General features: G+C 42.9%; 24 protein-coding genes, 7 long non-coding RNA genes and 2 pseudogenes across 121 annotated transcripts; 14 read left to right on the top strand and 19 right to left on the bottom strand.

The window, feature by feature from the left end:
- Window positions 1–38,867: 38,867 nt before the first annotated feature.
- Window positions 38,868–65,335, bottom strand: LOC147362924 (uncharacterized). 2 transcript variants are annotated; one of them, XR_015136608.1, is made up of 4 exons: window positions 64,746–65,335; window positions 64,452–64,602; window positions 48,488–63,435; window positions 38,868–46,356 (listed from the first exon to the last, which is right to left on the bottom strand). It is a non-coding gene; the product is annotated as an uncharacterized LOC147362924 (long non-coding RNA). The 2 variants fall into 2 exon arrangements; XR_015136607.1 differs by having other exon boundaries at window positions 64,452–65,335.
- A 178-nt stretch (window positions 65,336–65,513) lies between these two features.
- FOSL2 (FOS like 2, AP-1 transcription factor subunit) lies at window positions 65,514–89,110 on the bottom strand. 3 transcript variants are annotated; one of them, XM_086326121.1, is made up of 4 exons: window positions 88,163–89,110; window positions 78,165–78,416; window positions 73,198–73,305; window positions 65,514–70,841 (listed from the first exon to the last, which is right to left on the bottom strand). In XM_086326121.1, the coding sequence occupies exons 1-4, from the start codon at window positions 88,262–88,264 to the stop codon at window positions 70,320–70,322; spliced, it is 984 nt and encodes a 327-aa protein (XP_086182247.1). In that variant the 5' UTR covers window positions 88,265–89,110; the 3' UTR covers window positions 65,514–70,319. The 3 variants fall into 3 exon arrangements, with proteins under 3 accessions (XP_086182247.1, XP_086182248.1, XP_086182249.1); XM_086326122.1 differs by lacking the exon at window positions 88,163–89,110 and adding an exon at window positions 86,182–87,119; XM_086326123.1 differs by lacking the exon at window positions 88,163–89,110 and adding an exon at window positions 86,177–87,112.
- Window positions 89,111–101,688: 12,578 nt separating this feature from the next.
- Window positions 101,689–106,529, bottom strand: LOC147362922 (uncharacterized). Of its 4 annotated transcripts, XR_015136604.1 has the most exons (4): window positions 105,965–106,529; window positions 105,294–105,508; window positions 103,331–103,551; window positions 101,689–102,074 (listed from the first exon to the last, which is right to left on the bottom strand). It is a non-coding gene; the product is annotated as an uncharacterized LOC147362922 (long non-coding RNA). The 4 variants fall into 4 exon arrangements; XR_015136603.1 differs by lacking the exon at window positions 105,294–105,508 and having other exon boundaries at window positions 105,965–106,456; XR_015136606.1 differs by lacking the exon at window positions 105,965–106,529 and having other exon boundaries at window positions 105,158–105,298.
- A 30,167-nt stretch (window positions 106,530–136,696) lies between these two features.
- Window positions 136,697–141,733, bottom strand: LOC147362921 (uncharacterized). Its single transcript, XR_015136602.1, has 4 exons — window positions 141,635–141,733; window positions 140,926–141,024; window positions 137,191–137,295; window positions 136,697–136,833 (listed from the first exon to the last, which is right to left on the bottom strand). It is a non-coding gene; the product is annotated as an uncharacterized LOC147362921 (long non-coding RNA).
- Window positions 140,775–142,432, top strand: LOC147362920 (uncharacterized). The gene is made up of 2 exons (XR_015136600.1): window positions 140,775–140,912; window positions 142,145–142,432. It is a non-coding gene; the product is annotated as an uncharacterized LOC147362920 (long non-coding RNA).
- BABAM2 (BRISC and BRCA1 A complex member 2) lies at window positions 141,984–620,087 on the bottom strand. Of its 19 annotated transcripts, none has more exons than XM_086326104.1 (12): window positions 620,017–620,087; window positions 582,865–582,981; window positions 523,305–523,381; window positions 477,571–477,665; window positions 442,780–442,974; window positions 424,581–424,655; window positions 345,918–346,027; window positions 240,816–240,915; window positions 235,972–236,042; window positions 232,900–232,982; window positions 180,992–181,145; window positions 141,984–142,432 (listed from the first exon to the last, which is right to left on the bottom strand). In XM_086326104.1, exons 5-12 carry the CDS (start codon window positions 442,858–442,860, stop codon window positions 142,369–142,371), a joined length of 738 nt encoding a protein of 245 aa, XP_086182230.1. In that variant the 5' UTR covers window positions 442,861–442,974; window positions 477,571–477,665; window positions 523,305–523,381; window positions 582,865–582,981; window positions 620,017–620,087; the 3' UTR covers window positions 141,984–142,368. The 19 variants fall into 19 exon arrangements, with proteins under 19 accessions (XP_086182230.1, XP_086182223.1, XP_086182222.1 ...); XM_086326097.1 differs by lacking the exon at window positions 620,017–620,087 and adding an exon at window positions 566,217–566,368 and having other exon boundaries at window positions 582,865–582,986; XM_086326096.1 differs by lacking the exons at window positions 582,865–582,981; window positions 620,017–620,087 and adding exons at window positions 566,217–566,368; window positions 569,907–570,256.
- Window positions 366,455–367,331, bottom strand: LOC147362919 (BCL2/adenovirus E1B 19 kDa protein-interacting protein 3-like pseudogene; annotated as a pseudogene).
- On the top strand, window positions 426,060–447,819 carry LOC147362918 (uncharacterized). The gene is made up of 4 exons (XR_015136601.1): window positions 426,060–426,198; window positions 426,481–426,652; window positions 439,425–439,521; window positions 447,515–447,819. It is a non-coding gene; the product is annotated as an uncharacterized LOC147362918 (long non-coding RNA).
- On the bottom strand, window positions 555,230–555,652 carry LOC147362917 (mitochondrial import receptor subunit TOM6 homolog pseudogene; annotated as a pseudogene).
- Window positions 570,114–671,308, top strand: RBKS (ribokinase). 2 transcript variants are annotated; one of them, XM_086326116.1, is made up of 8 exons: window positions 570,114–570,258; window positions 600,091–600,223; window positions 612,731–612,794; window positions 613,735–613,797; window positions 617,142–617,306; window positions 624,506–624,597; window positions 629,732–629,920; window positions 671,081–671,308. In XM_086326116.1, the coding sequence occupies exons 1-8, from the start codon at window positions 570,161–570,163 to the stop codon at window positions 671,252–671,254; spliced, it is 978 nt and encodes a 325-aa protein (XP_086182242.1). In that variant the 5' UTR covers window positions 570,114–570,160; the 3' UTR covers window positions 671,255–671,308. The 2 variants fall into 2 exon arrangements, with proteins under 2 accessions (XP_086182242.1, XP_086182243.1); XM_086326117.1 differs by lacking the exons at window positions 600,091–600,223; window positions 612,731–612,794.
- On the bottom strand, window positions 620,095–681,328 carry MRPL33 (mitochondrial ribosomal protein L33). Of its 2 annotated transcripts, none has more exons than XM_086326118.1 (4): window positions 681,278–681,328; window positions 680,385–680,403; window positions 678,645–678,751; window positions 620,095–620,239 (listed from the first exon to the last, which is right to left on the bottom strand). In XM_086326118.1, the coding sequence occupies exons 1-4, from the start codon at window positions 681,297–681,299 to the stop codon at window positions 620,142–620,144; spliced, it is 246 nt and encodes an 81-aa protein (XP_086182244.1). In that variant the 5' UTR covers window positions 681,300–681,328; the 3' UTR covers window positions 620,095–620,141. The 2 variants fall into 2 exon arrangements, with proteins under 2 accessions (XP_086182244.1, XP_086182245.1); XM_086326119.1 differs by lacking the exon at window positions 620,095–620,239 and adding an exon at window positions 672,910–673,209.
- A 2,516-nt stretch (window positions 681,329–683,844) lies between these two features.
- LOC147362913 (uncharacterized) lies at window positions 683,845–688,440 on the bottom strand. The gene is made up of 3 exons (XR_015136597.1): window positions 688,308–688,440; window positions 687,816–687,862; window positions 683,845–683,928 (listed from the first exon to the last, which is right to left on the bottom strand). It is a non-coding gene; the product is annotated as an uncharacterized LOC147362913 (long non-coding RNA).
- Window positions 688,441–695,440: 7,000 nt separating this feature from the next.
- On the bottom strand, window positions 695,441–771,082 carry SLC4A1AP (solute carrier family 4 member 1 adaptor protein). Of its 5 annotated transcripts, none has more exons than XM_086326085.1 (14): window positions 770,403–771,082; window positions 770,006–770,201; window positions 768,767–768,889; window positions 767,860–767,920; window positions 767,380–767,519; window positions 759,036–759,196; window positions 757,510–757,579; window positions 756,947–757,133; window positions 753,493–753,607; window positions 752,578–752,815; window positions 750,721–750,807; window positions 749,990–750,057; window positions 748,135–748,204; window positions 695,441–696,875 (listed from the first exon to the last, which is right to left on the bottom strand). In XM_086326085.1, exons 1-14 carry the CDS (start codon window positions 771,060–771,062, stop codon window positions 696,865–696,867), a joined length of 2,187 nt encoding a protein of 728 aa, XP_086182211.1. In that variant the 5' UTR covers window positions 771,063–771,082; the 3' UTR covers window positions 695,441–696,864. The 5 variants fall into 5 exon arrangements, with proteins under 5 accessions (XP_086182211.1, XP_086182213.1, XP_086182210.1 ...); XM_086326084.1 differs by lacking the exon at window positions 695,441–696,875 and adding an exon at window positions 720,537–721,428; XM_086326082.1 differs by lacking the exon at window positions 695,441–696,875 and adding an exon at window positions 746,226–746,563.
- On the top strand, window positions 714,805–721,920 carry LOC147362912 (uncharacterized). 2 transcript variants are annotated; one of them, XR_015136598.1, is made up of 3 exons: window positions 714,805–715,124; window positions 715,452–715,876; window positions 718,349–721,920. It is a non-coding gene; the product is annotated as an uncharacterized LOC147362912 (long non-coding RNA). The 2 variants fall into 2 exon arrangements; XR_015136599.1 differs by having other exon boundaries at window positions 714,833–715,124; window positions 715,705–715,876.
- A 267-nt stretch (window positions 771,083–771,349) lies between the features above and the next one.
- SUPT7L (SPT7 like, STAGA complex subunit gamma) lies at window positions 771,350–784,044 on the top strand. 2 transcript variants are annotated; one of them, XM_086326093.1, is made up of 6 exons: window positions 771,350–771,583; window positions 772,392–772,492; window positions 773,748–774,366; window positions 778,264–778,588; window positions 779,466–779,703; window positions 782,446–784,044. In XM_086326093.1, exons 3-6 carry the CDS (start codon window positions 773,954–773,956, stop codon window positions 782,706–782,708), a joined length of 1,239 nt encoding a protein of 412 aa, XP_086182219.1. In that variant the 5' UTR covers window positions 771,350–771,583; window positions 772,392–772,492; window positions 773,748–773,953; the 3' UTR covers window positions 782,709–784,044. The 2 variants fall into 2 exon arrangements, with proteins under 2 accessions (XP_086182219.1, XP_086182220.1); XM_086326094.1 differs by lacking the exon at window positions 772,392–772,492.
- Window positions 784,045–784,600: 556 nt separating this feature from the next.
- On the bottom strand, window positions 784,601–808,299 carry GPN1 (GPN-loop GTPase 1). Of its 2 annotated transcripts, none has more exons than XM_086326115.1 (14): window positions 808,180–808,299; window positions 807,408–807,501; window positions 802,081–802,161; window positions 801,262–801,878; window positions 800,362–800,399; window positions 796,953–797,031; window positions 796,648–796,742; window positions 795,660–795,705; window positions 794,656–794,802; window positions 793,801–793,883; window positions 792,415–792,454; window positions 791,439–791,529; window positions 788,076–788,183; window positions 784,601–786,212 (listed from the first exon to the last, which is right to left on the bottom strand). In XM_086326115.1, the coding sequence occupies exons 4-14, from the start codon at window positions 801,334–801,336 to the stop codon at window positions 786,130–786,132; spliced, it is 885 nt and encodes a 294-aa protein (XP_086182241.1). In that variant the 5' UTR covers window positions 801,337–801,878; window positions 802,081–802,161; window positions 807,408–807,501; window positions 808,180–808,299; the 3' UTR covers window positions 784,601–786,129. The 2 variants fall into 2 exon arrangements, with proteins under 2 accessions (XP_086182241.1, XP_086182240.1); XM_086326114.1 differs by having other exon boundaries at window positions 801,262–801,328; window positions 802,122–802,161.
- Window positions 808,300–808,322: 23 nt separating this feature from the next.
- On the top strand, window positions 808,323–812,436 carry CCDC121 (coiled-coil domain containing 121). Its single transcript, XM_086326092.1, has 2 exons — window positions 808,323–809,009; window positions 809,804–812,436. Exons 1-2 carry the CDS (start codon window positions 808,471–808,473, stop codon window positions 810,768–810,770), a joined length of 1,506 nt encoding a protein of 501 aa, XP_086182218.1. The 5' UTR covers window positions 808,323–808,470; the 3' UTR covers window positions 810,771–812,436.
- Window positions 812,437–816,313: 3,877 nt separating this feature from the next.
- ZNF512 (zinc finger protein 512) lies at window positions 816,314–847,307 on the bottom strand. Of its 4 annotated transcripts, none has more exons than XM_086326088.1 (14): window positions 847,193–847,307; window positions 846,620–846,678; window positions 837,643–837,830; window positions 836,606–836,701; window positions 836,234–836,317; window positions 835,456–835,580; window positions 834,863–834,949; window positions 834,358–834,456; window positions 833,603–833,770; window positions 830,609–830,803; window positions 825,410–825,511; window positions 824,479–824,541; window positions 822,904–823,002; window positions 816,314–818,276 (listed from the first exon to the last, which is right to left on the bottom strand). In XM_086326088.1, exons 1-14 carry the CDS (start codon window positions 847,220–847,222, stop codon window positions 817,968–817,970), a joined length of 1,704 nt encoding a protein of 567 aa, XP_086182214.1. In that variant the 5' UTR covers window positions 847,223–847,307; the 3' UTR covers window positions 816,314–817,967. The 4 variants fall into 4 exon arrangements, with proteins under 4 accessions (XP_086182214.1, XP_086182216.1, XP_086182215.1 ...); XM_086326090.1 differs by having other exon boundaries at window positions 837,643–837,729; XM_086326089.1 differs by lacking the exon at window positions 824,479–824,541.
- Window positions 847,308–847,589: 282 nt separating this feature from the next.
- SPATA31H1 (SPATA31 subfamily H member 1) lies at window positions 847,590–890,160 on the bottom strand. The gene is made up of 5 exons (XM_086326120.1): window positions 890,017–890,160; window positions 870,961–871,003; window positions 869,970–870,024; window positions 865,878–865,973; window positions 847,590–865,493 (listed from the first exon to the last, which is right to left on the bottom strand). The coding sequence occupies exons 1-5, from the start codon at window positions 890,158–890,160 to the stop codon at window positions 847,799–847,801; spliced, it is 18,033 nt and encodes a 6,010-aa protein (XP_086182246.1). The 3' UTR covers window positions 847,590–847,798.
- A 9,748-nt stretch (window positions 890,161–899,908) lies between these two features.
- On the bottom strand, window positions 899,909–926,558 carry GCKR (glucokinase regulator). Its single transcript, XM_086328376.1, is given in 28 exon segments — window positions 899,909–900,170; window positions 900,172–900,221; window positions 900,224–900,278; window positions 900,281–900,313; window positions 900,906–900,992; window positions 905,000–905,149; window positions 915,870–915,953; window positions 916,048–916,098; window positions 916,100–916,152; window positions 916,346–916,442; window positions 916,833–916,911; window positions 917,238–917,332; window positions 917,572–917,674; window positions 918,314–918,491; window positions 919,737–919,740; window positions 919,782–919,887; window positions 922,137–922,184; window positions 922,186–922,229; window positions 923,220–923,221; window positions 923,709–923,760; window positions 923,948–924,014; window positions 924,323–924,353; window positions 924,356–924,386; window positions 924,758–924,844; window positions 925,667–925,735; window positions 925,912–926,006; window positions 926,009–926,049; window positions 926,365–926,558. Coding segments are annotated over 28 exon segments (1,887 nt in total). The 5' UTR covers window positions 926,427–926,558; the 3' UTR covers window positions 899,909–900,137.
- Window positions 926,559–930,748: 4,190 nt separating this feature from the next.
- FNDC4 (fibronectin type III domain containing 4) lies at window positions 930,749–933,894 on the top strand. The gene is made up of 7 exons (XM_086326066.1): window positions 930,749–931,119; window positions 931,309–931,453; window positions 931,540–931,655; window positions 931,903–932,107; window positions 932,586–932,675; window positions 932,986–933,110; window positions 933,281–933,894. The coding sequence occupies exons 2-7, from the start codon at window positions 931,333–931,335 to the stop codon at window positions 933,314–933,316; spliced, it is 693 nt and encodes a 230-aa protein (XP_086182192.1). The 5' UTR covers window positions 930,749–931,119; window positions 931,309–931,332; the 3' UTR covers window positions 933,317–933,894.
- Window positions 933,895–935,886: 1,992 nt separating this feature from the next.
- Window positions 935,887–973,545, top strand: IFT172 (intraflagellar transport 172). Of its 3 annotated transcripts, none has more exons than XR_015136572.1 (48): window positions 935,887–936,176; window positions 938,757–938,900; window positions 939,143–939,255; window positions 939,691–939,730; window positions 940,036–940,101; window positions 940,314–940,393; window positions 940,606–940,693; window positions 941,696–941,910; window positions 942,811–942,934; window positions 943,350–943,445; window positions 944,346–944,507; window positions 944,863–944,916; window positions 945,139–945,242; window positions 945,418–945,503; window positions 951,672–951,784; window positions 952,629–952,796; window positions 955,754–955,890; window positions 956,125–956,232; window positions 958,027–958,111; window positions 958,407–958,499; window positions 958,991–959,068; window positions 959,308–959,556; window positions 959,736–959,814; window positions 959,978–960,098; window positions 960,288–960,432; window positions 961,618–961,707; window positions 962,302–962,399; window positions 962,564–962,699; window positions 962,789–962,905; window positions 963,243–963,385; window positions 965,239–965,332; window positions 965,494–965,558; window positions 965,751–965,931; window positions 966,163–966,272; window positions 966,427–966,556; window positions 969,256–969,354; window positions 969,467–969,642; window positions 969,769–969,832; window positions 969,929–970,015; window positions 970,294–970,410; window positions 970,966–971,076; window positions 971,267–971,386; window positions 971,881–971,976; window positions 972,195–972,254; window positions 972,340–972,438; window positions 972,742–972,895; window positions 973,098–973,189; window positions 973,409–973,545. XR_015136572.1 is itself a non-coding variant. In XM_086326022.1 (48 exons), exons 1-48 carry the CDS (start codon window positions 936,138–936,140, stop codon window positions 973,496–973,498), a joined length of 5,250 nt encoding a protein of 1,749 aa, XP_086182148.1. In that variant the 5' UTR covers window positions 935,887–936,137; the 3' UTR covers window positions 973,499–973,545. The 3 variants fall into 3 exon arrangements, 2 of the variants coding, with proteins under 2 accessions (XP_086182148.1, XP_086182150.1); XM_086326022.1 differs by having other exon boundaries at window positions 969,533–969,642; XM_086326024.1 differs by having other exon boundaries at window positions 935,981–936,176; window positions 955,767–955,890; window positions 969,533–969,642.
- Window positions 973,546–973,626: 81 nt separating this feature from the next.
- KRTCAP3 (keratinocyte associated protein 3) lies at window positions 973,627–975,369 on the bottom strand. 5 transcript variants are annotated; one of them, XM_086326063.1, is made up of 7 exons: window positions 975,210–975,369; window positions 974,893–975,077; window positions 974,743–974,802; window positions 974,322–974,528; window positions 974,060–974,194; window positions 973,842–973,955; window positions 973,627–973,723 (listed from the first exon to the last, which is right to left on the bottom strand). In XM_086326063.1, exons 1-6 carry the CDS (start codon window positions 975,235–975,237, stop codon window positions 973,848–973,850), a joined length of 723 nt encoding a protein of 240 aa, XP_086182189.1. In that variant the 5' UTR covers window positions 975,238–975,369; the 3' UTR covers window positions 973,627–973,723; window positions 973,842–973,847. The 5 variants fall into 5 exon arrangements, with proteins under 5 accessions (XP_086182189.1, XP_086182188.1, XP_086182190.1 ...); XM_086326062.1 differs by having other exon boundaries at window positions 973,627–973,720; XM_086326064.1 differs by lacking the exon at window positions 974,743–974,802 and having other exon boundaries at window positions 973,627–973,720.
- A 24-nt stretch (window positions 975,370–975,393) lies between these two features.
- On the bottom strand, window positions 975,394–988,083 carry NRBP1 (nuclear receptor binding protein 1). Of its 4 annotated transcripts, none has more exons than XM_086326028.1 (18): window positions 987,983–988,083; window positions 984,933–985,167; window positions 984,273–984,395; window positions 983,982–984,083; window positions 983,095–983,184; window positions 982,911–982,951; window positions 982,439–982,533; window positions 980,852–980,935; window positions 980,497–980,555; window positions 980,237–980,335; window positions 977,445–977,577; window positions 977,152–977,257; window positions 976,963–977,013; window positions 976,731–976,866; window positions 976,500–976,553; window positions 976,348–976,411; window positions 976,032–976,087; window positions 975,394–975,940 (listed from the first exon to the last, which is right to left on the bottom strand). In XM_086326028.1, the coding sequence occupies exons 2-18, from the start codon at window positions 985,140–985,142 to the stop codon at window positions 975,836–975,838; spliced, it is 1,608 nt and encodes a 535-aa protein (XP_086182154.1). In that variant the 5' UTR covers window positions 985,143–985,167; window positions 987,983–988,083; the 3' UTR covers window positions 975,394–975,835. The 4 variants fall into 4 exon arrangements, with proteins under 4 accessions (XP_086182154.1, XP_086182156.1, XP_086182155.1 ...); XM_086326030.1 differs by having other exon boundaries at window positions 984,933–985,162; XM_086326029.1 differs by lacking the exon at window positions 976,348–976,411.
- Window positions 988,084–1,003,206: 15,123 nt separating this feature from the next.
- PPM1G (protein phosphatase, Mg2+/Mn2+ dependent 1G) lies at window positions 1,003,207–1,023,775 on the top strand. The gene is made up of 10 exons (XM_086326043.1): window positions 1,003,207–1,003,600; window positions 1,018,249–1,018,318; window positions 1,018,785–1,018,870; window positions 1,019,242–1,019,374; window positions 1,020,067–1,020,482; window positions 1,021,065–1,021,199; window positions 1,021,531–1,021,765; window positions 1,022,120–1,022,249; window positions 1,022,760–1,022,862; window positions 1,023,174–1,023,775. The coding sequence occupies exons 1-10, from the start codon at window positions 1,003,481–1,003,483 to the stop codon at window positions 1,023,375–1,023,377; spliced, it is 1,632 nt and encodes a 543-aa protein (XP_086182169.1). The 5' UTR covers window positions 1,003,207–1,003,480; the 3' UTR covers window positions 1,023,378–1,023,775.
- A 117-nt stretch (window positions 1,023,776–1,023,892) lies between these two features.
- On the top strand, window positions 1,023,893–1,027,774 carry ZNF513 (zinc finger protein 513). 6 transcript variants are annotated; one of them, XM_086326050.1, is made up of 5 exons: window positions 1,024,228–1,024,262; window positions 1,024,789–1,024,950; window positions 1,025,928–1,026,098; window positions 1,026,202–1,026,512; window positions 1,026,603–1,027,774. In XM_086326050.1, the coding sequence occupies exons 4-5, from the start codon at window positions 1,026,218–1,026,220 to the stop codon at window positions 1,027,427–1,027,429; spliced, it is 1,122 nt and encodes a 373-aa protein (XP_086182176.1). In that variant the 5' UTR covers window positions 1,024,228–1,024,262; window positions 1,024,789–1,024,950; window positions 1,025,928–1,026,098; window positions 1,026,202–1,026,217; the 3' UTR covers window positions 1,027,430–1,027,774. The 6 variants fall into 6 exon arrangements, with proteins under 6 accessions (XP_086182172.1, XP_086182171.1, XP_086182176.1 ...); XM_086326048.1 differs by lacking the exon at window positions 1,024,228–1,024,262 and adding an exon at window positions 1,024,299–1,024,546; XM_086326049.1 differs by lacking the exon at window positions 1,024,228–1,024,262 and adding an exon at window positions 1,024,569–1,024,673.
- Window positions 1,027,775–1,027,880: 106 nt separating this feature from the next.
- On the bottom strand, window positions 1,027,881–1,033,675 carry SNX17 (sorting nexin 17). Of its 2 annotated transcripts, XM_086326051.1 has the most exons (15): window positions 1,033,499–1,033,675; window positions 1,032,962–1,033,036; window positions 1,031,842–1,031,959; window positions 1,031,153–1,031,217; window positions 1,030,758–1,030,868; window positions 1,030,550–1,030,640; window positions 1,030,319–1,030,406; window positions 1,030,006–1,030,075; window positions 1,029,629–1,029,721; window positions 1,029,330–1,029,533; window positions 1,029,062–1,029,187; window positions 1,028,820–1,028,897; window positions 1,028,621–1,028,695; window positions 1,028,488–1,028,529; window positions 1,027,881–1,028,394 (listed from the first exon to the last, which is right to left on the bottom strand). In XM_086326051.1, exons 1-15 carry the CDS (start codon window positions 1,033,559–1,033,561, stop codon window positions 1,028,281–1,028,283), a joined length of 1,413 nt encoding a protein of 470 aa, XP_086182177.1. In that variant the 5' UTR covers window positions 1,033,562–1,033,675; the 3' UTR covers window positions 1,027,881–1,028,280. The 2 variants fall into 2 exon arrangements, with proteins under 2 accessions (XP_086182177.1, XP_086182178.1); XM_086326052.1 differs by lacking the exon at window positions 1,032,962–1,033,036.
- A 248-nt stretch (window positions 1,033,676–1,033,923) lies between these two features.
- On the top strand, window positions 1,033,924–1,038,452 carry EIF2B4 (eukaryotic translation initiation factor 2B subunit delta). 19 transcript variants are annotated; one of them, XR_015136580.1, is made up of 13 exons: window positions 1,033,924–1,033,967; window positions 1,034,350–1,034,393; window positions 1,034,722–1,034,857; window positions 1,035,036–1,035,242; window positions 1,035,510–1,035,592; window positions 1,035,791–1,035,882; window positions 1,036,118–1,036,232; window positions 1,036,427–1,036,503; window positions 1,036,710–1,036,812; window positions 1,037,033–1,037,176; window positions 1,037,315–1,037,492; window positions 1,037,900–1,038,080; window positions 1,038,205–1,038,452. XR_015136580.1 is itself a non-coding variant. In XM_086326035.1 (13 exons), the coding sequence occupies exons 1-13, from the start codon at window positions 1,033,937–1,033,939 to the stop codon at window positions 1,038,402–1,038,404; spliced, it is 1,572 nt and encodes a 523-aa protein (XP_086182161.1). In that variant the 5' UTR covers window positions 1,033,924–1,033,936; the 3' UTR covers window positions 1,038,405–1,038,452. The 19 variants fall into 19 exon arrangements, 10 of the variants coding, with proteins under 10 accessions (XP_086182161.1, XP_086182166.1, XP_086182160.1 ...); XR_015136581.1 differs by having other exon boundaries at window positions 1,033,924–1,034,142; XM_086326035.1 differs by having other exon boundaries at window positions 1,035,039–1,035,242; window positions 1,037,049–1,037,176.
- A 3,828-nt stretch (window positions 1,038,453–1,042,280) lies between these two features.
- Window positions 1,042,281–1,062,678, top strand: GTF3C2 (general transcription factor IIIC subunit 2). 3 transcript variants are annotated; one of them, XM_086326027.1, is made up of 20 exons: window positions 1,043,007–1,043,032; window positions 1,047,273–1,047,402; window positions 1,050,003–1,050,273; window positions 1,050,436–1,050,757; window positions 1,051,334–1,051,613; window positions 1,053,361–1,053,455; window positions 1,053,876–1,053,953; window positions 1,054,104–1,054,202; window positions 1,055,328–1,055,555; window positions 1,055,728–1,055,839; window positions 1,056,054–1,056,162; window positions 1,057,407–1,057,432; window positions 1,057,618–1,057,747; window positions 1,059,565–1,059,709; window positions 1,059,804–1,059,965; window positions 1,060,169–1,060,256; window positions 1,060,515–1,060,643; window positions 1,060,929–1,061,081; window positions 1,061,232–1,061,339; window positions 1,061,637–1,062,678. In XM_086326027.1, the coding sequence occupies exons 3-20, from the start codon at window positions 1,050,027–1,050,029 to the stop codon at window positions 1,061,853–1,061,855; spliced, it is 2,730 nt and encodes a 909-aa protein (XP_086182153.1). In that variant the 5' UTR covers window positions 1,043,007–1,043,032; window positions 1,047,273–1,047,402; window positions 1,050,003–1,050,026; the 3' UTR covers window positions 1,061,856–1,062,678. The 3 variants fall into 3 exon arrangements, with proteins under 3 accessions (XP_086182152.1, XP_086182153.1, XP_086182151.1); XM_086326026.1 differs by lacking the exons at window positions 1,043,007–1,043,032; window positions 1,047,273–1,047,402 and adding an exon at window positions 1,042,281–1,042,554; XM_086326025.1 differs by lacking the exon at window positions 1,047,273–1,047,402.
- A 3,322-nt stretch (window positions 1,062,679–1,066,000) lies between these two features.
- On the top strand, window positions 1,066,001–1,075,313 carry MPV17 (mitochondrial inner membrane protein MPV17). Of its 18 annotated transcripts, none has more exons than XM_086326070.1 (8): window positions 1,066,001–1,066,033; window positions 1,066,518–1,066,590; window positions 1,072,801–1,072,916; window positions 1,073,135–1,073,227; window positions 1,073,322–1,073,417; window positions 1,073,668–1,073,700; window positions 1,073,955–1,074,007; window positions 1,075,013–1,075,313. In XM_086326070.1, the coding sequence occupies exons 2-8, from the start codon at window positions 1,066,521–1,066,523 to the stop codon at window positions 1,075,080–1,075,082; spliced, it is 531 nt and encodes a 176-aa protein (XP_086182196.1). In that variant the 5' UTR covers window positions 1,066,001–1,066,033; window positions 1,066,518–1,066,520; the 3' UTR covers window positions 1,075,083–1,075,313. The 18 variants fall into 18 exon arrangements, 11 of the variants coding, with proteins under 11 accessions (XP_086182196.1, XP_086182202.1, XP_086182195.1 ...); XM_086326076.1 differs by having other exon boundaries at window positions 1,073,125–1,073,227; XM_086326069.1 differs by having other exon boundaries at window positions 1,066,001–1,066,093.
- Window positions 1,075,314–1,076,764: 1,451 nt separating this feature from the next.
- UCN (urocortin) lies at window positions 1,076,765–1,077,716 on the top strand. The gene is made up of 2 exons (XM_086326079.1): window positions 1,076,765–1,076,887; window positions 1,077,153–1,077,716. The coding sequence occupies exon 2, from the start codon at window positions 1,077,166–1,077,168 to the stop codon at window positions 1,077,553–1,077,555; it is 390 nt and encodes a 129-aa protein (XP_086182205.1). The 5' UTR covers window positions 1,076,765–1,076,887; window positions 1,077,153–1,077,165; the 3' UTR covers window positions 1,077,556–1,077,716.
- Window positions 1,077,717–1,078,113: 397 nt separating this feature from the next.
- On the bottom strand, window positions 1,078,114–1,099,323 carry TRIM54 (tripartite motif containing 54). Of its 2 annotated transcripts, none has more exons than XM_086326059.1 (9): window positions 1,098,802–1,099,323; window positions 1,083,115–1,083,287; window positions 1,082,435–1,082,606; window positions 1,080,554–1,080,649; window positions 1,079,623–1,079,856; window positions 1,079,038–1,079,060; window positions 1,078,797–1,078,921; window positions 1,078,570–1,078,662; window positions 1,078,114–1,078,266 (listed from the first exon to the last, which is right to left on the bottom strand). In XM_086326059.1, the coding sequence occupies exons 1-9, from the start codon at window positions 1,098,967–1,098,969 to the stop codon at window positions 1,078,250–1,078,252; spliced, it is 1,101 nt and encodes a 366-aa protein (XP_086182185.1). In that variant the 5' UTR covers window positions 1,098,970–1,099,323; the 3' UTR covers window positions 1,078,114–1,078,249. The 2 variants fall into 2 exon arrangements, with proteins under 2 accessions (XP_086182185.1, XP_086182186.1); XM_086326060.1 differs by having other exon boundaries at window positions 1,079,038–1,079,057.
- A 927-nt stretch (window positions 1,099,324–1,100,250) lies between these two features.
- Window positions 1,100,251–1,103,612, bottom strand: DNAJC5G (DnaJ heat shock protein family (Hsp40) member C5 gamma). 2 transcript variants are annotated; one of them, XM_086326080.1, is made up of 4 exons: window positions 1,103,263–1,103,378; window positions 1,102,555–1,102,768; window positions 1,102,214–1,102,358; window positions 1,100,251–1,101,520 (listed from the first exon to the last, which is right to left on the bottom strand). In XM_086326080.1, the coding sequence occupies exons 1-4, from the start codon at window positions 1,103,373–1,103,375 to the stop codon at window positions 1,101,468–1,101,470; spliced, it is 525 nt and encodes a 174-aa protein (XP_086182206.1). In that variant the 5' UTR covers window positions 1,103,376–1,103,378; the 3' UTR covers window positions 1,100,251–1,101,467. The 2 variants fall into 2 exon arrangements, with proteins under 2 accessions (XP_086182206.1, XP_086182207.1); XM_086326081.1 differs by having other exon boundaries at window positions 1,101,011–1,101,248; window positions 1,103,263–1,103,612.
- Between the last annotated feature and the right edge of the window lie 221 nt (window positions 1,103,613–1,103,833).

Genomic DNA, 1,103,833 nt, shown 5'->3' with positions numbered 1-1,103,833 from the left:
CAGATTTTGGTTTAACTAATATTGTCCGAGGAGGGAAGGGGCTGTCCCTGGCAGTACTGAGCTTGCTGTCCTTAGAGGAATGCAATCAGAGACCGGAGACTACCAAGACGCATCAAAGAGGTGGTTGTATTACATGATTCTTAAGGTCTCTTTCATCCTTGACATTCTGTGACTCAAATATTTTACCTTCCGGGACCTCCCATGGGGATTGAGTGGAAAAGGTGGAGTGCTGGGTTCAAAGGACAGAAGCAAGGAATAAAGAGGTGAACTCAGCACTGTGGCTCCACTGTCAGGAGAGTGAGGCTATTTGAGGTTAGGTCAAGGAGAACAAAGTGTGCATTTACATAAGTGCACTCTGAAGTTTGTATATGCAAATAGTGGGGGATGGATAGATATACTGAGATAATATGTTGTGTAAGAGACTCTTGGGATCTTGTGTGGCTCCCCACCCTTGAGAACAGAGAGACCCAGAACTGATTAGCTTATGTGGTTAGGGTGGTATTTTCCAAACTACTGGTTGGAACCCATTGGTGGGTTATGAAATCAATTTGATTGGTTGTGACCAGCATTAAAAAAAAAAAACAAAGAGTGCATCGCAACTTACTACAAACTATTTCTTTAAAGTTTAGTTTCAATAATGGGTAAGTCCACATATAATATGTGTGCATGTGCTGATTTATGATGTGAAATTGGTGAATAAAAGCCAACCTCCTGGACCAAACTTTGATGGGCTCTGTTCCCAGTTGTTGGAGGACAGAGAGAACAAAAGTGCCCACCAAACTGATACAGCATCTGGAGACTGAAAATTGAGGTGGGCTGCCATCTATGGGGTCGCACAGAGTCGGACATGGCTGAAGTAACTTAGCAGCAGCAGCAGCAGCAGCTCCATATAATCCATGGATCAGTTTGTTGCAGGGTAACCTACTCACAGGGTGGGATCTGATCAGGCAGGCAATGATCTAGAATCACTTGCAGCTACACTCTGTGCTGCCAAAGCACCACTGGGACAACTTTATAGTTGACCTGGGGTGTAGGGGTTCAGTTCAGTTCAGTTGCTCAGTTGTGTCTGACTTTTTGCGACCCCATGGACTGCAGCACACCAGGCTTCCCTGTCTATCACCAACTCCCAGAGCCTACTCAAACTCATGTCCATCACGTCAGTGACACCATCCAACTATCTTATCCCCTGTTACCACCTTCTCCTCTCATCCTCAATCTTTCCCAGCATCAGGGTCTTTTCCAATGAGTCAGTTCTTCACATCAGGTGGCCAAAGTATTGGAGCTTCAGCTTCAGCATCAGCCTTCCAATAAATATACAGACTGATTTCCTTTAGGATGGACTGGTTGGATCCCCTTGCAGTCCAATGGAGATGCAAGGACTGCAAAAAGACTGAAAGGTGTTGGGGTAGGAGCTTGGAAATCGGACACACATTCCTATGATGGGTAACAAGTCACATGAGCTCCAGGAATATGTCACCAAAGGTCTTTATCATTGTTTGGGGACTAACAGAGCACAGTGGCTACTCAGTCCTAATCATTATTAAGCAATATCTATTAACTACAAAGCCCTTGATGACAGAAGAGTGATTCATGCACAGCACAGTCCTGGGTAGGGTCAGCCAAAGGACAGGAGAAACTGTAAGGGTCAAAGATGGCGTCAGTTATGCTAGCAGCTGTACACAAATCAAGGAGGCAGTGGCAGAATGCACTGGCAGATCCCAGACTTTCGTCAGGAAGATGGTGTCTGTCTTCTCAGATGAAATTGTTTCCTTGAGTATCCTGCCACTTGGAGAAATACCTCTCCATGATGACAGCTACTGTCTTGGTAATTTCATTGATCACAGGCCTTAATTCACCCTGGGATTAAGCCAGAAACTTCTTTCTACAGCCACTGAGCCTCTGGAGTCTGCCCCATGACCAGGTCTGTTCCTTTGACCCTTCCACCTCAGCTCCTTGATACCTTTCACCCAAGATTACCTAAGTGCCCGAGTTATGGCAAGGAACTAGCTGCATAATCCGTATCCCTTCCCCATTTCCTGAATTATGTAATCTGTTAAATATGTTCCTTTACTATTATCTGCAGACTGAAGAAACTGACCAAAGAGGGGGGAAAAAAACAGAAGCACAATGGTGTGGTTTATGCTGAGCTATTCTCCTTGCAGGAGCTGCCTACTAGAAGCAGCTAGTCCTCAGTGACCTGCTGGAAGGTATCTGGCCATCGAATTGGAGAACACAAGTACCCTTTCGGGCTTACCTAAGGGCTGGAGCAGATTGTTTAGACACTGTTTCACAAGAACTGGAGTTGGTGCACTGGGACGACCCAGAGGGATGGTACAGGGAGGGAGGAGGGAGGAGGGTGCAGGATGGGAAACACGTGTATACCTGTGGCGGATTCATGTTGATATATGGCAAAACCAATACAATATTGTAAAGTTAAAAAATAAAATAAAAAAATATAAACTTGAAATTAAAAAAAAAAAGAAATGGCTAGAATTTAGTTTATATACCATCTTAATAGGGGAAGAGGAGGGGGGAAAGGATACTTAACAGTCATACAAATGACTTTTAGGGAAGACAAAATGGACCTTTAGGAAAATAGATGGGAGTTATGATAATCTTGTGACAATGCCTGTTTAATGCAATTTCTCATCTGAAAATCTTCCTTAAAAAGGATTTGAGGCATTTGAATTCTTTTTGAAGTGTCTGCTTTTAGGCAGAGAGTGGGGATGGGAGGCGGTTCAGATGAAGTTTTTTTTTTTAACCTCTGTTGTTTCTTAGACATCTTCAGCTCAAAATAATCTTTATGCCACAGTGGTATATTCTAGATGCCTTCATAGATTCAGAAAAAGATGATCAAGAGAGAATAAATATGATGTCAATAAAAATACACTGGCAAGAGCATGAGTAGTCCTGGTAAATTCTAAAGGCATGAAAATTCTAAAGGATGTCATTTTACATTGATAAATTTTCACTATCTTTATCCATAATAAGACTATCCTTAAATGTATTAGAAGTTAAAACCTCTGGAAAATAAGAGCGTTTATTGGAAGTAAAATGGGTTTTTTATAAATCATAAAAAAAAGAACTGGAGTTGGGGCAGAATTATACACTGCTTTTTGCCTTTCACACTGGAACTTCTGTAAATAATCCATTTCTACCCACCCTGATTTTTGATGAGTGCATGTGTTAGTCTCTTAGTTGTGCCCAACTCTTTGTGATCCCATGGACTGTAGCCTAGCTGTCCATGGAATTCTCCAGGCAAGAACACTGGAGTGGGTTGCCTTTTCCTTCTCCAGGGGATCTTCCATACCCATGGATTGAACCCTGGTCTCCTGTACTGCAGGCAGCTGATTTGTGATGAGTGCCCTAAATGGGCATTAAAAACCAGGATGCTATGACTCAAGTAGCTTGATCCTAGGATGGCTTTGTTCTGAAGTGGAATGCCAATAATAAATCAGAAAATGCTTCAAAGATTTACCTTTTCTATAATTTTTGAAATAGGTAATATATAAACATATCACAAAATTCAAAGGAACCAGACAATGTCAACTCTTCTCACTGAAAGTGAAATGCAAATCTCCCCCTTCTTTTCCCCACGCAACCAGTCCCCACCCCCAGCTCTGCATACACCATTGAAACTACTGTCATAGTTTCTTAAGTATCTCTCCAAAGATATTGAGAACATTTTACATTCTACACACATTATCTCAAATCATTCAGTAGTTTTCTCAAAGAAGGGCAGCAACGGTCCACAGTAGACACCAGTGTCTAAAGCCTGAATAATATTGATTGAAATAGGGAAACTCAGACCTTCAGTTTGCTGTGGGAAAACCTGGGTCCATAATACATGGAAGTAGAGGGTTGCTCTTTGTGTAGACAGAGTAGATTATATTCTGATCTATTACAAATGAATAAAGAAATATATTTCAAGCATTATCTGTGTGCTGAAAGTAACCGTGGCTAGTGTTTACTGAACCCTTACCAAACCCTCATACACATCATTTCACTTCATCCTCATGGGAACTCGGGAGGTATGTGTGCATTGACTTCCTCAGCCCCCACAGCATCCTCCTTCTGTGTCCTTCCTACTACAGAGGCTGGAAAGGAGCTTGCAGCTGAGGCTCTGGATATGAAATAGGTTCCACCAATTAGAAGGAATTTTGGAATACAGAAGGAAGGCAGAAACTGTTTCTCTGCTGTTTTCTGCACTAAACTCTGATTGATATAAAATCTATGAGGTGGGTATTATTATTATGTCTGTTTACCCAGAAATTGAGGCGGAGTAGCTAAGTAACTTGCCTGAAGTCACATAGCTAGTACAATAGAGCCAGGATCTGAACTTGAGCAAGATGACTCCTTTATTGCATGTTGCTAGGTGCTTTCATAAACCCTTCCTCTTTTAACCTTCTTGGGTTGAATATGAATCACTGCTATTTACAGATGGAGAAATTGGGGCCCCCGTGAGTTTATTATCCAAGGTTGCAGGGGCTAATAAATGCAAGAGCCAAAACTGAGCCAGTAGCTTCTGACCCCTATTCTAGTTTGTATTCCACACTTCCTGAGTAGTTTCCTTTGTGTGTGCTTAGTCGCTCAGTCGTGTCTGACTCTTTGCGACCCTATGGACTGCAGCCCACCAGGTTCCTCTGTCCATGGGATTTCCAAGGCAATAATATTAGAATGAGTTGCCATTTCCTCCTCCGGGGATCTTCCTGACCCAGGGATCAAACCTGGGTCTCCGGTATGGCAGGTGAATTCTTTACTGTCTGAGCTACCAGGGAAGACCAATGAGTAGTTTTCATTGGGGAATTCAAAGTTTTCGAGAAAATTAACAGTCCAAATGCCTGCTGGCGACTTTGTTTTAGCTAAAGATGCAGATTTGGGTTTATGGTTAAGACTGCAGAATAGGAAGACCCTGAGCTCCTCCTCTGACTGGTACACCAGAATTACAACTGTTTACAGGGTGATGAGGATGACCGAGACTAGCAGGAAGGATTTTTCACAACTAAAGGTGTAAAGAAGAAACTACAAAAGACAGGTATGAAGGGAGAGATATAGTGTAGTCAAGACGCTTACTCCTGTGTAGGTGACCCACAAATGAGAGATAATCATGGTTGCAGAGATTACTCCCAAAGAATGAGGGGCCTGAGCCATACATGGGGCTCCTCGACCCTAGGGGTCCTGCAATGGGAAGATGTATCCACAGAACACCTGGTGTTGAAGGTCAGGGCGTCTTGCACACAGGAGAGTCAGAGGACTGTAAGAAACAGACTCTACTCTTAAAGGATGCACAAAATCTCAGCTGCTCTGAGATCAAGCACAGAGGCAGTAATTTGAAAGGAGCTTGGGGTTAAATCCACTTGCTGATTTTAGAGGGCCTCCCCAGAGAGGCAGGAGGCAAATGGGACTCCTGCTGAAGACAAAGATGCTGGTGGCAGCATTTTGGGGAGCTCATTCTATCCCAAATACACTGGTGCTGGCACGTGCCATTTTGGAATCCACTCTCTAGCCTATTAGCATCAGGGTCTTACCACTCACCAGTCATTTGGCACCAGTCCTGAGGCTACCCTCCAGGTAGCAGCCAGTAGCCTCTATACAAAGTAGGGCCTGACAGCCAACAGGGATGGTGGCTAGCCCCAGCTACCAGTGTGCCATGGTAGTCAACATGCTACAACAGGAGGATCCATGCAGCTCATAGGCACCCCTAGAGCATGTAACTCTGGTGACCAAAAGGAAGTATGCTGCTGGATCCCAGAGGATGTTTCCTACATAAGGCCACTTATTCAAGATTGTGAAATGCAACCAACTTATCTAATACATACAAATAAAAACAGAAAATCAACATGAGGTAACAGGGATATGTTCCCAATGAAGGAACAAGATAAAATCCCAGAAGAAGAACTAAGCAAAGTGGAGATAAGTAATCTATCTGATAAAGAGTTCAAGTTAATGATCATAAAGATGCTCCATGAATTCAGGAGAATGGATGAACATAGTGTGAAGTTTAACAAAGAATTAGAAAATATAAAGAAGAATCAATCAGAACTGAAGAATATAAACTGAAATACCATTGGCAAATGTAAATACATAGTAAAAGTAGCAGATCAACCACTTATAAAGCTAGTAGGAATGTTAGAAGACAGAGGTAGTAAAAATCATGTGTATCCACAATAAGTAGTTAAGGGATACACAAAACAGAAATATGTAAAATATGATTTCAGAAACATTAAATGTGACAAGGAGAATAAAAATGCAGGTTTATTAGAATGTGTACAAATTTAAGAGATCAACTTAAAATAATCATGTATATATGTTATATGGCTTTTATACACAGTTAGAGCTATTATAAATCTCATGGCAACCACAAACCAAAAATCTATAATATGTACATGCAAAAAAGAGAAGGAAATTAAAAATAACACTAAAGATAGTCATCAAATCTCAAGAGAAGAGAGCAAAAGAAGAAAAGAACAACAAAGAACTATAAAAACAACAGAAAGCAATTAACAAAATGGTAATAAGGACCTAACTATCAATAATTACTTTAAATGTAAATAAACTAAATGTTTCAATCAAAACACATAGAGTGGCTGATGGAATTAAAAAAGAAAAAAAGACATATATACGCTGCCTATAAGAGACTCACTTCAGATCTAAAGGTACACACAAGCTGAAAGTAAGAGGATGAAAAAAGATATTCCATGCAAATGGAAGCAAAAAGAAAGCTGCACTATCAATACGATCATACAAGATGGAACTTAAGACAAAGACTAATAAGACAAAGAAGAATATTACATAATGATCGAGTGATCAATCCAACAAAAAAACATAGCAGTTATAAATATATACACACCCAACCCTGGAGTATCTAAACACATAAAACAAATATCAATAAACATAAAGGAAGTAACTAACAGTAAGACAGTAACACTAGGGGACTTTAACATCCCACTGACATCAACAGACAAATCATTCAGACAGATAATCAAAGAAAACTCTGATCTTAAATGACACAGATCAGACAGATTAAATACATACAGGACTTTTGACATAAAATATTCATTCAAAAGCAGCAGAATACATATTGTTTTCAAGTGCACATTGAATGTTCTCCAGGAAAGATCACCTATTAGGCCACAAAACAAGTCTCAATAAATTTAAGAAGACTGAAATCAATCAAGCATCTTTTCTGACCACAATGAAGTGAGATTAGAAATCAACTATAAGAAAGAAACTACAAAAAAAAAAAAAACACAAACATGTGGAGGTTAAACAACATGCTACTAAACAACCAATGGATCACTGAAAATATAAAAAAGAAAATTTTTAAAAATCTGGAGACAAGAGGAAATGGAAGCACAATGATCCAAAATCTATGATAAGTAGGAAAAGCAATTCTAAGAGAGATGCTTATAGTGATTCAGACCTACAACAGCAAATAATATCTCAAATAAACCATCTCACCTTACACATAAAGGAATTAGAAAAACAAAGAATCCACCTGCTAATGAAGGAGACACAAGAGATGCGGGTTTGATCCCTGGGTTGGGAAGATCTCTTGGAGTAGGATCAGGTAACTTTTGCCTGGAAAATTTCACAGACAGAGAAGCCTGGTGGACTACAGTACATGGGGTCATGAAGAGTCAGATATGACTGAGCACAGCACAGCATAAGAACCCCACCACTAACATCATACTCAGTAGTGAAGAGCTGAAAGCATATCCTCTAAGATCAAGAACAAAACAAGGATGTCCACTCTCACTACTTTTATTCAACATAGTATTAGAAGTCCTAGCCACAGTAATCAAACAGAAAAAGATATAAAATAATCAAAATTGAAAAAGAGGAAATAAAACTGTCACTGTTTGCAAATGACATGATATCCTAAGTTCAGTTCAGTCACTCAGTCATGTCCAACTCTTTGCGACCCCATGAATCGCAGCACTCCAGGCCTCCCTGTCCACCACCAACTCCCAGAGTTTACTCAAACTCATACCTATTGAGTCGGTGATGCCATCCAACCATCTCATCCTCTGTTGTCCCCTTCTCCTCCCGCCTTCAGTCTTTCCCAGCATCAGGGTCTTTTCCAATGAGTGAGTTCTTTGCACCAGGTGACCAAAGTATTGGAGTTTCAGCTTCAGCATCAGTCCTTCCAATGAATATTCAGGATATCCTAAAGACACCACCAAAAATTATTAGCTTAAATAAATTCAGTAAAGTTGCAGGATACAAAATTAATATACATAAATGTGTTGTATTTCTATACTCTAAAAATGAGGTATCAAAAGAGAAATTAAGAAAGCAATCACATTTTAAAATTCCATCAAAGAGAATAAAACACCTAGGAATAAATCTAACCAAGGAGGTAAAAGAGTTGTATTCAAAAAAATTCTAAGACATTGATGAAAGAAATTGAAGATGACACAAATAAAAAGACATACTGTGCTCACAGATTGGAAGAATTAATATTGGGAAAATGACCATACCATCCAAGGTAATATATAGATTCAATGGAATCCTTATCAAAGTCTAATGGCATTTTTTACAAAATTAGAACAAATAATTCTAAAATCTGTATGGAAACACAAAAGACCTCAAATAGCCATAACAGTCTTGAGAAAGAAGAAAAAGCTGGAGGTATCATTCTCCCTGATTTCAAAGTATACTATGAAGTTATAGTAATCAGAACAGTATAGTACTGGTACAAAAACAGACACATAGATCTATGGAACAAAACAGAGAGCCCAGAAATAAACCCACCCTTACATGATCAGTTAATCTAAGACAAAGGATGCAAGAATATATGATGGAGAAAAGATAAGACTCTTCAATAAATGATGTTGGGAAAACTAGACAGCTACATGCAGAAGAATCCTACTGGACTACTTTCTCACACCATATATAAAAATAAACTCAAAATGGATTAAAAATGTAAATGTAAGACCTCAGACTATGAAACTCCTGGGAAAAAACATATGAAGTACATCCTTTGACATCAGTCACAGCAGGCAAGGGAAACAAAAGCAAAAATAAACAAATAGGACCGTATCAAACTAAAAGCTTTTGCACAGCAAAGGAAATCACTAACAAAACAAAAAGGCAGTCTATCGAGTGAGAGAAAATATTTGCAAATTATATATCTGATAAGGGGTTAATATCCAAAATATACAAAAACTCATACAACTCAAAAAACAAAACAGATTAAAAGATGGGCGGAGGATCTGAATATGTAGATATTTCTTCAAAGAAGACATACAGATGACCAACAGATACATGCAAAGATGCTCACTAGGCAAATGCAAATCAAAACCACGAGATATCATCTCACATCTGTTAGAACGGTTATTATCAAAAACAAACAAACAAACAAAAATAACAAGTATTGGCAAAGATGCAGAGAAAAGGGAATCCTTGTGCACTGCTGGTAGGAATGTAAATTGGTACAGCCACTATGGAAAACTGTATGGAGGTTCCTCAAAAAATTAAAAATAGAACTACCATGCTATGCTATGCTATGCTAAGTCACTTCAGTCGTGTCCGACTCTGTGCGACCCCAGAGATGACAGCCCACCAGGCTCCCCCATCCCTGAGATTCTCCAGGCAAGAACACTGGAGTGGGTTGCCATTTCCTTCTCCAATGCATGCAAGTGAAAAGTGAAAGTGAAGTCGCTCAGTCGTGTCCGACTCTTAGCGACCCCATGGACTGCAGCCTACCAGGCTCCTCCATCCATGGGATTTTCCAGGCAAGAGTACTGGAGTGGGGTGCCATTGCCATAAGATCCAGCAATTCCACTTGTGGGTATTTTTCCAAAGAAAATAAAGACCCTAGTTTGAAAAGTTATGTGTACGCAATGTTCATACTAGTATTATTTACAATAACCAAGATATGAAAGCAACCTAAGGGTCAGTTGATAGATGAGTGGATAATGAAGATGTGGTGTATATATACAATGGGATACTATTCAGCCACAAAAAATAAAATTTTGTCATTTGCAACAACGTGGATGGACCTGGACGGTATTATGTTAAGTCAAATAAATCAGACATAGAAAGATATACACTGTATGAGTTCACTTGTACGTAGAATCTAAAAACCAAACAAATGAATAGACAAAACAATTTCATAGATACAGAAAACAAACAGATGGTTGCTAAAGCAGAGAGGAATAGGTGGGAATGGGTGAAACAGGTGAGGTGATTAGAAGGTACAAACTTCCAGTTATAAAATAAATGAGTCATAGAGATGAAATGAACAACTCAGGGAATATAGTCAATAATATTGTATCTTTGTATGCTGACATATGGTAACTGGACCTACTGTGGTGATAATTAATATCAACCACAACGTTGTGCGCCTGGAACTTATATTGCTATACGTCAATTACAGTTCCATAACAAAGGGGAGGAGGGGCATGAGAACGAGAAAGGGGGTGAGGAAGAGAGAGAGGAAGCGAAGTAAGAAAGGCGCAGACTCCCTGTGAAAGATAAATGGGAAGAGGAGATCCTTCTTTGGCTCTCTTGCCTCACACACATCTGAGGATAATCCTGTCTCAAAGCAGAAAATTTAACTTTCTGCACATCAGAAATGAAGTCCACATTGGCTGTTTTCCTTGCCATCAGCAGTATGATGCCTGCAGAAAATAATCCACAGGGTTGAATGGTCAGGCTAACTAAGAAGGATTTGAGATGACTTTTTTACTCCAAAAGGACAAGCTCTGGATAGTGACTTTTCTTTCCCATACTCAGGCTCCAGGTTGCACTGGACTTCCCATGGAACAAGTTTTGATCTAAAAAGATATTTGCCAGGAACTTCTCTGGAGGTCCAGTGGTTAAGACTCTGTGCTTCCAATGCAGAGTTAAGTGTGTGTGTGCTAAGTCACTTCAGTCGTGTCTAACTCTTTTCAACCCTATGGACTGTGGTCCACCAGGCTCCTCTGTCCATGGCAATTCTCCAGGCAAGAATACTGGAGTGGGTTGTCATGCCCTCCTCCAGAGGATCTTCCCGGGATCAAACCCACATCTGTTATGTCTCCTTCATCAGCAGGCAGGTTTGTTGTTGTTGGTTTTTTTTTTTTTTTTTTACCACTAGTGCCACCTGGGAAGGTCTCCAGTACAGAGTGTGCAGATTCAACCCCTGGTCAGGGGACTAAGATCCTACATGCTGTGCAGCATGGCCAAAATTTTTTAAAAACCTTAAAAATAAAAAGGTTTTTGCCAGACTCAACCCCAAATAGCTTATGTATATTTCCAACACCAAATCTACCAACAAAAGACCAAATCTGTCATCTTTGAGAGTACTCAAAATGTGTAACAGATTTTTAAAGGAATTCAAAATAGAATAGAGTCCAAAGATATTTTGAGGTGTGACATTCTTTGGAATTGGTTCCCAGAAGTAAATGAAAGCATAGTAAATACCCATTTGGACTCAGAACTTCTGACCTGTCCATTAATAAGAAAGTTTATTACTTTATAGCCATTTCTTTATAGATATATAGATATTTATTTGACTGTACCAGGTCTTAGTTATAGCATGCAGGATCTTCAGTTGCAGCATGTGAATTCTTAGTTGCAGCACGTGGGATCCAGTTTACTGACCAGAAATCAAACTCAGGCCCCCTGCAGTGGCAGTGCGGATTCTCAGCCACTAGACCAGCAGTGAAGTCCCTTGTGGTCATTTCTTATAAACGGTAATGCTCTGGTCTATGAAAATTCATTTTTGAAAGATTCATAAGAACTATATTTATCATTTAGGATAATTTTGACCCTAAGCAACACAAAATCTGATACAAACTGGTTTAAGAAGTGAAGGGGATTTCTTTTTGGTGTGCTGCCTCTTTCTACTTGTCCCTCTTCTGGGTCCTCTCATAATAGACCTTCCCACCCCCATCACATCCGACATCTAACAGCTTCCTTTCTTGCCTCCAGCTGCTCTGAAAGAGCTGCTCATGATTTTATCTAAGACCAACTCCCCACATGTGCACAGAAGCCTGTCCTCTCTCTCTCAACACACCAGTTATTTCCTCTCAATTACTTTCTACTTTAGCAAACTAACATGGTCTAATTTTTCCTTATGTCAAAAAGCAAAGCAAAATTTCTTGATGTCACACAACCCCTTCCAGTTTCAATCACATCTTTCTTTCTTCTTTGATGGTAAAATTCCCTGATAGATTTCTCCATTCTCCTGGACTTCAATTCCTCACTTTATTTCAGTGAGTTCTGACTCCACTTTCAGTGAATTCTGACTCCACAGTTTTTGAACTGTGGTGTTGGAAAAAGACCCTTGAGAGTCCCTTGGACTGCAAGGAGATCCATCCAGTCCATCCTAAAGGAAATCATGTGGAAGCTGAAACTTCAATATTTTGGCCACCTGATGCGAAGAGCTGACTCATTTGAAAAGACCCTGATGCTGGGAAAATTTGAAGGTGGGAGAAGGGGAAGACAGAGGATGAGATGGTTGGGTGGCATCTTCGACTCAACAGGCATGAGTCTGAGTAAACTCTGGGAGTTGATGATGGACAGGGAGGCTTGGCGTGCTGCAGTCCATGGGGTAGCAAAGAGTCAGACAAGACTGAGTGACTGAACTGAACTGAACTGACCCCACTTGAACAACACAATTATTTTAGGTTTACCAATGACCTTCCTGTTGCTAAATCCAGAAGTCAGTTTTTATTTATTTGTTTGGCCATACCATGCAGCATGCGAGATCTTAGTTCCCCGACCAGGGATCCAACCCATGTCCCTTGCATTGGGAATGTGGAGTCTTAACCACTGGACCGCCAGGGAAGTCCCCCAGAAGTCAGTGTTTACTATTCATTTTAATCTATCGGTGGTATTGGATACAGGTGACTGCCTTGCCTTTTTTTTCCAGAAATTTTTCCTTCACTTGGACTTCATGATAACACTCTCTTGGTTTTTCTCTTCCTTTGTTGTCCACTCTTTCTTGACTTTCTTTGCTAATTCTTCCTCATTATACTGATCATTAAGCCCTGGAATACAACTGTGCCACGGGTGGAGCTCCCCCTTCAAATTCCCTGGATCCACCGGGGCTGGATCCCAGCACAACTGGGTTTGGTTCCCTCTTCTATAGGTATATTCACATCTTGGTTGATTTTCCTACACCCATAACTTTATACACCATCCATTCAAATGTTGAATAATTTCTCTCCAGAAGCTCCAGGTGCATTTCTGACTGGATAGTGAATGGATGTCTAATGGACTTCTGCAACGTAATGTGTCCAAACCAAAAATGTTAACAGTTCTGTTTCCAGGATAGTTCAGTTAAGCTCATAGGAGACAGACTCCTGCAGAGAGCAACTATGAACTCTTAGACACTACCAATTACCCTGGAGAGTGAACAAAAGCAAGCAGTTTCTGGAGAGGAATCAACATTTGGAAAAAGAGAATGCATAGGGCATGTTTCCTTTTTTTTTTTTTTAAATGGCTTTTAGCCTGAAGCAGGCCACAGTAGAGTCACACAGGGCAGCTAAAATAATAGAAAACCTGTGGTCCTTCTCGCCTGACGATTCGAAGGAGTGAATTCAATGCAGCCACAGCCTGTAGAAAATGATGGGAGGAATTCAAGAAAAGAGACCCAGAGATGAAAAGCCATACATTTTTATGTATAAGCTCTGTCCAGATGTCTGGACAGTTCCTGAAATGTAATACATGAGGCAGGCTTAAGAGGCCCAGATAAGAATAAAAGGACTGAGATTTGAACTGTGGCCTAAAAGACAGTTTATAGTCTGATAATACAATCAAGTTGATTGCCTGCTAAAGCAAACAAACAGTCCAGCGTTTTGGGGGGAGTTGTACAACAGAAACCAGAGTCGTATGACTTAATCACAAGTCCAGAATATCCCCAAAGTACTCAATGCATGAGGAATGTGGAAAATGTGACCTATACTCAAAAGACAATCAATGAAAACTGAGATGACCCACACATTAGAATCAGTAGATTATAATTTTAAAATAAGCTGTTATAACTATACTTCATGAGGTAAGTGGTTGTGTGTTTGTAACAAATGAAGAGATAGAAAACCTTGGGGGAAAATAAACTCTATTTTTAAAAAGCTATGGGAACTCTAGAACTGAGAAAGGTAATGTTTGAGATAAAAGCTTCACTGGCTAGGCTTAACAACAGAATGGAGAAAACAGAGGAAAGAGTCAATGACCTTGATGTTAGATCAGTATAAAGCATCCAATCTGAAGACAAGGAAGGAAAAAAAGTTGAAAAAAAATGAGCAGCACCTCAGAGCGTAAGAAACACTATCAAAATGTTTAACATATGTAACCAGAATCACAGGAAAAAAGGGGAGAGACTGCTGGACAGAAAAAAAAGAATTAAGAAATAGCCAAAATTCCCTCAAAGTGAAAGATATACAATTACAAATTCAAGAAGCCCAGTATACCCCAAGCAAGACAAATACAAAGAAAATTTCCCCAAGGCACACTGTAATTAAATTGCCAAAAATCAAAGATAAAGAGAAAAATTTGAAAGTAACCAGAGGAAAAAGATGTTTTACATATAGAGGGAAAAGTGAAAGTCGTGTCTCACTCTGTGAGACCTCATGGACTACACAGTCCATGGAATTCTCCAGGCCAGAATACTGGAGTGGATAGCCATTCCCTTCTCCAGGGGATCTTCCCAACTCAGGGACTGAACCCAGGTCTCCCACATTGCAGGCGGATTCTTTACCAGCTGAGCCACAAGGGAACCCCGTATAGAGGGAAAAACAACTCAAATGACCCTGACTTCTCACCAGAAATAATGGACACCAATATTCAAAAAGGGGTTAATATCCAAAACATACAAAAAAATTTGTACAACTCAATAGAAAAAGACCATGTAACCCAATTTTAAAATGAACAAATAACATGAATAGACATTTTTCCAAAGAAGATAGGCAGATTGTCAACAGGTACATGCAAAGGTGCTCAGCATCACTAATCATCAGAGAAATTATGAGAAAAAAAAAAGAGAGAGAGAGAGAGAAGAATGTGGTAAGGATGTGAAGAAAAGGGAACCCTTGTACAATGTTGGTGGGAATGTATACTGGTACAGTCACTGTAGTATGGAGGCTACTCAAGAAAATAAAAATAGAACTACCATATGATCCAGCAATCCCACATCTTGATATATATCCAAAGGAAGTAAAACCATTATCTCAAAGAGATATCTGTACCCACATGTTCATTGCAGCATTATTTACAATAGCCAAGGTATGGAAACAATTGAAGTGCCTTTCAAAATATGAATTGATAAAGAAAATGTGGTATATATGTACAACAGTATACTGTTAAGCCTTAAAAAAGAAGGAAATCCTGTCATATGCACCAGTATGGATGAACCTGGAGGGCAATGTGCTAAGTGAAATAAGTCAGACAAAGACAAACACTTCATGGTATCACTTACACTTATATGTGGAATCTTAAATAAAGAGGGCAGGGGTCAAACCCATAGAAACAGATCAGAAGAGTGGTTGCCAGGGGCTATATGTCAGAGAAACAGGCAGAAGTTGGTAAAAGTATACAAACTTTCAGGTATAAAATAAATAAGCCCTGATGCTCTACAGTATAACATGATGACTAAAGGTTACAACATTATATTGTATAATTGAAATTTTCTAAGAGAGGAAAATTTAAATGTTCTCACCCAGCCCCAAAAAAGATAAATATATCAGGTGATGGATGTTCTAATCAACCTAGATGGGGGCAACCTTTCACCATGGGTCGTATATCAAATCACTGTTATGTACTTTAGATATCCTATCATTTTATCAGTTATACCTTAACAAATATCATATCAAATCACTGTGTTATGTACTTTAGATATCTTATAATTTTATCAGCTCTACCTTAATGCCAAAGAATGTTCAAACTATCGCACAATTGCACTCATCTCACACGCTAGCAAAGCAATGCTCAAAATTCTCTAAGCCAGGCTTCAACAGTATGTGAACCGTGAACTTCCAGATATTCAAGCTGGATTTAGAAAAGGCAGAGGAAATAGAGATCAAATTGCCAATATCCATTGGATCATCAAAAAAGCAAGGGAGCTCCAGAAAAACAACTACTTTTGCTTTATTGACTATGCCAAAGCCTTTGACTGTGTGGATCACAACAAACTATGGAAAATTCTTTAAGAGATGGGAATACCAGACTACCTGTCCTGCCTCCTGAGAAATCTGTATGCACGTCAGGAAGCAACAGTTAGAACTGGAAATGGAACAACACACTGGTTCCAAATTGAGAAAGGAGCACGTCAAGGCTGTATATTATCACCCTGCTTATTTAACTTATATGCCTGGAAAATCCCATGGATGGAGGAGCCTGGTGGGCTGCAGTCCATGGGGTCATGAAGAGTCGGACACAACTGAGCAACTTCACTTTCACTTTTCACTTTTCACTTTCATGCATTGGAGAAGGAAATGGTAACCCACTCCAGTGTTCTTGCCTGGAGAATCCCAGGCATGCGGGAGCCTGGTAGGCTGCCATCTATGGAGTTGCACAGAGTTGGACATGACTGAAGTGACTTAGCAGCAGCAGCAGCAGCAGCAGCAGCAGCAGCAGCAGCAGAGTACATCATGAGGAATGCTGGGCTGGATGAAGCACAAGCTGGAATCAAGATTCCTGGGAGAAATATCAATAACCTCAGACACGCAGATGATACCACTCTTATGGCAGAAAGTGAAGAAGAACTAAAGAGCTTCATGATGAAAGTGAAAGAGGAGAGTGAAAAAGTTGGCTTAAAACTCAACATTCAGAAAACTAAGATCATGGCATCTGGTCCCATCACTTCATAGTAAATAGATGGGGAAACAGTGGAAACAGTGGCAGACTTTATTTTGGGGGGCTCCAAAATCACTGCAGATGGTGACTGCAGCCATGAGATAAAAAGATTCTTGTTTCTTGGAAGAAAAGCTATGACCAACCTAGATAGCATACTAAAAAGCAGAGACATTACTTTGCCAACAAATGCCCATCTAGTCAAGGCTATGGTTTTTCCAGGAGTCATGTATGGATGTGAAAGTTGGACTCTGAAGACAGCTGAGCACCAAAGAATTGATGCTTTTGAAGTGTGGTTTTGGAGAAGACTCTTGAGAGTCCCTTGGACTGCAAGGAGATCCAACCAGTCCATCCTAAAGGAGATCAGTCCTGAGTGTTCATTGGAAGGACTGATATTGAAGCTGAAACTCCAATACTTTGGCCACCTGATGCAAAGAGCTGACTCATTTGAAAAGACCCTGATACTGGGAAAGATTGAGGGCAGGAGGAGAAGGGGATGACAGAGGATGAGATGGTTGGATGGCATCATCGACTCAATGGACATGAGTTTGGGTAAACTCCGGGAGTTGGTGATGCACAGGGAGGCCTGGCGTGCTGTAGTCCATGGGGTCATAAAGAGTCGGACATGACTGAGTGACTGAACTTAATTGAACTGACCTTAATAAAACTTAAAATGGTGATGGGAAGTGGAAACAATGGAGAAACATCTCTAAAGTGCTGAAAGTAAAAATTTTTGGCCCAGAATTCTACCCCAGCAAAAATATTCTTTAAAACTGAAGTTAAAATAGATATCTCTAGTTAAAGATGGGAGAAGGCAATGGCACCCCACTCCAGTACTCTTGCCAGGAAAATCCCATGGACGGAGGAGCCTGGCAGGCTGCAGTCCATGGGATCTCGAGGAGTCAGACACGACTGAGCGACTTCACTTTCACTTTTCACTTTCATGCATTGGAGAAGGAAATGGCAACCCACTCCAGTGTTCTTACCTGGAGAATCCCAGGGACGGGGGAGCCTGGTGGGCTGCCATCTATGGGGTCGCACAGAGTTGGACACGACTGAAGTGACCTAGCAGTAGCAGTTAAAGATAAACTAAAATATCACCATTGGCAGATCTTCACTACAGAAAATGCTAAGTGAAGTTCTCAGGCTGAAGGAAAGTAATATAAGGAAATGTGGATTATTAGAAACAAATTAAGACCATGGCAAATAGTAATAACTGGATGAATACAAAATCAAATTTGTAATTTCCACTTTGCCCCACCCAAATCCACTTTTCCCTGTAGGTTCCTTATTTTGATGATGAAAACTCCATCTTCACAGTTCCTCGGCCAAAAATACTAGTGTGAAGCCTTTCTCTTACTCCCCAGAAAGTAGTCTTGGCTCTCCTTTCAAATCACTATATATTCAGAATTTGACCATTCTTTCTACCCCCATTTGCCTTTCTGGTCCAAGCCACTAGCATATCTTGTCTGGGTTACTGCACTAACCTGCTAATCAATCTCCCTATTTCTACCCTTGCTACCATGCAGTCAATGGCACAGGACATAGCAGTCAAAGAATTTTTTAAGATTTTTTTTATGTGGGCCATTTTCAAAGTCTTGATTGAACTTGTTACAGTATTGTTTTATGTTTTGGTTTTTGGCCATGAAGCACGTGCAACCTTAGCTCCCCGACCAGGGATTGAATCTGTACCCCCTGCACTGGAAGGAGAAGTCTCAACCATTGGAATAACAGGGAAGTTCCCCCAAAGTGATCCTTTTAAAGCCTATGTCAGTTCTTTCACTCTCTGCTCATCACTGTCTGCCGACTTCTCATCTCACCAGTAAACAAAAAGAGTCTTTGCCACCGTCTACAAAAACCTCACGTGATGTGGTCCCTGCTCCTTCTCTGCTCCTCCTCCCTCTGTCTCTTGCTCACTCTGATCTGGCCACCTTGGCTTCCTTCAGTTCAGTTGCTCAGTCATGTCCGACTCTTTGTGAGCCCATGGACTGCAGCACACCAGGCCTCCCTGTCCATCACCAACTCCAGGAGCTTACTCAAACTCATGTCCATCGAGTAGGTGATACCATCCAACCGTCTCATCCTCTGTCATCCCCTTCTCTTCCTGCCTTCAGTCTTCAAACACACCAGCATGTTGCTGTCTCAGGGACTTTGCTCTTGCCCCAACCTCCTTCTCTGGTATTTTCAGGATCCACTCCCTCTATTTTCTGCCTAAATGATGCTTTATCAGTAAAGTCTTTCCTAAACAGCCTCTTTTGTTTTTACTTTTCTTCATAACACGTTTTGGCTTCATAATTATTTAAACATTTTTTGAATGAATGAATGATGCAAATACCTACAACACAAGACTGAAAGCTCAGATAACGAGTTAGAGAGTTTAAAGGAAGGAAACTATTATTAACTGAGCATTCTTCATATTCTATCCCTATTGGTTATATCATTTAATCTTCATTACTAGCCTGTTAAATCATGTATTGTCACTAACTTACAGAGAGATGTTGAGGCTCAGAAAGGTAGTTTGCCAAGGTCACATGTATAGTAAGTGAAGGCGGCAATTCATTCAACAATGAAATTATTAATTTCACTGATACCTTCATTGCCTCACACAGCTCCCCAACCCCTATCTGACTCAGATGAGGGAGAGACCAGAAGTATCTGGAGAGACTTTCTGGAGGAGGTGGTATTCTGAATCCTGTGAGGTAAGAGAAAAAGTATTTATGTGTTTCCCAGTTCCTGGCACAGAGTCTTAAAACCCTTATAATTCCCCGCATGATAAGAGCACTAGGACCATCTTTTGTTCCAATATTTGGTCTTTGACCCCGGTTTCTGACACAGAATGCCTAAATCCTTTGGAATTTCCTGGGTGGATAGCAATGCTTTTGCTGTAATAAGGTGGCTCCTGGTAGGTTCTTGGGTGGGGGCTGGTCTCTGGAAAGACCAAGCCATGATTAGAAACTTGGCATTTTCAGCCCCACCTCACATTCTCCAGAGAGAGAAGAGGGGAAATGGAGTTGATGATCACCCAGCTGTGCTAGTGGTAAAGAATCCACCTGCCAACCCAGGAGACACCAGAGACTCAGGTTTGATCCCTGGGTCAGGAAGATCCCTTGGAGAAGGAAATGGCAACCCACTCCAGTATTCTTGCCTGGAGAATTCCATGGACAGAGGAGCCTGGCAGGTACGGTCTATGGGGTCACAAAGAGTCAGACATGACTGAGCACACATGCATAATAAACCAGTAAATAGTAAAGAAACTGTTCCTGAGGTCTGTGAGCCACTGCAGCAGATTAGTTGAACCTCCTCCGATTTATAGTCAATCAGTCAGCAGCATAGGTGGCAACCAGGATTTGCAAATTGGCATCTAAAGTGAAGTGGGAGAGACTTCCCTGGTGGCTCAGTGCTAAAGAACCCACTTTCCAATGCAGGGGATGGTAAATGCAGGGGACACAGGTTTGATCCTTGGTCCGGGAGGATCCCACATGCCGTAAGGCAACTAAGCCCATGAGCCGCAATTCCTGAGCCTACGCACTAGAGCCCCAGAGCTGCAACTACTGAAGCCTGAGCGCCCTAGAGCCTGTGCCCACAACAAAAGAAACCACTGCAATGAGAAGCCCCCGTTTGCCTCAACTAGAGAAAGCCCGCGTGCAGCAGTGAAGACCCAGCACAGTCATAAGTGTATCTTTTTTAAGTCTAAAAAACTTAAAAATTTAAAAAATGTATAGTGGGGTAGAAGGAACTTCCCTGGAGGTCCAGTGGGTAAGACTCCATGCTCCCATAGCAGAGGGCATGGGTTTGAACCCTGGTTGGAGAACTAGATCCTGCATGCCACATGGTGAGAGACAGAGAGAGAGAGAGAGAAAGGAAGAAAGAAAGAGAGAAGGGGGAGGGAGGGAGGAAGGATAAAAGAAAGTGAGGTAGAAGGGGGCAGCCTTGTGGGACTAAGCCCTAACCTGTGGCATCCGACGTTATCTCCAGGTAGACGGTGTCAGAACTGGATGAAATTCCATGTAGGACAACCAGCTGGTGTCACAAATTTACTTGATGTCGGGGGGTGGGGCCAAGCCCCACACATCTGGTGTCAGGAGCGCTGTGAGTGTGACAGAAGTGTGAGAGCAAAGGAAACACACCAGAGAAGTGGGTTTTCCTTGCACAGTTCCCAAGAGACAAGATACAGGCAGGAGGTTAGCATCGCTCACAGTATCAAGAGGTCGGGAGGGAAGATGAAGTTGCTAAACGGAGAGGGACATCCTAAGAAATATGTAAGAGGAGGGGACAGCAAGAGCAACCTTTGCTACTTCTCAATTCTGCCTGACCTTTCCGACAGTCAGAGATGTCCCCAGATGGAGCCAACGACCTAGGCAAGCAATAAGGACGATACTGCTAATGATTCCTTATCTGTTCAGAGGACTTCAGGGTTTACAATGCTTTCACATACGTAACCTCACTGATTCTGTGACAGTTCTGTAATGTAGGAAAGGGCAAGTATTCTTTTCCTATTTTACACCTGAGGCAGCAGGGACTCAACCATTAGGTTCAACTCGAGTCCATTCAGTTGAAGTTCAGAGTTCATCTGAGGCTCTCATAGCTCCATTCCTGAAGTGCTGGCTGAGAGCAGCAGTAGGGCTGCATGTTGGATTGTCATGGGGGGGCGGTGGCAGGGGGAGGGAATGTGAACCAGGGTAGAACATGATGGAATCTGTGCACTTTATGATCTCATGATCTTGGTTCAATCTTTTTTTACAAAGCTTTTTTATGGTAGTAGAATATATCTGACATAAAATGCACCACTTTAATAATTTTTAAGTGTACAGTTAAAAATGTACATTTTAAGTGTACTCTTGTGAGTGGCAATAAGTCCACTCACAAGATAGTGCAGCCATCACCACCATCCACTTCCAGAACTTTTCATCATCCCAGACTGAAGCTCTGTCCCCATCCCCAGCCCGTGGTAATTATCATCCTACTTTTCGTCTCTATGGATTTAACTATTCCAGGTATGCCATATAAGTGGTTCTGTTCAGTTCAGTCACTCAGTCCTGTCCAATTCTTTCCAACCCCATGGACTGCAGCCTGCCAGGCCTCCCTGTCCATCACCAACTCCCAGAGTTTACCCAAACTCATGTCCATTGAGTCGATGATGCCATCCAACCACCTCATCCTCTGTCATCCCCTTCTCCTCCTGCCCTCAATCTTTCCCAGCATCAGGGTCTTTTCAAATGAGTCAGCTCTTTGCATCAGGTGGCCAAAGTATTGGAGTTTCAGCTTCAATATCAGTCCTTCCAATGAACACTCAGGACTGATCTCCTTTAGGATGGACTGGTTGGATCTCTGTAGTCCAAGGGACTCTCAAGGATCTTCTCCAACACCACACTTCAAAAGCATCAATTCTTTGGCACTCAGCTGTCTTCAGAGTCCAACTTTCACATCCATACATGACTACTGGAAAAACCATAGCCTTGATTAGATGGACATTTGTTGGCAAAGTAATGTCTTTGCTTTTTAATATGCTGTCTACGTTGATCACAACTTTCTTTCCAAGGAGTAAGCATCTTATAATTTCATGGCTGCAGTTACCATCTGCAGTGATTTTGAAGTCCCCAAAAATAAAGTCTGCCACTGTTTCCCCATCTATTTGCCATGAAGTGATGGAACTGGATGCCATAATCTTAGTTTTCTGAATGTTGAGTTTTAAGCCAACTTTTTCACTCTCCTCTTTCACTTTCATCATGAGGCTCTTTAGTTCTTTTTCACTTTCTGCCATAAGAGTGGTGTCATCTGCATATCTGAGGTTATTGATATTTCTCCCGGCAATCTTGATTCCAGCTTGTGCTTCATCCAGCCCAGTGTTTCTCATGATGTACTCTGCATAGAAGTTAAGTAAGCAGGGTGACAATATACAGCCTTGACGTACTCTTTTTCCTATTTGGAATGAAACAATATTTGTCCTTTGGTGTCTGGCTTATTCCACTTTGCAAAATGTTTTTAAGTTTCATTTGTATCATAACATTTATCAGAATTTCCTTCTTTTAAAAGCCTGAATAATATTTCACTGATGTATTGTGACTGTGGCTCAGAGCATGAACTCCTTATTGCAAAATTCAGACTTAAATTGAAGAAAGTGGGGAAAACCACTAGACCATACAGGTATGACCTAAATCAAATCCCTTATGATTATACAGTGGAAGTGACAAGTAGATTTAAGGGACTAGGTCTTATAGACAGAGTGTCTGATGAACTATGGACGGAGGTTCGTGACATTGTACAGGAGACAGGGATCAAGACCATCCCCAAGAAAGAAATGAAAAAGAGCAAAATGGCTGTCTGAGGAGCCTTACAAATAGCTGTGAAAAGAAGAGAAACAAAGAGCAAAGGAGAGAAGGAAAGATATAAGCATCTGAATGCAGAGTTCCAAAGAATAGCAAGGAGAGATAAGAGAGCCTTCCTCAGTGATCAATGCAAAGAAATAGAGGAAAATAATAGGATGGGAAAGACTTAGAGATTTCTTCAAGATGATTAGAGACACCAAGGGAACATTTCATGCAAAGATGGGCACAATAAAGGACAGAAATGGTCCTAACAGAAGTAGAAGATATTAAGAAGAGGTGGCAAGAATACACAGAAGAACTGTACAAAAAAGATCTTTGTGACCCAGATAATCACGATGGTGTGATCACTCACCTAGAGCCAGATGTCCTGGAATGTGAAGTCAAGTGGGCCTTAGGAAGCATCACTATGAACAAAGCTAGTGGAGGTGATGGAATTCCAGTTGAGCTGTTTCAAATCCTAAAAGATGATGCTGTGAAAGTGCTGCACTCAATATGCCAGCAAATTTGGAAAACTCAGCAGTGGCCACAGGACTGGAAAAGGTCAGTTTTATTCCAATCCCAAAGAAAGGCAATGCCAAAGAATGCTCAAACTACCGCACAATTGCACTCATCTCACACGCTAGTAAAGTAATGCTCAAAATTCTGCAAGCTAGGCTTCAGCAATACGTGGACCATGAACTTCCAGATGTTCAAGCCGGTTTTAGAAAAGGCAGGGGAACTAGAGATCCAATTGCCAAATCCAATTTTCTGGATCATTGAAAAAGCAAGAGACTTCCAGAAAAACATCTATTTCTGCTTTATTGACTATGCCAAATCCTTTGACTGTGTGGATCACAATAAACTGTGGAAAATTCTGAAAGCGATGGGAATACCAGACCACCTGACCTGCCTCTTGAGAAACCTGTATGCGGGTCAGGAAGCAACAGTTAAAACTGGAAACGGAACAACAGACTGGTTCCAAATAGGAAAAGGAGTATGTCAAGGCTGTATGTTCTTACCCTGCTTATTTAACATCTATGCAGAGTACATCATGAGAAACGCTGGACTGGAAGAAGCACAAGCTGGAACCAAGATTGCCGGGAGAAATATCAATAACCTCAGATATGCAGATGACACCACTCTTATGGCAGAAAGTGAAAAAGAACTAAAGAGCCTCATGATGAAAGTGAAAGAGGAGAGTGAAAAAGTTGGCTTAAAACTCAATATTCAGAAAACTAAGATTACAGCATCTGGTTCCATCACTTCATAGCAAATAAATGAAGAAACAGTGGAAACAGTGGCAGACTTTATTTTTGGGGGCTTCAAAATTACTGCAGATGGTAACTGCAGCCATGAAATTAAAAGACGCATACTCCATGGAAGGAAAGTCATAATCAACCTAGACAGCATACTAAAAAACAGAGACATTACTTTGCCAACAAATGTCCATCTAGTCAAGGCTATGGTTTTTCCAGTAGTCATGTATGGATGTGAGAGTTGGACTCCAAAGAAAGCTGAGTGCAAAGAATTGATGCTTTTGAAGTATGGTGTTGGAGAAGACTCTTGAGAGTCCTTTGGACTGCAAGGAGATCCAACCAGTCCATCCTAAAGGAGATCAGTCCTGAGTGTTCATTGAAAGGATTGATGTTGAAGCTGAAACTCCAGTACTTTGGCCACCTAATGCAAAGAGCTGACTCATTTGAAAAGACCCTGATGCTGGGAAAGATTGAGGGCAGGAGGAGAAGGGGATGATAGAGGATGAGATGGTTGGATGGCATCACCGACTCAATGGACATGAGTTTGGGTAAACTCTGGGAGTTGGTGATGGACAGGGAGGCCTGGCGTGCTGTGGTCCATTGGGTCGCAAAGAGTCGGACACAACAGAGCGACTGAACTGAACTGTATGTATTAAATACCACATTGTCTGTGTTCATTCCCAGTTGTTGTGGTTCAGTCTTGCTGACAAAAGGAGTAGCCTGTTTCTCCTGAAATATTTCCCCCTTTAGACTGTCAGCTCCAAGAGCAGACTGTGCCAGCATCCTTGTTCTTTACCCCAGGGATGCTCTCCCCATGCAATGGGGTTATTTGCACAGGGAATTACCACCTTTGAATCAGATCCCATTATGAGAACAGTGGTAGTTTCCAGTCTTCTAGAAGACAGTATTGTGTCTTTTGTTGAAGAACAGGGATGGCAAAATGCTCCAGGTCCTTCTGCTGCCCCAAACCAAGAAATGTAGCTTGGCCACCTGAGTTGCCTGGGGAGGGGGGGAGAGAGGTGGCCGATGGGGACATGCACCACTTCTACTTTGTTCCCTCACCCAGTCTCCCACGATGCCCTTGTCCCTCTCAGTCATTGCCAACTAGAAGCTGGCCAGAGCAGGGTGGTGTGGCCACCTGTTGGGAACCAGGGGTGGTGCAGCCTTGGGGCCCAGAGAGAGACCCCATCCTTTCCAGCTGGACCTGCCACAAGCACCAGGCAGCAACATGCCTGCTGCAACCCCACCACCAGGGAAGGAAAGGTCTGCAAGCTGAAACCACTGTAGGAAAAGCTAGATAAAAACCAGAACCCGAAGAAAGGCAGCCCCTATATCCACACGGAACTTTAGTCGGCATTAAGAAGAAATGAGGACTTCCCTGATGGGCCAGTGGTTAAGAATCTGCCTGCCAATGCCAGGGATCGATCCCTGGTCTGGGAAGATTCCACCTGCCACAGAGCAACTAAACCCACGTACCACAACTACTGAGACCGCGCTCTGCAACAAGAGGAGCCACCACAGTGAGAAGTCTGGGTACCGCAACTAGAGAAAGCCCGCACAGCAACAGAGACCCAGTACAACCGAAAATCAAGATAAATTTCTAAAAAAAGAAGAAGAAATGAGCCATCAAGTCAGGAAAAGACACAGAGGAATTTAAATACAGATGACTAAAGAAGCCAAGCTTGAAAGGCTACATACAGTACAATTCCAACCCTATGACTTTCTGGATAAAGCAAAACGACAGAGATAGTAAACAGCTCAGTGGTTGCCAGGGGTTAGGAAGGAGGGCAGGACGAATCGGTAGAGCCCAAGGTATTTTTAGGACAGTGCAGCTACTCTGCATGCTGCTATTATGATGGTTACAAGTGTCAAAACCCGTTGAGTGTACAACATCCAGAGTGAACCCTAAAAGGGAAACCGTGGACTCTGGGTGATCATGACATGTCAGGGCAGGTTCATGGATTGTGACAGACGGGCCACACTGGTGGGGGATATGGATGGCGGGAAGGCTGTGCGCGTGCGGGGTGGGGACCATGGGCGTATGGGAATTCTCTGTACTTTCTGCTCCATTTTGCTGTGAACCTCAAACTCTAAAAAAATATAAAGTCTATTAAAAAAAAAACAAAACAGCAGCTCCAGACACCCTGAGATCTGGGTACCAGAGAGGGCTACCACCTCGCTCCTCACACACAGTGACTCAGCTGTAGGCTCAGAGACACGTGTTCACCAGCAGGAGGGCTCACAACCCCATCTTCTTTTCCTATGCCATTTCTTTTTCCCAGGGGCAGGGATGGAGAGGTGCTCCTTTGCCTTGGAAGTGTGGAGAGGGGATTCCTTCAAGCCCTCTACTTGATTCCTCAGCTTAAATGTCACCCCTCACAAGGCCTCCCCTGACCTCCCCAACCCCTAGTCACCCCACCTCCCTATCTGGAGGCCTGGTTTTCTGCCCAGCCCTCCTTACCACCTGAAATTAGCTTATTTGCTTACACAGGCCAAAACTAAGGCAGAGCCTTGTCCCTGGTGCCTGGTGGGTGGTACAGAGTAGGAGCTCAAAAAATGTTTGTTGACTGAATGAGTAATCGGGTATCCAGCTGCATAACCCAGGGCAAGGCAGTTAAACTTTTCTGGACTCCGATTTCCTCATCTGTAAAATGGGTGATTAGACTTAATGATTGTGCACTCTTCTTGCTACAATGCTCTGAATGTTCCAGCAAGTATCAGAATGACCTTGTTTTTCCACTCAAGGGCTTATGCCAGGCCACTGGGTGACTGCGAGGTCTTTAGGAAGGGAGTTCCTAGAAGCCCGATCGATGTTTCCTGACTTCTCAGGCTAGGTCTGCAGATGCAGGAGATGGGTCAGAGTGTGAGCCGAGTAGAGGGGCGTGTGGGGGAGCTCCTCCTTCACAATGTGAGCTCTAGGATGGTGAGCGCTCACGTCTGTTTGTGCAGCCCATGTGCCTAGAACAGGGCCTGGCACACCGTAAGCTCACTAGACAGTGAGGAATGAGTCAAGGCACAGCTCTCAGCACGCGTTTCCAGTCTTGGATGAGTGTTCTGTTTGGGTCTCCCGAATGGTATGAAAACAGTAATAATAATCCCTCCCATGGGCGGAGCCCTTTGCACAGTGTTCATGCATCATGCATTTGAGCCTCATGACAGCCCCATGAGATAAGGACCATCAAGTGCTATTATCCCCCGTTTACAGATGAGATGACTGAGGTTCAAAGAGTTTGTCTTGCCCCAGGCCACATAGCTGGTAAATGGCAGAGTCCAATCTCACACCCTGGGTTTTTGTTCCAGCCCCAGTGTCTGTGTGTTGCTGGTCGTGCAGAGCCCTGCATGTGGCGGGAGAAGGAAGCCTTATGTTAGAGCCAGCACCCCAGGAGAGAAAAGGCGGCACAGAGAGCAGAGCCCACTGGCTGGGGGATGGGGTGCGGGGAGGAGGGAGTGAGGAGCAGGAGGGGCACAGGCAGAGCCCGACGCTCCCTCCACTCCAGCAGTGGCCGCGACCCCTGGGGGAGAGGCTGGAGAGACCGCAGGCCTCACGTAGGCACTCTGCCCCTCAGGCCCAGACATGCAGGGCTGCGAACAGATCCTTCCTGGGGCACAGATGCCAAGGATGTGGGCAGACTGGTTTGAGGAACAAAAAAACCCAACTGAAAGCTTTATTCCCTTTCCCACACAAGGCACCAGACCTGCCCTGTCATCCCTATGCCAAAGAATTCTCCAGAACGACACCTGTCCTGCCTCCAAAGCTGCCTGACTTCGCCAACGCCACTCATGAGTCTCTTCAAATCGTACACACACAGAGTGCCACCCCAGGGCCCTCCCCCGGGGGTCCCCAAGCTGAGCCCAAGTCAGCATTGCGCCGCCCCCCGCCCTGCCCCAGATCCACCTGTGGAAACCCTTTGCTCCCATCCCACCTCCCCAGACTTGAGGCACCTCCTCTCCTCTGCTCTCCCAAGCCTGTTTTGGTCCTTCTGCCCAGGCTCTGGCCCCTGGGCTTCTCGGCTGGCTCCCCAGGGTAGGATGCAGCCCTGATGCCAGGCCCCACTGGGTGCAGGGGTCACGGATGCCAGCCACCTCACATCAGCCCACATCAGGGAGCCCCAGGGAGTCAGCAGTTATCATATCACCCCGAAGCCTTGTTCCAGAGGCCACGAGGCAGTGACGAGAAAATGGAGGGGGACGACAGGGGTGGGGACAGGTGGCGGCCCACGCACTAGCCTGTGTTCGTCACTGAGGGCATGAAGCCTGCCCTGCAGAGATGTGGTCATGGTGAACGCCACCCCAAAACGGGTGGGCGGGGAGACGGAGGACCCACCTGAAAACTAGCCAGAAGAGATGCCATGTCAAAATGTCCTTCTCTTGGTAGAGGGGCAGTTTTCTCTCCAGATGCCCCAGCAACACCCAAAATGACAGGAGCAGGGATGTCTCAGTTACTCATAGGCCGATGTTTCGGTCAGTCTACCGGCTCCATGACCTGCCACCCTCCTGCTGTGCACTGGACTCCAGAATCAGATCCTCCTTCCCTCTTCACAGGAGCTTCAGATGCAGCTTCCCTTGCTGCCGCCCAGCTGGAACTGGGCAAGCTAGACCAATAGGTGATGACCACCACCCATGCAGCTACTACTTGTGTATTGACCGCACGGTCCTTGATCACCTGCTCTCCCAGGCCTCGTGCTGATGAGATTCTCATTTCCTTGATGGGATGCCTCCCAGAGATGGTTCTGGCAGCCACAATGGTTGTGGGGCGGGGCGGGGGGGGGGGGGTTGTTTCTGACCTGGGTTGGGGGGATCAAATGCCCTGTCTTAGGGACAGTCCCATTTTACGTCTGTCGTCCCAGCCTCGTTATCCTCAGAGCCCCCCTCTCACTCTTAGAGGTGTCTTGGTTTGGAAGACACATGATAGGTTTGGGGGGATTGTTGAGGGACAGGCTCAGGGGAGCTGTGTGTGATGTGTGGTTTTCCAAGAGGGGGCAACTGGGCCCAGAGAGGTGGACACTAGAGGGCGCCAGTTAGCTGTACTGGGCCGGCAAAGTCTCCAGGATGGGCCGGACTGGCAGCCGGGGCCAAGACCTGTCTGAAGAGAATCTCAGGCAGAGATGTGCAGGTGGGGGCGAGTGCCCAGCAGAGCCCTAGTCGCACCCTTTCCTGGCTTGCACCCAGCCTGACCCTCCCCCCTCACTGCCCCCATCCACCCAGCAGAATGCTGAGCCCTACCCACTCTGCCTCCCCTCCTCCACTTCAGCCTGGCCAAGTCCCTGCTAGCCTCTCTCCCCAGGGTGTGGCATGGTCCACCCCAGCTGGAGGCCTCAGACCACTGGGCCTCTCCCAGTGGGCTGGGGCTGGCTTCAGATGGCCATTCTGGAAAAATGGCCCGGCCAGGTCAAAGGAAACCCCACAACCCTGCAGGGGTGAAGGTGGGGAGGAGGCTGGCAGGAGGTAGGAGGGGCCTGCTTTCTCTTCCTTAACCCACCCTCCCCATCATACAGACTCAGACACAACACTTGGGTCTGGGCATCCTCTCCCGTGGAGAGCCTGGAAGGCATATAACCTGCCAAGAGCCTGCTGCTCACCATCCTGACCTGGCCACTGCCCCATCCAACCCACAACTGGACACAGGATCGGCCACCTGGGAGGCAAACTCTCTGTTCCTGTTCTTCTCCCCAGCCCCCAACCCCCATGACCCCTCTCCTTGATGAACCCGATATTACTGGGGCCCCAAGCGGTAGAGAGAAGGCCACACAAAAGCAAGGTTGGGGACTGTTAAAACCACATGCTTTGACTTCCAACAGACTTGGGCCTGGGTTATAGCTCTGATATTGGTTGATGTGTGACATTGGGCGCATTAATTAACTTTTCTAAGCCTCAGTTGACTCACCTCCCAAAGGTTATAAGAGCAGCTATTTCGCAAAGGTGGTGGGAGGATTAAATGCAGTAAGAACACAGAGCACCTAGTTCAGTGCCTGGCACCTGAGGACACAGTGCTCTCGGTGGAGGAGACCCTGGGAAGCACCAGCAGGGCCCCTCAGTCCCAGCCCAGCTTCTCTCTCTGCAGCCGGAGTCCTTGTCTGCAAAAGAAGAACAAAGATGGACCATAAAACATGTGATGGTACCTATGGTACATGCGGATGAATTTTCTATTTGACAGTGACATCAGGGGATGTAGGAAGCCATGGCTGCCTCAGTGCCAACAGCCTCAACCTTTTAAAGCATCATTTGTTCATTCATTCATTTGTTCATTCATGCATTAGTCCCAGATTACAACTGTTGTCCTGACATGATGATTAGTGGCCTCCTTTCACTCTTGAGGTGTCCTGCTTTGGGTGATAGACTACATGATCACCCTACTTAGTGTGCTGGAACCTGTGCTAGGCCCTAAGGATTGACAGAGAGGGATGCTATATAAAGCCACTGGGCTTATAAAGCCTTATATAGGGCTCACCAGCTAGTGAGGAAACAGATGAGATGATTGGAGAAGCGTGGCCAGCTGGTGCCCCTCTGCCCATTAAGACCCTACCGAGAAGCCTCCTTTGATTTCTCTCTCCTTGGGTTAATTTACTTTTACTTATTTACAAACCAACTTTCACGCCATACATTTTCAACCAGAGACATGAAGTAGCATTCCTTTTATTCATTACAATATTTTTCACCAGCCTCAGGAGCTGCCTTCCATTCAGATGGTGGGGCATTCTTTTTTAAGAATCGCAGATAGCCTGTCTGCTCCTATGTGATCCTGTAAACATCAATGTTTCAGAAGCAGGGTGCTAATTTATTTTTTCATTCTCATGACAAAGTAGACAACTGGAAAATGGCAGTGACCTAGAGGTACCCCCTGCAAGGCCAACCCTCATAACATGCCTGAAACACCTCCATGAAATTTAATGAAGTTGGGGGAAGCCCTGGGGAAATGAGAGGAAAGGGGCAGGGTGCCCCTGGGTTTGGCTGGGGCTTATGTCAGGGGCAAGAACCTCTGGGCTCGTGCCTGATCATCTGAGTTGGGTCAGGGGAGGACGACTGCCTCCAGAAGGAATTGGAGGCAGCCACACATGAGAGTATGGGTAAGAGTGGTCCCCCTCCAGCCACACAAATCAGAACCAGGAATTTCTTGGGAAATGGAGGCTTTAAGGGGCCCAAACCTGCCAGATTCCCTCACCCCGTGCCCACTGTTCTTGGTTCAGGTCTCATCAGACACTCTTCCTTTCCCCACCCACGTCCTCCCAGATTCCTACTCAGTTAACTTGATCACCAGGCCCCACATTTGCTGCAGGGTTTCTGTGTCGTCTGTCCCACCTTCTCACCCAGGGATCGAACTCATGACTATCTCACAGTTATCCCAGAGGATAACTGGGTGCAAATCGTAATTGTACACGGCCGGCCCCAGGAACAGCATCGCCTTATTTAGATGTGCTGCTCCCAGAGGAGGAAGGAAGAGGAGGGGGATGACAGGACCAAAAGGAGAAGAAAGAAGGCATGGGTGATTCTGAGAATTAAGGGTAACTAGTGATGTTATCATGGGGAGTGTTAAACCCAGGTCAGTGGGTGGGAGCAAAGCCCGGTGACTCATTCATGAGTCTGGTCCCCATACCCAGGAGAAGTCATTCATTTAGTAAGTCATTAAGTCTTTCAATACACATCGATGGAGCTGTTATCCTGTTTTAGACACTGGACTAGGCAGCGGGGAGGGAGCAAGAACTAAGACACTGGGAGCTGGCAGCCTCGAAGTAAAGACAGTTCCTGCAGAGCGTAGGTGTGCAGGGGGCAGAGGGAGATGGGGCCAGAGGGCAGGGGTGGCACTGAGGGAGTGGCAGGAAAGACTGCCCCCCAGAAGGGAAGGGGAGAGTGGGGAGGAGACGTGGTGTGGGAGGAGTAGTGTCTGTCGCCAGACAGAGGGAGGGGGAAGGGAGTTACAGGCAGAGGAAGGAACACCGTGCTGGCAGGCACGGAGGTTGCAGGGTAGGGGAGGTTTGGGGAGCTGTAGGTAGTTCCTGAGAAGGGTGCAGAGGATGGTGGTGAGAAATGAGCTTGAAGACCTAAGCACAGCTGATCCTGAAGGAGCTGAGATGCTCTTTCCAGGCATCAAGGTCCTTGGAAGGTGTAAACCCAGGAGAGCATGGATCAGGCCCCGTCTTGGGAGAGGAGACCCCATGTCTAATGTGGGCAAGTGACTCTGATAGATGGGTGACCGGCTTGCTCAGAAGAGACTGGCCTCAGTACGGTGCTCTCACGGGGTCAGGCCTGTGTTGGAGGTTTCATCACACATCCCCCGCTGCCACCCTCCACTGGCCCTTGGAGGTAGATCCGATTTCCCCTGTGGATGAATGTAAGGTCTGGGGTGCCTCAGGCATTGAAGCTTGCCCACATCCCACAGCCAATAAGTGGCAGAGCCAAAATCAGAAGCCAGGCCTTCTGAGCTCTTGCGTGCTAAGTCAGTTTAAGTCATGTCCGACTCTTTGCAACTCTATGGACTGCAGCCCACTAGGCTTCTCTGCCCATGGGATTTTCTAGGCAAGAATACCAGAGTGGGTTGCCATTTCCCTCTCCAGGGGATCTTCCCAACCCAGGGATAGAACCCACGTCTCTTATGTCTCCTGCATTGGCAGGCAGGTTCTTTACCACTAGCTCCTCCTGGGAAGCCTGCCACTAGTCCCCAGGACACTTAGAATTACAAGGACCACTGCTTTGAGAAACCAGAAGCTTTCACACGAGCCCCACTCCAAACCCGACTACCACGAGGCCTTCCTAGGACCTCTGCTTGAACTCACTTTCCATGATTTTTCACAGCTCCTCCCCAGGTACAGAAGCTTCACAGGCTGCTCTTAACAACAGCCAGGCTTCACCATGATGTGTGGCCTTCCCCACCTCAACCTTCTCACCCATGCCCCTTCTGATCCCATCACAGGACCCAGAGCCCTGGCTCCCCAAGTCAGGGTCTGGGGGGCTCCTAGCTGTGAGGACCCCATACTGCCACCCTGTCCCAAACCTCTACACCTCCAGGGAAGTTACCAGGACTCTCTCCTGGGGGAACTGAAGCCAGGTTATCCTCTGGTCAGGGGTCCCCAACCTCCAGAATCTAATGTCTGTTGATCTGAGGTGGAGCCAATGTAACAATAATAGAAATAAGTAGGTGGTGATTTAGTTGCTCAGTCGAGTCGAACCCTTGCGGCCCCATGGACCATAGCCCACCAGGTTCCTCTGTCCATGGGATTCCCCAGACAAGAACACCGGAGTGGCTAGCCATTTCTTTCTCCAGGGGATCTTCCTGACCCAGGGGATTGAACCATCATCTCCTGTGTCATAGGCGGTCTCCTACCCTGCAGGCAGATTCTTTACCAACTGAGCCACCAGGGAAGCCCGTAATCAAGTGCACAATAAATGCAACGGGCTTGAATCATCCCAAGACCATCCCTACTTCCCAGTCCATGGAAAAATTGTCTTTCACGAAATTGGTCCCTCGTGCCAAAAAGGTTGGGGACCACTGCTCTAGGCCACGGCCTAATAAGATGACGGGGCTTGCAGGAGGGACTCTTAACCCGGAAATTCCTTTTTCAAAAAGGAGACCTGTGTGAGAACCACCAGGACAGGCCCTGGCATGAGCAATGACATCAGCGTCAGGCTCGCCCAGGCCCATGGTGGCTTCTGTTCTGCACAGAAGGAAGGAAAGACCTTTTCCACCTGGCCTAGGGTGCCGACACTGACCATATTTCCTGGCTGGCAACAAATTCCCAAACATATTTTTGTTTCTCCCTCTAACATTTAACCTTGAGTGTATTTCAAGGGAAACACTTCTCTGTCTGCTTCTGATTCATACCCACTGAGCTCATCAAAACCAGAATTATTTGGTAATCACTGCTGGGTTTACTGGATGCCCTCTGGGATCTGTAAAAATCTCTGTTCTTCAGAAACAGGAAGTTTCAACAGAAGGATAAAGGCTGGTTGCAAAAGTCAAAATTTGAATTCTCTCTGCCTATTGGAGCTGCATTTCCTTCTTCCTGCCCGTCAGCCTGGAAAAGGCAATGGTAACCCACTCCAGTACTCTTGCCTGGCAAATCCCATGGACAGAGGAGCCTGGTGGACTGCAGTCCATGGAGTCGCTAGGAGTCGGACACAACTGAGCGACTTCACTTTCACTTTTCACTTTTATGCATTGGAGAAGGAAATGGCAACCCACTCCAGTGTTCTTGCCTGGAGAATCCCAGGGATGGGGGAGCCTGGTGGGCTGCCGTCTCTGGGGTCGCACAGAGTCGGACACGACTGAAGCGACTTAGCAGCAGCAGCAGCCCATCAGCCAACGTGGATGCTGTGCCTACCATGTGCAGAGAACACAGAGGTGAATTTTAAAGGAGGTTCTGAATTAATTTACTGGGGCTGCCATAACCAAGTGTCGTAGATGGAGCAGCTTAAACAGAAATTTATTTTCCCATGATTCTCGAGGCAGGAAGTCTAAGACCAATGAGTCTGCAGGCTGGTTTCTTTTGAAGCCTCTTTCCTTGGCTTGCAGATAGCTGCCTTCTCCCTATGACTTCACATGGTTTTCCCTCTGTGTGTGTCTGTGCCCCGACCTCCTCTTTTTATAGGGACACCGGTCACATTGATGAAAGCCACCCTAACCCACCCATATGACCTCATTTTAACTTAATTACCTATTTAAAGATCCTGTCTCCAAATTCAATCATATTAGGAGTTCAATATTTATGAATCTTGTTGTTGTTCAGTTGCTAAGTCGTGTCTGACTCTTTGTGACACCATGGACTGCAGCACGCCAGGCTTCTTTGTCCTTCACTATCTCCTGGAGTTATGAATTAAAGGGGAACGCAATTCAGCTGATAAGAGGCTCTGGTCTCAACGAGGCGTTCTCCTGTGACAACAGCTTTCTCTTTGATTGCCATCTGAGGTTAGCCCCTGAGACGAGGTGGTTTAGGATGTATTTCCTGTGCTGTTGTAGACTTTCTAAGGCAGGATGACTCTATGGAATAGGCACTGAACTGTCAGATCGGAATTCAAATTTTGCCTCCCTCACTTACTAGTTGGCTGATGTAGCTCAAGTTACATAGGCTCTGATGCCTCTGCTTCTTCACAGTATAATGAGAATCATACAGCCTGTCTCACAGGGAGTTTTTGTGAAGATCCAAAAAGATAATACATGTGAAACATAACACAGTGTCTGGGAACACGGTAAGTACTCACCAAGTACATGTGTGCTGAGTCGCTTCAGTCATGCCTGACTCTTTGTAACCCCATGGACTGTAGCTTGCCAGGCTCCTCTGTCCATGGGATTCTCTAGGCAAGAATACTGGAGTGGGTTTCCATGCCCTCCTCTAGGGATTGAACCCTGGTTCCTTACGTCTCCTACATTTGCACGCAGGTTCTTTACCACTAGTCCACTTGGGAAGCCCGCTTACCTAGTGGGAGTTCCTTTTCCAGGTGTATCTCCTGCAGGATTTCCTCTTCCAGAGTATTAAAGATGTATTCTATGTATCCCATCCATTCTCGCTCCCTGGAGAGGAGTGTGCCAGGAAACGTAAGAAACTCAGATACAGGGTTAAGACGTCAGTTTCCTCAGCTGATCAATAGCCCAAATGCCTGACTGCTGTACTTGACTCCTCAGGTTTGGGCCAGAAGGACCCTTCCTTGGGCACCTCTTACAGTCCAGGCTGACCAGCTCACCAGCTCTCCACCCCACAGGTGGTCTCCCGACTTTTCCACCTGTTACTGGCTTAGGAGAGATTCCACCCTCTTCTGGGGCAGCCAGGCCCCAAAGCAGGAAGAGGGGAAAACAATCTGGACTTGAACTTCATCAGCAGTACCCACTGCCAGGACCTCTGTGAGAATGTGATGTAGGAAAGGGTGAGGACAACCATCGGGTCCAGGCTGACCCAGCTATGGAAGCTGGTCAGGCAGAGAAAACAAGTCCAGGGGCTTGCATAGACCAGATCTCACAGTCCAGAGAGGTGGGTACTGGACTAGTGTGGGGACCCAGGTTCTATTCCCAGCTCTGATAGTCTCCAATGGTGGGCAATTCACGAGACTTCTCTGAGCTTACGTTCCCCTCAGAGAGACACATGGGATAATGTGTTAGAACAATGTGAGTTCATATTTTATCAATAAGTCCCAGAGGTATCCTACTGGCAACCCTTCTCTGGGCTACCACACTTTCTCAGCTGCCTTGGAATGAAGGGAGAAGTCCTTATTGCTTTGGGTTCCAATTTCCTTAAACTGTCAGCATTACACACACACGCACACACACACGCCACACTTTGCAGCAGATTAAGGATGCATTACTTCTCAAAACAAGTAACATTTCCAGCTTTGGAATAAGAGGGATGAGGGCTCATTTGGGGCCACGTTGCCTCTTCAACATCATCCCACCCCCACAATCGCCAGTCCTCTCCCCCTCCCCCTCCCTCCCTGAATTACTCATACTCCTGGAAACATGACTGATGACTTCGGGATGAGTAAGAGGCCCATGCGCGTCATGGCCCAACTGCTGGGAGGGTGAATGAGTTCAATGCTCCCTCAAGCTGGGCCACTTAAACATGTGCCAGGAGTCCTGCTGGCAGAAGGGGCCACAAGACCCTAGATGGGAGCTAGGAAAAGCCAGTCAGGACAAGCTAGAAGTCCTTTCCCCCTTCCCCCAGGCTTTCTGCCAACCTTTGGGTGACAGTAGCCTTCTCAACATGGGTTGACAGCCCCCACCCCTTTCTGGGCAGCGGGTGCAGCGGCTCTCACTGGGTTCCAAGACACTGTGTTTCTTTGACCCAAGCACCCCAGCCTCACCCCAGCACAGCCAGGCCCCAGGCAACCCTGAACTTGGCAGCCTAGCCTTGGCTGCTTTGAAAGGACCTTAATCCAGGGCTCAATCTGCAGGGTGCGTACGTGGAGTGGGTGTGTGTGTTTACACTCTCCTGTACGCCCTAATCCATGGTGCCAGTCAAGCAAATATTTTGGGTCTGTTTTCCATTATCCACATGTCCCATTTCTGGACATTTGGTGGAAATGGGATCTCAGCAAAGGGGAGGTATTAATTCAACATGTTCTGAAATGTTTGCTTTACATTCTTGGAGTTAAAGTACAAGCAGAACATACTACTATAAGCAAAACAACATGCAAACTAGATTTCCTGCACTTAATAAATAATGCTGAAGCATCAGTTTCCCCATTCCTAGCATGGGCGCGGTCAGGACATGGACGGCATGGATGGCATGGACGACAACGCAGGGCTGTGAAGCGGAGGCAGACCCACGTGGGTGTTCTCTGCAACCAGGGTAAGACGGTGTCCTCACTCTGAGCCTCGGCTCCCCAGATGGTCCTTCCGTATAGGAAATGGGACTCACCTTCAAGCGTTGCCCCATGAGGATCTTGAGGTGTCACATGGGACCCACTCTGATGTCTTTTGAATTGCTCAAGACAAGATTGATGCATCAAGGGGAGGGATTTTAATAAGGCATTTCAGAACAGAGGAGGCACTAGATCTCAGAAGAATACAGGATGAGTTGTTTCACAGCATCTTGAGATCCTAGATGCAGGAGCTAAAACATTGGTGAGGCAGGCGAATGGACTGGCCATTGCACCCCTCTGATTCCTCTTCGCCAGTCCCTCTCCCAGCAGAAAGGAGGGCTCCTCTCCTCCACCTTCACTCTTTATTATCATTAGCCTCAGTTATTTAAATATGGATTGTTAGAAGTTCCATTTAAAGCAGGATAAACTTTAAATAATAAACTCATGTGCTTCAGGATATTACTTGCTTTCCTTCCCTATGACTCAGCTCAGACCCCTTGCTACTAGAGTGGCAGGACATTAATTACAGTCAATTCATGATTCCTTCTCCCCTTTCTTAGCGTCAGGACAGACAGGAAACCACACGCACTAGGGTAACTTTTCATCCCCCTTCTGGGATGGCCATTGTTCTGATACATAGGCTGTTCAGGGCACAGCTCTTCCCCAGGGCCACAGTGAGGGTCCAGGATTCATTCTGCTTCCCTGGGCCATCAGAGACAGGAGGTGTTCTGCAAGGGTTCCCCTGCCTCCCTGAGATTCTAACCCCAAGGTAGGGATGCATGGTTGTTCTGGTTCCTTCCACCAAGCCTAGGGTGGGTTCTCTCATCTTAGAAGAATTGTTAACTAGAAGTGGATGGATGAGCCACTTTTTATCACCCTTTGTTCCCCAAATGTTTTGTCTCTAGTCCTTGGAGGACTTGGGCTTTCAAAACCAAAGCCAGGAAGTCTCCCTTTTTTGACTGCTCTTGAGATTGTGCTTATTTCCCTTTGGCAATCAGCACAGAATTGTGGTGAAAAGGGCAGAGGATACATACTTGAGGAAATGGGTTCATATTTCAAAACTGTGCTGCCCCATGGAGGATTCTTGCTACCTGCTTTAGGACTTGATTTCTAGAGCTGGTTTAAAGCTCTAGTAATCAAATGGTGGGTCTTGGCATAAGAATAGACAATGGGATCAAAGGAACAGAATCCAGAACTACATCCACACACATACAGTCAACTGATTATCAGCAAATCAAGGTAATTCAATGGGGAAGAAAAGTCTTTAATTTCACATGGCGGTAGAATAACTGGATATTCACATATTTAACAATGAATATTGACTGTTACATCATACTCCAAAACTATGCTAAGATGGATTATAGACCTAAACAGGCAACCTAAAACTATAAAACTTCCAAAAGAAAACAGAGCAGAAAATGTTCGTGACCTTGCAGAAGACAGTTTTATTAAACAGATCATGAAAAGCACAAACCATTTTTTTAATGGAAGATTTATATATTAGACCTCATCAAAATTTTCTTTAAAAATCAAAAGACATTGTCACAAAAATCGGCAGGCCAGTCTAACAAAGAAATATTCACCAAACATATATCTGACAAAGTTTTGGTGTCCAGAATATATACAGAATACCAACAGATCAATATCGTTTCAGTCGTGTCCCACTCTGTGATCCCATGGACCGTAGCCAGCCAGAGTCCTCTCTCCAGGCAAGAATATTGGAGTGGGTTGCCATGTCCTTCTCCAGGGCATCTTCCCAGTCTGGGGGTTGAACCCACATCTCCTACATCTTCTGTGTTGGCAGGCAGGTTCTTTACCAATAGTGCTACCTGGGAAGCCCCAATAAAAAGGAACTTCCCCCCAAATAAAGAAATATTAGATAAAAGAGAGCAGAAAACTTGACCAGACATGTCACAAAAGAAGATTGGCCAATAAACAATTAAAGATTGCTCAACATCATTGAGTTAATCAGGAGACGCAAATTAAACCACCATACAATCACATTTTACACCTACTGAACAGCTACACCTAAAAAGACCAACAATACTAAATGTTGGCAAGGACATGGAGCAACTGGGACTCAGACATTGTTAGTGGGGCTGTAAAAGGGTCTATTTTGGAAAACTGTTTGACAGTTTCCTATAAAGTTAAATATACATCTGCCCTGTAATTCACCAATTCCATTCCCAAGCATATGCCCAAGAGAAATAAAAACATATAGTCACCAAACACTTGTCCAAAAGTGTTCACAGCAGTTTTACTCACAACCACAAGAACTGGAAATAGCCCAAACGTCCATCCATATGTGGGTCAATAAGCTAGCTGTGGTATCTCTGTGCACTGAAATACTACTCAGCAATAGACATGAGCAAGCTATAGCCATGTGTGGTTTTGCTGCACTTCACTTTACTGTGCCTTACTTTACTGAGCTTTGAAGATACTGTCTTTTTTTTTTTTTTTTAACAAACTGAAGGTTTGTGGCAACCTTGTATTGTCAGATGATGGGTAGCATTTTTTAGCAATGAAGTATTCTGCAATTAAGATATGTACATTGTTTTTTAAGACATAATGCTATTGCACACCTAATAGACTACAATATAGCATAAATGTAACTTTTATAAACACCGAGAAACCAAAAATTGTTTGTGACTTGCTTTATTACAATATTTGCTTTAGCACCTGGGGCTGTTACAACACTGTTAATTGGCTATATCCAATATAAAATTAAAAGTTTTTAAAAAGTCATCAAATTAACAAGACAAAGGAGTCTAAAAGGTCAGATCAGACAAAGAATTAAGTACAAAAATATTTGATTTATTGCAGTGGAATGGAACCTACAGTGTCTCTGGGGTGTGCCTATACTGATAGATGCTACATAGATGAATCTCAACAATATGATGCTGAAAGAAATGTCAGCACAAGAAAATACATACAGTATAATGTCATTTACATGAAGTTCTAGAACAAGGGAAAACTGATCTATGATGATAGTTATCAAATGGGGACTGACAGAAACATGCTGGAGACCTAATGTACAACATGGTGATATGATTATAGTTAATAAAACTGTTTCTTAAAAGAAGGATTATATGAAGACTCTAAAAAAAATTTTTTTTTTAATTTAAAAACCATGCCAACAGATAAAGAGAACCAATTGGTGGTTGCCAGACAGGAAAGTGGGACAGCGGGGAGAAATAGATGAACTGGCTTTTTTGTTAGCTTTAGCTTTAATAAACTAAATTTTTTAAAAAAAGAAAAAGGAAAGGAAAATAACTCCAGTTTGTGAGGTGATAGAAAGATGCTACATCTTGTTTGGAGACATGTTTACACGTACATACATATGTCAAAATTTATGGGTTTTACACTAAGATCTATTTATCTCACCATATGTAGTATATTTCAGTGAAAGAACAAGACAATTGTCAGAGGCTTGAGAGAGGAGAAATGGGGGAAATGGGTTTAATCATTTCAGTCGCTCAGTCACATCCGACTCTTTGTGACCTCATGGACTGCTATGCACCAGGCTTCCCTGTCTATCACCAACTCCCGGAGCTTACTCAAACTCATGTCCATCGCGTCGGTGATACTATCCAACCATCTCATTCTCTGTTGTCCCCTTCTCCTCCCACCTTCAATGTTTCCCAGCATCAGGGTCTTTTCCAATGAGTCAGTTCTTCACGTCAGGTGGCCAAAATATTGGAGTTTCAGCTTCAGCATCAGTCCTTCCAATGAATATTCAGGACTGATTTCCTTTAGGATGGATTGGTTGGATCTACTTGCAGTCCAAGGGACTCTCAAGAGTCTTCTCCAACACCACAGTTCAAAAGCATCAGTTCTTCGGCACTCAGCTTTCTTCAGAGTCCAACTCTCACATCCATACATGACTACTGGAAAAACCATAGCCTTGACTAGACGGACCTTTGTTGGCAAAGTAATGTCTCTGCTTTTTAATATGCTGTCTAGGTTGGTCATAACTTGTCTTCCAAAGAACAAGTGGCTTTTAATTTCATGGCTGTAGTCACCACCTGCAGTGATTTTGGAGCTCCAAAAATAAAGTGAGTTATTTCCATAGTTTCCCCATCTATTTGCCATGAAGTGATGGGACCAGATGTCATGATTTCGGTTTTCTGAATGTTGAGTTTTAAGCCAACTTTTTCACTCTCCTCTTTCACTTTCATTAAGAGGCTCTTTAGTTCTTCTTTGCTTTCTGCCATAAGGGTGGTGTCATCTGTATACCTGAGGTTATTGATATTTCTCCCGGCAATCTTGATTCCAGCTTGTGCTTCATCCAGCCTGCATTTCTCATGATGTACTCTGCATATCAGTTAAATAAGCAGGGTAACAATATGCAGCCTTGACATACTCCTTTCGTAATTTGGAGCCAGTCTGTTGTTCTATGTCCAATTCTAACTGTTGCTTCCTGACCTGCATACAGATTTCTCAGGAGGCAGGTCAGGTGGTCTGGTATTCTCATCTCTTTCAGAATTTTCCACTGTTTATTGTGATCCACACAGTCAAAGGCTTTGCTGTAGTCAACAAAGCAGAAGTAGTTGTTTTTCTGGAACTCTTGCTTTTTCTGTGATCCAACGGATGTTGGCAATTTAATCTCTGGTTCCTCTGACTTTTCTAAATCCAGCTTGAACATCTGAAAGTTCACGGTTCATGTACTGTTGAAGCCTGGCTTAGAGAATTTTGAGCATTACTTTACTAGCGTGTGAGATGAGTGCAATTGTGCGGTAGTTTGAGTATTCTTTGGCATTGCCTTTCTTTGGGATTGGAATGAAAACTGAACTTTTCCAGTCCTGTGGACTGCTGCGTTTTACAAATTTGCTGGCATATTGAGTGCTGCACTTTCACAGCATCATCTTTTAGGATTTGAAATAGCCCAGCTGGAATTCCATCACCTCCGCTAGCTTTGTTCATAGTAATACTTCCTAAGGCCCACTTGATTTCGCGTTCCAGGATGTCTGGCTCTAGGTGAGTGATCACACCATCGTGGTTATCTGGGTCATGAAGATCTTTTCTGTACAGTACATGTGTGTATTCTTGCCACCTCTTCTTAATATCTTCTGCTTCTGTTAGGTCCATACCGTTTCTGTCCTTTATTGTTCCCATTTTGCATGAAATGTTCCACTAGTATCTCTAATTTTCTTGAAGAGATCTCTAGTCTTTCCCATTCTATTGTTTTCCTCTATTTCTTTGCATTGATCACCGAGGAGGGCTTTCTTATCTCTCCTTGCTATTCTTTGGATCTCTGCATTCAAATGGGTATATCTTTCCTTTTCTCCTTTGCCTTTTGCATCTTTTCTTTTCTTAGCTATTTGTAAGGTCTCCTCAGACAACCATTTTGCCTTTTTGCATTTCTTTTTCTTGGGGATGGTCTTGTCCACTGCCTCCTATACAATGTCATGAACCTCCATCCATAGTTCTTCAGGCACTCTGTCAGATCTAATCCCTTGAATCTATTTCTCACTTCCACTGTATAATCATAAGGGATTTGATTCAGGTCATACCTGAAGAGTCTAGTGGTTTTCCCTACTTTCTTCAATTTAATAGGTCTAGAGTTTTAGTTTTGCAAAAACAAAACAAAACAGAAAACCTCTGGAGATTGGTTGCAAACAATGTGAAAATACTTATCATTACTGAAATGTACACCAAGAAATTGTTACAATGGTATATTTGATATAATATGTATTGCACCACAATTTAGGGCTTCCCTGGTAGATCAGTGGTAAAGAAACTGTCTTCAGTGCAGGAGACACAGGAGACTTGGGTTCAATCCCTGGGTCAGGAAGATCCCTGGAGGAGAGCATAGCAACCCACTCCACTACTCTTGCCTGGAAAACTCCCTGGACAGAGGAGTTTTGTGGGCTATGGTCCATGGGGTCACAAAGAGTCGGACACGACTGAAGCAACTCACCACAGCACAGCACGATACCACATTTTAAAAAACAAAATATTCTACCACATATAGCCTAAAAAATATTACTCAGTTCAGTTCAGTTCATTCGCTCAGTCGTGTCCGACTCTTTGTGACCCCATGAATCGCAGCACGCCAGGCTTCCCTGTCCATCACCAGCTCCCAGAGTTCACTCAAACTCACATCCATTGAGTCAGTGATGCCATCCAGCCATCTCATCCTCTGTCGTCCCCTTTTCCTCTTGCCCCCAATCCCTCCCAGCATCAGAGTCTTTTCCAATGAGTCAACTCTTCGCATGAGGTGGCCAAAGTACTGGAGTTTCAGCTTTAGCATCATTCCTTCCAAAGAACACCCAGGGCTGATCTCCTTTAGAATGGACTGGTTGGATCTCCTTGCAGTCCAAGGGACTCTCAGGAGTCTTCTCCAACACCACAGTTCAAAAGCATCAATTCTTCAGCACTCAGCTTATCACAGTCCAACTCTCATGAAGAGTCAAACATAAGCAAGTTAATTTCATAATATTTATGTAGTCCTTGAAATAGAAGGCAAGGTAACTCAGGGGCACGGAAGGTGCTGCAGATGGCCATGGACAAGTGAGTGGGCACCGAGAAGGATGTGAGTCCTCTCTGTCTTAGAGCAGGCTGCCCTGCTCTAAGCTGAGCAACATGGCAGACTCTTTAAAGTTCCCAGGTCTCAGCCCATCTCGGCTCCCCAGAGGACAGAGACAGATGGAGCTGGAAAGTGCAGGAGACCTCTCTCATGAACGCATTTTCTGAGAACTGGACACTGCCAGTCCCCTAGAGGTCTGCATGTACAAGAAGGGCAAGGCCCTGCCTCAGTTGTGCATGCGGGGCTGAAGGAAGGAAGTAGGTGGAGGAGAAGGAGTTGAGTCCCTGCACCAGGAGGCCTCAGTCCGCTAGCCTGAACTCCACCCATAACACCCTGTATGGCTTCTGCCAAGTCTGTCATCTGTCACCTGTGTTGAAGGGACTAGCTCAAGGCCTCCTACACAAAGTTCCTCAGCACTGGCTGGGACTCCCCTCTGGCTCAGCCAGTCCAAGAACCAGACAGGGGCAGAGCCGGAGGCGCAGGGGACCAAGGAGAACAGACCCCACCTCCCTGACATGGCTGACGGGTGATGTAGACGGCGGAACTGGGGTGGCAATAGCTGTTGGGCCCAGGTGGGAGGAAGGCAAACAGAAAGGGCATCCTTGAGAAGTAGCAAATCATGAATCATGCTGTTCATTAACCCAGGCTAATTAAGAGACCAGCATGACAGCCATGGTACTGGCAATGTCTTGATTCCCATTTTTCAGAGTCCCTGTCATCCCTGCTGGTTGGTCCCTTGGCCTCCTCAATCTCCCAAGAGTGCCCTGGGGGATGTCAATGCTCTGGGGGCACTTTCCAGACTCCCCTGGCCTTTGAAGCAGACTGGTGCCTTGTGAAAGGGGGAAGGAGAGCTGGCATTTAGCAAGCATCTCCTGTTGGTCAGGTCTGTGTTAAAAACTCATAAGGGGTATATCATATACCCTGAGAGATGGAACTCATCATTCCCATTTTGTCAATGGGGAAATGAAAGCTCAGAATGGGGAGTGGATTTGTTTAAGGTCTCCTACTAAATTAGTCATCACCCCTGCACCCCCTTACCTCAATCCCTTCATCACAACATAGAACCATCTTATTTGTAAGACTGAAGATACTTCTAGATGCTCTACTCTGACCTCCTTGCACCCCAGTGGCTATCATCTGCTTTAACAACTTCCAGTTCTTTCCAGTGACCCTCTTCCCTTGCTGGTGGTGGAAACTCCCTCTACTGAGATAGAGTTTAAAGGTTTGGCTGAAGAATGCTCCTCAGAAGAGGGGAGGTGGAATTTAAATTTTTCTGAAATCAATTGGAAAAAATGGAGGGAAGGATACAAGTTATAGTGTGTTGCAGAGGTGAATGGAAGAATGAGTTTAGCTCATCCCACAAGGCTGAAGGAGCCACTGTTTGGAACACAGGGACATGGGGGGTGGGGAGGTGGGAAGAGATGAGGTTTGCATTTTTTAATCCCCTGGGTATTCCTAGCAGAGACCGTGGTGTTCTCACGGCAGCCCTGTGAAGACTGGATGAGTAGTGTCGGGTGGGTGGTCCACAGGGTCTGGGGCTCAGCAGAGAGATCCAGGCTAGAGTGAGACCAGAAGCTGGGCTGACTGGAGATCACCCCAGGCTCGTTCATCTCGTGGTCTTCTCAGAGTCTGCCGCGGTGAATGACTAAGCTGCTTGAGAACAGAAGTGGCCGACTGGTGGATTGTAGCAGATGTCCTCACTGGGGCCCTAGTGCTTATGATCCTAGAAAGAGATTCTAGAGGAACGGCCTCTATTTTGAGCCCCACTCCACAGAAATTCTGGTGTCTCCAAGGTCTGCCCTGTTGCTAGACCCAGCAGCAGCCGCGGAAAGCTTCCAAAACACATTGCTACCACCACAGTGTTCTCAGGCCCGCCTGCTCTCGTCTTCCCCACAGCATTTCCCACTGAGCCCTTGGATTCCACAGTCCCATTTCTAAGCTAGAAGCCTCCCAGCCGACAGCAGGACCTGGGATGCAAGACTCCACTCCACACACACACACATACTTCAGCACTGTCTCAACAGGCCCTCTCCCACGTATGCAACAGACAGACTAACCTTTGCTGCCGGGCAGGAGACCTGCTTTGGAAAACAGAGAAACAGTCCCCCGAAGACACACAAACACTCAGCATTTTGAGTCCACTTCCACTTGGTTATTACTTGGAGGACTGATTTCATTCCAGACTCCATGAGCTGCTGGAGATCTAGGTGACAATTCTACCATGAAAACCAGGAAGGCCAGGAAGCCACCCTCCTACCAGCGATTTTCACCCCAGGAAACGACAGCAGGCTGTATGCCTGCAGAGGACTGAGACCAGGAGACCCATCCTGACGCAGGTGTGGAGGATGGCCATGGGGTGAGGCCACCTGCCCACAATTGCCTAGTGATTGCAGAAACCCTTTCCTTTTAAAACTGGTGGGGAAGGGGTAAGCTGAGGGAGATAAGAACCCAGATATAGGTCTGGTGTTCTACTCATTTTGTTGTTGTTTAGTCACTAAGTCGTGTCTGACACTTTGTGACCCCATGGACTGCAGCACACCAGGCTTCTCTGTCCTTCAGTATCTCCTGGAGTTTGTAGTTGGGAACAATTTTATAAACTCGCATCAGCTTTCCTAATACAATAGATTTGGGGGTTTAAAAAGTGTTGGCAAGATGTCCTTTAAATATTTAGAAACGTTCTCTGCCCCACCACCAAAGCTGAGTATTTGTTTTTTAAAAATAAATACTTGGCCAGGATGCCGTGCGGTACCCCCAGCCCAGGTGACTATTGTGCAAGCCGGCCCGCCCACAAGCCGAGGGCGGGGACCTGCCCACAGCTGTCACCCTATTCCTAACAACTCCTCGGGGCACACCCTGCTCATTAGGCCCCGGCCACGCCTGTCCGCCCAGACTCCTGGTGGAACCAGAATGCCAGGAGCGGGCGGCTCCTTGAACCCTGAACAATGGCCTGTGAGGAGTTAATCCAGCCCCAGGGCCAGGGGGCCCAGAAAGCTAGGGGCTGGGTGCTTGCTTGGAGCTGCCTCTGCCACTACCATGCCTAGGACAGGCCTGAAGGGCCTACACACAGGCCCAGCTCCCGTGTCTGTCTCCAGGAGGCCAGGCAGCAGCAGAGGCCCCCAGAAGGAGTCAGGCAGAGCTCTAGGCAGTAAAAATAGATTCGTGTTTAGAGGCTGCCTTCCTTGGTGGAGGGCTGAGCTGTGCAGACATTATCTCACTCCGGCTCAATGTCCCCCCAGGCAGGTAAGGGATGGGACTTGTTCCTGCTTTATAGCATGGGAGCCCAAGCTGAGTGGATGAGCAGGCAGAGAGGGGAGGCCACGGGCACAGCCCAGCATCTACCCTGTATCTGGGACCAGCCAGGGGACTGGCCCTGCCCATGCTGCCCTCAGCCTCCTGGATGGCCACTGCCATTGTGGGGCAGGGGTGTGCCCCACTGAGACAAGTTGCCTGCCCCCACCCACCAGACCCACATCATCTCACAGCCCCGAGATGATCCAGACCTAGCTCCCCCACCCCCACGTTTGTGGCATGTGACATGAGGAAGGCTGGAGCCGCCCAGCCGGCTCCACCTGGGGAGTCCATCCCACAGGTGCCTCTGCTAACTCAGGATAAACCGGATTGGGGTTAGGCGGGTGGTGACATGCTGCTATTTGTGAAGGATCCTGGCCTCCTGCTCCTGTGACATCAGCAGGGTGAGGGCAACTGCCATCTCTGCCCCGTCACGGGGCTCAGGGCTGGCAGAAGCCAGCCTGGAGGCTCAGAGTCTGCAGAAAGCCAAGGAAGCTGCCAGGAAAGAACCCAGGCTTGGGACGCACGAGTCCCCAGCACAGCAAACTAGCCCCCTCGTACTGGGCTGGAGCAGCCCTCCTCTCCCAGGGCCCCATCTGTCCAATGAGGAGTGGGATTAGATGAGATCCCCTCACTTCATGCTCTTCAACTATTGTCAGGCTGGGCCTCACACCCACTCCTCAATTGCTTCCCTCAGTAAACCCTTCTATTGGGGAATGAGAATAAACCTGTGTCTATATTAAAGACTGAGAAGGGAGTGGCAATCCATTCCAACATTCTTGCCTGGAGAATCCTATGGACAGAGGAGCCTGGCAGGGTACAGTCCATTCAGTTGGACACAACTGAAGAGACTGAGCATATTAAAGGCTGGGCAGGGAGGGATGACAGGCCATGATGGGCAGAGGCCATGCATGTGTGGCTCTGGGCAGGCAGCCCTGGGGTCTCCTGAGAGGAGAGGAGAATCACCTGAAAGCTGGGGGTGAGGGGGCCCTGCCTCATACCTCCCACCTCGCCCCCACTCCATACCCTGACTTCGTGAGGCTTACCTGCTTTCTCCAGGTCTCTAAAGCAGGGCTGAGGCACTTGGGCCAGAGTCTGCTCCTGAAGACACAGGCATGGAGCTCCGTCATCATGCCTTGCCAGAGGGAGGCCATGAGGGTGCCAAAGGACCAGCCACAGGGCTTGAGGAGGAGTTTGAAGTCCTGTCTAAACCAATTCTGCTTCAGACATTCACCCTCCCAGGAAGGCCCAGACCAGAGAAATCTCCAAGCCCCACAAGCCCCTTTGCTAATGGCTAGAACTGGTTACTCATTGGCAGAGCCTGTTTTGGTTGATAAACCTTTTTCTCACATGTGATGTCACTTGATCTTCATAACAAAACAATATTTCCTCATTTTACAGAGGAGGAAACTAAAGCTCAGAGTTTAAGCAACGAGCTTAAAGGATACCAACTAGGAAGCAGTAAATCTAGGACAGGGACCCAGATGGTCAAATTCCAAGGTCATCGTTGTCTCTGGGATGTCGTGTCCCTCCCTCCAGGCCCTAGGGACCCAGAAAAGCCCCACCAGGACTCAGACAGTGGGCTGAGGCCTTCCCAGCCAGCACGGCTGTGTATCTGTGGCCCAAAGGGCCCAGAGGCCCACCACGCTTCTGCCCTTCACAGCAGCGCCGGTTCATCGAGAAGGTCAGAAAAGTGAAGTCATTCTCTAGTGTGCCTGAGATCTCAGGGCAGACCTTGCCTGAGGCTAGACAAGGCTGAATCTCTTTCCTCCTGCTCAACCCCATGATGTTCTTTGAAGAGCTGTGAGGAACAGGGAATGGCTATCTTTGGTGGGGACAATGGGTGGAAGCAGCAGCACGCAGATGGGACACAATGTAGAGAAGGATCAGTATGATGATGAACTCTCCAGCCTGGTCAGGGGTTGTGATCGGCTGCTTTACAAAAAGGTAAGCTCCCCATCGCTGAAGGAGTTCAAGTAAAGGCTGGGTAATCATTCTACCCTGGGAATGTTATACAGGAAATTCAACTCTTGTCATGGTGAGTGGGAAGAATAAGGCTACACAATATTTACATTTTTCCCACACCAGGAGCCTAGGATGAAATAGGAGCCATATTAGCTTCTATTTGACCCTTTGGGCCTCAATTTCCCCTCTATGGGGCTTCCATGGTGGCTCAGACAGTAAAGAATCTGCCTACAATGAGGGAAACCTGGGTTCAATCCCTGGGTTGGGAAGATCCCCTGGAGAAAGAAATGGCTACCCACTCCAGCATTCTGGCCTAGAGAATTTCATGGACAGAGAAGCCTGGCAGGCCACAGTCTGTGGGGTCACAAAGAGTCAAACATGACTGAGTGACCCTCTATGAGTGCCATATTGGATCATGATAAAGTTGTTGCAGAGTGTCTCTACCTTATGCTGTTACAGACTAGGATAGAATGGAGAGAAGATGCCAAGAGCAGGGGTGGTGGGCTGCATGGCAGGCTCTGGACCACAGCAAGCTGAGAGTCTGACTAGGGAAGGGTCTGCTGGAGCTCCATGCTCTGAGAGCTGAGTACTCCAAGGCCACTGTTCTCTGCAGTCCCAAGAGGTAACTGGGCCATTCCCATTGATTTGGGCGACCAGCCAAAGACCTGCCTGGCCCTCATGGGCAGCTGTCTCCTTTGCCACAGTGACCAAAATGAGCTGTCAGGCCAGGTCAAGGCAAGGCCAGCCTCAGCCTTGGGTGTTGGCCAGCCACCTGTGTCCAAGGGACAGCTGGCCATGTCACTGTCCATCCCTCCTTTGCAGCTGGCCACGATTGTCCATATTGAAGAGGAGCTCTCTTGGGACATCTGAATACCTGAAATCTGGAGTTAGAGGTAGAGGGACTTGACACTAGCATCCCAGCGCTGCCCATGGGATACCTCAAGCTACAAAACTGCCACAGTTCTTTGAGGGTTAAGAGAAACCAGACCACCCCCTCACCCAGAAAACCTCTGAGGAGTGTGCTCATCGGGGAATAGCAGATAGCACCTTCCGCCCCTCATCACCCCTCCTGGCTACCCACCTCCTGCTTGGTTTTTGGTTTTCCCCTGGAAGCACTCCCTGCCAACCTGGGGAACTGGGGCACAAGCTGCGTTCAGGCTCAGCCCAGCCTGGCCAGGGTTCTTCTAGGAGTCGTGGGAGCGACTCCCACTCATTCCTTCATCAATCAATGTTTCCTCAGCCCCCGTGCACCTGCAAACCCCAAACGGCAGACATTTCTCTCATAGAAACAAAGAGCAAAGGATATGAACTGATTATTCTCAGACCTGGCCTTGCTATTTACTTGCTATGTAAATTTGGAGAAGCAACTTAACCACTCTGAGCCTGTTTCCTTATCTGTAAAATTATGACAATAAGGGTTCTAACGCATGGGTTACTTGGCAATTGAATGAGATAATCCACATATTATGAGTAGAATTGTGTCCCCCACCAAATTCACACATTGAAGCCCTAACTCCCCAGTACCTCAGAATTTATTTGGAGACAGGCCCTATAAGGGGTGATGACATTAGGATGAGGCCATTAGGGTGGGGCCCTAATGCAATGTGACTGGTGTCCTTGTGGGAAGAAGAAAAGACAAAGAAATGGGCACACAGAGAAAAGACCACGTGAAGAGAGAGCAAAAGGGTGGCCAAGGAAAGAGGCCGCAGGAGAAATAAACCCTGTGGGCACACTGATCTTGGACATCTATCCTCCAGAACCCTAGGAAAACAAATGTCTGTGACATTTTGTTATGGCAGCCCTAGCCCACTAATACACGATCCAAAGCAGAAGAATAACATCTGGCATATTATATACACTCAATAAACACTAATTATTGCCATGAGTATTGTTGCTTATCTCAGCTGTACACCCACCATGTTAGTTTCCTACTGCTGCTGTAACTGGGCTTCCCTGGTGGCTCAGACAGTAAAGTGTCTGCCTGCAGTGCGGGAGACCTGGGTCCAATCCCTGGGTCAGGAAGATCCCCTGGAGAAGGAAAAAGTACTCCAGTACTCTTGCCTGGAAAATGCCATGGATGGATGAGCCTGGTAGGCTACAATCCATGGGATCGAAACGAGTCGGACATGACTGAGCAACTTCACTGGTTCACTGGCTGCTGTAACAAATAATCTCAAACATTCTGACTTAACACATTATCGACTGGGGTATTTTTGCAGAAAGAAATGCCTGTGGCCAACAAATTGTTATGTAGTGAGTGTTGAAACACTCCGGTCAATAACGTTCAGGTAACAAAATACATAAGAGGTGGCAAAAATACACAGAAAAACTGTACAAAAAAGATCTTCACGACCCAGATAATCACGATGGTGTGATCACTCACCTAGAGCCAGACATCCTGGAATGTGAAGTCAAGTGTGCCTTAGGAAAAGTGAAAGTGAAGTCACTCAGTCATGTCCAACTCTTTGCCACCCCATGGACTGTAGCCTACCACGCTCCTCTGACCATGGGATTTTCCAGGCAAGAGTACTGGAATGGGTTGCCATTTCCTTCTCCAGGGGATCTTCCCAACCCAGGGATTGAACCTGGGTGTCCCACATTGTAGGTAGACGCTTTACCATCCGGGCCACCAGGGAAGTCTTGGGCCTTAGGAAGCATCACTACGAACAAAGCTAGGGGAGGTGATGGAATTCCAGTTGAGCTATTTCAAATCCTAAAAGATGATGCTGTGAAAGTGCTGCACTCGATATGCCAGCAAATTTGGAAAACTCAGCAGTGGCCACAGGACTGGAAAAGGTCAGTTTTCATTCCCAAAGAAAGTCTTCAATCCCAAAGAAAAGCAATGCCAAAGAATACTCAAACTACCGCACAATTGCACTCATCTCACACACTAGTAAAGGAATGTTCAAAATTCTCCAAGCCAGGCTTCAACAATATGTGAACCGTGAAATTCCAGATGTTCAAGCTGGTTTTAGAAAAGGCAGAGGAACCAGAGATCAAATTGCCAACATTTGGTGGATCATCGAAAAAGTGAGAGAGTTCCAGAAAAACATCTATTTCTGCTTTATTGACTGTGCCAAATCCTTTGACTGTGTGGATCACAATAAACTGTGGAAAATTCTGAAAGAGATGGGAATACCAGACCACCTGATCTGCCTCATAAGAAACCTGTATGCAGGTCAAGAAGCAACAGTTAGAACTGGACATGGAACAACAGACTGGTTCCAAATAGGAAAAGGAGTATGTCAAGGCTGTATATTGTTACCCTGCTTATTTAACTTCTATGCAGAGTACATCATGAGAAACGCTGGACTGGAGGAAGCACAAGCTGGAATCAAGATTGCTGGGAGAAATATCAATAACCTCAGATATGCAGATGACACCACCCTTATGGCAGAAAATGAAGAAGAACTAAAAAGCCTCTTGATGAAAGTGAAAGAGGAGAGTGAAAAAGTTGGCTTAAAACTCAACATTCAGAAAACTAAGATTATGGCATCTGGTCCCATCACTTCATGGGAAATAGATGGGGAAACAGTGGAAACAGTGTCAGACTTTATTTTTGGGGGCTCCAAAATCACTGCAGATGGTAACTGCAGCCATGAAATTAAAAGATACTTGTTCCTTGGAAGAAAAGCTATGACCAACTTAGACAACATATTAAAAAGCAGAGACATTACTTTGCCAACAAGGGTCCATCTAGTCAAGGCTATACTTTTTCCAGTAGTCATGTATGGAAATGAGAGTTGGACTGTAAAGAAAGCTGAGTGCCAAAGAATTGATGCTTTTGAACTGTGGTGTTGAAGAAGACTCTTGAGAGTTCCTTGGACTGCAAGGAGATCCAACCAGTCCATCCTATAGGAGATCAGTCCTGAGTGTTCATTGGAAGGACTGATGTTGAAGCTGAAACCCCAATACTTTGGCCACCTGATGCGAAGAGCTGACTCATTTGAAAAGACCCTGATGCTGGGAAAGATTGAGGGCAGGAGGAGAAGGGGACGACAGAAGATGAGATGGTTAGATGGCATCACCAACTCAATGGACATGAGTTTGGGTAAACTCTGGGAGTTGATGATGGACAGGGAGGCCTGATGTGCTGTGGTTGATGGGGTCGCAGAGTCAGACATGACTGAGTGACTGAACTGAACTGCACAAAAGACATATTAATACATCTCTGGCCAATAACATGTTATAATATGTTATAACACATATTTATTATCTTACTCTGTAGATCAGATATCCCACTGGATGAAAATCAAGGTTTCTACAAGCCTGTATTCCTTCTGGAGGCTCCAGAAAAGAATCCATCTCCTTGTCTTTTCCAGCTGCTAAAGGCCACCTGCATTTCTTGGCCATGGCCCTAACCTGCTCACACCTGCTCTTCCAGCCCTTGGGGTGGTGTGGGCAGCAAGGTCTGCAGCACAGAGAAGGGGAAGGAGTGATGGCTTCTGAGACAGAAGTTATGGGGGCAGGAGCTCCGACATGGTGGGAGGAGGGGATGGGAGGGGTCCAAAGTAGCAGAGATTTCAAAGGGGAGATGTGCCCAGGGCAGACACTGCCGGTCACCAAATGCCTGGCTTTGGGGTGTCAGAGACAGCTTTACGGAGCTGGAACTCCTGGTTCTATTTCACAATACCGACATGTCTTTCATTATGTCCAGGGCTGTTGTGAAATGTTCCAAAGAGAATAACGTACTTTCGATTCATTTTAATTGTACAAAAGATCTGTATGTCAGGCAGCACTTTTGAGGAGAGGATAAGGTGTCACAAAGTCAGGGAAATGCTGATGAGTCTGGGTCCACTCAGGAGAGGTAGGGGTGGGGTGTCTGGCACCGGGTCTGGCTGCAGGATGAGCAGGCCAGGGGCTCTGGAATGCTAACATAGCTCTTGCAGAGGGAGAGGTGTGTGATCCTTGGAGCCCTGCTGTCTCCCACAGGGAGGCCAACTCCGTGAAGTGGGTGGAACTCAGCACAGAGGAGCTCAAACAAACCATCCCAGTTTGCAAACTAGTGGCAGAGCTGGAAAAAAGTAGCAGCCTATAGTTTTGTAATTTCATTATGATGTGAAATGCAGGCTATCAATTCATCCTATCTGTTAGGGATTCTCAGAATAGGCCCGACCAAGGCAGCCAGGGAAATGATTTCAGAGGAAGCCCCAGACAGCCATGAGCCAGCTGTATAGCCTTGAACCAGCTGCTTCCACTCTCTGGGTTCACCTCCATTGTGTTGTAAGAAGGAAGGAGGGCTGTATAACAATGGTGTAAATCATTATGCAGGGCTTACTGTGTTTGAGTCACCTTAAGTATGTTATCTCACATAATCCTTCCAATAATCCTCTGGAGGGTTAGCCTCATCTTGCAAATAAGAAAATGGAAGTTCAGGAAGGTTAAGTAACTCATCCAAGTTCACACAGCTAATGAGCCACCCAATAGGACTTTAAAGACTTGAATGCCTGCTAACCCCAATGCTAGATCCCTCAGGGTCAGCTCTTGGCTCTATCCTGAGTGTGAAAAATCCAGAAGGGCCACCACGGTTCCTTTATGCTCCATCTCACTGCTGTTTGAGGGCTGGACCCTGGGCTTGGTATGCAGAGTGTGGGTGGGGATGACCCAAGTCACCACCAGGACTCCTGAGAACATAGAGGAAGTGAGAGCTCTGGCACCTCCACAACACACACACCTGTTCCTGTTCCCACAGGTCTGAGAAAGGCCGCTGCCCTTGGTTTAAAGTAACTCTTCTTTCCAAGAGCTTATTACACATACCCTTTACATAGCAAGTTCATCGAATAAAAGCACACCTTCTATGTCCACACAATACCCTGCACATGTCTTTTTGTGGCTTAATCACTCATTTATTTCTATCACTGAATAATATTCCATTTTCTGGATGGAAACCAGCGTTTCTGTCTTCATCCACCTCCTGAAGGGCATCTTGGTTGCTTCCAAGTTTTGCCAATTATGAATAAAGCTGCTGTAAACATCCATGCGCAGGTTTTTGCATGGACAGAACTTTTCAACTCACTTGGGAAAATACCTAGAAGCACCACTGCGGGTTCATAAAGAGTATGTTTAATGTAGGCCCTTGTTTTTTATCCAACCTGCCATTCTGTCTTTTAATTGGAGTATTTAGTTCATTGACACTTAAGGTAACTGTTGATAGATATGTATGTGTTGGAAACAACCAAAATGTCCATTGACATATGAATGGATAAAGAAGATGTGGGGTGTGTGTGTGTGTAATGGATTCCTACTCAGCCGTAAAGGGAATGAAGTGAAGCTGTTTGCAGCAGCACGTATGGATCTGGAGATCATCATACCAAGTGAAGTCAGAAAGACAAACGCCACGTGCTATCACTTATACGTGGAATCCAAAATATGACAGAAATGAACTGATCTATGAAACAGAAACAGACTCACAGACACAGAGGACAGACTGTGGTTGCCAAAGGGGCTGGAGGAAGGGGGACGGATGGAGTGCGGGTTTGGGATTAGCAAATGCAAACCATTATGTATACATACAAAACTGAGGCACTTTGCTGTACACCAGAAACTAACACAACCTTGTAAATCAACTATATTTCAATAAAGTAAGAAAAAACTTTAAGAGTGTGCCTAGTTTTATAAGAAACTGCCAAACTGTCTTCCAAAGTGACCGTACCATTTTTCATTCTTAATGGCACTCACTCCAGTACTCTTGCCTGGAAAATCCCATGGACGGAGGAGCCTGGTGGGCTGCAGTCCACTGGGTTGCGAAGAGTTGGACACGACTGAGCGACTTCACTTTCACTTTCATGCGTTGGAGAAAGAAGTGGCAACCCACTCCAGTGTTCTTGCCTGGAGAATCCCAGGGATGGGGGAGCCTGGTGGGCTGCCGTTTACGGGGTCACACAGAGTCGGACATGACTGAAGCGACTTAGCAGCAGCAGCAGCAATGGCTGTGGCTTTTATTTTTATTCAGAAATGAAAAGTGACTTGCTTACGATCACATAGCCATTTGTTGAAAGAGGAAGGACTCGAAGGCAGTGCCCCTTTGGGTGGTTGCCCTTTGACCACACTGCCCCTCAGCTGGACACGCTGAGCACGCACCCTCACAAACACTTATTCACCATTGGCTTTCGAGACCTAGTTCTTGGTGCATACATGTGCCGAGCATTTTCTTCTGCATCGAGGAAAGCCTGTTGTTCTAGTTCCTGCATCTGAGAAGACTGTGGTACTCTTGCCAATGCCTGGGTGCATAGGGGCCAGTGTCCTGGTGTTCCAGGCTTACCTGTACCTAGAGAAGAACCAGACGCCCTGGGAGACTCTTTCTCCTGTCAAAGCCGACCAAGCCCCAGAGTCCCAGCAGTCTCTGTGACTTCATCAGGGACTGGCAGGGGAAAGAAATGCTCTCTCCTTTCCTCCAGCTTCCAAGTCCTTCCTTCCTTCCTCCCTTCTTTGGGTGAAATTCATGTAATAAAATCAACCATTTTTAAAGCGTACAGTTCAGCGGCATTTATCACATTTCACAGTGTCATGCGACCACCGCCTCTCCCTGGTTCTAAAACGTTTTCCTGCCCCCAGAAGAAAACCCTGCACCCATCATCCCCATCCTCTCTCTCCCCAGCCCCTGGCCGCCACCAGCCCACGTTCAGCCTCTGTGGGTGTACCTATTCCAGTAACGGAAGAAACACAATCATACGGTATGTGACCTTTTGTGTCTGGCTCCAAACACCTTTCTGGGGCCCCGCTTTCTGTAACTCCCTAAGAAAGGAGGAACAGCAAGGGCCGTTTCTGCTTCCTTTGTGTCTATCCTTGCCCCCGGCCCATGTTGCCCTGCACCCCCTGCCCACAGAGTCTGTGGCCCAGCTCATCTGTTCTATGCCATTTCCTATTTCTTGTAACTACCCACACGAGAGGACTTTGATGCTTCCTAGAGTCTGGAAAATCCCATGGGCGGAGGAGCCTGGTAGGCTGCAGTCCAGGGGGTCGCTGAGAGTTGGACATGACCAAGTCCGACTCTTCATGCATTGGAGAAGGAAATGGCAACCCACTCCAGTGTTCTTGCCTGGAGAATCCCGGGGACGGGGGAGCCTGGTGGGCTGCCACCTATGGGGTCACACAGAGTCGGACACGACTGAAGTGACTTAGCAGCAGCAGTAGCAGCAGCAGAGTCATTCAACAAACAGCTTCAGGGCTGGCAGGGGAGACAGGTAGCAATCATTGCAGCAGTGTGATGAGGCACTGCTAGAGGTTTTTCAGAGAGCCAGAGGAGCCCAGAGGAAAGACAGGTAACTCAGCCTCAGTGTGAGGCTACCCAGGGCAGATAGACTGAGGATGCTGTCTGCCTTGTTCATTCTGTTTCCTTTGCACTTAGCACCATTTCTGGCACCTAGAACAGGATGAATGGCACGTCCATCCATCCATCAATACAGCTCTCTCAGCTAGGAGCCAAAGGATGAGAGTCATTTATACCAGGAGTTTGGCATAACTTACCTGAAGACTTGCAGGCAAAGGTTCAGCCCCTACAATACCCTAAACAATGTTTCAATCTAGATGAACACAGAAGGGGAGAGGGAGACAAGTGAGAAAAGATAGGGCCACATCACACTTTGCCTTGGAAGCTGCATAAAGGAGACTGATTTTAACCTGAGTGAAAAGAGAAGGAATACAAGCAGCTTTGCATTTTAGAAACTCATTGTTCTAATGTAGATTAGAGATTATAATGACCTAAGGATGTGCCAGGCCGACAGAAGAGAGGTCATTCTTGCCCCCCTCTACAGCTGATTTCCAATGGGAAGCAGAGATACATCATATGTTATTTAAAATAATTAAATAGTCTGAAATGTGCAAGGTACTCTAAGGGATGCCATGGCAGTTCCTTTAAATTGAAACCTGAGGAATGAATGAACAGGAGATGGTCAGTGAGAGAGGCAAAGAGCTTTCCAGACAACACTAAAGCTATTATGAAGGTCCTCAGCAAAACATGCTGAAGGAACTGAGAAAAGTCCAGTGTGGTTCTTGTGAAAATGTGAGGCTGGAAGTTTGACCAGATGAAGCTGGGGAGGTAGCAGGAATCAAACCACAGAACACTCTTACACATTTTGGACTTACCCTCAGCAAAACAGGAAGTCTTGAATGATGTAAGCAGGATCCTATTTTGAAAAATAGGATCACTTGCATTTCTCTTTTGCATTTCTGTGTATGTGACCTTCCTGGTCAGTGCATTGGTCTGCTTGCCTTGAAAGTGGTGTTAGAGTGACCAAAGAAAAAAATATTCAGAGAAGGGGATAAGGAGTATTGAGCTGCAGACATTCAAAATCAGATTCTTCAGCCAGACAATGGTCTTGAAAGACAGTCTTTATTAAGAAAAAGGATATTCTGGATGTCTTTAACTTTCTCTGTAATATATCAAGAAGCCAGCCTGACAGAACTGACCTTAGAGCTTTATCTAAAGAGGAGAACAGACAGGAGAGCCCTGATCTCAGGTCTGGAGGATGGCGGGGAGGAGGTGAGAAAGAACGCAAGTGTGGGAGCAAGTCAGGTGTGTATCTTCATTGTCTATCTTCCAGTTGAAGTCCCAGACTGCAAAGGGAGAGGGGCGCTCTGGGAGGAGATGCCCTTACATATCACTCTAAAGGTCTTCACTTCACTTCACAAAGTAAACTGCAGTGTGGTTAGGCACAGGGCAAGTTTGAATTTAACTTTCTCAAGTCCCCCCTGGTTCCCCTGCAGTGTTAGAATGATGGCTGCAGGTCTGTAGTTGTGGATTTTATATAAGAAACTGATCAGAAGCAGATAGATTGAAAGCCTGCTAAGTTTTTTTTTTTTTTTTGAAAGCACTGAACAAACAATTAAAAGTATTGACTATGACCATTACTTCCTAATACAATCGCTGGGATCTACAATCTGCAGCAGCAGGAAGTAGAGGTGAACACTCTGAAGCTCCCAGGGGCCCCTCTCACCAATGCCTGTTTCAGGGGTAGCCATGGGGGATAAGAGCCTCCCAGAAGGAAAAGCCCAGAGACATGGACGATGGACAAAGCTCCACTGCCGGGGTAGGGGGGCTCCTTCCTCCAGCCCATCAGCATCTGATTGTTGTCATGAACCAGTGCCGGATGTGTTCCCATGCTTCTTTTCTCTGAATGGGAGTCCTCATTGCAGTTATCCTGCTCCTATTCCACCTGCCATAGTCAGCATAGGGTGGAGGGTTTTCATGTCTATGTGCTCAGACCATGTGGAGCCCATGAAGAGGGTTGCACATAGCCTGATGATCCTTGATTTGCATGAGGTTTTAGGGTCATCTCCCCTGGGGAGGAAAGGAAAGAATTTGATGTACAAGAAGGGGGCATGTGAATTTTAGGGTGACTATGGTAGAAACTGCTCTTTGGTTATTCCAGTGCCCATTCTTCCCTTTTTGCCTCAATAACACAACCCTCAATTTTATGCCTTAAGGTTGTATATCACTAAGGCTGTATTTAAGATTACATTTCTCAGACTCCCTTGCAGCTAGCTCTGACCATGTGTATACATTCTAGCTAACAAAATATAAGCAGAAATGTCTAAAGGACTTTCAGGAAAGTCTGTGTAAAATGGGAGTTGAAATAAAAGATGGAAGGGGAAGCTCCCTTCCCTTTCTGCCATATTGTTTCTTGGAAAACAAATATGATGGCTAGAGTTTGCTAGAATGTAGATCATGGAAATTAGGGCCATACCTTGGGAACAGACAGGAAAGAGGATCCTGGCCCCTGACAACTTCCTGAAACCACCAGACCAGCCCTCAAGCTTCTGGCTCCAGACTTTTAAGGGAGAGAAAGAAGCTCTGTGTGTTCACAGTTCTGCTTATTTGGGTTTTCTGTCACTGGCAGCTGAATGTAATCCTAATTGATATACCTCTAAGACAGGGGTCGGGTGGGAGACTTACATCATCAGTTTAGTGGTTGGGACCCAAAACCTACAGACACAATGCTGATGTTCTGACTGCAGGAGGCAATTGGAGGTGACCGGAGTTGTCTGGGTGAGGGATGACAGAGGCTTGTACAAGGATGGTAACAGTAGAGCTGGATAGAACACTCAGATCTGAAACACACTTAGGAGGTAAGACAGGAGTTGGTGGTGGTGAGGAAGAGACGAGGACAGGAAGAAGGAAGTCAAAGAAAATGGCCCTGCAAGGAAGGAGCAGTGAGCAGAGCCGTCAGTGGTGCTACAGCCTAGGAAGATGCAGGCTGAGACAAGTCTGCAGGATTTGGTCACAAGGAAGTAGCCTCAGGACAGTGGAGGTGGAAGCAGACTTGAGTGGGTTGAAGGAAGAGTGGGAGGTGAGGAAGTGGGCCCAGCACGGAGAGATAACTCCTCTGAAGCTGACCTAGGGGTGGAGTCATGGAGGGTTCTTATTCTTTAAATGGGCAAAACTTGACCTCATTTAAAGTAAAGGACCCTTAGAGAGGTAGAGGTCAATGATGGAATAAGAAGAGGAAGAAGCTACTTGAAGAGGATCCCTGAGAAGAAGTTGGGAGGAATGAGTTTTAGGGAGCAGGAGAACCCCTTCTCTGTTAAAGCAGATGAAGGAGGGCAGATGGGAGACAGGCTGGCTCTCTCCTGGGCTGTGGGCAGAGCCTTCTCAAGGGCTCCCAGCCCCTGGCCTCCTTCTGCCCCACCCCCATCTATCCTGCACATCTACCTTAATCTTCCTAGAGTGACTGTAGCCGCATCCACTGGCCCTTCATTTACAGCTCCCAATACCTCAAAACAAAGGTCTCATTTCTGCTGACTTTTGGGATCTCACCTTAAGTGGGGCTAGTTCTGGAAAAGCCCCCCTGATTAGGGAAAGTCCCGGTGATAATCCACAGCCACAACAGCTTATATGTCTTTGAGGTGCTCACTGACCTTGTAATTATGTGATCAGACCGCCCCATTAGACAATGGCTGGTGTGTGCGTGTGGGTGTGTGTGCATGTGAGTACTGATCACCTCTGTGTGCGTGTATGTATGCATGTGAGTGCTTATCACCTCTATCTCCAAAGCACAGGGGACAGCCTGGCACAAAGAGGCACTACGTTGGGCTGAGTGACCAACTGACAGCAAGACTCAAGACTGTCACTGAGGCTCTTAAGATCTCAGGTTAAATTTCCAGCATCCCCTAAACCTGCCCACGCTCCAGATGCTGGGTACTCCTTCCTGGTTCCCAAGGCTGCCCCATGCTTTCCTTCCGCACAGGTCTTTGCTCAGACTATTCCCTGCCCAGCGTGCCCACCCTCCACTCTGTTCTGTACAGACTCCATTCCCCTCCCAGCCCAGGGACCCTTCCACTACAGAATCTTCTCTGAAACCCCCACCAGCCACAAGCTGAGCCACTTACCATATTCTACTGTGAATATCTCTTTCCTGTCCCTTTCCTCCCATCACATTGCAACCACCTTGAGGGAAACCTCTAGGTAGTAATTGTTATTTCAAATGAAAACACGACTGTGAGGCAAAGAAACACCTTATATAACTTCTGTATAAACAGTCTTTTACAACTTTATCCCCAGTGGTGTCTGCATGGTGTCATGGACTTGTTAGGGACACAAAAATAATTTTGAATGAATATTTTCTCCATCATACCTGTAAGAATATGATGGTGACAGTCTCCATCTACATTAATTTTTTAAGTTAATTTAAATGTGGTTTTCCTATGCTTACAACACAAAAAGAGTGCCTGTTTTTATCCATGAACAAAATCTGTCTTTTCAGATTTTTTCCATCTTTCCTTGAGAAACAAATGCATGCCTCATGCAGCAGATCAAGGTGGTGACTGTATTTGCCAGCGTACCAGACACACCACTGCGTAAGGGAAAAGGAATTTCTCCTGGAGCTGATAATTTCCAACATGTTCAGCAACATTTGTCTCTTGGGCTTCTGAATAAGACCAGGTAAGTGAAAGCATATAAAATCTACAAAGCGCTAAAATAAGAAGGAAACTACATCACTATTCATAGCTATTATTTTCCATGCTAAGGTCTCACGATTGTTTTTTAGTTCAGAAAATAGAGTCATTGGGATTCTCAAAAGTTCTACCTCAATATAAATCCATAGAGACAGTAGGCAGATGGGTGGTTGCCAGGGACTGGAGGCAGGGGGAAGGGAGCAACTGTGTAATGGGTCGGGGCTTCCTCTCACAGTGATGAAAATGTTTTAGACCTAGACAGAAATGGTCGTTGCGCAACATTGTGAAGGTACTAAATGCCACTGAATTGTTCACTTTTAAATGGTTACTTTTTAAAAGATTTCTTGATGTGGACCAGTATTTCTTAAGCCTTTACTGAATTTTTTAAAAATACTGCTTCTGTTTTATGTTTTGTTTTTTTTGGCCAGGAGGCATATGGGATCTTAGCACGCTGACCAGGGATCCAAACTGCACTGGAAGTTTCAACCACTGGACTGCCAGAGAAGTTCATAAAATGGTTGCTTTTATAGTTTTGTGAATTTTACCTCAATTTAAAAAAAAATTGCATAAACACTGAATCATTTCTAAATGTCCCGAAGGGCACGGCAGTGCTATATTCCAGGGCAGCCCCAGAGTCAAGGTCCCATAGCACCTTGTACTGCACCTTTGGATCAAGACTGGAGTCCCCCCATGTGTAAGCATGACCTCCAAGTGTCCTCAGAGACACTCAGCTGAGCACTATTACCAACCAGCTGAGTGTGTGTATTTTGGTTTGTTACTTCACTGGCTGAGTCCTTAACAAGGACTTCTGAAGGTGCTTAGTTTGATTAAGGATTTGATAGTTCCAGAGGTGGAGCCTGGAGCAGGCTTTATTTTTTCCTTTAAACCAGGGGGAACTTCGCAGAGACAACAGCTCACAGCCTGCGGATGGCGCCCCAGATGCTCTCCTGGGCCATCTGACTGTCCACTGGGACCCGTGGGGAGGAAGGAGGATGATCCCATCCCAGAGGGCAGAATCGGGGGTCAGTTTCTCTCCACTCCAGGCAGGTCCAGAAAAGGAGAAGACCAGTTGTGAAGAAGGGCGGGTGGACTTGTCCTAACAGCTCACAGTGTCTCAGGAAACAGTCCTTTTGTTCTGTCAGGGGAGGAACAGACTCGTGAACAAGGGCAGGTGCGAGGCTGGTGGGGAGGGAAGGCCATCAGCACTCCTTCTCGACTTTCAGGCCCGGTGGGCCCTGGGCCAGCGGGGTTGGGCTGCCCACGAACAAGTACCCATCCATCCTTTAAACACACAGGACCCAAGGGGAAATCACACCTTTTCATTTCAAACACAGCTCGGAGCTCAAAACCCAGGGGCTATGCTATAATCAAGTTGCATCAGTCAAGTTTATAACCAAGTCTCCTCCTTTTTTTTTTTCCTTTTTTAGCACTTGATACCTTTCCTTGTGCCTTCACATATACCGTTTCATTCACTAGCCTAAGAAACAAACATAGCTACCACCTTGGAAAATGGCAACTCCGGGGGAAATTCCTGTTCCCTTAGCCAGCAGTGGTCCAGTGAGCAAAGAAAGCCCAGTGACAAGCATCCACTTGGGAAACTCTAGGTCCTGGGAGTTCCTCACCAAGATGCCTTTCCTGGGAGAGAACCCCATTCAGTCCAAAGAACTCCAACTCTGTTAGAAATGTAATCGACAGCATTTACCATCAAGCCAGATCACTGAACCAGTTTGGACCAAGACAGCCTAGACTCAGCCGGAATTGTAGAATTCCCCAACAGACCCTGTTAGAACCCAGTGAAGTGGCCCCTTATTGTTTTTCTCAATTAAAAAAAAAAAAAAACAAAACAAAACTAAGAAGCTTTCTGCATGCTTTTAAGGCATTTACAGCTGCCCAGAGAAGCAGGACTACTTATGACTCCACTTAATAAGCACCTGGCAATCACCAACCTCTCTAATTGCCATGTGGGTGAAGAGGTGGGAATTCAAACAAATGAAGGAGATTTCGAAGTGTTACTGGAAGATGAAAAATGTGACGGAAGCGCCTAGGCATGAGAGGCAAGCAGAGACACATGCTTCTCTCAGGGCAGCATAACCCAGAAAGCCGACTGAAGCTGATGTGAACATTCCCAGCATCTGCCTCCTGGACACTTACACCGAAAAGAGCCGCATCAACTGCTCAGAAAAATGCAGGTACCACTGAGACACCCCAGGTACCATGGCCTGTGTTGTTTCCTCAGGCAGAAGTTGTTGCTGGGAGACCCAGTGCCAAGAGTTTTGAATGTCCGGTTCCTCACACCCCAGGCCTTCTCAAAAGGGAAAGGAGATAAAACATGGGGGTTCCCACAGCACTATCAATACCCTCCCCCTTTACAGAGAGGAAACTCTGGTTCAGAGAGATTACAAGTAGAGAGGCAGGGCTAGGATTCGGAGTGCCCGTAACTCTCACAGTCCAGAGCTCTTGGGTCCTCCAAGGAACGAGGCCTTCACTCTGGGCTCCTCTTCCGCAGGTTAGGAGTGGTAACTCAGTGCCTAACATTCAGCTGCTGCCGACCATCCTGACTGCTAACTACTCACATGTGTGTCTCCCTAGAGCACCCAGGACAGACACTCTCATTTACCCCCGGCTTCCTGGGCAGGGTCCAGCTGACACTTCTCAGTGTTCCACACCCACCAACCTGTGTCTATTCAAAAAGGACGTCGGGATGTGATTGTCCCACTTATGTACATGCCTTGGTTGTTTCCAGAGGCCTGCGTATGACCTCATGCAACCACCTGGACCCTCTGAGCAATACCTTAAATTGGCTTTTTGAAGATTCTCAAGTCCCCAGAGTCAATTTTATTGAAACAAAATCCAAAGTGCCCCCAGGAAGGGACAGCCCTGTGAACTGTTAGTGGCTAGCATTTGGCAGTACGTGGCAGCTAGCTGAGAATCAGGCCCTAAGAAGTGGGAAATGGGACTGGGAGGGGTTGGAGAGGGTAAAGAGAAAGAAGCATGAGAAAGGAGGTGGGGAAGGTCTAGGCAGCCCACCCCCAGCAGCTCACCTTCTAATTTTGCTGAAAGAGATTCCCAGGGAGCTGTTCCCTGCTTCCCCATTCCCAACAGAAAGACCAACTCTGCCCACGGAGCCAAAGGTAGAAAAGCCTAGAAGGAAAAAAAGAGAAGCGACAGAAAAGATAGGAAGAAAAGACAGAATAAACCAACCATCAGAGGCTCTTCAATCTTAATTCATTTTATTCTACAAAAAGCTACTCAATTGAAAGTGAAAAAGCTAACAAAAAAAAAAAAAAAGGAAAAAAAGTTGTAATATGTTCTTTCTTCCATAGCAGCAAGCTTTTTCTAACAAGCTTTCTTTAGTGCAAATACTGTAGGCTTGTATTACAGTAAAATAACAAAACAACAACAAAACACCACCAGAGATGCTTCAGAGCTGAGCTACTCCTCAAATTTCAAAACTATACAAAGATTTTTGAGCTCATAGTCCTGCCTGGAGAGGCCTATTTAGAAGCCTTCCCAATGGGACCATTTCACCAATATTTAAAAAAAAAAAAAAAAAGACAAGGTGCTCAGAAAGATAATTAAATTCCCCCATCAAGCTGTAGGAATCTTGTACAATGTTTTTTTTTTTTACCTCCAGGATCTTAGAGCAGTCTTTATTCCACATCATCAACATACCTCAAATACAGATGCACGAAGCTTTTGATTTGCCACGATATACCAAAATACTATATATACATCTGTCACTTCAGAAAAGACACCCTGATACCTATTCTTTATACAAACGTGAACATTTTTCTTCCTCGACATCAAGTAACCACAAACTAAAATAAATGGAATAAACTTTTAATCATACACAGAAAATAATTTTTGATGAACAGAGCAGGATCTTTCCTTGTGTTCTAACGTAGAGTTCTTGGTGACCACTGTCCCCAGGGGAATGACACACCATCTTTAAAAACAGAACCTTTTTTTATACAGTTTATACAGCACAAGTCACAAATCATTTTAGAAACAAAGCATCATTAGCCTAAATTAAAAAAAAAAATTATAAAGAAGAAAGAGAGGGAGAGAGGAACTGAGCATTTTAATGCTATCTGTTTCTATTCAGGCTTGGTACAACACAAAGATGTAAACATTTAAAATAAATAATAAAATAAATGTCAATTACTTCTCCCCCTTCCCTTCCCATGCCCTGCTCAAAATTTGACCCAGCTCCTCCTGAACATGTCAGCCTTAGAAAATTAAAACCCTTTGTTGATATATGACCAATATACTAGAAGCATGAGAAGATGTCACATAGGTAGTGGGGTGACTGGGTTTCCTTTTTAAAAGGTGCAGGAGGACATGGGCACACCTAGAAATGTACACACGCACGCACGCACGCACGCACACATACACACGACCCGTCAATAAATAGTGAGATGCTGGCTTTTAAGACTGAATGCCAAGAAGACTCAACAAGCAGAAAGTAGCAAGACCACTTTACTTAAGGTTTTAAAAGAAAGTTACACACGCCACATATCCTATTGGTCCACAAATTCTATAAGGACTCAGGTTAACCATCTGAAGAGTGCAAAGGAGCACATCACAGGGGAAACACATTTAGAGGTGGAGGATATTGTAGGGGGTGGGTCTTTGAGAACAAACCTCAGACTGAAGGCAATCTTGCCTTGGATCTTTGGAGAAAGACCTTCTCACCTCCAAGTGTTTTTGTGGTGGGCTTTTAATAAGGGAAGTCCTCATCACTTAGTCTCACCCTAGAGAGAGTATATATATATAAAAGTGCCTAACACAGTGCCTGGCACATAGTAGGTGCTATTCTTTTCCTTCTTAAAGAGGCCACATGGATGTCTGATCAAGGGAGGAAATCAACCTAAAAGTTACAAGGTGAGATTGCAAGAAGCACTGTTGGTCCATCAAGGAAAAGGGAGAAAAGTCCCAACGCCTGTAAGTTGAGCTCAATCTTAAGATGGAGCCTAGTGGGAACAGAGAGGAGACTCCCTTCCCCAAAGCCTGAGAAAGGGAACCAGTAGCCTCTGATGGTTCCTGGCTTTGAGTTGCCTGTGGGATGGGCCACAGTGAAGACACCTGGCCAGTCTCACAGGCAGAAAAATGATTTCTTTCTGAAAACTTCCCCAGTGAATTCTCCGCTTTGAGTTGGCTCTGGTAATTGCCTAAGCTTCACCTGGGATCTTCTCTCTGTCCTGTGTCAGCAGCTGTCCCCACCCACTCGACAGGAAGAGGGCTGTTCCCAAGAGGCTAGCCAGGTGGCCAAGGGGACTGTGTGTTTCACACCAGCCTGTCAAGGAGTGCCTGCCCTATGTGGTCCCAGAGCTGCCTGCAGCCCAACTGGAGTCCACACCAGCTGCCTCACGGCTGGGGACACAGGGGGGCATGGGGTTCCCTGCCCAAGTCCAAAGGCTCCCCCTGCCGCTGCTCCCAAGGAGGAGGAGAAAGGAAGGAGGAGGAAGCAGCAGGCCTGGTGTCTGGCAGCAACTTTAGAGAACCAGCCAGAAGGCAGTGACTGAGGATATGCCTGTGAGTCAAGAGTGAATTCTCCAAATAACCTCTGGCTTTGAGGAAGCCAAACTACCTCCAAGAACAAAGTTAGAGGGTCCTGAATAGAAACACAGCTCAGAGGCCTCGAAGTCCTGCAAGGCGGCTGGGTTCTTGCTTTCTGCTGGTCCCAAAGCCAATGCAGTTTGAAATCTGAACTAAAGCCAGACTCCATTTCAGGAATGTCCAGCTTGGCCCCATGTCACATGCCAGGGCCTGCCTTGGGATCAGAGCTGTGCAAAGTGGGGCACAAAGGGACTTTAGAAACAAAACACCAGAGAGCAGCTTCATTTAAGAAATATATAATACATATATTCAAAAAGAAATAGCTCCCAGTTGGCCACAAATACCACTTGAGATGATTAAGTCTTTCAGAGCTGAGTTCACCCCAGTTCTTTTTGCTTGTCTCCTGCTACTCCTAGCTGACCTCTGTGTCCTTGATTAATCTGAAGCCAGAAACCCAAAGGCCCCATCTTATTAGAAGCGCCCCTCCCAGAACTTCTGGGGAACTGGGGGGCAGCGTCACAGCCAAGGAATGTGGGAAATAACATATTTAAAGCATCTGGGGGGAAAATCCTGTTTCTTTTAGTCTCCTCTCTTTGCAAGTCCTACCCCTCCACACATCACTCCCGGTCATAGTGGGCTGCGTATTTTAGGCATTGGGTTGTTCCATTCAGTGTGTCTAGGGCATGGCAAGTGAGTAATGAACATTAAATACCAGCCGGCGTGCCAGGCCTGGGTCTGTGAAGGGAACAGGTGAGCAATCATGTCATCACTTTTTCTCCCTCTCCCAAGTCCAACTTTGAGATTTAACCCCCACTGGGTTGATTTAAATAATATCTATATAGTTTTAAATTATCATACAATGATCTCTAGAGCTGAATCACAATAGCGGGGCCTCCCTCAGAGTACTAGGCCAGCAGAGGCCAATGCTGGAAGGCCAGCCTTGGGGAGAAAAAAAGTCTCCGAGGGGTGGCAGGCGGGGACTCCGCTGAGCTCTGCGGAGCTGTGCTCCCGGGAGGAGGTGGGGGGGCGGCTGGAGGACCCCCTTTCCCCATCCTCCACCCCACAGGAAAGGGCAGCTCTCTTGCAGTGGGATTCATCTCTGATTTCAGCAGCCCCTGGGGAATGGCACATAAGCTGCAAGCCACAACAACAGGTCTGGGCCAGCTGTTCACAGCTGGCTGGTGGACCTGGGAAGCACACTGGGGTGAGGGGGCAGGGGAGTGTAAGAGAACAAGCGCGAGATCCATCAGGTAGCAGATGACCACAGAGGGTAGCATGGCCCAGCACCTTGGTGAGAGGTGAGAAGCAGGCGCTGGGGCTGCTGCGAGGCAAACCCCACTCTGACTGCCTCCCTCCTTCCTCCCCCTTCCTTTCCATCCACAGCAGAGGCGATTTTGAGGCTTGGGGAGGGGCCAGGCCCACGCTCATTAAACCTCCACGGGCGGCGTCACCCTGAGAGGCAGGGTGGGGGAGGGTGGAGCGGGCAGGGACTCGGAGTGACGTGTGGCTCCGAGGAAGGAAGGAGAGAAGGGTCCAGGGCTGAACGACGAGGCGGTAATTACAAGAGACGTCCTATTCAAGACACGGGGTGAAGAGAGGCTGGCTGGGACACCCGTGTGGCCCGCTGGCACTATTCCTGGCCATTCCTGGCCTGGTAATTAGGCATTTGGCAAACCCAATCCGTGCCCCCGCTGTCTCACTCACACCCTGTCTTCTGGCCAAGCTGCTCCTCCAAAAGCCGTCTCCGAGGATGGGGAGGAAGGGTCCTCCAAACCTCCTGGCGATGGTGGCCTCTCCTGGAGAGTTCAAGGAGCCCTGCTGGCGGTTCCGGAGATGGTGGTGGACCAGAAGTGTCAGAGGAGGGAAGGTTCTGTATTGCACATGGACTGTCCCCTTCTGGACAAGTCAGCCCCAGCCAAAGAGTCACCCTGCTGCCCCCTCTTCAGAAATGAAGAGCTTTACTATTCAGACCACCCAGATGAAATGTCATGGCAAATTCGATAAAAAACTAAGAGGAAGTGAAATTGACACTGGGGGAAGGAAGGGGCAAATAGAGGGAAGGTGAAAACAAAAAGGCATTGAGCATGCTTGGTGGGGCGGGAAGGACACCATCACTCCAGAGACACATCGGAACTGAGGGACAAGAATGGCCCAAACCAGCTTCAGGCTCTTCAGAAGCCAGGGAGATGCCCGAGTCCACCAAACCAAGTTCTCCAATGTTTTTCAAGAAACGGATTTGCTTCGCGAGATGGACGAGGGAGGAGGAGGTCCTGTGCCTTCCAAGAGCTCATCCAAGTCCTCCGGCGACTCACCACCAAATCCCACCTGGGTCTCCCCAGAGCCAGGAAGCTCTCTGGCAGGGTCCCCCTCTTTTCCTCACGGCCCCGGAGCGCTGGAAGGTGCTGGTCCCTGGGCAGGAGGCAGTGACGAGGACCCCCACCCCTGCCCCTGGGAGCTGGGTTACAGAGCCAGCAGAGTAGGGGAGTTCAAGGAGTCTGATGACTGGTCCCCACTGCTACTGCTTCTGCGGTGAGCCTTGGAGCAGGACTCAGAAGGCGATGCCGGCGACTCCTGCTCCAGCACACTGGGGTAGGTGAAGACGAGGTTCGAGGTGCCCGGAGTGATGGCAGGAGTGGAGGTCACCACGATGGGGGTGTGCAGGGGCTCCTCGCCATAGAAGCCCCCAGCAATGCTGATGGGCTTGATCACGGAGCGCTGGGCCTTGTCCAGCCCCGCCGATGAGGACGAGGGGCTGTCCTCTTCCAGGGGCTCCTGTTTCACCACCACGGCACCGACCCCTCCACTGGCCCCGCCGCGCAGGGCCTGCAGCCCAGAGGCCGGCGGGGACCGGCGTTCCTCGGGGCTGATCTTGCACACGGGCCCATGGGCCACCAGCATGAACTCCAGCTTCTCTTTCTCTTTCTGCAGTTCGGCGATCTCCTTCTGCAGGCCCGACTTCTCCTCCTCCAGCTCCTCAGTCTCCTGCAGGGGAAGAGGGGAAGGATGTGAAGGATGGTAGGAGATGGGCCAGGGGGTGTCAGATCTGGGTGAGAGAGGGAAAACCAAACACAGTCCTCAGAGGGCTGACCATGAAGCTAGTGAGCTCACACCCGACTGCTTCTGGGCCACCTGCATGTTCAGGATTCCTTGTTTCCAGAACTCCAGGTTGAGAGTAGAGGTGAGTCAGCTTGGAGGAAGGGTGAATTAACCCTTGTAGTGGCCATGACTGAGCACTAATAATAAAACTGAGTTTCCAAGAGGTTTAACCATTTGCCCGATGCCAGAGTAAGCAGATAGGGTAGCCTGGATCTGACTCCAATATATCTGATTGCAGAGTCCACGTGCTACTACGCTTTTCTGTCAGGACTGCCCCTGGTACTCCGAGGGGGTGAGTAATAGTGAGACCTGGCGGGGGAAGGGAGCAGAACAGGCAGCTGCATCCCTCCCCCCACCCCCCATGCCTCTTCAAGCCCCTCCAGCTCGCCAGGGACATATTGACACTGAACTCTGAGCTTCGTGACTGGATATTTGTCTGCACACACAAGCCTAGGAGTAGCTGGCTTGTAGGAAGCACTCAATCCATCCCACTGGATCTTCACTGCCCCTCTTCTCTTTTTTTGCTCTTCAGGACTCACAGAACCCCGAGAGAACATTCAGTTCAGCCCCCATGCTTCAACAGATGAGACCCCTGCCAGCCTGAGTGGGCAAATGAGGCCGGCAGGGACCCTCTGCAAGGACCTCAGCCCCTCCTTTCACACAAAGCTAGAGAAGCAACAGATGCACGTGGTGGCGGGAGGTGGGGGGGTCGTCATGGAATTTACGGAGAGGTATGTGTCACCAGCCTCCTCCCCACTTTTCCCGAACACAGATTCCTGTTTGAGAACGAGATGACATGGGCCAGAGCTTTGCTAAGCAGAGTACAGCATATTCCGGAGTGAAAAAAACTTTCCATCTGTCTCAAGGGTCTGATGAACGTCATGAGCTTCTGAGAGGCTTCCTGTGCAGGATGTGGCTCAGAGGCTGGGTGGCTAGGTCGTGGGGAGGCGGGGGTGTAGGGTGTGAGGCTTCAAGGGGAGAGAGGGGAGGAAAACCGACGGGCCTTGGGGCACAGGCTATTCTGGGGCTGGTGGCAGAAGCACCTGGGGGTAGACCCAGGGGGATATGGCTCCCTGAAAGGTTAGTGGTGGGGAGGGCTCTCCGGGGTGTCTCCCGGGGAGTGCTGATCACTAATGGATCTGCCCCACCTGGCATCGGAGAGCTCCCACTCCTCCTCCTGCCTCTAACACCTCCACAGGCCACTACCAAGGGCATCATAGAATTCACCCGGTGCACATTTAAGGCCCATGAACAAGGGCTCTGGGATGGACAAAGAGAAGTGGAAGCAGGGGAATGGTAGCTGGGAGGATTAAATAAAGTAATAGGATTTGCAAGTCCATTTCGATTTCCAGAGCTCCAACCTGGCTGCTCAGTGCAATGACCACTGACACAGTTCACCTCATCTCCTCACTTGGAAAACATTCCACCCAGGAAGAGTCAGTCCTGGCTCTGGGTTTCCTCCACACGGCACACGGCCCCTCCTGGAGGGCTGGGCTCTGGAGGGAGTTACGTGATGTCGGTCAGGTCAAGGTTTGGGGAGGGAAGGGCGGGGCTGAGGGCCCCCAGGTGGGGGCAATTAGCTAGCAGGGGAGAATGACTCACAGGGCAGAATGAGGTACCAATGAGGTGACAGCTTCAGGATCAGAGCAGAGGCGGGGAACCCTCCCGCCCACAGAGGATATGAGAAAACCCCAAGATAGTACAACTCAGCTGCCTATGATCCATACCCATGAGACCCAGGGAGCGCCAAGACCCTGCAGAGGTGGAGAAGCCCAGAGAACCAGATGGCTGAAGCCAGGCTGGGCCCACTCCTGCCTGCGGCAGGCAGGCAGGCATGGGGGCGGCTGGAACCTGGGAAGAGGAACCCTGGAGGGGGCAGGCTTGGGCCTGCCTGGCTGCTGGCCGGCAACGGCGACACCCTCTGCCATCCCTCGCCCAGGAGCCCCAGCAGATCTCAGCACAGAATCCTTCAGATGCTGAGGTGAACAGGATGCCAGGCCCAAGAAGCTTATCCAGTTCTTTCTGGGTCCATGCTGGGTGATAAAGGCCAGCTCCCTTCTCCCCACCCACCTCCTTCAAATCAGGGCAGGGCTGACCCATGTGCTCAGAAGAAGGAATGCTTCTGCCCATACTAACTCTGTCAGTTACTAGGGGTGAGGGAGGGAGGGGAGAGGGCCGGGAGCCCTGGGGTCCCAGCTTCAGCCCACCCAGGAGTGCGCCCACCCCACGCAGGGCTCCTCACCGCCTGCAGCTTCTCCGTCAGCTCCCGGCGGCGGTTCCGGCACTTGGCCGCAGCCAGCTTGTTCCTCTCCCTCCGAATTCGACGCTTCTCCTCCTCTTCAGGGGACAGCTAGAGGCCAGGGCCAAGGATCACGGTTAGGCTCGGGTGCGTGGCTCACAAAGCTTTTCCGCTTTTAACCGCATTGTAAGTAGGGGAAGACCCCTTCTGGGACCGGGCAGGGAAGGAGGAAGGCAAGAGGAACGTGGCTCAGGGGCCCCAGAACATGTACCTCACCCCAGTTTGGGTGCCTGGGGGTAGGGGGAGCACTCAGAACTAAACCCCAGCCCCCAGAAGGTGATGTCACGTGTTTGAAGGGAGAGCAGGGTAGCCATGGGTCAGAGACTCACCAGCCCAGGCATGATGGCAGCATGTGACATGTCAGCCCTGATTCAGTGCCAAGACCCGAGAGAATGAGCTGGGACCGTTCCCCAGAGAGTCCCCTTGTGCCAGGCCTGGCCCCACCCACTTAAGCAGCTTCCTCCCAACTCGGCCTAATTACTCCTCCCCAACACTCTGCCTGCTCTGCAAGCCTTATTATCCCCACTTGATTATGTAGCTGGGCCCAGAGTAAGAACCACCCGGAGGGGGGGGTGCATGTTCTCTTGCCAGATGGCGGGAGGGAGGACCACCCCACTCCCAAGTCCCTCTGCCAGCCCTCGAGTGCTGGCTGCTCGCAGTTCAACCCAGAGGACTCACCAGTGTGCCTGGCACAGTGCTGGATTGGGCAGAACGAGCAAAGAGGAGGAGGAGCCCTGGAGCAGATTAAAACTCTGCTGCCCACCACATCTACTCATGCAACCAACCAGCCCTTCAACATGCCAGGCATGGTTTGAGGGGTTAGAGATTTGTCAGCGAACCGAATGAACAAAAATCCGCCTGTAGAGCTTATGACCTAGCTCCTCACCAGGAAGCTGGTTAGGGGCCTGCAGCTCAGGCCAGAGGGCAAGAACTCTGCTCCACCACCAGGGCTGATACTCTGTTTACATAGAGCCATTCCAGAGTTGATGTGAGTAGATGGCTGTGGGCCAAGGCAGGAAGGAATTCAAAAGGAAAGACCCCCTCCTTCAGTGATCAGACCCTGACAGCACACCATCTAAGTGCCAAGTGATGTACTGGGGGCTTAGAAGATTCTGGGGGCAGTAAGGCCCAAGTCCTCCCCTCAAGGGACATGTGGGGAAAAGGCCAAAGCCATTTTTGGAGGGCTGAGAGAGAAGCTGCCCCCCTGAGGGATGCTGCCTGGACCTCCAGCCAGCCTGCAAGTAAGGGAGCCACTCCCCGGGCTGGGCCCAGGCCAGAGTCCCCAGGACGCTGCCTGCAAAGCAGGGCATAGCATCACTGTGTCCCTCCCTAGCACCATCTGTCCTTGCAGCGGCCTCCACGTGGGGCACACTGACCTGAGCCCATCCAGCTGGTAACATTACATTCCTGTTAGTCTTCAACCCTCTTACAAAGGCCTGGTCTTTGAGCCCACACTGGATCCTGGCTCCACTTCCCTCCTCAAGCCCCTGCCCCACCTCCCCGGGAAAGCTGATGGCTCCATGGTCTCTCTCCTGAGAGGTGTCGGGTGGCTCAGAGCCAAACGCAGATGTGGCACTTCTGGATGGACCCAGACAGATTACTGACCCTCCGAGCCTCAGATCCTCATTTGGAAAGTGGGGTTAATAGGACCTGCCCCGCCTCCCACAAAGCTTCTGCAGGGATCAGATGAGACGCAGTGTGAGTCTTCTCTAAACCAGAAAGTGCTGGAAAGAAGACAACGCAGTCCAGAGGTCTCCTCTCTGATACCCTTGCTGCACTCACTGAGCAGCAAATCAACCAGACACCCAGAGAACACAGACGGGGGCACCCTATTCTCTGTGGGATCACAGAGGATCACAGGCTGAGGTCACAAAAGGACACTTGGCCAAGGCCCTGAATACCTGCCGCTCCAAAATCCATCTCAGCCTGAGCCCGAGAGGGACCGAGAGAGCCTGATGGCCCTGTTGCAGCCCCAGGTTCAGGGCTCAGCATCAAAAGGCTACCAGGGCTCCCCTTGAGGCCCAGCTAGCACCCCGCTCCCTCACTGATGAGGGGCAGACAAGACAGAGAGCTGGTCCTGATCCACTTCTGCCTCCATTCCCCCTGGACAGATTCTGTTCTCCCCAGTGCCTTAGAAGTTTCTCTCTTCTAAGAAGTGTCTGGTGAGGTACAGGGCAACTTGTGGGAGCTCTTGGCATAGGAAATGTTCAGGGGCGGTGACAATATGGTTACAGCATGAGTGTGTCACACCACCACGTACCCACCCACAAGCCACACACACCCTCCCTTCCCCGCCACTGGTGGCCTCAGAGGGAGCCTCCGGGGCAGGCCCCAGAGGAGGGCAATGAGACACCAGGCCAGCGCCATAACAGCCTCTGCCCCCTGGGGGAGGCTGGGAAGGCAGAAGTGAGCCTCAGAGAAAAGACCCTAGAGCTAGCAACCTGAGGAGCCAAGTTCTAGGATGCTGCTGCCTAGGCTTCCTCTAAGCTGTTGCATGATGGTCTGAACTCCTAATTGACATGGGATAAAATGTTCCTGGCTCTCTCCTTCTATCTCAAAAACAGAAGGAAACTCTCCAAGGGCACGCCTGGGTGGTGTGATGGGAAAAATCACAGGGTTGAAGGTCAAAGGGGATGGATTCCAATCCTGGTTCTGCTGCCACTCACTGCATGAGCCTAGGCAAGGCCCTTCTTTCTAGGCATCAGTTTCCTCATCTGTAAAATGGGTGCAGAGGGAGATTTAGAAAAGCCAGTCTCCAAAGTCTCTTCCTCTCTAATCTTGCAAATTTGGTGTGACCTGGGTCCAGAAAAAGGACTTCCCTGGTAGCTCAGATGGTAAAGAATCTACCTGCAAAGGAGACCCTGGCTGGATCCCTGGGTCAGGAAGATCCCTTGAAGAATGGAATGGCTTACCCACCCCAGTGTTCTTGCCTAGAGAATTCCATGGACACAGGAGCCTGGCAGGCTACAGTCCGTGGGGTCACAAAGAGTTGGACAAAAGAATGAAGAGTATTTAGCACATCTTGCTTGGCTGTCCTGCTAACCTGGGAGTCCCTCACAAGCCTAGCTTGTAAAGGATAAGGGGTCCTTTACATACCAGGAGATAAAGCTTGGTACCCTGAGTTCCCTGAAGGAAGCACAGTTATAGAAGACACTGGGATCACTGCTACTGCATATTTATAACTACAAGCATGGAAGCAGCAGGGAGGAGGAGGGTATTGGCCACTTGCCCCAGGAGCAGAAGCCCAACAGGACCTGGGAACCGTTAGTGTCTATTACACACATCTCCCCATGCTGCCCCTGCACAAGGTCCGGCCATTAAGAGAACAAGCCAACAAGTAGCGGATACAAGGCCCAGCTTTGTCCTCAGAGGAACGGGACTCGTGTAAAAGCTTCTGGTTCCTCAAAGCAGTGATCCTTGTAATTCTAAGTATCCTGGGAACTCGTGGCAGGCTTCCCAGGTGGCACTAGCAGAAAAGAACCCACCTGCCAATTCAGGAAACATAAGAGACACGGGTTCAATCACTGGGTGGGAAAGATCTGGAGGAGTGCATGGCAACCCACTCCAGTATTCTTGCCTAGAGAATTCCACGGGCAGAGGAGCCTAGCGGGCTACAGTCCATAGGGTCACAAAGAATCAGACACAACTGAAGTGACTTGGCACACACAAAGGGACTAGTGGCACTGGACCCACAGTTAGCCACTGGCACCACGTTTGGAAGGTCCTTGTATTGGAACACTGTGGGCCTGGGGATCCCAGAGTGCAGGTGGACAGTGACTGAAATGGGAAGGGGTTCCAAAGCTGTAATCGAAGTAATTCTCCAGGCTAATATTTCAGTTGAAAAAGGGATTCTGCTACTAAAGTATTTCCCTTCCTTGGACTCACGGTGGCATGGCATTGTAGAAAGAGCACTGCAGAGGGGTGGAATCCCAGAGGCCTGGTTCTAGACCACACTTCCCCACTCACTGGCCAAGTAGCCCCAGGTAGCTGTTTGGCTGTGTCATCTGTGAAGGGGGACAGGTGGGGCTCTTACAAGGCTCATTCCCTCCTTCCTAGAATTATGCATGATTTCTCTTTTGGGAAGCGGGGGGCCATCACTGCCCCACTCTCTGCTAATACAGACGATAGACCTTTGGAGGCTCGGGTAGATTCTATCTAGAGAGCAGAGGCCCCGCCCCTTTCTGGCATCCCTTCCAGCCAGGTTGGCTCCTGCTCAAAGCTAAGCCCCTTGAGGGGAAAAAAGGCTGCTGTTGTCTGACCCCCGCTCCCCAATGTGTCCCTAGAGCTTAAGGAGCTGAGCAGATTCCAAAGACCCCAGAGTCCCAGATGTGTTTCCGGAATGTGCATCCCAGGCACTTGAAATGGGCTCCAGCCTCGAGTTGGAGGCCTGGGACATGGAGGGGTGATGGACACACCGGTAGGCAGTACTGGCCTGGAAGTGGGCCCCTTTAGGACAGCTGGGTTCTTGCCCATACTAGATACTAGGAGACACTTAAGGGATAAGCCCACAAAGGGCTCCCAGCCAGGGTTCATCGGCTGCTTGTCCCATGGTCCCTCTGCCAAGGATCAGAGGATACTGCTGTAGGCAGGTCCCAACAGTCCTGCCCGTGTGCTGACGCCTCATCATTCACCATGTGCTTTCCCACCATGATCTCATTCCAGTGGCAGCAAGTCCTGGCTAGCAAGACACCATCCCCATTTTGCAGCTGAGGAAACTGAGACTCAGAGATTCTAAGGGACATGGGCAAGATACCTGACTCTCAGGTCACATGCTCTGCCTCCAAGGAGGAGGGTCCTGAGTTCCTTCATCTCCCCAGTGCTCCCAGAACACACACCCTGCTCCTCGCCAGTCTGCAGGAAAACACTCTGCACTATAAAGCCACTAATGTGGCTCCCGAACAGAACTGTACCTGCTCATCTCTCCTCCTGCGGCCCACCGTGGTGCCAATGGTCTTGATCACACCGGGTCTCGGGAGGGCCATGTGCCCGGGGACAGAGGCCAGGCCTGGCAGGGGGCTGTAGGGGTGCGAGCGGGGGTATGGGCTGGACATGGAAGTGATCACCGTGGGCTGCACCATCCACTGCAGATCCTGGCTGGTCGTGATGGCGTTGATGGTAGGGATGAAGGCGCTGCCTGAGCCAGGCATATCTACCCGGAATTTCTGAAATGAAGAGGAAGATAGGACTGAGCCAACAAATACTGCAAAACAGGCCAAGCCGAGATAGAAGGCCAAAACCAGCAGAAAGTAGGGTCAGTGCCTGGAGTGCCGAGGTCAGGATAACTGGGCGGGCTTCCTGCACATCCAAGAATCAAGGGGATCTTAACTCTTCCCCGTCAGATCTGTTCCCTGACTGAGGTCCTGGAAACTCCATCCCCCACCGGCTCAGGAAAGATGTGGTCATATCCCCAATGGCTGCCAGGACAGATGTGGTCCTCAGCAGCTCACATCCCAGCAGGCCCTCTCTGAAACCCTCCAGGCCAGCTATGCCCCTATCTGCAGGAGAGCAGGCCTCCCATCTGGGCCACCTAAGCCTCTGGGTCACTTGCTCTTATTCCCCAGGTACCAGCTTAGTATCCTTTGAGGAGATTTGCAGACCAACTGCTCTACAGCAACAAAGATCACCAGGAAGTTTATCGTGTCTGCTTCTGTTACTTTCCAAAAAGTTTCATCATGGGGCTGTGATCCCATCAGGGTGAGACCACGAAAAGATGTCCTCTGACCCACGAGACTGAAAGCGGTAGCCTTTGCTGCCAGACTTCCCCTTGCTGTCCTTGCCCTCCTTGACCTTCACCCCCATCTTGAGAGACCCTGCATCTCTCTCTACCCATTCATGTATCTATCTATCCGAGCTCACAGGCCTGTCTGTGGGAAACTTTAGCGCTGCTAGCTCTGGGTTTTCTCCCTGTCACTTAATTTATGCCCAGACCACGTTGCAGAGCCCTGTGGAACATGCTGCAGGAAGCAGTCTATTTAAAATATAACATGATGACAGAGTACCAAAGCTAAACTGGGCCATGCTCCTCAGCAGCTGGGCCTGACCTTCCTTCAGAGCAGCTACTAGAAAGTGAGAAGGAGGGAGAAGGGGAAGACCCCCCAACTTCCAGATTTTCAGGGGAGAGCCCCCCTTCTGGAACCCTCAGCCTCAGATGATTCCTGTTCCCACAAAAGGTTCTACACATCCTTTCTTCCCTAACTTGGGGGATGCAAAGATGACAACAATAATAACTAACACTTACTGAGCACTTACTAAATGACAGGCACCACAGTAGTGTTTAACCTAGATTATCCCATTAATTCTCCCTCTGAGGTAAGAACTACCATTATCTCCATTTTAGAGGCAGAAATTTAGGCTTAGAGAGATTAAGTAACTTATCCAAAGCCACGTTCTAATAAGCAGTGGGGTCAGGATTCAAACCCAGTTCGGTCTGACAGAGAGGCCAGGTCTCTCCCACACAATGCAACACTTTGCAGAATTGTTTTTCCTATCTTGAAGTCCAGCCCCAAGTGCTGATATCCACCCCCAATGCACCTGGACAGAGCATCAGGGTCATTCCCACCCAGGATCCCTACAGACAGTCCCTTACCCAGGAGGCCGCACAGGTCTGTTTGACCCCAGATGAAAGCCCATTGACATTAGCATGGATGCTATAGCATCCCTGCTCTTGCGGCCCAACCAAGATTAGAAGTATCAGCAGCAATGGCAGCTGCCTCTACCATGGTCTTTGCCCCTGGTGATGACATCTGTGTTCCTCTGTGTAAATAAAAGTGAAGCTTAAGAGTCCTTCATTGCAGCTCAGGGAGCTGGGGACCCTTCCTTGCTCACTCCCCTGCCTGACCCCAATCTAGGAGGTGGGATGGGGCTGCCTCACCTCCCAGACTAACCTGGATAAAATGGCTTCTGGGATTCTGTGAAGTTGCCAGTGCAATGGATTCTGGGAGGCAATGAGGAGAGCTGCCCAGTGCAAGAATGGATTCTGAGTCATCTCGCAGGGCAAAGACAACTGGGCTTTTTATCAGGAGCTGAATGAAAAGTACCAGATGTACCTAAGTATGTGTGGTGTGTGTGAAGGAGGGCTGGGTGCAGTGAACATGGAAGGATACAAGTGGGAAATGATCTTCAAGGAGGAAAAACAGACAATCAGAGCTGGCCTTAAGGAAGAGGGCATTGGGAACACATGAGCAGCTGAGTGGGTGCAGAAGCACCAAAGCCCAGGCAGCTATGTCTCTCTTAGGATGCTGCGTTGGGAGGGAGGCTGGGAGGTCATCTGAGTCAGGAGGCCTGGATGTGAGGCCTTGGTGAATCACTGGGGACTCAGTTTCCCTGTCTGGAGAGAAGAGCAGTAACACCAAACTCTTTGCACTATCACAAGGATTAAATAAGGAGCTACTTGTAATCACAGGCTATGAAAGCACATCAGTGGTGCTCAACCCTGGCTGCAACATTAGAATATTCTGAGGAGCTTTTCAAAAACACCAATGCAGGAGCCAACCTTACCATTAGAGTTCTAAAATCACTGCTTTCGGGTGGTGTTCTGATAAGCTGTTTAAAAAAAAAAAAAAACTAAGGAGGTTCTAATGTGCAGTCAGGGTTGAGAAATGATGCTCCAAATAAATGGAAGGTGCTATCATCATCATCATCACAACAATGACAACCATCACGGCCACCATCACCATCACCACACGCATTGTCATTGGAAGTGTCTGGGGGAAGGGGTGGCTCCTGGGAGAACTGCCAGCTTCTCATTCCTGGGAAGCACCCAACATTTTTCTTGTTTCTCTCCCCGAGTCAGGTTCTGGGTTTGAAAGACACCCACGGCATCTAGTAGGACAGTTTAACGTCCTTCCTTCGAGGGGCAGGGGGCTGTCAGCTTTCCTCTCAGGAGAGCACCCAAGAAGTTGACTTCTCATTCCAACAAAAAAAGAGCTCCCATTTCAGGCTAAGGGAGGGGAGCCAAAAGCCTGAAGCAAAGCTGGAAAGACTAATTCTGCTTAGGACTAAGTGGCAGACTCTCAGCCCCTCTCAGGAGGCCCTCCGGTCCACTCTGTCTGTGATGGCAGGTCTACAGAAGGCCATACCCGGCCATCAGCCAGATTCCTTGCAGCAGTAGCTTGGTCTAGACAAAACAAGACGCAATAAAAACAAGGCAGTAGGTAATGACTGCCTCTAAATGCATGCACAACTCGTTTCAGAGGGAGGTAAAGCCATCTGGGTAACACACTGCTTCTGAGCTGCAAGGAAAACAATGTCCCAGCCCCAGAGGGGACTGCTAAAGGAGGCTTTTGTCTCCAGCAGGAGCCTCTCTGAGACACACACAAAAGTTTAAGTGAGATCTGGCAGATTTGTGTTTTGTGTCAACTCTGAAGGTATTTTTCAGAAAGTGACACTGGAGTTGGAGAGAAGAGGTGAGCCTCAGAGTTTGTGGTCCCAGAAGTTAGCCTGGCGTTTTTCTCTCCCAAGAGGACCCAAGAACCAGTCACATGTCATGTTGGGGAGAAATCACAGTTCTCTACCAATGGGTTAACACCGAACAGAAACCAAGATGGGGCTTCTCAGCTGCAGGTACACGGTGGTTTGATCCCTGTTGCAGCACCAACAGGGATGTTGGTGTGCTGGGGGTGGGGGGCTAGAGGAGGTAACCCAGGACCCTCACTTGACCCCCCTGGAGCTCTCCACTCCCTTGAAAACTCCTCCTCTAAGGACAGCATGGAAGGTGCTGGATGGCTATGTGGTATTCCAGTCTGGCAGAGCCTCCAAATGCTTTATTTAACTGTGTCATCCTGTTGACTTCTGGGTGGGCAAGAATGCCTATAAAAGGACAAATTGCCCCCCTCCCCCCAACCTCCTTTGGCAGTTTGGCAAACTTTTGCTGTAAAAGGCCAGATAGTAAATATTTTAGACTCTTCAGGCCATAAGGTCTCTGTGGCAACTACTCAACTCAGGCACTGTAGCGTGAGTACAGCCACAGACGAGATGTAAACAAACAGGCGTGCCTGGACTCTCTTAAGCCCTATTTACAAAAAGACTTGGGCCATAGTTTGGCGACCTCTGTCCTAGAGGATTATTCTCATCTCAGTAAGCTCAGGTTGAGGGGAAAAGAATAAAGAGAGGAAATGAGAAAGCAAAAAAGCAGAACCATTCTTCTAACGCAGGGAATCAAGCAATGGACTCTCACTAGCCAGCGTGAATCTCCAGAACCTGAAGCCGAATGTTGAGGTTGCAAGCCTTGATGGGGGTCTTCGGGCAGCAGAACCTCCTTATCCTGAATTTAAGGGAGCCTTGGGGCCACTCAGTATGTATGTGTGTCCTGCTGCCTATGAGAAAGCTCGGAACAAGGGGCCTTTAGTGCTACCCAGCTTCATCAGATCAGAGAGGTCCCTTCAGTCCAGAAATTGCTAACTTGAGGAAATGACTTTTCTGAACTCTGTAGGGCCTCAGGTTCAGAAAGGTCTAGGAAGCAGGGTTTGCTTTCCTGCAGACATGGATGTGGCAGGGCCTATCCCAGAAACTCCTGGCGTGAGGGGCCCAGAAGTGGCATTTAAGATGGAATCAGAGTTGGTGTTCAGGGTCCATCCCCTCAGCCAGGCATTTCTCCACGAGGTTGACTCTTGACTGGGCCACCAAGCACTCAAGCCATCAAAACCCTGAATACCTGGGACCTGCCTCGACAGGTAGAAATGATTATGCATGTCTGAGAAGAGACTGGGTTCTCTCTCTTAAGAACCCCCTTTTTTTAGTTTCCCAGCACAGGAAAAGGAAAATTCCAACATCCCAGGAGACTCGCTTGGGGGAAGAGGAGAGGGCAGGGCGAATGCTGCCTCAAATGCCCCAGAATAAACCTGCTGAGGTCCAGTTTGACTCAAATGCTCTGTACTTTTACTAAACGTGGGGTGTTCTCCAAAGCCTTCTCTGTGGAATTCAACCAATTTTCACAGATTCTATATGGGACATCACCTTGGCCTTTGACCTTTCATTCCTGAGGCTCAGCACTAATGTCATCATGGAAATAGTCATCAATAACTCATAATCCCGCGCCACCCCCCCCCCCTTTTCCAAGTGATTCCTGTCAGGTTCACTTGAACAAATCACATTATCCTCCTTCACCTAACTGCTAGGGTAAAGAACAGCAAAGAAAAGACAAAAGCAAGGAAAAGAAGGTGACCAATACTGAGTTGTCCACCAGGTTCCCTGATGTCTTGCCTTCCAGGGCCCTTTTGGACAGAAATTCCACTCCAAAGCAAGAGGGAATTCCCTCTACCCTTCTGTAGACCCCACTCTGTACCCCCACCAAGCTAAGACAGCTCTGCACTCCACGGGAATGGCATGCCATCTCATCCTCTCTACAACCACAGCAGGTGAGCATGGCCAAGTCATTGTCCCGTGATGGGGCATTGGGTAAGATGACTCTTACACCTTCCCTCTCTGGCCCAGCGAGTCCAAGAGGGACAGAGTTACCAGCTGGGGTTGGAAACAGATTTATTTGCCTCCACCAGGGCAGCTGCCGTCATTTGGAAATGCCGTGGCCACAAAAGATGCCACACACAGCATGGAAGAGACGGAGTCACAAAACACTAATTCTTTTTCTTTCTTTCAATGGATAGACGAGAAACCTAGCCTCCTGAATTCTCAAAATCAGTGCATTTATTCCTCTGTAACGGGATGGGGGTTGGGGCGAATCGAAAGGTCTAGGTGGCAGAGGTGCCTGCTTCGGTGTGCCTTGTCTTGGTGACTGCTCTCCCAGGAAGACTCTTGAGATGGAGACCAGCAGGATTTGGGGTCACATCTTGCTTCGGACCCTGCCAGATCACCCAGACCTCACACATCACCCTTGGTTCCTTCTATGCCAGATCTTTTGATAACTTCCAAATATTAAATTCACCCTCAAAAGACAAAAATATGTTAGGAGGGAGGGTTTTCAAAAGAATTTGCTGAAGCCAATTCCAAAGAGGGGTGTTGTAAAATCTTTCTGAGTCTGACTAATAGCCACAGCATCCAAATAAGAATTTAGTCTCCTCAAGGAACGGTTATGAAGGGGACAACAGCTGATTTGGATGCAAAAGTTCTGGTGTGTTTGTATTAAGACAGGAAAGAAAAAAAACAGAGGCTCCTAACTCTACACTCACCTCGAATAATGAGCCAGGTAGAAATAAAGCAATGGAAGTGCACTCAGGGGTTTGAATAGGAAAATTCAACTGCCACTCAGACAATACGTGACTGCTGCTTCACCCCATTCACTTTGATGAACCAGTGACACTGACTTCCACCAGCAAGAATCAGCGGAACAGACAAATTCCTGGGATAACATTTTGTTTGATCCTAATCTACAACATCTGTGAGATCAAGGCAAAAACAAAAAAAAAGGGTACCAGACCCTTAATATACACCTCCCACCTTCCCACCAATTCTGAAGACCGTCTCCTCGAACAATTTCCAGTGTCCTGCTACAAACAATATCAAGAAAACAAGCCTTCGGAATTTGAAGACATTGTGCTGCCAATGAACAGATATAAAAATAGAGAAAGAAAAAAGCACTCCTTTTTCAACCATGCTTTATTTAGAACAAAATAAAATTAGAAAAGAAACTGCATTTCGAGGTCAAGCAACTCCTAGTTAACCACTGTTAAATATGTGGCATTTATTTGTCCTGAATTAAAAAGAAAAAAAAAAAGTCCTAAGAATTTCGAAAACTCACCAAGTTAACACTCTCTGGGGCTGGAAAAATACATTCCCCAGATAGTTCTTCTAAGAATGTCCCGTAGGGGGCACTAAAGAGGCACGATTGGGGCTGACTTGGGAATCACAGTCATTTCTGGTAAAAGTTCTTTGATGTGAGGAATGTCCCAGCCTGGTACAGTTGGCAAAAGTTCACTCTGGGGAATTTTGTGTGTGTGTGTGTGTGTGTGTGTGTGTGTGTGCGCGCGTGCGTGCGTGTATGTGTGTCTGTCTGTCTCTTGGAAAAGAATGGTTGCCAAAGAGAGTTATTCTGTTATTCCTTGGTTCCAAAAAGGAACTGTCCCCTTTGATTTATTTTCACAAGTTATCTGAGAAACAGACAAATGGCAGCCTTGGAAAAGTTCTGGGTCTTGTTTTTGTTTTGTTTTTTTCATTAAAAGGGGGCCAAGCTGATGAAAACAAGTTATGAAATGACCTATGTTTGTGTAACTGGCTAGATTGCGTAATGCTCAGGGCCTGAAACCGTGAGTCGAGCAGTCAGCCAGGGCATATATCTGGGAGGTGTTTTCCTAGGAAAGTTAGGAAAGAGAGAAAACAACAATAAAAAGAAAAAGCCAGGGGTGGGGGTGTGTGTGCAACTATTAGGGGCAAATCAAATCACCAATGACCAACGTCTGAGATTAAAACTATAACTGGAACAGGAAATATTTTTCATACTTCAAGTTCCTGCCACATACAAGAACAGAGGTTTTAACAAAGAGTTATCTGCCGCCCCCCCTCAAGTCACTGAAACTCACAGCCATGTGTTAAGACCAAGCTTCATGAAGTGAGAAGAAAGTCCTAGGCTGAGTAAACAGCAACAAATTTCTAAGGAATATTAGACCCCACAAACAAAGAGAGGAGAAAAAAATAATATTCACTTGCCCAAGGTAAAACCAGAGCTCTTACACTGAGCTGCCACAAAAGGAGGAAGGCCCATCACCAACTGCCAGGAAAGTCTCTCCATAAAGGAAGCTAAGAGAAATAAAGTGATTACAGGTTTTATCTGGTATGCAATAAAGTTACCTTGAGCCCGGGTGGGGTCACAGACATGTGAAATAACAAAAGCTTCTCACGTCAGCTCTTAGGACCACAGAACAGCTCTGCTCCCAGTCACAGGGATGATGGAAAAACCCTCTCCCGTCCTCCCGCTACCCCCTCCCCTCCTCAGGAGTGGACAGGCTGAGAAACTTGCCCAAAGCGGCATTACCTTACCAATCCCTCTGGTTTGAAAGGCTCCTTGCTTGAGCTGCTGGGCCGAATGGACAGGCACATACGCAAGAACCCCGTGCACCAGTTATTACTAATTGCAAAATCCTCATGTGTTACAGCACGCTAGGAATTAGCCAACAGCTGCTTTTTGCTTCGGTAATGAGGCCCCATTACACTCTGCTGGACTGAGTTCTCTTCCTTCTTCCTAGCTCTGGTTTCCTGTCTGATTTTCTTCCAAAACAGGGAATTGCCTCCACTCACATCCTGGGCTCAAAGCCCTAGTGACACAGATTATTCAATCGGGGCACTGATGTCCGGTCTGATTTTCCATCTAGGCCCCAGAGTCTGAGTAAAGCCCGGCTGCAAGGTTGTAACATTTCAGTGATGACTGCCGCAGAAACAGCAGCCAAAGGAGCAAATGAGAAATCAAAAGATTCCTTCCTGATTTGGAGAGGCAGAGAGGGACAAAAACAGAGGGGCTGTTGAACTGGAGAATGAGGGAATAGATGTCAAATGACTCCAACCCATTGCCTAATGATGGTTGGATTCAATAGAAACCACCAATGGGGCTGGAAAGCAAACAAAATCACTTTGGGACAAGATTTGAAACTCATCACCTTAGTGTTCATTATTAAGGGTGCATGTACTGACTGTGCCCTCAATGCACTGACAAGGCTCTCTACAGTGGGTGCTTATGGGGATACCAGGGCAGGTAGAGGCGAGGCACAGAAAAGCGTTTTGAGGATCCACCAGGTATGGGGAACCACTTTGGAATAAGATATCCTCAGTTACTAAGAGAGCCACGTTTCCATTTTGTTCTCCATCAGGGTCCCTCCGCCCTGGAATAGCCCACCGCAGCCCCTCCTGGTTGGCTGGCTTATAGAGGCCAAGGCCACCGCCTAACCAGAGCAACTCTTGCTGCAGCCAACTGGGCTAGAAACTCGGCAGATCCTGACCAAGACGGGCTTCAGGGTCTAGCAGCCTTGTTTAAGTCAGCTCCCTCACAAGCCTCTGGGTGGGTGGGTGGGTTGGGGGGGGGGGGTGGGAGGTGGCTGTTGCAGAGGGTAGGCACCCCATCAGCACCACCAACCTAGCAACAACTTTCTGGTATTTATAGACAGAGATGGCAGGCACAACCTCTCCAGTGCAAACCAGTCCGCCTGCTTTAGAAACAAGTTATTTCTCGGCTTCCAGAACCATTCAGGAGCCTAGAAGAGGTCTCTCCAGCTTCCCGTCTCTGTGCAGCCGTCCTGGCCCCAGATACTCCCCAGGCCCCAAGGCGCCCCTTTGGGTGGCAGTTCAGGCTCCTAGACTGACCCTAACAGGAGGTGGATGGGCGCAGGGTACATAGACGCACGCAGCCGGAGCCAATCAAGGCTGACCTCCTTCTTCCTGACCTTCGCACCTGACTCCCTGAGTGACAATTCTCGCCCTCACTCTGGATCACTTGAAGGAGCCCAACCAGTTTCCGAGTTCCCAACCTCTTTCCGAAATTAACTAAGACCAACGGCGGGAGAAGGTGCGGGGTCGGGGTGGGGAAAGAAGGAGAGGGCTTTTTCTCAGGAATAAGTTCTCTAGATATCGGAAGGGGCCCGTGCGTGAAAAATTTGGGAAGGGGGGGGGGTCCACCACGGAGATAGAGGGGAATGGAGATGAATTCCTGTGAGAGGAGGGAGGCACAGGCTTCTGGGAACGGGACCTGCAATTCCAGGAGCTTGTCTGGATACGATGTAGTGTGAAGGACAGGGTTTGTAGGTTCTTTCAGCCCACTCGCCGCTCCAGTTAAAAAAAAAAAGTGTTGGCGAGGGTAGAGGGGGTGAAAGGAGGTGTGGGCAGGAGATGAGAATTCAGAACTTACAATGGTGGCCCGTAGGTATTTTCTCACCAAACCGAGAAAGGGCAAAGAAAGCAAAAGAGGCAGTGGCGGCGAGAGGAAGGCGGGGGTCCACCCGCGCCGCCAGGTGCACCCGGGGCCCGCACCTACCTGCTGGCCGCCGCCGCCGCTGGAGTAGGACTCGGCGTGCGCAGGAGAGCCGCTGCTGCCCCGGGACGAGGTGTCAAAGTTCCCGGGATAATCCTGGTACATGATCCGCGGTGGGGGCCCGAGAGAAAACAGGGTGTTTTTCTTCCCCCGCCCTCGCCGCGGCCGCGCACCGGCTGCTGTGCGCTGGCTCTCTGCTGGCCGCGCCTCGGGCTTGTCCCCCTCGGCGGAGGCACCCCGGGAACAGGGCCCCCTGAGCGCCGAGCGCTACACCACTTCTTTCCTGCTCTGCGAGCGCCGCGGGACCAGTTGTCCACCCAGTCCCTCCCTCTAAAAAGTCCGCGCGTCCCTCGGTCCCTCCCCTGCGCGCGCCCTCCCGCCCCCGCGCGCAATCGGAGCCCAGCTGAGACCGCCGGCTCAATCAAAAATCGGTAATCAAAAAAGAATGGGAGTCAACCCGGCGGGTCAAGCCTGCCAGGCCTGGGGACCCCCGATGTCAGGGCAGAAAAGAAAGAGGGGGAAAAAAAGGCAGAAAGAAAGGCTGCCCGCTTGGAGAAACTTCTATTTCCTCCTTTTAGAAAAGGAGCTGAGAATAAACTTCCTGTGGCCGACTCGCCGCCGGAGTTTGGAGCGGCTCGGACACTTGACTAGGAGAAGAAGGCAGCCTGCGCCCGGCCCACGGCCCGGGAGGATCCAGCTGAGCCGGCGTGGAGAGGGACGCGGTGCCGCGGCTTCGGCGCCCGGACCTGCACCCCTTTCCCGGCGCCCGCTCCCGGACGGGCCCGCCTCGCCCGTCCGCGCCTCTCTCTCTCCCTCTCTCGGTCCCCGCCGAGCGCCGCTCGCTTGCTCGCTGGTTTGCTCGGAGCCCCAGCGCTCTGCCCGAGATGAGTCACTACAATGGCACGATTTCAACTCCACACTCTTTATTCTCCAGCCCCTGTACCTCACGTCAACCCGACTCCACCTTGCAGGGAGGAGCGCGCGGGGAGGAGGGGGGAGAAGGCCGAGGAGGAGGGGGAGGAGGAGGAAGACGCGCGGGAGGAGGCGGGCGCAGCGCTCCCCTATCTGCCCCGGCTCCTGGCCGCGCTGACGCCAGCCACACACCCCGCGCGAGGAAGGAAGGCGGTGGCGGGGGTGGGAGCGGACCGCTGGCGCGGTTTGGGGGAGCCGAGGCAGCCTGGCCCATCCCCACCCCCCCCCCCCGGGCCACGCGCCCTTGGTCTGTTCCACTGGCGCACGTTGCCAAAGATGGTCATTTGCGTTAGAGGACGCGAGTGCGGGTTCCCTAGCTTTCGGGTGACGTGGAGGGAGAGGGATTCCCTCGCCGGCTCCCGAGCGCGCCACGGCCTCCCCACCTTCTCCACCGCCCGGGGAAGGGGCGCGGGGCGGGGCCCCTGAGAGCCGCCGCGGGGGCCTCGGCGCCGTGTTTCAGAAAATAATCACAGTCCTGAAGAGCGAGACGGGCGGTTCAGTGCGGCGCCACCGCGAGGCCGAGAGCCGGGCGCGCAGAGCCGCTCGCAGGGAGGGCGCGGCCGCGCACGGTCGTCGGCGCCCTTCGCGGCGCCACCCGGAGCAGCGGGCGCCCTGGGCGCCCTGGGCATCCGCGCCTCCCTGCGGCCGGAGCTTGGCGGGGCGCAGCGCAGCCGGGCGGGGCCGGCCTGCCTATTTTCCCTTCCGCGGCTGGCTCCCCACTGCTTCCCGCCCCCCTCCCCTTTCTTTTCGGCCCTGCAATTAATTTGTTAGGAGTAGCCTTGAAGACGAAATTAACCAGTCAAGACATTCCGGCCGCCCTCTATGCTGGGCAATTAGGACGCATCTAATAGGAGTAATCGGGCATTATAAGCAACCTCGACTGTTAGGAATTTGAAAGAAAAAAAAAAAAAAAAACAAACAGGGAAGAGGCAGGCCCGAGAGAGGGCGTGCCCCAACGTTGTCTTCAGCTGTTTTGGAGCGAAGTTCAGGCAGTAGGCAGTCCGGATTCCTAGCTTCTCCTGCCTCGCGGGGCGGGGCGGGGCGAGGTGCGGGGTAAAGAGCACAGGCCCTGGAGTGTGAACGCCAGGCTGTGCTGCTTACGAGCTGTGAGACTTTGGGCGAGTCCCTTAACCTCTCTGGGCTTCAATTTCTGTCTGTAAAACGAAGGGATTGAGACATGACCTTCTAAGGCCCTTGTCAGTTCTGGAACTTCAGTCCTTCTGCAGAGATGATGATCCGGAAGAGCACTGTACTAGGAGTCAAGGAAATCGAATTCTGCTCCAGGCTTTGCCTTAGTCTCATACCCAGCTCTTAATGTACCAGCAGGAAGATGCGTGAAGGCTGTGAAGCGTTGTGCACTGTAACACACCACAGTTTCGGCCCTCAGTCTCCTTATCTGTAAAGTGGGGGTGTTGCTAGGAAAGAAAAATAGAACCCAGCCGGGAACTCAAAGCTTTCCCGGGGCTCTATATAAAGCGCTGGCGTTTCCGGGACGGCTGGCGGCATCTGGCCGCCCCAATGGCCCCAAGATACGGTAATCCTAAACAATACTCGGGGTCATTGTTTACAACTATAAAACACATTCTGTCCTCGGCTCCATCCCCAAGGACGCGCGTGGAGAGGCGAGGCTGGCTGGGCTCCTCGCACCTCCCTCGCCGCCTGCCGCGCAGCGTCCGCAACTCCACGGGTCGGGGCGAGAAGTGCGAGGCAGATGGATGCGCGCACCCAGCGCGGGTCTTGCCGTTTTTGCCATCTCTCGCTCTCTCTTTTTTTTTTTAATCCTGCGTCCTGCCTGCCTGGGTGTGTTTACGCTCCTCTCCCAGCAGGACTGAGTAAATGCAGTCCTTTGACGCAAAACCGTTCAGCCCTTTCCCCAGCGGCAGCGGCAAAACCCAGAAAACTGGGGGTGGGGACGGTGTGGGGAGAGCGCAGGAGAAGAAATCGTGACACTTTCTGACTCGCCCCGCCATCGCCTCCCGCACCGTACGGTCCTCGGCCGGCCTGGCGAACTCCTAGGTGGGGCTACAAAGTTAGGCGCGGTCCGGGCGTCCAGCTCCCTCCTGGGAGCAGCCGCGTGTCCAAGCGGCGCGAACAGGCGCACTTTTCTTTTTTCTTTGAGCTGCAGCGGCTACCCGGCCCTCCCCCACCCAGCGCTTGAAAATCCAGTGCTTCTGGGTCTCTCCCACACAGTCCTTCCAGTAATTCAGGGGGAAAGAAGGAGGGGGAAAGGGAGCCTATGCTTCCTCCGTGGCCTCCGCCGTCCCAGGCGCGTCCAGGCCCGGGCAGGCGCCGCCGGGAGCGCGCAGGCGGGCGAGCGCACCCTCGCGCCTTCGCCCGCCCCCGCCCTGCCTGCTCCCCAGCCCTTTCCTTTCTTGTGGGTTCCCGTAAAGCCCAGCAGCCCCGAGACGTCTGCAGAGCATCACGGAATCTGTGCTGATGCAAGTCGCTAGCCTTCCTTTGGTGCGCCCCGGCCTGCCTCGAAGGGCTTTGATCCCGGCCTTCCCGGCTCCAGAACTTGTGCTGGCTCCCTCTGTCCGCGGGGAGGCCCGCGATCTGCAGCCGGCCTTCACCTCTCAGTCCCTGAACGCCAGGCACAGAGAAGCGCCCTGATGCTGCGGGACCGACCGACTGGTGCAACTGGTGCCTCGGACTAACTGAATGCCAAGCCGAGAATTTAGCCTCCAAGCCCAGTTCATGGCCCCCTCTGTGGGGAATCATTCCAGGATCACCCAGTAACAAAGGATTCTCTGACTCCCTGGAATAAGATACTAAGAAGAATAGGGGCCAATCTTTATTGAACACTTACCAGGCGGAATACTTTAAGGGATTGTCTTATGCAATCCTCCCAACAAAAGTTTGAGGTGGGTATTATTCCCTGGTTGCAGATCAAGAAAATGAGATGAAGTAACTTGCCCAGGAGAATTAGTTAGAGGGTTAGTGACCTAGCTGGAAGTGCAGCTGATCCTCTATGACACCAGACTCCTCCTCTTACCCAGGACATGCATGACCTGCCTCCTACGGGTCAGGTTTCTCTCTTACTGGTCCCCAGAAAGCATGGAATTCATCTTGTGCTTGACTCTGTCCAACACTTAGAGGTGCTCCTTAATTCAGCGCCCACCACTATCACTCAGGTTAAGGAAAGGTCATGTCAAGTGCCAGAAGACGAGATCATAAAATGAGATGGGGAGAAAAAGGTACTTGGGCTGCCTTCTCATTGCCTCTCTGGGTCTTGGGACCTCCCTGCACTAAAGTTAGGTGTTTCCTCCTCTGTCCCTCCCCTTCTGATGTTTGACTCCTGACCAAAATGACTGCCTGGCTGGACTGCATTGGCCCTCCTGTCTCAGTGCTGGACAGTTCATGAAGCCCTTTCACATACATGGTCTCGTTTCTCATACAACATCCCTGCCAGGGATGTGACAACAATCAGGGTGACTCTGGATTGGCAAAGAGGAGGCTGAGGAACAGAGTGGCAAGGCATCCTGCTCAAGATTTCCCAACCAGAGTCTGAACACAAACCCTTCTCACCCAGCTTTACATTCATTACAGCCTGTTCCCTGTGCTCCCAGCCTTGCCAGGTCAGACGCAAAGTCCATGGCTTAATGATAAACGGTCCTCTATCCACCAAGCCTGAGTGAATCTGCCATCATTTCTCTACTGTAAACAATACATTTTGAACATTTCTGAAAGTCAGGTGCAAGTTATAATCAGTGACTAACCTGGAAGCATTTCTGTTTGTCCCAAGATCTCTGGATCAGTCAGGAGTCCATCAGGAAACAGACTTCAGCCCAGATGGTTCAAAGGAAGAGGCTTTAATAGAATGTTTCCATAAAGAGGTGTGAGCAGGGCGAAGAGAGTGACAAGGGACCTTGTTGCACCCCAGGCCTAGTAACAGGTGGTGGAAACTGCTGACCACCCCCAGGGTTGAAAAGGGAAGAAAATAGAGTTATTAAGAGCCTTGTGCACCCTTGGACCGTGGAAGAAGGCCATCCGGCAGGATAAAGAGAAGCAGCCCCTGCCAGAGAGAGCCCTGAAGAGGATGGCGACAAGATCCCAAGCCCATCTCTCCCACCCCTGTCAGCCTCCCAGGGTACAGAGAGGGCAAGGAAGGGTGATGGTGGATCTGGTGGGGTGGGGAAGACACATTCAGCGAATGAGGAAGAACCGGCACAGATGCTGTTAAACCCAGATGTATCTTCTTACGGGTGGCATTTCAGGATGGGGGAAATACGGTCCATCAGTGACTCTCACATCTCACCCCAAGTCAGGGTAAACATCAGAATAACCCACACAGCTTTTCAAGCTGCACCTCCCCTCCCTTTAAACCTCAGGGATACACTCAGCCACTAATCCCAAGGGAATGTGTTGTATCCCTCAGGTGTGGGGGCAGAAAGAAAGGCTGGGAACCATGGATCAAAAGAGATCAGCATCTGGAAGAAAGAGCTGGGTGAATAAGCAATGTTTGACTCCTCCCTGTGGCCTTACACAACCTCCTTTACATTCCAAGAGGGGCCCACCCAGCTGAAGTATTCTGAGACGTGACCCGTGCCCTTACCCACAATGAGTTCCATTTCATGTATGGGATGCACACCAAGGAGGAGATGTGAAAGCAAGGGAGTCCAAAAACTATTGCTCTAGAGGCCATCCTAATATTAATATTAAAACAGAATATTCTGCATCTGGGTGGTGGTTATATCTGCATGCATGTGACAAACTCATCAAGCTCTGCCCTCAGCTTAGGGCCCTCTACTGTATGTTACCTCCAATTTAAAGAACACAAACAAACAATAGCAAATCCTTTTGATTGATTTAGACCACATTTAGTATTATACTGAAGTTTGTGCAAGAAACTTCTCAGAAAGCATATGCAAATGAGGCCTTTCTGGTCCCAGCTCTGCTCGTGGCCTCTGAGAGACTCTGAGTAGTGACTGCCTTAGAAGACTCAGGCAGGAAGAAGGTACTTCCCCAGTTGTGTGTGTGTGTGTGTGTGTGTGTGTGTGTGTAAGCAGGATACATTCCAGAGATAAGGTGACCAGTGCTATTATTCAGAAATATCTTTATGAGTCAGAACAGAAGTGACCCCTGGTAGGAATGTTTGTTGGGTCTGGAGAGGAAGAACAGGACAGTTTCCTTCGCTTCCTCTTCTGGATCCAAGATCTGCACAAGGAGAGGAGCTCAGATTGGGCTTTGAGTTGAGAAACAGAGGTCCAAGGCTGGCCCTGCTGTGGCTGGCTGTGTGACCTGGACCGAGTCCCTTGACATCTCCAGGCCTCTGCTTCCTCATCTGCCACCAAGAGGCTAGACTGAACGCAAGCCCTGTCATAGGGCAAGGGATACAGAGAAGCCCTAAAGAGGGAGACACTTTCCCCACCCCTCCTCCATCCAGGACGAGTCTCCTGCCAGGCATCTTCAAGTCTCACACAGAAACATCTATCCTGTCTCTCCTGAGGACTACAGAAACTCAGGGGCTCTTCAGACTCCAGCATGAGCTTTCCCCTTCCTGTTCCACCCCAGGCCAGAGGCTCCAGGCAGGCTCCCTCCACTTCTAATGTGGTCAGAGTCCAAGACCTGCCCGGCTCTTGCAGCTGTCCATCAGCCTGACCCCAGGATTTGCTGAGCACTTCCTGAGGAAGGGGGAGTAGAAGTCTGGAGCCTGGATGGACCCTACCCCCAGGCAGCTCACAATCTAGCTGAGAAAAATAGTAACATGCACAACAGTTTGGGCAGGAAGCAACAAGAATAGTGACACCTATACAAACCTTTTATAGGGCTTCCCCATACCAGACAGTGTTTTAATTGTCATATATATTAACTGAGTTAATATTCGTAACAACTCTATGAGTTAGTTACAATTATCCCCATTCAACAGATGAGGAAAACTGAAGTCAAGAGAGGTAAACTCTCTCAAGATTCAAGAGCAAAAGAGAAACAGAGCTGGGATTTGAACACGAGTATTCAGGCCCGTCTAGTCATAGCTATGGTTTTTCCAATAGACATGTATGGATGTGAGAGTTGGACTATAAAGAAAGCTGAGTGCCACAGAATTGATGCTTTTGAACTGTGGTGTTGGAGAGACTCTTGAGAGTCCCTTGGACTGCAAGGAGATCCAACCAGTGCATCCATTCTAAAGGAGATCAGTCCTGGGTGTTCATTGGAAGGAATGATGCTGAAGCTGAAACTCCAATACTTTGGCCACCTCATGCGAAGAGTTGACTCATTGGAAAAGACCCTGATGCTGGGAGGGATTGAAGGCAGGAGGAGAAGGGAACGATAGAGGATGAGATGGTTGGATGGATTACCCACTCTACAGACATGAGTTTGAGTAAGCTCCGAGAGTTGGTGATGGACAGGGAGGCCTGGTGTGCTGCAGTCCATGGGGTTGCAAAGAGTTGGACATGACTGAGTGAACTGAACTGATTTAGGCCCCAGACTCTTGGTATGGGGGGGGTTAATGAATCTCCCCCTAGCTTGGCATGGAATCATGACAAACCATCTCTGCATACTTGGGTATGCAGTAGCTACGACCTGTGTTATTGGCCTATTTTCCAAACAGAGAAACTGAGGTTCAGGAAAGGTGAGCCATGGGCTCAGGGTCATACCTACCTTGCAGGCAGAGCACAGTGTACCCAGGTCTTCAGACTCCCATGTGCCTGGCCTTTGCTTTCCTTCTCCACACACGGGGCCCACAGGGGATGCAAAAGGAGCTCATAGAACAACCAAGAGCAGGAGACCTCATTGCTTGTCACAGGTCTCCTTCCAGTGCTGATGAGTCTCTGTCGGGTGGCAGCCTAGCGCCCACTTCCCTTTCCGGTAGGAGCACCCTGATTTTCCTCTGGGAGAGCCTGCACTTTCCCACTGATCCTGACCCTTGGGCCCCAGGGATGGACACAAGGACACATGATGCAGTCCTAACCAATCAGAACGCCCGTTTCCCTGGCCACAGGCACCGACAGTTGAGGGCTGTGTTCATGACACAAAACTGGCTTCTAAGAGGCAGACCTGAGGCTTTGGCTGAAACCTTTGGGAAAGATGTCCTCTCTTTTCAACAGAGAACAGGCTTCTGATGACTTTGTTGCACCTTCTCAACACTGGCAAGGCTAGAATGGTTGCTCCTAGACTTTCCATTTTTAAAAGAGATTCCCTTTTCCATTGGAGCCAATTTGAGTTGAGTATCTGTCAGTTTCTGTGCTTCTGGAAAAGACTTTTGAGAGTCCCTTACCGCACAATTGTACTCACCTCACAGTAAAGTAATGCTCAAAATTCTCCAAGCCAAGCTTTAGCAATATGTGAACTGTGAAATTCCAGATGTTCAAGCTGGTTTTAGAAAAGGCAGAGGAACCAGAGATCAAATTGCCAACATCCGCTGGATCATGGAAAAAGCAAGAGAGTTCCAGAAAAAACATCTATTTCTGTTTTACTGACCATGCCAAATCCTTTGACTGTGTGGATCACAATAAACTGTGGAAAATTCTGAAAGAGATGGGAATACCAGACCACCTAACCTGCCTCTTGAGAAATCTGTATGCGGGTCAGGAAGCAACAGTTAGAACTGGACATGGAACAACAGACTGGTTCCAAATAGGAAAAGGAGTACATCAAGGCTGTATATTGTCACCCTGCTTATTTAACTTCTATGCAGAGTACATCATGAGAAACGCTGGACTGGAAGAAACACAAGCTGGAATCAAGATTGGCGGGAGAAATATCAATAACCTCAGATATGCAGATAATACCACTTTTATGGCAGAAAGTGAAGAGGAACTAAAAAGCCTCTTGATGAAAGTGAAAGAGTTGAGTGAAAAAGTTGGCTTAAAGCTCAACATTCAGAAAACGAAGATCATGGCATATGGTCTCATCACTTCATGGGAAATAGATGAAGAAACAGTGGAAACAGTGTCAGACTTTATTTTTGGGGGCTCCAAAATCACTGCAGATGGTGACTGCAGCCATGAAATTAAAAGACACTTACTCCTTGGAAGGAAAGTTATGACCAACCTAGATAGCATATTCAAAAGCAGAGACATTACTTTGCCAACAAAGTTTCGTCTAGTCAAGGCTATGGTTTTCCCATGGTCATGTATGGTTGTGAAAGTTGGACTGTGAAGAAAGCTGAGCATCAAAGAATTGATGCTTTTAAACTGTGGTGTTGGAGAAGACTCTTGAGAGTCCCTTCGACTGCAAGGAGATCCAACCAGTCCATTCTAAAGGAGATCAGTCCTGGGTGTTCATTGGAAGGAATGATGCTAAAGCTGAAACTCCAATACTTTGGCCACCTCATGCAAAAAATTGACTCATTGGAAAAGACTCTGATGCTGGGAGGAATTGGGGGCAGGAGGAGAAGGGGACAACAGAGGATGGGATGGCTGGATGGCATCACTGAGTCGATGGACATGAGTTTGAGTAAACTCCGGGAGTTGGTAATGGACATGGAGGCCTGGTGTGCTGTGATTCATGGGATCGCAAAGAGTCGGACACGACTGAGTGACTGAACTGACTGACTAGACAGTTAGGAGATCATACCAGTCAATCATAAAGGAAATCAGTCCTGAATATTCATTGGAAGGACTGATGCTGAAGCTGAAGCTCCAATACTTTGGCTACCTGATGTGAAGAACTGACTCATGAGAAAAGACCCTGATGCTGGGAAAGACTGAAGACAGGAGGAGAAGGGGATGACAGGATGAAATGGTTAAATGGCATCACCAACCCAATGAACATGAGTTTGAGATAGTGAAGGACAGGGAATCCTGGGGTGCTGCAGTCCACAGGGTCGCAAAGAGTCGGATATGACTTAGCAACTGAACAACAGCAAATCTGTCAGTTTCAAGTGAAAGAGTCCACCAGGGAGCACCTAAAGAGCATCGACTATTAGCACTTACTGTTTTCTAGACATTTCAGAAATAAGCAATGTCAGGTAAGGAAGTGGCTGTCTTCAAAGTATCTGGAATCTGGTGAGGCATGAGAAAGATTCTCAAACAATTTTAAAACAAGTTAGAGCGCAGTAAACACCACAAGGCAGCCACCAGGATTCTCTGGCTGATGCAGAGGGTGAGAACATATCAGGTGGAACACCTGAGAAGAGGCTTTGTGAAGGCAGTGGCACTGACACTGGCCTCAGGAGTCAGATGAGATGCTTACACGTGAAGGTGGGGGAGGCTGCAGAGTGGACAGCTTTAGGAAGAGCCCAGGTTCAGGGAAGTATGCATATGCAGGGGCAAGAATCAAGTGATGGGGTTGACTGAGACCAGGGGAATGTTCTAAAATTTATAGTATTGGGGGGTGGTGAGGACAGAATGGTTTTGAGCTATTTCCAAATATATGAAGGCAGTCCCTGTGGGGGGAAAAAAAAAAAACTAGGTCTATTTGGTATGGCTCTAAAGGATGAGGCTAGGGTGAAGGGTAGATGCTGGTATTGGGAGAGGCAGAGTTAACCTTAGCCTAAGGAAGGCAGCCCTGCCAGTCAATATCATGGGAAGTTTGGGGAAGATGTTCAAAAAGAGGCCAGACTCTGGTGCGTGTTATAAGGGGATTCAGAAAGCAGAAGGGAGTCTGAATTGGCTGACCCTCACCATTCTGTGAATACTGAGCCAGACTTGGAAATCTGGCTGATACTGGAGGGATTTGGATTTCATTTCAAAGGCAGTGCTAATATTTTGCAACTTGAAGAGGGAGGAAAGGAAGCAGGCACAGTGATGGGGTCAGAGATATATCTGTATCTGTGACTTTCTTTTGTAAACACACAGTTTGGGAAATTTTAGTATGAATGGGATCAGAGGTGATCCCCAGAAACTTTTCGTTGTTGTTAGATGGGATAATGGTATTCATTCATATAAGATAGTAGCCATATTTTCTAGATGCATGCTGAAGAACACAGGTATTAAAGGACATAATGTTTGCATCTTGATTTAGAATATTTAAGCAAGAAAAGAGGCAGAAAAGATGTATTTTTTCCCATACACATACATGTGTATGTGTGGATAAACACAAGTGTATGTATATGTGTGTATATGTATACTAGACACATACACAAAATTAGCAAATATAATGTTGAACAAAAGATACCAGATAGAAAGTGATACTGATTGTGTTGTTCTAGTATATAATTTTTAAAGACAAAACAAATCTAGAAGTCATTGCAGGTCAGGCAAACTGTAGGGGTGTGAGGGCTGAGTCCTGTTTCTTGGCTAGGTTAGGCTTACATGTGTGTTGTGTGTTTACTTTGTAAAAACTTAGTGAATTGCACACAATTTGTGTACTTGACTGGATGTTTTTGTTTTCTGAGTATCATTCTATTCAGTTCAGTCGCTCCCTGTCCATCACCAACTCCCGGAGTTCACTCAGACTCACGTTCACCGCATTGGTGATGCCATCATTCTATTAGTGATGACAATTGAACAATACTCATAAAACATAACTTTGAGTAACTAATAATTATCAAAGATTATAATTGTACAATATGGAGCAGTATAGAACAAAATACAATTATTGGAGGACAATTGCTCTACAATATTGTGTTGTCCTCTGTTACACATGAACACGGATCAGCCACAGTATACATATGTCCCCTCCTCTGGATGTATGTTTCATACATCAGTGAATTTACCCCAAAATGCCACCCCTACATACATGTGTGCACACACATGTGCATATACGTGGGACAGAGACCAGAACTGTGATATACACGTGAGAGGGAGAGCGGCCTGAAGCACACACCACTCCTCCACTGATAATTTCTTAGAAGACACTACGTGAGCTGTGGCCTTAAGCCTGAGTTTTCCAAACAAGTTTGAATGCTCCCCTCAGGGAGAAGTGTTCTGTTTGTGTTTGCATTACTCAGAGACACACATCATGGGCTGCAGCCGGAAGACAAAAATCTAGCATTAAGCAAGTCACCACGGTAGAGGGTGGGGGGGAGTGAGAAGAGCCCGGAGTGGAGACCGAGAGGAGAGAGGTGGGGGGACCACAGAGGGCAAGGGCCTGGGAGAGCAGCGTCCGTGCCCAGTGCTCTTCGCCCACCCCCCACAGTCCCCAGCACTCCAGCCGTCCAGCGTATGCTCACCTGGGGAGGGCAGCCATGCACAGTTTCACGGGCACCCCAAGAATGACACATAGAGAGGGTGCAGGCGCTACCCCTATTGAGAGCCCCCGGGTGTCAGCACACCCCACCCGGCACCCCTGTGGATCAGCTGATGTGGGCCACGGAGCACATGGGCTGCCATGGGGACCCACACCCCTGAAGACACACGGAGCCCAGGGGGTGGTGGCCCTGTTATCTGCACAGTGAGCACATCACGTGATTCCCTGCCTCGGACAAGGAAGCACTTGAGAGATAAGAGATGTTCCCGGAAGGAAGGGAGGCAGAAAGGGAGGGAGGAAGGGACACCACTGGTTTTTCTTTGGAGGCAACTGAGATGTTTCCAGAAACAGCCCTAGGTTTGTAGGCAAAAGACAAGGCATGCATCCTGGTTCTGCTACTCAGAGCTGCAAACCCTTGACAAAGTCACATCATCTCTAGACACCAAATACACTCATTTGCAAAGTGAGGTGGAAAAGGCTAATTTGTGCACAGGTAGGTGCTCAGAAAGGGCTGTGGGCTTAGATCAGAGAGGTCTGGCTTCCAATCCTCGCTCTACTGCCTGAGAGCCAAGGGACCCAGGGCAGTTACTGAATCCCTCCAAGCCTCACTTTCCTCCCTTGTAATGTGGATGACCATCATAACACCAAGACCTCAGGGTGTGGTGAGGATCACGCACATATGCATTCATCTAATTATCCACCCACCGTTTATTTACTTATATTCTGCTTATTCCCAAAAGGATTTCTGTAGCTATGGGGAAGATTCCTTGCAGCATCAAGGAAGAGGCCTGACACCTGGTTGTGCTGAAAGCCCCGCATCCCTTTCTCTGCCTAACTCACGAGGTTGGGGTGAAGCTCAAATGGGATAATTTTTCAGAAAAATGCCTTGCAAACTGGGGAGTTCCAGACCCATGACAGCTAGATAAAATGGGAAAGAAAAGGATTGAGGGAAGCTGAGGCAGGAATGGACGTCTGGCCTCCTAACAGAAGAGTTTGGGTTCTTGGAGCCCCAAAGGGCACCAGCTAGGGGCCTATATACTTAATTCATAAAGCAGCTCTGGGAGAAGCCATGGCTACAGGGTCCTGTAACGTCAGAGCTGGAAGGAACATGAGATATCATGTATTACTACTCTACCCCTACCCCATTTGACAGATGAGGAAACTGAGGCTCAGAGAAGGAACTAGGCTGGTCTCAGGTCACCCAGGGCAGCAGAGGCAGAGCTGGGGCCAGACTCATTTCCTGATGAAAAGGGTAGGGCTCTGTTTTCTCTGTGAACCTGGCCCGTTTCCCCTCACTCTGGCCTGGGGTGCCTGGAAGCAGGTCTGTAGGAACCTCACATTGTGGGATGAATTCTGGTAGCTGAAGGCAGGAAGGTTTTCTCCCTCCCCTGTGGACCCACCCAGGATGATGTGCCCAGGGGCTCCTGAGCAGTGACTGTGGCCAATGAACATAACCCACAGCTGAGAGCAAACACAGAGCCTCATTGTTAGGGACATCGATTGCTGCACTGGGTTGGGCATTTATTTATTATCACATCTATTTCTTTTCATTAACAGAAGGCAAACATTCCCCACCCCAGTAACTGGAAGGCTACCACCTGTACCAAGGGATAGGTGATGTCTCTTGAGGCTGGGTTGGGAGCAGAACCGACCTACTGACATGGTCCTTCCATCTGATCCAATTCAGACGAGAGTAGGAGAGACTCGGGCCAGACGTGTGGGAGAACTGCCCACACCATCGGGGTCCAAGGGTGTACCACTGAGTACCATCGAAAGCTGTGGGGTGGATCGGGAGCCAGAGCTGGTCTTATTCCTAGCTTCTCCTCTCAACTTTCGGCAAGATACTGAACCTCTGTCTTGGTGTACTCATCTGTAAAATATTAGGGGTTGCAAGGATGAAATAGTATACACGTAAAAGCAGCTAGCATAGTCCCTGATATATTGGTGCTCAGTAAGTAACCCGGAGAAGGCAATGGCACCCCACTCTAGTACTCTTGCCTAGCAAATCCCATGGATGGAGAAGCCTGGTAGGCTGCAGTCCATGGGGTTGCTAAGGACTGAGTGACTTCACTTTCACTTTTTACTTTGATGCATTGGAGAAGGAAATGGCAACCCACTCCAGTATTCTTGCCTGGAGAATCCCAGGGACGGCGGAGCCTGGTGGGCTACCGTCTATGGGGTCCCACAGAGTCGGACACGACTGAAGTGACTTAGCAGCAAGTAACCCGGAGCTGTGTCTGAGAGCATGGTGAACCTGTATCTGCAGATGAAACTGTCAGGCCACAGGGACTCCCTACAATACAAGGTGGATCTGAGCTGGGTTGCCCCTGCTTGGGGAAGATAATAGCCTGGAAGTAATCTCACCTGGGGCCAGAGAAATAACCCTGGTAGCCTTCTTAGTCGATCATCATCTTCAGTTTAGCTGTCATTTCGATGTTTCCATCCTTCTCTTGCTCCCAGGGTAGGAGCCCCACACCCCCTCCATCCCACCCTCAGCTCCCCTTTCTCCTTGGGACACACCTGCAGGCCCTTCTCTTCTGCCACCAGCCCTGCCTTTCCCTTGGGAGGTCTAGGTTTCTTCTTGCTCTCATTTCAGAAGATCCAACTTCTCTGGGGTATCCCTGCCCACCCCCTTCCCCCCAGCGAATGTAAGAGGGATTTCACTGGCACCCTCAGCAGAAAGCTTGGGAAGAGCCAGGTTCAGAGGTGCGTGCTAAGTCGCTTCAGTTGTGTCCGACTCGGCAACATTGTGGACCGTAGCCTGCCATATTCCTCGTTCATGGGATTCTCCAGGCAAGAATACTGGAGTGGGTTGCCATGCCCTCCTCCAGGGGATCTTTCTGACCCAGAGATTGAACCCACATCTCTTAGGTCTCCTGCATTGGCAGGCAAGTTTTTTACCACTAGCACCACCTGGAAAGCCCCCAGGCTCTGAGGTAGCTCTATCTAATGAAGGAGGATTGAGTAGGTGGAGTCTGAGGCAGAAAAGTCTGGCCCCGGGGATGTGAAGAGGAGGTCCTCTGGGGGCAGAACAGCAGAAATGCTCGTCCCTTCCTAGCTTCCTCCCACAGGGCACCCCCCGCAGGCCCAGGGCCCCTGGGAGGAGACCCCCACCCACAGCCTCACCCAGGCTGTCTGTGGCTTAGGGGAGGGGCTTCTCATTTTCCAGATCCTTGACTCTCAGCTTGTAATGGATGGTGTGTCACCTCTAGCAAAATGCCTGTCAACAACTCTAGGGATGGGAACTTGAACTCAACTCTTTGGTTTGACCTTAACAGACTGTGAAAGCTGAAAGGATGCCCAGGCATCACAGAGACCGGTTCTTCTTCCAAAGCAACACAGAAGTTCTGCAGGGTGATAAAAAAAAGATGGTAGTCAATAAAATGCCTCCATTTTCAAATAAATTTGGAAATGACTGAATTCAGTGGGCTTCTCTAGTCAGGGCTTCTCAGAGGCTTTTGTAGGCCAGTACAAATTATGAATATCCAGGATGCATTTTCCAAAAGCATCCCTTGGGAAGAGTGATTCCACCAGCCCTTTGGCATTAGGTGAGGAAACTGAGGCACAAGATTCTAGGGAGAGAACCTTCAGTGAGTCAAGGTCTCTTGACCCCAGGGTCTGTGTACTGTCTCTGATTCCAGGATTAAGCTAGGTCATTTTTTTTGAGTTTTGTTTTTGCATTGTAATCAAGGGCATGGGGCAGTGGGAATAGAGTTTATTTATTTAGGCACATTATATATGCTCTGAAGGACAGAACCAGGGCCAGGTAGAGGTTCTTGTTGAGTGGAATTTCAGCTCCACCCAAGGAAGAACTTTAAAATAATTAGACCTGTCTAGACATGAACTGGGAGAAGGAAATGGCAACCCACTCCAGTACTCTTGCCTGGAAAATCCCGTGGACGGTGGAGTCTGGTAGGCTGCAGTCCATGGGGTCGCTAAGAGTCGGACACAACTGAGCAAATTCCCTTTCACTTTTCACTTTCATGCATTGGAGAAGGAAATGGCAACCCACTTCAGTACTTTTGCCTGGAGAATCCCAGGGACAGGGGAGCCTGGTGGGCTTCCATCTATGGGGTCGCACAAAGTCAGACACGACTGAAGCAACTTAGCAGCAGCAGACATGAACTGAGCCAACCCATGAGGTAGCAAGCTTCCCATCATTGGAGGGGTCCAACTCATGCTAACTGACCACCGGGTGGGGTAACAGATGGCTCCCAGAAGATAAGTCCATGTTCCAATCCCCATAACCTAGGAATGTGTTATTTGGAAAAAAGGGTTTATGCAAGTGTCATGAAATTAAGGATTTCAACAGAGGAGCTCATCCTAGATTATCTGGATGAACCCTAAATCCAGTGACAAATGTCTGGATAAGAATGAAGCCAAAGGAGATGGCACACCTAGTGGAGGTGCCCATGTGAAGACCATGGAGACAGATGCTCTAAGGCTACAAAACTCCGCAGCCACCAGGGGCTGAAAGAGGCCCTGTCCACACCCAGAGTTTAGACGTCAGGCGTCCAGAACTGTGGGAGAGTACATTTCTGTCATTTTAGGCCAGCTTGTCTGTGGTAATTTGTCACAGCAGCCACAGGATAAGGATAAGCCACAGGATAAAGAGATGCTGTCAAGGGGAGATAAGCACAGATGGGTGGAGGGAGGCTTCCTTGAATGAACCTTGGGGCCTCTTCTGACCCTCTGCCCAGCGGTCATCATACCTCCAGGACACCTGTGATTCAGTGACAGAAAGCCTGTGCCAGGATTTCCCCATCTGCCCTGGGACGGGGAAGCCAACAGGGCATAAGGCCCGAGTTAGGAAAAGCCAATGGGGGCCGCTTAGTGGCTGCACCCTGGCTGGTGCTCCCTACGGCCCCGGCAAAGACCCCCACTTTGGTGTCTTCAGCAGAGAGTCCCTTAAATCAAAGAACCTACAGCATCTCCACTAACTGATTAGATGACCTGTCCAGTGGGGTGGGGGGTTGGCTTCTGTGAGAGCAGCTTCTGTGTCCATCAAGTGGGGTCTGCCCTTGGGTTCCCTGCCACACACACAGGGAAGGGGGACAGGGCGCCCCCCGAGGACAGCCTGTTCCCTCACTGCTCCACGCAGGCACGTCCACACGCACGCAGGGGCTCTGTTGCAACCGCCTCTCTGCCCCAGAGACAAGCGATAACACGCCCGGCAGCCCGTCTCTTCTTGCTTCAGTCCCTGGCAGAGTAAGACCCAACCCAGGTTGCAGGGCACAGCAGGATTAATTGCCAGGTAGAGGAGGAGGCTGTGGTTTGACTGTCTGAGCAACAACCTGGGGAGAGCTGGGGACAGGAGAGAGAGGAGGGTGAAGCCTCTGCCCCCTTCAAAGCTCCTGACTGCCCCCAAGGCCTGCAGCCATGGCAAAGCCAGTGTCAGTGACTTTGTCCTCCAGCTGGGAGCCCAGCCGATCAGGCACCTGGCTGGCTGCTGCCTGCCTTCTTAGGGAGCAGAATGAGCTTTGCACACCTGGGTGAGCCAAGCGGGGTGCTGGGCAGGAGCCCCAGCCCCGGCACACCTGCGCGTGCGGTTGGCTGGGCTCACCCAGAGCCCAGCTGGCCTTGGGCGTGGGGAGGGTTCCCACTGGCCCAGCTGCAGTCTCACAGGACCCCCCAGCGTCCCCCCACCCCTGCCCCTGGCACCCTCGTGTGTCCCTAGAGCCTCAGAATCTGCTCTCAGAGGTTGGCCTCGCTTCACTTCCCTGCTCCTTCTCCCACTTTCCAAGTCCTCCACAGACTTACCCCAAACAGGACAGGAAACGTGGCATTCTCCCCTCTCCAGGTCAGAGAGGCTTTGTAGCCACGCCCACAGGCTCTGTAAATGTTTGCTTGTAGGCTTGTTTGGCTCAGCTGGGCCAGAAGTGCGTTGAAGCCCACCCCGCTACCCACCGTCCTCGATTGCCTTCTCCCCCTCCCATCACCACCCTAATTTCAGGCTCAACTGTGTGCGTTTAGGGCTTAATTAAACTCTTGTCTTGCTTTCAGAAGAGACATTTTCTGCCCCAGGGAGTTGCTACCGAGCTTTGTGAGGAAGGCAGGTCTGAGCAGGCTCCCGGGGGAGAGCCTGCTGGTGGGAGAGACGGCACCATCTCCTAGAAGCGGCCAAGCTGTGGCTGAGGGGGACAAGCAAGGTGGGAGGCACGGAGGCCCCAGCCTTGATGGCGAGGCCACCCTCAAGCACAGGGGGGCCTCCCTGCCTCCATTGCAGCCACTGCGTGCAGCTCTCAATTATCACAGGTCACACCGTCCAGGTCACACTGTTCCCGTGCCCGCCCTGCCCCACCCGGCCCAGCTAGCAGCAGCCTCCAGTGCCTCCCGCCCACTGCTGGCCGCACCCTGGACTCACCATCTGAGATTCCTCCCTCAGGGCCAGCCCCCACCACCCACCCAACCGCCACCCCCAAGGAGCCTTGGGAGGAGGAAAAGGGCCCCATGAGGGGACTCTGCCGTCAAGGTCCTCAACCCAGGTCAAGGCTGCCTTGCACTGGTTCCAGAAGGGACCCTGTGGTATGGAACTTGCTAGAGAAGCATGTCTCGGGGACAGACCTGGGCAAGAAGCCTGGGTCTGCTCCTTACTACCTAGGTATCCTTGAGATGACTTCATCTTTCTGAGCCTCAGTTTCCTCATCTGTAGGTTGGGAGTGCTCATAGACCTCTCCCACAGATGGGGAGGGCAGTTGAAAGAGACAACCGGGGAGAAAGCATTCTATTAAGTCGGATGAAAGGCTGCATAAATAAATATTAGGTAGAATTTCTATCGAGATTAAGCAGGCAGTGGGCAACAGCACTGCTGGAGCTTCATTCCACCCCCTTCCAGCTGCCAAATATCACTCCACGGTCCTCCCACCCCTCCCCCGCCTCCAACGCATTTTACTCAGTGAGCACTGTGTCCCCTGCGTGCCCCGCCCCCCACTCCCCACCCCAGACAGAGACTCATCTCTCTTTCTTTCCTCCAGTTTCAAAGGCCACTCAGGCATCCCCCACTGCTGTTTTTACCAACAGGGAAGCTGAGGCAAGGATCAGGAAAACCCTTGTCCAGACCACACAGCTTGTCTGTGGGGGTCAGAGCCAGGTCTCTAGACACCCTCAGTTCAGTCGCTCAGTCCTGTTCGACTATTTGTGACCCCATGGACTGTAGCATGCCAGGCTTCCCTGTCCATCACCAACCGCCGAAGCTTGCTCAAACTCATGTCCATCGAGTTGGTGATGCCATCCAACCATCTCATCCTCTGTCGTCCCCTTCTCCTCCTGCCTTCAATCTTTCCCCAGACACCCTGCTCAGACCTAAAGCTCCCATCACTGTCACGTCGGAGGAATCTGCTCTCTAACGAATTCTCTGGGTTCCTGTGGGGCAATCATTAACAAACAGGATTCTGGGGAGCATGGATCCAAGTTAGGGTGTCAGGTATCATCAGAGCCAGAAGGGACTTCAGACCAGGGCCCCAAAGAGGGGCAGGAGCTGTCCGGTCACATGCCCTGGCCTCAGACTCTCCCTAGCCTGTTCTGGAGTGGGGAGACACCCTCAGCCCTCTGTCCCAGGAAGCCTGGTCCTCCCCAGAGGATCCCCCAGGCAGGACATGGGGGTGCACTCTAGAAGTCTGGCGGGAAGCCCATGGGCACTGTCCCCAGGTGATCCCTGGTCAGCCCAGTGACTGTGCCATTTCCATCTTCTGAGAGCTTTCCTGTGGGATGACAAAGAACCCAGGGGAGGAGGCTTTTCATCTGCCCCTGGGAGGACCTAGGTGCTGCCTCAGAGCACTTCAAAGCCTTTCCTGCCATGATCTCACATAGCCTTGCCGGCCAGCTGGGATTGGGAGGGAGTCAGGGCTGGGGAACTCTGAGGACTTGGTGGGTAGGGAGAGGTTGTGGAAGAACAGGACTTGTCCAAGGTCACACCTTTGAACAAGTCACTTTTCTTCTGGGTACCTCAGTTTCCCCATCTCTAAAATGATGCCTACTTATGCTTCCTGCTACCCGGATGACTTGTGGCCCGTATGAGTGACGATGAAGGCACAAGCACGTCGTTCGGTCCAACATAGCTGAGCATAACTGGTGGATTCTTCAACAAGCCAGTTTTCTCACCTGTGATACGGGAACGATATGGGAACACTATGCCTATCACAGGTGGGATGTAATCGAATGACACAAGTGCCTTAAATGGGGGCTTGGCACACATGGGGCACCCTATCAGTGCTACTTCTCTCGCCAGATCTCTAGACCAGCTAGTAAAACCCATGCCTAAGGGCCTCCTCCTATTGCCCGCGTCCTCTGAGAGTTCAGTGGCCCAGACTCCCCTTGGCAGCCACTCCAGGGCTCTGGCAGGTAGGAGGCTCTGTTGCTGCTCCCTCAGCCTTACTGCAGGTTGGGCTGGAGCCTACATCATGCGATCCTCTCCCAGGGGCCAGGGGCTGTGAGTTCTAGCCCTCACAGGGCTGCAGACTTATTGTGTGGCCTCAAGCCAACCTCCTGGCTTCTCTCAGTTTCCCCACCAGTAAAAATCGGGCTAATGACCATCAGCCTCCTGCACTGGGATGTAGGGAGAATTAATTAAGGTTTGTAAAAGGCTTTGAGACCCATGGATGAAAGGCCCCAGAGAAGAGCAGAGTATTATTATCCATTATTAGTACTGTTATAGTCCATCCAAAGATCTCAAAGTCTCTTACAAATGGTAATTAGTACCTTGCAGGGATATTTTGAGGGTGATTAGTCCCATTTCACATTTGGGAAAACCAAGGCACAGAGCGAAGTGAAGTCAGAGCAGGGTAGAAAAGGGAAGAGCTGGCCCAGGGTTCCTAGAATCTGTTGCCACCCTGGCTCATATCCTCAGCCCCCAGGGTCCACTTGAGCATCTTCCTTTGGACCAGCCAGCCAGGGCCCACGAGGGGCGGGTGAGGTACTCCCTCACCTGTTCCTCTAAGCCTTCCCTCAGGGCAGCCCATCTCCAGTCTGGCTGGGTGGCAGAAGCTGGCACTGAGGGGACTGGAAGGAGGACCATGAAAGCAGAGGGCACAGTGGGACCGGGGGAGTGGAGACGAGACGCAGGGCAGCTCACTGCTTTGGATGCTGGGTTCAGAAGCTCCCCAAATTCCTCTTGTCACCTGGAGAGTGGGATCACATCAAGTTCCAGTGAACCAACGTGAGTCCAGTCTTCCAAGCTATCTCTCCAAGGGCATTCAACAAGGGGAAGAAGCATGAGGCTCTATGACTGACGAAGTGGGTGGTTCTGGGCTGTCAGTCTATCGAGGACTCACTGGACTAGAGAGCCCCACCCCCATCTGCCTTTTCTGAGGGAAGTCCATTTGCTTCCTGGAGACAATCAGGAGCCCCTGGTGCTTTTGACTGGCTCCCTGGTGCCCTGCTATATGGATATGGTAATTTTTTTTTTTTTTAAGTATCCCAAAGCTGGTAGTTTGAAGACAGGTTGCACTAGTTTGCAGAACAAGCCATGATTCCAAGTACATGGAGTAAAATCAGTGCTTTAAGGTGGCATGCTAAAGAGGTATTCTACAGCAAATCCAGCCTCAGAGCATGAAGCCCCATTGGGGCTGCACAACTCCTAGTCCTTGTCTTGCTCCTCAGCTCCATTCCCTAGGAACCAGAGCACTGAGTGAGCAATACTGATATTCAGAGATGTGTTCTAAATGTTTAATAACAACCTTTCAAAAAGCAAAGCCAAAAAAAAAAAAGGCAAAAAAGATTGACATGTAGCGTTTGCCAATTTCAGTGGTGTAAATACCATCGCTGACTTCAAGCTAGTGCTATAACATCAATCAGCTCACTCATCTCTCAAAACCCTAACAGCTGGTTCTCTTAAGCTGGTTCAAGCCAGTTCCTTCACACTACCATCCCCTGAGACCATTTCCCCAAGGAGAGAGAGGGAGCTTACTGGTACCATAGGGAGGGAACCGGGAGGTCCTTCTCACTCAAAGTGGTTTCTTCATTGATTCTTCTGTCACCAGAAATTCCAATGAAACCTTCAATTCCAGTAGAGCTCTGACATAGATGGAGAGAAGGAGGGCTGAGGCACGTACCTACTCCCAGGGTTGTAAGACTCTTTCCCTGGGTGTCTTCTTGAGATGTGGCAGAAGGCTGCTAAAGCCTAAGGAAATGGGCATAAGATGGGTGGGTTTTGTGAAGGCAAGGAATTAGAAGGGGTCCAGGTGACTGTCAAAGTGAGAGGCCTCAGGGCAGAGGCTCTGGCTGGGAGCCTCAAGCACAGCATTCCGAGCCTCCTCTGCCTCCAACCAACTAGTCAGGGAGCAGAAGAAGCCTCTTTAAAATAACCTATAGTATTCAAAGAAATGGGAGAAGCATCCATGAAATAAGAGCAAGGTGACAGTTTAAAAGGTGACACTGGAAAATTAATGAAGAGCTTGGAAATTAATGTGATAAAAAACCTTTTTAAAAAATCTAATGGAAAAAGTCAGAAGATAAAGTCAAGAAACTTTCCCAGAAAATTGAGTAAAAAGGCAAAATATTAGAAAAGGGGAAAAGTACAAGATGGAGAATTAGAGAATGGATCCAAGAGTTCCAACATCTGCTTGTAAATAATCTCAGAAAAAGAAAATGGAGAAATTTGAGGGGAGATAATCAAAGAAATGAAATAGGTGACCAATATGAAAGGACCTACCAAACACCTAACACGATAGCTGAGAAAAGACCCTCGCCAAGGACCATCACTGTCAAGTTTCAGAATGGAGAGAAATAAAAGAATCTAAAAACTTCCAGGATGGGAAGAAAGCAGGTCACATGAAGAGGATTAGGAATCAGAATGAAATCAGACTTCTTAAGAGCAATTTTGAAAGCAAAAAAGACAAAGAAGCTGTATTTTAAAAATTGTGAAGAAAAACAGTCTTTAATGAATACTTGGTTAAACTGTGAGGGTAGAAAAATATATACAAAAACTAGCTATGCACAATCTTCAGACATGGAAAATCTCAAAAAAGGTTACCTCTTGTGAATTCTTTCACTGGAAGCTGTTATTTGAGTTGCTTCCCTAACAAAGTGAAAAGGGGAAGAGCTATGAGCCCAGGAATGGAATGAGTGGTGAAGAGACATCTCAGGTGACAGCTGTGTTGCAGGCATGGAGGGCGACCCATCCAGATCAGAGCCTGAGGGTGGAGGCCTCTGGGAGGGGTTTCCATGTGGTTGATGAATCACAGATCTGAGGGGGCTTTTACACTCTGTCTCAAGGTTATAATAAAATAAAATTAAAAAGTCGCTCAGTCATGTTCAACTCTTTGTGACCCCATGGACTGTAGTCCATGGAATTCTCCAGGCCAGAATACTGGGGTGGCCAGCCATTCCCTTCTCCAGGGGGATCTTCCCAACCCAGGGATCGAACCCAGGTATCCCACCTTGCAGGCAGATTCTTTACCAGCTGAGCCACAAAGGAAGCCCAAGAACACTGGAGTGGCCAGCCTATCCCTTCTCCGCGGATCTTCCCCACCCAGGAATCAAACCAGGATCTTTTGCATTGCAGGCAGATTCTTTACCAACTGAGCTATCAGGGAAGCCCATCTCAAGGTTAGATGAACCATGTTGCAGTGTGTTGAGAATAAATGGGAAGGATAGATACCGAGATAAGTTTAGGGGAATTAATAGACACCCTTCATGACGTCCTATAGTTTCTCTGAAAAATAAGTCATCTGACAAAATGGGAGGGAGAAAGAGACAGATATGGGCTTGAGTCACTGGCAAAAGTTTGGAGATTCTGTGTCAGGAATGAAAGGGGCAGTTAAATGGACACAAAAGTGCCTGAGTATCAGGTACCACACGCTTGCGGCAGCACCTGTCAGCAGAGCCATGTGAGAGCTGTCTGCCCCATGACCGGTGTGAGGTTTATTCACTGATCATTTATTACTACTTTGAAATCATTTCAAACCTATAGAAACTTAATCAAGAACAATGCAAAGAACTTCTATATCCCCTTCCCCCAGATTCTCTGATAAAGGGTGACCACAATTGTGCAATCTCTATTTGTTTCTTTCTCTCTTTTCTGACGTACATATAGATCTGCCTTTTTTCCCCTGAACCATTTGATAAAAACTCGTAGACAGGATGTCCCATGAGCCCCAAATACTCCAGTTTGTACTTCCCCCAAACACCCTCTGCTTGTGTGTGCTCAGTTTCTCAGTCGTGTCTGACTCTTTGCGACCCCATGAACTGTAGCCTGCCAGGCTCCTCTGTCCATGGAATTTTCCAGGCAAGAATACTGGAGTGGGTTGTCATTTCCTACTCCTTGTTACCATCATTCACCCCTCCAAATTAGGAAATCAAAATTAGTTTAATGCCACCCCTTAATCCATGGACTTGGATGGATTTCTCCAACTGATCCAGCAATGCCTCATTTGCCTTTCTGGCCCAGGGTCCACGTCCGACTGGCATTTAGTTACCATGCCTCATTAATTTCCTTCAATCTGGAGTAAGCTGATCTTTCTGTCTATGATGACCTTGATAGTCTTAAAGAGTACTGGTCATTCAGTCTATAGTATGTCCCCCAGGGTGGGTCTGTCCTGGTTTCCTCATGTCCACTCTCAGGACATGCATTCTTGGTAAGAATCCCACGGAAATGATAATGTGCTCATCTCAGGGCTCCACATCTGGGCATACGTCACTGACCTGACCCACCAACAGTGATGCTAATCTTGATCACAGGTCAGGCTGGTGCCTGCTGGGTTTCTCCACCGTAAACTCATCATCTTGGTCTTTGACACCTATGTGGTGGGGAGGTACTCCAAGACTACCCTAATATCCCGTTTCTCTTCAAATCTCCACCCACCTCTGATGATGACGACTCCACAAGGCTGTTGGTTGCCAAATGGAGAAGATCTATTTCCATCACTCATTCTACACATATTAGTTGGCATTCTACTGTAAGGAAGTTTTTTTTCTCCACCATTTATTCATTTATATCATTAGAGACTCACAGATTCTTATTTTAATCCAAAGGTTGTAATCTGTTACCATCACTGTTTATTTTGATGCTCAGATTGTTTAAAATTAAGCCTTCAAGGAGATTCCAATGTCATTTTGACATGTCCCCATTATTTTTGGACTGTTTCTTTAGTTTCTGGCACAAAAAGGTATTTTAAACTCATCTTGTATTTTTCCTGTTCTAGCCCTGGGATTGGCTATTAGCTCTGATTCCTTCGAGTGGAGAATGATATTTTAAAACCAAGAAGTGGGTTCTTGATGGCTTCTTGCTACCAGGGTATCACTGCCTCTAGGCAATTGCCTCTAACCAATAGCATTGATTGTCTATTCCAGAATAATGTCAAAGAACAGGGGCACATCCTGGCACCCTCTCCTTATGCCTGATTTAATAAGCAATATCCCTGATGCTTTAGCATCACGCGTGACTGTCTATTGGTTTGACATAGATATTTTAAAACTACATTAAAGAAGTATCCTTCTATTTGAATTTTATTAGGATTTTTTTTAAGGAGGTATGGGTATTGAATTTTATTAAGTAGATTTTTTGGCATTCATCTAAATGGCCAAGTTGTTTTTCCTCTTTTGATATATTAATATGAGTTATAGTATCAAATTTAGCAGTATTAAAACCACATCTCTTTCTCTGTGGTTAGAATAAAGTCTATATGGTCAGGATGTGCTTTTTAGAATATAATACTTGATTCAGTGTGTTAATATTTAGGACTTATGAATCCAATATTCATAAGTGAGAAGAGCTTGGTATTCCCTTTCTTTCTTGTCTTGGTTAGATGTCCTGGTGGGGTGGAACCAGGATGCAGGTAGGGAGGAAAGGACAGAGGGCAAGTGAGAGAAAAGCGGGGTGGCAGGGGTTGGGGAATGTCCCTGGAAGGCACAGGAGAGACAGATGCACAGCAAGCTGCAGAGAGTTCTAAAGTGGAATTTAAAGAATGGAACCCTTTCCGGTGGGGTCAAGTCCCGCATTTTGGCCACGGGGTGACTTGCTGAAGAAAAGCTGTAAGTCATGGGGTTTGGAAAGGTCAAGAAACTGTGAGGCAAGGATCTGGATAGCCTGCCCACTTGGCTGTCGAAATCTCCCCAAGTGGAGGCCAAGTAACTGGCAGAGTCAGTGCCCAGGCCAGTGGGGTCATGACCTGGAAGCTGGTGAGATTGCAACAGCACGGAGGGGCTGGTGGCCTGGTTTGCTGAGAAGACCCCCAAGGGGAAGGTGACTTCTTTTTCTTTCTAAAAAGGGTGAAATGGCTCAACACACACCATGGTGGCTGAGTACTGTCCTGCTCTCTCCTGGGCTCAAGTGCAGAGGTGAGAGAGGGAAGCTTATGGCCTGCTCTGTGAGGCCAGGCATCAGAGCAGGCAGAGGTCAGAACTGTTGCCAAGGGAGGGGTGACTTTCCTAATCTCAATGTGAAGATCGATTCAGTTCAATGAGTTAATAGACTTGCCTAGCACAAAGAAAGCCCAACAGAACCACTGTTCTTATTATTGTTTGCACTAAGTAATTAAACATCTTCAAGTAGATGCTAAATGGCTTTTGCAGATAGTGCCCACAAAATGTGATTGATATGTTCTACTTACAGGCAGAACTGGGTATCATTCCCCACCCCTACTCCATCCTCCATTTCCCTTTCTCATTTCCAGATCCTCCCAGCAGCTGTCAGCATCAGCCAGTCCCTAGACTCAAATCCCAGCAGCTCGATGGCAAGTTCCGTGGACCTGGGCAATCTTGGGTCTCATCTGGAAAATGGGTAATGATGCCTCCTGAAGTTGGAACAGGGCACCAGTGCTATGACCACAGGCCACTGAATCTTGCCCTGCTCTGAGCCCAGGACCACCTAGCACTGCACGTTTGATGGCTGCTCAGAAGCTGAGCAGATCCCCGGGCAGAAAGGGGAAGAGAGAGGGCCTGGATTCCTGCGGTGGAGTTAGAGGTGGGGGGTATCGAGAGCAGGTTTTCCAGTCCAGACAGGTGCTAATTTGTCAGGCCTAGGATCTAGGAACGGAATTCAGACACAGGGGACTCCGTGGCAGGGGAGCACGGAGAGGCAGGGAAGGTACAGGCCCTTGGCTTGTGGTTCAGTGGGTGGTCTCTGCAGTTCTCCATTTAAGCTGGGAACCAAGAGAACGGCCGCCACCACATGCCTCCACCCCACCCATTTCCAACCACGCTCCTCGTCCCAAAGGCCCCTCCTGGACTCTGTGTGGTCACAGGCCCTTCCCAGGGTCATGGCTAGGGACACCTCTCCCCTGGGTAGGACCCTCACTCCTCAAGGGACAGGACATGCCAGAAATGCCAGGATGAACTTGGAGGCTTGTCCTACTTGCAGAGCGGGGATGGAGAAGAAAGGAGGCAGGGAGGATGGGACCCCCTCAGCAGGATGAGCTTCTCCCCAGGGGAGGGCTTCCATCCCGGGCTCTGGCTGCTGAGTAATAGTGATGGTGATGTTAATACTCATTCAGCATCTGCCGCGTGCCTGAATCAGAGCCACACTTGACAGATGAGGAAACCGAAACTCAGAGAGTCTGATTTACCTACAGCACCAAAGCTGGTCAGGTCAGAGCAGGATTTGGATGCCATCTATGGAGCCCGGGGCCTGAGCTTCAGTCCCCTCCATGTGCAGAGGATGAGTGTTTGGAGAGGTGGGGTGAGCTCAGCCATTGACCAGGAGTGTGGTCAGGTGGGGGCTACTGAACCTTTCTGGGCCCCAGGTGTCTCTGCTGGAAAATGGGTAGAACGTTACCACCCACAGAGAGGGGTGAAGAAGAACAAATCAGAAAATGCAGTTGTAACAGTCAGCTGGGGTCTCCTCAGCCCCAGAGGTCTCCAAGAATCAGCGAGAGACCCCACACCAGGCTCTAAGGAGTCCAGGGCCCTCCTCAAGATGTCTGCAGATCACCCAGTGGGGTGAGATTGGGGGCACCTAGGTTCAGGACCCCTCAGCCTCTGAGTTTCTCTGTGTGTGGCACCCTGTGACAGCCCAGGCAATCTGTCCCTTCCTCTCTGTCAAAAGCCAGCTCTCCCACACCCAGAGCCAGAGGTCTTCACTGCACAGTGGCCTGGGAGGACAGAGAAGCAAAGAACTCCTAAATGCACACTGCACCCTCCAGCTCTTCAAATGCTCTTCAGGCACAAGACTTCCCATCTGCCTCTCCCTGCAGGGCCCCAGAGTCCCAGAGTCAGCTTCTCCCGGGCTCTGCTCCCCGTTCCCTCCCCCCACCTTCCCCTCCTGATGTGCCCTCTCAGGTTTTCTTCCTCTGTCGGGCAGCCCAACGTCCCCATCCCCTCCTGCCTGACTCCTTCTAGACCATTCTTTGCACATCCAAGTCAGCCAGGTGCTCACAGAGCAAAATGCCCTTTATCTAGTGTAGCTACCTTTCTTAGACAGCAGCCTAGGTCACCTAAGCCAAGGAGGGCCCACAGGTGAAGGGGTTTGCCCTTCCCATCAGCAACATACTTCCCTGCTGGTGACCCACCCTTCAGGGGTGTTTGTTCTAGTTGGCGTATTATTGCATTGTTCTCTGTTAAGACCACTTGGAAATAAGATGAGCTGGCGCTAGTGGTAAAGAACTTGCCTGCCAATGCTGTAGACAGAAGAGACATGGGTTCAGTCCCTGGGTCGGGAAGATTGCCTGGAGGAGGGCATGGCAACCCACTCCAGTATTCCTGCCTGGAGAATCCCATGGACAGAGGAACATGGAGGGCTACAGTCCATAAAGTCACAAAGAGTCGGACACAACTGAAGCGACTTGGCCCACAGCACAGAGTTAAGGGCTCTATGTAAACTTGGGGAGGTGAGTAACTATCGAGAAAACAGGACGACCACTGAGCTCAACCCCTTACTGTGTGGCCTCAGGAAGATCATTTACCTCAAGACTTTCCATTCACTTGTGATAGGAGAAGCGGGCAGGGCAGGACAAGGTGGCCTCGGAGGGCCTTTTGGTTGCTCCCTGCTTCCTGGAGAAGTCCTGGGAGGCCTGACACCCTCTTGATCCTCAGCCCAGGCCCCGGGCTAACCCCCGTGGCACGTGCAGCTGGCAGCCCCTGCCCCCCATCGCCAGGCCAAGGAGGCAGCCCTCTGCAAGGAGGAGCTGCAGGCAGAGGGGCCGGACGCTCCTTAGATGGAGGGCTGTGGCTAGAGCTGCGGTTTGCGCTGTGCACGGGGAAGGCTGAGCAGGGAGAAGTGGGTCCTGCTTCCTGACTCAACCACGGACTGTTACTTTGAACAACAAGCTTCCTCTCTCTGACTCTTGGTTTCTCATCTGATAAGGAGCACCTGGCTTCTCAGGAGGGCCCGACCCCACCAGCATGGATCCCAAGGCCCTGGGCCCGTGGAGCCCATGCAAGAGGCCACCCTTGGGGGCTGAGATTGGGGAATACCCAGCTATAAGAAGAGCTGCCTGTGGAGGCAGGAGAGACACAAGAAAGAAAACTCTGAAGACTTAGCTGGCCTAGACTCCACCCTAACATACAGAAATCAACATAGAAAAGGAAGCAGCAAGTTACAGCCCCAGGAGCCTAAAGCTCTAAGCACGGGAAACGTTGCCTCAGCACCCTGATCCCTCAGTACTCACTTGACCTACTTTGTGCCAGGCAAGGTCCTACCACCAGTCATGGTCACATCACCCTGACCACATTCTCGCCAGCTTCCTCATGGGGCTTCCATCAGACCCAACCGCCACCAGGACCCCTCTGCCAAGGACTCTGTGTCAGACCACCAGGACACCTGATTCTGCCCTGTCAACCTTGGGTTTGAGTGAATGAAGGAATGTTTTCAACAACGATTAGTTATTGGGTGCCAGGCTCTGAGTTATACCCCAAGTGTGGCGGGCATCATGATGGCCCAGCTGGGTCCCCTAAGGTGAGGACTTGTTGCCCAGGTTCCCAAGGGGGCTGGCCAGCCATCTGGCCCTTTAGGCATGGCCTCAGCTCCAGGGATCCACCTCTCCCAAGATCTGATGTTTCCTAGGGCTGCACAGATTCATGCCGATGCATTCTAGAGTATAAAGGACCCCTTCGGAATGACTCTGGAGAGCAGCTCTGGTTCCACGACTCCCACAGGGTTGGCTGAGGCTGGCACTGGGCAGCCCTGCTCGGCTTCCCTCTGCCAAGTCCTGCTTGCTTGCCCCCTTGCCCCCTTGGGGTTTATGCTGACTGTGTCAGAGCCTGCTTCCGGGGAACCCGGCCAGTGACGCCAAGGAGAGATATGACCCTTGCTCTAAAGAGTGTTCCACCTAGTTGGGAATAGAAACAACAGCAGCAGTAACAGTAACCACAGAGCTTCCTATGGGCCAGGATGGTGGATGAAAAATGTACTGCTGCATTTTACATCCACCATCGCTGTATTAGCTAGGCCTCTCTCGTTGAAAGACACACAAACTCAGCTGAAGCAGCTTTACGTAAAACAGGGAATGTATTGGCTCACACGACTGAAAAGTCCGGTAAACGTCTTGCTTCAGCCCCCGTTGGATGCGAGTGTGGTGCTGGCGCCAAGAGTGCGGTTCGTGGCCCTGTTTCCAGTGTTGGCTTCAGCTCAGGCTCAGTCTCTCCTCTGGGCCTGTATTAGTTTCCTATGGCTGCTGTAACAAATCACCACAAACTTGGGTGGCTTAACACACACAAGTACATTCTCCCACAGTTGTGGAGGCCAGAAGTCTGAAGCCAGATTGTTGGCAAGGCCTGTCCGCACTGGAGGTGCTGAGAGGAAAACCAGCCCCAGGCCTCTCTTCCAGCCGCGGGTGGCTACTGGCACCGCTTGGTGCTCCTTGGCTTGTAGCTGCATCACTCACATGGCTGTCTCTTGTCATGGGGTCTTCTCCTTGTGTGTCTCCACTCCTAAATTTCCCCGCTTCTTATAAAGATACTGGGTTCCCTGGGAGCTCAGTGGTAAAGAATCCACTTGCCAATGCAGGAGACAGGTTAGATCCCGGGGTTGGGAAGATCCCCTGGAGAAAGAAATGGTAACCCACTCCAGTATTCTTGCCTGGAGAATCCCATGGACAGAGGAACCTGCCAGGCTACAGTCTATGGGGTTGCAAAAGAGTCGGACACGACTTAGCAACTAAATAACAACAATAATTAAGATACCAGTCGTTGGATTAAGGTCTAACCTCATCCAGTATGGCTTTATCTTAACTTTACATCTGCAAAGAACCTCTGTCCAAACAGGATCACCTTTAGAGGTGGCTAGGACTTGAGCATATATTTTTGAGGGACTCACTTCAACCCATAACAATGGCTAAAGGCTCCAGTTTTCCTTCTGTAAGCCTAGAACTTTGATGGAAATGAAGTCTCAGTAACTCCAGTAAATTTTCAAGTAGGATTCCCACGGGCCTGGTGTGAGTCGCATGTCCATCCCTGGGAACCTATCTCTGTGGCCAGGGCAATGGACTATCCTGATTCCCATGTGTTCACATGGGAACCAGGAAGTAAGGTCAGCCCTACCTGGACCACACATCCAAGTGCAAGTCCATGATATCACCAAAAGAAAAAGGAATGGACCCTGGGAAGGCCAGAATAACAGATGCTTCTCGGCCTCTGGACTCCCAGGGTGGGCTTGTTCCCGCTTACTGAGTGGGAGATGGAAACTTGGAATCAGTGAATGAGAAGGGAGCTGAGACGCTAACCCAGACCTTTCTGACTCCAAAACTGGGCTGTTTCCCAACAGGTGAATGCCAAGATTTCATAGGGTGTTTTCATCAGACAAAGCCTCCTGGAGGAGGTGGGGCTTGGGCTGCGCCTTGAGGGGAGGGAGCGGAGGCCCAGCCAGGAGAAGGAGAGGCCTAGAGCCGGAAGAGAGCCGAGGCCTTTGGTTGGGTCCTTCTAGGGAAGTGGGTGGGGGATGGTGGCTGCCATTCCCTTCTCCAGGGGATCTTCCCAACCCAGGGATTGAACCCAGCCAGGTCTCAGCATTGTAGGTGGATTCTTTACCGACTGAGCCACCAGGGAAGCTCTTGAGCTCTGCCTCTTGATACCAGCTATAAACTATAGGAGGGGACCAAGGACCAGATGGGATTTCCCTCACACTCATGTCTAGTGTTGGCCTTCAAAAACCCCTCTGGACAAACTGTTCTTGTGACCGATGCATGGACAGACCTTGATGTGGGGAAATCATTACATCCTGATGGTTACATCCTGGTACCAAAGGCATTTCCCCAACCACCTCAGGAGGGAGAGCTGCCAGGCCAGCTGCTGGGCTGGCTTCCCCGCTCCCTCCAGCTGGCTCAGGGGAACTGGGATGGGGGTCGGCTGCACTTGGGCCCCCAGGAGCTGGTACATTTTGTGCTGGGCTTCAGCGGGCTCTCTGGGAAGACAGCAAGCAGGGGGATTCCTCCCACTGCAGAGAGGCTCACAGCTTAGGATGGAAGCCCATGAGACACTGGAGAAACACCCCTGGGGCTGGCTTAGGAAGAGGGTACTCCTCCAGCCAACGGGTGGGTGACAGCTGGGGGCCCCACAAGTCTTTTGCAAAGGACTTTTGCACAGGACTGGAGGGCAGTTCCCATTGTCCCCATAACATGTGTGTGTACATGTGGAGGCAGGGGAGAGGGGGGTTCCATCCCCTGGTGCTACCTAGCTCTGTGCAGGTGGTTTTGGGCCACACCCAGGACTGCACTCCCCGTCAGGGGTCCTGGAGGAGATGCCTTGAGACCCTTGCCCACTGGGTCCCCCAGTCTTTCCAGTGACTCAGTATGGAGTGCCCCGCTCACCTTCCCCTTGCCTCCTGGCATTTGAGAGAAGGGGAAGTGTGTGGGCAGCTCCGGGATTTCTCGGTGACCGTTCCCAGGCCCCCTTCCCTGGGGCACTGGCTGCTCCGGCTGCTGGGAAAGCAGCCTGTAGGAGGGGCCGCTCTGCCTCAGAGGGAAGGCCCTTCACGTCTCACTGACTTGGCTTCTCTCAGAGCTGCTAGCTCTGCTCCTGAGACGGCCAATGGCTTCACTTTAGGGCAGTGGTCCTGGGCCCCCAGTTCCCCAGCTTCCAAAGGTGGGGAGTGGAATGGCATGAGGAGGAGCCCCGAGTTTCTCAGGGGTAGATTCAAAAAGTGGAACGGGAAGGCCGGGGAGAATCTCTGCCCAAGACATTGCCATTTAAAATGCTGAACCAGAAAAATCTCCTGAAAAGCTTGTGCGCTTCCTTTTATCAGGAAAAGAGAGCATGGCACCAACAGCATCACCTTTAGGACAAGCCAGCCTGGAAGCTGTGTTCTGAGGCCAAAGCCACTCAGCCCGCGGTTCTGGGAGAACTCTCTCCTCTTCTACCTCAGCCTTGTATTCCTTGAAATCAGACTTTAAAGGCCTCTTATGCCTGTATTTTCCATTGTGAGTCATCTCTAACCTATTTGGAAACAGTCAGGACAGACTGAGTGAATGAATGAATGGATGGTAGCAGTCCCTACGTACATGCCAGGCCCTGTTCTAAGCACCTTATGGTATCAACTTCTGTAAGCTTCCCAACAACCCTCTGAGAAGACATTTCTAGCATTCCCATTTCACAGTCAAGGGACTAAAGCACAGTGAGAACGAAAGCTGACCCCAGTTCAAGGTTGCCTGGATCTGCATCTTCCTTCCTACAGGCACTATCCTGCCTCTGAGAATGAGTGAGAAGAGCCACAAACACAGAGGTGGAGGAAGGGGAGCGGAATGGGGGCGGGGGTGATGGTGCTGGAGGGTCAGAGCCCATGCTGGCAAAGCTGGTGGAGGCGGTGCTGCAGGGAGCACTGCTGAGGAATCTGGCTGCTTCCAGCTCTCCCATGAGAGGGTTCCTTCAGGTGCAAACACAAGGCGGCTAGTGCTATGGGAAGCTGGTTCCTGGCTCACTGGTGACCTTGGATAAGCTCCTTACCCTCTCTTGGCCTCACTCTGCCCATCTAGGAAACAGTGGGATTCAGGACTCTGGGAGGCCTTTCAGCTGAGACACACCGAGGCTCTCCCCACAGAGGAGCCAGCGCAGGGGTGAGCTCCGAGCGTCGGCGGCCTGGCCCCAGTAGAACCCGGATGGCATGGGAGCAGGGCGCGAGGACGCCAAGCTCTGATAGCCTCGGGGCCCAGGCATCAAGACCAAACTACTCTCTCCTCCTGGAGAACTGCTGGGTTCTCAGAGCTGGGAAGAAACCCAGAGACCATCTAATCCGCCCTCTCATTGCACAGACAAGCAGACTGATCCTGGGGAAGGGAAGAGAACTCCACAGGCCCACCCCTAAGCCCTGGCAGATGGAGGGCTGGACCCCAGTTGCCTGTCTCTTCTTCCACTTCCACTTCTGCCCACCTTCCGCTGCCGGTGGTTCTTTTTCCTTAAAGCCCCAGCTGCCAAGCGAGATGGCTGCGGGCAGGAGAGACCCCAGAGCATCTGGCTGGGCCAGTGGGATCTCTGCCCGTCCCTCTGGCCCTCGTGTCACCTTGGGCCGTGAGTCACAGAAGCATCACTGTGACAACAACCCGGTGAACAATGACTTTTGAGGTCAAGCAGTTGCTTATGACTAATCCTCACACTTAAGGTGCTGAGTTGGCCCTGGGAAAAGGGCAAGGGAGGCTAAATCTGTTTCTGGCAGCCTCCCCTGGGCCCTGGGCCCCCAGGACCCTCCCCCAGTCCCACATCTGCATGCCAGGGCTCCTCAATCCCAAGCTTGTTCTCTGCGCAAAGCTGGGGGTGCCTTGGAAAGAATCTGATGGGTATTTTATACGGGGTGGTAACATCTGTGCCAGGGAGGGAAAGTCCCTTAGCGAGTAGGGGCAGGGGGTGGGACTGTGTTCTGGCTCCCGGGCTCTTGATAGCTAAGCATGTGCTTGTGGAGAAATCCTGTCCCCTCTCTGCTCTCAGTGTCCTCCTCTATAAAAAGCGAGCTTCTGTCGGATGTCGCCACATCGTTACTCAGTCTGACCTTCGAGGCTGATGGAGTGCTCTCTCTCTCATTGTGTATTTACATTATAAGAAAGAGATCTGAAAAGGGTGGGCCTCAACCCAAACAGCTGTGAGTCCAGTGAAGACACCTTGGCTAACTGTCTGCACAGAGCCCTCCCATCTCCCGCCCCACACAGCGGCCCCTGCAGCTCTCAGAGTGGGTCAAAGCTGGAGCAATGGCCCCTCCCCGAGGTAGAGCGACTGGACCTGGGGCAGGTCAGTGCACACCATAGGATCAAGGATCTCACCTACCCCTGAGGGCATCACACTTACCCCTACACTAGCACCCAGACCCACCCAGACCCCACACATTCCCTTTAGGCACTGGCTCCCCAACTCATGCAGCCCTGGAGAGGGGTGTGGAAGCCCCTTCTGGCCTCCCCAGACAGCTTTCTATCCTCATACAAGTTGTCCATGTTTTCTCATACACAGAGGGTACCCCCCTCCATCCCTGCTCACCAGCCCATCAGGACAGTGCCCAGGCCTACCCTTCAGAGCCAATTTCTCCAGAGAAAGCTGCTCAAAGGATAGAGAAAGGAATGGAATGAGGCTGAAGAGTGGGGTTCATGTGAGGAAACCTCTTAGCTTATGAGCAGGACACGGAACAAATGAAGAAGCTGAGCCTCCGAGGGTAACCTAGTAACTAGGAGGGGGTTGGGGCTTGGACCTGGGAGCCTCCACCCCGGCCTTGGAAGGGAAACAGGCTTGTTTTAAGGTTGGAGGCACACAGCAGAGGCCCACCAGCCGCTCTCCCTCATCTCTGCGTGGGAATCACGCCGACCTCACGGGGTAGTCAGGGGGTGCTGTTGAGGAGGTAACAGGGTCAGGGACCCACACAAATGGGCCTTACTGTCAATATTATTATCATTATTACTCTTTATACCCACCACAGTAAACATGATCCTTGGTGCCTCAGGTGCCAAGGAGATGCCCCGCCCCACGGCCCCTGCCCGCAGCACCCCAGGAAGCCACGCTGCCTGGCCTCTGACGTTCGTCCTGTCTGGGAGCCCTCTCCTTTCTTGTGGTTCCATGTTTGGAAATCTCCCTCTGTTTTCCCGGCTCTCCTCTGACCAGAATGGCCCGAGCTCTGTCCCTCTGTGCACATGAGTAACTTTTGCTAAAAAGCAAACATCACTGGGGCACCCAGCCTCGTGGTTTGAGACTGTGCGGTTTACCTCATGACGTCATCTTCCTTCCTCCAGATAAACCAGAAGAGACTTTACCGCTCAAAATCTCGCTGGTCCTGGGAAATGGGGCCTGCACGGTCCTTTGAAGGTTCAGAGAGGGCAGCTGAAGGCATCCCCAGGCCATGTGTCCCCAGGCTGACCTGGGATGGCCAAAGCGGGTTTTCTAGCACCGAGAACCTGGGCTGGTACAGGCTTGGACAGAGCTCTCTACACGTGGGAATCAGGCTCAGGGCAGGGGCTGGGGACCCTGAGGCTGGTCAGGATGGGCTGGGACCTCCAGGGTCCCAGGTGACAGAACCAGGCCCCCCCGCCACGACCCACAGAGGACCCTTCCCCTTCCTCATACCAGGCCACAAACCCCTCCCTGCCCTCTGCCAGCCCCACAAAGTCTGGAGGATGCCAGGGCTGGGGGACAGGGAAGGGGCGGCTTATGTCTGCTGAACATCCCCCTTCTCCCAGGCTCTGTGCTCTATTATCTCAAGTGATGTTCTAACCACCCTTTGAAGTAGGTAGTTTATAGAGCGCTCAGTGACAGATGACAGACCTAAAGCTCAGAGAGGTTTGAGGCTTGCCCAAGGCCCCAGTGAGCCATGGGCACACAGTCAGTGTTCAAGAATGTCTGCTGCATAGAAATGAGCCCCGATGGTACCTTCCAGAGAAGCAGAGGTCTCCAGGACTCCCAGGACGAGACCAGTTCCTTTCCAGGGGCACCTGTACCCACGGTGGGAGGGGTCCTGGCTAAGTAGGGCCTCCTCAGAAAGAGCTTGGACGGGGCCAGGGATGGCTAGAGTGACCCAGAGTCAGCTCAGTTCAGGCCTGTCCACTGCTGGGGAGCATGATGGCCCTTCTGCCTTCCCAGGGGGCCATTTCCTTCTACTTGACCCAAATCCTTACTGGGCCTCCACCCTGTGCCTGTCCTGCTCACTCCATAGGGTGCTGCAGGGAACGAAGGGAAGGGAGAGGACACAGAGACCTGGTTCCCGTCCTCAGGGAACCTGCACTCTTTGCAGACATGATGACAGGGTGTGGGCCAGCACCGCCACAGCGTGATGACACTGTGTGACTGGGGCCTAGCCCCGCACTCGGCATGTCACACACTTCTCTTGTTGAACCCGTTTAAAAACAACCTGCAGGGGCTTCCCTGGTAGCTCAGTGGTCAAGAATCCGCCTGCCAACACAGGAGACACAGGTTCGATCCCTGATCCAGGAAGATCCCACATGCCGCGGGAATAACTAAGCCTGTGAGCCACCAATTCCTGAGCCTGTGCTCCAGGAACTGCAACTACTGAACTCTTGTGCTACAACTACTGAAGCCCACTCACCTTAGAGCCTGGGCTCCGCAACAAGAGAAGCCACCACAATAAGAAGCCCACGCCTTGCAGCTAGAGAGTAGCCCCAGCTCCGTGCAACTGCAGAAAAGGCCACATAGCAATGAAGACCGGTATAGCCAAAAATAAATAAGTACATCAGCATTTTTTAAAAAACTGCAAAGTGGCTACTGTTTCCATTTTGTAGATGAGGAAAATGAGCTTCAGTCTCTTGCTCCAGGTCACCCAGCTAGGAAATGGCAGAGCTGAGATTCAAATCTGGGACAGTCAAGACTAAAGGACTGTGGTCCTGACCACAAAGCTCCAATAACTTTGCCCTGAAGCAGAAACCCCATTCCAGAAAGCTGGACTGAGTGTGCCGAGGGAGGGATGAAAGGGAGCCAGGGGCCTGAGAAGGGAACAGAGGAGGCAAAGGGCACTCTCAAGAGGGGTGCAGCCTGAGTCAAGGTTCATGGTACAAATCGTCCCCTTAAGACAGAACCTGGGCGTGGGAAGGGGGTGACTTTGGGGAGAGAGATGAAGGACTGAGCCGGCAAAGTAGATGCTAGGGGACAGACCCCACCCTGGTGCAGCCTAAGCCCTTTGCAGAAGCTTGTGTCCTCGGGGTCAATGGCCAGTCCAGGCAGGAGCTTCTCCAGGGGTGGGCCACCCTCCTCAGCTGTGTCAACCTCCCGCCTTACTCCCTGTGGCCCAGATGCCTTCCTGGGTCAGCTGTTGGGACTAAGCTGTCCCCGAGCAAGCGGAAAGCCTGAGCCACTCAGAGACTGCTGGGTCTGTGGGCTGAGCTGGAGATCTGGACAATGATGGGAGCAGATAGCGCCCACGTGGGTGGTCTCTGGGAGAGCCTGGGAGGAAACCAGGCGGGGCGCCTCTGTCCTTGGCCTGGGCTCCCAGAGCTCAGCTGGAGCAGGCGCGTCCACACTGCAGGCTGGGTTGGCTGCAGGGCCTCCAGGCCCCTTGGAGTCTGTCCCCCAGATCATTGCTGGTCATTACGAATCACTCTTAGGCAGCCATAACTGCCTGCCTGCCCACCCTGCCGGCAGCTCCTGGTTGGGGTGGGGAGGTCTCTTCTGCACCCGAGGGTGGGAGGGGGTGGTAATTCCACAGCCACAGTCCTGGGCAGCTCCTCTCCACTCTGCCCTCGGACACCCACTCCTCTCGTCAGTCTGTTCCTCCATCGACAGGAGCTGTTCTCTGAGGCCCCAGAGCAGGCAGGACCTTGGGCTGGTCTGCCAGGCCCAAGGGTGACTGGGAGGTAGGGATGGGGCAGGGCCAAGGGCAGCAAGCCCTGAACGAAGGCACTGGGCCGGTGTCTGAGCCCAGCTCCCCCTGGCTCACACTCCTGGCAGGAGGCCCAGGCTCAGAGCTGGCCTCACAGGCTGCTTCGTGACTGAGAAGCTGCCTCCTGGGCCCTGCTCTGGGTGGGAGGGGCCTGGGAAAGTCAAGTTGTGGGGCCTGCATGGCCTTGTGGGGCCCGCCCAGGCTGTGTGTGGGGGCCCGAGAAGCACGGAAAAGCCGTTTTCTTCATTAGGCATCTGGGTAAAGATTGACGGACTCAGCAGGAAGGCTTTTCCAATTATCCAGACTTGGCCTGGCAGCCAGGCCCCCAGGGGAAGCAGGTTTGCCTCCTTCAGTCCTTAGAAGGCTCCTCGCTCTCCTTGCTGCCATGGTAATTAATGAGAGCCTCTCTGAGGGGTGGGCAGCATTCTTCCATACCAACCTGCCATTCAGCTGCCCTGCTGCAGCCCTGGCTCTGGAACCCGGGAGGAGCAAGGTCCCCAGATCATGGTAGCCGTCCCCAGAGTGAGCCAGTGAGGCCCACTTAAAGGCCAAGCTTGGGTGACACAGGGACAGAGATGTGGCCACCACAGGCTCTCAGGCCACCTTGTGTGTAGTGGCTGCAGTGGCCACAATGACCTCTGCAGGTGGCCAGGATGGTGAGGGTCTGACACCAATGACCAGCCCCTCGATTTCTCTGGAAGCTATCGGCTAGACCTCTGCTCTCAAAGAGCACGATGCTCAGGGGAACCTCATTCCTAGGCACTGCTCTCTGCTTCAGTTTTGAAAGTAGAGTAAGAAGGACTTCCCTGGTGGCTCAGATGGTAAAGAGTCTGCCTGCAATGCAGGAGACCTGGGTTCAATCCCTGGGCCAGAAAGATACCCTGGAGAAGAAAATAGCAACTCACTCCAGTATTCTTGCCTGGAGAATTCCATGGACAGAGGGGCCCGGAGGGCTATAGTCCATAGGTTTGCAAAAGAGTTGGACACGACTGAGCGGTGACACTTTTTCACTTTCAAGAAGGGCCAGTGCCTGGTTGGATGAGGGATTAGAGAGAGTAGAGGTGATGTCTCTTGGCAACTTGGGGTGCCATCATCTGAGCCTGAAGCCCCTCTGGGCCTATGTAGTCACCCTCTAACTCCAGAGGCTCCCCCATCCCATCTGCTTCCAAGGTGGGATGACTGAGGTCTTGTCTGCCTGGCTTCAGTTGCTCTATGGGGTCAGTGCTCTAAAAACTCACAAACTTTCTCTCTACTTGTAACTAAAATCATGAAAAAGTCCAAACACACTCAAAAGAAGGGAAAAGTATTGTGACTCACACCCCTACTCCCACCATCAGCCCACCATTCAGCTTCAATACCCATCAACATTTTCTAATCTCTACTTCCCAGCCCAATTTTTAAAAATATTTGGAAATAATCCTAGACATCATGTTATTACCCATAAGTACGTCTTGTCTCCTGGCAGGGGCCACGTGGAAGTGACCTGAGCAGTTTCCACATCAGTCTCCTTTGGGTCAGGGCCTGCCCTTGTCACCTCTGTAGTCTAGCTCCTAGCTCTGTTCTTCAGGGAGAGATCACTGAGCTGAGGTGACCCGTGATATGATCTGTGTGCTGAATGACAATCTCCAGCTCGAATTTCTATGTCCGAGAAATCAGTCTGCTGCTCCTAGAAGGAGTATGACCTAGAGACTGTTGTGGAAACTGCTCAGGCTGCTTTCATGTGGCCACTGCCAGGAGACGAGTCTTCCTAGAACAGCCTGGCTCCGGGAAGACGTGACTTCTCCCTGCCTCAGGGCTCCTGTTCATCACCTGCTCTGAGAAGCCCTCCCTGAGCAGCCTGGCGTTGCTCCTGTGCCCGCAGCCTCAAGCCCCCAGCCCTGTTAAGATGACTATTTGGTGTGTCTGGGGCTTTCTAAAGGGCAGCACTGTGCTCTGCTTCACATGCAGCCATCACACCAGGGAAGTCCCGTATGTTTGCGGCATGACTGAGGGCATGCAAATAAAGGATTGAATTTGCAGGAGAACAAGTTGGTGGAGTAAAGAAATGACTGGAAGCATGTGGCAATGGGGAAATGAGCTTTGTTAGAGTCTCTGTCCATCTTCAGAAACTGGAAAACAGATGGAGCAGGTGAAGTGTTGGGGGCACTTCTCTGCTGGCAAGAGGGTCTCCTGCCCCTGCCCATCAGCCAGAGCTCGTCCTGTCCAATGTCCTGTGTTGTTGACCTCTCTGAAGCCCCAGGGCAGTTTCTCTCCCTGCCCTGGGCTGGGAATAGGCATGGGGCTCAGCGCAGGCCCAGACTCTGCGCCTGCTGATGGGGTCTGTTTGCACAGCATCATCTGGTTTCAATCCAGTGGAATCTTCCAACTTTCCACGGGAACGTCTTCTATTTTAAACTCTCCCGGATGGGCTGGGCAAACCCAGCCTGAGCTGGGTTTGTGAGCCCCTGAGCAACTGCTGGGGGACTCACCTCCCCCAACCAGCCAGCCCCCCATCAGGAGGAGCAGGCACAGCTGGTGGTGGGGGTGGGGGTCGGTGGCTCCAGCTCCACCCAGGACTCCCTGGATGACCTCAAGCCCATCCCTCTTCCTTCTGGACCACAATCTCCTCATCTTTACGGTGGAGGGTTAATAGCAGGATTCAAATCCTGGCACCACCCTCAGTTAACTATATGAATGTTACAGAGCTCCTCAGGCTTCAATTTATTCATCTGTAAAATGGAAATAAGTTGAGTTGTTAGGATTATATGAGTGAAGTTCTCTGCACAATGTCTGGGCAATGGCAAGGCCTACCCTTTGTTGTTCAGTCGCTCAGTCGTGTTCGACTCTTTGCCACCCCATGGACTGCAACACGCCAGGCTTCCCTGCCTTCACCACCCTCTGGAGCTTATTCAAAGGCCCACACCAAGTGCTGGTTATTATGGATCTGGAATTTCTTACCTAGAACCTTTGGTCACTTGTGTTTCAGAGTTTATACATTATTGCATTTTTAGGAAGGTAATATAAATAACCTCATCTGATGCAGTGAGGTCTGGGCAGCACCCCATGATGAAACACATTGCTATTTCTTCATCAACGCCCATGACTATTTACCCTAAGTGGGAAAAATTATAGGTAGTCTCATGTTTGATCAGGCCAGATTTTTATGCCAACTAAGTTATAAAAAAAAAAAAAACAACCTTGGGTTTTCAGTGCTTTGGGGAGTTTGGAATGGCAGATGAAGGACTGGGGGAAGTGTATTGTTATTATGCTGGTCGATTCAGGAGGAAATGCTGGAATGCTTTCCACTGCTCTGTGGTGGCTCCCCGGTGGCTCTGGGCCATGGACAGGGCGGGCAACGCGTGGAGCCACACATGAAGGGTGGCAGGGCACTTCCTTCTGCCCCACTGGACCACCCACCATGGCCTGCCCTGGAGAGTGCCCAGTCAGGCAGGGCCTCCACCAGGCACTGGGCACCTTTGTGTGAATGTGAGTAAAGCATCCCTCCGTGCAGGGCTTCCCAGGTGGCTCGGTGGTAAAGAATCCGCCTGCTGATACAAGAGACACGGGTTGGATCCCTGGCTTGGGAAGATCCCCTGGAGGACATGGCAACCCACTCCAGTATTCTTGCTTGGGAAATCCCATGGACAGGGGAGCATGGCAGGTTACAGTTTCAGGGGTTCACAAAGAGTCGGACATGACTTAGCGACTAAACAACAGCAATCCCCCTGTGCCGGCTCAGCACCCATGGGAGTGAGACATGGCCAACAGACAGCGGACTGTGAGCCTGGAAAGCATCTTTTCCTCTGGGCAGGCCAGCACCACACCAGCAAACCACACAGCCCAACAGAGTGGCCCTGCCCCGGCAGACACTGACAGATACCCTCATGCCATGGGCTCACCTATGTCTAAGAGCTGTGAGTGACAGAAGCTGCCTGTGGCGCAGAGCAGTGGAAGGAGCCCCCTCAGGTCAGGCCATCTATCTGGGGGCATCTGAGGCTGATTTCTGACACATCTCCCTCCCTCTCCTCACTGCTCTCTGCTCTGGTCACTTGGGCCCCGGGACACAGGCTCAGGGTGGTGTGGGGAGAAGGGTAAAAGCTCCTTTCATCTTAGAATCCAAGTGGGATCTGGACTGACATCCCCACGGGATCATCTCAACAAACACCTGTCCTGAAGAAGGGGTGCCCTGCCCTGGACGTTCGCCCAGAGCTGTAGCATTTACAGATCACTGTTACGGACTCCAACTCAATACTCACAGAGTCTCATTACCCCTGCTGTATATCTCAAAAAACCAGGTTCAGCAGTGAAGTGACTGGCCCAAGGTCACACAGCAGCAAGCGCCTGGTGGAGCCTAGGCTTCCTCCCCTCCCCTTCCAGCGCTCTCTTTCCCACACGTCTTGGCCACTGGGATCCCCACCTTACAGCTCGTCCAGCAGTGGCCTCACAGGGACACCTTCCCCACTGCCCAGACAGATCCTGAAGGCAGACACCCAGCCAAAGGCAGGTATGGCAGAAGGCGTTGCCCAGCAGCCGGGGTGGGACCTGGCCCCAGGGTCCCCGCCGTGCTGGCCAGGAGGCGTCCTGTGCTTGCACCACCTTGGGCTTGGGGAATTCCCTCTCGCTGGCTGCCCAAGGTTTAAACACGTCAGCTAACAATAAAACACAAAGAGCAAACAAGACAACAGCCAGTGTGGATAAAGGAGATTAATGCTTATAAAAATGCTTTGAGCCCCTGGAAGAAAGGAGACGCCAAACACGAAGCTTCCTTCCCCAGACTTGGGTCACCGTCGGACGGCTCTGAACCTCTTAATGGAGACGGGGGCGGGGGTGGGAAGGGGGTTGGGGGGGTGGGGGGGGACAAGCTCCACCGCTCAGGGCATCCTGTGAGGAAGGGGGTGGACACCAGCACCCGGACTCAAGGGGACGGTCTTGCTGACATCATGCAGACCACAAGGCAGAGGGAGGTCAGCTCCGGCCCTGTGTGTGCGGCCCTGTCAGCCTCTGGGCTCCGGTCGGCATGGGTGGTCCCTAGGGGATCAGAGTCAGGCCAGGGACCCTGAGGACCGGGCCCTGGCCCACCACAGTGGACAGGTGTGGCAGCCCCGCCTGTGGGGTAAGGGTGGCTCTGGTGGGGCTCTGGGTGGGCCAGGGGCTGACACAAGAAGAGACAGGAGCCCAAAGCAGATACGTCCAGCCTGGACGGGAATGGACACCATGTGAGAAAACAGTACCCCAAACAGACGCAGCGCCGTGGCTCCCAGGCGGGACAGGAGGAAAGAGGCGACCAGCCCAGGGCCGGGCCAGCATTCCAGCTACCACTGTCCCCTCCGGCCCCCCCAGGCCCACGGGCTCTCCAATAGCAAGCTGTAGCTACAGCCCAGGCTGGCCAGGGAGCCTTTCCAAAATAGGCCAGGTGACCTGCATCAGGGCTGTGGGGGCTCTCTGCAGGGCCTGAGGGAAAATTGAAAAAAGGTGCTCCTCCCGGGCCACTGCCCCCGGGGTCTGCCCCCGGGTTTGCAGAGTAGCTGGAGGTGGCGGGGGCGGGGGTGGGAGGTTCAGGGGGTTGTGCTGCACTTTCACCTCCCCAGCCTTCCCGTTCAAGGTGGCCCTGACAGGGGAAGGCCCCCTGCAGATCACGACCCTCCTGCCTTCCTTCAGGGCATCTTCCTTCCCTCCTCATCACCATGGCCCCATGATACTGGGGAAGAGCCTGCTTGGCCTCTGCCTCAGCTGAGCTTCCCTGGTGGCTCAGATGGTAAAGCATCTGCCCACATCGCGGGAGACCCGGGTTCGATCCCTTGGTCGGGAAGATCTCCTGGAGAAGGAAATGTAGGCTACAGTCCATGGGGTCACAAAGAGTCAGACACAACTGAGCCACTGCACTTCAGCTGAGTTCAAGAGGAAGGTGAAAAATTGCTGGAGTCAGATTGGGCTTTAGCCTCATGCTGGGTCCCTGCTCCTCTCTGGGCCTCGGGTTGCCCACCTGAGTTAGCATTAGCCCCGATGATCTTGATGGCCCTCAGAAGCCTAGACATTGGTGACCCACTGACAAGAGCCACAGTAAAAGCTGCCCATTGCCTGCTAGGGCCCCCAGCCACCTGCCTTTCCCACCAAGTGGCAGGAGTAGAGGCAGAGAGAGGGGCTGAGGGCGTGGGAAACAGGGGAAGGGCTAGGCTCCGGGTCTCTCCTCACTGCCCAGACCTCCTGTGTCCCAGGGAGATTTCAGGGCTTCACTGCTCTTTGCCTGCCACCCCTGGATGTTCTGGGTTCCTGAATTTCTGGGTAGGTTCCCAGGGGACCCGAGGCAAGTCCACACCAGGCCCTGGGGATGGGGCAGGTTCTGGGAAGGGAAGGTGGAGGACCATGCCCTGCCCCTTTCGCTTTCCTCCTTTAGGTCTTGGCTCAAATGTCACCTCCTCAGTGAGGCCTTCCCTGACCACCCTGGTGAAAAGCACACTCCTCCCCATCCTTGCTTGATTTTCCTCCTCTCTTATCGTCTACCATGTGGGCCACTTCCTCCGTATCCTGTTCGTGCTCTCCCCGCAGTGGAACCTCCACGAGAGCAGGGACTGTTATGCTCTATGCCCTGCTGTTCTGGAACAGTGCCTGAGCAACAAGTACATGTTCAAGCAATAACTGAATATGCATCCAAACTAGGCATCATGTGCTCCTCAGCCCCGTAGCAGAGCCTGCCAGGAAGCTGGAACATCACGGGGAGGTAAAGGGATAAAGTATTAGTGGGGCCAAGAGGCTGAATGTGTGCATAGCTGGCCCCTCTTCCAGGAAGCCCTCCCTGATGTGCATGGCCTGGACCTAAGCAGTGTGAATCTGCTTTCACCACACAGCTCATCACTGTCTTCCCTGTCAGCAGTGGGGGGTGAGGGGAGTTGTTGCTGTTCAGTCGCTCAGTCATATCCAACTCTTTGTGACCCCATGGACTGCAGCATGTCAGGCTCACCTGTCCTTCACCATCTCCCAGAGTTTGCTCAAACTCATGTCCATCAAGTCGGTGATGCCATCCAATCATCTCGTCCTCTGTCATCCCCTTCTCCTCTTGCCTTCAGTCTTCCCCAGCATCAAGGTCTTTTCCAATGAATCAGCTCCTCGCATCAGGTGGCCAAAGTTTTGGAGCTTCAGCTTCAGCATCAGTCCTTCCAATGTATATTCAGGATCGATTTCCTTTAGGATTGACTGGTTTGAACTCTTTGCAGTCCAAGGGACTCTCAAGAGTCTTCTCCAAAACCAGTTCAAAAGCATCAGTTCTTCGGTGCTCAGCCTTCTTTATGGTCCAGCTCTCACATCCACACATGACTACCGGAAGAACCATAGCCTTGACTAGACGGACCTTTGGTACCTGCCTTATCCTCCTGGCTCTTCTGGGGCAGGGCTGGTTTTATCATTAGTACAGCCTCAGTGCCAGGATCAGGGGTGGGGTGCTGACAGACGGAATTCAATTCCTACTTTCTGGGGAAGCAACTCCCACATCTGGGCCCACAGAAAGTACTCAATAAACAAGTGTGGAAGGGATGGAGGGCTACCTGGCTGGGCACTGATTTCTGTTCTACTTCACATCTGTTTATCCTAAACTGACAGCCTGGGATCACCTGTGTCCTCCTTGAACTCAGTCCATCTTTCAGTTCCAGGATGGCCCTGGCATCTCTTCCTACAGCCTCGGTAGGGCTGGCCACCCTTCCATGGGTGTGTGACTCTCCTCAAGGTTTCTGGATGACGTTACCGTCTCCGGCCCTGGAAACCTGCTTTTCACTCTCTGGGCAGCCTGTCAAGAGCCGGGTGGCTCACATGTGAGAGAGAGGAGGAGGGGGTACTAGAGAGGGAGCTGTGATGGTTACACTAGGAGTTCCTTCTGTTTCTCCATTTAACCCCTGGGCTTGGCCCAGGCAGACCAGGCTTTTCAACCGGGGGTCCGAAAGGCAGGAAAGAGGTCCACCATCAACAGTCAAGATTTTAAGGAAGGCTAATACCTACTGCCTGTTTACCAGCAAGCAGGAATCCCAGCTAGTAAAGTGTTCTAGTTTTGACTGGAAACGTGCCCATTCAGTGAGGTAACTTCCAGTCTCTGGTGCTCACTGGAATGTAAGCAAGTATCTAAGTCATTGGTTTCAAATGATTCCTTAAGAAATGCAGTGGAATAAGCAAAACTTTCTGAAAAAAGGAGGTCTTAGGAGCTTGACAGAAGTGACAAGTTGAGGAGCCCAGGTTCATTCAGCACAGGCTTGCTGGGGACCCCGGGAGGGAAGGAGGTGGCTGTGGGCCAGTGGGACTGCAGGAGGCTGGTAGCAAGGGCTCCCAGATGTTCTAGGAGGGAGCCGCATCTATGAGACTGGATGGCAGGAGCAGAAAAGGATTTTTTTTTTTTTTGGTCAGGTGATGCTCAAGGGCAGGGATGTTAAAGGAAAGGAAGCAGTTAAGAAGAAGGCGAGGAACAGCCTGCGTCAGACCGAAAAACGCGCTAACACCAGACAGCCTTGTCTGGGCATTGACTCTGCCAACGCTGGCCCTCATGGCTGGATTCACCGAGTCCGCTGCCAGGCCCAGGACACAGGCAGTTGCCCCATTTCGCAGGGTAGGAAACTGAGGTCAAGCAGCTTACTCAAGTCCACGCCTCCAGAAAGTGGTGGAGAAGGCATTTGACTCAGGCCAGCTGGCTCCAGAGCCCACGGCCTCAACTCCAACAACAAGCCAATTAGCCCAGGGCTTGGCTTCACCCACACGAGGCTCCAGCCTGGGGAGAGTTCTGGAAGGGGTCACTGCCCGGTGGCTGCCGGCTGCTGACCGGCCAGCAGCTGGAGTGGGCGAGGTGGGGGAGGCGCCACCAGCTCCGGAGGCTAGGGTGACAGCAGGTGAGGCAACGGGGTGGCCCGGGGGCAGCCTGGGCTGTTGGCGCAGGTGGCAAGTGGGGAGATGGCTGGGTTGCACAACCCACTGGCCAGCACAGGCCGAGCACCACGGCATGGAGTTGGGGTGAGGCGTCTACCCCGGCCCGGGCCTGTGCTGAGTCCTGGGAGTGACCGCTGGGACAGGATAAGCAGGGTCAGGTCAGCTAAGTCACCGGCTGTGTGCATGTGGGGGTGTGCACACACTTCCAGGTGAACTGCGTCTCCCCTCAGGGCGGTCTGGCCTGTCAGTGACCCCTGCCCCAGTCCTCGTGTTCCCAGGCATGGCATGACACCAGGCTCCAGCTGGGATATAAAATAACTCCAAGGGAAAACCCCTCCAAGAACCTACTTGAACTCATGCACCCGCATGAACCATGTCATTCAAAATTTCCCCTGGGGAGGTGGGGGACGCTGCCTTCCTCAAATGATCTTTGACCTTCTCAGGAATTGCCAGCAGAGCCCTGACCCCTCCCTTTGACTCCCTCTCTGCAGCAGTGGCCTCTCCTAATGCTTTGAAGGGTCAGAGGACAAAGAAGGCAATGGATGCGAAGGACCCGGAACAAGGGCCTGGAATACCACTCACAGTGTCACTATTGAGAGCCATCCACCACCTTATTTCTAGAGGTACCTGGTACCCTCCTAGCTTCTACTCTATTGGTACCTACTCAAACAGCCACAGGTCTCCGGGAGCTGGGGAGTTCCATTTTGTGGCAGAAATGTGGTCATGGAATCGAGAGGAATGAATTTTCTTGAGTGGCTTCTAAACCGGCTCCAAGGGTATATTCCAAGAGACCCTGGAATGAGGAGACCTCTGTAGATGGACTCTGCCCCCTGGGGGCTTTAAAGAAGGGGGTGGTGGGCTCTGCTTTGGAGGAACAAGTGTGTCCCACACCATCTGGCTCATCCCAAGATAGTACCAAGGCAGCTGACCCAGGGCAGGGAAGGCCATCTGGTCACTCCTGGGGCCTGTGGGGCTACTTTTATTGCCACCATTAGTCATAATTCATCGTGACCCCAACCATGACCTTGCAGGCTTGTAAAGTGTGGTTCTTCTCAGGGAATCAGAGAAGAATGAAGGAGTCAATGTAGGAACCCTGAAGAAAAAAACATGAGTTATGTTAGGAAATAACCCTTGGAGTTATTTCATATTTAACCTGGAGTCAGTCATGGATTCTGCTGTCTTTGGTAATACCTTGGTAATTTTCCTTAATGATTACAACAACTATTTTCATCTTGTTTTTCCCAGATATTAGGCCATTATTTCAACCAAGCGTGTGTTGGACTTTAACCTGAGAATGTGGCACAAGCTTTGAAGTTGGACTTTTTTTTTTTAAACTGTAGGCTGACCCTGGTTCAACCATCTGAAAATCAACTGGAATTTATATATATATTTAGGTAGCCACATAGATAGACCTATCCATGTTTACAAAGACTGCTGCAGAGCATCTTACCTGGGGGACAGACACACAGAACCAGTGTGTGAAGCCTGGCCTTGGAACCAGCAGCCTTGGGCATCTGACCCTGACCAGTCCCATCCATCCAAGTCCCTCTTCCTCCTTGGGAAAATAGCGAAAACAGGTATATGAATGTCTTATATAGAGCCATGCACACAATAGATGCTCAATAAATCTCTCATTTGGGGAAGCTGGAAAAAGGAAGTAGAAACAGAGATCTGAGTTCACTTCCTTTGTGAAATCAGGAAGGGGATGGAAAGGGAGAGAATGAGGGTCAGGGAGGGAAAGTTAGAAACGATGGATGAATAAGGAAATGTACCGGTTTCCTGTCTGTAGGTAAGTTATTTAACTTCTTTGAGGCTTAGTTTCTCTATAAGATGGGGATCGTGACACCTACCTCGCTTAGCTGTTGCGAGGATTAGCAAAGCAGCTAGTGGGACCTCCCTGGTGGTCCAGTGGCTGACTCTGGGCTCCCAGTACAAGCAGCCTGGGTTCCACCCCTGACTAGGGAACTAGATCCCACATGCCGCAACTAAAGATCCTGGATGCTGGAACTAAGATTGAGTATCCCATGTGTCACAACTTAAGACCCAGAGCAGCCAAGTAAATAAATATTTGTAAAAAAGAAGGGAAAGCAGCTAGTATGGAATTATCATTCATAGCTCCCTAAGTGATCAGTGATCACTGATCAGTGATCAGTGTGACCTCCACTCAGTACACTGTGACTGTTACATAGCTGGTCTACTCTCTTGGCTTTTATTCTCCTGCCACTGCACATAAACACCAAAGATACATAAAGGGGATGTTTCTTCTCTTGTTTTCATTTTTAAAAGCACCAGTGAATTAAGAAGATGCCATTGAGAGAATTCGATGTCACCTTACCATTAGATGCTGTTTTAACATTCACGTTAAGAACTGTGGGACAGGCCAGTCCCCATGAACTGGGGCAGATTCTGGGCTCTTTCTATTTATAGGCCCAAGGAAGAGGCCAACTGAGTGTGGTCGTTTCTCTGGCTAGGCTGTGACTCCAAAACAAGGACCTGTAGCTGTCAGGAACCGAAACTGAGTCAGAAGCAAGAGTGGCTTGTGCTGTTCTGATTCTCCTGCCCACAGGAGGTGGGGGCAAAAAAGCAGGTCACTTCGAGTGCCTGGGGACCTGCTGAGAGTTAAACCAAGACTGGTGTGGGGGGAGGGGAGGAGGGAACATTCATGGATACATCTAATCCCTCATGTATTAAAATCAGGATGACATCATCTTCTCTTCCTAGTTATAAAGACAGGGTCACTCTTCCCAAGGCCACATTCATTGGCAAAACTCTTTTTTGGGTCTCCACACTGTACAGCATTCAGGATCTTAGTTCCCCGACCAGGGATCAACCCCATGCCTCCTGCAGTGGAAACATGGAGTCTTAACCACTGGACTGCCAGGGAAGTCCAAGCAGGGACATTCTGACTTATTAGGAAAAGGCCAAAGTCAACATCAAAAAATCCTTTTTCTGCTCTGTAATAGCCATGGTTTAGCAAACGTTTCTGTGTGCCAAGCTCCTTACTTGGTGCTTCATGTACTTTTCTTATTTAATTCTCACCACTCCGGGAGGCAGATGGTATTTATTCCCATTTTACAGATGAGGATAACAAAACTCAGCAAGATTTAAGATCCACACCAGAGTCTGCTCACTCCAAGAGGCTTCCACCATGCGGCTCTCCGTGCTCTCCCCAAGGCTGCGTCTAGGGACCTCATGCTGGGAGCTTGGAATCGGTCATGGTGGGAGCGTTCACATCATGAAAAGCAGCAAATGATAAAAAGGAGGCTCCTCCTCCCCCCAACCCTCATCTACCCTCGTCTTCTTTTTTAAACTGCTGAAGAACAGCTTGTTATATATTTGCTAGTGACTCAGTGGGCAGAGCCAGGATTCAAATATAAGTCTCTCTCCTCCTCAAGCTCACCCACTTCCCAGTTCATCCTGAGGAGTACATGGGCCCATCTCTCTCTAACGAAGCACCATCTCTCTGTTGGTGGTGGGTCCTCAGGAAGCCAAATGGCTGGGAGAAGGATGAACACTTGCTTCTCCAGTCTCTTCTGCCTCCTCCTTGGCACCCGAGGAGATGCCCTGATCCAGCTATTAGCAGCAAACACTCATAACACCTTTTCCTTGTCTGTGCTGAGCTTAAAGATGCAACTGAAATTACAAGGGCTGAGTAAGCTGGAGACAGGATTTATGAGGTAATAATAATGTGCTCTCATATATGGTACTTTTCATCTTCAAAGGATTTTATAGCCATTTACTAATTAGTCCTGGGCTGCACTCTGTGTGCAGATACAATGCAGCGATGGGCCGAACTAGCAAGAAGTGTTTAAAAAACACACAGGCGACTGTCGCCCATTTACAAGTGCCACTTGCTTCCGTTGCTGTTGGGGGTGGAGATAAAAATCTCACAAATACTGGTTCTGAGTCCCTGGCATTTGAAGTGGCTACTGTCACCTTCTGTTGTTTGCTTGCCCCTAAGAAAAGCAGCCCAAACCTTCCCTCTGTGCTACTGGGGCTGAAAGTCTTCTAAAAAATCCTATCATCTCCGTGCTCACAAAGCTACACATAGCTCATCACCCTTCACTGGGGAAAAAACCTGTTTGTTTACTCGTGTGCATGTGTGTTTAGTTGCACAGTCGTGTCTGACTCTTGGTGACCCCATGGACTGTGGCCCACCAAGTTCCTCTGTCCATGGGATTCTCCAGGCAAGAATGCTGGAATGGGTTGCCATTTCCTACTCCAGGGGATCTTCCCAACCCAGGGATTGAACCTGAGTCTCTTGCATCTCTTGCACTGCAGGCAGATCCTTTACCGCTGAGCCACCAGGGAAGCCCTTATTTCCTAGAGTTACGGACAAAAGTGAGAAGTGGCGCTGGATCTGGAGCATGGGCTGAGTCCCGACTGGCACCGACTAGCTGGTGATCATGGGTAACTCAATTAACCTCTCTGATCTTGTTTCCTCCTCACTTGCTTATTTCACAGGTCTGCTGTAGAGAGATGTGCTGAGATAAAGCACAGATAGCACTTCTGATTGGTCGGGCGTGCTTCACAGATGTGTGGGCTACCATGGACGATCTGGCCAGCCTGAGCCGTCTGGACCCCTAGATGTTGGCAAGAGCAGGAAGGCCACTCCTGGGCTGCACTGCCCAGTACTGGCTGCTGCCACTACTATTTGAAATGCCAAGGGTCCAGGCCATGTGATCGCACCCATCTCATACCTGCCAACCAGCCCCTGCTAGAACTGGAGCTGGAAGCCCCTACTGGTTCTGAAACAAAGTCTGACTCAGTCTACTCTTGGTTCCGTGTGCAGCGAGCCCAATCCATGCCCTCCGTCCTAAGTGACCGTGTCAGGAGTAGGAGAGTGGAGCTTGGCCCACAGCTGGCCTGACGTAGAGGAGGCAGGCAGCTGGCCACAATCAGGAGACTCCAGTGTGGTCATGACCACCTGCTCAACAGCATCACCTGGGAGTTTTATCAAAATCCAGACACCCAAGCCTCAGCTAACAAGATGTGATTCAGCAGGCTGGCAGTGGGGCCCTGCGCAGTGGTTCTTTAAAAAGCTCCCGGGGTGGTTCTGACTACACAGGGAAGGGACTTACTCAGGGTCACACAGCTGGCTGACAGCAGAGCTGGGGTGCAGACATGGGACACCGGACTGTTCTCTGTCACAGGAATTCCCAAGGCTTCAAGGTGAAGTACTCACGTGGTGAAAGATCCCAGAGGAGGGCAGCCCTTCAGCTAGAAGCCAAGCTGAGAGGTCTCTTCTAGTGGTTCCCCTGCCTCCTGAGAACATTCTCGAGTGCTAGAGAACACAGGAAGGAGGGGTGTCTCTCACCAGCCCCCACAGTGGCCCTGAGCTGGCTCCCTTTCAGGTTTACGTGGGCTCCAGGAGCCACAAGAGGAGCTGAGGGAACAGTGAGGGGTCGGGTTCCACCTGTGCAGGCCCTACAGAGGGTGGGAGGCAGGTGAGTTGAAGAAAGGAGCCCAGGCCACGCAGGTCAGCTTGTTTCTCTCGCCTCCATGCCAGGGTCCCACTTCCGGGGCTGAAAGCCCTCAGGGTGGAACCCCACTAAACTAAACTAGACCTTGTCGAGTGGACAAGCTGGCCGTGGCCAGCCTGGGTGTAAGCTCAGGGAAGTCATGTGATGGCTCTCAGCTCCCAGGTTTGCCCTAATTTACTGGCAGTATTTCTTTAGCTTGTGGGCCTTGGTTTTCACTTCTGACCTTAAAGGGAGTAGCAGGGGAGAGGGATTCGGGGGGTGGAAACAGATGACTTCTGAAACCCCACCCGGCTCTGATAATCCACAAATTTAGGTAAGATGGAGCTTGCTCAGGGTGCCTTGCCCAGTCTTGTTCCTGGGTGGCAGCAGAGCTGGCAGGCCTGAGCCCAGGGTTCGCCCACGGGACCCTACCTGTGTCTTCCAGGTATAATTCACAGAGTGCTTCATAAGCCCAAACAACTCTCCCAATGGCATCGGGAGGAGGGACAGGAGAAGAGAGATAAATTTCTTGAGGCATTCAACAAGCTTTAATGACTTTAATAACCGCCTCCTGGGTCAGGACGGGCTTCGTACCTGGAGCACGCACAGGGGCCTGGAGGCGAGGCTGGTGCTAGAACCTGGTTGTTCCTGAGCGCCAGTCCTGGGCCCGGCTGGGAAGTGGCTGAAACCTTGCCAGCTGGTCAGGCTCATTCAGGCAGCAGCGCTTTTGGAGGACTGTCCAAAATGGGACACATGGGGGTGTGAAACACACAGGCACTCATTTCGGGAGAAAGAGAAAAGCAAAGGTGTGTTTAATCTGAAAACTTAAAAAGAGGTCTCAGAGACAAAGGCTTTGGAATCAGGGTGTGTGCATTCAGGATGTCTTACTTTCCCTGGAAAAATACGGCATCATGATTTGTGACTTTATTTCTTTCAACTAAGAAATATACTGCAGGAAACAAAGAGGGAGCCACCAGAGGCGGGGGCTCTGGGACCCAGGTTCCCGCCAGCCAGCTCAAGTCTGGGTTCCAGTCGTGGAGCAAAGCTGCTGTGTGAGCGAAACGCTGCCATGAAGACATTCCAATGGCTTCCAGGAAGCAGCCCTATGTGCTGACACGCATGTGGACAGAGTAGTCTGGCTGGCCACCTCTCAAGACTGGTGTTTCCTAGAGCTTTCCATTGGCAAACGCTGCCTCCTGGAACTGAGGGACAAAGGTTTTGAAATAAGCCCTGGTGGGAAAAGGGGAGAAAAAAAAATTGTGGTTAGCACAAACAACTTGAAAAAAAAAAAAAGTGCAACTCAGAGCTTTCAACCTAACTCAGAACAGTTGTTATTTATTGTTCATGCATCTTGGGTTGGATTTTCCTTCTCTGCTGATGCAAAGCCTTCTGGATTTTTCCAAGAGAGGTCCATGCAGTTCACTGCCGTGCTCTCTCTCCTGGATGCTTAAAAGGCTTGTATTCAGAACTTCCTGGCTGCCAATTCCCATTAGACATCAGTACTCAGGTTCTGTCTGCCCTTTCCCAGGTTGGGTCCAAGCTACAAGCCAGAGAGTGACCAAGCCAAGCAACCAGTCATTTTCGTGATCTGAAATATCAACAGGGTTGTACTTTTCACTCAGTTGGATCAACTTCATACAGACAAAGAAAAGAAAAGAGTGCTGGTCACTCAGTTGTGTCTGACTCTTTGTGACCCTGTGGATTGTATCTCACCAGGCTCCTCTATCCATGGGATTTACCAGGCAAGAATACCAGAGTGGGTTGCCATTTCCTTCTCCAGGGGATCTTCCCGACCCAGGGATCAAACCCAGGTCTCCTGCGTATAGATAAGCAAGGCCTAATACGAGGAATTTCTAAGTGAACCATGGTCTCCATTTATTTGCAAACATGCTTGTGGTTTGATCTGTTGAAAAGAAAATCAGGCTGGGTGTCAGGAGAGCCTTCTCAGACTAGTGACAGGATCTGGGGCGGACCATTTGGTCCTTCTGGCACCCAGATTCGAACCTGTAGAAGCAGACTTTCCATTCAACAGCAGGAGGCTGTGCCTGGCACTGTCTGAAGTGCCAGGGGTTGGGAGATGCTCCAGACATGGCACCCCATGCAGGTGAGCTCAGTTTTGAGGAGCAGCAGACACAGAAGAAATACCGACTCCTGTGGTGAGGGCGCTTACGGAGGTGCCATGAGGCACCAGCCTGGGGCAATCAATGGAGGAGGAGGTGAAGCAGGCATGTTACACGTGTTCCAGGAAAAGATACAGCAGGGCAGAGGCCTGGGAGCACGGGACTGCTGCACGTGAGCTGGGAACTCAACACTGTTCCAGAGGAGAAAGGGCACGGTGGGAGGCGGAGGGCAACAAGACGGGGAGGTTGGGGTGGGCACTCTGTGTGCTCCCGGTCCCCCCTCTCTTGCCCCTGATGCCGGTGAGATCAGAACAGCTGACTTATCCAGCAGTGGCTCCCCCAGACCTGGGACACGAGCTAGATGACCTGTCACCATCGGTACCATAAAGGCCTCAGGTACCTCACCCAAGTCTATGTTATTAATATTTAGGATACAGTCCTAGGAAACTTGGTGCTCCAGGCTCCCAGGAGATCAGAAGCACATTAGGAGTCAGGGCGCTCACTTAAAGGCAGAAGGCAGACATGCTGAAGCTGTGAGAGGCGACGAGGTGATGGCCACCCGTGAGAAAAGAGCAGAGAACCGCTCAGGAGTCAAGAAGCTCAAACAGGTGGTTCGATGTTGGGCGAGGAGCCCCACAAACCCAGCAGCCCCAGGGTTGCCACGAGGTAGCCACACAGAGCATCAATGATGACACCTGCCTGATCCCCGCCCCGCAACGCCAGGTCACGGGAAGCCCTCTTTCACATTTCAGGGATTTGCTTAGACTTTTCAGTCCTAGCCTCTGCAGCCTCTCTGCAGCGGCTCCTGCGTCTGGAAGCTACTGCCTGGACTAAACATCCAGACCTGCTCCCTCCCTCCTCTCCCTGCTCCTCCTCACCTCCAGGTGACATGTCTCCTTGACCTCTTCCAGTCCTGCTCTCTACTCCCCTCGCTTCCTCTCAGGCTTGAAACACCCTCAGCAGAGAACACCTCTCCCCGCCCCTGGGACCTGGGTCTCCAGTCTTTCTCTCCCAAACTGCCAGTCTCACATTTCCAACCAGGACATCATTTCCTGAACGTCTATCATTCATCCAAGCCAGTGCGTGCCACATGGATGTGTTCATCGCTATTACGCATTTGAAAGTGCGTCGGGCCCTGGTACTTCTGTAACAGAACCCTCACTTTCCACTTCTCCCTAAACCTCTGCAGCGAATTCATCCTGCAGCTTCTTCCTCTTCTTCCCTGGTGTCCCCACACCCTGGGCTCCCTGCCTTGTTACCTTTTACAACACTGCTATTTCTTCCTGGGATGCAAGGCTTCACCTTCCTGTTGCAGGTAAATGAATTCTCTTTGAGCGTGGGTCTGTGTCCCTATCCCAACCAAGACCCTTCATCTGCCCAAACCCGCAGCCTGGAGTGCCGTGATTGTCATCTGCACTTTTCCTCAGTCACATTTTGGGATCATGCCCTGCCCTCACCACTGAGAAGCTAAGAAAGCTGAAGATCCTCTTCCAGAAAACCTACAGATGAGTCATTGTGATGTCACAGGAGATCAGAAGCACATTAAGGAGTCAGGGTGTTCACTTAAAGGCAGATGGCAGACGTGCTGAAGCTGTGAGAGGCGACGAGGGAATGTCCACCCGTGAGAAGAGAGCAATCGGGGGTGTCATAAGCCCCCTGAGGCCCACGCACGGTCCAGACGCCAACCTCCACTCCCACTTCCTCCCGTCTGGCCACCTGCTCTTCCTCACACATGCCATTACCACCCCAGGCCTTTAGTCATGCTCAGGCCAAATGCCCTTGCCTCCATCAAGCCTTCCCTGGTCACCAGAAGGTTCTCTCCCTGAGTGCAGACATTCTCTGTGCTTCTTCTGGGCATGTCTCATGTGTGCACACGGATTGTGGACTAGGTGGCACTGCCGGCTCCGGAAAGGAGGGAGCAAGTCTCCTTCTCGGTGACCCCACAGGCCTGGCCTGTACGGAGCGCCGGGTGAGGACTTCATGGCTGTAATTAAGGTAACTACTGATGACCACCGGTTTGTGAGAGCAGTTAAAGCAGGTCCCTTGCAGGCTTTTCGGGGTGAAACAGAGCAAGCCCAGAAAGCAGGCAGATGAGACATTTAGATTCTGAGGAAGAAAACTGCAAAAGTGTTGTCCATTCTCAAACTTCAGCCTACGCCGACTGTTGGTGAGAAGGATCAACACCCTCCACCATCCTGGTTCCAGCCAATCCGCCACCTTTTCTGAGCCGCAGAACCTTGGAACCCTTGCCCACAATCATCCTTATGGGGAGGAGGACTGCAATGAGGCAGGAGCTGCCCCAGACCTAGAGCCAGGTGGACCAGGCAAGAGACGCCCCAAGTTCTGTTTCCCCAGGGTGAGAAGGGGAGACAAACCCACCCTGATGTGATGCTCTCACAGGACCACGTGTGGGAAGGAAGCTTGTTGACTGGCTGCCGCCACTAGTCGTGAGGGCTGTTCATTCCTTCCCTGTGTTTCACATGCTGCTATCTCCCCAGCAGAATTTGTGTTTGCTTCAGGGGGTCCGGCACCAATGGGCTGCTGCCAACCTCCACTGCATTTGCCTTCCTGCCCAAAGGACACCTGGAGTTAGAGCACTGGGTGGGGTGGAGCCCCTGTTTTAGGTCACAGGTGAGGACACTATAGAGAGAGGCCGTCGGCCCCACAATAGGTGCCCGATGAGGGAGTGGGACTGACTGCTGCTGAAATGGGGCCCTGGGCTCCAGGATGGGCACCTCTCTCCCGTGCTCTCTCCTCATGCCTGGTGTCACATGGGGCAAATCTGATGAAGCGAATCTCCTCAGCTCAGTTTTTCCTTGGAAAGCTCTGGGAGAAGGGGCCACACCAGTGCAAGCTCCTTCGATAGAAAGGTCTTGGCAAGAGGGAGAAAGCTTTACAGCAAGCTCTTTCCTCCTTCAGAAAATTCTGAATTTTCCTGTTCTGTCCTGGGCTTTCCCTGCCAGGGCAAACTGTGTGACGCCAAGGGGAAGCAGTACGGAGCAGGGCTATTTAAAGGCATGATGCTACCCGCTGTTGTCAGTGAGCGCCTCTCAACACGGAGCCGCACGAAGTCAGCTCGGGGAAAGGGGGAGGAAGGGGAAAATGACAACTGGCTCCCAGCCATTTATATATATATTTTTGAAGCATTGTTTTCATTTATTTCAGTTTTTTTTTATCAGAGAAAGTGGAGAGCTGCTCAGAATGTATCACTTGCCAATGGCACTAGTCTGTCACCTTTAAAAAAACTCTTTGACCCAAAGACAAAGTGTGTGGTAAGCTTCAAAAGTGTAAGTGTGTTACAGGGGTGGTGAAGGGAAGGTCTTCTCACATCCCCCTTCACTGGTCAAAAGGACCTGCAGGATAGAGGCCTTGAGTCAGTCAAGCTCCCATTCTACTCACACTGGAAGGGAAATTATTTTTAGACCAGATTAGAGCTAAATATGCCTGAGGATGACATCAGGTTCTGACCCTTTCCACTGACCTCAGTTCCTTCACTCTGGGTTTATAAAATCACAACTTAGTCCATCACAGAGTCTCAGGTCAACAGAATAAAACTTAAAGAACTGACTCCAGGCCGAGGTCTGGTAGGTTTTCCATGAATTGGAAGCAGGATTGGCTCCTGGCCTCAGCTCACAGGCACTGCCAGGAGGGAATTCCCTGAGGTCAGGAATCAGGGTGCTGGGGAGCTCAGTGGGTCTGCTTTTCTGGGTCTGGGGTCCACGAGTAAGTTTCTTCCCTTCTGGGTACCAGATCCCTCATCTTCAAGGCAGGGAGCTGTGCTCGATGATCTCCAAGGCCTCACAGGCTGGAGGCTGTGCAAGACAGGCACTGTGTGTTCTGGAGCCAGCCACACCTGGGCTCAAGGCTTGGCCCTGCTCCTTACTGGCTGTCCCACCTGTGCAAGTGACTCACCTCTTCAGCTTTAATTTCTTCGACTATAAAAGGGGAGCCATAATGCCTACCTTAAAGAGTAATCCTCATGGGGATTAAATGAGATGCTCCAAGTAAGCACTTGGCCTGATGCCTGGCATACTACTTGATCAATAGATGTCAACTATTACCATGGGGACCCAGTTGGGTTTGAGGGGGAAAGACTGAGTCCCTGGGAACAGCTAGGGCATGTGTGGCTGCAAAAGAGAAAAACCCTGTGTGGATGGAAAAGTCCCAGATCATCCTTTCCTCTGCGCCTTCTTGGATCACTTTTCACTTATCATATGCGCTCGCAGTTGGAGGCACAGAGATAGTCGGTCTCAGGACTTGACACCAGCCAAAGTTGTCAGGACACTGTGAACCTCTTGAAATGCAGCCCAGAGAGGCTGGAGGTGGATTCATGGTATCTAAGGATGGGCTCTGCAACAGGAGGCACCTGCACCCCTGGCTGGCTTTTGCCTGAGTTCTGGGTGTGCTCTTGTGCACAGTTCTGGTCAAGAGTGTGGTTGGGGGAAGGTGGGCTGTGGGCCTGACAGATGTTTAAGATAATCACGTGGCTCTGGCTACCAGAAGTGGGGGTATCACAGTTGGCCCAGTCCTCGAACAGACCTTTCTCTGTCCAGGACAAGTACTGAAAAGGAGAGGCAGCGGGGTGAACAGAAAGATCCCTGAGCCACGAGGCAGAAGTCATGGGCTCTAGTCCAGGCCTGGCTCCTCACCTCCAAAAGGCAGATGGATACTTGGTCATCTCTAGGTGCCACCCAGTGATGGTTCTGAGAAATCCACGTGACTTTGAGCAAGCCACTTAACCTCTTTGTGTCTTGACCTTCACTGGTTAAATCAAGGCACCAGCCAAGCCCAAGCCTCAAGGCATTGTAAGGACTTGTGGTGCAGGGAGGCAGAGCTCATCATTATCTGGGATGCTTTTTTGCGAACATGGCAGAGCTCCGAACACATGTTCTGGGAACCACAGGCAGTGGTGAGAAGGAGGGACGCTCGTTTCTCTCGGCCATGTCTGCCCTCCCACTGAGCAGAGCTCCAGAGTCAGGGAGCTCAAGCTAAGTCATCAGGGGGTAACAATGCCTGGAAAACCCATCATCTAGGTGCTCCTGGGCAGGGGCTCTGGGGACACTAAGAGTGGGGACAGAGAGCTGTGAGAGGAATCCTCAGAGACCTTGAGATGAAGGCAATTAGGAGCCTTTCTCACCAAAAGGGGTTTTCCCTGCTGGAATTATAAGCCTCAATTTATTCAATGGACCTTTTCAAAAGGACAAAAATCTGTGAAATTAACATCTAAACATTTGAATCAGTACCACTTTAAGAAAATGAAAACAAAAAACAGAGAATAAAAAGTCCCAAGAGGTTGGAGACTCCGGGGAAAGAGGAAGGAAACCCACAAAGCAGATTGAACATTGCTCACAGTACTGCCGCGTGCGGCAGGAGTCATGGTCCCATTTTGCAGGTGAGAAAACAGACGCTGAGCGAGTTCAGTCAAGAGAGCCTCTGATACCAGTCCCACCAGAGCTCGTCTTCCCACGGGAGCACGACCTGACGGAGTAGCCCCTGGGATCTTGCTGCCTTTAGCCTCATTTACTTGGGACCTTTATTTCTGCAGAAGCCTAAACAGCTGCTCTCTTCCGAAATAGGACTCTGAGGTCTCTTTCTGGAATTCCCAAATGCTTTTCTTTGGGCAATCATAAGATGAGCCTTACAATGTTTGCTCAAGTCAGGCCAGTGTGGGGGTGGGTGGGGCAGGGTGGGAGAAGTGGTTCGGGGACACGAACCTCACTGTCAGGAAATCAAAGACACACAAATCAAGTCAGAATTCATTTTTGCAAATAGAGGCGAGTTCCTAAACATCTAAGGCTCCTTTCTTTTTTCGAGTTTTCTTCTGCAGCTGTGACTTCAACTGGCACATGTTTTTAATCAGTCATATGCAAGCTGACTGTGGTCTGAAAATCAAAGCGGTCCTGTAAATAGTGTAAGACAAGTCCCGCTAATCATCCTTGTGGTCTCGCCTTGTCCTCATGGTCCTGAACGGCCGTGGTAAAGACTGACTCATCGGGGGTTACTCTCCGGTGACAAAGGGTCATCCTCATAATAGGATCTCTACAAAGAGACCTGGTTCTGCCTCGATGCCCATCACCCCAAGCCCTCCAAAAGCCCCTGTAAAGATGGCCCACCGACTCTGGGCGCCTTGGTGAGCAAATGCCTGGCATGATGGGAGCTTAATCTGTAGCTGTGCCCTGCCAGGCCAGCCTGGATTGCTGGTATGGGCTTTAGGAACAAACAAGTGGTTATAACTGGTTCATGTACACAGTCTCCTTAGAGGTGCCAATCCTCAAGCAGGCCTGGTTTGTTTTTAAGGAATCTAAGCTCACAAAGCAAGGAAACTAACCCAAGAGCTGCAAAAAGCTTGATATCACACTGAGAACACGCTCACAGCTTCAGGCAGAGGCCCTCGCTCTCAGCTGGAATCAATCTCCCCTCTGCCGGGTTCCATGGCACACTGGCCTCTAACCTCAGGCCCAGCCATGGTCTGCCTTGAGTTTGAGATGTTTAGATTGGTGTCTAGACTCTGTCTTATACAGCTCGGGCTCCTCGCCCATGAGAAAGCTGGCTGTAGTCTCAGTATGTGTTGAATTAAATAAAATGCTGTTTTAAGAGGACAAACAACCAACTGGAATCCATTTCTAGACATCAAAGTATTGGGATGAAATCTGCCTCCTTCTAAATCATAGGGTATTTGTCAATGGGTACTGAAATGATCAAAATTACCTAGTGGTTCTCCCTCCTTCTGAGACTCTCTGAGGAGGCCTTCTGGAGCCTGGCCAGTTCCTCTGGGGCTAAAGCAGCATGCAGCCAGCTTCTGCAACTGCAGGGCCAGTCCTTGCCCAGGAGTGGGGGTGGGGTGGGGGGGAGCTGTAGGTGCCTCTGCCCCCTCAGCATCCCCTGGTGCAGGGTCTGAGGAGGAGGCCATGAGATGGCCAGCTGGCAGGATGGGGGTGGGGGGAGCAGGGTAGTCCTCATGGGCTCCCCCAGCCCCAGGGCTGCCTTCCTCCCCGGGGCTCTAGCTCTGCCTGCATCTGTCTATTCACCCCGCCACGTCCGACCAGAAGCTCCTTAACTGCAAGCCCTCTTGCACATATTCATCCCTCTCTGCAGCCCAGCTTCAAGTCTAGTGCCGACACACTGCAGCTCAACAAACATTTCGCAAACGATGTAATAAACACGTGGTGTATTTAAAGATGTACTTTAGAACAATACAATTTTATAACAGAAACCTCAGTGGCTGTATACTCCAATCATTATGGGGAAGGGAAAACTAAGGGCTGGAGAAGTTAATGGTCCCCTCTCACAAGGCCTAGCTCTTCTCTGGAAGCCCCTTGAGGGCAGAATTTGGTGATGGTTCATCCCTAGTGCCCCATGGTGCTCACCGTCCATAGGCCTCACAGGCAGGAATGAACGAATGAATGGCTGTCCCCAGGGGCTGTCCTGAAGCTCCAGAGCTGGTAGGTAGAATCTGAGCCCATCCTCCCTATCTCCTTACTCTCCGGCTGATGCTCTTTCCACTGTGAACCTGATGAGACACTGGGAAGAGGAGCCGACAGCGTGGCCACAGAGAAAGGCTGGCCCCCGTCTACCCGGGAGGCGGGGGCGGGCAAGCTGTGATGACCTAGTGCACCTGGCTGTGCTAAGCTTAGGCCAGATAGTGGGTGGAGGGGGCTAAGGACTGTGGTGCTCCCTGAGGCCTGGGACCCCAGAGCAGAGCTACTCTCTGTGTCCACTTTGTTGCCCTATTTGCGCCTACATCTGACGTATCTCAAGTGGTAGGTGCCATGGCAACGGGCGTCTCAAGTTGTCTGCTCACTCTGCCTGGGGCTGTATGGGCAGGAGCCCAGCACTGGCTCTGCCGATGGCCAGGCAGATGCCTGTGCAGAGTGCTGGGATCGTCCGCAGGCCCTGTCGGGAGGAGGGCTACTCATGCAGCTCACCTGTGCTGGACCGCTGAGGGGAAGCCAGCTGCCTGTCTGATGGTAGTGAGTCACCGTCAAGATCACAGACAACCCTCTCCCCCTTAGTCAGCAAGAGGGGAAAAACCAAAGAACTGCCCACAGAGAGGAAGTGCCCAGGGTCCTGGTGGAGCTGACCATGGCAGCGTGCGGGGGACGGTGTTTTCAGGCTTCCACTCAGCATCACCAGGCATCAGCTGGCACAGGGGAGAACTGGACCCCAAAGGAACACTTAGGATATCAACTCCTTGGAGCATGAACGATTCTCTTCCTTTCCAGAGAGTCTCTCTGGGGCTTTTAAGTGTTGTTTGCCTGGTTGTAAATTTGGTTTCTCCCACTAGACTCGCAGCATTTAGAGGACGAAGCTCTGTCTTCCATAGCTGCCTGGGCCCCTGTCTACTGGCTTTTGAAGGCACCTCCTGGTCACGCCAATACTCTGGGTGTTTGCCCTCCTAGTTGGGTGCTCACAGATACCCCTTGAAGATCTGAGGGAGGGACAGCAAGGAGGGCTATGGTCCCTCTTCTTTTCAGGCTAATCCCCTGGTCCAGCAGCTAAAATGATATTTCCAGACACCTGGGCTCACAGATAGAAACGCAGCAATTCCAGAAAGTGAGCTATGGTGGCTTGATGCTGAGATGTGAGCGTGGTTCCTGGGGAACGAGGTTGGCGGTACCACTCCGGCTGCTAGGGGTGTATGCTGCCTCTACAAGGGCTTGCCACAAAACAAACAATGAAAGCTATTTTTGTTTTTTGCTTTAAAAAAAAATAAAAGTGAAAATCCTCTTTGGATGTCTTTGGGTCACTGAAAACAGGCACTAATGTAGGCCTTTTGTAAAAGCGAAGTGGCATAAAGTGAACTTTCCAGAAGAGGGGGATGCCTGTATCTCCATTTCTGCCCATGAGAAACCTATGACTTAGAGAAGCCAAGTAGTTTTCTAAGATCACACTGCTAACAGGTGGCAATGCTGCTCGACTCCAGAGTGCACATACTTTGCACACCGCCAGGATTTCCAGTGGAAAGAGTGCTGGTGGCTAAGCACAGAGCTGAGGCCTCCACGCCCGCGTCTGCTGTGTGACGCTGACTCACGCCTCTGTTTCCTCATCCACACAATGAAGGCGTGGAAGAGACGATTTCTAAATTTCTTTGATTTGGTGATCCTCCCCTCCCAAACATCATTTTAGGATCTTTTATTCTCCTTCATTAAAAGTCCATAATACTGGAATTGCCAATGGCCCAGTAATGACTGCCGAGGGCTGCTTACTGCTAACTCCCATTACACCTGCGTCTGTTTCCTCCATCCTGTAAGTCTGTGTGTCCGGAGGTGCTGACTGGTATCCTTAGCTCTCATCTAGTAACCTGCGTTGGGTGACTTTTCAGTAGAATTATGACCGTGATAACAAGGGATGGAAGGGAGGAACTAGACCTCCCGCTCCCTTGCCCATCTTGTTCCTGGAAGTATCAACACATCCTATGGAAGAACGAGGCCTAGTCCGAGTGTCCGGAGAAGAAAAGGCACCTGCAATCCCCATAAGGGCACAGGAGGCACCAGAAATGTTCTCCAAATTATGAGCCCCAGAAGAGCAAAGGTACCAGAAGGTTCCTTTAACAGTAACGTCTGTGGGCTTCTGAAAACTCTCCAGAGCTGTTCAGAAGTGATGTGACTGTAAAATGCTATAGAGTGCGAGGGATTACTACCCTGACATAATTAAGTATGAGTTGTGATCCTGGCTCTTGCTATGTGACCGAGGATGAGCCACTTCACTTCTCTGGGTCCCAGATGCCTCATCTGGAAAGTGAGGGGATAGCCTCTGCGTTTACTTCCAGGTCTAATATACAGTTATCCCGTGGAACCTGCCACAGGAGGCTGGTTGCAGGACCCTCTTGGATACTAAAATCCAAGGATGCTCGAGTCCCTTATAGAAAGTGGTGCACTAGTTGGCCCTCCATATCTTTGGATTCCGCAGCCTTGGATTCAACCAACTCTGGTTTCTTATCCTCCACTGGTTGAATCTGTGGGTATGGAATGTACAAATGTGGAAATCTGACTGAATTTGCTTATAATTTATGGACATATTCCCATATACTTTAAATCACCTGTAGGTTACTTATATACCTAATACAATGTAAATACTAATATAAATGCTATGTACATAGTTGCTGGTGGTTGGCAAATCCAAACTTTGCTTTTTGAAGTTTTTGGAGTTTTTTCCTCCAAATATTTTTAAATATTTTCTGGATGTGGAACCCACAGATATGAAGGGCCGACTGTACTATTATCCATTATTATTATTATTGCTTTGGTATCAATCCAAGCACTTTAGCCAGAGACAGTTTCTTTAGTGGAAGCAGTAATTTAATAAATGACCTCTCCCTGGGCTTTGCTAAAGGGGTTCCCTCAAGAGCCTTAATAAGCACCATCAAAGGCATGACAAGAGGTTTCTTTCTATCTCTCTTTTGTCTCCAGATCTGACTTAGGACTCCAAGAATGGAGGCCAGCATTCATCTGTCAGACTAGCAGACAACCAGACATTCACTCACTCATGGCGAGCTCTTGTACTCCACAAGGGCTGTTTCCTGCAGGGGCAAGGGACCCTCAGGAGACACACGGGCCCTGAACTCCCAGACAGACTGCTGCCTGCTCAGCCTGGGTGGGAGTTGGGTGGTTTCACTTCACAGTCAGGGGCTAAGCCCTCCTCCGCCCACTGTTTCTTCCTGCTATTCCTCTGGAGCAACTAGAGCAAACTTGCTGCCTGGAACTGACTTTCTTTGCTGCTCAGAGCTATGCCAGTGTATTATCCAGCAGGCCAGACGTCTGTCTAGCACTTTTAATGACAATAATAATAATTTGCATTTATATAAGGTCTTTCATCGGAGAATCTTAAAGTGTTTCACAAACAATAATTAATTCCCCTTGGCAATTCTGGGAGCCAGCTAAGTAGGAGTCCCTTTGCTTTGCAGGCGAAGGGTACTTTCCTGAACCACGCAACACTTTTTGAGGGCCTCCATATCTACTGAAAACTTAACCACCCTCAAGGCCTGGCATAAGCATCAGGCCCTCTGCAGAGCCTGCAGCACTGAACAGTTATGATGGTCTTCCTTCTCCTGAACTGGAATTTGTCCCCTGGGAACCCCCACCCACAGAGTCTACTTTTGCCTTCTGGAACAAAACAATTCCAACTAAACTGTCTGGGGTTGCTGGCTGCTGTCCCTTGTACACATGTTGTCTACTTCTATAGTCACCCTTGGGTGGAGCTTGGTGGCTCAGTGTTACCAAGGTTCAGGGAGGCCTTGTGAACTCAGTGGTGGAGCTCAGTCAAGGCCTCCCCCATGTGCTCTGAGTTCCAGGGCCAGGCTGACTTCCTGGGCAGGAATTCCCTGGATGTTGCTGGCTCTGGAGTTGTGTGTGCTAAGTTGCTAAGTCGTGTCCGACTCTGTGCGACGCTATGAACTGTAGCCTGCCAGGTTCCTCTGTCCTTGGGATTCTCCAGGCAGGAATACTGGAGCGGGTTGTCATGCCCTCCTCCAGCTGGAGCCCTGGGTCTGTCCATCTTTAAACACAGTTCCTTAGTTGTTTCCCGCTGTGGTGTAAACACGGGAGGCTTCCTGTGTTCATTTCTGGGGGCTGCACCTCACTGACCCAGAAATACCCTAAACTTCTGTTGAATGACTGAATGACAATGAATGAATAGTCTTTTCTAAATCGATCATCTTAAATCTAGACAATACCTGGATTGGTTTTTGGAGACCAAGCCAGACAATGATCTCTTTAGTTCTTTTTTCTTTAAAATCCTTTTTCAGAATAAATACTCGGTGTTACATTTGAGAAAAGGAATCATTGACTGCTCAACTGAAAACCCACATGAAGACAACGAGCTCCATGACCCTCCTGCTCTCCCAGGACTTAAGAGGCAAGGGAGGCCTCAGCACTGGGAGGCTGGGCAGAGGGGTAAATGGAATCCTTTGCTAAGTTGATTTCAAACAGCTAGATCTTCTGGGGAAACCAACAGCTCCCTGGGGTGACTTCTGGGTCCTTACTGGTAGCTTTAAGCCTGAAAAGACAGCCACCCTCCCTTGGCGGCCAAGAGTGCATTGTTTGGGTGAGATTTTTCTCACAGTGGCTTGCCATGGAAGGAATTCCGAGCATGCATCGAAGGCTGTTGTTTTCCTAAAACCTGCACCCTTGTGAACAGAGATTTGGCTTGTGGTGATAGAGCCTCATTTTGCCCTGATTTCACATGGTCCCCACTTATACTGGCCTAGAATGGGGTGGGGGTGGTCGGTTTTGGCTTGGATTTGGCCTAGCTCATTGATCTGAGGGAAGCTTGGGAGGAGAAAAGTGGGCTAGAGAGGGGATCTGCTCGTGTCATTCTGTGGCAAGGGAACATCTGGGATCACTGGGAACTGAATTGTAACGTGGGTCAGTCACTCGGTGGCTGTGTGTCTCGGGGAAGTCATACTTAACCTCTCTGAGTCTCTGCGTGTTTCTCTCTGATGAAGCCAGAGAGAAACTGTTAAGCAACAGTGTCAGGTACACAGTCAGAATTCACACCCGAGTAGTTTCCTTTCCTCCCACTCTCCCCTCCCATCACCTAGCTGAGGAACTCCCATTTCACTCGATTTTAACACACATGTGTTGAATAGCTCCTATTTACGGGAGGGCCTGGAATACCTGGGGCACTGCCTGAAAATGCCTGCTCCTAGTAGGCATTTCGAAGGCAATGGCACCCCACTCCAGTATTCTTGCCTGGAAAATCCCATGGACGGAGGAGCCTGGTAGGCTGCAGTCTATGGGGTCGCTAGGAGTCGGACACAACTGAGGGACTTCACTTTCACTTTTCCTTTTCATGCATTGGAGAAGGAAATGGCAACCCACTCCACTGTTCTTGCCTGGAGAATCCCAGGGACAGGGGAGCCTGGTGGGCTGCTGTCTGTGGGGTCGCACAGAGTCAGACACGACTGAAGCAACTTAGCAGCAGCAGTAGGCATTTAATAGTTACTGGATAAGTAAATGAACTAACTCGATCCTTAGTATTTTACAGTTTATATTGTGTTTTTAAAAATAACCCCATTTTAATCCAAGAAACAGTCCTGTGTATGAAATAGATAGTTTTGCTCTGCTCCTACTGTACACATGAAGAGGCAGGCTAGGAGAGAGCAGATAACCTACCCAGGGTCAGGTGCGTGGCAAAGGCAGAGTGAGGTTCAGACATGAGCCAGGGCCCTGCGGCAGCACACTGTCAGCTCCAAGGGCCCTCTGTGGTCACAGGCTTGGAGTGGGATGAGCATGGCTCTAGGGCACCCATGTTCCACTAGAAGGGCCCTGCTGAGTGCTGCTCCCCACCCCATATCTGGTCATAACATCTGCAGCTAAAAGTGCTGGGGATCATCACATATCTGATGACTTGGAAAAGTAAAAATTTTAAATTGGGAACATTTCCTAACTGGGAGACTTCTTTCTTTTCAGCCCTGAGGCTCTGGTCCGCAACTAGGGTACAGGGCTATTCTCTTGGGTCAACTTCATGGGCTCCCACCGTCTCCCCACGGGGTGCAGCAGCACTGATGCCCACACTCCACCCGTTCTCCCCTCCACTGCATCTTTCCTGTACAGAGAGAAGCGCTCTGGTCCACAGGACTCTGTTCCTTAGCACAGCATTCCACACTGGCAAGGGGCTCAGAACAGCGACAAACTACATTCCTTCTTATTCCCAGGAGCCTTTTAAGAACCAAGAAAGGGGACCAGAAGTAGATATTGGGTCTTTGGCTACTCTGGGCTCCCAGGCTTTCTTCCCAATCCTCTAGCCTTGAACTATCTGCTGGGAACTGCTGATAGACGCAAAATGAAAAGGGTAGGTTAGGGATCTTTCAAAATTTGCCCACATGGCCGGCTCAATACAATTTTCAACGTGAGCTGAGAGGTGGAAACCAGATCTGACCGCAAAGTTGTCTCACCCACAGGGAGTGCATAACAGCCTTCTCAAACCACGCCAACAACACACCCTGCAGAGGAGGGTGGCCTGGCACAATGTCGTCACTGTGCACCCTGGGCTACATGTAACCCAGAGCCCAGGGGGTGAGGTCAGTTCTTACTGCTGTGAGCTCGTCTGTTCTGGCCCTCTTAGCACATTTCTTTGTGCTGCCAGCGTATTACCTCTGAGATGTAACTCTGGAAAATTGTGTGCATTCCTTGAGCTGAGCCAGTTTTAGGTCAGAAGTTGGCAAAGAAGAGCCAGGCCGTGGCTCTCCAAAGTACCAGATCAGGGCCCCTGGTGCAGCTGTGGGGGGACCACATCTCTGTGCTCCCTGTCCCGATGCTTTCGGCCACCCTGCTCCATAGCACTGCTGAGCGAGTGGGTATTAATGGACATGCAGAGGTCCAGCCCAGGCTGCTGTGGTCTCAAAAACCAAAGTCAAGCAGAGTTGACCTGTTTTTGGCCAGCAAGCCCCCGTGAGAGGAACCCCTGCCCCACCCCGCCTAGACGTCAGAGACGCCAGGTAGCAGGAGTGGCTGCTACATTAGGCGGTGCAGTGTCTGTCCTGCAAAAGAAGTCTGGCCAAGGGACCAAGTGGAGGCTGAAATTCAGCCCCTGCCCACTTGCTAGTTTACCCAGGGCTAGATGCCAAGAGAAAGGGGCAAGGTTTTCTTACTCAAAGCTGTTAGCCAAGCCTGCACCAACCCAAAGGGGCATTTTTTTCTAGTTCGTACAAAAGTTCTTTCTAGGCTAGGGTGGCCTGATAGGAGGACCATGCAGCTCTGTGCCTGGGATCCCCTATTATGCACTGGCAATGTGGGTATGGAATGCATGTCACTGGGATGCAAATTTTGTGTTGGCCTCTTGTTTGGACTGGCACCGAGGGAAGAAGATTAAAAAGATTAGTTCTTCCCTAGTCTCTGCATTTTTCAAGGCTTCTTCCTGTTTTTCTAGCCACGGCCACCAACCTACCTCACCACTTTGAGCTATTCCTGCCCCCATCTCACGGCTCAGACTCAGACAGGCAAACACAAACAGCGGGTGGGGTGGGTCTGGGCAGCCACACAGGTTCTCAAGGCAGCACTGGCTCCCTTTCCTGCCATAGTTATCAAGCAAACAAATCTTCATTTTCTTCCATGTGGGTACAAACGGGTGTCCTACCTTGAACCACGCCACTGAATGCAATCAGATCTACCCCAGCTTTGGTGTCTTTTTACCAAAATTGATGGACATCAAAGATGCCAGACCAATAAACAAATACAGACATACAGCAAAATAAACTAAAAACAAAGCAAAATAAGTCCCAACCTTTTGCATTGTAACTACTGCAGGGAAGAGAGAAGTCCCTTCTAGTTAGCCCCTTATTAGTTACTTCAGGAGTTCTTGTTATAAAAGAAAAAAAAAAACTGCTATGAGTTCAAAAGTCATAAAAAGTTGGATTAGAAAACCCTAAAGGTCAACTAATCCAGGGATCAGCAAGTTTTTCTGTAAAGGGCCAGATAGCAAGTATTTTCAGCTTTGCTGACCATATACCCTGTCTACAATTCAACTCTGCCCTTGGAGTGATAGCTGCCATGAGCAAAATGAAGATAAATGGGTGGGGCTATGTTCCAATAAAACTTTATTTATGAAAACAAGCAGTTGGCAAAATTCACCCTCTGGCTATTGTTTGTCAAGGGCTTCCTAGGTGGCTCAGTGGTAAAGAATCCGCCTGTCAATACAGGAGACTCGGGTTCGATCCCTGGGTTGAGAAGATCCCATGGACAAGGAAATGGCAATCCAGTCCAGTATTTTTGCCTGGGAAATCCCATTGACAGAGGAGTCTGGTGGGCTATAGTTCATGGGGTCGCAAAAGAAGACGGATATGACTTGGTGACTAGACAACAACAAACTGTTTGCCAGTACTTTATCCAGTCCAATCCCTCTATTTGCAGAATAGAAGTGAAGTGGTTCCTTCCCACTCACAGGACCCACCTGAGACCATCTAAAACCAAGACCCCCCGGGAGAAGAGATGCTGCTGTCTCACTGCCATCGGTGTGGAAGCCCAAAGTTGCCACCGGGATAACTGGAGATTCTGACTCACACGCTCAACTTCAGGAAAGAGGACCAAAACACAAGTGGAAAATCACAGGCTGAAATCTAATGGGACTGGGAAAGACAACCCACATTTCAAGCTCTGCTTGCAGAGATGTAACCATCGGTTAAATCCTCATAAGTTTATGTTGCTAATGTTCATTCATCACTTAAACTCAGGCACCGTCTTAAATCTCTCTGGTGAAGGGCTGGGGAAAAAAACGGGAAACAAGGACCTGGCAAGCTACCGGCCCTAGTCTGTGAACAATATGAGAAGAAAACAGCAACTTCATTTTTTCCAGTCAGCAGCCAGTCAAACATCGAACAGTACAGAAATGGTCAGAGAGGACAAACCCTCTCGTCCAGGGCCGAGAACAGGTTGTTTTGGCTGTCAAGCATTTTCAAAACAAGTTTTCTTGGTCTCATGACAGGCTGTGGCAAGAACAAGAAAATGAAAAGAGTGGAAGATCCCATGATCACCGCTCCGGGCTTCCACGTGGGCTGGCTCTGCCTGCACCGTCAGGTCCGCTTTCAGAGTGTGCAGATAAAGCTGGTCTTAGGGCTAATACCACCTCGCCAGTGACACCACTGAACAGAGGGCGTCCTCTAAGAACTCTCTGGCAGCCAGATCATCATTCCAGTCTCGGGGGGACAGGTCAAAGGCACTCTTAAGCTCAGGAGTGCTGTACTGCTCCAACCTACGCCCTGCTTTATTTTAATTTTCACCTCCTGTTATGTGGACAAATTACTCCTCTGAAACTGAGGTTAAAAGCTCTCTGCTTTGAGGTGGATTTTTCCATCTCAACCACAGAACTACTTGATCAGGGTGGGGCAAAGGGATCAGCAAGGAGGCACTGTTGGGGCGGGCCAAGATCAAGCTGGTCTAGAAAGTGCCATGAGCTCTCTACCATCTTGCTCTTAAGGGTGGCAAGCATGAAGCTGAGCATGGCAGTGCTGAAGGACACACGACTGAGTTGACATCTGGAGATGAGAGTTATCAAGTCATCCAGAGAAAACATTGCCAAGTCCGCCAAACAAGTGTGTGGGGAGTTCTCAGACCCCCTGAATTATTACAGAAGAATGCAAGGCAGCAGACCCAGACTGAAGTTCAGACTCCAATTCTGGATAGCTGTGTGACCCTGAGCAAAGCACTTCCCTTCACTGGGTCTTCTTTACTTCACCTGCTGTAAGGCAGCTGGATCATCCTCCAAGCTCCAGTTCTGCAGTCCCTAGACTTCCCAGAGTAAGGAGCATCCAGTCGGTTACCATCACGCCTGCTCTGGCTGTTTCAAGTTAGTCACATCACAGGAGCAGCTACAGTCCCCACTTTTAGCAATGTTCCTAGAAGAACCTCTGTGAAGAGGGCTTGCCCTTATTTCACGAGACAAGTTACTAGACCACAAAGGCTGTCTTTATTCTGCCAACTGTCTCTGAGAATGTTCAGAAGAAAGAGGGCTGAGGAGATGTGAAGGCTGGTATAAGACATCCTACACCCCGCCCCCCACCTCTGCTCCCACCCCAAAGACACACAGCAGGACCTGTCAGCATTTACTGTCTCTACCCAGGAAATGATTTGAAGGCACAGCCAAAGTCTTGCTGAGCCTTTATTACCAGAGGGAGAGGACTAGAAAATGGGTGAGTCCTCCTCCCCAAGTCAGTGGACAGACTGTTCAATTGATTCTTGAGCTGTCCCTTCACATAGGATGCCCACATCAATTTAAATTTCAACTAAACTTCAAATAACATTTTAATATAAGTATATCCTAAATATTGCAAGGGATATACTTATACTAAGGTATTTGTTGTTTCTATAGAATTCAAATTTACCTGGGCAACTTGTATTTTCAATTGCTGTAACTGGAGCCCCTAACTTGGAGAGTAGGACTGGGTCTTTGGGCATTGAGGTGGCAAAGGAAAGGCAAAAGGGCCCAGGACAAGGATTCCTTTATAGGAATGGACATGTGTGACCACAGATCTCCGTTTTCACTGCTTTCCTTATTATTTCCAAGGCAAGGAGGATCTATTGTGATCCTATGCCAAGGTAGGTCACCATATCAGTATGTAATTTGCTGATTTAAGGAAAATCTTATTGCCTACAGAAAAGAGAATCAAGTGTCTTAGCACAGCAGTTAATAACAAGTTACCATTAATTGCACACAACAATAACCCAGACATTTTACAATCATTTTCCCATTTTACATCCACAGCGACTTCCCTGGTGGTCCAGTGATTGAGAATCCACATGCCAGTGCAGGGGACACAGATTTAATCCCTGCTCTGGCAAGAGTCCACATGCCACAGAGCAACTAAGCCCGCGTGCTGCAAGTCCTGAAGCCTACGTGCCTAGCGCCTGTGCTCTGCAACAAGAGATGCCACTGCAATCAGAAGCCCATGCGCCACAATGAAGAGTAGCCCCCGTTCACCACAACTAGAGAAAGCCCACACAGCAATGAAGACCCGAAACAAACACCAAAAAACATCCACGGCCCCCTGTGAGAGAGGACTGTCACCCTCCTGCACAGATGAGAAAACCAACATCCACAGAGGTGACAAAATGCCGCAGAAAGTGGCAGAACCAGGATGTGAATCCTGGTTGGGTGAGCCCAGAGCACACATTCTCTCCACCTTGCAGAACTCTGCTATCTGCCTCTTTTCTTTCTTTTTCTCCTGCCTCAGCTACTGCAGCCCTCCTCAAAGCAGACTGGCCTACCTGGAACCCCTGTACTTCCCGGCCTCTGAGCATCATCTGGCAGGAGCGTCCTCTCTCCATCTCTGCACATCAGCTCCTGTCCAACCTCTGACCTCCAGTGCCAGCCACTTCAATCTCAGGAGACAGACACCATCTCCTTCCTCTGGACTCCCAACTGTGCCGACGGTGTTTCGCCTGCACATTGCACAGGCTGCTGCCTGATAAGTCATTTATGAAGAAACTTCATCTCAGAAAGCTGGTCCAGTGAAGGCAGACTGCATCCCATGCATCACTTAACATGGTGCCTGACACCTACTTTGAATTCAATAAAACATCTGCTCAATGAATAAACAAATGGGAAGAGTGCTGGTGATCTGGACAGAACCTAACCTAAACGTCTGCCACTACAGATCCATGCTATGGCTCACCAAACCTGAGCGAGCACCCGGAAGCTCTGCAGTTCCAAACAGACAGCTGAGCTCAGCTGTCTGGCAATTTGGGGATACCTCAGGCAATCAGTTTGTGGAAGAGTGGCCGGGCGTTATAAGAGCAGAATATCAGTCTAAAAGTTGGGAAACCCAAACTATATCCTCAGATCCTACACTATGTCACACTATGACCTAGTGGACAAGCCATTTCACTTTGCGGGGCGTCAGCTTTACCATATGTAAAATGGGTATAACGGCAGTACCTGTCTCACAGGGTTGTTATGAGAGCCACAGTGTTAAAATATCAATACATAAGCTGTTAACAGCTGTGCCGCTGTACTTGATGTATATTTGTTATAATCATCATCTATAAGATGATCAGGACCGACTGAATGATCAATCCATTATCACCTATTCTGACAAAGACACAATATAATCTTGCCTTTACATACATGTTCCCATTAATTTCACTTTTTTGGCAACTCAAATAATGACAATTTAAGGGTTATCTCATCCCCAAAATGATCAATAACAGAAAATTTTGGTTTTCTAAATTTGAGTTTTAGAGGAGCTACAGAGCTTCCTGCTTTGCATTCTGACTTGTACTCAATATACTGAGGAATTAATGCCATGGATGCCCCATCTCTGGAATGGAATCTCACCCCGTGATAGACCATTCCAAAAATCAATCAGCAAGCTTTGTAGTTGGGATTCTACACGACAGGTAGATGAGTTTCAGCACCTGGAGGGCAGTGACGTGTGTGTGTGTGTGTGTGTGTGTGTGCTGTCCCCAAGGCCTTGCACTCTGTATATCCAGTTGACCCTTGAAGTATACAGGTTAAACTGTGAGGGTTCACTTAACCATGGATATTTTTCAACTGTAAATTCCACAGTCTGTGGTTGGTTGAATCCGTGGATGCAGAGAAACTCTGGATACAGAGAGTCGACTGTAAGTTGACCTTGCATTGTTTGAGGGTCAACTGTAGTGTATATAGCTCTTAACTGTTTGCTGAATGACTTACTAGCAATACTAGCAATAACTTCACTGCAGAAGCCATTGCTGCATTTGATTCTTACAATCACAGTTGCCCTAAAGCCCGTTTTCTCCACGCCATGGCATCTCTACCTGGCAACTCAGCCCTGATCATCCAGGGCACAAAAGGAAGCAAACCATTTTTTTTCCTCAGAACTGACTCTGGATTAAGGACTACCTGAGATCACTCCAGGCTCACTTCTGCTTTCTCGGCTTCCATTTTCCATTAGGCATGACTAAGTGCCAGAGGTTCTGTCTGTCTGGGAAGATAGGAGTCACTGGAATTTTTCGTCCTTTTCTCGATGTGCAGCCTTCCTGCTGGTTTGCAGGCAGCTGTGAAGCAGTGTCCTTCCTTTGGCCTGCTCTGCTGTGACACCCCTTTTCTTCGTTGGCCCATTGATTATAGTAATAAGTCAAGCCACAGGAATGTTTACCCTCCCTTAAAGGTGCTCAGTGCCAGGTCTCCACACTCTCAGAAGAGCTATTTCTGCTCAAGAATATCTTGGGCTGCCTCCACGGCCACAGACGCCCTCAGCCTCCAAGGTGAGCCGCTAGGAAGAAGGTTTCCGTGCCAGGTCACCCCATGGGAAGGTGATGGGCACGTGAATGCAGGCATGCTACCCTTCAGCCCTGGACTCGACTGTGCTGCTCCTGTGAGCAAGGGAGCAAGAAACAGGCACAGAAAAGGGGGGAGGTCAGAGATGGCTTGGGCTGGCCCTGGACCAGCGATCAGGGACACAGGGTTCTAATCTCTGTACTGTATGGCTCTGAACAAATTCTTCCAGGAAATGAAAATGAAGTGTCAAGTCTATGCCAATCACTGTGCTGAGGGTTTTAAATACACCAATCACTCCATTTAATCTGCGCCACAATGGCAAATGCTGACCACACTCAACCTTGCTGTACTGGATGATCCCTGAGGGCCTTCCTTGTTTCCCAGCCTGAGACTGGCCACTGCTGGCAAACTTACCTTCCTAGATGCAGTCCTGCTTGGCCACCTAACCCAGCTCTGTTCCTGGCTGTGGATTTGGAAGGTCACTGACACAGTGGTAAGCACCCCAGTATCTGTGCCCCGTTTTTGCTCACGTCTATAAAGCTGTGATTTTAACAAGTCATGAATCTAGTTCATCTTCACAGGTGGCCCCTGTGCTGAGGAAACTGACAAAACACAAGACAGAGTCTCATTTCTGCAGAAACAAGGCCTCTGCTTGTCACTAATGATGTGCACAGACTGGATGGCTGTTCTTTGATGCTTCCCCCCTTTTCTAAAATTCATGCCTTAATGAGAAGCGATAGAACCGTGAGGCTTGGCCCTCTCGCCTTGGCTGGACTCCACATCACACGTGACAGCCCTGAGCAGCCCCAACAGCACCTGTCAGAAACCAACACGCACATCTGAACAGTCAAGCCTAATTCCCAAGAAGCTGTTTTAACTTGACATCTGAAAAAGTATTACATCGAGAATTATTTTACTGGGTGTGTGTGTTCAGGGCATCTGTGTGCACGTTCCACAGCTGAAGTGTTCTATAAATATTAGATACGGGTTGTACAAAAAAGCATCACGTACGTAGTGTACTTAATTCCATTTAGCAGTGTTTTCAATTTGTGCCTGACCTCTGGCAACAGAGATGGAATTTTCTCAACAAGAATAAAAAAATATGTAAAATTACCTTAAACATAATTTTCATTTACAATTCCAGAAATAAGTTAGAGCTTGGTGATCATCAGCTACTTGCCCAATACTTTCAGATGAGGGTCCTGAGGCCCAGAAATGTGAAGTGTCCTTTCCAAGTTCACACAGGAAATTAATAATGGTGTCCAGATGCGACCCAGGTCTCCTAACTCCCAGGCCACTATTCTTTGCATTTTCATTACTTACGGTTTTCCTTCCATCCATTCAAAGGCAACTTTAATTCCATAAGTATTACGGAAGTATTTAATTCCAAAGTTTCTACTTTGGTACACTATAAAAATCCCAAACCAACTCCCCCGACTCTTTCCTTTCTGACTCTGTAAGACATCTGTCTATTTTTCCAAGAAAATGTAGGAGTGTAACTCACAAACAAGGAAGTAGCTGTACTTGGTTATCATGAACATTTTCCCATCTGGGAGGGATAATCAGAATCCAAGCCTGAGCTGATCAGTAGCTTTCACAGCAGGACAACTAGGTGAATTCCTCCAATTAGACCTGCTGATCACTCCGTTACCCTTCCACCTGCAGCTTCTGGTGTGACTCAGGCTTGCATGACTGAGACCAGAGGGTAAAGCCTCACCCTGTTTTCCAATGAGAAAGCAGCCTGGACAGGGGGTTCAGTCCGCAAAACAGTGGCCAAAGAGTGGAATCAAAGGAAGCCAGGAACACAGATGGAGGACCTGGAAGAGATGGCCTGTGGGGTCATATGGAAGGAGTGGGGAGGCTGCTCGGGGCTGCGAACGCTCCGTGCCTGGTACAGCCTGGTCTGTGCAGGCTGGAAGAATGGTGAGCAGCCTACTCCAGGATGAGGGCTGTATTAGCAGTAATTGATGGCCAGGCTTTTTAATGGAGCTTATCATTTCACAGCAACAGATGTCAGGTTCTAATAAATAACATGTTCTCTCTGACCTACGCAATTTGGAGAGGAGGCCTGGATGCCAGGCACATTTGGATTCCTCCCATCTCTGTTGCTCTCTCTTCTCAGAGGAAAACCAAACTGAATCCCTTGAAGATACTTTTCAAAATGAATCTCTGTGCAAGTTCAAGGATGCAATAATTTCACACAGCTTCTGCAGGAGACCCAGGTTCGATTCCTGGGTCGGGAAGATCCCCTGGAGGAAGAAATGGCAATCCACTCCAGTATTCTTCCCTGGGAAATCCCATGAACAGAGGAGTCTGATGGGCTATAGTCCATGGGGTTGCAAAGATTTGGACATGACTGAGCACGCATGCATATGCTCTCTATCTCTAAACCTGGGGGATGGTAAGCATGTGCATGCAGGAACCCAGGGCACGTTGGAGGAGAGGAAGGTTTGGGGTCCTCGACCAGTTCCTCTGCAGGCACCATCACTGGTTCTTCGCTTGTCCTCAATGGGTGCTCTCATCCCCCAAGCTAGGCTAGCCTGGGCTTGAAAAATTCCCCCTTCTCTCTGGGGGAGTTCAGCTGAGATGAAGTTGGGAGTTTTTAAAGGGAACTATTCCTAGGAAACTCAAAGGAAAAAAAAAAAGAAAACAAAAAACACATGAATCATAGCAGCAGTTGGGCTTGCAGGCTCTGCCACTGAGGTCTGAGCCCTGATGGGCCCCTGAAGCTAAGCTTCCTGGGAGCCTAAGCTTGGTTGCTTTTGCTCAGCTCAGGGTTCTCCCTTCTGCCCAGGGAGCTTTGTGCCCAGAGTGGGTCAGTTCTGCAGTTACACCCCCACCTCCCCCCCGCTCCCAAAAGGGCTGTGGGGGTAAGAAATCATAGTGGCCGCAATTCTTACCTTCCTGGTCAACCCCTACCCTTGGATGCCAGATGGGAGTTCCAAAAATATAACCATAAAGGGGAGAGGGGAGGGGCAGTGGTCCCAGAAGAGTGCTGTGAAGTCCCCATCAGGGTTTTCCCTAACACTGAGCGATGACTACCTGGGCCCCAAAGCTGGTTCAGCCAGGACTCCCTGTGGTCAGCTGGCCAAGCACAGGGACTGAGAGAGAGGCCTGATGCCACAATTAAACCTTACCAGAAGACGCGAGTGAGTAATTTCTGGAGAAACAAACACATAAATAGGCTCACATTATAACCACTTATACTTCATGATCATCCCCTCCCCGTCACCAGCCCTACCCTGGTCTCCAAGGAATTCTCAGGCCTCAGGGGTCCTGAAAGCATACTGTGAAGTACCCTCTTAGGATTGGGACTTCCACGCTGTGCTCCATGGCATCCCAGAGGGGCCCAGAGGCCACAGTAAGGGATGGGATGGGGGATGTATCAGGTGACGGGACATCTAACACCTTTCTCTTGAGGACAGGAGATCTGTTTTTATCTGTTTGACTTAGAAGACTAATGTGTAAGATTGGATTGAAGCATTTGGCCACTAATGAGAAGTCTGAAGAAAACAGTGTCTTTGGGAATACTAAGGAATTAATGATGAAAAATAACTGTAGTAGTCCAGAATGTAAAATTTAAAAAATTCTTGAAAGAGAAAGTTATTCTGCAAGGACAACGGAATGACAAATAATAGAGTATGCATGGTGAAAAGCCATATATGGCGAAATATAGACAGCTTTGGATAAGTTTCTAAATAAGAAACTAACATCTCTTTCTGACCTGGAGGCAAGGGGGAAACAAGACGTTTTAGATGGCTCACAATGAATTACTCCCATGTGTTGACTGAGAAGCTATTTTTCAAAATATTCCATTTATATAATGGATTTAATGTGTGACAAGCCATTGCAGTAGGTGGTTTGGGGGTTAAATTCTATTCTAAGAACCTACTCAGATCTCTAGAATCAACTTAAGGCTTTATACAATGAAACTCAGGGAAAACTCATGCCATCTATTCATAGATTTATCAAGCTAGGAAGGATTATAAAAGTTACCTAGTTCATTCCTCTAGATAGAGCTAAAGCTATGTAAAAGATACAAAGGTAGGTAACTAATGGGTTCAACTTTTTTTCAGTGATTGTTGGTTTTGTGTAGATTAAACAATTGAAGGCTGGAGTTTTTCCACTTTTCAAACCAGCTATACTGGCAGAATACACAGAAGAACTGTACAAAAAAGATCTTCACGACCAAGACAATCACGATGGTATGATCAATCATCTAGCCAGACATCCTGGAATGTGAAGTCAAGTGGGCCTTAGAAAGCATCACTATGAACAAAGCTAGTGGAGGTGACAGAATTCCAGTTGAGCTATTTCAAATCCTGAAAGATGATGCTGTGAAAGTGCTGCACTCAATATGCCAGCAAATTTGGACAACTCAGCAGTGGCCACAGGACTGGAAAAGGTCAGTTTTCATTCCAGTCCCAAAGAAAGGCAATGCCAAAGAATGCTCAAACTACCACACAAATGCACTCATCTCACACGCTAGTAAAGTAATGCTCAAAATTCTCCAAGCCAGGCTTCAGCAATATGTGAACCGTGAACTTCCTGATGTTCAAGCTGGTTTTAGAAAAGGCAGAGGAACCAGAGATCAAATTGCCAACATCTGCTGGATCATGGAAAAAGCAAGAGAGTTCCAGAAAAACATCTGCTTTATTGACTATGCCAAAACCTTTGACTGTGTGGATCACAATAAACTGTGGAAAATTCTGAAAGAGATGGGAATACCAGACCACCTGACCTGCCTCTTGAGAAACCTGTATGCAGGTCAGGAAGCAACAGTTAGAACTGGACATGGAACAACAGACTGGTTCCAAATAGGAAAAGGAGTATGTCAAGGCTGTATATTATCACCTTGCTTATTTAACTTATATGCAGAGTACATCATGAGAAACACTGGGCTGGAAGAAACACAAGCTGGAATCAAGATTGCTGGGAGAAATATCAATAACCTCAGATATGCAGATGACACCACCCTTATGGCAGAAAGTGAAGAGGAACTAAAAAGCCTCTTGATGAAAGTGAAAGTGGAGAGTGAAAAAGTTGGCTTAAAGCTCAACATTCAGAAAACGATGATCATGGCATCCGGTCCTGTCACTTCATGGGAAATAGATGGGGAAACAGTGGAAAGTGTCAGACTTTATTTTTTGGGGTTCCAAAATCACTGCAGATGGTGACTGCAGCCATGAAATTAAAAGACACTTACTCCTTGGAAGGAAAGTTATGACCATCCTAGATAGCATTTTCAAAAGCAGAGACATCACTTTGCCAACAAAGGTCCATCTAGTCAAGGCTATGGTTTTTCCAGTGGTCATGTATGGATGTGAGAGTTGGACTGTGAAGAAGGCTGAGTGCCAAAGAATTGATGCTTTTGAACTGTGGTGTTGGAGAAGACTCTTGAGAGTCCCTTGGACTGCAAAGAGATCCAACCAGTCCATTCTGAAGGAGATCAGCCCTGGGATTTCTTTGGAGGGAATGATGCTGAAGCTGAAGCTCCAGTACTTTGGCCAGCTCATGCGAAGAGTTGACTCACTGGAAAAGACTCTGATGCTGGGAGGGATTGGGGGCAGGAGGAGAAGGGGATGACAGAGGATGAGATGGCTGGATGGCATCACTGACTCGATGGACCTGAGTCTGAGTGAACTCCGGGAGCTGGTGATGGACAGGGAGGCCTGGCGTGCTGCAATTCATGGGGTCGCAAAGAGTCGGACACAACTGAGCGACTGAACTGAACTGATACTGACACCAAGAAGACACAATCACAGAGGGTAGCAACCATGAATGGGGCAGCTTAGAACTGAAGAATCTCTGGTGAAGTCACTGAGGTGAGGGACTGTTTTACAGGGTCACATGTGTAGATAGCAATGCTGACTCTGCTACCTTCTAATGAAAAATCTGTTTTTCCTTCAGGGATGATGACTTTGATAGCTAACATCTACTGAATGGTCGCAACGTGCCATATCCTTTGCTAGACAATTCACCTGTATGTATTACCTGTGTAGTGGCAGAATTCTAAGATAGCTCCTATGTCCTCACTCCCTGGTGTATACTCCCTGTATAAGCCTCAGGACTGTGAAAATGATGTATTTCATTCCTGTCAGTGGATTACTAATGCAGGAGATGCAAGAGATGTGGGTTTGATCCCAGGAAGATCCCCTGGAACAGGAAAGTGGCAACCTGCTCCAGTATTCTTGCCTAGAAAATTTCATGGACAGAGGAGTCTGGCTGGCAACAGTCCATGGGGTTGCAAAGAGTCAGACATGACTGAGCAACAGAGCAAACACACACACAAGTGGTTTATGTTACATGGAATGGATTGATGACTTGAAGGAAGAAGTATTAATTGGTAAACCTGGACTAATCAAATAAGCCCTTTAAATCTGAGTCTAGATGTCAGTGACACAGTCAGAAATTGGAAATATGAGGATTTCATGTACCACTAAAAGCTTGACAATGGAGGGGCCCACACGACAGGGAAAAGCCTCTAGCTGACAGTCAGCAAGAAAACAGGGACCTCAGTCCTACAACCACAAGGATATGAATTCTGCCAACAATCTGAATGAGTTTGGAAGAGGCCCTGAGCCTCAGATACGGTAACAGCCTGAGCCAACAGCTTGACTTTAATCTTTTGGGACCCTGAACAGAGAAATGAGGAAGGCTGTGCTGGACTCCTGATCTACAGAAAGTATGAGATAACAATTTGTGCTGTTATAAGATGTTAAATTTCTGTTGTTCATCAACAATAGAAAATCACATATCCTACTTGAAATATCAATAACCCCAGATATGCAGATGACACCACACTTATGGCAGAAAGTGAAGAAGAACTAAAGAGCCTCTAGATGAAAGTGAAAGGGGAGAGTGAAAAAGTTGGCTTTAAACTCAACATTCAGAAAACTAAGATCATGGCATCTGGTCTCATCACTTCATGGCAAATAGATGGGGAAACTATAGAAACAGTGACAGATTTTTTGGGGGCTCCAAAATCACTGCAGATGGTAACTGCAGCCATGAAATTAAAAGACGCTTGCTCCTTGGAAGAAAAGTTATGACCAACCTAGACAGCATATTAAAAAGCAGAGACATTACTTTGCCAACAAGGTCCATCTAGTCAAAGCTATGGTTTTCCCAGTAGTCATGTATGGATGTGAGAGTTGGACTCTAAAGAAAGCTGAATGCTGAAGAATTGATGCTTTTGAACTGTGGTGTTGGAGAACTGTGGTTCTTGAGAGTTCCTTGGACTGCAAGGAGATCCAACCAGTCCACCCTAAAGGAAATCAGTCCTGAATATTCATCGGAAGGACTGATGCTGAAACTGAGGCTCCAATACTTTGGGCACCTGATGCAAAGAACTGACTCATTAGAAAAGACCCTGATGCTGGGAAAGATTGAAGGCAGGAGGAGAAGGGGACAACAGAGGATGAGATGGTTGGATCGCATGACCGACTCAATGGACATGAGTTTGAGTAAACTCTGGGAGTTGGTGATGGACAGGGAAGCCTGGCGTGCTGCAGTCCATGGGGTCGCAAATAGTCAGACACGACTTAGCAACTGAACTGAACTGACTTGATATTCTAAACTAGCTTCCCTATTTTATTGATAAGGAGACAGACTCAGATTATGAATCTGCCTAAAGTCACACAGCTAGTAAGCAGCAGAGACAGGTTTAAATCCAACTCTCTCTTGACTTTAGGGTCAGTGCTCTTAAAGGCCACATGTATTTCTTCTCTATATTTATGTTACTCAAATACCAGGCTTCTGAGAAAGGAGGCTCAGAAGTGGTAAAGAGAATGGAAAACTTAATCCATCTGCCTAGGTGTGGATGTACAGAAAGTCAGAGGCCCTATGTTGAGTCCTGACTCCACTATAAGTTACCTTTGTGCCCTTAAGAAAGTCCCTGAGTCTCTCTGAGCCTCAGGATTTTTCATATGTATGAAGGGTGGTGAGAATTTCTTTACTAATCTTCTCATAGGACTACAGTGATGATTTCAAGAAAGTATGTGAGGGTGCATGATAAATGGCAAAGTCCACAGGAAAGGCAGAGGTGTCTGGATGTCATGCAGGTGTATCTTTTCTTGGTGACTGAGAGTCTCAATGTCTTCTGCATATAGGCTGGACATGGCTCTCTGATGGCTTGTTCCAAAGAAGACATTTAAAAATAAGTGTTTTTTTTTTTTTCTTTTTTGGAGGGGAAATATATTTTCCATTACCTTTATTTGGAAATCACCAAATAAAGTGGAGCATAACCTTTCTTTCTTTTCTAAAATTCTTTAAAAGTCAACTGACTATTTAAAGCCAAAGTAATAACAATATATTGTGGGATTCATGATATATGAAGATATATCAGAGGATAGCAGAAAGTATAAAGAGAATTATACTGTTTTAGGTTTCTACATTATACTTGAAATGTTATAGTATTAATTCATCATAGACTGAGACGAATTAAGAATGTGTTTTAGTGTGTTGAAAACTAAAATATGATAACTTAAAGACCAAGAGAAGAGAGAATGGTATACTAAAAAATACTCAAATAAATCAAGTGAAAGATTTAGAAGGGAACAACAAAGGAACAAAGAACAGGGGAAATTAAACAACAAATAGTAAGAAGGCAGACATATGCAACCAGCTCATTAATAATATGAAATGTAAATGAATGAAATACTCCAATTAAAAGGCAGAGATTATCAAACTAGATTTAAAAAAACAACCTATAAAAGGTTTTCTTGACATATAAAGGCACACACAGGATGAAAGAACAAGGATGAAAAAAGATATACCACGCAAAAAATAAGTACAAGAATGCTGGTGAAACTAGATTCATGTTAGACCTAGCAGAATTCAAGTGAAGGAGTATTATCAGAAATAGCATGAGTCAAAGGGTCAATTTATCAAGAAGATGTAACAATTCCAAATATGTATGTACGTAAATAACAAACCTTCAAAATCCAAAAAGCAAAAAAATGACAGAACTAAAAGGAGAAATAAACGTATCCAAAATCATAGGTGGAATTTTAACACCTCCTTTCAGGACTGATATAATAATAAACACACAAAAAATAGGATATAGAAGACTGAATACTACTAACAAGTAACTAATATGTATCCAAAACACTATTCTCAAAATTGCAGGACAAACATTTTTTTCAAGTTCACATGGACTATTTATCAAGATAGACTACATGTTGAGTCATAAAACAAATCTCAACAGATTTCAAAGGATTAAAGCCATACAGATTATAATTGACCAAAATAGAAATTAGATATCAGTAACAATAAAACAACTAGAAAAGTCCCCAAACACTTGAAATTCAAGCAGCACAATTATAAATAACTCATGGTTCAAAAAGAAATCACAAAAGAAATTTAAAAAATTTTCTAACAAAATGATAAAGAAAAACAATGTATCAAAATTTGAGAGAGACAGCTAAAACAAACCTTATTTATAGCTTTAAAGGCTTCTATTAAAAAAGCAGAAAGGATTAAAATCAATGATCTAAACTTCCATTTTGAGAAATGAAAACTGAAAAAGAAGAAATTAAACTGAAAATAAGTCAAAGGAAATAATAAAAATAAAAGCATAAATGAACAAAATGGAAAACAAACCACGTGAAACAAATCAACAAAGTAAAAGGCTGCTTCTTTGAAAAGATTAGAAAAACTGATAAACCCCTAACTAGATTTTTTTTTTTAAAGAAAAGGGGATAAGAGGATAAAGATACAAATTTTCACTATAAGGAATAAAAGAAGTTATACCACTATATCCTACAGATATTAAAAGGAAAGTAAGACAATACCATAAACAATTTAATGCCAATCAATTCAACAACTTAAATATGATGGATAAATTTCTTTAAAAAATAACCCACAACTTGCTAAAACTAATGGAAGGAGAAATTGTAAAAATCTGAATATCTCTGTGTGTAGTACAGATGTTTAATTTTTTTCCACAAATAAGACTCTACCAAACATTGAGGAAAAAAAATAATGCAAAACCTACACAAACTCTTTCAGAAAACAGAGGAGGAAGGAAAACTTGTCAATTCATTTTATGAAGCCAGTTTAGTGCTACTATAAAAGTCTAATAAGGACAATACAAGAAAAGTAACTTCTGACCACTATGACTCATGAACATAGATATAAAATTCTCAATACAATTTTAGCAAATAGAATCAAATAATACAAAAAAGGATAAAATATCATGACTCAGAAGGGTTTATTTATTGCTGGAATGCAAGGTTGGTCTAACAGTCAAAAACTAATGAATGTAATTCTCCATTTTAACAGAAAAAAGAAAAAACACAGAATCATGTCAATAGATACAAAAGCATTCTACAGAATTTAATACTCAGCCATGATAAAAATCTCTTAGCAAAGCAGGAATATAGGGGAATTTCTTTAATCTGCTAAAGACATCTAAGTAAAACCTAATGCTAACATTAACCTTAAGGGGATATATAAAGCCAAATGTCTGCTCATAGTGCTTGTGTACAACAATGAACTGGAAGTCCCAGTCAGTACAGGTTAAAAAAAAAAAAAAAAAAAGAAACAAAAAAAAACATAAAGATTATAAACACTGGAAAGAAAGAAGTAAAGCTGTTAACAGATGATATGACTGTTTATGTAAAAAATCCTAAGAAATCTACAAAAAAGCTACTAGAACTTGGTAGGATTATAAATTTAGCAGTCAATCTAGAAAAGTCATTTGTATTCCTATATACTTGCAACAACTGGAAAATGAAATCTGAAAAACTATCATTCACAATAAAAGCAAAACACTAGAGTTCTACATGAAATCTTAAGACATATCTGAGATAAAATATAGAAAATCTAAACAAAAATCATGTTGTTGATTGGAAAACTCAGTATTGTTAAAATGTCCGTCAGTTCTTCATTGAGCTACAGACTCAATGCCATCTCAATCAAAAATCTCAGCAGGTCTTTTTTGAAGGTTGGGGTTGGAATTGGCAAACTGATTCTAAAATTTATACAGGAATACAAAGGACTTAAAACAGACAAAACAATATTTAAAAAGAATAAAGTTGGAGAATTTATATTTCCTGACTTTAAGAACTATTGGTATATAAACAGAAAACTAGATAGAACAGAATATCCAGAAACAGACCCACTCATATATGGTCTATTTATTTTGATAAAGGCATGAAGGTAATTCCATGGGGAAAATAAGAAGTTTTTTCAACAAATGTTGCTTAAATACCTGGAGATATATAAACAAAAAAATTAACTTCAGCTTCTACCTCATACCATACCCCAAAATGAATTTGAGATGGATTATAGACCTAAATGTCAAATCAAAACCAAAGCTTTAGAGAAAGAGGAGAATCTCTTCAGGCATTTGTGGAAGGCAAATAATTATGAGGATATAAAAATATTAACATAAAAATAAAACACTGATAAAACAGATTTCATTAAAAATTTTCTGCTCATCAAAAGACACTGTTAAGAAATGAAAAAGCAAGCCACAGATTGGGAGAAAATATTTCTAATACATATTTCTGACAAAGAACATATAAAGAACTCTTAAAACTTAATAATAAACAGACCAACAACCTGATTAAAAATACACAAAATTTGAACAAACACTTATAACAATAAGCACATGAAAATATGCTTATCAGTAATAATTAGAATATCAAAATTAAAAGCTCAATGTGATATCCCTTCACTCCCTCTAGAATAGCTAAAATTAAAAAGACTGACAATACCAAGTGTTGGAGAGGATATGCAACAATTGGGACCTGACATATTAATAATGGGAGTACAAACTGGCACGATTATGAAAAAGGTGGTCAGTTTCTTATAAAGTTCATTATACACATATTCCCACTCCCAATCATCTACCCACAGAATTGAAAGCATGTCTATTAAAAACTTATGTAAGAAAGTTCATAGCAGCTGTATTCATAAAAATCCCCAAACTGGAAACAACCTAAACACACATATGCAGATGAATGGATTAGTACATTATAGTATATTCAGATAATAAAATATTACTCAGCAGTGAAAAGAAGCAATGCCGTAACAGATAAGTCTAAAATTAATTATGTTGAACACAAAAGATGTGAAAGAGTATAATCTGTATTATTCCATTTAAAAGAAGCTTCTAGAAAAGGAAAAACTAAGACATGGTGATAGAAAAAAGCATTGTTTTGGGAGTGAGGAGACTAACTGGAAAGGGGTAGAAGGTACTGTCAAAACTCCATCAAAAGTTACACTTGAATCTGTCTACTTCACTGTATGTAAACTATCAGATCAGATCAGATCAGTCGCTCAGTCGTGTCCGACTCTTTGCGACCCCATGAATCACAGCACGCCAGGCCTCCCTGTCCATCACCAACTCCCGGAGTTCACTCAGACTCACGTCCATCGAGTCAGTGATGCCATCCAACCATCTCATCCTCTGTCGTCCCCTTCTCCTCCTGTCCCCAATCCCTCCCAGCATCAGAGTCTTTTCCAATGAGTCAACACTTCGCATGAGGTGGCCAAAGTACTGGAGTTTCAGCTTTAGCATCATTCCTTCCAAAGAAATCCCAGGGCTGATCTCCTTCAGAAAGGACTGGCTGGATCTCCTTGTAGTCCAAGGGACTCTCAAGAGTCTTCTCCAACACCACAGTTCAAAAGCATCAATTCTTTGGCACTCAGCCTTCTTCACAGTCCAACTCTCACATCCATACATGACGACGGGAAAAACCATAGCCTTAACTAGATGGACCTTTATTGGCAAAGTAATGTCTCTGCTTTTGAATATGCTATCTAGGTTGGTCATAACTTTCCTTCCAAGGAGTAAGCGTCTTTTAATTTCATGGCTGCAGTCACCATCTGCAGTGATTTTGCAGCCCAGAAAAATAAAGTCTGACACTGTTTCCACTGTTTCCCCATCTATTTGCCATGAAGTGATGGGACCAGATGTCCTGATCTTCGTTTTCTGAATGTTGAGCTTTAAGCCAACTTTTTCACTCTCCACTTTCACTTTCATCAAGAGGCTTTTTAGTTCCTCTTCACTTTCTGCCATAAGGGTGGTGTCATCTGCATATCTGAGGTTATTGATATTTCTCCCAGCAATCTTGATTCCAGCTTGTGTTTCTTCCAGCCCAGCATTTCTCATGATGTACTCTGCATAGAAGTTAAATAAGCAGGGTGACAATATACAGCCTTGATGTACTCCTTTTCCTATTTGGAACCAGTCTGTTGTTCCATGTCCAGTTCAAACTGTTGCTTCCTGACCTGCATACAGATTACTCAAGAGGCAGATCAGGTGGTCTGGTATTCCCATCTCTTTCAGAATTTTCCACAGTTTATTGTGATCCACACAGTCAAAGGCTTTGGCATAGTCAATAAAGCAGAAGTAGATGTTTTTCTGGAACTCTCTTGCTTTTTCCATGATCCAGTGGATGTTGGCAATTTGATCTCTGGTTCCTCTGCCTCTTCTAAAACCAGTTTGAACATCAGGAAGTTCACGGTTCACATATTGCTGAAGCCTGGCTTGGAGAATTTTGAGCATTCCTTTACTAGTGTGTGAGATGAGTGCAATTGTGCGGTAGTTTGAGTACTCTTTGGCATTGCCTTTCTTTGGGACTGGAATGAAAACTGACCTTTCCCAGTCCTGTGGCCACTGCTAAACTATAAGTGTACCTAAATTATGCTACAATAAATACGTTTAAATGATAAAGATATCTTTAAAAGAAATATGCAAAACCCTTGCCTTCAAAGGAGTCACAGGTAGATGAAGGAAATGAGATGTATACAAAGATGTGAAAAAGCAAAGAACAATACATAAGGGATTTCAAAGCAGTCTATGACCAATAGTCAACCCAAACTGGAGAGAGGTGAAAGAACTGCCTGTAATTTAACGTGGATGGAAAACCATAAGGAAGAGTGTGGAAGGAAGGGGAGATTTGCAGGAGCAGAAAGAGAGCAGGATGAAAGCAGCAGGCAAAGGCACTGTAAGTCAAAGCAGACGCTAAATCCAACCAAGGGTCTTTCCCATGTCCAACCCCTGACTGACCCTTCACCTCAAGCCTATCATAGGGAGGAGTATAGTCTTGTTTTACAGGAGGAAGTTTGGGAAGATTAATAGCCCTGCCCACGGTGACAGAGCTTACAGATTAGAATCTGTGATGGGAACTGGGGTGCACATGACCCCAGGGCCTGTGCTCACCCAGCAGAGGGGATTCACTTGTGAGGACAGAATTTGCTGGACAGCCATGAGCAAGAAGTACAAGTCACAGGAGAAGCCCTGGTCAGTGCCAGAAAGTGGCCTTTCTGAGTTCACGTGTTTAGAATTTTGCTCTATGGGAGGGAATAAACAGCTGACTCCACTCCAAGGGCTGTAGTGCTGTTCATAAACCATGAGAGTGTTTATGTCCTGGGCAGAGCTCTCCTAGTGAATTACAGCCTGTGCGCACTGTGTACAGACAGTATCTTCACAGGACAAAGCAGCAGGGAGTGTAAGGAAGGCTGCAGTTGGCTTCTGTCTCTTTCTGTCCTGTCTCTTCACCTTCTCCCCCAGTCTCTAGTCTGTACTGCAGGACAGTTCTCTGGTTGTGCTTATCCACTACCTGGACTTCTGACACAGCTCAGGGAAGTTACTCGGGTCAGTTTAAGAAGGGAGTTTTTAAACTACTTCTTTCTAGCATGAGCTGCTGGCTTTCTCTTTTATTACACTTAAAATGGATCCATCTTCACTACAGTAGAAGGCAGATTTTTTTTAAACACTACCTCAGATGTTTTCTTTAGGCTGGTGGTAACGTAAAGCAAAGGTCTCTTGCAATTCTGAACCAATCTATTAAGATAAACAGGCTTCACTTACGATATGCCTACACTGAAATCATAGGCTTTGGTCTGCAAGTCCTTAAAGACTAAATTCATACATGCTAAAATGTTTACTGAAAAAGCATGTGTGTCTATGGGCATACACACGCACATGTGCATACACACACACATACGGAGATAACTTTGCCATGGAAACCACAAAAACACGTCTAGTTTAGACTCCACAGCACATACCACAAATAACAGCCCATCTTTTAAGGACAGATCCTATGTAGACCCAGGGAAAGCCCAGAAAATTAAACTGCAATTCATCAAACATAAAACTTATTTCATAATCCCCCTTTCAAGTTTATTTCAAGATAAGTAAGTCTTACTCATTGTCATTAGTTACCTTTGCATGTGTTTGTTTTTTTTCTTAAATAGAATTTCACACTTGGGCATCGTGGACAAAAAGGAAAAACACAGGGAGGGAGGGCACACTGAAGGTTCAGACAACAGCAGCTCTGGATTCCACATATGAATCTGAGGCAATCTGGGTTTCTAGAGAAAATTGTCCTGTCATTATTTAAAACAGTCCCACTTCTGCTGTGAGTGAAAGCCTTGTACTACAGAAAGTATAGGAGATGCCAGGGGGCACCTGCGGACCGAAAGAGAACCCACAGTGGGGAAGAAAAGAGCAAGAAGCCTTACCAATCAAGAGCATTCTAGGTCTGGAAGGCCACGTTTTACTAGTATACACTTTAAAAAACCATCACAAGTTGGTTTGATATCATAAAGGCTTTGATCTCTCCTGCTGGGCTATAAATTCCATGGTGACATGGAAAATTTCTGATTTGTTTATCACCGTACCCCAGCCTTGGGCACACTGCCTGGAACATGGGAGATGCTCAGTGAATACTGGATGAGCAATGAAGAGGACGCTGCATCGATATTCTTCATCTCTGTAATTCTTTGGATTTGAACATCCTTTAGCTGGAATCACAGGTGTGAGCATACAGCTGTATGATAAAGTAATAATCACCTGCCACATTGTAATTTATTTTTGGAAACTATGACACTGACCCACTCACTGTTGCTTCAGTCTAGGAAGGCCATGGTTCATGAAGACTGGTGCTCCAGATACTAAAGTCTTACCTATAAAAAACATTCTGCATTTATATTTACCTATTCCATATGACTGGGGAACACTTTCTATAGAGAGGTTCAAGTGCAATAGTTATATCTCTAAATTCCAAACTCCAGCTAAACTTCAACCTCAAATTCCCAACTTATTTCCCTAAGGATATCAATAGTTCTAAGTTATCTGTATAGCCATTTATTCAAAGATGATGCAGGCCCTACTCTGGGCAATGGCTGCAGAGATGCAATGAGGAATATAACTCATTCTGTTCCTTCAAAGGCATTACAGTTCCATATGAAGAACTAGGTACTGGATCCACATGTTGACTAACAAGACCAAAATTCTATTTGTTTACTGTCTGCTGAAATTTCCCATTTTAAAAAATGTGAAAGCAGCTGTCAATATTTTCATCATAGACACCGTTTATCCATAACTCCAATTCCCATCTAGTACATAGAATCTAATCTAAATAGAAAGGTAGATTTCAGAGATATCCTGTAACCCATTTTTTTTTTTAAAGGCAATCTACCTGATGAGGCTAGATGAGGAGTTGGCTAACTTTTTCTATAAAGGGCCAGAAAGCAATTACTTTTGGCTTTCCAGGCCATATGTGGTCTGTTCCAACTGTTCATCCTGCCGTTGTTGCATGAAAGCAGCCACAGAAGATAAGTTTAAAAATGGGTATGGCTATGTTTCAATAAAACTTAATTCATAAAAACAGGCACAGGGCAGTAGCTTGCCAACCCCTGGACTAGATAAACAATATGTTACCTATTTGCAAGAAACAACAATTGATTCAGGGGACTTCCCTGGTGGCCCAGGGGTTAAGAATCCACATTGCAATGCAGGGGAAGAAGGTTCAATCCCTGGTTGGGGAACTAAGATCCCACATGCTGTGGAGCAACTAAGTCCAAGCATCTTTATAACTACCGAGCCTGCGTGCCACAACTAGAGAGTCCATACACTGCAAGGGAAGATCCTGCAAGATGCAATGAAGATCCCTCGTACGCAACTAAGACCTAACACAGCCAAGTAAAACAACAACAAAAACAATGATTCACTTACTTTGCTCTTTTGGCCATTTCATTTCCATCCCATCGGGGGCTGTATGGGTAGTTCTTCTGGGCCTGGGAATAAAGCTGTCCACTGTTGGTAAAGTGATAGACAGATTGGAATGTGAGAGTTGGCTGATCTCGAGGAAAAAACAGGGGCAGGTCAACTGTAAAGACAGAAGAAAGGAAAAGGAAGTTAGGGCTTAAATGCATCTTAATACACATTTTTGGCTAAATATGAATGGTGGGTACAAGACTCTCCTTAAACCATGAACACTGGCTGACGCTTAGGTAACAGGTGTGGAGAGAGAGCCCAGGAAACAATGGGTTGGCCAAAAAGTTCATTTGGGTTTTCCAAACTTTTTGGCCAATCTAAGACAAGGTGTCTTCCCTGCCTTTAAGGAGTTTATGATCTAGGTAGAGAGGCAGTTCAGTTCAGTTCACTTGCTCAGTCTTGTCCGACTCTTTGCGACCCCATGAACTGCAGCACGCCTGGCCTCCCTGTCCATCACCAACTCCCGGAGTTCACTCAGACTCATGTCCACAGAGTCAGTGATGCCATCCAGCCATCTCACCCTCTGTTGTCCCCTTCTCCTCCTGTCCCCAATCCCTCCCAGCATCAGAGTCTTTTCCAATGAGTCAGCTCTTCGCATGAGGTGGCCAAAGTACTGGAGTTTCAGCTTTAGCACCATTCCCTCCAAAGAAATCCCAGGGCTGATCTCCTTCAGAATGGACTGGTTGGATCTCCTTGTAGTCCAAGGGACTCTCAAGAGTCTTCTCCAACACCACAGTTCAAAAGCATCAATTCTTCGGCGCTCAGCCTTCTTCACAGTCCAACTCTCACATCCATACATGACCACAGGAAAAACCATAGCCTTGACTAGATGGACCTTTGTTGGCAAAGTAATGTCTCTGCTTTTGAAAATGCTATCTAGGATGGTCATAGCTTTCCTTCCAAGGAGTGAGCATCTTTTAATTTCATGGCTGCAGTCACCATCTGCAGTGATTTTGGAGCCCAGAAAAATAAAGTCTGACACTGCTTCCACTGTTTCCCCATCTATTTCCCATGAAGTGATGGGACCAGATGCCATGATCTTGGTTTTCTGAGTGTTGAGCTTTAAGCCAACTTTTTCACTCAACTCTTTCACTTTCATCAAGAGGCTTTTTAGTTCCTCTTCACTTTCTACCATAAGGGTGGTGTCATCTGCATATCTGAGGTTATTGATATTTCTCCCAGCAATCTTGATTCCAGCTTGTGTTTCTTCCAGCTCAGCATTTCTCATGATGTACTCTGCATAGAAGTTAAATAAGCAGGGTGACAATATACAGCCTTGACGTACTCCTTTTCCTATTTGGAACCAGTCTGTTGTTCCATGTCCAGTTCTAACTGTTGCTTCCTGACCTGCATACAGATTTCTCAAGAGGCAGGTCAGGTGGTCTGGTATTCCCATCTCTTTCAGAATTTTCCACAGTTTATTGTGATCCACACAGTCAAAGGCTTTGGCATAGTCAATAAAGCAGAAGTAGATGTTTTTCTGGAACTCTCTTGCTTTTTCCATGATCCAGCGGATATTGGCAATTTGATCTCTGGTTCCTCTGCCTTTTCTAAAACCAGCTTGAACATTAGGAAGTTCACAGTTCACGTATTGCTGAAACCTGGCTTGGAAAATTTTGAGCATTACTTTACTAACGTGTGAGATGAGTGCAATTGTGTGGTAGTTTGAGCATTCTTTGGCATTGCCTTTCTTTGGGACTGGAATGAAAACTGACCTTTTCCAGTCCTGTGGCCACTGCTGAGTTTCCCAAATTTGCTGGCATATTGAGTGCAGCACTTTCACAGCATCATCTTTCAGGATTTGAAATAGCTCCACTGGAATTCCATCACCTCCACTAGCTTTGTTTGTAGTGACGCTTTCTAAGGCCCACTTGATTTCACATTCTAGGATGTCTGGCTCTAGGTCAGTGATCACACCATCGTGATTATCTGGGTTGTGAAGATATTTTTTGTACAGTTCTTCTGTAGAGAGGTAAATCACCCATAAATAAAAATTAAACCAATATGAGGCATGATGTGTAGACAGGTGCGAAAGAGTACTAGGAAATGGTCACAGAGACTGGGCAACCCCAGGCCCCTGAACTGCTGTGGCACTAATTACCTGTCCAGTATTCACAGAGAAGTTAATTGTGTATCTCTTTTAAGTACCTATTATATCATAAGCTCATCAAAGGCTGGGCAGTGTCTTTCTCATCCAGAATCTGAAGAAGACTGTTCTTAAAGATTGGATTTGGAAAGGGGATCAAGAGGGCAAGTGAACTGGGCCACGGGAAAGAAGAAAGTATATCACTTTATTTTCAATCTAGCGGTGAACTTTGATACTGAGCAGTTTTACGTTTTTCCGTATATGTTACCATATATATCTCCTCAATCAGTACGAGCTGCTTAATGGAATGCCACAGGGACTACATATGTCTACTGTTACAGTATATACTGATTTTAATATTTGCTATTTACAAATATTATGTGCTTTATGTTCATTTGGGGATCCTTTAACTCCATTTTTAAAAATAAAATGACTTCCTATTTTCAGTTCAGGCAAACTATCACTAAAAACACAGACTGTTTTGATGTCAAATTCCTCAAGGCATATAACATGTATTTCTGTAAATGTTACTCACTCTGAGGACACAGAATAGGCACATCCGTTTAAAAAAATAATAAGAAAAATGTGTATAGACTTTTCTAGCTTTACAGAGTACTTTTATATACTTTATCTAATTTGATACCTATAATTCCTTGAGGCAGACATTATTTTCACCAGCTGCATTTAATAAATGACATACTTGAGTTTCCAAAAGGTTTATTAACTTGTTCATACCGTAGCTATACAGAGGCAGGACTCAAATCTAGTTCTGTAATTTAAATCCTAAGCTCCTTCCACTGGCTCACATTGCCTTTTGCTCTTGGGTTTACTGCTCACTATGTTAAAATTACAACTTAGTAAGCTAAAGTCTCTGCTGTGAAGGATGTACAGGGTTCATCCTTTTGGCTCCATGAGGCAAATATAGGAAAGAAAAAGACATACTAGATAGCTATACATGTATCACCAAGTCAGTTAGGGTGACCTTTGACTTGGAATAGGCCTACCAAGTACCCAAAATGATTTTTTTGAAGGAAGTTAGGCTTGCAGCAAACTTAAAAAACAAAAAACTGTCCAGTTGGTAAGGCCTCTTAGACCTCTGAGCATATCTGACTCTGACTCAGTGCTGTAGGGGGTTTCTACAGATGAATCACCCCCCAACCAAAGAAAAGTGGCAAGATTTTGAATGTCCATCCTTTAGTCACATTTTCCAAGTGCCTCAATGCAGTTTCAATACATGTCTGTTTGTGCCAAAGCAAAAATTTGGTAACATATAGGAATAATACAAAACACGAAAAACAGACTAATTCACATGACAAGTACTTGGATTCAGAAAACCCTTTTGAATCCCTTCATCTTACAGAGTTTGATATAAAATATCTTCAGTCATTTGGAATAACTATCATTTTCCAAAACTGTTTATCTCTCTTCTGATTACTCATTTCATTTCCTCTGATTAATTTTAGAAAAAAATGCCTATTCACATGTACTTTAATTTTACTTCAACCATGTTTATATTTTATATGTTTCATACATAAAATGAGATTCAGATTAATCTCCAAAGCAACAGCTATAGCATTGGTGCGAAGTATTTAACATGCAAGGTTCCCTTTAAAACAGCAGTAATTTTCAATAATAAAATTCAATGGCAATAATTTACCAATTCAAAGTAAGTACAGTCATCATTTAGTATCCAAGCAATATACATAATATCAGAAGCTTCATGACTCTTAAGCTACCAGATTTCTGGGGCTTTGAAATGCATTCTATTTTTTGTTCCTGTTATTTTGTTTTGTAGAAAATTAGATGCTGGTATTTTGATAGGCTAAAACATGATCTTCCCACCTAGTCCTGAAACATCCACTCTGACCCCCTTAATGCCCAATTAAGACCAGGAACAATTCAAAATATAAACAAAATTTTATTTACCTAAATGAGTGAGTTATTCTGATTTTAAAAAACCTGTTAGCTGATATGTACCAAGATTTCCCCAAAAGTATTTGATTACATAATTATTTTGCCATGGAGATTTTTCTTAAAAAGTGTAGCTGGAGTCAATACTAAAATTTGAACACAGTAGCTACATCATTAGAAGGGGTAGGACTGGTCAGAGTCCTTCAAAGATAAAACTTGGTAATCCACATATTAATTCACACATGAGAAAATAAAATTTAAAAAATATAAATATCTTGCTCAGTTTAACGAGGGCATATCCTGCCTGGATCAGTCAGCAGTCAGTAGAAGGATGACTTCTTTAAAAATGTTCTAAGAAGGAGTTAATAACTAAAATACCTATGAGAAATACTTTGCATTTTTCTTATAAGAATGATTTGAATGGTACAAATTAGTTAGAATTAAAAAAAAATTTTTTTGTTTTCCTTATCCCCAAATGCTTCTGACACTACATTTTGCCTTCAGGCTACGTCATGATTTTTCTGAACATTAAAATAATGACTGCTGAGCCTTCAAACAGCTAACTCGCTTTAAGAAACTCCTAAGCTTCTAGGCAGTTTGGGCTCGTTGTCTCAGCCATGTTAAATCTGAGCATCTGAACATCTGCTTCCTTAGAATCCAACTCCTCTACTAGCTCAGGTTTGATTCCCAGAGTAGAATCATTTCATTGGATTCAGTTACTCATTGTCAGCGTTGTTTTCACAAGTGCTTCCTATTTCCTTCTCTCTGGATTCAGAGACTGAATTTTGCCCAGCTCTTGAGCCACAGAAGAAATGGTCCCCTCCTTGTTCAGTATAATTTTCAATAGCCATTTCCTAAGCATTATTTTCTTCAAGAACTTGTTGAAACGAGTCACACTCAAACACTGCTAATTCTGCTCAACCTAGGCACTTCACAGGAGTTGCTCACAGGGCTCTGACGCCCTGGCAGAAGGCAGGAATAATTAAGTTCTGCACCAGCTTGCCTTACGCTGGACAGTCACAGCAGTGACAGGTTCTACTGGTCACAGTCCCAGAGAACTGCCCGCCGTGCAGCTTTGAGAGGCGCCGGATGCACTGAGAAACTTTTGCCGCCTCTCTCCAAACCATGCTGAAGTTCTGATGGTTTTATCTTCTCTAGTAAATATGCTTAACTGCTCCTATGTGCTCATCCTTGCACCAGAAGACTTCATTAGTTTTATCTAAGTTCACAAGACTCTCGAGAAACTTCACTTCCCAGCCTCAGACCTCAACAATGGAAAAAAGACACTGGACAGCCAAAAGAAAAATGCCACATTGTGTATCGGATCCACAGGACAGCTGCCAGATACTCAACATTTCAGGCTTTGTTCTAACAAGTTTGATCATATGGTTTTTCCAGGAAAAAGGAAAAAAATCTAATTATGGCAAGATTAGAACAAGGGACATTAACAGCAAATAGTGATAACTAGCAGTCTGGCACAAAGCACTGAGAGAGAATAATAAATAAAAGCAGACTTAGGAAATCACAAAGCATCCCAGTTGGGGGGTGGGGGCGCGATTCAGTGCAGGAACAAAGAGCTTGATCGTTCCCTCAAGCTATTACCATACATAGTGATGTTCACTCCCAATCTTGGTAACGGGGCCAACACTCTTGGTTGCCTAACCAACAGCCATTCTCCATCTTCTTTTATATGTTCAGACACCTCCTCCCATAGTCGGAGAGCATTTACTTCCTCAACCTTCTATAAAACCAAGGCAAAGAAATGTGATTCAGTTCTGCCAATGGGACCTGAGTGGAAGTCGGCCAGGGGTCTCTGAGAAATCTTTTCCTAATTTAAGACACATATGGAGAAGCCCCCATTTCATTTTTGCCTAGATCTTATCATGTGAGATCTTGAGGCTTGGAGCTGGCACTCATCTCGTGACCATGAGCGGAAAGTCAGCCTGACGTCACTGAGCTGTCGAATTCATCTCTCTCTGGTACTGCCCAGCTCTGGATTCCTTGTTATGTCAGACATTACAAGACCTAACTATTTCAACTTTTGAAATCAGGTCTTCTTGGACCTGCAATGCAAGGAAACTAAAGGAAATGTTATTCCTTGCAGCTTCTGTTCAAGAAGGCAGGATAATCGTATAATCTATTTCAGAAATATTTCCATCAAGCATGGTTAAAAACATTCAAGGCGCATAAATAGGAAAGTTTTAGCTGTCTGGAAAATTCAGTTATGTGGGACAGTTCAATCCTTGAAAATGCCAGACAAATGAGGGGTTAACCATAATTGCTTCCCTGGGAGTCGCATCATCAAATATTTTCATCATTATTCACAAGTGAGCCATTATTTCATTCCTCCAAACCTTCCCAACTCTGTATTCTTGTGTGCTTGGGCTAGTAGGGAAGATGCTTCATGGATTCACTTTGTGGTGGCAATGGTTACGTTCCGATTTCCAGTCCTCTCAGGCCCCTCCAGTTCCTCGAAGCCTCAATAGGAGCTAGTTTTAACCCCATGTTGACTGGCTGTAAACTCCCCTTCCGACAATGATTCCATCTGAGGTCCATTCTTCTTAAGAGCAGTTTGTACACGTCTCATTCCCAGGCTTGTGGGCACACAACCAATTAGGGAAGTTGCCACTTATTGACTGACCACCCCTGATCGTACCTCTGAGACACATGGATCCCAACCACTAGAAAGTTAACTACCACATATCCAAAATACTCACCTATAAGAAACAGAAAAGACAAGTTTTCTAATTCAGAAGTGTCCCTACTCAAGGCATTAAAAATCAAATGGAGTCTCTTTTTATCATCACTGCCTTACATTTAAGTGACTAAGGAGACCAAATATTAACCACATTTTAATACACTGGTTTCAATTTTTCACTTTTTTGTGTGATTTGATCATGTAAACAGATGACCTTTGGGGGTGTAGTAATATTAACAAACTAAAAGCTGAAGTTTCCCGGATTTTGCTGTAAATGCTAAAAATCCTAGTATGGGAGGTGACAGCACGATATGATGGAAAAAGTATACACAGCCTTTGGAGTCTGATAAAAATGGGTTTCAATTCTGAGCTCTATTCATTTATTAGTGGTGAGACCATAGGCAAAATATTTCATCTCTTTGAATCTTGATTTTTCTCACCTGAAAAATGAGGGTAATAATTCTTATAGCATTGTTGAAAGAACTGAACAAAAACAGAACAGGTAGTAAATAAACATTCATTCTTTCCTCCGACTCGTCCTTTTTCCTTACTTTGTATTTTTCTTTCAGTCTAGTTTTATACACTTCTATATATGTGAAATTTCTACCTATAGCATAAATTTTCACAGTGTTTAACTATTTTGATGGATCTCTTTCTAAACTTTGTACAGACCTTTACATCTCAGTAAAAATAACATACTGAAAAGAATTTAGCCTTTTCTTGATGACAAACAACACATGAAAAGATCATATACACGAGAGTCTCAAGTGTTAATAAGACTTCACCTTCTAAAAAGAAATGATACAAATGAATTTATTTACAAAACAGAAACAGATTCACAAACTTAGAAAATGAATTTATGATTACAAGGTGGGGGGGAAGGGATAGTTAGGGAATTGGAGATTGACCTGTATACACTGGTATATTTAAAATGGATAACCAACAAAAACCTACTGTATAGACAGGGACTCTGCTGAATATTATGTAACAACCAACACAGGAAAAGAACTTGAGAAAGAACAGATGTATGTATATGTACTGATATAACTGAATTACTTTGCTGTCCACCTGAGACTAACACAACATTGTTGATCAACTATACTCCCATACAAAATAAAAAGTTTAAAAAGAGAGAAGACTTCACTTGCTCTTTCACAAATGCCTCCTACCACGAGCCAGACCCCCAGAACTGTTCAGTTAAGGAGCTGACATGCCTTTGAGGTGGTGCTGAGGTCCCCAGTGCAACTGGCATGTGTGTGCCGTTCGCCCCCTGATCACAAACTTTATTTATTTCTGTCCCTTTATTTATTTCTGCTCCTTTTCCTTGGCCACTTCTCACCATGGCCAGCCCGGCCTCAGTATGGTCTCTCTCTCTTGCCTCTTCTCTTTGCCTTTGGTCTGCTTTATCCAGCCTGCATCTCAGCTCCTGAAGAGTCAGTGTGGTTGATTCTCTATCCGTAGGCCAGCACCTGGTGTGGAGCAGGGGCCGTATGATGTGAAGTGATGCCGTGTGAGCTCTGGTTCGGGCACTGTTTGGAGTTCAGATACTATCTCCTCCTCCTCTTCCGCCTGCTGTTGTTCGTTTCCTTCCAGGTTTACAGCTAACTTCCCAGGTAGGTGAAGTTATAGGAAATCTGGTTCCTGCTTACATTTTGTTTAGCATTTGCTTTTGAGGTACTTTCTAGAGACAAATTAATATTTCTGACCCCCAATGAGCCATTCACACAAAACTCCAGGAAGAATCTCACTGTGAAAGGGATGCCATAGTGTGGGCCCAGGAAGAGCCAGGTTCTCCCACCTGGCCACATAAATGAACCCAGGCTGAACCATATCAGCTAAGCTTCTTCTGCCATGAGCTCAGAGGGTCTCAACTAAAAGTCAGCATCTGCATCACCAAGGAATTAACCTTTGGGCCCCATCTCAGACCTCTGGTTCCTGAAAGTGCACCTGAAGTGTCTCTGATATGCCTCCCCAGCTGGGAATTACTACAAAAGTTGAGTGCTCCTAGGGGTAGGGGTCATGAATTAGTTATTTTATATTCTTAGCACTTGGCACAGGGCATGACATAACACAGGAGAGATACTCAATAGATGCTTGTTGAACTAAAGGAGTATTTAAGGGAAATGCAAAATTATAAACCTCAAGGAGATTCCATTTCATACGTATTAGACTGGCAAAAATTAAAAGCACCAGCAATCCCCAAGTATTGTCAAAGATGTGGAACACTGTAATTTCTCATCATTGACAATGAGAATATAAATTTCTATAACCTCCTGTACAGTAAAAGTGAAGATGTATAGACTTCATAACTTGGCATTCCCACTCCTAAAACACTGCCACAAGTGCATAAGAAGGTAGGAGAAGGTTTGCTGTAGCACTGTTTGTGATAACAAAAACTGGAAACATCTTAAAGTGTCCATCAACAGGAGACTGTGGTACATTCCTCAATGGAATACCTTACAGCAGTTCAAATGAATGAGCTAGGGCTACATGTACCAACACAGAAAAACCTCAAGAACATAATGTTCAGTGGAAAAAGCAAGTTATAGATGAACAGTGTTCAGTATAAACTTACAAAGTCCAAAAACATGCATACAGTATTACACACTGCTTATGAATGCCTATGTAGTAGAAGTATAAAAACGTGCACGGGAATGATAAACACCAGATTAAGGAAAGAAGTTCCCTCTGGGGGTAATGGGAAAGGAGAGAGGGATAGGAATGCATTATGGAGGGGTTCTCAGGGGGACGTAACCAAATTAGTAATGTGCTCTTTCTTTAAAAACAAAGTGAAAACAAAAGCAGAAGCAATTACCAGCAAAACATTAAGATTTGGCTAAGGTGGGTACATGGTGTTTGTTTTGGTACTTTTTATATACTCAAGTCGAAGAAGGCAATGGCACCCCACTCCAGTACTCCTGCCTGGAAAATCCCATGGATGGAGGAGCCTGGCAGGCTGCAGTCCATGGGGTCGCTGAGGGTCAGACACGACTGAGCGACTTCACTTTCACTTTTCACTTTCATGCATTGGAGAAGGAAATGGCAACCCACTCCAGTGTTCTTGCCTGGAGAATCCTAGGGACAGGGGAGCCTGGTGGGCTGCCGTCTATGGGGTCGTAGAGTTGGACACGACTGAAGCAACTTAGCAGCAGCAGCATATACTCAAGCAAAGCAGACAGACATTGATATTCAGAGCATCACAAAACAATCAATATGATTCCATTTGTATAAATTTCAAAAACAGGAAAAAATAATGATATGTTGTTCATGGGTATATGTTACGTGACAGAAGTATCATGTAAACATAAAATTCAGGGGAGTGGTTACTCCTGAGGGGGACACGCTTAGGGCTTCTAAGATACTGGCGCTGTGTTCCATTTCTGCAGTCGGTGGTGTTTTATTAGTCTTTAAAGTACATGGGTATGTTTTCTATGATCCTTGTACATATATTCAAAGAAATATTTTTTTAAATGGGAGCATTTATAAAACTGAGAGAGTTTAGAAAATTGAATGGTCTTCAGGGAAAAATAAGACACCAAAGTTGTAAAGAAAAATAAAATAACATAGAAGAAAATGGTGCAGAAAACCTGGAATACAGCTTACAGAGGCACTGCAGAAGAGGCACATTCTCTCATGAGAACACTGTCAGGCTGGCACAGTCAGCTGGTCCACTGAGTTGCTCCTTTGCTCCCAGATTTGCTGAGTGGAAGGCGGAGTCCTGGGAAGAATGAAGGTATCTGGGCCCTGAGCACCGGCAGGCACAGGGGAAGGGGAGAAGTTCCCACAGCTCACGTGGGGTGACAGCAGAAGTGCAGAGGGACGGGACACTGCTTGAGGTGGACGCTTTGCAGAAGAGATGGATTTTGAGTTGGATCCAGAAGGTTAAGGGCTGAATCAGAACCAGAGTCTGGGGGATACTCCGTAAACAGGGAAGAAGTCAATAAAGCTTTGATGTTGTGCAGATGTAAACATTTTCTTTTAAAAAAAAAAAATTATTTATTTCGTTGTGCCAGGTCTTAGTTGCAGCATGTGAACTCTTAGTTGGGGCATGCGGGATCTAGTTCCCTGCCCAGGGATCAAACTGGGTACCCCTGCAATGGCAGCACGGAGTCTTAACCTCTGGATCACCAGGGAAGTCATCAGTTTCCATTTTTATTTGACTCTTTTCGTATTGTATACATTCAATTCAGAGAAGCTATAACCTGTCCTATTTCACTGATCCCACTTTCTTTCTCACCACTGCCCTCACCTTTGCACATGTGGAGAGGAACAGGGGACACAAAGACGAAGGAAGCCAAGGCTGCCCTTGGAAGCTCACGGCCAAGCTGCTCTCCCTTCCTGGAGGAACCTCCTTCCTTCCCTAGGTTTATCTGGGTTTCGTCTCATCATGACTCAGTTTGTTGGAAATGCCTCTGTCCTAGAACTCTGCATGCTTTCAACTTGTACTCCAAACAAGGCCTCATCAGGGCTGTCCTCCCCAGGAGAAAAGCAGCCAATGGCCGAGGCCAGGACTGAGGGGTCCTCCGCATGGGAAATCTTCCTTAGCCTGGTGTTTCTCTGCCTGCTTTTCCAGGTTTGTCTATTCCCTCATCTAACACACACTGAGTGAGCACATCCCATGTTGCAGGTCCCAGGCTACACATGAGGACCCACGCTTCCTGGAAATGAATGGTAGGTGCGACACTGTGCACTTCCTGTGATGTCCTCTGGTTTCTGTGTCCCCTGAGGATGTGTTCCATTTGGATCCTGGCATTTCCCCAGGCCTGGCTTCTGGTTCAGTCCCTACAAGCTGCTCTTGCTTCTGCGGCCTTCTTCCAGGAAGCATCTCTTGCCCACTCTGTCACTAAGTGACACGTGCCCATGATATAGTCTTGGCTGAATTGCTAACAATTCAGTGTTCCTGTCGTAATTCTATATTCTCCACATGTGAACACTGGGCTAGACACAAGGCAGGTAGTTGATGTATGTCTAGGAACTCTGCCTGGCAGAGACCATAAAAGTGAGGAGAGGTCAACGACAAGAGACATAAAGAAGGAAGCATGTTTTTAAGAGATGCAGAGAAAAATCATAAATAGCATTTCAGTTCAGTTCGGTTCAGTCGCTCAGTCATGTCCAACTCTTTGTGACTTCATGAGCTGCAGCATGCCAGGCCTCCCTGTCCAACACCAACTCCCAGAGCCTACCCAAACTCATGTCCACTGAGTCAGTGATGCCATCCAACCATCTCATCCTCTGTCGTCCCCTTCTCCTCCTGCCCTCAATCTTTCCCAGCATCAGGGTCTTTTCCAATGAGTCAGCTTTTCACATCATGTGGCCAAAGTATTGGAGTTCCAGCTTCAACATCAGTCCTTCCAATGAATACCCAGGATTGATCTCCTTTAGGATGGACTGGTTGGATCTCCTTGCAGTCCAAGGGACTCTCAAGAATCTTCTCCAACTCCACAGTTCAAAAGCATCAATTCTTCGGCGCTCAGCTTCCTTTATAGTCCAACATAATTTAATACCATTTAAACTTCTATCTTTAAAAGAATGTAGTCACAATAAATAAACTCCTGGCCTGGGAGGATTAAAACAGAAATCTGGCTAAATTAAGGAAGAATTTGATTAGAATAATCCTTAAATAAGTTAAAATATATTCAAATGCAAAATCCTTGGCATTTAAAAGCTGGGCAAAGTCTTTAAAGAGTCATAAGCTTCTAATTTCAAAATATCATGGATGATTTACCAAAGGCAGATGATTAGAAGGAATAGGACAAATTCTGAAAAGGAGGAGGACTGACAATGGTCAGTTTAAATTCCAGTCTTAAAAAATTAGAACATCCTGCCAGGCACAAATTTGCAAATAACGCAACTACTCCAAAGTGAAGGATGACTAACTAGGCTTTAAGAAGAAAAAGAATTCTGAAACTAGTTATTTTTATTTTTGAAAGGGTCTGGTTATGAGCTTTATACGCTAGAGAAAATAGCAACAAGTATCCAATTTGAGAAGCATTCCTGGAGAATCTACTATGAGCTAGCTCTAGGGGGCCAAGTTGAGTAAAGCCTGGTCCTTCCTGCTGACCATCACTGTTCTCAGGCAGGAAAATGACGGTGGGTTATAATAGAGGTAGTAACTGCCTGGGTGGGGGTGGAAAGATAATCCAAGGGCTTCTAGAAGGTTTGCTGGATAACCAGGACCTTGAAAGACCACTAGGATTTGGACAGGCAGTTGCAGTGAGAGGCTTATGACAGGGAAGGGACAGAGAAAGGTGAGGGGATTCCAGGCAGAGGGAACAGCATCGAGCAGTCAGAGGAGAGGAGGGTGAGGGGATGAGGGTGATCAGGGCAGAGGGAGCACTGACCAGAGGATACAATGCTGGTGCGGGGGTGCTTTGGATAAATACTCCAAACTGTGGAGAGTCATGAGCACAAAGCAAAGCGGTGTGGACTTTCTTCCATGAGCAGCGAGATCCTTGAACATTTCACCCACTCTGGTCAGAAATTTTCCTGTAATTTAAATACCCTCAAATGGTAGAAGTCTTCTAGAAAGGAGAATGTTTTAGAAGGTACACATGCACAAATCACAAATAATTTATTATTTATTATTAGAGGAGTGCAGTCACTCACTTCTAAGTTTGTGAACCGATTCCACTTTACAAAACATCTCTTAAGACTTACTAGTGTGTCCCTTATGGTCAGAGGGAGGCTATGAGGGGTTAGCTTGGTGATGGGCTTCATCAGCTTATAGGAGTCTTCCGTTTTCTCTCAAACAGCTCTAACTTTCTATGAGGACAATTCTACAGCAGAGCCTGAGATTTGGGACTGGGTTTAAGACTGGGATGGGAAATAGTTTAGGTCAAATATGTGGCAGTGCTTGGAAACCAGAACCCTCAAGAGTGACTGTATGTTTCCTTACAAGACAGCGTTAGAACCCTGGCCACCCTGTCACTCTCCTATGCAGAAAGCTGCATGAACTTATTTTTTGTGTATTACACTTCCCAAGCATTCTCCACTCCAGATTTATACTGTGCTGGGGTATCAAAATTACAGGAAAATGTCTGACCCACTAGATTAGATGGTTGTGGAAATGTTCAGAGATAAGTCACTCCATTCTTCGGTTGCTTAAGGTTCAGTTTCCTCTGGTGAGATGAACAGGAAAAGAGCTTATCTCATTGAGGCTGAAGGGTCACGTGAAAAACACGTGCCCTGGAGGTGGCGACCTAGGTTCCACCTAGTGATCATATCGCACTGGTAGATTCACTGACCTCTCCGAGCTTCTTCCTCATTGTAAAACTGGAAAGACTCTAACCTCCAGGTTGAAAATAGCGCATGTGGTACAGCATCTGGCACGTAGAAAGTGCTCGATACATAAAGGGTGGAGCCTAAGGGAATGTAAGAACGGGCAGGTATAGTGGAGAGAATATGATCTTAGGAATTTGACAGATCCAGGCTTGATTCCTACTCAACCGGTTATGACCTGGGTGACCTTGCGCAATTTGCTAAACTCTCTGAGTCTAGGTTTTCTCATCTTTAAAATGGGATAGTACCTACCATGCAAGGCTGTTGGGTGGTTTATAAGACATAATGAGTACATGTAGAATACTTGGCACCTAGCAGATATTTATAATGATACCTATTATTATCACTTTTTTCTTAGAAGCAATTAAAACAAACCTGAGTCTACCTAATTTCTTTCTCCAACCTGACTTCCAGCTGAGAAAATACAACCCATAGATTAAGGTAGCCAGGTTCTTTCAATTAAGCTTCCAACTTAGTTCTGCCCATCATTTTATGTGGGGCAAATTCAGAGTCCTTGGGAACTCCCCATTTTTAATTCTATATTCGTCTTCCTTCAAATTAAAAAAAAACACAGCTCTGGAGAGTGTAAGGTCAAATGGGGTTTTGCAGCAAGAGCTGACCAAAGACCATAAAACATTTAAACAGAGAGGAAGTCTGCTGAAAACTCAGTCAGACAGTTTTCCATTGTGCTTAGATAAAAAAAAGATCAGAAACATAATGAATCTTTGTATATTTAAAGATTGCTACGTGGTCCCTGAACTATCCTAGTTTTTGTTTAGTTGTTTCTTTGGCCATCTCCTTAGTTATTATTTCTTCTGTGAGAATGGGAGGGGGATACAGTGGGAAAAGAGAAACTAATTCATGTTCTTCCTTAATAGCAACTCCATTTAGAAATTTCACTTCAGATGAAAGTATGACAGCTGTCTAAAATGATGTTTTTAAACTATCATATTCTCCTAACTTGAATTATAGAGAACACACGTATAAATACAAGGTGAGCATGTTGAGGCAAGCCTTTGACTTAAATTAGCTGCTTGACTTGTACATCCAAACGTAAAGGAATAAAATCTTTTTCAAGCAAAGGTTCTCCTAAGAGAAGCAGACTTTCGCCCAGTAACTGAGAGCTCTTCCTTGCGAGCTCCAAAACTTTTTTCCCCTATTGCTTTTGATTGAAATCTTTCCAAAGTAGCCTTCACATTTACTCTTCCATATCCCCCTTTAAATGACTTAAATCACAATTATGAATATTAGCTCTCAGAGTGGGCCATACAGTCATGACAACCCAGGCCAAATGAGGCGTGTGTGTCTAAGTGTCTAGCATTCTGCTGTCTATAGTTTCTTAGTTCCCTCCACCCCCACCGCCCAGCTCAGGCTATAGGTTAGGCTGTCTAGAGACCACAGACCTTCTCTGAGCAGTTAGGCTGCTAGGAATCAGGGAACTAATGCACCAAGCTTAACAGCAGGTGTAGGAGTCAGGCCTGAGGTCCCTGTGAGTGAAATACATAAACGCTGCAATACCTCTCTAGTCTATTCCCTTTCTTTCAGCTGTGTTTTTGACAGATGTGCTTTCAGGGAAGAGCTGAGGTGCTTAAAGATTGCCATGTCTTGTCACGACAGAGGACAAACTCATTAAACCACAGTTCACAAAGAGGGCTTGGAAGTCATCTATCCATTTAACTGAAAAGCCTGTGGTGTAGAGTGGTGAGCTGCCTGGGCAGCTGACAGAGAACCCCAGGGTCCGGACCCCCCATCCTGTAAGCCTCTTGTGGCTCAGCAAATCTCCCTACAGGAGCAAAGTAAACCACAGCTACCAAAGCTGCTTTTACAGTATGACTTTGTTGTTGCTGTTGTTTAGTCACTAAGTCCTGTCTGACTCTTTTGCGACCCCATGGACTGTAGTCCGCCAGGCTCCTCTGTCCATGGGATGTCCCAGGCAAGAATACTAGAGTGGGTTGCCATTTCCTTCTCCAGGGGATCTTCCCTATCCAGGGACTGAACCCATGTCTCCTGCATTGGCAGGTGGATTCTTCACCACTGAGCCACCAAGGAAGTCCACAGTATGACTCTGGGTTCTCCCTTAACCCAAGTCTGAAAAATCTCTCACTACACAAAAGTTAGGCATGGTGGGTTTTATTTTTGTGTTCCATTCTAATAAGTACTTTTTTTTAATGCTAAGAAAAGGGAAGGAAACAAACATTTGCTGAATACCTACAATGTGCTGGGTGCTTCCTGCCACATGGTTCTCTTGTCCCTTTTCACTATGGAGGAAGCCTATGCCTTGTGGCAAGCCCAAGAACCTTTTTGCAGCCAGGAAGAAGAGACGGTGCCAGGGTGAGCCCTGGCCAGTCTGGGTCTGGAGTCCGTGTTCTTTCTATCACAAGTGCTGCAAATTAGATTTACTGCTTGTTTCTGACATTCTGGAAGGAGTTCCTGCTCAGGGACACTTTGGCTTGTCTGCCATCTCAGTCAGGGGTTGCTATGGGCAAGCACGTTCTCTGGCCGTGAATCAGAAAGTGCGACTGACTCTCACGGTCCTCACAGACCAGGAGGAAGAACAGAATGTGCCTGCCTTCCAGACCTCATGAGTTATTCCTCTGGGTTCAATGAGCTCAGGCTTTTAAGGATTTTTATTTTTGATGTTTCAATTTCCTTGTTTTCTTTCTTTTGGATTGGGAAGATATTTTACGGTCATATCTATGGGATTTTAATGGCCTTAGACCCTGGTGCTCACGTCTGTTCTTCTCCCATAGTTTCCATGACACCACATCGACCTGTACTTCCTTTCCTTTTAAAACATTTACTGTTTCCTTTCTCCATCCGTGTAACAACTCCCCACAAAGCCGAGGTAAGGGATAGTTAACCCTGAAGGGCTGGCCCTGAGCTTTCCTCCTTTAGAAAGTCCCAGAAAGCTCCATCTCAGTACACTCTGATGTCTTCAAAATCTACGTATCCTTCTGACTGCTCACCTGTGCAATCTGATAATTCCAGACCAGAGGCCTGGTGAATGTCATAATATATGTTTTTTGGCTTTAAAGTTTTCATATCTCATCTGTGATGTTCAAGGTGGCATATTATCCCATTTACAGGTAAGAACACTGAAACTCAGGAACAGAAAGAAGCTCATTTAAAATTACAGTTATGTGACAGAGCTGGACCTTGGATTCAGGTCTTCAATTTTAAACCCATGGTTCTGACATCATCAGGATGTCCTACTATCGACAGGGGAAGAATCATACCACACGTCTGAAATAAAAGCCATAAGCTTGCTCACCCACAAAGGCTGGGTCTAATATTCAGCCAAGCTCAGGACCTTTGAGTCACCGTTGACTCTTCATCCTGCCGTTTGCATCTCTGAAAGGCTCACTGTTGGCAGCACACCCTGGAGAGGACTGTCCACAAGGCACTGTCCTACTCGATGGGGTGGGAGGCCCATCTACTTCCATCATGATAAACAGAAGTGGGAATGGGTATTTTTAAAAATAGCAGCCCACTTTATGCAACTGAATATACTTTCGTTTAAACCTAAGAACAACCACGTTAGGCCTCCTATGCCAATCGTTTTAGGTCAGCTCCAAGTACTAATCAATTCACACCTGAAGTAATTCAATAAGCTTTCTCTGCCTCCAGGAATTGCTTCTCTGTCTGTCCTACACACTGGTGCCAGCTTGATTACCTTAATTCTCCCCCCTTGTTTCAGCTGATAGGGACTAACCACGGTCTCCTGGATAAAAACATAACTCTTAAATGTTGGTGGAGCAGGTCAGGAAAGGCCTACACAGCCTGCCCTTCTTAAGAGGGTGTGTGTGGTACAGTCCATCAGGCTTCAGTTAAGACTAAGGTTTGAATATAGAAGTTGAAGTTCATATACACAAGAGTATTGAAGGACAGATGTAAAGAATCAGATTAAGAATAAAAAAGAGAGGGAAGATCCAAAGGGCTTTAAAATAAAGTACTTTAAACCAGGGTACACCTTAACAGAACCTGATCTGGGCTCAACAGCTAACCCCTTCTGTTCAGCCTGCCTGCTGCTCTCACAATAGCTATTCTATCCTGCCCCACCCTTTCTCTTACCCCTTATCAATGCTCTTGGTGATGGAATTCTCTTTGTTTCCATAAGCCAAAAGGTTAATATTATTTAGGTGTATTATTAATTGGCTGCATGGAAAAACAGGTTTGATTCTTTCAATGTGCAACTTGCTAAGTCATCACTTACCCTTAGATTAAACTAGAGTCTGCAAAGGGGTGCCCTGAGTAGGCCCCAATATGGATCTATAGGAGAGGTGTGGGAATCCCAGGTCCAGAGGAATTCTTTACCAAGAGATGTCATCTTTTATGTGTGTATACACACACATATGGGTTTCCCTGGTGGCTCAGTGGCAAAGAATCCACCTGTAATGTAGGAGATCCCTGGGTCAGGAAGATCCCCTGGAGAAGGAAATGGCAACCCACTCTAGTATTCTTGCTTGGGAAATCCCAGGAATTGAGGAACCTGGTGGGCTTCAGTCCACGGGGTTGCAAAGAGTCGGGCATGACTGAGTAACTAAAACAACAACAACACACACATGCATATCTAAATACATGCAGGTATATACGTGCATGTATTTGGTTTAAAGAACTCGAAAGTTTTAAGACTTGTACAAATGAGAAGACAGTTGCTTGTCTGAAACTCAAAGATAGTGGTCATGAGCATTCCCAACCATGGGATTCTTGACTGGTGAGAGTTGGGGCACCTTCTAGCACAGCATAGAAAGACCTATAGGATTTTAAGTATTTAAGAATCAGTTATGATTTGGTATAACAGATGGACCGTGTGCATAATGGCCTGCATTGGCAGGTGGATTCCCAGCCATTGGACCACCAGGGACATCCTACTGTGTTTCGTTTTAAATTCCAACCTGTCATAGATTGATAAAATAAAACTGAACAACTAGAAAAAGAATCATGCCCAGATGCCGTAGCAATTTCAAACAGCTATAAAAGTTTCTGTTTACTCGCAATGTCTCCATGCATCTTCATGGTCAGGTAATCAGCTGCAGACCGTACTTTGAGCCTCGGGTCAGAGAGGCCATGAGATATGCCTGAGGCGTTTTTGGAGCGGGGACAGTCCAGGCCTCCAGAGGAGCTCTCCTGGAACACGTGGGCTCATGGAGGTGGCATCCTGGACCATCCAACCACCAACTAACTGTGGCCCTCTGAGGGTCTGCAGACTTTCAGACAGTGTCAAGTTCTCCACCACAACATTCCCAGCTGCTGGGACTGCCTTGCAACCCACTGCCCGTGTAGAGGCCCCTGCATACAGTCTTTCTCAGCTTCTGCCTCCCTAGCTAATTCGTCTCTCACAGTGACGCTCATCTTTTGTTGGGGAAAAAAAAAAATCCATCCTCCCAACTCTTCCTGATGTCCTGTCACTCTGGATCCTCACAGGACAAATACCCACTGTATCAGACCGTTACCTCTGCTCTGACTCTAAGATAAGCCTTCTCACTTTCTTCCCAGAATGTTCCTGCCACCTTTTTGTCCCAAGCGAAACCTAGCTTTCCCCCTTGGCCACTCCCTTGAGTAGAAGCCACTTGTTTTCCCAGACTTGCCTACACAATCAACCTTGACCCTAAGAAAAGCAACCCTATTTGAAGCTTCTATCATTTGGCTAGATCATTTCTGTTGATTCTCACTGTGTGTTATCTACTCAGTCTCCTGGTTACACACTAACTTCTTGAGAAACGTCTACAATGGCCTCAAGTTCTCCTCTCCACTTGGGTTTCTGTAACCATCCAGTGTAACATCAGCATCTAACAAGGGCAACCCATTTCCCTGTGGCCACACCCCCAACTTTCTCATCATCTGTTCATGCTGAGCCACAAAATAATAACTTCTAAAATACTATGACTTAAAAATTCATTGATTCAGAGACATTTCTGAGTGATGACTATACTCCAGGACTGCTGGGTGGTGGTGATAGAGGGATGAATTAACTCCAATATCTGTATCCTTTCCTATTGCCTCAGGGGTGGTGCAGTTCCTTCTTGTCCAGATCTCCTTCCTTGACCCATGTTCCAGGTTCCATACTCTTAAACCACCTCTAGGATTTTGCTCTTTCAAAGATCTCTCTCTCTCTTTTCCCTCTAAATTACAATCTCTTCTCCACTGGTTCCTTCTCATCATGCTGAAGAACCTCCTCTTCGCATACGGACCCCTCGTGACCACCACCCCTACTAGCTACTTCCCACCTGCTCTTCTTTTCATTCTCTAAACCCCCATAAAGAAGACTGGTCCACCTTCTTCATTATCAATTAATTTTGTAACCCATTCACACCTGGCTTCTGCCAACTCTAACACATGGACGTTTCTTTCAACTGCTTTTCAGCTGGGACACTGTCCATGTTAATTACCAAAGCGAATGTTTTTCACTCCCACCTCATCTGCACCTCCTGCTTTCCTAGGGCCGCTCTCTCCTGGTTCTCATTTTACCTCGCCACTGCTTCTCTGTCTCCACCTGAGTCTTCTGACTGCCACCAGCTGCTGCCTTCCCCACAGCTGTTTTCAGTCCTCTCCTGTTACAGGCTCGTCCTTTGGCCATTCCCCCGTCCCATGCTACGTGGATCACAGGTCTGTATCAACTAGGAGGGCTCTTCCCAAACTTCAGCCTTACATTGCTGATTACTTATTGACTTCACCTGCTTACCACCTAAACACCTCAAACTCAACAAGTTCAAGCTCAGTCTTTCCCCTCAATTCTGGGACCCTTCGCTCTCTACTCAGCTTTCCCCCCAGGCATCACACAGCCATCTGCCACTCCCCCTCGTTTCCAAAATCTGAGTGTTCACGAAGGCCTGCTGGAGCAGCAGTTCCTACCCCAGGCTTCTTCCCACTAGAACTCATACTCCACCCTGCCATCAGACCTGTGGCATAAGTGAGATCACAGCACCGCTCTGTTTAAAATCCTTCCTAGACTCTCCATCAGGAACAGGACATTCTTTGAATTCCTCAAGTGGAAGGCTCTTCCTCATCAGGCACATTTCTTTCCTGCCTCATCTCCCAACACTCCCTTAACTCATACACTCTAAACACTCAAGTTTATGAATTATTCCCAGTCTTTTGAATGTTCCACATCAGTCCACGAGTACGCTACTCTCCCTGGGCATCCTCGCCTGGTTCTCTCCACAGGATGTTTCTATTAAGCACTTAAAGACCCAGCTCTTGGATCCTTCTGTAAAATCCCACAGAAGGGGTTTTATACACCTGTATTTTACATCTGTTTTATAGCATTTTTGTACAGTGGTTGTATTCATGTATTTGCACATCTGTAAACTCTTACCCATTTCTGTGACCACCCCTCCTGATGGAGGGCTCAGTCCATAGGAGATCCCCAAATGTCCGCTGAGTTGACTTGAATGGACACAAGGCTTTTCTCTCTGACAACAGGGCCCACTTCATAGCCGCTGCATGGCCTGACGCTCTTAGTAATAGTGCTACAGGCATAGCAGCTGAGGAATACAATGGTTTCAGAAGTAACTGCCAGGTGACAGAAGTGGTTAACAGTGACTGTCCATGAGTGGTGTGAGGCAGAGTACTTTCACTTTTCACTGCATTTCTTTCTGGAGTATGTGCTTTTGTAACCATGTTCGTGTTTCTTTTATAAAAGTAATAAGCATAATAAGAGTCGGACACGACTGAGTGTCTTCACGTTCACTCTTCACTTTCATGCATTGGAGAAGGAAATGGCAACCCACTCCAGTGTTCTTGCCTGGAGAATCCCAGGGACGGGGGAGCCTGATGGGCTGCCGTCTCTGGAGTCGCACAGAGTTGGACACGACTGAAGAGACTTAGCAGCAGCAAGCATAATATTCTTTGTTGGTTTGAATAGTCTATTGATATGTCTACAAGCTGCAAAGGACCATTTTCTGTGTGTTTGAACGGAGGGGTCAAGTTCTGAGGGCTTAACAGCCCAAAGGGGCTGCATAAGGCACGTGTGCTGATGACCAGGGGGCAATCCTAGTGTGCGGCTGCACCTTGGGGCCAGCAGAGCCCTGTGCCTGAGAACAAAGCAGCAGCCCTGAAGAGAGAATAACGCATTCACTTCAAAAAGTCTGCTTACGTACACAGATGGTTCTTATTGATCTGTGACCACACACGTGGATATGTAGGTTTGTGTATATGGCTTTTTAAAAAACATAAAAAAATACCCTAAGAAAATACCATTTATTTCTTCTACTCCCTGACCTGGGCACAGTGTGGGGGAAGCAAGTCTTTGAAAGGTATTTCTCCCAGTTTAAGAAAACTAGAATTTCCATGTTAGGCTGAAGATCTTTCATACACACACACACACACACACACACACACACACAGGAAGTGGGCTTGAATGCTGGACAGCTCAGTGCAGAAAGGGTGAGGATAGTGGTGCCCTAGGGTCAGGTGGCACTGCTATGGAGAGCAGCAGATAGAACAGGCAGATCACCCAACACAAACCAGAGAGTCTTTCAAAGGCCAGAGCTGAAGATAAATCAATCCTTGCTAAAAACATCTGATGGCTGCGTGCTAGAAAGGCATATTTTGCTTTGCTATGTAATTTCCTCAGTCCTTAACTACCAAAGTGTATCAGAATTGAATTCAAGTGCTCGTCCTAATGGGAGCTGAGTCACAGGTACCTCGGTGCTGTGTCTGCAATCTCCAGTGGGTGACTCATGCCTGTAAAATTCTGAGAGAAAGTACCAACCGACCCGTTGCTTAGTCATCTTTCGCATGGATGCTGGGTTCATGAGCTCTGTAAACTATAATGAGTGATCTAGCCTTTTACCATCTCTTTATTCTTTTCTAAACAGTACAAATTACATCTCTAAAAATAACTTCATCTATGCAAGTGAGTCACTGTGACCTGACAAGCTTCCACAAGCTACCCAGCCAAACTGTAATATTTACTTGTGAAGGTATAAATCTTACTGTCACATTAGCCCCATTTGTTTTTGTTTTTTTTTAAAGATCAAAATTTGGTAGACTTGGGGAAGGGAGGAGAATTTCATCAGATGGTTTACAGAAAATATGGTTTACTCCTAACCTTTGACGTGGGCAGGTCTTTGGGGTGCAGGATTGGGGAAGGACTCCTTTGAAAAATATTTCTAATAGCTTATGAAAACTAGATTTTTAATATTTTAAGTTGAAGATTAATCAAAGACTCTGAACTTTTAGTAAGGAGTGCTTATCAGCTTTTGAAAGAAATATCAGTAATCTTGTTTATTCTAAAATCCTAAACTGTGAATGTATGACATATTTGACAAAAGACCCAGCCATGCTAATAAATGCATGGGTATTAAGCATTCATCTTTACTGTTCCATAGTCGATTTCTTTGCCACGCCCTGGGTTCTTCAGCCACACAACTAAGCTTCAGTACTCCACCCACTTGCTGGATAGCTGTCCAGCCCTCAGGCCTGCCTGCTGGCCTCTCGGTTGCTTGCCTGCATTTGTGGCCTGGCATTGCCAGCTCTCAGCTGCCCCACCTGGGCCTGTCCCACTTAAGCAATAAGTGCAAGGAATTCAACCTGGGGCGGGAACATGTTACCTGCAAGGAGCTTATACCTTCATAAGTCAGGGAGCAATCTGGAAATATCAAAGCACTGTTAAGTTACACTCTGGCTGAAGCCAGAGAAGACTGGAAGGGTTTTTCTTTCTCATCAGTGTTTACTCAGGAATGGAATTACTGATGCCTCGAAACCTAGGAAGTTTCCACTGCTGTTTTAGCTTCTCCTTTAAGATATCAGACCACTTGGCCACAACTGGATAATCACACAGGGTACCGGGGTGCTTTAGAACAGGAAGATGAAACCACTGGTCCATCTGAAAATTCCCCAGGAAGTGGCCTACAAAGTCCACTGCCTGGCTCCTACCCGGGTAGAGGCCGAGTTACATTAAACCCTTCCCATCTCCCGATCACCTGACCTGTCCCCAGGAGGCCAGCTGGGGTCACCCTGGCCTGACCTTCACCCCAGGGGTGCAGCTGCTCCCTACAGGGGCACCTACTGCAGCCTGTCAGGTCTGGTCCCTTCTGCGAGGTCTCTGCACTAATTCAGTCTCAGCCCTGGGCACCTGCTGTGGCCTGAGCACTACCTGCAGGAGCCGTCGCTCACATCTGCACCCTACCGTGGGCTCCAGCCGCTCTGGTTCTCCTCAGGACACAGAGTCCCCTCGCCTCCCTGTTTTTCCTGCAATTTTGATGTTACTTAGCCTTCCCAAGCCTCTCTTTCCTCACTTGTAAAATGGGGAGCATAACTATTTACCTCTCAGGGTGGTGAGATGAAAAGAGACCTATAAAGGAAAGGGCTTTACAGACCGGTCAGCGTGCTCTGACCACTGCACTTCCCAGCTCGGCCCGGGGCCTATCACCGTGGGGGGCACTGCACATAATAATAACATCATTTAAAAGATCAATCAGCCCTAGTAGTCTGGGACCTTGGCAAGCAAACCAACCAGAATAATGAAGCAAATACACATAACAATAAAGGAACCGTTCAATATAATATATGTTAAAGTCTCATAATTATGTTATTCAAATTGAGATGGAGGTGATCAGATTAGAAAAACTGGGGACAGGTTTTCAGAAACGAAACTATGCAAGAAATATATGGAGGTCAAGGACTGACAGCAGAGGCTAAAGGTGGGAAAGAGAGAGAAAGCACAGTGGGCATGGGGAGCCTGTGTCCTGAGAGAGGCGACGCTGAGCAGAAGAGAAACACAACAGAAGTGGTGTTTCAAGAGGATTAACTCGGAGGCAGGGCGCAGGCACTACAAACCAACCAGCTAGCCCAGAAACAATCCAGGGGTGAGGTGACTGGCTGTAAACTGGGGTGGAGGCAGGGGTGGGGCAAACAGGGCCAAGGCGCACCTGCATTTCTAGAGCAGAGGAGGGCTTCCAGTTGGCTATCATGTGATTTAATCCACACAAAACCCCTGTGAAGTAGGCAGGATAAGCAACAATACCATTTTATAGATGAGGAAACAGTCTCAGGGCCAGTGTATAGGTGAGGCTGGAAACTCAACCCAGGTTTCCTGACTGTGAGGTGAGGGTTCCTTCTACGATGTGTGTGGTTCTCAAGACCAGCTATGCCTCAGGCTTACCCATGAAGTTTTTAAAAAAATATGTAAGTTCAGCATCTCCCCCTCACCAATTCTGGATTCTGATTCAGTAATAAGGGGTGGGAGGTGGGTTGAGGAGAGGACAGAGGCAGGGAGGTAGGTGTTCAAGTGTCAGACTTTTTCAAGACTTTGAGGGGTCCTGACGTAGGGTTGGGTCTGGAACCCTGTGCAGCCCAAGTGGATAAAGTGGGTAAGAAAAGAGGAGAAATGACCCTCCATTCCAAGGTCTGGAGCCTCAGTTCATGGGAGTCTGGTCCTGCCATTAAATGCTGGGTGGGGCAGAAGCTGTTTAATCCAGGGAATCTGGTAAAAACTGTCTCCTAGCCTGGGATGCCGTCTATCAGCTCCATGTGTCTGTCTTAGCTCCTATCTTGTGCCTTCACCAGTCAGAGTAAAGGGTCCTGTGGATTCCAGAAGACTGGCTGACAGCAGTGGCTGTGAAGACCACCTTGTGTGTCGGGGGCTTGCACTCTCCCGGCTCTGAGTGAGCACGGTGCCGCTGGGCCCCAGCCTCCCCATCTCCTATCGCTCACGCCTCCCTCTGCTACGTCAGCCCTGTCAGTTCCTAGTCCACACGGGGTCTTTGTGAAGCCTTCCCCAGCTTCCTCAGAACTTTCTCCAGTTCCACAGAACTCTGGAAATTCCTACCCTGCTGTGGGCCTTCTTGGTTTCACAGAGTCCCCTGTTAGACATGGAACCACTTGCTGGCAGGCACAGTTGGGCACCATCTTGTTTCCTGACACAGGAGAGGCCTGGGGACTATTGGTTTACTTTGTGCGTGTGTATGTGTGTGCACGTGCATGTGCTAAGTCACTTCAGTGGTTTCTGACTCTTTGCGACCCTATGGGACGTAGCCCGCCAGGCTCCTTTATCCATGGGATTCTCCAGGCAGGACTAGTGGAGTGGGTTGCTATGCCCTCCTCCAGGGGATCTCCCCAACCCACGTCTCTTGCATTGGCAGGCATGTTCTTTACCACTAGCGCCATCTGGGAAGCTCTTACTTTGTGTGACTACTGAATCTAAACCAAACTGAATAAAATTTTGTCCAATTCTCAGCTTCCTGCTTCACCCTACCCCCCCACCCCAACCCCATCCTCTGGAGCAAATACAAACTGGTATCAAACCATGTCTTCACTGGACTGTTCTGCCTTTGTCCAAGGAACTGGTTGCCCCTTTTACTATATGGGGTTCATCCTACACTCTGTTTCCTTCCCTGAAGCTATAGGTTTTAAGAGATTTTGCCTTAACAATGATTTTCCCATGAAACTGCCACATTTACTAGGCCAAACTGACAGAATTCCAAACCAAAGCAAAAAATTTAATGTTTCATTTATCCATATGAAACATATCCATATGATACAGCTTTACCACGAGTTTTGATTTCTATTAGGCTTTCTGAATTACACCTCTGAACACAGTTGGGTCATAGACCTCCACTGATGCTTTTGTGAATAGTTAAACTGGTCTAAACACTAGAAAGAATCTCTTATCTTCTATTTACCATACCCTAACTTCATAGGAGAAACTTAAGACCTCTTGGATGCTTTCCCAAAAGAATTCTCCCAATTCTCTACTAGCTAACATAATTCTCCCTTCTCCTTTCTGCTTAAAGGGTAATTGTACCCACTGTATCTATACTTTCTACAAACATGCCAACCAAAAGTTAATACCACTGAGAGTAGAAACCATCTCTAAAATCTACCATGTGCTTAGAATATAATTACATGAATAATTTGAAATTAATAAATGTTACTAATTAGCATAAATTTCATAAGCTGAGGGCAATTACCAAGCTTAAGCACATATCTATGAAACTAGAAAATCCATTATAAATACCAATTTCAAATGGATAGGCAGAGTCTTCTAACATTACACTGTACAGTTAACCTCCTTGGTTGGCCTTTTCCCTTTTAGCTAATGACTCAATAAAGGATGAATATGGAGGTGATACATGCTTCTGTATGTATCTAAAATCTTACCCCATATTATGAGATTCCTTCACTCTCTCTTTGTTAATGGAATACTTACTGTAAAATACATGGATATTTACCATACTCCCAAAGCAATCTACAGATTCAATGCAATTTCTATTGAAATCCCAATGGTAATTTTTACCATTTTAAAAATCCTAAAATTCATATGAAACCACAAAAGACCCCAAATAGCCAAAGCAATCTTGAGCCAGAAGAACAGACCTGGAGGCATCATACTTCTTGATTACAAAATATATCACACAACTACACTAATCAAAATAGTATGGTACTGGCATTAAAAAGACATATGGACCAAAGAAGCAGAATAGAGAGCCCAGAAATAAATCTATTCAATTACAGTCAAGTGATCTTTGACAAGGTTACTAAGAACACACAATGGAGAAAGAATAGTCTCTTCAATGAATGGTGCTCAGAAAACTGGGCAGCCACTGCAGAGGAACGAAACTGGACACTTAGGTCACACCATATAAAAACCCACTCAAAACGGATTCAATACTTGAATGTAAGATCCAAAGCTATAAAACCACTAGAAGAAAACATAGAGGAAAAAGCTTCTTGACATTTGTCTGGGTAAAAATTTTTTGGATATAATACCAAAAGCACAGGTAACAAAAGGGATTGTATCAAACTAAAATGTTACTGCACAGCAAAGGAAACAATCAACAGAGTGAAATGGCACCTATGGAATGGAAGAAAGTATTTGTATACCATTTATCTGATAAGTGGTTAATATCCAAAATATTTACAAAACTCATACTCAATAGCAAAAAAGCAAATAACCCAATAAAAATCGGGCAAAGGACCTGAAATGACATTTCTCAAGAGTAGACATACAAGTGGCCAACTGGTGCTCAAGATTATAATCATCAGAACCACAATGAGCTATCACCTCACAGAAAGAAATGGCTCTTAGCAAAAAGACAAAAGATAACAAATGTTAGCAAGGATGTGGAGAAAAGGGAACTACTGATGGGAATGTAAACTGATTCCAAAATTATGAAAAATAATATAGAGATTCCTCAAAAAATAAAAAATAGAACTACCATATAATCCAGTGATCTCGCTTCCAAGGTATATATCCAAGGAAATGAAACCAGTATCTTGAAGAGACATCTGTATTCCTACAGTCATAGTAGTCACAACAGCCAAAATATGGAAACAACCTACATGCCCATCGGCAGACAAAAGGACCAACGAAACCTGGTTTACATGAAAATCTAATGGATAGCATAGTGACTATAGTTAACAATGCTGTATTGTACACCTGAAATCTGCTAAAAGAGTAGATCTTAAATGTTATCACCACACACAAAAATAAGAAAAGGAAAAAAAAAAAGGTGACTATCTGAGGTTCTAGATATGTGAATTAACTTGAAGGTGACAATCATTTCACGGTATATACATATATCAGAACATCTAGTTGTGTACCTTAAATATATACAATTTTCACTTGTCGAATATACCTCAATTTTCACTTGTCAAATATACCTCAATAAAGGGTGGGGGAAGGGTGGCATGGAACTTGAAGAGCCTTGCTTCCTTCACAATATGTTGACAGGTCACTCTTAATTTCTTTCTTTGAACGAGAACACCAGCAACTATTTGAAGACTGAAGCTGAGTCACATCACTGCAGCTGGAGGCACAGTCGTGCCCATGAGGGCCCAAGTGGTGAGGAGGGGAGGTTATGTTGGTTCACTCCCCAGGTGGGTGAGACCTTGAAGGAACAACGTCCCTGGTGCAGCAGGAAGTGGCCCTGGTGGCTCTGGTCCAGCTTGAGGCCCAACCAAATCAAACACAGCCAACCACCATGGCATTTACAAAAACCTCTTCTGTTTGGATGAGAAGTGAAAACTTGAACACTGGGTCTGTATTCTCCTGAAGAATTGCATACATGTGACACAGCTGCCTCCTTTTATCTTCAACACTGTTAGATGAGTAAAGCATTCCATTGAGCTTTAGCTGTATGTCTGTGGATGGCTATCTTCTACATCGGGAGACCCAAATAAGACGCTCTGCATCATTTTTTGTCTTCAAGGCTCTGGCACATACTCTGTATATGTCAACTTGGTGTTCATGTACCCACTGCATACCTGATGCCTGCATCCCATGGAAACAGGGCAAGAGCATATTGCAATAATCAAGAAATAATAGCATTACATCACTGAGTGAGTAAGATAAGGCAAGGCAGAGCTGAAAGGGCTCAGAGTTTGAGTTTAAACATCTGGAACCTGATCTAATCATCCTGCATTTACCACCCATGGGATCTTAGGTACATTAGTAAACCTCTCTGCTTTCTACCTTTCCATTCGGGGAATGGCAATCATGAGTTTCATCTGGCAGGACTGCTGTAAGGATTAGGACACAATGCACGTAAACTACCTTGCACAGTGGCTGTCTCCTAACGAGTGGTCCATGGCAACTATCCGGCCCAGATACTTTCTCTTCCATAGGAACAGCAGGGTAGCTATCAGGAGACTGGAGAAAGAACTCCATCCGGGAGAACAGGATTCGTGGTTCAGGAATGCGAAGATGAAGGTGGTTTCCAGTGTAGGTTCAATCAAATCCATGACCAACAGCAGCAGTGGCTGAAATGCTCTTGAAAGCATAAAGTCCGCAAATGGGTAACACAGGTGTCAGACATTAGCACTAAAAGGGCTTGTTCCTAGATCTGGTCCTTTCTTAAGAGACAATTTTAACATCATTTTCTGTAACAGTAGGATATGTTGGTGAATTTTTAATTCTAAGTTCCTTTGAGGGAAGGATCATATCTTATTTGTGTACCTGATACACTGCATGGTCCAAGATGAAGTTTTGAGTAGTGGGCTTAACCCCATTTTCCAGGGCAGAGTAGAGGAAAATAGCACATGTGCTATAAACAGTGCCAAGGCAGTACTCCTTCCGGCACTTTCATAATATGTATATTAGTCAAGTGCTGCTAAGTACTATTAGTCAAGTACTGTTAGAGCCTCTGATGTGATCTTCAGTGGGAAAAAAAGAAGAAAATCCAAAATATCTCAAGATTATTTTTATCGAATAGCCTAGGTTTGTTTTTAATCTTTCTACAGCCCACGGTCATATCTGTGGCCTCCCTTTTATGGGGTCTGAAGCTATAAATCTTAAAGAAGACAGATAAGGTAGGCACCTTGTTAAACAAAATCCCCACCAACAGGACAAACATTCAAACAGGAGTGGCCTGCCTTTATCTCATCGCCACCCAGTTTTGACGGAGTCTGTTTCCCTTTTACAAAGGGCTTGCTGTCTGACAAGTGAACATTTTACCCAGGAGACCAAAAGTCACTCCCCAGGGAGGTATTTCCCAAAGGAGATGTACTGTCCGTTCCAGTGTGCGGGCGGCTGCTGGACTCACTCTCCAGGCTGCTGTAAATGCCTTGATTTTTATCTATGGTTAGAGGGATTGCATTTTTTGATAACCTCAGTCCATTTTCCTGAAAACGTGGGTATGTATCCATATGCTGACTCATTCTGGGTGCAGAGAGCAGAGTCCTCTACAGAGGGTGGAGCCTACAGAGGGTGGAGACAGCAGAGGGTGAAACTTGGAAGGAGGAGAAGGGGGAAGGGAGAGGGGTGGAGAAAACAGGAACCCAGAGAGCTGGATTGATTATTTACAAGACAGTTTGCCAGCAGCTCGATAAGGGATGGATCCTGGCTGGCGACTGTTACCATGCTGCTTCTTTGGGTCTTTCACTTAACGATAAAGGAGATTTGATGTGTTTATTAAGTCATTTGGTTGCCCTGGAAGTTGGGCCTTTACCTGTGGTGGTAACTTTCTAGTGATGACTCCTGCTTGTTACAAGCCTCAGCTTTTGTTTGCTGAGATGCAGGATTCAGTTGCATCTTTGTAGGCAGGAGATACTTTTAAAGGGACAGTTTTTAGGAAATTTAGATACACAGAGCTTGCGTTTCATGGCAAGGAATAATTGCCACAGTACACATCAAGTGACGTGACACGCTGAGAGTGTGATGACGACTGATCCACACAGGAGAACCAGAAAGGAGAACCAGGGCACGGGAGCTGACCTCTGACCCCAACCACAGGGCCAGCAACGTCTGTGATCTCAAGTGGACCCAGCCCCCAAGTGGGTCGCTTTCATTGCATGAGGAACACCAATTACTATGTCACCTTTTCAAGTGATGCGTCTGTTCCTTGTCACATTCTTATAACTAATAAAGCTTTATTTGTATTGCTACTAATGATAGTGTTTCAGTTCATTTTTAAACTTACTATGTAATATCTGATACATATCAAAGAATACTTGTAATACACATACAACATGTTGAAAAAACAGAACGTGCATGAATCCACATTCCCTTTCCGAACAAAGACATTACCTACAGCTGGAAGCCCTTTGTGTGCTCCCTCTCCACTCACCCCCTGCCTCTCTGCCCAGAGATAGCCACTGTCCGCTGTCATTCCTTTCTAAGAAATATTTTCTTTCTTATTTGACTGTGCCAGGTCTTAGCTGTGGCATGGCATGTGGGATCTGGTCCTTGATCGGGGACTGAACCTGGGACCCCTGCACTGGAAGCACAGAATCTTAGCCTCTGGACCTCTAGGGAGGTCCCTTCTTGGTTTTTTAAAACATGATTTTACTGCCTATATCCCTATCCCTAAATAATATAGTGTCTGGTTCTGCTTACTTTTGAGCTTTTTATATATAAATTGTATCACCTAGGGTGTCTCCTATAACTGGCTTCTTTGAGTCAACATTGAGTTTCTAAGATTTCATCTTCATCATGTACAGATACGGTTTTGTCATTTCCACAACTGCGTAATATTCTGTGGGATGAGTTTAACATTATTTATCCATTCCCCTATGAGTGAACACTCACTCTCTCATTAGCTGATACCACAGCTAACAATGCCACCGTGACTACTCTTGTACACGTGTGCCTCAAACACTTCCTCCTGGGCAAAGCCAAACAAAATTTCTCGGCGTTTCTGCAATGAGGTGAAGCTACATGACTTAATTCTGACCTATGGACTGTGGACGGGAGGGATAAATGCCCCTTCTAGACCTGGCCCTACAACCCTGGACACGCTGGCCTGAGGCAGAAGATGCAGTGGAGAATGCTGAGGCCACAAGGGATGGTGGAGCTACTGAACAGAAACACCCAGGTCCTGGGATGCCTGCAAGAAGTAGGGCCCTTCCCAAACTGCCCAATGACCATCAGTGAAGTGATATCACAAAAAATAAACCTTTACTGTTAGCCACAGAGATGGGGGCTGGTTGCTTGTTATATCTGTAAGGCTTTCCTGACTAATACAACCTCCATTAAAATAGATTAGAGTGTGTGTATATGTGTCAGAAGGGGTCAGGTCAGGGCTAGGGTTGAGGAGGGAATAAGGGAGGTATGCCTATAAAATGGCACCAGGGAATCCATGGGGTGATGGAGACTTTCTGCGTCTTGGTTGTGTCAATGTCAATATCCTGGTTGCTGATAACGCACCACACGTGTTCAAGGAGGAGACTGGATGAAGGGAACCCAGCATCCCTCTGTGTTACGTGCTACCCTCACAGGTATTACAGAATTATCTGAAAAGAAAAAGGTTTACAAAACTGTGAAAGACAGTATCGTAAATATGGAGAAGTATTAAACAAAAGACGGAAGGCAGTTTCTCCCTTTTTTTCAGAAAACAGCAAAATAAAGTGGTGTCAGGTACAGAGGATGGCCCTTAGACCCAGGGGTGTGCCCCAGGGAACACCCTATGCCCTTGGTTTCTTCACCTTAAAAACAAGGATACCTGCCCTAAAACTTCATAGGGTTTTGGCAGATTCAAATTACACAAGATGATAAATAGGAAAGTACTTTGAAACACTGAAAAGTTTTACACAGGATATTGAAGACTCATTTCTAGTAACAACTTTGCAATGACAAAGCATTGTACAAATCCCACCTACATTTATAAGCGCTGGAAAGCGGTGGGCGCTGAGCCTTTGTGTGAACTCAGTGACCAAGACTGAGGGGCTGTTAGGGACTACGCCTTTGTGGTAACAAGATAAAGGTCCTCCTTGTTCCAGGTGCAGACCGAGTGTGAAATACACTGCTTCTCATGTAATAAAGAAAAAAAAATCAACAGTATATACTCATTTTTACTTTATTCGCATAAAGAAACTATGTAAGCCTGAATCTAAAAACTAATAAAAGCGACAAGATGACGAACAGGGTGGATTGAGGGGGGTGAGATTTTTCATAGTGTGCCTTTTTTTAAAACTAGGTGAATATATATTGCCTATTCAAACAATAAAATACAACATTTAAGGGACATTCTTAGGGAGGATTCCTATTTTGTGTGTGTGGGTGTGACAGTTACTTTTGTTTTTCTCAAAGCCTTAGTTCCAGAAGGATGAAGTCTGCTGAGTGTTATCACTGGGGTGTGTATTTGTGTATACCAGTGTGTGTGTCTTAGTATAAGTCTGCACATGCCAGAGAATTCTGGACGAGGTCTTACCTCCTTCCTGTCTCTCCAAATTGGAAATACCCAGGAATCATGGAGCAGGGGACCACTGGAACTGCTACTCTTGCTTTTCAATTTTCTGCTCCTTAGCTTATTACAATGTTTCAGAACACCAATTAATTAAATGATCACTTTATATGGGGAAACTGAGGCTGACCTAACTCAGTCAACCAGACAAAAGGAGATTAGAAATAGCAGCTGAGCTCTTTCCTCCCATATCTGCTCTATAACCACCAGTCAGGACTTCCTCTGGGTTTTAAGCAGTTTAAAACACAAATGCTCTCAGGGTACCAAAGTAAAACCTGGGTTGTCTCAAAGGACTTTCTAGTTGTTACAAGAATTAAATTTGAAAAGCTGAAATCAAGAAGCAGTTCTTTCTGACTGTGTTGGTTTTCTGCAGCTTTCACCATCTCGGCAATAATGGAAACAGTCAATGATGTGGAGTGAACCGTCTTTGAACCTTAGAGTGTATAGTCTCTTTCTGTTTACTCTCTGTGGAGTCCACTAAGCCTGCAATCTTGGGCTGTTCACCTTCCAGAAGAATGGGCCTTTTGAAGTATTCTGTCCTCTTGGTTGAAGGCCAAGTGCGCATGTTTTCATTTTCTTGTAAATACAGTGTTCCAGCACTGTCCCAATCGAAATGGCTTCTACCTTCTCATTGACTGACTGTGGTGGAACAGTTTGAACAGAAGGTTTGGCCCTCTCCATTCTTTCAACATAAAACAGAGGCTATGCCATTGGGAGATGCTTTGCTGAGACCACAGTTCATTTCTGAAGTCTCAACCAAACATGAACCGAAGCATAAACTTTGCAAATTCTTTTAATTTGTCTGACATAGGAGACAGTTTACAAAACATATGAGGTTTCCATGCTACAGCCAAATGGAAAAATAAGAAATATTAGCATAGCAGAAGAGATTTTAAAAAAAGAAGAGTGTTTATTAGGAAAAGCCTCAGGGAATTTGAGTATAGCAGACTGCGAGTTCCTTTGGAAAATGAACATGTCCCCTTCAGCCCTCTATCTTTAGCATTCAGTATGGTGCCTGTCACGAAGAATATGCTTAAATGTTCATGGAGTTACACGCAGCTGCCACCTGGGAGGACATAAAAAGGCGAACTCCATTTCCACAAATGTTAGGGTCTATAAAGCGAAGTAAGACCCAGCCTAACAGACGAACTAGAAACATGCACAGAACTAAACTTGTATCTTTATTGGGAAACAAACTGAGTTCAGACACGGGTTTAGGTCAGCGATTGCTGGGTGCGTGGCATTTTAAATGTGAATGTAGTTGCTAATTCCATGGCCGCATGGAGAGATTCATTTTTGTAATTATCTTCACTAAGCTCCCCTGTATGCAAAGTGCTGATCACTGGTGGGTACTATGGTCTCCCTAGAGACAGGGAACTCTTAATCCACCTTTTCAACACTTGGGAGAGTTCAAAAGACTCACAGTACAAAGAGACAGATTCATAGTTGGGAGCATCAGAAGTAACGCAGGGATAAATAACTCATTTACACAAAAGAACTAAGACTCAGAATTCAAACCCTCATGTACACTAGGGTAGGCACTCTCTTGATCACACACACAGAGTCTTTTGATTGTTATAGAAGAGGCAGTATAGTATTATGTTGCATACATACTGTTATATAATTTATATACTGTGCTCCCCAACCGCTTTCAAATGATAGCATGTACTCAGAAAGTTTGAATTTGGCAATAAGGAGTTCATGATCTGAGCCAGTCAGCTCCTGGTCTTATTTTTGCTGACTGTATAGAGCTTCTCCATATTTGGCTGCAAAGAATACAATCAATCTGATTTCGGTGTTGGCCATCTGGTGATGCCCATGTGTAAAGTCTTCTCTTGTGTTGTTGGAAGAGGGTGTTTTCTATGACCAGTGCATTCTCTTGGCAAAACTCTATTAGCCTTTGCCCTGCTTCATTCTGTACTCCAAGGCCAAATTTGCCTGTTACTCCAGGTGTTTCTTGACTTCCTACTTTTGCATTCCAGTCCCCTATAATGAAAAGAACATCTTTCTTGGGTGTTAGTTCTAAAAGGTCTTGTAGGTCTTCATAGAACCATTCAACTTCAGCTTCTTCAGTGTTACTGGTCACGGCATAGACTTGGATTACTGTGATATTGAATGGTTTGCCTTGGAAACAAACAGAGATCATTCTGTTGTTTTTGAGATTGCATCCAAGTACTGCATTTTGGACTCTTTTGTTGACTATGATGGTTACTCCATTTCTTTTAAGGGATTCTTGCCCACAGTAGTAGATACAATGGTCATCTGAGTTAAATTCACCCGTTGTAGTCCATTTCAGTTTGCTGATTCCTAGAATGTCAACGTTCACTCTTGCCATCTTCTGTTTGACCACTTCCAATTTGCCTTGATTCATGGACCTCACATTCCAGCTTCCTATGCGATATTGCTCTTTACGGCATTGGACCTTGCTTCTTCTATCACCAGTCACATCCACAACTGGGTGCTATTTTTGCTTTGGCTCCAATCCCTTCATTCTTTCTGGAGTTATTTCTTCACTGATCTCCAGTAGCATATTGGGCAACTACCGACCTGGGGAGTTAATCTTTCAGTGTCCTATCTTTTTGCCTTTTCATACTGTTCATGGGGTTCTCAAGGCAGGAGTACTGAAGTGGTTTGCCATTCCCTTCTCCAGTGGACCACATTCTCACAGAATGTGAACTTTCAAATGTTCAAGTTGGTTTTAGAAAAGGCAGAGGAACCAGAAATCAAGTTGCCAAATCAAATTTGATGATCCGCTGGATCATCAAAAAAGCTAGAGGGCTCCAGAAAAACATCTATTTCTCCTTTATTAACTATGCCAAAGCCTTTGATTGTGTGGATCACAATAAACTGTGGAAAATTCTGAAAGAGATGGGAATACCAGACCACCTGACCTGCCTCTTGAGAAACCTGTATGCAGGTCAGGAAGCAACAGTTAGAACTGGAAATGGAACAACAAACTGGTTCCAAATAGGAAACGGAGTACGTCAAGGCTGTATATTGTCACCCTGCTTATTTAACTTCTATGCAGAGTACATCATGAGAAACTGCTGGGCTGGACAAAGCACAAGCTGGAATCAAGATTGCCAGGAGAAATATCAATAACCTCAGATATGCAGATGACACCACCCTTATGCCAGAAAGTGAAGAGGAACTAAAGAGCCTCTTGATGAAGGTGAAAGAGGAGAGTGAAAAAGTTGGCTTAAAACTCAACATTCAGAAAACTAAGATCATGGCATCAGGTGCCATTACTTCATGGCAAATAGATGGGGAAACAGTGGAAACAGTGGCTGACTTGATTTTTTGGGGGCTCCAAAATTGCTGCAGATGGTGATTGCAGCCATGAAATTAAAAGACACTTACTCCTTGGAAGGAAAGTTATGACCAACCTAGAGAGCATATTAAAAAGCAGAGACATTACTTTGTCAACAAAGGTCCATCTAGTCAAGGCAATGGTTTTTCCTGTAGTCATGTATGGATATGAGAGTTGGACTATAAACAAAGCTGAGCACCGAAGAATTGATGCTTCTAAACTGTGGTGTTGGAGAAGACCCTTCAGAGTCCCTTGGACTGCAAGGAGATCCAACCAGTCCATCCTAAAGGAGATCAGTCTTGGGCATTCATTGGAAGGACTGATGTTGAAGCTGAAAACTCCAATACTTTGGCCACCTGATGTGAAGCGCTGACTCATTTGAAAAGACCCTGATGTTGGGAAAGATTGAGGGCAGGAGTAGAAGGGGACAAGACAGGATGAGATGGTTGGATGGCATCACCGACTCAATGGACATGAGTTTGGGTAGGCTCCAGGAGTTGGTGTTGGACAGGGAGGCCTGTTGTGCTGCAGCTCATGGGGTCACAAAGAATCAGACATGACTGAGTGACTGAACTGAACTCGGAAAGTGCTATGATTTTATGGCAGAACAGGAAAAATATGTAAAGCTATTTTATGGCACAACAGGAAAATTATGTAAGGCAGACAGAGATCACTAACTATAGGAGCCAGTCCTGAGCCCAGTCCTTATTTCCAAGGACTGAAATGATCAGCAGGCTACCTGGAGCTTGTCCCCACCCCATGAGTGTGTCCCAGGACATGGGCTGGGAAGCTTTAGTGAATGTGGAGAACAAGAGTTCTGGAAAGGTCTTAGTTCAAATGCTGTTCCCTCAACTACTAGCTAGGTGACCCCGGCAAGTTACTTTATTTCTAGGTGCTTCAGTTTTCTCTACTGTAGAATGGGGATAAGTAGCCATCTTATAAGGCTGTTGAGAGAAGTACATGGAATTAGGAACGTTAAGTACTACTTAGCACAGCACTTTGCACATAATGAGCATTCAATAAGTGATTTTATTTATGTATTAATAAGACAATGGCATCATCATGATCACTATCATCATCACCTATCACCAGAAGGCACTTCTTATAATCTCAGTATCCTCTGAGAATGAATTGAAGAGAAAAAAATACCAGGTTAACTAAGACTGAAGAAATGTGGTCAATAAGATGCCTGCCTACTAATGAATTGGTTTTTTTATTTCTTCATTTTTCAAATTGTGGTAGAACATAAAACTTACCATTTCAGCCATTTTTGAATGTACGGTTCTGTGGCTTTAAGTACACTGACAGTGCTGGGCAAACAGCACCACCATCCATCTCCAGGACTTTTCCCAAACTGAACCTCTCCCTGTTAAACAACAACGCCCCACTCCCCGTCTGCCTCTTCCCTGGTAACCTCTATTCCGCTTTCGGTCTGTGACACTGACTACTGTAGGTACCTCATACAAGTAGAATCACACGGTATTTGTCGTTTCAATTGTGTCTTGACATTCACTTCACCTATCTGAACACAAGGGTTTAAATTTACCCAAAGGTCATTCTCAGTTCAGAAATCACTCCCTAAAGCCTCTTACAGTACATTCCACACCAGACCATGTTAAGAATCTGGACCACCTCTATAGGAGGAAAAGTTACCAACAAGGTTTCAAGTTTCAAACCAAAACTCTGTCAGTGTGACGTATGACTGAATCCTTTTGTTAAGGGTTCAGTCAGGCCAAATAGTTCTGAATCGTCCAGACTGGGGATGACCAGAGGTTTCTAGCTTGGGATGGACTCCAGGTGAAGCCCGTGAGAATCTCCACCACACGTTCATTTTATGTAAATGTTCATTCATTGATTCTTCACCTGGATATCCAGTGGCTCATAAAACTCAACATATCCCAAACTGGGCTCAGCATTTTCAAATCTGCTCCTCCTCACATAACCCCTGCTCCAAGTGGTTGGCATCATCGGCTAACAGATGCTTATGGAAGAAAGCTGGGAATCATCCTACTTTTCATTCCTTCACTGGGAGCAATTACTCAGTTTTGCCAGTTTTACTTCCAAAATATTTCTGGAAATATCTTCTTTCCCTTCATCTCTATTATGACCGCTCTAGTTCTGGTCTAATCATCTTTTGCCTAATCTATCTTTCCGATTTCCTGGTTCACATTTCAAATCATCTATATATGAGAATAATCTGTTTTTATGAAAAGCAAATATTTGTCCCTTCTCTATTAGGCATTCTTCAGTGACTTTTTTTTTTTTTTTAAGGCTACATGACTTTAAAAAATATATTTATTTATTTATTTTTGGTTTGGGGTCTTAGTCATGTCACACAGGATCTTTTGTTGCGGTGCTCAGATTCTCTCCAGTTCTGGCACACAGGCTCAGTTGGGACATGGCCTGTGGGGTCTTAACTCCCCAACCAGGGGTCAAATGCACTGGAAGGCAGATTGGACCACCAGGGAAGTCCCTTCAGTAACTTCTTGCTATCCTCATGGTAAAATCTGCCTCACTGACTTATGAAAGTTGCACTTGTACAGTTAGGAAGTATACAATATGTAAATGAAAAAGCCATTAAACCTCAAATCTGAGCATTATTTTCTGGCATTTTCCTTATGCTGAACATTATTTAGTTCTTCAGGCTAGTGTTAAGATATCAGCAGTACAATACTGAACACATACTGTTATAAAAGTGCTCACCTATCTTAGTATCTTGGAACTGAGCCATTCAAACACAGGAAAAACAATTGGATTTAGGAAACCTGGTTTCTAGTCCTATTCTTCCCCTAACATCATGCATGGCCCCAGGTCAGCCACTGAGCCACATCCTACTCCTGTAACACAGGTTTTCAGAGATTCTTAATCTGAGGTCCATGCAACCCCCTTCTCTTCCTTGCCTTCCACAAAGGTCCTTGGATAAAATTCAGGGCATCTTGGAACTTTCATGGGAAAAATGTATATCTTTATATTCACTACTTTTAACTGAAATTTAGCATTTCTTCTAATTATGAATGCAGGCAACCATCTGTAGCACTGTTAGCAGTACCCTGACTTTGGTATCAAGAAAGATCACAGGTATTTTTATATCACATTGTGGTTGTTGCTCATATTTTCAAAATAGTCTATGTTCGTCACTACTTCAAAATTGCAGTGATTATTAGATTTGCCGTGGATATGGTTATTTAAGGTATTTAAAAAGAATTATATCTCTGTTATTATTTTTTAAAGATGTAGTAACAGCACTTTAATTGGTTTCCTTGTAGTATACTATACACTTAATGCATTTTAAAACACTGAAGGATGAATCTATAGGGTTCACCAAAGGAGTCTTTGGCATAAAAAAAATTAAAAATCCCTAGGCAAGATGGCCTCTGACCATTCATTCAAGTGCTAGGAATTCTATCCAAAACTGGCATAGAGATAGATAGCTCATATTGTAAACAAGATGATAAAAAGCACTTTTGAAACTGGAAGGTAGTACACTAATGTGAGAAGCTGTCTTCTATGGGCCCATGGGTGAAGTGATGTCTTCAACGATTTCACTCCTTAGCTTTTTAAACTAAATTTAGGGCAAGGAAAATGGGTAGTGATACCCATTACTTGGGCCCACATTTCTAAAGAAAGATTTTTCAAGATTTATGGGTCTTGACTTATTTGGATCCTGCTTTGAACAAAACGAACTGTAAAAAAAGAACAAAAAACAAAAAAGAAACATGTCTGAGACAAATAGGAAAATTTGAACATAGACTGGCTATTAGATAATGTTAAATAATTTTAGATGTAATGTTATTTTGGTTACATCTTCTTTGAAAATTTTCTTATCTGCTAGAGATACACGCTGAATTATAGGTGAGATCATATTTCACATATGCTGCAAAATATTTCAGAAAATTAAAAAAAAAGAAATAAGGTAGACAAAATTGCAATATGGATGATGGGTACATGGGGGTTCATTATATTTTTCTTTTTTGTGTTTTGTTTGAAATTTTTTATAATAAAAAGTGTTAAAAAATATTTTTTTAAAAAAGTTTCATAGACTTTCAGGATAGATCAAGCCCACAGAAATGCTTGCATTGTACTCTATATATTAAAAGTTTTTTAAATCATGTAAAGGAGTCTGCAGCTTGCCACAGTTCCTACCACACCCTCTTGTCTTAGAACCTGGGCTACTCCATCTATGTTGCCTATTTGGCTCACATAACATTTGACTTTGTAGGTTTGCAAAGTCTTTATATAATGAACCATTCTAACTGACCACGTTCACTATGTCTCAACAGCTTAAATCTAGTTTTTAATAATTAGGAACTGGTAATTCTTTTTTGTTCATTTTGGTTTGTTTTTTTCCAAATCTTCATTATTAAAAAATTAAACTATAGTTGATTTACAATATTGTATTAGTTTCAGGTATATAGCAAAATGATTCAGATACACACATACACACTCACACACACACACACACACACACACACATTCTTTTGACACTCTTCTCCATTATAAGTTATTACAAGCTTTTGAATTCCCTATGCTATACAGTAAAAACCCTTATCTATTTTATATATAATAGTGTGTCTCTGTTAATCCCATACTCTTAATTTATCTCCTTCCCCCTTTCTGCTTTGATAACCCTAAGTTTGATTTCTATGTATGAGTTTCTGTTTCTAAATATGTTCATTTGTATTATTTTTTTAGATTTCACAAATAAGTGATATCATATAATATCTGTCTTTGTCTGACTTACTTCACTTAGTTTGATCATCTCTATGTCTATCCATGTTGCTGCAAATGACAATATTTCATTCTCTTCTATGGCTGAGTAATACTCTATTTTGTATGTATACCGTATCTTCTTTATCTACTCATCTGCTGATGGACACCTAGGTTGCTTCCATATCTTGGTTACTGTAAATAGTACTGTTATGAACATTGGGATGCATGTATTATATCTTTTGGAATTAAGAGTTTTTATCTTTTCTGGCTATATGCCCTGTAGGGGGATTACTGGATCATATGGTAATTTTATTTTTAGTTTTTTAAGGAACTTCCATACTGTTTTTCATAGTGGCTGCAGGAGCTGGTAATTCCTTAATTAAACCACTTATTTTTGTCTTCCTATGGCCACAGAGTGAAACCCTTCTTGAGCCAATATACCTGTGCCACTGGACAGGGGATCACAGCTGGACAAACTGTTACCACCATTGAGGAGCAACACCAGTTTTATACCCCACTGCTTTCAAATCAGTAACATCATTGGTGAGATGTTCACCCATGTTCCTGGCAGATGAGACACTACATGCCTATCTCCCACTGCATGGATGGACACTGACCCTTTACTTTAGTTCCTGGGACTCACAGTTCTCTGTAAAACTCCAAAGGCTTGCAACATTCATCACATTTGTGGGGACACTGCCAACCAATGACATGAAGCCATTGTAGAAATGCAGTTCATTTTCATATGAGCTCTGGAATCGGTTCGTGGATTTAAATCCCAACTCTGTCACAGTGAATATATTTATTCTTTCTGTGCCACAGATTTGTCATTTGTAAAATGGGGAACTACTAGTAATTATCCTCAGAAGGATGAAGAGGAAGAATAACTACATATATTTTTATATATATGTATATATACACGCACACACACACACACATACACACACATATATATATGCACAAATATTGAGAACAGTGTCTGGAGCATGGTATACAGTTAATATCTGCTACCTACTGTTACCATAACTATTATCTTCAACAACACCAAAAGTTTTACACCAAAATAATGCCCATGTTTCAATAATATCTCAAAATTAATTCTAAGGACAGGTTAGACTAAATGAGATTGATACTATAAAAGTTACTCTCTGTAAAATGAGTCCTTTCTTTCATTGAGTTAGGTGCCTTGTTGTGTTATAATTTGTTAATTCAAAAGCAGTTACAAACATTTTTAAGTTAAAAACACTGAGTTTTCATGACCTTTCTTAAATCAGATAAATTCACTTTAGCAATTGCACTAATCCAATAATTACAGTTGAAAAGAATACTATAACATATATAAGAAGGTATTTGGAATCGTGTGGAATTAAAAGACACTTGTTCCTTGAAAGAAAAGCTATGACCAACCTAGACACCAGATTAAAAAGCAGAGACACTACTTTGTCAATAAAGGTCTGTCAGTCAAAGCTATGATTTTTCCAGGAGTCATGTATGGATGTGAGAGTTGGACTATAAAGAAAGCTGAGCGCTGAAGAATTAATGCTTCTGAACTGTGGTGTTGGAGAAGACTCTTGAGAGCTCCTTGGACAGCAAGGAGATCCAACCAGTCAATCCTAAAGGAAATCAGTCCTGAATATTCATTGGAAGGACTGATGTTGAAGCTGAAACTCCAATACTTTGGCCACCTGATGCGAAGAGCTGATTCATTTGAACAGACCCTGATGCTGGGGAAGATTGAAGGTGGGAGGAGAAGGGGACAACAGAGGATGAGATGGTTGGATGGCATCACTGACTCAGTGGACATGAGTCTGAGTAAACTCCAGGAGCTAGTGATGGACAGGGAAGCCTTGCGTGCTGCAGTCCATAGGTCGCAAAGAGTTGGACACGACTGAGTGACTGAGCTGAACTGACCTGATATTCACAACCTCTTTCCTTACAAGTCCTTTAAAGTCACTGAAAAGGTCTCACAAGGTAATCTAATGAAGAGAATATTCCCGATGAAAATTAATGAAACAATTCTCAGATCATTGTCAGAAATTACAAAAAAAAGACTTTCTGGAAGTAAACTCTCAACATGAAACAGAAGTTTCAATCTGAATCAAAATAGTGATAGTGGTTTCTAAAGGATTGGAGTTATTTGAGCTGTAAACCTTGAATAGGGTGTGTTTGTGTGTGTAATCAAAAGACAAAAACCACTTTGCCCAGCAGAGCTAACCACTTTCAAGGAAGTCCAGGATAAAAATTAACCCAAATGTTTAAAGTATCTAAAAGACCCATAGTTCTCTTAATCAAAGCAAAAAGGCATTTTGCATTAGATAGCAGATTTTATCTTTTTCTGTATTTTTAAATCATTTTGAACAGTACAGAGAATTGATTGGTTTCGCCTTTTGTTCATAATCAATTTTAGTTCTTGTTGCTTTGATAGTTATTATTTCTACCAAAATGATAAAATTAAATCATGAAGTTTGATATATGCCTGATCTAAGTATACTAATTCTAAAATTATATTACACTTTTCATAAATCTGGTTTGAAATGAATTCTCATGCATATCCTAGTTTTAATCACTTTGTTGACTGATTTACTCTTCAAATCTGCTTATTTATATAAAAATGTGATCTGTATTCAAAAAGTAAGTAGGTTTGGGAAACCGCACAGTTGGGGTTTTACTAAATTATCTAGTAGCTATCTTGTTTGCTGCTGCTAAATATTCTACAAGACTTTGTTTCTGTGACAAAGAGATGAGTTCACACCACTTTGCTCAGGAGATGAGTAGCTGTCACTTTAATAGCTCTGCCTTGAGTGGTGAAAAGACAGTGATACATCAATGTAAATAATTTCCTTGGTTAGACCAGCAATCACACAGCCTAACACAATCAGAGCTTGGAAGGGGCATTTGCAACAATAAACAGAAGCCTCTGATTTTTACTTAAAATTTCAAAAGCTGTCCTGATTTCTAGCTTATTGGCCTTGATTACAGGCCTATGAGGAAAGAATTATTTAAATGACTAGCAAAATTAGTCTGCAGATGTCAATCTCCTCTAGCTTAAAAAAAAAAAAAAAAAACTTACCAGAAACTGAGCTCTTTATAAAGTAAAATAACTGTTTTCTGAACAGTTTAAAAGTAAGCTTAAAAGTAATGAATGAATGGAAAGAGACAGATAAAAACAAATACGAAAAGTATATTAAGAACATATATAATGACAACCCAGAGGGATGGTATGGGGAGGGAGGAGGATTCAGGATGGGGAACACATGTATACCTGTGGCAGATTCATTTTGATATATGGCAAAACCAATACAATATTGTAAAGTTAAAAAAAAAAAAAAAAAAAGAAAACTGTGTTAACTTTTAATTATTTAAAATAAAGGAAAAAAATCAGAGTAAAAACTCATCATCTGCTAGAAAAAATAAACCCTGCCACTTCCCTCTGCCTCTACTACAACTATGAAATGGAGTAACAAGGTCCTACTAAGATGTACCTTAAATAATGGACCGAGCAAAATACAAAGAAAATTATTACCTTCTTTTAACTTTTTTTGAAAAATATAAGATTATTTATAACAATAATACAAAAAGCTGTACTGTTGTATTTACATAGTGACACATATCACTATAACATATATGACAATAAGAGCACAATAAAGGGAGAGGCAGAGGGGCAAAATTGTTATATTTTACCAGAATCAAGTCATCATTAATCTCGAAGTAGACTGGGTCAGCTAAAGATGCATACTGAGATATCTAGAAAAGACTGCTACGAAAATAATAACCAAATGGTAGCTGAAATATCAACAATCAAAACAGTACACTAAAAAATTCTGCTTGACACAAATGAGGCAGTAAAAGAGGAACAAAAAAAGAATGAGACAAAGAGAAAACATATCAAAATGGCAGCCCCCAATCCAACCATACCAACAATTACATACAATGTCAATGGAGTAAACTATCTTAATAAAACAGCAGAGTTTCTTTAAATGCATACGAAAGCAAAACCCAAACATATGCTATCTATGAGACACACTTAGATTTAAAGGCATTTAGGGAAAAAAAAAAAAAGTTTGAAAGCAGTGAGCTGGATAAGGTATACCAAGCAAACAATAAACAAAATAGAGCTAGAGCAGGTTATTAATATCAGATGAAATAGACTTTAAGTTCAGACATATCACTAGAGACAAAGAGGAATATTTCATAATGATAAAAAGGTCAAAACGTTGGAGGATGAAACAATTATGAATGGACATGTACCTAAGAACAAAACAGACAGAACTGAAAGTAGAAATAATCCTTCCTGCATCTGTTAGTAGTATCCACACTCCTCAATGAAAGGCCGTCCCCAGTTCCTGCCAGAAAACCCCTTCCTACAGCAACAACTATAGTTCTTTCCAGCTTCTGGTACCCACACTCTCCTCTCACCCCAGGGGTCCTAGGGAAGGTCATGACTCCCTATTGCTGTGGCTAATCAGCCCTTTTGGTTCCACTGAATTCTCCCTAGGTACCCCTGAGATGTAATGGGGCTTCTCTCATAGCTCCATCAGTAAAGAATCTGCCTGCAATGCAGGAGACCTGGGTTCGATTCCTGGGTTGGGAAGATCCCCTGGAGAAGGAAATGGCAACCCACTCCAGTATTCTTGCCTGGAGAATCCCCATGGACAGAGGAGCCTGGCGGGATACAGTCCATGGGGTCTCAAGAGTCGAACACGACTTAGCAACTAAACCACCACCACCTGTGTGATGTGCCATCCATTTTCTGACAGAAATCTGACCTATATCTAAATTCCTCTCCTTGGATTGAAAGAGACTAGAAGTCGCTTACTCAATAGCCATTCTCTCTTTCTCACTCAAGTTAAAAGAACTCTGATTTTTAGCTGGGCATTTGTTGCCCCAGAAAAAGAACTACATTTCCCAGTCTGCCTGAGCACACATGCTGAGGCCATATGAACTAAGTCTCAGTAAACGAGAAGGTCTGCACCCTCTTTCCATCATTTATCTATTCTGTTACTTGGATAATGGATGTGACGGTTAGAGTTCCAACAGCTTTTTTGGACTTTAAGCAAGAAAACCACACCAAAGGATGATAGAGGATAAAGCCTGAAGGAATTTTGGTCCCACGTGTCCTTTGGATTTGTCATTCCTGCCCTGGACTGCTTGTTTATACACAAGAAAGAAATAAACTTCTATTTTGGTTAAACCATTGTTTTTCAAGCACCTGCTACTCCATCCTGATACATACAGCCTGTGAGGCACTCGTACCCGGCCCTGACTCTCTTTCTAACCTCTCTTGTATGACTCTCTCCTTGCTCACTGAGCTCCAGCCACTCGGGCGCATGCAGAATTCTTTACTGCCTTTTGTAGCTCTTTGCGGAAGCTGACATTTCCCCACCTGAAATCTCCCTGAATCTGAATAACTGCTCATCAAGGTCTCAGTTGAATTGTCACCTCCTATGAGAAGGCTTCCCTGACCATCCTAACAACAGCTCCCCTTTTAAGCTCTTTCAAAGCCCTCTGTTTTGCTCCATTATGGTATTTATGACCATTTGTAACATATATTTGTTAGTTTACTTCTTTATTGTCTCTTTCTCTTATTAGACTCCATTAGGGAGGGTGTCTTTCTAATTCTCTCATATATAAAATACATGAAGTTTTCTCTGGGCTATATATCACTTTGTGCCTTGTATACAGTAAGCAAGCTCACAAAATATTTGCTTTTAAAAAATGCATATCAGTATACTTCACCTTTATCTGATCTCTTGTCTCATTAACTAGGTCAGGGGTTGGCAAACTTTGTAAAGAGTCAAAGGGTAAATATTTGAGACTTTATCATTTTTGTTGCATATTCTTCTCATCCCTCCTCAACAACCCTTTAAAAACATAAAAACCATTCTCAGCTCGAGGGCCATATAAAAATAGACTGAGGGTGGAGTTTGGCCCATAGGCTGTAGGCAGTCAACCCTTGTGTAGACTCCAACTGTCTTAAGGTCAAGCCTGAGTTATTTACTTATATCCTCTGGGACGTAGCACAATACTGAGCACACAGCAGGTTCTCCATAAACTCAGAACTCAGTTGCATTGGGCTAAATTGATTGGGTTAGGCATAGAGATGAAATGAAATGGAACACCTAAAACAGTCAGATTTCGTCTAATAGGTGTTTTGCAGGGAGAGAAGGCCTATGGTCCAGGCTGAATGACTCAAAGGGTCATTTACAGGGATTGCAGGTAATGGGAAAAGACAGCTTCTCATTCTGTCACAATCCTAATACCCTCTGCTTCCAAGCAGCAACCCTGTGAAGTTAGGCAGCTGCCCTCCATCCAGTGTGGCTGACAGGGGCCCAAGAGTCAATTTTCCCCAGTGGTTACTTTTGTTCTGCATTACTATGCCTTGCTCTCTGGTTCCCTTGTCGCCCAGCATTCTGAAAAGCTGCTGGTTTAAAGACCGCATCTACCTCCAGAGGTAAAAACAGCTTGACAAATACAGAATTACATATTTAACCACTACAGATAATTCTTAGATGGTGACCAGGAAACCTTTCTGAAAACAGTTTCTGAATGAGAGCAAGTACTTGCTCTTGCTGTGGTTCCAAATCTTGTGATATACTGATCTAGATGAAGGAAGGAAAGAAGGAATAAATGGATAAAAATACTCCCTGGCCATAATCATGGCCACAGCTCCCACTCCTGGAACCACCAGAATGCCAGGAAGTTGCAGTGTCTCCTGAGAGATCCAAGAATGTGTACAATGTTTTCCCCTAGGGCATTTTTGCTTCCGCGCTCTGGCAAAGGCTGAGGTCAGAGCCACTGGCCTCAAGAGAACAGTGCCTCTTTCCTATAGCATCCAAAAGGCTCAGAATTCCTGCCAGCACCTATCCTCTCAAAAGTCTTCTTCCCAGGCCTGGGCAGAACAGAGGGTGGGGGAGATCAGAGACATTATTTCGTGTCCTGCCAGCTCTTCAATCTCCATGAATTAGTGAGCCAGCCACAGAAAACTGGCTCCATCTCTAGGCACTTCTTTCTTTTTCATGTTCTTGGGGTCTCAGAATAATTCACTGCAATGTTCTATCATTAAGTCTCTGCCACTTCATATTCAACTCCCATCTTCATGGCAAGAACAAAAGCAACAAGTAGTCCCTTGGGGGTTAAAACCTAGCAAGCAGCTATTTCCCAAAGAAGGTAAGTTTCAGATGCTTAACAGTATGACTGAATAAAATGCATTACCTAATCAAGCTTGGTGTGCTGCAGTCCATAGGGTCACAAAGAGCAGGACAGGACTTAGTGACTGAACAACAACAACCAAGTTTCACTCTGATAAGGTAGCAAGTCCTACATTTTAGATATAAGAAGCAAAGGGTGGAAATAACTTATTTAAGTAGTAAATAGCATCAAAGTCCCTTGATTCTGTCCCTTGTCTGTATAAGATCTTACCTGCCAAAGAGCCAAGAATGTGGCCATGATGCTAAGAGCAGGGAGCAAATGGGCTGGGGAAGAAAGGAGTAAGAGCCTGAGGAAACACTTTGGAAAGAGTTAATTATACAAACCTCAAGGTCCCTGTACCTGTTCTAATGAGTGTCTGGGGGTTCTATGTTTCTGAAGAAGTAATCAAAACTAAATGAAACTGTAACTTTGAAAATATGACTCTGGGACTTAATTCTGCATGTCCGACAAAGGAAGATAGAGAAGGAGCTTTAAGAAATACTGGACACTGTACTATGGAGAAAATATTCTTTGGGGAGTAGAGCTTCCTAAGGAACAGGAATTGCTGTAACACTGAGCACACTGAGAAGAGAGCTAACAGGAACTGAGAGGCGGGCGCTCTTTTGTCTCTGAACACCTCTCCGGCCAGCACCACCAGAGCAGCCATTCTTGAGTCCCATGTGGAAAACACAGCGAGAAAGATCAGTGCCAAGGATTTCTTTTTTCCATATATCTGGTATGACCTGACATCATCTTTTTTGATGATGCTCCTTGGAAGAAAAGCTATGACAAACCTAGATAGCATATTAAAAAGCAGAGATATCACTTTGTTGACAAAAGTCCGTATAGTTAAAGCTATGATTTTTCCAGTAGTCATGTACAGATGTGAGAGTTGGACCATAAAGAAGGCTGAGTGCCAAAGAATTTTTACTTTTGAACTTTGGTGCTGGGGAAGACTCTTTAGAGTCCTTTGGACTGCAAGGAGATCAAATCAGTCAATCCTAAAGGAAATCAACCCTAAATATTCATTGAAAGGACTGATGCTGAAGCTGAATCTCCAATACTTTGGTCACCTAGAAGAGCTGACTCACTGGAAAAGACTCTGATGTTAGGAAAGAATGAGGGCAGGCGGAGAAGGAGGCAACAGAGGATGAGATGGTTGGATGGCATCAAAGACTCAGTGAACATGAATCTGAGCAAACTCTGGGAGATGGTGAAGGACAGGGAAGCCTGGCTTGCAAAGAGTTGGATACATACAACTTAGTGACTGAACAACATCTTTTTTGAAAGTGGAATCATGGCCAGGAGACCAAAGTAAGTTTTCAGGAAGACTGTTGAGATTTCATGCCACTTTGGTAATTTACTGTTTCTAACTGTCTCTCCATGTGTCCCTCCTTCTGAATCCTTCTCTCACAGCTCCTCTGGGAGGCCTCTGCCCACAGCCACCACCATTTGTGGCAGGTTACAGACCCCTCTTGCTGAGCCGGCCTAGAGGAAACACACCAGACTAATCTCCCAGGCAGCTGTCCAGGGTCATGAAAGACAAACCAAGCATATACTCAGGATCTAGGGTCAGATTACCAAGCTAGAAACAGAATCACAGAATCACAGGATCAAGATGGTGGGGCAAAGCAGACATGGCAAATAGGAAGTGAAATCTCAGAAAGGAATTAACACTCAGAACAGAAAACCAAAGCTGTGATACAAAAGGTCAGAATCAAAAGTAAGAGCTGGAAGCACTAGTATACAGCTCAGCTGGGTAGGGCCACAGAAGATGGTGAGCAAAGAGGAGAGTGCCAGGAGGCCTTGACTGGGACTCTGTCTTCCACCTGGTCCTATATTGCAGGATAAGCTCCATCTGCTGATGTCTCTATAGACTTAACAACCCGATCCCCAGTGACATAAGAGGAGACTAAAGCAGGGGGAGGCTTGTCCCAGCAATTTGAACAAGGTCATATAATTAGTTAGAGGCACACCCAAGATGAAAATTGTCACCTCTCCAACTCTGCTTTTCTGTGCATATAATTAATGTAGACAATATGCTTGCACTTTTCAGACGCATTTGAAATGATGGTCCCATGTAAGACTAGTTATACAGAGTAGGAGCTCCATATGAAGCACTGCCCGACAAGGCAGTTATTATTGGGAAATACCTTAAGCCAGTGGTCCCCAACCTTTTTGGCACCAGGGACCAGTTTCGTGGAAGGCGATTTTTCCATAGACTGGGGGCAGGGAGGAGATGGTTCGGGGAGATTCAAGTGCATTACATTTATTATGTGCTGTATTTCTAATCTAATGCCATCACTGATCTAACAGGAGGGATTGGTCCATGGATTAGAGGTTGGGAACCCCTGCCTTAAAAAGTAAGAATGATAACCAAATGATCAAGGCACTACACTTTGACTAATCTTGAAGATTTTGAGGCCTGAATGTGGAAAGATACTTAGAAAATAGAAATCTCTCTAGGATGCATGCATGCTAAGTTGCTTCAGGGGTATCCGATTCTTTGCAACCCTATGGACTGTAGCCCACCAGGTTACTCTGTTCATGGGATTCTCCAGGCAAGAATACTGGAGTGGGTGGCCATGCCCTCCTCCAGGGGATCCTCCTGACCCAGAGATGGAACCTGCGTCTCCTACGTCTCCTGCATTAGCAGGTGGGTTCTTTACTCCTAGCACCACTGGGGAAGACTCCTCTCTAGGACAGGGTTTCTTAAATTCAGCACTACCGACACTGTGGACTCAATAACTTTTTGCTTTAGGGGCCTATCCCGTGCACTGGAGGGTGTTTAACAGCATCTCTGACCTCTGCCCACTGATGCAGGAACAACAAAGCCAGCCCTGGTCCCCTAACCATCATGACAAACAAAAACGTTTCCAGACACTACCATACATCCCCCAAGTAGCAAATTATACCTGGTTGAGATCATGCAGTAAATGCACTTATGCTAAAGTAAAAGGAACTAAGTCAGGACACTAAAGGCTGTTATATTCATTATTACATGTGGTTTAGTGCATTCAGAAATGTTTGTTGACATGCTAATAGCAAAAGTATACTCACTGTGTACAAGGAAACAAAAATCTTTCCACATCAGCAACAGAGTGAGTTTTGTAAAGCCTTCTGCATCATATTCCACGACACCCCTAAGTAATAAAAACACACACAGACAAAAAACCTTCATAAAAACAAGGTATCAAAGAGATGGAACCAAGTAAAGAATATATTCATAAAGCAAGGTTATTGAATCCAAGATACATTTAAGACAAGTGAGTGCTATCATAGGAAGGATGTGGGATTTGGAATGAAAGCATCTAGGTTTGAATTACAGCTTTACTATTATGACCTCTGGCAAATCACTTAGCCTTTGGAGCCTCAGTTTCCTTATCTGTAAAACAAATATAATCATATGCGCAAACTTCATCATGGAGTTGTGAAAAACAAGTAAGGCCACCCATAAAATGGTTAGACGGTATCGCTGACTCAGTAGACATGAGTTTGAGCAAACTCCAGGAGATGGTGAAGGACAGGGAAGCCTGGCATGCTACAGATCATGGGGTTGCAAAGAGTTGGACATGACTTAGTGAGAGAACAACAATAACAATCCACAAAATACTATGCAAATGTGAGTCACTGCTGCTGCTAAGTCACTTCAGTCGTGTCCGACTCTGTGAGACCCCACAGACGGCAGCCCATCAGGCTCCCCCGTCCCTGGGATTCTCCAGGCAAGAATACTGGAGTGGGTTGCCATTTCCTTCTCCAATGCATGAAAGTGAAAAGTGAAAGTGAAGTCGCTCAGTCGTGTCTGACTCTTAGCAACCTCATGGACTGCAGCCTACCAGGCTCCTCTGTCCATGGGATTTTCCAGGCAAGAGTACTGGAGTGGCGTGCCATTGCCTTCTCCGAATGTTAGTCACTAGTGATGAGCAAAAGGACAAATGAAGAAGTCAGGGCAGCAAAGACCCAAGGTCTATACAGTGACTGTCCAGTCTCACTTTCATTCAGGTACTGAACAGTCACAAGCAATGACAATATTACTAAGTTCAGGATTATAGATGACTATCTTCCAAAGTACTTGGCATCCTTCCTCTTGTGTCCCCCGATCTTCCCCACTGGGCTCAAGACAAAGTAGCAACATTAGCAGGGTGGATGTGGGGTTCAGATGGGAGATGCATACCTCCTGTGTCAAAGGAGAACAGTGTCCGAACACAGAAGGGCCTAGACTGAATTCTGATGGGCTCCTCTCCCCCATTTCCCTCTGGAGCTGAGTGTACAGCAGGTGACACGGCCACAATGTGCCAATACTAACCACACAGAGAGGACAAGGATAACTTTCTCTCTCATCCATACAAGGAGACCTTTGCTGCCCTTAGAAATGCCTTCTCCCTGGCTGAGTCAGACTAAACAGACCATTAATACTGATGGCCTCCAGGTTTAAGTAGGAAGGAACAGTTGACCCCACTGTGAAGGTAAAGGAACTGAGACACTGAAGGTTGAGTGATTTGCTCAAAGACTGTTGACACATCATTAAAGTCTGCTGACTTCAGTCAACAACTTTATTCATCAGTTTGTATTTCTTTTCTGGATATGTAATTTACTCAATATTACAACATTGATATCTGAACTTTTTAGATACTGCACCCCATAAGCAAAAACAAGCACTGACAGAATCCTTCTCATCATGCATATAGTACAGTATATGGTAGTATTTGTATATGATTTTGCAGTTGTAGACAAGTACTACTATATTATATGTGTAATAAAACACAAAAATGTGCATACATAGAATGAGATTTAAAAAGAATTGTTAACAAGTGTAAACGCAATTGTTCACCCTTTTCTTGAATACCACTGGAGTGAGGGGAGGCACATGCCCCTGAGGTTCACACACCCGGCTTTGCTGGTCACTGTGCTAATATCTTCATTTTCAGTAACATACACAAAAAATAATCTTACTCAAAAATGAGAAGACTAACAGAGTTATTTATTAAGCACTGTTCATATCATAAACACTTTCTCAAAATGTGCATAAAGAAAGCTGAAAAATACCTTAAGTGTTAAGAGACTCATTAACAGTTATGCTGTTTAGATATCGTTACTCTATTTTGGCAATATGAGAAATTCCACGATGGATAACAAGAAAATTTCTTGAAATTGTCTTGAGGAGTCAGAAATTTTCTTTTAATTATGCCACATTTGTAAAAATTATATCCTAACCTTATTCTTGATTTCATCTTCTCATTCCTTTTATCTTAATTTCTTCAGTTACTGATTTAAAATTTTAATATACACATCTTCTCTGGAATGAGGTGGGAGGTAATGAGAGCACTAAAATGCTTAGTGCTTAGGCAGAGTGTGCTCCACCTTTTAAAGAGACTGTGAGGAAAAGGTAACCACCCACCACCCCCCAAGCTAAGCCCTAAGTGGGAGGTTGATAAGGGCTCTGCCACCATTAAGGAAACAGCTGCAGAGCAGCCAGCACGGGCCGCATGACGGAAAGGGCCAGAGCACAGGGTGGGTGGCCAGAGGAGACGCCCACCCTGGGACTGCAGCTACACACTGCCCTCCTCCCTCGCAGGGCCTTCTTCCAACACACTAATCCCAAGTGTGAGTCATGGCACTGGTGTCTAAGTCAGATTTCCTTCCTGAATCTCTGTGGCCCTGTGGGGAGTGGGAGTCTTATCAGGAGACCTGAGTTCTGAGGAACAGGGTTCCTGCCCCAGCTATCTCTGAGACTTCCACAGGTGACTGAACTGGTCAAGTTTTATAGGCTTTTCTTTGTAGGATGTGCCAGGAATGCCCACCTGGCTCACCTCATGACCACTGTGTGATGACGGAGGTGAAAGTACTGTGTAGACTGTAAAGAGTGCACGAAGAAGCAGGTATGGCAACCACTTTGACTGTGGTGTTCCGGGCTAGTTATGTGGCTGCTCCAGGGAAGATATTTGACTCTATTTGCCAAACAAAGCTGAAAAAAATGTCTTTCTGGGAGCGTTAGTGTGAGCAACACACCAGGAAGAACCAAAATAGCACTGAAAGGTATCATATGGAAGAACTAAGTGCTATTTTCTTCATTGAGCCCTCCCCTCAGGATGTGAGGGCATCACTGATTTATGGTCTTAATGAAGAACTTACGTGCCAAAGTGGCTGAGGAAGGCAGCAATATACTCTCTTCTTTTGTGATAGCCTTGAATCACATACTGCACCTGGAACACGAACCCACAGCTGAGTACAGTAGGGAATTATTAAATGCTTTATCATGTAAAATTTCCAAGATTCACAGAAGTAGAAAGAATAGTAAAATGAACACCCATATTCCCACATCTATCTTCAATAACTGTGAATATTTTGTCTAGTTGCTTTATCTAGCCATCTACCTATCTATCAACCTGTCAATCAATCTTGCTGAAATGTTTCAGAAGAAATTAGAGACATCATTACAGTGTGCCCCTGAACACTTCAGCATGCATCTCTGAAAAACAAGACAGTTTCCTACACAATCACAATACTGCTATCACACTCAACAAAATTTAGTAATTCATTCTCTGAATTTATTTAGTACCCTGACAATTTTCCAAACTTCCCAACTGTCCCCAAAATATGTTTGAAAAAAAAGCAAGGATATAAACAGGGATCAGGCATTTAATCTAGAAAGTCTTTTACTATAGAATAATAGTACCTCCTGGGATGTGAGTGTGTGTGCCTAATACTGACTTTTTAGAGATTGGGCTGTCTTATCCTGCATTCTAGACTCTCTGATTGTCTCCTTCCTTTTTTCTCTACCTTCTGTATTTCCTATGAATTGGAAGTTAGAGCTAAAGGTGTGATTAGATCCAGGTTAAACATTTTTGGCAAGAAAACTTCCTAGGTGATACTGAGTTTGATCACTGGTTAAGCTGACGTCAGCCAGACCACGGTACTGTAAGGGAATGGTTCCCTTTTGCCAAAATGAGTAATCCAGGGGTACACTCCTCGAAGCATGTGAAGATCAAGTTCCTTAATGGTTTTAGTATTTGTTGGAGATCCTTGTCTGAATCAATTACTTCAACTGAGGCCTGAAAAATGGTATGTTTGTATTTTCTCATTCTATCTCATTTAACAGCTGGCATTCTCCATAAAGAAGAGTTTCCTCTCATCAAATGGGCCTAATTGATTATCTTGAACTACAACTCCTATTGAAAAGGACAGTAATGCTCAATTATTTCTTTTTAGGTTTGTAACATTCAGAATAAGGAGTGTTACAACAGGCGATTTTGCCTTTTTATATTTCCTTCTTAACACCAAGTGACAGTTTCTATAAAAAAAATTGTGAACTCATTAAGCTAGGCATCTGAAAGTTAGTCATTTACCCATCAGTTTCTAACGCAAAAATACATTCCTCATAAAACGTCTTTATAATGGCTGAAAGAAACAGTGGGAGAAAAAGACCCCCCAAATAGTTTATATTGGCTGTAGCCACACTGAGTCTCCATGGATAACAAAAGCTCAAAATAAAGTGCTTGAAATAACCTTGACACAATTGGTACTGATAGCCATTTGTACCCTTTAAAAGTAAAACAATTCTATTTATATAATAGGGGTTTTATGTCAATTTATAAAAACAGTGCTTGCTTTGCAGGCTCAACGTAGGATCAGAAATGTTATTTTGGGGAAAGAAAAACAGATGATAAGTTTGCTTAAGTGGCTTTGTTTAAAAAGGGGATGAAAACAGTTCTGTATACTTGATTTTAAAAACAGAAAACCATTTTAACAGAAACCCACAACAAAACTGGCTATAAAGATAGATTCCAATGCAATTATGGAAATTCATTTGAAGAGATTGTTTCTAAAAGCAGCCCATACTGTCCTCGTTTGTAGCAAGCAGAAGAACATCAATTTTGAAAGACAAGTGAAATTAATGAAAGGGAACCAGATAAGAAAAACTGACTGATTCTTGTATTTCTGGGAAAATGGTATTATAATTTTTTTTGAGGAGAATGTATGACTAGAAATTAATCTCAATTGGAGAGCTTTAAAAAGGCTTTTCTTCTCAGTTCTGGAAGACCAAATTTGCATTTTTCTCTATAATACTGGGACACAGATTTGAAGGCAGTGTAAAACCTACACTGTAAGTAAGAATGCTGTCCTCTGATCAGTTTTGTGGGAGGGCAGGGGCTGGGGGAATCTGGTCCAATGAACAGCAACCACTCCGTGAGAGTTAAACGCCCTAGAATCTGTGCCAAGCCCACAGACTGCAGAGTTGCCAGATTTTAGTTCCTTTGACATTTAAAAAATAATACTGAAGACTTTGAAATATTATATTTCTAAAGCATTTTCTATATAGAGATGAGCTATCTTTTGAATGAAAGAGACAAACAAAAGATTTATTTTCCAAGCCATTGTGAACAAGTCAACAGAAGCAAAGAAAATAGGATTTGGCGAATTAAGCAAACTAAGTCCATGTGGGAGAAGAAAGAAAGTATTGTCTGTGGACTAATAGCTCCAGTTTTTAGCTAAATAAGTTGGCTGGACATTAACAAGTATATTCTATACTTGCAGAAATACCTGATAAGAACCAATAGTGTAAGCTCAGTTACTTGCCAGTGTAAAGGCTCATTAACGCAGCTAAGGGAAAGCTTTAGATAATCTGGCTATAATCTGGATGCTGCTGCTGCTGCTAAGTCGCTTCAGTCATGTCCGACTCTGTGCGACCCCATAGATGGCAGCCCACCAGGCTCCTCTGTCCATGGGATTTTCCAGGGAAGAGTACTGGAGTGGGTTGCCATTGCCTTCTCCGTATAATCCGTCCCAGGCTCCAGAATCCCTGGGATTCTCCAGGCAAGACCACTGGAGTGGGTTGCCATTTCCTTCTCCAATGCATGAAAGTGAAAAGTCAAAGTGAAGTCGCTCAGTAAGTGTCCGACTCTTTGTGACCCCATGGACTGCAGCCCACCAGGCTCCTCTGTCCATGGGATTTTCCAGGGAAGAGTACTGGAGTGGGTTGCCATTGCCTTCTCCATATAATCCGTCCCAGGCTCCAGAATCCCTGGGATTCTCCAGGCAAGACCACTGGAGTGGGTTGCCATTTCCTTCTCCAATGCATGAAAGTGAAAAGTCAAAGTGAAGTCACTCAGTAAGTGTCCGACTCTTTGTGACCCCATGGACTGCAGCCCACCAGGCTCCCCTATCCATGGGATTTTCCAGGGAAGAGTACTGGAGTGGGTTGCCATTGCCTTCTCCGTATAATCTGGCTATAAGCCAATCTGACCTGGAAACCCTGTCCCAACAAGCAGGACTCTGGCAAACTGTTCCTGGGCATGACAGGAAGAATCAGGAACCAACTATTAAAATGTGCTGTACAGAAAAGCAGAAAGAGATGAGAGCCGCTTGACAGGATCACTGTGATATTAACTACTGGCACACACACACACGAACATAATAATTGGGAAATGAAAGAGTTGAAATTTTTTTAAACCATAAGAAGAAGAAAAAACTTACGGCATAATAGAAATTCAAGAATAAGAAGATATATATTTAAAAGATGAAGAACCTAAGAAGACAGTTCTCCAGAGAAGACATACAGATGGCCAATGAACACATTAAAAAATGCTCAGCATCACTCATTGTTGCTGCTGCTGCTGCTGCTAAGTCGCCTCAGTCGTGTCTGACTCTGTGCAACCCCATAGAGGGTAGCCCACTAGGCTCCTCTGTCCCTGGGATTCTCCAGGCAAGAACACTGGAGTGGGTTGCCATTTCCTTCTCCAATGCATGAAAATGAAAAGTGAAAGTGAAGTCGCTCAGTCATGCCCGACTCTTAGCGACCCCATGGACTGGAGCCTACCAGGCTCCTCCATCCATGGGATTTTCCAGGCAAGAGTACTGGAGTGGGATGCCATTGCCTTCTCCCACTCATTGTTGGAGAAATGTAAATCAAAACTACAATAAGGTATCACCTCACACCAGTTAGAATGGCCAACATCAAAAAAATCCACAAATAAGAAATGCTGGAGAGGGTGTGGAGAAAAGAGAACCCTTTTTGCACTGTTGGTGGGAATGTAAATTGACACTGACACCACAGAGAACAATATGGAGATTCCTTTAAAAACTAGGAATAAAATTACCATATGATCCAGCATTCCCACTAACGGGCAGATACCCTGAGAAAACCATAATTGAAAAAGACACATGTACCCCAATGTTCACTGCAGCACTATTTACAATAGCCAAGATATGGAAGCAACCTAGATGTCCATCAACAGGTGAATGGATAAAGAAGTTGTGGTACATATACAATGGAATATTACTCAGCCATAAAAAGGAACCAATTTGAGTCAGTTCTAGTAAAGTAGAAGAACCTAGAGCCTGTTTGTAAACTTACAGTACAGTAAGTCAGAAAAACAAGTATCGCATATTAATGCATATATATGAAATCAAGAAAAATGGTACTGATGCACCTTTTTGCAGGGCAGGAATAGAGACACAGACATAGAAAACAGACTTGTGGAGACAGTGAGAGGAGAAGGGGGACAAATTGAGAGAGCAGCATTGAAAGATATGCATTACTACATGTAAAACAGATAGCTAGTGGGAAAGTGCTGTATAACACAGGTAGCTTAACCCAGTGCCTATGACAACCCAGAGGAGTGAGTGAGTGGGGGAGGTGGGAGGGAGGCTCTTGAGGGAGGGCGCATACATATACTTATGGCTGATTCAAGTTTTTGTATGGTAGAAAACAACACATTGCAAAGCAATTGTCCTCCAATTTTAAAGAAGATGAAGGTAAGACTGGAACAGGGAGGTCAGAATCCTTAGAAAAGGAAGGAGGGCAAACAAAGTGGGAGAGAAACTGATGAAATCTATTCAGAGCAGGAAAGGCCATGTTAGATGGAGGCTGAAACTAAGACCGGGTGGAGAGGATGGCGTCTGCACCACGATGCTGGGGAAATGACATTGGAGGAAGGAGCCTTACAAGGCTGGGGAGGCAGGGGACTTGCTTTTACCTTGTTGGTGAGCAGGTGGCACACTTGGGGAACATAATCAATGAGACAGCCTCCTCCTGGAAAAGCTGGGATGTGAAGAGCCGAGGAGCCGCCAAGTGCACTGAAAGGACAAGAGTACAGTGGATACTTCTCTTAGGGCTCAAGCAACTTACGTGACATTCCCAACACACTTGGTTTCTCTTGTCCAAGTCTGCCCACCAACTGCCTGAATCAATGAGGGTGAAATTAGGTGCTTCACTTTATGATTCCATTTCTATATTTTAATCCATTTTGTTACAGCAGCATGTTCACGTTTCACATAACAAACAACTAACAATTAATGACAACTCATGATCCTATCACAAAAGTACAGATAAGCATATTTTGATTTGCATAGGTAAATGTCTTACCAACACGAATGGGTTGTACCTGTTACTGAAACACAGACTTTTATACTCTTAATTATGCCCAATTCATAATTGAGCCAAGCAAAGATACGTCATTCATTAAATGTTGAACTGATGTGCCGGTGTTATAGAGAACCAAAGGGACTAGTTGTGAAGCTCACGGCTTGGCAGCCTTGAGCAGCCTCTTTGGACTTTAGTTTTCTTATTCTTGTGAGTGAAGTGAGTGAAAGTTGCTCAGTCGTGTCCGACTCTTTTGCAACCCCAGGGACCATAGCCTGCCAGGCTCCTCTGTCCATGGGGTTTTCCAGGCAAGAATACTGGAGTGGGTTGCCATTTCCTTCTCCAGAGGATCTTCCCAACCAAGGGATCGAACTCACGTCTCCTGCATTACAGGTGGATTCTTTACCACTGAGCCATGTGAAGTAGGTGGTTGAGAGAAGGGGATGCAGTCACCCCGGTGGTTAGGCAACCCAGGCAGGTTTTGTAAATGAGTGCAGAGAACCAGGTAGGGTCTGGGGATTTTGCACACAGTGGGAAGGGCTCCCATTGCTCAGCCTCGGCTGGTTTCTAATATGTAAGGAACACACGCCTGGTCTCATCAGATCCTAATTTTTCAACTGAAGCCAGAAATCCAGATGATTTAAGCTCTCAATTTTTAAATGGTGTTAAGCAGTTAAGCATTTTCTGAAATACCGGTCTGGAGTCTGTGGGCCAATATGGGTAGCAAGTGAGCAACTAATCACAGTCAACGCTGACATTCGATTCATCTAAACAAGAAGGGACAGTAAAAAATCATCAATCCAAGCACTGAGACACACTGCTGATCTAGAAACAGTTTCCAGAACTTTCCTGGAGATTCTCTTTTCAGTTTAAATTAACTGGCATAGAATTATTAAGAAAATTGTTCAGAACCTTATAGCATGCATTTTGTATATCATTCTTAATCTTGATTTCATCTTTTGTCCTACTCTTCTTTGGTCCTAATTTGTTTTTCTTACTTGAATTTTATTTTAATGTGTATATTTCTATGACCCCGTAAACCATTTCTTTAAGACAAACAGGATATAAAAAGACTCCTCAATCCCTTAATGCTGTGATTATTCATTATCCAAGTCCCCACAGTAATGAGATTGTAAATGGAAACAAAATATTTGACAGTAACAGTCTGGAAAATCATTCTCAAATAGTTTAGAGCAGAGAGACTCAGTCTAGAGTTTGTGGTCTTCCCTGGTGGCTCAGTGGCAAAGAATTTGTCTGCAGTGCAGGAGATGCGCGTTCGATACCTGGGTCAGGAAGAACCCTGGAGGAGGAAATGGCAACCCACTCCAGCATTCTTGCCTGGAAAATTCCAAGGATAGAGGAGTCTGGTGGGCTAACATCCATGGGGTCACTGAAGTGACTGAGCGCACACACACTCACAGAGTTTGTGGAATAATATCTGTAACTAGCTAAAGGACTCCAGGACCAGCCTGTCACTCTGTTGACTACAGATTTCTGAAATTAATTTTTTTAGGTAAAAATGAATATTATGTTTATTTATGGGAATGAAAAATCCCAAGAAACAAAATTTCAGGTGATGCAAGTAACTCAACACAGAGTGGAAACATTCACTGTTGACTTAGCCTCCTCAGAAGATAAGTAAAACGCACTACTCTGACAACTGAGAAGATTCTGAGACAGCGTTTGACTAAGTATGACATTCATGAATCACATACACCCTGTAACTGCACAGAATTAGCAAGAACGTCATTTCCATTTGCTACTCTCTGAAGAGACACTAGACGAGATTTAGCCTCAACTCTGAAGAAAGCTAGGAAAATTCCTGTGACTTTCTGTGAACTAGAGGAAGGCTTTCTGTTTCCTCTTACGTACGCAGAAGTACACAGAGGGTGCGCATCTCACTCCAAGGGTCTAATGGTTCCATTAGGATGGAAAACTGATTAAGAAGAAAATTTTAAATTACAAGAACAATAAATCCAGTATCTATAGCCTGTGGTTTTTGGTGAAATATCTGCATAACAGAATACTAAGATTCAGGCTTCTCATAGGTTACTTAGAGAAACAATCTTTAGCATAATAAACCGACACCCCCTCCCTCCAACCAAATGATTTGGATAGTTCCCTGGAATTGACAGCACTGGACTTTGATCTGTATAAAATACTACAGAGTAAGTTTTAAATCATTCACTACATTGAATACAATGAGTAAAAACAGTATGTGAAAAATCAACTTGAATCTCTCTCTCTGCTTCTGAGATACAGCCATTTAACAAAATTACCTATAACAATAGAAAGAAGCAGAGGTTTGGAGAAACCCAAAGGCCGGCTGCTCAACTGCCAGGGCCATCTCTCTGCACCCTGCTTCTGTGATTATCAAGAACTAACTCTGGTCACTAGGTGCTTTCCCATTATCTAATTGAACCCTCTCTACAACTCAATGAGGTGGAAATCATCACTGTGATATTACAAGTGAAGAAATTGAGGCTCAGAGAGCAGAAGAAACTTCCCTGCAGTCACACAACAGGGAAATAGTACAGCTGGGATCTGAATTCAGGGAAGCCTGTTGCTAGTGTCCAGGCTGCTGTGACTGCTGAATTATGCACCTCCCTGGGGAGGGGGTGTGTGCTAGGTCATTTCAGTTGTGTCTGACTCTTTGCCACCCCATGAACTGCAGCCTGCCAGGCTACTCTGTCTATGGGATTTCCTAGGCAAGAATACTGGAGTGGGTTGCCATGCCCTCCTCCAGTGGATCCTTCCGACCTAAGGATCAAACCCATGTCTCTTACATCTTCTGCATTGGCAGGTGGGTTCTTTACCACTATGCCACCCAAGTGGGGGTGGAGTATAATCTTGAAAGGGCTGCAAGGATGGAAAGACACACTGGGGGTGACTACCAGTGAGCGGGGTCAGGATTTCAATGAGGTTAAAGGGCTTCTAGAAGCACTCAGCGGAGAAGGCGATGGCACCTCACTCCAGTACTCTTGCCTGGAAAATCCCATGGATGGAGGAGCCTGGTGGGCTGCAGTCCATGGGGTCGAAAAGAGTCGGACACAACTGAGAGACTTCACTTTCACTTTTCACTTTCATGCATTGGAGAAGGAAATGGCAACCCACTCCAGTGTTCTTGCCTGGAGAATTCCAGGGACGGGGGAGCCTGGTGGGCTGCCGTCTATGGGGTCGCACAGAGTCGGACACAACTGAAGCAACTTAGCAGTAGCAGCAGCAGAAGCACTCAGACCACCACAGAAGCACAGTGCTGCACAGCTCATCTCCCTTTGCAACTTTCCACATGGCAGCAGGGCAAGCATTCCTCCTGATTTTGTTCACACCCAGATGGTCAAACAACCAGATTCACTGCATCTCGGATGTGATGGACCAACCACTCTGTCATGTTCAATTGTGAACGACTTAGCTGTGCAGGGGAAGGAAGCCTCAATGTGTGAAGCACTTCAGATACTACAAAGGATAGTTTTAAATCAGAGTTGATTTCTTAAAGGAAACTCGCTGCACTCTTTATTTAACTCAGTAGTTTTTCAGCCCATGAGAGTTCTGAACCTGACTTCCAGCATTGCATGCTGATAAGTGCTGCTGATTCATGTATAAATATCCGCCTCATGGGTAAATATTTAACAGGCTTGCTATAGCCTGAATGCTGCCCTGATCGTGCTGAATAAACAAAGTCAAGTGCCATGAAATAAAAGAGCTATTATGTTTTCAAAGGGTGCAAGATAGAGGAGGTAAGGCCTTGTGATCTCAAATCCTTTAATATTCATGAATCAAAAAATACTATGCTGAGCATGTACAAGAGAAAACTCCCTCTCTGCAGGCATGCCCAGCTTCACTCAGCTCTTCTCAGGAATGCAGGGCTGGCTGGAGAGAAGCCGGGCCTCGCTAACCCACTCTGTGGCTGAGTAGGGGCTAGGGACAGGGTGATGGGGAGATCAAAGGGACCACTGGGGCTGTTGACTCTTCTGATCTCTGGAGCAGTTCAGGGAGAAAGGTGGGTTAAAAGATGGAAAAACTAAATTGGTGTGCCAGGGTCTCAGGCTGAACTTGAGAGGAGAGGGTGAAAAGGGCTGCTTTGATGAGAAAGTACCTTCTATCTCCTTATGGGATGCAATGAAACATGAAACTAGCTGATAATTCATAGAACTGAAACTGAGTCCATGGACAGAAATGACAAGGACAAGGCCAGAGCTGGAGAAACCTTTCCACCTTTTGTGGAGGTAAACAGACCCAAAGGTAGCCAGAAAAACAATTCCAAGTCTGTCCTCCTTGGGTTCTAAAAGTCAAATATAAGAACTGTCTATGTACTAATATTATTGTTTCCATGCAAATACAGCTAACTGAGCCTCTGTGGACCTTGCTCGGTCTGCAAATATTCAAAGCGTCTCTAATATTGCAGACTTGACTTGGTTACAATCAATAGCATAAGGAAATATTTTGGGGCATTCTGGCATGGAAAAAGGCAGGCAATCAACCTGTCTGCAAGCTTGACTTGGGACAATGGGTTTTTAACCTATTATGAAACAGGAACTCCCCTCTGTTCCTGTGGGGCCTTACCTATAGGCCAAATAAAAATGAAGAAAACGTTGACTTAGCACCAGAGAAAACCAGAAGGGTCACTGATTTTCAACTGCAGTTCTTGCTTCTACCAAGTCTGCTCTCTTTGGTCCTTCTCCACTTTCCCCTGAGTACAGTGGGGATACTACTACTCCAAAAAGACCCACCTCTCTCAAGGGTTAAAGTAACAATTAGAGTTACACTAATATGAAAATGAAATGTTCCCTTGGGATCTCTAATTTTCTTGAAGAGACCTCTAGTCTTTCCCATTCTGTTGTTTTCCTCTATTTCTCTGCATTGATAGCTGAGGAAGGCTTTCTTATCTCTCCTTGCTATTCTTTGGAACACTGCATTCAGATGCTTATATCTTTCCTTTTCTCTTTTGCTTTTCACTTCTCTTCTTTTCACAGCTATGAAGAGGTGACAAGAATACACAGAAGAACTGTACAAAAAAGATCTTCACGACCAAGATAATCACGACGGTGTGATCACTCACCTAGAGCCAGACATCCTGGAATATGAAGTCAAGTGGGCCTTAGAAAGCATCACTATGAACAAAGCTAGTAGAGGTGATGGAATTCCAGTTGAGCTATTTCAGATCCTGAAAGATGATGCTGTGAAAGTGCTGCACTCAATATGCCAGCAAATTTGAAAAACTCAGCAGTGGCCAGAGGACTGGAAAAGGTCAGTTTTCATTCCAATCCGAAAGAAAGGCAATGATAAAGAATGCTCAAACTACTGCACAATCACACTCACCTCACACACTAGTAAAGTAATGCTCAAAATTCTCCAAGCCAGGCTTCAGCAATACGTGAACTGTGAACTTACAGATGCTCAAGCTGGTTTTAGAAAAGGCAGAGGAACCAGAGATCAAATTGCCAACATCTGCTGGATCATCAAAAAAGCAAGAGAGTTCCAGAAAAACATCTATTTCTGCTTTACTGACTATGCCAAAGCCTTTGACTGTGTGGATCACAATAAACTGTGGAAAATTCTGAAAGATGGGAATACCAGACCACCTGATCTGCCTCTTGAGAAACCTGTATGCAGGTCAGGAAGCAACAGTTAGAACTGGATATGGAACAATAGAGTGGTTCCAAATAGGAAAAGGAGTACGTCAAGGCTGTATATTGTCACCCTGCTTATGTAACTTATATGCAGAGTACATCATGAGAAATGCTGGGCTGGAGGAAGCATAAGCTGGAATCAAGATTGGCTGGGAGAATATCAATAACCTCAGATATGCAGATGACACCACCCTTATGGCATGAACTTCCTGATGTTCAAGCTGGTTTTAGAAAAGGCAGAGGAACCAGAGATCAAATTGCCAACATCCGCTGGATCATCAAAAAAGCAAGAGAGTTCCAGAAAAGCATCTATTTCTGCTTTATTGACTATGCCAAAGCCTTTGACTGTGTGGATCACAATAAACTGTGGAAAATTCTGAAAGATGGGAATACCAGACCACCTGATCTGCCTCTTGAGAAACCTGTATGCAGGTCAGGAAGCAACAGTTAGAACTGGACATGGAACAACAGACTGGTTCCAAATAGGAAAAGGGGTATATCAAGGCTGTATATTGTCACCTTGCTTATGTAACTTATATGCAGAGTACATTATGAGAAACGCTGGGCTGGAAGAAGCACAAGCTGGAATCAAGATTGCCGGGAGAAATATCAATAACCTCAGATATGCAGATGACACCACCCTTATGGCAGAAAGTGAAGAGGAACTAAAAAGCCTCTTGATGAAAGTGAAAGTGGAGAGTGAAAAAGTTGGCTTAAAGCTCTACATTCAGAAAACTAAGATCATGGCATCCAGTCCCATCACTTCATGGGAAATAGATGGGGAAACAGTGGAAACAATGTCAGACTTTATTTTTCTGGGCTCCAAAATCACTACAGATGGTGACTGCAGCCATGAAATTAAAAGACGCTTACTCCTTGGAAGGAAAGTTATGACCAACCTAGATAGCATATTCAAAAGCAGAGACATACTTTGCCAACGTAAACGTTCATCTAGTCAAGGCTATGGTTTTTCCTGTGCTCATGTATGGATGTGAGAGTTGGACTCTGAAGAAGGCTGAGTGCCGAAGAATTGATGCTTTTGAAGTGTGGTGTTGGAGAAGACTCTTGAGAGTCCCTTGGACTGCAAGGAGATCCAACCAGTCCATTCTGAAGGAGATCAGCCCTGGGATTTCTTTGGAAGGAATGATGCTAAAGCTGAAACTCCAGTACTTTCGGCACCTCATGAGAAGAGTTGACTCATTGGAAAAGACTCTGATGCTGGGAGGGATTAGGGGCAAGAGGAGAAGGATGAGATGGCTGGATGGCATCACTGACTCGATGGACGTCGGTCTCAGTGAACTCCGGGAGTTGGTGATGGACAGGGAGGCCTGGCGTGCTGTGATTCGTGGGGTCGCAAAGAGTCGGACATGACTGAGCGACTGATCTGATCTGATCTGATGGCAGAAAGTGAAAAGGAACTAAAAAGCCTCTTGATGAAAGTGAAAGAGGAGAGTGAAAAAGTTGGTTTAAAGCTCAACATTCAGAAAACTAAGATCATTGCATCTGGTCCCATCACTTCATGGGAAATAGATGGGGAAACAGTGGAAACAGTGTCAGACTTTATTTTGGGGGGCTCCAAAATCACTGCAGATGGTGATTGCAGCCATGAAATTAAAAGATGCTTACTCCTTGGAAGGAAAGTTATGACCAACCTGCTGCTGCTGCTAAGTCACTTCAGTCGTGTCCAACTCTGTGCGACCCTATAGACAGCAGCCCACCAGGCTCCCCTGTCCCTGGGATTCTCCAGGCAAGAACACTAGAGTGGGTTGCCATTTCCTTCTCCAATGCATGAAAGTGAAAAAGTGAAAGTGAAGTTGCTCAGTCGTGTCTGACTCTCAGCAACCCCATGGACTGCAGCCCACCAGGCTCCTCCATCCATGGGATTTTCCAGGCAAGAGTACTGGAGTGGGGTGCCACTGCCTTCTCCAATGACCAACCTAGATAGCATATTAAAAAGCAGAGACATTACTTTGCCAACAAAGGTCCGTCTAGTCAAGGCTATGGTTTTTCCAGTAGTCATGTATGGATGTGACAGTTGGACTGTGAAGAAAGCTGAGCTCCGAAGAATTGATGCTTTTGAACTGTGGTGTTGGAGAAGACTCTTGAGAGTCCCTTGGACTGCAAGGAGATCCAACCAGTCCATTCTAAAGGAGATCAGTCCTGGGTGTTCTTTGGAAGGAATGATGCTAAAGCTGAAACTCCAGTACTTTGGCCACCTCATGAGAAGAGTTGACTCATTGGAAAAGACTCTGATGCTGGGAGGGATTGGGGGCAGGAGGAGAAGGGGACGACAGAGGATGAGATGGCTGGATGGCATCACCGACTCAATGGACATGCAAACGTTTGGGTGAACTCCGGGAGTTGGTGATGGATAGGGAGGCCTGGCGTGCTGCAATTCATGGGGTTGCAAGGAGTCGGACATGACTGAGCAACTGAAGTGAACTGAACTGAATATGAAAATAGCACCACACACTCCAAGAGAGATGTTATTCTAGAATGCCTCTTGTGCGAGTGTTTCATGTCCAGGGTTACATCAAGTCATGGTCAGAGATGTGTGAAGTGGTCTTGATGTTTCGTTTTTGCCTTTGAACCGGGTTCCGAGGGACAGGAAGTTGACCTGGTTGCCTCCTCCACAGCAGGGTTCAGGGGAGTGTGAGGGTGAAGCCTGAAAATGGAGAACTTCAAGGATGATAGGACACCATCCGCCACTGGCCCCAAAGTTAGGAGAAATCCTAGAGAAAGGTGAGCCTTCAATTCAATCCAATAAACATGAACTATATGCCTGAATCTGTTTCTGGACTTGAGTTTTCCATTCTGAATATAAGACTCGGGCACCACTTTTAACTCCTTTCAAGGTAGAGAAATGCCAGGGACCTCAAGAATCTAGGGCACTCTATAATGAGACAGTATGTTTCCTGGTAGCATGCCAGGAAAGCCATTACAATAAAACAAAAGTCACTGTTATTTACTGAGTATCCACTTTTGCCAGGCATTCTACTAAATGTTTCATTAGCTTGAAACCGCCCAAGAATTCTGCCAGGCAGATCTAATTAGCCCAACTTACAGATCAGGAAACTGAGATTCTAAGAGTCTAAGTATCTTGTCCGAGATTATGGAGCAAGTAAGTTGCAGGGTTTGAATCCGAGTCTCTCTGGTTCCAAAGCCTGTGCCCTTCTTTAGAAATTTTTTCATAAGAAGGATGGTGTGGAATTTCTAAAGCTCTAATCTCTACTAATCCCTACCTATATACTGAAACAGTAGTAGAAGTGGCTGAAATTATCCTCAGAAAACCTTCATCCATGAAATTCATCACTTTGTTATCCCACTTTTTCTTAAGATATCATGTCACAAGCTATTACCTGGGTAGGATAAAGAAAAATCATATGTAGTTTCCAAAAGTACAACCACACTAAGCGAAGAGTCTGGGTTTTGTTGTTGTTGTTTTCCTAACTGGATTTTCTTTTTCTTAGAAAAGCATTTTCTACCGCTGTTGTTAGCCACTGTCTCATTTTATAGATTCAGCTTTGAGCCCTTACTTAAGAGCCTCTCCACCCCTCAGCTAAACAAAATCAGAGTGTAATTCAAAATACTGAAAATCTCAATGACTATAACAGGAGAATAAAATAGTATAACAGGAAAATAAAATAAAAGATCGGAATGACAAGCTACAAGTAGGGGAAAATCCGGGAGTCACGCTGGATGAGACGTCACTGAACATGGATGTGGCCTAGCTGTATTCCATTTGTGCGCCTGATCACAAAGTCCCACTAAGCGCACCTCAAGGCATAAAATCAGATCTTATTATTCCATTTGTTGTTTCCCATTTTTAGAGGAACATATAAAAATGGAAATGTTCTGAGATGGGGTGAGTAGGATTAAACACTCAGAAAATGTTCCTATTTGGAGCAAAGTCTAAAGAAGTTGAAATGCTGAGTTAAATTACCTAGAAGGTTATGGAGTTATTAAATAGAGTAATTTTAAAAGGTGTAGGCATACTATAATGATCAAATTTGAATCAGGTAGTCTTTGCTAGATGTGGGTTCGATCCCTGGGTTGGGAGGATCCCCTGGAGGAGGGAATGGCAACCCACTCCAGTATTCTTGCCTGGAGAATCCCCATTTACAGAGAAGCCTGACAGGCTACAGTCCATGAGGTCACAAAGAGTCAGACAGGACTGAGCGAAAAAGCACATACACATTCTTTGCTGACTCGCAGTATAAAAGAAGAGAATTTAAAAGGTAATATAGAGGATTTAGTTGGTAAAATGAATTCTCCACAGAATTGTGTGGTGAATAACTGTTCCATTTATGAAGTTTTATGTGTAATATTAGGCACTAATACTGAGTGCTTTACATGAATGATATCATTTCTTCTTCACATCAATCTACAAGAAAGGTGTTGTCCCATTTTACAGATAAGAAGGCTAAAGCTTAGAGAAGCCACATAACCCTCCTTGAAGTCACACAGGTGGTAGGCAGTGTGTGCGTGCTAAGTTGCTTCAGTTTTGTCTGACTCCTTGGGACCCCATGGACTGTAGCCCGCCAGGCTCCTCTCCTCTGTCTATGGAATTTTCTAGGCAAGAATACTGGAGAGGTGGCCATTTTGGCATCTAGGTCTCTCTGCCCTCAGTCTACCACTCTTGGGTCTTCACTGATCACTTCTGTGACTACTGAATCCTGATCTGTAGGCCTGACATCCGGTTCCCTGTGTGCCAGGCCCATCAGGCTCCTTCCGGCCTGGGTGTCTTCAGGCAGATGCCTGGGCTGACTGAGCCCTGAGGCAGTGCCAGGAACACTCATTAAACTTATGTAGGTACCTGAAGTTGAAGCGGTTAGGGACGTTTTCATCCTAGGCAAATGAACCGTTAGAAACTCTGAGGGCCAGAGGACTTGATGGGCACTTTCCAGGAGAAAGGAAGGGAAATACAAGCAAGGAAACTTTATACTTCAAGAAATACAAAAGATGAGAATATTTTAATTGCAAACAGAGTCTGTCTAATGACATGAACACTAACCAAGTTTTTGTTCAGAAATGTGTTTAAGTTTGTTAACATCTCAGAAAAGCCTTTAAGGGACAATCTTAACAGATGTCCACCATCAGGATTTTGTTAGCATGTGGAAAAGCATTTAAAGTAAGCCCTGGAAAACAACAATGAACTTAGCAGATGTTCTATTAAGATCTGGTATGAACTACTTATAATGATGCCTGGCCACGCAAGACATGAACAGGCGAAGGGAAGGAAAAGCTTTTCCCCCTCTTATTGTATGTTGATCCCTGGCCTGTTACCTGCAGTATGATTCCATCACAATTTCTCAAACACCAGTCATTAGGAATGAGTGAATTTGTTATTTACAACTTTGAGACTCCAATGAATGACTTTACGGCTCTGCTACTACACAGGTAGAGGTTGTTGTTCCTATGAATTACTTTTGAAACATACTTACTGAGAAAAATCAATACATATCAAGTATATCAAATCATTACATTGTACACTGTAAATATCTTACATTTTAATTTGTCAATTATACTTCAATAAAGCTGGGAAAAAAATCAATGCATGTAATAGTTACCCTAGACTAAACCCAGAAGCATTTTTATAACTCCCTCCTCCTCATTGTACACAGGTTTTAATCATGGACAAAAGAGAAAAAAACACCATCTGTCTGACCAGGGTAGAGAAATGTATCCACTTGATTCCTGTTTGTTGGTATTCACTGAAGGTTCAGGCCTATGAATGGGCCTCCCTGGTCGTTCAGATGGTAAAGAATCCACCTGCAATGCAGGAGACCCAGGTTGGATCCCTGGGTTGGGAAGATCCCCTGGAGGAGGAAATGGCAACCCACTCCAGTATTCTTGCCTGGAGAGTCCCAGGGTCGGAGGAGCCTGGTGGGCTACAGCCCGAAGGGGTGCAAAGAGTTAGACATGACTGAGCGACTAAGCACACATGCTATAGGCCTATAAACAGCATAAATGACTTCCTACATATAGCACTGGTCTCTGCACTCCAAGAGCTAAGCTGTAGGGAGCTGGAGCCTGGCTTTCACACACCAAGATTGAAAGGATACCAGGAGATGCAGTTAGCCAGGGTACTAGTACACAGCACTTTATAATTTGTTTCCAAAGTGCTCCTCATTTGGGTTTTTACAACAGGCTTACATAACAGGTGGGGCTTCCCAGGTGGCGTTAGTGGTAAAGAACCCACCTGCCAATGTAGGAGACATAAGAGATGCAGATTCAATCCCTGGGTCAGGAAGATCCCCTGGACTACGCAAATGGCAACCTGCTCCAGTATTCATGCCTGGAAAATTCCATGAAGAGAGGAGCTTGGTGGGCTACAGTTCATGGGATTGCGAAAGAGTCGGACTCAACTGATTGAGCACTACAGGGTAGGTTCAGTTCAGTTCAGTTGCTCAGTCGTGTCCGACTCTTTGTAACCCCGTGAATTGCAGCACGCCAGGTCTCCCTATCCATCACCAACTCCCAGAGTTTACCCAAACTCATGTCCATCAAGTTGGTGATGCCATCCAGCCATCTCATCCTCTGTCGTCCCCTTCTCCTCCTGCCCCCAATCCCTCTCAGCATCAGAGTCTTTTAAAGTGAGTCAATTCTTTGCATCAGGTGGCCAAAGTATTGGAGTTTCAGCTTTAGCATCATTCCTTCCAAAGAACAACCAGGACTGATCTCCTTTAGGATGGACTGGCTGGATCTCCTTGCAGTCCAAGGGACTCTCAAGAGTCTTCTCCAACACCACAGTTCAAAAGCATCAATTCTTCAGAGCTCAGCTTTCTTCACAGTCCAACTCTCACATCCATACATGACCACTGGAAAAACCACAGCCTTGACTAGATGGACCTTTGTTGGCAAAGTAATGTCTCTGCTTTTTAATATGCTATCTCAGTTCAGTTCAGTCGCTCAGTCGTGTCCAACACTTTGGGACCCCATGAATCGCAGCACGCCAGGCCTCCCTGTTCATCACCAACTCCCGGAGTTCACTCAAACTCACGTCCATCAAGTCAGTGATGCCATCCAGCCATCTCATCTTCTGTCGTTCCCTTCTCCTCCTGCCCCCAACCCCTCCCAGCATCAGAGTCTTTTCCAATGAGTCAACTCTTCACATTAGGTGGCCAAAGTACTGGAGTTTCAGTTTTAGCATCATTCCTTCCAAAGAACACCCAGGACTGATCTCCTTTAGAATGGACTGGTTGGATCTCCTTGCAGTCCAAGGGACTCTCAAGAGTCTTCTCCAACACCACAATTCAAAAGCATCAATTCTTCGGCTATCTAGGTTGGTCATAATTTTCCTTCCAAGGAGTAAGCGTCTTTTAATTTCATGGCTGCAATCACCATCTGCAGTGATTTTAGAGCCCCAAAAACAAAGTCTGACACTGTTTCCACTGTTTCCCCATCTATTTCCCATAAAGTGATGGGACCAGATGCCATGATTTTCGTTTTCTGAATGTTGAGCTTTAAGCCAACTTTTTCACTCTCCTCTTTCACTTTCATCAAGAGGCTCTTTAGTTCCTCTTCACTTTCTGGCATAAGGGCGGTGTCATCTGCACATCTGAGGTTATTGATATTTCTCCCGGCAATCTTGATTCCAGCTTGTGCTTCTTCCAGCCCAGCGTTTCTCATGATGTACTCTGCATATAAGTTAAATAAGCAGGGTGACAATATATAGCCTTGATGTACTCCTTTTCCTATTTGGAACTAGTCTGTTGTTCCATGTCCAGTTCTAGCTGTTGCTTCCTGACCTGCATACAGGTTTCTCAAGAGGCAGGTCAGGTGGTCTGGTATTCCCATCTCTTTCAGAATTTCCCACACTTTACTGTGATCCAGTCAAAGGCTTTGGCATAGTCAATAAAGCAGAAATAGATGTTTTTCTGGAACTCTCTTACTTTTTCCATGATCCAGCGGATGTTGGCAATTTGATCTCTGGTTCCTCTGCCTTTTCTAAAACCAGCTTGAACATCTGGGAGTTCATAGTTCATGTACTGCTGAAGCCTGGCTTGGAGAATTTTGAGCATTACTTTACTAGCGTGTGAGATGAGTGCGATTGTGTGGTAGTTTGAGCATTCTTTGGCATTGCCTTTCTTTGGGATTGGAATGAAAACTGACCTTTTCCAGTCCTCTGGCCACTGCTGAGTTTTCCAAATTTGCTGGCATATTGAGTGCAGCACTTTCACAGCATCATCTTTCAGGATCTGAAATAGCTCCACTGGAATTCCATCACCTCCACTAGCTTTGTTCATAGTGATGCTTTCTAAGGCCCACTTGACTTCACATTCCAGGATGTCTGGCTCTAGGTGAGTGATCACACCATCGTGACTATCTTGGTCGTGAAGATCTTTTTTGTACAGTTCTTCTGTGTATTCTTGCCACCTCTTCTTAATATCTTCTGCTTCTGTTAGGTCCATACCATTTCTGTCCTTTATTGAGACCATGTTTGCGTGAAATGTTCCCTTGGTATCTCTGATTTTCTTGAAGAGATTGCTAGTTTTTCCCATTTTGTTGTTTTCCTCTATTTCTTTGCATTGATCACGGAGGAAGGCTTTCTTATCTCTCCTTGCTATTCTTTGGAACTCTGCATTCAGATGCTTATATCTTTCCCTTTCTCCTTTGCTTTGTAACAAGTGTTAACTCACTGTAGAGATGGTAAGACAGAGGCTTTAGATGCATAATTTGTCCAGGGTTTAAGGCTGGCAATAGTCAAAGTGGGTTTGGAATCTTTCCTCTGCACTCTTTTCATGATTGCATAAGAGTGATCTAAGGAGCCTATTAATAACTCAGACACCCAAGGCCCATCCACAGAGAAGGTGACTGATTAGGCTGACCTGGTTCCCAGTGGATCAGGTGCAGGTGGTCCTCACACCCTGCCCTGTACCTCCTGAGGATGCACAACAGGGATGAGGACGGGAAGGTGTGTGGCAAAAGCAAATTTGCCTTCCATCCCCAAGGCATGCGGTCACTGACTATTTGAAAGGCAGTATGGACAAGAGGAAAAGAACAACACACAGATGTGCTCTTAAGGACTCAAAGTCTAGAATGGGAGAGCAGGCATTTATGGAAACAACTAGAAAAAGGTGATTACAGCTAAGTGTGTACATGGGCAAAATGAAGTCCAGTCACATGCAGGTAACCAAAAGGCAAAGCAAAGAGTTGTCAAATCAAGACTGCAGCTGGAAGGAAGCAGGAAACAGATTCTATGCAACAAGGTAAGGCACGTGATCAAAGGCTAGGAACTCTACGGACAGCAAGCTGTGGGGCCTGGACCACGCTAGGCAGTTTTTTGCCCCAATGAGAAAAGCCTGTTTCATTCTTCAGGCTGTCTGGGATATCTACTGATCAAAGGGCATCTACCCAGAGAGGGGGAAAAAAGCTCTGATGTCCATCCTGAGGCATGCCAATGGTGAACTGGATGGGAAAGAAAATTCAAGGTTAAAAAAGAAGTTCTGTGTAGTTTTATAGTGAGAGATGTCCTGAAGAGAAGGAAGGGTCTGGGGTTTGAGCCTGAATTTCAGCCAGCTTCACTGCTTAACATAGCTCTTTTATACCCACAAGTTCTAAATTTATACCCTTGCTAGACCTTCACTGAACTCAGGACTCATAGAGCCAACTGCCTACTCATCACCTCTACTTGGGTGTATAAAATGTACCTCAAACTTAACCTGCTCATCAGCAAACTCTGCCTGCAAAACCTACTGCTCCTGCTCTCCCATTTCAGCCCAAGCCAGCTCTAACTGATCGGCTCCTTAGACTCAGTCCAAGCTAGAATAGCTTCTTGTCTGGAGTCTTGCCTCCAAGGATATGCAAGGGTTATGCCACCTCAGTGCACTTGGCTCAGTTCCTCCACTGTCCCCTCTGCCTTGCAGTTCTCTTCCCAGCTGTGTGTGGGGCTTCCTCACCTGTTTCAGGTCTTACTCAAACACCGCCTTCTCAGTAAAGCTTCCTCAACAACCTATTTAAAACAATCCACCTCCTCTTCCAGTAACCGCTCTTCTTTGTTTTACTTTGTTTACAGCACAGAGCTCCATAAAACACTTTTCCATATTGTATTTGTTTACCATTTTCTCCCATTACCCTCCACTAGAATGTAAACTTCTCCATAATGGGAATTATTTGTTTTGTTTACTGCTAAGACACCAGAAATAAGAATAAGGCCACATCCATTGTATGCACTCAATAAATATTTGTGGCATTAAGGTTGAAAGAATAAAGAAAGATGAGAGTTTAATTTCTAAAATGGACATGAGAAGTCTATAAATGTATCTGTCTTTTCTGAAACAGTCAGTGTGAAAAAGGTTTTAAGGGTCGAGGACAGGGATTGGCAAACTTTCTCAGCAATGGGACAGGTAGTAAATATCACTGGCCTTGCAGCCCTAAGATTTCTGTCGGAACTACTCAAGTCTGATGCTGTAGCAGGAAGAGAGTCAGACGAAATATGTAAATAAGTGTGCGTGGCGGCATTTCCATAAAATTTTATTTATGGATGCTGAAATGTGAATTTCACATAATTTTTACAAGTTACAAAATACTATTCTTTACATGTTTTTCTAATCATTTAAAAAATGTACAAATCATTTGGAGCTCCCAGGCCATACAAAACAGGCTGCAGGCCAGATACGGCCAGGGCCGCTGTAGTTTTTGCTGACTCTTGAACTAGGATTAAAGGATCACTTGACAGTTCTACAGATGCTGAAGCTGAGGAAAATATCCAGGGAGAAATACAGGCCAAAAGACCTAGATTAGATCAGCCAAAATGAAAAGCAGATCCTTTGGTCAAACCTCTCAGAAACTATATTCGATCAGCAGGTAAACCACAAGCATTTTCAGAAACTATATTCAATCAGCAGGTAAACCACAAGCATTAGCCTTTTTCAGGCAAGGGTGAGGTGAACATTAGGCAACTCGTGGACTGTGGGAGTTCTCATAATGATATTGGATTAGAACTGCAAGAGAGAACTATTTATATGATCTCAAATGACGCTTGAGGCATATTCTGGTGCTTTTACTTCTATGCTAGGTGAAAAAGCTGCCTACAAAAGCCTTCCTCCCACCCGAAATACTAGCTGTTCGTTGGTGACTGATCCTCAGAAATATTAAGATGAATCATAGATGCTCTTTTCACAGTGCAAAGAGAGATAATTTTAAAACTCAGAAAATGTCACTTTGGGAAGTCACAAACCACACAACAGAAAGGCTGCCCAGCCTGAAAATTGTAAATAAATAAAATTCTGATTCTGCATGGAAGCTTTTTCCTCATCTAGATTCCAATACTGTCCAAGGATTGGCCTCTGAGGGTGGCTGGTGTTAAAACGTGTTGATTCCCATAATCTGCTGATGGGAGGCAACCTCTGGTCCCCACCCCTCTTCCCCGGGGCCCTCCCAGGTTAACCCCGCAGTTCTTGGTAACGCAGGCACAGCATGCTCAGCCTTGACTTTCTCAAGCTGATTCTTCTCACCTGCAGGCAGCTCCTGGCCACCCCGTCTACTGTGCCCGCCTGGGTTGGCCTGAAAGGCGCCAGCTGACAGCGTCTCAGCCTTTCCCTGAGCACAGGGAAAAGACTCCTGTGTTTCTTTCTGCTTCCTGCTTGGAGAGACAGGTATTTCTGTCTTTGATCCCTAAGCTCTGTTTTCTTTCTCCTGTTACTAAACGGTTCACTCCCTATCTCCCCTGCCCCCTGCCATCCCACCCTTTTTGCAACTTCATCATTTTTCCCATATTGCACCGTTTGGCACAGGAGAAGAAGGGAACCACATCAAATAAAGGAATGCAACCACAAAAGCTGCCTTGAGAAGCAAGGCCCCAGAGTCTTTTTTTCTTTTTCTCTCTCTCTTTTTTTTTTTTTGCCAGTTTACCGTTTTTGGACTTGATCTCCCATAATCAAATCCTCCCTGTCGTGTTAACAATGTGGTGGTGTGTCAATACATTGGAATTCTGCTTCAATCAGCGATCTGGAGCTTAATAGGAAAATGAAGCAACAAAATGTTGGTCTTACTGTTAACCTTAGGCTAGGCCTGTACTTAGGATTGGGATGTTGGCTTCTTGATGGTATGTGGGCCAAACCTTCAAAGTTTTGTGAGAGCTCAGGGTTGTCAGCAGAGGCCTCAAGCATTATTCAGGCATCCTTCTGCCATTGCAAGGGGGGCAGCCACTCCAAGTACCACTGGCTGGAGCACGAAGCACCCCAAATTTTAGCAAGCTGAGTAAAGTTTGGGTTGAATTTGCATGCAGACATTGAAAATCTACATTCAGCTTACAGGCAACAGCAATTCTCAGGTCTGGCTCTCATGATACCTGTACTTATCACAAAAGGGCTTGTGTAAAGTTAAAGTGTTTTTTTTTAAAAAAATTAAAAACATATGCCCAACATCCAAGCCATTTAGAGACAACAGTAAGGTGCCACAATCTCCAAACATTGGGAAGTCACTATTCCCTGTCCTCAAGATATACAGGTCATCACTGATGTTTAACAACAGCTGGCCAATAGTCGCATGCGATTCTGGTTAATGTTGGAAGTTCGTCCGTTCTTGAACATTATCTCTAGCATATTCGACATGAGCCATCCACAGACAAGCCACTATGCAGTGACTCTCTACCTATTCCCCACTATACCCAAGTGATGTGATACCCTCCAGAGATTCTTCTGGGGAGAGGAGAAATCTCTACCAATCCCTGTTCTGGGCTTCCCTGGTGGCTCAGATGGTAAAGAATCTACCTGTAACTCAGAAGAGCCTGGTTCAATCCCTGGGTTGGGAAGATCTCCTGGAGAAGGAAATGGCAACCCACTCCAGTATTCTTGCCTGGGAAATCAATCCCATGGACAGAGGAGCCTGGGGGGCTACAGTCCATAGGGTCGTAAAGAGTTGGACACGACTAAATGACTAACACATACTAACACACACATCCCTGTTGTAGAGTAGCATATTAGAACCTTAGAAAAATGTGTGATTTGAAAAAGCAAATCCTGTAGCTGGTTCTGATGTGAATGAATAGGATAGGTTCTCAGCCACCCTCGCACCAGCAGAAAAATCACATGTCAAACATACAGAAGGAAGAGTCCTTTACCCTTAGGAGATAAAGACCTTCTTAGCTAACAGGTGAAACTGCCAGTTTTCCAATTTTGGCAATGTTCAGTCTGGCCCTTATTACCCCTTTAAGAGCCAAATCATCCATGTCATTCCAGCTGCCCACTGATCTTCCTGCCCTTCTCCCAGCCCCTCTTCTCTGCCACACACCCCTGGCTGCCCAATGGGACAGTGTGTGACTGATGCAAGGCAGTGAAGGGAAGGGGACACCGCTGGCAGCTGTTGCTCAGCAGACCCACTTCTGTTCCACACTGTGCTGCTGCCGCAGAGGTGCCAGGCCCCGATGCCAGCTACAGCCCCAGGACATGCCTACAAACGTGAATGCAGGGTGCTATCATCCTACTATAACATGGCACGGATGCTGGATGGGAACACTACTCCCTTCTATGGGACTCCCAGCCCGCCAGGCCCTGAACTCCAAAACGCACCCGGGAAGCCGGAGGACCCATTTTCTGGAGATACTAGGGAGAGGAAACTGGGGAAAAGATGACAAGAAAGTCTTTTCTCTTGGGAAAGTCCTTTCTTGGGAACTTGAAGAGGTGAGGAACCGAGGAGGCTATCGGCGTAGTCAGAACTTTAACAAAAACAACCAGTATTGAGTAGATTCCTGTCATTTAAAAACACATTTTATCTTACTAAATAAACTGTTTACTTACTAATGAAGGAAGTAGGAGTTCAGTTCTGTTAACACCCATCTGTGCAAAACTGGAGCCTGTTTCTGAATATCTTAGTTTATTTACCTGCATCTTTTGCTTTAAAAATACCTCCGTCAGTTTAAATTATATTTTTATCCGACTCTCTGCAATAGATGATTCAAATCAGCCATGACAATAAACACAGGTCTACACGCTCCCAGACAAAGGCTGCCGGGCAGGCCTGAGGAGGAGCAGCAGGCAGCCTGGGAGAGCCCACTGGTCCAGGCAGCTTGGAGAAATCTGTTTGAGGGGAACACAATAACCCCAGAAGGAGATGTGTTTGCTTTCTTTAACCCAGTGGCACAAGATGCAACAGAAGTAGAAAGGTTGTGTCAGGAAGGAAACCAGTTCTGGAAAAGGTAGATAAGGATGATGCCAATTTAACTGGTCAAATATAATTGAAGTTGGCCTATTAGTAACTTCTTTGCAACTCACTTTCTTGGTTGCTTCAGAATTTTTATTACTACTGTTCTCTTAAATCTTTAAAATCAAACACTCAAAATTTACTAACAGAGCAATATTAAGAGCATACAGGGGACTGTCAAAATGACTTACTTAACAAGCTGTGTGGCTGAACCACAGCTATTGAATCCTGACCCTGCAGTAGTGAATGTGTCAATACTGCATGCGTGGCATCAGTGTCACTGAGAGTCACACAGATGCCAAATGGACGCTCAATGTAAGAATTCAGCTTAGGACGTGATTTAATCCTCCGGAGTCCTAAGTGCTCTCCAAGAATAATATCCCATAGAAATCTATGTGGATATTTATAGTCTTCAAGGAGAAAGGTAGGGAGGGATCCACAGCTTCGGGGCCACCTGGCAAGTTCTGAACACACAGGGCTCAGTGGTCCATCACAGAGCTTCCAGCCCCTTGCAAGGGGGCTGGGTTCCCAGCAGCACCTCTCTTTCCCAGTCAGACCAAGACTGCTTCTCAGTATTAGTGATGACAAATTCCACACAACTGTCTCTTCTGAGTATTTTCTCACTGAATGGGGTCAAGGTCATTTCAGAACCAGGGGAGCCCTTGTGCTCACTCACATCACATCCCCAAACTACTAAGCTGCAGCCATGCTCGCTGCCTGAGCAGCAAACACACCAACTGTGCTTCAGACTCAATACACGCAGTAGGCATATTCTGAGAGACTGGGGCCTCCTCAGAAGCAGGGAGTGGGGTGGGGGGAACTGAAGCCAACTCCTAGAGAAGAAATGACGGGTTCATATGGGTAGGACCTAATCACAGACATAAACAACAAATTTCAAACCACCGAAGCATCTGTCAATTGCAGAGTTGAATACATTAGAGTGAACTCTTCTGACACAGTACTGCGCCCCCATGAGAAGGTCCTGAGTGAGAACATTGGCCATGATGTGTTGTTAAAGGGAAAAAAAGCAAGCTACAGACCAGTCTGTAAGATGTCAAACCATCCATGTGACTAAAGCAACAGCAATAACTCCAAAAACCCCAAATGAACTAGCAGGGACAACACTGTGAAAACACAAAATCGAACTACTTTGCACTTCCCAGTAAATCTGTACTTCCTCTCCTTTCACTGAGGTGGAGACTTGAGGCTCACTGACTGTCCTAAGGAAGTGGGTGGTCCTGCCCAGGTCAGACGAGCCCCCAGTTCAGGCATGAATATGGCTAGATCCATTTCATATCTGCCAGAAGGGAAGGAAGAGAAACAGAAGCAGAAGGGGGAGAGAATCTGCGAAAACAAGGTCTGCCTGGGTGTCTGAGAGAACGGCCTTGGACCTCCGTGTGTCTGTGTGGAGACAGACATACAGACAGGGAAAAAGAAATAAGTGGAGGAAGTGGGTGCGGGAGAAGCAGGGTAGAGATGGTGAGAGGTTAGAAGTCTCAGATCACCTGACGGAAATCCAAGTGGAGAGGGGTTTCTATTCCAATTTCCCCCTGGGGCTGAGGAGATGCTGCTGCAGAACAACCTGCACACCAAGGGGGAGCTGCAATAGGGCACAGCTCTGACATTTCACCCTGTATACTTGGTTCTTTGGTGCTATTGGAAAGTTACAATTGTCATTTATTACCTGTGAGGGTAACGGGGACCAGGATATAAAAAGAAGTGAATGCAAAGAAGAGAAGGTACTGAACTTGGACAGGTGAGGGTGAAAAGGAAAAAGGCAGGGACCCAATGGATGGAGCCCCTGAGGGGTGTGCAGAGTAGTTCATCGTTTGGTTCTGGGGTTAGGAACCTAAAATTCCCAAGGACTTTGGGATTTCATATTATTGATCTGATTCCTACCACTATTTAGAAGACCAGTCATAATGCCTAACACATATTGAACACTTTCTGTGAGCCAGGCATTGTATTGAGAATTCTCATTTATTATGTTTATTTACTCCTTACAAAAGCCCTATAAGGTTGATATATTTTACAGATAAACAGTAAGGCTTGGCAGGTTAAGTAACTGACTCAATTAACTCATCCAGTAAATCACGGAGACTGGATTGAGCTGGGCCATTTAATTCCTGAAGCCACACAATTTCACCACCACCCAACACCCTGCCTCCTACCACAGACCATCTGGTAGTGAGGCCTTAGCAATCACTTAACTCTTCCACTGTCCAGTTTCCTTATATGCACAAGGATGAGGCCAACTCATTCTCAGATCTCTTTTGGTTCCTTCATTCTACTCTGGGTTGATGCAGTGGTACAGATTGACAGGTAGATATTTGGATTCAAAAAGCTGGGAGTATCTCATTAAGGAAAGCTATATAAGAAGTCCTATAATACCTGGAAGATCCAATCTTAACGCCCAAACTTTCCTGGCACCAAATTATGAAATAGTGACTAGTTGAGGAAAGCACACGATTCATAAACAGATGGTCTAGATGCTGTAAAGAGGGCAGGTCCTAAATCCAGGAAACAGAAACCCTGAGCCACAACTGTCCAACTGATTCTGCTCACCAGCCTGGGTGCACTTGAAGTCCCTGTGGCCAGGAGCATCATGGCTTTATTTTGCAACAGGGTCACTTGGACAAGAAGCCCCACATGCTTGCTTGGCTCCTACATGGTCTGTCCAACCTTTCAAGACTGTGGTTGAGGCTCTGTTGCTACTACATATTCTTCTCAGCTCTGACTTTTGACCATTACTACTACAAGTCTATTGCACATGTATGCATGCTCAGTCACTTCAGTCGTGTCTGACTCTTTGAAACACTATGGACTGTAGCCCGCCAAGCTCCTCTGTCCATGGGATTTCCCAAGTAAGAATACTGGAATGAGCTACTGTGCCCTCCTCCAGGGATCCTGCATCTCCTACATTGCAGGCAGATTCTTTACTGCTGAGCCACCAGAGTAGCCCACAAGCCTATACTTTTAACTAAAAGTTCAGTTAACAAAAGTTCAGACTTTGTTCAGTCTCTCACTAAACAGTTTATTTGCTTGCAAGCCTCTGCCTGATGTTTTGTCTGTTTAAATAGAAGTCTCCAGCATAAGCCTTGAACAAGAATAAGCATTTGTGGTGGGCAGAATAATGGCTCCACAAAGATGTTCAAGCCTTAACTGCCAGAACCTGCAAACACGTTACCTTACATGGCAAAAGAGATCCTGCGATGCAATAAAGGTTAAGACTTCAATACAACTACCCTGGATTACCTGAGTGGGCCCAATCTGATCACAGGAGTCCTTAAAAGTGGAAGAGGCAACAAAAGAGTAGGTAAGAGAGATGTGACAACCGATGAAGAGACAGAAAAGATGTGAAGTGTGAGAGGGACTGGATCTGCTGTATTTGAAGATGGAGGAAGAAGGCCAGGAACCAGTGGATGCAGGCAGCCCTGAAAAGCTGGGAGAGGCCCTTGGCTGACCTCCAGCAAGGACAAGAATGTCAGTTCTATGACTGCAAGGCACTGGATTCCACCAACAATCCAAGGGAGCCAGAGAATAGGTTCTCCACTAGAGCCTTCAAAAAGGAATACAGCCTGCTAACACCTTAATTTTAGCCCAGTGACAACTGTACTGGACTTGAGACCTACAGAACTATATTTATGTTGTTTTAAGCTCCTAAAGTTGGGGCAATTTGTTATAGTAGCTGTAGAAATCTAATACAGAACTCCAAATACAACTGTTTTTTAAAGCAAATACAATGAGATGAATTTATCTTTTGTTATGCAACAAGATAATAACAGTGGTGCATATTCCACCAAATAAAACAGAATCACTCCAGTTCCATTATTCTTTCTCAAGATTGCTTTGGCTATTCGAGGTTTTTTGTATTCCCATACAAATTGTGAAATTATTTGTTCTATTTCTGTGAAAAATACCGTTGGTAGCTTGATAGGAAAGTGAAGTCGCTCAGTCGTGTCTGACTCTGTGACCCATGGACTGTAGCCTACCAGGCTCCTCCATCCATGGGATTCTCCAGGCAATAGTACTGGAGTGGATTGCCATTTCCTCCTCTAGTGGATCTTCTCGACCCAGGGATGGAACCCAGGTCTCCCACATTGTAGACAGACACTTTACCGTCTGAGCCACCAGGGTAGCTTGATACGGATTGCATTGGATCTATAGATTGCTTTGGGTAGTATACTCATTTTCACTATATTGATTCTTCTGATCCATGAACATGGTATATTTCTCCATCTGTTAGTGTCCTCTTTGATTTCTTTCACCAGTGTTTTATAGTTTTCTATATATAAGTCTTTAGTTTCTTTAGGTAGATATATTCCTAAGTATTTTATTCTTTCCGTTGCAATGGTGAATGGAATTGTTCCTTAATTTCTCTATTTTTTCATTATTAGTGTATAGGAATGCAAGGGATTTCTGTGTGTTCATTTTATATCCAGACACTTTACTATATTCATTGATTAGTTCTAGTAATTTTCTGGTAGAGTCTTTAGGGTTTTCTATGTAGAGGATCATATCATCTGCAAACAGTACACTGCTGGTGGGAATACACTGTTGGTGGGAATGCAAACTAGTACAGCCACTATGGAGAACAGTGTGGAGATGCCTTAAAAAACTGGAAATAGAACTGCCTTATGACCCAGCAATCCCACTACTGGGTATACAAACAGAGGAAACCAGAATTGAGACATGTGTACTCCAATGTTCATCACAGCACTGTTTATAATAGCCAGGACATGGAAGCAACCTAGATGTCCATCAGCAGATTAATAGATAAGAAAACTGTGGTACATATACACAATGGAGTATTACTCAGCCATTAAAGAGAATACATTTGAATCAGTTCTAATGAGGTGGATGAAACTGGAGCCTATTATACAGAGTCAAGTAAGCCAGAAAGAAAAACACCAATACAGTATACTAACACATATATATGGAATTTAGAAAGATGGTAATGATAACCCTGTATGAGAGACAGCAAAAAAGACACAGATGAATAGAACAGTCTTTTGGACTCTGTGGGAGAGGCAGAGGGTGGGATGATTTGGGAGAATGGCATTGAAACATGTATAATATCATATATGAAATTAATCACCAGTCCAGGTTCGATGCATGATACAGGATGCCTGGGGCTGGTGCACTGGGATGACCCAGAGGGATGGTACGGGGAGGGAGGTGGGGGGCGTTCAGGATGGGGATCACGTGTATACCCGTGGCAGATTCATGTTGATGTATGGCAAAACCAATACAATATTGTAAAGTAATTAGCCTCCAATTAAAAATAAATAAATTTATATTAAAAAAATAAAATAAGAATTAAAAAAAAACCAGAATCACTAAGTCCTATACTGATAGATTAATGGATAAATAAATAGATAAGAAAAACTCGTCTTTTCAGTAGAAGGCCAACTAATAAATGTAAAAGGAAATATGAAGCTAGAAAAATCATCAGTCATCAATGGATGTTAAACCTAATGGGTTAGTCTGATGAGGACACTTACATAGTCTTAACACTGGTCTTTATAAATTTCTTACTAGTCATAGAGAGAAAATTTGTAACGTTACAGTAAAGAAATCTTGTAGACATTGCCTTAAGCAAGTGATCAAAGCTAACATCACCAATCCGGAGACAGACTGACATCACATGCATCTCGGAATGATGTACTCAGGACACTTATCATGTCTGTAGTCAAATGTCATAATCTGAATCCAATCATGAGGAGGCACCAAAGGGACCCAAATTGAGAAACAAAATATCTGGCCTCTACTCTTCAAAGCTGTCAAGGTCAAGGAAGATAAAGACAGACTGAGAAACCATTCCAGACTAAAGGAAAATAAAGAGACACGTCAACTAAAGGCAACATGTGATCCTGGACTGGATCCTGGACCAGGGTAAAAAATAGCTAAAAAGGATATTATGGGAAACAACTGACAAAATTAGAATACAGGCTGGGGATTAGATAATAGTGCTGTGTCAGTGATACACTTCCTGACTTGATAACTGCACTGTGGCTATGAAAGAGAAGGCCCATGTTCTCAGGAAATGCCTTCGGAAGCATTTAGGGTAGCGTCCATGTCTCCAACCTACTCTCAGATGGCTGTGTTAAAAGATAATCATAATACACAAATAGAAATACACAGAATAGTAAGGCAACTGGGGCAAAATATAAACAATTGGTGAAAATGGGTAAAAGATATGAGGCAGTTCCTCACTCTAGTAACTTATTTTTACTTTTTAGATATCAACATAAAAAACTCTATTCCCAAACTACATAAATTATGCTTTCAATTCTTATGTTTATACTAGATATACTATTGTACATACAAAGAGAATTTTTGAGGAGGAAAATATGAATTCGATGAACTTAATTTTCTCTAAAGTAATACAATATATAACTGGCTAGGTGATTTTTCAATGAATATTAATATGTTATTTAATACCATGACTATAGTAGGCAAGCAGTATGTATCTGCAGGCTAAAAAGAAGTAATTTATTTTTAGTAGGAAAGTCAGCACTCCAAATAAAAGCATGGAGATATATACATAATATGAAATAAAAACTTTTTAAAAAATTAGCTTAAAGTGTAAATGAGCCAGAAAAATGAGGAGGTTAAGTGTCCTTGATCTGGAATTGATAGGCTCTAGGATTTGAAATCCGACCTAGAGCCAGATATCCCGAAATGTGAAGTCAAGTGAGCCTTAGAAAGCATCACTACGAACAAAGCTAGTGGAGGTGATGGAATTCCAGTGGAGCTATTTCAGATCCTGAAAGATGATGCTGTGAAAGTGCTGCACTCAATATGTCAGCAAATTTGGAAAACTCAGCAGTGGCCACAGGACTGGAAAAGGTCAATTTTCATTCCAATCCCAAAGAAAGGCAATGAATGCCAAAGAATGCTCAAACTACCACACAACTGCACTCATCTCACATGCTAGTAAAGTAATGCTCAAAATTCTCCAAGCCAGGCTTCAGCAATACGTGAACTGTGAACTTCCTGATGTTCAAGGTGGTTTTAGAAAAGTCAGAGGAACCAGAGATAAAATTGCCAACGTCCGCTGGATCATCGAACAAGCAAGAGAGTTCCAGAAAAACATCTATTTCTGCTTTATTGACTATGCCAAAGCCTTTGACTGTGTGGATCACCACAAACTGTGGAAAATTCTGAGAGAGATGGGAATACCAGACCACCTGATCTGCCTCTTGAGAAACCTGTATGCAGGTCAGGAAGCAACAGTTAGAACTGGACATGGAACAACAGACTGGTTCCAAATAGGAAAAGGAGTGTGTCAAGGCTGTATATTGTCACACTGTTTATTTAACTTCTACGCAGAGTACATCATGAGAAACACTGGGCTGGATGAAGCACAAGCTGGAATCAAGATTGCTGGGAGAAATATCAATCACCTCAAATATGCAGATGACACCACCCTTATGGAAGAAAGTAAAGAGGAACTAAAAAGCCTCTTGATGAAAGTGAAAGTGGAGAGTGAAAAAGTTGGCTTAAAGCTCAACATTCAGAAAACGATGATCATGGCATCTGGTCCCATCACTTTATGGGAAATAGATGGGGAAACAGTGGAAACAGTGTCAGACTTTATTTTTTGGGGCTCCAAATCACTGCAGATGGTGACTGCAGCCATGAAATTAAAAGACGCTTACTCCTTGGAAGGAAAATTATGACCAACCTAGATAGCATTTTCAAAAGCAGAGACATTACTTTGCCAACAAAGGTCCATCTAGTCAAGGCTATGGTTTTTCCTGTGGTCATGTATGGATGTGAGAGTTGGACTCTGAAGAAGGCTGAGCGCCGAAGAATTGATGCTTTTGAACTGTGGTGTTGGAGAAGACTCTTGAGAGTCCCTTGGACTGCAAGGAGATCCAACCAGTCCATTCTGAAGGAGACCAGCCTTGGGATTTCTTTGGAAGGAATGATGCTGAAGCTGAAACTCCAGTACTTTGGCCACCTCATGCGAAGAGTTGACTCATTGGAAAAGACTCTGATGCTGGGAGGGATTGGGGGCAGGAGGAGAAGGGGATGACAGAGGATGAGACGGCTGGATGGCATCACTGACTCAATGGACGTGAGTCTGAGTGAACTCCGGGAGTTGGTGATGGACAGGGAGGCCTGGCGTGCTGCGATTCATGGGGTCGCAAAGAGTCGGACACAACTGAGTGACTGAACTGAACTGATCCATATAGTATACTGACCTTAGGGCAAGTTGTTTAAAATTTCTCTAAGCCTCAGTTTTGGGCTTCCCAGGTGGCCCAGTAGGTAAAGAATCCACCTGCAATGCAGGAGTTGTGGGGGACGCGGGTTTGATTCCTGGATCGAGAAGATCCCTTGGAGGAGAGCATGGCAACCCACTCCAGTGTTCTTGCCTGGAGAATCCCATGGACACTGGAGCCTGGAGGGCTACAGTCCATGAGGTTGCTGAGTTGAACATGACTGAAGCAACTGGGCACGCATGTACACAAGCCTCAGTTTTGCTCATTTGTGAAATGAGTATAATAATAAAGCTCACAGGGTTACTGTGAAAAGTAAAGAATCTTGTGCCTCAGCCACAATTTTAAATGTTATTTATTACTGTCATTGAGTTCTACTACTTCTGTACTTGTTTAATTATTTCTTTTACAGGAAAGAGAATCAACATTCAAACCAAGCTAAAAAATAAATTCATTTTGTGGGTATCCACTGTCAAATGTTTGAAAAATCACGCTTTTAATGAACTTTAAAACTCAGTTTATCCTGGAGGAAACAGCAACTAAAGGTTCTTTGTAAACTTTCCAGGTCACTAGTCTCACTCGTCCTACCTCCCCTCTCCTCCGAGGCTGTACAACTTTAGACATGTTTCTTCAAATAGAGATTTGCTTAAGCACGTAAGGCTTTCTGCTTTTTCTACTGTAGGTCTGCTGTTTATTTTCTTGAATCTGGAATGAATCCCTGTGTTTCTCAGGTCAAATTTGAACTACTTTCTTATTTCTGAATTTCATTGATCCAGCTTCCTTCACACTCACTCTCTAAGAGGTCCCATCACCACAGTTGATCTGGACACTCAAAAATGCTCTTACCGAACAAATGATTTTTGACCTCCACACAGCACTCACTCGTATGGATCAATCCTCACACATAAAATGCTTTCTGGCCACTATTTCTGCCCAATCATACTTATCACCTTTACCGAAACAATTAAGTGCCAATCCACGGAGCCTTTCTTGACCCCCATGAAACTCAATCATCCATCTCTCTTCATTCACTCATTCAACAAATATTAACACACATGGCAGGGAACATGACAAATACTGCTGTTTCTCTCACAGTGTTTACATTCTAATAAGAGACAAACAATACAATACTGATAATAGAGTAATTGAAGAGAACAGAAAGCACTAAGAAAGAAAATACCATAATGTTAAAGAGCATAACTATTTATGTGGGGGGCAACTTCAGTGAGATCAAGGAAAAGCTTTCTGAGGAAATAAATTTAAACTGACACCCAAATGGTAACATGGAGCCAAGCAAGTAAACCTCTGGGGGGAAAGTCCCTTTCACAGAGGCAAGAGTAAGTGCAAAAGCTCAAACGGCAGGTAAGAAGCCTGGCAGGCCCGAAGCAGAGCAAGAGGTCAACAAGTGAGGACAAAGCAGAGGGCACAGGGGCAGGTCAAACGTGCTGGCAGAGGGCAGATTATGAAGGTGACGGTAAGGTATTTGGACTTGATTCTACGTCTGTGAAATGGTTTTACATTGTTTCTTTCTCCTTATGGTAGATATTTCATGGACTTATATAAACTCTCCATACAATAGGTGCTTAATAAATGCTTATTAGGGGCAAAAATTAGAAAAGCAGCTAGGAGAGAAATGGAGCCAATACTCTAAGATCATGAATGATGGTTTCTGTCACCATCATGTACCTTGACTCTAAGAACCTTGACCTCAGGTCAGTAAGTCTATTTTACTGCATGAAAACAGAGTTGTCATGACAATTCTAATTAGATGGGTTTTTTTTCCAAGGAGGATGAACCAAGTAATACACTTATAGGCTGATTTGGTTCTCTACAATACCTGAGAACTGCAATCCTCTACAAGTTCAAACATTTAGTTCAGGGAGGGCCCAAATTACCAACAAAGTGGGTTCCTAAACTTGGCTTGTTTGTGAGGAGTTTGGGGAATGCATCCTCCTTTAGAAATAATGTTATAAAGGAGGTTAGACTCAGGCCAATCCACTAAAGCTTTTTAAAATTCATAAAGTGGCAGAAATACTGTAAATTTGCATTGAGAAAATAATAGAAGTGAATTCTTTTGAAATGTGGCAATTAAACAAAAATTAAGTTGGAGCTTTTAATTCTTCTTCATACTGTCATTTGAGGGAAAGAAGGTTTAATTAGAAGAAAATGAGTAGAGAAATGGAAAATTTAGAAGAGATTCTATTAAGGAATTCTGGGCACCGTCAAGGCTTTTAGACATTAATGTCACTAATTTTATATTATTATTACTTTGGATTCAGGTATCTCTGAGATAGCTTAGTCATGATCACGGTCGTTTTGGGCTCAGAAATAAAAGAGCAAACCATGAGGAGTGGCTGTCCTGAGGTTGCTGGGCCATCTAGACGTTCTCTAAGGAAACTAAGAGATTAAAGAGAAAGACAGCCTAAAATACAATTATGGGAACTATGAAAAACTGAAAAAATAAAATGAAGGAAGAGGAGAAGAAGAAATTCCCATTAGAGTGGAAGGGTAGAAACTGGCTCACCTCAAATAGTTTGTGTGTGTGCACGCTGAGTTGCTTCAGTACTATTCGACTCTTTGCGACCCTACGGACCATAGCTCGCTCACAGCCTGCCAGGCGCCTCTGTCCGTGGGATTCTCCAGGCAAGAATATTGGAGTGGGTTGCCATTTCCTTCTCAACCCAGATTCCCAACCCAGGGATTGAGCCCTCATCTCCTGTATTAGCAGGCAGGGTCTTTATCACTAGCGCCACTTGGGAAGCTGGGTTGTGACCAAAAAACAGGGAAACGAAGAGGAAGGAGAAAGGAAGAAAAAGAGGACATGTGCAAAGGAAAGGAGTGGAAGGGTAAGGACCAAACACTAACTGGTCTTGGACTGACAGAAGAGTAGATCGCTTATTCTTTTATTCAAATATATGGAATATTTGAAAGTTAAATGGTACATTCTTGTAAGAAAATCTACACTTAACTCTATCACAAACTAAAGAGAGCTTAATAAAGTACTGTTAAATATACAAACACTGTAAGAACAATATAAAAACAATAGCCAGCACTTACTAAATGTCTATTATCTGTTAAGCATTATATATATGTATGTATATCTATATACATATATAATCCTCGTTTAATCCTCACAACAACATGAGACAGTTATTAGCCCCATTTATAGGGAATGAGAATTTTATTATTGAGCCAAGAAAAGTATCATGGTAAACTTGGTAAACCAAATCATATAAACCACATTCTGAAAACAGATTTAAAATATCTGAATTGTCTTTACCTCTGTCTTCATTTGCATCAGAAATTAACACTTAATGCTGAGATGAAATCACTTTATATCTCTGTTCCAAAATCTCTGTTGAGTGTTCTGTTTAAATGTTTTAAATGTTTTACTTTAAAGAAATATAATCTTTTCAAGGGATCTGCTCTGAGGAAGTACTTTTTTCTTTCCTTTTGGATATTCATTTGTAAGGGGCTGGCCAAAAGTACTCAGTGACTAAGCTCCGCTACTGTTACTTCAGTTTCAAGGAACACCTAATCCAGGAGCATCTACGGGCACTAAGTATTAGGAGGAGGCAATCTTGAAGTGAAGAGGAACTGAAAAGCCTCTTGATGAAGTGAAAGTGGAGAGTGAAAAAGTTGGCTTAAAGCTCAACATTCAGAAAACGAAGATCATGGCATCCAGTCCCATCACTTCATGGGAAATAGATGGGGAAACAGTGTCAGATTTTATTTTTCTGGGCTCCAAAATCACTGCAGATGGTGACTGCAGCCATGAAATTAAAAGACGCTTACTCCTTGGAAGGAAAGTTATGACCAACATAGATAGCATATTCAAAAGCAGAGACATTACTTTGCCAACAAAGGTCCATCTAGTCAAGGCTATGGTTTTTTATGTGGTCATGTATGGATGTGAGAGTTGGACTCTGAAGAAGGCTGAGCGCCGAAGAATTGATGCTTTTGAACTGTGGTGTTGGAGAAGACTCTTGAGAGTCCCTTGGACTGCAAGGAGATCCAACCAGTCCATTCTGAAGGAGATCAGCCCTGGGATTTCTTTGGAAGGAATGATGCTGAAGCTGAAACTCCAGTACTTTGGCCACCTCATGCGAAGAGTTGACTCATTGGAAAAGACTCTGATGCTGGGAGGGATTGGGGGCAGGAGGAGAAGGGGATGACAGAGGATGAGACGGCTGGATGGCATGAGTCTGAGTGAACTCCGGGAGTTGGTGATGGACAGGGAGGCCTGGCGTGCTGCGATTCATGGGGTCGCAAAGAGTCGGACATGACTGAGCAACTGATCTGATCTGATCTGATCTGAATCTTGACTGCCCTCGCTCTTCCTTTCTCTTGCATTTTATAACTCTCTCTTAAGGGAAAAACAAAGTACTTCCTTTTTTCTTTGAAAATAAGAGTCACTGGAGCACATGCTTTTGATATCTTTCTCTTTTCTTGAGGCTTGAAGGTGAAATACTATCTCCTGCTACCACCTTTGCCACTGGGCATGCTTCAGGGCCCTCTTTAATGCCCAGCTCATCCATTATCATACCTTGGTGAAAGTCCTACTCCTTGGTCTTTCAGGACGTCAGCAGCACTCTCTCCTATTCTGGTATACTGCAAACACAGCACTTTCTACGAGGGAAAGGGGATAAAGACTGGATTTGATCAGTCAGTGCACCACAATCCTAGTTTGTGTGTGCCAGGCATCACAGATATTCAGCCTGTACACGTCAGAGCAACAGCACTAGCTGGCTCCATTCTGAGGATGGAGCTCCATGAATTCTGATTGATCAATGCCAGAGCTATATTGGTTGTTAAATATTTTGAATAGCACCATAGTGCCAAGTGCTATGGTAATTCTTTACATGCATTAAAAGTACTCTAAAATTAGGAGTTTGGGATTAAAATATATACACTATGATATATAAAATAGATAACCAGCAAGGACCTACTGTATAGTATAGAGAACCATACTCAATATCTTGCAATAACTCAAAATGGAAAAGAATCTAAAAAAGAATATATGTATATGTGTATTATAGATATACATATACATATATATGTATAACTGAAAAACTTTGCTGTGCACTTGAAACTAACACAACATTGTAAATCAGCTGTATTTCAATAAAAAGTTAAAAGCAACAATGAAAAAGAACAATTTTAACAATAAAGTTTTTCTAATTAAAAAAATTTAAGTTAAAAAAACCACAGTACATTCTATGGTATAGCATAATTTACTATTTTCTATGTTGTTCTTCCTCGCAGACTGTGAGCAGCTCAAGAGTGGAAAACACCTCTTATTTATCTTTAGAGCTGTAGGCCCTGGCTCCATCCTAGACACATGTGTATTAGTCATTCAGTCTTGTCGGACTCTCTGCGATCCCACTGACTGTAGCCCACCAAGGCTCCTCTGTTCATGGAATTCTCCAGGTAAGAATACTGGAGTGGGTTGCCCTTTCCTCCTCCAGAGGATCTTCCTGACCCAGGAATTGAACCCAGGTTTTCTGCATTGTGGGCAGAGGTACCAAATACCTTATAAACTAATAAAAGGCAAGAAGCAGGGGAGGAGAATCATAGAAGAGAGGAGCTCCTCTGGCTCTGCTCCCCCTGCAGGCTTTACTTTGTCAAGAGGCTAATAATGTTGCAGAGATGGAACGGCATTATTCAAACCCACAGAGCCGATGAGTCCAGGGATTTCTACATTTAAGAAAGGAGGTGCAAGAAAAGAATAAATAGTTCCTCTTCTAGACACCAGGGAAATGGAACCACAGGGTTAACAGTTACAGAAGTTAAAGGTATATGAACAAAGTACATAATTATACTTCAGATTTCTGCTTTCTCTCCATACCAATGACTTTAAAATATAGAATCAAGCCTTAGAGTTTTCTGGTGTTGTTCAGTAGCTTAGCCGTGTCCAACTCTTTGCAACCACATGGACTGCAGCATGCCAGGCTTCCCTGTTCCTCACTATCTCCTGGAGTTTGCTCAAACTTATATCCATTGAGTCGATGATGTCGTCCAATCATTCATCCTCTGTTGCCCTCTTCTCCACCTGCCTTCAACTTTTCCCAGCATCAGGGTCTTTTCCAATGAGTATGCTCTTCACGTCAAGTGGCCACAAAATATTGGAACTTCAGCTTCAGCAATAAATATTCAGGGTTGATCTCCTTTAGGATTGACTGGTTTGGTCTCCTTGCTGTCCAAGGGACTCTTAAGAGTCTTCTCCAGCATTGCACTTTGAAAGCATCAATTTTTCAGTCTTTATGGTCCAGCTGTCACATCCGTACATGACTACTGGAAAAATCATAGCTTTGACTATACAGACCTTTGTTGGCAAAGTGAGTTTAAAGTTGCCTATTTTGTGGAATAATTTTATTTCAGCCTCTTGAGAAACCTGTATGCAGGTCAGGAAGCAACAGAACTGGACATGGAACAACAGACTGGTTCCAAATAGGAAAAGGAGTACATCAAGGCTGTATATTGTCACCCTGCTTATTTAACTTCTATGCAGAGTACATCATGAGAAACGCTGGGCTGGAAGAAGCACAAGCTGGAATCAAGATTGCCGGGAGAAATATCAACAACCTCAGATACGCAGATGACACCACCCTTATGGCAGAAAGTGAAGAGGAACTAAAGAGTCTCTTGATGAAAGTGAAAAAGGAGAGTGAAAAAGTTGGCTTAAAGCTCCACATTCAGAAAACGAAGATCATGGCATCCGGTCCCATCACTTCATGGCAAACAGATGGGGAAACAGTGGATGACTCTATTTTTCTGGGCTCCAAAATCACTGCAGATGGTGACTGCAGCCATGAAATTAAAAGATGTGTACTCCTTGGAAGGAAAATTATGACCAACCTAGACAGCATATTAAAAAGCAGAGACATTATTTTGTCAACAAAGGTCCATCTAGTCCAGGCTATGGTTTTTCCAGTGGTCATGTATGGATGCGAGAGTTGGACTATAAAGAAAACCGAGCACCGAAGAATTGATGCTTTTTAACTGTGGTGTTGGAGAAGACTCTTGAGTCCCTTGGACTGCAAGGAGATCCAATCAGTCCATTCTAAAGGAAATCAGTCCTGGGTGTTCATTGGTAGGTCTGATGTTGAAGCTGACTCTCCGATACTTTGGCCACCTGATGTGAAGAGCTGACTCATTGGAAAAGACCCTGATGCTGGGAAAGATTGAGGGCAGGAGGAGAAGGGGACAACAGAGGATGAGATGCTTGGATGGCATCACCAACTCAATGGACATGGGTTTGGGTGGACTCTGGGAGTTGGTGATGGACAGGGAGGCCTGGCATGCTGCGGTTCATGGGGTCACAAAGAGTCGGACACGACTGAGCAACTGAACTGAAAAAGGAAAATCATACTAGAATCCCTATTTCACATAAACTATGTCTAATATCTCAGTTCCTAGGACTGGATTATGTAGTATAAAAAAAGAAATCACTACCTCCTAATGGCAGGAAACCCTAACTGCAGAGCAAATGTGTATAAGTAAAAACAGTTCTCAGTACTGGCCCTTAGGACTGAAAAGAGCCCTCAGTGGCCAGACAAGTATCTGCCACATGGCTGTTCAGTGAATGTATGTTGAATGAATGAATGTTGAATGAATGAATGAATGAATAACGTGACAACAGTAACAACAAGATTATAGCACACACATCATCTACTAATCTGGCTGCTGCTGCTGCTAAGTCACTTCAGTCGTGTCTGACCTGTGCGACCCCATAGACAGCAGCCCACCAGGCTCCCCCATCCCTGGGATTCTCCAGGCAAGAACACTGGAGTGGGTTGCCATTTCCTTCTCCAATGCATGAAAATGAAAAGTGAAAGTGAAGTCGCTCAGTGGTGTTCGACTCCTAGCGACCCCATGGACTTCAGCCCACCAGGCTCCTCTGTCCATGGGATTTTCCAGGCAAGAGTACTGGAGTGGGGTGCCATTGCCTTCTCCGACTAATCTGGCAGGCCTTCCCTATTCTCAGTTGGCAATGCTCAAAGTCAATGTGTAGAAACCTTAAAATGTTTTCTGTTCCTTATCAAGGTAACTCTTTTCCTCCAGGCCACACCTTTTACGGGGAATCTGAAGATCAGGTTAAAGTCCAAAGTTTCTGTTATTGGCCAAGTCCCCACCCCCAATTTGTGGGATGTCAATCCTAGGCAGATAGCTAATAGGTAATCAGAACCTTCTCCACCCAATGCAGCCATGACAGGAAACACTGCCTCAGAGATAAACAAAGCAATCCTCACCCAACTCCACCTCCACCCTTAAGTGGAAGAATCCACACAGTGAGCTGTTGATTCCTGCTATGGACACATGCAGCCTGGGGGCCCACATTTATCCAGTAAAGGATCTCTGAGCTTTGGGAATGTGGCATGACAGCAACTATGACCAACTCAGCCAGCCGAGAATATCCTAAGTTATTACTGCAAATAACTTCTCATGGACCTTCAGACCTAATTTAGCCTCCTTGTACATTTTAGGAAACTGAGACCCAGATAAGTAAAAAGGCTTGCCTGAGATCACAGAGCCGGTGGAGGCAGCATTATAACTAGAATCACCTGTCCGTGCTTCTAACCTTCCAGCAGAGAAAGGGGACCAAGAGAAAGGCAGGTAAAACCTATCATCAATCAGCCCACCTAACACTTTATTAGAGATCACTATCGCATTACTCAACTTGTTTCGTCCAGAGCCCCTGCTCACCTGGTAGGTTTGTCAAATCCTATCTAAACAGAGGATAAAACTGTTAATAGCATAGGACTGCTTCAGTCAGTCAGATCGGTCGCTCAGTCGTGTCTGACTCTTTGCGAGCCCATGGACTGCAGCACGCCAGGCTTCCTTGTCCATCATCAACTCCTGGAGCTTGCTCAAACTCATTGAGTTGGTGATGCCATCCAACCATCTCATCCTCTGTCGACCCCTTCTCCTGCCTTCAGTCTTTCCCAGCATCAAGGTCTTTTCCAGTGAGTCAGTTCTTCACATCAGGTGGCCTAAGTATTAAGAGTTTCAGCAGCAGTCCTTCCAATGAATATTCAGGACTGATTTCCTTTGGGATAGACTGGTTTGATCTCCTTGCAGTCCAAGGGACTCTCAAGTCCCTGGGGCTGCTTAGGAACTCCCATACTGGTCTGAAGAATAGAAGAGGGTGAACACTCAGGCAGGTATGCAAAGGAAAAGAAAAAAAAAGGGAAACCAAAATTGTGGGAAAGGTACAAAAAGAAGAATTTGTCTAGAAGGCAGTGCCTCAGGGGCCCCTTTTTGGACATACCAAAGACTGAGTAAATAGAGTTCCACCAGGCTGGGTCCTGATTCTAAGTTGTAAATATGGGGGTTGGAAAAGGAGGTATTTGTTAACTTTAAAAAAAAATGTTAAAAGTTTCAAAACCACTGTCCTACAGTACCAAACTCAACAAGTAAGCTTTTTTATTTTCAAATAGCAACACCCTGTTAGGAAATGTTCCATAAATATACACGGCCGGCTACAGACACAACATCTTGGGCCAGGCTCCCTCTGTCCCACCCTGAGTCTGTTCTCATCGCAGCTGGGCAGTATGAACTCTGGAGAGCGGTACCTGGAGCTAACTACCTGCAGGCAGGGATCTTCTATCAGAGCTCAGTGAAACCTACTGCCGATGGGCTGTTCCATTCATATAGGTGTGTACACACACACACACACACAAACGCACACAGCCTTTAACACCTCCCCTCTCACTCACAATGCTTGATGAATTGCTCAAGAAAAACGTATTCTCTGTGTTTGTTCCTTTTGTAAAGGAAAGGAACAAAACAGCAATGAAAACAATAACAGCGGAAACCAGGGACCTAAATCACAGAGAAGCTACCAGGATTTAACAGTGAACTAGGCATTTATTCATATGAAGGAAAAGTAGAAGAATTAGACCTGATTAACAGGCAGCCTATACCACCAAACTTAAACTCTCTTGGAAATATCCCAAATTCCCCATCAGAGTTTTCACAATAATCTTTATTTTTACTGTGTCCTCCACTTTAACCTGATATTTTTTTCCTCAAGTGTCAGCATTCAAGATGGTTGTGTGTATAAATTAAGTGAAACATTTACTGACAGAGTACTGAACTAATGCTATCCCCTGGTCAAGTTTTGCTTTAAAAAATTTGTTGTTTGATTTCTAGTAGTGCAGCGATTTTGTTTTCTGAGATACTTCATCCTTGAGTGTTCAGAGGAGCTACTACCATACTGGGTGAGCCCTCAGATTTGGAGTGAGAAAGACTGGCTTCAATCCCCATTCTGCCAGTGAGATAGCTAGTGTCAGGACTCACCTCACAGGGAGACTGTGAAGATCAAATAAAATAATATGTGTACACCACTGAATGCTGTGTTTGGCACACGGCAAGCACTCAAGGACTATCAGATGCTATATTCCCTCTCTCCCCTAGTAACTGTAGTAGTAATAGGGGCAGCTGTTGTAATAGTAGTAAATTGTGGCAAAGTCACCAAGGTTTGTAGTTAGGTAGGGCTGCAGTCAAATCATAGCACTGCTACTTAATCAGGGCTGCTGCAGGCATATAAGGAATCTTTACAGAAATTTTTAAAAAGATATACTCCTCCCCAAAATATAAATGACAAAAAGATGCCCCTTCCTCTACATTGAGAAATGTGCCAAAGTGCTGGTTTGGCAACAAGAGCAGCTGGGCAAGTGGTGGGATCTCAGACGCCGATCATCATCTCATGGATCAGCACCATCTTCATCATCATCATTATCAAGAATCCAGATGAAAAATGAAGACTCAAAAAAGACGTCAGCAATTCTGGTTACTCTCCATTGCTGATCTTTCTAATATTCCTGAATTCCATGTCTCTAACGGTGTCTTGGGGCTTCCCTGGTGGCTCAGCTGGCGGTGAAAAATCTTCCCGAAATTCAGGAGACGCATGTTTGATCCCTGAGTCGGGAAGATCCACTGGAGGAGAGCATGGCAATCCACTCCAGTATTCTTGCCAGGAAAATCCCACAGACAGAGGAACCTGGCGGGCTACAGTCCATGGGTTCACAGAGTCAGACACAACTAAAGTGACTGAGCACGCAATGGAGTCCTGGTCTTCCCTGTAAGTTCCCAGGGAATACATTCTGCACACTGCTTCTCATCCCAGAGATCAGGCTGCTTCTTGAATTCTCTAAAGTCATGGCCTAAACATCATAATTTTTATACCATTTATTGCCAATCTCTAGTTCAATGGAAATAGAAAATTATACTTTTCCTGGAAAGCTATAAACATTTAAATACAATAAACAATGATATCCATTCAAAGATGGGCACAACAGAAAAAATGAACAGATAGGTAACACACAGAGAGAAGATAATGGCAAAGATTATAACAGGGAATTAATAACTAAGATATGTAATGAACTCTAGTGAATCAATAAGAAAAAATGTTAAAATGGGCAAAAATATGAACAGGCAATTCACAGAAGGGGAAACTTAAATGTGTAAGAGCAAACAAAGTGATGATCAGTCTACTAATAATCATAGAAATAAAGATTAAAGCAAAATGCCATAAGGATCGGCAAAAACTATCAATTTGTATAATACAAAGTGTTGGTGAGGTTGTGGGACCACAAGCATCTCTGGAACTGCTGATGAGATTCTAACGTGGCACAGCCCTTCTGGGAGAGCAACCTGGCCGTGCTGTAAGAATGTTCACCGTACACAGCACACTGAGACAACTTAGCTGTTTGTCACTATGGGGATGAAAAGGAAAATGTGATGGATGCCTGATATGGAACCCCACATGGCAATCAAGTTCAACAACCTAGATATAAAGGAAAGATCTTAAAAGAATAAAGCCTAGCAAATGTAAGAAATAGAACATGAACTTTAGTAATCACCTATGTGAATGAAAAACATCACTTCTGTCAAGTCCACAAAAAAACACAATATATTTTTAAGGGTATATCACGAACATTATTCATGGGAATGAGAATCAAATGGAGATGAGGGTAAGAAGTAAACAGAGAAAATAAGTAATCCTTGAACAGACTGGTGGTCATGGTACTGTGCTTATATTAACCTAGCAGTAGGACGAATTCAACTTTCCACCCCAAGTTTCCATGGATACTCATACCCACATACAAAGGTGGCTTCCCTCACAGCTCAGTCAGTAAAGAATTTGCCTGCAATGAAGGACACCTGGGTTCAATTCCTGGATCAGGAAGATCCTCTGGAGAAGGAAATGGCAATCCAATTCAGTATTCTTACCTGGACAATCATGGACACAGGAGCCTGGCCGGCTACAGTCCACAGGATCGCAAGAGTTGGACCCGACTTGGCGACTAAACCACCACCACCATACACAAAAAGTAGAAAAGCATTGGCAAGAGTTAGATGATAACCATTCATGAAGTTCTTCCTAAAATTACTGATTAAAGTATGCAGACAAATAAAATGAAATGGGCTATGGAGTGATGGGGATCTGAATATAAAAGACTTTAAGCAAATGAAAAATACTGATGTTGTTACTTGCTTTTTAACAGCTAGAGTAGATCAAGATTGTTTCACAGTAGCCTTTACAAGTAAGTCCCTTTCTTAATGAACTGACAGATGTTGTAAAATAAGAAACCAAGATCCTAAAATAAAAGGCAGCCCTGGAGAAATATAGTCACAGAGACAATCCCACTACTGGGCATATAGCCTGAGAAAAACATAACTGAAAAAGACACGTGTACCACAATGTTCACTGCAGCACTATTTACAACAGCTAGGACATGGAAGCCGGAGAAGGCAATGGCACCCCACTCCAGTACTCTTGCCTGGAAAATCCCATGGACAGAGGAGCCTGGTAGGCTGCAGTCCATGGGGTCGCTAAGAGTTGGACACGACTGAGTGACTTCACTTTCACTCTTCACTTTCATGCATTGGAGAAGGAAATGGCAACCCACTCCAGTGTTCTTGCCTGGAGAATCCCAGGGATGGGGGAGCCTGGTGGGCTGCCATCCATGGGGTCGCACAGAGTCGGACATGACTGAAGTGACTTAGCAGCAGCAGCAGCAGGACATGGAAGCAACCTAGATGTCTATCGACAGATGAACAGATAAAAGAAACTATGGTACATTTATATAACGGAATATTACTCAGTCATAAAAGGAACACATGTGAGTCCGTTCTAGTGAGGTGGATGAACCTAGAGCCTATTATACAGAGTGAAGTCAGAAAAACAAATACCGTATACTAACGCATATACATGAAACCTAGAAAGATGGTACTGATGAACCTATTTGCAGGGCAGCAGTGGAGACACCAGACACAGACAACAGGTTTATGGACACTGGGTGGCAGGTAGGAAGGAGAGGGTGGGATGAATGGAGAGAGTAGCATAGAAACATAAACACTAACATATGTAAAACAGTCGGTGGGAATTTGCTGCATGACTCAGAGAACTCAAACCAGCGCTCTGTGATAATCTAGAGGAGTGGGAGAGGGTGGGAGGTGGAAGGGAGGCTCAGAGGGAGGGGACATACATATACCTATGGCTGATCCGTGTTGATATATGGTAGAAACCAACACAATATTGTAATTACCCTTCAATTAAAAATAAATTTTTAAAAACAGAAGTAAACCAAGTGAATTCATTACAAAGGTTCAAAGTCCAACCTGCCACCTTAGCTCACTCTGACACTTCATTTTGACTTTTCTAATTTTGGTATGGGTTAATTTTGAGACATGACTACCCATACACAAGGCAGGAAGTGTCCCACAAAGATTCAGCGATAAGAACGTATTCTTTCTCAGGAGGTTAAAGTACAAAATACCTGCCGATGCTTTGCCATAATCAACGGTAGTAAAAGAAGGGAAGAATTTCCGCCCATGTTTGAAGTGCTAAAAACACACATCTGTATTGTGTTTGCCTGTTGTGTTGTGTGTTTAGTCACTCAGTTGTGTCCAGCTCTTTGCGACATCATGGACTGCAGCCTACCAGGCTCCCCTGTCCATAGGGATTCTCCAGGCAAGAACACTGGAGTGGGTTGCCATGCCCTCCTCCAGGGGATCTTTCTGATTCAGGGATCAAACCCAGGTCTCCCGAATTGCAGGCAGATTCTTTACCATCTGAGCCACCTGGGAAGCCCTATATTGTGTTTACAGACTGTATTTTGTACTACTAACTGAAGATTTTTATTAAGTTTAAGTCTCTTCTTTTTTTTTTTTTCGCTTGGATTTTCTCTTATTTTAAAAATACCTCTAAAGAAAGGATGAGAGTTTTTGGTGATTTGTACTCAAAGGTTCAATTTTTTTCTTTTGAACATTTGAAGATATTCTTTCGGACATATGGACAAGTTAAATAATGCCATGTCCTCTCTTCTTTCCCTAGCTGCAAGTCTTAAATTAACAAAAGCCTCCAGCTAAACTGTTCCCATCACATTAACCAGAACAATAACACTAAGCTCAGCTTTGGCAAGTCAAATTCACCTTGCTGTTTCTGAAGCAACTAGATGCTGGAATTAAAGCATTAATTTAATTTAATTTAATTTAAATTTTCTATCCTCCAAGGAACTTCTTAACACTAAAAATATAAGCAGTTCTTGATAAAGCTATTGAGAGAAGAGTCACTTCTTAAATCGGAGGAAAAAGAAGAGTGTACAAACAAGGAGGGAGAAAGAAAGGGAGGAATGGGGAGGGGAGGCAACAGGAAGCAGGGGACACGTGGGTGGGGTAGGAGCCAAGGAAGGGGAGAGGAAGGTCAAAGTTGAGGACAACTAACAGAGCAGGGTTAAAGTAATCCAGTATTGGGAACACAGTAAGCACCCTGGTCACAAGTTGTACTCCATTAAGCAGTATTTAACCAAACCTTTCTGCTATCTTCTCTATGATTTATTTTCCTTCTCTGACCCTGCAGTGCTTTTCCAACCAGTCGCACACTCCTTATCAGCATGGAGGAGTGAACTGCACCCAGAGACAGTCCTGAGACCCGGGAGCACCCTCAGTTCTAAAGCTTTTAACTTGCTCTGGCAAAGGATGCCCTTGGCCTGCTGTTCCCAATTGCTGGCCTGGCCAACCCTCCCGGTGGCTCACCCCACATGACTCCCCTGAGGGAGGAACAGCCCGTCTTTGCATGTGTGCGGTGACCACGGTGATCTTTCACCACCCAGGCCTTCATATTCATTCTGCAGCCAGGCCTCTACCACTCCCTCGTGTCTTGCCAGAGGCTTTGTCTTCATTTTGCAACCTGTTCCTGCTGATGCACTGCAGTTTCTTGCCAGCCAGGATCTTTGTGCGTCTCGAGACTTAAGAAATCCCTGGCAAGAAGCTGGAGAGGGTTAGATGAGGCTACAAAATGGAGATGAAATTCCTGGTAGGGCCAAATCTCAAGAGTTGGGTCATGCTTATTCTTTGTTTTTTCCTTCCTTCCCTTCATATTAAAAACCCACCTATACACAACAGAAGAACTTTTAAGCAAACTTTCCAATGATCTGTCCCTTGGTGACAACGAAAGCCACAAGCTGAAGGTTATTTCTTACGCACCCTGAGATTTAGAGCTCCATGTAACACCCATGCTGACACCACAGCCTCTCTGAGTGGGCACTGACTTCCTCCAAAAATATCATCTCTCTTGGCATCCTCAAAGCCTCATATATAAAAAATAAATATAAATGAAAATGTGTGTATAGAACAGCAAATGTCGAGGAGATTGGGTCCACATTAGCCATATGGTATTTTTGGGTAAAAACAATCATTATGTGATACCAGAACCAAGGAATATGACATTCAGATTCATCTCTAAAATCTGGTATCTTGTTTATTTTTGCTATCCTCATCATATAATACTAGGATTCCTTTCCTTATAGTTAAATGCTTAATAACAACAACAACAAAAACCTTAAACATAAAAAAATAGAACTCAGGACATAATTCCTTTTTTCTATTTTTTTCCTACTTAGAAAAAAAACTGTACTGCAGTTGAAATATTGTGTTAGTTTCAGTTGTACAGCAAAGTGATTCAGTTACATATATATGTGTCTGTTTTCATATTCTTTTCCATTATGGTTTACCATGGGCTATTAAATATGGTTTCCTATGCTATAGTCCTTGTTGTCTTATCTATTTTATATATAGTGGTGTGTATCTGTTAATCCCACATTCCTAATTTATCTCTCTTCCCCCGACCACCCACAACCCCCTGTCTCTCCCCTTTGGTAACCATAGTTTGTTTTCTATACAGGCTACAACTCTTTGGTTATTAGTGAAATTTACCACCCCCCACCCCATCAAAAAACAAAATCAAAAAAACCTGGTAAACTTATAAACAGCCTAGAGTCTTTTTTTTTTAACTAGAGTATAGTGGATTTGACTGTGTGGATCACTATAAACTGTGGAAAATTATGAAAGAGATGGGAATACCAGACCACCTGACCTGCTCTTGAGAAACCTGTATACAGGTCAGGAAGCAACAGTTAGAACTGGACATGGAACAACAGACTGGTTCCAAATAGGAAAAGGAGTACGTCAAGGCTGTATATTGTCACCCTCCTTATTTAACTTCTATGCAGAGTACATCATGAGAAACGCTGGGCTGGAAGAAGCACAAGCTGGAATCAAGACTGCCAGGAGAAATATCAATAACCTCAGATATGCAGATGATACCACCCTTATGGCAGAAAGTAAAGAGCAACTAAAAAGCCTCTTGATGAAAGTGAAAGAGGAGAGTGAAAAAGTTGGCTTAAAGCTCCACATTCAGAAAGCTAAGATCATGGCATCTGGTCCCATCACTTCATGGCAAATAGATGGGGAAATAGTGGAAACAGTAGCTGACTTTATTTTTTGGGGCTCCAAAATCACTGCAGATGGTGATTACAGCCATGAAATTAAAGACGCTTACTCCTTGAAAGGAAAGTTATGACCAACCTAGATAGCATGTTCAAAAGCAGAGACATTACTTTGCCAACAAGGGTCCGTCTAGTCAAGACTATGGTTTTTCCAGTAGTCACATATGGATGTGAGAGTTGGACTATAAAGAAAGCTGAGAGCAGAAGAATCGATGCTTTTGAACTGTGTTGTTGGAGAAGACTCTTGAGAGTCCCTTGGACTGGAAGGAGATCCAAGCAGTCCATCCTAAAGGAGATCAGACCTGGGTGTTCTTTGGAAGGATTGATGTTGAAGCTGAAACTCCAATACTTTGGCCACCTCACACGAAGAGCTGATTCATTTGAAAAGACCCTGATGCTGGGAAAGATTGAGGGCAGGAGAAGTGGACGATAGAGGATGAGATGGCTGGATGGCATCACTGACTCGATGGACATGAGTTTGGGTAAACTTCAGGAGTTGGTGATGGATAGGGAGGCCTGGCGTGCTGCAGTTCATGGGGTCGCAAAGCGTCGGACACGACTGAGTGACTGAACTGAACTGAACTGATCGTGGATTTACAATGTTGTATTCTTTTCAAGTGTACAGCAAAGTGAATCAGTTACATATATGCATATATCCACTCCTTTTTTTTCTTTTAAGATTCTTTTCCTATGTAGGCCATCACAGAGTACTGAATAGAGTTTTTAATAAAACAGCCAAACCTTGTAGTTCTAGTCTATTTTTGGAAAGGTCATTGATGATTTGAATTTGAATGGCTCTTTCAGTCAAGTGAGCAAGAAGAGGAAGTTATTTAAACTATTATTTATAGATGACAAGTCCAATTAATTGCTTCAGCAAACTCCCAGCTGCTTACTAATATACACTTGACCCTTCTGGCCAACTGAGAGTGTGCAGAGTGTGGTTACAAATGGATAGTTCGCGGTCCCTTCTTCCACCTGCAACGATACACTGATTTTATTAACAGGGAATGAAGAAGAGGGTTAATATCTATAAATTACTTTATATTTCATTCACTTCCCTAACAAATTAGCCTTTTTAGCCTTTCATTAGTAGACAGTAATAATATACAAAAACATTCAGTGGAGAGACACTTGGGACTTAGTGAGAGGCAAACACTGAATGATGATCCGTGAAAAATGAACACAGAAGACTCATCAGTGACTGATGAGAGAAAGGAATTTAGTGCAAAGACCACAGTCTTTTGTCCTGCCTTTTCCTTTAAGTGCTGTGCACTGTCAGTAGTCTAGCAGACAGGAAGGTTATTCAGAAAGTAGATTCTAAATCAACCATGAAGACGGTAAACAAGAAGAGAACGCATATTTCCCTAAAAGGCACCTTTCACACATTTAGTAGAGAAGACAGCAGTGCTAACTGTGATTAACAGTTCATTTTCATTAACACGCACAAAATGGAAAGGGGTTTCCTAATATTTACTTCACAGACCAGCTCTACCCATGCCCTGCTTTAATGTCAATTACAGAGCACTTGCTTTGTCTTACTGTCCAGGGTGTTTTCTTCTATGCCTCACCGTGGCTCCTAAATTATGGCCAGAAACACACTGTTAAGCTTCCCAGAACCCAATCTGCCAATGTGACCCAGCACTCTAGCTGGTTCTTCGCTCCTCACCTGCTTTACTGCCAACTAATGGGACAACACAGCTCCTGAGCTCTTCTCCAATCCTGCCTTAGGTCACTAGTCCCTAATCTCTTTAGCTTATACCTAGTCTCCGTTTTATCCTCTGTACTTTAACTGCCGTTGATACAAAAATAAGAGTTCATTCAGAGAATTTATTGAGTGCTCACTATTTGCCAAACACAGTTCTAGGAGCTGGGTGTATAGGAGTGGACAAAGTCATTTGTTAAACTTTTACATTGAGGAAATAAAGACTGCAATCTTCTAGAAAAACCCACAGCTGCCCGAGCAGCAAATACAGGCTGGGAACAGGAAGAGCTGGGTGGCACTAACCTGTGCCAGCCTGGCCAAGAATACACACATAAAACATGCAACTTGCTACAAGCATGTAATGAAAGAGCAGAGGCTGTGAGTCGGCCAAGAAGTCAATTCAGCATGTAATGTAGCGCATGCCACTTTGCTTCTGGGATTACACCAACTGGCATGATGCCTCCAAAATCAATTGTCTCTCCCCAATACTGGCCCAGCAAAGAGATTAGCACTGCATTATTAAAAAAAAAAAAAAAAAAAACAACGAATCCAAGAATCGCAAAGACAAGGAAGGCTCTAAAAAGATATGCTAGGTAGGAACCATGGGAACAGGTACACAAGCTAGAGCCAGCAAAGCCCCAATTCTAGCTTTTAATAACCACACCTAAACAGCAGGCACCCTGAGCCTGCCTTTCCAGGCTGTTTAGTGGGAGTGGCCCTGAGGGACCTAAGGCCCAGTCACCCACTTTCTCCTCCACTGGCTGCCTTAGGAGATCTTGCTACAGTCGAAATCCTCCCCTCTCTGTCCTGCTGCCAAAATGACCACACTCTTAATCCACACCCCCTGGCTTCCTAAAGCCCACAAAGGGCCTGCTTTAGGGTTGCTTGTTTTGGGGACTTTATTACAATCAGAAACGATTTTTAATACAGTTAAGGCATAAAAAAAATATCTCTTCCTTTCTCTTTCCCCATTCCCACTTGCATCCTGCAGGTAAAGACCAAAGACTGTGGATATCACAGCAGGGGTCTCTGCTTACCTAAAGGCCTGAGGTAAGACTGATAATAATACTGCAGCCAACTAAAAACTCCAATATCTGAAGGTCAAAAGAAGACCCAGTCTCCCAGTATTTAGTCACTGGAGCTAAAGGCAAGAAGGTTAAGGAGGGGCAGGTGCTTTGGATGTGGAGCAGGAAGGCAGCTTGGGTACCAACAACCAAATACTATGTTAAAGGAAAGGCTTTCGCTAAAGGCTTTCAGACCCTCTTGACAGTGTAAATGCAGGTGCAAACTTGCCTGAAGGCTGCCTGAAGTTGTGAATTCTCAGGAAAGAGCTTGTGTTCCCTGCTACCCAATCCCAAGGTCATGGGAGACAGGTTTCCTTATTGTCCCCTTCTGTACTACAGATTTCTCATTTAGCCTTATATGGAGAGTTTTGTACTTTGGGGCCCCAGTTTTGCTCAGGTCCCTCTTATTAGACTCCTCACCTTGGACAAAACCTTGGATTTGGCTCCTGTCCCCTAAATCCAACAAGTTGTGTGTGTGTGTGCACACATGCTCAGTCATGCCTGACTCTGTGCGACCCCACAGACTAGGCAAGAACACTGAAGCAGGTTGCCATTTTTCCCTCAAGGGGATTTTCCCAACTCAGGGATCAAACCTGTGTTTCCTGCATTGGCAGGTGAATTTTTTACCACTGCGCCACCTGGGAAGCCCCAGATCCAACAAGTTATCAGAACCCAAGCCCAAGGGCATCATAGTTAAGTAGATGTCCCTGGACTGAAAGCCGACTTGAGTGCTAATCTATTATTTCTGCTTAAACATTATTTCTGGCCTTTGAAGTGATGTAACTTTCTTTAAGTTTTTATTTTATTTCATTTCCAGAGTTTTTGGTCAGAGTTGTTTAGGTACTTAATCTTGCACACCAGGAGAAACAGAAGCTGGGACGTGTATTTTGTGTCAGAAAGTTCCCCCAATGATTCAGACGTCCACGTCTGAATTCCTGATTCCATCAGGTGTGGTTACGAGAGCTCTCAACCATGGCTGCAGTAGACAGAATTTCCTGATTCCTTCTAACAAAAATAGCAATTATCTGGTTAATCTCTTTTACCATCTTCATCTCCCATCTAGCTTAAAGAGTAGGATGTGTAGACAACTGTAAAGAGGAAACATTCTAAGCATTCTAATATGCCATGCCCACTTTCTATTGCGAGTATCTGTGGTGCTTGTAAAAGGGAGGAAAGCATATTCTGAGCACTTGAAAAGCATAAAAGTCTTCTGATTTTTGATTTCACACACACTATTTCTTTGACTTCTTCTTTCAACCTAGTAAGTTAAGTATTATGAGATAAAGCAGTGACCTCAGAGAAGCTAAACAAACTGGTCAAGGACACACACGCATGAAGCTTTGAGCCAAGAGTCAGTGTGACTCAAAAGGATGTGTTTTTCCCCTCCCTTAATGTTGTTCCTGAGGAGTCGAAAATAAAGGCTCAAGTCCTCCTGGAGCTGACATTTCCATTGGTCAACCAGTGTGCCAATTCAGAGATGAAGGAACTAAGGTTAAAAAAAGGGTCAGGGACAGGCTGACAGACACAGTCCAAGAGAATGGTGGAGCGGGCACTGTTTGCTGAGTCCCTGGTCGCAAACGCCAGGCTTAACTTAAAAAAAAAAAAATGTAAAATTGTTTTTGTGGAAAAGTCTTTAACTTTGGATTAATTATGCACAATGGTGAGAGGCACACTGCTCACTACGGTGGAAGCTGATGCTTACTTCTCAAGTATGGCGGCTCACAGGGCAACACCTTCAAACCTGTTGGCACTAGTTACAACCCCAGTGCCTCTAGGATGGGATTCTGTCTTTGCTTGTTCAAGCTAATATTTTATGTGTGTGTTAGACTTGCCCAAAGCTACTTCTGTATTAGACAGACTTGAATTTTTAACTATTTTGAGTGGAAAATGTGTTATTTTCACCTGGCACACTCATTTCTGCTAGTATGTGGACCAATGGTCTTTGTCAAATACACTGACTGAGACCTTATGTCCAATGGGAGCCACTTTTACACACATAGGCTGTTCACATACACACACACACGTAAACAGTTAACACTATTTGGTCAATCAGGACACACTAGTGCACCTAGAGGCTCTGGCCTTCTAAGCCACACCCTGCCCCTCACTGCCCCTGACCCAAAAGGATGAATTTTGCTCAGTTGCTGCAGTTTGAATCCAGGAGTTTGCTTCATAAGGTCCATGCCCTCTGCCCTTTGGAATTCTTATATCATGGATATAAAAATAAATAGAATACCCTGACAACTATGGAAAATTCTATAAAGGTTGTCTGTATTACTATCTGGAAGAGACTAAGGAATCTGGAAAGTAGAGAAGAAACCCTGTCCAAACAAATATAAAATGATACAGTAAAAAGATAAAGGGAAGACCAATGCAAGTACCAATAAGCAAAAACTGAAGATGAATTCTTAACAGCAAGCTGCAACTTGCAAAAGTTAGCATGCCTTTCTCCCAAGGTGTTTAAAAGTGCCAATGTGACATTTGTGAAAAGGGGAAACAGAAACTATTCTACTGTTAAAAAATAAACTCTTTGCATTTAACCTCAGAGCTTTCCTTGTACTCAAATCTTTCTAGTTGTTCCTGCTAGAGCACACTTTTCTCTCTGGTATAGGATTCCCATTTAAAATGTCTATGTTGCAAACATATCACACGTTGTGAGGAAGACAATGAGAAGTATGGTTTTACTAACCAGCATAAGTGATAGTTGCTGCTTACTTAAAGAAGTTTCTGTTTTCTTGGCAGAAAACAATGTAAACAAAGTCAGTTTGGTCACCATAAGCTTAGTTCTATCCAAGAAAATCTTGCCTAGCAACCTTCTTAATCTTGAGGGCCACCAAGTAGGAGCCAGAGAGTGGGCAAGCTGACCCATGGCTCCCTGCTCTTACCACGAACCCCAGAAAGCATCCTCATCTCACCCACCTGCCTTCCACTCTCATCTCCAGTCATACTAAGCTTTCTTCTATGCCCCTGCACATGCTGTTCCTTTTGAGTGGAACTCTCTCTCCCATTCTTTGCGTGGCTGACCCTTACTTATCCTCAGGTCTCAATTTAGATGTCTCCTTCCCCTGACACCCCAAGTCTGGGTTAGGGGGTCCTCTCAAGTGCTCCACAGGACCCCTTTCTTTCCTCTCATAATACATATCAAACTGCTTACCCTCCACTCTCCCCACACACACACTAAAGGGCAGTTTCTCAAAGGCACTGACTCATCTGTTTTCTTCCTGGTTTTATTTCTGTTGCCTACAGGACCTGACACCTGGCAGGTGCTCAGAGATTATCTGCTGACTAAGTGAATGAAGCAAAATGAGGAAGCAGAGGAGGGAAGAGGAAAAAGGGAAGAGAGAGCACTGCTTCCGAAGGAGCAGGGTGGGGTGTCCATGGCAATCATGTCATAAGTTTAGGGACATCATCTGTTTCTACATAGAAGTGATCATGACATAGCCTTCTCTTCCTTCTTGTAAACTGCAAGGGTGACTGACATACCTTGGATTTTCCTGAGCAATGAATATGCTGACAATGAGATCCCAGGCAAGATACAACAGAAGTAGCAATAACCCCTTGTAGTTTTATGCTATTTTACAGTTTTTTAGGAATAGTCACAGGATTTTTATATCAGTTCTGGGAGGCAGGCTGGACAGATATTATGACTCTTCTCATTTCACACATGAGGAAACTGAGACAGGAGATAGAAACCCACAAATTGTGATGCTTTAGCTTCTCTACCTGGCGTCATGTATAATCTTCTGCCAACATCAGTGGGACTCTTTGCTCCTGTCGGAAATATCTCTTTGACTGATGTCATCAGTTAGATGAAAATGATCATATTAAGCAATCAATATTTTTTTTTCCTACAGCTTTGAGGAAAAACTGACATAAACTGCACATTTTCAAAGCATACAACGTTAGAGACTTTTGACACAGGTATACACTACACCCAGGAATCTATCATCACCATCAAGATAATGAACACATTCATCATCTCTCAAAGTTTCCTCCTGCATTTGTAATCTCTCCCTCCTGTAAGTACATCACTCCTATCCCCAGGCAACCACTGATTAGCTTTGTCACTGTTGACTTGTTTGTGTTCTCCACATCTTTATATAAATGTGATCATACAGTATGTATTCTTCTTTATCTAGTTTTTTTCCCCACCCAGAATGGCTGGATGTTTCAACAGTACATTCATTTTTTAACTGCTGAGTAATATTCCATTGTATAGACATACCACAATATATATTTATCCAACCACCCGCTGGATGGACACTTGAATTGTTTCCACCTATTAGCTACTGAAAATAAAGCTGCTATGAAAATTCATGTGCAAATATTTCTGTGGACATATGCTTTTGTTTCTTTTGCTAAGTACTGAGAGTAGAATGAGTGGGTCATTTGACAGGTGTATGCTTTACTTTGTAAGAAACTGCCAAACTGCTTTGCAAAGTAGATATATTATTTTATATTCCCATGAAAGTTCCAATTTCTCTCTATCTTGCCAACACTTGGTTTGGCTGGTATTTGTAATTTCAGCAGTTAAAGGGGATGTATAGTGTTATTTCATTGTGGTTTTAATTCATCTTTCCCTAAAGGCTGTGTATGTGCTCAAATATTTTTTTTGCCTATATTTTATTGAGCTGTTTGTCTTCTTCTTTTTAAATTCTAACAGTTCTTTGTATATGTTGACAAAGTTCTTTGTCAGATACATGTCTTGAAAATATTTTCTCTCTAGCCTATTGGCTTGCCATTTTGTTTTAGTAATAGTGCCTTTGAAGAGCTAACATTATTATTTTGATGAAGTCCAACTTATTAATATTTTTCTCTTTTTGTGTACCATCCTTAAGAAATCTCTTCCAAACCCAAAGTTACTAAGATTTTTTTTTGCCTATGTTTTCTTTTAAATATTCTAGTTTTAGCTCCTTCACGTAGGTCTAAAATCCACTTTGAGTTAATTCTGTATTTGATATGGGGAAAGGACTGAGGTTCATCATTTTGCTTATGGCTCCAATTGTTCCAGCATCATTTGTTGAATGGTTATCCTTTCCCTGTTGAGTCACCTTGGCACCTCTGTCAAAAATCAAATTGTTCATGTATATGTAGATCTAGTTCTGGACTCAGTACTCTGTTGCATTTATCTACTTTTATCTCTTTATATCAGGATCACTCTGCCTTGATAATTATAACATTATAGTCAGTATTGAAATCAGGTAGTGTAAGTCTTTCTTCCAACTATGCTCTTTTAAAAATTGTTATGACTACTCTTGGTCCTTTGCATTTAAATATATATTTTAGGGTCAGGATGTCAATTCCTGTGAAAAAAAGTCTGCTGACATTTTTGCTTGAGATTGCCTTGAATCTTAAAGATCAATTTGGGTAAGAACTGACATCTTAATACTGAACCTTATGACCCATGGATAATATATTTTTCACTTACTTATGTCTTCTTTAACTTCTCCTTTATAGTTTTCAGCATCTAGATTTTTTAACCTTTTTTGTTGTTAAATTTATCCCTGAGTACTTCTTATTTTTGATACTACTGTAGATGGTATGTAACAAAAACAGCTCCTTTTCAAAGAAAAGATTTTTTCTTTTTTTTGTTCTGTTCTGCCTATCTCCAATCTTCTGTCCTTCTGTACAACCGATATTTTCTGTGCAATCCATGTACCAGGATCTGAAGACTCTGGCCCATGCTGATCTCTTCCCTTTTGCTCTCACTGCCTATAATATGCAAACAGTACATTTATTCTAACTGCATCACACAACATTGTTATGTTTGTTGTTGTATTCTTTAATTGTTTCTTGTATATGCCTTATCTGCCCAATTAAATTGCAAACCCCTTGGGAGTACAACTATAATTTATACTTAATTATAAATCTACAATGCTTAGAATATTGATAGGCAAATAGGAAATAAATCTTGCACTCATAAATTCAGCAAACAAAACCTGTCTAAAACTCTAGCCTGTATTCAGTACTACCTTACAGTTAAGCAGATAAAAAACCAAATATTAAATATGTGTTTCTTATATTCAACCACAGCCTGGACACTAAGGGGTTCAAGGAACTGTAGATTTGTTTTCTTGTCCTTCGGGAGCTCACTAGGAAGGAAAGCACTTGAAGAGACCATCCCGCTACATACCTAGATGGCAGTTCTAAAAGGGCCTCAGGGCCTGTTGTCAGGGGAAGCCTAGCTGCATGGAGGCTTCTATCCACTTTCCATTTCAGTCTCTGGTATGTACAGTTTTGACAAATAGCTGTTAGCATCTGATTGAGTCTGTTTACAATACAGAGGCAGTTGTTTGTTTACAAGACACAGGCCAAACTCTACCCTCCAATATCCAGGAATTTATTTCAGTGTTTTTGGGCCCACTACTGAACTCCGGTTTCTGGCCCTAACTATTTCTCAGCAGAATTTAAGGTTGTAACCAACTTGTTTTCAAGCCCTTGAACTCTAGGGTCCCCCAATCCACATAATAAATCAGTTTCAAACTTATTTGCCACAAAGAATTGGGACAGTTTAAGGAAGTCATCAACGGTGTTTTTTGAGTGGCAAGCCAGTTGAATGGCTGGGATGTTGGGCCAGTGTCACACAGGGGAATGTGGAAGTAGGATGAAGAAAGTGATAAGACACCCAGAAAGGACAGTATGAAAATGTGGTGGTAGGCTAAGGTAGGAATTCACCACGGATTTGCAGATATGACAGAAATGAGTCTGCCTGCAATGTGAGAGACCCGGGTTTGATCCCTCGATCCGGAAGATCCCCTGGAGAAGGAAATGGCACCCTACTCCGGTATGCTTGCCTGGAGAATCCCATGCATGGAGGAGCCTGGTGGACTATAGTCCATGGGGTCGCAATGAGTCAGACACAACTGAGCGACTAACACATTTTTAAATTGTCACATTTAAAAATAAAGATGTATTTAAAAGGGTCAAAAATACTTTAAGTATTTAAGATAAATACTGAAAAGAAAAGAAAGGTGGTGGTTCCGGTACTTTGCCTTACTTTCTAGGTAGTCTGTCCCACTCTCTTTAAGAGTATCTGGAAAGGCCTCATGCCCCGACCCCTGCACTGGGGTCACTTGTGGACCAATACACACTGAGTCAAGAATCTCAGGCAGAAGACTGGAACTTGAGACCTGATATGTTTTCAGTATAACTTGAGTTTAATATTACAGGAGTCTAAGCCAGTTCCAAAACTGTGCCCAGTGCTGTTTCTGGCAGGTGTGTGTTCTGGATCATCCATGAGTTATTTACAATTGCTTGACATGTAAGCACGACAGATTTTAAAGATCAAAACACAGGTGTGTATCAGTGTTGCACAATCCTGCGGTAAGGGCAGAACATGAGATCATTCTACCTAGAAACAACCCAAACACAAACACCCACCTGGGGCTCAGGTGTATGGCTCTGTCTGCAGGCAGATAAATTTATCTCTGGAGTTTTGTTCTAATATAACTGTGTTCTGATAAGAAATGAGGTTTTGAAGCATTTATACTACTCTAAAGTGGGTGGGTCTTCTCAGTTGACAAGCATCTTCTACACCTGCCTTTATGTTCTTTTTAATCTATTCCAAGATCCATTTCTCAACATAAATGGGTTACAGACACCCATAATTTAAACAGCCTTACTTATTTTCAGTCTCAATAAACATAAGACAAGAGTACAAAGGTTTCAGGACAGTAAAGGCAGAAATATTTTCCATCTCATTATGAACCAAGAAAGAAAATTATCAAGATGACGTCTTAAGAAAATAAGTGACTTAATTAAAACCACCTCATGAAGTAGTGTGTGGATGCCATCCAATGATGCATTTAATATTAAATATGTCCTGTATGGAAAGGCAGTGCACAGTAACTGTTTCATGAATTGTAAAACTACTTAGAGAGAAAGAGAGAGAGAATTGAATAGAAGGCAGGGCAGATAATCTTTTTAAGTCATAGCCCTGAAACTTTGGTTAAGCTTCACAGAAAGCCTGGAATTTATTTCACTTACAAAAGAAAGCTAACAACAGGAAAGGAGTTGGAGACCCAACTAAGCAAGTGCACACTTATCTCCTGTGTCCAAACGCAAACTTTCAACAGACTAGGAGTTAAGTTTTGTATGAATAAGAGCACAGAGGGAAGCGTTATATATGTATCTCTGTGATCAAATAACTACTTTTTGGCTCTCTGATATGAAGATTTTTCCAAGGGAAATAAGTCCCTTCTTTAAAAAAAAAAAAAAGGAAAAAGAAAAAACACACACAAACATCAACAGGAGACGCATTTTGTACACCACCACCATTTGGTTAACAGATGTTGGCATCTGCTCTCAGCTTTCACAAACAGATCAGTGCACTTGATTTTTGTGCAGCATCTTCTCTCCAAAAGAGATGTGAAAAGCTGTGTGGCTGGTTTGACAGTGTGTCTATGGAATCTGCCTAAGAATGATAAGGGGGCGAACACCTGGCAGGCTCATTTAGATGCTGTCTGCACTGGTGACTGGCTCCATGACAAGGTGGCTGCTGAGCTGCAGAAATGCCATCTCTTCTAAAGTGAGCCCAGGCACTGCCATGTGCCACACTGTGTTGCTGTGGCTTGCTTACTTCATGCCTCGTTATTATACAACCTTCAGTTACATTCAGGGGAGAAGTATATTTTGGTAAATTGTATTGTGTGATTGTGTACTGAAGTGTAATTAGTGTAAGAAGTGTATTGTGTGATTCAAAGGGATATTTTGGATTAACGGGAGCCATATATGACCTATTGAAAAAAACAACAACTCACTTTTGGAACCCAAAGAACCAGGATCTAGTCCTTACTTTCTTGCTGACAATCTCCACCTCCCCAAGGCAGTCAGGTAAATCTTCTGGATCTCAGTGTCCCAGGCTGTAAAGTAAGTTGAGCACTTGGACTAGAAATGCATTTCTCAAACTTTTCAGGCATGAGGGGCATTTTAACACATCAAAATCTCTCTCAGCCTAATCAAATGGCAGCAGTTATACTTCAAGAATCTGTGCAATTAGAAAGCAGTTACACTTCAAAAATCTGTGCAATAAATAATGATAAAAAGAAACTCTCAATACAGTGACAGTTGAAAATAAAATTCCAATTTACTAATCACAGCAGAGTCTGCATTGATTTTTAAAGGAATGGTATACAGATGTTGGACATTATTTATTTAGTCTACAAACAACAGTGAGTGTTCATATGAGTTTGTCATCTCTGCAATAATTTCACAGCAGATACACCCACCCCAACTTGGGTCCTCTGTTTAAAGGCTAAGAACCCGGAACTACAACACAAACACTCCAAATCCTTTCTGACACTGACTCTCCACAGTTCTGCTTTCTTTAGATGGTTGTTAGGATTGTTTACACATGAGTGAGAATTCTTTGGAAATACACTTTTAATTCTGCCTCCTCAACCAGCCAGCCAACCAATCAACCAACCAAACAATCAAATATGCCAAATACACAAGTTAGTTAAGTCGCTCAGTCGTGTCTGACTCTTTGCGACCCCATGAACTGTAGCCCATCAGGCTCCTCCATCCACAGGATTCTCCAGGCAAGAATACTGGAGTGGGTTGCCATTTCCTTCTCCAGGGGATCTTCCTGACCCAGGGATTGAACCCAGGTCTCCCACACTGCAGGCAGACGCTTTAACCTCAGAGCCACCAGGGAAAACCAAATACACAAACAACCCAAATAAAAAAGTGGGCCAAAGGCCTTAACTGACACCACACCAAAGAAGATAAGCAGATGGAAGATAAGCATCTTCCATGGAAGATGTTCCATGTCACATGTCATCAGGGAAAAAGACACCTCTACACACCTATTAGAATGCCCCAATATAAGAACATCAACAACATCAAATGCTAGTGAAGCAAGCGGAGCGACGGAAACTCTCATTCATTGCTGGCAGGAATGCAAAATGGCACAGCCACGTTGGGAGAGGCAGTTTGGCAGTTTCTTTAAACACCAAAAAAAAAAAAGTTTTTGTTTAAAAAAACAAACAAACAAAAGCAATTGTGTGCCTTTCAGTTCAGTTCAGTTCAGTCGCTCAGTCATGTCCAACTCTTTGCGACCCCATGAACCGCAGCACGCCAGGCCTCCCTGTCCATCACCAACTCCCGGAGTTCAACCAAACTCATGTCCATCAAGTCAGTGATGCCATCCAGCCATCTTATCCTCTGTTGTCCCCTTCTCCTCCTGCCCGCAAGCCCTCCCAGCATCAGGGTCTTTTCCAATGAGTCAACTCTTCGCATCAGGTGGCCAAAGTATTGGAGTTTCAGCTTCAACATCAGTCCTTCCAATGAACACCCAGGACTGATCTCCTTTAGGATGGACTGGTTGGATCTCCTTGCAGTCCAAGGGACTCTCAAGAGTCTTCTCCAACACCACAGTTCAAAAGCACCAATTCTTCAGCGCTCAGCTTTCTTCACAGTCCAACTCTCACATCCATACATGACCACTGGAAAAACCATAGCCTTGACTAGACGGACCTTTGTTGGCAAAGTAATGTCTCTGCTTTTCAATATGCTATCTAGGTTGGTACATTTACCCAAAAAAGTTGAAAACTTGCGTGTGTGTTAGTTGCTCAGTCGTGTCTGACTCTGCGACCCCATGGACTGTAGCCCACCAGGCTCCTCTGTCCATGGGATTCTCCAGGCCAAGAATATTGGAGTGGGTTGCCATTTCCTTCTTCAAGGCATCTCCCTGACCCAGGGATCAAACCTGGGTCTCCTGCATTGCAGGCAGACGCTTTACTGTCTGAGCTACTAGCTGCTGCTGAAAACTTAGATCTACACCAAAATCTACATGTGGATGTTTACAGTAAATTTATTCATATGCCAAAACTTGGAAGCAACCAAGATGTCCTTCAGTAGATGAACGGATAAATGAAACTGTGGTACATCCAGACAACAGAATATTATTCAGCACTAAAAATAAATGATCATGCCATAATAAGACACAAAGGAACCTTAAACACACATTACTAACTGAACAGATTAATTACTATTAATGGTCAAAAAGAGAAGTCAAAGCCATGCATTTATGCCTTTGTCCTCAGACTATATAAAACATACATCAGTTCAGTTCTGTTCAGTCACTCAGTAGTGTCCGACTCTGTGACCCCACGAACCGCAGCACGCCAGGCCTCCCTGTCCATCACCAACTCCCAGAGTCCACCCAAACCCATGTCCATCGAGTCGGTGATGCCATCCAAGCATCTCATCCTCTGTTGTCCCCTTCTCCTCCTGCCCTCAATCTTTCCCAGCATTAGGGTCTTTTCAAATGACTCAGCTCTCCGCATCAGGCGGTCAAAGTATTGGAGTTTCAGCTTCACCATCAGTCCCTCCAGTGAATACCCAGGACTGATTTCCTTTAGGATGGACTGGTTGGATCTCCTTGCAGTCCAAGGGACTCTCAAGAGTCTTCTCCAACACCACAGTTCAAAAGTATCAATTCTTGGGCACTCAGCTTTCTTTATAGTCCAACTCTCACATCCATACATGACTACTGGAAAAACCATAGCCTGGACTAGACGGACCTTTGTTGGCAAAGTAATGTCTCTGCTTTTTAATATGCTGTCTAGGTTGGTCGTAAGTTTCCTTCCAAGGAGCAAGCGTCTTTTAATTTCATGGCTGCAATCAGCATCTGCAGTGGGTTACTTCAAATTGTACAAATAACATTAAAAAGCAAAATCCTAAGAAAACTAACATCTTTTAAGACAGTTATCCCATGAACTGTATTGGGCAAAATATTTAACAAATTTTACCATCAAAATATTATTACTTATATACAGCCTAAATCTTTGCTGCTGCAAATTTGTCTCCTTCTCTGTAACTGACTTTTACTGATTATCCATCATCACATCATCAGTAATTTTTGTGTATTTCTCCTCATATAAGCGAATTAAAAAATAATAAGGCACAGAACTTTAAAGTAGTATCTTGAATTTAGGACTTTTCTTGACTGAATCAGGCCAGACCAATTTAACAGTAAAGTGTAATGTTAGATCCTGGCTCTATTACACAGTATGGCTATCTAATTAAAAGGGATTCCTGGAATAAAGGGGCTTCTCTGGTGGCTCAGATGGTAATGCGTCTGCCTGGAATAAAAGAAAATCCCAGGGTCTAAGAAAAATGAAAGAAAGAAAGGAAACTCCTGGCATAGAGACAAACACTGGGATGTGCAAATTATGGTCCAAATTATGGTTCATGGGCTAAATGCAGCCCGCTGCCTAGCTTTGTAAAGTTTTATTGAACACAGCCTTGTTCCTTACTTTATACATTGTCTATGTTCCTTTTTTGATACATTGGCACAGCTGAATTGTTGGTCCACAAAGCATAAACTCTTGACTATATGGCCCTTTCCAGAAAAAATCTGCTGACCTCTGACTTAGACTTTCACCTTTGCCCTGGGCTGGTTCATTCTAGAGCTCCAGCACTCAGATTAGGTGTTCTCTCCTCTATCTGCACTTATCCACAGTGCTTTTGATTTCAGTAAATGGCTATTTAATTTCTCAAATTAAACCAATAAAAACCCACCAACCAAACAAAAACCCTGAAATTACCCCTAATTCCAATAATTCCACTCTCAGTCCACATCCAGTCTACCAGCGAATCCTCAACTGCCTCAATATATTCAGAAACCTGCCACTCACCATCACTTGTGCTGCTATCACTCAAAGCTACCATCGTCTCTCCCATGGATTCTTGCAGGAGCCTCTTAATTGGTCTCCTGGCTCCTACCCTGATCCCCTTCATCCATTCACATGACAGCAGTCAGAGTGATCTGGATAAAATGACAGAGCACATCATTCATCTTCCCCACTGCCCGGCTGTGCCCTGGCCTCCCTGGAATCCTGGCTGATCCTGGATCACTCAGCAGCCTCCCATCTCAGGCCTTCATGCTTGCTGACTCTTCTCCCCACAGTGCTTCTCACCCAGATCTATGCATGGCTCACTCCTACACTTCCTTCTGCTCAAATGCTGCTTTCTCAGGGAGGCATTCCCTGACCACCCCATCCAAAACAGCAACTTCATCTCTCACCCTTACCCATATCCACACACCCTGCCCCTTTTCTCAGCTTTATTTTTCTGAATATTTCTTGTTTACTTTATTGTCTGTCTCTGCCAGCTACAGTGTGCTCTCCATGAGGACAGGAACTTCATCTGTTCCGCTCACTGCTGTATCCCCAAGTGTCTAGAACACTGCCAGTAAATGTAGAATAAATATTTGTTTAATGAGTGAATGAATGGGCAAATAGGCCATCCCAAGGGTTTACAACACAGTCCTATGCAAAACTATACTTCTGATTTCTATTATGAAGACTAATGGGAAAATTAAAACTTCTTAGTGAAAGGTATTTCACAAATAAATTGGCTAGAAAGTACCATTCTACTCTAAAGCAAGGGACTGTCATTGTTTAGTAGCCAATTCATGTGTGACTCTTTGCAGCCGCACAGACTGCAGCGTGCCAGGCTTCCCTGCTCTTCACTGTCTCCCAGATTTTGCTCAAACTCATGTTCATTGAGTCGGTCATGTCATTCAACCATCCCATTCTCTGTTGCCCCATTCTCCTCCTGCTCTCAATCTTTCCCAGCATCAGGGTCTTTTCTAATAAGTCTGCTCTTAGTCTCAGTGGGCCAAAGTATTAGAGCTTCAGCTTCAGCATCAGTCTTTTCAATGAATATTCAGAGTTGATTTCCTTTAGGATTGACTGGTTTGATCTCCCTGCATTCCTAGCTGCTTTTAATGACTTCAAGCAAGGTATTCTGCCCCTTAATAATTTTTTTTTACTCAAATTCCTATATACTAAAGGAGTTTATGGTTAATCTTTTTCTTCATTCTCCTAATTCTTTAAACTTTGTAAATTCAACTTCTCAATCTCATCTTTATTTTTCGTTTTCTCCTGGATTATATCCAAGGCTTGCAAACCCAAAGGTCATGTATCAACCTGTACCACGGAATGCTTTAAGCTGCCAGAAATTTTCATTGGCAATACAGAACTGTCATTGATTTCTTGGCAGTACATTGTCAAGTGATGCATTGATAAATCAAACAGAAATGACATCATGTTAATCCAACAACTAGATTTGACTGAGTTAAAAATCTAAAAACAGCAAGGAAAGATTAGGGACGCTGTGATCCTGGCATGAAATCAGTCTGCACGCATTAAAGCCACACTCAGTGTGATCCAAAGCCTCGCCCCTGTTGCACTCTACAATCTGGGAGCCAGACCACTGGAGCTGGCTTGGGTCACCGTAGCTGCTTTTAATGACTTAAAGCACATCCTCCTGCTGCTCTGAATCCTAGGACACCCCAGATAACTAACAATAACAAAAACCCTTCTTATGCCTTCCTGGGCCTGTGTGGACTTGAGGGATATGGGCACCCCACCTGGTCCTTGCCTGAAGTCTTATGAGGCCTAGAGGCTTGAGTTCAAGCTGTGAATTGTATGCACCAAAGTGGGGAAAGTAAAGTAAAGTGAAGTAGCTCAGTCATGTCCGACTCTTTGCGACCCCATGGACTGTAGCCTACCAGGCTCCTCCGTCCATGGGATTTTCCAAGCAAGAGAACTGGAGTGGGTTGCCATTTGTATGCACCAAAGTGGGGAAAGTAAAGAGTCACTTATTTATGTATTATCAGTCAGCTTTTGCTCAATTAGGGTCTTGTCAAAAGCAGATGCTAACCTGTGCCAGGGCACCCCACCCACCAAGGCTTCCTTAGGTGACGACTGAAGGTTTGTGCTCTCCTCAAAGTCATGTGCTGAAGGTCTAACTCTCAGTGTGATGGTATCTGGAGGTGGAGCCTTTGGGAGGTAATTAGATGAGAAGAAGTCATGGTACAGCCCTGGACCAACGCAATCAACACACTTAGAAGAAGAGACCGGAGGCTTGCTCTTTGTGCCTTGTGAGGAAGGCAGTGAAAAGGCAGCTGTCTGCAGACCAGAAATAGAGCCCTTACCAGAAACTGAGCAGACTGGCACCTTGAACCTGGACTTCCAGTCTCCAGAACTGTGAGAAATAAAACTCTGTTGTTTAAGGCACCCAGTCTATGGTGTTTTGTCATGGCAGCCTGAGCTGACTAATACATGAGGTTTTAGATCTTAAAAGTTGCATTAAATTGCCAAGTCTCAGAAAGCATATTTGTAATGCTTGTTGACAACATTCTAAATTTGATTTCTGCTATTCACTACAGGAGAATATAGGAATACTTTTGCCCATCCTCATCTCCCTGTCTCTCCCTCCCTCCCTCTTACACACACACACACACACACACACACACAAACACACACACTACTCTGAAAGCAGCCACATCATGCTGAGACAAGTCTTCTTTACAGGGAACCATAAGCTGATGGAAAGAACAATTCCAGAATGTCCCAGTGAAAAAAAGACATGTCAAGGCAGGGTCCCAGAGCCCTGGCCCCCACCCCCTCAGTGCTCTTCTTATCCAAGGCAGCGAGAAGCAGGACAGGGAAGCAAATGCACAGAAGGTGGGCTGGGGCTAATGCAGGCTAGGGCTAAACACAGAGGCATGAAACGCACAGCTGCATCGTCCCTGTTCTGCAACCATTCAGAGGAGCTCCTCCAAACTCGCACACGAATCTGTTCTTGGCTTTTTGATGAGAAAAATTAACACAATGAATGTCCAAGTTAGGAATAGGGAGATAAACCCATGCATAGTATCGTAGATGTTGTTCTTCAAAGCCCTGAACAAACACACTTACCTGATCCTGCTATCAGATGCCAGAAAAAAAGGACTGGTCAATTCTATTAAGGATGGTGTGCCGGACAATGTAAACACACACATGCACCCCTCGCAAGAAAAGAAAGCACAGCAGAGGTAGGGAGCCTCTAGTACAGCTGCATTTCCTGAGTACCTCTGACTTTATTGTTCCCTTTTGATCACATCCCTGAACTAAACTCTAAAGAACATACAACATGTTAAGAAAGTCTTTTGTTCTAAAATTTACACACAAAGAAATCAAGTAGCCGTTGAAGGAAGACACATTAATTTTTAAATCTGAGGAAAATAAGGTCCCAATCTACAAACTTTGACATGTCTCCTACAAATCACTAAACATTTCAAGTGCTATACCTATCCTAGAAGAGTCAGTCCTAGTGTCAATGACATGATTTATTCATTAATATGGAATTAGGGCTAATTCCATATCCCTGGCTTCAAGGTGCCAGATAGCTAGTTGGTAAAGAATCCGCCTGCAATACAGGAGACCCCGACTCGATTCCTGGGTCTGGAAGATCCGCTGGAGAAGAGATAGGCTACCCACTCTAGTATTCTTGGGCTTCCCTTGTGGCTCAGCTGGTAAAGAATCCGTCTGCAATGCAGGAGAACTGGGTTTGATTCTGGGTTGGGAGGATCCCTTGGAGAAGGGAAAGGCTACCCACTCCAGTATTCTGGCCTGGAGAATTCCATGGACTGTATAGTCCCATAGGATCACATAAGAGTTGGACACAACTGAGCAACTTTCACTTTCAATATGGAATTAAGAGGTGCCTCCAACAAGGGATAAATGAAATTCTCAGCCACAGTAGTCCAATTAACAATGAGCATAGGGCACAAAACATGAAGAACAATTAAAGGACAATGAGATTCCCCTTCCTTTGCCTTCAGTTGCTATCAATAAGAAAATACCAACTGTGGGGGTTGGGGGGAAAGCCTTTATTTTGGGAAGATCCATTAGAAAGGAAAACATGAATGGACTGTCTTATTTCTTGACTCCTTAACCAGAGGGCACTCCCAACCATTAAATGAATGATCTCTCTCCATAGCAACCTTGGATGCACCTGACGGTCGCCCACTTCCAGCAGCGGACAGCTAATCATTTCAGAAGGCAAACAAATGAAGCAAAGAAGAAGATATACAGGAAAAGCCTTCAAAACTATCAGTACTATAGGAATATGAGAATCCCACCATCATCTCTCATTGACATATGTGATTGTTAGAACAGTATTCCACAAGGTATGTATAAAGATATTCAGTGTTAAGGAGAGTAGCAAAAGGCTGAAAAATGAGAATAAAAACTGCTATGTTCATCATCAAGGATTTAGTTAAATAAACTATGTTACGAACACTCAATAGACCCACCTGGCTTAATACAGAATAATCTCCATGATACATTGTGTAGTTTAAAAAAAAAAAAGGTTGCAGCATACTTTGTATAGTATGATATACAAGTGACAGAAAAAATACTTTCATACTTTTATACTCATGAAGAACAGTTTTATAACTGGCTATAATGGGGGACAGAAACTGGAAGTCTAGGTGGTCTGGGAATGCAGAAAATGTCCTTTGCATTGTATATCCTTTTATATCATTTTCTTTGCTTAAATTTTTTTAAATTTTAATTTCATTTTATGGATATACTGCTTGATTTTTCTTTAAAAAATGTCTTAAAATGTGAAAGAGAAATGAATTTCTTCTTGTGAAGTTAAATTCTTTTCCTTTGTAGCTTCTATTCATTAATCTTTGTATGATCTCTTAGAATCATAAAATACAAAACAATGATAACCAAAATGCCCTCGAATCTCCCACTTTCAGTTGTATGATTCTGTTGTAGTTCACAAACATCTAAAAATATCTTAAAATATGATAGTTTCAATCAAACAAAAAGCTTTGGAACACAGCTTTTAGCTATTTTAGGGATGACTCTTTCTTATATTTTATAGTTGTTCTTTATTTTCAGAATTAATAGCTAAGTTAATTACTTTAATGACAATTGGTGGATGGAGTTAATATTTCCTGGCTTTTTACATATACTAACTATGACCTTTGGGTTTCAGAGAAGTCACAATATTAGTTCTATTCTTTAAAGTATTTAAATAACATTTTTCTGAATAAGAAAGTAATGCATGCTCACTGTAGAAAACTTGAAAAATGAGAAAAGCAAAAAGGAATATTAAAACAATTCATTATCCTACTACCCCAGAGAAAGTTACTCTTAGTTTTGATGTATAGCCTTCCTTTTCTATTTTCAATGCATTCAAGTATATATATTTTAAATACTTGGAATCAAGCTGCACTAATTGTTTTAAAAGTCTACTTTAATAAATTATCACTTCTATTTATCTTTTGTTTTATAATTTTTGTGCTTAAGATTATAAAATATGCATTACTTGTAAAGTTCCAGATAAATTTTTAATTTTAATTTTAATTTTGTTTTAGTCTCTTTGACAAATATTACTTGAAATCAAAAAAATTTAAATGACTCAAAATTCACAAAGTGAAACCAGTATAAAAGAAATTTATATAATTAAACTTTCAAAGAATGCTTTTTGAAAATCTGAAGCATTTATACTTCTAAGGTTATTAAAGCTTAAAACTGAACTGAAGACTTTTGGAATGCCCTGTATTATAAATATATTTTCATGACATTAAATATTTTTTAAATGGATAACAGGATTCTGTTACACTGATATGTCACCATATACTTGGCTAGTCCCTTATTCCTGGATATTTAGATTGTTTCTTTGAAGAGGTCACAAAGAACATAAAAATGTCAGCTAAAAAGCCCTCATGTTAGATTAGACCCAGGTTAGAATTATATTAACATAGTGAAATCCTGAACAATTGATATGAACCTTTTAAAAGTTTTCAACACATATTCTCAAGATAATATTCTCATATTATCTTCCAGAAGCAACAATGCCAACAACACTGGACATATTTAGAGCAAAATAAAAATGTCTTTTATCATACACATAAAATAAACGTGATTTTTCTCCCTGAACCAAAGACAGCTATAAGAATAGTTAAGGTAACAGGTTTCAAGTGTTGTTACCACAGCTTGAAATAAAATTCCAATACAGAGCTCAGAACTACTCTTAAAAAACAACCCACAGTCCTTCCTAGGGTTTAAAAAGAAGTAAAGGTTTAAATAAATCCATACTAAAATTCCATTATCAGGTCTTCAATGTGAGCAGGAAGATAATCAGAAGCCCACATATTGGAAGTAAGCTACATCTTTTATAGTTTGCTCAGAAGTCCCACCACACCATGAGGGGAAAAAAGCAGAGTATTAGAATTAAACCAATAAATGACTGAATAATAAGACTGAAGCTTTACGCCTAGTGTCACTGTCTTTTTGAAAGTTTAGTTGAAGTAACTGATCTGGGGACAAGTGAGACTAACTATCTCACACCATGGAGGAAGTTAGCAGATCTGTGCCCACCCAGATAGAAGACAAAGGGAGAAAGTGTGAAGATTCTAATAACTTCTTGTCTGCATTTCCAGTATGACTTGAAACCATTCAACTTTTAGGCACGTCCTTCAAATCCATTTAAAAAACAAGTTTCAGATATTACAATCTTGCTCAGAACTAATTTTCCTGTCCTCTGAGAATTATAACCATGCTGATAACTTTCAACAATGAATTGGGCAAAAACGGTAAAAAGGGCCTTGGGTCATAAACCCAATCCATTTCAGCTTTTGCATGGTCCCACCTTTCAAAACCTAAAAAGGGGGTAGAATTTGGAGTAAATGAAAGGAGAAAAATTCATGGCCACTAGAAGTGGTTATTACCTGTACAAAGCAGAAACGAACCCCCATGATACCAAACCAGGCCATGTGCAGACTTCTAGAAGTAGTAGGCCATGGCTCATAAAAGAATCAAACATACTCTGATAACAGTATTCAAAGTATGAATAATGGTCTTCCAACAAAATCAGATTCTGGTTAAATTACTTAATTTAGCACAAAGGATAAAACTTTTACAATAGCCAAAGAGATAAAAGATGTATTTTTTTCAATCCACCCTTTATAATAAAATGGTTCACCTCTGTGCTGGATCTTCTTTAAAATATCTTCCAAGTCTAGACCACAAGGACACCTTTCAGGTGAAAATACATTACATTGGGTTCCTTGAGTTCTTCTGTAACAAAAAGCTCTTGGACGGGGTCCAAAAAAGTCTTTCCAAGTATAAATGAAAACTCTCATTTAGTTAGATAGATAAAATAATTTAGTTCTGACATTTAGTAGTGGTATGGTCTTGGGAAAATTACTAACTTCTCTAAGACTTTGTTTCATCATCAGTAATAAGAAAGATATTAATGGCATCCACCTTATGGGGTAAAAATGCAGATTAAATAAGACAGCACAGGAAAAACACTCAATATGTGAACATTATTGTTATAGGTACCACAGGTTAATTACCTTGGAATATATAGAGTAACTAATCTCAACCAACAAAATGTTGTCTACCAAAGGGACTTACACCGCTTTAACAAATAGTGAAAATAACCTGTCATTAAGATCATGGCATCTGGTCCCAACACTTCATGGCAAATAGACGGGGAAACAATGGAAACAGTGGCTGCCTTTATTTTTCTGGGCTCCAAAATCACTGTGGATTGTGGTTGCAGCCATGAAATTAAAAGACGCTTACTCCTTGGAAGGAAACTTATGACCAAGCTAGACAGTATATTAAAAAGCAGAGACATTACTTTGCCAACAAAGGTCTGTCTAGTCAAGGCTATGGTTTTTCCGGTAGTCATGTATGGATGTGAGAGTTGGACTATAAAGAAAGCTGAGCGCCGAAGAATTGATGTTTTAGAACTGTGGTGTTGGAGAAGACTCTTGAGAGTCCCTTGGACTGCAAGGAGATCCAACCAGTCCATCCTAAAGGAAATCAGTCCTGGGTGTTCACTGGAGGGACTAATGCTGAAGCTGAAACTCCAATACTTTGGTCACCTGATGCGGAGAGCTGACTCATTTGAAAAGACCCTGATGCTGGGAAAGATTAAGGGCAGGAGAAGAAGAGGATGACAGAGGATGCTTGGATGGCATCACCAACACAATGGAATTAGGTTTGGGTGGACTCAGGTTTGGGTGGACTCTGGGAGTTGGTGGTGGACAGGGAGGCCTGGCGTGCTGTGGTTCATGGGGTCGCAAAGAGTAGGACACGACTGAGCAACTGAACTGGAACTGGAAACACACAGATTATAGTTGTTCCTAGCAATCGTCAGAAGTAGGTTCTAGGACCTCAGCAGATATCAAAACTTATGGCTGCTATAAAGTGGTGTGATATTTGCATAAAACCTATGGCAGAGTCCTCCCCATACTTTAAATCATCTCTAGAATACATATAATACCTAATACAATTAAATTCTATGTAAACAGTTTAAACACAGTGTAAATAGTTGCCTGAACACAGCAGGTTCATGTTTCGCTTTTCACAACTTTCTGGAGATGTTTTCCCGGAGTATTTCAATCCCTGGTTGGCCACCTCCACAGATGCAGAACCACTGGATATGGAGGGCCAACTGTACTTAAAAATAAATATATTTCTGAAATCTTTAAGAAGTCTCAAAAATATTTTCCTATGTTAAGTTACTTAAATATTCTCTTTGAAAGTGTTTCACTAGTCACTGGCTTAAAAAACAGAACTTTATTTTCTCATAATTCTGGAGACTAGAAGTCCAGGCTCAAGGTATTGGCAGGGTTGGGTTTTTTCTGAGGCCTCTGTCTCAGGCTTGTAGATGGCCAGTTTCCCCTGTGTCTTCACAAGGTCATCCGTCTGTGTGTATCTGTGCCCTAACTTCATCTTTTAATAAAGATACCAGCCATACAGACCGGGGTCCACACTGATGACCTCATTTTAACTTAATTACCTCTTTAAAAATCCTCTTTCCATAGTCACACTCTGACATATGGGGGGGGGGGGTAGTTAGGGCTTCAATATATGAATTTGGAAAGAACACAATTCAGCCCATGGCAACGAGTATATGTTTTCTCTGCTTAAGAGCCTTTGCTGCTCTCTCCCCCCGTTTTCTATATAACATATTCTAGATTTCTAAATGTGGCGTGTAAAATGACCTTACCAACCTGGATGCCTATCTTACTTTTCCAGCTTCATCTGCTGTATCTCCTGGTTTTGCACCCTAGATACTGACCCCACTGAACCAATGTTCATTTTCCAAACATACTCTTTCATACCTCCTTGACTCTGAATATCTTGTTGTCTCTGTCTACAATACTCTCCCATATCAGGTATGCTCTGAAATTTCTATGCCTGAGGCAGAGCCCATTACATTCTTCCCACTCCTCAAAGAATCCTGAACACCTTGCTATTACAGCATGTATCACCCTGAACTGCAATTAATTCTCTTCATGTCTGTTTCCACCACTACACTGGGAATTCCTTGAAGGCAAGGACCAAGCCTGGTTTTCCTCATTACTGATTCTTCTGCACCCAGTGCAGACCTGGTGCACAGCAAGAGCAGAAAAAATATTTCTTGAATGAAGGAAATGAATAATGAAATGAAGATATGAACAAATTAGTGACAGCGAAAAGTGTTTAATTTCTCTTTTAATACCCAGTATAGTGGTATGATAGTCCCCAAACTTAGGATGTGCTTAATACATGATTGCTGAGTAAAATACTGACTGAACCATGGAAGAAAACCCAAAACAATGAGGGGCTCTGGATTAATTCACTTGAAGAAAAGTTATGAAAGCCGATCATCTTTGGAGTAAAAAGGAAATGGATTTTAAAAAGCCTATAAACTTCAGGGAAGAAGCGCCAAGACACATGTGACAAGGCAATCTGAGCTCCACTCCGATCCAAGAACAAAGAGTTCCTGGTTTAAGCTATGGAAGGGTCTGTTCCAGCAAGCAGCTGGGCAGAACTTCCTCACACGAATAGTTTTTAACGTATGGGAAAAAGAAAAGAGCAAAGCAAAACAAGCAAAGGCAGCAAAAGGGAATAATTAGTGTAAACTGTTTTGTTTTGCTTTTTTTTTTTAATGCATTGGACAAAACCCAAGGAGAATGTTGTGGAATAAACATCTGTTCACTCGGAACACGATGGAGCCCCTTTGACAGGATCTGTGGCCTGTGTGTGTCCTTACGTGCCCGAGGTTTCTATTTGTGTTTTCTCTGTGCAGACAACCCAGAGAGTGGCCCAGAAAGAGGCCTATTCCAGGCTAGCACACACTCCACTCTCTCCAGTCAGGGCTGGGGCTGGGGGCAGCTCTCCTTTAGTGTGTTTGACATGGCAAAAAACACACAGAAGGAGGGAAGGGCAAACACCAATCACGTGTACGTACAGAACTGCCTTGCTCTGTTTGTACGGGTTTCTCCCAACACTCCATTTTCACTGTTTCCATTAAAGTCACCAGACATGTCACATGCAGGGGGATCGGCATTTGTTTCCCATCCCTATGGTTCCTGGTATCAAGATACTCAGTACAATACGCTGAAAGCACCTGTTTGCTTGTGCCAGATGTGTCCCTTGCAATCAGTCACTGAGTCTGAGAGTTTCTGTTAAGGAGAGAGATCCTTGGGCAAATTCTCCAATCTCCAGGATCACCTATTAGTTTCTGCCTCCCTAACAGAGTAGAAGTGAGTAGCTGTGGGCCGAGAGGTGAAATTAGATGGGAACACTAACAATTTTCAGTGGGCAGTGAGTGCCCTGAGGGAAACACCCCCAAGGAGGGTTGGGTGGCTTTAATTCCTATCCTCAAGACAGTAGATCACTTCACCTCAGTGTCTTGGGCCACGTAGGTCCACTTCTGCACCCTCTGACCCAGTCTGTCAGCCCAGCCCATCTTACACAAGTTTTACTCTGAACTGTACATCGTGTCAAGATGAAGACAGACTTTGCCTCATTCTCCATCCTTCTTTCTGGCTGTGGTCAAAACTTGTACTGACATTCAATTTACTTGCCTTTTCTCTTCCTAACGCCTTGCGAGCACAGGCTTTTTATGATTCTCTTTCATTATGGCATTAATGTCTAAATCTGGCATTTTATTAAGTACCAGGCAGGGGTGACGGCCTTATGCTTCTTTCCTTGACCTTTGTTCCTGGCTCTGTTATTTACACAAGGAGTTTAAGTCATGATAACCATGGTGCCTTGATTATCTAAGTCATACGGGATTTTTTTTCCCCCCAGATATCTTTTTGCTCTGACCTGCCTCAAGTCCAGAAAAAAAACTCTTCCCCCCATCCCGGCGCCCCCGGCCTAGGCATATACCTCTCTGTATCTCTGAAGTCTCCTGGTAGAGCCTGCTACTGACTTATGCCATACAACATAAAGAGGCTGCATTTAACAGAATCACTTTGAAAGTGGCCAGTTGGGGCTGTTAAGAAAACTAATTATAAAACTTACCAGAGTCCACCTACTGAGTTGGCTGGAACAAGTACCAGCACTCAGAGCTTCACATTCAGAAGAAGGTCATGGAGAAAGCAGAGTAGCTGAGGCTGGGAAGGCATGTAGAGAACAGCAAGGATTTCATAGGGGTCGGAGGTAGGGTGGGGCATGCCATAAGCCTGCCCTCAAACACAACTCCAACTTTTCTTTGGGACGCCCCCTCTATCTGTCCACACACAATAAAAAATGCTTATGCATACATATGGTACCACATTTGATTTTCTATAGAACTGTGATTGAAAAACCAATTTATTCTAATGGAGTGGATGGTTACGCCACAGTTTAATTTTATCTGAAGGGGGAAAAAAAGCTGACATCTAGCAGTTCAACAAGTCTTTGTCACCAGAGGCCTGTGACACAAATCTCGATATTTTATGGGAACATGTATAGCTTTTCTTCATTTGTGGCTATAATTGCTGCTGGAGACGCCCCAACATGTAAAGGTTGATGCTTCTGAATGTGCTGAAAGATGCTGGAACTAAACCATGCAGTGACAGCTATCAAAATGTCACCAATGCAGTGTCATATTCAGTCAAGATGCTTCAAAATGCAAATGTTCAGCTAACACTGTTCTAGCTGCAGAAGGAAGAGGATTACCTGGCTGGTTGGTGGGGAAAATGAAATGCGTTAATGAGCATAACAGTGCTTAGGTAGGAAAGAGGCTGGTAACAGAGGAGGTCGCGCCAGGAAGAGCTCTCCTGCACGAGCGCTTTGTGTGTGTGGCTGTGTATACCAGACACTTTATGTGCTTTATGTGTTGGAACTCAATCCCCACAACTGTCCTTATGCTCAGTTTACAGGGGACACAACTGACTCATAGACAGGTTAAGGAACTAATCCAGTATTACCAGCTAGTAAGCACCAAAGGTGGGATTCAAAGCCAGGTCCTTCTGATTCTGGAGCCCATGCTTTAACCACTACGCAGGTTCTAGTTTCTCACTGTGCCCCTCCGCAGAAAGTGGTGTACATTTCAAGCGTCCTGCATCTTTACTGCCCAGGTGTGAGCCCTGTACTCAGAGTCCAAAGGTGGCACCTTCTTCATCTTGCCCTGAACACCTCCTAAAGGCAGCATCGAACAGGAAAAGTTCAACGTTTCAAATTTCTAAATGTTATGCTTCAACAACTAACTGCCAATCCCCTAACCACTTGAGTATAAATTCAAAAGGCTTTATTTGAAACCAATGGTATTCATTTTTTGATAGTATTTGATCTGAAGAGATGTTTACCATTGCTCAGATTTAAACTTATGCTAATTAAGGTATAGGAAACAGTATAACCTAGTGAATTATGTTTGAAATTGAAAGCAAGCCAAAGGGATGTCCAAATGTTTGGTCCAAGATCCACCAGAGTCTATCTCTGGCTTTAGATTAAACAATTAACCATCTCATCCCTCAGTTTACCCAAAATGTAGAAAGGAAACAGTCCTTCACTCAACAGATGAGTGATTAAATGAGTTGCAGCTGTGCCACCCTGGCATTGAGCAACTGCTGTGCAGGACTCTTTGACCACAAAAGAACTGGAAGGGGACAAGTGCCAGAAGGGACACACCCACTTGTGTTCCCTTTTACATTATGAATGCAGGGCTCAGCATTGCTCAAGGGGCTTCAGGATAATATCCGGGACAGGTCTGCCACAGAGCTCTGGCTAATCCTTGCTTGAAAAGTGGAAGGAGAATCTGGGTTCTAAACAGTTTCAGAATAAAAGGAAGAAGGAGCTTTGAGCCACTGGGAGGCTGGATCAAATCAGACACTCTTTGAAAATGGGGAAAATTAAAATTGGCATATTCTTATCTAACCTATATATAATTTCCCCTTTCCACCTACTCTCAACCCAATTCTTGTCCTCATCCTTATGACAAACTCTGGGGTCACGTGCACTGTTGAAACCTGCTCAAGCAGGCAGGTCTTCGGCTTCCTCCATCACCAGCCCCAAGCCCTAGGGTCACCCCAAGAACCCTAGGGGTCACAGAATAGTCCTGGGGTTCAGGCAACTAAAGATAAGAAAGTGCCAACTAGTGTCCCTTCCCCCAGAAGGGCAATGGTTGGACATGTGCCCTCTGCCCCACAGTGCCATTTTTCAGATGTTTTATAAACCACTTGAAAAGAAAACTGCTTACCCATAATTCCTTGAAGATGTCTGGCTGGTTTAACTAATTCCTCAGTTATGAGCCTTTCCTCTAATGGGAATCTGTTGGAAAGCTGGCTCTTCACAATTGCAAACTGCTATCACCACAGTTATGAGCCATCATTAATAAATTCATGAAAAACCACACTAATAGTTTTAACTTTGTAGTAGTCTCCAGAAATTTGACTAAATAGCCTTAAATTAAAGGGGAAAAAAGCATGGATAGCAGAAATCTTTCATGTACCAGATTCTGACAACTCTTAGACCACAAGTTTCTATACTTTTCAAACTCTCCTATTCACCACTGTCACCAATAGCCACCAGATCACACCCTTTGCTCACTTGCCCACACTCACTATTCATTATGAAGTCCTTTGAAGTTCCACCTACCACTGCTTTTATTTTTTTTATTAAACAATTGTGTCCCTTCCCAGTTCACTTAATTCAGTCCTCTGGATAAATGTGTATGTGATATTTGCATGTGCTAAATGTAGTGCTTGTGCCAAAAAAGAAAAAGAAAAAAAAAAGCCACCAAATATTTAGAAAGTACCTTCTGGGAGCTCAATTTTCTATTAGGAATAATAGAAAGGAATACAAAAAGCATATCTGTGTGACTGTGTGGGTGGTGCTTAAGCACGCAAGGGCACGTGTGTGGGCTCCTTTAAACTGTTGCTTCCACAGCCCAGTGCCCTGGCCAAGTGAACGGGGAAATGCTGGCCACATAATATATGAAGACAGACACTAACCCAGCAGGCTAGGGGGCTGAGGGACCTGGATAGACATTGGCTCCAGCTGAACACATGGTAAGCTCTGTGCATAGAGCCCAGAACAAAAGAATAATTTGGTGGGTTTTTTTTTTTTTTTTTGAGGATGTAGAATCCTTCTGGATCATTAACTTTTAGTTGGGTACATGTATTACCTAACTAAATTCTGGCACGTGATTAAGCTACGGCCAGGATGACATAATTAAACATCCATAGTGGTTCCCTGACAGTGTCTGAAAATGCCAGGCACATTCTCCCACATGGGCCTAGTTCACACATCCCTTCTGGCTGCCCTTCCCTTCCTGGAAAATTGTTATTCTTCCTGCAATGTCCACGTCAGGAGCCATACCTTCCGTGAGTCCTTGGGCCTCCAGAAGACCAAGTGCACAGCTCTCCCAGCTGGGTTCTTGCAGTTCTGCATGCTCACCTCCAGTATAGGACTGACCACACTGTTTCAGCTGGTTACTGCTGTGCTTGTCTCTACCAGGAGACTTCATTCTTGAGGCAGTGACATCTTTATCCTTATTTCACAACTCCCTACCCCAACCCAAACAATGCTAGTCAAGTGCCTGGTGTGGGCTGCTGCTGTTTAGTCGCTAAGTCATGTCTAACTCTTTGCAACCCCATGGACTGTAGTCCACGAGGCTCCTCTATGAGATTTCCTAGGCAAGAATATTGGAGTGGGTTGCTGATTTCTCCTCCAGGGAATCTTCCTGACCCAGCAATCGAACCTGCTTGGCAGGTGGATTCTGTACCACTGAGCCGCCAGGGAAGCCCACCTGGCATGTGACAGGCACTCAAAAACTGGTTACTATACTTTTCATTTCTTCAAATAAACAAACAAATCCTGAAATACTTTGACATAAATCAATTCACTCAGAACATAGGAACTTCAGATCAAACAAAAGCTTCTTCTCTCACCCACTCAACTGAAAAGACAATTTTGTTGATGGTACTTAAGGCTCCAAAATATGTTTTCCATACCAATAAAATTTCCAGGCATGAACTAAAAGCAGAATTGAGGTTGCCAGATAGCTTAAACCACAGGTGATAACTTGAAACAGAAAGAAATGACAAAGGCATTAATGAGAATAAACAAAGATTTCCTACTCTGCCAACTTCAACTTCTTTTCTATTGAAAAAACCTCCCACAACTCCTAGCTAAAGAGTCAAAGTGTCAATCATGCAATAATAAATAATAATAATGCAGGCGAAAGCTGCCTTAGGCACGCAGGATCAAGAGTAGGGTGGAAGTCTCAAGCTGAGTTCACCGCCTCTTTTGTAATGTTGAAAGAGTAAGAATTGGCTTCTAAATAATGAAGGAGACAGACCAGAAAGGTCTGAAAAAAGGAAAATACAAATGTAAGAGTAAATACTCTAGTCCTAAGGGATAAACCCTCTTAGTGGGGTAAAACAGTAGTAGCACAGAGATACAGAATAAAGACAGGGAGTCCTTTACCAAAAGTACCTTTGCTACCAATAGTTGTAGGATCACATAGTGAGGCATGAAGTGGGAGCCACCTTATTAAGATTACTGTGTGTATATCAGCATTTTTAAACTTTCCTGATGAAACTATATAATATAAAGTCATTTTTGTTTTTCCTCTAGATCTGTGTCTTTTCTCCCTTCTTCATTTTGAGTTTGTTTGTATAGGTTACTGTCCTGCAGACTTAAACCTGATGCAAGTATTCTGCTGATTTTGTTTTGAGTTTCTAGATCATCAGCAGACACTGAACATGGTTTGATATTTGTTTGTTGTCTTATTCCTCTTTTGGAAACTGAAAGACATTATTCTTTATCTTTTTACAATGGGATCTTAAGTGTTCTTCTGATCATTTATACAGAAATGATGTTAATTATTGTTATATTTGTGACAGATAACTTTCCAGTTTGTTTTTAAATTGTTTTCATGATATTCCTGACATAGAAGAAAAGTTCAGCTTGAATGGCTGGGTGAATGTATCTGAGATTAGAAACCAGGCTTGTCTGATCTCCCCACTCATGTCCTTAAATAATCTGCTGAACAGAATTACTTTTACACTATTAAACTCTATTGATGATGTGGAGCCAACACTGGAGAAGTCAGTTGATATATAATGTAATTTAGGTTTTGTTTTTTTTTCCTGCTTTCTTAAAGTTGTATTTGCTGCTGCTGCCAAAAGTATACGTAGACCAGCCTACCTACCTTCATGTATGTTACTTCATATATGCTGAGGGTGTAAAAATAGGCTGACCAAGTTTGCCAGGTCAGTATATTAATAAAACAAAATCAGAGTTTGTCCTTAAAACAGGTTCTTCAGCAACACTGTAAAGCAACTATACTCCAATAAAAATTAATTAAAAAATAAAAATAAAATAGGCTCTTCAATACTCAGACTCACTCCCTTTCTCTGAGTCCAGGGAGCATGGCTCTTTTCCTGGGGGTTACCAGGAGTCTCACCTTTGGATAAGTGGGGTTTTTCCAAGAGACTGTAGTATGACCTTCCCATTGCAGTCACTTGATAAATGTTCATTTAAGATGATGAAATACTTTTCTTTAGAGTTCTAAACTGCCCAGGAGAAACTTCTCCAGTCAAGATAAGAGAAATGGAAATTTTCCATATACAGGGAAGTAACTGGGATGTTATTTCTGGAAAAAAAAAGTCTTACAATTTTCTTTAAGTCAAAGAGCTTACTATTTTCATCCTTATAGAAATCTAAAAATTATACATCAATATATTTGTTTTCTAAACAGAAACACATAATTCACTTTAAAGAAAAGTTGGCAATGAAAAAGATTTCTATCAATTGAATTGAATGGAGTGAATCACATTTTCCCATTAAGTTCCACTTTAAAATTTATAATATTGAATCAAATTTGGCCTACTACTCAAAGATGTCCCTAGACTACCTAAACTCATTTAAAGAAAATACTTATTTCTCTCTAATCAAAGTAATAAAAAAATGCATTTCAAACAAGTCACAAAATCAAAATTCCAAATAGGTCTCAAAATTTCATAAAGCTGCTGCATTGGGAGCAAACTACAGGAAGAAAAGATAAAGCACATATAGGGCCTGGTCTGCAAAGCTAACCCTATAACCTCTTCCCTTTTAGGGTAAATACTACTTTCTAAACGTCTTCTAAAATCAATTATTTTGTAAGATGATTTCTGATAGCTTATTTATAATTCTGGGAAAGGCTCCATAACTACTAATATATAATACAATATTCTTTAAATAGTCCATGGAGAACTGTAATTCACAAATATTTTAAAATTTACTCACTCTGTGACTGATACTCACCAGGTTTTGTATTTGGTTTTGTACACAGCAATGGGAAAAGAAATATAAATACCATGTAGTCTCTAGGATCTTCCAACTAGTGACAGAGATAAACTGAAGAAATTTTAATTCGATGAAGTTAAAAACCCTGATTGAGCATAAAGGCCATGCAGGAGTATGAAAGAGAGCACTTAGCTCTGTTATACAGAATAGTGCCAAGAAAGGCTCTGGAGAGGAGATGACATTTAATCTGAATCTTGAAGGAAGACTAAAAACTGACTAGGATAGCAAGATTACAGGCAGAAAAAAGTAGGAAATAAATTTTCTCATGCTGTCTCTTAAGTGTGGGTACATATACTTAAAAAAACCTATCCATACTTGTGCCCCCAAATAAATTTATAAGCTTCAGAAAAAGAGGAGTCAATAATAACTAACATTATTCTACAAACAAATCACACCAGATTACTCTCATTTTCTTCTCAGGTACCAGGAGGTAAAAACAGGAAAGTGATGTAGAAAATTCTGGTAAACGTAACACAGGGGTATCTCATGATATGAATTATCCAGATATATAACAATTAGTTCACACTTCTTTCACCCCATTGCTTTCCAAATGGAAGCGTGATGGAACAGCAACTGAGCTGCCTATGGCTGACAGCCCCCTCTGGTGGTCAAGATGGGGAATTATGTGGTTAGTATTTCTGTCCCTGTTTTCCTTTCCCAGAGGGAAGAATAAATACTATGCTCCCTCACTGTTCCTACTTCTCTTCCTGTAGTTCAGTATCTCCAGCACCTGGATTTTAGTACACTAATATTTATTCTTCAGTTTCCCAATAAATATTTACCGAGCTGAACTGCTTCAAATAAGAAGTTCCTAATTTAACACTTTTGTAAGACCTTTTCCATTTTTCCCAAGTACTTTTACTGTGTACCTTTAGCTCAGTCATCTGGGTATGAAGATGAAGAACTCTGTTGCATAAGTCACCAGCATTCTCAGCCTGCACTGAGATTTTTACACTGCACTCTAGCTATAAGGAGATGATCCCTCTCTATCAATCAATTATTTGATGAATAAATTTCCTATCTTCTCTTAATCTGTTATCTTAGGAATTGTTCTTCATTTTATTTGTAAGGCAAAAGTCACCAGAAATCACCCATAAGAGGAATGCTAGTTATGCATACACTTGTTGCTGAGCTAAAGAATGCTGAAGATTGAGATAATTAAGAATGATTTATTTCTACAGTTGCTAAAGTGCTTAAGAAAAAAAAATCTCAAATATTCCAGAAGTCTCTCAGTACTTTTTCTTTAATTAAGTCTGCCTTTTCTAAATGATAAACATATTCAGAATTTTCTTAAAAACTTAATTTTATGTTTCTGGGATATTTAACTATTTAAAATGCAACAGTATTATTAGTTCACAAAAGCAGAAGAAAGAGAAGGGAGATGATGGGAAGAACACAGGAAAAGCAAATGGGAGAAAATGTAAAAGGTAGTAATAGCAAGGAAATACTGTAGGCTCCAAAGGTGAACTTAAAAAGAACATTAAAGAAAGAAAAATGGCAAAAAAAAGAAAAAAAAAGGTGATAACTATACAGGGACTCTGAAGGACCTGGACTGACTCCCAACCCTATACTGTATTCACTTAATGTATATTCCAGCTCATTTGAGAACAGAGATATAATAAAACACACAAATGTAAGAACTCTGGAAACAGAAGGAAAGTTGTTGGAGGTGGATACAAACTTTTAGCTGTAAGATGAATAAAGTCTGAGGGTCTAATGTAAAATGTGGTGACTATAGTTGAGAATGCTGTAGTAGAGCACTACTGAGATTTGTTAAGACTATAGAATTTAAATGTTCATATCTTTCATATCCAAACTTTCTGGGCCATTTTGGGTGAGTCTTTTACTTAACCCTTCTAGTCTCAAGTATCTCGTCGTATAAAACAAAGGGGCCTGATCATATGATCTTTAAGGTCCTTTCTAGAAGATTTTATTTACTTTATTTTTAATATTCTGACTTGTATAAATGATTGAAAATAAAGAAGACTCAGTAAAGGAAAGGCAGATGAAGGAGCCCAAAGGAACATGGGATTTATAAGATGCACAGAAATTCTAATAAAATGATGGTGTTTTCCAGGTAACACCTCTAGTTATTAAAGGCATTAATTAAAGTAACCAAAAAACATTTTCACTTAGGATAGAATCTGGAACACCAAAATATCCTACCACTACTGCTCCTCCAATTCCCCCCAAATCACAAACGCTTTCTTGGAAAGAGTCCCATTTCTCTAAGTTGAATGTGTCATTATCCCAAAGAAGTGTCAAAGTGTCAAAGCTTAACTTTCTTGTTCAGTTTTAGGTTCTGAATCTATAAAATGAGAAACTTAACACTGAGTTCTCTTGCCCCGGTGTTGCATACCATATTTAACAGGGCACTTGAAGGCCTTCGGCTTAGAAACACTTGAGAAATACAAAGTATCATTATGGTAATTACTATTATTACAAGGCTCCAGAGCTTAGACTAGCTATATTCTAATGTCTAATGTGCCATGTGGCCCTCTGTGACCCAGGAGGGTGATTTCCAAGCATCACGTGCAGGTGTGCTGCCCTTGTACATATCAAAGAGTCACACAAACAAGAGGCCTTATGGTGACTTGGGTTTAGATAACACTGCTGGAGCCTGATTTTCTCTGTAATGCTCCTGAATACCAGGGAAACTATGACCCTACTCTTTCTGAGGAGTATGCTTCACAAAAGTCAAATTAAAGAGAATCCGCAGAAAGTCCAAACCTCACTCAAGCATGTCCTAAAGACAATTAGGTAATAAATCCCAAATATAATATATAAATAAATGCTCAAGACAGAACTTTCCAAATTTTATGTGCACAGCACAACCTATGAAGCTTTTAAAAGCCTAGATTTCAGAGCCCTCAAAAGTCTAACTTGGTAGTCCTGGGACGAGTTCAGGAAATCTATACTACACATGAACAGTCTTCTGGTCACACTTTTGAAAAGCACTTCTTTGGGGTTCCAGAAAGCCATCTAATAAAACAGCAAAATTCTGATTAAACACATTCAAAAAAGACTTGGAGGTCTCAGAGACAGCAAAACAAGTGAAATGAATGAACTACTTTTTTTTTTTTAAACACAGCTTTAATTAAACAGCAATGTAAGTGGCTAAGATTTAGACTAGAATCTCTAAAATCTTGACCAAAAAGAAGCCGAACTGAAAAGCTGTTCCAAAAACGCAACCTCAAGAAATACTCACGTAGATGAACAGAATAAAGCAGAACAAAAGCCTTTAGATAGAAAAAGTGATTGCTACAGGCTTTGCATTTTCAAATACACCAACTAGCAGCTCAGAAAACAGGTGTGACAAACAATGGGCCAATTCAATGCCCATTAAAGAAAAAGTATGAGGGGAAAAAAAGCCATTTGTGAATAAGCCTCTGAAAAGAGGAGCATCCAAGAAACAGGATCCAAAATCCTAATGTGTCTTTGCATTCTTAAATGCTAAAGTCACTGGGGAGAAAAAAACAACTCTATGTGAAATGTTATGAGGTGTTAATGTATCAAAGTGTTACCCACTAAGAATAACACACAGAACTGCTCAAGTGATTACTGGAAGCTTTTATTACAAAGAGGAGAAGGGGAGAAAAGATGCAGCTGAATGAAGAACAGAACTATAAACGAACAGAACTAAAGAACAGAAGAGCTATCTACACCATTCCCCACTCTGCCCCCCAGCTAAATTACAGACTGAACTCCTGCAAGGAATAGCATGTAACTCAGTTGGGAAGATTCCCTGGAGAAGGGAATGGCAATCCACTCCAGTATTCTTGCATGGAGAAGTGCATGGACAGAGAAGCCTGGCCGGCTATGGTCCATGGGGTCGCAGAGAGCCAGACACAACAGAGCAACGAACACCACGTGAAACTCTTCTTGTCGTCACCAGCCAAATCAACTGATGTTTTTTTAGGGCTCAAGGCCTAGTAGTTAGTGACTGTCCTTTAAAACTCAGCTCAAATCACACTTCTTCTGTGAAGTCTTCCCTTCCTTACTCCACCAAGGGAAATTTTACTAGTTTTGGTATTCTGGTATCACACTATTTTTACAAATCAAAATACTGATATTTCTGTTGGTATTCCAGCATGAATCCACAAGGGCCAGGCAGCATCATTCATCCTGGGTTTTTTCAATTGTTGGTTCTCTGCAATTCCTTCTGTCCAGTCCTGCCTCCCCAACCTCCAACCACAGACACCTTTATGGTAGAGCAGGGAAGCCTCCCAGCTCCTCCTTGCTACTCAGCTCCTGCAACGTCCCCTCTCCTCGCCAAGACCAAAAAAAGGCCCATGCTAGATTCAAGGAAGATGGAAGGTCCCCTGAAAGCTCTGGAAATTCTCCTGTCTTTCTCCAAGGAAGGATTTGAACTGAATTTTCTATTTAGGGAAAGAAAGCCAGAGGCAGTTTAAACCACAAATGTTAAATTTTTTGTAGTTTATTAAGAGATCAAATTGGACCAAAGTATTTTTAACTATCTTGCTCTAAATTATAGTTTTTTTTTCATACTTATTATATAAGTAATTAGCTATTAGCTTTAGCTACTTAAGAATTACTGTAGGAACACTTGACTGTCCAGTGAACAAGTATGCCATTATCCTCCTTTCTTAGTGATTACACACCTCCATAGCAGCCGATCTGCCTGGAGCACATGGGCATAAACACAAGTCATCTGGAGTCAGCGAGAAGAGCTGTAAATAGTGTCCAAGAGAAATTTCAAAGCCTGGGATATGTTTTCTTTAAAACCTACAGAGCAAAATCTCAAATCACAGGTATCTTTGAAGACCTTAAACACTAGCCCCAGTCACTCACTAATCAATAACGTCTCACCCACAAGTCTGACTGCAGCGCTGCTCCAGTGGTGCCCTATTTTCTGCAAAAGAGTCAGACCCCGGGAGCTACTGACACTAGGTTCCCAACGAAAAACTGTCATTGGCAAGGACATTGAGTAGCAAGAGGTTTTTCATCATTCTCTCAGTCTTGTTTTCTAAAGATTCTTTTCCTACAAATATGCTAAAGACATGTTTATGATAATAAAACTGCAGTTGCTGGGAGGCCCATCGAGTTCAGTTCCCACGTTCACAGCTAAGGGAACTGGAACCCAGCCAGGTGAGGTGACTTACTGACCTAGGGTCATACAACCACAACACGGTACTCCTGCCTTCCAGGCTGGCCCTTTTTCCCCCAGGTCTCACTACCTTTCTAGGAGAGAAGCACCACTCTTTCCAAGCAGCTTTCTAACTGCTTGGCGTGGGTGATGTTTCTGAATGGGCCCTCCTTGAACAGCTCCTAAAACACTGACTCATTGCTCTTGATTACTTTGGAAGTGTTACTTGCTCAGTCATGTCCAACTCTTTGTGACCCCATGGACTATAGCCCACCAGGCTCCTCTGTCCACGGAATTCTCCAGGCAAGAATACTGGAGTGGGTAGCTGTCTCGTTGTATCCTGCCAACTATGCCAATTGCATCGCTGATCACTTAACCCAGGGTAGGCAAGGAGCAAGTGGGGAAGCTGGAAGAAGATGTGAGGAGCCGTAAGAACTGCAAACATGTTTTATTCTCTCTTGACTGCCACAGCAGCAAGGCAGATAAGCAGCAGACATGCTGTATTCTCTTGCGGTTGACCCAGCGGATACAGCCACAAGGGCTTTTCAGGTAGTGCTTACATAGGTCTACAAATTATCTCAGCAGTTGCATAACCATGCAAAGTCATTATTTACAAAACAGGGGGCGAGATGTGGTGCCAGAGAGCCATTTTGGCTCATTTGCTCTTCCCCTACAGTAGCCATTCCCTTCTCCAGGGGATGTTCCCAACCCAGGGACTGAACCTGGGTCTCCTACACTCCAGGTGGACTCTTTACCATCTGGTTCAACTAAGTGACAAGCTCAAACTTGTATCGGAGCATTTGTCAATACATTCATGATCTTCAGAGGAAAAGGAAAGGAGTGAGTTCGCTCTTTCCTGGGAGTTATCAGGAAAAAGAAATAGCTGCCCTCCAGCTTACCTCCTCCCCCTCTGTGTCACCCAGTGTCCCAGGCACCTTTCTGTTTGTTACTGTAAGCCCTGCAAACTGAGCCCTTTGCCCAAGAGGAAGGTACACAGGAGAGTAGACTGAACGTGAGTTTCAGAACAGAGAAGGCTAGATTTCAATATTTCATCTACTTTTTCCCTGCAGTATAAGTTACTTGGCTTGTGTGACCTACAGTTTTTTCAAAATACTGGGTTGGCCAAAAAGTTCATTTGAGTTTTTCTATACCATCTTACAGAAACATCACAGAACTTTTGTGAAGATGAAATGAAATCATATATTTAAAGTTCCTAGTTCGACATCTGTTTCACATGAGCTTCTCAAAGAAATGAGTTCCCTTTCCCCTCTTCTGCTCTTACTATTAAGATTTTAGACAAGTAATTAACTAGTTAATCTCCCCTACATAATGGAAGATAATATATGCTTCTGATGAAAAGACACTATATAAAAACAAAATATGATTATTAACCATCAAGATGAATACCTAAAGGCATTAATTCACTTTATAAAATATGCAAAGGTACTAATTCACCAATAAATAAGTCATGGCAGGAGTCATGGCAGTCTGAGACTGCCAATTTGCTGAAGAGGTACAGCAGGGCCAAAGCGCCAAGAACTCTGTCTAGAGCAGCTGGAGAAGGAAGTTTAGCTCTCTACCAGGGATGGTTAGCACTGAAGTAAAAACCCAAAGCAGGAAAACAGCAAGGGATAGGCTACCCACTCCAGTATTCACGGGCTTCCCCGGTGGCTCAGACGGTAAAGAATCCACCTGCAATATGAGAGACCTGGGTTCAGTCTCTGGGTTGGGAAGATCCCCTGGAGGAGGGCATGACAACCCACTCCAGTACTCTTGCCTGGAGAATTCCATGGACAGAGGAGCCTGGCAGTCTGCAGTCCATGGGGTCTGCTGAGCAACTAAGCATCTAGCCAGGGCTGCAGGAAGCAGCAACAGCACAGGCACGCAGACTGCCACGGTGGGAAAAGCATGAGAAACCTGGGCCTCAGAAGCCCTGAGGTCCAGCTCCAGACCTGTCGGGAAAGGGGGAGAGTTGGGCAAGGCCTTTAAGGTATCTGAGCTGTGACTTTAACTCTGGAAAATGGAGATGGCCATGCGTGTCCTATCTAGCCTGCAAAGGTAAATGTGGAGAATATACTTCTAAGGTCGGAAGTGCAATATGTATATAAAGTGAAAATATTTTGAGTAAGACAGCATACAAAGATGAGAAATAACAGACTATAAAATGAGGAAGGCCCAAAGGGTGATGACAAGACAGGAGGATGGCAGCCATCTCCCTGACTAGAGGACACAAAGTGAAGAGGCCCAGGAGTAACACGGAAGGGCTCAGCACTGCTTGGCAAGGCGACTCTAACCCACCATGCTAGGGCAGGCGATAAACAGGCACCATAAACATTTAAGCCAAATTCAGCTTAATTTCAAAACAGGCAATAAAAACAGGAGAGCACTAATACTCTTACCACCCCTGTCTTTAGAAGACTACAATGGGTCTAGAGGTCACTCGGTTCCTATCTTTACTGGACTAAGTGGCAAATAACAGAGAAACGTGGTTAATACTCAAGAACCTAGATTGTGGGTTAATAAGCATTTGTGGACAGACTCCTGTTTGGTTTGAGTTGGCTGGCTTTCTTTGGGTGACAGAGGGCCCACATGGAGGCTCAGAAATAGTAATTTCTTGCAAGGACATTTGATAACACAAGGAAGAAAAAAAAGTACCCCATTCGCTCTGTGTTCATTCTGGCTCCAGTTGCCCTGGCTTTGGGATGCACAGGGGGTTTCACAAGCAATAAAGGAAAGGTGATCACCACTGTTTCAGACAACAATCCAGGGCCAAGCGACAGCTCAGCTGTGGTTTGCCCTGCATTTATACTTTACATAGAGAAGACATGCCTGAGCTTTGTTTGCAGACCTCCTGGTATATACTTTTTAAAAAATTAATTTATTTATTTTAATTGGAGGCTAATTACTTTACAATATTGTAGTGGTTTTTGCTGTACATTGACATGAATCAGCCATGGGTATACATGTGTTCCCCATCCTGAACCCCTCTCCCACCTCCCTCTCCATCCCATCCCTCAGGGTCATCCCAGTGCACCAGCCCTGAGCACCCTGTCTCATGCATTGAACCTGGACTGGTGATCTATATCACATATGATAATATACATGTTTCAATGCTATTCTCTCAAATCATCCCAACCTCGCCTTCTCCCACAGAGTCCAAAAGTCTATTCTTTACATCTATGTCTCTTTTGCTGTCTCATATATAGGGTCATTGTTTCTAAGTCAGAAAGAAAAACACTGATACAGTATATTAATGCATATATATGGAATTTAGAAAGATGGTATATAGACTTGTACTGGCTGAACTGAGTCTGCCCAATCTGCTGTGACTGGATCACTGCTGGCCCCCTGCCACTGCCCAGCAAGGCAAGCTGTACAAGTGACAGCCACTGAAGAGGAATAAAAGGATTGGGCCCTATCCCTCTAAATGTGCTGCTCTACACGGCAGGCACTATGGCTTGAGAACATCTAGTTTCCTTGGTAACCTAACTATGTACTGAATGGTTTCCATGGCAAAGCATGTCCCAGAGTCCAAATAATCAACATACGCATACAATTTGAAATGTAACTTATTAGTAGGGGGCTGGTCACACTAGGAAAAATTAGTAATCTTAAAAAGTCATGATACCCTTACTGCGGCCCCAAAGCAGACGTCTCCATGCAGCCCGATTTGAAGGGTGCCGTAACACAGAAGGGCAAGGCCACACCTGAAACGTGCCAGCCTGAGCTATGTGACACTGTTTCTGCGGAAGCTACGTCCCAAGAGATGAGATCCTGGTCTGGAAAGAAGAGGCTTGACAACCACAGAGTAAGAGTACAGTACTTCTGGGATTCCTAGAAATCTCTGCTAAGAATAGGACTAAGGTTCTCAAATAAACAGTCTAACAAAGTGCTCATTTTATAATCTGGAACTCAAAGGAAAAAGGTTATTAGTTTCCCTCTCAATGGGGGTGACAGCACCCTCTTAGGGGGATATGGAAATGCATGGGCACATGCACCATGAAATGGTCTCAATATCTGAGGGGTCATACAAGCAACAGGCAGGGCTGAGGATGCTAAATGCCGTGCCCTGCACCGGACAGGACCACATAACATCCACATGAGAAAATGCATCATGTTCTCAAAAGAAGTTCCTAATGAGAAAAATAATCAATTTTTAATGTACTTCTTTTTTAAATTAAAATTTTTTAATGTACGTGTTACCACTTGTCTTTTCTCTTTAAAAAATGAAAGATAAAAAGGACGGGGGCAAAAAAATCTAAATAATATTTTTAAAGTTCTTAATCTGTTTGACGAGTGTGTTAAGCCAATGATGTAAAAGTTAAAAATGACTTGTTAAAATGAAGAAGGAAGCGACTTTAATTTCTAAGAAAGGACAGACAGGGCTCCAAAAAGCTGGTGGGAGTAAGAGGCTCCATGCCAGGCTTAACAGGGTAAAGCTGCCCTGAGGCCTACTGTAATCTTTGCGTTCAGAATTCGTAAGTCCAAGGTCAGGGTCCGGATAGGCCCTCTCTTCACTCTGCAAGTAACTGAAACTTTCTAGTTGTCGTGTATGCAAGCAACAGTGATCGTGCAGAGGAACAGGGATTATGTGCAAAAGCCTCCTTTCAGATCTCCAGAAAGGCCCAAATGACAGGCAGATCCTCAGATCCCACTTCATTCTGTAACCAGCTCAACTCAGGACCCAGACAATCTGGTCAACACAGAAGAAGACTTCCTTACTTCCAGGACTCCCTTTGGGAATCCTGAAAACCTCTAAATCCGGACTGAACTGAAAAGCCCATACTGACCTTTCTTAAAATTCCTAAAAATGCTGGAAATCTGATCCATGTAAGAGTTCTTAAGACTAAGACCCAACCCAAAATCAGTATGGATTCACTAGAGCGCTGAAGACTTTCCAGACCTTCTCGTTCTGACTGAAAGCCTGCTTCAGCCTGAAGATCTCAGAGGCTGAGCAGTATCCAGATTTAATACTCAAGAGGTCTAGCCTGTCAGCAGTCTGAGGTTGCCCACTGATGGTCATGGTTGTCATAGTTACCATGATATTCTCATGTCTATTCCTGTATTTCCCCCACCAGCCTATCCTAAATGAATTCAGGGGACTGATAATACCTCTGGTCCTGATGGGAAGTATCTGGAGTAGAATTTTCAAAAATCGGGATCTCCAAGTATTTCAAGAGGAGGAGGAAGATGATGACATTGATTGAGATGACAGTCATAACACAGCCACTTATTAGGTATCTGGTGTTTACAATATGCCAAGCACTGGTGAACTCCGGGAGTTGGTGATGGACAGGGAGGCCTGGCGTGCTGTGATTCATGGGGTTGCAAAGAGTCGGACATGACTGAGCGACTGAACTGAACTGAACTGATCTTAAAACAATTTATATACATTCTCTCATTCAATCTTAGCAAAATTTCTATGAGGATTATAGATAAAGAAACTGAGTCACAGAGATGTAATTTGCACTAGGTTAACAGAACCAGAAAGTTACAGTCAGGCCATAAACCGCCATTTGTCTTATGGCTAAGCAGTGCTCTGCCTTCGTGTTTCACTAGAGACTTGCTCCTGATGGGAAGGGCAGCTGGGCCGGAGAGAGGTGAAGTGGCTGTTGAGAGCAGAGGGGAGGAGTATGCCTTGGCTCAGCTACATTTATCGAGAATTGAGAATTTGGGCAAAAGGGCTGAATCAGACCTTGGACCCAGTTAGTCTTCAAGCTATGTTAGCCTTTGGAACTAAAATGATGGGGGACCCTTCCAAAACAGTCTATAAAAATCAGCCCAGAAAGGTATACATGCAAAACTGCTCTGATCAACAAAGTGTGTAAGGAAACTGAAGACTGACTAGGAAATACTGTCTGTACTGAGTATGGAGTGGAAAGTAGGAAAAAGATCAAAGCTACAAATGAAGAAACACACTTTAAATAAGGTACCAAGTAAAAAGCTATGGGCTTTCTTCCTGAGATTATGGGAGGACAGGAGGCAGACAGACAGTGAACTGAAGAGACCCCTTTCTGAATTTCAGCTTCATCATCTATAAGATGGGGGCAACAGTAGTAACCAACTTTATAGGGTTGCTGTGAGGACTGAGTGAGTTAATGGGTACAGCATACTAAAAACATGTGACCCAAGTACTCATTAAGTATCAGCTACCATTAGTATCCAGTACACATATACACACCCACATACACACACACTCCCTTGTAGAGAATATATACTATGATTTTGATCTTTAGCTTTTTTAAAACATAAAAATGTACAATTCTGCTCATCTTTCTGATATTTGCTTTTTTTTTTTTTTTAACTCAGAAAACTTTCCATGTGAGTAAACAGAAATCTACCTGGTCCTTTACTGCTTCATTCTATGCCAAAGTATTTTTAGTCATTTTCCTACTGACAACCATTTCAGTTGTTTCTACCATCTGGACCTTTAATATTAAATTCTCTACTGACCAAGAAAAAACAGGGCTCCAAAGTTTGTCTGTGTCCTTAAGAAAGTATGTGCAAAAAGTAAATGAAGAGTCACTAATAGAATAGAAATAACAGAAACCAATCACTAAAACAAATGATACCTACAAACAAATATTTTGAAGGGTTTTTTAATTGTAAGAACAGAAGAATCTAAAATTTAAAGATAATACCCTCTACAGTCTTTTTTCCCCCAAGGAACCACATACATTGAATGTTTTTCCCAAGGAACCACATATACTCAATACATATTGAATATAATGAATAAATCCTCAAAAGCTTTCAATGTAATTTTCTTTAGCACACATATTATACTGGTCATGTCAAACTCTGACAAAACTGAAGTTTGCACAAAAGCACAAGATCAGAGGAGGAAATGGAAACATGGAAACATTATTGCCATTTGGTCACAAACTTTTCTCAGAGAAACAGGGCTATAAAAACGTGTTTCAGGATGAAAACTTGGCACAAAATAACCCAATCTTACATCATCCTTTTCAAAGACTGGGGTGGAGTAGGGATGGGAGGGATTAAAAAGCAGGAGGGCAAAGCTCTTTACATGTAAGAGAAAAAAAGGTTGTTGGTAAAATAAATTTTCCACTGATATATAAATTCTTCAAATTACTGGCTTGGTTTTACTTTAAAGTTGGCAAGGTAGCAGATTTCAGTCTTTTTCAGGTATGACCTCTATTTTGTTGAAGCTGTCTATAAAAGATAATGTTCACAGACAGGATGTCCATTCCCTGTTACGGTCCTAGTTACAATATTATATTAACTCATCATTTGTTTTGTTTTAAACTAAAGGCTTATCCACTCATTAAAGTCATTAGTGCTGCTAGTGAAAGACAGCATGTCTGAATTTTAACCAGTGCAGAAAAAGTCCAATATAATTATTAGCCCTATATTATAAGACTCAAAATCAGACATACCAGGATCAAATTACATGTTCTTTAATAAAAGGTCACACAGTAAAATCTGACAACATTGGTGTTCAACCTTTCCTCCAACAACAATATAAGGGTTCCACTTTATACATTAATTTTACACATTAAGAGCTTTAGTCATTACCCACTCCTACCAAACACTTGTAATCAAGAACCATGCCATTACCTTTTGGTATTAAGTAATTACCCACTGAAATCATGTTGTAGACATAACAAATCATATACATTTTTATGAAGAAGATGAGATAGAATGAACTTTATTTTTAAAACCCAACTGACTTATCACCCTATGCACATCCACACTCTGCTCTGAAAACTAAGGAAAAGCTATTATATTCATATTAATGTCATAGACCAATTTGGCTTCCCTGGTGGCTCAACGATAAGAATCTGCCTGCCAATGCAAGAGATGCAGGTTCGATTCCCCCACTCCAAAGAACTGTGGACAGAGAAGGAGCCTAGAGGGCTACATTCCTTGGGGTCACAAAGAATCAGACACAATTTAGTGACTAAACAACAATGGACCAATTCACAGATCCTTGTGGAGATGGAAACATTGAGAAAAAATGAGAACCAGTGGAATATCCGAGAGCTGGAAGCCCTGGGAAAGAAGTGCTGTGAACCCATGAGTTTCCTGGAAATCAAGGCCCAAACATCAGAAGAAAGCCCCAAAGTGTCAGGGCTCAGCCCCCTGGATCCTTGCTCCTGGAGCTTCTCTCTCCACTGTAAGCCTAACTCAGAAACCTAGGTGCTTGTGTTGGGCAGAAAGGAATGCAAGTGGCAGGTCTTCATGAATCTGTCCTTCCACCGTGAGCCAAAACAATGAGGTTAAAAACTGCTTCCTAACTTAGTGATTATGTTAGCTATTTTGAGAACAAGAAGGAAGTTAAAATTTGCTCTTACTGAAGCAAATATTGATAAGCATGAACATCATCATTCTTAGAAAAATGGTCATTCATTATACACCCCTTGTAGTAAGCCTTTTCAATCTTTTGGCTTCAAGACACTATGCGACCTTAGACTTAAAGGTTTACTAATTTACTGAACACTAAGCAAGAATACACAGAAGAACTGTACAAAAAAGATCTTCTCGACCCAGATAATCACGATGGTGTGATCACTCACCTAGAGCCAGACATCCTGGAATGTGAAGTCAAGTGGGCCTTAGAAAGCATCACTACGAACAAAGCTAGTGGAGGTGATGGAATTCCAGTTGAGCTATTTCAAATCCTGAAAGATGATGCTGTGAAAGTGCTGTACTCAATATGCCAGCAAATTTGGACAACTCAGCAGTGGCCAGAGGACTGGAAAAGGTCAGTTTTCATTCCAATCCCAAAGAAAGGCAATGCCAAAGAATGCTCAAACTACCACATGATTGCACTCATCTCACACACTAGTAAAGTAATGCTCAAAATTCTCCAAGCCAGGCTTCAGCAATATGTGAACCGTGAACTTCCTGATGTTCAAGCTGGTTTTAGAAAAGCAGAGGAACCAGAGATCAAATTGCCAACATCTGCTGGATCATGGAAAAAGCAAGAGAGTTCCAGAAAAACATCTATTTCTGCTTTATTGACTATGCCAAAGCCTTTGACCGTGTGGATCACAATAAACTGTAGAAAATTCTGAAAGAGATGGGAATACCAGACCACCTGATCTGCCTCTTGAGAAATTTGTATGCAGGTCAGGAAGCAACAGTTAGAACTGGACATGGAACAACAGACTGGTTCCAAATAGGAAAAGGAGTACGTCAAGGCTGTATATTGTCACCCTGCTTATTTAACCTATATGCAGAGTACATCATGAGAAACGCTGGACTGGAAGAAGCACAAGCTGGAATCAAGATTGCCGGGAGAAATATCAATAACCTCAGAGATGCAGATGACACCACCCTTATGGCAGAAAGTGAAGAGGAACTAAAAAGCCTCTTAATGAAAGTGAAAGCGGAGAGTGAAAAAGTTAGCTTAAAGCTCAACATTCAGAAAACGAAGATCATGGCATCCGGTCCCATCACTTCATGGGAAATAGATGGGGAAACAGTGGAAACAGTGTCAGACTTTATTTTTCTGGGCTCCAAAATCACTGTAGATGGTGACTGCAGCCATGAAATTAAAAGACGCTTACTCCTCGGAAGGAAAGTTATGACCAACCTAGATAGCATATTGAAAAGCAGAGACATTACTTTGCCAACAAAGGTTCCTCTAGTAAAGGCTACGGTTTTCCCTGTGGTCATGTATGGATGTAACAGTTAGATTGTGAAGAAGGCTGAGCGCTGAAGAATTGATGCTTTTGAACTGTGGTGTTGGAGAAGACTCTTGAGAGTCCCTTGGACTGCAAGGAGATCCAACCAGTCCATTCTGAAGGAGATCAGCCCTGGGATTTCTTTGGAAGGAATGATGCTAAAGCTGAAACTCCAATACTTTGGCCACCTCATGCGAAGAGTTGACTCATTGGAAAAGACTCTGATGCTGCGAGGGATTGGGGGCAGGAGGAGAAGGGGACGACAGAGGATGAGATGGCTGGATGGCATCACTGACTTGATGGAAGTGAGCCTGGGTGAACTCCAGGAGTTGGTGATGGACAGGGAGGCCTGGCGTGCTGCGATTCATGGGGTCGCAAAGAGTCGGACACGACTGAGCGACTGAACTGAACTAAACTGAACTGAAGCATCTGAATTCCAATTAAATGCTATGTAAATGCTGTGTGTGGTATCACATATAAAAAAATATGTATATGTATGTATATATACACAAATGTATATATACATATACATACTAAAAAATGCTCACTCCTTGGAAGAAAAGCTATGACAAACCTAGATAGCATATTGAAAAACACAGACATTACTTTACTGACAAAGGTCCATCTAGTCAAGGCTATGGTTCTTCCAGTAGTCATGTATAGATGTGAGAGCTGGACCATAAAGAAGGCTGAGCGCTGAAGAATTGATGCTTTTGAACTGTGGTGTTGGAGAAGACTCTTGAGAGTCCCTTGGACAGCAAGGAGATCCAACCAGTCCATCCGAAAGGAAATCCACCCTGAATATTCATTGGAAGCTTAAGTTCCAATACTTTGGCCACCTGATGCAAAGAACTGACTCACTGGAAAAGACCCTGATGCTGAGAAAGATTGAAGGTGGGAGAAGAAGGGGACAACAGAGGATGAGATGGTTGGATGGCATCACCTACTCAATGGACATGAGTTTGAGCAAGCTCTGGGACTTGGTGAAGGTCAGGGAAGCCTGGTGTGCTGCAGTTCATGGGGTCCCAAAGAGTCGGACATGACTGAGCAACTAAACTGAACTGATACATATATGCATACACATACCTATATACATATATTATCCACAAATATACAGCACATACAAGTGTGTGTGTGTGTGTGTGTGTGTGTGTATGTGTATATATATCCATTTCCAATTTATATAACCTATTGTTATACAACCTAAATATAACCTATTTCCAATATATAACCTATTATGATTAATAAAATGTAAGTTCACTGAAAAGGCATTGAATTCATCACTAATAACGTGAATAGCACCCCACTCCAGTACTCTTGTCTGGAAAATCCCATGGATGGAGGAGCCTGGTAGGCTGCAGTCCATAGGGTCACTAAGAGTCGGATACGACTGAGCGACTTCACTTTCACTTTTCACTTTCATGCATTGGAGAAGGAAATGGCAACCCACTCCAGTGTTCTTGCCTGGAAAATCCCAGGGACGGGGGAGCCTGGTGGGCTGCTGTCTATGGGATCGCACAGAGTCGGACACGACTGAAGTGACTTAGCAGCAATAACGTGAAATGCTAAAAAGTACTACTATTTTCTATTCAAGTCTGTGAAATGTTTTTTAAGTTTATTTTTTACCCACAGTAAAATTCACTCTTTGTGACACACAGTTCTTTGAGCTTTGATAAATGCATAGAGTTGTATATCTATTACCACCATCGTGATACAGAACAATTCCATCATACTAAAATTTTCTTGTGTTGACTTTTTGTAGTCAACCTTGTGTAAAAGGTTTCAACATTAAAAACAGGTCCTCACACTTGAAAAGAATGAGGATGAGTGCCTCATAGCACCGATGATCAACTTTTTCATATCTTCATGCCACCTTTTTTACACACGGGTTTCTATTGTACTTCCACTCAGTTCTTGACCAAAAGGATTAAAGGGTAAAGCAGCTGAAACAATGGGATAAGAAGAAACAGTCTTGGAGGAGTTCAGACTTCAAGACAGTATGAAAGAAAAAATGCTGGAACTTGAGCATAAAGTAGAATAGATAGTTCTTTTTTAAAAAGGAATATGCCTGGGAGATACAAGGAAAAGTAACGAGTTGGATAAAACTGGTGAGTGATCACTTATGAGACAAGAGAATGAACTTAGCTTTTAAGTTCAGGAAACAATGGCGGGAGGAAGGTCAAAAATAGGATGCCTAGGTTTCATGGCTAAGGTCAGTAGAAGGATAGTTAAATCATTACTGAAAATAAGAACACAGAAAAAAAGCAGATTATCAGGAAGAGGAAATGGGTAATGTTAGATGATGACTTACACTCTAGATATTAAATTCAAAGCTTCAGTGATTGTTCCAGCACGAGATACTGTAGAAGGTAATTAACAATGCAGAAATGAAACCAAGAACAATGATTCTTAAACAAAGCTTATGAATTGATTTTAGGGGCAGGTGTGGTATTCTCAAAACTGCATTTGAACTTTTTGCACCTGTATATTTCCCTGGATAAAGTCCATGGCTCGCCAAGATTTTCAAAGAGGTCTGTGTCAGTCTGCTATTCCTTTACACATGATGTGTCTATTTCAGATACTTTACATCTTTGCTATTCAGATGATGTGTATAGATGTCAATTTTGTTTTATTTAGGCTATTGAGATTCCTTGTATTTCCTTTATTTGGTGTCTTCCATCAGTTCTGGAACATTCTAGACCATTTTCTCTTCTGCTTTGTCATTTCTCTGCTCCTGCCTCTTGAAAACAGCTTAATGTTTTCAAGAACTATCCACTGTTTACCTCAGACCTTTCATTGAGGAAGATTTTCCTACTTGTGAAATATAAATGAACACTGGCTATATGTAATGATCAGTGCTCAGAGCTTCACTGTTGAGATATATACATTTAAATCGAAAATCATAAACTTCTCATTTTCATTACAGAAAAAACTCGGCACAAAATCTTTGAGCTATTTAATTGAAAGGTGCTTGGCCTCAGCTCTTAAGTGAGCAGGGCTTCCCTGGTGGCTCAGAGGTTAAGGCATCTGCCTGCAATGAGGGAGACCTGAGTTCGATCCCTGGGTTGGGAAGATCCCCTGGAGAAGGAAATGGCAACCCACTCCAGTATTCTTGCCTGGAGAATCCCATGGACGGAGGAGCCTGGTGGGCTATAGCCCACGGGGTCACAAAGAGTCGGATATGACTAAGGGGCTTCACTCACTCTTAAGTGAGGACACATTATATCTTATAGTTTAAAGATATCAAGCTAAGTTGTAAGAATGTAAGTTAAACATTACACTATAGAGAAGAGAAAAGCATTTAAAAGAAGCAAGGCTGAGAACTGCCCAAAGACACAAAACAAATCTAAGAGCTTAAAGGTCAAACGAGTTTAAGAACCATGTACCAGTGAGATTTAAGCTATCACAGACTTATATACATCTTCTTTCTGAAAGTCTACTGTTTGCCTGAAAAGAAAGCTAGATTAAAAACATTAATCTATCACTAGCTTGGGTGGCTGGGGAGGTGGGAGTTCTGCACCAGAATGTTTCAAAAAATATAGTTATTTGGGGACTGATTGATTTTTCTTCCAGAACTAAATTCTGTTCTGGTTCTTTTTTGTAATGTTTCAAAGTGCAGGCTGAGCCCTTGATCTTTTGGGAGGCACCGGCAAGACAAAAGGCCAAACTCGCTAATGAAAACTTGCTGAACTTACTCTTCAGAATTCCATTCTAAGTCACGAAGAACCCTTCTGGCCCTGCTCCCAGACTAGTAAAACGAACATCTCAAGTCCCCAGAGGCGAAGATAGCTTGCTCCACTAAAACCAAATATGCATCTTCTGACAGCTGGTTGTCTTAGCATACTCAGGACTATGTATTTATCAAAGGTAAAAAAAAAAATCTCCAGCAGCACAATATTTATTACAGGATTATCTCTGTGACTCAAGTAAACATAAGTAAAGCTAAATTAAACCATGTTTACTATGATGTTCTATTACTTAAATCCTGACACAAAATCACCGCAAGAGATTTGGGGTCCATTTCTTGAGACAACTGATGCAGTTTTAAAAGTTAAAGGGCAAGATTTCTTTTAAATCTATTTGTGTTTAATCTCACGCCTCCTCAATTATTCTAAAAAATCTTTTTAGCATCTAAAATGAAAATTTCCCATCCTGTTAAGATGTTGTATTCAGTATCAAATTTAAATAAAACTCACAAAATACTGAATTAGCTTACTGCTTTTAACTTATTTTATCTGGTTTATCTGAATTTAATATCCACAATCTCACTGACTCTCACCCCTAAGTATTAATATTCAGTTCTCTTCATCCCCTTTTTCTCTAGTCTCTTTGGTCAAATTTCAGTTTATCCCAGCCTTTGTGGATTACAGGCCAGCCAAATATTCACAGTGATTATGTCTGTGGCTAGGCACACCATGGGGAAAAGACAGGGAAAGGGGAGGCTGGAGAGGCCACAGGAGGAGGAGTTGACAGGTCATATGCGATCACATGGGCTTCCCTTGTGGCTCAGATGGTAAAGAATCTGCCTGCAGTGCAGGAGACCTGGGTTCAATCCCTGGGTTGGGAAGATCCCCTAGAGAAGGAAATGACAACCCACTCCAGTATCCTTGCCTGGAAAATCCCATGGACAGAGGAGCCTGGTGGGCTGCAGTCCATGGGGTCGCAAAGTCGGGCACAACTGAGTGACTAACACTTCATACTGTATATATTATATGCGATCACAAGCATATGCACCACTTCCAGGATTCAGCTGATAAGCCCCTCTACAAAATAAATTCCACCTCTCCAAACAAAGCCAGGTTCCACAAGGGGAAAAAGCCTGCTGGCTGGTCACAAAGTACACCAAGATGGAAACCAATGATGGAAACCACTTGCATTCACAGGCACAGGATATAAGGAGTTCAGAGCTTTCTGCCCCCACAGGGAGTCTAATCAGTGGGGGTTGTGGTTGAGCTCACGTGGGGACTAAGGGCAGGGCCAGCTTGGCAGGAGGTAGGCTGTGGCTCGCCAGGCCACAACTGTTGGAAGAAGAAGCCCACCCATAAGGAGTTTATAGTTCAGGGAAACAATATGACAACAGAGGCACAAATAGGGGAGAGTACAGTCATGTTGGGACACAATGGTGGTGGTCACGAATACGCCACAAAGGAGGTGGTGAGGGAGAAGGCCTAAGAGGACAGACCCTACAGGAGAGGGAAATAAATTTAACGTTCAAGTATAAGAAGTAGTAAGGTATAACAATGAAAAAAATAAAAACTGTGTTCACAGGAAATCACACACAAAAAACCAGTTTGGCTGAACAACAGGAAATACATCGAGGCCAGATCAGGGTAGAAAGATCAGATGGGATTAAAAGAGAGAATACTCTGGATGATGAGAGAGATGTGCTTAATTCAGTCGGTAACAGGGAGGCACTGGTGGTGTGGATGGAGCAAGGAAAGGACATGATATGACTAGAACTTACTTTAAGAAGACAGGAGAGTTTTGTGCTAAATAAACTGAAATAGCAGGGAAAGTTAAAAGGCTATCAGGAGATGTGGCAATTGAAGACCTGAACTAAAATGACAGGAAGAGTGACAAAAATAAAGACACTGTGGAGAGAGGGTTTCTAGCATAAAACAATGGGCTGACTATTGATCTTGAGATACAGCACTGGGCACTGAAGACCATGAGAGCGCTGTGAACAGAAAGAAGGTTGCAAAGCAGAAACATCTACTCGAGGAATGATGAGTTTCATTTCAGACACTTTGAATTTGAGGTGTCAGCTGAACACACAGACACAAAATCTATCAAATGGCTAGAAAAGCAGACCTGTAGACAGGAAGGAAAGCTGGGATTCGAAATGGGGATTTGGGGGTCGTCCACAAAGAGGTGAGGCCATGAAAGAGGCCTAGGGTGGAATCACGGCAAACATAATTTAGCATAATTTAAAGTGTTTGGAAAGGAAGTAAAGACAGTGAAGGATACCAGGAAGGATCTAAGAAATCCAGCTTTTAGAGGGGAAAAGATGTATTATGAAACTCATGCTAGACTATTCACAGTAGCCAAGACCTGGAAGCAACCTAAACGTCCATCTACTGATGAATGGATAAAGAAGACGTGGTACACGTATACAATGGAACACTACTCAGCTATGAAAAGAATGAAATAATGGCATTTGCAGCAACATGGCTGCAACTAGAGACTACCACACTAAATGAAGCCAGAAAGAGAAAAACAAATACCATATGATAACTCTGACATGTGGAATCTAAAGTACGACACAAATGAAACTATCTATGAAACAGAAACAGATTCATGGACACAGAGAACAGCCTTGTGGTAGCCAAAGGGGAAGAGGCTGGGGGGATGGAGTGGGAAGCTGGGGTTAGCAGATAAAAGCTACTGTACACAGAATGGATGAAAAAAACAAGGTCCTACTGTATAGCACAGGGAACTATATTTAATATCCTATGGTAAAACACAATAGAATACAAAAAAGAATGTGTGTGTGTTTAAGTGTGTCTCTTTGCTGTATAGCAGAAATTAACACAACATTGTAAATCAACTATACGTCAATTAAAAAAAATGCAAGCCAGGAATATTACCATGAAGATTAGATGGGATGGTAAATTGTAAAGCAACTTGAACATTTCAAAACACTAAACAAATATATTTTTATCGCTACAGTATTACCATATCTAATCTCTAGAAAAGCCACGTCACATTGGCAGAGCCATACTTTCCAAAGTTTTCCAAAGTCCCCTCCTCAACAAGTTGATTGGAACTGATCTCCTTCTCTTTCCCTGAAGTCTTTCAGTAGTTAATATCTTTTCTTGGGTGTTTATATAACTAGAGAAGCACTAACAGAACATCAACCATGAGTCAAACACTACTGTAGGCACTTCCATATCCCCTTGGAGTGGATGAAGCCGAAGCTCAAGATTTATCTCCCTTTACAGAAGATGAAATGAGGCTCAAAAAGGTTAAAGTATCTTGAGCAAGACTGCCAGTTAGCAAGTGGAGGAACAGAGGGCTTCTCATGCCAAGTCTTATTGTGCTATTTCTACACACAAGTTGGAACTTGCCATATTTGTTCTGATCTCCCTTACTGATTATATGCAAACTAAGGGCATAAGCCATATCTCATTTTTCTTGACATTCTCTGAAGCATCTAGTAAAGGACCTTATACTGGGTCACTTTTCAATGTGTTTTTGTTGCTTGAAAGAAGGCATGCCATGGATATTCGCAGGCACACAGGCCTCACTAATGGTGAATGTCTGTGGGCTGGTAAGCTTTGAGTATTTATTTCCAAGGCGGGACTGTAACTCAACAACACAAAGTTCTAAAAACAAATTCTGTACTTGTGAAAGATGCCACCTGGTCCGCCTCAGGGGCTGAAGTCCTCTTTTTATGCATGGAGTGGGAACAGCACAGGGAGTGACGAGCTGGTTTTCTTCAAACCACTCCCACTAACTGGCTGCAGCCAAGGACAGGCCCACACCTTCTGGGGAAGAGAACTGTGCAGCCTCTGCTGCCATTTGACCTCTGGTGTCACCGCTGGAACTGCCACAGTCTGGGGCGGAGGTGCAGGCAAGGAAGGATTCGTGCCAGCTCTGATGACGTAACCCTACGATTCCAGCTTTCCTGCCAGGAAAAAAAGGCAACTGGTTTGGAATCCAGTTTTTCACCCCACTTCTCCTGTTATTCAACCAAAATCTACTTTACATAACTGACCATTAGCTTTTCTTGCATACCTCACCATTGTTTTTTTTTTTTTTTTTAATGAACATTACTTAGTGTCTAATTCAACTGACTGGCTTGGGTTCCTTTGAAAACAAATGTATGGACCCAGAAACATGTGCATTTTATCAAAGTCCCTTGCTGGATAAGAACACAAAGTCCTCAGAACCTTTTACTCTGCAAGCCATATACATAACACAGCGAGAGACAGGAAACAACAAGCATCTAAACACTATACAGGCGTTCAGTCAGCCATGCGTCCCGGCACTGCTAGAAACACCGGACAACCGTTCCAGGACAGATTTCTGAAGTGAGACCGCATTGCAGGGCTTCATAAATTATAATACACTTGGGAGTTTTCTACCCAGTGTCTCTGACAGATGTTCTCTTTTGTGGGAGCCTCTAATTCGGGGACATTTGGTATCCATATCCCTAGAAATCTTTAGGGTAAAGTAAATTTATCCCCCTTCCTATATGTGATGACAAGACTCCAGAGTAGCCTTTTCCTATTTTTGAGACTAGTTAATGTGAGCACAGTGCCCTTGCCTACTGCATGGACTAGCTGGGGCAGAGACATTACATCAGCCAGACTAAAACAGGGTATTTCCCAGGCTCAAGACAGCTTTCTATGCCATGAAAAGTCTTTTATCAATTTTTACCTACTGTGGATCAGGCTGTCGATCTCCAGGGCTTCTGCCTGTCAAATACAGTGCATGGGACTTGGGACTTCCTCGAAAGAGCCATAGCAGAAGCCAAAAAGTGTGCAAGCCTGAGCTAGGGCAAGCGTCTGGCATTGGCTTCGGGCGGGTCCACGTAGGATGCTTTTCCCATGACTCCTGAAAGAACTCTCCAAGTCTGACTCTATAATCAATGCCTCAACAGTTAAAAGTTGACGGATTGTATGAAACACAGAAACGAGAGCTTAACACAATATCAAAGATAGTGGCAACCGCTCTTCTCTCAGTTCCTAAAATCTATCCTATGACTTGGACCTTAGTGAAATGACATTACTTCTTTTCTATGCTCTGATCTCTGTAAGAGTCAGGCCAAAGATATGAATAACTTTAACAACTATGTAAGCCCTTAGAAGATCATACCACAATTTGACCACTTTCCATTTTAACTTTCTCTAAAAGCTCATTTTTACAACTTTTACTCAAGGGTATAAGAACGTTTAATCGTTTTCTTTGGTATTACACATGCAGTTCTATTAAGGGAACTTGTATCAAACAGTAAAAACGTACAACCTCTCAATGATGCATTTTCACATTTTCTTGTGAAAATTACTTACTGCCCTAGAACACTGTCAATTACTTACTATTATTTGATATTATTTACCCTGCACTGCATTTGTAAAAGCATTAAAGGAATGAAAAGACTTGCTCCTTGCCCGTGAGTTGCTTGCGATATAGATAAAAGATGGAAAAAAGAAAAGCACAACACTAACTAAATCTATGGTGTGCAGATTATAAGAGTGATGATATAAATTTAGTGTTATAAGAACTTAGAGGAAAGCTAGATTAATTTTTCCCAGGGAAAATGGGTGGTAGACAGCATTTGAAAAAAGCCTTAGAAAATGTATAATATTTCAACACAAAGACAGCATTAGAGAAGGGCATTTTACATGGACGTACAGTTTTAGTAAAGGCACAGAGGCAAGAGAGTACATGTGAATGTAGAAAACTTCAAGTGAAGGAGTCCAGCTGAAGGACAGGAAAACAGGATACATGGGGAGAAATGACAGGAAACTGATCTGGAAAAGTAAGCTGTGGCCAGTTCTTAACATAAAAGGGGTTGGGGGTGTAGAAAGCTAGATTTTAGAAATAGGAAATCACTTTTAAAATATACCCTTTACTAATAATTTTTCCCACCATATCTTTGATTTTAGAGTGAGAAATATTTTATTAGCAAGTTTACTTGCAAACTAGGAGCAGTCACTTCAAAGAAAAATAATGTAAATGCTGGCAAATTCTTGGCTGCAGCTGAACTGATAATATTCTTATTACCTATATCTTGTGATTGTTTTACAACTCTCTTTTCGCATCATCAAAATACCTTCTTAGGTTTAATGCATACTGTATGTACCGAGTAGCTACTCCGGAACTAGTATTTGCTCACATGGTTACTCATCCTCTCCTTTTCTGCCCCAATCTGTCCTACCAACCACTCACTCAGTCACTCGTTCTTCTCCTGTAAACACTATCAATAATAATAACATTACTAGCTCCAACTTGCTATAGTGACAGGCATTGCAATTAATGCTTTACGAACAGTTATTTAATATAATCCTCAAAACAAAACTATGAAAAAGGTATGATTATCCCTATTTTACGGATGAGGCAACAAATTCAGAGATGTTAACTATTTTGCCCGTTGGTAAGTGACAGAATCCAGGTTTAAATCACACATGCTTGACTCCGGAACCCTTGCCTGTTACCACTTCACTATTATCTCCAATACCCTTTGGCCACTTACTGCTATGGTTCAGTATTTTCAATTAAAAATTAAAATATTCATTGAGTGACTGCTACTGTAAGATCCTGTTCCAGGTATTGTCAGAGGTATATAAATAGATGAGAGAATGCCTGTGGGTTATTAATGCTCATAATCTTCCATATTTGAATATAAAGAGCCATGTCTTTTATCAGTGTGTAAGATGGTATGTTTATGATTCATGAATTAAGAGCAACTAAGGAGACGGGGGAGGGGGGGTGAAAGAGCTTGGTATATGAATGTGGATGGTGACCACATCTCAGACAGAAATCAGCCAACCCTGACTAGATGACTTACAGAGAATTTTAATAATACATTTCAAGCAGAGTCTGTAAAAACTCTCTCTGCTGATGAAAAATCTGTCCTGTCAGAAGTTCCCAACCAAATCTGCTTACAATCCATTTTCAATGAACCTCAACTTCCTTTGAAGTAGAATAAGCTACTAAAGCATTTTAGCCAACAATAAGCACATTGTGAGGTTAGTGCTTATAAGATTCATTACTGATGAACAAAGTTACTGAGTTAAAACACAAACGTAATATCAAACTACTGGTACCACATAGTCTGAATGCTGTGTCAAGTGATACAGAACTATTTCAATGCAAAAAATATGTCATCTTTTTAAGCTACCTGCCTCTAATATTCCCTTCACTAACTTCTGAATAAGTTAATACTGTCAGGTTACTGGTTACATTTTTACAAACAATGAGAAGAGTTATGAACACACAAGAAACTGAGTAGGATGCTGTTCAGCAGTCCTCTTTAAGGTAACCACACATGTTGTTGTTTAGTCGCTAAGTTACGTCTGACTCTTTTGTGAAACCAAGGACTATAGCATGCCAGGCTCCTCTGTCCTTGGGATTCTCCAAGCAAGAATACTGGAGTGGGTTGCCATTCCCTTCTCCAGGGGAGCTTTCTGACCCAGAGATCGAACCCGGGTCTCCTGCATCGCAGACAGATTCTTTACCAACTGAGCCACCAGGGAAGCCCTAGGGGACATCAGTTCAGTTCGGTTGCTCAGTTGTGTCCGACTCTTTGCAACCCCATGGACTGCCAGGGGACATAGGGCTAAGCTATTAGTCTGGCAAGCAGGACACAATCCTTAGAGTCACTGAATGGAGGGGAGACAGACGGGTTAACCTGCATGCATTAACTATTAGGGTGCACTCTGCTAGGGATGCAGGGGAGTGCTTCAGGAGCTCATACGAGTGGCACCAGCCCCAGAGTTGGGATTCCCAGTCCCCAGCAGCCTCCCTCCTGCTGTCTGGAATGCTCTCTCCCCTGGCTGAAAGATCCGCCCCGACAATGTCTGCATGGTTCCCTCTCTCCACTAGCCAGTGCATGCGTGCCAAGTCACTTCAGTTGTATCTGTCTCTGCAACCCTATGGACTGTAGCCCACCAGACTCCTCTGTCCACGGGATTCTCCAGGCAAGAATACTGGAGTGGGTTGTCATTCCCTTCTCCGGGGGATCTTCCCAACCCTACTTGGCAGGCGGATTCTTTACCACTGAGCCATCAGGGGAAGCCCAACCACACATACTCAGGGATATTCATAAGGAGTCACAATTTTGGACTCAGGCACAGTATTCACATCACAAATTGCAGAGCTAAGTCTTATCCAAAGATCACCATGGCAAATACTGTCTGTATTTAATCTGGAATCTAAACGTTGAATACAATTCATTTTAAGAAAACAAAAGTCAATAAAGAGAAACCATTCTAAGAATTTAAGACTGGCCAAAGAAGTAGCAATCATGTCTCATTAACAAGAAGAATCATCAGGCTACATAAAATTATGACACCGATACTTACTGTTCAATTCGGGGTGACAAGTACAGCTTAGGGTACACCTGAGTGGCTTCAGTGTCCTCAAAACTGACAGAAAGGAGGGCCACATCTTCTCCTGGGTCTTCATTCACATCCTTAAACAGTTAGTGAAAAACACAATGGCATTAGTACTTGCTCTCGTAACATTTTTCTGGTGACCAGCTTACTGTCTGCCAGCAATAAGCCCAGAAGTGTGGGTCACCTGAATTCAAGTTTCGAGACTCCATACATGCTTTGCCACATATCTAGTCACTTTTTAACAGTGACAGCTTTCAAACATTCCGATCAAACTCCACCATAGTAATAAAAAGATCCCCACCAATCTTTCAGTTGTTTCCACATTCCAAGAAGGGAAAAGTGAATCTGGTGTTAATAAAGGATTAGACGAAAACGTAGTGAAGTTACAGTAGCTAGCAAGATATATAATGTCTTATAATTTATATAATACATACAAATGGCTTAAAATTTACTTTTCCTAGGAAGAAGATGCATTATAAACATGATTTATATCACCAGACAACAACAAAATCTTAAAATACCCTAGGAATTTTATTATATCTATCTTGATAATATACTGTAAGTTATTTAGTAAACATTGCCAAGAAACATATTACTATGAAGTGTACCACTGTACATGCAAATGGCAGGGTGTTACATACATATCTGCTTAAGCAAAATGATCATGGATGATTCATATGTGAACCACAAGACATATGTATTTTAAAAGTCTAGTTATACAATGCAAAGAAAGAGAGGAAAACAATAGAATGGGAAAGACTAGAGATCTCTTCAAGAAAATTAGAGATACCAAGGGAACATTTCATGCAAAGATGGGCTCAATAAAGGATAGAAATGGTATGGGCCTAACAGAAGCAGAAGATAGTAAGAAGAGGTGGCAAGAATACACAGAATAACTATACAAAAAAGATCTTCACGACCCAGATAATCACGATGGTGTGATCACTCACCTAGAGCCAGACATCCTGGAATGTGAAGTCAAGTGGGCCTTAGAAAGCATCACTACGAACAAAGCTAGTGGAGATGACGGAATTCCAGTGGAGCTATTTCAAATCCTGAAAGATGATGCTGTGAAAGTGCTGTGCTCAATATGCCAGCAAATTTGGACAACTCAGCAGTGGCCACAGGACTGGAAAAGGTCAGTTTTCATTCCAATCCCAAAGAAAGGCAATGCCAAAGAATGCTCAAACTACCACATGATTGCACTTATCTCACACACTAGTAAAGTAATGCTCAAAATTCTCCAAGCCAGGCTTTAGCAGTACGTGAACCGTGAACTTCCAGATGTTCAATCTGGTTTTAGAAAAGGCAGAGGAACCAGAAATCAAATTGCCAACATCTGCTGGATCATGGAAAAAGCAAGAGAGTTCCAGAAAAACATCTATTTCTGCTTTATTGACTATGCCAAAGCCTTTGACCGTGTGGATCACAATAAACTGTGGAAAATTCTGAAAGAGATGGGAATACCAGACCACCTGACCTGCCTCTTGTGAAACCCACATGCAGGTCAGGAAGCAACAGTTAGAACTGGACATGGAACAACAGACTGGTTCCAAATAGGAAAAGGGGTACGTCAAGGCTGTATATTGTCACCCTGCTTATTTAACTTATATGCAGAGTACATCATGAGAAACGCTGGGCTGGAAGAAGCACAAGCTGGAATCAAGATTGCCGGGAGAAATATCAATAACCTCAGATATGCAGATGACACCACCCTTATGGCAGAAAGTGAAGAGGAACTAAAAAGCCTCTTGATGAAAGTGAAAGAGGAGAGTGAAAAAGTTGGCTTAAAGCTCAACATTCAGATAACGAAGATCATGGCACCTCGTCCCATCACTTCATGGCAAATAGATGGGGAAACAGTGGAAACAGTGTCAGACTTTATTTTTCTGGGCTCCAAAATCACTGCAGATGGTGACTGCAGCCATGAAATTAAATGATGCTTACTCCTTGGAAGGAAAGTTATGACCAACCTAGATAGCATATTGAAAAGCAGAGACATTACTCTGCCAACAAAGGTCCGTCTAGTCAAGGCTATGGTTTTTCCAGTGGTAATGTATGGATGTGAGAGTTGGACTGTGAAGAAAGCTGAGCACTGAAGAATTGATGCTTTTGAAGTGTGGTGTTGGAGAAGACTCTTGAGAGTCCCTTGGACTGCAAGGAGATCCAACCAATCCATTCTAAAGGAGATCAGTCCTGGGTGTTCTTTGGAAGAAATGATGCTAAAGCTGAAACTCCAATACTTAGGCCACCTGATGCAAAGAGTTGACACATTGGAAAAGACTCTGATGCTGGGAGGGATTGGGGGCAGGAGGAGAAGGGGACAACAGAGGATGAGATGGCTGGATGGCATCACCCACTCGATGGACATGAGTTTGAGTGGACTCCGGGAGTTGGTGGACAGGGAGGCCTGGCGTGCTGCAATTCATGGGGTCGCAAAGAGTCGGACACGACTGAGCAACTGAACTGAACTGAACTATAAGAATATTATAAGACAAAAACAAAGAAACATTGAGAGGTTGAACTGATAATGATAAAGCTAAACTTACTGTAATTTATAATTAAAAAATAAGAATAGCAACAATCGAATGTCATAATCAACTGAAGCCAAACTGGTGATATACTAAATTGTTCTGAATTAAAACTGTGGGACTTACCACTACATGAATGTACTTTACAAGCACTGCCAAGCACTGACTATTTGGCAGACTTCTGAAGCAAATACCAAATTAGAATAAATTCTCATAGCATGGTGATTTCAATTTGAGAATAGAAAATTTTAATAACCCTTAACAATTTATTTCTGGTTGGTAAGTGGCTACAAAGGCTTCCCTGTTGGCTCAGGCAGTGAAGAATCCACCTTCAATGTGGGAGACCGGGTTCAATCAGGAAGATCCCCTGAAGAAGGGAAAGGCAACCCACTCCAGTATTCTTGCCTGGAGAATCCCATGGATGGAGAATGGTGGACTAGAGTCCACTGGGTTGCAAAAAGTCGGACATGACTGAGTGACTCACACACACACAAACGGCTCCAAATCAAATACAAATTTTTAAGAAACTTAATAGAATTGCACATTTTTCACACTAAGGCACTGCTAAGAGCCAACCCACATTTCTAAATCAGATCACAAGTTCTCAGCAGACATCCTAGGAGGGTCCCAACCCAGACTTTAAGAATCACTGCCTGTGATACTTGGGAATCTCAGACATCATGTCCTTCCTTTGGTCTAAACAGGCCTCAGCCCAGCTTCTCCTGCATCTTCGGAAGCTGGTCCTCACACTCACCTGCTTACCTCAAGCATCTTTGATCTCCTTGCTCTGCCTTCTACTGTGTCTACAGGATGCACCACTGTGGCAAGTATACACAGGGACAAGGACTGAAAGTCTCTCCCATCTTAAAATACAAAAATTTTTAAAAGAAAGAAAAGAAATCATGCTGGTCTCTGCTTAGTTCCCTGCGTTCTGACATCTCTCCTCCTCCACTGCATAGACTGCTGCTGAAAGACTGCTCCACACTCCCTGTCTCACTCCCTCCCCTCTTCTTAACCTCCCCTTAGCCCACTCTAGTAGCCTTCTGACCCTACTTCCTACCAGGACAGTCACTAAAGACAACAAATGCCTCTCGGTCCCCATCTTACTCAATCTCTAAACAGTATTTGACATGGAATTCTCTCTCCTCTGAAAATATGCCTTCTTGCTTCTAAGAAACTATATGTTCCGGGTCTTCTCTTGTCTCTTTGGCCACTTCCTCCTTTCTTTTCTTCCTCTCTTTTTTAACTTCGCAATTGTTTTTTCATTTTACATTACAAAATTCAGGCTTGTTGTAACAATTCAAATGATACAGAAGTTTTTTTTGTGTTGTTGTTGTTTTAAAAAGGCATTTCCATCCTTGCTTTTCAAGGTAACCAACAGTAACCGTGTATGTGGCCTTAAACAGCTTTTTCTATGATCATAAAAACATACACACACTTGCATATAAATAACTCTTTAACTGTGTGTTCTGTTTTCCCTAATAAGAGTCCTATTATACACAGGACTCTACCACTGGCTTTCTAAATAGTCACATAATATTTCACGTCATGGATTTATTTTGTATTTAACCATTTCCCTAGCAACAGACATTCAGGTTGCCTGTAGTTCTTAGCCACTTGATATTGCTGCAGTAAGTATCTTTGGATAAATACCCTTTAGTAGTGGGACTTCTATTTCTTAGGAGATAATTAAAACTCAGCTTGCTGGGTCAACGGCTATAAACATTTTACATTTAATAGATTGTTTTTCTAAAATTCACATTTGGACCCATGAATTTGCATCAATATGAGAAAGAGCCTCTTTCCGTTCATCCTGAGTAACTAGATGATACTGGCTGTTTCTCTTTCATTTGACACTGGCAATCTGATAGCTGGAAAACTGTACCTCAATTTATATTCAATGAATGAAGCTGGGCCATTTTTTCCCACTTGTTTATAGATTATTTACATTTCTCCTATAAACTTTCCTATCAAATCTTTTGCCCATTTTGCTTAAAGGTTTTTGGGCTTTTTTGTTGTTTTTGTTATTGTTTATTAGATTTACTAAACCTTGTCTATCCCATGTATTATAAATATTTTCTCTTTTTGGCTTCGGACTTTGTCTGGGGGCTCTTCTGACATCAGAAGAAAATTGAGAATTCTATGGGGTTAAATCTGGCTAATAACTCAGAGGTTGTTTAACCGTTTTCTTAGTTGTTCATCTAACACTGTTACACTTTTATTTTTACACGCAGATTTGCAATGCAAGTATATCTGGACTATATCCTTAGGTGGGCTGACAGAGGAAGTGTGTACAAGGAACAAGTAGCGCAGTGCCTGGAACACAGAAGCCACTCAGTGTCTGCTGAATGGATAAATCAATAAACAATTTAATGTTAATTCCTAACCTTCTTCCTCCACACCTAGTGATTTTATAAAAGTTGCTGTCACCAGTGATGTCTGGTAACTAAGTACTGGTTCCTGGCTCCTGTCCTCTCCTCTACCTCCCCTCCCCAGTAAACCAAAGTCCCCAGAACTAGTGGTTTTAAAAGGAAAGCCAAGATTGGGAGTCTGAGTTTATCTATCACTTTTTACTCTTTTATAGATGAGAAAGAATCCAACTTTGTATGTTCCTTTCTATAAAGTAAGGATGGAAAATTTTAAAAATACTTATAGCCTCAGCAAATAGAAACTATGTAATTATATGATTCTAAAACTCATAAAATATCTAAAATTAAGGGTGAAGCTGAGCTTGAAAAAATTCACATTCAGAGAGACAAATTCATTTTATAATCTAAGTGCTAAAGTAGTTCCCTTTGGAGTTAGGGTAGTCACCTTCAGAGAGACAATAAAAAAAGAATTAACATTGAACTGACTTTCAGATACCTTTGCCCAACAACTGAGTTTCCTTGTTAAAGGTCTCTGACTACAAGTCACAGAACTCTGTTAAAATTAAAAAAAAAAAAAAAAAACTGAAAAAAATGGGGGCCACTAAAAATCCTTTTAATTAGCAGCTTCATTTCATATGCCTATGAATAACTTATAATTATTTCCCTTTCCTGCTTTTGAACTTTGCATTTCACTACTATTTAAGCAAAGAACAGAAATGCTCAGAGACAGTCCTCCAAACAACCAGGATGACCCTTGTTTACATAATCAACATTTATTATCTGGCATCCTGCAAAAAGTACATGAAACATTAGTCTGAGTATGAAAATAGCTGTTTCTAGGAGTTCCTTTTACGAACTTCTTTAATATGATTTATTCCCCTCGGTGTGGCACATGAGTTTCCCCCGAGCTGGTATTTGATTTCTAATGGATACGTAAGTTTGACTTTGAGAGCTTAAATAAGCCCAAAGAGTTCCAAAAATACAAATCTACACAGTGCTGCTTCCAGTTTCTGCAGCTCTAACAGGCTTGTACATGTGTTCCTTCCCATCTGGGAAATTATAAAAGAAGCTCTTGTCCCATGGTTCTTAGAAGCTAACATTACAGATGATTATTGTAACCACTAATGGCAGCATTTGGAAAACAGGGGGTGGCAACAGTGTAGCAGGGGAAATTTTAAAATGTACAAGTATACATTTTCAGGGCTTCCTATCTGCGCCATTTGAAACTGCAGCAGACTAAAATGGGGTGGGGGGCAATGCCGAATCTGCTAAAGCTGAAACAAAAATACTGCCTCACACCTTTACAAAAGCACGTCAGGCACTGATATGCATATGGCGAGGCAATCATGGCTGTGATATTTTGCTGAGAATTATCAGTGGATTTGGCATGGCACTTGGTTATAGCAGAAAGGGCTTCCTGTGGCTTGCAGTGAATAGTCACTAGATGGTGAGTTCCTTGCAGGCTGGGAGTTTTTCCTGTTCATTTTTGTATCCCCAGTGTCTGGAACATAGTAAATATATAGCAAATTGGTTGAAAAAAACTGAATTAGCACAGGAATGACTGTAAGAGTAAGTAAATGATGGAGTTAAACAGAAAATGCTTTCTGTTACAAAGATTCTCAATATTTATCTCTTCTGTGCCTTAAATCTACAACTAATTCAGATTTTATCAAAGAAAACTCAAATCTGAACCATACATAAGCGAAGGATATACTGACCAATAAAAGTTAACACTCTGCTTAGGTTATAATGGTTTATTTATACACCTTTTCTCCATTGGGGCTCACTGCAATATCAAAAGGGTATAAAAAAGACAATAATTAGCCTTGGAAATGAAAGTAGACACAAGTACAATTTATCATTATGCTATACTTTTTTGATATGCTAATTTTCCAAATGAGGAAAGCAGGCATTAAACAAGCCCCTATATGTTGATCCTATATGTAGGATCAAACCATCAATTAACTAGTTGCTGACAGAAAATATTAGCTGGACAATATATATATTACAAACCACATGTCACATAGGAAGACTGTAAAAAAAAAAAACTGCCTTTCTCACTTCTAAAAGTTTTACAACAAAACTATAACCATTACTAGTAAAACCAGTTTGTGGACATAAAGACTATAAAGAAGCTATTATCCCGTCTGTCAAAAACAGAGTAAGAACTACTTTGAGTTGTATTTAAAATTATATTAAATAAGACCCAGGATTAATCATGATTCCTAGGGTGACTAAAAACTACGTCTGAGTAAGCACCTCATTATACAAAAGGTATGAGTTTTTTAAAAGATATAAGCAAATTAAAATTTTCCAAAACAGAACCTTATTTTAAAATATACTAAATGAGGTTTGTACTCTAGAGGCCCCAGAATTTTGACAGTATAGATTTGTCATCAGATTACATAAATTTAGGTTTTTCCAAGTCAAGTTTTTTCAAATAAGAGAATGAGACACTCACAATGCTACCATTCATTTAACATGCATGGAACAAAGTAAGTAAAACATATAGTATGTTACAAATACTATGGAGGAAAATTAAAGCTGGAGAAAGGGATAAAGATATATAAAGATAAAGGAGGGAACAGAAGTTTCAAGAGTGGTCAAGACAGCTTATGGAGACTCAGCAGTGGCCTCTCATTACTTGAGACAGGAGATTTACAATAACATGTCCTCTAGATTCACTGTTATATATCAGTATAAGCAGCCCCAGTTAAAATTTGAATTGGATTCTACTAGCATTAAGACATGACAACAAGGAGCTTCCCCAGTGGTCCAGGGGTTAAGACTCCATCTTGCAATGAAGCAGGTACAGATTCGATCCCTGGTGAGGGAACTAAGATCCCACATGCTCCAGGGCAACTGAGTCCGAGGGTCGCAACTAGAGAGTCTATGCACCTCAACTAGAGAGTTGGTGCAGAACAACGAAGATCCTGCACGATGGAAGGAAGATACCGTCTGCCACAACTAAGATGCATTGCAGTCAAAAGAAGACATTAAGCAAAAGAAATACTGTCACCCTGCTTATTTAACTCATATGCAGAGTACATCATGCAAAATGCTGGGCTGGATGAAACACAAGCTGGAATCAAGATTGCCAGGAGAAAAACAATAACCTCAGATATGCTGATGACACTACCCTTATGGCAGAAAGCAAAGAGCAACTAAAAAGCCTCTTGAAGGTGAAAGAGGAGAGTGAAAAAGCTGGCTTAAAACTCAACATTCAAAAAACTAAGATCATGGCATCTGGTCCCATCACTTCATGGCAAATAGATGGGGAAACAATGGAAACAGTGACAGACTTTATTTTCCTGGGCTCCAAAATCACTGCAGATGGTGACTGTAGTCATGAAATTAAAAGACATTTGCTCCTTGGAAGAAGAGCTATGAGAAACCTAGACAGTGTATTAAAAAAGCAGAGACATTACCAACAAAGGTCCATATGGTTAAATCTATGGTTTTTCCAGTAGTCATGTATGGATGTGACAGTTTGGACCATAAAGAAGACTGAGAGCTGAAGAATTGATGCTTTTGAAATGTAGTGTTGGAGAAGACTATTGAGAGTCTCTTGGACTGCAAGGAGATCAAACCAATCAATCCTAAAGGAAATCAATCCTGAATATTCATTGGAAGGACTGATGCTGAGGCTGAAGCTCCAATACTTTGGTCACCTGATGCACAGAGCTGACTCACTGGAAAAGACCCTGATGCTGGGAAAGACTGAAGGCAGGAGGAGAAGGGGATGACAGAGGACGAGATGGTTGGATGGCATCACTGACTCAATTGACATGAGTTTGAGCAAGCTCCAGGAGATGGTGAAGGACAGGGAAGCCTGGCGTGCTGCAGTCCATGGAGTTGCAAAGAGTCAGACATGACTGAGCGACTGAACAACAGCAAAAGAAATATGGAAGAATAAGAAAAACGATGTACCTAAGGGAAGACCTTGGTCTCACTGCTAAGAAGTCTCTGTCCAATAATGACACTACTCGTTTTGGAAATCAGGTCATTTTCTCTTCATCAAAGTGCTGGGAAATATATAAGTGCAAGGAAAGGCAGTTCAGTCAGAAAGCAAAATGGATACAAGAGTAAGGAATCAATGGGCATCATACTGGGCCCTTTGGCCTGCTAGTTGGCTCCCGACCCTGGGCCCCTCTGTTCCATGCAGCAGGGCTTGCAGCACTGGGGTCGGGATTCTGAAAGCCTAGTTACAGCTTATCTCACCACATACTGAGTTCTTGGCTAACACTCACTTCAATATATTGATATATCATGTGAAGACAGCATTTAAGAGAGTTACTTTGGATCTGGTTTCACCAAATGAAGATGAGAATAAAATGATTCTCTTTGCTTAGTCCAGAGAAACTGGGCTACTTCTCATGTGTTTCCCTGACTAACACTTTTGCAGTTGCCATTCCCCTTATAAAAAAACATTTTCTCAGGACTTCCCTGGTCCAGTGGTTAAGACTCCACACTTCCAATGCAGAGGGCACAGGTTCAATCTCTGGTTGAGGAACTAAGATCCCACATGCCATGCCATGCAGCCAAAAAGAAAAAAAAAAAAGAGTTCTTTCTCTTGTGATTGTTGAGAAGGGCAGAATAGGTGAAGAGGATTAAGAGGTACAAAACTCCAGTTATAAAATAAGTCAGTCATAGGGATATAATATATAGAATAAGGAATATGGTCAATAATATTGCAATAACTTAGTGTGGGGACAGTTGGTTACTAGCCTGATCATGGTTATCATTTCTTAATGTATGCAGATGTCAAATCACTACGTAGTACACCTGATGCTAACATAATATTGTATCTCAACTATATTTCAATCAAAAAATAAAGTATAATTTAAAAATGCTCTTTCTCTCCTTTTCTTAAGTGGTGTGATTTTAATTTAACTCTGTAAATTCACTCGCTTCATTAAGATTCCTTTCAACTGCACTGTGATCTATGTCTACTCTTGGTAGTTTTTACATGTTGCCTTATGAATTCCTCATGCTATTTAAGCAGTGTAGAGTTTATATTTCAAATAGACTGTGAATTTCTTGAGGGCAGGGTAGAGATCTACTTCCTATTAAGTCTAACAACCACAGGTGACATTTATTAAGGGTTTACTCAATAGTCACTTTGCTTAGTGTTTTATATACATTCTCTCATATAATCACCATGACAACCTTATAAGGTAGGTACTGTTATTACACATTTGCAGATGGAGAAACTGAGGCTGAAAGTGATTAAACGGTGAAAATGCATTTTGAAGTCATGTATGTTGACTCAGAACCCAGACTCCTAGCCACAATGCTATACCCACTGACATGCTGTTGGGCACAAAGAAGAGAGTATCAGTGCTCAGAGAAAAATGTAAAAACTGTGGAAACTCACATGCAGAAAAGGTAGCAGAGATGTGCCGTACATGTACTCTTTCTCCATTTAATGTCTAAATCCTGTGTGCTTCAAACAACCATGAGAAACTTAAGGCACCATTCCCTATTCCCTTTTTATCCCAAGAAGACTATCCTGACTGCATCAATACGTATTCAAAGCAAATTGAAAAGAGTATATGCTTTATGTGTTTTAATGTTTACTTTTAGAAACTGTGGAGCAAGAAATTTAAAATTCTAAGAGTACAAAGACTAAAAGCTATAAAGATCACCATGCCAAACAAAATGTATTCATTTGACATCTTTACACAGACTCATTGAAGGAAGAAGGATGGCTTCTCTGAGAACACTGATGAGGGCTGTGGAGTTCTAAGGCATAATATCAACCTTCCTTCAATTGTATGTACGATTAGGCACATTCTATGATTAACTAGGGCTTCCCTGGTGGCTCAGATAGTAAAGAATCTGCCTGCAATGTGGGAGACCTGGGTTCGATTCCTGAGTTGGGAAGATCCCCTGGAGGAGGGCATGGCAACTCCCTCCAGTATTCTTGCCTGGAGAATCCCTGTGAACAGAGGAGTCTGACCAGCTATAGTCCATGGCGTCACAAAGAGTCGGACACGACTGAGTGACTAAGCACAGCACAGCACAGCACATGATTAACTAACTACACTCTGTGGAAATAAGAAGAGCTGATCATCAGGTCGGGAAAGGATAACTGCCATATTCTTGAAACAGCAGCTCTAAGAGGGGGAGTCCCAAACACCAGGATGGAGCTGCTGTCACCACCGTGTTTCCTAAAAGTGACATCTTGAGTTCATTCCTATGAGATGTCATGATATAGTATAGGTCTAGCGTTTTTCTAATTTATATCTTGCTTATTATTTTCATAAACAGAAACCATTTTACTGCCCTCATTTATGCAGGAATCTGCTTGTGAAGCTGTACTCACCCCTAATATGTTGGTTATAGCTTCTGTTTATAAAACTAAATTGAAACACATGTTGTACAAATAACTTTGGGGAAAAAGAATTCCTGGTTCTTTCAAAACAATCATAATGAAGATTTCACTAGTCAACTACTGTCTCAACAGTTATTATACCTAACAGACATAGTCTTGAGAACACCAACCTTCTGACTAAATGGTGTGTGAAATGGAGCCTTTTCTCTAGAAAGCTGGAGGCTGGGGGGATAGGAGGGCGGGTGGGGAGTTGCAATACAGCCAAGGTCCTCATTAGAAGCACAGAATATTCCCTGGCTTCCACTACCTTCTCTCCTCACCAACATTTTTAGAGAAAGAACCTGGAGTGTGGGATTTCCTCTATTACTGTAAAAATGTATTCTTAATGAGTTGATAAGAAGCTAAGCTTATTTATATAAGCATCAGTTTCTGCAACTGTTTTACAAATTGTACCAAACCACATCCTCAGACATCTGAGTTGTGATTTTACGCACACCTACTGATAGAAACCTTGTGCCAGACTGTTCTCCAGGAGCCCAAGAAAACAAGTTAAAACAATAGTGAGTTTTCTTTAAGCACACATGGAACAAATATGAACACCATTTACCACATCCTCAGTATGTCTCCAAAACTTAACAAAAAGGTAGATAAAGCTTTTACATAGGAGTTCATATGGCTTTTTGTAAAGGATTGAAAACACAGATTTGAAATGAAAGCTGATATAGTGGACATCTGTGATACTACTTGGCTGACACCTTCTCTTCTCCTGGGAAGCCCTTTTCTCTTCCAGTCCCCACTCCTAGACCCCAATCCTTACAGTACCTGGCAGAGATACCAGTTCCAACCCCCTGTGAAGAGCTGAGCGGTCCCTAGAAGAGTGACCTAGTTCTTTTGCAGAGGCAAAAGAAACTGTCAGTAGCTATGTTCCCCATCCGCAAAAGAGGCCAGGCTATCATGAGAGAACAAAGCCCACACCCTAGAGAAGGCAAAAGGAGAAGAGGGCAGCAGAGGATGAGATAGTTGGTTGGCATCACCAACTCAACGGACATGAACTTGGGCAAACTCTGGGAGATAGTGAGGGACAGGGAGGCTTGGCATGCTGCAGTCCATGGGTCGGACATGGACTTAGTGACTGAACAGTAACAATGACAATCAAGAGAAGGAGAGCTGAGAGAAAAGAGAGTCCTGGCAGCACGCACCCCCATGTGCTTGGTCCAGCTGTGTCCTGCTCCTCCTGTTGTTTGCCTTCAACCTTTTTCTGACTTCAGAAAGCCAATAAATTGCCTACGTGCTTCAGCTGGTTGGAGGTAGTTTTCCTTCATGTACAATCAACATTTTCTCTCGTAAATGATTAAACTGACTCATACAGATGATAACCATGGCAAATGGAAATTTACAGAATTAAGTGCTAAAAAGAGACTTTCATCCTTGAGTTATCTAAATACTTGATGCATACTATTAAATGCCAGGCTCTAATCAGAACCTGGAAAGGGCTTTTAGGACTGAGAGGTGCAGCATGCCTCTGCACGTGCCAGAAGAAAGCTTTACTGGAGCAATCTGCCTCAGCACCAGGCTACGGCTGCAACTAGGCTATTTCCCGGCACTTACTGCTTCTCATCCGGGAAGATCTGAAACGGCAGAGTAACCCACCCCAAGCCTTGGATGGAACAGCCTGCCCTCACTGTTCTGTAGCCTCCCTAACCTCACCCAATGAAGGAAAATGGATCAGGGGTGCCAATGCTAATGGATGTCAAACCATAGCGGCTCGCTATTTGAACACATACACTGCTTTGCAAGTTTATTACACAACTTAACAACTGGCACAAAAATGGTGATGTTTTAGCTGCTGTTAAGTCGCTTCAGTCCGGAGAAGGCAATGGCACTCCAGTACTCTTGCCTGGAAAATCCCATGGACAGAGGAGCCTGGTGGGCTGCAGTCCCTGGGGTCGCTAAGAGTCGGACACGACTGAGTGACTTCACTTTCACTTTTCACTTTCATGCATTGAAGAAGGAAATGGCAACCCACTCCAGTGTTCTTGCTTGGAGAATCCCAGAGACAGAGGAGCCTGGTGGGCTGCAGTCCCTGGGGTCGCTAAGAGTCGGACACGACTGAGTGACTTCACTTTCACTTTTCACTTTCATGCATTGGAGAAGAAAATGGCAACCCACTCCAGTGTTCTTGCCTGGAGAATCCCAGGGATGGGGGAGCCTGGTGGGCTGCCGTCTATGGGGTCGCACAGAGTCGGACACGACTGAAGCAGCTTAGCAGTAGCAGCCTATGCCTTGGAGCAACTAAACCTGTGCGCTACAACTACTGAGACTGTTCTAAGATCACACGAACTTCAATTCCTAAAGCCCACACACCTAGAGCTACTACTCCACAACAAGAGAAGTCACCACAGTGAGAAGCCTGCTTATAGAAAGGAGAGTAGCCTCCGCTCACAGAACTAAAGAAAGCCCTCACAGAAACGAAGACCCAGCACAGTCAAAAATAAATAAATAAATAAATTTTAAAAAGTGTTTCCTCATCTATAAAATAAGGATAATAAAAATATCCACTTTTTTCCTCATCAGATTGTTTACTATAAACTACAAGTGCAATTACAGATTTCATCATCTATTATAAGAGCCAGAAATCCATTATTTGGGCTCTGGTCCAAAATATGACTATGAAAAGAATGAAAATCAGGCCCTAAAGTTACGTTTTTAAATTACTGACCAATATCAGGGAATTTGTTGAACTGACCTCAGGGCCTCCTATAGTTAGAACAATGAGTACAAGATAGAGATGGTCAAAACCCACTTGTTAAATGGACAAATGAATCCAGCTCACAGTGATTTTTCACTTTTGTATTGAGAAGTTTGTTATTTCTCTAAAGGTTTGGCTCTCTGAGTTTTAGTTCTTCCGAGGCACAGTGTCAAAGGTATGTGTTTTATCACGGCTGTCATAGCCCTCTGCAAACCATGGGTATTCAAAACACACATTACGGGAAAAGGAAAGGTCTTTCCTCACTGAAGGCCACACAGTCTAGGCTGGTACAGCCCTTAACAATCAAGACTGTGGAATGATGTTTTGACTATTTAACAGTCTATGCCCCCTTTTAAAGAAAAAAAGCTGAATTCATTAATTTTACAAATATCTTTGATAACCTTTTAGGACAGGGACTGTTCTAGACACTCCAGTTCAGTTCAGTCACTCAGTCATGTCCGACTCTTTGCGACCCCATGAATTGCAGCAGGCCAGGCCTCCCTGTCCATCACCAACTCCTGGGGAGTCCACCCAAACCCATGAGTCAGTGATGCCATCCAACCATCTCATCCTCTGTTGTCCCCTTCTCCTCCTGCCCTCAATCTTTCCCAGCATCAGGGTCTTGTCAAATGAGTCAGCTCTTCCCATCAGGTGGCCAAAGTACTGGAGTTTCAGCTTCAACATCAGTCCTTCCAATGAACATCAGGACTGATCTCCTTTAGGATGGACTGGTTGGATCTCCTTGCACTCCAAGGGACTCTCCAGAGTCTTCTCCAACACCACAGTTCAAAAGCATCAATTCTTCGGCGCTCAGCTTTCTTTATAGTCCAACTCTCATATCTATACATGAACACTGGAAAAACCATAGCCTTGACTAGACGGACCTTTGTTGACAAAGTAATGTCTCTGCTTTTGAATATGCTGTCTGCTGCTGCTAAGTTGCTTCAGTCGTGTCCAACTCTGTGCGACCCCATAGACGGCAGCCCACCAGGCTCCCCCGTCCCTGGGATTCTCCAGGCAAGAACACTGGAGTGGGTTGCCATTTCCTTCTCCAATGCATGAAAGTGAAAAGTCAAAGTGAAGTCACTCAGTCGTGTCCGACTCTTAGTGACCCCATGGACTGCAGCCTACCAGGCTCCTCCATCCATGGGATTCTCCAGGCAAAAGTACTGGAGTGGGGTGCCATTGCCTCCTCCTACAGAAATATAAATAAAAACTGTAAGAGTTTGCATGTTTTTGTATTTTTTTCAGTAAGACGTGCTAAATGTGGGCATCACAGGAAGCAACAGGTTCTTTTTATTTTATTTTATTTTTTTAGCAACAGGTTCTTATGGCATTGGCAAAAGTGTATGAAAGTAGCTGAGCACAGAACCAGGCATGAAGAAGGGGCTCGTTAAACGCTGTTTCATTCCTCTTATTCCTTCCTCCCTGACTCCGGGTCTGAGATCATATCCATTGCCATGCTATTCTTCCTACTGTTAAAGCTCCACCCTTTCCTCTCCTTGTAGGTGGCTTGGAGTTATGGGGCTTAGAGATTCTTCCTGGGAGGTTCTGTGAGTGAGGACAGAAGGAAAAGGCACCCTAAAAGCACATAACACTGTTGCACCCACCCACCCAGCCAGTCTCTTCGCACAAACTGTTTGGTGCCCATGGCAACTAGGCAATTGGTTACTTCCACGTGATTTGAGCCACCTGGTACCGCACCCTCATTAATTGGCGACAATCAAAAACCACAGGTGCTAGCACAGAAAATGGAACCTACTAGACACTCTCTCCTTAAAGTATTATAATGAGATCTTCTAATTTGCATATTGATGTTATCTTCAGAAACTAAAGGGCAGCTAGGAGCTCTGAAAAAATCTAGTGGCTTGGAGCCATATCCCTCTGGAACTGGCTGGATGAATGATTTCAAAATGGAAAAGAGCTTTGAGAAGTAAATACTACATCTTTCTCTCAGACTCAAAAGTGCCCCCTGGCATTCCAGCCTCTACAAGGTATCTTTCCAACCTCATTTCCACACTACGTCACTGACACACCCTAACTGCAGCAGCTGCCCACACACCATCCTGCCACTCAATTCTGAATGCCTTCTTCCAACCCTGCATCCCTCAACCCCAAACCCCCCAATTCTATCTGCTCTCTGATGTCACACTCAGCTGCCATGTCCTCTCACAAGACTTCCTGGCCCTGCCCTCTGATGTAATGGTTTCTCCTCCGGGATCCTACAGATGTTTAGCTACACCCTTCATATGATAACATCTGATTGTTTTGTCTGTGTTTTAAAGTTACTTACATGTGTGCTCTTATCATGTATCTGGCTGAGTTCCTTAAGGGCAGTGTCGCATTCACTGTTGTATTCCCAGTGCCTACTATATAGGTGCCTACCACAAAAGTAGGCACCCAGTAAATATTTGATGAACAAATGTATGAATATATGTATGAAAAAAAATGACTACATTTGCTTGCCAGGAAACTACTGATCCAAAACTGCGTTCCACAAGCAGACTTCCCTTGCAGAAATAGCAGAGGTCTATGTTTCTTATTAATTTGACCTTCCAATATAAATTAGTAGGTGTAATTTTGGGCAGAATGAGCCATTATCCTTGGATTCAGGATATCCTCTAGAATAATAGGAAAATTCAAGTTCTAACACTTGACTGAGAGATCAAACCCTACAAGATAAAAAGGCAAAAGCAATCTTTTTGCCATTTCTAATCAACTTCCAAATAACACACCATGTGCTATCACTAAGTCAGTACTCATTTATTATTTACCTACCATGTACAAGACATTTTGATGGAAACAATAAGGGAAAAAATGGCAAGAATCCATCTCCCAACTTCATATGTAAAAACATGAAGATGAGAAACTTTTTTTTCTTCCTTCTTAAATAAGAGATCCAGTAAGATAAGACATGATTAATCATTATAAGGTAAGGCCGAAAAACTCATCAGTTCTTCTATGTGTTAAGAGTGAATTCATCAGACTTTTTCTGACATTAGACTTTTATAAGGAAATAAAGCAGGAGAGTAATGAGCATCCTAAGTGAAAAAATGCAAAACTTTTACAAGTAGTAAAAAGCAGGAAAAGGAGCTCTAACTTTCCCAGCCTGGAAGATGCTAAACAGCAAGTCCTGGTGTTTTCCCAGGAAAACAGTTCTACCACTTTGGTATTCCAGGTTATCTAGTTCAAAACTCGTACAGACAGAGAACCAGTTCCAGATCCCAAATGCAGGTGTGGTATTACCTTCCTGAACAGCCAGCAGCTGAAGCCTATGTGGGTGGAGCCTCGCTAATCAGACCAACAGCATCAGCTTCACCTTGGGGACACTTATAACAAAGGACTAGATGATCTCTAGAACATTAAAGTCTGAGAAGCACTGACTTAGAGAAATGACATTTAAGGAAGAGAAAACAGGTTCAAAAATAAAGAGAAAACTGAAAAGCAATGGACTGAGATATTCATCCTGTGATTAAACAGAACACAGAGGAACTGTGATGTCACACGGGGCTGTGGAAGGTATCGTAGACAAAGTTTAGGATTTAAAAATAAGTCTCTGTGGCATATTCCAAAAACTCAGAGTTTAATGGAGGAAAGAACTGTGGTAGAAGCTGAAAAGTACAATAAGATATTTCTCAAAAATTCTTCTAACTGGCCACATCCATAAGCTATGGAGGAGCCAGAGAAAGGGGCCAGATCAAGAGAGCTCATATTGTGGACACTATCCCCTTTGGGTCAATGATACTGGTAACGTGCCAAAGGTGAAAGGACTCGAGTCAAGGGTAAATAAAATCAGAGAATGTTAAAAAAAAAACAAAAAAACCTTTAGAGATCTGGGCCAGGGGTTGTAACCTCGTGCTCTGAGGAAAACTTGGGATCATGTGTACCTACAAGTGTCTTAAGAGCAACTACTACTGTGTTTTGCATACTGGGCACCGGGAGAAAGATTTCACTTGTAAGAAGGTTTCTATTATATTAAAAATAGAGTTCGTAGCCATTGATTCCAACACCCACACTTCGTAGATTTATAGATGGAGAAACTTAGATAAGGGAAGTGATTTGTCTGATGTGTAGAGCTGATTAGTCACAGGGCTGAAACCAAAACTCATGACTGCTGATTCTTGCCTCAATGCTTCTTTTCACTACATCAATCTACTACATCCAAATCTGCTTCAAAAACTGTGCCACTTACTAAATGAGGTCTGTGTGAATCAAAAAGAAAATGTAAGACCCCCAAAGAGGAGGAAGTTATGAAGAGTGGAAATTTTCTTATGAAGAACATATTATACTAAAAGGTTCCCAAAATGAAAAACTCAATGTTGGACTTAGCATAACTATTGAGTATGTGGCTTTGTTATTTAGAACTTGACTAATTATAGAAATGCTGATGACTAGATTTAGATCAACTAAAAATTGAGTTAGACTTTATCACTGGCTTGGGTTAGTGAAGAATACTTCATTTCTAAGCTAATAACAGGTTGAAGATAGACCAATTGATGAACATTTGCAGTTTTGTGCTTATGAAAAGAAATTGTGACATTTCACGATGCATAAATGATGATCAAAGTACTGAAGCATCCAAGCAAGTTGCAATTCTCCAGGGAAGCTATTAACAGCTTAACATTTCTGGTTCACATTGGAATGTGGATTAAACTTACTAAAAAAACCTTTATATTAATATCGAATAAGCATGAAAGAATGTTATTAAGCAGATTAGGTTGAACCCTTTAAGTTCCAGGCTCTCTTGGGTCTGTTAATTACAGAATCAAATGTTGGTTAAGTGTACAAGAAAACCTGCACAATAATCCAAAACAGGTTTCATGAACTATGTTAAAAAAACAAATAATCAAACTATTAAAAAAAAATACAAGGGCAGACAGAACACCTTCCCAATGCCTCAGCAAACTAAACTGGGCTTCTCCCCAAGATAAACCATGACTGGACCTACTACAGCCTATGCACCATGGGCAAAATATATTGCAGATTTCTTTTCTTTTCTTCTGCCTTCAATTAGTTCCATTCTCCTTCTTTTTTTTTTTTAATTTAATTTTATTTTTAAACTTTACAATATTGTATTAGTTTTGCCAAATATCGAAATGAATCTGCCACATTCTCCTTCTATACTGATTATATCTTTGGTGCTGACCTCAGGACTCATTCATTCATTCATCCCTATAAACATGTTATTAATGCCCTACTATGTGTTAGGCACCACCCAGAAGGTGCTAGGAACACACGCCCTCAAAATCTTCAGAGACAAGTAGGAAAACTAAATAAACAATAAAAAAATAATAACCGACCATTTGATTAAAACTGTTAGAATAAAGGTATATTATAATGCAGGTGTGAACTTCTGGTAGAAAAAAGGAAAGGAGTTAAAGAAAGGGCAAAACTGACTGTCACATGCAGCTTTTTAAGGAGATAACGTTGAGCTTCCCGGGTGGCTCAGTGGTAAAGAATCCCCCTGTCAAGCAGGAGACGGGGGTTCGATCCCTGTGTCGGGAAGATCCTCTGGAAAAGGAAACTGCCACCCACTCCAGTATTCTTGCCTGGGATATCCCACAGACAGGGGAGCCTGGCTGACTACAGTTGCAAAAGAGTCAGACACAACTTAGTTACTAAATGACATCAAGGAGATAATGCTTTTAGTTGGAAGGAATCACAGTGCTCTGAAGGAATAGAAAGTATAAGGAAGTGAAAGGAAGAAAGAAGAGCACGTGGAAAGATATGGGGGTACAGAGGCATATGGCACACCCAGGGCAGGGTTCAGAAAGGCTGAAACAATGGATACTAGTGAGGAGGGGTGACAGATGAAGCTGAATGAGTCTATATATAAATATTTGGCTGCACCGGGTTTTAGTTGTAGCATGTGGGATCTTTAGTTGTGGCATGTGAGATCTAGTTCCCTGACCAGGGGTGGAACCTGGGCTCCCTGCATTGGGACTGTGGAGTCTTAGCCACTGGACCACTGGCCCACAGGAAAGTTCCGGGACAAGTTTAAGGGCCTGACCATAAACAACTTCGATCCATTTCAGCCAAGGAGTTGTTTTTTTTTTTTTTTTAATAACTTTAGTGCCCAGGATATTTTTTTTCCTTGTGTCTTATTTTGTCTGTTTTATTTGTTTTTGTTTTCTTTTTTCATAAGTTTAGTGAAGCTTGTCTTTGTCTTGAAAAACAAAACACCAAAGCTTTCATATCATTTGCAACCTGATCTAGTTTGAAGAGACAGGTGGGAGTTATCTTGCAAGAGTAAGATTTATACCATGAAGGATGCAGTTCCAGGTCTGGTGGTACTGAGAGGAGACAATGGCATTCTTGACAAAATTACAATCCGCTGGTGGAATCTGCAGAAAAGAAGCCGTTGCGAATTTCTAAACAAGAGTAAACTCTTATTAGAAAATTCTAAAGTGTTTTACAGGCCAAAAAGGGAATGAGCTTAGTAAAATGCCTCAACAAAGTTGGAATAAAATACTGGATTTGAGAATTACTGGAACTTGGATATGTTAAAAGAGGGTGGAGGTTGGGTCATGCTTACAATGGTCTCAAGTTCAAATGAATTACTGTGAGAAGACACCACATTACAAGTCACACACTGGCTTGAGGGCTCCTCTCTTCCCTCGGTAGGTGCTGGCAGAAGGTGTGCTCAGTCATTTTCCAATGTAGATGCTGAGCCCCAAAGCCAAAACATGGAAGAGGAAGAGAGATGGAATGAATACCTTAAGAAACTCTGCAGAGAAGATCCCCCCTTTCTTCATGGCCCCACTTTAACTCATGCTTAAGGAAATGGAATGTTTAGGGTGCCTGAAGTGGAACTCCTTGGGTAGAATGTTTTCAGGTCTACTGGATCAGTCAGACACCCAGACTATGCTTTTCTTCAGAGCATCCACTTCTTTCTCTCCTTCTGCAACTTCTTCTGACTGAGAGCTATGGTCCTTGCTGGTGTGCATTTCCATATCAAACATGACCTGCCCATCTTGTGGAAGGGCTGTTGCAGTGAGAACTGCTTCTTGAACTGCTCTGTCTGGATTCATGCTGTGCATCCAAAAGAATCTTCTCCATGTCCCCGCTATGGATGGAGTATGGGAAGGTACGTGCTCCAGCCCCCCATTCCTCCCATTGCCATTATCGTTGCCATTGCTGCTGTTCACGGGGAGCTCCACCCAGGAACTGTTGAGGCCAGCAGGCAGTGGCAGAGACTGTTCACCTCTCTCACAGTTGTTGTTGTGCAGGGGCAGTGGCTGTTCTACTAAATGAGGTGACATTGTCAGGCGGCTGAAGAGCTGCAGCCCCGAATCAAGGACCTTCTCCAGTTCTCAGGCAGCAACACAACCAAAGAGTTTGTTTTTTTAAGGGCAAGGCAATAATGGATTACAAACAAAGTAATGACATGATCAGATTGCTCTACAAAGAACATTCTAGCAGCCTGCAGGGCGAGACTAAATGCAGGAAGGGGGAGCTCTACAGTGGGCCAGAGCAGAACACGAAGGATGTCCCCATAGAAAGGCAATTTGGTGCAGGATGTCTGAGCCCAAGTGGAGCGCAGAAGGTGCCCACATGACGGAGGGATAGCAGAAACACTGGGACATATGTAACCAATTGGTTACATATTGGTTACATATATAACCAATGTAATATAGCTATAATATATTATAGACAATGGGAAGTATATCCAAAATATATTATGGATAATGGGATTTATCGCTTTCAAAGAAGAAAGATACAAATATGTATAAACAAATTCAACATATTAAATTGGAAATGGAGGTATCAGTATGAACATGGTTGGTTAATACACACAGATTAGATATAGAAATAACACTGAGCATCAAAATAAACAATGATGCTACCTGACTATATAGCCCATTAACTCAAACAGGAAATCATGGGTCCATGCTGCTGTAAAGAAAGTTAGATGAAAAACAGGATATTTGTATAGTTTCAAAGGACAACCCCACAAAATCCTTACTGATTACATTTTAAAAAAAAGCAAATTTGCTGTAGAGAGCCTTACAGATACCAATTTAAACAAGTCATCAAGGTGATCATATCAATCAGTAAACAGATCAGATGTGCCACTTGAGGTGCAGTGAGAACACAGCACCACGTCTGTGCTATTCCTGCCACAGATACATACATGGAATCCAATCATGGCTGAGCATCGGACAACCCATATTCACACATTTTAAAAAACTGGTCTATAATCTTCAAAACGGTTGTGAATGGCAAGGAAAAATTGAGGAACTATTAAAAATTGAAGAGCCATGACAAAAGAATAGAATCCATGATTCTAAGTGGAATCCTTCTCTCCATTAGGAAATCAGGGGGACAAATGGCAAAATTTGAATAAGGTCTTACATTGGATGGTAGTACTACATCAATGTTTATTTCCTGGTTTTATAACTATACTGGAATTGCGTAGGAAAATGTACTTATTTTTAAGAAATATGTTACAGTATATGAAGATCAAGGGCATCACATTGCAACTTACTCTCAAATGGTTAAAAAAAATGCTTTGTATTGTTCTTACATTTCTAGTATGAATTTGATATTGTTCCAAATATAAAAAAGGAAAGAATTAATAGATGATAAAAATCCAGACCAGACCATACAAAGACACTGTTCTTTAGGAAGAAAAAGGAGGAGAGGAGTTGGAATCTTAAATTAGAAACCCATTATACACGTTTTAAAGTCTTATGGTACATGTTTATGCTTAACTGCATAATAAAATATATATAATTCTCAAATCACAACACAGTTAAGTAATTTCTCCAAATACTGCCATTTTCCCCCAAATTAAGGAATTTTGCCAGGTATGGTTACAATTATCTACCAGGAATGGCTGACCTCCACCTGATCCTGGAGTCAAGATCTGACACCTAAAGTAGTTCCAGTTTCTTACAGAAAATAGTTTAATAAGGCTGATTTCTGTCTGGGTACCACACATCATACCTAAACTTACATTGTCAACAACCCTCAAGATAGACATTGTCATCTCTATTTTGCAGATCTAAAAATTTCTCCAAGAGATTAAGCAAAATGTCCAAAATCTTCTACTAGTAAGTGGAGCATCAGAAAATAAATTCAGATTTCTCTCACTCATAGCCCCTGCTTTTCCCACTACAATCCAGTAGCCTGCTACGTGCAAGGCATCATGTGATTCACCACAGGAGAGACAAGATTAATAAGACATGTTCTCACGGAACTAACCACTTCTGCTTTCTCCCCTTTATGTTGCAGTCAGAATCGTCTGCCTCTTGCCTCCTGCTATGACTCTCCCACGTCTCAGATTTTATCAGTGGGTGAATTCAGGAACACTGTTTTCTCTACCTTTTCTGTCATTGAAGAGATGAGACAGCAATTCTGAAGATGTACAAATGTGCCTTAGAATATAAAGACCAAAAAAATGAGCACTTAACATACTGTGTTAAATGAGGTTTCTGAGTATACAATGACCACTTAATCAGCTAAAAACAGAAAGAACAAAAGAATACAGAAGGAGTATAAAGAAAATAGTATTACTTCTAAATAATGTGATACTAGGTAAGAAAAAAGCCAAAGACCAATCCAGGAAATGTCAGGAGTTCTGGACAAGTGAACTGCTTCCTTCCAAACTTTTATTGTTTTACTTGGTAGAAGAGGTCACCTAAGAAGCATTCAGAGGGACTTCCTGGATGGTCCAGAGGGTAAGATGCTGGTCGCTCATTACAGGGGGCTCAGGTTCAATTCCTGGTCAAGGAACTAGATACCACATGCATGCCGCAACAAAGAAGTTTTCATGCCCAGCAACTAAGAAGCCCCCATGTCTCAATGAAGATCCCACGAGCTGGAACTAAGACCAGTACAGCCAAAATAAATAAATAAATATTAAGAAAAAAAAAAAGAAGGAGCTTTCAGAAATCTCAAGCTCCTGACTAGAGCAATGGTGCTCTCGCTTGGACTGTCATTCTCTGAGGAAGCAATGAGATGTTGAACTCCTCATTTATCTCTATGAAGATCATGGTATTCTGCTCACTTTAGTGATGGTTAAAAAGAAACTGACTGCTATATAAAAGCAGAGGGAGGACAATGAGATGCCAGTTTACTTCATCAATAATGAATTCCCTCCACCAAGCTCATAATACAAAATGTGAAATGTTTATTATCATTTCTGTAATCTTGATTTATCATATAAAACACTGGATATAGGTCTTGGCAGAATTTTGAGAAGCTTATATGTATGAATAGATTTCCCCATAAAATAAATTTCTAAAATTCAAGATAACATGTAAGTAATCATATATTTACTTTCAAAGTTATATGGAGAAAAAAATAAAAGGGAATCCTCCCCATAAGACAATAGGCAACTATAAGCCTATTTATATATTATTCAAATCAGTATAATTTAAAAATGATTTAATAGGGGAATATGTAAGAAAACTCAATGCTATCATGTTTCTCATCATTAGTATTATGTCAGGCAAGTCCGTGGCTTTGGTTTACCTCCAATGGTCTCCATTACAAACACCAACTGAGTCTATTCCTGGAATTGCTCTTAACCTCCCCTAGTATTTCATCCTTTCACACACAATAATGCACAGGGGGTAGTGGTAATATGTGAAACAAGCTCAAAGTTCCCAAAGTGGAAGACATTGTTTTCTTGCATCCTACCTACTGTAACTGAAAACTGGGAATTTACTGGAATTGAGGATTTATTATGAGTCAGATGGCTGACAGTCTTTCCAACCAAAACATCTGCTCTACAAAGGCACAACTGCTACAATCCATTTCCTCTTGGATCTGGAGAATGACCAAGTTGTAGCTTAGCCCGTTCCTTAAAGACACAGGGATTTGAAGTGAGAAATGAAATCAAAGTGATTCTCTATGTCACCTTCCAACCTCCACTACTTTCTTTGATGGCATTACAAATGTAATAAAATATGAGAATTTACATAATTTTTGAACATTAAAACATTGCAATAAGAGTGGAATAACCAAGGACTTTATCAGATTACTTCAAATTGACAGCAGCACAGCTGAAACCAATTCTTTCTTTGGTACTTGAAAGCGGGGACACATACTAACTGCAGTAGGGAAAGGGTCTCTTTATTTACTCAACAAATATTTACTACTGAACACTTCTATGTGTCAAGTACGATTCTAGGAACAAGTGGGGAACAGGAAAGATAATGACCACCTCTTGGAGCTTACCTTTCCACAGGGGAAAACAAACAACAAGTAAGCCTATCCATAAATACTCTTCAAAGCACTATAGGTTTCCAACTGTCTGTTTGATACCATTGGCACTAAGATTTTTTCCCAGCAACTATAAGCAATAAGATAGTTTTTAGGAACCATATCCTAGAGCAGTGGTTCCAACCCTGGTCCTTATTTAAAAGCACATTACTGGGCCCTACCCCTGGCCATTATGATTCAGTACACGTATCTGGGCCAAGGATACGTGGCCCAGATACAAAAATATGGATACAAAAATAATGGATTTTTTTTTCAACTTATCAAGAGCTTGAACCGCTCATCAGGTTTGGAGTCTACTGCCCTAGAATACTGACCTCCAAACATTTAAAAGCATTAAATTAAAAATATCAATTTAAAATATTTGGTTTCCAGAAATAAACCCACATACCTATAGTCAATTAATCTTCGAAAAAGGAGGCAAGAATACACAGTGGGAAAAAGACAGTCTCTTCAGCAAGTGGTGCTGGGAAAGCTAGACAGCCACAGGTAAATAAAGTTAGAACACACCTTCTCATCATATACAAAATAAACTCAAAATAGTTTAAAGACTTAAACACTTAAGATGTGACACCATAAAATTCCTATAAGAGAACATAAGCAAAACATTCTCTGACATATCAATATTTTCTTAGGTCAGTCTTCCAAGGCAATAGAAATAAAACCAAAAATAAACAAATTGGACCTAGTCAAATTTATAAGCGTTTGCACAGCAAATAAAACCAGAAACAAAATGAAAGACAACCTATAGAATGGAAGAAAACATTCATAAATGATGTAACCAACAAGGGCTTAATTTCTAAAATTTGCAAACAGCTCATACAACTCAACAACAAAAAAACAAATAACCCAATCAAAGAATGGGTAGAAGACCTAAAGACATAGTTCTCCAAAGAAGAAATACAGATGGCCAGTAGGCATGTGAAAAGATGCTCAATGCTGCTAATTACTGCTGCTGCTGCTGCTAAGTTGCTTCAGTCGTGTCCGACTCTGTGTGACTCCACAGACGGCAGCCCACTAGGCTCCTCTGTCCCTGGGATTCTCCAGGCAAGAACACTGGAACTCCAGGCAAGAACACTCCAGGCAAGAACACTTGCCATTTCCTTCTCTAATGCATGAAAGTGAAAAGTGAAAGTGAAGTCACTCAGTCATGCCTGACTCTTAGCAACCCCATGGACTGGAGCCCACCAGGCTCCTCCGTCCATGGGATCTTCCAGGCAACAGTACTGGAGTGGGGTGCCATTGCCTTCTCTATGCTAATTACTAAAGAGATGCAAAGCAAAACTACAATGAGGTACCACCTCACACAGGTCAAAATGGCCATCATTAAAGAGTCAACAAGTGACAAATGCTGGAGAGGGCATGAAGAAAAGGGAACCCTCCTATAATGCTGGTGGGAATGTAAGTTGGTGCAGCTACTATGGAAAATAGTATGGAGGTTCCTTAGAAAACTAAAAATAGAATTGCCATATGGTTCAACAATCTCAGTCCTGGGCATATGTCCAGACAAAACTCTAATTTAAAAAAAGATATATGCACCCCCAGGTTTATAAAAGCACTATTCACAACAGCCAATACATGGAAACAACCTAAATGTCCATTTACAAACGAATGGCTAAAGATGTGGTATGTATATACAATGGAATATTACTCAGCCATAAAAAGGAATGAAATAATGCCATTTGCAGTAACATGGTTGCAACCAGAGATTATCATACTAAGTGAAATAAGTCAGAAAGAGAAAGACAAATATCAAAAGATGTCACTTATATATGGGATCTAAAATATGATACAAAGGAACTTATCTACAAAAAAGAAACAGACTCACAGAGAGAACAGACTTGTGGCTCCCAAGCTGGGGGTGTGGTGGGCGGGAGGCATAGACTGGAAGTTTGCAATCAGCAAATACAAACTACTACATAGAGAATAGATTAAAAACAATATATAGAATGGATAACCTGTATAGCCCAGGGAACTATATTCAATATCCTGTGATAAACCACAATGGAAAAGATTTTGAAAAAGAGATGTGTGTGTATGTATATATGTGTATGTGTGTTAGTTGCTCAGTTGTGTCCAACTCTTTGCAATCCCACCGACTGTAGCCCACCAGCCTCTGTCCACGGAATTTTCCAGGCAAGAATACTGGACTAGGAAGACATTCCATTCTCCAGGGGATCTTCCCAACCCAGGGATCAAACCTGGGCCTTCTGCATTGCAGATAGATTCTTTACTACCTGAGCTACCAAGGAAGCCTGTGTGTGTGTGTGTGTGTATAAACTGACACTTTGCTGTACAGCAGTAATTAACACAACATTGTAATCTATATTTCAATAAAATTTTTTCTTAAAGTTTGGGCTTCAGATCAACATATCTTCTATGTATTCACTGAAAAGCTATATACATAGACCGCTATGCTAATACATTACAAATATCATAAAACATGTACAAACAGTAGAAATTCTAGGAAGGTGAGATAAAAATAAATATAAACAAATATTTTCTCCCAACCCGGCTGGCTGCCTGCACAGGCTGCAATTTATGAAGTGGAGCAAACCAAGAGGCCGGCAGAGTCCTCACACACAGACTGGGAAGCAGGGCAACTGAAGGCGAAGCCCTTTGATTCACAGCCTTGGAAGACAGGCTCTACCTCAGCCCTCACTCTGCTCTGAAAACTTACACTTTCTCATTTATGGCACAGGGGAGAGAAGTAGGCAGAGGGCGTTAGAACTAGAATCTCAGTGGCAGGAATTCAGGAGACCTTGCCTCACACATACCTGCCAGCTCTTGTTGACATACACCAAGTATGGAAAAACCACACTTGGAAAAACATATAAACTCCATCCTAGGTTCAGCAGCTGTAATCCTGTTGTGTCAGTCGTTTGAATCATGTGTGAATGTGTCTGTGCATGTTAGATTCCTGACCATGTGATAAAGGTAGAAAGAGTGCAGGCTTCCAGATTAGACAAGCTAGTGAGAATCAGGCTCTCCCCCTGGTTGCTTGCTATGTCCAGTTGGCTGAGTAAGTTATTTAACACCTGGATAAGCCTCTGTTTCCTCAACTGTAAAATGGGAGTAGTTATACAAAATGACGGTATCAGTTACACCATGAATAAAGGGTGGCCATCACTGTGGCCACCATCATTGTCACTGTTATCCCAGATCACCTTGGAACACCTGGCCCACCTGTTTCCTGCACACACTGATCCTGGCTCGTGCACCTGGAAATGACACCTGTCAGTTGCCTTCTCTGTGTATAAACTCTTTGTTGGCAAATTCTGGCCTGACTGTGCAGCATCAGTTTCTAGTTTGGTCCCTTCTAACCATGATAAACGAACGGCCCCACAACTGATGATGTTAAAGCCACTTCCTGCTTGGCTTGGCAGAGGGCCAGCCCCTTGACTTTGAATTCAGGGTTACACCTCCGTGGACCAGCAGCCTTCATCTGCCCTTTCATTTGACAGCTCACTTCCTGGCTGTTTTCTCTCTGTGGCATTAAAAAAAAAAAAAAATCAACAGATAATATTTTCTCTCTTCTAGTTATAGTCTCCTTTCCAGTGCCTTCTTGTTTGTGCTTCCTATCTCTATTCAAATGAAAGGTAATAAAATCATTTGACTGTGAAGACTAAGAAGGCAATTCTCAAATGATTTACTAGTGGCTGCAGGTATGGCCCTACATGTATATCCATAAAGAGAGCATTTCAATTCATAGGACTTTCAAAAGTCAGGTAGCCATCTTAAGGAAAATCAGGCTTGTCAACTGTATAGATTACCAAGGAAAGAAATAAAAACAAATAAGAATCTGTCTAAAAGAATTTAGGAAAAGAAAATAGAATATCAAATTAAAATCAGAAAAGGCAAAAATAAAACCAAGAGCAGAAAAAACATAACAAGCAAAATATAATATTAATCCAGAGAAAAATCATTTTATTAAATCAAGACTACACGTTAGAAAATAGTATTTTTTTAATTGGGGCAATATAAATTTTAGTTATCTGCTAATAAATTTAGTAGTTAAACAGAAATGGATAAAAATTCAAAATAACTGGAGAACAAAAAAGAAGTACCCAGAAACAGCAAACGGAAAAGAAAAATGAAAAAAAAAATTACAAAAAAAGAAATGTTATTAGGAACTACCGTTTTAAAAAATGCTTCTGGCCAATCAGTTTGGTGCAGAATGTTTCTAAATTTTCCAAAAATAAATAAGAATGTTATACTTTTCAATCTACTTCACAAAGCAAATATAATTTTTTATTTGATGTATAACTAACATATATTACATTTGTTTCATAATGCAGTGATTCAACATTTATATACATTATGAAATAAAAGGAAATATGGTTTTATTTCCCATAAACAGACAAGATAGTCACAATAGTTTTTTATGAGTATGGCTCTAATAACTAAACAAAAATCTTAATAAATAAAATATAAGACAACATTAAAATAATTTTCCACTATGAACAAGCAAAGTTTACACTTGCATGACTGGACACAAGGAAAATATTAAAATTCATCACATGAAAAGGACAAGTGATAAGAATCACAGCATCACTGCAGTAAGTGCTCTTGGAAAACTAAAATACTCATTCTCAGCCTTTTGCCAATGCAAACACCACAGCCAGGTTGTCGGGCTCTCTCCAAGAGACCTCAGGAGCACATTTATATTCTTTTTGAGCCTTCTGAGCTCAGAAACTCAATTTTGTTTGCACACCAACTGCAGGGCCAGGGCCCAGGGGTAGGTGACATACATCCAGAATGCTAACTTGTTAGTTTACTATGGGAAATTAGGTACTAAAATATTCCAATTTCACGTGGTTAGTGTGTTCTATCCCCATAATACCAGTCCATTGCTTTGTAATGATAAATTAGTCACAGGGAATGGAATATTTCAAGCCCCTTTATCACCGCATGCTCTTTGCATGAGAAAGACCCATGTGGGCTGCCAGGCAACCCAGGTGAGCTAGAGGAACTGCATTTTAATAAAGCCTGATGCGTCAAGCTCACCGTAGGAATAATCCTGTCAGTGGGGCCAGTGGGATACTAGGAGTGCTTAGACTATGAGCAACATCCTCCTGCATCCAACTCTAAATGGGGTCTCTTCCAGTGCATTTTCTAGCTGTGGCCCATGGCACATAGGTCTGTAGTAGATTCAAATAGCCTTTTATCCTGCAATAATTCAGATTATTCAAAATTCACCCATTCCTTTACCTTGGATAAGACTGGAACAGTTACTACCAAACTGACTCTATAGTAATCTTTTTTCCCTCTTCTTTCCTTAGTTTTCATTTGATATACTCTTTCTCCAGATACACGATTACATTCAAACAGGTGTAATATCGCTCATCTGGGGTCCATTTCACCTCCCAAAGAGAATATCTCATGTTAATATCTTCATCTGTTTATGTGCTGGCTACAGCTTTCACAGGGTAATTTGATTCCCCTATTTCCTAGTTCTTAGGGAAGTGAAGATATTAATAGTTACTTCACTGAATGAACCATTAGGTATTAGGAAAAGGATTAAAAAGTACAAACATAGAAAGGTAAGAAGAAATGTTTTATATATGACATAGTTCAACATCATGTTGTGAAATTACATGGTTATACAACTTACTAAGATCAATCTAAAATTAGCTGGGACTTCCCGGGCAGCCCAGTTGTTAAGACTCCATGCTTCCAGTGCAAGTGGTGCAGGTTTGATCCCTGGTCAGAGAACTAAGATCCCACATGCTGTGTGGCATGGCCAAAAAACAAAAATCAGAACCAAAAAAAAAATCCACAAAAATATTTAAAATTAAAAAAAAAAACTAAGTCATTATTTAAAGTAACGACTTCAGCAAAACTGCAGGATAAAAAGCCATTTGAAACTACTACGGGCCTAAGTAACAAGGGCCACAGCTAAAAAATGCAGTGGAAGAGACCCCATTCATAACGATGACAAAAATTTCAGTAAGTGGGTATTAATTTAAATCAGAAAATTAGAGACATCTTATTCAAAATGACATAAGGTCTGATAGTTGAATTAAAGAACGATGGATAAATGGAGAAATATAATTTGCTCCATGCTGGGAAAACTAAATATAGTAAAGATGACAACATTCCCCAAATTATTATGTAGATTAAATAAAATACTGATTTTACAGAATTTGATATTGGTACTAAAACACATCTGTCTGAAAAGTTGGAAAAACACCAAAAGAAAAACACTGAAGTTATGATAGTGGTTTCCAACTATTTAAATTGTTACAAAAGGAAAATTATTTCTTAAAGAAAGACAGGGTATTAGTTGAAGCAGAAAAAACTCAGAATAGAATTCATAAATAATGACCAGGCTAAAGCAATCCTATGAGAGGAAAAGGTGCTACTGAGCAACTGGGAAGTGAACCCAAATGCAAAGAAGTAACTTAGAGCCTTAAGCTCATTCATACATGTAAGCTAAAGAGCGAAAATACACGTAGAAGAAACTAGAATAGCATATTTATTCCAACTACGGAAGAGAGAGAACTTTAAAACTGCTCCCCCAAAAGTAAAATATTATCACAGACAAGACACTTTCCATGATAAAAATATCTATTCCCCTAAATATATCAAATATAAACATACCAATAGAATGCAATATGATATTAGACATCTAAAGACAGAGAGAGTAGACTGGTGAGATGTGATGCATGTGATGTAAGGTTACTACCCATAGCATATCAAGAAAAAGAGTCAATCAACAGAATTTAATTGAAAAAGTGGTCCAAGAAAAATGAACCCTGGAAATATATATAGCTTAATTAGGCAATGAAAGACCATTTTAAGGTATCACAACCATAACTACTTAGTAGAATAAATTATGAAAATCCAATTAGGCCAGGGTTGGGTACAAAGCTTTGCCTCCTGTTCCCATCTCCCCACTGATCTCCCCAGCTAGTCCCAGATTTTTCGGTGTATGATATGGGTCCTGCCTGATTTCACGTGGTCAAGAAGAGGGAGGAAGGAGAAAAAATGAAAGTAGGAAGGAAGGAGGACCATAAATCAAAAGACTGAACTTGTTTCCATTCATCCATTCAACAAATATTTATTGAGTATCAACTCTGCATCAGGCTCTGTGCTGTGTTAAGTATCAAAACTATAGTAATGAACATGTAGTCAGGAAGACAGGTAAATAAATCAACAATTACAGCACATGTGATAAAGGCTTTGCTACGGGAGGCAAAAGGTATTATGGGAGCTCAGAAGACATGCACCTGACCAAAACTTGGTCTAGAAAGACCTCCTGGAGAAATGTCCTCACTCAGTCACTCCTAATGGAGTGATGACTATGGAGGAAACTCGCCATTGCCCACCAAAATAACAAATGCATTTATCCTTTGACCTGGAAATCCTACTTCTGGGAATTTGGCCTACAAATATACCAGCAAATACAGGAAATAACGCATATACAAAGTTATTCACCTGCAGCTTTATTTATAATAGCCAAAGTTTGGAAACAATCAGGTGTCTCCAGCGGATGATTAAAGAAGCCATGATACATTCACATGATAAACTACTAGGCATGTGTGAAAAACATAGAAACAGGGGGCTATACGGGAGCATAAAAAGACTGCCAAAATACATTTGTTAAGGAAAAAAACTCTGAAATGCAGAGTAGTGTATGTGGTATGACACCTGTATGAGAAGGATAGGTAAGACTGCATATATGCACATGCACATACTGGTATAAAGACATCCTGGAAGGAAACGTGTGTGTGCTGTGCTGTGCTAAGTTGCTTCAGTTGTGTACCAGTCTTTGTGACTTTATGGACCATAGCACACGAGGTTCCTCTTGTCCATGATATATAAGAATAAGTAATAAAAGTGATTGTCTATAGAGAACTGGAAGGTGAATGGGGCTCAGGAAAATGGGATGGCAGTGAGTTTTTTATCAACGTGTACCTGTTTATATATTTCAATTTCTGAGTCATGTAAATGACTCAGAATCTATTTATTTACATTAACTTTAAAATTGGACTAGATCATTTCTAAAGCTTTTCTACTCTTAACATTCTGTAATTATATGACTTAACCTACATTTAACTTATAACCAAATATTCATCAGATTCTTCATTTGTAAGAAAGCTTAAAGCTTATTATTTTTTTAAAAATTGAATACTTACGTCAGACCAAGAGGAGTATCTTAAAACACTATATTATGTGACTAACACAATCTTCTCTTTCTACTTATATTTAGATTTTTTAATGCCTCTAAATTTACTGAAAAATAAATGGAAATTTATTGAAATAAATTGAAATTTCAATTTATTTTATGAAATAAATTTTAATTAAAGTAAATATTTAATGAAGATTTACTGAGTACCTACCTGGGCCAGGCATAGTTATGACCAAGACTAAAAAGTAGGTCTCTGAATTAACAAAGCATTTACTGTACAGACCTTAAATTATCCTCATTACAGATGTTAATACTGAATTTAAATATAATGTTGTCATTTCTTTCTCTACATAAAAATAGATATTTGAGTTGCTTTTAATTTTTTTATAGAAAACTTTCTCAAATCTGATTTAAAACTTAAATTAAATTTGAGAAGGGACAGCTCATTGTTCTGGTGATCTAACCTGGGCCTGCCCTGAACAGGCCAGAAAATACTGCTGGACATTTCAATGTGTTCCTCAACCAGGCTCAGGACAGATAAGAATTTGGTTATCATTTCATAAGTTAGCCCTCCCACCCCCTAGTTTGCCATAGATTCATGTTGTCAATCTCTAACAGCAGTATTAATGTTTGATTCTCAGACTGGTTAAAATATTTCACAAGGTAGTCTGCTTTTCTCTCTTAATTATTATAGTAATTGATTTCTTATCTGTTTCCCCACTAACTGTGAACATTTTGAGGGCTCAGCCCCAGTTTTATTCAACACCTGAAAAACACAGTAGATGGTCAATAAACATTTGCTGGACGGATAAAAGAATGAACAAGTAAACAAACAAAGGAATGGTTACACTACAAAAAAACTAAATTACGGAGAAGTTAATTATTGAAAAGAAACCACAAGGAAATTAATGTTCTATATTTACTGTCATTACAAGTATACACAATAGCTGGCTCTTGGCCCCCAAAGCAAGGTGTGGTTATGCAGAGAATAAAGTGAGCAGAGTGCTGACACCATGTTGCTGACTTGCTGTCTTCTCCAAAAGAGGGGCAAATGGCTCAACTAAGATGGTGGTGAGTGATATGGTGGAGTAAAGAAAAATGAATTTGAAATAAAAAGACATGAGTTCAGGGACTTCCCTGATGATAAGACTCCACGCTTTCACTGCAGGGGGCATGGGTTTGATCCCTGGTCAGGGAGGTTTCCCATGCCTCTGCAGTGTGGTCAAAAATTATTTTAAAAAAAGAAATGGGTTCAGCCCTCCCAGCATTACTAGGTACTAGCCACAAGACCCAGTGCAAGCTGTTTACCTTCTGGCTCAATTTCCTCCTGAGAATGGAAAAAAAAAAAAATATATATATATACATATATATATATATAGTATATGTCCTATCTACCACATGGAAATTGTTGGGATTAACACAGAAAACACTCTTTATGAGCGTTTCATGATGGTAAAGTACATGCAGACAATGGATAGAAAGATTACTCTTCAAATCTGGATCAAAATAGCCCAAAGATCTGTTAATGATTAAAATTCAGTGAGACTAAATACAACAGGGACAAATCACATCTTAAACTAAGTTCCTCAAAAGTTGCCATTTTATACTTCAATGGAAACCAAAAAGAATGGCCTGAAGATGACACCAGCAAAACGTATTTTGCACAGCTTACTCAGGGAACACATGCCAGAGAGACTAAGCCCGATATTGAGAATACGAAGACAAAGAAGATAAGATCCTATGATCCTGAACCTGTAAGGGCTCACAGTCCACGAGGATGGCAGAAATAAAAGTACAAGTGATTAAGGTATGATAGTGTGCGTCTGTGTGAGCGCGTGTGTGTAACAAAGGGAAAAAAAGAAGGAGGGACGGAGGGAGGGGCTGAGGGAGGCTCCATATAATGATTAAGACTGATTGCTTAGGTACAGAGTACTATGGCAGTTTTAGGAACCCATTCTAACCTATTTTTCCCCCAGGCCCCTGTTTCAAGGCATCGTGGGGTATTTTCAAGATTCCCAGGGTCTACCTCATGTTTTATCTTTCCATTTTTTTAGGTCTATAAGTTACCTCAGTAATATCCTATAGATGTCAGTGTAGAGATCTTCTACATTTTTAATTAATTTTATTGCTAACTATTTTATGTTTTTGATGCTGCTTTAAATGAAGTTGTTGTGAATTACATTTTCTAGTTCTTCTCTTAGTGTATTTAAACATAATAAATTATTTCTAATATTAACCTTGTATCTTATGCTCTTGCTAAATTCACCCTTTGTAAAGGTATTGCCTTTTTGTAGATTTTATTGGATTTTCTACACACACAGTTGTAATGTCTGCAAATACATGTTTGCTTCTTCCTTTTCAATCGTTGTGTCTCTTATTTATTTTTCTTGCCTTATTGCACAGATTAGCACATCCCATACAATGTTGAATGCAAGTAGTAAAAGCAGACATCCTTGTGTTTTTCCTGATGCTTAGTACGTTCAACATTTCATCATAAGTATGATGTTACTTACGGTTTTCCTACAGATGCCCTGAATCAGACTGAAGATGTTACCTTCTATTAATACTTAATAGTTCACTAAGCTTTCCTTTTCTTTCATTATGAATGGGTATTGAATTTTGTCAAATGTGTTTCCTGTTTCTACTGAAGTGATCATATTTTTATTCTTTGTTAACACAGTTAATTACATTGCTTTTTGGAAGTTAAATCAACCTTGTATTCCAGGGAAAAATTCTACTTGGTCATGATGTATTATTATCATTTTAAATATAATATTTAATTCTATTTGCTAATATTTCGTTAAAACTTTCTGTGTGCTCACACATGATGGATAACAGTTTATAATTTTCTATTCTTGCAGTATCCTAGTAGGTTTTGGTAGAGTTATTCTGGCCTCATAATAACCAATTCTACTACTACACTGATGGGCTGAAATTTACAGCTGATTTTAGCAACGCATAGATTGAAAATGGCAAATTCAGAGAATGGTTGCTAAATTTTACGTGTAAGACAATTAGAGAAATTATTATATAAGCATATTGTACACCTTTATTGGGGCCTCCAGGGTAGCTTAGCTGGTAAAGACCCACCTGCAATGCAGGAGACCCCAGTTCGATTCCTGGGTAAGGAAGTCCCCCTGGAGAAGGGATCGGCTACACACTCCAGTGCTCTTGGGCTTTCCTGGTGGCTCAGATGGTAAAGAATCCACCTGCAATGCAGGAGACCAAGGTTCGATCCCTGGGTTGGGAAGATTCCCTGGAGGAGGGCATGGCAACCCACTCCAGTACTCTGGCCTGGAGAATCCCCATGGACAGAGGAACCTGGTGGGCTACAGTCTATGGGTTCACGAAGAGTCAGACACGACTGAGTGACTAAAGCACACACACACACACCTTTATTGACAAAATTATTTTCCCAGGGTAGCATAAGGAGAAAACTAAGCCATATTTCATTTTAACTCCATATTCCCTAGTCCTAATAATTTATCTTTCAGAGACAAGGAAGCAATTCAGGATGATGTTAAACATCAGAGATTTGTATTTACTTACTGCTTGTATCTTTACACATGCTTCCCTGACTCTGAGAAACAAAACTGCTCCATTCACACCATAAGCAGCAATGAAACTCTACTACTTCCCATTCCTACAGTCATCCAAGATACACTCTAGTCTCCCTGGCCCTACCCCAACCCCACCCCTACCAGGAAGGGCACCCCTACTTTCCCAGGCAAGTTCAACAGAAAACACTGAAACTCCGAGCAGGTAACACCTAAGTATCATGTATCCATTTGATTACAAAAAAAAAAAAAAAAAACTCAATTAAAGAAAATAGCATTTTTTACACCATTTTTAATCAAAGCAAGGTTTTAATTGACATTTGGCTGCATTTTAATTGTTTTAGGACTGGAAAACAAGAAGTACTGATGGAGAGCAGAACGTACGTGAAAACAAATTGACTACTTTCATATCTTTACATGAAATTGAAAAACTAAAATATAAAGGTAGTATCAGGGGGGAAATATTTTATTAAGGCTAAAGAGTGAGGAAAACAACATGATCACCATGGTAGATTTTAAACAATGAAGTCCATCATTTACACAGCACTTGGTAGTTAAGAATGTGTGTTTACACATGTCTCGCTTGATTCTCCCAAAACCCAGGAATACAGAAACACAAATTGTACAATCCTAATCTTCATGGTAAGAAAACAGGTTCAGAAAGCTAAGTAATTTGCTCAAGGTTGCGCTCACAGCAAATGTCAAGTCTGGGCTTTTACCCTTGCCCTCCAATTCCAGAAACAAAATGACTCTACTTGGCCGTGGGTCCTTTGCTTGGCTATATGTATAATTTACACATGAATATCTTCCAGAGATAAACCAGAAGATACATCTGTCTTAAAGAATAGAGATCTTAAAGAAAAACAACCCCCTTGGAGGCACCCTGAGCTAGAACCATTTCTATCTATTTCAAGTCTAAAACTAAATATTCTGATAGGTGAAATCTTCAGGAAAGACAATGAGGACATGAAAACAACAGCTAGAATAGAAACTGGAAGAGGCAATTTACTTTTCTCAATGACCTAAGTTCTTTGTGCCAGATACAAGTTCTCTGTCATTTGGCCATCTCTTGATTACTACCTTTTAATCGTGTATTAGGAGTTAAGAAGTTGTAAGTATAATCCCTGTTAACAAAGACAGGTAAAAATTATTCCAAGATTATTTGAACACTGGAGACTGAAAAACCCTTCCTAAGTGTAATGAGTGGCTCTGCCAACTCATCTGAAGGCACCTTCAAAAGGTCACATCTTCCTGTAAAATTATGCTAACTCATTAAACATACGCACACATGCACACAAAAACACCACAGAGCTTAAAAGGGATAGCTGTTGGGTGATTTCAAAACAAATATTAATGGCATTGAAACTGATTTATTGTAACTAAATTTTTAACAGTAACTTCATTGCACTAAGTACAAAGTTAATCCAATCTGCCATAATGTAACAAGCAAAATACTAAGCTTCTTACTCTGAATATTTGAAGATACAGGAGGACCTAGATTGAAATCCGTTGTCCTACTACTGGTTATGAACCTGGGCAAGTTACTCGAAGTACATTAAAAGTGTTTCCTCATCTTGGGCTTCCCTGGTAGCTCAGTGGTAAAGAATCTGCCTACCAACGCAGGAGACACAGGTTCGATCCCTATTTCGGGAAGATCCCATATGAAGGCAATGGCACCCCTCTCCAGTACTCTTGCCTGGAAAATCCCACAGATGGAGGAGCCTGGTGGGCTGCTTTTCATTTTCATGCATTGGAGAAGGAAATGGCAACCCACTCCAGTGTTCTTGCCTGGAGAATCCCAGGGATGGGGGAACCTGGTGGGCTGCCGTCTATGGGGTCGCACAGAGTCGGACACGACTGAAGCAGCTTAGCAGTAGCAGCCTATGCCTTGGAGCAACTAAACCTGTGCGCTACAACTACTGAGACTCTGTTCCAAGATCACACGAACTTCAATTCCTAAAGCCCACACACCTAGAGCTACTACTCCACAACAAGAGAAGTCACCACAGTGAGAAGCCTGCTTATAGAAAGGAGAGAGTAGCCTCCGCTCACAGAACTAAAGAAAGCCCTCACAGAAACAAAGACCCAGCACAGTCAAAAATAAATAATAAATAATTTTTAAAAAGTGTTTCCTCATCTATAAAATAAGGATAATAAAAATATCCACTTTTTTTTCTTATCAGATTGTTTACTATAAACTACAAGTGCAATTACAGATTTCATCATCTATTATAAGAGCCAGAAATCCATTATTTGGGCTCTGGTCCAAAATATGACTATGAAAAGAATGAAAATCAGGCCCTAAAGTTACATTTTTAAATTACTGACCAATATCAGGGAATTTGTTAAACTGACCTCAGGGCCTCCTATAGTTAGAACAATGAGTACAAGATAGAGATGGTCAAAACCCACTTGTTAAATGGACAAATGAATCCAGCTCACAGTGATTTTTCACTTTTGTATTGAGAAGTTTGTTATTTCTCTAAAGGTTTGGCTCTCTGAGTTTTAGTTCTTCCGAGGCACAGTGTCAAAGGTATGTGTTTTATCACAGCCGTCATAGCCCTCTGCAAACCATGGGTATTCAAAACACACATTACGGGAAAAGGAAAGGTCTTTCCTCACTGAAGGCCACACAGTTCAGGCTGGTATAGCCCTTAACAATCAAGACTGTGGAATGATGTTTTGACCATTTAACAGTCTATGCCCCCTTTTAAAGAAAAAAAGCTGAATTCATTAATTTTACAAATATCTTTGATAACCTTTTAGGACAGGGACTGTTCTAGACACTCCAGTTCAGTTCAGTCGCTCAGTCGTGTCCGACTCTTTGCGACCCCATGAATTGCAGCAGGCCAGGCCTCCCTGTCCATCACCAACTCCCGGAGTCCACCCAAACCCATGTCCATTGAGTCAGTGATGCCATCCAACCATCTCATCCTCTGTTGTCCCCTTCTCCTGCCCTCAATCTTTCCCAGCATCAGGGTCTTGTCAAATGAGTCAGCTCTTCCCATCAGGTGGCCAAAGTACTGGAGTTTCAGCTTCAACATCTGTCCTTCCAATGAACATCAGGACTGATCTCCTTTAGGATGGACTGGTTGGATCTCCTTGCACTCCAAGGGACTCTCCAGAGTCTTCTCCAACACCACAGTTCAAAAGCGTCAATTCTTCAGTGCTCAGCTTTCTTTATAGTCCAACTCTCATATCTATACATGACCACTGGAAAAACCATAGCCTTGACTAGACGGACCTTTGTTGACAAAGTAATGTCTCTGCTTTTGAATATGCTGTCTGCTGCTGCTAAGTCGCTTCAGTCGTGTCCGACTCTGTGCAACCCCATCGACGGCCTCCTACCAGGCTCCTCTGTCTCTGGGATTCTCCAAGCAAGAACACTGGAGTGGGTTGCCATTTCCTTCTTCAATGCATGAAAGTGAAAAGTGAAAGTGAAGTCGCTCAGTCGTGTCCGACTCTTAGCAACCCCATGGACTGCAGCCCACCAGGCTCCTCCGTCCATGGGATTTTCCAGGCAAGAGTACTGGAGTGGGGTGCCATTGCCTTCTCCGAATATGCTGTCTAGGTTGGTCATAAGTTTCCTTCCAAGGAGCAAGCATCTTTGAATTTCATGGCTGCAATCACCACCTGCAGTGATTTTGGATACTTAGGATACAATAATAAAACAGAAGATTTGTCACATCGAGGCAGATATACACACACAGATACACAATGAGTGTGGCCTATCAGCCACAGGGTATAAAGTGGCTACAGAATCCTACCAGGTGTGTACTGAGATACAGTCAGTCAGAGATTATTTTTCCAGGTTGTCTCTGAAGATACAGAGGGCTACTCAGAAATGAAAAGATTTAATTTGTCCTTCAGAACAATGACTTTGAAATCATCTGGAGAGTTTAAAAAACTATAGGTGTCTGGGACCCCGCCCCAGAGATTCTGATTTAACTGGTCTTGGGTGTGACCTAAGCAATTAGGAGTTGTGAAAGCTCTTCAAATGTAGCCAGGGTTGAGCACCACTGGCATCAAAGAGCTCAGAATCTCTTGGGAATTCAATAGTCACCCTGCCCTGAAAAGTTTCCTCACCTGGGAGAAAGAATAATTGCAGGAGTTCACGGGCCATCGTCTTCCACATGTGCAGCTCCAGAGCAGTTCAATTTAAAGCCCTGCTGCTTGGGAGGGGACCCTAAGAAAGAGCTTTAGGGCCATCACTGGGGTCCAGCTATAAAGAACTATGCTTGTCACCACTTTATGCACCCAAACGACAAGTTTCAGTAGAATACTAGCCATTTATGATCCTAAACATCTAGATGAGAACAAGCCAAAAGAAAAGGAGAGAATCTTCTAAGTATAAGATTGCAAAAGAGGAACAGAGTTCTTTTATGGCTGTGGGCCCCAGAAACATCAGGTTCTCAACAGCCTTGGCTTCCAGCAATTCATCAAAATTTCTAGTTCCATCGTCCTACCACCATGCAGTGACTTCTACTTCAGATAAGAGAATGCTTATGTTCTTATCTATTGAAGGCCCCTGTCTCTTTCCAGATTTGGGGGTGGTCATTTGTTTTGTGACCTTGGCTCTTTGATAGGTTCACAAAAATCTGTCTGTCCAGCATTTTTCTTGTGGTAAGGATGGGTCTTAGGCTGTTCGTACTCTTCACATTACAGAGCTGAAACCAGAAATTCACTCCTAGAATGTCAGCAGTCGGGTCTCTATGTTCTCACACCTCTCCTCTGTCTCCAGGCAGGAGACAAAATATTACCCTCTAGAGAAGTTAAAAATTCCTCCAGAAGCACCTACTGATTCTGGCCATTGAGTATCTCCAAGTGAAAAAGAGTGCTCACTGCCTGATCTTTTCCACAGCTGAGTCCTCAATAAGCATTCCCTGCTACTGCTGCTGCTGCTAAGTCGCTTCAATCATGTCCGACTCCATGCGACCCCATAGACGGCCTCCTACCAGGCTCCTCTGTCTCTGGGATTCTCCAGGCAAGAACACTGGAGTGGGTTGCCATTTCCTTCTCCAAGGCATGAAAGTGAAAAGTGAAAGTGAAGTCGCTCAGTCATGTCCGACTCTTCGTGACCCCCATGGACTGCAGCCTACCAGGCTCCTCCGCCCATGAGATTTTCCAGGCAAGAGTACTGGAGTGGGGTGCCAATGCCTTCTCCGAAGCATTCCCTACACACACACAAACACAAAGTCAATCTCTCTTCTCCCACCACCACCCACTGCAAGACACAGCTTCTGTTTAGACTCTTAATATCTCATTCTTAAATATAAAAGAACTACCAGGTTTTCAAGGAAAGCTTCCAACATAAACAAGAAAGAACTCAGAGAAAAACTGAAATTAAAAAAACACAGAATTAATATCCTAAAGATATGATAGCAAAGTTTAAAATATCAATGGAAAAGATAACGACAAAAAAAAAAAAAAAAACCTCCCAGAAAGTAGAATGAAGAAAAGCAAAGAGAATCAGGAGAGGCATAACCAAAAACAAGGAAGGAAATATAATCCAGAAGTCTAATTTCCAATAAACTGGAGTTCTAGAGAAAGAGAACAAAGAAAATGAAATGGAGTACATTTTCAAAGAAAAAATATAAGACAATTTCCTAGAAAGATAAGAGTCTCCATGCCAAAAGGGTCCCAACTGCCTACACATTCACCTTCTGTTTATCCACACTGAAGAAGGACAAAATGAACAGGCAACTATATTATGATGAATTACATGAGTAGACTTTTTTGTTTTGTTCGAACAGCAGGGTTGCTTCTCTGCTAATTTGCAGAGAAGATCTGCTTAAACAGATATTAAAATTAATTTTGTATTCTTGAAACAAAAATAAATCAAAAAGTTGCTAAAGTACAGTGGCAGAGCAGAGGAAAACCAAGTCAACATTTGTTTTCTCTTAATTTGGAGGAGGGGAAGGGGGCGAGAGAGGATCAGATAGTTGGATGGCATCATCAACTCAATGGACATGAGTATGAGCAAACTCCAGGAGATAGTGAAGGACAGGGAAGCCTGACATGCTGCAGTCCACTGGGCTGCAAGGAGCTGGACATGACTGAGCACCTGAACAACAACAATTTGGAGAGTAGGCTGACTACACAGATATTTTTAAGATATATGAAGCCATTAGAAACAATTCAAGAAACCATGTTGGAATCAAGGAAAATGCAATTTATTTGAGACTTATAGGTGCATTTTTGTGCTTGTCCTTAGAACTTTTTTGAAATTATTCATTTGAAGAGGAGAAAAATACATCTCTACCAAAGTACTTGTTTTACTATTTCAAAGAAGTTTTACAGTAGTTAAATTATAAAATCACAAGACTAGAAAAATAGATAAGGCCCTTGAAAGCATATTTAAACATTTGCTTTCCTTCAGGCAAGAAAAAAAAAAAAAAAAAACACCTCAATCAATCACAAAAGGAACTTACATGCCATGCCATGCTAAACTTAAAAACAACTGTTAACCCTGAAACAGGTGTCCACATGCATTAAACAAGTATTCATTGATAAACCCTTCCACTGGTAAAGTGAAAATGTAAGCTCCTCAAAAATGGAGGCATGTTTACTCCAGGGTCCAAATTTACTCACAGTGGTTAATAAATAATTAAATTAATTTAGTTAGGAATGGGGAAAAAAAAAATTGTTTTATGAACTCAAAGAGTATTTGTGTTTTAAAGCCCAAGTCAAGTTTTTCCTTGTACTGGGGATTGTGTCAATGTGTTAGAACACTGGGTCATACACAAACCAGCCATATCCATGTGGATATGAGCTTCACACAGATATATCCAAAATGCTTTCTTCTATTTGTCTAAGTGCTAAATCATTTTTTCCTGCAGTTGGGCATATCCTATCTACAATTTACAGATGGACAAGCTCATTTGAAAACTGACTAATTAAAATATATTGATCATAAAATATGTACTGTTATCTTTTTTCCTTAACACATCCTAAAGCCAATCTTAGCTGAAAATGTATACGTATGTATCCTTGCACAGCATAAGACAAGAATATAATTCAATGAAACCTTTACAAAATGTCAGATCAATTACATTTTTTCAGTGCAGATGGATTTAAGGAAATCATCTCTGAAAACAGTACTTCATTTAAAGTAAAATAAAGACATAATTTTCCCTGATAAATCAATGTGTAGGAGATGCCAAAATATTAAAACTGCCATATATTAAAGATGCCATGATATGAATTTTTAAAGTACATACAAGTAGTTTGTGATGATCCTGAGGCAAAGTCCCAGAAACACTAAGATTCTCTTCGGTTTGCCCAACAGGAAGGAAAGAATGATAATATGATATACGAGAAATAAACTTTCAGTTATTGGGGCTAAAAAGCTCAAATTTTAGAGAAATCATTAACACATGACTCAAGTAATTAATTCATTTAACAAATACTTATTGAATATCAGCAATATGTAACTTTTCAACTACATCTATAATTCTGAAAGTGAAGTTGGTATGAAGCTGATCACACAGGCAAATCTTACCTCTCCCTCAACACAGGTCAGCATGACATTTCTCTAAAAGACTTCTTTATGAGGTTTTGAAATTCAGTGCCATAAAAGTCAGATGCATAAATCACTTCTGAAGAATACATTCACAATGCACCATGCATTGTGCAATGATTTCATGATTTGGTAGACTTTAGAGATTTACTGTTACTTGAGTTAAACATTAACAGACACAAAATATTTATCTCTTTGCCCATTAAAGCTTAATATGCACCTTAGAGCAATTTATGTATTTGTTAACACAATATAAGTTATGTTCTATTCATCTCCAACTGAAATGTGGTATTTAAAACATTCCCTATGTTACAGCTGATTATAAATGACATTTAAGAGCAGTATTCAAGTTGGGAAATACACAAAGTGGAAAGGTTGAAAGTGTTATTTCTTGTAAAAATGGACTGAAATGCCTTCCTTTTATTGGTCCTAGTACTATTTATTATTCTTCAGTCTGTAAGAGCAACCTTCTTTTTCTTTTTTTAAACAAAAATAAAAAAGAGATTAGTCTGGTGTGCTTCTAACACTACACTAAGTAAAATGACACCAGCAAGCCCAAATACATAGTCTATCTTTTAAAATAAAGTACACAGGACTGGGAAGGTGTCAAAAATGGGGACACTTTAAAAGTTTACCTCGGGTTTCTTTCTTTATCATGGTTTCCTAACAGACTATGAGAAGAAGGGATTCTTAGGCCTTGTTTTCATGTACCACGGCCCCTAAACTACCGGTCTAGACCAGCTGTCAGAGTCCACCACTTAGGCTTCCTGGATTCCTCCAATGGATCAAATCTCTAGGATTATTCTCCTCAGCAACAGACTAAAATGTCAACAGCACATGAAAAGGCATCAACACTCTCTCTTCAGGAAACCACCTGAAATGGAGACACCCAAGGTGTACAACCAAAATAAACATCCTCCCCTCCACATACCCCTTGGCTCCCTCAAGACCTATAACTAGAAGGGAGGGAAGGAACTGCCTAGGTTATAGAGCCCTTCCAAGTTCTACTTTCAAATACAATTCAACACACCCAGAAAAAAATGATGGGTACATTCTATGTACAAGCTTCTACAAGGGTTTACATTTATGTTGTCTGCTAGAGAAATGCCTATCTGCACGCATCTCTCAACAGAGTCAAGGCCTGCTCTCAGGCTGTTGACACATCTCTTTTCCAAGCCCAGCTCTGAGTTCCCTCTTAACACCCTTTCAGAGGCCTTTTCAGACCCTTATTCTAGTCAATTTGGTAGTTTCTGTGACTTTTCTGTCTTTAGACCTTCTCTAAGTGTTAGCACAAGTGTAAAAACTGCATGTGTTTTACTCTCTTTTTAACATCTCTTACTACCGAACACGGGACAGTGCCCTCAATAAACACAGTTCATCAAATTACTGAATACACACATACAAGGAAGGAAACATCGTCTATGTCAAAGATGGCCACTTTCTAAAGCTAAGACAAAGGCAAGAGTTAGATACCTGGTTACTTGAAGGTTCAATCAGACCTCAGAGATACAATGCTGCCAGGTAACATTTTGTTATGAGTTTTCCAGGGATCATGACCATACATACACAGTAGCAAGAAACATCAATAATCTCATGAAGTAACAGGTAAAATCATTTCCCAAGAGGAAGGATGGCTACTTAGAACTGGAAGCACAGAAAAAATGGAATATATATTTTCAGTCATTGCAGAAAATATGCTAAAGAATTGATAAGAAATTTTTGAGCCACAAAAAGGGCCCAAAGTGAAATTAGAATCACAAATTGGTAGTGGACCAAATCAGCATGGTTCTGGAAATTTCTCCCATACTGTTCTACCATCAGATTGTAAAAAGGGGGAAAGCACACAGCAGACCAAGCGCATGGCTAGGTGATAGTGAAGTGGTAGTGAAGCAGGAGGTGGTAGTGAAGCAGGTTTTGGGGACCAGGAAGGGGAGGGGATTAGCGTCTAGGAGTGAGTGGGCTTCTCAGGTGGCTCAGCGGTAAAGAAACTGCCTACCAAACACGAAACGTGGGTTCGATCTCTGGGTCAAGAAGATTCCCAAGGAAATGGCAACCCACTCCATTATTCTTGCCTGGGAAATTCCATGGACAGAGGAGACTGATGGGCTACCGTCCATTGGGTTGAAAAAGAGTTGGACATGACTTAGCAACTAAACAACAACAACAGGGAGTGAAAGGCTCAAGGCACAGACCTGGATGGAAGAGGCAATAGCTCAAGACTCTGCAAACAGAGGAGAGAACCTTAGAAGCAGAGAAGCAATGATGAGTATAAGGCACAGCAAAAAGGGGCAGTGGAAGCAGAGATGAAGGTGGAAAGACTATAGCAGGGTGAAGAATGATGGGTGGATCACCATCTCACATCCAAAGTTGGTAAGGAGGAAGAGAATGGTACAGGTTGACAAAGGATTGCATTTTAATACTTCTTCAACAAGTCAAGGTAAGGGGGGAAATGAGACCTCCACAGAAGAGGAAGAATCAATTTTCACTTAGAATAGGAGGAGAGTGTTATTCGCTCAGTCGTGCCCGACTCTTTGCAACCCCATGGACTGCAGCTCACCAGGCTCCTCTGTCCATGGTGTTTTCCAGGCAAGGATACTGGAGGGGGTTTCCATTCCCTTCTCCAGGGGATCTTCCCAACCTGGGGATTGAACCTGGGTCCCCTGTACTGCAGGAAGATTCTTTATCACCTGAGCTATGAGAGAAGCTAAGAATAGGAGGGAAACTACATAAAGGAGTGAAGAAATGACTTAAGAATAATTTTCTGAGGACTTACATGTAAGAGACTATAATGAAGTGGACATGAGTTATCGAACTTTATCCTTACAACTGGACTATGAAAGAGATATTACATTCATTTTAGAGAAGAGGATACAAATGCATAAATAAGTCAAATAACTTGCCCATGGTCAGAGTCAGTGATAAAGATGGGACTGGAACCCAGGGGTAACTGGGCCATTGCTGTTCTTAACCACTAACAGAATTAAGATGGTATAAAGTATTCCCTCTTCCCACATTTCTGTTCCTCATTCTTTTATCTTTAAAACATGTCTTTTAAAGCTATGCAATACCAATTCTCAACCACATCAGAGAATTCACACCACACAGTTGCACTGCATTGAGAATGCACTGTAGTATCTTCCCGGGGAATGCGACACTTCTAACCTAAAACAGAAAAATGCATTATGCTGAAGAACAACTGCTCTCCACTTTCAAATCACTGGTATCAGAGTGAATGGCTTGGTTTTTATTTTCTCCTCCACAATCATGTCCCAAGGACACATCACCGTCACACCAACAAAATGTTAGGCAGCTCTGTTTAGTCAAGATTTATTTCCTCATCTCAGAAGAAAATAAATAATTTTAGATTATCTTCACTTTGTTACTATAACTCATTACTAAAAAGATACATTACTAAAAAGATATCAGCCAATGCAGGAGACATGGGTTCGACCCCTGGGTCAGGAAGATCCCCTGGAGAAGGAACTGACAACCCACTCCAGTATTCTTGCCTGGGAAATCCCAGGGACAGAAGGAGCCTAGCAGGCTACAGTCCATGGGGTCACAAGAGTTGGATACAACTTAGCAAGTAAACAACAACAATATGTAAGAACATATATTAAGGTATTATTACCTTAATTCTTATACACAGTGCAGAATTGTTTAAAAAAATAAACTGCACATAAACACATCTTTAGAAGAGTACCTGACAGAATTCCTGTACCTTTTCAGTAGCTGTATCATTTCCAACCCAGAGAACGAAGCAGATTTGTCTACCGAAAGGCAATGGGTCTGAAACAAACTCAGGAAGCCACTGGCCTCTTCTAATTCGGTGTAAACAGAGATTCACAGTCATTTCAATTCAGCAACCTAAGTTCTTCTAGGAACGAGATGAAGGAAATGGTAATAAAAGAAGTGTGAGCAGTATGTCATTAACAATGTGAGAAGGGCCCAGTGTGAATCAGTCTGGTGGAAAATGTGTGCTCTTAAGATGTGCTGAGGTGTGATGACCACGTCAAGCTGTGCTCAAACCCTCAGTTCGGGTGGACTGATGGTATTTCGTGGGGACAGTCTATGATGATCAAGTTACCACTGAATACACTAAAAATGACATCTTCTGTACTGAGCAATCTGCATCATGGAAAACAATTTCTCAACACAAAGGACACTCCTCTGGTCTTAGCCACAGATTGGCAATTAGGGAAGTGTGGTTCTAGCCTGTCTTCATCAATTATCTGCACCACAGACTCTGACAAGTTCCTCTTCTAAACAGAGGAAGCTACAACTTATCCAACCCATCTTAAGAGGGCTGTGAGAAGATGCACGTTAAAGTAAAGTGCTGTGCAGGGAGGGAGAAGGGACCCTGGCTGGAATCAGCAGTTTCATGATCAGCCCTCGAGTCTGTGTGGCTGTACTGTGTTTCCCTGCCTTTCTCTCCCCTTACTATTAATATATAAGATTGTTTTTTAGGCTCATTATTGCTTCACACACTCCTTGCTAGGAAGGAAATATTTCTATGCAATAAAAATTCTTTTGGTGTTTTTTACTCCCTTCTCATCCATGCAAAACAGGAAAGCATGACACATTGCCTTTTATGGTTACAAAAGATCCAGACTAAGGTTCTTAATGTTCTTAGACAATTGTACTCATAATATTACCACAACACTTTCCTAACTTAACACTGTTGGATGAGGAAAAGATGCCTTACATACTCCGAGCTTAGTATATCTCCAGGGAAGACATATCCTGACAAATGTTTACTAAATCAAGTCACCAGCTAATCAACCAGGGAATTCACTGAAATAATGAAATTGATATGCTTGTTGAGGGCTACTAAAAATGAGAATGTCAAGGTAATTTTACAAGGATTTAAAAGCAATTTTCTTTTATTTGAACCATGCTCTAAACAATGTGGTCTACAGGGCCCTGAAAATCAAGGGCATGGATTGGTCTCTCATAACAGGATCACTTGTTTTGTTTACTGTTATTCATAACCATTACCACAGAAAGTGCTGGAAAAATGGAATATCCACACAAAAAAGAATGAAGTTTCACCCTTACCTAATACCATATACAAAAATTAACTCAAAAAATTAACCTAAATGTAAGAACTAAAACAATAAAATTCTTAGACGAAAACACAGGACAAAAGCTTCACACTAGCTTTGGCAATGATTTCTTGGATATGATACCAAAAGCACAGATAACAAAAAACAACAGGCAAATCTGATTCCATAAGGAATTTTTTAAATTTTCTGCATCAAAAGCATCAACTGAATAACAAGGCAACTCAGAGAAAGGGAAGAAATGTTCACAAAGCATACATTTGATAAGGGACTAATGTCTAGAATATAGAGAGAATGCCTGAAACTCAACATCAAAAAAACAAAATAACCTGACTCAAAAATGGACAAAGGACTTACACAGACATTTCCTCGAAGAAGATATATGAAAGACCAATAAGCACATCAAAAGATGTCCAATATCACTTATCATTACGGAAACTGCCAATCAAAACAATAAGACACCACCTCACCCACATTAGGATGGCCTCTCTCTAAAACACAGAGAACAAGTATTAGCAAGGATGTGGAGAAACTGAAATTCTGTGCACTGTTGGTAAGAATGTAACATGGTAAAGCTGCTGCGGAAAACAGTATGACAGTTCCTCAAAAAATTAAACATAGAATTACTGAATGATCCAGCAATTTTACTTCTGGTATATACCCAAAAGAACTGAAAGCAAGGTGTTGAAGAGATATTTGTACACTTATTTTCATAGCAGCATTATTCACAATAGCTAAAATGTGGAAAGAACCAAAGTATACATTGAAAGATGAACAGATAAGCAAAATATAGTGTATACACACAAACACACACATATATACATTAGACTATTATTCAGCCTTTAAAAGGAACGAAATTCTGCATTATGCTACAACACAGATGAACTCTGAGGACATTATGCTAAGTAAAATCAGCAAGTTAACAAAAAGACAAACACTATATGATTCTATTTATATGAGATACTTAGAGTCGTCAAAATCATGGAGACAGAAAGTGTGACCATGATTTCCAGGGGCTGAAGGGAGGGGAGAATGGGAAGTTATTGTTTAGTGAGCACAGTGTCATTTTTGCAACTTGAAAAGAGTTATGAAGATGGATAGCAGTGATAACTGCACAACCATGTGAATGCATTTAAACCACTGAACTCTATACTACTTAAAAATGATTAAGATGGAAAATTTTGTCATATATATCTTACCCAATTGTTTAAAAAACCATCAGCTGATAGATAGCTCATCTATAAACAGTACCATCTCTTCCACTAGTTCTGGAGATTTTTTTCCCTCTTAGGCAAGGAGTTTATGGATTTTTCTGCCTCATCCAAGTAGTCTGCCCAATAGACAGACTATGTAACTGTCCATCTACATAACTGAGATCACACTCACTTTCCCCGAAATGTTCCAATATTGTTTTCATTTAATAATTCACAGGCCCTTAATAATTTTTTAAATGCTGTATGACACAGTTATTTTTAAATGAGCATCACAGAATTTTAAGGATGAACCTCAGAGATTATCTAGTCAAATTCTGGAATTAAAAATAAGAAGGCTGAAACTCAGACAGGTTTCTTAACATTCCCAGAAAACATGATTAATTAAGGACAAATAAAATACAGGGCATTCAGTGTTAACTATTTTGAAAAATCCAACCTAAAAATTGGTACTTATAAAAAGTTACTCATTTTATAAAAGGACTGCTGAAGGGTTCCTTAAAAAATGAGCTCCTGTAGTTAGGAGCTATTTAAGAATTTACTATGCAAATAAATGTACAGTAAATCCATAGAAATATACCTCTAGTACATAGTTAACTATCAGCCCAGATTCATGACTGATCTTTGGGTAACATATTTGTAAAACAGTAGAAGATAACTTTTACTGTTTATGCCGTTGTGAACAAAACATTAGGATAATTCTGCTTTCTTCAAAAGGGTCCATCTGAGAATAAAAAAGTAAAGCATTTTATCTTCTAATGTCTTTGACACTGTTTCAATCAATAAAATTAAATCCATCCATCTTTACTGCAAATTAAAGGGGGTGCTTACATTCTCAGAGAATCATATTCCTTAATAAGCACTGTAAATCCAAATAATGTAATTAGACTCTGAATTTCCCATGAAAAGAATTATGAAGGAAAGATACTTGACCAAGGATCTAGAGCTCAAAATTTTATTTAGAAATATATACAAAGGGAGTTACTCAGATTTCCTGGATCTCTCCCATGTACACATTACTGAACTTTTTTGTGGTTTTATCCTGTTAAAAAAAAAACAAATACACTGGTCATACTTATCAACAGTGAAATAATGTACTTACTATACAGAACAAAGTTTACATAAATAAAATTGTACTGCAATTCAATAAGTAATCATAAAACTTTTCTTTAGTAAGCTATATTTCCTAATAAAGGAAACAAAGAGCTTTTATCTACCTTTTATTCTAATTTCTGCCTTATTTTTATGACAACAAAAAAGAAAATGAAGAAACACTGTCACTGAAGCCATCATCAAATTCTGAAGACTTTCTCTAGACGTGCGTGTAAAAGGTTTTTTTTTCCATTTAATGAAATAGTTCAGACAGATACAATTAACACCAACTTATCAATTATGCATATAAAGAAACACATAAAATACAAAAGAAGTGCCTGTGTATCCTCCACCCTCCATCCGCCTATCACCTTTCTCAATTATCCAACATCCTGAAATTTTTTGAGGCCACTTTGGCACGCCTGATGCCTTTTTGAGTAATGGTTTTTATTGTCATTTTTCCCTTCTATAAATTTCTATTGCTTAGAAAATATTGATAATTTGATAGAGAAATTGAGATAAATATTCCCCAATTTATTTGAGAGTATATGTCAATTTGTATGTTCAACTGACACAAAAATAAGAGATGAAAAACTGGTTCAAGTTGCAAATATTAATAACTTTAAGATCTGAGTTGAAAATCATTTGTTTAATGAATAACAAGTGAACAAATGAATAAATGAAGAACAAGCAATGTAGCCATCATATTTTAACACTATCTTCCTCTCAGTCAGTGCTCAGCAGCAATAGACACAGTTGACCGCGCTTTCTTCTGGGCCATCTCCTCTCTCAGCTTCTGCAATGCCACTCTCTCCTGGGTTTTCTACCATTTTACTAACCACCCTTGTCAGTCTCCTTTACTGATTGCTTTTCCTCTGCAAGACCTCTAAATAATCTTCAGGGCTTGGACTACTCAGTCTCTGTACTTTCTCTTCAGATGACCCCAGGCATTCCAATGCGTCTAAGCAATGTCTCCGTGCTAAAAACTTCCAAGTTGTTTTATTTTTTCAAGTATCAAGAGATTTGGAAAGGAATTTTATTTTAACAATCCAAATTACCAATACATCTGGGCAATACTTCCAAGTTTACATTTCCACTTCAACCTCTGTTCCAAACTCCAGACTTAACTTACAGATCCTGTCTACTGAATATCTTGACCTAAATATCTATTGTGTGAGTGTGCTCGGTCATTCAGTCATGTCCAACTCTTTGCAACCCCCTGGACTGTAGGCCACTAAGCTCTTCTACCCATGGAATTTTCCAGGCAAGAATACTGGAGTGGGTTGCCATTTCCTACTGCAGGGGATCTTCCTGACCCAGGGATGGAATCTGCATCTCTTGTGTCTCCCGCATTGGCAGGATCGGTAGGTGCATTTTTTACCACTGCACCACTTGGGAAGCCCAAACATCTACTAGGCAGCTCCAAATTAACGTGTCAGAACCGGAATTCTTAGTCAACCCTTCACCTCTGCATCCCACCCCAAACTTGTACCCCTCTCCCTCCCTATCCTCCCCATCTATGTAAAAGGCACCACTATCTACCTGGTTACCCAAGCCAGAAACCTAGTAGTCGTCCTTGCTTTCTATTAGTAATGAATTGTCTTGACTTAACAATGGAAGGGAAAGAAGCAGTAAGTAGAACTTGACATGGAACAATGGACTGGCTCCAAATTGGGAAAGGAGTATGTCAAGGTTGTACACTGTCACCCTGCTTATTCAACTTACATGCAGAGTACATTATGTGAAATGCCAGGCTGGATAAAGCACAAGCTGGAATCAAGACTGCCAGGAGACACATCAATAACCTCAGATGTGCAGATGACACCACCTTTATGGCAGAAAGTGAAGAGGAATTAAAGAGCCTCTCTTATGGAAGTAAAACAGGAGAGTGAAAAAGCTGGCTTAAAACTCAACATTTAAAAAACTAAGATCATCGCATCCAGTCCCATCACTTCATGGCAAATAGATGGGTAAATAATGGCAACAGTGAGAGGCTTTATTTTTTTGGCTCCAAAATCACTGCAGATGGTGACTACAGCCATGAAATTAAAAGATACTTGCTCCTTGGAAGAAAAGCTATGACAAACTCAGACAGCACATTAAAAAGCAGATACATTACTTTGCCGACAAAGGTCTGTATAGTCAAAGCTATGGTTTTTCCAGTTGTCGTGTGTGGATGTGAGAGTTGGACTACAAAGAAAACTGAGCACCAAGAATTGATGCTTTTGAACTGTGGTGTTGGAGAAGACTCTTGAGAGTCCCTTGGACAGCAAAGAGATTAAACCAGTCAATCCCAAAGGAAATCAATCCTGAATATTCATTGGAAGGACTGATGCTGAAGCTCTAACACTTTGGCCACTTGATGCAAAGAGCTGACTCATTAGAAAGACCCTGATGCTGGGAAAGATTGAAGGCAGGAGGAGAAGGGGACGACAGAGGATGAGATGGTTGGATGGCATCACCGACTCAATGGACATGAGTTTGAGCAACCTCCAGAAGATGGTGAAGGACAGGGAAGCCTGGCGTGCTGCAGTCCATGGGGTCCGTGCAAAAAGTCAGACACGACTGAGAAACTGAACAAATAATCTGATGAAAACCGCACTTAAGACTGTCCTTCCTTCTCAAGATACTGAAACTCTAGTGAAGTAAAGAAAAGAAGTCTGATAATAGTGTCTGGTGCCTTTGTTGCATTTTCTGAGCATTTTCTTTGGGGTGGGATTAAAGAGGGGGAGGGAGGTTAGGAAAAGAATTGAAGCGATATGATCAAATTAGACATTGGGAGCATTCTGGGTATTCAGAACTATCCATGCTAACAAATATTTGTACTTCAAAACCAAAGACAGTTGTCCTTTTTTAAAATAAAGTTCATCTTTCTCTGAAATAATATTCATTTAGGTTTAAATTACCTCAAAAAGAAGAGCCTTTATTTTTAGAATGTAAGTTCTAGAATCTTATGTGAAAATGTTTGTGAGATAAACAGCTCTTCCATACACTACCTCTTGTGAAGTCTGTAATCAAGGATAATTATACCACAGCATAAAAACCAAAAGTTACTACAATTTTAATAGCATTTTATATACTCTATAAAAGTATTTTAAATTCATAAAACATAGGAACAAAGAGTAGCAGTCTTCTCTTAAGGATCTCGTCCTTAAAGAGCAAAAAGTTTACTTACATATGCTGTAAGAAGATATTCAAATACAGAAAGTTAAACTTTGTATTACAAACATTTTTGTACTTTTATAATTAACTAGTCTCTCCACTCCCATTAATTATATTTAATTCTATTGTCAGTAAGTAGACAAAACTCTGGGCAATTTTAGTGTTTGTCTCCAAAACCTAAAGGCTGAAAGGTTTGCTCAGGTTCTGAAAATGAAAGATGATAGTATTTGAGAGAATACTTATAGATTTTCTCAGTCATTTACTCCCACTACCAATTTGCAATTAATGAAAGAATATGTCGAGCTGAAAAACACTGCTGATCATCTAAATTAGGTACTGATGATACAAAGATAAATAAAGTACTGAATCTATCTTTTGCAAGCTCATGGTACAGATACATAGCATAAAAAATGAAATGATAAGATATTTTATTAAAAATGTTAAGTGGGCATCTAGGATTGAAATGACCTCCAATTAAACTGTATGTTAAATTACTAAAACAGCAGTTATCTCCATAAACATTTCAAATATAAAATTTTATAAAAAACAGGGATGAAATTTTTGACCTTAATATTTTAATTAAATGTCATAATCTATGCTGCTGCTGCTGCTAAGTCACTTCAGTCGTGTCTGACTCTGTGAGACCCCACAGACGGCAGCCCACCAAGCTCCCCCATCCCTGGGATTCTCCAGGCAAGAACACTGGAGTGGGTTGCCATTTTCTTCTCCAATGCATGAAAGTGAAAAGTGAAAGTGAAGACACTCAGTCGTGTCCAACTCTTAGTGACCCCACGGACTGCAGCCTACCAGGCTCCTCTGTCCATGGGATTTTCCAGGCAAGAGTACTGGAGTGGGGTGCCATCGCCTTCTCCAGTAATAATCTATAATATGTAATTTATAAAATATATACAGCAAATGAGGAAAAAGCCATGAGACAATATGGAAGTAGACAGTCTTATTCAAATGAAGTGAAAATAAAGATTTTATTAGAGTTATAGGAATCACAGGCCAAAAGCACTCTATTTGATCAGCTGCCTACAGTAACTGCAGTAACTGAACTACAACAGCAAACGCTGTATACAAACGCTTTATTTGAACAAATAAAGTGATTTTCCATATCTATCAAAAACTGCAGAACACAAAGACTTGTAAACAAATACAAGTGATGGACCTGAGGAAAAAGCTGGGCTGGTCGGTGCATACACACACACATACATACATACTAACGTACTTTGTTTTTAAGGTAGCTCTAATTTGAAATGGTAATAAGAAAATGCAATGCCTTTTCAAACTTAACCTTACAGTTGGCCCTTGTATCCAAGAGTTCTAGATCTACAGATTCAACCAACTACAAACCAAAAATATTTGGGGGAAAACAATTCTAGAAAGCTCTAAAATGCAAAACTTGAATTTGCCCTGAAGCTAATTTCATAGTGTTTATTTACAATGATTTGCATAGCACTTATATTGTATTAGGTATTATAAGTAATCTACAGATGACTTAAAGTACACTAAAAGATGTGTACAGGTTATATTTAAATACTGTGTCACTTTATAGCAATATAAAGAATTTGAGCACCCAAGGATTAGGGTAACCTCCCAGGGTCCTGAAACAAATCCCCTACAGATTCTGAGAGATGACTGTACTTTCATCCTTTCTTATATAAGTACCAATTTTCCTTGCCTAGAAGGGAATGCCATTATGAACTAGGGAGCCACTGTTTACTAAAGAGATGGGGCCCCACAGTTGTACAGCTCCCTCACTAACTTGTTAGGAGCCTGCAGGCCAAGTTAACCTGCATGTTTTTTTTTTTTTTTTTTAAAGAAGAAATTAAAAAAACAGCCCTCTCAGCTTTTTTGGACCAGAGGTGTGGTCCAATCCAGACAATTGTGTGTCCCAGAATACTCTGCTAGATTCAAATAGTTTCCATTGTGATCAAGAAAAAAGCTTGCTTGTCAGAACTTGTATTAACTGTACTGGGTGTACTTTGTATTAAAACTGGAAGGAGGCAAAGACAACAGCTGACTTCTTAACTAAGTAGTATAGAAAATCTTCAAAGTTCAACACAGATGTGGTCCTAATGGTCCATGAACTGGGAAAGTCTGTGACCACCTTAGGCATGCCCTAGGGGAGCTTCTTAAAAAAAAAAAAAAAAAAAGCCTCCTTTTCCTGGTCTGTAGCAATCTCCCCAATTCCCAAAGATTTTTGGTAGAAGCATGATCTCAAATAACTATTTAGGTTAAATGTACACTAAGAGTATAAAGTTCACTATTCTCAAGGAAAGTCTACATTTCAAACAAGAGTTTGAAAATCCAAATTTATCTGAATCAATGGGGTGTCTATGGATGATAAACAAGTGCCATCCACTGGTCCTCATCTGCTTGGACGACCATTCCCTCAAATAAATACTGCACACTGTCAATCTTCCCCTACCCGTACTAAAGCCATGGAGAACAGTAAAGAAGAGAAAATGTGAAAGTCCAGAGAGAGCAAAATGGGTCTACTGAAGATTTGCCAATAGTATGACACTCTTAGGAAGGGTTGAGGAAGTCAACATCCTGTTTTATTTATAGACACAGACACAAACCTACAAAGCACAAAATTTCACTTCTGCCTCATAAGCATTGGTCCTAGCCCCTTTTCTCAGAAATAAGGCACTCTGTGAATCTGTTGAATAAAGAAATATAAATGATACCAGTAGCATCTGATTTTCGACCAGAGATTAGAGAGAACTTGCTATGGCCCTAAGAGATGCTAAGCTGAACAACCAAAAAGTGTTCTGAACTTAAGGTTCACATTAATAGACAGTAACAAGGGGAGACATCAAAGCACAGCACACCATCAACTTTTCCTAACTGAGTCAAGGGGGAATCTGAAGGTCAAGTGGACATTTCACCCACTTCAAGCATCTTCCTAAATCCGTAACTAGCTCTTTATTAGGACACACTTTTGCAATCCTAAATCTTAGGCAGGAACTGAGTTCAGGGTCAGAGAAGGACTCTGTTGTCATGGCTCCTGTCACAAAAGTAAAGCTGTGGTAACAAATGATTCTTATTTCTTTACATACCACTTCAAACATTTTGAAAAGTAAAACTGACGAAACGCAGTCTGCTCTCTACAACATTCAAGATCTGGTCTCTATCAGCTCCACCAGCTTCAGCTCCAACAGAAACACCACATACGCAACTTTCTAGCTTGGAAAGAAAATTCCAAGATTATGCTCTGAATTCATTTGTGGTTTAGTGGGTGGGGGAGTGCTACACTTCTAAGAGAAATCACGGCCAGATAAGCAGCAGCAAAGGGTTATCACCACTGAGTAAAACTAGGGGGGCAGGTGGTCCTCAGATGCAGTGAAGATAAAGGGAAGGTGACCGGCACAGCCACAGGCTCCACAGAGAGTGACATCAGACGCAACACAGTGGGACGGCACCGCCAAGTTTACAGCGGGCGTCAGGGTTGGGAGTGAGCAAAACTGAACATTATAAATCACTGTGTTGCATAAATAAGTTTTCAACATGGTACATTTCCCACAGATTGTCTTCACTGTTCAAGGAAAAGGCAAAAACACCTCTGCTGCTGCTGCTGCTAAGTCGCTTCAGTCATGTCCGACTCTGTGCAACCCCATAGACGGCAGCCCACTAGGCTCCTCTGTCCCTGGGATTCTCCAGGCAAGAATACGGGAGTGGGTTGCCATTTCCTTCTCCAATGCATGAAACACCTCTAGTTTTACCAAAAAAACTAAACCCAAGCTGTTTTCCCCTTCAAACTACTGCAACATATATGAGAAAATTTTAACTACATTTCAGGAATTTAATCATTATGTAAATTGATATGAAGAGACTAAGAATTAAAGTCAAAGAAACAGATTTGCATTGTAGAAACAAAAATGGGGGGAGGGGTTAGGATTCAGTGCTTTTGGACCAGCCTTTCCCATATGAACTCAATCGTTGGATAACCAAATTGCAGATGAGAGAAAGTATCTCCTTATTCAATTATTCCAGCTAATCCACAGAAAGACAATGATAAAATTAAGCATCACCATTTTGCAACTCCCTATGAATTAATGGATCTAAGCATTAAGTGCCAATGGTTGCTACCATCACAAAAAGAATATTTATGTGCCTCTTGAGAAAAGAACACACCACCACCTATAGTTTTGCCAAAGGAATTAAACCCAGATCTGATTAAGCCTTTTGATTTACCTGCCAATTTGAGGGAAACACATAGGAACATACTTCACAGACAATGAGTCTGCAATCAGCAAACTCTAGACTATGGGAAACTCTAAATGTAAGTGACCTGTGTTCTTCAGGGGGGAAAAGATGAAAGGAAAGGAATAAAGGAGGAACCTGTAGCGCCCCCCCCCCCCCGCCAAATAAAAGGAAGAAGACTTAAAAGACATCAAATTTTTAAATTAATTATTTTCATTGGAGGCTAATTACTTTATAATTTTGTGGTGGTTTTGCCATACATTGACATGAATACAGGTGTCCCCCCCATCCTGAACCCCCCTCCCACCTCCCTCCCCACCACATCCCTCTGGATTGTCCAAGAGCACCAGCTTTGAGTGCCCTGCTTCATGCATCAAACTTGCACCAGTCATCTATTTTACATATGGTAATATACATGTTTCAATGCTATTTTCTCATATCGTCACAAACTTGCCTTCTCCCACATGGTCCAAAAGTCTGTTCTTTACATCCGTGTCTCTTTCACTGTCTTGAATATAGGGTCATCACTACCGTCTTTCTAAATTGCATTAATATATTGTACTGGTGTTTCTCTTTCTGACTGACTTCATTCTGAATAATAGGCTCCAGTTCCGTCCACCTCATTAGAACTGCCTCAAATGCATTCTTTTTTATAGCTGAGCAATATTCCATTTTGTATATGTACCACAACTTTTTTATCCATTCGTCTGTTGATGGACATCTAGGTTGCTTCCATGTCCTAGCTATTGTAAATGTTGCTGCAATGAACACTGGGGTACATGCTGCTAAGTCACTTCAGTCGTATCCGACTCTGTGCGACCCCATAGACGGCAGCCCACCAGGCTCCCCCATCCCTGGGATTCTCCAGGCAAGAACACTGGAGTGGGTTGCCATTTCCTTCTCCAAGGCATGAAAGTGAAAAGTGAAAGTGAAGTCGCTCAGTCGTGTCCAACTCTTAGCGACCCCATGGGCTGCAGCCCACCAGGCTCCTCCACCCATGGGATTTTCCAGGCAAGAGTACTGGAGTGGGGTGCCATTGCCTTCTCCGGGGGTACATGAAGACACATCAAATTTAAAACAACAGATAAGACACAACTATAGTTGAAGGATGGGGCTTCCTTGGTAGCTCAGCAGGTAAAGAATCCACCTGCAATGCAGGAGACACCAGTTCAATTCCTAGATCAGGAAGATTCCCTGGAGATGGGATGGACTACCCACTCCAGCATTCTTGGGCTTCCCTGGTGGTTCAGACAGTAAAGAACCAACCTGCAATGCAGAAGGGAGACCTGGGTTCAATCCCTGAGTAGGGAAGATCCCCTGGAGAAGGGAACGGCTACCCACTCCAGTATTCTGGCCTGGAGAATCCCCATGGACAGAGGAGCCTGGCAGGCTACAGTCCATGGAGTCAAAGAGTCATATACCATTTAGGGACTTTCACTTTTCACTACATAGTTGAGGGCTATGCACTTGGTTAATGAAACCATAAAGAATCTCAATGGTTTTTCCTAAAACTCAGAGTAGTGTTTATCCTTGATGTGAGGAAGAAGGCTGTGACTGAGATGGGGCACAGAAATTCGACGGAGAGCTAACAGGTGGCATTAGAGAGATGTCACCTGTTAGGGACAGATACTGGAGGAGGAAATGGCAACCCACTGTAGTGTTCTTGCCTGGAGAATCCCATGGACAGAGGAGCCTGGTGGGCTGCCGTCTATGGGATAGAACAGAGTCGGACACGACTGAAGTGACTTAGCAGCAGCAGCAGCAGGGACAGATATTACTATCTTATAATTAAGGGAACTGAAGCTTAGTGGGTTTGAGCAACTCACCAAGGTAACACAGTAAGCGGTGGCTGTGTAGTTGTAGCTCAGACACAGACTATCTGACTACAGGCTTGAGCTCCACAGACTTGAGCTCCTGCCCAGGGTTTATCTGTAATTTAGCATCTTTTTTTTTTAAGTTTAACTTACAAAAACTAAAGTGCATACACTTGGAGTATAACTTGTACTTGAGAGTAAAGCCCAATGAACTTTACATGTGAAACACTGCTTTCTTCTGATGGTTTTAATATCCATTTAAAGAGAGAAATGCATAATCTCTTTAAGAAAATATGTTTGCCAGGGCAAAACCAAGTTGTTAACAATTTAAGATTAACAAGAAAGGTACTTCAGAGACCACAGCAATAAGTGAGCTTTTCCTGGAACTGGGGATAAGATAGGACGATGCTTCCTATGTGATCTAGTGTTTCAGTTTTCTTTTTTTACTGACCAATTAATACTTCCCAGGGATTTATGAAGAAAGCCAAGGTATGGCTTCACTGGAAGTAAGAGATGACAAAGTATTTTCTCTCCACAGAAAAAAGAGACAGGCATGGGGTATTAGAATAAGGGCTACCGTGGACATAAACTTTTAGGTTAGCTAATAAAGGGTTCGGAGAAGGCAATGGCACCCCACTCCAGTACTTCTGCCTAGAAAATCCCATGGACGGAGGAGCCTGGTAGGCTGCAGTCCATGGGGTCGCTAGAGTTGGACACGACTGAGCAACTTTACTTTCACTTTTCACTTTCATGCATTGGAGAAGGCAATGGCAACCCACTCCAGTGTTCTTGCCTGGAGAATTTCAGGGACGGGAAGCCTGGTGGGCTGCCGTCTATGGGGTCACACAGAGTCGGACGCGACTAAAGGGACGCAGCAGCAGCAGCAGCAATAAAGAGGTAAGCTTTCATAGCATCTCCAGAGCAGGCATAAAAAGACACCAGAAAGATTTGTGCAAATTAAAAATTTTCTTAAAACTATAAAGAAAACTAGAATGAAAAAGTACTTTGATTTCAGTTAGGTTTAATGCAACTATTTGAAACTGTACCTTAAAATAGGTCTAGCTCTTTTGCATATATTCAGTGTAACATCTAGCCTTGGATTTGTTTGTAAATCATAGTAGTAAATATTTGTCCTTTTATTTTAAGAATTAGTTTTTATACCAATCACAATAGGAGTAATGATAGTAAGTAACATTCCTAGAGGGCTCTGTGGTAGTCCCTGAACTAACCAGTTACAGACATCAACTCATTTACTCTTCAGAGCCACTCTTGGAAGTAGGCTGCAATTCTGTATGTACCAAAGCACACAACTAGTAAGCCACAGACCTGGAACACCGAGACTTCTATGGCTCTTGTGTGTTGATTTTTGCACTGCTTTGCAGTTACCTGGCAGTTAATCCTCTAGTTGGGCCAATACTGCTCTAAATTAGCACCACAATCCCCATGGTAGTGGTACAACCTTAATGGAATTCAGAAGAAACTAAGCGCTCTCTAGAGGAAATAATCTGAGTCCATTCTATTTCAGGGAAGGAAATATTAGAGGTACACTTGATCTCTATGCTTAACTTGCTGTAACTAAATCTTTGACTCATTATCAGACAGGATTTAGCCTATAAACTATAGATTTCTCTATTACAGTGATTGTTGGCACACAGTAGGTACTCAGTATTGAATGAAAGTGAAAACAAATACATGAGTCAACAATCACAAAACTTTGAGACACATTGTATAATCTTCATAGTTCCAAAGAAGTAAACTGATCATCTTTAGTGGCCTACTTCTTTTTAAGTAGTTCAAAAGGCTGAACTGAAAAAAGGGTAAAAAGCAGGATCCTTGGAAAGAAGAGTGGGAAAGAAAAAGACCAATGCAAGGAGTATGTAGCCAAGAGAACCAATAGAGAGGGTAATACGCGATGATTCAGGTTTTCTCACTAATGCCCAAATATATATGGATATTTGTCTTTTATTTTCAGTTTGCTAGGAGTCACTATTATCCTGAAAGGTGAAACTATAAGGAAGATGTACCACTTCATCACCTTCCTATATTACCAGGGGAAGGGGGAGGGATAGATCTGGAGTTTGAGATTGACAGGTACACACTGCTTACCAGGGGAAGGGGGAGGGATAGATCAGGAGTTTGAGACTGACAGGTACACATTGCTATATTTTAAACAGATAAACAACAAGGACCTACTGTATGGTACAGGAAACTCTCCTTAATACTCTCAAATAACCTAAGAAAAGAATTTGAAAAAGAACAGATACATGTATATGTATATGAATCACTCTGCTGTACATCTAACACAACACTGTTAATCAACTATACTCCAATATTCGACTTAAAAAAATTTTTTTTAAGTCCTCTGAACTAAAAGTAAAGAAAAAAATCAGAGCAGAATTTTTTTTAATTCATGCATTCTTTTTTTTTTTTTTTTGGTTTTTATCAACCCAGTTATTTTGGGTTGCTATTCACTAAAAGCTATAAGAATGTCAGTGTCGAGGCCATATGTTGAAAGTCAACAGGATTCTTTTTCTTCTAGCGTTCTCTCTTTTATTGGCAGGTTTTCCTAGTAAGATCTGTCATCTGGAAGAGCTCATTCTGCACAGTTGATGATTTTCCATAGGTTATGTTTTCAGGCTGAATCATAATCTTTTGTAGCCATAATCTGCTGAAATTCTCATCACATTCATAGAATATTTAAAACATTTCATTTTTTTTCAAACTGTAATATATGAGTTTTCCCCATCTTCACAATTAAACCAATATCAAAATGTCTTGGCAGAATTAATTATAGGGTGGGAAGGGTAGTTAAATTTTAGAGCTTAAAACCCCAAATCTACTACAGAGTTGTAAACTTAGAATTTTATGTACTCTTAACAAAGGTTGTCTGCATCAGCCAAGCAAGTTCACAGATGTTACATTGCGTGACTTGATCCTGATTTACGGTTAAGATTGTTAGAACTTGTATTGTGCCCTTGTTACACATGTACATTGTAAATATTGCATAAGAAGACTGGAATGCAATAGCCATAAAAATAATTGTAGGCTATTACATAATCAGGAGTCTGTTTCTATCCTTTATTAGACTAGTCTCATCATACCAAGTAAAATATATATACCAAATAAAAATAGAATGAGTTCTAGAATTATATATCCTTTTCCATGTTTTCTTCAGATTTAAGATTTTAATTGCTATAATGTGGATCATAATGTTTTCTTAAAAAAATCAGCAGAAAAAGCAGAGTTCGCTAAAATAATAAAAGAAATCATCTACACTGTCATGTTGTCATTCTACAGATACTATATCGGTTCAGTTCAGTCACTCAGTTGTGTCTGACTCTCTGCGACCCTGTGAATGACAGCATGCCAGGCCTCCCTGTCCATCACCAACTCCCAAAGTTTACCCAAACTCATGTCCATTGAGTCAGTGATGCCATCTAACCATCTCGTCCTCTGTTGTTCCCTTCTCTTCCCGCCTTCAATCTTTCCCAGCATCAGGGTCTTTTCAAATAAGTCAACTCTTCACATGAGGTGGCCAAAGTATTGGAGTTTCAGCTTCAACATCAGTCCTTCCAATGAAAACCCAGGACTGATCTCCTTTAGAGTGGACTGGTTGGATATCCTTGCAGTCCAAGGGACTCTCAAGAGTCTTCTCCAACACCACAGTTCAAAAGCATCAATTCTTCAGCACTCAGTTTTCTTTATAGTCCAACGCTCACATCTATACATGACCACTGGAAAAACCATAGCCTTGACTAGATGGACCTTTGTTGACAAAATAATGTCTCTGCTTTTTAATATGCTGTCTAGGTTGGTCATAACTTTCTTTCCAAGGAGTAAGCGTCTTTTAATTTCATGGCTGCAATTACCACTTCCAGTGATTCTGGAGCCCAAAAAAATAAAGTCTGCCACTGTTTCCACTGTTTCCCCATCTATTTCCCATGAAGTGATGGGACCAGATGCCTTGATCTTCGTTTTCTGAATGTTGAGCTTTAAGCCAACTTTTTCACTCTCCTCTTTCACTTTCATCAAGAGTTTTTTGAGTTCCTCTTCACTTTCTGCCATAAGGGTGGTGTCATCTGCATCTCTGAGGTTATTGATATTTCTCCCAGCAATCTTGATTCCAGCTTGTGCTTCCTCCAGCCCAGCTTTTCTCATGATGTACTCTGCATATAAGTTAAATAAGGAGGGTGACAATATACAGCCTTGACACACTCCTTTTCCTATTTGGAACCAGTCTGTTGTTCCATGTCCAGTTCTAACTGTTGCTTCCTGACCTGCATACAGGTTTCTCAGGAGGCAGGTCAGGTGGTCTGGTATTCCCATCTCTTTCAGAATTTTCGACAGCTTATTGTGATCCACACAGTCAAAGGCTTTGGCATAGTCAATAAAGCAGAAATAGATGTTTTTCTGGAACCCTCTTGCTTTTTCCATGATCCAGCAGATGTTGGCAATTTGATCTGTGGTTCCTCTGCCTTTTCTAAAACCAGATTGAAGATCTGGAAGTTCACAGTTCACGTATTGCTGAAGCCTGGCTTGGAGAATTTTGAGCATTACTTTACTAGCATGTGAGATATACACAAACACATTTTTTTTTTTTTAAGCAAATTCTTCCTGAGTATATACTGTGTTCAGGACAGTACCCTAGAATGCAGGGAAATATAAAGAGAATACTAATTCTGCCATGAAGAGCTTAAGCTCACAAACATGATCCTTTCCTTTCTATGTACCACTACTACTGTATCATGTCACGTCTAGACATTTGCTGTCTCCTCTAACCTACACTTCTGGCTTCCATGTGCCATCTCCAATAAATCTTTTAAAAAACATATGTATTTATTTATTTGGGTGTGCCGGGTCTAAGTTGCGGCAAGGGGGATCTTTAGTTGCAGCATGCAAACTCTTAGTAGTGGCATGTGGGATCTAGTTCCCTGACCAGGGATTGAACCTCAGGGCCCCTGCATTAGCGGTGCCAAGTCTTAGCTACTGGACTACCAAAAAGTCCTCTATTTGTGGGCTGGACTTCAGCCACTTCTATCTAAGTGAATGAAGGAGACACTGTGAGACTTTAGACACTGGGTCTGAAGCTTCCTTCTTACTCTCTCAGAGTGCTTGCCCTGGAGGAAGTCTTGTGCCATATTGTGAGAAAACTCAAGCAGCCTATAGAGAAGTCCGTCTAAATGAGGAATTACATTCTCCTGCCAACAGTCCTGTGAGTGAGCCATCTTGGAAGTGGATGCTCCAGGTAGAGATAAACCTTCAAATGACTACATCACTGCCAACATCCTGACAGCCACCATATGAAAGACTCTGAGCTGGAAACTCACAGCTAAGTCACTCCCAAATTCATAACCCAGGGCAACTATGACATAGTGAATGTTCACTGTTTTGAGGCATTAAGTTTTGGAATAATTTATTATGCAATAGTAAATAACTGCTATACTACCTATGGGATAAATGTCTACCAGGAATAATGACTTCAGATAAAAATATAAATCTTTATGACAATATTCCCAAACAGTATACCAAAGAATAAATAGCCTTTTAACCTGTGGTATCAGTGATACAATTAGAAAGCACAGTGAGGACACAGATCATATTTATCAAGGTTTCCCCCATACACATCCTCAGTATTAAGTGTGGAGGCCTAATACAGTAACAATTCAATAATATTTGTTGAATGGATGGACCCCTTTCTGAGGATGGCTCTGAAGCAGATTTTCTTACAGTATAATAGATTTTACAGCCCTGAGTTTCTTAGCAAAAGACAAGACTAGGCATGACAAATGGAGTTAGAATACAATTCCTTAAAACCCTCTACATTCAATATTTTTGGGTTTCTTTTTTTTTTAACCCTTCTTATTAAAAAAACAACTACAAGTACAGAAACTGACACACAAAAATGTCTATAGCTTAGTGAATTACTAAAAGACAAACACCCTCAAAAGAACCTCCCAGGTCAAAAAATAGAACTTTGTCAGCTATCCCAAGAGCCCCTCCAAACAGAGCATGTGTGCAGACATAGTTTCCTTACATCCCATATCTAAGCAAGGAAAGTACCAGACTATCTATGCTTAGAAAAGAGAGAGGAGATTAAAAGAGAATTAGATCCAAGGGGTGATCTCGTCATGGCCAGAATCTCATGAGCAGCCAGAATCTCATGAGCAGAGTTCCTGGCTGCCAACTGTAAAACCTGTGGGTGAGAAGCAAGAGCTGTGTGACAGGATCATGAATGGGAAGCCCCTTAATGTCAATCTATTGTCTTTTCTTCCTTAAAATTTTAATACATAGCATAAAAGAGGCATGGATGGAATTCCTGAATGAGATGTAATGGTGGTAGCAGGTTCAGACCTCACATTGTAAATCAGACAGCACTCTTGCTTTGTAGATTTTAATTTTAGGGAGCTTTATGCCACATTATTCACTAAAATTAAACTGCCTTGAACTGTTGTGTTATTGTCTAATAATGAAACAGCTGATACTGTGCTAAGAAGGTAAATAAGTTGAATTTCAGGTATAAATTTTTTTTTTTACTGAGATTACAGATTGCCTGAATGTTCTAGCATAAAATCTCAGCTCTGTGCCTGTTAATCCTCTGCATATAGGATTATGACAAATTTCCTAAAAGAGATCAACTGTCAACTAAACAGTAGAGTATTGTAATCATTCAAAATGACTGAAAAACTGAAAAAGAATAGCCTCATGTTGATTTCCAATTTTTTTGCAACATCAGTTATGGAACCTAGAAAAGACTGAATCATTCTGAAATTACTGTGGGAACTTGCTTAACTATATTCAGGGTGGAAAACAGATGTTACGCAGCCTTAACAGGGCTCGTAAGTCTTGCTCTTTAATGACGTAATTGTTTAGAGGTACTAATAAAGTTTCCTGGACAGGCTATACTAGATTTCAAATGAAACAAGGCTAGATGACTCTACCAGTCTACAAAGCAGGACACGTGACCACAGGATACGCAAGACTGAAGCATGTTCCATTCACAGCCAAGTGATTTGCTGAAGTAACTTTTTAGAGAGGGGTAGAGGTGGAATGTATTCGCCCCAAAAAGTTCCTGTCAAAAACAGAAGTATTTTCATAATTCTACTATATCAGAGGCTAGAGAGACCTATGTTGATCTACAAACGTGTAACAATAAAGTTCCCCCCTTTGTGCCAAGAAATAGGCCTGTTCTACCACTAGCTTGCACGACAATCTCTCATGGTGGAAAGAGCCTGGGTTTTCAAGTGAGACAAACCTGAATGGAAACCCTGTGCTCTGCCACATACAGATAAGGTAACCTGCATAACCCAGTTAACTTCTCTCAGCTTTTATATCAAATTATTTGTTGGTAGGGGAAAAAAAGTCAAAGTGCTATAATTGATTTTTATATATTGATCCTGTATCTTGCAAAATGACAAAATTCATGTATTAGTTCTAGAAACATTTTTGTAGATTCCTTAGGTTTTTCTACATAATAATCATATCCTCTGTGCATAAAAACAGTTGCTTCTTCCTTTCTACTCTGTGTGCCTTTTATTCCTTTTTCTTGCCTTATTGCACTGGCTAGAAACTCCAGTAATGAACAGTATTGGTGAAAGTAAACATCCTTGCCTTGCTATTAACCTTAGAGGAAAAACAGTGGTCTTTTCCACCATTAAGTATAACATTAACTATAGACTTTTTAGAGATACAAGTTACCAGGTAAGGAAGTCCCTTTTTAGTCCTGGGTTTTTATTTAGAGATTTTTAATCAGGAACAGATGTTTGGTTCTGCCAAATGTTCTTTCTGTGCCTAGTAAGATGATCATACAGTCTTTCTTTTTTTTCTTGGTAATATGGTGAATCATACTGTTGGTTTTTTAAACATGCAGCCTATCTTGCACCCCTGGGATAAACTCCACTTGGTCATGATATATGTTACCTTTTTTTATATATTACTGTATTGAATTTCAATACAATACAAAATTTTATTTTGAATTTTGCATCTATATTCATGAAAGACATTCATTTGTATTTTTCTTTTCTTGTAATATCTTTGTTTGATAATGATAATGATCAGGTAATGATATCCTCACAAAATCTCTTTTTTCCAATTTTCCAAAATAATGTGTAGAATTCATGTATTATTTTTCCTTAAATAATCGATGAACCTTACCAGTGAAGGCATCATGTGCCTATAGTTTCCTTTACAGGAAGGTATTTAACCATTTAACTATGACAGACATAAGACTATTCAAGTTAGCCATTTCTTCTTGAATGTGTTTTGGTAAACACTGAAAATTTTTTAAAATACAAGAACACATAAGCCAACACGTCACTGCCCATCAGAGTGATGATGACATGTTACCACACCATGTAGCCTCTAGAAAACTTCACTACTCAATCTTGAGGTAAATAAATTCTTAATTTTATTTTGAACATAGTTTTTACTTCATGGACCCTCTAAAATGGTCTTGGTGACACCAGGAGTCCGGGGACCATACTTTTGCTGAGTACTAGGCTATGCAATAGAGGCTAAGAATACCATCACCATCAATATTCCAGGATTTTATGTTAAAGACTATTTTCATGAAGTAGCCACAAACTGAACAGATACTCAAAGCAGTATAGACTACTTTTCCAGAGTTAGCACAAAGTTTGAAAAACCTAAATTATTGTCCATCCTGCTTCAAGGGAGCCAAAGCTTTTTATAAGCACCCTTGGAACAAAGAATGACACCAACATTGTTTCTGGGGGTCACCCATTTCAACAATACGGTCATCATGTAAAAAAAAAAAAAAGCTGTAGTAAATAGATTCAAGAAAGGAATGGGATCTTCAGAAAAATAGTAGAAAGAGGGCAAATATCACTGTGACATTATTTTGTAATGAAACTAAGATCAAAATATAAATGTGCTGTTAAAATTTGTTTTAAAATATTTTATAAAAGAAAAAAACAAAATCCCTCTCCACCAGTTCTGTATTAGATGCCATCCTAATCAAGGGCTGAAGTTTCCTTTTGCTACTCCAAGTCTTGGTGGTGCATTTATAAAGAAAAAAAGGAGACTGGAACATTGTCTAACAGTGAACACAACACCCAGCTCAGCAAAAAAGAACAAAACTGAAAACCCCCAAGGATACTTAAGAGATTGCTGTGTCTCAGGATAAGGGAGGCAAGGGCAGCCAGGGTTCTAGAAGACAAGGTATGAGCCAGAACAGTACTTCTCAAAATATCTACGATAAAGGAGACACTACTGTTTGTTTGTTTTTTTCTAATCCTTCACAGATTGATGGCTTCATAAGATACATTAAAAATGGGTTATTATAAAGAGAAAAAAAATTTAAACATCAAAACGCAAACCCAATATTTTTATCATTACAGTCAACAGGCATATGATTATTCTGTCAAATTGCTTTAAATGCTTCTAAAGACTATCAATTCTGTACTTATTTCTTCATGAGTTAAAACATACACTTTGGATAGGACTGACTAGAAGGTTCTGACTATACCGTTTCCTCTCCTCCACTTTCTCAGGTTGATCATTGAGTTAGGTGAGTAAGCACACCACCTGCTGCTGCTAAGTCACTTCAGTTGTGTCCGACTCTGTGCGACCCCAGAGACGGCAGCCCACCAGGCTCCCCCGTCGCTGGGATTCTCCAGGCAAGAACACTGGAGTGGGTGGGCACACCGCCTACATGTATGAAAACTTCATCGAGTCTGAAACATGAGCCTTAATATTCAGTTCTACATTCCTTGAACCCTGCCTACCTGCCTCATTTCCCTCTTCCTTCTCCCCATTTTATATACTGTTTCTTGGCAGATTTCTCTTCCTGAATACAATCCCAATCATAGTACTACTTAAAACAGTCACTAAACTCCATGGTTGAATATTTAAGACTCTATCTATATCATTCCCTTGCTTCCCTGGTGGCTCAGAGGTTAAAACGTCTGCCTGCAATGTGGGAGACCTGGGTTTGATCCCTGGGTCGGGAAGATCCCCTGGAGAAGGAAATGGCAACCCACTCCAGTATTCTTGCCTGGAGAAGCCCATGGACGGAGGAGCCTGGTGGGCTACAGTCCACAGTGTCGCAAAGAGTCGGACACGACTGAGCAACTTCACTTTCACTTCTTTCACTTTCTATATCATTATGCATGTTTAAAAATGCCTTTCCTTTCTTATTTCTCACTAGTCTGTACACATGTTCTGTCATTTAAGCAAACTAAACTGTTCCACTATTCTCCAAATATTCTTTCCTTGCCACCTAAACCATGCTCATACTTTATCAAAACAAGTCGTCTAGGCCCATCTCAAATATCACCTCCTTTATAAAGGTCTTTTCTACCTAGATGTAATCTCTCACCAATCCACTAAAGAACTTTGTACTTCTCTTATGGTACTTAATTTATTATGACTTGCATTACTATTGTCTATGCAATCATCCTACACACCAAACTAGATTTTTCTTTTATTTGAATTGCACGTCCGCTGATTGATGAAAACACATTAACAGTAACAGATGACAGTGATAAACTGACACCACCCCTGTCAAGTGCCAGGCAGTAACTTTATGATGTGAGTAGGGGAAATGCCACCATTGAGAAAGCAGCTCCAAAAAAACAAAGGGTCAACCTGTAATGATCGAATCTTATAATTCTTGTTACCCTCACTGAACTATCTGGTTTCAATCCACACTTTCCTTTCTGAATTACAGGTGGCAATACTTCCCCCATAAACGAACTGGGGGGAAAAAAAGGAATCAATATTACGGGATTCATCTATACTCTGCCTTAAAAAACCAACTACATAAAACAGGATTAGTAAAATAAGGAGGTTTAATTTTTCTTCACAAGCTCAATAAATACTAATTAATGGTGATGATCAGAGTTCTAATGAACATTGCCCTGATCAATCCTATCTGAAGCTTTGTGCATATTTCCGGGCACCACAGTTTAAGAGAGATGCCAGCAATCTGGAATACCTACTGAAGACAAGTACAAGGATAGAGAAGGATTTAAAGACTTATGACATATAAGCACAAAGGACAAAAGATGCCTAGCCTACAAAAGAACAGAATCTCTGGCTGTTTGAATATAACTGCTTCTGCTATAAAGTGAAAAACTGCATTCCTTTAAAAAAACTGCATTCTGATAAATCACACATTAAAAATAAGAGGCTTATGAGAAAACTATGGCAAGTCTAGACTTTACCTTACAGTTGCCTGTACAACTCTGTAACTATAGCATTAACAAAAACCAAAGTATATCCAGTGAAACTACTAATATACCTAAAATGACATGCTATAGTTGTAATAAACAAAGAACTATTATACTAAGTATAGGACTTTTAAAAAGCTGAAGATAACTTAATGAAAGGGGTGACAAGGAAAGCCTGAAACAGCTGAGTTACAGGAAAGCGTAGAGGGACATCATCATTAGAAGTTACAGCGGAGAAGCAGGTTTTGGACAAAATGTAATGATGCCAGAGAGAAAGAGCTCTGGCTTATTGTCTTATGTTTGTTTCTTTTCCACAAAGATGGGAAGAAGCTATGCAGTAAATACTTAAAAACAGAATGTACAGCAAAACTGAGCCAAGTGGAAGGAATGAAGTGAATGGACATCGTGTGCCACAAGAACCCTTCACAGCTTGCTAAATTTATCTGCACTAGTGAACTTTCATTCAGCTGTTATTTGGTGGTCAACCTATTAACTATAAACCATGGCAACTTTTGCCTTATACTGATATACTTCCACTATTTATCAATCATGTATGAACTAATTCATGATACTAAAGCATTGTATGTAATAGAATACACTCTACTTGAAGAACTAACAAGATATATGGGGACAAGGCAACAAAGCTAGTCAACTAATAGTGATCTGAGACACAGCTCCACTATAAAATTATAATTTAGAGGAAAAAACAAAAGCGTACCATAAAAAAATAAGAGCAAAAGAAAACAGTAAAATAAAACAAAACCAAAAGGAGAAATTTCACAGAAGCTGCCTGTGACTATTCTTCATTTTCTGTAGGGAAAAATACTATGTTCAGATTACCATAAATTATATACAAAAATTTGGGGCAAGTGAAAATTTGGGTTTGGCAAGTGAAAATTTGGGTTTTGTATTCTAGATGGTGGGAAAATAAGGACAGAAGAAAAAAGAAGCAGTAACTATAACTCTATCTTAATTTCAATGAAGTGCTTACTTTCTTCCTAGAACACAATAAGTTCAATACTTTGAAATATAAATTAATGACTAAATAAAATCAAAACCATTTCTATTCTGCACTTACTCCAAGCTCAGAAGTGTATTAAGTACTACCATCTTCATCATCTCACTGATATTCCCAACAACCCAATATGGTATGCAATAGCCTGACCACATTTTAACAGTTAGGGGAACTAAGACTTGGAAGAGAACTTAGTAAATTATATGCTGCTAACAGACTGTTTAAATATAAGAGAGAAGGTGCAATAAAGGAAGGAAGAAAATAAGGAAGGAAAGGAAGACAGGAAGAAGAAAAGAGGGAGGGAGACTACAACCAAGCTCAAGGTACTAGTTAAATAAAAACAAACAGACCACAGTATTAAAAAACAACTTGAACTCTGTGAACCAAATCTTTTTTTTCTCATCTTTCTACGATGATACTGTGAAACAATATTTCTTCCACTTTCCATCCTACAATTTAGGAAAGGGGACTGGCAAACAACTGCCCACAGTCTAAAGCCAATCTAATGTCTGGTTTCTTGTAAATAAAGTTTTATTGGGACCCAGACATAATCATTCATTTAGCTACTGTCATAGCTGCTTTCACGCTGTGACAACAGAGTTAAGTAGTGGTGATGGAGACCACATGGCCTGCAAGCCTAAAATTTTACTATCGTGCCCTCTAGTGCAGACATCTAGAGCCCCTGACCTAGAGTATGCTTTTCTCTAAGCCCGGATTCTCTACAGAAGGGAGGTGGGACAAGGACAATGAACTAAAAGCAGTCATTTGTCTCCTACTTAATGAAGGAATAAAGGGAAATATCCTGCAGGCTATTTCTAGACCATCTCACTACTTTCCACATGATTAAGTCTCAAATGCAAATTTGGCTCAATTTTAGCAATGATAAATCAGAATTATTACTGGAATAAACAGCACCCTACTTTTATGGCACTTTCTTCCAGGTACACATTCCTGCTTTTATAAAGGTATGCCTACTCCTATTTGATTAGACAGAAACTATTCCTTTCAGATAAGATGAGGGTTTCCTGGGAATTTTTTATGGTCTTTCAAGCACCAGACAACTGTTTTAAGACCAGATTTCACAGGAGTGAATTAAAGCAGTCTCTATTTATAAAAGCTGCTTATTAAGTGTGACTTTATTGGATCCAAAAAATTTCATAAACTAAAAAGTTTCAAACTTTGAAGCATCATCTAATGAATGGTTCAGAGAAAAAAATTTTATAAGGATAAAATTTATTTTCACTAAATAAAAATTCATTGAATTTATATTCATTTACCAGGGTCAGTGGGTTTTTTAATATTTGGTATCTTATGCTTTCTGAGAAACAACTACAATCAATATATTACATATCACCCTAACAAGCTTGCTATATTTTTAAAAAGAAACTATTTGGAGGAAGTTATCAGTTTCCTTCCTAGCAAATATGTAAAATTAAATGGACTTTCAAAAAATTCTGCATAATAAAGGACAAAGCAAGTATTCATCCAAAGGAAAAAAAAATCCAGGGAGATTAATCAGCCTAATCCTTTTTCTGGCTGCACAGAATGCAAAACCCTCCCCTCTTCCGAAGGGAAGGTAAGAAGAGTGAGGAATTTTAAAACTGCAAATTTACTAACATTCAGTCTTCCGATGACAAGTCACAAAATGTGACTATCATACACAAACTTTTTAAATGATCATGCTATTATCTCTTTCCCCCTACTATATAAAAGAATGATAGCATCCCACTCTTACCACCTTTATTCAACACAGTACTGGAAGTCCTAGTCATAGCAATCAGCTAAGAAAAAGAAATAAAAGGAATCCAAATTGGGAAGAAGTAAAATTGTCACTGTTTGCAGATGACATGATAATATACGTAGAAAATCCCAAAGATTCCAGAAAAAGACTACTAGAGCTCATCAATGAATTCACTAAAGATGCAGAACACAAAATTCATGTACAGAAATCCATTGCATATCTATACACTAACAAAGAACTACCAGAAAAAGAAATCAAGAAAACAATTGCATTTATAATCACATCCATAAAAATAAGATAACTCGGTATAAACTTACCTAAGGAAGTAAAACACCTTTATTCAGAAAACTATAAGTCACTGATGAAAGACACTGAAGACGACACAACAGATGGAAAGATATAAAATGTTCATACACTGGAAGAATTAATATCATTAATTCTCGATCATACAACACAAGGCAACCTACAGATTCACTACAACCCCCATCAAAATATCAATGGCATTTTCCCACAGAACTAGAACAAAGAATTCTAAAATTTGTATGAAAACACAAAAGACCCCAAGTAGCCAAAAGAATCTTGAGAAAGAGGGACAAAGCTGCAGGGATCACATGCCCTGACTTCAGACTATACTACAAATCTACAGTAATCAAAATAGTATGGTACTGACATAAAAACAGACATATAGATCAATGGAACAGAACAAAGTCCAGAAATAAACCCACATACTTATGGTCAATTAATCTATGACAAAGGAGGCAAGAATATACAATGAAGAAAAGACAGTCTCTTTAATAAACTGTGCTTGGAAAATTGGACTCCTACTGCTGCTGCTAAGTCGCTTCAGTCGTGTCTGACTCTGTGAGACCCCATGGACTGCAGACTACCAGGCTTCTCCGTCCATGGGATTCTCCAGGCAGGAACACTGGAGTGGGTTGCCATTTCCTTCTCCAATGCATGAAAGTGGAAAGTGAAAGTGAAGTCACTCAGTCATGTCTGACTCTTAGCGACCCCATGGACTGCAGCCTAGCAGGCTCCTCCATCCATGGGATTTTCCAGGCAAGAGTACTGGAGTGGGGTGCCATTGCCTTCTCCCGGAAAATTGGACGCTACTTGTAAAAGAATGAAACATGAACATTTTCTCACATCATATACAAAAATAAACTCAAAATGAAGTAAAGACCTAAATGTAAGCTCTGAAATCATGAAACTCCTACAAGAAAACATAAGCAGAACACTCTTTGACATAAATCACAGCAATACTTTTTGGATCTGTCTCCTAAGGCAAAGAAAACAAAAGGAAAAATAAATCAACAGGACCTAATTCAACTTAAAGCTTATGTACAGCAAAGGAAACCATCGACAAAATGAAAAGGCAATCGACTACACGGGAGAAAATATTTTCAAATGATATAACCAATAAGGGGTTAATATCCAAAATATACAAACAGCTCATATAACCCAATATAAAAAAAAAACCATATAAATAGCTCATACAACTCAATAAAAAAATCAAATAAAAAAGACCTAAATAGAAGGGGCAGAAGATCTAAATAGACATTTCTCCAAAGAACACAAACAGATGGCCAACAGGTACATGACAAGATGCTCAACACTGCTAACTATTAGAGAAATATAAGTCAAAACTAAAATAATATATAACCTCACATCAATCAGAATGGCCATCGTCAAAAAGTCTACAAATAATAAATGCTGGAGAGGGTATGGCGAAAAATGAACCTGCCTATACTGATATTTTTTGTCCTGTTGTTTTACTCTCTTTGCAGGAACTAAAAGATCCAGAAAGATATTAGTGTTGCAAGGTAGGTCTTTTACTTAGAGTAGAAAAAGTACTTCATTGTACTTTGGGAGAGGAAAAAAAAAACACTTTCCAATTTTGCCAAATAGGTTCTACCTTTTTCCTATCTGACTGGCAAGGAAAGTAAGGGCATAACAATCTGAAGATAGAATTCTTAGAACAGAAAATACAGAAATTTGATTTTGAAGAGGGAAAAAAATTACATAGATTATGATCCAAGTGGGTTTTTTTTTTTCATTTGACCTTCAAGAACATGAGCAGAGGCAACACAAAGTTCAAATAAACAGGATAACCATTCAAACTGATAAGGCCCAACAGATCAAAGCAAAGACACTGTAACTATACACTAAGGATTAAAGTGACTATGTGAATAATAATCCTCTCATATACTATTAAATTTTGTTTTAAATGAGCAGAAATAGAGTTTTAACTGGACATATGGAAGTCAGTGAGTCTGTTACGTAAGAGTCTCCAAGGAGACTTTGTTATTCTAATAGAGCACAGTAACTGTTGAAACCAAATTAATTATGCTTGGTAATTACAGGTCTAATATGTATATTTTCCACAACAGAAGTATTGAGAAACTAATATAAATTGCTAACTTTCATTCTCACTTGGATTTCACAACTCTTGGATACAGAGTGGGAAAACAGTCAACTAAAAATAAAAAATGAAAATTTAATGAGGCACAAAAATCCCATGTTTTACTTAGGGGGGAAAAAACTAATAAATCCCATGGGTAGAATGCTAAAAAAAAAAAAAAAGCCCTAATTTTTCCTATGGTCTACAGTTTATATTCTATCAGACTATACTTTAATTCCAATCACTATCAGGAATAATCTCATGTTATTTATGACTACAATAATACACAGGAATACTTGCACGAGGATTTTGTCTTCTCTCTAGACTGTAAATATGATTAACTCTCTGAATAACATCAAATTTGGAAGGCAGAAATTTTTCTTACATTACAGCAAAGCTATTATCACCACAGGCTAAACGTGGCTGAGGCGATACCCAAAACCACATCCACGATAAACTTAGGCCCCTGTCTCAAGAGTTCCTGTTCAGAACTTGCCATTTCACTGGTCCATTTAGTTTCTTTCACCTGACTTCCCTGGTGGCTCAGTGGTAAAGAATCCACCTGCCAATGCAGGAGACCCAAGTTCGATGCGTGGGTTGGGAAGATCCCCTGGAGAAAGAAATGGCAACCCACCCCAGTATTCTTGCCTGGAGAATCCCATGGACAGAGTACTCCGGTGGGTTACAGTGCATGGGGTCACAGAGAGTCAGATACGACTGAGCTACTAAACAACAACAATCACAGCCTCGTGTGGATTTGGGTTCCACCTCTCCTCTACAAAGCATTTTGCAGACCCCTTCCCAAAGCAGCGGCTCCCAAGCCATCCCCTGCCCTCGCTGTATTTTAAAGTACCATATACACTGACCTAATTCAGTTATAGATCTCTCTAGGGCAGTCCAACTTTGAAGATGCCTGAGATCAAGTGTTAACATAAATAAAGAGAATGAAATGCCCTGTAATACAAAATAGTTAATATGCAATCCTACTTAAAGATAAAATGAATATTAAGGTAATTTTTAAGAGTCTTTCATCCCCAAAAGATCATTAACTAAAGGCAGTCTTTTTCCCAAGGCTTAATTAGTTTATACTAATTTTATCTTATAAGGAAAGTCCATTTTGAAATTACTTTTTAGGGCTACGATTTTAGCTGTTAGGTAACTAACTCACTGGATCTTCATGCAATAAAACTTTTAATAGAATTCATCATCTAAACAAAATGTTGGCAAACTATGCAAATATTCAAAGTTAAATAATGACTTAAAAAGCTCAACTGCATTCTCAGAGCGATAATCATACATTTTTACCTTGAGCAGGTACGTGGGAATATTGCTGAAATCCACGGGCAACTTCAAAAGGAAACGAGCTGAAAATTCACCAGTCTGCAAGAAATAAAAAAGGTTTAATAATAAGATTAAAATAAAAAATAGATTATGAAGTGACAATTACAGCCAAGGCCACAAGTTCAACCTATTTGAACTGTAGGCATCTTCAATTTGGGTTTCCTAACATCAAGCAAGAAAAGAAAGTTGGAAAAGCAGGGGAGGATCAAAAAGCATTATTAAATTATTAGTTACTAAAAAATACAATTAGAATTTTTAATCTGCATTTTAAATGTGCACTAGAATTATAATGCAGTAGTACTACCTTTCTGTTTTTTAACAGTATCAAAAGAATACATGAATGTGTGATTTTTTTAAAATCCAAACAATAGGCACAGACCTGCCCATTCGATTCACCTGATTTTACTAAAGCATTCACACCATTTCACTTATAACCCATGGGCTACTGACATAAATCACCATCCTTTATACTACATCTGGAAGTAAGAACAAAGGTCAAACTTCTATCCACGTATATAAAGGAGTATATCAGCAGGTACCCCAAATAAGACTCTTAAACTCCTGATGATCTGTTAATACCATCATCATCAACTAAAATTTTTCAGCAGTTCTATGAACTAGTCTCTATAGGAAAGATGTACAGAGGTTTTGTGATTTAAAACATTTAACCAAGTTAAATAATAACTTCTATTTTTTTTCTAAAACAGAAAACTCATGTAAAAGTTTCCCTCTCAATTTAAAATGGGAAATCATCATAATTTATTGTATTTTTTATGATGGGAAAGACTAAGGAATGACATTAAAAAAAAAGAGAGAAACAACTCTGTCATGGTCTAGAAGGAGGGGTTTTTCCACCTGTGCTATGCAGACACCTCAGAGTTCAAAGAAACTTCTGCAAAGGCAACAAAGAGGGGTGCTGAGGTAGGAGGGTCTAGGTCTTTCAGCCTCTCTTGACAGCAAGCCTGCAGTGCAGCTTGGGATTTCCTTATGATACCATGGGTTTTCTTACGATGTGCTGTTTGAACAAAGAACTCTCGGGGTGAGCTAGAACTACTCTAAAGAGTGGTCTCTGCCTTTTTCACATTATGACCTCTAAAGAGCTCCCTGAATCTCTACCTCTTCCCTCCTGACAAAACAAGCACTTCAAACTCCCTAACACATCTTTAAATGTAGCAAGCATTTATAAACATTTTTTATGGATGGGTGGATGAACACACTTAAGGATGTATGCACACCTCTTACATAAGATTTCACAAGAGTCACCACTCCTTTCTACAAACACCCAAGTGACTGGCTTCAAGGTCCTGGCCCTAACCGTGACCTAAAACCTTGAAAATGCAAACAGAAATATAAACCTTGAGCTCAAAAGATAAAAATGATAGCTACCATCCACATAGTTGTGTGTTGTTTGTTTTACTGCATGCAACATTTTTCCACTAACATCAACCTCTGGCTAAGGACAGAGTACTTCTTCAACCCCACAAGCCTAATCCCATGACAGAAAAGGCAGAAAACAGAGAACCAAATGGCCAGAATCAATGCTGAGGTCCCAGAAGTCATCATGCCACCAGGAATGCCAATGGTGAGAAATGATGCTACTCCTTAGGGCTCAGCAGCTGTGCTCTTCCTTTGATATTTATTCCTCTTTTCAGTAAATACTAATTCGATTCTTCTGGTCTCTCAAGCCAGAAACCTCAGAATCATCTTTGACACAGTATGGAACCCCAGTCGCACAGGCTACTAACAACCGAACACTTAAGAGAACAGTTGAGAGCCACTTAAGGATCTATAAACACTTCGTCATGATGGACAGGAGGAGAAGGTTTGTGAAAGAGCCTGATAAAATTCTTATCTTCTGTTATAGTCCCAGATTATTAGAAAGTGTGGTTTTCGTCGTGAGTCTGAGTGAACTCTGGGAGTTGGTGATGGACAGGGAGGCCTGGCGTGCTGCGATTCATGGGGTCACAAAGAGTCGGACATGACTGAGCGACTGAACTGAACTGAAGCTGCTAGAGGACTAACATACCCCGTGAATTGTAAGTACAGGAGGTCATACTTTGAAAGGGGTATGTATGGGAGAAACAGGAACTTATAAGAGGGGAATATGGGACTTTTCTATAGGCTCAGAGGGTAAAGAGTCTGCCAGCAATGCAGGAGACCTGGGTTCCATCCCTACTGGGTCGGGAAGATCCCCAGGAGAAGGAAATGGCAACCCATTCCAGTATTCTTGCCTGTAGAATTCCATGGATGGAGGAGCCTAGCAGGCTACAGTCCATGGGGTCGCAGAATTGGACATGACGGAGCAACTAACACATAAGAGGGTAATCCAGCCCAGTGAGATTTTGGAAAGAACAGAAAAGTCTCCCTTGAGTGATGCATACAAGGCTATAGAGGGAGGAAGACTCATCAAAGAATACAGGTTCCCAGCAATGTCCCCCTTTTCCATCTTCTGTAAACTCTATTTTTTCCTCTTTATCCACTCACTCCCATCAGCGTGCAAACATCATTTGAAAGGTCTTTCTTGACTTCATACCCTCTTCAGGTCCCATCTCATTTCTCTGTTCTACTATACAAAATTATCTTCTCTAGAGATTAGTCTATATTTGACGTCTACATTTTCTCTTTTATTTTTCTCTCCAAAAGCCTCTTAAGTCAGCCCTGCCACCACATCCCTCTCCCAAAACAGCTCACGAAGGTCACCAGTGACCACACCATTGCCAACTCTAATGTCCTTTCTCAGTCTTTATCTTCTTGCTGTTCTATCAGCAGCATTCCAGCATAGCTGATCACTCTTTTCCTGGAAACTTCTCTACTTGATTTCCAAGAGCCAGTCTCTCTGAGCTTTTTATTTCACTGGCCCTCGCTCTGGTCTCCCTAACCTCTTAATACTGTTGTGTACCAGCACTTCTTCCCAAGACCTCTTTTCTTTACACTCCCCAGGTGACCAGGTTACTTCATCCAGGTTCCTGATGTTATGCCGGGATGACTCTCAAATATTTTATCTCCATCTCAGATATTTTTCTACTTCAAGTTTCATTTATCCAGCTATGACAACAAAAACCCAAATCTTGATTTTGTACTTTCCCTTTGATATTCATTCCTCGTTTCAGAGAATGGCGATTTCATTCTATCAAGCCAAAAAACTTCAGCATCACTCTTGACTCTTATGTTTCTCTTGCGTCCACATTCCAAGTGGCAGCAAATCCTGCTGACTCTACTGTCAATTTATATCCTCAGTCCAGCCACATTCCACCACCTCCACAGCCATCTGACCTGAGCCATTGTTATCTCCAGCCCAGATGACTGCAACCACACCTAAACGCTTCAGCCATCGCTCACGTGCAACTGATTCCCATCACCACAGGAAGACAGATCGTTCAATGTTCGTCAGATTACGCTTCTCCTTGGCTCAAAAGTCTCAGATGGTAGTGATTTAGCTTCTTCATAGAGGCATCTGACAAGGTAACAACTGATCAAAGATGTGAAAGAGGTGAGGAAGTAAACCATATGAAACATGGCGGAAATATCTCAGGTAAAGAGAACAAGCGTAAAAAGGCTTGATGCAGGAGTCCACCTGGATGTTCAAGAAACAGCAACAAGGTCAGTGTCTCTGGCACAAATAAGCACTAACACTGATCTCAGGTCTCCTAGAAACTTTCCCAGTGTGCACCACTGCTAAACCCCTGTAGGCTGTGCAAGACTCACTCATAAAAAGAGTGAACATTAAATGCCTACTAGATAAACTCCCTACCAATCAATAAATAGCCATTTCTACCTACTAGCCTAAAAATGTCAACCTGTAGGTTAAAATGTTAACAAACTCCGATCTTTTAGTTTATTAAACTCAATGGCTCTTACAGTATTTTTGAAAACAACAACAAAAGAAGTGAAATGTGCAATTTAAAAAATTAAAAACTCTTCTATATATAAGGTAATCGGAAGATATTCACATATTTAGCCCTTGGACTCATTTGAACTGCCAGTTATTTTAGTCCATGGGCTGCATTTTAGCTCTTTTGCCCTATTTTAGCTTGCACAATGTATTTTTATTCTACTGGCTATTTTTGCCCAACATTCTTTTTAAAATGCTCAGACGATCCCTATTTTATCCCTTCTCAAAATGTTGATCCTAGAACTAATATAAATTTATGTTTGGTGGCAAAAGACTGATTTATACAGCTAAATTCACAATAAAAGAAATGTTGATCTCAGGATTAATATTATTTATCAGAAAAGGGCTGATTTACATAACTAAATTAATAATAAAAAAAACCTTAAGAGTGTGTAAAGAGTTTGAACTTTTTGGAAACCATAAAAAGTGCTTTATGATCTCTAACTTTCAAGCCTACTATACATTCTTTATTTTGCCTTTGAGAGAACAAAGAAAATTTTGCACTTGTTTCTAATAGCGTCAGAAACGTTGGAGACTAAGGTTCTAGAATTCAGTTTTCAGTTGCCACGGATTTTCCTTGCAACCTGTAAGTGAACCCTTTTTTGGGAAACTGAGTAAACAGTGATTGAAAACATATCTTATGTAAAATTTGAGCCCCAAACATTACATGAGGAGCATAACACAAGTGAAAACTCCTCAAGTTCGACCTCAGACAGTGACTCTTCCTGTGTTTTTATATTTGAAGTTCCAAGAGTTATTCAAGCAATTTACAGCCACTCTGTTGCAACATCAAAGACTGCTTCCATAGCAATCTTTCCTGTAAGCCGAAAAGGAGACATTTAGATGTAGCCAAGTCAACAGAATCATCTGATTTCCTTTTTGTCAATCCTTGGTCAAATCTTCTCTTCGATAGACGCAGAAGATGATCTGACCTACGACCGTTAAAATGTCAGCCGTTCTGCCAACTGCTTTATGGCAATCTCCCCAGCATTAGCAATAAAAATGCACATCCTCCCTTTCCTTCAAGTTATAGTACATTGGCAAGTAACTTAAACTAACAACGCTGAGTTTTGGCAGTTTATTAGGTCTAAGCTTTTCTTCTGGTAACAGCAGCTGCGTCATAGTTCTCTTTTCCTTTCAGAAGTGGCAGGTAGACATCTTGTGCAGAATGGATTCCAAAACAAGGTTGCTCTGCAAAGTGAAATTGTATTTCCTTTCTTAGAGACAGTCTGCTGTCAACAAACAAGCTGTTATCTGAAATTGACTGTCTTAATGCTTAGGTGGCTAAAAGCTAAGAAATACTCAAGAGTGACTAACTTCAGCTGTGTGACAGCTTGGTAGATGAATCTTCAAATGGACTCAGAACCAACAGCCTAAATCTAGAGACTGTTCCTTGTTAAATGCATAATTATCTACCACAGGTGAGAAGGAAAGCCAAAGTTAGTCTAATTAGAACATCTCACACTTCACAAAAATGTTTTCTAAGATATATCATTTAGTTATTCCCAAAGCCCAGTTCAGTAGGAATAATTCATTTACATCGACTTTAGAAATGAGAAAACTGAGGCTTAGAACAGTCAAGAAACCTGCCTGAAGTCATTGAGAGTGTAAGAGAGAGTCAAAACTCAACCTCAAGATTCAAAAGTCATTCACCTATTCATTACTGTAGATTAAGAGCCTCACATGTGCCAGGCCTTATATGAGGCACTACAAATACAGTGAGTAAAAGAAACATGATTCCTGCCCTCCTGGAGCTTATATTCTAGTGAGTGAGTCAGTCATTAATTCAAAATAAAATAATACTCCCATAATTTAAAATCCCCAAAAAATAATATCCATAAAAGGGCAGAGAGCTCTGAGAGCATATTCAGGAAGACCTGGCCTGAAGCCCCTGTCCAGGCTTTGGGGCTCATTACTTGAGGGAACTTTAAAAAGCTGAGTCAAAAGACCGTGTGGAAAAATAAACAATCAATACCAGCCAGGAACTGATAAACGTCTTCTATTCTGAATGAAAGACTAAATACCAGCCAGGAAAACTGTGAAGAAGAAAAGCAATGAAAGGAAAAGCAATGAAAGGAGGCTAGCTATACCAAACAGCAAAGCATCATATAAAAACAAAGTAATTATAGCAGGATAGTCTGCTGTTACATCAGCAGACATACTAATGGGACAGGAAACCAGTCCAGAAGATTTAGTGCCTAGCTGATAATGTGGGACAACTGGGTAGTCATCTAGAAATAAATAAGACTTAGACTCATATTTCACATCATATATAAGGGAAAACTCCAAGTGGACTAAGGATTTCAGTGTAAAAACTGAAACCATATAGAAGAAAACACTGACAACTGTCTTTATACAAGCTGGCAGCAGGGAATGACTTTATAATTCAAAAGCCACAAAAGAAAAGATAGACAAACTGGACTACCTGATCATAAAAATTGCTTGGATGATAAAAACCACCATCAACAAAGTTAAAAGACAACTGGCAAACTGAGGAAAGTATATTTGCAACTCCATCACAAACAACAATGCTCTTAATGAAGAGATTAAAAACCCAAGAGAACAAAAAGAAAGGATAAACAGAAAAGAAATACAAGAGACTCTTAAGCATATGAAAATATGCTTAACCTCATTCATATCAAAAGAAATACAAATTAAAACTAAATTGAGTATCATTTTTCACCAAACAGACTGGGAGAAATCTATCAGCACTTTAAAGATAGCACTGCACTGTCTTCTGATCTCCACTGTTTTTGATGAAAAGTTAGTGGTGACACAAATAACTTTCACCTATATGTAAAGTGTTCTTTTCTGTGGTGGTTTAAGATTTTCTCTTTATGTCTGATTTTCAGTATTTTGACTATGACGTGCCTTGTTTTTTCCCTGCATTTGTCTTGTTTGGGGTGTGCTGAGATTCTTAAATCTGTAAATGCATGTCTTCCATTCTATTTGAAAATATCTGGGCATTACTTAATCAAATTATTTGCCTGCTTTCTTTCACACATATTAGATGTTTAGATTTTATCCCATAAGCTCTGCTTTCCCTTCTAAGTGTCAACCTCCCATCTAATATCTGCCTGCTTTTGATCACTCTCCAGTGCCTTAAGGCACATGGCTTTGTATCTGTGGATGAGTTAGTCTAACAGGAGCTACCTGGCCATTATGCAAAGTGGAACATGACAGAAATCTGCAAATATGCTTAATTTACAACTGGCAATGCTGTGGAGAAACAACCACTCTCATATGTTGCTGCTGGGTTAATAAATTGGTATAAACATTCTGAGGGCATTCTGGTGATAAAATTATAAACACATATAATCTTTAATCCAGCAATTCCATTTCTAGTTATTTATCTTATAGACATACTGGAACACAGGCAAAGTCAGATGTACAAGATTATTTACCACAGTGTTATTTGTAACAGTGAAAGATTTAAAACAACTTTAATGCCCAACAATAAATTCATATTAAATAAATGACAGTTCAATTATTCAGTGTAGTAATATACAATCATTTTTTTAAAGGAATGCTTATATGGAAAAAAGATCTGAGCTATATAAAGTCAGAAGTAAGCTGCAAAACAGGGTATGTAATATATGTTACTATTTGCATAAAAAGGTGGAATATCTATGTATATAGGGGCTTCCCAGGTGGCACTAGTGGTAAACAGCCCATCTGCCAATGCAGGAGACAGGAGAGATGCAAGTTTGATCCTTGGATCAGGAAGATCCCCAGGAGGAAGGCAAAGAAACCCATGCCAGTATTCCTTCCTGGAGAACCCCATGGACAGAGGAGCCTGGCAGGCTAGTCCATAGGGTCGCACAAAGTCAGACATGACTGAAGCAACTTTGCATGCACACATGCATATATGTATGTATATATGTGTATGTGTGTATTTGTATTTGCTTATATGTGCATAAAGAAACCCTGAAAAACTACACTAGATAAAAGCTACACCAGCGCTTTTTGGGGTAGGAAAAAGAAAGGAAGGAGGTTTGATTTGGGTGGACACAAGACAATGATGGGAGGGAGACCTTTTACTATATACATTTTGATTTCTGAACACTAGAATATATTACCCACTCAAAAACATTTTAGAGATTTGAAAAATAAAACTAGAAGTATATATAATGAGATGCTTATAATCATATACTCATTCATGTATTCAACAAGCATTTATTGAGCACCCACCATGCCAAGTTCCAGGCTGGATAATAGAGATGTTAAGATCAACAAAATACAGTCTCTGTATTCACAGAGCTTAAAGTCTATCTTGACAGACAGACAAAATATTACAAAGGGATGCTTGGAGGGAGATATTTACAAGATGCATTGGAGGTAACTAAGTTAGGACTCTTAGTTTCAGGTGAGAGAATTCTAATTCAAACTAAACTGAGCAAATAAAAGATACTTTATTTTAAAGATATGCAGTATCTCAGGGAATCTAATATTTTAAAAGCAGTCCAACCTCAGTTCAAAGAACTCTAATGCCCCCAGGACTTTCTGTCTCTTATCTCTGCTCTCTCTGTGCTTCATCTTACTCTCTATTTACCACTTTCTGATTCTTTTGACTAGATAATTTGAGGGGAAAAAAGGTCCTAGATATACATGTTACAGACCAGCTACTCCTAACAAGACCAATCTTACTCTCACAACTAACTCCAAACTCCTAGGCAAGAACTCTGCTTGGCTCAGGTGTCTCCTGATCTAATCAACACTATTTCCACAGTTTTTACAATGAAAAAGTTACTGTTACCACAAATTCATTGAAAAGAATTGAAAACCAGGCAACTCTTTGGGAGAGGTAGGGTACAGTTATACATACATTTCCCCAAAGCCCTAAAAAAAAGTCTGAGGACCTGTCTTACAGAACACTTCAAATACGAGATTCTTGATCTTCTTCCTTTTATATGTAGAGAGAAGCTTTTTAAAACTGGACTCAGTCAGTTCTTTGAAGATACTCATACGTTCTCCTCACGCTGAGGAAACTGTGCAAGGGGTGCCCCCAACAGCTAAGTACTACCAAGAATGTGGCAAGGCACCCAAGACTTCAGAACCAACAAGTGGCATCACAAATACAAGTGAGGTGACACAATTCCAGTCCTTCCTCACACGTTGCTCTGCGAGGTGCGGGCAAAGGATTTCCTCTGTGCTTCATATGTTTCTGTAAAACCAGGTTTTTTCTACTTGATGGGCCCTGCTGCTAAAGGAAAATTGGAATTTTCTACTGATCAGTCAGTTCAGTTCAGTTGCTCAGTCATGTCCGACTCTTTGCGACCCCATGAATCGCAGCACACCAGGCCTCCAAAAATAATAATAATAAAGGTCCTTTTAAAGATTAGTAAGATTGAAAAACCTACCATATTTAAACATCTTGAGATATAAAGAAATTTAGGCCCAAACATACACACCCATACATGCACACAACCACTTTTAGTAAATAAAGTAAAAACCTGACAAATAAACGGTTGTGACAAGATCCTAAGTACTCTTAGTGACATACAGGTCAAAATCCAATATAGCAAATTCCATTACACAAACAATAAAAATTTTAGAGCCCCTGTCATTGGTTCTATTATTTTAAATACTGTTCAACTCCCAATAGTTCCATGCGGTTAAAAACAAAAACAAACAAACCTGGACAGTTATAAGAAGTGACTCTAATAGATTTCACTACCATGATACACATTTTTCCAAAGGCGCAAACACAAGTTTATCCCTGCCACAGGTGAAATGCCATCAGACTTTAACTCCCAAGTGGCATAAATTAAACAGAGATGATGAGAAGCCCCTTGTATCCCCTGCTCCATGTGGCAGAATGGTGTCACCAGAATATCTACTCCATCATCATGGCCAGCAGTGAAAGGGTCACCCTTTTCCAGACCCTCCAGCTATTCTGATCCTTCTAGGCAATTTGACATTATTTAACACGCTAGTAAAGTAATGCTCAAAATTCTCCAAGCCAGGCTTCAGCAATACGTGAACCGTGAACTTCCAGATGTTCAAGCTGGTTTTAGAAAAGGCAGAGGAACCAGAGATCAAACTGCCAACATCCACTGGATCATCGAACAAGCAAGAAAGTTCCAGAAAAACATCTATTTTTGCTTTATTGACTATGCCAAAGCCTTTGACTGTGTGGATCACAATAAACTGTGGAAAATTCTTCAAGAGATGGGACTACCAGACCACCTGACCTGCCTCTTGAGAAACCTATATGCAGGACAGGAAGCAACAGTTAGAACTGGACCTAGAACAACCGACTGGTTCCAAATAGGAAAAGGAGTGCGTCAAGGCTGTACATTGTCACCCTGCTTATTTAACTTCTATGCAGAATACATCATGAGAAACGCTGGACTGGAAGAAGCACAAGCTGGAATCATGATTGCTGGGAGAAATATCAATAACCTCAGATATGTAGATGATACCACCCTTATGGTAGAAAGTGAAGAGGAACTCAAAAGCCTCTTGATGAAGGTGAAAGAGGAGAGTGAAAAAGTTGGCTTAAAACTCAACATTCAGAAACGAAGATCATGGCATCTGGTCCCATCACTTCATGGGAAATAGATGGGGAAACGGTGGAAACAGTGTCAGACTTTATTTTTCTGGGCTCCAAAATCACTGGAAGTGGTGACTGCAGCCATGAAATTAAAAGACGCTTACTCCTGGGAAGGAAAGTTATGACCAACCTAAATAGCATATTCAAAAGCAGAGACATTACTTTGCCAACAAAGGTTTGTCTAGTCAAGGCTATGGTTTTTCCAGTGGTCATGTATGGATGTGAGAGTTGGACTGTGAAGAAAGCTGAGCACTGAAGAATTGATGCTTTTGAACTGTGGTGTTGGAGAAGACTCTTGAGAGTCCCTTGGACTGCAAAGAGATCCAACCAGTCTATTCTAAAGGAGATCAGTCCTGGGTGTTCTTTGGAAGGAATGATGCTAAAGCTGAAACTCCAGTACTTTGGCCACCTCATGCCAAGAGTTGACTCATTGGAAAAGACTCTGATGCTGGGAGGGATTGGGGGCAGGAGGAGAAGGAGACGACAGAGGATGAGATGGCTGGATGGCATCACTGACTCAATGGACGTGAGTCTCAGTGAACTCCGGGAGTTGGTGATGGACCGGGAGGCCTGGCGTGCTGCGATTCATGGGGTCGCAAAGAGTCGGACATGACTGAGTGCCTCAACTGAACTGAACTGAATAGCCATATTTAAAAAGGTAAAAAAAAAAAAAAAAGGTGAAATTAATTTCAATAATATATATCCAGTATATCTAGAATACTATCATTTCTGCATATAATCAACATGAAAAATTATTAATGAGACCACTTTCTGTGCCAGTTTCCTGAACTCTGTATTTCACATTTGCATACATCTCAGTTCAGACCAGCCACATTTCAAGTGCTCAGTAGCCTCATGTGTGTTATATGACTAGTGTATGACACAGTTTGTTGTGATCTACAGAGTCAAAGGCTTTAGCATTGTCAAGGAAGCAGAAGTAAGATGTTTTTCTGGAATTCTCTTGCTTTTTCTATAATCCAATGGAGTTGGCAATTTGATCTCTTGTTCTTCTGCCTTTTCTAAACCCAGCTTGAACATCTGACTGTTCACGTATTGTTGAAGCCTCTGCCCTAAAGGAGTTTACACTCGAACCACCTTGTTATAAAATTAATCAAACAAGGAGACCATAAGGATGAGATGACTCTAATGCCTTGGTAGCCAACTTAAGCAAACGGAAACCTAAGCCAGAATCACTTTCTGTAAATGCCTTAAGATTAAGAATAGCCAGTCACAAACAGCCAACTAGTCTTTTCCAAATAACGCAACCACTTCAAGCTCTAGCCAAACAACTGCCTTGCTTTTCTTCCAAGTCCTCTCTCTAAATCCCTTGCCCATAACTCTTAGCAGTAGAATGCTCCTAACCACTATGCATCAACATTTGCTCAAATAAACTTAAAAATTTTAGTATGTCTCAGGTTATCTTTTAACACTGCTCATATACTTTCCTTCAAACATAATATCACAGCAAGCTGGGGTGACAAAATCATGTCATTAATTCAGATGAAGAGCTATCATGAAATGGCTCCTTTCTTCTCTGCACGGTATTTTAAAGTGTCGCCAGAGTTGATAAGCCATACATTCTTAAAATCTTACTGGGATTTGTGGCCAGGTACAGCAAAAAAAAAAGGGGGGGGGGGCGGGGGTAATTGTTTCAGTCTCCATCATATGTCATTATTAAGAAAATTCCCACAAAAGGAAAAAATCAGTTGCTAAAAAAATGTTTTATCTCACAGATCACCCACTGGTGCTCTTTAATATGTAAAATATGTGAAAATATGTGGTTTTAGAACATCTCAAAACATTCTTTTCATAGCAGGAAAGAAAAATGCCTTTGATCAAAATATTAGGGATGATAAACTAACTTTGAGCTCTGGTAATTAAAAGCCAAAGAAAAACTCACAAATTTGCTTACTGTGCTTTGTTACTATTAACTGACATTGGTTCTTTAGATACTACTGACACAGGAAAGCAGTTGATTATTTACAGTATAAAGTGAGACCTTAAATTTTGTCCATTGAGAAAACTTATAATGTACCTTTATGTTGATATACTGTATTAAAACAGTATATATAATTTTAGTATCTATAGCTTACATTGGGACATTCATCAAAATTAAAATTCTAACCTTAAAAATAACTGCTCAAACAGCAGGAGGGAGGTCTTTGTGGTAATCTGAATCTTGACTACAGTGGTGATTACAGGAAATTACTCATGTGATAAAATGGCATACACATACTTTGTATCAATGTCAATTTCTTGGTTTTATAAAATATAACCACTGGGGGAAACCAGGTGAAAGGGGTATAAGACCTCTCTGTACTATTTTGCAACTTCTTGTGAATCTGTAACTATTTAATATATCTTCTTAAAATTACTCTGATCATGCAGGAACATTAGAATTCTTCATTCTGAACAGGTAACCTTGCATCCCAAAGTATCGTCTGTTTTCTCTTGGTTTAAAAAAAATGGCATTTATTAAAAATTATAAAACCAGCACAAACTAAGAAAACAGTGTTCAAAACTCTACTCATTAAAAACTCTATTCATTAAAGGAGACGGACAAAGCAATAAGAGAGATGGCTTCATAAAAAGACCATGGCAAAGAATAATAAAGAGTTTGTGCTGATATATTTTTTTTAATTTTAGTGTTTACTTTCAAATGTGCACTCTGTGAAATCCTCTAACTGGAAACTGGGGAGAAAAAAGAAGAGTGTCTGCAGTGACATGGAAAAGCAGTGTATTTCAAATTAACTTGCTTGTCAGAAGGTTAACAGGAGACGAGAGCCTTCACTCTCTCTTCTACATGGTTTTTAAATTTTTCCTTTTGCCAACTGATGGTAAAACGGAAGAGGCATCTCAGGATTTTTAGAGCCTTGTACTTTTAGAGCAGAAATGGAAGGTTAAGAATGTAAACATATGTTCTAGAAAGAAAACTTCAGTAATGGCAAAAGTGGAAACAGAAAGGGGAATAGAAAGCCACCATCCTCTCAAATGAACACAGGATGTTGTAATCCAAAGGTCTTCAGTCATTATGCACAGTCTTAGATTCCTTCCAGAAAATATTTATCAGGTGGACTAGTAGGATCAGGAGAACCACAATACATGGATTCACATTTAGCCCAGGAAGAACATATTGATTCTTGCTCTATTTTATTAAAAGAATATATTAGTTTTCATATTTTATTTCCTATATCAATTTATTTCATATTAAAATGTTTTCTTGCTACAGTAAGACATTAGAGATGTGATTTACTGATCCGTAAACCAGTCATATGAATACTTATAATTCTTGTCTCCCACATATGCTACGCCTATAAGTTTTTCTTTCTTTTTTGGGGGCTGCACCACATGGCTTGCAGGATCTTAGTTCCCCAACCAGAGAGAGAACCGGGGCCCCCTGCAGTGGAAGTCCTAATCACTGGACACTGGGGAATTTCCCTCAAGTTTCTCTGCAACTACATAACCCGCTGACCTCCTCTACCTATAGTGCTACCTATCTCCACCTTCCTTTAGGGCCTAGGTCAATTCCGGTTCACCAGTGAAGGTTCCATAGTTACTTCATTTCTCAGTGATTGGGTCTTCTTCTGAATTCATACACAGGCTGTCCATCCCATTTGAGGCAATCTATTTAGCGTTGCTATTTCATCTTTTACAAATACGTGTTGAGTCTTCTTAACTGGATTTTAACACCTTCAAGAGCAAAAGCCAGGACTGCTTTTTTTTAATCCAACCATTAGCAGCATAGTAGACTTTCTTTATCACTTGTATACTGGCTTAGCCCTGTTGAATTATATCTTACAGGTATGGTGCAGCATTCCAGAGCGTATAAATATCATTTAAAATACTGATTCTGTAGTCTTTCAAAATAATTATCTTTCCAAGCTCTGTATTATCAGAAAAACTGAAAAGCATGCCTTTCAATTACCTAATAAAAGAAGGAACAAAATAGGATCAAAGGAGCATCTCTGTGACATTTCACAAGACATCTGATGGCAAACTAGACGTACATCCAATCTCTTAGATGTAGCTCTTCCAGAGACTCAGACAACTAAGAAAGGAGCACACAGTAGAATACTAAGAGAGAATGACTGAATGCTTTACTGAAAATGAGACAATCTAACGTTCCTTAAAAGGATAAAATAAGTTTGCCATAACTGTTTCTTAGTTACCTAACTATTCTTCCAACTGAGTATTGCATTCTTATTTAAATGCCTGCAAATCATCCACTTAAAGACCTGAGTGCAATTTCTTTTAAAAATCTCCAGAATGTTTTTACTTTCTACAGCCCTGAGGATCTTTCTGCTTCTCCATTTCTCAAATTCCTCTGAAGCACATCTGCCCATTTCTTTGGTTTCTTCAGCCCTGAAACAGACCCCCAGAAGGAGCACAGCCTGGCCAACAACTTCATTTTAGCCCAGGGAGCCTGACCTCAGACTTCTGACCACCAGGACTATAAGGTAATATATCTGTGTTGTTTTAAGCTACCAAGATCGTGGTAATTTGTTACAGCAGCAGTAGGATACTAATAAAGCCTCTGATTCAAAAGATCTCACCTCAAAATCAAACTCCTTTCTTTCTGCTAGGGTCCCACATTTGTCAACCAAACTCTTGGGGTGTATTTGAATTCCAGTAGCAAGTTGTCCTTTACCATGTTCCTGAAGCAGCACATCAAGCTCCAATGTGTTTCATTCTGCAAGACTCACTTTTATGTTCTGTTTTTGGACCAGGAACTAACTCATGTACCTATATTTTCACTTCTACTGTCTCAGCTCCTACTTCTGTTGATCTCCTCCTTGGGTTGATTTGCTGTCAGCTTAGCTTCCAATTGTCCACACTGTCTTGTTACAGGGCTCTCAGTTCCTTTACTTCCCCTCAGTCCTTAATCATTCATTGTTGCCCTGATGCTTACAAACTACTCAACAGCATATGAAAATAATCTGGGGGTAACACAGCAGTAGTAGGTTTTATAAGTAAAGAATGGAGAATCAGTAACATTAAATTGAAAGTTTTAAATATACTATAAATTCAAACTACCTAACTATACTCCGACATTCAGAAGAACTACAATTCAAGTATTAGCTGGGCCAATGAACATAATTTCAAACATTCTTAGATCAGAAATGGCACCATAAAACTGGATAAATATTAAAAGGGGGAATTAGGTAGGAAGGAAAATCCTAAAAACTAAAGACCAATTAGTTTGACAGTGATTCTGTCTTTAAAGGAATCTATCAGTACTAAAGACAACACAAACAGATTCATCAAGAAGTCATGCCAAATTAACCTAACAACTCTTTTGAAAGGACAACTAAGGTGATTGTTTAATATGAGAAATGCTTGGATTAGAGGATAAACTAAGTTCAGTAAAGTTTTCCTTACTATCCATATGAATAAAGTTTCAAAATAACAGTTTAAAAACCTTGAACTCTGCACTACTTGTAGAAATATAAAATGGTGCAGCCACTATGGAAAACATTACAGAGATTTCTCAAAAAAAAAATTAAAAACAGAATTAGCAATATGATCCAGCAATCCTACACTGGGGGATGTACTCAAAAGAATTCAAAGGAGTGTCTTTGTACGTACTCAGGTGTAGTCAGCATGATTCACAATAGCCAGGAGGTGAAAGCAACACAAATGTTGACTGATGGATGAATGGATACACAAAATGTGGCATAAGTGTACACTGGAATACCAAGCAGTCTCAAAAAGGAGAGAAATCCTGTCACAGGCTACAACACTGATGAACCTCAAAGACACTATGCTGAGCAAAATAAGCCAATCACAAAAAGACAAATGCTAGACGATTCCACTTATATGAGGTGTCTAAAGGAGTCAAAATCATACAGACAGGAAGTAGAAAGGTAGCTGCCAAGGGCTGCAGGGAAATGGAGTTAGTGTTTAAACTGGTCCAGAGTTTCAGTTTTACAAGATGGAAAAGCTCTCGAGAGTGAGTGCACAACAATGTGAACAAACTTAACACTACTGCACTGTACACTTACACTTACGACGGCAAATTTAATTTCACGTGTCTTTTACCACAATAAAATAAACAAAATAAATTTACAAAATAACAAACAAACCAAAAAACCTTGAACTGAACAAACAAGATGATTTGTAACAAGGATAAATTTTAGTCCTACTGATTCAAAGGCATTAATCACATCTAAGACCTTGGAAAACATGTCCTTTGAGAAAGAGCTGAAGAGCAAAAAGGGAGAGGTATGTTTAACTAAAAAAAGAAAGAGTGAGAGAAATCTGAAAGGCTTAACACAGAGAAGGGACCCTAAACTTACTCTGTGCTTAGATAAACTAGAGTTTACTCATTCATTCATTCACTCAACAAATGTTTATGGAATGTAAACAATATGCCAGGCACTGTTCTAAGTATTTACGATATTTCCAGTGAACAAATATCTCTGCTTTTGTGGAATTTTACGTTCCATTGGGAGGAGACAAACAACAAACATAATAAGGAAGTGTGGTAGGCTCCCGATGATCTCTGGGGGTATTCACTCTTATGTAATGCCTCCTCAGTGTATACGTTGGACTTAAGCAGAACATATCAAAAGTTTTTTATAGACATGGTGCTAGTGCACATTTAAGAGGCTACAGTGTAGTGTAAATATAACTCATATGTATATTCAGAAACCAAAAAATTCAAGTAACTCACTTTGATATTTGCTTATTTGCAGTCGTCTGAAACCAAACCCACAGTATTTCCCAAGTATGCAAGTACATGAAATGTTCAGAAAAGAAAACCTATATAGACAGAAACTAGATTAGTGGTTGCCCAAAACTGGGGGTGGGAATAGAATTAACTATAAATGGGCATTGAGGGATATCACTGGGATGATGGAACCATTCAAAAACTGGATTGATGGTGGTTGTTCAACTTGCTTTACACTTAAAATGGGTGGATATATGATATCAAAATAATACCTCAAAAAAAGTTGTTTAAAAAAATTGGGGGTTTTAATACAGGCATTTCTAAGAAAGTCACATATGAGTAAAATCTTTAAGGAGGAAGGGCATTAGCTTTGTGATTATATAGGGGAAACAAGCCAGATGACAGGAAAGCTACGCACAGACCCAAGGGCAGGGGCATGTCTGGTGTGTCTGCAGCACAGCGAGGTGCTAGTGTGGCTGAGATGATTATTTGGAACAGGAAAGCAGGAGATGAAGAGAGAGCAGGAACGATAGATGGAGGATGGTGGTGACGGGAATCACGCTGAGCTCTTTTACACCCCTGGAAAGACGGTGGCTTTTACTGTGAGAGAAAAAGAGAGGGATATGAAAGTTCTGGGCAGAGAAGTGATACACTCTGACTTGTGTCTTTAAAGGATCACACAATGTAAAAGAAATTATAAAAGGCTCCACATAAGCTAGTTAGCTCCAGAGTTACTGACCTCTCTTGTCTGGCTGAGATACAATATACTTTCTCATAATTCAGAGTTTTGAAGAGACCTTAATATTTATGTGGTTTCTCAAAGATATCGGCTGGGAAGTCTGTAAAATTTGGAGACTCATATTCCCAGCTGCAGACACTCAGAAGTCAGGGGCTGTGGGTGTGAGACTGAGAGAGTATCCGGGCATCCTCAATCATGTTTATCTAAGGAAATGGCCAGGGTTTATTATAAATGAATGTTGGAATTGATTATTTTATTCTATTACAGATAAAGTGACCTTTTTCTCCCTTTCTCGAAAAACCTTACCCAGTTGTTTTTTTTCCCGGCATAAATCTCCATGTTCTCTCCATACTGTGGCTCTTCCAGTAACGTCTGGTATTCGAACATGAGGCGGGAGCTCTCACGAAGGCGGCTGCACTGAAACTGGTGATACTGTTGCACAAGTTCCTTCACCACCAGTAAGAGACATTCAGGGTTTGATGGATTCCAGGAGGCAAGGTTCTGTAGAAGCCAAAAAGAAAAGCCCAGTAACAAATGAGTTTTCACACAAATCCAGTATCATACTGGCTCATCAATATAGAGGGAAAGAGGGATGAAAATCTAAGAGAAATAGACTACTTTTTTTTTTAATTGAAGTATAGGTGATTTACAGTGTTTTGTTAGTTTCTGGAGTATAGCAAAGTGACACAATTATACACACAGATATATATATGTGTATATATATATTCTTTTTCATATTATGGTTTATTATAGGATAGTGAATACAGTTCCCTTGCTATAGAGTAGGACTTGGTTGCATCTCTATTTTATATAGAGTAGTTTGTATCTGCCAATCTCAAACTCCTAATTTATCCCTCCCCCACCCTTCTCCCTTTAGTAACCATGTTTGTTTTCTAAGTTTGTGAGTCTGCTTCTATTTTGTAAATAAGTTCCTTTTTATCATATTTTAGATTTCACATGGAAGTGATATCATAGGGTATTTGTCTTTCTCTTTCTGATTTACTTCACGTAGTATGATAATCTCTAACCTCCAAGTAGCTGCAAATGGCATTATTTCCTTCTTTCTATGGCTGAGTAATATTCCATTGTATGTATGTACCACATCTTCTTTAGCATTCATCTGCCAATGAATGCTGCCTAAGCAATACTTAGGTTGCTTCCATGTCTTGGCTATTATAAACAGTGCTACTATGAACATTGGTGAGCATGTATCTTTTCCAATTAGTTTTTCTGGATATATGCCCAGGAGTGAGATTGCTGGGCACGTGGCAACTCTATAGTTTTTATTTTTTTAAGGAACCTCCATACTGTTTTCCATAGAAGCTGAACCAATTTATATTCCCACAAATAATCTAAGAGAAAAACAGACTACTCTTAATTAATGATAAGCTCAGAGTTGAAGTCAAAAGGGCCTCTTGAACTTGTTGATTTCTCCTGCTTTCTAAAAATTCTTGCAGACAATCAAGGAGAATTCCACTATGGGCAGGCAGAAATAGTAAAGTGTAAAGTAGGGTAGTAACAAAACAAGAAACCAAAACATCCTAAGAAGACCATAATTTTAGCCCTAAAGACTTGTTTCTTATTTTTTCATAATTTTAATTTCTTCCATCTGCACCTAAATTCAGCATTAAATGCTAATGTCATTCAACTCAGATCCACAGACCATCTGCATCTATAATACCAGATATAAATGAACGCTCTGTAAACATTAGAGCCCCACAGACACGTAAGCACAATGGTGGTGGTTCAGCCTGAAAAAGATAGGACTGGAGTAGAGATGACAGAAAATACAGTTAGGAAATGCAAGGTCCGGAGAAAAAGAGAAAGGACATGGCTGTGATAGCCTGACCAGGAAAGGAGATGGGAAAGATCTGACAAGTATATAGCTGCTTTAAGCTCACAGTCACATATTTTAAGCTCACAGTATACGTATGTTGATACGTATTCAACAAATACGTATCAAGTGCCTATTCCGTATCAGCCACTGTTACAGGCAGTGACAGGAATAAACCGAGTCCTTGCTAAAGGAGCTTACAGTTTCATTGGCCAAAATAAATAATCAACAAAATCAGATGGTAATAAATGCTACTGAGAACACTGGTGAAGGAAGAGCTTCAAGAGAGAGAAGTGATCAGCTGTGCCAAATGGCGTTGCTGAGTAAGAGGAGGCCTAGGAACTGATGGCTGGGTATTGTTGACACACAGGTCAGCAGTGTGCTCCACAAGGGCTATCTTGGTGAAGCAGAAGCTTGACTGTAGAGGCTTTAAGAGAGAATGAGTATAAAGAAATTAGAAACGTGATACAGACAATGAAAACTGGTAACCAGAGGGGAAGAGAAAGTTTTGCTCAAATGTTTATAGTCTGAGGGAATATCCCCACAGAGAGAGGGGAACATGCTGCTGTAAAGGGAAGTGGGCACAGAACACCATCAGAGAAGATAACAATTAGGTAGGCAGAATGGGATCTCCAAGAGGGATGCCTTAGAAACCAGCACAGAGAATCCATCTGTAGGTATAAGAGAAAAGGCCAGCTTAGAATTACAAATGTAGGCAGGTTGCTCTATGCGGTGATAGAAGCTTGTGGTGGTTCTCTCCTAAGAGTTTACATTTTCTCCTAGAAACAAGGCCATCAGCTGAGAGTGAGGAAGAAGGAGGGGATACAGGAAGTTTGAGAAGAGAGTATGCAATAGTCATTTAGAACAATAAACAATGAATGAACTGGGGAAATGGAGGAGGAATTCCAGACAGCACTAAAAGCCCCATTGAGCTTGAGGTATGATTTGTAAGTGAGACCAATCAGCATAAATTCCCTCGCCTGGGTGCAATGTAGAGTGGGAGGAATTTAGATTTAACAAAGGTTGGGATTTTGCTAGATAAGTACAACAGAAAGAAAGAGGGGCAAGAGATCTTTGAGGGCTTGCAGAAGAATGATTGTAATTATGGACATGGACTCCCTAAGCCAGGAAAAAGCAAAGTAAGTTCATAAGAGAAGTGAGAGTTAGCGGGAAAATGACAGGAACAATGGTCCTGGTGAGCTGGGAGATTCTAAAAAAAATGAATTCTAAAAGACAGGAGGTGTGGTCAGAGAACGGGATGTTTGATCTGTAATGGGTACTGACAAGGACTGGATGAGCATGTGTCTGGCTGAGGTGGGTGGAGGAAGGACAAGATCCCTGCAGGAAAGGAAGTCAGGGACTGAGAGGCCCACATGTGGGAAGGAGCGTTTATGTGAATATTAAATCACCTGCAATCACAAAAAGAGCAATCAACAGTGCTGAGAAAATAACTGTGAGCCATGCGCCAAAATCTTCAAAGGATGTCTCTAGATAACAAGGAGGGAGGGGTGTGTCCTACTGTCTGATGGGCTGAGTTTCAAGGCTGGGGATGGGGTGTCAGGGAAAAGGGAACAATGGTTTCCTTGGCAGCAGCATTGAGCAGGGAGAACACCTACCGCCCCTCCAAGTGTAGTGATACAAAAGATGAGAGAGAAATCAGCTGTAATAAATAAATTATTTGAGAACATGGAAGGAAAGACAGAATCTCAGGGCAGAGGATCTGAATATTCAGGCTTCAGGAGTGAGAAATACTATGTTTGGTCCCTATTCCCACCTCCAGATTCTGGTTTAACTGAGTCAGTCTGAAGTGTGTCTTGGGCACTGAGGGTTTGTTTGTTTAAGCTCCCCAGGTGATTCTAAAATACAGCAAAGGTTGAGAACCACTGACTTTGACGGGGTTGGGGCGGGGGGAATGGTGTAGAGAAGTTAAGGGTATCTGGGACTTTACTGATGACAGACCATGTTAATACCGCAAAACACTGAATCTCCAGAAATTTAGAAATCTGGCATCTATAAAGGAAAACTCCAATACATTATAAATGCTCAAAAGGTGATAATTATATAGCCTGCTGAGTACTATATAAATTCTAAGAACTTTTCATATATTCAAATTAATCCTTAAGACAACCTACAAGTTACATTACTATAGCATTTTATTTAGATGAGAAACTGAGGCCAAAAGTAGTTTGGTATCTTGTCCAAGGTCACAGAGCTATTAAATAATAAAGCTGAGTTTTGAACATAAGCAATTTGGCTCCAAGTCCCCGCTTAAGCACTACAGCACAGGTTCTCATACACTCTGGTCTCAGGAACCTTCTTAAATGTATCGGGGACTCCAAGGAGCTTCTACATATATGAATTATATGGATTAAATTTACTATAGTAAAAGTTAAAACAGAAAGTTTCAAATACTAATTCATTTAAAAATAACAATCCTACTACGTTAACATAAAAACATTTGTAATGAAAAAACTGTATTTTCCCAAAAAATCATGAGACGCATGGCATTGTTTCATATTCTTGCAAAACTCTTTAATGTCTGATTTAATTAAAGAGCTGGATTCTCATATGTGCTTTTACATTCAATGTTGCAATATGTTGTTTTGGCTGAAGTATATGAAGAAAATACAGCCTCATTCAAATACGTACTTTGAAAAAAGAAGAGTAGTTCCACAGCCTTTCCAAATAATTCTGGATGTTCTTCTTTGATACTACACCAAAACTCAACAAGTGGTGGTTTCTTAAAGGTTAGTTGTAACGTGGAATCTAAAGCTACTTTTTTTCTCTTCCATTATGGTTTATTACAGGATACTGAATGCAATTCCCTGTGTTAATCAGTAGGATAAAATTATATTGATAAATATTTCACACTCTTACCCTAAATTCCATTTGTCTATCCTGTACTTTAAATGAAACTTACTCATGCATGACTTTGCACCATCATTCATTGGTCATTTAGAAAATACTGATTCACTGAGTTATGGAGATATTCCAAATGTTAACACATTTCATTTATATAATACCAAAAAATCATATTCATTAATGCCATGACCAACCTCACCAGAGAAGTCTTCTATCAAAAGAAAACAAACAGAAGGTAAAGAAATACATCCTTTAAAAGAATAATAATGATTTTTCCCCAATGAGTGGGTTGACTTAGGGAATAAATGACAATGGAAAAGTCACTAAATGCTCTTTCACTTATAGGAAAGATAGCTCTTCAGGAATATCCAATAAAGACTCGATGAACACAGGAAAAAGCAGGAGCTTCAGCATTGTACAGTGAATCAAAGAGAGCCCTTTGCTATGAAGTGACTGAACAAAAAGAGTATAAACTCCTCGCTGGCAAACCTCTGAATCTCAAGAGCCTGAGGTCCTTTTGAGGTACTAAAGACCACATTTAAAGTATCAACAGGATATAACAACACAGTATAAAACTCAAAATGATCATTATATAGCTGGCTATGCATTTCTTTCAGAAATCATCATTAAACACTGACATATAGAAAAAATACACAATCTTTCCTTTCTTGGTCAAGTATTCAAATCCTTCTTCCAACACAAAAAGAAAAAGCTTCAGCTGCCTCAGTTTAAACTCTTTATTCCCCTCATTTATGTACTTGTTTTTGGCTGCACGGGGTCTTTGTTGTGGTGCGCTGGCTCTTCTGTGCTGCACGAGCAATCCTTCTCCAGCTGTGGTGAGCAGGGGCTGCTCTCTGGTGGTTGTGCCACATGCCCTGGCTGCAGTAGCCTCTCCTGTGGCAGAGGACGGGCTCTGGGCACTCAGGCTTCAGTAGCTGCAGCGTGTGGGCCTGCAGTTGAAGCACACAGGCTTAGCTGCCCCGTGGCACGTGGGATCTTAGTTCAGGGATTAAACCAGTGTCCCCTGCACTGGAAGGAATTAAACCAGTGTTCCCTATACTGGAAGGCAAATGCTTAACCACTGGACCACCAGAAAAGTCTCTCATTTTAAATTGTTAATTCTATCATTTCTCTTTAGCTATTTGGCAAGTTACAGCCTATATCTACAAAATTTTTTTAAATTATGAAAGCATATAAGCTGGCAAACATCTATTACCAATTTGAATTCATTTCAAGTGATTCAATCTAATTATTAAATGCATAGTAATGACATGCCAAGCAGTCCCTTTCCATTAAATACAATCTCCCAATGCATGGAAATGCATTTGACCTCTCTGGCCATTCAAAGTGCACTTCAGTGGAAAACAACTTAGTTGAAAAACATTCCCATCAAGAGAAGCAGAGATATGTTCACTGGGATAAAAATTCCTCTACTGCTGCTGCATGACCACTTTTACATATGAAGTCATTTGTGCTTTGAATTACTTGGCCTAGAAAGGGAGAACATAGAAGATACACAAGATTTTGGTCACTTTCTAAGATGAAAGCATATTTTAAAAACAGGTCTAACAATGCAAGACGTTGGGGTTTTCCACCCTCTTGAGAAGGAGATAGAGATAAAGCTTCTTCAAGGAAAGGGTGAGGGAGCATAAGTTAAGAAGCCTCTTCATGAAAAAGAGAAAAGTAAGTTTTTCTCTCTATGCACAAGGTTCTTATTTTACTTATTATTGGTGATTTATGAAAGAGGAAATCTTAAATGAGGATGGTCAAGAAGAGTAGGCATGAGACATGTAATATATCAACATAGAAAGGAGTAAAAATGCATTAGGAGAAAGTGATAAAAGTATAATAAGAGAAAACAGACAAAAGTGAAAAAATGAACTACTATCATGAAATTTTATTCATTCTTACCAAACACATATGAAGCAGTTCAGGGAAGATATCATGCCAGTGCTTTTTAAATGCTGGTTAATTAAAGAGGTTGAACAACTCTGATGATACTTAAGTATAGACAACTGAGAGTGTAGAATGTAAACCTGCCAACCCTCAGTGACATGATATTCACTAAAGTATCAGTTTCTAACCAAAGAATTGGCATCTGCCTCTTTGTAGTCACAACCTGTCTCCCATCTAGCAGTAATTCTGGATTCCCCACTCTGGCTCACTGTACAGGCTGCTTGATTTGAGGGATGCTCCTGTTTGTATGACCCTCAACCTTCCCACGTCTCTCTCATCAATACACTCTACCACACGTGTTATACTCCCAAATCGATGGCCCTGCAGACTTGAAAAAGCACAACCAATCCTCAGCTTCTTATGTGAGCTTCCTTACGTAAGAACACAGCAGATTATAACTCTTGCAAATGCCTAACTCACTTCACCCCCAAATCACATCTCACTTATTCAAAACAAGGCTTCTCAGTCATACTAAAGCAAATTCACTCACAATGACACAAATATATGAAAAGAGTCGGGAAACAATGTACTAGATTCACAGCACTGGGGAGATGAAGAAGAGAAATAAGCAAATTAGTAATTGAGCCCTGGAACCATCATTGACTAATAAAGAAGGGGGAAAAAAATCTTATATGGGGGAAAAAATTTCTTTTAAAAAATGCTTATAACAAAAACTGTTATTTAATAAGAGGATAAAGTATAGATATAAATTAGAAACACTTCTTTAAAATTATCTGAAACATTACAAAATTACATACAACTATCTAGTACTGTACACAACATATAATACTGTACTATATATTTGAAAACTGCTGAGAGAGTAAATATTAAAGGTTCTCATCACAAGAAAAAGAAATCTATAACTGTATGGTGATGAAAGTTAAATTTATTGTGGTATTCATTTCGTAATATATACATAAATCAACATGTTGTACACCTAAAACTAAATGTTGTATGTCAATTATATCTTGATAAAAAGTTAAAAAACAATGTGTGAAAAGTATATAACCTTACTAATAAGCAAATAAATGTGATTTTATTGATTTCTTCTTTTTCATAAACTAATGTTTCATTGAAACAGTAATATACACATGGTAAGAGAAATAGCATTTTTTTCTGATAGCATAAGAGAATAAAGAACAAAGGTAAGTCTTCCTCACAACCTATGTCATCAGATCCCTCTACTCTCCAGAAAGACTATTCTTATCCCCCAGATGCAGCCACACTGAGACCTCTATAATTTATAAGAATACTCACAGAAATAAATATTGGTATGGCAAAAAATTAATTAGGGTAGTTTTATAATCCTCAATGGCTTTATTTTCAAATAGTCTAATAATTCTCTTCGTTCTTATAAGCAGAGCCTATTGAATCTGAGATTTGAGAATGTTGCCATGTTCTTTGAAGTTGCTGTTAATTACAGTCTTGAAAACTCAGTGGGTTCTTGGAAGCACAGAAGCTAATTAGAAAGAGATGCAAATCTGTGACATCCAAATGAATAGCTAAGACGACGACCAACATACGGCCATTTCTGGGATTAATACGGGCTAGTAAAAAATATTCCTAGAAGTACAATTAAGTTAAATTCTCACACTTGCTTAAGAACTATGTCTGAGAAGTAAACTGAAGTACTCTGCTCAAATGTGGCAATTTGCAGCCTGTGTTCAGTGGCTACTGATGGAGCCAGGAGTAATCCTAGTAGAGGCATCCCAGCCTCTTAACCTGCTTTAACCAGAATACCTCTGTCATTCTGCTTTTGGTTTTTGTTTGGTTGGTTGTTTTGGTTTGGTTTGAGTTTGGGTTGTGTTGAAGTTTTACCTAACATGTCATTTGGAAAAAAATTTTATTTTTTGGGAAGTGGATCTAGTCTAGTAAGTAGTAAACACTTCACTGAAATCTTATGCTTCTTTTATCCTTCCTATTTGTGATCATCTTCATCATGATACCAGAGGTCCTCCCAGGAGGAATCTGAAATCATACAATGGCCTGGAGGGTCTTCCAGATGTGCTGAAGAAAAGCATTTCTCTGGTTTATAAGGCTGTAGCCCCAAGTCATGAAATTATAGATTTTATATATATATATCTATATATATAGAGAGAGAGAGCGCGTGCGTGCGCGCTCATGGCTTGGGAGTAAAAGGGGTTTATCTCCTTAAATCATACATATCTTAACAATAAACAAAGTGGAATCACAATCTTCTCAAAAAAACCTAGTCTGCTTGGGGCCAGCCATGGCAGCTTCCACTGCATTCTGTCCCTGCTCTCTCTAGAGCTCTCCAAGGTTCTGACCTCCCTCTCAATCAACAACTACCTTGCCTGGATTTTCTGTGACCTAGGCTTTTCTAAAAGGTCTGATTTATTGCCTTGCAGGAAAAAAAATAAAAAAGACAGCAGTCCATTTTCTGGCTTAAATCTTCTGGATACTAATGGTAATGTGATAGTAACCCTATGTCAATATAGAACAAGACAGATAAACATCTTTGAGAAGGACAAAGGTAATGTGTTGGGCAAAATATACAAATAGCTTGGTTTCTGAAAAAATCACTCTTCCGCATGATCACTCATTTGCAGGTTCACAAATGAGAAAAGGAAAAATAAATCCTAAATCTGAATTTTTTAAATGCCATTCAGTGGGCAGCCTCACCAACAACTGCTAGGTAAGCAAAACTTCCAAATAACAGAGGAGTTCTGGGGAATCTTCAAATATCCACCACCTACTGGTGCATCACACCAGAATTTCTCTACCATCCCTGTTTTATGTTCAGCAGACTCATTGGAACTGACATACATGTTTGCTTTCTTCCACAGGCCAGCATGCTTTTAATCTAAAATATACAAAAGTATCTCAAAAATACAGGCTTCCCTCGTGGCTCAGATGGTAAAGAATCCACGTGCAATGTGGGAGACCTGAGTTTGATCCCTGGGTTGGGAAGATCCCCTGAAGGAGGGCAAGGCAACCCACTCCAGTATTCTTCCCTGGAGAATCCCCATGGACAGAGGGGCCTGGCAGGCTATCGTTCATGGGGTCGCAGAGTTGGACATGACTGAGTGACTAAGCATAGCACAATATATCTCAAAAATAGAGTTTTAGCTCCATTTAGAAAACTCAAAAAAAAAAAAAACCCAAAAAACCCTGTAATATCGCTTCTTGCCCATGAGAAGTTGCTTACAAATGACTTTTCAGCCCCTCTAAAAAGAAAGTGACCAGCATGCAACCCCAGGACACGCTAAACTGCTACTTCAAATAGGTCTCTAGGATCACCCGGCACATTTCTAAGTTCTGTTTCTTTGGAGCTGGATTGAAGAGATGGGAGCAACCTAGGGTGGAAGAGACCAGGGGAAGAAAGGACTCTCAAACCACATCTGTTGACCCAGCGTTTCTTGTCTATCAAGAGGAAGAAAGTAAAGAGCAGATTCTTTTCTATCTTGGAAACCCTGCTCCAAGTGGAACAAAGTTGAAAACAAAGAGGCTCCGCAGAGCCTTTATGAGCCTTTCTTCTCTTAACAGTACAACCATTTAGAGCACAGGACCAGCAACTTTTCCAAAATGAATATAAACTAAGACTGGAAACACTAAAATCACTAACTGCTGAATTTAATAATGACCAAATCCACTCTTACTTCTTCCCTAAGATACTGTCCCTACACACACAACTTTAAGGTGCTATCTTTAAAATACAAAATCAAATCTATTGGGGCCAAAATGCTTCTCAAATAAATTTTAAAAAGCATAAATAAATAATATTATTAAGTTCAATATTTGAACAAAATGTCAGTGTAGACTAAAATTTGACTGCTGCTGCTAAGTCGCTTCAGTCGTGTCCGACTCTGTGCGACCCCATAGACGGCAGCCCACCAGGCTCCCCCATCCCTGGGATTCTCCAGGCAAGAACACTGGAGTGGGTTGCCATTTCCTTCTCCAATGCATGAAAGTGAATTTGACTAGTGATCCCTAAACATTTAGAAATCCTTCTGTCCGGCCAGCAAAGTGTTTCAAAGAAATTTAAATTCCTTTAGGCTGTACATGTATCCAGTTCACCAAAACCCCAATTTAAAAAAAAAAACACCTTTCACGACCCCAGATTGGCTGTGGCTCTGAAGTGATTGTTGCTATTCACCTGAGCCGCAGATGCCATGCACCTTCTCAATCAAGCCTACTGGGACTCTGAGAATAAAAGGCAACACTGCCATGACAGAAAGGAAATTAGCAAATATGATTTCCAACTTGACTCAAATTGTTTTTCCTGGGGATGCATTTAAATTGTCCAGGTTGCTCGAATATCATCCAGGGATGTGATTTTGAAGGAAACAGCTTGTTTCTGGTTTTCCTGGCTGTACTACAAGAAACAACAGTGTGAGCTTATTTTAAGTTAAAGTGTGCTTCTGTGTTTCTTTACAAGAAATTAACTGCAATCATTTAGTTAAAGCAAACACTTTGTTAGGATTTCACTTTTCATTAGAAAAATGTCTTCAGGGGTCTTTTAAACTTAAAAGATGAAGAACCCCAATTTCTGCACAGAGATTTTAAACTTGGAGCAAATTATTTAGATAATGGAAGAAGATGATTCAAGCTTAGTAGCCTTTGTTGGCACGGAGTGTTTTATAGCCATAGGTGAGTCACAACACCACAGGAATCCTACCCAGTCTCCCCTGTCAAGACAATAATCTCTTCTCCACTTAAGTCAGGACCAGACCTCAGGGTAGATTCTCATTTCTTTCCAACTATGATAATCACAAAGAGACATATAGGAATGAGCCATATGGAACAAAACAAGAGAACAAACAGCTTCAACCAAGTTGTTATTGTTAACCAGACAAACACCTGCAAGCTCCGACGCCTGGTTTCTGACCCCTGCCCTATTAATGATTTCCCTAGCTAGACTTGGCCCCTGGGCTACAGTGATTTATACTACACCACTGCTTCTCCTCACCATAGCGAACTCCCTGGACTTAATTCCAGACTGGCAGTATTTGACAGACCTTCGTCCTCTTAGCCAAAATCCCAGTCTTGGGCCTTTCTGGCCAGCGGTCTTGAAGCAACCAAAGTCCTAGTAACACAGTGTGCATATAAGTAATTAAGGGAAACGCCAACTGAAAAGAAGGCTCTTCTTCAAGCTCTTCCTGTTACACCAGCCACATGCAACTACTAAAAGAGAAAGGAAGAAAAAGCAATGTAAAGTAGACCATCAACTAAAGGAAGAGATACCCAAAAAATGTAACACACAAGATAGTAAAGCTTTCAATGTCTTTATCCTTCCCCCTAAAAACTCCACCTCACCCCAGGTCCATACAACATCCTTGGCCTAAACCCGTATTTAGTAGACATCTATTGTTTGATTTCCAACATCCATTTCCCTTCTTCTGGTAAGACAAACCCAAATTTCCTTGGGAAACCACCCCTCCCCACTCTCAGGCATGAGTTTTGAGTAAGACCTTCTACTTCAAGCTCCATCTGAACTTGAGTAACAATTTTATATTCACTAAGGAAGAGACTTGATCTGCTGGGTGAATATGAAGAGTAAGAATAAAGTCAACACAGTGGAAGGCAGAGCAGAGAAGAAAAGGAATAGAAACTAGGTCCTTAAATGACATTATTGTAGCCACTGGACCATGCCTTATCTGAAGCCCACCTCTGGTCTTTTAAGTTCTGTAAGTCAATGAACTCTCCCTTTATTGTTTAAGCTAATTTTAATCAGATTTTCTGTTGTAAGAAAATGAGGAAGGAGGAGGAAAAGGAGAGGGAGAGAAGAAATAAAAGAGTACTGATACACCATGTCACTATTTCACCTCCCTAAGACAAAGAAAAGAGGGAAACATTCATAAACTCTGATCATTATTTGACAGCCCTTTAATCTGAAGTATACATTTGACATGGGTCCTTATGTTTTCTGCCAGAAGAAAAAAGAAAGCTTCTTACATTACTGCAGGAAAATCTACACAGAGGATTAATCTATTTCCACAAACCCAACAATGATTAAAATAATTTCCCTTAAGGAAAAAGTAAATTGAAAGAAGGAAAGATAGAAGACTCTACTGCTATATATTACAGCTCATTCAATACATGTTAAGTTAAAATGAATCTGAAATAGGTATCGGAGATGTTCCCCATCCCAGAGCTTTTCAAATACCAGTAAGGTATTTGATTCACTAATAAAGTGAGATTTCTGAAAAACTCAATAGGCTGTTGAAGGTTGCAAGGGAGAAAAGTGAACAACTGTTTCAAACCAGATAAGAACATTTTGATTAGTAACATGTGTCTTGGGAGCACTTCGTTAACACGAGCTCAGAGAGGCCTTTACTTCGTGGTCCTGTAAACAGGAGGTATTTTTACCTTTCCTCCACTTGAGTGAAACAATCAGCATGGACGCACTGTACTAGGTGTCTTATGAATGCTGGTTCCATGCCAAGCCTGAAGTGTGCAGCTTTGACTAATAAGCCTTTACATCTTTTCTACAGATTCTCTCCAGAGAGATTAAAAATAGGTCCCCACAATAGCAGCCACATTGATGGCCCCAAGCCATTTGTCAACTCAGCAATGCACACTGATTATTACTCAGTTTCATCAATTTTTAGTTCCTTAAACTCAACATCCCTCTCCAGTCCCCAAGGCCATTCTTCTAACCACTTCTTTCAAAACTGTGGTGCTCCTCACAGTCAACTAAAGAGAAGTATCTATTTCAAATTATACCACCCAAACAATCTTCCCTGGGTCTCAGCGTAAATAATTACAAATACATACCCTGCTAACGATGTACCTCAAGAATCTTAACAATGCCCTTATAACCTAAGCCACCAATATCTATTACCATCAACACACTTTATCAGACAGAATGGGGTTCTTTCTATCAATAAACACCACTTTTAAAAAAAATTCTTTAATAAAGGTCTGTCGGTATACAATCTTCATTGAGCAAAGAAACCTGGTATTCTTAGCAATATATGAAACCTTTTCTACCTACAGCTCTAGTTCCCCTCCTGTCTATCACCAGAATAACTGTAAAAGTATCTATTAAAAAGACAGACTCACAGATCCTGCACTCTGGGCAGCAGAGGAGGAGATGGTTAAGTAACATCAACAACTCAACAGACATAAATTTGAGCAAACTGTAGGAAATAGTGGAGGACAGAGGAGCCTGGCATGCTGCAGCCCATGGGGTCACAAGGAGTCAGACATGACCTAGTAACTGAACAACAATAACACACTTAGACACTGATTCAGTAAGCCTGGAGGGACACCCACTTCGTGGCCCTAGAGAATCTGTTTTGTAATTTTTGGAGTCATGTTCAGGTATCCTGATATCAAGGCAGAAACCCAGGAAGTTAGATCATCTTTCTGACAAGTTTTCTTATTGTGCTCAAAGACCCAAATAATTTCATATAAACTCATTGATCCTTCACATAAGAACCACTGTTTAAATGATGGCTAAAGGCTCCATCCACTAGAGCTTTCCATTCGAGTTGCCCTGAACATTTCCCAGGAATAACAGAATGTGTCTTCAGACCTGTGACCTATTTTTAACAATAACTAACATTTGAAATCCAGGGCTGTCTATATCAAGAAAAGAAAATCTTCAACGATGGAGAACCAACATCACTCTTGTGAATTCCTACAAACTCGATCCTCCTCATCTGCCTAGATTTCTATCTTCCAGGCTCCTCCTGAGAAAACATCATCCCTAATTTAATGCCATCTGTGTGCTGTGCTTAGTCGTGTCTGACTCTTTGCAACTCCATGGATTGTAGCCCGCCAGACTCCTCTGTCCATGGGATCCTCCAGGTAAGAATACTGGAGTGTGTTGCCATGCCCTCCTTCAGGGGATCTTGCCAATCCAGGGATCAAACCCAGGTCTCCCACATTGCAGGTGCATTCTTTACCATCATCATCGGAGAAGGCAATGGCACCCCACTCCAGTATTCTTGCCTGGAAAATCCCATGGATGGGGAGCCTAGTGGGCTGCAGTCCATGGGGTCACTAAGAGTCGGACATGACTGAGCAACTTCACTTTCACTTTTCACTTTCTTGCATTGGAGAAGGAAATGGCAACCCACTCCAGTGTTCTTGCCTGGAGAATCCCAGGGACGGGGGAGCCTGGTGGGCTGCTGTCTCTGGGGTCGCACAGAGTTGGACACAACTGAAGCGACTTAGCAGCAGCAGCATGCCCCAGAATAAAAGCACCAAATAGCTTACTAAATGGTGCAATCATTCTTAAATTGGAAGTATTTATTTGTTTATTTTTATTTTTTTTGGCTACACCGTGGCAAGTGGGATCTTATTTCCCTGACTAGGGATCAAACCCTTATCCCCTGTAGAGGAAGTGAGGAGTCTTGACCTCTGGAATACCAAGAAAGTCCCTATTTGTGTTTAATTTTAAACCACTTCTTTTCGCTCAAATGTTTTTATGATGGTTTCATTTATATTAAAGAATTACAGATGAGATCAGATCAGATCAGTCGCTCAGTCATGTCCGACTCTTTGCGACCCCATGCATCGCAGCACGCCAGGCCTCCCTGTCCATCACCAACACCCAGAGTTCGCTCAGACTCACGTCCATCGAGTCAGTGATGCCATCCAGCCATCTCATCCTCTGTCGTCCCCTTCTCCTCTTGCCCCCAATCCCTCCCAGCATCAGAGTCTTTTCCAATGAGTCAACTCTTGGCATGAGGTGGCCAAAGTACTGGAGTTTCAGCTTTAGCATCATTCCTTCCAAAGAAATCTCAGGGCTGATCTCCTTCAGTATGGACTGGGTGGATCTCTTTGCAGCCCAAGGGACTCTCAAGAGTCTTCTCCAACACCACAGTTCAAAAGCATCAATTCTTCGGCGCTCAGCCTTCTTCACAGTCCAACTCTCACACCCATACATGACCACAGGAAAAACCATAGCCTTGACTAGACGAACCTTTGTTGGCAAAGTAATGTCTCTGCTTTTCAATATGCTATCTAGGTTGGTCATAACTTTCCTTCCAAGGAGTAAGTGTCTTTTAAATTCATGGCTGCAGTCACCATCTGCAGTGATTTTGGAGCCCCCCAAAATAGTCTGACACTGTTTCCACTGTTTCCCCATCTATTTCCCATGAAGTGATGGGACCATATGCCATGATCTTTGTTTTCTGAATGTTGAGCTTTAAGCCAACTTTTTCACTCTCCTCTTTCACCTTCATCAAGAGGCTTTTTAGTTCCTCTTCACTTTCTGCCACAAGGGTGGTGTCATCTGCACATCTGAGGTTATTGATATTTCTCCCAGCAATCTTGATTCCAGCTTGTGTTTCTTCCAGTTCAGTGTTTCTCATGATGTACTCTGCATAGAAGTTAAATAAACAGGGTGACAATATACAGCCTTGATGTACTCCTTTTCCTATTTGGAACCAGTCTGTTGTTCCATGTCCTGTTCTAACTGTTGCTTCCTGACCTGCATACAGATTTCTCAAGAGGCAGATCAGGTGGTCTGGTATTCCCATCTCTTTCAGAATTTTCGACAGCTTATTGTGATCCACACAGTCAAAGGCTTTGGCATAGTCAATAAAGCAGAAATAGATGTTTTTCTGGAACTCTCTTGCTTTTTCCATGATCCAGCAGATGCTGGCAATTTGATCTGTGGTTCCTCTGCCTTTTCTAAAACCAGCTTGAACATCAGGAAGTTCACGGTTCACATATTGCTGAAGCCTGGCTTGGAGAATTTTGAGCATTACTTTACTAGCATGTGAGATGAGTGCAACTGTGCGGTAGTTTGAGCATTCTTTGGCATTGCCTTTCTTTGGGACTGGAATGAAAACTGACCTTTTCCAGTCCCGTGGCTACTGCTGAGTTGTCCAAATTTGCTGGCATATTGAGTGCAGCACTTTCACAGCATCATCTTTCAGGATTTGGAATAGCTCCACTGGAATTCTATCACCTCTACTAGCTTTGTTCATAGTGATGCTTTTTAAGGCCCACTTGACTTCACATTCCAGGATGTCTGGCTCTAGGTCAGTGTTCACACCATCGTGATTATCTGGGCCGTGAAGATCTTTTTTGTACAGTTCTTCTGTGTATTCTTGCCATCGCTTCTTAATATCTTCTGCTTCTGTTAGGTCCATACCATTTCTGTCCTTTATCGAGCCTATCTTTGCATGAAATGTTCCTTTGGTATCTTTTCATTATAGGGGACTGGAATGCAAAAGTAGGAACTCAAGAAACACCTGGAGTAACAGGCAAATTTGCCCTTGGAATACGGAATGAATCAGGGCAAAGACTAATAGAGTTTTGCCAAGAAAATGCACTGGTCATAACAAACACCCTCTTCCAACAACACAAAAGACTCTATACATGGACATCACCAGATGGTCAACACTGAAATCAGATTGATTATTTTCTTTGCAGCCAAAGATGGAGAAGCTCTATACAGTCGGCAAAAACAAGACCAGGAGCTGACTGTGGCTCAGACCATGAACTCCTTATTGCCAAATTCAGACTTAAATTGAAGAAAGTAGGGAAAACCACTAGACCATTCAGGTATGACCTAAATCAAATCCCTTATGATTATACAGTGGAAGTGAGAAATAGATTTAAGGGCCTAGATCTGATAGATAGAGTGCCTGATGAACTATGGACGGAGGTTCGTGACGTTGTACAGGAGACAGGGATCAAGACCATCCCCATGGAAAAGAAATGCAAAAAAGCAAAATGGCTGTCTGGGGAGGCCTTACAAATAGCTGTGAAAAGAAGAAAAGCGAAAAGCAAAGGAGAAAAAGAAAGATATAAACATCTGAATGCAGAGTTCCAAAGAATAGCAAGAAGAGATAAGAAAGCCTTCTTCAGTGATCAATGCAAAGAAATAGAGGAAAACAACAGAATGGGAAAGACTAGAGATCTCTTCAAGAAAATCAGAGATACCAAAGGAACATTTCATGGAAAAGAATTACAGAGGGATTGCAAATTGGCAGCTTCAGCCTGCAGACACACTTTCTCTGACCTACACAAAACTTCTATTTGAAAATCTTTAGACAAAGCATACACATTTCAGCAGGACACAACCACCACCAATTACAACTGCTATATACTGACCTTTTTCATTCATTTGTATTGCCTAGCTGGCTCCTCTAGGTATCTGAGTTTGCAACACCTAAATTCAGATTTTAGGGAATTTACTAAGATTAACTTTTAGTTCCTTCCTTGGTCCTTTCACTTACAGTAGATACATAAGGTGTTTACTGGCGTCATGTAAGCAAAATGCAAAACAAATGGCTAAAGTTTCTCAGACACTGAAAACTGAAGATGAAAAGAAAGTTCTCCTTTTCAGTGCACCCACTACTGTTCATGAAGAATGGGTGCTACAGTTCTTTCATATTACCTTTCTTCTAGAAGACTATAAACTACCCAAGAGCAGGGACAGTATCTTACTCATCTGTGTGCAAGAGGAGTGCTAGACATCATGGGCTACTCAATGTGGGCACTCAAAATTATTTGTCAAATGACCACTACTATTCAATTCATTATAAACCAAGTTAAAGGATCTGAAAATTTTCCAGTGTCAATAGAGATATTGGCTCTTGGGAGCCAAGTTAATCTGTGGTTATGAGAAGAAGTAGACAAAAAGAAACGGGACAGCAATTCTGAAAATACAATATTGCAATATGACTAATTACAGTCATCAATCATTAAAAGTTTGAACAATCTGAAAAATATTATCTTAAAAGCATTTTTAAGGCACAATTTTTCTCCAAAAGCTAGCACACTTAAAATAAGAAAAAAAATTATTTTAAAAATCAAATTATCATGGTTCAACAGTCAAGGTCTAAGGGGTACAAAACAGCACATTAAATCAGTTCTCCGTTCAGAAAAACCTGCATGAGATGTTGATCTTCCTGTTTTTCATAAACCTTATAATTGTGCTTCCAGAAAACTACCAAGCATCTGCCTCTATGTAGCTAATTCTTATCATCTTGGAGCCCTCACAAGGAAACAGAGAGCATACTGTGCCAGGATCACTCTCTCCTCCAGCCAAAATCATTATGCCTTGGAGCCAATTTCCTCTTGGTAAATTTTGATCAAATTCCTTCAATTTGCAATTTCCTCAGCACTAGTAATGGCTACACATGTCACAAGTCGGTATATATGTGTTATGTGTTTAACAATATAGATTATAAATCTAACAGTAATATGTACACACGTGCACACATGTAAACGTCTATACACGCAGCCACACACACAAACGCACGCACACTGGTTCCTGTAAGTCTCTCTACGTGACTCTCGGCGAACACCACAGAAGCAAAGCCCATTTGGGCTTTCTGAATCCAGTGATAATGCTCTGGTAATTAACATTACTTTGGAAATCTGCATTAATCAACTCTACGATGCAGCTACAATATGACAATCAAGCTGAATAATAATTCTGATGCTATAAACAGTCCCTTAAAAGCTTGTGAATCATCAAAAAAAAGATCAAATTATCTTTTACTTTAAGGGTAAAGAGTAATTTTATCAAAAATCAATTATTTTAAAAGAATTGGTGATCTATATATAACGTCCACAGCAAATTTTTATGATTATGAATATTTGATTAACCAGTACACATATTTCCCAGTTATTCTTGATAAAGCAGAATTTTTATAATTTTTATATATGACTCTTATCTTTGAAATGTACATATTTACATATATTATTAACAGGAATTGCAGATTAACCACAACACCATATTTTATAGCCATGGTAATTCTTCAGTCCTTTAAATGCCAAACTGTTGACTCTCTAGTTGTGGTTATGCTTTAAAATAAGCCATATTAAATATAATTCACCTTTCCTGATGAACCAAGGTCATTTTTATGAGAGCGTATTATACTGACAGTATGTTTTTAAAAAACAATGATATCATTAGAGGTTTTTAAGTGAATAGGCTGTCCTTAAAATGAACTCATCCAGGATACTTTACCTTAATAATCCTTCTGTTGCTTTTGATAGTTCTTTTCTATCTACTATACAAACATTTGTCTCATTTTGCTATATCCAGTGACATTGTAAATTTTAATCTTCAGTCATACATTATACACAATTATCTAAATGAAAACTAAAGATGCTTCTATAGCTCATATATAAAATACAGCATGTAGTCCCTATCATAAAATTCAGAACCTCTTTCTCTGGGAGGGTGGGGTTATTTTTGGTTTGTGACTATGTACCAGGTGGTTGAAGGTGCACAAAATCTGGGACATACTTCCACCTACCAATTCATAGGAAATGCAGAGGAACATGTTAAACTGTGCCACGGGAATATAATCAACAGAATCTAGTCTGTGGTAATTTTATAAGACAAATAGATCTGCTTCTTCCATCATAAACTGCAAATGCGGGGGGGGGAGATGGAGAAAACTGACAAGTTAGAAGATATTTAAAAGACGTAACAATTACAATGCATAGATTTTGATTCAGACAATTTGAACTTTGAACACTGGTTACTCCATGGTGCTACAGAATTACTGTTTTTTTTTAGACAAGAAAATTATATTTTCGTTATGTGTTTTAAAAGATTCCTTATCATTTTAGTAACATACGAAAATATTCACAGATGAAATGATAAAATGTACAGAATTTGCTTCAATATAATATGCTAGGGAGTAAGTGGGTGAGAGTACAGATAAAACAAGACTGATCATGGGCTGACAATTATTGAGGCTGGGTGACAGACCCATGAGGATTTACTATATAATACTTTCTACTTTTGTATATACTTGGAATTTTCCACAATAATTTTTTTTAAATGAAGCACTTTTTAAAATAAAGCAACTCTATAGTTAGAATTTTGTTTTGCTTTGATTTCTAAAAATGGGTAGTTAAAAATTCATACTAAAAGTTAAAGAAACTATATCAGTAATCTTAATTTTGTAATCCAGTTAGAAGAGTTTCTCAGTTTTCAAAATCTTCATTCATCCTTTACCTTAAATGTTATTAACATTTTACACTGCACTACTGTCTTAGAAATGAATTCTCACAGGACATGTTGCAAAACAACATGAAATTTTAGATCACAATTTTAATAGTCATAAATACAAAGGTACAAAAAAGTACCAACAAAAACTAAGAAACGTATCCTTTGCTCTCTTCAGGAAGTTAAAGTTATTAGGTTAATGGATATATTTCAATTGTTTATTTTTAGTCCTAAAAGCCTGAAAATTACTATTTACAGATTTTCTGATTCAGTAAGAATATAATTAAGGGTTCCTATGATATAGTCACTATGAACTTCAAAAGAAACATTTATAACATAAATCTACACCTATTACCAAAATTATTTCTAGTCAGTTTTATTCATATATCAAGACAAACATACAAACTCAAACGTTCAAAACAGTTTTTCATATTTTTCTGACCCTAAAATGTCTTAAATATAACATGGGTGGATTTAGTTAATTTGGTTTTAGGAGCAGTATTACCTAGGTAAAGGTTGAAAGTAAAACAAATGGTTAACATACACTTTTCATATAATAACACAAAAATAATATACTAGTTTTTACATTAAATCAAACTTCACTGGGACAAATTTTTACATTTTTAAAATAATTCTCATAGAACCTGGCTGTGCTAAAAGTTCATGTTAACCTTGCAAACGTCTCCAAAGTAATAAAATAAATAAATCCTTTTAAAATGTACCTTTAAACACATAAATTATATACAATGGTTATACTAATCACTATTCTTACCAATTAATTTTTTTCAAATCTTCTAAAGAACTCCTTTGATTTAAAAATGTGACTGATCACTTCTGGTATGCTATATTTTAGATACTATAAGTAATGAGCTGACCTTCTTTTAAAAATCTATTATAATCCAGACTTTCTACTTTTCAATCTGGCTTCTTCATAAATGTTCTTGAAACATATTCAAGAAGCTTCATTAAACATGTTAAGTGTTTTACTTATGATAATATTGTGTTTCTATGGTATTTTCATAATCCCAACAACTTAAAAACATTTTTAAATGTATACAAGATCTACTGAGTCACTGTCAGTTCAAGGCTACAAACCATTCTATGGTTAAATGATTACATCAGACCAGTGTAAAGGTTGTGCTGGCACTTTACTTTGCAGGTTTAAATATCTTGGCTCTTCCAAGCTTATGTGGGGGCTGCAGTTTGGCATAAAATTCTCAGCCGGATACAGATAATTTATCCGAAAAACGTTTTTAAATGGCTAAAGTTTTTTTTTTTTTCTTTCTTTTTAAAAACGTTGGAGAAAGCATACATTAGAATTAGTTTCAAATTTATAATACTGTTTCCCTTTTTAATGTTCTTATCCCCAAAGATAACCCAAGTATAGTAAAATAATCCCAAACCTAATGACGTTCAATAAGTACAAAACCTCACTTTGATGTGAGTTAAAATGCAAACTCAAAGATCAGAATAAACTGCTTTGAGTTATAAAGGGAAACCAGAGGGCTTCTCTGAAAATACAAACATCTGCTAAACCTTCTATAGTTAAGATTATACGTTGCCCTTGGTCATTTTGGTTTCTCCACCTCTATTTTTATTTCCATTTTTCCATTCAAATGTTACTTTATTCTTCACAACAGCCTTGTGAGATAGGTACTAATATTAGTAGTTTTATTAATAAATAAACACAGAGATGTTAAGTACCCTGGTCAGCATAGTCCACACAGTAATCAACAGAGCTGAAACCAGAATTCAGATCTGTTTCAATCATATTCGTTTTCAGTAACCTTAGTTTTCAGCTCTGGTTGTACACGAGAATGAGCTTTCAAAAACCACTGGTACCCCGGCTCTAACCTAGACTAAGGTAGTATCTTCAGGAGATAGGAGGTTCGGTATATTTCCAGTGTCCCCATGAAAGAATCACAGTATTACACAAAGCAGCAACATAAGAACAGAAGAGTTAGCAAGAAGGATGGCAATATTGAGCCAACCAATTGTAAAGGCAAGCTTTAATGCCATTTTTTTTCTCACCCTACATACATCCACGTCCTCATTCCCAAATTAGTAAATACCAAGAAAAACTCATTTAATTTTAATATTTGCCTGCGTGAAGTGTGGAGAAGGAAATGGCAACCCACTCCAGTATTCTTGCCTGGAGAATTTCTTGGACAGAGGAGCCTGGTGGGCCACAGTCCATAGGGTCGCAAAGAGTCGGACACGACTGAAGTGACTTAGCATGCACATATGAAGTCTATTGGGAACATAAATCCTAACATCCACCAAAATATAAAAGACAACTGCAGATGAAATACTTTCTGGATGATGTGTAATTTTATACTTTCTTTACTGCTATCTCCCTTCATCATATTTTATTGCTCTTCATTCCTTTCCAAAGGAATATATCCTAATCTTCCTAATAAATCTCTAATCTTCGAAGTGAAACCTTTCTTCTCCCTGAAGAATTAGTAAAGATTTGCTGATGATGAACTCTGTTTTTGTTACCTAAAAATGTAATTATTTCACTTAAATTCTTGAAGGATATATTTACTAGCAACAAATTTTAAATGACTGTGGTTTTGTTTAACTGCATTAAAGATATTGTTTAACTGTCTTTTATCATCCATATTGCCATAAGAAGTCAGCTAACAGTCTAATAAGTCATGCTTTTGTTTTCTCTAGCTATTCTTAGACTTCTTTTACTGCCTAGTTATCTGTAATTTTGACATCATGAATCCAGAAGTGTTTTTCTTCTAACTGGATTTTCTGAATCTGAGTGATTATGCTAATTTTGAGTGATGAATTCAATTTTTTAATATTTTATTGTAAAATACATACATAGACAAGGTCACAAAACAAAAATGTATATAGCTCAATTAATAATCATAAAATCAGCATCTGTGAAAGGAATGGAGCACATGTACAAAGCTAAGCTGACCAGCACATTCTAGCCCCCAGAGCAACAATGTTCATGGATATGATGACCCAAGTGAGGCTAATCAAGACTAACAAGTCTCAATTCTAAGACTTTTGTTCATGATGTCAGATTTTCTCTTACTCTGGTACTGTGATGTTGACCTAGAGGTATTAGGAGATGCTATGAAGAACCTGAGAGCAATGCCAGAAGAGGGGGAGGGAGAACAAAGCCCTGATGCTACTAAGTATTGGACCCTAAAATCAGCCATGCCCCCAGCTAGCTCCACCCCGGTCTTCTCTGTTATTTGAGCCAATAAATCCTCTTTTTACTTAAGCCAGTTAGGTTAAATTTTCTGTCACTTGAATGCTACCAGAATCTAATTGATACAATTCATCATATGATTTCCCTTCTTGAAGCATTTCTTCATCTGAATTTTGTTATTATCTTTCTACCTTACATCATAATTATCTACAGCCAGATTTCTTCCGCTACTGAACTGTGAGCATGGAGCACAGGTGCTGACAAGAGAGGTACTGGATAAATATATACTGAAGAAACTGGGACTAAACCATCCATCTTTACATTCCTAATACTTAATACAAAGGCTTAAATATACTACAGACTCAATACATGCTTGTAGAAGGAATTAACTGACAAATAAGCAGCTGGAAATAGTATTTCAATAAAGCAGAGATCAGGACATGTTCAAACAGTATCTTGAAATAACACTTTTCAGAGACTAGAATGATCCATGTGGTAGTGAATTAGAGTTGAAGACATCAGTAATAATCATGTTTCACTTAATATAGATACAAATGGCTAATATATACATATATTTCTATATATACATATTTCCTTGATCTATATGCTGAGAGGACCCAAAAGGGGACACTCCAGTAGCAATAAGCACACTTAGCATTCAGATCTTGGTTTCCAATACCTTTCTCCAATAAAATAAAAGAACTAGGGCTTCTTGGGGAAATGGTTGATTCTAAGGCTGGAGCAGGAACTAGATAAGCTGGGACTGAGTATTTTGTAGTCCTGTAAAGTAAGAAAGTGCTCCAACAAACAAATCTATAATAATGGGGGCATGTCAAAGGAAGATAGGAGCCAACTGAATAGCTTCCAATGGCCAAAGCTGGAGCAATTTTAGCAACAAAATAAATAATACAGTAGTGGATTGGAGGAGCCTGGTAGGCTGCAGTCCATGGGGTCACTAAGAGTCGGACACGACTGAGCGACTTCACTTTCACTTTTTACTTTCATGCATTGGAGAAGGGAATGGCAACCCACTCCAGTATTCTTGCCTGGAGAATCCCAGGGATAGGGGAGCCTGATGGACTGCTGTCTATGGGGTTGCACAGAGTCGGACTGAAATGACTTAGCAGCAGCAGCAGCAGTGGATTGTAACCCAAAGTATAAAACAAATACCTATCAGCCCATACTGATATAAATAAGTGACATGGGAGAACACACAAATCTCCCATGCAGAAGAATTACAAATAACTTACGCAGGTATTCTGCCCTTGAAGAGGTAGATCATACCTCTTAATCTTTAAATGTGGCTTACACACAGTAACTCTTTTCTAAGAAGGACGGTACAGAAAGGATGAGAAAAGAGTAACTTTACAGTAAAGCAACCTGACAAACACTCTCTCAAGTCAAGTGATCAAGGTCAATATCAATAGTGATAAGTCATATTCATAGCATGTACCCTAAACATGATGTGATGAAAACAGCACTTTAGCTCTGAGGTCTTCCTACCAAAAGACCATAACTATGGTCTAACCATGAGAAAAATATTAGACAAATCCCAGTTGAGAGACATGCTATAAAATATCTTGTCAGTACCAAGAAAACATACCCCTGTGGTCTTAAGAATTCCACAGATTTTTGATGCTTTTCTTTTTTAGCTACCTGTTGTGGGGGGTGCACTTCTGGGAATAGTTAAGAAATTAATATGCATACATTAGTTTTTCAGAGAGTGACTTTAATATTTATTTTCCTGGGAAGGCACTAACCTCTCCAGGGCAGAAGAACAGAAGTCAATTTTAAAAGATGTTTCAGAGGAATTCATAACATCAAAGGAAAAATGCTTTCAATAATATGTAAAGTAAAAAAATAACTGCTGAAAAGTGGAAAGGACATGTATGCATGTGACAGAGACACAGAAAAATACTGGGAGTAAATACACTAAAATAATTAACATTTTAATACTCATCTCTTAACTGTGTGACTAAGGGTATCTTTTCTTGGTACTTATCTGTATTCTATACAATCTGTCATTAACGATTAAAAAAATACATTATTTTAATTTAAAAATCCAACTCTTTGAGGAGAGTGCTGGAGAGAAAGAAAAGTGATAAGGAGAGGATGATGGAGCTTCCCTGGTGGCTCAGTGGTAAAGGATCCACTTGCCAATGCAAGAAACATGGGTTTGATCGCTGATCTGGGAAGACTTCACATACCACGGGGCAAGTAAGCCCATGTGGCACAACTACTGAACCTGTGCTCTAGAGCCCGGGAACCACAATTACTGAGCCCGTGTGCCGCAACTACTGAAGCTCATGTGCCCTGGAGCCTGTGCTCCACAAGAAGAGAAGCCACTGCAATGAGAAGGCCATGCACCGCAACTAGAGAATAGCTCCTGCTCAAGGCAACTAGAGAAAAGCCCATTCAGCAGCAAAGATCCAGCAAGGCCAAAAATAATAAATAAAATTATATATAAAAGAATGAATTAAAAAAAGAGAGGATGATGAAGAGAGATGACCGACCAACCAAAGACAATGAATAATCTTCAAAACCGATCATTAAATAATCCTCTGAGTAAGCAATTTTTGAACGGAAATGCTTCATATTCAATTCAGTACCTCATTTTCCTAAAAGCATTTTTACAAATTCAATTGAGTAAATCAAAACTGGCAACATCTGCTAAATGTTATATTTGCCATTGGATTTCAAAAAATAACTTGGTTTGCCTTTTTTTCATTTGTCTTATGAGAGTGAACATTTTAAATGTACCTTGTTTGTACTTTCAAGACGTTCTGTTTTTCTACAACTGTGCTTTTAAAGCCTTGTTTATAACACATGCCTTCAGAATTGTGTGTGTATGCAAATGTGTGTATATTAATACTCCTCTCCTTAATCCACAATTGTTATAGTAGCAACACCTTTGAAAAAAATAGATGAACTTATACAAACTGTCATTTTTAGACTGGGGACCTTTCTACTCTCTCCCCTTAGGAGGTACATTTTACAAAAAACAACATTATCTTCCTACCTCATAAAATGCTTCCATGGCTGGTAAGTAAAAATAGATCATGGTGTAAATATAGAGTTTCTAACTCATCAGCATATAAACCAAGTTCACACTGAAATTTCTGGTAATTTTCTCATATTCACTTGAAACCATACATTGATGTACCCTTTGAATCCAAGCTGAACAACCCAAGAGAACCAGAGATGCCATTTCTATTTAATGTTTACCCTTCCTTCTTTCCACCTTAGGAAAATCTATTGGAACTTAAAATCTAGGTTTTTAGAAGAAACAAAAAAGTACATTGTTTTTAACATTTTATTAATTTTTATTAATGTTACTGAAATTTTTATTAAGTATTTTTATTATGAATAATAATTTTTTAATTCTGTATTCTTACCAAGAAAGTAAGTGGTATTTACAGTCCACTAAAGATTTACAGTTTTTCCAGTAGTCATGTATAGATGTGAGAGTTGGACAGTGAGGAAAGCTGAGCACTGAAGAATTGATGCTTTTGAACCATGGTATTGGAGAAGACTCTTGAGAGTCCCTTGGACTGCAAGACGATCCAACCATTCCATCCTAAAGGAGATCAGTCCTGGGTGTTCATTGGAAGACTGATGTTGAAGCTGAAACTCCAATACTTTGGCCACCTGATGCAAAGAGCTGACTCATTGGAAAAGACCCTGATGCTGGGAGGGATTGGGGGTAGGAGGAGAAGGGGACGACAGAGGATGAGATGGCTGGATGGCATCACCAACTCGATGAACATGGGTTTGGGTAGACTCCGGGAGTTGGTGATGAACAGGGAGGCCTGGCATGCTGCGATTCATGGGGTTGCAAAGAGTCAGACACGACTGAGCGACTGAACTGAACTAAATTGAAAGATTTTTAGTTTTGCTTCTAAAGTAAAGGACAACATGATATGTAGGACAACTGTCTTTTGCTTCCAGATAGGATGGAATGGCTTTGTATAAACCAACATTCTCAACAAAACAACAGAAAGCCAGATATCTGAAGGTATTCAACATCTGCTGAAGCAATGAGAACTGGAGGGGCTGAGAATTCAGAGGAGAAAGCATTAGGGAAAGGTATCTCTAGGACATTTACAAATTCGGGGCAAAGGAGGCAAACTGATAAACCAAGCTTTGCACAGCACAAAGCTGCTGCTGGACTCTAAAAAATCATCAGAACAGAGTCCTGAGAGACCTCAAACATGCAGCCAGTTCTCCTCAAAACATCTGATAAGTTCTGGACAGCCCAGGGCAAGAAGTTAAATATTAAGCAACCGCTTCTGAAAAGCAGAGCAGAGTTATCAGCAGTCTTACAAAACAAAATTTAGAATATGACATCTGTCAGGACAAAGATCCATGCTGTGAGCATTTACAATAGCCAGTATGTTGAAGCAACCTAGATGTGCATCAATAGATGAATGGATAAAGAAGTTGTGGTATACATAGACAATGGAATATTATTTAGTCAAAAAAAGGAACAAATCTGAGTCAGTTCTAGTGAAGTGGATGAACCTAGAGCCTGTTTCCAGAGTGAAGTAAGTTATAAAGAGAAAAGTAAGTATAGTATATTAACACATATATATGGAATCTAGAAAAACGGCACTGATAGACCTATTTGTAGGGCAGCAACAGAGACACAGACATAGAGAACAAACTTGTGGACACTGTGAGGGAAGGAGAGGGAAGGATGAACTGAGAGAGTAGCATTGAAACATATATTATCATATGTAAAATAGATAGCCAGTGGGAATTTGCTGTAGGACACAGGGAGCTGAACCTGGTGCTGTGTGACAACACAGCAGGGAATCAAGGGGTGGGAATCAAGTTCAAGAGGGAGGGGACATAGGTATACTTATGACTGATACATGTTGATATATCAGAGAAACCAGCACAACATTTTAAAGCAATTATCTTCCAATTTAAATAAATTTAAGAAAAGATCCATGCCATGTGGGTATTGGAATAATTGGATAATGGGTAGCCTTTCCCTTCTCCAAGGGATCTTCCCAACCCAGGTATCAAACCCAGGTCTCCCACATTGCAGACAGATTCTTACCAGCTGAACCACAAGGGAAGCCCAAGAATACTGGAGTGGGTAGCTTATCCCTTCTCCAGAGGATCTTCCCAATCCAGAAATCAAACAGGGGTCTCCTACGTGGCAGGCGGATTCTTTAACAACTAAGTTATCAGGGAAGCCCAAATAACATGTCAGTATATTTTAAAATATTTTATTGGCCCAAGCACTTTGAAGGGTCTAGGAATGTTGACCATGCCAGATTCTCAGTTAAAAATCCTGAAGAGCTCTACCTCAAGAGCAACAGCAAACCAGAGGTAGACACATCCTGACGAGAGCCATATATCAGCCTCAACCCAGCAGAATCCCCATCCAGATTAAGGTGATCCATCAATGTGTACCTGCCTATGATATGATGAACCTTCTAGATGGGAACGATGAACCTTCTAGAAGAAGAGAGCATAAACAACCAAATAATATGTTTTTAAGTCTCCGACACTTAACTATCCGTGGATCTGATAAACTTCTCCCCTACATGTCCCATAGCACCCTGTGCATACACCTCTATTCCTGTTCATATCACCCAAGGCTGCAATTCTGTTCACTTACTTATCTTGAGGATTATGTCCAGCTTCAGGGTGAAAGCTGACTCTTTTATAGCTCTCCAATGAAACATTAAATAGATATTTAAAAACTGCAGAGCATCCTATTTTATAATATATTAGTGGCCATGGCAATGGACGTGTCCAGGAGCGGGAGCACCACACACCTGGATGGCATTTTTCAATAGGCCATGCAGTCCATCTCAGCTTAGTGCTTTCTTCACATGTATTTCAAATACTTTTTATGTACACCAGATATGAACTATTTTGCATGGATACATTCAAAACATGTCTTCCAGCACAGAGAAGAGCAGGGGAGGAGGCATGACAAGATGTTAGTACAATACTCTTTATACAGTCACATTCCACGCGAGCAGAACAGAGTCAGTGAAGGAATTACACAACCAGTAGGTACTACCTGCAGTAGCATCAGGTTCCCTACCCTGAAATGCTTGTCCCAAACATAAGATCGTCACCTTCTTTAAATTAGGAAGTCAGATATCAGTGGTTTCTAACACACAATAATTGCAACACATTCTTCTCATTTAAACATATGATCCACCCTTCCTCCTTTATGCAATTTTATTTTAATTAAAGTGAATTATCACTGTTACTCTGAGGGGAAAGAATTTCACAATACCTTCTGAGGCAGTTGAACACACCACAGGGTGTTGCAAAAGCAAGGCTGAAAAATCACTGCTTCAGAGTTTCTGTTAACTGATTTTTATCCCCCAAATTTATCAAAACTTGAATCTTTCTTCTAGTTTGAATTCTTCATTTAAAGCATTTCAGTCTTGGAAACCAACAAGTCCCTTAAGGAATACAGAACCTTGAAGGCAAACTGTTCATCTAATCTCAATGCACTAGGCACTCTTGTAGACCATAGGATGCAACAGGGAACAAAACAAACTCTCAAGAAGCTTCCAGTCCAGTGAATAAACAACGATGTTCAGTATCCCAGTTCCCCCAGGACTGTCCTATCTTAACAGTGAACATAAAAATCCCAGAAAATCCCTCTCTCCTGAACATGGGCATTTGGTCACCTGAGCAGAAATAGATAACTAATCAGTTCAGTCCTTGGGCTTCCCTGGTGGCTCAGAGGTTAAAGCGCCTGCCTGGAATGCTGGACACCCAGGTTCAATCCCTGGGTCGGGAAGATCCCCTGGAGAAGGAAATGGCAACCCACTCCAGTATTCTTGCCTGGAGAATCCCATGGAGGGAGGAGCCTGGTAGGCTACAGTCCATGGGGTCGCAAAGAGTAGGACACAACTGAGCGACTTCACTTTCACTTTCAATCAGTTCAGTCACTCAGTCGTGTCCAACTCTTTGCGACCCCACGAATTGCAGCACGCCAGGCCTCCCTGCCCATCATCAACTCCCGGAGTCCACCCAAACCCATGTCCACTGAGTCAGTGATGCCATCCAACCATCTTATCCTCTGTTGTCCCCTTCTCCTCCTGCCCTCAATCTTTCCCAGCATCAGGGTCTTTTCCAATGAGTCACCTCTTCACATCAGGTGGCCAAAGTATTGGAGTTTCAGCTTCAACATCAGTCCTTTCAATGAACACCCAGGACTGATCTCCTTTAGGACAGACTGGTTGGATCTCCTTGCAGTCCAAGGGACTCTCAAGAGTCTTCTCCAACACCACACTTCAAAAGCATCAATTCTTTGGCACTCAGTTTTCTTTATAGTCCTACTCTCACATCCATACATGACTACTGAAAAAAACATAGCCTTGACTAGACAGACCTTTGCTGGCAAAGTAATGTCTCTGCTTTTTAATAGCTGTCTAGGTTAGTCATAACTTTCCAAGGAGTAAGCGTCTTTTAATTTCATGGCTTCAATCACCATCTGCAGTGATTTTGGAGCCCAGAAAAATAAAGTCAGCCACTGTTTCCCCATCTATCTGCCATGAAGTGATGGAACTGGATGCCATGATCTTAGTAATCTGAATTTTGAGCTTTAAGCCAACTTTTTCACTCTCCTCTTTCACTTTCATCAAGAGGCTCTTAAGTTCTTCTTCACTTTCTGCCTAAGGGTGGTGTCATCTGCATATCTGAGGTTACTAATATTTCTCCCGGCAATCTTGATTCCAGCTTGTGCTTCATCCAGCCCAGCGTTTCTCATGATGTACTCTGCATATAAGTTAAATAAGCAGGGTGACAATATACAGCCTTGATGCACTCCTTTTCCTATTTGGAACCTGTCTGTTGTTCCATGTCCAGTTCTAACTGTTGCTTCCTGACCTGCATACAGGTTTCTCAAGAGGCAGGTCAGGTTGTCTGGTATTTCCATCTCTTTCAGAATTTTCCACAGTTGATTGTGATCCACACAGTCAAAGGCTTTGGCATAGTCAATAAAGCAGAAATAGACGTTTTTCTGGAACTCTCTTGCTTTTTCCATGATCCAGTGGATGTTGGCAATTTGATCTCTGGTTCCTCTGCCTTTTCTAAAACCAGCTTGAACATCTGGACATTCACGGTTCACGTATTGCTGAAGCCTGGCTTGGAGAATTTTAAGCATTACTTTATTAGTGTGTGAGATGAGTGTAATTGTGCGGTAGTTTGAGCATTCTTTGGCATTGCCTTTCTTTGGGACTGGAATGAAAACTGACCTTTTCCAGTCCTGTGGCCACTGCTGAGTTTTCCAAATTTGCTGGCATATTGAGTGTAGCACCTTCACAGCGTTGTCTTTCAGGATTTGAAATAGCTCAACTGGAATTCCATCACCTCCACTAGCTTTGTTCATAGTGATGCTTCCTAAAGCCCACTTGACTTCACATAGCCCCAAATTTATCAAATGGTGAAAAAGTGCAATAAAAAGACAAATAACCCAACTTAAAAATGGACAAAGGATTTGAATAGACATTTTTCCAAAGAAAATATTTAAATATATATAACCACCTCATATATTTTTATTAACCCTCTGTGTATCCTATAAGCTACTTCAAAGTACTGTTTGGAAAGATACAGGGTACCCTCCAGAGCTGTGTAGACGTCACCCAACTAGGGAAGGTGGTATCCAGTTGATTCTCTAGGCTTTCCCAGCTCACTCACTAGTCTGTGAAGAAGCACTGGGTAGACTGCTTGAGGGCTGAGATTAACTATAGCTAGAGACAGGTGTTCCCCTAGATTTGGGATCTTTCTTTTAGACACAGTGCTTTGATTTTTTGGGCTGTTCTTCTGCAGCTAATTTCCCAAAAATGTTTCATGGTAACTCCACTTAAAACTAAACATCAGATAAGTGAAGTTATAATATAAACTCCAACACAACAATATAAATCTAGGTCAATTTCCTGAATACTAAAACCGAAAAGTGGAATAAGATAAAACTTAAAGCCCTTTACAGCTTTTAAAGTCCACACTCTAATCAAAACAAATAAATAAGTATATAAATAAATAAATAGAAAAACAAAGTCTAATACACTCACAATCCTTGCCAATAGTGAAGATGTGCCTTGCAAATTTTAAAGGCAATTCCAAAAAAATAAATTGTATACATGTATTTATCGCTTACATCTGTTTCCTCTTGCATCATCTTAGCTTAAAGCCCCTTTCCCACCTCCACCTAGATCTATACAACAGTTCTCAATTCTCTTCCTCAATTTCTTCTAATCTAGTATATTAACCACACTACTTACTATTACACAATTCTCCATGTTTCATTTCTTTCAGTGACGCTTAACCTAGAATTCAACGCATTCAACAATCTCACCCTACTTTATCTTTTTAACCTTTTCTAGCCCTTCCTTATACTAACTTACTCTTCAGCAAACCTGTCAAGCACCTTATTCTACAATATATTATACCTATCATTTGTTTATGTCATTCCCTTCATTTGAAACACTTTCCACTATACTGCCCACACTTTTACTCCATTCTGCAAATATCGATACAAATCTCATCTCCACAACAAAGCCTTTTCTGACAAGTATCCTTAAACTTCTGGAGCACTTAGCCTGTTATATAACTTTGGCATTTAGCATATGCTACTTCCACTGGGCAGGTTTAATACAGGAGACATCTATAGGGGTACTTCTGCCTTATTTTCTTCAGGTAAGTCCTTCAGCTTCAACATGGGGTGAATTTGTAATACAAAGCATTTAAAGGGAAGTGAAAATTGCTATCTTGTCTGACTCTTTGTGACCCATGGACTATACAGACCATGGATTTCTCCAGGCCAGAATACTGGAATGGGTAACTGTTCCCTTCTCCAGGGCATCTTCACAACCCAGGGATCAAACCCAGGTCTCCCACATTGCAAGTGGATTCTTTACCAGCTGAGCTACAAGGGAAGCCCAAGAATACTGGAGTGGGTAGCCTATCCCTCCTCTAATAGATCTTCCTGACCCAGTAATCGAACCAGGGTCTGCTGCATTGCAGGCGGATTCTCTTCCCGACCCAGGAATTGAACCAGGGTCTGCTGCATTGCAGGCGGATTCTTTACCAACTGAGCTATCAGGGAAGCATTTAAAGGGTCCCAACTTGAAATTCTTTTTACAAAGCTTCAATTAAATTTTTTGGCATTTCTTTTCTCTCTTTTTCTTCAATTTTTTATTTTATACTGGAGTATAGGTGATTAACAATGTGATGGTTGCTTCGGGTGGGCAGCAAAGGGACTCAGCCATGCATAACATGTATCCATTCTCCCCCAAACTTCTCTCCCATCCAGGCTGCCACATAACATTGAACAGATAAACTACAATTAAAAAAAAAAAATCACCTAAAGTAACAGTTTATGTGTAAATATTAGAAATTTAGTAACAAATCCATTCTACTCTTGTCAACTGTATTTATACAGTTGTGTTCCAAAATTTAAGAAAATTCTTTAGGTTTGGGTTAATACTTCCTGTTTAATACTTCCCTTTTTAAAAAAGGGACAGAGGGCAAGATTTCAAAGCAAATTCTCAAACTTTTAATTACAAAACTTCAATGCAGCAAAAAATTTTCAAAAAAACACAACTAAGAACAAAGTTTTTCAACAACAATAGAACTTCTTATGGTACAAGCATCATAGCAAAACCAAAACTTGGGAAAGGAAAGAAACAGACATTTTGTCTGGTCAGACCTTTTAAACAAAACGGCATATGTTTTTCTCCACCAGCCATGAAAAACACACTTTTTATACAAACCGCATGTGCTCTGACAACTATCAATTCTACCACCCCTTTCTCTGCTTTAAATCCAGAAATAGTTTACTTCAATTACACAGTTTTTGGTCTTGCTTTATAAAGAACACTTAATCTGGTCTTTACCCTTCTGATAATAAGACTGAGATAATACGCATACAAGTCCAAATTTGCCACTTTCACTTCTATACAGAAAAAGGCCTCTTGAAAAGCCAAGAAACACTCTCCTAACAAGTCCTGTGATGAAGTGTTAGTAAACATTAGAAAATTGATTGCAGGCATGAAATATTAAGTTAAAACAAAGAAAATGTTTTCAACATGTCTCCTTAAGCTGAAGCAACAATATTTTAACCAAAAGGCTAGAGACTTTATTTAATTCAAAATAGTCTGCAAGTAAAGCTGCAATGAAGGAAGAAAAAAAAAAACCAAACTCTTATTTAAACAATTTTGGCACAAAAGGAGTTGTACTAATTTCACAGGACAGAGGGAAAAAAAGGGGTGGAAAAAATCTATGTGTTCAGCAAATGTATCTGTTAAAGAATTGTCAACAGGCAACTTTATTTTCCTTTCAACAAATAAAGATCATCCGAACACAGAACACGCCTGTAGTACTCACATGCAGAGCCGAGGGGTCTGGCAGGAACTCAGCATCTTCTCCAAAGATAAAATCGGGAGGCAGCTCTGGGTACTGGGCATTGAAAATTATATCCCCTGTAATACAGAAAATGTCAGTTCTTATCTCCTTGCAAATGTATGAATGATCGGAGCAGTGCATCAGAAAAACTTCTAAAACAAGTTTATAGTAGTTTAACAAAAATACTGAAAAGCACTTTCATTCAGAAACAAAAAGAATTGATACCTTCTTTTAAATTAACATTCACAACAAGCAGTCAAAAGTGCGACCTCCTAATACACTACACTGGAGAGGGTTGGCATGCCCTCCTCAGGGGGGATCTTCCCAACCCTGGGATCAAACCTGCCTCTGTCTCCTGCACTGAACCCCAGGCAGGCTCTTTATCACTAGTGCCACCTGGGAAGCACATAAATATAAATACCCAGGTAGAAAAGTAGAAACAACTACATCCACAGTACATGCAGATTTTGTTAATAGCAAACATGACTGTCCAATCACTGCCTGCTAATTAATAAGCCTTTATCAAGGACTGATTTTCTAAAGAGAAAGTCCTGGCCTTGAAGAAATTAAACATACAAACCTTTGGTATAATGGAAAGAACCTTTGGCTCAGAATCCAAAAAGTCAGATTTATATTCACAAGATTTCCTAATTATTTATTAGTTCAAGTCATTTGGGCAAGTTTTAACTTCTTCAGTATTCAGATTCCTCATCAGTTAAAAAGGAGATATAATAGTACTGACATCACAGATTTGTTATGAGGGTAAAAAAGACAGGATATCTAGCCAGATGTCTGGCATACTGGAAGCACTCAACAAGTCATACAGGAGTACCACTACTGTTATTACTAGTATTATATTCAAGCATAAGACAAAAATTCCTTGCCAAATTTGTGCTATAAGTTCTACCTCTTTGTTCCTCCCCTTTCTCCTCCTTTAACTTCCTTTTCTTTCCCCTCTGCTCACACAAAGAATCAGTCCTCATCATTCCACTAACAGATTAGCATATCCACACTCTAAATCACATACTGGGTTCTAGTGTGTAAGACTATCTGTTTGTATACATGCACACAACCTCTGCACCCCTGTACACACATAGCATTATATCAGTCCAATCATTTTTACTACTCAAACAATAATATCTTCGTAGTGACTTCTAATTTTAAACATTCAGACTTCAGTTTTCGTTTGAGCCTAACTAACCCTGTGTACTATGGATTTCAACTTCAAACTCAACCAAGTCTAAAAACATGCCCGTGATTATCACTTTCTCACTCCTCTCTTCCCCTAACTGACTTCCCTATTTCTAAGGATGGCACTGGTACTCCTTAATCACCCAGGCTGAAACTTCAATGTCATCTTTGACCTGACCCACATCCTTAGAAAACAAATCATCTCAATGCTTCCCCCAAAGTATTTCTCATATGCTATTTCCTACTGCTAACTGCTCAACCTAGGCTGAGATGACTTAGTCCATATATGTGTGCATCCAAAGAACAAATATTTGAACTCTCATCTAGGCACTATGCTGAGCATTAAAAAGCAAATGAAGAACTCTGTTCTTAAAAAAGCAACAGACTAGGAGAATTATTACCATACCCTCCTAAGTGCTGTCCCAATACCTCCAACCCATAACACATACTATCATAAAGCAAATCTTAAAGTACTGCTGTGCCTCCAAAAATTTCAAATGGTTCTCTAACAGAGTAAGAGCAAACTTTTCAAACTGGAATTTAAGGCCTCCAAACCACAATGTTCCTTATTTATCTACCCTTTTCTTTAGATATCTAAAAGCCAATATTAACTCTCTATTCCAATCAACACAATCTACTCACTGAACTAAAAACTATGGCACCTAGTTGAAATGCTCTTTCTCTTTGCTCAGTTCTTTTTTTTTGCTCAGTTCTTATTCATCCTGTGTGAGCCCCTTTAATTACATTCTCTTGTATGAAGCCTTCCCTAATAAATCCAGGACACACTGATCCTTGTTATTTGTGACATTCAACAATACTGATTGGTCATGCCATGGAGTGAGAATACTTAACTGGAGGCTTATACTTAAGCGGCTCCATTCATTTTAAAAATTCATAATAAACACATGGTATATGTGAGGCTTTACGATACACAGCCTTTCAATACAAGGATGGTTAACCTCAAGGAGCTCACATTTAGTAAGAGGGACAGAACACATACACTGAAGCACAAATCCACAGTGGTACAAAGTGAGTACATACACTTGACCTTCCTACGTGTCTCACACGCAGTCAGAATAAGCATGCTCTTATACTGACTTCATGTGTTTGACAGGGCAAAATACAACACATAGAGAATATATTCAAGAAGTGTTCAATATATGAAAGAAATCCTATTCTCTGAATTGGATATCTAAGTACTGACAAAATCTACAGTAAGGAATAAAGTACAGAAGAGTTACTTCTACCACTTTCTGTAGTGAATAAATCTGAACAAGGAAATACACTCATCAGAAGTTGGGTGTAGAGTTAAATTATCAAAAGTAATAAAAGCACTACCTTTCCTTCACCCTACCACTATCACCATCTCTGGTTTTTAACTATATCTATTACAAATTATAAACCTCTTTCAAATGTGCTAACTATAAAGCATTAGCCCAAGCTAAGACTAGGAGTCAAAGACAATATGAACGTTCTAATTATTCATTCTTACTCAACTATACTCACAAGTTAATAAAACAGAGGCACTGAAGTTTTGGGGAAGGCCATGCTAGAATCTATTGATGCTCAAAAAATAAATAGCATGCTAAACTCCAATAGAAGAAATTTTGTTACTACAGGAGGACGCAAAGTTGGATTTTCAAATTCTCAAAGGAGCATTGTCAGTAATACATATTTCCAAACCACTAAATACTATGAATCTGATCCAAGGATATCTACTCTTGCCAATTCTATTCAACACTGTACTGGAGGTTCTAGGCAGGGCAATTAGGCAAGAAAAAGAAATGAGTGGCATCTATATTGGAAAGAAAAAGCAAACTTATCTCTATCCATAGATGACATAATCTTGCATAGAGAAAAGCCTAAGGAATTCACACATGCATACACACAATGAGAATAAACAAGTTTTGCAAGGTTCCAAGAATACAAGACGGATGTAGAAAATCAATTGCTTTTCTATACACTACCAACAAACAATCCAAACATGAAGTTAAGAATATAATTCCATTTACAACTATATCAAGAAGAATAAAATACTTAGGAATAAACTTAACAAAAGAAGTGTGAAGATGTGTACTCTGAAAACTACAAAACACTGTTGAAAGACTTTAAGAAAGCCTACATATAAGGGAGATGAACATCTCTTGTACACTGATTAGAAGACAATATTGTTGAGATAGCAATACTACCTAAATTAAGGTACGGATTTCAAACAATCCTGCTGGCTTTTTTCTCTTTGGGCAGAAACTGAAAAACCACTCCTAAAAATCATATGGAAATATAAGGGATTCTGTATGAACAGAAAGTAATCCTGAAAAAGAGCAAAGTTGAAACACTCACACGTCCCAATTTCAAAACTGATTACAAAGCCACAGTAATTAAGACAGTGTGGCAACAACATAAATACAGACATACAGATCAATGGAATAGAACTCAGAGTCTGAAAATAAATCTTCTGTTTATAGTCAACTGATTTTTGGCAAGTGTGCCAGGACAACTCAATGGAGTAAAAGGAGTTTTTCATAATTTGATACTCATAAGGATGAGACTAAAGAAAAAAAATGAGAGAGAGAATATAATAAGTGTTGGTGAGGTTGTGGAGAAATCAGAACCTTCATTTGCTGATGGTGAGAATATAAAATGGTGTCATCACTTTGGAAAATAGTTTGGCAAGTCCTCAAAATGCTAGAGTTAGGTCATGACTCCTCCTGGGTATATACCCAAGAAAAATGAAAATATATGTCCACACAAAAACTTGCACATGAATGTTTGTAGCAGTATCATTCACAATAGCCAAAAAGCAGAAACAATCCAATGTTCATCTGATAAATGGATAAACAAAATATGGTATATACATATAACAGAATATTATTCAAGTTTAAAAAAAGATACTGATACATGCTACAATATGGTTAAACCCTGAAAACTTTATGCTAAGTGAAAACAGCCGGACACCAAAGACCATATATTATATGATTACTGTATTATTCCCCTTCTATGAAATGTCCAGAATATATAAATCCATAGAGACAGAAAGTAGATCCATGGTTGCCAAGGGCCTAAAAAGGACAGAATAGGGAGTTACTGCTAATGAGTTCCGGAGAAGGCACTGGCAACCCACTCTGGTACTCTTGCCTGGAAAACCCATGGATGGAGAAGCCTGGTGGGCTGCAGTCCATGGGGTCGCTAAGAGTCAGACACGACTGAGTGACTTCACTTTCACTTTTCACTTTCATGCACTGGAGAAGGAAATGGCAACCCACTCCAGTATTCTTGCCTGGAGAATCCCAGGGACAGGGGAGCCTGGTGGGCTGCTGGCTATGCGGTCGCACAGAGTCGGACACAACTGAAGCAACTTAGCAGCAGCAGCAGGTAATGAGTTCAAAGTTTCTTTCTGTAGAGATGAAAATGTTCTGGAACTAGTGTTGATGATTGCACAACTTCATGAATGTATTAAAAACCACTAAACTATACACTTCGAAGAGTGAATTGCATGGTATGTGAATTATCTCAATAAGGCCATTGTTGTTTTTTACTCTGATGCAAAAATTCACCTCACTTTAATCTGAACTTAAACACACATAAATTAGAAGGTGTTTACTCAATGGTTATGAGTAAATTACTTTTTATAAATAAAATCATCTTGAAAATTCAATTGTAGAGTTCTCCATTAAAAAAAAAAAAAAAAACTCTGCAATGAGTCCTTTTTAAAAGCAAATAATCTTTTTATAAGATGAATACTTACAAAGATCTTTATTTTTCAAGAAGTTTCCCAATGGGTTTTTTAAAGGAGAGTACTGGGGGATGTTAATTTTTTTAATCTAAAAAAATTTTTTAAGCTGCCAAAATTATTTAAATATACAGAAAAAATTTTTCAAGGAAACAATGTATACCAATGATTACATCCTCAACTGTAACAATCCTTTTAGAGGCAGAGACATTACCATACTACACAGAGCAAAATACAAGTAATTTTCAAAACAAAAAATAAATTTAAATGTCTTCCAGAATCTCACACTCTTAAACATTTCAGAATTTCTCAAACTCTTTACCTTCAACCTCAAAGAACTCCTAAAATACTTTACCTTAATATTGTATAGCCTCTTTGGAATAAAATGCAGCATTGTTTCCTTGCTAGGAAGAACAGTCAGTAAATCAGTCAAGAACATTTATTAAAAACCCACCATGCACAGATGCACATATTGGACACCTGGGGAGATATACAGGAAGTAGAAAGCACAGTCCCTGACCTCAAGGCAGAGATGGTGGAGAAAAGACCAACACAAATCACGGAGAAGAGCAATAACATCATGTTTCCTTTATTTCACCCTGGACAAGATGATAGGAACTCAGAGGACAGATCCCTTGGATACTGCTTGCTCCAACTTTTCATAAAAAGGAAGAGCAGGCAAGAGAACAAAGAAATAAAAATAGAATCAGAGGCGATATAAGGTGAAGTTTAAAAAAAAAGTAAGTAAAGAAACAAAACTCCTAGAATGGCTAGAAGTATAACAAACACCTAACAACAAAATGGAGCTGTTGTAAGTCTTAATTTTCATGATTCCCTGAAAATTCACGCACTACAACTGTAGGACCAATGGGGCAGAAATTCTTCTCTTTGAAAATATGTCTATAATTCTTCATAAAAAGCACAATAGGAGCAAGAAAGTTTTTGTCTACATTCTTGTGTCTTGGTAGCTGACACTCTTTGGAACATATGAGCACCATCTCAGGAAGGCCCAGTCACCAGAGCTGCAGAGTGGGTCACTTGTCCTGCTCCCGTTATAGAAGGAATGCAGCTTGTCCCCAAGCTCCTTCCTTATTTTCATCAATGAATAGTATCATGCTACTTCGTCTACCTTAAAGCTGAAATAACTGCCAGGAAAACACAGTTTCAAAGAAACAATTCAAATGGCAAATGACTGGTGTCCAGGGAAGCCCACTAGTGATGGAAGCAATACTCTTTCAGTGGCTACATAAAATGATTATTTACTGAAACTCTCAACTATAGGAAGTAAGGGTCAGACAAGAGTCTTGTGGAAATGCCAGGTTGAAGGAAATTTTCATTGGAAAGGTAGGTTTAGGCAATAGTTTTACCAAAGATTTTGGAGAGGTAACTTTTCCAAGAGTTAGTTCTAACTCCTGATATAATGTTTCCTTACACTGAAATTTAACCTACCTTTCTCTGAAAATTTTATCTCTCTTTCTCTGAAAACTTCATCCACTGGTTCTTAGAAATTTATGGAACAAGTATAGTTTCACTTTAATATCATAGCCCTTCAGTTATTCACAGGCAGTTCTTATGACCTCTCTTTCAACCCTACCAAGAGTCATCCAGTAACCAGGCTAAGTATCCCAGCTTCTTCCACTACTTTTCTTATGACTTGGTCTCCATTGCCTTTATTACCATTTCCTCTCTCTTCTCTGCATGTGTACCAGTTTGTCTACAGTCCTCTTTGAGGGTAATACCCAGAAACAAACACAAGATTTCAGGTATGCTCTAAAGAACACAGATCAAGTAAAATAAATTAATAAATAAATAAAAATCCATGCCTTCATTTTAGACACTAAACTTGTACCAACAAATATCATAGCATATTGAAGTAGCTTTTTTGGTAGCCGTATCAATGTTAACTCATGTTATACTTCCTGTCAACTAAAAAAGCCCCCAAACTTTTACATATACACTAACGCTAAGACTTGGTCTTAATTTGGACACCTGAATTTCAGAAGCCATTTCAGGATTTTAAATTTACCCCTATTCCACTTCAAACTTGTCAGATTTAGCTCTCTAGTTTACAGTCCATCATAATATTTTTAGGTTTATCATTAAGAGATTTTTTATTTTGTTCAATGTTTTTTCTGCATCTATTAGTATGATCATATAGCTTATATTAGTCTGTAAACAACGGAAGTAACATTGATTTTTAAATGTTCAACCTGTTATCTATTTCTAGGATAAAACCCACCTGGTAGTGATACATTTTCTTCCCACTAGATCACTGACTCAATGTACATGAGTTTGAGCAAGCTCTGGGAGATGGTGAAGAACAGAGAAGCCTGGTGTGCTGCAGTCCATGGGGTCACAACATGGAGTCAGACATGACTGACGACTGAACAAAACAGAATAGATTCAATGTGCTGGTAATTTTTTGAAGAGTGGTTTCTCTCTTTAAATGATGGATACTGGTTTACAGTATGCTTTGTTTTTCCTGTACTTTCTCTGACTGGTTTTGCTATCAGGAAAATGTGGCCTTATAAAATCAGTTGGTAAATTCTGTGTCCACTTCAATTTCTGAAAGAGACTGTATAGAACTGGTGCTATTTCTTCCTTAAATGTTTAGTAGAATTCTCCTGAGACAATCTGGACCTGGAGTTTTACTTTTGAAATATTTCTTTCATAAACTATGAATTCAATTGTTTTAATAGATATCAGATTTTTCAGACTACCTACTTCTTCCCGAGTGAATTTCAATAATTTAAGTCTTTTGAGGAATTTGTTCATTTAAGTTGTCAAATGAGTTGATAAAAAGTTAGGTTCAGACTAAAAGTGCAGAACTACATTCTGTGGGCTTGGTTCAAATGTCAGTATAGTTTTCAAAGCCTTTTCATGCTATCCTGGTTTTCCCCAAGTGTTTATTACCCAGAAATCAGTTTAGGACCTGGGCAAGAGGCTACACTACAGTCCAGTTCTCAAAGACTTTGCCCTATTGGTTCTGTCCAGTTCCACACACGGGCAGCCCGAGGATAAGTCTGAGATTCCACACACAAACTAAAGGATGCTTTTTCTCCAGCTCCCTCCACTTCACGATTTCTCTCTATACTCTCTGGCTCCTAGGGGTGCATCTGCCTGGTGTTATGGTAGCAAGTAGGAATTATAGCCTCCCCAAGTGCACTTCTTATGTCTATGTCCACCTAAAGATGAAAGAACAAAAGAAAAGAGTTATGGAGGCTGCTGCAGGAGTCCGGTTTCATTACCCGATTAGGGCCAGCAGTTTAAAAACAGCTCCATCCTAACCCCCACTCAATCCTTTTGATCTTCTGACCCAAGAGAAAGGGTTTTCCTTGAAGCTTCTTCTGTCCACACCCTGCATGGTTCCAGGATCCAGGGAAAGGAAGAAAGATAGGGAGGGGGGCAGGAAATTAACATCTACCTCTATATGGGCCAAGCTCGTATCTCTCTTCTTAGTATCTATTATTTATTTTTCTGAGTCCTCAAGTAGTTGCTATTTACATTCTTTAGGTATTCTAGGGTTTTTAATTGCAACCACTGAGAGAGATAGGGTGGAATACATTTACATCTTCTTATCTGTAATTGATAATCTTAAGAAATAAATATTTAATAAATAATCATAAAATAAGTAAACTCAATTAATTTTAACATATTTATTTAGCCAACAGATACAAAATAGTATCATTTCAATACATAATCAATATAAAGGTAATTAGTGAGATTTTTATATTATTTTTAGTATTAAGATTTCAGAATCTGGTGTGTCATATTTACATCACACCTCAAATTCAGATTATTCATATTTCAAGTACTCCACAGCCATATGTGGCTAGCAGTGACCACATTGAGCAGCAGAGAGCTAGAGGAACAAATAAAAGGAAAGAAGAGAACAAAGGAAATGAAAGGAAAGCAAGAAGGAGAGGTCACCTAACCTTCCATGGCCACTTCCGGGTAAAATGTGCTCACAGCTTCATAAGCAGCATATTCTGTTGCTGGACAGTTATTAGTTGATGGATAAAGTACCTTCTTATATAGGAAGAATATATATGCCTGTATATCACTTTTACCTATTCATGGAAATCCTACCCTAAGCATTATTCTACATGGTGGTCCCTAAATCATCTATCTGCAAATGACCTCTTCTTTTAGTTTTCTCTTCTTCAGATAAAACATGCCAGTTGTTTCAGTGGTTGCTGTACAATAAGAGACAGTTCTCAGGAAATTAAGCCTAAGCTACATAATCCTTAGGTTATCAAAGGGAATTTACTATGTTGCTGATTCTTAGAAACTTAGGCTAATTAGTAGTATAATGTCCCGTCTTCAGATGCTATAATATGTTTTAAATGAACCTTTACCCTTGAATTTCTGTGTTCTTATTTCAGCACATAAAATAATATCTTAAGCCAAACGCTGTGAATTAGCATTACTTATTGAGTAATAAATATTCTACTGCAGACAATTTTAGTCATAATAATTTTCTAATGCATATTCACAAAATGTTTCATTAATACAACTTATTACCAAATCTTTTTTAATGACTACAATGTATCTGACACCATACAAAGAAAGTAAGCTTTCTCAACCTTTCTATGATTCTTTTATAGTTTTTAAAAGTAGTTAGGAATCAAATATAATTTTTAAACAGTCAGTCATGATGACTGTCATGAAATAGTGAAACACTGATGTTAATTAATTTAGTATAGCCTCTAAACTGCTATGTATTTACATTTCACTTTCTGTGAACTAAATATCACATTTGGGTGAATAAAAAGGTTAGTTTAAAAGTAAAGAGTAAGTAACTTTGCACTTACAGAATAAGAAACACTGTCATTTGGAGGACACTATAGAAAAAAATCTTGAAATGTGAAGCAATACCAAACAAAAGAGTAACTGATTATTCTATACTTGAAGAAGCTTAACAAAAAAAGTATGTAACCACTGAAGTAGTTACATACTGTAAAGATTTAGCTTGAACTGGCAGAATCAAAGAAGGATTTTTTTCTCATTTTCTAGAGAGATAATCTTGACTTATTAATTCACTCAATACTCAAAAAATATTAACCATATACAGTACTCTGAGTCATGTCAGTAACAGAAAAAGAACCAAGAAATTCTATTTCAATAAAGCTTGCAATCTAGGAGATACGAAAATAACTATCAGTTCAGTTCAGTCGCTCAGTCATGTCCGACTCTTTGCGACCCCATGAATCGCAGCACGCCAGGCCTCCCTGTCCATCACCAACTCCCAGAGTTCACCGAGACTCACGTCCATCGAGTCAGTGATGCCATCCAGCCATCTCATCCTCTGTCGTCCCCTTCTCCTCCTGCCCCCAGTCCCTCCCAGCATCAGAGTCTTTTCCAATGAGTCAACTCTTCACATGAGGTGGCCAAAGTACTAGAGTTTCAGCTTTAGCATCATTCCTTCCAAAGAAATCCCAGGGCTGATCTCCTTCAGAATGGACTGGTTGGATCTCCTTGCAGTCCAAGGGACTCTCAAGAGTCTTCTCCAACACCACACTTCAAAAGCATCAATTCTTCAGCACTCAGCTTTCTTCACAGTTCAACTCTTGCATCCATACATGACCACTGGAAAAACCATGGCCTTGACTAGATGGACCTTTGTTGACAAAGTAATGTTTCTGCTTTTCAATATGCTATCTAGGTTGGTCATAACTTTTCTTCCAAGGAGTAAGCATCTTTTAATTTCATGGCTGCAGTCACCATCTGCAGTGATTTTGGAGCCCCAAAAAATAAAGTCAGCCACTGTTTCCACTGTTTTCCCATCTATTTCCCATGAAGTGATGGGACCAGATGCCATGATCTTCGTTTTCTGAATGTTGAGCTTTAAGCCAACTTTTTCACTCTCCTCTTTCACTTTCATCAAGAGGCTTTTGAGTTCCTCTTTACTTTCTGCCATAAGGGTGGTGTCATCTGCATATCTGAGGTTATTGATATTTCTCCTGGCAATCTTGATTCCAGCTTGTGCTTCATCCAGCCCAGCGTTTCTCATGATGTACTCTGCAGAGAAGTTAAATAAGCAGGGTGACAATATACAGCCTTGACATACTCCTTTTCCTATTTGGAACCAGTCTGTTGTTCCATGTCCAGTTCTAACTGTTGCTTCCTGACCTGCATGTAAGTTTCTCAAAAGGCAGGTCAGGTGATCTGGTATTCCCATCTCTTTTAGAATTTTCCACAGTTGATTGTGATCCACACAGTCAAAGGCTTCGGCATAGTCAATAAAGCAGAAAAAGATGTTTTTCTGGAACTCTCTTGCTTTTTCGATGATCCAGCGGATGTTGGCAATTCTAGGAATCAGCTAACTAAAATGGACTGGAATGGGTGAATTTAACTCAGATGACCATTATATCTACTACTGTGAGCAGGAATCCCTTAGAAGCAATGGAGTAGCCATCATGGTCAACAAAAGAGTCCGAAATGCAGTACTTTGATGCAATCTCAAAAACGACAGAAGGATCTCTGTTCATTTCCAAGGCAAATCATTCAATATTACAGTGATCCAAGTCTATGCCCCAACCAGTAATGCTGAAGAAGCTGAAGTTGAAAGGTTCTATGAAGACCTACAAGACCTTTTAGAACTAACACCCCCCACAAAAATAGAAAATAACTATGCTGCTGCTGCTGCTGCTGCTAAGTCGCTTCAGTCATGTCCGACTCTGTGCGACCCCATAGACGGCAGCCCACCAGGCTCCCCCGTCCCTGGGATTCTCCAGGCAAGAACACTGGAGTGGGTTGACATTTCCTTCTCCAATGCATGAAAGTGAAAAGTGAAAGTGAAGTCGCTCTGTCATGCCCGACTCTTAGCGACCCCATGGACTGCAGCCTTCCAGGCTCCTCCATCCATGGGATTTTCTAGGCAAGAGTACTGGAGTGAGGTGCCATTGTCTTCTCTGAAAAACTATAAACACTGATAAATTATTGATTCAGTATAGGATTAGCCAATAGATACTAAAACCATTTTACAAAATCTTGTTGAGGAACAGGATAGTCTCAAACATTACCCCCACAGGTTACTAATAAACTACAATAGAAAAAAGGCTATCTTTATAACAGAGAAACCTGGCAGATACTACCTTAATTTAACCATGTGGTCAAGCTCAGCAACACCAACAATGGAACAGGCAACATGGACCTTATGAAGACCGCACTGAGGACATAACGTCACTGGTTTAGAAAGTTTGACAAATGTGTTTAAGCTAAATGGAATCATGAAGAAAAATAATCAGACAAACCAAATTGCGGGATAGTCAGCAGCAGCTGACTAGGTTGACTAAAGCAGGTTGACTAAACAACCAGCCTAGAGTCTTCAAAACCATAGATATCATGAATGAAAAAAGAAAACAACAACAATGACAACAATAACAAAAAAAGGTTAGAGAACTCTTCAAGATTAAAGAAAATAAAAGAGATGAGCAGTAAGAACAGTGATGATTCTTCCCTGGACCATAGATCAGCAGAAAAAAGCTAAAAGGACATCACCAGACAACTGAAAATATAAATACGAGCCACATATTAGATAATATCATTGCATCAACGTTAAATTTCTTGAGTGTGATAATGGCATGAGATTCTGTAGAAGAAAAATGTCCTTTTCATTAGAGATACTGAAGTACTACATGTGAAGTATCAAAATGTCTGCAACTCACTTTAATATGATTCTACAAAAAATGAAGACATACAGATATAAATAAAATCTATAACTTCATACATTTGTACATGTGTGTGAGTAAAGAGAGAAATAAATATGGTAAAATGTTGACAACTGACAAATTAAAGAGTTTACAGATATTCATCACACAGTTCTTTCAAATTTTTATAGATGTTATTTTTAAAAATAAAAATTTGACAGAAAAAATGGTATAGGGTTAAAACAGATCAGTGTCACAGTAAACAGACAAATAACATGCCACGGAAATTCTGAAAATGGAAGAGTTAATAAGGAATGTAAGAGATGGCTTCATCAAAGAAGTGGCACTTGAGCTGTGTGTTAGATAACAAAAATGGCTCTAAAAGAAAAAAAAATTTACAAAATACATTAATATATTCTCTTATAAAAAGTGAAATAACAACAGAATTTATACCAAAAAATCAAAGAGTGAAAAAGATTTAAAAATGAATTTATGAAGGGAGCATCATGAGCAAAAAGCAGAGTCGCAGGAAACCCAAAGCACATGTAGAGAAATGTAGCAGACACCTCCAGTGCTTCCAACACACCCCCTGGTCCCCCACTGCAGCACTCACTGCAGCTCTGGATTCCACCTGAGCTTCTTAACCTCAGTCCCATTGACATCTGGGGCTCCATACTTTGCTGCACAGGGCAACCCTATGAGAGGGATGTTTAGCAATATCCCTGGCCTCTACCCACTAAATACCAGCCAGTAGTACTCTCCTTTACCCTTGGCTGTGACCATCAAAATTATCTCCAGATACTGCCAAATGGTCACTGGGGAGCAAACCAACCTCCCCGCCCCAGACCCCACTCCCATTCCCCTACCTCACCTCTTAATCCTGCTACACACCCCCTACACACACACACACAAACACACACACTATAAACTAACAGCCACCCAGCTTAAGTTCAGTTCAGTTCAGTCGCTCAGTTGTGTCCAACTCTTTGTGACTCCATGAATCGCAGCACGCCAGGCCTCCCTGTCCGTCACCATCTCCCGGAATTCACTCAAACTCACGTCCATCGAGTTGGTGATGGCATCCAGCCATCTCATCCTCTGTGGTCCCCTTTTCCTCCTGCCCCCAATCCCACCCAGCTTAAGTAACCTCACCTATTTCCCTAAGGGCATTCTCTGGCCTAAAAGAGAGCCTGGCCAAAAAAACAAAACAAAAAACAAAGGCTACAAAAAGTGAAAGTGAATGACACTAAGACTAAAGGATGAGAATGGATATATAAACATTCCTTGCCCTTCCTTGGGACAGTATGGAAGAGTTCTACAGTTGGAAGACTGGAAGTACGGTTTAACCCCATTTGCCCACAGCAATAATCCACTCATTTATACACCCTTTTCTGGCTTTTCTGCCTCCCTTGTCTCTCTTCCCTACTCCCTCACTATGTTTCCAGGGATCACCTTCCAAATAAACTATTTGTACCCAAATCCTTGTCTCAGGCTCCGCTGTTCTAAGTATCCAAACTTAAGGCAGAACATGTGGCTGTTCAGAGAAGAAAGGTACGTTCCTCCTGGAAAAATGAAATGTTTAACCATGACTGGGTGGGCGTTTCCATTACCACATTGCTGACAGTTTTTTGCTCAGAGCTCTGTCTGAGCCCCTACAGTTTAGTGTCATGAGACTGGGCTTCAGTCCTTCCACTTCTAATCCACAGCCAGAAAAGGAATGTAGAATCCCTGTACCCAAAAGGCAAAAAAATGGAACAGTTGGCTAAACAATCAAACCAAGCTACTTCAAACAGAGGAGAATGGTTCACACTATTAAAGCTACCTCTACCCACTTAACAAACCAAAGTGTAGGTTGAGACCTGAGAGAATCTGGCTCAGCAACTCACTAGAGACAGACCCACAACTTTGCAAAGTGCAACAATTTCCTACAAAAAAACTTTTCCCAGTTGTTCTCTGGAAGGAGAGGAAGAGTGAAAAGGCTAGCTGGAGGCACAGGGCAAAAAAAGTACAAGATGACCCTGGAACATCTGGTCATGCCAGCAAGCAAGAAAGCTATCAAAGCTTTGGGGGTCATACTGAAAAGACAGGAACATCACAGAGAGGCTCTCACTGGCCAAAGATGGGTTGCTTCAAGCATCAACAACAATAAATGTAATGGGCTAAACACATTAATAACCAGTTAAGTCAGTCAGGCCCGTGTGCTCAGTTGTGTCCGACTCTTTGCGACCCCACAGATGGTAGCCTGCCAGGCTCCTCTGTCCATGGGATTTCCCAGGCAGAAACATGGAATAGTTTGCCATTTCCTCCTCCAGGGGATCTTTCCGACCCAGGGATCAAACCTGTGTCTCATGTATTGGCAGGCAGATTACCACTGTGCCATCTGGGAAACTCCAATAACCAGTTAACCATGAGTTAACAATGAAACACTAAAACAATCAAGTTATCTTTGAAAAATGCAAAGGAAACTACTCATTTTGATAACCAATTCATACAGGATACACAGCAACGAAGGAACATGCTAAATCACATGGCTAAAATCATCAAAATTCAGATGGGGGAAAACTCTATAGGACAAAATGCCCCAGTTTCTTCACAAATAGACTGAAAAAGAAAGAGAGAAAGAAAACTGAAGAAGGAGGAAGAAGAGGAAAGAGAACAGGACATAAAAGACCATGAAGAGAAAAAGGAAAAACGAGAAAGAAGGAAGGATGGGAGATGAGACGACTGTAAATAACACACCAGCCTATCATTGCAATGCATACACTCTCACTATCCAAACAAACTGTGAACACACAAATACATTTTGTTTACATATGTATGTGTGTGTCTGTGTGTATATATCGACTCAGGGAAATCTGAATACTGCCTAGTAATGAAAGATTGTATTAGCCTCTTTAAACTTGCGTTCTCCCACAAGTTGAACACGTAAGCCCGTATCATTCATAAAAATCTTAAAACACAGTCAAAAATACAACCCTAGAGTATTTCATTTAGAGACTTTTCAGTGGTTGTACATATTACTGAAAATTTACTTAACCATTTTTTTGGTTTATTAATATATATATCCAGAAGGACATCACAGAGATATGGTCAGACTTTCGCTAAAATTATTTCCTAGGTCAGCTGATGTACCAAAAATAAAAAATAAGTTAGTTTGGCACAACTTGTTTCTAAGTAAACCTATGCTGGCTACTAAAAATATAACATGTTTTAAATGCTCTCAAACCATTTGCTTAACAATCAGCTCAAAAATAAATAAATAAATAATCAGTTATTGAAGCTTAACCAGCATCAACATAAAAATTAATCTGTCATTTTAAGAATATATCTCTCTTTTTTCTTTAAATACTGGGTCCATGATTTTCCTCATCTGTAGTCTGCTTATTACCCACAATTTCTCAACCCTAATAATTATTTGGTAATTCTAGTAATTCCAGCAATTCCATTTTCAAAAAAAGATCACCACTATAAAAAGAATCTTGGTTTGGCTAATTAATTCAAACAAGAATTCCACTAAGCATTCCTTTTAGTACCAGGAAACTGTCATACAGATGAGGAAATAAAGTTGTTTTGTCTCTGGGACAAAAAATATTTTTTGAAGAGCACTCTGCAGTGCTGTCTTATGAATGATAAGATTCCCATTGATGACAGTAGCTGTATCTCCACTTACCAAAGAAATTGCTACAACTGGTAGTGGATTACACGACATCAAAGAGTCTACAGCTCTAAAAATAAAATTCTTTTACTTCAGTTAATTATTAGGATGACATAAGTTTTAACAATACAATGTGTCTCATAAGAGGAATTACAGCAAGACTAATAGGTTGAGGGTAGAATATTCCATTTTAATTAAATTTACTTTTGATCATATCTAACTCTTTTAAGATTCCTTTTGTTTCATAAAATAAAACTGAGTATTTGATATTTAAAGCTTATGCTAAGGTCAAAATCTTTTGATAATTTCATTTCTAAATAAACGTTAAGTACATTTTTAAATGAAAAGCCAATTATTTCATTCAAAAAGACCCAAAGAGTTTGGCTCTACATAACTGATCCATTTTATTATCTTGACTTTTAAGTTATCTTGACCTTTAAATTTTCTTCCCTCATCTTTCCCACATTAAAGAGAAACCATCCAAGTGATTTTGAAAAGTTGATTAAAATTGTTGTTTAATTTATGATCTGACTGCAAATTAAACAACAGATTTTATTATATCACAAAGATACAATTAAGACAATGAAAGATGTATTAGGCCAGATAATAGATCTGAATCATAAAGCTACGTTGCCAGGTCAAGGTCTATAAGATAACTGAAGATCACAGGCTTAAAGACACACACACAGTAAAATCAGCGTTTCAGACTATTCTCTACATCTCGGGGGTGACACTTAGCCTTTATCTCTCACAAACCTGATTAACTTCTCATTCTGTTTTCAGCAACTTCTGCTTGTGATTTCTGCCTTCAGAAACAAACAAAACAAATATATCCAGCCATGAGCTATTACTCTTCAAGTGTCCAAGAGAGATCCACACAGAAGTGGAAGCATGTCAGTTAGTTTCCCAATCAGGTATAAGTCAAACTGACCACCACACCTTTCCCAGCTGAGGTATGACAGAAGGCATGAGTGTTCGATGCTGTGTTTACTTCCTATTCACCAATGCCACTGCTTGTCCTTATTTCCTGCATGACTTTCTCACCACGCTGACTTGCCTTTATCTGAGTCTACTTGAAAAGCCAATTATGAGTGTATGGTAATAAAGACAGTAATTCTTTCCCAGCATGTTAACCGCAGGAAAAGCATCGGGCTTGTACTTAGAAGTCTTGGATTTGGGTCCTGACTTCCCAATTATGTGACCTTGTCACTTAGACTCTGTAAGTCCGCTCTTGTATGTGAAGAAGCAAAGTCACTGGCCCTCTGAGAGCTGTCGGGCAATTAGAGTGAGATCATTTAAGTATAAATACTTCAAAAAATATGGAATGCTATACAATTGCAAATACTTCTTTCTAATTCCTAGCTGAATTATACAAAGCAGAAATTTAAGGCTGATGTGGCCACAGCTTGACAAAGGCAAATAACACTTGCCAAAAAATCAGGAGAAATAACCACAGAATGCTAGATGGGGAGGAAAAAACCACACCAATCTTTCTTTCAGTTATGAGTTCACTGTTTAGCAATGTGTCTTCTGCTGACTGCACCCACTGGCATAAACCAGAGCACCAGTGGCAGAATCAAACAAGCACACAAAGAACAATCTCAGTCCGGGCCCTGTGCTTCAGCTCCCACAGAACAGGGCTTGGAAGATCGTGCAAAAGCCTACTCATAAACTTTCAGAAACTCTGTGAAAACCAAGGACTAGCCTGTGGAATTAATGAAAACAAAAAAACAGAATAATACTTCTCACTGTCAAATAACTCTGAAATGCCCAGCAGCTGGACCAAAAAAGATGCTAAAAATAAAAAAATAAATAAATAGTGAAGGATCCTTTGAGTTCACACACGACAAGAGTCAAACAAGTCTAACAATGAACAAAAGCAAGTCGTGTAATCCACGGAAGCTAAAGTAGGGGGGAAATCTATCCAAATGAGTGAAAATTTAGAATGCTGAACAATAAAGATGAACAAATTAAATAAAATTCTTCAAAAGTAGATAAAGAAAATGCTTTGCAGAAAGCAAGGAATGATAAAATTCATAAAAATAAAACCACTACCAAAGTAAGAACAGTTAAAGCTCTAGCCAACATTCAAACAAAATACCCCCTAAAAAAAAGAAAACTGAAAAATAAAGCAACAGAAAATGAACAGTTTTAAGCAATGGTATCATGACAGATTTTCTGTTTAATTTAAATTCAAACTGATAATAACAAAGGACAGAGACAGTCAAGCTCCAGACAGGAAAATTTCACAAGTCAAAAAGAAACAGATCAAGCAGGATCTGTAAGATCAAGTTATTTACATGTCCTGCCATTTTCAGGGAAGGGTTAGAGTGGTACACAAAAACAAGTCACATCTCAGAAGTGCCAAGGTCACTCCAACACAGTCGGGGGGAGGTGGGGAGCTGGGATAAGAAAGAGTGAAATCTAAAAGCACCTAACAGAGACCAAGGGAAACACAGTAGAATCCTTTACAGCACAGGGGCAAATTCTATCCTGACCATAATACATGAAGCAAAGGGTTGATACATCATGGTTACTTTGTCACGAAAGTAGCACTCTTTTATCCAGTAATAGTATTTCAGTGAGGCTATAGCATCTTTCTCCTTACAACAGTAATTAAAAAATTCCAACTACGAATTAAATATTTTACTAAATGGAAAGCTGTCTAAAACTTGCAGATTCCCAGACTCTTAAGAGTCCACTTAGACAGGGAGCATGTAATTCTTCGCAGAAATAAACTGACTTGCATGTGGCTGGCGGCCAGACTGCTGGATGGATACAGAAAACAATTCTTTTATGAAAGCAATGCCAACACTCAATTCATAACACGTGCTGAGTCTTCAGTGTGGACAAAAGCCCTCTGAAGGTCCTTAACTAAAACTGGAGGTGTGTTCCCCTTTTCTCTCAAGAAAGTTGCTACTTAAAAACAATGTCCCCAGGCAAAGGTAGGATCCTTTTCATTCCCCAAAACCACAGGCAGCTGTGTGTTACTGTTAATCCCAAAGAGCCATGCTGAGGTTCAGAACTCCCACACAGCCACAGAGGTCCGAGGCACCCCTCTGGGGAGGGTCTCCTGTACTTCTGAGGGTTCCAAGTACTTCACACCGACAGTATGCACTTGAGGAAAGCACACCATAATGACTAAACACCAAGCTTCTGTCTTTCCTCACCAGATACCTGTCAAAGGCCAGACAGCAGGTCAGCTGTCTTCAGTGCTCTCCATCAGGCAGCCAGGCCCTCTCCAGAGCTTCTGCTTCTTGAAAGATGACCTCAACTCCAACCTCACCCAGAGATGAAAATAAGTTAACATAATTCAAAGACAAATTTAATATATATACATATATAATTAATAATAATAGATCATCGATGTGAATCCCCCACCTTTTTCCCTCAAAATTTACCCATTGCTATGTGGCTTAATACCATCAAAACAAACAACCCAATCAAACAATGGGCAGAAGACCTAAACAGACACTTCTCCAAAGAAGACGTACAGATAGCCAAGAGGCACATGAAAAAATGTTCAACATCACTAATTATCAGAGAAATTTCAAATCAAAACTACAACGAGATATCACCTCACACCAGTCAGAACAGCTATCATCAAAAACTCCACAAACAGTAAAGGCTGGAAAGGGTGTGGAGAGAAGGGGACCCTCCTGCACTGTAGGTGGGAATGTAAACTGGTGGAGCCACTATGGGAAACAGTATACAGGTTCCTCAGGAAATGAAAAAGAGAAGCACCATATGATCCTGCAATCCCACTCCTGGGCACACATTTGGAGAAAAACATCCAAAAGGGTCCATGCACCCCAGTGTTCATGGCAGCACTGTTTAAAACAGCCAAGACATGGAAGCAACCTAAATGTCCACTGACAGAGGAGTGGATAAGGAAGGTGCGGCATATATATACAGTGGAATATTATTCAGCCATTAAAAAGAAGGAAACAATGCCATCTGCAGCAACATGGGTAGACTTAGAGACTGTCCTACTGACTGAAGTTAAGTCACAGAAATATCACGATATTGTTTATATAAGCAATCTAAAGAGAAATGATACAAATGAACCTATTTACAAAACAGAAACAGACTCACAGATTTAGAAAATGAATTTATGGTTGGGGGGAAGCAGAGAGAGAGAGTTAGGGAGTTTGGGATTGACGTGTACACACCGATATGTTTAAAACAGAGGGGCAACAAGGACCGATGTATAGCACAGGGAACTCTGCTCAGTATTGGGCAACAATTTAAATGGGAAAAGAATTCAAAAAAGAATAGAACTGAATCACTTTGATTCAGTCCACCTGAAACTATCATAACACTGTTAATCAACTATACTCCAATATAAAATGAAAAGTAATTTCCCATTTCTCTCCTAATCGTTTTGTCTTCTCCTCTTCCCTCTGCAGACCTCACCTCTGGTCTCTGCCCTGGGTCCCACCTCTGCCGCCCTCCTACAGGCTCTTAATCCACTCTTGTTCATCAGGGTCTGTATTCTAATTACTAAAGCTACCTAACAAACTACCCCAAAACTCAAAGGCTTCAAACAACAACTTTTTTATTATGCTCACAGATTCTGTGGGTTAAAAACCTGGGTAGAGAAAATTCCACTGATTAGGACTCCATATTCTCACTGCCAAGGGTGTGGGTTCAATCTCTGGTTGGGGAACTAAGATCCCACAAGCCACAAAGCACAGCCAAAACAGCAACAAGAAGAATGAAAAAAAAAAAAGAGAGCAAGCGAGAAACCAAGAAAGAAACCTGGGTAGAATGCAGGTGAATGATTCTTTTACTCTTCACAGCATTGACTGATATCGCCAAGTGGTACTCAGCTAGTGGACAGATTCATTTGAAGGGTCCAATATCTGGGCTGGGATAATCCCAAGGCAAGAACAGCCAACTGCAGTGCCTATATGTGAAGTCTCCAGATGGCCTGGCTACCAGACAGCACAGCAACCTCAAAGCAGTCAGACTTCTCAGGCAGTGGCTCAAAGCGCCAAGCACAAGTGTCCCTGCTAGTAAGACAAAAACTCAATTATCTTTGATGACCCAGCCTCAGAGGTCAAACACCATTATCTGCATCATACCCTACTGATCAAAATAGTCACAAGCCTACACAGATTCAACGGGAGGAAAATTACACTCCAACTCTTGAAGGAGAGGTGGCAAGGTCTCACTGAGTACAGAAGAGCATGCAAAGCAGGAGACACTGCCATGACCATCTACAGACAACCTGCCACAGCCTCCCACTTCACTGCCTGCTTTGCTTCAGTTTAAAATCATGCTCAGTCTAATCAAATCTCTCTTAAAATGACTGCTGAGGGCTGTCCATAGTAGGCTTCAAAAAACAGAGAAATTTGGCAAAGATAAGAGAATGAGCAAAACTTGGGGGCAGAAAGCAAATTATGTGCCCAGGGGATAGCAAGTAGATTACACTGGTAAGAAAGAGATGTTCAGAAGGGAGAGGGCAGATAAGAGATGAAAATGAAGGTTAGGGAGAGATTGTTCAAGCAGTCTTGTTCACAGTCAAAAAGTGGGTAAAGAGAGAATATGAACAACGTTATGATAGTGCCAAACAGTGGAGGCCCTCAAGTATCGGGCTTCCGAATTTGGACTGAGGAGGCGCTCAATATGGATTGGATGAGTGGATGGACGAAAGTGCTTTGAGATTCGTGGATCCTTACCTCTCCTTTCTACAGGAGACGGCCAACCCTGAGAAAGCTGGTAAACAGTCAGATGTCTGAGGACGACTGCCTGGAACTTGTCGTACCCAAGAGCAGTGAAATTATACTCAGAAAAAGGAGAAACAGGAAAATAAGAACAATAAAAAATTAACTGCAAAACAAACCATTTTGCAATTTGCTCTACATTAGGATGACCAAATTGTCTGATTTCAACAATAAGGAGCATTCATTCTTCGTCACAGGCTTTAGGCATACTGTCAAGCAATGTATTTAATGTCTCACTAATCATTTCATGATCTGCTTCTCCGATCCATTCTGAAGATAGAATCAAAAGCGCTGCTACCCACAGGACAAAGTCAATTTATTCTTTCCTTCCCAATATACTGTACTTATCATTTTAAAATAAGAGATTCATTGATTAAGAGTTGTTCTTACAAAGTTAAGTCATTTAGTCCTGTTGTAGCCAAGTGTTGGCAAAACTGCCTTTGTGAGTCTTTTTCCTGTTTCTTTCTAAATATGCATGTCAACCTGGTAGATTTATATAAACTTTCAGAGCTCTCTTTCCCTGTCTTCAATGCAGAAACCATGATGCTCTTTCTCAAATATCTTTAGATAACCCACGTCCTACTTAAAGTCCCTCTGAAATTTAGTATTCTTCCAATTGAGACTTTCCACATAAATTCTTTTAGTGCTCTGGTCTCATTTAATAAACAAGCATTTCTTTATCAGCTACTGTGTGAGGTATATAGACCTTACAGATCTCAGGGATACCACCCCTAGAGTTTAACAGTGTATTATTTCAGGAACCACAGATTTTATTGGATATAAATAATCTGAATAACAAATTCTCCCACGTCTTGAAATCCAAATTTCTCCCTTCATGCTGTTCTTAGTGCATTAGTAGGATTCAGGCTCTTTATATGATGATACTGCCTGATGTCCATAAATATAAAATCCACCTTCAGAAAGTTCACCTTTTTTCTGTAAAGAAGCACAATTTATCTTTCCTTTCCCCTCACCCATCTTAAGAAGCAGAACACAAAAGAAACCAAGAGCTACATCAATTTTGAAACCTTACAGAAGATGGGGTTTTCATAAGATGAAAGGAAGAAGAGTCAGAAGTAAAAATGATGTGTGCCAAGAGAGACTGAAGGATGCCACTTAAAATAACTCATCCATGGGTTTATATTCCCTTATAAACAAGTTCTTTAGATGACCTGAGCTAAAGGTAACTCCTATTCTATATGAATAAAATCAAGTTGCCCAAATGAGACCTCTGAGTCATGAGAAAGGAAAAAAACTATTTTAAGATCCACAATATAGCTCATGATATGACATGAACCATGTCATGTTCGGCATGACAAATGCCAAACTATGGCATGACAAATCAGGACAACTAAGATGACATTTGTCTTTACCTTCAATAGTGAAGAAATGTGCTTTAAATTATCACTTATTCCAAAGAGTGAAAATCCAATGCAAATACTGAAGTCATATCCAAAGTGAATAGTCTTTAATGAATGCTGGTAACAGGAATTGAAAATTCCCACTGTTAAGAAGACACACAGAGAAGAAATAACTGGGCAACAACATAGCCTAAGTCAAAAGAATATCCTTGAAAATCAAAGCCCAAAATAAAACAAAGCACTCTGATGTGAGTCTGAAGACTTAAGCATGACTTCCTTCACAATGGGGGAAAATGTCCACTAATGCATATACATGCCTCAGGGACAAACAGACAAGATTTACAAGTGATGTCAAAGATCACTCAAGTTTTTGCCCTAGACCAACAAAATGGAAAGGGTCATTTCAAACTGCTACCCAGCACTTTTAGGAGTTGCCAAAGTTTGAAGATTTTTTTGTTCTTTCAAAGGAAGAAAGCACCGATGGATAACAATAGTGTACTTCCTGGCCTGAGGAAGAGGGAGACGGGAGCTCTCCAGTTGCACTTCCTAGACAAGGGTGCCAGCTGCCTTCTGCAGAGTGAGATCAGATTGCCAAGAATTCACAGGATAGCAGTTATGATAGATGATCTAAAACACTAATCTGGTGCAAAGAGGATGTAGTGCAAACCACACAGGAACTGACAGGAAGTCAGCCCTTGGGCTGGCACTGACACATTTAAGAAGGCTAGGATTCCTAGACCTTTGACACCCAATTTCATCATCTTCCTTTGTAGGAAGAGTTATCCATCAGAGAGAACAGTCAGAAAGATCTTAGACAAAGCATCTTGAGGCCCATTCCTATTTAGTAAGTCCCCCTGCCTGAACCAGTGGTTTCCTCACGTGTCAGAAGTCCATCAAAGATCCTATGGCACTTACTTGACCAAAAAATCACATGCTTGCTGGCACACATCTTCGTTTTCTCAGCCATGAGCCCACAGAATGCCATAAATGATTCACAGGCTGTGATGATGGTAAGAATAAAAACTAATATTTGGAGTTCACCAAATAATGAGTCACACTCCTGGAAGAAAAGAAATCCTTGGAACTGGCAGCCCTATAGGACGAAATTTTCAAAATTGTTTTTAACATTAATATTAATTCCATAAAAGTTGGCAAAAAGAAAACGATTGAGAAACGTGGTATTTGGTTTGCTTACGCCTTAAAGAAGTCCAGTTCACGCTCCAAGAAAAAGAATGAGTAGGATATCTATTACCTATTCCTAGACTTGCCTTCTGGACGCGCTGCTGCCAAGTTACTCATTCTCCCACACAATACTTTCCATACTAATTTCGACCCTTAAAAATTAAAAAAGAAGCCTTGCCTTCTTTGCACCCAAATGCCAAAATGGAATCTTTTAGTATTTCACCTTTATAAAGGGAATGTTTGAAAACAGGCCTCTCTGGCTGTGACATCAGTGAGTTACTGAGGCCTCCAAGGGCCGGAGGAAACATTCCCAGTTCCTCGCAGTGCTGCCTACTCCTACGGTACAATCTGGCAATGGCCAGGGACCAAGTCTTTAAAGCTGTTTTATGGTATTTAACATATGGTCATAAATTGCTCAGTGCTCTAAAGAGGGGCTAAATTTGCCACCCCTATTGATGAGAAATGTTCTTATTTATTTAAATGTAGTGGTAAATTGGCACTTCTCCAGATGAAGAGGTTTAGGCATAAGTACAAAGGAAGAACTAACTAGAGATGGAGTTGGAACTTTTCTATACACTGACTGCAGCCACATCAATTCAGCTTTACAGTACCACTATCAAACAGAGTTTCTCATACAGAGTGACAATAATAGGAAAAGAGTCTAATTTCTAAGGCCCAGGGAGGGAGAAGCTATAAATTTTATTCAGACCGCATGAAAACTTTTTTTAAATTCCTTTCTCTTTCTCCTCAAGCTAACTCTCTTCCTGTGTCCCTTCACCTCCCTGAAAAGTTGGATGTATGTGGTCTTCACCTGAAATCCCATATCTGTAACTCTTTTCGCTCTGGGACTTCTGAAATCCTCTTGCATCTACCTTCCTATTTTGCCATATTTTTGGTTAACTTGTTTATTTTTTTTTAATGGCTCTAATTCCCCATCACTAAAGACATGAGCATACTAAAACATTTTGTTCTCTTCTTTTTACAACCTAGCCTGTAGCCAAAAGCAGAAGAAAAACAAGAATTTTATTTATTTGTTTCTGGTGGGGTGGTTACTAATGATATTAACATGAATGGCATCAAAAGGGAAATGGGAAGGATAAAGTCACTGCTGGTTTTCTTTTTTATATACTGATATAGAACCTGTAGAAGAATCAAAAGACTTTGCTTGATTCTGGAAATGTGAAGAAGGCTTTCAATAAATCGGAAGTTTGACAGCACCTGGAAAAAGTATTAAAAGGCTATGAAGAGTTAGGCTTCTTATATCAGAGAGAAGTCTCACTTTTTAATTTCAGTAGAAACAGAAAAGTCGTATCTACCACACAAACAAGTATATAAAGAGAGACTGATTCATTAAGAACCAACACATACAAGTTAATATGAATGATATCACATACTAGGAAATTTAGACATGGTTCATGGGGTCGCACAGAGTCTGACATAACTGAAGCGACTTAGCAGCAGCAGCAGTATATCCTTCGGGAGGATGGAAATGTCAGGTTGGTTTATTTCTCTGCCTTGGTTCTTGTTTTGTCCTAACAAAGATTTAGTATGGCAAGAGGGCCTAATTACAGCTCAACTAGGCAGGATTTCTAGGCTCTTGTAGCGGTAGCAAGGATTTGAAACAACAGACTAGTTACAATTCAGTTACAGCTCAAGTAGACAGAACTTTTATTAAACTGACAGCAGATAATACACTCCTGACATGGGAGCAGGCAAACCCCAAAGCAGAGGCCATGATCCCTCTTGGCTTCCCTTTTATACTTCCAACTCTTGGTTCTGGCCCTGTGCAAAATACAGCCTGTACCCACCACCAATCAGGAAAGGGAATACAAATAGGTGTGTGCTCAACGCCAATCAGGGAAGGGGTGTGTCTGGGTATATGCAAATTAGGTCTTTTACATATTCATCCAGGTGGGCCTGGACTGAGAGTTTTGATTGACAGTTGCAAGTTAATAACAACAGGCTCTGTTGCACGTGCCTTTCCCATAATTCAGTCTGTTATAACCAGATGTATGTATGTACAGAGTATTTATACATACATGGAACCCTTAATGGGCTCCAGGCTGCCTAAGGTTACTTGAGGATATAGCTGTATATCAAGGGCACATGTGACCAAGTTGGAGAAACCCCTGTGGTTAGTTTGTATCCACTGCATGCCTAGGGAGCAAGTGTAGGAGTTGGAAGTCTCTGTGGCTATTTTTGTAGCATATCTGTGCAGCTCTCCTGGGTGTGTCTGGGGTGGGGTTTAGAGATCAGCTTGCATCCTTTCCAGCTAGGCCAACCCTTGTTGCTCATGCCTAACTTTCTACCTAACAGAAATATGAAATCTCAATTATTTCCTCTAAAATAGACTAATGACCCAATGAAAATCAATGGAGATCAGCAATCAGAAAATGCCACCTAAGAGAGTCCCATGGGGTCACAAAGTTGGACATGACTGAGTGACTAACACACAAATCCCGCCATGCAACCAACCTACAGTGATCTGGAGTGCCTATGCCATCTGGAATGCCCATGAAATGTCCCAAAAGGTCTTATACTACCTTCTGTAGAAATATCCTAGAGGTGAGAGAGGTTGAATGTACTTAAGGACCAAAATAATGAAGAAAAAGAACTAGTTCAAAACAAACAGAGCACACCCAGGCCCTCCATAAACTTCCATTAAGAATCTGACTTCTTGTTGTTCAGTTGCTCAGTCATGTCTGACTCTGTGACCCCATGGACTGCAGCATGCCAGGCTTCCCTGTCCTTCACTATCTCCTGGACTTTGCTCAAACTCATGTCCACTGAGTCGGTGATGCCATCCAACCATCTCATCCTCTGTTGCCCCTTTCTCCTTCTGTCCTCAATCACTCCCAGCATCAAGGTCTTTTTGAATGAGTTGGCTCTTCACATCAGGTGGCCAAAGTACTGGAGCTTCAGTGTCAGCATCAGTCCTTCCAATGAATAGTCAGGGTTGATTTCCTTTAGGATTGACTGGTTTGACCTCTGTGCTGTCCAAGGGACTTTCAAGAGTCTTCTTGAGCACCACAATTTGAAATCATTAATTCTTCAGCACTCAGTCTTCTTTCATGGTCCAACTCTCACATCCATACACGACTACTGGAAAAATCATAGCTTTGACTATACGGACCTTTGTCAGCCAAGTGATACCTCTGCTTTTTTAATACACTGTCTAGATTTGTCATAGCTTTTCTTCCAAGGAGCAAGCCTATTTTAATTTAATGGTTGCAGTCACTGTCCACAGTGATTTTGGAGCCCAAGAAAATAAAATCTGTCACTGTTGTTCCATGTAAGGTTCTAACTGGCTTCCTTTAATTCTTAGGTCAGACCAGAATTTTAAAGTCTCTGCTTTACCTACTCTGAAAAACTTCAAGTCTCTCTTTTCTGATATGAAGACACTATTGCCAGTGCCATAATCTTGCCAAAAAGGAGAGCGGGGGGAAATTGCCCAAAGATAACTAAGGTAAGCATGTACTGAACTGACAACAACTTTGTAACCTCACAAGACACTACACATTTACTTAGACAGTCCAAATCATAACCCATAAAACAAGTCACAACAATTCTAAAGGGATGTAAATCATACAAAATATGTTATCTGACCATAGTGGAACCAAATTCAAAATCACTAAAAGAAAGATATCTGGAAAATCAAGAAAATTCTGGAAACTAAATGATATGTTTCTAAATAACCCATGGGTCAAAAAAGAAATCAAAAAGGAAATAAGAAAATATGATGAACTAAAATGAAAATATAACATGTCCAGATTTCTGAGACAAGGCTAAAGCAGTCCTTAGATAGTAATTTATAGCATTAAATACTGATAGTAGAAAAAGAGAGATCTCAAATCAGTAACCTCAGCTTCTACTTAACAAACTAAAAAAAGAAGAGCAAGAAAAATCAAAGAGAAGAATGAAATATTAAAGATCAGAATGGAAATTAATAAAATAGAAAACAGAAATACAACAGAGAAGATGAATGAAGTCAAAAGCTGTTTCTTTGAAAAGAGAAAATTAAAAAGTCAGCCAGACTGGTAAAAAAGAAAAAGAGAGAGAGAGAAGAAAAAAGTCACCAACATCAGGATAAACAAACGTGACATCACTGCAGACTTTACATATTTAAAAAAATATATATATATTATTTTAAAAAAATAAAAGAACCAAACAAATAAGAAAAATAAATAAATAAATAAAAATTATGTCAATAAATTCATCAACTTGTTTGAAACAGACAAATTTCTTTAAAGATACAAACCACTGACACTTGAGAAGTAGATGACCTAAGCCTATGTCTATTAAGGAAATTTAATCTGTACTTGAAAGTAGTTTCATTGGAGAATTCCATCAAACATTTAAGGAAGATATAATATGAATTCTTCAGAAACCATTCCCAAATACTAAGGAAAATGGTTCACAATTTTCCTTCACTATTCTTTCACAACTCATTCTATTCTGAAATCAGTTTTGCTATGATGCTAAAACCAGTAAAAAGCATAAGAGAAACTACAAACCAGTATCATTCATGAACATAAATGCAAAATTCTAAACAGTTTTAGCAAGTTGAATCATCAACATATTAAAAAGCTAATACATCATGACCAATTGGAGTTTATATCAGAGATGCAAGATAACCTGAATATTCAAAAGTTAATCACCATATTAGTAAAATATTTTTAAAATCACATGATCATCTCAATAGATGAAGAAAGTATTTGCCAAAATACAACATCCATTTTTTTATTTTAAAACAAAACAAAAACCTCTCAATTAATTAGGAATAGAAAGGAACTTTTTAAACTGATAAAGGGTATCTGTGAAAAATATATAGCCAACATTATAGTTAAGGGTGAAAGACTTTACACTTTCCCCTAAAATCTGGACATGGCAAGAATATATGCTTTCATCACTTGAATCCAACAAGATTCTCGTCAATGCACTAAAGTAAGAAAAAGAAACATGGGGGGATTTTATTTTCAATAGATGAGCAATAAAGAGAAAAAGAAAGTTAAATATGTGTACTACAAATTAACATCAAAATATGAAATATTCAGAGATTTATTTAACACAAATTGTATAAGACCTGTTCACTAAAAACTATGAAATACTTAAAGAAATTAAAGAAGACCTAAATAAATGAAGAGGTTATCATTTTTCATCCATTGGAAGACTTGATGTTATTAAGGTCCACAAATTGACCTCCAGATTCAAGGAAGTCTCAGCAGGATTTCTGTAGACAATTGACAAACTGATTCTAAAATTTCTATGGAAACAGAAATAGTAGAAGTAGTAGGATTCCTGTACCTGATTTAAAGATTTACTACAAGGCTATTACAATCAAGGCAGTGTTATATTCACGTAAGAACAGACATAATAAGTGGGATACAATGTAAACTTCAAAAATGGGCCCACATTTGATTAACACAGATATGGTCAGAGTTAACCCAAAATGGATCAAAATGTTAAAGATAAAAGTGGAAAGCTTCTAGGATAAAACCTTTAAGACCTTCAGGTAGACAAAGACTGCTTAAACAAGAAGTCAAAAGCATAAACAATAAAACAAAAAAACTGTTCAATTGGACTTCATCAAAGTTAAAAACTTTTGCTCTTAAAAAGATACCATAAAAAAAAATGAAAAGGGAGGAGGAGCCAAGATGGCGGAGGAGTAGGACAGGGAGAACACTTTCTCCCCCACAAATTCATCAAAAGAGCATTTAAACGTCGAGTAAATTCCACAAAACAACTTCTGAATGCCGGCAGAGGACATCAGGCACCCAGAAAAGCAATCCAACTCTTCGAAAGGAGGTAGGAAAAAATATAAAAGACAAAAAAAGAGACAAAAGAGGGAGGGACGGAGCTCCATCCCGGGAAGGGAGTCTTAAAAAGAGAGAAGTTTCCAAACACCAGGAAACCTTCTCACTGCCGAATCTGTGCCGAGCTTTGGAAGCACAGAGGGCAACGTAACAGGAAGAAAAAATAAATAAACAATTAAAACTCGAAGATTGCGAGTCCTACGGTAACTCCCCCAGTGGAGAAGCAGCGCAGACGCCTGCAGGCGCCATTAACAAGCGGGGGCTGGGCAGGGAGGCGCAGCGCGGGCTGCATCGCTTAGAGTAAGAATCTGGCCTGAATACCCTGAGCACTATCTGAGCGAAATAATTTGGGCTAACAAACCAGACTGTGGGATATCTACTACGCGAAAAGCCAGCCCCAACCTAAGACCGCCAGGCCCGTGCACGGAACAAAGAATTGAACAGAGATAGCCGGCTGCAGACCTTCCCCCTCCGGTGATAGGCAGCCAGAGCCGGAAGGGGGCAATCGCAGCCCCAGAGAGACATTATCTATAAAACTGTAAGCAGGCTTCTTTGCTAACTAAAACTTCTTGGGGGTCTGGACGGTTAACATCTGCCTAAGAAGGTGCGCCGGTTTTGCGCCCAGATAACCGAGTGGCGGGGAGGCGATAAGTCGCAGCATTGGCGCTCGCCAAACACCTCATCACTTGAGCTGCTCGGACCTGGGAAGAGCACAATACTCAGGCCCAACTGAGTCTGCGCCTCTGAGGACTATCCGAGTGCCTGAACCTGAGCGGCTTGGACCTGGGAGGTACATGCAACCCAGGGCCAGCCTTGGATTGTTCCCGGCGGAACAACCTAGAGCCCGAGCAGTGTGGGCAGGGAGGCTACACGCGCAGTGAGCGGGGGCAGACCCAGTGTGGCTGAGGCACTGCGAGCGCACGCCAGTGTTATTTGCTTGCAGCATCCCTCCCTCCCTCCCCACAGCGCGACTGAACAAAGAGAAGAAATACAGTTCCACCCATCAGAACACTGACACAAGCTTCCCTAACCAGGAAACCTTGACAAGCCACCTGTACAAACCCACACACAGTGAGGAATAGCCACAATAAAGAGAACTCCACAAACTGCCAGAATACAGAAAGGACACCCCATACTCAGCAATTTAAACAAGATGAAGAGACAGAGGAATAGCCAGCAGATAAAGGAACAGGATAAATGCCCACCAAACCAAACAAAAGAGGAAGAGATAGGGAATCTACCTGATAAAGAATTCCGAATAATGATAGTGAAATTGATCCAAAATCTAGAAATTAAAATGGAATCACAGATAAATAGCTTGGAGACAAGGATTGAGAAGATGCAAGAAAGGTTTAACAAGGACTTAGAAGAAATAAAAAAGAGTCAATATACAATGAATAATGCAATAAATGAAATTAAAAACACTCTGGAGGCAACAAATAGTAGAATAACAGAGGCAGAAGATAGGATTAGTGAATTAGAAGATAGAATGGTAGAAATAAATGAATCAGAGAGAATAAAAGAAAAACGAATTAAAAGAAATGAGGACAATCTCAGAGACCTCCAGGACAATATTAAACGCTACAACATTCGAATCATAGGGGTTCCAGAAGAAGAAGACAAAAAGAAAGACCATGAGAAAATACTTGAGGAGATAATAGTTGAAAACTTCCCTAAACTGGGGAAGGAAATAATCACCCAAGTCCAAGAAACCCAGAGAATCCCAAACAGGATAAACCCAAGGCGAAACACCCCAAGACACATATTACTCAAATTAACAAAGATCAAACACAAAGAACAAATATTAAAAGCAGCAAGGGAAAAACAACAAATAACACACAAGGGAATTCCCATAAGGATAACAGCTGATCTTTCAATAGAAACTCTTCAAGCCAGGAGGGAATGGCAAGACATACTTAAAATGATGAAAGAAAATAACCTACAGCCCAGATTATTGTACCCAGCAAGGATTTCATTCAAGTATGAAGGAGAAATCAAAAGCTTCTCAGATAAGCAAAAGCTGAGAGAATTCTGCACCACCAAACCAGCTCTCCAACAAATACTAAAGGATATTCTCTAGACAGGAAACACAAAAATGGTGTATAAATTCGAACCCCAAACAATAAAGTAAATGGCAACGGGATCATACTTATCAGTAATTACCTTAAACGTAAATGGGTTGAATGCCCCAACCAAAAGACAAAGACTGGCTGAATGGATACAAAAACAAGACCCCTACATATGTTGTCTACAGGAGACCCACCTCAAAACAGGGGACACATACAGACTGAAAGTGAAGGGCTGGAAAAAGATTTTCCATGCAAATAGGGACCAAAAGAAAGCAGGAGTAGCAATACTCATATCAGATAAAATAGACTTTAAAACAAAGGCTGTGAAAAGAGACAAAGAAGGTCACTACATAATGATCAAAGGATCAATCCAAGAAGAAGATATAACAATTATAAATATATATGCACCCAACACGGGAGCACCGCAGTATGTAAGACAAATGCTAACAAGTATGAAAGGAGAAATTAACAATAACACAATAATAGTGGGAGACTTTAATACCCCACTCACACCTATGGATAGATCAACTAAACAGAAAATTAATAAGGAAACACAAACTTTAAACGATACAATAGACCAGTTAGACCTAATTGATATCTATAGGACATTTCATCCCAAAACAATGAATTTCACCTTTTTCTCAAGCGCACATGGAACCTTCTCCAGGATAGATCACATCCTGGGCCATAAAGCTAGCCTTGGTAAATTCAAAAAAATAGAAATCATTCCAAGCATCTTTTCTGACCACAATGCAGTAAGATTAGATCTCAATTACAGGAGAAAAACTATTAAAAATTCCAACATATGGAGGCTGAACAACACGCTGCTGAATAACAAACAAATCACAGAAGAAATCAAAAAAGAAATCAAAATTTGCATAGAAACGAATGAAAATGAAAACACAACAACCCAAAACCTGTGGGACACAGTAAAAGCAGTCCTAAGGGGAAAGTTCATAGCAATACAGGCACACCTCAAGAAACAAGAAAAAAGTCAAATAAATAACCTAACTCTACACCTCAAACAACTAGAAAAGGAAGAAATGAAGAACCCCAGGGTTAGTAGAAGGAAAGAAATCTTAAAAATTAGAGCAGAAATAAATGCAAAAGAAACAAAAGAGACCATAGCAAAAATCAACAAAGCCAAAAGCTGGTTCTTTGAAAGGATAAATAAAATTGACAAACCATTAGCCAGACTCATCAAGAAACAAAGGGAGAAAAATCAAATCAATAAAATTAGAAATGACAGTGGAGAGATCACAACAGACAACATAGAAATACAAAGGATCATAAGAGACTATTATCAACAATTATATGCCAATAAAATGGACAACGAGGAAGAAATGGACAAATTCTTAGAAAAGTACAACTTTCCAAAACTCGACCAGGAAGAAATAGAAAACCTTAACAGACCCATCACAAGCATGGAAATTGAAACTGTAATCAAAAATCTTCCAGCAAACAAAAGCCCAGGTCCAGACGGCTTCACAGCTGAATTCTACCAAAAATTTAGAGAAGAGCTAACACCTATCCTGCTCAAACTCTTCCAGAAAATTGCAGAGGAAGGTAAACTTCCAAACTCATTCTATGAGGCCACCATCACCCTAATACCAAAACCTGACAAAGATGCCGCAAAAAAAGAAAACTATAGGCCAATATCATTGATGAACATAGATGCAAAAATCCTAAACAAAATTCTAGCAATCAGAATCCAACAACACATTAAAAAGATCATACACCATGATCAAGTGGGCTTTATCCCAGGGATGCAAGGATTCTTCAATATCCGCAAATCAATCAATGTAATACACCACATTAACAAATTGAAAAACAAAAACCATATGATTATCTCAATAGATGCAGAGAAAGCCTTTGACAAAATTCAACACCCATTTATGATAAAAACTCTCCAGAAAGCAGGAATAGAAGGAACATACCTCAACATAATAAAAGCTATATATGACAAACCCACAGCAAACATTATCCTCAATGGTGAAAAATTGAAAGCATTTCCTCTAAAGTCAGGAACAAAACAAGGGTGCCCACTTTCACCATTACTATTCAACATAGTTTTGGAAGTTTTGGCTACAGCAATCAGAGCAGAAAAGGAAATAAAAGGAATCCAAATTGGAAAAGAAGAAGTAAAACTCTCACTATTTGCAGATGACATGATCCTCTACATAGAAAACCCTAAAGACTCCACCAGAAAATTACTAGAACTAATCAATGATTATAGTAAAGTTGCAGGATATAAAATCAACACACAGAAATCCCTTGCATTCCTATACACTAATAATGAGAAAACAGAAAGAGAAATTAAGGAAACAATTCCATTCACCATTGCAACGAAGAGAATAAAATACTTAGGAATATATCTACCTAAAGAAACTAAAGACCTATATATAGAAAACTATAAAACACTGGTGAAAGAAATCAAAGAGGACACTAATAGATGGAGAAATATACCATGTTCATGGATTGGAAGAATCAATATAGTGAAAATGAGTATACTACCCAAAGCAATTTATAGATTCAATGCAATCCCTATCAAGCTACCAACAGTATTCTTCACAGAGCTAGAACAAATAATTTCACAATTTGTATGGAAATACAAAAAACCTCGAATAGCCAAAGCGATCTTGAGAAAGAAAAATGGAACTGGAGGAATCAACCTACCTGACTTCAGGCTCTACTACAAAGCCACAGTTATCAAGACAGTATGGTACTGGCACAAAGACAGAAATATAGATCAATGGAACAAAATAGAAAGCCCAGAGATAAATCCACGCACATATGGACACCTTATCTTTGACAAAGGAGGCAAGAATATACAGTGGATTAAAGACAATCTCTTTAACAAGTGGTGCTGGGAAATCTGGTCAACCACTTGTAAAACAATGAAACTAGAACACTTTCTAACACCATATACAAAAATAAACTCAAAATGGATTAAAGATCTCAACATAAGACCAGAAACTATAAAACTCCTAGAGGAGAACATAGGCAAAACACTCTCTGACATACATCACAGCAGGATCCTCTATGACCCACCTCCCAGAATATTGGAAATAAAAGCAAAAATAAACAAATGGGACCTAATTAAACTTAAAAGCTTCTGCACATCACAGGAAACTATTAGCAAGGTGAAAAGACAGCCTTCAGAATGGGAGAAAATAATAGCAAATGAAGCAACCGACAAACAACTAATCTCAAAAATATACAAGCAACTCCTACAGCTCAACTCCAGAAAAATAAATGACCCAATCAAAAAATGGGCCAAAGATCTAAATAGACATTTCTCCAAAGAAGACATACAGATGGCTAACAAACACTTGAAAAGATGTTCAACATCACTCTTTATCAGAGAAATGCAAATCAAAACCACTATGAGGTACCATTTCACACCAGTCAGAATGGCTGCGATCCAAAAGTCTACAAATAATAAATGCTGGAGAGGGTGTGGAGAAAAGGGAACCCTCTTACACTGTTGGTGGGAATGCAAATTAGTACAGCCACTATGGAGAACAGTGTGGAGATTCCTTAAAAAAACTGGAAATAGAACTGCCTTATGATCCAGCAATCCCACTGCTGGGCATACACACTGAGGAAACCAGAAGGGAAAGAGACACGTGTACCCCAATGTTCATCGCAGCACTGTTTATAATAGCCAGGACATGGAAGCAACCTAGATGTCCATCAGCAGATGAATGGATAAGAAAGCTGTGGTACATATACACAATGGAGTATTACTCAGCCATTAAAAAGAATACATTTGAATCAGTTCTAATGAGGTGGATGAAACTGGAGACTATTATACAGAGTGAAGTAAGCCAGAAGGAAAAACATAAATACAGTATACTAACGCATGTATATGGAATTTAGAAAGATGGTAACGATAACCCTGTGTACGAGACAGCAAAAGAGACACTGATGTATAGAACAGTCTTATGGACTCTGTGGGAGAGGGTGGGAAGATTTGGGAGAATGTCATTGAAACATGTGAAATGTCATGTATGAAACGAGATGCCAGTCCAGGTTCAGTGCACGATGCTGGATGCTTGGGGCTGGTGCGCTGGGAAGGCCCAGGGGGATGGTATGGGGAGGTTGGGAGGGAGGAGGGTTCAGGATGGGGAGCATGTGATTTTTTTTTTTAAAATAAAAAGATAAAAAAAAAAAAAAAAAAGAAAAGAAAAGCCACATACTATTAGAAAATATTGACAAGATGACAAACAACTTCTTTCCAGACTATATAAAGAACATATAACTCAACAAAAAGACCAACAATCCAATCAAAACATTGAGCAAAACATCTGAACAGTTAAGAAAAGATATATGAATAGCCAATATGCACATGAGAATGCAATCAAAACCACAAGGAGACACTACACACATCCACCAGAACAGATACGATTTAAAAGACCAGCAATACCAAACATTGGCATGACTATGAAATATGGTTGCAAATTGCTCGTAACTAGAATGCAAAATAGTATAATCACTTTAGAAAACAGTTTAACCATTAACAGAGTTTACAATACAGCAATACCACTCCTAGATATTTACCCCTCAAAATGAAAAAACGTATCTCAACAAAAAGATGTGAACAAAAATTTAACAGCACCGTTATGAATATTAGCCAAAAACTAGAAATAACTCAAATAACCTTCAACTGATGAATGATTTAAAAAAAAAAAAAAAGAAGCTGTGGTATATCCATACAATTACAATGTTCTACCATTTGGTAATACAAGGAACAAAGTACCCATATAGGAATAATATGGATGAATCTCAAAAACATCAGGCTAAATAAAAGCAGCCATACACCAAAAACTACATAGCATATGCTTCCATTTATATGAAATTCTAACTAAATTAGGAAGGACTGTTTTACAATTTCAGAGAGAAGATAAAGATCATGGGTTGGGGGATGATGGTGGAAGGGAATGACAGGGAGGAAAGAAAATGTTCTATTATATTTGGAGGATGAAAATGTTCTACACTTTGTAGTGTAGTTAAATAGCTATTTCTAACTGCCAAAATGTATGGAACTGTACATTAAAATGGGTATTTTGTTTTATATAAATTATACCTCTATAAAGTTAATACAAAAATGTGGGATATAAATTTCTATTCCAAACTTACTGTGTGATTGAATGAGAACATGTATAAAAATAAGTCTAATACTCTATAAAATATATGTTCAATAAGTTACTTTCAACAATTATATCATTTTTAATATATAATAATCAGCATCAAAACCAGATTTAAACATATACAGTTAGCTATAACTAAGTTCACTTTACAAAATTTTAACAATGTTAGTTGCTATTCTTAAAAATTCTTCTAACATTCCATGAATTTCAAGAAAAAACATTCTGAAATACCAAGACAAAGGAATCCTCAAAGTTTAAGGGAGAGTTAATGTCTAATCCACAAAATTAGCACTTTTTACTTGCCTTTCAATGAGCATTTTTTAGAACAGTCACTAAATCAAAGGTGACCTGCCTCCCTAATTAGCCTCTAAAAATACCTTGAATGCTAGATAATAATAATCCTTAAGTAAATGAATCTTTTAAAAAGATAAAAATAAAGTAAAATGAACTATGCTACCAAGGAAAATTATAATGCTTCTCAGCATGATGCCAAACTAAATCCCTGGACTGTACATCCAACTTTTTGCTTAGCGCAACTGTTACAAGTCCTAGTAAAAGTCCTGGTTCGCTCCTCCTCTCCTTGCAGGTGATCCTAAAGACAAGAAGAGTGCTGGCCAAGGAGCCCTGTAGAGAGTACAGCCACTGGAGAGGCAGGCTGGTGAGTGCGAGTGAAGAACCAAATATGTCACAGAACTGTCAGGTCATTTTACTATTTCTTTGGTCCGTCCTGAAAGTGAAAGTTGCCCAGTCATGTCCGACTCGTAGGGACCCCATGGACCGTATAGTCCATGGAATTCTCCAGGCCAGAACACTGGAGTGGGTAGCCTCTCCCTTCTCCAGGGGATCTTCCCAAACCAGAGATCGAACCCAGGTCTCCCACATTGCAGGCGGATTCTTTACCAGCTGAACCACAAGGGAAGCCTATCTGGAGTAGGTAGCCTATCCCTTCTCCAGGGCATCTTCCCAACCCAGGAATGGAACCAGGGTCTCCTGCATTGCAGGCAGATTCTTTACCAACTGAGCTATCAGGAAGTCCTACTGAAGACTAAAGGGCTTCCCTGGCAGCTCAGAGGATAAAGAATCCACCTGCAATGCGGGTTTGAGCCGTGAGTTGGAAAGATCCCCTAGAGGAGGGCATGGCAACCCACTCCAGTATTCTTGCCTGGAGAATCCCATGGACAGAGGAGCTTGGCAAGCTACAGTCCATGGGGCCGCAAAGTCAGACACAACTGAGCAACTAAGCACAAACACTGAAGACTAAACAGTGTGAACAAAGGCAGAAAGAGGACAAGCAGGATATCTGAGAAGGACAACAAGCAAATCATTTGTACAGGCTTTTGACTGGGACTGTCATCAGCTGAGGTCCATGAAGGGGGCCCATGGAGGGGCTGGAAGGGCAGATTGTAACAGTGTTAATGCTAGGCTGCGGGATTTGGCTGCTAAAATATTGAAGGGAAGAGGGGAAAGACTACGTGGTTAACATTTCCCAAGCAGATTATTTAGAACTTTTTCATAAAATAACACTGTCATCACAACAAAACTGCCAACAGCTGCAGCCACAGCAGCCAGCCTTTGGATGTACCAAAGTTCAAAACACAAGGTATGAGAACAAACCTAAGGGAAGTGCAAGATTCTTTTAGATATATCAACAGAACCCTAGTATCTCCTTCAGCTGAGGCAACAAACTTCTCCACAACACCACTGGGACCTTCTGGTGTTACCAGTTTGGGGTTTAGTTTCTGTTTGACAGTCATCAGTATGAAGACCTTGAGTGTTTCTACACAGTACTACATAAGTGAAGTCTTAGAGGACAAAGAGGAGGGAAAGAGAGTATTCTGAGTTTACTATGCTGACTGGCTAAGACAAAGTAATATATAATAGACCTGAGATGAAAGAAGCACACACACACACGCACACACACACACACATAAAGCAGCCAAACTACTTGAGACAGAATCAAAAATGAAGCTGAATTTCAAGATTCAGTAAAGCAGAAATTCGGGAACACTATTTGCAATTTGCCTATAAAAATTTTTGTATGTGTCTGACTATTGTTCAATTAAATGGTGCATTCTACTGAAATAGGAGCTCTGAGATTGATTTTTCTTGTAATAATTCTCAAAAAAAATTTAAATTTAGTGATGTAGTATCAAAGCTTTGGAAACGAACAGTAATTTTATACTGTTCCTCTGAAGACATGGAAGAGGATAATAATATATTATTCAAATCATTATCTTTTTTTTTTTTTTCCACTTTTTCCTGTGGGAAAAAAAGCTTTTCCTCTGGGAAAGTCTTTCAACTTCAAAACCTTTGGAGATAATTTTTTTGGCATGACTTCTTGACTCTGTCACAAATGGCTTTGAAATATTCATCATTCCTCTCAGATGATAAACAATGGCATTGCTTCTGTTGCTAAAGACAAAGGGAAAATGTCTCTAGTTTCACTTGGAAGCTCTTTAGAAAGAACTCCTGAAACAGTGTGATAGATAGGTTCCTGGGTACCTGCCCACCCCATGCTCATTTTGTGTTAAACTGGCCTCTAGTACCCAAGCCATTAACCAAAACTCGACCATATGACTGGATCACAAGTGAACACCCAGCCCAAGATGCCAATCAGACCCTCTCTCCCAGGAATTTAGACCATAGGCTGTCTCTGCTGGCCATGAGCTTAGTCACCATGTCCTAGGGGAGCTCAGGAAGTCATTTCTACTCTCTGTGAGGAGAAACAGAAATTTGGTGGAAAAAGAGTAAAGTGGGGACATATGTATACCTGTGGATGATTCATGTTGATGTATGGCAGAAACCAACACAACATTATAAAGCAATTATCCTCCAATTAAAAATAAATAAATTTTTTTATAAAGAATAAAGTGAATATGATGACAAGAAAATATGTTACAGGACAAAGACACTCAAGAACACAGATACTGCCTGGTTACTATTGTGCCCACCATCCTTCCAGTCCCTACAAGGCCTGGTTATACTTCCTGTCCGTGGGCACCATGGAATTCACTTAATTCCTTATAAAGACAAACAAACAAACTCCTTAGTTTATGTTTGTTCCAATGGGTTTCTTATAACCAAACAGTCCCTGATTAAAACAAATTGTCAGTATTAAAAACAGCAATTTTAAACAAAAGATAATTTCATATTTGAAACCAATGTTAGGAAATCTTTTGATTTACTAGCCACAGATTTGCTTTATAAAACTTAAAATATTTCCATTATCTCTCTTTAGAGTTATGAAATAGTGCTGTTCAAAAAACCTGTAAAATTGAGAATATTTCAGGATTCTGCCACTTCATCAAACCTCTCAGTGTTATATCCAAAGAATGAGCATGGTTCATTCATTTCACAAACATGTATTTAGTCCCTCTAAATGCCAGGTACAGACTGGAAATAAAATATGAGATACAGACTGGAAATAAAATGATCAAAACAGCCTCACTACCACCCTATTTAAATAGGATACACAAAAGCACAAACACAATAATTTTTTCAAGAGTTAAGTGCTATAGAGCATGACAGTTATTACAAATACACATATGCATGACTCTCATCTTCCTCTGTGAATTTTGCTGTACCTTGCATATTTTGAGTCATTTCAGTGGCACTATCCTAGACATTACTATTTGTTTTATTTAAATCAATTTGATCACTGAAGAGTCACTTTTCCAATCCTCTTTAAGTAAGTACTAGTTATTTCTTCTACAATCATGCAATTCAAGGACTTCTCTTCAATTCAGATATCCTTTGATATTTTCCATGAGAATCTAACACAAATTGGCACCTCTTTCAACACCCAACAGTTTTCTCTTCACATTAAAAAGAGCTGAGGAAACGTCATTCTTAATGCACGATAATCTTCTGTGGTTTTTTTTTTTAATGTCTATTATTTCATTATACATACAGGTAATTCTTAGGAATCAATTCATAAATTTACAGGTAGAAATATGCCCTCTCCTTTGTCTTTCATTTTCACTATTATTAACTGCAAAGCTTCCTTTATTCAGCTTCCTTTATTCCAGATGAAACATTTATAGAAGAACTATTTCCTAGTACATAAAATATTCCAAAATATAAAATTTAGTCACACATTATTTTCATTAATCTACTTTGAGAAGGCACAGTAAAATATATAAAGAAAATGGAAACAGACTCCAAATCTGCAAAATACTGTATGTCCTTCCCGTTTTCTGAATTGTTATGAGCAATGTTCCAATTACAAATTCCTTGTGTAATAAATAACTTCTAAAGATTGAATTTCTGTTGAATTCTGTTGGCTGATACAAGTAATAGAATGTCACATTCTTTACTACACTATACTTCAACCAACAAAAATCTGAACACTAAGATTCAAAAATTCATGCATGCATTCATCACATTCCTTCAATAAATATCTAATTGAATATCATTACAGTGCTAGGGTCTGAAGATATAATTTGATAAACAAAATAAACAAAAAGGTCTCCATTTCTAACTTCTCTGAGTTTAAAGTTATGTAATAAGTAAACTCCAAATACTTTGATTCAGCCTTGGTTAAAATTATAGTTTAAATCTCATACCACAAGTTTTCAATGAGAACCGTTAGATAAAGAAGCTTTTTACATTACTACTACCATTGATGCATCATAATTCAACAAACTCCACTTAGAAACGTTTACTGTCAGCCCTCCATATTTATGGATGCAAAACGCATGACTATGGAGGACCGAATGTTCTATGTCATTTTATCTAAGGGACTTGAGTATCTGCAGGGGCTTCTGGAACCAATCCCATCGATACCAAGGGATAAACTGTATAAAATACTGTAAAGAGATTTAATTTTGAAATAATTTAAATAAGTACAGTTACAAAGAGAGAAACTTTAATTGCCATGGCCTAAAAGTTACACAAATTAAGGAAAGCAAAATAACCTTGCTATATAATCACGGACATTAGGTGGGCAGATTCACAAAACACCAGTCCAATAAGTTCAATGGATCGTCACTTGAATTTTAACTAGGTGTTTGAAGGGTTTGTTCATCTGTTTTGACTTTATGTATATAAATTTTTCTAGTTTATACTATCAGACAGCAATAACTTGTTTCAAAATTTATGCAGTTGGTTTCAGTTATTTTGATGATTCTATCCTATTTTAACATCAAAAGATATTAAAAAACAATTTCCATCTGGAAATCTAAAGAGGTTTTAGTTTGGCCTCCATATTGAAGCGCTGAGGCACCTCAAAGGGTATCGATTTGAGAGTTCCTCAGATAATTTTTTAAAGCAAGGTCAAACCCAAGAGAATAAAGGTGAATCCTACAGTGATAACTGCAGGAGCAGGCCTGCAAGGTAATCAGTCAAGCAATTTATAGACAAAGCACATACGGCAATTACAGATTTAGAACAGACAATAAGTTATCAACTTTGACAATGCAAAAGGAAAATAACAGAAGACAAAAACTGAAAGGTGAAGGAGGACAGGGGTTAATATCATCATCTTACACAGTGGGGAGCCAAAAGACACAGTCTATGGCTACTGCTGCTGCTGCTAAGTCACTTCAGTCGTATCCGACTCTGTGCGACCCCACAGACAGCAGCCCACCAGGCTCCTCTGTCCCTGGGATTCTCCAGGCAAGAATACTGGAGTGGGTTGCCAGTTCCTTCTCCAACGCATGCATGCATGCATGCTAAGTCGCTTCAGTCGTGTCCGATTCTGTGTGACCCTATGGACAGCAGCCCACCAGGCTCCTCTGTCCATGGGATTCTCTAGGCAAGAATACTTGCTAATGGGAAACTAAACAAAAGCACACTAAGTGAGCATCATTATTGCACAGGGATTTTGCTTAAGAACCAACAGTGGTAACTGTGTGCCAGGCATTTACTAAGAATTTTTAGGAGCTGTTCATTTAACTATACAATACAATGCTTTAAATGAGTCTTTAAAAAAAAGAAGGAACTTCCCTGGCAGTCCAATGGTTAGGACTTTGCTTTCCAATGCAGGGTGTGGGGGTTCCAGCCATGGTCAGGGAACTAAGATCCCACATGCCTTGGGACCAAAAAAGCAAAACATAAAAAAAGAGAAGCAAAACTGCAACAAATTCAATAAAGGCTTTAAAAGTGGTCCACATCAAACAATCTTTAAAAAAAAATTGAAGCTACAGGGTAACCAATCAGTTCAATTCAGTCACTCGGTCATGTCTGACTCTTTAAGACCCCATGGACTGCAGCACGCCAGGCTTCCCTGTCCATCACCAATTCCCGGAGTTTGCTCAAACTCATGTCCGCTGAGTCAGTGATGCCATCCAACCATCTCATCCTCTGTTGCCCTTTTCTCCTGCTTTCAATCTTTCCCAGCATCAGGGTCATTTCCAATAAGTCAGTTCTTTGCATCAGGTAGCCAAAGTATTGGAGTTTCAGCTTCAGCATCAGTCCTTCTAATGAATATTCAGGACTGATTTCCTTTAGGATGGACTGGTTGGATCTCCTTACAGTCCAAGGGACTCTCAAGAGTCTTCTCCAACACCACAGTTCAAAAGCATCAATTCTTTGGCGAAAGCTTTCTTTACAGTCCAACTCTCACATCCATGACTACTGGAAAAACCATAGCTTTGACTAGACAGACCTTCGTTTGCAAAGTAATGTCTCTGCTTTTTAATACATTGTCTAGGTTGGTCATAGCTTTTCTTCCAAGGAGCAAGCGTCTTTTAATTTCATGGCTGCAGTCACCATCTGCAGTGATTTTGGAGCCCAAGAAAATAAAGTCTCTCACTGTTCCCTTGTTTCCCAATATAGGAACCAACAGTGGTGATATAATCACAATAATGTAACTTTATAAGATGAAGATGACAAGAGAGAGATAAATGGTACAATGAAAACAGGCCAATACCTCATTCATCAGTGCAGGAAGTCAAAAGATAGTAACATCTAAAACTGATAAGCCAAGAAACAGAGGCATAAGCATATTACTTAGATATATGGAGATCATCCCCAGGAGAACTAGACACTGAAACAATTTTTTTTAAGGTTTTAAGTGGTTCCTTTGAGACATAGGTCTAGGATTGGAGAGAAATGGGACAGAGGACCACTGCTTTCATATGTTAAAAAATTCTGAACTACTTACATTTTTTACCACATTAATGATTTACTTTGATCATTTCTTTCAAATTTAGTTAATAATATTTTTCCCCAAAAGAGTAGCAATCTGATCTGTCCTACTATCTCAGGCAGGTGAAATTCTTTTCTATTTTAATGGTTTCCAGAGAATGATCTAACAATAAAAGGTTAACAGGTCAGCACGTCACAAATTTTTCAGTTCATGTTTCAATTGGTAAATTAATATAGAGTGATTCTACAAATATTAAGATGTGGCCTTTCCTGGTCTAAAATGGCAAAACACACAGTCCATGGTCTGAAAGGTACTGTTTGCCCATCTGTCCCACCTTCAATATCTTTGTTCTTTATTCCTCTTTGTAAGACAAGTCAGACTTTCATACCCTGTTCAGTAGAATGGTTTCAAGGGAAAATTCCTGATGAGAGTACTGATACTACCCAACCAAAGCGATCATCATCTCCATCATCACAGGCTACAGCTTTAGTCCTGGTGATTACAGCAGAGAAGTGCTGACGCAACCCAGGCAAGTGCTGCAGATGGTGGACTAAATCCAACAGGAGGTCTTGCATATTATTCATCGAGGTCACAAACCAGAGTTTCAAGAGCTCAAGGCAGCCCCCACACACACATTTGGTTTGGCCTACATAATGCTGGCCCACACTGTAATTTTGAAAAAGTGGCCAATGTCTAAAACTGAGAGAATTCAAATAAAAATGCAGATTTCCACCTTTTCTCAATGAATCAGTAATGGTAACCCCTCAAAACTGGGTTGAGTGCTCCAACTTGCCACCCCTAGCCTACTTCCCTCATTCATGTTACCAGTCTGGCCTTATAGTCATTTATATTTCTGATCTTTGCTATAAAAAACACGTGCATGCCCACTTGACCACAACTTACTGCCTGCCAACTGTCTTACTTTGACTAGAACTAGGACTGAAAGACAAATTTTCAAAAAATGGTAAATCCTTCTGATTGATATCTTACGAGATATCACTTAAAAGCCAGAAATAAAAACACTAAAGCACAAAGTCCAATAGCTAGCACTGTAATCTACATTTTCAGTAAAATAGTCATCATTTACTTACATTTTAATGTCTCTCCGGCATATGGTATATGCAACTTAAATCGGTCACAGTTGGGTCCAGGAGTCAATGACGTGCAGCTTTTTAAAAAAGAAAGAAATGAAAAGCATTTCTCAAAACCCCACATATTTATAATATTAAATAAAGTTAATTAAAAGTAATCCTTACAGACCAGTGATTAAAACACTGACTTATAGACCAAAATAAAAGCCCTTAATGGTCATGGAGGCTAAGGCAAAATAAGACCTGTGTTCAAAGAAATAATTCATTTATCTCACAAGAAAACCTATATGCCTTCTAACATTAAATACCAACACTGCTTCAGCTACTTCTCTCAAAGAAGTGTATCTCAACTTTGAAAACAGGTACATGATCCAAAACAGGTCTGTAGTCTTTGATGCCAAGAATTGTAAAAGAAGCGTAGTTTTATGGTCATATTTTATATATAGACTCTTAGTTTTCACTCAGTTAGTACTAAAAAGAGCCCACTTTTGGCCTTTTTCTGGTACCAGATGGTTTTCTCTCTTTCCCCGAAAACAAGGCGCTTCCTCTAGATTTGGCACCCTATAACTTACATCTGTAGCAGAGCACAATGCTCTGCACTCAGTTTCAGATAAAATGCAAATTTAAAAGGGGGGGTGGGTGAGTTAGTCACCCAGGTCTCAACAGCTTGTTGTTTTATTTTTAAATCTATTACTTCGCAAGGTTATACAATGTTCTTTGTTCTTTACACAGATTTACTTTGTAAACTCTCTCTCATGATCTTCTGAGTCATAACTTCAACTATGTAACAGCAATATTGGCTTCATAAATTAATAAAATATTAATATGAAGTCAGTTGAGGAAGTTGTATGTCTTCATTTAGTCAAAAAAATAAGCAAAGCATTTCATTGGTAGAGTAAGAAGGATTTTTTTCAGAATTCCAAAACTGCCTATGAAACATTTCTGAAAAAGAACCTACCTAAGTGGTTTAAGGAAAGGAAGCACTGTTGGAACAAATGTGCCACTTCCCTAGACGGCCACTGTGAAAGGCAACCGGCACGTGAAACGAAATTTGAGAAGTGCTGACTCTAAAAACACTAACTCAGAGCTCATATGAGATTTACTATTACTTTTTCCCAAAACCCTATAAATGTGAAAGAGAAAAGTAGACAGAAACTTTAACATATTTAGCATAAACCAGACTGAGTGACTGAGCACACGCACACCAGGTCAAGTATTCCTCTTTATCCTTAGGGGTCAATAAAAACATTAGTTTATAAACTAAACAACAAAACTGCACTAGTAATTACAGAGTAACTTACTTTAATTTTTTTTTACAAGTTTTAAGATCACAGTCTCCTTTACCTTTCAATATAAAAAATTCTTTGGGGCACATTTTATTAAAGGTACTAAAATCTCTCTCTCATAGTAACATCTTTTCTAGCCTACAACATAGTAGTTCTTTGAAAACACTTATGGAAAACACTTAAACACTAACATTATAAAATATGAAGTATAATCTAATGACAGAAATGACTCTACAAGCAACACTAAGAATTTTTTTCTCTTACATTATATTCAACAATGTTTTTAAATAATTTAACAAATAACCATACAATCAAGTGTCTTTGGAGGCTTGAAGATCAAATCACCTACATCACTTAATGACTGAAGTTATTAGTAGTACAGGAAATCCTCAAGATTAATCTGATTCTAATTTGAATAAATTCATCCTTCTACTATGTGAATTAAATTTTGAAATAATTACAGTCACTGTGGTGCCACACTTTATATTATTCACTTTAGGCTTAAACCAGGACTAGGAAAGTGTCTTTGTGCTCTGCCTTTTCACCTTCCTCCTTTTCTACTTGAATGGCTGGTCCCAGCCACCTCAGGGCAGAAAAAAATACATTTCTCCATCTGAGTGATTCACTCACTGATTCTTTTCACTTAGCTAAGACTGACTGAACATTGCTCCACGTCTTAGGAATAGAGGGTGGACAAGATAGACAAGAGCTACAGTCTCATGATACTTAAATTCTGGCAAGGGAAGGAGAAATGATTTAAAAAATAAAAAGAAGCGACAAATGTGCAAAGATAGTTTAAGACTGCTAAATGTGATGAAGAAAATAAAACAGGGAGCTGCAATAAAACAGGAGCCACAGGATGCTGGAAGACTGGGAAAGACCCTTGGAGGTGGTGAAATCTGAAACCTGAATAATGCAAAGGGGCCAACCATGCACAGTTCTGGTGAAGAGCATTCCAGGCAGAGAAAACAGCTGGTGCAAAGGCGTGAAGGCAGGAACAAGTTGGGTATTTCTGGGGGAAGGGATCTTGCTAAGTCTGGGCAATGCCGCTAGAGCAGAGTGACGGCAGGAGATCAGAACAGCAAAAGATCAGGACAAGAGATACACAAGGGACAGACCACGCAGAGCCACGGAAGCGGTGGCGATTAATTCAGGTTTTATTCTGAGTACAAAGGAGGGTTTTAGGAAGAGTATTATTATCTGAGTCTATGTTTTTAAAAGATTATCCAGTACACTGTATGGAAAAGGGGACTGTGAAAAGGTAAAACAGAAACCAGGCAACCAGAGACAAATCCACTACAGGCAAGAAAGATGCTGGGCCCTTGGGCTGGGGAAAGACTAGGGGCAATGGAGACGAGAGGATTTACTCAACAGGGACAACTAGGAGAGAAGCAAGCTGAGGGAGAAGGGAAGTCAAGAGCTGAGTGTCAGCTGACAGCCAATTCTTCCGGGAAACAGAGGCAGATCCATGGGAGGGATAGCCATTCTAAAAGAGCCACTAAAGCAGCACACACACACAAAAGAAGATAGAAGAAAAACTCATCAAAAAAGAGCCCTGTCTATTGTTGGAAAGATCACTTACTTAGTGCGGATGGTGGCAGGGGTAATAGTCCTCAAGCAGGACTATACATGGGTTACATCAGCTAATCTCCAGTTAACTGCAGGGCTTCTGTCTGGCTGAGAGGTATACACAAATTTGGGGCCAAGAACCAAACTGTTCAAGGGAGCAGAGAAGAAAGGCTAAGCTGTCTCTCTCTCCTAAACAGCACTCAGCTTCTCCTCCAAGGAAACATTGAGCAAATTATTTAAAATATCTTGTTATGCTGTCTTCCATATTTCTTAGGATAAACAGCTTGATGGGAAACAAGCCAATGTCATCTTACCTAATGGTTCATTTAAGATTAAACTGTTTTGTTTTTAAATTACCTCCGTCTAAAACTGGTTTTGGTCATGTTTAATTTACTGTGAAATTTCAAACCATACTCAAGGAGGCCAAGAGTTTTTCAATTAATAAAAAAAAAACGTTTGGGTTAAAAAATACTGAAAAACACAGATGAAAAGAAAGGTTCCACATATGGAAAAGAAAGATCTAAGTGTGCTTATGTCCATGTACAAAAACAGGTTTCAAAAAGAGCATCACCAAATGTAGTAGGATTTGGGGTGATCCTTAGAACTTTCTTCAATGACCTTCTGCATTGTTTTGATTAATAATGAACATGAACTATTCTACAATTAAATATTTTAAAGCTAAACATATTCTTTTATATCTTGACTCAGGAAACTTGGCTATGATGGCTTGATTTATCTTTTTCTTCTAAAGTGCCTCACTCCTTTTCAAAAGGAAATAAGGCAGGGTGATTTACCGATGAACAGTCTTCAAATGAGATGTATGAAACTCTTTATATTATGATATCACAAAACATGACATTTCTAATATTTATTATCTCTCACAGTTTCTCACATGTCAGGGTTTAGGAATGGCTTGGCAGGGCAACTCTGGCATAAGGTCTCCTATGAAGTTGCGGTCAAATGCAGTTAACAGAGAACTAATACAATACGCAAGTTCTTTCTCCTAGAAAGACATCTCCTTACCCAAGTATGAAAAAGCTAGTAAGTAAGAAGCTACTAACTTCATTAAAATTATATTTGCATAATGGCAACTTGCCCTAACACAGTTAGATCTAAGGTTTAAAAAGACCAGTATCTTTTAATAATAAAATAATTTTAATGACTTAGAAATTGCTGATAATTCAAATGTAACTTCAAATTTGCCTTTCAACGATATTTTTGTTTTCTTACTTTTTTTTTCATTTTTGGCCACACCAAGTGGAGGCTTGTGGGATCTTAGTTCTCTGACTAGGAACTGAACCCATGCCCTCAGCAATGAAAGTATAGAGGCCTAACGTTAACTGGATCACTGCAGGATGCTCTCTCAAATATATTTCTTGAGTGTTGACTACACATCAAGCAGTGTGCTAGAAGCTGGGAATACAGCAACGACAAGAACAAAAAGACATTATCTTACCATTATAACATAAAAAGGGTTTGGGGATGAACCATGCTCTAAAAATGTATCTTCCACTAAATTCTAATTACCTCATTATACTGGGGATTCACTATTTTAAAGTTTAACAGGTAAGAAAACAAAGGGTGTTGAGCTCCCTTTTAAAAAGATTATGCATGTGGGAATTCCCAAGTGACACTTCAGTTCAGTTCAGTTTGGTCACTCAGTCGTATCCAACTCTTTGCGACCCAATGGACTACAGCACGCCAGGCTTCCCTGTCCATCACCAACTCCCAGAGTTTACTCAAACTCATTAGACATGAGTCAGTGATTCCATCTAACCATCTCACCCTCTGTTGTCCCCTTCTCCTCCTGCCTTCAATCTTTCCCAGCATCAAGGTCTTTTCAAATGAGTCAGCTCTTTGCATCAGGAGGCCAAAGTATTGGAGTTTCAGCTTTACCATCAGTCCTTCCAATGAATATTCAGGACTGATATCCTTTAGGATGGACTGGTTGGATATCCTTGCAGTCCAAGGGACTCTCAAGAATCTTCTCCAACACCACCGTTCAAAAGCATCAATTCTTCGGCGAAAGCTTTCTTTACAGTCCAACTCTCACATCCATACATGACTACTGGAAAAACCACAGCCTTGACTAGACAGACTTTTGTTGACAAAGTAATGTCTCTGCTTTTTAATACGCTGTCTAGGTTGGTCATAACTTTCCTTCCAAGAAGCAAGTGTCTTTTAATTTCATGGCTGCAATCACCATCTGCAGTGATTTTGCAGCCCAGAAAAATAAAATCAGCCACTGTTTCTACTGTTTCCCCATCTATCTGCCATGAAGTGATGGGACGGGATGCCATGATCTTAGTTTTCTGAATGTTGGCTTTAAGCCAACTTTTTCACTCTCCTCTTTCACTTTTATCAAGAGGCTCTTTTTCTTCACTTTCTGCCATAAGGGTGGTGTCATCTGCATATCTGAGGTTATTGATGTTTCTCCTGCCAATCTTGATTCCAGCTTGTGCTTCTTCCAGCCCAGCATTTCTCATGATGTACTCTGAGAAAAAGAAGGTTCCTCTCAAGTTAACATCAAATCAGGCAGTTTACTCTGGTACCTTATTAAGAAATTGGAGCTAACCACTGACATGATAAAATGCTAAGCATAATAATCTTCTCAAACTATCATCCCCACAATTTCCTATTTCCCATCTAATCACATGACTCTCGATATTATCTTTTATCTATTTTCTAATGTTGATTTGTTTTTCCTACCAGTTCTAAGATTCTTGGTGCCAAGAACTGCTTTACCATTTTCAAAATGTCTTAGTACAGCAATCCAGCAGAGTGCTACAAACCCAGTACTGATGACTGAAATCATCAACTAAACTCAAAAATTGTCATTTTATAGACAACAGATTGGAAACTACTTCCAAGGCACTCTAGTCACATCTTAGTCTCCCTGACCTAAGCATCTTTAAATCATCTCTAATCTTCAGAATCCAGCAGCACTTATGTCGAGGACATGGAGAGTCCAACAACTATGCATGGAGGTAATGGTTTGCTGAATGAAAGGTTTGCGTAAAATTTGATTCTCAGTCTAGTGCTCTTTTCCTGCAAGAACCAATGATTTAACTGGAATTGGGAAGCCATTCTCATCTGCACCTCTGAGAAAGTTAAAAGTGACTTTTTGTGGAAGGTCCTCCCTTTGAAGAACTGTCCGTGCAACTCAGAATTTAAAGTCATAACCTAAAAATTACTCTATTTTCAAAATAAATAATAACAATAGCAGCTAACATTTATTGGGCATATACTGTGCAAAGGGCACTAAGTTCTTTAATTAAATTATTTAAGCCCACAGCAACCTTCAGCAATAGGTGCTATTATTGTCTCCATTTTACAGATGAGGAAACTGAGGCAAATAAAAGCTATATAACTTGCTAGTAAGTGACGGACCTGGGATCCAAGCCCAGGATATCTAGCTCCAAGGCCCATTTTCTTTTCATTTTTAAGGCCCGTTTTCTTAACCACCAAACTAAATTGTCTCTCAATAATTAAAGAGAAAACCATCAGAATTAATGAAAAATGTGAATTATAATTCTTCTCAACAAATGTATTTGATTAAATCTGTGCTGCAGTGTTGACACTCTTGATTTATTCAACAAAGTCTTTAAATAATAGTGAAATGTAAATTTAGATTTGAATCCTTTTTAAATCATTACTTGTTCCTAATTACTGAGATCGTACTCAAATAAGGAGAGTTTCACTATAAAGAAGAAAAGGTAGGCAATTTCACAAGACTTCACACAATCTGAGTAACAGCCAAGAATTAATCTTGATTTAACAAATTTAAATGAAGATATTGTACAACCTTTAAGACATCAGCATTTTTAAGACAATGCAAAATATATGCTTTCCAGTTTAAAGCTAAACCTATTATTTGACATACTTTCTGGAAAAAAGTAATGACAAACCATTTCTATTCCTCAAGCCACCTAAAAAGAACAAAGTAGATGAGTCTAGGGTTCCTTCCCTGAGTAGACGTCAGTTTCCTTTACTCTAACTATTAATTCACCATTTGGCATGTTCTCCTACATAGCTTCCTGTTTTCTTGATAATGACGTGTGTGCTTAACTAACAATATTTAACATCAGCTAAGAAGGAAGTCTTCAGCTTTGGCAACCTAAAATACCAGGTGAGTATGAAGCAAAAACAGGTTCAAAGACCAATAACTGCATTTTAAATAACTATTAAGTCATAAATTAGAGTGAATTACTGTGAGTTGATATTCAGCACATTTTCATTTTACAGAGTTAATTTTCTCTGAATTAACTCTAACATCAAAAATTCCACTCAGACTAAAGCACTTTCAAAATTATCATGGTTTCCAGACTGAAATTCAGCAATAAAGAAGCTAGAAGCCTGAAGTAGGATATCTTAACAGCCATCTAAATAATCTATAAAATGGGCATTTTATCTGTGGCGGTATCTGAACTTCTGATTCACAGAATCTTTCACCTTCAGTCTTGGAAGGAAATTATGGTACAACTAGATGACTACATCAAAACCCACTAGGGCAAGTCTTAGGCCTTTCTACAAGAAGACTCATGAATTAAAATTGGTAAAAGAAAGCAGCAAAATCACACTGAGGTAGATGTTTCAGATGATTATCTAGGAGACTGAACTACCCACTTGATGACATATGATGTTCCTGATATACCAAGTACATCCTCTACATCTCTAAAGTCTAAAATCTATTTCTGAACCCTACTAGAAAGTGAGGGATGTAACTCATAGCATAGGAATCCAAAATGCCATTACCAAAATAAGTGACTCAGCCCAGAATGTTTTAAAAATTATAAAATTAAAATATTCAAAAATATGTGTTTGCCAGTTCATGTGGCATCAACTGTTATTCTCAGTTTCTCCGCTGTATCTCCATTTACAAATAAGAGGTTTCAACTTGACTTTAGAGTGGGGAGTATTTTTAAATCTTAGTAGGTGTTCTATAGCAAAAATGTGGTTTACATTATAATATCATTTCAGTAGGAATGATGGGCTCAAATACTATTTTTAACAGTTAAGTAGGCAAGGGGAAATCCTTTAACTTTTAGAGATAGATGCTTAGCTCATTACTGTTCAACCTTTCTTCTTTTCTAATATATGCATTTAATTCACTCTGTTAACAGAACAGTAAAGAAAATTAAGAGGATTATCTCAGTAAGTTCAGGATAAGTGTTTGATAAAATTAAATATCCATTCATATTTTTTTAGACTCTTTGAAAACAAGGATAAAAAAGAAACTTCCTTAATATGGTAAAAGCCATCTATAAAAAACTTACAGCAACATTATACTAGTAACAAAATGTTAAATTTTTACCTTTGAGACAGAATGAAACAAGGATATCCTTTGTTACCACTTTTACTTAACATTGAAATTGAAATCCTGGCTAGTACAAAGTTTGCAATATGAGGAAATAAGGGTATAAACATTGGAAAGGAAGAAATAAAACTATACTTATTTGTAGGTAATATGGCCTTATGTAGAAAGCATTTTAAAATCTTCACATCTATCACTGGAAATGACATTCAAGTTTAGCAAAGCTGCTAGACAAAGAACATACACAAAATCAACTGTATACTGTATATGTATATCGATATACCATCAATAGTCAGTTAAAAAATAAAAACTTTTAGAGAGATGCCATTAAAAATAACATCAAACAATCAATATATAGAAATAAATGTCACAAAAGGTGCACAAGAGCACTATATAGAAAAGCTATTATTAAGAAGAAAATAAAGAAAAAAAAAAAAGAACATAGATACCATGTGCACAAATTAAAAGAAACATAATGAAAAGACAACAGTTCTTAAGTTGATCTGGAACCGAATGGCAGAATCTAAAATGTAAATGGAATATTAAGAACTAAGAATAGACTAGATTCTCTTGACGAAGAAAAACTTGAGTTATTTATAATAGCCATAAGGTGGAAACAATCCAAGTGCTCATCAACTGATGAATGGATAAGCAAAATGTAGTCTACACATATAATGGAATGTTATTCAGTAGCCTTAGGAAGGAAAGAAATTTTGACACATGCTACAATATGGATTAACCTTGAAAATGCTACACTAAGTGAAACAAGCCAGCCACAAAAGGTCAAATACTGTATGATTCCACTTATGTGCAGTATACAGAGTAGTCAAAGTCAGAGAGACCGAGAAGAGAATGATGGTTGCCAGGGGCTGAGGAAAGAAGGGAAAGAGTGTTTACTGGGTACAGAGTTGCAGTTTTGCTAGATGAAAAAGTTATAGAGATGGATGGTGACAATGACTGCACAACAACATCAATATACTTAATGCTACTGAACATAAACTTAAAATGATTAAAATGGTAAATTTTGTATGATATTTTACCACAATAAGAAAAAAACTCAGTAGGAGAACCTGCTCTATTGGCTATCAAAAATTACTATAAATCATTAAAGTACTGATATTGGTACAAAGATAGACAAAAAGAACAAATAAACAGAAGAGACAGTCCAGAGAAAGACCCTCACATACCTGAACACTTGATTTCTAACAAAGGTAGCTCTACACAGAAGTGAGGAAAGAAAAGTGTTTTCAATAAATGATGCTGGGTCAGCTGGACATATTGATACTTACAGTGAAAAATACAAAACCCAATGCCTACCCTCATAACACTCCACAAAAATCAAGTCCAACAGTCTTTTGGACTCTGTGGGAGAGGGAGAGGGTGGGAAGATTTGGGAGAATGGCATTGAAACATGTAAAATATCATGTATGAAACAAGTTGCCAGTCCAGGTTCAATGCACGATACTGGATGCTTGGGGCTAGTGCACTGGGACGACCCAGAGGGATGGTATGGGGAAGGAGGAGGGAGGAGGGTTCAGGATGGGGAACACATGTATACCTGTGGCGGATTCATTTTGGTATTTGGCAAAACTAATACAATTTTGTAAAGTTTAAAAATAAAATAAAATTGTAGTTGGAAAAAAAAAAAGGAAAAAAATATTTTAAGAAGATAACCTGGGATGGAGGGAGATAATGGAAGAATATCTTCAGGAACTTGGGGTGAACAAACAAGGACCGACTCTAAAGCACAGTGAACTCTGCTCAATGTCATGCGGCAGCCTGGAGAGGAGGGGAGTTTGGGGGAGAATGGATACATGTATATGCATAGCTGAGTTCCTTTGCTGTCCACCCAAAACTATTACAACATCAGCTATATTCCAATACAAAATTAAAACCTTTAATAAAAGAACTTGGGGTGAACAAAAATTCCCCAAAAGCACTAACTATAAAGGAAAAGATGGGTAAATAGGATCACATTAATATTATTACAGATCTGTTCATCAAAAAATACCATTAAGGGAGTGAAGGTGGTGCGAGCGATAAAGAACCTGCCTGCCAATGCAGGAGACATAAGAGATGTGGGTTCAATCCCTGGGTCTGGAAGAGCCCCTGGAGGAGGGCATGGCAACCCACTCCAGTATTCTTGCCTAGAGAATCCCATGGACAGAGGAGTTTGGTGGGCTACAGTCCATGAGGTCGCAGAGTTGGACATGACTGAAGCAACTTAGCACACACATAAGGCAGTGAAAGACAACCCTCAGAGTGGGAAACGATATCTACAACATACAAAATTGATTAAAGCTCATATTCAGAATATATAAAGAACTCCTGTATAGTCAGTAAGAAAATGGCAACTAAGTTAGCAGATTCAAAGGGGCACTTCATAAAAGGGGATCCAAATGGTCAATAAACACATGAAAATGTGCTTAACTGAATTAGTCACCAGGCAAATACAACTTAAACCCACAATAAGTTACCACAACACACCCATCACGGTAGTTAAAATTAAAATCTCAACCAAGTACTGACAAGGATGAAGACAAACGAGAACTCTTATACTCTGCTGGCAGAAGTATAAATTGGTACAGCCACTTTGAAAAACCACTGGACAGTAGTAATTGAAGCTAAATACATATACAACCCTACGATCTAGCAATTTTACTCCTAAAATGATCCCAATTGATATGTGTGCATATACCTCACCAAAAATGGGGCTTCCCTCATAGCTCAGTCGGTTAAGAAACTGCCTGCAATGCAGGAGACCTAGGTTCGATTCCTGGGTCGGGAAGATCCCCTGGAGAAGGGCATGGCAACCCACTCCAGGATTCTTGCCTGGAGAATCCCATGGACAGAGGAGCGTGGTGGGCTACAATCCATAGGGTCGCAAGAGTCAGACACCACTTAGCGACTCAACCACCACCAACAACACCTCACCAAAGAATTTGTTGTTTAGTCACTAAGTTGTGTCCAACTCTTTTGTGACACCATGCCTCTGTCCGTGGGATTTCCCAGGCAAGAATACTGAAGTGGGTTGCCATTTCCTTCTCCAGGGGATCTTCCCAACCCAAGGATTGAACCTATATCTCCTATACTGGCAGGTAGATTCTTTACCATTGAGCCACCAGGTAAGCCCTCACCAAAGAATACAAAAATGTCAATAACAGTAGCAATCTTTGAAAATAGCCCCAAACTGAACAACTAAACTAGAATTTCAAACTGAACAACCATATAAATGCCTATTAGCTACAGGATGTGCTTAGTCGCTCTGTTATGTCTAAGTCTTTGTGACGCCACGGACTGTAGCTCACCAGGCTCCTCTGTCCATGGGATTCTCCAGGCAAGAATACTGGAGTTGGTCGCCATGCCCTCCTCCAGGGGATCTTCCCAACCCAGGGATCAAACCCAGGTCTCCCACACCGCATGCAGATTCTTCACTGTCCAAGAATACTGGAGTGGGTAGCCTATCCTTTCTCCAGGGGATCTTCCCAACCCAGGAATCAAACCAGGATCTCCTGCACCGCAAGCAGATTCTTTACCAGCTGAGCTACCAGGGAAGCTCAGGAAGCTAGGAAGACAAATTAGGATGTAATCATCAAAAGAAATATTATATACCAATAAAATAAATAAACCATATCTACAGGCAACAAGGTGGATAAATCTCACAAACATATTGCTTAAAGAGAGAATACATACTGTGTGTTTCCATTTATTTGAAATTCAAAACTAGAAAAAAAAAACTATAATGTTTATATACTGATAAAAATAGTGCAAAGAAAGCAGAAAGTGATGACTACAAAAGTCAGAACAGTGGTCTACCAATGAGGGAAGAATGGGGTGGTGACTGGGAAGAGGCACATAAGGGGTTTCTGGGGCATTGCCAAACATTTTATTTCTTGACTGGGGTAGTGGTAACTCAGACGTTCATGTTTTAATATTCATTAAGTTGTAAGAATATGTTTTAAGCTATCTATGGTTTAATAAGCCCTCCAGGAGACTCTAATGCACACTCAGTTTGACCACTGCTATGAATGTGTACCATGTCTAGGCTTAGTACTGATCACAGTAATCTGAGCTGGATTTTTTATTGTCAGTGGATCAACACAGCCACCTGCATATGCAACTTCACATTTTCCTTTCCCATGATACCAAATCATTTTGAAATAGTTTATTTTCATAATCTTCATCTCCTCTTTAATTGAATTTTTCTTAACTCTTATGGAGCCAGTAAGTTTTCTAAAAATTTGTAACTGGGAATACTCATTTTCTTTACTCCAAATCAAATTATAAGTATTTGTTAAACATGAATATAAAGTGTTACACCTGGGACTTTCCTCTTGGTCCAGTGGTTAAGACTCCGTGCTTCCACTGCAAAGGGGTGCAGGTTAAAACGCTGGGCTGGAAGAACCACAAGCTGGAATCAAGATTGCCAGGAGAAATATCAATAACCTCAGATATGCAGATGAGTGAGTGAGTGAAGCCGCTCAGTCGTGTCTGACTCTTTGCGACCCCATGGACTGTAGCCTACGAGGCTCCTCCGTCCATGGGATTCTCCAGGCAACAGTACTGGAGTGGGTTGCCATTTCCTTCTCCAGGGGATCTTCCTGACCCAGGGATCGAACCCAGGTCTCCCACATTCCAGGCAGATGCTTTAACCTCTGAGCCACCAGGGAAGCATGAAGAGGAATGAAAAAGCCTCTTGATGAAAGTGAAAGAGGAGAGTGAAAAAGTTCGCTTAAAGCTCAACATTCAGAAAATGAAGATCATGGCATCTGGTCCCATCACTTCATGGGAAATAGATGGGGAAACAGTGGAAACAGTGTCAGACTATTTTGGGGGGCTCCAAAATCACTGCAGATGGTGACTGCAGCCATGAAATTAAAAGATGTTTACTCCTTGGAAGGAAAGTTATGACCAACCTAGATAGCATATTTAAAAGCAGAGACACTACTCTGCCAACAAAGGTCCATCTAGTCAAGGCTATGGTTTTTCCAGTGGTCATGTATGGATGTGTGAGAGTTGGACTGTGAAGAAAGCTGAGCACTGAAGAACTGATGCTTTTGAACTGTGGTGTTGGAGAAGACTCTTGAGAGTCCCTTGGATGGCAAGGAGATCCAACCATTCCATTCTAAAGGAGATCAGTCCTGGGTGTTCACTGGAAGGACTGATGCTAAAGCTGAAACTCCAATACTTTGGCCGCCTCATGCGAAGGGTGGACTCATTGAAAAAGACTCTGATGCTGGGAGGGATTGGGGGCAGGAGGAGAAGGGGACAACAGAGGATGAGATGGCTGGATGGCATCACCGACTCGATGACATGAGTTTGAGTAAACTCCGGGAGTTGGTGATGGACAGGGAGGCCTGGCGTGCTGCGATTCATGGGGTCTCAAACAGTCGGACACAACTGAGCGACTGAACTGAACTGAACTGAGGGAAACTAAGATCCTGCATTTTTCACACCACAGCCAAAAACAATTTTTCAATTATATAAATTACATTTACAGTAATGCTTATTCCGTTTTATATCATTTTTTAATTTTTAATTTATATTGGAGTATAGTTGATTTACAGTGTATTGTTAGTTTCAGGTACTCTTTTTTAGATTCTTTCCCACAAAAGTTATAACAGAATACAGAGTAGAGTTCCCTGTGCTATATAGTAGGTCTTGTTGATTATCTATTTTATATATAGAGTGGATATATCATTCTTTTTTATATTTGCTTTATAATATACAAGCATGCTTTATAATTAAATAAACTTGCATGTATTAGGGGTTCATAATCAAATTATTTGAGGTTCATGATTGAACAAGATCACTGCTGTAAGTTACAGAAAGGAGTCTCTCTTCTCAAAAACCTTGAACTGTAATCAGAAGACAAAAATCAAATCTGTGAAAGTCAAACAAGGCACAACTTAAATAACAACTCAAGACAACAATAGATACAAGTCACAAAGCAATTAACATGATTAATTGCCAAATTAGTGGCTAAAGAAAATAAACACAATAGAAGCTGAGGGAGCAGAGAAACCACTTTCAGCAGAAGTAATCAAAGAAGGTTCACTGGAATATAACTGGCCTCAAAGAATAAGTTGGGTCTGATCAAGACAGAGGAAGGAAAAATACCTACCAGCAAGTGTCCTTAACAGGGCAAAACCAAAGACACAAATAGTCTGCTAGAATAAAAGCTCTATAATGAACTAGAGTACATTAAAACTTTGATCCCTTAGTGCTCAGCAGCATACCCGACAACACACAGGAGGTACCTGATAACTACTGCATATATAGTACAGGTGAGCAAGTGGAGCCAGAGATGACAAGCACACTTCAAGGTCATGTCAAAGTCAAATAAGTTACATAAATGTCCTCGACAGATTCTTATTCCAATTGTGAAAATGTCGTTAATTCTTACACTAAAAAAAAAAAAAAATAAGAAATCCCCAGGGACAAGGCCAACTTACATACTACTCCTTTACATTTAATGTACTATACAACATAAATTTAGAAAAAGCAGTTTTTACACTAAACACTTTTAATTTGTTCAATAAAAATATTCCTATAACAGTTTTATGCCACCATTTTCAATCCTTGACCCCAAACATGACCTAAATGGATGTATTCCCTATTCTCGGAACTCGGCTTTATATTCTGTATCATTTATATCCTATGTATCTAGATCTCAATCTCAATTCCTGCTCCTTACAAGAAAGGACTGGAGAGTGTTTATCTTGGCAGGCTGCAGTGGTTCAGATTCTCAAGGGAATGAACCAGCAGAGCCTTGATCTTTCTCTCACTGATTTTCCATGATGCTCATTTTATTTATGTTTGTATCTCCACAGTGCCTTACACTTACTAGCTGCTCAATATATGCTTTTCTAATAAAAAATAAATAAATTTGAGTGAACATGAACAGTGCAAAGGGAAGGTACAAAAAAAAAACAGATGGGAAACTGGCAGGGGACAGAGAGAAGAAAAAACAACAAGCAAAAAGTAGAAGAGTGAACTGCAGTGGAGACAGACAAGGCAGAGATAAAAATGGAGGATAGAATGGGAGAGCAGAGAAGAAGGGAAGCGGGGGAATTAACAGACTGCAGTGTCATTAAAGGATTCCCACTACTGTTGATGAGAGGTGCTTTCTAAAGATGAAAAAAAAAATTTTAATTCTCAAATTCTTCTAAGTGATTATGAGAAGATTTAGTAATATTAATATAAATGTATCAAGAACTACAGGGCAATGGGATAAACACACTATCCATGTATTTTACATTGTTAGGTTGTTTTAGAGGATTTTTTCCTTAGCTTGCCATCAGGGATATAACAGTTAAACACCATGAATTGTAAAGCCTTGTGTGAGTTAAATAGTCTGTCTCTTCCTCAATTTCCTCATCTGTAAAAGGGGGATGACAGTCACTTCATGGAGTTGTTATGAGGATCCACTGACATGATACAGATAAAGTACTTAGAACAGATTCTGGCACAGAATAAGTACTCACCATTAAAAGTACTACAAAACAGTTTTGCATAACTGCAAAATCAAAAATATGGAGAAGGAAAGATTGTCTCAAACATTATTTTCATTAAAGCCTTAATTTCACTTGGGCAATAATTTTTAGAATTTAAAGCAACCACCTAAAAAACCTTCAGTGTACCCCCTCACCTCATTACTACGCCTTCTTTAATCTACAGACAAAAGTTATCAGAAGTAGTCCCACTGTGCAGAGACTGAATCAGAGCTGGGATTTCCCCAGGTGCCAATTCAAATGGAGCCCAGGATGCCCCTCAGGTTGCACAGCAGGGCCCATGGCAGAACAAAGAGTATCAGCTGGAAGATCTAAGTGGTGGAAGAGCCAGAAGAGACCGGAAGCAGCCCTCAGAGAGAGGCAAGGAAGAAAGCCTCAAGTCAAGACCAGAGACATACACACGTTTCTGACACACAATAAGAAACTTACATGTCACCACTTTATACCACCACCCAATACACACACATGTGCTGAGTATGTACACATACAAGTGTACACAAGAGTGTGTATGTGTCTACATAAATTGAAAATTTTTTTGCTATAATACTACATGAAATGCACTGAAATTTTTTATTCAATTCTATCGTATTTGATATTTTTTAAAATATGGATCAAGACCCACTAACATGATTTTATAACACACCAATGGATTACAACCTACCAAATGGTTTGCTACCAAAGCTCTGTCCAAAACAACCTCCAAGAATGTAGCTTCCAGAAAAATGAAGACAACAGTACTATACTACACAGCAGTCAAAGCTAAACATCGAAAGTCACTCAGTTCTAGGTGTTACACTTTAAGAAGCAGAGAGATTAACTGGATCACTTTCAGAAAAGCTAACAAGAATGGTAAAAGGACACAAATCATAGGGTATAAGCAGAGGTTATATGCCAGTCTACAGAAGAGAAGAATACAATACACGACAGCTACCTTCCTTTATTCAAAGTGCTGTCACGTTGAGGACTGATTAAGTTCGTTCCTTACTGTGTGTCAGTAAGCACAAGTGACACAAAAGTACTTTCTAACAGCACAGGTGCCCAGTGAGTAGCCTTGGGACTCGAGATTTCCTGTGACGGGAGATACTAAGGAACAGCCTGAGTAGGTATTTAGCAAGGAAGCATCAGGAGGGGCTAATAGATCACATGGTGGATGTTAGGGTTTAATGCCTCCAATCCTTAAATTCTATTAACTCCAGACTAGATTAAGGTAATGTTAAACTATAATATGACCTCAAAGCCAACACCAGTTCTTAATTTTTTTTTTTTTTTTTTGGCGGGGGGTGGGGGGGATATAGTTGCTTTACAATGTTATGTAAGTTTCTGCTGTACAACAAAGTGTATCGGCTATATGTATACATACAGCCCCTCCCTATTAGACCTCCCTCCCTGCCCCCTATACCACCCATCAAGGCCATCACAGAGCATGGCTCTGCGCTATAGCTCAGCTCCCTGTGCTATACAGCAGGATCCCACCAGCCACCTGTTTTACACACGGCAGTGCACATGCATCAACCCCAATCTCCCAGTTCATTTCCCTCTTCTCCCCTCCATGTCCACCCGACCGTTTTCCACATCTGCGTCTCTATTCTGCCCTGCAAATACTTTCATCTGTACCATTTTTCTAGATTCCACATATATGCATTAATATATTTGTTTTTCTCTTTACAACTATATTAAGTTTTTATAAAGAAACAAATTCTACCATGAACTACATTAAACGAACTTGAAATAGCAAATGTTAACATTTTAACAAAAAATAGTGTAATAAAAATTGACTAAATGTGCCTGCTGCTGCTGCTGCTAAGTCGCTTCAGTCGTGTCCGACTCTGTGCGACCCCATAGACGGCAGCCCACCAGGCTCCCCTGTCCCTGGGACTCTTCAGGTAAGAACACTGAAGTGAGTTGCCATTTCCTTCTCCAATGCATGAAAGTGAAAAGTCAAAGTGAAGTCACTCAGTTGTGTCCGACTCTTCGCAATTCCACGGACTGCAGCCTACCAGGCTCCTCCGCCCATGGGATTTTCCAGGCAAGAGTACTGGAGTAGGGTGCCATTGCCTTCTCCAAAATGTGCCTAGCCCAGTCAATAAAAACCTTCATCAGTTACAAGGAGAGAAAAACTGAATTACCACCCAAGTCACTGGCATAGTGTTAAGATGTTTACCTACTTAGAAAATATAAATCTATACATAGCTTTAACAGGCAAAAAGCAAAAAGAAAAAAAAAAAGTCTTTAAAATGTACACGAATAAAGTAAGAAGGTTTCCCAAAAAAGAACTATATTGTAAACATTCTCTCCTTACTCAAAAGTCATGCTTCTTTGGTCTATATGCAGAAAACATAAATAAAGTAAGGATGCTCTCAGTTTTCACTGACCCACTAATTGAAAACTTTAGTAATTTTGAGAGAAGTCTGCATTCTTACAACCTCCTACCATATTTTTCTATTGTATTTGTTTAAAAAGGAAAAAAATTATCTCAGATTATCCCATGTGTAGCTAGCAATTACTTATCACTAGTGTACCACCGTCTCACCGCTCAGAATTCTGAAAAGGCCAGTTCTTAGACTGTTAGAATGCAGAAACCCCCTGAACAGTGATACTCAAAGTGAGACCCATGGACCAGTACTAGACTACAAACTATTACTAATCCATGATGAGACAAGAATAGATACTGAGGGTAAGAATTTGGAAAATTTTATAACAATTTACAAGTGCAGTTTTAAGTCTGGTGAGTTTAACATAAAAAAAGCCATGCCTTGTATTTCATGTGTCTTTTTTAATTTCATTTTTTTACTAATTCCTTTTTATTATATTTTATAAAAGTAGGACTTGGTGACAGACTGGAAGCTTTTTAAAATTCTAGTCCTTCACCAAAGACAACTGAGAAACATTTAGCTAAATATCCTTTATTAAATGCTGAAGGTCTTTGATTATAAAGATAAACTGCTTTACTTTGAAGTCCCCCAGTCCCTCCACTCACTTTGGTTTTCCCACTATAGTAACAAACACTATTAATTTATTCCTTGCCAAGTGTTCTTTTGATATCTCTGCTAAACTGACAGTAATATCAATATAGCTCATTGCTTATAATTTATCATCAGATTATCTGACTGCTCAGAATTTGTAACACTACTTCATTTGTATCCAGATGTAGTTCCAACATGTTCTTGGATTCATTCCTTTTAAAAAGATATTAAGTAATTTGAGATCCAGTTTGAAAGAAATCACCCAATCTTATAATATGACTGCTGGCAGAATCTGTGGCAGCAAGTCACAATGTTTTAGAAAGTCTAAAGAAAGTATCGCTCAAGTCTAAATCCTAGGCCTCCACTCCTGACTAGTGGCCTGCTGCATCCTGAACTCATGATTAAAGATCTGATACCTCTGCAATTCTGCCAATCTACCTGGACTCTCAATTCTCCATTTGAACTATTTTGGTCCCCAGAACTCTCTTTCCTGACTTACATGTTCTTTCATTTCTTACACAAATAAGTACAAAGATGGATATAATACATATAGAGTCTCCCTTAATGGAAAAGGAAATGACAACCCACTCCAGTATTCTTGACTGGGAAATCCCATTGACAGAGGAGCCTGGTGGGCTACAGTCCATGGGGTCACAAAAGAGTCAGCCATGACTTAGTGACTAAACAACAATAACAACAAGTCCCCCCTTAAATGCAGTTCCCCTTTCCAAGATTTCAGTTACCAATGGTCAAAGTCCAAAGGAATTAACAGGAAATTCCAAAAATATACAAGTCATAAGTTTTAAGTTGCATGTCCTTTCTGACTAGCAGGATGAAATTTTCGGCCATCCCATAAGAAATTCCCAACAATCAATGAAGTCTGCTCCTGACATCCAGTCACTGACATTGTCAGGATTCAATGATCCAGGATCACCCCAAGCACATGATCCTCCTTCTGACAAATGGTCAGGTCGTGAGAAGCTAACACCAAGTCACAATTCCTACGTCATTCACCTCAATTCACCTAATCATGCTGGCATTTTATTGTCTCACATCATCCTAAGATGAAAAAGGGTGCTCACAATATATCCTGAGAGACACACTGCAGGCACTTAATTTGCAGTTCAGTTCAGTTCAGTTGCTCAGTCGTGTCCGACTCTTTGCGACCCCATGGACTGCATGCCAGGCCTCCCTGTCCATCACCAACTCCCAGAGTTTATTCAAACTCATGTCCACTGAGTCAGTGATACCCATTCAACCATCTCATCCTCTGTTGTCCCCTTCTCGTCCCGCCTTCAATCTTTCCCAGTATCAGCGTCTTTTCCAAACAGTCAGTTCTTCACATCAGGTGGCCAAAGTATTGGGATCTTCAGCTTCAGCATCAGTCCTTCCAATGAATATTCAGGAATGATTTCCTTTAGGATGGACAGGTTGGATCTCTTTGAAGTCCAAGGGACTCTCAAGAGTCTTCTCCAACACCACAGTTCAAAAGCATCAACTTTTTATAGTATATTTTATAACTGTGTGTGTTTGTTAGTTGCTCAATCGTGTCCTACTCTTTGCGAGTCCATGGACTATAGCCCACCAGTCTCCTCTGTCCATGGAATTCTCCAGGCTAAAATACTGGAGCAGGTTGCCATGCCCTTCTCCAGGGGATATGCCAGACCCAGGGATTCAACCCAGGTCTCCTGCGTTGCAGGCAGATTCTTTACGGTTTCAGCTACCCAAGAAGCCCCATTGTTATAACTGGTCTATGTTATTATTGTTGTTAACCTCTTATTGTGACTAATTTATAAATTAAACTTTATCATAAATATGTATGTAGAGAAAGAAAACCATATATGTAGAGTTCAGTACTATCTGTAGTTTCAGGCATCACTGGGGGTTTCTGGAACGTATCTCTCGTGGATAAAGTGAGGAGAGGAGGGGAACTGCTGTAGTTATAAAAACCTGCCAAGAACAAACAATTCCCGAAGATATTTTTATTACACAAAAATATGATCAATACTACTCTGAGGAAAAGTTGAATAAATATACAAGGCTGTACTATAAGAAAATTCCAGGATGCCAATAATTACATACTTTTAGTTAAGATTTGCAATATCACTTAAGCTTCCAACTGTTCAATAACCTGAATAATGGAAAAAAGCAAAAGAAAAAAAAAAAAGGAACTACGAAGGAGCCTGAGATTTAGGTCAAAGAATCAGTGACAGTCTTAATAAAAAAAACTACATGTTTTTAACTTCTGCTCCAGTTTCAACTATAAAATTATATTCTCTCCCCATAGTCTTTTTGATTTGTAGACATCTACAAACTCTTGTCAAATTATCTAAAATGCTGAGAGCTAGCTCATTTGTAGTAACTTATTGCCTAGAAAATGTTATTTCAGACAGCTTTTTCTGAATAACTTCAACTACTGACCTCTTTCTGATGTTTAAGTTTTAGTCCCAACTGTCTAACAATTTCTAAAATCTATCCAGTAAATGGGTTTTGTTAGTGTCATATATAAAGATGTTTCACAAATGTAGATGGTCAAAACACCCGTTCCCCAGCATACTGTATTAATAAGTGATTTTTATCTTTTTCTGGCCAATGCTTTCATGAAAAATAAATAACATCTGATAAAGAAGACCTGGGATCCAGTCCTATCCTCCACCACTTATCAGCTAAGTAACCCTGAATGAGCTGCTTAACCTCTCTGAGACTTATGTCCTCACATGTTTTTAAAATATATACACATAAATTTTAAGGGATGATTATAAAAACATTCCTCATGGATTTACTGAAGACAAAGAAAGCCAATGAAAAGAGAGCTTTATACTATTCACAAATGCTAAATACATTTATCACCCATTTCTTTATGGTAAAAGACAGGCAGATATACAAAAAGATATTGTCTATTTAGAGCTCTGAATCCACTGTTCAATTCATAATAAAACAAATTTTATATTCTTTCCAGGAATACTACTGAAAGTTCTGTCATTATTACAATATAAAATATATACTCACACAATAATCCTGATGATAAACCTACACCAGGAAAAGCAAAAAGTGAAAAATATGCTTTTTCGAGAACTTCATTCTTCCTCAAGTTCCATTTCTTAATACTAAGACAAGTATCTCCTGCTACTGTCTCATCCCACTGGGCTCCTACAGCAGAAACTGTTCTTAAGCCAAATCTACCTTTTTTTAAAATAAACACAAGCAAAAAAAAAAATCTTTTACTATTAAAAAAACTACAATAATATGGAAATGAAAGTACCAAGAATCCCTTTACTGCTCACACTCCTTCCCTTTCCTAAGTTAAACACTGAAAAAAGTTTGTTTAATATCCTTCCAAACCTTCCTGTGTACACTTAGAAATTCACAGGTATACATAAGGGCTTCCCTGAAGGCTCAGCACTAAAGAATCCGCCTGCAATGCAGGAGACCCAGGTTCAATGCTTGGGTCAGGAAGATCCCCTGGAGAGGGCATGGCAACCCATGCCAGTACACTCTTGCCTGGAGCATTGCATGGATAGAGGAGCCTGGTGAACTACAGTCCATAGGGTCGAAGAGAGTCGGACACAACTGAGCAACTTAGGACGCACACATGCATGCAGGTATACACAGTCATATAGTACCTGTTTACACATGCATGCAGGTATAACACAGTCATACAGTACCTGTTATGCTGTAGACTGACACTTAACCTACTTGGCATTCAGTCCTGATCAACATTCCTTTAGTGGCACTTTGACAGTACAAGCAATACTTCCCAGAGGTGAGCCACTGAGATTACTCCACTCGCAGCACAGTTTCTTAGAGCTTCAACAAGTATTTACCAAGCGCCTACTTTGTGCCATCTGCAGGGTTTTAAGTTTTGAACAAAACAGGCATGGTGCCTGCCCTCATAGAGCTAAAAGTCTGGCAAGACACAGCATTAAATAATCAGCTGTGCACATAATTTCAAATGGCAGTAAGTGCTAAAATAACACGTTACAGAAGAACACAGCCAGGAGATCTAATTCAGACAGGGGCTGGGGGACTCCTCTGAAACTAAAAAAAGCTGCATGCAAGATAAATCTAAAGCATTACAAAAATCAGATAATCGGTAATGGCAAAGAATGAATCAGAAAAAGGAAGAAGGTGAGCAAAAGCCCCACCTGGAAAAGGGTCTGGGGCCTGCTGGGAACAGAGAGGTCAGTGAAGCTCAGGGAAGGGAACAAGGAGGAAAGCAACACAAGATAAGGCAGAACAGGGGAGAGGAGCCCAACCACATGGCAAATCAATGAGCATTTGGAGATTTTATTCTAAGAGCAAAGGGAAGCTGTTCAATAATTCTGAATGAGTCACAGGATCTATTTTTTATTTTTAACTTAAATTCATTAGAATTACAGAGAAGACCTAGAGCACTTATGAAGAGACTAGTTAGATAAGAGTTGATGCTGACAACGTAGATGGAGGGAAATGGGTAGACGAAATCAAATAGCCTCTGAGAAGAGTTGATGAGACTAAAAAGAGATGAATTTCAAGAGGGAGGGGGCATATGTATACCTATGGCTGATTCATGTTGATGTATCGCAAACCAACACGATATTATAAACCAATTATCCTACAAATAAAAATAATTAAAAAATTTTTTTTAATTTCCTTGAAAAAAATAAAAAAGAAGTAAAGTAACCTTGAAGTCCACACTCAAGGTTGGGTTAGGGGTCTGTTTCAGTAGCTCCCTTTACATAGGAACCCTTCTCAATGTCTGGATACTGGCCTCTGGTTTTCTTCACCCTTTCTTCTCTCTGATCTTTCCCTCTCCCAATTTAATCTCCCCATATTGTCCTTCTGCCTCCTTTCCAGCCCTTCTTTTTTCCCTCCATAACCTCCTCCCTTATTTAGATACAATATGAAATGGAAATCATTTTTAAATATCTATTCTACTTAATGAACAGTTCTTAATTTAAAATCTGGAGGATTCAAACATGTTTATACACATTCACCAAAAGACATGTACCAGAATGTCTACATCAGCACTATTCACAAAAGACAAAACTAGGAGCTTCCCTGGTGGCACAGTGGTAAAGAATCCACCTGTCAATGCAGGAGACACAGGTTCGATTCCTGGTTTGGGAAGATCCCACATGTGGCGGAGCAACTAAGCCTGAGCGCCACAACTACTGAAGCCCACTAGCGCTACAGCCTGTGCTCCACAACAAGAGGGACCAGTGCAAAGAGAAGCCCATACACAGCAACTAGAGAGCACCCCCGGTCACTGTAACTAGAGAAAAGCCCATGTCGCAAGGAAGACCCAGCAGAGCCAAAAATTAAATAATTTTTCTTTTTAAAAGACAGAAACAAGGAGCTACCCAAATATCCTCCAACAGCCAAAGAGATAAACAGATGTGTTCAAATAATGGAATACTCTTTGCTCAGCCAGGAGAATCAATATATCCACCACAATGTAGAATCTTACAAATGTAACATTGAACAAAAGAAACCAGACACAAAATGGTATCTTGTGGAATATAAATCCTACTTGTACCAAAATTTTTTTTTAAAAAAAGCAAAACTAATCTATGCTTTTAGAGGGCAGGATAGTAGTTTTGTGTGTGATGGAGAAGGAAGAGCGCCAGGAGGATGTCTAAGGAGCTGGTAATGTTCCATTTTGGGGGATGCTGATTACACAAATGTGTTCAGTTTGTGAAAATTCACAGTTATATTCACATTTGATTCAGTGTAGTCTTCTGAATGTATTCTATACTTCAATAAAAGTTTTTTAAATCAATGAGCTTAAAACTTTAATGTCCAGGAGAAGTGAGCAGTAGCAACAACTAGTCACTTTTTTGACCCATGATGCCCTCATGGATCATTAGAACCTCAAGATCCTAATGACTTACTTTGTTTACCCCAGGAGACAACTGTGATGTGGTTCTGAACCTGGAACCATGAAATCCACTCTCAGATTCCCAGCTTTATACTTAATGCTCCTCTACTGGGCTGGGTCCTATTCTAGGCACTGAGGACACAGCTGTGATGCCAGATGAGAAGCCTGCCTTCTCTGAGGCAACAAATACATGTGTGTATATACATTTATTTCAAGTTTATGTGTGTGTGAGTGTGTGTATGTGTGTGTGTATATATATATATGCTTGAAATTAGCAAAAAGGCAGATCCTGTAATGGAGAAAAAGAGGCGAGACCTGCTTTTGATGGTATCATCTAGCTAGATGATCCTGAACAAGTCACTTAACTTACTTGAATCTCTCAATTACCTCACTTGCCTTAAGAGATTATTGTAAGGATCAAATGTGATAATATCTTTCAAAGCACTTGTAATGATAGCATTATTAATGATAACAGCTCTTATCATATTACTGTCCTTACTGCTCAATAGAAGAGGGCTTCCCTGGTGGCTCAGATGGTAAAGAATCTGCCTGTAATGCAGGAGCCCTAGGTTTGATCCCTGGGTGAGGAAGATCCCCTGGAGAAGGGAATGGCTACCCACTCTAGTATTCTTGCCTGGAGAATCCCATGGACAGAAGAGCCTAGTGGGCTATAGTCTATGAGGTGGCAGAGTCAGACTGAGACTAACACTTTGGGGCTTCCTAGGTGGCGCTAGTGGCAAAGACTCGCCTTAGCGGCAAAGACTCGTCTCGTCAGGAGACACCAGAGACAAGGGTTCAATTCCTGGGTTGGGGAGAGATCCCCTGGAGAAGGAAACGGCAATCCATTCCAGTATTCTTGCCTGAGAAAATCCATGGACAGAGGAGCCTGGTGGGCTATAGTGCATAGGGTCACACAGAGTAAGACACATAGCTGAAGGGACTTAGCATGTACATGCTCAATATAAAGTTGCTTGAGTTAACCAATCCCAGCCTGGTCTACACTAATACAGTAATAATAACAAGGAACAGTATTTTCTAGGTCACTAATTCTCAATTAAAGGGCTTCTATTCTAGCTAGAAGCAAGTGTATTGATAACAGGCTCTCCACTCCCTCTAAAGAAGCGCTGACACAAAGGCCTGACTCAATTTCAGCACAGCCCTCTCTAGCCTTTAAAGAGAAGCAAGCACAGACAGACAGAGCTAAGAAAGGAGAAGGCGAGACAAGTGACATCACCTCAGAGTTCAAATTAACCAACCAAAGAAAATATATGCAGTACCTTCATTTATCACCTGGTACGTTCTTGGTACCACAATGAATCAAGGTCCATACTAAAGATATGGTGGCATAACTAAAATCAAACAAAAACAACAAATTCAGGGGAAAGCAAAAGGGCTGTAAAATCAGAGACTTAGTGTCAAATCCTGGTTCTGCCATGTAACAGCTTGAGACCCTTACCTTGACCTCTCAGGACTGCTTCCTCACCTGTAACAAGAGGATGCTAATATCTACACCTTATGCAGTGATGTGATGTGCAGGAGATTATATACCTAACTTGCCTAACCAAGATTATTGTTACTATTATTGCTACTATTGTTGCTACTATTGTTGTGACTATTTTATAGACAGAAGTCCACTAAAAGCCACTCATATGCAGCCCAAATTGTCAACACATTCATCCCCTCTATTTTTCCTGACTGTATCCCTCAGTCCTACACAGAACAGTATGTTCTAAGCCACATTTACACCATAAAGCTAAAAATACAGTGTGGACACAAACCTATGTGCTTGCACAGACTGAAAGGTAAAAAAAGCCTCTTTGAGTTTTAAGAACCTCAACTGTTTGTAAAACTATGAAGGTGTTCCCCTTGCTATTATTCTGGCTAATAATAAATCAGGGCAGCCTCTTTTACAGAAGCTAGTTTCATAATAATTTACAGTTCAAAAATAAGTTCACAACTTCAGTACTGTTGTAGCTTTCCTCACAGTATTTAATTTAGTTTGCCTTCTCGGCCAAAGACTTAAATCAAAGCATAAATTGAAGGGGAAAAAAAATGGTGAAAGACTGATAGCCTTTTCTCTAAGGTCAGGAACAAGACAAGGATGCCTGCTTTCACCACTTCTATTCAAAATAGTACTGAAAGTCCTAACTAGAGAAGTTAGGCAAGAAAGAGAAATAAAAGGCATCCATACTGAAAAAGAAGCAAACTACCTCTGTTTGCACATGACAAGGTCATACATTTAGAAAACCCTAAAGATTCCACCAGGAAAAAAGCTGTTAGAACTAATAAATAAATTCATCAAAGTTGCAGAATACATAAGTAACACACAAAATTCAGTTACAGCTCCATATATTAACAATAAATAATCTGGAAAGGAAATTACAAAAACAAACCCATTTATAATAGTATCAAAAGAATAAAATACCTAAGAATAAACTTAACCAAGGTGCAAAAGACTTGAATACTCAAAACTAAAAAAACATTTCTGAAAGAGATTAAAGGCACAGATAAATGAAAAGACGTTCTATGTTCACTGAAGACTTACTATTGTTAAAATATTGATATTATCCAAAGCAATCTATACATTCAACACAATCTCTATCAAAATCTCAATGACATTTTTTGCAGAAACAGAAAATGCTATCCTAAAACTCAAATGGGAACTCAAGGGATTCACAAATACCCAACACAATCCTGAAAAAGGAGAACAAAGTTGAAGGTCTCATACTTTCCAACTTCAAAACTTAATACAGATTGAATTAAGCCAGAAAAAAAAAAAAAAACAAACCTTAATACAAAGCTATAGGACTCAAGAGTGTGGTACTGGCATAAAGACAGACATACAGACCAACTAAACAGAACAGAGAGCCCAGAAATAATCCCTTGAATATATAATCAAATGATTTTCAACAATAGTACCAAAAGCATTTAATAGGGAAAAGATTGTCTTTTCAACAAACAGTGTTGGGAAAACTGGATATGCATGGGCAAAGAAAAACATAAGTTGAACCCTAATCTTACGCCATACCCTAAAATATTTAATTCAAAACTCAAAATGGATCAAAGACCTAATTACAAGAGCTAAGATGATAAAGCTCTTAGAAGAAAACACAGGGGTAACACTTCATGACACTGGATTCTGCAATAACTTCTTGGTTTAAAAGAGGAAAAAAAAATTCTTGGATACAACACCAAAAGAACACGCAACAAAAGAAAAAACAGATAAGCTCAACTTCAACAAAAGTAAAAACTTCATGCATCAAAGGATATTGTCAACTGAGTGAAAAGGCAACCCCTGGAGTGGGAGAAGATATTCACAAATCAAATATCTGATAAGGAATTTGATATCTAGAATACATAAAAAACTCCTAGACAACATCAATGAAAAAATGTAAATAGGCAAAGGACTTGAACAGACATGTCTCCAAAGAAGATATATAAAATAGCCAATAAGCATATGAAAAGATACTCAACATCACTGAGGAGATGCAAATCAAAACCATAATGAGATACCACTTCATATACATTTGGAAATTATTTAAAATTTTTTTTTTCTAAAAACCAACAAGTGTTGGTGAGGGTGTGGAAAAACTGGAATCCTGTGCATTAGGGGCAATGCAGAAGGCAGCAGCCACTGTGGGAACAGTCAGGTGGCGCTAGTGGTAAAGAGTCACCTGCCAAGCAGGAGACACAAGAGACACCAGTGTGATCCCTTGGCTAGAAGGTCCTCTGGAGGAGGAAATGGTGTCCCATTCCACTATTCTTGCCTGGAAAATTCCATGGATAGAGGAGCCTGGAAGGTTACACTCCACGGGGTCGCAAAGAGTCAGACACCACTGAGTGACTGAACATAAAGCACACTATGGAAACCAGTATGGTGATAACATAAAATTATCGTATAATCCAGAACTTCCACTTCTGGGTATATTCCCAAACTGAAAATAGGGACTCAAACAGATGTTTGTACTCCCATGTTTATAGCAGCATTACTCACAATAGCCAAAAGGTAGAAGCAACCTAAATGTCCATCTATCAAAGAGTGGATAAACAAAATGTGGCATATACATGCAATGAAATATATTCAGCCTTAAAAATGAAGAAAATCTTGGGAATTCCCTGGTAAGAACTCCACACTCTCACTGCTAAGGGCCCAGGTTCTATCCCTAACCAGAGAACTAAGATCCTATAAGAACTAAGATCCTCAAGATGAAGCCAAAAAAAAGAAAAATTTGACACATGCTATGGGTAAAACTTGAAGATATTATGCTAAGTGAGATAAGCCAGATACAAAAAGACAGATTCTTCCTGAGTTCACTTACATGAGGTACCTCAAGCGGTAAGATTCAAAGACAAAAAATAAAATGGTGACTGCCAAGGCCGAGGGAAGGGCGGAATGGGCAGCTCTTGTTTAATGTAAAAGTATGTAATGACACTGAACTGTACACTTAAAAATGGTGAAAATGGTAAATGTATGTTATGTATATTTCACCACATTAAAAACAAAGTATGTGCTAAGTCCCAAATTGAACCTACATGTTCATACTTTACTGAAACACAAAAATTTTTAAATAATCCTTTTTAACTGAAGAAGTGTTAGCAGGCTACAAATGTGTCTACAGATGAAACAAGCAATTTTTCTGAGGACAGTATATCTACTTAATGGTAGAACATCAAAATGTTTCCCAAAACTTCTACTTGATTCAAGATCTCTTATCAATAAGTTGGCAAGAGCCAAGTTTGAGATAAAAAACCTTTTCAGAAAACAAAAGGGATACGTTTTTCAAAAAGTCAAGAGAAGCAAGGTCAATGGGAAAAACAACTTTCATAACATGCCATTAGAAAGATAACTAAATGACTCAGGAAATGTGGCCCTGGAAAGGAAAATTACAAAATTATTTCTCAAGACCATGGCATCAAAAAGCAAGATAATTCAAACAACATGGAAGCTTAAAAAGGGGGCTGTGTTACTTGGACATAAGGGGTCCTTTAACATGTAAGTGATGGCACAGGAACACTTAATTGGAGCCCTAAAACAAACTGATGTGCCTATTAGCATGTATTGAAAGAGCCTCACTTTAATCAAGCAATTTACAAATTTTTCATTTTAATTAAACAAAAACTAGTCAAAAAATACTACCTTAAAATTGCACATAACACAGAGGACAAAAATAAGGGTAGGAGTGACTTTTTTGTTCCCTTGAACAATACAAAGTAGAGCCAGGAACTGACTAAATGAATCTTCTGTTCTTTCCTTCGCACATTAAATTGGCTACTTCCCTCTACTTATTTCCCTTACCCAAAAGAAGCCACCCTGAAATGAAGTCACTATAACGCACGAAAAGCCCAAGACTAACAATCATCTAAAACTCCAGACTCAGATTTATCCTAGCACTCACCACCCCAGACTCTGTGGGAAGACTGTGGAATCCTAGCAAAAGTTCCCAAGGCTAGTGATGGCAGAGTTCACTGGGTCAAAGACAGTATCACCACTCTGACTTTTTCCCCAAAAATCCTAAGTACAAAATATAAAATAAATGACAGCTCTTTGAAACATTAAAAAGACCCATTAACTGTTTCATTGACATTATTTATATTACTGTAGTATACTATTATCGGAGAAGGCAATAGCACCCCACTCCAGTACTCTTGCCTGGAAAATCCCATGGATGGAGGAGCCTGGTGGGCTGCAGTCCATGGGGTCGCTAAGAGTCGGACACGACTGAGCGACTTCACTTTCACTTTTCACTTGCATGCATTGGAGAAGGAAATGGCAACCCACTCCAGTGTTCTTGCCTGGAGAATCCCAGGGACGGGGGAGCCTGGTGGGCTGCTGTCTACGGGGTCGCACAGAGTCAGACACGACTGAAGTGACTTAGCAGCAATAGCAGCAGCAGTATACTATTATGATCAGAAGAAGGCTGCTCAGGACAAAGATCTTAGACAAGTACAGAGTATGGGGCTGGGGCAGAGGAGGATGTGCTTCTAATGGTTAAAACAGCTCAAGGACTAATTCCTAGAGGATGACCTGAACATGGTGACAGCACTCAAAACATCAACACCATTCACCATTCACTAGGTTTCTAGATGCTTCGGTACCTAGATAAGCACCCTGCTGCTGCTGCTGCTAAGTCACTTCAGTTGTGTCTGACTCTGTGCGACCACATGGACCTCAGCCCACTAGGCCTCTCCGTCCATGGGATTCTCCAGGCAAGAACACTGGAGTGGGTTGCCATTTCCTTCTCCAACGCATGAAAGTGGAAAGTGAAAGTGAAGTCGCTCAGTCGTGTCCGACCGTTAGTGACCCCATGGATGGCAGCCTACCAGGCTCCTCCATCCATGGGATTCTCCAGGCAACAGTACTGGAGTGGGTTGCCATTGCCCTCTCCCGATAAGCACCCTGAACCGTGGCCAAAGATCTGCTCTGTAATATCCTCACCACCATCCACCCACTCCCCACACTAACTCTCCACCCTCCAACAGAGCTCCCTAATCTAGCCTGCACACCATCTTAACAGGCCTTGCTAGGCAGGCTTATTAACCCTCTGCTAAAAACTGTTGCTGTCTCTGCTCAGGACAAGTAATGTTCAGTCTCTAACAGCTGTTTAAAACTCTTAGGCTCCATCTGCTTAAAAAAAAAAAAAAAAAAGTTTGTATCTTCACACCCATCCATTCTTCAACATAATCAAATATTCCAAATGAATATATCCCCCTGCTGGGTCTCAGTTAGCCACACTTTTTCCTCCCTCCATAGAACTCCAAAAAGCAATGAACAAGATAGAAAGTTACAGAAAGTTACCCTAGAAACAAAAGTCTCTGGCTTTCCTGTGCTTTTCTGCTCTATGATTTCTGATCTCTGTTATACATGTGTGAGTTCTTAGCTTGCTCAAATCACCTGGGTTTTATTAGACAGCTCCTTTATACCACTCACATGGACACTCACTCTTCACAGAGTCCCTGATTCTGGAATGCCAGTGTGACTCTACCAACTACCAAACAACAATAATACAGTGAAATAATAAATATGTATAATATATAAACTATGAAAAATATATATATACTATATGTAACATAACAATAGTAATATAATAGTTGCTACCATTTACTGAGCACTATGACCAAGTTACTCTAAGTGCTTTACATAAGTTATCTCATTTCATCTCTATAATTATTTTATCTTTATGAGTAGTCTTTATTTCACGTATTTGTTAAAATACCATTAGGTCATTCCACAGGACAGGAGCAAAGATAATTCCCTACAGAAACTTAGAAACCATGTACAGAACTTTACAGAAAACAACACTGTAGCTGAAACCTGACTGCTGACCAGAGAATGGTATTCTGAGTAGACTCTGTGGAGAAAGCAAATCAGGCAGAGGAGGAAAGGTGCCCCTCTGGGCAAGTTCTTGTGACACTCATAGACTGGAGGCTCTGTTTCTAGAAGGTTCGAGTACAGCACAGAGGTTCTATGTGCTTTTTTGGCTACACCCCAAGCTGAGGTACCATTAGATCAATGTCACTCAAACTCCTGGAGAGCCACATTCCCACAGCAAAAAGTCCCAAACTAAGTTCTTTCGAAAAGCATTCCTATCAGTGATGAGGCAGTAGATGCCCTCAAGCCAATCATCCATGTAATCTGGCATTTCAGGAGCTTCATTTGCCCAGCCAAAAATGTTCACATCAGCCCCACTGGAAGCCATAGCAGCACCTTAGGCTCCACAAGCCTTCTCATAACTACCTAATAAGATAATTATTAACATCATCCCTGTGTAAGAAAAAGCACGGAAAGGGTATGTAAGTTGCCAAAGGTCATAAGCTACTAAGCGGTAAAGTCAGGATTCAAACTCAGACCTCACCAGCTGAAAAACCTGCATACTCATCACTATATGATGCTGCTACCCAACACCTCTAAAGATGGCTCAGAGGGTTCCAGTCCCATCACCCTGACTTCTGGCTTGTGCCCACCCAGCCCCACTCCCCAGCCATGCTTCAGCTCTTCCAGTCACGGTTATGTTTTTGTTTTTTTTTCACTAGGCAAGGATAATCAAAAGTTTAATTATGAACATATTAAGGAATAAAAAATAAAGATCACCAAGAGACCTTGGTGAATCAAGCAATTTGAAAATTAGATTTTTAGGGTGTTTCCAGGAAGTTCCATGCTATTCAATTTTATTGGAAATACAATTTGCAAAGGTTTTTTCCCCTTTCTGTGGATTGTCTTTTCAGTCTCTTGATAATTTCTTTGATACAAAAACATTCTGAATTTTGACAAAATTTATTTATCTATTTTTCTGCCTGTGCTTGTTATGAAATATCAAATCTAATATCCTGAAGCCTTCCCTCTAGTTTTTCTCCCAGGAGTTTCATATTTGTGTCTTGTATACTTAGGTCTTTGATGCATTTTGGTGTGTGTGTGTGTGTGTGTGTGTGTGTGTGTGGTTTTGTGTGTGATATAAGTTAATGGGTAACTTCTTTATTTTGAATATAGATATGAAGTTTATTCAGCACTGTTTGTTAAAAAGACTGACTTTCCCTCGTAAACAAAAAACTAATCAAAGTGATCTACACCTTCAATTGAACTTTATATATGCCAACATTATTTGGAGGAAGGGGAAGTAGAAAAACTAACCCTAAAATGCATCTGGAATTACAAAGGACCCTGACTGGACAAAACAATTTGAAAACGAAGAAATAAATCTTGGAAAATAGAAAGTAAAGAAAAAACAGAGAACAGACTTTGGTTTCTCACAATTTGAGCTGTCATAATTAACTACAAAGCTACTATAATCAAAACTGTGGGTAATGGCATAAAGACAGATATAAAGACTAATGAAATAGAACTCATACAGAAATAAACACAAACATAATATATGATAATTGACAAGGTTGCAAAGACTGTTCACGGTTATGTTTCCTTTCTCCAAATTCTCCCTAAGTATTCTTCAGTATTCTGATAATAGATTTCTGAATTATTAAATTTTTCAAACATCTCCTGATTTCACTTTAACTTCTGTACTAGCTTTCATATATGCCAAAAAACCACTAAGAATTTCTATCTGATAGCACAACAAAGAATAAACAACCTAGGAATAAGTTAACAGTAAATGTGCAGGAACAAAATGAAGAAAACACAAACTTTTATTCACAGATACAAAAACAGATGTGAAGAAGAGAAATTGACCATATTCCTGAAGAGGTATACTCAATAATATGTAGCAGGAATAGTCAATATTGTAAAACTACAATCTAAGGGGCCAGCTCCCAACCTTGGGTGGGAACGAATAGTCACCTTCCCTGAAGCAGGTTCAGGAACTGAGGACAAGAGACCAAATGTTATCCCATTGCTCTTATCATTCAGGAAATTCCAAGGAATTGGGGAGCTATGAGCCTCAAACTGTGGATGAAGACCAAATATATAGGAGATAAATATAAACCACAATACCACACTTCCTGATAACACTGCAGTGAGGCTCAGTAGTTGACAAGCCCACCTACACTCAAAGAGCTTCAGTTTCACATTTCAGAACCTCACACTCTTTAATAGACATGGACAGCCAAGAATCATCAGTTTAAGGAAAGCTACCAAGATGAAAGAGAAAATAGGGATACTACAAGGTAAAGAAGAAGTGTTTTTTAAACATTTAGTCAATTATACCTCAACTGAAAAAAAAAAAAAAAAAAAACTACAATTACTATCCCTGCAGAAAAGCGAATACTCCATCCATAAAATTACAATATGTGTTAGGAGTCCCCAAGATTACCGATCAAGCCTCCCAAATTTCACAGGGAATATAACTTGCAACCTACACTTTTGTACTTGTCCAAATTATCAACCAAGTTTAAAGTAGAATAAAGACACTTCTAGACTTCCAAGAACTCAAAAAGGAACCTCCTCTTCTCTCTTTCTTAGGATGCTACTGGAGTACTTGCTCCAACAAAGCTAGAAGGTAAAACAAGCAAGTAAGATATGAGATTCAACACAGGAAAGAGGTAAAGGGAATGATGCATGATACAATGAGAGCTGCCTGGCAGACCTAGACCACAATCAATCCAGATTAAAGCAGTTCCTCCATCCATCTTCTCACCTTCCCATGTCAGCAGATGACATGACCATCTACCCTACCCACTTAAGCTAACAAAGAAGTCATTCCTGACCCTCTCAAAACCCAAATTCAACATATTCTTGATTTTACCTTCTAAATAACTTATAAATACATTCACTTCTTTCCATCTCCACTGGCACCACCATATTCCAAGACTCTATTATCTCTCACCTGGTCTATTGTAATGGACAGCTAACTACTCTACCTTATCCTGCACAAACCATTTTCCATGTAACAACCAGTAATATTTTTAATATAAATAAGATCATGTCACTCTGCTTAAAATCATTCAATAGCTTCTCATTCCACCCAGAATAAAATCCAAGTTCCCAAATTTAGCCCACCAGACTCTGCATAATCTAGCCCCTGACTATCTTTAGAATCTCACCTTATATCCCTCTCCCACTCCCTCCCTACAGTCCAACCACAGTGGCCTTGCAGATCCTTGATCATGGAAGCTTTCTCCTGTCTTTGAACATGATATTCCCTTTTTACAACAACTTCCCCAGGTCTTCACATTGAATTATTCTCATCTTTCATGATTCACCTTAAATGTCATTTCCTCAGAGAGAGCTTTCCTGATGGTCAATTCTCAATTAGCCCCTCACCAAGTCAGTTTCCTTTCATTTCCTTTCTCAGTGAGTCAAAAAGAAGGAGTTTTGTTCAGTGAATTACGGTATATCCTTAAAGAACAGTGTGAAAGTGAAAAGTGAAAGTGCAAGTCACTCAGTCATGTCTGACTCTTTGAGACCCCGTGAGCCTGTCAGGCTCCTCTGTTCATGGAATTCTCCAAACCAGAATACTGGAGTGGATTGCCGTCTTCTTCTCCAGGGGATCTTCCTGACCCAGGGGTTGAACCCAGGTCTTCCACACTGCAGGCAGATTCTTTACATATGCAACCATTTCAGTGAAGGACTTCCCTGGAGTTCCAGAGGTTAGGACTCAGTACTTCCACGGTCATGGGCCTGGGTTCAATCACTGATCGGGATACTAAGATCCTGCAAACCGCATGGCGTGGCCAAAAAACAAACAAACAAACAAAATAAATGAGGTTATAAAAAAGAGTATTTAGGATATATGGTTAAGCAAGACAAGTTTTAAGAATTAGAACAAGATGGATGAGGAGAAATTTTCCTACCAGCTATCACAACATACACTATAAAGTTGTAATGGTTAATATAGCACAAACTAGCACAAGGACAAGGAGGCTGACTGGTCAGGACAGGAAGCCTGGAAATAGATCCATGTGCAATGTAAACTTGACATAATAAGAGACACAGCATTACAGAGCCACAAGCAAAGGATGAGCTTTTCAATAAATGATGCTGGGACAACCAATTATCCACTGGTGGAAAAAACTATACTCCTATCTTACAACGTATTTTATAGAAAAATAAATTCCTATTTAAAGATCCAAAAAGGAAAACTTTAAATTTCTGAGAGAAAGACATGTAACTTTTGAGTAGGACAGAATTTCCTGAAATGGTTCTTTTCTCTCTCTTACAAATACACACACACACACACACACACACACACACAAGAGAACAAATCTAAAAAGGAAAATGTTGATGAATGACTTCATTAAATTAAAACTGTTAGATATCAGTAGTACCAAATTAAGAACATAAACCACAAACTAAATGGAGATTGTAATATATGTAGCTGCTGAAAGATTAGTATCCAAACTACATAAACAACATTTTAAGATCTCTCTCTCTCTCTCTCTGTATATATATGTGTGTATATATATATATATATATATATATATATACACACACATACACACATACACACATATAAACAATCCACTTAAAAGATGGGCAAGTCAAAGTCGCTCAGTCGTGTCTTACTTTTTGTGACCCCACGGACTGCAGCCTGTCAGGCTCTTCTGTCCATGTAATTCTCCAGGTCAGAATACTGGAGTGGGTAACCATTCCCTTCTCCAGGGGATCTTCCCAACCCAGGGATCAAATCCAGATCTCCCACATTGCAGGCAGATTCTTTATCATGTGAGCCACCAGGGAAGCCCAAAAGATGAGCAAAGGTATTCCCAAAGAAGAAATCAATGAAAAGATTCTTCACTACACTAGTAATCAGGGAAACACAAATTAAAAGCATAATGAGATACCACTTCACATCCATCAGCTTCACAAAAAATTAAGTCTGACAACACAGAGTATTGTGAAAGCTATAGAAAAATGAGAACTCTCATTCATTTTTGGTAGAAGGAAATTGATACAATCCAGCAATATCCAATGGAATAAAATACCAAATACCCTAAAAGCTGGCAATTCCATTTCTATGAATATACCCTAAAGGGGTAGTTTTCAAACTTTTTTGATCATCACATACATTTTATACTGTGACCCAGTTCAAGCATACAACTCAAAGGAAAATTCACAAAATGGTGCTTATTCTTATTAAGTGTGACACATTCTGATAGTTCCATTCTCTTCTCATTCAGTTGTTAAATGTTGGGGTGACTCATTCCACTGATTCTACAACCAAAAATGGGTAACCATACCCAATTCAAAAACCTTTGCCCCAGAAAATAATCTCAAAATATCTTCTTGAGCAAAGGTGGGACAATGTTCATCATGGCTTGCTTTGTCAAAAGAAACTCAAAATAATATACAAGTCAGTCAGCACGAGAGTGAATTAAAAAATTGGAGACATATTCAGACAATGGAATATGATACAGCAGTGCAATGAAAGAACGAGAACTGTTAAATGTAATTATCAATAAATCTGATGAATTTAACACTAAGCAAAATAAGCAAGTTGCAGAAGAATACATCCAGTATGGTATCCTTTGCATAAACTTTTTAAACATATAAAACAATACTACATATTATTTAGAGATACATTTATACATAATGAATAAAGTATAAAAATATGCACAGGGAAAAAGGAAGAAGATCACAGAAGAGTATGAAAAAGCAAGTAAAATGGAAAAACCAAGTGAACAGCTAGATAGTTAAATTGTTAACTAAGTTGCTCATCTTCAAAATTAAACTACTGACTCTCAGGGAAGCTTCCCTGGTGGCTCAGATGGTAAAGAATCTGCCTGCAGTGTGGGAGAACTAGGTTCGATCCCTGGGTTGGCAAGATCCCCTGGAGGAGGGAATGGCTACCCACTTCAGTATTCTTGCCTGGAGAACTCCATGGACAGAGGAACCTGGAGGTCACAGAGTTAGACACAACTGAGCGACTCGGAGAAGGCAATGGCAACCCATTCCAGTACTCTTGCCTGGAAAATCCCATGGGTGGAAGAGCCTGATAGGCTGCAGTCCATAGGGTTGCTAAGAGTCGGACACAACTGAGCAACTCCACTTTCACTTTTCACTTTCATGCACTGGAGAAAGAAATGGCAACCCACTCCAGTGCCCTTGCCTGGAGAATCCCAGGGACGGGGGAGCCTGGTGGGCTGCCGTCTATGGGGTCGCACAGAGTCGGACACGACTGAAGTGCCTTAGCAGCAACAGCAGCAGAGCAACTAACACTTTCTCGGGGCAGCAACTCCCTTCTAGACATGAGGCTAAAGAAGCTCAGCCTGCCAGCTAGAGAGTAAAGCAGCCAATCTGAGATCAGTCTTCAAAGCCGACAACACTCATCTTTCAAAACTGTTCCATTTAGTAATCAACTACCCTGAGTATCTATTTTTAACTAAGTAATGAAATTCAGAACATGGACCCAAAAAATGCAACAGGTAATTGTGGGTGGATGAGATGTCATAGCAGATGCCCCAAACACAGCCATGTGCCAGTAAGGTTGAGTCACTGTGATGTGCTGAAAAAAGATATTAAGGCTCAGCTGTCACAGGTTGCAGTGAGCCCTCCCCTGCTTTCCTCTCAGGCATCATTCCAGAATGTGGAACACTTAGACATCTTTGAGATTAGCAAATCACTAAAAAAAGACAAAATATAGCGTTTTACAAATAACACATGCTTGTGATCAAATTAATATAGGGCAGAGAGCTAATAAACGTTCAGTAGGCTCAAGGAATAATTCCCTAACATTAAAAATTCAGCCCCTCCAGGTCTCAATATAAATTCCACCTAGAAAAGTAAACCCAGTACTGTAACACACTTGACCATAATCTCTAAAACCAACTCATTTGTCAGGGAATGTCATTTAAAAGGATTATGCATAACAGAATTTAAGTGAGCAACTCTCAGACCAACAAACATGTTCTGAACCACATGTCCAAACTACTCTGATCCCCAAACAGAGCAACTGCTCTGGGAAAACAGTTAATGCATTCATTCATTCAACCTTTACTTACTACATTAGAAAGACACCATGGTAGAACTTACAGAGGCATTCTGCTCAGTTCAGTTCAGTCGCTCAATCGTGTCCGACTCTTTGCGACCCCATGAACCATAGCATGCCAGGCCTCCCTGTCCATCACCAACTCCCTGAGTCTACCCAAACCCATGTCCATTGAGTCAGTGATGCCATCCAACCATCTCATCCTCTGTCGTCCCCCTCTCCTCCTGCCCTCAATCTTTCCCAACATCAGGCTCTTTTCAAATGAGTCAGCTCTTTGCATCAGGTGGCCAAAGTATTGGAGTTCCAGCTTCAACATCAATCCTTCCAATGAACACCCAGGACTGATCTCCTTTAGGATGGACTGGTTGGATCTCCTTGCAATCCAAGGGACTCTCAAGAGTCTTCTCCAAAAAAAAAAAAAAAAGAGTCTTCTCCAACACCATAGTTCAAAAACATCCATTCTTCTGCGCTCAGCTTTCTTTATAGTCCAACTCTCACATCCATACATGACTACTGGAAAAACTATAGCCTTGACTAGACAGACCTTTGTTGACAAAGCAATGTCTCTGCTTTTGAATATGCTATCTAGGTTGGTCATAACTTTCCTTCCAAGGAGTAAGTGTCTTTTAATTTCATGGTTGCAATCACCATCTGCAGTGATTTTGGAGCCCAAAAAAATAAAGTCAGCCACTGTTTCCACTGTTTCCCCATCTATTTGCCATGAAGTGATGGGACCGGATGCCATGATCTTTGTTTTCTGAATGTTGAACTTTAAGCCAACTTTTTCACTCTCCACTTTTACTTTCATCAAGAGGCTTTTTAGTTCCTCTTCACTTTCTGCCATAACGGTGGTGTCATCTGCATATCCGAGGTTATTGATATTTCTCCCAGCAATCTTGATTCCAGCTTGTGCTTCTTCCAGCCCAGCGTTTCTCATGATATACTCTGCATGTAAGTTAAACAAGCAGGGTGACAATATACAGCCTTGACGTACTCCTTTTCCTATTTGGAACCAGTGTGTTGTTCCATGTCCAGTTCTAACTGTTGCTTCCTGACCTGCATACAGGTTTCTCAAGGCATAAAAATATTTTTTGTTTTTATACAGAGGCATAAAAATATTTTAAATAAGAATCCTGTCCTTGATACTGACAGCCTAGCAATGGAATTTGGAAACACACATAATCTTACATAAGGTAGAGAGATTTAGTTACCATAAGAGAAAGAAAAGTGAATTGCTATTTAAAATTAAAAAAAAAAACAAAACTTACTTTGCATAGATTCTTGCCTAACTCGTCCTTTTGTGAGTCAGACCTAGAATACAAAAACCCTGGTACCTCATCTCTTCAAGAGCAAGTAGCTATTTATGGTAACAATACTGGCTCTTGTGATCTATAAAAATTAGTCTCCTCATTTTAAACATTTGAGTTAAGAGAAATTCCAAACATGGATCCCAATTCTGATAACTGACTGAAAAATCAAAGTGTCTGTCACTCAGTCATATCCGACTCTTTGTGACTCCATGGAATCTAGCCCTCCAGGCTCCTCTATCTATGGAATTCTCCAGGCAAGAATACTGGAGTGAGTAGCCATTTTCTTCTCCAGGGGATCTTCCAGACACAAGGACTGAATCCAGATCTCCCACGTTGCAGGTAGATTCTTTACAGTTTGAGCCACCAGTTGGCTGCTGGTCTAAAAGAAAGGGAAATGCCAAAAGCAACACACCAAAAAAAAAAACTATTTTCTCTAACTCTGCCATTGTTTTGCTATAGAAACTTCATGAATTCATACTTTGGTTGAAACACTGAGGAAAGAATTATTAATGAGCTTCAAAAGAACTTTCATGAATCTTTCGGTTAAGTACTACATAAAAGGCATCAATAATGCTCTAGATTAATAAGGCTTTTCACATCATTTTATCTGTAGCTGGTTTGTTAATGTAGGTAGAGATAATTTTATTCCTTTTCTAAATCTAAAGAAAGTAAACTCCATAAATACTACAAGTCATTAAACACCCTTTCAAGTATTTTTTACAGACTTAGTCCAGACAGGGCCAGGTTTAGTTGATTCATTTCAAATTAATCATCAGATCCACTATTTGTACCTAAACACTCAACTAAACATTCAGGAATTTGGGAGCACCAAAGAGGGAGTCTACAAAGAAGAAGTAAAGTGACTTTATCTGGGTGAATCCAACTGTGCTCTCAGGATACCAACAAAAGAGTAGGAAGTTCAGGTTTATGTGCTTTACCATCTGACATAAACCAGCTCCCAGTCCTCTGCCATCAGTCCTGTCACATCTTCAATATCTCTGAAAAGAATATTTGTGACAAACTAAAGAAGAAAGATCTTTTTCCATGTCCTATCCATTCAAGCCAGTAAATAACCCTGGGTACACAGGTTTGTCTTTTTAATATCAACTTTAATGAGAGATAATTCACAAACCATAAAATTCACCCTTATAGGTGCATAAATCAGTCATTTTTAGAATAATAGAGAGTCATGTACCATTACTACTAATTTTAGAACATTTTCATCACCTCAAAAAGAAACCCCTACCCACTGATTACTTAAAAAGCATAGTACCATTCCAATGAAATGTCCAACTAACCTAGTCTTCTCTATCTTACTTATATCCAGGTCTTCAGCTTAGTCAGAAAATAGCAAGATTTGTAGAAAGTAAAAATAAAAGACCTTTTAAAAGAAGAGCTAAATCAAGAATGTAGTATCTCTAGTAAGAAAATGTTCAAAAAATGATGGGGATATGCTCCAAAGACAACTTGACAGAGCTCCCAATGACAAAGGCTAGAACAACTGAGCGAAAGAATTAATGAACACAGTTCATTGAGGATTATGACTCTAAGAATAAAATAAATGCCTCAAAATTCATACTGATATAAATAAACAGATAATTGGCAGGGAAGGGGTAATGCTTCTTTACAGAAGAATTAAATGACTAAGTATAGGAGGAAAAGGGAAATTAAAAATCACTCTTATCCAAGAACTACTGTAACAATTATTGCAGGCAAGAACCATTAATGGAGGTTGAAATTAACAGACAAAAGTAAGATGAGAAACAGAACATCTGCACAATGTCAAACACACTGCACAATGTACTTACTAATTACAAAGGGAAAATCAGTTTCACAGTGGCAAAACCTGGTACACACAATCTTAATGATGTACTGAAAATCATACATCCCTTCTGTAATACTGAGGGCGGGTATCAGAGTGAGTATTTCTCACTCTGATAAAAGGAAAACATTAGACAAACCCATATTGAGCAATATTTTACAAAGTAACTAACCAATGCTATCTTTAAAAGCTTCAAAATCATGGAAGACAATGAACGACAAGAACTGTCACAGATTTGGAAGATAAGGTACACATCACAACTAAATGCAATCTGTATCATGGATTGGATTCTGGACTGAAAAAGGACATTAACAGGAAAACTGGTAAAATTCAAATAAGACTTATAGAACAATTATCAGCATGTAACAGCATTAATTTTCTGTAGCATTTTTGTAACTATTCTTTAAGTAAATCTATTTCAAAATAAAAAGTTGGTTTTTTTTAATGCAACATTTCTAGGCATGAGATATTACTGTTTCAACTCCATTGTGAAAAATGACTCATTTTGGACTAGCAATTATAATTTTCCTATTAGGAGAGACTATCAAATAATGTCAGATTCACAATCTCAAATCCCAACTCTTACAGTGCATACTGAATCACAGAACAGAGAACAAGAAAACAAGTCAATGATGAAAAACACACTAGCTAAAAACCACATGGCACACTGTTAACAAAGAGATATGCCTTAATCACACACACACACACACACACCATTCTGATCATGAGGCAATGGCCCACAGCACAACTAAATAACCTGAAACATAAAATGTCAACAACTGGACAAAACCAACTTAACACATAAGGGCATGACTTGATGAATTTTTGTGGTGTTCAACTTTTACAAGCCTGGTGAGAAAGGTCTGTTATGAGGAAATGGATGAATTGCTTCTGGTACATACCCCGATTTCAAGTCAGTTATCCTCAAACAGTTTGTAGCATCCAGTCCTACTTTCCCATTACGGACCACGCTAGATATGAACGGGGAGAGCATTGGAGAAATTCGGTTCAAGGCCACTTCTGGAGACATTTTAACTTGCCTTGCAAATCACCACTGAAAGAAGAAGGAAAGAATGATGATCAGAATATCCAAAGGAACTAGACATAACAACCTTCCTGGAAACTGGTGCAGTACACAGAAGTGTCTCCTGCTTGATACCTCATCTCCTGTCTTATGGTAGCCTCTTGCACTGACCCTCCAAAAGAGCCTAGCTCACTATTGCTCGCCTACTCAAGACACAGACTTTGCAGGAGGAGCAGCAACCCCTGAAATCTAACTGCCTCCCCCTTTTCAAAGCCAGTTTCTGTGCTGCCACACTCTACTTAAAAGCTGCTCTACTCTGTCTTACAACTGGCAGGTCCTTCCTTCTCAAGAAGGGTTTACTGACAATCCTCTCCCCTGACACAAAAAACACACATGCTGCTAGGTTAGGAGTCCCTGCTCTGTGTCCCCACAAAGAGAAAGAACTTGATTGATAAAACTGCAAAATTTCAGAAGAAGCAAATATACTTGCAATTATTACAAGGTATTTACTTGTAGGTGTATTTACTGATACACCTCTTTCTTATTTCCCCTCCACAGTATAATTACCTGCTTAGTGATCTATTCCCTGCAGAACTGTCTTGACTCTCTAGTGTTTAACAGAAGTACCTAGTACACCATAAGCATCAAGAAGCATCTTTTAATAAAGATGAATAAGGAGACAAGAGCTACAGAAATATTTAGGTATGAAGAAAAGATATTATGCCCTCAAAAAATCTTGTAGAAAATAGCATATGTGAGATGTAGCAAAAATCTAGGTAACCATTAAATCATGAAAACACACACCTATCCAGATATTAAGCAGCACAAACTATCATAGATCTAAAAGTTTTTGACTCTAAGGCACTAAGAAATTCTTACACTTGAAAATACAAAAGTAAAACCAATAAATCATCTCTAAATTACTTGGAAACCCATGGGGCTGGTGGAGGGAGTACATGAATTCCTCTTAATAGATTTCTAAATGAAAGCCTCCACTTTCAGAGGTGAATAAGTCAATTTAAATGATCATTTTCTTCCTCAATCTGAAAGGATAATCCCACATCAAAAGCAAATTAATTTCCTGCAAGTTACAATTGCAAGTAAATGATGTGCTCATTCTAGTTTTCATATACTATGCCCTATGAGGATTTACAGCTCCCTGATAAATGCTGAAAACTAGTACCCATTTTAAACATTTCAGAGCAATAAAGGGCAAAAAAATAAATAACAATCATAAAAACAAATAACAAAAAACCCACTGTGACCCTACATACTGATGACACCCAAAAGTATCTCTGAAGTAGAAAAAGCTTTATACTTTAGTGTTCAAATCATCTTTTCTGCAAATATAAAACAAGGTCCTCCTCTGACCACTTAACAGATGGCCTCCCAGCACCATTTCAATATGTCATCACAAAATAAGAGTAAACATCTAATGCACTGTATTATCAGTCATAAAAATCAAGTACATTTTATAACACTTTATCACTTATAAACAGCTTCCATAAACATTAGTGCACTTGACCTCCACAATTCTGGATGGTAAGGCATATATTAGAATTCCCATTTTACAGATGACATAACTTACAATTTGTCTTTGAATAGTATACTAGACCTATTATCCCTTTGAAGTCTATTTTTTTTCCTATTTCTGCAACATTTCCACTTTTATTTCTGCTTATTGATGTCACAGTTCTTGAAAGGATGCTTATCTAGATCATATGCAAAACAGAAATAGTCATTTTGGATAAAAGCAAAAGGACCTTACTTACACTACAAAATTATTCTTCCATGTGTTTTCCCATAATACCTATTATTATTTCATCACTCATTTCTATGAAAAATGGAAACAGAACCAAGACATTCTCAAAATCTACTGAATATCAGGCACTATACTACCCATCTCTAGCTGAAATTTCATTTACTTCCCAACAACTAACACATCCTCTGTTTAATATTACTGTTCCCATTTCAAAGATAATAAAACTAATGTTGAGCAAGACTAAGAAACTTACTCAAAGTCACAAACCTACCAAGCAGGACTGGAATTTAAATCCAGATCTCCCTCAAAGTCCACTATACCTAACTTCTTCTCAAATAAATACCAAAGAGAAAAGCATCAAAGTGAATTTGTTTTTTTAAAAAAGTATACATCTAGTAAAATAAAAAAGTCATGAATTTAGACTAACGGTTGCTTGACAAATAGAAACAAATTAGACTAATGTTGGCCTACTGCTGAAGCTGGCCTAAGTGATTCACTAGGTAAAATGCTACAGGGAACAAACCTGCTCCAGAAACCAAACTATACTTAAGGTGACAACACCCCATCCAATTCAGCAACTGTCATGACCTTAGAATGACACCTGAAGGAATGAATCTGTCTTTGTTTCCTGAACAGCCATAATACTATCTTTTGACAGTGCAAGATTTTATGCAGCATTAAAATGTTACAAGCACAGCTGCTGTGACTTCTCTAGACAAGTGGGGGGGGGGGGGGGGCGGGAAACCTGACTCCAAAATCAGAGGTCACCGAATAGCGTTCTTTGGCTTCTGAGCGGGGTACACAGATGTGGGATGATCTCCCAGTAGTATTTTTTACACAACAAAGCACAATAATCGTTCCCAGATAGGCAACAATTTACTGTGGCCCGTTTCCCTTGAAAGCTAGTTGTGAAATTTCTATTTCCTGATTTTGACGTGTAATATACAGAAGGAAATGCAGAAATACAATTTTTACAGAGCTTTGCTGCCTCAAGATAGGGTCACATGAGGTACTTTAATGGGCAGTCTGGGGAATACAAACACGTCTAAAGCATCGTCTACCTTCTCGCAATTAAGATGGGATGACAAACACGGAAACACGTGCCCAGCTTACGTCATGGAACGGAAAGGGGTGGCGTCCTGATGCGTCACGTCGACGTCATACGGCGCACGAGGGAAGTACACAGGGGAAGTAATTTCTCCAAGGGGCAGCATTCAAGAAAAACAATCAGCTCGAACCCAAAGAATGACCACCCCGCTCTAAAAGGGGACACCTTCTCCCAAATTGTAAGATCCCCTAATCAGGCAGGAAAAACCAAAGAGTCTTGAGCTTAATCAGGAACCAGGGGGCGGGCTAGGTGTGGAGAGAGAGCAGCCTCTGGCCTTGGGGGCTCGTTCTTGAGGGGACCAGGGTGACGGGAATGAGTAGGGCATCTTTGGGACAGGGGCCTTCTCTATAGGAAGAGAAGGCGAGCCCTGGATATATGTAAACCACGGTCCTCAGCGCCACCTGTGCAACTCGGGATCCAACCTCCCCGCACCAGCCCCAGTCCAGGTACCTGGAACTTAAGTCGGATCGGTAACCGGCGACTACGTGGGGTACAGGTTACCCGAGCGCGCCCCCGACCGACGCACCAACCTGCGCGCGCACCGCGGGCCGGATGCGTGCGCGTCCCCGGACGTCCCGCCCCGCCCCGCCCCCTCGGCGGCCCTGGAGCCGGGCGGCGTGCGCGTCCCCGGCCGCGCCAGGCCGGGCGCTCGGAAGGGCGTCCCCCTAGTGCCTGAAAGTTCGTACCTCCGCGCCTACCTCGTGCGCGGCGAGCTGTGCGGAGTCTGGAACTCGTAGGATAGCTCTGCTACGAGAGGCTGTGCAGGAAGATAATTCCTGGAAGAACTGGGGGCAGTTGGTGGATGGGGTTATTTCGGGCACCCAGGTGGGCGACCCACCCGGGCGTCCGGAAGGCCCGCGTCGTTAGGGAACGTGGGAGCGGCGTCTCTGGTTACGGGGTGGGGCAAAGGTTAAAGGGCAGCGTCCAGGTTGGATACTGCCGATTCTGAGCAATGGCCGCGTCTGGGGACCCTGGGAGGCAGTGGCAGGAGGAGGAGGCGGAGACGGCGGCGGTGGTGGTGGTGGGTTCCTGCATGACCGACCTGGTCAGGTTAGTTCGGGACCAGCGCGCAGAAGCTGCGCCTCCAGCGAGGGGCGAACTGTGCTCTCTCTCCTCTCTGCCTTGGAACTAGGGCTTTGGGGATGGAGTGTTGACTTGGGATGTGAGCTACTCAGTCTGTAAAGAATCTGCCCGCAGTGCGGGAGACCCGGATTCGATCCCTGGATCGGGAAAATCCCCAGGAGAAGGGAATGGCTACCCACTCCAGTATTCTTGCCTGGAAAATTCCATGGACGGAGGAGCCTGGCGAGCTGCAGTCTATAGAGTCACAAAGACTCGGACACAACTGAGCGACTAGCCCACAGATTTCCGCAGCCCGCCTCACGTGCCTCGATAGGGTAGAAGAGGCAGGTTTGAGTTTGTAAAGGTCATTGTCAGATGAGGGAACATAAAGGCCAGCGTGTAGTGAAAGCTCTCGTTTAACTAGGAGCGCCTCCAAAGACCTGCTCCTATTTTCTTGACTACGCTGCTAAACCTGTTCCCTGGCTAGCCGAGTGACTTTGGCCAAGTCATTTTATCTCCGAGAATGTGCCCACTTAATAGAGTTGTTTTTTGCACACTAAATGGAGGAAAGTGTTTTGAGCTGTAACACTATCCAGGTTGGGTATTATATGTGTGAATGTGTAGAAAAATGGGTGGAGCCGAAGCCAAAATTTTAGGCAGTCATCTTTCACCATATTGATTGTCAGCTTTCTTGCATTTCATATTTACCGCTTATTTTTCAGTGTTAAGAGTAACCATAGGTTACCCATGGCAAACCAAATGTGAGTCAAATTAAAAAGCCAGTATATGCAACCATTTTAAAGTCATTGAATAAACAAAATATGCTAGATGAAAATTGTTGAGTTAGGGCAGTGAGACTGGATGGAGAGATCGTTACAAGATATCTTTTTTTTTTTTTGAATGAAATCGCCTTTTTGATTGTAAAAGTAATGTTTATTTAAAGAAAAAAAAAAATGTTCCAAGAAAATCCTACCATTTAGATTGCTTGAGTTTAATTTTTTGGTGAGTGGCTTTTCAGATATACTGCTATTTTTATATTATAAAAATAAAAAATGATCACACTACAGTAAGACCTTATCTGTCCTGACACCTTGCCTTTTCAAAGGACAGCTGAGAACCTGGAAATAAGTATAAAGGTCTTGGGACCAGCAAAATTAGTCACCAAATCCCTGCACTAAACCACCTGTGATTTACTTAAAAACTAGTTTTAGGGTATTCACATAACTGACTAAATCTTACATCGTTTACAATGTTTATAAGCTAGGTTATCAAATTTCCAGACTGAGATTAGAAAGGGGGAGAGACTGCCAGGGGCAGGTAGTAAGTACAAAAAAAACCCTGAAAGTGAGGAGAGTGTATCAACAAGCAACAGAAGAATTTTAAATGCCAAGATCCTGGAGAATTGCCTGGCAGTCCAGTGGACAGAACTGTTGCACTTTCACTGATGTGGACCTGGGGTTGGAGTCCTGGTTCAGGAACTAAACACCCCACAAGTCGTGCAGCTCAGCCAAAAAGAAAAAAATGCCTGGAGCCTTTATTTTTCCACAAATACTTGAGCTACCTTGTGCCAAGATGAATGTTTTTCGTTTAGTGACGTAAGAAAGTTCAGTCTAGTTTTGGACATTTGATGAAGAGGCCTACACATCTTTCTCTAGAGCTGGAGTCAGCAAACCTTTCTGCAAAGAGCCAGATAATGTTTATTTTAGACTTTTTGAGCCACATAGGGTCTAAGGTCATATATCCCCCACACACACCTTTTTTTTTAACATGTACAGAATATAAAAAACTACACCTTACAATGGAGAAGGCAATGGCACCCCACTCCAGTACTCTTGCCTGGAAAATCCCATGGATGGAGGAGCCTGGTAGGCTGCAGTCCATGGGGGTCGCTAAGAGTCGGACACGACTGAGCGACTTCACTTTGACTTTTCACTTTCACACATTGGAGAAGGAAATGGCAACCCACTCCAATGTGCTTGACTGGAGAATCCCAGGGACGGGGGAGCCTGGTGGGCTGCCGTCTATGGGGTCACACAGAGTCGGACACGACTGAAGCGACTCAGCAATAGCAGCAGCAGCAGCACACCTTACAAACAGCCTGCAGGCCATAGCTTGCCAACTGCTGTCTAGAGCATTACTCTAGTAATTGATGTTATTAGTCATGACTCTTTTCAAGAGAAGGGAATATGGTAATCATTAAATTGTATATAAAAATGGGGCATGAGTTTTACTTTAGATATAGTTCCATCAAATATATTTAAAGTTTAGTTATTCAATACATAAAGGACTAAACCTTGAGACATCTGAAATAATTCATTCTTTAGAAAATCCATCTAACTAAAATTTTACCATACTTCTATAGGGGAAGTAACAGAAGAGAAGGAAAGCTGAACAAGTTCCCCATGCAATCTACCTGAATAAGAATGTCAGGGTTAGAATTCAGAGCCCCCTCCTTGTTAAACTAAGTAGAGCTTTCTGTGAAGCTTGACTATTACACATTAAAGACAATTATAGTTACTTTCTAAAATGAATACTCTTCAAACTTTGGGGAGGGGAGGGTCTCAAAAGCCCATGTTAGCATCTATCAGCATTTAAAAGCTTATTTCAGAGCTAGAGAAATTTAGAGATTATTTATCCCAGTCCTTCCCTATACTTATAGGTGAGTACAGTGAGATCCAGAGAAGAAACTCTTACATTGTGGATAATCTTTGATCTCTCTTCTCTTGACATTTTCTTTTCTTTATAAGATACCCAGATTTCTATTCTTCACATGAATTGCTGGTAAATTTCCCAGGTGGTGCTGGTGGTAAAGAACCCGGCTTCCAATGCAAGAGATGTAAGAGATGAGGGTTCAGTCCCTGGGTCAGGAAGATCCTCTGGAGGAGGGCATGGCAACCCACTCTAGTATTCTTGCCTGGAGAAGCCCCTGGACAGAGAAGCCTGGCAGGCCACAGTCCATGGGGGTCACAAAAAGTCTGACACAACTCAAGTGACTTAGCGCAAGTGTACACATGGACACACACACACATATACTCTCCCACAATTTTTCTAACAGGTTTCTCATGGTTTCTGATTATTGCTACTTCTGAAGATCTTTACAGAATACCTGAGTATAGGATTTTTACTTAAAGCCTGCATCTGTAATAAACTTGGGTCCAACTTTGCTTGTATTTTTTTTCTATCCCTTCCATTAACAAATTACCAAAAACCTAATGGCTTTAACAATACAAATTGACTACTGATAATTCTGGAAGTCCAGAAGTCTGATACCGGTCTAACTGGGCTAAAATCAAGTCTTTTATAGAACTGCATTCCTTTCTGGAAGCTCTAAGGGAAATCTGTTTTCTTGCCTTTTCTGGCTTCTAGAGGCTGCTCACATTCTGGCTTATGGCCTCTTCAGCTCAGTAACTGGCTCAGTCACTCAGTCGTGTCCGACTCTTTGCGACCCCATGGACTGCAGCACACCAGGCTTTCTTGTCCATCACCAACTCCCAAACCTTGTCCATCGAGTCGGTGATGCCATCCAACCATCTCATCCTCTGTTGTCCCCTTCTCCTACCTTCAATCTTGCCCAGCATCAGGGTCTTTTCCAGTGAGTCAGTTCTTTGCATCAGGTAGCCAAAGTATTGGAGTTTCAGCTTTAGCATCAGTCCTTCCAGTGAATATTCAGGACTGATTTCCTTTAGGATTGACTGGTTGGATCTCCTTGAAGACTCTCAAGAGTCTTCTCCAGCACCACAGTTCAAAAGCATCAATTCTTCTGCACTCAGCTTTCTTTATAGTCCAGCTCTCCCATCCATACATAGCTACTGGAAAAACCATAGCTTTGACTAGATGGACCTTTGTTGGCTAAGTAATGTCTCTGCTTTTTAATATGCTGTCTAGGCTGGTCATAGTTTTTCTTCCAAGGAGCAAGCGTCTTTTAATTTCATGGCTTCAGTCACCATCTGCAGTGATTTTGGAGCCCCCCAAAATAAGTCTCTCACTGTTTCCATTGTTTCCCCATCCATGTTCAAATCCAGTAATGGTCGGTGAAGCCCTTCTCACATAGCTTCACTCTCACACTCACTCTTCTGCCTCCCTCTTCTACATTTTAAGTACCCTTGTGATTTCATTGTGCCCAAATGGATAATTCAGGATAATCTCCTTATTTTAAGGTAGCTTATTAGCAGCCTTAATTCCCCCTTGCCATGTAATATAACATATTCACAGGTTCTAGGGATTAGGATGTAGACATTCTTGAGGTGGGGGTGGGGCATAATTCTGCCTACCACAGTGATTAAAGTCAAAAAATCTTATAATATGTAGAGCTTGGAGGACCACTGAAGCCTATCAGTCCATCCTCCACATTTTACAGATGAGGTAATTAAGAGAGGTTAGATGACTCACCCCAAATCATAGAGCCAGTCAGTGGGAACCTGGGTTTCTCAACCTTTATCTTTCCATTATATCATTGTACCACTAGCTCTGGCACATATTTATTGCCCTTTTCATCTACAGTTCATTTAAGGGCTTATAGTCTGTGCATTCATTAAGTGTTTACTTTATAAGTTGGCAAGGAATAGCAACTAAAGATTTATTATTTTCAGGTCTAAAGATAGGATCTCCATTACTGTTTCTTAGTTTCTGTCTAAGCTTAACTATAACCAACCTGGACACCAATGCCTGTACTGTAGAATCACTTTAGAAATGAAACTACTTCAGTAACTAAGCCCTCCTGGATAGTATCCAAGTCTAACTCACTTTATATATTACATTACTGGGTGCCAGACACTGCTAATGCAATCAATGAGCAGCTTTTTTCATTTCTAATTTCAGTCCACTATGAATAGTAAGCTCTGTGTGCTAATAATTTTTAAAAATCATTAGCTCGTCCAACATGGCAAACAATGAACATTATTTACTACCCACCTGTATTTATTTAATTATTCTCTTCCTTCTTGAACAATCATCTCTGAAGTTCCAAATGGCAAAGATAAGAGAAATCAAGTCTGTTCTTGTGGAAAATTAAGTTAGAGCTCCACCAAAGACAGATTCCCATGAAAACCCAATAACGGATGAATTTTTTTAGACACTTGTTAATCATGCTTTCACTAGTCTTTATTTCTTATGACATGTATCACCCGTTTTTTAAAATTATTCACTCAGCAAATATTTATTGGTTTTATACCGTGTGCCTCTGCACTTCCCTAAAGGCAGAGGATACAGCAATGAAAAACACAGCCAAAGGTCCCTGCCACTTGGAGCTTACATTCTAGTGGCAGAAACAAACAATATCAGTAGAAATAAGTAAAATTCACAGCCTGTTACAGAACTGCTAAGGAGGAAAATAAAGCATGAAACAGGGGTGGAAATAGTAATTTTAGATCGTTAGCCACAGAAAGCCTCAGCAAGAAAGTGATTTGAGTAAAGACCTACCGAAAGAAAGGAAGCAAGCCATACAGATCACCAGAAGAAGAGCACAGGCAAAGGCCCAGAGGCAGGAGCGCACCTCGTAGGATCAGTGAACTACCAGGAGTCCAGTGTGAAGAAGAAAACAAGGGAGAGGAGGAGATAATTGATGGTTAAAGGCCAGTGGGTCCTACCCTGGATGAAACGAAAAGCCACTGGAGGGTTTGAGCAGGCAAGTGACATGATGTGACCCATAAGAACAGAAACAGGGAGACCAGTTAAGAGTCAATTAATAGTCCAGGCTAGAAACGATGGTAGTTTGAACAGTGCAAGTGGGGAGAAGTGAGCATCTTCTGATTGTATTTTAAAGGTAGAGCTGACAGGATTTGCAGAGGAATACGAGACAGGTCAAGGATTACCCCCAGTTCTATGCCCTCTGCAAGTGGAAGGGGAAATTGACATGTGCTGAGATGGTGATAGAGCAAATTGCACAGAGAGAGGGCAGTATTAACAGCTCAGGCTGGATGTGTGAGACTTGAGGTGCCTGTCAGACATCCAGCTGAAGTGGTCAAGAAGACAGATATATGAGTTTGGAGTTCAGAGGAAAGATTGAGCTGGAGATATAAATTTGAGAGTCATCAGTGTATAGATGGTATTTAAAGCCATGAGACAAGATGACATCACCCAGGTCTGTGCTCCTGGGGCACTCCAACATTGAGAGGATCTGTTTTACATAATTTATCTCCTGTCTCCCAGTCTATCTGTACCCCTAAAACTTGCTTGGAGACAAGTTTAATACAAACCCATGTTTACATTTCCATGGCAATAGACTATGATGTCAACTAAAACCCTATGTTATCCTTTTACATGCTCCAATTAAAAGTGATGGCTGGAGAGATAAGGCTCATGTTCAACCAAGCATCTAAATTTAATCCTTGGCAAGTCAGGAAATGATTGCTTAATTCTCAAAAGATTTTAATTGGATGGTGGCAGAAGTGAATTTAGAAGCTTTTTAGATCCAAAGTGGATGAAATCCTGGACCTCGATTACCAAAAAAAAAAAAAAAAAGGCAAAATTTTATATTGTACGTAGAAAGGTTATATGTGTTTGGCGAATTATAGTACCTTCTAACCTGCCTTCCACAAAACCTTCTTGTATTTAGAACAGAAAGATCTCCCTAGCAGTCACATTTTCAGGAAAGTAAAAGCCAAAGTAATGTTGGTCCAAGAAGTATCGTGCATTCCCAATATAAGAAGAATATCATATCATCATTATTCTTTCTGCTCCTTAAATTGGCCTTGAAAGTTGCTTATCAGTTACAAATCAATATTTCAATTAAAATTTCATTGAACATGTTTCTGTCAATTGAATTCTCTAAATTCAAAAGCAATCATGCATGGGAAATTTGCAAATTTTGGTCCCTTCAAAGAAAATACATGTTAAAAGGTAAATTGCATGTGACAAAGAAAGAGCACCTATTGCTTGGTATTATTATACTTTGGGATTTCCCTGGTAGCTCAGTTGGTAAAGAATCCACCTGCAATGCAGGAGACCCTGGTTTGATTTCTGGGTCAGGAAGATCCCCTGGAGAAGGGACAAGCTACCCACCTCAGTATTCTTGGACTTCCCTTGTGGCTCAGCTGGTAAAGAATCCACCTGCAATGCAGGAGACCTGGATTCGATCCCTGGGTTGCGAAGATTCCCCTGGAGAAGGGAAAGGCTACCCACTCCAGTATTCTGGCCAAGAGAATTCCATGGACTGTATAGTCCATGAGGCTGCAAAGAGTCGGACACAACTAAGCAACTTTCACTTAGCGATCTATTCCTTGGCCAGCTCTTCATGCCCTAGTGTCTGCATGGTGAGGAGAGCACAGTGAGGTGGGCTTTGTGATGAATGTGCTCCAGTATTTTGATTACTTATGTTTAATATTGAAATGCTGAGACTGCTAAGTGCTGGGGATACTGCAATTGGTGTAACATGGCCATAGTGTAACAGGTTCCTGAAGAACTTAGAGACCAAAGAAGTTGGCAGACACAGAGGCAGATCATTGTAGTATGATGGGCTCAGTACCTGCAGGTTCTGTGGGAGCACAGAGGAATGTTCCTGGATAAGATGCCTCCCCACCCAAGTCTTGAAAAGGGAGGACATCCTGGCCAGTTGGGATGGTCACACAGGAATGAAGTCATGGCTGTGGGTATGCATGGGTGTGCCAGGGACAGCAACCACTGGGTCTGTTCACTGTACACTGAGCATCAGATAAAAGGTGTCAATTAAAGGCCCCATCAGCCATGCTAAGGTGCTTGGGTCTTACTTTGTAGGCTCGGAGAGCCAGTGAAGGATTCAAACTATAGAAATGACAAGGTCAGGTTTGCATTTCACTTAGCTTACTCAGTGCCAAAGGCAGATGTAAAAAAAGGCAATGTTTGGAAGCCATCAAAGATCTTGTCCCTGAAGACAAGAGACACCCAAGGGAAAGCAGTGGTCTTCACAAGAGTTGATAGGGGCCTTAACTAAGACAGTAGTGAGAAGTAAAGAAGAGGAAAAAAGTTAAATACTTGGGGAGTAAAAGACTTCAAAACATCTGTTAAGTAAAATGGGCATGAGTCAAGCTTCTTCTTTATGAGCAAACCCTGTTAGCTTTCCCACACTGACAAGACCTGGAAAGTGGAGTTCTTAGAAAGAATCGCACTTTGTGGAACGAAAGAATTCTAGGTTTCATGCTTTTTAGCAGGGAAAAGGATTCTACTCCTGAAAAAATCAAAGTAAGTGTTATCAAGTAACTATAAGGCAGTCAAATCCCTCCTGGCAGGGAGTAGGGGGGCAGGGGGTGGGAGTGAGTGAATCCTAAATTTGGCTTTGAGATTTAAGAAAAAACACTGATAGGCTTTTATAATTATAATGGAGAAATTAATGACAAAGTTGGCTCAGGAAATTCACAACTGCTTATTGGAGATAATGAAACTAAGATAGTAAATACACCAATACTTTTAAAAACACAGAAACTATACAAACTCAACTACCCATGTAACAGAGATATTTGTAATGTAGCAAAAGTGTGGTTTGGAAACTTAAATACCATGAAACTAGAGACTTTGAGTCAGTTCTTTTTTGTCTGCTACCCTGTTCATTTTAATTATTGGAAACAAGACTTGGGAAGACTTAAGTGATCTGGCCCCAACCTATAAAGGTTGGAGCCAGGATTAAAATTTACGTATTTGAAAGTGAAAAGTGAAAGTGAAGTCGCTCAGTCATGTCCAACCCTTTGCGATCCCATGGACTGCAGCCTACCAGGCTCCTCCGTCCATGAGATTCTCCAGGAAAGAGTACTGGAGTGGGTTGCCATTGCCTTCTCCATGACTCTCAGATACTAACACATTATCGTGAAGGTTAGAGTAGCATTTCAGCAGTTGGACATATATTTGCAAGAGATAAGGAGGAATTCAAAATCCTACTAGGGAACAGTTTCCTTGCAAGGAAGAAAAAGCAAATAATGCAATTACCTGTATCAAAGGGCTTAATATTGTCCTTTAGAGGTTTTTTTTTCTTCAGATTTTTTTAAATTATGGTAAAATACACTAGACATAAAATTATTTTAACCACTTTTAAGTACACAGTTCAGTGGTATCAAGTACATTCAACCATCATCACCATCCATCTCCAGAACTTATTTTCTTAAGTTATAGAAAAATCACAATATTTTATTTCCTCTGGCCTACACCAGTCTTTGCCACCCTAGCTGCAGCAGGGAAAATTTAAAAATAGACCCACCCTACCTGGTCGATTTCCTCCAGCTAGACAGAGTCCCCCTTGGGTTTTTTTGGATTACTTTCTGATAATTTTAATATGCATCAGGGTTGAGAACCACTAACTCAAAAAGCCCATAATTAAAAACTGTTCATCTTCCCAAACCTAAACTTTGTACTCATTTAAATAATAACTCCACCGCCCCTCCCCCCCCAGCCCCTGGCAACCACCATTCTACTTTTCTTTATGAATTCACCTTTTCTATGTACCTCATGAATAAGTGGAATCATACAGTATTTGTCGTTTTGTGACTGACTTATTTCACTTAGCATGACATCTTTAAGGTTTATCTGTGTTTTAGCATGTATCAGAATTTCCTTCCTTTGTAAGGCTGAATAATATTCCAGTGTGTGTAGACACCGCGTTTTGTTTATCCATTCATCCATCGATGGACACTGCGTTGCTTCCAGTTTTGCTACTGTAAATATTACTACTATGAAATATGGCTGTACAAATATCTGTTCCAAGTCCTTTGTTTTCAGTTCTTTTGGGTATGTACCTGGAAGTGCTGGATCACATGGTAATTCTGTTTAATTTTTTGAGGAACCATATTATTTTCTATAGCAATTGTACACTTCCTCTCCTATCTTGCATTTCTTTTTAAACTGCCCACTTTTCATCTTACCTGTTTAAGCCTCCTTTTTCTATTCCAGTTTATAAAATCTGGGTAAGATTTTTTTCTTTTGTCTCTTATTTTTAGCTGCTGCCTAATTCATTTCAGTTCAGTTCAGTCATTCAGTCATGTCTGACTCTTTGTGACCCCATGAGCTGCAGCACACCAGGCCTCTCTGTCCATCACCAACTCCCGGAACCTACCCAAACTCATGTCCATCGAGTCGGTGATGCCATCCAACCATCTCATCCTCTGTCATCCCCTTCTCCTCCTGCCCTCAATCTTTCCCAGCATCAGGATCTTTTCAAATGAGTCAGCTCTTCGCATCAGGCGGCCAAAGTATTGGAGTTTCAGCTTCAACGTCAGTCCTTCCAATGAACAACCAGGGTTGATCTCCTTTAGGATGGACTAGCTGGATCTCCTGCAGTCCAAGGGACTCTCAAGAGTCTTCCCTGACACCACAGTTCAAAAGCATCAATTCTTCGGCACTCAGAAGCTTTCTTTATAGTCCAACTCTCACATCCATACATGACCACTGGAAAAACCATCACCTTGACTAGATGGACCTTTGTTGACAAAGTAATGTCTCTGCTTTTTAATATGCTGTCTAGGTTGGTCATAACTTTCCTTCCAAGGAGTAAGCGTCTTTTAATTTCATGGCTGCAATCACCATCTGCAGTGATTTTGGAGCCCCCCTAAAATAAAGTCAGCTACTGTTTCCACTGTTTCCCCATCTATTTGCCATGAAGTGATGGGACTGAATGCTATGATCTTAGTTTTCCGAATGTTGAGCTTTAAGCCAACTTTTTCACTCTCCTCTTTCACTTTCATCAAGAGGCTCTTTAGTTCTTCTTCACTTTCTGCCATAAGGGTGGTGTCATCTGCATATCTGAGGTTATTGATATTTCTCCCAGCAATCTTGATTCCAGCTTGTGCTTCATCCAGCCCAGCGTTTCTCATGATGTACTCTGCGTATAAGTTAAATAAGTAGGGTGACAATATGCAGCCTCGATGTACTCCTTTTCCTATTTGGAACCAGTCTGTTGTTCCATGTCCAGTTCTAACTGGTGCTTCCTGACCTGCATACAGGTTTCTCAGGAGGCAGGTCCTGCCTGGTAATCCCTCTTTTGTGTCCTCTTATGCGATTATGTATCTCCCTTGTGCATGCATACATGTTACAAGTCTATGCTTGGTGGGGGAGGGGATGTCTGTGCAGAAGAGGAGCTCAGTAAACCTCACACCTTCTCCACTAGCCGCACACTCAGCAACAGCATGGTTTCACCACTGTATTACTTGAAGATACAATGTCCTAAATTTGTATCTGTTAGTTGATCTATTTGCTTTGATAAACTTCTTTGAACTCTTATCTTTTGGACTTGTTTCCTTTCCCTTAGGAAAATTCCTAGATGTAGAATCTCTAGATCAAGGGAAATAATATTTTTGTAATATATTGCCAATTTGCTTTCATAAAAAGTGTTCTGAAATACACTCCCACCAGCAATGTGAGAAACACCTATTTCCTAGAAAACTAACCAACACACTGCTGGTATGAAAGGTGATAAATGTTCTCTTGTTTTACTACTAGTGAGATTGAGTTTCTTCTCAGATGTTTGTTGGTTTGTACTTCTTCTTTCGAGAATTGGCCGTCCATATGTCTTTTGTCCATTATTCTGTTGCCCTCCCTTTGAGATTTTAAATGAGAGTGTTCAGAGGGGAAAAAAAAAAATTGTGAGGAGTCTAATATGAAAGAGAGTTCTTTCTCTAGCAGAGGAACAGAGTAAAAGTGAAAGTAGAGCTAGAAAATTGACTCCAGCTAGCATAAGACACTGTGGAAATGAAGAAGAAAAAGGTCTCAACACTGGCTGCCCTTAGAATCAATTAAACTAGACTTCCAGGGATAGGGCCCAGTTATCAAAAATTTTTTAAATAAATTGCTCCCATAGATTTTTTTTTAAGGTGATCAATAAAGATAGAGAAGTATTTAATAACTAATCACCTTTACAATTATCTTTGTGACCCCATGGATTGTAGCCCACCAGCTTCCATGGGGATTCTCCAGGGAAGAATACTTGAGTGGGTTGCCATTTCCTTCTCCAGGGGATCTTCCTGACCCAGGGATCGAACCTAGGTCTCCTGCATTGCAGGTGGATGCTTTACTGTCTGAGCTACTAGGGAAGCCCAGTTATCTTAACTTCTTTTTTTTTTTTTGCAGAGAGAAAAAATATGTTTTTATTTTTTAATTGGAAGATAATTGCTTTACAATGTTGTGTTGGTTTCTGCTATACAATAACGTGAATCAGCCATAATTATATATATGTCCCCTCCCTCTTGAGCCTCCCTTCTCCCTCCCATCCTACCACCATAGATTTTTATATGCCACCAGGGTAGAGAATAGTGATTAATCAATAAAACCAGGAACTGTGAAGTCATGTGAATGTGGAAAAACACACTCAATTCTTTGGAGAAATTACCCTTTGAGAGAATGGGAGTAGGGTTATTCCTGACCCTGGGGAGTCATCCTTGGCACAGATGAGCACATCAGTTTTTAAGTGACACCATACCTGGTTATGGGAAATCTCATGGACAGAGGAGCCTGGCGTGCTGCAGTCCATGGGGTCGCAAAGGGTCAGACATGACTTAACAACTAAATAACAGCAAATACCTGGTTATACAGTCTCTCAGCTGTGATAATACAGAGTGTTAACTCCTGACACATTGTGTCACAGAACAGTGACACAATGGATATCAGTTCTTGAATTACATGAGTTCTGCTAAGGATAGTTACCTCGTAGTTAAGTGGCTGGATCTTCCTCCATTTTGAGAGTAAGCTTACAGTGTTAGCACTTGACTGTAAGCTCGGTGACAACAGGGTGTGGATGTCCCCAGAACCTCAAGACAGAGCCTGGAATATAATAACATAATTAATGTGTGCTGACAGTTGAACTAAGTATCCCAAACAGGTCTGAGATGATTCCAATGTATTTCTTCCATAGTTACATGCAGTTGCTCAGTCATGTCCACCTCTTTTGTGACCCCGTGGACTGTGGCCCGCCAACTCCTCAGTCCATGAGATTTCCCAGGCAAGAATACTACTAAGTCAAAGTCTGCCTCATTGGATATAATTTTAATCTCATGTTAGTATTCTCTACATGGTGATGAGTTAACCCTTTTCGTTGTAGGATAAGGTCATACAACAAAGGTCACAGGGGAGGATTTCTTTGAATTGTGCAAAGTTCTTATGACAACTGATTATCTTCTTAAAATCTTCATGTGAGCACTTTAAATGTCTCCATCTATCTTTACTTTCTTCACAATTTTTGTAATACTAGCTTGACTTGGGGCATTTCTTGTATATCTGCAGAAGGCAGGCAGGTATAAATGATCTTTGTATGTATATGGTCAATTTGCTTTCTAAACAAAATTTGGGAGTTTTGTTTGGGGTTTGGATTTTTGGGGGCTTGGAGGTGTTTTGTTTTGTTTTTAGTTTGTTTCCCAAATATATCACATTTTAGATACTGGCTTTTCCTCTGTGGCCAAAATTTTTTTTCTAATGCAACTCTTCCGTAATGTTGCAGAAAGTAACTTGTGCAGCAGTTTTTAAGAACCTTTTACATATTATATTTTACATCTGGATTTTTACCACTAGTTTAAAATGCTATATAATCCATAGACTGTGATAGCAATAATATTAATTTTTTTCTAAGTTAGAAATCTTCATTTTTCAAGTGAGAAATAACATATCTAAATTGTCAGTTACCTGTTTGCAAATAAGTACACTTGCCTCTTGAATACTGCAGGAGTTAAGCGCCCCCCCCCCCCCGCAATATCTATGGTTCCACATCCGTGGACTCAACCAACCACAGGTCATGAGGCACGACAGTGTGTATTTAGTGAAAAAAAATCTGACTATAAGTGGACCCACACAGTTCAAGCTAGTTGTTCGAGGGTCAGCTGTACTCTGCCAAAACTCTTAAACTCAACTCTAAAGTCCTTCAGGCGTCCGAAGATTATAAGCAGTTCTTCAGTACAGGTATAACATCATTTTATTGTGCTTCACAGATATGTTTTTCACAAACAGAAATTTTATATCAACCTTGTGTGGAGAAAGTCTGTCAATGCTATTTTTTCAACAGCATTTGCACATTTCATGTCTCTGTGTCACATTTTCGTAACTCTTGCACTATTTCAAACTTTTTCATTATGATTGTATTTGTTACTGTGATCTGTGATCAGGGATCTTTGATGTTACTATTGTAATTGTTTTGAGCTGCTGAATCACGTCCATATAAGCCTTCAAACTTGATAAATATTTTGTGTGTTCTGACTGCTCCACTGACCGGCCATTCTCCCGTCTCTCTCCCTCTCCTCACACCTCCCTGTTTCCTGAGACAACCAACAATATTTAAATTAGGCCAATTAATAACCCTATAGTGGCCTCCCAAGTGTTCAGGTGAAAGGGTCGCACATCTCTCTGTCATATTTCAGGCTCCAGTCAAAAGCTGGAAATGATTAAGCAGAGTGAGGAAGGCATGTCTAAAGCAGAGAGAGGTTGAAAGATGGTCCTCTTGTGTCAAAAAGTTACCCAAGTTTTGACTGCCAAGGAAGAGGTCTTGAAGGAAATTAAAAGTTCACTCTTGTGAACACATAAAATAATAAGAAAGCAAAACAGTTTTATTGCTGATATGGAGAAAATGTTAGTGGTCTGGATGGAAGATCAAACCAGTTACAATATTCCCTTACACCATAGCCTAATCCAGAGCAAGGCCCTAATCTTTTCAATCCTATGAAGGCTCAGAGAAGTGAGAAAGCTGCAGAAGGAACATTTGAAGCCAGCAGAGAGGTTGGTTCATGATGTTTAAAGAAAGAAGCAATCTCCATAACATCAAAGTGCAAGGTGAAGCTGCAAGTGCTGATTAGAAGCTGCAGCAGGTTATCCAGAAGATCTAGCTAAGATCATAAGAAGGTGGCTACACTAAGCATAAGATTGTCAGTGCAGACAAAAGAGCTGCATGTTAAAAGATACCATCTAGCACTTGCATAGCTAGAGAGAAGTCAATGCCTGGCTTCAAAGGACAGGCTGACTTTCTTATTAGGGGCTAATGCATCTGGCCACTCAAAGTGGAAGCTAGTGCTCATGTACTGTTCTGAAAATCCTAGGTGTTTTTAAGAATTAGGCTAAATCCACTCTGCCTGTGCTCTGTAAATGGAACAACAAAGCCTGGATGACAGGACGTCTGTTTACAACATCTATTTAAGCTCACTATTGAGACCTACTGCTCAGGGGAAAAAAAAAATCCTTTCAAAATATTAGTGTTCATTGACAGTGTACCTGGTCACCCAAGAGCTCTGATGAAGATATACACTGAGATTACCATTGTTTACAATGAGATTAATGTTTCGAGATGCCTTCTAACACAGCATCCATTCTGCAGCCCATGAATCAAGGAGTAATCTCAACTTTTACATCTTATTATTTAAGTAATACATTCCATGAGGCTAAACCTGCCAGAGTGACTCCTCTGATAAATTTGGGCGAAGTTAATAGAAAATCTGGAAAGGATTCACCATTCTAGATGCTGTTAAGAACATTTGTGATTCATAGAAAGAGGTCAAAATATTAACATTAACAGGAGTTTGGAAAAAGTTGATTCCAACCCTAATGAATGACTTTGAGGGTTTAAGACTTCAATGGAGGAAGTAACTGCAGATGTGGTAGAAATAGCAAGAGAACTAGAATTAGAAATGGAGCCTGAAATATGACTGAATTGCTGCAATCTCATGACAAAATTTGAACAGATGAGGAGCTGTTGCTTGTGGATGAGCAAAGAAAGTGGTTTCATGAGATGGAATCTACTCCTGGTAAAGATGCTATGAAGACTGTTTAAACAATAACAAGGGGGTTAGAATATTACATAAACTTAGCTGGTAAAGTAGCAGCAGTGTTTGAAAGGATTGACTCATTTTGAAAGAAGTTCTGCTGAGGGCAAAATGCTATCAGACAGCACTGCACACTGTAAAGAGAAACCGTTCATGAAAGGAAGAGTCAATTGATGTGGCAAACTTTATTGTTGTCCTAGTTTAAGAAATTGCCACAGCTATCTCACCCTGATCAGTCAGCAGCCATCAACATCGAGACAGGACAGTCCACCAGCTAAAAGATTATGACTCGCTGAAGGCTCTGATGATAGTTAGCATTTTTTAGCAATGAAGTATTTTTAACTAAGGTAGGTATATTGTTTTTTTTAGATGTAATGCTATTGCACGTTAATAGACTACAGTATAATATAAAAGTAACTTACATGCACTGGGAAATAAAAAATTCATCTGACTCACTTTATTGTAATATTTGTTTTATTGTGCTGGTTGGGATCTGAATCAGAAATATCTCTGAGGTATGCTTGTAACTTTTTGTTGTTGTTATAACTTAGTTTTTATTACTTCCTAAATATCATTGGATTTCTTCTTTGATCCATCAACTTAATTCCTTCTGAACTCTAAGGAAAAGAACACCATTATTTGGTTTTCCCACCTTACCATCTTGGTTCAGCTTGCAAAATTCCAATGTTCTTCAAAAGTACAGCTACCAAAAATTATGTGAGAAATTATAAAAACACGAAATGTAAATAATTCCAAGGGACATTAAATACATTTGTACATAATATCTTATATGGGTTTTGGAGTCAGACCAACCTTGGTTTGAATTCTAGCTCTTCTGTCTTTTACTGGGTGAACTTGGGTATGTTTTTTAATCTAATTCTCATTCTTCTTATCTGTGAAATGGAAATGAAAATAATAACCTTGTCTTGGGGTTATTGTTAGGATTAAGTGACTTAGCAGTCCTAAGATGCTTAGTGCACTGCTTGTCTTACAAACACTCAAAGAATGGTGTCTGAGGACTTCCCTGGTAGTCCAGTGGCTAAGACTCCATGCTGCCAATTCAGGAGGCCCAGTTCCATCCCCGGTCAGGGAACAAAGATCCCACATGCTGCAATTAAGATCAAAGACCCTGCATGCCACAACTAAGACCTGGCACAGCCAAATAAATAAATATATTTTTAAAAGAAGAAGAAATGGTATCTGGCACTATCGATGTACGTATATTTTAATGGCTGTTTATTGGACACTTGGTGTTTATGTGCAAAGTCTTAGGCCATGGTGATGCAGAAGCAGATGGGATACAGTCTATGAGAGATAACATGCATAGACTGCTAGACAGGAGAGGCAGGGCAGCTAACCCACACAGTTACATTCAGACTTCCAGAGGGAGTAATAACTGAGTTGAATTTTAAAGGACGCGTATAGACTGGCTCCAAAAAGAAGCAGGGGAAAGAAATTTCCAATCATAGGGAATAGCGTATGCAAAGAGATTCAACATACAAGTTAAATTTTAAGCATGAACATTTATCGGGACTTCTCTGCTGGTCCAGTGGTTAAGAATCTGCCCTGCAATGCAGGGGATGCAGGTTCGATCCCTGGTTAGTTAGGGAACTAGGGTTCCACGTGCCATGAAGCAACTAAGCCCGCACACCACAACTACTAAGCCCACGTCTCACAACTAGAGAGTGTGCACCACAGCGGAAAGATCCCTCATGACGCAGTGAAGATCCTGCAGCCGAATGAAAAATTATCTATTATGACATTGTGTGGAGGCCACTGTTCTCCTGTGTAATATCACTTGGTGCCACAGTCAAAGGGAGTAGAGGAATGCAATGAACTACAAGTCTTTTTGAATACAGAGCTTGCTGTTTTCTATGTTCATAAAAATGTTAAATATATGTTATAGCTACTGAATGTCCAGTATTATAGTCAAAATTGAGGAAAAATATCTAAAATATATAAAGAAGTCACACAATTCAATAGCATATATATATATATAAACACACAACTAAAAAATGGGCAGAAGTTCTGAATAGACATTTTTCCAAAGACCTGTAGATGATCCACAGGTACATGAAAAGATGCTCAGTCACTAATGATGATCACTAATCATGAAGAAAATCAAAAGCACAAATCAAAAGCACAATGTATTATCTCACACCTGTTAGAGTGGCCATTATCAAAAGACAAGAAATAAGCATTGGAGAAAAGGGAACCATTGTGCACTGTTGGTGGGAATGTAAATTGGTGCAGCCACTCTGAAAAACAGAATGGAGGTTCCTCAAAAAATGAAAAATAGAACTAACAACCTAAGGGCCCACTGATGCATGAACAGTTAAAGAAAATGTGGTTATACATATATACAATGGGATATTATTCAGCCATAAGAAAAAAATTAAAATTTGCAACAATATAAATAGATATCACTTATACGTGGGATCTTTAAAAAAATTTTTTTTAATTTAAAAACTAAGCTCATAGATACAAAGAATTGACTATTGGTTGCCAGAGGTGGGGTTCAGGGGTGGGCAAAATGGGTCTGGGCTCAAAAGGAACAAACTGCCCCTTATAAAAAAGTTGTAAGGATGTAGTGTAACAGGGTGACTATAGGAAATAATACTATATTGCTAAGAGAGTAGTTTTTTTAAGTTTTCATTTTAAAAAATTGAAAGTTGATTGTGAAACAAAGTAGTATTGAGTGGTTTAAAGACCACAGCAGTGGATTTCTAAGTCCGGAATTATAATTTAGGCTCATCCCCCTAACAGCTGGACTTCCCAGGTGGCACTAGTGGTAAAGAACCCACCTGCCAATGCAGACTCATAGGAGACGGTAAACAATGGTGGCTTAGCCGTAAAGAATCTGCCTTCAATGCAGGAGCCCCAGCAGACATGGGTTCAGTCCTTGGGTTGGGAAGATGCCCTGGAGAAGGAAATGGCAACCCCCTCCAGTATTCTTGCCCGGAGAATCCCATGGACAGAGGAGCCTGGAGAGCTACAGTCCACAGGGTTGCAAAGAGTCAGACACGAATGAAGTGACTTAGCATACACACCAGCAGACAGCAAGAAATTACAATGGTGGTGACAGAAGTCATTTTGAAATTTAAAATGTACTGTAATTAACTGGCAAAATAGAAAGTAAAATATTGGTTTTATAGTTATTTGTCACTATCATACTTTGCTTGCCTTCTTCAAAGAATTAAAACATTTTCATTGGGAACTTTGATAAATGCTTTGGCTTCAATAGTTCTTTCCTCATCCTACATACCTTTCTGCTATCCTATCTTGTCCAGTCCCCCCTCACTGATCTCTCATATAGACATGTATGTACTTCTCCTGCCCTCTCCTCTTGCACCTTGTAGTTCCAAAATTAGCTCATTCTGCACCTACCTATCCAAGCTTTTCTTCTTTCTCCAGGACTTTCTCAGCTGGGAGTAAGGAGCTACGTATGTATGTGTGTTTGTATGTGTGCTCAGTTGCATTAGTAGTGTCCAACTCTTTGCGGCTCTGGACTGTAGCCCACCAGGCTCCTCTGTCCAAGGGATTCTCCAGGCAATAATACTGGAGTGGGTTGCCATCCCCTCCTCCAGGGGATCTTCCCGACCCAGGGATCAAGCCTGCATCTCTTACGTCTCTGGCATTTGCAGGCGCAAGCCATATATATGTGTTGTGTGTATATATATACATATATATATATATACACACATATATGAATAGGAATAGTTGACATTAGCTGGTACTTTAAAGTTTTTAATACTTTGACCTATGTGCCTCTCCTGGTGCCTTCTGTACTCGGTCCTCTATTGGAAGAGGACTCAGTATACATTGGAAGAACTATCTAAGCACCTTTTAAGGTAAAGACCATTCATTCAAAAATATTTACTTCTGGCCATATTAGAATAACTAATACTAGACTTATCTTACCACTATAAACCACTAGAAAATGGGACAGAACCTATGAAGCAACTGTTTCTGATACTGGACAAACAGGAGTATTATCCAGAAGACTAAGGAAACAAATAGGGTGAGCCCTGGAAGCACGTTACCAACCATGGCACAAAGAGGAGGAGTTCAAGGAAAGCATGGTGGCATTTTCTCATGAGCTGAGAAAACTGAGTTTATAATTTAGGAAGACTACAGTGGCTAGAATTTATGGCAACACATACTGGGAAGGAGGAAATTAACCAGAGAAAGGTCCATAAATCTGCATAGGAGTCCCTTTGATTTTATTACTAAATGCTCAATGGACATACATAGAAACTCCACAAAACTGGGGACTTCCTTGGTGGTCCAATGGCTAAGACACTGTGCTCCCAATGCAGGGAGCACAGGTTGGATCCCCAATCAGGGAACTAGATCCCACACATCCCAACTAAGGATGCTGTGTGCCACAACTAAAACCTGGCACAGCCAAATAAATGTTTTAAAAAAAAGAAATGCCACAAAACTGGGCTCCTACTGGACAGCTGCAAACTGAACATGTCCCAGAGATTATACAGGAATGGGAGGTGTTGAGTTCTGCCCAGCCAGAGACATTGTTGAACTCCTGGAGCATTCAGTAGAGACCCAATAAGGACCATTTATTGGATTTAGTAAAAGAGATCAATTTGTCCTGAAGTAAAAGCTACTCTTGCCAAAGCCTTTGACTGTGTGGATCACAATAAACTGTGGAAAATTCTGAAAGAGATGGGAATACCAGACCACCTGATCTGCCTCTTGAGAAATTTGTATGCAGGTCAGGAAGCAACAGTTAGAACTGGACATGGAACAACAGACTGGTTCCAAATAGGAAAAGGAGTATGTCAAGGCTGTATATTGTCACCCTGTTTATTTAACTTATATGCAGAGTACATCATGAGAAACGCTGGACTGGAAGAAACACAAGCTGGAATCAAGATTGCCGGGAAAAATATCAATAGCCTTAGATATGCAGATGACGCCACCCTTATGGCAGAAAGTGAAGAGGAACTAAAAAGCCTCTTGATGAAAGTGAAAGTGGAAAGTGAAAAAGTTGGCTTAAAGCTCAACATTCAGAAAACGAAGATCATGGCATCTGGTCCCATCACTTCATGAGAAATAGATGGGGAAACAGTGTCAGACTTTATTTTTCTGGGCTCCAAAATCACTACAGATGGTGACTGCAGCCATGAAATTAAAAGACGCTTACTCCTTGGAAGGAAAGTTATGACCAACCTAGATAGCATATTCAAAAGCAGAGACATTACTTTGCCAACAAAGGTTCGTCTAGTCAAGGCTATGGTTTTTCCTGTGGTCATGTATGGATGTGAGAGTTGGACTGTGAAGAAGGCTGAGGGCCGAAGAATTGATGCTTCTGAACTGTGGTGTTGGAGAAGACTCTTGAGAGTCCCTTGGACTGCAAGGAGGTCCAACCAGTCCATTCTGAAGGAGATCAGCCCTGGGATTTCTTTGGAAGGAATGATGCTAAAGCTGAAACTCCAGTACTTTGGCCACCTCATGCGAAGAGTTGACTCATTGGAAAAGACTCTGATGCTGGGAGGGATTGGGGGCAGGAGGAGAAGGGGACGACAGAGGATGAGATGGCTGGATGGCATCACTGACTCCATGGACGTGAGTCTTGGTGAACTCCGGGAGTTGGTGATGGACAGGGAGGCCTGGCGTGCTTCAATTCATGGGGTTGCAAAGAGTCGGACATGACTGAGCAACTGATCTGATCTGATCTGATACTCTGTGTAACAACTCTTAAAAACAATCCTCAAAGGAACAAACAGACTCACAACTTAGCTGCCTGCCAAAACAAAGTTCAACCCTTTGGAAAAATACAACAAAATTAAGATACTCATTGATACAATAGTTGCAATGTTCATCATTCAGGCAAAAGTCACTGGACATGCAAAGGATCAAGAAAATGTTATGCATAACCAAGAAATAAAAGTCAAAACCAACACAGAAACAACAAGGATAATGGAATTAGCAGAAAGGGATTTTAAAAGAGCCCTTATAAATATGCTCAGTGATTTAAAGAGGACCATGAATATAGTGAGGAGAAAAGTGGAAGATGTATAAAGGAAGCAAATGGAGGTTTAAGAAATGAAAGATGCAATATCTGAAATGAAAAATTCACTGGAGGGGTTTATCAGCAGAGTAGACATTACGGAAGAAAGGATCACTGTGCTCGAAGACAGAATAGAGATTACCTAAACTGAAACATAGAGGGAAAAAAATGACTGAGCAAAATGCACAAGCTTCTGTGATGTGAGACAAGCAGTGTATCATGTATGTAAATGGAATCTAAGAAGAAAAACATAGTGGGAGAGGCACAAAAAATATTTAAAGAAATAATGACTGAATTTTTTTCACATGTTATAAAAATTATAAACACACAGATCTAATAATTTCAATGAACCCCAAGAAGAATAAACAATATAAACCATAGCAAAGGACACTGTGTAATCAAATTCCTACAAACCAATTATAAACAGAAACTCCTAAAAGTATCCAGAGGGAAAAATACACATTACATAAGGGGAACAAAAATTGATTGCAGACTTCTTGTGGGAAACAATACAAACCAGAAAAAAAAGAAATCTTTCAAGTACTGGGAAAATAAACTGTCAACATAAAATCTATATCCTTCAAATACGATGGGAAAATAAAGACAAAAACAACAGCCAAGAGAATTTCTTCCTAGAAACCTGCGCTACAGTAAATACTGAAGGAAGTTCTTCAGGGGAAACTAAAATAATACTGAATGGAAATTCAGATGCACTCAAAGGCATGAAAAGCCCCAAAAGTGGTAAATCTTTGGGTAAATGCAAAGAGTTATTTTCTTCATTTCTTAATTTCTTTAAAAGGCAGTTGACAACTTAAAAATAACACAATATTGTAAGGTTTATATCATGTCGAAGTAAAATGTATGCCAAGAATAGCACAAAGGTTAAGAAGGGGAAATGGAAGAATACTACTGTAAATTACATTTATAAGTAAAGTAGTTTAGTAACATTGGGAAATAAACCAAGTTAAACTGCATATTGTAAATCCTAGATCAGTCACTTTTTTAAAAATAGAAAGAGAGAGTCAATAACACATCACTGTTACTCCCTCAATCGTGTCCGACTCTTTGCGACTCCATGAACTGTAGCCCACCATGCTCCTCTGTCCATGGAATTCTCCAGGCAAGAATACTGGAGTGGGTTGCCATTTCCTTCTCTAGCGAGTCTTCCCAGCGCAGGGACTGAACTCAGGTCTTCTGTGTCTCCTGCGTTGGCACGTGGATTCTTTACCACTGAGCCACCAGGGAAGTATAGTGAAGAAGAAATAGAGTACAATTAATCCTGAAGAAACTACGGCAAGAGGACAGAAGTGAGTGCTGTAATGTTGGGCAGTGGTGTTGCTATGAAGAAAATTGTTGGGAAGCAGTTCTCCATAAATGTTTTCACGTTGCTGTGCGATCAGGACTTTCTGAGAAAGTCTGTTGGCACTTGGATTAAAGACTGTTTTTGAATGCCAAACAAAGCCTAAAAGTCAGAGACCTCTGGAGAGATTTAGACTTTTCCTTGGATACATTTATTTACATTCTTGGGGTTATAAAGCTAGAGATCTCCCCCTCCTTTCCCCTAAGAGGATTGGTTCACAATGCAGAGCAAAGGTCAGTAGGTCATGTTCTTCCCCATCCCTCCCTCCCACCCTCGCTCTCTGCCCATCCCACCCTAGAGGGCAGGAGGAGCAGCAGCTGTGGCGGTTGTCCTGCATCAGCTCCCAAAACTCACTATTTAAAGGTTTTTCTCATCACCTCACCCCACGGGGGATTGGTACACAGAGAACTAACACAATTATGAGTAATTAAAAGCCTGGATCTGGTTCAAAAACTTAGTGCTTCTTGTCAAAATGAATGAATGAATACTTCACAAAAATTCAGTTAGATACAGGTATCTCACCTGTAAGGTGGTCTGGGAAGGCCCCTCCGAGGAGGTAACATTTGAGCAGAGTAGTGAATGAAATGCCATGGAAGACCATAACACGGAAGAAGACCATAACATGCTAAAGCTTTACTGGCTCTTCCAATGACTAGCATGCTTTTTCACACATAAGCAAAATTTAAATAAATAAGGGTCAAGTATATGACACGCTGAAAGGCTGGCCACTTCTGACTAGAATATTGTTTATCTATATTGATTCAAGAGTAGCTGTATCTTCAGAGAAAATGACTTTTTAGCCACAGGCTTGTTTAGCCAGGAAAAGAGTTAGAAATGGAAATCAGTTAAGACGCACTTAAAGCCTAATTCATGTTTCATTTCCTTAAATAAATCTTAAGTGTATGTCTGAAAATGTAGGGTTAGGCTCCACAAAATGAAGTTTTAGTTTTGAGGCTAAGTTCTTTTTACAAGGTAGAAATAGCTGTCACCAGCTTGGTTTGGGAATTACTCTTATGCTTGTAAGTGTGACATACACAAATGCTGAGAAGAATAGATATGGGTGAAAAATACAGGCTGTAGGAATAATAAATGAGCATAATGAATGTTAACTGGGTAAAAACGAATGGTACAATCCCCCATTACAGGGGTATACCATGTGTCAGAAGCTTGCAGCCTGAAAGAAGAAAGGATGGAATTCAAAAGCCAAAAAGCAGCACATCCTTTAACTTTTGGCTGGAGTCAGTATCAGTGTGACCTCTTTGGTCAAAACACTTCTCATCCCTGTTTCACCAGGTCATTCCTTCCTTCAATATGAATCATCTGTGAGAATCTTTAACAGGGACGTCATTGTCAAGAAGTTAAAAGCAATTGATAAGTTGTTCTGATAATACCTGTCAGTGAAATAACTCAGAGTACAAAACCCAGGCATTTAAGGAGTTGACAAGTATTATTAAACCTGTTTTGCAAGAGAAGAATCTGGTTCAAAGAGGGAAAAGCTGTCAAAGGTAACGCAGTCTGTAAGTGGCTCAGCCCTCCTGCCTTGTACAACTAAGCTCTAACTGCATGGCCTCTCACGGCCCAGGAGACTGGGGGGCCACCTCTAAACATTTATTGGTTCTTCCTTCTGTCCAAATTTGAAATATCATGACATTTTAAAGCTACAAATTTGTTTTAAATTCAAATATATTTCTTATAACTGGTTTTCTCCTTCATTCAGAAATTTATACTATTTAAAAATTAAAATGGTAGCAACAGTGTATTTCTACCAGTGTATGCTCAGTTGTGTCCAACTCTGTGACTCTGCGGACTGTAGCCTGCCAGGCTGCTCTGCCCATGGATTCTCTAGGCAAGAATACTGGAATGGGTTGCCATTTCCTCCTCCAGAGAATATTCTCCATCCAGGAATTGAACCCCAGTCTCCTACATTGGCAGGCAGATTATTTACCACTGAGCAACCTGGGATGCCCATATTTCTACCAGTCCTACTTCCTTTTTTTTTCCTTTGAGTACTTATTTGAGTACAGTCTTTGACACCCTACTGAGAGCTCATGTTTGAATTGGAAAGAATCATGGTGATGCTTTCATACAGAGGACAGTACTTTGTGCAGGTTCTTTCATGAACCTGACCTTAACTTCATGGCTTTAATAAAGAAAAGAAAAGATAGAAAAACCTAATTCAAAGTAAATTAGGATCTTTAATTCAGAAATTCTTCTGCCCATTTATAACTAATTTTTTAGTTGCTCTCCAGTCCACTTTCCACTCTTTAACTCATTCACTTTTAAAAAATAATAAATCAGCAATAAACTGCCTTACTCTGGGTTCAGCAGAAAGCAGATCAATAAGACAAAGGCTTGAGTGCACGTCCTCTATGCTGGACTATAATCCAGGAAGCAAGAGCCAGAGAAAGTGAAGCCAAGAAGCAGAAGCGTCTATACCAAGATACTTGATGTATTTTAACAGATTTCTCTGTCCTGCAGGACAGCCAGAACAGAAACAGAAACCCTGAAATGGTGAGAGGGTCGCCCAAGGCAAGGCTCTGTTAGGTTGCACCTGCAAGAAGCCAACTGGTGCTGGGATGCAGGGAGGCCAGATAAATCTGAAATAGTTACAAGTGGCTTCCCATAAAACACAAAGATATTCTTGGTACATACATTTCCCTGTACTTTCCCCACTCCCATCTTTCTCATGGATATCTGTCATTAACATTTCATTTTCTATACACTTGCATATCATAAGAGGATATATACATAGTATCTTTTTCCTTTTAAGAAACATGAATCAGGTTATACTAATCTTATTCTGTAACATGTTTTTTCACTCCTCTGTTATTTGCATCATGGTTAGATTTTATCTTATTGTCAGCAAGCTGATTTTGCCCTGTAAGAAGTTCATTGGAAAACACTGATTTAACAATTGTTGAATTAATGTCTGAATGTAAGAACGATAGTTACAGTTCTTGCTTATATTAATAGAAAAGGAATGCTGCTGATATTGGGAATGCAGTGGACAAGGTCTTGAAAACATGGAATTGTAATTGCCAGACAATTGAACAGTCATCCCAGCCTCCTCTTCCCCATTTGTCAACACCTCCACATCTTCAAATAAGAAGAAACAAAGGATGCCATACAAGGGAGACATGGAAAAGAGATGTAGGGGAGGAAATAACCACCTTCCCTCTACCTTTCTCAGTTCTTGACTGAGACCCCTGTAATGAAAGACAGATTAGCAAGAGGAAAACAGAAATTCAGTAACATGTATCCCTCAGATATACATGGGAGATATCCAGGGGAAGAAATGAATCCACAAGGTGACTTAGAATTTGGGATTAAATAACATCTTAATGGGGAAGGGAGAGGGGAGTGGTAGGTCTCTTCATTGTTTTTAGTCTACGTCATGTCTGACTCTTTTGCAACCCCACGGACTGTAGGACACCAGGCTCCTCTGTCCATGGAATTTTCCAGGCAAGAATACTGGAGTGGGTTGCCATTTCCTCCTCCAGGGGATCTTCATGGACCAGGGATCAGACCCATGTCTCCTGCATTGACAGGTGTATTCTTTACCACTGAGCCACCTGGGAAGCCTGGTAGAACCCTTAGGGGACAGTAAATGATTTTTAGGACAGACTGATGGCAGTCCTGGGTGTTCATTGGAAGGACTGATGTTGAAGCTGAAACTCCAGTACTTTGGCCACCTGATGCAAAGAGCTGACTCATTTGAAAAGACCCTGATGCTGGTAAAGATTGAGGGCAGGAGGAGAAGGAGACGATAGAGGATGAGATGGTTGGATGGCATCACCAGCTCAATAGACATGGGTTTGGGTGGACTCCTGGAGTTGGTGATGGACAGGGAGGCCTGGCGTGCTGCGGTTCATGGGGTTGCAGAGTCGGACATGACTGAACGACTGAACTGAACTGAACTGATGGCCCTTAGAAAAATAGATGAGAGGTGTGATAGTCTGCAAGAAAGGCTGTCTAGGCGTGGTATTGACTTCTCTTCTCCTTTCCTGTGACAAGAGTCATCCCGTCTGGTTGATCAAATTCCAGGAAGGAGATTGATGACAGCTGAGTTCCTATAAGGGCGTTCAGAGCAAACCTCTCCCTGCATCTGCTGGTTTTCAAGTGCCCACAACTCCAGATAATATGCCAAAGCAGCACATTTTGCAGTGGCATGTCCTCAACTCCTACAGTCATATTTTGGGGTGGCATGTTCTGCTGCTCTTCAGAGACAAGAAGAGACTCTTACAAAGGTTCATCCAGTTAGCAAATGGGGATAAGATGGTACAGACATTGGTCCCTGTCCTCGTACTGGAAAAGGCGACAACTGAGGGGAGGAAGAGATAAGAGTAGAACAGAGATGCAGACAGGAAAGAAAATAGTAGCATTCCAAAGGAGTGAGAAATTTAAGTGATGGCTAAATCAGTACAGTGCTTGTGTTAATATAAGTTGTTTAGAAATGAGTTTAAATCTCAGCCATCTGCTCCCACGTCAAACACATACACGCTGTACCCTTGACTTCACTCCTCCCCCACAAACACGTACATCCCAATAATAATCTGGTGATATGTTTTTCATGATTTCCCACAGTTGATAATAAAAAATACACTTAATTCAAACCAGTGATTTGTGACCCAGATCTAAGTATAAATATAGTGGAAGTCATAAGTTTATTTAGTGACAGTCTTACTAATTAAGTTATTTCGGCCTGTTTTTAGCCACATTGGATACTTTTTTCTTCTTAAGGTTGTTATGAATGTTGTTTGTAGCAGCATCAATAAGCCAAGAATTCACACAGTTACTCAATCACACAGATTACTCATCATTGCCTGTTCATAACAGAATCCTAAAGTGCTTAAGATTTCTGATGCAAATCAAACTCTCATCATCACTTGTCATTGCTAAATTAAATGACAGGATAATAACATTACATTAAGAGCATTTTTCTCTTGATTGAGTACCTTTTTCAGAAGTGAACCTTGTAGATGTATATTTTTTCCATCGGTACTATAAATGCATTTAGAATCCAAGATAAAAATAGAATTGAAAAGGGGAGGAGTAGAGTGGGATGTTTTCAAATTATTGATGAATCTCTTTTGAATCTCAAATAACCATATTTGACAGGGCATTGCTAGGGAACCGAGCAATGTTTTAGCCCAATTTATTGAGACTTTTATAACTTCATAAGGGAGGTTCACAGGTCAAACTTGGTTTTTATTGACATGATCATGTGTTCCTGGCATCAGTCATTGCAAATAGGCTGTTAGGGACCTGTAGGAACTGGCACTGTTCTGTTACTCTAATACAGTAAGATACTGTCTTCTGTTAGATTGCAGCCTATGTGGGAAATGAATATAAATTTCTAACCTGCTAAAGCAGAGTAGGTTCTCAGTTGACTCATTGTGGACTTATCTCTTGGCCTTTCCTTCTTGTCTAAAGCTAGTTAATGCCTGCTATCTCTCCACTGGCTCCAGGCCCTGGTGGTAAAGGATCCACCTGCTAATATAGGAGACCCAGGTTCAATCCCTGGGGTGTAAAGATCCCCTGGAAGAGAGCATGGCAACCCACTCCAATATTCTTGCCTGGAGAACCCCACGGACAAAGGAGCCTGTTGGGCTACGGTCCATAGGGTCACAAAGAGTTGGACATGACTAAAGCGACCTAGCACACACACATGCACAGCCCTTGGCCCACTTCTTTGTGGCCAGCTGAGCAGTCCTCATGCTGCTGGAGTCCATCTTCTCCACTTGTCCCTATACCCAGAACTCTTTCTCCTTTTAAAGTTGTCTATTCTTCAAAGGTACTGTTTCCTCACATCTTATATCTTTAATGTTATCCTAGAGAAAGTCTTTTACTCTTTCTGCCTCACTTAATACTATCCTCACTAGGCAGTAACATGTCAGTAAAAATCCTTAGCACTTGGAGATGTCAGTGAAGGTACAAACTGAAAAAAGATTGGCTTTGAGTTGACAATAATCAAATCTGGGTGATAGGTACATGGGGCTAGGGGAAGTCACTATAACAGTTTCTATAGTTTTATGCTTGGAATTTTCTATAGTAAAAATTGTAAACTAAGATCTTTAGAATCCTTTTTTTTTTTTTTTTTTTGATTAATGCTCTTTTTGAGTCAGTGCATGAAATGGATGGTATACAGGTGGACTAGGACTAAAACCTAATCCTGCCATCTAAATACCCTACTTCCACCCCACCCCCAAGGAAACAAATAAGATTGTTTCATGCCTGGATTTGCAACTTCCCTCTTCTCCTTAGGTCTTACACATGGTTACCAGAATTATAGCACACTTCCTCCTTCTTGTAAGTGACTAGATAAACCTGTACAGAACACATTAACTTGGTCCCATTTTTTAAGTCCCACTGTGAATAAAGTTCTGTGCTGGGCATTGGGAAGCGAGAATATGAAGTTACTTCCCTCTTGGAGTTCCACGAGAAGGAAAACAGAGGCACCCATGAACAACCCTGATGCAGTACAGACGCTAAGAGTTGTGCTCTGAAGTACAGCTACAGTGGTATGAGAGTGAGGAATTTTGTCAAACAGATGACTTCTTGATAGTGATACAAACTACTGAATATTATCTTCAAGGAAAAGAGAATCCTTCTTGCTCCTGCTTGCAGTTCTGGCTGCTAAGACCAGGGCTCCATCAGATAAACTTCCCTCTGTCTTCTGAAAAACTCAAATTGACTGCAGTTTCCAATGTGCTTTTCCCCCCTCTTTTTCTTTTAAATTATAGCCTTACTTCTCGTCTGCCAAAAACTGGAGAAACCATCCATGGACATAAGTTTTTTATTGGCTTTGGAGGGAAAGGTGCCAACCAGTGTGTCCAAGCTGCTAGGCTTGGAGCAAAGACATCCATGGTGTGCAAGGTAAGCACAAAGTACAGTGAAGAGGGTTCTAGAGGCAAGAACCTGGTTAAGACATGAGCTCGTTTTTTTATAAACTATTTAAAATGAGCAATTCAGTGGCATTTAGTATATTCACAGTGTTATACAACCACCATATCTATCTAGTTCCAGAACATTTCCATCATTTCAAAGTAAAACTCCTTACCCATTAAGCAGTTTCTCCCCATTCCCCCTCCTCTCAGCCCCTGGCAACCACCAATCTGCCTTCTGTCTCTATGGATTTATCTATTCTGGATATTTCCTATAAATGGAATCATATGATATGTGACATTTTGTGTCTGGCTTCTTTTACTGAGCATAATGTTTTCAAGGTTCATCTACCTTATAGCATGTATCAGTACTTTTATTCCTTTTGTGGTTGAATAATATTCCATTGTATATACCAGTTATCCATGTATCTGTTGATGGGCTGTTCCCACCTTTTGGCTATTGTGAACAGTGCCGCTATAAACAAGTACATGTACATGCCTGTTTAAGTATCTGTGTGAGCCTTTGAGAGGCTCATTGTTTTTAAAGATTTAAATAGGAGAGAGTAATCTTCCTTGTCCTTTGTATTAATTTCTACCTCACTGAATCCTCTGGGAAGTAGCAGTCCTCAAATAACTTAATGCTGCATTCCCTGAATTTAACAGGTTTATAACTGGAGTGTGAGAAGTGAGGGGAATTAGTCTACTCTGATGGGTTCCTGTGGTCCAGCTTCTAAACAACAGCATGAATCATCTTGTTTTTAGCAAGTTTCACTCCAGCAGCGTGGCTTTTGGAAATTTGATCTAATAACTGGTGGTTGCCTCACCTCTAAGCTGTTTCCTTCTAATGCTGTATCTCAGATCAGAAAGGAATCTGGGCCTTAATGAACTGCACATAACTGATCTTTAGTTCTGTTTTCAGGTATGTTAAGAAAAGACATGTAAAATATGGAAATCTTGTTTCTATCCATTCTACTGAAATTATTTGAAAATAAAACAAAATTGGCTGCCAAAGTTTCAATTTTTGCATCTTTAATGAAATTTTATTGGTATAACGGGGAAAATCATTTATTTGCTTTAGGAAAGCTAGCTAGGGTCTGCACAGTAGAGGATAAGAAAAACATGAGAAATTTAAAAGAATAATCTCTCTCCTGTGAGCTGGGTAGATTTTACCAAAACTTCTCTGAAATGTCATTTCCCATTATATACAGCACTTTTCTCTCCACAGGAGTCTTTAAATGATGTATAAACTATACAATTATCACTTCATCTGCTAAGGAACTGTATCTTTATTCTAATTGATGATATAATTCTCACCTGGCTATTTGGTTAAAAACATCACATGAAGCACAAAATTCAAATTAAGAAACCTTCACTTGCTAAGGTTGAGCTCTTAATATTTTTAAAATATCAATTAGCAATTAATTATTGATGACCTATTATGTGCTAAGAATTATGGGACTGGGAGAAGGAGCTGATTAAAAGTATTAGGCCTGACCCATCCTATACCTGATTATAAATGGGGGTTTGGGGAACAATCAGATGGTGCAGGCTTTAAGCGGGGCTTGGGAAGTGAAAAGAAGATGTTATCATTTCCTGGCTGGGAAACCTGGACAGAGAATTAGTACTGGTATTGGAAGCAAGGTACCAAAAATGGGTGCCCTGGGCAGAGGGGAGTCCCCTAGAGTTGGAGATGTGAAAGGAGAGTTAGAGAACCCCCTGTTGGAAGCTTTATAAAAGCCATTCCTGTAGCCCATTAAAGTCAAAAATGGATGTCCCCTGCAATGTCATCCAACTCAACGATTTTGAGGTTGGTTTTCTTTTAGGTCTGTTGAACATGAGGCAAAGAGAAATGCAAAATATTAATATTTGAATTGTGGAATTGAACTTGGGAAATGAATCATGAAACCATAGGAGTGGAGGTGAGCAGAATAGAAGACAGAGGACTGTATTTTGGGAAATGCTCCAGTAAGGAGGTTGATTAAACAGCTGTGCTGTTTGTTTTATTCTGGTCTGTGTGTGATGGCTATGTGAGCACCTGTACAATTCTGAAAGTTCTTTATGTCTACAGTGCCTGATCTAGTCATCTGTGGTTTAGCCCCACAGTGAAATTTACCCTGATTATCTGTACTGAAAGGACATGGAAACATGGCCTCATCTAAAACCTGTACAAGTTTACTTTGCTTAGATACCCTGAGGCACCTTTAGATATAGATTTATTTAAGCTTAAACAAAGTGCATCATATTCTTAGGCTTCTTAAAAATAAAATATCTTTTAATAAGAGTTATTGTTAACCATTAATCATAATATTTCATTCAATTGTGAGGTATATTTTTATTGAGCAAATTAACCTAACTGCCTTATGCTGCTGCTGCTGCTAAGTCGCTTCAGTCGTGTCCGACTCTGTGCGACCCCATAGACGGCAGCCCACCAGGCTCCCCCGTCCCTGGGATTCTCCAGGCAAGAACACTGGAGTGGGTTGCCATTTCCTTCTCCAATGATGAAAGTGAAAAGTGAAAGTGAAGTCGCTCAGTCGTGTCCAACTCTTCGTGACCCCATGGACTGCAGCCTACCAGGCTCCTCCATCCATGGGATTTTCCAGGCAAGAGTACTGGAGTGGGTTGCCATTGCCTTCTCCGTTTCTTAAAGATAACAAATTCCAAGTAGAAAACCAAAATCATTAAATTACTCAAGATAAAAATGAACAGATGAAGCAAAAGAAAAACAGGTAGAAAATGTTCTATGGCTTTCTTAGCAACATTAACCTATCTACTACTGCCTTGCAACAAGCTCAGATTCGAGCTCTGATGAAGGAACACTGTTTGATGATACAGGTACAACATCTTGCACTGAACTCAGGAGAAATGTCTGTCAGCTGTGATGAGGGCTGCTAAACAAGAGTCCATCAACATGTGTACAGTGATACATGCGTAATGAGACACTTCCAGAAGTTAAGAGCTGTGCAGGCAGTACTCAACTGAGTCATGAGCCAAAGTCATGGTCCACACATAATTGGAGGTGATGTTTTAACATTAAAAATTCAGGCAGATATAGAAAATGAAGGTCTACTTGGCAGGGCAAAGAGCCTGTTAGGACACATTGCATCGGACCTCACCCGAATTAAGTATTTCCTCCTCCTCCATTTCACTGAAGCCAAACGTTAGAAGGAAGTTATTTCTAAATATCAAAAACCAGCAGCTTAGAAGGAGAATGATAGCATAAACAGCTCAAGGTTCAGTGACCCAGCATAAGCCCAGGGTCCTTGTTTCCCATGAGGGCAGAAAGAAGCCATGAGCAGGTGTGGACCCTGACAGCCCACACAGCAAATCAGCAAACTGGGAGGACCGTCACAAAATTACCTGGTCTCGCCTCCTTCACACAATGGGATAGTCTAAACTGTCATATAAGCAGTCATCTATTTTCTCTTAAGAATGGTCAGATTCATATGCACACTACTATATTTAAAATGGATAACCAACAAGGACGTACTGTGCAGCACAGGGAACTCTGCTTAATACTCTATAATAACCTAAATGGGAAAAGAATTTGAAGAATAGACACATGTATGTGTATACAATGAACCACTTTGCTGTACACCTAAAACTAACACAACATTTTTTAATATAAATTTATTTATTTTAATTGGAGGCTAGATACAATATTGTATTGGTTTTGCCATACATCAACATGAATCCGCCACAAGTGTACACGTGTTCCCCATCCTGAACCCCCCTCCCACCTCCCTCCCTGTAGCATCCCTCTGGGTCATCCCAGTGCACCAGCCCCGAGCATCCTGTATCATGCATCGAGCCTGGTCTGGTGATTTGTTTCACATATGATATTATACATGTTTCAATGCCATTCTCCCAAATCATCCCGCCCTTGCCCTCTTCCACAGAACATCAACTGTGCTCCAATATAAAATTTTTTTTAAATTTTTTAAAGGCATAAAGGTCTGTGACAGAGGCAGTATGTTAGAGCAGTTCCACTCAAAATCTGGTCCTCAGGGCAAACTGTCACTGATCAGGACAGTACAGAAACTTGAGAGTAAGCAGTTAGCATTTTCAGCAATCTGAAGGTACCTTTATAGCTGCTGAATATAACAATAATAAATTAGGCCTTGTATTTTATATGACTTGTATTTTTATTTTACTGTTGTATTTTAAAAATTATTAGTCTATAATGTATAGAAAATGAAAAAAAGGGAAAAAAATAAAACAGAAACCTGATCCTTCACCACAAAAAACTTGAAAAGCAATGTATCCATCACGTTAGCCATAAAAGTACCCTTCTAAATGTTAGATCGTGTGCTAAGTTGCTTCAGTCATGTCCAACTCTTTGCAACCCTATGGACTGTAGCCCACCAGGCTCCTCTGTCCATGGGATTCTCCAGGCAAGAATACTGGAGTGGGTAGCCATGCCCTCCTCCAGGGATCTTCTGACCCAGGGATCAAACCTGAGTCTCTTATATAAGTCTTCTGGATTGGGAGGCGGGTTCTTTACCACTAGTGCCACCTGGAAAGCCCTCTATGTTAGATTACTGTGGGACAATCCACTGATTGTGCACTGAGATTTTAATCTTCAAAGATCAAAAACTAGTCACCAGGCCTTTATAGATAATATACATAATGAAGTGAAATCTCTTTTCTGAACTCTGTTGAAAGATGACTAGCTAAAACTAGTTGGCTGTATTGATAGAAATGCATGTTCAAACACTAGGATCCTATGACCCTAACCAATATGCCTCATACAGGAAGAATGGAAGAAACAGTTGGATTACCACAAACCCACCACCACTCTCAGATAAGCAGGCCTGATAATGGAGACTGAAACATTAACTTTGCATGTTAAAAGCCATCATTCAGTAAGGTAAACACCCATTTATCTAGGATTTAAACAACCAGACAGCATGAACTGGAATTTTATGTTTTCTTCTTTCATCTTTTATGATAAAGCCACAAATGACAAGTTATAAAATTACCATGAGGGTTTTCCTCCAAAAAAAGCAACTGCTGAGTTTTGTTATGTGACAACAAATGCAGCTTATAGCCTCTTCAACGTGCTGCTCATTGTGACCCTCAGGCACTGAAAAGCCACAAAATCTCTTGAATCATAAAGATTAAATTATGTTCAACTTAGATTTACTGTTAATTGTATCTTCATGTATTCTAACTTTGAAACTCAGGAACCTGTTTTAATACATGTGATCATTTTTTTAGCAGTATAGATCATTTCATGTGTCCCTGGGTATGCTATCTTGGTCCCCTGTTTCATTTACCTCAAGTATATGTTGATGGGTGGAATTCCTAGATATTTTCTGCCATTCAAGGATGCCAAGCAGCCCATCATTCCTCACCCATTTGACAGTGTTGGTTATCATGACCGTACTAACTGCAGTTACTCTCCTCAACACTGGTCATAGTTCTGGACGGTGGAAGCCACTGAGTGGCTCTCCCTCGATGCAGAGAGATCTTTCCAGTCCTCGGAGTGAAGGAAGCACCTCGGTGCCCTCAGCATGAGGAACTGCTCTTGTTCCCAACACAATCCGGCCCTTTACTTTTCCATGATCCTAATTCACATCTCTCCACGGCCACACTGTCCATTACACTAGCCACTGGCCACATGTGGCTATTTATATTTCAATGTAATTCAAGTGAAATTAAAAACGGAGTTCTTCATCAGAAAGAGAAAAACAAGTATTGTATATTAACACTTATATGTGGAGTCTAGAAAGATGGCACTGAGGAACCTGTTCGCAGGGCAGCAGTGGAGACGCAAACGTAAGAGAACAGACTTCTGGACATGGGGACAGAGGGCAGGAAGGAGGGGCTGGGACAAAAGGAGAGCGTAGCACGGAAACATAACCACGAACATCTGTAAAGTAGATAGCCAGTGGGAATTTGCTGTATGACTCAGGGAACTCAAACCAGGGCCCTGTGACAACCTAGTGGGGTGGGATGGGGAGGGAGGTGGGAGGGAGGCTCCAGAGGGATTGGACGTGTGTATACCTATAGCTGATCCATTTTGATGTATGGCAGAAACCAACACAATATTGTAATTATCCTTCAATTAAAAATAAAGAAAAAAAATTGAGTTCCTCAGTCATGCTGGCTACATTTTCAAGTGTCTGTATTGGGCAGCACAGATATAGAACATTTCATGATTGCAGAAAGTTCCACTCTACAGTGTTCAGGTAGGGCTGAAACCTGGGATTTCCTGAAGGGCACCTGGCGTTCCATAAGTTGCCTTGGCTTACGTGTGAGTGGTTGTCCCTGGTTGCTGCTGACTTGGCTTCTCTCACCTGCAACAGCCTGACACAGGCTGCCTCAGACTATGTGGTTTTCCCAGAGTCTTTCTTCCCAAAAGTATTTCAGTGCTGCAATCAAAAGAATATGAGGGGGCCTTCAAGAAGGCTGTTCTAAGCAAAACCTTGGCTAGAAGCTTTCTGTAGCCATAACCAGCATAGTCTGGATGCCTGTAAATTATGTCCCTTTAAGAATGATAAGCTAGATTCAAGGAAAATGAGCTGACAAGCAATTAAGATGATCAAATATTTACAGAACACCTTTAGTGCACAGGACTGGGGGAGGGATAAATATATGCTAAGCTAGAGTCTCCAGTAAGCCTTTAGGAAGACTAGACTTTAAGACTGGGCAAACATGATAAGATGGTATTCAATTAAGTGTTTAATTATATGGTATCCATGAGGAATGCTGTAGGAGTTCTGGAAATAAAAAGAATATCAAGGGCTAGAATCGAGAAGGTAAGCCTTAAGTTGATGCTTGAGAAACAGGTGAGGTTTGATTAGGTAGAGGAGAGACGAAAGGACTTCTTAGTTCTTGTAAGTAGAAGGCAAGGAAATAGGCATAAATATATTGTACTCACAGCATGTTTTTAATATAAACACTGACCATTCAAGTTAGGAGTGCCTCTACTGACCACTCTGAAAAACAGAAATCCTACTACTTTGCCAATTATGAGTTTTGGAGAAATAGAAGCCAGGGGAAGCAAGCCTGGGCCACGTCAAAATCAATCTGGAGTCAGCAAACACAAGCCAAAGAAAGCTTTCAGATTCTACAGTACCTTGATGCAGTGTTGGATCCTGATGGGCCCCTTGCCCCCAGCAGATTCTGCAGGTCCCACCAGGCTCCCACTGAGCTGACTTCCCAATAGAAACCAAGCAAGACCATGCTCCCCCTCTTCATTTCCACTCAGACACAGCTTTCCGGACACTCTCCCAGCTCTAACCATGCAATCAGCAGCCTTGACTGGAGGTTAGCTCTCAGTGATTACACACATTGTAATCACCTGGGGACCTTGCCACTGTCCCGCCTGCCACGGGGGCTGATTTAATTGGTCTGGGGTGTAACCTGGGCATCCTCAGGCTGAGAAATCTTGGTTTCCTACCTGCCTGAGATAACTCATACAAGTCCCACCCTATAGCCTGGCTCAGGTGGAACAGTTTACAGCAAACTGCAAAGCCTTTGAATTAGGATAATAGCAGAACTGAAATTCAGTTCCATATGCCCTGATTCACACAAGCGCCATTTTGCCTCATGGAACATTTAAAGTTTTCACACATTTGACAGCCAAAGTGTGAAGGGAAAATGGGAAAGCCTCCAACAATACCCGTGAGGATTCCTTTGTAACTGTCGTTATTCCAGGGGCCTTGCCCTTGTAGCATTCACTGTGGTTTTCAAGGTACTTTCACTTAGCTCTCAGTGGTGGGCAATGAATGACTCCTTTACTTGGCTTCTATTCCTGTGACTTCTGGTTCAGTTCAGTCACTCAGTCATGTCTGACTCTTTGTGACCCCGTGGACTGCAGCACACCAGGCTGCCCTGTTCATCACCAATTCCCAGACTTTACTCAAACTCATGTCCATCCAGTCGGTGATGCCATCCAACCACCTCATCCTCTGTCGTCCCCTTCTCCTCCTGCCTTTAATCTTTCCCAGCATCAGGGTCTCTTCCAACGAGTCAGTTCTTCACATCAGGTGGCCGAAGTATTGGAGTTTCAGCTTCAGCATCAGTCCTTCCAATGAATATTCAGGGTTCATTTCCTTTAGGATTAACTGGTTGGATCTCCTTGCAGTCAAAGGGACTCTCAAGAGTCTTCTCCAACACCACAGTTCAAAAGCATCAGTTTTCAGCACTCAGCCTTTATAGTCCCAACTGTCACATCCATACATGACTACTGGAAAAACCATAGCTTTGACTAGACAGACCTTTGTTGGCAAAGTAATATCTATGCTTTTTAATATGCTGTCTAGGTTGGTCATAGCTTTTTTCCCAAGTAGCAAGAGTCTTTTAACTTCATGGCTGCAGTCATCATCTGCAGTGATTTTGGAGCCCCAAAAAATAAAGTCTGTCATTGTTTCCATTGTTTCCTCATCTATTTGCCATGAAATGATGGGACTGGATGCCATGATCTTAGTTTTCTGAATGTTGAGTTTCAAGCCAACTCTTTCACTCTCCTCTTTCACTTTCATCAAGAGGTTCTTCAGTTCTTCACTTTCTGCCATGAAGGTGGTGTCATCTGTATATATGAGGTTATTCATATTTCTCCCAGCAATCTTGATTCCAGCTTGTACTTCATCTAGCCCAACATTTCGCATGATGTACTGTGCATATAAGTTAAATAAGCAGGGTGACAATATACAGCCTTGATGCATTCTTTTCCCAATTTGGAACCAGTCTGTTGATCCATATCTGGTTCTAACTGTTGCTTCTTGACCTACATACAGATTTATCAGGAGGCAGGTAAGGTGGTCTGAAGAATTTTCAGTTTGTTGCAATCCACACAATCAAAGGCTTTGGCATAGTTAGTACAGCAGAAATAGATGTTCTTCTGGAACTCTCTTGCTTTTTCAATGATCCAACAGATGTTGGCAATTTAATCTCTGGTTCCTCTGCCTTTTCTAAAACCAGCTTGAACATCAGGAAGTTCACGGTTCACATATGGCTGAAGCCTGGCTTGGAGAATTTTGAGCATTACTTTGCTAGCGTGTGAGATGAGTGCAATTGTGCAGTAGTTTGAACATTCTTTGGCATTGCCTTTCTTTGGGATTGGAATGAAAACTGACCTTTTCCAGTCTTGTGGCCACTGCTGAGTTTTCCAAATTTACTGGCATATTGAGTGCAGCACTTTAACACCATCACCTTTTAGGATTTGAAATAGCTCAACTGGAATTCCATAACCTCCACTAGCTTTGTTTGTAGTGATGCTTCCTAAGCCCCACTTGACTTCTCATTCCAGGATGTCTGGCTCTAGGTGAGTGATCACACCATCATGGTTATCTGGGTCATGAAGATCTTTTTTGTATAGTTCTTCTGTGTATTCTTGCCATCTCTTCTTAATATCTTCTGCTTCTGTTAGGTCCATACCATTTCTGTCCTTTATTGTGCTCATCTTTGCATGAAATGTTCCCTTGGTATCTCTATAATTTTCTTGAAGAGATCTCTAGTCTTTCCCATTCTATTGTTTTCCTCTATTTATTTGCATTGATCACTGAGGAAGGCTTTCTTATATCTCCATGCTGTTCTTTGGAACTCTGCATTCAAATGGGTATATCTTTCCTTTTCTCCTTTGCCTTTAGCTTCTCTTCTTTTCTCAGCTATTTATAAGACCTCCTCAGATAACCATTTTGCCTTTTTGCATTTCTTTTCCTTAGGGATGGTCTTGATCACTGTCTCCTGTACAATATCATGAACCTCCATCCATAGTTCTTCAGGCACTATATCAGATCTAATCCCTTGAATCTATTTGTCACTTCCACTGTATAATCGTAAGGGATTTGATTAAGGTCATACCTGAATGGTCTAGTGGTTTTCCCCACTTTCTTCAATTTAAGTCTGAATTTGGCAATAAGGAGTTCACGATGTGAGCCACAGACAGCTCCTGCTCTTGTTTCTCCTGACTGTATAGAGCTTCTCCATCTTTGGCTGCAAATAATATAATCAATCTGATTCAGTATTGACCATCTGGTGATGTGCATGTGTGGAGTCTTCTCTTGTGTTGTTGGAAAAGGGTGTTTGCTATGACCAATGTGTTCTCTTGACAAAACTCTATTAGCCTTTGCCCTGCTTCATTCTGTACTCCAAGGCCAAATTTTCCTGTTACTCCAAGTATTTCTTGACTTCCTACTTTTCCATTCCAGTCCCCTATAATGAAAAGGACATCTTTTTTGGGTGTTAGTTCTAGAAGATCTTGTAGGTCTTCATAGAACCATTCAACTTCAGCTTCTTCAGCATTCCTGGTCAGGGCATAGACTTGGATTACTGTGATATTGAATGGTTTGCCTTGGAAATGAACTGAGATCATTCTGTCGTTTTTGAGATTGCATGCAAGTACTGCATTTCAGACACTCTTGTTGACTATGATGGCTACTCCATTTCTTCTAAGGGATTCTTGCCCACAGTAGTAGATATAATGGTCATCTAAGTTAAATTCACCCATTCCAGTCCATTTTAGTTCACTGATTCCTAAAATGTCAATGTTCACTCTTACCATCTCCTGTTTGACCACTTCCAATTTACCTTGATTCATGGACCTAACATTTCAGGTTCCTATGCAATGACTTTACTTCCATCACCAGTCACATCCACATCTGGGTGTTGTTTTTGCTTTGGCTCCATCTCTTCATTCTTTCTGGAGTCATTTCTTCACTCTTCTCCAGTAGTATATTGGGCACCTACCGACCTGGGGAGTTCGTCTTTCAGTGTCATATCTTTTTGCCTGTTCATGGAGTTCTCAAGGCAAGAATACTGAAGTGGTTTGCCATTCCCTTCTCCATTGGACCACATTTTGTCAGTGGTCTTCTGGTTATCAACTTCCAGTTGCTGGGGAGGAGGCTTATATTTGAGTCAGAAGTAAACAAAGGAGATTGGAAGATGTTCACTTCTCTCATCCTTTTTTAAAGTAAATCCAGAAGAATGAATGTGTAAGAGATTTTGTGGGAGAGGAAATAGGGAAGATGGCATGCTTTTATGGCCACCTGATGCAAAGAGCTGACTCTTTGGAAAAAACCTTCATGCTGGGAAAGACTTGAGGCAAAAAGAGAAGGGGGCAGCAGAGGATAAGATGGTTAGATAGCATCACCAACTCAACAGACATGAATTTGGGCAAACTCTGGGAGATGGTGGAGGCCAAAGGCGCTTGGCATCTGCCGTCCATGGGGTCACAAAGAGTCAGACATGACTTAGCAACTGAACAACAATAACAAAACATTGCACAAGTCATCTGTGCAACTCTGTAATGTACAAATAAAAGACTTTTTAAAGTCCCTTTAAAAAGAACTCAGATCTCCATTGCTTTTTGTCCACATTTCAATACAATGAACATTGGAACCTAGGCATAGATATGCTCCCAGTTGACTATATTGTTCTTATGAAAGGAATAAGATACATAGCTTTATGTGTGTGTGTGTGTGTGTGTGTGTGTGTGTATTCTGAGTACAAGAGTGTACTCATTGGAAAAGACCCTGATGCTGGGAAAGACTAAAGGCAAGAGAAGAGGGTGGTAGAAGATGAGATGGTTAGATAGCATCACTGACTCAGTGGACATAAATTTGAACAAATTCCGGGAAATAGTGGAGGACGGAAGAGCCTGGTGTGATACAGTCCATGGGGCTGCACAATTTAGTGACTGAACAACAACAAATTCTGTATGAGACTATAATGGTGGATACATGTCTATACACTTGTCAAAACCCAAAGGTTGTACAATACCCAAGTGGACCCAAATGTAAGCTGTGGGGTTTAAGTGATAATGATGTGTCAATACAGATTCACAAATAGGCCACCCTACTCATGTTGTCTATGACTGGAAGAATCCAAAGGAAAAACTGAAGTATCATTACCAGAATGCATGCTAGGATGCTAAACAACAGAATTCAACTGTACCAACTTACCCAAATTAGCTAGGGCTTTTTAAATTCTCTCTTCTTTGCTCCCTATGTCAGGCTCAGAGGAGAAGATAAAGAAGATTCTCAAACAGCAGGCAGGTCATTCCAAAGTTGTCTTCATGTAGAGTGACTTATAGTATATCAGTATATACTATAGATAGTGTAGATATATAGATATATACTATGTATAGATAGTATATAGTATCTCTATAGTATATATAGATATATACTATCTATAGATAGTACAGATAGTATGAATAACAGATTCTTCATTAATATTGAGGATTGTTGATGGTGGACAGCTCTGTCTCAATGGGAATTTTCGTATGAACAGATCAAAATGAGAATGAAGCTATGGAACTTGTGACAGTCATTAAATGCTTCACATTTTAGGCAGGATATAAATGGAACATTAATATATAACAATTCTTTGGGTTGAAATCAAGTCTAGCATCTTACATTAAGAAGATTAATTAGTTAATGTTTATAAAGTACCGTGCAGATATGCCCTTTTAAAATGCTAAGTATTCTAAAAACTACATTGTAGCATTTTACTAAGTGTAAAACATCTAATGTTCATCATTTCTTTGGTACAGGTTGGCAAAGATTCCTTTGGCAATGATTATATAGAAAACTTAAAACAGAATGATATTTCTACAGGTAAAATTTCATCTTTCTTAAAGTTAGTTTTTATAACTTTCTTCTGGAATCTGGTTATAAGAAAAGTCAAATATAGAATAGAGTTATTAGATCCTCCCCTGGTGGCCAGAGAATTTTTATGCTCAGCTTTGTCTAGTCTCGCCTGATTACCCTTTGGTTACTTCTTTCATATACATTTCTCCAGATGGGAATAAAATGGTAGGAGGTTACAAACCTTCATCTCGTAGAAATGTTTCAAAAGTAGGTGACAAGAGAAAACAGGTGCTGCATTCACAGAAGATATTTTAAGAAAAGTCATTGAATGTCATAGCTGGAAATGATCTGAGAAACCACTGATGCTGATACCGTCATTTCACAAGAGAGAAAACTGAAGGCCAGATTGGTTCTGAATGTGTCCAAGAGCACACAGCTAAGCTGGAGCCAGAGCTAGGACTAGAATGCAGGTCTTTGGCTCCAGTTCAGGGCTTTTTGCTGCTGCCAAAGGCTGCCTGATCAACATTTCCATTTACGCGCCAGACCATAATCCTTGATGAGATGCAAAGCTTATGAAAATGAAGAGAATCAAACAAGTTCATTTTATGAGTCTGACCTTTAGTCTTTCATCTCAAGTCTGTCATTTCTTTCACTAAAGAAAAGAAATATGGTGGTCTAGGAAAATGCACATGTACCACTGTGAATAATCTGAAGGAACTGGAAGCGGGGGTGGTTTACTGGGCTGCCACTAATGTAGAAAAAAGGCACAACTAAGTGTGAAGACCTGTATGTTCCTCACTGTGTAGGTGATGGGTATAAATTAGCACTAATTACTTATTTCTTTTTTATCATTCCAGATGGTTAAAGGTTAAAAAGTTTTCCAAGGATTAGTGTTGCATTGAAATTGTTAAAAAATAGATTATCCCTGCCAGGCTGTACATACGTGATGATTTCTTTTTTCTTTTAGAATTTACATATCAGACTAAAGATGCTGGGACCGGAGCTGCTTCTATCATTGTCGATAATGAAGGTATATGTTTTGCACGTTGGAATATCGTTTCCAGAACTAGAGCAGAAACATCCATTTTTTACCCTATTCCTGTGGATCTCTTACCGTACCCACCACTCCAAGGCCTAATGTATGGTCTTTCCAATCTAAATATATATGTTTCCCTTTATTTATACTTCCCAAGTTGATTGCTCAAATACAAAATTGTCCGTCCAATACAAATGAGGTGATATAGTTGCCTCAAAATTATACTTATATTCTGTAGCATCCCATTACCCTTCATGTGAACCCAGAATTGATATTTATCTCTAAAAGTAGTTAAGTATTCATCTGTCACTTCAGTTACTAAGTAAATACATGTAAATAGATAGGTGCAAAGGAAAGTTGATGAATCATATTTATAGAATATTTACTGAGCAAATGGCAGCAACCAATTGCCTATAACTTGTCGTTAGTGTTCAATTTTGTCTGCTCTTTAAACAGCAATCAAATCTCAAAAGTATATATATACAACCATGTCTGTCACAGGACCTTGCAATAGTTGAAATGTGTCTTTTAAAAACAGTAACCTTCCAGGACTTCCCTCATGTTCCAGTGGTTAAGAATCCATGCTTACACTGCAGAGGGTGCAGGTTCGATCCCTGGTTGGGGAACAAAGATCCCACATGCCACAAGGTGCAGTCAAAAAAACACAGTAACTTCTCTTTACCCTCAAGGAAGGTTTTTAGAATTTCTGCCAACTATTTTAAGTGTAAAAACTCCTAAATAAGATTTTTTTTAATCAGAGTTAATATTCAGAGAGCTTCCCACCACCCTCTGAATGGTGCTAGTGGTAAAGAATCCACCTGCCAATGCAGGAGACAAGGGTTCGATCCCTGGGTCGGGGAGATCTCCCAGAGTAGGAAATGGCAACCTACTCCAGTATTCTTGCCTGGAAAATTCCATGGACAGAGGAGCCTGGCAGGCTACAGTCCATGGGGTCACAAAGAGTCAGACATGACTGGGCACACAGACACACACACACACACACACAATATTCAGAAGGACCAAGCATTTCATGGAGCTCCTAGGACAGAAGAACCTACTGTACGTCAGGAGTCAGAGTACACTGTATTAAATTAGGATTTGACTGAACTGAACTGTCCCAATATGTCTTTTATTTATAATGCAGTTTCACAAAATCATTTATCACAGAAATTATGGTATTTTTAGTCTACTTTAGTGATCTCAAAGTTGCAATAACAACCCCAAAAAATATATTCCAATTAAAAACAGTAGACGAAAGTTTTCATTCTAACAGCAGTCTGTGTCCATTACTTTAAGCCATATCTTATGTAATTATCACTTCCAACAACAGCTCATTCCCTGTCTGAATCCTCTTTTTCGGTGGTGGGGGGGTTTCTAGGGATATCGTCAAGTTCTATTTCTTCCTTATCTGGGTGACACAATACCACGTTTTCCATGCAAAAATACAATTTAATATTGTGTATGGGCTGCCTATTACAGTAAACTTTGTCTGGTTTACAGCATATGCTGCTGTTGCTGCTGCTAAGTCACTTCAGTCGTGTCAGACTCTGTGTGACCCCATAGATGGCAGCCCACCAGGCTCCCCGGTCCCTGGGATTCTCCAGGCAAGAACACTGGAGTGGGTTGCCATTTCCTTCTCCAGTACAGCATATGAGATAAGAGCTAACACAGACACCCAGAGAGGCAACAAGCAGCATCTTTAAGTGGAGGGATGAATAGTGGTTCTGACAAGTTAAATTTAAGGTATGAATGAGCTAGCCATATGACAGTGTCCACCAGACAGCTGTAGTCTTGGGCTTTGTTGGACATCAGCCAAAGCCAGGCCAAACCCGTCAGCAACACAGAGCAGCAGTGGACTGTGGCCGAGAGAATGAAGTCACTGGAGGAGAGAGAGGAGGAGGTATGCTGTCTTCCAGGATGCAGGTACTTTGAATTTTTCCAGTACTGAGATTGGGTTTACCCTGAACCACCCCCATGTTATCAGGTCCTCCTTGGTCAACACACATACCTGTGGTAAGATGACAGGCCGGCACGTGTTCTGTAGTCGGAAGAGGTTTTAGGTCATGTCTATACACGATCAGCACAAGCAGCCTAGAGCACAGAAGACTGCTGCAGCCCATCCCTCTGAGTCAGGCTGTCCTATAGACTATAATGCAAATTATATCCATAAATTTACACTTTCCCCTGTTGTTGTTTAGTCGCTAAGTCATGTCTGACTCTTTGTGACCCCATGGACTATAGCCCACCAGGCTCCTCTGTCCATGGGATTTCCCAGGCAAGAATACGGGAGTTGGTTGACATTTCCTCCTCCCAGGGATCTTCCTGACCCAGGGATTGAAGCTACATCTTCTACATTGGCAGGCAGATTTTTTACCACTAAGCCACCTTTTTAGTCACATTTTAAAAAGTAAAAAGGACCAGGTAAAATTAATCTTAATATATTGACTTAATCCAAAATATTATCCTTTCAACATGTAATCAAAATGTTCTTTAAAAATAATGAGATGTTACCTTCTTTTCTTACTACTCAGTCTCTGAAATCTGCTATGTATTGTGCAATTGAAGCTCATCTCAGTTGGGACGAGCCACATTTCAAGGGCTCAGTCACCACACATGGCTTGTACTCATGACTACCCTAGGGGACGGCACAGCTCCGGAGACTTCACCTGACAGAGAAAACGCACCACCACCCCTCCCCAGCTTGGGTTGGACTGTAGAGAGTGGCTCCAAGTGATGTGCATACAAGATTCCTCAGTCCTGCTTCTGTTTGATCTAGTACAGTACAGGCCAGATACCACTGTCTCCCTACTTACCTAGTACAGCTTTTATCTGTTTAATATTATAAAATGCGTTTTGATTTACAAAATCACTTTTAAGAATACCCTGGGACATACATGTGAACTGACTGCATACTACAGAGCATTAGTTTTTAGCATTAAGCAAGCTTCTTCCTGCTTATACTCATCATTATGACATCTGTCATTTAGGATTCAGAATCTTTACCATATACATTGTATCAGCCATTTCCCATAAGAGAAACAAAATGTTATGTATAATTTATCAGCTAATATTCTGTGTACATAAGAATATTGAAAGGGAAATCTGTTTTTTTTTTTTAGATTTTGCTCAAGATGATAAGAATAATATGATTCCTACAGAGATATAAAAGAAGATCCATGGGGAATACAAAATTTAACCTGAATGGCTTAGAAATATAAAAATTGATACTTATAACACATTTTTATATAATGGTTTTCTGAGGGTGAATGTAACACTGCAGGATGTTGTTGCTTGATTTTGCTTGATTTTTAATATAAACATCTAGAAATTCTTTATAGGCCAGAATATCATCGTTATAGTAGCTGGAGCAAATTTACTTTTGAATACAGAAGACCTGAGGGAAGCAGCCAGTGCCATCAGCAGAGCCAAAGTGATGATCTGCCAGCTAGAAGTAACTCCTGCAACTTCTTTGGAAGCCCTGAGAATAGCCCACAGCAATGGAGGTAATTTTACACATTTGTCCTTCTTTCTATAAAGCTTTTATCACTGTCTCAGTGAAAGTTAACCTTTCAAGTTAAGCAATGCCATATTTTTCTGCAGTAAAATATTTTCTCCCATCTGAGATTCACTGTCTTCCTGTAGTTCTCAATAATGTTAGAAAACCTTACAAATGGGGAGGGGAGAAATAACATGAGTAGCATTTCTGATATTCTGAAATATAAATCTCGAGTCTAGTAGCAGAAATAACTCATGTAGTAACTGGAATCTTTGAAAGAGCTGCTTGTCCAAGATATACTCTTAAGTAGTAGAATAAGTTCCATTCTGAGAAGCAGAGTTTAAGCTTCAGGTCATGGATAATCACTGCCCAGGTACACTTGGATAAACATCTCAAGTACTGAAGATTAAATCTTCCTCCTTTTTGTAAAACTTTATCATCTTTTCTAAAAACAACAAAAGATTATTTATATGTAATATTTTCTATGTTTCAATGTCCTTTAAGTAGCTCTTTTTGTTTTATCTTAGGCTTTGGAAGTTTTCAAACACATAAAAGCAGGCAGAATTCTATAAGGAAACCCATGACCCAGCTTCAACAGTTGTCAGCTCATGGTTAATCTTGGTTCATCTGTTCTCTCGCCCACTCCCCTTCTCTCGCCCCAACATATAACAAACTTGAAAAAAATCTAAGTAGTTTCTTTCTGTTTGCTTCTTTTTTTTTAACCACTGACTAATAGGAAATCATCTGAGTTAGAATCCCATTTCTGTTCCTTGTTAGCTTTATAGTCTTAGCAGAATTATCTGATATTTTTGAGCCATATCTGTCAAACGCATATAGACATACTCCCCTACAGAATTGTTCTGCTGCTGCTGCTAAGTCGCTTCAGTCATGTCCAACTCTCTGCAACCCCATAGACGGCAGCCCACCAGGCTCCCCCGTCCCTGGGATTCTCCAGGCAAGAACACTGGAGAATTGTTCTAAGAATGAAATAAAATAGGATGCCAAGTTTGGTGTAGTACTTCTCAGTAGACACCAATTTTCTTCCCTCTTTCACCTCTTTTTTTAAATTAAAATTAGGATAATATCCTGATCTCAGCACCCTTTGGTGAAAAAAATAAAAATAAAAAGTAGCCACTTATCTGAGACAGTGGCTTCTTGATATTGTGGCCATAGTTTCGTGACTTATACTAAGAAGAAAATAGGGAGAGAACCACACTGACTTTTCCAGATCAAACTTTCTCATCAAGACAAAAAGGAAAAAAAGAAAAGGAAAAGTGTGTGTGTGTGTATGTGTGTATGTTTATAAGTGCTTTCTCTCAAAGTATAAGTGTTCTACATAGCAATAAATGGAAAATAAGTTATCGAAATAATTTTGTGGAGAATTTTAAAACGTATGTCCTGATTTAACAAATTTCCTCTTGGCAAAACAATATGCTGTGGCGAATTCTCACTGACATTTAATGTATTTCTAATGGACATGAAGCCGTCAGAAAGAATTTTAAGCCAAAACTCACTTGGTTACGTTTTCTTAGGGTGTCACAGATAAAGTCTAAGGCTTATGGTAAACATTCTCCACACTGCACATCGTAATCAGGTGATGTGAGTACAATGAGCCTCTTCATTCAAGCTCTTATCTTTCCTTGTATAGGTCAAAGCATGTTCTCATGTAACTTCTCTTTTTTTCCTGCTATCCCTTGCTTCTCAGAGATGACTCTTCTTCTGTCCTAGTCTAATAGCCTGTTACCTACCCAGCTTGTGGAGGAGAGAAAGGTACAGCAACCACAGTGGAAGAGCTAACCTTTCACAGGTGAGGCTAGAGTTATCTGGATGGGCAGGCAGCCTGACCCGGGTGGTCATTTGGTTGGGGTCCAGCAGTGTTTCCTCTGTTATCTGCCAGGCAGTTTTCTGTTGAGGAGCTGGAGGACCTGGGGCATCAGGAATGGGCAGGAGTAGGTGATGCAGGGCCACAGTCCACCTAGTCTACTTCACATTTTCCCTGAGAGCCAGCATGCCTCAGGAAATTCTGCATGATCTTTCTTAAATTGTAATATTGGGACTAGTAATACCTGCACCTGTATGTACTTTACAGTTTAGAAAGCACTTTCATACATATTTGATTCTCAGAAAAGCCTTATGACAAAGTAAGGCACACATTATTCTCCCAGATTAAAGAGGAGAAGATAGACTCGGAGAGGTTAAGTAATTGGCTCAACCAAGGTCACTGTAGAAACCACAATTCCAGACTCCAAGACCCAAGTTCTGTGTCCTAGGGCAAACTTTAAATAAAGAAACTGCCGTGCCCCATTGATTTCAAGGAACTGAGCCTTTATGAAGAGTATCTGTAGAAAAGTGAAACCAATGAATTGTAATACTGTCCAACATGTAGCCTAAGCTTTCAGTGTTATTACTGCTTAAGTCACAGAGACAAGACCCTACAGTGTTTTCGGCAGTGTGTCCCCTACCTGCCCACATAAAACACATACACAAGCAACCGTGCACACGTGTGCCTTTGTCTAGTATCCAGCTGGTCTCCAATTGGTACTTATCAGTCAGACATAGCTTAGATTCTATACTATGAGTGGTGTGTGTGTGTGTGTGTGTGTGTTTGAATTTAACGTGTCTTCGTTCTCACCTGAGAGAAGTGTATAGTACAATAGAAGTAGCATTGGTTTGGGAGTCATGACGTATGGCTTTGAATTCAGAGTCAAATCACTTACCAAATGGAGGACTTCGTGCAAGTATGTCAGTTCCTTGCACTGGGCCTCAGTTTCTTCCGTGAAAGATGGGAGTCAGACTGAGAGCCCTCACATTCTTTTAATGTTGTAATGTGAGAGTGGGCTGATCACAGAGTAGAACAGGCAGAGCATGAAGATCTGTTGAGCACTGAGTGTCCTGTCCATTGCCCAGGGCTGGCATAGGTGCTGATCAGCATTATTCCATCTACAACAAAGATGGTAAAATCATTGTCGTCATCCATTGACGACAATAAACCCATTGCCATGGGTTTATTTCACGACTCCCTTATCTCTATATTTATAAGCAGTGAGGTTTGAATTAAACACATTGTACAACTGGATTATATATCAGGTGTTAAAATACAGAGAAGAAAGTCCCCGCTACATCTTTGTATATACTGTCTCAGAATTTACCAAAATGAAAGCATTGGTTTTACGCAACACCTGCAATGTCAAAAATGACGTGAGATCCCTCCGCAGCCCTCTCCTGTCTAGGTCACAGTGTTGTAAGAGAGGCCCACAGCCGAGCTGGTGCTGCAGCTGCTTGTGATGAAATTATGCATGTTGGTTCTGGTCTTTATATCCATTTTAAAGCAAATGGAACATTACAGGAACAATTATAAATAATTGAAATTGTAAGATCGCCAAGAAATTAAATTCTAGGTAGGATACAAAATATCTTTTAATGCCACTTTAGTCCTTTTCCATTTAGCAAACCAGGCTTCTTGGCTGGCCACCTTGACTTTGATGACATAGTTCAGCACATCACCCAAGCTTTGGGTGTTTTTGCTGCTCAAGTCACAGAGAGGAAGCTCTAGAGTGAGAGACTGGCTAGCCGGTGTTTTGGGTAGCCCAACTCTCCCATGGTTTCTTTACTTAGGGTGATGTCTTCTGTTTCTCTGAGCTCGCTCGTAGGGCCTTCTAACTATCCAGCCTCTGCCTTTCATGCTGACATCATTAAGAGTCAGCTTCATTTTCCTGTCTTTGCCTGTACATTTGCCTTCCTGGGCCTCACCAGTTCCTCACTGATATTATTGTGCCAGCCATCGACAGGCTAAGACAATCGGGAGTTCAGTCCATTGTACATGGTAATGAATAATAATTACTGTCGGGTACCGTCTGTCACCTCTGAAGCTCCAAGTTACTCCAAGGCATTGCACATCCTGTGTTCTCTAGTTTCGCATGGTTCCAGGATGACATCATTTTTTTTTCCATCTTGACTATTACAAATTTGCATTCTTCTTTGATGAGCTCCATCTACTGATTCTTCATTTTGTCATCACGGTAAAATATCCATGCTTATTTATGGTAGCATGAGCCAAAGAGGATCCTTTCTTTATGGTAGTTTCACTTTTCTCCTAAATTTAGTTATTAGTTGGACTCTAATCCCATGTATTCAATTTCTTTTGGTAAGAATGCTTCCCCTTAGTAAGATATAGGCAAATAAGATTTGACTGGTTTTTATACAGTATTTACAGTCAAATTAAATTGCAGAATTTCTCAATCCAGCAATTATTGCTGAAAATTCAATGTAACTTTCTTTTTTTTTCTTTTTTTTTTAAATTTTATTTAATTTTTAAACTTTACATAATTGTATTAGTTTTGCCAAGTATCAAAATGAATCCACCACAGTTTCTTTAAAATTTGTTTTTTTATTGTGAAAAAGTTCAAATATATGTGAACATATAGAGCATAGTATGGTAAACCCATATATACTGTCATTTAGCTTCAACAGTTATCAACACTTGGCCAGTCTTGTTTCACTTATACCCTTGGATTATTTTGAAATGAAACCAAGACATTATATCATTTCGCTCAGAGTGTACTTGTTTTTTGATGTGAGATAGTATATATATTTTAAGAATTTTGTCTTTGCATGGTATATAGCAGCTAATCTGTGGTCAGATTTATTCTCAGCCTTTTGTAACTAATCACTTATTAATTTAGTGAGTAATCTCTCAGACTTTTTTCTCTTCTGTGTAGGTGTATAAATATAAATACACATATAGTTATATTTTATTTCTTTTGTTTAAAAAAAGAGGGGAATCTTAGCACAGACTTTACTATAATACTTTTTTACTTATAAATAAATTATAGAAGTCTTTCTATGACAAAACAGAGATCTGCTTCATTTTTTTGAGTAGCAGCCGGGAGTATTTGTCATAATTTTTTATCTACTCTGATAGATACTTAGTTTCTTTTGTTTTTTTCTGTTATCAGCAGAGCTGAATGAACACTACTGTGCCTCATCTTTGCAGGCCTGGGTATGTGTGTGTAGGACGGGTTTAGAAAAGGAATTGCTAGATCAAGGCTCTTTTGCAATAAAATGGAACTTTTATAAGAAAAATGACTCTGTCCCATTGTTCCATCCTGACAGCTTGTTCTAACCTGTGCTCAGAGCTGCTGGGTGCAGAACTGAGGATCAGATAGGGTGAGCAATGGTGTTTCAACTCTATGCCTGTGGAAAATAGGGAACAACATATTTGTTTTGAAAACCTAAAAACTAAATGGGTGTTTTAGAATGCTGGGCAATTACAGCCTTTATGCATAATTGACATCTCTGAGACCTTGCTGAAGCAGGAAAACCAATGAGAGAGATTTTTGCCAGGATCCAAACTTCAACAGAAGGCAGACAAGATGGGTGGACAGGCGGGAGTATGGGGCTATGGCTAAAGGACAATACAATAATAGTAATAATCCTTTACTTTTGTACAACACTTTACAGTTTACACAGGGCTTTTACATCCATTTTCTAATTTAAGCTTCACAATAGCCCTGTGCAAAAATATGAGCAGCCAAAAATATACCATAGAATTTCTCTGGGTGGACATTCTAGATTCTAAAATAATGAAAATGTGGGAATAGCGTTGGCCTACAAACCTCTGGTCAACATCCACCGACCAAACCAAAATGTTGAGTAAGACCAAAGAAGGTGCAGCCATACACCAGCTCACTTCCCCAGGCAGAAGGAGTGGACAGCTTTCACTAGCTACATGCAGATACACATCTTCCCCAGGAACGTGGATGGATCTGCACCAAATTAACCACAGGAGAGCCACTTGCAGAACTTGTTACTATGCACACTCACTGACCTTAGCCCCGGAGATTCTGATTCAGTGAAGGTGGAGCCCAGAAATCGGGCATTTTAATAAGCTCTCCCAGCGAGGCTGATATGCAGCCAAGTTTGTGAACCACTGTTCTAGAAGAGTCTCTGAGGACTGCAGCTAGAGTATTTTACTCTGCAGGTTTATAGTAAATTAGAGTTACTAAACACATAAGTCAGTGGACCTGGGTAAGGAAAAGACGACCAACCAAGAAACCAACACAACACTGTAAAGCAACTATCCTCCAATTAAAAACAAGTTTAAAAAACAAACCAACCAATCTAGTCAGGTATTCTGGTGGATACATAAGTGTTTTGACAGGAGAACTTCCTGTGAATATAATTTTTAAATACTTTTTAAAAATGTTTACAAAGTTCCACAACAAAGACTATTGTTAAATACTGTGCATTGGCATGGGGGGCTTGTGTTGCTATGGACAGAGTCCTGTCCTCTTAGAGAGGCAACCACTTGAGAAATGACTAAACCCTAGACTTCAAGCTAGAGGACCCTGGGTAGGGACCCTGCTTAACCATCTCCCAGTGTGTGTCCTCAGGCTGACCTCATCTCTGAGGCTCACTTTCCTCCTCTGAAAAATGTATTTCTGACACTGTGATGGCTGTGACATTCTCATTTTTCCTCTTTCTGCTGTCCCCATCCATTCTCCTCTTGGAGTCTCCTATTCTGAGCTAGCTCTCAGCCTCTGATTGAATTTCTCCTCCTTTATCAATCTTTACTTTATGTTCCCAGATTGTCCATAGAAGCCAAGATTGTAAGCTTTTGTGTGAATGTGCATGGTTGCGTGAGTACATGGAATATATTTGTAAGATATTAAAAAAATAGGTGCTCAAAACATGCATATGTACATGATCCTCCTACTTACTATCCTTACCAGGAAATTTTTGAGCTGTTCATTGTTTCCTTTCTATCATGTCTTTATTTTTTTCCTGGAAAATGCATTTACGAACTAGCCATGCGACTTGAGTGCTTAAAGTAATCTGCAAAAATGTTCACCAGCCTGGATGTTCACATTTGCACATGTCCTTTCATGCCACATCATTCAAATTCTTCTTTAATGTTCTTCTTGCTCTTTGCCAGAACTTTGTTACCACCTTAGTTGTAAATACTGATGCTTGCCCTTGGGGCTGAAATGTTGTAAAGTAAAAAGCAGACCAAATGGACATAAGAAGGAATTGATACTAGGCTATCACAGAGATTGACAATCCAAACTTTTCTACATCTATAACTAAGTTGATGTTTTTAATCTGCTGGGGAAAATGGTTGTACTCGGGGGGTTCCCTTACTGAATGTTCACAAATGCACCATGTTAAAAATGATAACCACGGAACTCCCTTTTCACTCCTTTGTAGTGAAAACATTGTTCAATCCAGCGCCTGCCATTGCTGACCTGGACCCCGAGTTCTACACCCTCTCGGATGTGTTCTGCTGCAATGAAAGTGAGGTAAGGATGGAAGGTTGTGCTCATTCCTTGAGAGACCAAAAGACTTTCATGTATGTGGATAAAGCAAAGAATCCAGGACTAACCACATGAACTTTAATGCATGTGAATTCTTGGGCATAATGAAAACAGATTTTTTTGGTTGACTGGGATGTAGAAAAAAGGAAAGTAGTCAGTCCTAGAAGAAAAAGGATTCCCTGAGTCATACCCATGTTCTATTTTCTTATTTAATCATTCCATAGTCTATGGACTAATTACCATTAGAACTGCCAGAGAGAGCAAACAAAAATATGACACCCAGTTAAACTTGAATTTCAGACAAACAAGAAATAATATACTAAACATACTATAAAATTACTTGTTGTTTATCTGAAATTCAAGTTTAACTGAAAGTCCTATATTTTATCAAGCAGTGCTCTTAATAATTAACATATAACCCTGGAGCATCTGCTACATTCTGTTGTGAAGACCCTGTGACTGCACTGGTAGACAGACACAGGTTCTCCATTGATGCCATGGGAAGCCCTTGGTGGCCACTCCATTGGGGAACCACCCTCTCAGTCCATCTCAGGGTCATAATGTATATATCTGCATAAAATGTCTATATAGATTCATATCATGCCACTGAAGTATTTTAGGGAAAAAATTTCCATGTTTTCCCTTTTATCGACCAGACAGTTTTAGACCAGCACTCACCCCCACCATTGCGAGGCAAGACGTATTATACAATGCAACATACAGAGAAAGACAGTTTATAATTAATAAACTGTAATAGTAGTTTTCCGCTTGGTACAAAGGCCGAATGAAGGTTTTTAGGATTTCCTGATCTGCCTTTTGGTTAAGTTCATCTCTCAAGAACATAAAGGAAACAAGAAAGAAGACTGCCACAAGGAGAATAATTTCAAGAAGCCGCAGTAGGTTATGCAATATTTTTGAGCAACCATCACAGCCAAGCATTGTGCTGGGAAAAAGAAACTGTGGGAGATAGTGGCCATTTCACAATAAGATGTTAGACTAACCTCAACTGCCAAACTGGTTGAGATTTCCCTGTTAGACACTTACAGAGCATCACTGTTTATTCTTCAAACACTCATCACAGCTCAGATTCCTTATTCAATACCTCCGTCTTCTCCTGGAAGGGCATGGACATCTCTTATTCACTGTTGTATCCCAATGGCTATCATTGCTGCATAATCAATTACCCCCAAATCCAGTGACTTACAACAACAGTAACTATTTATGTCCATCATGGTTTCTGTGCATCAGGAAATAAGACAGGTTACAGCATGGTTCGTTTCTCCTCTGCAATATCTGGGGGTCTCAGCTAGAAGACTCAAAGACTGAGGGCTGGAATCATCTAAAGCTTCTTTCACTCACATGCTGGCTGTTGGCCAGAACATTTACACATGGCTTCTCCTTGTGGCCTGGGCTTCCTCACAATATGGAAGTTAGGTTCCCACTAGATCCAGTCTCCTAAGGAAGGGTGAAGGAGAGAGCGGAAGAGCCCAGCAGAAGACATGGTAGCTTTTATGTGACTTTTGTAAGTCACACAGTGTCTCTTCTAGCCCATTCTAATGATTGACATAGGAAAGTACACCCTGGTACCCTCTCAACAGAAGATTTTCATTGTCACAGTGTGAAAAGAGCATATACAATGTGATAATATATTGATAGTTATCTTTGGAAATTTTCACCTTTTATATTATATTTGGAACATAGTTGGTACCTAGTAAATCTTTATGGAATGAATGAACAAATGAATTGAACTCTGGTCTTTAAGGAAATTGACCTCAAAAACTTAATGGAATAAAAAAAATTTTTTAACTTAACATTATCATGGATGACTTCTAATCATGATAACAATGTAAATTCATGCCCTAAGATACGCCTTGTGCACCACACACAAACCACTGATTCATAAATATAAAAAGAGACAACGAAAACATACTTACAAGCTCAAAAACAAGATAAATAATTCTACAAATCAGAAATGGAACAGAATCACAGAGCATTTAGCCCTGGGTATGCTGTACTCCAGCCCCAGAAGCTGGCATTGGTGGCTGGATGGGTAATGGGCACTGAAAGGGTGCCACTCATGGGAGCATGGAGCAGTGCCCATGGCTGGAAACCAGAAGTGCTGGGCTAAGGCTTCCCTGCTAAGGAAAAAGAGTGGTGGAAGCTGCTATGCCAAGAACACGTAGAAGGCTCCCAACATGTGGAGATAGGAGAACAGAGAGACTGCCTCAGATCAGAAAGAAAACCAAGCCAACTGATGATGTAGAGATTGGACAGGCAGTACAGTATCACCAAGAATCCCAGAAGAAGAACTCCCTGTTGTCGATGTAACGTCTCACTCTGGGACCTAGTGGATGTAGCCATTAAACCACTAGAAAGGCAGGGATAAACCCAGTGGGAGTGAAATCTGCAGACTCTCCACCTCACAGCGAGCAGTGAGCCTACAGACGGAGAAAGGTACTGCTGCGACAGATCCAGCAGAATCAACAATCTGAAGAGGAATTTGCCCCAGATGAAATCCAAATAATAAAACAGTGCAAAAAAGACTTTAAGTATGATCAAGATTCTCATTCATTAAAAAAGGAGAACACAGGGAGCTCAACCTGGCGCTGTATGACAGCCTAGAAAGGTGAGATGGGGTGGGATGGAAGGCCGGTTCAAGAGGGAGGGAACATAATGTATACTTGCGGCTGATTCACACTGTTGTTGGCAGAAACCAGCACAACACTGTAAAGCAATTATCCTCCAATTAAATTTTTTTTTCTTTTTTTTTTTTTCTCTTGTTTTTTTGAATGGCATTGAAACATGTAAAATAAAATTTTTTTAAAAAGAAGAAATTGTGAAAGAAAAACAGAATTGAAGTGATGGTATGTGAATATGAAAACCAACCAATCAGAAGTCTTGAAAATGAAAAAATAGTCATTGAAAAAAATGTTAAAGCACTCATAGAAAGATAAACATTAAAGTGGGATGAAGAATTTGCAAACTGAAAGAGAATCTTGATCAGTTCACCTGGAGGAAGAAAACTCAATTCTCCTGGAAAATAGTACAGAAAGAAAAATAGTTAACTATTAAAGAGGAAATTAGAGAAATGAAGGACAGATTGAGAGGCTTCAACATGTGTCAAACTGCACTGAAGGAAGACGAAAATGGAACTGAAGAGAAACTCTGTTAGAGGAAAAACTGCAGGGTGTTTTGTAGAATTGAGAAAAGATATGAGCCCTCAAAACATCAAAAGTGTATTAAAAGCACCATATAAAGTAAATAAATATAACTTTCTACTAATGTACATTTTACTGGAACTGTATAAAATCAAGGGGTTTAATAAAGATAAAAATATTTTTAAACAGCTAGAGGAAAAAAGATTACACATAAATATCAAGAATATCCGATACGTCATTGCTTATAAAGGGGGAAAATGGAAAAAAATGAAAGTGTCCATGAAAAAGAGAACAGATTTTGTTTAAACTGTAGCATATTTGCAGTATGGAATACAGAGCAGTTTTTTTTTTTAAGCTATATATATCAACACAAATTTTTAAATGTTAAGAGGAAACCTACATTGCTAAATAATATATGTGGAAGATATCATTTAACTTTTTTAAAGAAAAATATTAGAAGCAAATTAAGTACAATTTAATAAAATTAAGTAAAATTTATTAAAGGTGGGTGGTATGTACATGAGTGTTTATGCATTATTTTTCATGTTCAAGATTTTTTCATTAAAGAATAGCTGTTTAAAAGGTTTTTTAAAAACCACAAGAAATCAGTGTTTCTGAAAGTGAACCATCCAGCTCAATGTACATAAGTGATCCCAGTAATGAAGAATAATGCAAACCTTCTTTTTTATAAAAAGAAAAAGGAAAGTGGCCTCATAGTATAACCACTCAGACTAAAAGGGTCTATGGAAAAGATCAAGCTGGGGGGTACATGGTGAGGTTAGTAAAACCCGTGCTCTTGGGAAAACTGACACCAAGAATGAGCAGACACTGAGATGATTTATAGGCAGCAAGAAGGGTTAATCTGGGCACATTTGGAGTAAGCACAGGAAGGGACAGACCCACTCTTAAGTAAATATGGCATATGATTAAACTGTAACACAGAAAAGACAGAATCTGGCTATAAACTTTTTAAGTCAAAAAGCATCACATGATTCATCTAGTCCAGTGTACTTTCAGCTGCTTATCTCAAAACCATAAAGGTTCCTTGGAGATGCTGGCCGGGCAAGGAAGCAGGACTGCAGCCCTTCACCCCTACTTCAGCTAGAGACTTGTTTATATTCTGGGAGAAACTACTGATTCTGTCCAAGCCCCACATTTTACAGATTTTATGTGACTTGGAGAAGTTTCCAGAGTGAGTGAGCAGTGGAGGTCTCTGAATGTCAGTGCATTACTTTTTCTGCTATATATCAGAGCCTCTCCTACTCTGCTTCCATCTTCTCAAGCAAAACAAACAGAAGAAATGAATGGTTTGCAAACTAGTAATATGAAAAAGGCATTATGGCCCAAGAGAGGACTAAAAGGATTTAGGTGTGAAAGTTATGGATATGATTTACATCGAAAATAATTGGCAGTGGCCCCTTGCTTCCTTCTTTTCCTCCCTCCCCCCTTCCCTTCTTTCTAACTCTTTATTATGAAAATCATCATAAATAAGGAAAAGCTAAATGGGCAATGAATACTCATATCCTCTCCACCTAATCAGTTGTTACCATTTTGCTCCATTGGCTTCCCCTCTCCCCTGTGTGTATTTATTTTTGTTTTGGTTGAATTATTTGAGAGTAAGCTGCAGACATGATCCCTCAACCCTGAACACTTCAGCTTGCATCTCCTAAGAGGAACCACAATACTATTATCACACCTAGGAAAATTATCAGTAATTCTATACTATCATCTAATATTCAAGCCACATTTAAATTTTCCCAGTTGTTCCAGGAACATCTTTCATAGTTTTTTTGTTGTCACTGTTATTATTTATTTCCTGAGCCAGTATCCACCAGTGTTTGCCATGACCTTGGTTGTTATGAAAAAGAAGGGAGACATCTCCTAGAAAAACAGATCTAATCTAGAAGTGGACCCAGTCACTTATTCTCAACACTGTTTCATTTCTCTTTTGTGTATTTCAGGCTGAGATTCTGACCGGCCTTGAGGTCTGCAGCCCCACAGATGCTGGGAGGGCTGCGTTGGTGCTCCTGGAAAGGGGCTGTCAGGTCGTAATCATCACCTTAGGTGCTGAAGGATGTGTGATGCTGTCACAGACAGAACCTGTCCCAAAGCACATTCCCACAGAGAAGGTCAAGGCTGTGGATACTACGGTAGGTTTTTCAATTTCAGAATCCTTTTGGCCTTTGAAAATCATCATTTAGTAACTAAGATACTGCACCTGAATTTTTGGATCATGCGGTACAGGCCCTAAGAGGTAATATGTTGGAAGAGAAGAACAATCAATCAGGTTGGAGAACTGTATCTTAACCCTCTCTAGCCCACTGTGGGACTTTATACAAGTCCCTTAGCCTCTCTGAATCAGTTTCCTCCATAAAACTGGAATATCAGTAGAATTATACCCATATTACCTTTATTCATTCATTCATTGAATAAGCCTTGATTGAATACCTGCTATATGCCAGTCATGTATTACATGCATATATATAGTGATGTGGAGAAGGCAATGGCACCCCACTCCAGTACTCTTGCCTGGAAAATCCCATGGACGGAGGAGCCTGGTGCTGCAGTCCCTGGGGTCACTGCGAGTTGGACACGACTGAGCGGCTTTGCTTTCACTTTTCACTTTCATCATTGGAGAAGGAAATGGCAACCCACTCCAGTGTTCTTGCCTGGAGAATCCCAGGGATGGGGGAGCCTGGTGGGCTGCTGTCTATGGGATCGCACGGAGTTGGACACGACTAAAGTGACTTAGCAGCATATAGTGATGTACAAGACAGAGTCTCTGCCCTCATGGGGCCAGATTTTTAAACAATAAGCACACTGCCGGATCTTACAAGCCTCTTGCCTAGAATGAAATAGCAAGGAGCACTAGTTACTATTGTATTATATATATATACACTAGATAATATATTTAATTTATTATATTATATATTGTATGTTTTATTATATTTATACAGTATGTTTGTTTATTTCGTTGCTTAGGAAAGACTTTAAAATGTGGGTCATTTATCAAAAAAGAAGCTTATGGGCATTTGATAAAGTTTTAGATACAAATATGCATTGAAATACATAAGTGCAAGGAGTACTTCTATTACATAAAATTACATCCTGAATGCTTTTTTTTTTTTTTTAATTTTATTTTTTTAAAAAAAATCACATGCTCCCCATCCTGAACCCTCCTCCCTCCCAACCTCCCCATACCATCCCCCTGGGCCTTCCCAGCGCACCAGCCCCAAGCATCCAGCATCGTGCACTGAACCTGGACTGGCATCTCGTTTCATACATGACATTTCACATGTTTCAATGACATTCTCCCAAATCTTCCCACCCTCTCCCACAGAGTCCATAAGACTGTTCTATACATCAGTGTCTCTTTTGCTGTCTCGTACACAGGGTTATCGTTACCATCTTTCTAAATTCCATATACATGCGTTAGTATACTGTATTTATGTTTTTCCTTCTGGCTTACTTCACTCTGTATAATAGTCTCCAGTTTCATCCACCTCATTAGAACTGATTCAAATGTATTCTTTTTAATGGCTGAGTAATACTCCATTGTGTATATGTACCACAGCTTTCTTATCCATTCATCTGCTGATGGACATCTAGGTTGCTTCCATGTCCTGGCTATTATAAACAGTGCTGCGATGAACATTGGGGTACACGTGTCTCTTTCCCTTCTGGTTTCCTCAGTGTGTATGCCCAGCAGTGGGATTGCTGGATCATAAGGCAGTTCTATTTCCAGTTTTTTAAGGAATCTCCACACTGTTCTCCATAGTGGCTGTACTAATTTGCATTCCCACCAACAGTGTAAGAGGGTTCCCTTTTCTCCACACCCTCTCCAGCATTTATTATTTGTAGACTTTTGGATCGCAGCCATTCTGACTGGTGTGAAATGGTACCTCATAGTGGTTTTGATTTGCATTTCTCTGATAAAGAGTGATGTTGAACATCTTTTCAAGTGTTTGTTAGCCATCTGTATGTCTTCTTTGGAGAAATGTCTATTTAGATCTTTGGCCCATTTTTTGATTGGGTCATTTATTTTTCTGGAGTTGAGCTGTAGGAGTTGCTTGTATATTTTTGAGATTAGTTGTTTGTCGGTTGCTTCATTTGCTATTATTTTCTCCCATTCTGAAGGCTGTCTTTTCACCTTGCTAATAGTTTCCTTTGATGTGCAGAAGCTTTTAAGTTTAATTAGGTCCCATTTGTTTATTTTTGCTTTTATTTCCAATATTCTGGGAGGTGGGTCATAGAGGATCCTGCTGTGATGTATGTCAGAGAGTGTTTTGCCTATGTTCTCCTCTAGGAGTTTTATAGTTTCTGGTCTTATGTTGAGATCTTTAATCCATTTTGAGTTTATTTTTGTATATGGTGTTAGAAAGTGTTCTAGTTTCATTGTTTTACAAGTGGTTGACCAGATTTCCCAGCACCACTTGTTAAAGAGATTGTCTTTAATCCACTGTATATTCTTGCCTCCTTTGTCAAAGATAAGGTGTCCATATGTGCGTGGATTTATCTCTGGGCTTTCTATTTTGTTCCATTGATCTATATTTCTGTCTTTGTGCCAGTACCATACTGTCTTGATAACTGTGGCTTTGTAGTAGAGCCTGAAGTCAGGTAGGTTGATTCCTCCAGTTCCATTTTTCTTTCTCAAGATCACTTTGGCTATTCGAGGTTTTTTGTATTTCCATACAAATTGTGAAATTATTTGTTCTAGCTCTGTGAAGAATTCTGTTGGTAGCTTGATAGGGATTGCATTGAATCTATAAATTGCTTTGGGTAGTATACTCATTTTCACTATATTGATTCTTCCAATCCATGAACATGGTATATTTCTCCATCTATTAGTGTCCTCTTTGATTTCTTTCACCAGTGTTTTATAGTTTTCTATATATAGGTCTTTAGTTTCTTTAGGTAGATATATTCCTAAGTATTTTATTCTCTTCGTTGCAATGGTGAATGGAATTGTTTCCTTAATTTCTCTTTCTGTTTTCTCATTATTAGTGTATAGGAATGCAAGGGATTTCTGTGTGTTGATTTTATATCCTGCAACTTTACTATAATCATTGATTAGTTCTAGTAATTTTCTGGTGGAGTCTTTAGGGTTTTCTATGTAGAGGATCATGTCATCTGCAAATAGTGAGAGTTTTACTTCTTCTTTTCCAATTTGGATTCCTTTTATTTCTTTTTCTGCTCTGATTGCTGTAGCCAAAACTTCCAAAACTATGTTGAATAGTAATGGTGAAAGTGGGCACCCTTGTCTTGTTCCTGACTTTAGAGGAAATGCTTTCAATTTTTCACCACTGAGGATAATGTTTGCTGTGGGTTTGTCATATATAGCTTTTATTATGTTGAGGTATGTTCCTTCTATTCCTGCTTTCTGGAGAGTTTTTATCATAAATGGGTGTTGAATTTTGTCAAAGGCTTTCTCTGCATCTATTGAGATAATCATATGGTTTTTGTTTTTCAATTTGTTAATGTGGTGTATTACATTGATTGATTTGCGGATATTGAAGAATCCTTGCATCCCTGGGATAAAGCCCACTTGGTCATGGTGTATGATCTTTTTAATGTGTTGTTGGATTCTGATTGCTAGAATTTTGTTTAGGATTTTTGCATCTATGTTCATCAGTGATATTGGCCTATAGTTTTCTTTTTTTGTGGCATCTTTGTCAGGTTTTGGTATTAGGGTGATGGTGGCCTCATAGAATGAGTTTGGAAGTTTACCTTCCTCTGCAATTTTCTGGAAGAGTTTAAGCAGGATAGGTGTTAGCTCTTCTCTAAATTTTTGGTAGAATTCAGCTGTGAAGCCGTCTGGACCTGGGCTTTTGTTTGCTGGAAGATTTTTGATTACAGTTTCAATTTCCATGCTTGTGATGGGTCTGTTAAGGTTTTCTATTTCTTCCTGGTCGAGTTTTGGAAAGTTGTACTTTTCTAAGAATTTGTCCATTTCTTCCTCGTTGTCCATTTTATTGGCATATAATTGTTGATAATAGTCTCTTATGATCCTTTGTATTTCTATGTTGTCTGTTGTGATCTCTCCACTGTCATTTCTAATTTTATTGATTTGATTTTTCTCCCTTTGTTTCTTGATGAGTCTGGCTAATGGTTTGTCAATTTTATTTATCCTTTCAAAGAACCAGCTTTTGGCTTTGTTGATTTTTGCTATGGTCTCTTTTGTTTCTTTTGCATTTATTTCTGCTCTAATTTTTAAGATTTCTTTCCTTCTACTAACCCTGGGGTTCTTCATTTCTTCCTTTTCTAGTTGTTTGAGGTGTAGAGTTAGGTTATTTATTTGACTTTTTTCTTGTTTCTTGAGGTGTGCCTGTATTGCTATGAACTTTCCCCTTAGGACTGCTTTTACTGTGTCCCACAGGTTTTGGGTTGTTGTGTTTTCATTTTCATTCGTTTCTATGCAAATTTTGATTTCTTTTTTGATTTCTTCTGTGATTTGTTTGTTATTCAGCAGCGTGTTGTTCAGCCTCCATATGTTGGAATTTTTAATAGTTTTTCTCCTGTAATTGAGATCTAATCTTACTGCATTGTGGTCAGAAAAGATGCTTGGAATGATTTCTATTTTTTTGAATTTACCAAGGCTAGCTTTATGGCCCAGGATGTGATCTATCCTGGAGAAGGTTCCATGTGCGCTTGAGAAAAAGGTGAAATTCATTGTTTTGGGATGAAATGTCCTATAGATATCAATTAGGTCTAACTGGTCTATTGTATCGTTTAAAGTTTGTGTTTCCTTATTAATTTTCTGTTTAGTTGATCTATCCATAGGTGTGAGTGGGGTATTAAAGTCTCCCACTATTATTGTGTTATTGTTAATTTCTCCTTTCATACTTGTTAGCATTTGTCTTACATACTGCGGTGCTCCCGTGTTGGGTGCATATATATTTATAATTGTTATATCTTCTTCTTGGATTGATCCTTTGATCATTATGTAGTGACCTTCTTTGTCTCTTTTCACAGCCTTTGTTTTAAAGTCTATTTTATCTGATATGAGTATTGCTACTCCTGCTTTCTTTTGGTCCCTATTTGCATGGAAAATCTTTTTCCAGCCCTTCACTTTCAGTCTGTATGTGTCCCCTGTTTTGAGGTGGGTCTCCTGTAGACAACATATGTAGGGGTCTTGTTTTTGTATCCATTCAGCCAGTCTTTGTCTTTTGGTTGGGGCATTCAACCCATTTACGTTTAAGGTAATTACTGATAAGTATGATCCCGTTGCCATTTACTTTATTGTTTGGGGTTCGAATTTATACACCATTTTTGTGTTTCCTGTCTAGAGAATATCCTTTAGTATTTGTTGTAGAGCTGGTTTGGTGGTGCAGAATTCTCTCAGCTTTTGCTTATCTGAGAAGCTTTTGATTTCTCCTTCATACTTGAATGAAATCCTTGCTGGGTACAATAATCTGGGCTGTAGGTTATTTTCTTTCATCATTTTAAGTATGTCTTGCCATTCCCTCCTGGCTTGAAGAGTTTCTATTGAAAGATCAGCTGTTATCCTTATGGGAATTCCCTTGTGTGTTATTTGTTGTTTTTCCCTTGCTGCTTTTAATATTTGTTCTTTGTGTTTGATCTTTGTTAATTTGAGTAATATGTGTCTTGGGGTGTTTCGCCTTGGGTTTATCCTGTTTGGGATTCTCTGGGTTTCTTGGACTTGGGTGATTATTTCCTTCCCCAGTTTAGGGAAGTTTTCAACTATTATCTCCTCAAGTATTTTCTCATGGTCTTTCTTTTTGTCTTCTTCTTCTGGAACCCCTATGATTCGAATGTTGTAGCGTTTAATATTGTCCTGGAGGTCTCTGAGATTGTCCTCATTTCTTTTAATTCGTTTTTCTTTTATTCTCTCTGATTCATTTATTTCTACCATTCTATCTTCTAATTCACTAATCCTATCTTCTGCCTCTGTTATTCTACTATTTGTTGCCTCCAGAGTGTTTTTAATTTCATTTATTGCATTATTCATTGTATATTGACTCTTTTTTATTTCTTCTAGGTCCTTGTTAAACCTTTCTTGCATCTTCTCAATCCTTGTCTCCAAGCTATTTATCTGTGATTCCATTTTAATTTCTAGATTTTGGATCAATTTCACTATCATTATTCGGAATTCTTTATCAGGTAGATTCCCTATCTCTTCCTCTTTTGTTTGGTTTGGTGGGCATTTATCCTGTTCCTTTATCTGCTGGCTATTCCTCTGTCTCTTCATCTTGTTTAAATTGCTGAGTATGGGGTGTCCTTTCTGTATTCTGGCAGTTTGTGGAGTTCTCTTTATTGTGGCTATTCCTCACTGTGTGTGGGTTTGTACAGGTGGCTTGTCAAGGTTTCCTGGTTAGGGAAGCTTGTGTCAGTGTTCTGATGGGTGGAACTGTATTTCTTCTCTTTGTTCAGTCGCGCTGTGGGGAGGGAGGGAGGGATGCTGCAAGCAAATAACACTGGCGTGCGCTCGCAGTGCCTCAGCCACACTGGGTCTGCCCCCGCTCACTGCACGTGTAGCCTCCCTGCCCACACTGCTCGGGCTCTAGGTTGTTCCGCCGGGAACAATCCAAGGCTGGCCCTGGGTTGCATGTACCTCCCAGGTCCAAGCCGCTCAGGTTCAGGCACTCGGATAGTCCTCAGAGGCGCAGACTCAGTTGGGCCTGAGTATTGTGCTCTTCCCAGGTCCGAGCAGCTCAAGTGATGAGGTGTTTGGCGAGCGCCAATGCTGCGACTTATCGCCTCCCCGCCACTCGGTTATCTGGGCGCAAAACCGGCGCACCTTCTTAGGCAGATGTTAACCGTCCAGACCCCCAAGAAGTTTTAGTTAGCAAAGAAGCCTGCTTACAGTTTTATAGATAATGTCTCTCTGGGGCTGCGATTGCCCCCTTCCGGCTCTGGCTGCCTATCACCGGAGGGGGAAGGTCTGCAGCCGGCTATCTCTGTTCAATTCTTTGTTCCGTGCACGGGCCTGGCGGTCTTAGGTTGGGGCTGGCTTTTCGCGTAGTAGATATCCCACAGTCTGGTTTGTTAGCCCAAATTATTTCGCTCAGATAGTGCTCAGGGTATTCAGGCCAGATTCTTACTCTAAGTGATGCAGCCCGCGCTGCGCCTCCCTGCCCAGCCCCCGCTTGTTAATGGCGCCTGCAGGCGTCTGCGCTGCTTCTCCACTGGGGGAGTTACCGTAGGACTCGCAATCTTCGAGTTTTAATTGTTTATTTATTTTTTCTTCCTGTTACGTTGCCCTCTGTGCTTCCAAAGCTCGGCACAGATTCGGCAGTGAGAAGGTTTCCTGGTGTTTGGAAACTTCTCTCTTTTTAAGACTCCCTTCCCGGGACGGAGCTCCGTCCCTCCCTCTTTTGTCTCTTTTTTTGTCTTTTATATTTTTTCCTACCTCCTTTCGAAGAGTTGGATTGCTTTTCTGGGTGCCTGATGTCCTCTGCCGGCATTCAGAAGTTGTTTTGTGGAATTTACTCGACGTTTAAATGCTCTTTTGATGAATTTGTGGGGGAGAAAGTGTTCTCCCTGTCCTACTCCTCCGCCATCTTGGCTCCTCCTCCCCTGAATGCTTTTTAAAATGTGCTTTATCAGGAATCTGATAAACTATACTTGGCAGTGTTATTCTCGTCATATTTACTTATTTCTGAAACCACTCATTTTTCTGCTTTGTTGAGAAAGACAGTAACTTGCATTTGAGAGACTCCTTATTAGTTCTGAACTCAGTCCTCCATTGAGTAAATGAAGTTGCTCAGTCGTGTCTGACTCTTAGAGATCCCATGGACTGTAGCCTATCAGGCTCCTCCTTCTATGGAATTTTCCAGGCAAGAATACTGGAGTGGGTTGCCATTTCCTTCTCCAGGGGATTTTCCCGACCCAGGGATCGAACCCAGGTCTCCCGCGTTATAGACAGACACTTTACCATCTGAGCCAACAGGGAAGTCCTCCATTAGACTAAAACTATTCAAGGCTATGGTTTTTCCTGTGGTCATGTATGGATGTGAGAGTTGGACTGTGAAGAAGGCTGAGGGCCGAAGAATTGATGCTTTTGAAGTGTGGTGTTGGAAAAGACTCTTGAGAGTCCCTTGGACTGCAAGGAGATCCAACCAGTCCATTCTGAAGGAGGTCAGCCCTGGGATTTCTTTGGAAGAAATGATGCTAAAGCTGAAACTCCAGTACTTTGGCCACCTCATGCCAAGAGTTGACTCATTGGAAAAGACTCTGATGCTGGGAGGAATTGGGGGCAGGAGGAGAAGGGGACAACAGAGGATGAGATGGCTGGATGGCATCACTGACTTGATGGACGTGAGTCTGGGTGAACTCCGGGAGTTGGTGATGGACAGGAAGGCCTGGCGTGCTGCGATTCATGGGGTCGCAAAGAGTCGGACACGACTGAGCGACTGAACTGAACTGATTCTAGGTCCTGAACTAGAGCAGAAGAGTTTGTTCTCTTTTGCTGAAAATAAAATGAAGGGTCCTTGTGAAGCTGTCGAACCTCTGTGGCTGCCGAGAAGTGGCTCAGCCTCTGCTTTCAGCATCTGTGTCAGTCACAACTCCTTTTGCTCATAGTTACCAACCAGAAATACAACCTAAATGACTTAATTCCAAACAAGGGTTGTATCTGGTGCACATAAGTAGAACATTCAAAGGTACGGCAGAACGCAGAGACTAAACCGTGTCCTCAGGACTCACTTGTTCACCCTTCCCCTGTCAGCTCTGCTTGCCTTGTGGTGGGCTTTGAGCTCAGACCGGCACCCTCTGGGTGGTAGTCCCTGGCAGCCCCCTTCCCGCACTGTCTCACATCATGATCCCATCCCCGATGTCAAATAAAAATCAAAGAGCTCTTTTCAGAGGATGGGAAGTGGATACTGATCAGGGAAAGCCACCTGCGCCCACCACAGAACATTCATGTGGAAATGCACTGCTTGGGTATAGGACTGATTGGAGAAACTAGCCTTGGAAATGTTCAAATTGGAATCAATAGTAATAATGCTCAGTAATTTCACGTTGAAGGATTGGCTTTCACGGATCAGGGTGGATAATAACTTTGAGCATCTTACGTGCAGCCGTGTGCACCAAGGAGGCTTTCACACTTGACTGATATCGTCTTGTGCCCTTTCGTTTGGTTTCTGAGCTCCTGCAGTTAATTCTTAAGGTTCAGGAAAGGTGAGAGGCAATGACAGTTTAGAGAGAACAGATTACTTAATACTTGGAGGCAAGAGAGAGAAGATGGGATCAGGAAGATCAGGGTGCTGGATCAGGATTGACAAGTTTTTTCTGTGAAGGGCCAGATGGTAGAGTTTTAGGCTTTATATGCCATATGCATACATGCTTTGTTACAACCACTCAGCACTATCGTGGTAACATGAAAGCATCCATAAATAGCTTTGTATGCTCCTGAAATTAAGTTAATATTAATCTAAACTAGGTTAAGTTGTTAATTGGAATCACCAACTAACTACAATTACTAAGAACAAAAAAAAGAAAAAATCAAGATAGTTAAATGGTACACTAGAAAATATCTATTAAGCACAAAGGAAGATAGTAATGGAGGGACAGAGGAATAAAGATACTGAAAGATATGCTGGTGTAAACTGGGATAAAACTAAGACCGAGGAAGATATAGGGTCCAGGAAACAGGTGATGCAACTTGGTACTGAAGAATTTATTTGCAGGGCAGCAATAGAGAAACAGACATAGAGAACAGACTTATGGACATGAGGAGAGGGGAGGAGAGGGTGAGATGTATGGAGAGAGTAACATGGAAACTTACATTACCATATGTAAAATAGAGAGCCAACAGGAATTTGCTGTATGCCTCAGAAAACTCAAACAGAGGCTCTGTATCAATCTAGAGGAGTGGGTTTGGTGAGGGAGGTGGAAGGAGGTTCAAAAGGGAGAGGATATACCTATGGCTGATTCATGTTGAGGTTTGACAGAAAACAACAAAATTCTGTAAAGCAATTATCCTTCAATTAAAAAATAAACTAATTAAAAAGAGAGAGAGAGAGAAGTCAGTGACAATGAAGAAATGTTCCAGGACAGTAGCTATGCAGAAACCCCATCCTCAGTCAGTCCAGATTAGAGCAGGAGCTTGGAGGGCTCTTCCATTCTGGAAGGAATGTCTTCCAGAAACAAAAAAGAAACAAGGAAAAAGAAAGAAATAGTGGAATATCGAACTATCCAGTGTGTTTGAATATGCCCAGAGATTTTTAGCTCTCTTGCAGAATTTGAGGATGAAACAATAATTAATTAACCAAACATGGAGATTATGATCATATCGTGAAAATGGAAAGATAAAGTGAGTGTGTATTTGCGTGCATATCAGGGAAGATAAGAGAACTAAATGCTTATCTTCCTTAGCTAGAATTCAACAGATAATATCTAAAACAGATTTTTTTAAAAAAAACCACAGAGTATAAACACTCCAAGAAATAGAAGATAAAAACAGAGGAAAGCAATAAAAGAATTTAAAGTATTTCCTTCATAGACATGAGAGTGGAGAGGAATGGGGCATTTACACTTTAAGCTTTGTCTTTTACCGTACATCCACTATGTATATGGATGGCTTGGATTTTTTTTTTTAATGGCAAAACACAATGAGGTACCATTTCACACTCACTAGGATGGCCATAATCAAAAACAGATAATAGCAACTCTGGACTAAGATGTGAGAAATCAGAAGCCTCAAACATTGCCTGCAGGAATGCAAGATGATGTAGCCACTTTGGAAAACGCTATGGAAGTGCTTCAAAAAGTTAAATTTAGAATTACAACAGACTCAGCAATTCTCCTTCCAGGTATATAGCCAAAAGAGATAAAAATTTATATTACACAGAACCTTATCTACAAGTGTTCACACAGCATTATTCATAAAAGACCAAAATTGGAAACAAACCAAATTTCATCAACTGATATAAATGGATAAACAAATTGTGGTGGACATATATGACAGAATATTATTCAGCCAAAGAAAGGAATCCTGATACATGCTATGGCATGGATAAACATCTGAAACATTATACTAAGTGAAAGAAGGTAGGCATAAAAGGCTACATATTGTAGCCTTCATATAAATTCACTTTAATTTATATGAGATATCCAGAGTAGGTAAATCTGTTGAAACAGAAAGTGAATTGACAGTTACTAGATGGGGGAGAAAGGGGAGTGACTGCTAATGGGCATAGGGGTTCCTCTTGGGGGTGATAAAAAATGTCCTAGAATTAGATAGTGCTGATGGTTGCACAACCCTGCGGATATACTCAAAATCACTGAATTGTGCACTTTTTAAGGGTGAATTTTATGGTGTGTGTATTTATCTCTCAATTGAGAAAACAAAGAACAGACAAAAATAACAAAAAGCTACTTCACTAATGGATACTCTTGTGATAAAGAATTTTTCACTTAATTGCTCTACTAAATCTACTGAATGGGCACTCAACATCCCCCTCCTCAACCCCGAGCAACGGAGGTGCCACAGGAAACAAGGGTAGTTATTTTCTGGGCGTAGAATCTCCCTCAGGCTTTTGTATGCTGTCTTTCTCCTCTCATCCAGCACTTTCATTATTAAACCTCTTGCTTGTTCTGCACACAACTGTTCAGCTTCTTCATAAGCCTGGTAAAGATGAGCTAATTCACCTGGTGAGGTGAGGAACTCCCAGGGAGGCATTTTCTTCTGAACAAATGGGCTCCTTCACTTTCATGTCAGGAGGGTATTACTGGCTCTCAGGCAGTTTGTAACCTCCTCCCTTTTCTCCTCCTCCTCATCCATTACACCTTAGCAAAAACTCCTGCTGTGCAACCTAAATATAGCCAACTTTTTTATTTTCCAGTCATATCTCAGGAAATCTTGGGGGGAACTCAGTACATCAGGAATGGCATGGATGGTGGAAACCTCTTTAGTTAGTAGGCACGTTGTCCACTGGAGCCAGCCAGCCCTAGAAGGAGCCATCGCCCCCTCTACACCAGGCCTCTGCAGGCTATGTTCGGTTTTGCCTCAATGTTAATAGTTGGATGTATCGCTTCTATTTTTAATCCGTTTTTCCCGTTGTACTAGAGTGAGAGGGTGGCAATAGCTGCAGATGTCCTCAGCTCAGTTTGGAAGACGTGACAGATGTGTCTCTTTTCCCATCTCTGGCACTCATGTCCTCGCTCAGGTCCTTCCAACCTGAAGGTCAGGAGCTTGATTTCTTGTGTTCATGACTGCACTGAACACTCACTCCACTGTCAGAGTTACACACATATAAGCATGGTGATACTGTAGGATTATTGTGACCGTGTGAAATAACATACTGTAACATTAATTATCCTTGTTCTGTCGACTCTGTAAAATTCCTGATTTACAAGTTGCCATGTGTAAATGGTTGAGTCCTAGAAGCTACATTGACACTCTTAATTTTAAGAATTCAGCCCATAGGCTAAATCTGTCTTTTCAATAATCACTCGCTTTATAATAAATCATCATAATTCAGGGTATATAAGTAAGCTGAGAAAAATCAGAAGCCAGTGAGATGAGGGATTCATCTTCCCTATTTTTTATTCCTCTTTCTTTCTATCCATTTGAGTCCTGTGGTATTCACAGTTGTTGATGAGGCATTAGACAGCATCAGCCCAGCTAGGATATCCCCAAGGGACAATACAGGGCTGGAGAATCAGCTCCAAACTGGAGACTGTACCAGTAGGAAGTGGAATTGTTTCTGTTAAAATTGATCTGGAAGCCAGTTCATGAGGGTGGGGAGATTGCTGGGGCCGGTGGGCTACCCACAGCTTTCTAAGGTAACCTCCTTGGTATATTGCCCTCATCCTGGGGTCTGGCCTTCAGCCATCCAAGCACAGGCTTATTCAGCTCTCAAGCATAGGTTCCCATTGACCCACTTCTGAGATGTCATCCAGAATGGTAGTTCAGTCTTTGAAAATCCAACAACGGAAAGATCATTATTTCCATCTTGGTGTGACCTTGCCCCCAGTTTCCATCTGCTTCCCATCCCCAGCCACCCGGCCATTTGTCAGATATAATTAGGACCACTGAATTTAGGTGCTCTCAGGAGGTGTTTCTCAACTCCAGCAGATTTAGGTTCTGTTTCCTCCTGAGCCACAGTCTTGCTGAGAGGACTGGGGACTCACCAGTCTCATGTGGCCCCGCCAGTGGCAGTTTTTGTGATGCTCTTTGAACTGTGTTTCGCTAGCAACCCTTTCGTTCTCCCACCTCCTTCTTTCTGATCAACATGTACATTCTTTGCACTTGTTAATAATTGGTAGAGTTTCTAAGGGGTCTTTGAAGCTTAGTAGCCATTTTGACCTTCAATAGAGACTTTGCACATTTCTGTCCAGAAACTTCTGTTAGAGCCAAAATGTTTGCGTGCCCCTCACTGTTGATTGCCAATACTTTGGAAAGGGTTGGGCCATAAAATACAGTAGGTAATGAATGAATGACATCCTGAATGACAGGATCTTGGGTGCTAAAGAGGTTACTATAAAATAATAAGGCTAACTTTAACTATCAATTTATTATTTAAGAAATGACTGTTATTTCTTTCAAATTTTGACCTTAGGTGAATTACATCTATATTGATACTGCCAATACTCAGAGTACCTTGGGAAATGCTCTTTTAGAATTGCCTTGAGAGCCTTCATCACCTTTACCCCCCAATCACACTTTTTTCCACTTTCTGAAATTAATACATGCTTAGTGTTCAAGAGGAGAAAAGAACAAACAACATAGAGAGGTATAAAAAAGAAAGTCTGATATTCATGATCCTACCACTTAGATGTAACCACTGTAACATTTTAGTATAAATCCATCCAGATTTTTCTATGCATAATTTTGAATATCTGTTAACAGCAAATGTGAATGTGTTATTATGCAAAGGCTCTACAACTCAAAAAAATCAAACATTTCTTTAGAATAATGTAAATAGACAATTCACTGAAGAAGAAATACAAAAGAAAAAGAAATTAGACACTGTTCAACCCCACAAGAAATCAGGAATATGCAAATCAAAATAACAGTGAGATTCCCTTCACTGCCCATTAGGTCACAAAAAATAAAAAATTGCTAATGTCAACATCCAAATAAATTGGAAAGCACATGCTCTCATGTAATTCTGGTGGGAGTATAAATTCACAGAATGTTTTTGGAAGGCAATTTGACAATAGCAATTTTTAAAACATGTTTTGCCTTTAAACCAGTATATTTCCTTCTAAGAATCTGTCCTACAGGATTGATCACATATATAAATATTTGTCCTAGAATGTTTATTTTAGCTTTGTTTGCTATAACCAAAAAATTGACTAGACAGGTTTACATAATCATCAGAAGAAGAAGGTCAAATGATATAGTATGGTGCCGTTGATTTAAAAATAACTCTAGCTATCCATAAGTATAATTTAAAAGAAATATAAAAATGAAAAAGATAAAACACCAAACTGTTTTCCATTACTCATGGGAAAGGGAATAAACTGAAGGATAGGAAAGTGTTATAAAGGAGGACTTCTATGTTCTACTCCACATTCTTACTTGTTTGCAATTTTTCCATAAACCTGTATTTTTAATGTATTACTTTGAAATTTGGAATAAATATGACTTTCAGACATAGCAAAAAACCTATTTGGAGCCACATCTAGCAAGTAAGATAGGTAATATTTCTCAAGAGGCAAACTGGGCATTGTTCTCACAAAGGGACCACAGTTCACTCCCAGTCTCATAAGGAACCTCTCATGCATTCCCAAGTCTCTATGTGTAGGTTGAGTAGCCCTTGATTTAGGATGACCTCTGAATGGATAGTCCTGATTATATATGGACATGTAGATTTGCATGTCCTTCAGATCCATTGTACTTGAGCCTCCATAAATCTGGATATTTCACTACACACTTTTGACAGTTTTTTCCTTAATCTTTCTAAAGAAACAATTTCCGTCAAAAACATGTTATTTTATACAGTTTCCTTTGGAAATATCAGAATAAATGTCAGAGCTGCACTGTGCCTGTTTGTCACTCAAATGCACAGCAGATCTTCAGAGAAACTTCACTCATGTTCAGGTTTTCTTTCTGAATGAGTCTGCTTATATATCTCAGCTTAACTCTTTAACCCTCATTCTCACAACTGATATCAGAATGAATGATCCAGACTTTGGCTTTACCACATCTCTTGGTCTTTGGCTAATGGATGACCTGGAGGAGCTGTAAAAGGGGCCAGGCCATAAGAGATGCCTCAGTTGAGGTACTAACTAGTTCATGGACTTCACTGTTCGTGCACCTTCTATTTGAAACGGACCTGAGGGACTTCCCTGGTGGTCCAGTGGTTAAGACTCCACGCTTCCAGTGCAAGGGGCACAGGTTCAAACCCCTCAGTGGGGAACTAAGATCCCACATGCCACCATGGTATGGCAAAAAAAGAAAGAAAAAAAGAAACCAACCTAAATGGAAGGGTTCATGAGAGATGGAGGAGCATATGTAATACAAGCCTTTGGACTGAATTGTGCTTCCTCCAAAATTTATATGTTGAAGCCCTTGCCCCCAAAGTGACTATATTTAGAGATAGAGCCTATAAGGAGGCAGTTAAGATTAAATGAGATTATAAGGGTGGAACCCTGATCCTAGTAGGATTACTGCCCTTATAAGAAGAGACACCAGAGAGCTCACTCTCCTGTGTGTGCATTCACAGTGGTCATGTGAGCACATAGCAAGGTGGCAGCCTCCTGCCTGCCAGGAAAAGAGGCCTCAGAATGAAACTTATCTCCTGGCACCTTGACCTTGGACTTGTAGCCTCCAGAACTGTGGGGAATACACTTCTGTTGTTTAAGCCACCTGGACTGTGGTTTTATGTTATGGTGACCCATTGACTATGTGGATCACAATAAACTGTGGAAAATTCTGAAAGAGATGGGAATACCAGACCACCTGACCTGCCTCTTGAGAAACCTGTATGCAGGTCAGGAAGCAACAGTTAGAACTGGACATGGAACAACAGACAGGTTCCAAATAGGAAAAGGAGTACGTCAAGGCTGTATATTGTCACCCTGCTTATTTAACTTCTATGTAGAGTACATCATGAGAAACGCTGGGCTGGATGAAGCACAAGCTGGAAATCAAGATTGCTGGGAGAAATATCAATAACCTCGGATATGCAGATGACACCACCCTTATGGCAGAAAGTGAAGAAGAGCTAAAGAGCCTCTTGATGAAGGTGAAAGAAGAGAGTGAAAAAGTTGGCTTAAAGCTCAACATTCAGAAAACAAAGATCATGGCATCCAGTCCCATCACTTCATAGCAAATACATGGGGAAACAGTGGCTGACTTTATTTTTGGGGGCTCCAAAATCACTGCAGATGGTGATTGCGGCCATGAAATTAAAAGACACTTATCCTTGGAAGGAAAGTTATGACCAACCTAGACAGCATATTGAAAAGCAGAAACATTACTTTGTCAACAAAGGTCTGTCTAGTCAAGACTATGGTTTTTCCAATAGTCATGTATGGATGTGAGAGTTGGACTATAAAGAAAGCTGAGCGCAGAAGAATTGATGCTTTTGAACTGTGGTGCTGGAGAAGACTCTTGAGAGTCCCTTAGACTGCAGGGAGATCCAACCAGTCCATCCTAAAGGAAATCAGTCCTGGGTGTTCATTGGAAGGACTGATGTTGAAGCTGAAACTCCAATATTTTGGCCACCTGATGCAAAGAGCTGACTCATTTGAAAAGACCCTGATGCTGGGAAAGATTGAAGGCAGGAGAAGGGGACGACAGAGGATGAGATAGTTAGATGGCATCGCCGACTCAATGGACATGAGTTTGGGTGAACTCCGGAAGTTGGTGATGGACAGGGAGGCCTGACGTGCTGCAGTTCATGGGGTCGCAAAGAGTCAGACACGACTGAGCAACTGAACTAAACCGAACTGACCCAAGTCAACTGGCACAAGAAAGCAAATGAGCATGCTTCAGATGTGACCGAGATTGAATCTCAAAAGGTCAGCTGTTCTGTGAGGAAAAAATAAGCTGAAGCAAACTAACTAACCCTAAATTTAGGGTCAGTGTAAAACACCTTTTTAATGAAATATCTCAAGAGGATTACCTATGGGTTAACTGGAATCACTGGTCCCAGTAGCTAGGGGCAGGTGAAGTCCTGGGTTCTCATCCTCATTTACCCAGTGACTAGCAGACAGTTTGGGGGAATGACTCACTATGCTTGGGGTCCAGGTGGTGCATCCAAACATGGTGTGTTTGGAGTGGGCAATCTCGGAGGTGTCTTCAGCCTCTGAAGTCCCTTGGTTCTTGCAGATTCTTGGGAACATGAGGACCCTTTGACTAATAATGAAAAGCGGAGTGCTACTTTAGGCCAGGCATTGTGCTGCACTCCTTGTGCATTTTCTCACATGTTGAGAACAACCCTGCAAGATGGGCTGATGCCACTTTAGAGAGAAGAAAGTTATACTCCCGAAGGTAAACAACTTGCCCAGAGTCATCCAGCTCGTTAGTCGGAAGAGTCAGGAACTGGTTCTAGGTCTGCCTGCCCATGTGTCTGACTCTTAACATCCCAGTGCTCAGTACAATGCTTGGTCCTCCTGAAATAAGGAAAGAGTTCCAGCTCCTACTGGGAAAGTAGTAAGTCACTTAGCCTCACTGAGTGGCTTCCCCAGTGGCACTCGGAATAAAGAACTTGTCTACCAAGGCAGGAGACATAAGAGATGTGAGTTTGATCCCTGGGTCAAGAAGATCCCCTGGAGGAGGGCATGGCAACCCATTCCAGTATTCTTGCCTGAGAATCCCATAGACAGAGGAGCCTGGTGGGCTATATAGTCCATAGTGTTGCAAAGGGTCGGACACGACTGAAGTGACTTAGCATGCACACATGCAGCCTTGCTGACCCCCCGTGTTCTCGGGGTACTAGAAGCTACAGGATGCCTTTCAGTACTTCAGTGCCACATTGAGTATGCCAACGGAGAGACTCAATCTCAGGTACAAATGCTCTTTTTTAATGATTTGCAAACAAAATAATTACCCAGTTTCCCATTTTAAAACATACCCTTTGATTGTTTTACCTCCAGTCATAGAAAGGCCAGGTCCCCCCCAAAAAAAGTTACAGAGGCTAAATGAAATCAGCATCATAGAAGAAAGAAAACCTACATCCAAATGAGCTCTGAGATAGTCATCTTCACCTTAGGAATGATACTAATAAATGGGCATGATGTCTGTGCAAACTCTGCAGACTCTGGCTGCCATAAAAGATGAAGATGACAAAACAAAGTTCATTGACTATAAAAAAAAAAAGTAAAAAAGGACAGAGGACAAGGTAATTGCTGAGGAGACTGATCGACAAGGCACAAGACATCTGTCATGCCGGGGGGCCTTATTAACTCTATTACATTATTTCCACATCAGCAGATCACCTCATTTACTAGCTAATCAGGCAGAATTAAACATTTTAAATTATCTTCCTTAATCCTGCATGTGAACATTTGAAAACCCAGGGCTCTAAAAATCTAATTGTAACTGCTTACCAGAAATGTCATCTTCACTTTGAAGAATTGAACCAGGGCCAGATACAAGACTGTTTTTTGTGAGGTTTTTTTCCCATTTTTCTAAAGTACCATCCCATGGCCAGAACTGGACTTGCATGTATTGGTACATGTGCCTAGAGCTGGACATCTTAGGCACTCCCAAGTGTCTCCCCTGGCCCTGCTTCAGAAGCCATAATGGCCAGAGACTAAAGAAGAGCAGTGGTGGGAATACTAGGGGCAAGGGTGTGGGAGTAGGATGTAGTGGGGAAAAAAAACTGTTATAGCCTTAGCAAAAGTCAGGAGAGCAAAATCTAAATCCATTAGGCCCCTAACAGAAGGGACAGGAAACAGTCCCTCTCCCTGTAAGAAAGGATAGGATGAGGTTGTGGGAGCTTGCTTACCCATCCATGATTAAGTCTTCTTAGCTTCCTATGCCTAAGCTCCCCTTCTCCCTGCTCCTTCAGTGTCCTGGACATCAGTGTGAGGGCACAGCAGTGAACTGGCAGTCTGCTGTTTGCTCATCTTTCTAGGATGCTGCGGTTGTATCCCCAAGAGCAGAGCTCCCAGGACTGTACTGTAGGTCTCCTAAAAGGTTTCTATCGTGTGAGGACACTTCTTGGGTAGGCTTGGAATAAGGAGCTGAAAAATCCATTTGGAGCCAAACTGTAGAGCCCAGTGAGTTGGAACCCACTGCCCTTGGTGCCCATGGCGGCTGACAGGGGGACACAGACGTGAGAAAACAGCTGTGTGGGGTACAGATTGCTGACCATCTGTCTGCCCTTTGTGTGTAAGTGTGTTATAAAGTGTGAGTGTGTTAGGTTAGTGGTATGTCTGCTTTGTGTATTTTCAGTGTTGATGACATGTGCTCCATGTGAGTGATGAGTTGCATGAATGCCATGTGTTTGTGTGTGTGTGTGTGTGTGTGTGGCAGGGGGGTGAGAAATGTACTACCGTGGGACAGAGGTTAAAGGGATAACTAGTCGCTCTTGCTTCCCACCTCCTACTTTCTTTCCTTTAAGATCTATAGCAACAGCTCATGAAAAGGCCCAGAAGCAAGAGAACAGGTCGTGCTTGTGCTTTTTTAAGTAGTTCTGATTGTAAAGAGGTCAAAGTACAAGAAGAGTGGGAAAGGATGAGATACAGCTGGAATACAGGGCTTCCTAGATGGTGCAGGGGTAAAGAATCTGCCTGCGAGTGCAGGAGACACAAGAGACACGGGTTCGATCCCTGGGTTGGAAAGATCCTCTGGAGGAGGAGATGGCAACTTGCTCCAGTGTTCTTGCCTGGAGAATCCCATGGACGGAGGAGTCTGGCAGGTTACAGTCCATGGGGTCACAGAGAGCTGGGCATGACTGAGCACACATGTACGCACACACATCTGGAATGGGGATGGGTTGTGAAGGCCTTGATTTGCCACTCCTGGGAATTTGCACTTTCTCTGGCCGGCAGTGAGAGTCATTGAAAAGAGGTTAAGCCAAGGATAGATTTTATCAGATTTGTACTTTATAAAAAGATTAACGTGGCTGTTGAGTGAAGAATAAATTGGAGATTACAAGAGTGGAGGCAGAGAGAACCATCCAAAGAGTGTTGCATTGATCTGAGAGATTATGGCAGCCTAGACTGGAAACAAGGCAACGAGGGATGTGGAGACGTGGGTTTGAGAGCTCTTAAGAATTCAGAGGACATAATGGTAGTTCATTTCCTTTTTTTTACAAATGGGGGTGGCAGGGTGGGGGCTACGTAAGATGCCTGTTTCGTTGTCAGAACAAATAGATCATTCTACTGGTCTCTGGTTCTCAGCTCTTTTTGAGCCCAGACTCACCTAAGGCTCAGACCTCCTCCCATTAGATACAGTTCATATCATCAGTGATTCTCTGCATAGGGCACTGAAGACGCCTCTGTCATTTACAAAAAAAGACAATGAAATGTTCTGTTGATTCCTCTGTGCCCTTCTATTGGGCAGGCCTGGCTGCCTGCCACCATTTGGGGGAATCACTGGTCTATGCAACAGAGAAACATTTGGAAGAAAAACTTATCCTTCATTTAAAGTAAATAACATTTGAAGGAAACTCTTTTGCAACAGGATGCTAGTTCACCTATCTCGCCCTACCACCGGTGCCCTAGACAATAGCTGACTCCTGATAAAGACACAGCCTTCATGAAACTACACAGTCTCCCCACTGATGAAGTGACACAACAGCCAGTATGTGATGAATCTGGGTTAGGCAGACAAGAATACCAGGTATTCCAGCCAAGGCCCACACAGCCCACTGTGAATCACCTACACCAGCTTCAGCAGTTAGATTCACAGAACAATTGCTCAGGTCCTTCACGGTGTAGACCTGGCCCAAGACCCAAGAGTGAAGCAGTAACTGTAAGGAAGCAGAAACATTATAAATAACCCAGAGAACCCTTTTATAACAGCAACTGCCTGCTGATTTTGTGGCCTAACAGCTCAAGCAAAAAAAAAAAAAAAAAAGGATATAAATACAATATTGTGCAATGACTAATTACTCAAAATGTTGTGCATCAGCAGAAGTGGAACCTGTGGTTGGTGCTAATATTATCAGATGCCTTTGCTGTTTAATAATCTGGTAGCTCTATATTATTTAGCATGCAGTTTTCACAGAGAACAATGATTTTATTTCAAGTAGCTTTCACTGAAATAAAAAAGCAGCTGTTAGAAGAGGAACATTTGGCAGAAAATGTTGTAGAAGAATCTTCTCTGAGATACTAAATCATATTGGATTAACTGTGTTCTGTCTCGAATGGTGGAGTCACAAAGGAGAAAGATCACTGACCACAGAAGGCCAGGGCAGTCTTAGAACCCAGTGAATGATGAACAGACATTTTAGTTGTCAGTGCCATTTATTCATCAATATATAAAGTTATTTATATACAAAGCTTCCATTAATAGTGCCTGAAGAATGGGCCTTTTTTATTCCAGTTTTAGCTTATATTCAGGATTTTACTTCTCTCTCGTTAATAGTGGAATTCTTTAAATTATAGCATAAATTAATACACCACAGTCATTTGGGGCAGAATGGAGTTTTTAATCAATTTCAGTCTCCACAGGCCATTCTGTGCAGCTTAGCATGCTGGGCACGTGCCGGCCATGCCCCTGCCCCTGCCCTGGAATAGGCTAAGACTCTTAGTTGCAGCATGTGGGATCTAGTTCCCTGACCAGGGATTGAACCCGGGCCCCATGCATTGGGAGCAGAAGTCCCTGACTCAATTTTAGATCAGATCAAAGTGATGCAGTTATTATGATCACCCTACTCTTACAAATTATTATTAAATATTAGTAGGGTACCAATAAATAAAGAATCTGGCAGTTCTGGGATGAAGGTTGGTAGAGTTTTTCTTGTTCTCTAGTAGTTGAATTTTAATCAATATGTTGAAGGTTGAAAGACCAGAGTCATTTTTTAACACCACTTACAACCTTTGGGGAGAATGAAATGCTGCCGTGAACATATCTGGCCCCACCTTACTTAGATTTTGCACTCGACCCCCCATTGATCCCTCTCTTTTTTCATCCATCTAAATGAAAGAAGCCTTCAGCCCCATAAACCTCATTCCAGATGGAAATGCATAATTCACGAGAAATACTGATGTCAAAGAAGAGAAGGCACACCAATTTGTGTCAGCAGTTGCTGTAAATTAAAGACGAGTACACGGAGAGTTTAATGTAATGTAGAATTGAAAATAAAATTAGAAGCAATATTTAGGCAGTTCTCTACCTCTTTCTTCCCTACTGTGACATGAAGGATTGACTCCCAGCTTAAGTACCTAATGCAGTTCATTTTTCTTTTCTGCTGGCATTTTTTTTCCCATAACATGTTGCTTGTTTATCTTTGGCATCCAGAATTAGATCTTTTCACTTTTTCCATCCTGATCTCAACAGAAAGTCAGAGTAGGAATACTCAAAGTTTTCCCCTCATCGTCCACACCCATCACGTTTGCAGCACAGAAAGGACCCCACTCTACCAGTCTGACTAGTTCAGCTGCTGTAAATAGCTATTAATTCTTCCTTAATATGGATTCTTTCTAATGTGGGTGTTTCGTCCGTGGTTTCTCTTGTTTTCCTAAAGCTGGAAAATAAAAGGTTGATAATGAACATTTCAGACATGTACGACTGCACGAGGTGTTCCTAACACTTAGGAGAACTGTTCTTTAGCATATATCCAGAAGGGTCAGTCCAGTGTGCGGCCGTTACTCAGCACCTTTTGGAGCTCTCATTCAGATCTCCCTTATAGCCAGTGTTGTTCTTTACAGTTGCCATTGTTTCTGGCCATTGGTGGAACTTCCTAGCTGGATCCCCCACCTTAATTGCTAGACTTGATTCTAAATGATTTACTCTTTCCAGAAAGAAATTCCTGAGGATAGTGATTCGCAAAGTGTGGCCCTGGACCAGTAACATTAGCATCACCTGGGAACTCATAAGAAACACACGCATGCATGCGATTCAGTCATGTCTGACTCTTGGTGACCCTATAGACTGTAGCCCACCAGGCTCCTCTGTCCATGGGATTCTCTGGGCATTTAATGGATCAGAAACGGTGGTGGTGGAGCTCAACGATCTGCATTTAGCAAGGCAATCCTAGTTTGAGAACCACTGGCTTACAAGATGAACTCTTGCCTTTATTGAGGATATTTAAAGATGTGCTACTGCTTTTTTAAACATTCCAAAGAATGGGTTTCAAAACCTTTCTGAGCATAGCCGGAATACATGTATGCCTCTCCAGGGGACTGCTTTAATAGAGACTGGTCTTCCACTGAAACGTTCCAGGTCTGCCACCTAGCCATTTGACCTTGAGCAAGTTCTTAACACTTGGTTTCTCATCTGGAAAATGAAAGGCCCACCCTACCTACTTCACAGGATTGTAATGAGATTCAAAGTGAGTCACAACTACAAATATGCGCTGGAAACCAGAAAGTACTATGGAAATGCATCTGGTAATCCTGGCGTTATGTCAGGGCAAAGAGTTGGGGAAAGGCCTGTAGTTATCATTCGCTTGGCCAGATCCACCTTTTTGTTCATTTTATGACCGATTCATCACCTTGGTAGATATGTCTAAGATTCTGCCATTGCAACCCACCGATTTATTTGGTGTTAAGAGAGGGAAACTACTGCCTGACTAGTGGCCACAAGGGGCAAGGAAAATACATTCATTTTCAGACATGCTACTTTCTGTGGAAAGCTCTGTGATGAGTGATGGTGCGAATGGATGGATGATGTATGTGGGCACTGCATGCTCATGCCAGAACATGTCACACACTAGCAGTGAAAGGGTCTACGCTGAAACCACCCACATCAGCCCTGTGCAAGGGAATCATGACCTTCAAAAAGAAAGCTAAGTGTCCACTGCTACATCCTAGTCACTGCCAAGAGGACCAAAGAGAAGCTCCCTCCAGCAAACCAAATCTAGAGCAACCAAGATTGTAAAACAGACCCGTTAATGTGTCTGTGCTTGAAGAGAGTGTGGGTGGATTTTTCCCTCAGAGGTTAGCACTTACAAACAGCTTCACCATAGGAATTCATAAACACCAAGCTCCTGGTGCGTTTATTACTTAACTTGAAAACTTTACAGACTCCTAAGAGACCATATCTGGGCAGGAAGAAAGCTAAATCTGTGGCCTTAGTGCTTACTGAGAATTCAGTTTTAGTGACACAGAACAGTTCCCACTAGGCCAACATCAGCTTTACTTTTCACACACAGTGGCAGCTAAAGTCAAGAGATTCTATAGGAATCTAACTGGTTAATTAGGATTAAATTATTGGTTAATTATGGGAAAATAAGCTGTTGGTTAATTATGAAATTAGAAAAGGAAATGATTTTGCTCCAAATGTGTGCCTATTTAATAAATCTGTGGAGACAGAAAGTATATTAGTGGTTCCTAGGTCTGGGGGGAGTAGGGAGGAGTGAGGAGTAACTGTTAATGGGTCCAAAGTTTCTTTTAGGGGAGATGAAAGTTCCTAAAATTAGACTGTGCTAATGGTTGCTCAACCCTGTGAATATACTGAACACTGAACTGAATATTCAGAACATTGAAATGTATACTTTAAATGGACAGATTATTTGGAATATGAATTATATCGCAACCAAGCTTTTTTTTTAAGTCAAATTGCTAATAAATTGTGGAGCCAAGGAAAATGCTGTGTCTATTTAAGACAGAAATAAAAATCACATCAAAACTTTGCTGCATGTGGCTTCCTACTTGATAAATATGAAATAGTGATCATTTGAAATACATTAAGGCAGAAAATATTTGCTTTCTTTCAATCACACTATTTTAAAAGCAGACTATCTCAGCCAACTAACTGAAATTTAAATGTAATAAATTAAGGTGACCAGTAGTTGAAACCAAAATCATTTATGACAGAATAATTAGTCCATATTCCCTAAGATTTATTTAGAATAAAAATCAGCAGCATTTACACAATAATGATAAGAAGACTGGATTCTCACTATCCATCATGAATCCCTAAGCTAATCTGGTTAGGGAAGGCTGGAAGGTTGAAGTTGGAGAGGATGTGATCTCATCCTTATGATGGGAATATGTGTTGATAAGAGAAATTAGAAATACTCAGATTCAAGCTATGAAATGGGGCTCTTGTATAAGCAGCATCATATCTTGTGGTATGTTTATCGTCTAAGCTTCAGTTTTGTCTGCCCAGGAGAACATTTGCCCTTTTCCTGCCTTGGCAAGATAGGCCAGGCTACACTAGTTCTAATCTCCTCGTGTAAGTCCTCGCTCCAGGGTTTGAGGCTTGCCCTCAGCTCACTGGTGTCCATGGAGACTGTCGAATGAGGTAAACAGGAAGGGAACTGGCTGGGAGATGGAGGAATTTCTAGCTCAGTGGAAAGAAACCAGGGAGTTACCAACACCTGCCTAGCCTTGCAGTTTGGAGGCTGTTGGTTAGGGCTCCTTATCGCACCGGAAGCGTATGACTGGCCACTGGCAATTCTCTGTGGTGAGAGGCCCTACTTTGGAGTATCTCAAACATTTTTTTTTTTTTTTATCATTAATCACCACCCACCACCCCAAGGAGCCTCTTAAGAGATTTTTTTTTCCTAATTGTCATCTTCTCCCATGAAATTTTAACACCACAGATACTCATTCATATTTTTTCTCTGTGTATGCGTGTATGTATATATATATAAATAAGTGTGTGTATATATAATATATACATATGTATATATTATATATACACATGTGTGTATATATGTGTGTGTCTGTTTACATACTGTGGTTCTCCCATGCACACAAGAATGAATTTTCACCCTCCATTAAGAATGCATGCCCTGGAGGGAATGAAGTCTAACAGGGCCTTTCTCTTTCTGCTCACATTTGGAGTGGTAAGGTCAGTGACACAGAGAAGGTGGACCAGGTGACCCAGTGTCCATCACTAACCAGGAGAGGCCCTGACATCAGGTTCCAGCACAGCTTGAGGACTGTCCTCTTGAGTCACACTGTCCCCGCAACTATCCATGCAGCCTGCCTGCCACCCTCGGGGCTCTGCCACCACCTCCTCTCACTGGCAGGAGCCCTCTGCCCAGTGACCGGCTGGTGGGGACGCAGGCAGTTCCTCCATCAAAGCAGCAGCACAGGTGGAGATGCACAGCTTTCTGTGCAGCAGGGCCCCTCCCTCCCGGGCAGTCCTCCAGCGCCTCCCAGCTCTAGCCTCTCCTGGAACCCTTGCTCACTGTTCTCCCTCTGTTCCTTCATCCAAATAAAAGCAGGAGATTTACCAGGTTCCCCAGTCTTGCGCTGACCTCTCTGCTTCTCGTTTTACACTCTTTAGTCTCTGCTCACAAACTCTTTAAAGGCCTCATAAAGATCTCCCTTGCCCCCACAGAGAAATGGATTTCAGAGACCCCAGCACACATGGATAGTCACTGCTAGAACTCTCTGGAGCCTAGCCTCCTTGTAATTAAAAGCTGCAGGACATGCTTCTGCCTCCTCTGCCTTCCCTGACTCTTAGAGCATTTCTGGAGGCCCTCTTCTGCTTGGAGCTGGGGACATAACGCCAGGCACAGCAGAAACCCCCAGCCACAGGATCCACAGGAACATGACCTTCTTTGTCCCTTAGAACCCTCCTACTTAGATCACAGGCTTCCATTTCCCGAAACGCTAGCAAGTTAAAGAGCCTCTGAGATGGTACCACCCAGTACCCCCCACCTTGGTGAGCACTGTCTGTGCTCCAGGCACCGTGCTAGACCTTTTCACATACGTTATCCAGTTCAGTGTTTACCAGAGAGGTTGAGTCCACTCGCCAAAGTGGTGAAATCAGGGCTTCAGGTCAGGTCTGTGTGACTCCACACCGTTTACCACATTGTCCCACTTGAGAAAACATGTTTCCACTTGAGAAACACATTTTTCCCAGCTGTGTACAGAGGGACTTCACTGTAGGTTTACCATTCCCAAATGATGACAAAGGAAACATAGAGGGAAGAAGGTGGGATTTAATTCCATGTGTGTGTTCCCTCTGTGCTCCTTCAAAGCCAAGACCAAAGTTCATGACACCAGGTCTCCTGTCCATCCATGACTAGCCCTTTAAGGACAAAGGATGACGTTTCTTCTCCCAGGTCTAACCAGATGCTCATGCCTAAACCTCCAGCACACATGAATGAGGCAGAAGCCCCATTCTTGGAACCTGGGAGCAAGAGCAAAGCAGGACTTGCCACCAAGCTAGCCTGAGGGTGAGCCAGCTCAGTGCTGCCTCAGCAGCCCTGCCTGCACAGGGATGGGATGGAGCAGCGAGCCTGGTGCATTTCCATTGTTCTCTGTCCCTTTCCTGAGCCCTTTGCAATATTCTTTTTTATGAAGGAGAAGTAGCGCCTTGATTTGGGATTTAGTCATGTTTCATCCCATTTGCCTTTTCCCTGGCCTCAAGAACCACAAGCGTGGCTGAGGAATTCAGGTCCACAGTGTAGGCTTTGAATAGCTTTGTGTAGGGAGAGGTTCTGAGAAGAAAGGAAAGTGGTATCTGCTTGTCAGATGGAATGTGTTAACACATTGGGCAGGAATGCAAGGACTTTAACTGTTAGGGTCCCTCTGCAGTTTGGGTGATGAATCATCCCGTGTGGGTACAGATTCCTAACAAATGAACCCTCGTGATGACATCATTCTTGCAAGATCATCGAGGTTCTGCTGTAGGCGCCTGACAGTTCTTACCTTGGGGATTTTCACCACATGGTGTTTTTTTTTTTCTAGCCACACTTAATACCCATCACGCCTTACAACTGTTCCATTTTTCTATCAACTGGAAGTTGGCAAACTAGGACCTTCACAAGTCTGTCTCACTGTCATCCCTCCTACAGGGCAGTCTTGAGACAGCGTGTGCTCCTCACCTAATCACTCAGCACCCAGCCTCCTGACAGTCCTTGATTCAGTCAGCACATATTTCAGCAGTGAGCCTGGCCTTGCACTAGTGCGAGGGTATGGAAGTGATGAAGACCACAGAGGAGGGCGGGGGTGTGTAGGAGGGTATGTAACCCAGACTTGTGGGATCCGGGAAAATATAGCGCTCTGAATATGGTACCAGTCAATAAATATGTGATGACTAAGTTCATAGCTGAGTTGAGTCTAGGAGTTAATGTAGGAATGAGGTCAAGCACAGACATCTCCATGAATGAAGACCCAAGGTTACATGTGTGAGTAGGAAAAAGTAAGAGATGAAACTGGGGAGGTGGGCAGGGGGAGCCTCGTGTGCCATGCTAAGGAGCTAAAACATTATCCCAAGAAAGATGAGAAATGTTCAAAGGGATTTAAGCTGGAAGTGAGGTGGCCCGATGTACAGCAGTATGGAGGATGGAATAGAAGGGGCCAGATCAGAGACAGGGCGAATAGCGAAGGAAGTGAACGTGGTCCTCCAGTGGTTATGTGAGCATGTGGTAGGGATGGAGTAGGGATGAGATGAGGGGACAGATTAAAGAAATATTTAGAATTTAAACTTGGCAGCTGGTGGCTATCTAGAAGACCCCCAAGATTTACAGGGTGGAAGTGCCACAAACTGAAAAGACAAGAAAAGGCTCATGTTTGGTCAAGATTAGGAGTTTGATTCGGGCATGTGGAGTTAGAGTCGCCTGCCAGAGACATGAGGCTGGTTGAGCTGACTCACAGGTAGGTAAGATACACAAGCCTGAAGACAGAGGAGAATCTGGGCTAAACGTAATGACTGAGGACTCCTCAGGTTCATAGCAGTCGAGACCGTAACAGCACAGTATTTGACACACCCAGGATACTAGGAGGACGAGAAAGGCAGCGGGTGAAGGACAGAACCTGGGAGAATACCAACAGCCATGGTGCCGGAGGGGGAGACAGACCCAGAGCAGAGACCAAGGAGGGTCACAGAGCCACAGGGCCCCAAAAGGGTGCCTTACTGCTCTGCACGTCTCTGCCCGCTAAACCTCTGGCTGTCCTGTTCTTCATAAGTAAACTCTTTCACATCCTTAACTCCCCACACAGCCCCTGTAGGTGAAAGCTGCTCCTGGTCCTAAGGCACATTCTTGTGGCTTCCAGCCGCCCCTTCTCTCCCCTCCTGTAGATTCCTGCATCTTCGAGGCTCATGCAATTCAATTACAAAGCCTGGACCTCTTTTCCTGGTCATTCTCTGTTTATCTAAGACGCTGGCATCCACATCACCATTTCTCTCTCCATCCCCCTCCCACCCCTGCAATGCTACCAACATAAGATGACTCCAGTATCACGAGGATGAACCATCACCAAGTCCCATAGTTCCTACATGCCCTCACCTCCAGGGACTCTTCACCTCCACTCCAGCCTCCCACTCCCATGACGACTCCCAGGAAATGGTTAATACCTGGCACCGCTTCTGTTCTGTGGGAATAAACTCACATCCCACAACCAGCTCTCACCCTTCTTCTCCTACACTAGTTCTCATATTCCTTAGTTACCTGTTTTCTTCTGACCTGTTGACCCCTCCTGACCTCTTCCTTCCTTACCCAGGCTAGACTGATTATTTATCTGGTTATTCTTTCCTGAAATCTCTGCTCCCTTTAGACCCGCCCTCTTCCACCACACCTGCTCAGTCTTCCACCACACCTGCTCAGGGTAACTCTGATTCCCATTCTCTTCTCTGCTCCTGCTCCAAACATGCAGAAACGGGACCCCCTCCAGAGGGACATCATGGTCTTTCTGGTCTTCTGGAATGTCTCCAGAAGACATTCATGGTCTTCACTCCTGGCATTCTTCATCACTACAGAAAACATAAGTCCTTCCCTGGGGAAACAGGAAAAATTGAGCAGTAGCCAGAAGCCCAATCTCAGTCCCAAAATAGCTTATCCACCTGCTCTGCCGCTAGATTTCCACCCAGATGTCCTTGGTACAGTCTTTACTGCCATCTACCTCCTTTATTCCTACCGTGGGCAAGTTACTTAACCTCCTTAAATCCTAGTTTCCTCTGTTTTAAAATAAGGATCCCCCAGGCTTGCTGCCAACCCCTGAGGCACTTTGTGCAAATCAGAAGGTGCCTCTGAATAGGCACGCAGCTCAGAGTGCTGAGCCTGGCCTGCAGACCCAGGGTCACCCTGTCACCTGGGCACCCTCATGCAGAACCACCTTGTATAACCAGACTCTACAGCCCCATCAATACCTATGAGGTTTATCACTGTGTCTCTTGTCAGACAGCAGAGCCCTGAGAGACTGAGCCGGTGAGCTCAGTGCAGGAGCAGACCAGGGTCACAGTCAAGGACTCAGGCAGGCAAGGGGCAGTGGGAGGGAATGGGGAGTGGGGGCAGGTGGACAGAGAGGATGGTCTGAAAGGGAGGAGAAGGGAAAAGAGCCACCAGCCTCCCCAGGGCCACATCGCATCGAGTCCTGGTGCCAGAGGCTGTCCCCTCCCCAAGCCACCTCTGGGTGCTGTCCTTAGGAGTACCCACCTCTCAGATTCTCCTCTTGGGGTTCCTCTCATCAGCTGCTCATGAGTGTTATCTCTACCCCACCAGCCCTGCAGAGTGCCTTGCCCTCCCACCCTCCACCCCACTGGAGGCCTCAGGTTCTCCACAGGCGTGTCTTGCTCCTTCCACTTCATGGATACTCCAGCTGTGGCAGGATATCCGGGAGTGGCAGGCCCTCAGGAGAGCAGGACTTTCAGAATGGCACGTCCATTCTCTAAGGGCAGCTCTTCCTTAAGAGGAAGTTATTGTTGAGAAGGCAATGAATAGTAGCCACCTGGGTATTTTTATTGAAGATAGATGAATTATGCCATCACCCCTTTTGGCACAAAAATAATTTTCAGTAAAAGGTTAAAACCATCATGTTGTATCAATGAGAACTATTCCATTATTCCAAGAATGATTGATTGGAAAGAACGTTACTTACAGGAAAATCACAGTGATACAATACAGCTTCTACTTTTAAAGCACTTTCCATTAAAAAAAAAATTATACCAATGTATAAAAATAGTTATACTGAAGATGTGAATCAACAGCCGAGTAATTTATTGGCACTTGAAAGCCTTGTGGTATAAATAGATTCAACAATGAGACTATCAAGTAGCTGGGCTGTGGCAACCTAACCTCCATTTTCACTGATACAAAACAAAGTCACACATAGTTCAGTGAGGGACATCTGGCCCCCTTGGAAGAGAGCACCAGGAGAGAAAAACACAGTGAAGCTAGGATCGAGACTCAGGTCAGCTCATCCAGTCAGCGCTGAGTGAGGCAGTCAGAGACAGAAGGGACAGAGATATGGTCTCTGCCCTCAAGGAGTTTTCAAGTTGTCCCAGACTCTAGGCCTGTACACCCAATAGTCACTACAGTGTTTTAAGTGTCCTAAAGAAGTACAAACAAATACATCAGAAGGGAGGGAGGAACTTCTCTGGTGGTCCAGTGGCCAAGACTCCACACTCCCAGTGCAGAGGCAGAGGGTCCGGGTTCAATCCCTGGTTGGGGAACTAGAGCTGACATGTCACAACTAAAGATCCTGAGTGCCACACTAAGACCTGTGCGGCCAAATAAATATTCGAAAGGGAGGGAGACTCTTTTCAGCTTGGTTTGGGGTGTGTGTGGGGGGGTTGGGGGCAGGGGACGTCATTGTAAAATGAAATGAGGTCAGTCTCGGGTATATCAAAGTACCCAGATTTGCGGCCTCCTGATGGATGCAGAGCAGACAATAGAAGTTCACTCCCTTCCTTTCCCTAACACTCTTCTACGTAAGTAGTACTGTCCCACCCCTCCATGCTTAAATTTCAGAGTTTTTTCACTGTTTGATGCAATGTGACTTTTAAGATAATATTTACTGGCCTTCACGTCTTTGAGCTGACGGCCCCCTGTCAGCCAGGAGCCTCCCTGCTTTCTTGTACTGTTTTTGGAATGAGGCTAGACAGCTGCCTTCTTTGTGAAGAAGAATGTAGTCCACCACCACCCCGGACTCCCATCATCTCTTTTCTGGTGAGAAGGTGGAGACCCAGGCAGCTGAGAGTTGGCCCATCAGCAGTCATTAATTGAGCACATTCTACTTTTAAGGATTGTGTAACTCTGGGGAGTCAGCAGATCGGGAAGAACCAGATAAGATTTCTGGCCTCTCAGAGGAGTTTTGACACATGGAATTGCCTCAGTCAAAGCTCCTGGTTGAAAACCAGCTGTGTTACTGGCATGCAGCACTGGACACCATTACAGTGCTACCACTGACATCGCAGAATTCAGTTTCTCTGCAGTCAGCGTCACAGCCAGAAAATGTTCCTTCCAGTCCCCTGGACTTGCAGCTGGGTGTCACTGCCTAGTCCTCAGTTGCAAAGGAAATTGCCTCAATGAGATGGGGTATTCCCAATTGCAGGAAAGAGGTTTGCTCAGTTCAGTTCGCTCCAGCTTGTCTCAGATGTCCACTCAATTGAATTTAGAAAAAGAGGGAAATCATTCAGAGGCTGAAATTGGACCATTTAAAAATTCAAGAGTGACCAACATTGATTTTTTTAAACTTCTTCAGTAAAATTTCTTTTATTAAAAACTTCTCTTAACAAAAATTTTAATTTTTAAAAGAACAGAAAAGTTGCAATACTCCCATATACTCTTCACGGTTTTACCAATTATTAACATTTTTACAATGCTAACAAATTTGCCAATTTGTTTTATTGCTGTCTCTCAAAATACATAAAGATACTTTTTCCTTTGATGAACAGTTTGAGAGTAAGTTGCAGACACGGTGACTCTTTACCTATTAATACTTCAGGATATATCTCCTGAGAACAAGGACATAAAAAAAAAAACTACAATGTAATTACTGAATTCAGGAAACTTAACACTGAGATAATCTTATCTTCCATGCACAGCGCAATAATGTTCTTTATAAATTTTTTGTGCAGGAGCCAGTCCAAGATTATGTATCTCACTGAATTGTCATGTTGCTTTAGTCTCCTTTACTATGAAACAGGTCCTTAACCTTTGCCTTTCTTGATATTGATCTTTTTTTTGAAAAGCACAACCTCATTGTTTATAGAGTTTTTCTCAGTTTAGGTTTGTCTGATGCTTCCCCATAATCCACGTTAGGTTATGCATTTGGGGCAGGAATATGACACAGGTGGCCATATTTCCTTTCCGAGGCCCCGCATCATGGAGCATGTGATGTCCGTTTCTCTCTTTACTGATATGTTGATCCCTTGGTCAAGGTGCTGTCCACCAGATTTCTCCATGTAGAGTTACTCTTTTTCCCTTTTGTAATTAATAGGTAATCTGTGGGGAGAGACTTTGAAACTTATAAATATTCTGCCTTCATCAGACCTTTATTCAGCAGTTTTAATGTATCCATTGATGATTCTTCCCTGAATTAGTTATTATTACTCTGGGTTCAAAATGGTGATTTTTCAGATTTCTGTATTTACTAGCTGGCGTTTTTTTTCCCTTTATTTAATATCAGTATAGATTTATGGATTACTAGTAAATTTTTTATTTATTTATTTTTGGCTGTGCTGGCCTTCACTGCACTCAGGCTTTCTCTGGCTGAAGCGAGCAGGGGCTACGCTTCCTTGTGGAGCACGGGCTCGAGGGTGCACAGGCTTCAGCAGTTGCAGCACGTGGGCTCAGCAGTTGCAGCACAGATTTAGTGGTTCCATAGCGACATGTGGGATCTTCCTGGACCACAAGTCAAGCCCACGTCCCCTGTATTGGCAGATGGATTCTTAACCACTGGACCACCAGAGAAGTCTTCCCTTAATAAATTTTAATGGAATTGTTAACAACTTATCTATATTTGGGATCTGTTCCTTAGATAAATTATTCTCCATTTTTTAGGTCAACCTAATTGCAAGTGGATCTCTTTTTTATGTGAACTTGAACATTTAATCTACACCCCAGTATGTGCAAAGGTGAACAGGAAGTAGAAAACGTTTATGGCACTTTTAAGCTTAAACACATAGGTGACTGAAGTGTTTTGAACAGCTGTGGCAAAATGGGGTAATCTGGAAGGCCTTTTTGAAAATGGAAGGAAAGGGGTTCCACAGACAGGTGAGAGAAGGTACAATCAATGTCTTTCAGACTAGACACAGAGAAAGGGGGACTCAGCAGAAATGTTGAGGATGGGAAAGAGCAGGGAAAGAACCAAAGGTGGAATTAATATGCCCAGTCTGAGGGTAGAGTGTGCAGAAGAGCAACGGAGGTCAAAGGAGTAAGGTGGAAAGGTATGCGAAGTACTTAAGAGTTCTATTTGATGACTTTGGGTAAGAATACTGAGCAGCAGGGAATGACAGATTCCTAAAATCCCCATGAGGAAGATGTTAATAGTTGCATTTTATTTATAAGAAAACTAAGTCGCAGAGAATTTAATTTTCCCAATGTCCCCAAAATACTAAGTTTAAAGCCAAGATTTAAACACAAATCTATCTAACTTTAAAGCCCACGCTGTCAAAAGAAAGAGACACATCTGTAGTGGAAGAGCAGTGATAGAATTAGGGCTCTCAATATAAAAAGACAGGTTCCTATGTGACAGTCATAACATCTCAGTAATTATCCCAACCATGCACTTTAGAGAAGATCTGTAGTAAGCCCAGTGTGCTTAAGAAAGTTAAGGTTTTCACAATTTATGACCCTGCACGTCTGAATGCCCCCACCCTATCCCAGTCTTTATTTTTAAAATATCAGCTTTATGGAGATATCATTTTAGTATGCAATAAGATTTCACCCATTTTAAGTTTATGATTTAATGAGTTTTGACAAATGTCAAACTTTTTTTTAAAATGTTAAACCAGTCTTGCATTCCTGGGATAAACCCTACTTGGTCATGATATATATTCAATTTGCTAAAAATCATTTACCAACATGATCATAATATAGAACTTTATCACTCTAGGAAGCTCTCTATGCAGTCCCTTTGCAGTTGATATTCTCCAGCCCCTGGCCTGCTTTCTATCTCAATACTTCGGCCTTTTCTAGAATTTCATATCAATGAAATCATACAATATGCTATGTAGTCTTTTGACGGGCTTCTTTCACTAAGCATAATATTTGAGATTCATTCATGCTGTTGTATTAGCAGTTCATTTCCTTTCGTTGCTAAGTATAGTATTTTATTATATGGATATACTACAGTTTGTTTACCCATTCATCAGTTCAAGGACATTTGTATTGTTTCCAGCTTGGTGCAATTATAAATAATGCTGCTATAAACATGCACATATAGGTCTCTATGTAGATATATGTTTTCACTTCTCTTGGGTAAATACCTAAGAGGAGAACTGCTGGGTTATACGTTAAGTGTATGTTACATGTTATAAGAAAATGCCAAACTCTTTTCCAAAGTGTCTATGTCATTTTGCATTCCCACAAACGATGAATGAGATTATTCCACATCTACACCAAAAGTCAGTATTTTAGTCTTTTTAAACTTATCCTTTCTAATGAGTATGTAGTATTATCTCATTGTTTTTAATTTGGATTTCCTTAGTGTCTAATAATGTCTAGAATCTTTATATATACTGTTTTTGCCATCTATGTCTTCTTTGAAGACACCTCTGTTCAAATCTTTTGCTCATTTTTATTGGCTTGTCATATTGAGTTTTAGTATCAAGTTATGAGTTCTTTATCACATATGTTTTGCAAATATTTTCTCCCAGTCTGTGGCTTGCCTTTTGATATTCTTTTGAAGGGCAAAAACTTTTAACTTTGACAAAGTCCAGTTTATCAGTTTTTTTTTAATATTTCATGCTTTTGGTGTCCTACGAAATCTGCCTAACACAAGGTTACAAAGATTTTCTCCTGTATCTTCTTCTTCTGGATATTGTGTCATTTTAACGCTCACATTTAGGTCTCTGACTCATTTGAAGTTGGTTTTTGTGTACGGTGTGAGGTAAAGTTTCATGTTTTGCATGTAGATTCCCATTTGTTCCAGCACCATTTGTTGAAATGACTGTCCTTTCATCCATTGAACTGCCTTGTCAAAAACAGGTTGACCATATATATCTGTGGGTCTATTTCTATATTCTCTTTTCTGTTCCAGTGATCTCATGTCTATCCTTACATCAACATCTGCGATTATTATAACTTATGGTAACTCTTGAAATCAGATAGTTGATATCCTCCAACTTCGTTCTACTTTTTTCAAAATTGTTTTGTCTATTCAGGTCCTTTGCACTTCCATATTAATTTTATTTATTTTTTTTTTCCATATTAGTTTTAGACTCAGTTTGCCAGTTTCTAAAAATTGCAAGCTAGGGTTTTTATTGAAATTGCATTGAATCTGTAGATCAGTTTAGGGAGAACTGACAACATATTTTTTATGCTACTGCAAATGGTATTGCTCTGATAATTTTAATTTCTTATTATTAATAATTGCTGGTACATAGAAATAAAATTGATTTTTTAAAATATTGGTTACTAGTTATTGGTTACCACTATTTCTAGTAACTTTTTTAGATTTCTTAGGATTTTCTACATCGGAGAAGGCAATGGCACCCCATCCAGTACTCTTGCCTGGAAAATCCCATGGACGGAGAAGCCTGGTAGGCTGCAGTCCATGGGGTCGTGACTGAGCGACTTCACTTTCACTTTTCACTTGCATGCATTGGAGAAGGAAACGGCACCCCACTCCAGTGTTCTTGCCTGGAGAATCTCAGGGACGGCGGAGCCTGGTGGGCTGCCTTCTATGAGGTCGCACAGAGTCGGACACGACTGAAGCGACTTAGCAGCAGCAGTAGCAGGATTTTCTACATAGGTGATTATGCCATCTGCATAGTAAGAGTTTTACTTCTTCCTTTCAAATCTGTATACATTTTCCTGCTTTTCCTTTTTGATTGCACTGGCAAGGAAATCCAGTATGATGCTGAACAGAAACAGTGAGAACAAATCTTTGAATTGTTTTCAGTATTAGAGGGGGAAGCTTTCAGTCTTTCTCATTAAGAATGATGTTAACTATAGATTTTTCATAAAGGTTCTTTATGAAGAAGATTAAGTTATACTTTTATTCCAAACTGAATTTTTATCATGAATGAATGTAGAATTTTATCAAATGCTTTTTCTGCTTCTATTTTTTTTTTTTTTTGGAGTATAAGTAATATACAGTGTTTTGAGGTTTTTAATATAGTGAATTCCTTTTTTTAAAATGTTAAACCAGTCTTGCATTCCTTGGATAAACCCTACTTGGTCATGATATATATTCAATTTGCTAAAAATTTTAAGGTTTATACACCTGTATTCATGAGAGATACTGATCTGTTGTTTTGTTTTGCTTTTCCTTGTAATGTCATTGTCTGAATTTGGCACCACAGTAATGCTGGCCTTATAAAATGACTTGGGAAGTGTTCCCTTGTCTCTTCTATTTTCTGAAAGAATTTATATAGAATTAGTATTGTTTCTTCCTTAAACACTTGCTAGAATTCTCCAGTGAAGTCATCAAGACTTCAGTTTTCTTTCATCTAGCCTAGAGTTTTCTTTGCAGGGGAAAAAAAAAAAATCCCTTTTTTTAATACAGAAAGGATTTGCCTTTGCTATCTACCAACAAACTGTATAGCACTGAGAATAAATGGAAATCAAGCTGTAAAAATTGTTGGTGCCAAAATAATGCTTCTGGCACACACAGTTCTACCAAGCACTGTGTTTCCATGACTTTGGCTATAGTGGGGAAAAATTTAAGTGATCTAGGAGAGTCTTTTCAGATATAGGTATAGTATTTTTTAAACTTCCTTAAAAATCCCCTTTGCAGTCAAATGGCCTATTAGCTGACTGGAGTATGTAAGCCTAATGTCTTCACTGGTGCCAGAATGTTTCCCGTCAGCCCTGTGCCTCTGCTCTGGTTAGGCTGCAAGTTAAAAATGAGCAAGGCATACAGGCATGACTTAACTTCTCATTAAATATGCTTATTGCCTTAAATTTTTTTGGAAAAGTATTATAAGTTTAAAACAGTAAGCTTAAATAACAAGGTTAAACAATAATATAAAAGTAGGTAGGAAAAAAAGAATTTGCCATTCTTTGCAGATAAGAAAAATAAATTTTAATAATTTGATACATATCCTTCATTTTTTCTGTGTTTTAAATACACACATACTCTAGGCACAGCTGTTTTTCTTTTTTCTCCCACTAACCCTCTATGGAATCATGATATTGAAATCTTTTTTGCCTCAAGTAATGGACATTCCTCCAGGTAGGTACATATACTGCTAACCTTTCCTTATTAACAGCTGCATATTTTTTCCATAATACAAAAGTAAAAGTTTATTCATCCATTCTCCTATTTGATAGAAAATCACATTATTTCTAGTATTTTGTCTTTAGAAACAATGCTGCAGTCAACATCTTTGAGCATATATCCCAATATGTAAGAGCTTTCAGTTCTGTAGATTTCCAGAAGCAAGACCACCGAGTCAAAAGACATACACATTTTTTAACAAATACTGTATTGCTCTTTTCCATTCCTACCAACAAATGTATTATATGAGAATATCATTGTCCTCTCTATCTTCATCTTGCTGCTTTTGCTATCAATCTTATTCTTTTATCAGTCTGATGGGTAAAAAATATTGATTTGAATTTCTTTAATAGCTGATAATGTGGCAACTTTTCTTGTTTGCTTATTGGCAATTTACTTTTCCTTTTCTGAAGTTTCAAACCTATATCTTTTGTCCATTTTTATCTGGGATTTGTCTTTTTCCCAGCAATTTGAAGGTGTTCTTTGAATATTAGGAATATGTCATATATACTAAAAGAATTTTCACCAAATTTGTACTTTTTCGTTTGGCTTTTTTTTTTTTTGCCTGAGCAACACAGCATGTGGGTTCTTGGTTCCCCTACCAGGGCTTGAACCTGGGCCCTCTGCAGAGGAAGCAGAGTCTTAACCACTGAACAACCAGGGAAGTCCCTCATTTAACTTTATTTACAGTGTCTTTGGACATATATTTTTTTTAATTTTTATAAATTAAATCTGTTCTTTTTTTCATTATGGTTTTGGGGTTTAGTGACTTGCTTATGGTTTCCTTACTTGGAATTATTCAAATATTCATTTAAATTTTCATATTATGTTAGTTTTATTTTTTTACATTCAAGCCTTTAACCTACCAGGAGTTTAACTTTGTGTACAATATAAGGAGGAATGAGGACGTGAAATCTTAAGTTTGCCAAAAAAAAAGGGGGGGGGTTTGCCGTAACTCTTCATATATTGTAGTATTTCCCATGTTTTCATAATACACCCTCGACCTAGCTCATGATTTCTCTGCTTTCAGACCTGTCTATTGTCGCACTGCTGTGCTCCAAACTAAGGGAGGGCATGTCTGTCTCTTTTTCCATTGTTTCCATCAGGAAACACTAATAAACAATTTTAAGGCACCTAGCATAGTGCTTGACATATTTTCGGTACTCAGAAAACATTATGGGAGGAAGGAAAGTGTTGAATTCACACCTGTGTTACTATGACTCCTTGGCAAGTTTAATATTGACGGCTTATCTGTATAAACAAGGGGAAATGTCATTCTCCTTAAAGCCATTCGCTGTCTCATGAGCTCACCCAGTTCCTTCCGCCTACTATATCTTTGTTCTAAGGCCTTCCTTCTCCCTATAAATCTGTCCCATTTCATAAGGACTCCCCTTAAGCAGGCTTTCCTCAAACCCTTCCTTGTAGTTCAACAGTATGTGTAAAGTACTGCCACATTAGCCTTTAATCCACAATGGATTTTACTGTTTTTCAAATACCCATCACTGTGCTAGGCACATAGCTCATTAAATACTTAAACTGCAACTGAAACAGTACTGCATACCAAGGCTCTTTGTAAAGGCTCGAGTAGAGCCTCAAGATTTGTTATGAAAGCCCTTGGGACTAAGGAAGCAACAAACTGGGGAAAACTGGACAATGACCCTGAAAGCCGTTAAATACCAGAGTGATTTTTCAAGTGAAATTGTGTCATCAGATTTATTTTAAACACATTTGTTGGATGAACACATGACTAAGTATTGCCCAATCTGAAGGCGAGGTCAACAGACTTTCTTTGGTGGTTTTTGTTTCCAAAGGCCTTCACCAATGCAGGCCTTTGGAAATTCAGGAAAAATGGAATAAGCCTTATATGTCCCTACATTTAGTTTGAAAATAACATCTGAATGCCTCTCACCACTTCCTTGATGAATTTTTAATGGAGAAACAGCTAATTCGAGCTCTAGAGCAGAGAATATACAAAATGAGCTTGGAGCATCTTATAATGTCAGAAAATAAGGAAAGCACTCAAAAAACAAAATGATGAGAGTTTATCAGAAGGACACAAGTGCCAGATGAAAGAACTCCCAATGGTCAAAGCTGGAACAACTTGAGCAACAAAATAGTGTAGTGTTGGATTATAGCCCAAGGAATGAAATAAATATCCCTGAGTTCATACTCATATAAATAAAGAGTTAAATAAATAGATGAGGGAAAAGAAACATATCTTCCATAGAGAAGAATTCCAAATAATTTATGGAGATACTCAACCCCCAAGAAGGTAGAGCATAGCTCCCCACCCCTTAAGTGTGGATTACACTTAGTGATGTGCTTCCAAAGAACACAGTGTGATAAGAGGGACCAGAGTAACTTTAGAGTGGAGACAGCTGACAAAGACTACCTTAGCCAAGCGATCATGATCAACATCAGTGGTAAGTCATGTTGACAGTATGTACCCTCGTTATGCTCTGATGAGAATGACACTTCACCTCTGTGGTCTTCCTCCCTACAACCATAAACACAGTCTAATCTTGAGAAAAACAGACACAAATCCCAATGGAGGTACTTTCTACAAAATACTCAACCTGTCCTCAAAACTATCAAGGTCATCAAAAACAAAGAATGTCTAAGAAACTCTCACAAGCTATAGGACTTTCAGGAAATATGACAATGAAATGTAATTTAGGTATCCTGGATGAGATCTTGGAACAGAAAAAAGACACTAAGCAAAATTAATGAAATCCAAATGAAGTATGGGTGTGTGTGTGTATTCACTCAGTCGTGTCTGACTCTTTACGACCCTTTGGGCTGTAGCCCACCAGGCTCCTCCGTCTGTGGGATTTTTTCAGGCAAGGATTGGAGAAGATGAACATTTCCTCCTCCAGGGGATCTTCCCCATCCAAGGATCAAACCCACATCTCTTCTATTGCCTGCATTTCAGGCAGTTCTTTACCCACTGAGCCATTGGGGAACCAGAATGAAGAACGGAGTTTAGTTAATACTATAACACTGTTATTTCATTAGTGGTGGCAAACGTACCCTAGTGAAGTTAGATGTTTACAGAATTGGATGTGTGCTATGTGAAATCTCTACTATCCTTGTACCCTTCTGTAAACCTAAAACTAAAGTTAAAAGTATACTTAAATATTTTGAAAACACAGATTGGGCAACAAATGACTATATGCTTATCTCTACAAATGTGCTTTGAATTACAGGGTGCTGGTGACAGTTTTGTGGGAGCTTTGGCCTTCTACCTGGCTTACTACTCACATCTATCCTTGGAAGAAATGCTCAAGAGATCTAATTTCATCGCAGCGGTCAGTGTCCAGGTCACAGGAACACAGTCATCTTATCCATACAAAAAAGACCTGCCCCTTGATCTGTTTTGATTGCTATTAACTCCAAAGCAAATATACCTGGAAATAAAATGTACTTAAGGATGAGCACTGTTAATTAGCAGCTTACTATAAAATGTCACCTCCTTTCTTTGCAAATATTATGTTCATTTACCAAGTCATCCTCAAGCCTTCAATTATTTCTTTATAATGATTTGCTTTTCATGCAAAAGTCAACTAGACAGAATTAAGGATACTACAACAAAGACCCGTACAAACAACCCCGCCATTCAGGAACCAGCAAACTCTACTGCCAACACATCATGAATACCGTTATGTACACCAAAGAGCAGAATTTGCAAGCAACAGTGTCTAGAATCAGAGCAGAGAATGTTAAATAAGGGAAAGAGGGGTATGACTTGGGTCACACAAGTAGTTCCTAAGAAAGGCAGCTGATGTTCAGCTTTGCCTTGAGTGTTGTCAGAGCTTCTGGTTCTGCAAGAGAAGCCAGAAGTTTAGATGTTTATTGAAATCTTTCAACATTTAAGTATCAGCAACTGAGTTTTTTAAAATTGTAAACACCACCTGTGGGCCACTTTTAGCCTATGTTCTAAATAGACAAGTCATTTGCTAAGCCAGATTTTAAGTTGTATTTTTTTTTTTTTTTTTTTAGTGATTCATGCATGTCACAGACCCTTTACACTGGGTTTAGGTAGAATCAAGTGAAGTATTTTTCTTGTAACCCAATACCACAATGTAGAGTTTCAATCTAAAAATAGCCAAGATCTCACCTATTATTGCTTTCAATTAGAGCTTTAACAAAAGATGCCAGAAAAAGAGCTGACTGTAATGCCACAAGCCTCTAAGACTCAACAACTGTCTAATTCCATTTCCAGAGAGGCGCTCTCACATTTCCTCAGGAGACAAGACTGGGCCACAGGGAGGGAACACCTGTTACTCAGGAACAGCACTGGTTTCTTAATGCTTGTGGTCATGGTGGACACTCCATCCTTCTCCCCTATAAATGCTTTAAATGCTTTAGGATACATACCAGCAGAGCTCAAAATATGAGCTGATCCTTATCTTCAATGAGAAATTTGACAGGGAGAGAAATGGGCAATTTTGAAAACTTGTGGTAAACAACAGCTTGGGTGGGAAAGCGTAACAGATCTAGGGAGGGCAGGATTTCTTACCTGTACATTAGGGATAATCAGTGGAATTTCCAAGCTGGTTGGCTGTGTAGTACCACTGCCCCAAGAGCTGAGCCATTAGCTTTATGGAAATACACTATAGCACCTCTTATTAAAAAAAAAAAAATTCTAGTAGTCCAAACCGTTCCTAGAAAATCCTAGATACTGCTTTGGTGATCTGAGTTTGAGAGTGTGGACCAATGGCATTTTTCTAATTATATAAGCACAGATCAAAAACAGAAGTTCTCTTGGTTTCTTCTGTGTTAACAGGCTGGCTTCCTCCTTTCACTCCTGCTCACCTCTGCCATCTGTGTTATCGCACAGTTCTTTCAAGATCTCTCTGGACCACGACCCTGCCTTTTCTATGAAGTACAAGTGAGGGCAGACTGGAAACTCTTGCACAAATCTCACTATGGAAAATTTTCTTTTCTTATATGAAACAATGGTTATTTTTTAGTACTGTAGTTTTTAAATTTCAAATAGTGGGGGAAAACATCACTAAAAGACAATAGCACAGGCTATTTTAATATATTTTATTAAGGGCTATAAAAATATCCAGAAAGATAAATAAATGTGATGCAATGGTATATGTCCTAATATGAAGAACTTGTTTTCACTGCATTGTTTTCCTTCACAATGGCCTTCAAATCACAGGAGGCAGTGATTCCATGCCATTTCCTCTTCTTTTATTACACGCTGCAGATTTCTGAATCAGTATCCCACCCTCGATCTTCTCATTTATAAATCAAATTCATTTTCAATCCATTGTTTAGAGGGAGCGTATTTTTTTCTGTTCCACAAAGAGGACTTTTTTTTTCACTGTAGGAGGAGAAAAAAGGATTGTAGCAGAAAACTAAAAAGTTTATCATCAGCATTTTTTAATAAAAATACACATCAGACCATGAGCCCTCTCCTTTCTCTTCTTTTACTTTCCTTTGTCATGTGGATGGAGCTGACTTGCAAACTCAGTTCACTGATCCCAGAGACCAGAGAGGACTGCAGAAAATGGTAAGGAAAACAGGGAAGGCCCAACAGCCAACCAGTGGCAACCCTGATACCCCACAAAGTCACATATAACCAATGTGAAACATTCAAATTAAAAAAAGAAAATTACAGGCAAAAAAATTTTTTCACTCAGCTAATGCCCACTCTTGTATGAGGTAAAGCAAGGAGAGATTGTAGGAAAAAGCTGGACTCCAGAAAAAGAGTGGTAAAAACTGAGCAGACCACAGAAGAAAAGGAAGTCTGGCTGAAGAGTAAATATACATTAAACCTTGTACTTTCCAGAAATGGTTTCATATATCCAAGTACAGATTTACTATTATAACCCAAATCTTATTATTATGAATATCGTAACAGAGTATAGTTCTCTGAAACACACCAAACAAAAGCGCTCACTGCCGGGATGAAAGATTAGAGACCAGATACTAGGCAATAAGGTTTTGATAGTTCCTGTAATGCCCTATATAGCATTCCACTAACATCACACATCTCTCTCTCTTTCTCACACACACACACACAAAACCACCCTACCTAAATTTTTCTTTGCAAAAAAACAAGAACAGTGCACCAAAGAAGAGCCAGGAACTCCAAAGACTATGTATGACATGACAGCAACTCACTTGTCCCTACCACACAAAGAAATTTTAGCTTTGTTTTTTGTTATTCTTCTATAATTAATATGGATACCCTGCATGTGAGATCCCCAAACTATTATCAACAGTTAGCTAGGGAGCTTATTTAAATACATTCCTACTTTTACCTCCATCTCTACCCTAATTCTATTTCTGTAGAACTAGAGTGGGACTGGAAGTCTGTATTTTTTTAAACTCTTAGGATGATTCTGATGGCAGCTAAAATTAATAACCATTAACCAGTCAACAGAAACTTATCTACAAAATTAATAATATATTTTATTACTTTGTACATAGGAATATTTTAAATATATTTCAAAAGATCTAGTATTAAACATAAGTAGGACCAGTGCTCCTTCAAATTCCAAGGAAGACTACAAAGCATTGTAAGACAGTAGTAAAGAACCCAAACAATTTCCCATTGTTATTCACTGCAAAAAATATTTCCATGTTTTTCTGCTGCTGCTGCTAAGTCGCTTCAGTCGTGTTAGACTTTGTGCGACCCCACAGACAGCAGCCCACCAGGCTCCCCCATCCCTGGGATTCTCCAGGCAAGAACACTGGAGTGGGTTGCCATTTCCTTCTCCAATGCATGAAAAGTGAAAAGTGAAAGGGAAGTCGTGCAGTCGTATCCGACTCTTCACGACCCCATGGATTGCAGCCTAACAGGCTCCTCCGTCCATGGGATTTTCCAGGCAAGAGTACTGGAGTGGGGTGCCATTACCTTCTTCGCCATGTTTTTCTACATGAAACTAAAAAATGGATTAAAAAAAGAACTTGTCTCATGGATAACTGGTCAGGAGATTATTTAAGTGACCCTGGATAGGAAGAACTGATGAAGACTATTCATGAAAATTTGATATACTTGCTGCGTTCATTCCCTTAATTCAAAGAATAAATATTTAAGTCCACAGAACTGTGCTAGGCAATGTGGGATTTATGAAAGTGTAAGAAGAGTCCCTGATTTAGTACCAATATACCATGAGGTACCTGTATGAACATCCAGTAAGCCCCACAGAAACCTAAAGACTAAAAGGGACTGGAATGGTGAGGCAAACATCTCACAAGGAGGGTCAAGTTTAGGCTCTCAAGCAGCAGCAGCATTTGGATGAACTAACAGGGAAGAGCATCTAGTTTAGATAAATGGTGGCAGGAGATAAGAACAACAGTGCTGATCGCAGGGGAAGGTCCTGATTAAAAAAGGAAAAAAATAAACTAGACTGGCTCCATGTAATAGAAAAAATAGGGGGCCTGGAATCAGAAAGACCGGGTTCAAGCCTTGCCGCCACCATTTATCTACTGTAAGTTCTTGGGCAAATTTCTCAAAATACTCTTCCTTCAGTTTTATTCCCCATGAGAGGGCTAACTCCATCTCCCTCACAGGGCTGCCAAAGAGCACTCACTCACTATGTGTTAGCTGAGTCCAGATGACACGCTGCTATCCTCAGTCATAAACAATAAATTAATTTTCTGTCAAAATATTCGCTGCTTAATTCATAGAAGAATGAATCTGTCAAGTTCTTGCCCTACATCTAACCTAAATCTATTCTGCTTCAATTAAAGTCAATATTGTCTTGTTTAGTCATCCAAGGAATTAAAACTGACAAGTTTTCATTTTCTTTATAATAAACCTTCATATATTTAACAGAGTTTAATGCACTTATGCCTCAGCCTTTAATCCTTCCTCCTGGGAAATTTGCATATAGATTCATATGAGGAAAGGAGTTTGAAAAGACATAGGCTGGTTCAGCCATAGAGTATATACCATGAAGTCCTCAAATAATTGGGAATTTTTCTATGTTTCCTTGCCTGATTTTCTTTGTAAAGCAGACAAGCAAAACATTACCCTTAAACTAAACCCTTAAACCATTTTCTCACTGCAGTAAAACATGCTAGGACAACTGCCAAGCTATTTGGTACCCTGGGCAATGGGGCAGGCCGCAAGGCAAACATCATGCAAGCCCACAGGGCATTCGGTAGGTGGGCAGAATGCCAAGCAGTCAGCTATCCCAGAACATTTTCTTCAGAAGAGACAAAGTTGTGTTGTCAAGGTTCCAATGATCCCTTCTCAGAAAAGCTCTAATCGTCTGTCTGAAATATAGATATGAATATTTTCTTCCACTTTCAGCTCATGGTTGGAACTGTTTATGGTTGTATCCTTTCCTGACCTCAAAATGTAAAATCAATCTGACAGAAAGTTCCTAATATCTCCATACTATGACTGAAAATTCCAGTACATTTTCACGCTTAAAATCTCAGAGAAGGTTATTCAATCAACATTTATTAACATTGTACAAGTTCCTAAAAAAGCTCTAAAGGAGCTAAAATGGTAGAAAACCACTCTATTGTAAAGTTCGTCACTTTAGGTTTTCACCAGCTGATACAAAGAAATCAGAGAGAGAAAACCACCACATCAATCTAATATCATATTGCTATGGTCTGAAAGTTTGTGTTCCCCCAAATTTATGTTGAAATCCTAACCCACAAAGATGATGGCATTAGGAGGTGGGGCCTTGAGGAGGTGCCTTGGTCACAAGGGTGGTGCCTTCGTGAATGGGATGAATCCTCATAAAAGATACCCCACAGAAGTTGCCTGCCCCTTCCACCATGTGAGAACACAGCAAGAACCCCCTCCTATAAACCAGGACGAGGGCCCTCACCAGAAAGTCACCATGCTGGCACCTTGATATTGGGCTTTCCAGGTCCCAGAACTGTGAGAAATAAAACTGTGCTGTTTATAAGTCATTTAGTTTGTGGTATTTCGTTATATCAACCCAGACTAAGACCTATACCTTATCATTCTAATAATTTTCCATCATTTGAGATATATATCCTGAAATTCAGACTGCTAATCATCAGGGATAAACCTAGAATTCCCATTTTATTAAAGAATGCCCAGAAAGTTTCACATCATAAAAACAGCAGGAAATTTTATTTCTGTTAAAGAATGGAATTCATAACAATTTTTTTTTGGCCACATGGCATGCAGGATCTTAGTTCCCCAACTAGGAATTAAACCCATGCTACCCACTCCAGTACTCTTGGGTTTCCCTTGTGGCTCAGCTGGTGAAGAATCCGCCTGCAATGCGGGAGACCTGTGTTCGATCCCTGGTTGAGAAGATCCCCTGAAGAAGGGAAAGGCTAATTCCATGGACTGTACAGTCCATGGGGTTGCAGAGTCGGACAGGACTTAGCAACTCTCACTTTCACTTTCACTCCTGCAGTGGAAGCACAGTCTTAACCTCTGGACCACCAGGGAAATCCCTCTCAGAGCCCTTTTTGAATGCCTCCTTACACTGGTACAGCCCCGATTTTTTTGAAGGTGATATTTTTTGTTTTGATGAATTCAGCATAATGAACAGTTTGTAAGATCTTCTTTACAAACTCTGAAAGCAGCTATTAAGATGGCTGTCAGGCAGATTCGTACTGGTGCCCAACCAGAGGTCACACACTAGTGAGCAAGTTTTAGCCTCCTCTCTCAATAAGAGGTTCATATGTAAAGTGACTCAGGGCCTAGGTTTTGGAGTCAGACAGTCCTAAATTCAAACCTTTATTCTGTCACATATTTTAGTTATGTGTCCTTAACTAAAATCCTTGGCATCAAGCTCATCATCTGTAAAATGGGGTTCAGATTGCCTGGAGAGTACGGGTGCTTGTGTCGTGACGCATTCATGTATCTGAAGACTGAAGGCAGGTAAACAAAGAAGACAGAATCTTCCGTTTTGTCTGGTTATTCACAAGCACTTGTTTCCTTTCTCTCAAGGGTCACTGCCTTCTGTTGCCTATATTGTCCTTCTGTGGTTGTTGTTTCAGGAGGGAAGGTAAATTCAGTCCCATTGCTCCATCTTGGCCAGAAGTGAGTCTATCAGGCCTTGTTCTTAGTTAACGAAATAACTGATTATGATGCTGCATGCATGATAAGACACTTCAGTCATGTCCGACTCTGCGACACCATGGATGAAGCCTGCCAAGCTCCTCTGTCCATGGGATTCTCCAGGCAACAATACTGGAGTGGATTGCCATTTACTCCCTCAGGGATTATGACGTTAACTGCCTATATTTCATTATGTAATGGATTAATTTGAAGAAATAAGATTCTAGCACCAATTCCAACTCTAAACACCAACCAAGTGTCTTAGAATTCAACTCAACCTTGACATACTTCTCTTTCTGTTTACCGAACAGTATCGCCTATTCTGTTTACATATCTGGTTTTTCCCCTTCAAATCTTCAGTTAACTATCTCTTACCAGAGAGACATTCCCTGAACTATCCTACCTAAAGAATGAAGATGGGATCTACCTCCTTGCAACTCTATCCTGTATCTCAGCATCCTGCTTTTTTCTCGCATAGCACTGAGCATTTGTCGTCTTCCTTCCTCTCCCTTCCAAAACCAGGCTTTGATCATCAAGACTGAAGGCAGTGAGTCTATCTTATGTCCATGAATATCCCAGCACCTTGGACAGTAACTAGCACCAAAGTAACTTTCAATATACACTAGGAATGAATGCTCTAGTGACAAAGGGGTCACAAAACTGCCTTTGTTTATCATCATCTGAAAAGGGCAACAGGCCTTGAAAGCATTTGAATTTATTATGGAGCAACTTTTCTGGAATCTTACCTACTGGATCGTAATGCAGTAGAGTCAGTTTCTCCCATAGTCGGCTTCTCTTAGTGTTGAAGGAAAAACCTGTTCCAGCTTGGCTCACCATTTTCACCAGAATTGTTCTAAGATTTAAAAGCAAGCTGTTACAAGCTAAGGAAATAGACTAAAATCAGTCGTAGGGGGATGCCACATTCTAAGAACACTATACAAGTAGTATTACTTGTGGGGACATCAATTAAACCTTAAGTTCAGTTTTAAGACAGTCTATATCTTAGAATGGTTCTGATTCCCAATATTTGTTCCATTACACAGAGTGACTTGGAAATGACCTAACCAAAGCAAGAAGACTAATCAAACTGCATTGTGGGAATAGACTCAGACCCCCACATTTCAGGAGGAGAAATCAGGACAAGGAAAATACACAAGTACTGGTGACCCTAGCAGGCCAGTCAGGAAGAAAATTGTCTCGGAAGAGCTTTATCTTTCACGTATGAGCAGTGAGAGTGAAATCAGGAAGTTACAGAATAAAGGGACTGGAATTTTCACACTGACAATGTGTAAAACCTTGTTGCTCCCTTTCATAGTTTAAGTTACAATCATCCAAAGCAGAAAGTTCATGTTTTGTCCCACTGGACCTTTTAATACCTCATACTGTTTGTTACTTTTTCAGGTGTCTTATCTTCCTGTGTAGATCATGCTATTTGATTTCTCATCTAATTCCAAAAAGAATTTGAAGCACCTAAAATATATTATACACCTTTACATCCCTTTGAATGTTCAGCATAGTGCTTCATGCATTAGAGTGATACAATATTAAGTACTTGCGCTATGGCAAGCACAATACGCAAGGCCCTCTAAGTCTAGATCTGCACCCAGGAGACGTAACACCAACAGTATGGAAGGTCCGTTGTGTACACAAGGTCTGTAAGGCAAGACATATGACACATGGCACCAGAAGGACACAAAGAACATGAGACGCAGGGCACACCTCTAAAGAAACTGAAGACACAGGAGATTCCCACAGAATGTGAAGAAGGAAAGCAAGCTAACTGGATTGTGTGAAAAGCTATATAAAGCAATAAAAGATATTGAGGGAAGAATATAAGCATACATGTTTTCCATTAACTTTAATCTAGCTTTAAGGATTTATTATATGTCTTGGGTTATAAACAAATGCTGCCTGCTTTAGAATTTTTCTATTTTTAACACAGAACATCTTACTTCAGTTATTGTCTACAAATTTTATTTTTGAAATACCAGTTTGGTATTAATAGTCTCCCTGGTACAGCATGGAATCTTTAGCCTTTGCTATTTTTGAAATGCTTGTACCATGAATGCAAAAGATTACAAAACTCAACACTGGCTCTGTGGATAGTCAAGTCACAGCTTTTTTTGTTATATTCCTGTAGTGAGCTCCAGACAAATGGCCCCTGGTCCTCAATTTGAGGAAACAGAACTGCAGTAGTAGTCCAAAGAACATGGGGACCCTGATGATTTCTTTAGGAACAAGACAGCAAAAGCAACTTTTAAGTAAATTAACTGAAAGCTCACTTAGATCAGTTGGGAGGGAGGGAAAACATTTTAGTAAACAGTTCATAGGGCCAAAACAATTCATCGAGTGTAATTCTCAAATCAGACTTTAGAAAATTGAAGCCAAATGCTTAATTTAACGTAAGGATTCATTGAGAGTAGCTGAAATAATGAATCTCACATAAACAAGCTTTAAAAAAAAAAAAAAGAAAAACTTCTACTTACTTTGACTTGCTCTTGGCAACTTTTTCATAGGCAGGGAAAGTCGGATAGAAAAGGAAAAAAAACAATTTATTATCTTGCTTATGCAAAATTCAAATAAAGCTCAAATTTTAAGATTATAATAAAAATATTTAAGTCATGAAATATGTCATAAATTGTCACTCAAGTAACTACTCCCGAGCTTTGGGGGTTCCCGTTAGGATTTTATAGATGCTTTTTAAAAATCCAATCGGACCACCACAACTCTGGATGGAATGCTCTACACAATCTCTTTTCAGCTGAACTGACTACCTTTTAAATCTTCCCAAAGATCTGCTCCATTTGCTCCTCTTCTAAGGTGCAAATATTTGCACTAGAACAAGCCTCTTGTCTGGTAAATTAATCTATGCAAATTCAACAACCATCACATCAGGTGGAGAAAGGAAATTAAATCCATCCGGGAAGTCAGCCTGGTGCACCAAAGAACACTGTCTTGGGAGCCAGTGGGCTTCTCTCCCAGCCCGCTGTACCACCTAGGATCAATTACTGTTTCTCACCTTGCGAACTCGAAATGAGTGAACTAAATATTCTGAAGTTTTCTCAGTTAGAACGTCCAGCGATTCTGCTGACACACCGCTACAGAGGGCGAGGGAGAGCCCCACTTCTGCCGGCCAGACTCTACCGTCCGAATGAGCCGCAACGGACCCAAAATCTGCGCCGAAGACCCCCAAAACCCACTCGCCCCACAGGGAGCATGCCGCGGGGCATGCCGGGTGCTGTAGTCCTGAAGGCCTGGGACGTCGCAGCGGCAGCTTCCCCACCGGCGTGCGCACTCCACCCTGCAATGTCCCAAGGCCCACCTGTCACCACCTCCCGCCCGCGCTGCAAGCCCTGCCGCCGCCTCCAGCCCCACTTACACGTAACCGCCGACAGGAACATGGCGACAGTACCCCTGAAGACTCGGTAACGGGCCCAAAGGTCCAGCAACAAACAACTGCTTCCGGGGCACAGGCCTGTTCCGGAAAAGGAGTCCGGAAGTTCTCCACAGCCACGCCCCCTACGTAAACCTCAGGTGAGACCGCCTCTTTTCTGTGGCCTCTACAGTCCAGATGTCTCTTATGTGGTGCTGGAGTGTGGAGTCCTTTTTATTTTTGGAGAGGATCTTTGTTATCGCTAGGGGTTCGTGCCCCAGACCCTAACTCCTACTTCTGGGTCAAAGTTAGATGTTTTCCATACATATTTCACTAAATAATCGCAGTCGACTACATTAAAGCCACAGGAACTCCATGTTCCTCACCCATTCCAGACTATCAGGCTTCTGCACTATTTCCTTAAATTGTTGCCTTCGTTTTCTTCCTCCGGCCCAACTCCATTTCCATCTGGTTAAGATCTACTCTCAGTCTCTCCAGAATTAAGAACTCCACCTGAATATCCCTATTCCTTGATTATGTGTTGGATTTCTAGGAGGGCTGGGCCCTGGGAATCTTAACTGCTGTATCTAAGCACCTACCTGGCAATAGGGGGCAAATAACTGAGATTGAGAGCAGTCACATAATTTGCTTAATGTCACAAAACTAGTGAATGGCAAAGTCAGAATTTGAACCCAGAGTTTGTCTGACTGCAAAGACTCATGCCTTTCCCACTAGCATTGGGACCTAACCACTTTGCCATCTTCCAATCTTCATCTCTCTGCAAGAAACCTGCAAGTCCTGCAACACCAGGTACTTCAGCCAAAACCTCATTTCCCAGCTAATAATCAGGATTTTAGGATTTTTTTTTTCTAATCTGTGGTTTTATCTACATATTAAATATTACAAACAAGTGAAAGACTTATTCTCATAGATTATCCTCACTGAAGGTAATAAAATTATTAAAAAGAGAAAATGTTATACAATACAACTCAATTTTTAAAATTAGGACTGTCCTTGCCCTGGGTACCTCCAATGGTTTTTTTCCCATACCTAGATTCCAACAAATGAGCCCGCTCTAGGTGGCCAAATCCTTCCTTACTATGTGTGGTTCAGCTGCTGACAAACAAGAGCTTCAGGTGTTCAAGAGGATAAGGTTTCTTATTTAAGAAATTCCTTTTGAAGATTTATAAGAAAAAAACACAAGATTGGAAGCCAAGGAACATGAATTCTAGTATTTATTCTGTCCCTTGGAAAGTCATTTCAATTCTCCAGACCTCAGTTTCAGGCTGAATGTGGGCACTGAATCAGTGATTCTCATTCCTGAGAGTGTATCAGTCATCTGGGGTCTTTTAAAAGCAGAGATGAGGCCCAGAGTCTATACAGTATTTCTTCCCCTTCCCTAATTTTCTATGAAGAAGCATTTTGAATATATCAAAAAGTAGAAAAGATATTATAATGAACAAGCTGTATATGCAATCCAGTAAATGTTAAGATTCTGCTATGTATATTGAATTTTTAATATGCATATATAACATATATGTTATATATATATATATTATTTGATTAGGGTTTTTGGCTAGCTGTGTAAAAGCAAATTGGAGACATCACAACCTTTCCCTCCTTTTCAGTGTAAAAGTAGATTTACTCTTTGAAGTTTTCTGTATGGTGATACTTCAGCATATGAAAATATCTTGCTCCCCATCAACCTTTCCTCAATGGTTTTAACATTCATTGTTGATCTTTGTTTTTACTCAGGAATTATGTTTTGGGGTACACAGTGGTAATTTTTCTAACATTACATTCCTTATTCATTTGTTAGTTTTCTTCTGTAAAGAAAAGCTTTCTATAATCAATTGAGGCAGAATTATAATTCTTCCTAAAAAGGCAAGATAAATGCTAATTGTTCTCTTTAATTACTAATATTCAAGTAAGACATTAACATAAGAGTCACTTCCAATGGTGACAAAGACATTTTCCCCTTTGTGTAATTTTCTTTAAATTTTTAGTATCACTATAATGGATTTTTTCCCTTGTTTTATAATCAAACATGGTCATCATTATTTTTGATGTTCAAAGTTTCCCAAAGGAGGTCATTAGGAGTCCCTTCAAGCTGGTCCAGTGTTTTTTCAATGCATTTCCTTCCTTGCTTTCTGTCACCAGCTATCTCAGGTTAACCTTGTACTTTCCCTGGCCCAAACATGGAATCAGCCATGTCTTCAAGGTACTCTGGTTCTTTTGGAAGGAAGTGATATATAGAAGCCACCATCTGATGCACAGCACTTGACTAGATTTTAGGGGGTTTCAAGTTTTATTTTAAGCCATAGAATTTTCATTTAGATGAAATCTGTCTCAGAGCTCACAGTGTAAAATGAAGCATCATCTCTTGAGGGATGACTTCAGAATCTTGGACTCCACAAGTCAAGGAAACTCTGGATTATGGAAATGGCCACATTCTCTTCCAGTCCCAATTGCTCTGGATTCCAGTTTGAGGTTTCAAATCCCACCCACAGGCCCGGCAGCCTTTTGTCATACTTCCATTGTCTTCCTTCCCAAACTGTCTGACCATGCAGAGGCCTTGTCCAGGGAGGAGAGAGCTTTATGGGCGCATTGGCAGCAGCAGGAACAGCCTGGAGCAGAAGACCACTCAAAACCTACACCTCCTCAGAGATAGGAAACAGCACTTCAGAATCAATTCAGGACCACAGTTATAGAGTATCTGCTAAAGACCGAATGTTTGTGTATCCCCTCACCTGCACCAAATTCATATGTTGAAACCTAATCCCCAACATCATGGTGCTTGCAAGTGGGGCTTTTGGGAGGTGATGAGGTTATGAGGGCAGATCCAGTTCTTGGATCTCTTCTCTGTCCACACTCATTCCCTTGATGGTCACATCTGGCTTATGTTTTTAAAAATCTACAAGCTGGGACCTGGCAATCCAGTGGTTAAGAATCCACCTTGCCATTCAGGGGACATGGGTTTGACCCTTGGTCAGGGAACTAAGATCCCACATGCTGTGGAGTAACTAAGCCTGTGTACTGCAACTACTGAGCCTACACACCACAGCTAGAGAGTCGGTGGGCCGTAAAGAAAGACGCCACATGATTCAACAAAGATCCTGCCTTTGTCAGTCAAATAAATAAATATATATTTTTTAATCTACACGCTGAACACTTTCAGATTTATGTCTCCTGTCCCAATCTTTTCTCCAAATTTCAGACTTGTGCATTTAATTGCCTCCTTGGCATCACACATCCAAAATCAAATTCCCAGAATTGCACTGTACCCCACAGGCTTCCTCTGTGACGGTATGTGGCAATTTAACTTTTCCAGTTGCTAATATGAAAACCCTGGCGGCCAACTTGATACCTCTTTTTATTACACCCTATATCTAACCCATCAACAAGTCCTGTCACTCAAATTTCACTTAATCTGTGAGGCCTCTGTGCCCACTCTATGTAAAAAAGCAGCGGGCAAGCACATGCATGCACAGGCACACACTCCCTATTCACTCTACCCCACTATATTTTCTGACAGTTCTTATTATCATTTAATATTACTTGTGTACTGGTTAATTTCCTTATTGTCTATCTTTGTTCACCAGAATGTAAACATCTTAAGATCAGGAATTTTGTCTTCTTTACTCCTGTATCCTGGTGCCTGGAACAATGCTTGCTGCCTCTATTAAATATCTGTTCAATGAATGAATGAATGACTCTGGAATGAGATACACCATACAAATGTTAAATTATTAATAAATACTTACATTTAAATGGCAAACAGTGATAAGAATTTGTATACTGTTGATTGTTTCAGGCTTCAGGCAAACTTATAAGCTTACTTATAAAAAGAGCATGTACACTGTTTGTTGATATTCTTGTATGGAGTAGAGAGAAGCAGTGGCTTTCTAGTCTTATTACTTCACTCTACATCCACCTGTTATTTACACCTAACACTTTGTTGGCAGTTGGTAAGTGTTAATTAAAATGTTTATTAATATAGATGTAATTTATGATCTGGGGTAATTGTGTATATTTGTCTGAATTTACATAATGAGCCCTCTGTGTCTTATTAAAGTGCAGAACAATTAGAGCATCCTGGCAGCCCAAATAGAAAGGGTATAGTCCTTAGGGGAGGGGCACTCATCCTTTTTTGGCACCTGGGAGAAGGTAGAGCTATTTAACTTAGATTCTCAGCCCAGAAAAATAGATGGAGGGAAACAACATCTATTGAATATCTGCTCTCGCAGGGCCTTAGCCAGTGTCTGCATTGTGCTGGTCGGCCCCACATTGCTTAGCACTGGGATTCGACCGTGAGGATCTAGGATCACAGCTGTTCCCCTCTCTGCTGTGCTGAGAGGCCCCTAACTGCCTATTTGTTCAGCCCACTGTCCTACCTACATCCTGCCTGACCACAGTTTGGAAGTACAGCCACTGTTCTTGTCTACAGGGTCAGTGATCTCGGCTGCCTGGCTATCCCAGGGGCCTGGGCACATGGGCATTTGAGGGAGGGAGACTACAGGACAAGATGAGAATAGCTTCTACCTTCACCAACTCAATCCTTCCCAGCATTAGGGTCTTTTCCAGTGAGTCAGCTCTTTGAATCAGGTGGCCAAAGTATTGGAGCTTCAGCTTCAGCATCAGTCCTTTCAATGAATATTCTGGGTTGATTTCCTTTAGGATTGACTGGTTTGATCTCCTTTCAGTCCAAGGGGCTCTCAAGAGGCTTATTCAACACCACAGTTTTAAAGCATCAATTCTTCTGCACTCAGCCTTCTTTATGGTCCAGCTCTCGCATCTGTAGGGACTCCCCTAGTGACTCAGATGGTAAAGAATCCATCTGCAATGCAGGAGACCTGGGTTTGATCCCTAGGATGGGAAGATCCCCTGGAGAAGGGAATGGCAACCCACTCCAGTATTCTTGCCTGGAAAATGCCAAGGACAGAGGAGCCTGGCAGGCTACAGTCCCTGGGGTAGCAGAGAGTGAGTGACTTTCACTTCACTTCACCAGCTCAGGCACCTCCTGGCAGATTGGACAGTTTCAAAATCGGGTCCTCCACCTCAACAGCTTAGTATTACAGCAAAAACTTCCTGAGGGAGCAAGACTAAAGGCTGGCAAGACCTAGGGGCACCAACCAGGTTTAATCTGTGTGCAGAGTATCCTAAAGTTGGCATTAAGTGCCTTCTGTAGTCTGGCCTCACTCTCCTAATTCAGCCCCATCTCTCTTCCATGGAGCCTGACCTTTCTGGAAGAATAACAGTCACTCTTTGGAGGAAGTCTCTCCTTACCCTCCACTTCCCATCCTACCTTCCACAGGTTCCCCTAAGAGCACTTGCTATGTTTCCTTCCCTCCTTGGATCACTGGTCTGCCTCCCTACTGGCATCTATGTCCCTTGAGAGCCAGAGCTTCCGAGTCTCTGTATATCTTCCCAATCCCACACTTGTGTCACCCTCCACTCCCCGCCAGCAGGAGCTCTTAACACAAAGCGGTGCCCCACTAACTTTGACAAGTATGAACTGAGCACCTTCTGTACTAGGTTACCTTGCCTTGAGCCATTCTCCGTCTCTTCAATCCTACCTCCCCTCCCAGGTCCACTTGAGACAGGGAGATTGGGAGGAACCAAGAGAAGAATAGAAGCAAGGGCACAGACTTGTCCAAAAAAAAAAAATAATGAGCAGTGCACATCCTTCTGGGGCTAGAGTGTGTGAAAAAATGAGCATGGTGACTAGAAAGGATCCCTGGGGCTAGGTAACCAGAAAGGAAGGAGCCAAGATGATGTAGTGGGGGCGCGGCCTTGGTTCTGTGGGCAGCAGGGGAGTTAAGTGATGTGATCAGATCTCTGTAGTGGTAGCATCTGAAATCACACCTTTTTCCTGTTAACTGGGAGAGAGGCAGAGATCAACCCATCTCACCAAACACAATATTCCCAAGCCCCCTTCACCTCGTGAAGCAACAGTAGGCTCTTTCTCTGCCCTACATGTTAATACCTGCTTATTTAGTTAACACATATATTTGGTGTTTCTCTAATAACTGGTAAGCTCTTCCTGCTTGTTATCTTAGACCAGTCAGCTCACCGTTTTTGAAAGGGGAAAAAGGGAAGTAGAAGAGTGTCATTGGAGCCTTTAAGAATCTGCTAAAAGCTGTGGCTTAGTTTTTCCACCAAAAGGACATATACTTGTCCAATTTTACCTGGACTTTCCAGTAGTTCTCAACCTTGGCTGCACAGTAGAAATGCCTGGGGAGATTTATCAGCAACTGATGCTTGCCTCCCACCCCCAGAGTTTTTAATTTAATTGACTTCAGTGCAGTCTGGGTTTTTAAACTCCCTAGGAGATTTTAGTGTACACTCAAATTTTTAAAGTACTGGGCTAGGGATTTGTGGACTCCAAGTGAAGGCCCCTAGCGTAGACCATAAATTCCATGTGTGTCCATTTAACTTTGACGGTGAGCAGCACCTACCTGTGCAGGCAGGGGAGGGGAGAATGTAGCCAGGTTGAAAGAATGAGGAAGTCTTGGGGCTGTCAGTAAAGAGAAGAGGTGCTCACCTGCATTCCAGAAGGTTGCAGAATACTTAGCAAAAAAGGCGCTGGAACTGAAGACAAAGAGAAGGAAGCTTAATTGCCTTCCTGAGAGATGGATGGAAGGCCAGCAGACAACACCCTTCCCACCCACACACTGCACCTCCCCAAGAAGAGCTCCAAACATTATCAAAGGGTGGGCAGAATCGGCCTTTGGGGAAAGTCAACCAGTTAAATACGTGGTTGGTGACACAGGTCGGGAGAGGGGGGCAACTGTGGGTGCTGAAATAAAGCGGGCGTGAGGGTGTGGAGGTAATGGGCTGAAACTCTTGGCAGGAGGAAAGGAAGATTTGGGGTGTGGTCAAGGAGAAGCAATCTGGGGATGCTGGTGGGTGGGAGCTGTTCTGCATCACAGCAGCAGGAGAGGCAGCTGTGGTGGAAGGAGAACTTGGTGTAAGGCCTGACCCCACCGTGTGCCAGCCAGGGGCCCTGCTCGAGGACTTGGCCTCAGTTCCTTACCTGGAACTTGTGTGACAGTAACTTCAGAGAAGACCACAATCTCAGACGATTATCCTCAGGTCATCTCAAAGGCTTTTTTCGCTGTGAGGTCCCATGAGCCTAGGAAAGTGCCCTCCGAAAATGCTCTTTGAGGTTTTCAAACCTACTATCCATCAGAATCACGTGGGGTGTTCAACACCAAATAATACAACTCAGTGGGGGATGAGGGCCCGCAGGCGGTTTGTAACTTTCACCTGGTGCTTCTGCTGTTTCATGTGCTTTGGGAATCACTGTTCTAGACCATGGGGAGAAACGCCTGGGGATCTTGTCAAAAGGGGATCTCAGCCATGAGGCCAAAGTAAGGCTTGATATTTTTTTTTTCTTTTAATATTCTGTGTTTCTGAAAGACTCACCGATGGTGCTACTGGCTGTGCATCAATGCCACTCATAGCGTAATCCAGGCAACACCCCCAGCAGCTGCAGCAGTATCGTTTGGGAGCTTGTGAGGAATTCAGAATCTCAGTCCCCACCCTAGACCCACTGAATCAGAATCTGCAACTCAAAGTGATTCATAAGCACCTTGAAGTTTGAGGAAGATTGTTCTAGAAGAAGTGACTAACTGATCAGGGAACCAAGGTTGGAAGAGGAATGGGAAGACAAGGCTCGGTTCTTTAAAACAGAGTCTAAGTTAGAGAAGGGCACAGATTTTCACCTCTTTTAGTTACTGCCATATTTGTGGGCCTGGCACATGATAGGAGCTCAATAAATATTTGTAAAGTGAGTGGATGAGCTAAGAGTCCAGTTTCTGGGGCCAGGTATGAGGCTAGAGTGGGGCCAGTAATCACCATGACTAGATGCCAACTTCTAGGGTCTAAGTCTTTCCAGCCCTCTGTCCAAGACAAGATTGGTCTAATGCTGGTACAGAGAAGAACTCATGGCCATGTGAGGCAGGAATGTATTTAGTTGTCTCATCTGTGAAGACCAAAAGGCTATATGAAATTGCAGCCAAAAAATACACTGGTCTTCTCAAGGAGGACCTAGCTACAAGAACCAGGGGCTGAGCCAACCAGTGGGGTATGGGTGGCCAAAGGAGCCCCAGCTCCAGAAATAACTCTTCTGGTCTGGAGGAGGGAATCCATGAAGCTGCCTCCAACATGTTTATAGTGGGTAGAATTTAATTACACTCAGCAACAATTCTAATATACCTCCTCTTTCCTCTGTTTAAAATGGATGTCAGTAAGATCTACCCCAGAGTCAAAGGCAACCAGTATGGCTTTTGTGAGTTGGGGAAATAGTAGATCCTGCAAAAGACAAACGTGTTTGTTCTTAACTAGCCTTAAAGGAACAGCGCAATAATTCATATTTGAAGTAGTCTTCAAGGGTGTCAGTCTAGAAGAGAAAATATTTCTCTTTGTTTTTCCTATGTGTACTATTATCCAAAATTTCTGCATCATCCTAACAATAGAAGCTAGGATTTCAGCCAAAGGAAATCCATTCTCATCCTGCCCTAGGAACAAATTGGGCTGAAGATTTCTGACAGATTCTTCAAAACACCGTAACCTTTTTCCTAATGATTATTTTAAATATACCGTGAACATGAGAGAATGCCTTCTAAAGCAATGTCATTTTTATCATCAACTTCATTTGCTTGATTCCTGCAAATGAATTGAATAAATAGTAACTGTGCATTCCCTAGGGCTCGTCTACCTCTGTCTTGAACTGGGGTCCATGTTTAAGGTAAAGTAAAATGACCACGGTAATGGCCATACCATGGCAAAGTTTCCATGAATAACTATTTTCCTTCCTTTAAAAAAAACGTTTATTTATTTATTTGGCTTCCCTGGGTCTTAGTTGCAGCATGTGGGATCTAGTTCCCTGACCAGGGATCGAGCCCAGGCCCCCCTGCATTGGGAGCATGGAGTCTTAGCCATTGGACCACCAGGGAAGTCCCCATGAATAACTGTTTTCAAAAGAATAATAATTTTCCATTATGACTTCCTCCCCTTCAACCCAATCCTCAACCTAATTTCTAACTGTTCCAGAGAGGTGGGTCCCACAGAGGGACAATCCTCTGAATGTCTCGGCAGCATCTCCTGGGAGGATGGTCCCTGCCCAGCACCCAGTCCCCCAAGTTGCCAGGTGCATATAAGGAGGGATCGTGAACTCCGACACTGGACTCATTGGCTGCCAGAAAAGTGATTTAAACTCCCGTACTCCCCTGTCCTGGTGTGAATGTATCATTGCACCTTTCTTGCCTTGTGAAAAGAATGGCTGATTAACTTTTCAGTTGTTTAGGAACAGCATTCAATGGCAAGTTGCCATAGTCATGCAAATTCTGTCTTTTAGGGCCATTTTGAATGGGTCTGTGTTTCTTCTTTGTTGATCGAGAACGACAGCGAGTTGTCATGTTCACAAGGATGACCTAACTTGAGCTTCTGTGGTTTGGGATCCTGCCTGCCTGTGTTTCACCCTGTTTTGCCTCCAAGGCAGAAGCCTGAGTCTCTAGCCAGGAGATTGTGGTTAGTTTCCTGGCCTCTGACCTAGGTGGGGACACACCTGCGCCCCTGAGGGAGGGAGAGCCTGTGGAGGGTCCATGAGGCCAGCGCTGAGTCACTCAGCAGGGAGACATGTCAAACGGCGTTAGAACATTAGTTTGGCACTTAAGGAACAAGGGCCCACACAAATATTCGTCTGTATGTTAACAATCTAGTCCATTTTCAAACTAAATCAAGAATAGAGATTCACTTGTTATCACCTATTTCAGCACTGGAGTTTGTCCTTCGTGTGAAATCCTCCTAGGAGAAACCTCAGCTTCACCCACAGATCCAAGGCTCCCCACCTGATAATATGTCATCACAGGCCGCTCTCTATTACTCCTACAATTCACAGTCCTGTTCCAGGACTAGGCAAATTCAGAAAACCCCACTGCAAGTCATCATCTTAGATTTTGCTACCTGAATCACTTTCCTTTCTCAAAAAAATTATTTGAAATGTAACTTGAATAAACCTGAGCCCCCTTCCTCCCTTATGTAGTTCCATCTTCACATGGTATCCTATTCAAAGAAACATAAATTGAACTCCAAATGCCTTAAAAATCATGGAAACCTTTGAGAAGTTTCCTGAGATGTAGCCATTTTTCTCACCCAAAGTCCCATTCGACAGCCATTTCTAGCCCATTCACTCTCCAGAGAATGGCTTTCCCCTTTATCTTATAGATTAATTTAGCCTCTTTGATGTCTACCATCCTTTATCCTAGCAACCATCTAATTCAGCCATAAGAAAAGGGAGGGAGGGGGTGGGGAGGACTTGCCAAGCAGCCCAGAGTCCTCCCATAGAAAGTCATAAGGGAAGAAAGACTGTAACTACCTGTGCCTCAGGGTGTTGGTCCGGAGGTGAAAAGAGGGAAAGAAGGAAAAGGATGCCCATAGTGCTCTTAGGACCCAAGGGACCTTCTGCATCCTGAAGATGGCAGCCTCCTGAACAGGGCTGGGTCCCCACACAGCTGCCCTGATGCTCACCAGCAGGCAGAACGCAGGCAGTGAGATCCTTGGGCCCCTCCGCAGGGTCCTGGGAGTACTTAACCCAAACAGAGGTAATCACAGCAATCTGCATATGTGTGTCTCTCTGTGAAGCAAGGGATTTGAAGGATTCAGACGGTTTTGATGTAATGTGATGTGCAGCCAAAAGGGAAAACTGGGATCCACATCCAGCTTGATCTTCATGGCAGTAAGCCATTCCAAATGAAGGAGGCAAAACCTTTTGAAAGATGTCTTCTGTGATTCAGAATAACTGAGTCCAGTTTAATCTGGTGCATGGGGAAGTTAAAGAGCTACAGGACTGCTTCAAGTGTGTTTTGCAGTTTTCAGAGTTACTAATTAGCTCCGTGACATTAAGGTTAATGAGATAAAACATCTATAAATCAAGATGACGGCCAAATCAAGAAGAAAGCCCCCAACTCCTGCTCCACCATGAAAACACTCCAATTTCACTCTTTCGAGCTGTCCATTTGATTAAATTTGATTATGTGTGAATATATTCAAATGTATAATTATACAATTCATACTTAAATTAGAACTACCTTGTCCAAAGCTCCTTTCTAAATGTATTCAGTGCCAATAAGACAGAAAGTCAGTTGTTAACTATTAACAGAATGAACTGATTTGATGAAAGTCTAGGAGTGACACTTCCCAAAGAGCAGAAGTCTGTGTGTTAGGTTAAAAAATATGTTCCTAGACTCCCCTGGTGGTACAGTAGATAAGAATCTGCCTGCTAATGCAGGGAACATGGACTCGATCCCCAGTCTGGGAAGATTCCACATGCAGCAGACCAGCTAAACCTAAGTACCACAACTCCTGAGCCTGCACTCTGGGCCTGGGAGCCACAACTAGAGAAGCCACTGCAATGAGAAGCCTGCACAGCACAACTGGAGAGTGGCCCCCACGTGCCACAGCTAGAGAAAGCCTACGCAGCAACAAAGATCCAGCATAAACAAAAATCACTCTTTAAAAAAGAAAAACAACACATTCCTAAAAATTTGGACATAAAACAAACCCTGGAAAATAAAATTATGGATTTTATCGACTAAAGCTATAGAGGAATTTGGGATTTAGAGAACATTCTGACGAATCCTTTTGTAATGTGAAGGAGTCTATGCCACTTAAACTCTATTTGTACATGTGGGTTTTTCAGATTGTTATGAGCCTAGGTCCTGGAGTCAGGAGAATCAGGTTAACACCTTGACTCTACCACTTACTAACCCTGTGTCCTTGGGCAAGTTACATAAATTTCTGTGCCTCAGTTTCTGCATCTGTAAAATGGAGATTATAGTAGCCTATCTCATAAGGTTTTTGTGAGAATGAAATGTGATAAATCACATAAATCATTTAGCATAGGACCTGAAACATAGTAAGTACAAAGTAAATTATGATAATTACAAGGGACATAGAACCCAAATGGACTTCAACTTTCCTTCTTGAGCCTTTTGCAGGGAATACAGAGCCTTGAAGCATGGGTTTAGTAAGACAAAGTTCCTTGGAATTTATGATGGAGGCATAGTTTGAGTGCAATATTTAGCCATTTTCCTTTTGTTGAGAACTTGATGCACTTCCTTTTTTTTCCTTTTCACTAACTTAAAAGACTAGTTATTGTGTTCTGGGCATCCAGATCCCTGGGAGATGGAAAGTAGCCCAGAGACTCATTTATATTTGATAGATGGGCCTTGAATAGAAATGGCATCCCTTGGGGCATATTTGGAGGCTTTGGCTATACAAAGGCAATTTCCCCATCTTCTGATGCTCTCTGATCCTTTTGACTGGATCCACTTCCTCCTGGAAGAGCTGGTGGGAAGCATGGTCTGGTGGGAGCAGATTCTCAAAACAATGATCCTACTTCTGGAGGCCCCCACTGTGTGTGTGTGCGCGCGCACATCCATGAATGTCCCTGCGTTGTATGTGTGTGTGTGTCCTCACACTGTGTATGTGTACTCGTGCATGTCCCCATTCCTAGCAAGGAAGGATATTCTCTTAAGCTATAAGATTAAAGAGCTCCAGGAGTAAACGTATAATACAAAGTGTCAATTACTGGCTCTGGTGACCAGAGAATGAACCCCATTTCAATTACAGGCAGAGAAGAGGAAGCTGAAACCCTGCAAAGAGTAGGGCCCTGAAGCTGTTGCCTAGGTCGGCCCAGCCCAGCCAGCCGACTTTTGCTTAGTCTTCGAAGAACACAGGCTTGAGCCTGCCTATTGCATCAGTTGCTCCCCAGCTGCCCTTCCCCGCCCCACCCTGGAAAGTGGTAGGGAGAGCCTGTGAGGCAACCACTCAGGCAGGGGGACGTCTGGAAGAGACTGTCTCACTCCTTCCAGCCAGGCGCCACCCAACAGGCACTCCCAATCCAAGTCCATGAAGGGAAAGCACATTTCGGGCCCGGAGTCCTCCCAGCTGTCCTAACACTACACTTAGCCCTTTCTACCTCCACCTGGACATCATGCAGTGATGGACAGGACTTCTGAGCCTTCTCTTTTGGTCAAAGTGGGGTCTAGAATCTCAGAATGTTAGGGCTGGAACACCTCAGAGGGCACCTGAACCAACATTCCCATTTTACAGATGATAAAATTGAGGCCCAGAGAAGCAAAATGACTCGCCAAAGAGCCCACAGCTAGATTGCATCAGCTTGTGAGTCTAAAGCTTACATCTCCTCTCTCTCCTTGCACAACCTCAGAAACAAAGGACCAAAGTATTTGGACTTGAGAAATCTTTGAATGGAAGACACCACCAGAAATGAGTGCTCTGAGACCTGTAAAGTCATTTAAAATGGAGAGCAGGATGCTTAGGAGATTCTAATGAGTGAGGTTGAAATCCATTCTGAACCTGTGCAGAAGAATCCCTTAATCCAAGTCTTGCAGGAAAGCAGGCCAATTTTAGACTGAGCTGGACAGGAGCAGACTGGGGAAGGGAGGGACCCATTCTGGAGCAGTCCCAGAAAGCCTAACCAATGCCTGGCTCTTCCCCCAGCCTTCAAGTCCCTGGAATACTGGCAAGTCTCAGGTCCACTAAGGCAGGTCTTTAGCTTCCAGGTTGAACTCAACTACCAGGCCCACTGTGGGGGCCCAGGATGCACAAAGAAAGCATCCATCAGCTGAAGGTATGAGCATGGGACTCCAGGGCACTGGGTGGAGATCAATAACTACTGACAATGTATCCTGATTTAAAAGGTATATTGAGATTTGGACCATAAAACTGAGCACTGAAAAACTGATGCTTTTGAACTGTGGTGCTAGAGAAGACTCTTGAGAGTCCCTTGGACAGCAAGGTGATCAAACCAGTCAATCCTAAAGGAAATCAACCCTGAATATTCATTGGAAGGACTGACGCTGAAGCTGAAGCTCCAATACTTTGGCCATCTGATGTGAAGAGTCTACTCATTTGAAAAAACCCTAATGTTGGGAAAGATTGAAGGCAGGAGAAGGGGGTGACAGATGAGATGGTTGGATGGCATCATTGACTCAATGGACGCAAGTTTGAGCAAACTCTGGGAGACAGTGAAGGATAGGGAAGCCTGGAGTGCTGCAGTCCATGGGGTGGCAGAGTCAGACAAGGCTGAGTGACTGAACAACAACAACAGAAGCTAGAGCTACACACAAATCCACATATACATTCTTTTTAAAAAATCACTTTATTGAGGTATGACTGACACACAAAAAGCTGAAGATACTTCATGTACACAATTTGATGAGTTTGGAATACACACATGTTCTTTATCTACGTGTAGTTCCACCAATGCTCAGTCCAAGAGAAGCCCAGCTTCCTGGGTTACTTGCAGCTGAGAAGTGCAGCCTCACTGAGCTTTAGCTGATGAAGGATCATCATCGGCTCCTGCTCTCTCTGGGACCTCGTTTAAGAACCACCTTTTTTGGTTTTTAACCCAAAGGCTGCCAGCAACACGTGATGTCCTGCAGTTTTTAGGCTTTTCCTGGACTCTGGAAACCTCATGATGAGTCTCTCTCTGAGCCTGACACTAATTTAACAGACACCTGTGCTATTTATCTGGCACCTGTGACTCTGCTGAAGGCAATATCTTCTTTAACTGACTTCTAGAACTGCCCACATTCTCAGGGCCCTTCAGGATTTGAGAGCTCAGCCATGTTCTCCTGCTGACACCCAGGTCCTGAGAGATTAAAATTCTTCAATCCACCTTTCTGATTCAGGGGGGCTCTCCTTTTTTTTAGTTGCACTGAGTCTTAGTTGCAGTGTGTGGGCTTAGTTGCCCTGCGGTGGGACCGGGGCATCCTTGATCGAAGCCATGTCCCTTGCACTGGACGGCAGATTCTTAACCACTGGACCACTAGGGACATCCCTTAGGGCTCTACTCTTACAGTGCAATTACTCACCTTGAGTTTCTTATCATTATCTCAAAGGGGCAAGAGGCACTTTTCCTTCTTTTCAGCCTTCTGCACACAGGAGATTTGCCAGCTGCCGGTTAAATGCTGGGCCCCCGCAGGTACCAATGAGCACAACACATCCACAATCAGGTGTGCTCCTGGGAGAGCCATGAGGTCCACGTGAAACAGTAGGACAGGGCTTCACTGCGTTCATGGGGCTCCCCCATTTGGTCACCAAGCCCCTCGCTGGTGCACCTAGGAAGTTACCCTGACACATCACCCTTAACCCCTCCTCAGAAGGATGGGGAGTTACCAAGAGCCTGTGAACCAGGCAACCCCACAGAGAGGGACAGGAGACACATAGGAGCTCACAGCGGGGACAGGGACAGGAGATGGTCCTGTGAGCAAGAGCGTCTGGCACAGTCACAGTGAGGAAGCAGGCGACAGGAGAGGAATCAGGGGAGAGGCTCAGATGAGGAGCCTCGGGCAACCGGAGGGGGTCCAATCCAACATCATTAAACAGTTTCCTACCTTTTGCCTAATTAAGTTTCATGAGTCAACTCAAATGTTTGCTCCCATTTTCTGCCGCCAAAGAAGAAGATGACAGGAGGATAGCTGGCCCAAGGATCTGGAATTTGGGAATGATCAATTTCCAAGGACGGGGAAAAGTCTTGAAACATGAGCACACATACTCCATCTTCATCGCAGTCCTGCCATGGACAACACAGTGCAAAGGAGAGCTAAATAACAGCGCAAAGGGAAATCAGAGACGAGAGCATTTAGTCAACGTCCTCACTTTACAGATGTGAAAACTGAGACCCAGGGAGGTGCTCAAAATCACGGTCAGTAAGGTCAGTAATTGCAGAACCCGTGGGACTAGAACTCTGGCTCCTAACTCCCAGTCAACCTGTTTCCTTCCCCTTTACCCAGGGGCTAGGTTTCTATCACAGAAGCCATGACTATTCAGGGGTAAAAGTTTGCCTTGGAGCGCCCTCCTCTGGCTCTGGGCAGCCACTGGAGTAGCTCTGAGGATGCAGGCCTGGGTGCTTGGAGTTGAGTGTGGAACAGAATCACCTGCAGGTGGTTAAAGCATTGCTGGGCCCACCCTAGAAGTTTCTGATTCTGTAGGTCTGGGGTGGGGCCCAATGATGGGCGTGTCTAACCAGTTCCCAGGTGATGCTGATCCAAAGATTATTGAGAATCTCTGGTGTAGGCAGAGATCTTGCAGTAAGAATACCGGGGTTCAAGTTTCAGCTTTGCCATACACAGACTGTAACATTGAACATGACGTTGCTTAATCTCTTGGCATCTCAGTCTCTTCATCTTATGATGGCAACTATAATAACCACCCATCAGGTAAATGCATAAAATAAATCAGATATAAAGTTACCTGAGGAGTGCTGTACTGATGCTGTGTGAATACATAGACTAAGAGATATATGACCTCTGTCTGGAGAAATAGCATTGTGGGCCAAGAAATGGCCATGGTAACAGAAGTGTTCTCTTGCTCTCTCTCTCTTTTTTTAATGTTTATTTAATTTGGCTGCACCAGATCTTAGTTTGGCATGTAGGATCTGGTTCCCTGACCAGGGATTGAACCTATGCCCCCTGCATTGGGAGGACAGAGTCCCAACCACTGGACAACCAGGGAAGTCCCCAGAAGCATTCTCTTAATGCTACTCAAAATACCATGAATCTAGAAGAAATGGTGTTCATTCTAACACAAATGTTGCCTGAAGAATTATTAGCCTGGCACTGCTTTACCAAAGTAAATGACACGCTCCCTGCCCTAGAGGAGCCACTAGGAGGAAGATAAACATGCAAATCCCAATAATTACCGTACTGGGTGATGAGCCAGGGAAGGAACCCTATCCCTTGGAGCACAGAACAATCAACCCTGTGTAAGGAGTCAAGTAAGGCTTTGAAGAGGCAGTGAGTAGAGTCTTGAAGAATGAATAGGAGTTCTTTGAGAAGTGTCAGTGGGCACTTCAGACAGAGGAAACAATATGCAAAGTAGCCACAGAGATGTGAGCATGCATAGTGTGTCCAGGGAAATAGTGTAGTTCTATGTCGCTAGACCTCAGTGGGTCTGGGAAAAATAACAGAAGAGAGGTTTGGCCAGGAAGGCTGAGGCAAGATTTTGCAGAATCCTGATGCCAGGCTGAGGAGTTGGGACCTGATCCTGAGTCTGATGGGAACCTATAAGAAGACGCCCACCTCCACCCTGGAAGAGTCCTTGGAAAAAATCCCTAATGAATCCCCAAAATGAAGATTTATGAGCCAAGGGCCTTCACCACCCTCCTCAGCTCCCCCAGTGCCTGCAAACCTCCTCTGCCAGGAAGCCAAGCCCAGAAATGCCTCCTGAGCTGGGTGGGGGCCCTTGGGAACCTGGAAGGCACGAGGAGCAATGGGGCAGCCTCCCACCTCTTACGTTCATCAGATAGGCCCCACTGTCCCAAAGGTTTCCTCATTCCCTCTCCCCTTGGGTGTGGAGTCATTGAGAGGACAACAGGCTGTTATCTCAAGCTAAGAAGTCTGGGAAGTGTAGGTGCCTTGGAATCAGGAGAATGAGTGCTCCCGGGCAGGTGGGCAGGCAGCCGCTGATTGCCATCCAGGAAAAGGACTGTGGGTAGCAAGCCCCTTGCCTCACTGACCTGGCTGAGGTCCAGAGAGCTCGGGAGCTGAAAGGAGGCTGAGAGGTCCTGTATCCCAGGTGCCTCCTTTAAAGATGAAATAAACACTCAGTGGTCAGGTCAACTGCCCGTGATGGCTGTCTATCCCTCTGTCCCTACTTCTGACTCCAAGATGTAAAATCTGAGCCAAAGGGAATCTGGTACTTTCTGTGTCCTGACCTCCCTCCCTCCTCCTAAAGTCAATCCCAGGGCACCCACCCCTGGGATTTATCCACACTCCCCACCCACACCCACCCCGTCCCCCAGCCAAGCCCCTGACCCTTGTTAGACCCAGGCTTTTGCTTCCAAATGGGTAGATACTGAAATGTGTAGAAGAAAGTGGTCTCTACTATTTTTGAAAACTGCAATGGTGAAAAAGGGAACAAAGCGCTAGTCTAAACTGTGTGGGTTTGGGTTTTCATCCCAGTTCCTCTATCTCCTGTGGAGGGGGAAGCAAATTGCTCTTGTGGGAATAATCCTTTTTGTTTTTAGGCAAATATTTTAATAGGATTTGGGGTTATGCAGGGATAAAATGTAAACCTATTCTGGAAAAGAGACAATGCAATTCAGAACAACATGAAACTACAGGCTCTGCATCGTAATTGTAAAAGGTGGTTTTCTTATGGAATGATTGGCATCTCGTCAGGGTTTATGGGGAGTTTTCTGAATGCTGCAGCCTGGCCTTAGCTGTGCTTTGGGGACTTGAGAGTGGGGCCTGTGTCTACAGTGGGAGAGAGCTGGATTGAGTGGGTGTTGGGCAGGGACGGCAGGTCTGTGTACAATTCCCAGATTTCTCACAAACTTGGAGGAGGGAACCCCAGCAAGATCGTGGCCACTGGCACTGCTTCTCTTTTGTTTGGGGGTTGTGATTTGTTCCTCCCTCTGGCAGGGCTACAGAAAAATAACCAAGCTTCTTCTAAAATGACTACAAATCCAAGTGAAACTGACCCATCCACCCCTGAAACCCCTGCCACTGTCAGCCTCAAGCAGGAGCACCTCCATGACACCAGAACCTCACCCACTTTTCCACTCTGCTCTTTGATGAGGCCTAGTGTCTGATGGCGGAGAAGGCAATGGCTTGCCGGGAAAATCCATGGATGGAGGAGCCTAGTGGGCTGCAGTCCATGGGGTCACTAAGAGTCGGACAAGACTGAGAGACTTCACTTTCACTTTTCACTTTCATGCATTGGAGAAGGAAATGGCAACCCACTCCAGTGTTCTTGCCTGGAGAATCCCAGAGACGGGAAGCCTGGTGGGCTGCCATCTATGGGGTTGCACAGAGTCGGACACAACTGAAGTGACTTAGCAGCAGCAACAGCAGTGTCTGATGGAATGCGGCCAAAACCAACAGAACCTCTCAGTCCCTAAATATTCTTATTTTGAAAAATCTCTTTTTTACAAATACTTTACTTTGAAAAGGTAAAAAAACTTTATTTTGAAAAAGTTATTCTAGGGAACTGGATCATCCTGGGATTAAGAGTGCGTGTCCTACCAGGGATATGGAACTGGGCTTGAGTCAGTAACCAAGGGAAGGAATCAGTGGGCATTAAGAGGTTACATGGGGACTTCGCTAGTGGTCCAGTGGTTAAGAATTTGCCTTGCAATGCAGAGGACACAGCTTCAATCCCTGGTCTGGGAACTAACATCCTACATTCACATGCAGCAGAGCAATTAAGCCTGTCTATGCACCACAACTGTAGAGCCCATGTGCCACAACGAAGATCCCACGTGCTACAACTATAAGACTGGATGCAGCCAAATAAATAAACATTTTTTAAAAAATAACACCTATGAAGGTGCAAAATGATTCTTAAAAAATGGGGGGTAAAGGACTTCTGTCTTATATTAGTATAAAAATTATACTCCTCTATTAATAAGAAAACATTATAAATATATTTATATTTTAACATACATATAGTATAAAATTTAAAACAATAATTTACAACAGAAAAATCTATGATAATATACAGTAATATGCTACTTTATAGAAAATATAAATAATACGTAACATGTAAAAACCATAAATATTACCAATTACCTAACCCCCCCAAAATGAATCGATGTCAACACCTGGGATACTATCTTCAGATCTTCCTCTATGCATATAAACAAACAAACAGATAACTAGATATATTGAACACCCAGCCATGCTTATTTTATAATTCCAATGAAAAGAGAACATGTTATTTTCCAATAGTTCTATTAATAGCAATGGTCCCAGGACCAACTCTCATTGGCCCAGCTTGGATTCTAGACTCAAGGAACCCTGAATTTAGAACCCACAAAAGTCAATTTAACCTATAAGATACCTTACAATGAACTAAATATTTACTTTCTCAAGTTGTTATACTTTATGAAATAAATGAGACCGTGCATGTGGAAGATTTCTGCAAATATCAGTGATTACTAAAATCATTAATTATATGTATTATTAATATCATCACCACCCTTTCCACATCATCCTTCTTCCTCCCCACTTCTTGCTTTATCTAGTTTTCTGCTTTTTCCTCTTCCTACCAAGTCTCCATCATGTCTGGGTTAACCCGGCTGTGGCCGACCGGTAAGGAGACCACGTGCTATTTATAGCAGTGTTTCCTCAGGCAGTGTGGTGTGTGGTGATGTGGGAACACACCATTTAAGGGATACTTGTCTCTCTCATTGCAGCCCAAGTGGCTTCTGAGAACTTTGTCTACAGTGAGGAAGAATGTAGAGAACGTACTCCTCTCCTCGCAGCAAAGGCAAGCTCTGCCTTTTATACCACCTGGTCAACCATTTAGGCATAGATTTGGTAGAATAAGAGTTTGTTACTCGGGGATTGTCTGAAATGATGCATTCCTGTCAGCAGACCTACAGAAGGACATTTAGCTGGAGAGAGACTAGGAAAAACTCAGTCAACCCAAGCCTGGAGAGGACATCGGTGTAAGAATCAGCATTTTATTTTATTTTTTTATTATTATTTTTTTTTCATAAAGTTTTTTTTTTTTTTTTTTACTTTACAATATTGTATTGGTTTTGCCATACATCATCATGAATCCGCCATGGGTGTACACTTGTTCCCAATCTTGAACCCCCCTCCCACCTCCCTCCCCATACCATCCCTCTGGGTCATCCCAGTGCACCAGCCCCAAGCTTCCTGTATCCTGCATAGGACCTGGACTGGCGAACTGAAGACTGGCAGCAGATCAGGGACGATAAGGACTGAGTGCATAAAGTCCTTTATGGAATCTTGACATGTTAAATAAGTAGTTTGGGAATAATTAAATTCCTACCTTAAAAAGCAGGTGGTTGACAACACATGTACACTGGAATTGAATAATTAAGTAAATGAATGGCAGATGGTAAGAGCCAGGTTTCTTATTGTTGGAGTAGGTGTTTACAGACAAACAGGAGCAGGGTAGAATGATCCATGTGGTAATGACTTAGAGACATAAGTGGGAAATCATGTATAACTTGATATAATACAGATGGTTACATATGGAAATGTTTATAGATATATGTACACATACATAGGTTAGTATACACACATCTATTTCCTTGCTATGTCAGCCTACAGGATCGAGAAGCAATGAAATCCCAGTAGCAACAAGCACACCTACTGCCCAGAACTTGGTTTCTAATACCATTTTTCAAAAAAAGGACTAGGTCATCTTGGAGAAATGGTTGATCTAGAACTGAGGCAGGAAATATACAGAATGATCCAGGAGCATCTTACAAAGCTCAAAACTCCACAATGATGGGGTTTGGAGTGGGTACATAACACAAAGGAATACAGAAGCCAATTGAAACAACTCCTAAGGGCTAAAGCTGTAACAATTTGAACAAGAAAATTAAGTATTATTGTATTATAACCCAAAGTATGAAATGAATATTCATGAGTGCATACTAATAGAAATAAAAAATTGAATAATTAGATAAATGAGGGAGAAAAGACGAACCTCCATATAGAAGAATTCCAAATAACTCGTGTATTATAGATACTCTGCCTTCAAGGAGATGGAGAAGTCATGCTGATATATGTGTTCTTGATATGATAACAGTGGTCTTCCTCTCCCCAGAATCCACACCCCAGTCAGATCATAAGAAAAACATTAGACAAATCCCAACTGAATGACATTCTATAAAATACCTAACTGTCAATCTGTTAAAGTCATCAAAAACAAGAAAATTCCAAGAAACTGTCACCATCAAGAGGAGCCTAAGGAGACATGACAACTAGATAACATAGTATCCTGGATGTGAATCCTACAACAGAAAAGGGAAATTGGAGAAAAACTACAGAAAACTGAATAAAGACTGGACTCTGGCATTCATGGAGTCACAAAGAGTCGGACGTGGCTGAGAGACTGAACAACAATAACGGTGCACCCGCACTGGCTCACGAATCGTGACAAATGTGCCACACTAACGTAAGACGTTAGTAATAGAGGGAACTGGGTGAGGAGTAGATGAGAACTCTGTACCATCACTGTAATTTTTCTGTAAATCTAAAACTATTCTAAAACAAAAAGTTTATTTAAAAAAAAAAAGGTACCATACACCAAAATGTTAATATTGATTATTTCTGGATGGTAGGATCATACAAGTTTGCTTCAAATTTTCTACAAAGTATGTACTATTTATATAATCTGAAACCATTTTTTAAAGTAGGTATGAACTTCCAGTTAGAGATAACAAACTGATCATGTATCTTTATCTCCTCTTCCTCCACAGACTCCACAAAATTCTTTTTAAAGTATAGACTCATGAGAATACAGAGGGTGGAAATGAGGACATCAGTGGACAAGAGTGAGTTCAGTAATTTGGGGCTGGAAAGGACTTCCCTGCTGGCCCAGTGGCTAGAACTCTGCTCTTCCAATGCAAGGGGGCCCAGGTTTGATCCCTGGTCAGGGAATTAGATCCCATATGCCCTAACTAAAGATCTTGCAGCTGCAATGAAGACAGAATATCTTGTGTGCCACATGACACAGCCAAATAAATAAATGTTTTTTAAAAGAAAGAAAGTGGCTTGGAGAATGGTAACAGAGCCGCCAGAATAGAGAAAACTAAGACTTGAAGGACCTGGAGAGGAACTGATAGTCATTAGTGAGCAGACTCTCCCCACAGAGCCCAGAGAGGCAGGAGACTTAGAGGCACCAGGTTCTGCAAGAAGCGAGTTTGAAGCATGGGATTAGACTCTAGGGAACTGGCTGGAAGAGATATATGATGAAATTACAACTCTAGATACCCTTCCATCACATGGTCAGGAACCATGCTCCTACCAGAGAGTGGAGGTTTCTCTAGAGAAATTGAATCAGAGCATCCCCAAATTCCAGGATTCCAGCAAGAAAAAAGGGCAGATGTCTGATTAAGTGTCAGTTCATATGATAATAGTAGGGCCCTCCACCAGACTCCTTCCCAGAAAGGAACTTTCAGGCATATGTCCCCTGGATAGAAGATTCACTGGAAAAAAATTTACCTGCCTCCGAGAGAAATCCTCCAAGTATTGGCTTTTCATGGTTCCCCAATGAAATGGCCTGAGGATGAAGCCCACCAGTCAAATCCTTGCCCACACACACAGCTGTCAATCACACTGATCCTCACTGTTACACAGGACTAGACAGCCTGAAATCACCCGAAATCTACAGAAAGTATCCCCCATGAAAGAGAGAGACTAAAGCAAACAAACATTAAAATAAAAAAGGAACTCAGAAGAAATAGAGATAATTTAAGAAAATGATTTTTTGAATTTTAAAATTTTATGTATATATTTAATAGCCTCAGAGAGCTAAAAGAAGATGCACATCCATGAAAAAGAATGGTTGACTTGTTCAGCTGTGGCCGACTCTTTTGCGACCCCATGAACTGTAGCCTGCCAGGCTCCTCTGTCCATGGGATTTTCCTGGCAAAAATATTGGAATCAGTTGCCATTTCCTCCTCCAGGGGATCTTCCCCACCAAGGGATCGAACCCAAGTCTCCAGGTCTCCTGCACTGCAGACAGATCCTTTACCACTGAGCCACTGGGGAAGCCATGTTGTAAAAAAAGGAATAATCAGAGAATGAGCAAGAGCAATTAGGAATTTTAAATAGATAGCTAAAATTAAAAATTAAACAAAAGAGTAGGAAAATAAACTTGAAGATATCTCCTAGAAAGTAGAAGAGAAAGACAGATGAAAATTAGGAGAGAAAGAATATTAGAGGATTATTCAAGTTCTGACATCTGTATGCAGTTTCAGGAAAAGGAAAGCAAAGGATAGTAAATTATTTTAAAAATAATAACAATGTAAGAAAATTTCCCGTTAGTGAAAGAGAGAAATATCCAAACTGAAAATACCCACTGCATGTCCAGTAGAATGGAGGGAAAATACCAAGGAATAACTTGAATTTCAGAATGCCCAGATAAAAGAAATAACATCATAGCATCTAGAGAGAAAAATCACATCGTATGTGAAGGAGTAAAAAGCTGGGGCATCAGACATCTCAACAGTGGTACAAGATACTAGAGGATAGTAGTGTTGGGAACCCAAAGTTCTGAGAGAAAACTATTTTAATCTTAGAGTTCTATACTTACCCAAATAAAGGCTATGTGTTAAGTGTGGAATAAGGATATTTTCAGATATGTAAGAACTAAAAAATTTTACCTCCCACATACCTTTTCTTAGGAAGATAGTGAAGGGTGTGATTTAGTGAAATGCAAGATTAAGCCAAGAAGGAGGAACAAAGAAATACCAGAAAACAGAAGAACAATTCAAAGGAGAAGACTGATAAAAGGAAGTCCTAAGATGACATCTGAGGCCCAGGTATAGAGAAAAACCCATTCAAACTGAAGCAGGAAAACAGAGAATTTGAGGGGTGGGGCAGTGGAGAGAGAATAGTGATAGATTACTTCATATATTTATTTATTTGGGGGGAAAAACATTGTTAGATATTTAACAGATACATAAAGAACATTTTTTCATACTGTTCATGGGGTTCTCAAGGCAAGAATACTGAAGTGGTTTGCCATTCCCTTCTCCAGTGGACAGTTTGAAAAGGCAAAAAGATAGGACACTGAAAGATGAACTCCCCAGGTCGGTAGGTGCCCAATATGCTACTGGAGATCAGTGGAGAAATAACTCCAGAAAGAATGAAGAGATGGAGCCAAAGCAAAAACAACACCCAGTTGTGGGTGTGATGGGTGATGGAAGTCCGATGCTGCAAAGAGCAATATTACATAGGAACCTGGAATGTTAGGTACATGAATCAAGGCAAATTTGAAGTGGTCAAACAGGAGATGGTAAGAGTGAACATCGACATTTTAGGAATCAGTGAATTAAAATGGACTGGAATGGGTGAATTTAACTCAGATGACCATTATATCTACTACTGTGGGCAAGACTCCCTTAGAAGAAATGGAGTAGTCATCATGGTCAACAAAAGAGTCTGAAATGCAGTACTTGGATGCAATCTCAAAAATGACAGAATGATCTCAGTTCGTTTCCTAGGCAAACCATTCAATATCACAGTAATCCAAGTCTATGCCCTGACCAGGAATGCTGAAGAAGCTGAAGTTGAATGGTTCTATGAAGACCTACAAGACCTTATAGAACTTAACACCCAAAAAAGATGTCCTTTTCATTATAGGGGACTGGAATGCAAAAGTAGGAAGTCAAGAAATACTTGGAGTAACAGGCACATTTGGCCTTGGAGTACAGAATGAAGCAGGGCAAAGGCTAATAGAGTTTTGTCAAGAGAACACATTGGTCATAGCAAACACCCTCTTCCAACAACACAAGAGAAGACTCCACACATGGACATCACCTCAATACTGAATCAGATTGATTATATTCTTTCCAGCCAAAGATGGAGAACCCCTATACAGTCAGCAAAAACAAGACAGGGAGCTGACTGTGGCTCAGATCATGAACTCCTTATTGCCAAATTCAGACTTGAAGAAAGAAGAAGAAAGTAGGGAAGAACTGAAGAAAGTAGGGATAACCACTAGACCATTCAAGTATGACCTAAATCAAATCCCTTATGATTATACAGTGGAAGTGACAAACAGATTCAAGGGATTAGATCTGATAGACAGAGTGCCTGAAGAACTACGGATTGAGGTTTGTAACATTGTACAGGAGGCAGGGATCAAGACCATCCCAAGAAAAAGAAATGCAAAATGGTTGTCTGAGGAGGTCTTACAAACAGCTGTGAAAAGAAGAGAAGCGAAAGGCAAAGAAGAAAAGGAAAGATATACCCATTTGAATGCAGAGTTCCAAAGAATAGCAAGGAGAGATAAGAAAGCCTTCCTTAGCAGTCAATGCAAAGATATAGAGAAAAACAATAGAATAGGAAAGACTAGAGATCCCTTCAAGAAAATTAGAAACACCAAGGGAACATTTCATGCAAAGATGAGCACAATAAAGGACAGAAATGGTATGGACCTAACAGAAGCAGAAGATATTAAGAAGAGGTGGCAAGAATACACAGAAGAACTACACAAAAAAGATCTTCATGACCCAGATAATCACAATGGTGTGATCACTTACCTAGAGCCAGACATCCTGGAATGAGAAGTCAAGTGGGGCTTAGGAAGCATCACTACAAACAAACTTAGTGGAGGTGATGAAATTTCAGTTGAGCTATTTCAAATCCTAAAAGATGATGCTGTGAAAGTACTGCACTCAATATGCCAGAAAATTTGGAAAACTCAGCAGTGGCCACAGGACTGGAAAAGGTCAGTTTTCATTCCAATCCCAAAGAAAGGCAATGCCAAAGAATGCTCAAACTACCACACAATTGCACTCATCTCACATGCTAGCAAAGTAATGCTCAAAATTCTCCAAGCCAGCCTTCAACAGTATGTGAACTGTAAACTTCCACATGTTCAAGCCGGATTTAGTAAAGGCAGAGGAACCAGAGATCAAATTGCCAACATCTGTTGGATCATAGAAAAAGCAAGAGAGTTCCAGAAAAACATCTACTTCTGCTTTATTGACTATGCCAAAGCCTTTGACTGTGTGGATCACAACTAACTGTGGAAAATTCTTCAAGAGATGGGAATACCAGACCACCTGACCTGCCTCCTGAGAAATCTGTATGCAGGTCAGGAAGCAACAGTTAGAACTGGACATGGAAAAGACTGGTTCCAAATTGGGAAAGGAGTACATCAAGGCTGTATATTGTCACCCTGCTTATTTAACTTACATGCAGAGCACATTATGAGAAATGCTGGGCTGGATGAAGCACAAGCTGGAATCAAGACTGCTGGGAGAAATATCAATAACCTCAGATATGCAGATGACACCACCTTTATGGCAGAAAGGGAAGAATTAAAGAACTTCTTGATGAAAGTGAAAGAGGAGAGTGAAAAAGTTGGCTTAAAAACTTCAGAAAACTGAGATCATGGCATCTGGTCCCATCACTTCATGGCAAATAGATGGGGAAACAATGGAAACAATGACAGACTTTATTTTCTTCGGCTCCAAAATCACTACAGATGGTGACTGCAGCCATGAAATTAAAAGACACTTGCTCCTTGGAAGAAAAGTTATGACCAACCTAGATAGCATATTAAAAAGCAGAGACATTATTTTGCCACCAAAGGTCCATCTAGTCAAAGCTATGGTTTTTCCAGTAGTCATGTATGGATGTGAGAGTTGGACTATAAAGAAAGCTGAGCGCAGAGGAATTGATGCTTTTGAACTGTGGTGTTGGAGAAGACTCTTGAGAGTTCCTTGGACTGCAAGGGGATCCAACCAGTCCATCCTAAAGGAAATCAGTCCTGAATATTCATTGGAAGGACTGATGCTGAAGCTGAAACTCTAATACTTTGGCCACCTAATGTGAAGAATTGACTCATTTGAAAAGACCCTGATGCTGGAAAAGATTGAAGGCAGGAGGAGAAGGGGATGACAGAGGATGAGATGGTTGGATGGCCTCACCGACTCAATGGACATGAGTTTGAGCAAGCTCCAGGAGTTGGTGATGGACAGGGAGGCCTGGCGTGCTGCAATGTTTGGGGTCACAAATAGTTGGACATGACTGAGTGACTGAACTGAACTGAAATGAAAGAACATTTTGAACATAAGCAATAGCTATTATAAAGAAACTAAGCAAAATAAAAACTGTGACAAGTGTTAACTGCAAGAAAATCACAAAGTCAGAGGGAATATAATTATATAATACTATTTTTCAGCAGTAAATTATATTTACAAAATCATAAGATAAGCATTTGCAACAGGGGGAAAGGAGGCTCTGCTGCGTCCCAGGATGTGAGTCAAGTCCCAGTGTTGTATGGTTGTACAGTTTCACATTTGACTACTAATTTTTAAAATCACGTCTACACCTATATGGGAACATGAGAAAGGGGAAATATAAGAGAACTAACGCCTCAATTACCATGGAGAAAATCAACAGATAGTATCTGTCAAGTCCATGCATATAAGGCAAAGCAAAGTCAAGACCTAACTGATTTAACCAGTAAAGATGTAATTAGCCACCTTGAGACTTAGACAATGTTTTACTCACATAGACAGCAAAGGAAGAAGCCAAAGGTGCCAGTTCCCTGTGCTCCTGGTCCCATACACCAGTCAAACAAACTGAAACAGAGGGGGTTGGATGACTGAAACATGAATTGTGGGGTGTGCATTAACTGTGGGGCCAATTCTAGACTGTGGCTAAGCAGTTTTACACCATCTGTAGCTCTATTCTGAGGTGTGACACTTGAGTGATTTAGAAAACAGAAGTAAGGACTGTTTTCTAGATCATAACCAGAAACATCAAAGAGATAAAAAGATGGGATAAGAAAGAAGTGGCAAGAATCTGATAGTAAGAATTTGGAAGAAAGTGAAAAGGGTGACAAAAAGTAATTTTTTTCAAAGAATATGTGAGAATTTTCCAGAAATGAGATAACAAATGAGATATCAAAAACATTATCAAGAGAATATCAAGAATAAATTTTAAAGTTTTGAAGTCAAGACAGAAAAAGAACTGATTACCTAAAGCCTGGGGGTGTGGAGGCAAGAATACTGGAGTGCGTAGCCATTCCCTTTTCCAGGGGATCTTCCCAACCCAGGGATCAATCCAGGGATCAAACTTGCAGACAGATTCTTTACCATCTGAGCAACGAGGGAAGCTTATTATGAGATGGCCCCTAGTAAATACTTTCAGTTGGATTAAAAAGGGAGTATGCACAGCCTTCCACAGGAGCAGATCTGTAACAAAGTCACAAAAGAGAGGCAAGTCTCCAAAAGAATTATGGGTACAACACTGGACACACAGAGTTGACTGAAATCAAACAGTTCTTTAAAAAAAAAAAAAAAGGCAAAGTTTTTGAGAAAATTGCATCACCAAAAGAACTACCAACCTGTACAAAAAGAAACTGTGACAGTTTAGGATATAAAATGTCCTTTGAGTCCACATCAGAGAGTGAGTGCCTCTCTAAATTTTGTTAATGAGATTTAAAGAATTGTTAGCACAGAAAAGCTGACTAATACTTTATGGAAATGTTCTAACGTAAGCAAAATAAAGAAAATAATATAATGATGCTCCCTATACCCATTATAGAAGCTTCAATAAGCAGCAGCATGTAAGGAACGTTATTTCAGCTCTATCCCCACTCACTCCTCCGTCTTTGTCTTAGATTATTTTGAAGCAAGTCCAAGATTCCTTATTATTTACGCTGTGAATATTTCAGTACACGTCCAGAACAGCTAAGGACTCTCTTTAAAAATAACCACAGTGTCGTTATCACACATTTTTTTTTTTGCCTTGAACCTATTCTTTTTAAAAATAGTGGTTAAAAAAATATATAACATAAAATTTACTATCTGAGTCATTCTTAAGCATACATTTCAGTAGCGTCAAGTATTTTCACCTTATTATAAACAGATTTCCAGAACTTTTTCATCTCACAAAACTGAAATTCTATACCCATGAAACAACAGCTAATCCCTGGTAACCACCAGTCTACTTACTGTCTCTTTGAATTTGACTATTTTAATTACTTCATATAAGTGGAATCATACAGTATATGTCCATTTGTGACTGGCTTACTTCACTTAGCTTAATGTTGTCAAGGTTTATCCATGCTGTGGCACTGTATATTCCACCTGTGTATATACCGCCTTTTGTTTATTCATTCATCCGTCAGTGGATATTAGGGTTGCTTCCACTTCTTGGCTATTGTATCACACTGAAAATGTTTTTATCAAGTTTGTTTTTATCAAATTGTATTTGTTCTATATATCTTTTAAGTCTCTTTTAATTTGTAAGGTTCTTCCTTTTTTATTCCTCACATATACTTACATTATGTATATTAAATATTATATTTAGTATATGTTAAATATATTTAAAATTCTATTTCTCTATTATATCTATTGAATTGTATCTTTTTTTGAGAATTTCTGGATTTTGGTCTGGATTTTTATGATTGCCTCTTTGTGTATTCTTTACATCTTTTTCTGGACCCTGTATTTCCTGTGAATCGGTAACAAGATATAGAATTTTTATCTGATTCAGGTTCAGCTTTTGACCAGAATACTTAATAGACAGTGTTGTAGACTTTCATCAGGAGGCATATTATATCTGAATGCCTCTCTCTGTGACTTTATTGGCCATAGATATACCATGATTGATTCAATGACTCTCTTACTGACAGACAAAACAGAATAGAATTCAAGGTAAAAAGCATTATAAGGATAAAAGTGGGACATTTCATACTGATAAAAGGAACAATTTACCAAGAAGATGTGATAACTGGGAATCTGAATGTTTTCAACATCACAGTCTTAAAATATATAAAGCAAAATCCAAAAGAGTCACAGAGAGAATTTTACAAGTCCATAAAGATATTTTCTCGATTTGTATCATAAAATATGGTTAGCAATATCTCACCCAGGGTCTCAGAATGCTTTTAAGATGCAGCCGTTGCAGACTGACTTCCTACTTCTAGTCTTATCCATCCAATCCATTCTCCACACTGCAGCCAGACTGCTTTCTCCAGAGCACACACTGGACCATGCTTAGAATCCCGCAGTGACTCCACAGGTGCTAACAGGACTTTGCTGCTCTGGCTCCACGTGTGTCCTCAGCCACCTTTCGCACCACTCCTGCTTTCCCTGTCTTCCCACCAGTCATGCTGCACAGGTGTGCAGCTCCTCAGCATGAACCACGGTTTCTCCCGCCTTGGACTTTATGCTATTTCCTCTACCTGGACACTGCTCATCTGTCCTCTTCTTCTTCTCCCCGCTCTTTTTTCTTCTTCTTCAGGATAACTCCTTCTAATCACTTTGGGCTCAGCTCAGGCATGACCTTGTCCAGTGGTCTTTCTTGGCTCCTCCAGATGGGGTGTTCCCTTACCCCCACTGTTCCCTAACACAGAATGTATCAGCCTGCTAGCCTCAGGCCTTTTCTTTCTCTACTCTAGACTGGAAGTTAATCCTGAAAGGCCAGGATTGTGGAGGTTTTTGGTTACTGTGTTCTCAATCCTTAGCACATGCCTGATACACAAAGAAGCTCAATAACTGTTTATTAAATAAATGAATAGTGGGCAGAGGGAGGGATTATATACCGGGGAAGAACAGAAGTCTTAAGATGGTCAAGAAACAATTCAGAATCAGATGGAGGAAAACTTCTTAAAGTCTGGCCTCTTAACCAGAGCTCTGGCCCTAAGGTCTCAGGGAACCATAAAGAGTTGCCTAAAACAGAGCTGCCCATGTCTCTCACATGCGAAGGAAAAAAAAAAAAAGATGATTTTTGGAAGTCTTATAAGCAAAGCAGTGCAAATGGGAGCTTCTTGGAGTTCTTCATCTAGGAGAGTCAGTGTGCTGGGTGGTCAAAAGCATGTAGGATGGTGGGAGGTAAGTGTGTTCCTAACATTAGCCCTGTCCTCCCAGGTTTCTTCCCCCCAAAATCCACGCTCAGTATGTGCTCAGGTGACCCTGGAAAGGAGCCTGCCTTCCCCACCCCTCTCCACTATGCCCTGCAGGGTGAAAGCGGGTTTTCTGGATCGGAAAACTCCATCCTGGGATGGGGGAGGATACTGGGGGGAGGGGACAATGCAGAAGGGCAGGGGGATAACAGATGAGGCTAAATTAATTTTGGAAACCATTAAATCTTTGAAACGAGAGCGTGTTTTCAGCAGGGACAGTGAATCACTGTGATTTGCAGAAACAGGCACAAAGCAATTAGCCATCTGGATGCTGTGGCTTCCAGTCCCCCCAGCGGAAACTTCAAGTGAGCGGAAGGCTGGTCATTACCCAGTCCAGACCCAGCTCTCCAGTCCCCACAGATAAGTCTGTGCCTCCAGCCAGCTCGGAGCCCAGAGGCCTAGGACAAAGGGCAACTTGGCAAAAGTCACAGAAAAAAATGGGCAGGAAATGCAATACCAGCCACAGGGAGCCAGCACTACTTCCTTCTTCCTGTGAGCTCCCCTCAAAATCCATCCTGACAGAGTGAGTTAGTTCATCCACTCAATACGCATTTGTTAGTCACCTACTATCTCCCAGGCTTTGTGTTAGCACATAGATTACATCAAGACATACACATGAGTTCCATGGGTGGCACAGTTTCAAGGGGATCCATGGTAGTCCATGTGAACAATACTCCCGGAAGTTATAGAGCAGAGGAGACAGTAGCATCTTTTTTTAATTAAACAAAACAAAAAACCACCCATTATAAAGAAACTGTTATCTTTTTTAGTCAATGAGGAAATAAAAGCTGAAAGAGAAGGCATAAACTTGCTCAAGGTAAGTTGCATGATTAAGAATGGAACTCAGAATCCCGTGCCTGTTCCTAGATGAGCCTTATTTGCCAATTGCTACTCTATCTGACTCATCAAGTTGTGAGAACCAAATACTATACGTGGATGTGAATGGATTTATAGAGTGCCATACACAGTGGAGCTATTTTTATAAGGCAGTTACCCTTCCTCCTCTGACGCCCTGCCATCCTCAGGCACTGCTCCTCCATTTATTCCCAAAAACTGCCAGGAACACTGGACAAACCCTTCCAGGAAAAGGGTCAGCAAGCCTCTCCAGAAGGAAGGAACACGTACAACCGACCAGGAAGACGGCTTCTGCTCAGGGAAGCTTGACTGGTCTGAACTGTGCCGTGATTCGCAACCAGCAATGGTTCTGGCCTGCACCATGTGTGGTAAAAAGGCCAATGGAGCAAGATCCTGCCATAGGAGACAGCTTCCAGCAAAGGGAGAGAAGCCAGGAAGGGAGACACCACCCAGACTGACCAGAGGTGCCCGGGTCCTCTTGCCTGTCTGAGAGGAGGTGGGACCAATGACCAGCCACTTCCTGCTCCATGTGTGGGTAAAGAGTCGCCTCTCCAGTGCCTCAGCTAAGCGCTACTTCACCCAGCTCAGGACTCTGCTGAGGCCTCGGAGGCCCCAGACCTGGACAGTCAGAGGGTTTTCATTTTCTGTTTGCATCTGCAGTCCTCCCAGCTGCTGCTGGGAGTACCAGCCTTCTGACCAGGGAAAAGTTGAGGGGCATGCAGAGAGCCCAGATCTGGAGGAGATTACCTGGATGAGAAGCCCAGTTCTGCCTTTCCCTGGCCAGGACCTTGGGCGAGGCTACCGACCTCTCCCCTCGCTTTCTTCACGTTTAAAATGGGGTTAATGCTTCTGGCCTCAGCAGGATGGTGGTGAGGCCTGAATGAGATCACAGGTGCCCTTGGGGAACAGGCAGGTAATGGAACTAGTGAAGAGAGTTTCCGCAATAAAGTTTTCTGATTTACAATGGCTGCCAACGTGAAAGGCAGGCTCAGGGTTGCCAAATCTTTCTAATTGTCAAGAAAAATCAGAAGTCTGGATTTTTATGTGAACTTGTTCAATTGTCAACAGCTAGTGAGGGTAGAACACAGCATACCTGCTGGTGATCAGTGCATGAACTCAGGTGATGTCCACTTGCCTGCTGGCCTCTGGGCTCACTCTGTATTTCCTTCCTCCTCTCCCTGCTCCGCTTCTGGTTGGCTCCCTAAGGCACCGCCCTCCCCAGGTGGTTACAGTTACCACACTGTAAACTGAGCTGGGGTTGGCTCAGCCCTGGCTGTGGCCTGAACCCAAGGCCCTGGAGCTGAGCGGACCCGTGTTCTCAACAGAAGCAGGCCCAGTCCCAGACAGCCACCTGGAGGGCCCACCAAGCTTCTTCCCCAGGAGGGTGAGGTCAGGGTGAGGAACATGGATCTTCAGCCACAAAATGAAGGAAGGAATGAACGAACAAACAAGCCACTACTGCCTAAGGCAGAACTTTTCTGGGCAGCTGAGGGGCAGGATCAAAGACTCTGCAGCCCTCAGTCCTGTTGATGGAGCTCCTGCAAAGGTAGGCGGGGCCTTGCGCTGGGAGCCCTTGAGGAACACACAGGCTCAGGGCCAAGTGAAGCCAGCCGCCTTCCAGCCCCCCTTCTCCACTTTCAGCCTCTGATTAGAATCAGGCTGCAGCCTCCTCCCCGAGAGCCTTCCAGAGAACCGGGCTGGGACCTCCGGAAGCTGGAGTGCAGGGTGTGGGGGAGGGAGGGGTGAAGGGGTGGGTTCTTGCATCAAAGTCCTTCCCAGAAAGGGGCAGCTCCTTCCTAGCACTGGGCCTGCTGGTCTCCCCCACCCGCCCTTTCCCGGACATCCCGACGTCTCTCTCTGCTGCCTTTCCCAGGCGGGGCCGGGCTGGTGGAGCCCTCAGTGAAGCCACAACGGGAAGCACTTGGCCTCGAGACACACCCTCGTGTTCTCTCTTGGCTGTTCCTGGGAAAGGGTGACGGACAAGCCCCCACAGAGCCTCTGTCGTTCTCGGGGCACTTCCCAGTAAATCCGCCAAGTGGGGAAGCTGGCAGCCCAGGTTCCTCCTCTGGCTTCCCCTGAGCCCCTCACCGGAGGTTGTGCCTGGCCCGGGCTCCTCCCCTCTGCAGCTGCGGGACCTGACCTCGGTGCCCACCAAACGGACCATACAAGCTCAGCCAGCCAGACAGCAGATAAATCTGAACTGAGGAGCATTTCACAAAGCCACTAAAGGATAAACAAAGGCTGAGAAACTATTCCAAACTGGAAGAGAATATGACAACTAAATGCAATGCGTGCAAGGTACTTAACCTCTCTGAACTCTGATTTCTCACAATGGATCCTTGTGAGGATTAAATGAATTTACAATCCATGTAACATGCTTAGAGCAATGTCTGACACAGAGTAAACACTAAGTATTATTATTTTTTACCTATCATCACGTCAACCCTCTCTTTTAGCAAGTGAACCTCCAGTTATTTAACTCCAATAATAATATAGGGCTTCCCAGGTGGTACAGTAGTAAAGAGGCCGCCTGCCAATGCAGGAGACTCGAGACGTGGGTTCTATCCCTGGGCTGGGAAGATCCCCTGGAGGAGGAAAGATCCGTATTCTTGCCTGTGAAATCTCATGGACAGAAGAGTCTGGTGGGTTACAGTCCATGGGGTCACAAAGAGTTGGGCATGATTTACAGACTAAACAACAACAAATATAGAGCAAGGTGGGATGCCCAGGGCTCTAGGGATCACAGAAGCAGGCTGACTGCCAGAGTTGGAGCCATGAGCCCCTTCCAGCCAAGCCCTGGGAGTGGGAAGAAGTCAAATAAAGGCGCCTCCTTACTTCCAGGAGTCCTCACTCATGTCTGATTCCCTTCTATCAGGAAGTCATCCCCCGGGGGCCTGGGGCTGTGCCCACACAGCTGTCTCCTCCTTTGCAGGGAAAGCTGTGATGGGAACACTTTTCTCTAGGGAGGAAATGGGCAGGGACTGACATTTGTGTCCCACCAGTATGCAAATCATCTTGTGAGACAAGTGATTTTGCAGGAAAACACATCCTGTTCCCTCTATCACATTTCCTTTGACGTCTGGGGGAACCTGTTGGGGTGGTCAGGGTCAGAGAGACTGTTCTGGGAGCTCCTGATCACCAGCCCGTATACCCCAGGAGCCAGAGGGCTGGTGAAAGCCAGAGCCTGTAGGCTGGACACCCTGGTCTTGGCAGCTGAAAAGGGAACTGGCCTACATCCCCTCTCTAGCCTGGTTCCTCCAGCCAACAGGGAAGAGAGAGGAGCCCAGTGGAGCAGTGTCTGCGGAGCCAGTCACCTGGCTTCCAGGGCTGACTCAGCCCATAATCCACTATGGACAAGTCATTTCTGTCTCTAGGTCTTAGTTTCCTGATCTATAAAATGAGACAGTTAGATCAGTTGTTTGCAACTTGGGGAACATAGATCCTTAAATGATAAATGGGCCTCAGGAGGTTGGTGCTGCCCACAGTTGCATGCACATGTCTATGCATGTGCATATTTTTCTGGGGAAGTGTGCAAAGCTGTCATCGGTTAATGGTGAGGGGAGAAGTCTGATAATCAGACAAAGGGTTTGGTGATCTCTGTGGTCCCCTGAGCTGACTGCTAGGTAAATGGAAGCTTCTTGAGGACAAGGATGTGACTTATAACAACAGCATAACATGGCATCTGACACCCAGGAGATGCTCATTAAATATTTCCAATGAATGAATGAAATGCTGGGTAAAGATGACAGCAAAGGAGGGAGGTGTTCACCAGGGTGTAATCCCAGCTGTGTGAGTTGAGGTGGCCAGCGATGACGAGGCTGGGGAGGGGACAAGGTGGTGGGAAACGAAAGAAATGTATCTGAAAACCCACCCTAGAATGTGCACAGTCCGTGGGCTATCTGGCTTGGGTTTCTCATCTCTACCAGACATACACATCTCTAGCTCCTGTTGGTTCCTTAGGGAAAACTGAGCCAAGCTAGACTCAACCCAACGTACAGCAACTAAATCGGTTTGGTTGCCACAATTAAAATTCTCAAGTTTCTCCAACCAGAAGAATCCATAGAACCTAAAGAGTGTAGACTCCCTGCCTGATCTCTGAGGGTCACTAGAGCACCTGCAGGAGTGAGAGTAAGGCAGTGAGTGAGTGCTAAGTCACTTCAGTTGGGTCCAATTCTTTGTGACCCTGTGGACTATAGCCCACCAGGCTTCTCGGTCCATGGCATTCTCCAGGCAAGAATACTGGAGGGGGTTGCCATCATTCCCTTCTCCAGAGGGTCTTCCCAACCCAGGGATCAAATTCGGGTCAGCAAACAGGGGCAAGCCAACTCCTCATCTGGGACACCACCAGCTTTGCCATTTCAGCCTCCACCCTCGTGGCCCCACTGGGACCCCTGGCTGAACTCCTTCACCTTGTAGCATCTTTATGCTTTCTTTCTCCACTCACACCTTCTCCTTTGCCTACAACTATACACTGGTTTCTACGTTGGCCTCTCCTGGCCTTAATTAAAATGCCTTCACAAGTTTTTTTATGGCCTGGTAAAATGCTTGTGATTTGGTGTTATGTGAGGAAAAAAAGAGAGATACAAATTGTGTATCTACAGTAAAGCCTCACCCCCCTAAAATAAACTAATATTAATAGGAATATGGATGCTGTATACATTACAATGTTATATGATTTATATATTATATATTTATGTATATGTCTAATATTATAATACTTCAGTGCTGTGTCTTAAGACCATATTATTTCTCCCCTATTTCTCCATTCAGGAAGTGCGCTTAAGTGAGAGGCATGCTGGGAACTCAACAGCGTGCCTGGCAGGGAAGACTATAAACAGGAAAACCACATGGCCTGGAACACCGAGGTTCTGGGCAGGCATGCTCTGGAGCTGGCTAAAGGAAGCTCATTCTGCCATCGTGCTCTTGGGAGGCCAGTCCTGGGAAGAAAGGTTCCAGCTGGTTGCGCCCTTCCAGGGAGGACCTCAGCCCACAGGGAGTAGAGAGGTGGGGTGGGCGCAGGACCCAGCAGGATCCAGTTATCTTGCAGAGGGGGTGACAATGGCTAGAGTCAGGTCTGGGGCTCAGGATTGAGGCTTCCATGCCTGTAGACCAGGGGCAGAACGGTTGTTCTCTGGGGCAGAGGCGAGCATCCAGCAGCAAGATAGGAAGGAGGAAGGGGTCTCCAGTTGTCCTGGGGCTCACCTCGTAGGCTAGATACAGCTGGGAAAGTTTTTGAGGAAGAACTGGACGTCATATCCCTCTTTCTCCTCTGCAGGCTGACTTCTAGCCTCACCTGTTTTCTGGGACCATTCTCTTTCCAAAGCCCCATAGGCATCCTTCCAGCAGCACCAGTGTTAACATTGCAGGGGTAGGGGAAGGCCTTCCTAGAAGCTTTTGTACCCTTGGTTTTCTCGACCTCTAGCTGTCTGTCATTGTTCCTTTGAGACCACTCCTTCTTTTCCTTGGTACCCTTTACAAACCCTTCCCTCCCTGCTGGGGTTACCCCCCAAGATTCAATCCTTGGGACTCTGCTCTTCTTTCTTCAGGGGCCTCTCTTCGAAAACCACACCCTCATTATGGTTGTGGCTGATGCCTCCATGTTTACAATGGATAGTGAAGGAACATGGTCACGGCGTCATGGAGAGACTGTTTAGGAGATCCTCGTCACTTTGCAGAGGAGGAAAGGATCTAGATGAGTTAGATGACTCCCCCCCAAGGGTCTCCCATCCTGGGTGACCTGGGCCTTTTTGCCACCTTCTCTTCTACTGTGTCTCCATCTCCCATAGCTGAACTGTGAGGTATTACACCAGCTAAAGGAGCATTTACAAACTCTCAGTAGCCTGGAAAGAAATCACCACTTAGTCATGAGTGGGTGTGAGCAACTGGGTTGAAGACATTCCCCCTGCCCAACCCCACACCTAGTCCACATCATCGTCAAACTGTCCCAGCCTGTGTCACGACCACTCCCTGGCCTTGGGAGAAGTCCCGAGCTGGTGGTTTGTCTTCCCTTTCCTTTGTTCTTCTGCCCTTGCTGAGAGCATTGGGAGGAGCTGCCTTTGCAGCTGTCCATTTGTAGATTACTATGAAAATAACCATAGACTATGGTAGTGTTGTCTCCATTCTACAAATATCTATTATACCAAGCAATGCTTTGGCCACCTGATGCAAAGAGCCAACTCATTGGAAAAGACCCTGATGCTGGGAAAGATTGAAGGCAGAAGGAGAAGGGAGCAACAGAGGATGAGATGGCTGGATGGCACCATTGACTCAATGGACATGAGTTTGAACAAACTCCAGGAGCTAATGAAGGACAAGGAAGCCTGGCGTACTGCAGTTCATAGGGTCGCAAACAGTCAGACACAACTAAGCAACTGAACAACAACTGTATTCCCAGAACTTCCATGGGTGAACTTCCAGTGAGCAGAACAAATCCTTATCCTATATTGTCATAGAAATATACCGGATGAAGCATTTCAGCCTTGGATGACACCTACATAAATCCACAACAATGCTGGCTCAAAAGCTTTCACTATAGGGACTTATCATGTTGCCTGTCTAGAACAACACCTCCCTCCTTTAGGGGAACTCCTCTTTCACCTTTCCAACATGTAATTATGGAAAGAGCTGCCAATCAAATGTATTGCCCAGGTTCACAGAGGTGAGTGTGTAACCCAGTTGGGGCCAGTCATAGAACCCTAGGGGCTCCTTGGCTACAGAGCTTGGTCTAGAAATAGTCACATGACCAAAGTTAAACCAATCAGAATGCTTCCGTAGCTTTTTCATTTTAAGTTTTAAAAATTAAGTCTAAATACATAATTTGTTATCATTGAAAAAATTCAAGCCTGCTAGTCTCCTGTGACCGCCCCCCCCAACCCCTAATCTTAGTCCCTCACCAGAACTTTCTCTATGCATTTGGGCACATTTAGAAATATGTTATAAACATACACACAGACATACCTTCAAACTTTTGTTTTTGTTTATACTTAAGTGACACCATATTGTATGTATCATTCTGCAAATTACTTTCTTCATTTACCAAGATATCTTAGGGGTTTATGTCAGTGTATATTTCATTCTTTTTAAGTTTCCATGTTTTCAGAGTATAAAAGATACTATAAAGATGGACCTTTAAGTTATTCCTAATTTTGTGCTACAAACAACACTTCAAATAACACCCTTGCCTATATTTCCTTACGTACACGTGTGAGAGTTACTGGTCAGGATTTTGAGAAGTGGCATCATCAGAGTAATAATATTCACGTTTGTTTTTATAGTTTGCAAATTGTTTTTCTTTTTTTTCCCTTTGGCTGCATGGTAGCTCTGCTGGTAAAGAATCTGCCTGTAATGCAGGAGACCCTGGTTTGATTCCTGGGTCAGGAAGATCCCCTGGAGAAGGGAAGGGCTACCCACTCCAGTATTCTTGCCTGAAAAATTCCATGGATAGAGAAGCCTGGCAGGCCCCCGTCCATAGGGTCACAAAGAGTCGGACTTGGACTCGACTGAGGAACTTTCACTTTCAAGGCATGCGAACTTCCCCAACCAGGAACTGAACCCACGCCCCCTGCAGTGGAAGCAGAGTCTTAACCAGTGGACCACCAGGGAAGCCCTTTAAAATCACAATAGAGGGAATTCCTTGGTGTTTCAGTGGTTCAGACTCTGCACTTTCACTGCCCCCCACCCCACAACCCAGCGTATGGGTTTGATCCCTGTAAGGAAATGGCAACCCACTCCAGTGTTCTTGCCTGAAGAATCCCAGGGACAGGGGAGCCTGGTGGGCTGCCGTCTATGGGGTCGCACAGAGTTGGACACGACTGATGCAACTTAGCAGCAGCAGCAGCAGCAGCAGGGAACTAATATTCCGCAAGTCACACAGCAAGGCCAAAAAAAAAAAAAAGAGAGAGAATAAATAGAGTCAACTGTCCCTCTAAAGTGGCTGGGACAAGTTACACCCCCTCCAGCAGTATATCAGAGCATTAGTATCTCTATTTTCCCCGTTCTTCACCAATAGTTGAGAGTATCAGAGTTGAACATTTTTGAAATCTGACGACTGAAAAATGGTATGTTGCTGTTTGCCAAGATGTCTCAGGGGTCTGTGTCAGTGCTGGCACTGGTGGGAGGAGTTCTCTCTACTCTGGCACAGCCCTGAGAGCTTCAGGGAACCAACACCCAAAAGAGGAGGGTGAGTCCTGAGGGCGTCCATGAACCCAATTGTTCCCTCTGCTGTCTCCACAGTCAGCTTAAGTGAACTAATGCCTCCTCCTTTGGGGCCCAAGCTAATTACAGCTGTGTTTCTATTACTTTCAGCCAAAAGATCAAACTCCTCATTAAAAAGTATAGATGGCCATCGTGTCTGTTATTTTTGTCACTGAGTTCACAAAGCTTACACTAATTCTCTTGTCTCTCTCAATGTTCCTTTTTTCTTTTCTCTTCTTTTCCATTCCTTTCGTCTCTCCTTGCTCTCCTCATTCACACATCTCTTGCCCTAGGCACCATATTCAGGTATCCAGATCTCACAGGAAGGTCCTTTCCAGGAAGGGTAGGGTAGAGCAGCTACCCTATCTGGGAACAGCAGATGTAGAGTATTTGCCTGACTGGTTGGAGTCTTTGCAGAGTGAAAACCAACATACTCAGAACCCAGTTTCTCTGCTTTAGCCTTGTCAGAGATGGCCAAAATCAATGTTAATGGAAGGGCCTACATCTCTGTTTTAAGGGAGAAAGTAAAAAAATAAGAAAGGAAGAGAAAGAGCAAGAAAGAAAGACACAGTAAAAGGATCAGCTCTCCCTCTTTGGTTTAATTAACATACCCCCCAACAGTGAGTGAAAACTCATTTTGTTAAAAAATCTACATAGTGGTTGCATTAGAGACAGATACAGCATAAACACATAAACACAGGCTGTCAATGTTCTTTTGATGGTAGTATGTGTTTATTGTTTTGTTTTATTAACAAAAGTGTGAGAATAAGATGCTAAATCACATCTGATTCGGACTAGAGGGGCACAGCTCAAGCCTTCCTCCTGTAAACACGCTGGGCTTGCTCTTCTGCTGGCTGACCCAACCACTGAGAGCAAGCCGCTGTCAAGTGTGTTTCTCGTTGACATGACCTACGGTGCCGGAGGGTTCTGAGAACAATTCTTTTCAGATACAAGGTCATTTCACCCTGGAATAATTCTGAGAAGCAGAAATGGAATAGGGACAGCATCCCCATGTCAGAAAGTAGGGACCTTGCAGAAAGAGACTGTGTCCTTTGAGACCAAACAGTGACAGCAGAATGACTCAAAAGCCCTCCCTCCCAAGAGTGGACATCTGAGAGAAAACTGCCGGAGAAAGCCTGGCTAGGCTGGGAGCTTGAGGTGGGAGGCAGAGCAGTGGGAGGCAGGTGCACCCCCAGGATGGCTGCAGGGCCAAAACGGGGACTTGGGAGAAGGGTGTCCTACACTGAGGACTGATTCAGAGTAAGAGCCTGTGAGGGGGTTGACAGCCTCTCATCATGGCCCCATAAATCTTTAGTTCAATACCACTACCCTATACACACATGCCCTACCCCACCCCCATGTCTGGAGGAAAAAGTTTTTTTCTAGAAACTGGTAAAGGGGCTGAATTTTACATTCTATTTGCTGGGGTCAAGATAGCTCACAAGCAAGAGAAGGCAATCTGTGAGGTGTCAGTGTATGCATATTTGTTCTATCCTTAAGCATCCCCAGGGCTTCCTTGGTAAAGAAACACTAAAGAATCTGCCTGCAATGCAAGAGACCTGGGCTCAATCCCTGGGTTGGGAAGATCCCCTGGAGATCCTTCTCCAGGGGCAACCCACTTCAGTATTCTTGCCTAGGAAATCCCATGGACAGAGGAGCCTAGCAGGCTACAGTCCACGGGGTTGCAAAGAGTTAGACCCAACTGAGTGACTTTCACTAAGTATCTCCAATATCTAGAATGGTGATTGGCACACAGCAGATACTCAGAAAATATTTGTGGAGTAGATATATACCATTCCTCATGTACGCACTCTTCACTGTGACCTCCTCCTTCGAAGTCTGCTCAGCATTCACCAAGACTCTGCTGTGACTGAGCCAGATCCTCACTCAGAGCACTCAGTGCCCAGCCCTGCTGCCCCAGGGAGGTCCTCACCAAGATTTCTGCTCCCCTCTCCTGTTGGACAGGCTGGGAGATAAGATGTATCCCGAGAAAGCTCTCTAAGCTCTGCCAGTGAGAGCGGGGCAGGGGGTGGGGTGGGGAGGCCCACCTTTTTTGCTTACAGCCAGGGCAGGACAGAGGACTTGTCCACCTGGTCCGCCTGGTTCTCAATGCAAGGCCTCAGGTCTGCCCCCTACTGTGGGAACGAAGGAACTTCGCCCAGAGCACCAACTCCGAGCTGTAGCACTTTGCTCTGTGCCAGGGTGAAGCAGCCACTCTCACGTGTGTTAGGATAGGTGACTCTGGGCAAAGACCTAACCTCTCTCAGCCCCAGGTCGCTCATCCATAAAGGAGGAGGCAGCTCCCTTTCTGCACCCCTGACCGTGACTTGGTGAGGGTCAAATGAGCTCAGACATGGGAAAGCACCTTGAACTCTAAAGCCCAGGCCAGATGTGGTGCTGCTGTTTTCTAACATAGGCCTCTGAACAAACACACACCTACACTACCCCAAGTGCAGAGCTTATACCTTCATTTTCCTCCAGTCCTCAGCCTGGGCCCCACTGTGCAAGCTGCTGGTGGCTGGGAGCGGTAGGCTCCTGGGGCCACCAACTGGGCCTGGATGCAACTGACACCTTGGGGGATGCTGATGGCCGGAGCAGGAGAGCCCCAGTCCCCTCACTAGTTAGGCCTCACAAGCAGAGGCAGCAAGCTGTCCATCCAGGTGGGGAGCCACAGATATGTGGAAGGTCACAGTAGCTTGGGTTCGATGCTAGTTAACCAGAAGGTGGGAGGCCATCAGGGCAGGCATGTCTCCCCATGCAACCCTGAGCCCCACATGAAGTCCCAGGGGAGGCTGAGGGATGCAGAGGCTGGGTCTTATCGTGACCTCAGACAAAGGAAAATCCCTGAGGCCTTAGTAGGCAGGGGGTAGTGAGGCACCTCCATGGATGTCTGTCCTGTGTTTAGCAAATAAAAATACAGGACAGATACCCAGTCAGACCTGAATTTCAGATACACATCAAATACTTTAAAAATATAAGTATATCTCATGTTTGGGATATACTTTTACTTTCAATCTGAAATGCAAATTTAACTGGACATTCCCTATTTTATCTGGAAGTCCTGTCACCTCCACCAATGCCCGAGGGTAAAACGGCTCAGGAAGCCCGGCCCCTTCCCAGAGCCTGGAGCCACAGCTCACTGGAGGTTCCGGGAACTCTCCCAAGAGGCCACTCACTGGCTGCCTGCCAAGACTGTGTCCTCAGTTGGTGACCCGCATAGCCCAGCACTGGGTAGAAGAGGAGAAGGACCACGACAGAAGGGGGAGCAAGGGGTTCCCTCGGGTGTTCATGCTTGCCTCTGTGAGGTGACAGTAGCACGTCTCCTTCACAGGGTCTTGTCCACATGGATGGAGGTCAAGGTGGGCAGTGCTTTCACTTACTACAAGCCCTCTTCCTGAGAGGCTGTTGTTGCAGGGGCCACACATGCCTTTGTTCAGGGAAAACAGGGAAAGCACTCCTTCCCTGGCTCAGCTCTTAAGTGTGGTGTCCCCTGTGTCCCTTCCTCTTCCCCAAAAGCCATCTCACCCTCTGCTTGGCTCCAGTCACCATCTACAGAGAGCTCCAGGCCTCTTTACAGGAATAAATTACAATTTTCTCAGGGTTGACATCATCCCAGGAGCCACTGCTCACAGGTAGATCATCCACTCTCAACTGAACCATGGAAATAGCCTCCTGGCTCCTTGGCATGCCACCCTCAGGTCCCCCACTTAAAACCTCTCATTGGAACCTCTCATTGGTCTTGGGACAAAGTCAAAACACCTCACCCATCTTCTGCTCTAAGGCAGGCACATTTCTTGTCATGTCACAAAGTGGCCAGCACTGTCCCTCTTCCCCAGCCCACTGTCCAGTCAAAAGCCTTGCAGTTGCCCTAACAGCTCTGCCCTTCCCCAGCAAGCCTCTTGCATCACAGCCCTCAATGCTCTTCATGAATTCCTTTAAAAATTTCCTTCATTTCTGTGACCTTCCATGTCCTTCCCTGTAGAATGGTGATGTTTACTACCCTGCCAGGCTTCTTAGAGTCCCAGAGAATCCAATGAGAAAAGGGATGTAAAACTATTTTGTAAACTGGGAAGTTGTGAGATGCAAAGAACAGAATGACGGGTAATCCAGAGAGGCTTACAAGCCTCCCTATAAGCTGACCTCAGATGCCCACAGGAAGGACAGGGGACAACGAGGGAAAGGGACCAAGGAAGTGATGGTATGGAGCAGGTATTTGAATGGGTGGGTGGGTTGAGCCTCGATGGGGGCTGCTAGTAGAGCAGCCATAACGTCCACATGGGGTCTGGACCTGCATGGGGACTCCTGGGGAGGCAGGGTGGTGATGAGGGGTGTAGGAGAGGGGGCTGTGGCCCCTTCCTTCCAGCTCAGCAGGATGAGTCATCCGGAGCTGCCGGCCCAGATCTCACCTTCCTCCACTGGAGGCTGGGCTGAAATGGTCCAGAGGATGTGCCCAGAGCATGGAGACGGCAGTACAGAGGGTGAGTCACAGAGCTGAGTCAGAGCCCACTCAGCCCTTTTCAGGGCTCTGACGAAGGCTGTGCCAGCACAGTGGCATTCTTCCAGCCTTGTCCCTTCATACACACACACACACACACATTTCTCCAGATCAACTGGATTTCTCCAGATCAACTCAACATGCCTCCCCTGACTGCTAGCCTCACTTATTTCCCATTGTTTCCCAGGGTCAGTGAAATCCTACTGGTCTCCAATGTAACAGATTCACAGCAGGGGGAATGAGGGAGGGAGCTGGTCTAAGACACAGCCCCTCAACACTGGGACAAGCTGGGCAGTCACTGCTCGAATACCCCATGTCCTAGGGGGAAACACTGAGCCTAAAGATGTATCTATGAAGATTCTACCAACATTCTGTTTTCTTCTTCAAATTCATATGGAAGCTTTGACACATGTAAGCATAACCTGAGCTCATGGTCACAAAATAGGTTCCAGTCTGATCTGTCCATTTTCAGTATGAAGATTGACTTTGGGCTTTGAATCTGTAACAGAAAGAACAGCTTGCCTGTATCAGAGAATATACAATAACAGGACTGGGATGACTTAGAAGTCTTCAACTTCAATCTAACTGCTTCATTTATAGAGGTAAGAACTCAAATCCAGAGAGGAAAAAGGAAGCAAAGTCTTTTGATAATTTCCAACGATTCCACAGTTCTTAACGAATATAACATTTACTACAAAAATAAACCATATTACCAAAAAAAATGAAAAAGAAAAACTGCATTAATCCCAACACTCTTAACATATCAATGCTATCATTTTGCTACTATTTCTTTACTGTTTCTTTTTGTACAACTGTAACCATGGAATGAATGAAAGTTGCTCAGTCACATCCAACTCTTTTCAACCCCATGGTCTGTCCATGGAATTCTCCAGGCAAGAATACTGGAGTGGGTTGCCATTCCCTTTTCCAGGGGATCTTCCTGACCCAGGGATAAAACCCAGGTCTCCTGTATTGCAGGCAGATTCTTTACCAACTGAGCTACAGAGGGTTTCCAACTATAACCATACATGCATATAATTTTGTATATTACTTTTTCACTTGACTTTACTTTCTCAGCATTTCCACCATGTTATGAGAGTCTTCAAAACCATCATTTTTAATGACTATATAGTATTCCAGCATGAAGATGATCATAATTTTTTTCAAGACTTGTTTAACCATTCTTTTATTGAAGGACATTTAAGTCATACCCAAATTTTGCCTATCATCATGCTAAATATTACTTTTCCACTTATTTCCTTGATTTCAATAGACTTCCATAAGTTGCTCTAAAGTAAAAAGTATGAACATTTTTAAGTCTCTAAATATATGTTAACATATTTCTTTAAGATTGTACTACTTAGGGATTTCCCTGGTGGTCTAGTGGCTAAGACTCCATGCTCCCAACAAGGGGGCCTTGGCTCAATCCCTGGTCAGGGAACTAGACCCCACATGCTACAACTAAGAGTCTGCATGCCACAACAAAGATCAAAGATCCCACGTGCGGCCAAGACCTGGCACAATCAAATAAATAAATAAACAAAATTTCTTTAAAAAGAAAGATTGCACTAGTTAAACTATTGCCAGCAGAACAAAGGCCTATTTTCCCTGCCTCTTTACCCTCCATTTAATACCATGGCTTAAAATAAATTACTTCATCCATTTCAACAAGTTACCAAAATGTAAATGTTTCTACCTTCTGACTCACCAATTCCCCTGCTAGAATTAAGGAAATCATCTAGTGTGTACTGACATGTGCAAAGTTGTCCACTGTGGAGTATAATGGTGAGATACCAGGTATCTTAAAATGGAGAAGTGCATTAAAAGTCTATGCAGAGGGGCATTATTGGGGAAGACTTCAATGTTTTACTTTAAACACTTCTATGTTGTTTTAATTCTTCCATGAGCATGTATTACTTTTTTTTTTTTTCTATTTTCTTGGCTAAGCCACATGGCATGTGGGATGTTAGTTTCCCAACAGGAATTACATCCCTGCCCCTTGCATTGGAAGCACAGAGTCTTAACCACTGGACTGCCAGGGAAGTCCTGAGCACGTATTACTTTTATAATTAGCAATGACAAAGATATTTCCATATCGGAAAGAAAAAAAAAACCTTGCAGAAACCACCAAGTTTTCATTGCAGTAAGTGCTGGTTCAGTATATCAGAACCTCTGCCCTTAAGCCTTACATGACCTCAAATTTTCTGTCAAATGGTAATGATACTACTAATGTCATAGGGTTATTGTGTCACTTAAATGAGATCATTCCTGTAAAATGTTTAGCACAAAGCCTTGCATTTAGTAAGTATGAATAAATGTTAACTACATTATTATTTCCTTCTGACATTTTTTTGAGTCCCCTACCCACAACCTTAGCCACTGTTTCTTACCAAGATTCCAATAACTCCCAGCCTCCAGGGAACAAAGCCTGCGTGAAGCCACGTTAGCCACATACCTTCCCTGAGAATTCTGTTTGGCAAATCATCAGCCATTAACCCCAGAACAACACAAAGGCATGATTCGGGAGGGAGCGAGTGGTCCACGTATGTGTGTGGGCAGTGCACTTGAGCGCGAATGAATGCCCCTTCATTCCAGATGGTGATGAGGACGCTCAGCACTTCAGACTGGCAAAAATGAGAACACTTGTTTTCAGAAGAGCAACAGCTGGGGGGAAAAACAACCCAGAGAAGTAAAAATAAAACTATCTGATTTTTTAAAAAATTGAAATTTCCAAGCACTCATCATGCTTAGAATCTCAAATACCTTATGCTTATTTTCAGAAAAAAAAAAAAAAAATCCACTTTTTTAGAAAAAAAGAGCTGCGTAGAACAGCACTAAGCTGAGAGGCAATGGTGTGTGAAATTCAGTTAGGACCTGCAGTTAGACCCCCTGGGCCCAAAGCCTGGCCCTTCCCCTGACTAGCTCCGTGAATATGGCCAAGTTAATTCATCATTTTCTTTTTTTACATAATTAAAAAAATTTTGTTTTTCTTTGTCTGTTCCTCAAGGCATGCAGAACTTCTCCAACCAGGGATCAAACCCAAGCCCCCTGCAGTGGAAGGAAAGAGTCTTAACCTCAGTTTCATCATCCATAAAATGGGAATGATAAAGATACCTACTTCGGGGGGTTGTGAGGATTAGTGAGTTAATATGTACACATAAACGCTCTATAAGTAGTGTGGCCATTACTGTTTTTGTGCCTGGCTGTTTGCTCTGAGTATGTATGCACGGGAGAACCAACAGTCAGGGAACAGTTCTGAGAGTCCTCTCTATAGACGTGGCCATGGAAGGAGGGCCAGCCCAGGTCTGCAGGCAAAGGTTTTGTGTGGTCTCAAACCTTCCTGAGGCCAGAGTCTAGGTGAAGGACCCCCAACCCTTGCCTGGGGCCTTTCCCAAGGCACCAGGCCCTGGCAGTCTCATAGAGGAGGGAAAGGGGCTGGGCTTGGGGTGGTAGAGGGGTTACTACAGTCAGGCAGAGGGAGGCTGACCTTGAGCACTGCTGCTCCTAGAATGACCTCTGATTACGTGGCCCAGGAAGGCAGCGAGGACCTGCGGGCAGCTTCCTGTCTGGAGACCAAGGCCTTGCAGTCCAGGGGCTTGGAGAAGAGGGGCAGGGCCAGTGGGAGGGGGTGGAAGTGGAGGCGCTGCTGTAGGTGACAAGCCTGGAGGGGACTTTGGGGGAAGGACAGAGGAGGGAGGGGTGCTGAAAAGGTAGGGGGGGTGGCCAGGCTGAGGCAGTGGGCAAGGTGAGAGACCGAAGGTGCTGGAAGGAAGAGGAAGGGGAGAGGGGGCTTTGTGTGTGTGTGTTAGGGGGTGGTGAGAAGGAAGGGGGAGGTTAGGGGGACGGGGGAGGTTAGGGGGACGGTGGAGGTGTGTGGGCGGGGGTCGGGAAGACGACCAGGACAGCAGGGTCCCTTCTGCTCCTCAGACTGTGGCTGTTTTCCGAGGCTCCTTCCCTCCTCCCCAGCAGAAACGCGGCCTCGGCCTTTCTGGCCTTTTCTGGCCCCATTGCTCATCCGCACGCCTCCTCCTCCGACGCGCTTGTCAGGCAGCCGCTGGGGAGGACGCGGCGGGAGCCTCAAATGCCACCTACTCCCGGCCTCTCTCCCAGTTGATGCTTCTATTTTAGGCACCACGTTATTTCCTGCTGTGATTTTTTCAGCCTTCTAATTCAGGCTCTGAGGTAAGCCGTGACATCCGCTCCGGCTCCCCGCAGCCTCCCCCTCCCGTCCCCTGGAAGCTGTGCCTCCTCGACCCCTCTCCGCTGCACCCCAGGGACTTCGGGGACTCACTCAGCCACGCCCACCCCAAAAAAGAGGCCTTTAAGGAGGAGGGACATTTCCCCTGTTCCGGGTGAGAGAGGCCGGCTAGAATACACTTCTAGGCAAGGATCTGGAAAAAAAAAAAAATGACAGGGAACCAGGATAAATGGTACCACTGTGTTCCAGATCCACCAGGGGGACTGCAGGGGCTTCCATTTCAGTGGTTTTCAACTTTGCCAGGGAGACAAGTCCCCTTTGAGAATCTAATGAAAGTTATGCACCCTCTTTCCAAAAAATGTCCTTAGGCAACTCCCATCCCTCCACTACACACACACACACACACACACACACACACACTTCAGTTCTGCCTCTAAGGACAGGGCTGTGCATGAGACCCTAGGTGTCCCAAGACCCCAGATTAAAAGCTCCAGCACAAAAGAACTGAGTACTCATAGATGTATCTCTTCTCACCAGTTTCCTCCCAACCATGCTCACCACTCCCTTCTGCTGTTCCCCTCCCCTACGTAGGCCTCCTTTTTTTAATCAGCGTGTCTATATGTTTAAGGATTTCACTCCCAAATGGGCAAACGGAGGCCAGATTGTAAAGTGCTTACTGGGGGTTGGGGGCATGCTCTGGGTCTGCATTCTGATTCCTCACCTGGACCTGCCTGACCCTGTTATCACCTCAAACTCAACATGTCTAGAAATAAATTCTTCATCATTTCCCATCCAGCTTTTCCTTCCAGCTCCCCTTCTCTGTTTGGGGCATGACCTCCTCCTGGTCACCCAGGCACAAAGGATCCACCAGCTTTGACTGTTCTCTTTCTCTCTCCTCCGTGCAGGCATCCGACCCTGTCCATCCCCACTGGGGGATGTCTCTCTGGCCTCCACCTCTTCCCTCCCTCTCTGTCTCCACTCACCTAACCGTGGCTCTTGGCTCTGCTGGCTGAAATAGCTCCCTGGCTAGTTGTTCTGCCCACAGTGTCTCCATTCTTTAAAATAAGTCAACTTCTGAGTCAGGTTCCACCTCTACTAGCACTTCCTTGACCATCTGAACTACTCGAGCACATCTTTCCTGTTCCACTCACTTTATCAGTACATATTATCTTGCCAGGTGCTATATCTCCTTTTGCTGTTTCTTTCTTTATATATATTTATTTATTTGGTGTGCCAAGTCTCAGTTGTGGCACACAAGATCTTCGATCTTCATTGTAGCGTGCAAAACCTTTAGTTACAGCATGCAAACTCCTTTGAGACATATGGGATCTAGTTCCCCAACCAGAGATCGAACCTAGGCACCCTGTATTGGGAGGCACAAAGTCTTAGCCACTGGACCCTGAAGGAAGTCCCTCCTATTGCTGTTGAACTTTTGACCTTTTTCACCGTAATGAGAAGCTCTTGGAGCTCTTTCTAGCTCCTGATCTGAGCTTGCCTGGGACCAGCTGCATGCCCGGCACTGCACCCTGGCATGTAACACGAGTGTTTCTGATCCCTCATTGTCTCCCCTATTTTTCAGTCTGGCCACTCCAGCCCTCTTTTATTTATTTATTTATTTTAATTAACTAAGGAGTGCCTTCCACCAGAAAGCAGAGAACCCAAATCCCAATGCCTGGAGCTACCAGCAGGGCATGAAATGTCAGCTTACCCAGGTGTGAGCTGACAGGGTATGGAGGAATGTAGATCCCATGACCCCACTCCAGAAGGCTTGCTGCAGCCCAGCCCCCACTTCATTGCCACTGGGCTCAGTGTGGCCGGATTGTGCAGCTTTCCCAAAGAAACACCAAATGTGGATTCTTACAGGAAACATCCCAACTTTTAGAACACTGTACAGGACAAACAAAAGACACAACCTCAAGATAAATTCAGCCTGCAGGTAACCCTAGACATAAAGGTTTCCTGCCTTGTAATTATTCTTGATGTGGCAGAAAGCACTTTGGATGTGAGGTTCCTAGTTAATAGTTATGTCAATAATAAGCCATGTGACCTTGGGTAAGTTATAGTCCTCTCTGGGCCTCAGTTTCCTCATCTGAACAATAAAAAAATCCTATTAAATGATCCCTAAAACCTTTTCAACATAGTTATTCTCTGGTTCTGTGGCTTATACCAAACGGTAATTTTAGGATTTCCCTCTTTAGGGAAATCCTGTTTAATTGAATCGTCTGGCAAATGAGATTTACCCTAAATACACAATGAACATAGATAACCACATTTCAAAGAACTAGAACACAATAAGTCGTTGGTTAACTGAAATTCTCCAGGGTTAACTGGAAAACCCCCTTTTAATCAAGCTTATTGTTAAAAGACTTTCTAAAATACCGGAGTTCAGTTTCCTGCCTTTCTAAGCACGGGACATGCAGCCGTGCTGGGCAGGCAAGGCGAACTGTTGAGTCAATGTCTGGATGGCCCTGCCACCTGGGCCGCAGGGGCAGTAGCAGAGCTGAGGGAGGTCCTCTCAGGACACTCCAGCCAGGGGGCTGCTAGGGTTCAAGGACTAGCTGGCTGGGGCCAGAAGATCACCGCAATGGGACCTCATCAGCCTCTTTGCAGGACTCCAGGGCTTAACATCCACGTGGGGAGTGGGAATTACCTCACTCTTAAGCTGGGAATTCATTGAAGACTGGCACTGGCGGGATGTGTGTTGAGGCTGCAAGCCATGACATGACCCCAAGCTCCTTCCCTCTAAAAAGAGTAAGAGTGTGGAGCCCAACGGATCTTAGTCAGAATCCACACTCTTCCACTCCCAGATGTATAACTTTAGGCACACACCTCCACTCTTCTGATCTCAGTTTCTTCAACTATAAATTGGAGATTACAGTACTCTTTCGAAGAGTGGTTACGAGGGCTAAAAACATTGTGTCTGCTTAACGGCTGGTATGGTGTTTGGGACTTAGTGCTAGATAAGGAGAAATTCTTATTCCATTAGGAATTTTTTTTTTTCTAATTTTATTTTTAAACTTTACATAATTGTATTAGTTTTGCCAAATATCAAAATGAATCCGCCACAGGTATACATGTGTTCCCCATCCTGAACCCTCCTCCCTCCTCCCTCCCCATACCATCCCTCTGGGTCGTCCCAGTGCACTAGCCCCAAGCATCCAGTATCATGCATCGAACCTGGACTGGCAACTCGTTTCTTACATGATATTTTACATGTTTCAATGCCATTCTCCCAAATCTTCCCACCCTCTCCCTCTCCCACAGAGTCCAAAAGACTGTTCTATACATCAGTGTCTCTTTTGCTGTCTCGTACACAGGGTTATTGTTACCATCTTTCTAAATTCCATATATATGCGTTAGTATACTGTATTTATGTTTTTCCTTCTGGCTTACTTCACTCTGTATAATAGGCTCCAGTTTCATCCACCTCATTAGAACTGATTCAAATGTATTCTTTTTAATGGCTGAGTAATACTCCATTGTGTATATGTACCACTGCTTTCTTATCCATTCATCTGCTGATGGACATCTAGGTTGCTTCCGTGTCCTGGCTATTATAAACAGTGCTGCAATGAACATTGGGGTACACGTGTCTCTTTCCCTTCTGGTTTCCTCAGTGTGTATGCCCAGCAGTGGGATTGCTGGATCATAAGGCAGTTCTATTTCCAGTTTTTTAAGGAATCTCCACACTGTTCTCCATAGTGGCTGTACTAGTTTGCATTCCCACCAACAGTGTAAGAGGGTTCCCTTTTCTCCACACCCTCTCCAGCATTTATTATTTGTAGACTTTTGGATCACAGCCATTCCATTAGGAATTAAAAGCTTTTATTGCTTAAAATCCAGTCTGATTTCCCAGGTCGTTTTTTTCCTTTTTTAAAATTAATTTTTATTAAAAAAAAAAAGAAAAGAATTAATTTTTATAAGAACACAGTTGCGTTATAATGTTGTGTTACTTTCTACTGTACAGCAAAGTGAATCAACCATACGTCTACATATATCCCCTCACTTTTGGACTTCCTTCCCATTCAGGTCACCACAGATCATTAAGTAGAGTTCCCTGCAGTATACAGTAGGTTCTCATTAGTACCCATTTTATACATAGTATTAATAGTGGTTATGTACTGGTCCTAAGCTCCCAATCCTCCACCCCCTCAGTTTTTTTCTTAATAGGGTTAGAAAGTCAGTATCAGTCACCTTCCATTTTCCATGATAGACATCTGAGAAACAGTTTATAGAGTCAGATGTTGTCTCTTGCTTCCTCCTCCCTTCCATCCTATGCTATCATTCTGAAATACAGACACCAGCCTTAAAATCAGAGCCAGGATCTTGATTTTACAACTAATTCTTGATTCAGTCAACAATCATCAACAGGTGGAAAAGTTCGGGGCTTCCTTGGTGGCTCAGTGGTAAGAAATCCATCTGCCCATACAGGAGACATGGGTGTGATCCTTGGTCCGGGAAGATCCCACATGCCGTGGAGCAACTAAGCCACTGTGCCACAACTCTGTTTGTGCTTTAGAGTCCGGGAGCTGGAGTTACTGAGCCCACATGCCATAATACTGCAGCCCGAGCTCCCTAAAGTCTGTGCTCTGCAACATGAAAAGCCACAGCAATGAGAAGCCCTCACACAGAACTAGAGAGTAGCCACCTCTCGCCGCATCTAGAGAAAAGGCCGAGTAGCAAAGAAGACCCAGCACAGCCGAAATCAAATAACTAACTAATCAAATAAATAAAAAATAGATGGAAAATTTTATTGAGGGCAGGCTTAAAGTATCTCTTCTTAAATTACTAATTACAAAGCGAAAAACAGTAACTTTACCACAGAGAAACCTGGCCGACACCTCCCTACCCAAATGATGGAAGTTAACGTCACCAGTTCCGGGACACACAGAGATCACGGTGGCTCCTGATACAATGCACTGAGATGCACAGTAGCACTTCTGTGAGACTCCTGCCAACTGAGACTCGTTAATCCAATCACTAACAAACATCAGACTAACCCAAGCAAAAGGACATTCTACAAAATGACTGAGGGATTTCCCTGAGGGTCCAGTGGTTAAGACTTTGCCTTCTTAGGGTGTGAGTTCAATCCCTGCTCAGGGAGCTAAGATCCCATGTGCCTCAAGGCCAAAAAACAAAACATAAAAAAGAAGCAATGTTGTGACAAATTCAAGAAAGAGTTTAAAAATGGTCCACATCAAAAAAAGTCTTAAAATGTATACCATAAAAAAACTAAAGACATATAACAATTAAATAGAATTAAAATTAAAAGATGAGGTCCAAACTCGGCCCTGCCAACCGCAAGATACTTAACATCCTCTGGATATCTGTCTCTTCACTCCAAAATGTAGAGAACAGCAATGCCTCTCCCCTAGGGCTATCAAGAGGACTAAATAAGGTAGTCCATGTAAAAAAATCCAGCACATGCCAAATTCCATAAGTATATGCTGCTAAATGCAAACAGAAATGCAAATGAGAAATGAAAAAGAAAAATGCACACAGAATTCTTGCCCTCAGGTAGCTGATACTCAAGTCAAAAAGGTGAAAAAAATCAATGACTAAATGAAGGACAGACATGCATACAAACTGCCATAAATTCTATGAGGGTGATGCAGTGTGGCCAGAGAGACACGGAGAAATGGGGAAGCCTATCACTTAGAGGGTAGGCAGTGGAAATGCAGCTGAAGTTGAGCCTGGAGGAGGAGGAAGGAGGGGTTGGTGGTCTAGGGGATGGGGACAGCAGGAGCAAAGGCCCTGAGGTGGTGAGAACTAGTTACACACAAGAACTGTGACCCTGTCTCCTCAGCCGGAGCATTTATAAGCCCTAGTATGTTCCTGGAGGGAAGGGGCAGGCAGCACAGCACCCAGCAGACTGGACACTCGGTTAGTGTTTGATGAGTGAACGAGTAAACGGATGTCCTTTGGTTTCAATATTTGCCACGAGGTGATCTCCCCTCGGAGAAGGCAATGGCACCCCACTCCAGTACTCTTGCCTGGAAAATCCCATGGACAGAAGAGCCTGGTAGGCTGCAGTCTATGGAGTCACTCAGAGTCGGACACGACTGAGCGACTTCACTTTCACTTTTCACTTTCATGCATTGGAGAAGGAAATGGCAACCCACCCCAGTGTTCTTGCCTGGAGAATCCCAGGGACGGGGGAGCTTGGTGGGCTGCCGTCTATGGGGTTGCACAGAGTTGGACATGACTGAAGCGACTTAACAGCAGCAGCAGCAGATCTCCCCTCTCTCTGCCCTCAGCTGCATTGGGTAGTGAGAAGAAAGGAGGCTTCTTTTGAACTCGCAGCTCTGGAGTTTTCCTCTCTGTGGGCAACTTGCTTATATCACAGAGCTAGGAGGGACCCCTCAAACTGCCAGGCTCCCACCTCTCATGGCTGAAGGAAGAAGCCGAGGCCCAGGCTTGGGACAGACTTACCGAAGTCATGGGTCTGGTTGGGGGCCCACGTCTGGTGCTTTCCCAGCCCCACGGCCTGCCTTGTTTATTTGTTCAACAGGTTTGTTCAACCATGGCACAGCCTGTTCTGACTCTGGAACATTTAAGAGATGAGCCAAAAAATCAGAGAAAAATGGTTTGCTCTGGGAGTTAAGGGGCGGGGCAGCCAGGGTGGGAGACGGGGTTCCAGCCAGCTCTGGGGCAGAGTTTTGGCTTGACCTCTGCTATCTTTTTCCTTCCTGCCGTTGGGAACCAAAGGGACTCCAGTGGTATTTCCTGCCTCGGTTTCTCCAGGACCATCACATGACTAGACTCAACTATAAGATTCCTGGTTCCCATCTCCACCCTCATCAGCTCCATCCCAAACCGCAGCTTCCACCCCACTGAGTTCAAGCCACAGCTTGATGCCCTTGACCAGCCCAGGGATGGAGCTGCTGGGCCCAGCACCTGGATCGCTCTGCGCCCTCTGCCTGCAGGGATCTCTTTCTTCCTGCCTGTGACAGCTTGCTTATCTTTCTAAACCAAACTGAGATGTCACTGCCTCAAAAACCTTGAACTGATTCCCCAGGTGGACTGCCAGCTACTTTTCAAGTTTTAAAAAGCCCAACCAGGATAAATAGGATAGCAAAAATGCTGAATCTCTTTGCTTTTGTGTGACTAGATATTCAGTATCATAATGTTATCTTGTGTTGATCAGAAGCACTTATTTGCAGTTACATAAATGTCTGATTACAAAAAACTTGGAAATGAACACCTTACAAATGCAGTTTGTTTGGCTGACAAGATAATTCATTTAAATATTAAGTTCAGGGTAGCAGAAGAGATTGGTGTGTGTGTGTGTGCGTGTGTTAGTCACTCAGTCGTGTCTGACTCTTTTCAACCCCAAGCACTATAGCCCACCAGGCTCCTCCATCGTGGAATTCTCCAGGCGAAAATACTGGAATGGGTTGCGTTTCCCTTCTCCAGGAGGTCTTCCCGATGCAGGGATCGGAACCCCGTCTCCTATATTGCAGGCAGATTGTCTACTGTCTGAGCCACCAGAGAAGATGGTAAGGACAACAGCAAGCTCCATGGTAAGGTGAGTCTAAGGTCCCATGCAGCCTTTTTATACACACAGCTGTCTCATTTCCCCAAAAGGCCTGGTACACAGTAGATGCTCAGAAAGTATTCACTGGATACTGTACGTGAAGGTGCAGCGTATATGAGGATGACAACACTAGGGTCACTGAAGCCTCTGTCAACTCTAGTGGCTGTCCCTTGGGGACCAGATGAAAAACCAGTCCAGGAGCTGTCCTAGCCTCAGGGACAGCTAACTGCCAATCCTTAGGGTTCACCCAAGTAGCGCTGAGATTGCTCAGAACCCGGGGACAAGGCTGTGTATTCTCGAGCCCTCCGGGGAGTAGGGGCAACAGCCTGGATTCCGATGCCCATCGCAGCCACCTCTGCCCCTCTGCTCCAAGCAGCTCCCCAAGAAGCAGAGTCTGGCCAGTTATGGGAGGTGCTGTTCTCCTTCGCTTCCAGCATTAGCTCAGACCTTAAAAATCGCAGCCTGGCGCCTGCTCTTCTCATGACAAGGAAAACAGGAGATGTCAGAAGCCTCCTTAGGTATCTGGGAGAGAACAGCTCCTTCTGCTCCCTCCCTTCCTTGTATGAGGTCATTGAATCAGGATGACAAAGCAAACAGTGACGTGTTGGAACTTGTTCCTGGATTGATTCCAGGGTTTCTCCAGCCCCTCCTTCCTCTTCCTCCTCAGAATGGCAGGCCCAGATGTGGACAACAAGCAGGACTGGACTCGGTCCTTGGGATCTGGGAACCGGATGCTAGTTGAGGGGCCCCCTCTGTGGTGGTAAAGAGGAGATCCCAGGGAGAGCTGGGTGCAAGTGGGAATCGTGATACAGCACCACTGGACACTTTTCCAGACTTCACTGTGCTTTCATTTGTTCTCATTTGAGTTAAGGAGGGCAAGAATTCTTCTCTGACTTTACAGATGAGAAAACCAAGACTTGTTTAAGGTCGGCAACTTAGGGCTTCATGGCTTAAGGGTCACAGAGCCAAATATGAAATAGTTTTGTGACTTCAGCATCTTCCCACCTCATCACAGTCCCTTTTTAAAAAATGTATTTATTTATTTGGCTGCGCCAGGTCTTAGTTGCAGCATGTGGGATCTTCAGTCTTCACTGCAGCAGGCAGAATCTTTTAGCTGCGGAATGTGGGATCTTAGTTGTAGTCTGGGATCTAGTTCCCTGACCGGGGATCAAACCTGGACCCCCTGCCCTGGGAGCGCAGTCTTAGCTACTGAACCACCAGGAAAGTCCCACCACAGTTCCTTGAACTTCACTCAATGGTATACCTGTTTCATTACACCATATTGTTACTTAATGTTCTTCTTTAAATAAACTACCTTAAAAGCTGACCTCATTCTATGCAACATTACATACGTGTATGTGTGTATAAATAATAATGCATGTGTTTATATTCACAACTACTAAAATTAAACATGTTCGTTCTCCTCCCCCAAAGTCAACTTTCATAATGCCAGCGATGCTGGTGCACACTTTGAGAAACTGTCCAACTGTCCTCCGCCCTCCCTGCATTACTAATGATGGATTGTCACAGGCTGGCAGCCAAGTGGCTGCCCTTGTTGAAATGTTCAGCCAGTAGGATCACTCAGGGCCACCACTGTCGTTGTTAGGGCTGTGCCTCCAAATCACAGAACTACTAAGACAGAGGGGATAAGACAGGTCATAGAATCCAACTCCTAAGGGACAGAGTCATATACAGCACACCCATTCACAGTCCTAAAGGTTAAGGGAGCAGCATGCAGAGGCAAAAAGACAAATGAGCTGTAGTCTTTGCTCAAGAAACTCACAAACCTTACAAATATAAACAACTGAAAACTAGAAGGAATGAGCAAAGAATCTGGAACTACGGTTCCACCATGAACTTGGCATGCCTTTGAGCAAGTTGCTTCATTTTCTGAGCCTCAGTTTCCTTAGACAAAAGGTGATAATAGCTCCTCTTTTTACTTTTAAGACAGATAGCAGCAGCAGCAAACTCCTCCATAGAATATTTGCATGAAGACTGGAGGATGACTTTCTCCAGGTGAAACGAAGCACCAAAAATAACAGGCTGGGAAGAGATTTGGGGAGCTTGTCAGAGTCCCTAATTTGCTGCTTCCGGGTCTTAGGCCTGGGAAGACTCTGGTGACCTGAACCAGCTTGCTGCCCTGAAGTCTTTCAGAATCCTGATTGTGAAAGAGTTCAGGATATTCTTATTCTTTCTTCTGCTTTGAAACGTTTGTCTTCTGGCATTCAACTCCTGTATAACGATGGAGCTTTACTGCCCTCTTGTGGTTACTCCCTGACATAGTTGCATTGACTTTTGAAGGGCTGTGCGTGACAGCCTGAAGAAACCAGAGCCAACCATCCAGATCAAGATTTTCCAGGGCCAGCAGAGGACTTAAAGCCCAAATTGAAGCCAGCTGCTGTAACCCAGAACTCCTTGATGGGAAGGGGTAGTTCTGCCCGATTTTTCCCCAAGTAGGACAGGAATCCAGGCCTCTGCCTGCATTAAGACTGCTAAAATGGTAGGTGCTGAGATTATCCAGGTTGTCTGCAAAAGTTCTGGAAACAAAGAGCTCTAAGGCCCCTTCTCTGCCTGGAAAACCCAATGGTAAGAAGGGCCAGGACTTGAACTTGCCCTCCAACCCTCAGTCATGTAAAGCAAGTTAGCTGAGCACCTATTTTGTGAACTGGTAAGTTCCATGAGGTGCAGGTGGGGTACAAAATAAGATAGTTCCTGTCCTCAACTCATAACGCTTACAAACGTAAATGGCCCAAGCACACACATAATTAACAGCTGTCAGGCCATCCAAGCAAGAGCCATCACAGAAGCAGAACTACAGTCTGTAGGGCTGCTGGGGAGAGGGGGGTTTAGTGACAATCAGGATGATCAAGGTTTCCTGAAGATAGTGAGACTCAGGCTGAACTTTTGAAAAATGGGTAGGACTCTACCCAGTAAACACAAGCCAGGACACTGCATGCTGCATGCCCAGGTGCTTCAGTCATGTCCAATTCTTTGTGACCCCATGGACTGTAGCCCACCAGGCTCCTCTGTCCATGGGATTCACCAGGCAAGAATCCTGGAGTGGGTTGCCATGCCGTCCTCCAGGGGATCTTTCCCACCCAGGGATAAAACCCCAGTCCCTAGCGTCCCCTGCATTCTTTACCGGGTTCTTTACCACTGGCGCCACCTGGGAAGCCCAAGAGGACCACATTCTGGGGAGCTGATTATGTATCAAGAATGGCTAAAGTTTTTATAGACAGCTCAGTTATTTAATCTCCACAACAATACTCTGAGGTAGCTCATATTTTCTCTATTTAATAAACAAGGAAACGGAGGCTCAAGGCCATGTACAGCAAGGCTTGATGGACAATATGGGAAGAAGTAAAAGTTCTGTTCAGGGCAAATCTATTGTTACTATAGGGTACAGGTGGTTGGGTGGCAGAAAGGGAAGCGATAAGAGCATATGGGAATCAGTTATGATCAAAAATTACAGGAACCCTATGATACAGATTCTAAAGCCTCAAATGAATTTGGATAATGGAGAGGCTTTTGAGGTTTCAGAGACGAGGATTCTGCTCAGTGATGTACTGGCCAAGAAGTTCTTTTGGGTTTTTCTCTCTTTACGAGAGCTCAGAGGTGTGGACAAGAGCTGGATGAGGCACAGACTAAAGGAAGGGAAATCTGGGAGGAATCATGAGGGGAGTGGAGCTTGGGTCAGGGCAGGGGGTGATACAGAGGAATGAATCTAAAACCTCTACATGGAGAAATTTTTAAGATTGACTTGGGGTCAGTCTTTTTTTAATGCTAAAAGAAAAAAAAAGAAGGTACTTTAAATGGCTGAGCAAAACAAAATCACAGTGTTTGGTTTCAGACAAAGACCTCAAGAGATATATGTTTCATGTTATATACTACCCTCTACTACAAACATTTAGACACGATGGTTATAGAATCCTTTTCCACTAAAGGCTTATGAAGCCTGCAGAAATGCTTCCTCAAGAGATATAAGATATACACTTGATTTATAAGATGCTCTTTCACGGGTTAGATGGCAAGAAAAATTGTCCTCTGCAGGAAGTAAACAGACTTTTACTTTTAAGGATAAATGAGGACTCTAAATGCTACACTTAAAATTCCATATCAAATTGGCAATTAGCACAGTCAGAACCAAGGATGTGGACTAAGTTTAAAAGGAGAGTTATTCTTAAATCTTTTCCCATTTTCCAAATAGAAATCTATTCAAAGTCATACCATCAGTTCTATTGATATCTCATTAAAATGAATAACAAATTCTATGAAGACTCGAAATAAAGATTGATTTGGGGAATGAAGAAGGTGGAGTTACACTCAGTGGGAACCACTGTTCCCATCATATGCTGAGCCCTCAAACCTGTCATCCATGCTGGGTCCTCTTTGGGGGACCCTATAATATATAATATATATTATAATTTTGGGGGACCCATATAATATTATATGACCCTATAATAGAAGTCTCTCTCAGTCCCACCCTCGACTGTGCTTGCACCAAATCTCTAAAACAAAGCAGGGCAAAGTCCTCTCAGATTGCTGAGAAGAAATCTTGAAAAATGGTTCTCAATGCCCACATCAAGTGAGGAATCTCAGGATCAAAGAGCAACCTGTCACGAGAACACGCCATACTGGCTTGATGCTGTGACCCACCCTCCAGAAAGGTCAAGGAGAGTTTTACGTCATTTCCCAACAGTTCATCAAACCTGCTGGGTCCAAACAGGGGTGGACCAAACCTTGCATGAGAACTCAGCCTCAACAGGGGTTTGGATTCCTGCTTTTGATTGCCACAGGGCTGGCAGGCTTCCCCCTGGCTCCCATTCTCAGGAAGCCGTCCACAGCTGCTGGTCACTTGTCACACCCTATCCGGGAGGTGGCAGCATTTCAATGGTAAAGCAACAGATCCCCCAGGCTGTGGATGATTTCAAAGTTCAATAGATAGGAACTGTGTCATTATTTCCCACATAGTTAACTCCTTCCAGTTCCAGTGAAGTAGTAACGGGTAAAGGCTCATAATGGGCTACAGGTAAATAATGGGACTTCATACTTTCTATCCTAGATTGGGACAATTCCAGGGGAAATTTTTAAAGCAGGCACTCAACAAACATTTATTGCATATACCAGGTACTGTGCAAAATCATTAGAAATGTCCAAAAGCAGACAGAGATTCTGTTTAAATTCATGCCACTGACCTTTTCTTTCCAGAATGCTGCTCACTGTAGCACTTACTTTTTCCCCAAATAAATGAGTACCTGTAGCCAAAAACACTGTTCCCAGTACCAAAGATTTGGAGACCAGTTGTCCAAGACTGGAGGCTGCCTGCAAAATTTCTGCCTGCCACCTGGTCTGAATCTTAGGCTCAGCTGGTGAAGACTGAAATTGTTCTCAAGCCCTCTTCTGAGATCCAGACCTCTTTATCCAACTGTTTTCTAGACATCTTTACTTAGATGTCTTAAAGGGACATCAAGTTCAACTTGTCCAGATGACATCTATGATATCCTCCACCTCCAGCAGGTCCTCCTCCAGTATCCCCTCATCTCAGCAAACAGCATCAGCCATTCAGATGTACAACCCAGTGACTGAGGAATTACCCTCCAGCCTCCTCCCCCTTTACTCCCAGACAATCCATCACTCAGTCTCCGCCATCTTACTCGTTAAATTGTTGCAAGGACCCCTTTCTGTCTCTGCATCTTGATCTCCACTTAATTCAAGCTGCCATCGTCTTTCAGCTGGATATCTGCAGCAGACTCCTGACTGGTCTTCCTGCATCCTCTTTCCTCTTCCATCCTTCCTCCCACCGGTAGCTTGAGTGTTCTTTAAAAGACCCAAATCTGACCATTTCACTATCACTGACATCCCAGTGGCTTCCCATTGCTCTTTAAATACAGAGGCAGATATGATGCAGAATTCCTAAGGAGGCCACGAGAGTAGACCAGGGACACCCTGCTCACAGATAACCTGTTGAATTCTTGGTGTTAACAATATTTTTTGTAATGTCTAATAACCTTGCCTCCGTTTCTGTGAAAAGGACACTGGATCACTTAGATTTTGGATAACCAAAAAACTACAACCATATAGTACAGGAGCAGGTAATTAGCCTTTTGATTAGAAACTTTTCAAATATCCTGAAGAAGTTTAAGGAACATCTCGAATCTAATGAGACCCTGAAAAGTGAATTAGCCTAGAGCTGAGGTTGGGCCAAGCCTGGCCTACCACCTGTTTTTATGAGTAAATATTTATTGGAACAGTCACACTCATTCATTGTATACTGTCTATGCCATTTGCACTCCAACAGCAGAGCTGAGTAGACACAACAGATTGTATGGCGTGCCAGTCTAAAATACCTGGCCATTAATTAAAAAAAAAAAAAAATGGTCTGCCAACTCCGCTTCAGAGGTTCTCCACTATGGTTGTACATTAAAATTACCTGGACTGCCTTTAAAAGGGATTGACCCAGAGATTCTGATTTATTTATTTTTGGCCACACTACGCAGCATATGGGATCTCAGTTCCTGACTGAACTCGTGTCCCCTGCAGAAGTGCAGCGGCCTAACCACTGGACCACCTGGGAAGCCAAAGATTCTCATTAGATTGATCTGACATGGGATCCAAGTATTAGAATCAAAAACTTTTAAAATTTCCCTAGGTAATTCTAATAAGCAGCTACAGTGGTGAATCACTGATACAATCCAGTCTCTCACAGGTAAGTCAGCCCAGATGTTATGATCTTTTTTGTGGTGAATAACAGCTACTAGTATCTTCAAAACTGTGTAAAGCACATCTGTCTACATGGTCTCATGTGATCCTAGAATAAACCCGATATCCAAAGAGCTAAAAGCATTACTGTCCTGGCTTCAAACAGGACAGAACTGAGGCTCAAGGAATATAAGTCATGTCCCCAAAGCCTCCTATTTGATAAAAAGAAGCTAAGATCCACGTGCTGGTCTTTTAAACACTGATGTTAACTGTACAAGTTACATGTTTATATTTTATTTTGGCCAATGGAATCCTACTTGCTCTCATGCTCTCCAGACATAGGATTGTACATACTATTCCCAGAACATTTAGAAATCTGCCTTCCTAAAGCAGACTGTGCTCTGTGAAGCACCTAGGATTCCTCAAGGTCACTGTGAGAGTAGAGTGAGGAGAGGAAGATATGCATGCAGGTGTATGTATGTGTGTACATCCAATCCTGATGCCTTCAACTCAACCAGAGTTAGGTATATTTTTAACTGTTCAAGTATTAGGATTGCACATGCAATTTTGTGTAAATAAAGAGTTTTACCTTTGAAGATCAGTGATCCGGATTAGTCCACTATTTAGATCTACAGTGGCATGGCCACTCTGCCCCCAAATTCCAGTCACTCCTTACATCAAGTTCTTGTCTGTTGGTCTAAGTGAAGTCCAAAATAGTAGTTTCTCTTAATGCCAATATTGGTATTGTTTTCTGAGAAGTCAGACTTATTTTTAGCAGGCCAGACATCTGTCAGGGTAACTGAAGTTTCTCGTTACTGCTTCCTGCCCACCTCATCATCCCGTAGAATCCACACCTCATCCACTCCCTCTCGCTGGGCCACAGCCTTTCTCCTGCCTGCTTACTATGTCTGCCTCCAGCCAAATCCACAGGTTTTCCACCTTGCTTCCACTCTTAGGCTTTCCTTTCCTGTGGAAAAGAGGCACTAATGATGGGAAGCGGGAGTGGAAATAGACATAGTTCTGCATTTCTTCATGTTTCCAGAGAGGAAGGGACTTTTATTCCCCTCGTTACAGAGGTGAGAAGCCCCACAGGGGGCAGAAGACATCCAGCTTTTCATTCTGTGACCTTATTTGCACCTTTCCACAGGAGGAGTGACTAACCCGATTGGTCAGAATCCAGGATATTCAAAGGGCTGAGTTTCTATCAGCATTGGTGCCTGAGTGCATGAGGTGTGCTATGTGTTCCTGAACTGTGTCCTGGTAAGCCAGGGTTTGTCCTCAAACTCGGCAGGAGGCCTACAGTGGGAGGGAGTAGGAAACCCCCACTGTGTATCTATTCTTAGTCCCAAGAATGACAGAGAACCCAGGGTTATGCCCTGGCATGACCTCCTATTTCAGCACTTACTTGAGAAGGCAATTATCAGTGAATCCTAGAGCCCATCTGACAAAAACACCCTATTGCTCAGTAAAAGCATAGTCCCTAAAGCTTAAGAAAGACATTGTGGCCTTAAATAAACATGAGACATTTTCAGCTTCTTACTTTAATAGACTCATGTCTCTCACTTTACTAATTCTCAAAATATATGGTTCCTTTTTACATACATACACAAACACTTTTAAACATAAATATCAAATTCAAGAGAATCAGATAGGTAGGTAAATTTAGGAAGCTAGGAGTACAGAAGAAAATGCCAGTCACCAGATTTTACAAATGAGCATCTGAATTCCTTCTCCGGGCATTCAACTTGATATATTATCCTAAATATCCCATGTCACATGGTCCACAAGGTCTTCCTTTAAGATTCAGAAGCAATCAATACCCATACTTGTCATTAAGATGGGTCCTGCCATCTCCACTTTGGCCTATATCAGCATAAAAAGAAACAAAGAAAAATAGATAATTCACATTTCCAAGTCAGGAGGGAAAAGATATCCAGTCATCAGTGGGCCAAAAAGTAAAACAAATAGAAATATGACCTTTTGTATATAATTTCAAACTACAGTGTTTTCACCACTACTCTAACATTTACTAGCAAATAAAAAGCAAGCATTTTAGTACCTACATTTCTATTAATTGCTAGCATATTAGAAATCCAACCCACAGAAAAAGCAACTTGTGGTAAGTACATGGGGAAACAATTATCTCATATACTGCCTTAAGTGAAAGTCACTGAGTCGTGTCCAACTCTTTGGGACCCCATGGATTATACAGTCCATGGAATTCTCCAGGCCAGAATACTGGAATGGGTAGCCTTTCCCTTCTCCAAGGGATCTTTCCAACCCAGGGATTGAATCCAGGTCTCCCACATTGCAGGCGGATTCTTTACCAGCTGAGCCACAAGGGAAGCCCAAGAATACTGGAGTGGGTAGCCTATCCCTTCTCCAGAAGATCTTCCCAACCCAGGAATCGAACCGTGGTCTCCTTTATTGCTGGATTCTTTACCAACTGAGCTATCAGGGAAGCCCTATATTGCCTTAAGGGTGTATGTATGAACATAAACTAGTATAATCCCTATAGAACGCAATTTATACTATCTTAAAAATGTTCATAGCCTCTGTTCCAATATGTTGACTTTTATGAGTTTGTTTTCTACAAGTGCATGTCTACACTTGCAAAATTATACTTATTAGAAGTTACTTATTGTAGACTTATTTGTAATGGCACAAGACTGGAAAGACAGCAAATATACATTGAGAGAACTGATTAAATACGTAACGATATATCCATACCATAAAAAAAGAACTATGTTACCATAAAAAAAAAAGAAAAGAAATCTGTAAGCAGCTATGGAAGGATTTCCATATACTATTAAGTGCAAAACAGTAAGGTATAGGATATACTTCCATTTACATTAAAAAAAAAAGTGATGAAATTTTATTGCTTTCAAAATCATTTTATATAATGTATATAAGAAGTGATAAGAAACTGATATTTGGTTGTCTTTAAAGGAAAAAAACTGAGTAGCTAAAGCACAGCTAGAAGACTTTTTTTTTTTGCCACTTTACAGAAAATTTAAAACATACATAAAAGTAAAGAGAAAAATATAATGAATTTCCATGTACCCAGAACTCAGCTTCAACAATTATCAGTATGTGGCAAATCCTGCTTTATCTATTGCCCCTCCTCTATCTTCCCTCATCCTCCACCACGGGATTATTTTAAGCAAGTCCCAGCTATCATTTCATCTGCAAACACTTCTATACAGTACAATATTCCTGGAAGATAAGGACTTTCTCTAAAAAAGATAACTCAATATCACTCATACTTTAAAAAAAATTAACAATAATTTCCTAGTATCATCAAATATCTACCTATTCCTCCAGAAGGGAGACTTTTCTACTATATAATCTTGTAAAGTTCTTATACTTATGTACATATTACCTATTCTGAAACCTAAATAAATAAATCTTAAAGAAAAGTAAAACCCATCTACCTTCAGGTGGGACCCACACACAGTAATCTGGGTCATCTTCTGGATATTTGGAGGAAAGTATCAGTGGAACCTGCAAAGAAAAGATGTTATTTTATTCAAAAGAATTTAAGTCTAAGAACTATTGTCCCTATCTTTGTTAGCAAACAAAAATTGAGAGAACAGTTTCCACTAATGATCTTGACATAAGTAACCAAAAATGGGGGATCACTCTCTCTCTGAATCTTGATTTTTTTTTTTCCCATAAAGCTTCAACAAGCTTATTGTCAGCCACTGAGAGTGGCACTTTTTTCTAAAAGAGGCAGTCAATGCAGGTCAGAGTTCTAACCCCAGAGAGGAAAATCTGACATCTGCCTTTTGATACAGGTGCAAAAAAGTTAACAAAGCAGCCTAACTGTTACCCTTTGAAGGGCCTGTGTGAAAGACTTGTTAGCTGGCATCTGGGAACTTTGATTTCAGGAGAGTTCCCACTACCCTACCTGACAAGAGTGGCCCACTGAGCCAAAACTATAAAAACAATGTGGTTTATGCCAAACACCTGCCTTCCTTCTAGGACAATGGAATTTGGGTAGATGCCAGGCAGGATTACTATGTGATCAGTCCCCAGTACCAGTCCTGGGGACTGAGTCTCTAATGAGCTTCTCCGGTTTCACAAGTTGTCACCTGTTGTGAAGGGAACTAAGCACAGCCTATGTGGCTGCTGGAAAAGGACCCTTAGAAGTTTGTACCTGGTTCCCAGACTTCACTCCACGTGCCTTTTCCCTTTGCTGGCTGTGCTCAGTATTCATGTGAATGATGACACCACAGTTGTAAATTCCATCACATGCTGGGCCTCTTGTGAAACTACCCAGCCTGAGGGTGGACCTCCTGACACAACCTAGCAATTCCACTTCTGGGAACTTACATTATCCTAACACAATTATACGGAGAAGGCAATGGCACCCCACTCCAGTACTCTTGCCTGGAAATCCCATGGACAGAGGAGCCTGGTAGGCTCCAGTCCATGGTGTCACTAAGAGTCGGGCATGACTGAGCGACTTCACTTTCACTTTTCACTTTCATGCACTGGAGAAGGAAATGGCAACCCACTCCTGTATTCTTGCCTGGAGAATCCCAGGGACAGGGGAGCCTAGTGGGCTGCCGTCTATGGGGTCGCACAGAGTCGAACATGACTGAAGTGACTTAGCAGCAGCAACACAATTATATATACACTAAGGTTATTCACTATAGCACTGTTATAATAAAAGACTAGAAAGAACCCAAGTGTCCATCGGTAGGAAACTGGTTCAACAGAGTACACCCACACAGTAGGAGGGCTTCCCTGATAGCTCAGTTGGTAAAGAATCCATCCCCAGTGCGGGAGACCCTGGTTCAATTCCTGGGTCGGGAAGATCCCCTGGAGAAGGGAAAGGCTACCCACTCCAGTGTTCTCGGGTTAACCCTGTGGCTCAGCTGGTAAAGAATCCACCTGCAACGCGGGAGATCTGGGTTTGATCCCTGGGTTGGGAAGATCCCTTGGAGAAGGAAAATGCTTTCCACTCCAGTATTCTGGCCTGCAGAATTCCATGGACAGTCCATGGGGTTGCAAAGAGTTGGACATGACTGAGCAACTTTTATTTCACTTCACTTCACATGGTAGGAAGCTCTCACTGCACTGATATATTAATACAAAGATTTCCACCACAGGTTAAAAAAATAAAAATTCAAAAATAAAAGAGCCCAGATTTCTAGAAGAAAGAGTAGTAGACATCTGGGAATTCTGCTAAGACAGCCCCTGGATTCACTCTTCTGGATATGGTTCATGACAAAGGGATTCATTTTTACTTTCAGAAGTGAAGATTATGACTAAAATACTTACTTTGCCTGGACCAGGAGGTTTCTTTTTCTTGAATTCATCTCTGCTTTTCTCATTCTCATTCTTTGATGCTAATTTATGAAAAAGAAAAAAAAAAAAGAGGCTATGGCTATTTCAGAAAAATAAAATAGAAAAGAAAAATTCCTCCTTAAACAGTATTATAATTATTGAAGAAAACACCACAATCTAATTCTCAAAAACTCTGACTACCGTAAAGACTATATAAAGAGAGAACTGTCCCTTCATTAATAACCTTAGTTTTCAAATCCTAAGCTTGAATTTAATCACACCTTTTGAAAAGGTAAAGGAAAATGGAGTGACTTTACTATTTTACAATTTAATCATTATAGTTAAAAGCAGAAAGAAAAAAAAATAAAAACAGTCCTTTTAATAGGCCAATCTTTCAACCAATTTAAGAATGTTGGAATTACCCTCATGATAGGCACATACTCAACTCTGGGAGAGGTAAATTTGTAGAGGGTTTTGCAGAACCAGAGGAAAACGAAGGTATTAGGGTGCTTTGTAGGTTGGGGGGAACCCCAGGAGGCAGAGGAGGAAACAAGGACAAGTGAGATGGCACCAAATAGACATCTCTCATATATTCCAACTCTGTCCATGGCCCTGGCAGCAGCATCGACCCCAGGTCTGCACCCCGCAGCTCAGCTTCCACCCTATCTCTGACACCAGTTGGCTGCCAGTGTGAGGAGCAGCGGAGGAGTCACTGTTCCACTTGCCTGAGGGCTCCTCACACGATGCAGCTGCTTCACTAATCTCTTGGCAATCTTTATTCTGTTCCACTTGGCTGAGTTGAGACATGTTTTCTATAAAATGCACAACCAAAGCATACTGTATTAACTTAATTTGCGGTGGGGACCCAAGAAAACAAAAGCAAGAAAAGCTAAGTACATACATAATCATCCAGTTTTCCTATCATTAGCTTCAATAAGCTTAATTAGGTTTTCAATAAACATGCCTCCAGATGTCTAACAGAGAACCACCAATTTTCTACTTCAAAAACTGGCCACCTCTGAAGCAAAACTTTTTAGCAATACTTACTGAAAGCCTGAAAAAAGAACATATTCCTTAACCAAAAATTCTACTTCAAGGAATATATTCAAAGAAAATAATCAAAGATGAGCACCAAGATTTATTACATACAAGCATGTTTATAATAGCAAAAATTAATAAAAACATACATGCATAATAATAGTTAATTAAATGAATTATGGCACATTCACGTGATGGGCCACTTTGCCCCTTATTAAAACCACACTTAAAAGAGTATTTTTTTAAGACATAGAAAAAAATAGATTATAAAATAGCATGTACAATATGATCCCAATGTTGTTTTATAAGTAAGTAAATTAATAAATGAATGCCTGGAGTAACCCCTAATCAGGTGCATTTACTAATTAATGCATCTTATAAACCAAAATTTTTAATCGGCTATTTTTAGACACACACATTTGCTTTCGGGACCTAAACCAAACAAAAAAATACAATACTTACTGCTCCCCTATAATGCTGCTTATGTATCATCCTTATAATGAATGAATCAAAGACTAGATGCTAAAAAAAGTATGTATAACTGCCTTTTTTGAAAAGGCCAAGCATGGTGCCAGTAACAAAGGAAAATGCAAAAACAAAAGATTTACTTCTCAAAGATGAGGAAACAGTCACTTTTCTGTGCCTAAAACAGCTGAAAGTAACCTAAAAATACCAGGCAGGCCTGGTGTTTTCACATGGACATGCCTGGTTTTGGAAGTCCATACGCACACATTTCCACACATAGCTTACTGCCAATGTTTTTTGTTTTCCCTAATGTTCCCTTTTTTCTCTGCAGTCTTAATCTTGCAAAGCAGTTCAACAAACCTGCAGGAAAATAACCCCCGCAGTTGACAAGGGTTAAGGGGCTACTAAAAAGATAATAATATCTAGGGGTGGCAGATTCCTCTTTTCTTCTTTGGACTTTTATGTATGATCCAAAGTTTCTAAAATGAACATATATGCCTTTTATAAGCAGAAGAAATTATACTTAATATTTAAAAACCAATCAATTTCCTCTTTTACATTTTTCATTAGCCCTTTGCTGAGGTAGGTGAAAACTACATATCAGGTTCTCGGCCAGGTACTGTGGCAAAAAGATGAATGAGGTATGATGTTTCCTGAGAAGTACAAGCTGCAGATACAATTATATTTAGCCTCTGTGGGGGAAAAATGACTAAGGGAAGGCTTTCTCTGAGACCACCTGGTCAGGCCCCATCATCCACCCTGTTCCACCAGCCTCTAGTCACAGAGTGGCAGCAGTTCAGGACTGCTCCACAGCCGTTGAGGTTTCAGATTCCACAGCTTTCAACTTTCAGTAACTCGAACACACTGGAAATACTCGCCCATATTTTGCAGTGAGAATAAATAATAACTGGCAATCAAAGAAAGACCAGGAAGGTAGGTTACAGTCAGCTGTATCACATTATCACAAAGTGTCACAAAGTCAAAATGCATAAGCAAGGACTGGCTTCGCTTTTTCAAACCTATGCATGATGAATGTAAATGCCCACTGCACAGCATAGGAAGGAGAGAGAAGACACTACCATGGTTTGTTTCTTTAGAACATGTGAAGTCTGTGGGAGGACTCGTCTCCTGCGCTGCTTCTTCAGGTTCTGTCTCCTGCTGCAGCCTACTGCTTCCAGCCTCCGTTTTCTTCTTTTCATGCTCCTCCTTTTCTTTCTCCTCTTCCTCTTCCTCCTCCTCTTCCTCCTCTTCTACTTCAGGCTCATCCTTCATTCTCATTAGAGTTGGAGGGAGTTCTGGACGCTTGGGGGGTAACTTCTATGAGGGGAAAAAAAAATCCATGAACAAGTACCTTTACAGTATGACCAGGATGGAACTCAGGTCTCCCGCATTAGCAGGGGATCCTCTACCATCTGAGCCACCAGGGAAGGTCTCATAAAGTGATGGAAGGATTAAATGAAGGAAGAAAAACCATATGGCAGAACCAGGTGTATAGATTATGTTACTAACAAGTGCTAGCTGAGTCTGAATATTATAACATCTATCCACCAGGGGAAAAAAAAAAAAAAAAAAACCACAGGAGACTCTTTCTTAAATGCAACATTGATCACAAATTAATAAACTGGTATTCTAATTCACAAATCGGTTACATGCAAATTGGCATGAATCAATTCATCAATTCTTTTTTCTTTTCAGCTGGGCAGCATGTAGGATATTAGATCCCAACCAGGGATTGAACCCACACCCCCTGCATTGGAAGCACAGAGTCTTAACCACTGGACCACCAGGGAAGTCCCGATTCATCAATTCTTGATAACCCTGGGCTGAAGAGAAAAATCCAAGAACCACATCCTGGAAAAGATGTGATCGTACCAAGTCCACAGCCTCTTTTCACATTACTGTGCAATGAGTCATTGAGTTTTGAAAAGAAAAGAGAAAAATTCACTCAGGATAACTCAAGAGCTAAAAGTTTAAGACCTTGACCTACAACTTACCCCTACTGTTCCCGTTTTTAATTTGAATTTGCTTCCTCCTTTCATGGCACCAAAGAGAGGCAACGTGAGCTTTTTTTTAGCTTTGTTTTCTCCATCTGTAGCCTGACTTTCAATTCTAGGAAGAAAAAATAATTTTATATATATATGTATATCAGATCAGATCAGTCGCTCAGTCATGTCCGACTCTTTGCAACCCCATGAATCGCAGCACGCCAGGCCTCCCTGTCCATCACCAACTCCCGGAGTTCACTCAGATTCACGTCCATCGAGTCAGTGATGCCATCCAGCCATCTCATCCTCTGTGAGGCTAAGGTTTTATCTAAAAATACCATGAGAAAGAAACTTTTGGCAAAACAAAACTTTCCATAAAGTAAACACTTACGCATACACCAATGAAGAGGGATTCAGGCCAACAGACTTTGAATGGACAACACTGACACAGAGCTATTAAGGGTCAGATGAAGCTGCTACCACAGTCTAGTAATTTACAAGGTGCTTAATTTACAACATGCTATCTGACTTCACATTCATAAAATGATACATACAGTACACAGGTCAGTGGCAAAGGACACTGACCTGGGTACTGCCTGTATATTACTTATTCATAACATGCCAGTACACATAGACATGATCCATTCCAACTAAGTAGCAGGAGATGGATCCATGGTGTAAAGCCCTATTTTCTACCAACCTCTGAAAAGGACTCAATACCTTACTTACCTGGAGGCCACACTTATCATAACCACACACAACAGCTCTGAGCACAGAAGTTAAAAAAAAAAAAAAAGTATGTGTATAGGGGGTGGGAGGCAGGATATCCTGACAAAGAATTAATGATAGACCCCACAGCTGGTGAGCTGTCAATGTTCTCACTGGCTGAATATAGTTTTAAAAGCTAAGCACCTGAGGGTAAAGCTAAGGAAGAGCAAAAAGAAGAGATTGTAAAAATTAGAAAAGATGCAAGGAAAAAAAGAACAAAGCAAAACAAAAAGGACAGCAGTTGAGCTGACAAGACACTCAGAGAGTAGGCATAAGTGACAGGGACAAGATAGCACGAGGAGACAGAAGGAAGAAAGCCCTATGCTTTCTCTGCATGATGAGAGGACAACCCTGCATTCTGGAACATAAGGACAGCACTGGCACTCTTGATTCACAGGGACCCATACAAGAAACTGATTACTCTGCTCGACTGAAGCCCCAGTTCCAATCCTGCCTTCTTTTACCTAGTCTTCCCCGCTCAGAGGTGCTCTCCCCCTTTCTCTACTGCGACAGACCCACTGCATTGATAAGGCCACCGGAGGAAATCCTGCCTGCCTGCCCTTAAAGATGCTTTGTCAAACATCCCTCATATCCCCTCCCCACAAGCGTCAGGAAGCACAGGAAAGCAAAGGCAAGAGCAACACAGATATTTCTCAGCTCCATTAAATAGCCTGGCTGGCCTGGAGGACACGCAAAGACTCCCAAAGGAGATGAAAAGTAGAAGATGGGATCACAATCAAGAGTTGCTGTGGGTGGAGGAGGAATGGAATTAGGTAGGAAGTTTAGAAGTTCAACCCTCAAGTGAGAAGAGGAAGGAGAAGATACACAGCATCTGAAGGCCAGATGCTTTCTAAAGCAGTTTTTTCTTACTTTACTTTCTAAAGTAAGAAAGGGAGGAGAAACTGAAGACACATAGACAGCAGGAGGGGAGGTTCTGGAGGAAGCTGATGTTTGTCTTCTAGCTTGGACTACTTCGCAGATTAAAGGATTACAGAATTGGAATTGAAACTCACTGTTAATTTGTTTGCTCTGGACTATGGTTCCTGAGTTTTTACCTTTGCTCCACAAAAACAATTCCACAAATAGCTGCTAAGTATATCAGTGACAGTAAAAATTATGACAAGATGACAATACATATATGCCAGCACATTGTTAAGTGCTTTTCAGTTAATCTTTGTAACATCATTTCTTCTAATTTACAGAAGAGGAAAGTAAAGATCAAAGAAGTTATACAACTTGCTTTAAAATTCCCAAAAAGTATATTGTAAAGCAATTATCCTCCAAATAAAAATGAATTTAAAAAAAAGAACATTTATGTACAATTTATGACCGACTGTCAAGCTAAACTACTGACAGACTCCAAATCTACTTTATAAACAAAATGATACTTTATACATATTAAAAAAAAATTCCCAAAAAGTAATTGACAGAGTTGAGAATGAAACCTAGGAAGTCTAACTCTAGTGCTAATCTACCATCTATCAATAACATAATTCAAATATCATTTGTGTCCAATAATTCCCCTGAAACCAAAGTTAACAATAAAATCAACTTCAGGAGACTGTGCTTTTTCCCCACCTTTAAAGGAACAGATTCCACTTTTAAAAAGTATTTAAATATACTAAAGAGTTATCAATTTGTTCTTGAGAATGACAGATACAGGCATTAAAATGACAATCTGTACTCATATCTTTTCATCTGTGGTTTTAAAATCATAGATAAGAATGGTAATACATTGTAGTGTTTGTATTTCTCTTATTATAAGTATAGTAATTGTATTTCTCTTTTTATATAGTTAAGAGTTATTTGTATTTCTTTTTCAGTGGACTTTCAGTTGATACCCTTTGCCCATTTGTCTCTTTGGTGGATAGGTCCTTATATATTAGGGAAATTAGCCTTTTGTGCATGTTGTTTTTTAAAGAAGTTTCAGTTCAGTTCAGTCACTCAGTCGTGTCCATCTCTTTGCGACCCCATGAACTGAAGCACGCCAGACCTCCCTGTCCATCACCAACTGCTGGAGTCTACCCAAACCCATGTCCATTGAGTCGGTGATGCCATCCAACCATCTCATCCTCTGTCGTCCCCTTCTCCTCCTGCCCTCAATCTTTCCCAGCATCAGGGTCTTTTCAAATGAGTCAGCTCTTCGCATCAGGTGGCCAAAGTATTGGAGTTTCAGCTTCAACATCAGTCCTTCCAATGAACACCCAGGACTGATCTCCTTTAGGATGGACTGGTTGGATCTCCTTGCAGTCCAAGGGACTCTCAAGAGTCTTCGCCAACACCACAGTTCAAAAGCATCAATTATTCGGTGCTCAGCTTTCTTTATAGTCCAACTCTCACATCCATACATGACCACTGGAAAAACCATAGCCTTGACTAGACGGACCTTTGTTGGCAAAGTAACATCTCTGCTTTTTAAAGAAGTTTACTCTGCACTAAAAGATTAAGTAAAAATTTAGAGCCCTCCAATGAAACTGGAATCAATATAGTTTTCTTTAAAAATCTTGTAGCAGTTTATATTTCACAAATAAAATGTTTTTTTACCCATTTCAAAACCACTGCCTTTTGTGCTTTAAAGAGTTTCTTATAATCTATTTCTAGTCCAAAGTAATTAGCTATGAAACAAAGATATAATTCAGAATGGTATCTATGTAACACATGCTTATTTAAAATTTCAAGTATAACCAAGACTTACTTTTTTAGTTCTGGAATCTCTGCTGGCTTTACAATCTTTATCAACCCTTTAAGTCTCTGCTGTTCTTTTCTCAGTTCAAAAGTTCTCAAGTGAAGTTTCTTCCGGGACACACCATCTAATGCACTCCCTGACTTCATTTCTGACATGAACGCATCTAAAGAGTCCTGACACGGAGACTCTGACAGAGCTGTCCAAGAAAGGGATAATACGTGTTCAGAAAGACGGCTGAAAATATTTTAAAATTTGGCCCAAGTTTCCATAGAAAAGTCACTAACTTGAAGCTGGACAGAAGATGATACTGATATTAGGAATAAGGAAACTGGTTGTACCAGATCTTAGAATGTCACTTTGCCTCAATGGGCTTCATTCTCCTCATCTATTAAATAAAAAGGCTGAAACAAATACTTTATAATATTCTTTGTAGTTCTAAAATTCTATGTTGCTCCTTAGAAAGGCTCCATATCTATTATATCTTACTAACCAATACAGCTTTAGTACCTAGCAAAGTGCACTACACACAGTAGACACTCAATAAATATTTGTTTAACGAGTCACTCCCTTACCTTTGCTGGAGGCTTTCAGTCTCTCAGAAATTTCAGAGAGTTCCTTTTCAGCATCATTTAACTTCGCAACCTATAACACCAAATTAACAGGGTTAGCATGTTTTGTATCTTTCAAAATATGGTAGCTTTCCTTTTCTTCTTCCTCTTATTTTCATTATTGTGACAAGTTTTAAGAGGATTAATTCAGAAGTGCATTTAAATCTGCTCCTCATGGAGTTAACATTTTTCATTTATTTAATTCTAATTGAAGTGATTTCTGAATTAAAGAACCAAGAATTAAATAGAAGCAATATACAAAACACAGACTTTATTTTATTCAAAAGAACCCAAAGCATGTTTTCACTGATGAATCAAAAAGCTAGACATTGAGTAATGTTTTAAACTCTGAATACTAATTAATATGGTGAAAATGCAGGCCATCTTATGATAATTTCATGAAGGACACATTGTTTAAAACTATACACACACCTCATTTTATGAAGCTTCACTTTACTTGCAACTTGCAGATATTGTAAATTAGAGATTTGTCACAACTCTGCATTGATAGAACAATGGTTAGCATTTTTTAGCAATAAAGTATTTTTAAAATATATACTATTTTTTTTAGAGATACTACTACTATACACTTAAGAGACTACGGTACAGTGTGAATATACCTTTTATATGCACCAGGAAACCAAAAAATTCATGTGACTCATATTATTACAATATTCATTTTATTGCAGTGGTCTGGAATTGAACCCACAATGTCTTTGAGGTATGCCTGTATTACCAGAACTATACTCCTCAGAAATTCCTTTCACAATTCTTGACTACCAAAAGCCAAGGTCAATTGCACCTCAGAATGTCACAATTTGGAACTTTTTCCTTTTCTTTTTCCAAAGATCATATCCAAAGATATGGTAAGATAATATCCAAAGAATGCTCATTAATGGATCATTGAACTGTGGTGTTGGAGAAGACTCTTGAGAGTCCCTTGGACTGCAAGGAGATCCAACCAGTCCATTCTGAAGGAGATCAGTCCTGGGTGTTCTCTGGAAGGAATGATGCTAAAGCTGAAACTCCAGTACTTTGGCCACCTCACGCGAAGACTTGACTCATTGGAAAAGACTCTGATACTGCGAGGGATTGGGGGCAGGAGGAGAAGGGGACGACAGAGGATGAGATGGCTGGATGGCATCACTGACTCGATGGACGTGAGTCTGAGCAAACTCCGGGAGTTGGTGATGGACAGGGAGGCCTGGCGTGCTGCGATTCATGGGGTTTCAAAGAGTTGGACACGACTGAGCGACTGAACTGAACTTAACTGAACCCACCTAGAGGTAGATACAGTTTCTAGCAACAAGCCAAACTTTTCTCCAACTTGGATAAGACTAAATGGTTGTTTATTACCATCAAACTTACAGATCACAAAAATAATACTTCACTACCAGATTTCAATGCTAGTGCTTTAAAAATTAAAAAACAAACATAAATAATACACTATTTATAATACTACCACAGCTACTTCTATAACTAAAACTTGCCAGTGATTCGAAGGTCTCTGGCTTCTCATCAACCTTCCCAGCCTTCTTCATTCGATTCAGACGCTTCTTTTCAACCAGGCCAGTCCGATCAAGAAATGTGTCATCATCACTGTCATAAAAGTCTTCATCTTCCCAGTTCTTGGCTTTCCTTTTCCGAGATACTAGAGGTAGATAAAATAAACAATAAAATTTTAAAAATAAAATAAAAAGAAAGAAGGCAAGTAGGCAAGCAGCTTAAAATGCCACCACCAATTATTAAAAGAGAGGACTCAACAAGCTGCCAAAATACATATAAAAACAAAGGGCAGTATTCATGCTCAGAAAATCCCATGGACAGAGAAGCCTAGAGGGCTACAGTCCATGGGGGTCTCAAAAAATCCAACAAGACTTAGCGACTAAATGAGAAAACCTTGGAGACATTATCAAAGATGAGATGAACCAGACACAAAAGGGCACATATTGCATGATTCCACTTACACGAGGTACCTAAACTAGTCAAATTCATAAAGGCAAAGAGCAACACTGGTTACTAGGTGCTGGAGGGAGGAAGAATAGGAAGTTACTATTTAATGGGTACAAGGTTTCAGTATGAGATGAAGAAAAAGTTCTGCGATGGATAGTAGTGATGGTTATACAACATGAATGCATTTAATGCCACTGAACTGTATACATAAAAATGCCTACAAAGGTAAATTTTATGATATGTATGTTTTACCACAATAAAAAAGTTAAACAAAGGAAGAGCTAATTTATTTAATGAGCAAAAGCTCTCAAAAATCAATTAGTGAAAAAGGAAAAAAATAAATGAGGAAAGGGCCAATAATCCAAAAGAAAATCTTAAAGATAATCAAAGTAGTTCACAGAAAAGAAATACAAATGGCCAACAAACATTTAAAAAGATGTCAAACTTTTTTTTAACAATTAAAAACACCAACTAAAATAATGAGATACCATTTCATATATATTAGACTCAAAGTGAAAGTCACTCAGTCCTGTCCAACTCTTCACGACCCCATGGAATTCTGCAGGCCACAACACTGGAGTGGGTAGCCTTTCCCTTCTCCAGGGGATCTTCCCAATCCAGGGACTGAACCCAGATCTCCCGCATTGCAGGCAGATTCTTTACCAGCTGAGCCACAAGGGAAGCATATATTAGACTGGAAAGAACATAAAAAGATTAATAATGTCTAAGGAAATGGCAACCCGCTCCAGTATTCCTGCCTGGAGAATACCATGGACAGAGGAGCCTGGTGGGCTACAGTCCATGGGGTCGCAAATAGTCAAACACAACTGAGCAACTAACACTTTCACTTTCACTTGGTAAGGATATGGAGAAACACACTCTCAAACAGTTGGTGGGAAAGCACACTGACACAATGTTTTTGATGGTCAATCTTACAACATCCATCAACATCAAAGATGCAATTAATTCAGCAATTCTATTTGTAAGGAGAAGGACATGGCAACCCACTCCAGTACTCTTGCCTGGAAAATCCCATGGACGGAGGGGCCCAGTAGGCTACAGTCCATGGGGTCACGAAGAGTCGGACACGACTGAGCGACTTCACTTTCATTTTTCGCTTTCACTTTTCACTTTCATGAATTGGAGCAGGAAATGGCAACCCACTCCAGTATTCTTGCCTGGAGAATCCCAGGGACAGAGGAGCCTGGTGGGCTGCCGTCTATGGGGTCACACAGAATCCAACCCGAATGAAGTGACTTAGCAGCAGCATACCATATTTACCAATGCAACACTGTAACAATGAAAATCTAGAAAGTCCATCAGCAGGGGACTATGGTAGCCATTATGTTTCTATCTATCCTATATCATTTAACTCCCCTGGGTGTGGTAAAAGTACCCTCTTTCTTTAGAAAATTTTTCTCCCATTCCACCTAGATTAGGTATAGTCATGTGACCACAGCCAGATTCATGAGAATCTTTCCCCCAGAGTTATATTTAGATATAGGAGAAAAAGAGGCTCTCTTTCCAATGAGGTTATTACAGACAGAAGACACAAATCCAGGGCTGTAAGCATCCAGCTTTTCCATATGGGGTTAGAATCTCTCTGCAAAATAAAGCCATGCACTCATGAGACAGACATACATATACACATATACAGGTTGCATGTGTCCTCAGAATACCGAGTTCTGGTTTCACAGCACTAAGTTTTGCTTCCAGAACTTGCAGTCCTGGTTCATGCAGTTCTTTCTTCAATCCTGTGAGTTACTCTTTCTAGCTTCTGCAGCCAATAACCTTTTCCCCATATGAGTTTTCATTAGGTTTCTATTATTTGCAAACAAAACAGTCCTTATTAATTATAAACCTGGTCATTTCCAAGTTGAGATGGTATACTGAACACACATATCTAATTTCATTCTCTCCCCACACTCCACTAAGACTGCAGCAAAGAGATCTTTTTTTTAAAGACACTAATCTACCACCTGACCCGCCTCTTGAGAAATCTGTATGCAGGTCAGGAAGCAACAGTTAGAACTGGACACAGAACAACAGACTGGTTCCAAATAGGAAAAGGAGTACGTCAAGGCTGTATATTGTCACCCTGCTTATTTAACTTCTATGCAGAGTACATCATGAGAAACGCTGGACTGGAAGAAGCACAAGCTGGAATCAAGATTGCCGGGAGAAATATCAATAACCTCAGATATGAAGATGATGCCACCCCTATGGCAGAAAGTGAAGAGGAACTAAAAAGCCTCTTGACGAAAGTGAAAGTGAAGAGTGAAAAAGTTGGCTTAAAACTCAAAATTCAGAAAATGAAGATCATGGCATCCGGTCCCATCACTTCATGGCAAATAGATGGGGAAACAGTGGGAACAGTGTCAGATTTTATTTTCTTGGGCTCCAAAATCACTGCAGATGGTGACTGCAGCCATGAAATTAAAAGACGCTTACTCCTTGGAAGGAAAGTTATGACCAACCTAGATAGCATATTCAAAAGCAGAGACATTACTTTGCCAACAAAGGTCCGTCTAGTCAGTTCAGTCGCTCAGTTGTGTCCGACTCTTTGCGACCCCATGAATCGCAGCACGCCAGGCCTCCCTGTCCATCACCAACTCCCAGAGTTCACCCAGACTCACGTCCATCAAGTCAGTGATGCCATCCAGCCATGTCATCCTCTGTCGTCCCCTTCTCCTCCTGCCCCCAATCCCTCCCAGCATCAGAGTCTTTTCCAATGAGTCAACTCTTCGCATGAGGTAGCCAAAATACTGGAGTTTCAGCTTTAGCATCATTCCTTCCAAAGAAATCCCAGGGCTGATCTCCTTCAACCAGATCCAACCAGATCTGATTGGTTCTGATCCAACCAGAATGGACTGGTTGGATCTCCTTGCAGTCCAAGGGACTCTCAAGAGTCTTCTCCAACACCACAGTTCAAAAGCATCAATTCTTCGGCGCTCAGCTTTCTTCACAGTCCAACTCTCACATCCATACATGACCACAGGAAAAACCATAGCCTTGACTAGAGGAACCTTTGTTGGCAAAGTAGTATCTCTGCTTTTGAATATGCTATCTAGGTTGGTCATAACTTTCCTTCCAAGGAATAAGCGTTTTTTAATTTCATGGCTGCAGTCACCATCTGCTGTGACTTTGGAGCCCAAAAAATAAAGTCTGACACTGCTTCCACTGTTTCCCCATCTATTTCCCATGATGTGATGAGACCGGATGCCATGATCTTCGTTTTCTGAATGTTGAGCTTTAAGCCAACTTTTTCACTCTCCACTTTCACTTTCATCAAGAGGCTTTTTAGTTCCTCTTCACTTTCTGCCATAAGGGTGGCGTCATCTTCATATCTGAGGTTATTGATATTTCTCCCGGCAATCTTGATTCCAGCTTGTGCTTCTTCCAGTCCAGCGTTTCTCATGATGTACTCTGCATAGAAGTTAAATAAGCAGGGTGACAATATACAGCCTTGACGTACTCCTTTTCCTATTTGGAACCAGTCTGTTGTTCCATGTCCAGTTCTAACTGTTGCTTCCTGACCTGCATACAGATTTCTCAAGAGGCAGATCAGGTGGTCTGGTAGTCCCATCTCTTTCAGAATTTTCCACAGTTTATTGTGATCCACACAGTCAAAGGCTTTGGCATAGTCAATAAAGCAGAAATACTGGAACTCTCTTGCTTTTTCCATGATCCAGTGGATGTTGGCAATTTGATCTCTGGTTCCTCTGCCTTTTCTAAAACCAGCTTGAACATCTGGAAGTTCACAGTTCACATATTGCTGAAGCCTGGCTTGGAGAATATTGAGCATTACTTTACTAGCGTGTGAGATGAGTGCAACCGTGCGGTAGCTTGAGCATTCTTTGGCATTGCCTTTCTTTGGGATTGGAATGAAAACTGACCTTTTCCAGTCCTGTGGCCACTGCTGAGTTTTCCAAATCTCCTGTGGTCATGTATGGATGTGAGAGTTGGACTGTGAAGAAGGCTGAGCGCCGAAGAATTGATGCCTTTTAACTGTGGTGTTGGAGAAGACTCTTGAGAGTCCCTTGGACTGCAAGGAGATCCAACCAGTCCATTCTAAAGGAGATCAGCCCTGGGATTTCTTTGGAAGGAATGATACTAAAGCTGAAACTCCAGTACTTTGGCCACCTCATGCGGAGAGCTGACTCATTGGAAAGGACTTTGATGCTGGGAGGGATTGGGGGCAGGAGGAGAAGGGGACGACAGAGGATGAGATGGCTGGATGGCATCACTGACTCAATGGACGTGAGTCTGGGCGAACTCCGGGAGTTGGTGATGGACAGGGAGGCCTGGCGTGCTTCGATTCATGGGGTCGCAAGGAGTCGGACATGACTGAGCAACTGAACTGAACTGAACTGAATCTACAAAGACAGGAAGAATAGGAATGGGGACAGCACCACCACATTTTTGGAAATTAGAAAGCAGACAGACGAGTGGAAACTAACTTAGCAAAACTAAAAAAAAAAAAAAGAATCCTAACCCAACAGGGGGGAAAAAACAGAACCAATCTGATCATACTACAGAATCCTCAAAAGGTCTAGAACTGGGGCTAGATAGCAGTGACAAAATAAAGAGGCCTGAGTAAAAGCTGATGGAGAAACAGATCATCTATCCCACCTACTCACATCCTTCCCACCCCCAGGAAAAACCCCGAGTTTAAGATAGAAAGTCTTTGAACTATGGATTGACTAGTACAATTGAGGGCATGGGTACTATGTTCAAAAACTAGCATTGTCCTGAAAATGGCTAAATGTTGAGAACATGCTCAGCTATCTCTACCACATAGGTCCAGGAATGCTGGCAGCCAGTCCTCTCTCTTCAGGCAGGAGACCGAGGAGTACTCTTTGGAGAATCTTGCCCGCAGAAAAATGAAAATCTACAGATACTTACATCAGGAGTTCCCCTGCAAAATGCCCACCCACATCCTTCTGTAGTGTTGCTCAAACTTTTTTTTTTTTCCTAATTTTATTTTTAAACTTTACATAATTGTATTAGTTTTGCCAAATATCAAAATGAATTCGCCACAGGTATACATGTGTTCCCCATCCTGAACCCTCCTCCCTCCTCCCTCCCCATACCATCCCTCTGGGTGGTCCCAGTGCACTAGCCCCAAGCATCCAGTATCGTGCATCGAACCTGGACTGGCAACTCGTTTCTTACATGATATTTTACATGTTTCAATGCCATTCTCCCAAATCTTCCCACCCTCTCCCTCTCCCACAGAGTCCATAAGACTGTTCTATACATCAGTGTCTCTTTTGCTGTCTCGTACACCGGGTTATTGTTACCATCTTTCTAAATTCCATATATATGCGTTAGTATACTATATTTATGTTTTTCCTTCTGGCTTACTTCACTCTGTATAATATGCTCCAGTTTCATCCACCTCATTAGAACTGATTCAAATGTATTCTTTTTAATGGCTGAGTAATACTCCATTGTGTATATGTACTATAGTGTTGCTCAAATTTAAATAGCCCCACCTATATATTCCAAGCTGCTCATCACCTTTTTGTCCCTAAGTAGTTTTTACAACTAAGAACTACATGACACCTGAGAAAAACCTCTACCATGCAGGATAGACATCAAATAAACAGAAAAAACAACCTGGAGAAAAAAGATCAGCAGACCAATGAGACATTAATAATCCATGAGCAACAATGGCATATTACGTTTTAAAAATGAATATCCAAAGAACAAAATGAGCTGTGGAAATTGAAATCTTGATAGCAAAATACAGAAATAAAGTTGTAGAAATATCCCAGAAAGAACAAAAGAGACACAGAAACAGGACAGAGAAGGGAAAAAAGAAACACAGACAACCAGCCCAAGAGGTTCAATATCTTACAAACAAACTTCCAGAGAACAGAAAGATAAAATGAGGGAATGGCACAATTCCCAAAATGTTCCTGAACTGTCCAGATTTCCAGATCAAACAGAGCCAACAAGTACCCAGGGAAATGGATAAAAATAAACCCACAGAAAGGTACATCATAGTTAAGTTTCAGAACTTTAAGAACAAAGGGAAACTCTTACAAACTTCTAGTGAGAGGAGGGGAAAAAAGATAACATATGATAGATCAGTAACCTGAATAGTTTAGGACTTCAATAGCAGTGCTGGATGTCATATAAGAGCAATGCCCTCAAAGTTGTGAAGGAAAATTACTTCCAAATGAGAGTTCTATTCCTAAACTATTAACCAAAAGTAAAGCCAGAATAATTTTACGTTCAGAGTGGAGAGTTTAATAAAGCTGACTTGCTATCTATCCTTTCTTAGGAATCTACCAGAGGATGTCCACCAAAACAACAGTAGAGCAAGAAAAATGAAAGACGTGAACTCCACTGAAGATTATTACCATCCATGCCCTTATTGTTGGTACCAGCTTCCTAACCTGCCAAAACTACAGAAAGATGTGTTCCACTAAACCAAGAAATATGAGTATCATGAAACAGAAAATCCAACCCTAGAGAAAAAGAAAGGAAATCTCAAGGAAGATAGCAAATGAAGCCCTAGATTACTGTTCTGCAGCAGGCATCCTTAAAAGAAGAGTGTTCTTCAGGAGAAATGTCTCCCAAAAAATCAGATAAATTACTGATAAATTACTTAACCTAATTGACCATATGGAAAAACACACTAGAAGGTTATTGATATGTGCGGGAAGAATGAGAAAGAGGTACCAAAAAAATCAAACACACAACACAATTATTAACTCAAAACTGCTCAGCTGTAATTAATATTTGCATAAACATAACCTTATAAACATTAAATACTTGTTAATGTTTACATGACTAAAAATAGTCATGTTTACATGACTAAAAATATAATAGCATGCTCATGCTTTTTATAAATATGAAAATTTTTAAACTTTTTTTTATTGAAGTATAGCTGATTTATAACACTGCATTAGTTTTAGGTATACAGCATAGTAATTAATTTTTGTTTTGCAGGTTATAGTCCCTTACAGGTTATTACAAGATATCGCATTAGACATATGGATATATTTAAATGCCAGAAGAAATAACTGAAAAAGGTAAAGGCCTTCTACAGTCGAAGACGGTAGAGGGGCAAGACAAGAACAGGTATATTCTAAGACTTTGGTAGTTTTAAAGTATATGTAATTTACTTCGCAATAATAAAAAGTAACTTTGGAATAAAAAAAATAATTACACACCCAATTTTTTAAAAAATAAGGCAAATTTAATGCAATGATATAAAAATTACCAAAATAAGGTAAATAACGCAACAATATAAAAACTATCCATGATACATTCTTGTGTTAAAAAGTCACAAAAGGGGCTTCCCTGGTGGTCCAGTGGTTAAGAATCCACCTTGTAATGCAGGGCACACTGGTTTGATCCCTGGTCCTGTAAGATCCCGCATGCCATGGAGCAACTAAGCCCGTGTGCCACAGCTACCGAGACAGCAGTCTACAGCCAGTGCTCCGCAAAAAAAGGGAGCCACTGTGATGAGACGCCCGCACACTGTAACCAGAGAGTAGCCCCTACTCTCTGCAACTAGAGAAAGCCCGCGAAGAGCAACAAAGGCCCACTGCAGGCAAAAATAAATAAAACTTTTTTAAAGTCACAAAAGAATATAACTATAAATGCATTTGCTATGAGTGTTTGTATTTTGTTAAAGGTTCTAGTTCTGAACACATGTCTGCAGATAATGTCTGGGAGAATATAAATAAACAAAGGTTACCTTTGGTTAAAGACATAGAGAATGTTTTTCTTCTCATTTCATAGAATTCTGTACAATTTACATTTTTCCCCTAAAAAAAGGTTTTATTACTTTATGTGTTCAATCTTTCTTCCTTCTATCCATCTTTTTTTTTAAAAAGGGAAAAAGAGTCCCCACATACTCACCCGCCTCCTGCCGCAGCAATCCCAAAGTATCGAGGATTCGACAAGCTTCCAGTGAACACTGAATCATTGCTTCTTTTTTCTTTCCTGAGTGAATGGCCTCTGCCACTAGCTGTTTTCCAGTTGAATCATCCACAGGTAATCTGCATTGGTATGGGAGGGATTTAAGCACAGAACTAAGCTCCAATCTCATGAAAAACATTAATATTTTATGATAACAGTCATATTTTTGAGATAGCTTTTTAATCTCTCAGTTCAATTTGTTCTATCTTGCCAAAGCTGAATTTCAATTCTTTTCCTTACACCTTACACCTTTCCTTACCCATCCCTCTATAACCCCAATGTGTTAATAACTATCAATCCCCAAATTCATGAATAGTCTCAAAAAGACTAAAATTGCCCTTTGGGTTGTTGTCTGTAACCATGAATTAAACTTGATATTAGCCACTTTCCAGAAATGGATGCTATGACAAAAGAACATACCTCACCCTGCAGAGCCAAGTGCTATGACCCTGTTCATCAAATTCATATTCTAATTCTTCTCCTGTGGGAGGAGGAAAGACAAAACAATTTTAATAGCATCTGAAAATTACCAGTTGATACAAAGGGAAAAGAGAGCAAAGGTTGAATAATAATACAAATGTCTCAAACCACATCGAACACTAAATTTCAAAGCATTTCACTTCCTATTCCTAGGTATTATTATCTGATAATAAAATTAGGATGAGCTTGAGACAGAGAACTGCAAACTCAAAACAATCGTGTCTCCACACACAGGTTTGTCCACTAAATAGAAGCTTTCACACTTGTAAGTTGTAGACTTACTGTTAACTTGTCACAGTTGCTTAGTTTTTAGAAGTGTAACTATTAAGTGAAAAATGCAAACAGTTCATATGTATATATTTACACTCATACACACACATACATATAAGTGTTCTCTAAAAGCTTATCTACTGAAACAATTCTCTGCAGAAAAATTTTTTTAATTATTATCTCAAAGGCTTTATTCCAGTTTTAATTATTTTTTTAATGGAAACAATCTTTAAATCACATAAAGTGGAAATCCATGTTAAGAATGACAAAAGATCAGGGGAATTAGAAACAAAGAAATTGTAACAAATTGGGTGCGTCTCCCAACCACTCCTGTCCTGTATCTTCTGAGAAGGATGAGATGAGTTGGAAAAAAGTACTTCCTTTTTCCAAGATGTGAAAAAAGACCAACAGAAATTTTACAATTTCCAAAACAAACCTGAAGCAACTGACCACACAGCCAAGAACTGAACAAGGAGGACAATAGATAAAATACAGCATTTCTAAGTACTTGAAGATCTAGAAAAGCACCCTCTTGTGGATACATTTTTACCAACAGGGTCAAAATCTATGTACATACCTTCTCGGTCAAAAAAACCTTGGAGAGCCTTTTTTGGATCCTTTATATAAAAAGCCTCCCTTTCTTGTTGAAACTCTAAGACAATGGGGTTCTCTTCAGCCTCATCCTCTACAGCATCTTCTCCTATAGGATACAGGAAAGAAAGCAAAGACAATCAGACATGAGACTATCTGACTGGCACTCACTATCCTTTTAGGCTGCACAAAGATACGTTACCAATGATGAAAAGAAAGGTGGGGGTGGGGAAGAACAAGCACAAAACCATCCGTCTGAACATCTTTGGTTTTCTACATTGTGTGACAAGTTAAAACTTGTTTTCATGGCACCTTACTTTTGTTCTCCATCACTATATGTATTTTAAAAGCAAGACTGCCTACCACATTCTCTATGTAAAAAAAAGAAAAATCTAAACTCTTCAGTCCTGCATTCTCATTCTCTCACAGCCAGGACTTATACTTTGTCTTCAATATAATTTTCCATTACTTATCATGTCCACCAACAGACTGATTTCTTTTCACACTAAGTCTTTGAAACCCAGTGTGTGTTTTACCTTTACGGCACTTGTGAGTTTGGACTGGCCACCCCATAAGTGCCCAGTGTGACTGATGATGACCACACTGGATAGTGCAGGTCTAGGTACTCAGGGGCTGCTCCCTTCTCTGAACCCTTACTCCAGCATACTAGTGGTTTCCAGCTTTTGTTTGGCATTTACCACAAGTAATTTCGTAAGATTTATCTGTCTTCCCCACAACACAGTTAAGGTCATCCAGCTTTTCAGACTCCACTCCTGAATACCTATCTGCCAAAATGTCTGGTATTACAGAAAATTCAATTTATCCCTCTGATTAGGTATTTCACATTTCAGGGTGTTTACACAAAGTACAAAAAATTTGACAGAACTCCTATATTAGATAATATCCCGTTTTATTTGATTGAATGTAGTTTCACTCCCTCTAGCAATAATCAGTACTTAATGAAATAAATTTTAATTGTTAAACTATACACTAAAAGTTTTGAACAAGGGAGTGCACTGTAAAACACATGAAGACAAATCAATTAGGCCCATAATTCAGTTTTTTGGCATCATAAAATTTAATAAATCTAAGTTTTGGTAACCTATGTGCAAACTGTATTTGCCCTATCTTTCTCAAAGAGTCATGAAAGCTGCATGATTTTTAAAAAGTAACTGTACGAATAGAAACGGATTTATTAACCTCTGGCAGCAGTTTTAAGCCTTACCCATTCCCCAGGTGCAGCCCATTTCATCGTCCTGACTACTAGTACTTGTCTTTCTTTCAGCGGTATCCATTTCCTCTTCTTCATCTGAGTCTTCTCCCAGCATCTTCTTTTCCAACATCATTTGTTGCTGCTTGCGCAGTTCCTTCAGTTGCGTTATTGTCAACTCGGATTCTGCCTCTCGATCCTCCTCTGGTCCCTGATGAATCAAGCGAAAGAATTCTTTTAGAGTTTAGGAGAGCTGAAGTCACTTTCAGAAACAAGGCAATGCGTACAGACGTCTGGTGATGAGGAACGCACTTTCATAAAGGACAATCTCCTTTCTCAGGGAAAACTTAAGGAGCTCAGGAACGCACCCAGGTGGGCTCCAGAGATTTCAATTCTAGGGTTTTCTACTTACCTGAAGAAGAAAGAGCCGGGTGCTGCCTCCAAAGCGAAGAACATGTCCGACGTGGACCCGACAATAGGTGCGGGGTGGGATGCGGGTTTTGTTAAGAAAAGTGCCGTGGGTGCTTCCCAAATCGTAGAGATAGAAGCCAGGCCCGTGGCCGTCGCCTTCTGCATCGAGGCCGGACACCCTGTGCTGCAGTACGGCGTGGTAGCGAGACACCGAAGGATGCTCCAGGCACACGTCGCAGCTAGGGAGCCTCCCGAAAAGGCAGCAACTCAGTCCTTTCAAGTCCCGGGTGCCCAGGATGGTGCCGCCTTTTAGTGTCTCGAGGCTGTAGGGGGCCGTGGTGGGGCCGCCCCACGGCGGCTCTCGGTATGGGGGAGCCCGGGCCGGGCAGCCAGGGGAAGGAGTCGCCGTGTGGGGTCGCGGCTGCTCCTCCGCTGGACCCCTATTCTTCCCGCTGTCCGGCAGGGCCGGCGGGACATCCGGCTCCCCGGAATCAGAGTCCGGCAGCGCCGTGGACCTTTCCTTCACCTCCTCCGGGTTTGGAGGATTGTTGGCCGGAGCCTTACTCCGCGCCGCCGAGGGCATCGGCAGGGATGGCTTCTTGAAGTCGTCATCGAGTTCCGGCGAAGCCAGCGGCTCGGACTGAGAGGGACTATCAGCCATTCTCAATTAGGAGCAGCCTCAAAATCTGTCCCTGGGAAACCTCACCCTCTTCGGGTCGCTACATTCCTCTCCACGTCTCCCTCTCTCCAGCCTCCAGACGCTTCTCTAGCAGCGACAGTGGAGTTGATCCTTTACGACCCAGAGCTTTGTGAAGACGAGAGTTATCCCTGGAAGTTGTAGTAAGAGGAAAACAAGAAAAAGGCGGTCGGGGTGCTGTCAGAATGGGGACATCTTTAGAGGTTGCAACCGAGTCGTAATGACTTCCTGCAGCGGAGCCTGATTGAGAAGACGCGCTTCCGGCAGCCTTGAACCGCTGGTCAACACACCAGCCTTCCGGACCTGATACGACCTGATATCTCAGGCCTCTCGGAGCCCATCAGCCGCCCAGTTCAGTACCTGCGAAGTGGCAGTCCATAGTGGAGCCTCCTTGCCTCGGTCCAGGTCCACATTTCCCTGTGTCTGGGCTGCCCCAGCATTAGACGACCCCAGGACACTGTGATTGGCGCCCGAGTCCGCTGATGGTGAGGGAGGAGCCCTGGTAGCGATGTTGGCATTGCTCTGCTTGATGCCTGTCCTTCCTGCTCCTTTGGGTCAAGTTAGGGGAGAGGGCGATTTTTGTTGTCACTTGGTTCATTCATGTATTCGTTCCTTCTTTTATTCTTTCTGAAACCAATTGAGGCAGCATAGTGTAGTTGTTAAGAGTGCACACCCTGGATCCTGACCATCTCGATCTTCCCTCTCAGCTGTTTCCGACATTAGGCAAGACAGAAGGCCTCAGCTTCCACGTCTGAAAATTGGGGTAATAATAGTATCTACTTAAAAAAAAAAAGATATCTACTTATAGAAAGGTTGGGAAAATTGAATTGACAGTAGAGGCAAAGCCTGGCATGTAGTAGGCACTCAAATCTTAGACACCAAGATCACAGCTGTGAGAGACAGATGGAAGAATAAAATTGAAACAAGTACTAGTTTAAATACAGGTATAAATGCTGTGATGGAAACATAGAAAGTGATGTGAGACTTAACAAGGGGAGATGTGTTGGGGAGGTGATAGGGTGGTGACTTAAATCATACTTAAGGATGAATACAAGTCTTCCAGGGATGTGGCAGGTAGCAAGGCATTGCCTGCAGAGATCATGTCATTAAGCTGTGGAAATGCATGGCATTTGCAACCAGAGAAGTCTGGTACTGTTGGAACTAAGATGGTCACTTTCTTCAGGAAGTTCCTCCTTTGTGTTTTCTCACTGAACTTGGTCTGTGTCTCTAGTAGAACAGCACTGACCACACACTTTAATGTTGAAACATTCATGTTTTTCTCCCTCACCTCAGGGTAAGGACCTTGAATTAGTCTTTATATCCTCACATGACACTTGGCATTTGATAAAAATTCATTGAATTTGAAGAGACATATGGGAAATGAATCTGGAAAGGTGAGTTGAAGCTGGATTGTAATTGGTGTTGAATGGTAAATCAAAAAAATTTGACGTTTTTCCAATAGTCAGTGGGAAGTCATTAGGTTTAAGTTTAAAATATTAAGTCTAGCCTCACTACAGAGGCTTACTTGGTAGCTCAGCTGTGGTAAAGAATCAGCCTGCAGTGCAGGAGACAAGGGTTCAATTCCTGGGTTGGGAAGATCCCCTGGCCAAGGGATAGGGTACTCCAGTATTCTTGGGCTTCCCTGGTGGTTCAGTTGGTAAAGAATTTGCCTGCCGTGTGGGAGACCTGTGTTCGATCCCTGGGTTGGGAAGATCCTGTGGAGGAGGGCATGGCAACCCACTCTGGTATTCTTGCCTGGAGAATCCCAAGGACAGAGGAGCCTGGCAGGCTGCAGTGCATGGGGTCACAAATAATTGGACACAACTGAGCAATTAAGCACAGCATCACTGTAGAGAGTAGATTTGATACAAGGAGAGACTAAAGGAAGGGATATTATTTAAGAGATAGCAGATATCTGAGATTCTTCCCTATGAATGTCAGAAGTTGAATGCATAAGACTGTTTAGGATAGTGGTTCATAAATTTTTCCACCAGGATTAGTTAAAGGTTCCCATGTTTGGCATGTATGCATGCATGCTATGTTGCTTCAGTAGTGTCTGACTCTTTGCGACCCTTTGGACTGTAGCCCCTCAGGCTCTTCTGTCCATGGGATTCTTCAGGCAAGAATACTGGAGTGGGTTGCCATTTCCTTCTCCAGGGGATCTTCCTGACCCAGGAATTGAGCCCATGTCTCTTACTCCTGCATCGGCAGGCAGGTTCTTTACCCCTAGTGCACCTGGGAAGCATTCACAGACTAATAACCACCTCAGGAATTCCCTGGCAGTCCAGTGGTTAGGACTTGGCACTGAGATCCCACAGGCTGCATGGCACAGCAAAAAAAAGAAAAGAAGAAGAACCTTTTCCTATCTTTAACTCTACTCCTTTTTCTCCTGCGGATCCAGGGGAGATGTGTCAAGATACTCTGAGAAATATTCCATGTCTCATTTAAGTGTCTTGCCTTGCAAATCATTCAGGATTGGTAATAAGTTAGTGGGGTGAGTTGGAAAATATGGACACTATAGAGCCTAACATACTCTTGCAGCTATTAGTCTACTAAAGACCCAAACTCTACCTTGTGGTTCAGTCTGGTAGGAATTGTCACAGTGTATGAGTGTGATATTAACAGTTATATTTCTCTTAATTTCTTCAGGAAGAACGTCCTTGGTCCAGCAGTGTTGCTGACACTGACTTTTTCTAAGTGGTCTTGAACTGCCTAGTTTTTATGTCAATACCTGGCTAGACCTCGTATTCTTCACTACGGAAGCCCTTAACCTGCAGTTGCTAGAGATTTTAAAACACTGCCTTTAGGATAACCATCCACATTTAACTTGGGAGCTCTTCCTTTGTAATTCCAAAATGTTGAGATACTGGGGAGAGATACCAATCTCGTCAAGCCAGACCAACAGAAGTTCTTTTGACTTGCTCCCTCGGGAGTTCCGACTGGTAGAAGTCCATGACCCGCCTCTGCACCAACCCTCAGCCAACAAGCCCAAGCCTCCCACTATGCTGGACATCCCCTCAGAGCCCTGCAGCCTCACCATCCACACCATTCAGCTGATCCAGCACAACCGACGTCTGCGTAACCTCATCGCCACGGCACAGGCCCAGAATCAGCAACAGACAGAAGGTGTAAAGACTGAAGAGACTGAACCTCTTCCGTCCTGCCCTGGGTCACCTCCTCTTCCTGATGATCTCCTTCCTTTAGATTGTAAGAATCCAAGTGCACCATTCCAGGTCTGGCACAGTGACCCAGAGAGTGACTTTTATCGGTAAGACAAGGCTTTGCTATATGTTACTTTTCTTCCCAACACCCTGTTAAGCACGTCACCACATTTCCAGGAGGAAACTTAAGATGAGAGTAAATGACTGGGCCAAAGTTGCTCAGGTAATTAGTGGAAAGTTTAAGAGTTGAACCATGTTCTTCCAAATCCAGAGTCTGTATTTTTTTATTTTCTGGTGCAACAAATATTTCTTGAGTACCTAATATATGCCAAGCACTTTACTAGGAGCAAAGTACTACACTGGTTTGTAAAAGAGGCCATGGTCTTATAGTCCTCCAAATCTAGTTTTTCTTGTTAATTAAAAGATATACTGTGGGTTTAGCTCATTGTCCTCAAGATGAGATTTATGGACTTATTCTCTTACTATTAGGAATCCACGAGTTCTATACAAGAATTTTTTAACGGTGTATTTTCATTTTGATAACACAGTTCAAGAAATAATAGTATAACAATGTTCCTGATCCTCGCTGCCCAAAATCTGATCTGAGATCAGCAACATCAACATCACTTGGGAGGTTGTTAGAAATGCAGAGTGTCAGACTCACCCAGACCTCCGGAGTCAGAATTTTCATTTTAACAAGATCTCCAGAGATTCATTGGAGAAGGCAATGGCAACCCACTCCAGTACTCTTGCCTGGAAAATCCCATGGATGGAGGGGCCTAGTGGGCTGCAGTCCATGGGGTCGCTAGGAGTCGGACACGACTGAACGACTTCACTTTATTTTTTCACTTTCATGCATTGGAGAAGGAAATGGCAACCCACTCCAGTGTTCTTGCCTGGAGAATCCCAGGGACAGGGGAGCCTGGTAGGCTGCCGTCTATGGGGTCGCACAGAGTCGGACATGACTGAAGCGACTTAGCAGCAGCAGCAGCCAGAGATTCATACGTAAATTTCAATTTGAGAAGCCTTGCTGCATATCCTCTGATTGCCTTAAAAGCTAGTGCTACTACTGGATTTCAGTATGAAAGTTTGCATTTGATGCCAAATAAGTACTTTTGTCTTTTCATTTTGAAATTTGTCAGACCTACAGAAAAGTTTAAATAATAGGATGACAAAAACCCAAATACCCTTCACCTGGATTCAACAATTGTTAATATTTTAGTACATTTACTTTCTCTCACATATGTATAAGTGTGCATACACACATTTACTCACAAATATACAAACATTTATGTATACATATATACATACACACACGGTTTTTTTGCCAAATCTTTTAGAGTTGTAGATATCACAGTATTTCACCCCTAAATTATTCACCTTAGCCTAAAAATAAGGAAATTTCCTACATAATCCCAATAACCAGTATTACATCAAAGTAAGTGAACACAAATTAAGTACTATCATTTAATACATCTGTATTCAGATTTTTCCAGTTGTCCCCAAAATATCCTTTATTAGGTATATTTTTCCCCAGTCTTGGACCTAATAAAGACCATGTATTTCTTTTCATTGTTATACCTCTTTAGTGTCTTTTTTTTTTTTTTTTTGAGGTATAGTTGATTTACAATATTAGTTTCAGGTGTACAACACTGTAATTCAATATTTGTATAGATTATACTCCTTTTAAAGTTATTATAAAATATTGGCTGTATTTCCTGTGCTGTACAATATATTCCTGTAGCTTATTTATTTTATACATAGTAGCTTGTACCTCTTAATCTACCCCATCTTGCCCCATCCTTCCCTCTCCTCACTGTTAACCACTAGTGTGTTCCCAATATCTATGAGTCTACTTCTTTTGTTGTATTCACTAGTTTGTTTTAGATTCTATGTATAAATGATATACAGTATTTGTCTTTCTCTGCTTTAGTGTCTTTTAAGCTAGAATAGCTTTCCCCTTTTATAATACATGATATTAATCTTTTTTAAGAGTTCAGGTCATTTGTTCCAAATCAGACTGGATTTGCTGATTATTTTCTTAAGATAAGATTCAGATTAAATGTTTGGTAAAAATGCTTCATAACTAATTGTGTTGTACGTCACTTACTGCATCTGCCTGTTGATGATGATAGTTGCTACTATTTTAATTGTCCCAAACTAATGAAAAAAGAAGAGAAATAGACTTATGTAAGGTTTGCAGTTGGCCCAGATTAAGGCAGGATGATGTCATGGTGCGTTGTCTAAGTTTCGAAGACACTGGAATAGTGAAAAAGGGAATGAGAAATGTGTCATCACGTTCTTGGCACATATTGGTATAGATGTGCCCAACTTAAGAATACTTACTCTGTAACACTCAGTACCAGCTTTACATTTTGAGAGCAATTTAGCTTTTACAAAATAATACTGTCCCTCATATTAAATTGATGCTATTATTTAGAATTTGTAGTTTTGTGTCAGTTTTCTAATTTTAATTATTAGGAAGATTCTGTGAACATCAGAAGTTTACACATAGTTTATTTTATATATATTTAAGAGACTGTTACAAAAATATTTTGCATCAGGTATGGGGCTGCAGGAAGAATTATTTTCCTTTAAAATGGGTCCACATATTAAGTAAAACAGTACTGATTTAGCTCTGTTTATTAGGCACTTCTGAAGTCTTTAGCTTTTGGTCCAGAGAAACTGGTCATGGGAAATGATGATATAAACAGTAAATGAAAAATTACTTGACAGTTGGTTTTCTTATTTTCCAATTATTAGGTGAATTGCAGTAGTTGCTGCTGAGCAGATAATAGCAGCGTGGGTGAATAGCTCCTCAGGAACTCTGTTCAGCAATCACAGGGTGACAAATGCAAAGTGTGTGCAGGGAAGAGTCATTTTCTGTACCCTCTTTTATTTTTATCTATTTACTTCCTTTGTCAGGGGAAGGCAGAAGATAGGAAATTTCAGGAGAACAGGTAAATTATTAGGAGCTCATTAAAAGTTACTTTTAGGAAATCAGACAACTTTTGAAGTTTTTGTTTTGTTTTAGAAAGATAGGATTTTTGCCACAATGATTAGGTGTAAAAATGAGTATCATGAAGAACACAGGATCTAGAGTCAGAAGCTCTATATTACAAAAACATTTGGCAAATCACCCCCTCTGAACTTCAGTTTCTTCACCTGCCAGATAGGAATAATAATATGGACCCCTACCAATTTCACAGCATAAAGTAGGATAAAAATGCTTTGTAAGCAATTGTTGTTCAGTCTCTCAGTCCTGTCTGACTCTTTGCGACCCACCCTGCAGCAAGCCATGCTTCCCTGTCCTTCACTATCTCCCGGAGTTTGCTCAAACTTATGTCCATTGAGTTGGTAATGCCATCCAACATCTCATCCTCTGTCGCTTGTAAGCAATATATGTTTTAAACTGCTTTTATAAAATTGAATTGCTTTCCTATATTACAAACGGTTTGTTGCAGTTAAATTCTAGAGGTCCATATATTGCCCAGCATGTGAGGAACCTATGCTATGCTGAAAATGTGCACCACTGTGCTCTTAAAATTAATCAGATCCTAAAAGTGAAGTCGCTCAGTCGTGCCTGACTCTTTGTGACCCCATGGAGAGTAGCCTGCGTCAAGCTCCTCCATCCATGGGATTTTCCAGGCAAGAGTACTGGAGTGGGTTGCCATTTCCTTCTCCATAAAAGTGATCAAAATCACACAATTGATACCAGAAGATGGGAACTTACTTTTCAGTAGATACCCTTTTATACTGTTTACTATAAACACATATCACCTATGCAAGCTTTATGTAATTGGAATTGCTCAGGGATATGACTGTGGGTCCTTGAGACATGCCCTGAAATGGCAGCAAGGTAAAACTGGACTATATAACCTGCCTGAAATTCTCCTGGAAAACTGAGCCAGACATTTGATTAGGATTGTAAACCGCCTAGGAAGACACGACAGGTCACCCCTTTGCAAGAGAACCAATGACACTCATCGTGTCTCCACTTTCAGGGGGAAAGGGGAGCCTGTGACTGAACTCAGCTGGCACTCCTGCCGACAGCTCCTCTACCAGGCAGTGGCCACAATCCTGGCCCACGCTGGCTTTGAGTGTGCTAACGAGAGCGTCCTGGAGACCCTGACTGATGTGGCCCACGAGTACTGCCTCAAGTTCACCAAGCTGCTGCGCTTTGCTGTGGATCGAGAATCCCGGCTGGGGCAGACTCCTTTCCCCGATGTGATGGAGCAGGTGTTCCATGAAGTGGGCATCGGCAGCGTGCTCTCCCTCCAGAAATTCTGGCAGCACCGCATCAAGGACTATCACAGTTACATGCTGCAGGTGAGAGGATCCCAAGGAGGGGTGCACAAGGATATGTGATCTAGGGGTGTTCAGCAGGATCCCTAACACTTGGCCTAGGGTGCAGAGCACAGGGCCTGGAATAGAGTGAACTTAACTTGACTTGCCTCTTGGCCCCGGCTGTGACCCACACTGACCTGGCCAGACCCAGGGTTCTTCTTCAGTCAGTGAAATTATAGCATGTGGCTAGCCTGCTTTTATTCAACACATATTTGTGGAGTGCCTATTGTGGAATTCAGCAGTTTAATAGGACAAGTTCCTTGAGCTTGCATTCTTGTTGAGAGAGAGACAAAAACAGGTAATCAAAATCATTTCAGATGGCGTTAAGTGCTATGAACCAGGAGCAAAACAGTGAGATGACACTGCCCTCAAAGGTAGTGTGGGATGGGGGAGACAGCGTTTTTGGTTAAAACCAGAACTATCTAATCTCTTCCACCCTTGTGGCCTTAGGCATTTTGTTCACTGTTCTGGTTTCCCCAAATCTGAAATATAAGAAATTCATAACACCCAGTCGGCTTTGCTAAGTGATCCAGATGTCCTACAGTGTTCATTAGCCACCTGTTGTATTTATGTCAAATGTTAGTTTTTATAGCCAAAAATGTCACCTTTTGTCCCAGTTCTGATATAATACATTTAAATATTTTACCTTTATGTACCTTTTAATTAATCACATACATGTTCTCTGCCAAACAAGTTTTCTTTACATGTCCCTGTCATCTATGAATTTCAAACTCAAATTCTTCCCATTAGCAGTGATGCTTTATTCATATTCATATTCTGTTTCCACCAGATGCCACAAGCTGACTATCCAACTTGCTTTTAACATTCCTTTGGAAAATTGACTCTTGCTTGCCAACAGATTAGTAAGCAGCTCTCTGAAGAGTATGAGAGGATCGTCAATCCTGAGAAGGCCACAGAGGACACGAAGCCTGTCAAGATCAAGGAGGAACCTGTGAGCGACATCACCTTCCCTGTCAGTGAAGAACTGGAGGCCGACCTTGCTTCTGGAGACCAGTCGCTGCCCATGGGAGTCCTCGGCACTCAGACCGAGCGCTTCCCATCTAACCTGGAGGTCGAGGCTTCACCACAGGCTTCAAGTAAGAGAGAACAACCTACCCATCTTGATTCTGAGAGATGTGCCAGCCTCAGTACTTCTTGCATTTTAGACTCAAAGGCTGGAGATGAAAGAGCAAAAGTAGGGATGGGCAGGGGAATGGAAAGTCTAAAAAGAAGCATAGTGTCACTGATCTAGAGATAGAAACATTCTCGTCCTAATTAGTAAAGAGGGAACTAGCACAGCTTTACAGACATTCTTTGAAATTATTCCTAGTTAGGATGTACATGCAATGTTACTCTCTTCAGTTCAGTTCAGTCGCTGAGTTGTGTCCTCTTTGCAACCTCATGGACTGCAGCACAACAGGCTTCCCTGTCTGTCACCAACTCCCAGAGCTTGCTCAGACTCATGTCCATTGAGTCAGTGATGCCATCCAACCATCTCATCCTCTGTCATCCCCTTTTCCTGCTGCCCTCAATCTTTCCCAGCATCAGGGTCTTTTCCAGTGAGTCCATTCTTCACATCAGGTGGCCAAAGTATTGGAGTTTCAGCATCAGTCCTTCCAATGAATATTCAGGACTGATTTCTTTTAGGATGGACTGGTTGGATCTCCTTGAAGTCCAAGGGAATCTCAAGAGCCTTCTCCAGTACCACAGTTCAAAAGCATCAATTCTTTGGCACTCAGCTTTCTTCACAGTCCAACTCTCACATCTCTGCATGACTACTGGAAAAACCATAGCTTTGACTAGACGGACCTTTGTTGGCAAAGTAATGTCTTTGCTTCTTAATATGCCATCTAGGTTGGTCATAACTTTCCTTTCAAGGAGTAAATGTCTTTTAATTTCATGGCTGCAATCACCATCTGCAGTGATTTTGGAGCCCCAAAAAATAAAGTCTGACACTATTTCCCCTATTTCCCCATCTATTTGCCATAAAGTGATGGGACCAGATACCATGATCTTAGTTTTCTGAATGTTGAGTTTTAAGCCAACTTTTTCACTCTGTTTCACTTTCATCAAGAGGCTGTTCTTCTTCCCTTTCTGCCATAAGGGTGGTGTCATCTGTGAGGTAATTGATATTTCTCCAAGCCATCCTGATTCCAGCTTGTGCTTCATACAGTCAGACATTTCTCATATACTCTGCATGTAAGTTAAATAAGCAGGGTGACAATATACAACCCTGACATACTCCTTTCCCAATTTGGAACCAGTCTGTTGTTCCATGTCCAGTTCTAACTATTGCTTCCTGACCTGCATACAGATTTCTCAGGAGGCAGGTCAGGTAGTCTGGTATTCCCATCTCTAAGAATTTTCCACAGTTTGTGTGATCCACACAGTCAAAGGCTTTGGTGTAGTCAATAAAGCAGAAATTGATGTTTTTCTGGAACTCTCTTGTTTTTTCAGTGATCCAACAGATGTTGGCAATGTGAACTCTGGTTCCTCTTCCTTTTCTAAATCTAGCTTGAACAACTGGAAGTTCATGGTTCACGTACTGTTGAAGCCTGGCTTGGAGATTTTTTAGCATTACTTTGCTAGCGTGTAAGATGACTGCAATTGTACAGCAGTTTGAGCATTCTTTGGCATTGCCTTTCTTTGGGATTGGAATGAAAACTGACCTTTTCCAGTCTTGTGGCTACTGCTGAGTTTTCCAAATTTGCTGTTACTCTCTTGATGACAGTTAATTCAGCCGACCCAGCTAGGTGGACAGATGGCCTCCTGTTCTCTGTATTCTGGTCTTTCTTGATGCTTGTGCTGAGTTAATTAAAGCAACTTCCAGACAGGTGGAGTAATGTTAATTGCTCAAGGATGTTTGAATAGTTGGGGTTCCTTGGTCGGAGTAGTACCAACAAGTTGAACCTGAAAAGGATTAAAATAGGGCAACTCAATTATAGGCAGCTGGCTGCTTCTTCCAGATAGACTCTGTGATTCCCTTCAGAACCCGATGGCTCAATGATCCCTAAGTCAGAAGGACTGCAAATAATGCTAGACGCTCAGTTCTTTACAGTTTATTTATTTATTTATTGGCTGTGCCATGCAGCATGTGGGATTTTAGTTCCCCGATCAGGGACCAAACCTGAGCCCCCTGCAGTGGAAGTCTTAACCACTGGACTTCTAGGGAAGTCCCAGTTCTTTAGAAATATAAATTATGTCATCAGTGAAGTAATGATGCAAACAGCCAGTCCTTCAGTGTGGCCTAAACAGAATTAGGCCACATTTTCAAAGTACTGGGCAGAGAGCCTTTCACTATGGGAGATGTAATAACCACAGAACAGCATTGCTAGAAGACACAGAGGCAGGAGAACCAGAAAGAAATTCTTGCAGACATAGGGGTCATGTCTCTTTTCAGCAGTCTGGGAACTGCTGCCACCATTTTGTAGTGATCACTAACTTTTCATAATGTGAGAGAGAACCAGGGACCCAAACACAGGGCAGAAAAACAAGACAGCCGCGTAAAAGGACAGGCAAATGTAACACTTGCCCAAGAACCCATGGTTGTGCCTGCCTTTGAACCATGAATATTTCCACCTGCGTAGCTTTACTTTCCCTGGTTTAGGGGAAATGGAGATGGATGAGGTGAGGTAAAGGAAGGGGAGGTAGTGGAAAAGAAGATATTTTGAGTTGGTAACTTTTTAAGCAGAGAATAACAATATATTCTCTAGGCAAGTAGAGAATCAGAATGAAAACTGAGCTCAAAGGCCATCAGCCAGCCCTGGGTGGTGTATGCCACCTGCTTTGTTCCAGCCTTTCTTGCTGCTAGTTAGTTCTGTGTTCTTTTCCATTCCCAGGTACAGAGGTAAATGCTTCCCCTCTTTGGAACTTGGCCCACGTGAAAATGGAGCCTCAAGAGAGTGAAGAAGGCAACGTTTCTGGGCACGGCGTGCTGGGCAGCGATGTGTTCGAGGAGCCAATGTCAGGCATGAGTGAAGCTGGAATCCCCCAAAGCCCTGATGACTCAGACAGCAGCTATGGCTCCCACTCCACTGACAGCCTCATGGGCTCCTCCCCTGTTTTCAACCAGCGCTGCAAAAAGAGGATGAGGAAAATATAAAAGGCAAAGAGGGAGACCTCTTCAGACTTAGAAGACCCAACAGAAACTCTGATGGATTCTAATTTGTTTCCACAAATAATGATTGAACTCTTAAAACACAATGGGTTTTCCTGGTATCAGTGGAGCTGGATTTAACCAAATAAGTCTACTTTTACCTTTTGCATCTAGTTTTTGTTGTTTTCCACAACCAAGCCACCTTTCACAGATATCACACCGGGATGGTGATCCAGAGACCAAAACAGTGTCCCTGACTTGTCTTTACCATGTGACAAGTGACTTAGCTTCTCTCAAGCTGTTTCTCTTGCACAACCAAGAAGAATCACACTGGGTCTGGCCTACACTGCAGGGATATTATGAAGATGAAGATGTTATTAAGCTTCACAGCTGTGCTTGAACAGACTCACATATATGCTGATATCAGATGTCAATTTTTTTCTTTTAACTTGCTTCATTTTTGGTTCAAGTCATTGGGAATCCAATGGAAATAGCTAAACATTGCACAGCTTATCTATCAGTAGTCTTTTTTTTCTGTTTCTGCTGCCCACAGAATCTCCTGTGAAATCACAGCAGTCTGTGAACAGCCTTTTTGCTTATCCAAATAGCCCTCTCCCATCTCAACCATATATTTTTCTTCTTCCTTCTCTAGACTTAGTCCATGTATTCCAATCCTCTTTATTTCCAGTCAGATTTTTTTTTTTTAACATTGGGTTGGCCAAAAAAGTTCATTCAGGCTTTTCCATATGCTATAGAAAAACCCAAACGAACTTTTTGGGCAACCCAGTATTTTCAGCATGTACATTTTTCAGTAGCTCTTTTCATTTTCTCCTTTTTGAATGATGAAACTAACTGATGGCTCATCAGAGTCTGCCCGCAATGCAGGAGACCCGGTTCGATCCCTGGGTCAGGAAGATCCCCTGGAGAAGGGAAGGGCAACCTGCACCAATATTCTTGCCTGGAAAATCCCATGGACAGAGGAGACTGGCGGGCTACAGTCCATGGGGTTGCAAAAAGCTGGGACACGACTGAGCGACTAACACTTCCACTTTGTGAATGAAGCAAACAGGACCTGTCCGTAGACAGACTTGTGCCTGTTTCATTTGTTGCATCTGCTTGGCCATCAGAGGACAGTGGTCCATTCCTTTACCAGAATTCTACATCTGCACATTGTACTTCTACTGGATGGGCAGCCTCTAAAAGGCTAACAATATGCACCATTCTGCTTTACATCATGTCCTGAACAGATTGACTGCTGTTACTCATCCATCGCAGTATCTGCCCTACTTGGCATCTGATAGTGTCAATCATTATTTATTAAATACTTGATGTAGCACTGGAATAATCAGGAGTAATTAGCAAATGTGTGCAAGTTAAGTACTGCTGAAGTTTGGTTTGGGGGTGCAGAATACAAGTCTTGTGAAATTTAGAGCACTCTTTTAGTAGACTAGAAATCAAGGCCCATATCACTGAGTGCCTTAAATGTCTCAGGTATTGGGAATAAATACGAATACAACAGCAACAAAATAAGGTTATGATTTAAACTGTTGCCAAAGCATTTATAAGTTTGCTAATTGGACATCCTTGGCATGTTTAAACCTTTCCTGTTCCAGGTTTAGTTTCATTTCCCCTTATTTGCTTCCTTTGTGGCTCAGCTGGTAAAGAATCCGCGTGCAATGCGGGAGACCTGGGTTCGATCCCTGGGTTGGGAGGATCCCCTGGAGAAGGGAAAGGCTACCCACTCCAGTATTCTGGCCTGGAGAATTCCATGGACTGTAGTCCATGGGGTCACAAAGAGTTGGACACAACCGAGCAACTTTCACTTCACTTCACTTCCCCTTATTTACTGATGAAAGTACACATCTGGTGGTTGGTTTCCAGAAAGTAGCCACTTAGTATTTAATTAGTTCACTTAGCAAACATTTATTGAGTACCCATTATGTACTGGGTCCTTTGCAAGGGATATACAGATGAGTAAGACTGTCTCTGCTGTTATGGAGCTTAGGCCAGATGATTTCCTCTTTAATGAAAAAGTATTCAAAGGCACTAGGGAAAAAAACAGGTATGTACAAGTTTGCTGTCCAAGTGGTTCCCTCTTAAAGAACAAATTCAAGTTCTTAGACCAGTGGTTCCCATTAGTTATATAGTATTGAAATTAATACTTTATGTAAAACAAAATATTTTTATTTTTAGAAGATTTAAATTGAAGAATAGGCACTAGATGGCCAAGGTTCAGGTACTCTGATAAAGAAGGTCATAAGAGCATTGATACCTGAGATTCACCTGGAATTCATCTGGAATTATGCCATAGGCTGTTTGAGTTAGAGCACTGTTCTGAACTTAGCATGCATCAGAATCCCCTGGAGGCCTTTTTAAAATAGACTGCTAGGCCCCACGCCCCACCCCCAGTTTCTGATTTTGGTCTTGAATGTCCCATTTCTGGTAACTTGCCAGATGATGCTGATGCTTCTGTTCCAGAGACCATACTTTGAGAGCCACTGAACTGAAATACAGGTTAGGCAGGAATAAAATGTCTTAAGAGAAATATTACTATGTTTTAAGATACTGTGAAGAATGTGGAGGCGAAGCAAACCCTTACCAGGGCTATTATGCATGGAATGTGCACCTGACCCAAACCCATGCCCTTTGAGTAAATCACTAAGGAAGGACACACTGCATTAAAGTACAATACAAACAGGGCCTGGCTTCATTGCTCATTATTAGGTGTGGTGTGTACACAGAACTTCAGTAAACATCATGTGGCTTTAAATCTCTCTTCTGAACTGAAGTGACTATTTGTGATGATTTTCTTACTTGAAATGATGACAAGCAGGCTTACAACAGAGTGAAAATTAAAAACTCTTTATCTAAGCCACCATCTAAAGTAGAATTCTTACTAACTATGTGTTGCCCACTTTCTTCAGTGAACCTGATATTCTATAATGAGCTCCCCAGTGGGAGGCAGGTTTCATACTAACATTGACTGGTTGCCAAGGAGACTGCACTGTCATTCTGGACAAGCTCCTGTTTCCTCTCACCCTTTCTGATAAAAAGGAAGGGAACTCATGGTACAAGTTCAAAGGCAAATGCTCAGGAAGTAGAGGCTAGAGATCCAGCCTACTAAGTTCTCTGTTTCATCCATCAGTAGCAAAGTATGTGAGTTCAAATGATACAACTTGCAGTTTTAGGCTCAAAGGGATATCAGTGTCCAAAAACAGAATATGCTTCCTTGCATAAATCCGAGGGGAAGGCCAATGGGAATTATTAGCAGGTCCAAATAATCTATTCTGGCTTCATCGGAGTCAGGAAGTTTCACTAGTAAGACAAACTGCTATTCTGAACAAAACCGTCCTTTATAGATTGTAGCCCCCAGTCAGAGCTAAAGATAGTCCTTCACACAGAGTTCCAAAATTTTGAAATTTAGAAACTATTTGTTTTTCTTCCAGTACTGTGCCATTGATTCTTGCATAAAATTCTGGAATGCTGGCTCTTCGCGGCTTTCCTCTGTAACTATAAGGAAAAAAGAAGGTGAGTTATTTTCAGACTCTCCCCATTAGACCAGTGGATTAGAGCCACTGTCTCCCATCTATCAGAAATAGTACATGTAACCTTGAACAACATGGGCTTGAACTGCGTGAGTCCCCTTACACACAAACTTTTTTCAGTAGTACATACAGTATTACATAATCCACGGTTGATGAAATCCACAAATGCAGAACCAGAGTCGGAGGGCCAACTATAAGTTAGTTATATGAGGACTGTTAAAACTGTACCAAGGATAATAGGTACCCCAGCCCCTGAGTTGGTCAAGAGTCAACTGTACTCTTGCTAAGACACTCCATGTTCAATTCTCCCAATAAGGAAGTATTTCCTAGAAGCAGGTTCTATTTATCATGTTGCCCAAAATGTACAATTTCTTTGACCAATAGGTGGGGAGATGCTTCCCTCGTAAAGTAACTAAAATGAGATCCCACTCCTACATATTTTTAACTGAGAGTAATGAAAACCTGTGTCCACACAAAAACCTATTAACCAATCTTTATAGGAGTTTATTTACCACAGCTTAAACCTGGCAACAACCCAAATGTCAATTGGCTTGTGAATGGATAAACAAAGGCACATCCACATAATGGAATATTACTAAGCAATTTAAAAAAACATATTACTCATACATGCAATAACATGGAAGGATCACAAAAAGCATTATACTAAGTGAAAAAAGCCAAGTTAAATACTGTGATTCCACTTACATTACATTCTGGAAAAGGCAAAATTATAGGCACAAAAATCATATAAGTGGTTGCCAGAAACTGGTGTAGGGGAAGGGACTAAATAAAAATGGGCATGAGCGAACTTTTAGGGTGATGGAAGTGTTGTGTTTCTTGCTTATGATGGTAATTACTGTAAGACTATATGTATTAAAATTCATCTAACTATATACTTGTGGTGTTAGAGAAGACTCTTGAGAGTCCCTTGGAGTGCAAGGAGATCAAACCAGTCAATCCTAAAAGAAATCAACCCTGAATATTCACTGGAAGGATAGATGCTGAAGCTGAAGCTCCAATACTTCGGCCACCTGATGCAAAGAATGGACTCACTGGAAAAGACCCTGATGCTGCGAAAGAGTGAAGGCAGGAGGAGAAGGGGATGACAGAGGATGAGGTGGTTGGATGGCATCACTGACTCAAGGGACATGAGTTTGAGCAAGTTCTGGCAGTTGGTGATGAACAGGGAAGCCTGGCATGCTGCAGTCCATGGGGTTGCAAAGAGTCAGACACAACTGAGTGACTGAACTGAACTATACACTTTAAAGGAGTGGGATTTATTATTTGTAAATTATACCTCAATAAATAGTATTAAATGAGGCAATTTACATGTTAGCATCCAGCACACTGAAATAAAGAGAGGTTTACCCTTGAGCACAGCAAGGACCTACAAGGGTTGTTTCAAGAAATAGACTCTGTCCACAGTCTATAAAACTATGCCACATAAAACCCTTTAGGGTTTCCAAAGCCATTCTCTCCTCAATGTTACAGTCCCTTCTGACTAATTTAGGTTCACTAAGGCCTCCTGTATTCTTAAAACAATTATAATAAACAATCCTGGGTTCCTCAAAATTGAGTTAGGACCTAAAGATGAGAAGACACAAGACTAAGAAAAGGCCATAATCAAGCTCAGTACTAACCATTCTTGTGGAAGGCCAGGAACTCTCAGTGTATGGAACTCCTTTCTGGTGCTATATCCTTTACCATTTCCTCTCTCCCCTATTACTGGCTGCATGGTTAAAGTCTCTCAATAACAGAAAGCTCCAGGCAAACAATGAGAGGATAAGCAGTTGTTCTGTTTTCATGAGTCACCTCAGCCACCTCTCACCTCTGTGGTCAATATCATCAGTATCACTGTCTGCTTCCTCATCCTCTTCATCCAAGGTTCCCCGAGTCAGGATCAAATCAGAAGGGTCCAGCACAGGAGATGAGCTGCCTGCATGTAAAATACTATCAGCAGCATATCAGAACACAGGCCTCCTCAAAAGGGTAATTTTGAATCAGTAAGTAACTATGATTAAAAATTGGCAGGATGAAAGTGATCATGATAAAATGCAGTATCTTCTCTCTTCTAAATGTACTGTTCATACCATTAAACATTTCTACACTAGTTTATTTCACAAAGTGCCAGTAACCCAAGAAGTCTCATTTTTAAGTTGAGGAAAAACTCAACTCTCAAGAAGCTTGTCTTAGTAGTAATGTCATTTGTTTTTACTAGCTCTCAGCTTGAAAGCAGCTATGGTTTTTCCTATGAAGGCTAAAGACATGTGAGCAGACCCAGTGTGCTGGTAAGTCCAAAGTAAAAGTGTGGAGTGTTCAGGAAACTTCCTGATGGAAATTTAAGTTCAGAGAGGGTCTGAAGAGAACAGAGGGTGAAATGACAGAGGAGCTGAGTATTTTTCAAGAAAAGGAGAATTTATGATAAAAACCCTCCAGAAGACAGGCAGAGAAAGAATACCTCAACATAATAAAAGCCATACATGAATGATAAACCCACAGCGATTATTATCCTCAATGGTGAAAAATTGAAAGCATTTCCCCTAAAGTCAGGAACAAGAGAAGGGTGCCCACTCTCACCACTACTATTTAAGATAGTTTTGGAAGTTTTAGCCACAGCAATCAGAGAAGAAAAAGAAATAAAAGGAATCCAGATTGGAAAAGAAGAAGTAAAACTCTTACTGTTTGCAGATGACATGATCCTCTACATAGAAAATCCTAAACACTCCACCAGAAAATTACTAGAGCTAATCAATGAATATAGTAAAATTGCAGGATATTAAATTAACACACAGAAATCCCTTGCATTCCTATACACTGAGAAAACAGAAAGAGAAATTAAGGAAACAATTCCATTCACCATTGCAATGAAAAGAATAAAATACTTAGGAATAAATCTACCTAAAGAAACAAAAGACCTATATATAGAAAACTATAAAACACTGATGAAAGAAATCAAAGATGACACAAATAGACGGAGAAATATACCATGTTCACAGATTGGAAGAATCAATATAGTGAAAATAAGTATACTACACAAAGCAATCTATAGATTCAATGCAATCCCTATCAAGCTACCAACGGTATTTTTCAGAGAACTAGACCAAATAATTTCACAATTTGTATCGGAAATACAAAAAGCTTCGAATAGCCAAAGCAATCTTGAGAAAGAAGAATGGAACTGGAGGAATCATCCTGCCCGACTTCAGACTATACTAAAAAGCTACAGTCATCAAGACAGTATGGTACTGGCACAAAGACAGAAATATAGATCAATGGAACAAAATGGAAAGCCCAGAGATAAATCCTCACACCTATGGATACATTTTCTTTGACAAAGGAGGCAAGAATATACAATGGAGAAAAGACAATCTCTTTAACAAGTGCTGGGAAAACTGGTCAACCACTTGTAAAAGAATGAAAATAGAACACTTTCTCACACCATACACAAAAATAAACTCAAAATGGATTAAAGATCTAAACGTAAGACCAGAAACTATAAAACTTCTAGAGGAAAACATAGGCAAAACACTATCTGACATAAATCACAGCAGGATCCTCTATGACCCACCTCCCAGAGTAATGGAAATAAAAGCAAAAATAAATAAATGGGACCTAATTAAACATAAAAGCTTTTGCACAATGAAGGAAACTATAAGCAAGGTGAAAAGACAGCCTTCAGAATGGGAGAAAATAATAGCAAATGAAGCAACTGACAAAGAATTAATCTCAAAAATATACAAGCAGCTCCTGCAGCTCAATTCCAGAAAAATAAATGACCCAATCAAAAAATAGGCCAAAGAACTAAACAGACATGTCTCCAAAGAAGACATACAAATGGCTAACAAACACATGAAAAGATGCTCAACATCACTCATTATCAGAGAAATGCAAATCAAAACCACAATGAAGTACCATCTCACGCCAGTCAGAATGGCTGCTATCAAAAAGTCTACAAACAATAAATGCTGGAGAGGGTGAGGAGAAAAAGGAACCCTCTTACACTGTTGGTGGGAAAGCAAACTAGTACAGCCACTATGGAGAACAGTGTGGAGATTCCTTAAAAAATTGGCACTAGAACTGCCATATGACCCAGCAATCCCACTGCTGGGCACACGCACCAAGGAAACCAGAATTGAAAGAGACATGTGTACCCCAATGTTCATCACAGCACTGTTTACAATAGCCAGGACATGGAAGCAACCTAGATGTCCAGCAGCAGATGAATGGATGAGGAAGCTGTGGTACATACACACAATGGAATATTACTCAGCCATTAAAAAGAATGCATTTGAATCAGTTCTAATGAGGTGGATGAAACTGCAGCCTATTATACAGAGTGAAGTAAGTCAGAAAGAAAAACATGAATACAGTATACTAATGCATATATATGGAATTTAGAAAGATGGTAATGATGACCCTATATGCGAGAAAGCAAAAGAGACACAGAAGTAAAGAACAGTCTTTCGCATTCTGGGAGAAGGCGAGGGTGGGATGATTTGAGAGAGTAGGGTTGAAACGTGTATATTATCATATGTGAAGCGGATCACTGGACCAGGTTCAATGCATGAGACAGGGTGCTCAGGGCTGGTGCACGGGGATGACCCTGGGGGATGGGATGGGGAGGGAGTTGAGAGGGGTATTCTAGATGGGGAACACATGTGCACCCATGGCTGATTCATGTTGATGTATGGCAAAAACCACTAAAATATTGTAAAGTAATTAGCCTCCAATTAAAATAAATTAATTTAAAAAAAAGAAAAAGAGGAGAAAAAATGGAAAATTGAATATACTAATAGAAGTAAGCTCCCTACACAGGGAAACTAAATAAGGGCTGAGCTCCAATAGTCAGGAGAAAGTCTAATCAAGTGGGTTTGAGTCCTGAGCAGAGGATTCAGCTTGTTAGGGAATGGTCTCTAGGAGAGCCTAACATCAAGCCATGTACCCTAAGGCCATGGGATGTCATGACCACTCCCTCTTCAGGAGCCTAAAAGGGTTAAAAAAGCTCAGTTGGGAAACAGGGTAGCCAATTACTTGTTGGATCTAGGATTTATCTAAATTGATTGACCGACATAAAATACCACATTTACTTTATCCTTTTCTCTTTCTCTCCCTTAAATCCAAGAACCTAACTACTAAGTGGAGACAACTGTACCCTTCTTTTAGTTCCTAACACCAGAAGACCCTCCAGTACCTGTGGCAGTTCCTGTGTCCAAGGCTACAGAGCCCATATCTTTCTGGAGGCGTTCCAGTTGTTCTTTCTGCTGCTGGCTCTGTGCACTGGCCTATATACATAGAAAAATATGTCATTATATTAAAAAAGAAGGCCCAAGTTAGATGCCAGACTTCTAATGGAAATGACAAATTATACAAACACGAGAGGCTACTTAAACAATGAGGGAGGTAAGAGATGAATGATGACAGAAACACTAAGCAGTGTGGGCCCATATTAGCATAAATTCATTCCAGAGGGCTCTGCAGACTGTATTAGAGGTTTCAGAAATTCAACACAAAATCTTCAAAAGAACCCTCAAGCAGACACAGCAGGAAGGCTAAATGATAAGATGTTCAATGGAGCCAATGGGGACAGGACACCTGATCATTTGGGGTAAGAGTTATGAACTGCCTCTCTGTTAAACAAAATTCTACAACAGCCTTTAAATGGACCTTGGAGTCAGGGTAGAGGTGTAGCACTAGAAGGGCTCAGCACACATAACAGGAAAAACCTGATTTTTATTACTTCAAATTTAGAGAAGGGAAAAAGAGACCTTTCTGCATCCAGACAGCATACATACAAATTTACAGGTCAAATTAACAAGTATCTAAAGGATACACTGTATCTAAAAGATACAAGTATCTTCACAAGTATCTAAGTGAAAGTGAAAGTCGCTCAGTTGTGTCTGATTCTTTGCAACCCCATGGACTATACAGTCCATGGAATTCTCCAGGCCACAACACTGGAATGGGTAGCCTTTCCCTTCTCCAGGGGATCTTCCCAACCCAGATATCAAACCCAGGTCTCCTGCATTGCAGGTGGATTCCTTACCAGCTGAGCTACAAGGGAAGACCTTACAAGTATCTAAAGGATATACCAAAACAAAATCACTTATGATAGATGGGTTGCGACTGTTTTTTAGTAGCCCTAAAACACAAACAGCTTCTTATCTTACCAGTGATTTCTTCAGACGTTCATATTCAGGACGATACTCTCTGGAAAGAGAAACACTCTAAATCCCTTTGATTAATACTGACAAATTATACAAATACTAGAGGCTACTTAAACAATGAAGGAGATAAAAGATGAATGATGACAGAAACACTAAGCAGTGTGGGCCCTGCCTGCTCCCATGTCACTTCTATTTTCCTAGTACTTTGACGATAACAAAAGATCTTATGCTACCAAACATCAGATGTAACAACTCTTAGTCACTAAAACTCTATCCCTAAGGAATTAAAAGCAAGGTGCCTGACCCCCACCCTGAAACCAGCAAAGAGACAAAAGACTGACTGCTGAGCTGGGAAGATCAACTCTGGAGAGACCATGACTGATGAGTTCATCATACACTTGGATGAACATGAATAAAAGATGTTTAAATGATGAGTAAAAGAAGGTAGGCCTACTCAGGAAGCAGTATATAAATTATGTCGTTCATCTGGGCAACAATGAAAGGATACAGAAAAGAGCCTATCCTGAGGCTTTGATAACACTCACACACAAAAAAACAACAACCCACAACACTTGTCTGATGAACAAAAAATAATGTGTCTGAAAATAATAATGTGGCTATTAGGATCTTACTAAGTATGAAGCTTGCTAGAAAGCAGCCAGTTATCAGGCCTAAGAAAGTGTATAGGTGCTCTGACTCCACTTTCCTTTAGATAAATTAGAACTCGAATATTAACCATGACAACAGTTATAACAATCATTTATAAAGAAATATGTTTTCCATTTGTTGGCAATTATGCTAGGTGCTTTAGGTATATCATCTCAAATAATCTCAAATAATCCTCACAATGACCAATCTTAACAATAAATGCTACAGTTACTCATTTATTAAATGAAGGAAAAATCTAACTCATGTCTATCTGACTCCAAAGTCTATGTTCTTAATCAGGGGTCAACAAATGTGGCAAACAAGCCAAATCCAGCCCACTGTCTATTTTTATAAATAAAGTTTTATTGGAACACAGCCCCACCCAATTGTTTAGGAATTGTCTATAGGTGCTTTTACATCACAATGACAGAGTTATTACGGTCCACAAAGCCAAAAATTTTAATATCTGACTTTTACAATGTCTGATGACTCCTGCTCTTCATCATTCAATAAAGTGAAGATTTTATATTATTGTGGGGTCTTTTTATATTATTGTTTGTTTTTTTTTTAATCTAATGGGTACTTGTTAACCCTAAATGTGATGAGACCCAGTACACATCTGCATGGCAAATATAATACAAACATTATGAAAACCAAAACATTTTGCCTGACAAAACTGCTGTCCTATCAGAATTGTGAGTAACTAAGAATGCCATCAATTAAATGTTCTTTTGTCCTCACCTTTCATATTCTTCTGTGGCACTGGCAACTTGCACGAAGAGTTCATCTAAACCTGTACCCAGGACAGCAGACACACCCACCACCTGCCAAAAGCATCATTAATGCCACTGAGGAAACAACAGCATATTTTTAAACAGTGTACATTATTTGGTTCAAATGTCATAAAATCTTCATAGAAGAAGTTTGGATATGTTAAGAAGTCCCTGGCAAAGAATGACGCTAAAAGAATACAGAACAGCATGCTTACTCAAAAGTCATGGAAATAAAAAATTTTTTAATTTTTTAAGTTTAAAAGTCATGGTAATAAGTCCATGGAAAGTAGAGAACTGAAAAAGAAAATGAGGACCAAACAAGCAGCAGTTCTTTTCATCTGTTCCCTATCACATCAAACGACAGTCTGTTCTCTATAAAAATTAGTATCTCAATGTTTTTGCTTAGGCAGTGAACATACTCCTTGCTACCCATACCCTCTTTTGCTTACACAAATCTTACCCTTCCTTCAAAGCACACCTATATGTGCTATATCCTCCAAAATCCCTCATTTCAAAAGTGATCTACCACCTAACCACTATCAGGCCAACTTTATATCTTTCTTAAGATATCACAATATGAGTTACAATACATTATATTTCAACTCTGTGTTTAGTCTTCTCTCCTAACTAGACCATAAAATCTCTGAAGGTAGGGTCTCTATCATATTTATCTATTAAATCTCCAGTTTTTAATAAGCAATGCCTTATAAATTACTTTTCGGAAGGTAATGAATTTCCTCTCCAAAGATATGTTCAAAGCCAGTCCTTTGGATTAACAGGTTAACTGGAGAGATGGACAGCATAAGCAAGAGAGAAAGTTTACCCTGAGTGAGCTGTAAAACTCATCTAACACCAGGCTCATTGAACGAGTCAGGTTACTGACGTATGTAGTCTCTTGATTCAAAGCATCTTGGAAAGCCTCAAAATCCTGCATCCATTCCACTGCAAAGCTGTGGTCAATGATGTCAGTCTGTACCAGAGAGAAGACAATTAACAGCAACCAGAGATGAGGTCAGATCCCAAACAATGGGAAATTTTATTAAAAAAAATTTTTTTTAACTAATTTTTTAATTAAAAATTTTATTTTTAATTAAAAAAAATTTTTAAACTTTTGGCCACATCTCACAGCATGTGGATCTTAGTTCCCTGACCAGGGATTGAACCTATCCCCTGCAGTGGAAGTATGGAGTCTTAACCACTGGACCATCAGGGAAGTTCCTTCTCCCAATTTCTTTTAATTAAGTGGTGACAACAAAGAGCAATCATTCATAGATTTTCCTTCTCTGCTTCCCCCATTTCCTCCTCCACTGAAACAAGCCACAAAGAGCCAAGAATGCTGTGCAGTATAAATAATTAAATGAAGATCTGTATATTCCAGGTTAAAACAGACCCTTTACTATCCACTGCCAAGTGACCATGGCCACAGTGGAGGCCAGCATTTTCCAGGCTCCAAAGTCAAGTACACAGTCTCTTGCATTCTGGCCAACAACCAACCACAGAGAAGTTTTGGTTTTGTTTTAATTGCCACTCCCCACAGGCTGGCAGTCCCTCCCCCACTTACAGAGTCCTGATCTTGAGGGATAACCCATATGCTGTGGACCAGGAGTTACTCTATTTAGCCTAAAATAACTTTGGAGAAGAATCAGTGACATATAGTGTATTCATTCAATTTAATTGAGTCCATTTCTGAGAAGTGCTCACAACTTTGCTTTCAGTTAGCTTCAATCTGCTCTGCAGCATCTGAAATCATCCTTCTCACCTAACCAAATTTCTAACACAAGGTTCTGATGAAATATTCAGGCAAGACTGGAAGAAGACTCCACTTACTTTATTCATGACCACAATAAAAGGCAGCTTGGTTTTGTATAAGATGCTGAAAATCAAATATGAAGGCATTATTAGTAAAAGCACTTAAGCTCCTGCTTGTGTTATTAATCCAATGAAGCTGAGTAATTAAAAGGGAGAGGGGTTCAGACTCTAAACACAGGTATCCATTCTCACACGGCACTCACGTGTGCTCTCATCCCAAGCAGGAAACCACCACCACTAAGCAACTGACACACATACACACTCTCTCCTATTCTTGGAGTAATAATGCTTTGGTACTGATCCTGGGTATGTTTATGTGTGTATGTATGTGTGTTGTTTTTCACCAAATTAACTGTCTATTAAACAGTTACTATGAAGATAAAATCATGCTGTCAAATATCAGATTTCTATTTGGACCAGGATTTCTTGTGTTTAACAGGAAGGAATATCCCTGGTTACATTAGAAGAGACAAAGTGGAGTGCTTGCTTTTTGCAAATGCCTAAAATTAAACTCAGTGTTAATAATTGCCCACCTTGCTCCTAGGTCTAATGCACTAACATAGCCTAGTAGGGATGCCCTTCCTCTCCTAATAGCCCCATGCTTGAGAAAATATGTGCATGCAGAATCACGGATGAATCTTTTAATTCAGTCTCTCCTCATGTTATAATCTCATTTTTCCTAGCACAAAAAAAAAAAAAAAAAAAAAAGGCATTTAGACCAGAGCCTCTATTCTATTCAGAACTGGATTTCATTCAACTGGGGGCAATGCATCTACCAGAAGGTGCATTTTCATTCATCACCTGTTCTGTAATAAGCAAAGGAGAAAGACGACCAGGGGCTGATGCCAAGGCATATGTGCTTCTCTTCCCTCACCAACCCAGAAACACTAAAGGGTGTGGGCAGCACAAACCGAGAGGGAAGCACTCAGGACTCAAAAATGAAGGAAAAGAAGTAATGGAGACTTCACTTCTTGACACAACACTATGCCCAACAATAATGTATTACCTGCAGGCATAGAGCATATTGGACATGAAGGTCACTGGGTTGGTACTTCGAGATGTGTCCATTACATAAATGACAATCGTTGGAAACGAGGATGCCTAAAGCCACAGAATAATCACAGCTTTAGTCAAAAGGTCCTTGACCTGTCCCCAAACTCTTCTCCTACCCTCTGTGGAGAGGAAGAACCACTCTAGGAGGGTGTGCAGAGCTCTATGACTCTATCCCACGTAAGTTCCCAGGCAGAAAGATGAAGTTTTTCTTGTCTGGCTCTCTACTTAACCCTCAGTAACAAGTCCTAGAATACTCACCAGGGCCTCAGTGATAATTGTCCCAGAAGCTGACCATGTGAATACCTCAATCTGTCCAGGTGTGTCAATCAAGACATACCTGTGTCAAAAAAGGTCATAAAAGAAGTTTTTACTTGTGCATTCTGAAAGATATTCCAGACCACAAAACAGTAACATCTGGGCATTTAAGACAAGAAATAACCTCCCATGCCAAGTCTCACATCTTCCCATTGCCATTAAAGTGAAGACCACATTCCCCCAGGCTTTGGTCAGTGTCCAGTGTTCAGGTTCATTGGCAAGAGCAGCAATATATCAGTGCTGCAAACAGTCATAGAGGAAACTGACAGTTTTAGAAACACACTGCATTAAAAATGAGAGATAAGCAAAGTAAAAGTGAAGTCGTTCAGTCGTGTCTGACTCTTTGCGACCCGTGGACTGTAGCCCACCAAGCTCCTCCATCCATGGGATTCTCCAAGCAAGAATACTGGAATGGGTTGCCATTTCCTTCTCCAGGGGATCTTCCCAACCCAGGGATCAAACCCAGGTCTCCCACATTGCAGGCAGACGCTTTAACCTCTGTGCCACCAGGAAGCAAAACCAGTATGTAAATCTCTTGGGAAACCTGTTTACTTAGCGGTGGGTTTGGAGGAAAATGGAGGAAAGGGAAGAAGAGAAAAAGAAGGTGGTAACTAAAGAAGAGGGTCTCTTCTTGAGGGGATGCAGTGTTCTAAACTTGTGGTGATGGCTGTACAATTCTATAACTACCATAAAAGCCACAGAATTGCACAATTAAAATGGGTAAACTGTATGGCACATGAACTATATCTCAATAAAGCTGTTTGTAAAAAAGAACAAAGATTCACTCATACACGGACAATTAACTGACAACAAAGGAGCCAAGAATATACAATGGAGAAAGGGAAGTCTCTTCAAGAAATGGTGTTGGGAAAATCAGTCATATGCAAGAGAATGAAACCAGACCACTCCACATACAAAAATTAACTCAAAATATATGAAAAACTAGAATGTAACACCTGAAAGAAAACAGAGGCAGTAGCCTCACTGCCATCTGTCTTAGTGAAGTTTTTGGGGATTGGACACCAAAGGCAAGGAAATCAAAAGCAAAAATAAAAGATGAGACTACAAATGAAAAAGCTTCTGCACAGCAAAGGAAAACATCATCAAAACTAAAAGGTGGGAATTCTCTGGTGGTCCTGTGATTAGGACTTGGCACTTTCACTGTGGTGGCCCAGGGTTCAATACCTGGCTGGGGAACTAAGATCCCACAAGTCACTGGACATGGCTAAAAAAAAAAACCCAAAGGCAACCTACTGAACAGCAGAAAATATTTGCAAATCACATCTGATTAGGGATTGGTATCCAAAATACATAAAGAACACATACAATTCACAAAACAACATGATTCATAAATGAGAGAGGATCTAATATGTAGACATTTCTCCAAAGAAGATACACAGATAGTCAATCGGCACATGAAAAAGATGTTCAACATCACTAATTACTAAGGAAATGCAAATCAAAACCACAGTGAAATGTCACCTTACATTTGTTAGAACAGCTCTTACTTATCGAATACATAACAAATAACAAGTGTTGAAGCAAATGTATAAAAAAAGAAACACTTGTACAGTGTTAGTGGGAGTATAAACTGGTACAGCCACTATGAAAAACAGTAGGAAGATTCCTCAAAAACTGAAGGGTAGAGCTACCATATATGATTCAGGAATTCCACTTCTGGGTATTTATCCAAAGAATATAAAAACACTAATTAGAAAAAATATACACACCCGTATGTTCATTGCAGCACTATGTACAACACCCAAGACCCAGAAGCAACTTAAGTGTTCACCGATGGATGAATGGATAAAGAAGACGTGGTATACACATAGTAGAAAACTATTTAGCCATACAAAAAGAATGAAACCTTGCCATTTGTGACAACATGGATGATGCTAAGTAAAACAAATCAGAAGCAAAAAGACAACTACTGTACAATTTCACTCGTAAGTGGAATAATCTGGGAAAAGGAGAGAAAGAATGAAACAAAGAGAAAAGAAAACCAACCAAAAGCAAGTTCACAGATAGAGAACAAATCAGTGGTTACCAGAGGGAAAAGGGGTTGTGGGTGGATCAAAGCGGTGAAAGGGATCAACTATGGTGACAGATGATAGCTGGCCTTTGGGGGTGATCACTCTGCAGTGTACACAGACATTAAATTATAATGTGTACTGGAAATTTATTAAAAAAAAAAAAAGGCAAAAAATTCGAATAGCCATTTCTCCAAATATATACCAATGGCTAAGAAGTACATTAAAAGATGCTCAACATCATTAATCATTTAGGAAATACATACCATAAACACAATCTGACACCACTTCATACCCACTAAGATGGCTCTAATCAAAAACAGTAATAAGTACTGATAAGTATGTATAGAAAATGGAACCCTCAATGCATGTATGTTGTAAAATGGTGCCTGCAGCCACCAGGAGCTTGGAGGAACAGGGAATAGAATGAATGCTAATGAGAATGGGGTTCTTTTGGAGATGAAAATGTTTTGAAATCAGGTGATTATGATCAATGCACAACTTTGTGAATATACCAAAAACCACTAAACTGTATACTTTTAAAGAGTGTACTTCATGGTCTGTGAATTCATACTGTAATAAAGCTATTACTTTAAAAAAAAACCTACTCCTATATGATCCTTTTTTTGTAAAAACACCTTATCCAGCCATCCTTCTATCTATGTACATATAAACAGAAACACCTGGGATGATAAATCACTGCTACTATATCCTCATAGTAGCAATAATGATAAAAATGATTGTTATTTCTAATGATAAGAAGGGTGATAGCTTCCTATTTTAAATCTATGCATGGTATGAAATAGTCACAGTAATATCTATACTCTTTACAAAAACAAATTATCTTCCTTTCTTTTAAAAAAGCAAACCTATTAAAAATTTAACAACAGTTAATCACAGACAATGATAATAAGAATACTACTCTATTTTATTTTTAAATACTTTTTAGTTAAAAAATAGTCTCTCTGAATCATGTGAATTATATTACTTTAATCAAGGATTAGAACGGTATTTCAGACACTTTAATGCCAACAAGCAAGAGAAGGCAACTGAACAAGTAAGTTGACTCAAATTCTAAAGATACCTCCTAAGAAGCCAGAACCATATTCCAAAGTGATTGGGGGTGGGATTCTATTAAACTGAGCTCCACACTGTAGAGCATCTCAATGACTGGTCTTCTTGCCCACAGTTTTTTCACTTGTCATGGTTTCATCTCAAACTTCACTCTTTCAAAACTTGATAGTATCCCAAAATCTTTCAAAAAAACCTAGAAACACATCTACTACAGAGTAATAAATAGGCATTAGACTGAAATCACTTACTTAGACATGTTCTGGGCCTTCTCAATAAATTTCATCACCTAAAGGAGAAAGATATCAATTACAACAAGATCCAAGTTCAACAAAAAAAAATTACAGGGCCCTGTCCAGAGTGGCCCACCTCACAGGCACCATTAACAACTGAATCTCTATGTTCTGCATCTGAGGACACCAACTAACATGCTCATGGAACTAAAAAAACAAAGCCACACCTGCAGCACCACAACACCCTGGAGCACCGGGCAAGGGCCTGAGGAGCTGAAGACTTGATCTGTCAGTACCAAGTCTCTTTCCTGGTGCTTTGGTAAAGTGTTAACAGCTTGTCTCACTGAGTGAAACCGAGGTTAAAAAAAAAATAGTGATGCAAAACTCTCTTAAGGAAGTGGAATGTGACAGAGAAAAGCTAATAGATGACAACTATCTGCTGCAAGTGAAAAGCCCCATAATCATTCCATTCTCTGCCTGGCAGACCTTCCCACTCCCCATCCCTCCAACCATCCTTGGGGCAAAACTGCACAGATGAAGAATAGAACCCAGGGGGATTCCATGGAGGTCCAGTGGTTAGGACTCTGTGTTTTCAATGCCAAAGACCCAGGATTCAATCCCTGGTTGGGGAACTAAGATCCTGCAAGCCACATGGCTAAAAAAAAAAAAGAGAAAGAGCAAAAGAACTCAAGCCTCTTAGGTGTCTGCTTTGTTGGCTGCCACAAACATTCAGTGTGAAGTCTCTCGCCATGTTGATCATCCTCACATTGCCTACTTCTCTGTCCACCAAAATGCCTCCTTATGTTCTATATGGACATCCAGATGGATTGCCCTTCTTTCCCGATGTGATCAAGCTAAGGCATTTAACAGTCACAAGTTTTAACACAGCCATGTCTATGTAAATAGAGACAGATATACCTGATCAAATCTGGTAGCAAAGAGATTGAGTGAGGTCACTATGCCACCATTAGGTCCAAGTCCATACCTAGACATTAAGTTAAGGATTTAAATTGCTTATAGATCAATTTAGATGATAAAGTTTATTATCTTGACAATCACACACACACACACAAACCCAGCATAACATTAGTGTTCCACTGACTAGAATGAACCACACAATCTTAACCTCATAGGGAAACATTCATTATTGATGTCTACCTCATTCATTTATTGTTTAAAAATGGCCATGTAAAATGGGGCCAAATGGAATGGACAGATATTTCAGGCATTGACAGCCTGAGAGTATTAGCCATGAAGACCGTCTATGTACCACTCCTTGCTCTGATTCTCACTCTTCAAGTCACCTGAGGATTGGAGTCAGTCTTCCTACTCAGTAGGACCTAAAGGGAAAGCACACATTTTATGGGCAATGTACTAAGAGTTGACCAACCCAAAACTTAGAGTTGATCTTACTAACCTTTGAGTTTCCCAGTCTAAAGAGATGGTGACCAACAGCTGTATCCAAGGCAATACTACCTTGTGGACCCAGGCACACCACCAGCTAGCCGTGCATCCTCTGTGCTAATCACAACATCCTGCAGTTTGGGACAAAGGCATAAAATGGAACTCACAAGCTGAAATAGGATGTCTAACCACCTACAATGCCTCTCCTCATATTCATCATCCCTCCTCTTTATAAAGTTACTTGAAAGCTATCAAATGCTTTTGCTAGTATACTTCACAAGGAAAGGCACAGATTTTTTTTCAAAGCTACACAATACACAGACAGTAACTAACCAGGGATGAGCCAACATCAAAGTAGATGTGGAAAAGGATACTGTTTCATGACTTCTTTATACTTCACAGTATCACGAATGTCTGTGAGGGGAAAAAAAACAAAGAAATGGAATTTAACACATAAGAAACAATACAATTTGAGACTCTCTTAATATCTAAGCCAATTGACCTCTCAAGTCATCTCTGCTTCCTCTGAGGAAATAAATCAGTTTCTCTCTTAGCATCCAAGTCACTTTTCAAATCTGTTTCCTAAATTTTCAAGCTAAGATCACTGAATTGTGATAGCAAAAGAAGCAAGTTCAGGAACAGACTAGGAGGACAAAAGTTACCCTGGAAGTATCTTCCCTCCCAACAAGAAACTGAAACCAGCTTTTGAAGCTTCTATGCTCAGCACTGTCTATTAGTAACCTCTCCAGCTTCACACTGGTTTACTTCCTTATGGCCAAGGATAACTGCCAAGTAACCCAAGAAGAAGGCTAGGCTAGGAGCTCTCCGGTTACAGTAGGGATGGTCTGAGATGAAAAGAAAAGTTCTATACAACTTAAATACTTTCTCAGTGACCATATATATAGAAAAAGGGAGTTAAATCAAGAAAAAAGGCTTATTTTTTACTCCTCACTTACTGGTAACTAAGTTAAAGCAGATAACATTTTTATAAAGGCATTAACTTGGGGAGTGGATGTCAGGGAGAGAAATAAGTGATGGAGATTAAGAGGTACAAACTTTCAGTTACAAAACAAATGAGTCATGGGAGTGAAATGTACAGTGTGGGGAATATAGTCAATAATAATATAGTACTGTTGTATGGTGACAGATATTAACTAGATTTGTCATAGCAATAATTCTGAAATGTTTACAGATATTTCAAATTAGTATGTTGTGTACCAGGAACTAATGATAATACTTTGGCAGGTCACTTACACTGAAAGACAAACAAACACACAGAAAAAGTAGACTGGATTTGTAGTTATCAGAAGTGGGTGCGGAGGGAGGGAACAATTAGATGAAGGTAGGCAAAAGGTATTAACTTCCAATGCTAACACCAATAAACACTAGAGATGTAATATACAATATTATAAATGTAACAAGCACTGCTATATGTTACATGTGAAAGCTATTAAGAGTTCTCATAACAAGGGAAAAAAGATTTTGCATTCCTTTAATTTTATATCTATATGAGACGATAGATGTTCACTACCCTGGTGCTGGGAAAGATTGACGACAGGAGGAGAAGGGGATGACAGAGGATGAAATGGTTAGATGGCATCACCGACTCAATGGACATGAGTTTGGGTAAGCTCTGGGAATTGACGATGGACAGGGAGGCCTGGCGTGCTGCAGTTCATGTGGTCGCAAAGAGTAGGACACAACTGAGCAACTGAACTGAACTGAAACTTACTATGATAATCACTTCCTGAGTTTGTAAATCAAACCATTATGTTATACAACTTAATCATATACAATGCTGTATGTCAATTATATCTCAATAGAACTAGAAAAAAATTTATTTGGATGGAATTCAAAATAAAAAGGAAATTGATTTATTCAGTAATATCTAACTAGACCTATGCAGCAGTTGGTAGACCTACACCATCAAATACTGCTCCTTGGAAGAAAAGCTATGACCAACCTAGACAGCATATTAAAAAGCAGAGACATTACTTTGCCAACAAAGGTCCCTCTAGTCAAAGTTATGGTTTTCCCAGTAGTCATGTATGGATGTGAGAGTTGGACTATAAAGAAAGCTGAGCACCGAAGAATTGATGCTTTTGAACTATGGTGTTGGAGAAGATTCTTGAGAATCCTTTGGACTGCAAGGAAATCCAACCAGTCCATCCTAAAGGAAATCAGTCCTGATTATTCACTGGAAGGACTGATGCTGAAGCTGAAACTCCAATACTTTGGCCACCTGATGGGAAGAGCCAACTCACCGGAAAAGACCCTGATGCTGGGAAAGACTGAAGGCAGGAGAAGGGGATGACAGAGGATGAGATGGTTGGATGGCATCACTGACTCAATGGACATGAGTTTGAGCAAGCTCGGGGAGTTGGTGACGGACAGGGAAGCCTGGCAAGCTGTAGTCCATGGGGTCACAAAGAGTTGGACACGACTGAGCGACTGAACTGAACTGAGCCTTTAAGTGAAAAGATGGAAACATTTTTTCTCCAAAATTGTTCTCATAATGATTTCTGGTTCTTAATACCAGGTCTTCCTTAATCCTCTGTTGTCCCCTTCTCCTCCTGCTTTTAATCTTTCTCAGCATATGGATATGTCTGGTGGTGAAAGTAAAGTCCAATGCTGTGAAGAACAATATTGCACAGGAACCTGGAATATTAGATCCATGAATCAAGGTAAATAGTAAGTGGTCAAACATGATATGGCAAGAGTGAACATCAACATTTTAGGAATCAGTGAACTAAAATGGACCGGAATGGGCAAATTTAATTCAGATGACCATTATATCTACTACTGTGGGCAAGAATCCCTTAAAGAAGTGGAGTAGCCCTCATAGTCAACAAAAGAGTACAAAATGCAGTACTTGGATATATTCTCAAAAATGAAAAAATGATCTCTGTTCATTTCCAAGGCAAACCATTCAATATCACAGTAATCCAAGTCTATGCCCCAACCACTAAAGTCAAAGAAGCCGAAGTTGAATGGTTCTATGAAGACCCACAGGACCTTCCAGAACACACACACACACACACACACACATACACACACACACACAAATGTCCTTTTCATTATAGGGGACTGGAATGCAAAAGTAGGAAGTCAAGAGATACCTAGAGTATCAGGCAAGTTTGACCTTGGAGTACAAAATGAAGCAGGGCAAACGCTAATAGAGTTTTGCCAAGAGAACGCACTGGTCATAGCAAACACACTCTTCCAAAAACACAAGCGATAACTCTAAACATGGACATCACCAGATGGTCAATACCAAAATCAGATTGATTATGTTCTTTGCAGGCAAAGATGGAGAAGTTCTATACAGTCAATAAAAACAAGATGGGGAGCCAACTGTGGCTCAGATCATGAACTCCTTATTGTGAAATTCAGACTTAAAGAAAGTAGGGAAAAGCACTAGGCCATTCAGGTATGACCTAAATCAAATCCCTTATACTTATACAGTGGAAGTGACAAATAGATTCAAGGGATTAGATCTGATAGAGTGCCAGAAGAACTATGGACGGAGGTTTCTAACACTGTACAGGAGGCGGTGATCAAAACTATCCCCAAGAAATGCAAAAAGGCAAAATGGTTGTCTGAGGAGGCCTTACAACTAGCTGAGAGAAGAAGAGAAGCTAAAGGCAAAGGAGAAAAGGAAAGATATGCCCATCTGAATGCTCAAGTTCCAAATAATAACAAGGACAGATAAGAAAGCCTTCTTAAGTGAACAATGCAAAGAAATAGAAGAAAACAATAGAATGGGAAAGACCAGAGAGCTCTTCAAGAAAATCAGAGATAACAAAGGAACATTTCATGCAAAGATGGGCACAATAAAGAACAGAAAGGGCATGGACCTAACAGAAGCAGAAGATATTAAGAAGAGGTGGCAAGAATACACAGAAGAACTGTACAAAAGAGTCTTGACCTGGATAACCATGATGGTGTGATCACTCACCTAGAGCCAGACATCCCGGAGTGTGAAGTCAAGTGGGCCTTAGGAAGTATTACTACAAACAAAGCTAGTGGAGGTGATGGAATTCCAGCTGAGCTACTGAAAATCCTAAAAGATGTTGCTGTTAAAGTGCTGCACTCAATATGCCAGCAAATTTAGAAAATTCAGCACACAGGACTGGAAAAGGTCAGTTTTCATTCCAATCCCAAAGAGAAGGGTAATGCCAAAGAATGTTCAAACTACCACACAATTGCACTGATTTCACATGCTAGCAAGGCTTCAAGCTAGGCTTTAACAGTATGGAACCAGAACTTCAAGATGTACAAGCTAGATTTAGAAAAGGCAGAGGAACCAGAATCAAATTGCCAACATCCATTGGATCATAGAAAAAGTAAGGGAACTCCAGAAAAACACTTACTTCTGCTTCATTGACTATGCTAAAACCTTTGATTGTGTGGATCACAACAAACTGGAAAATTCTTAAAGAGATGGGAATACCAGACCACTTTACCTGCCTCCTGAGAAACCTGTATGCAAGTCAAGAAGCAACATTTAGAACTGAACATGGGACAACAGACTGGTTCCAAATTGGGAAAAAAGTACATCAAGGCTGTATATTGTCACCCTGCTTATTTAACTTAGATGCAGAGTACATCATGAGAAATACTGGGCTGGATGAAGCTCAAGCTGGAATCAAGATTGCTAGGAAAAATATCAATAACCTCAGATATGCAGATAACACCACTCTAATGGCAGAAAGCAAAGAGGAACTAAAGAGTCTCTTGATGAAGGTGAAAGAGGACAGTGAAAAGGCTGGCTTAAAACTCAACATTCAGAAACTAATGGCATCTGGTCCCATCACTTCACAGCAAATAGATGGGGAAACAATGGAAACAGTGACAAACTTTATTTTCTTGGGCTCCAAAATCACTGCAGATGATGACTGCAGCCATGAAATTAAAAGACACTTGCTCCCTGGAAGAAAAGCTATGATAAACCTAGACAACATATTAAAAAGCTGAGGCATTGCTTTGCAGACAAAGGTCCATATAAAGCTATGATTTTTCCAGTAGTCATGTACGGATGTGAGAGTTGGACCACAGAGAAGGCTAAGCACCAAAGAATTGATGCTTTCAAACCTGGTGCTGGAGAAGACTCTTGAGAGTCCCTTGGACAGAAAGGAGATCAAAGCAGTCAACCCTAGAGGAAATCAACCCTGAATATTCACTGGAAGGACTGATGCTGAAGCTGAAACTTCAATACTTTAGCCACCTGATGGGAAAAGCCAACTCATTTGAGAAGATCCTGATGCTGGGAAAGATCGAAGGCAGGAGGAAAAGGGGACAACAGAGGGTGAGATGGTTGGATGGTATCACTGACTCAATGGACATGAATTTGAGCAAATTCCAGTAGATGGTGAAGGATAGGAAAGCCTGGCGTGCTGCAGTCTATAGGGTCTAAAAGAGTTGGACACGACTGAGCAACTGAAGGACTGAACAACAATAACAAGGAAGGGGAGGGAGTAAACAAAGGAAAAAATGGTAACTAGGAAGAAGGCTGTTTCAGGATACTAGCAAATCTAAGGGAAATGAAATCAGGCAGTTTAGAAAACATTAAAAATGAAAGTATTGAAGATGGGTAGGATAGGTTGACAGCTTCCCATTCTCTAAGAAATTTTACACAAGTTCTGGCAGAGTTTACTCACCAATATTGGCAGGAAAGGGAACTTCATGCACAGCTGGGTCCAGGTTGATCACATAAGGTGGACACCCTTGACTATGCAGATATCCTGTGAGCCTCTGCAGTGACATGGAGAGAGGGATAGACTGAGACCAAGAGCAGGACAAAGGGACAAGAGTGAACTTCCTCTCCTTTATCCAACTTACCAGAAGAATTGTACTTCCATTTCCCTCTACCTTATTCGTCTCTGATCTCCACCTACAACATTCACTCTCAGTTGAAATGCTACCTTTCTTCGTCACACATCCAAGAGTCTCCTCTACACTCCATCACTTAACTTGGAGCGGGGGCGGGGTTTCTATCTCCCCGCCAAAATAGTAGCTCCACCTAAGCGGGAACTTTGTCATTTCTGCTGTATCCCCAGTGCCTGAAACATTGCAGGCATCCCAGAAAGAATTCTTTAGAAATCTACACTTTAGAAACGCAGCTCTCTATTAACCGCCAGAATTCCTTTAAGCCTCTGCCTTGTGGAGTTGGCAATAACATGACAATTCCTAAACCAACTACAGTCGTACCAAATCGGCACTGAGGGTGCGTAGAAGAGTCTAAATGAACCCAGGTTAGGATCTGAGAAGGCTTCCCGGAGAAAGAAACCGGAGTTGCCGGTATGTCCCTGAAAGCAGGCATCGGTTCCTTCCAACTCCCCAGAGAGACCTCCCTCCCTTTTTCCCCTGGCCTTACTCCCACCACAGACAACTTCTCGCGCGCCCCGACTACGCCCGCGCCATGTAGGTCACCTGTACAAAGGTGGTTTTCCCAGACCCCGCCATTCCCAACACCAACAGACACGCGGGGGGCCGAGGACCCCCTGATGCTTGAGATTCCGTGGCAGATGCGGGCGCGGCCATCTTGTTCCTGGCTCCGCCCACTAGACAATAGAGACGCTACTTGCTAGAGAGACACCCGCGACTTTCCGGATTCTGAATGAGACTAGAACCCAACAAAACCAATCGAATCCAACCCAACCGGCCAGAAAGGGCAGGGCCAAGGGGCGAGGCGTGCACCTTTTTCTGTCCGTCGCGACCCGGATGGGGGCCCAACTAGGGACCCCGTCGGGGAAGTGGAGGCACTGGGAGGACGGCTGGAAAAGGCCAACCAAAGAGCTGCTCACGGTCGTCGGGCAGGGCCTGGGAAGGTCAAAGCTCTGGACCCCGGGCGGGCAGGACAATCAGGGACCCCAGGGTCCACCAGGGACCCCGAGGACCCCAGGGACGACCAAGGATTCCCGCGCTACGTTAGTGAAGAGAGTGCGTTTTCCTGTCAGCCCCCGGGGAGCTGGGAACCGAGCCTCTGGAGAAGCGGCCGTCAGAGCTCTTCCGTCAGTCGAGGAGGTTAGGCGGCTTAGGACTGCACGACAGGGAACCCTGAGAGGATGCGAGCCCCAGCGTTGCTGGGCCACGCCGAGATCCGCAGAGCCTAGTTCGGAGAAACTGGGGACAACCCCCGTAATGACACGCTATTTCCGCGTGTTGCCGGCCCCCCAAAATAGCTCTCGCTCGCTGATGGTCTCCCGAAAGGGACAGAACCGTGACACCGGGGGAAAACAGTCGGCTGACAAGTTTGTCAAGTAGGTACTGAAGGGGCACCTCCCTCCACCCTAGCTCCCTTGGCACCCGGAAAGCTGAAGAGCTGAGGCGTGATTTCCTCCGTCACCCAGTTGGCTCCAATGGCCCTTTGGAGTGGCTGTAGTGTTCAATAAGCTGTGAGATGTGGGTTTTACACCCAGCCTCTGTTGTACATTGTACACTCGCGGAGTTAACTTGTGAAGGCAGAAGGGGACGACAGAGGTTGGACACCGACTCAATGGACATGAGTTTCAGTAAACTCCGGGAGCTGATGATGGACAGGGAGGCCTGGCGTGCTGCAGTCCATGGGGTCGCAGAGAGTCCCACAAGACTGAGCGACTGAACTGAACTGAACTGAGGGCTGGCCATCAGCTGAGGACGTTATACGGCTTAGGACTGCAGGACTCCGGACCCTGGCAGGATCCTTGCCCCAGAGTTGCTGGGCCACACCGAGATCCGCAGAGACTAGTTCAGAGAAACTAGGAATTTCTGGGGGTGTACATTGTGGTGAAGTCACTTCAGTTCTCTGAACCTGTTATCTCCTCTTTAAGCTGGAGATACTACCTCTCAGGGTTGCAGCGAAGACATGTCAGTTGTAAATTACACTCCCTTGTTTTCACCCCTAGTTCTACCACTCTTCCCCCACCACTCCTACCCACTTACCTTGTGTGAGGGACATCAATTTGTCCTCCCAAATACTTGAGATATGATTTACAGTACAAGTGTGCATTTTAAAAATTATTTTCTAATTTCTCATGAAAAACATGAGCAAATGTCTCCTTTGTTCTTCTTTCAGATTGGCTGAGGACACCAGTAATTCCCTTCAACCAGATGTTAATTTCATAAATACTTTTCTCAAGCCAGAGAAGCTAACAAGGGTTGAGAAGAGGTTTAAGGGAAGAGCAGTAATGGAAATGATGAAGCTGGACAAAGCAATCAAAGAAACTCGAACTCGGCTAGAGCCCTTAGTGGTGGAAACCCGGCAGCTACTGGAGGAAAAAGATCACGTACAGAAGGAAAACCAGTTCTTTCAGGAATACCTGACCAAGCAAACAGAGGAGTCTAGACAGAGAACCGAGAAGCTGTGGAACTACTATCTACAACAAAGCATGAAGATTGAACAAAGAAAACAAGAATTAACCTCCAAATATGCTAACAAAAATTCAGCGCTTAAAAGAGAGCTCTTGGAGAAGGAAAACACTCTATCCAATTTGAATAAGCAGTTGGAGGCAATGAGGGACATTTCAGTGATAAAGGAAAAACAGGACAGAGAAATTGAGAAACTTCAGCAGGAGATAAAGAAGACCCACGATGAGACAGCTGCAAAGAAACAGGCGATGCTCGTCCAGTTCGTCCAGGACAAAGCATTACTGGAGGCACAGCTGAGTGAGCTAGAGGCAAGGCAGTCGGGAAAGAAGCTAACAAAGGAGCTGAAAAGCAAGAACCAGGCCTTGGAGAAGGCAGCAAAGCAGCACGTTTCTGAGCTCCACAGTAACATCAACAGACAGCACCAACAGTTACAGAAGGAACTTCCAGAGCTAGTTCAGAAATGCCATCAGTTGGAGGATACTCACAGCCAATTAAAAAAGAAGCAGCAGCTGCTGCAGCAGGAGCAGTGGTACGTGGAGTGCTTAAGGCGAGGGAGGCACCAGCTGCAAGAAAGGCGTAATCGGTGCCCAAATGGACAGGGTTCTCCAAAGACCACAAGGAACCCTGCCCTAGGCACCAAATCAAAGGTGCATCCAAAGAAATTTCTAAAATAACACTAAGTCAAGACTGAAGCAAGGGTTCTTAGGTGCTATATAACATAACCCTGGTTAGGAAGGCTTTGAGATCTCAGGTTGCTATAGTAAAATACCCATTATAATGTGTTAATGTGAAGGATTAGGTGTTTTTCTCTACCAGTACTGCTAGATTATTGGTAGCACTGGCTTCCCGTTAAGTTAGGTTTTTCTTTAATTACCTCCTGGTAATAACTGGGCTGTTCCTTATACCTCCAGATAACCCAGTAACATTTGCCAAAATTCCACCTGTGAAAACACCTCAGGAAAACACCTTGAGAAAGTGACAGAGGAACAGTTGTGCGGTGTGTTCCACCTAGCTAAGTTAGGTTTCTTTACAGAAAAAGAAACCCCTGAGGAATAGCATTTCAGATTGTTAGATTCTGCTTTGTGCTCTGTAAACAATCAATGTCCATGTATCCTCCCTTCTTTGGCCACCTTAGCACACATGTGCGATGTTTTCAAGCTTCTTTATAAAGTCTGTGCTAGTGATCAAGTAGCTGCTTCTGTAGTTTTCTCATGATTGAAAGATTAATAACAGCAAGTGTAAACAGGATGACCTGCTGTCTGATGCTCAGCCCGTACAATTTTAACTTTGAGTAAACTGTGGGATGTTAGTTTCTCAGTGGTATCTGACACTTTGTGACCCCATGGACTGTAGCCCACCAGGCTCCTCTGTCCGTGAAATTCTCCAGGCAAGGATTGGGTAGCCATTCCCTTCTCTAGGGGATCTTCTTGACCAGGGATCGAACCTGGTCTCCTGCTTGCAAGCAGATTCTTTACGAAGGTGGCTCAGATGGTAAAGAATCTGCCTGTAATGCAGGAGACCCGGGTTCAATTCCTGGGTTGAGAAGATCCCCTGGAGAAGGGCATGGCAACCCACTCCAGTATTCTTGCGTGGAGAATTCCATGAACAGAGGAGCCTGGCAGGCTCTAATCCATGGAGTCACAAAGAGTCAGACATGACTAAGCGACTAACACTTTCACTTATACCATCAAACTCTGTGAAGGAAGGGTAGAGGGCACAGTATAGTCCGTTTTCTGTGGAGAAATACCATTAACCTGTGAGATGACTGACTGCTTCTGCCTGTTTTAGAAAAATGTATCAAAAGAAAGTGATCATATATTTGGAGAACTTTTTGAAGATTCTTTTGCCATCTTGTTCCCTAGCAATATCCTCAAATTCTAAGATTACAAAGATGACTGGTTTTAATAGAAAGAGCACTTTAGCTTTAGGTCATGTGTATCCTACATCTATGCCCCTTCAATTGAACTAGGAATAGTATTTTAAATTAGTTTAGACTTTTAGGATAGTTACATTTTTGGCACTTAGGACATACTAATGATCAGATCAGGGATTTCTTTGAATGCTGAATCCTGGTAGAAATATAGCTTCATATTTTAACATTACTCCCTTATGAAAAAATAGAATCAACTTTATGTTTTTAAGAAACTGTCAGTGATGAAAACCTTCAGAATGATTTTCCCAGTTTTCAGTTTCATTCATATGTAAAATGAATTCTTGTACTTAGATTCAGAAAAGGATTCTGCCTCCATGTGCCTTTACTTCTAGCTTTAACAACTTTGCTGTTAAATGTGTAATGTCTTGGTTCCTAATTTTTTATTGAAAATAAAAAATTAAAGATTACCCAGTGATTTCATTATTGTTCCAATGTAATATACCTTCTACTCATATCTTTCCTCACTTCTTACCAACTCTGAATGTCTTCCTCATACTGGTGTGCATAAAATAAAAATGCAGTTTTAGTGTACAAAGTCAAATGTTAGGTAGCACACAAAAACCTTAACCTAAAAGAGTTTGTCAATGGAGCTGAAAATAGAGCTTGTTTCTTAAAATGTGGTATCCAAAACACACTTGAAACTTTTATTCTCTATGGATGCAAAAACCACAGGAAAACATGTAACTAAGGATAATGAGTTGGAATGGATGATGGATGGAGAATCTTATTATTCTGTTAATTCCCCCTCCTGCCAGTGCTACCCTGATGATCTAATTCAGGACTGAATAATTTCCATCCTGTCTATTTTGAATTCCTCTCATCCCAGATAACGGATGTGATTTCATATAGTACTTCTGGCCTTCTCTGTTGGGAGTGAGGCTTCTGAAGACTTGAAGACTTTAAGGGGTGGGTCATCTGATAAAGGCCCTTGGAAATTCTTAACAGCAAGCCAGCAGTAGGTTCAGAGAAGGCAACAGCAACCCACTCCAGTACTCTTGCCTGGAAAAGCCCATGGGCGGAGGAGCCTGGTAGGCTGCCGTCCATGGGGTCGCAAAGAGTCGGACACAACTGAGCGACTTTCACTTTCATGCATTGGAGAAGGAAATGGCAACCCACTCCAGTGTTCTTGCCTGGAGAATCCCAGGGATGGGGGAGCCTGGTGGGCTGCCGTCTATGGGGTCACACAGAATCAGACACGACTGAAGCACTTAGCAGCAGCAGTAGGTTGGCCAACTAAGATTTCAGTCTAGTTTTTGTCTGCTTTCCTATGCTGGAAAGGAAAGAGGGTGATGTTACAGAAAGTGTGTTAGAACAGACCTCAGAGGTAAAATTTAGGTTAAGACTTAAATGATAAAATGAAGCCTGCAGTACAATTGGGGGAAAAGACATTCTAGGCTGCCGTCTACGGGGTCGCACAGAGTCAGACATGACTGAAGCGACTTAGCCGCAGCAGTAGCAGACAGTGGGAACAGGGAACGCAAAGGCTCCAAGATGGGAAGGAGTTTGGGAGGATTAAGGAACAAGTCAATGTGGCCAAGTATAGTTGGGGACTGGACAGAAAAAGGGTGGAGCAGAGACCAAGGAGGTTAAAAAGGTTAATGGTGACAGCAAGGAGGCCTTGTAGGACAAAGTGGGATGAATTTTATTCTAAGTGCACTGGGAAATCATTAGGCTTTGAGCAAGTGAATGAAGTCTGATTTATAGTATAAAAAACTCAGCACAGTTGTATGTGGAGTATACCAAGCCAGTGAAAAGGAATCCAGTTAGGAAGCTCTTGAAAAGGCAAGAGGTGATGACTGTTCTGAATGGAAAGGCAAATATGGGAGTGAACATTAGACATAGGGGAGAGCTGACTCTTAGTGGGAGGGGACAAATAGGTTATACAGGAGACTAGGCTCACGAACAGACCCAAGACTGTATCATGAAAAAAAAAAAAAAAAAAAACAAAGACTGTATCATGTCTCAAAGAACATTTATTTTTCCCCCATATAATAGTCTGAGGTCATCCTGAAGGGCAAATAGTCTTTCTTGAGGTGATTCAGAGAATCAAATATTTCCATGTTGTGCTCTACCACGCCCTAGAGATGCCTTATCATATTCATCTACCAGAAGGGGAAAGTGAGCATGGAGGTACACTCACCCTCTTAAAAGTTCTGGCACAGAATTGATACATTTCTACTCACACTCCACTAGAGAAGTTAGCTAGTCAGCCTATCACTATAGGGGGATTGGGTGGAGCCCTGGGAAGTGTAGTCATTTGTCCTGTAACCCTGTAACTGTGCAACCCTGTCCAATTTTGCTGGACAGCCAGTAGTCTGGTACAAGGATGCTTCCAATATGAATTGGGAATAAGATTGTAGTATCATTATTTTAGACTGGAATATCATTCTTGTAGATGTCTACTGGAACCCCTGAGCAGGAGGAATCTATATAGCCCTAGGGTGTGCTGAGTCCCAGGGCAGATCTTCAATTTTAAGAGATCTTGCCAATTTGTTTATAAATTGATTGTACCAATGTCCGTTCCCAAGTCCAGGGAGTTCACACTGCTCCAAAATCTAGCTGGACTTGATACAGCCCAACTTTAGGACATATTATTCTGATGAATTTGGTTTAAAAACTTAAAACACTCAGTAATATGATTAGAACACTCTCTAGTGTGTCCTGCTGATCCCTGGCTCAGACAGCAAAAATAAAAGGATCCCCTGTGAGGGCCCTAGATGAGACTGGACAAGTTTAATCTCAAACCAATTACAGGCACACATCTATTTTGGGGGGCTTGGGTGCACACTACTGCAATATGGTGAAATTCACAACAAATGAGTCATATGAATTTTCCAGTTTCCCAGTGCATATCGAAAAAGTAAGAGAGTTCCAGAAAAACATCTGTTTCTGCTTTATTGACTATGCCAAAGCCTTTGACTGTGTGGATCACAATTAACTGTGGAAAATTCTGAAAGAGATGGGAATACCAGACCCCCTGACCTGCCTCCTGAGAAATCTGTATGCAGGTCAGGAAGCAACAGTTAGAACTGGACATGGAACAGACTGGTTCCAAATAGGAAAAGGAGTACGTCAAGGCTGTATATTTTCACCCTGCTTATTTAACTTATATGCAGAGCACATCATGAGAAACGCTGGGCTGGAGGAAGCACAAGCTGCAATCAAGATTGCCGGGAGAAATATCAATAACCTCAGATATGCAGATGACACCACCCTTATGGCAGAAAGTGAAGAACTAAAGAGCTTCTTGATGAAAGTGAAAGGGGAGAATGAAAAAGTTGGCCTAAAGCTCAACATTCAGAAAACGAAGATCATGTCATCTGGTCCCATCACTTCATGGCAAATAGATGGGAAAACAGTGGCTGAGTTTATTTTTCTGGGCTCCAAAATCACTGCAGATGGTGATTGCAGCCATGAAATTAAAAGACACTTATTCCTTGGAAGGAAAGTTATGACCAACCTAGACAGCATATTAAAAAGCAGAGACATTACTTTGCCAACAAAGGGCTGTCTAGTCAAGGCTATGGTTTTTCCAGTAGTCATATATGGATGTGAGAGTTGGACTATAAAGAAACCTGAGCACAGAGGAATTGATGCTTTTGAACTGTGGTGTTGGAGAAGACTCTTGAGAGTTCCTTGGACTGTGAGGAGATCCAACCAGTCCATTCTAAAGGAGACCAGTCCTGGGTGTTCATTGAAGGACTGGTTCATTGATGTTGAAGCTGAAATTCCAATACTTTGGCCACCTGATGCGAAGAGCTGACTCACTGGAAAAGACCCTGATGCTGGAAAAGATTGAGGGCAGGAGAAGGGGACGACAGAGGATGAGATGGTTGGATGGCATCACCAACTCAACGGACATGGGTTTAGATGGACTCCAGCAGTTGGTGATGGACAGGGAGGCCTGCCATGTTGTGGTTCATAGGGTCACAAAGAGTCGGAGACAACTGAGCAACTGAACTGAACTGAACAGTGCATATAAAAGGTATGCAATGTAGACTACACTACATTGTAGTTGCTTTATAGTGTGCAATGCCATTATGTCTAAAGCAACAACTGTACATACTTCAATCAAAATCAGTATCTGTAAAGGGAAGAGCAATAAAGCAAGGTATGAGTAGATTCATTTGAACCAGCATAATTTTGGACCTAAGCAACTACTGAGAAACTGTATGTTACTTCTTCAAAACTCATTCCCATCTCTAGTCATCCTTTCCCTCCCTTCACACACAGTGTCAGCAAGGAGACAGGTAGCACACTGGAGTCAATGAACAATGGAAAACATCATTCTAACACAGTCATTTATTTTTCTTGCCATTGCCAAACATTCCCCAAATCTTACTCACCAGAAATTAACAGAGCTTCTCCATTTTCCTCCCTGACAATCCTCATGAACGGAAAGGGCTTTAAGAGAGCAACTGCCAATGACAATGTCGAGTGGACAGACCATGTCCTTCGTTTCAAAACTACCTGTTCTGGTAGTATCCCAACCAAGTTTCAATGCTCCTATGTTTCAAAGTGGTCTTCACAAAAGCCCACATTTTAAGGCTATACGGAGGAGCACAGAGAACAGTTAATAGTGGTAACAGCCTTTTAGATTTTGAAAAGGCAGTACTGGTCCACATCAGGGTTAAGGGTCTCTGGCTTTTTATGCGGCATAAGCCACAAAAACTGGCAAGAATACAGAAGACCAATATTTATGGAAAGGGGGAAGAGAATTCAGAAATACAATAACAGAGCTGCTCTAATTAATGCTCCAGGGAAAGCCAGCCTCAAGGAGAACAGCCTAACAGATACTATCAGCTAGGCATGAGTATCAGAAAAAGAACTTTTCTTTCCAACTCCAGATAAGTATCTACACCTGGTGTCAAAGTCTCAGGTTTTAAAGAGGGCAGAACACAAGATCTAAAAAAGGGTAGAGAACAACATTCTCAGAAAATTCAGAGACAGACTTTGGCTAAATGGGAGATACAAGGACTTAACAGAGTGCAGACTAACCATCAGGTCAAGTCCAGGGAAGAAGGAATGTGCACCCTGGCTACCAATCTTCATGGCAGTACCAGCAATATTAGGGTTCTGTGTCAAATATCAGAGGTAAAAGGGTATTACTTCTCAATCCTCAAAACTGCAGGAACAAAATAAACTGCAGGAAAGTTCATTTGAGGTGGTATTTATTTCTGCTGCCTTCTTCTTTCCAGTCATTTTATGTGAGACATATTCCTCCTAAGGCTGCGTATCATACCTGTGCATCTAGTTACTTACTGCCACCTGGGACGAAGTATTTCCCAGGAAAACCTGCGTCCAGAGGGTCTAGCTTTATTATTCTAAGTATCTTCTCACTTTCAATCCTAAAACCATAATGAGACAACAAACAGCCTCCAGAAATTCTGTCACCCAAGCAGACAGGGGACCCTTATTAAAGGAGTGACAACAGTTCTAGGTTCTAGGCTTGTTATATCACAAATACAAAATCATCAATCATATGGTTTTAAAAAGTTAGTTTGGAATCATTTTATAAGATAGATGATGGAGTAACTACGAAATCAATGGCGTTTCCAAGAACATTCTATACCCCAGTATGGGAAGGATAATCAAACAGGTTTCTTAGTCTTGTACAGGGCAAAAGGGCCTACAGTGGACCTTAAGGGGGAGCTCTTTGGGCAAGATGAGAGAAAAACAGGGGGACTCCAATGAGAATAGCAGGAAAATCTACCAAAAAGGGGATGGGGGTGGGGGTGGTGGAGGGTTCACAAGAATCAGTAGGGAAAACAGTGAAATTTACACAGGAGGAAGGAGCTGAGTGTGTCACAGCGTTACACAAACAACTGAAAGAGTAAATTTCTCTTCACTCAGCCCCCGTGACTCAGTCCTCTCCACACAGGTCCCTGTAACCACAGCCTCCCATCCACTCTCCCAGGAGTGCTTTCACACTGACTGCCTATTTCTTTCCTCGTTTATGATTCGTCTTTGGGGACCTGACTTTCTGAAACTGTGTTGGCACTGGCTCCTGCTCTGGTTCTTTACGGGATGTCGCCACTAGCAGTTCCTCATGATTCCTCCTCTGATCCTTCCCTACTCTAAGACTTGGCTCTGTCTCAGGAAGCTCAATGCCAGGCTGCTGCCGCCGCCTTAGAGACCGTCGGCTCCTGTGCTGCTGCCTCCGCTTCTCTTCTTCTTGCTGTCGCTGTTTTATCTTCATCAGCTTCTCAAAACTCTTGGTTGTTGTCGGATTGACAACAAACCAATCCTACAGAGGCAAAACAGAAACACCATCCAGTCAAAATACAGTGCCTGAGGAAGCGGTATGGAAGACTTTTTTTTTTAAGGTAGGATTAGGGAAGAACACAATAAGGAGGAAACAGATATGAAACTAGAGCTTAGAACTGTGTCTTATAAACTGGAGAAATTCAGTACAAAGCAGTCATTACAAGCATTTCTTGTTTAAGACATGACTTCAGGTACTACTGTAAGGGATCTACAAAGCCTGATTACTTAGCATCATCCCACCCATTCCTCTCCTTTTGAAGATCTCCTCATGAAACATAAAACATTTGGCCATAGGAGATCTTTATTTCAATTTTTAATTTTGCAGCCAGACCACCTAAGTATAAATCTCAGCTCTGTTTCTAACCATGTGACCATCAGAAAACTACTTAACCTCTCTGAGTCTCAGTTTAAAAAATTAAGGGCTGGAGAACTGGAACCCAATGAAGAAGTATTCCTGCGAAAGAAAAAATCCAAAACAAAACACAGAAATAAAATCAACAAAATGTCAACGTAAATCAAGAAATCTGCTTAGTCTTCTAGCTCTAACTACCAATTCATAGGAAATAACAGAATAGAGAATCACTGCTATAGGAATGCAAACAGCCAAGTCCAGAAGGTGAGTAAACATAGGTGACCAAGGGCCTGGTTTCTTCAATAATAGGGGAAAAGAAACACCTACGTTGCCTGATGAGATTGTCACTAGCCATGTGTCATTAGTAAGCTCTTGAAATATGCTGAATCCAAATCAAGATATGCTATGTAAAACACACAGTAAATTTCAAAGACTTTCTGTGAAAAAAAATGTAAAGTAGCTCATTAATAATTCTGTATTGACTACCATGTTAAAAAGATAGTATTTTAGATATATTGTGTTTAAATACAGTATTAAAGTCAATTTCACCAGTTATCTTTATACTTTTTAAAAATGCAATTAGTAGAAAAATCTGGATTACACATGTGGCTCACATTATATTTCTATTAGATAGCACTACTCTAGATTAAGACAGACAAACACAAGGACTTCCCTAGCAGTACAGTGGTTAAGACTCGGCACTCACAATGCAAGGGGCACTGGTTCCCTGTTCGGAGAACTAAGATTCCCCATGCCATGTGATGAGGCCAAAAAAAAAAAAAATCTAAAACAAAGGTCCATATACTGCATTTGTCTATTTTATTTTAATTCATTCATTCATTTACTTCCTTTTTTTTCCTCCTGCAGTGGAAGCACAGAGTCTTAACCACTGGACCACCAGGGAAGTCCAGTTTTAGATCTTGATTGGAATAAATCAAATCTGAAATAAAATGATGAGACAGTTAGGGAAGTATAAATAATGAGTACATATATGATGATATAAGGAAATTTTGTTAAGTTTTAACGTGTGATGATGGTTGCAGTTATGTATTTTTAAAAGTCCTCATATTTCTAGACACAGGTTGAAAAAAGTATTGACAGCTAACATGTGATGTGGAATTTGCTTTAAAATAAGCATAAAAGGACAAGAAAAGTGGATGCAATTACCAATGACACAAGATGGGCCACACAGAGGACTGTAAAAGCTGTTCATTACACTACTCTGTGCACTTACATGTTTCTGAATGTCTGTTTAAAAAAATGTAGCCTAAGAAAGTGAGGCAAAACGGTATGAACAAGGTGAACATGTTTACCACAGTACAGAGTTCATAAATACCATCATAAATCATTGAACAAATGCTTGGGAGCAAGTCCCAGACTAAGTGAAATTTGCTGGTTCCAACTTTTGAGGAAGAAACTGGAGAAACAAGTGAACTACACAAAACCATATTTTGTTAGGAGATAATTATCTCTCAAACACTTTCTGCAGCATAAAAAGTTATAGTATTATTAAAAAAGAAAATAAGGACTGGCCTTCTTGAAGAAATCTCAGATGTGGAAAGGGATTCCCAAAGCTTCAACTGGTAAAGCAACAGGAACCACAATAGATGACACTACCTGAAGCCCAGAAAAACTAACTGAAAGTCCAGAAAAACATCTATTTCTGCTTTACTGACTATGCCAAAGCCTTTGACTGTGTGGATCACAACTAACTGTGGAAAATTCTGAAAGAGATGGGAGGGAATACCAGACCACATGACCTGCCTCTTGAGAAACCTGTATGCAGGTCAGGAAGCAACAGTTAGAACTGGACATGGAATAATAGACTGGTTCCAAATAGGAAAAGGAGTACATCAAGGCTGTATATTGTCACCCTGCTTATTTAACTTATATGCAGAGCACATCATGAGAAATGCGGGGCTGGAGGAAGCACAAGCTGGAATCAAGATTGCTGGGAGAAATATCAATAACCTCAGATATGCAGATGACAATACTCTTATGGCAGAAAGGGAAGAACAACTCAAGAGCCTCTTGATGAAAGTGAAAGAAGAGAGTGAAAAAGTTGGCTTCCAATATTCAGAAAACTAAGATCATGTCATCCGGTCCCATCAGTTCATGGGAAATAGATGGGGAAACAGTGTCAGACTTTATTTTTTGGGGCTCCAAAATCACCGCAGATCGTGATTGCAGCCATGAAATTAAAAGACGCTTACTCCTTGGAAGGAAAGTTATGACCAACCTAGACAGCATATTGAAAAGCAGAGACATTACTTTGCCAACAAATGTCCGTCTAGTCAAGGCTATGGTTTTTCCAGTGGTCATATATGGATGTGAGAGTTGGACTATAAAGAAAGCTGAGGGCAGAAGAATTGATGCTTTTGAACTGTGGTGTTGGAGAAGACTCTTGAGAGTCCCTTGGACTGTGAGGAGATCCAACCAGTCCATCCTAATGGATACCAATCCTGGGTGTTCATTGGAAGGACTGATGTTGAAGCTGAAACTCCAATACTTTGGCCACCTGATGCGAAGAGCTGACTCATTGGAAAAGACCCTGATGCTGGGAAAGATTGAGGGCAGGAGGAGAAGGGAACGACAAGAGGATGAGATGCTTGGATGGCATCACCGACTCAATGGACATGGGTTTGGTAAACTCTGGGAGTTGGTGATGGACAGGGAGGCCTCGAGTGCTGCGGTCCATCGGGTCGCAAAGAGTCAGACACGACTGAGCAACTGAACTGAACTGAAGCCCACATGGCTAAGAACTATTACATCTGAGGGCAGAGAACTGCTGCAGGGGCTTGCTATTTTTCCCCAGCAAGCAACAATAGTTTCTTCAGTAAAATATGCCAAGAGAATGCACACTCTACTCCTTGAGCTTTTGCAATAAGGGGTTTATTCTATAGTAAACAAATTCTCTGTTCATCTGAACTCCTAAAGACTTTCCCCAAGAGAAAACTCTTGACATTCTGAACTTAAAGCATTTTCAACTTTTAACATTTTAATTTTGAAAATTTACAGACTTTCCACAAAAGTTACAATAGTTCAATGAATACCTAGACTGACCAATGTTAATCTCTCTTCCCTTCCTTCCCTCCCTCCAACTCTCTCTTCCTTCCTTTGAACCATCTTCAGTTTAGTTACCGACATGATACTTTATTCCTAAAAACATCATGTATCTGCCTAAGAACAAGGGCATTCCCTGCATAACTACAATACAGTTATCACATTCTGGAATATTAACAATGACTCATTACTATCACTTTGTAGTATAGTTGGTATTCAAATTACCTCAGTTCTCTCAATAACATCTTTTACATTGTTTCTATGCGGTATTTCAACAATATTCAAAACAGGTTGCTCAAAGATGTTGGAATACCAGAAAACAGGAGTATAGACATTGCTGTGAAACAAGAATTCCAAAGGTGTAAATGCAGCCTGGTTGTCAAATGCCTAGTTTAACTAGACTTCAGGTAATCAGAGGGCTTCTCAGGTGGCTCAGTGGTAAAGCAGGAGACAGGAGACATGGTTCAATCCCTGTGTCGGGTAGATCCCCTGGAGAAGGAAATGGCAACCCACTCCAGTATTCTTGCCTGGGAAATCCCATGGACAGAGGAGCCTGGTGGGCCTCACTCCATGAGCTCACAACAGAGTCAGACACGACTGAGCCCGTGCACACAAGTTAATTAGAAGAATCAGGGCTGCTCATAGCCACAGTTATTTCAAATGCTTTCATGAGTGAGTGAGTGAAAGTCACTCAGTCATGTCCGACTCTTTGTGACCCCATGGACTGTAGCATGCCATGGACAATTTCTGTCCATGAAATTCTCCAGAATACTAGAGTCAGTAGGCATTCCCTTCTCCAAGGGATCTTTGCAATCCAGAGATCAAACCCAGGTCTCCCACATTGCGGGCAGATACTTTACTATCTGAGCCACCAGGGAAGCCCCAAAATACTGGAGTGGGTTGCCATTCCCTTATTCAGGAGATCTTCCTGACCCATGAATCGAACCAGGGTCTCCTGCATTGCAGGCAGATTCTTTACCAGCTGAGATACCAAGGAAGCCCAAATGCTTTCATAGAAAAATACTAGTCTACATCTGATTTAAGGACGTCTTTTAATTCTAATGAGTCCAGTGGACCCTTTAGTTTTTCCTGACAGTCCCAGCCCATAGTAAGAGTCACAAAATCCACGTGCCCTGTGGCACAGTCATGGGGTCCACAAGATTATGAAGTTATGGGAAAAAAGGACCCTCACCTCAGCGTGGACAGAGTTGATGTGATACTTGACACCACTCTCTGACACAAATTCTTTCTGACAGAGAAGACACTTGTATTTTCCAGCCACAAACGTTCCCTATTTTTAAGAAAGAAAAAAAGCATGACTGGTCAATTTAGGAACAAATTTACGAAAATCCCAAACAGTAATGTATGTATCTATGTGTGTGTGTGTGTGTGTGTGTGTATACACATACATATATATACACATACATATATTTACAATATTGAAAAAATACGATTTATTGTTTGAACTCAAATCACCACCGAGCACTTTAAGCCTAACCTAAGTCACACCTACAAATAATGGTTACAGCACAAGTAAACTGCTAATTCAGGAGATAAGCAAGTTAGTGCCAGCAGAGACCCTCCCTTCCTCAAAGTACGGAGAAGACAGCATGCTAGGTAAAAGTTAAAGTACACCATTACACGTTAGATAGTTCACACTACCCTTCCAACAAGCCACATGTGCTACCTGGGCAATGGGTAGGGACTATTAGAGATGAAAAGAGGAAATATGACTTCAGCAAAGTGAGGAACAGCAATATATTTAGGAAAACTTGTTTGGGTATATTATCGCCATAATACATCTATTCTAATGCAATTCTATACCAAACACTGGCCCCACTAAGCCCCCAACACAATCTAAAGTTTCCCGATTTTATTATGTAAGATGTCACATTCTTCTATTTTCCCTATGTCTTCCACTTCCTTCCAGGTTTCTCCCCCTAAATGATCAAACGCCTTAAGTTCAATGAGGGACCAACATGTAATTCTTCCCACTAGAATCAATCCACTGCTGTACAGAATGCCTTGGGAATCCAGAATCAGAAGAGCACCCTCCATAAGACCTAGCTGAATGACTCAAACTAGGATCAAGGTGACAAATCCCTAAGCATTCCTGCACAGGTCTGGTTTGGGAGCCTATCACTCCCTTGTTGCCTTGAATTAAGACTTCTCTCCCCTCCTGAAGTTTCAGGTTTCCATGGTGCTCATTTTGTGTGAGCAGATACTGCTGATCAGGAACGGAAAGTGGCAACAATCCCAGGGCTGGTGGGCTATAGGACCCCTGGGTCAACATGGAAAAGATTCAGTGAGGTGAATGGCTGTAAACCTGACATCCAGGGATCCCATCTCCCATCCCCGAAAGACAGTATAGTTCAGATGGCTCTGGAGATCTTCACCAATCTAGATAAACACATGTTAAGTTGATTCTAGGAAGCTGAAGGCCCAGCAAAGCAGGACAGGCCCAGTGTAGCACAGGCTCAGGTGGAAAAAGTTAAATCCCTGATAGGCACTGAGAACTATGTATTTTTCTCCAAATTTTTTCATTGATATGACCTATGGCTATTTTGGGGTATTCTGCATCTTTGGCATGCCCTGGTATCCCACCTAGTAACAGACCAAGAATTTTTGGGACACACACAAAAAAAGTAAACCAGTCTTTGAAGTAACAGACAATAGGATAACTAGCTGTTCACCGAATCTGAATTCTCTTCCATGTCAGACTATTTTAGAGGTCATGTTCAGATAAATAGTTCAGAATGTTACAAACCAATGTACAAGAGCCCAGGTGAGCTTTAAGACCAGATACACTACTGTAGACAGCCTCACAACCCTGTAAAAGAGAAGAAGAAAGCATGTGAAGATGACACCAAATAGCATCATTTTCTTAGCAATCTGGCCATTCACATTAACCCACTCTACCCTCGGGAGGAAGAGGTCAAATAAACTGTACCACAACCACACAGAAACATATGCAAGCCAGAGAACAAGAGGTAAAAGAAAAAGAGATAAGCAAGCTGCTTAATAAAACTTAAAACATTCTCTTCTCTGGTGCCTTTCCAATACTTAGAAACACAAAAAAACGTATGCTCAGGTTTTACAAAAATTAACTTTCTCTAGTATAAATGTCTTTCGTATATCTACTCCTCCCCAAAGCACTGCATATACAATTGCAGTTGATTAACGATGGCGGGAAATTCTATGCCACTTTTCCAATCAGGAAACGAGTCATAAATCCTCCCTTTGAAACTGCGTTAAGTCCTGTGATTCTTTTGACAAACAGCATGCTATGAAAATGATACTGAACAAATTCTGAAGCTAGGCCTAAGACATCTGAGCTTTTCCTTTATGTTCTTGGAATATTCTTCTTGAGAATTCAGTCACCATGTATCCTGGTGGTAATCCAACTACAATGCAAGATAGAGAGGCCATATGGGCAGCCAATATCCCAGTTGAAGTGGCTGCTTAGAAGCCATTCAACTCAGACCTTCCAGCTAAAAGCAACCCATAAATGATTCCAGCTGATGTCATGTATTACTACAACTGCCCTCTGAGTGTGGATAGAACTGGTGATTTACAGAACTGTTAATAAAGTAATCAATGTTTTAACTCTTTCACGTGCTTTGTCACAAAGGAATAAACTGAAACAACAGCAGATATTTGATCAACATTTAATGACTAGATGAAAGAGAAAGAACCACCTGGTTAGGACACTGAATGCGATGGTACTTCTTGATATCTGACTTCCATTTGTGTAGCACTTCTTGGCTGAAGGTCGGTAGCCCAGGACGAGTATATTTTAACTATAAGACAGGAAACATTTTATTGGAGGAACAACTTTCAACCAAAATATCCCGTGAGTAAGAGAATTATGTGAGCTCTTCAGGTCATGTAATTCTGGAGTTACGGAAGTATATATTTTTTTTTTCAGAAGTATATTTTCATACACAAAAAACATGGCACACCAGGCTTCCCTGTCCATCACCAACTCCCAGAGATTGCTCAAACTCATGCTCATCAAGAAGGATCTTAAGATCCAACTTAAGATCTTAAGGATCTTAAGATCCTTTTAAGTTCCTGAAACATATTATGTATGTTTCAAAACATCGCCTACTGTTTTGTCTTAAAACAGTTTGACTTTTAACAGAAGACAGGAGACTTTCAGATATAACATTTCATCTAAAGTTGAAAATAAAAAAGCTAGTGACAGAGCATTACACAGTAAAAATATTTGTTACAAGAGAGAGAGAAAGCAATACAGATATGTCCTCTCTCTATATATGTATACATTACACTCAAGAAATATATATATACTTAATAGAAAAGAAGAGAAGCAAAAAGCAAAGGAGAAAAGGAAAGATATAAGCATCTGAATGCAGAGTTCCAAGGAATAGCAAGGAGAGATAAGAAAGCCTTCCTCAGTGATCAATGCAAAGAAATAGAGGAAAACAACAGAATGGGAAAGACTAGAGATCTCTTCAAGAAAATTAGAGACACCAAGGGGACATTTCATGCAAAGATGGGCTCCATAAAGGACAGAAATGGTATGGACCTAACAGAAGTAGAAGATACTAAGAAGAGATGGCAAGAATACACAGAAGAACTATACAAAAAAGATCTTCATGACCCAGATAATCACAATGATGTGATCACTGACCTAGAGCCAGACATCCTGGAATGTGAAGTCAAGTGGGCCTTAGAAAGCATCACTAGGAACAAAGCTAGTGGAGGTGATGGAATTCCAGTTGACCTATTTCAAATCCTGAAAGATGATGCTGTGAAAGTGTTGCACTCAATATGCCAGCAAATTTGGAAAACTCAGCAGTGGCCACAGGACTGGAAAAGTCAGTTTTCATTCCAATCCCAAAGAAAGGCAATGCCAAAGAATGCTCAAACTACTGCACAACTGCACTCATCTCACATGCTAGTAAAGTAATGCTCAAAATTCTTCAGGCCAGGCTTCAGCAATAAATGAACCGTGAACTTCCAGATGTTCAAGCTGGTTTTAGAAAAGGCAGAGGAACCAGAGATCAAATTGCCAACATCTGCTGGATCATAGAAAAAGCAAGAGAGTTCCAGAAAACATCTATTTCTGCTTTATTGACTATGCCAAAGCCTTTGACTGTGTGGCTCACAATAAACTGTGGAAAATTCTGAAAGAGATGGGAATACCAGACCACCTGACCTGCCTCTTGAGAAACCTGTATGCAGGTCAGGAAGCAACAGTTAGAACTGGACATGGAACAACAGACTGGTTCCAAATAGGAAAAGGAGTACGTCAAAGCTGTATATTGTCACCCTGCTTATTTAACTTATATGCAGAGTGCATCATGAGAAACGCTGGACTGGAAGAAACACAAGCTGGAATCAAGATTGCCGGGAGAAATATCAACAACCTCAGATATGCAGATGACACCACCCTTATGAAAGAAAGTGAAGAGGAACTAAAAACCCTCTTGATGAACGTGAAAGTGGAGAGTGAAAAAGTTGGCTTAAAGCTCCACATTCAGAAAACGAAGATCATGGCGTCCCGTCCCATCACTTCATGGGAAATAGATGGGGAAACAGTGGAAACCGCATCAGACTTTATTTTTTTTGGCTCCAAAATCACTGCAGGTGGTGATTGCAGCCATGAAATTAAAAGACGCTTACTCCTTGGAAGGAAAGTTATGACCAACCTAGATAGCATATTCAAAAGCACAGACGTGACTTTGCCAACAAAGGTCCATCGAGTCAAGGCTATGGTTTTTCCTGTGGTCATGTATGGATGTGAGAGTTGGACTGTGAAGAAAGCTGAGCACCGAAGAATTGATGCTTTTGAACTGTGGTGTTGGAGAAGACTCTTGAGAGTCCCTTGGACTGCAAGGAGATCCAACCAGTCCATTCTGAAGGAGATCAGCCCTGGGATTTCTTTGGAAGGAATGATGCTGAAGCTGAAACTCCAGTATTTTGGCCACCTCATGCGAAGAGTTGACTCATTGGAAAAGACTCTGATGCTGGGAGGGATTGGGGGCAGGAGGAGAAGGGGAGACAGAGGATGAGATGGCTGGATGGCATCACTGACTCGATGGACGTGGGTCTGGGTGAACTCCGGGAGTTGGTGATGGACAGGGAGGCCTGGCGTGCTGTGATTCATGTGGTTGCAGAGTCGGACATGACTGAGCAACTGAACTGAACTGAATAGAAATATATGTATATAGGTCAAAAGATAGAAATCAAAATGTTAACCGCAGTATTCTCTGGGTGCTAGAATTTTGAGTGATTTTTATTTTGATTATCTGCATTTATCATTTTTCTTCACTGAAATCATGTTAATTTTTGATATTCAAAAAATTCTAACACCAAAAACTTAAGGTTCAACCTGAAAGAATGTGAGAAGACTCAGAGAACAGAACACCTAGTATATCCTTATACTACAAAATTAGAATTATTCCCAGCACTTACTTTCACATGTTTTGACACCAGTTGGTCTCTTCTTACAACTGGAACTAGTTTCCAGTGACTTTTTTTTTTGACCATGCTTTGAGTCATGCAGGATCTTACTTTCCCAACTAGGGATCAAACTCAAACCCCCTGTATTGGAAGCACAGAGTTTTAACCACTGGACCACTAGAGAAGTCCTGTTAACTAGTTTACAGAAAAAAGTTTTAACATCTGCAGAGATAGTTCTTACAAAGTTCACCATTGGTAACAGATAGTTGCATTTCTGGTGAGTAAAGAATCCTCCTACTTGAAAAATCAAAAGTATCTGAAAGGAAGCTGATTCTCTGAGATAGAAAGACAGAACCAAGTCTGTAGAGGTAATAGGTGAAGTAAGGAAAGTAAACTAAAGAACCTTTGATAAATCAGAGTACAGAACTGGTTGTTAATATTTGCTTTATGTATTTAACAACAAAAATGGAGAAACTGACCGTAACACAGTATCAGCATGGGATTTTAACACCCCATTTACATCAACAGACAGATCATCCAGACTGAAAATCAACCAGGAAAATTCACCTTAAATGACACATTATACCACATGGACTTAATATACTAAATATATATATTCCATCCAAAATCAACAGAATTCACAGTATTTGTATGTTTCATGTATTTAACAGGTTTCCCCAATGGCTCAGCAGATAAAGAATCTGCCTGCAATGCAGGTGACGCAGGTTCAATCCCTGGGTCAGGAAGATCCCCTGGAGGAGGAAATGGCAATCCACTCTAGAATTCCTGCCTGAAAAACCCCATGGACAGAGGAGCATGGTGGGCTACAGTCCAAGGGTTGCAAAGAGTCGGACACAACTGAGCATGAGCACCCTGAGCGAATACATATTTTTAATTGTTATGTCTTCTTGTTGGATTGATTCCTTTATCATTATGTCATGTACTTTGTTTCTTGCTATACTCTTTAAGTTCTATTTTGTCTGATGTAAGTATTGAACAACTTTCTGTTTCCATTTGCATGGAATACCTTTTTTCATCACCTCACTTTCAGTCAGTCAGATCTGAAATGAGTCTCTCTTAGACACCATATATACAGATCTTATTTTCATATCCATTCAGTCACTTTGCCTTCTGATTGGAATATTTAGTCCATTTACATCTAAAGTAATTATTGACAGATATGTACTTACTGTGTTTAGTTAACTGTTCTCAGGTTATCTATTCTTCTTTGTTCCTTTTTCTTCTTTTGGTCTCTTCCCTTGTGATTTGATGACTATCTTTAGTGACAGTTTTGGATTCCTTTCTCTTTTTCATGTTTATCTATTACAGATTTTTGGTTTGTGGTTATCAAGAGGTTTACATATAGCAACCTTGAAAGTGAAAGTGTCAGTTGCTCAGTCGTGTCTGACTCTTGGGACCCCATGGACTATAGCAAGCCAGGATACTCTGTTCATGGAATTCTCTAGGAAAGAATACTGGAGTGTGTAGCCATTCTGTTCTCCAGGGGCTATTCCCAACCCAGGGATCAAGCCCAGGTCTCCTGCACTTCAGGCAGATTCTTTACCATCTGAGCCACCAGAGGAAACCCAATAGCAAGCCACATATAAATACGTACTTGCTGTTCCCTTGAGTTTGAAGGCATTCTAACAACCCTGCATTTTTATTCTATCCCCATCAAATGTTTTAGACATATTCTACATCTTTTTATTTTATATATCCTTAAGTCCCTTTAACATTTTTTACAAAACTGATTTAGTGGTGCTGAACTCCTGTAGCTTTTACTTGTCTTGTAAAATCTTTTCTCTCTCCTTCAAATCTGAATGACAGCCTTGCTGGATAGGGTACTTGGTTGTAGGTTTTTTCATGGTTTTAAATACATTATGTTACCCGCTTCTGGCCTGTAAAGTTTCTGCTGAAAAGTCAACTGATAGTCCTATGGGAGTTCTCTTGTACATATTCTGTTGCTTTGCTGCTTTTAAGATTTTTTTTCTTTCATTTTTGGGCTCACTACCCCCAGTCAGTGCAACTCTATTTTTAGCATATAAAATGGTGTTTTGCATAAGCTTTTATTTGGGAAAAGAAAGTAGGTGGGAAGAGGAGGTCTACTGCTATAAAAACAAACTGAAACAAATAAGAGGACTTCTTACCTAAACTAAATATTAAACTACTACATATGAACTAACAAAGTAAAAACACACTGGGCAAAGACCAAACAAAAATCTGGGAATTCAAGTTCCCCTGGAAGTAGTCTAAAATTAAAAGAGCTCCTTAAAGAACTTCTGAAAAAGACTGTCACTCTAGGACCTACATGAATTCAAACACTGAAGCCGGATCATATGTACTCCATCTCCGTGGATAAAGGAGCAAAATACTATTTGTCATGTAATTCAAATGTGTTTACCTTTCTGCACGTAGTAAGCACAATATCAGACATAACGGTTCAAAATTAATACAAGTTTCTGCCTCACCTTCCGATCATCAGGTACCAGATCCTGAAGCACCTTTCTCTTAGGCCATTCCTTGGCCAGTTCAGCAGAGGCCAGTTCCTGCAGGTGGTATACAGCTATCTTGGCAGAACGCCTTTGAACTCGGCCTCCACTCTTTGACTCCAAGCTCATGTCTTTCAAGCACTCTGGCTGTCCTGACTCTGGAAAGAAGGATATCTGCAAGAATAAGACATGGTAAAACACAGGCCTGAGAAATGGTTTCCATTAGAGCCAGTGATTAAAGGCTGTCCTTCCTGCCCTAAAAATCAAAATAATTCTTTACTAGCTTGCTAACCACATGGAGTATCAAGCTCCATCATCTTACTGCATATTTTACTGGTAAAAAAAGCTTCTTAGCAGGATAAAATCTCTTGTGTTGTGCCAAGTGGTTAAAAATCAAGACATACCCACATACCCATATAAAAAGAAATAAACATGCATCATAGCCCTAGATATAAACCATAAAAAGTATAAAATTCTAGGAGAAACCTAGGGAGAACATTCTTATGATCCTGGGCATGAAGGGTTCTATGCGTCCACTTCGTTAGGCTATTGTCATCAGTTAATCAATCAAACATTAATCTAGTTTTAATTTTAAGGTAAATCTAATTCATCTCCATAGTCAGCTGACTTTAAGTAAGACAGGTGTGACAGAAAAAAAGAGACAAGAAAGATTCCCAAGGTGAGAGAGACTCAATACTGTTGCTGACTCAAACACGAATGGGCCCATGAGCCAAAGGTTGCAGGTCGCCTTCAGAAGCTGAGCACATCTCCCAGCAAGCAAAGAAATAAGGTCCTATACCTGCATGGAACTGAATTCTTGATTAAGCTTAATGCTTAATGAGCCTGCAAACAGATCCACCCCTCAAGCCTCCATAAAGGAACAGTCCTACTAACACTTTGAGTCCAGTCTGATGAGGTTTTACGCAGGGGAACCAGCTGAGCCTGGACTTCTGGCCTAATAAACTGTGAGATAATACACTTAAATTGTTTAAGCCATTAATTTTATGATGACTGTTTTACTGCAGCAAAAGAAAATTATACATCCTACTGAGCAAAGATATCTTAGCTATAACAACAAAAGGATTATCCATGAAGGGAGAAAAAAGACAAACTGAACTTTATGAAAATTAAGAATTCTGCCCTTTGAAAAACACTATAAAAAATGCAAAGACAAACTAAGCCCAGAAGAAAATATTTGTAAAACATGTATCTGCTTAAAGACTTGTGTCCAGAATCTATTTTTTTTAATTCAAAATATATTTAAAACTTAATGAAAGTGAAAGTTGCTTAACTGTGTCCGACTCTTTGCGACCCCATGGACTATACAGTCCATGGAATTCTCCAGGCCAGAATACTGGAGTGGGTAGCCGTTCCCTTCTCCAAGGGATCTTCCCAACCCAGGGATTGAACCCAGGTCTCACACACTGCAGGCAGATGCTTTACCAGCTGAGCCACAAGGGAAGCCCAAGAATACTGGAGTGGGTAGCCTATCCCTTCTCCAACAGATCTTCCTGACCCAGGAATCAAACTGGGGTCACCTGCATTGCAGGTGGATTCTTTACCAACTGAGCTATCAGGGAAGCCAGGCAAGAATACTGGAGTGGGGCCATGCCCTCCTCTAGGGGATCTTCCCGACGCAGGGATCAAACCCAGAACTCCCATATTGCAGGTGGATTCTTTACCTTCTGAGCCACCAGGGAAGCCCTAAAACTTATTAGTAAAACAACAAATACTCCAACAATAAAATGAACAAAGGATTTCAATAGATTCTTCACTAAAGAAGAAATTTCACTAAAGACTGACATTGCCAATAAGCACATGAAAAGACAGTCAACATCACTAGTCATTAGGGAAGTGCAAATTTAAAACAGCAGTAAAATACCACTATATTCTACTAGAATGGATTTCAAAAATGAACCTGACAATAGCCAAGAGTTGATAAACATGTAAAGCAACTAAAATTCTCATATGCTGCTGGTGAGAAAATGGCTCAGCTGCTTTGGAAAAGTTTGGCCGTTTCTTATAAAGGTAAACATACATTTATCATATGACCTAGCAATCCCATTCCTAAGGTTTTATTTACCCAAGAGAAATTAAAACTTATTTTCATACAAAAACCTTTATGTAAATATTTACAGCAGCTTATTCCTAATTGCCAAAAACTAAAAACAACTAAAATGCTCTTCAACTGGTGAATGGATAAGCAACTTGTGAAACATCCTAGACAGAATGGAATCCTAGACAGAAACAAAAAAGAAAAAACTAATGATACATGTAAGACATGGACAAGTTTCAAATGTATTATGCTTAGAGGAAGAAGTCAGACTCAAAAAGGTATATACTGTACAACTTCATCTATATAACATTCCCAAAAAGGCAAAACTATAAGGACATGAAATATATCAGTGGTCAGCCAGCTGGGAGTGGGAAGAACAACTGACTACAAAGGGACACAAAAGAATTTGGGGGGAATGATTAAACTGTTCTATATCTTGATTGTGGTAGTAGTTATATATGTTTTTCTCAGAACTCTTGTACACTAAAAAGGGTGAATATTAATTACCATATCTAAACTATACCTTGAAACTTAGTGCTAAAAAGGAACAAGAGGTGGGGGAGCCTAGAAATGTAATGAGGAAAAGAAAAAGTCAGGATGAGAAAACTGGAATAGAGGGACCAAACCAGCTGGATAGAGTCCCATAAAATTTCTAGCTAAGGGAGAATGCCTTATGCCTTAAAAATATAGTATTGAATTTACTTCAACCCAGACTATACAATAAACTTTGATTTCTCTAATCTAATAGTGATCAAACAGCAGAAAGAAGAGCACAAGAAACAAGGAAAAAGAGAACAAAAACATTCAGAATAAAAGGAACTACAAATGAGGAACCAAGGATATACAAAGATGTAGCAGCAAAGCAGTCACCACAGAATAAACCCCTAAACAGGGTCTGGAAAGTAATCAGTACTCACAGGACCATGCTCTGACCTCAGGTGATACGCAAGTCCAGCCTTCGATCTATACGGTTTTCCACAGTGGTGACATTTCAGGGTCATTTTCTCCAGCTCAGCAGCCCCTTTGCCACATTTTCTCACATGGTACAGATATCCCATGATGCTGGTGAAGCTACTAGAGCAACTCTGAACACAGGAGAAAGGCCTGTATTTTAATCTTATATATTTTGATATGACCTCTAATTTCTAAAGAGCCATATCACACAACTAGACCCTGATATTACTAGACCCTCTCCAACATTCCCCACTGGCACAACCCTTCCTTTTCCCTGGCCCGACTGCAATCCTTTCTACCACCAAGCATGAAGTTCAACCAATTTAGTAAGCATTCAACAAACTAGAACTGTATACCTCCTCTGTGTCAGAGCTTCCTCCTTGATCTATTATCGAACTCCATCCCAATACCAAATACCCAGCAATATCAAAGTTTCTCACATGAAGTTACTACGATCCTCTTTATCACACAAAAGAAAGGATGACAAAGAAACTCCTTCAAACAAAAGGAAAAGGGAGACACACACATTTCTGGAGATGAGAAAGAAAATAAAGAACTGTTAATGAGTTCAGGAGACCTTGAAAATCAGAAGTCAGTCTGATGCTGGAAGATGACACAAAACTAGGTCTGTAAGGGAGGAGGAGACATGGGAGCAAGTAACAGAAAGACACTGACCTGAGGCTCCAGGCAGAAGGAGTTGCTGTCTTTGGGCTCTTACCTCACGCATGCATCTCAGCTTTCCCAGTCTCTTGAGAACTGTTCGGAGACGTTCCCTCTCACTTGGCTCATCTATTTCATCTCCAGCCTTTAAAATGGGCTAGAAAACCAGAGAAACAAACAGGCAGATGTTTCACAGAAAAAAATTCCATGAGGAGAATCAAGGACTGGACTAGAACCTAAGCTGATGATCACGAAATCTAAGTTATCTGACTCCTGGCTTTCTTCATCTTCTCCTTAACAGTAAAGTGAATGTAAAGGAACTAAGAGTTAAAAGCCTCTATCTCCCAGGATATGAACCTTTGGGCTACCCTAAACACACAAATACCTCAAATACTTCCATATCCACATTTCATTGTGTGTAACTCTTCTATCAAAAGGATCTCTTCTTCCTTACAACCCTATAAAGTCCCAGAGCTTCAGCCATCTCCACTGAGGTATCTACACTCATCCAAGTAAAGACATCCAAATATCACATGTTCATGAAGGACAGAAGACACTCTTACCAAGCTATTATGATTTGCCATGACGTGATACTTCATCCCTGCTAGTGAACGAAGCTGTTTCCCACAATGATGACAAGTAAACATTTCCTACAAGGGAAAAACGCTGCTCAGTGCCAAACTGTTCAACAAAGAAACAGAATGTCACAAAGTCTTATGCAAATGGTCTCATCTGTATCTTCATTTCCCAAATTATATAATAATAATGAATCTCAAAATGCCCCAAATTCACTGTCATGTCCTCAAGGGCAAAAAGGTAACAGCTATGCATTTTTAAAATAATAAGAACTACCATTTACTGAATGCCAGTATTTGTCCAGAAATGGGACAGGCACTTAGCATCAAGTACTTCTTTTTTATCCTCACGACTTACACAGGTAGCTACTTCATAAATGTGAAAATTGAGGTCCACAAATGAAAAGCTAAATGACCCAACAAGTAAGTGGCTGAATGACGATTCAAACCAAAGTCTGTCAGACTCTTTATGACACAATGCTGCCTCTTCTCCACAATAATCAGCATATCCAACACAGTGTCGGAGGTTTCAGTTTGGGTAAAAATTCCTAAGAGTTATGAAATGCCACAAATTATCTAACCTGTTTGCAGTTTTCCATGTGTTTCTTTAAGCCCTCTATGGTCTTTCTCCCCACTGCCTGGCAGGTAGGACAGGAGACACTGCCTTTATCCACAATTTCTAAGTACCACTGCTCCTCTAAGCTGCCTACAAAGGAGAGAAAGGAACACTTAAAATTTGCAGTATTCTCCAGAAACAAAAAGCACAATCTCAGACTCGAGGAAAAGTATCATAAAGTGGCTTTTTCTCTTCTTGGGGGAAAGACTCTTGCTGTATATAACTTCTAGAAATAATTTTTTTCAGACAGTGAAGAGTTTCCGAAACTCCTACTCAATTCCCATGACAAAAACCATCCAAGAAGCACTCCCAAGCCCAGTGGCTTATAGAAATGGACAATAATTTTTTCCCCAGTTTTACTGACCTATAAGTGACAATGAGTAACATTTTTCATAGCAGCATGTAAAAGTGCGATATGTAACTGAGATATGTAACAATCAGTGTGCTAAGTGTTTGTATGTGCCAGAGATTGGTGAATGTTTTTATCCCATTTAATTTTCACAATTCTGACTGCTTTATTATTCCTATTTAGAGACAAGGAAACTGAAGTTTGCAGAAATTAAGACACAGGTCAAAGAATTAACAAAGAGCCAAAATTTGAACGAACATGACTTATCTTCAAATCTATGTCCTTAGTAAGTGCCTCCTAAAGAAATGCTTTGGTACATCATTCCTTTACCAACAGCAACAACAAAAAAGACAGAATAAGAGAACTAGATCTCACAAAGCTTCCGAAAGCATACCTGCTGCATAAGCTGGTGGTTCCTTCCGAATACGGCGAGTCTGGGCTTTGGGATTAGGCTGAGCTTTAGGCCGCTGCTTCCTCCCTGACGCAAAACAGAAACTTGAAGCCTGACACATCACCTCTGCTGATCCTGCGCTACCACCAAAATCTCTTCCCTCAACATGCTCTGCCCCACTCCCTCAACCAACTGACTCCCTTAAGTCAAGAGAGAAGAAAAGGGTAAAAAATAAGGCAAGTTGGAGGCCATTCCTTGCCAAAAAATTCAAAGGGCTCAGAAGTGCTTAAGGGCCAAAACCTAAGGTTCCTTTCACCTTCAAAGAACAAAACCTAGGCACCCAGGGAAAAAGAATTAGCAAAGTTACTCCCTTACCATAAAGCTTATGCTTCTTCTGAGGAAATTCTCGATAGTCTTCATCTTCTTCCTGCCTGGGTTTCCTTTTTCCTTTGGTTGACACTCCACCTGGCCCTGAAATAACACAAGAAAACAAAACAAAATCTTAGTATGGTTTATATGTGAACATCTGGGCCTGCCGCTAAATCATCTATCACAAGATCATGAAAGGAAAAAGATCATCAGCGAGCGAGGCCTCAAGAAGTTTTTTAGGGAAGTTGATATAACTTTCCATTAATTGACTCAACCTCCCCTTTTCCTTCTGTACTGTTCTCCATTTCAAGTAATTCATTGTTCCCTGTGAATAATAAGGTCCTTTAGGCAGTGTGATTTGTTTGATCCTGATTTGAGGCTAACTGTCCAAGATAAAGGGCTCCTAAGAACCCTTCAGACTATAACCACTAAGAAAATTCTACTTAGAATAGCCCTTTTACCACCTGCCCCTAAACCTTCAACAGAGGATCACTCTAGAACAATGGAAAAAAAAGTTCAATTCATATGAAAAGGAAAGGTGATACCAGTATAGCCTAGAGAAATAAGATCTGCAGACTTTCACTCAGTAAAATAGAGGAACAGTTCATGAAACTAATAATATGTGACAGCCTGACACCTTAAAAAATTTCAAGGGAGTTCCCTGGCTGTCCAGTGGTTAGGACTCAGTGCTTTCACTGCTGGGTCCCGGGTTTAATCCTGTGTTGGGGAACTAAGATCCCACAAGCTGCATAGCACAGCCAAAAGAAAATTCAATCACTAATAAGAAACACATATGTGGTACTTAATACTTTAAAAGTCATTTACAATAGCTACCTCAAAATACTGGAGAAAGAAACGGCAACCCACTCCAGTATTCTTGCCTGGGAAATCCCATGGACAGAGGAGCCTGGTCTACAATCCATAGGGTCACAAAGAGTCAGATACAACTTAGCGACTAAACCACGACCTCAAAATGTAAGTAGAGAGTTGGAATAAGTTGGAATAAGTTGGAATAAGATAGAATAAGATAACAATACTGATACCTTCTACATGGGAAGCAGCAGCTGACTTGATCCTTCTCATCTTCATCCAGTAGGTAGATTTTCGGAAAGATGCTGGAAAATCACTCACTGGTTCACATGAAGAAGCAGATGATGAACCGCTTAAGGAGTCATCGTGAGGGATAGTGTACTGGAAACTATTATCCTTTATGGAGCATTGGGTCCTGCTACTAACATGACACAAAGAGAAATACCACAAAGGGTGGTCTGGGATAAAGTTCCTATTAATTGTATTATATCCTAAGAAGATAATCAAGTTGGTTACCTGTGCAAAAAAACTAAGAAGCCTGATAACAAAAACAATTTAGATTGTAATTTTTTAACAAAACAGCTGGCCTGATACAATACATAAAATTGTTATTATACTTTACTGTAATCAGAAAGAATAAACACTCTCCATAATGATCACTTTATAGCCAAAATAGGTATTCTTTCCTAAATTCATCAAATAAAAGAAAGTAGTAAAAGTAACAGGGTGTTTGATGACCCTTCAGAAGATCCCCTGGTCTATTGGAAGGTATATCCAGGCTTCTCTATTTCTCTGGCAGAGGGACAGTAACCAAATAGTACCCCTGAGAATAAAGAAGGAAAAGAACAGTTTGTAGGCTCTAGTCTGATCCATCTTCCTTTTCCCTTAGCCTCAGCCCTAAACCTTGATGTCAGAGCACCCTGTCTTACTTAAGCAACATGATACTTAGATTTCATAGCTAAAGGAAGGGAACTATCTTATCTGAGTTACACCGGCCAGAAATCTGGTATACAGCTAGATCCAAATTTCCAAATCTAAGACCAGTCACTTATATAGTTAACAAACTTTACTTAGTAGCAACACAGTATCTTCTAGGTGGCTCCAAGTGTGGTAGAGTAGCAGTTCTCAAGCTGTCGTCCAGGATCTCTGAGACACCCCTTTTCCAACCAACTGTGTGAGACCTGCCTTAGATTTATGGCAGATAGATTTAGAAAGGCCACACTGGATGCTGTATGAAAAAATTGACCCACAGAGGATGAGTGAATGAAAAGAGAAGAGTTGGCAGTTTGTTGCAACAGTATGGGTAAGAGATGACGAAAGCTTAAGCTTGAACTTGAACTAAAGTTTTGCAGTAGAGATGGCAAACCAACAAACTCAAGACAATACTTTAGAGGTAGAGTTGGTAAGAATTACACACAGAGGTCTGTGGTAGCAGGGAGTTAGAAGTAACACCGGTGACCATTCTTAGGGGGAAAAAAAGTAAAATGTGATACATGCTTACTACAGAATACTATGTAGTTGTTAGAAGCAAGAAACCATCTCTACACATCTACAAACATAACTAAAAAGCATATTGTGGAATAATAGCCAGGACATGGAAGCAACCTAGATGCCCATCAGCAGATGAATGGATAAGAAAGCTGTGGTACATATACACAATGGAGTATTACTCAGCCATTAAAAAGAATACATTTGAATCAGTTCTAATGAGATGGATGAACCTGGAACCTATTACACAGAGTGAAGTAAGCCAGAAAGAAAAACACCAGTACAGTATACTAACGCATATGTATGGAATTTAGAAAGATGGTAACAATAACCCGGTGTACGAGACAGCAAAAGAGACACTGATGTATAGATCAGTCTTATGGACTCTGTGGGAGAGGGAGAGGGTGGGGAGATTTGGGAGAATGGCATTGAAACATGTATAATATCGTGTATGAAACGAGCCGCCAGTCCAGGTTCGATGCACGATACTGGATGCTTGGGGCTAGTGCACTGGGACAACCCAGAGGGAAGGTATGGGGAGGGAGGAGGGAGGAGAGTTCAGGATGGGGAACACAGGTATACCTGTGGCAGATTCATTTCGATATTTGGCAAAACTAATACAATATTGTAAAGTTTAAAAATAAAAATTTAAAAAAAGAAACAGAACAAGATCTATAGTACAATGTCAATTCAGTAAATTATCAAATACACAAACAGCACTAGCTATTTTACAAGGACTCAACTATTTAAGGACAAATATCAAACTTGTTAGTACGGCTGTCTCTGGGAGGATGGGGACTGACATGGGGATTGGAAAAACAGAAAAATAACAGGGACTTACAATGTCAGTATGCCACAAAAAGGGAAAAATGATTCTCAGCTCTCTGTACATGAGGTCCAATATTACAGCTTTAATATAGAAATGTCCCGCTTTTGCATGGTGGCATACGCCCACTATAGCCCATTCCTCCTGCTGATTACAACTAAAAACTCTGGACCTCAAAAAGTAAACAAAAGCAGGTGGATTGTGCAGAAGAGTTAAAACTGGTAGAAGTGAGTTACACAGGTATGCTTTCTAGTTTTTTCCCTCTCATAAGTGGCTTTGCAATATGATGGGCTCCAGCTGCAGACTGGCATGGACAGCTTAAATTCCAGTAGAAACTTTTTGGCCTTAGAATCCATGAAAAGGGGTCTCTACATACCAGAGAATGTGAGTGAATCACGAGTAAAGGCAGGCAAAGAAGGTAATCTCATAATTCTGTGTACAAATCCACACAAATCACTGCTTAACCTGAGCTATGTATGTATGGAACATAGTCAAACCAGCTTAGCAAAGGGTTTGAAAAGTGTAATAAGATTTGAACAAAGCACACAAGTCTCAGACTAACCCCTGTGTTATCAGTGTGAAACAGATCCAAACCAATGTATTAAAAGATTGGAAAACTGAAAACAGGATTTGAAAAACCTGAAAAAGTCTAAAACTAACCCCTTAGCTCTAAACCATCATAAAAAAGACTCAAAGGAACTAAGATTGAACCAATGCCTTCGGAAGCAAGACAGAATTTATGGTCTAAACCTAAACAGAAATAAAAACAGCAACAATCCCCAGAGGATTCTAAAAAGACCCACAGTCTATACAAATAACATTCACAATCTTGAGAATAAAAATCCAAAATTATGCAGCATACAAAGAACCCGTAAAATGCAAGCAATTCTTAAAGGACAGATGATAAACAGATGTTAGTGATGCAGATGATGGAACTATCCAAGTCTTTAAAGCAGCTATTACAACTACACTTCATGAAAGGAAAACACACTTGAAATAAAGGAAAATGCAGGAATTATCAGCAGAAAAATAAAAATCATAAAAAAGAACCAAATGAAATTTAAGAACTGAAAAATAACAAAAAAAAAAAATTAAAAACTCACTGGATGGACTAGTAACAAAAGGGAGATGACAGTGGAAAGAATCTATGAACTTAAGACAGATCAGGAGAAATTATCCAATCTGAAGAACAAAGAGGGAAAAAGACTGAAGAACAGTCCACAGAGCCTCAACAGCCTGTGGATCAATATCAAAAGATCTAACCTAGACATAGTTGGAATCACAGAAGAAGAAAGAGAGAGACTAAGAAAAAATATTTTTTAAAAGGTTATGGTGGAAAAATTCCCCAAGTTTAATGAAAGACTTAAAATTTACAGATTCAAGGAGCTGTAAATCAAACACTTAATAGGATAAATTCAAAGAAAAACACACCTAGATGTATCTTAATGAAACTGTTTAAAACTGAAGATTAAAATAATCCAGAAAGCAGCTAGGAAAAAAATGACATATTACAGAGAACAATGATTCAAATGATGATTTTCTCAACAGAAACCAAGGACAGAAGACAGCACAACATCATCTTTAAGATCCTGAGAGAAAAGATTCATCAACCTGAAATTCCATATTCAGTGAAAAATACCCTTAAGATGAAGAAAAACCAAGAAAATTTGTCACCAGCAGACCTGCTCTGCGAAAAATGCAAAGGGAAATAATTTCAACTGAAGGAAAAAATGACACTAGAGGGAAATTTGGATTTTTAATACTGAAGAAAGAGTAAGAGAAATGGTAAATAGGTGGATAGATATTAAAAACTGTTTAAAGCAAAATTTTAACATTATCTAGTAAGGTAAATGTAGATGTAACATATACAACAGCTATAATTTAATAGTCAGCAATAGGCAGTTAAAGCAATCTATATAGTTGTTAAGGCTTCTACATTTAAGCAAAATGGTTGGATATTAACTTTAAGTAGATGATGAAATGACAGGTATGTATATTGTAATTCTGAAAGCAACCATTACCAAATCTCTCCCCCACCAAAAATAAGGGGGGGGGGGGAGTAAAAATTAAATAAAATAAAATGGAAGACTAAACATTTAAATAGTCCAAAAGAAGGTATACAGGAATAAAAAAACAAGGTAGAGAGAATAATTAAATGGCAAACTTAAATCCAATCATGTCAATAATTAATTTAAATGTTTACGGCCTAATTTCTCCAGGTGAAAGTCAGACATTGAGAGAGTAAATAAAAAAGTATTTTAATATAGGCTATCCACAAGAGGCACACTTTAAATATAAACGACATATGTGGATTGGAAGTAAAGGTATAAAACAATTATACTATGCCATCAGCAAACATATTAAGGCTGGAGTAGCTATTTTACTATCAGATAAAATAGACTCAAGACAAACAGTATTACCAGAGATGAAAAGAAACACTTCATAATAAAAATAACATCAGGAAGACATAATTACTCATTGTACATGTCTAACAACAGAGGCTCAAAGTATACAAAATCAAACTGACAGAAAAAGAAAAGCAGAGAATTCTACAAATCTTAGTCACCTGATGAGAAGAAATGACTCATCTGAAAAGACCCTGATGCTGGGAAAGATTGAAGGCAGGAGGAGAAGGGGACACAGAGGATGAGATGATTGGATGGCATCACCGACTCAATGGACATGAGTTTGAGTAAACTCCAGGAGTTGGTGATGGAAAGGGAGGCCTGGTGTGCTGCATTCCATGGGGTCACAAAGAGTCTGACACGACTGAGCAACTGAACTGATTTGCAGATTTTTTTAACAGATTTTTCACAGTTTGTTTACAAAGACGATCTAAGGAAATATATGAAACAATTACTAGAATTAAAAACGAATTTAGCAAGTGGCAGGATACAAGGTTAAAGTACAAAAGTTCAACTGTATTCGTAGCTGCTAGCAACAAGCAACTAGAAAATAGACTTATAAAAATAATAGCATAGACAATAACAAAAAACACAGGCATCTAGGAACAAATCTAGGAACCTAAAAACAAATCTAACAAAAGCCATCCAAGACCACCAGAATATTGTAAAGTAATTAGCCTCCAATTAAAATTTTTAAAAAAGCTATCCAAGACTTTTACAATGAACACTACAACACAATGGTAAGAAAAAATGAAGACCGAAACAAATGGAAAATATGCTCATAAATCAGAAAATACATTGTTAAAAATGGCAATTCTCCCTAAATCTACCTACAGATTCAATATATATACCAATCAATACTCCAGCATGCTTCCTTTTTTATTTTTATTTTAGCTTCTTTTTATAGATATGACAAACTGTAGAATTTATATTAAAAAGCAAAGAAAATATAACAGCTGAAACAATCTTGAAAAAACAAGAAAGTACATGACAACTGATTTCAAGATTTACTCTAATGCTACAGTATCAAGACAGTTCAGCATTAGCAAAAAGACAAACATATATATACATCAGTGGAATAGGATAACAGGAGTTCAGAAACAGACCCACACCTATATATGTTGTTGTTTAGTCACTAAGTTGTGTCTGGCTCTTTTTGTGACCCCATGGACTGTAGCCCACGAGGCTTCTCTGTCCATGGTGTTTTACAGGCAAGAATACTGTAATGGGTTGCCATGTCCTTCTCCAGGGGGATCTTCCTGACTTAGGGATCGAATTCATGTCTCCTGCATTGGCAGGTGGATTCTTTACCAGTGAGCCACCAAGGAAACCCACACCTATGTACATTTAACTGATTTTGGACAAAGGTGCAAAGGCAATTGAATAGGGAAAGGAAAATCTTTTCAACAACTAGATATATAAGAAATTAATACTGATCTTTATAGCACACCATGCATAAAAATTAACTGTAAATGAGCCATAGATCTGAATGCAAAACCTATAAAACACCTGGAAGAAAACACAGGAAAAAAATCTTTGCAATTAGAGATGGCAAAGTTTCCTTAAATAAAACACAAAAAGCACAAAACATAAAAGGAAAGAATGATAAAATTCTTTTTATTTTTAATGATAAATTTAAAACTTTTGCTCTTCAAAAGATATCATTAGGAAAATGAAATGCAAACCACTGACTTGAAGAAATAGTCAAGATATATCTAACAAATGAACTGTATTAAAAAAAAAATTTTTTTAAGTAAATAGTACAATTTAATAGCGAGATGGAACTTTTTTTTTTTGGTGGCAAAAGACATGAACACACATCTGACAAAAGAAGATATATGAATGACCAATAAAATACATAAACAGATGTTTTACATCATTATTCATCAGGAAAATGCTAATTAAAACCAAAATGAAACACCACTATACACCATTAAAGTTGCTAAAATTAGAGACTTACTTTCATACACTGCTGGTAGGAATGTAAAATCTACCACCAACTTGCAAAATAACTTCTTAAAAAGTTAAACATACTCCTGACATATGAGCTAATCAACCTAAGATGATAAATACCATCTTAATAAATATATATTAACTATTTCTCAAGAAAACAAAAATATTTTTCCACACAGAGACTTGCACATAATGTTCATGGCAGTCTTATTCTAACACCCCCACATTGAAAATAATGCAAACATCTCTCAGGTAGATGGCTAAACAAATTATGGTATATCCATAATGGAATTCTTTTTAGCAACAGAAACTATTTTTCACTTAAAATCATTATTCTGAGTGAAAAAAATCATGCAAAAAGAGGACATAGTGTCTGATTTCATTTATGTAAAATCCTAGAACATGCAAACCACTGTACAGTGACAGCAAACAGGTCAGTGGGTGTCTGGCAACCCGAGTAGAGGGAGGAATGAATTGCAAAGACACATGAGAAAACTTATGGGAGACAGGGAAACTTATCTTGATTGTGGTGACAGTTTCGTGGGTACTTACATTATGTCAAAGCTGAAGGTACCGTATACTTTCAATATATGCAGCCACTGCACTTCAATTATACCTCAGTGAAGGTATAAAAAAAAATTTAATGGGAATAGCCAGTCCTCTAGGGCCAAAACCCACCATACCAAACAACGGGAATAATCTCTACCAGAAAGACTTGATAGTATCAACAGGCTATAGTCAAGTCCCATATGACTCCTCTTAGAAACATCCTCATAGGAATTTCTCTACTATCAAGGTTGGACTCAGACATACCCAGCTCCCTGCTCATGAATAAGCATGAGTATAGTGAAATATCAATAGTTTATATGTCAGTGTGATTAACACCTTGAGGATTAAGTCAATGTGGATAGGGAATTCTCTCTCCAGGTCTCTTATTTTTAAAGCACTCAATAAAAACAATTCTCAAGTATTTTACAGTACTCATCAACTCAGGGTTTATTTATTTTTTATTATTTATTAAAAACCAGATTAATATCAAACTTCTTTTTCCTGGGGCTTCTGTGGTGGCTCAGTCAGTAAACAATCTGTCTACAATGCAGGAGACCCGGGTTTGATCCCTGGGTCGGAAAGATCCCCTGGAGAAGGAAATGGCAACCCAGCCCAGTCCAGTGTTCTTGCATGAAGAATTCCATGGACAGAAGAGTCTGGTGGGCTACTGTCCGTGGGGTCTCAAAGAGTCGAACATAACTGAGTGACTTTCACTCACTCACTCACTTTCCATAAATATGACAAGAAAAAGCTTTTGGCTCCAACAATGGCTATCATAATGGTAGTGACTTTAAAATAATTTGTTGTTTAGTCTTGGCTTCTTATCACGAAGATGAAAAGTTTAACCTATTTCCAACTCCTTTCTGATCTACCAAGAATTTTTAAGAGCCCCTAGTTCATTCTCTAGGTGAAAAGTTATATTTTATTAGAAAAATATTTTAAGTTCATCTCAGTATCATCTACAGCCTTTTTTTATTCTACCCAAGCCTTAAACACTGATTTTTTCCACGTTTTCATCCTTTACTTTTCTAATCTCAATTCTCACCAGTGATTCTCAAACTTCACAATATCCTAGACCAGTTAAAAATAGGGATTCTGATGCCGGATGATTCTGATTATCAATGGATGAGAGGCCATTATTAACCTTTACATTTCCTAACAATTACCCATTTGCTATTCCATTAAAACCTTTTACAAATTCACATTGTTATTTCTTCTGAAAAGCCAACAAAAAAATCCTTTTCCTTATGGTTAAATCCATTATTCCTTGACTTGAAAGTCTGTTTAGGAGTGATTTGCTCCGGTAACCCTTCCCTTCCAAACATCACTCCCCTTCCCAAAAGGCTATATACAATTCTTGCAATAAAAATATTTCATTACACATTATTGTGTTGATCTCCTTGTGTTTTTCATGTCTGTGTATCTAACCTATCACACAACTGGCACAAAGCAGATATTTAGTAAACGTTACATGAAGGAACTAATCCTTTCTGAGTATCTCCTGAACAAGATTTTTTTTTGTATTAACAAATATGGAAAAGCTTAGTGCATTCAGTATACAATATAATAAACTAGTCTTGAAGCCAAGTAGTTTGAAAATATAAGTACTTATTCATTTTCATCAGTCCTTCCCAAGTTCATCAATGTATTCATGAGTACATATATGACGTCTAAAGAAATGCAGGGCTACAGAGTCACATTCCATTTTTATTATAATCCGTACTTTTTTTTTTGCAAGGGACCTTTTCCTCCCCCACACCAAGATTAGACCTGCACTGTCTTATCAGATGGCCACTAGCCACAGGTGGCTATTTAAATTTAAGTTAATCAACATACAATTTAAAATTCAGTTCCTCACTGCTACTAGCCACATTTCCAGTGCTATCATACTTGACAGTGTAAATACAGAATATTTTTATCATCACAGGAAGTTCTATTGGACAACGCTGGTGATACAATTATAAATGGACTGCAGAAAACCTCACTTACTTCTTAGCTCCCACGATCCTCGTGCTCCTCTGCTGCTTAAAGGGTGTGGGTCCCGGGGTCTAGCAAATGGTAAGCACATGAGTGAGTGTATGCTAGGGACCTCTGAAACTTGACCACAAAAAGATGAATCCCCCTTCGCCAAGAACTGAAGCTCTCCTGGGGCTACTACTGCAAAACGAACAAGGCAAGACTTTTTAGGAAAAGTGCGCCGCCCTACCTACGGGGTCAAGGCAGGTGACAACACCAGAGCCTTCATCTCTTCCATTCTCAAAGCCCTGGTCCAAGAATACGCGGGAGGCGGAAAGACAGGACAAAGGATATGGGAGACATTGAGGATGTAAAAGGAATAGAGACTAACGGTAATCTGACGAGGAACTTAGTCCAAGGGGGGTAGGGAACGGGCAGCAGAAGTGGGGGGGAAATACGGGGGCTCATAGATCTGACCTAGAAGGGTGGGGCCTACGCTGAGCTCTGAGAAAACCGACTCTGAGCAGGGGACAAAAGCGAGGCACCGCGTGTGGCGCGCTCGACAGCGCTACCCCTAAAGCGTAACGGTCAAACCGAGAAACTCACAGCGGGCACTGCACCGAGTCTGGAAGACATCACTCCCTCTCCACGCCTAACAAATTCACCCAAGGGCTCCGGCCAGACCAACGCCACTTCCGCTCTCCTCTCCGCTCCCGGATGTGGAGTCGGGTCCGCGAGCCCGGTGGCGAACGTCTACTTCCGCCTAGCAGCTTCCGAGGGGGCTGCGGCAGGGGCGAGTCACGTGACTAGCCCCCTTTCCTCTGAGACCCCGCCCCGGCAGTGCGCGGTGGGACCCGGGAAACTGGGGGTGGGGTTTGGAGCGTCAACTTTGGCCTGAGAGCCCCTCCCTTTCGTTCCCTCGGTTTGCACAACCTCTCCTGCCCTTCCGGCGCCCCCAGGCTCCACCCCGCGAGAAGAGTGGTCTTTCTTGATGCACAGGAAGGTCAATTATTGCCCCTTTATTTATCTTAGGGAAATGACAGACCCATTCCCGCTCTCCCTCCCCCCAGGTAGAGAGACGAAGAAACTCTTTCATTGCTGAGGGCTTAGGAAGTAGAGGCCTTGGCCGAGTAGGAAAGAAGCCAGAGCCGCTCAGGGGAGACTTGAGCTAAGCAATGAATAACGGGGGCGGGTCTCTTCCATCTACTAGTGTCAGGCCTCCAAACTTGCCCTCCTTTGGGGATTTTTGGTGTGGTCTCTAGGAGACGTGTTCGAGTTACTATTGAAATCTTTACTCAAACCATGCCTGGGCCTCTCCCTAGGGGAGCTGTGTTTGAGTCTCTCCTTGAGGGGATTGGTGTGGCTCCTCTCAGAGGGACTTTGTCTGCTCCCCTCAGAGGGCTTGTGCTGTCTTCTCTCAGAAGCACTGTGCCCTCTCCTCTCAGAGGAACTGCGACGAAGTTTCTCAAAGAGACTGCGATTGCTCCTCTCAGAGGGACTGCGACACCTTCTTTCAGAGGGACTGCGACACCTTCTCTCAGAGGGACTGCGACATCTCCTCTCAGAGGGAGCTCGATAGCTCCTCTCAGAGAGACTGTGATGGCTCCTCTGAGAAGGGCTTGGATGACTCCTCTCAGAGGCGCTGCGATGGCTCCTCTCAGAGGCGCTGCGATGGCTCCTCTCAGAGGCGCTGCGATGGCTCCTCTCTGAGGCGCTGCGATGGCTCCTCTCAGAGGCGCTGTGATGGCTTCTCTCAGAGGCGCTTCGATGGCTTCTCCCAGAGGCACTGCGATGGCTCCTTTCAGAGGCGCTGCGGTGGCTTCTCTCAGAGGCACTTCTATGGCTCCTCTCAGAGGTACTTCTATGGCTCCTCTCAGAGGTACTTCTATGGCTCCTCTCAGAGGTACTGTGCTGGTCCCTCTCAGAGGGACTGTATTGGCTTCTTCCAGAAGAGTAACATGGGGTTCTTTCCCTACTGAAGCCGAAGCTCTGGTGGTTTCGTTCCTTGTGTGTGGGTTTCCCTTTAAGGTGACTATGTGAAGTCCTCTTCATAAGAGAACCAGGTTGTAAGAGTCTCCCTGCAGCATGAACTCTGATTCCTGGTTTGAAGTTCTTGGACTCCTGGTTAGACATTTCATTTCTGTTAAAGTTTTTCTTAGCTCTGCTACTACTCTCATTTTGAACAGGACCCAAACACTGGCTGGTTGAGATGTTTTTGAGAGTGGTACTTCTTTGGGAAACTGTGGGCTTGGGTAATTGCTTAGGTCTGAGTTGGAAAGAGCTATCCCTTTTTGGTTGTTGAGCTGGTCTGAATTGGTCTGTTTCTTCCCACCGCGTGCTTTCCTGCTTGGTGACTGAGTTTGAATGCCTTAGCTTGAAAGTTGGCATCCTGTGCCTTTTGCTGTCTTTTGTTGAGCAGTAGTCTCTGGCTTTTTGTTTTGGAAGGTAGGTTTTGCTTGACCAGAAGTAGTCTGACCTTGTTGTGTCCTCAGGCTTCTGCCCAGCCAAAGCCATAATTCTGTGTGCTGCTTGAAATGCCTGCTTTAGGCCCTGAAAAAGTAGTTGAATAAATTTTGGTTGGGAGGATTTCTTAGGTTGTCTTTTTAAAGAGGCGGCCGTTGTCTGAGATGCTCCAGTCCTCTTCCTTCTTAACTGGTTTGGTAATTCCCTAGAGGAACTCTGTATTATAGCTCTACCATTTGTGTAGAACTTTGTATTTTGTGATCTAACTTCCTTAGGGATTCTTTTCATTGGATATTTTGAATCATAGGTCTTTTTGGTTCTCACTTTAGCCCATTTTTCATCCTGATTGCTTTCAGAGTCACTCTCTGATAGAGAGTGAACTTGAGTGAACTCATAGTGTCCAGGCTCTCTAATTTCTGTCTTTTCTATTAGGCTAGAGCTGTCATATTGCCTTTGCCTGATACGGACTTCTATAGGAGCAGGAGCCTGGGACGACCCAGACTGGAAATTTATTGTAGAAGTAGGACTCTTGGAAGCTCGTGTATAACCTTTGGCTTTCCTTAATGATGTTGATCTAAGGCTCCTTGGTGTGACTGGTCTGTCTCTTCTGTGATACTTTGGGAGCTGGGGTCTTTTACCAGTTCGCAACCTAAAGCCAAGATGTAACCTAATCTCTCCATGGCCTTCAGGAGTGCTTACAAGTCGAAGCTGTGGATAAATAAGAAGGTGAGGCCCAAAAGCAGCCTGTAATTTATGACAGCAATTAAATCCTGAACATCGGCCACACTGTAGGCAGATAGGATATTTTAGGACCAGACCTGAAGCTAAAGGTGGAGGTACATTGGGGGGTATTTGACTCCTCAACAGTTTTGCTGCTATTTTTAGTTGCAAATCTTGTAGCAGCTGGAACTGTTCTGAGAAGTCAGTCTTGGCCTGGGGAAGATAACTTGGCTTGAGGGAGTGTTGGGACTCAAAAATCCTTGTCTGTGAATCACTGTGTGAGTTCTCAGTCTCTTCCATTGGAACAGAATCTCTCCTGGCAAAAAATATGTTGAGGGAAGACTCTGACTTTGCTGGGGCAGGAGGCTGACTCCCTGTGCATGAAACAGGCATGTACTGAATGACTTCCTGAGATATATCGCAGGGTTTTGACTTTTTCTTTATTCTCTTTCTACTCCCAGAGTAGTGCTGTATTATGGAGGGCATGGAACTACGTGTCCATATCCTTAAAGGTGTTTTTTTCTCATAACCATGGCATGAAGTATGTCTCTGAATGTAGTTTTTGACCACTGAAGGCTGAGAGATAGTACCTTGACCCTTCTCAAGCAGTCTCTCAGAACATGTCATCAATTCAGCTGGAACCCCAAATAAATTCTGAATAGATTGACAGGTATCTTCAGTGGCTCTTTCTGTTAAAGATGTTTGAGAAGAAAGCTTCCTTTCCATAGTGGTCCCCAAGACATTCCCCATCATTAGCATATTGGAGAGGTATTTTCTAGGTAGTCGTGGCCTCGAGGAGCGACTCTCCCAGACATTCCGTTGCCTGCCCAGGACAGGCCAGGAACGGGCTCTTTGAGCCCCTGACTCTGCCTGGAAAAACTTAGGTGGTGATCTCCAGTCTTGTGGTGAATGTTGTGAGAGTCTCTGGAGTGAGCTCTCTGACTCCTCCACATGTTTCCTCTTAGTCCTTTCATTAGGTATGACATCCACTCCTGGGATCTCAGAATTTGAGTTTTTTACAGTAATAGCTGTCTCGGCAAGGGGTTGGTTATGAAGGGATAAGGAAAAAGTTGAAGATTGTATCGTATCAAGGTCTATAAAAGACTCCTCAGGTTGCAAAATATCTGTCACAAGGTTTTTTATATCCAACACATTTGATACTTGTGGCATCTCAGAATCCCAAAGATCTAATTCAGATGTTCTGACAGAACTTGAGCTAAGTGAGTCTGAAGAGTTGTTTAGAAACCTAGAGAAATAATTCCCTATTTGTAACTCTTCTTCTGATGATCCCTCCTCAGAGTCCTTATTCTGACACACCTCACTTAAATTCAAATCCTCAGATTCCATGACTTGAGGAGGCCCTGTTTTTATCCCTGTAGATTTCACAGCCTGAAGCCCTTGTTTATGATTTAACACTGTAGGTGCCTCAAGTGTAGATGTTGGCTGTGTGGTTAATTCTGCAGATTTCACTTCAGTATTTGGCCTTGGAGTTAATTCTATAGATTCTACTGGTTCTTGAAGATGTAGCCTTGGGAATAAATCCAAGTAATTTGTTGCCTTAAGCCCCACTCCTATTGGTTCTGCAATCTGGGGAATTGGCCCTGGTGCTAATTCCTCAGATTTTACAATTTGCAGTGGTGGCCCCATAGTCTTTACAATTTGAAACCCTGTCAAATCCATTCTTTTCAAAGTTTGGTACTTTGGTTCTGTGCTTAATTTCTTAAATTTTGCATTTTGCAACCTTAAGCCTGAGGTAAACTCTGAAGGTCTCACATCTTGTGGTTTTGAAGTCAACTCAGCACAGTCTACCATTTGAGAGTTTGGCCATGATGTTAATGTTACAGACTTCACAACTTGATATGGTGGCCCAGGAGTCACTTTCACAGGTGTAGCAACTCTGATGGGAGCTACTGGCTTTACCCCTATTGCTTGAGCAACTTGAAGCTGTGTCTTTGTAGAGTTTGTGACTTGTTCTAGTGGCTTTGGACTAATCCTCATGAATTCTGTAATTTGACCCAGTAGTCCTGGGGCTGTTTCTGAATATTTCATACTTTGATTCTGTGACTGTGTAAGCTTCATTTTTCCCTCCCCTTGTTGCCATGTCTCAGTGGTGACCTCTGCAGATTCTGCGTATCCTGCAACTTGACCTGTTGGCTTTGCCTTTAGGAATCGCTTAGAGGTCAAACCTATAGACCCAGGAACTTGATATCGTATCCCTTCTGTCATCTCTGAAGATTCTGGGACATCTTGAAATGCCTTTGTAATCAATGCTATAGACTCTCCCCTTGGCAGTTTTTGCCCGGAGATCACCTCCACAGATTCCTGGGCTTGAGGGTAGGGCCTTGAATATCTCTCTGCATCAGTGGTTTTATTTATTGGTTTTGGACTCCTTCTAAGAAATTCCTCCCCTTTCAGCTTTGTCTTGAAGGTCAACCCCATAGTTTCTGTAGTGTGATCCTTGGGTCCTGAAGTCATCCCTTCAGATTCCACAACTTGCTGCAGCTGCCCTGTATGTAACTCCTTAACTTGGGACCCTGACTGAGAGAGCAACTCCAGAGTTTCCAGGATTCGGTGGCTTTTCTTTGGTGTTAATTTTAAGGATTTTGAATCTTGATTCCTTAGCACTGGAGTCAGATCAACAAATTCTGGTACTTGAAGATCTAGTTTCAGAGGCATTCCTGAAGCTTTCATGGCTTTTCCTTTTGGCTTTTGGGTCAACTTCACAGATTTCTCTATAGTTTCTGTGTCTTGATGTGCCAAACTTTTTGCCATTTTTGAAGAATCTGTAACTTGATAAATTGGTATTGAAGTCAAACTAACAGATTTAGGGACTCGATGCATTGGCTTTGGAATCATCTCTTCATGTTCTATAAAGTGATGCCCTGGCCTAGGGATGATTTCAGTGGAGCCCATCATTTGAGAGCTTGTTCTTGGAGTTAGATCCTCAGATTTTGGTCTTTGAAACAGTGACTCTGATGCTAACTCCACAGGTTTTATAGCTTGTTGCAGAGACACTGAAGATGATTTTGCATGCCTTGTGCTTTGCAACTTTGGTTCTGGAGTAAACTCCAAATGTTTCACACCTTGTTGCTGTGATTCTGGAGACAAATTTGAAAATTTGACACTAGTCAACATTGGTCCTGGTATGAAGTTCTTAGTTGACTCTGGTGCCAAGATTCCTGATTTGACACCTTGCAATCCTGAAGTCAGCTCCTGGCAATTCATGCCTTGTTCTTGAGACCCTGGTGTCAACTCTACAGATTTCATATTTTGAAGACATGGCTCTGGTGCAGAGATCTCAGATTTAACACATTGTGACCTGAGACATGATGATGATCCTAAAAAATTCACACTTTGAGATTGGGGCAGTAGGTTTGACTTCATAGATTTCACATCCTGAGAACATGGCACTGATACAGACACTACAGATTTCTGCCTGAAGCAAGAAATCAGTTTATTAGAATTCACATCTTGAGGTTGTGTCTCTGGTTTCAACTCCAGAGGTTTCCCATCTTGAAAACATGGCTCTGGTGCAAAGACCACAGATCTTATACTGTGCTGCCTGAGGTGTGAGGGCAACTCCTCACAATTCATACCTTGAGGATGTGGCCCTGAATTTAATTCCATAGATTTCACTTTTTGAAAACATGGCTCTAGAGCAAACACATTCCATTTCAAATTCTGAAGCTCAGAGTCTGAAATCAGTTTTGTAGAATTGGTACCACAAAGCAGTGGCTCTTTATTCATCTTCATAGATTTTATATCTTCAAACAGTTGCTCTGGTAAAAATAACATAGGTTTCATAACATTTAACTGAGGGCCCAAAGTGAACACAGACTGCACAACTTGTTGCTCTGACCCAGCATGATTGACCAAAAATTGGACTTCTGGAAACTTTGTCCCTGAAGTTAACTCAGGAGATTTTGCTTCTTGCAAGTGTGATTCCAGGTTGAACAACATAGATTTTGTACCATGAGATTCTGGCCCAGAGGGTTTCATACCATGCATCTGTGGCCCTGGATTAGACTTTACAGAACTTAAGTATTGAAGTTCTATCCCTGAATTCAACCCAGTAGAATTTACACCTTGCTGCTGTGGGCCAGAGTTGAACTTTGTTGAGGTTCTACCTTGAGACTTTGTCCCTGGAGTCAATTCACATTTTATGTCTTGTAAATCCTGCACAGGATTGAACATAATAGATTTTATACCTTGAAGTTCTGGCCCTGGATTAAAATCAGAAGATTTCTTACCTTTACATTTTGTCCCTGAAGTTAACTCAGGAGATTTTATACCTTGCAAGGGTGGCCGACATTTGCACTTCATAGAATCTACACATTGTAATTTTGGCTCTGGATTCAGCTCAGAAGAATTTTCACACTGTATCTGTGGGTCACAGTTGCATCCTGTGGGTGTTACACTTAGAAACTTTGACCCTGAAATCGATTTAGATTTCAGACCTTGGCAATGTGGCCCAGGGTTGAACACCATAGATGTCTCACATTGATTCCCTGTACATGGTTTCACTTCAAATCCCATATTTTGACATTTTTTCCCTGAAGTTGACTCAAGGGATTCTATACCTTGCAAAGATGCCCCACGTTTGCAACCCATAGAATTTAAACATTGTGATTTTGGCTCTGGATTCAACTTAGAAGACTTTGCATACCGCATCTGTGGCCCAGGGTTGCATTCTGTGGGTGTTACACCTAGAAACTTTGACTGTGGACTCAATTCAGATTTCCGACCTTGGCAGTGTGGTCCAGGATTGAACACCATAGATGTCTCACATTGATTCCCTGTACATGGTTTCACTTCAGACCCCATATTTTGACATTTTTCCCCTGAAGTCAACTCAAGGGATTTTATACCTTGCAAGGGTGGCGCACATTTGCAACCCATAGAATTTAAACATTGTAATTTTGGTTCTGAATTCAATTTAAAAGACTTTGCACACTGCATCCATGGCCCAGGGTTGCATTCTATGGGTGCTACACTTAGAAACTTTGACTCTGGACTCAATTCAGATTTCAGACCTTGACAGTGTGGTCCAGGATTGAACACCATAGATGTCTCACATTGATTCTCTGTGCCTGGATTCATTTCAGTTCCCATACATTGACATTTTTCCCCTGAAGTCAACTCAAGGGATTTTATACCTTGCAAGGGTGGCCCACATTTGCAACCCATAGAATTTAAACATTGTGATTTTGGCTCTGGATTCAACTCAGAATTTGCACACTGCATCTGTGGCCCAGGGTTGCATTCTTTGGGTGTTACACTTAGAAACTTTGACTCTGGACTCAATTCAGGTTTCAAACCTTGGCAGTGTGGTCCAGGGTTGAACACCATAGATGTCTCACACTGATTCTTTGTGCTTAGTCTCTCCTCAGATCCCATATGTTGACATTTTTTCCCTGAAGTCAGCTCCGATGATTTTGCTCCTTTCAGACCTTGGCAATGTGGTCCAGGGTTGAACACCATAGATGTCTCACTTTGAAGCTCTGTCCCTGAATTTAACTTAGAAGACTCCATACCTTGAAATTTTGAAACTGAAGTTAATTCAGAAGAGCTTGTACCTTGCAAATGTGACCCAGGCTTGCATCCAGTTGGATTTACACACTGAAGTTTTGGTTCTGAAATGAATGCAGAAGAATTCACACCTTGCAAATCTGGCCCAACGCAGAGCACCTTAGATTTTCTACCTTGAAGCTCCGTACTGGGATTCAACTCTGAAGATTTTTTATCTTGCACTTGTGACTCAGTGTTGAATGGTATATAATTCACACATTGAAGTTGTGGCCCTGGCTTCAGTTTAGAGCATCTCCCACCTTGTAATTTAGGCTCATGGTTGAATTCCAGCAATTTCTCATCTGAAAGCTTAGTTTCTGTGCTCAACTCAGATTTTACCTCTTGCAACTGTGGTCCAGGATTGAACTCTAAAGATTGAATACCTTGGTGACTTGTTCCCAGACTCAAATCAGAAGATTTCATATCTTGTAGCTGTTGGTCAGGATTGAATTCCAAAGATTTCACGTTTTTAAGCTTTGTCCTTTTGCATGATTCTGAAGATTTTATATGTTGTGAATGTGTCCTAGGACTGAACACCATGACTTTTACATTTTGAAGCTCTTCCCATGGATTCAACTTACACGATTTCTCATCTTGCTTTTGCTTTCTAGCATTGCTCTTAGACGATATCCCACTGTGAATCTTTGATTCCAAGGCCAACTTACAGAATTTTGCAACCTGAAATTCTAGGCTAGGACTGACTTCTATAGAGTTCATCAATTGAAGCTTTATAGGCCCAGAAGATTTTGCACCTTGCAACTCTGCCACAGGGTTGAATTCCATAGATTTCACACCTTGAAGGTGTGCCTTTGATGTCAACATAGATAATTTTCTATCTTGTAACTGTGGAGCTGAGTTGAACCCCAAAGATTTCACATCTTGTACCTTTGTACCAAGAGTCAATTCAAAAGGTTTCATATCTTGCCACATTGGCCTGGTGATGAATTCTATAGATTCTCCACTTTGAAGCTTTGTCTTTGGTGTTAACTCTGAGGATGTCACACCTTGCAGACATGGAACAACAGATTTCAAATCTTGAAGCCTCCACCCTAGCCCCAAATCAGATTTCTCACCCTGTCTCTGTGGTTGAGGGTTGAACTCCAGTGATTTCACACCTTGAAGTTCCCTCTTCTGGGTTAAATCAGATTTCCCACATTGTAACTTCAGTCCATGATTGAACTCTAAGGATTTTTCATCTTGAAGCTTTGTCCCTTGAATCAATTCAGAACATTTTTTACTTTGTATCTGTGGTTCAGAGTTGAACATTGATTGTGCTTCCTGAAGCATTGTCCCTAAGACCGCTTCAGAAGATTTCATACTTTGAAAGTGTGGTCTAGAATTTAACCCTTTAGATTTTACATCTTGAAGCTTTAGACCCATAATCAGTTCAGAACATTTCATATCTTTTAAGTGTTGGCTGGAGTCTGACTCTACTGATCTCACAACTGGAATCTTTCTCCTCAGAGTCAAATCAGATTTTGCACCTTGTAACTTTGGACTAGGTTTCAGGTCTAGAGACTTCACACCTTGAAGCTTCTCCCTTGGGATAACTTCAGACAATTTCACACCCTGCAAGTTTGATCCAGACCTGAAATTCATAGATTTTACACCTTGAAGCTTTATACCCGTGATCCACTTGGAAGATTTTATATCTTGCCACTGTGGACCTGACTTGAATTCCACTGATTTCACTTTTTGAAGCTTTGTCCCCAGTGTCAACTCAGATTTCACACCTTGCGATGGTGGCCCAGATTTGGACTTTGCAGATTCCACATCTTGTAAATTTGAGTCTGAGATTAATTGAGAAGATTTCTCTCCTTGAAATTGTGACTCAGAGTTGAACGCCAATTTCACATTTTGAAGTTTTGATGCCGGGATCAGCTCAGAAGATTTTAGAACTTGCAGCTGGGGACAGGGGCTAAATTCTTTATGTTTTACATCTTGAAGCTTGGCCTTTGAGGTCCACCCAGAAGAGTTTACACCTTGTAACAGTGACCCAGGGTCAAAATCTGTATATTTGATACCTTGAGTCTTTGTCCCCACAGTCAATTTAGAAAACATTGTACCTTGCAACTGTGAGCCAGGGATTAGCTCAGTAACTTTCTTGTCTTGGGACTTTGTCTCAAACGGTACCTCAGAAGATTTTAGACCTTGCCACTGTGGCCCAGTGTTGAAATCCTCAGATTTCATGCCCTGAAGCTTTGGCTGAAGAGTCAACTCAGATGACTTCATACTTTTCAAGTGTAGTGGGGAGTTCAACTCTATAGTTTTATCACTTTGTAATTGTGACCCTTGGCTTAATACCTCAGATTTCACCTCAGGAAACTGTGGCTCTTGTGTAAGCAGTGGAGACTTCACACCTTGAAGCTGTGTTCCTGGGGCTGACTGTAATGGTTTCACTTCTTGATGCCATGGTCCTGGGGTCAATGAAGGAGATTCGCCATCTTGCAAGTGAAGCCTAGATTTGAACATCATAGATTTTATATCACAGAGCTTTGACTTGGAAGTCAAGTCACATGATTTCATTCTGCTAAACTGTAGACAGGGTTTCACATTGAGACCTTGAGCCTGAGACTCTTGGAGTGATGTCAAAGATTGTACATCCTGAAGCTTTGGCCCTGGGGTCAATACAGATGACTTCGTATCTCTCAACTGTATCAACTCTGTTGGTTTGACACACTGAGGTTGCAACTCAAGATTTAGCAGAGATTTCACACTTTGAAACATTGGTGCAGGCATCCACTGAACAGTTTTCATACTTCCAAACTCTGGCTTTTGGTTTAGCTCCACAATTTTCATACCTTGAAACTGTGGCTCTGAAGTTGATGCCAAAACTTTTCCTTCTTGCATCTGTGGTCCTGGAGACAACTCAGGAGTTTTCACCCTCTTCAACTGTGGCCCGAGGTTAAACTTCATATATGCTGTACCTTGAATTTTTGGCCCCAGATGCAATGCAGATGACTTCACATCTCTTAACTGTGTTGAATATTTCAACTCTACAAATTTGCCACCTTGAGGTTGTGGGTTAAGATTTAACCCTGCAGATTTCACGTCTTGGAACTCATATCCTGGTATCCACTGAATATGTTTCATAGTCTCAGGCTGTGGCTCTTGTTTAAACTCAGTGGTTTTCACACCTTGAAGCTGTGGCTCTGAAGTTGACTTTGAGGATTTTACTTGGTGTAACTGTGGTCCTGGGGTCAACTTGGGAGACTTCATACTTTGCAACTGTGGTTCAAGTTTTAACTTTTTAGATTTTATACCTTGAATATTTGATTCTGGAGTCAATTCAGATGATTCCCTACCTTTCAACTGTAATTCAAAGTTGAGATCTACTAATTTTCCATCTTTAAATTTTAGCTCTGGAATTAACTCCAAAGACATCCCATCTTCTGACTTAGACCCTCTCTTCAGTGACTCTGAATTCACACATTGCTGCTCTGGTGAGATTACAGATATCTCACCAACCTGTTTTGGCCCAGGAGTTAAGTTCACAATTGCCGTCTCTTGAAACTGTTGCTTTGGGGCTAAATCCACAGATTTTACTCCTTGAAACTTTTGTCTTCTGCTTGCATTCACAGATTTTACTACCTGCTTCTTTGGCCTTGAGGTCAACTTCATAGGTTTTGCAAATTGCAGCTCTTGATCTGGAGTCTCCTCTACAGGTTTTAAACTTTGAAGCTTTGGACATGGGGTTAGCTGCAGAATTTTCATATCTTGCATTTGGGGCTTTGTCAAATTTGTCAATTCCTGAGGTTTCATACCTTGCAGTTTAGGCCCTTGCAGCAATGACCATGGTGCCAAAAACACAGAATTCTCATCTTGCATCCTTGGCCCAAGTTTCAATTCCACAGCTTTCACATCTTGCAGTTGCGTTCTTGGGATGAACGTCACAGTCTTTAATCCTTGATTTCTTAAGGACAGTGCCAACACATCAGATTTCACACCTTGAAGCTTGGAGTCTGAGGTGAGTTTCACAGATTTGACATCTTCTCTCGGTGGTCCTGAGGTTATCTCCACAGATTTTTTACCTTCCGGCTGTGGACTTGGGGTTAGCAATGTAGATTTCATACCTCTTGGATGTTGTCCTGGAGTTAAGACTGCAGAGTTTACATCTTTAAACTCTGACTCGGAGGACAGCAACTCAGATATTAAACCATGAAGTTTTGAGCCTGGGGTCACCTCTACCGGTTTCACATCTTCCCCCTGTGACCCAGGGGTTAACACCATAGATTTAACATTTCCCAATTGTGGCTTTGATATTAACTGAATAGATTTCATACTTCCTAAATGTGGTCCTGGGGTTAACTTCACAGATTTTGTATCTTCCAGCTGTGGTTCTGGCATTAGTGCCTCAGATTGTAAACCTTCAACCTCTGAGATTGGGGTCCTTGCTGCAGGTTTTACATCTTGCATCTGTGGTCTTTGGGTCAATCCAGAAGATTTCATAACTTGTAACAGTGGTCTTCTGGTCAACTCAGAAAAGTTTACACTTGGCAACTGGAGTCCAGGAGACACCTCCATAGATTTTACATCTGGTCTCTGTGGCTCTGAAACTAATTTATAAGAAATGTCACCTTCAAAGCTTGACATTTGGTCTGATGCTTCACATTTTATGCCTTGAAACAGTGGCTTTGGCCCTAACATCTCAGGCTTAACCCCTTGCTGCTCAGGTCCTGAGGCCAACTTCATAGATCTTTCTCCTTGCATCATTGGTTCTGGAGTTAACTCAAAAATCTTCACATATTGTAGTTGTGGCCCTGAATTTAACTCAGAGGATTTCACACCTTGAGACTGAACTCCTGATGTTAGATCACAAAATTTGACATCTTGTAGCCATGGCCCCACCTGTTTCACACCTTGAAGCCCTGGAGACATCTTTGCTGATTTAGAATCCTGAAGCCCTAACTCTAGAGCTGTCTCCATGGAAGTCACACTATGAAATGGTGATTCTGGGATTTGCTTCCCAAATTTGACACCTTGAAGCTTTGGCCCTGAGGTCAATTCAGAAAATTTGACATCATGCTGCCTTGACCCTAGGTTCAGTTCCTCAGATTTCATATCTTGAAGTTCTGAGGTCAATTTCACTGATTTCATGCTGTTAAACTGTGACCCTTCAACAGACAGAATAGGTTTCATATTTTCAACCAGGAGCCCTTGACTTAACTGCAAAGATGACTCTGCTACAAATCCTACAGCCTTTGTATCTTGAAGCTGTGTTCCTGGCATTAACTGCACATGTTCAAAACCTTGATGCTTTGGGTCTGGAGTCAGATCAGAAAATCTAACACCTTGTAAGCACGGTCCTGAGCTTAGTTCCATGAATTTTGTACTTTGAGTTTGTGGTTTTGCCATCAACTGTATAGATACAACACTTTGATGCTTTGGTCCTGGGGTACAATCTGACAATTTTATTTCTTGCATTGGGGAACCTGGGGTCAATTCATCAGATGTCACACTGTGATGTGGAGACCCTGAGATTAAATCTAAAAGTCTTTCTCCTTGAAGTGGTGGTTTAGGACGTAACTCTGAAAATCTTACGCTATGCAACTGTGGTCCCAGGGACTCACCTTGGAGCTGTACCTCCTCAGTCAGTTCCTCTGGTATCATACTTTGTAGGACTGGCTCTTGTATTGGCTTCTCTGATTCTACCATTTTGGTAGTAGTTGGCTGTTGAATTAAATTAACATATTTCACGTCTTGTAGTTTTGGCTCTGACTCCAACTGCCTGAATGTTACTTCCTGGAGCTGTGGCTCTGGAGTCAACTCTGTAACTTGTGGTTTTGGTCCTGTAATAAACTGTTTAGATTCCACCACTAATGGGGATGACTCAGAGGTTAACTTCACATGTTTCAAATTTTGTAGTAGTGGCTCTGATATCTCATATTGCATCCTTGGTTCTAAAGTCAACTCCAGAGATCCTTTTTCTGAATATGGTTGTACTGGTATTACCTCCTGGATGTTTTCAACTGGAAATGTTGCTAACCCCACAGTTTCTGTGTTTGCATATTCTGACCTTAAGGGTATCTCTGATGATTCTGTATCTTGAAGATGTGGCCTTAGAGGAGTCATTCTTGCAGATTCTATAACTTGATCTGTTGGTTTTTGCATTAATTGGGGCAAATTAACTTGGGGCAAAGCCTCAGAAATCAGTCTTACAGTTTCTGTGTCTTGATGGTCTTGACCTGGAGTCAACTCTGAAAATTTTTGAAAATACGGCCTGAGCATCACACCACCAGGTTTCAAGACTACAGATTCCTTCTCTTGTGGCCAGATCTCAGCAGCTAACTCTGTAGATGGTATGTCTTGATGCCTTGGTTTGGAAGTTAGACCCACAGGTTTTAATCCTTGTAAATGTAATTCCATGGTCACTTTCCTTGATTCAACATGTTGTAACTGTGACTCAGGAATTAACCTACTAGATTCTTCCAGTGGTACGTGTAAATCCACAAAATCATCATGCCTTAATGGCCCTAGAGTCAACTCCTCAGGTTTTATACTTGTGGACTGTGGTTCTGAGGTCAATGACACAGATTTCACATTTTGAAATTGTGGTTCTGAGATCAGCTTCTCATAATTCATAACTTCTGAATATGGTCCTAGATTTGGATGAACAAACTTCATATCTTGAGATTCTGGGGTCAACATGTTTGATTTCATACCTTGCATCTCTGATCCTAGTACCAACTCCAGAGATTCTTGTGTCATGTGCTGTGACATTGGAGTTTCGTCCATGGCTCTCACACTTTGGAACATTGGCTCAAGAGTGCTCCTGAATGACATTGAGTTCATCTGCATAGATGCTTGGCTCAGTGACCTGGGGGTACTTCCTAAAAATGATTGTATCAACCCCATAGACTCTTTCCCGTGGTGACCAGTGTCAGGGGTTAGCTTTGCTTCTGTTTCTGCATATCCTGGTTCTGAGATCATCCCTAAAGATTCTGAAGCTTGATACCGTGAGATCATCCCTTCAGGTTCTGTGACTTGATGATTTGGTCTGGAGTCTACCTCTACAGATTTTACTGCTTGAATGTGTGCTCCTGGGATCAGTTCTTCATATTTCATACCTTCTACCTTTGTCTCAGGAGTCAGTCTTGTACTTTCTACCATTTGAGGAGTTTTTACATCTTCACGCAATGGTATTGGGGCTGTCTCCTCAGATCTTATATCCTGTGACCATGGCTTTGGGGCCAACTCCATAGGTTTCATATCTTTTTGTACTATTCTTGGAGACAATTCCACAGTTTTTATACCTGGAAACTCTGATGGTAGAGCCAAATGAACATATTCCATACCTTGCAACTGTGAACTGGGGACCAGATCTATAGATTTCTTACTTTGCAACTGTGGTACTGGGACTAACCCAGTAGATTTTTTACTTTGTTGTTGGGGTCCCAGCATCAGTTGGATAGATTTCACACCATGAAGCTGAGCCCCTGGGGCTGACTGCACAGATTTCTCATTTTGCCCCTGTGGTGTGGTGGCCAACTCCTCAGGTTTTACACTCTGCCATTCTGGTTCTGTGGCCAGTTCTATAGAGTTCACAGTTGAGACTGGCTGTGTGTAATTTCCCAGTTCTGGGACTGAACCTGTGGTTATGTCTACAGATTTTATATTTTGTGACTCTGATGCCAAAACCAGTTTCCCAGACTTCAAATTTTGCAGTCTTGGGGATAACGTCATAGAACCCATAACCTTAAGTTGTGGAATTGATTTCATCTCTCTATAGTTCACATCTGGAACTGATGTAGTGGACATTTCTGCAGATTCTGTGACTTGAGGCAGTGCCTTTTGGCTCATTCCCATAGATTTTGTACCTGTACCCAGTGACCTTGGGATTGTCCCTAAAGATTCCATCATTTGATGATGTGAATGTGTCACCTCTGCAGATTTCTCCATTTTTATCCAGGGGTCAGAGGTCAACTCCATAGTTTCTATTACATGATGACTTTGCCTTGGACTCATCTCTGAATACTCCAGAATTTGATGCCCTGGGGTCAACCTCGAAGACTCTGTGACTTGATGAGATGGCCCTGGTGTTAATGCCATAGATTCTGTGCCTTGATTATATGGTTGTGGAGTCATCCCCTCAAAGTCTGGCACTTGAATACATGACCCAGGAGTCAACTCCAGACTCCTGGAGTTGGCTTGAGATATTGGAATCACTCCTCCTGATTCCATGACTTTATGTGGTGGCTTTGGAGGTAAGCCCACAGATTCTACCACTCCAAATGTACCAATAGTAGTAAAAGAGCTTGAAGTCAAACAATCTGATTGAATTGCCCTTGGGGTTAAATTTGCAATCTGAGACTGTGTATCTGGGATCAAACCCCCAGATTCTATAACATGTGACTTTGTTGGTGGAATTATCCCCATAAAATCCATAGCTTGTAATAGTGCTACTGGAGTCACTTTCATGTAATCCATCACTTGATGCAATGGCCTTGGGATCGTTTCAAATGATTTCATATTTTGACATATTGGCCCTGGAGTAATCTTCAGTGATTCTACGACTTGACTTTGTGGCCTTGATGTTACATGAACTGATTGCATAACTTTATGTGGCCCTGGGGTTATTTCCACAGTTTCTATGACTGCATGTTGTAGTCTTGGATTCATCTTTCCTGGTTGTATGACTCGATGGTCCAACAATGTACTCCTTTTTACTGACTCCATAACTTGATATTGCATTGTTGGGGTCATTCCCATTGACTGTATGATAGGTGGATGTGATTTTTTAATCATCCCCATAGAATCCATGACTTGAAGCAATGCTATTGGAGTTACCTTCACATTATCTATTACTTGATTCAACTGTCTTGAAGTTATCTTTCTTGATTCCATAACTTGCTGCTGAGGTCTTGGGGTTACCTCCACTGATTTAATGACTTGATATGATGGTTTTTGGCTTACATGCACTGTTTCCATGGCTTCCATTGGTTTTTCAACTTCATTTGGTGGCCATTGGAACAAACCCACAGATTCTATCACTTCTGAATGTGAATCTGGAATCATCCCCATTGAATCCATGACTTGAAGTAATGCCAGTGGAGTAACTTTCACACTATCTGTGACTTGGTATGGTAGCTGTGGGGTCAGCTCCATATTAGGCACCTGGGTCTGTTGCGGTTGTATCCTTTTTTCTGGAAGACCTAAGACCCTCTGCTTTATATTAAGCTCTAGCACATGTTTTGGGTCCTTCTTCAGTAAAGTCATTTCCTCTTGAGTGATGTCAGCTCCTAAGCTTTTGGGAAGTAGAATATCTATTGATGTCATTAATGGCCTGGATTCAAGGATTTGGGGGCCATCTCCAGGTTGTGACTGCTTACCTGAGATAAGAGTCTGAGAAATTCTTGTTTCTGTTCTATTTAATCCAGATTCCACTCCAGTGTTCCTTTGGAGCTGAAGAGATGGAAGGTCTGGGGATTCATTGTTGATATTTTGCTCAGTGCTTTGATGAATGGGCATAGATAACTGGATTTGGGGTTTCTCTGGTTCAGGGACTCCTCCTTGCACCTCAATTAAATAATTCAGCATTGCCCATGATTCCCTCACAGGCAGAGGCACTGTTTGTTCCCGCAAAGTACAAACCTTCCAAGCCATATGTCCCTCTAACTCCCACCTAGCCAAAGGAGAGAGCTGGATTGGAGCTGACCCTGACAATAGTGGTCTCTCTTTGAAGATAATATTTGGCTTATGATCTGATGTCAAATCACTCTTGATTCTTCTCTTATCCTTTGTTTTTTCTTCTTGTCTGTGGAGATCTGGAGATTCAAAAAGAGAGTTGATAAAAGTGCTTTGAGGGCTTAAGGATGAAAGAGTTTCCAAATTCTGAAAAAGTTCTGATTTCCCAAGCTCTGAAAGCATAAAAGAAGGCTGAGATGTGCCTTGGTTCCTGAACACAGGAGGTTGATTTTGGGGTAAAATAGGTAAACTATGGCTCCGGAATTGCCAAGTTGTTTCTTCAGAAAAGACGGGAAGGTGAGACAGGCTCGAGCTGTAGGATGATCCAGAGGAGATGCTACTGTCAGTAGAATGTTCTGCATTCTTACAGTCACAACAGGGTAGGACAGGCTCCTGAGCCACAAAAACAGAGGAGGTGGAAGAAGAAATCATATCCTGTGGTTCAGGCAAACCCAATTCCATAAGACTTGATCTAAGAAATAAAGAGAAAAGTTCCCATTTGTTTTGAAACAGGAAAAAGTAGGAAAATGGAACGACAATGGCCATTTTGAATGCAAAATATTTTGGACTGAGGGAAAACAAAAAAGCTTGCTTTCCCCAACATTAATTGCTTATTTATGGAAAGAATTCCTCCACCAGGAAAAAGGGAGGCATTTGTCCCCATTCTAATCAGAAATGATTCACAGACCAGTGGTTCTTAAACTTTGCCCCACTACAAAAACTAACTAACCATCTTTCTTCTCCCTCCCCCTCTCTCTTCCTCCTTCCCTCTCTCCCTCCCTCCCTCCTTCACTCCCTCCCTTCCTCCCTCTTAAAAGCTCTACCACTTTCAACCTCCACTCAGAAACCACCTGACCTTGTACTTTCCAGGTGTTTGAAGATCTGTTGAAGATTCCTGTCCATTGACCAGAGTACATATTCCTGGGTCCATCCCACAGGGAGTTCTGAAAAACTAGATGCAGCAGAGTGTGTTAGTGTAATTGAAGTGATATTAATGTACTGGTAAGCTACCCCACGTCCGAGGTCAGGGGCAGCGGCTGAGAGGAGCAACCCCACGTCCAAGGAGTGGTGGTTGCGTGGGTACAGGAGGGCCGAGAGGAGCTACTCCACATTCAAGATCAGGAGGGGCGACCTTGTCCAAGGTAAGGAGCAGCGGCTGCGCTTTGCTGGAGCAGCCGTGAAGAGATACCCCATGTCCAAGGTAAGAGAAACCCAAGTAAGATGGTAGGTGTTGCGAGAGGGCATCATAGGGCAGACACACTGAAACCATAATCACAGAAAACTGGCCAATCTGATCATACAGACCACAGCCTTGTCTAACTCAATGAAACTAAGCCATGCCATGTGGGGCCACCCAAGATGAACGGGTCATGGTGGAGAGGTCTGACAGAATGTGGTCCACTGGAGAAGTGCATGGCAAACCACTTCAGTATTCTTGCCTTGAGAACCCCATGAACAGTATGAAAAAGCAAAATGATAGAATACTGAAAGAGGAACTGCCCAGGTCGTTAAGTGCCCAGTATGCTACTGGACATCAGTGGAGAAATAACTCCAGAAAGAATGAAGGTATGGAGCCAAAGCAAAAACAATACCCAGTTGTGGATGTGACTGGTGATAGAAGCAAGGTCCAATGCTGTAAAGAGCAATATTGCATAGGAACCTGGAATATTAGGTCCATGAATCAAGGCAAACTGCAAGTGGTCAAACAGGAGATGGCAAGAGTGAACGTCAACATTCTATGAATCAGTGAACTAAAACGGACTGGAATGGGTGAATTTAACTCAGATGACCATTATATCTACTGTGGGCAGGAATCCCTTAGAAGAAATGGAGTAGCCATCATGGTCAACAAAAGAGTCTGAAATGCAGTACTTGGATGCAGTCTCAAAAATGACAGAATGATCTCTGTTCGTTTCCAAGGCAAACCATTCAATATCACACTAATCCAAGCATATGCTCCAACCACTAACGCTGAAGAAGCTGAAGTTGAACGGTTCTATGAAGACCTACAAGACCTTTTAGAACTAACGCCCAAAAAAGATGTCCTTTTCATTATAGGGGACTGGAATGCAAAAGTAGGAAGTCGAGAAACACCTGGAGTAACAGGGAAATTTGGCCTTGGAGTACGGAATGAAGCAGGGCAAAGGCTAATAGAGAATGCACTATTTTGTGTTCTCTTTGTTTGGCACTCTTTTGCCAAGAGAACATGCTGGTCATAGCAAACACCCTCTTCCAACAACACAAGAGAAGACTCTACACATGGACATCACCAGATGGTCAACACTGAAATCAGATTGATTATATTCTTTGCAGCCAAAGGTGGAGAAGCTCTATACAGTCAACAAAAACAAGACCGGAAGCTGACTGTGGCTCAGATCATGAACTCCTTATTGCCATATTCAGACTTAAATTGAAGAAAGTAGGGAAAACCACTAGACCATTCAGGTACGACCTAAATCAAATCCCTTATGATTATACAGTGGAAGTGAGAAATAGATTTAAGGGCCTAGATCTGATAGACAGAGTGCCTGATGAACTATGGATGGAGGTTCATGATATTGTACAGGAGACAGGGATCAAGAGCATCCCCAAGAAAAAGAAATGCAAAAAAGCAAAATGGCTGTGTGAGGAGGCCTTACAAATAGCTGTGAAAAGAAGAGAAGCAAAAAGCAAAGGAGAAAAGGAAAGATATAAGCATCTGAATGCAGAGTTCCAAAGAATAGCAAGGAGAGATAAGAAAGCCTTCCTCAGCAATCAATGCAAAGAAATAAAGGAAAACAACAGAATGGGAAAGACTGGAGAAGGCAATGGCACCCCACTCCAGTACTCTTGCCTGGAAAATCCCATGGATGGAGGAGCCTGGTAGGCTGCAGTCCATGGGGTCATGAAGAGTTGGACACTACTGAGCGACTTCACTTTCACTTTTCACTTTCATGCATTGGAGAAGGAAATGGCAACCCACTCCAGTGTTCTTGCCTGGAGAATCCCAGGGACGGGGGAGCCTGGTGGGCTGCCGTCTTTGGGGTCGCACAGAGTCAGACACAACTGAAGCGACTTAGCAGCAGCAGCAGCAGAGATCTCTTCAAGAAAATTAGAGATACCAAGGGAACATTTCATGCAAAGATGGGCTCAATAAAGGACAGAAATGATATGGACCTAACAGAAGCAGAAGATATTAAGAATAGATGGCAAGAATACACAGAAGAACTGCACAAAAATGATCTTCACGACCCAGATAATCACGATGGTATGATCACTCACCTAGAGCCAGACATCCTGAAATGTGAAGTCAAGTGGGCCTTACAAAACATCAATAGGAACAAAACTACTTGAGGTGATGGAATTCCAGTTGACCTATTTCAAATCCTGAAAGATGATGTTGTGAAAGTGCTGCACTCAATATGTCAGCAAATTTGGAAAACTCAGCAGTGGCCACAGGACTGGAAAAGGTCAGTTTTCATTCCAATCCCAAAGAAAGGCAATGCCAAAGAATCCTCAAACTACCACACAATTACACTCATCTCACATGCTAGTAGAGTAATGCTCAAAATTCTCCAAGCCAGGCTTCAGCAATACGTGAAACGTGAACTTCCAGATGTTCAAGCTTGTGTTAGAAAAGGCAGAGGAACCAGAGATCAAATTGCCAACATCTGCTGGATCATGGAAAAAGCAAGAGAGCTCCAGAAAAACATCTACTTCTGCTTTATTGACTATGCCAAAGCCTTTGACTGTGTGGATCACAATAAAGTGTGGGAAATTCTGAAAGAGATGAGAATACCAGACCACCTGACCTGCCTCTTGAGAAACCTGTATGCAGGTCAGGAAGCAACAGTTAGAACTGGACATGGAACAACAGACTGGTTCCAAATAGGAAAAGGAGCACGTCAAGGCTGTATATTGTCACCCTGCTTATTTAACTTCTATGCAGAGTACATCATGAGAAATGCTGGACTGGAAGAAGCGCAAGCTGGAATCAAGATTGCCGGGAGAAATATCAATAACCTCAGATGTGCAGATGACACCACCCTTATGGCAGAAAGTGAAGAGGAACTAAAAAGCCTCTTGATGAAAGTGAAAGAGGAGAGTGAAAAAGTTGGTTTAAAACTCAGCATTCAGAAAGCTAAGATCATGGCATCTGGTCCCATTACTTCATGGCAAACAGATGGGGAAACAGTGGAGACAGTGGCTGATTTTATTTTGGGGGGCTCCAGAATCACCGCAGATGGTGATTGCAGCCATGAAATTAAAAGACACTTACTCCTTGGAAGGAAAGTTATGACCAACCTAGACAGCATATTAAAAAGCAGAGATATTACTTTGTCAACAAAGGTCCGTCTTGTCAAGGCTATGGTTTTTCCTGTGGTCATGTATGGATGTGAGAATTGGACTGTGAAGAGAGCTGAGTGCCGAAAAATTGATGCTTTTGAACTGTGGTGTTGGAGAAGACTCTTGAGAGTCCCTTGGACTGCAAGGATATCCAACCAATCGATGCTAAACGAGATCAGTCCTGGGTGTTTATTGGAAGGACTGATGCTGAAGCTGAAACTCTAATACTTTGACCACGTCATACGAAGAGTTGACTCATTGGAAAAGACCCTGATGCTGGGAGGGATTGGGGGCAGGAGGAGAAGGGGATGACAGAGGATGAGATGGCTGGATGGCATCACCTACTCGATGGACATGAGTTTGGGTGAACTCCGGGAGTTGGTGATGGACAGGGAGGCCTGCTGTGCTGCAATTCATGGGGTCACAAATAGTTGGACACGACTGAGTGACTGAACTGAACTGAACTGATAAGAATAATGAAAAGAGAGACTTAGAAAGAAGACAGCTATCATAGTGAGGAAAGTGAAACAGAATCCCAGGTATATTACTCCCAACTTTCACAGGATTTATCAGTAGGGTAGAGAGAGAAAAAATATACACAGAGAAGATTGATTTTACTCACCGTTTCAGGTTATCTTCAATGCAACCCATCCTGAGATTTTTTTCCAACTGTGAATCTGGAAGTAGAGGTGAAGAATCTATTAGAATTATGACTCTTGACCTTACCTTAGTTCAATCCCCTCATTTTGCAAATAAGGAAACAAAGACAAAATCATGCCTAAAATCAAAAGGCTAATTAGTGGTAGAGCTTAGATTTAACCAACATCTCATTTTGTTTGTTTCTCTTTTTTTAGCTACGGTGTGCTGTCTTCACCATGTAGTAAATGTAAGCCATTGGAAACAGCAGGAATAATCACGGTAGGGAGAAGAAGTAGGGAAAACAGAGAAATACATATCTTTGGAGGAAAAGATAAGTATTATTCAGTCTCTGTGGTAGAGAAAAGAGTACTGGAGTGGGTTGGAAAATCCCATGGACGGAGGAGCCTGGTAGGTTACAGTTCATGGGGTCACAAAGAGTAGGACACGACTGAACGACTTCACTTTACTCCCTTCACTCACTTCATACTTTATCGCTGGAGAAGGAAATGGCAACCCACTCCAGTGCTTTTGCCTGGAGAATCCCATGGACAGAGGAGCCTGGCGGGCCATGGTCCATGGGGTCGCAGAGAGTCAGACACGACTGAAGTGACTGAGCACATGGTAGAGAAAAAAGATATCAAAACTTCCTACACCAAACTCTTCATAGTTAACCCCTCTCACAGAGTTTCTTTCCTGATACTTTAAGCTTTGCACAAAAGGAGATTAGAAAAGGAAGTACGAGGATAGGAATGAAAGAATTCATGATTCTTTTCATTCATGAAAAGAATTATGAAGCCATTTACATTTCTTCAGAAGTGTAGTTGCTAGAAAGAGTAGGCATATTTCTTTCATATAACAATCTTTTCAACCTTCCTCCTTCTACCTGCTATTACAGGTTAAAGTCTTAAAGCAGACCCTGCAGTTGATTTGTCATTAGTCTTAAACTGAAGAATAAAAGATAAGATCTTTCTGACCTGTGAATTTCTGGATCTTTTTCAATATATGCTGCTTTGAAGTCTAGAAAGGCACAAAAAGAACAAATAAAATCAAGTAATGCTCTAGGTTAAAGACTTTATTGATAACACATTTCACCTCATAGACATAAATATAAACACTTGGCATTCATAAAAACAGCAACAGTTACTTCATTCATTTAATACTGAATCATTTATTGAGTACTTACTATGTTCAATGTGATGTGTGGGGTGCTGGAACTGTAGAGATAAATATGATTCCTGTGTTCTAGGAACTTATGCTAGTAGGGAAAAGAGAAGTCTAAACAGGTAAGTTACAATATCACGTGGTAAATGCTGTAACACAAATAGAAATGTGAGGGCATAAAAAGGATAGTGATTAACTGCCTGGGAGAGAAAGGAAGAATTACTCAAAGAAGTTACTGTTTGTACTGGAGTTTGAAGAATCAACAGAAGGTTTTTAGGTGAAGAAAGAGCCTTCCAGGCAAGCAGGACTATCACTGAGCATCACAATTGTCGGGTACTTTTTTAAATAAATTAATTTTCGGCTGTGGTGGGTGTTTGTTGCTGTGCTCAGGCCTTCTCTAGTTGTGAAGAGTGGAGTCTACTCTCGCTCTAGTTGCAGCTCGTGGGCTCTAGAGCAGGAGCTCAGTAGTTGTGGCACATGTGCCTAGTTGCCCCACAGCATATCATATCTTCCCTGACCAGAGATCGAACCTGTGTCCCCTGCATTGGCAGGCAGATTCTTAACTCCTGGACTACCAGGGAAGTCCCTGTCAGATGCATCTTTGCTAAGTAGTGAAAGATGAAGCTGAAAAAGTAAGTGGGAAGCCAGATTATATGGGATTTTCATTTCATCCTGCAGGTCAGAATTTCCCATTCAGTATGTAATAAACTAGTGTTTCTGCAAGGGTGTTCCAGGTCCTTTTGAAAGCAGAAGTGACATTGTTACAATTTCAACTAAACTTTTTTTTTTATTCTCTTTAAATTAGGAAATCAGTCTCTGAAAGTGTATTGAAAGAGCTTACAACAGTTAGTTGGGAATTCATGAATATGCTGATGATGAAGAAACTCAGTTTATTACTCAGTAGAGTAACCCTAGATACAGTGGTAGTTTTGACTTTTAGACAGTTTAAAATTGATTTTATACTTCATGATATATTATTTACATCCATAATGGACTATTGATTAAAACATAAGCAAAAGGAAAATTAATGTTGAAATACAAGTTGATATATTTACAAATAACCTTTTTATATTTTTATCTCAAAATGATGTCTACATATTATAGACCTAAAATAATCTCCCATTATAAAAACTTGGGAATACTGAATAAAATACAACAAACATCTTTTTAAATGCAGAATGTAGCTCCTTACAAGAAAGTAAGGAAAATCTCCAGGCCAAAAATCAGGAGAAAACTGAGAAACAAGAATGGAAACTTGTTAATACTTAAATGCCCTTGGTTATTTGCAGTGTCAGCCACTGAGGAAACAGCAAGGTGGGGACAAAGACAAGGCCTGTGTGAAGTGGTATTTAAATGAGACCCCAGGGAAAAAAAGCCAGGATTCACAAATTGCTACACACTTGGTAAAAAAAGTAGCTAGAAAAAAAATACCACCAGGGCTTCCCTGGTGGTCCAGTGGTTAAGAATCTGCCTTGCAATGCAGGAGAATCCTTCCTCGAAAAATGCAGTTCAGTCCTTGGTCAGGTAAGATTCTACATGCCTCAGGGAAACTAGGCCCAAGCGCCACGACTGCTAAAGCCTGTATGCCTAGAGCTCCATCTCCCCCAACAAGAGAAGGCACCACAGTGAGAACCCATTGCACCACAATTAGAGAGTAGCCCCAACTTACTGCAAGTAGAGAAAGCCTGAGCAGCAACAGAAACCCAGCACAGACAAAAAAAGAAAAAAGGAAAATATTGCCAAACAAGGAAGCTTGAACTCTGGGTAGGGAAAAAGCCTTCTTTGAAATTTTCAACCAAGAATCTACCCTCATACTGATTTAAAATTCTAATTTATACACCCTATGTAGTCAGGAGCCCTCAAACTGAAAATAAAAGTGATCCTGGGCAAAAGGCAAAAGTAAATATAAATAGCTCCTTGAAAATTGAAGTAGAAGAGGAGAGAGAAGAAAAATAGTTTGAATAACTATAATAATAAATGTGAAATACCTAGTGAAATGGTTAACTTCTTAGAAAAAAATATAACATCAAAATTGGGGAAAAAATAGATCATTTGAGTAGAACAGTAAGCATGAAAGCAATTGAAATGATAATCAAAGACATTCTCCATCAGAGCTAATGAAAGAGCTCACCAAGGTTTTTGAATACAAGCACAACTTACAAATGTCTTATAAATGCATTTCTCTACTGTAGCAAAAAATCTAGACAAATGTAATTTTAAATAATGAAAGATGTTTTTCACAATAGCAATAAAATGACCAAGTACCAAGATATTAACCAAAAAGACAGAACAGCATCATGTAAAAGATTATTAGAGCTCCATTAAAGGACATAGAGCATGATCTGAATAAATGGAGAGACATTCTAGGCTCTGGCTGGAATAATTTAAGATTATAAAAATGTCAGTATACCCCCAATTAAATTATACTTAATACATTCCCAATTCAAATTTCAGTTGGACTATTTCAAGGACTTGTAAAAAATCTCTATAATTTGTATGGATAATAAAGGTCTGCTGCTGCTGCTGCTGCTAAGTCGCTTCAGTCGTGTCCAGCTCTGTGCATCCCCATAGATGGCAGCCCACCAGGCTCCCCTGTCCCTGGGATTCTCCAGGCAAGAACACTGGAGTGGGTTGCCATTTCCTTCTCCAATGCATGAAAGTGAAAAGTGAAGGTGAAGTCGCTCAGTCGTGTCCGACTTTTAGCGACCCCATGGACTACAGCCTACCAGGCTCCTCCATCCATGGGATTTTCCAGGCAAGAGTACTGGAGCGGGGTGCCATTGCCTTCTCTATTTACAGCTAAATCAACCTTAAAAAGAAGAGCAAAGAAAGGACTTGCTGTACCAAAAGCTAAGACACACTACAATCTATGGTAATAGAAACAGAAACAAGTAAGCCAATAGAACAGAATAGAGAACTCAAAAGGGACTCCTATATATATGGTTACTTAAAATGAAAAAAAGGAATTCTACAAATGAATGGGAAAAAGATTCTTTAGCAGATAGTGATGAAAAAATTGGCTCAATATAAAGAGAAAAATAAAATTGGATCACTTTATAATACTGCATATGGAGATGGACTCTAAATGTATTAAAAACTAAAATGTGAAAGGTAGACTAGAAAATTTTTAAAAAGTTGGAAAAAACCATTGTGACCTAGGGCACAGAATAACTTCTTAAAGAAAACTTCAAAAATACCAGCATGAGGGGGGAAAAATCCATAGAAGACTACCATATTCAACTAGGACAACAAAATGACAAATCTGCCACTTCTAACATCAGAGACCTGAAGGGAAAGTTGCCTTGACACTGAGAAGTTAAGAGGACTGGAAGGAAGTATCTGAGAAGTTGTAACTACAGGTTGACTTTTTGTATAATTTGCAGCTCAAGTTCACATCATCTGCATGGTCCCCAAACCATGATTTTGAAGTTATCCTGGATTGATGGTGCCATAGTCTAAAACAGATGAGATACTCTCTGAGAAAGAGCTTCATCCTAAGCTTCAAAAAACTACCATGACTATTGTTGTTGTTGAGTCACTCAGTTGTGTCCAACTCTTTGCGACCCCATAAACTGCAGCATGCCAGGCTTCCCTGTCCTCCACCAACTCACCATGTCCATTGAGTTGGTGGTGCGATCCAACCATCTCGTTCTCTGTCATCCCCTTCTCCTCCTGCCTTCAATCTTTTCCAACATCAGATTCTTTTCTAATAAGTTGGCTTTTTGCATCAGGTGGCCAAGTATTGGAGCTTCAGCATCAGTCCTTCCAATGACTATTCAGGACTGATTTCCTTTAGAATGGACCGGTTTGATCTCCTTGCATCCCAAGGGATTCTCAAGAGTCTTCTCCAACACCACAGTTCAAAAGCATCAATTCTTCAGTGCTCAGCCTTCTTTATGGTCCAACTCTCATATCCATACATGACTACTGAAAAAAACATAGCTTTGACTAGATAGACATTTGTCAGCAAAGTAATGTGTCTGCTTTTTAATACGCTGTTTAGGTTTGTCATAGCTTTTCTTCCAAGGAGCAAGTGTCTCTTAATTTCATGGCTGCTGTCACCATCTGCAGTGATTTTGGAGCCCAAGAAAATAAAGTCTGTCACTGTTTCCATTGTTTCCCCATCTATTTGCCATGAAGTGATGGGACCAGATGCCATGATATTAGTTTTTTTACTATCGAGTTTTAAACCAGCTTTTCACTCTCCTCTTTCACCTTCATCAAGAGGCTCTTTAGTTCCCCTCTGCTTTCTGCCATAAGGGTGGTGTCATCTGCATATCTGAGGTTATTGATATTTCTCCCCACAATCATGATTTCAGCTTGTGCTTCATGCAGCCTGGCATTTCACATGATATCCTTACTCTGCATATAGGTTAAATAAGCAGGGTGTTAAAATATATCCTTGAAATACTCCTTTCCCGATTTGGAACCAGTCCGTTCCATGTTCAGTTCTAACTGTTGCTTCTTGACCTGCATACAGGTTTCTCAAGAGGCAGGTAAGGTGGTCTGGTATTCCCATCTCTTGAAGAATTTCCCACAGTTTCTTGTGATCCACACAGTCAAAGTCTTTAGCATAGTCAATGAAGCAGAAGTACATTTCTGGAACTCTCTTGCTTTTTCGATGATCCAACAGATGTTGGCAATTTGATCTCTGGTTCCTCTGCCTTTTCTAAATCCAGCTTACACCTTGAAGTTCTCAGTTCACATACTGTTGAAGCCTAGCTTGGAGAATTTTGAGCATTACTTTACTAGCATGTGAGATGAGTACAGTTGTGGGATAGTTTGAACATTCTTTGGCTTTGCCCTTCTTTAGGATTGGAATAAAAATTGACCTTTTCCAGTCTTGTGGCCTCTGCTGAGTTTTCCAAATTTGCTGGCATATTGAGTGCAGCACTTAAAAACCATCACCTTTTAGGATTTTTCAATAGTTCAGCTGGAATTCCATCACCTCCACTAGGTTTGTTTCTAGTGCTGCTTCCTAAGGCCCACTTGACTTCGCACTCTAAGATGTTTGGCTCTAGGTGAGTGATCACAGCATTGTAGTTATCTGGGTCATGAAGATCTTTTTGTATAGTTGTTCTGTGTATTCTTGCCACCTCTTCTTAATATCTTCTGCTTCTGTTAGGTCTCTACCATTTCTGTTCTTTATTGTGTCCATCTTTGCATGAAATGTTCCCTTGGTATCTCTGATTTTCTTGAAGAGATATCTAGTCTTTCCCATTCTATTGGGAAAGACTATTGTTTCTTTGCATTGTTCACTTAAGAAGGCTTTCTTATCTCTCCTTGTTATTATTTGGAACTCTGCATTCAGATGGGCATATCTTTCCTTTTCTCCTTTGCTTTTAGCTTCTCTTCTTTTCTTAGCTATTTGTAAGGCCTCTTCAGATAACCGTTTTGCCTTTTTGCATTTCTTTTTCTTGGGGATGGTTTCGATTACCACCTTCTATACAGTGCTATAAACCTCTGTCCATAGTTCTTCTGCCACTCTATCAGATCTAATCCCTTAAATCTATTTGTCACTTCCACTGTGTTAAGTGTAAGGGATTTGATTTAGGTCATACCTGAATGGCCTAGTGCTTTTCCCTACTTTCTTTAAGTTTGAATTTTGCAATAATGAGTTCATGATCTGAATCATAGTCAGCTCCTGGTCTTATTTTTATTGACCATATAGAGCTTCTCCATCTTTGGTTGCAAAGAATACAATCAGTCTGATTTCAGTATTGATCATCTGGTGATGTCCATATTTAGAGTTGTCTCTTGTGTTGTTGGAAGAGCATGTTTGCTATGATCAGTGCGTTCTCTTGGCAAAACTCTGTTAACCTTTGCCCTGCTTCACTTTGTACTCCAAGGCCAAACTTGCTTGTTACTCCAGGTATCTCTTGACTTCCTACTTTTCCACTCCAATCCCCTATGATGAAAAGGATGTCTTTTTTCGGTGTTAGTTCTAGAAGGTCTTGTAGGTCTTCATAGAACCATTCACCTTTGGCTTCTTTGGCATTAGTGGTTGGGGCATAGACTTGGATTACTGTGATGTTGAATGGTTTGCCTGGGAAATGAACTGAGATCATTCTGTCATTTTTGAGATTGCACCCAAGTATTGCATTTCAGACTCTTTGACTATGAGGGCTACTCCATTTCTTCTAAGGGATTCTTGCCCACAGTAGTAGATATAATGGTCATCTGAATTAAATTCACCCATTCCAGTCCATTTTAGTTCACTGATTGCTAAAATGTCGATGTTCACTCTAAGCAAGGGCTTCCCTGGTGGCTCAGTGGTAAAGAATCCACCTGTCAATACAAGAGATACAGGTTTGATCCCTGTTCTGGGAAGAATCCACAAACACAGAGCAACTAAGCTCATGGGCCACAACTATTGAGCCTGTGCTCTAGAGCCCGGGAGCCACAACTACTGAGCCCATGTGCCACAACTACTGAAGCTGGAGTGCCCTAGAGCCTATACTCTGTCCGCAATAAGGGAAGCCACAGCAATGAGAAGCCCTTGCACTGCAACTAAAGAGTAGCCCCTACTCACCACAATTAGAGAAAAGCCCACCAGAAACAAAGACCCAGCACAGCCAAAAATAAATAAAATTATTTTTAAAATTATGTAAAAAAGTCTAAGCAGAACATTCAGTAGTTTTATATGGCTAATGGACAAAAACTGACTTCAGGGACCAAGAAGGAGGAGCCTTAATAGAAATTCCAGGCTTTTAGTTGGTACCTCCGAATGGCCATAGCTTAGTAATAAACCTGAAATAAACTAGTCTCTAAAACTGAAGATCAGCCTTCAGTGAGTCTAATACTTGATTGGATTAAGATCATCTTTCCTTACTCTAGATGACTTCCAGAAGCAAGAATAATTCTACTGTTTAGAGGAAAGTAAATTTATCCAGAGCTTTGAATTATCTCTTAAATTTTACTTTTAAAATATCTGTTATTCAACTAAAAATTGCCATGTATACTTGAAGATAAAACTGAATGATTGAAAACTAAGAGACATACACAAGCACTACAAACAAACTCTCAGGCAATCCAGATATTGTTAAAAAGGCATGGGGTTTAAAATATACATGCTTTATGTCTTCACGAAATTAAGTGACAAGATGGAGAATCTTAACAAAGAACTAGAATCTATTTTAATAAATCTAATGGAAATTCTAGAACAACAACAAAGAACTTAAAATGGGTGTAACAGCAGATTAGATGCACCTAACTGAAGAGAAATCTGAAGACAATATTCATACTGAAGCATGGTGAGGAAAAAAAGAGAAAAAAGATATAAGAACCAAGAAATGTGAAGGACAAACTGGTAAGCATTCCAGAAGAGAAAGAGAGAGAATAGAAAAATATTTGAGAAATTTAATAGTTTAGTGGATATATAGGGAGTCTCTGTACTTACTGCTCAGATTTGCTGTGAACCTAAAAACTGCTCTAAAAACTAAAACCTAAATTTAGGGGGAAAGTTTATCCCTGGGAACTTTCCAAAACTGAAAAAGCCTGAGATTCAAGCTATAAATGCAAGAAGTATTATGAGCAATGTAAAGACAAAGAAAAGCCAAACTTAAGTACATTAGAAAGTACATGCTGAAAATCAAAGTTGCTGAATTTTTAAAAGAGCCAAAGATGAAGGACTCATAGCATTCAAAGGAGCAATAAGATTAATAGTTTATATCTTTTTAGAAATAGTGGAATCCAGAAAACAGTGGAATAACATCCTCAGTATGCTAAAAGAAAATAACCACCCAGACCTTTGTACTCAGTGAAACTATCCATTTGGCAGAAAATAACAAAATTCTGTAAAGCATTATCCTTCAAATAAAAAAATAAATAAATTTTTTTAAAGTGAAAGATGAAAAAGAGACATTTTCAGTCAAACTAACACAACATTGTAAATCAATTATAATTCAATAAAAAAAGGATGCCCACTTTCACTACTTCTTCATAACATTGTACTGGAAGTTCTAACCAGAGCAATTAGGTAAGAAAGAGAAATAAAAGACACCCAAATTGGAAAGGAAAAAGTAAAATTATCTCTGTCCACAGATGATATAATCTTACTTACAGAAAATCCTAAAGAACACATATACACAAAAAATTATTAGAGCTAATAAATAAATTTACCTCTAAAAGTTAAAAGATATAACATCAACACACAAAAATAAGTTGTATTTCTACATACAGTGAACAATGTGGAAAGAAAATGAAGAATATGATTCCATTTTTAGTATCATAAAGGATAAAATTTTTTAATTAAAAAAATAAAATACTTAAGAATGATTTTTTTACCACAGTATAGTTGATTTGCAATATAATATTTGTTTCTGGTGTACAGCATATAGTGATTCAGTATTTTTATATATTATACTCCATTAAAAGTTATTACAAGATAATGGTTATAATTCCTTATATACAATGTACATATTCTATACATAGTAATATAAAATATTACTATATGATATATATATCTTATTCTATACATAGTAATTTGTATTTCTTAATCCCATACCCCTAATTTGATCTTCCCCCTCCCCTCTCCCCTTTGGTAATGACCGTTTTTTCCTAAATCTGTGACACTGTTTTATATATATATTTGTTTGTATTATTTTTTTAGTTTCCACATAAGTGATATCATACAGTATTTGTCTATGTGGAAATAAATTTAACCAAGGGGATGTAAGTCTTACGTACTGAAAACTACAAAGCATTGTTGAAGACATTAAAGAAGACTTAAATGAAAAGACAGCCTTAATAATGGATGGGAAGATTTAATTTTGTTAAGATGGCAATACTCCTAAGCAATTTACAGATTCAGTATAGTCCTATCAAAATCCCAGTTACTTTTTCCTTTCCAATTTGGATGCCTTTTATTTCTCATTTTGGCAGAAATGGCAAAGCTGATCCTAAAATTCATATGAAATTACAAGGGACCCTAAATAGCCAAAACAACCCTAAAAAAGAAAAGCAAGTTGAACTACTCACACTTTCTGATTTTAAAACTTTCAACAAAGCTACAGTAGTCAAAAACAGTTTGGTACTAATATAAGGATGGACATATAGATTAATGGAATAGAACTGAGAGTCTAGAAATAAAGTCTCATGTTTACAACCAATTGATTTTCTATAAGGATACCAAGACCATTCAATAGGGAAAGACCAGTCTTTCAACAAATGGTGCTGGGACATCTGAATAAACATATAGAAAAGAATGAAGTTGTGGGGGTGGGTGGAACTTCCCTGGTGGCTTAGTGGTAAAGAATCTGCCTGCCATTGCAGAAGGCACAGGTTCAATCCCTGCTCTGGGAAGATCCCATGTAGTGTGGAGCAACTAAGCCCATGCACCACAACTATTGAGCCTGTGCTCTCAAGCCTGGGAACCACAGCTCTGAACCCACATGCCCTAAAGCCTGGCTCTGCCACAAGAGAAACCACTACAATGAGAAGCCCACACATCACAACTAGAGAGTAGCCTCTGCTCACCGCTTCTAGAGAAAAGACCGCACAGCAAGGAAGATCCAGCACAGCCAAAAAAAAAAAGAACCCTTCATGCTATTTACAAAAATTAACTAAAAATGTATCAAAGACTTAGACTGCAGAGCCAAAACTATAACATTCTTAGAAAAAAAAAAAAGGTTGTGATGATTAGTTTTATGTTAATTTTATGTCATGATGGTTAATTTTATATGCTAGGCAATGGTACCCCTGACTGTGACCAAACACTAGTCTAGATGTTGCTGTAGAAGTATTTTTAAGATATGATTAACATCTAAAATCAGTAGACTTTAAGTAAAAGAAATTACCCTACATAATGTAGGTGGGCACCATCCAATTAGTTGATGGCCTTAAAGCAGAGAATGAGGTATGTTTCCTGAAGAGGAAGGAATTCTGCCTTAAGATTGAAAAATAGAAACCCTTAGTTTTCAACCTGCCATAAGAATATTGGATTTGTCAGCCCATATAATTAGGTAAGCCAATTCTCTCTCTCGCTCTCACATATGTGTTCAGGTGTGCATGTGTTGTGTGTGACTCAGATGGTAAAGAATCCGCCTGCAATGCAGGAGACTTGGGTTCAATCCCTGAGTTGCGAAGATTCCCTGAAGGAGGGCATGGCAACCCACTCCAGTATACTTGCCTGGAAAATCCCCATGGACAGAAGACCCTGGTGGGCTACTGTCCATGGGATCGCAAAGAGTCAGACATGACTAAGCAACTAAACACACCACACAGCAGTGTTGTGTGTAATAATAAAGAATATATTTGGTGTTTGTCTTGGGTTCCTGGCCCAAAGGTCCAAAAACCCTTGGAATTTCCTGAGTAATAGAAATGCTTTGGCTATTTTAATGAAAAAGCAAAAGGGATTACTTCTCCCTTTATTGTAGGAGCCTAGAATAACCTTCCTGGAGAAGAGAATGGCAACCCACTCCAGTTTTCTTGCCTGGAGAATTCCATGGACAGAGGAGCCTGGCGGGCTACGGTCCATGGGGTCGCAAAGAGTCAGACACGACTGAGCGACTAATACTATACTAATACTAGAATTACCTTGATTCTAAAATCTGATAAAGATAGTACTAGAAAGGAAAATTACAGGTCAATCATTTTCATCATTATAAGTGATGATACAAATGTTTCATCATTACAACATTTACAAAAAATGCAAATGTTTTCTAAGATACTTTTAAAAATACAGATATAAAAACTCTAAATGACATATCAGCAAACTATTAATACATAAAAAGGATCATGAACAACATCACAAACATGTCATATTTATTCCAGGAATTCACAGGTAGTTTAATATTTTAGAAATTAATTGTAATGCAGCACATTAGTAGAATAAACAAGAAAAGGCATATGAGCATCTCAATAGAGGCAGAAAAAGCCTTGATAAAATTCAATACCCATTCATGCTAAAATTCTTAGCAAACTAGAAATAAAAGAAAGCTTTCTTAATCTAATGAAGAACATTTGCAAAAATCACATAGAAAACAATATACATGAAGGATGAGGTAAGGAAAACCTCCTTTTGTATTAAAAAAAAAAGAAAAAGGGACTTCGCTGGTGGTCCAGTGATTAAAATTTGCCTTGCAACTTGGAGGATGAGAGTTTGATTCCTGGTCAGGGAATGAAGATCCCACATACCGTAGAGCAACTAAGTGCACTGCAACAGAAGATTCTGCCCAAGATTCCGGGTGCCACAGCTAAAATCTGGTGCAGCCAAAGAAACAGATACACAGATATATTTTTTAAATAAGTAAAAAGAAGATAAAGATTTCCACTAGCATCACTTCTGTTGAACAATGTACTTGAAGTTCTAGTCAGTGCATAAGAGCAAGGAAAAGAAATAAGAGGCATAAGGATTGAAAAAGAAGATAGAAAATTATCACTCTCAGACAATACAATTGTGTAGAATATCACAATATACTTTTCAAACAAAAATATATAGATAAGTTTTAAGGAGTGATAAGCAAATTTAGCAAAGTCTCTGAGCATAAGGGGCTTCCCTGATAGCTCAGTTGGTAAAGAATCGCCCGCAATGCAGGAGGCCCTGGTTCAATTCCTGGGGCAGGAAGATCCGCTGGAGAAGGGATAAGCTACCCACTCCAGTATTCTTGGGCTTCTCTTGTGGCTCAGCTGGTAAAGAATTCACCTGCAATGGGGGAGACCTGGGTTCAATCCCTGGGTTGGGAAGATCCCCTGGAGAAGGGAAAGGCTACCCACTCCAGTATTCTGGCCTAGAGAATTCCATGGACTGTATAGTCCATGGGGTCGCAAAGAGTCAGACACGATTGAGCAACTTTCACTTCACTGAGTAGAAGATCAATATAAAAACATCTATTTATTTCCAGGCATTGGCATCATTTAGAAGATGACACTTCAAATACTATACCAAACCAAACGCTCTGAACCTCCTGATAACCATCATTATCTATGAAATAATCTTGCCCCCCAAAAACAAACCTAATTCTGATAAGTCTTAGATCCAACTTCCTCATTTATAGGAAACACAGAAGACAACAAAACATGATAAATGACAACTGGGGCATTTAATAAGCAAAATTCTGCTTGAAAAACTCTAGAAGATAAATAATCCCCTTCTTTAATACAAAAAAATGGAAAGAAAGAAAATCATGGAGGTGGGGAATCTACAAATTAGAAAGATTGTAAGAAACCACCAACCAATCTTTCTTTAATACAAAAATGGAAAGAAAAAAATAATGCAAAGAAAAATATAGAGGTGGAGAATCTATTAACACAAATTAGAAAGAACTTAAGAAACACACCAACCAATCTCAACATGTGGACCTTATTTGATCTTGAGTTAAACGTAAACAATAATTTATATCATTTATGAGACAATTGGAATTTGAATACTGATGATATTTGATGGTATTCAAGGATTATTATTAAAGTTTTAGGCATAATAATGACATTATTAAGTATTTTCAAAGAGCCTTTAATTTTTAGATATTCATATTTAATTATTAATGAAATTATATTATCTGAGATTTGCTACAAAATTATGTGGTAAGAGAGTTGAACCTGGGTGATGGGTTCATGAAAATTCATTAAATACTTTATATGCTGTTGATTTGTTTGAAAATTTTCCTAATAAAAATGAAAAACAATCACTTACTATAATTTTAAAAAACCTTCTTTACTGAAAACTAAGTATTATTGGAAGAAATAAGAAGACCTAAATAAATGGAGATACAAATACATTCATAGGTCAGAAGACTGATTATTTTTAGAAACTCAGTTATCCTTAATTTGAACTACAAATCCAATGCAATTTCAATCAAAATCCTGAATGTCTTTATGTGACAATTAACAGAGTGATTTTAAAATTTGTTCAATGACCCAGAATAGCTAAGGCAATTTTGAAGAAGATCAAAGTTGGAATATTTACTAGACCAGATTTCAAGACTATCTACAAAACAATTATATATTTAAGAACAGTTGTCAGTGCAAGTATAGAAAATAAACCAGTGTGACAAAGAGGAGACTCTTGAAACAGAACCACACTTATATGAAATTACCTAATTTATGACAGGGTCATCAATGCAAGTCAATGAGAAAATGATGGTTATTTCAATAAATGGTGTTGGAAGAAAGGATTTTAGAGTGAGGTGGTGAGGTATGGTCATGTAAGTGCAGAGTCAGTTTTAAAATTCTAATATTTTGTTCATCATAGATTTTCCACATTAAGTTTGTCTTTTTTAACAATATTGCATTAAATATTATCTTAATCACAAAGTTTTATGGTGACCTTAAATGTTGTCCCCAAGTTGAGTGCCTGATTTATTTCACACTCATCCCTGCCTTACTTTGAGTGAGCTCCGGGAGTTGGTGATGGAGTGGGAAGCCTGGCATGCTACAGTCCATGGAGTCACAAAGAGTCAGACACGACTGAGCAACTAAATTGCACTGATTCCCTGCCCTACTGAGGAATTGGATATCTGTGTAGAACAAAAAAAAAAAATTTTATCCCTACCTTACATCATACAGAAAAAGTAATTTGAGATGGATCATAGATCTAAATGTGAAAAGGGGGGGGGGGGAAATGCTTTTTAGAAGAAACAGGAAAGAGTATCATCATAGCCTAGCAAAAGGCAAAGATTTTTCACACTGGAAAAAAACAGAAAAATCATTAAACATAAACCTAAAATTGATAAATTAGATTTCATTAAAATTAAGAACTTCTGTTTATGAACACCATTGTGAGTGAAAAGGTAAGCCACAGAGTAAGGATTTGTTTTTAATACCGATAAATGACAAAAGACTCATATGCATAATTAAAGAATTCCTAAAAGTCAATAAGTATTTAAAAGGCTGAAAACCCAGTCCTTACAAATGGGCAAAGGAATTGAGCAGACAGTTCACAAGAGGATTTCCAAAAGGCCAATAAACCTGAGAAGTTGTTCCATATCATTAATCATTAGGGAAATGCTCATTAAACCACAATGCAATACCATACATACTCGTTAGAGTAACTGAACTTAGGTACAAGTACTGGCAAGAATGTGGAGAAACTGGAACACTCGTATCCTACTTGTGGGAGTGTAAATGGATATAATCACTCTAGAAAACTGTTCAACAACATCTACTAAAATTAAACATATTACCACTTTCCCAAGGAATTTGTCTCCTACTGGAAATAGGGTTCCATATCAACAATGTGTCATTTGCAGTGAACATCCTGAAACCTCACTTTGTCAAATAAATATACATTTTTAAGTATAAAATGACAACTGGATTTTTGAAATGCAATATGTAAGAATTATAGCCACTGGATCATGAAATGAAAATTTTTGGTCTATTTTTTATGCCAACAGGTAGTTAAATAATATCATTCTATATTTCAATATATGTTAGGTCCCCAAACTAATAAGCATGACATAATGGCACTTCAGAATTTATTGTTGACAACATACATGAACCTCAAAAATATGCTCAGCAAAAAGAAGCCAGATAGTAAAGAATATACATTGTATATTAAAACATTGTGTATTTAAACATGTTTCAAGAATAGGCAAAACTAATCCATGATGATAGAAATCAGAAATGATGTTTCCTTTGAGTAGAAAAGAACATGAGGGAACTTTCCAAGATTATGGCAATGCTTGCTGTACCTTGACTGGGGTGTTAGTTAATGGGTGTATGAATTTATCAAAATTCATCAAGTGGTACACTTAGTATCTTTGCATTTTACTGCATGTAACTACAAGTATCCTCCACTTCTTGAAAATTTGCTTTATGCTGCTTCCATTTTAAGAAAGACCTATATTAGTATGTTTTTGCTGAAAGAAATCTACAGAGGATTTTTATTTTTATGGGGGAAACAAAGGCAAAAAGCATTCAACATTCGTTTTGCGGTGAGTTATTGTAGAAGCAGCACGCACTCCAGCAGCAAGAATGGCCCTGCCACACAGCTTCCCTGGGAACTATACTCAGCATCTCAGCATCAGGCTGTCATAGCTTTGAAATGTGTCTGTGAGCATCTGCGCTTTATCTTAATTTATACTATGCATCCATTAGAAAGATATGTGCTAAGGTTATCGCTTCTCTTTGTGTCATTTTGGCTTATAAAAGGTTTCATAGACTCACTCTGCTTTTCTTTGTTGTTGTTTTAATTTTTTATTGTGGTGAAAGTCAAGGGGAACCTGTGTACCTGAATAAAAAGTAGGATTTTTGAAAAAAAAAATAGCTTCTTATTACATAAATATGTAATGAGAATTTTTTTTATGTAGAAGAGCCGCATGGAATAAGTTACACTCCACTTTGTGTTTATTGCTGCATTTTTCTGGGAGAGAAACTAATGTTTCCCCTCACCAAAAAAGGTAGCCAGGACGGTGTTCTTACAGTCTTATTTCGCCTAATCCGGAATAGGGAGCTAGTTTTTGGGTGCTGAAAAGATTGGTTGGAACTTCCAATGAATGCTATATCTCAATATGTGAGATAACCCTCATATAAGACTAGGCCTGTGGAGGATTTTCAGCTGAACTGTGCCAGAGGTTTAGTGTTTGGTGCTTCTGGAGTTAAGAAGAGATGAGCTGACTTACTGAAACTGGGATGCAACAGGGACACTACAGGTTTGCTGGGTAGTGAGGCCCTCAGCCTGATGCAAATTATTCCTCCTGCTCCTAAGAGCTCAGATATAGTGGACTGGGGGCCTTGGCAAAGGTCTCTGTGACCAAGCTTGGCACACAACTGCGATTTTTGCCTTCAGATGGCAAAGAAGAAAAGCAACAGCTGTTTCCATAGCTAAGGACCTGCCCTCTGCTATTTTGGATAAATTGCACCCACTCCAGGGTTCTCATATGGGAAGAAAAACAGATACTAGATTTTGTGCCAACCCAGGTGATAGGAAGTTTAAGCCAGATTATATTTGATGTAGACAAAGAAATACATTTGCCATTTTTCATGCCTAAATGTTGGGGGGGTTCATATCTGTTAAGTTAAAGTCAATTAAATGTCATGCATCTCTTGTTACATGAAAAAAAGTAAACATTTATCTCTTATAGATGATATTAAAATGAACTTTGCAATTAAAAAAAACACGGTGTTGTAAAATGAAATATTTATCCCAAATCGCTTAAATATTATGAAAAAGTGATGAAACAATTTTTTAATTCTTAAGGTGATTGACAAATTTTGGCAAAGAAGTTTGAAAGTCAAAAAGTTTAAGAAATGCCGCAGGCAGTGGGATGCTGAGAAATTTTTTTTAGTTTCTTTTTGTTTGTTTGTTTTTGACCATGCCAGGAGACATGTGGGATCTTAGTTCCCCAACCAGGGATCAAATGTGTACCCCTTGCAGTGGAAGTGCACAGTCTTAACCTCTGGACTGCCAGGGAAGTCCCTATTAGTTTCTTAAGTTACTTTTAGTGGAGTGGCACAATTAGCTTTGGGAGGTTTTGTGTGTGCCGTTGTGTTGTTTTATAGAGCCAGGGTCTATGCTCTTAGGCTGTAAAACATTTGTAGACCACTTAGAGACTGAAAACAGTTCAAGAGGAATTGTAGGTAAAACATTGACACTGAATCTGGATTGCCACATTTGAGAAATGTTTCTGAGAAAAAAAATTAAAAGGACTTTGTGGCCAAATACATAGCCACTATCTATCTCCAAGATCTAAAGTCTAAGTTAGTGCCACCCAACAGAATATTCTATGATGATGGAAATCATCCTATATGAACACTTGAATGTAGGTAGTGCAATTAAGGAACCAAATTTTAAATTTTATTTAATTTTGGTTAATTTAAATTTAAATGGCCATATGTAGCCAACAGATATTAGACTGGATAGCCCAAGTCTAGAATATTAATTTGAGAAGCTTGATTAATATCTCCACATTACATACATTTTCTGCCTCCCGCCACACTTGTAACTTTTGTCAGATGTTTCCTGTGTTGTTTAAAATGCCATCTTTTCAATCATTCAGGGTTAAAACTGAGAAGCCATTCTTTGATTTCACAAGCCTATGTGGAGTGCTTGCTACATGAAAGGTAGTATACCAGGCATAGAGGATACAAAGATGAATATAGTCCTCGTAGGAAAATGATAATGTTTATAGTCAACTGTTTGTATTTAAGGTCCAATCAGGAAAAAAGACTCAGTGTCTTTGCTTTCTCTCTTTGCCCTTTTTTTGGTCACATAGTGTGGCAGCATCTTAGTTCTTCAACCAGGGCTCAAACTCATGCTCCCTTCAATGAAAGCTCAGAGTCCTAACCATTGGCATTTCCCCTTCACTCTTTCTGCCTTCTTCCTACATCCAAATTTTCACCCACGGCCCTTATCCTTTTACAGCCCAGAGGGCAGAGATTTTTGTTCCTTCCATTAAGTGCTTCGTCCATGGTCCCCAGAGGAATGCCTTGTACATGGTGTTGGTGGCAGGTGATAAATACTGGGGAAGTGAATCAAGGTCCTCTTTCTCATCTTGCTGCTCTGGTTCTTTCAGTTCCTTTTCTCTCCTCAACTACATTTTTTACGTAGCCTCCTTTGGTTTAACCAAGCTAGAGAACTACCGTAGGCACTCACTGTGCTGTGCTGTGCTAAGTCGCTTCAGTCGTGTCCGACTCTTTGGGACCCCATGGACTGTAACCCACCAGGCTCCTCTGTCCCTAGAATTCTACAGGCAATTCTACTGGGGTAGGTAGCCATTCCCTTCTCCAGGGTATCTTCCCAACCCAGGGATTGGACCCAGGTCTCCCACATTGCAGGCTGATTCTTTACCAGCTGAGCCAGTAGGGAAGCACTCACTGGAGGTATGTAAAGCCTCACATTCAAAGTATGGTATTTGGGACTTCTCTGGCAGTCCAGTGGTTAGGACTTGGTGCCACGGCCCAGGATTCAGTCCCTGCTCAGGGAACTAAGATTTCTGCCAGGCAGTGTGGCCAAAAACCAAAACGAAACAAAACACCAAACAAGTACAAACAACCAACCCAAAGTATGGTGCTCAGTTTAACAGCAGCAGCATCACCTGGGAGCTCCTTAGAATTGCAGACTCTCAAGCCCTTCCCCTGACTACTGAATCAGAATCTGCTTTTTAATTAGACTCCCAAATGATAAGTTTGAGGAAAAAAGTTTAAATTTTTTAAGTTTAAATTCTGTTTAGATGGCACAGATCTAAGCACACTTTCACCTGGCTTTAAAATCTTTAATATCTTTCAATTGCAGACAGAGTAGTATTTATGCAAACTATTCAGTCTGGCATTTGAATCCCTCTACAAGGGGACTTCTAACCTCTTTCCTCATTCTAACCTCTTTTCCTCTCAGTTTTCCCCAAACCATTCCATACACTTCTACACTCCATCCAGGTAGGCGTCTTCCCCTCTCTTCAAAACACTCCCAACACTCTTCTGCTTCCCTTGCTTTCTCCCAATCAATTCCTTCTGTCCAGAAAGTCATCCATTGCTCTCCTCCCCTCATCCTATCCACTTTTAAAATCCTATCCTTCCTCTGAAACACAATTCAAACCTAAGCTCCCCCCAAAGATATTTTATAGATCTTACAATTCTCTTTACCTCCCATCTCTTTAGCAATATTTATACATCTATTAACTCATCCCTTTCTCTTTCCTTGGGCTATGTGTATATATGTATATCTGTCTGACTGTCTCTCCCACCTTGAAAAGGTGGAGATGGTATTTTATTCTTCTTCAATGCTCAGTATGCTGGCATATATAATAGGTACTTAAGGTTTGTTGAATTGAAAGGAAAAGGACTGAGAATGACTTATAGGAAGACATCCATAGGCACTATCTCAACCCCCCTCTTTCCACCGTCAGTTCCTCCCACAGGCCAAGATTAGGAGTTTCTATGTCTCTAGGAGCAGAGTCAAGGAGCAGATAATTTCAAGAGATTGTTGCATCACATACCTCCGAGCATGTCTTAGCTGCCACCTGTTCCCTATTCTGTTTTCCAGAAAACAGCATCCAAAGCCCCCAGACAAGGAAACCAAACAATAGTAGAAGGCTGACATATGGTGGCAGTGGGATGGTGAGCCCCCAGATTGGAGCCATTACTCAACCCCATGCCCGTCTCAGCCAAACACTTTTATCCTTCAAGGCTGTAACTCCATATGACGTCACAATGGGCATCCCAAGAGTCCAGCCAATGTGCTTGCTGCTTGAGTCTCTTCTCTGAGTCATACAGTCGCTGCCCTTTTCTGCAGCTGCCTTTGTGCCCTGCTCTGACAGCCAATGCTCAAGGAAGCTCCTTTATGATTCTTCTAGAATTGGACTGGACCATTTGTTATAGGCCAGAGAATATAGTGGCAAGGTTTCAAAAGAGCAAGCCTTCCAAAAGGCATCCCCTGCCCTGTAAGTGTCTTCTCTGGAGCCAGTCACTTCCTAGAGGTCCAGGTATGGTGCCATATGTTTCAAACCAGACATTAGAATATAAGGTCAAGTACATTTAAGAAAGCTAGAATACTTTAAGTAGGTACTCTCAGAAAATGTGTGATATATGATTTCCTAATCCGATGCTTGACACATTTCCTAGTTGTTATTGCATTGAGACGGAGAAAAGATAGCACATAGAGAAATTAAATGACCTTAGAGAATCACTCTACTCTAAGTTTGTAACATTTTCCAAGTCTAGAACTTTCATTTGTCATCACATCCAGAACTGACTGGATTTTCTAGAGCTAATTCACTGAAAACAAAATTTACAAGGAATCAACCTATGCTATTCACTTCAGTTCAGTTCAGTTGCTCAGTCGTGTTCGAGTCTTTGCAACCCCATGAACTGAAGCACGCCAGGTCTCCCTGTCCATCACCAACTCCCAGAGTCCACCCAAATTCGTGTCCTTTGAGTCAATGATGCAATCTAACCATCTCATGCTCTGTCATCCCCTTCTCCTCCCACCTTCAATCTTTCCCAGCATCAGGGTCTTTTCAAATGAGTCAGCTCTTCACATCAGGTGGCCAAAGTATTGGAGTTTCAGCTTCAACATCAGTCCTTCCAATGAACACCCAGGACTGATCTCCTTTAGAATGGACTGGTTGGATCTCCTTGCAGTCCAAGGGACTCTCAACAGTCTTCTCCAACACCACAGTTCAAAACATCAATTATTCGGCGCTCAGCTTTCTTTATAGTCCAACTCTCACATCTATACATGACTACTGGAAAAACCATAGCCTTGACTAGATGGACCTTTGTTGACAATGTCTCTGCTTTTTAATATGCTGTCTAGGTTGGTCATAACTTTCCTTCCAAGGAGTAAGTGTCTTTTAATTTCATGGCTGCAATCACCATCTGCAGTGATTTTGGAGCCCAAAAAAATAAAGTCAGCCACTGTTTCCCCATCTATTTGCCATGAAATGATGGGACCAGATGCCATGATCTTCGTTTTCTGAATGTTGAGCTTTAAGCCAACTTTTTCACTCTCCTCTTTCACTTTCATCAAGAGGCTTTTTAGTTCTTCTTTACTTTCTGCCATAAGGGTGGTATCATCTGCATATCTGAGGTTATTAATATTTTTCCTGGCAATCTTGATTCTAGCTTATGTTTCATCCAGCCCAGCATTTCTCATGATGTACTCTGCATATAAGTTAAATAAGCAGGGTGACAATATATAGGCTGGATGTACTCCTTTTCCTGTTGGAACCAGTCTGTTGTTCCATGTCCAGTTCTAACTGTTGCTTCCTGACTTGTATACAGGTTTCTCAAGAGGCAGGTCAGGTGGTCTGGTATTCCCATCTCTTGAAGAATTTTCCACAGTTTATTGTGTCCACACAGTCAAAGGCTTTAGCATAGTCAATAAAGCAGAAATAGATGTTTTTCTGGAACTCTCTTGCTTTTTTGATAATCCAGCAGATGTTGGCAGTTTGATCTCTGGTTCCTCTGCCTTTTCTAAAACCAGCTTGAACATCTGGAAGTTCACGGTTCATGTATTGCTGCAGCCTGGCTTGGAGAATTTTGAGCATTACTTTACTAGTGTGTGAGATGAGTGCAATTGTGCGGTAGTTTGAGCATTCTTTGGCATTGCCTTTCTTTGGGATTGGAATGAAAACTGACCTTTTCCAGTCCTGTGGGCACTGCTGAGTTTTCCAAATTTGCTGGCATATTGAGTACATCACTTTCACAGCATCATCTTTCAGGATTTGAAATAGCTCAACTGGAATTCCATCACCTCCACTAGCTTTTTTCCTAGTGATGCTTTCTAAGGCCCACTTGACTTCACATTCCAGGATGTCTGGCTCTAGGTGAGTGATCACACCATTGTGATTATCTGGGTCATGAAGATCATTTTTGTACAGTACTTCTGTGTATTCTTGCCATCTCTTCTTAATATCTTCTGCTTCTGTTAGGTCCATATCATTTCTGTCCTTTATCGAGCCCATCTTTGCATGAAATGTTCCCTTGGTATCTCTAATTTTCTTGAAGAGATCTCTAGTCTTTCCCATTCTGTTGTTTTCCTCTATTTCTTTGCATTGATCGCTGAGGAAGGCTTTCTTATCTCTCCTTGCTATTCTTTGGAACTCTGCATTCAGATGCTTATATCTTTCCTTTTCTCATTTGCTTTTTGCTTCTCTTCTTTTCACAGCTATTTGTAAGGCCTCCTCACACAGCCATTTTGCTTTTTTGCATTTCTTTTTCTTGGGGATGCTCTTGATCCCTGTCTCCTGTACAATGTCACGAACCTCCATCCATAGTTCATCAGGCACTCTATCTATCAGATCTAGTCCCTTAAAACTATTTCTCACTTCCACTGTATAATTATAAGGAATTTGATTTAGGTCATAGCTCAGACAGTAAAGCATCTGCTTGCAATGTGGGAGACCTGGGTTCGATCCCTGGGTCAGGAAGATCCCCTGGAGAAGGAAATAGCAACCCACTCCAGTACTCTTGCCTGGAAAATTCCATGGATGGAGGAACCTGGTAGGCTATAGTCCGTGGGATTGCAAAGAGTCGGACACAACTGAGCAACTTCACTTCACTGAATGGTCTAGTAGATAACAAAGATAAATAAAACTGGCCAGGGCATTTTTTCTTATAGGAAAATTCATTTGGAAAAACAATGCAATAACTGTTGAATGGTAGGCACTGTCTTAAAACAGACATGGTCTCTCACCTCATAGAATTTTCAGTCTATTGAGGCAGCCAAAATAATATTCTTGAAAGGCCCATCAACAAGGACCTGGTTAAGTAAATGTGATATATCCGTATTATGAAATACTCTGCAGTCACCATAAAGATTATAAGGAATGAAGCCTGTCATAAGAGCACACATTACATGACAGGTACTACATTTCTAAAAAAAAGATTAGGGGTGGAGGTACAGTTTTGGGGTCTTAACACATGTATATATTTCAACAAGAACTTTTTTCTATATAAATATATTTCTATAAAAATGTATTTTTGTGTCTTAAATATTCACACACCATTTTGAGTCATTCATGCTATTTTGTAAAACTGGGATTAATTCACATTATTATTGTATAGATAATATATATAGCATTATATAGCTGTTCCATAATTTTTTTATCCATTTTGATGTTGATGGATATTTGGCTTGTTTTCCATTTTGGCCATTATCAACAATGCTATTAAAAACATCCTTGTCCATGTGTCTTAGTGAACATATATTTCTGTTTCTCTGGCAGTGGTTTCAGAGAAGGCAATGGCACCCCACTCCAGTACTCTTGCCTGGAAAATCCCATGGACAGAGGAGCCTGGTGGGCTGCAGTCCATGCGGTCACGAAGAGTCGGACACGACTGAGAGACTTCACTTTCACTTTTCACTTTCATGCATTGGAGAAGGAAATGGCAACCCACTCCAGTGTTCTTGCCTGGAGAATCCCAGGGACGGCGGAGCCTGATGGGCTGCCATCTATGGGGTCGCACAGAGTCGGACACGACTGCAGCGACTTAGCAGCAGCAGCAGCAGCAGCATGGCAGTGGTTTAACGTGTATCAGAATCATCTGAAGGGCTTGTTAAACCACAGATTTCGGGATGCTGATTGCAGATTAAGTTGGACTAGAGCCCAGGAATTTGGCATTTCTAGTAAGTTTCCAGGTGATGTTGATGATGTTGGTCCAAGAACTATACTTTGAGGATCTCTGATCAAAGTATCGATCTAGGAATGAAATTTCCAGGTTATAGTGTAGGTATAACTCAACCTTGTAGACAGTGCCAAACTGTCTGAGCCACCAGGGAAGATCTGCTAAGTGGTTATGTAAATTAATAGTTCCACCAGTGGTGAAAGGCAGTTCTTCTTGCTCTCTTTTTCATGACAACATGTGGTATTGTCAAGCTATTTTTGTTTTGTCTCCTGCTCAATCATGTTCAACTCTTTGCCATATTGTGGACTATAGCCCGCCAGGCTTCTCTGTCCATGGGATTGTCAGTCAGGCTGTTTCAGCTCATTTCAGTTGTTCAGTCTTGTCTGACTCTTTGTGACTGTCAGGCTGTTTAATTTTGGCCATTTAGGTGTATATGGTAATGATATTTCATAGTGGTTATAACTCAAATTTTCCTGATTACTAATAATTACTAACTAACTTGTGAACACATCTTCATAAGTAAATTGAGCATTCTATCTTTAAATGTACTGCTGTATTCCAATTGAATTTGTTTAGGATTTTTGTGACCTATTTGCAAGGATGAGGCCAGCCTGTGATTTTCTTCTCTTGTTCTGTCTTTGTAAGGCTTTTGATATCAAGGTTATGCTAGACTTATGATTTGGGAAATGTTTCCTTTTTCTTTATACTCTGAAAGAGTTTGTATGAGATGGAACTATTTGATACTTCAGTGATTGTACAACTTGTCAGCAAAGCCATACAAGCCTGGAGTTTTCTGTGAGTGAAGATTTTTGACTACAGATTCAATTTATTTGAAGGTTATAATACAACTGAGAATTTGGGGATTTTTTTTTTTTTGACTGAGCTTTGGAGAGCTGTTCAGTTCAGTTCAGTCGCTCAGTTGTGTCTGACTCTTTGCAACCTCATGGAGTTCAGCACGCCAGGCTTACCTGTCTATCACCAACTCCCAGAGCCTACTCAAACTCATGTCCATCGTGTCAGTGATGCCATCCAACCATCTCATCCTCTGTCATCCCCTTCTCTTTCCGCCTTCAATCTTTCCCAGCATCAGGCTCTTTTCCAATGAGTCAGTTCTTCACATCAGGTGGCCAAAGTATTGGAGTTTCAGCTTCAGCATCAGTCCTTCCAGTGAATATTAAGGACTGATTTTCTTTAGGACTGACAAGTTGGATCCCCTTGTAGTTCAAAGGGGCTCTCAGGAGTCTTCTCCAACACCACAGTTCAAAAGCATCAATTATTCGGCGCTCAGCTTTCTTTATAGTCCAACTCTCACGTCCATACATGACTACTGGAAAAACCATAGCTGTATTTTCTAGCAATTTTTCTATTTAATTTACTCTTTCAAGTGTACTGACATACAGCTATTCAAATATAGTAGTGTCTCCTTTGTGTTTCTGATATTGGTTATTTGTACCTCCTATCTCTCCCCCTCTTCCTTTTCCTGTATGTATCTTGCTAAAAATTTGTCAAGTAATCTCTTTAAAGAACCAACTGTCTGAATGTTTGTATTCTATTTCAGTATTTTGTGATTTTGTTATTATTATTTCCTTACTTCTACTTTCTGCCACCCACCCACCCCCAGCCTTATTAAGATATAACTGACATATAACGATTCATGGGGTCGCAAAGAGTCGGACATAACTGAGTGACTGAACCGACTGACTGACTGACTGACTGACATATAATGACTTCTTTGTTTCTTTAATTCATTTTGCTGAATTTTTTTCTAACTTGCTTCTTAAGATAAATGACTTGATCATTCACTTTTAGCCCCTTTCCTCTAATTGTGCATTTGAAGATATAAATTTCGTCCTACTTACTACTTTAGCTTCATGCCACAAGTTATGATATATAGAATTTTTGTTATCATCCTGTTCTAACTATTTTCTAATTTGCATCATGATTTCTTATTTCATCCATGGATTATTTATGTTTATTAAGTTTATTAAAACGTTTATTAAATGTTTATTCATTTAAACATTTCTAAACAAAGGGGAATTTTCTAGTTATCTAATAGTTGCATTGTGGTTAGAATATGTACTTTAATTTCAATCCTTTGAAATGTTTTAAGACTCTATTCCCAGTTTGTGGTCAATTTTAAAAATTCCATATGTGCCTAAAGATAAGATATATTCTGCAAGTATTAAAAATAGTGTCTCTTTAGAACTTCCTCTTCTGCATATGGGACAAGGGGTGGGGTGGGAGGTGGTGAGGATAGTGTCCCTCTATGTCCATTTGGTCAATTCTGCTAATCTTAATGTTCAAATTCATATTATTCCTAAGCTTTTGGCTGCTATTTTCCACCACCTACTGAGACAAGGGGCTTCCCTGGTGGCTTAGGGGTAAAAATCACCCTGCCAATGCAGGAGATGTGGGTTTAGTCTCTGGGTCAGGAAGATCCCCTGGAGAAGGGAATGGCAACCCACTCCAGTATTCTTGCCTGGGAAATCTGATGGACAGAGGATCCTAGCGGGCTATAGTCTATGGGGTCGCAAAGGGTCAGACACGACTTAGTGAGTGAATAACAACAACTGAGACAAATGTGTGCAGTTTCTCGTTATGATTGTGAATCTGTTTTTCCTTTGAGTACTGTTCAGTTCAGTCGCTCAGTCCTGTCCGACTCTTTGTGGCCCCGTGGACTGCAGCACACCAGGTTTCCCTGTCCATCACCAACTCCTGGAGCTTGCTCAAACTCGTCCATGGAGTCAGTGATGCCATCCAGCCATCTCATCCTCTGTTGTACTGTACTTTTTTTGAGTACTGTAGTTTTTGGTTTAAATATTTTTTGTTATTTAAAATCATAACTTATTCATGGTGAATTATTTTATCACTATGAAGACCCTCCATTTCTAGTAATGCTTTTTGCCTTAAGTTATTGGGTCTGGTATTAATATTGCTATAGCAATTTTATTTTGGTTGATATTTGCATGGTATATCTTCATCCACTCTTTTACTTTCAACCTTTCTCTATCCCTTTGTTGTAATATTGGATATAAAATAAACCAAAATCTGAATATGTTACTTGTTACTCCAGTTATATGTGGCAACTATTAATAAAATATGATAAAATGGACTTTCTATGAAACAGAAATAGACTTACAGATATAGAGAACAGACTTGTGGTTTCTGGGGGAGGGAGAACAGGAGGCATGGAGTGGGAGTTTGGGACTGACATGTATACACTGCTATATTTAAAACATATAACCAACACAGAAAAGAATAATACTATATTACAAATAATTTTATGACAATAAATTTGACCTTAAAAGAAAAAACACTTTATTTTGGAAATTTTAAATTTACAGAAAAGCTGCAAAGATAGCACAGTGAGTTCTTGTATAGCATGTATCCAGTTTCATTGAATGTTAACATCTCATCTCATCTCATTTTTTTGGTACATTCAAAAAAACTATGTGATTTGGTACATTCACTATTAACTAAACTCCAAACTTCATTTGAATTTTATCAGTTTTTCCACTAATGCCCCTTTTCTGCCCAGGATACACCCAAAGCATTATATTGTATTAACTTGTCATGCCCCCTTTACCTCTTCTGGCCTTGTGATGGACTTTATTTTTTCTGATAGTTTACATTCTTGTTTCTTTTTCAAAAGTTGTGTTTTATTGCAGTATAGTTGATTTAAAATATGTTAATCATGAGTTCAATTTTTAAATATATTAAATATGAATTATATGCAATGTCCAGATATATTTTGCCTCCTCACCTCTTACTTTTGATCTAGCAAAAGTAAGTACTTTTGATGTAGTGGGAAATTGTTTCCCCATAATCTTCCACAATCCAACCCAGTCTTCTGGGATAGACTCTTTTAGTCATTTCAGGATAAATTACTGCCTTGTGTTATAGATTACTCTCCAGCTGTTCCTGACCTCAGATATTTGCTTTTTTAAAATACAGTGGTAAAAATTATCATCTTATCTTTTGTTTCTGGATAGTTCTAAAAAAGATCTGTGAATCTCTTTAGCTCTTCCTAGAACTCAGGTTCCACTGACAACGACCTGACTCTCTGATACTGGATCTACACACCCATGCAAGTCTCCAGACTTTCCTAGGTTTTCTTGGAATGTTCCCTCACCCCACCCCAATCTTCTTTCAATATTGTCCCTGACTCTTGGCCTACTCTGTAATCTCCTCAGAATAACTCTGGCAGTTCTCTGTACCTAGCCTGGTAGTCTAACCCACTTCAGTGATCTCTGCCCTATCCTGGAATTGCTCATATATGCTTGTGAGTTCCTACAGGGTAGGGATCGGACTTTAGTCTTTGCTCTACAGTGCCAGAGTATAGCCAAGCCACTAAAGTTTCCCAAGGTGAGTCGTCGTCCACCTTTTTCATAACATGTGTCACATGCAGCTGCACATGTAGTGAATTCACTTGCTGTCTTTGCGCCATCCAAGCACTTGGCAAGTAAACTAAAAACACAAAAAGGAAAACTTTCTGGACTTCCGGAGTAGTCCTGCATTCAGCCTTGGGGAAATCTGACCCTGCACTCTATCCATTCCACATGTGGGAGGAGGCCTACTGCACATGTTGGCTTTGCCTCCTCCAGTCCTGAAAAGCTGGTTATCTTCTCTGACCTGACCCTGCTCATGAGGCCAAGAGGAGAGAAGAATTTACCCAACAGAGTGCATGGGAGAGCTGTGGGTAAAGAGAAACTGAAAGCCTTTGCAGGGCCTTTTCCTGACTTTACCCATCTTGACTTGTAGGGTTAGGAAAAGGTGTTTGTGGAGGATAAAAACCAAATGGATGACCATCAGAAGGCCCTATAGGAATGATGTTGAGGAAGGGGACATTGGTTAAAGACCCGAGGTAGCCACATAAATGTAGATGTAGAACAAGAAAAGGGAGTTCAAATAGAGGCTGGAGGCCCACAGGTATAGAGCGGGCCCTTATGGCTGTCTTTAAAGGGTTGAATACTCTGTTCTCATAAAACTGAAATCTATTTGGCTCCTTAGCAGTCACCCTTGTACCAAAAGTTTCAAGTGAGCTTCAGAGAAGTTTTGTCCCCTGAGAGTTCCTGGGTATCTAGCACCAAGGTACTCTCTGGCCACAAGGGGGAGCCAGCTCTCTATTAGAGGGATCATACCTCATAGGCACTGAAGAGCTGGCAGGGGTCTGGGATGGGCCAGGGTGCCTCTGATTTGTCAAAACAGGTGATAGTTGAGGTCTGAAATGTACTGGGGTTTCTAGTGTGTGTTGGGTCCACCACTGAAAGGTGTTCAACTCTGCCAGAGTTCCCTACATTCCTTTGCAAACACTGGCTAGGAGATGCAATGCTCACTTCATGTTAAAATGTGTGGATGTAGCATTCATTCTAGTGATGAGGATCCTGTCGTTGTCGGGATTGTTATTTTCTGGATGTCCTCTGTTGGGGACACAATTTCTTCTCTCTTTCCTTGGAATTAGCTAAGTTCCTACTGCTCCTTCCTTGTGTGATCCTGTGTAGGAGTGAAATATATGTGTGTGTATGTGTGTGTGTGTGTGTGTGCACATTTGCACCTACATGTTGGAGATGGGGGAATATAAAGAAGCTGGAATAAGATCTGGGTCAGTGGCCACTGAAAATGGAATTGGGAGGTAGGCGGAGAAGTACAGAAACAAGCCTGTTGTTGGGACCAACATATGCCATTCTTCCTGTTCCCCTCTGATCTATTGACTTTGATCTATTAACTCTGATCAACTGAGAGTGGAAAGTTAACTTTTCAGAAGACGACATTCAGTTTTACTTCTGAAATCGGAATATGCCAGGGGAAGTGGAGACCACTGGCTGCAGAGCAAGCTCTCCCCCAGGAGAGAAACTGTCTCCCCACCCCGGACAGCTGGTGTTCCTAAAGAATGGGCCTCTCCTCCCACCACACTTGCTGCTGGTCCAGCAAGTCTCCAAGGGGTGGACTGGGCTGGGCTGGCCCCCTCCACGCGCCCAGAAACACCAGTTCAAGGCCGGGCAGGTTTGAGGGTCTCCAGCGGGGTCCGCCTTGCGCTTCCGACTTGGCCGAGAGAGGGCGCTCCTCACAGCCCCACAGACGGAGCTGCAGCCAGGTGTGCCTGGGCCTCGGGGATGGAGCACTGGAGCACTGGAAGAGGAGGCTCAGCAAGGCTATGGGGATCACCTGTAGGGAAGAGGCAGGGAGAACTGAAGCCTGAGAATACGAGGTCATCTGAGGAAGAACCCTGGAGGAGCTCACGTATTCACTGTGGGAGTCAGAAGCTACCAGGTTGGATGAAAGAATAGAAGGGAGTTTCCAAAGACTAGAAGTTAGAATGAGGTGGGTCAAGAGCAGAGAGAAGCCTTCATCCTGACCCAGAAAACTTAATCCAGGCCTGGTTCATGACCCAGTTCAAAGACCCCTTCTCCCTCTCTTTCCTAACTCCCCTCCAGGCAAAACTGAAGACCCCTTTTCTGCACTTCTGTAGTACCTGTTTCACACTTCCTTGATACTTGTCACAACCCACGTTGCCTCCATGAACAGGGAACTCCTGGCAGAGTGTCACTGAGCTTTGTAAATTCAGTGCCAAGTCAAGTTCCTGACACACCGCAAGCACTCAGAAGAGTGAAAGTGAAGTCACTCAGTCGTGTCCGGCTCTTTGCGACCCCATGGACTGTAGCCTGCCAGGTTCCTCTGTCCATGGGATTCTCCAGGCAAGAATACTGGAGTGGGTTGCCATTGGTGTTTCCTAAATGACTAGCAGTTGGCGAGTTACCTGTTCCTTCTCGTGTGCAACCTGGACACGGAAGATGGGAGCTTCCTGCATAAGTGGCTGAGGGAAGTGGATCACCTGAAGGAGGCTCTCGAACCATCATGCTTCGGCTGTCTGGAGAACCGATGTGGAAGAAGCGGGAAGGTCAATGATGGGCTAGAGGGCCAGGGGAGCTGCGAATGGGGTCAAGGAAGGAAAAGCAATCAGGAGATGGGGAGGCTGGGATCTTGAAGACCAGTCAGAGAATTCATCCTGGTAAGCAATCCCAAACTCAAATCCCCAGATATAAAGGAAAATTGGGCTAAAAGCGTTGGTGGTGAGCCTTGATTGGCTGGGTTAAACTGGAGAATTAATAGCAAATTGATCACATTTTTGGCCACATCCCACCAACCCCAGAGGCTGGTCATCTTAAACTGAACTCATTCCCTCTGGTTTCCTACCAAACCACATCCATCTTTTATGCTGCTTGTAAGACTGTTCATCTGAAAACTTTGCTTCTATTTTTTTTCACCACCCTTCTCCTCTCCATGTAGTTCAGCTCTGTTCAATAGAAGTAAAATGTGAGTCACATATGTAATTTAAAACTTTCTAGTACTGCATTAAAAAAGGAACAGGTAAAATAAATTTTGGTCATTTTATTTCATCCAATATATCCAAAATATTATTTCAACTTGTAAACAGTATTAAAAATTAACTATGAGTGAGATATTTTATAATATTTTTGTACCATGTCTTTGAAATCCAGTTTTCATTTTATAGTCACAGCACATTTCAGGTCAAGTGCTGAATTTCAATGCAAAAGTGAAATAAAGTCCTACCAAAAGAATAAAGTTGTATTTAATGAAAAAAATTACACTGCTTCACTTTTTAAACAAAATGTAGAGTTCAGTTCAATTCAAGATCTCCAGTAGTCACAGATGACCAGTGGCTGCCATCTTGGACAGCACAGATCTAGCTACATTTGGCGAGTCTAAATTCCTGTTTGGTTTTTAATCTTCCGTAATTTATCACCTTCCTGCTCCTGCATCACCCCTCACCACTCTGTGAAAATGACTCCAGATCTTTTTCCCCCACATATCATGCCTAATCCCTACTCTGGGCCTCGGCTAATGTTCCTTCTCACAAGAATGCCCTGCCTTTCACCTTTCCCTAGCCATAACCTGCAGGCCTAGCTCAAACATTGCTTCTTCTGTGAAACCTTCTGCTTTGCTATAGTGCCTAGATTCTATTTTCTCTGACATTCTACTGGACCTCAGTAAGGATCATGCAATTTGACACTTAATTCTTCTCTGTTTCAAGTGTTGGCTTTGTCTCTCCTCCATTAGCTGGGCCATACTGGGATGGTAAGGACTGGATCATGTATACTCTGGCCCCCCTGACCTGCCCCAACTTTGGAAACAAGAAAAGCATGAAGGCTTTTTTTCCCAGTTGACTGGTTGGTTTTACTCATTTAAAAAAGTTGTTTTGGGGCCCTGGTGGTTGCTCACTAAATGACCGTTGGCTGATCCCTTTCATGTAGAGCTACCAGATTTAGAAGATTAAAATGTTGGATATCCAGCTAAATGGAATTTCAGATGGATAATATATATATATATATATATATATATATATAGAGAGAGAGAGAGAGAGAGAGAGAGAGGGAGGGAGTAAGTATGTCTCAAATATTGCATGGAATATACTTACACTAAAAATTATTCTTTATTTATCTGAAATTCAAATTTAACCAGTGTCCTGTACTTTTCTTTGCTATATCTAGCAACCCTACTTTCAGGACCATCTGTTGTGCTATCTGCTCAGCATCCGTTTCTCCTCCTCCTGGCATCAGCACCTTGATTTTCCTCTGGGGAATTATTGTTCCCCCATTCTCATAGCTACATGTGACATATGTTTGATTGACACTCACTTCCTGCCCCTTCCTCCATTGGAACACATGACCCAGGCCTAGGCAGAGGGCTGCTTTCCCCCAAAGAACAGTGACTGGCTAAGGGATAGGCATGTGAACCAAGACAAGTCAATGAAAACCCTCCCTCAGGTATTTGCAGGAATCACAGGGACAGATAAACTCTCCTTCCACCAGGGTTGCTGGATTGGTAGGATGTTAAGCTGGCACTGCTGGTGGCCAGTTTGCCACCTAGTGGAGAACACCTGCCTGAGAATTAGAGTGACCCAGAGGAAAGCAGAGCTAAGGGCTGAAAGTTCTCAGTTCAGTTCAGTTGCTCAGCTGTGTCCGACTCTTTGCGACCCCATGAATCGCAGCACACCAGGCCTCCCTGTCCATCACCAACTCCCAGAGTTCACTCAAACTCACGTCCATCGAGTCGGTGATGCCATCCAGCCATCTCATCCTTTGTCGTCCCCTTCTCCTCCTGCCCCCAATCCCTCCCAGCATCAGGGTCTTTTCCAATGAGTCAACTCTTCGCATGAGGTGGTCGAAGTACTGGAGTTTCAGCTTTAGCATCAGTCCTTTCAAAGAAATCCCAGGACTGATCTCCTTTAGAACGGACTGGTTGGATCTCCTTGCAGTCCAAGGGACTCTCAAGAGTCTTTTCCAACACCACAGTTCAAAAGCATCAATTCTTCGGCACTCAGCTTTCTTCACAGTCCAACTCTCGCATCCATGCATGACCACTGGAAAAATCATAGCCTTGACTAGATGGACCTTTGTTGGCAAAATAATGTCTCTGCTTTTGAATATGCTATCTAGGTTGGTCATAACTTTCCTTCCAAGGAGTAAGCATCTTTTAATTTCATGGCTGCAATCACCATCTGCAGTGGTTTTGGAGCCCCCAAAAATAAAGTCTGACACTGTTTCCACTGTTTCCCCATCTATTTGCCATGAAGTGATGGGACCAGATGCCATGATCTCCATTTTCTGAATGTTGAGCTTTAAGCCAACTTTTTCACTCTCTTTCACTTTCATCAAGAGCCTCTTTAGTGCCTCTTCACTTTCTGCCATAAGGGTGGTGTCATCTGCATATCTGAGGTTATTGATATTTCTCCCAGCAATCTTGATTCCAGCTTGTGTTTCTTCCAGCATTTCTTCAGCATTTCTCATGATGTACTCTGCATAGAAGTTAAATAAGCAGGGTGACAATATATAGCCTTGATGTACTCCTTTTCCTATTTGGAACCAGTCTATTGTTCCATGTCCAGTTCTAACTGTTGCTTCCTGACCTGCATATAGGTTTCTCAAGAGGCAGGTCAGGTGGTCTGGTATTCCCATCTCTTTCAGAATTTTCCACAGTTTATTGTGATCCACACAGTCAAGGCTTTAGCATAGTCAATAAAGCAGAAATAGATCTTTTTCTGGAACTCTCTTGCTTTTTCGATGATCCAGCAGATGTTGGCAATTTGATCTCTGGTTCCTCTGCCTTTTCTAAAACCAGCTTGAGCATCTGGAAGTTCATGGTTCACGTATTGCTGAAGCCTGGCTTGGAGAATTTTGAGCATTACTTTACTAGCGTGTGAGATGAGTGCAATTGTGTGGTAGTTTGAGCATTCTTTGGCATTGCCTTTCTTTGGGATTGGAATGAAAACTGACCTTTTCCAGTCCTGTGGGCACTGCTGAGCTTTCCAAATTTGCTGACATATTGAGTGCAGCACTTTCACAGCATCATCTTTCAGGATTTGAAATAGCTCAACTGGAATTCCATCTAATCACATGGACCACAGCCTGGTCTAACTCAATGAAACTAAGCCATCCCCTGTGGGGCCACCCAAGATGGGCAGGTCATGGTGGAGAGGTCTGACAGAATGTGGTCCACTGGAGAAGGGAATGGCAAACCACTTCATATTCTTGCCTTGAGAACCCCATGAACAGTATGAAAATGCTGAAAGTTCTAGAGCACATCATTTTGCGTATCTGGATCTAGCTACCTTGGGACTCTTGCCTAATAGTTATAATTTCACAAACACACATCTATGTGTGCACACAGACTTCTTAGAGAGGAGGACAGACTTGATAGGAGGAGGAGGAGAGGCACAGAATAAAAGTCAGCCCTCACATCTACACATCTCCATTCCTCTGAAATATGCTTCTTATGGCAGCCTAGGCATTGGGGCCAGGCCCCACCCAGCCCCACCCCATCACATCCTACCTGCAGCATGGCCAGGGCTCACCAGAAGCGCTTAGAGTTATGAATGAGGAGGTCCAACATGTGGTTTTGGAGAATCTGCCCAAGAAGCACATGGGCCCCTATACTCATTGTATTCAGCACCCACTTGGTGCTTAGCGCATGCTGGAACTTCTAAATATGGCAGATATATGGGGATATCGAAAATGAGGGATCAGTAAGCAGCAGAATAAACAGGGCCTTATTATAAGATAGGAATCTAGGGATCAAAAGTGCAGACAAAATTTGCTTTGGTAATGGCTGATACATGGTTACTGATCAATACCATGGTTACTGTGATGTTTATTAAAAAATTAATTCAATTCTTAAAACAATCCTATGAAATAGATTTTTTTCTGTACCACTTCTACATATATGGAAACTAGAAGTCAGAAGTAAAATAACAATAGTGAAACATAGAATCAGGACCTAAATCCAAGTCTTCTGATTTAGTGATAAGCCACAATCATTTCCTGGATATGAAATCACAATGAAATTGAAAAGTTGTACAAATACATGGGACTGTATTAATTATCACCTGTTCCTGGCCCTCATATCTTGCATTTGTAACATCTTTGAGGGTACCAGGCATCCAGTAAAGGAACTGAGGGTATTAAGTACTTGGATCTAACCAGGCTGAGGAAACAGGATACTACTACTACCACCTCCTTGTTCTGCAGCCCTATAAATAGCTGGTCACACAAACCCCTGGCATATTGAAAATACTTGACAAGTGATCAACAAACACTCTTGAGTTTAAGAACAGAAATCTGACCAATCAGAATAAAGCTGGCCAGTATGCAGTACTGATGCTATCGGCTACATGTCAGACTATGCAGCTGGGGAGATATCAATCAAATATGAGTTATATCACTAACCATTTGGAATAGGAAATGGCAAGCCACTCTAGTATTCTTGCCTGGGAAATTCCATGGACAGAGGAGCACAGTGGGCTACAGTCCATGGGGTCACAAAAAGTCTGACAGGACTGAGCACACACAAACAAACATAAAAATATTTAAGTTTTACATATTTGAACCTAGACAGGTTCAGTTTAAAGTTCATGTGGAGGGCTTCCCTGTAGGTCCAGTGGTTAAGAATCTGCCTTGCAATGCAAAGGACACTAGGTCCAGGAAGATCCCACAAACTTCGGATCAGCTAAGTCCATGTGCCACAACTACTAAGCTTGTGCTCTAGAGCCCATGCTCTGCAACGAGAAACCACCAAAATGAAAAGCCCTGCACCGCAACGAAGAATAGCCCCAGCTTGCCGCAACTAGGGAAAGCCTGCATATAGCAACAAAGACCCACCACAGCCAAAAAGTAATAAAAATAAATAAACCTTATAAAAAATAAATTCATGTGGAAAAAGGGCAGTAGTTATACAGAAGAGTATTGAAGCAAGGACTAGCCCTTATCAGACATTAAATATACCATAAAGTATCTATATTTAAACAGTATGATATCAGCACATCAATAGACAGACACAAATTTCCAGAAATAAACCATTGCACCTGGGAACTGAGTGTTTGATACAGATCGCATCTCATGTCACTTATGAAAAGATGAACTTTAAAAATATATACTGGGAAAATTGTATAGTCTTCAGAAAAATATAAAATTGAGTCCATACCTCACCCTATACACAAGAATAAGCTCCTAACGATAGTTTGGGACTAGCATTTAGGCATGTCTATATATAAAGCAGATAAGCAACAGGGACCTACTGTATCTTATATCTTATAATGACCTATAATGGTAAAGAATCTGAAAAGGAATCATATATACTATATAATTTAATCACTTTGTTGTACACCCAAAACTAACAGAACATTGTAAAATAAACAGACTTCCATTTAAAAAATGGTGTTAATAAAAGAGAGCAAGAGAAAGACCATTTTTACTAGAAGAAAACATGTACTAAAAGAAAACACAGATGGAGCTCCTTTCCAGTCTGGGGGTGGGGGTAGGGTGAGGGGTGCTTTCTGTTTCTCAAGATACAGATTCAATAAAAGATAGACTGCTAAGTTTTACCCCAGAAATATTAAAGCAAAGACTTTTGTATTGTTAAAACTCATAGAAAATATAATATATAGAGCCCCTTGAACAACATGGGTTTGAACTGCAAGGGCCCACTTATACATGGATTGTGTCAATGGTAAGTACACAGTACTACAATGCTCCTGTCCCAGGAATGTGGAGAAGGAGAAATCATGGGTACACAGAGTCAACTATAAGTTACACCATGTTCCACTGTGCAGAGGATCAGTGCCCCTAACCACTGCCTTGTTCTATTGTTACCTGTTTATCAGAAGTAAAGGACTAATATCTCAAATTTATAAAGAATTCACAATCAAAAAAAAAAAAAAGAATTCACAATCAAGGGATCATCAAGACCACCATATCATTAGAAAATGAGTGTATTTCATATATTTTACAGGGCTTCCCAAGTAGCACTAGTGGTAAAGAACCTGCCTGCCAATGCAGGAGACAAAAGAGACTCCCTGGGTAGGGAAATCCCCTGGAGGGGGGAGCATAACAACCCACTCCAGTATTCTTGCCTGGAGAATCCCATGGACAGAGGAGCCTGGCGGGCTACAGTCCATAGGGTAGCAAAGAGTCAGACAGGACTAAAGTGTCCTAGCAGCAGCAGCATGTATATACATAAACACACAGTTCAAATGCCCTGCAGAAGAGACTACCCAAATGACCTTGCACATGTAGAGCACACCTGAACGTGAGAAACAATGAGGAGGAGTTCTACAGGAGCTTCCCTGGGAGTCCAGTGGTTAGGACTCCATGCTTTTCACTGCTAAGGGCCTGGGTTCAATCTCTGGTCTGAGAACTAACATCCCACAAGCCGTACAGCATGGCCAAAATAGTTAAAAAATAAATTTATAAATAAACCACTTTCTTTAAAAAAATAAAAATAGAGATGCTTTTCAAAACAGAGTTCTATAAACCAAAGTGCAGTTATTTTCAGTGTGCCTCGCAAAAGCACAAAAGAGTATATATAGTAAGCTGCTTCCTGTATAAGAAAGAAGTGCAAAGCATACACGCACACGCACACTTTTTTGGTAAAAAAAGACACAGGAGGAGAAGTCAGTCACAAATGAAATTGTTACTTGCAGGAATGAGTAGGAATGGGAGGGAAGGAATAGAGAAGAAGACAACTTCTTAAGTTCTGACTTTTAAATCATGTTATATTTCCCTTGTGGCTCAGCTGGTAAAGAATCTGCCTGCAATGCAGGAGACCTGGGTTCAATCCCTGGGTTGGGAAGATACCCTGGAAAAGGGAAAGGCTATCCACTCCAGTATTCTGGCCTGGAGAATTCCATGGACTGTATAGTCTATGTGGTTGCAAAGAGTCAGACACAACTGAGTGACTTTTACTTTCACATTTTACACGTTCAAAAGATAAAATTAGATCAAACACTGAAAAAAAATCTGAAATTGAAAACAAAAACAAATGAACCTAACTGTATCTCACATTAATAACATAACCACAAAGAAAAAAAATTAATACAAGTGACTTTTGAACATTTTATCTACCTCGAGTGGGATGTGACCAAAGGACAAAAAGAACTGCAAAAATCTTGACCACTTCTTGGTAAGTTTGTTGGTGACAGTGGTACGAGGGTAGCAGTTCCGAAACTGGTATTCACTGCAGGACTGAACAGGTGCATAAGTATACTGATGATGTTGGAGCAGAGTACATGTATATATATGTGTCTTTGAAAACATATGTCTTTATATATTTCCTTTTCTTTCTACTGAAAGGGCTTGGAGGCAAAACAAGCCAGGAGCAGTGAGCATACCAAGTACCTAGCTCTCTAAATATCAATTTCTACTGACAATCAGGGTTCCTTGGAAAATGATTGATCTCATGGCCAGAACCAGGGGAAGTATAAGGTGAACTTGGGCCAACATTTTTGTGCCCCTACATTTTGTGCTTCTACATGTGGAGAGGGGCTTTCCTGGTGGCCCATTGATAAAGAATCTGCCTGCTAATGCAGGAGATGTGGGTTTGATCCCTGGGTTGGGAAGATCCCCTGGAGAAGGAAATGGCAACCCACTCCAGTATTCTTGCTTGGCAAATCCTGTGGACAGAGGAGCCTGGCAGGCTATAGTACATAAGATCACAAAAGAGTCGGACACGACTGAGTGACTAACAACAACATGTAGATAGGGAGAAACCATGGATACAGACAGTCAACTGTAAGTCATACTATTCTCCCCTGGGTACATAAACACACACACACACACACAAATGTAAATAATGAAGAAGAGATTTATAAACTGGAGAGATTTTCAGTATATCTTGTTAAGCAAAAATGCAAGGCATAAAAGAGTGTATGATGTTGCATAAGAGAACAGGAAAAAAATTTTTTTTGCAAAAAGCAGCACAGTAGAGTGTTTAAATGCTAATGTGGATAGATATGTCACAAGAACACAAGGGCCAGCTTGAATTAGCTCGCATTTTGAGCATTAAAATGAGTAATAACAGGAATAGATTAAAACACACTGAGCAACAAAAATTCATGAGTTCATATCAGTACTAAACAAATGTAGATAAGATGGGGAGAGAAGAGAGATTTTCTTCACAGAAGAATGCCAGCTAATAAATGTAGACAGAAGGGTAGAAACAGAAAAATCACCATTTGAAAACTTTCACAGTAATAATTGATTCAACCAAGAATCATTAGCGGATGCTAAAATCATGGGTGAAAGATGCTGAGGAATAAGATAAAAAGAAGCCTAACAGACACCACCTTGACCAAATGATCAAACATAGCACCACCAAACAAAGGGACAAACTGACATCAGGAACCTCCCCATGTGATACAATGATAAAGGAGCAGCCACATCTATGCAGGATCCTGCCCCCAAATTTAAGGTGAATATAATGAGAAAACAATCAGGCAAATCCAAAGTGAGGCACATACTGGGAAACAATTGGTCTAGACTTCTAAAACACCACTGTTTTGATGAAAAACATAAAAAACGACTGAGGGACTCAGCCAGATTAAAGGAAACTAAAGAAACATAATGAAATGCAATGCAACGCATTATTCTTGATCAGATCCTGGATCCGGAAGATAAAAACAATACAAGAATAATTGGGGGCATCTGAATATAGTCTGTATAAGATAATCATGTTGTATTAATTGTCATTTTCTCGAGCAATAATTATGTGGTAATTATGGAGACAAATGCCCTTTGTTCTTAGGGAACACAGTAATTTGTGTCAAGTATCATATCTCCAATTACATTTCAAATGATTCAGAGGAAAAAAGAGATGAAGCAGATGTGGCAAAATGTTAATGACTGGTAATCTAGCGAAAAGCATATGGGTGTTCATTGTACTATTCTTGCAATTTTTCTGCAGATTTAAAAGTTTTCAAAATAAAAGTGTGGGCAGATTTTACATCAAAAATATTTCTACAACTAAAGATTTATAAGCTTTAAAAGAAGCCTCCTTATTTTAAACAATGTCAGTACATTTAAAAGATAAAAAACCAGAATCAAGCAAAAGACAAAAACCACACAAAGACATACACAAAAACTCATAGATCTGACCATGTAAAAAGGTGTAAATAAAGTGTCTCGACATCAGAAACGTAGAAATTAAAGATAATAAACCAGGGGAAAATATAGAATGGGTAAAAAGGGCTACCATCCTTGCTATATATACTCCCTCTTATAAATTAGTAAGAAAAAAATACCCTAAAAAAGAACAGGTGAATATGCCCAAAAGATATGAAGAAGCAATAGAAAAAGATAAAAATATTCAGGAAGCAATAATAATTGCTTCTAATGCAGGGGGGCATGGGTTTAATCCCAGGTCTGGAAACTAAAATCCCACATGCTGCAGAGTGCAGTCAAAAAAAAAAAAAAATATATATATATATATATTCAAAGGCCAACAAATATCTTTAAGCAGCCAATCTCCGTAGTAATGGAATATAAATTCACACTTCAATGCTTTTTGTTTTTCCCTTTGCTGATTAGCGAAGATTCAAAAGAACAATGCTACCCAGTATTTTAAGGGTGTGGGGGAACAACCAATTTTACCCTCTGTTCATAAACCTTTTTGGAGGTACAAATATGCATCAAAAAACCTTTAAAATTTTAGATATACTTTAAGCCAGTGATTCCACTATTGGAGGTTTATACTAATGAGAGTGTCAAATATGTGTATAAGGATATTCTGTGCAGCACTTTAATAAAAGCCATAATGTTGAAACTATAACATCTAATGACTGTGTTAGAGTAAAAAATGATGGTCCATCCATTCCAAGGAATACTATACTGACATTAAAAATGATGAAGCAGAGAGCTTCCCTGGTGGCTCAGTGGTAAAGAATCCACCTGCAAATGCAGGAAACATGGGTTTGATCCCTGGTCAGATTTCCATGTCCCTCAGAGCAACTAAGCCCGTGGGCCATAACTACTGAACCTGTGCTCTAGAGCCCAGAGCTGAAACTACCGAGCCCATGTGCCACAGCGACTGAAGCCTGAGTGCCCTAGAGCTGGTGCTCTGCAGTAAGAGAAGCCACCTCAATGAGCAGCCTGCACACAGCAAAGAAGACCCAGCACAGCCATAAATAACTAAATAAGTAAAGAAAGAAAATTTTAAATGATGAGGTAGGGACTTCCCTGGTGGTGCAGTAGATAAGAATCCTCCTGCCAAGGCAGGGGACACAGGTTCAACCCCTGGTCCAGGAAGATTCAACATGCCATGGATGCACCTGGGCCCATGGGCCACAACTACTGAGCCTGGCTCTATAATCTGTGTTCCGCAAAAGGAGAGGCCACCACAGTGAGAAGCTCGTGCACCACAACGAAGAGTGGCCCCACTCGCCGCAACTAGAGAAAACTCATGCAAAGGAACCAAGACCCAGCACAGTCATAAGTAAGTAAATAAAATTATGAGGTAAATGACATTAGTACAGAAAGGTGTTTATAATTTTAAATAAAGAGAAGCAAGTTAAAAACAGCATGCCGAGTATACTATTTTTATATAAATATTTTACATATGCACTAAAAAATAGAGAGATATTCTCTAAAATTTGTCTGAGGGGTTTTCCTGGAAGAAGATGAATTATGGATGGTTTCTTTCCTCTTTGATTTCTGTATTTCTGAAAGTTTTGACAATAAAAAAATATATTGCTATCATAGTTACAATTTTCTTTAAAAATACAGTGCTTTAAAATACCACAGATTATCATTCCCTACTATATCCCCCACCCCTGGGATAGTACCTGGTATGTGACAGGTACTCTAAAACTATTTGCTGAATGAATGAATAAAAGAGTCTCACACAACTCATGGACATGGTTGAAATTTATACCATATGGTGAAATAAACCATGGATTTAGAGTCACAAAACCTGGGTTCAAACTGGGTTCAAATCCTGACTCCTGGACTTCCCTGATGGTGCAGTGGATAAGAATCCACCTGCCAATGTAGGGGACTTGGATTCGATCCCGGGTCCAGGAAGATTCCACAAGCTGTGGAGCTTCTAGGCCCTCACGGCACAACTACTGAGCCTGCACTCTAGAGCTCACACGCTGCAGCTACTGAGGCCTACAAGCCCAGATCCTATGCTACACAAGAGAAGCCACAGCAACGAGAAAGCTGTATATGGCAATGAAGAGTAGGCCCCACTCGCCACAACTAGAGAAAGCCCGCCTGCAGCAGTGAAGACCCAGTGCAGCAAAAAGCAATAATAATTAATTTTTAAAAAGCCTGATTTCTGTCTTAGTTGTGTAGTCATGATTACAATCCCTTAATGTCTTCATTTCAACTTTCTCATTTGGGAAATGGGGACATTGAACACACAATCCCTAGGAGGTTGTTAAGAGGATTGAGAAAACATACATAAAATATTTTGTAAAGTGCAAAGGCCTCTGTGTATGAGGTATTATGACTATGCAATGGAACCTATAAGTGTGAAGAAGTATATAGCATAAAAGGAAGGGGTCTAGACAAGGTGGGTGTAATTGGAAAAGACTTCTGAGAGATGTGAGAGCTCAAAAGCAATAGTGAATGTGGAAAGCATGCCAAGAGAAATAGGGATATGATGAATGAACACCATTTAGAAGGAAAGACAAAGATACACTTTGAAAGGAGTGTGGATTCCCTGCTCAGGGGGAGAGGGACTTCCTTTGAGTTCTGAAGGCAGGTAAGGAGCACGCCAGCTGTTGTCTGGTCAAGTTGGGAAGCTTCCTGGAGAAGGTGGTTTGAATAATGGATGAGGCCACATCTGTCCAGCCCCACTTTTCAGGGGCCTGGTTCTGCCTCCTGGAGGATAAGGGATGTTGTGTGTGAAAACTGAGGACCAGAGATACGTAAAACTGCTTTTTCTTTTGGGCCACAAAGCAGAGCTGAAGTGGCATCCAGACATCCTGGTGCTCACTCCAAACCCTAAACTGCAAAGTGCACCCAAAGTGATTATTATTGCTACAGTTACTACCAGCGCTTGTACTGATCATAATTTCCTTAGTGAGCAGGGACTGTATCAGTGTACTGTTATCTGCAGTGAACTCATAGGAAAACTTGCAAAAAAAATATGCCTCAAAGGCTTCTGCATAGTGTAGATGACTCTAGTATTGATAATTAACCTGTGAAAAAGGACAGAAGAATATCTGTCAGCTAATTGGTGGCCCATCCTATATTTTGCATTTTTCTCAAGAGAACTGAATGGAGCAGCCCATTGACTTGAGAACTCTGCTTAGTGACCTGGTAACACAAGAACACAAGATGGCAGGAATACACAGAAGAACTATACAAAAAAGATCTTCATGACCAAGATAATCATGATGGTGTGATCACTCACCTAGAGCCAGACATCCTGGAATGTGAAGTCAAGTGGGCCTTAGGAAGCATCACTAGGAACAAAGCTAGTGGAGGTGATGGAATTCCAGTTGAGCTATTTCAAATCCTGAAAGATGATGCTGTGAAAGTGCTGCACTCAATATGTCAGCAAATTTGGAAAACTTAGCAGTGGCCACAGGACTGGAAAAGGTCAGTTTTCATTCCAATCCCAAAGAAAGGCAATGCCAAAGAATGCTCAAACTACTGCACAATTGCACTCATCTCACACACTAGTAAAGTAATGCTCAAAATTCTCCAAGCCAGGCTTCAGCAATACGTGAACTGTGAAATTCCAGATGTTCAAGCTGGTTTTAGAAAAGGCAGAGGAACCAGAGATCAAATTGCCAACATCCGCTGGATCATCAGAAAAACATCTACTTCTGCTTTATTGACTATGCCAAAGCCTTTGACTGTGTGGATCACAATAAAGTGTGGAAAATTCTGAAAGAGATGGGAATACCAGACCACCTGACCTACCTCTTGAGAAACCTATATGCAGGTCAGGAAGCAACAGTTAGAACTGGACACGGAACAACAGACTGGTTCCAAATAGGAAAAGGAGCACGTCAAGGCTGTATATTGTCACCCTGCTTATTTTATTTAACTTCTATGCAGAGTACATCATGAGAAATGCTGGGCTGGAAGAAGCACAAGCTGGAATCAAGATTGCTGGGAGAAATATCAATAACCTCAGATATGCAGATGACACCACCCTTATGGCAGAAAGTGAAGAGGAGCTAAAAAGCCTCTTGATGAAAGTGAAAGTGGAGAGTGAAAAAGTTGGCCTCAAGCTCAACATTCAGAAAACTAACATCATGGCATCTGGTCCCATCACTTCATGGCAAATAGATGGGGAAACAGTGGAAACAGTGGCTGACTTTATTTTTCTGGGCTCCAAAATCACTGCAGATGGTGACTGCAGCCATGAAATTAAAAGACGCTTACTCCTTGGAAGGAAAGTTATGACCAACCTAGATAGCATATTCAAAAGCAGAGACATTACTTTGCCAACAAAGGTCCATCTAGTCAAGGCTATGGTTTTTCCAGTAGTCGTGAATGGATGTGAGAGTTGGACTGTGAAGAAGGCTGAGCGCCGAAGAATTGATGCTTTTGAACTGTGATGTTGGATAAGACTCTTGAGAGTCCTTTGGACTGTGAGGAGATCCAACCAGTCCATTCTAAAGGAGATCAGCCCTGGGATTTCTTTGGAAGGAATGATGCTAAAGCTGAAACTCCAGTACTTTGGCCACCTCATGTGAAGAGTTGACTCATTGGAAAAGACTCTGATGCTGGGAGGGATTGGGGGCAGGAGAAGGGGATGGCAGAGGATGAGATGGCTGGATGGCATCACTGACTTGATGGACGTGAGTCTGAATGAACTCCGGGAGTTGGTGATGGACAGGGAGGCCTGGCGTGCTGCAATTCATGGGGTCTCAAAGAGTCGGACACGACTGAGCGACTGAACTGAACTGAACTGAACACAAGAACTTGCCCAGCTGGCTTTGTGGAGGTCAAATAACCCTTTCTACCCTCCAGCCCTGGGTTTTCCTTGTTGTTGTTGTTGTTTGGCCATTCCACACAGCATAAGTTAAGTGTTAATGGCTCAGTCATGTCTGACTCTTTGCAACCCCATGGACTGTAGCTCACTAGGCTTTCCTGTCCATGGGATTCTCCAGGCAAGCATACTGGAGTAGATTTCCGTGTCGATTCCCCAGAGGATCTGCCTAACCCAGAGGTCAAACCCACGTATATTACGTCTCCTGTATTGGCAGGCGGGTTCTTTACCACTAGCACCACCTACACGGCATGTGGGATCTTAATTCCTCAGCCAGGGATTGAACCTGTGCTCTGCAGTAGAAGAGCAGAGTCTTAGCCACTGGACCACCAGGGAAGTCTCAGCCCTGGGTTTTCTAATTCCTGGGATCCCTCCTTTTCTGTGCCCCTCACTGTAGACGTTACCTCCTCATCCCTCATACCTGGATGAAGTTCCCTTCATATTTGAAGAAAAGCAGTGGCCATGTGATGCTGATGATGGAGGGGAAGGGCTTCTTCAGAGGGATCTGGAGAGAGAGAGAGAGGAGCAGGAGCAGCATCTCCAGGAAGACCTGGCTGTCACCGTTCCCTGGGGTCCCCTCCTCAAGTCTGGCCCTTCACTGGCAGGGACTGCCCCATGGTGCTGTGTGCCAAGGCCTGGATGTTGGGTGTTGGAGGTCTTCTCCTACACCTGCTCCACCAGTGTCTGCACCTCCGTGAGGCTGTCTAAGGAGAGGGAGAGGCCATCAGAGTGGAAGGGCAGCTCTCTGGCAGCTCTTCCTCCTGCCCTGGGGCCCAGTATACATACTGCTGCCCCCACCTCTGGGCAGACACCCTAAGACCTGGAAAAGTGATAGTTCCTCTGAGTCATTCTGCTGCCTCCAGCCACTCACCCCACCATTCCCATCTTCCCTCTCACCATCCAGGGTGAAAATGAAGAGCACAGTGTCAGTTTCTGTGAGGGACGGCAGGATGGAAGTCAGGAAGTCTTCCTGGGAGAAGGAGAAATGGGGACCCTGGGGCAGAAAAAGAGGAGAGAATCCCTCCCATGAAAAACTCTGGCACACAGACTTGGAGACCAAAGAGGCCCTTAGAGGACATTGAGTCCAGAGCTTTTATCTACAGATGTACAATAAAAAACCAAGACTCAAAGAAGTAAAAAGTGTTTTGCTCAAGATGACGCAGCTGATGGAAGAGCTCTGGATTAGAGCCAGGTTACGGGGGTGAATTCAGAGCTTCCCACACTGTCTCCATGCTGCCCCAAAGCCTCATGACCTTTAACCCATTTCCCCTTCTCTAGAAAGGAATCCCATAATATTCCCCTATCTGTTTCCACCTTCCTCTTTTTCCCACCCTCTGCACACTAGTTATCTTCCCAACTTCCCCACATCCCATCATCTTTCCACCTGGTTGATAAGCTCAGCCGCCAGGTTAAACATGCCACTGCGACCAGCAATGAGAGAGCCATGGACATCTCGGAAATCTAGGAAATCAGGGAGAGAGGAGTGAGAGGCTTCATAGGAGAGGAAGGTTCCAGGCTTGGAAGGTGTCAGTGGGACTGGGAGGAAAGTGGCAAGCGGGCTGCAGGGTGTGGAGTAACACACATGGGAGGCCATAGCTAAGCAAGGGATCAAGGACTGAGTGAAGGTTCAAAAGAAGGAGCATTTGACTGAATGCCTATCTAGATAGAGCAGGATGAACACTGAATAAGGCGCCCCGCCATGGGTTGGAGTAGGAAAGAATTTGGATAGCAGACCGATTGGTTTGGATCAGGAAGAATCAGGAGGAAAGTCTGGACAGGAGTCCCATCGGCACCAAAGGTATGCATGCACTCTACTCCATCCATGATGGCAATGATGCCCAGGGTCTGCCAGCCAACCAGGTACACTTGGCCTTTCTCACCAGGCTGAGTATGGGTCAGAGGTCAGGACGTGAGAGGAGCGATCACAGTGAAAAAAGTTCAGAGATCAGAGAAAAATACAAATGCAAGAGCATAGGAATAAATGAACCCAAAGCCTATCCTGACCCTCTAACACACAGGTCCCCATCCCTAGAACTTCCCACATTAACATATCCCATAGAGTCTCCGCTGCTTTCAGAACATTCTCTGCCCAAGCCACTTCCTCCCTCCAAATATATATCTACATACCTGCTGCTGGCCTGTTTCATCAGGCTGGTGATCTTGGGGCTTTGACCATAGGTCACCTGAGAAGCCCACTTAAATGTCTGCAGGATTTCCAAAAGGCATCTGGGAGAAAGGTGACCATCTCCCAGGGCAGGCCCAGTGCACCCTTCAGAAAACCCAGGTCCCTCCCATGCAGTTCAAGGGAAGGCACAATTCCCTTGAAACTAAGTTCTGCTGGTCCCTGATGGAGGTGCAGGAAGAAGGGCCAGATTGCGTTCAAGAAGGGCAGGAAGGGCTTTGGTGGGAAAACTAAAGAGCAGAGAGTGGGAGAGAGCATCCAGAGCACTGAGAGGAGGATGGGATCAGAGAGTTGACGAGGAGGTAAGTGAACCACATGGAAGCCAGGCAAGAGACCCTGGGGAGGGGAGTAGGCACACAGCAATATGACCTCTACCCCACATGGCCTGGACCATCCCCAAAGCAAAGACTCTCAGAAGCCATGTTAGCTTTGGATGTCCCAGGTGGGCACAGGGATCAGGTCCGGACATGAGAAACCCAGGGTCCATTGGGAACAAGCCAGGTGCCGTGACCGTGTCATGGGACCACCAGTGTCCCCATCCAGCTCCCTTCTCAGGGAAGGACCAACAGGGCCCCAGTCTTGGTGCTAAGCCCAGTCTCCAGGTCTGGATATGCCATTCCTCCATCTGCACTGTCCCCCCAGCTGTCCGACTCTCATCTCTCTCTGGTCCAGATCCTCCCTACCTTGGAGATGCTGCAATGCCCCATCTACAATGGTCCACAGTCTTGTGGGCTGCTGGCAACAGGGCTTCCAGAAGGATGTTAGTGGTGCTTCTACTTTTCATCCAGAAGGAATCACTGAGGCCCTCAGGTTGGGGAGTGATGATGGCACCCAGGAGAATCTGGGAGTGGAAAGAGGGTCCTGGAGTTTATTAGTTAGTGACCACTGTGTGTGCAGTCTGCTTACAGTGGCTCTTGGACATGTGCTCTGGTTAGTGGCCACTCCACAGGTATTTGTAGGACTAGTGGCCCCCAGTGTGCTGTGAGGAGGAACGCTGGGTTGAGAGCTTAACTGAGAGAAGAGGAGAGAGAAAGAGCCCCACTCTGGTCATTTCTATGGTACTTTCAGGACTTTGGAGACAAAGCCAGAATAATGAGTCTTCCATTACTTGGGGATAAGGGTTTTCAGAGAGGATTTTTCTTTTTCCCAAGAACTTTCTCCCCACTACATCCTCCCCTTTTTAAATAGCAGTTTACTAATCCAGACACCACATTTCCTGTTCTTTGGACAGACCGATGAAGCAGCCATAACATGATATGTGACATGACACACCAAACAGATAAAGAGATAACAGCAAAGAGAATGATAAAAAGAAGAGTTTGAGAAAAGGAGATTAAAAGTAAATAATTGCAGAGAGAAGGAGAGATAAGTCCCTGGGAGATGAAACATACAGAACTTGTGGGTGATATGGAATTCCTGCCTTCCAATCTCGCAGAAGGAAGGTCAAGGAAATGTCACAGACGTGCCCATCCCTGGCAGAGAGGATCAGGGATTTGGTTAAGGTACTTTGTAAGGTGAAAAGAAGAGAAGATGATGCTAGTGAGATGCAGTCACAATCCAGAGACAAAAGGAACAGGAGCACAGGAGACTTAGAAAGTCCAAGTCAATTTTGGAGACTTTTAGAAAGGCAGAAGGATGAAACTGCATCCCATTGTTTTTAAAATCCCATATTTGAAATTTAAACATATAAAAGAGACATAAAGCAGTTCACCAGTCTACTTGATACTTTCTATATGGTAAGATCTACTGGAGAAGGAAATGGCAACTCAGTCCAGTATTTCTGTCTGGAGAATACCCACAGAGGAACCTGGCAGGCTACAACCACGGGGTTGCCAAGAGTTGGACATGACTGAAGGAACTTAGCAAAACAACACTCACACACACAGATGCAAAAGAATGTCTTTAAATAGAAACTTCCCCTAGACCATTTAGGTCTTTAACAATTACTGATTTAAGAGACAGGGCCAGAACGGAAATAACACATCTTAAGACGAAAAACAAAATGAGAAAATAGGATGTGATTTACAACATTTCAGTAGACACACAATGCCAGGAATCCAGACAAGATGTAACAGAAGCTAAAATCAGAGGCCCTCGATGGCAAACCATCCTGAGTTGGGGGCAAGAGGTAGGGGCAGTGGCAGATCTCACCCTAGTTGCAGGATTGAGCACAAAAGCTTCCTGTTTCTCTTGCAGTTTCTGCATCTGCTCCGCTATTTGTCAGAATGTTGAACTCCAGTCTTCAGTGGGATCATTTTTAGGGCCCAAAGAGAGACAGAGGGGGGATTGTCTTTAAGAACCTAAAGGAAGGACCTCAGATGGGAATCAAGATCAGAGACCACATTGGGATTGGGGTCAGAGGTCTACAATTTCCTAGAGAGATGTGCTTTGATGCCCACAGGAGCACTGTGTCCCTGAACCTCAAGGATGAGGGTTAAAACATTCAGCAACTGAAGCCCAGAACAAAACCGACACTCCAGTGTAAAGTTCCAGCCTGAGACCAGAACTTCCTCATGACCTGGTCCTTCCACAGGTCTCATTGCCATGACCACACTAGCTACACCCTCTGCAGGTACCTGAGAGAATGCTCATCAACCAAATGTCATAATCACCACCTATTCAGTTTTAGGGTCCATCAGAAGCTTTTCCCATTCCTGGAAATATATTCTGGAAATCTCTCCAAATAGTGAACCCCTCACTAGCTGAAGTTCCTACTGAGAGAACCAAGCTACAAGGTCTGAAGTATAGCACCTAACAGTTGGGAACCTCCCTTGAATAAGTTAATCAGGAACAAGACAAAGAGTGGATGAGGAGAGCAACAGGTTTGTTATCTGCTTAGGTGCAACCACAGAATCTCAAAGAATGGGGATCTTCTGTGGTTGGCTCTCCAGGCTTTGAAAGGGGATAATTTGGGAATTACTCACCATGGCAAGAACTCAAAAAGTTATTTCTGTCTATGGCTTCCCTAACTTCCTCTTTTCATTGCATTCCAGAAAGGTTCCCTCCCTTCTTGAACTATTTTAGTATTTTTTTCATCTGCATTACTTCTGGGTCAAACAAGTTTCATATGTTATATACCTACTGGGTAAAGTGTTTTCTATAACTTGTCCTCAAACTACTTCTGAAACTTTCTACAGACCTCAGACAGAGGAGACCTAAGCAGAGAGAGGAGAGTGTTTACTGTGTGGTTGAAAACTGAGATTCCCAGACGTGGCTGATCATCAAAATCACCTGGGGAGGTTTGTTGTTGTTGTTGTTGTTGTTTTTAATAATTACCCATTTCTGGATTCCATGCCCACTCTGAGAATCTGCCTCAGAAGTTCTGGAGTGGAGCCTCCAAATCTGTATTTTTAAAAAGCTTCCCAGACGACTCTGAAGATCAGCCAAGTTTGGGAGCCACTGATTTAAGGAACAACTGGAAGATCTCCACGCCTACATTGTTTGAAATCCTTCATTTCACTTAGTCACAGTGCCTGAAATTAGCATCCACTGCAGCAGAAACATTTTTGGTAAAGGAAGGTCCTCCATTAAAAGAGATCATTTATACCTTCATGTGAATTACACCACATGCCTGGAATCTGAGAGTTGAAAAAGTCTCCAAAAGAACTCAGCTGTCCCTCTCCCCAAGACCACCACCAGATACACAAAGCAACTGTTGAGTAATCAACAAGCCTTTGCTAAAATACCTCCAGTGACAGGAAACCCTCCACTTCTTCAAGAGGCCCACTCCAATGGTTTATTTAGCAGAGTTTCCCCAACCTGGCTGTACATCAGAATCTCCAAGGATGCTTCCAAAATTCAGATATTTCAGGACCTTACCTCAAGCCTACATCAGACCTCTCCTACAAAAATCTCTCTTACGTTTTTTTAATACTCTCAAGGCAGTGCATCCACAGAATTACAATTAAGCATTATTGGTTTAATATGCTGACCTTCTTGAGCTCAAAGTGGCCGTTTAGACAGAGAATAAGAGGGAGGTCATTTGGAGGCACAGGGATCTCGGGAAAGGGGAACAGGATGGGGATGTGAGTAGCCAGAGAGGGACCCAAGGGGCTTGTGGAATGAAGGAGAAAGGGCTCTAAAATAATCAAAATAGGTAAAGGAGAGAGAGTAGGCGGCTAGTCAGCACTCACTACTTCTTCTTTGAAAAGAGGCTTGGGGCCCACAGCAGATGAAAGTACTGGTCTTTGTGGGATCATTTTCCTGAGCTCATTCTGTCCTCTGACCTGTGTTTTTCTTACCTCTTTACTCTGCTTTCAATGTATGCTTTCTTATCTATCCTTTGTAAGCTGCCTTCAGTCCTTTCTGAAATGAGAGAACAAACCAACCGACCAACCAAAAGCTTTCTAAGCTAGAAACACCCTTTTTTTACTTTTTTATTCTGAGATTTGGTGAACAAGGCTATGTTCGCCCTGCCCTCTCTTGTGATCGTCCTGTAATTTTCACAGGTTCCCTCCCAACCTCCCCCGGGGCTCTGGACATGACTTTTCACTACAGAAGGCTCACCTGGCCATGCTTAATGGGTTGAAACCAACCAGGACTGGCAAAAAAGTCTGGGTTATCCATGCAGTAGTCCATCTGGCCTGCCAAAAAAGGAGCCTAGAGAGGGAGGAGGGCACCATGAGGGGGTTACTCTGGTGCTGCCCGGGGCCCATGTGCATCAGAATACCCCCAAATGCTTGTTTAAATGCAATTTCCTGGGCCCAGTTAAAATCTACTGGATCTGAATTTGAAGGAGAGAACCCCATGAACCTACTTTTTTGTATTATTATTTTTATTTTTGGCTGCACTATGTAGCTTGCAGAATCTTAGTTCCCCAACCAAGGACTGAACTGCGGCCCCCAGCAGTGGAAGCACTGAGTCTTAACCACTGGACCACCAGGGAATCCTTTGGACCTATGTTTTTTTAATTTTCTTTTTCTTTAAAATTTTACTTATTTATTTTTGGCTCTGCTGGGTCTTTGTTGTTGTGAGGGCTTTTCTCCAGCTGCAGCAAGCAGGGGCTACTCCCCAGTTGTAGTGCACAAGCCCCTTACCATGGTGGCTTCTCCGGTTGGGGAGCACGGGTTCCAGGGCTTGCAGGCCTCAGTAATTGCAGCAAATGAGTTCAGCAGCTGCAGCTCCCGGCTCCAGAGCACAGGCTCAACAGTTGCGGTGCACAAGCCCAGCCTCTCCGCTGCACTGGGATCCTCCCTGATCAGGGATCTAACCCACGTCTCCTGCATTGGTAGGCAGATTCTTCACCACTGAGCCACCAGGGAAGCCCTGGACTTCACATTTTTAACAAGTTCCCCTGAGAAATCTGGAGGAAAGTTTGAACATACTGAACTGAAAGCTTCATGAGGTCAGTGTCCTGCTCTCCTCACGTACCTCATTTCACATCCAGCCCTTGCTGGGGTCCAGGCTCTGCTGAGTGAATCCTGAGTCAGAGTCAGAGCTGTGGAGCTGAGAGGAAACTTGGGGTCCTCTAGCCCAGTGCTTCTCAAACTACCTGGGAATCTTGTTAAAATGCAGAATCAGGCTCAGTAAATCCCAGGTGGGGAGGCCTGATATTCTGCATTTCTAACAAACCCTGGGTAATACTGGTGCTGCTGGTGTAAGGACCACACTTTAAGTAGCAAGGGACTAGTCCTGGGTCAGCTTTTTCTGCAGAGAGCCAGAAGGCAAATTTTTTAGGCTTTCTGGGCCCTATGACCTCTGTTCCACAACTCAGTCTTTAAAGCATGAGAGTGGCCATGGACAATATGTAAACATAAATGGCTGTTTCAATAAAACTTTATTTACAAAAACAGGCAGCAGTTGGACTGACCTACCAACATAGTTGACTGACCCCTGGACTTCTCTGTTTTGGTTGTGGAATGGATTGGTACACAGTTATTCTAAGATAGGATCCCTTCCCCTTGATCCACATGCATACAACTGGATCCTAATTAATCATAAAATCAAACTTCTTTATGCAAATCCTTTCTGTTTTCGAGCTAAATCTACATAAACCTTGTCAATGGCTCTTCCATGCTATTCCACTCCTATGCCTGCTTTCCTGTAAAATTGATCCACACAACCCATCTTCATACTCACAGAGTCCCACCGAAGCGCCAGTGACAATCACCCTCTTCTTCCCAGCAGCCACCTAGGAGGGGAGGCCACCAAGAGGATTCCAGATACAAACCTACTGTGAGGATGTCAGGGCAGGGATTTGGGTGGGGGAGGGGTGGGAGAGGTGGGGGATGGGCTTTGGCTGGATATTGGGGCTTTGATGTTCCCATGGGAAGGAATGGACAGAGGTCTCTGGCTGAGTGTCAGTGGAAAACACAGACCTTCTTCAGTTCCTCAATCCTGTCCAGGGCACTATATTCTGTCCCCTCCCTAGAGGCCACCACAGACCTAAAAGGACACATGCAAGGTCAGTGGCACTGCTTGGGAAGCAGCAGCCTATGGTTTATTAAGGCTGCTCCGGAGAGGAGGAAATGAAGGGGAAACGACCACTGAGGAGCACCTCCTATTTGTTGGGCACCATGATGAACACTCGGTAGGGGTGAAAAGCTTGAAATACCTAGGAGGGTTAGTCAGGCAACAGAAGAATGCAAAGTGGAAAGCAAACTGACACAATCTCTGCCTAAAAGCATTCAAATTCAATTTCTAAAAGACGTTCTTCAGGTCAAGCACAGTAGTCATAGGCCAACTTGGCTTACCTGTCGCCTCCTGCATTGAGGTAGGTTTCTATCCTAGACCTTTCATCAGCTGGTTAAAGGAGACCTGCCAAGGGGGAGACAACATGAAGTAGTAAAGACAGGGAAGGAACAATTATCTTGGGTTCGCAACACCTGGAAAGGAGAGGCTGTATAATGATTCTCTTAGGTTAGTGTTTAGCCAGTGCTGCTTGGAATCTGACACTTAAAGACACTGCTTGGAGACGACTGACTGGGGGTGTGTGGGCCATAGAGACACTGGCAATGGACTGGTGGGGCTCAGATGGGCTTGGAAGAAATGGGGCTCCGTAGCAAGATCTAGCTTTCAGAGAAGAAAGAGAGTCAGAGCTGGAGGGAGTCTGCCTGGGAGTTGAGCCATGATGAGCTTTATGGTCCTGAGGGTCACCCCAAGAAGGCAGAGAGAGCAAAACCGGGGACTGAAATACTCAAGGACATGAGGAATGCCATCCTGCCAGAGGTGCCCCCTCCACTCAGCACCACCAGCCCCCCACCCACCCCAGGCTCCTGAGAAAAGAAAAACGCCTAGGTCTCCCGGCCCCAGCCCATTGGGGAAAGTATGCTTTCTTCTTTGTCAGTAAGAGAACTCTCCTGTTATCACAAAAGTGAACAGAACACACAGAGTGCCGTGCAGTAGAAAGAACCTTGGATTTGAGAAACTTCATTCTGACCCAAAACTCTTGCTTAGCTACTTATTCAAACCCTTACTTAATCCAAAAAAGGACTGAAAGCAGCTTTGTCCTAGATAGGTAGGTAGGTAGATAGAAGTGCATTATCCAGCAAGTATTAGTTGGGTGTATTTGGGCAAGCTACTATGGGCTTCCCTGGTAGCTCAGTTGGTAAAGAATCTGCCTGTAGTGCAGGAAACCTGGGATCAATCCCTGGGTTGGGAAGATTCCCCTGGAGAAGGAAATGGCAACCCAATCCAGCATTCTTGCTTGGAAAATCCTATGGACAGAATCCTATGGACAGAGGAGCCTGGTGAGCTACAGTCCAAGAGGTTACAAGAGTTGGACATGACTTAGAGACTAAACCACGACCACTATGATTATCTTAAGTCTTCGTTTTCCCATCTGAAAAAAAAAATGGAGATAATAACACCAATTTTACAGGTTTTTGTGAAGCTAATGGATATGAAAGTGCATGGTCAATCATAAAGTAGTATGCAACAATATTTATTATAATTACTATTGATTGATAAGATGACAATAAGGATCCAAGAGGGAGGACTGGAAGAAAGGAGGACTAAAGTCTATAAAAGTGAAACAAGAAAATAGAAATGTAGAGGGAAACACAGATTTAAGCAGGGAGGAGATGGAAAGCTGGTACCTTCAGCACTTTCTGAACTTTTTCAGCCACTTGTTCCATGGTGGTCAGAGTTGACTCGTTGTAAAGTCGCTGGAGGCAACAGGTAGGCATCAGCAGCCAAAGAAAGGACAGTGGACTGGGGGTGGGGGGTGGAGAGGCTCTCAGGGTTTCAAAAATAAGGAACCATGGCCTGAGAGGGCAGAGGCTGAGGTGGGGTTGGGGCTGGCGTCTTTATTTGCAGTGTGCAGGGGGTGGGTCTGGGTCACCTGGTATGTGGGCATGACTTGCCCCTCCTCCTGGAAGAGCTCAGCATCACATTGCATTTGCTCAGCATCAGCTTTGTCCAGATCCCGGGTCAATGATTTGACTTCGCTGTGATTGGCAGGGCTGCCTCATACCCAGACGAGGAGAGAGAAGCGGGGACAAGGGTAAGGGCAGGGAGCCAAAGCTTCATTCACGCCTGCTGGAGGTGGGAGTGGCTGCAGGCACAGTGTGTTGAGACAAACATACACACATGCGCGTGTGTGCGCGCGCGCGCACACACACACACGCACACAGCATTTAGCCGGCAGTTGGTACTCTGGGCCTATCAAGGAAAGAAAATCAGGGAGGAAGATAGGAAGGAGGGCAGGAACAGCAGAAACTCAGGGGGAAGGGAAGCCTAGAACAGACAGGATTCTAGGAATCAGCACAGAAGGCCAACATGGGGAAAGTGTCTCACCTCCCACTTGCCAGGCTCCGGGGTCTCAGTCACAAGTTGAAACCATTTTGTGCCCGGCATGGTCTGATGCTGTGGACACACTGTCTTGCGTGCCTTTTCAGCCACACAACCCCTTGTGTCACACTGACTGTTCTTCCAGTTGGCAGGGCCTTACCTGAGGCACAATCAGTTCAGTTGCTCAGTGGAGTTCAGTTGCTCAGTGGAGTCCAACTCTTTGTGACCCCATGGACTGCAGCATGCCAGGCTTCCTTGTCCATCACCAACTCCCAGAGCTTGCTCAAACTCAGGTCCATTGAGTCAGTGATGCCATCCGACCATCTCATCAGGCACAGTGATAATGAGGCACAGTACCCTGGCCTCTCTGAACACCCTCCTCTGAACACCTCTGCCTGCATCCTTTCCTGATCACTAGTCCCCCAGCCCTCTGGTCACCCCCAGGGAACTCCCCAGGTCCCTCTCTAGAGGCACCCAGAGTCCCCAGCCTCTGCTTTGCTCCTGAAGAGGAAGACCCAAGGTTCATTACTCTTGCCCTTCAGACAATGGCCTCTTCTCTGGGAGGGCCTGGAGCTTGGAAGGACAATACTCAGGCCCAGGGCAGAGAGAATTCCTGGGCATCAGTGCTCTGGAACTAGGATGCATCAGGAAGCCAGAGATCAGGGTCCTCAGGGTCAGCAAAGGTCAGAAGACCAGGTCACACAGTCCTCCCTGATCACACAGTCCTCCCTGCCCCACATACTCCATTTCACTCTCCTCTCAGAAAGAAGGCAACAGAAGCTTCAGAGTCCCAGGGGTGCACACGCTGAACTGGATATTACAGGGGAAAGGGCCACAGAAATAGAAATACTGCAGTGAGAATTAGAAACCAAAGTATCTGCCCTAAATACAAGTTTAGCCAACATTTATTTACACTGAACAATGCACTTTTCACATACAGTATCTCATTTGATACGTTAAGAAGATGATATTGAAAAGAATGAAATAATGCCATTTGCATCTAGAGATTATCTTACTAAGTGAAGTAAGTCAGACAAAGATAGAATCTTATACGTGGAATCTAAAAAGAAAATGATACAAATGAACTTACAAAATGGATAAAGACTCACAGATAAAGAAAACAAACTTATGGTTACCAAAGGGTAAAGGAGGGGAGGGATAAATTAGGAGTTTGGGATTAACAGACACACACTACTGTAAATAAAATAGATAAACAATAAAGACCTACTATATAGCACAGGGAACTATATTCAATATCTTGTGATAACCTATAAAGGAATATATATTAATGTGACACAATGAAGTTGCTCAGTCGTGTCCAACTCTTCATGACCCCATGGACTGTAGCCTGTCAGGCTCCTCTCTCCATGGAATTTTCCAGGTAAGAGTACTGGAGTGGGTTGCCATTTCCTTCTCCTGGCAACCCACTGCAGTATTCTTGCTTGGGACAATTCCATGGAGAGAGGAGCCTGACAGGCTACAGTCCATGGGGTCACAAAGAGTTGGACACGACTTGACTGAGTGACTGAGCACACTGGCACATATACATATATATATATGAATCACTTTGTTATACACCTGAAACTAACACATTGTAAGTCAACTATAATGCAATTAAAACAAGATGATGATTTTATTATATGTCAAGGTTGTATATTGTCACCCTGCTTATTTAACTTCTATGCAGAGTACATCATGAGAAACGCTGGGCTGGATGAAGCACAAGCTGGAATCAAGATTGCTGGGAGAAATATCAATAACCTCAGATATGCAGACAACACCACCCTCATGGCAGAAAACAAAGAATTAAAGAGCCTCTTGATGAAAGTGAAAGAGGAGAGTGAAAAAGTTAGCTTAAAACTCAACATTCAGAAAACTAAGATCATGACATCTGGTCCCATCACTTCATGGCAAATAGATGGGGAAACAATGGAAACAGTGACAGACTTTATTTTTCAGTTCAGTTCAGTTGCTCAGTCATGTCCGACTCTTTGCAACCCCATGAATCACAGCACACCAGGCCTCCCTGTCCATCACCAACTCCCGGAGTTTACCCAAACTCATGTCCATTGAGTCCGTGACGCCATCCAGCCATCTCATCCTCTGTCATCCCCTTCTCCTCCTGCCCCCAATCCCTCCCAGCATCAGGGTCTTTTCCAATGAGTCAACTCTTCATATGAGGTGGCCAAAGTACTGGAGTTTCAGCTTTAGCATCATTCCTTCCAAAGAAATCCCAGGGCTGATCTCCTTTAGAATGGACTAGTTGGATCTCGTTGCAGTCCAAGGGACTCTCAAGAGTCTTCTCCAACACCACAGTTCAGAAGCATCAATTCTTCAGCGCTCAGCTTTCTTCACAGTCCAATTCTCACATCCATACATGACCACTGGAAAAACCATAGCCTTGACTAGATGGACCTTTGTTGGCAAAGTAATGTCTCTGCTTTTGAATATGCTATCTAGGTTGGTCATAACTTTCCTTCCAGGGAGTAAGCATCTTTTAATTTCATGGCTGCAGTCACCATCTGCAGTGATTTTGCAGCCCAGAAAAATAAAGTCTGACACTGTTTCCATTGTTTGCCCATCTATTTCCCATGAAGTGATGGGACCAGATGCCATGATCTTAGTTTTCTGAATGTTGGGCTTTAAGCCAACTTTTTCACTCTCCACTTTCACTTTCATCAAGAGGCTTTTTAGTTCCTCTTCACTTTCTGCCATAAGGGTGGTGTCATCTGCATATCTGAGGTTATTGATATTTCTCCCAGCAATCTTGATTCCAGCTTGTGCTTCCTCCAGCCCAGCGTTTCTCATGATATACTCTGCATAGAAGTTAAATAAGCGGGGTGACAATAAACAGGGGCTCCAAAATCACTGCAGATGGTGAATGCAGCTATGAAATCAAGAAACGCGTGCTCCTTGAAAGAAAAGCTATGACCAACCTAGACAGCAAATTAAAAAGCAGAGACATTACTTTGCCAATAAAGGTCCATCCAGTCAAAGCTATGGATTTTCCAGTAGTCATGTATGGATGCGAGAGCTGGACTGTGAAGAAAGCTGAGTGCCGAAGAATTGATGCTTTTGGACTGTGGTGTTGGTGAAGACTCTTGAGAGTCCCTTGGACTTCAAGGAGATCCAACCAGTCCATCCAAAAGAAAATCAGTCCTGAATATTCATTGAAAAACTGATGCTGAAGCTGAAACTCCAATACTTTGGCTACCAGATGCAAAGAACTGACTCACTGGAAAAGACCCTGATGCTGGGAAAGATTGAAGGCAGCGGAGAAGGGGATGACAGAGGATGAGATGGGTAGATGGCATCACCGACTATATGGACATGAGTTTCAGCAAGCTCCGGGAGTTGGTGATGGAAAGGGAAGCCTGGCGTGCTGCAGTCCATGGGGTCGAAAAGAGTAGGATACGACTCAGCAATTGAACTGAACTGATAATTCAATTAAAAAAAAAAAAAGGTGATATTGACATGCTCATTTTTTAGATGATGAAACTGAAGCTCAGAGAAGTTAAGTTAGTTGCTAAAGATTACACAGCAGAGAGAACTGGGACTCACACCCAGGTTCTCACTCCAGGTCTCATGCTCAACCAAAGCATGAAATAATTTAAGGATTTACATGTTTATTGAATAAATGAAGTAACTAACAAATTGGTGCGAATTAAGAATAATCTCTCTTCACACAGTGTTATGAGATTTTTAAAGATCGTTCCCCAATATTGTATCATTTGATCCTCACAGCAGCCCCGTGAGGTTTTGCATCCTCTGATTTACAGGTGGGAAACCTGAAACCTAGATTAACCTATTTGCCTAAGACCACACAGTAAGTCGCAGAGCTGAGACAGGTCGTCGCTCTTTAAATTTCCCCTATAAACCCAGAACCCTTAATAATCGCTGTATCTCCAGCTATTAACATGTCAGACACATAGAGAAAGCTCTATAAATATTTGCCTAATAAGTGGAAGAATGAACGAGAGAAGGAAGGGAATCAATATCAGATCATGAATGGGGAAGAGACTTAAAAGCTGACGCAGTCTACAAGTACGAGATTGTCAAAATAATTATTATCTCCATGACTCTGTCCCCTCGCGCACCGAAGGTGGAGTTCCTCTTCCCAACTTGGCTAATTCCATCTGGGGAGGAGGGGCCTCTCAGATCCCGAGACCCTCGCACCTGCGTCCGGAGGGACGTCCCTTCCCCCCGACCCCCCTGCGGGGGCTCAGCAGGCGGGAGCCGGGATCAGGAGGGATGGGGGGCCCTAGAGGCCGCCAATGAGAGGGTCGTGGGAGGAGCCCCGAAAGAACCGGGTTGGGGGGGCGGTGATGACGGCGGCGAGAACCCCAGCGGGGCGGGGCGGGCCCGCACGTCCCGGCCGGGCTGCGGCTGAGCGACCGAGGCCAGCTCTGCAGAAGACGGCGGCTGGCGCGCCGGGACGGTCACATCGCGCTGCAGGGGCCGGCGGGGGCAGCCGCACTGCCTCGCGCCCCGGGGACCCAGGCCAGCTGCCAGGCCGCGAGGGCACCGCCCCCTGCTCCCGGACAGACTGCGCGGCCGGTCGGAGCTCTGGGGGCTCCGGGGCCCCGCGGCCCGCACCCGCTACGCCTCCGCTCTCTGCCCGCAGCTCGGTCCCGCGCTGCCCGCCTGGCCGGGCCCGCGCCGGGATGGGGTAGGGACAGCGCCACGGAGTCCGCGATGGGCCGCCCTCTGGGCACCGAGCAGCCCCCCGAGGCCTGACCCACCGCGAGGACCGGCGGAGGTGGGTGTGGGCAGAGCAGAGGCGCGAACTGAGGGCGCCGGGGTGCTGCGGGGGTGGGCAAGGCAAGGGGAAAGGGGGGTTCTGGGGCTGCTGTGGGGTGTGGGGAGCAGGGAGAGCAGCTGCCCGCTTGTGCTTTCTGGCAAGTCCTTGACCCCCGCCCCCCTCCCCCCCAACTCCTGCCACCTCCAGGAGCCCCGCCTGAATGTCAAACGGATGCCCGGGTGCCTCCCAGCGGACTCGGTGGGGACCATGGCTTCACTAATGCCCCTCTCCCCATATCTAAGCCCCACGGTCCTCCTGCTGGTCAGTTGCGACCTGGGCTTTGTGCGAGCAGGTGAGTAAAAGGGGAGCAGGTGAGGAGTCACCAGAGCTAGTCTGGGGGTGGACCCTGGTAACCTGTTCACACACTGGCGCCCGTAGACCGGCCTCCGTCTCCTGTGAATGTGACAGTCACTCACCTCAGAGCCAACTCGGCCACTGTGTCCTGGGACGTCCCAGAAGGCAACATCGTCATTGGCTACTCCATTTCCCAGCAAGTATGAATCACCCTTCTGCTGCCCCAACCTGTGTCCTTGGATCTCTGAGCATTCCCTCTGGTCACCGCCCCCCACCCCCACCAGCTCCCCTCCCTGCCCTGGGAGACATGTAGCTGGGGTTCCCTGGCTCAGGCTACCCTTCCCACCCCAGTCCTCCAGAGTTCTTGGGTGTTCAAGAATCCTGGGCTAAGCCTTGTGGCCTGGGACCAGGGTGAGGCTGTCCTCCTCTCTCATCATCTCCCTGCAGCGACAGAATGGCCCTGGGCAACGTGTGATCCGAGAGGTGAACACCACGACTCGGGCCTGTGCTCTCTGGGGCCTGGCTGAAGACAGTGACTACACAGTGCAGGTCAGGAGCATCGGCCTCCGGGGAGAAAGCCCCCCAGGGCCGCGGGTGCACTTCCGAACTCTCAAGGGGTCTGACCGGCTACCCTCCAACAGCTCAAGCCCAGGTGAGAGTTTCGATTATTCCTCACCCCCTAAAGCTTTGGATTCTCTGACTGTTTACCTGGTCTTTGGCCTCCTGTTTACTTCCGCAAAGCAAGCAGCAGTCTAGCTTAGATGAGTAGAAGGATGATATAATTCACTGTACTGCCAGGAAAGGAAGGAAAGCAGGTTGGCAGGAGACTGAGTTTAGACAGGCTGGTAAGGAATTGTTTGGGGGGAAGGGCTTTAAAGCTTCCTTTTACCCAGCCTCAGTTCATTGCAGCTGCAGCCTGCATGAGTGAGCACCTGACCTGCAGCCCTCCTGCTGTTTGGTCTCTAACCACCTGTCCGCCAGCAGCTTCCCAGAGAGGGGCTACCAGCAACGGTGCTGCGACAGGTCTACACTGGCTCTAATCCCCAGCATCTCCATCCTGAACTGTCTACACAGGCATAGCTCTCTAGTTGCTCCCCAGAACCTGGGGTCTGTCTTCTTTTCCTTCTCAGGTGACATCACAGTGGAGGGTCTGGATGGAGAGCGACCACTGCAGACGGGGGAGGTGGTCATCATTGTGGTGGTGTTGCTCATGTGGGCTGGTGAGTAAGCAGCTGGATGGGGCACAGTGGATTGAGTGGGGCTGAGTGAAGGTGGGAGTTGGTGAAGGTTGTCAGGAAAAAAACAGGGTGAGAACAACGGTGTGGGGAGATAAGCAGGAAAAGTTTGAAGAAAGGGAGAGGAGGCTGTTGGGAGCCCAGAGAGGATGATGAAGAATGTAATGTGCATGGGAAACAGGAATTCAAAGATTTTCTTCTTTGATTTTCTAGAAACAGTGGGTATGTCACTGCCCTTCAGGGCTATGAGTGGGGAGGTCAGGATCAAGGCTCAGATTGTATGATTGTGTTTCAGCTGTAATCGGGCTATTCTGCCGTCAGTATGACATCATCAAGGACAATGACTCCAACAACAACCCCAAGGAGAAGGGGAAGGGACCGGAACAGAGTCCTCAGGGAAGGCCAGTGGGGACAAGACAGGTGATGTGGGGCCAGTGAGGGCGGGAAGGGGGGTGGGGGTTGTGTCTAGAAGTATTGAGGGAAAGGGAGAAGGGTCATAGAGGGGCAGGAGAAGAGGGAGAATGGAAATTTGGGATGGAGGAAACTATCAATTTCCTGAAATTAGAGACTCAGGCCATCTTCTTTCACAGAAAAAGTCACCATCCATCAATACTATTGACGTATGAGAGAAGAAGCAGAACCAGAAGACGGATGCACTAATAATCTGGGACTGGGGCTGGGGTCAGGGAGAGCCCAAGATGGTGATCTGCCCAAGACTGAAGGATCCCACAGTTTCCCAGAGGGTAATGGCATTCCCACAATCTCAGGCCTGGTATCCATCCTCTTTCCACTGTGAGCAGGGCCAGAAGGTAGGTCTGTTAGGCTCTGAGCCCCTGGACCTGGGGAGTGGATATCAGATGGGATATATCCTTCCACCCCCCAGGTCCAGAGGAGAGTCACTTGTTCAACCCTATCCCATTAGGTCCCAAATGGGGCCCCCATTTCACCTGCATCAGGACCCTTGGCATCCCCAGCTGCCCCCACATCTTGCCTCCGGGTCTCAGAGAGCAGTATTTCTGTGGGTACTCCCCCTCCCCCAGAAAATAAAAAGAACTGTCTGGGTCTGGAGGCAGACGCTGCACTGCACTACTCCAACGTCTTCCATGGAGCCTCAGGTGCTCCCCCTCTCACGGGCAGCCCCTCCAGCTGCTGGTGGTCTCACCCCTTGGACATTTTTCCAATAAAGGTTCTTGGACAAACTGCAGCTGACTGTATGCGATACTGTCTAGTATGCTGAAAGACACTTCTCCACTGCCTCTCCCCTGACCACAAGGGCCTCTCACACCACCACTACCAACTTGACAGGAGCAGACTCTTATTTGAAGGTGTTTGCTTTGATTCTTCAGTCTAGAATGGGTGGAGAGGGGCCAGAAAGGGGCATAGAAAACTAGGGCCCTCGATTCTTTTGCTTTATTGGGTAAGAAGGAGGAGCAGGGAGAAAAAATGGAGGATATAAATTCTTTGTGCACCAGTGGAAAATAAAGTTATGTTACATGAGAGGGCCAGGAGCCTTTTTATCTTCACTGCCCACATTGGCAGCCCAACTCTTCATCATTTATTCCACTGACTTCATCAACCCTGAGCTAGTAATCAGTAAAGGACTGAACAGGGTTTTGGAACAAATGAAAGATTAATGGATCCCCGGGGGGCAAAGTGTTCCTCTCCTGTGCATTTCTGTGCCTATTTTTCCCTGTCCTTGCTTTCCCTTTTGTCTGTCTGTATGTCTCTCTGTTCGTTCTGCTGCTGCTGCTAAGTCACTTCAATCGTGTCTGACTCTGTGTGACCGCATAGACGTCAGCCCACCAGGCTCTGCCATCCCTGGGATTCTCCAGGCAAGAACACTGGAGTGGATTGCCATTTCCTTCTCCAATGCATGAAAGTGAAAAGTAAAAGGGAAGTCGCTCAGTCATGTCCGACTCTTAGCGACCCCATGGACTGCAGCCTACCAGGCTCCTCCATCCATGGGATTTTCCAGGCAAGAGTACTGGAGTGGGGTGCCATTGCCTTCTCCGTTCGTTCAGTCAAAGCCAATAATAAAGAATAAATGAGTTTATATTTACCCTCTGCCATTATATCCAGAGGAGCATTCTGGAAATAAAACTGGGGTTGGAACTCTCCTGTCAAAAGAATTAGAATTTGGGCTCTGGGGCCTACTTGTTTCCTGTGAAAATAGGGACTATCCTCCACTTTTTCCCAAGTTCCAAGGGGAGGTTGGTGCCAGTGAAAGAAATACCTGTTGACATCTGTAACCACTAAGGGGGAAAGACTTCAGAACCCAGAATCTTTCTGGGCAGCACAAGCTACACTGTCTGGAAGGTAACCGTCTTCATGTGATCAGTCAACATATGACCCTCCCAGTCCCTGTGGAAGCTTATGAATAACTTCCCTTTTCTGCATCTGATCACTCTACTTTGTTATAAGAAATTACATTAATTACATCCTCTGAAAGGAACCCCAATCCAAAGTCAAGAAGTATTTTTGATACTTATCCAAGCTCCAACCCCGGTTATCACAAGACTAAATCTGTTAGGTGAGCCAAGGGTTGGTCTGCCCTCTGCCCTAAACCATAAAAGCATCCTGATCTAAGCAGCAGTCTTAACCCCACCGTTTTTCAGTTCAAAAGTAGGGTGCTTTACCTCCCTCTGACCACTGGTTCCAAAGCACATTTCTCTCAGACTCTGGATACATCATTTCTGGGGATGAGAGTGTCACACGGTATATAGTAGCATGGCACGGAAATAAGGAGCTAGACACTGAGAAGGAATTCAAAGGGTGTATAAACGTACCAGCTCTGGCTTGAATCCCAGTTCGTCCTTAAACCTCTGTGTTAGGTTAGACAAGTGAGCCCTCTAATCTTGAGTCTCCTATTATGTAAAGTGGGACTAATAATGTTATCACTGTCAAAAGGTGGCTTTGAGATTAAGTGAGACATGTACAACACTTGGCACGGTACCTGGCAGACACATACTGAGTATTCATTATTAGCTTTGTGATCCTGTGCAAGTTATATAACCTATTTGGGTTCAATTCTGTCAACTGTAAAAGGCCTATAAGAGCAACTGCCCTGCTTTCCTCCAGGATTGTGAGGATTAAAAGAAAGCGCTCAGCCGCGTTTACGTACATCAAACACCAAGAGACACTACGATTACGTAGAACCCCGGAGTTTGCGGAAGGCTTGTGGGCGTGCCTGGAGTTTGGGTTTGCATGCCGCGACGGGATTGGTCGAGAAGAGAAGTCTGCAAACCCTCTCAGGGTCCCGCCCTAGATCTCAACGCGCCTGCGCGCGCTCTGTTTGCTAAGCTACGAAACTGCGTGGTGACCTTGCGACGCGTGTCGCGCTCAGGTCGCTAGTGCGTCAGCGGCCGTCGCTGCGGCTGCGTGGCGGGTTGTCCAGGTAACCACGGGAGTTGTCGCTGTCTGTAGGCATCTGAGAGACAGGTGTTCGTCATGCAGTTGAAGCACCTGAGGACGCTGCTGAGCCCTCAGGTGAGGAGTCGCGTGCCTCTTCCCTCCCTCGCCCGCCTTAGTGTTCCAAGGAAAGTGGGGGATTGAAGTTTGAAAACGGTGAGCGCCTACTGTGTGCAGAAGACCGAAGGCTTTAGCGGTGATACGGACTCTGCTCCGTCGATAGAGTGTGAAGTAGGCGAGAGGGGCTGCTGAGCACCGTAGCTTTCCGTTCATTTCATTTAACGGATCAGTTGTGTACCAGGTCCCATGCTGGGGCTCCAGAACTTCCCCAGTTGTTGCCTTTGCTTTCGAGAGGCTCGTACTAGAGGAAGAAACGCGTGTGTAAACAACTAACAATAATCTACATCGCTTAAATGAGCGCTCTAGGTGCATGTCCCACCGAAGGGAGTGCAGGCGACCACACCGTTCGTTTTGATGGTGAAAATCTCAGATTCAGAAGAGGCTGGGCACTAGGGATGTAACCGTAGAACATGTTGAAGAAAGGCGGGGTTTTGGAGTTAGGAGACCAGAATTCAAGTCCTAGCGTCACCACTACTTTAAATAAATGACCGGATACCCCTGACTTTAGCCTTTATCGCACAGGCTCTTTAAGCACTCATCCAAACTTCTACATTTGGTAAATGGGAATAATAGTAATCGCAGCTTTAGGGGATTAGGGGAAAGAGTTAAAGGCAGTAGTATACACAAGAGAACCTTGTAAACTAAAAAGCAGCGTGAAAACTGTTAGACAAGAGAGAACGATATTCAAAATTCAAAGGACAAAATAATACAAAGCAAGAATATCTGTCATAATTGAATGTTTAATGTGTACCAGGGCAGCATAAATAAAGAAGTTGGGGTTGTGGATTATAGAATCAGGTACACGTGGATTTAAATCTTGATACTGCCACTTAAACTGTGTTTGTAAATTTGAGCAAATTACTTAGACTATCTGTGCCTCCATCTGGAAAAGATGAATAAGAGTAGCACCTACCTCAGTAATGAGATAAAGTGAGATAATGTGTATCACACACTTAGCAAAGTGCCTAATCTGTAGTGCTCGTTAAAACTTAGCTATTATCCTCTATCTCTGCCTCATTTAATCCTCACAACAGTCCTGTGAGGTACATATTGTAGAGAAAGGAGAATTGATTGTGGGAATCAGGAAGGCTTCACAGAGCATGTGGCTTTAGGAAAATAGAAGGAAACTAGAACAAAAGAGAGGTGTACTCATTGCTTTGAATCTGTATTTTGAAAATTCCTTTACCCTAATGGAATAATTGGAAATGAAATCTCCCTTCAGTCTTTCAAAATAAGGTGATGTCAGATGCAGGAAAGGACTGAGTGCCCAGGATGGGGCAAAATGATGAAGGAAGATGGTCAGCAACAATTAATGAGGAGCCCTCAACACTCCTAACCTAATTTAGTCAAGAGTTGGAGAAGGCTAAAGGTGGTGGGGTGACTATTTTCTGATTCTGGTTTGAGGATTTTGATGGGAAAAAGGCCCTTTTTACCTCTGACGTTGAAAGTGGGTAGGTTAGAAGTAAAAATTAACAATGTTTTAAGCCAGGGCTCTACAGCCCAAGTAGTTAATCAAACGGAGCAGAAACTAGATTTTTTTTTTTCAATTTCTAGGAGGGAAATCCTTAGTGCAGAACCTGCTGCATAGACCACCAGGGCTGGTGGTGGAAGGGACAGACATAGCAAGAATAATTCACCAGGAGTTGATCACTTCTAATTTGGGCCTCTGTGAAGTGGATTGTTAAGGGAAAAAAAACAACGACAGAAATAAAAATAAAAAACAAAGGCATTTTTTGAATCCTAAGTCTCAACTGTAATTATTTTACTTCCCATTCCAGAACTTTTACTGTCTCTCCCTTTTCTCCCAAATAAGTCCAAACTCAGCCTAGCTTAAAAGAGCCTTCCTGAATTGGCTTCCATTTATTTTTTGTGCCTTCCCCCTTCTGTTCTGCTATTAACAATGTAGTGTCAGCTAAATTAAATGACTGTTTATTCACCAGAACTTGTTATCGCTCATGCCATTTCTTCTACCTCAGAGAATTTCCCTACGTAACTGTCTCCATTGTTCAAAGCTTAGTGTTGATCATTTAAATGGAAAATTATCTCGGGCTTTTCCAAACTGTTATAGTGCTTTGTATGTGCCTCCCTTATGGGAGTTTTCCCATTTTTAGATCTTTGGGCAGGAACCACGTTTTGCTCTTTGTCTCTATCTCTCAGCCCTTGGCCAAGTGCCTTTTTCAGTATGGTACTCAAAAACATTAATTGAATTAATGGCTAAAGACCAAAACTTAATCAGACCAGTTGCATTTATTTCAGTAGCAGAATGAGGGAATAAGAAGGCCACTGTAGGGACATAGCGGTACTTACTCACTGTGTCACTTCCTAGTGCGTTTGCATTATGGTTTCTAGAAGCAGTTTATTCCACCATCCAGGGCTCTGAGGCCTCAGAGACCTGGATAGATCATGGGCATCTCTTTGTTTTAAGGACTGTGCTAGAAGGAAAATTGACCAAAGTCACACTAGAAGTAATGGAACTAGAAATGCTAATAGCATTCTCCGCCAGCATCTGGATTATTTTTGTCCCCTTTACCTCTGCAGGATGGAGCTGCAAAGGTCACCTGCATGGCATGGTCCCAGAACAATGCCAAATTTGCTGTCTGCACAGTGGACCGTGTGGTCTTACTATATGATGAACATGGGGAGCGAAGAGATAAATTCTCCACCAAACCAGCCGACATGAAGGTGAAGGGAATACTCACGTGTACCTTAATCTGTTGATGGGACCTTATAAACCTAGAAGGCTTCCTAACCTGCTTCCTAGCCACAGGCATAGGAAATGGCCTGCACTTCCTTTTCTTAGTACAAAGCCCTCAAGCCCGCTACCATCAATATGCACTTGTTCTTCTCTTTTCAGTATACTCACTACTTCTTTTTTCTGTCCTTTTCTTTCTTTCTTATTTTTTGTTTTCTTTTTTGACTCTTAGTATGGCAGGAAGAGCTATATGGTGAAGGGCATGGCTTTTTCTCCTGATTCCACTAAGATTGCCATAGGACAGACTGACAACATCATCTATGTCTACAAGATTGGAGAAGACTGGTGAGGATAGAGATTGGGAGATGGGGTGTCCCAGAGAAGAAGGGAAAGGCAGGAAGAAATGCCTCCCTGGGAAGGGGGAATGGAGAAAATAAGGAGCCTTGCTGGAGCTTAGAAGGCAGGGGCCTTCTGGAGTCTGTTGCTGCCTTCCCTTTGCCTGAACTGTGTTTCCTGTGATCCCATCCCTGGAGGAATCAGTCTTAGATCAACAAGGAGGCCCTCTGAGATCCTGGGGAGCCAGGAGTGATGTTCTGTTTTTACTATTCTTCCAAAGCTACTCTGGCTCCTTCTTATGCCTCCTCGAGGGCTTCCGTGGAGTGACAGGCAACACTGGTGGGCCAAGGATGGTGTCTGCAACTCCTTCCCCTCCCCCAGCATCATTTGTGGCATTTATTCATGGATGTGGTTTTTAATATGCTTCTCTCCTTTATTTGGCAGGGGTGACAAGAAAGTCATTTGTAACAAGTTCATCCAGACGGTAATGTTCTTACCAATCCCTGAGAGATCAGGAGGAACAAACATATCAATATATCTGCTTATAAATACAGCCAGAAGTTGGCATTTGTTAATATCTGTCTCTGACTTTTCCTGCTGCATGAATGGTGCTGCCTGGCTGCTTACCCGCCTGTGCCTTCCTCCTTAGAGCCCAGTCATGTCCCCTCCTCTCCTTCCCTGTGGGCGGTTGGGGTGGTGGCATGTGATAGGCTGTTCAGGTTTAGATTGTCTATCTGTGTGCTCATATACATAGATAGGCTTATCCTTTTCATTCTTGCTTTCTTCCAGAGTGCTGTTACTTGCCTGCAGTGGCCAGCAGAATACGTCATTGTCTTTGGGCTGGCTGAAGGAAAGGTAAAGGAGGGAAGAGAAGCACAGGAGAGGCTGTGGATGGGGATAATGGTTCTGGAAAGAGGTATATGGTTAATCTTCTCCCTGAGGGTCAAGTTACGTATTGGGGGGAGACCACACAGGGAACAGTTCTTGTGTTTTTATTTCTGTCCCTTAGGTCCTGGATAGAGTTGAAAGTAGCCTAACCAGACTTGTGTCCACTCTCCCATTTTCAGGTTCGTTTAGCAAACACCAAAACTAACAAATCATCTACCATCTATGGGACAGATTCTTATGTGGTGTCCTTGACAACAAAGTGAGTAAGGAAGAATGGTATCCCAGAAGCTTGGGAATGGTAGGAAAAGCTCGAGTCTTGGCTTGAGGGACCATAGTGTGAACGATGGGGAGGGCTGGGAGCGGGAACCACAGGTAGAGTAGTCTGATGAGGAAGGGGACTTTCTTGGGGAGACAGGATGTTCTAACTGCTTCCTTTATGTCTCTCCTTTCTTTCTTTTCTCCTTTTTTTAGTTGCTCTGGGAAAGGAATTCTCTCGGGTCATGCAGATGGCACCATTGTTAGGTATTTCTTTGATGATGAAGGCTCAGGAGAGTCACAGGTATGAATAAAGGGTGCTCTGGGAAAGGGGAGAAGGAAATCCCAAGCACTGTCCTAGGGGAGGTTGGACATCTAAGAAAGTTAGATTATGGTGCTCAGGGAGGAGGCTGGAAGGTGAGGCCTCAGGCAGAGAGACACCTGGATGTGGCCGCAGAAGAGGATTTGTTTTCAGGAGGCCAGAGCTTAATAGTTATAGGAAAGGATGAATCAAGTGGAAGGGACCTTGAGGCAAAGGGAAATAAAGACTCTGAGAGAAATGAAAATTAAAAATTATTCTCATTTATGTAAAATGTTTTACATATATTTATAAATTCAAAGAACAAAAGAGTTGTTTATGCTTGAAAAGGGAAATATAGAGGAATAAAGGAAGGTTCATGTTTTAATCCTCTATTGTTTGAATCATTTACAATAAGAATGATCTGTATCATGATTAAACGTGCCCTTCCTAAAATAAAGAAGTCGTATATTCCCTGTGGGCCTATACAGTGTTGGTTGATGTGTAGGTCAGCTTCCTTTGGGAGCCTTACTAGGTGAGTATTGAAGATCTCCAAACAAGTATTTTGAGGTTTCCTTTTGAACATAAGGGCTTCCCTTGGGGCTCCTCTGGTAAAGAATCCGCCTGCAATGCGGGAGACCTGGGTTCGACCCCTGGGTTGGGAAGATCCCCTGGAGAAGGGAAAGGCTACCCATTACAGTATTCTGGCCTGGAAAATTCCATGGACTGCATAGTTCATGGGGTCGCAAAGAGTCAGACATGACTGAGCGACTTTCACTTTGAACATAAAATTGATAAATGCATATATATTAAAATGTCATAGAAGATGAGTGTGTGGTAAAGATAGATAATTTGTGAAGTCTTCAGATTAGGATGTGTTATGGCAGGAAAATGTTGGGGAAAAGATTTCCTCGAGTAGAATTGTCCAAGGGAGTGTGTCAGATGCTAGGAATGAGAAATTTCTGAGGTGGTGTCCTCAGAGTGACAGAAACCCTCTTCTACTCTTAGGGAAAGTTGGTGAACCATCCGTGCCCACCCTATGCCTTGGCGTGGGCAACCAACAGCATTGTGGCTGCAGGCTGTGACCGGAGGATTGTGGCCTATGGAAAGGAAGGCCATGTGCTACAAACTTTTGACTACAGCCGTGACCCTCTGGAGCGGGAGTTCACCACAGCTGCAGCAAGTCCTGGGGGCCAGTCGGTTGTGCTGGGAAGCTATGACAGGTGGGTCCCTGTCCAGCTGTGGCTTCTGCCTACTTTCCCTGTGTACACTCTTCTTTAGCCCAGTTTTGCTTCCCAACCAGAGTGGAAGACTGGTTGAGCGTCAGAATCAAGTGATTCTCAAGTTTTAATTCATGCACATTTTCCTCTTCCTGCTCCCACCATCCACTAGCATGCTATCAGTTCCAAGATTCACCGTGCTCTGGTCGTGTGTCTCAGTCTCTCCCCAGGACTCCACAGCAGACTTTATCTCTACTTTCTTTGTATTCCCGTTGCACCTTTTCAGACTACTGGCTTTGTGTTTATCACACTGTATTATCCTTTGGTGTTTGTATCTAATGGGCTAATTTGAAGAGCCCTTAAGAAGAGAGCCTCTATTATTTTTTTTTTCAAGTCTCCAGAGCCTAGATTAGCATCTAGTATATCATAGGTGCTCAGATGTTTGTGAATGCATAAATGATGGGATGGTGCATAAACAGCTGGAGTCTAGGTCCCATCTCTTCCTGGAGTGCTTTTAACCCCAGCTTTGTCAGTGCTGTCTTTGTCCCTTTCAGTCTCATGTATGTCTCTTCCTTTCTTTCTTCTCTGACTCCTAGCAATTCTCTTTTCGTTTTCTGTATTTCTCTATACTAACAGCTCATTTTTCTAAATATCCACAGTCCCTTTTTATTTTTTCACTCCTATCTCTCTTACTCTATTTTACTTTTGACTTGATTTTCCCAGTTTATTTCCCTCGAACATTTTTGTCCTCTCCTACTAGACCCCCCACCTCCCGCCACCTTGTCTGTTTTCTTTTATTTCCTCTGTTCTCTGATATAGCAAAACTCATTTCCTTCCATTACAAGCCCATTTTCACTTTTTCTCAGCCTCCATCTCTTCTAAAAGCCACATACTTAATTTCAGACTTCGGGTGCTCAACTGGAGTCCTCGGAGAAATATCTGGGAAGAGGCAAAGCCCAAGGAGATTGCCAACTTATACACCATCACTGCCTTGGCCTGGAAGCGGGATGGCTCACGACTCTGTGCGGTATGCAACTAGTAACCCCTTTCTGCTTTGGTGACTTCTTCAAATTAAGAAAAATCCCACCTATCTTAAAGCACTCTCTCCTGACACTGGAGAAACTCCTCTTCCCTTTTGATCGCAGTCTAAAACTCCAGTGTTGCAGGCAGGAAAGAGAAATCCATACTTTATTCGGGGTCACATGGGTCAAGAGTTTATAGGCAGGGCTAGTTTCTCCCTCATATCCCATCACTAACTACGTGATGCTCTTGAGTCCTGCAAGTGCACCTCTTTCCTGCTGATACTTCCAAAACCTACCAACCCTTTCACTGCCGACTCTTCTGTAGATTCTAGAACCTAGGGTTTGAGAGTGTCTCTAAATACCCTCTTCACGCCTCTACGCTGTGTGTGTTACCCTTTATGCTGCCACTTTCCCTTCCAGGGCACACTCTGTGGTGGAGTGGAACAGTTTGACTGCTGCCTCCGAAGGAGCATTTACAAGAATAAGTTTGAATTGACTTATGTGGGACCTAGCCAGGTAAGCAGCTGATAGCCTACCACACTGAGGTCATGCCATGGCTCATTCATCCCTGTAGTACTACCCTGTGGTCTGGCCACAACATAGACTCAAATTTAACCTCTGGCAGAGCTGTTCTGAGGAACAGAATATGTCTGACAACTTTCCCACAGTAGGTCTTCCAGCCTATTGTAAGAGAAGGATTATTCTCTTCTCTTCTCTTATTAAAAATACCAGGTTTAAGGGGTACAGAGATTGCCATTTACATCTTCCTGGTTTAAAACTTGACTCCCTATAGGATGTCAACTGGGGAAATTAATAGGATTATAATTCTGAATTCCTTTGTTTTAGGGCCTCTGAACTCATTGTATATGATGTTGCAAGCTCATGCCTTAGGTCCTGAACCCAGTTTTATCTTTTCTCTACCTCTACCCTCTTTTCCTTCATTTATTATTCATTGATTCCTTCAGTCTTTCAGTTTCTCCAGAAATATTTGTCCTTTCTTTATCTGTCAGCACTGTTAGGCGTTGAGAATTCAAAGATGGTTATCTGTAATACATTGTCCCTTAATTGAGATCATTCTAGTGAAGGAGACACATGTATCAAAAAATAATATAGCACACATGGTAAAGTTATAAAAGTTTGTAGAGAGAGCTACAGGAACATAGGGTGAGTGATTAGTTTAACCCAGTGGAACTTTCAGAATCATTTGTATTATAAGCATTGAAAGAGATAATAGATGAAAGCGTTTTATAAATAGTAAAAGCATTATAAATGTGAGATGTCCTTTTTACCAAGAATATCCCAGGCCAGGCAAGGAAACAAGATGTGCTTTTGCTTAGCACTGTGGCGGTAGGCAAAGGACACAGCCCATTCCCCCCACTTTCGGACTGGGGGAGCTGAGACTCCTCTTTTACCAAGGTGATTGTGAAGAACCTCTCATCGGGGACCCGAGTGGTACTCAAGTCACACTATGGCTACGAGGTGGAAGAAGTGAAAATCCTGGGAAAGGAACGCTACCTGGTGGCCCACACGTCAGACACACTGCTGCTGGGGGACCTGACCACAAATCGCCTTAGTGAGGTAGGAACCAAACATGGAGAGGTGGGGAATGGGGCATCCTGAGGTGTTGCCCAGATGAGGCAGGGTCCCTGGGGAAGGTCTCCATGGGATGCTCTAATATTCCTGTGTTGGGGACCTGGTTTCAGGGAGTGAGATCCAGGTTTAGAATCCTGGAATATGAATCACTGCTGTTGGACTTTTTTTTTAACACCTTCTCCCAGAAGCACAGGGTCCAAGGCAGAATCTGACATAGCATCTCTCTTGTGCAATGTCAGACCTCCCCAGATCAATCTCTCTGCGTCCCACCCTGCTGTTCTTGCAGCATTGCCTCAGGTGGTTATCCACAGGTTCCTTATGTCTTCTTCCCCCTTAACAGGTAGCTTGGCAGGGATCTGGTGGCAATGAGAAGTATTTCTTTGAAAATGAAAATGTGAGTAGAGCTTGATTCACCATAAACCTTCTTTTAGCTTCTGTGTCATAGGATGGCAAGTGGTAAGGGGTTGAGGAAACAGCAGATAAAAATGGGAAGGTGAAATAGAGGAACAGAATAAAGAGAAAAGTGGACTTTGCTATAAACTCGCAATGTACCTCCCTCGACTGTCTCTTTCTTCATGCAATCTTTCCACCATATAACAATCCCATTCATCCCCAGGTGTGCATGATCTTCAATGCTGGAGAGCTCACCCTTGTGGAATATGGGAGTAATGATACCCTGGGTTCTGTACGTACTGAATTCATGAACCCCCATCTCATCAGGTAACCCCACCTAGTTCTCTAAATTTTTGAAACCCAAAAGATTTCCTTTTTGACTTCTAACTCCTGTATCCTCGAGTTAATCTAAAACCTTCATCCCATGTCTTGTTTCAGAGCTATTGTTAAACATCCTAGCTACCTAAGCCCGTTTTGCCTTACCTGACCTTTCATGTTTCAGTGTCCGTATTAATGAGAGGCGTCAGCGAGGAATGGAGGATAATAAGAAATTGGCTTATCTTGTTGATATCAAGACTATTGCTATAGGTGAGTAAGACTCCCTCATAATTGTAATAACAAAATTGATGTTTATAAAGCACTTCCATATCACAGGATTGTATGCAGTGGAGAATCCAAGACTCTCAGAGACAGCAGGTAAATGTGCGTCTGCATTCTTACAGTGGATATGTGAAATGCTTAAATTCACGTGTGTGTCTGTGTCTAGAAGTCTAGATATAGATACCTTGGTGTGTATAGGCCTGCCCATATAATTATTCATGTTCTGTAGGCATTTATCTTAGGGCTGGGAAATTGTGAATTGTAGAGAAGAACCATTAGAAAATTTAAGAATTTTCCTGTTTAGACTTCATAGGATCACAGATTCTTAGAACTGGTAAGTCCCCTTAGGAAGGGGACTTACTTTCTGTATAGTTTGTCATTAATAAGTAGTGATGACACATTGTATATACATATCACAAGTGTTCACATTTATAAATCGTACTTATATATTAATAGTTAATTTTGTATCATGAAATGTTTCAAGCATAGGGAAAGAGTATAAAGAATAGCATGATATTCTCTAAAAAGCTTATTAGAGAATAACATATCCAGGTAGTGTAGTTGTTAACAGCAGAGCTCTGGAGTCAAACCTCCCCACTTGTCTACTTACTACCTGTGTGATCTTCAGGTAAGTTACTTATCCTTTCTGTATCTCAATTTCCTCATCTACAAAGTGGGGATAAAAATAGCACCTACTTCGTATGAAAAGCACTTAGACTAGTGCCTAGTATATGATAAGTGCGTAATAAATGTTAGCTATTGATAATAATAATATTATTATTACTTGTATACCCATAATATTATATGAATAGCTAACATTTGTTACATACTTACTATATACCAAACAGTAGTCTAAGTGCTTTTCTTATTATTATTACTTGTATACCCATGGGCTTCCCTGATGGCTGAGTGGGTAAAGAATCTGCCTGCAATGCAGGAGACGTAGGAGACAGGGGTTCAATCCTGTGCTGGGAAGATTCCCTGGAGAAGGAAATGGCAACCCACTCCAGTATTCTTGCTTGGAAAATCCCATGGACAGAGGAGCCTGACAGGCTACAGTCCATGGGGTAACAGAAGGGTCAGACATGACTTAGTGACAGGGAAGAGCTCTATACCCATACCAAATTCTGTCAAATCCTTAACGTTCCATTATATTTTCCTTGGATCTTTTCTCTCTTCTTTTATTGGTGGACATTTAAGTTGTTGGTTTTTCCCTATTGCAGTATTTCAGTTCTCTAAGGTTTACACCCAGCATGGAATTGCTGAATCATAAAAGAGGTACATCCTCAATTTCACTAAATATTTCCAAATTGCTCTCTGAAGAGGTTGTACCAGTTTACAGTCCCACCAGCAGTTACAGTTCCACATCCTCTCCAATGCTTGAAATTGCCTGACTTCATAATTGGCTCAATTTGATGTGTTCAATATATGAAAATATATTTCATTGTATTAATTTTTTGTTCATTTGTTTATTGGCATTTTGGATTTCTTCTTCCATGAGTTGCCAGTTTATATCCATTGCCTCTTTTTAAAATTAGATTGTCTTTTTCTTGTTTGGGCTTCCCTTGTGGCTCAGCTGGTACGGAATCCACCCGAGATGCGGGAGACCTGGGTTCAATCACTGGGTTGGGAAGATCCCCTGGAGAAGGGAAAGGGTACCCACTCCAGTATTCTGGCCTGGATAATTCCATGGACTGTGTAGTCCATGGGGTCGCAAAGAGTCTGACATGACTGAGTGACTTTCACTTTCTTTCTTGTTTACTTGAAGGAGTTCTGTGTGTGTGCAGGTATAGACTTTGATGGTTATTTGCGCTGCAGTTATTTTGTCTCCGCCTGTGGCTTGTCTTTTCTCTCCTTTTCAGCATCTCTTAGTGTTTAGACATTTTTAAGTTTAATGTAGTTCATTTCATCACTTTTTAAAAATTGAAGTATAGTTGATTTACAGTGTTGTGTATCACTTTTTAATAAATAGTTTGTAGGTTTTGAGGTCTTATTTAGGAAATCCCTTTCTACTCCCTCCTATATTTTGGCACTTAAAATTTTTGCCTTTTACCTGGAATTTATTTTTGTGCATAATATAAGTAGAAATCTAATTTTATTTTTCCATATGTGTAACTATTTATTGAAAATCCATTCTTCACCCAGTAATACATTATGTCATCTCTCATAAATCAAGTTTCCATATACATATGGGTCTGTCCTTAAGATATTTTTACATTTCTAGAGTTTTATATTTCATATGAGGTTTCTGAGCTCAGAAATATAAGTATAATGCAAATAATAACACAGTCCACTGGCCTAAGTTCTAATAGCAGTAGTGAGCCATATGACTTTGGACAAGTCACCTCACTCTGTAGGTCTCATCTTCAGTGTACACTGACAGAGTTTATCTCTTAACTTTTTTGGGTCACCAACCCCTTTGAGTGTCTAATTAAAAGCATAAATCCTTTCCCAGAAAAATATCTACACACATAATTTTGTATGTAATTTCAGGGTGCTCATAGAAATAGGGTCCCCACAGCTTTAGCACTTTCTAATTGTACTTATAATTGAGGCGTTAAAACATGGATTTACTGATTTTGCTTTTGAATTAAAGAAAAATTCATTTTTAAGTTGGTCATCCCAGTTGTGGATATCAGCTGGCATTTGGTTTTTAGCTTCAGTCAGTTCAGTTCAGTTCAGTTCAGTCGCTCAGTCGTGTCTGACTCTTTGTGACCCCAATAATCGCAGCATGCCAGGCCTCCCTGTCCATCGCCAACTCCCGGAGTTCACTCAAACTCACGTCCATCAAGTCCGTGATGCCATCCAGCCATCTCATCCTATGTCGTCCCCTTCTCCTCCTGCCCCCAATCCTTCCCAGCATCAGAGTCTTTTCCAATGAGTCAGCTCTTCACATGAGGTGGCCAAAGTACTGGAGTTTCAGCTTTAGCATCATTCCTTCCAAAGAAATCCCAGGGCTGATCTCCTTCAGAATGGACTGGTTGGATCTCCTTGCAGTCCAAGGGACTCTCAAGAGTCTTCTCCAACACCACAGTTCAGAAGCATCAATTCTTCGGCGCTCAGCTTTCTTCACAGTCCAACTCTCGCATCCATACATGACCACTGGAAAAACCATAGCCTTGACTAGATGGACCTTTGTTGGCAAAGTAATGTCTCTGCTTTTGAATATGCTATCTAGGTTGGTCATAACTTTCCTTCCGAGGAGTAAGCGTCTTTTAATTTCATGGCTGCAGTCACCATCTGCAGTGATTTTGGAGCCCAGAAAAATAAAGTCTGACACTGTTTCCATTGTTTCCCCATCTATTTGCCATGAAGTGATGGGACCAGATGCCATGATCTTCATTTTCTGAATGTTGAGTTTTAAGCCAACTTTTTCACTCTCCTCTTTCACTTTCATCAAGAGGCTTTTTAGTTCCTCTTCACTTTCTGCCATAAGGGTGGTGTCATCTGCATATCTGAGGTTATTGATATTTCTCCTGGCAATCTTGATTCCAGCTCGTGCTTCTTCCAGCCCAGCGTTTCTCATGATGTACTCTGCATAGAAGTTAAATAAGCAGGGTGACCATATACAGCCTTGACGTACTCCTTTTCCTGTTGGAACCAGTCTGTTGTTCCATGTCCAGTTCTAACTGGTGCTTCCTGACCTGCATACAGGTTTCTCAAGAGGCAGGTCAGGTGGTCTGGTATTCCCATCTCTTTCAGAATTGTCCACAGTTTATTCTGATCCACACAGTCAAAGGCTTTGGCATAGTCAATAAAGCAGAAATAGATGTTTTTCTGGAACTCTCTTGCTTTTTCGATGATCCAGTGGATGTTGGCAATCTGATCTTAAGCATATATAACAAAAGCAAGCACATTGCTCATTGATAATGTATAAGATAATTGACAATGTATGCTGCTGCTGCTGCTAAGTCGCTTCAGTCATTTCCGACTCTGTGCAACGCCATAGACGGCAGCCCACCAGGCTCCCCAGTCCCTGGGATTCTCCAGACAAGAACACTGGAGTGGGTTGCCAGTGCTTTCTCCAGAATTGACAATATATCAGTTCAGTTCAGTTCGGTTCAGTCGCTCAGTTGTGTCTGACTTTTTGCGACCCCATGAATCGCAGCACACCAGGCCTCCCTGTCCATCACCAACACCCAGAGTCCACCCAAACCCACGTCCATTGAGTCAGTGATGCCATCCAACCATCTTCTCCTCTGTCATCCCCTTCTCCTCCTGCCCTCAATCTTTCCCAGCATTAGGGTCTTGTCAAATGAGTCAGCTCTTCACATCAGGTGGCCAAAGTATTGGAGTTTCAGCTTCAACATCAGTCCTTCCAATGAACACCCAGGACTGATCTCCTGTAGGATGGACTGGTTGGATCTCCTTGCAGTCCAAGGGACCCTCAAGTCTTCTCCAACACCACAGTTCAAAAGCATCAATTCTTCAGTGCTCAGCTTTCTTTATAGTCCAACTCTCACATCCATACATGACCACTGGAAAAACCATAGCCTTGACTAGATGGACGTTTGTTGACAAAGTAATGTCTCTGCTTTTTAATATGCTATCTAGGTTGGTCATAACTTTCCTTCCAAGGAGGAAGCGTCTTTTAATTTCATGGCTGCAGTCACCATCTACAGTGATTTTGGAGCCCAGAAAATTAAAATCAGCCACTGTTTCCACTGTTTCCGCATCTACTTCCCATGAAGTGATGGGACCAGATGCCATGATGTTAGTTTTCTGAATGTTAAGTTTTAAGGCAACTTTTTCACTCTCCACTTTCACTTTCATCAAGAGGCTCTTTAGTTCCTCTTCGCTTGCTGCCGTAAGGGTGGTGTCATCTGTATATCTGAAGTTATTGATATTTCTCCCAGCAATCTTGATTCCAGCTCATGCTTCTTCCAGCCCAGTGTTTCTCATGATGTACTCTGCATATAAGTTAAATAAGCAGGGTGACAATATACAGCCTTGATGTGCTCCTTTTTCTGTTTGGAACCAGTCTGTTGTTCCATGTCCAGTTCTAACTGTTGCTTCCTGACCTGCATACAGGTTTCTCAAGAGGCAGGTCAGGTGGTCCGGTATTCCCATCTCTTTCAGAATTGTCCACAATTTATTGTGATCCACACAGTCAAAGGCTTTGGCATAGTCAGTAAAGCAGAAATGATGCTGTGAAAGTGTTGCACTCAATATGCCAGCAAATTTGGAAAACTCAGCAGTGGCCACAGGACTGGAAAAGGTCAGTTTTCATTCCAATCTCAAAGAAAGGCAGTGCCAAAGAATGCTCAAACTACCACACAATTGCAGTCATCTCACATGCTAGTAAAGTGATGCTTAAAATTCTCCAAGCCAGGCTTCAGCAATACGTGAACCGTGAAGTTCCAGATGTTCAAGCTGGTTTTAGAAAAGGCAGAGGAACCAGAGATCAAATTGCCAACATCCGCTGGATCATCAAAAAAGCAAGAGAGTTCCAGAAAAGCATCTATTTCTGCTTTATTGATTATGCCAAAGCCTTTGACTGTGTGGATCACAATGCATAAGATAATATATAGGAGCTGTGAATGGGCTTTTTTCAGGAGACTCCCTGAAAGCATCCTAGCCAACCCTGAGTGGTCTGTTCTAAACATGATTGTTTCTTAATGTTATCTACAAAACTCAGACCCAGCTAATATTTATCCTCTACACTGACCCACCTAACTTTAGTCAGAGGTTCCTCCTATTGTGTCTGTGCACCTTCAACACTGATGGACCCTCTGTATTTTTACGCAGGTGTACAGGTAACTCCTTGGAGCACCTGTGATCACTGAGGTCATTTCGTTCATCAGCTTTCTCTCATTGGTAGGCTTGCTGTAACTGGGGCTTATCATGAGTAACAGAAGCCATAGTTCTGATCTGCTATGAGACGAATCCCAGAGTCCCAGAGAGGAATCAGATTTCTTGGTGGATCTGGATCTTCTAACTTAACTCTGGAGTTAAATGAAATCTCTGTAAATTTAGAAGAAACACGGCATCTGAAACAACTTAGCAAAACTATATTATACTGACCATTTGTACTCCTGAGTGATGTGCTCTAGACTAATGCAACATTCTTAAAACCAAACTTTCATAAGCCACCTCATGCTTTGTACGTAATTATGTGGAATCTGTCTTTTTCACCCTGTTTCCTTTACTCTCTAGTGGACCTGATTGGCGGCTACAACATTGGTACCATCAGCCATGAGAGCCGTGTGGATTGGCTGGAACTTAATGAGACTGGGCACAAGCTTCTCTTCAGGGACCGGAAACTTCGTGTGAGAAGGGTTACTAAGGCCTTAACCACTGACTGGTCCGTAAAGGATGTGGTACTAGCTGCCACCAGGGGAAGTGGGAGGCAGAATGGGACATGATTTCTTGGGGCTATGCCATAAGCATAATGAACAGCACAGAAGGATCAACATTTTCTAAATCTAATATCACCACGCATCCCATTTTACCCTGAGAGATTGTATCATGCAGGCACCAAAATCACGAGGGGAATTTGGGAGTTGGTGTGTCTCTTACTATTCACAAATCTGTGACTTCATGAACCACCCTCACCCCTGCGTTCCTCTTCCTCACCGCCCAGCTGACCTTTACCACACCTACTGCTCCAGTGCTCTTCGGCCACACTTAGCACTGACGCTGACTTGAGGACAGTCTCCCCCAGCCCTTTATTGATTCTGATCTCAGTGTGGTATCGCCAGTGAGTTCGACCTCGGGGACTACCTGGTGATTTTTTATTTCATTTTCACTGTGATGTAAAAGCCACATCACTTATTTCCAGGCCATTTAATTTGTCTCATGACCTTATTTTTGTAATCCAGACTGATAACTCTGGCCCAGAGTTATTCTAGGAATGAAAGTCTGACCTTCACCTAACTTAAATTCCTAGGGTGTAGCCCTTTGCTCTTTTGGTCATCTCTTATTTGGCCAGTGTCAGAATATACCAAGTGAGCATGAACTTGAAGGGTTTATGGTCGAAGTTCAGTAAGCTTTGAAATTCAGCATGTACCTGACTAGTGGGCTAGCTCACCACATTTCCCCATTAGGAAATGGTCCAGATGGGAAGACACCCACATCTTTTCTTAATTGTGTATCTACTTCTTCCTCCTCCAGTTGCATCTATACGATATTGAAAGCTGCTCTAAGACGATGATCCTCAACTTCTGCTCCTACGTGCAGTGGGTCCCAGGAAGTGATGTGCTGGTGGCTCAGAACCGAAACAACTTGTGTGTGTGGTACAACATTGAGGCACCCGAGAGGGTCACCACGTCGTCTATCAGGGTATGTCCACGTCAGGGCACCTCACACATAGTGTCGGGCTGATTAATCGGAACCCAAGGAAACTGGGAAGGCTGCTTGGTTTCTCTGCCTGCCACCCATAACCTCTCTGATGGAGTTGGCAGGTGACACTTAGACTGCTTCCCACAGTGGTCTGGGCCCCAGAGCCATCCTTGTTCAAATTTCTGACATTATATTAGACCCTCAGAGTACTGGTCCCTATTATAGTGGGAATTCACCAAGTCGAATTGTGGAGTTCCCTTAGACTGGAAGATCCCCAGTCGAGGAGGAATTCCATATCACACCTCCTTATGTGCTGATTCTCTGTTACAAGCCATTCAGAGTTCTGTTTTTTTCAGACTGCTGATCACACCCTCTGTCCTACCCCATGACAACCTCATACACACAGTAATATCCCAAATATGGGAGGAGCCTATGGAAACAGAAAAGAGGCCCGTGTGCTAGGCTAGGATGACTGCCACGGGTGTATATAGAGCACTTGATGCTTTCTTTTTATTCTTTTCTCAATCTCTTTTTTTTCCCCTCCTTTTTTGCTTCATTTTAGACTGATTAAGGTTTGATTGTGGGGGTGGGAGCTTGTCCTTTTGTAAATACCTTTTTTTGGTTTGAAGATTAAATATCCTGTTTCTATAGTAATTACCCTTAAAAGTTCACTATGTATTTAAATTAACAAAGTCTGAATTTAAGCAGCATCCACCCACCCTCCACTGCACTGCAGACAAGGACCATACAAGGCTTTAACTTTGATTCCCTCCCCTTTGCCATTGTTGTTTAGTGTTGTCGTTCTTTGTAATATTTATTTTATTTACTTATTTGGCTGCTCCAGGTCTTAGCTGCAGCATCTTTTAGTTGCAGCGTATGAACTATTAGTTACGGCATGTGGGATCTAGTTCCCTGACCAGGGATCAAACCAGGCACTCTGCATTGGGAATGTGGAGTCTTAGCCACTGGACCACCAGGGAAGACCCTGTTGTCTAGTATTCTGTTCCTTTCTGTCATCCGCAAAGCTAGACATTACTGTTTTACACAGACAGAATTTGGTTAGACTTACCATCATAGTGCCAGTTTCCCCATTCACCTTTCCCTTTAACCTGCTGATCTTCCCTCGGGAGTTATTTTTCTTCCTCTTCTTGAAGTGTAACATTTAGAAGATTCTTTAAAGTCTTTTGATGATAAAATGCTCAGGTTTTGATTATCTGAAACTATTTTTACTTAGAGCTTTGCTATTGAAAGATACTTGGGCTCACTACCCAATTCTAGATTGACAGTTAATTTTTCTTAGCCTTTTACAAATGTTTTCCCATTGATTGACCTCTTTTGTTCTGGCAGGTTTACTAAATAGCCCCTTCTATATAGGTGGTCTGTCTTTTCTCTCTGGTTGCTTTAAAAATCTTTCTTTTTTAATCTCTTTTTTTTTTTTTGGATGTGTTGAAATTTCACTACAATATGTCTGGATATAAACTTCTTTTTATTTATCTTGCTTGGTGTATATTGTGCTTCCTATATTTGTAAGTATATTTCCATCAGTCTTGGAAATTTCTCAACCATAACCTATTTAAACATTGCTTCTTCTCTCATATTCTCTAGTCTCTCCATCAAAACTCTAATTAGGCATATGTTAGATTTCTTGTCCTGTCTTCTGTGCCTTTTCATGCTAAATTTTTTTTAGCTCCATGGTAAATTCTGGATAATTTCTTTTTTAAAAAAACTTTTTACTTCATATTGGATTTATATTGGATGAACAATGTTGTGATTGTTTCAGGTGTATAGCAAAGCCATACATATATAAGTATCCATTCTCCCCCAAACTCGCCTCCCATTCTGGATAATTTCTTAAAATACATCTTTCAGTTCATCGGTTCACTTTCATCATTGTCTAATCTACTATTTAAACCATCTATTGTATTGTTTTTCCACTTCAAAAATTAAAGGCTTTACTTGGTTCTTTCTCCAACCTGCCTGACTATTTTTTGATAGTCTCTTGTTCCTGTCTTAATATTTCATCTTTTGGGTCTCTAATGTTTCACACATAATTATTTTATATTCCATAACTGTCTTTTTTCCTGTTATTTTTTATATCCCAGATCTCTGGAGGTCTGAAACTTGTCTGTAGTTATTGTTTACTCCCTGCTAGTGGTTTGTTAAGTGGTATTTTGCTAGTTTTTAATTGTGAGCTCATGTTACATTGAATGTCATCTTTTGGAATCCTGAGGGCCTTAGTTGGACGTGCTTTCCTCCAGGGATGATCTGTATTTGCTTATGCAGGAATCAGGCATGTTAATGATCTATATACTCCTTTGGTTTCCTTTACTGAATAGAGGATCCACGTTTAATGAGAAATCCTCAGATTTGACCTCCCCATTCTGCTGAAGGACCCAAAGTTTACTCTCCTAATACTGTGTTTGCCTTAGGGTAACTATAGTTTTCCCATCTACTCACCTTACATTTTTTTCCTGCTCTCTTTTTTTTTTCTTTTGGTTTTAACTTACTGACCTTTCTTTCTTTTTGTGGAAGGGAAGGGTGGGAGAGGGAGCAGGAAGCTTTCCTAGTGATTTCTTCAGTTGAACTCAGCAATACATTAAAAAGGATGTTCCAAGTTCAAGTTGAATTTTAGCTGGAGAACCTTTACCAAGGTTCTCCAGCTAAATGAATACCAAGTCATGGTACTGCTGGCAGCAGAAGTGGATGCCACACTTTGTCAACTTATCCCTAGCCACTAGTGCTATCATAGCTATGGTGTACTTTAACCCAAGGATGTACTTTAACCCCACAGATGGGGAATTTTTATATGCTTGAGGGAAGTGTCAGAAAAACAGAGTATTGTCATTCCCTCAGAGTGTGAGCAGTAGGGTTGGATGAGGGTGGGTCTTTTCTGCAGTTGAGCCTGTGTCAACATTCACCTGGAATTCTGGTGGGGTGGGGGGATTGAATTTTTACAGGGTGATGTTGTAGGTCTGGAGCGAGGTGGGGGAAAGACGGAGGTGATGGTGACTGAAGGTGTGACTACAGTTGCCTACACCCTGGATGAGGGCCTTATTGAGTTTGGAACAGCCATTGATGACGGCAACTACACCCGGTGAGACATGAGGCTGATAACCAGCACGGTGGTGGGGAAGTCTGGGTCTGAGGACCTGCCTGAGGTAGACAGCAAAACCAGCCATGTCTGAAAAGGACCTGGTGGTCCTGGGAGATTAGACAAAAAGGGCAAATAATTGCCTCCCCCATCCTCTTGCTGCCCCATCACCAATATTCCTTAGTGTCTTCCTGACCTTGGACTCATTCCTTGTGCTTTGCTTCCTTCCCTCTGCAGGGCCACAGCCTTCTTGGAAACTCTGGAAATGACCCCAGAAACAGAAGCAATGTGGAAAACCTTGAGTAAGCTGTCACTGGAAGCAAAGCAGCTACACATTGCTGAGAGGTGAGCCGGGCTGTGGAACCCAGGTGCCAGGCAGCTCGGAGGGAGAGATGGCCGCACAGTGTCTTCCCTGTGGGCTGCTCCTCCCCAGGGTTGGGGCACCTCTTGCCTTCCCATGCCAACAGATGTCATGGAACCCTTCCACAGTGCAGTTATTCCAAACATCCTCCCATCCTAGAGTATGAGAGTATGGCTTTTATTTATTTTTTAAAATTTTTATTGGTCTATAGTTGCTTTACAGTGTTGTGTTAATTTCTTGCTGAACAACAAAGTGAATCAGGCATTCATACACATATACATATATCCCCTTTTTATAGATTTCCTCCCCATATAGGTCACCACAGAACACGGAGTAGAGTTCCCTGTGCTGTACAGTGGGCTCTCATTAGTTATCTGTTTGATTAGATACATTTGTAGTGTATATATGTCAATCCCAATCTCCCACTTCATCCCATCCCCTCTTCTTCCTTTGGCAACCATAAGTTTGTTCTCTGCAACTGAGACTATTTCTGCTTTGCAAATAAGTTCATCTCTACCATTTTCTAGATTCCAAATATAAGCGATGTTGTATGATATTTGTTTTTATCTGACTTCCTATAAGAGTATGTCTTTTATTGTTTTCACTCCCCCACCTTGTAACTAGGTGCTGCTTCCAAGTGTTTAACGCTCCTACCCTACAATCTATGTGTTGACGTGTATATTCCAATAATGCTATAGGAGTGTAATTTACAGGAAAAACATGGGACTCCAGACTCTCCTGTTTCAAATCTTGATTCCATTTACCAACTATGTAACTTTAGAGAGATTAACTTAACCTTCTCAAGCCTTGGCTTCTCCATTTTCTCTATGAAATGAGGATAATAACAGTATTCACCTTGCAGTATGGTAAAGAAGAGTGGCAGAGTGGCAGTGATAGGGGAGACTCAATGAAAGGATCTGTGCAAAGGGCACAGACCAGAAATGCTCATTAAACGTCAGCTGTGTGGCTTTGGCAAAGATTCATCCTTGGTCCCTTTTATCCCATCCCCCCACAGCTAGACTCACTTCAAGTCATAGGGACAATAAGCCAGGGTCTTTATAACGTACCCCAAATCTCTTAGTTGTTCAACCCTACTGTCTCCACCCTAGAACAGACCACCACCATCTCCTGCATACAGTGGTGCAAAAACCTCTTAATTAGTCTCTTAATTAATTAGAAACTGCTACTTAGACCCCTACAATCCTTAGAACCATAGCAGCTATGGGAATTTTTTAAAAACATAAGTTAGATCATTTTCTTGCTTGTGCTTTGTATAAAACACAAACTCCTAAGGCCCCACAAGCTTTGACCCTGCTTCCTTCTCATATCAGGTACTTGCCCATTAGTCTCCAGCCACACAGGCATCCTTTGTCCCTTTGAGCACACCAAGCTCACTCCTGCCTTGGGCCCTTTATACTAGCTTCTCCCTCTGCCTGGAGTAATTTTCCTCCATCTTGCCATGATGGGCTCTTTCTTGGATTCAGGTCTCAGCTCAGATGACAGCTCCTGGAACAGGCCTTCTCTGACAACCAACTTAAATAGTCCCCTCAGTTTCATTTTCCATTATTTCAATTAATCTTTGTTTATTTGTTTGCTAATTATCTGTTTCCACTAGAAAGTAAGTTCCCTGAGAGCCAGGCCCTCATCTTTGTTTTTGTGTCCCCAGTGGCAAGAACAAGTGCCTGGCATATAACGATGCTCATCGTATATCTGCTAAACCAATGAATTAATTATGATTCTATAATAATATTGTTATTGTTATTGCTTCCATACTTTAGGTGCTTTTCTGCTCTGGGACATGTTGCAAAAGCTCGGTTCCTCCATGAAACCAATGAGATTGCAGATCAAGTGTCTCGGGAATATGTAAGTATTCTCCTGATTCGTTCACTTTTTTGAGCTGAGATTTCTCTTGGCACTCAGACCCACGACTCTTAGCTTTCCAGCCATGGCTAATTTCCTCTACCCTGCCCTCCCCATCACCACCTTCAAGTCAGGCCATTTTGGAGTTGTTTGCCAACCTCAAGCCTCTAAGCCCCAAGTTTTTCAGCTTCCTAAGCCTTTAGCCTCCACATCTGTCTGACCTTCCTGTCTCCACTTACACAGACAGAATTGTTCGTGGGCACCAACAGAATAACCAGAACCTTCTTTTTTCCCACAGGGTGGAGAAGGAACAGATTTTTATCAGGTCCGAGCACGACTAGCCATGCTGGAGAAGAACTACAAGCTGGCGGAAATGATCTTCTTAGAACAGGTAATAGGAGCAGAGGAGCTGGATGGAAGAGGGAATCAGAGAGGAAAAAAGTGAAGCAAACTCAGAGGAAGAATGAGCACTGGTCAGCTGGGCTATCAGAGGCCTGGAGAGAAACTTTAAAAAGGTTTATACAGTGAATTTCACTGCTCCATAATTTCCTCCTCTGGGTTCGTTCTGACAATCACTTCTTTACTTCATAGAAAGTCTACCATCTCCCTTTGTTCTCCACAATTCTTGTGCATGGAGATAGATCCCAATTTTGTGAGGCCCAATGCTTATTCAGTTTGAGAAGCCTTCTTTAAGAAAAGTTGCTTTGGAAGGAGCCTGTGCAAATAAGGTGCCCTGAAGCTTATGCTTCTTTTAGTTTCATACTAAGGATGAAGCTTTCAACCCACACAGACTGGCGTCTCAGCCAGGCTGAGGAGCGCTTGCTAATTTCTGATCCTCGTGTCTTCCTGGTGTCCCTCCTCCCTCTGCCCGGCCTCCCCTAGAACGCCGTTGAGGAGGCCATGGACATGTACCAGGAGCTACACCGCTGGGATGAATGTATCGCTGTGGCTGAGGCCAAGGTACCGGTTCTGTCTTCCCCACAGTTGTTCAGAACTAGGGCCCACCAGTATCAGAAACCCCTTCTTGTCAAGGAGGCTGCAGGAGCTGGAACAGTGTTGGGGCTGGACCTCATAGTGCGGGGAGTTGGGCCGCTGGTGACTGGGAGGATTTCGGCTGTTACAGTGGGATTGGACATGATGGGAAGCAGCGGGGCAGGAAGGAGGGGCGTGACTCCTGGTTCTCTTCTGCTGCATGTCAGGGGCACCCGGCCCTAGAGAAGCTGCGCCGGGGTTACTACCAGTGGCTGATGGACACACAGCAAGAGGAGCGGGCAGGCGAGCTTCAGGAGAGCCAAGGGGATGGGCTAGCAGCCATCAGCCTCTACCTCAAAGCTGGGCTCCCCGCCAAGGCTGCTCGGCTGGTGCTGAACCGAGAGGAACTGCTGGCCAACACGGAGCTGGTGGAGCACATCACTGCTGCCCTGATTAAGGGCGAGCTGTATGAACGGGTACCCTGGCTTCCAGTTCCCATCCCGTAGCCCCCAGGGCTCAGTGCCCTCTCCTACGCAGTGGTGTCTTGGAGTGCACAGCCCTCCCTGAGTGCTGGCTGAATCCTCCACGCTGGGGACTGACAGTTGATTTTTGTGTAGTAGGGGTGTCTTTGAAGTAACATGGGATGTGTTAACAGGCAGGTGATCTCTTTGAGAAGATTCGAAATCCACAGCGGGCTCTGGAGTGCTACTGTAAAGGCAGCGCATTCATGAAAGGTACTGGCCAGTCCACAGTATTGCAGACTCCTGCCTTAACAGTCCCCTGACACCTGGCTTCAGGGATCCCCCATCCCTCCACTTCTCTCTTGTACTCCACGCCTCACTTCTCTGCCTCATGGTACCCGAAGCCTGCACTGAATGCCCTCTCTGTCTCCGGCAGCGGTGGAGCTGGCTCGGTTGGCATTCCCAGTGGAAGTGGTGAGACTAGAGGAGGCGTGGGGGGACCACTTGGTGCAGCAGAAGCAGCTTGATGCGGCCATTAATCATTACATCGAAGCCAGGTGTGGTGGTCCAGGGGTGCAGAGGGCATTTGGACGTGAGGTGAGAGGTGATGGGACAGCAAGGGCACCAAGGCCTCACTAAAACAAGGGAAATCCCCAAATGTGGGTTGGTGTATGCTTGAGGTATCTCTACCTCCATCCATTTTCCTCTTTCCTCATATACATTTATCCCTTTTCCAACTATGCCAGGTGCTCCATTAAAGCAATTGAGGCTGCCCTGGGTGCCCGCCAGTGGAAGAAGGCAATTTATATATTAGATCTGCAGGACCGGAACACTGCGTCCAAATACTATCCTCGTGTGGCCCAACACTATGCATCGCTGCAGGAGTATGAGGTGAGGGACAGCCCCTTTCTGCAGCATGAAGCAGTATAGTACAGGAGGATGAGGAGAGAGCCCAGAAGGACCACCTCACTAGATCCTTCTTACTGGGGCCCAACAGTGTCACCACCCTAAATGAAACACACCACCGTTTCATTCTGACATGACACAGAACCCTCTCCCAGACATATAAAGCAGGTTTCTAGCATGAGAGATGCTTCAAGAATAACTTCAACATTAGCAGATGCAAACTATTATATATAGGATGGATAAACAAGGTCCTATTGTATAGCACAAGGAACTGTATTCAATATCCTGTAATAAACCATAGTGGAAAAGAATATATATATATGTGTGTGTGTGTGTATATATATATATAAAACTGAAGCGGAAGTTAACACAACATTGTAAATTAACTATACCTCAATAAAATTTTTTTAAATTAAAAAAAAAAGTATCACCAACATATTTACAGTATAGAATCATCATGGACTGCAAAAACATGAGGCCATCTTAAGTTCAGTTCAGCCACTCAGTCGTGTCCAACTCTTTGCAACCCCACGGACTGCAGCACACCGGGCCTCCCTGACAATCACCAACTCCTGGAGTTTACTCAAACTCATGTCCATTAAGTTGGTAATGCCATCCAACCATCTCATCTCCTTCTCCTCCTGCCTTCAATCTTTCCCAGTATCAGGGTCTTTTCCAGTGAGTCAGTTCTTTGCATCAGGTGGCCAAAGTATTGGAGTTTGAGCTTCAGCATCAGTCCTTCCAATGAATATTCACGACTGATTTCTTTTAGGATTGACTGCTTGGATCTCCTTGCAGTCCAAGGGACTCTCAAGAGTCTTCTCCAACACCACAGTTCAAAAGCATCAAAGAAAGTTCAAAAGCTTTCTTTATATTCCAACTCTCACATCCATACATGACTACTGGAAAAACCATAGCTTTGACTAGACAGACCTTTGTTAGCAAAGTAATCTTAAACTCCCACTGTATTGTCCTCATACTGTTTGGGGCTGGTCTTTTATCGAAACAGAAGAAAGCCTGAGACACCTACAGTCACCTTGTCTTCTCTGTGACTGTACGCTAATGGAGTTCCAGGCTCTGCTCCCTCCCAGCTGAGGTTTGTTCTTTCCTCCTCCAGGCTGCTTTCACTCTGTCACTCTGACCTTGTGCCTCTCCCTGTCTCACCTGCAGATTGCGGAAGAGCTCTACACTAAGGGAGACCGGACGAAAGACGCCATAGACATGTACACCCAGGCTGGCCGCTGGGAGCAAGCCCACAAGGTGGGCAATGGTGACATTCATGAGAAGAGAATGCTACCTTCATGGCTGTGTTGTCCCTTCCCCTAGTCGCTAATCTCCCCACTTCACTGGGCTCCCTGCAAGCCAAGGAAGAGTACCAGAGTACGGTCTGGGTAACTGATGCCTAGCCAAAAGGAAAGGCAAGGATCGTGAGAGGCTCTAGTTCCCAAACCTGCAATTCTGAAGAGAGCAGATGGCCTTGGGAGCTGGGAATCTGAAATACCTCTGCTGGAGCTCTAGTTACACTGGTAACTGTTCTCGTTCATGCTCCCAGAGCCCAGTGGGTGCAATAGGAGTAAGTTAGTGGGATCGGGTGCCCCCACCCAGCACAGGGCATCTCTGACCCTCCTGCCTTAGCAGAATGTAGTTCTTACTCTGCTCCTTATGGACTTGGGATCCCTGAGCTGAGTAGGAGAGTGGCAATAACCAAACTCCTGTGCTTATTGGGAAAGTTCAGAGTTCCTGTGAAAACAGGCTTCCTTGAAGAAACCCCACTTCCCTGTCTACTCTGTGTTGCCCTCTGCTTCCCTTGGGAATTAGTGCCTGAGGCTGCCCTGACCCTCTGTGTCTGCACAGCTGGCCATGAAGTGCATGAGACCAGAAGATGTCTCGGTGCTGTACATCACTCAGGCTCAGGAGATGGAGAAGCAGGGCAAGTACCGAGAGGCTGAAAGGTGAGCCGTGGCCCCAGGAGAGGTGTAGCGGGATATGGGGCTTGAGGGCTGAGGTCTGCAGATATATGCCCTCTGCCCAGAAGACAGGGACAGAATCCCTTAGGAACGACTCTCACAGCAGGAATCTGGGTCTAGGAGGCCACAGGTGTTTCTCCTGTCCCCAGGCTATATGTGACCGTGGAAGAGCCTGATCTTGCCATCACCATGTTCAAAAAGCACAAGTTGTATGATGATATGATCCGCTTAGTAGGGAAGCACCACCCAGACCTCCTCAGCGACACACACCTGCATCTGGGCAAGGTGAGCCCTTCTCCTGCTGCTGCCCATTTCTCCCCCAAAGAGGCTCCATCTGCCCTTCTCCCCATCCTGACTTGCCTCTCCCTCCCCAGGAGCTGGAGGCCGAGGGCCGACTCCAGGAGGCTGAGTATCACTACCTTGAGGCCCAGGAGTGGAAGGCGACAGTGAACATGTACCGGTCCAATGGGCTTTGGGAAGAGGCTTACCGGGTAAGGAGGTCTTCACCTTACTGGGTAAGGATGTACAGGGTCCTTCCAACCTGCTTTCCCACGCTCAAGTAACTGTCTAATTTTAAACTGGTCGTGGGTGTCTTTGAAAAAAGTCCATACCTACACACAAAATTTCACATACAATTTTAATGGTTTGTGAACGACCTGAAATCCATCCTTGGACCCTAATCAGGTTAATAGAGCTGAAATTTAGCCCTCTTCCTACTGCTCTGGAGAGGTACCTGATCTTTTTCCAAGCTGAGGTCAAGTCAGAGATGACAAGGGAGCAGCCATGTACCCCTGTGTTGGAGGGTTGCCAAGGGGCTTTGCTTTTCAGGTGGCCAAGGCTCATGGAGGAGCTAATGCCCACAAACACGTGGCCTATCTGTGGGCGAAAAGCCTAGGAGGAGAGGCTGCCGTGAGACTGCTCAACAAGCTGGGACTCCTGGAAGCTGCTATTGACCATGCTGCTGACAACTGGTGAGGCCCCAAGCCTTCTCTCTGGGGGCCCCATTCCAGACAGCCTCTATATAGAGAAAGAAAATTGATGTATAACTTAAAAGCATTTCTAGAGGCTGAAGCAAGAGTGAAGAAATGTGGTAAGGAGAGATCCTTGGAAGAGCTTGATAGAGAGGCAAGAATGAATTAGTAATTCTGCTCCTGTTCCCCTGGGGGCTTAGAAGGGTGTTTAATCTTTGGCTGTTCTAAGGAGAAAGGAGGAAAGAGAACAATTTTTAAAGCTAAAATGCTCTAAGCCTGTAATTTACTGCTGAGTAATGTGTGATGTGAGTAAAGTGTAGGTCTCTCCAGTGGCTCAGATGGTAAAGAATCTACCTGCAATACAGGAGACTTGGTTTTGATCCCTGAGTTGGGAAGATTCCCCTGGAGAAGGAAATGGCAACCTACTCTAGTATTCTTGCCTGGAGAATCCCATGGATAGAGGAGCCTGGTGGGCCACAGTCTATAGGGTCAGAAAGAGCTGGACATGATTGAGCAACTAAGCAATACACACACAATGGAAATGTGATTCCATTAAATGCAAAATGAGCTTTTCTTTTTTTTAATTAAGTTAAATTATTAATTTTTTGAAGTGTAGTTGATTTACAATATTTGTTTCAGGTGTCCCACGTGGTGATTCAGTATTTTGTATAGATTATACTCCATTTAAGGTTATTATAAAACATTGGCTGTGTTCCCTGTGCTGTGTAATGTATCCTTATAGTTTATTTATACCGAGTAGTTTGTACCTCTTAATCTCCTTATCCGTCTTACCCTTCCCCCTTTTCCTCTCCCCACTGGTAACTACTGGTTTGTTCTCTATATCGGTGAGTCTGTTCCTGTTTTGTTATTTTCATTTGTTTGTTTCATTTTTTAGATTTCATATATAAGTAATAACCTATAGCATTTGTCTTTGTCTGATTTATTTTACTAAGCATAATATCTTCCTGGTCCATCCATGTTGTTGGAAATGGCAAATTTTCATTTTTTATGACAAAGAGTCGGACACGACTGAGCGACTGAACTGAACTGAAGTGAACTGAATATTCATGTGTGTGTGTGTGTGTGACATCTTCTTTATTAATTTATCTGTTGATGGACACTTGGTTGCTTCCATATCTTGGCTATTGCAAATAATGCTACTATGAACATTGGGGTTCCTGTATCTGTAGTGTTTTTGTTTTCTTCAGCTATATACCCAGGAGTATAATTGTTGGATCTTATGGTAGTTCTGTTTTTCAGTTTTTTGAGGAACCTCCATACTGTTTTCCATAGTGGCTACACCAAATTATATTCCCACCAACATTTCATAAGGGTTCCCTTCTCTCCATATCCTCACCAGCATTTGTTATTTGTAGATCTTTTTTGATGATAGCCATTCTGACAGATGTGAGTTGTTATCTCATTGTGGTTTTGACTTGCATTTCTCTGATGATTATTGCTGTTAAGCATCTTTTCATGTTTTCATGTTAGCAATCTGTATATCCTCTTTTGGCAAACATCTATTCAAGACTTCTGCCCAAAAGCGAGGTTTTCTTAAGCAAATTTTAAGAACACCAGTAGGAATCCTGCAATGAGTCAAATTGCTATGGGTGGTTTTACTTGTTTCCGGAAGATTGTTTTCCTGCTAGTGCAGATGTGGCTCTGTGGGAGGTGGTGGAAGCACCAGGGGTCCTTCCTGCCTGTTGGTATTGCACTCTCTGTGCTTCTCTTATCATTTTGTTGATTTTTAAAAATCTGCCCCTTTTCTTCCCCTCAATCTGTGCCCTCCGTTTCTCTTCTCTTATAAAAGGAAGTATAGTGTAGACAAACCTTGTTTGGACCTCCCATTTCAGCTCCTTTGAATTTGCTTTTGAACTCTCCCGGCTGGCCCTCAAGCACAAAACCCCTGAGATCCATCTCCGATACGCTATGTACCTGGAGGATGAGGTATGGATGTGGTTCTTCCCCATTGCTTTTGACTCTGACCACAGAGCCCTCCTTCCCATGCCCTGGTCCACTCCTGCTAGGCATTCAGATCTCCTGTCTCACGGCTGCCTGGGGTGCCAGTCTCGTCCTCATCGTGTATGGCTGTTTCCCTCTCCCTCCAGGGAAAATTTGAAGAGGCTGAAGCTGAATTTATCAAGGCCGGTAAACCCAAGGAAGCAGTCCTCATGTGAGTTACCCCACAAATTCCCTAATCCTGTCCTCCCAGACTCAGCCCCAGGGCCTCTCGTTGTCATTTTCACCTTCATCTAAACCTAGTACCAATAACTCTTATCCCCCCTCAGTGACATGGTTGTTTGCCTCTCATCATTGAGGCCTCAGTCCTATACTCGGCCTCCTCTCTGTCCTCATCTGGAAACAGGTTTGTCCATAACCAGGACTGGGAGGCAGCTCAGCGTGTGGCCGAGGCCCATGACCCTGATAGTGTCGCCGAGGTGCTCGTGGGGCAGGCTCGGGGGGCCTTGGAGGAGAAGGACTTCCAGAAAGCAGAAGGGCTGCTGCTTCGGGCCCAGAGACCAGGCCTGGCCCTCAATTACTATAAGGTGGGGCAGCAGATTCAGGGGAGGAATCCCATGAGGAAGGGTGAGAGGTAGGAGAGCCCATAGCACACTACACTGAACCCTGTGTTTGAGAAGGTTAACCCTGGGGAAGGGGGAGGAGCAGAGGGAAGGAGGAAAAGAGGTCCAAGGACCCAGGGACCAGTGGGCTATAGTGGTGGGCCTGTGTGCAGTGGGAAGCTGTCATGCCATCCTGATACCTGGAAATCTGAGCAGGAGGCCGGACTATGGAGCGATGCCCTGCGGATTTGCAAGGACTACGTGCCCGGCCAGCTGGAGGCACTGCAGGAAGAGTATGAACGGGAAGCTACCAAGAAAGGGGCCAGGTATGAAGCCAGGGCTCCAGGAAAGAATGGGGCCAGGTATGAAGCCAGGGGACCAGGAAATGTTGGCAGGACTGAGGGTGGGTCAGAAGGTGCACACAGGCTCAGCCACACTGCCCCTTCCCTGTCCTGGTCACAAGGGCTCTCGTCCACACAGGGGCATGGAGGGTCTGGTGGAACAGGCTCGACAGTGGGAACAGGCTGGAGAGTACAGCCGTGCAGTCGACTGCTACCTCAAAGTGCGGGACGCAGGAAGCAGCAGCCTGGTGGAGAAGTGCTGGCTGAAGGTGAGGTGCCACACCCGTCGGGCTCTGCTCCCCGCCTCCATTCACACCCAGCATTCCTTCTCAGTCATTCAGCGTTTTCCTCCCGTGTCTTTGTTTTCAGTCAGGTAGCAGGTGTCTACTGAGTGCCTGATGGATACTAGACCAGAATCTATGAAGGCTATAAAAAGGGATATAAAACAGAACCCGGAGAGACAGACATTGGGGGAAGGTAGACTAACACATGGCTCAGTTGGTTGCGAGATCTCTGTGGCCTGGAGGGGTCAGGAAGGCCTTGTGAGGGAAGAGTAGGCCTAGGGCCAGAGTTGGAAGGGCAAATCCAGACCCTGAAACTGGGCCAGATGGAGGCTGTGAGAAAAGCAGAGGCCCCTCCTCCACTCAGCAACTCCTGAAAAAAAGCCTCTGGCAGATTAAGCCAAGCTAGTATGTTTCATCAATTCTAAGATGGATTCTTAGGATCTTTGTAATGGGAATACATGTATATTTTAATGATGTGCCTCAGATGCAGAGAAATAGGGTATTAGAAGTTATGAAGGGGTGAGACTGATCAGTCCCTGAAAATGTTGTGCAGATGCCCCTGCAGAATTTCCCAAAAGTTTGTGATGCCTTGTCGTTGAATAGTCCCTTGAAGTTGGAAGGGAAGGAAGTAGAAAGGACTGAGGTTGGTTTTGAGAGTTTAGCAAGTTTTATCAGGTATTAAGCATATGCAAGCTGGAATCAAGATTGCTGGCAGAAATATCAATAACCTCAGATATACAGATGACACCACCCTTATGGCAGAAAGCAAAGAAGAACTAAACAGCCTCTTGATGAAAGTGAAAGAAGAGAGTGAAAAAGCTGGCTAACACTCAACATTCAGAAAACTAAGATCATGGGATCCCGTCCCATCACATCATGGCAAATAGATGGGGAAACAATGGAAACAGTGACAGACTTTATTTTGGGGGGCTCCAAAATCACTGCAGCCATGAAATTAAAAGATGCTTGCTCCTTGGAAGAAAAGCTATGACCAACCTAGACAGCATATTAAAAAGCAGAGACATTACTTTGCCAACAAAGGCCCATCTAGTCAAAGCTATGGTTTTTCTAGTAGTCATGTATGGATGTGAGAGTTGGACTATAAAGAAAGCTTTTGAACTTTCTTTGATGCTTTTGAACTGTGGTGTTGGAGAAGACTCTTGAGAGTCCCTTGGACTGCAAGGAGATCCAAGCAGTCAATCCTAAAGGAAATCAGTCGTGAATATTCATTGGAAGGACTGATGCTGAAGCTCAAACTCCAATACTTTGGCCACCAGATGTAAAGAACTGACTTACTTGAAAAGATCCTGATGCTGGTAAAGATTGAAGGCGGGAGGAGAAGGGGATGACAGAGGATGAGATGGTTGGATGGCATCAGTGACTCGATGTACATGAGTTTGAACAAGCTCCGGGAGTTGGTGAAGAACAGGGAAGCCTGGCATGCTGCAGTCCATGAGGTCGCAAAGAGTCGGACATGACTGAGCGACTGAACTGAACTGAAGCATCTGCTGTACCTTACTCTAGGGCATTATTTACCCAGGTTTGTGCATGACTATACCTTCTTTAGGTGGGCTTTCTGGATGGGAGCACTATAAGCCTTGAAGGGTTTGGCAGGTAAAGAAGAAAGGCAAGAACAGGTGGGGAAAGACCAGGAGGATTCACATAGACTATAGCTGAAGTAGACTCTGTGGAAGTTAAAATCTGGTGAGGATGTCAGCATCACAGCATAAACAGAGTGAGCTCGTGGAACACTTGGATTTGTAGAATTACTGAGTTTTATGGTTGAAAGGGGTCTCCAAAGTCATCTAAACCAACACCATCCAGTAGAAATACAATGCAGGTCACAAAGGTCTAAGTCATATATGTAGTCTTAAAATTTTCTAGTAGCCACACTGAAATAAGTGTAAAGAAAAAGGTGAAAATAATTATATTCTGCTTAACCTATTATACCAAAACTATTATCAATATTTCAACACAAAATCAATATAAAAATCTATCAAGGTAGTCTACATTCCTTTTTTCATACTAAGTCTTTGAAATATGTGAGGTTACAGCACATCTCAGGACTAGCCACATGTGACTCGTGGCTGCTGTTCTGGACAGTATGAATCTAGACCAACCATCACTCTGATGGGTGAAGAAACTGAAACTCAGAAATGCCCAACACAGGCTGCCGCCGCGGGCGCCCCCGCCTCCCCCGCACGGCTCGCCTCCCCGCCGCGCACCACCCCTCCCCAGCCCGGGAGTTCGCGCGGCCTCGGCCCCGAGAGCGGCGGCGGGGGCAAAAAATTAAAAAAAAAAAAAAAAAGAAAGAAATGCCCAACACAAATAGTTGCAGAATGTCCTGGGCTCCTGCTTTAGGGGTTTTTTCTCTACACCATGCCACCAGGGTTCTGTTTGTGACAAAGACCTTGAGAAACCAGTTTGTGAAAGGTGACAGAACCAAATGCAGTGCTCTCAGGCAGCAGTGAGTGTCTGAAAGAGGAAGAGCTGAAAGGAACAGATAGGTCCTCTGATGGTCATGTAAAAGCTCTGATGGACCATGAGGCAGAATTTGCCCCAGAGGGTGGAAAGTGAGGGAGAAGGCAAGAAAGTTGGCATCTGGAGGTAAAAATAGAGCAGGTCGAGGACCCCCGGGCAGTATTTGTCTCTCTGCCCACTTCCATCTTCTGCTCAACCCTCAGGCAGCTGAACTCTCCATCAAGTTTCTGCCTCCCCCACGTAGTCTGGAAGTAGTTCGGGCTGTGGGACCCCAGCTGATTGGAATTGGAAAGCACAGCGCAGTAAGTAGGGCACTGGGACTGAACAGAAAGATTCTACAGAGATGGGTAGAAGCCGTGTGAATTCGGGAGGGGGGTCTCCTGGCAGGCTCGGCATGCATTTCTGTTTCCCCAGAGTTCCCAGGAGAGGCGGGAAGGAGGGGAGAGAGACATCTCCAGTCTCAGATTTTCCCCTGTGTAGGCTGCAGAGCTCTATCTGAACCTGGACCTCGTCAAGGAAGCGATCGATGCTTTCATTGAGGGTGAGGAATGGAACAAGGCCAAGCGTGTAGCTAAGGAGCTAGATCCCCGGTAAGCTCATGACCCCTTCTCACTAGAAATTATTTTACTTCCTTTTGTAAAGACTGGGAGGAAGTTCTCATGGGAAGGGTGTGCTTCTGGGGCTTTGATGTGCGAGCTTTCTGCATGCCTTCACAGGTATGAAGACTATGTGGACCAGTGTTATAAAGAGTTCCTCAAGAGCCAGGGCAAAGTGGACTCGGTGAGACTGGCAGAGGCAGCAGGAGGCGAGCACAGGGAGGCTCAGAGACTTTCCCTCTTCTTCCCTCATGTAACTGTCTTTTTAACTGGTCCGTAGCTAGTGGGTGTGGACGTGGTGGCTGCTTTGGACCTCTATGTGGAGCAGGGCCAGTGGGACAAGTGCATTGAAACAGCCACCAAGCAGGTACTCGTCCCTTCCTCCCACGCCAGCCCCTCTGGGTATTTCCTCTGACTCCCAACCTGTCCTGGAGAGTCTCTCTCTCTCTTCCTCCAAAGGCCAAACCCCAAAGATCCCTAATCAGCATCAGAGAGCTCAGTCTTCACGCTCTGACATCAGGTCAGAGCATGGCATGCACATGCCCTTCGCCTCCTAAACAAATCCATGGCCTCAAGTCAGGACCCCACCCTCACAGCCTGGTCTGACCCCAACCTCCCCCTGCTTTTCCTGCACCCCTCAAACAGAACTACAAGATTCTGCACAAATACGTGGCATTGTATGCAACTCACCTGATCCGGGAGGGTGGCTGTGCCCAGGCACTGGCCCTGTACGTGCAGCATGGAGCCCCTGCTAACCCACAGGTACCAGCCTGCTCCTCAGAGTGAATGTTTCCCCAAAGAAATTCTTACCTTCTCCTCGACAGCTGCTCACACCACTCAGGATCTGTCTTCTCAAAGAATTCCTTCGTTAGAGAGCATTGTGCCCAGAGACTCCGCCCAGGCTCTTCTGAACTGTACAGCCTCTCTGGAGGATTTACCCTCTGAAGGCTAACACAGGAAACAGTCTTTCAGAGCTGAGCCCTGCACACACCTTGAGGGCCTGACTAACTTCCTCCAGAGTGTGAACACCCCTCTCCTGTCTGAGCAGCACAGCTCTCCGGGTGTTACGCCGTTAACACTGTGACTGTGCATTCACAGTCACACATCTGCCCACACCCACAGAGCACCAGTTAGGAAGAGATGGGTGTTTTCTTACCCTCCTTCTTTCTCTTCCCTGAAACACAGCACTTTCTCCAGCAGCGTCCCACAGCTCCTCCACATGCCATTTCCAGCCCAGTTTTCTTCTTTGGCCCCACTCCCCTTTTCTCTCGTAGTTGTATTCCTCTCGCTCAGCTCCCCTACCCTCTCCGCCTCCAGAACTTCAACATCTACAAAAGGATCTTCACTGACATGGTGAGCTCTCCTGGGACCAACAGTGCTGAGGCCTATCACAGCTGGGCTGACCTCCGGGACGTCCTCTTCAACCTGGTGAGGCAGCCAGGCGGGCAGCAGAGCTGGAGGGCTGCTCGGGCCACCTGGCCCTGCCCTCGTCTCTCCCTTCACACCCAGACTCACCCTAGAGCTCTGCCTTCCTCTGGGCAGCCATCCATTGACCACTCTGGCCCTCCCTGGCACTCCTCTGACCCCCGACCCAGGCTGTGTGCTCTTCCCACTCTAGTGTGAAAACCTGGTGAAGTCCAGTGAGGCCAACTCTCCAGCCCACGAGGAGTTCGAGACCATGCTGTTGATTGCTCACTACTACGCCACCCGCTCTGCAGCCCAGAGCGTCAAAGAGCTGGTGAGATGGAGCAGGGAGGGGCACTGAGCTTCACATGCGTGAACCTGAATGAATGCAAGTTCAGGACAGTCTCAAGCTTGGCCCACTTCTCCCCTAGTCTCTTTTCCATTTAAAGAAATCTTTAGCCCTTGCTGAGATGGTTTCCTTTCTGCATCCCTTTGACCTTCTTAGGGCTCTGTGCCCACACAGCTCCAGCCTCCTTATGCTCAAACATTCTAATTCCATGATTTCTACATTGACCTCTTATAAAAGATACTTTTAGCTTATTCATGATACTATATTGAGTTACTGTAGTTGGATGATGGAATTCTAGAGGTGGGAGGAAATAACCTAGGCCTAGTTCTCTTGTGCAGATGAAAAAAGCTCAGACCATGACTCAGAGCAATTTAATATTGATCGTTGATCTTCTGGTTCTATGGCTGCTTTAGTTATAAGATCATTAGTCTGGTAGTTCAGTCACTATAGGGCCAGAATCATAATGCTTTAATTCACAGGAAACTGTAGCTGCCAGGCTTTCTGTTTCACTCTTGCGTCACACCCAACTACTACCTGCAGATAAGGCCTTCTATGAAGCAGGCACTGCTGCCAAGGTGAGCAACGGGGCCAACCAAGGGTGGGGCCGAGGAGAGAAGGAAGAAAAGTTGGAAGGTAGACTGTCCCAGCTGCTCAAGTTAGAGCAGAGCTGAGTGTGGGCTGATGTGGTGGAGGATATCATTTTCCTCCATCTTCCTGGATTCTCCCCCCTGCATCCTGGAAAAACAACAGCCAAGGCCAGCTGCTCACTCCTACTGACATTTCTCTGTTACAGGCAGTTGGCTGGGAGAACATGGCCTTCATCTTCCTCAACCGCTTTTTGGATCTGACTGATGTGAGTAGGGCAGTTGTGCCCAGAAGTTGCAAGGTTTGGCCTGTCACAAGCTGTGCCCATCTCATGGCTGCCCGCTCTGCCACAGGCAATTGAAGAAGGGACCCTGGATGCCCTTGACCACTCTGACTTTCAGGACACAGACATTCCCTTTGAGGTGCCACTCCCAGCCAAGCAGCACGTCCCGGTAAGGGCACAGAAACAGGAGGCCTCTCGAGCATGACTGCACTGGAAGGGAGGACACTCTTAAGGATGGTCCTCCCAACACTCTGATGGCATCAGACAGCGATGTCTTTGGAGGGGCCCCAGCCCTCACTATCCCTTCAGTGAAACTAGAAGCAGAGGAAAAAGCTAAGGCTGCAATTGGCCGCCAGTGCAAGGAGTTTCATTCGTGGGTGAAAGATGGTACATGGGACGACAGCTTAGCAAACCCCTTCCTTACCACCCTCCACTTGCCCTGCCCTGCGTGAAGCTGCTCTGTTCTTCCCAGGAGGCTCAGCGAGAAGAGGTTCGAGACTGGGTTCTCACAGTCTCAATGGACCAGCGGCTGGAGCAGGTTCTACCTCGGGATGAGCGTGGGGCCTACGAGGCTTCCCTGGTGGCGGCCAGCACTGGGGTTCGGGCCCTGCCCTGCCTCATTACAGGTACAGAACCCTAGAGCACCATATTCTGTGCTGGGTGGAAAGGAGGGGAAAATAGCAGGATCAAGATACTGTTTTACTGTGATTCAGTAAAGGATGCAGAAGACAAGAACATCCTACTTTCTGCCCCTCACTTGCTCTTTGTTATTCCCTCTCAATCCCTCTCACACTCCAATTCATCTTTTTCTCTCCCTCCAACCCCCAGGATACCCCATTCTGAGGAACAAAATTGAATTTAAGCGGCCAGGGAAGGCAGCTAACAAGAAGAACTGGAACAAGTTCCTTATGGCTATCAAGGTTAGAGAGGAAGGCTTGAGGGCTGAGGGCAGGGAGAACACTGAAGACCAACCAGCACCAACCACTGGGGTGGTGTGTATGTGTTGGGGGTGGACTGTCAAGAAGGCAGGTGCAGGCCCCACAGCCTGCTCCCCACACTGAGATGGAGCTGGTTTTCCCTCTATCGGGAATGTTCTTCCCAGTACTGCTGAGTCCCTCTCCTGCTCTGTTTGCTCACAGACCTCCCACAGCCCCATGTGCCAAGATGTGCTGAAGTTCATCAGTCAGTGGTGCGGGGGGCTGCCCAGCACCAGCTTCTCTTTCCAGTAACTGGGAGAGTCAGTAGGTTCCATCCTTCATTAAAGTCTTGTAAGTAACCGAGACCACTGTATTCTTTGAACAAGGCACCCCCAACACTAGCCCAGCACCCCTTTCCCCAAAAAGGAAACATAATCAAGTAGAAGAGAGGTCCTTTTATTATAGCTGTTACTATATAAACATATCCTAGGGGTCAATGGAAAACCCTTGTGGACGGAGCCTTCGGAACTGCACCTGCTTGACAGAAGGGAGAGCCTGGTCAGAGGGCCAGCAGCATAGCAAAGGACTCAACCCAGTTCCAGGCGTGCTCCCTACCACTGCCCTTTCCCAGGCCACAGTCCTCCTGGCCCATTACCTGGCCCTAAACCCAACTTTTCTGTGAGGTCCGGATTTCTCGTGTTTGGTCCAGTAGCTGCACATTTTCCTGCCATTTACGTTTAGGAAATTCAAGCTCTGTCAGCTCCTCCAGCTACACAAAAGGGTGGGATTAGTGCTCCAGCCCTCAGTTATATAATCCAGCGTCTCTTCAACACAATCTGTGTAGAATGAGCCCTTCCTGTTCATCTTCCTTACCTGCTCCTGTAGCCCATCCTTCCTACAGGGCCCTACCCCACGCAGGGTGAGTGCAGCCACACAGCAGTAACCAGAGAGAGCAGCCTCGGCTGCAGACATGAACACAGAAGGGATCCAGAGAGCCAAGGCTGTGTCCTAAAAGGTGAAGGAAGGGCGGGAGACAAGGAGAGGAAGTCAGGCAGGAGTGGCAAGTGCGGGTGATTAAAGGGCAGGACCCAGGCTCTGTGGACTGCAAAAAGGCTGAGGAGAGAATTGGACTCACATAGATTTTCGTGGGGTCAAAGGGGCAGTCAGCATGTCCAGACCCCTGGTCCAGCGGTACCAAAGGATCCAGCAGTCCTGGGTGGCAGTCAGCAATAAGACGACGGCCGCCATTGGCCACAGTGAGGGACACAGCGAGGAGGAGGCCCAGGGAGCAGGCAGCAGACAAGAGAAGGTTCACCAGCGCTAGCGCCAGCAGGGCCCAGTGCTGGCAGGGGAAGGAGGTCAGGGTGAGCAGCCTGGGGGGTGGCTGCCTCGCCCACTGACCAGACACCTCGGTTACTCTTATTTGGGGCTCGCTCTCCCACTAAAGACGAAGCTGAATCAGGCGCCTCCCCCCGCCCCCACCCCCGGCACACACACACACACCCTGCCCGCTTCCCTGGCACCAGGCCTCCTCCTTAAAGCTCCAGAAATCTCACCAATCGTGGGCGAAAAAGATTCCTGGACGCCAAAAGGGCCACAAGTCCCAAGGAAACGCTCTGGAAGAAACGAAACCTGAGGCCCGCACCGCTCGGCGGCCCCCACCGCCCGCGCCCCTGCCCCGGCTCGCCCCGCCCCGCCGCGCTCACCAGCAGCCCTGAGCCCACGGAGATGACATTGGCGGTGGTGTACTCCGGGGTGACGGCGCCGCGGGGGTTGGCCACGTGCCGCAGGACGGTGCCGTGCAGCACGGCCCCCAGCAACAGGTTCACGTGGCCCACCAGGATCAGCGCCAGGCCCACCCGCATGAGCCGCCGGGGGCCCCGGGCCGCGTCTGCAAGGCACAGGCGAGGGGCGCGCTGAGCCGGCTGAGGAGCCGGAGGCCACCCCAGGTCGGCCACTGGCCCGAGGGCGGGTCCAGGGTGGACCCTCGGGGGAAAACAAGGCCGGAGGGGCCGGAAATTACCGAAAGCGCAGAGGCGGCGGCACTTCATCCCGTCCGTCGGCGCTCGCCGCGGGGCAGCTCTTACCTGCCGGCCCTGGCTCCGCCCCCGCGCCCCGGCGGGCTCCGCCCGCCCGGCACACCTGCGGTCCGGCCTCCGCGCCCCCTGGCGGACAGCGGGACACACCACACACACACACTACGCGCGTAGCAAAAAGTAGACTTTTATTACAGCAGCAACTGAGGCGAATCGAATGGCCCCCTGGGGCCACCCCTGCAGCACCACCCTTCTCTCCCGCCCCGTCCGCCCCAGCGGGATGGTAGAACTCAGCTCCCCGCGCCCGTGAGCCTCCTTCCACACAGGCTGGGCGGGAGCTGCAATTCGGCTACTAGCCCCCGACTAGAAGGCGGCTGCTGAGAAGGCCAAGGCCCAGGCCCACGTCTGTGCAAAACAAGTAAACAAAGTGCAGAGGGATGGAAGAGAAAGGGGTGGGGGGGCTGGGGAGGGTGATGCTCAGAACCAGGGAGCCCAGAGCCCTCCTGAATAACAGGAGAGCGCGGCTTCACGGGGTAATACTGACGGGGGGCGGGGCGGGAGCCGCAGCCTCTCCGGAGGCCACAGCGCGGAGGAGGGGCCGGGCCGAGTGGCTCTAAGAGGAGACGGTGACAGCGGCTGAGTTGAGAGTGCTGTTCCTGGCAAAATTGAACTTGTTCAGGGTCTCCTCCAGCAGAGAAGTCAGTCGGCTCTGGTCAGCCTGGAGGGGAAGGGCTCAGTGAGATCCGGCCTAGACGAGAGAGCGGAGGAGCCGCCCTGCCTCGGGCGGCGGCGGAAGGCAGATGCCTCACCTCACTAATGAAGCCCAGCTGCACCAGCTCAGCCGCCAGCTCCGGGATGTTCTCATCTGACAGAGAAACAGGAGAGGGTGAGCACAGTGCGCGACTGAGGGTCACGGGAGCCCTTCCAACAGCCCCGGCCAGGTGACCCTGGCTGGGACACAAGCAAAACTGTCAAATCAGATCCACCCTCCAGTTTTAGGGGCGAAGATACTCATTCTAAGTGAGTCCGCGTGTTGCTGCCAGGTCACCTTCCCCACCCCTGAAAGTGTCCCTCACAGGTGAGGCTCACAGACTCTCCATCCTCTGAGGGACAGGAGAGACTCACTTGGCATCAGGTCACAGCTCAGGTGCCGGTTCAGTTTGTCCTCCAGCTTCAGCAGAAGCGTCAGCTGGAGAATAGGACAGTCAGAAAATGAGGCTCCCCTTCCCCACCCTCTGGCCACCCAGCGCTACACAGCCCTGGGCCCTGAGCCTTACGTGGTGTTTGACTCCCTCCTCCACCGACTCAATGTTGCACTGCATCAGCACTACCTAGGGAGAGGAGGCAGAGAGTGTCACAAGAGTAGAGACCAGTGAGCAAAAAGCCCCCAAGAGCTGGGGTTTCCAGCCCACAGGACGTGGGTGCCAGGGAGCAGACACACATTCCTGTCTTTACAGGACAAAGCCTTATTTGAGATGTCCCTCTCTGCTACATCCACCCAGCCATACCTTGCGGGTCTCCACCTCAGCCGGCTCGGGTGTTGGAGTTTTGACAGATGGGGGCACCACAGGTGATGTCACCTCCTCCTGCTGCGGCTGCTGGGGCCGAGGCAGCCCAAAGGCTGTCAGGGGGTATATCCCATTCCTAAATGGAGATCAGACAGGTCAGATGGGCTCTAGATGCCTTCGGACACCCACCCCTACCTCCTAAAGGAAGTTTTTTTTCTTATTCTTCTCTCACCTGACATCTTCAAGGAATTTATCCAATTCCAGAGCTGGAGACTGAGAGTACCTGGAGGAAAAAAAAAAAGAATATGGAAGGAAAGAAGTGAAACAGCAGGTTCAACCATTCCCAAAGGACAGTTGACAGAAACCTCCAGGTGGGAGTGACCAATCTGTCCCTTTCAGAACCTCTCAGTTAGTTACTCACAGAGTCTGAACTGGTTCTCTTCCTGGTCCCGCAGGGATTTCAGCCAGTACAGCACTGGTATCCATATTTTTGGTGATCTCCTCCAGAGCATTCTCTGGGATCATGTCTAGAGAGCAAGATGGAATGGGAAGTTATGGAAGGATAGTTCAGATTAATATTATAGAGGGCACAGGGGTCCTGGGGGAGGGTGGGAAAGAATCCTTTTGGAAGTAGAAGAGGAAAGAGAACACACCAGTCAGAGTTACAAGGCTCCAGACTGGAAAAAAATTTCTAGAAGGGTCAAGAGGACTCACGCTGGTGTCCCACAATGCAGTGGGCAGCAAGGAGTTTGAGCGAGGGCACTTCAAACAGTGCTGGGTGAAACAGAAGTTCTCTGGCTGTTGGTCTGCGAGCAGGCTCAGACTGCAGGCACTTTTGAATGAACTCCTAGAAAAGGGAACAAGGGAGTGGAGCAGGCATCTGGTAAGCAGCCCACTGTGTTTATCTCTCTCACTGTATCCAGCACAAGACTTTGTTCATACTAATTGCTCAGCAATGGCTAAGGCAACAAATTGCTAAATGTATTTGAAAAGACTTTGAAAACTATAATGTATTATATATGAAATATCATTCATTGTCTTTCATTGTTTTATTTTTTTGCTTCCTAGCCACAAGCTTTCTCTTTCCTTTGCTGTTCAAAGTTATGATATCTTTTTCCTTATTTTCTATCTCTCTGCTTTATTAGCCCACTCACTGCCTACCTTCTCCAATTCTTGCCAAATTTACCTCTCTCTTCCCAAACTCATCCACTGTGGACAGTAATATTCACCATCTTTTTATTTCCCAAGCCTACTATCACAATTTTCTTTGTCCACTACATCATTTATTCACTGGATTTCCCTCTGTTTCTCTAACCCCTACCTATTTACCTCTCCTAGGTCCCATGACAGTTAACCTGCTTTCCTCCTTTCCCTGTGGAAGGCCAAAAAGCCATATACCTCATCTTTTACTTGAACATGGCACCCTGAATCTGAACTAGAAACTTATTCCACAGTACCCTCAAGATTCCCACTAGTCTTCCTTCTTTTCTCCTTCAGTCCCTTTTAAATGCATGTAATGACTTACAAACTAACCTCCTCTTTATTTCCAGACTCTACTTACCATATCTTATTACCTGATTCAAAACCCTTATATCCTTTCAATCTTAGCTCATTTATTTCAGGGCACTTTCCCTAACTAAAACTATATGAATATACAACCCCAAATGACTGGTTTGAGTAATTCACACTGATTCAGTTCAGGTCAGTTCAGTCGCTCAGTCACGTCCTGACTCTTTGCGAACCCATGAATCGCAGCACGCCAGGCCTCCCTGTCCATCACCAACTCCTAGAGTTCACCCAAATTCATGTCCATCAAGTCGGTGATGCCATCCAGCCATCTCATCCTCTGTCATCCCCTTCTCCTCCTGCCTCCAATCCCTCCCAGCATCAGAGTCTTTTCCAATGAGTCAACTCTTCACATGAGGTGGCCAAAGTATTGGAGTTTCAGCTTCAACATCAGTCCTTCCAATGAACACCCAGGACTGATCTCCTTTAGAATGGACTGGTTGGATCTCCTTGCAGTCCAAGGGACTCTCAAGAGTCTTCTCCAACACCATGGTACAAAAGCATCAATTCTTCGGCGCTCAGCTTTCTTTACAGTCCAACTCTCACATCCATACATGACCACTGGAAAAACCATAGCCTTGACTAGATGGACCTTTGTTGGCAAAGTAATGTCTCTGCTTTTGAATACACTATCTAGGTTGGTCATAACTTTCCTTCCAAGGAGTAAAGTGAAAAGAAAGTGAAGTCGCTCACTTGTGTCCGACTCTTTGCGACCCCGTGGACTGTCGTCTACCAGGCTTCTCTGTCCATGGGATTCTCCAGGCAAGAATACTGGAGTGGGTTACCATTTCCTTCTCCAGGGGATCTTCCCAACCCAGGGATCAAACCCGGGTCTCCCGCATTGGAGGCAGACCCTGTAACCTCTGAGCCACAAGTAAGCGTCTTTTAATTTCATGGCTGCAATCACCATCTGCAGTGATTCTGGAGCCCCCAAAAATAAAGTCTGACACTGTTTCCACTGTTTCCCCATTTCCCATGAAGTGATGGGGCCAGATGCCATGATCTTCGTTTTCTGAATGTTGAGCTGTAAGCCAACTTTTTCACTCTCCTCTTTCACTTTCATCAAGAGGCTCTTCAGTTCCTCTTCACTTTCTGCCATAAGGGTGGTGTCATCTACATATCTAAGGTTACTGATATTTTTCCTGGCAATCTTGATTCTAGCTTGTGCTTCATCCAGCCCAGCGTTTCTCATAATGTACTCTGCATATAAGTTAAATAAGCAGGGTGACAATATACAGCCTGGACGTACTCCTTTTCCTATTTGGAACCAGTCTGTTGTTCCATGTCCAGTTCTAACTGTTGCTTCCTGACCTGCATATAGGTTTCTCAAGAGGCAGGTCAGGTGGTCTGGTATTCCCATCTCTTTCAGAATTGTCCACAGTTTATTGTGATCCACACAGTCAAAGGCTTGATTAATTTGTTTAAAAATATCAAGATGGTTGTTTAAGAGTATGTATCAATTACCTGAGGTAACCATCAAATTAGTCTGCCTTCATGTAGAGACACCTAAGTTAACATGCAACCGTAAGACTCAACCTTATTACCCATCTTAAACCCCTGACCCGAGAGAGACAGAATGTGTGTGTGTATCAAAAACACCTAGGGAAATGCTACTTTGCCTTTCTGCTTTATATTCTCTTGCTCTTAGAAGAGAGCATATTCCCAGTGGGTGAAGTGAAAGTTGCTCAGTCGTGTCTGACTCTTTGCGACCCTGTGGACTATACAGTCCATGGAATTCTCCAGGCCAGAATACTGGAGTGGGTAGCTTTTTACTTCTCCAGGGGATCTTCCCAACTGAGGGATTAAACCCAGGTCTTAGGCGTACAGGCAGATTCTTTATCAGCTGAGCCACAAGGGAAGCCCTCCCAGTGGCTAGAAGGAAGAAGAACCTAAAAACATTTCAAAGTCTGTTAAGGAGAAGTGATCCTAAGAATCCTCACCCTTTGTAATGGGTCTTCTAGAAGCTGAATGGCACTGCTGATGGCTTCCTGTGGCACATATGAGGACTCTCCATTGCCCTGAATCTCCAACACTGCCATCTACAGAGAGGGGGAATAAAAAGGAAAAACAGAGACCTAAGAAACCTCAGTGTTTCCACAATCACTCCCCCAGACCAGTTACCTCACTTGCCAACCCTCCATTTCCCCTTCTATCTTCTAATTTCACCCCTTTCCACTACCCACCCCTCTGGTCTCCTCACCTCCAGTGCACACATGCCAAAGGAGTAGATGTCCACTGCCGTTGTCACATTAGTGACTTCTAGGGAAAACAGAGCAGCTTTGGTGAATCAGAGATGTGGGGCAGGGCATGGCAGAGATGTCTTAAAACTTTGTGCATGCCAGTAGAGAAGGACAGCAGTTTCAGTTATGTTACCGCTGACCCTTAGGTTATAAATTGGAGAATCTGGGGGATGGGCACAGGGCAGAGATGTCTTAAAACTTTGCACATGTCAGTAGAGAAGGACAGCAGTTTCAGTTATGTTACCGCTGACCCTTAGGTTATAAATTGGAGAATCTGGGGGATGGGCAAAGGGCAGAGAAACTGGGATGCCTTACCTCCATATTCTGGTGCAAAGAAGTGGAGGTTCTTCTGCTCTTCCCGACAAGTCTTCACATGATTGTTGATAGTGTCAGGAGCCACTGGGAGTAGGGGAGATACCCACAATCTGACCACCGTCAACAAAGCACAGCTTTGCTCCAGAGAGAGGCCCCCAAAAGACAAATTCTCTCCTGAAGTCTCTAACCCTCAACAGGCATAAACTGAGCCCTTTCCCATCAGGAAGTCCAAACTAAACATGAACACCACCTGCCTCCCCTTTCTCAATCTACCACTTCTTATCTAAGGTCCCTAACTCAGTAGCAACAAAGGTTCCACACTAAACTAACAGGTACCTAGGGTCTTTGGGCTGGCAAGGTACAACACAGCCTAAGGAAAAACTTTCACTTGTGACCTGCTTACTTGCCCCAAAGCCCAGGTACATCTACCCCCTGATCTCATGAAAATGTTTGGTCTAGTTCTTTCACCCATCCTGCATACAGCATAAAAACACTGGCAGCCCTTCCTAATCTGGAACAATTAAGAGACCTCAGAAACTTGGATGAAGATGGGTAAGAAGGATTAACATACAACCATAAGGATAGCCTCCTTCTTATCCACCTTAACTGACTGAAACTTAAAACGAGCTCAAAATTAAACCAATACCCTTAAATCAGTTTCACTTGGAATCCACCAAAAACTTTAGACCCCTGCTCTACCCTCTCATTCCTCAACACTGCCTGCCACAGGGCTGAACGAGGAACCAGGGCCGGGCCCAGTTTGGACTCACTCGGATCATAAACAATGACTACAAGTCACAGAGGGTCTGGGAGCACAGTATGACTTAAGGAACCAGCCTGATGATGAGGGGGGAGTAAGAATCCAGGACATAAGTGGCCAGCCAGGCAGAATCCACAGGAAACAAGCGGGTTATGGAAGGGCAAGCAGGCGAAGGGTTGGTAGGGCAGAAGCCAAGCAGGCATAATTAGGCAGCGGGACAGGGTTTGCTCCCACGACTGCATGCACTGGGCAGCCGCAAAGGGGAGCAGGGGAAGCACAAACAGCGCCCCACGCAGGGCAGAGGGAGCTCTCACCATTAGCAAAAATCCTATGAAAGACTGTTGGGAACAGAGCAGCCCGTAAGCGGGAGGGAGGAAAACAGAGAAAAGTTGTGAGCGATGGAGGAGCCAAGCCCCAGACAAATGGACACACAACAACACACAGACACGGCACGCAGAAATGTTAAACACTGCACACGTGTACACAGCAAATGAAAGCACTCACAGCAGGCACAGCCTGGAACCTCCGATGGTAGGTCCAGCCCCAGGGGCTCAAGTCAGACCTTACACCCAACTCTTGCCCTTTCCCAACCTTCTATTGAGATCTCTGTATTAACCCCAAATTCACTCCAAAAGGTTCAAGATTAGGCCCTACCCCTTTTTCCACTACTTGACTGGCCTCTCTATAAATTGCCCCTAGTAAGGTCCTTTCTCTTATCACCAGCCCACACCTCAGAATTTTGCTCTTTTCCCCCATTCCTTTCATCTTACCCCCATGGTTCCCAAATTCCCGAGGCTCCCCTGCCCAGAACCTCTCCCTCCCCTCACCAGAGCCAATCTTGATGAGTCCGTTGTGCTGGATGAAGATGGTGTCACAGGTCAGGTTCCCATGGATGATGGGGGGGTCACACGAGTGCAGGTAGCTGTGGGGGCACTGGGCTGTTAGAGGGGCCAGTGGGAAATTAGGGCAGGGGGAACCCAAGGGTTAAGAAGAGCAAGGGCCTGGTCTACTGCTGGTCATCACAAAGGTAATACCCACACTCTGAATCTCCATTATGCCTGATGAGTTAAATAGCTGGATAAGAACTAGGAGAAAGAGGTGGGAGACAGTATCATGGTCAAGCCATTGGAATGAACCCTTTAAAAGATCCATAGGGGCCTAATCTTGAGAATATGGTTCAAAGAAAGTGGGGAAGAAAAGAAGTGGGGCAGAAAAGAACAGCAGAGTAGTGCCCTGAAATTTGTTTGGAGGAACTAATCAGGAATAAATATGGGAAAGACACTACCAGATCTTGCTTACCTTAGGGCAGAGAGGATCTGTGTGCACCAACGCTTCCAAGCCTGGAACAGAGTTTGATCCAGGGGTCAGCAGTTATCCACTCTCTTCACCCTCCACAGTTCCCTCCATCCCTTTCCTGATCAGCTTCATAATCTTTTTTAAACTTCCAAACCAGCCTAAAGCTTTGTCTGCTCTCTCTCTGTACCTTTTCATTCATAGTCTTGTGGTTTTTTTTGGTCTTCTTCAGAAATTGCTTAAGACTCCCAGATGACATATATTCTGTGATAAAAATGACCTGGAGAGGCAGAACACACAAATAAAGCTTTACAACAGAAATGATCCCTTATCTGGGTAACTTTTATATGACATAAACATAAAATTTGGAAGCCTGGTATTTTTCTTTTTTTCATCTCCCATCCCGTCCCACCCCTCTAGGTTGTCACAGAGCGCCAGGTTGGGCTCCCTGTGTCACACAGCAAATTCCCACTGGCTACCTGTTTTACATATGGTAATGTGTATGTTTCCACGCTGCTCTCTCAATTCGTCCCACCCTCTCCTTCCCCTACCGTGTCCACCAGTCTGCTCTCTGTCTGTGTGGAAGCCTTGTATTTTTAATAAAGTTTCTCTCTTTTGTTCTTAGTATTACTTCCTTAGATTTAATAGGGCAATGAAAATTATTGAGCAATATGAGTTATGGCAAGGAAGAAACAAAAATTCACTCATTTTTGCCCTGACTATAACCAGACAAAAGGCACAGGTAATAGTCATAGGCATACCCTTGGAATGCAAGATGAAACCAGTCAATCCTAAAGGAAATCAACCCTGAATATTCACTGGAAGGGCTGGTGCTGAAGCTGAAGCTCCAACACTTTGGCCACCTGATGTGAAGAGCTGACTTACTGGAAAAGACCCTGATGCTGGGAAAGACTGATGCCAAGAGAAGGAGGTGACAGAGGATGAGATGGCTGGATGGCATCACTGACTCAACACCAGCTGATTCCAGCTCTGTTTCAATACTACCTTTTTCTGAATGTAAAAAGAACAATAAATGTAGCTAGTCTGTTTCCAGTAAGCTCAGGAAAAAGTTCTTACCCTGGCCTTGTTCTCTTTAATGTCAGCCCAATACTTATGAAACTTGACAATGTTGAGATGTTCCAACTGAATCAGATTATCAAACACAGCACGGACCTTTTCCTGGAAGCAGGAGAGACGTTGGGATTACAATGTTCAGAAAGCATTATCATCCTAAAAAGCCATTTCCTATCCCCACTAGAAATGATCTAACCCCAACATACTCTTCTCCTAGTAGCTTCCCAACATCAATTCCTCTTTAACACCAGCATTCTAACAACCCACAGGCTGCATCCTTTCACCATTGCTTACCTCCTGCAGCTTGTAGTTCTTGCGCTCTGAGAATTGTACCTCATTCCACACAACCTCTACACCCTCCTCTGTATCCATGGCCAGGTATGCGCTGTCAATACCTGGTACATTCCGCTGATTCACCTGAGAAGAAATTCAAATGAAAGGGAATTAAAGTTACCACATGAACTGTCTGTTGTAATACTCCATACGATCATCTTCTCCCTGCCTCTGACCTGTTCAAGTTTGGTCTGCCCCTTTGAGACTCTGTCCCTCCACTTCTCACCTCTTAGAATTCACTGTGAAGTAACACTCACACTGTGCTGTGCTTAGCTGCTCAGTCGTGTCCAATTCTTTGCAACCCCATGGACTGTAGCCTGCCAGGCTCCTCTGTCCATGGGGATTCTCCAGGCAAGAATACTGGAGTGGGTTGCCATGCCCTGCTCCAGGGGATCTTCCCAACCCAGGAAGCAAACCCAGGTCTCCCGCATTGCAGGCAGATTCTTTACCATCTGAGCCAGCAGGGAAGCCCAAGAATACTGGAATGGGTAGCCTATCCCTTCTCCAGGGGATCTTCCTGACCCAGGAATCGAACTGGGGTCTCCTGCCTTGTAGGCGGATTCTTTACCAGATGAGTTACCAGGGAAACAACACTCCCACTAAATACTCCTACTGCTTTACCTCTTCTCGCCTCTTCTGCCAGCGCCCACAGGGTGACTCTTCCAAGATCTCAGACTCATCTTCGCTTTCTTCTTCTTCCTCTGGGGAAGCAGCCGAGGTTGTGGAGGTCACAGGAGGTGACACTGACGTCAAGCCAGGAGTTGAGGATGAGGATTCTACCTTTGGGTCCGAACCACTGCTGAGTACTGTCTGGGGTTCGCCTTCCGACATGCTGGAACAAACACTCAGGCCTGCACTGGTTGGAGCAAGGGTGAAGGAGAAGGTAGAGAGGGTTAGAATAGATTCTATAGATTCCATCCTAATAACCTAATCTGGGGTTTAAAAGTAAATAAAACATACAGCTCCCTTGTTTCCTTTAAGTCCAAAATCAGAATTAGTCCTGTATGAACCCTAAACATTAACTACTCTCCTAGTCTGGAGAAGGGGAGCTATCTCGGCTGAAGATGACTCACCCAGGTCAGTGACCAACTGAAGTACACATCAAGCTTAAAGAATATGCTTCTATGCATAAACATGTTAATAAACATATTTTATCATGTAAAAAGATGATTCACCCAAGACTGGCAAACAAAAGATTTATGGTTGTACAACTCATGTTTAGTAAGGTCCAAATGGAACAGCAAAATCAGGGCCCTCATTCTTTCTCAGCAAATACCTACCCAATAGCCTTCCCTTTGAATTCTCATCTACCTCATCTGCACTATGCTCAAGAACCAAGCTACAAGGGCACTATGCAGGGCAGATGACTCCAGATCCCCAAATGTTCCAATGAACCAGCTTGAGTTAGAGCTGTAGTATTCTCAACCAATTTGTCCAACTGAAACCCTAAGCTGATTTATTCTACTTGGAATAACCCTGGCATCCACTCTCCATCCCTCCTATGCACAGAATAAGCCTGCCAGTCCAAGAGGAGGCTACCCTTGGGCCAGGTAACTGGTAGTGGTTAGTGACTTCATTCCTGATGACCTCACCTTCCCTGTGATATGAGTGTGGCAAATGGGTGGGTCCTGGTTAGCAACATTTTTTTTCTATTCACTCATTCAACAAATGTTTATTAAGCGCCTATCGTGGGCCAAGCACTAAGCTAGGTGCTTGAGATACCATAGTGAACAATATAAATAAGATGCCAACACTCATAAAGCCTAAATTTAAGGCACAGCTAAGATTTTAATCTTCCAGTTTTCATTTCATTCACATGGCTCAAAGGCTCCATCCTCTGAGGCACTGGATCTGACACAGGTATCCCTTTTAAGCACAAATAATTCAAGACAAAGCCATTACAGGAAAAGTACTATATTACACTAAATAGTGTATAGTATTATACATGGACATGGCTTCTTGGGAAAAAAGAATTCTTAAAAGCTAAATGTCACAAACTTCAGAGAGTCATAGGAAAACCGCTGAATGTTATTCCATATCTCTAAGAATGAAGGCTGTGAAGAAGTTGGAACCTATGTGTGCTGGGCTAAAGGGGATGCTCCTCAGGACGAAAATATCCTGTAGATTTGCTCCTGTAAGTCAGTTCAAAATACAGAAGCTTCTGATCAGGATCTTTTGAAAAGCTCTCATTTCTTTTTAGAACTCAGATGCCCTCTTCTGCCCATCTCTGCCATCAACCTGCACTATGTTTAACTCAAGTCAGGAGATTTCCCTGGACTTTTTAAAAATTTTTTTTCATTTTGGAGGAGATTTTTATTAGATGACGTTCCAGTAAATATCAGAGAGCAACAAAGCACTACAGAGAAAATCTGGCAAGATGCTTTTTCATCTGTTTTTTCCCTCAGTCCTTGCCTATCATGGATTTCAATCAACAGTTTTAGTAATCTACCAGAAAATTCAAGTTACAGATCATTTTTCTTCTCCTCCTGAAAAGTAGCTAAAAGCTCACAGGGATTACTTTCTAGAGTATTTATAGAATGTATCCTGAATCTGAACAGCTAAGGAAAGTTCCCAGCTACATTATAAGAAATATCAGTGGAATTGTAATACAGGAAGCCTGTGGCCAGTGGGCTCTAAAGAAACTTCTGGACCTAGGGCACAGACAGTTAATCCACAGTATGGCACGAGATGCCAGACCTTCATCAGTCATAGACGCTCTTCGAATGTGCTTGTTTTCTCCCTCCCCAATCTCTCCCCAGTAGGCAAGATGATGGCAATGCCCAAGAATCCCCAGGACCCCTCCTGCTGATGAAGAAACCTTTGCCACACTGGGAGTTTTGTCTCAGGGTCAGTCGTTCAGAAATTTAAATAAGACCACAGACGGAAAAAGGGAATCTCCTCGCCGCCTCCAGCCACCCCAAGATGCAGTGTTCACTTCTGAGCCGTGCAGGTAAAACACTGCAAAGTTTTTTCCTGCAAAGTTTTTCATTTTTTGGACTGCAGCTTCTCAGCATCTCAGTTTCTCAGCATCTCAACTCCTGAGCAACAGCTCGCAGGCCACAGGCCTCTCGCCCGCTCTCATCCTGAGCGGACCGAAGAGGACCTGAGACCTGCAGGACTGACCAGTCAGATAGATATAAACTCGAGGAGGAATTTAACACTCCAACAGGTCGCCTAGCCCGCTGACTGCGAGGGAGCGTTGGGCCCCTAAGCAGGCCCTGTAGCCAGCGGCGGCCACCTCACCAGAGGCCAGCCCCGCGGCGCCGTCAGGGGCGCAGGCCACGCCCCCGCGCAGTCGGCGCGCCAGCCCCGGGAGCAGGCGCGGCCCCGACGCTGCGCTTCCGCAGGCCTCCGGGCCTGCGACCGCCGCCCCCGCCCCCGCCCCCGCCGCCGGCCCCGCCTCTCGTCAGGCCGAGTTCTACACGAACGCCGGGGCCTGGCGCCCCGCGCCCGCAGAATTCCGGGCGCCCTGCCGCCACTCGGGGGCAGTCGGGGAGGGCCCGGCAGAAAATGTGGGGCCGAGGCGGCCCCCCGGCTCCGGCGGGCCGGGCCTTGGCCACCGAGTGAGCAGGGCCTCCTCCAGACACTCGCCTGCTGGGGTCCCAGATCCAGGCCCTAGAGGCCGATCCTTCAGTCCTCTCGCTGAAACCTTCTCTCCCCTAGGCACTCACCTCCTGACTCCGCTCCCCGCAGCCTGCGCTTCAGTTCCAGCTCGGGTTCCGGGGCCCCGGATCAGAAAGACTCGCTCACAGCTGCGCTCCGCGGCGCAACCGAACTGCGGGCCCCGCCCTCGCGGCGTCCTGACCAACAGTGGGCGGTGCCCCACTGCCGTTGGGTTTCCATTGGACAGGGCGGCCAGGGTGGGCGGTGCCCCGGGGTGTACAGTCGCTGGTAGAGGTAGCCTTCAACCGCGTCTCCTCCCGCTGCGCCTGTCCGGCTGAGACCTCTCGGAGGGTTCGGTATTTTCGGTCTCAGTGAGGCTCGTCTCTCTGTCTACCCTTCGGTCCGGTCCTGGTGCCCCGGATGATTCTGCTGGGCGAAAGGAAGGCCTTGCCCCTTTTCTTGAAGGCGCCATGACAGTTCTAGTACGACTGAAAGACAAAAGGAGCGAAAGACGTAGCCACAATCCGAGAGGAGCGCCCACCCGCTTTCAGTATTTGGGGGTGAGACTGTGCAGGACACCTATTCAGAAAACTTTCTTTGAATTACTGTGTACATTAAAACTGAAAATTAATAGTTAACGCTTCGTAAGTGGATAGTACTGACGTTGGCCAAAACTTCGCAAAAGATTTTCACAGATGTTATCTTTTGATCCTCATAAGAAATTGAAATTTTCTTTAAGCAGTAGTTGTCAAATGGAAAAATACTGAATCAGAGGCATTAAGCTATTCTCCGAAAGTTGGTAAGAACTAAATTAGGATCCGAAACAGTAAGGTTTACCACAGATTTCCTTGAAAAGATGTTTGGAAAAAATTCAGATTGAAGAGAGCCCAAAGGAAAGAAGTGAACTCGGCTCTTAGACACGTATTGCGGAGAGAGAAGGGTGAATCAATCAGTACTTGGGAATGTCATAATCACCAAATTTCACTATCCTTAAAGGACATCTGTAGTCCTGTTTAACTGATAGAAGACTGGCAAAAGTCTTCTCATTTTCCATCTCTTCACCTCAAAATTTTTAAAATCACTCTTTGTTCCTTGATGCTTTCATCTTTGAAAGAGAGGGCTCCAGCACGCTTAGAAATCTGGACCTTGTTTTGGATATTTTAAGAAAGCATTTGCCCAAGAAATTTAGCATATAATTTCAGGGAGTTGAGGTTAAGAATCTCTGTTCTCATCTCAAAGAAAGAATGTTCCTCCTCCTATCCAGATTAATCTCTTCACTTTGTAAATTCCAAAGCATATACCTGGCCCACAGTAAACATTAAATATCAGTTGATACTACTATTGCAGTTTCCCGTTGTCTCCTGTCTAGGTCTTAGTATCATTGACCTTTACCTTTCAACTAGCTCCTTTCAAATCTGCATAAAGGACCTAGGCATCCTCAAGCTCTTATTTGTTTTTAACCATTCATTCTTGGTTTTTTGGTTTTTTTGCCCAGCTGCATTCCCCACTGCCCTTGCAGAGGAAGTTGAAGTACTAACCACCGGATTGCCAGGGAAGTCCATTTTCATTCATATTTAAAATGCCCCAGGAGGCTTCTCTGCCAGACCAGGGGTTAAAACTGCCCTTCCAATGCAGGGGGCATGTGTTCAGTCCTGGTCAGGGAACTAAGATTCCCATCGTGTTGCAGCCGTGCTGCCAAAATAAAAATGGTCAAATGTTGCTCGTGTTTATACCACATTATTTTTTATTATCTCTTTTTTTCTGCTTAAAGAAATAATATGTACTTATTGTAATAAAGTGTTTCAAAAATAACAGTGTAAAGTAACTATATAGTTGCTTGTATGTGCTATATTCCAGTCTTTTAATTCCTTCCTCAGCAAAGGCAAAGTGAAGTCGCTCAGTCGTGTCCAACTCTTTGCAACCCCATGGACTGTAGCCTACCAGGCTCCCCTGTCCATGGGATTTTCCAGGCAATAGTACTGGAGTGGATTGCCATTTCCTTCTCCAGGGAATCTTCCCGACCCAGGGATTGAACCCGGGTCTCCTGCATTGTAGACAGACGCTTTACCGTCTGAGCCACCAGGGAAAGTCCTATGACATTTAATTCCTTATGACATATTAAATCATTTAATACAACTATCCTATGAATATTGTGAATTAATTGCTATAGAAAGTGAAAACCTCTTATTTTCACCAAAATAATTAAAAGACTTTGATGTATATTTCTCCATATTTATTTTCCTATGTGTATATTAATATATATAGTTTAAAATAAAAGCAAGCTTATACCACATAATCTTTTTCAGTTTAATCTTTTTACTATTTTCCCCACAGCAGCACATATAGCATTACTTTAATTTTTCAACCATTGTAGAGTATTCCATTATCCAAATATGCCATGTTTGATTCATAACTACCAGGGAACTTTCACATTATTTCCAACATGACTTATTTTAGATAAAGCTGTAATGAATATTCTGCTGCATACATGTTTGCCTGCTTGTGAAAATGATTTCACTCATTCTTAGAAGGAAATGGCAACCCACTCCAGTATTCTTGCCTGGAGAGTCCCATGGACAGAGGAGCCTGGTGGCCTGCTGTCCATGGGTTTGCACAGAGTTGGACACGACTGAAGCAACTTAGCACGCATGCATGCATTGGAGAAGGAAATGGCAACCCACTCCAGTATTTTTGCCTGGAGAATCCCAGGGACAGAGGAGTCTGATGGGCTGCCACCTATGGGGTCTCACAGAGTTGGGCACGACTGAAGCGACTTAGCAGCAGCAGAATTCTTAAAAATGGAATTGCTAAGTCAAAGACTAAGAACATTTTGAGTAGATATTGCCAAGTTGCCCTTCAGAAAGATATCAAATGATAATACCACCAAGAGTATGTTAGGGTTCCTGCTTCCCACCATCCTTACCAACATTGGGTATTACTGATCTTTTCGACTTTGTGATAGATTAAGGGAAAAACAGATACCTTACTGTTTTGATTCACATATACTTAATTAGTAGTGAAGTTAAACATTCGTCTATAAAAACTTTTTAGAACAATTTTACAACAAAATTGAGAAGAAGGTACAGAGACTGCCCACATACCCCCAATCCATTTGCACAGCCTCCCCATTATCAAATCACCAGAGTGGTATATGTTGTATCAAAGATGAATCCATCATAATCACACAAGCCCATAGAACCTTAAGGTTCTTGGTGGTGTACATTCTGTGGATTTGGACAAGTGTGTAATGGCATACAGAGTGTTTTTACTGCCCTAGTCCTCTGTGCTCTGCCTACCCATTCCTGGCAACCACTAATCTTGTCTCCATAGTTTTGCCTTTTCCAAAATGTCATAGAGTTGGAATCATACAGTATGCAGTCTTTTCAGAATAGCTTCTTTCTCTTAGTAATATACCTTCAAGTTTCCTCAATGTCTTTTTAGGGCTTGATAGAACATTCCTTTTTAGTGCTAGATAATATTCTATTGTCTGGATGAACCATAGTTTGTTTATCCATGTACCTATTGAAAGACATCTTGGTTGCTTCTTTTAAGTTCTGGCAATTATGAATAAAGCTCTCTATACACATCTGTATACAGGTTTTTGTGTGGGCATAAGTTTTCATCTACCTTAGATACCAAGGAGTGCAATTTCTGGATCATACATTAAGAGTGTGTTTAGTTTTATAAGAAACCACCAAACAGTCTTCCAAAGTGGTTGCACCATTTTGCACTTTCACCAGGAATGTGTGAGAGTTCCCATTGCTCCACATTCTCACCAGCATTTGTCTTTTGTTCTGTTTTTGGCCATTCCAGTAGGTGTGTAGTAGTATCGCCTTGGTTTTTGTTGTGTTGTTGTTTGGTGGTATCTCTTTGTTTTAATTTTCATTTCCCTGGTGACATATGATGTGGAGTATCTTTTTCATGTGCTTAATTGGCATCTGTATATTTTCTTTGCTAAGATATCTCTTAAGATCTTTGGCCCATTTTTCAGTTAAGTTGTTTTCTTATTGTTGAATTCCAAGGGTTCTTTGTTTATTTTGGATAACAGTCCTTTATCATATGTGTCTTTACCATGTAATATCTTCTCCCTGTTTGTGTTGTCTCCTTACTCTCGTGACACTGTCTTTCACAGAGAAGGAATTTTTAACTTTACCGAAGTTCAGCTTATCAATTCATCTAAAAAAGGTCTCATCACACCCACAATCATCTAGATTTTCTCCTATGTTATCTTCTAGGAGTTTTATAGTTTTATAATTCACTTAAGGACTGTCATCCACTGTGAGTTAATTTTTGTGACGTATATACAGCCTGGGTCTAAATTCACTTTTTTGCATGTGTGTATGTGGATGTCCAGTTGCTCCAATACCATTGTTTTCATGTGTTTACGGCCCAAAAGCATTTCATTTTCAGTTTCTTGCCTGTATATGTTCTTTGCATAGTTATTTTTAACTGCATTGGTCATTTTTTTCTTATTGGCTTTTAAGAGCTCTTTGTATATTAGGAAAATCCTAATGTTTTCCCAATCTTCTACAATGTGAATCCCATCCTTTCTCTATCTCTACTGAAACTTTACACTCAGTTTATTATAAACTTGTGTTTGAAAAGCCCTTTCTTATTTCCCATTCTCCATGACCTCTTTGGGCTTCCCTTGTGGCTCAGCTGGTAAAGAATCCACCTGCAATGTGGGAGACCTGGGTTCAATCCCTGGGTTGGGAAGATCCCCTGGAGAAGGGAAAGGCTACTCACTCTAGTATTCTGCTCTGGAGAATTTCAGTCAGACAGGACCGAGTGACTTTCACTCACATGACCTCTTTAGCATATTGGACCACTGAATAGCACATTCTTAAAATGCCTCTCTTTTCATAATACTAATTTATTTCTCTCTCAACTTCTTTTTCTCCTTTATTTTCTGTTCTTCCCACTTTATTATTTTTTTTCTTTATTCCACACCATGCGGCTTGTGGGATCTTAGTTCCCTGATCAGGGATCAAACCTGGGGTCCTGGCAGTGAGCACACCGAGTGCTAACTACTGGGCTGCCAGGAAATCCCCCTTCGTTAACTATTAATGTGCCTATCAGTGTGTCCAAAGTTATATTCTTTGTTCTTTCTACACCATCCTTTAGAAAATACGTCCATTGATGAGCTTCTAACATATAACCAGGATGACAGTTATCGTGCCCAACCTCCAAGATAATATTGAATGCTCCACTGTCTCTTAAAGACTTAACTAAAGATTTTTATTTCAGGTTAGTAATCCACCTCAAGAACTAATTTATTAGGAGTAGAAACGAGATGGCTGGGTGACAGAGTGGGAGGGAAACTTCTTGTATGATCATTTATGCCTTTGAACTTTGCACCATATGTACTTTTTTTTTTAGTTTATTTTTGGCTGCGCTGGGTCTTTGTTGCTGTGTGTGGGCTTCTCACTGTGGCGACTTCTCTTGTTGTAGAGCATGGGCTCTAGGACACACGGACTTCAGTAGTTGGGGCGCACAGGGGTAGCTGCCCTGCGGCATGTGGAATCTTCCTGGACCAGGGATTGAACCCGTGTCCCCTACATTAGCAAGTGGATTCTTAACCACTGGACCACCAAGGAAATCCTCATATGTATGTCTTTTTTATTCAAAGAAGAATATTTAACAAATAATTTATTAAATAATTGTGGGACAAAGAAAGACAATGCCTCTAGACTATCCATATCTAAGCTTCCCAAATGACCTACTAACCTCATCTCCTAAGTGGACTATAGCTTGGATTGTGACACAATGGTTGCACAACTCTGTACATTTACTAAAAAAATCACTGAGTTAACAACGAGTGAATCTTAAAATGTGAAAATCGTAACTCAATAAAATTGTCCAGAATCTTTCCGATCTTGGTTTCCATAGATCAGGGCAATTAGGAAATCAGCTGGGTTTCTGCTCAAAGCTTTTCTTCCTCAGTGTGCAACTTACCGGTCACACTTCCAATCTGGTCATTCTTCTGGGGATGTGATGTAGATTCTTTCTTCCAAAAGAGCCTCTTTCAAAATGAAGGCATAATCAAAGGTATAGAAATGTTCCTTTGCCTCAGTCTTGGCACTTACACTTCTGTAGGACCTCTTAACTATAAACCTAGATTTTGTGATAATTGTGAATGACCTAAGGTGGTTTATACTTAGGACGTGAGTTTGAGTGAACTCTGGGAGTTGGTGATGGACAGGGAGGCCTGGCGTGCTGAGATTCATAGGGTTGCAAAGAGTCGGACATGACTGAGTGACTGAACTGAACTGAACTGAACTAAGGTGGTTTAAGCAGGGCTTCCCAGGTGGCTCAGCAGGTAAAGAATCCACCTTCAATGCAGGAGACGCAGGAGATGCGGGTTCGATCCCTGGGTAGGGAAGATCCCCTGGAGAAGAGAATGGCACCCCACTCCAGTATGCTTGCCTGGAGAATCCCACAGACAGAGGAGCCTGGTGGCTTATAGTCCATAGGGTTGCAAAGAATTGGACATCACTGAAGAGACTGAGCACACACAAGGTGGTTTAAAACATACACCTTCCCAAGACCCTACTTAAATCAACTGAATCTGAATCCAGAGGACAGGGAGGATTTGAGTATCTGTATGCCTAAGAATCTGCCCAGGTGATTCTGATGTAGGTAGCCTGGCTCATCACTAGGGTAAAGGGTGGTAACCATCATTCCAGCTCATGTTTATTCCTGTCCAGGAATGATTCCTGGAGACATTGCCTCATAACTTAGGCCTCTGAGCTTCATTATTTAAGTTATGAAATGGAAACATGATTTAGCTCTACACCTTCACATCATGTCATAAGAAATTGAGTCAACTTCTAAAATAAACATAGGGCCCTGAGAAATTAAGGAAAAAACCCCAGCTCATCTAAATTAAGAATTCATCTGTGATTATAAGATATCTGCAACTAATATTCAATTATGTTCAAATCAAGTTTATTATTTATTTTGCTCTATGATTTACTGGCCTAAAGGTAATACCTATTTTATCTCACAGGGATGTTGTGAGTTTAAAATAATTATCAAGTCATTCCATAGCTTTTTCTGGGCTAAAATTCTTAATGTAAACCTTTTGTTTGTTTTCATACACTTAATTTACCTTTGTTGTAGCAATAGAGAGAACTTTTCTAAATCTAAAATTATTTCCTGAAAAAACAGATTCAGACTTTAAGGAAAGACCTTTGGAGATCCCTTTTAGCACTAGTAAAATAGATTTCATTATTTCACAGCTCACAACTAGGCTGGAATCAAAGAACAAAATTCAATTTAACTAAGCAAATATCTATTGGCTTGTAACAGTACATGCCAGGTGCCATCCGAGGCAGACAAATGAATAAGACAAAGTTCCTATCCTTAAAGGGCTCAGATATACTTAGGAAGATATCTGTGTAAACAAAAAAGTGACTACTTAACAGGTACAACAGAAGTATGTATAAAGTTCCATAGGCTGAATAGAGAAGACCTGCTTGACTCCACAGAAGGAAAATACAGGGGAAGTTGTGGAAGGCTGAATAATGACCCCAAAGATGCCAAGGTCCTAATCCTTGGAATTTGTGAATGTCACCTCATAAGGCAAATTTTACTTTAGATGCAATTAAATGAAACATTTTGAGATGGAGAGATTATCCTGGATTATCAGGACAGGCTCTTAAATATAATCACGAGTGCCCATTAAAGAGGGCAGCAGGGGGAAATTTGACTACAGAAAAGAAAAATATGTAACCACAGAAGCAAGAGATTGTTATTATGCCAAGGAATGCAAGCAGCCTCCAAAAGCTAGGAAAGGAGAGGAAATAGATTCTTCCTTAGAGCCCTAAGAAGGAACCGGGACTGCTGACACCTTAACTTTAAACTAGTGAAACCAGTTTCAACCATCTGACCTCCGGAACTGTAAGAGAATAAATTTGTGGGGTTTCAAGCCACCAAGTTTGTGATAACTTGTTTTAGCTGTCATAGGAAACTAGTACATAAGTTTTCCCAGAGAACAAGAGTGATGTCTGCCTGACCTGGGTTTTAAAGGATGAACAGGAATGTTAAAAGAAGAAAGAGAGACTTTCCAGGTGGCGCAGTGGATAAGAATCCACCTGCCAATGCAGCCTCCTGGTCTGGGTAGATTCCACATGCCAAGGAGCAGCTAAGCCCATGTGCCACAACTACTGAGCCCACACGCTGCAACTACTGAAGCCTGAGCACCTAGAGCTTTTGCCGCACAAGAGAAATAGAGAAATACCGCTCTCTGCGATAGAGAAAGCCCATGCAAGACAACAAAGACCTAGTACAGCCATCAATCTTAAAAAAAGAGAAGGTAGAACAGTCTGAAGAAGACTGAACCCTCCTTTTATCTGACTCTCCAGTCTCAGAAGATAGGAAGTTGGACCGTAAGATTTATGATTTTCCACCCCGAGTTTTGTGACATATGCCTCATTTTTTAGCAGTAAGAATAAAAGATTTCCAACATAGGTGTTATTTTTCTTCCCTTCACATCACCTCTGGCTTTTCAGTTTGAATTTTAATCTTTGTTTTTGCAAAATTTCTTACATCTCAGAGAGAGGAGACTTTAAGAGAAACATTCTTCAGAGAGCAAATGAAAAGACTAGAGAATCTGATAAGGACACTTGTTTATTATTGGAGAAAGCTTGGAAAGAAAGTGACAAAACACTCTCCAAAAACAGGCAAAGAGACTCCTTGCTTCATTTGTTTGGGACTAAGAGAAACAAGATAGTGAAAATAAAAAGTTAGAAAGAGCTCTAAACTGGGTATAATTGAATAGAAAATAAGTTACCCAGAATATAGCACAGACACAAGGATATATAGTTAAGAGAGAGGGCAGGTAGATGAAAAGCCCCAACATGTATATTGAGAGTTCTAGAAGAAAATAGCAGAATGATGGTGAAACAGTGTTTGAAAATATAAGAGATAAAATTTTTAAGTATCGATGAAAGACATCAGTCACCAAATTTTAAAAATAAGCGTTTAGTATTAATAAAACAAACACATGCTGAGGCACATTATAGGAATATTTATACAACATTAAAGATAAAGAGAAGATTATAAAAAGCTACCAAAGAGAGGGGAAAAAAACAAAACAAAACAGATTACTTATGAAACAACAGTAATGACTGATAAAGAACTTCCCTATAAACTTAGAATTTTATCCCCAGACAAGATATCATTAAAGAGTGGGAGCAAAGTACATTTTGATATACCAGAAAGAAGGAAAATTTAAAACCACCCATGCAATCTCACTGAAAACTATAAATGACAATTTATAAAACTGCTTGGGGGACTTCCCTGGTTGGGACTCTGTGCTGCCAGTGCAGGGGGTGTGGGTTGAATCCCTGGCCGGGGAACTAAGATCCCACATGTGGTGCAGCACAGCCAAAAGATTTTAAACAGAAGTTTAAAACTGCTTGGGAAACTCTCATTTCTGGCCATGATGGTATTACAGGGACCACATTTACCCTCCTGCCTTAATCATCTAGAAAACTGGACAAAGTATATGAAGCAGCAGTTTTCAGACATCGGACAACAGGCAGCACAGGACACTGATCCCTGAGAGAAAGGAAACAAATCAAACGAATCCTATGGGTACCCCACTTCAGGCCACTTTGTAGAAAAAGGAAACCCAAACAAAGCCTGACAATCTCACTGCATTGGGAATGTCTGGAGTTCAGGGAAGCCAAGGTAGGTAACATTTTCAGGGAAGTACTTGAGCCTAAAAGCATGGAGATAAACACGGAGAGAACTATGGAGCTCTGCAGGAGCCTCTCAAGATCTTGGCTAAACATACTCAAGATTAAACTATCAAGGCTGAGGAAAGAATCATTTGAAAGTAGGAGTTGGAAGAATCTTCCAGTGGTGCGAAAGCCATTTTGGTGGAGAGGGTAGCAGGATTCCAGCTGGCAGGTTTCCTATTAATACTGGGTGTATATGTGTGTGTGTGCTCAATCACTCAGTCATGTCCTACTCTGCGACTGTAGCCCACACGAGGCTTCTCTGTCCATGGGATTTTCCAGGCAAGAATACTGAAATGGGTTGCCATTTCCTACTTCGGGGGGATCTTCCTGACCTAGGGATCAGACCCACATCTCTTGCGTCATTGGCATGTGAATTCTTTACCACTGTGCTACCTGGAAAGCCTCTTAGCAAATCATAGAACCAAGAGATTACAAACATTGAGGTCATTTGTTACTTTGCTTGTGAGTCTCAGTTAAGAATTCCTGTCCTCACGGTGACTACAAGAACCAGCAGGATTTTTCTAAGTAACACTCTGGTACTCTTGGGCCAATCTGTCAGACTCAGCTTGTAAGTCCTCAGTTCTCAGTAGCCAACAGAGCAAAGGAGTTCTTTAAAGGATACTGAGGAATCTCTAAGGAATGTTTAAGTGTGACACAGATCCTCCCTGGAAATTACTGTCACTTTTGCCAGCTGTCCCTGCTCCAAACCACTGTGGCTCTTGAACTTTACCACCACACCTCTTCAGTCTCCCCACATGGCCCCATCCCAATGAATACATATCTTCTCACTTGATTCCTCAAAGCTCAGTTTAGTCCAGACACAGAGGCACAGATAAAAAACACAAGGAGTAGTCCATGACTGCCAATCAGTTCAGTTGCTCAGTGGTGTTCGACTCTTTGCAACCCCATGAACCACAGCACACCAGGCCTCCCTGTCCATCACCAACTCCCGGAGTCCACCCAAACCCACGTCCATTGAGTCGGTGATGCCATCCAACCGTCTCATCCTCTGTTGTCCCCTTCTCCTCCTGCCCTCAATCTTTCCCAGCATCAGTGTCTTTTCAAGTGAGTCAGCTCTTCAGATCAGGTGGCCAAAGTATTAGAGTTTCAGTTTCAACATCAGTCCTTCCAATGAACACCCAGGACTGATCTCCTTTAGGATGGACTGGTTGGATCTCTTTGCAGTCCAAGGGACCCTCAAGAGTCTTCTCCAACACCACGGTTCAAAAGCATCAATTCTTCAGCACTCAACTTTCTTTATAGTCCAACTCTTACATTCATACACGACCACTGGAAAAACCATAGCCTTGACTAGACGGACGTTTGTTGACAAAGTAATGTCTCTACTTTTTAATATGCTGTCTAGGTTGGTCATAACTTTCCTTCCAAGGAGTAAGCCATTAGAAGTGGCTATTCTTCAGATTCCCGATAAGGCAGAGCCAGCTCAGCCTACCCATATTCCCCGACAGGAATCTCTAGATTGTGCCACATCTTGGAGTCTTCATGCCAGCAAGAGGCACGAGTCTGAAGAGAATCTTTCTTTTCCAGTTCAAGGCCTGCTTATGTTCACTTTAGAACGTCTGACTGAAGCACTATCCTTTTCTTTAGGGGGAAACACTCACCTCCACTTTGGCCTGGTTGACACAGTCCCAGGAATCATGGACACTTTCCAGACTTCGGTAATCCAGCTCTACCACCACTTTGTAAGATACCAGTTGTTCAGACCAGTCTGTCCTGTGTGAGGTACAAAGAAAAGACTGGCACACTCCTCAGGGTGGCTCCAGTTTTGTGATTACCTGTGAGCAAACACTGGATAAAAACAAACAATGGTCTCCTAAGAACAAATAAGGATTTTAAGAAATATTCGAGTTTATATTCTTATTTAGGGGGAAACAGATTTCTCTCTCCACAAGGGTGCAATCCTGTGAAAGACATAATTTATAACACAAATAAATTAATCCCTGCAACTCAGTCTGAAATATCTGGATTTTGGTTAATGGTAATTTCATGATTTTCTTTAGGATAAAAGTGAGTATTTGCTTTATTATGTGTAGTGGGCCCATCCTGGTGATTTTCCTAAGTAAAGGCAGACTGCTTCAAAATGAATTTACATCTTGCCTTCTAGAAATAGAAAACGAAACTGAAATTTTAAAAACTGACCTTAAAAAATGTTTCATTTATTGGTCACCCTTTAAAATTTATGAGTACAATTAGGAGCATAGGCTGGACCAGATCTCAGAAATGGACTCCTTCTCTCCTCTTTTCTACTAACTTCAAAATATCTGTGTTTCTTTTTTCTTAGCCTTAAATCTTGCCCCCACACCTTTTTCCACCTCCATGGACCAATCTTTCACATTTAATCCCACATGGGGGGAAGTGGGAGGGAAGCTCAAGAAAAAGGGGAGATTTGCACTGTTGTATAGCAGAAACAAACAACATTGTAAAGCAATTATCCTCCAATTAAAAATTAAAAAAAATCACACATAGGAAGGAATGTAGCATAAAATCTGTTGAGCTTCCAAAGGTAATCTTTTATCAATAGTATAATGTCATCAGAAACTGGATGTGAAGGAAGTACATGAACAGTCAAAAGTAGAATTAGAATCCCCCAGAAAAGCCTGGATGTGGCTTAGCCTGAGAGAACTTATGTCTCAACTTCTTTCTTTTTTCTAATTCTCCCCTCACTAAACATCTTTCATATGCAGGTTAGGCTTCTCAATTTGTGGTCTGTTACCATCTGGGGGTCTTGAATTTTCAAGGCACTCTGAGTCTTCTACAAGAATTTTATTTTTGTTCTTTTAAAATTTTTATTGGAGTATAGTTGATTTACAATATTGTGTTAGTTTCTGCTGTACAGCAAAGTGAATCAGTTATACATACATCCGCACTTTTTTAGATTATTTTCCCATATGGATCATTCAGATCAGATCAGATCAGTCGCTCAGTCATGTCTGACTCTTTGCTACCCAATGAATCGCAGCACGCCAGGCCTCCCTGTCCATCACCAACTCCCAGGGTTCACTGAGACTCACGTCCATCGAGTCAGTGATGCCATCCAACCATCTCATCCTCTGTCGTCCCCTTCTCCTCCTGCCCCCAATCCCTCCCAGCATCAGTCTTTTCCAATGAGTCAACTCTTCGCATGAGGTGGCCAAAGTACTGGAGTTTCAGCTTTAGCATCATTCCTGCCAAAGAAATCCCAGGGCTGATCTCCTTTAGAATGGACTGGTTGGATATCCTTGCAGTCCAAGGGACTCTCAAGAGTCTTTTCCAACACCACAGTTCAAAAGCATCAATTCTTCGGCGCTCAGCCGTCTTATCAATTAGAGTCCCCTGTGCTATACAGATCAGATCAGATCAGATCGATCACTCAGTCGTGTCCGACTCTTTGTGACCCCATGAATCGCAGCACGCCAGGCCTCCCTGTCCATCACCAACTCCCGGGGTTCACTGAGACTCACGTCCATCGAGTCAGTGATGCCATCCAGCCATCTCATCCTCTGTCGTCCCCTTCTCCTCTTGCCCCCAATCCCTCCCAGCATCAGAGTCTTTTCCAATGAGTCAACTCTTCACATGAGGTGGCCAAAGTACTGGAGTTTCAGCTTTAGCATCGTTCCTTCCAAAGAAATCCCAGGGCTGATCTCCTTCAGAATGGACTGGTTGGATCTCCTTGCAGTCCAAGGGACTCTCAAGAATCTTCTTCAACACCACAGTTCAAAAGCATCAATTCTTTGGCACTCAGCTTTCTTCACAGTCCAACTCTCACATCCATACATGACCACTGGAAAAACCATAGCCTTGACTAGACGGACCTTTGTTGGCAAAGTATTACCTTAAATCAAACCATTTTCTCCCCAGATTAGCACTACCCTTCTTCCCCATCACACCATTTTCTGTTAGTGGCTGCACCAATTTTTGTCATCCAGGGTCAAAACCTTAGTTATATTCATTCATTCAACAAGTATTTAAATGCTTTTGAGCACAGATAAGTGTGCTAGGGATGCTGGGGTATAGAATGTCAAAAGTTTGACAAGAGTTTCTGCCTTCCTGAAGGCTTATAGTCTATCAGGAAAAGACAAGTGGGGATCCAAACCAATGTAGGGATATTAGAGAAGAATTCCTAAAGGAAGAAAAGATGGGGGTGGGTGAGGGGAGGTGTATTCCATGGGTGAAAGCATAGGAAGAGAAAGCATGCTGCTGCTGCTGCTGCTAAGTCGCTTCAGTTGTGTCCGACTCTGTGCGACCCCATAGACGGCAGCCCACCAGGCTCCCCCGTCCCTGGGATTCTCCAGGCAAGAACACTGGAGTGGGTTGCCATTTCCTCCTCCAATGTATGAAAGTGAAAAGTGAAAGTGAAGTCGCTCAGTCGTGTCCGACTCTTAGCGACCCCATGGACTGCAGCCTACCAGGCTCCTCCGTCCATGGGATTTTCCAGGCAAGAGTACTGGAGTGGGGTGCCATTGCATGGAGAAACCCAAAAACATATTGCTGGAGCACTGGGTGCAGAAACAGAGGAAGTGGGAGAGACATGCAGTGATTGAATCAAATATGAAAGGTCTAGGAAACTATGTTAAGGCATTAGAACTTTCTGAAGAGCAGGAGGAAGCCATGATTAGTTTTGTATTTTAAAATAATCTGTTTATCCTTCGAGAATTTTTCCTTTCTCTACCATCCCCTGAATCCAGCCTATTACTAAATCCTGTCCATTTGTTTTTGTCTAATTTGTTCTTTTATCTCTGTTCCCATTGCCACCAATTTAGTCCCAGCCTTTCTCATGCTTAGATTAAGAGCCCTTTAAAGCCCTTTGGCCTTCTCTCTCCAAACACACTGCGCACAAAGACTAGACCAATAAACTCCAAAGGCTCCACCAGGATAATACTGAAGTCCAAGCCACCCATTTTGGCACTTACGACCATTCTCTATCCTATCTAATGTTACTACTTAAAATCACTCTCCAACGAGGCAAGCAGCTTCCTCAAAAGCCCTCCCCAAAGCAGTTCACTTTCTTCACCCCAGCAACCCCATAACATTTTTCCCTTCTCCCCGGGCACAATGCACGTCTGGGGCATCCTGAGGACCTCAAGCAATAGCTCTTCCACTCCCTTTTCATTTCTTCTCCACCCGCACAGACTGGGTCACAGAGAGAGGTCTTCATTTTCTTTGGTCAGAAAGACTATCTCACATCCTAATCGCATAGGCCTTACAAGGGTACTTCATGCTCTCAGAACAAATTATCACTAGTTAACTCTAATTGAACCGCATCGGGAGGATTTGTGGGAGTCCGAGGGCGCGGCGGAGAGAGAGCTGACACTTTAGAGGATGAACCGGAAGTGCCCAGTTCCACACAAAAGAGCCTTAGACAAAACGCGAGAGGCCAGGCTAGGAGTGCGGAGTTGGGGGACAGCGGGGAACAGTTAGTGAGAGCTCCTGGCTAGGAGCAACCTAGCAGGCCGCCCCAGGCGGGCCGCGGCCGTTGGTGGGCGTGACTACGCCAATCTCGCGGGAGCGGCGGTTGGGCGGGCCGTTGTCCCCGCGGGCGGGGCGAGTTGCTAAGGAAATGACTGCCCGCAGCGCCGCGCCGCGCCGCGCCGCGCCGGCCGGGCGGGGTCTGAAGCGGCGCCGTTTCCGCTTCCGCTCCCTCTCTGCTCCCGTCCCGTTACCGCCTCCTGGCCCGCCTCGCGCCTTTTCACCGGTACCTTGCGTCGGCCGTGCAGTTTAGCTAGTTCTTGCCACGCGCGCACCCGGGGCCCCGGCTCCAGCGCCGGCACGGGTCGCGCTTCGTTCGCCTGCCCCTGAGGCCGCCGGTCAGCCGCCGCCATGGGTGCCTACCTCTCTCAGCCCAACACGGTGAAGTGCTCTGGAGACGGGGTCGGCGCTTCGCGCCTGCCGCTGCCCTACGGCTTCTCCGCCATGCAAGGCTGGCGCGTCTCCATGGAGGTGAGGCGGGAGGGGCCCATAGGCTGGCGGCTGCAGGGCGGGAACCCGACGGAGAAAGGGAGCGGGGGGATGGGGTCATCCCCGGGGGAGGGTCCTAAACGGGAGGCTGTGGCCGCAGCGGCAGTTTGTGAGGCGACAGCGAGAGCTGGGCCGGGGCCGAGAACGACCTGCGGTGCTAGGGGACCGTGTGACGGTGGCCAGCTTGGCGGCGAGCGCTCAGCCATGTGGGGAGAGGCACCTTCCGCCAACTGACCGACCTCCCCATGCCTTCGCGCCATCGTCTCGTGCCAACCCAGCTTTCCAGGCTCGTAAACGGTGTGAGGTTTAGTGTAGGAGTAAAGAAGAGAGGGACTGTTTATCCATTGACTTTTGCTCGGGAGAGGCGGATACATGTGAATGACTGTACTTCAGGAAAAAATGTGGTATGAGAGCTCTTTCTGGACGAGGAGTTTGACAGTGAAAGGAAGCCAGGCAAATAGTCTGTTTCAAATGCATATTACCTAGTTGCCTGGTTCTGGGCACCACATGTTAATTTCAGAGGTTTGACTTGACCTCCAAGAATTGTCACTCGTTTGTTTTTTCCCTCAGTGCCTTTTCTAGCCTTTGGAAAACTTGAATTGTGTCAGTCACTCTAATTTTTTTTAAAATTATGCCTAATTATTTTTTTTCTTACTCTGAATACCTCTACAGCTTAGTAGTTGTCATTTGCCTGTGCTTGTTGTAGTTTATAATTTCCTTTATTTTCTATAAAAAACTTTTTTTAATCTTAATCTACAGAAAACATCCTTTTATAGAAAATTGCACTGTTGATAAAATGGAAAAATTCTGGATTAAAAAGAATAGTGTTGGGCAAATGGATACGAAACTACAAAGGAGAACAGAGAAAACTGTAGTAGGAGGGAAAGGGAGAAAGACATGGTTAAGACCTGTTTTTGTGAAGAGTATTGTGAGGTCTAGGCAGAGGAGCCGGGGAAATGCTCTAATTATGTCTGGAATGGAGGGTTTATCCACTTAAACCAGGTGGGCTTCAGGTAGCAGCCAAATACTGTCTCCCTTGGGAATTTCTTCAAATCCCTCGCTCCTCCCTGTGGTTAGCTCTGGAATGACAACATAAACTTAAATGGTTTGTTCTCAGACTCAAATTTTATACCTCTAGCAGACTTTATCATTAGGTGTAAAATCTTGAAAAACAGAGAGGATCCTATAGTTCGTCTCACCAAGTTTGGCTCCCAGATTTTACAACTTAGAAATTGAGGCCCAAAGAGATTAGGATAGCTGTGCCTTGGTGGAAAGAATCTGTAGGATGGAAATTGTTTGACACGTTCTCATCTGTGTCAACCTGAAATAAAGCATTTATGTTTCTCTGTGGTGCACTGTATGGAGCTTACCAATTCAGTTGGGTGCTTGGAAAAAAGTAATTATCTGGCTGGTGGAAATGTCTTGATGGAGCTTTGAAAGGAAAGGCTTAATGTCAATCTTGTTTTTGGGTTAGTTGGTAATTTGGGGTTCCGGTTCTATGGCATTTTCTGTTAATATTGTAAGATTTGAGGTGACTGTCTCAGAGTAAGGCTTTTCCTTTGAGTTTCTCATTCCATATTTTCCTCTTTTCCTCTCTGCTGTGGTTTTTTTCCACTTCTCTGATATTCTTTCTAGTTTTCTTCATGAATTGAGTTGCTTGGATATTCAATTTTCCAAGTCATCTGTCCAATGATTCTGTACTGTTTGCTTCTCTGTAGGGCATTTCCTTTTATTTTTGGTTTCTCCTCTGGTAATTGGAATATAAGTGTTTCATGAGAGGCTGTTTGGTTTGTAGAAATCTTACTAGACTATTCCTTAAATCCTAATCTTCCTCCTGAGAGATAACCACTTAGGGTTTTAAAATCTTATTTTGCTGGTTCTGAATTTCCATTTGTCTGAATAGTTAAATATACCTAATCAAATCCTCTTGATGTCCTGTTTGGGGTCGTGTTCTGCTGCATCCATAACATTTGCTTCTGGCTTTGTTTCCTTTCTCAAAGTATAATAGTTTCTTTGCTATGGCAAGAAAAGAACTTTGACTTCAACCTCTTGAGTGAAGAGCTACCTCTTAGCTTTTCAGAAAGTATACTCCTGTTCCTCTTAACCTTTGGGGCTTAATTCCACCAGTTTACTAATTCTATCAACCTTATTTGCCTAGTCCTAATGATTTAGTTGAGGTGAGTTTATCATAGCGGCACACATAATAAAGGTTACTGAAATCCTGATTGATGCATAGATTCAGCCTTAGAGAGTACTGTTTATCCCTTCTCTTGAGGCAAGATGGCAGCTACCAGTAGCTGGCATTTTATACTTTCTGCCCCTCTCTAGCCCCTCTTTCTGTGGAACCAGGGTGTTTTGAGGAGGGGTAATCAGATTACTACAGTTGATGTTCCCTTCCGTGCTTCCTTCTCCATGATTTGGAGGGACCCTTAAGCTGGTGGTGGTGGTGGTTGTTCAGTCGCATCCAACTCTTTGCGACTGCATGCATGGACTGCAGCGCTCCAGGCTTTCCTGTCCTTCATCATCTCCTGGAGTTTGCTCAGACTTATGTCCATTGAGTCGGTGATGCCATCCAACCATCTCATCATCTGTCATCCCCTTCTCTCTTGTTTTCAATCTTTCCCAGCATCAGAATCTTTTCCAGTGAGTCGGCCATTCGCATCAGGTGGCCAAAGTATTGGACCATCAGCTTCAGTATCAGTCCTTCCAGTGAATATTCAGGGTTGATTTCCTTTAGGATTGAATGTTTTGATCTTCTTGCTGTCCAGGGGACTCTCAAGAGTCTTCTCCAGCACCATGGTTCGAAAGCATCAATCCTTTGGCACTCAGCCTTTTTTATTGTCCAGCTCTCACATCTGTACATGACTACTGGAAAAGTCATAGCTTTGACTATACAGACCTTTGTGGCAAAGTAATATCTCTGCTTTTTAATATACTGTCTAGGTTTGTCATTGGTTTCTTCCAAGAAGCAAGCGTCTTTTAATTTCATGGCTGCAGTCACCGTCCGCAGTGATTTTGGAGCCCAAGAAAAGAAAGTCTGTCACTGTCTTCATTGTTTCCCCATCTATTTGCCATGAAGTGACGAGACCGGATACCATGATCTTAGTTTTTTGAATGTTGAGTTTTTGTTTTTTTGTTTTTTTAATTCTACCAGTTTATTGCTACCAACCCATCTCCCTCCACCCTCATGCATGCATGTTCAGCCATGTAACCCCATGGACTGTAGCCCTCCAGGCTCCTCTGTCTATTGACTTTTCCAGGCAAGAGTACTGGGAGTGGGTTACTGTTTCCTTCTCCAAGGTGAATATTGAGTTTTAAGCCAGCTTTTTCACACTCTTTCACCTTCATCAAGAGGCTCTTTAATTCCTCTTCGCTTTCTGCCATAAGGGTGGTGGTATCTGCATATCTGAGGTTATTGATATTATTCTCTGCAACCTTGATTCCAGCTTGTATTTTGGGAGTTAACAGGTATGTTGTGGAAGGGTGCCTGAGAAATATTTATGGAAAGGCTCTTGAGTTTCCGGTGTCAAAGAGACTAGGGTAATTTTAGTTTTTGGTTATGAGGGTCTCTGAAGTGACAAGATTGTTTCCAGTTAGGAAGTTAAGATGTATATGTTTATATATATATGGTATGCATGTGTATATTATAAGCACTTATATTTACCCCCTTTTAAAGGCAGCATCAATGCATAACATAATTTTGAGTTGGATAGCTGTTGCCATATAGAAGCTGGCTTATTAATGGTCAGAGTGGGTCATCTAGAATTGAATGTACATAATGTTGAGCAGCGGAGAAGGCAGTGGCACCCCACTTCAGTACTCTTGCTTGGAAAATCCCATGGGCGGAGAAGCCTGGTGGGCTGCAGTCCATGGGGTTGCACAGAGTCGGACACGACTGAAGTGACTTAGCAGACTTAGCAGTAATGTTGAGCAGAAAGTTCTTAAGCTACATGCATGACAGTTTCAATCATTATATTAATAGGAGGAATATAAAGTGAAATATCACAGGCTGTGGGCTTCCACTGAAGAGCGGGCATCTGAAGCTGAGGAGCATTTATTGTTTGATCCTCAGATTAGCGTCTCATCTCTGTGACTTAAAGCACTTTTTACTTATTGAACCAGATCAGAATTCCTTTGTCTAGGACATGGTTAAGCAACTTTCATAGAAGGGCATTCTTTTCATTTGATCAGCATGCAGTACCTTTTCTTCACAATTCAAAGATAGTATGAAATGATATCAAATATATGCCCTTGAGTACAGAGAAGTTGTTTCCTACTATTCCTTTATAAGTTTTCAAAACAGCCGTAAGTTAAAGTCAGAATGTATTTTTCAAGATTTCAAGAATATTTTACATAAATTATTTCTATTGCTCAGTCCTCTGGCAATTAATACCACTCTCAACCCCTGACCACCCTCTATTGGGTTATCTACTTAGAATTGTACAGCTTGAATTTGAGTGTAGAAATAAGATCGGATTAGTAGTTCTTGCTGTTATTAGCTATTGTTAAATTTGTGCTGTCTGGAAGCACAGATCTTTCGAACTGAACTAATAACATCTCTGATGTTTAGTGACACATTGTCATCTCAGTACCAATTACAGTGGAGTTTTCTGTTTCCCTCTAGATCTAGTTCAGAGATGGAGTATATCAGCTTTAATCACGTGTAATCCTTGAAAATGTATATTCAGGTTCTTTTTAAACAACTTTATTGTGCCATGTCCATTTAAAGTATACATTTCAACGGTCATCCAGGTTGTACATGAGTCAATCACTACTTCATTCCTTTTTATGGCTGAATCATCTTCCATTGTATGCACATTTTGTTTATTCATCAGTTGATGGACATTGGGATTTTCACATTTTGACTTATTTGAACAATGATGCAATGAACAATCATGTTCAAACTTGTGTGGAAATAGGTTTTATTTCTTTTGAGTGTATATCTAGGAGTTGAATTGCTGGGTCATATAGTAACTCCCCAATGAAGGCAATGGCACCCCACTCCAGTACTCTTGCTTGGAAAATCCCGTGGGCGGAGGAGCCTAGTAGGCTGCAGTCCATGGGGTCGCTAAGAGTCGGGCACGACTGAGCGACTTCACTTTCACTTTTCACTTTCATGCATTGGAGAAGGAAATGGCAACCCACTCCATTGTTCTTGCCTGGAGAATCCCAGGGACAGGGGAGCCTGGTGGGCTGCCGTCTATGGGGTCGCAGAGAGTCAGACATGACTGAAGTGACTTAGCATAGCATAGCATAGCATAGTAACTCCCATGTTTAACATTTTGAGGAACTGCCTAACTACTTTCCAAAGTGGTGGTTCTGTTTACATTTCTACCAGCAGTATATGAGGGTGTCAGTTTCTCTACCTCCTCCTTATACCTGTTGCCCTTTTTTCTCCTGATTATAGCCATTCTTATGGATGTGAAATGATATTCCATTGTGATTTTGATTGTATTGCTGTGATGGCTAATGATGTTTGGCATCTTTCCTTGAGCTTATTGGCCATTTAGGTATTCTTGGAGAAATGTCTATTCATATCCTTTGTCTTTTTTTTTTTTTTTTGCCATGCTTAGTGGCATGCGGGCATTCAGGATCTTAGTTCCCTAACCAGGTATCAAACCTGTGCCCCATGGAAGCCTGCAGAGTCTTAACCACTGGACCACCAGGGAAGCCCCTGTTGGTGACCTTTTAGGCACCAGAGTTTTAAATTTTGATGAAGTCCATTTAGGTGATCCATTTGGAGTTAATTTTTGTGTATGGTGTAAAGAAGGGGTACACCTTCATACTTTTGCATCTGGATATGTGTTTGTCCCAGCATCATTTATTTAGGATCCTATTCTTTTCCCTCTTTGAATTATCTTGGCATCATTGTTTAAGTTCAGTTCAGTTCAGTTGCTCAGTCGTGTCCAACTCTTTGTGACTCCACGAATCACAGCACACCAGGCCTCCCTGTCCATCACCAACTCCCGGAGTTTACTCAAACTTATGTCCATCGAGTCGGTGATGCCATCCAGCCATCTCATCCTCTGTCGTCCCCTTCTCCTCCTGCCCCCAATCCCTCCCAGCATCAGGGTCTTTTCCAGTGAGTCAACTCTTCGAATGAGGTGGCCAAAGTATTGGAGTTTCAGCTTCAACATCAGTCCTTCCAATGAACACCCAGGACTGATCTCCTTTGGAATGGACTGGTTGGATCTCCTTGCAGTCCAAGGGACTCTCAACAGTCTTCTCCAACACCACAGTTCAAAAGCATCAGTTCCTTGGCACTCAGCTTTCTTCACAGTCCAACTCTCACATCCATACATGACCACTGGAAAAACCATAGCCTTGACTAGAGAGACCTTTGTCGGCAAAGTAATGTCTCTGCTCTTTAATATGCTATCTAGGTTGGTCATAACTTTCCTTCTAAGGAGTAAGCGTCTTTTAATTTCATTTTCTGAATGTTGAGCTTTAAGCCAACTTTTTCACTCTCCACTTTCACCTTCATCAAGAGGCTTTTTAGTTCCTCTTCACTTTCTACCATAAGGGTGGTATCATCTGTATGTCTGAGGTTATTGATATTTCTCCCAGCAATCTTGATTCCAGCTTGTGCTTCTTCCAGCCCAGCATTTCTCATGATGTACTCTTTATAGAAGTTAAATAAGCCTGGTGACAATATACAGCTTTGACGTACTCCTTTTCCTATTTGGAACCAGTCTGTTGTTCCATGTCCAGTTCTAACTGTTGCTTCCTGACCTGCATACAGGTTTCTCAAGAGGCACAGTTGACCATAAGTATAAGGGTTTATTTCTGGACTATTCATTCCATTCCACTGATCTGTGTACCACACTGTCTTGGTTACTATAGCTATTTTTTTTTCATTTCTTCTTTTTGAGTCCCTCGTATATCTGTATGAACTTTAGGATCAGTTTGTCAGTTTCACTGCAGAAGGCACCAGGGATTTTGATAGGGCTTATTCTGAATTTGTAGATCAGTTAATGAGTATTGCTATCTAAAGAGCCTCTTGATGAAAGTGAAAGAGGGGAGTGAAAAAGCTGGCTTAAAACCCAACAATCAAAAAACTTAAGATCATGACATCTGGTCCCATCACTTCATGGCAAATAGATGGGGAAACAATGGAAACAGAGACAGACTTTATTTTCTTGGGCTCCAAAATCACTGCAGATAGTGACTGCAGCCATGAAATTAAAAAACGCTTGGCTCTTTGGAAAAAAACTATGACAAACCCAGACAGCATATTAAAAAGCAGAGACATTACTTTACTGGCGAAAGTCTGTATAGTCAAAGCTATGATTTTTCCGGTAGTCCTGTATGGATGTGAGAGTTGGAGCATAAAGAAGGTTGAGCGCCAAAGAATTTATGCTTTTGAACTGAGGTGTTGGAGAAGACTCTGGAGAGTCCCTTGGACTGCAAGGAGATCCAACCAGTCCATTCTGAAGGAGATCAGCCCTAGGATTTCTTTGGAGGGAATGATGCTGAAGCCGAAGCTCCAATACTTTGGCCACCTGATGCAAAGAACTGACTCATGAGTAAAGACCCTCATGCTGGGAAAGATTGAAGGCAGGAGGAGAAGGGGATGACAGAGGACAAGATGGTTGGATGGCATCACCAACTCAGAGGACATGAGTTTGAGCAAGCTCCGGGAGTTGGTGATGGACAGGGAAGCACAGTCCATCGGGTTGCAAAGAGTCGGATACGACTGAGTGACTGAACTATCTTAATGGTATTAAGCCTGTAGTTTTCTTGTGATGTCTGTCTGGTTTTGGTATCAGAATAATATTGGCCTCATAGAATGAGTTGGAAAGTGTTATCCCCTCTTTATTTTGGGAAGAGTTTGTGAAGAATTCATACTAATTTTTTAAATATTTGGTAGAGCTCACTGGTGATGCCATCTGAGCATGGGCTTTTGGTAGGAAGTTTGTTTGGTAAAATACACATAACATGAAATTTGCCATCTTAACCATTTAAAATATACAGATCAGTAGTGTTAAGTAAATTCACTTTGTTGTGCAACCAGTCTCCAGAACTCTTTTCATCTTTCAAAACTGAAACTCTATACCCACTAAACTACTCCCCATCCCCCTCCCACCCCCATCCCCAGCCCCTAGCAACCACTACTATTCTACTTTCTGTCTATGAATTTCACTGCTCTGGATACCAAAGTACTGGCTGGCTTATTTCACTTAGCATCATGTCCTCAAGGTTCATCCATGTTGTAGCATATGTCAGAATTTCCTTTTTAAAGCTGAATGATATTCCTTGGCCCATATATACCACATTTTTAAAATTCATTCATCTGTTGGTGAACACGTGAGTTTTTCTACTTTTGGGCTATTGTGAACAAAGCTGCTGTGAACATAGGTGTGTCAATACCTCTTTGAGACCCTAATGGGAAGATGAAGATCAAGTTGTCTGGAGAAGGCCCACTTGGTGCTAGTTCACAGTGGCTGTGTTTAGCTGTGTCCTCACAAGGCAAAGGACTCAGCTGGTGTCTCTTATTATAAGAGTACTAATCTCATTCATGAGAGCTCCTTCCTCATGACTTAATTGCCTCTCAAAGTCTGCACCTCTAAATACCATCACATTGCCAATGAAATTTCAATATATGAATGTTGGGGGGACATAAAACATTCAGTCTGTAACACAGTGGTAATACGTGCATATGATTTTTACAATCAGACAGTAATACATGACTTTTAAAAATAAAAAATGTAGTTCTCTTTCCAGCCACTTTGAAAATTTTTTCCTTGAGTTGCGAAGATTTAGATAAATTTAAGTATCAGAAATCTAAATGGTTGATCCAGTAACAAAGGAGCATTCATGGATGTATTTGTAACCTTAAGAATAATCAAGTGAAAGTGAAAATTGCTCAGTCGTATCCGACTCTATGCAACCATGTGGACTGTAGCCTGCCAGGCTCCTCTGTCCATGGAATTCTCCAGGCAGTTCTGCTGGAGTGGGTAGCTATTCCCTTCTCCAGGGGATCTTTCCAACCCAGGGATCGAATCCAACTCTCCCACATGCAGGTGGATTCTTTACTGTCTGAGCCAGTAGGGAAGCCTACAGGAAAGGTAAGCAGGAGTTTATTAAAAACAGATCCATTGTTTGTCTAGATGGTCAGAGGGGCTGTATGATATATGATCTAATAAGGCAAGACCTGAGAGTCCTGATTCAGGTGACCTGTGTGTATTCTACATCATTTCTTTCAGATCATCTCGGTTATCGTGTTAGGACACATCTCTAGGTTTAGAATAGTAAACGAAGGAGGAGTTATCCCTAAGATATTTGTAAAACAGCCTGTTTTCATGCTGTTTTGGACCTACAACACTTTTCCCCTATGGGATTTGGATAACAATACAAGATAATATATGCTGAATGCCAAATTACTGATACAGTCAATATTAAAGAGAGTTCAGAAGAGGAATGATCACACAGAGTATTGGTGTGATCTCTTGGGAGGTGGTGAGACTAACTGGACCTTTAGGAAACAGTATAAATGGTAACAAATGGGGAGGAGAAAAGTGAGAGAAGGAAAAATATTAGAAGAGATAGGAGGAAAGATTGAGGTAGGCATGCTTACTATGCCAGGGTAGAGTGTAATAGTATCAAAAGTGTCAAGAGTAGTTTCTTTTGGGGAATGGTATGAGTTAAAACGGAGAAGGCAGTGGCACCCGACTCCGGTACTCTTGCCTGGAAAATCCCATGGACAGAGGGCCTGGTGGGCTGTAGTCCATGGTGTCGCTAAGAGTCAGACAGGCCTGAGCGACTTCACTTTCACTTTTCACTTTCATGCATTGGAGAAGGAAATGGCAACCCACTCCAGTGTTCTTGCCTGGAGAATCCCAGGGACTGGGGAGCCTCATGGGCTGCCGTCTGTGGGGTCGCACAAAGTCAGACATGACTGAAGCGACTTAGCAGCAGCATGAATTAAAGAGACTATAGGTTATGGAGATGAATAGAAACGATTATTGAGTGCCTTTAATTGCCAGTAAGTTGTATGGAATTAGTCTAATGCAGTAGGGTTCACTGAAGGGCCCGACAGTAAAACGTCACATTAGGGAGATTAATCTGGCAACTGGATGTATGTGGGCTGGATTACAGGAGATAGAGAGTAGAGACAGGAAAGGAGTTAAAATATTGAGTAAAGTAATCCAGGATCATAGTTATGAGGGGGAAGTTAGCAGGACTCAGTGATAGATGTTGACAGATGGAAGTCAGGGAGGACTGATACTAGGTGTTGCCTAGGAGAGTTAAGATTCCATCCACAGGAATAAGACATGTAGGAGAAGCTGTGATTTTTATGTGTGGGGGGGGGACTGACTGCTAAGTTCCTGTTTACATATGTTAAGTTTGAGGTGGAGAAGGGACATCCTGTGGAAACAGACAATTGGAGGTATAGAATTACAGTTCTTCACAGAACCCAAGAGAACTGTTGAGAAAGCTGACATGGTTTGCACTATTTAGTTTCATACAGTGGTTGGGGAGAATGAAGCCTGCAAAATGGCCGTTTGGGTTGCTGTTATGGTTATTGCCTGTTCTGTGACATATGATCTTGAGGGAGAAGGGTTTGTGTTTGAGAGGAAATGTTAATCTAGAAAGAGAAGAAATACTGCTTCTGAGGAAGACATGAAGGAGAGGTTAGACACTGCAATGGAGAAATTAGAAATCTTCCTAGGGAAGATGAGATATATCTTGAAATAAGACCTCAATCTAAGTAAAGTAAGAGGTTAGCTTATCTGCTAACTTGTTTTGTCACTAAGTCCCATCTGATTCTTTGCAACCCCATGGACTGTATCCCACCCACCAGGCTCCTCTCTCCGTGGAATTTCCTGGGCAAGAATATTGGAGTGGGTTGCCATTTCCTTCTCCAGGGGACCTTCCCTACTTAGAGATCAAACCTGTGTCTCCTTCACTGGCAGGCAGATTCTTTACTGCTGAGCCACCAGGGAAACCTATTTTCTGCTAAGAATGAACAGAAAATATCCGTGAGAACTTGAGTAGTGTGGAAAATGTTTGTGACTAACTGTGGTTCATATATTTAAGAGTCAGTGCGAATAGAGAAAAAAATTCTAAATGGAAGTAGTCACTGCAGTCAACATGATTTCATGACATTTTTATGACTAGCAATACTTAGTGGCTCAGATTCAAGGGTAAAGAAAGCAGTTGGTCGGGTTATACAAGGATGGATGAGTTTTTCTAGATTGCTAAGACACAGTGTTGAAATGCTTAGCTCCGACTCAGAAAGGGACAGAAAGACAAGGGTAAAGATAGGGAGGCTATGGTTGAAGATATAAGGGGGGAATTGAAGTGATTAGAGAAGGTAGAACAGTTCCAAGTGATGTAGATCCAAAGCCTTACTGAAAAGTGGAGGAGAACAAACCTAAGGCAGGAAGTGAATCTTTATTGTGGGCATTCCTTTTTGAGCAAAAGGAGAGAAGACAAATGTGAACCGGGTACAACATTCAGAGCAGGATACATGTATATACTTAAGTACTACATCCCAGTTTCCAAAGAATTTCTACACATTTTACATCATCATCATGATTGTCCTGTGAGGATATGAATAATGCAGATACTCTCATTCCATATTATAGAAATAATTATTACCCAAATTTCACTTTCCACTGTTTGGTATGCAATCTTACAGATTTCTTACATACAGATAATTTATGTTTTGCTTTTTATCACTTAATATGTTGTGAACTCATTTCTAAATGAACACATATTCATCATTTCTAACAACTGCATATATTCCATTGGAGAGATGTACTATTTGTGATCTATTCATGGAAATTTAGATGGTTATTTTTTTTACTGTAAGTAATGCTATAATGAGCATTCTTTGTATCTTTTTATCCTTCTGTTAGTACTCTCATAAATCTAGAAGTCAAATTTCTAGATCAAAAGACATGTGCATTTTAATACATATTACCAAATTGCCTTCCAGGAAAACTGCTAATTTATATTCCTATTGATCAGAGTATGAGAATGTGTTTTTATCTTCACTCTTATTACTACTGGATACTGTTAATCTTTTTCATCATTCTAATTTGCACAAAAAGATAATTCCTTGTTTTTTTTTAATGTCCATTTGATTACTGTAGAGGGTAATTATTTTTCCAGTGTTCACTGATAGCTAGATCTTCTGCTTCAAAATCACATGATCTTGTGAGGAGCAATGAGAAGTCAGAGATTTTTTAAATAGAGGTGTGGGTTCAAAAGAGACAATACAGTTGTGATTTAGAATAGTGTTGCAGGACAGAGAAAGACCAGTTGATTCTCTTGTCCACTGGGAAGTAGTAGACAGGAAGAGTGCTAAACTCCTCTACCAAAAAGGTGCAATTAAAAGACATTTAATTTACTTTTGAAAAGCTGAACATTCCCATGGTCCCTCTTGCTCCCATTCATCTGTTTGCACCCTCATGCGGTTTATTTTTATTAGTTTTCTGTGTGTCCTTGTAGTATTAAAGTATGAGAAGACAGATGTCTATTCTTGTACTCCCTCTTACACAAAAAGCGGCTTACTAAATAAATACATTATTATATGCTTTGCTTGCTCTATTTAACAAAATATCTTGGAGATTGTCCATGGATTTTCTTTTTTTAAGGAAATCAGTATTTGTGGGTCTTGGAGAAGGCAATGGCACCCCACTCCAGTACTCTTGCCTGGAAAATCCCATGGACGGAGGAGCCTGGTGCTGCAGTCCATGGGGTTGCTGGGAGTCGGACACAACTGAGCGACCTGACTTTCACTTTTCACTCTCATGCATTTGAGAAGGAAACGGCAACCCACTCCAGTGTTCTTGCCTGGAGAATCCCAGGGATGGGGGAGCCTCATGGGCTGCCGTCTATGGGGTCGCACAGAGTCAGGCACGACTGAAGCGACTTAGCAGCAGCAGCAGCAGCAGTATTCACTAACATGATTTTAATTTACTATTACTTTAATGTGTACAAACATAGACCTGGACATAAATTCCATGCCAACAAACCAAACTGCAAAATCAGCAGAACTAAAATCAGCATTAATGTGACACAGCTGTTTTGCTGAAACTAATCAGACACAGCACATCTTGGCACATAATGGATACTCAAATATTTGAATGAATGAATGGACGAACGAATGAATGAATTCTTAGGCACGTTAAAGTTTGAGAACCACTGTAGAAACAATCATAAAAGGCAAGAAAGATGTTGGTGAAAGGAGAGGAGGGGGCAGTATGATAAACCCTGGCTTAGAGGGATGGGTAAGTCAGCATGGCTGGTGGTAGAGTCGTTGGTAAAGTCGGGGAGAGGAGGAAGATGACTTTGGTGTGGGGTTCTCCAGATCTCAGGGATGAGGCTAAGAGGCAGTTGTGTCGATGACCACACAGGTCATCAAAGGCCTTCTGAGGATGCCCATTAGCTTCTGGGGCCCTTTCTCCTGGAGACAATCAGAGGGAAATAAAAGAGTCCCTCCTTTTCATTTGCCTGTCTTAAAACCCTAAGTTTAATTTTCTAGCAGACTTGTATAATGATAGCATAGTCTTATTTTAGGGACAGCAGAACTGATACACTCAGATTTCCTCTATCAATATAATTTTAAAAATGTAAATACTAAATACCTGAAAGACAAAGGAGAACTATTAACTTTACTAATTAATCAGAATAAATAGTTACATCCTTTTTGTCTGTAGAGAATATACCTATAAGACCATTGCAAATTTCTTTTCAAATGTGCTGTGCCTTCAGAATTAAATGATGTCTCAGTTCCAGCTGGGGGTAGGAGGTGGGATGACTCTTAGTGACCCCATGGACTATAGCCCTCTATGTTCCTCTGTCCATGGGATTATCTAGGCAAGAATACTGCAGTGGGTTGCCATTTCCTTCTGCATGGGATCTTCCCGACCCAGGGATCTAACCCACGTCTCCTTCATCAGCAGGCGGATTCTTTACCACTGAGCCACCTGGGAAAGTGAACAAGTACTGCATACAGTGTAGTTTAATAACTATTTGTTGGAAAGATTTTCTTTTGTAACTGTATCCTCTACCTAGCCTGGTGGGGTAATCTGTTTTGATGGTGCTTTTCTGGGGGTGGGAAGTGGGGTGGGGATGCTTCCACTCAGGCTGTCTTAGGCTTCTCCTAGAAATTTTGCAAGTAGGTAAGGATCTCGGGTCACTTTGTCACTTTTTGCTGTCCTCCCTATCATTTTCTTCCTTGAAGTTCACTGTCATAGAATGGGTCTGGAAGTGAATTTAAAGATCCTTTATTCTGGTTCTTCCCATAGTTGACACAAATCCAAAAGGGTCAGGTCTAGAGTTCCAGCAGCCAAACATTCTGCCATTGAGACTGAGATCTCCTAGGCTGAGGCTGCTAGACTGCAGAGGTAGTGACCTGATTCATCTCTTCCCTTCTTCCCTCTCGCCTTCCTTTCCTTTTGCTCTCTCCCTCCCTTCCCTCCTTCCTCCCCGCTTCCTTTCTCCCACCCTTGTGCTGTTCTTATCATCCCATCTTCCTTTCTTGTTTCTAGGCCATGTAGGTCAGCCAGGGAAGGGTTTAGTGAGATTAAGATGTGAAGGCAGTCCTTCTGACCTGAGATGCACAAGGAAGAATATCCTTTGACCTTAAGAAATGCTAATTATGCTCTTTTTCGTAGGATGCTCACAACTGTATTCCTGAGCTGGACAGTGAGACAGCCATGTTTTCTGTCTATGATGGACATGGAGGTAACTTTAGCAGATCGTATTGGTAACATTCTGGGAACCCCAGTTCCAGGTCCTTTGTTCTTTTCTTTTCCAGAGTTCTGGTCCTCAGATACCATTTCCTGCCTAGTGCTGTTTTTCTCTATTCTGCCATTCCTTCTTCCCAGTAGGATATTTGATTTGTTCTTAATCTCACCAGGCCTTGTTTTAATACAAGAAGCCTTTCCCTATATTAACATTTGTCTCTTTTTCACTGAAAACTAAGTATACAGGTGAGAAAACACATGGGCAGTATTAACATAGCCCCGAGAGAGGTGATGGTGAAATCCATTTTCTTGGTCAGAACATCCCAAAACATTGTCGTTCAGATAGGTTTCAGATGTGCTAAGATATTCATCTCCTTAAGCTTTGGGATTCACTGGTGTGTTGATATTGTATCACTTTCTGTGTGTGCAAAGCTGTGCTCTGGGTGACTTTACCTTTCTTCTAGGGGAGGAAGTTGCCTTGTACTGTGCCAAATATCTTCCTGATATCATCAAAGATCAGAAGGCCTACAAAGAAGGCAAGCTACAGAAGGTCTGTCTTCCCACACTGTTCCTTGTCCACTTCTGCAGACTTTCTCTTTTTCTTCCCCCCCCACCCCCCATCCTTGGCTTTTCTTTTTTGATTGCTACCCAGCTGCTTCTTACTATATTTCTTAAAGAATTCTGTACCTAATTTCTTAAAAGAATTCTGTGCCTAAAATGAGCTTATTCCCACTTGGTCCTTTTTAGAGTGTCGTATTGATTCCCAAGTCTCTGAACTGTTTGTCTCTGAGTTATCTCACAGCTTGGTGGATCACTCTGATTTGCATCCCATTCTTGTGCCCAGGATTGTGTATAGGCAATTCATTTTGTACCTGCATAGTTTTTCTACACTTGGCTTTATACTATTTTGGTTATATTTAGGCTTTGGAAGATGCCTTCTTGGCTATTGATGCCAAGCTAACCACTGAGGAAGTCATTAAGGAGCTGGCACAGATTGCAGGGCGACCCACTGAAGACGAGGATGAAAAAGAAAAAGTTGCTGATGAAGATGATGGTGAGTGTGGCACCTTTTGTTTGAGAGGAAATCGGCATATTAAAGAACTATTCTTTAATATACATATAAATTACGTGTCAACTCTGAGAGAAGATGGCTTCCTTGAGAACTGGGAAATCCCCTGTATGTTAAAGAATCCCCTGTACTACAGGTGGTAATGAACAGGAGAGAGAGGATTAACCTTTGTTGAGTTCATAGTGTTGTAGTTGTAAGCATTTTTGTATACATTATCTTTTGTCATTGTGGTGGGGTCTTTCTGGTTCCTTTAATGTTTATGTGATCTTTTCTTTTAAGATTGGAACGGCTGTTAGCCATACCAGCCAGTCATTAAGCCTGGGCCCTAGGCCTGGACTGGCGTTGTGGACTTCCTGGGTCCTCAGTCAGAATAGAGTTTCCAGCTTACCCATAAAACACGAGAGGTGATAGGTGACACATACAGTGACTAGTATTCCTTTGACTAAGAAGGGAGTGAAACACAAAGACCAAAGGAAATATCTGGAGGCTGATGTTGGTTGAGGAAAAGGAAGCAAAGGGCTGTTTTTCTGAGTTGTGATAAGAGACAGGAGCTACTTGAGAAGGGGAGGTGGTGGGCAAGTAAGTTGGAACTCAGGTCACAAGGGCCGTGGAGGTAGTAAGGGACTGCTTCCCGGAGGAGTCTGGCATGGGGCGCTGATGTAGCATCTCCCCTGCAGTGGACAATGAGGAGGCTGCACTGCTGCATGAAGAGGCTACCATGACTATTGAAGAGCTGCTGACACGCTACGGGCAGAACTGTCACAAGGGTGCTCCCCACAGCAAATCTGGAGCTGGGACAGGCGAGGAACCAGGGTCCCAGGGCCTCAATGGGGAGGCAGGACCTGAGGACCCATCTAGGGAAACTTCTGCAGAGGAAAATGGCCCCACAGCCAAGGCTCACACAGGCCTTTCCTCCAACTCGGAATGTGGGACTGAGGCAGGCCAAGGTGGGGAGCCTGGCACTCCCACTGGTGAGGCTGGGCCTTCCTGCTCTTCAGCCTCCGACAAGCTGCCTCGAGTTGCTAAGTCCAAGTTCTTTGAGGACAGTGAGGATGAGTCAGATGAGGCGGAGGAGGAAGAGGAAGACAGCGAGGTAAGGGCCCATGGGGTCAGACAGATGCTGAAGTTGTAGAGAGGGCCTGGTTGATCGCCGTGCATAATTGCTTTCTACTCTTTTCTGTCTCCTATTTTGACAGCATCCCGCAAATATAGTTTAAGCTTTTTAAAAATTCATTATCTCTGCTAACACAGGTACCATTAGCGCCCTCTTACCTCTTCTTTTGTTGACATTGTAACAAATAGATTTAGTTCTAGCCTTTCAGAGTCTGTCTCCTAGAGAGATAACAAGATGGTGTTCCTTTTGGATAGTTGGGTGTTTCTTTTTTCTGGGCAGCTTATTCTCTGGTCATGTTGCTGGAAGGTGCATTTGGCTAGCAGCCCTGGCCTTGCCCAAGGTTTCCTGCTAGTGACCACTGAACCTAGTTCAGGAAACCAGTATATCCATGCTAGCCGTCTCTCCCTTCCACCACATTTTCCCATCAGGATCTTATATATATGCATCTACTAGTGTTTTGAGAATCTGTGTTCAGTAAAGGCCTCTTGGTTCTGAGTGTGTTAGGGGGAGGGGCAAGGGGGTCACCCCAGCCTCAGTAGCCTGGGGTCGTCCCTCTGGCAGGAATGCAGTGAGGAAGAAGATGGCTACAGCAGTGAAGAGGCAGAGAATGAGGAAGACGAGGATGACACTGAGGAGGCTGAAGAGGATGATGAAGAAGAAGAGATGATGGTGCCTGGGATGGAAGGCAAAGAGGAGGTGTGTGGGGAGAGGGTGTGCAGTGAGTCTGAGAAAGCCAAGAGGCTAGGTGTGGTGAGTTCTCTGAGATTTTGGGAGAAGGGTCCCCTTTCTGTCTTAGCACTGAAGTCAGTGGTCATGGGGGGATTTACTCTACAAGGGGAACAAGGTCTTTTGAGTAGAATTGTCTCAGAAAAGGGGGAGAGCATGCTGTAGTTTCTGGAAAGATTAAATCTGTGCTCCTCCTGTCTGTTAAACCCCTCTTGGTGGTCCTAGGGAGAGGAGAAAATACAGGAGAATGATAAGAACTGTTATCCAGGAGCTCCTATGATGCTCCCTTTCTTCTTTTAAGCCTGGCTCTGACAGTGGTACAACAGCGGTGGTGGCTCTGATACGAGGGAAGCAGTTGATTGTAGCCAATGCAGGAGACTCCCGCTGTGTGGTGTCTGAGGCCGGCAAAGCTTTAGACATGTCCTATGACCACAAACCGGAGGATGAAGTGGAGCTAGCACGCATCAAGAATGCTGGGGGCAAGGTTACCATGGATGGGCGAGTCAACGGTGGCCTCAACCTCTCCAGAGCCATTGGTAAGTGCCAAGAAACTATGGGAAAGACTTCTGGGATCTTGTTCTGTGTTCCAGACGCCTATAGCAAACTTTAACCTTCATAGCTCTTTTATTTTTCAAACTACTTTTGTATCTACTGTCTGTGTCCCTTAAACATCTCTGTGAAATAGGTAAGATAGGTATTGAAAAAGACAGGTTAGGGACTGACCTAAAGACAGGCCTGAAACCAGAAAAATTAGAACTCACTTCATGCCACTAGATAATAGAACTTTGTAAAGAATAGAAATGAATGACAGGGTTTGACTGGCCTCAAACACAAATCTGTGGGAGGTGCTCAGACTACTTACTCATCAACCAACCATTCCATTACTTCAGGAGACCACTTTTACAAGAGAAACAAGAACTTGCCACCAGAGGAACAGATGATTTCGGCCCTTCCTGACATCAAGGTGCTGACTCTCACAGACGATCATGAGTTTATGGTCATTGCCTGTGATGGCATATGGTGAGCACTGGCAGAACACCCTAAAATTCCCTTTTTTCCCTGCAGCGTTACTTCTCATGTGGGGCTCTGAGCTTCTTTATCTTCTTACTAATGACTGTAGTCCGCCCTTTTTCTCGGATTGCTCTAAAATTAGAGCCTATATAGGCAACTTGGTGTCAAGATCCCCAAGCAGAAGGCAGAGCTGACAGCAGTCTCTGTGGGTGTTTACATTGGCCTGGGGCATCTGTCAGGCTTCCCAGGTGGCGCAGTGGTCAAGAATACACCTGTCAGTGCAGGAGACGGGTTCAATCCCTTGTTTGGGAAGATACTGCTGGAAGAGATATTGGCAACCCACTCTAGTATTCTTACCTGGAGGATGCCATGGACAGAGGAGCCTGGTGGGTCCATAAGAGTTGGACACACTTGAGCAACTCAGCACGCACACATGGGGCATTTGTCACCTCTATCCATATTCTTCTACTCTGCCTTGGTGGGACTAAAAAAGATTCTTACTGTTGTTTATGACCCCAGGAATGTGATGAGCAGCCAGGAAGTTATAGACTTTATTCAATCGAAGATCAGCCAGCGCGATGAAAATGGGGAGCTTCGGTTACTGTCATCCATTGTGGAAGAGGTAAGTCCCAGGGTGGAAAGAGGGTGTCTGGTTTGTGTATCCAAAATTTTCTCTTTTAGCCTGAGTTAAAATCAGAGCCTGGGAATATCACTATTTACTGACATACTAAACTCTGACTAGAAAGATCCACTTTCCCTCATTTCCCTGACTTATCCTTATGCCTTATGGACTAGCATGTAGCCTGTTTTGTGGCACCTGTTGCCTGTTCCCTTCCTTCTGCCACCCTGTCTCAGCAAGGCCAGCCCTCTAAGATTTTAGGTTCCCAGAAAGTTTTCAAACCCTGCAGCTGAGCTGCCCCTTCCCTTTTGTAGCTGCTGGATCAATGCCTGGCACCAGACACTTCTGGGGACGGTACAGGGTGTGACAACATGACCTGCATCATCATTTGCTTCAAGCCCCGAAATACAGCAGCGCCTCAGCCAGAGAGTGGCAAGCGGAAACTGGAGGAGGTGCTGTCTACCGAGGGGGCTGAAGAAAATGGCAACAGTGACAAGAAGAAGGCCAAGCGGGACTAGCGGTTGTCCAGATCTCTGCCCACCTAGACTGTTTTCTGAGCCCTCCAGACTGAGACTGAGTTTTGTCTTTTTCCTTTAGCCTTAGCAGTGGTTATCAGGTGTGCAGGGAGAGCTGGGTGGCTTGGCTCAGCCCATTCCAAAGAGGGCTCTCCCTCCACACAGCAGCCTGGGAGCCTCTGCTGTCCTCCCCAGCCTCCTTGCTCCTTGGGGCTCATCACCGGTTCTGTGCCTGTGCTCTGTTGTGTTGGAGGGAAGGACTGGTGGTTCTGGTTTTTACTCTGTGAACTTTATTTAAGGACATTCTTTTTTATTGGCGGCTCCATGGCCCCTAGCCGCTTGTACCTGCTCTCTGTTGTACACTTTCAATCAACTTTTTCAGACTAAAGGCCAAAACCTAATCGTGCCCATGGTGTCCTTTTTTTCTCTATTGCCATCTTCACTCACCCAGGGTGCCCTGGCTCCGTACTTAATTCCCACCAGAGTAACAGCTAGCGCGTGCGTGCGTGCGTGTGTGTGTGTGTGCACGCGCGCGCGCCTGCCTGCCTGTAGTGTAAGCTGGGGAGAAGCAGCCTGGGTATTCTAACTCCCTGAGCTGCTGACAGGCTGGCCTGCTGTCGTAGCTCTTCTCACCCCCTCCTAGAGTTAGGAATGATTTCCTTGTTCCTCCTGCGAGGAGTCAAAGGCTGGTGGCCTTTAAAGCTAGGGGTTGGGTTCGACCTGCCCTCCTTGCCGGCCAGGTTCCACCTGATTCCTGACTGGCTCTTCCGCTTGCTTTCGTCACAATCACTTCCTGGTCACACTGTGGACGCTTTAGCTGCTTCTACTTTTCACGGACTACGCGTCCCGTGTGGCTCTGCGGCAGCGGAAGCGGAAGCGAGTACGGAGGTACCAGCTGGTCTCCGTAGGGGGGTAGGGGGCTCCATGAATGGACGCGGCGGCGGCGGCGGGAGCGGCCTGAGCTGGGCGCCGGGGCCAGGGCCGGGGGCTGCCCGGGGCCCGCGCCGTTGTATGGGGACTGACTGCGGGCCCTGAGAGGAAGGGCGGGCGGGCCGAATTTAGAGGGCGGGGCCGGGCGGCCGCAGGCCGGAGGCGCGTCGGGCTGGAGCCGGTCACGATGCCCCGAAGGAAGCAAAGCCACCCGCAGCCCGTGAAATGCGAGGGGGTCAAAGGTCAGGGGTCAGGGGCCGTGAGGTGGGGAGGAGCGGGGGTGGGGTCAGTGGCGAGGGTTTAGGTCTGGGTGGAGGGCGATTCCTGAGGGATGGGGTGGGCGATCTGGACTCCTAACTTCCCATCAAGGTACCCTAGAGGGTCTGTGAGTGCGGGAAGCACGGTCTGTGAGGGTTGTCTGCCCGGGTGCGGATGATGGGCTCGGTTCCTGAGGGAGAATCTACAAGCTCCCTCCCCTCTTCAGTGGATACCGAAGACTCCCTCGACGAAGGACCCGGGGCCCTGGTATTGGAGAGTGATTTGCTACTAGGCCAGGATCTGGAGTTTGAAGAAGAGGAGGAAGAGGAAGAGGAGGAAGGTGACCGCAACAGCGACCAGCTCATGGGCTTCGAGAGAGACTCTGAAGGTGGGTTTGGGGGCACTTAAGAAAGTGACCACTGGAACCCCAGCCTTTAGAAGGTGGGTTAGGTTTAGTGCTTGTGAGCAAAACACGCATTCCTGCCAGTGCGACTGGTTTAGTGTAAGTTTAGATTTGAGCTAGATTTCTTCATTTGTCTGATGGTCCTTCACTTTGTTGATGTGAAGTTTTGGGGCCTGATTCAAAGATGTTATGAATAATACAGTGGAGGAATCACAAAGAGCGACTGACTACAAGTAAATGCCCTTTTAATAACCTTGTCTTGCTCCCTAGCCCATTCATTCATTAGGAGTTTAAGAGGTTTAGGGAAGCAACCTCATTCATGCTGGTACTTCTGACTCCATTTCACCTGCAACATAAACTCCTTTTGTACTGAGGTTTTAATCTCTACCCTCAAATATCCTTCACAGTCTTCCCTGTGATCTTAGCATCACCCCATCCTAAGTTGCTGCACTACTTATCTATCCACTTAATGTCACTTCTGGAAGATGCTTTTGAAAGTCATTGAAGGGATCCACATAAAAGGGAATCCATCCTTTAGGCTTAGAAGTAGTATTACACGCATTACTTTGTTTCTTCTTCACTCCAAATTTTGCCTCTTGAGGTAGTATGGAGCTGATTATAAATTAAAAACTGAGTCCTCACTGATGGATGAATTAGAAAAACGTCTCAGGCCTTTGCCTTGTGTATTTTTGCTTTCTTATCCCAAGAATTACTTGTTGATTGATTTCAATCGGTGGTCCACTGTGAACCACACATTTTTTTCCATTCCGTGAACCTATGTACAACTCTGTCATCACTGGGTTAGTCCAGGCTCAGAGGTAGCTAATTCATGTTGATTGTTTAGGGTCACTGAATTGAAGAGAAGGGTGGAGCCCAGCAAGTGGTGAGGCTACAAGTGAGAAAAAGGGAGTTTTGAGTCTGGTTCTGCCCTGTGTTGATGTCTCTTCTGTCTGTCTCACCAGGAGACTCTCTGGGGGCCAGGCCTGGGCTTCCCTACGGGCTGAGCGACGACGAGTCTGGGGGCGGCCGCGCACTAAGTGCGGAGAGTGAAGTTGAGGAGCCAACCAGGGGTCCAGGGGAGGCCAGGGGTGAGAGGCCAGGCCCAGCCTGCCAGCTGTGTGGGGGGCCCACAGGTGAGGGGCCGTGTTGTGGGGCAGGACCGGGTGGGGGGCCCCCGCTGCCCCCACGTCTACTGTATTCATGCCGCCTCTGCGCCTTCGTGTCCCACTACTCGAGCCACCTGAAGCGGCACATGCAGACACACAGCGGGGAGAAGCCGTTCCGCTGTGGCCGCTGCCCCTACGCCTCAGCCCAGCTCGTCAACCTGACACGACACACCCGCACCCACACTGGCGAGAAGCCCTACCGCTGTCCCCACTGCCCCTTTGCCTGCAGCAGCCTGGGCAACCTGAGGCGGCATCAGCGCACCCACGCAGGGCCCCCCACCCCTCCCTGCCCGACCTGTGGCTTCCGCTGCTGTGCTCCACGTCCTGCCCGGCCTCCCAGTCCCACAGAGCAGGAGGGGGCAGTGCCTCGGCGACCCGAAGGTAAAAAGCCAGGACTAAAGGACCTGGGACACGGGTGGGTGGCCTTAGGGGGTACCTGTGTTCATAGCCCAGGTCTCACTGTCCCCACAGATGCCCTGCTGCTTCCAGATCTGAGCCTCCATGTGTCACCAGGCGGTGCCAGCTTCCTGCCGGACTGTGGGCAGCTGCGGGGTGAAGGGGAAGGCCTGTGTGGGACTGGGTCAGAACCACTGCCAGAGCTGCTGTTCCCTTGGACCTGCCGGAACTGTGGGCAAGAGCTGGAGGAGGGGGAGGGCAGTCGACTGGGAGCAGCCACGTGTGGGCGCTGCATGCGAGGAGAGACTGGCGGTAGTGCCAGTGGGGGACCCCAGGGCCCCAGTGACAAAGGCTTCGCCTGCAGCCTCTGCCCCTTTGCCACTCATTATCCCAACCACTTGGCTCGGCACATGAAGACGCACAGTGGTGAGAAGCCCTTCCGTTGTGCCCGTTGTCCCTATGCCTCTGCTCACCTGGACAACCTGAAACGGCACCAGCGCGTCCACACGGGAGAGAAACCCTACAAGTGCCCCCTCTGCCCCTATGCCTGTGGTAACCTGGCCAACCTCAAACGTCATGGTCGGATCCACTCTGGGGACAAACCTTTTCGGTGTAGCCTTTGCAACTACAGCTGCAATCAGAGTATGAACCTCAAACGCCACATGCTGCGGCACACAGGCGAGAAGCCCTTCCGCTGTGCCACCTGCGCCTATACCACGGGCCACTGGGACAACTACAAGCGCCACCAGAAGGTGCATGGCCATGGTGGGGCGGGAGGGCCTGGCCTCTCTGCTTCTGAGGGCTGGGCCCCACCTCACAGTCCTCCCCCAGTTTTGAGCTCTCGGGGCCCGACAGCCCTGGGTGCCACCAGTAGCCGAGCTCTCCATACAGACTCACCCTGAACTAGGTCCTTCTGTCCCAGGGCTCCATGCAGTAGTCCTGACCCTCCTGTGTTTTATACAGACGGACCAGAAGCCACCTTCTCCTTCCTCCCCCGCTGGCCAGGGGGCTCCACACTGACTCACCTAGGCACTGTATGGACCAGCCCAAACCCCATGGGCAGGGGACCCATATGGACCAGGGGGCCTTGCCTTGACTGATGCACTTCATCAGCTCAGTGAGAAGGGCCCTGTATTCATCTCCACTGCTCCCAGGGGCAGTGGAGGAACTGGCTGGGGGACTGTCCAGCCTCACACCTGTTTATTTAACTTATTTCAGTGCTTTATAATAAAGGAAACACTAACAAAGCCATGTCTATGCTGAGTTGGCAGCGACAAGCACGGCTCAGGCTCACCCTTAGCACAGCAGTGCATGCTGTGATGGGGGGAGCAGGGGCAGAGAGGGAACCAGAGGTAGGCAGCAATCAGGCTGAGTTTAATGATGGGGAGCTGGGCCAGACCGTACACAGACCTCTGCCCATCCCCTTGGCTCATGGCCCTGAGAAGCCAGAAGCAGCCTGGAGGGAACTGTGGTTCCTCCCCAGGCAGGTAGCCATGGTCCCGTGGACTTTGTGCAAAATACTAAATGCTAATTTGGCATTGAGGGCCAGCTCTAGGCGATCCTTTGTATAGCCAGCCCCAGGATTGGGGGGAGGGGGAGGGAGAGGTGGGTTAGGAGGCCCCTGGCTGAGAGAAGAAAAGGAGACAAGAAAAAGGAAAATGCCCCCAGTTTGGGAGGCAGGGCGGGATACAGGCACAGGGCAAGTTTCTGAACATTCTCCCAGGGCAGAGGGCAGACATCCAAGCGCTGGAGATCACAGGTCCTCGTCTCCAATGCCCTCGAAGGCAAAATTGCCGTGGACGTCACTGGCACTGGCATCTGTACCAGGAGTGCCAATCCCCCGCAGGCTCACAGCACTCAACTTGCTCTGGAATAAAGGGAGGGTTGGGGGTCAGAGGGCCTGAGCCTCCCTGAGATCCCCTACATACACCAACCTCACCAAGCCTCGTGGGAAACTCACTGAGAGTTTGACCATGGACTCCCGGCTGGCGTCCGGTGACTCCTGGGGAAGAGGAGGCAGCAGCATCAGAGACCTTGTGGGGAGGTCAGGCAAGGGCTGGGGGCTGGGGCACCGATCAGGGAGCAGTACTTACAAGCAACGGTGGTGACTTCACGGCTTGCTGGCTGTCTGAGCGTCTCAGGGTGCCCCCCACCCGCCGGCGCAGCATCTGGGGATGGAGACGTGAGGCGCTGGTAAGGGCAGGATCACTCCCATGGGAATCCTGAGCCTTTCCCTCCCTCAGAAGCGTCAGCCCTAGAACAAAAGGCAGGGAGAGCACAGCCACCGCGTACCTTCCTGATACTGCCACCAGATTTCTTCACCATCAGTTCATCTACCATGGACTGCAAGCAGATACTCATCATGATAGCCTGAGGACAAGGGGAGAGCTCAGCCTGACTAGAGTGGTCACCCTGAGCCCAGCACCCCTAGGACAAGGGCTCCCACTCACATGGAGTCCTGGAAGCCCTAGACTTGGGTATCTAAGAGAGACGGTGCAATGGGCTCCAGAGGAGGCCTGAGGGTGGGCTCACACCTGGGGGCTGGTGATGGTGACCCACTGTAGCCGGTCCTTGCTCATGAGGTATTCAAAAGCCAGTTCCAGGCGCACCTCACCCCGGCCCCGGCCGGGGCTGCTTGTGCCTCCACTGGGCAGTGGCACCTGGAGAAGAAGGGGAATCAGGTTGAGTTCGTTCTCAGCCTAAGAGACTGTGCTTCTTGCCTTGACCTACTCCAGCCCATTCCCAAAGCTCAAGGCTTGCCAGGCCTCCATCCCAAAGGCCCCCCCTCCTACCCCAACTCACAGAGGAGGTGACCCGCCAGCACCGCATGCGGGTGACCCGGAAGGAGCCTTCACGGAGTTGCTGGCCAGGCAGGCGGAGCTGGAGGCTGAGCTCACTGTTGCCTGCGCTCACCACCACCGGACAGTCCTTCTCTGGGAAGTCAGCCACACAGGCATCGAAGCGCAAGTAGCCGTAATGCCGCAGTGTCTGGGCCAGTCGCAGGAACTGAAACCCAGTCACCATGTGGGCGAGTCAGGAGGGGAAGCAGGACAGCCCAGAGGAAGCAACCCCTTGGAGGGAGATGGGGAGGCAAGGCTCACCTCCTTCTTGGAGACCTTCTCCTGCAGTGATTTGAGCTGCCGGTGCTGCTCCTTGGTGACCAGGATCCATCCACGCTCAATGTCTGCTACCGTCTACAGTGGAGACATGGTGTGAGGGGCAGGGGTCCAAAGAAAATGTCCAGTTACCTCTGTCCAGCCTGACCCCTAGCCCCACATCTGAGCCAGCTCTTTGCAGTGAGTCTTCTTGACCAATCAGCTTACAAAGCAGGGAGAGTACAGGCTGTGCCAGATGCCCTCAGAGTATGCTAGGAACTTCCCCGTGAACTGGCAGTAAAGACACGAAAGGAGTTTTCTCGGCAGAGTGGGACACCAGAGCCATTTTCAGGGGAAGGGTTCTGAGGCAGCTCCAAGCTCACCTGAGCATAAAGCAGGTTCAGGCCAACCCGGTTCTCCATGACATCGTCGTCATAGGCAGAGTCCCAATAACTGTGAGGCCAAGGGGTGGAAAGGGGTAATGGGGCTAAGCTGAGGGAAGGCAAGAGGTAGAAAGGAAAGGGGGGCAAAACAGGAGCAATTGGGAACTATGGGGTGAAGGCTGATAAAGTCGGAGGAAGCTTGGGAGGCCTGGTAGAAAAACCCAACACTACCCCCTTGCCCAGGTCACTCTGTCTCAATACATGGCCCCATAATCCAACCCAGCACTCTCCCTCCTCCCAGCCCACCCCTGACCTCTTCCTTAGCACAATCTTATACTCTTGACTCCGAAGACTGGTAACAGATACATAAGGCAGCTCAAACTCCTGCAACTTCCGTACAACTATGGGTTTAAAAAAAAAATGAAAATGTCAGACTCAGGGCAGGGAAAGCCCTGGGGAAATGACTGCCACATTCTTGGGGGAGACAGGGAGGCAAATTCACTACTCGAAACAGAGGGAAGTTGTAAAGTCCAGAGAAACTCACATGAAAAGGCTCCATCCTCTTTTTCTCGAACTAGAAAGAGACTGAAGTAGCCAATCAAATCATCTGGAAGATCCAGCTTTGCAGCCACAGCCTGGGGACAAGGAAGGAAGTACAACTCCTCAAATGGGGTGGTTCCAATCATCTTAAGCCTGGGAAGGAGTGCAGGGGGCACGGGGGAAGGAAGACCAGTGCAGAACAAGTGCCTCACCTCCAGGACATCCTCAGTCTGATCTGAAGTTAGCACGTTGACCAGAACTTTCTGCCCGTTGCTGAGTAGCACTTCCAAAGAGACCTCTTCTGTGGGGACCTGCTGTGTCTCCTGGTTGTGAACAAACATGGGAATGGAATGGGAGCACCTCCTTGTTAACTACATGCCCGGCGTCCAGCTCTGACCCCTTCCCAACTATGTATTTCTAGGTCCCTCCAGTGCCTTTATTCTCAGCTGCTTAATTATAAGCTGTGTTTCCGTGATTTCACTGGTACAGCAGAAGCCCCCTTCCATGAAAAGGTGCCAGAATAACTCCTCTGTACTGACCTGATTAAAATGACGTGGCCCTACAGGAAGGTGCTTCAACCTTAAATCTTGGTCCCCCAAAGCCTTACCTGCTGTGCCCGACGCAGGAAACTATTGAAGGTCTCACTGCTCCCAAGCAATGGGTCTTGCCGAACTGTGGGGACAAGAGAATGATGTTTTAGTAACTTATGGTTTCCTCTTGGCTCCTTCCAGTTCTCTTCTTGGTAGGCTCCCTTTCCTTGGCTGATGGTGGCCTATCACATATCCCAGCTGGCCTCACCCCACTCACTGTTTGCATAATTTTTTAACTTAATTTTTATTTTTTGGCTGACCGTGCAGTATGTGGGATCTTGGGTTCCCGACTAGGGACCAAACTGGCACCCTCAGCCTTGGAAGTGCTGTCTTAACCATTGTATTGCCAGGGAAGTCCCCTGCATAAATTCCTCACCTGCCCTACCCTTAGCTACCATCTAGTTAAGTACTATCTATAGAACTTAATGTTCATCTAAAGCACATCAGACACAAATGAAGTATGAAGTTCTCCCGATTAACTGAAAATGTTTTAAGACTGTTTAGTGCCGTATCAGTACTTCTTATAGACGTCAAGGCCAAAACTGCTTTTCTGATACCCAGATACTAGAGCATCCTTGCATGTTATTTACTTTTGCTTATTAAATCAAATAAGAGGCTTCCCAGCAGAGCCTTCTACAGAATCAGCTGTTTTGACTCTCCCCATAATCCTCAACAGAGTCAGCCTCTATTCCCTTGAGCCACTCACCAGCTTGCATGTACTTCTCTAACTGCTCTCTCCTCTGTTCCACCTCAGCAGGTGTTAAAGAGAAAAGCTTCTTTGGGGGAAACGCAGGAAGCACATTTGCCCCATATTCCTTCCGAAGCTATTTGGAGAAAGAGATACAACTCTTTACATAAACATCACAAGTGACAAGAGGCAATCCACATTCATAATGTTCTCTTGGGCTCCCCTTCCTTTTCCTCAATCACTGCTCCCCTATCGACCCTGGTCACCCAGGAAATGATTCCTTTGGCAGGGGCAGCCATTCCTCTATCCTAGATATATGTCCTTTTCAATCTTACAGTGTGTGAGTCAGCCCCTTCACAGGGTGGGAAGGGTTTATATAGGGCCAGGGCCTAGTGAGCCCCTTGATTATCTAGCAAGGCTGTATTCATTGAACCCCTACAGGAAGCAAAGGGTTTTGTAAGGAGAGTTTATGTGCACAGTCAAGTAATAGCTAAGTATATTCACAAAGCATCTTAGGATTTAAAGGGACACTGCAGATCAATTAATCCATTTTTCAATTGGAGTAGCTAAGGCCCAAAGAAATCAGGCAGCTTGCTTAGAGTTGCACAACTAGTTATCAGTATAATCAAGACTCTACTGAATTAAATACAGAGCTCACAATCTGGTGAGAACAGAAACATTACATCACAGACACAGGATAACTGGAACAGCTACACCCAGTCAGGTGCATCAAGGAACACAGACCCAAACTGATGAATGGTTTGTATGAACCGGGAAAAGAATTTCAAGTTGCAGCTCAGCTGACAGAAGGAAAGTGCTTTGGCAGCCGAGGGGAAAGGGTGGGCGATCTCTCCATGCACAGGCACAGGCAGTGTACAGGCTGTGTAAGACGGGGGCAGAGAAGCAGGAAGGAGAATGTGAGTATAGACAGGGATGGTTAGAGTGGCAGACATTAAGCTTCCTAGGGAGTTCCCCGGAAATGTCACACGACCAGATAAAGCACTAAATCCTCCCCTGCGGCTGTGATTAAAAGGGAACTACAGCCTACGGATAAGCGACGAGGCGGGAAATGGAGACGCTGGTGCCCAGGTGGAGGATAGGGCTTGACGCTGCCTCAAGGCAGGGGTGCCAGTCCCACCTGCTCGTGCAGCCCCAGGAGCTGGCTGTAGCGCACCCGACAGTGCAGGACTCCATTCACGTGAATGTTATAGGCCTGAGGACACAAAAGCAGGCAAGCATTTTAGGGTCGCGGTCTGGGCGGTCCCCTTGCGAACCCTGGCCGGAAGTGGCCTGGCACAGCTGCGCTGAGGAACGCGCCGAGATCTTCCGAGGATTGCCAGTCCATCTCCCCCAGAGCCAGGTCCCAAAGCAGAAGGGCCAGTCGGGGCAAACTCGAGCGCTCAGGCTGCAGTCTTCTTCCCTAAGAGGCCAGTGACGCCCACCAGAGTAGCCGCGGCCCAGCCGAGGGAGGCGATGCGGCCGAACAAAGGACCTACAGGAGCTGGGGCGACCTCTGGACGAATCTCAGGCGTAATATAAGCTCCCAGCGAGGCCGTCGGGAGTCGGCGGCCTGTGACCAGGCCTGAAAGGTGGCAGCCAGACCTCGGAGGCCGCTCGGAGAGGCTCCGGCCCGTTATCCCCGCCCCTGCCCGACTGGGCTCCGGCCGCTCCTCACCACGTAGGCGGAGCCGCCGCTGTCCCCGCTGCGGGACTCGGTTTCAGGAATGGAAAAGTGCATATTCCCTGCAGCAGGGCCCGGCCGGGCTCCGGACTATAAGGGCCGCAGCGGCTTTGCACGCTCGCCTCCGCTTCTTAGCGCGTCCCCGCAGTCTCGCTCGCCATTTTGGGGGGTGGGGGTGGGCGCGAGATCGGCTATGGGAAGGGCTGGGAACGTTCGCGCTGGGACGCAGCGCCGCCTGGCATTCTGGGAATTGTAGTCTAAGGGATTAGGAGCCTGAAATTGCGATGGCCCTTATCGCGACCCGTAGCCCGGGGCGGGACCCCAGTGCATGCAGGGGTTTGTAGTCCGCCTGGAGCTGCGCGACACGGCTGTCTACCCAGGGGGCGCTCTAGTCGCGGTGACCCCGGCGGGCGGAGCCTAGAACGGAGGGTGATGGCTACCGTGGCTGTGGCTGTTCGCGAGGGTGAGTGAAGGGCCGGGCGCACAAATAAGTACGTGAGCCAACGGCTCCAGAAGGCTATTGCTGGGCCCTGGGTCCCTTTGGGCCCCGTCATTTGGTTCCCGCGCCACGACGGACTCTGGCCGGCAGTGCCTCGGACGCACTCTGCGCCGCGCACCGGCTTGTTTCTCCTGGAAGAGTGCGTGCTCGCTTCTTTCCCCCGCCCGGCTTCCCTTTGATCCGGCCGCGCACTGCGTCCCCACGCGGATCCCAGGCTCACCTCCCGCCTGGTGGCGGAGCCGAGCTCTGGTCATGCCGAGGCAGCAACCAGCTGTCCCGAGTACGAGTCCCCCCAAACCCTCCCGGAGCCTCTCTAGTTCACTTTGTGCCCTGTTTTCTGATGCAGACTCGGGATCTGGGATGAAGGCGGAGCTTGCTCCTCGGCCTGGGGTAAGTGAGGGTGCCCGCACAAGCTACCTACCCTGTCAGGCAGTACGCAGGAGCCTGTATCAACTTCATTCCGTCCCAGCCTCCATCCTCGTTCCACTTTATTTTTCGGTAAAGCCAGGAGATTTTTACAGAGTTTTGTCAGCCTTATGGTAGTGTGACTCTGACTTGAAGGAGAAACTTCTATCCCTGTAGGCTCTTAGCTTGTAACAAGGAGCTGGTGAAACTCAGGAAGGATTAGGGACCGTGTGGGAGTCTAGTAAGTATCCAGTAGTGTTTATTCATTTTTGGAATTATTGGGGAAGAGCAGTATTGTGTGTCTGTGTCTTAGGCAGAGGGGAGGGAGATGACCCAAGAAGAAAAGCTGCAGCTTCGGAAAGAAAAGAAACAGCAGAAGAAGAAACGGAAAGAGGAAAAGGGGGCAGAAACAGAAACTGGCTCCGCTGTATCTGCAGCCCAGTGTCAAGGTGTGGGGGCTTTTCAAAGGGCTGGGGTGTGAAGCTGGTAAAGGGATGTGGTGGGAAAAAAGTGGGGGAGACAGGACAAAGTTGATTTGAACAAGTGAAAAGGAAAAGAGGCTTTGGTTGGGCATAGCTATTACTTACCTGCCCAAGAGGCTTGGGCACCTGCCTCTTCTACCTTTAGTAGGCCCAGCCAAACACCTGGCAGGACCGGACAGTCAGTTGGGCACTGCCAAGGAGAAAGTTCCAGCAGGTAGGAGTAAAGCTGAACTTCGAGCTGAACGGCGGGCCAAGCAAGAGGCTGAACGGGCCCTGAAGCAGGCGAGAAAAGGGGACCAAGGAGGGCCACCTCCTCAAGCCTGCCCCAGCACAGCTGGAGAAACCCCCTCAGGTATTGTCCCTTCATTTCAAGATCTCCGTTGATTCAAAGGCCTATATTAGCTCAGGCTGTCCCACCAGAGAACAGCTGCCGGTTTTTACCTTGGTTCCCAGAGTTCACAGTTCTCCCGTCAGCCTCTTCCTACCGCTGTTTCTTCATCTACCTTTTTTCTCCAGTTTTCTACCCTGCCTCAAATTTCTCTTGATGTCCCTTATGCCCTGAAAGCAGATTTCTCTTTATCACCTACAGTGTCTTGAAGACATGATTGTTATCTTCTAGGAGTGAAGCGTCTGCCTGAGCATAGTCAGGTTGATGACCCCACACTTCTGAGAAGGCTTGTGAAAAAACCAGAGCGACAGCAGGTAAGAAGTGGGTTTGGAGTATGGCCAGAAAGAGCCTAGGGAGATGGAATAGAGGGAGGAAAGTTGCTCGGGGCAAAGTGAGACCTTGGAAAAGGATGAGTATTTGGGTCAAAGCGGGCTCACTGTCTTTTTCCTTCCCAGCATCATCCCACAGTTTTAAACTCAGGGCCTTTGGTCCTGTCCCCTTGTTTTGTCAAGGTTCCTACACGAAAGGATTATGGATCCAAAGTCAGTCTCTTCTCCCACCTACCCCAGTACAGCAGACAAAACTCTTTGACCCAGTTTATGAGGTAGGATTTTATGAAACTGTCATAACTTTTAAGTCTGAGGAGTTTTAGTAATTCTGTTTTCAAAATGACTGGAACCTGGAGGTTGGATCTGTGGAAAGAAGTATGAACACAAGGCAGAACTCTTGAGGAAATGGGGGTGTCTGTGCTAGTGAAGGAGGTTCATTTTCATCAGAGGCAGGTGGGCAGTAGGTACTCAAGTTCCCTTGCAAAGTGTGTGACACCGCCATCCCATCAGCATCCCATCCTCTGTGATCCACCCAGCCATGGTGCGGCTCGGCCTGCAGTACTCCCAGGGCCTGGTCAGTGGCTCCAATGCCCGGTGCATCGCCCTGCTTCGTGCCTTGCAGCAGGTATGTCCCATCTTATTCCCTCTTATGACCTAGCCTCACCTCCAACACTACCCCAGCTTCTCTCAGCCAGAGTCATCTCTAGGGGAAGATGAAATGACACCATCCTAGAAGACTCTCCTCAGAGAAGCTCACCCTATTCCCCTTTCAGAGACTTGTCAGGGGGCCTTTTTACTGATCAACCTGTGTACCTATAGGTGATTCAGGACTACACAACACCTCCCAGTGAAGAATTGTCAAGGGACCTAGTGAATAAACTAAAGCCCTACTTCAGGTAAGGATGACCACTGCATGTCTCCTCCCACTCTTTACCTTGTTCCGTCCTTTTCTTGAACCCTTTTTCTTGCTCTTCTATCTCTGTTTTTAATTTTTCTGTCTTCTCTTTCAAAAGATGTTTTGAAATATAAAAGCTTTGTGAGCTGTGAAGCATTGCATGGATGCAAGATGTTGTTGTTGTTGTTGTTGTTGTTGTTGTTGTAGCTTCCTGACTCAATGCCGTCCCCTGTCAGCCAGCATGTACAACGCCATCAAGTTCCTTAACAAGGAGATCACGGGTGTGAGCGGCTCTAAGCGGGAAGAGGAGGTGATGAGTATGAGGCATGAGCAAGGCATGCATGGGAGGATGGAGCTAGAAACATATTTGGGACTCCCAGGAAGGGCAGCTATCTGGTCTGCCTGGGCAGGGGTTAAGGAGGTGGTTGGACTGTCTAACCTGGGCCCCCTTTAGTCTCATTGTTATACACATGTTCAAGTATCTGGCATGATAATCAAAGGAAAAAAATGTCCATTTCTTGTTCCTTAAGTGTCTTACTCCATTAGGCCAAGTCAGAACTACGAGCAGCTATTGACAGATATATAAAAGAGAAGATTGTGCTTGCAGCTCAGGCAATCTCACGCTTTGCTTATAAGAAGATCAGTAATGGAGATGTGATCCTGGTATATGGATGGTATGGGCCAAACCCTACGACCAAGAAAACTGGGAAGTGAAATGATCTGAAGAAGGGACTGCCCCTTTGCCCTTTAGGAATGAGCTGACCATCAGTCAGTGACGTTTATAACTGAATCCTCCTCTCCCTTCGCTCCAGCTCATCTCTGGTATCACACATTCTTCAGGAGGCTTGGGCTAAGGGCCGGCAATTTCGCGTGGTAGTGGTGGACAGCCGGCCACGGCTGGAGGCAAAGCACACACTACGTTCTCTGGTCCGTGCTGGGGTCCCTGCCTCCTACCTGCTGATTCCTGCAGCTTCCTATGTGCTCCCAGAGGTGAGGGCAGAGTAAAGGGACTCCAAAGTGGAGTAAAAGGGTGCAGTAGTAAAGATGTAATCCCATCTTCCCAACATTGCACTTACCTAGAAATCCTAAAACTCTGTAACCTTGTTGATAGCTAATAGGAAGAACATTTCTAGCACATTACACAGCATGTCTAGCTATGACAGGAACCTTATATTAAACTAGCAGCCACCACCAGGGAACCAGACAAAAAGTAACTTCAGAGTTTAGTCTTCCTGTGGGTGGTGCAGTGAATCAGTGGTCAGGTGTTTTCCAAGGGCCATTATTACGATTTGTTACTCATTGTCTTAATGTTGCTGTCCTGGGTAGGAGTTGGAAACCTTATTCTGTATTGGTCACACATGATTTTTTTTTTTCCTTCTCTCTACTCTTCAAAATAGGTTTCTAAGGTGCTACTGGGAGCTCATGCTCTCCTGGCGAATGGGTCTGTGATGTCCCGGGTAGGGACAGCACAGCTGGCCCTGGTGGCACGGGCCCATAATGTACCAGTGCTGGTCTGCTGTGAAACATACAAGTTCTGTGAGCGTGTGCAGACTGATGCCTTTGTTTCTAATGAGCTAGGTAAGGAGGCCCAGGCGGGCAGAAGAGGAAGTTCCGGGGACCTGAGAAGATTTGGGAGGGAGAAGGGAGGTTGAACTACAACTTATTTTTTAAAAGTACATAAAAGGGTGTACTCCCATTGCAGATGACCCTGATGATCTGCTGTGTGAGCGAGGAGAACATGTGGCCCTGGCTAACTGGCAGAACCACTCGTCGCTACGGTTGTTGAATCTGGTCTATGATGTGACCCCCCCAGAACTGGTAGACCTGGTGATCACAGAGCTGGGGATGATCCCTTGCAGTTCTGTACCTGTTGTCCTACGAGTCAAGAGTAGTGACCAGTGAGTGGCGGAACACAGGGTCAATAAATGACATACTCCCTACACTCAGCAACTCTGCTGCCTGTTATCTCTTTTAGCATCACCACCACTTAGGAGTCCAGACTCCCCAGTCCCTCTTAGCACCTGCTGCGAACCTCTAGACAAAACTTTATGGAAATGTTCTCAGGTGATTAGGTCCATGCCAGTGCTTTGGGGCCAAAGTGAAGGTCAGTATGGAGACCAAAAATTATCCCAAGTCATCAACCATTTATTGAGCATCTATGTGCCAGACACTGAGCTAGATATAAGGAGCAGTACAATAAGGACAAGTAGGAGTCCTACCCTTAGTATTTAGTGTTATTATTATATTAATGTTAAACAAATACAGTGGTATTTGTATTAAATAATGTTACAATTAATATATTAATATTTTATATTCTTAGTACTCAGTAGTTAACATGTGTTGGAAACTGTTGGCCCTTTCTTATTTACAGAGATTAATACCATCCTATGAAGTGAGGTTTTACAGATGAGAAAACTGAGGCACAGAGAGTTGCCGTTACTTGCCCAATGTAACGCTAAGTAAACTGGCATGCGATCTCAGGCATTCTGGGTCTAGAGTCTGTGCCTTTAATTTTTATGCTGTGTGCTGTTAGGGAGTGCTCATCATGATGGAAGAAGACAGACAGTGTCTACAGTATGAGATAAATTCTACTAGTAGTAATGAACAGAGTTCATTGGAAGCAACTCAGGAGATCTAGTGAGGTTGGGCAAGACTTCACAGCTAACATCTGACCTAGGCCTTGAAGGAGAAGAAATTTCCCAATTGGAAAAAGGATGAGAAGGCAGATCGGCAGAGGGAATAATTTAGACTACAGAATAGGCCTTAAAATGATCAGCCAGTTCCAAAGTGTCAAGTCATGCGGTAAAGCTAGAATGGAGGCTTGTGTGGAGAATTAGTGATAAAGCTGTTAACATAGGTTGGATTAGGTTCAGATTGTGAGAGTCTGACCATTATGGTTAGCCTAAAAAACAGAAGAGTCATCCATTTTGTGTGTGTATATGTGTGTGTTTTATTGAAAAATTTCAAGCATCATAGAAGTACAGGGAACTATTCAAAGAATCCCCCTCACTAAATGCAGTAATTATCAAGATTTCCCATGAATGCTTTCTGTTTCCTTTTTTTTTTCCTTGCAGAAGTTGCATTAGAGCAAATCCCAGTCATTATATCATTTTACTCCTCCAAACATCAGCATATCTCTAAAAAATATGGAAACTTACCATGTTATTACACTTATTAAATTCTTGCTTATCTTTGTCTAATCCATAATCAGATTTCCTTCATTGTCTCAAAAGTGGCTTTTTACAGTTGAATCAGGATCCATACATTATCTGTGGTTATTATGTCTTGAATTTTTTGAATCAAAAGCAGTCTCCTCAGCCTGCCTTCTTTTCTCATGACATTTAACTTGTTCCAGGAACCAGGCTGATTGTGTTTCATACTGCCTCACATCAGGTTGGTTAGTCTATTTTCAGTGATGAATGGATCCGTTTTTGATTGTTGCCTGAATTATTTCATTAGAGGATGCAACATGGTAAATTTTTTCCCTAATTACATCATTCCACGCTTAGTAGCTGATAATCTTCTATAAAAAACTGTCTCTCATCAGTTCATTTCAGTTGCTAAGTCGTGTCCAGCTCTTTGTGACCCAATGGACTGCAGCATGCCAGGCTTCCCTGTCCATCACCAACTTCCAGAACTTGATCAAACTCATATTCATCGAGTTGGTGATGCCATCCAACCATCTCATCCTCTGTCTGTTGTCCCCTTTTCCTCCTGCCTTCAATCTTTCCCAGCATCAGGGTCTTTTCCAATGAGTCAGTTCTTTGCATCAAGTGGCCAAAGTATTGGAGCTTCAGCTTCGGCATTAGTCATCAGTTAGTATTCTGAATTACTAATTCATGCTGGAAAGGCAAGATCAATGCTTAATTTTTTAAGTTGTCAATTTTCAGGCATTGATCACTAGTTACTTCCAATGCCATGCAATGAGAAGTTGAATTTTTGCTTTTTCTCTATAAAACTCATGAATTCTTTTTTTTTTTATATTGAGCATACCACTCAATCATCAAAATTAAGCAGAGGTTCAACAGGATCAGCCCTGTGCTTTAGAAAGCTAACTGGTAGAGATTAGAGATGGAGAAACAGATCAGTAAAAAAAGATTGCCCATCAATCAAAACCACAAGTGCGCCTAAATTTTGGTCCAGCAATTCTGCTAGGAATTTATACATATAAAGTAACTTAGATACAAGGTTATTTACAGCAGCATCTTATTTTCACCCTTTTTGGCCCCTGTGAGGCGTGCCCCCTGCAGTGGAAGCAGGGAGTCTTAAACACTGGACCAACAGGGCAGTCCATATGTAACAGAGCAAGACACCATGGGACCTTCCTAGACAGGCTTTCCCCTGCATCCTCTGCTTTAGCTCCTCTCTCAGGTAATTCAATAGTAGTATTTGATGCACATTTCCCAAGTTGTTTTGCAAGTTGTTTTGCAGATGTAAAACATCTTCCCTCTCCAACAGATGGAAGATGTTAACTACCATGAGCACACAGCTGAAACCTTTTGGGGCATTCAGGGCCTTTAGGCATGAGCCACTCAGCTCCTTGTATGGCCCTGCTGTAAACCTTTTTTTGTTCCAAACTCCCACGTTTCAGTTTGTTTGGCTTCATTGTGTATCAGGCACATGAACTTGCACTAACACATAGAGCAGCATTGTTTGTATTAGCAAAAGACTGGAAACCACCTAGATACCCATCAGTAATAAGAACTAACATTACATTTATATAATTACATACTAAGCAGTCATAGGGGCTTCCCAGGTGACTCTGTGTTAAAGAATCTGCCTACCAATGCAGGAGACTGCAGGTTCTATCCCTGGGTCAGGAAGATTCCCTAGGGAAGGAAATGGGAACCCCATTCAAGTATTTCTTGCCTGGGAAATCCCATGAACAGAGGAGCCTGGTGGACTACAGTCTATGGGGTCTCAAAGAGTTGGACATGACTTAACAACTGAGCACACACAAGAAATCTAACAATAAGGAAGGTTTTTATATATAGCAATGGAATAGTCTCCAAGGTACACTCAGTTAAAAGTAAGGTGCAGGACAATGTAGATGCTGTTTGAATTAAAATGGGGAAAGATATATATGTATTTGCATGAGTATAAATACAGAAAATGTCTTGGACTTGTAACAAAAAACTGCCTAGGTAGATGTGGTCCGGGAGACCGGAGAGAGAAGTGGAAAAGAGTCTTCACTATACCCTATGCATCTTTTGAATTTCGAATCATGTGAATGTCTTATCCCCCAAATAGATACAATTATTAATATGAGAAAGATTTTGCAATAGTTGAAGTCAAAGATAATCTAATCTGAGGCAATAGGAATGGCAAAGAGGTTTGTTCATTAGAGAAATAAATGCTTGAAACAAGTTTTTTAATGAAGAGAGAAATGCTTGAAATTGAGAGGAACCACAGCCTCCACTGCACCCACTTCAGCACCCTCACAAAGCCTGCCCTAAGCCACAGCACAGCCTTAGCTTGTTTTAGGCCACTTAAGACGAATGGGATGGGAGTCCCCTTGCTCTAGCTTTTAAATCCTGGCTAGCTTGAAGCGATTTAGCAGCAGCAGCAGCAGCTTCTCCCTTGTTTTTCATAAATATTTTGGGTAACCAAGGGAATTTAATAGATGAGATTATCTGGGAAAAGACTGGTTTACCCCATCCTTTCTTGTCCATTTTTGTATATCCTGAACTCTCCTATTCGGTATATGCAGACCTGTGTGATTTACAGCTTTAAATGCCTCAGGAAACGGCAGAAGTTTGTTACATTCTTTCTCCAACCACAACCGACCACCCAGGGAGGGAGTGGGGAGAGGCCTACGACCAAGGGGAGGGTCCAAGCCTGAGGATCATTTGAGTAGAGCGTCTCCAAGCCAGGCTTTTCTTCTGCTCCTCCCCTTCACTGTGTTTCGGTCTCGGGTCCATCCCTGGCTTACACTAGTGGCTGGATCTGCTGGGGGCTGCCCTTGGGGCGGAAGCCGGAGTCGTCCCCCCGCGGCCCGAGGCACGGATTCCTTTGTCTCCCAGGCTTCCGCTCGACGGCGCGGGGGTTGCGGGTAAGTACTCTCTGGTCTGCCCGGCCCTGCCAGCCACGGGCCAGTAGTCTCCACACAAAGCCAGGATTCAGCGCTCGGGAGCGACACTCGGGCCTGGGCGCCCGCACTCTCGAGGCTCGCATAGAAGCCGCGTGGGAACCCGCGGGGGCGCGACGGCCGTCAACGCGCAGGCGTCAGTCTTCCCTTCGGGACACTGCAATTCCCATAAGGCCGTGCCTCGTCCCCCGCGCCTCGGAGGCCCGGGAGCGGCGCCCGCTGCGACGGGCTTGGGGACGCTCGCCGCATTGCATTATGGAATACATAGTCTAATAGAAAACGTCCTGGGGCACAAATTCCCGGCCAAGCCCACGTGTTTACCTTGTGCACTGGGGGTGGGGGGAACGTCAATGAAGAGTAGCTACTAGATTTCGTCATAAAACGGCGACCAGACAGGCGGCGCCATCTTCGAACTTGGACTTCCGGAAGGACTTTGGTGAGGGTGAGTGTACCGCAGCGGGGTGTGAGGGGCCCCACGATTACTACCCCCCCTTCTTTTTTTGATAGCACTAAGACATTGGGAACCAATTCCGGCTCCGCTTTTCCGCCTCTGCTCAGCATCGCGACCTCCAGCCCCCGAGCTCCTACGGAAACCGCCGTGCTCCCCACCTCCCTAACCCACGGTGGCAGCCCCTATCTCTGATCTCCTCGGGTTTCGCCTTCTTTCCCAGTGAGGTGTCCGTAACATCTTATCCTGTGTCCGGGCCCCGGCGCTGCGAACATTGCAAACCTCGAACTCTGCGAACCTACTGTAGTCCTCAGCCTTAGGAAACTCACGGCTCACTTCCCGAACAGGCTAGTGGTGAAAGCTAACCCCACTCCCAGGACTGAGAAAGATCAAGCGGTCACCCCTAGAGTGGTGGCGGGTCAGTCTTCTCATTGTAGTGTGTTCAGCCTCTTCCTCGGCGAGGTCCTTGTAACCCTGGGGGTTGTGCCCCGCGCGCTGCAACCCCATTGGCGCAGCCAGGGGCCAGTTATGTTTCCCAATCTAGTCCTTTTATCACGCAGCAACTTGGCTTTCTGTTCCGAAAGGGAGAGGTGGCGACTTGAGCTTCACCCGCGAAACTCACTTTGTTAAAAGTGCAGGGTGCAAGCCGAGGGCCCCAGCGGCATATTGTTACACAAACCTCATTCCTGTGCCTTCGTTCCTTTTTGCCACCCTTTCTTATCATCTGTAGTACTTTCTTAATTGTTTTCTTTAAATTGATTTAATTTTAAGGTTTAAGTGCTTTAGTCTTGATCTAACTAGTCCAGGGATTTCATGGACTAGTTACAGTTTTTTTAAATACAAGTAAAAATAAAAACATAATTAATCAAATAAAATTGTTCAATTTTGTATCAGAAGTCATCTTGCAGACCACCAGTTGTACCATGGGAACACTTTGGAAATAATGTATTAGACCATGCCGTGTGTGTAAAATAATTCCATACCTGCAGAACAGTGTTACCTAATCATTTTCTGTGGTTGGGGAGATCAGGCTGGCGGCCTTGGAGCAGCATGGGAACCAGACAATTTGGGGTGCAGATTTAAAATTTTATAAATCCTGGTACAAATTTACTAAACCTCTTTTGCTTGTGTCCAAAATTTGTATTGTAAAGTCAAAAATGGAAATTAACCACTACACCCTGCTGCTGCCTTCTCTGAGAAGTGAATCCTTATAGAGATTCTTGTACCTTGAGAAGTTAGTCCTTAAATCAACAAAGGTTAATTATTGCACTTACCATGTACTAGTTTCTGGATACAATAATGAATCAGACAAGGTCCCTATCTTATGAAACTTATAAAGAAAATAACTATGGAATAAGTAAATATCCATATCTCTTATTAAAAAATTCCAGATGGACTAAACAGCTACATGTAAGATCTAAAACTAGAAAAATCATTAGAAAAAAATAAGATATGTTATATTCTGATATTATCAATGGGGTAGGAAATACCTTTTTTAAAGACACAGGAATTTCTTGGTGGTCTAGTGGTTAGGACTCTCCACTTCCACTGCAGGAGGCAGGGGTTCAATCCCTGGTCTGCACCTAAGATCCTATGTGAGGCAGGGTGGCCCCAAAGACACAGAAGCCATAAAGGAGAAGACTGAGAAATTTAACTCATAAAATTTAACCTTAGTTTTGCAAGAAACATTATAAGCAAAGTTAAAAAAGGTAGATACCGAGAGAAAATATTCACAACATAAATAACTCCACAGATCAATAAGAAAATGATCAATTTGTCCTACAGAAATGGGCAATTCATAAAAGACATAGATGTCCAACATATAAAAAAGAAGTTGCTAACCTCAGTTATTATCAGGACAATGCAAATAAATGGGCTTCCCTGGTGGGTAAAGAATCTGCTTGCAATGAGGGAGACTTCAAATGGGTTGTCCTTGGGTCGGGAAAATCCCCTGAGGATAGGCATGGCAACCCACTCCAGTATTCTTGCTGGAGAACCCACATGGACAGAGGAGCCTGGCAGGCTATAGTCCATGGGATCGCAGAGAGTCCAACATGACTGAGTGACTAAAAGCACACACAAGGAGGAATTTTTTCACCCATCAGGCTGGCAAAAATCGAAGATTGACAAAGGTAGTAAAATGCGTATACCCATTTTTACAGTTAATGGGAGTATAAATTGATTTTCATCTTGGCGACCTGTTTGGAAGTATCAAATTTTGAAATGTGTGTACGCTTTAACCCAGTAATTTCACTTCAGCTGATTATTCTAGAAAAATAATTTCTCATTACTGAAGAGATCTATACTTGAATATTCATTGCAGTAGTATTTGTAATAGTATTGTAATCCAATTGTTCATTAAAAGCGAAATACCCAAATAAACTATAATCCCATGGAACACCACATAGTAGCCCAGAAGAATGAGATGGATGTATGTGTACAGATACGGAGAAATCTTCAAGACATACAGAAGTTCTCTTAACTGATCTTCATTTAACTAACTCCCTCTGTTAACTGACATTCTCCTTTTCCTCTATAAAGCATACAAACTGATGCCCATGGCACACTGAATTCTCGAAGCCTATAGGTTTTTTTTCCTGTAGGTCTGATTACTCTCACTGGTTGATCTGGATGCTTGCCAAGAGTTATTGTATTGTTTCCCATCATTTTTAATGTCAATTGATTTGTCACTATATTTATATATTTGTGACATGTTTAAATTTTAAGGAAATTTGAGTATGTACAAGTTACATTTCTATTAAAACTGAGTTGAAATATGGCAGATACACAGGCGTTTTATTGTTATTTACATTCTACACATAATTATAAGTATTTTGTATCAATTAAAGGTTTTATACAAACCTAAAAAAGAAAAAGCAAACTGAATTGAATATGGAAGGACAAAAGCAGTGAGTTTGCAAATAAGCAAAAAGCTGCCAACTACGTGTAAAGACAAGAAACAAGTGAATTGTTAAATTTTAGAAGGCGTTTGCTGCAGTTTAGAAGGAGGCAAGGGAAAGGAAAAGGATAAGCATCACCAGTTCCCTTGGGTGGGCCCAGAGGGGGCATGGAGCGAGAACATAACTGGAAAGCTTGACTTCAGAGAGTGGACGACAGACTCAGAAGCAGGGAGTGTTAGTTATTTGACAAGAAATTGAAGTATGGCTTTTGGTGGTTTTTTCTTTTTAAATATTTATTTGACTGTGTCAGGTCTTAGTTGTAGCACACAAAATCTTCTTTGTGGTGCACAGATTCTCTAGTTGTGGCACAGGGGCTCAGTTGCTCTGTGACACGAGAGTCTTAGTTCCTTGACTAGGGATCGAACCTGCCCCTGCACTGCAAGGCAAATTCTTGACCACTGGTTTTTAGTTTTTTAGTTTTTGTTTCAGAAATCTAAGACTTAGTCATTTGCCGAAGACTATGGGATTAGACAATAAAGAAGAGGGTGTGGGAGCTGACAGAAAGAAAGGGTGACTTTAGTGCCCAGCTAGCTTAGATGTACTGGTTGCAATGGGGGATTGGTTCATCCAGGACTTGAGTTTTGCCAGGCCTGTGAAACAAAAAGATGAAAGGAAGTTTGTAATATCAGTAAGAATCTGATTAAAATAAAGGAGTCTAAACTACATGGGATATGGCTGACATAGGGAGAAACTCGAGTGATCAGTGGATAGTGGAGTAATTAACATGGTGAGGAGTAGATACAGTGATCATAGTTGGGCAGCCTGGCTGTAATGATGGGAGGTCGTGATCAGACAGTGGGTGTCTTAGTGATTTTGGAGGTTAAAAAAAGGTTTTATATGTTGGCATCCCGGGTGTGACAGTGGAGTGGATACCAGTGATTTAGCCAAATGTTACGGGCTTGGAAGGAACAAGGTTTTACAAGATGGGGAGGACTTTTTGGTCAAGAATTGGCACTGGAGAAGAACTGAGAAAACACTAATCCCACTTTCTACCCTGGGGTAAGTGGGATTCGAGAGAATGAGCAACCTCCACTTGAGAGCCTGGAAAGCTAGAAACTTCATTTCCTGGAATTTTTCCATTCAAGATTCTGAATATGATTTAGGTCTTACAAATCGAATATGCTCTTGAAGAACTCAAATTTAGACTTCAGTTTAGAGAGGAGGCAGGCCAGACGGCATGCATTTTGCTTTTGCAGATTGTGGCAGTGACACAGTTCTGGATCTGCAAGCCAGAGAAGAGTCTGCCTCAGTTGGTCACTTTCTGATTATTGCAGAGGCAGCTTGTTTATGGAGCCATCACCTATGGCAGGGGCTTCTTGGTTCAGCTGTGACTCCCTACCGTGGCAGAGGAGAGGCCAGGTGGTTCTTGAACCAGCAGCTATGAACCACTTCTCAGTTTGATAAGTACTTATTCCTAAACTTTTTTGCCCCCTAACCCTTCCTCTATTCTGGGGATTACTTTTGTAATTTCTAGAAACTTGTAGAAGTTTCTATATTTAGAATGTCATCCTGTTACCTTTACATGAATGACAATTAAGAATTCTCTTGATCCTTTTGTTTCTTTATCCTCTGGCATCAAATGTTTCTAAGAACTCCCAGGCTGACCTGATTGCCTCCCACCCCCATTTGTAGGAGAAATTTAGTCTTCATTCAGATATTTCTTAATGAGTCTTTATTGATTTTTGTGTCCTTTTTATATGATAAGCCCTTTTAACTTTAGGCTGAGATCTTCCTTTACTTCAGGAAAGTACACATTCTGTTTTTCATTTCAGGAAATTTTCTTTTGTTAGGTCTTTGAACATTTTTTCTGTTCCCATTTTTCTTCTCTGTTCTTTAGAAATAGCAATTATTCATATATTAGCTCCCCATTTTCTCTTTTCGCCCATACCATCTTCTCACTGCTGCTGCTGCTGCTAAGTTGCTTCAATCGTGTCCGACTCTGTGCGACCCCATAGATGGCAGCCTGCCAGGCTCCCCCATCCCTGGGATTCTCCAGGCAAGAACACTGGAGTGGGTTGCCATTTCCTTCAATGCAGGAAAGTGAAAAGTGAAAGTGAAGTCGCTCAGTCGTGTCTGACTCTTAGCGACCCCATGGACTGCAGCCTACCAGGCTCCTCCATCCATGGGAGTTTCCAAGCAAGAGTACTGGAGTGGGGTGCCATTGCCTTCCCCACTAGTCACCGTTATCTCTTTATAGTCTGCATGGTTTCTCTCAAACGCCTTTCATACCACTGATTGTCTTTTCAGTAGTTTCAACATTTTGCTTCTCCTCTGATTTTCATTTCTTTGATTTTATTCTTTTATTCAGTTTCTTTCCTTATGACTACCAGCTCTTTTTTTGCCTTGCCATTGTTTTATCTCTTCTTTGATCTCTTATTGGATTTCACAGTCTCTGGCTTTTTTGAAACTATAGAAGTTTTTGTTGGAAAATTTCTTGTTTTCTGGAGACATTCTTTGAAACAGTACTTTTCACCTTTTTCATTTGAGTCCTTTTTATTCTTTCTATAGCAACTAGGCGTAGGTCCCATTGGATCCTTTTTGCTTATTCCTGATTTTGAATGGAGTAGTTCTCTCCGGGTGTGCTGTTTACCAGAGAACAATGTGGGCTTCCCTGGTGGCTCAGTGGTAAAGAACCTGCCTGCCAGTGCTAGAGATGGAGGTTCAATCCCTGGGTCAGGAAGATCCACTGGAGAAGGAAATAGCAACTCACTCTGGTCTTCTTTCCTGGGAAATCCCAGGGACAGAGGAGCCAGGCTACTGTCCATGGGGTTGCAAAGAACAGGATACCACTTGGCAACTAAACAGCAACAAAGAGAACAATGTAGGTGGAGTTTCATTGACCTCTATTTACCTTGATATTGTTATATTGTATCTTTAGCATATGGTGTTATAATGTATCCTTAGCACCTGAGTTAGAGAGTTGGCTGTTGTTATAGTTCATAAGGATATCTTCTTGAAGAGAGACAGTAGGAAATTTTAATTTGTATGATATTTCTTATGGTATTTATTAACACACTTTCCACTGAGGCTGATGAATTCTTCATCCTTAAGACATATACAGATCTATGGAGGGATTCCTCCTTGGATCTGAGTTATTTCTTCCCTTTTGTCACAGACAGGTAGGTTATTCTGGTTGCAAACTGGGCCCTTGCAGTTCTCTGTTGCTCAGGTTTTTGGTGTGGCGGTCACTGTTTTGTTTATCATTGTCAGTTTTCTTTGGTCCGTAGTTGCATAGCTGACTTTTTGGGTTTGAAGAAAATGAAGATCCGTGACACTTTCAGTCTATTCTTCAATGTCTAAATAGTTTCTTAAGGTAGTGGGATGTTCCTTAATTGTCTCATAGGCTACCACCTCCCCATCCAGCTGAAAGATTGCTAGCAGGACACTAGAAATTACCTATCCTTAAATAAATCTGCACCTTGACTAATATTCACAAAGATGGATGTTAGCTCTAGTCATCCTGTTCTCCTTCAGTTTGATCTAAATTGTATAGTATCTGGCAGCTATACTTTATAGTTTATTTTAGAAACTTGTGGCCTTTCCCTGCTTCATAACAGGTGATTTTTTTTTTTCTTTCTCATTTTTTTTAAGAGAGGAATGATTCATTTCATTAGGTTTCAGGGAAAGGGGTTAAATAACTGTTCATTCACTTTAAATCATCTGAATAAAGCACTTAGAATAGTAATTGGCATGTAGTAAGCATTTACTAAATGGTAGCTTGTTATTGTTTGTTCACTGTCAGTTCCATGAGATCAGGCACCTTGTCTGCCTTGCTTATTGTCATGTTACCAGATCCTAGAATAGTGCCTGTTATATAGAAGATGCTTAGGAATTACTGCTGAATGAATGAATGACCAGAGTTTGGGTTTCTGGTTGGTTGGGAAGGTGGGGTGGTGGGGGTGGTTGGAGGAACAATGATGAGAAGAGAAAGACAGGAGGTGGAAAAATCTGAGCTCTTACCAGAGCTTTTTCCTTCTCGTCATTTGTATGTCTCTTGCATGCAGGGGCAGCCATTTTTTGGGGTGCTGATGGATACCTACGGGGTCGGCTATATGGCTCTGGAGGAGGCCGGCCCCGTGGGGAACATGACTGTGGTAGACTCTCCTGGACAAGAGGTGCTGAACCAGCTTGACGTCAAGGCCTCCTCAGAAACAACCAGTGTGGAGGCTTCCATAGAGATGCCATTATCTACCCCTTTCCCTGGATATGAGGATTCTCTGGATGAGAGGAGGCTCCTTCCAGAGCAGGAAAGCCTCTCCAGACTGCAACAGCAAGGTGTGTCCCTTGATCTTTCAGCCTTTTAGCCCTGCATGCTCAGCTTAAGATGAACGAGAGCAGGTCAAGCTCATAGGACTTTACAACCTGGGTATGGTGTAATCTGTTCCAAAAAGGTTTGAGCTCTGGTCCCATCTCACAGACCCATATTCTTCTCTACAGATCTTTCTTCAGAGATGTCAAAGGTCCCAAAGCCTAGGGCCTCAAAGCCTGGCCCGAAGAGAGGTGGTAGGACACGGAAAGGCCCCAAAAGGCCCCAGCAGCCTAATTCTCCATCAGCCCCTCGGGTTCCTGGTCTCTTAGATCAATCCAACCCTCTGTCCACCCCCATGCCTAAGAAACGAGGTCGAAAGTCCAAGGCAGATCTGCTACTGCTGAAGTTGTCCAAAGGCCTAGATCAGCCAGAGTCTCCACATCCAAAGATGCCCCCTGAGGACTTTGAGACCCCTCCTGGGGAACGACCCCGCCGAAGGGCTGCCCAAGTGTAAGGATTGTGGGGCGCAGCTTGGTGGAGGGGGGCTGGGGTGAAGGGGTGGGGGTGGGGCAGATGCTGGAGAGATGAGTGGACTGTGGTGAGGTGTCAGGTAAGCAGGGGTGGTGCTGGCTTCTGGGCACTTGAGCAGTCTTCTAGGTCTTCAACAGCAGTTTCTGTCTGGTTAAATTCTGTGGGCGGTTTCTTTCTGTACCTCATCCTATCACATTTTCCGCTATTTCCTCCAAGTCTTCACTGCAGTTTTACTGTGCTGTATACGTCAGCATATATTATGTCCTTCCATCCTTTCCATTTTCCCTCAATGATCTCTGACTGTGGTAGTGCTTCAGACTTGGACTCAGAAGACCTGGGTTCAGATTCCACATATGTGATCTGAATCCTCTTGTCCAAGTCACCTAACTTTCCTGGATTTCTGTTTCTACATCTATCAAAGGGGGAGGGAAAGTAATAGCCATTTCACACGGTCACTGGGAGGATCTAGTGAGATGAGAATTGGCCAAGCGTCAGGCAGAGTGGGCCCTGGGTGAAGTGGCTGTGCTATGGCTCTGACTCTGCCCTGTCCTGCAGGGCACTTCTGTATCTTCAGGAACTGGCGGAGGAGCTCTCAACAGCGCTGCCTACTCCAGTGTCCTGTCCTGAGGGCCCCCAGGTGAGCAGCCCTACCCAGCCGAAGATAATCCAGCCGCAGGCAGCCTGTCTCCGTGGAGAAGGGGATAACACCGCACGGGATGAAGACTTTGTTCTCCAGGTTGAGGCTGAAGAAGCAGAAGAAAGCGAGGCCCCAAGTGAGAACTCTTCTGACCCCGAGCCTGCAGCACCCCGAAGCACTGCCCGAGGATCTACTCAGGTAACCTGAGTGGACAAGACCATGGAGGGAGAAATAGGAGGATTATTGGGAGGATCAGCAGGGTGCCCAGAAGGAAGGCTTTAGCCTAGTAACTAGGATGGCCAAAACAGGGGAAAGTTAAGAAAGAGCAACTTCAAACACAGTTGAGATTCTGGAAGCTAAGGGTGTAACTAAACAAGATTATTTGTTCATACATTGAGCATCTCCTCTGAGCTAGGAAGCACAATCATGAATAAGACAGGGTCCTCCCGTACAAAGCTTACAGTGTAATAAATGCTGCACCAGGAGGGAACAGAATGCTTTAGGCATATAGAGGAAGGGTGGTTAACTGCTTAGACTTCATAAAGAAATGCTCGTTGAGTTAGGTCTAGAAAGGAACAGAAGTTTGTCAGAGAGGATGATTTCCCAGAAACTGGTTATGGCTGCAGCATAGGGCCTGGGTTAACGTGGGGAAGATTAGACTAGAGAGGATGAAAGAAATGAAACTGGTAGGAGCCAATAGAGTATGTGTGTGTATAATTATGGTAAAATAGATATAACAAAATTTACTGTTTTAAAATGTACAATTCAGGGGCATTCATTGCATTCACAGTGTAGTGTAACCATCACCACTATCCATTTCTAAAACTTTTGTCATCCCAAACAGAAACTCTGTACAACCATGGTTTTTAGGTAGGAAAAGAACATGATCGGTTAGGAAAATAGGTTAATTTGCAGTTGACAATGAGAAGGCAGCTTCATTTCTCTAGGTGAGAGGTGGTAAGGGCCTAAACTAAGCAGTGGAGGAAGAAAAGATCAGGAGACAGAGATAAGAGATACGTAAGAGGATTAATAGCAGTTGGGAGTTGAAGGAGAGGAAAGGGCAGGAGTTTCCAACTTTGATGGTGCTCTCATACGCTGAACTTGGGAACACAGAAAGGGTGGGGGATGCAGGAAGGGTGAAGGTGGGCAGGCGAAGTGATGAGTTTACTTTCTGACATGTCGAGCTGGAGAGGCCAATGGGTCAAGGGCCATCCTTCTGGAGACGTCTGGTTGCCAGTCAGATATATAGGACCAGTGCTTTACTCCTCCCAGGGGCATTTAAGGGAGCACCAGAACCCTCTAGTAAAGATAAATGTCTCAATGCAACATCTTAAAAATCAAAATTAATGCAACAAATCTATGCTGAAGAAAATACAAAATTTTCAATAAAGGCAGGAAGTATACTAGTGATACTCACTTTTGCCTCAAGTTCTAATATGGCTCAGCACCACATTGTATGAGTCTAGATTTTGTAGAAAAGTTGAGACTGAGTAAAGGTTACATTTGCTAAGATGCAGTCAGGCATAAAAATGGGGGTCAAAGCCATGAGTCAAAAGGATGAGATTACCAGGAGTACATGTATTGAGGGTTGAGAAGACACAGGAACTCTAGGAAATACCTTCAGTGACTAACCCTCAAAGGAGGGAGACTACCCCCAGGGCAGGAGCTTCAGGAAGCAAATAGGAGTGCTCTGAATTAAGTGCTGTAGAAACACACCAAGGAAGATGAACAGAAAATAGGAGAGCAGGTTTTGCTGGAGAAGTAAGAGCAAAAGATGGAGAGGTCATTGTAATGGTTAAGATACAAATCTTTTAAGATGCCGATAGGAGAAAAATTAGAGAGCAAGTAGTACCAGGAGAAGAAAAAGCTGGGAAAGCTCTCTCCTGGGGACTTTCTCTAGCCTGTAAAATTCTCTGACTTACACTTTCTTCAATTTGATCCTCAGAAGCAGAAGCCACACGTTCGGGGAATGGCTCACAATGGCTTACCAAATCACATCATGGCCCCTGTTTGGAAGTGCCTTCATCTCACCAAGGATATGTGAGACTTGGGGAACGGGAGCTGGGGATGAAAGGTAGGGGTGGAGAACAAAGGAAGGCCGAGGACCCAGCCTAGCAGTGGGGCTGTGAGAAGTGGGGGCAAGCACCCACAGTGTAGAACACGGGGAAGACATTTGTAACTCAAAGGTCCTGCTCCAAAGGCAGAAGCTCTCAAGCTGTGCTGTCCAATTTGGTAGCTGCAAGCTGCACGAAGCCATTTAAATTTCATTTAAAATTAATGAAATATAGTTAAAAGTCCAGTTTCTCAGTTGCTCTAGCCACATTTAAGTGCCCAATAGCTACTTGCAGCTTGTGTGTTAAGATTAGCACAGATAACAGATTGCTCCCATCCTCAAAGAAAGTTATGGGGCAGTGCTGCTCTGGAATCTCTCCTTCACTAATGCTACTTCTGCTCCTCCAGCCGAGATCAGAAGCATTCATACTGGGAGTTTGCGGAATGGATTCCTTTAGCGTGGAAGTGGCGCTTGTTATCTGAACTGTAAGTTGAAGGGGCATCTTTGAAATCTAGGAGCGGGTGACACCCCTGGAGGCAGAAGGGTAACTGAGGACTCTAGATTGATCATGGGAATCCCAGTATAGGTGAAACTTTTCCTCATTTAGACTGTTTGTTCCCTTTGCCATCCCCCAGCGAGGCAGCTCCCTACCTGCCCCAGGAGGAGAAGTCCCCGCTGTTTTCTGTACAACGTGAAGGACTTCCTGAAGATGGCACCCTCTACAGAATAAACAGGTGATGATCGCATCTCTTTTTTCTGATTCTGGGAGACAGAAGTAGGAAAAATGGATGTCAAAGGGGATGGGAGATTGGCCCTGTTCTTCCCTGAATGCTGGTCCAGTTGGTCCCAAGGCTAGGAGAGCTGCCTATATTTGCTCAGCCCCCTCTAATCTGCAGCGCTTCTCTCTGCTGGCCAGACTGAGGGAGCCTAGGGAGGTTGAGGGTGGAACAAGTTTTCAAGGTCACATCTACTCAGCTAGACGTGGACAGACTGGCCCTAGAGTGAACACTGTAGTGAATCAGAATGCATGGCCTGTCACCTTTGAAGGTGAGCCTGGAGCTAGACAGACCTGGGGAAGGGAAGGAGGAAGATAACATGGTGGCTAGGACTGGTCTCGCTTGTTGACTGTGAGTGATGCTCTGGTGCTTGCTTAGGTCAGGAGCTCCAGGTGGCGCTCCCATTCTGTCTGCATTCCTTTTTTTTTTTCTTTTTTAAGAGCAGTTTTAGGTTCACAACAAAACTGAGAGGCAGGTAGAGAGAGTTCCCATATACTCCCTCTCTCCCCACCACCGCTCCACCCCCACCCCGACACGCACAGCCTTCCCCATTATCAACAGTCCCTCACCAGAGTGGCGCATTTGCGCATTTGTTATGATCGATGAACCTGCACCAACACATCACAATCGCTCAAAGTCCATAGTTTACCTTTGGGTTCACTCTTACTGTTGTACACTTTATGGGTTTGGTTAAAGGTTTAATGACAGGTATCCATCATTATGGTATCATATAGAGTATTTGCATTGCCCTAAAAATACTCTGTGTTCTGCCTGTTCATCCCCTATCTCTCCCCTCCTCAGCCTCTGGTTATCACTGATCTTTTTACTGTTTCCATAGTTAAACCTTTTCCAGAATGTCTTATAATTGGAATCATACAGTATGTAGCCTTTTCAGGTGGGCTTCTTTCACTTAGTAATGTGCATTCAAGTTTCCTTCATGCCTTTTCATGGCTTGATAGGTCATTTCTTTTTAGTGCCAAGTAATATTCCATTGTCTGGATGTATCACAGTTGATCCATTCATCTACTGAAGTCCTTACTGCCTTTTACTAGCTCCTTTTTTTCATCTTTGCCTTTTCTATAGATTTAGCTCTATCACTGCACACCCAGAGCGCTTGGATGTGTCTTTCTTCACTGGGGGCCCACTCTGGGCTCTGGACTGGTGCCCAGTGCCAGAGGGGTCAGCAGCCTCGCAGTATGTGGCTCTTTTCTCCAGCCCTGACATGAATGAGACACACTCACTGAGCCAGCTGTATTCGGGCCCTGGGCTGCTCCAGCTCTGGGACCTTGGGACCTTGCAGCAAGAAAGCTGGTGAGGTGGGGCTGGGACACTGCCAGGGGAGAGTGGTGGAGGAAGAAAGAAGGGTGGGTCTGGGCTGGGGGCAGGGGAAGGCTCAGACTGTGTTGAGACAAGGGGAACACAGGCTCTGGAAGCTCTAGACCCTTCCTTCCTACCCATTCTCTGCACATGCTCTCTCTCTCAGTCTTGGCAACAGAGCCCACTTTGTCTACGGGATAGCTTGTGACCACGGCTGCATCTGGGACCTCAAGTTCTGCCCCAGTGGAGCATGGGAACTTCCAGGCACCCCTCGGAAGGTACTTCCCACTTGACTGTGGGGTGGCCTTTGGCCTCAGCCAGAACAAAGGGGCCCTGGGTCTTCCCAGAGTTGGAGAAAGGGAAGTTGGAGAGTGGGAGGTGGAGTTTGTCCAGCAGCTCCATATCAGATTTTCAGGGACCAGAAGCTCACGCATTTTCTGAGACATTCCTTCCAGCAGCAAGTCTCAGTGCAGATCTGGTGTCACCCTCTAGGCTCCTCTCCTGCCCCGACTGGGTCTCCTGGCTCTTGCCTGCTCAGATGGGAAGGTGCTGCTGTTCAGCCTGCCCCATCCCGAGGCCCTGCTGGCTCAGCAGCCCCTAGGTGAGTATTGCAGCAAGGAGGATGGGGCTGCTGGAGTTGTGGCCAGAGCTTAGAAGGGCCTGTCCACCCCCTCCCCCCGCACCCCGAAACTCCTCCAGGCCCAGTGTCTCCAGTGCAGAGCCTTACCCAGTCAGTCCTCCCATTCTGACTTCACTCTTCCCCATTCTTTTACTTCTCTCTTTTTCAGTCTTGTAACTGCCTTCTTTGAGCACATTGTCTTTGATCTCCCCACTTCCATGCTCTCCTGTGCTCTCAGGTCTTCCCCCTCTCACTGCCCCAGTTAACTGGCTGTGTGAGGAGCTGCCACAGGCTGAGGCTGGTGCCTGGAGCTTATCTCCTGCCATACTCCTCTTCCTCCCCCAACCCTGTCCTCACCTCTCCTCCCCTCACCACCAAACATACAGGAGAACACGCTCTCTTTGTTGTGAAGGGAAGGAGAATATGGAGCTGAAGGTGAGCATGAAGAGGAAGGAGCAGAGAAAGGCAGCTCCCATTTGATTAAATTTACTTGTTTTTCAACAGTACTGCATGTTTAAAGAAGAGGACCCCTGGGTTTAAACCCTGAGAAATTCCCTATTTAGTGGTTTCTGGTGTTAGGCATGGATTGAGGAGGGAGTGGGAATTAAGAAGTTAGGACAGAGGTGTACAGACAATTCTTTCAGGATGCTGGTCTCTGAAGGAGATCATAATAAAGAGGTCGGTGGCTGGAAGTGAATGAAGGGTAGAGGGGGAGGGTTCCTTTGCAGCCCACTGGTTAAGAAGCCATCCTTCCAATACAAGGGGGCACAGGTTCAATCCCTGGTCAGAGAACTAAGGTCTCACATGCCACGAGGTGTGGCCAAAATAAGGGGTAAAGGAAGGCTTTGGTTTGTTCATTTGATTAACCAGAGACAAGAGTGCATGTTTTACTTCTATGCTTGCGAGTGACCCAATAGCAGGAGAGAAAGTGGAGAGTGCAGAAGGGGTGATCAGATGAGCCACGCTCTGGACAAGGAAAGCGAAGTTGAGAAGAGAGCAGAGTGGAGAGATTAGGCATTCTCATAGGAGGAAGGGCACAGTCAAGTAGAACAGGAAGAAGGATCTGGGGGCAGGCAGAGGCAAGTTCACACATTGATGGTGGCAAGAGAAAAGTGAAAGGGAGGGGCATTGTTGAGAGGGCAGGGGTGCTGGTCTGCGAGCTCAGCCTGGTTGGGACCCCAGCCGTCTGGATCTAGAACTTCAGTTTCTGCCCTTCTTCCTCACAGATGCAGTGAAGCCTGCCATCTATAAGGTGAGTGAGGAGCCTGCTCCCTTAAGCCGAGGCTCCATCTTCTAGAGCCTCCCTTACCAATTCCACAGTGAGTCTCCTTCCACCTCTGGAAAATCTCCCACCCCGTGCTGACTAAACACTGATTTGAGCCTTCATTCCAGACAGTAGTTATGCCTAATCCTGGTCTTGTCTCTCTGTCCCTGCAGGTTCACTGTGTGGCAACCCTCCAGGTAGGGTCTATGCAAGCTTCAGAACCCTCTGAGTGTGGTCAGTGCCTTAGCCTGGCTTGGATGCCCACCCGGCCCCACCACCACCTGGCTGCTGGATATTACAATGGTAAAAAACAAAACATAGGGAACTATTGCTCTTTACATTTTTATATGTGCTTGTTTTTTGGTTGTTGTTTCCCTTTTGGTTCAGTGTTCAACATTATGGAGTTATAAAAATTCGTGCTTGTAGAAAAAATAGAGAGAAGAGAAAAACATCACTAGACTTTTTCCACTCAGAAAAAAAAAATTAAGAATAGATAAACATCATTTCTTGCTGTTCTCTATGCATGTATAAAAAGATTGGATGGAAAGAGAAAGAATTCTATAAAAATGGGATCATAAAGATCCTTTTAAGATTAAAAAGGAAAAGAATAAAAAGTTGTAAATAACATTAATTGGTATCATTAGGTTGTTACTGTTTTTAATTTTTTATTTGTTTGAATTAGATCTTAGTTGCATCACGTGGGATCCTTCCTTGTGGTGCACGGACTCTCTAGTTGTGCCAGGAGGGCCCAACTAAGTTGCTCTGTGGTTTGTGGTATCTTAATTCCCCAACCAGGGGTCAAACCTGAATCCCCAGCATTGCAAAGTGAATCCTTAACCAGCAGGCAAGTCCCAGTTGTTACTGGTTTTAAATAACAGTTTCACTTTTAGGCACACCAGTAGACTTTCTGCTGGGGATGAGGAAGTTAGCGCTCTTACCCTGCTTTTTCTCATCCCTCTCACCATCTCCTGTGTCCCTTTTGGTGGTCTTATTCTTACATTGTCAAGGTATGTGATACTTGATGCTGTTTTGCCATCTTAATTCCCAGAATTACCTAATCTTAACTCTATATTGAAAAGAGTGCCTGTCTCCACCAGACCTTTCATCTCAGGCTCCCCCTCCGTGGCTGTTATTTAAATTGCTTAGCTGTAATTCACCGTCAAGTTTTTTCAAGAAAGGCTCATAAGTGTTACATTTACTGAGTTTCTGTATAAAAAGGGGATGTCTTTTACATTGATCAAAGTTATACTTGTGATTACCTCATCCTCTGCCAGGCTGGTCGGCTTGCTTCGGATCAGCCCAGTTAGTTTATTTGTCCATTTGTTTTCTATTCCTCTACATGTTGCTTTTGGCTCTTTGCCTGTTCTCTTGGCCTGAGAGTAGAGTTGGCAAACATTTCTGTTCAGGTTCAGACAGTGGATATTTTATGCTTTGTGGGCTCTTTGGCCATTGTTGGAACTATCCACGTCTGCCATTGTAAAGAGAAAGCAGCCACAGACCTCAGGGAAACAAATGGGTGTGGTTGTGTTCCAGTCAAACTTACTTACCAAAACAGGCAGCAAGCTGTGTTTGGCCCACGGGCTATAGTTTGCCAACCCTTGTCCTAAAGGGTTTATCCTTAAAAAAAAAAAAAAATACCCTTGACTTTTATTTACTGGGTGCATTCAACCTATCTTTCAATGATAGATCTCAAACTAAGCTATTACTTTTATGTTGATGAGCACTGGAACTAAAAATATCAGGTTGAGTCTTTAAACCATGGACGGAATGTTGGCTAGCTAATCATAATCCCTCCAGTCTTTCATAAGGGATCTGATCTGAGAGTAGAAGACATAGGTCCTAGGAGCCAGAGAAAGAAATTAGAGCAAGGAAAAGAGATTACTATGTGCTGTGCTCAGTCGTGTCCAACTCTTTGCCACCCTATGGACTGTAGCCCACCAGGCTCCTCTGTCCATGGGATTTTCCAGGCAAGAAGACGAGTGGGTTGCCCTTTCCTCCTCCAGAGAATCAAACCCATGTCACCTGCATCTTCTGCATTGGCAGGTGGATTCTTTACCACTGAGCCACCAGGGAAGCAATAACCTGACTTTAACACCTACACATTCTTTCCTGACCCTCAGGCATGGTGGTTTTATGGAACCTTCCCACGAACTCACCCCTGCAGCGGATACGGCTCTCTGATGGCTCCTTGAAGCTCTACCCGTTCCAGTGTTTCCTAGCCCATGACCAGGCTGTGCGTACTCTTCAGTGGTGCAAAGCTAACAGGTATTGAACAGGGGGGTGTGGAGGTGGGAGGTGAGGACAGGCTGACTCTTCCAGAGTTGTTCAGACTTGATCTTCTTCTCTCATCTTTCCACAGTCATTTCCTGGCCTCTGCAGGGAGTGACCGGAAAATCAAATTCTGGGACCTTCGACGACCTTATGAACCAATAAACTCTATCAAGCGCTTCTTGAGTACAGAGCTGGCCTGGCTGCTCCCCTACAATGGTGTCACTGTGGCTCAGGACAACTGCTATGCCTCGTACGGCAGGATGGAGAGAGGATGAGCTCTGGGGACAGGCCCTCGGGGTTGGGGTGCACTGTGCCAGATTATTGTGGGGAGAGGAGGGTTGTTTCACTTTGGGAGTCTGGATTCTGGGGGAAGAAAAGAGTCTAATCTTAGAAAAAGGAAGATTTTCTTTTCTTTATCTCTTACAGTTATGGACTTTTCTTTATCTCTTACAGTTATGGACTCTGTGGAATTCACTACATTGATGCTGGTTACCTTGGTTTCAAGGCCTATTTCACTGCTCCTCGAAAAGGCACTGTCTGGGTGAGCCCCTCTCTTCCAAACCTTCAGTACACAGGCAAACAGTTCCTAGTGGTAGTCAGAAAGAGGCCATAGGTTTGGAAAGAAAGAGAAGATAGGTGTGTGGTAATTGTCATCAAGGATATGGATTATGTTAAACTTATTTATGCTTGTTTATGTGAATATGTCTCTCCCCCCTCAGACTGTGCAGTTGTTACCAGTTCACAGAACTGAATTAATGAGTGAGTGAGTGAATGACAAATATCTGTCTCTTCCTATTAGAGTCTTTCAGGATCTGACTGGCTCGGGACAATAGCTGCAGGAGATATATCTGGAGAGCTCATTGCAGCTATATTGCCTGATATGGCACTGAACCCAACAAATGTCAAGCGACCTTTAGATCGAAGATTCGTACGTATATGAATATTTAATAGCACCATCTGTTGGGTCCTAATCTACCTGACCTCCCAAATTAGTGCTGCCAAGTAGCAGAAGAGTCTCCCCACCCCAGTATTCTCCCTAGAAGTCTTAGCATAGAGTTGTACATAATTTCCCCTACCTTCATGTATCTGAACATAGGTTTAAACATACCCTTTTCTTCTACCTTAAAGTCTTTCCTGCTCCAAACCAATTTTCTCTATTTTACTTTTATTTGGTCTTCAGTATTACAGGTCGTAATCTCATTCTTTTTTCTAGCCTATATATAAGGCAGATCTGATACCATATCAGGACAGTCCTGAAGGTCAAGACCACACTTCTGCTTCATCTGGGGCCCCAAACCCTCCCAAGGCTCGAACTTACGCTGAAACGGTCAACCATCACTACTTGCTGTTTCAAGACACAGATTTGGTAAATTGAGGCCAGGAGAATGGGTGCAGCATTAGAAAACGTAGACGACGTGAGTCCTTGTATAGCAGGGGATCTGGAGGAGTTGCAGCAGAAAGATGTAAAACTAAGAATCTGCTCGCTTTCTCTCTCCTCTCATACCCTCCTCCCCAGCGTTCGTTCCACGGTCTGCCCCACAGAGAACCGATGCTGCGCATGCAGGAGGGAGAGGGGCAAACACGGCTCTGCCTGGACCGGCTGCAGCTGGAAGCTATTCATAAGGTAGGAACCTTACCTCTCATCTTCCCATCCTTCCTCTCATCTCCTCCCAACTCTGAGCCTGTGAGCCATGAAATCGGAGAGGAAAAGGTAACAGAGATGGCAAAGGAGGGGAAATAGCTCCACACCCTCATCCTCCAGAGCACGACAGACACTTCCTTCATGGTCTTCTCATCCTGATTCTCACCCCATCATGGTCCTGTTCTTTCAGATTGCGGCCCTTCTTTTTGCTCTTACGGCTAGGACTCACCCTGAAGTACCAACTCTGAGCATCGCTTTTGTTTTCTGTTCTTTTCACAGGTACGTTTCAGTCCAAACCTGGACTCTTACGGATGGCTGGTCTCTGGAGGGCAGTCGGGGCTGGTTCGGATCCATTTTGTCCGTGGACTCACCTGTCCACTGGGCCACCGTATGCAGCTTGAAAGCCGAGCCCATTTCAGTGCTATGTTCCAGCTGGCCTCCCCCTCTCCAGGGCCTGGCTTTCCTCCAACCAGCCATTGCCTTCTGCCCGGTCCCTAGTCATGGTCCCCACAGGACCCTTGGAATGAAGTCTGCCGAGAACAATTGGCTCCGAGCACACAGCCATAGGAACTGGGGCCTTCCTGGACAGTGATGCTGCCAGGCCTGGATCTTTAGACCTGCCTCCCCAGGACCCCTTAGATCCCTCTCCTTCCACAGACTTCTCCTGTCATCATGGCCCCCCGCGGGCAGGGGGGTTCTCCCTCCACAAACTCTCAAGTCTCAGCATAAAACTATGACTCACAAGAAACACTCAGCCTGTCCTAGGCTTGGGAGTCAAATTGCTCATATTGAGCATATTGTGAAGTGGGTAAAGCTAAGTAAAGGTACTGGGTGTTTTTGAGACCACATGTGAGTGGGTGTTTGGAGAACTGGAAAGGGTATCTGCATGAAGGCTCCTGTCTGACTATGTTCTGGATCCAATATTACTGCCTTCCTAACTTCCTCTTTAGAGTACCCAACACACAGGCCCACGAGCAGGTGATGGTAACTCATTGGACTGAAGCTGCTTATAGGACTTCCTTAACTAAGGAACACACCACAGACGCCCTGCCAACAGAAGAGTGGCTCAGATCTTACTTGCTCCTGCTTATGAAATATTCCCAATCACTGGTCATCTGACCCTTCTTGAGCACTCCTAGACAGTCATGTTTTTAAAATCTTCCTTTATATCAAGTCAAAGAGTACCTCTATACATTTTACCATGGGTGTTAGGAAATCTAGTCACTCTTCCCTGTGATTGCTCTTTTAAGTATTTAAAAATAGCTATCATGTGTTTCCCAAGTCTTTTCTTCTCTAGATTAAATATCATCAATTACTTTAACCATTCTTTTACACGTCATGATTTTTGATCCTTCTGTCACATTGTTGACTTATTAAACATATTTAGCTACTTTATTTCAATTCTCTGTATAGGAGGTATGTAAAATCCAAGCACAGTAATATATCTCATCTTGTGGGATGTTGCAGACTCACAGTGACTGCAATATTGCCTGTTAAGCAAGGATGGACCACCCTCCCACCCCACCCCACCCCACCCCCGCCACCAAGGAGAACTAGGCAAACAATAGTCTTCAAATGTATGAGTATAACCTGAGGTTTGGTTGTGGGGAGCAGGGCAAGAGTCAGATGACTTCAGGAAGTAGAGAAAAGCACACAGCCAGCTCCTATTGAAGGGAGTGGAGATTAGTTCAGTGCCTTCTTGGAACAAAACCTGCTGGCACTCTAGACTGATTGGCCAAATATCTGGGAAGAACTTTCTGCCTCTTCAGTGGAGAATTTTATCATATGTCAAGAAAATTTCCTTTAAGGGGAAAGGAATCAAGTAGTTCAATTCCTTTCCTGTGCAGAAGAGGAAACAGACCTGGAGGCAACCCAGACCATTAGCAGCAGAGGGACCACAACTCACGTCAGTGCCAAGTATTGCACCATCCTATTGTGCTAGCTCAGATTGTGCCAGTTTGTTTTTGTGACCGTTGGTAGGGAAGTGCTTTCCATTGCAGCGCTGCTTTGCTCATTCTACACAGCAGCCCCTTGGCACTGCATCATGAAATCCCACTTTCAGTGGTAGAAAGATGGGGCCTGGGGACCCATGTCATTGAGGCTGTAGGCTGATATTGGCAGCCCTGCCCCTGCTGCCCGTTCTGCCCTCATCTCAGCCTCCAAAAGAAAATCAGGAAAATGCTGTCAGCCCTTGCTTTCTCTCCCGTAAACCATTTACTCCCCAGGCCACTCCCCTCCAACCATTCCTCGTCCATGGGTTCCTGTGCGATTCTTCCTTTGTGCCTTTGCTCTTACTAGTCCCTCCTCCTGGAACGTCCTTTTCCACCATCTCCACCTAAGTACTGTTCATTGTTCAAGGTCCCAGCGCAAATTCTAACCTTCACCAAAGGGCTTCCCAGATTTCTCCAGTAAAATCTATTCTCTCCCATGTGTTCCCAAGAGGAAGGAAAGGAGGCTAAAGGAATATATATATTGGGCACTTTCAAGAACTTTAACATTACTTAATTTAACCCTAAAAAGTCAACATTGCCCCAATTTACTTGACAAAGATTCTGAGAGTTTAAGCATTCTGAAGAACGTCATAGAACTGCTGAGTGGTGGTAGTCTGACTTCAAACTACAACTTTCCAATTTGGCACATTTGGTCTCCTATTACATTTACTAGTGTAAATTTACTCTAGCATGGTGTTTTGTGTATAGAAACCTTTAGTTAAAAGTTTGTGATATCAAATTCTCTTGCTTCCTAACTGCATTTCTCCAGTATCTCTTATAGGATTCTCCCTGCCTTAATCATACAGGAATTGTGTAAATGGGGGGCTGGAACTAGTCAGGTAAAGAGCCTGAGTCAGACAAGGCTGCCTCCTGAAGTGTGAGCTCCCTGGGGATAATTAAGCAAAGGGTGCCAGGCTGACATCTGCCAGGGATCTTGCAAAAGTTTCCACTACCCTAGAAAGAATGTTGCAGTATATTCACAAACTGTTACAAATGTTAGAGCTGGAAATGGATTAGGAAATCACCTAATCTATTGGTTTCCAAACACTTGTAGTTGTGGGCCTCCTTATTTAAATGTGGGTTTTTCTAGAAATATATACATATTTTTATGTGGGTAGCCTTTCCCTTCTCCAGGGGATCTTCCCAACCCAGGGATTAGACCCAGTCAGTTCTCCTGCATTGCAGGCAGATTCTTTTACCAGCTGAGCCACAAGGGAAGCCCAAGAATACTGGAGTGGGTAGCCTATCCCTTCTCCAGCGGATCTTCCCAACTCAGGAATCGAACTGGGGTCTCCTGCATTGCAGACAGATTCTTTACCAACTGAACTATCAGGAAAGCCCTTAGAAATATATACATATTTTTAAAAGTTGAGGTGAACAGCTTGTGATAACCCTCTCCCCAAACATCTATAAATCCCTAAAACTGAGGAGCCCATGGATTGCAAGGAGATCCAAGCAGTCCATCCTAAAGGAAACCAGTCCTGAATATTCATTGGAAGGACTGATGCTGAAGCTGAAACTCCAATACTTTGGCCACCTGATGCGAAGAGCTGATTCATTTGAAAAGACCCTGATGCAGGGAAAGATTGAAGGCGGGAGAACGGATTGACAGAGGATGAGATGGTTGGATAGCATCACCAACTCAATGGACATAAGTTTGAGTAAACTCTGGGAGTTGGTGGATGGACAGGGAGGCCTGGTGTACTGCAGTCCATGGAGTCGGAAAGAGTCGGACACCACTGAGCGACTGAACTGAACTGAACTGAGGAGCCCAGTATGAAAACCATTTCACAGATGAGGAACTTCAAGTCTAGAGATGACCAAGGCTGCAAGCCCGCTTAGTTATGAAACCAGCGCCTAAACCTGACGTTCTGGAAGAGTCCTCTTTACGCAGCATTTCTAAAGGCTGCTGCTGCTGCTAAGTCGCTTCAGTCATGTCCGATTCTGTGCGACCCCATAGACGGCAGCCCACCAGGCTCCGCCGTCCCTGGGATTCTCCAGGCAACAACACTGGAGTGGGTTGCCATTTCCTTCTCCAATGCATGAAAGTGAAAAGTGAAAGTGAAGTAGCTCAGTCGTGTCCGACTCTTCGCGACCCCATGGGCTGCAGCCTACCAGGCTCCTCCGTTCATGGGATTTTCCAGGCAAGAGTACTGGCGTGGGTTGCCATTGCCCTCTCCGTTCTAAAGGCTATTGTGGACAAAACATTGAACTAGTCGGCTAGGAGGACGACAAACCCGAAACAAGACCCAGTTCCACCCATTCAGGAGCTCACAGTTGAGGCTAGTGAAGAACTTAAATTTTTCAAAAAGTAACACGCACATATAATTACGGCTAGCAAGTTTCCAAACTCTTGATTCCTGAGACCTAGAACTACGTCTGAACCTTGGCCAGTTCCAGGACACGGGAAAGGTGAGGGTCAATTCAAGTTAAGAGGCCCTGACACCGAGGAGAGAAGGGGCAGAAGGAGGTAGAGGGACCCTGGTGGGCTAGCGGGCTCGGCAACGAGACCTGGCGCAGAACCAGAAGGAACCCCTTTCTGCGGTTTCAGAGGCTGGGTCCACTCCTGTTCTGGCCCTGGACGCAGGGAAAGCCTAACAGTCAGCCGAGCGGACAGGGCGGGACTTGGGGCGGAAGTCCCTCCGCGCACTCAGGTCACGTGGGAGAGGCCGCGCTCGCGCCCAGGTGAGTAGCTGCAGATCCTCGGTCACAGGTTTAAAGAGACGTGTCCCGCGAGCGCCCATGGTGCGTGGGACCGTTGCAGGTTTAGGGAGTCAGGGAGTTTATTTCCGGCGTGGAGTTGGGCTCTGGAAGGATGCGGGCTGGTGCCAAGGCTCTGGAAGGATGCGGGCTGGTGCCAACTAAAAGTCTGAATCTGAGGACCCACAAGGCTCTGGGTGAAAGTCCGAGCAGACGTGTCCTGTGTGGTCCGGACGGAGACCACAGATAGCTCTGCTCCAGGGATGGGGGTGGGGTGGAGGGTGGCAGCCCCCGGGATTCTTCTCTTGGCCGATTGTCAAAGGCGACCGCTGTGACAGGAAGCTGTCCAGGAAGCCTCTGCCCCTTTAGAGCGGGAAGGAGAAGGAGTGGGCCCAAGGGAGAAACAAAAGTCTCTTTAACTGTGAGGAGGGGCAGTGGGAGTGACCTCCCTCTCCTCTCGGCTTGGCAGGAAATGGCACTTTGGCGGGCCTACCAGCGGGCTCTGACTGCTCACCCGTGGAAGGTACAGGTCCTGACAGCTGGTGAGTGTCCTGTGGGACCTAGGTGATACCAGAGCAGGCTGATTTGGGAGGCAGAAGCTTGCTGCACACACTCCCTCCCCTCATTTCTTGCTTCTATTCAACGTCCTTGAAAGATTGGCTCTCACCCCAGTCTGTTTTGGAGGGAGGGTCCCCAAGGCTGTTTATAAGGAAAGGAGTAGGCATAGGTGACCTCGCTATAACATAGGATCTGAAAGCCCTCACAAACCTGAAGGGTCATCCCTTTAGGACAAAGGCATTGGCCCCAGGAGCCCTTAACTTAGAAAACGAACAGTAACAAAGGCTCCTTTAACAATTCACAGTGTGCAAAGCACTTTCAACACACATAAAGTCAGTGTGTTAAGATTACTTAAGTCCATGTTAGATCCCACACCTAATAAATGCTGGAATCAGACTCTTACCCCAGTTTATTTTTGTTAGTATTGTTCTTATTGGAAAATATATCTTAACACACAAAAGAATGATGAAGATATATGTGTGTAACATTTAAATAAAACTAAACTGAAAACTCCTGAATCTGTACCCAGTTTTGAGACCCCTTGAATGCCTGTCCTTAATTCATACACCCAAGAGATAATTACTTTTCCTGAATTTTGTTTAATATCGTTCTTTTGCTTGTCTTATAGTTTTACTGTCTATGGATGTATCCTCAAACAATATACTAATCGAGGATTTATTATTGCTCTAAATCCAGTGATTGAGTAGCGACCTCACAAAGGTAACCCAGTGATTTACCTGTATTTGTTATCATCTTTATTTTGCAGATTAGCTGCCATGAGAGGAGATGTCATAAAGCTTCGTTTTATAGTGAGAGGGATTGGAAGGCCTGTGACTATCGGGGCAGTGCAAGGGTCACAAGGCTATGGTGAGGTCTTGCCTGTGTTTAGAGGAAGAGAACAAGATTCTAATGAGGACTGTGGGCTTCTGAGAGGAAGATTGTTAAAAGTGGTGAGGGATGGGAGGCCTACTGAAAGCCAGAGTACAACAGTAATCCTTCTACTGGAATAGCCCCATGTCAGCACTAGAAGCTTCATTGAGTGACTGGCCAAGGAGTCTTGCCCCTCCCTGGGCCCCTCTCCAGCCTCCTGTGCCCAGCTACCCTCCATCCTGTCCTCGGAGTGTCCGTCAGCCGGCATGACTCACCTGGCTGCGCATGCGGTGACTCATGCTGGACTGGGTGGCTGTGATGGGAACTGACACGCTGGGCCCTTTGCCCAGCCTCAGATTCCCTTGGGGACCCTAACTGCTGGAAGGAAGGTTCTCCCTCTCTCCCTCGTGGCCATCAGGAATAGGGAGGGGAAGGACCGTCCTTGTGTTTCCCTCCCCAAGGGATCTGCAGTGGATCAAGGTAGGAGCTAGAGCTCCAAGAGGTCCAAGTGCAGCTATGTAGCCGAGCTGGGGAACTGGTGGTTGGTGCTGGAGCCCTGGGGCTCCACACTCCCAATCTTCCTGAGGCTGTACCAACATTTCAACCTGAAGCAACCTCTAGTTAACACTTTTCTCAGACTTTCCCAAACCTTTCAGAATCTTCCTTCGCTGCAGCTCAGTGTATTCAAATCAAACTGCAAATAAAGGGGGGAGGTGGATTTAGCTCACTGAGCTGTTTTTAGATCCCAACACAGTAGTTCCTAAGGTCCCTTGGGATAGCTCATCACACTGGAAAACAGAATAGAGATTTCAGACTTGGAGCTCAAAGACCAAGATTTGAATCTCCGAGCCATAACTCTTAGCTTTGTGAATCAAGACAAGATGATAAACCTCTCTGAGCCTTCGTTTCCTCATTTAGAATTTGAATTAAGTTATATGACCTCACAAAGTCAGTGTAGGGATTATCTCTGTGAAAAGGCTTTAGAAATCAAAAAGTGTTCAAGAAACTTAAAAGGTTCCAGGAGTTGGGCCTTTATATATGAGTGTTGGCAAGCCAAGCACAACAAGCTCTTCTTTTTGTAGTGGTGTTTGGGTTGGGTTTGTTCCACTTGCCATAAAGTTGGACTTGGATAGCCATCTACCTTGGTTCTCCAGAAAGTAGAGTCTGCAGCTTCAGGGCAGGTAGTTTGGTAGGAAATAATCCCATGGGAGGAGAAGGGAAAAAGGGACAGTCAATATAAGGATGCTTTATCAAATGGACATTGCTTAGGGCCCATGGCTACTCACCCCCTTAAAACTGACTGAGAGGCTCTTTTGAAATGCCTCTTAGGGTCTGTGGGTGAATAGTCTTTTCTGGAAACAAGGAGAAACCTTTACCCACCAGCTCCATCCTGCATTGGCCAGAGGTTTGCCACATGGAGTATGGATGCCCGTGTTCTGTGCTCTACCACACTGCCCAGGCATGATGATCCCCAGCAGTAGCTCTGCCCGAAGTATGGGGCTTGTCTCAGATGTGAGCCCCTTGTCTCAGGACAAGGACCCATCAGGTGAACTGCAGTGGTGACTGAAACAGATGATTGAATCAAAAAGATCTGAGTTGGTTCAAAAGAAGTGTCTGATACACCCAGTATGGGCCAAGTCAGAGTCAGGAACAGGGCAGCCAGGGCAGAGTCTGAATCAGCCTTCTCCCCTCCTTTTTTGAGGGCCCTTCCAGCCTCCAGTGGGCCCAGGGCCCCACTCCATCCATCTCAGGCCACTCTAGTGCTGCTGTGGAAGCTTCTGCAGACACTGGTTTCCCTGGAGTCTGAATGTGCGAGCTCAGCGGACATTAGAGACCATTCAGCCCGGCCCCTGAAACCAAGAAGGAAACTGAGGCATGAGAGAGGAGTGACATGCGTTTAGGTTTGTGGTCAGTGGTAGAGCTGCCATTAGAAGCAGGGCGCCCCCAGGGCACTAACCCTGCTTGGTCTGGGCTTAGGTACCTGAGAAGCTGTGGAACTCTCCATGTTATCTTATTTTCTAGCAGTGAGAAGGGCTCAGGCCTCTCGCTGCTGGGCTTCAGCTCCCTCGGGGCTCTGCCAGACCAAGCCCCTACCCCAGGCAGCTATTTAATTGTTGGAGACTCCTGGAGAGAAGTGAGACGGCCCTCGGGCCCCCTGCCAGCAGCTCCACCTGCCAACCCAGGCCTCTCATAGTCAAGGACAGCTTCCTGCTCCTCATTCCAACTTCCTGCCCCTCGGTTTCTTCATTTTCCATTCATACTTTAGTTTCCTGCATCTAAGATTCTACACACAAAAGCCAGGAAAGGAACAAAACAGGGGAAGTAGATAATTTACCCCCACCTGTGCCTAGGAAGTGGGCATGGGAAGTTGGGGCTTTTCCACTCCCTGGCAGAGAGTGGTCCCAGATAGATCTGTGCTCAGAGGCAGGCTCTCCCAACCCCTACCCCCTCACCCTGCTGAATCTGGTGGTGAGTGACGGCATGAGAACTGGCACCTACCCAGGGGCATGATGTCACAGCCGCGCCAGCGTCTGCCTGCTGGGCTCTGCGCCCAGCCTGGCACTGGGGCATCACTGCCCGGCAGCCCCTTGTCCTGCCCCATTGGGGCTCAGGCATTATGTCTCTGCAGGCCTCCAGCTCCAATACCCCTGAAACAAATCCAAGGAAAGGGAAGCCAGAGCACTGGAGGGTCCAGACCAACCAAATGGGTCCAAGAGGACTCCCTGAGCCTAGGGTGGTTTGGGTCTGTTTGGGTTTGGGGTTGGGGAAGGTGGGATGAGGAATCTGAAATGCCAGCCCTTCCTGCTCACACGATCACTTGGACCAGAAATGCAGGCTTAGACCAGAGCCTTAGACTGTGCTAGAGCTGCTGTTGGCCCAGGGGGCCTGATGATCTGTAGGCAGAGAAGGAGCTGGGCATGGTTCTGTCTGAAATGGACTGAACAGACAGGGCTACAGGCTCTATACCACCTCACTCCTGCTGCTGCCCTTTCACTTGGTAATCTCTCAGGCCTGATGGTCATGGTTTGGGGGCCTGGAATCCACTTCTCTCCAAGGCTGCAGGCTTCCGGGACCTGGCTACAAGTCAGGGACTTTGGTTTTCACTCCTGCTGTGCCTTTAACGTGTTGTGTGACTGTGGTAAGCCACAAAGAGTGAGAACGGATGTCTCTTTGCGACTCTTCCCTTCCCAAGGGTACTGCTGCTTTCCCTCCCCACAGGGTGACAAGAAGCGGAGGCGATCACGTTCTGGGCGTAGCAGACAGGAAGTGTGCTAATCCAGGACATGTCTGACATGCGGGCCTGTGGGCCCTTGTTTGGGCAGGAAGCTCTGTGAGTCGAAGCCACAGGAGCCTCTCTGTGCCCACTGGCATCTGAGCCCAGGTCTCTGCCTCTGCTGGGAATTCCTGGCCTCCCATTTCCCCTTGAGAGGAGGCCTGTGTTCAGGCCCCAGCTCCCTTCCTTACCAAGTCGCCTCATCTCTCAAAGACATTCAGTGGAGAGGTAACCTCTGTCTTCCAGACCGTTTGTGAAGATTAAATGTGTGAGAGTCCTTTGTATACTGTAAACATCTTGCCAGAGTAGAATGTCAAACTTTTAGTCCTTTTATTTAAGCAGCGACTCTATTCCTGTTCCACCCTCCCTGGGCCTTTTCAGGGTCATGTGGCCATAGCAGCTCCCTCCTCTCCCTTAGTGTTCAGCTGGTGACCCCAAGTTGTTAGAGGGGACAGGGAGCTAAGTGCTAACTGCATGGAGGGGAAGAAACCTTCAGCCCCAGTGCTTCTCACACCTTGAGCTGGTGTGCACCCTTCAGGCCAGACTTAGCATTCTCCATGTCCTTCCCAGGGCAGTCCTGTTGTCTGGGGTGGTCCATTTGACATTTCTCCTTGGCTATTTTCTGAGTCCCTGCCAGGCTTGATGTGGTGAGGAATAAGAGAACAAACACATCTAGGATTCTGTCCCTGCTAGCCATGTTTTGGGAAGAGCCTCTACCACTTCGGGAGTTTCAGGGAGAGGAGAGGCAGGGCTGCCTTGATGGGTATGCTTGGGGTCCCAGCAGCTGAGGCCAGCAGCCTCGGTCACAGTGGGTGCCCCTGCTCTCAGCCTTACTCAGCTGCCTCTGACGAGGCTACATGGGCAGGGCTGTTCCGGGGGTGCGTGGGGTGGGGAGCAGTGAGTATGCAGCCAGCACAGACGTCAGCACCAGCTCCGGGCCAAGGAGTGGGGTTGAAGGATGAGGATGTGTTTGCCCAAGGCTAATTGAGGGCACAGGGAAAGTGGTGGCTGCGGGGCTGGAGGGGGCTCTCATTACTCAGTGAGATGGACGGGCAAGCTGGAGGTCATACGGTTGCTCGCAAGTGGCCCTAGAAGTGTGTGTTTGCTATAAACCATCACCCACCATCACCGATGGGGGGGCTCTGTAAACAGTGATGATTTCTGTCTTGGTTTCTGGGTGTAGGCGTCCAACTAGGGCTGCTTGGAGCTGGGTGTCTGTGCAAGTGAGGGGAGGGCAAGCGGGTGCAAAGACCTGAGGAGAGATGGCCTTCATGCCTGTTGGCAGCTCGGTTTGAGCCTGTGAATAGGAAGTCTGGGTCAACCTGCCTGTGCTGGGAGGTGACCAGACCCTTCCTTGCAGGGTCTCTTAGCAGCTCAGCCAGTCATCCCCTGCCTGGGATCATTTGAGTACTTCAGTTTTAGAAAGAGTTATTCTTGCTATTCTCTACAAAGAGAACTCCCAAAACCAAGATGAAGGACATTGGCCAGGGTCCTGCCTTCAGTGGAGGAGAAAAATCCTCAGGATTCCTTACCATTCTGCACATGATCTGTTCATAGTACAGCATTCTGGAAGGAATACCATCTAGGAAATCAAGCCACCTGGTTCTTCTTGGCTCTGCCACTTACTATGTGCCACTTCATAGGCCTTCATTTCCAAGCCTCTGGAATAAGGGGTTTGCACAAAAATATCTGGAAGGCTTTTCCAGTTCCAACAGTCAGTGCTTCTCAGGCCTCAGCACCTCGGATTCTCCTTCCTCTACCTGCGGTTTCTGAGGCTAACTTCCCTTCACTGCTCACTGCAGAGTTCTTGGCCCTGGCCTGCTCCAGGCTGCTCATCCCAGTTTCTAACAGGACACATGTGAAGTGTCACCATCCTTGGGGAGGTGTCACCAGCCTAGAAGCAGTGGGAAGGGACTGGCCATTTCCCCCAGATTGAAGCCCTTGGCCTCCGAGTGCCAGAGCCTCATTCATTCAGTAGACTTACCTCCCTCCTTGGGATGGCAGCTTGTCCCTGGGAGGTGTCCTGATGACACCTGTGTACCCCGCACAGGGTCTCTGATGGGCCTGGGTGACGTGATCTCACAGCAGCTGGTGGAGAGGCGAGGTCTGCGGGCACACCAAGCTGGCCGGACCCTGACAATGGCCTCCTTGGGCTGTGGCTTTGTGGTAAGTTTTGCCAACAGCAGGGCTGCCGGTGGATTGGACAGTGGTCTCAGTTCCTTGTCATCCTTTGGTTTCCATTGGACCCTCTCAACATCTAAGCCAGCCCTGAGTGTCTGCTCCCCCTGGGGGTTGGTTTCTAATACTTGAGGGCGCAGCTTTGTGATGTAAAATCCTGGTGTCCCCTCCACATCCCTGTTCACCTCTCTGGGAGTTCCTTTCAGGGCCCTGTGGTAGGAGGCTGGTACAGAGTTTTGGACCGGCTCATTCCTGGCACCACCAAGGTGGATGCACTAAAGAAGATGCTGCTGGATCAGGTGAGCGGAAGGCAAAGGGATTTGGGAAGGGTGAGCTGTGTTGCAGGAGGGTGAGGATTTAGGAGCTCACAGCACTTTAATTTCTCTTCCCTAGGGGGGCTTTGCCCCATGTTTTCTGGGCTGTTTCCTCCCACTGGTTGGGACCCTCAATGGACTGTCAGCCCAGGACAACTGGGCCAAACTCCAGCGGGTGAGCTGGCCCGGTGTGGGGATGCTTTCTGGCTGGTGGACCGGCAGACCTGGGGGAATGAGGCAGGGCAGGGTGGAGATGCAGGCAGAGCCCAGCTCTGGAGGAGAGGAGCTGGGAGGCTGTGGTGCAGTGTTGTCTTCTCTGAGCAGAAATCTGTGTGTGATACTCATGCCAGTTGGCAGTTGGCACCAGGAGGTCTGAGGTGCCCGGAAGTGCCAGTGTTCACTTGTTCCTTCTCTTGTCTCCTCAGGACTTTCCTGATGCTCTCATCACCAACTACTATGTAAGAGTTGGCACCTCAGCTGCCTCTTCTGCTTTCTTGAGTCCAGAAATGCCCAGGGATCAGGGGTTCTCCTGACACAAATCCCTCCATCGGGATTACTCCCTCATGCCCATGTGGGCACCATAATCAGGGAAGCACTCACCCAGTGCCATGTGTTCCTGTCTGAAGAAGCTGGAGTCAGACCAGGCAAGGCCGTGAGTCTGGCGTTGGGTGATGGAGGCAGCCCCCCAACCTTTCCCTTCTCTCTCTCGTAGCTCTGGCCTGCCGTGCAGTTGGCCAACTTCTACCTGGTTCCTCTTCATTACAGGTATGGCAGATCCCCATCCCACCCTTCAAGGAAGATGCATATTACGAACAGTTGGAGACAAAGTGATCCTCATTTTTAACCTTGAACTACCTTAGAACACCCCCCCCCGCCCCCACCCAGAACACCCTGCCCTGGTCAGAGCTCCTCAGACTCCTGAGCACTTTGTTCAGAATCTCGTATGTTATAGAACGTCCCAGAGCATCTGCCTGCTGACCTCTCATCTTCGTAGGGAGGATCTTGCTCCACAGCCCTCATCTCCATCCCACCTGGGCTCTCTACCTTTGATGGCCTGACTGTAGGGACAGTACTACAGCCTAAGTTAGGCAGAAAGGTAGACCAGAGTCAAGTAGGAACATGGTCAGGTTAGCCCACTGAAAAATATTGTTTTACCCTAAATAATCAGGGTGGTGGCTGAAAACTCAGTAAAAATAAATATAGTGAAAACAAGATGAGTGGTTAAAATTATTGGAGGTGAGGGGGCTTTGGGAACAGGGGAAATCATGAAACTCTTCAGAGGAGACAAGGTCAGAATGGACATGAATAACTAAAAGGAATACAGACTTATGAACCAAATCAAACTTTAGAGTCATGGAAATGCTCTTTGAAACTAGAGTGAAGTATATTTAAAATAAAGAGAAGGAGGTACTGCTTTATATGGCAGGCAGCACATTTTTGGAAGATGAGATCTCAGCTATACAAGACAAACGTGTGTTTAGAAGGAGCTTGGATGGAGTATGGATAAGGAGCCATGCATGGCAAGATGGCTGCTGGGGGCAGTTAACTTAGAGGCTCTTGTCCAAGAGACAGAGCTCTGGGCCAGCACGAGCACCTGAGCTGGTTGTCGTCTCATCTGAGCCACACATCCCTCCATGGGGCTGAAGGAAGGAGACCTAGATCTGGACACTCTTGGAGATATTCGCTCTTTGTCTGCTGCCCTTTCCCTCCTCTCCCCTTGGCTTCCTCCTTATACTTCCTCTTCTTCATGGCACCGTCCTTGTTCCTTAGGTTGGCTGTGGTCCAGTGTGTTGCTGTTATCTGGAACTCCTACCTGTCCTGGAAGGCACATCGGCTCTAAGTCGGCTTCACCCCATCACTTCCGCCTTGTAGTGATGCACCTTGACCCTGGAAGGGTTGGACCACCTCCTCAAAGTGGGCACATTGATCTTCCCAGGGTTCGGTGGCTGGTCAGAACTTAATGGGGTTAGCACCCTGAAATGGCCCACTTCACTCTTTAATGTAACCTGACTCCTATTGAAATGGCTAAAACCCACCATAAAAATTCATCATAAATATTTGTTGAAACATATCATTTTGTCAACTTTAGATTATACGCACATCCTGGCAGATGCCACTTTTTCCCACTCTTCATAGACAGCTGTTTTCCTAACCCTTCCCAGCCCCAGTACAGCTCCAGTTTTGGGGAGATCCCCTCAAACTCTTTATATGGTGCCTCTGTAAGTATATTTCTAAGTAGGTAATCTGGAAGCTGCAGAGGCAATGAGTAAGACCCAGCAGAAAATGACTGGGGAGTCTCATTTTCCAGGGTTTGGAAAGAAGTCTGGAGACCCCCAAACCCCAATCTTCTTTTACAGATGAGGACACTGAGGTCCATAGAAGTGAAGTGACCTGTCCACAGTGTGAGTTAGTAGCAGAGTAGAAACACGAACATGTGCTATCATCGTTTGAATGTTTGTATCTCCCCAAGTTCATATGGTGAAAACCTAATGCCCAAGGTGATGGTATCAGAGGTGAGACCTTTGGGAAGTGGTTGGGTCATGAGGGTAGGGACCTGGTGGGATCTGTATGCTTACAAAAGAGGCCACCTGAGGAGACAGCAAGAAGCAGGTCCTCAGCAGACAGTAAACCTACTGGCACCGTGATCTTGGACTTCCCAGCCTCAAGAACTGTGAGGAAATAAATGCTTATCGTTTATAAGCCACCCAGCTTATGGTATTTTTGTTATAGCAGCTCAAACAGACTAAGAAACCAAGTTTTCTTACTTCCTACTCAGTGATCTTAACCTGGAGGTCAGCGATAAAATAATATTGCTGCTTTGATTCCCAGGAGAAAATTTAACTTGGCTAAACTTCAGCTTTGAGGCAAACCAAGAAGCGGATGGACCAGCCTTTGTTATCTGAAAGCACCCCGACTCGAGAGGCCCTCTGTTTTTGGCGCATCAGTCAAACAGCCCTAGGATTTAGATCCTGGGGCTGGAAGAAGATCAAGAATCCTGGCAGCTCAAACTGCCTCTTGGGTAGGGTACCATGGTGGTAGCTGAATGCCAGCAGTGCCATCCTGATTGCCTTCATTTATAGAACAGATAGCTGGGGCAAGGGACTGGATCTGAGCAGCACAGCATTTTCCCCAAGGTCCCTGGCCCCTTTCAGAGGCTGAGCACAAAGTCAGCACCATGGACAGCACCACAGTCCTGCCTCCCTTTCCTGTTCCAGAGAAGGCTGGAGATCTGGACTAGTCTGGGGACTTGCCGCCCCCCCGCCCCCCCCCCCCCCCCCCCAGTCCCTGATGGCTGTTCTAAGTGAGTGAAGGACTCTCGTGGCTCCCAGAGCAATCTTCAAGCCCAAGAAGGCTTCTCTTTCTCTTGAGTCCGGTGTCATTTCCAGAGACACAAAGTCTGGTGTCCTCTGGCGCGCTCCCGGGGTCTCGCAGCCATAGGGTCGGACTCAGAGTTGCGGCCGTCATTGCTCTACAATCAGTGCATGTTCCTCGCTGACGTCAGCCGGAGCTGTTCTGGCGCTATATAAGGCTGGCGAAGGTCCCGGGACAGACCCCGTGTTCCCCGAGGCGCCCTCAGCCCTCCCCGAGGGACAGAGACTGGAGCTCTATCCTGCACGGTGCAGAGGCTCTGCTCTCCTGCGAACTGTGAGTGGCTTCTGCGCGTCTGCCCAGACTCCCTCAGCACGAGGACAGCGCTCAGCTCACCCAACGCGACACCCCAAGAGGGAGGCAGGGAGGGAGAAAAGGGTGGCACAGGACTGGGAGCGGCTGGGGCTGGTGGGAAGGCTGTGGGCACCGGACGGCAGTCGCAGGGGCCGGGCAGGGGCGCTGGACTTGCTCGGGAAGGGGAGCGGCGTCCCCTGAGACTGCCCGAGGCGCACCTCACACTGCGCTGCGCCTGTGTGTCCAGGGCCGGCGGGACCATGAAGACGGCGGGACGCGCGGCGTTGCTGGCCGCGCTGCTGCTCCTGGCACAGCTGCGCCCGGGGAGCAGCCAGTGGAGCCCGGAGGAGGAGGCGGCGGCCGCCGGGGTCCGAGATCCGAGTCTGCGCTGGAGCCCTGGGACACGGAACCACGGCGGCGGGGCCCGCGCGCTCCTCTTGCTGCTGGCAGAGCGCTTCCCGCGCCGCCGGGCGGAGCAGGGCCTATGGGGATCCGGGACGGCAGGCGAGCGGCCGCGACGGGACGACCCTCCCCTGTCCATTGACCTCACCTTCCACCTGCTACGGACCCTGCTGGAACTCGCGCGGACGCAGAGCCAGAGGGAGCGCGCCGAGCAGAACCGCATCATATTCGACTCGGTGGGCAAGTGATCAGCGGGTCTGGGGCCCCGAGAATCTCGACCCCCAATGCTCCACCTCAGGGTTGAGACGTGAGCGACAGGAACTGACCAAGTCCTGCAGGGCTAGAGCGGCCTAGGGATACCCTGAGCACTCTCCGCGTTACCGGTTTTTAATAAAAGTGCTGAAGAGCAGTTGGCCTCTGTTATGGGGGCGCGGGGAGCCACAGAAGGGTGTGAGCCCGTGGGAAAGTGGGGTCTCCCAGGCCGGCGAGAGGGAACCAAATGCTGTGGGAGGGCTCCGTGAGAACCGCTTTCTGCCAGGGTCCTGGGGTCCCCATCGTCTCCAAGTCTCCAGGAAGTCAAGACCCAGTGTCGCCGCACCACCCCCGACCCTCTTCTCTTGGCACTGGGCTCGCGAATACATGCCTAATATCAAGGAGGTGCCCCAAAAGGGTTCGTTCCGCTTCACCCCCCACCCCCACCCGTTCCCGCCCCAAGAGGTCCCAGATTTGGAGAAGGGCGGGATGGATGGTGATGCTATGTCTCTGAAGCAGAAACTCAGAGAGTGAGCAGAGAAAGGAGCTGCGGGTCGGGACGCATTAGCTCTTTATTGAGCCCCTCCCCCGCGGCGGGGCGCCGGGTTGGGTGGTACGGTGGTCTCTGCTCAGGTCGTTTACCATCCGAGCGCCAGGACCCAGGTGCGCAGGATCCGCAACAGGAGCGAGTCAGTGCTGGCCTGTGCCTGGGAAAGCAAGCTCAGTGGGCGGGCGCTCCCAAGAAACAAGGCAATTCCGAAGCCCAGCTCACTTGTTTCTCTAGGCAGGAGGGTTTCTCATCCACTTCCCCACCTAACCCGCTCTCCCACCAGCCCAGAGAGACGGATAGTGTTAAAGAAAGTTGTACTTCGGCCGGCGCGCTAGGGGGCGCGCCCCTCCTGGTTGAGGTTGGGAGTAGGGGCTCCAAGCGATCCCTGATGCCCCTGAGAGTACAATGGCCCGACGGTGGAAGGGGGTCCCCGCCAGGCCCCGCCGATGTCCACACTCACTTTCCCGCCCATCGGTCCGCTCTTCCTCTGGTCCTGCGTTGCCCTCTTCCCCTTCTACCGCGACCTCCTCATCCTCTTCCTCCCCAGAAGTGCCTAGGCCAGGAGAAGGCTGGGTGAGCTGGGGTCCCTTATTCTCTGGCCGTCTTACCCCTATCCCTCCCCGACCCAGAGGGTCTGGACGCCCAGTCCTAGTGGCCGGCCGCTCCCTCCGATCCTGGCTTCCTCACCTGGCTGGAAGTCGATGGTCCTCAGCATTTCTGCCACATGCTCCACGCTCACGGTGAATTGATCCATTCTTTCATAGCCCGGCTCTGGCCGGCCAGCCAGCTCCACCTTCGACATCGTCCCGACCCTGCAGCAGCCCAGAGGCTCAGCTGGAGACTCCCAGCACCACTGCCCCCGCTTCCCACCCTTGCCAGTGGAGTCCCCGCCCACCCCTTCCTCTCCCTTCCCGCTCCACCTACTCACTTATTGATCAACTCCTTGGCCTGCTGCAGGGAAGAAAGGAGGGTGAGATTAAGCACTGTGCCAACCTCCGGCAATATCCCATTTCTGATGCCCACCACTATCCTGCGGGTTAGGGGGGGATGCATGTCCCAATTTGTTAAGGAAAAAAATGGATAGAGAGGGTGACTTGCCCAAAGCCATGGGGCAAGTAGGAGCCAGAGGTAAGACTTGAACCTGGCTTCCCATCAGCCCTGGGATTTCTTTGGAAGGAATGATGCTAAAGCTGAAACTCCAGTACTTTGGCCACCTCATGCGAAGAGTTGACTCATTGGAAAAGATTCTGATGCTGGGAGGGATTGGGGGCAAGAGGAGAAAGGGACGACAGAGGATGAGATGGCTGGATGGCATCGCTGACTCGATGGACGTGAGTCTGAGTGAACTCCGGGAGTTGGTGATGGCCAGGGAGGCCTGGCGTGCTGCGATTCATGGGGTCGCAAAGAGTCGGACACGACTGAGTGACTGATCTGATCTGATCCCAGTGCAAAGGCCCCCACTCCAGCCACTAGGTGGCCTGCCACTGCCCGCCCCCCTCCCCCCAGGGCCCACCTGCAGGTAGAGCGCCATCTGCGGCTCCTCCATGGACTGGATGGCAGACTCCACCAGCTTAGAGGAGGCCTCCAGGTGGTCTCCGTACTGGCGGATGAGGCCCCTGACTCGCTGCAGCTTCTCCTCCTGCTCCCGGGCCAGCGCCTGCAGCAGCTCACCCTTCCGCTCCTCCAGTACTGCACACAGGCCCTCAAACCTCTGGTTCAGCAACTGCTTCTGCCTCCGGCTGTTTTCCTGAAAAACCGGGAGTAAGGATGAGACCTCATAGCTGGGAGAGTACCAGGCTACTTGTAGCCTTGTCCCACTCCCCACTTAATGGACGTCACGAGGAACCAAGAAGAGATGTGACCTGTCAATTACAACCACAAATTAGTGGCAGAGACCAGACTCCACCCAAGGGCTGCTGGTTCCCAGATCTTTTCAGTAATAATACTGATATATACTTTGTTGAGGTTTAATTGAAATATAACATATTAGCTTCAGGTGTACAAAATAATGATCCAATATTTGTGTATATTGTGAACTGATCACCACAATATGTCTAGTTAACATCCAGCACCATACATAGTGGACAAAAATGTTTCCCTGTGATGGGAACTTTTAAGATCTACTCTCTCAGAAAACAACACTATATATTTAAAGTTTCATGAGCGCTGCTGCCGAATTCTCTGACTCTGGTTTTTATTTGTATTATCTCACTTAATTCTCAAAAAGATCCATGGAGGTAACCATCATATCATTCTCATCATCACTCTTTTACGTAGTTAAAAACAAGCAAACCCAAACACTGAGAACTTAAGTCACTGGACCAAAGTCACAGAGGAGGACAGAGCTGGGATTCATACCTAGCAGCCTGGGTAAGCACATTCTACTATTTGTGATTTACCTCCAGTAGCCCAGCAACTTTCCCTCCCTCCCTTTCCAGGCTCACCTCGATGGTCTGGCACACCTCCTCCATCTGTGTGATCACTGCTTGCACACGGTCATTGCCGGCCACCAGCATCGCGATGCCATCGCTGAGCTCACTCTGCCACACACAGAGGCTAGCACTCAGGGCTGGAGGACCTGGTCTGGAGCTAAGCTCCTCCCTCCCTGGCCAGGGCTACCCAGGAGAGGACTGTCCCCTCCACTACCACCATCAGGGCATCCTCAGGGCAACTCTGACAGAGATCTAGAGAGTTTGGAACCATTCAAGAAGTTTGGAAGCACATTCTATAAATTCTGGAAGGAAGTGGAGAGAGGAAGTCCTCCACCACCAAGTGAGGAAGAGACATTCACCAAATATCCACCAAATGCCAGGCACTGGGCTGCATGCTTTATCTTCCATCAATTTTGAAAAGGTCTTCAGGATTATCCATTAAGATAATATTGCCTCTTCTCCATTCTCTTTATTCTCTCATTCTGGGACTCTGATATCTAATCAGAGTATCTAATATATCTAGAGTATCAGATATATCTAATCATATATCTAATATGTTAGACCTTCTCATTCCCAACCTCCTGATCTCCCAGTGCTATATTCTAAGCTATTTTTTCAGTCCTCTCTTTCCTTTTTAAAATTTTTTTATGTGAAAAAAAAATTTTTTTTTTCTGGCCATGCTGTGTGGCTTGTGGCATCTTAGTTCCCCAACTCAGGCCCTCGAGAGCAAAAGCACAGAGTGCTAACCACTGGACAGCCAGGGAATCCCTAGTCCTCTCTTACTGAGAGAAAGTTGTCATTTAATTCATCCCTTGAATGTTTTGTTTTCTACAATTATATTTTCATTTCTAAAAGCTCTGTTCGGTTCTTCGTCAAATCTGCACTTTTGATAGTCTATTATTGCTTATTTTTAAATTCCATTTTTAAAGCATTTTATACAAAGCTGACTTTACATTCTTTAATAATTCTAGTATCTTAATTTTTTGAGGGTCTAAATCTGAAAATATTGTTTCTGCTGCCTTCACTCATGAGTACGTTTCTTTGTGTATCTTCAATCGTGAGCCCATCTTATGTTGATCTTAATCTAAGAAAAACCCAAGGCCTAAATTGAGGGTTTTTCCATCAGGCAGAATTTGCATTTGCTTTTGTCAAAAGCCAGGTGGCACAACTGATTACTTTAGGGATTCCTGGGATTCCAGTGTATCCTGTGATCCTTGGGGGTCTTTGTTGTAGGTCCCCCAAGTTTCAGGAGTTTGTAGGCATAGTCTCATCTGTCTAGTTCAGTAATAATTTGCCCTGTGGGAAATCCTGCCTTTCCCATGCTTATCATTCAGGGTTCTGTTCACATCTCACTCCCCCTCCTTCTCTCCCTACCCACACTTGGAGCTTTCCTTTACTTTCTACCTGTCTATCAATTTAATTTTTATTTTATTTTTTCAATTATTTTTAAAAAATTAACTGATTAATTTCTTTTTTTGGCCATACTGCATGGCATGTGGAATCTTGGTTCCCCAACCAGGGATTGAACCAGTGCCCCCTGCATTGGAAGCTTAAACACCAGACCTCCAGAGGAGTCCCTTTATTTTTAATGTTTTATGTAGAATCTACTTATATGACAGTGAGATGGCCTTGAGAGTTCACCATACTGCATCCATTTCTCGTATGATCCTTATAACTCTCAAGTGTAAGCATTTTCATCCCCATTTTACAAGAGAGGAAGAATGTCAGGGTCAGAGAGCTCAAGTGACTTACCCAAGGTCACACACTGAGCTGGGACTTCAGCCCTGATCTGCCTGCCTTTGAAGTCAAGTGGAGTAAGAGGCTGCAGTTTGAGATCCCATCCTGTGTCCCCACCCCCACTCCCCCATGCTTGCTCCCTCTGCTGCTTGATACCTTCTGGCGTTTGTAAATGGTGGGCAGTGGGGCCACCTCACAGTCCTTGTGGGCACCAAAGACCTTGCAGAGAGAGCAGGTGGGCACTTCACAGCTCAGACAGTAGATATTGATCTTCTCATCTTCATGCTCCTCACACATGAGGTGCTGCTCAGCCTTGGAATGCAGTGGCCTGTGGGGAGGCGGGCAGTGTGGGAGCAGGCAGGGGGGGCAAGCGTGTGAGGCCCCCTGAGCACTTTTTCTTCAGCCTCCACCAGCCCCTGCCACCCTCTGTGCCCTGACACCTGCTGCTGTGGCTGGGCAGGTGGGTGACTTCCTCTTCACTTGAGGGACAGAGCTATGTACAGGGTACAGGAGGCCTAGATCCAAGAGTAGTTTCTACTCCAGGCGGCAGGAAGTCCCACAGGGAGGGAGGTCATGGAGGGTTGACGAGGACCTTGCTGATGGATGGCCAGCACCCCCAGGTGAAGAGGGGGAAGCGCTGGCCAGGAATCAGAGGCCACCTGAGCTGGCGACCTGCCGAGCTGGCGGCAAGTCCCTCCTCCTCTCAGGTCCACTCCTCTCATCACTAAACTGAAGGGGCAGGTTGACTGTTTCAGCTTCTCCCTGCTGGCCCTGATGGGCTCCCTGGCTATGTCCCAGGCCCTGCACTTTAGAGAAATGAGACCCTAACAGCTCACCGGGAGGACTCCTGCTTGTAAATGTCGATAATGTTCTCCACCAGCAGGTTCCGCTGCAGGCCGTAGACGCCATGTCGGTCCAGGACCACCTCGTGCCTGCAAGATGGGCAGCGGAAACGGCCCCCCGAAGACACGGTGGTGGAGCTCCGGGACTGCCACAGAGGGTTCGAGGCCTGTGGGTGCAGAGAGCATGACAGGAGGGCCCAGTGAGTTATGGGGGAACTGGAGGGGGTGGGAAGGAAAGTCACAGGGGCTGGGGAGTAGGACAGTGATGGAGGGGGAGGCAGCAGCTCTTTTTTTTTGGCCATGGTGTGCTGCATGGCATGTGGGGTCTTAGTTCCCCAAGCAGGGATTGAACCTGTGTCCCATGCACTGGGAGCACATAGTCTTAACCACTGGACCGCCAAGGAAGTTCCCACCCACTCTTTTCTACGGCTGGGCGCTCCTCTGAGAGCAGCCCCAGGTGGGTGGCCATGGAAATCTCTCCCACATTTGTCTCGTTACTCAGCCCACCCCTTTGAGTGTCGCTGCATCCAGAGCCTAGCTTGATCAGGCCTTGTCAGGACAAGACCTCCTCAAAGGGGCCCAGCTTGGGGCTGTGGGGAGACATTGACCTCAGCAGGAAGACCGAGAAGGGAAATGGTCTCTGAGTGGTGCAGCCAATAGCCTCCAGCCTAGAGCTCTTGTGGGCCATGTGTGGGGGAGATTCTTTGCAACCCCGGGCAGGGGCACAGAGACAAATGCTGAACAAGAGAGCAGACACATAGAGCCAGATAATCCAGGGAAATCTCTCCAGGCACAGGGAAGCAGGGCTCCTGGGTTCTCATGCTGCTCCTGTAGTGCCCTACTGTGCATGTCTGGGCAAGCATTCAGCCTCTGCACAATTAAGGACTAGACTGGATTATTCACTCTACCACAAATATTGAGTGTGCCAGGTAATTGCTAGGCTCTGGGGAAAAGATGACTATCCCTGCCCTCAGGAAGAGCAAACTCACAACTCCATCCAGTGGGCTGGGTGTTACGACAGGAGGAAGCTTGGAAGGAGGACTCACCAGATGGGATCAACAGTTCCTCCCATTTATACCCCTGAGAGGACCTGCTCCATCCCGTCCTAAAAAGGAGAGCCCTGCCATGGCTGAGGCCACAGAGGGTTGGCTCAGAATTGAGGAAGTGATCGATCACCTGACCCAATAGGACCAATCAGTTTTTCTCTCTAGGAAATCGGAATGGAGACACAGAGGCTGAGGTGACTAGACCAGGTGCAGCTTTTGAACTGAAAAAAGAGCTGTGGAGTTGAGCTAAGAGCCGACATTGTGGCCATCCCGAAATCTGTACAAGTGGGCAGTGTGAGGGGTCAGACACTGTGAATAGAGAAGCCTGGTCTTCAGGGAAGAGAAAGAATCGATCTGGGGGGAGAAGTAGAGATGAAAGACTGGTGGAGACTGCTTGTTGTTCCTCAATATTCACTTCTTCTTCTTCAGTAATAGAGACCCTAGATTTTTAGTAAGACACACAGAATAAAGACCATGCAACAAAGCCTCCCTTCCAGCTGGGTGTGACGAGGTGACTGTGTTCTGGCCAATGGGATATAGATAGAAATGTTTTGTGCAATTTCTAGGAAGTATCTTCAATGTGAAAGGCATGCCCTACTTCTCCTCTTTTCTCCTTCCTGCTGACTGGAATGAAGATGAAATGGCATATGCTGAAGCAGCCGTCTAGAGCCATGCAGTAGCCACATGCTGAGAATGGCAAGATAAAAGGAGTCTCTGATGAGGCAGAACTGGACTGCCCACTTTCACTGGAGAGAAAAAAAGTTTTACCTACTTGAAGTCACTGTTATTTTTGGTTTTCTGTCTTTTACAGCTGAACCTAATCCTAATTGACTGGAAGAACACTCCTAGAGAGTGATGGAGAGGGTAGTCATCTGTGACTTTGTGTGTTTACATGTATTTCCCACAGTTGGGCTCTATAAACTTCTCCAAATCCTTATCACATTTTGGCGGGATTTTTTTTTTTTTAATCTATTTATTTTGGGATTTGCTGGGTCTCTGTTGCTGTGCAGGTTTTTCTCTAGTTGTGGCAAGAGGGGCTACTCGCTAGTTGTAATGCACAGGCTTCTCATTGCAGAAGCCTCTCTTGTTGCAGAGCACAGGCTCTAGAGTGCTTGGGCTTCAGTAGGTGTGGCTCCCGGGATCTAGAGCACAGGCTCAGTAGCTGTGCGCATGGGCTTAGTTGCTCAGAAGCACGTGAGATCTTCCTGGACCAGGGATTGAACCCGAGTCTCCTGCATTGGCCAGCAGATTCTTTACCACTGAGCCTTGAGGGAAACCCTTGGCGGGATCTCTTGAAAATTATAAGAAGTTAACACTTTAGCCCATCATAAAGCTAAAAAAGGTTAGCTTGAGATTATCCCAAGGCTGTGTTTGGGTAAATAAACATAAACCCTTCTTAGTAACTGGAATTGTATGAATATTGTTAAGTTTAGCTTAAAGACTGTGTTAAAGTGTGAGATCGCTGGGCTTTTGTTTGCTTGATACAATTATCTTTCAGTATTTAGAATCCAAGTGAGCAAGGTGGTGTTAGGAAAACTCTAAACCTGCAAACTCCTGGAATCTTACTTCTCTTTGATTTGCTGGTGGCAAGCATTTAAATATGCTTGGTGTCTGAGTGGGAGGAAAGGGGGCGTGTTATTTTGTATATAATTAAATTATTTTATTTTATTTTACTTTTGGCTGTGCTTGGTCTTCACTGCTGCACTTGGGTTTTCTCTAGTTGCGGAGGGCAGAGCACTCTTGGTTGTGGTGTGGTCTTCTCATTTCAGTGGCTTCTCTTGCAGAGCACAGGCTGTATGTGCATGGCTTCAGTAGTTGCAGCTCGAAGGCTCTAGGGCACAGGCTCAATAGTTGTGGAGCATGGGCCTAGTTGCCCTGTGGCATGTGGAATTTTCCCAGATCAGGAATCCAACTCGTGTCCCTTGCATTGGCAGGTGGATTCTTAACCACTGGACTACCAGGGAATTCCAGGGGGCATATTCTAAAGTCTTGGCCCAGAGCAAAGACAGACTCCTAAAGCTTCTGCTAACCTCTGCCCCTCACAATGCACCCTTCCTCCATACTCATTATTTAACAGTCAGCACATGTTTTGAGGACCTATTACATGTCAAGCACTGTGCTAGGGGTTTTCCACACATTCTTGAATTTAACCCTCAAGAATTCCTTGTAAAGATGGTGGAAAAGGGACTTCCCTGGTGGTCCAGTGGCTAAGACTCTGAGCTCCCAATGCAGGGGCCAGGTTCCATCCCTGGTCAGGGAACTAGATCCCACATGCCCCAGCAAAGATTGAATGATCCTGTGTGCTGCAGCTAAGACTCAGAGCAGCCAAATAAATAAATAAATATTTTTTTAAAAAGATGGTGGAGGAGATGAACATTTACCCTCTAACCTGGACTACAAGAAATATTGTAAGAAATATACAAGTCTAACACCTATTGAACACTTAGTTTATGCCAGGCTTTGCTCTAAATCCTTTTATTTGTATTCAATTCATTTCATATCATTAGCTCCATTTCAAAGACGGGAAATTGTAGCCCAGAAAAGTTTAATAAATCTCCACATGGTCATCAGCCAGTTGGTGGCAAAATCAATATCTGAACTCAGGCACTCTGACCTCAGGGTCAGAGTAATCATTATACTCAGAATAATCATTATACTACATTGTCAGATACAATAAAATTTAGGTCCGTTGAAGAATGATGCCCAAAGCTAACATTTTTCTCTCTGAGCCTTAGGTGAAGTGTTTTAGTGAAAGAGTCATGAAGGACCAAGCATCATCCTTTCATATAGGAACCTTTCACATAGGAAAGAGAGGACAGCCTAAAAGTCAACTGTGCAACTGTGGATTGAAGTTATTTCAACAGAAATAAACAGAAGATGACTCATCATACCAAAACCCCGTGTGCCACAGAGTACTAGCTGGCAACCAGAGTGACCTTCTTGTCTGTGGAGAGATAGTTCAAATCTCACAGGAGAACTCCTCCCATGGCTACACATGCCCCCATGGTAGATAATTCATCATAATTCATCAGACTCGTGTGAAAAATATTCTGAGGCAACATAACCAAACTGAGACACTCAACTGCCTACTAATCCAGGTCATACCCCTCTAGTCATCCAAGAAGCCAAAGAGGTAAACAGAGATTACAAACCAATGGCAACAGTCAGAGAGCCAGTCTGCTTTTGGAAGGAAGCCAAGGTCAACAGGGCTGAGTGACGAATTTACCCTCAGTACCAGATAAAGCTACCCCTATTTAAAGAAGACTGATAAACAGAGGAGATGCAACAGGAGATGCAAGCCAAGATAATCCAAAAAGGAAATGGAAAAGAAAGCATGATGAACAAGGGACAAAGATACCTTCTGGAAGAACTGCTTCAACAAACAGTTCAATTTCAATTAAAGAAATGAAAACAACTCTCAAATCCGTACATGACTAGTGGAAAAATCATAGCTTTGGCTAAACAGAACTTTGTCAGCAAAGTGATGTCTCTGCTGTTAATATGCTGTCTAGGTTTGTCATAGCTTTTCTTCCAAGAAGCAAGCGTTTTTTAATTTCATGGCTGCAGTTACCATCTGCAGTGATTTTGGAGCCTAAGAAAATAAAATCTGTCACTGTTTCCATTTCCCACCCATCTATTTGCCGTGAAGTTATGAGACCGGATGCCATGATCTTTGTTTTTCAAATGCTGAGTTTTAAGCCAGGTTTTTCACTCTCCTCTTTTACCCTCATCAAGAGGCTGTTTAGTTCCTCTTCACTTTCTGCCATTAGTGTGGTATCATCTGCATATGTGAGATTGTTGCTATTTTCCCCAGCAATCTTGATTCCAGCTTGTGCTTCATCCAGTCCAGCATTTCACATGATATAGTCTGCATATAAGTTAAATAAGTAGGGTGACAATATACAGCCTTGATGTACTCCTTTCCCAATTTTGAACCAGTCCATTGTTCCATGTCCAGTTCTAACTGTTGCTTCTTGACCTGCATACAGATTTCTCAGGAGGCAGGTAAGGTGGTCTTATATTCCCATCTCTTTAAGAATTTTCCATAGTTTGTTGTGATCCACACAGTCAAGGGCTTTAGTATAGACAATGAAGCAGAAGTAGATGTTTTTTTGTAATTCCCTTGCTTGTACTGTGTCCAATGGATGTTGGCAATTTGATCTCTGGTTCCTCTGCCTTTACTAAATCCAGCTTGTACATCTGGAAGTTCTCAGTTCATGTACTGTTGAAGCCTAGCTTGAAGGATTTTGAGCACTACCTTGCTAGTAATAGAACTGTGCGCTTCTTGGAACGTTCTTTGGCATCACCTTTCTTTGGGACTGGAATTAAAACTGACCTTTTTTAGTCCTGTGGCCACTGCTAACTTTCCAAACTTGCTGGCATATTGAGTACAGCACTTTCACAGCATCATATTTTAGGATTTTCGATTGCTTAGCTGGAACTCTGTCACTTCTACTAGTTTTGTTCATAGTAATGCTTCCTAAGACCCACCTGACTTCACACTCCAGGATGTCTGGCTCTAGGTGAGTGACCAAACCATTGTGGTTATCCGGGGCATTAAGACCTTTTTTGTATAGTTCTTCTGTGTATTCTTGCCGTCTCTTCGTAATCTCTTCTGCTTCTTCTAGGTCCTTGCTGTTTCTGTCTTTTATTGTGCCCATCTTTGCATGAAATGTTCCCTTGGTATCTCCAATTTTCTTGAAGAGATCTCTAGTCTTTCCCATTCTACTGTTTCCCTCTATTTCTTTGCATTGTTCACTTAAGAAGAAAGCATAGTCTCCCTGATTAAAGAAGAACCAGTTACAAAAGGACAAATACTGTATGACCCTTCTTATATGAGGTACCTAGAACGGTCAAACTCACAGAGATAGAAGGGTGGTTGTCAGGGGTTGGGTTGGGAGAAGGGAAATGAGGAGTTATTATTTAATAGGTACGGAGTTTTCATTTGGGGGATGATGAGAGTTCTGGGATGGATAGTGGTGATGGCTGAACAACAACGTGAATATTCTTAATGCCACTGAACTGCACATTTAAGAATGGTTAAGACAGTAAATATTTTACTTTACCACAGTGCTACAAAAGAGAAGAAAAAGTAATCAAGACTTGTTGGGTTATCTTGGTCAAGGGTCCTACTTCAGATTCCCCACAGTGAGGACTCACCCCAGAGATTGACCTGAGGTGGGCTGGCGAGGCATGGTGCCTCATCACCACTTCCACACCTGCCAGAGAAATTTCCTTGGTGGCTCATCCCACTGGCTAATCCTGGCTAAACTATTCTCCCAGGACCAGGGGCTCTGAGAAGCAATTAATGCTTAAGCGGTCAACCTCAGTCTCCTGTTTGAAGAGCACCTTTCTTGGAAGCTGGAGAGCACGCAGGGCAGGCAAGGGGGAGGGTTACTCCTCTCTGGCCACAGGCTGGTGCTGCTCCCTGGAGTAGATGCCACAGCTGAGCCCAGATTTGCCACTCATCCCTGGGTCCCAGAGTCCTCCCCTCTTCCACAGCTCAACTCCTCCTGCCATATTCTACCTCCCGTTGACTTTCCACCTAACCTCGAGGGCACCTCTTCCTTTTTGTAATGGCTTCAGCAATGTTTCCCCTACCCAACTCCACATCCAACTTCCTTTGCTAGAGTAGACCCTGAAGCGTATATGTGTGTGTGTATATATATATATAGACACATACGTGTGTATATGTGTCCTTGGGTACTAGAGCTAAACTTGACTACTAATAAACAGTAAAGTTTTTCTTTTGGACTTTTGGAGGCTTCTGGCTCATGGCATGACATGTTGCTAGCTTATGTAGCTCAGACTCCCTCACTGTGCTACCCAAGTGTGCATTGTTTCCCAAAATGTGGTGTACATACTGAGGACAGGTATGAAGATTTCAGGAGGCACAGGGATGGACATATGAATTCCTTAGGTGTTTGTTATTTAGTCGCTAAGTCGTGTCTGACTCTTTTGTGACCCCATGGACTGTAGCCCAACAGACTCCTCTGTCCATGGGATTTTTCAGGCAAGAATTCTGGAATGGGTTGGCATTTCCTTCTCCAGAGGATCTTCCCAACCCAGGGATTGAACCTGCAATGGCAGGCAGATTCTTTACCACTGAGACACCAGGGAAGCCCTCTTACGTGTTTACCTTAATCTATATTAGAAAAAAATAACCAGCCTATAAAACTGGTGCTTTTTTGTGGATTTTGTCATTTAGAATTATAAATATTTCATCTTTGAAGGTGAGTTCTTTTTTACAGAGTTATTTATTTGACTGTACCAGATCTTGTTTGGGGCATGCAGGTTCTTGGTACCTGCAAGATATAGTTCCCTGACCAAGGAATCCCTGCATTGGGAGCTCTGGGTCTGAATCACCACAGAAGTCCCCAAAGTGAGTTCTTTTAAGTAGAAATACTTAAGCATAGTACAAATGGCGTATACAGTTTTGGCAAAAATCAGGAAGATGACAGAGAATGAAGTTTGAGACATTTGCTCTAACCCTTTCCTAACTCCCTCCCCTAATCAAAACTTGTATGTCTTCTGTCCTAAACAGTTTGCAAATGCGAAGCGGCTACCTTGAGAAAGTCATCTGTACTAGACATGCAGATAAAATTGTTCCCCACTCTTGGTAGCATCTCTGTATTTTAATTGAGAGCATTTAATGCAAGATGATATAGGGAAAGTAGCAGTGATCTGAAGATGTGGTTTGGGATTTGCCATTTATGACCTTGGGAAAACAATTTCTCTTATGGCTCACATTTCCTCAGATCTAAAAAGAGGATTTGTACTTAGCAGTAGCTCCATTCAAAGGCTGATGTTCTCTGAGCAATGAGCCTTAATGGATATGTATATGGTAAGAACACTGACCAGTGTGGGGGAAGGGAGTTGTTAGTTTTTATAGCAACCTTCTCCTCTCACATCTTGCAGGTCACCATGTCCCTGTTTTGAATCCACTATCTCTCATTTGTGCCTCCTTCTAACTGTCCCTCGAATGCTCTCTTCCTGTTTGATATTAAAAGTTCTTGAAATCCCATCTTCTCTGAAATAGCCCTAGTGTGTTTAGATGGATTTATACATTCTATAATTTTATATTATTTATGAGGCTTAAAATTTACATAATACAGGAGCTCCCTGGTGGTCCAGTGGCTAAGACTCCAAGATCCTAATGCAGGGGACCTGGGTTCCATCCCTGGTCAGGGTACTAGATCCCACATGCTGCAACTAAGCCCCAGCGCAGCCACAAAAAAAAATTCACAACACACCTGTATTATTTTTTTAACCAGAATAAACAGTAAAATTGTTTTTTCAGATAGTTAACATGCTGGTTATTTAATGCTGATGCTTAGTTGCTTCGGTTGTGTCTGACTCCACAGACTGCAGCCTGCCAGGCTCCTCTGTCCATGGGGATTCTCCAGGCAAGAATACTGGAGTGGGTTGTCATGCCCTCCTCCAGGGGATCTTCCCGACCCAGGGATCGAACCCAGGTCTCCCGAACTGCCTGAAGATTCTTTACCACCTGAGCCACCAGGGAAGCCCAGTTATTTAATAGTAAAGACTAAATGAGTTACAATGGTATTACAATGCAACTATCTTTAACATGTTCTTAACATGGGGAGAGACTCATGAAAAAAGCAGGATCTAAGTCTATATAGACAGTAGGATCCAGATTTTGAAATGGGTGATGGGAGTTATAGGATTTTAAAATTTCTTATTTGTATTCATCTACATTTCCCAAATTTCTTTGTATAAACCATGAATTACTTTATAAAATGCATAAAATAAAAACTAAATATTTTTTGCAATAATTTCCACTGAGTGATAGAATTGTGGGTGATTCCTTCCTTCTTTTTTAAAAAAATATAATTTTGAAATTTTGTACAAGGACCTCGTGTTTGGGGAAATAAATGTTTACTTTTTAAAAATACAATGCACAATCCTGCCGTGAATGAACAGGGGGTATTAGAGTGCCAGAAGCATTAACAGGAGAAAAGATACTTAGCAGACCTATGTTAGTTTACTCCCTAGGTCATACACTGCTGCTGCTGCTAAGTCTGACCCCATAGACGACAGCCCACCAGGCTCCCCCGTCCCTGGGATTCTTCAGGCAAGAACACTGGAGTGGGTTGCCATTTCCTGCCCTATCTCCCGGGCGGGGAATTCAGGCTCCATCACTCCATTACCTCCCTAAGGGGTTCTTATGTTCAGCCTCATCCCTGGGGGCCATTTCCCCATTAACTACCCTTCAGCCCAAGGAAGGGTAAGGGGAGAAGGGTTGTCAGTTATGTTAAGGGGGTTGTTCTTGTTGTTTTAAACAAACTGGAGAAGCATAAATAAATAAAAGGGTTTATCTAAAAAAAAAAAAAAAGAACTGTGTGTCTATCTGGCCGGATGGAGGCGTGGGAGATCTTACTTCCCTGACCAAGGGCGCCCCCTGCAGAGGAAGCGCAGAGTCTTCACCACTGGACCACCTTAGTTTAAGGAAAACCCTTAGTTTAAGGAAAGTGTTTAAGAAAATACCACTTGAAGACAGGGTAGACAGGAAGCAGGAGATGGTTATCAGAAAGAGTTTTAGGAAACCAAAGATACTAGAGGAGTTCAAATTACAGATAGAGGAGTCATGGGACAGAGGGAAGTTGAAAGGTAGATTTTACCATGAAGGGCTTTAAAAAAAAAAAATTGTAAAACCTTAGAGGGTTTTTAATCCAAGGGTAAAGAGCTGAACTCAATTTTGTAGGCCAAGTTTCTAAACTGCAAGAGAAAATCAGAGTGAATATTAATCAGAAGTGATTTGGATAAACGGGAGAGAAGACTGGCCATTGCTTCTGATGTAAAGGCCCAGGCTTCCCTGGTGGTCCAGTGGTGAAGACTCTGCGCTTCCACTGCAGGGGGCGCCCTTGGTCAGGGAAGTAAGGTCTCCCACGCCTCCATCCGGCTAGACACACAGATCAGAAGCAAGTCACAAGCAAGTCACCGTCTTGCCCTCAGACAGAAACAGAAAACCCTGCAAAGACCAGGGATGCCAGAGGTGGAATCTGGCCAATTGCGTGGATGTGAGTGGGCTGCCAGCGAGAGGAGGGAGAAAAAAAAATTCAGACCTTTCGAGGCTGGTGCTTGGGAAGACATTGGTGCCTGTGATGCTGCAGAACTTAAACCTGGGGGACACTGCTCCCCAGATGAGTAGAATTCAAGGGTTCTGTGAACCTTGATGGGAAAAATGACATCTTTATTTTCACTAACATCTAGAAATTGAGCACTTTCCTTTATTATGAAGGTAGGAAGTGGGGTGTGGAATTGGGTGGGGGAAACATTGCCAAAGCCATGAGCTGTCTCTCTTTTAAGCTATATTTCTTTGGTAATGGTCTGCAGCCTCCAATGGAAACATTCCATCTACAAAGATGCTCTGTAATGCAGTTCCTCTATTGAATCTACACTTCTCTCAGAATCTTTTCCCTCTTTCCTGGCTACCCAGAGTGATGCTGATTTGGGATACTTGCCCAGGACGTAAGGAGGGTTGTTGGCAGCTATCTCCCCTAAACTGTTGGCCTGGCCAATGATGAATAGTGGACCGTGCAGGTCCTCTGAGACAGAACCTCAGAATATACTAGAGAAACTGTGGGAAAACAGGGGCAGAAGACCACACATTTGAAGCAAGTTGAAGACCTTTAGAAGAATCCAGGAGGCAGCAAAAGCTGAGTTGTGGGTGGGGGAGGGGTTTTGAGGGGAGAGCTTGCTCTGCCCAACAGAACCTAGCAGTGAGCATGACACAGGGATTTGTGAAAAGAGGCTGGCTCAGAGGAGGACTGGTAAGCAGGAGAGTGAGCCATGGGACTTCCCTACTCGGTCCAGCAGTTAAGACGCCATGCTGCCAATACAGGGGGCGTGGGTTTGATCCCTGGTTGGGGAACTTAGATCCCACATGCCAGTGGTGCAGCCAGGACAAACAAGAAACAAAACAAAAAGAAGAGTGAGCCAAGATAGGACACTAGTAACTAGTAACTGAATGCAAAGTCCTGAAAGAATGGAAATATATGATGATGTTTCTTCCGTTTGTGAAATCAGATTGTTAGAATTACAAGGATGTTAAACAGCAATTTAAAGCCCCTCTTTATCCATGTGTGTGTAAACAGGCTTGAAGAAGTGAAACAACCTGCTTTACAGTCATGGCCAATTAAGGAAGAAACCGGTAGGACTAGAGCCCAGGAGTGCTGAGTCTCGGTCTATGATTGTGTTTCCCAGTAAATCCAGTTTCTTTCCTCAAATAAGATCCTAAGCCGGCTACAAGATTAACATACTTCATAAAATTTCAATCAACCAATTTCCCATAAAAGAGACCTGCCCAAGTCTGGGCCGGGGAGGGACATCTCAGTGCCCTCAGTGACAGGTGGAAGTGGCTGAAGAGGAAGGCTGTGTAGGGTTTTCACCAGCTGGCCTGTACTTGACGGCAGCAGCCCTAACAATTAGACTGTAAAGAACTGGAATTTGGGGGACTTCCCTGGTGGTCCAGTGGTTAAGAATCCACCTTGCGATGCAGGGGTCAAGGGTTTGATCCCTGGTCAGGGAACTAAGATCCCACACGCCATGGAGCAATTAAGCCCTGCAAACCACAACCACTGAGCCTGCGCACCACTAATGGGGAGTCTGTGCACCACAATGAAAGATCTCACATGCTTCAACTAAGATCCAAAGCAACCTAAATACTAAAAAAAAAAGAAAGAAAGAAAAAAGGAACTTGAATTTGGGATGAAATAAAAGAGGTCATTTCTTTCCCAGTTTGCCCTTTATGACAGGAGGAGGCCCCTTTCTTGCTATTCCCATCTCTGTAACTCTCTCCCTACATGGACACCCTCCAGAAAAGCTGTTTCTGAACAACCTTCTCATAAGGCCTTCTAGTTGTCTGTTAAATTACAACAGGTTGCAGCTCATAAACAAGTGCCCACAGTGAAGTGGGGGCAGGTATAAAAATAAACCACAGGCTGTTTTAAAGCAGTTTAGGAAGGAATAGAGTTTACAAATTCAGAAACACATGGGAAGATGTTTATGTCAAATTCCCACACCGACAGCTTTCCCCTAGCCAAAATGCTTGGTTGCTGAGTGGGTGCAAGTGTGGGGAAAGAGAAAGAGAGAAATTAAAGGGGGTTAATGTGGTGTTTTGGTGTTTTATTCTGTTTAAATTCAGAGAGAGAGGGAGAGAGAAAGAGAACTGTATCACAGCTCTAAAGAAAATGAGTTAAATTGTGATGGCAACTATGTAAAAATATGTATAGAAACAAGCATAATATGCAAACATGAAAACAATCGCATTGGAGAAGGTGAGATTATGGATGATTTCCTCCCAAACCTTTAATACTCGTCAACATTTTCAATGAAAAAAAATTTTTTTTTTGGTCCCACCATGGGATCTTAATTCCCCAGCCAGGGATTGAACCCAGGCCCTCAACAGTGAAAGAGTGGAGTCCTAACCACTGGACTGGCAAGTAATTACCTCAAAAATTTTGTTTCCTCTTTTGTTAACCTGATGCTCAGTTCAGTTGCTCAGTTGCATCCGACTCTTTGTGACCCCATTGACTGCAGCATGCCAGGCCTCCCTATACAGCACCAACTCCCAGAGTTTATTCAAACTCATGTCCATTGAGTCAGTGATGCCATCCAACCATCTCATCCTCTGTCATCCCCTTCTCCTCTCACCTTCAATCTTTCCCAGCAGCGGGGTCTCTTCAAATGAGTCAGTTCTTATAACCTGATGTTTTAAGATCACAATCCCTCCAAATACTAAATTTTTTTTTAGTATTTTAAAAATTATTTGGTTGTGATGGGTCTTAGTTGTGGCATGTGGGATCTTGTTCCCTGACCAGGGATCAAATGCAGGCCCCTTGCATTGGGAGTGCCGAGTCTTAGCCACTGGACCATCAGGGAAGTTCCTCCTTCCAAATTCCTTTTTGTTGTCCATCACAGTAGTTTTTTTAGGACAGCAAAACACTGAGCATCATCTAAATGTTTCAGAGCATGGGTGAAATAGACTGTGGCTCAGTCATGACAAGGGACCACTATATAGCTATTAAAAAGGAAGGTGCGTGTTGGAATGTGTGGCTATGGAACGACAGCCAAGAGAGTAAACCAAGGCAGGTATAGGATAAATTTAAATGCGTGCATACACATACACACACACATACAAACGTGTACCTAACTATGGAAAATTCCTGCAAGGGTACCCAAGAAAGTTGGTAATGGCTACTTCCATCTGGAGAAGGGAATTAGAGAGGGCCCAAGGTGAAGATTCACTTTTCATAATATAAATTCTTATAGTGTTGGAAAAAAATATGTGTGTGGGTGTGTAATATACTGGTATCACTTTTCTAAGTCCTATTAACTTTCTAGGCAATGTTCTAAGTGTGTTCTTCCTAAGTAGTTTCAAGATATAGAAGTCCTATTTTCGTCCCCATACTTAGAAAACAGACAATCTGATTATGCCTAGAGTTGTCAAAATGTGGAGGCAATGTGTGAAAAAACTAAATATGCTCATCTTTCAGAGGGAGGTCTGCTGAGATGTATATACATAAGTGCAGCCAAAGAACTGGGTCAGCCTCCCACCAGGCCATCCCAAATAAAGCAGCAAGGAAATGAACTGCTTCACTCCTCTCCTTGGAGGGCCAGGGGTGCCCTGTACTTCAAAAGACACACATTAGTCCAGATCCACAGAACCATCCCGAAGCCCCGGGAACCATGTTATCTCCCAAATATTCTGCACAGGGTTCGACCCAAACAATTCCCAAGTCTCTCTGGGCTCAGATCAGTATTCCAGACCTTCAGGGAACCAAAACAGTGTGTCTGGATACAGAAAACTGACTTGAACATCTTCTGGTTGTGGTTTAGTTAATAAGTCGTGTCTGACTCTTGCAACCCTATGGACTGTAGCCCGCCAGGCTCCCCTGTCCATGGGATTTTCCAGGCAAGAATACTGGAGTGGGTTGCCATTTCCGTCTCCAGGGGATCTTCCAGACCCAGGGAAGAACATCTTCTAGCCTCCATATATAGGACTCCTCCCTGCATCCCTCTGCCCAGTGATACTGTGTGCCATGCACTTTAATATTCTGACCACTTTTTTTTTTTTTTTTTTTAGAGAACATGTTACCTTCACTTTCAAAAGTTTTCTTTGCTTTCACATATTTCAGGCTCTAATGAAAGAATGTTTAACTACAAATTCATGAGAAGGGATGGCAAAACCTTTCTGTCATTCCCCTCTGGGCATCTCAGCCTGAAGGATGTTCAGAGTTAATCAGACCAAGGGAAAACCCAAGATGGTGGGTTGCACATGACTGAATGCCTGGGATGATCAGACCCTAGAGAGGGAAAACCACTGGCTCTGAGGTTGTCTGGAGCCAAATAATGACAGGTTTGAACACTGACAGGAATGGGAGATGGCAAAAGGCCTCGATGGGAAGATGGCAGGAGAGACCATGGGGCTCAGCGAAGACAGCAGACAACAAACAGTGGGCTGTGGGCGCAGCTGTAGAATGACCTGAATTAGCCAGCCCACTATTTTCCCCCAAACATACTGCCCCTAAAGAACTTAAAAGGGAAGCATTCTCTTGGTTAAGTTAAATATCACTGTGTTCAACACGTTTCCCCATAATTTCTGACAGAGATGAAGACTGCATGTTCATGATGTTCCTTATCGCTGCCATGCCTACTAAGTCAGCCAGCTCTGGTCTATTCTGAGCTTTTACTTCATTGGTAAGGACACGTGTGTGTGTGTGTGTGTGTGTGTGTGTGTGTGTGTGTGCACGCGCCTTTATCCCTCACTCTCCCTGATCTTTGTTACATTTTAGAGATTACTAGAACCTACACAAGGGCATGGGGCAAGAAAGCAAGCCCACTTATATAAAACATTCTGATACGTGCTGCTTTTAGTTCTGAAACCAGGAGCTAAAATGAGATCTGTGAATTTGATTAGCTATGCTTTGCTCTGTGACCACACACAAGCCAAAATTGGTTCCATTTGGAGGAAGTAAAATGTATTCTCTGCCTTCTCCCTGCTTAAGTGACCTCGATCTCTTTTAACCAGCAGGTCTCTTGACTCACCAATCTGGGGAAGGACACAAGTGTCACCTCTAGTGGGGGTGAATTCCCAGTGTTCTGTCCACTAACTTTGCCTGCCCCCGTCCCAAGATGGATGCGCTCAGTCTTTTGCTTTAAATACAAATAATGTCACTGTCATCATGGACCTTTCTCACAGTCCACTTTTTAATGTTTCATTATCTCATTGCTATTTTCTCCAGATTTTCCATATTGTTCTTGAAATCTCAACTCCAAGCTGGAATGCAGAGTCACAGCACAGACTGTCACACAGCCTGGTTAGAGGATCACTTCCCTGTCCAGTTTCCATGTGGGTCTCCTTTTCTCTGTAGAGACCAGCATCCCAGGGCTGTCCATGCACAGGCTGTATGCTCATCAGCCTGCAGAGCGGCTGCTGACTCATGCTTACTTTGGGATCTGCTAGGACCCCTGGCTCTCCTTCTGCCCTTCAGCCAGGACAGCCACCACCAGCCTCCTTGGGGCGCCTTCCTCCCATCACCTTCTGGGCGCTTGGCACTGACCTGACAAGCCTCTCACCAGCCCGCCCTGCCCCAGCCCTGCCCCGGCCCACCTGGAAGACATCGTTGGCGCACTTGCGGCACAGGTTGTGCTGGCAGGGTAGGATCACCACCGGTTTGGAGAACATCTCCAGGCAGATGGGGCAAATGAGCTGCTTCTCCAGGTTGTCCATGCTGTGTGCATCCCCTAGCAGCGGCTTGAATCCCACCGTGAAGTTCATCCCCTCAGCGACTGTGCCTACCCTGGCCTCGGCCCTGGTCTCGGCCTTCTCTCACTGCCTCTGGACCCTTCCTCGTGTACTTTCGGCAGTCTTCCGACTCTTTGTGTTCCCTTCTGTTGCTCACTCCTGAAACAGCTCTACGTCTCCTGTCCCTTCCTCAAAACAATTTGCCTTGTCCTTAGATAGCTGTTTTCAGACACTTCTCTGCCTCGCCTTAGTTTCTGCTCTGTACCCTGGCCAGGCACACGTAGCTTTTTCTCGTCCTCTCTCCCTGAATGGCTCTGTCCCTGGAAACTTCTCCTTCTGTTTCCCAAACCCCTCTTGTCCACTCTGTGGGCAGCGCTGTTTGTCTCTCACTCCCCAGAGAGGAGATTAGTTTTTAACGTGGGGGTGGGGAACAAGGGGCATGTGTGTGTGACATTCCAACTCCCGATTTAGCTCCTGTAAGGCGAGCCACAGCTGTCACCGAGTGAGTGACCCTGACTCATTCGGGAATGGGTGACTCCCCAGAGCAAGAGTGGGGTGAACTTCACTGCTGTGGTGGAAGCCGAGGTGGGCAACAGAGGTGCTCTCACTCAGAAGCTCCTGTGAGCCCCCGACCCCCATGCTTGGGCCTGGGTGCCTCTTCCAGGTAGCGGCACAGAATCTCAACTGGCCTGTGTGACAGGCACCATACATGGCCTGGGTGAAAGGAGACATCCTGCTGGACCTATAGATAGAGACAATGAAATTTGTTGCCTCCAAGGCTTAGTCAGTGATTCTGACCATCTTCCTCTGAATCCTATGATTCAAAACAAGGGCACCAGAGAGAGAGGCTCTTTTTTGTACTTGCCCAGATCTTTCTTATATCCCCCTGCCCTAGGAAAAGAAGCCCAGGAGGCTGGAGCTGGCAGGTGCGCCAGGGCCTGAAACGACCTCATGAGCATATCCCTGAGAAAACACAGGATTCTGGTCCCTGAACACATCACTGGAGCCATGCCAAGGACATATCTTGATTTGTTAGGAAATCTAGAGAAGTGGAGTTGGGCAGAAAGGACCTGGATGCCAGGGACCTATTTTGGGCACCGAGGAAATTGGTCTCCAGGAGAAATTTAGAGCACCGACAAAGTCATCATCACAAGGCTCTGGGAAGCCTCTGCCCCAGCTCCACACATGTCCTGATCTCTGGCTCCCTGAGGCAGGCTAGTCTCAGATATGCCCACCTGTCCTCTACCTTTTTCTCCTTCTTCTTCTCTGTCCCAGGCATGATTTGTCTTTTGGGAGCCCAACATATGCACTGGGTTTGGATTTTAAAAAGCTCTTTTATTGACTGATATTCCTTAGCCCTTCTCCCAGTCAGGAGAGAGAAGTTTGAGGAGTTCCTAGGTTCTGACCCTGCGAAGATGGGGAATGGTGTGATGAGGATACCAGACAGACAGTGCGATGAAGCACACATGGGGAAAGGGCCTGGACACATTCAGTCTTCACCCTATCACATTTTCATGCCCCTACTTTAAGCGCAAAACATATAGTGATCAGCTTGTACAACATGAGACCAGAAGGATGGAAGCCGGCAGGCACTGCTGTGCTGTTCGGTCAACCCACAGGCCCCATGCTCATGGATGCTGTGCTAGCAGCTGCAGTCCAGGGAGAACTGAAAGGCGGGACAATGGCCTCTAAGCCTCAAACGCACTTATGCTCTTCCTGAGTTGTCTCATGGTGGTACGGGATGAGGCTGGCAATGCCAAGGGCACAGGCACCAGAAGAAGATGAGACCAGCTCCCAGAAAGATGAACTCGCTGGGGAATGAGGCTGAACGAAGAGTTCTTGGCACACAGAGTTGCAACAAAGGCGGGTCACCTGACACAGCAGCTCCAGGACAGGATCCATCCTGCTTGGTGTTTAGGATCCAGAAGGAAGTCTCATAAGTGGCTGACACTACCGCTGACACTGGCTCAAGTTCCAAGGAAGGCACAGGAAAAACAATGTTCAGGAAGACTGTCACCCCTGCCTAAGACCTCACAAGGGTTGGGTAGGCGGGCTGCTCTCTAACAGGTTAAAATTGGGACTAGAGCTAAAAAGAAGAACAGCTGGGTGACCCTGTACGGCCAGGGTCAGTGACAGCATCAAGGACAAAGATGGGGTCCTCACTGGGATGGAGGCCATCAGTGCTTGTGAAGACGGGAGTCTTACACGCAGAAGGGGCAAATCAGGGTCAATGTCAGGACAGGGCTACTTGCTCCTCTCTTCCCCGAGTCCAGTGGCCTGGGCAGCAGAAGTCACCCTCACTGGCTCAGCATCTAAGGGCAGAAGAAGATGGCATCTTATTAACTAGAACGAATGATCATGCAGAATTTAAAGCAAACCCCCTACAGGGAAGGATACAATACCTGTAGTCCACACTATAAAGACATAACTTTCCATTAAAGACTCAGCTGAATTGTTTTTAGTGTGTATTTTTTCCTTACCCTTTAGTTATTGCCGCATTTCAGTTTTCATACCTCACTCTTCATCTTTTACTAATTATCATCACTAGAACCATCTTCCCCTCTTCTAAAATGTTCTCTGTGTCCTATGATGGATTGAAAAACACATATGTAGACATCTGGTAACAATTTTTTGGTCTGTTGTGTAGTTGCTAAGTTATGTCTGACTCTTTTGCGACCCCATGGACTGTAGCCCACCAGGTTCCTCTGCCCTTGAGATTTCCCAGGCAAGAATACTGTAGTGGGTTGCCATTTCCTTCTCCAGGGGATCTTCCTGACCCAGGGATCAACCTGAGTCTCCTGCCTTAGCAGGCAGATTCTTTACCGCTGAGCCACCTGGGAAGCCCATTTTTTAGTCCACTGGTGAGAAAAGGGTTACCTTGCAGTTATGTATTCCTGTCACTAGATGGCACTGGTGTGAATTTCAGTCAACCCACACCTCAGTGGATCATCTCAGACACTACCTTTCTTGAGTAAATGCAAAGAACTGCATTCTCTAACTTGTCTTCAACTACTGCCTTTTCTAGGCACAGTCTCCCACCCCATTCCCTACCTTAATGCTCACTCCATCCATTAAGCTTAACAGTCATGGAAAGCGAACATTACATTTAAACTGTCAGTTTTGGGCATAAGCCCCTCAGAAACCAAGCGTACCCTCTTCTCTTTGTTCACTTGGCCCCAATACTGACTTGAGAGTTGGGGGTTCACAGTTGAGAGTTCAGGGTTTCACCCACAACCCTAATTCAGCTCTCACCCCAGTCCCTACCTGTGGTTCTCACCTGACCTGGGAGGCTGATGCTGGACATTTGACGCATTTTTTTTGTTAGCCATTTCCTCAGGTGGTGGCTTAAGTGCTCCACAGCAAAAGCAGCAGCAGCAGCAACAACAGCAACAGGTGAGTAGAGCACACAGGAGGACAAGTGTCTACAAGGTGGGAAAGAATGGCTTCAATCCAGCAGTTACTGTGTATTTCCATTCAAGCTCCACCCAGCCTCAATTCTTCCAGCACCCAGTATGAGACAATAGAAGCATTTGTTCTAGGAGAGGAGAATCAGCCATCCTAAGAGTGGAGGGTTGCCCCTCCTTCCTTATTTTTAAGGGACCAGAAAGAACTGTGTACCTTGAACCAACAACTATTCATTGTAAAATAGTATGTGACGCCTTCTTCGCCAAAGTGATCGTATATATATATCCCCAATGAGCCATGCCGGTCATAAATTTTCCGCTTCTTAGGGTCACTCAGTACGGCGTGGGCTGTGTTGATCTCCTTGAAGATTTCTGCTGCTTGAGCGTCCCCTGGATTCTTGTCTGGATGATACTTCAAGGCCAGTCTCCTAGCCAGGCAATACCCAAAAGAAGGGTGGGCAGAGGATGGGAGTGGTAGGGGTGAGAGGGTTACGATGAATGACAGGGATAAGTCTCTAGAGGGTGAAGAAAGAATGCATGAGAGGATGGAGGCAAGAAGCCCACATCTGCATTCCTCCACACGGAAGAGGATGATGGCCCCATCTGGCCCCAAAGTGGAGGTCTGGGTATTTAAAAATTGGGTCAGGGGACTTTCCTGGTGATCCAGTGGTTAAGAATCTGCTTTCCAATGCAGAGGACATGGGTTTGATCCCTGGTCAGGGAACTTAGATCCCACTTAGGCAACTAAGCCAGTGCCTTCTAGAGCCTGCATGCCACAATGAAAGATCCTACATACCACAACAGAGACCTGATGCAGCCAAATAAATACTAAAAAAAAAAAAAAAGGGTGAGAAAGCAAGGTACGAGGAGAAGGGTTTAAAGGGAAGAATTGCGAGATTTAATAAGGGGCTGAGGTCTGAACCTGTAGGCCTTCTTGACATCTTCAGGTGAGGCACCCTTCTTAAGCTCCAGCACTGCATAGAGGGTTGACCCAGACTTGGACAACTGGCGGGCGGCCTCGTCCACATGAGCCATGATCTGGGTGGGAGGAAGGGAAGTGTTTGTGAGAACTTCCCGGGTGGGGGCCACAGAGAAGTGAACTTCCAGTGACAGGAAACTCATCACCTTCAGGGGCGAGGCAGGAAAGGGGCTACCATGGGACAAATATCAGACAATGGTGAGTGGCACCTGTGACTAGCAGGAGAGCACAGGTGACAAGACATTTGAATTCAAATTTTACAGAGGAAACGTCTTCTCCTCAGCTTCCCCAGCGCCCACCAGATACACAGAGCTCAGACACCCCACATTCTACAGAGGCAAAGAGGAGGTCTAAACCCTGCAAAAAGATCCATTTTGTCCAGAGCTACAAGGACTGTACAGAAGGAGTCCTGAGCCTGTCCAAGTCCTTGTTGGGTCTGAAAGCCCAACAGGATCCCAGTCTCAGAACAGGCTGGGTGGGGAATCCTGGCGGTCCACAATCTCCAAGGGAAGAA

This window comes from Bos grunniens, chromosome 11 (genome assembly GCF_055505025.1).
Source record: "Bos grunniens cultivar Pamir isolate PY7600 chromosome 11, Bosgru_T2T1.0, whole genome shotgun sequence".
Taxonomy (NCBI): Eukaryota; Metazoa; Chordata; class Mammalia; order Artiodactyla; family Bovidae; genus Bos; species Bos grunniens.
Note: the sequence above shows the minus strand (reverse complement) of the source record. Positions and strands in the feature narration are given on the sequence as shown.

Bases quoted from the DNA above. Each gene is read 5' to 3' on its own strand.
- TRIM54 (XM_086326059.1), bottom strand. From the start codon at position 1,098,969: ATGAACTTCACGGTGGGATTCAAGCCGCTGCTAGGGGATGCACACAGC. The intron at 1,082,607-1,083,114 runs GTGAGCTGTTAG...GCCTCCCCACAG, and splicing joins TACAAGCAGGAGTCCTCCCG to GCCACTGCATTCCAAGGCTG. The intron at 1,078,663-1,078,796 runs GTGAGGAAGCCA...CTCCTGGCCTAG, and splicing joins GACCATCGACTTCCAGCCAG to GCACTTCTGGGGAGGAAGAG.
- BABAM2 (XM_086326097.1), bottom strand. From the start codon at position 566,344: ATGTCTCCAGAAGTGGCCTTGAACCGAATTTCTCCAATGCTCTCCCCG. The intron at 523,382-566,216 runs GTATGTACCAGA...TTTTTTAAAAAG, and splicing joins ATAACTGACTTGAAATCGGG to CTGCACGTCATTGACTCCTG. The intron at 240,916-345,917 runs GTAAGTATCGGT...TTGTCCTTTCAG, and splicing joins TTGTCACCCCGAATTGAACA to TGCACTTGGCGGCTCCTCGG.
- GPN1 (XM_086326114.1), bottom strand. From the start codon at position 808,290: ATGGCCGCGCCCGCATCTGCCACGGAATCTCAAGCATCAGGGGGTCCT. The intron at 807,502-808,179 runs GTGACCTACATG...ATGTCACTGCAG, and splicing joins GGAAAACCACCTTTGTACAG to AGGCTCACAGGATATCTGCA. The intron at 800,400-801,261 runs GTATATCTGTCT...TTTCTCCTTTAG, and splicing joins TTGCTACCAGATTTGATCAG to GTGATGAAATTTATTGAGAA.
- EIF2B4 (XM_086326032.1), top strand. From the start codon at position 1,034,256: ATGCCGAGGCAGCAACCAGCTGTCCCGAGTACGAGTCCCCCCAAACCC. The intron at 1,034,394-1,034,721 runs GTAAGTGAGGGT...TCTGTGTCTTAG, and splicing joins AGCTTGCTCCTCGGCCTGGG to GCAGAGGGGAGGGAGATGAC. The intron at 1,034,858-1,035,035 runs GTGTGGGGGCTT...TTCTACCTTTAG, and splicing joins ATCTGCAGCCCAGTGTCAAG to TAGGCCCAGCCAAACACCTG.
- RBKS (XM_086326116.1), top strand. From the start codon at position 570,161: ATGGCCGCGTCTGGGGACCCTGGGAGGCAGTGGCAGGAGGAGGAGGCG. The intron at 613,798-617,141 runs GTATATGTTTTG...AATTCTTTATAG, and splicing joins TATCATTGTCGATAATGAAG to GCCAGAATATCATCGTTATA. The intron at 624,598-629,731 runs GTAAGGATGGAA...TGTGTATTTCAG, and splicing joins TCTGCTGCAATGAAAGTGAG to GCTGAGATTCTGACCGGCCT.
- ZNF512 (XM_086326088.1), bottom strand. From the start codon at position 847,222: ATGTCTTCCAGACTCGGTGCAGTGCCCGCT. The intron at 846,679-847,192 runs GTGAGTTTCTCG...ACCATTTGCTAG, and splicing joins GACTCGGTGCAGTGCCCGCT to ACCCCGGGACCCACACCCTT. The intron at 836,318-836,605 runs GTAAGGGAGTAA...GTTTTGCGTCAG, and splicing joins GAAGAAGCATAAGCTTTATG to GGAGGAAGCAGCGGCCTAAA.
- FOSL2 (XM_086326121.1), bottom strand. From the start codon at position 88,264: ATGTACCAGGATTATCCCGGGAACTTTGACACCTCGTCCCGGGGCAGC. The intron at 78,417-88,162 runs GTAGGTGCGGGC...TCTTCATTTCAG, and splicing joins GCGGCGGCGGCGGCCAGCAG to AAATTCCGGGTAGATATGCC. The intron at 73,306-78,164 runs GTACAGTTCTGT...CCTGGCCTCTAG, and splicing joins GCAGGAGGAGAGATGAGCAG to CTGTCCCCTGAAGAGGAGGA.
- KRTCAP3 (XM_086326065.1), bottom strand. From the start codon at position 975,237: ATGAAGTGCCGCCGCCTCTGCGCTTTCGGTAATTTCCGGCCCCTCCGG. The intron at 974,803-974,892 runs GTGAGCGCGGCG...CGTTTCTTCCAG, and splicing joins CCGTGGGCTCAGGGCTGCTG to AGCGTTTCCTTGGGACTTGT. The intron at 973,956-974,059 runs GTAAGGAAGATG...CCTTTTGTGTAG, and splicing joins AGGATGGGCTACAGGAGCAG to CTGGAGGAGCTGACAGAGCT.
- NRBP1 (XM_086326028.1), bottom strand. From the start codon at position 985,142: ATGTCGGAAGGCGAACCCCAGACAGTACTCAGCAGTGGTTCGGACCCA. The intron at 980,556-980,851 runs GTAAGGCATCCC...TGTTTTCCCTAG, and splicing joins CTTTGCACCAGAATATGGAG to AAGTCACTAATGTGACAACG. The intron at 976,554-976,730 runs GTATGGCTGGGT...TCCTCTCCCTAG, and splicing joins CTGAGGTGGAGACCCGCAAG to GTAGTGCTGATGCAGTGCAA.
- SUPT7L (XM_086326094.1), top strand. From the start codon at position 773,954: ATGTTGAGATACTGGGGAGAGATACCAATCTCGTCAAGCCAGACCAAC. The intron at 778,589-779,465 runs GTGAGAGGATCC...GCTTGCCAACAG, and splicing joins ATCACAGTTACATGCTGCAG to ATTAGTAAGCAGCTCTCTGA. The intron at 779,704-782,445 runs GTAAGAGAGAAC...TTCCATTCCCAG, and splicing joins GGCTTCACCACAGGCTTCAA to GTACAGAGGTAAATGCTTCC.
- DNAJC5G (XM_086326081.1), bottom strand. From the start codon at position 1,103,462: ATGAGTTTCCTGTCACTGGAAGTTCACTTCTCTGTGGCCCCCACCCGG. The intron at 1,102,769-1,103,262 runs GTTCAGACCTCA...TTGCCTGGCTAG, and splicing joins GATGTCAAGAAGGCCTACAG to GAGACTGGCCTTGAAGTATC. The intron at 1,102,359-1,102,554 runs GTACACAGTTCT...CCCACCTTGTAG, and splicing joins TGAATAGTTGTTGGTTCAAG to ACACTTGTCCTCCTGTGTGC.
- SNX17 (XM_086326051.1), bottom strand. From the start codon at position 1,033,561: ATGCACTTTTCCATTCCTGAAACCGAGTCCCGCAGCGGGGACAGCGGC. The intron at 1,030,076-1,030,318 runs GTCAGGGGTGGG...TTGGCCTCACAG, and splicing joins AAGATTGTGCTAAGGAAGAG to TTATTGGGACTCTGCCTATG. The intron at 1,028,898-1,029,061 runs GTGTGAGCCCAC...CCTTGTCCTCAG, and splicing joins TCACCATCACCAGCCCCCAG to GCTATCATGATGAGTATCTG.
- UCN (XM_086326079.1), top strand. From the start codon at position 1,077,166: ATGAAGACGGCGGGACGCGCGGCGTTGCTGGCCGCGCTGCTGCTCCTG.
- GTF3C2 (XM_086326026.1), top strand. From the start codon at position 1,050,027: ATGGATACCTACGGGGTCGGCTATATGGCTCTGGAGGAGGCCGGCCCC. The intron at 1,055,840-1,056,053 runs GTACTTCCCACT...GTCACCCTCTAG, and splicing joins TTCCAGGCACCCCTCGGAAG to GCTCCTCTCCTGCCCCGACT. The intron at 1,059,966-1,060,168 runs GTACGGCAGGAT...TATCTCTTACAG, and splicing joins CAGGACAACTGCTATGCCTC to TTATGGACTCTGTGGAATTC.
- IFT172 (XM_086326022.1), top strand. From the start codon at position 936,138: ATGCAGTTGAAGCACCTGAGGACGCTGCTGAGCCCTCAG. The intron at 951,785-952,628 runs GTGAGAAGGGTT...TTCCTCCTCCAG, and splicing joins TCAGGGACCGGAAACTTCGT to TTGCATCTATACGATATTGA. The intron at 961,708-962,301 runs GTGGGCAATGGT...GTGTCTGCACAG, and splicing joins GCTGGGAGCAAGCCCACAAG to CTGGCCATGAAGTGCATGAG.
- SPATA31H1 (XM_086326120.1), bottom strand. From the start codon at position 890,160: ATGGCTCCAATCTGGGGGCTCACCATCCCACTGCCACCATATGTCAGC. The intron at 871,004-890,016 runs GTATGTGATGCA...GTGCCTTTCTAG, and splicing joins CAGCTAAGACATGCTCGGAG to ACTTCAAAGCAGCATATATT. The intron at 865,974-869,969 runs GTGAGTAAAATC...TGCTGCATCTAG, and splicing joins ATTGAAGATAACCTGAAACG to TTTTTCAGAACTCCCTGTGG.
- FNDC4 (XM_086326066.1), top strand. From the start codon at position 931,333: ATGCCCGGGTGCCTCCCAGCGGACTCGGTGGGGACCATGGCTTCACTA. The intron at 931,656-931,902 runs GTATGAATCACC...ATCTCCCTGCAG, and splicing joins GCTACTCCATTTCCCAGCAA to CGACAGAATGGCCCTGGGCA. The intron at 932,108-932,585 runs GTGAGAGTTTCG...TTTCCTTCTCAG, and splicing joins CTCCAACAGCTCAAGCCCAG to GTGACATCACAGTGGAGGGT.
- MPV17 (XM_086326078.1), top strand. From the start codon at position 1,067,383: ATGAGAGGAGATGTCATAAAGCTTCGTTTTATAGTGAGAGGGATTGGA. The intron at 1,073,228-1,073,321 runs GTGAGCGGAAGG...TCTCTTCCCTAG, and splicing joins AGAAGATGCTGCTGGATCAG to GGGGGCTTTGCCCCATGTTT. The intron at 1,073,701-1,073,954 runs GTAAGAGTTGGC...TCTCTCTCGTAG, and splicing joins CTCTCATCACCAACTACTAT to CTCTGGCCTGCCGTGCAGTT.
- MRPL33 (XM_086326118.1), bottom strand. From the start codon at position 681,299: ATGTTCCTGTCGGCGGTTACGT. The intron at 620,240-678,644 runs GTAAGATTCCAG...TCTTTGTTGTAG, and splicing joins ACTGCATTACGATCCAGTAG to ATGGAATAATGCTGATCAGC.
- CCDC121 (XM_086326092.1), top strand. From the start codon at position 808,471: ATGGGGGCCCAACTAGGGACCCCGTCGGGGAAGTGGAGGCACTGGGAG. The intron at 809,010-809,803 runs GTAGGTACTGAA...TTCTTCTTTCAG, and splicing joins TCGGCTGACAAGTTTGTCAA to ATTGGCTGAGGACACCAGTA.
- ZNF513 (XM_086326045.1), top strand. From the start codon at position 1,024,492: ATGCCCCGAAGGAAGCAAAGCCACCCGCAGCCCGTGAAATGCGAGGGG. The intron at 1,024,951-1,025,927 runs GTGGGTTTGGGG...CTGTCTCACCAG, and splicing joins CTTCGAGAGAGACTCTGAAG to GAGACTCTCTGGGGGCCAGG. The intron at 1,026,513-1,026,602 runs GTAAAAAGCCAG...CTGTCCCCACAG, and splicing joins AGTGCCTCGGCGACCCGAAG to ATGCCCTGCTGCTTCCAGAT.
- PPM1G (XM_086326043.1), top strand. From the start codon at position 1,003,481: ATGGGTGCCTACCTCTCTCAGCCCAACACGGTGAAGTGCTCTGGAGAC. The intron at 1,018,871-1,019,241 runs GTCTGTCTTCCC...GGTTATATTTAG, and splicing joins AAGAAGGCAAGCTACAGAAG to GCTTTGGAAGATGCCTTCTT. The intron at 1,020,483-1,021,064 runs GTAAGGGCCCAT...TCCCTCTGGCAG, and splicing joins AGGAAGAGGAAGACAGCGAG to GAATGCAGTGAGGAAGAAGA.
- SLC4A1AP (XM_086326082.1), bottom strand. From the start codon at position 771,062: ATGGCTGATAGTCCCTCTCAGTCCGAGCCGCTGGCTTCGCCGGAACTC. The intron at 757,580-759,035 runs GCAAGTTTTAGT...TTGGTGTTATAG, and splicing joins CAGAGACCTTCGAATCACTG to GTTGCGAAGTTAAATGATGC. The intron at 746,564-748,134 runs GTAGATGGGTTT...ATGCTGATATAG, and splicing joins TGTGTGGGTCCCACCTGAAG to GCCAAAGTGGAGATGGCAGG.